The sequence below is a fragment of the Triturus cristatus genome, chromosome 6 (assembly GCF_964204655.1).
Source record: "Triturus cristatus chromosome 6, aTriCri1.1, whole genome shotgun sequence".
Taxonomy (NCBI): Eukaryota; Metazoa; Chordata; class Amphibia; order Caudata; family Salamandridae; genus Triturus; species Triturus cristatus.
The window spans coordinates 1,759,650,821-1,760,608,627 of NC_140589.1; the positions used below are offsets into that span (position 1 = coordinate 1,759,650,821).

Genomic DNA, 957,807 nt, shown 5'->3' on the forward strand with positions numbered 1-957,807 from the left:
TGGCTCGAGATGTGGCTGTGTCGGGGTACGTCCAGGATGAGTCGGGCGGAGGCGTTCTGGATACGCTGGAGTCTTTTCTGCAGCTTGGCTGTGGTTCCGGCGTAGAGGGTGTTTCCGTAGTCTAGTCGGCTGGTGACGAGGGCCTGGGTGACCGTCCTCCTGGTTTCGGTCGGGATCCATCGGAAGATCTTGCGGAGCATGCGGAGGGTGTGGAAGCATGATGAGGAGACGGCGTTGACCTGTCTGGTCATCGATAGGGAGGAGTCCAGGATGAAGCCTAGGTTGCATGCGTGGTCCGTTGGCTTGGGTGCGGTGCCTAGGGTCGGGGGCCACCAGGAGTCGTCCCATACGGAGGGTGATGGTCCAAGGATGAGGACTTCTGTCTTGTCTGTGTTCAGTTTCAGGCGGCTGATGTTCATCCATTCGGCGACATCTTTCATCCCTTCGTGTAGGCTGGCTTTGGCGGTGTCGGGATCTCTGGTGAGGGAGAGGATGAGCTGGGTGTCGTCGGCGTAGGAGATGATGTTGAGGTTGTGTTGGCGTGCGATGGCAGCGAGGGGTTTCATGTAGACGTTGAAGAGGGTGGGGCTGAGCGACGATCCTTGCGGGACGCCACAGATGTCTTCGATGGCCTTAGAACAGAACGGAGGGAGGCGTACTCTCTATGTTCTGTTGGTGAGGTATGAGGTGATCCATTCCAGAGCCTTCCCTTGGATGCCGGTGTTGTTGAGGCGTTGGACTAGGGTACGGTGGCAGACAGTGTCAAATGCTGCGGAGAGGTCTAGGCGGATGAGTGCCGCTGTTTCTCCGTTGTCGAGCAGGGCTCGGATGTCGTCGGTGGCTGCGATGAGGGCGGTCTCGGTGCTGTGGTTGGCTCTGAATCCGGACTGTGATGGGTCGAGGGATCCGTTCGTCTCGAGGAAGGCGGCCAGCTGCTTGTTGACGACCTTCTCGATGACTTTGGTAGGGAAAGGAAGGAGCGAGATGGGGCGGAAGTTCTTGAGGTCGGTCGGGTCCGCTCTTGGTTTCTTCAGCAGGGCGCTGAGCTCGGCATGCTTCCAGCTCTCCGGGAAGGTGGCTGTGTCGAAGGAGGTGTTGATGATGTCTCGGAGGTGTGGTGCGATGGTGGAGTCTGCCTTGTTGAAGACATGGTGGGGGCATGGGTCGGTCGGAGATCCGGAGTGGATGGTGTTAATCATGCGGGCCGTGTCTTCGGTGGTCACCTCGGTCCATGTCTTGAGGGTGGCGGCGAGTTGCGCAGGTTCGACCGATGGGTGCGGGGGTGGTGCGCCGAAACTGTTGTGGATGTTGGCAATCTTGCGGTGGAAGTACGAGGCGAGGGAGTCGCAGAGGTCCTGTGAAGGAGTGATGTCGTTGTTGCCGGTGCTGGGGTTGGAGAATTCCTTGACGATGTTGAAGAGCTCCTTGCTGTCATGGGCGTTGTTGTCCAGTCGTTCCTTCAGAGATTTCTTCTTGGTGGTGCGGATGAGCTGGTGATGTCTGCGGGTGGCGTGTATGAGGGCGGTCATGTTGTCGGTGGTTTTGTCGAGGAGCCAGGCCTTCTCGAGGGTGCGGCAGGCCTTTTTGGAGTCCTTGAGTTTGTTGGAGAACGAGGGGGCCTTCTTGCTTCTGGGCCTGGTGAGTGGGTTCTTCAGTGGGGCGAGGTCGTCGGCACAGGAGGTCAGCCACTGCGTGAGGTTGCGGGCTGCTGCGTTGGGGTCCGTTGTCCTGACTGGTGGATTGTGGCTGAGGGAGGTGGCGAGCTGGTCGGCGGTGATCTTGCTCCAGTTTCTGTGGGGAGCCTGCTTCGGGTGGTGGCGGACCGTGTTCTTTCTGAAGCTGAAGTGGACGCAGTTGTGGTCAGTCCAGTGAAGTCCGGTGGAGTGGTTGAAGGTGATGTGCATGCTGGATGAGAAGACGGGATCGAGCGTGTGGCCGGCGTAGTGGGTGGGGGTGTTGACCAGTTGCTTGAGTCCGAGGTTGGCGAGGTTGTCCAGCAGGGCGGTGGTGTTGCGGTCCTTGTTGTTCTCCAGGTGGAAGTTGAGGTCCCTGAGGATGATGTAGTCGGTGGATGGGAGGGCGTGTGTGCTGATGAAGTCCGTGATGTCTTCGCAGAATTGTGTGCGCGGTCCCGGGAGTCTGTAGATGAGGGTGCCTCTGAGGGTAGTCTTGGGGTCGGTGTGAATCTGGAAGTGCAGGTGCTCGGCGGCGTTGAATGCGTCGATGGAGTCAGTCGAGATGCGAACGGTGCTTTTGTGTATGATGGCGATACCTCCTCCGGTCTGGTTGACGCGATCCCTCCTGATGATCTTGTAGCCGTCCGGGATGGCGATGTCGGGGGCTGAGGAGGCGTTCATCCAGGTTTCCGTGAGGAAGGCGACGTCTGGAGATGTTGAGTCGAGGAGGTTCCAGAGCTCTACAGCGTGTCTGTGGACGGAGCGGGTGTTGAGCAGGATGCACTTGAGGTGGTTGCCACTGGGGGTCGGCTTGGTGGGTGCGGTGCAGGTCCGGATGCAGGAGAACTTGCAGGACTGGCAGGTGAAGGGTCCATGGGTGCATCTCAGGGTGGCTCGGTAGCAGCCGGGGGTTCGGCCGGTGTTGAGTGCGTTGAGGGCAGCGGCGTCGTAAGTCCGGCGGGTGGGGTGGCCTCTGCGGGGGCCAGGGGGTCTGGCGCTGGGCGCGGTCCAGGCGCGGACGGGCGCTGACGGGTTTACCTTTGGCGCACCTTCGGCATTCAATCGGCGCTCCCGCTGCACGCGGTCGCTCAGGGGGCGTCATAAGTAAGGAGCCGGGAGGGAGGGTCAGCTGGGAGGCGGGAGCGGGGTGGCCAAAGGGCTGCGAGGGGAGGCGGGTCAGTGGGGTCAGCGGCGGGAAAATGAAGGAAACTACCCAGGGGCAGTGGCGGCGGTGAAAAGAGCGAAAAAAAGGGGGCCGCGGCCGGCAGGGAGCAGGAGGCGGCACCTACCGGGAGGCGAAGGTCAGAGGTGGTGAAAGCGGTGAGCGGCGTCAGCAGCAGCAGGCAGGCAGCAGGAAGCGGCAGAGCAGGGCTGAGGAGCGACCGGCTGTGGGCTTCAAGAAGGCGCAGGGTTTTGACGCAGCATGGGCTCAAAAGTGACTGAGTGAAATCTTGTAGATTTCACTCAGCCACTTTTAAGAGGTGTTCCTGTGAAGGAACGTCCCCCCCTGCACAGGAACGCCTACTTCTGGCGCAGGGCTTTACAACGTGACGCATCTCCCAGATGCGTCACGTTGTAAATACCCCACAGCATGGCGCTGGTTTTGCGCCGCCGCTGCGTCACAAAAGTGACGCAACGGCGGCGTAAATGATGCGCAAGGGGCTTGTAAATCTGCCCCTAAGTATTTTTATTTTGTCTAACTAAAGTAGAGCATATTCCTCACGTTGTACACTCATTTCTGTCAGCATTAGCAGTTATCGCTTTCCAACCATTAGTATTTATTTAACCGCGACAGGTGGATTTCATTGAGCAGATTCTTATTACAAAAATCATGCTCCATCAGCTACAACATGATCCACGGGATGTGGGCGGCTGTGTCTCCAGTATCGTCATAAATATAATGTTGTGACTATTGTGATAATAATCAGACTCTCGTTAATCCTGTGGTAGGAATAAGATGTGGTGGAGCCTGAGATCATAAAATACATCAGGAATTTTGCTTCGGAACCAGTCAAACCTATTGCTTTATAAATATGCCTATTAATTTTATGTTTATACTGATTTTTACAAATAATTACAGATAGAAAGCCATCTATTTCCCCTTTCTGTATTTATTTTAAAATATAAAAAAGAAATCATCTTTTGAGCGGTTCTCAGTGCAGCCAATTAGGATTGTTTGAGCAATATCCCTGCGGGTTGATTAGGAGATTGTCAAAAACACAGAATTATTTCCAAAGCAGATGTGCTCATCCGTTTGCATATAATGTTTTCAGGTAAGTGTAATGTTGTAATATGTAAAGTTTCCCACAGTGCTAAAACCCGCCAGCCAACCAAATGCGAGTGTACACATACTCGTTAAATAAATGCGAAAACATACTAGGTACATCTTAACAGTGGCGTCACTAGGGGTGATGTCACCCGGTGCGGGAAACTCATGGTGTCACCCCCTCATGACTTACCGCATGGATCTACTCCACTCCGAGTCCGCCAGTGGACACAGTTGGCAAATAACTGAACCTTACAGAATCCTTAGTAACGTTTGTAAATTTAGGTCCTCTATTTACAAAGGCCATAGAAGGGTTTTGGACCGCCTACCTGCACCTGGTGGCATCATGTGAGGATAACCCCATGAAACACAGTGAGTACCGAGGGGTAGGAAGAGGGCCCACATGTATGTATTGTGCCATATAAAAACCTTTGTGCCTTCTGCTGAAGGTTTTTTCTTCATGTTGTTTAGGTCATCAGGAGGAAGGTCTTACCTTGGGGCACCAAAAAACTCCCAGAGGCAATGTCTGCTCAATAACATGTTGCTTTATTGTGGAGGCGCGTGCAGACATGCAGCATTATATGCTTGGCATCCGTCATGTTCTAAAGCTGAACGTCCCAATGCACACCGACTCATCCCAGAAAATGCTTCCTTGTTGTGGCCTTATGTCACCAAACCACACTGTGCCCACTGCACTCAGTGAGATGTCACAAAACCCCATTCTTATTGTTTGTTTTCTTTGGGTGTCATTTTAGTTTGTCCATTGAAATGGCCACTAAATTTGCACAGCCAGTCAGTTTTACTGATAAAACTATATTGGTGACAAATGATCATGTGTGGAGCTTGGGTTTCTGTGACCATTCATCATTTGTGCATCAATGAGTTGCGTGTTCTGATTTGTTTTAACCCTATTCAAATCTGTGTTTCCATAACTCTTCAGAACTAAAGGGGCTTTGTGCTTGGTTTTCTCACAGGTGAATCTGTACATTTAATTTACAGGTATCTACATTTTGTTGTGGGTTACAAAAAATGACAGCCTTCCCTTTCGCACTCCCTGTGCCTGGCAATATTGTCATATAATTCACTTTACTTTCTCTGACCACAAAGTGAGAGACGTTTGTAAATACCAATCCTTCATGTTGAAAAAAACATAAGAAGCAATTTGTCAGAAGTCAAATGTCAGGTCATGTCCTCTATCTTTGAAGCATAGGAAATGTGACAAGATAAATACAGAATTTACAAGCATCTTTGTATATTGCTCGGACTAACTTTCAAGACCCACCAAAAGTAAGCTCAACCCTCCAGTGGGTCCTGAGCCACAGTTTGGGAAACGCTTTGCTGCTAAGGCATGCAACCACAGGTAGGGAAACACAAATGCAGACAGACTATTTGTGCGGTGCCTCGGTGTAACCTGTCACTTTCTGTTTGTGTTTTTGTCTGTGCCCTGGATTTTTTGTCCTAAACATCTGGTGCTGCTTTTCTTTTGTTCCTCAGTTTACAGTGCAAGTGCCTTGCCACATGATGGGGTAGGGGTGAATACCTAGTGGAACTGAGCTGCTGACCTAGGGAGCAGGGGTTGAATCCTTGTCTAGGCTTCGCAGTTTTTGTGGGCAAATCAGTTAATCTTTCTCTGCTTAAAAAATGAAAAAATGTGTAAGTAGTATGGTTTTGTTGTTAAGTGCACTAATGCCCTTGGGACAGTTTCACGTTATAAAAAAACGGCATAAAAAATTGTCCAGTCTGGGGTGACCTAGAAAGAAGCATGCTCCACTGAGAGACCACATACATTGTCTGTGTTCGTTTATGCATGCCTCTGTTTACATACGTTAGCAAGTTCTAATCAGACTTGCTGACTTTGTCAACGCTCGTTTTAATAGGTCCAGCAAAAGTAAATAAACTGACTTGAAATTTGCTGGAAAATCCTTATATGCATGTGGTTACTCACGCCATAAGCCCCTTAGGTATGCGGTGTTTACGTTTATAAGGCATACGTTTCATGACGTTTTCACAGTGGGTAGTTTAATAACAAGAGGTGCATGGCACAGTGGTGCAACCGCCCTGACCTTTCTCGGTACCTATCCGCACGTGATGCAGGGGTACTCGTGAGTGGGTGACATTGCCTTTGTCAGACAGCAGCCCTCGTGCATGCAACTCTTCCCAGGGTCATCCAAGCTGACTCCAGGTGAATCACTGTAATGTTACATGAACTGTAACTGCAGTGTGTATGGTCTTCCGGGTACTACGAGCAGCCTGATTGGATTACACGAAACATCTTACCTTTTCAGACTTCACTGTGGTGGTAGCTGGGCCCCTACCCTACCATATGGGTTCTGCTCTGTTTCTGCAAATAGCCCAGCAGGAGGGGAGGAGGCCGCCTGTGAGGGGGGGGGGGCGCTCTTTGCAAGGCCCAGATGGCATTAGTGCCGACATGACAGCCCTCACCATTCCGGCGGGAGACCACCGATTTCACGGCGGGTCTTCTGACCCCTCTATTCATGCAAGCAAAACCCAATTCCTCGGGCGTTTCAGCTGACAGGGCTTGTTCTTGTGTAACATGCTACTGCTTCAGGCAATATCCGTGTAGCGATGCAGGGGGTTCTAGAAAGGGTGTGGGGGGGGGTGTATGCCCTGCCAGCTACCCGCCAGGCCGGTAGGCAACACCCGCGTCACCCTCTCTCTAATTGCTATTGCATTCCATAATGTTGCCGACTGGTGCCTCTACGCCCCCGTGAGCAAATTACTCCAGCCAATGTAAGAAATGGCGCCAATCCCTGCTTTCTAGAAAACAATGTTTGTAACTATAGCTATTGCTATGTAAACTCTCGTTGCCGATACGAGGATGGGTCGTAAACCCTGTCTAAAGGCAGAAGACGGTCGATAACTATCCATAAATGAACTTCGTGACTACTCATTGTATTTCTTCCATGTTTTTCTGACCGTTAACATTCCCAGGCGAAAGAACCTAATTTATTTTAACCGACCAGTCCCTTCCTATCTGCCAACACCCTCCCCCTGCGAGGCCTGGTTCCCCGCCTTACCCCGTAACCCGACCTTTTGCTGCCCATGCCCCCGCGCACCTCAGCGCTCCTTTGCCTCAGACCTTGCAGCGCCCCATGCCCCCCCCCCCTGCTGCGTCACTCACTGTGGTGGTAGCTGGGCCCCTACCATATGGGTTCTGCTCTGTTTCTGCAAATCGCCCAGGCCCAGCAGCACTCCGCTGTCTTCACTCAGTCTAAGCGCGTGGTGATGGCGCGCGTCAGAGGAGCACAGCGCGGGGGCGGTCCCAGGGCCGTCATTGGTAGCGCTAAAAGATTGACGGCCCTGGTACCCACAAACTGGGTACGCCACCGCCGCGCATCGCACCATCACCACTATGCTAGTAGGTGGTGCGTGCGTGGCGCTGGCGTGCACAGTGCACTGCAGTATTTGAGTCCTGATTATAAAGCCGTCAGAGGCATTGGCAAGGCTGCAGAGCTGTGTTACACTTACACAGTGTAACCAGATTGGTGTCACCCCATACGAGGGTGTCACCCGGTGCGGTCCGCACCCCCGCACCCCCCTAGTGACGCCTCTGCATCTTAATAATTATTTTCGCCTAGAGACCTGTAGTTGAGTTGGCGCTATATAAACTGAAGTTAACATAACATAACATAACATATGGGTAAAATAAGTCTAAGAGACACCCGAATAATTGTGGATGAAAGCGTCCAAAAACTAAACACCATACACTGGGAAACTTTTTGACAATAATGGAATGGGAATACCGCGCTTTAAAGGGATGGTCCAGTCCCATTTGTACGGTTTTATGTGGAAGGATTGCACCGGCGGTGGGCCCCGGATAGAGTCACGTTTACTCGTTCAGTGTGATCTGTTCTGCCTGTTTCTGTTTTTCGTCCCCGGCGCAGGCCTGGTTAGCGTTCACACGGGGTGAACGACTCTAAGGTCAGTGGAGCCCGGCCCCTCGTTTGTTTGCATTTGGAATCCACAAACTTCCTGTGTTAGTGCATTCGAGCAGCTGTTTGATTCCAGACACATCTCCTCTCCAGCCTGCGCATCTTCAATGCTGCGCGTGAGAAGCCTCGCGTACTTTTGCCGCCTTTTCTCGGTGTGTCTCGGGGTGGCGTCACTCCTTGGTTTGTGGACGTGGCTTCCTACGCACCAACCCTCTCCGCCCGAAGGTAATGCGCAAGCAAACCTGCTGCAGGGGGATTACAACATGACGAACCGAAGGGAGGGTGGCGGCTGGTTCTGCAGCCAAGCAGGCAGATACCAAGCTACGTGGTGATTCCAGCAGCATCCATGCGCCTTCTAGTGCTTTCACCGCGACCTTTAGGAGTGAGAGATTGAGAAGGCGCCTGTATGCATGCATGCACGTAAAATGGAAAAGCGCTTTGTTTCAATGTGCTTTAATTAGAAAACGTGGCTTCATTGTCCTTGCGACATCTCTTATCGCACAGACTGCTCATGATACTTTTGCCTGCTTGCTTTTATTCGGGTGTCCTGTACAATCTGTAATGTTCTTCCCACCTTACACTGACCATGTAGGTTTGATAGATGTAATTGGGCCCCACGACAGGAGAGTGGGGGCATCGGTAGGTCTTGGCCTTCTTCTAAACGCGTTGGGATTGGTAGATTCTATCTTATCCATACAAATATAGCTTTGCTACTGCTTAATACTGTTGGGTGGGAAAAAACAAGCATCGACAAAGCCAACAGTCTGCCTTTCATGTACTTAAACATGCATAAATACCTTTTGCACGAGTGAGCACATTAATGGCAGACATTTTGGCTTTGCCCAAGCTAGGAGCCCCAACACAGAAAAGATTTTCACCGTTCCAGGCTAAAATATATTTTACATCAGTCCCGGGGGATCTAGGCTAAAACAGTGCATCTTTGTAAGTTTGGGCTCATAGGGGTACAGTGTTATCTGATAAAGACTAGTATGTAAGTGTGTGTACCTGCTCTCCGAACAGTATACTTAACATCGTGTGTGTGTGAAAAATGTATACTACACTTACGGGCGGCAAAGGTGTCTTTGTGACAGACAAGGTTACTTAGTATGTCCAATGGCAAAACATTTTTAACTTTGATTTTCAAATGGGCATGGCATTGACAGCTGTTTCCATGCATTCCTCACCCTCTCAAATATTTAAACTCGTTTGATGAATAGTTTGAGGACATTAAAACACAGACAGTTTGATATCCTCATGAAAACACACTTTATTTTACCGTTGAATTTGCTTTAATAATCCTCACAAGTTATCTAGCAATGTACTTTGAGGAAACAATATATCCACCATAATGATCTCAGACCACGCCCCTTCACAACCCTTTCACAGCCACCTGGTTTCATGGAATTGTTCCAAATTCCGCTTAATTTGCTCAAAGACTTTTCCTTAGCTTATGAATATATTCAAGATTGTATTGAATTAAAACCTATAGCCATCATGCACATCCTGCTACGTGAGATGACCTTGCGGCACTGAGCAAGTAGAATAAACCTTTAATGTAGATAGTAAGTATTTCTACGGAGTGAGCCTATCTAGCCTGAGATACAATTCAGGATCATTCATTTCCCAGCAAGCAGGATGTCCATGGGTGGAGAGTCTTATCTTATACCTAATTTAAAAGATAAAATATTAAATGCCTCCTCCTCCCATTATCCATCTTTACTGAGAACGATGCACTTCCCAGCATCCATCTCTTCAAGAAGTCACACCACTGGTTTCCACCAAAAATGTTTTTAAATGTAGAGCCTCATTTTCCAGCATCTATTGGTACAGGAAGTGACATTACTAAATTTCCCAGCATCTATCTATACAATAAATGGCATCACTGCTTTCCCAGCATCCATCTCTAGAGGAACTGTCATCAATGGATTCTCACCAAAAGCCAATGTTGTGACGGCAACGTCCCCTTCATGGTGTACAGTCATGCCCCTTGTCCGGAGAACCCAACCGTGAATATCTCGTATCCTGTTTTTTGGGAATTTGGCCCGTACTCACACTAATGTAGATGTGCATGGAAACCAAGGGCTGCCCCTTTATGTGAGTGAGGTCCTGGACTTGTCCTGAATGTGGAGGGGCACAACAAGCACTCTCTTCTTTGTGACAGTGGATTACCGTCGCTTTTAGGATTTAGCATGTTGAGCGGTGGTGGCAGCACACCATGGTTTCGTGAATCAGTAATCCGAAAGAGACCCTTTTACCCATGTCTTGGTTAGGACACCCTAATGGCGCCCTCATGTAATGTTCAGCTGCTGCAGACTAAATTGAATACCTGCAATAACATTTCTATGTATGTATGCTTGCTTGTGTGTGTGGTGTGTGCAACATACACATGGAATGTGTGTGAGTGAACCAGAGTGGCGGTGATGTGCGATTTCCATTTTCGAAACCTATGGCCTTTTCATGTGCACAAGATGGAAGTGAGGTTGCTTTACCAGACACTGGAAGTGTAGAGCTGACATTCCTGAGACTGGATGGGGAGACGTAGACATTGAAGTGGGAGAGGAGGAGACAGCGCTGCCCTTGGAAATTCAATTAGGTCCTTTTGTTCAAGAGAGCTGCTGATTAGTCTTCTTGAACACTGCCAGAGGGTGCAAGTGAAGGGTGGGACTGCAGCCTCTGTTTTTAAGGGTCCTTAAGTTGACACCAGTCTTTTCTCTCTCTTTTCACAATCACTGTCAATGTGGCTGTTGATGGCCAGGTGCACAATACTCAAGCTTTGTTTTGTGCCTCTGGTGTGGATACACCAGCTTGGAGATGACGCTGCTGTGAGAAGCATGCCTCTACACAAAGGCTGAGTCTGGGAAACAGCCTGGGAAGGACACAGGAAAGGAGAACTGCCAAAAACCAGTTCTGAAGGTCCACAATAGACATGCCTTGTCTGCAGAACTTGTATAAAAGTCGGAGCAAATGACTCTCTTGTTGTTCCAGTTCCAAGTTGGTGGTGCTCTGTAGATATACCAGAGGACTGCTGAGCAACCAGGGCTAGTGTCTGCCTGACAGCCAGTTCACCAGAGGTGAGGTGAGAAAGTCTGGAATCTGATCTGAAAGAAAAGCTGTTTCCCTGTCCTGAAGGGGCTGGAAGAACCCTGCCTAAGATAAGATGGAAGAAGTTAGCTGAAGCAGAAGCATCTGGCTGACTGAGTGAACCAGAACAGGCTGATCTCGCAACTGATGGTCCGTCCACAAAAACCTTCTGAGATTGACCTGTGTGCTGTTTGATCATCGCCTGTCATCCTTGCTAACGTGGAAGATCCATAGCACTTCTCAGAATTGTGGCAGACAGGATCACACCGCCAAACAGCTGTTGCTAAGTCTGTGGCACTAGTCTGAGGTATTCCAGAACCGACTGTTGGCAAACCTGTGGAACTTGACTAAAGTTTACTCAAATGGACTCTGATGTTAGCCTGGTGTACTTTCCAACAGTTTGTTAGAGTGGACTGTGCTGCCTAACTGGATAACTGCTAAGCCTGTGGTACTTGCCTGAAGTTTGCCAGATGCACTCTAAAGTGGGTATGTGATTGTGGCAAGGAATGCACCAGTTCAAGGCGTTGATCCGAAGTGTGCTCATTTGGACTGTGTAGCCTCTGACAAACCTGTAGAGCACATTGAAGCGACTAAACTGCTGCTAGCCAGAACTAAGGACCAAAGCAGACTGCATTGATGCCTCGACTCCATGGCCTGCCAGTTGATCCACTGGCTTACCAGCCAGTACATGTACAGGGTTCACTGACACAACATCGATGTCACAAACATCGATGTAACAAATATTGCTGAAAAAATATAGACTACAAAAATATCGACTCCCTATACTTAAACAGGTAAGTACAAAATATTGACTAAAAATGATCGATGTAAAAAATATAGATGTACAAAATATCGATATATATATATATATATATATATATATATATATATATATATATATATATATACTTCACACTGTCCCCTTACTGCCAAGGAAACACTCGGACACTCCGTAGAAAAGTAAATCCTTTAATCAGGCAAGTAGAACGACGCGTTTCACCATTACGGCTTTATCACGCTCGTAAAATCGACATCCCACCATGTTTAAATACAACACGATAGTGAATTGACAATGAAAAGGAAAACGGACTTCTCATACCAGCACAGCTCAGAAATAATACAAATGATGTGGCCATTTTCAAGTGTCGCATATACAGGAATACAAGCACGCTAATGCCATGTTAATGCATGAAAAACATTGTAGTCCTAGTGGACAGATATTACATGAATATAAATAATAATAACCTGCAAATTCATGAATCCTCTTGATTTAGATTGTTTTGAAATTAATACTCATTATAATGTATACACTATAGAGAGAATACGAATGCAAAAAACATGGCCATCGCGTTACCCTGTTATGTAGTAAACCATTAATTAAATGGCAAAAACACACCGTTGTTACCGTCCAAGTGGACAAATATCAACAAGTCTGATAACCGAATGACATGTAAGTCATCCAAAACCACATCGTATATGTGTCGTTATAGTGGACTAACATAATAACGGTACATGCTACATAATTGATGCGACAAACATTTGACCGTAATTGATTTCATATATTAATCTCCACATCAGAACATGGACTGAAAAATCTCTTCGAAATATCTGCCATCTCTATACGTATATGTTTCAAACTACTAAGGCCCTAGTGGGCTAGATACTTATACAAGAACATATTGGCAATACTCCAAATACACAGAAAAATTAGTACATAAATCTTTGATAATCTTCAATAATCCAATGATCCTTCAATAGACCCACAAGAGAGAAGTACCTGTAATAAAACAAAATCTAATTTAAAATCACGAGACAGATAGTACAGACAATTCATGTTCAATTAATTGTGCAAATGAACTGCCAATTCTTCACTTAAATTCAACCCCATAGGGGCCAGACTGCCCAAGTCAATAATGTAACGAGATTCCAATTTCCTTAGCGACAACTCTCTGTTGCCGCCCCTCACACCCAAATCTACTGTGTCTATTACCACCATGCGGACAAGTGTGTTGTCTTGCATATGTTTTTCATAGAAATGGCGCGCTATGGGGTACTGTTTATTGTTGTTTCGTATTGCACGAAAATGTTCCAAAACTCTTTTTTTCGCCTCATGTTTCGTGCTGCCAATATACCACATATTGCAGGGACAGATCAAAACATAAACGCAGTACGTGGTATTGCATGTCAGTTTTTTCTTAATTACAAACTCCCTCTTAGAGTTGGGTACTGATAATGTGTTGCAATCACTACTGTTTCTACATGCTTTGCATTTGCGACAGCATCTAAAACCAGGTGTACCCTTGGATATATTCATATCCCGTTCTGTGATGTAATTGTGACTGAGTACATCTCTCAATGAACGTCCTCTTTTGAAGGTAATTTGTGGATTACTCGCCAAATCCTTTTTAAGATGGTCATCGGTGAGTAATACATGCCAATGTCGTTTAAAAATATTGCGTACCTCAGTTGCCTGCCCTGAAAATGTGGTAATGAACCTGATACATTCATCATTTTCATCCTTATGTTGAGGATACAGTAATTCATTCCTAGATTTCAATTCTACTCTAGAAATAGCTTCCTGAATGGTCTTGTTACTGTATCCCCGTTCTTTAAACCTCTGGCACATAGTTTTTTCCTCATCTTTGTAAGCCTCAGCGGAGCTGCAGTTTCTCTTGGCTCTCAGTAACTCTCCATAAGGGATACTGTATACCAAGTTACGTGGATGACTGCTACTGGCACTTAGTATACTATTTCCTGCAGTTTTTTTAAGAACTAGTTTGGTTGTTAGTTGGTTATCGTCCACTTCCAAAAATACATCTAGAAATTCCATTGACTTCTTACTGACATGTTCAGTAAGCTGGAGATTCAGTTTGTTGTCATTGAGTTTGTCAATAAAGTTTCTGACAGATTCCTCATCACCACACCATATAAAGAAAATGTCGTCAATATAACACAGCCACAGGGCCACATTGCTGAATTCCGCCATTTCAGTGACAACCTGCTCCTCCCACCAGCCCATGAAAAGAGTCGCATAGCTGGGGGCGAAGCAGGTTCCCATGGCTGTGCCCTGTGACTGCCTATATATGGTGTCATCAAAAATAAAAAAAAATATTTTTGAGGAAGATCTCAATCATCGTCAAAATCATCTGTGAGTGGTGGGTCAGTGAAATAGATCTAGAATTAAAGAAGTGTCTAACAGCCTGCATCCCCAGATCATGTTGGATACTGGTATACAGACTGCTTACATCAAGGGAGACCAAGATGTAATCCTTCTCCCAATGTATACCATCAATTGTGGTAAGGAAATGAGTAGTATCCTTCAAATAGGAGGGTAGTGCCACTACATATGGTCTTAAGAAGTAGTCAATAAATTTGGATGTATTCTCCAGTAGTGACCCCATAGAAGACACTATAGGTCGGCCAGGAGGATTTCAGGTGTTCTTATGCAATTTAGGGAGAAGATATAGAATGGGTATTCTGGGATGTGCACAATACAGATAGTTGAATTCTTCCCATTCAAATAACCTTCTTTCTCTCCACTTAACTAGTGTTTCTCTATACATGACATTAGATTTTAAAACCTCAGCCATATTCGTCTTACAGTAACAATTGATATCATTAAGTTGTCTCAGACCTTCAGCCAAATATTTTTGTTTGTCTAAGACAACTACGTTGCCCCCTTTATCAGATTGTCTGATCACAATACTCCTGTCTGCTACCAAGTTGTCAATAGAGGCAATTTGTTCAACTGTAAGGTTTTTTCTAGTACCTTGTAACTTTTTAAATCTTAGTTTATGTAAATCATGTAAGACACCCTTTTCAAATATCTCTATGGCGTCACACTGAATGTTGGGTAGGAATACTGACTTAGGCTTGAACTGGCTTCCAGGATTATGACCCAGATCAATACCCCAAGTGTCCAAATCAGGACCTGAAACATCAACGCTAGTACCAACATCTGATATAGTGTGAAGATCATGTAACAATTCAATATCACTCAAATTTAAGTTACATTCACTCACTCTACTGCTCACAGTACCTTGTATTGATGGTTTCGTGTTGAACCATTTTTTTAATTTCAATTTCCTAGAAAACAGGAACTGGTCAATTCTAGTTTGTGCAAAATTCATGTTGGATGAAGGACAAAAAGACATACCGAGGGAAAGAGTCTCAATTTCTTCACTAGAAAGAGACCGCTGGGAAAGGTTGATGACAGTCATATTTTCTGTTTCCTGCCCCTTGTTTCCATTCCCATTGGAGCTTTGTCTGCGTTTATTCCTCCTCTTTTTGGCTTGTTGGTTCCTCCTGTTCTTCCTCTGTTTCCTCGTCCCCGTCCTCTGTAAGATCCTCCATCCTGTTGAAACTCTGTCCTGTTTTGGTTTATCAATTGTAATTGTAATAAAAAATTACTCGCTTTCTTCTGTGAATCGTGTATTACTTCTTGATTTGCCCCTGATACAGATACATCCGACAAATTGCCATCAGATATATCGCTTTCACTGATATCTTTCGATGTGCTGGTGTAACTGGGTAATGTAACCATCATTGCTGCTTTTGTTTGGCTCTTGTCAAACAAATGATCATATTTTCTTTGAAAAGTTAATGTCCGCCCAGTTTGATAGTCTTTGAAGTCACGCAGGAATTTCCTTTGTTTTTTAGCAGTGATTTCCTCCTCCAATTTATCCATTTTTACCATCAGTTTTTTCATATGTTCTTCTAGGGCTTCTTTGGACATTAGATGACTTATTTCCAATGTTATTCTGTCAATTTCTTTCAGTAACTTGGCGTGATCCTTCAGAGCATATTTCACTAGGATCCGCATCATAGTCATAGAGCAAGCTGAAGAGTTATCAGACCATTCTTCCAGCATATCAGTGTCGGGATCTTCATAGGTGGGTATGGTGAAAATCCGCAAGCCTCTAGGTACACGTTTCACCTCGATATAGCGTTGTAGGGACTCAGCTTCCCACCATTTAGATAACGCCTTCCTATGTAGTTTCTCCAGAGTGTTTAATAAAGTTTGTAAGTTGATCTCATCAGTAATATTGGATGTGGAAATCGCTACATCACTGCTAGGTCCAGTCTGTCCAAAAAATAGTTTATCTGCTGTCTGCTTTCTACGAGCATCAAGACCACTTGCCATATTGGAATATTGATTGTTCCACTATTAAACGGTGCGTGGATAATGAGACACTGTAGTCTCCTGTTGCCTCACACTCCCTTGCCCCCTGGGTACACACGTTAACACGGGAGGTCCACCCGTAATACACCGCAGCACCCTTCCGTGAAGCAAGGAACCCTACTAAACGCAGGAGTACTCAGTGCACACCCGGCGGCACTCACCAAACGTGTCCGTATAGCCACAAATACACCGGTGGTAGTAGTATTACAATGCCCGTATCAATAGGCAAATCCTCGGGTCAAAAGAATAGCACATGACCTTCACACCAGCGTCGTTACCCAGTGGGGGTCAGCCCAATGTCCATGAAATTCTCGCTCCACCAACTCCGGTAAGGAACCAAGGGCTGTCACGGGCGGTCCGAGTAAGGATACCGGAACTCCTCACATAAACTCCACACTGTCCCCTTACTGCCAAGGAAATACTCAGACACTCCATAGAAAAGTAAATCCTTTAATCAGGCAAGTAGAACGACGCGTTTCACCATTACGGCTTTATCACGCTCGTAAAATCGACATCCCACCATGTTTAAATTCAACACGATAGTGAATTGACAATGAAAAAGAAAAACAGACTTCTCATACCAGCACATCTCAGAAATGATACAAATGATGTGGCCATTTTGAAGTGTCTGATAACTCTTCAGCTTGCTCTATGACTATGATGCGGATCCTAGTGAAATATGCTCTGAAGGATTGCGCCAAGTTACTGAAACAAATTGACAGAATAACATTGGAAATAAGTCATCTAATGTCCAAAGAAGCCCTAGAAGAACATATGAAAAAACTGATGGTAAAAATGGATAAATTGGAGGAGGAAATCACTGCTAAAAAACAAAGGAAATTCCTGCGTGACTTCAAATACTATCAAACTGGGCGGACATTAACTTTTCAAAGAAAATATGATCATTTGTTTGACAAGAGCCAAACAAAAGCAGCAATGATGGTTACATTACCCAGTTACACCAGCACATCGAAAGATATCAGTGAAAGCGATATATCTGATGGCAATTTGTCGGATGTATCTGTATCAGGGGCAAATCAAGAAGTAATACACGATTCACAGAAGAAAGCGAGTAATTTTTTATTACAATTCCAATTGATAAACCAAAACAGGACAGAGTTTCAACAGGATGGAGGATCTTACAGAGGACGGGGACGAGGAAACAGAGGAAGAACAGGAGGAACCAACAAGCCAAAAAGAGGAGGAATAAACGCAGACAAAGCTCCAATGGGAATGGAAACAAGGGGCAGGAAACAGAAAATATGACTGTCATCAACCTTTCCCAGCGGTCTCTTTCTAGTGAAGAAATTGAGACTCTTTCCCTCGGTATGTCTTTTTGTCCTTCATCCAACATGAATTTTGCACAAACTAGAATTGACCTGTTCCTGTTTTCTAGGAAATTGAAATTGAAAAAATTGTTCAACACGAAACCATCAATACAAGGTACTGTGAGCAGTAGAGTGAGTGAATGTAACTTAAATTTGAGTGATATTGAATTGTTACATGATCTTCACACTATATCAGATGTTGGTACTAGCGTTGATGTTTCAGGTCCTGATTTGGACACTTGGGGTATTGATCTGGGTCATAATCCTGGAAGCCAGTTCAAGCCTAAGTCAGTATTCCTACCCAACATTCAGTGTGACGCCATAGAGATATTTGAAAAGGGTGTCTTACATGATTTACATAAACTAAGATTTAAAAAGTTACAAGGTACTAGAAAAAACCTTACAGTTGAACAAATTGCCTCTATTGACAACTTGGTAGCAGACAGGAGTATTGTGATCAGACAATCTGATAAAGGGGACAACGTAGTTGTCTTAGACAAACAAAAATATTTGGCTGAAGGTCTGAGACAACTTAATGATATGAATTGTTACTGTAAGACGAATATGGCTGAGGTTTTAAAATCTAATGTGATGTATAGAGAAACACTGGTTGAGTGGAGAGAAAGAGGGTTGATTGAATGGGAAGAATTCAACTATCTGTATTGTGCACATCCCAGAATACCCATTCTATATCTTCTCCCTAAATTGCATAAGAACACCTGCAATCCTCCTGGACGACCTATAGTTTCTTCTATGGGGTCACTACTGGAGAATACATCCAAATTTATTGACTACTTCTTAAGACCATATGTAGTGGCACTACCCTCCTATTTGAAGGATACTACTCATTTCCTTACCACATTTGATGGTATACATTGGGAGAAGGATTACATCTTGGTCTCCCTTGATGTCAGCAGTCTGTATACCAGTATCCAACATGATCTGGGGATGCAGGCTGTTACACACTTCTTTAAGTCTAGATCTATTTCACTGACCCACCACTCACAGATGATTTTGACGATGATTGAGATCTGCCTCAAAAATATTTTTTTTATTTTTGATGACACCATATATAGGCAGTCACAGGGCACAGCCATGGGAACCTGCTTCGCCCCCAGCTATGCGAATCTTATCATGGGCTGGTGGGAGGAGCAGGTTGTCACTGAAATGGCGAAATTCAGCAATGTGGCCCTGTGGCTGCGTTATATTGACGACATTTTCTTTATATGGTGTGGTGATGAGGAAACTATCAGAAACTTTATTGACAAACTCAATGACAACGAACTGAATCTCCAGCTTACTGAACATGTCAGTAAGAAGTCAATGGAATTTCTAGATGTATTTTTGGAAGTAGACGATAACCAACTAACAACCAAACTATTTCGTAAAAAACACAGCAGGAAATAGTATACTAAGTGCCAGTAGCAGTCATCCACGTAACTTGGTATACAGTATCCCTTATGGAGAGTTACTGAGAGCCAAGAGAAACTGCAGCTCCGCTGAGGCTTACAAAGATGAGGAAAAAACTATGTGCCAGAGGTATAAAGAACGGGGATACAGTAACAAGACCATTCAGGAAGCTATTTCTAGAGTAGAATTGAAATCTAGGAATGAATTACTGTATCCTCAACATAAGGATGAAAATGATGAATGTATCAGGTTCATTACCACATTTTCAGGGCAGGCAACTGAGGTACGCAATATTTTTAAACGACATTGGCATGTATTACTCACCGATGACCATCTTAAAAAGGATTTGGCGAGTAATCCACAAATTACCTTCAAAAGAGGACGTTCATTGAGAGATGTACTCAGTCACAATTACATCACAGAACGGGATATGAATATATCCAAGGGTACACCTGGTTTTAGATGCTGTCGCAAATGCAAAGCATGTAGAAACAGTAGTGATTGCAACACATTATCAGTACCCAACTCTAAGAGGGAGTTTGTAATTAGGAAAAAACTGACATGCAATACCACGTACTGCGTTTATGTTTTGATCTGTCCCTGCAATATGTGGTATATTGGCAGCACGAAACATGAGGCGAAAAAAAGAGTTTTGGAACATTTTCGTGCAATACGAAACAACAATAAACAGTACCCCATAGCGCGCCATTTCTATGAAAAACATGTGCAAGACAACACACTTGTCCGCATGGTGGTAATAGACACAGTAGATTTGGGTGTGAGGGGCGGCAACAGAGAGTTGTCGCTAAGGAAATTGGAATCTCGTTACATTATTGACTTGGGCAGTCTGGCCCCTATGGGGTTGAATTTAAGTGAAGAATTGGCAGTTCATTTGCACAATTAATTGAACATGAATTGTCTGTACTATCTGTCTCGTGATTTTAAATTAGATTTTGTTTTATTACAGGTACTTCTCTCTTGTGGGTCTATTGAAGGATCATTGGATTATTGAAGATTATCAAAGATTTATGTACTGATTTTTCTGTGTATTTGGAGTATTGACAATATGTTCTTGTATAAGTATCTAGCCCACTAGGGCCTTAGTAGTTTGAAACATATACGTATTGAGATGGCAGATATTTCGAAAAGATTTTTCAGTCCATGTTCTGATGTGGAGATTAATATATGAAATCAATTACGGTCAAATGTTTGTCGCATCAATTATGTAGCTTGTACGTTATTATGTTAGTCCACTATAACGACACATATACGATGTGGTTTTGGATGACTTACATGTCATTCGGTTATCAGACTTGTTGATATTTGTCTACTTGGACGGTAACAACGGTGTGTTTTTGCCATTTAATTAATGGTTTACTACATAACAGGGTAACGCGATGGCCATGTTTTTTGCATTCGTATTCTCTGTATAGTGTATACATTATAATGAGTATTAATTTCAAAACAATCTAAATCAAGAGGATTCATGAATTTGCAGGTTATTATTATTTATATTCATGTAATATCTGTCCACTAGGACTACAATGTTTTTCATGCATTGACATGGCATTAGCGTGCTTGTATTCCTGTATATGCGACACTTCAAAATGGCCACATCATTCGTATCATTTCTGAGCTGTGCTGGTATGAGAAGTCCGTTTTCTTTTTCATTGTCAATTCACTATCGTGTTGTATTTAAACATGGTGGGATGTCGATTTTACGAGCGTGATAAAGCCGTAATGGTGAAACGCGTCGTTCTACTTGCCTGATTAAAGGATTTACTTTTCTACGGAGTGTCCGAGTGTTTCCTTGGCAGTAAGGGGACAGTGTGGAGTTTATGTGAGGAGTTCCGGTATCCTTACTCGGACAGCCCGTGACAGCCCTTGGTTCCTTACCGGAGTTGGTGGAGCGAGAATATATATATATATATATATATAAAATAAAATAATATATATTAAATATTTAAAAATAATTTTACCAAAATAAAAATAATTTAATATACATTTTGACAAAATAATACAAATAAACGTAATTAAAAAAGATAAACACACACACATCATAATGTAAACATATATATATAGTTATAGTTACTTTAAAACAATTAATAAACTATTATTATTAATTTGTTTCAAACGTTTAACATAATATTAACCCCTTCAGCGCTGCGCGGATTCCCCCGCGGTGCTGAAGGGTTCTAGCGCGGGCGTGGTCATGACGGAACGGTTCCGTCATGAGCACAGCTCAACCGATGCTCATGACGGAACCGTTCCGTCATGAGCATCGAAGGGGTTAAAAAAATATATATATATCAATAATTTAAAATAAAAGAAAAACATTCTATAATAAATTAAAACATTAAGGGGGTGATTAGGATGGCGTAACAATCGCCACCGCCATGCCGGCAGTAGTGACCGTCACGCTATCGTAACCTGATTTACCCACCGCCACATTACAAAGGTGCTGGGTAACGCGGCAAATGAAAAGTCCGTCTGCCGCTTTTCCACTGGTCGGCAATCATTACGATTGCCGGCCGGGCGGAGCTGGGGCACATTTATGGTGGCGGTGCCTAGCAGGCACCGCCATCCATATGATGATGTGTGGTGTTCCAGGCCTTTCCACAGTGCCATGGAAAGGCTGGCGGGGATTTGCTTTGGGGGCCCGTTGTGGGCTCCCGGGGGGTGGAGGGGTGGAAGGCTGCACTTGGGGGGTACTTATGGTATCCCCCTACATTGCCATGCAGAAGGTGGCAGGCACCAAGTGGTGCCTGCCGCGTTGTGCATGGTAATGCACAATATGGCATTTTACCATTGCGACGGGTGCTGCAGCCAGCAGCACCCGCCGCAATGTAAAAATGCCAGATGCAACCGCCACGGTGGCGGTCGCATCATAATTGGAGTGGGGAGACCGCCGCATAGCAGACGGTCCCGTTATCGCTAGGGTGGTGAGCGGACTAAAGTCCGTCTGCCAACCTAATAACCCCCTAAGTAAGTAAGTACATTTTTATTGTACAGCTAATTAAAACCATTACAAACGTTCATTGATTTACACAGTTTCGCACTATAACAGAAGAACATGACCGGTTACATTACTATTGTGGCAGTTGTCAAGTGAAAAACCACTATTAAAACATTAAACTATTAAAAAATATTTAAACTTACATTTCCCAATACACTCAGGGCAATAATAGAGAAAATGTTGGATAGCGGAGAGGTAGAAATTAATGTTCCTACTCCAATAAATACAACAGTACGGAAAGTTTTGGATAGCAAAAGGGTAAAAATTACTAACAACAGAACTCAAGCGGTAGGGCTTCAAGCTCTAGCGCACTAGGCGTTTACATATATATAAAAAAAATTCAGTATTAAAGAAAAATTCGTAGTTTTTATGCTCACTTCTCGTGGTTTTACCACTAAACAACCACACTAACTAATTCTCAATCGATTAGAAGGAACAACACAATTAAATGACAATAATATCTATATTAGAATTAAATCCTCAAAATGAAAAGAAGTCATTAGTCAGATAGTTCATGATTCAGATCCAATCTTCTTTATTGTAATTCAAGTCAAGTTTTCTTCATGAAAAGTCATTTGATTTTTTCAAATTAAAGACTTGCAGCTTTCTTGCATAAATCAGATCACTCTTTGTTGCAATATTTAATTCAACCAACGCATTTCGTCTTAAAAAGACGTCATCAGGGCTGAAATAATAGAAAAAACAAATATAACTATTCAATTGTAACCTCAAAATAGAAATATAATCCTTAAAAAGTATAACTCTGCCTATATCCATTCTAATATTGAGGCAGTATCAGATGGAGGTACTATATTAAAAAAAATATAGTTTTTGATTATTTCAATGTGTACACCATCTTGACATGACGATTAGTTTGTTGCCTAAACACATTATCTAAATTCATAACACCATAGAGAAGGGCCTGTATTAAAAGATAAAATATTCCTATACAGTTGACAAATCCAAATTTCTAAAAATTAAAAAGGTATTATTTATCTAATCAAATGATGACTATAGAGTAAGTCTATCATTTTGAGGTCTACAGTGGTTTAAGAACCAGTAATCACTATTAAATTGAAACCGAATTCGTACCTTAAGTAATTTTAAGGTTAATCTCCTCATTAAAACGTTCAAAGGCAACGCATGAATGAAAGTATTAAGTGTACTAGTATTCTTAGAGGAGTTTCATCTAAGATGTAGGGGAGAAAGAAGAAAACATGGAAACAATTAAAAAAAGCAGAGCACTGCATATCTGTAAATCAAAACTGCAGATCCACAGTTGAAAGTTTTATTCTTCAAATAAGTAAAAGTCCCTGTGTCATAATCCTGATCATGAGTAGATTGATTGGACAAATTGTTGACACGTAGAAATATAAATCAAACAGCTCAGTTGGACAAAATGTTGACACTTAGATGAAAGAACCATACAGCCGACACGTGTTTGGTTGCTTGAAGCGACTTTTTCAAGGCTGTTTAACAAAAAGACCATATAAGAATCAGGTTTTAGAATATACTAAAAGGGGAGATTAGGTACATCAAGATTAAAGTGTGCCTAAAGAAAAAATTACTTCTAAGGGAGAAAAGAAGGTAGTTATGAAAAACCTCCAAGGTGTACAGGATTATTTGGTCATAAAGAAAGATTATAGAAAAACCGTAGACTCCAGTAAGTCTTATGAAAAGAAAGTGTGAATAGTGTTATATCATACCAAAAAATAAGAGGTAAGATATAAGCAAGTCGTGATGAATAAGAAAGTAATAGGTGCCCAAGAAGAAAGAAAATTATGTAATAAAACTCCCATTGCAGGACGAAAGTGTAGCTAAAAGGCAAGCGAAAAAAAGGGAAAAAAGGGAAAACAGAGAGAAAAGGAACCAAGGCAATAGGTAAAAAGTAATCACCTCAAACATTAGAAATCAAATGGCATTCAACAACTTGAACTCGGTGTTCACAGTTGTCAAGGAACCCGTCATGTGTAACACCGAATAACTCTGTATTGTCTGTAAAAATCGGAGTAGAGTATGTGTGAATATAGATGCACATGGTAGACACACAACACGAGCAGGTTGTTATAAAACCTGATATTAAGGTACCCGAACACAATACAACGTCAATCGTGACACACTACTAGTGGCTTTTATAACAAGCGCATTTGTATAGCATAATTTAGTATATGGCATAAAGCACCCTGCCAGGTTGGTAATATCCTATTCCACGTCTGGACACACAAAAGTCTATCCAAATAGTTAGTGAAGGACAGACGTCATGTCTAGCGTAATATGTGCAGAGATTAATACTAGTTACATAACATCTCACCATAGTCAGTATCTACATAGCCACTGTTTGGATAAAAGCCCGAACTGACAGAATATAACATAAACCGAGCCGTCACTATATGACATAACTCGATCCTATAGTTTCATAAAAAATACCTGACCTTTAAATGTAAATACGCCCTAATTGATATAAACACGAGTCAGAAACCATTTATTGTATTAGGAAAGCTTACCCGAAAATATAGTCAAAGCCAAAAAAGTGCTCAAAATTTAGACTAAATCCGGGCCCAAGTAAAACGCCCTCCGGGATTATGGTAACATCCCTTAGTACTCTGTAAAACGATTAAGAAGAGAAACAGAGGGTCTATTTAGGAATGTACATCACATCTATATCACATGATGGGGATACACAGCATCAAAGTATATCACACATGCTAGCACGCAAAGGTGCCCAATAATAAAAACCATCAACAAAATGACACTGTTAGTTGCTCAAACAATTGACTGCTATCTCAAAAAATAATAAGCGACAACGAACTTGGATAAAAATCATGAACTGCACATGCCCAACACGGCAACAGTCCTCAGCAACACGCCCAAACGTGTCCACCAAGGGATGCAAAGCACCAAAGCCAAAACATGAGCATAGTCACAAAAAAAGCACGTATTGCGTGTCCCCACCATACCAGTCGTCTGTACATGCATACAACCCAAGTAAACAACAGTGGCAAACATAGCAAAAAAACGTGCATGTTGACAAGCAAATATTCCCAATGTGATGAATGTAGATAAAGGGACACTAATTAGTCGAATGGATTTCAGTCACAAAAGAAAGACAGTAACGTGTTCGGGTAAGAAATCTCAATCTAAGCAAGCTTAGCTTCGCATCAGTCTTAAGGAACGCGTTCAAGCGCGTTCAAAAGTAAGTACTAGATACCAAAGTTAATCATGAGTGTAATCATAGAGAAGCGTTGGAGGTATCATAGGGAAAGAGGCAAGAAGAGGACCCAACTTGTTATATACATGCATGAAGTAGTTAGTAAAAGAAGCAAAGAAGAAGATGATACATATCAAATAACTATTAGATTCAGAATCAATGTCACACTATAAGACAGATCAAGAAAGTAAAAATTTGAAGAGTTGTACAATATTATGAATGTACATGTGACCATGTACAACAAAGGATGTGCCAAATCCACAGTAACATATCAAACTTGAGTATAATCCTTTGGGATTATACTTGCTTTTCAACGTGCATGTTATTGAATTTTATCTGCTTTTCTCTATAGCCGGCTTGAACATGTGGAATTGGAATCACTCAGGTTGCTAGGCTGGGTATCTCTCCTCTGTGCTAACTAGGTTCACAATATGAGAAGCGTTTATGGACTAATATTCACTACTACGTTGATAATAGCCGTTTTCTCTTATTGACTCCTCCTAATTAGAATTCTTCCTTCCTTTAAACACATCTTTTTAAAGAATATGTCCTTATCTTTAATTAAACTCTTCCAACTAATAAAAATATTTTTTTAACCGCAATGTATTTTTTTATGTTGTACCTTTTTTTGCATTATTAAAGGCAATATGGTGGGTCTTTGTACTTTCGCCTTCCAGTCCTGATAGCAGATTTGAACCCTCAAGGTTGATAACTTTGGTTTACTGAATTAGGCATCTTAACCAACGGACTAATTCGGATCTTGCTAATAGCATGAGGTATTGCCTGCCTTCAATTTTGATGCCGATTAGTATTAAGGACCATCATTGGCTTAAAGGACAACCAGTAAGAGAGAAGCTTTTGTCAGAATAAGTTTTCTGGTCAATAGTAATGAGTTTCACAGCTACAAGTTCACGCACTGGATAGCACTAACCAGGGAGGAAACAGGTTATTCAAATGAGGAATAGTATAACCACTTGTTCGATTGGTCACTACATATTTAGTGGACCAGAAAGGGAACAGTTTATTTTAATTAAGAATAGAATAACCGACTTTACGATTGGCTATTCTACATTTTGCATCTAAACAGGCATTGGATAATGGGAGGTATTTAAGATGTTAGCTTTGACCAAACGGTTACAGCGGGATTTATTGGGCCACGCTGTCGACGATGGCCAATTACTAACACTGAGGTGAATGTTAGCACAATTGGGGGTTTACGAGGCGACTTTGCCTTATATAATGTGGCTAATGTTGTTTGGGTCACTTTTAATTAGGTTTGCATTGATTTTTCGAGCTGTATTGAGCTATTTTTGAATTGCACCAAAACTTAGCTATGAGTTAACATATAACTTTTAATAATGGTTTAAATTTTATAAATATTATCACTAAAATACTCCATATTTGTTTTTTGTTTTTTGAAGAACATCATACCGTAACAAGATTTGAATAAGATTACTTGTTTGAAAAATACATGTGCAAAATTAACGGATATTAAATAGAAAAATAGTTATTTTTGAGAACTACATTTTTGCAAACGATATTAAACACTTCAGTATTTTTTAAATCGATATTACTAACCTTAAGTTGATATTCTTGACCATGATATTCTTGCTGTCGATATTTCTGACTCACGATATTTCTGACTGGATATTTCTGCCAGTCGATATTAAAAACTCAAAATTATGTCTGCAGACCCAGGTAGAAGAAGGACTCTGCGGTGACCCATGATCTTTTACTTCGGACCCACTAAGTGATAACTTTCAATTGGGAGCATGTAGAAATCTCGAGTTTGGTGTCTAAAGGATTGTAGTTCAAAATCCTCTTTAAAGGTAAAGTTGGATTTTAATCACAAGTCTGAAAATGACCATTTTAGAAAGTTGCCATTTTCTTGTCCTAACCATTTGATGCCTCTAGCCTGTATCCTGGGTCATTTGATTAGGTGTAGCTAGCAGTTCTCTGTGTGTATTGCTCCCAGACAAGAGAAAGGGGGAATAGGTGTTGGCAGGATGGGCCATCTCTGATTTGATGAGGGGGACAAGCTGCCATCTACCACACTCACATATCACAAAGGCACTTCCTGACAACACTCACAAAGGATTTGAAAGTAGTCTTTTGTTACCTCAGACAAGCTTGGGCCAAGGCAGGGAGGCAGGAAATTCTAAGCACCTCTGGGGGTGGAAACCTCCAGAACCATCTCCTTCTTCAAAGTGGGCATCAGGTGTAAATATCGGACCCTCAGACCAAATTCTTCAGTATACACCACTGGATCTGTGAAAGACTCAGACGGACTGCTGTGCTACTTTGGAAGAAAAACTGCAACTCTGCTGCCCTGCTGGCTGAGTGAGAAAAATTGGACCTGCATCTTGAACCCAGGACCACTAGAGGGAATCCAAGGCCTAGTTAGCTTCCCTCCTGATCAGAGCCACAAGGACAGAAAAGGCTCCAACCACCTTGAACCCAGCACCTGGACTCTGCCTGCTGTGATTCTTTCCCTCAAGTGCTGCCACCCCAGTCCTGAACTATGGGACTTGGGCCTGTAGGTGCTCTGCCAGCCCAGCTGTGGTCTCTTGGGCAGAAACTACAGAGTGTGATACATCGCCTTACAGCCCCACATCAAAACTACTGCAGCGAGACTCCGTCTTAATGCAGGGCCCCACAGCTCATTGGAACCACCACTGCACGATGCATCCTTGACACAAGACCATGTATTGCAGCCCGCAGTGTCTCATCAATGCAGGGGCTTGCATCTCAGCTTTTTAGAATCGCTGGTGCATGGCACATCCTCAACGCAGGGTCTGGCAGCTGCTGCTGCTCGACACATCCTTGACGTGGAACCTCACAAGGCTCCGCAATCTGGATTTGTGCTACTTTGTTCTGCCTGCCTAACCTAGTCCCTGTATTTGGCCCGTGCTCCATCGCAGTTGGACTGAACTTGTGACTTTGTCAAGTTCTGGCGTGACCAGAAAATCACAGTTGCTGCTCTGTGCTTCTAAGCACTGTTTTCACTTAAATCTTTAAAATTGCATATCTCTGGTTCTACTAATTGGAGTTTTGTTGTTTTAGTCTCAAATAATATGTTAAATTTGACTCTTTGTTTCAAAATTGGGATTTTTCTTGTGTTGTGTTTTCACTCAATTACTGTTTGAAGTGTTACATAAATACTTTATACATTTCCTCTAAGCTAAGCCTTATGCTTTTGTGCCATACTATCAGAGGATAAAGCAAAGGTTACTTTGTGGTTTGCTTCTATTTTACCCTGACAAGAATTGTTGTCGCTGCTTGAGTAAGGTTTCACCCCCTCAACCAGTAACCTAATTTCCAACACTTCCCAACACATGAAGTTAACAGCTCAATATCCTCAGCTCTACCCCCTATGAAAATTATGTTTTACCACATCACATAGGATACACCCACTAATCCAACGCTACCAATGCAAAATATAGAGTTATAGTGCTCTCACTTTTCGGTGATGCAAAAAGGGATTTACATTTGGGCCTTCCTTTATAAAAGGACAGTCCCGTCACCCACACATTGGTGACATGCTTCATTACAGGGTTAATCATAAAACAGTTGTTTCCTGGAGAAGTAATTTACATGTACTGTGAACTGAATTGGTATAACAAATTTACTATAATAAATTACACAAAAATGACATAGATGTAATAAGGCATACCACACAATTTCATTGTGAAAATAATTTACTTCTATAGATATGCACAATAGGTCTGTAATTATGAGTATCATATAGTTATATAAAATATATACAATTCATGTTTAACCCCTTGCATGCCCGCCCCTTTCCCCGCCCAGTGCCGCGCCTTTCATTAGCGGGCGGAGTTCATGACGAGCTGGACTCGTCATGGGCACAGCGCCACCGCAGCCCATGACGAGTCCAGCTCGTCATGGGCATTGAAGGGGTTAACCAGCATTCAAGATGTAATGTGAAAAGCACCACCAACCCACAAAAATCACAAAATCCTATTTGTGATATATTTGCTGGTGATTAATGGGATTCGGTATATACTCATAACATATCACAGACTTTCTGACCATAGTCCATTCAAGATTGAAAATTTGGTTGAAAATGATCGAAGTCGGAAGACCGGAGTTAGGGAGGATATACTGTCGACGTTTCGGTCTCAAATGGCTAAAGAGTCTGCAAGACCATCCTTGGGACTGAGTGAAGAAAGTAAAGCCAAGTGGACTCTTTCATTCATGAAGATCGGTGCCAGTTAGATTCCTCGTAATCCGGCATAGAAACTATTTAGAGAACTAATGAACTTGGTGCCTTCACCTTTTTATTTATATAATTTGCTTTGATTGATCTTTCTTAAGTAGGACATGCAGGATTTTTGGAGGAATTCAAGGGGCCCGATTCACAGAACTAACTTAAGACAAAATCCTAAACTTACTACCATTTCGGTATTCACAGAAGGCACTTACTCATTTTGGTATTCACAGAAGGCACTTGCTCATTTCGGTATTCACAGAAGGTAAGAGTCATAACTTTAGGACTCCTAAATGCCTTCTGTGAACACCGAAAGTCTTAAAATTAGGATTTTTCTCAATTTAGTAGTAGTAAAGTTAGGACTCCTAACTTTAGGACTCCTAAATGCCTTCTGTGAATACCGAAAGTCCTAAAATTAGGTATTTTCTCAATTTAGTAGTAGTAAAGTTAGGACTCCTAACTTTAGGACTCCTAAATGCCTTCTGTGAATACCGAAAGCCGTAAAATTAGGATTTTTCTCAGTTTAGTAGTAGTATAGTTAGGACTCCTAACTTTAGGACTCCTAAATGCCTTCTGTGAATACCGAAAGTCTTAAAATTAGGATTTTTCTCAATTTAGTAGTAGTAAAGTTAGGACTCCTAACTTTAGGACTCCTAAATGCCTTCTATGAATACCGAAAGCCTTAAAATTAGGATTTTTCTCAGTTTAGTAGTAGTAAAGTTAGAACTCCTAACTTTAGGACTCCTAAATGCCTTCTGTGAATACCGAAAGCCTTAAAATTAGGATTTTTCTCAGTTTAGTAGTAGTAAAGTTAGGAGTCCTAACTTTAGGACTCCTAAACTGAGAAAAATCCTAATTTTAAGACTTTTGGTATTCACAGAAGGCATTTAGGAGTCCTAAAGTTAGGACTCCTAACTTCTGTGAATACCGAAGTGAGTAAGTGTCTTCTGTGAATACCAAAATGAGGAAGTGTCTTCTGTGAATACGAAAATGGTAGTAAGTTTAGGATTTTGTCTTAAGTTAGTTCTGTGAATCGGGCCCTACATGTTTGGGTCTGTCCATTTGGCTTTGTTTTCGTGCCTCAGTCCTGAAGATGATCTTTTGTACAACTAATCAATTTTGACTGGGGTGATGTAGAAATCAAAAATAGTGCTGTATAATTTACCCCTTATTCTTGTTGGGGTAATGGTTCTACAGTTATGTGTAAGAGTGCTAATCAGGGCCAGCTTTAGCGCTGGTGGCGCATGGGGCAACAACATTTTTTTGTCACCCATATTAACTCACTACCACCCAGCAAAAGTGCCCCTCACATTTCTCCATATTCCCTCCCTCACATACAGTTTCTTTGTTTTAAAGCGCTGGTAACGGCTGGCTTTACTAATCCACTCAGCTATCCACATCAAATATGGATCTGACCACCCTCAGAGGCACCCTCATCTACAGACCCCCTGGACCACGCACACAATTCAGCGAAGCCATCGCAGACTGCATCAGTCTGCTCGCCCTCGCCTCCTCCAACTACATCCTGCTAGGGGACCTCAACTTCCACCTGGACAACACCAAGGACAACAACACCACCACCCTGCTAGACAACCTCGCAAACCTCGGACTCAAGCAACTGGTCAACACCCCCACCCACTACGCCGGCCACACGCTTGACCCTATCTTCTCCTCCAGCAACCACATCTCCTTCAGCCACACCACCGGACTTCACTGGATCCATCACAGCTGCGTCCTCTTCAACTTCAGGAAAACCACGACCCACCACCGCCCGCAGCAAGCTCCGCGCAGATGCTGGAGCAAGATCACCACTGACCAGCTCACCACCTCCCTGAGCCAAAACCAACCCGCCAACACCACAGACCCCAACGAAGCAGCCTGCAACCTCACACAGTGGATCACCAACTGCGCCGACACCCTTGCTCCACTGAAAAACCCCCAAGCAACCCCGACAGCAAGAAAGCCTCATGGTTCACCGACGATCTCAAGAACTCCAAGAAATCCTGCCGTACCCTCGAAAAAGCCTGGCGCCACGACCAATCAACAGAAAACATGACAGCCCTCAAGAACGCCATCCGCCAACACCACCAACTGATCCGCACCACCAAAAAAACATCTTTCAGAGACCGACTGGACAACAATGCCCACAACAGCAAGGAACTCTTCAGCATCGTCAAAGAGCTCTCCAACCCCGGCGCCAGCAACAACGACATCACGCCATCGCAAGACCTCTGCGACTCCCTCGCCACGTTCTTCCACCGCAAGATCGCCGATATACACGACAGCTTCGGCGCCCAGACTACGCACCCATCCACCGAACCAACGCCCCCCACCACCACCCTCTGCACCTGGAACCCCGTCAGCATGGATGACACCACCCATATGATGAACACCATCCACTCCGGCTCCCCAGCCGACCCCTGCCCACACCACATCTTTAACAAAGCCGACTCCATCATCGCACCCCAACTCCGGGACATCATTAACAACTCCTTCGCAGCCGCCACATTCCCGGAGAGCTGGAAGCATGCAGAGATCAGCACCCTCCTGAAGAAACCCACCGCGGACCCCACAGACCTCAAGAACTTCCGCCCCATCTCGCTCCTCCCCTTCCCCGCTAAGGTCATCGAGAAAGCCATCAACAAGCAGCTGACCACCTTCCTCGAGTCAAACAGCTCCCTCGACCCATCACAGTCCGGATTCCGAGCAAACCACAGCACCGAGACTGCCCTCATCGCAGCCACCGACGACATCAGGACCCTGCTTGACAACGGTGAAACTGCCGCCCTCATCCTCCTAGACCTGTCGGCCGCATTCGACACTGTCTGCCACCGCACCCTGACAACCCGCCTCCACCACACCGGGATCCAAGGAAAGGCCCTGGAATGGATCACCTCGTTCCTCTCCGACTGAACTCAGAGAGTCCGGCTCCCGCCCTTCCACGCAGCGGCCACCAAGATCATCTGCGGCGTACCCCAAGGATCCTCGCTCAGCCCACTGTCTACATGAGCCCCCTCGCAGCCATCGCACGCAAACACAACCTCAACATCATCTCCTACGCCGACGACACCCATCTGATCCTCTCCCTCACCAACGACCCCGCCACCGCCAAAGCCAGCCTCCAGGAAGGAATGAAAGATGTCGCAGAATGGATGAAGCTCAGCCGGCTGAAACTGAACTCAGACAAGACGGAAGTCCTCATCCTCAGACCTTCCCCCTCCGCCTGGGATGACTCCTGGTGGCCCCCGGCCTTAGGCACCGCCCCCAAGCCCACGGACCACGCACGCAACCTGGGCTTCATCCTTGACTCCTCCCTCACGATGTCCAATCAAGTCAACGCTGTCACTTCCTCCTGCTTCAACACCCTCAGCATGCTTAGAAAGAACGTCCGGTGGATCTCCACTGGAACCAGGAAGACGGTCACCCAGGCCCTCGTCACCAGCCGACTGGACTACAGGAACACCCTATACGCTGGGACCACCGCCAAACTATAGAAAAGACTCCAGCGCATACAAAACGCATCGGCACGCCTCATCCTGGACATTCCCCGACACAGCCACATCTCGGCTCACCTGAGAGACCTGCACTGGCTCCCCGTCAGCAAGAGGATCACGTTCAGACTCCTCACCCACACACACAAGGCTCTCCACGACATGGGCCCCGAATACCTCAACACCCGCCTCACGTTCTACACACCCACCCACCCGCCAGCTCCGCTCCGCCAGCCTCGCCCTCGCCACCGTCCCACGGATTCGCAGAACCACCACTGGAGGAAGGCCCTTCTCCCACCTGGTGGCCAAGACATGGGACTCCCTCCCCACCCACCTACGTCTGACCCAGGACCATCTCGCCTTCAGGAAGCTCCTCAAGACCTGGCACTTCAAGCAGTAGCGACTCCCCCCCCACAGCGCCTTGAGACCCTCGCGGGTGAGTAGCGCGCTTTATAAATGTTCTTCATTGATTGATTGATTGATCTGTTCTTTACAGCAGGGATATTAACCATCTGTGCTACTTATTGGTGAGTCAAAACTGCCACTCTCTCTCTCTAGCAGGAACATTAATCACAAGAGTTATCTTAACATTTGTATTGCTGCCTGAAAGCTGGACTCACAAGGAACTCTGCAGCATGTACTTTTAAATCTTAAGTCATTGCTAAACACAGCGTCCCCCCTAAGGTCATTGCCCAACTCCACGTCAGTGTCCTGTGCCATCGCACCAGTCTCACAGCCCTAAAGCTGGCCCTGGTGCTAATTATATTGTTAGGTGTTACTGCTTCTCCTAGCTGTTCGGGCTACTATAGTTGTCATCAGATTTGAATTTCATCAAACAAGCATATCGTTCTAAAATAGAGGGTTTACTTATGCTAAAAATCATGATGGCAAAATCATGTTGAATTAAAGGTAATGTAACACTATTATTTGTATTTAAAAGATAAGATCTTATTTCTAAATATTTAAATAATTCATATTAATGGAAATCAAATTTAATTTGAAAATATGAAAATGATTAAAAAAAAAAAACAATCATCCAATAAATCCTTGGGTAATTCCAGATTGGTGCCAGTTTGCTAAGTGCGGAGTCATAAAACATTCAAGTAGTTTGCTATTATTTTGTATGGGAATGTATGCATGTATATCTGGATTCTTTAAAAATTGCTCAAATTTTTAACAGTTTTTAATGTAACTTTCCTGAAATATCACCACATTTCCCCCCCAGTATGGATAGCTATCTAAAGTGTTTGAAGGAGCCACTTTGTAGGAGTATTAACATACAAAAGTTTAATACAGTTCCCTAAGCTAGCCCAATAATAGAGTCTCTAGCCCAGTAAAGCCCAGCCTGCTCAATAAATTGATAGCTTTAACTATTTGATAGGCCTACGGGCCACTTTCCCTTTCCAACTATATTTAGAAATGACAGAGTCTAATTGTTTGAAATAAGTGTTAAGAACTTAAAGAGGCAGTGCATGAAAAAAGATATAATATCTTGTGAAAGATATTCATCTTGACCAAGTTAATACATCTGAGATCATCACATTTTTTCATTTAGTTAGTAAGGCTTTGATCTCTTCTAATAGAGCTAATTGAGGTATGTAATTATATTTAAAACAAAATATCTAATTTTGGTGCAATCATAACACCCAAATTTCTAGCAAGTGGTATAACAAACATTTTTGTTGGGGCCCAACTGACTAAGACAACTTAAGGCTTGTTAGAATTTAATTTTTATCCGGATAGATTGGCAACATTTACACCCTTGTGTTCTATAATATTTTAACTAGGATGGTGGAATGTGTAAGGACGAGTATATATTATTAGTGCATGCAGCTAGTTGAGAGCAAATTTTAAGATTTGGAAGTGGAGGTATATGCATTTGAAGAAAGTTTCCCAGGTAAGATCTTGAAAAAAAAAAGAGTACTCCTGTGTAGTGAATCTTCAGCACTCCTTGGCTTTAGTCAATATTTTTTCCTTTATAGAAAAGTAATGAAAATAAGCAATAATACTAGGGGGGTTATTAGACATGCTGCGGTCCCGCACCACTGATTAGGATGCGACTGCCACCCTGGTGGTCGCATTCCGCTATCTTGACGCTATCTTGTAAGCAGCACCCGCCGTAATGCCAAAATGGCATGTTGTCATTGCCATGCACAACGTGGCAGGCACTGCGCTGTGTCTGCCACCTTGTGCATGGCAATGTAGGGGGTTACCATAGGTACCCCCCAGGTGCAGCCTCGCCACCCCCCAGGGGCCTGCATTGGGCCCCCAAAGCAATTCCCCACCAGCCTTTCCATGGCGGCATCTGTATTTTTTGCGAGGCAGATATGATATAATATTAGAAAGTTACACTGTTGGCTGCTAATCAATGGCCATTACATGACCTATAACTGCAGTCTACTAAACTAAGGACCAGTTTAATTTTGGCTAAAATACAATAACAAAACTGTGAATATTCAATTATAGTTGTGTCCTGAAATACTATCTTATGTGTAGCACTCCGGAAAAAACTGCCACATTATAACAAGCAGTGCATCTGCTCCTAATCTTGTTATGTATACTGTTTAAATGTTCATTTATACAGAAACAGAAAATGTGGTGACAAATGGATTGTCTCCATTTTTTAAAACATTACATGGCATTTGCTATACAACAGGATGCTTTTGCAAAAGAGAAAGCTCCGGATTCGATTATTACGCTTACTCATAGTTTTTGTTTAACGCCACTTCAGCTCAAAGAACAATATATGTTAGAAAAACAACATTAATGGGTAGGAATAATAAATGTGATTTTGTGGAGAATGTTAAGAACAGCAGGGAAAAAGACCAAATTCCATGGTGTCTGGGTAGGGCAAGGATTAGGTAGGGTCAGGCACATCAGAGATAAGTGGTAACCAAATGACAAAAGACGAAACAAGCAGGGTGAAGGAATGTGGGGAGACAAAGGGGCCCATTAGGATGGCAGGCAGACTTTAGTCCGCCTGCCACCCTAGTGGTGCTGGGACCGGCCGCCAGTGGTGCGGCGGTCCCGTACCTGCAATTAGGATGCCACCGCCACCGTGCAGCATTGTGGCGAGTGGTGCTCACAGCACCGCCCGCCACAATGCTGGGAATGCACTGTGAGCATTGTCATGCACAAGGTGACAGGCACTGCAAGGTGCCTGCCACCATGACAATGCGTACCCCCCATGTACGCGCCGCACGGCCACCAGCTGCTGCGTGTGCCTTCCAGCCTCTACTTCGCTGCCCCGGCTCCGCCGCGTGACCACGTCCCCTGACTTCGAGCGGCGTGGTCTCTGCTCGCTTCTTGCCCTGTGCCTCTGCCTCTGACTGTATTGTGATTTGTTTTTGTTGTTAACTTGCACTTTTGTCCCCCATTCTTGCCTGTGTTGCCAGTTCCTTCAGCCGCCCCGTCTCATCCCTCCCCGCTCCCCGCTTCCCGCCACCACCGCTGACCCCGCCCCTTTTTTCTTTCTGTACCCTCCCCGCTCCCGCCTCCCAGCTGCTCCGCCCACCCGCGCACTTGGCCATATATGGCGACCGTGCGACGCAGGTTAGTGTGACCTAGTTCTAGGACACCCCCGCGCCGCACGGCCACCAGCTGCTGCGTGTGCCTTCCAGCCTCTACTTCGCTGCCCCGGCTCCGCCGCGTGACCACGCCCCCTGACTTCGAGCGGCGTGGTCTCTGCTCGCTTCTTGCCCTGTGCCTCTGCCTCTGACTGTATTGTGATTTGTTTTTGTTGTTAACTTGCACTTTTGTCCCCCATTCTTGCCTGTGTTGCCAGTTCCTTCAGCCGCCCCGTCTCATCCCTCCCCGCTCCCCGCTTCCCGCCACCACCGCTGACCCCGCCCCTTTTTTCTTTCTGTACCCTCCCCGCTCCCGCCTCCCAGCTGCTCCGCCCACCCGCGCACTTGGCCATATATGGCGACCGTGCGACGCAGGTGAGTGTGACCTAGTTCTAGGACACCCCCGCGCCGCACGGCCACCAGCTGCTGCGTGTGCCTTCCAGCCTCTACTTCGCTGCCCCGGCTCCGCCGCGTGACCACGCCCCCTGACTTCGAGCGGCGTGGTCTCTGCTCGCTTCTTGCCCTGTGCCTCTGCCTCTGACTGTATTGTGATTTGTTTTTGTTGTTAACTTGCACTTTTGTCCCCCATTCTTGCCTGTGTTGCCAGTTCCTTCAGCCGCCCCGTCTCATCCCTCCCCGCTCCCCGCTTCCCGCCACCACCGCTGACCCCGCCCCTTTTTTCTTTCTGTACCCTCCCCGCTCCCGCCTCCCAGCTGCTCCGCCCACCCGCGCACTTGGCCATATATGGCGACCGTGCGACGCAGGTGAGTGTGACCTAGTTCTAGGACACCTCCGCGCCGCACGGCCACCAGCTGCTGCGTGTGCCTTCCAGCCTCTACTTCGCTGCCCCGGCTCCGCCGCGTGACCACGCCCCCTGACTTCGAGCAGCGTGGTCTCTGCTCGCTTCTTGCCCTGTGCCTCTGCCTCTGACTGTATTGTGATTTGTTTTTGTTGTTAACTTGCACTTTTGTCCCCCATTCTTGCCTGTGTTGCCAGTTCCTTCAGCCGCCCGGTCTCATCCCTCCCCGCTCCCCGCTTTCCGCCACCACCGCTGACCCCGCCCCTTTTTTCTTTCTGTACCCTCCCCGCTCCCGCCTCCCAGCTGCTCCGCCCACCCGCGCACTTCGCCATATATGGCGACCGTGCGAACGCGCAGCGTGCACGCGCAGCGGGCGCGCCGATTGTGCGCCGAAGGTGCGCCAAAGGTAAGCCCGTCTGCGCCCGTCCGTGCCTGGCCCGCGCCCAGCGCCCGAACCCCTGGCCCACGAGGACCCCGACCGACCCGCCTGACGTACACCGCCGCCACCCTCATCGCACTCAACACCGGCAGGACCCAGGGATGCTATCGAGCTACCCTGAAGCACACCCACGGGCCCTTCAGCTGCCTCGCCTGTAAGTTCACCTGTATCCGGACCTGCCCGGCACCAGCACCTGCCAAGCCGAACACCAGCAGCAACCACCTCAAGTGTATCCTGCTCAACACCCGCTCCATCCACAGACACGCCATCGAACTCTGGAACCTCCTAGACGCCACAGCCCCTGACGTTGCCTTCATCACGGAGACCTGGATGAACGCCTCCTCAGCACCCGACATCGCCATCGCCATCCCAGAAGGCTACAAGATCACCCGGAGGGACCGCAACGCCAACCAGGTGGGAGGAGGCATCGCCATCATCCACAAGAACACCATCCGCATCACGACCAGCACTGACAACACCCCACCCTCCGCCGAACACCTGCATTTCCAGATTCACACCGACCCGAAGACCACCCTCAGAGGCACCTTGATTTACCGACCTCCGGGACCACGCACTCAATTCAGCGAGGACATCGCCGACTTCGTCAGCCCGCACGCCCTCCCCTCCGCCGACTACATCCTCCTAGGGGACTTCAACTTCCACCTGGAGAACAACAACGACTGCAACACCAGCACCCTGCTCGACAACCTCGCCAACCTTGGACTCAAGCAGCTGGTATCCACACCCACCCACCTCGCCGGACACACACTCGACGCCATCTTCTCATCCAGCAAAGACATCGCCTTCAGCCACGCCACAGAACTCCACTGGACGGACCACAGATGCATCCACTTCACCTTCAGTAGAACGACGATCCACCACCACCAGCAACAGGTTGCCCGAAGAAGCTGGAACAAGATCACAGCCGACCAGCTCGCCGCTTCCCTGAGCCAGCACCCTCCGGCCAGCTCAGCGAACCCCAGCCAGGCCGCCGACAACCTCTCGAAGTGGATCAGCAAATGCGCAGACGAACTCGCCCCTCTGAGGATCCCGCCCAGCAGACCCGGCAATAAGAGAGCCCCATGGTTCACCGACGAACTCAAGAGCTCCAAGAAGAACTGCCGAGCCCTCGAGAAAGCCTGGAGAAAGGAACCCACGCCGGACAACAGGACCACCCTCAAGCTCGCCACCCGGAAACACCACCAATTGATCCGCACCACCAAGAAAACTGCATTCAAGGACCGGCTGGACAACAACGCACACAACTGCAAGGAACTCTTCAACATCGTGAAAGAGCTCTCCAACCCCAACGCCGGAAACAACGACATCACCCCATCGCAAGACCTCTGCAACTCCCTCGCCTCCTACTTCCACAACAAAATCGCAGACATACACAACAGCTTCAGCACTCAACCGACGCACGCCACGACCACAGCAACGCCACCCACCACCACCCTCCGCGCCTGGACCCCAGTCAACACCGAAGACACCGTCCACATGATGAACTCCATCCACTCCGGATCTCCGACCGACCCCTGCCCTCACCACGTCTTCAACAAAGCCGACGCTGTCATCGCACCCCACCTGCGGGACATCATCAACACCTCATTCGACACCGCCACCTTCCCCGAGAGCTGGAAGCACGCCGAACTCAGCGCTCTACTCAAGAAACCCACAGCAGACCCCACCGAACTCAAGAATTACCGCCCCATCTCTCTACTCCCGTTTCCAGCCAAAGTCATCGAAAAGACCGTCAACAAACAGCTGGCCGCCTTCCTTGAGACGAACGGATCCCTCGACCCATCGCAGTCGGGATTCCGTGCCAACCACAGCACCGAGACCGCCCTCATCGCCGCCACTGACGACATCCGAGCCCTGATGGACAACGGAGAAACAGCGGCCCTCATCCTCCTAGACCTCTCCGCGGCCTTCGACACGGTCTGCCACAGCACCCTAGTGCAGCGCCTCAGCAACGTCGGAATCCAGGAGAAGGCACTGGGATGGATCGTCTCCTTCCTCGACGGAAGAACACAAAGAGTCCGCCTACCACCGTACAAGTCAGAGGCCACCGAAGTCATCTGCGGCGTCCCTCAAGGATCCTCGCTGAGCCCTACTCTCTTCAACGTCTACATGAGCCCCCTCGCGGCCATCGCACGCCAACACAACCTCAACATAATCTCCTACGCCGACGACACCCAGCTGATCCTCTCCCTGACTAACGACCCCGCCGCCGCCAGAGCCAACCTGCTCGAAGGGATGAGAGAGGTAGCCGAGTGGATGACGACGAGCCGCCTGAAACTGAACTCAGATAAGACGGAGGTCCTCATCCTGGGCTCCTCGCCCTCCGCCTGGGACAACTCCTGGTGGCTCCCCGCCCTGGGCCCCGCACCCAAACCGACGGACCACGCACGCAACCTGGGTTTCATCCTGGACTCCTCCCTCTCCATGACCAGGCAAGTCAACGCCGTCTCCTCGTCGTGCTTCAACATCCTGCGCATGCTTCGGAAGATCTTCTGGTGGATCCCCGCAGAGACCAGGAAGACCGTCACCCAGGCCCTCGTCACCAGCCGACTGGACTACGGCAGCGCACTCTACGCCGGAACCACCGCCAAGATCCAGAAGAGACTCCAGCGCATCCAGAACGCCTCAGCCAGACTCATCCTCGACATCCCACGACACAGCCACATCTCCGGACACCTAAGAGACCTGCACTGGCTCCCGGTCAACAAGAGAATCACCTTCCGCCTCCTTACCCACGCACACAAAGCTCTCCACGATCAAGGCCCGAGCTACCTCAACAACCGCATCAACTTCTACGCTCCCAAACGCCACCTCCGTTCTGCCAGCCACGCCCTCGCCGCCGTCCCACGCATCCGCAGAGCCACTACAGGAGGAAGGTCCTTCTCCTACCTGGCCGCCAAGACCTGGAACTCCCTCCCGGCCGACCTGCGCCTGACCCAAGACCACCCCTCCTTCAGGAAGAAGCTTAAGACCTGGCTGTTCGAGCAGTAGCGGCACCCCCCCCCCAGCGCCTTGAGACCCTACGGGTAGGTAGTGCGCTCTATAAATGTCTTGATTGATTGATTGATGTACACCCCCCACGCCCCCTACCCTGCAACAGGCCCCCGACAGCAAACCCGCATGCCTTACTGCAACGGAAAGCCACGTCTCCACCTGCATCCAAATATGGATGGCGGTGTCATGCAGACACCGCCACCATATTGAGCACCTTTTCCGCCCGATCGACTAGTCGACTGGCGGAGAACCGGCGGACGTTCTTTCCGTCCGCCGGGGTCCCCCCGCCATACTAATATGGCGGGGGGAAATGGGTGGTGGACGGGGAAGGATGTAAGGCGGATCGCCATCGCCCTACATCCTAATGGACCCCTAAGTGCTTGAACAGGAAAGTACAACTCTGCCATTGGCGAGTTGTTACAATGCTGTTCCTCAGCATTGTAACAATGTTGTTCCTCAATCAGCAGTGTGATAGCTTTAGTAGAAATCTACAGAGAAAGAACAGGTATGTTACAAAAGGGTTCTGTTTATGACTCGGCTCATGAGGTGAAGTGGGCAGCCATGCTTCTTAATGTACTGGAAGGAATGGCAAGCATTGAAACAAAAAAGGGGCACAATACGACGAATGGATGGATTAGACATTGTCTCTTGAATGCACCAGGCAAGAATCATGGTAGATGTTCTGCACAAACTCCATCAGAGACTCAAGACAGTAATGACATTTTCAAGATTCAAAATATTTGTTAAAATGTTGAATATATCATTAGAATTATGTAAATTGAGTGAGGTGAGGGAGAGGAGAGGCGGGATGAACTTGGAGGAGGATGGGTGAAGCAGAAACTCAGTGCCCACAATAAACAAAAGAGCCGGCACAAAGTAAACAAAACATGAACACATAATTACAATCCACATACAGAGTCAAAAAAAAAAAAATTCCTGCCATAGTAACACATAATTCACAAAAAAGTAGAAATAATACCTTAATCACAGTGCTTGCAGTGGAGGGACACTGAGTTTCATCAATCAAAAGTTGAGCAGTGCTACATACAAGCCACAGGAAGTGACGTATCAAGGCTTTACCAAATTAGAAGCCAGCAAGGGAGAGTGATTATGCTGTTAACCAATTAGTGAGTGGGTTGGGTTAAACGCTCCATATGATTTTCTGTTTTTATACACAATAGATCGTCGCCACAGTGACAGCCCATGCGTGCTGCATACAGGCGTGACCTAAAAAGGGCTTCTTTTTAACAGTTTCCTGAATAATGCTTCTGACTCAGTTTGTCATATGTGCTGTCAAAGAGCATTCCAGAGTTTGGGAAACAGAAAAGCATAGAGGTTATTACGCCACTATCTCTGTTCTGAGGATCATATGTTACCTAATGTTTCTGAATTAGGGTCCCTGGCTTGTATTCCTACTGCTCTGGCATGCAGAAAGATGGAATGCTGAAATGTTTTACTTGTTGATGTCAGATAAGTTAACTTTTGAAATTGCAGAATAACAAACACTGAGAAGAAGCAATGTTTGTAATTAGACATTAACCAATGGAGTAAAAAGTACAGTATAAACAATGATTTGCTTGAAGTGAATGAACACTAATGTTCAAAGGTCCTGCTGCATATGACTACATTTCTGTTTATGAATCCATGTTCTGGTGTATTCTGTTGGACTTTATATTTACCAATTGTTATTTATAGTTTATTCTTTGAATCAACGATGAATTATAACATGTATCTGTGTTATGCAGATTGAGAATGCGAAAGTGAATTTTCAAAGAGTTTTTTGAAGTGCCGAAAGGGATATGACATTTGAAATCCATACATCATTATTTGGTTTAACTCGTTTCGTGCTCATGACGGAACCACGCCGTCATGAGCCACGGTTGCTGTGTGCTCATGACGGAGTGGTTCCGTCATGCTGCGGCCGTTGGCGGCCGCGCCGCCCACGCGGCGCTAATTCCCCGCCTGTGCGGGCGATTAGCACCGTGGGCGGAGTCATGATGGAACCACTCCGTCATGAGCACAGCCCAACCGTGGCTCATGACGGAGTGGCTCCGTCATGAGCACCGCGCCACCGCGCTGCCCCCCCGCACACCCCAGCGCTGCGGCGGAATTTCCGCCGCAGCGAAGGGGTTAATACCTTATATTTTAAGTGTGATTCTACACAAGCATCCTCAAAATTCGTTTGCCATCATTTTTTCCAGTGTGTGATTAGTGGTGCAGAGTTATGTTACGTTATATTGATTTGTATAGTGCACTAATCACCCAAGAGGGTATCTCCAGGTGCTTGGGCAGGTGTGTAGGTGTGTGGTCCTCGAGGTGCTTATCTGAAGAGCCAGGTCTTCAGCTTCTTGCAGAACTCAAGAAGGGAGGAGGAGGCTCTGATGTGTTGAGGGAGGTCAGTCCATGTCTTGGGTGCAATGTAGGAGAATGAGCAACCTCCAGTTTTGCTTTTGTGGATACAGAGAATGTGTGCGAGTGAGAGGGAGGCAGAGGGTAGGTGTCTGGTGGGTTGGTGAAAGTGTATACAGCTGCTCATGTATTCTGGTCCTGTGTTGTGTAGGGCTTTGTATGTGTGCATGAAAAGTTTGAATTGCCTGAGCTTGTGAATGGGAGAGTGAAGTTGCATTCTGATTTGCAAATACTCCTTGAGATATCTTGCTGCCGCATTTTGCAGATACTACCAATGCTTATGAAACAACCACTGATGCCCATTTCCATATCCCTGTTGGCAGTGGCAGAACAGCAATTCTGCATTACAGCTTATGCTATGACATAGCCACCCTTAATGCATCTGTAAATAACATAATTCAGTGCTGTAGTGGGTAAAGTTATATCCAGTTGAAAAATGTCATCACTAGTCTCACTGGCATCACTGGAAATAGTGCACCTGAAAGTATATTGCCTACAGTGGTAAATTGGATACTGCAGGTGATAATCCTTACTTCTGCCTGGAAAATACATAATTGCCCAGGTATGAATAGGAGGCCTGAAAGTTTCTAAAATTCCCAGATGCACTGTGACCAACCCGCCTCCTGCAGCACTGAAACCAGCCAGCAGGTACTGAGCTGACCACATTTTGTTGAATGCATTCTGACTGCAGCATACCCACAAGGTTATGATTTTGCTGGTGTTTCCAACATTTGCATTGGCCTCTCCAATGACACCTTCATAGAATGGCACATTTTCCCCCTCTTTGACCACACTTACACCATTGCGTAAAGCCTCATGTCTTGTAGTCCTTAATGCAATCTCCACAAAAACGTATCCGCAGATTTTGAGTTTGTGACCAAGGATCCTGCACTTTTGAGCAGAGAGACCACATTTGTGCACAGAACTTCCCCGTGCACAAGTTTTTTGAGAATCTTTAGTAAGCCAGCCAATCATAAAGGCAGCAACTTTAGGCTGGATACAAATATGCCATTCCTACACACATTGGTCTTGCAGCATGTTGCAACTTTGGATGTGGAGGCAACCCTGAAAGCATATTGTGTTTCTTGCACCATACCCCTTCTTGTGCTAGTAATGCACAACTTTACCCCTAGTGGCTGTAAAGCACTAATGTGCCAAATCAAAGACTATACTCCTGTTTCTGGTTCATTCACACTGCACTAGTTCAAATTGGAGTTACTTTTGGTACAATTATTACAATTTATTATGTTAGGCAACTTTTCATTATTTACTCACCATTCACATTATTTTTATGTTGCTGAATAACAAACTAACTACTCACTGTTAATACCGTGTGTAACCTAAATGCATTTTGATGGATCATTCAGCTGTCTGAACCTTTCAGTTTCATCAACCGATGCCTGAGTTCAAATAAGTAATTCTTTATTGATAGCAACACAATCCATATTGTAGCTGATTTATGCTTGTCTTACCGACAGTAGCAGCTTCATTCTAGAGCCCTGATTTAATTCCTGAAGCTTACTTACAGTAGTGAGTGCTGTGAAGAAGAACTGTCTACTTTAAATTATTTATCAATCTGTTTATGAACAGATCAAATCCCAAAGGTAAGAAGTGTAAGTAGATTGGTATTTTCCAAGGAGCAAAAGGATATGTTTGTACCTTTTCTTTGCATTCTAAAGCTGCTACAGCAAATTATGGCACTTTGTATGTGCTACCTCTTGATAGTACACATAATTCACAAAGAAAACAGTGCAGGGGAGGGACATTAATTAAGTTTAATCAATCGTTAGTTGAGCGGTGCTCCACACAAGTCACATGAATTGACGTATCGTGACTTCTGCCGAATTAGAAGGGAGCAAAGGAGAGTGATTATGCTGTTAATCATTGTTGAGTGTGGGTGGGCTAAAAGCCCATTCTGATTTTTTTAAAAAAAACAATAGATGGTCACCATAACAACACTGCATGCACGCTACCTACAGGCTCGACCTAAAAAGGACAACATGTCTACCCGTCCAAACTGGGGGAGCAGACATGCATTAATTTCTCTGATGGCCTTCTCGCCAGGGCCAACGGAGGAGGTTAATCGCGGTGGAGATAGAGTAGTGTCCACCATGATTAACCCGAACGTCTGCCTGCCTTTAACTGCAGCACATGGACCACTTACTTGGAGGTGAGAATACTCCATCGCTGTTGCGACGGAGTACCCTTACTGCCAAGAATGAAATCCATCCCTAAGGGCCAGGTTTATATTATGGCAGACGGGGTATTCACTGTTGGCCTGGCGGAGGACTTTACACCCGCTAGGCCGTGAATACTGCACCCGCCAAGTTTATAAATGCCTCTATCTGCATTGGTTAGCCTGTCTTTGATCCGACTAGTTGAAGCCAGAATTTGATATTTATTTATGCTTTTAACTTCTTGAGGCTTTGATCGAAGGTCATACAATGCACAGAATTGTTTTTTATATCTTGATCTTCTTTGCTTTTGCATTTGTAATTTTTGATAACCGATTTGCCTTTTGCACTTGTCCTTAGCCAGGGTGTCTTGTGCTCTTTTGGTTCTATGTTTTCTTAAATCTATATCCTTAATGACCAGTTGGGATATTGTCTTAGGAGACTTCTTCTCATAAATAACCTGGGAAGTGCAGAAGTACTTGCTTCCGCATTACCATACACTGGAGAAGTGGTTTTCACCGGGGATTTATTTATTTACTTTATTTTGAGGGTTTTGTATAGCGCAAATATGACCCTTGCGGGTATCAGAGCGCTTTACAAGTTAGGTAGTTAAACAAAAGAGACAATGTCCAAGAAACATAGTATTTCGAGATAAAGACTTATGTTACAGCTGGTTGTTCTACGAGTCCGAATTAATATTCAAGTGAATTTTGACATGAGAAGAGATTTAACTTCTGTTTTGAAGGAGGCAGTTGATGGGTTGAATGGTTTCTGGGGGTAGTGCATTCCAAATCCTTGGCGCAATTCCAGAGAAGGCGCAATTATATGTTTTCTTCTTGGCAAATCTTTGAGGCTTCAAAAGAAGGTTGTTGGCGCTCCTGGAGGATCTGTTTTCACACGAGAGCTGCAGTTTCTGGGCCAGGTACCTTCGGGTGTTGTGATGTAGGGCTTTGTGCGTCATGCAAGCGATTTTTTGTTGAATTCTTGCTTCGAAGGGTAGCCACTTGAGCGCTTTGAAGTCGGGGGAAATGTGGCAATGTCTTTTGGAACCTGTGATGAGCCTGGCCGCTGAGTTGAGTGATGCTCTTAGCGGGGCAGTTGTCGATCTAGGGAGTCCACAGAGAGTTGCACTGCCATATTCTAGTCTGGGAATTACTAGTGCTTGGCCTGCCAGTTTGAAGTCATTTACTGGGAGGAAGGCTTTTAATTTTCTCAGGGTGTGCATCTGAAAGTTTGCTCCTTTTGCTGCGGCACTGATATGTTTTTGCATGTTTAGGTTACTGTCCAGAGTTACTCCCAGTGATTTTGCTGAATCGATTATAAGAGGTTGGCAGCTGAGCCCTCTAAGATGTTTAAGCCATTCTTGTATGATGGCTGTTTGGTTAGGGGGGGCGATTAGTAGGAATTCGGTTTTGACGGATTTTAGTTTGAGGTGGTTTTCAGTCAACCAAGACTGAGTTTTTTGTAGAGTTAGATTGAGAGCTTTGGTGTCATCCGGAGAGTTTATCTTTAAATATAGTTGCGTGTCGTCTGCGTACATGTCAAAGTGGATATTTGATGAGTAGAGGATCTCAGTGAGTAGCTCCATGAATAAGTTGAACAGTGTAGGTGAGAGGGAGGAGCCCTGCAGGACTCCTAATGTGATTGGGACGGTCCTGGACAGGGATTGGTTGACCTTGAACCTTTGGGATCTATTTCGGAGGAAAGAGGTAACCCAATTTAGAACTGACCCTGATAGGCCCATTCTGGTTTGCAAGAGGCCTAGTAGATTATCATGTTTGACGGTATCAAATGCCGAAGATAAGTCAAGTAGGATAAGTAGGCAGGCTTCATTCTGATCTAGGATTTTTAGTGCGTCATCTACTATGTGGGTCATGGCCGACTCCGTACTATGCCCTGCCCGGAAGCCAGATTGAAATTTATTGAGCAGGTGGAAGTTGGAGATATGGTTGTCTAACTGGCTGAGAACACATTTTTCTGGGAGTTTAGCCAGAGTTGAGATGTTGGAAATTGGTCGGTAGTTATTTAGGTCTGCGGGATCCGCTGTCGTTTTTTTCAAGATGGGGGAAACTTGTCCCGATTTGAGAATATCAGGAATAACTCCTTGGACTAAGGAAGCATTGATGATCTTTGTCCAAAGTGGCAATAGCACCGGTATGAGATCTTTGAGGTAGTTATCAGGGAGGGGGTCAGAGAAGTGGTTGGAGTGGTTCAAGGACGTGAGTGCTTTTAGGATTGTTTCTTCGCTGTAGGTTGTGTAGGAGGCCCAGGAATCATTGTTTTTGAGGGCGAACTTAGCAGTGCAGGTGCTTGGGGTTGCTAGTGTGTGAGATGGCGTGTCCTTCTGAGTGTCAATCTGAACTAATGAGGCCTTAAGTAGGTCCATTTTCAGGAGTTCCGTCTTTCTTGTGAAGAAGGAAGAAAATTCTTCGCAGCTGGGTGGAGAACATAGACTGTCTTGGGGAGGGTGAGCTACGCCAAGAGATTGAGTTTTGACTAGTTCAAATAGTTTTTTGGGTTGGTTCTTGGCTTGATCTAGCTGATTTTTGAAAAAGTTTTCTTTTGAGTGTCTGATCTTTCTATAGTACGAGTTTCTGGAGGATCTGAGCATTTTTAGGTGGTCCGTGGATGGTGATGACCTCCATCTCCGTTCAACTGATCTTAGGGCTCGTCTGTCCTCGTTGAGTCTACCGTCATACCAAGGTTTAGAGTCTTTTGTGGAGAGCCTCTTCAGTTGTAGAGGCGTGGTTGTAACTAAAATCATGGTCATGGAGTTAAAGTAGTGTTGTGTCAAAGCTTGAACATCAGTTAGGTCTCCCGGGGGAAGAAGGAGGCTGACACTTGCGGATGTGGATAGGTCTGTGAGGGGGCTTTTTAGGTTTCTCTGCCGTTGAATCTCCCTGACTTGCTGGAGGAGATGAGAGCACCTGATCTTACCAAGTCAGCTAAACTCCTACGAGCATGCCTTCCAATAGTATGTCTATTCATCACGGATGCTTCTCGATCGGTTTGCAGTTCGCCATCCCTGGTGTCCTCCTCCAGGGTGTCCTGTCTTATCTCCTTCGACCAGTGAACTTTAAGTACAGCCCATCAAGAAAAAAAGACCCACATCCCGGGAGTCCTATCAAATGTTAGGGACACTGAGCCTGTTCATCAATTCGAGCCTCCAATGCCACCTCCGCTCATTCAGGAAATCACGTGCTCTTCAGCCGAGATTAAATGACTAAACGCATTCCCATGTACCTTGGGTCTTGGCTCCAAAAAGCATCACCACTTTGACTAATTAAAACCATAAGTGCAATAATCAGTATTGTGGGATGACTTAGGCTCAGGATTTTTTCTGCACAAAGGCTCAATACATCATTAGTATGGCATATATAGATGTGGCACAGGGTACAGATGAGGGTTCTTTCCACCTCGGAGATCACAGAGCACTGCATGTGGAATTTAACATGCTGGCTGCCATATTGCTACACCCGCCAGTCGCCATACTTTACTCTTACTTGGCATTTTAGCCGTAAAACTTCGAACATTCTTATCTTGAGTTCCTTTTATTGGATTTTTGTTTTTTGCGTATCATTTTTCTTCTAAAATGTTTCTATATTCTCCATCGCTACCAGGGGTTGAGTCCTGGTTAATTGAACTTTTCATGTTGGACCTGACAACATTTTGGGCTTATGACTTGGGAATAAGTGAGACAACTGGTAAACCATTTTCTTACAGAGACTGTGGAACAGTTTATTTGTTATCTTAGCATTTAGCTGCATTTTCAAATCCTATTTGATGTTATCTTTGCATTTGGTGCTGTCCCAGCAATTCACTGCCCTTCAACTATGAATATGTGATATCAATACCACTTACATACATTCTTTTGTAAAAGGGATTGTATTCCTAAACATGAGAGCAAAGATACATACCAATAAGATGAGGCAATGGTGAGACTACTGGAAAGGAAAAGTTTAAGTTGCTTACTGAACTAGGATTCAAGAACAGAGACATTTCTGATGTGTTTTCTTATTTAGAGGCTTTGTTCTTCGGAGAGACCCGAATCATAACTTAGGATTCCGGATTTCGGCCTACATGATAGTTGAGATAATGACAGAGACTGATAAGTGTAAAAAAACAGCTTCAGATAGCCACCTGGCAGATTTTTACTTTAAGTTTAGAGAGGTTCTTCTAGGCAACCTCCTCATCTTTCAGATTATACTTTATGCTGGAAATAGAGGTATGGAAATGTTTGAAAAGCCTCCACACTGGCAATTCAGTAGAGTAGAGGTAACATTACTATATTAATACATTTCATGCTAATATTTTGTCTAATTAAGCACATATTCGTGTCAATTGACTTATACCTCTTCTAGTACAGCGAGATCAAGAAAGAGGTACATATTTGATAATCCGGTAGAACAACTGATTTTTATGTAATGCCCTCAAGCAAATATTTTAATCTTTGAATCCTGTGGTAGTCATATAATTAAATATTGAAATGTTTTGATCCATGGAGAGTGAAAATGCATCCCACTATGGACAACAGTACTGCTTTTTCCACAATAACTCTAAAGCTCATAGCAGAATTAACAAAAAATGAATGGAATTATGACTCCCATTGTTCAGAGCAAGATTTCTATATCTATAGATCATTTCTTGCACAATATCACACACCCAAAGCCTGCCTGATAACATTACAAAATGCTTTACAATATCTTTAGCTATCGAGACACTACTAATTGAGAAAGCTGTGAGTCTTAGGCCTCTAGATGATCTACCACAGCTATGCAGTCACTGTGATATGAACCAAATATCTTATTTATTGCATTTGAAATTGACATTAAAAAAATAGCATGCACATATTTTCGCAAACATTTAAATCATATAGGGGAAAATGTGAGGACATTGCCCTTCTTTACTCACAGTCATAGAGGCAAATAAACCCAAATACATGGGAGATAACAGAATTGACATAAATCAAGGCCACATTATATATAATTCCCACCTATACTGGCAGTCAATCAGACCTAACCCTGCTAACCCCAAAGCCTTTCTTAGATAAGCTAAATAAAAAAGGAGAACACCCTACCTTCCAAAGAATGCTAATCATAAACTGCAGAAATCTTACATTTACTTGCAAACTCTTTTGAGAACATGCTGCACCTATTTAATACTGCTCCAAGATTGCCAACGTGACCAGTTGTCCAATGAATACCCAGTGCCCACTAGCAATATAAGTTTGAATCATCACCTTACCAATGGTGCCTATCTGCTACAAAAAATGTAAAAGTGAGAAGTAGAAAGCTTGAATTATTCTCAGAAACTGGTTTCTTTGGGTGACATTGTAGTCCATTGTTTCTTAGCACAATAGAAACATATGCAAACCATTCAAGCTGTACCATCTGAAGGGAACAGTCTAGCTCCTATAGCCAGGCCGCATCCACGCTGCATGGGATCTCAAGCAACCACAGCCTTGTTGGGCCTCCCCAAGGAGGTGCAGATTGAGCATTTTGATACAAGAAGCTATGCAAACCATTCAAGCTGGACCATCTGAAAGGAACAGTGTAGATCCAATAGCCAGGCCACATCCACTCTGCATGGGATCTCAAGCAACCACAGCCTTGTTGGGCCTCCCCATTGAGGTGCAGCTTGAGCCTTTTGAAACAAGAAGCTATGAGTGTAGTTGTAGCAAGATATTATTGCTCTTTCCATGAACAAATGGTTCTCACAACCTCCATTAGCTGGCTCAATAAAGTTTTAATGGGTTATTTGAACTTGTGTGCCAATGAGGCAAACCTATGAGCCAACAGCGCATTTTTATGCCACACCTATGCCCATTTATGAGGCAGCAAATTGTGTGGCTCTAGAATGAATCATATGTGCTTGCTTTAATTTAATTATATGGTCTAATCTCATTTGAATTACGAATGTCTGCACTCTTTTTTGGGTGGGTAAATTTGCTATTTTTGTCTGTGTTTTCCTCAATACTATCAGTACTATCTGATCTGTTGTGACCTTTTCTGAAAATACCCTGTGGATTTATTTGGACGGTATGTTGTGTTTTTTTTATCTCTTATTTTTATTTCTCATTAGTCAGATTTCTAATGGGCAAGTGTGAGTATAAAACACTTTTGAAGTTTTTCCACTTTTGGGTCTTGCTGCTAACATTCCTTGCACTCATTTTGTTTTTCAGGTGGATTTATCAAAGCACCCAAAGAAATCTCCTTGACATATGAGACACTGCTTCATGCTCAAAAACTCAGAAAGATCAGGCTGAAATCTTTCTGCAGTAGACATGCTAAAGTTTTCAATTCCCAGAGCGAAAAACGTGCAGAGGTGGCTCTCTCCAATCTGGTGGTTAATACAAAGCTTGAGCTGATGTACTGCAAAGCACCCGCAATCGAGCTGGACAGTTGGGAGCAGCTCTTACAGGCACTGCAGAATACAGATGAAGCAACCCTATGGACACCAATCGTTTCTAATCAGAGTCTTCTTGAAGCTGTTCCACCAAGGGGCAATAATTCTGTGAAATTATTGCAGATGGGAAATGTACCAAATTACTACACCAAAATTCTGTTTGTGAGGGACCCTTTCGAAAGACTTGTCTCTGGTTACCTGCAGCAATTTGCAGCCAAAATGCTGTTTCAAGAATTTATTTTTCGTTTTCTCACTCAAAGATTGCAGAAGTCCACTAGTCCCTTGCATCCAATGGTGAGTTTATGCCATCCATGCCTAATCAAATATGACTATATAATAAATGATAAGTTCCTGGAAATTGAGGTACACCACCTAATGCAAAGGCTTGGATTACCCAAGGGGAATTGGATGATGAAACTAGAAAATAAATCCTTGCAAAGGACCCACACTTGGTTAACCCAGAAGCTTTTAAACGAGTTGCCAGTTGAGCAAAAGAAGAAACTCTTTCATGCCTTTCGATGGGACTTTAAGGCCTTTCAGCTTTCTAGCTTACTTTAGAATTTTCCGACAAGGACACAACCGGTCGAGATTTCCCAAGTTCAAAATGGGGAGTTAAGAGATACTGCTTGAAGAATGACTGCGTAAATGTATGCAAAAGCAAACTTCTGTTAAAATTTGATGAATACGAGTCATAAAAACACGTCAGAAAGGGGATCAGGATGTGTCATCCATTACAGAATGTGACGCAAAATGCATAATGATGAAATGTTTTACTTAATTTCAGTAAGTAAGAAATGGCACCATTTTGTTGCTGTGTGAATCTCTATTAGAGATAGAGAAGGATGTCACATCTGTAGTACCAATCATATTAATCAACCAGCTAGCTCTCCAAGCATCTCCATCATTCAAATATATAGACAAAATCAGACCAAACCCGGAAGAGCTAAGTATGAGCGATTAAGGTAATCCACAATGCAGAAAAGTAAACTCAACCATATTTATCATCTTTACATACCTCAGCCATCTTTCCAGGCAGTGCCTTCCACGACACTATATATTTATTTGACCTTTTTTACTGAGCGAGCATTTACAGCATTCCATTAATTAAGAACTTTCTATATCGGAAAAATGTGTTTGTAACATTAAAATAATTGAAACTAAATTTCTGGGCCAATTAGCAATTGATTGTATAATTAGTAATTGTTTTAATTCATTTGCTTCCATTTATTTTAGTTATGTCCCTGCTTCACTGGACACATAGTGATACAAAACCTAAAATTTCTAGTGCAGTAGAGATAAGCCAATTACATTTATTGATTAATTCCTCCTCTTGTGGTGCTCCTAATGAGACTGTTGAACATGTCCTGTTCATCTGCCCCTCCTATAGTAATTATCGGAATAGATGGATAGCTCCTTTGTGTAGGAGTTTGGGAGCTAGAGAACACCAAGAGGAAGCAAGATTACTTAAATATGATAGAAGTACTCTAATAGACTTTTGGGTTAGTAGATTTTTGATGGGAATGTGGAGAATCAGACTAAGGGAGCAGGTGGATTTAGCGGTAAGGGGATCTGTTGTCCCTATGTAAGACCCACGCTTTTGTAATGTAATGAATGAAGATGACTCTTCCTTATAGCGCTGTGCGGAATTGTAGATTGTATATGTTTTTTATGTCCCGAATTGCTTCCAACTGAAATGTTATGATGGTTTTAACCTTACAATGAGACCCAAAAGGGTTGGAGAAATTCTATTTTATGTATTTCTCTGTCAAAGCGAACTAGATTATTTTTGGGTATTGTTTTTATTGTTCTTTTGTTTTTATATGTTTTATACTTTTTATTCATGTTTCTTATTGCTTTTATCTCTCTGTGCCGAAAGAAAGCTTTTTACACTTAATTCCTCCCCTCAGCTATTATGTGGTATGGTGTGGGCTTTGAACATTGTTGTTTATTGAATTTGTCCCTGACAAGCCTGAACCACCTGTTGTAACTTTTAATATTGATCCTTTCATCACACGTGGGTGGTAGGCATCGTGCCCTTGATCTAAATTGCCAGATCATGTTTAAAGTTTCTAGTAATTCCCAACATGGTCAGTGATGCATTGAATGATATCAAAAGGCCATAGCAGCAGAGATTTTGCTGAAGATGGCTAGACAATATGGGGTAAGTATGAGACAAGTTGCAAATATATGGACCTGGCCAATTGCCTATGTCTGGCATTGAGGATCAAAGACCTCAGCCCCGAATTTGGAAACTACTCGGACGATTGCATTACTGAATATTGGCATAAAAATACAGTGGTATAAAAATATTGTGACAAAAATATAATGAACACAATATTGACTTTATATTGACTTTATATTAAACACCCAAATATTGAAAAACGTAACATTGAGCAATTCAATATTATAGCTAACAAAATATCAATAAAGAAAATAAAGAAACATTTAATATAGACACACCTACCTAAATAAAAATACCAAATTATTATAATATAAAATATATACAAACATATTCTTGAAAAAACATTGAACTAAACAAATTAAAAACTACACAATTGTCAAAAAAGGCTTTTACTCAGAAAATACACATGGCTTGATTAGCGATTTCCAAATAAGGAAAATTCCCCAAAAATCATAAACTGACACATTACAATCAAATCACAAACTGTCAGCAATTAGCACAAAGTAATAATTAGGAAACATATGAAAAATCAAAACTACCACTTTTGTGCCTGCAGCCTACAAAGAAGACAGACACCTAGCACACTGTCCAAATAAAACCTGAAAGAGCTACAAAAAGTAAATAAAATTATCTAAAGACTATAAACAATTCAACTATTAAAAATAACTTCCATAATCTTAATATAAACAAATAAAACTAAATGTATTTTCTATACTTTTCTCCGATATATCCAGGGCTGCGAAAAAAAAAAAATCCAGAGAAGCAAAATTTAAGAAAAAGAAAGTTTAAATTATAAATCAATGTACCAGAAGAGAGAAAACAATACAACAATGTGAGTAATCATAACTAAAATAATGTGTTGAGTGTATAATATTAATTAACACATAGAAAAATGTATTTACCATTCATTTTATATTTTAAATCAAATACAGAAACAACATGTCCAATGAACCCACTTTCCCAGAGTCACAGAAAGGGAAACACCTGCGTATGTACCGAGGCTGCAAGTACAGCAAAGAGTTTAACACCAAAGAACTTAGCTTCTGGAAGGCCCCCACTTCAATAAATCGTGGCTACAAGCCTCTATTGTCCAACAAACTAAACAATGGATACATTTAAAAGGGAAAATCATGATTATTGTTAAAGCCAAAGAGTCTACTCAAATTTGCAAATACAATACTCATACTAATTGAAGTAACTGAACTCCTTTAAGAATACTTTACTAGCATGCTGACACACCCTGTCACAGAGGGGCAGAGGGTGGGAAGGGTATGTGCAGGTCACCGTACCTTGTAAGAGTTCATATGTGGTTGCTGGGTGGTATAAACAAGCATTACCCTATGGCAAGCGAATTGTGGGTTCACACGGGCAGGAGGGTGGGTTGGTTGTTGGTTCATGATTTCATAATAAAAAATATGTTTTTGAACTTTTTTCCGCACAGGCATGGTTTTCAAACTAAACAGCAAACACAGAAGAGTTGATGAGAGGAATGCTAGCAATAGGTCTAACCACTATCAAACACTCTTGATAGCATTCCAACCCACCGTTCTTCTGCCCACTATGCAAGTTCATTGTGGATTCAGTCATATGCAAATCAGTCTTTTTTTTTTTTATTTATTTATTTTTTTTTTAATTTTTTTTATTTTTTTTATTCCTCATTTACTGCCATGGTTCCAGACTACTGAAAGCCGCTGCTTGGATAACAGGAGCTACGGGCGCACCGTTGTGCTGGCGCAGCAATTGCTGGGAGGGCAAACGGAGGGAGATCAAATATAGAAGCCCTACAGCCACAACGGCCGCCCTAACAGCTCAACCCTTGCTAGCCAGCTGACAGAAGTTAACCATCTTTGTGGTTATTCATGCTGAAAAGGATATGTGTGCCTGGGCAAGAGAGAGAGGGAGACCATCAATAAAACAGCAAGGTGGCACTATGGCAGAATAATCATCGGAGCTGGGAGAAAAAAAAAAAAAAAAAAAACCCAGCAAGTTCAAGCAGTCCCATCCAGCATCCTCCAGTATTTTCTCCTGTCACGATTACCGTCCCTAGCTATATCTAGTTTAGAGAGCTGAAGCAAAGAACTACGCCACTCAAAAAGAGATGGTGGCGTAGGTTCTTTCCAACGTTTACAAATTTCTCTTCGAGCCGCTAACATTGCGTAAAATAGTAGGTTACCAGCCATAGATCGTAAATTGTCTGCTATTCCAAAAATTACAAGTTTCAGATCTATTAATATTGGGCGACCCAGGCTGGCCGAGAGTTTGATACTAATTGCATCCCAAAAAGAAGTTAAATGGGAACACTCAAAGAACATATGTGTATCAGCCGCCTCCATAAGTCCACATCTCGGGCAAGCCACCGGGCCTACAGCAGAAAATTTCGAAAGTCTTTGTGGAGAAAAATAAGCTCTATGTAAAGTGAACAGGTGATTCCTGCGAAGCCAAGCTGGTTTGACTAATTCCCACAACAATTTACAGGACCTCAACCAGAGGTCTACAACATTGGAGGCTGGCAGTGAAGAGCTCCAGAGCTGTTTTGGGAGATCAAATTCGCCGTCCATTTCATCCAATATAAAAGAGTACCATAGTGAAACCTCTTTTTTTGCAGGAGTATGATCAACCAAAAGAGTTTCCAAGTAGTTTCCTCCCCCTAGAACAAACTTATCAAGCCGTGTAGATCGTGATGTTACTGCTTGGGACCAACTTACTATTTGTAAATACTTAAATCTTGAGAGATTGGGCCCAACTTTACGAACTAAATCCTCCCAGGGGATCAAGATCCCTTCCACAAAAAGATCTCCCCAAACAGCTATCCCTGATTCCCTGAGTGGTACTGCAAGTGCATCATTTAGCCAGTTTGGGGACTCTGGAAGGTCCCAGAGGGGAGCTCTGCTGGAATAATACCCTAGTTTAGTAGAAGATTTAATTTTTGCCCAAGTTCTTGCCAGGCCCTGTAAAATCTTTAACTTCACCTTTTTGAAAAATTTAGGGTCTCCAAACTTAAACAAAAAACCTGACTGCCCAGCTCCTTCGCTCTTCAACAAAGTGGAAAACAGGGTGCCAATCCCATCACCTGCAGGAGTTTTTAAGAGCATACGTGAATGGGAAAGCTGAAAAGCCCAGGCATAAATTTGTAGATCGGGCCCTGCCAAGCCCCCCTTCTCCCTACGACGCCTTATCTTTTTCCAAGCTATCCTTGGATTTTTATTGCACCAGATGAAAGAACTGATCTCACCCTGAAGTTTAGACAACAAAGCAGGTTCAAAATAAAGAGGGATTGTGTTAAACAAAAAAGAGATTTTGGGAAGGATAGACATTTTGACTAAGTTAACTCTGCCAATTAGAGTAAGAGGAAGATGCACCCAAGCTCTCATCAGTTTCCGACATTCCTTTGCGATCCTGGCAAAATTATTGGACGCAATCAAAGTAATATCTTTAATAATATTTAACCCCAAATATCGAAGGCATTTATTCGAACCATTACTAAAACTGCTCCCGACATCATTCCATACCAACGTTTCAGTTTTGGCAGCATTTACCTCGTAACCGGAAACATTTCCAAATTCGGCTGCCAAACTAATAACTGCCGGGAAAGCAGTATCGATGTCTGCTGTCATAACCATGAGGTCATCCGCGTACAACGCGACTTTCTTCTCCCATTCCCTATATCTAAAAGGTTTGATACGGGGTTCCTCACGAATTTTTTGAGCCAAAGGTTCGATATAGAGGTCAAATAAAAGAGGGGAAAGAGGACAGCCCTGGCGGGTCCCTCTAGAGATGGAAAATGATTCAGAGAGACCTCCATTAACAAGTACCCGAGCTGTTGGACAATTATATAACAACCGTACAGCCCTTTGAAAGTTTCCCCCCACGCCAAACTTATCCAAGACCCCCGACAGGTACAACCAATTGACCCTATCGAAGGCCTTGGTGGCGTCGAGCGTGAGAATGGCCAACGGGGCTGCGTTCAAGGTGGCCATATCTATGGCCCCAATTAGATCGTATGTTAACTCGAAGAGCTGGCGGCCTCTAATAAATCCCTTTTGGTTAGGATGGACTAACGCGGGTATGACTTGACCCAGTCTACTAGCCAATAAGGAGGCAAAGATTTTGTAGTCTGCATTTAAAATGGATATGGGGCGATAAGAACCACAGTCATCGGGAGGCTTACCGGGTTTTAATATAAGAGTAATAGAAGCTTCATTCCAAGTTGCTGGTGGTATGGCCCCTCCTACTTTGATATGGTTGAATAATATTGTAAGAAAGGGAGAAATTTCTTCTACCAGGATCTTATAAAGTTCTGCTGGTAGGCCATCCGGACCAGCAGCTTTCCCCCTCTTACTAGCACAGATTGCTGCTTCTACCTCTTCCTTGGTTACCTCCTTTTCCAACATATCGCGTTGCAGATCCGAGAGTCTTGGGAGAGAGATACCCCTTAGCCAACTCTCTATATCTGCTAAGTCAATATTCTTGTCCTCCAAATAGATGTTCTGAAAAAATTTTTTAAAGGCGGTTCTAATCTCTATATCGGACGAAGCAGTCCCCTGGGTGGTTGTTACCTCGCTAATAATGTTACGCGCTATGTCAGACTTTGCCTTCCAGGCCAACAGTTTACCAGCCCCCTCTCCATATTCAAAATGCGACAGCTTACTCGCTTCCCATTTTTGCAAGATACGTGTATTTAATATGTCGGATAAACCCGCTTTAAGGGAAGCCAACTTCTCTTGGAGGGGAGAATAAATATCTGTAAGATCTTTGTTCGTAACATTAATTTCTGCTTGCACTTCCAGAAGCGCTGCTTCAATAGATGTTACCTCCTGGACATAGAGCCTCCTACGATGTACAGCCTTATTTTTAATCACTCCACGGAGACTACACTTAAATGCATCCCAGACGACACGAGGGTCTGAAGATCCAATATTTATACGCATGAATTCAATGGTTTCTGATCTAATAGACAATACGTCTTGGGAACATGAAAGTAAAGATCTGTCAAATGACCAAGAGTAGGTGAGAGGTTTAGTTACACCGACCAGTTCCAAAAGAACAGCAGAGTGATCAGAGAGATGCGAAGGAAGGTAAGAGATGTCTTTAACTGAATCAACCAAGATATGGCTTATCAGAAAATAGTCAATTCTAGAACGATGGTGATACTTGTGATTGTAAAAAGAAAAACCTGGTTTCGTACCAGCTCTTGCCCGCCAGATGTCCACGTACCCATATTGTTTCATAGAACTCTGCAGAAGAGCTCTGGCTTTAGATGGAGCTAACTGCCTACTACGAGGGATCTTATCTAAAGATGGATCGAGTACAATATTAAAGTCTCCTGAAAGGATTATGGGATCCGGAAAATGTAGCAAACTTGAGAAAAGAGACTCTAGAGGAGCAGGATCATCCTGGTTGGGACCATAAAAACCTGCAAGTGTTATGTTTACCCCTCCAATAACCACCTGGGTAATTGCCCATCTGCCTCCCGGATCAACCTTAGAGGTTATGATCCTAGTATTAACTGATTTTTTAAAGAGAACTGTAACACCCCTCGTATTCGAAGTCTGGGAGGTGGATACCGATATGTCAATCCACCTGTTCCTTTTCACTAAATCCAACATCTCCTCTACAATTAGATGTGTCTCCTGGAGAATAATGATCTGCGCATCAACATCACGAAGGTACTGAAGAATTCTGTTTGCCCTTGATTTGGTACGCAGACCATTAACATTCCAGGAGAGAATCCTGAGATCACTCATAGCTCAAGTTCCACCCTTTAAATGAATTAAAATGTAAGATATGTAAGAATTCATACCAGGAAAAAACAAAGGAAAGTATAAATCTACAAAACTGAATCTGGGACCAGACTGAAAACGAGGAAATTTTTCTGTTAATGCTAACCCACACCCCTAACCTTACCCCTACAACCCAGTGACCTACACGCACCCCCCCTACCCCCTGGGGAACCCTTGCCAAGTCCAACCGGAACCCGGTATGTGATGCCCCTAGCCCAACCCCACCCCCCGGAGTGTATGTACAATTGATATAATTCCACTGTATGTGAGTGTTTATATAGGTTTTTTTTTTTTTTTTATTATCTTTTTTTTATATATTTTTTTTTTCTTTTTTTTTTTTGCTTTCTTACTCCCACTTATAATTTACAAAATGCTTCAGATTTCCCACTTTACTTGCAATTCCATGAATGTACGTAAGAATAATCTATGGATGTATAGAAAAGTGGGAGAATATGAAATTTCCTAAGAGTACACCTGAGTTAAAGAACAATCGCTGTGAAAAGAGTTGAAATGGGTTACTCAAGGTTACTCAAGGAGGTGCCCCGGCTGCGCCCTTATCGCTTTGAAGGGTAGCTAACAAGTCATCAGCCACCTGGACTGATCGAATATTGTACATTTTGTTACAAAACATAACCTTCAAAATTGCAGGAAAACTTAACTGGACCGTGGCACCAATCTTCCGAAAAGCATCCATCCTTTTACCGAGTTCCCATTGCTTCTCAAGGGTCACTCTAGACAAATCAGAACGTACTTGAAATGAAAAACCTTTATATTCGAGGGACTTTAACATTAGAGCTGCGTTAAGAATCTGCTCCTTTATAGTGTAAGTATGAAAATTCACAAGAATCCTCCTCGGTTTTGATCTTTGAGGGTTCCGCCTAAAGGGTTCTCTGTGTACCCGTTGAATATCCCGAACTATATCTTCTTCAGATAACGCCAGCTTTAAAGATTGAACTAGCAAAGGAACAATGAAACCTTTAAGATCAGAGCCCTCAACTCCCTCGGGTACATTCAAAACACGGATGTTGTTTCGCCTTGCGTGATTTTCCAAAGTCTCCATCCTCTCAGAAATAGAAATATCTTCGTTCTTAAGTTTCAATATCTCGTCCCTCGCTTCATCTATATGCACGGATAATCCACCAACCGCCTCCTCTAACGCATTAGTCCTTGCAGTGAGCCCATCAACTTTAGTACCCAACGCCTCACAAAAGCTTTTGATCTCTCTTTGAATCACTGCTGATTCTTCAAAACCACGCTTAATGTCGGCTGAGAGAGATCGAAACATTTCAGTCTTGACCCTGGTATGGTAGGAACAGTTCAGCCTGAACTGCCCAGCCAGGTCCACCCTAAATTGGAACACAATCAAAACCAGACTGGTTTTGCCCTGCTTGGGGCTTGTCAGTAGGGTGTAGTTGGATTTCAGTGGCAGAGTGAGCACAGGACCCATATCTGGGTATACCCTTACCACTTAGGGCATTACATCAGACACACAAAACGTGACGAGAGGAATGCTTGCAATAAGTCTAACCACTGGCAATCACTTAGGGTAACATTCCAACCCCATGATTCTTTTGCCCACCATGCCACCTTTTTATGGACCCAGCCATATGCAAATCAGTCTTGACTCTGCTCCAATGGGAACAGTCCAGCCTGAACTGCTATACCAGGTCCTCCCTGAACTGGAACACAAGCAGCTCAATTAACTATCATTGGATGAATAGCCTTAATTAAAAGGGCAATTTTACCACTTTTTATTTTTGTATTCACCAGCTATCGAATAATATTGCACACAAGATTCTTTGTTTTAGTACATAGGACCATTATAACATTCATATGGAGCAATAAGAAATCTAGAATGGCTAAATCCTACCTCTATTTATCAAAAGAATTAGGTGGACTGACTTTGGCTAATTTAAGACTTTATTATCTAGCTTCATTTGCAAACCTTTTTTCCATGTGGCCATCTTTCCAATCTATACATCTTTATAAAAATTATTTCCTGATTCGATTGTCTGATCATGGGATCCCCAGTATTCCTTGTCTTTTGTGATGTCCTAAAAACCCAAAGTTATTCAGATATATACCTTTTTTAAGCACAAAGATCAGTTTGTTACAAATTTCCATATTGTAAGCAGCCGTTGCTCCTCCGCTAAGGTGGAGGAGTGTCACCCCACTGCTCTGTGAGTAGTTTAAAAAGGAAAAAATAAAACGATAATAACGCACTGTTATTCTCATTTTATTTTTATGTTCCTGCTTAGGTGCGGGCAGGCCTGGCTGGTCAGAGCAGGCGCCAGGGGGCAGAGTGGTGAGCACTCTCGAAGTGCGCATAATGGTTTGGCTGGCTGTCTTGAGGCGGCCAAACAGTCATGCGCACTTTGCATGTTCTCCACCTAGCTGTATTGCACAGCCTGGGTGGAGAATATGCACAGGCTCATAGTCTCCATCTGAGGGCCGAACCATGGTGATCAGACTAATCAAAATGCTGCTGTCATCCTGGTGACCAAAGCAAACACAAGGAGATGATGGACGGAGCACGGAAAGTTTTCATACACTCACCCCTAGTCACAGATCTGGCCCTGTGCCTCATGGGAACAGTCATATATACCTCACCTATATACTCTGAACTATTCGTAGAGGCACCTTGGACTCTTATGCCAATTAGGACACCATTTATCTTTGTGGTTCATGGACCACCATTCTCTATGATCCCATAGCAAGTTACATACTCTTTTGCAAAATCCCTCATTTTTCTGAAGCTTTTTTATCACTTTGGAAACAACTCTATCTGCATCTTCCTCTGATAATGAATTACTGACCAAAAATTTAACATCAGGATAAGCCTTTTTTGCCCATTGCCCTAAAACTGACTGACCAGCCTATTTTACCAATGTGTTTACTTCCTGTTCTCTGAACATAACTCAGTCATTTCTTAATCAGTTATCATGCCATAAATAAGAAGAATATTGATGTTGAGAGATCTGCCACTTTTCTCATATTAACCGCCACAGCGCTGCTCCAACTGTTGAACCTACAGGCTGTCCTAAGTACATATTGCACTCTACCCAATGCGCATCACAATGCTCCAACATATGTCAATGGGAATTTCCCCTGTCTAGAATGTCCGCCAGGTCTTTTGTCACATGCAAACCAATTAAACTATTAAACTTAATCTGCATTCAGTATGTGACACTTTGCTACAGGCTCCTGGCATAAGATTTTGGCTCGCTTCCAAAGGCCTACTCTCGGGTGTTAAGCCCGAATCCTGGTTCATAGCCCTTGCACATCTCTTTCGCAATACTAATCCATCCACTTGCTTCCCTTACCTCCCAGTGTGACCCAGTCACTGTAAGCATACAAAGAACATTCAAACTGAAACTGTGTTGCTAACAAAACCATCAACTTCTGCAAAAACACACCACCACCTCAACAATAATACTCATTCCAACATCCAAGCTTATAACAAATTAACTATAAATGCCTGCATTTTAGGAGCACCTATCCCTATAAATGGGAGGGATGAGTCAATCAACTCCTCCATCACTCATTGTCATTCTGAATCCTTACAAAAACATAAGGAAAAGTCAAAGATTAGTGCAGCTTCAAAAGCGAAAGAGTGTTGAGAGACAAACAAATTCTGATTTCACTGTTTATAAGTTACATTTAATAGTTTATTTGAAACACCTGTCATAAGGGAGTATGCAATAAAGGTAATGCATAATGTTAGCCTCCACTCCTGTCTTCAAATCAGTGTCTTTTTCTTAATAAATTTGAAAGCAGAAAGAGAATCAAAGGCCTAGAATTTAATAACTGGGAGAGCTTGAGGTGAGTGCGTAGTTGTAATCAGTACACCATCGGTAAACGACAGAACCTTCGCTGTCCCACCAGGTAATAATACAAATACCATACCTACTGGTCTTTGTAGAGATATTAAAAGTGCTCCCTGCAGCAAACCTAAAAAAATGAGGTTATGGCACAACCTTGCAGAGAGACTCTGGAGATTGAAAGGGGTGCAGTAGTGTCTGTTGATTGTGGCTATTGTCCAAGGTTATTTACAGAGTGCATGGATCCAGCCTCTAAGATATGAGATTAGACATTGTCGCCCTCTTACACACAAACAAAATGGCCAAGCATCAACTTCACTGGTATTGGTCAAGGGAGGATCGCAGAATTTGATATCTATTCAATTTGTCATTTCTCTTGCTGTTTGATGCTCTGTAAAGTATGAATGTAGCTCATTGAGTATACAGATCCATGTAAGACTGTGTTTGAAGGAGTTTAGGTGCCATGAGCAACCCATGTTTTCTGGCTTCAGGTGAAATTGTCAAAGCTTATGGGATACTCAAAGCAACTTTTCATTTTGAAAAGATGAAACCAATATACTATTACGATGAGGTAAGAGTAGGAGGCTTCTTCACTTAGGAAGCCATGGGCATTCTCCTTGAAGTAGGTGATGTGCCATGGAAACATTGAAGGTCATTTAATAGAATTGAGTTGTTCATAAATTTTGCTGTCCTCAGTTTCCCCCTGGATGAAATCTGTGAAGCAGATGGAATTTGAGTGAGTTGAGATAGAGGAAGACAGGCGGGGATGGGCTTGATTCAGCTATGAGGGCCATAGGTGTATGTCTTTTAGTGTTGACATTTTTCTCCTGTGGTCATTCACAGGCTTCTGGAACTTCTAGAGTTTCTTGTAGATATGTTCTTTAAAGTCGGGTGAAGATAGAGATTGGAGTTCTCAAATCTAGTGGGGTGAATGGTGCTCTTTACTCTGATTATTCATCTAGCTGCTCTGATGGCAATGTAGTGAGCGTAGTTCCTTTGTTTCATAATCGCAGTGGTATGATTGGACTAGATTAAACAAAGAGTTTGAAATTGAAATGAAGTCCTTAAAAGCAGTTCCACTAGAGAAGCATCGATGGGGCTGACATTTGGTAGAATATTCACTAAATAGGGGTACCCCAATTCAAATGTAGGGAGAGCAATTGGGGAAATAACAAGAGAAAAAAGTTTTGCTCTACCTGTCTAGATAATAATGAATAGATTAAATCTTTCTGATATACAACCCTCAAAGTCACTCAGGCTGGACCATCCGAGAGAGAGCACACCAAGTGTATAATTGAAGATTATAATGTTTATTAGTAATTCTGTTGATGCATATAAAGGAATCAGAATATCCAAAAACAGCTCAATGTGGTATTTGAAAAGATATTTACAAAATCCAAAACTGGCCCCATCAGGAGAATCAAAGGGGTACGCGCTACGTGCTGGGGGTACGCACCATACATACACGGGTGGGGGTACGACTCGTACGTACACGGGTGTACATACACGGGTGGGGGTTCGACTCGTATGTATATTTTCATCGGTCGGTGTTTTGTACGACTCGTACGGAAATGGTGTTTCCGTGCGAATCGTACTTCCATGTTTGTAATGTTTTTGTCCCGGGTACGAGTCGGACGGAGAAAACGCTCCGACCGACGGTTCGTACCCGGTTTTTCCAGGATCCTAATCGGCACCTTGGTGTGCTCTCTCTCGGATGTTCCAGCATGAGTGACTTTGAGGGTTGTATATCAGAAAGATTTAATCTATTCAATATTATCTAGACAGGTAGAGCAAAACTTTTTTCACTTTTTTCTCTTGTTATTTGGTAGAATATTGCCATCTTAAGGGGAGTAAGTTCAGTTACTACAGCTACTTTAATGCATGCTTGATCCTGGTGGAGACCAATGAAAGTCACCGTGATCAAGGAAGCAAGCAATGTCAATTATCTATTCTTATCATGTATTATCCCTCTATCTGCACAGCACCAAGTTAGCAGGTAAATGTACCATAATATCCATTATGGACCACCTAGTGCAAGGGGGAAATCCTCTGACAGGATGCCCTCACAATATTTCTGAGTACTTCCTTACAAATATGTTTATTAAATAATCCAATATGGGTATACCCTGAGTGGTTTTCTTATTTTGGTAGCACAGGTGGAATCTACATGGTGTTGGCATATAGATCATGAAACTGGAATAGTGACTCAGTCAGTCCAATGTGTCTTGCTTCTCTACGTGTGTGTCTTTTTTATTTCTTTATATTTTTTTAAATAGGTGGCATATCAAAATGAAACCTGCCTTTGTTGTGGTTTGTTGTTTGCCTGTTTTCTTTTTATTGTAATTGCATTTAAATAGCACTTATTTCCCCTGGCAAAGCGTTGAAGCTTTCTATGCCGGATAGCATGCTGCTCCATAATCCAATGTTAATAGTTACGCCAGTTTTGTTGGTTGTTGATTGTTGGGTTAAGTCTTGTGCACTCAAGCAAACCATTCCATGAAATCACTTGTTTCTTTGTGGTACATCAAAGTAATAGGAGTGAAGTGTGTTCATTATTGGGGGAGGTGTATATAAGTTCATGCAGATGGTTGGAGGGGTTAATACATGGGATAGAGGAGACTAGGTAGTGTTAGGTTGTAGGGGTGCCACTTTCCAAAAAAGGAGAGGTTGTGAGCTTTAAAATGAGTTGTGAGCAATTTGCTGAAATACATTAATAGTCATTAAGGAAAACATGTATGTGACTTAAAGAAGGTTTTGCTCTGAGAGATGTGGCACGCAGAGGATGAAAAGGAAGCCGACAGCTCTTTTAATGGGAAAAGGAGAGGTGACTGTCAGATGTTTTAAGTAAAGATCAATTTTTCAAGCCAGATATTAGGAATATAGACAACAGGTTTTGGGAATGCAAGACTGTAGAAAGAAACATTATTTACATCTAAAGACAGTTCTATATTAGATACAGTGATAGGCGCTAGAGTAAGACTGACAGCCTGCCACTGCTAGGTTACCACAAGACCCCTGCTTCTATAAGATGGGCTAATCAACTGAGGGGGTAGAAGTGTACACTAATAGTTGGGCACAAACATTAAAAGGAGATTCTGAAAATGATGGATCAATGTCCAATCCTGAGGTGAAGGGGTTTCCTTTAGAAATAAAATGAAGATGTTGTTAGCAAGGTGTTGCTGGCTAGACTTTGTGGAGCACTGCCCTGTGATAGACAGCAGGGATGAGGGGTGAAATTACAGATTCTGCTGTGCAAAGTGAAGAGGACCTTTTAAGTGAGGCTCAGACTTTTGTCTTTCTTGATCATATTTTCTGTTGGCTGATAAAACGGAAGTGCTGAAGTTTCATAACCTCATTGTGCCTCTGTTTTGGGATCTCCAGTTCGGAGACAACCCTGTTGTGAGAGGTATCATTACACAATGGCAGTGTCTGCAGAGTAGGGGTAATCTTAGAAGGCCTTACAGTGCCTACCCACTAGTTCTGTGCAACAGACAGCACCTGAGACTCGAGCAGGCCCCAAGGACATTTTTCCTGACAGACCCGTCAATCAACCAAAAGCTACTTTTTTTAAGAGTGCCAGAATGACCAGATACAGGCCAAACAGAAAGGGTCCCTATCTCAGACAGACTCGGCTACTTTAAATCAGGATCTAACAAAAGCGACATTGTAAAAGATTTTAGAATAGGCCAAAGAAGGGCTACAAGACCTGGAGAACAGATTTAGGCTCAACCTAGCCTCAGTCTTCAACTAGCCTTGAAAAAGCCTCAGGCCTGTATGCCAGAAGAGGTGAAACATGCATTAACTGTCAAAAGCTTTCAAAAGATTAGAAAATCTCAATAAATTAATGATTTTGTTTTCACACTATGGAGGAAATGTTTTTTGACATACATGATTATAATCACAGGGAAGATTTATTAGTATATGTAAAGGAAGGGTGTAAAGGATTTATATTGCAAAGTGTCTGGACAGCAGCCTGACAAGGACATTTGAAAGGAGAAACATCCTAAACAGGTTCTGCAGGATATACACTTGATAAAATGTTATCACCAGGAATAAAGAAAATACAAATTTCCAAACATCTCAGCCCTGCTCTAGTCCTGCTAGGACTTGTTTCAAACATATCCGAACCCGGCCAGTCAAACAACAATGCACAATAAAGCCCTCAAACAAAAACATATTAGCATAGCCTTAGAGATTCATAAAAATCCAATAAAACAAACATGAACAGTGTTACAGGTTAGAGGCCATGGAATACTATGCAAAAGCCAGTGAATAATGACAGCACAGACAAGCCAACAGCCTCAAAACAAACTCCGACTTACCATAGGATAAAGTTCACAATCAACTAAACTTTCACCTAAATTAAGTGGGTATGGAGCAATGCGATTTTTCCTACCTGGTACAGGAAATTAAGACTGTATGGAATGAAGGTAGATTCTTGTTTTTCGCCTTTTGATAACACTCCAACTGCATAATGCTACATAATGTTACATATCTTGTGGTGACATTACATGGTCTCAGGACCAGTGATTTTATTGAAGCAATATCACATCTCTGACCACATCGTAGGAAAATGGCACTGAGAAATGAACTACATGAAAACAATAAGTGATTCTAAGCAACCTGGCCTTAAAGTCACTTAAAACTTACTTTGGCATATCTGTTAAGTATGGTAAGCAGCCCAGTAGTTGGCAAGGTTGATGTGAGAAATTGAGCTGTTGGTTTACTGGGGTGTGAGCCCTGGCCAAGCAACAGCCACAATCCATTACAGGATGAACTACAACAAGTCATTAAATTAACCAGTGCTTTATCCTGGGTAGCTGGCACAAAAAGCAGTGAGGCTTAACTTAGAGGCAATGTGTAAAGTATTTATGCAGTACCCAAACAGTACTAAAGTGAAAACACAACACAAGAAAAATCCCAAACCAATTTAGAAAAAGAGTTAATTTTAATACATTATTTGACACCTAAACAACAAAAATCCTATCAGTGGAACTGGAGTTATGAATTTCTTCAGTAAAAGGTAGCGCCAATCGTAAACATCTAGTCACGCAAAACTGGGTCAAAGTCAAAACTTAGGCTGACCACGATGGAGCGCGGTTCTGATACAAGAAGTGGATTGGGCCCGGTCAACGCTTACATTTGGACTTTGAAAAATTCTTTTAGAAAAATGTCTAAGAAGGGAAAGTTCTGAGAGGAAACGTTGCAAGAGGTGTCCAAGGAGGGAGCGTCATTGTCGGATGACCTTGGGTCGAAGCCATGGTGAAGATTTCTATATTCGGACTTAGTCGCAGAAATAGAAGTCTAAAAAACCCAGCGGGACGAGGCAGAGGGCTGGAGCCGAAGACAGTACCGCAAGGTAAAATACCTCTTTTTTGAAGGACTGCTGAAACGGATTTGCTGCTGCGGAGAAGAACGTAGTAGGGGGAAGCCTCAGGTTCTGCCTAATCCCTCTACTGTGTGACTGTCTGGAAGGAATTCACAAAGTCTAACTGTCAACTACACTGAATCAAGTGGTCCAAGACAGGCTTCAGGCACAAAGCGCTATGGGCAGGAAAATGTAAAAGTAAGATAGATAAAATTGCAACAAGGGAATTATTTGAACATTCAATTGCCTATTCGTCATCTTTGTTGATATCTCCCATTTTACTTTATATGTCAATCAAGTTTGCATATCTTGATTTTGAATATAATAGGTTGAAGCATATACACCTGTTTCTCTGTGATTCGGTCTATATATTCTTGGTTTCTTGAATTGTTTCTGATTAATTCTGTTCCGATATCACTTGTGGACGTTAACAAAGATCAAGAATAGGTCATTGTTGTTCAAATATTTTCCTTGTTGGTATTTTTACTTATCTTATTGTATGTACCCAAGCCCACAAGGGAATACTGGGTTGCCCTTATGTTGATTATTAACTGTGTAACAGTCGCATTTTCAAACTTTTAATGAAAAATCCGACTTTACCATTAAAGAGGGTTTATCATTACAATTTCATAGGTACCAAACATGATATATATACCTGCTCCCAACTAGGAATGACTGTTTATTAAATGTAATAAGGAATATCCAATGTTATCCAATGGGAGGTGTAGGATTCATAGTAGTGAAAAATGAATTTTGAAATTTTTCACTACCAGGATATGTAAAACTCAAAAGTACATGTTCAGTGTTTTAATTACACAGCACCCTGTCCAATAGGCTACATAGGGTCTACCTAAGTGGTGACATATGTAATAAAAGGGGGAGTTTAAGCTTTTGCAAGGGGGTTTAAATGCCAAGTCGAAATGGCAGTGTGACTCTGCATTCATGCTGCAATGGCAGGCTTAGGACATGTTTTAGGGTAATACTTATGTGGGTGGCACAATAAGTGTTACAGGCCTACTTTAGCATTTCATTCAAATTACAGGCCCTAGGTATATGGTATATCACTCTACAAAGACTTATACGTAAATTAAATATGCCAATTAGGTATATGCCAATCACACCATGTTTGGGGGAGTGAGCAAAAGCACTTTAGCACTGGTTAGCAGTGGTAAAGTGCACAGAGTCCCAAGGCCAACAAAAACTAATTTCAGCAAAAGGTGGAGGCAAGTAGGTAAAACATTAGGGGGAAGACCACCCTAAAGCTGACAGGTCTAACGGGCGACATGCATTTAAAGTACTAGGAGGCCTTCAAAAGGATGTTTGTAAATTCTGTTCATTCTCAGGTATGTAGCTACATCACCTTGGCAGGTTCATTTACTGTGATCTAAAAACAGTAGGATGACCATAAAAACCAGAACCTTACTTGGTGCTGATTTCTGTTTTGCCTTTCCTGGTGGATTCAGTATTGAGGATTGTTGGCAGTGGATGTTTATGGCATAATGTGGGATGGTGAACTCCTGGAATCATAATGGGGTTGAGCGTGTTATTACCTGGGGAGGTAGTGGCTAATTGGATCTCTTAACAGGGCGACACACTTGCCAAACTCATGTCTGGCCCTGCTAAACACATTTCTCTACACTGTACATGCAACTCTTCCTTACTTATCAACTTTCCTGAAAGCTTGGGAGTGTCGTTACGGTGATGGGAGGGGTGACGTGCTATGAAGCAGCTGTGCTTCTGGAGGACAAGGCTCTTTGGAATTTCTGGTGGGCAGGATGGCCCATGTCAAGTTTTATTGACTTTAAGTGCAACATGGAGGACAATGAGTGTCACTTCATTTATTGCCTATTTGCTAATGTCTTGAGCCTAACCAAATGACTGATGTGTGATTTGTGCATTTATGACCTCAGGAATTGCATTCCTTTCCACATGTCTCTCTGCCACAAGATAATCAAACAACTTGCCGAACTTCATGAACAGAACACCTGCAGCAACATCACACTTTACACACCACTCCAGGCATAATCATTCACATAAAAAGGCTTCAAGCCACCTAGTTGGGTTCCATTTGCTGCCTCAACAGCACATCCAGATAAAGCATTAATCAATCATTGTCCTACAACAGAACTCTTTACACACAACTACTGGTACCACCATGCCATTGCATACTACATTTGTAAACAGATAGAAGACAATCTGTTGTTGTTGGGTTAATTTTGTGTTGTGGCTTATGGTCTTATGTATATATTTATAATGGCACAATTCTCCTTACTTTTCCAAATAGCTCCAAAATAATGCCCTTAACCAATCTCACCCCTCTGCCCCAACCTGCCCCCTGCTCTTTGTTATCGGGTGCACTATGTTGCTTGTTGGGAATCTCAGACTCCCGCCCCCCTATAATATTGCTTTCAGACGCTGTGGTAACACGCTGAGTCCCTGTGCGATCACTCACCTCGTGCTCTGCGCCATCTGCCTCTTTGCCTTGCTGAGTGCTACCTCTCCGCCCCCCGCAGCCGCCACCTTTACCAACAGCAGCTCCGGACACTTCGTGGGGCCGGGCCACAACTCCCATCATTCCGAGCGGCAAGGGAAGCCGCTGACGCAGGCTACGCGCCAGGAGGCGCTTAAAAGTTCGGTGCCCCCTCGGCAGAGCGGGTTCCTGCTTTCAGACGCTGTGGTAACACGCTGAGTCCCTGTGCGATCACTCACCTCGTGCTCTGCACCATCTGCCTCTTTGCCTTGCTGAGTGCTACCTCTCCGCCCCCCGCAGCTGCCACCTTTACCAACAGCAGCTCCGGACACTTCGTGGGGCCGGACCACAACTCCCATCATTCCGAGCGGCAAGGGAAGCCGCTGACGCAGGCTACGCGCCAGGAGGCGCTTAAAAGTTCGGTGCCCCCTCGGCAGAGCGGGTTCCTGCTTTCAGACGCTGTGGTAACACGCTGAGTCCCTGTGCGATCACTCACCTCGTGCTCTGCACCATCTGCCTCTTTGCCTTGCTGAGTGCTACCTCTCCGCCCCCCGCAGCCGCCACCTTTACCAACAGCAGCTCCGGACACTTCGTGGGGCCGGACCACAACTCCCATCATTCCGAGCGGCAAGGGAAGCCGCTGACGCAGGCTACGCGCCAGGAGGCGCTTAAAAGTTCGGTGCCCCCTCGGCAGAGCGGGTTCCTGCTTTCAGACGCTGTGGTAACACGCTGAGTCCCTGTGCGATCACTCACCTCGTGCTCTGCACCATCTGCCTCTTTGCCTTGCTGAGTGCTACCTCTCCGCCCCCCGCAGCTGCCACCTTTACCAACAGCAGCTCCGGACACTTCGTGGGGCCGGACCACAACTCCCATCATTCCGAGCGGCAAGGGAAGCCGCTGACGCAGGCTACGCGCCAGGAGGCGCTTAAAAGTTCGGTGCCCCCTCCGCGACGCGGGACGCGCGCGGGTGGCGCCGGGAGAAGCCCGGGACAAGGGCGGGACCGTCTGTGGCCGTCCGGGGCCGGTCGAGGCTGGGCCGGGCCTATCCCTATTCATCTGCGTAGTGCTGCTTAAGGTAAAGCTTGACTGTTGGTGTTGTGTGAGACTATTGTGTACTGGTGGGTGCTATCATACACAGTTCATGCCCCGGTCATCGTTAGACAATACCTGTCACAAGTGTGTATGAAAGCTTCTACAATAGCGCATTATGACATCACGTACTGCAAAAGGTAGATCCTCATTGGTGGGGGGCACAGTTCGAGGTACCCTGGACAACTTCATTACAAGGGCTGCTTCGGTCCTCGAAAATGAGATTGCTTTGGTGGAACGCCGCCTTTCAGCTGAGCTTTTGCAGGGCAAACGTTCTTCGCTCGGCACCATCCAAGCGGCTGTTTCCCCTGCTCAGGCACTGTCTTTACCACGTCTAATAAATAACTCGCAATCTGTCCTAGGGTTGTCTGTACACACACGTGACGTCGCTCCAGAGACACAAGTTTGTGCCAACTTACCACCGTCTCTCTCTACTCTTAACGTTAATCCTTCTTCCAACAAAATACCTTCTGGCTCATCTTTGACAAAGCGCTCCAATGCTATTTCCATCAAAAGAAGGGAAAGAGAACAATTAACGGGGGCCCTCCCCCCTTAAAGAAGAGGAAAAAGGGAACAAAGAAGCACGTTGAATCAACTTCCCCTGTGAGTATTAAGCGTATCCAGCCGGACAGTAACTCTTTCATCTCTCACCCTATTGATGTTATCCAGCCATATGATGTTCAAACTCAATCGGAATGTCACCACTGTGAATAATTGACTAGTGAAATCGTGGAACGAATGGAGATATTGGTAAAATCTCTTCTCCTCCCTTTTTTAGAAAGAGTAAAGGGTATGATGAATCAATTAGGGCTAATTGAGAAATCAGTTATGCAAAACACTGAGCTTATGAAAGAATTACTTTCGAATACAGTAGTAACTCAAAACACTACCACACATATCCCCTCGACGACAATGAGTGATAATAAACACCTAGGGTCGGACCAAATGAAAACAAAAACTCAATTACTTTTAAATTCAAATAACCCTCAATCAGGACAAAATGCTAACTCTGAGCCTGATCATGGTCACAAAAAATGTATTTCCAAAAATACCAGCTCCGACTCTAATTTACGCACCACTAGTGCCGACTCTAATTTACGCAGTACTTTTGCAGACACTGTTCGGAATAAAATCGAAGGTCCTAGGAGCCAACATATAGATTTGCCCCCGGAAGCAGTTCCCTATGCTGTAGTCTTGACGGGAGTCCCTGTTCTGGAACCAGGGAAAACGGAGGGTTACCATGAGTTAAAAAATAAAGTAATGCACTGGTTGAGAAAGAATAGGCCCCTACCGCCCTACATCAATGGCGAAATTTTACATGTCCGTAGACTTGGGTGGGTTGGTACACGCCCAAAGGACATTGTAGGGGATGTAATAATTGTTAACTTTAGAGACTATAGAGCCACCACTCATATAGTCAATTGGTTTCATGTTTCACTTCTGACCACCATTAGAGCACATGACCTGACATATTTTTATCCACAGGAATTAAATAGGAACTCAATATCATGCCGAATGCATTTAAGCCCCCAAATAGAGCATTTTAATTTTAATCTCTCCACTTCCAACCGTTTCCTTCCCCTTGGAGCACTGGAGGATGTCGATTGACTCTATTTGGTTGGCCATCAGCGGATTTCAGACAGCTGTTCAAGGAAGACTTCGCTAGATAGCGAAGCTTGCCTTCCTACTGTAAATCAAACTCCTTTAAATATCAACCATCTGCAACCATTGCCTCCAAATATCACCTCCCAAGCAATAGTTGCTCTGACCACATCTACGACTCCTGCATTATGTCCCAAGGCAACACAAAACTCTAATCTAATCAAATCAGAATTAGTGGTTCTATTCTGGAACGTAGCGGGTCTTCGCTCCAGATTAGGAAATGATGTTTGGATTAATTTTAGTTTAAATTTTAACATTCTGTGTTTACAGGAGACATGGCAGTTAACAGCTACACACCTGAATGGCTTTAAAACATACTTCTCACCTGCCCAACCTTCAATTTCTGGTAGAGCTAAAGGTGGGCTAACCACCTACATCTCAAATTTGATTGAGATAGATGAAATCAGGACTTTAAAACTCAACCCTAACTTTCAGCTCATCAGTCTCACATTAAAAACGAGACATTGTTTTCTCCTGGTTAATTATTACAATAACCTTACCAACCAAGCGGCTATGGAATTAATTAATTCCATTTCCACTTTAATAACAACTTTCATTAAGGAAAAAACCAGTGAGGTGACTGTCATCTGGGGTGGTGATTTTAATCAGCCTATGTGTGTCGCATTTGATCAATTTTTGTGTGGTCTGAACGATGAGATGGATAAACCCATCTCTCACTTTGCACACTCTACTTTAGGCAGTTTCTTAAATGAAATTATTTTTAAGCTGGATATATCTATTATGAATAGTTTGCACGATTTAGATACCCCCCCAGCCCCTACTTTCCATGGGCGAGGATGTAATTCTACTATTGATTACATTCTGCTTTCCAATAGTGCTGTAAAGAAGGATACAACCTTTAATATTCACCAGATTGCACTGAGTGATCATTACCCCATCAGTATTACTTTGCATCCTTTTAACAGGCCAAATACAAAAATTTCAAGCACTCTGGACCAAAATGATCTAGAATTGTCAAGATTAAATGGATATTCGTTAAAATGGGCCCTAGTAGACCCAAGTGACATCATAAAAACGGTGGTCACCAAGGCTTATTCGCCTATCATAAAATGCCTCGACCAGTCTGTCTCTGACACAGAGGTTATTGCCAATTTTGGCATGGTTACAGAGGAGGTTAGGCGGGCTTTGATGGCAAAAAAGGCCAAATCGACTCAAAATAAAAGAGGTTGGTTTAACCATTCATGCACGGCGGCATATTCTAAGCTAAAATCCGCACTGCGTAAATCGGTAAGGGATCCCGTCGAAATATCTAAATTAAGGAAGGCCTATAATTGTGCCCTAAAGGAAAGAAAATTGGAGCTAAAAAAACAGCTCTGGGAAGAACTGCACAAGAGCTGTTTCACTAACAATAATATCGCTTTTTGGAAAGTGGTTAGAGCTCCATTCCTTACTGATAATGGTAATATGCCCAGAGTGGAGGTTGCTATAGATGAAAGGGACTGGGTTGATCATTTTTCAAGAATTTTCTCTTTAGTTCCTATTGCAACTGATTCGGGTAATACCTGTCCTCATGGCCAGGGACTTACGTCCTTTCCAATTGATATATCTATTACTATAGACCAGGTTACACGGGCCTTAAATGCGAGTAAATCAGGGAAGGCCCCTGGGCCCGACGGGGTCCCAATAGACTTTTATAAAAGTAACACCGAACTCTGGATTCCTTTTCTAACTAGAGTGTTCAATGCACTATGTGCCACAGCTATCCCGGAATCCTGGAAAACATCTATTCTTGTCCCGATCTTTAAGAAAGGGGACAGGAATTTAGTTACCTGCTACCGCCCCATCTCCCTCCTGGATTCAACAGGGAAGGTGATGGGTCGAATTATACTCGATCATTTGCAGGAGTGGGCAGCGGAGAATAACATCCTATCCGACCTCCAATATGGGTTCCGAGAAGGACTGGGCACTATAGACCAGGCCTTAAACCTATCACTTTTGATAGATAAATACGTTAATATCAAGGCCGGAGCACTATATATGGTCTACGTTGACCTATCATCCGCATTTGACTGCGTAAACCATGCTAAACTTTGGTCCATCCTTCTAGACCTAGGGATGGACCAAACCGCAGTCACCTTTCTAAGAGAACTCTATGCGGATGCAAGTGCCAGAGTAAGATTCGGAATAAATGGTGAATTGACTGTACCCTTTGGGATAGAAAAGGGGGTGAGACAAGGTTGTGTCCTGGCTCCATTCCTCTTCACCCTCTATACTAATGGTCTGGAGGGTGAAATGTTGAAGGGAGCTCAGGACCTTCCTATGGCGGCCAACCGTCGTATCCCGGCACTTTTATACGCGGACGACGCGGTTATTTTGGCCCGCACCCCAAATGAACTCCAGGGGGCTTTAAATAAATACGCTTCTTTTATGTCTAGTCTGAACCTTAAGGTCAATATAGGGAAAACCTTCGTCATGAGGGCAGGTGTTAGCAAGAGTACTAAAACCAGATCAATATACCTGAATAAGGAAAGTTTAGCAAGTACGGATAGTTATCCTTACTTAGGTGTCATGATCGACAAAAAATTAAACTGGAAACCGGCAGTTGAAGTAAGAAAACTGCATTTTGCTAGAACCACCTCTGCACTTGTGAGTTTCTCGAGGAAACTTGGGAAAAAAGCACCTGCAGAGATGGTAAAGATCTACAAAGCCAAATGTATATCAGTGGCCTTGTATGGTGCAGGAGTATGGGGATACGTGTCTGTGGCAGCCATTCAGACGTTAGAAAACAACTTTCTGAAATATCTCCTTGCTCTACCAACATCAGCCGCAAACTATTCCTGCCACGTAGAATTAGGTCTTCCATACGTTGCCGATCTGGCGAAAATCCAGCCTCTCCTATTATGGCACCGAATATGGACATCTGATAAATCTCTCCTTACACAAACTATCATTCGAGACTGCAAGGACCTAGATAATGCTCATAGATCTGGGTGGCTATCCTATGTTAAAAACTTTTTTACTGATCTTGGCCTAGGAAAATATTATAATGATCCCCCTACAATTCAGGAGTTAACAAGAAAAGTCTTTTACGATCTTTGCTATAGACATCTCGAAGACTTAAGACTTAACTCGGAGATCATGAAACAAACGGTCAGACAGAGTCTAACAGTCCAGACCGTCTTTGGGATACAACCTTACCTGATGTACAACATTACTTCTTATGAGTTATACCTTCTTGTAAGGTTTAGATTGAATTGTTTCCATCGACTAGTCACATTTCCATTGAGAAACAACTGGGCCAAAATAATTCCATTCTGCTCTTGTGACGGGAGTTCTTCCCAGTCCACAATTCACACTATCTTATTTTGTAAATACTACATAGATCAGCGGAAGAAATTATTAATCCCCCTTTTAAGACGCACGGGCTTCCGTACCTGTCGCCCGGCGTTATTGTTTTTACAGTCGCTTGAGGGGGAGGGGTTGGTCCACACTGTTTCTAATTTCCTACAATACATCATGCGCCATAGACAGAATCTAGGCTGACCTAACCCAGACCTGTTTCTATTTAAAGAAACTGTACCATTTTAATTGATGCTATACCCAGAGGTGTATGCTATAGTTTACATTTTGGAAAACTGCCATTATTGTGAATATTTACACCAGACATGACCTTTAAACACAATGAATTTTAAACGTGTTTTTGAAAATGTATTTAAATGTGTATTTTTAAAAATTGTATCTTTTATGACTCTCTTTGGCGAGCCGAATAAAGAAATTTTTGATTTGATTTGATTAAAATACACCCAGGTGTAACCGCTCCAAACTCTCACTTAAATGCAAAGCAATGGTTAACATTAGGCGCAACTTGTTCTTTGCTAGTAATGCTACTTCCAGTGCATCCCAAGGGGAGGTCATCTAGGCGTGCAGCATCAGGGAAAGTACATAAAGGTGGGCTGGGATCATGATACACAACTTAAGCCGAGCAGCAGTCCTGAGTAGAAGGAAAGGGCCCATAGTAGTTCTAAGAGGCTAGCCAGAGCACCAAGAGGCCGAACGCTGCTCAGCATCTGTAAACCCACAAATGCATTGTGCCTTGACCGAGCAGCACAAAACATAGGTCAGATCAGCAACAGTGCATGGTTGAGCAGCGAAAGCAGGCTCCCTGTCTACACTAAGAGCCCAAATACTGCTTTAACCCAAACCACACAATTTTTGTGGGCGAACCCTTGTCATTTAGCTACAAAAAGATGAGACTAATGGTTGTAATAATGTGATTGGTCTGTACAAGGGGGCATAACACAGGAGAGCAATGAAGCCACAAAACGAAATAAAAGAAATTAAAATGACCTGGAGAAAGGTGAGACTAAACAATACGGCTTCCAAAACAGAGTTACACAGCCTCTTGCTACTGGTATAGTACATCGCCCATCACTATCACACTCATTGTGGCAACTATGCCTCGCTTACCTCCTAGTATGTGTAGTGCCTTGTATCTATTTGGATAGTAGGACCCTTCTGGTCCCCGAAGGACTCTGTAGGAATGACGTAAGCTTTGGGGTATGTCTGGGTATCATTAAATAAAGCTGGTGATGCATTTGCAAGTTAGTTAACGGTTGCACTCTGAAGAATAAAGATGTGCAGTACATTGCTCAGTGCGTGGCGTAGTATTTGCATACTACCGGGCTGGGGAGGATGCTCCAACTGGTGAAGAGTCCGGGGATCAGTAACCCCAAGTTTTTAGAGTGCTCTACCTGAGAGTTTTCCGAGGTCCAGCAAACTGCTCACGTGTGCCAAGTGTGCCTCTGTCAAGGTGTTATGCGATCGCTGGCTTATGTGGAGTCAAAGGCTTTCAAAGAAGGCAAAGGCCCTACGGAAAGTTTAGTTGCAGATGGCCAAGAACCTGCTGGTAAGGCCAAAAAAGACATATGCCCCACAGCATAACACAGAGCCATCATTCATACGGAGAAATGCTAAAGGCAGCAACCACCAGGCACAGAGAAGTGCTGAAGGGCGTGATAGTCAGGTGCAAAAGCGAACCAACAGCATAAGCCTACAAGTGTCAAGACCACACAAAAGACAGCAACAACCAGGTACGAACAGTACAAGTGTACTCACCAGAGCCCCAGAATAAAGAGAGCCAACCAACCTTAGCATCCGGCGCAGCAGCCCAAGTGAACGCACAGGAGTTTTGCTTACAGAGCTGTTAGTATCAGAAGCAGCAAACTGCCGAAGCTGCGGGTACATGTTGCACAGCTCGATATGTCATTGGAATTTGAAGGGCTCCAGTAGTCATGGAAAAGAGTGGCACAGGCTTCCTAAAATCTGCCCTTTCCTTCGACATCGCCAAAAAGCTGAATATTGGCACCAGAAGGACTCCCTGGATTGAGACGTTTGATGATTTAATTGATTCAGTAGAAGAAGCAGATGACAAGAAGATCATCATATATTTGAAGAACCTTTCAGGTGACAGAGTGAAAGAAGCAATAAAGAAAATACCACAAGCTGATGAAGTATCTTACTATTAGATTAAAGCAGCTTTAGAAATCAAGTTCAATCCAATGCTGAATGTCGACTATGAAAGGTAAATTTTTAACCAGGCCAGACAAGAAGCTGGAGAAACAATGGATGAATTTGCTGAAAACCTTGAGACACTCATTAGTATTGCAAGTTCAATTAATTCGATGATGAAAAAGCCATGCATCTCAGAGTAGTCGATAGTTGTCTGTCCAACTCGTTCCTCCTACGTATGCTGCATTCTGGTAAGAGTACTTATGACAGCAAGAGCAGAAGAACGTGGAGGTCGACAAGCAGCTGACATGGAATCCGGAGTAGCTTCAAATGAATCAGCATTGAACATGAAAAGCAAGCCTCAAACACAAGGCCAGGTGACATAAAGTTTTGTTTCAGAAGAAAAATAAATTGTGTTTTCGATGCAGATTCTTCTTTCCACACAAGGTAAATGCCCTTCCATTGGACAAGTGTGCAAAAGCTGAAGGAGAGAGAGCCATATTGTATTGGTTTGCAAAGCAAAAGAGAAACCAACTACGTCACATCGAAAAGAGAAAATGGATGCCTGAAAGTTCTAGAAGCATTCTAGCGATGCCCACAAGACCAAGTGACAACATCAGTTGAGGCAAGTGGAAACTGAATAAAGTCGCTCGCCATCAAAGTCATCATTCAAAGGCTTGTCAATGTCATTGTCAAGCGACGGTGAAGAAGATGGCTGTGCGGTGATGATGTCTACTAGTAAATCATGTGCACACATAGGTTTGGCCGCATGCAGAGAAGAGCCCAAATCCAAGAAAGGTTGTTACACAAAACAACCAAATCCTTTTGGACATTGTCCTAAGATCATACTCAAGGAGAACAGTTGTCCCATACCTTTTATTATAGACAGTGGTGCATCAATAAACATCAGGCTGGCAGAAAAGTACCAGGAACTGCCTCCGGTGACCCGTCTCATGCCATTAAAGACCAAGGTATACACGTGGGCTGCCTCCACACGATTAAAGAGTCAAGGATCATCTGTAGCAACCATGCGGCACAAGAAGACAAAGGTACAAGCTCTGATACATGTTCTTCAAGGCACTTTGTCAAGCGCATTCCTGCTCAGTTTCACCACTGCTGCTGACATGGGTCTTATTTCTATGAACTATAATGTACATGCACATGTGGACATAGTGAGTCAGGTCCCATCATTGTTTCATGGACAAGGAAAGAGTAAAACCATTAACACGCAGCTTCACATTAATGAGGACATTCGTCCTTTTGCTCAACATCGTCTGTTGCTCAACATGTTGCTTTTCACTTCCAGGAACTGTTGAAAAAGAAATGGAAATGCTGGTAAAACAAGAAATCCTTGAACACTCTTCTGGTCCTATCCCATGAATTACAACCATAGTAACTGCACTGGGGGCACATTTGGTGGCCCTGTGCATAGTCCAGCTCAAACCAGTTCAGGGGCTACCAGCCCCTGCTCTTGCGCGAAACTGGACAAAGGAAATGGGTGTAGCCACCCCTCTTTCCAAACCCTCCCATAGGTGGGTCCCCTGAGTTAGTGCAACCCTTTCCTTGGGTATAAGATAGGAACCCCTGGCAACAGGACTTTAGATATCCCTGGGTAAAACTCTGAAACTGAATCCTGGAACGTCGATGATCTGTTGAATGCCAGATGACTGAAGAATCTCCCTTGGTGTAAAGGAGTTACTCCCCTGCTTGGCAGGCACCAAAGAAGCATCTGTCCAGTCTGCATCTACAAAGCTCCCGCCGGACGCCAAAGACTTTGCAACACCAGAGGTAGATTTCTAAACTTCACAGAGGCCGAACCGAGTCCCCAGCAAAGCTGAGACCCGTAGCCCTCGTGGGTACCGTGGAACCGGAACCCCTGGACACGAGCACATTTACAAGTGCATCAGCTTCTCGACGTCTCCTGAGGCTGTGCATTGGGTTACTTGTAGCCCAGGCCCGAGCAGAGAGTCCACCAAAGATTGTTGGCCTAGTCACCCCGAGTGACCCGTGGTCTGCCATTTTGTGATTCCTCTCGAGGTCCCTTTGCGATCCCTGGTCCGTCGACTGGTGGGTCCCTGTGAAGGTAACTCTGACTTTCCTTGGGCTTCTCTGGTTGCTCCAGATGTGCCCTCACTCCTCCTCGCTGGTGGAGTCCCTCGGACCTTGCTTGTCCGCACCAAAGCATTTCTTCACTTTCTTCGTGGGTTGCTGTTGCCAAGCCTTGCTGTGTCCAATCCGGGCACCAACACTGCAGCACTCGACATCCTTCGTGGGACAGCTCGAATCCAGGTCCTGGTTGTCCTCAACACCTCCTGGGCCTCGTGGCCGAAGAGTCAAGCTTCACCTCCTTCAAATGAAAACACCCGACATCGGTGGGCATTCAACTATCTTGCCCCTGGTCACTGGCAAGTGACCCAGACTCTGTCCCCTCTGCTTTCAGGTTCTTCACATCTTCGATCCAGGCGTGGATCTCTTCGGACACTTCGCATCTTCCCGGCAGCAGCACTTCTTCGCCAGCTTCCATTGAAAACGACAACGTGACCCGACATAATTTGAAACCTATGCACCCGGCTTCCCTGGGTGAGGTAACTCGAGTACTCCGGTGCTCCCGTGGGTGTTGACCCTAGAACTGTCTAAGTCCAAGAGGGTTTGGTCCTAGTCCATCTCTAAGTGTCCTTTATCTTTAAAAATCTAACTGCGACTTTCCCCATAGAAGCTAACGGGAGCTCGCGGCTGTGTTCTCACACTGCACACGGCCCCCGTGGGTATCCTGTGTCACTACCTTGGGGTCCCAGCGATTCTACATGTTAATGTTAATGTTAATGTTAAGGCGATTTCTAAAGCGCACGATTACCCGAAGGTGTCCTGGCGCTAGATACTTCTCTTTAGACAAGGCCCGGGCAGGCGGGATTATTTATCAAAAAGCCAGGTCTTCAAGTTCTTTCTAAAACTTAACAGATTCTTGGCATTTCTCAAATTAAATGGGAGCTCATTCCAGGCCTTTACGGCACAAAAGGTGAAGCTTCGCCCACCCCAGTGGGCTTTTTTTGTTGCGGGACGGCGGTCAATTTTGCTTCTGACGATCGAAGCGTGCGCATTGGTTTATACCATTGTCATTGCCTTTTAAGGTGGTTAGGTCCCTCTCCATGTAGTGCTTTGAACACCATGCATAGTGATTTAAACTGTACCCGGTTTCTAACCGGGAGCCAGTGCAGTTTTTTTATCACATTGGAGAGCGGGGCACATTTGGGGGTGCCTGTAAGGAGTCTGGCCGCGGCATTTTGGAGCATCTGAAGCTTGTGAAACAGTTTTTGTTGTATGTTTAAATATAAACTGTTGCAATAGTCCAGCCTTGATAAAACCAGGGCCGTAACCACTGTTTTACGACAGTCTAGCGGTAGAAGATTCAATACCTTTTTCACTGTTCTTAAAACGTACCCTGTTTTGGAAACTACCGCATTGACCTGGGCTCCCATGGAGAGTTTCTCATCCAGCAGGATCCCCAAATTATTGACCTTTTTAGCTGGGATGGGAAGTGACCCCAGTGAAGACGGCCACCATGAGGGGGTCCAAAAATTGGGGTTGTTTCCAAACAACATCACCTCGATTCTATCCGAATTCAGCCTCAGACAGTTACCTGCCATCCATCGTCCGACTTCTTCCATACAGGACTGGAAGCGCCTATCCAATCCGGTTTCCTTGCCGGGTAGTAGCGATACCACAATTTGCGTATCCTCTGCATACGAGGTGATCCCAAACCCGAACGCACTAATAACTGGTGCCAAAGTTGAAACATATACATTAAAGAGAGCCGGGCTCTGGGACGACCCCTGCGGGACGCCGCATGGTAATGAGAAAGGTTTTGATTGAAATTTCCCCAATGCTACTATCTGGCTTCTGTCGGCGAGAAAAGAATTAGGCAACTCCCAGGCTTTGCCCTCTACACCGCATTCGCTTATCCAGTCCATCAACCTCCCATGATGGACCGTGTCAAATACGGCTGAAAGATCTAGCAAGATCAGGGCTGCCCTACCTCCCTGATACACTGCTGATCTAATCTCCTCTGAGGCTTTAATCAGGGCAGACTCAGTACTATGTCCTTCTCTGAAACCGTGTTGGGAAGAGTCCAACACTTGGGCTTTATCAGGAAGGTACTGATTTGTCTATTCATCGCCTCTTTTACCATCTTCGCGGGAAGAGGAAGGCGGGAGATTGGCCGAAAGTTATTGGGATCATGAGGGTCAAGGCTGGGCTTTTTTAGAAGAGGTAGTATGGAAGCCATCTTCCATTGTTTAGGAAACTGTCCACATTCATACATACCATTAAAAATGGAAGTAAGACACCGTGCAATAGGGACAGGGGCCAATTTGATAATTTTCAGAGGGCATGGATCCAAAGGTGAACCAGATTTAACACCAATTAACAGATCCAGTGTGTCCTGCACTGTCAGTGGGTTAAAATCCTTCATGGTCCCCAATGGAAAACGTGAGTGTTCCAACTCAATAACTTCAGTCGAGGTATCCTTATTTAGGTCAGAGAGGACTGAAAATATATTTGTAACCTTTGTTCGAAAGAACATGGAAATCTCTTCACAAAGATCAGGGCTAGACTGGATAATAGATGGCCTCAGAATGGCCAACTTGGAGACCGTATGAAAAAGCTCTCTAGAGGAGTTCTTGGCCGTTTCTATTTGGAATGAGTAATATTTCTGTTTGGCCAACTGAACCGCTTGCTAATAGATTTGCAGGCTGGATTTAAATAATACCTTCTCAGTGTGAAGGTACCCTTTCCTCCAATTGCGCTCCAGCCATTTGCAAATACACTTTTGCTTTTTTATCTCCACTGTGTACCATGGGGCCGAGGGAAGAGCTCTTTTCAGAATAATAGATTTACGAGGGGCTAATTCTTCGCATGCATGCGAGAGCCATCTAGTGTATGAGGTTACCGCTTCTTCAGTGCCCAGCGTTGCATGGCCAGCTGAAGAGGTCAGGACTTCATGCAAAGTCCCCGCGTCAACCCTGTTCCAGGCTCTGATTTCAATCTGTTCTCTGGAATCTCTGCCCTTAATCTTTTGACTCTCCAGGTTGAGATCAAACAGAGCAGCAGCGTGATCAGACCATACCAGGGGCAATAGTCCCACATGCTCTAGGCCTTGTGTGTAGTTAAGTCATGGTTCTTATACCACTATTTTAGCATATGGTTTGGCTCGCCCCTAGGGCCTAACGGGTATTTTGTGCTGCTTTACTGTTTATTTGAAGTGTAACTTATGTGCTTTTACCTCTAGCCTCTGAAAGAGACTAGTAGGGTGTGTTTACTCATAAATACATATATTTTATATATTTACCTGATGTGTTCTCCTTTCATTTAGCCACTCAAGAGATTATAGACTGGTAAAACAAGCTGCTTTACAATCCTTCAATACTTAGCCTGAAGGCTGCTCTCCGTAGCTACCACTAGGATAGCTTTCAATAAAGGTTGTCTTAAACCTATCATCAATAAGGGGTTGTTTGGACTGGTGCAAGGTGCCCACTATAACTAGTGGACAGCATATACCTGGCCAACTTCTCACATGCAGTACTCTAATCTTCCAGTCAGTACCCATGTACTCATGGAATGGCCCAGGCACTAACTCACGCACTGTTACAACCCCCTAAGCCCTTCCCATGTAGACCTCTAACCACCTACACACTACTAATTCCCTCCTCCAATTACCCAGGTAGTGCCCATGCACTCCAGAAATCCCTCTGTCACTACCCATGCACTCCTCCAATCACCCAGCCAGCACTATGTACTTATCCAATCACTGTGCCAAAACCAAAACACTTATAAATTCACCATGCACTCTCCTCGCAGTACTCTAATCATCCAGTCACTACCCATGTAGTCATGCAATGATCCAGGCATTTACACATGCACTGCTACAATCCCTGTGTACTACCCATTCAGTCCTCTAACCACCTACACACTTCTCATTCGCTCCTTCAATTCCCCTGGTAGTAGCCATGCAGTCCAGCAATCACCCTGTCACTCCCTGTGCAGTCCTCCAGTCACCCAGCCACTATCATTGAAGAAATAAAAACCTTTTTAGGGGTTCACTGATACACCTGGTCCTTTAACCCAACAAAGAAGAGATTGGCAAGGAAGCTGTAATCTCAAAAATAAATATTTATTAACCTCACATGAGGGAGACTGAGTCATACAGTACCCTCGGGCCACTATAGGAGACAGTCTAAGGAATGCAGAGAACAGGGACCTTTTATACCCACACAGGGGTTCAAAAGGAGGCGGTACAAGTACACATGAGAAGAGTTACACACATAGATGGTCATACGGAAAATGTACAGTCAACAAGTAGTAGGAGTAATGAGTTGCTGACATCAGTTAGAACAGCCTGACAGTGACAGTCTAAGGCAGGTGCATGAGCAGCTACAGACTCTTCAGAGCATGTGCAAGGCTCTGGCTCAGTGCTGAAAGAGTTAACTGTATCACATGACTCAAGCAGAATACAAGGGCAGTCAACAGTGAAGAGGGAGAAAGCACATGGCGAGCACATAGCTAACTAAAATGGCTGCCTCAAACAAAATGGCTTCAGCAGATGCTAATAGCTATTGCAGCTAGTTTTCCACACCATGTACTAATCCAAACACTCCGCCAACACCCAAGCACTTAAAAATGCACTCAGGCACTCTCCTTGCAGTATTCTACTCTTTCAGTCAGTAGCTATGTACTCATGCAATGATCCAGACACTAACTGATCACTGTTACAATCCCATATGCCCTCCCCATACAGTCCTGTATCCACTTACACACTTCTCATTTGCTCCTTCAATTCCCCAGGTAGTACCCATGCAGTCCCGCAATCACACTGTCACTCCCTGTGCACTCCTCCAGTCACCCAGCCACTACCATGTACTAATCCAAACACTCCTCCAATACCAGAGCACTTATAAATTCACCACACACTCTCCTTGCAGTACTCTAATTATCCACTCAGTACCCAAGTACTCATGCAATGACCCAGTCACTAACACATGCACTGCTGCAATACCTTGAAGACTACCTATGCAGTTCAGTAATCTCCCTGGTACTATCTATGCAGTACTCCAATCACCCAGCCAATCCTATGTGCTTATCCAATCACTGCACCAAAACCCAAGCACTTATAAAACACATGCACTCTCCTTGTAGCACTCTAATCATCCAGTCCTTACTCATGTACTCATGCAATGACCCAGGCATTAACTCATGGCAAATACAGAGGAGGTCATGCTAATCACAGGGGTACCCCACCGCATAGTGTTCCCTAGTATATGCAGGTGTTTTCACTGTATTCTATTAGTCTTTTAGCATAGCAGCGGCTCTAGGCCTGGTTAGTCAGTTACCACCAGTACCCATCAGAAAAAAGTTGGGGGCACAGGAGGACTTTCTGCTCCTCTGTTGGTTCTTTCTACACATCTCTTCTTCTTCCTGCACTTTTCTTCGTCTTTCTGGACTTCTGTTGCCTCTTTCTGCATTTGTCTTGCTTCTTTCTGCACTTTTCTTCCTCTTTCTTCACATGTCCTACCTTTGTAGGCATAGTTAGAAATTAGTATTTAAAAAACCTTAGAAATTCACCAAAAAATCCGTAGGTTTCAGGGACGTTATAGTTAGAAATTAACATTTAAAAAACCTTTGAAATTCACCGAAAAAAACATAGGTTTCAGGGACGGTATAATTAGTTGGAGATTTCACTCGTACAAAACCATAGAAATTCGGCCGTTATAGTCAGTAGACCTAACTATAGCTCACGCCCCCGCAATGCAGTGCTGATGACGTCACATATTACATCACTCATGACATGGTCAGTGACATCACTGATGACATCTCAAATGACAACACTGATGACATCACTGATGACATCATCCAGTGACTGTGTGTTTCTGTAAAGTATAAAAATATGTTGTATATATATATATATATATTCACTGAAAAAACCATAGGTTTCACACATGTTATAGTTAGCTGGACATTTCTCTCATACAAAACCAATGAAATTCCCCCGTTATAGTTAGTTCAGCTAACTATAACTCGCGCCCCCGCAATGCACTGCTGATGACGTCACATATTACATCACTCATGACATGGTCAGTGACATCACTCATGACATCACTGATGACATCTCAAATGACATCACTGATGACATCATCCAGTGAATGTGTGTTTTTCTGAAAATTAAATATGTTTTATATATGTATATCTCAAGGTCGATGGAAGAATAAATGGGTATATTAGTGTCTAAATGGATGATTTGTTTTTGAAAAATTGATTGTATAACTGACTGATTAAGTGTATCTTAGTGAATACATGGCTTAGTGAGTAATGTTTAAATATGTAAATATCTTTATCAGTCTCTCACTTTGTGTATAAGTGCCTGCATGGGTTGGTGAGTAGCTACATGGGTGTTTATATAGGTTATTAGTTGTTTTTTTTAGTATCAGTGTGAGTGTGTGTATGGTTCGGTGGGGGGTATTACGTGGTGCATGAATGAGTGACTCACTGTTTGTATGTGTTGAAGACAGCATGTCTGCAGGACTGTATGGGTGGATGAGTGTGTGTATGGGTGTGTTAGTGAGTGAATGACTGTCTCAATAGTGTCTCTATGAGTAACTACATATGTTTTAAACTAGTATATGTGACTATTGGTGTACATAACTGAGTATATGTGAGAGTGAGAGATTGAAAGAGTTCCTGTATGAATAAGTATGTGTTTCTATAAGTGATTGTTTAAAAGACTAAGTATGTGTAAATTCCCGTAGAAGTAAGTGTGGTGGTGTGTGTATAACTGTATATGCAAGTAAATGTATGTTTGTTTCTTTATTTTCATGAGTGACTATGTGTGTCAGTAACTCTGTGGATGAGAGGCATTGTGTAACAGGATGTATAGGTGTATGAGACTGAGTACATATGATGAGTGAGTACATGTATGAGTGACTGTACAGGACTGTTGGTGAATGAGTGGATGTGTATGTGGATCTTAGAATTACTGAAGAGGTTGTTGTAACTGGTTTTGGTATGTCCATTTTTTTGAAAATTTTAATCTCTATTTTTGAATGTGTGTATCAAAGGTTATATTAGGGTGAGAGGAGGTCTGCCACTCTGTCACAAGGATGATGTCATCAGTGATGTCATTTGAGATGTCATCAGTGATGTCATGAGTGATGTCACTGACCATGTCATGAGTGATGTAATATGTGACGTCATCAGCAGTGCATTGCGGGGGCGCGAGTTATAGTTAGCTGAACTAACTATAACGGGGGAATTTCATTGGTTTTGTATGAGAGAAATGTCCAGCTAACTATAACATGTGTGAAACCTATGTTTTTTTCAGTGAATTTGCAAGGTTTTTTAAATGCTAATTCCTAACTATAACGTGTGTGAAACCTTTGGTTTTTTCAGTGAATTTGTACGGTTTTTTTAATGCTAATTTTTGAATTATTTAATTAAAAAAAAAAAATTATTTTAAAAATAAAATTCCTAAGTATCCATTTATATATTATCTGTATCCTTTTATTTGTTTTTGCTTTTTTAAAAAAATTTCAAATATGTTAAAGTTGAACAGTTTTTTTAATTTTTGCAATTAATTTTTCTCCACTTTTTTTTTTATATAAATTCTTGGGGTGCGCGCTCTGAGCGCGCTCCTAGTACAATTTTGTAAGTTTTTTATGAATACCGTCGTACGTTATTTACGTACGCATATATACGTCATAGTGCGCGCTGGGAGCGCGCACCCAGTACGTATGCGTACGTACGTACGCATGCGTGCGTGCGTCCTACGCGCTCCACGCGGTTTACTTCCGCATACGCTTAAATTACGCGCAATAACGTTCACGTATACGCGTGTTCAACGTATGCCCGCTACGTACGCGCATATGACGTATGCACATGCGCACCTACGCGTTCGCGCATACGTAATCACGAGGTGCGCGCTCGGAGCTTGCGCAGTGCGCGCACCTAGGGTATATGTATAATAAAACAACACTTCTTATTGGTTATCATTACTTTCAGTTTCTGATTGTTTCAACACCACACCCAATCTCCTCATGGCAAGTCATGTGATCAAGAATCATCACTTTTGATTGGTTTGAAGTACTTTCAGTTCCAGATTCTTCCCAAACCACACCTACTCCCCTCATTATTAGTTCTGATTCCTTTGGAGAAGGAGCTATTCTGTTGTTGAGAGACAATGGCTGAACAGCAACCATCTTCAGACAGTGACCAGGACACTCTTGAGAGGCAGAGGAACAGGAAGCAGAAAGACAGCTTTATATGGCAGTTTTTCACTTTTCCAGAGGGACAAAAAAAGGTAAATGCACCTAAAGTTACATGTGTACTTTGTCAAAAAGTCTTGTCACGTGGGAATCCTAACAAGAAGTATTCTTTTAGCATTCACACTATGTTGAGGCATGTTGACAAAATGCATCCAGTGACTTTTCGTCGAGCTTCTGGAGCAAACCCTCTACCTGCTCAACCGACGACGTCTGCAGCAGCTCAGCCGAGCACATCTTCGGCAGCTCAGCCGAGCACTTCTTCTGCAGTGGTGCCTTTGCCTTCTTCCACACCTCTTTTTGGACCACCTTGTTTTGCGAGGTTGTCCACATGCTGCACTGATTGCGGTAAACTTATTTCTGTGTGTGAGACCAGTCTTGATCTCATTCAGAGAAAATTTGATGCCCATGAGTGCAGTAGGCCATAGATGTTTTTTCTTTTTTTTCGTTTTTCTCTTCCTGTTTCCCTCCATTAACTCAAGGGCTCTTTTAAGAGCCACTTAAAAACTAAACCCCAAAAATTTTTTGGGGGGGATTTATTTTTTTATTTTTTTCGGGGGGTGCGCGCACCATGCGCGCACCCAAGGTTTTTTTAAAATTTTTTTTTTTTTTTTTTTTAATTTAATGTACAAAAAGAGGTGAAGAAATGGAAGCATGAAAAGGGAGGATTGAGTAATACGAATATTTTTCACTTATTTAAAAAAAAAAAAAGTATTTTGCAAGGGAACAGAATTTTTTTTTCATTCCAGTTCTGCAAAAAAAGAAAAAAAGTATTAATATTCAATCATACATTACAAAAAGCATGACATGTTTTTACATATTTTACAAAGCAATTTTTTGCCCTTTTTTTGCTGTTTTCAGAATTTTTTATTTTTCACTTAAAATAGTGAAAACAATTGTATTCATCATTTAACAGCGGGCAAAAAAAAAACAATCTGAAAGACTGCTTAAAAAAAGCCCTAAAACTTTCCTCACTAAAATATTCCTTGTTAGAAATATTACATATATATTACAAGTACTTCTCTAGATGAATAAAAATTTTCTAGACAAACCGTCTTTAAACCTTGTCGCAAAAGCACACATGCCAAAATAATTTCTGTCAAAGGAGTCCACAATTGTTTTTATTACTTTTCCTTTAGGCCAAATAGTAATTTCAAAATCCTTTTTAAGTGATATCTTCAATTATAATCCTTTAAAATTACAAAAAATGCTTTGTTCAGATGCAGTTTTTAGTTTTCAAAATTTAGGTTTCAGAAAAATTAAATAAGAATTGGGTAAATCATAAGGCAAACGTTGCTTGAAAATCAATTGGGAATCATTACACAGTGTCCAGCCTTTTTCACATTTAAGATACACTGTGTAATGCCCAGAAGTTACAGTAGGTCCTTCATGAAAAATTATTGCAACTGTAACAAAAGTTTTTCCAGAAATTGATAATTGTTGTCCTGTAAACTTCTTTATTAAAGTTTCCAATTTTGAACCATCAGCTCTACGACGTTGCATCATTAAAATTACATACTGACCATATTTCTGTAAAAATAACGTGGAAAACATGTCAGATTTACATTCAGAACATTCCATGTTGTGATTGGCATCTTTAACTAATTTACTAAAAGTCACTGATTTACTTTGTGGTAATGGTAAAAATATGAACCTTTCTGAATCAACATTACTACTACATGTGTTCATACAGTTTTCACAGCAATGTTCCCATTTGTAAGAGACACCAAATAAGTTTTCTACTTCTACTCCTTCATCTTCAAGTACACTCAAAATATATATTAAGAATTCCTGTGCATCTTGCTGGACATTTTCTTTAAACTGTGTAGAACCACAACATACATCTAAAAGATTTCTAACATCAGTAGCACTTTCTATTTCAGTTTTATCAGTACTCAGCTTCTCAAAAAGGAGACTCAGCAGAGAACACAATCTTTTTCCATGATTTACTATTATCTGTTCTAGCAACTTTTCAAGATAAAATACAACATTCAGCACTACATTTGCATAGCAGTTGACACCAGAGCTATTTTCAAAATGGCAACCAACAACCTCTTCAACACTGTTCTTTTTCTTTTTCCTTGCTATCACATTACTGTCCTTTTTTTTTTTTGTTCTGTTCATCCACATTACAGATATTTTCAAATCTCCTTTTCCGAGAAGCAACATGTTTTTCAATCACAGGATACTGACCTAAATGAGGAGCATAGGTTCTTCTTAATCTATTATACTCCTTTACACAGTTTGTATCAGCACTAATTTTTGAGTCATCAAAGTCTATCATAAATAAACCAGATCATGTTTTCACTCGTGACAAAGCAACATATGCCATACCTTCTTTGAACACAGTAGAACCAATGTTTACAAAAGCACTATCTACAGTCAATCCTTGAGACTTGTGAATAGTTACAGCATATGCTAGAGAAAACGGAAATTGCTTCCTACGCACATATAAGTCTTTCACAAGCATGAAACGAACTGAACAACGACAAATGTCTTTAACTTCTTCTATCTGATCAAATTTTATTTTTAAACATTCAATTCCTTCTTTTTTCTGATAATTAATAAAACCCACAACTCTTCCCATAGCTCCATTCACTAAACCTTTTTCTACATCCAAATTTCTCCTTAAAATCACTCGACAATTCATGCAAACATATAGATTTTTTTCTAATCCAGCTGTTTTGGAAATGTTCTTCTCTAGTGAATCCAATTTATTTTTCAGTTTGCCTGTTAATGTAAAAGTAATTCTTTCATGCTGAATTTTGTCCTCTGCTTCCATTTTCTTAATCTCTTCCTTTTCCAATTTCAAAAGTTCCTCATTGAATATTGAGCACTCACGTAGTGTTGGCATTAAGCAGATTACAGTATTTTTTTCTGCAATATTCTGGTATATTTTCTCTGCAACTATTTCTTCATTTGGAAATAAATTATGTAGCAACCGACTCTGTAATGCTTTTTTGCCAACATCTGTGAGTAGTCCAATTCTGATATCTTTCAGAATATTTGCATAATCTTCGTCGTTTGCTTGTCTCATATTGGTAGTGAGTTCTTTGTACTCAAAGAACGACCAAATATTCGCATTACCAATGCTTCCTAATGACTTCTTCGTGTCTTCATGTGTCACAGTATTAAACACTGGTTGTCCTTTAACTGGAGTGAGCTGTAAAAGATCTCCAAAAACAGACGTGTTTACCTCCAAATAACACGTCATAGTCTCTCTTAAGAATTTGTTGCATTCTTAAATGCACAAAGGCAAGCATTAAATTTGAAACCATGCTCACCTCATCAATAATGAGAACTTGCATCTTCTTCAACACTCTTGAAACTTCAAAGCATGCTTCTCCAGTTAGCTTGTGGTATTCTATGTTGTTCTCATGCTCCACTGGTAACATTAGCAAGCGATGTAAGGTAATTCCTTTTATGTTATAGGCTGCTAACCCAGTTGGAGCAGTTACCACACAAGACAAATTTGAAGCTGTTTTTTGCTGTAGGTAGCTTCTGATAACTTTTATTAAGAAACTTTTACCAGTTCCAGCTTGTCCACTCACATACATCCTGATTGGTTCAAATGATGTGCATGAGAACTCTTTCTTTTCATGTAGTAATCCATGATCAATTTTTTTGGTGACTTCTTCATAAATTTCTTTTTGTTCTTCATTCAGTTGTTGTTCCAGATTTAGTAAGTCGATTGAATCTTCCTGTGCTTGATTCATAGCCGTTTCTACTTCAGTCATGGCTACTGCAGCTTCATTTTCTATGATTGGTTGTCCTAGGGGATCTTGACTAAGTGTTCTTGAACTTTGGCTGTCTTGAGAACTGTCTCTAGCTACTTCAGCTGCAATTTTTGCTTCCTGTTCATTTTCTTCATTTAACATTTGGACATAAGTTGTGAAAGTACTGCATTCTATGCTATCTTTGCTAGCATTAAAAGAATCTTCATAGCTTTGAAATTCTCCCAGTAGTTCGTCCTCTGAACGCCATGGTTTAAACAGCTGTAAAAGAGCCAAGTAGTAAAATTCCTTTTTGTCAGTAGTGTCGCAACTCAACTTCCTGTGATTTATCAAACTTCCTTTTGTTTGCTTCACCAAACATCCTTCCTCACCAATGACTTTATATTTTCCATTGTTGATGTCTTCTGTGGCTTTCCGTGAAAAAATTTAGTTCTGCAGCACTTCATAGAGACACATGTTCTCAAGATGATGACTTCTCTTTGGGTAATATGTGTCCAACATGTTTGATTTCAAAATATCTGTACTTTCTGGGTCATTCTCGGCCAAATATTCAATTTCTCCAACAGATTTCAGAACCCGATTTCTCATTCCTGCAAGGCCTAAGCTTACCCAAATTCTTCTTCTGGATTTCGAGTAAAGACTTGCAGATGATAACCTATCTGAGCATTCGTAGGATCCAATTTCTCGATGTGATAACATCTTTAAACTGAAACTGTACAGCTTCTTACTGACAGTCTTCTCGTGAGAAATCTCTTCCCACATTTCCTTCAATTCTGTTTTCTCAGATTTAGTGATGTAAGATGTGACATACCGAGCAACAGCAATAGAATTGTCTGCCACATACTGAATATCCATGTTAGCATTCCACATGGATAAAATGACTGGGTTGAAGTCATTTATAAATTTTGACTCTTCTTTTCTTTTTAGGTTGTAGGTATTTTTGGGAGATTTTCTGGTTATAGTATGTCGCACAGCTGACATAAAACTGTTGACTCTTCCTTTTGAAAGAACAGGTCTAGGAAATCCAAATCGACACTTTGTGTAGAATTTATCTTTGGTCTTGTACTTCCGTCGACAGTATTTTCCACACCGATGACTTTGGAAACGTAAAACTTGTTCTTTTAACTTTTTCTCTTCTGTGCTTTTAGGTATAGCACATGTTGCATATTCTTCAATGAAAGATAACACTGCTTCATCAGCATCTGTTTCAAACTTTGGGGCATCCTTGATCCACAACAGCATATGAATATGAGGAGCACCTCTTGCCTGGTACTCTTTTCTCCAAAAGAAATCCACTACTTCTCCAAGAGGTGGATTTTTTTTATTGCAGATGAAGGACATCATAGCCTCAAATCTATGATTGAAATATCTGCAAACATTAACTGGATCCAATGAGCACAGTTCTCCTGCTGTCTTGTATTCAATGTTTTTAATGTTTGAATTTGCCTCTCGTAGAAAATCCAGTAAATCATCCCAAGCGTACTCGGCACAGCTTAGGGTTAGAAACCATGTAGGAGTTCCTAAATTCCGTAACATGCATTTTAATTCACCATGGCGTCGGTACCAATATTCATTTGTCCCACGCTGACAAGCCATCAGATTGATCAGTTGTGTTTCCAAATGATCATCTCGGTGCTGCACTTTCTCCATAAAATCCTTAGCAGACACATTATGTAGATGTACTCCACTTTTTAAAATGTGATTTACTGCATAAGATAATGCAGACAAGTCGCTTTCAAATAAAAGATGAAACAAATAAGTAATACTTTGACGAAATCTTGAATCTTCAGCATATAGTCTTGTAGTCCGATACTCAGAAGCTGGAATCTGTTCTGGGCGTTCATCGTATCGTCCACCTTTTCCTGTAGGAAACAGCTGAGGAAAACATCGAGCTTCCAAGCTCTTCTCCCATACACTCACGGGAGTTCCTTTTGCTTTCTTCATCTGAAACAGATCAATAGTGTCTCCCATAACTTCTTTTGAATGAAGAGGATGTATGCTAAAATGTTCATAAATTTCTTCTTCCTTTGACTTGTCCACTTTTTCAATTTGACCAGTTGGTGTTTCTGTGTCTTCTTGTAAATCTTCTTCTTCTTCATCTATATAAATTGATTCATACCATTTATTATTTTTTTTCAAATACAAATTTGCTCTTTGTACTTTTCGTACATCCACCAGCTCCTGCCAAATCTTCTTATTCTTTGTAGGTACATCATTAACCAGAATTACTAATGGTTCAGTTTCCAAAGTGTCTGCATCAATAGTTTCCATATTTTTTTTCAAATCCAAGGGCAAATACATCACTCTTCCTTTTAAACCTCTCAGTAAATCAGAAGGAGGTAATTTACCAGTTTTGGGCTCCATACGTACTATGGTCTGGAACGGATGAACACATTGAATGAGTATAGACTCATATGTATTTAATTCAGAAAGTTCGGCAGGAATAGCATCCAATTCTAAATTATTATGTACAGCTCTGGTCGGCATTCTATTTTCTTCTAACTTGTTATAACAGTATTTACAAATACGCTGATCTTCACCCAATTCAAAACAATTTTCAAGAAATATATATGTTGCAAAATCCTTCCACTTATAATTATCTTCATTTTCACTTTTTTTATACAGATCAACATTCCATGTTTGAATTTTATAATGACTTCTGCGGCAACAAATACAAGTAATATTTGGTCTTTCATTAGAGGTGATAGTAAATTTTGTCATTTCATCCTCAAAATTTTTAGTAATAATGAGTTCTACATTCTGTTCCTCATTTTCCTCATTTACTGTGTCCTTTTTTGCACTTTCTTGTTCTGGACCAAAGTAACAAAACTGAATCTCATCAGTAACCTTCACTACATCTGATACAGATCCACGGAACAGAGTATTATTTAACTCATTTAACTTTACTGCTGGACTTTTAGCAAAATACAATGTTCTCACAAACTTTCTTATTTCAGTATGATGAACAGCCAGCATCCTAAAATGATGAAAAACACTTTTACACACTTTTCTAGATAGACAAGCCAGAGAATGTCCCTGCAAACCAGTATTTTCTCTCACTCTGCATGGATCTAGTGTTTGAAGCACCTTCATCTTCTGTTTTACACTCTTTTTACTATATTCTCTTAGAAAGTCACGTAATTTATCAATAGATTCCTGACGCACAGTACAAATACTACTACAGTTCCAAGTGTACACTGGGGCTTTTGGACGTCTCCCCATAGCCTCAGCAGCCATTACTTCTTCCTCATTTCTTGGGACCATTTTCTCTTTTTCCATCACACAACCATCCTTAACTTCATATGCTCTACCATTGGTGTCAACTGCATGCAACAAACTATTACTTTGAAGATAACTCTCTTCATTAAAAAATAGTTCAGTACTTGAACTGTGTTTCCATTCTCCCAAGAACACTTTACAAAAGTTACTTTTTTTCACTTCTCTTTTCCTTTTGCTTTGTGACTTCATTGCATTCAGTAATTTATCTAATCTACGCATCCTATTCAAAAATTAGAATAAAAAGTTTTCTTTTTATTTCCAAAGCCTTACTTACAATATTTTCTATAAAAAAAAAATTCTTAATAAATTTTGATTTTTTCTTATATTTTTTCACATCCTTTAGCAAATTTAACATCACTCTTCTCTGAAACATTTTTCGACGAATGTTTTTAAAATCTAATTTTCGTGTTAAATCAGTTTGACATACTTCTGATTGTACATTAGCTTTTTTTTTTTGCTGTTGACTGTGTTGTTGCTTTGTACATAAAACACTGTTTGTTTTTCAGTTATTTTTGCCATTTTTTTGTTTTTTGAAAATCTTTTTTAAGAAATCTCTGCTCTGCTTACCAGTAGACTTTTTCTTTTTGCCATCACCAGCTTCTCCTCCTATTTATTTTTCCCCAGTTTTGTCCAGATATACTTGTTGTTGCTTTTCTTTCCTCTTTCTTGTCCTTAAAGGCATTTTTTTTTTCACTGTTGCTCAGCAATACCTGCAAGGAACTTAAAAAAAAATCCTTTTTGTAATTATAATTCATTAAAATATTTTTTTTTACTTTTCATTAATTTCAAATGTTTTTCCATTTGCCTCTCATTTGTGATTTACTAATTTGTGCACAGTGCTAACCACCACAGTTGAAAAAAAAACAAGCTGCCCCTTTCCTGCAAGTGCATGTTTTACAGAACAACTGCAACACAAATTATATCTGTGGCCACAATTCCTGTGCGCACACAGCCTCATGGTGTGCTTCTAACCAGAAAACAGAATTTGATTTGCAAATTCAAAGCACATTTACTACTCTGGTAGATCAAGTGATAATTGCTGTTACAGCCTTACACATTTTCCTTGTAGATCACAGAGGCAGAAAAGAGCACATTTCCTAACAGCTACTTCATACCATAAGCATCTGCAACCTGGGTGAGTGTTTAGAGTAGAGCAAAGAAAATGAGGCCTTGGTGACGTTGAATGTGTTTGCATTACACACAGACCTGAGTAGTACGCATGGGAATGTTGGAGAAGCTGCTGCGTGTGTCCCAAGAGTGTGTTTCTGCAGACTATGTATTGTCAGCTGCAAGAGACATGAGCAAGGAGATTTCCAGAACTGCATGAAGACTGCAGGGATGTATGTAACAGTGCATGTGTGCTAAGGGATAATTTGTGTAAACACAACAGGCTGCCCCTTTCCTGGGACTGCAATTCTTACTGAACAACAACTTCACAAACTAAATCCCTGCCCACAATTCCTGTGCGCACACAGACTCATGCCATCATTTTAAGCACATAACACAAGCTGCCCCTTTCCTGGGACTGCATTTCTTACTGAACAACATCTTCACAAATTAAATCTCTGCCCACAATTCCTGTGCGCACACAGACTCATGCCATCATTTTAGGCACATAACACAGGCTGCCCCTTTCCTGGGACTGCAATTCTTACTGAACAACAACTTCATAAATTAAATCTCTGCCCACAATTCCTGTGTGCACGCAGAGTCATATCATCATTTTAAGCACATAACACAGGCTGCCCCTTTCCTAGGACTGCATTTCTTACTGAACAACATCTTCACAAATTAAATCTCTGCCCACAATTCCTGTGCACACACAGACTCATGCTATGTTTTTTGGAACAAAACAGTGTCCCTGAATAGTACCAAATTACTGTTACAGCCTGACACATTTCCCTTATCATTTACAGAAGCAGAAAACAGCACATGTCCTAACAGCTCCTTAAGACCATGACCATGTGTTACAGGGTGAGTGATTAGACTAGATCAATTTAAATGAGGCCTTGGTGACGTTGAATGTGTTTGCATTACACAGTGCTATCTGAAACAGCACACAGAGCTGAGTACTACACATGAGAGTGTTGGAGAAGCTGCTGCGTGTGTGCCAAGAGTGTGTTTCTGAAGACTGTGTATTGTCTGGTGCAAGACAGATGAGCAAAGAGACTTCCAGAACTGCATGAAGACTGCAGGGATGTATGTAACAGTGCATGTGTGCTAAGGGATAATTTGTGTAAACACAACAGGCTGCCCCTTTCCTGGGACTGCAATTCTTACTGAACAACATCTTCACAAATTAAATCTCTGCCCACAATTCCTGTGCGCACACAGACTCATGCCATCATTTTAGGCACATAACACAGGCTGCCCCTTTCCTGGGACTGCATTTCTTACTGAACAACAACTTCATAAATTAAATCTCTGCCCACAATTCCTGTGTGCACACAGAGTCATATCATCATTTTAGGCACATAACACAGGCTGCCCCTTTCCTAGGACTGCATTTCTTTCAGAACTACAACTTCATAAATTAAATCTCTGCCCACAATTCCTGTATACACACAGACTCATGCTATGTTTTTTGGAACAAAACAGTGTTCCTGAATAGTACCAAATTACTGTTACAGCCTGACACATTTCCCTTATCATTTACAGAAGCAGAAAACAGCACATGTCCTAACAGCTCCTTATGACCATGACCATGTGTTACAGGGTGAGTGATTAGACTAGATCAATTTAAATGAGGCCTTGGTGACGTTGAATGTGTTTGCATTACACAGTGCTATCTGAAACAGCACACAGAGCTGAGTACTACACATGAGAGTGTTGGAGAAGCTGCTGCGTGTGTGCCAAGAGTGTGTTTCTGAAGACTGTGTATTGTCTGGTGCAAGACAGATGAGCAAAGACACTTCCAGAACTGCATGAAGACTGCAGGGATGTATGTAACAGTGCATGTGTGCTAAGGGATACTTTGTGTAAACACAACAGGCTGCCCCTTTCCTGGGACTGCAATTCTTACTGAACAACATCTTCACAAATTAAATCTCTGCCCACAATTCCTGTGCGCACACAGACTCATGCCATCATTTTAGGCACATAACACAGGCTGCCCCTTTCCTGGGACTGCATTTCTTACTGAACAACAACTTCATAAATTAAATCTCTGCCCACAATTCCTGTGTGCACACAGAGTCATATCATCATTTTAGGCACATAACACAGGCTGCCCCTTTCCTAGGACTGCATTTCTTACTGAACAACATCTTCACAAATTAAATCTCTGCCCACAATTCCTGTGCACACACAGACTCATGCTATGTTTTTTGGAACAAAACAGTGTCCCTGAATAGTACCAAATTACTGTTACAGCCTGACACATTTCCCTTATCATTTACAGAAGCAGAAAACAGCACATGTCCTAACAGCTCCTTAAGACCATGACCATGTGTTACAGGGTGAGTGATTAGACTAGATCAATTTAAATGAGGCCTTGGTGACGTTGAATGTGTTTGCATTACACAGTGCTATCTGAAACAGCACACAGAGCTGAGTACTACACATGAGTGTTGGAGAAGCTGCTGCGTGTGTGCCAAGAGTGTGTTTCTGAAGACTGTGTATTGTCTGGTGCAAGACAGATGAGCAAAGAGACTTCCAGAACTGCATGAAGACTGCAGGGATGTATGTAACAGTGCATGTGTGCTAAGGGATAATTTGTGTAAACACAACAGGCTGCCCCTTTCCTGGGACTGCAATTCTTACTAAACAACATCTTCACAAATTAACTCTCTGCCCACAATTCCTGTGCGCACACAGACTCATGCCATCATTTTAGGCACATAACACAGGCTGCCCCTTTCCTGGGACTGCAATTCTTACTGATCAACAACTTCATAAATTAAATCTCTGCCCACAATTCCTGTGTGCACACAGAGTCATATCATCATTTTAGGCACATAACACAGGCTGCCCCTTTCCTAGGACTGCATTTCTTTCAGAACAACAACTTCATAAATTAAATCTCTGCCCACAATTCCTGTATACACACAAACTCATGCTATGTTTTTTGGAACAAAACAGTGTTCCTGAATAGTACCAAATTACTGTTACAGCCTGACACATTTCCCTTATCATTTACAGAAGCAGAAAACAGCACATGTCCTAACAGCTCCTTAAGACCATGACCATGTGTTACAGGGTGAGTGATTAGACTAGATCAATTTAAATAAGGCCTTGGTGACGTTGAATGTGTTTGCATTACACAGTGCTATCTGAAACAGCACACAGAGCTGAGTACTACACATGAGAGTGTTGGAGAAGCTGCTGCGTGTGTGCCAAGAGTGTGTTTCTGAAGACTGTGTATTGTCTGGTGCAAGACAGATGAGCAAAGAGACTTCCAGAACTGCATGAAGACTGCAGGGATGTATGTAACAGTGCATGTGTGCTAAGGGATAATTTGTGTAAACACAACAGGCTGCCCCTTTCCTGGGACTGCAATTCTTACTGAACAACATCTTCACAAATTAAATCTCTGCCCACAATTCCTGTGCGCACACAGACTCATGCCATCATTTTAGGCACATAACACAGGCTGCCCCTTTCCTGGGACTGCATTTCTTACTGAACAACAACTTCATAAATTAAATCTCTGCCCACAATTCCTGTGTGCACACAGAGTCATATCATCATTTTAGGCACATAACACAGGCTGCCCCTTTCCTAGGACTGCATTTCTTTCAGAACTACAACTTCATAAATTAAATCTCTGCCCACAATTCCTGTATACACACAGACTCATGCTATGTTTTTTGGAACAAAACAGTGTTCCTGAATAGTACCAAATTACTGTTACAGCCTGACACATTTCCCTTATCATTTACAGAAGCAGAAAACAGCACATGTCCTAACAGCTCCTTAAGACCATGACCATGTGTTACAGGGTGAGTGATTAGACTAGATCAATTTAAATGAGGCCTTGGTGACGTTGAATGTGTTTGCATTACACAGTGCTATCTGAAACAGCACACAGAGCTGAGTACTACACATGAGAGTGTTGGAGAAGCTGCTGCGTGTGTGCCAAGAGTGTGTTTCTGAAGACTGTGTATTGTCTGGTGCAAGACAGATGAGCAAAGAGACTTCCAGAACTGCATGAAGACTGCAGAGATGTATGTAACAGTGCATGTGTGCTAAGGGTTATTTTCAGTTTTGAACATATGGCATCTACATGTGCCTTTGCTATTTTGAAAGGGAAATCTACCCTGTTGGTTTCAAATTTTTTAGCTTTTACCTCCAATTTGCGATTAAGTGATTTCTGCTGAGTGCTAACCACCACATTTGAAGAAAACAAGCTGTCCCTTTCCTGCAAGTGCATGTTTTACAAAACAACTGCAACACAAAATACATATCTGGCCACAATTCCTATATGCACACAGACTCATGCTGTGTTGGTAGGCACAAAGCACAGGCTGCCCCTTTCCTGGGTCTGCAATCCTTACAGAACAACAACTTCACAAATTAAATCTCAGACAACAATTCCTATATGCACACAGACTCATGCTGTGTTGGTAGGCACAAAACACAGGCTGACCCTTTCCTGGGTCACCAATTCTTACAGAACTAATGCTTTTTTCAAATGTGCTGCCATTTTCCTCTCTTTTCCTTCAAAGTGATTTCTGCTAAATCCTAACCATCACAATTAAAAACAAGCTGTCCTTTTCTTTCAACTGCAAGTCTTACTTTTCAACAGCAACGCAAATTAAATCTCTGTCAATAATTCTTCTCTGCACACAGACTCATGGTTTGATGGTAGGCACAAAACAGTATTCCTCATTGTTACCAGTACACATTAACTTATGGTGAAAACATAGTCCTTAATATCTTACAAGTTCAAGACAGTTAAATATCTCCCAAACCTCAAAATGTAAAACATAACTTTTGAAGAAGATTCACAGTTCTAATATTTATCTCAAAAATCACCACATACTTTCCCTCTCAAACTCATAACTCACCTTTAAAATTAGTTAGTTGTTTAAGAAATGTGCCACTCAAACAGCAGACTATCAGAGTCAGAATATCAGAGCTCTACACCTCTCTCCTCTCTGCAGAACCAGTAAATGGCAATGTTTCCCTCTCTTTTTTCACACATATACATGTTAATGTAAAATCACAGTGCTTCCCACTTTTTTTCAAATGAAATCACACATTTCTATTGGTTGAAAACTTCAACCCCTTTCCAAATGTACCCTTCCCCCAACTTGACTTCTGCCTGCTACCATAGCAACAGGTCATGGAACACTGCTGTGAAGAGAGAGGTCAGAAGTTCAGCAGACAATGTTTCATATCCAAAGAGCAAGAGTGCTTGACCTTTCAAACCTAACAGCAAATCCAAACTAATGTTCTTTGGTCACACATTTTTCTGAACCAATACAAAACATGCTTTTTTAAATTTAAACATACAGCCTAGTTTTTAGTGTAGAATGGTTTGAAACAGCCAATGAGTTCTTTTTATAAAAAAAACTATGTGTGCCCCCATTTTTCAACTGTCTTTCATTTCTTATTGCCTTTCTACTGAAAGACACCTCCTGAGTGCATCCAGATCTCCTTGGAAGATGTTCACAGTGTGGATTGTAGGTCACAGCTATGTCTTCTGGAGTGAAAAATTTGCAGAAAAAAGAGGTATGGTGAGAGACCTTGCTTTGCCAAATGTAGACATTAAATGGATTGGTCAGAGAGGGTTAAAGTGGCACCAATTAATGCCTTTGGTGAAAACCTTTCTACATCTCCCACAGCCTAACCTTATTATTGTGCACTGTGGTGGTAATGACCTAGGCACTTTAACTGGGGTAGGTCTGGAAATGCTTATGAAGGACACCTTTGTGCAATTGATGTCGCTTTTTCCACAAACTGCCTTTGTATATTCTAACATATGCCAAAGGCAAAAGTGGAACTGGTCCAACCAATTTTGTCCGCAAATTGACAAAGCAAGGAAGCAAGTCAACAAATCTATTTCTGCTTTCCTCAGAGACTATGGTATGGGTTCTATATACCACAACAACTTGCATTACAACATGCAAGACATTTATAGAGGAGATGGTGTACACTTCACTGATGAAGGCAACAGAGTCTTCCTCTTGAACTTTAGACTCTGCATCGGTACTTACTTGTAGGTACCAAAAAACACACAATGAACACAAGGGCTCTTTTTAGAGCCACCTTATATCTAAACACTTAAATGCAATTTTTTATTATTTTATTTAAAAGTTTTTTTTCGGGTGCGCGCTGGGTGCGCGCACTCGGCGATATTTTTTAAAAAAATATAAATCTTTTTTTTTGCCCTACAAGGTCCTACTGTGACAATGCCTAGTGGGTCAATATCTCCCCACTCTGCCCCCTTTTCAAGTTCTCCCCCTTTGTTTATCACCTCCTCTTTATGCGAGAGACAAAATGGCGGCCGCCGCTTCCTGATTTCCACCGATTCGAATGTTTACTGACATCTAACAACCAATCAGAAGTGCGCTCGCGCACGGCAGGGTGCGCGCACAGGACTTGCTCAGTGCGCGCACGCTGCGCGCTTACAGATATATATATTGATTTAAATGCTAATTTCTCAGGAAATACTGAACAGATTTACACCAAACCTGCAAAAGGCACTTCATGGACCTTATGGCTACCTCTCTGCCAAATTTCACATAATTCTGTTCAGCCGTTCGGGCTGTAGCTGCGACTAAAGTCCCTATGGAAAAATGCATGGGGAAAACGTGTTTTGGGACCCCCCTTTTTTCTCGGCCCCCGCTTGACGAATCCCCCCGAAACTTTCAGGGTAGGAGCTGAGCGGAGCACCCCATTAGTTTTGAAAATTTCGTGAGGATTCGTCAACCGGCGCCAAAGTTATTCAAAATAGAATTTTGAGATTTCCTATGGAAACACGGTCCTAACTGTAACTACCTACTGGTGACCGCCAGTAGGTAATATATATATATATATATATATATATATATATATATATATATATATATATATATATATATATATATATATATATATATATATATATATATATATATATATATATATATATATATATATATTATCTACTGGCGGTCGCCAGTAGATAGTTATAGTTAGGACCACGTTTCCATAGGAAATCCGCAACATTCTATTTGGAATAACTTTGGCGCCGGTCGACGAATCCTCGCGAAATTTTCAAAATAGGTGGGGCGCTATGCTCCGCTCCTACCCTGAAAGTCTCGGGGGGATTCGTCAAGCGGGGGCTGAGAAAAAAGGGGGGTCCCAAAACGCATTTTTCCCATGCATTTTTCCATAGGACCTTTAGACACAGCTACAGACCGAACGGCTGAACAGAGTTACTTGAAATTTGGCAGAGAGGTAGTCTACAGGTCAAGGAAGTGCCTTTTGTAGGTTTGGTGTAAATCTGTTCAGTAGATCCTGAGAAAATAGCCTTTAAATCAATATATATATCTGTGGCAGCTTACGGTGCGCTTACCGTGCGCTTACGGTAAGCTTACCGTACGCGTACGGTGCCGTGCTCGAGCGCGATTCTGATTGGCTGTTAGATCTTAGTAAACATTCGAATCGGTCGAAACCAGGAAGCGGCGGCCGCCATTTTCTATCTCGCACTCTGAGGGGGAGGAGGAAAAACAAAGGCAAAAAACATGTAAAGGAGCTGTTTAGACTGCTCCCAACCACCTAGCCATGATGAAGGTGTCCCCTAAGAACCCACAAGGCAAAAAATTCAATTTTAAATTTTTTTGAAAAATCGCCGATTACGCTTACCGTACGCGTACGGTAAAAAAAATTAAAAAAAAAAAATTAACCACACTCTCCACACCCCGTGTGCAAATGGCGCCCGAAGTGCACCATTTGTGCATGGCATATTAACTTAACTAAAAATTCAAACCTTACCTTTCACAACGAAGCGCATAATATGTCCTCCATGTGCGCACGGTGCGCGAAGCGCATCGAGCGTACATGGCCCATCCAGCGTAACGTGGGCACGCGGTGCGCGTAGCGCACCGCGTGCCCACCGTGCGTGCACGGCACTAACTGCGTAAAGTGGGCGCGCGGTGCGCGAAGTGCACCGCGTGCTCACTGTGCGCGCACGGTGCGCGAAGCGCACCGTGCGCGCACGGAAAGAACTGCGTTAAGTGGGCGCGCACGCCACGAATGGCGTAAAGTAACTTAGCATTTAAAAAACCGTACAAATTCACTGAAAAAACCATAGGTTTCACACACGTTATAGTTAGGAATTAGCATTTAAAAAACCTTGCAAATTCACTGAAAAAACCATAGGTTTTACACATGTTATAGTTAGCTGGACATTTTACTGATAAAAAACCATTGAAATTCCCCCGTTATAGTTAGTGCAGGCAACTATAACTCACGCGACCGCAATCCTCTGCTGATGACATATGTGTCTTTATGAAAAAAAAATATTTGTAATATATGTATAGCTAAAATTTAATGGAAGAAGACATGGGCAAATAAGTGTCTAAATACAGTATTAGCATCAGCAGAAGATTGCGGTCGCGTGAGTTATAGTTGCCTGCACTAACTATAACGGGGGAATTTCAATGGTTTTTTATCAGTAAAATGTCCAGCTAACTATAACATGTGTAAAACCTATGGTTTTTTCAGTGAATATATATATATATATATATATATATATATATATGCCAAGGTGTATTGAAGTATGAGTGGGTGTATGAGTGTCTGAATGGATGATTTAGTAGGTGTGTGACTGACTGTATAAGTGAGTGATTAAACGTGTCTTACTGAATGCAATCACCAATTGTATCTCAAGGAAACGAAAATGAGAACAATCAAGCAAGACGATCCAGATTATAGAGAGGGCTGTATCTATAGTTTTGCAAGGAAATATGATAATGTCAATCCAACTGAGGATAGTGAAAGAGTTAGAGAGGAAAGTGAGGAAGTTATATCTGCTGGTAACAGTTCTATCACATCTATAAGTAGCACTGCTTCTGGAAGCACAGCATCGGAAACCCCTTTAGGCGAGGGATGTTCCGCTTTTCAGAAGGAATTGGCAAAATTACGGTTAAGCAACAGGTTGCATGTAAAAGACGCAAAAAAATCAGGAGAGGGGGAGGAGGTACAAAAGGCAAAACAGCAGAAAAGGTGGGGGTGTCAACCCTCAGGAACAAGAACTAGTATCTGGAATCACTGAGTATAACACTGGAGGCATTGGTGGGGGTAATGTGGATATGGATAAGAATTTGGAAGTTATCAATTAATCTGACAGAAAATTCGATGTTTCTGAGATGAGTTTGTTAAGTAAAGGCTTAAATGTTTGCCCAACACAAAGAGGTGATTTAGTGGACACGGACATTGGCTTATTTAAATTTGTAAGATATTTCAAATTAATAGATTTCTTTTTTGGTCAAAAGCAAGATCCAAGTGTTCATATTTCCGAACAGGCCACTTCATTGCATACCATTGCTGATGTGAGAAATTTACAATATTTATTGTCTATAGTAAATGATGATGTTACAGACATGAGATCCCTTCTGTGTGATTTGAATGTGACAGAGAGCTTGGATATTAACAGTGGTCTAAAACCAAAATCGAAATTCATCCCCTCGACAGCCTATCATTGTAACATTGATTTATTTAATGAAAGGGTGTCCCCTAAATGTCAGCTTATGGACACTCTGACCGATTTTGGTCCACAACCCAGAAATAACATCACTCACGATGAGAGACAGGCTCTCTCGAGGTTGCAAAGAAACACCATTATTGTGATCAGAGAGGCTGACAATGGAGGTAACGCAGTTATCAAGAATAAACTTGATTATATGAATGAGATCACCCACCAGTTAAATGATACCCATTGTTACAAACTGATTAGGGGCAATTCAACTGAGGAACTCACATTACTCATCAATATGAAACTGAGGGAATGGAGGGATGTGACCTTACTATCAGATGAGGAATATCGGTATCTACTGGTAGGGAAAGGAAGAATCCCATGCATTTATAACTGGCCAAGGTCCACAAGGGGGTGTATTTCCTCCAGTGCAACCAATCATTTCTGGTGTGAGATCCCTCACTGAAAGACTTTTGAGTTTGTGGAGATTAGGCTACAAAAACATGTGACAAACTTACCATCGTACATTAAGGACAGTAAAGACATTCTAGTCACATTTAAGGATTTTGCTTGGACTGATGAGCAAAGGTTTGTAACATTCGATGTGACTAGTCTTTACACATGTATACGAAAGGACTTTGGATTGGTGGCAGCTCGTTCTTTTTTGGAGAAGGAGGGGGCTGACCAGTATGAGTACAATTGTATGATACTTGACATGATGGTCATAATCCTCTCTAAAAACTACTTCTTACATGATGGGCACTGGTACCATCAACTGGAGGGGACTGCCATGGGCTCCAGATTTGTTCCCTCTTATACCGGCTGGTATGAGAGGAAGCACGCCTGGGGCAAGGGTACCTTGCCCTGGACAGAACACATTGAGTTTTGGGGAGGTACATTGATGACATTATCTACCTTTGGGCAGGCCCTACAGAAGCACCCACTGAATATTTTTCGTATCTGAATGATAACCCTTACAACATCAGGTTGACTATGCACCATTGTAAGAGTGAGATTCATTTTTTGGATCTTCACTTCTATGTGCGGGTGGGGTCATCCACAACACTATGTATTGCAAAGAGACATCTTGTAATAGTGTCTTATATGCAATAGGTGCACATGCTAAGTCGGTCATTAGGAACGGCAAAATGGTGCGGATATGAAGAAATTGTAGCGAAGATTCTATTGTAAAATCCAATATTTTAGATAGCACCAAACGGTTCAGAGATAGAGGCTATGAAACAAGATCAGTGTTAAATGCACAGAAAAAAGTAGAGCAACTACCCAGAGACACAACACTACTGACCTCACCACGCAACACATGGAGAAAGAAATATGAAAGAGGAGGTTTTCACAGTAAAGTGACTTTCATAACTAATTACTCAATATCTAGCAATAAGATCTTTAAAATATTGAGAAAACACTGGCATCTTCTCATGGATGTCCCAGGGCTCAGTAATTCTATTACCAAAAACCTGTCTGTAATTTTTAGAAGGGGACGCTCACTGAGGGACACACTGTGTCCAAGTTACATAACATCAACTCATTCTAGGGATACTTGGCTACCTTACAAACCTTGTGGCTTCTATGTATGCAATTCATGTATCATCTCTATATTTGGAAAAAATAAGACTATGAGATTTAAATTCAACTCACCACATGAGTATAGTGTGAACCAAATTATCAATTGTAATACACGCTTTGTCATCTATGTAATCGGTTGCAAATGCAACATGATTTACATAGGTAGTACATCACGTTGCTTAAAAACTTGTATACAGGAACATCGGAGAGCCCTTAAGAATGTGGATACCTATACCCTATGACAGAACACTATAGCTTATTTCATCCAAATGACACCAGCTTTTGGTTCTTGAGCATTGAGCATATTGTTGAAAACCCCGGGGCGGCGACAGAGAAATACGCTTGAGGCAGAGTGAGGCTATTTCATTATTTTTTGGGCCTACTATCTGAGTTTTGATGCCTGGTTCTGTCATTGTCTCTTTACAAGACTCACATTGATGCATTACTCGATGTCCTTATGATGCAATGTTCTCTTACTTATTTACCTTGAAATAGAGACCCTTCCTTGGATCTATATAGGGATCTACGTATGGATCTGATAATAATTCTTCAGTTTACAACCAAACTATATGCAATTCAATGATTGCTTTTACCACTGCTTCGTCTTGAATGCATTGACTTTTCTGTACTGTAGTTGCAGTCAGATTTTCTGCGATCAGAATTTGCTGCTTGTTTGCTCAGGCTTATTTCATTCTTTTCTTTTTGGCACCTATGAAATATATGATTTACAAAGATATATTTTCCTACTTCTTTCCTTCTACCCATGGATTGTTATTTTTATCCATGTCGTTTCGCTTACACATCGGATATGAGCTTATGGAGACTTTTAGCACAATGTCCGGTGAGTGGTTACACTGCACTAGGATTCATTTTGAGATGACCGATGTTGTTTCAGTCTGATTCCCACTTTTTTAGACATAGGTTGTTAGTGATTTCATTTCTGGGTTTTTTTCGTGTGTGTTTGTAATTACAAATATCATTTGCGGTATCATTTAGGTGAATTATGGTTATTTAAACGTCAAACATGGTCGCCTTATGCTTTGAATAGATATTAGCTTCAATCCCCTTCTTTTTTTTATTTTTCTTTATACAATCACTTATTATTTTGTTTTACCGGCTTTACTTTTCTGATTTTCTTTAAGCCCCGTTTTTTTTTACAGCCCCACTCTGATAGACGACTAGGTCGATCAAAGATGGCGTTTACCTTGTTTACTCTTCCATCAGTAGAGGAGGAGTTCAGTCAGCAGTCTGATAGCTGTGTCATTGGTGACCAAACAGAATATGGCAGTCCATGTCGAGCTCCAAGGTGAGTGTCGCACAGTGCATCGAGGGACAGTGGTAGGTGATGATGCAGAGGGCAGAACCAAGCAGAAACAGGCCATATGGTGGAGATAAATGCTACCGCTTCCTTCTGAACAATTGATGGACAGAATGCAGAACAATGTCATACATTCACCCCAGTACAGAGATCTGGGCCTAAATCCATCGTTTTTTTGCTCACCATGCCATTCCAGTTTGGACCCAGCCATATGCAAATCAGTACAATTCACATTGCCCTTATTTGGACATAGAAATCGGCCCTTATTTAGACATTGTCTGTACAAACCAAATACAGGCATGGCCATCTACATCCGATCATCCACGTCACAACAAATTCTTGGAAAACCAGACCTTTAAACCTTTAGGAACTTCCCTCAGCTTGAATATTGATTTCTCCAAGAACTCATTAAGTATGCATGAACATCTATTCCTTAGGGGTTCATTCATGACGTTCCTCTGCCCGACTTTTACGTCCATACTGGCATTCTTAGACACCTTCAAGGTATAAATATACCAGCACTTGCCCTGGCAAATTGCGGTTCCTGGAGGATTCGATTCAACCCTGACTACGCGGTTCGCCACGGCAAGTTCGGAAGGAGATCGAGATCCAGCCTGATGCACTGACCTGACGCTGTCATCTTCCTCGCAGAGAATCCAGCTCCAGTGCTCTCTGACTTCCCTTGCGGGGGGTTAGACTATCGAGTCCAGAAAAGAGATTCCAACCTCTCTCATTCTAAGGTATAGAGCTGACTAGAACTTAGAGAAACTTTTGGCAACTCTTGGCTAAACTAAAATATAGCTAGCTATACTTTAGAAATGGCACCTACTTCAAACCTTGTACTGCACTTAGGTTAGGTACACTGGGGTAGAAGTAATTAAGTTTAATATACTCGATAGAGACATACTGACCTTAGTCCTATGTCAAGTCTATAGTGTATGTTATTCCAATGCACAGAGCCTATCAGGGATATAGGAACTACACTACATGGCTCCCAACGGTTTGGTAAGGCACTAATTTAAGGCTAGATACTGAAGTAACTCAGTCGTGCTTTTCTCAGAGACCCTCTACTTATAAAACTCCATAAGACGTCTGGAGTGGGTAGGGATAATATCCGCCATAGCTGAGTAGGACGAAAGTCCTATGTATTAGCTGTTTGGTTTTGTTCAACGTTGAAGGATACAGTGTTCCAAAATATTGTGCACCTTATCTTTGTTTCCTTGAAACTTGCTCTGAAACTTTCATTAAACAATGACCGAAAACGGCACAAACACCGATACTGGTTGAACTGTGGCTGACCAAGTCACAGCAGCTTTTAATCGTACAGGTTTTCAAGAAACCGACGAGGATGCTATAAACATCCCACCAAATGTAAGGAGAGCCATCACTCTAAAACTTATAAAACATGGTCTGACACCAAGAGGTGGTAGAGCAGTTTTCGTGATAGAGGCACATGAATCTCACCAGACAGAGGTATTCTATTCATGGATAGTATTTCCAGAATCAAATCCAGTAACACATTTGTTTCACTTCTACAAAGAAAATGATCCACCTGAGGAATATATTCCTTTTGAGGATATCGAAATTCCACTCACATACCAGGAGCATGAGCTCTGGTTTAAAGGCGCCCTAAAACATTACAATCAAATTACCAGGCTCGGTCCACTAGGTAGACCAGGAGCAACATGGCCGATTTTAGCCGGCTACACACCTCATCCTGACATTGAAGAAATGCCAGATGTGAATCTACTAGATCAACTCAAGGAGCTAATAAAAATGTATAGACAATTGGTTCAATATGTCATGCAGACTTTCACAGTCCAACCACCATTAACCATTCAAAATCTAGCCCCTCATCAGGGGAATACACTAAAAATCACTCCACAGACTTTACACGCAGTCATGGGTAAAATGCAGACAAAACGTGAACAATTCCATTCTGGATAGCTAAAAAAATTACTCAAATCGAAGCAGTATTTCCTAATACCAGCCCTTATGAGAAACACAGAATTCTAACAATCTGTTTACCAATGGGGATCACACCACATCTGGAAGACTGCACCACTTGGGGCACAGTCTTTGCTGCAATCTACACAATAACACATGGTGTTCCGTCCATGGCGGTAATACCTGATGTCCTGAAACAAATTCAAAATGAATATGTGGCATAGCCTGCTCTGAATTTAGGTATGAAGTTACTGAAAAATTTCGACCAGATCTCAACAATAAAATTATCTAATATTATGGTTTAAATATTTTTATTGCAGTGTTGACATAACTAGAAGCATGTACTAGCTCCCCTACAGGCTAAAACACAAGCCCCTACCGGGCCAGTCAGCTTCATGACTCTCGTAGGCATCATGCACCGGAGCTGCGCAATACCATGCTCTGACCCCGCTTCTTATACATTCCACACATAACAAACCCAATCCCCCCAAACAAGCTAAACCCCCCCCCCCCGGGACCCTCCCCCACCCCTCCCCGTGCTCCGCGTCGTTACCCACCTCCCATTGCACTGCTAGTGCCCTCCTTCCTCCAAGGGTTCCGCTATGCGCAGCAATCTCAAGTATCTGGGGCAAGTGACTTCCCTAAATTCAATGGCCAAAATCGACAGGAAGGGCCGCCACAACTCTCCAAATGTCTCCCCCTCCCCCTTCATAGACAGCACCAGTTTTTCCATACCCAAGACGTACCACAGACGATACAACCACCCCGTAAAAGTCGGCCCCTGAGGAGTGCCCCAGTGACTGAGAATATTCTGGACAGCAGACCCCAGTGCAATAGCCATCAGGCGACCTCTGCGGGACCGCAGCGGATAAGTCAAGGGGTTGGGCAGACCAAGAAGCACATATGCCGGTAAGCGTGGTATCTCCGTCTCAAAATGCTTGTCAATTTCATCTAACACTTGCTGCCAGTAGGATCTGAGCTGGGCACATTCCCACAAGACATGGATGAGACTACCCACCCCTCCACAACCCCTCCAGCATCTTGCCTCCCGCGCCAGATCCATCTGGTGCAATCGCTCCGGGGTATAATACCAGTACGTCACAATCTTAGTGAGAGTTTCCGTGAGCCCCATATGATATGCAGAATGTCTCGCCCTGTAATATATATCCTCCCACTCCTTCTGGCTCAGAATTCTCCCCAATTCTCGGTCCCATCTATTCCTGCTAGGGTTATAGGAGTGTGTGTATAAGATCTGCAATTGCTTATATAAATCAGAAATGAGATGTTTATCAGTTGTGCGTGTAATGAGCCACCGCTCATAGGCAGTGAGGCGCCGCTCTGCCCCAGAGCGTACTTGTGGCTGAAGTGCCCAATGTCTCACTTGCAGATAGCGCAATCTCTCCTTCTCCTGCAACCCAAAAACCTCCCGCAGCTGGGCAAACGAGTGTACCCCCCCCCCTCCCCTCCATAAACATGGCAAAGGGACCGGCAACCCGCCTCCCTCCACCCTGCAAAAGCGGCCTCCTCCAGTCCAGGAGTGAAATCAGGATTGCCCATCAGCGGGGTAAGTGGGGACGGAAAGGTGGTCAACTCATGCAGAAGATTAGTGGCGTCCCAAACCTCTAGGGGGACCCGTGTGATATAAGAGGCATATAAATTCGGGGGTCTATGGGGCTTGCGTAGGAAGGGGATCTCCTGCACAGGGCGCGCTGCGATAGCCTGGTCTTGGAACAGCCAATGTTTCTCCGATTCCCATTTGCTCCATTCTACCAAATGTCGCAATTGAGCAGCTTGGAAATAGAGTTGTAGGTCCGGCATCCCAAGACCCCCCGTCTCCGGGCTCAGCATCGTCAGCGCCCGCCGCATACGCGGCTTCCGCCCCCCCCCAAATGAAGCGGGACAGCTCCGACTGCATTGCCTTGATCCAACCCGTCGGCGGGCGGAGAGGTATAGTACGAAAGAGGTAAAGGATCTGTGGGAGGACGGTCATCTTTACCGCTGCAGTCCTGCCCAACCAGGAAAGGGGGCAATACCGCCATCTATCAATCTGACGACGGATTCTATCGCGCAGGAGCCTATAATTGATGTCCACCACCGCGGGCAGCGATGGGGCCAATTGAATCCCCAGGTAGGAGACAGCAGTAGTCGCCCAGCTAATGGGAAGGCAGGTCTGTAATCTCGCCCGAGTAGTACTGGACAGCGATAGGTCCAGAGCCACGGACTTCTCCGCATTTACCTTAAACCCGGCCGCACAAGCAAACCCCTGCAGCTCCTCCCAGGATGCCGGGAGGGCCGACAGTGGGTCAGACAAGGACAGCAGCACATCATCCGCATATAAGCTTATCGTGTGAACATAACCCCCGAACCGGATCCCCGCCACCTCTGGGTTTGTCGCAGCCTCTGTGCCAAGGGCTCCATATAAAGGGCAAAAAGAAGGAGGGACAGGGGACATCCCTGCCTCGTGCCTCTCTCAATTCTAAGTCTGGTGGACGTGAAACCATTCACTCTGACCACCGCCGTAGGAGACCTATAACAATTAAGGATGTGCGTGCGAAACCGCGCCCCCAAACCCGCCCTCTCCAACACCTGTTCCAGGAAAGGCCAGTGCACGCGGTCAAACGCTTTTTCAGCGTCAATGGCCAACATCATAAATTCCCCCGGAACCCTGGTAGCCTTTTCGATAAGGTGCAGGATTTGTTTCGTGTTGTCTGCCGTTTGGCGTTCGGGAATAAAACCCCGCCTGGTCCGGATCGACCAGAAGTGGCATCTGGGGGCCAAGGCGGGAAGCCAGGATCCCGGTGTATAACTTAAAATCCAAATTAAGGAGGGAGATTGGGCGGTAAGATCCGCGGCGCGCACCGTCCTTCCCAGGTTTTGGGATGACTGTAATCGAGGCCTCCAGGAGTTCGCCGGGAATAGCTCCCTGAGCGGCAAAAGAATTAAACAGCCGGGTGAGGATCGGGGCCAGCTGGGGGCAAAACTTCTTGTAGAAGGTAGCCGAAAAGCCGTCGGGCCCCGGGGCCTTACCAACCTTAAGCCGGGAAATGGCAGAGATGACTTCCTCCAGCTGAATACCCCTATCTAAATGATCTGCTTGCGCCTTAGTGAGAGCCGGTAGCATGACCGAATCTAAAAAAGCCGACCCGTCCTGACTGTCTAAGGGGGCCTCCACGTACAGCTTCTCATAGAACTCCCGAAATGACTCTGCTATATCCCCGTCCTCTGTCACCTCCTCCCCGTCCGCCCGAGCGATCAACTTAACTCCCTGACGTTGACGGATCTCACGGAGCTTGTGAGCCAACAGGCGGCCGCATTTGTCCCCCCCATGCGTAATAGGCGTGCCGTAACCGCAGTACCGCAAACTCTGCCCTATCCTGATACAGGGCTGTGAGCTGTTGGTGAGCCGCCTTCAGCTGCCGCCAGACTCTCGGAGCTCCCGTCCGTTGATGTATACGCTCCAATTCCCTTACTTGTTGCGTAAGCTCGCACCGTTTGCTTTCCCGCTCCTTATTGTCCGCCGCCGAGATGGAGATGAACTCCCCCCTCAGTACCGCCTTCATCGCCGACCACTGCGTAGCGGGCGTGGTGTCCGAGTTATCATTGTGTTTGAGGAAATCCCGAATCTGAAGCTGTATTTTCTGGAGCACCGCCTCCCGGTGCAGCAGGGCGTCCCGCAGACGCCAAACCCTAGAGGGACGCCCTACAGGCGGGATGGTGAAAATCGCGGTCACCGGGGCGTGGTCCGACAGAGACGCCATGCCTATCTCCACTGCCGTAGAGATCGTTCTCGCCGACGAGGAGACCAAGAAATGGTCTAGTCTGGCATACGTCTTATGCGCGTTAGAGTAAAAAGTATACTCCCTATTCCGTAGATGTAGACTACGCCATAAATCACAAAACCCCAACTCCTTCAGGTATAGGAGCCCCTCTTTGGAGATCGCCCCAGTCTGATGAGAGCGCTGGCAGGATCGATCCTGGGTATTATCAAAAACCAGATTCAGGTCCCCCCCGATGACGACATTACGATCAGGTGTAGTCGCGGCCTCCGAAATTGCCGTCCGCAAAAATCGTTCCGCTCCCTCATTCGGAGCATACACCGACCCAACCGTGAACATAGCACCCCCCAGAGCAAAGCGATAGATCAACAACCGTCCCCTGATCTCCGCCACCTTGTGCAGTACCTCCCCCTGAAACCGCTGCGCAACCAGGATCGCCACCCCCACTGCTTTGGACGGTCCCGAGGAGAAGAATTGTGTGGGAAACTTTCTAGACCGAAGCCGATGACAGTCCCGCCCGATAAGGTCTGTTTCCTGCAACAAGCACAAATCCGCGCGTGAGTTTTCCAAGCAAGATAAAACGGCCCTTCGCTTTACAGGATTGTTAAGACCCCGAACATTCAGGGTCAGTATCTTAAGCGTGGTGGGTGGCATATTATGTAACCCCTAGACTGTTCTGACCCTGTGTGTTGTCCCATGCCGCAGCGCAAAGGCCTCTGCCGTGTGAGCCTATCAGGCACCGAAGGGCACTCGGGAGCCCCCCCTTAGTGAAGGAATGGTTGACGCGGAGCACCCTCCCCCCCTCCCCTACGCCAGACCCCCCCAACCCAAACAACCCAACTGTAGAACTACTTAGAACAAAAGGTCCATCATTCGTCCATGATCGGTAGTATGACATTGGGATATATCCACCAAAAAGTGGAAAGAAGCCCTCCCTCCCGCCCAGGTCTGGGTCCACAATGCCAAGTCACTCAGATACCTTGCGTATTCAGTTCAGCCGTTGGTAGTACCCGAAAGGTCCGAGGAGACGGCCTCCAGCGCCGACTGGCGACCCCGTGATATCTCAGCCGCCGGCGGTTTCTTGGACCGGCGTTTACACCCCTGTTGACACCAGCGAGGCCCAGAACTCCCTCCCCCACCCGGGGGGGACTCTGCTGCGCCTGCCTCCTCCGGGAGCTCCACCTCCAGCAACTTGCAAGCCTCCGACAGAGAGCGCAGCTGGTAGAGTTTGTCCTCTTTCCGAAACACTCAGCGAAAGGGGTGACCCCAGCTGTAGGGAATGTTGTTCTGCTGCAGATGTGTCGTAACAGGCCTAAAGAGATGCCGCTTCTGCAGCGTAAGGGCAGATAAGTCTTGATACAACACCGGGTTGTGGCCCCGAAACTGCAAGGGGTGCATCTTTCTCGCCTTTTGCATTATCAGCTCCTTGGTGCGGAAATCCTGTACACATACCAGAATGTCCGACAGGGGGGAGGACGGAGCCCTGGGGGGTCCCGCCCTATGTGCCCGGTCTATCACCAACTCCGTGTCCAGGGGACGCTCCAAAATATGATTAAAGAGTTCCCTCACGTAGGCAAAGAGGTCCTTTGAGGTATCATCCACCTGCACCCCCCTAACCCGGATGTTATGGCGATGAGAGCGGTTCTCCATATCCTCAAGGTGGCCCTGTAGGTCCACTTGCTGGTCATGCAAGCGGATGATCTCTTGCTGCAGTGTCGCGACTTCCTCGTCTCTCCCATCACTCTTACCCTCCAGCTCCGCGACCCGCTCCCCGATGCCGTCCACATCGCGGCGGACCTCCTTGAGTTCCGACTGAAACTCTTGCTTAAAGGACTGTATGTCCGCCCGCAGCGCCGCGAACATTGATTCCATAAAAGCCTTAGTAATGGGCTCGGCCCCCCCATCATCCAGGGCCTCCCCTCCCGAGCTCCCGGGATCCGAGGCCGCAGGCATCTTCCCCTTCGCCCCCTTGGCGAACAAGTCTGTAATGGATTTATCCTGCCTCTTCCGCTGGGTAGACATCGCTCCGCTCTCCAATCCCCCGGCAGTCTCGTGAGGGCCCCCTCTGCTCCTCTTCCGATGGGCAGCCGCCGCGCCCCAAGCCTCACCGCCGCCACCACAAGCACACCCTCAGCAGCCAGGAACGATCTCCTGCTCCCCCGTGCGCGCCAAGTGCTCCTTTTTCTCCACACAGGCTGCCAGCGCACCCCGGCTGTCGCAGTCTGCCAGATGCACACAAGGCGCCCGTCTCTTCTGTCCGGCGCGGGGCCCGTCACCTCCTGCAGCAACCCCGGCCCAGCAGCCGCGGTGTGCACCTCACCACTCCCCGCTGATCTCGACGTCCACTATCCCAGGGGGGGGGCCCGAGGCGGGGCCCCGCCGTGCTCCGCTGTGCTCCGCTGTGCTCCCCTCGAGCTTGGCCTCTAAGCGCCCAGCCGTTGCTCCACATACCAGGTGCCCCTCCACTCGGGCCTCCGACACTGCTCTGGACGGTCCCGGCCTCCGGTGGTGCAGCTCCCCGGCAGGCAGGCTCCGACTCCGACCCCCAGGCCTCACGTCCAGGAGGCTCAGGCCGCTATGCACCGCTCCCCACCATGGTCCGGACCAGAGCGGCGCCCCCGCCGGCCCGACCCGCCGGCACTGCTCGCTCTCCCGGGCCTCTACGCCTCCTGCCGCTCCTCACCTCCCATGTCGCCTCGGTGCAGTGTGCGCTGGGGGGAGGGAAATGTGGAGCCGCCCTCGCCTCATCGGGATCCCACGACAGTCTCCACTGCACGCCGCGAGCCTCGGATCTCTGCGCCTCCCCCGGCCGGCCAAGATGGCGGGCCGGGCTCCTCCTCAGCTCCGGCGTCACTCCGCCGATTCCGAGGACTTTCGCCGCAATCTCGACGGCCCCCCAGGAGCGCGGCCGATCACCACTCCGGAGGCCAGGGGTCCTCTCGCTGTTTCTTCACCCTTCGTTCTCTGCCTCGGGCCGCCTCAGCCGCACGGCTACAGGGCTCGCTCTCGCCGCCTCTCTCCTCTCGCCTCCTCGTCCACTCCGGATCGCCGACCTTCGCTCAGCCGCCCCGGACCCCTTTCTCAAGGGTCCGTGTGTGCCGCCCAAGGTTCTAAGATGCTGTGGTCGGCCTTACGGCCGGTGCTGGTTCCGACCTCGGCGGGAGCTCCGGAGCAGGACGACTGCTCACACCGCCATCTTGGCTCCTCCCAAAATTATCTAATATTAAAGGAGAAGCAGCATCAGTGGCAATCCGCCAGAAATTAAGGGAATTTGATGTAACAGAACAACCACAAGAACTGGCCAGAATAATTGAAAAATCCTATGAAGAATTAGGCAGAGACAGTTTGGGGGGAAACCAGTAAAACCACACCTCTCTGAAAGTCCTGATAAGGTCTTTCCTAAAAACACTCCTACCTCTTCTAAAAAGAACTGGGAAAATAGCAAACAGAATTCCAAAGAGAAGCGTTCTCATTCCAGAGGCAGGTCTCCTCCACAGAAGGAGCCCTCTGAAAGGAGGTACAACCTCAGGAATAGGGATAATTTGAGAAAACCTGACAGATATCAAGATAATGATATACGTCCCTCTCGTACCTATCAGATATCGTCACAGACATCCGAAAGAAGAGGATGGTCAGAAAACAAGGATGAACGCGGGAAGTCCAAAGACGATCAACACGTTCAGAAAAATAAAGCAAAACCTAAATTCTCCAAGAAAAAGGTAGCAGGTTTGAAGATCAGACATGCCGAGAATACTGAGAACCCAACTCAAGAACGGAGAATAGGCCCAGACCATGCTGGACAGTGCAGCAGAAGTTAGAATAGCTCGCCAGAACCTGAAGGCACTTCTGCAGACAGTGGACTTGAATGAAGACCTACAAGTTGAGACTGTAGACACCAGGGTTAGTTCTCCACATAGGTTATATGAAATAACACTCCGGATGGAGGGAGCCATACCAAGAAAAGTGAAAGCACTCTTTTGGGAGCATCTTTCAAAGGGTTATGATATACTTCTAGCAGAACAGGACTGGCCACCAGAGTTTGTCAGGGAGTGCCCACATGGCGAGGACATCATCATGCCTGCCATCTCCAACCATGTTCCAGTTCATTTAAAATATACATTAGCCAGGAAATGGGCAGTAGCCCAAGCCCCAGCACTGTATAAAAATCATGTAGGATGGGATGAGCACTCACCTCACCATAAAATCCAGTTAAAAAATCAACCGACTGCACAAAGGCAGTACCCAGTTAAGCAAGAAGCTAAAAAACGGGTCAGGGAGATTTTAGATCAACTTGAATATCAGGGGGTGATTGAAACATGCACCTCATCAATGAACACTCCTTTGTTTCCTGTCTCCAAACCAGCCAATACATATTGTCTAGTTTTGGATTACAGACACTTACTTTCTTGTTGCAAAACATTTGCAGTGCAAAATGCACATAGTGCAGCATTAATGAATAACATTGTGCGTAAAAAATATAAAACCACATTAGACATTTCAAATGGTTTCTTTTGTCAAAATATTGCAACAGAAAGCAGATATTTCACCGCTTTCTCAATAATGGGGACCCAGCATCAATTTTGTCGACTGCCCCAGGGATTCAAAAACAGCCTGGGGTTATTCTCAGCAAGGGTAACAGAGTTACTACAAACCTATGATGACGAGGCATTGTCATATGTCGATGATATATATCTGACAGACGATGACCTGGATAGGCACTTGAACAGGGTGAGCACCATAATATTGGGTTTCGCTTCAGAGGGTTACAAATTCAACTTTAAAAAGTCAAGAATTGCCCACCTCAACGTCCTGTTCCTAGGATATGAACTATCAAGTGAAGGCAAAAGCCTGGCAGACAACTTTTTAGAAAAGTGTGCGCTGCTCCAACCGCCAAAAACACTGAAAAATTAACAGTCGATTCTAGGTTTCCTGAATTTTGGAAGAACTTACATTTTAAATTACGCAGAAAGGGTTAAACCTCTCTATGAATTAATCAAAACTGATTTTAAAATCACACATTGGATACAAAAACACACAGAAAATTTGCGTTCACTCCAAACAGACATGTTAGCTATGAAATACTTGTAAACACGCGTAAACGTACGCTACTTAGTGATCCGAATAATTCCGGGTCAAGGTGAAAAAGTGCCAACTGCATACAAATCCCACTTGTATACACAAGCAGAAATGAAATTCACTTCTACAGAAAAAATTCTGACAGCGGGTGAAACCGCTGTAGCAAAAGAAAGAGCCCTAGCACAGGGGAAACGCATTATGGTTGTGACTCCTGTACCAGCCCTACAGACAGTTACAAAGGCTAGCATTCCAAATGCAAAAGCTTTACATCCAAGATGGATAAAATGGGTTAATTCTCTTGCTGCAACTGATGTTGAATACGTTTTTGATCCATATTTAAAAACACAAGCATTCCTGCAATATGAACACGAATGTCCTCTGCCTATTGAAATTCTCCCTCTTGACCAGTATGAATGTATAATTTATACTGACGGATCTACACAGCCCGCTACGAGGAGTAAACAAGCTTACAGTGCAGCGTGTGCTACCGTTAAAGGTCGCATGCGAGATGACAAATTCTGACCAATGGTCACAAAAATGCAATCTCTAGGAGATTGTACAGCTCAGCGAGCTGAACTACAAGCATTTAAGATGGCACTTGAAAATACAGATCGCGAATTCCCCACACTGATAGTATGCGATTCTTTTTACTGTGTTCAATCTTACAATGAATATTTACAGAATTGGATTCAAAATGGCTTCAAAGATGCAAAAGGTGGCACAATCAAGCACAAATTGCTTTGGGAACAAGTAGTTCAGTTGCGAAACGGACTACAGAAGACTCACGTGATACACACGCTGAGTCACCAACGTGATGGCGTTCACGTTGAAGGGAATTCATTGGCTGATGAAGCCGCGAAAGGGGCTGTGCAAACGGCTTCGGTAGCTGCAATTACTCGTTCGAAAACAAAAATAGACAGCGAAATATTGCTGGCTGTCAATGCATCAAGCAAAGGCAGCAGTGCGGCATTACCTAAAAAGTTTCCACTCAAATACTCATATATAATTGATGCGAATGGCGTTCCGTTTGCTCGAATCCCTGGAGTGGGGGATAGAGTAATTCCAAACAGGGAACGTAGAGCAGCTTTGATTTACGAAGCGCATCTGGGAGAGGGTCTGATACATCAGGGGATCTCAAAGACAATTTTAGAGTTAAAAGAGATGTACTGGTGGCCAGGGATGAATACTCTCATTCACATCTTCATTAATAACTGTATAGCATGCAATAGAGATCGCAGTACAGAACGCCACCAGACACCTGACTACAACGTAGCCAGCCCAGTTCAGATACCATTGTTAGACAGCATTAGACTAACTATATGCATGCGTCCTCGTGGACGAATGCAATGCCAGAAACACTAAGTCTAGGTTCCTATGAATGTGGCCTCAGCGCTCGGCTGACGCTCGAACTGTTATAAAAGATTTGCGAGTCTTTATCGGCACATACGCAATAGGCACACTACATTCTGACCAGGGTCCTGCGTTTAGCTCTAGGGCTTACAAAGAAGCCATGGCCAGTCTGGGCATAGCATTGCGGTATTCTTCTCCATTCCATCCTGAGGGAAATTATGTTGTGGAAAGAAAAAACCGGGACATAAAGCAGCCTATAGCAGCTAGGGTATTAGATTCGGGTGATGGGTGGGTCAAACATTTATATGGGGTCCAGCGCGCAATAAACAACTTGCCAAGAAGTACTCTGGGGGCTGTCACTCCATATGAGGTCCTGTTTGGGACTAGAATGTTGGTTCTGGACTTAGATATGAAAGGCACAGTGGTGGAAAACAAACAATTTGATATCAAAGATCGTTTGGCTGTTTTACAGGACTTAAAAGAACTTAGACGCAACAAAGCAACGTGGTCCTGAAGCCAACCACCACTGAGAAAAATCTGGCCGTCCTAGCAAGGCCTGTCTGGATCCCAAAGCTTAGGGATGTAGTCAGAGAAAAGATTGCGGATAAGAAGGAATTTGGGCCTTCATACAGACAACCAGTACCTGTCCTAGCAATCCACGGATCAAGAACAGTACTTTTGCCGCCCCTTGCTGGTAAAAAGGAGAAAAGATTTGTGTCAATCGACCTGATCAAACCACACTATGTGGCCGATACTGAACAGTAGGCCAAGTGGACTCCGCCAATGTAGCAGACGCACTCCTCTAGCTACAATCCAAGAGGTTCAAACTGAGAGGCTCATCACCTTTGAAGATTCAACAGTAAGAAATAGAGGACTAAGCAACAATGCTATGGACCTTGTACCTCTTGAGACCCAAATAACAGTTTGTCCAGATACACCTGTTTACAACGAAGTAACAAGTGATCAACTGGTTCCAGCAATTTCATCAAATACTGATGCAATTCCAACCATTGACAGAACTGCTTCTGGCTATTTCATGAACTTTGATACGTTTTCTGAGGATCCCAGCGAGCCTGAAACAACGCCAGTACAAAGAACTTTCAAAGAACAAGCAGCAGACTTTTTTCATCTACTGGAAAACACTTATCTGGTTTCACCATGGATTGAAGTATGGATTGTTTTGGGAATATTCTTCTTTCTACTTTGGTTAGCTCTGGTAATAACTCTGGGTATGCTGATTAATGGAAGATATATTTAACTGGACACAGCAAGTAAAAGAGTGAACTTACTTCTCCAGCCACACAAATCATCCCATCGTGAAGCAAGAGACTTGTCAGCAGTGAACATCACAGCGATTCCTACCCCTGATGGTATAGTTTGGGACAAAACCGAATATGACATTTTTGGCCCGTCTGAGCTTTTGAAGATTCCACATTTATTTAAAATTTAATTAAGTGACTTTGTTACCTCCAGTACCTTTTCTGATGATTGGGACTTCGAGACTGTTAATAATATGATGTCTGATCTAGAGATGTCAACTGCATTCACTAATAATGAATATTTACAAGGTTCATCAGACTATGAACAACTGTATTGTTATAACCACTATGGTCATCATTTCTTGCATAAATCTGCAACACCTAGAAATGTATTTATGTATAACCAATGGGAACATTGTCCTACGCCACCAAAGGGTAGCTCGAAAACATTTGCAATGAAATTTCCATATTTTTCAGGGTTTAATATCTCTAATGCAGAGGCATTTTACTTTAAGAATGTCAATAAGTTAGGGTGGAAAAATATGTTAACGATTACCAAACAGATTTATTCTACAGCCTTTATTGCCCAACTGTCTAGACAGGGTTATGACATTTGGAAAGACAACATTGAGACGAAAACTGTCTGGGGTACTAAAGATTGGCAAGTACAGGAAATAGAAGCTTTGTTTAGAGACTGTATCATCCCTGAGCAAATTATGTTTTTGAACAACACTATACAACAAACATCATGCCTTGGAATAGCCAAGATAAAAGACATGAACACTCCGTCTATACCTGCACCTACAAGTGAAATCACTACACAGGGGGAGGTCGTACCTACATACTATTTTGAAAAATAACAGATCAGATCCTGAATGGAAAAAATGGTTGCTGGCCCTTAGACACAAACAACTGTCAAGATAGATTCCTGAACAAAACACAAGGTTTTACCTTTCATAGGCCAGACCCACGTTATGTCCAAAGACTGCATCCGGGGGTAGTAACAACTTACAGTGTAGGGAAACTTTGCCTTGATTGGCTACAGAAAGCTACACTAGAGGATGTAAAACAACACTTAACTTTACTTCAAGAAGGCGCAGACCTTAGGGAATTTTTGCTTGGACCAAGAAAACCGCGTCAAAAACGTTTCATATATGCCGGTATCTACGCTGCTTATACTGAAGCATGCGAGGTCACCCAAGCAGAGACTGCAAAACGAATACGAGAAATTGATCGTATTAATTTAGAGAAATCTCTCTCTGTAGTAGACAATGGGTTAACGACTCTGTCGTCCAGGATATATTCTTTGGACAGCATTGTATCCTCTGTCATAGACATCATTGAACAAGACTTGGTCATGTTGCAACATGGTCAGTCGCAGCTACGTTCTATCATGCTATTAGGCTGGACGCTTCAAAACCTGCGTTCTGGCTATGTGCCTTGGCATTTAATCAATACTACTTCACTGTTTGCAGAATTCAATCTCACTGATAGACAGATAAAACTGGCACAAAGGGGAGCAGACTATACGGTGCTGAGCATTGAAAAACTGAAGAAATGACCATTCACAGTGGCAGAAAAACCAGCCACTGAGTGGATCATACATGGTAAGATTACTCTGCCTGTTACGACTTTCCATTTTCAGTATTGCCTAAAAAATATACCAGCAGGCAAATATAAAATGTTGGGTAAAGAATACATCAAGACATCCTGGGATTTACCTTACACACACAGATGTTGGAGTGGGGGACGTGAAGTGTTTCTTAGCGGTGAAAACTGTGAACACGCACTAAGCCGTTCTCTCCTTTGTCAGGGTATTAATTTACACGGGGCCAGTGATGGTTCCACTACAAAGTTATCCTGCCACCTGCACGGTTCATCGGCAGCTGTGATTAATCCAATCTTTGGTCAACTTTCAAATGGGAGTTACATTATGTTGAATGATCACAGCTGCTGTGGCATGCTGCCAGGTATCCCATATCTAGTAACGGTTACATCCAGGGTCACTTGCTGTATGCAAGTCTTGTTTCCCCAAATAGACATAGTCAGGGAGTCGCCTTTATGGCCTTCACTGAATATCTCTTCTATACGAATTGATACTCTAAGAAGAATGAAAGCCATTCTTTTACAAAAAATTGTGCCTTTGACCTCTGCCAAAGAAACCTATGATCTCCAAGTCACGAGATACATAACCTTTTGTATACAAACTGCCCTGTGCATTTCTCAGAAATGTTAGGTCGTATCTTAAACATGTCTGATACGAGCGGTATTGTACATGTATTTAAGAATGTGTGTGCAGGACTGTTAGCACCTTTTCAAGCAGTCCTCGCAATTTTTCCAAACTTTGTGCACTCTGTGTTTGGCGGACAGCCGCTCCTTTTAGCACTCGTTGCAGGGATACTATTTTTGCTCCTACTGCTGCAATATGGTAAGCCAAATCACCAGCAACACCCAGTTCACCATGGAAAGAACTCTATTGAAGATGAAGTGTCGTGAGCGCATCATCCATATTCGGGGTTTACCTCGTCTACGAGAATTAAACACCACTTGGTTTCTGTCATTCAGACCAGTCTGGCAAGGTTGTATCTTACCTGTTCTACGCTGCCTGATTTGCGGTGAAGAATGCATGCTGGACATTTGTCGGACACGCCCATCAGTCATGCCTACGGATATCGATATTCTGCTGGACCCGATAACAGCCCATGCTATGTGTTGTCCCCAGCGGTTACCAATCATGATGGCGGCATTCATTGAGATCTCACAGACGCGACATGCTACTGCTGAGGAAACACCAGGCGCACAGGTAACATCCAATCCGTACATTGCTGATGCTTCCCATGCTGAAGGCGATAGTTCGCATCTATGTGCTGATGATCTTCTACACAAGGTATTCCAATTCTCACCCACAACCGTAGATGACTTGTTGTCTACAGGATTAGAACATTTTATGTTTTCTCCATCCCCACACACTGACTTTTGATTCAAGCACACAGTGTTTCGGAGAGACTCTGAATTTGTCCTTCATTCTTTTTCAAACGTAATACTGACTTTGGAACTTTTTCTATGATTATATATCTTTTTTTTTCCCTTTCCCTGTCCCAAAATTGCATTTTTCATTTTTTGGCACAGGAATCTGCTTATAGTAGAACTATAGAGAACAGGATTCTTTGATAATACTTCCAGGGACAGTATGCCACCTTGTCATGAATAACAATTTGACTTGTGTAACCTGATATCAAATGGTTTCGGCCCCTTTTTCCTTCTGTATTTACAAGCCATTTCATCACATGTATATATTTTGGTTCATTCCTTTAGCATTCCAATGTGATCCTATGCTTAGAATGGAACATTGCCTTTAATATGTACAACACTTTATGCATAGCAATGTTTTTGTAATGTATTTTTAGGACATATGTTTTAGATATGTTTTTAGCTTATTTTAACAAACCCATGCAATACTCTGTTTTAAGATACGTTTAGAACGTTTAGGATTTAGTAACGTCGTTCATACGTGGGTGTTGTGTGCAGATTTTTATTCCGTATATAGGTTTCCCGATTCATGCCCTTATATAGGTACAATTCACATTTCCGTTATTTGGACATAGAAATCCGGCCCTTATTTAGATTTTGTCTGTACAAACCAAATACAGGCATGGCCACCAACATCCGTCCATCCACGTCACAACAAATTCTTGGAAAACCAGACCCTTAAGCCTTTAGGAATTTCCCTCAGCTTGAATATTGATTTCTCCAAGAACTCATTAAGTATGCATGAACATTTATTCCTTAGGGGTTCATTCATGACGTTCCTCTGCCTGACTTTTACGTCAATAATGGCATTCCTAGACACCTTCAAGGTATAAATATACCAGCACTTGCCCTGGCAAATTGCGGTTCCCGGAGGATTCGATCCAACCCAGACTACACGGTTCGCAACAGCAAGTTCGGAAGGAGATCGAGTTCCAGCCGGAGGCACTGACCTGACGCTGCCATCCTCCTCGCACAGCATCCAGCTCCAGTGCTCTCTGACTTCCCTTGCGGGGGGTTAAACTATCGAGTCCAGAAAAGAGATTCCAACCTCTCTCATTCGACGGTATGGAGCTGACTAGAACTTAGAGAAACTTTTGGCAACTCTTGGCTAAACTAAAATATAGCTAGCTATACTTTAGAAATGGCACCTACTTCAAACCTCGTACTGCACTTAGGGTAGGTACACTGGGGTAGAAAAATTTAGAAGCATCAGATGAATATCACATTTTAGCTTATGGTATTTATGTATGTATTTTGATTAATATATGTCATAGCTACAAACCATGCTAATGCACTATTATTTTATCTTACTGCTAACCTCGTACATATTGTACTTCGCAGTCTGTCTTACAATTGTAGCAATTCATATCTCTTGCATGAGAAATAAGACTGTTCAATAAACCCTTTTATTGAAACACCTGTCTCTCTATTTCTGTGCAACTCTGTAGAAACGAAGCATGCACGATTGACTGAGTGAAACTGTTATCTATTGTTTCCACGATTCTGAGACTGTTCCGATTCTAAAAGGAAACAAAGTTGTCATGTTTATGCGGTTGTCAGAGACTAATCACTTCTTGTATATTCGAGAAGTTTCTAGTGACCTCTGAGTTAGGTGGCACACATAAGTAATTAAGTTTAGTATACTCGATAGAGACATACTGACATTAGTCCTATGTCAAGTCTATAGTGTATGTTATTCCAATGCGCAGAGCCTATCAGGGATATAGGAACTACACTACACCCCTGCAGCTGACCCCTCCACCTCCCCACCCCCGCACCCTGGAGCACTGGCAATGCTAGGCCTGGTATTAGTGTGACCTTGGACTTTTCTTTTTGCATTTTCTTTCAAACGCTGATTCCGCCCTGGAAGTCGAAAATACTGAAACTGCCTGCTCAAGATTCCATGAACAAATTAGCGGTAAACGTGCCGCTTAGGGGTGGCTGTGGGAGAGGTTTGCGTTTGCGGCATTTCTGGAGTTTGAGGAATCACAGGGCGGGGCTAACTCCCGCAGCATCTCTATTACATTCGAGCCAGTGCAGTTGCACCGCCACATTAATGTGTGTACGGCAGTTTCAAGGAATACCATATCCTGCACAGCCCTAAGGAAAATCCTATTCATGGACTTTTCACTTTAACAACTTAAAGCACTTTGTCAAAACACTCACGTCATGGATGTCATATCAAAATAGAAAATCATCGTTTGTCAGATCACTCATACAGCAAATTGCCTTTTCTGCTTAATTATCTGCTTCTGCAATACTCATTATTAAAACAAACAAATAAATTAAACTCTAACTGCAGCGGCACGAATACGACATCAAACAATTGAACCACCCTAAAGTGATAGCTACTAACTGGGGCATAGAGCATTAGTACATCCTTTGCATTGAATATTATTCTTTGACACTCCGATACTCAAATTTAGAAGTGGCAATAGTGTCTTCTTTCAAACAAATCATGAAATCAAATATTATGTTATGAGCCGTTCGATACTAAGCAAGCCATGTCAGTTGTGCTACTATCAGAGATATATCAATTTTACCTGCACAAGCCAATCAGTATTGCACTAACTGAAGATTGAATTGGAACAAGGATGGAAATCAGTTGGTGCAACACGTTGAGTCAATATCATCCCATACAAGGTAAACGTGTGCTGACCAAACACTGTCTTCTAAAATGTAAGATTATAAACCAAGCAAGTTGTGTCAATTGTGCATCTATAAGAGATAAACATTCACCTGCACAAGCTAATCAGTACTGCACTAACTGAGGAGTGAATTGGTACATAAATGACAGTCAGCTGGTGCATACACTGCAGGCATAACATCACATATATAAGGTAAACTAGTGCTGACTAAACACCAGACTTTAGGATTCAGTATTTTTAGTTTATGATTTTTTTGTGACTAAGGCCTCCCTCTTGCTAAATCTGCTATTCACATACATATGAAAAAATTATTTCACTCATAACAGTGGTAGCAATGCTACAAACATGACCGTTACATCAATAGTAGTTTGAACAGCAGCAAATTTTATTTTTCTGAGACACAGTCACTGAGTCGTACAAGTAACATCAGTGCCATGCCGTCCAAGTGGCCAATCATCATCGTTTGACCTCTTCACTTATAAGAAATATTGTCTACAAAGAGAGTTGTAAGAATAATAATATGCATAAGGAAGATCAGCATGGACTATGTGTGAAAAAGTGAAAATTAATTCATTTGGGTCTTGCACCCAAATTTATTATTTTCTTTTTCTGTTTTTTCTTTCCTTCGTGGAATATTTTGCGTACAAGCTTATGTACCAATTATTTTCCAAATAAGGGAAAAGCATCTCATATTCGCACTGGCACGCCACTAGCAATTGAATGAAGAATGTTTATTGTATTTAGTTTTTTAACACCATTACAACAGTATATAATGATTATCATTAAAACTAATAGCAAAGAGCATTTCCAAATGCCAATTTTCAAAAACTTAATTTGATTCATATACACTAATTACTTTTCTTAATTATCATTCACGGACACAGTTATAATATAAAGCAACACTAAAAACAACACATTTTAAGAACCATTCATTAATTCATTTTTCCCAGCAATTAACATTATAAAACAGAATATAGCCAATATTTGTAGTCCTATAACCCCATATTTGAAATTTCCTTAAATAAAGGGGTTATAAACTTTACTCCCATATAAGAGAACAGATGAACGTCCACTTAGCCAGATGATGACAGTTTGCTGGCATGTATGTATTCCCATATTTCTGAATAATGATTTCAGAAGAATTTTCCTTTGCGGCAAGTGAACATGACAAACACATAATAGATTAATTAATGTTTCGCTCTTATATCCACATAATTTACAAGAAAGATTCTGTGGCTGTTTTTCCAAGATGGGGCAAAGTCTTTAGTTTCTATATTGCCAAACCAAAATTGCATAAATTGATGTTTCAATCTTGATGAGAAATGTTCTGCCAGATACCCTGGAGAACCTATGTTGGAGTACAAATTTATTACTGTCCAGGCATGTCTCCTTAGTGCAAAAGCATTTTTATCAGTTAGATTTGATGCTATTCGTGTTGCAGATCTTAACACTTGTTTGAATGTTGCCTTTCCTAATGTTGCTCCCCAAGTTTCTTGTATGCCTAAATCCTTAATAGCAATTGGAGTTTTGCAATCACGAACATCTCCTTCTGTTCTGTAGTCTACAAGGGATATTTCATACAAATAACCAGTTGTTGATCAGATAACTATATCTCAGCTTAGGACATGAATGGATGGGAATCCACAGGACAAGCAGTGGCATCATCGCTTTTTGATGACAATCTAAGCTTGGAAAGAGGTATGATGAAATTAACAGATACATCTCTGATAGCATTATCACTGAAACAAAATCTACAATTATTGGGGAAACTCACAATGTATGAGCTCAATAAATGGTGGGAAGTTACATCACTAATGAATTACATAGAGTTAGGCTGAGTTCCCAGAGGATTACGGATCTTTATCGATCCAACCTATGAAAGTTCTACCCAGGACTGTTGAGAGAATGGACACTGATCATGGCAAAAACATGCAAGGGAATAATATAACTACTAGTAAAGTATGCTAGGATTGATTTAGAATCAACACAAAAGGAGCTAGCCAAAGTAATAGAAGATATTGATAAACATAAAACGGAATCTAATGTCAATGATTTTCTGAAAAACCTTGAAGAAAGACTAGCTGTTTATGAGGAAAGCATCACAGGTAAAAAGCAACACAAGTTATTAGATAAAAAGAACTATGCAGAAGGAAGTGTTCAAACATCATTAAGAACTTTGATTCAGTCCAAAGAGAATTACAAGTAACAGAACACCAGATAAAGCAAGAGTTACTATCCATTGGATCTAGTTTAGATGTCAGTTGGGAAGTGGAAGATCAAGCAGGCACTAGCGCTTTAGGAATTTTACCCTTAACCTTCTATCAGGAATTCCGGCTCCTCATATAAAAACAGGATCAAATGGCATATAGTCAGAAAAAGGCAAGAGGATCAGGAAGAGGAAGAAGAAGAGGAAGGGGAAATGGCACAAATAAATCAGCAGAATGATTTGTAGTGGTAATAAAAATAAACAACGTAATATCCTTACCCAATGGAAATGACTTCCAATCAGATTGACCACCACAAAGAAATGGAAACAGATAAATCTGTAATCAGCCTCTCATCACATGAACTATCCCAGACTGAGATATCAATTTTGAAATTAGGTTTATCATTCTGTCTAGCTATTTATATGAATTATGCCAGTACTCAGATCGATTTATTCTTATATGTGCAAAAACTAAAACTCATGAAATTGCATGCCATGTGTAAAGGTTCTCGTCATACGAAGGTATATGTGGAAAATGACGCAGTATCTACTAATTTTAAGTTAATGGGTATTGATTTCATTCTCACAGCACATGGTCTTGAAAGCAATTATGATGTCTCCACTGTTGATAGAACTAGCGCCACTCTTAAAGCACTGGGGTTCATGGTAGATATTGCACCACCTAGTGGTTTAAAACCTATGGCTATACTGAAACCAAATATGGTACATGACAATATAGAAGTTTTTCACATTGTAATGATTAGTGAACTTGACAAACTTCGACACAACACTGAGTCACCCAGATACGATAATCTCACAAAACAACCCTAGAAGATTTCATGAATGACCCTTCTATAGTCATCAAACTAACTGACAATGGCTGTAATGTAGTGGTGATGGATGTGCCTGATTATAGAGTGGACAAAAGACACACAATTGATGGACGGAATGCAGAACAAATCAAAACATTCATCCCCAGTCAAGAGATCTGGGTTAAATCCATCATTCTTTTGCTCACCATGTCACCCCAGTTTAGACCTGGCCATATGCAAATCAGTCTTGACCCTGTGCCTCATGGGAACTGCCAAGCCACGTCTTCCCTGGACTGGAAACAAGCATCCTGGGACCGGTTTCGGGCTAACAGCCCTCATCAGCCAGGCTTGCTTGAATCCAGTGGCAAAGTGAGCAAGGGACCCACGTCTGGGCATACCCTGCCAACTTAGGGCGAACAAAGCAAACACAAGGAGATGATGGACGGAGTGCTGAAACTTTTGAAACACTCACCCCCAGTCACAGATCTGGGTTGAATCCATGATCATTCTTTAACTCACTCTGCCACCCCAGTTCAGACACAGCTATATGCAAATCAGTCTTGACCCTGTGCCTCATGGGAACAGTCCAGCCTGAACTGCCAAGCCATGTCTTCCCTGGACCGGAAACAAGCATCCTGGGACCGGTTTCGAGCTAATAGCCATCATTAACCAAGCTAGCTTGAATCCAGTGGCAAAGTGAGCAAGGGACCCACGTCTGGGCATACCCTGCCAACTTAGGGCGAACAAAGTAAACACAAGGAGATGATGGACGGAGTGCTGAAACTTTTCAAACACTCACCACCAGTCACAGATCTGGGTTGAATCCATCATCATTCTTTAGCTCACTTTTCCACCCCAGTTCAGAATATTCCAACCAGTCTTGATCATGTGCCTCATGGGATCAGTCCAGCCCAAACTGCCAAGCCATGTCTTCCCTGGACCAGAAACAAGCATCCTGGGATAGGCCTAAACTGGGGTGGCATGGCACTCAAGTCAATCATCCCCTTTGGGGAGCACCTAAGAGCGCGCTGGGATTGTAGCACTGAAGGTGCATACAGGAAAGAACGACAGTACATGATACAAGGATTTAGGGGATGTGGATATCCCCAAACCCAAAAAATACTCAATCAGGTCAAACAAAAGGTTCTAACCCTGAAACATGAGGAAGTCTTATTTAAAGAAAATCCTAGTAAGTCAGACACTAACAACCCAACTTCCAGATTTATAACTACCTACCAGAGGGTTTCTTATAAAATCAGTAACTGTTTGAAAAAACATTGTGATTTTTCTGACAACTGACCCAGTCGTAGGAAGAAACATAGAGGCTTCACCTAATATCACCAACAGAAAACCTAAATCTATCAGGGATATACTTGTTCATAGCTATTCGAATCCAGAGAGAACACGTACTTGGCTGGGTGAGCAAAATAACTTTTTCAAATGCGGCTCCTGCAAGGCGTACAAACATAGTACAAACCACAAGCAGTTTGCACTCCCTACAGGCAGAACTAAGTCAAATACCAGGGTCAGATTGGTAAGGCGGGCACTTGGGCAATGGGAAATGGGCTGGTATCCAAGTTACAGCTGTGAATCGCTTTTTTGGGCAGCCTGGGGACTGATTTGGCTGTGTCTTTGCTGTTCAGATGCTGCCAGCGGCCTAGTGGGGGCATGAATGGCCTTTCTGGAGGCAGATGGGCCTCTATTACCTCCCTTTTACTAATGAGGTGGAGGTGTCACTCCCTTTCTTTCGCTGGGCTGGCCCATTATTGTATGCAGATTAAGCGGGGTAGTGGGGGCTGAGCTGAAGTGGCCCCACTTGTATTCAGGTGTGGTTCACAAATGTGAACTAATCTGTGCCTTTTTTTATCTAAGTGAATTTATCAAAACCTGCCTCTCTCAGAGACCTCCCCCCTTCTCTTCATAAAACTTCCCTGAAGCATTGTTTTGTGGAATGGCAATCTGCAAATGTGGGCCACTTTTTTTAGCGTGCCCAGGACTACTTTTGATCACAATCCAACCCTGTCCATTACTAAATTTATCACCTGTATATCAGACTTCTGGTTCTAGGCTTTCGAATGTCCGTGCAATCTATTGTACATTGGGAGCATAAAACTACTTCCTCAAAAGAGGATATTTGAACTCTGCGTGCCATAAAAAATAATGATCCAACTTATCCCATTGCATGACATTTTGTTGAAATTCATAAAAGTGGCAGTAATCTACTCACTTTTTCGGCATTGACAGAGTGGTGAAACACATCAGATCTGGTGACAGGTCGAGACATTTAAGAGTCCTAGAATCTCGTAAAATTATTGAAATGGATACCAAATGAACGGCTAGCCTAAACAGTGATGAGGAATCAGCAATACATATAGGACACTAATAGATCAGTTATGCACTCTGAACTAGTGTTTATCTGTAATTTAGCATATTGTTTCATATATCTTCACTTTTGGAGTATTTCTCTTATGGTATTCCCCTGCTTTTAGCCAGTTTTCACATTCTCACACTATTAGTACGTAATGACATGTGATGTTATTATTTATAATGGTATTATTATTTAGTTTGGATTTTTTGACTTTTTGATAGTATTTATGATCAAATATTTTGCCATAGACATTTATATTATGATATTAGATTTTTTCGGCCATAAGATATGTCAACAAGGAGTTATTTGATATAACAGCAAGTCTAATAGTTGGCAATGTTGAGATACTCTCGGTCCCGACTACCATGGCAATGCCTAGTACAAGTGGTACAGAGCAAGTTATTTTTTCAGTGTTGGTACAGTCACCTCCCAAAAAGATTTGTATTGGGATACGCCCCCCCCCCCCAACATTAGACACTACTTCATGTGGTGATTATCTTGTTATGTTTCGGGGCTTCAGAGCCGACGAAAATGGCCGCCTGCTAGAGGAGCTCCGCTCCTGCTCACTGAATCACCCTAACATCCGTAACAACATCCTACCCTGCTGAACTGGAAACGGCAGAGGAAGGCACGGAGAAGCTCTTTTGTCGACGCTGATCCAAAGCAGATAGAGTAGCCGATGAGAAGGGGCCTGTGAGCGCCGGCTGCTGTGTAGCAAACGGCCTGAAGCAGTGAGGGTGCCCGACGACAGCGAGGGATTCCATCCGCCACAGAGGACAAACGGTGAGAGGGTGGCAGATCGCTGGTGGCGAACAACACCTCCCACATCGACCTACCCGTTTTAGCAATTAAAGGGCCGTGGAATCGGACAGAGTCTGCCGCAATCAGTCCCAGGGGAGGGGCAGGACCCGAGTGCAAGGATAGAGCGCGCAAGACCGGGAGACTGTCAAGTGCCCCACAAGACTTACCTCTGCTTGTGAAGCGATTCCGCAGAGATGACAAGAGCACCCTGTACCCACCTGACCCTCATGGACTGTAGGACCCAGCAGGGATGAGATGGACGCAGGGAAGGGAGCCAGAAAGAAAGTAGTGGGTTGGTGTGTAGGGTATCTCGGAGCCAACTGGAAAACAGGAAAGACCCAGATCAGTAAAGAGCCCCAACTCCCGTCTTTTACCAACCCGTAAAACACACACAGAAAGTGTCCCCAATCCCGGAGACTCACCAAAGCTCGGCAGACCACGGGATACAGAAAGAAGTACAGCTCCAAAGGAGTCTAATTCAGGTGAGGTGCTCCTGTGCGAAGCTCCTCAGCAAACCAAGGGAACACGCTCCTGCGCGGATTGCAGAACCAATAAAGCACAACTAAAACAAAGGCATCCCTGGAAGGCAAATGTAATGATGAACACGACTCCAACTCTGTGGAGCTCTGTCCCAATGCAGCACTCCTGCGCGATGGGACACAGAACAACTATGCGTGAAACCCAAAGTAAAGCACTCCTGTGCTAGAAAACCTGAACCCCTTTTTAGCGCGCCTGCGCGGCAAGGGTTACTGTAAACGGAAGTCAAAAGTGCCCTGGATCGCGCTCCAGCGCAGAGAAACCAAGGTAAAGCCAACAAGCGCTCATGTGCTGTGAAACTCAAGTGAACCCCCAAGCGCTCCTGCGCGGTAGAAACAAAATAAACCCTTAAGCGCTCCTGCGCGGTAGAACCAAAATAAACCCTTAAGCGCTCCTGCGCGGTAGAAACAAAATAAACCCTTAAGCGCTCCTGCGCGGAAGAACCAAAGGCAAACCCAGCAGCGCTCCTGCGCTACATGGGTTCAAAGGTCTGTGAAGGGGTAGTACCTTAACTTGTAATCCAGCATGGCGATGAGGGCGAACCAGCAGCGCTCCAGCTTAGAGTGCACCAGCTCGCTTTCTGACGCGTCTCGGCTCCAGGAACAGAACCTCGCGTCTCGGGGAAATCCAGGAGAATTCGAAGCACTGAGCCGGCGGGAAACGCGATGTTTAAGCGTTTCCCCCGGAAGTGCTTCCGTGATCCTTCGTCTATAGTCAAAGACTAGACCGGGACTCAACCTCCACCCGGAAGTGAGTATCCCGGTCTTTCTGTGTGTGCGTTAGCGGGGGAACGGCAAGCGCCGTGAAACACGACAGTACCCCCCCCAAAACAGGTCCCCCCCAACACCCCCAGAAACTCAAAAGGGGGAGGCAGGGCGAGGGCTCAAAGGGTGACTCAGATGAAAAGCACGGACCAGAACGGGAGCATGGCGTACATGGGACAAAGGCTCCCAAGACCGCTCATCCGGACCACCAGGTAGAAAAGCTTACCCTTGGTACGACGAGACCCCAAGATGGCCCTGACCTCATACTCAACATGGTCCTCCACCACCACCGGAGAAGGAGGAGAGGGAACAGTGTCACCAGAACGAACCGGCTGCAGAAGGGAGACATGGAAGACGGGGTGACCCTTCATGTGTGGAGGAAGCGAGAGCCGCATAGCCACAGGGTTGACCACCTTCTCGATGACAAACGGGGCCACAAAACGGGGCAACAGTTTCTTGGGGCCATGCACGTTGAGGTGCCGAATGGACAGCCACACCCGGTCACCCAAGCAGTAATCGGGCTCCTTCTGTCTATAAGCGTCAGCATGCGCCTTGTAGGCGTCCTTCGCTTTGGCCAACTCAAACCGTGCCTGCTGCCAGAGTCTGCGTAGGGAATCATGATAAGAACGTACGGTCGGTAACTGGCTGGTTCCGGGCACCTCCCAGGCAGAGGTGCGAGGGTGACGGCCGTGGAGACAAAAGAAGGGGGACAGGCCGATGGCCGAATGCTTGCTGTTATTGTAAGCGTATTACGCCATCCATATCACCTCAGACCATTCCTTCTCAACCATAAGCAGCAAACAACAGAGGTACTGCTCCATGGTGTGGTTTGTTCTTTAGGCCTGACCGTCGGTCTGGGGGTGGTACGCTGATGACAGGCGCACGTCCATCTCGAGGATCCTGCATACCTCCTTCCAGAAGCGGGACACGAATTGCGATCCCCTGTCCGTTTGACACCGATGGAATGCCATGGAGGCGGACCACCTCGCGCACGAAGACCAAGGCCAGTTCCGCAGCTGTGGGTAATTTCACCCAGGGTACGAAATGCGCCATCTTGGAGAGGTGGTCCACTATTGTGGGAACCGTAGTGTGCCCAGTCTTGGTGAGTGGGAGTTCAACCACGAAATCCATGGAGAAGGTGTGCCACGGATACGGTGGCACAGGGATGGAACGCAGAAGACCAACAGAAGGTTCTGAACTGTTCTTGCCTAACAGACAAACGGCACAGTTTGTCACTTGGTTTCTCGTGTCGGTCACCATTGTTGGCAACCAAAACTGTCTTTGTACGAGCTCGAGCGTCTTATGATAGCCATGATTGTGGCACATACAGACTTCTTTTTGCTGACTGAGCACCCCTGGTAGGTACAACCGTTCTCCTTGAAACAGCAACCCGTCCACGCAAGTCACCCCTTTGTGTCCCTCTGCCAGAACAACGGGGTCGGACTGCTTCGTGTCCTTTTTCACCTGAGTCATGAAGTCCGAGGATGTTACAACGCCCTAAAAGTTTTTCTCTGAAATTATGGGAACAGGCTCGGTGTTTTCGGCTTCCTCGTCGGATTCGCCTAGCCGTGAGAGGGCATCAGCTTTGGCGTTTTCTTTCCCGGGTCGGAACGTGATCATGAAGTTATATTCATTGAAAAATAGGGTCCATCGAAGCTGTCGGGCAGTGAGAGCACGTGCTGACCGTAGAAACTGGGGGTTCCTGTGGTCGCTGTAGATGGTTACTGTGTGTTTGGCGTCTTTTAGGAAGTGGCGCCATTCCTCGAATGCGGTCTTGATAGCTAGAAGCTCCCTGTCGGACACTGTCTAGTTGCGTTCCGCTGGTTGGAGTTTCTTGGAGTAAAAGGCCACCGGATGCAACTGTCCTGTGCTGGTGCTTCGTTGAGATAACACGCCCCCAATGGCATCTTTAGAGTCGTCTGCCTCCACTATGAAGGGATGCTCGGTGTCAGGGTGTACCAGAACCGGGGCTATGGTAAAACGCCTTTTCAGTTCTTGGAAAGCGTTGTCTGCTTTCTGATCCCAACCAAAACGCACCTGTTGTAATTTGCTTGTATTTCTGTGTTCTGAGCTATGTCAGTGGTTCTCCTGGTGACAGAATGTGAGTCTGATGGTTCCATGACAGACTGGCATTCTGACTGAGGAGACACTGGAGTGCGGACCTGTTGGCAAGTCCTGTCGGTGGTTGAAGTTAATAAAGACTTCCTGTGGACTACAGCTTCTTTTGGATTTATTACTGGCGACGAGTTGCTTGATTGGGGACAAGCTGCAACCACCGATTCCCCTGCGAACCTACGCTGGATTGATAAATATTTGGTCTAACCTTGGATTTAACGAATTTAACGAATTAGCTTAAATATTCATTGGCTACTCTTTGGACTTGCTGACCTACTCAACTACGATGTAATTTCAGCGAAATTTGGATTATAAATGGATTTTTCTTCGGTCTCGGAAAGTGTTAAGTAAACGTTGCTGCCTTCAAACGTTGCTTACTTTCAAACGTCTCACGAGGCCATCTCTGCGCGCTGCTGACTCCATGGCAACCCCTCTTCGCACGCGTCTCGTCCTTCGTTCTCTGACTCTGTCCTGAGTTCTAACGCTGTGACATTGACGCTCACGTTACGTGGGGTGAAGCGTCATCAAGCGTGGCGGCCATCTTAGATTGGGCTGTTTTTCACACCTCGCGTCAGTGAGCGTGACGGCCATTTTGGATTGAAAAGTTCTCTGCTGTACGGAAACAAGCTATATTATTACACAATTTAGGTGTTGAAGGCAGGAACACCTACGACAGCATGGATCCTCTAACTATTGGTAGTGGAGATGGAGAACCATCAGATGTCTATGAAATGTCCATGACAATGTTGGAGACATATTTTGGACCGCGCATAAATGTGGTTTTGGAACGTCATAGATTTTTCACAATGATTCAGGGTCCTACAGAACGAGTTGGAACTTATATTGCTTCCTTAAAGACATTAGCACGCACCTGTGACTTTGGTGAGTTGTCAGACTCCTTGGTAAGAGATCAACTTGTGCGGTGCACAAATAGTTCAAGGGTACAAGGGAAGTTACTGTCTAAAAATCCCTCTCTGACTGAGGCAATCGCAATAGTGGAAGGTGTTGAAAACACTTCCTCCTGGGTGAAAGAAATTAGAAAAGACAAAGAGGATGGTAACCTAGATCATAATGACAGTACGAAGAGAGGTCAAGGAAGTGTCCACTCCATGGCAGAGTGTGACAATGAGACTGATTTCCCTGAGGGGATCGCTAAAGTGTCGTTGGGATCGAGGAATAAAAACACTATGAAGAACACGCAGTCACATGTTGCTAGTGGTAAAGACAAAGACATCCAACAAAAAAATGAGCGTGATCCTCGACAACAGCGTGTTTTTGATAGGGAGAAGAATAGCAATGACATTAGGAGGGTACGCTGTTATAGATGTGGAAGTTTTTCACATTCCTCTAGTTTTCCTAACTGTTATGCCAGAGACTCGATATGTTTAAACTGTGGTATCAAGGGGCATTATGCCCGGGTTTGCAAATCATCTAAGAAGAGTCATAATGTAGACAGTCCTTCTGATATGATTCGTACATTAGTTATATCCAACATTTCAGAAGTAGGAGACAAGGTGGATTCGGGTAGGGTCACCATGCCTTTTTGTGACATTTCTGTTGATGACAACAACTTCACGGTCATGGCTGATTCTGGCTCGCCTTTCACACTTATTGGGAACAAAATTTGGGATGAGGTGGTTGGGTTGGATAGCGTGATGTTACAACCTCCGGATATTGCTCCTTTTAGTTATGGTGGTTCCCGTGTGGACATTGTCGGATATGTAACTGCTAAAATTGGATTTAAACAGAGGGTAATAACGGGGAAAGTTTATGTTGCTGTGAGGGGAGACAATCTGCTGGGGTGGAGGCATCAACGTCATTTGGGTATAATTTTAAATCCCAATGCCAGTGACCCGAGAGATCAAGTAATGTTGATGGATGAGTTGTGTGAGAGGTTGAGTGGGAGAATTTCAAAGATTGATGATGAGGTGTGTAATGAGAAATATGTCAAAGAATTCCCGGAAGTGTTTTCGGATAATCTTGGTTGTTTGAATGGTTTTGAGCATCGAATTATTTTGAAGAGTTCAGCTAAGCCTTGTGTACATAAGGTACGTAGGGTGCCAAATTTAATGATGGAACCATTGAAGATGGAACTTAAAAGATTGCTGGATTTGAAGGTGATTGAGGAGATTGAGGCGTCAGAGTGGCTGGCCCCAGTGGTTTTGGCACCCAAGGATGGGGGAACAGCGGTGAGAATGTGTGTGGACTTGCGCGGATTAAATGAGTGGATCTGGGTAGATCGACAACCCCTTCCTAACATTTCTGAATGCATCAGTTTGTTAAAGGGGGCCAAGGTTTTTAGTGTGTTGGACTTGTCCTCCGCGTATCATCAAGTTAAACTTCACAAAAGTTCCAGGCATCTAACATCTTTTGTTACTCCTCTGGGGGCTTACCAGTTTTTGAGGATGCCTTTTGGGCTGGCTTCAGCCGCAGCTTGTTTCCAAAGAATTATGAAGATGGTACTTGGAGATCTTTCTAATGTCTTGTTTTTCCAAGACGATATTTTAGCTTATGGGAAGTGTGAGAATGAGCATGAAAGGGTTTTGAGGTCTGTGTTGTGCAAGTTGAAGGAAAGAGGGCTCACTCTTAAAAGAGACAAGTGTCGTATAGGGTTGAAATCTGTGACATATCTGGGACACGTTATTTCTGGAGAGGGTATACAACCCAAACTCAAGTTGGCAGAAAGTATTGTGTTGGCCCCTGCCCCGCAGGATAAGGAGCAGGTTAGGTCTTTTCTGGGCATGGCGGAGTTTTACTCCAAATTTGTGAGAGGGTTTGCCAGTGTGGTTGAACCAATTAGAGTTTTACTGAAGAAAGGGGTGCATTTTGTCTGGACACCTGAGTGTGAAAGAGCTTTTGAGTTAGTTAAATCAGAAATTGGAAGGATGCCCACTTTGGGTCATTTTGATGCGAAATTAAGAACCATTCTTACAGCAGATGCGAGTCTCAAGGGTCTGGGAGCAGTACTTTCGCAGGTGGAGGATGGTGTAGAGAAGGTTGTGGCTTTTGCCTCCAGGGCTCTCAGAGATGCGGAGGTTAACTATTCTTGTATTGAGAGGGAGGCGTTGAGTGTGTTTTGGGCCATACATCATTTTAAGTTTTATTTATGGGGAATTCCTTTTGAAGTAAAATCTGACCATCGCCCTCTGGTTCAAATTTTCTCGTGTCATCACAGTGACCATTTGACTCCTAGGCTTAAGAGATGGAGTGAAGGTTTGCAGGAATTTAATTTTCGTGTGCACTACATTTCTGGCTTGAGTAACAAGTCAGCTGATTGTTTGTCTAGGTTGCCAGCGAGCGGTGAAGAATTTGATGATGTGTCTGAGAATGTGAATTGGGTGATGGAAGATCCGCTCTCAGAGGAAGAGTGGTTGGCTGGTGCCGTTGAAGATGAGGCATTTGTTTCCCTGAAAGAGTTTGTAGCTAAAGGCTGGCCAAGTTACAAAGATCTTAATCCTGTCGTGGAACCATTTTGGAGTGTAAGGGATGATTTATCTTTTTGTGGAGGCAAATTGATGAGGGGTGATAGATTGGTTCCGCCTGGTGTCCTCAGGGATAAGGTGGTTAATCTGGCCCATGAGGGACATCTTGGGAGAAGTCTCACGAAAGCACGTGTTAGGGAAAGGTACTGGTGGCCAGGAATGGATCGAATGGTGGAATCTGTTGTTAAAGATTGTCATTTATGTGCTATCAATGACAAGTCTCATGTGGCCAATCAGGTTCCCCTTTCACCTGTGGATGTACCAGATGCAGTGTGGACTAAGTTGGGGTTGGACATCATGGGTCCGTTGGAATTAATGCCGTCTCATGAGAGGTTTGTTGTACTTTTGGTAGATTACACATCAAAATGGGTGATTACCAAGTGTATGGCCACGGTCAATTCCAAGTCAATAATTGAGTTTCTTAAGGATGTTTTTATTTCTGAAGGGGTGCCCAGGTTTCTGGTTACAGACAATGGTGTGCAGTTCGTCTCCCAAGAGATGCAAGTTTTTCTTGAAGGTCTTGGGATAGTTCATCAGAAGACTGCATTATATTCTCCACAGGCCAATGGTCTCACGGAGAGGATGAACAGGGTTGTCAAGAGTTGTGTTCAAAGGGCGCTTGATTCCAAGGCTTCTTTGAGTGATGTGTTGAGGGAAACCTGGTGGGCTCATCGAACGGTTCCCAATGCGATTTCTCAGAAATCTCCTTTTGAAGCTTTAAGGGGGAGGTTGGCAGTTTCTAAGTTGAATCCGGTTTGGCTGCCTAAATGGGTGAGCAAGGGTGTATGTGAGGGGGAGAGGAAAACTAGGCTTTCTGAGTATCAGGAACGATACAAGGTGCGTTATGATGACAAGAAGTCCGTGAAGAAGAGGGTGTGGAATGTTGGTGACAAAGTTTGGGTGAAGGGGGTGAAACGTTGTCACAAAGGGGTATCTAATCTATCTGGTCCTTTTGTCATCATTACAATTAAAAAAAATGTCGTGACCTTGGACAATGGTTGCACTTGGAGTATGTCTAGGTTGGTTAAGTCTGATGGCTCGGTTCCGGGTGCAGCCAGTGTTCATGGTTGTGTTTCAGTAGAGGGAAATGAGGGTTTTGGGAGGGTGCATAGACGAGGGCACATGCCTTCAAAGTTTAAAGATTATGTTTTGTATTAGTGCTATTTTTCTTGTGTTTCTTGAATTTTAGTTGTTTGTGTAAATGCTTGGTGTATTGCTTTTCTTTCTTTGTTCATGCATCTTGTTTTCTGGGGGCTTGTTTTCTTTTGGTTGTTGGTAAAGGGGATGTGTTGTAATTTGCTTGTATTTCTGTGTTCTGAGCTATGTCAGTGGTTGTCCTGGTGACAGAATGTGAGTCTGATGGTTCCATGACAGACTGGCATTCTGACTGAGGAGACACTGGAGTGCGGACCTGTTGGCAAGTCCTGTCGGTGGTTGAAGTTAATAAAGACTTCCTGTGGACTACAGCTTCTTTTGGATTTATTAGCACCCCTTTGCGCAACAAGCGTGTAATAGGAGCTACCATCTCGGAGAAGCCTGTGATGAATCTACGGTAGTAGTTGGAAAAACCAAGGAAACTTTGGACCCCTTTTACGGACTCCGGAGGAGGCCAAGATAGGATGGCTTCTACTTTTTTGTTGTCCATTTGGATGCCTGCCGGAGGGATGATGTGCCCCAGGAACTCAACAGAGGTGACTTGAAAAACGCTCTTCTCCAGTTTCACGTACAAACGATGTCTTCCTAGCTGTTGAAGGACGGAACGCACGTGTTGCACGTGTTGCACGTGTTCTGCGATGGTCTGTGAGAACATCAAGATATCGTCTATGTAGACAATACAGAAGACGTCTATGTAGTCCCTCAACACCTCGTCGATGAAGAATTGGAATGCTGCGGGGGCATTACAGAGTCCGAAAGGCATGACCTGGTATTCGAACAGACCAAATTTTGTCCGAAAGGCAATCTTCCATTCGTCACCCTTTCGGACTCTGACTAGATGGTAAGCACCCCGCAGGTCGAGCTTGGTATACACTGAGGCGTTTTTTACCTGATCTAGGAGGTTGGTGATCAATGGTAGGGGGTACTGGTTCTTCACGGTGATGGCGTTCATGGCTCTAAAGTCTATACAGGTCCTCAGATCACCTTCCTTCTTCGCCACGAAGAAAAGAGGAGAGGAAACCGGAGACCTGGAATGACGAATAAAACCGTTGTCCAGATACTCGTCCAAATAGGATCGAAGGTGGATGTTTTCCTTCTCCGTGAGAGAATAAATTCTGCTGCATGGCAACGTGGAGCCGGGGATCAGGTCTATTCGGCAGTCGAACGACCGATGTGGTGGCAGAGTGTTGGCTCCCTTCTTGTCGAACACTTCTGCTAGGTCCAGATATTCCTCCGGTATGGCTGCTTGGGAAACCATCCCCATGCCTTGTAATGGCAGTGATCGTGCTTGTATGGAGCGATCCCCCAGGAGGTTGTTGTAGGAGAGTGGAATCTGACTAATGGTTGCCCCCAACTTTTTGCCTGGTATTTAAGTGGTTTTTGACTAGTCTGGCTGGGATCCTGCTATCCAGGACCCCAGCCTATCTGCTTTCTCCCTAAAACTGTTGTGAGTACTCTAGGTACAAACATAATTGGATGCTGGGCATGCCCTACCAGTCCCTTGTAGATGGTACCCTAGGTACCCAGGGCATGGGTCCCCCAGTAGGCCTACCAGGGCTGCAGCACTTATTGTGCCACCCTGGGACAGCCACCCAAACTGACACCACCAGGCCACTACTGTAGCCTGGGTAAGGTGGTGCTAGCACCCCTTACAGGGATGTAGGTACCCTATGTCCCATACCATACAACACATATACTCTCATAGGTCACCCCTATGGCAGGCCCTGGTAATCCTACAGGGCTGGGTGCTGAGGTATGTGTGAGGGGGGACCCCTACGTGAGTAGGACCTCTCTGCAACCTTCGTAAAAACGTTACTGGGTTGTTTGTAGTGTAGCCATACCATATACTCTTAACCGCATTATAAGTTATTGCGTCATCGCTGTAACCTAGGAGTGGCTACACAGAACCATATCGTGTTTGGTGTCAAACATGAAGGAATCATACCCCCAGTCCAGCCATGGGCATGGGGGCACGATTCCCCCTTGCTAGGAGGGTGATATGGGAAAAGCAGTAGAATTTGGAAACCAATTTAAAAGTGCACATGTACCACAAAATGGCTACTGTTCGCCACCTACACGACTCTGGCTGGCTGTTGCTGGGGAAAACCCCAGCCTCGCCATCTGGACAATAGGGCTCCTGTGGCAGGGAGGTGCCAGCACCTCCCCAGACAGGATATGTGGATTGGAACAGGGTGGGTGCACCAAAAGTCCATTCAGAGTTGCACGTAGGCAGCTGCAGAGCCCAAATTCTGCATACACCGCCTGGAACCGGTTCAGGGGCATCCTGCCCCTCGCCCAGGCGGGAAACACACAAAGGGGAGTGGGTGTAGCCACCCTTTCCCGCCTCTACTCTGATTGGTAGGCTCTATTTTGGACCATCCCCTAATCTTGGGGATATATGGGAATAACTTTGCCCTAGAGCCTTAGATTCGTACAGGACTTCACAGAACTGACCTTCGACGAGCTGCTGCCCAGCTGACTGACTGATAAAGGAGTTATCCCCCTGCTTGGCAGGCACCTAAAAGACTACAAGATACCCGGTTGGAACTTCGTTGCTCTCACGACCTTCGACGCCTTCCAGCAACCTCGAGGTGGGTCTCCAGTGCATCCCAGCGTCCTGTGAGTGTGCCCAGCAAGTCTGAGCACCCTGGACCACGTGGGTGTCGAGATCCCCGCATACCCCGAGACACCGGCCACCTCTTGTCCAGCACACGACCCCGACCAGTGGGGAAGTTGTGCTTTGGCCCATTCTTGAGCCAACCTTCAAGCAGCATTTGTGCCGACCCTCAGCTCCCTGGCCCACTCCGGTGGCCCGTGGGAGCCCTTTTACGCACTCCATTTTGCTGCCTTCCGCGGTCCCTTGTCCCTCGACTTGTGGGCCCTGACGGAGGACAATCTTCTTTTCTAAGAGTTCCCCTGGTTGCTCCAGGCCTGCTCTACGCTCCCTGCAAAGGAGAGCACCCTCAGACCACGTGGGTCTGCACCAGCAGCTGCTTTGTTCATCTTGCGTGGGTTGCGGTTGCCAATGCTTAGTGGATCCAATCGGGACACTAACACCGCAGCGACCCTCAGCCGACGTGGGACAGTCGCCCTCCAGAAGCTGGCCTTCCTTGAAGCCTCCCGGAGCCCGTGACTGCAGAGCCCAGCTGTACCTTCCACACCTGAAGCACCCGACATCCACGAGCTCCTTCCTGTGAGCTCCCTGGTCACTGTGCTGTGACCCAGACTCTGTCCCCTCTGCTTTCAGGTTCATCTTTGTCTTTTCTTCAACTTTAATCTTCACGACTTCAACGACACTTCCAGCTAGCAGCAGTTTGGACTCCTTTTCCATAGAAAATCAGCCCGCGACCCGACACCAGAATCGACCTATGCACCCGGCTTCCCTGGGGCAGGTAACAGTGGTACTTTGGTACTTCCGTGGTGGTGGGCTCTCCAAAGCCTTAAGTCTCAAGCCTTAACTTGGTACTGTTGTTAGAAGTGTCCTTAAACCTTAATTATTCAACCGCGACATTCTCCATAGGCTAACATTGCGATCCCGACAGCAGCTTCTCGCACTGCACACGCCTCCCGTGGGTCCCCTTCCTCTTAACTGTGGGTGGATTCTTAAGGGGCCAGCGATCCTGAATGCCCTAGGCATTGCCTGTAGAATTGTCGTGGTTCTTATACCACTATTTTAGTATATGGTTTGGTCCCCCCCTGGGGCCCATTGATTTCTGTGCTATTTATTGTGTTTATAAATGCTTGTTTGAAGTGTAACTTTGCCACTAGCCACATAAAGTGACTGTGGGATTCTGTCTAGAATAAATACATATATTTTATATATATACCTGTGTGGGCTACTCTTTCATTTGGTTATTCAAGAGGTTATTATGGTAAAACAATAAGCTTAACACTCCTTCAAGACTTAGCCTGAAGGCTGCTCTCCACAGCTACCACTAGGATAGCTTTCTTTAAAGGTTGTCTTAAACCTACCATCAATAGGAGTCGAATTGGACTGGTGCAAGGTGTCCCTATAACTAGGAACAGCATATGCCAGGCCAACTTCTCACAGTTGTCCTTCGCATAGCAGGTCCCACAGCAGTGTTCCGAGTCCAGGTGTATGATTCTGGACACCCAATCAATGCGGGGATTGTGCTTTACCAACCACGGCAATCCCAATATCACCTTGAATTGAGGGGCGACGATGACGTCAAAGCTGATGAACTCGGCGTGGTGATTAGCAAAGGACATAGTCATGTTCTCGGTTCGATGCCTGATAGGGCCGGAAGTCAGGTCCGTTCCATCAACAGCCTTGACTGTTTCAGGTTGGGCTTTTGACACTGTGTTTATGCCCAAGTCACGTGAAAAAACGGTATCAATAAAACTGCCTGTTGCACCGGAATCCAACATAGCAGTTACCAGCCAGGTTCTGCCCGCCTGATTCTGTAGGGATACTTCCACCCCTACGTGGTGACTGCCGTCGAATACGGCAGGGATCGCTGAGGTGCAATACGAAGAACCCAGAGGACGGATCCCCTTGTCTACTGGGTTGTCTCGTTTCCCGTCTTGTCACCTTTGGTGATGGGCAACGCAAAAGGCCTTCTGTCCCGTGGTTTAGTTGGTTTCAACGGACATTCCCTGACGAAGTGTCCGCCTTTTCCACAGTACAGGCATTGGTTCTGCTTCCTCCGTCTTTCTCTTTCTTGACTTGTCAAGGGTTCTCTTATGCCCCTAATTTTCATGGGTTAAGGTGCCTCGCCCTGGGGAGTGGATTCCTCTCTGGCTTTTTCGATACCCTTGTCCCCAAAGGACAAGAAACGGTTGTCACTGCCTTTTCCCTTCTCGATCCTTCTTTCCTGTAGTCGGAAATTCATTTTCACCACCAAATCGATGAAAGGTCCTATTTCGTCAGGCGGATTGGGTAACTGTGAAATGAGATCCTTCAGGTCATCGCGCAATCCCCGATAGAACACCGATACCTTCTTATCCTCAGGCCAATGGGCCTCGATAACAAGCCTGCTGAACGTGGTGATGTAGTGAAGCAGGTCCTGGTTGCCTTGTTTTAGGTTGAGCAACTCATTGTCCGCGGCTTGCACGAAGGTGTGACGAGCGAACATACGCCGCATGGCTTCCTTAAATGTCGGCAGGTGGTGTAGCATTGGGTCGTCATGTTCTACTAATGCAATGGACCACTGAGCGGCTTCCCCGCCCATGTATGACAGGATGTAGGCTACCTTGGATGCATCATCGGGAAAAGCCGCTCTTCTGGCCATGAAATGCAGGTTGCATTGATGGATGAAGATGCCGTACTTGGTACTGTCACCGTAGATGCGTTCAGGTGGTGCCAGCTGTACAGGATGGGGGGTGATGACTTGAATGGCTGTGTTCTGGTTGGTGGCAGCGGAGGACCCCCCAAATGTAAACGTAGGCTGTCTCAAGAGACCTTCCTGTCTGACCCTGGGGCTAGGGGTAGTTCCCCAAGGACTGGTGACCCCGGCTGCCATCTGGCCCTGTAGGGCGGTTATGTCTTGGCGTAAACTGAGGTTCTCTGCCTGCATGGCAGCCAGCATGACTGCTATGTCTTGCAAGGTAACCTCCGGGTCGCCCATGTCGTCTGGGCGAAATGGATAACGTGGGCTTCGAATTCTGTCAAGTGCCCCACAAGACTTACCTCTGCTTGTGAAGCGATTCCGCAGGGACGACAAGAGCACCCGCCCCTGTACCCACCTGACCCTCGTGGACTGTAGGACCCAGCAGGGATGAGATGGACGCAGGGAAGGGAGCCAGAAATAAAATAGTGGGTTGGTGTGTAGGGTATCTCGGAGCCAACTGGAAAACAGGAAAGACCCAGATCAGTAAAGAGCCCCAACTCCCGTCTTTTACCAACCCGTAAAACACACACAGAAAGTGTCCCCAATCCCGGAGACTCACCAAAGCTCGGCAGACCACGGGATACAGAAAGAAGTACAGCTCCAAAGGAGTCTAATCCAGGTGAGGTGCTCCTGTGCAAAGCTCCTCAGCAAACCAAGGGAACGCGCTCCTGCACGGATTGCAGAACCAATAAAGCACAACTAAAACAATGGCATCCCTGGAAGGCAAATGTAATGATGAACACGACTCCAACTCTGTGGAGCTCTGTCCCAATGCAGCGCTCCTGCGCGATGGGACACAGAACAACTATGCGTGAAACCCAAAGTAAAGCACTCCTGTGCTAGAAAACCTGAACTCCTTTTTAGCGTGCCTGCGCGGCAAGGGTTACTGTAAACGGAAGTCAAAACTGCCCTGGATCGCGCTCCAGTGCAGAGAAACCAAGGTAAAGCCAACAAGCGCTCATGCGCTGTGGAACTCAAGTGAACCACCAAGCGCTCCTGCGCGGTAGAAACAAAATAAACGCTTAAGCGCTCCTGCGCGGTAGAACCAAAATAAACCCTTAAGTGCTCCTGCGCGGTAGAAACAAAATAAACCCTTAAGCGCTCCTGCGCGGAAGAACCAAAGGCAAACACCAGCAGCGCTCCTGCGCTACAAGGGCTCAAAGGTCTGTGAAGGGGTAGTACCTTAACTTGTAATCCAGCGTGGCGATGAGGGCGAACCAGCAGCACTCCAGCTTACAGTGCACCAGCTCACTTTCTGACGCGTCTCGGCTCCAGGAACAGAACCTCGCGTCTCGGGAAATCCAGGAGAATTCGAAGCACGGAGCCGGCGGGAAACGCGATGTTTAAGCGTTTCCCCCGGAAGTGCTTCCGTGATCCTTCGTCTATAGTCAAAGACTAGACCGGGACTCAACCACCACCCGGAAGTGAGTATCCCGGTCGTTTCTGTGTGTGCGTTAGCGGGGAAACGGCAAGCGCCGTGAAACACGACAGAGTAGGGCCTCGGCGATCATTAGGAGCCGGTAGAGTATGATGGCTCACACCAGTCCCCCAGATAAAATAAGAAGACAGGAGGAGAGGGAAGAGAGCCTGAAAGGAAGGCCCATGAGAAAAGCAGGTGCACTCAATTGGATACCAGCCCCGAAGTGGGGGTAGGGACAGTTGTACCAGCTAGTGAACCTAGTCATTGGCTTGAAAACAGGACACGAAGGGCTGGGGCCCAATACAACCGGATAGAGAAGATTACTGTGTCCCGCTTTTCCAGCCGCCACCTGCCGCCAATGGTCCAAGGAGGACCACAGGAACCAGCCTGCCCTTCTCTTTCTGGCACCTGGTGCCCACCAACAGCATCAGCACTTAGCGCCTGGAGGCACTTTGAAATTGGACGCGGGCTCCCGCAGCACGGGACGCGCACGGGCGTGCACGGGACGCGCACGGGCGTGCCCGGACCACGCCCGGCCAAGGGCAGGCCCGTCTGCGCCCGGAGGAACCTAGGCTGGGGAACCCCTCTGACATCTGATGATCCGGACATTTGAGCAGGTGACTATACAATAAGTAGTACTCATTCTTAAATAATGTTATCGCCCTGTATTGTGATCAAAGCCAAGAGGTCTTGGAGTACTGGAAGTCTTCACGAACTGGGGGGTACAGACATCGAACCAAATTCATCTTGGTCTAACAGAGTTCTTAATTGTATAATATTGTATTTTACACTTGCTAGGGATATCTAGTATGGGGAAGAGGAAATTGTGTGAAGGTGGTACAGGTGATGCAAAGAAAAGGAAAGTTAAAAAGGGAAGAAGAAAAAGTCCTAGCCACAATAAAGCTGAGGGTGGTGTCATGGCAGGATGGATAGTTTACTAACCGAATGTGAAGGGTTATTGGATTCTACACACTCTGTCCAAGCCACTAGGGATAGCACGCAACAGACTCTGAGTAGCAAACAATCCAAAGGGCGTGTACCTGACATGTTTAAAAAATCAGTCAAAAAGCCAATAACACAAGAACCCCAGAATGTACCAGAATTAAGTACAACAGTAGAGGGACCCTCCCGGTGCCAGCTAGACATCCTTTCACCACTTTAGCATGCAGCAATAGATTTTCAATTCTGGCTGACCTAACTGACCCATTGGCAAATACCCCACAAAATGGAAATGAGAGATATACTATGGACCTGGATAATGCAGTGAGTAGCAGCCCCAACAATCATAGGTGTATGGGTAATCGAAGTGTAACCGGCACAGATCAATCAATCAATCAGTTAATTTGTAAGGCGCACTACATACCCGCAAGGGTTTCAAGGCGCTGAAGGGTGGGGAGGAAGGGGGTGCTGTTGCTACTGGTCGAGCAGCCAGGTCTTGAGTTATCTCCTGAAGGTTAGAAGGTCTTCGGTTTGTCATAGGATGAGTGGGAGGGTGTTCCAGGTCTTGGCGGCGATGTGGGAGAAGGATTTGCCTCCGGCTGTGGTTCTATGGATGCGTGGGACGGTAGCCAGGGAGAGGTCTGCAGAGCGGAGTTTCCCGTTGGGTACGTAGAAGGAGAGTCGACTGTTGAGATAGGCTAGGCCGGTCTTGTGGAGTGCCTTGTGTGCGTGGATCAGGAGCTTGAAGGAGATTCTTTTGTCGAAAGGGAGACAGTGCAGGTTCCTCAGGTGGGGGGTGATGTGGTCGCGGCACGGGACGTCGAACATCAGGCGTGCAGAGGCATTCTGGATTCTTTGCAGTCTGTTGATGAGCTTGGTCGGGGCTCCGGCGTAGAGGGCGTTTCCGTAGTCGAGTCTGCTGCTGACTAGGGCCTGGGTGACTATTTTCCTTGTGTCTGTCGGGATCCATCTGTAGATTTTGCGGAGCATGCGGAGGGTGTTTAAGCAGGATGAGGAGACAGCGTTGCCTTGTTTGGTCATGGTGTGTTTCGAGTCGAGGATGACTCCCAGGTTGCGTGCGTGGTTGGTGTGTGCGGGGGTGTCCCCAGTGATGCGGGCTGATAACAGTGCGTCCGTTGCTAGCAACATACAACAGGAAAGACCTATAGATGACACTGTCCATCAAACTGTGTCTAATAAGCTGGTAACATTGATGGATGAAATCAGGGCCCTCAGAGTGTCAGTTAGCACACTTAGTGACACCATAAGTAAGGTGCAAGTAGCAGTGGATTTGATTAAATCATCAATGTGCTCCCATCTGAGTCATAAATCATCCCTACATTCCGTTATGGGTGCTAGCAATTATCCAGGGGTACAAAGACATCCCAGAGGCCAGGTATAAGTGGATTTTCAAGGCCCCTAAATACGGATCCTATGAGCAATAGTCATGGGCACCCTGAGAGGAAAGACAATTTGACGCCTGTCCTCAGACCCCTGTTGTCCCCTGCTAAGGCTGTTGTTCCATCCTCTAACATCAATGCTAATAGATATGATGGACAGAGAGTGGTAGGAGCAGGGAGTAGCACATCAAGCACAGTAAATAAGGTGTACATGATTAATGTCCCCAAACTTTCAGGTGTATCCTATAGAGAAGATGAGGGATCAATCTAAAATAAGTGCACTCAGTGGATTTGCTATGGTAGGGGCTGTCGGACAATAATAAGGGATGACATCATTGCAATATTAGACTAAAGTATAATCCGCCAGAGATAGCTTCGATTTCCAGCACATCACCTCTAAGGGAGGTAGATTGAAGGTTACTTCCACTCGCTGGTGACTTTTCGGAGTATACAATACAACTATCCCCCAGCGAGTGTGGAGCTCCCGTGGCATTAAAGTTAACATCTATTCAACCTAGGCATACATCTGACACTACCCAGCCAATAGCGGGAGGGAGGGATAGTGGTACATTATCTACCAATGTGGGCGTTGGGGCGACTTTATGTGGATTAACTACTCGTAGGCTAGCAGTTTTGTCATGGAACATCGCAGGGTTGGGCACCAAGGTTACATCCCCGGATTGGTTGACATTTATTGACCAGTTCGACATCTGTCTTTTTCAAGAGACGTGGCTAGTGGACACTCTCTATCGAGTGGGCTACCTGAATTATCATATTCCAGCCATAAAAGGGGGTAAAGGTCGACCTGCAGGGGGCCTTACAATCTGGGTGCGTCAGAAGATTAGCTATAAAATCCAGTCTCTTCCGACCCAGAGTAATGATGTCCTTGCAATACGGCTGAGAGTAAGTCCACAATGTAGCATTGACATTTACAATGTTTACGCAAAGGGCCTTAATGGGGGAAGAAGTCGGAGGTTATAACGGCCCTCGACGATCTTCTGGATATACATTCTTGGGACTCCCTAGTGTTGGTGGCTGGAGACTTCAACTCGACCTTTGAGCCTCTTGGCATTGAGGACTAAGATCTCACAGGCGAGGAAGATACTCGGTGGGGCCTCCCAAAACTGGAACTAGCACCCATAAAAAAATGGACGGATGCAGCAATCCAAATTAAAGCACTTTATCTTGAAAAAGGGTTGCGGGCAGCAAATGGGCGCACAGTTTCCGATAGGCATGGGGCTAATGCCTTTGACAACAGCCATAGTGCCAGCCATATAGATTATTTACTAACTAATCTAAATCTAAAGTTATGGCACGCCTTAGGGGATATGATTGTGAGGGATCGTCTAGAGAGTGATCATAATCCCTTATGCTCAACCCTAGATTTTCAAATACAGAGCATAGTAGTTCAGCCAGTTCCTGAATTACTACTCTAGATTTGATCCCCACTAACGATATGCGGCGATTAAATGGGCTAAGCTCGCTGAGAACCCAGATTTTGTAGATACTATTAATAGGGACATTGATTTTAGTATAGCTGACCTAGAGGCCTGCAGTGACCACCCTGAGTCCTCCAAGATAATTACCGCAACTCATAAAGAATTTTTTTCCCATCTAAGATTGCATTTTTTGAAGCAGGATACAGAGAAGAATATAAAAAAGAAAAAACCTAGCTCATGGTTTAATGAGGATTGTAGGCTGGCTCGCACATTACTGGGAGAGGAACTTAAGACAGGGGCGCCAGACAAAGTAAGGGTGGCCAGGAGTACCTATAGGAAGATCCAGATAAAAGCCAAAAATCAATGGGATGAAAGCAGATGGCAGGATCTGCTTCTGGCATGTGCTAGTAATAATTCCAAACAGTTTTGGAATATTGTAAAATGGGATAGGGGAGGACAGCCAGTCCCGCCACAAAATCATGTAGCCCAGGATGAATGGGCTAATCATTTTGAACCCCAATACGCTTGTAGTGATAAAGAGGGGGACCTTGTTGTGCCCTTATACGTGTCCTACCAAGACACGGCCTCCACACTGGTTGATGTTATCATTGCCCTCAGAGCTGTATTAGGGGGTAAAGCTCCGGGTATAGATGGCATCCCAGCTGACATTTTCTTGCATGATAAACCGAAATGGTGCCGGTACTTAATATTACTGGCAAATGCCATTGCCAAAGGAGCCCCAGTGCCTGATTCCTGGATAGGCGCTGAGATTATCCCAGTATATAAAAAGGGGATAAATCCCACCCAGGTAATTGTAGGCCCATAATCCTCATAGATTCTCTGCGAAAGGTTCAGGGCCGGTTAGTGCTGAACAAGGTCCAGGCCTGGATTGATGAGTATGACATTCTTTCACCACTACAGGCAGGCTTTCAGACCCATATCAGTACTATTGATAAGGTTTTTTGGTTTATTTTAATATATTGGCGGACAGCAGTTTTAGATAAGGGCTCTTTGTATGCTGTATTTGTTGACCTTAAGTCAGCATTCGATTTAGTATCCCGCAGCAAGTTATGGGCAGTGCTACAGGAGCTAGGGATGGCACCTGAGCTGTTATCGCTTATCATTCTCTTACATGAGGACAACTTTGCTCAAATATGGTGGGGGTCACAAGGTAGTGTTACTAAACCATTTCCCATTGATAGAGGTGTGCGGCAAGGCTGTGTAATGGCTCCCACATTATTCTCACTCTTTATCAATGGGATCGCTAAGTTCTTATCGTTAACCCCCACGGATGCTCCCGTATTAGCGGGAATTCATATCCCCATTTTAATGTTTGCGGATGATCTGCTGACTTCTGCATGCCTTGCTGCTATTCGAGGAGTTTTGTCATCTTAGGGGCCTGGAAATTAACGTAGCCAAAACAAAGTTTATGTCTTTTAATCAACACAAAACTTTTAAAGGTAGTGTATGTATGAATAACCGTCCCTTAGAACAAGTAAGGGCTTTCACCTACCTGGGGGTAATCCTCCAAAAAGACATGAATTGGAACTGCCAACTTGACATGGCTACTTTAAAACACCGGCAACTATCTGGAGCTCCACTTACCAAGTTCAAAACCTCGCTCACAAAGCCAATTAGCCCTGTACTTCAGATTTATGGCATGAAAGCTGTGAGCTCCGCTCTATATGGGGCCGAGCTCTGGGGTTTCGAGAACCTATTGCAGTTAGCCATTGCAGAAAACAGGTTTTTACGTAGCATCACAGGCTTTCTGCAAAGTACTCCAGTGTGTCCAATGCTATTTGAATTATGCAGAAAATCTTTAGGTGATATTGCAAGAATACACCCACTACTCTATTGGTGAAGAATCTGGTGCTCGCCAGAAGTAGCACCTTATGCTTCTGACCTTAATGATGTATTCCGGGCAGATTGTTATCATAAAATCAAATGGCTATGGGAGATAAGAACCGTATTAGTTAAGCTTAGTTTGGCCATGTTGTGGGAAGACCCCGTTAATGCGTCTTTCCCCCCAAAAGAGTACCTGAAAGACAAGTACTGGGAATTGGTTTCCGCTGATACCCATCGAAATAGTGCCACTTCAACGCTTACTGAAAGTTTTTGGGAAGTAACGTTTTGGCCAAATTTAGAGCAATATTGGGATTTAATAACCAAACCATTTGACCGGAAGCTGTACTTTCAATTCAGGGTGGGCATACTGCCAATAAGATCGCATGCTGCAAAATGGGTCCCATCTGGTTATAGTAAGTGCCCCTTGTGTCTGGACCAACAGGAGACTGTTAGACCTGGTACCATTGGCGTGAGTCTCCCTTCCATTTTTTCTGATTGCCACCTCTGGTTTTAATATGTTTTGCTGGTTTAGATGCTTTGGGCACTGTGCCACTGCTATTCAGTGCCACAGTGCAAGTGTTCCCTATGTTAAATTGATGTATTGATTAGTGACTCCATGATTGGGTTATTTGATTTACTTGTCAGACCCTAGTACAGTGCACTATGTGTACCCAGGGCTTGTAAATCAAATGCTGCTGGCATTGTAAAGTGTGTCTCAGGTCTGTCATTGCAGAGCCTATGCACAGTCTGGTACTGCCATGCTGACTGACCAAGTGCACGCACTTGCCAGTCCCTAAACCTTCCCTTATCTTCATATCAGACACATCTATGGTAGGCCCAAGGGCAGGGTGCATTGTAAGTATAAGGTAGGACATGCCCTGGTGTGAGTGGTATGTCCTAATAGTGAATTACAGCTATTTTAGTTTTTCACTATTGCAAGGTGTAGGAAGGTGGAATCTGACTATATGGTTGCCCCCAACTTTTTGCCTGGTATTTGAGTGATTTTTGACTAGTCTGGCTGGGATCCTGCTATCCCGGACCCCAGCCTATCTGCTTCCTCTCTTAAACGATGTGAGTACCCTAGGTACCAGCCAATTGGATACTGAGGATACCCTGGCAGTCCCTTGTAGATGGTACCCTAGGTACCCAGGGCATGGGTCCCTCAGTAGGCCTACCAGGGCTGCAGTACTTATTGTGCCACCCTGGGACAGCCATACAAACTGACACCACCAGACCACTACTGTAGTCTGGGTAAGGTGGTGCTAGCACCCCTTACAGGGATATAGGTACCCTATATCCCACCCCATTACAACACATATACTCTCATAGGTCACCCCTATAGCAGGCCTTGGTAATCCTACAAGGCAGGGTGCTGAGGTATGTGTGAGGGGGGACCCCTACCTGAGTAGGGCCCCTCTGCAACCTTCGTAAAATCATTGCTGGGTTGTTTGTAGTGTAGCCATACCATATACTCTTAACCGCATTATAAGTCTATCGCCATAACGTGATAACTTGAGAATGGCTACACAAAACTATATCGTATTTGGTGTCAAACATGTAGGAATCATACCCCCAGTCCAGCCATGGGCATGAGGGCACGATTCCCCCCTGCTAGAGGGGCGATATGGGAAAAGTGGCAGAATTTAGACACCAATTTAAAAGTGCACCCGTAGTACAAAATGGAAGCTACCAGCCACCCACACGACTCTGGCTGCCTGTTGCTGGGGAAAATCCCAGCCTCGGCAGCTGGACAATAGGGATCCTGTTGCAGGGAGGTGCCAGCACCTCCCCAGACAGACTATGTGGATTGGAACTGGGGGGGTGCACCTTAGGATGCCTTTCAGAGTTGCACGTAGGCTGCTACAGCGCCTACATTCTGCATACACCGCCTGGAACCGGTTCAGGGGCATCCTGCCCCTCGCCCAGGTGGGAAACACACAAAAGGGAGTGGGTGTAGCCACCCTTTCCCACCTCAACTCTCATTGGTAGGCTCTGATCTGGACCCTCCCCATATCTTCTGGATAAAGGTGAATAATGGGGCCCCAGAGCCTCAGATTAATCTTGGACTTCACAGACTTGACCTTCGACGAGCTGCTGCCCAGCTGATGGAAGAAATCTCCCTTGGGGTAAAGGAGTTACCGCCCTGCTTGGCAGGCACCTGAAACACTGCAAGTGACCCGGTTGGAACTTCGCTGCTCCTATGGACTTTGTCGACTCCCAGCAACCTTGAGGTGGGTTTCCTGAGCATCCCAGAGGCCAGTGAGTGTGCACAGCAAGTCTGAGCACCGTGGACCGCGTGGGTGCCGAGATCCCCAATACCCTAGGACACCAGCCACCTCTTGCATAGCACACAACCCTGACCAGTGGAGAAGTTTTGCTTTGGCTAAAAGTTGAGCCAACCTCTCTACAGCAACTGTGCCAAAGGTCAGCGCCCTAGCACTCTCCGGTGGCCAGTGGGCACCCTTTTACGCACTCCAAATTGCTGCCTTCTGCGGTCACTTGTCTCTCAACTTGTGGGCCCTGGCGGACGACAATCTTTACTTTTAAGAGTTCCCCTGGTTGCTCCAGGCCTGCTCTACAGTCTCCTTGAAGGAGACCTCTCACAGAGCTCGTGGGTCTGCACCAGTAGCTGATATGTTCATCTTGCATGGGTTGCAGTTGCCAAGGCTTAGTGGATCCAATCCGGACACTAACACAGCAGCGACCCTCATCCGATTTGGGAAAGTTGCGGTCCAGAAGCTGGCCTTCCTTGAAGCCTCCCGGAGCCCGTGGCTGCAGATCCAACTACACCTCTTTCCACTTGAAGCACCCGACTGTGGTAAATATTTCGTTACCGGTACTATTTTTTATGCGGTAAAGTCTATCAAGATTAACTCAGTAAATATAAGAGGCAGAACCCGTGGTATTAGAGGTTTTAAAATGCTTTATTCCTATATAAAAGGAAGACAATTCGAATTGTGGGCCTTCTGTTCCATCACCACGAAAGTTCAGGAAGGAAGGGAGCATACATTATTGACAGATAGGCAGTTTTATAGAAAAATACATTACAGTGAAACAGATGCAAGAGGCGTAACAGCTGATAAAAGGTGCATACGTAGCTAATAGAGGGCGTAATTCAAGAAACGTCATTAAACATGATGTCACAAGTGGGTGGATCCATAAAAGAATCCTGCAATGTCAGCAGAAATGTTTGGCAAAGATGCGCACGCAGCCGCATGACGTGTGATTGACGTGCAACTAGAGGGTGGAGGGGACTTGACATTTAGCTCTACGTGTGGAGACAGAAGTCTGGGGTTATGTCAACCTAATCCCAAATCATATCTAATATCCTATGTTCAAAGAACTGTGTTATCCAAAAGGAGAGGTCTCTTAGGATAGAATCTTATTCTATACTGACTATACTGACTGTTAGTGCGTGTACAAGCGTCTAAGTGTCTACACTAGATGCGAGGGGGTAGGAATATTCCATGGTAACGGGGCTATGAATTACTTGCATGAGGACAGCGAGGCCTGGCCCCTTTGCACGGTAGCTGGAGGAATGTTTACCTAAACTACTAGACAGGAATGCATCGGATGAGGAGCGAAGGAGATAATCTCGAAGGTGAAATACAGTTTTTGGCAGGCAATATGCTGGATCAGGCACCGTTAGCCGCGCAAGGAGTAAGACAAAGTTCATGGTCACAGATGCAGGCTCAGACTGGAGCTTTCAGAGGCAGAAGGCAGGAAAAGGCTTGATGACAGAATTCGGGCCTACTCGCCTGAATCTGTGAAATGTGGAAAGTGAACCACATAAAGTCGGTGGCCTTTCATACTTAGGAATGGAATATCTGACCCATTCATGGCGGATCTGGAAGAGAACATGTTGACGGTGGACGCACATATATTTGCGTCTTCAGAACTGGAGCAGGAGGGAACATACATGTACTTATAGCATGCACATGGAGCCGTTGGGGTCTACGATAGGGGACATAACTGATCACAAAATTCATATTTCCTCACGACATTGAAGGGCTCTTTCCTTTTAGCTCCCTGGTCACTGTGCCGTGACCCAGACTCTGTCCCCTCTGCTTTCAGGTTCTTCTCTACAAGATCTACAACTTCAATCTTCACGGCATAATCAACGCTTTTGGTTAGCAGCAGTTTTGTACATTTTCCCATTGAAAATCAGCCCGCGACCCGACATCGAAAACGACCTATGCACCCGGCTTCCCTGGGGCAGGTAACAGTGGTACCTCGGTACTCTCGTGGTAGTGGGCTCCTCAAAAGCTTAACTCTAAGTTTTCAACTTTGAACTCCTGCTAGAAGTGTCTTTAATCTGTTTAAATCAAACCGCAACATTCTCCATAGGCTTTAATAGAGATCCTGATAGCAGCTATTTCCACTGCACGCGCCTCCCGTGGGTCCCCTTCCTCATAACCTGGGGTTGATTCTTAAGGGGCCAGCGATCCTAAATGCCCTAGGCATTGTCTGTAGAATTGTCGTGGTTCTTATACCACTTTTTAGGTCTCGCTGAGCCAAAGGCTCGAAGAGACATTTTATATGTGGGATTTTCAAAGTGCTACCCACAGTTTTGGCTGGCCTAAACCTTGAGTGCACGATCACATGCACGTGCACAGCTGCTCCCACTCCCCCCTCCCTTCTCTATAACTTTGGCTCCTTTGAGCACTTCAAAGGGTCCGCTCCCCCGCCCCCAAGCGCTCGCGCCCACGCTCCGCCGGGCTTGTCTTCTTTTTCATTTTTTTTTTTAACTATAAGCGCGTGCGGCCAATGCTTGTTTAATGCTTGTTTTCTTTATTTTGAAAGCAGCCGTGTGACCAGTGCTGATACTGCTTCCTCACTTGTCTCTCACGCCCGCCCGTCCGTGCTGTGTCTGTGTTTAGCCTTACTTGCCTGGTAGTTAGGACGGTGAGCCCGGCAGATCACGTGACGGAGGACAGCTTTAGTCGGCAGAGCATAGCTGAGGCGGGGAAGGCGTAGGGAAGATCGTGGGCCTTGTCACGAGCAATTACAGGGCTGAATTGAGGTAACTGAATAATTGAACAGCCTCCCTTCCAAATTACTGATTTAGGCCGTGAATGAAAAAGTAGTTAAGTAGGTTAAGTGAAGTGATAAAAACGGCCTTGTCTTAAGCTCTGTATTTTAATTGTGTGCAGAGTTCGTCGGTTTGAACCATTTCATACTTGTATTTCAAGACCTTCGCCAGTGTTTCCAGGCACATTATTTATCTTTTCCTTTTTAGTGAATGTTATCCGGGCCGCCTCTTGCGACTGCTATTCTTCCGGCGGCGAGCGCAATGTGTTTTGCAGTCACCTTGAAGATTGCGTGAGCTGCATGTGAATGCTGGCTCATCAAAGCGTCTGAAATGCAGTGGAAATAGTAATGTGTTTTTTTTTTCCTAGTGATATTTCTTTTTTCGCTGCACTGAGAGGGAACGTCTCTGCCCTCAAAGCCAATCTTTCAAATGGGGTTCAGTCATCAGAGTGCGAGTCACGGAGAGGTGTGCCTTGAATGTGTGAACTGCGCCTGCGTCCTATTCCAGTGATGGGCGATGGCTGTGACCAATCGAAGGTTTGGGGCACCTCGTAGAGAGCCCTCCACCAAAGCATAAACTCTTTAGCTTTTCATCTTCACCAGTGCAGTAGGTCTCACATTTGCGAGAGTTTCAGCTATTAGCATTGCAAATAACAATGACTTTTTATTTATCAGCTTTCAAAACCAACACATGGATAAAAGGTTTGCAATTTACAATGCCAATAGCTCAAACTCTCGTCAATGCGCGACCTATTGCATTGCAAAAGCTTGTTCTACTAGTTAGACTTTCCTGATGGGGTATTGTACCCAGTCCTTGATGCCTGACCTGTAACTGTAGACACACCTGGAGCGCTAGTCCTAAAGACCTCACTCCGTGCGTGTGCTCTAAGCTGACATGCTTGTGCCTCATATGAGTTACAGGAAACCTCCTCATCATCCTGATAATTTCATGTTGTGTGTGTGCACGCGCGGCACCCACAACTTGCGAGGAAGTGGGAGCTCTGGCTGGATCAGTCAGTAAATGGGGAAATCATTTGCTGTTTTCTAATAACGTTTGCAACGCTTATCCAATCTGCACAAAACTAGAAGAACACGTGTAATTTGCTCCTGTTCGTTTTCATGCAGATCGGTCAGGGGGGTCAAAGGCTATAGGGATGCATCAAAATGGAAGAGTATAAAGTGTTCATTGTTCGGGAAAGGCTACCTCAAATTAATATGAACAGGACCCCGAGGTAACAGTCGCACTTTAGAAATTGTCAACCCCTTAATCATTCGTCCCAAATTTCTCATGTACATGCAGACCACTGTTTTCTGTATTCTTTCATAAAACTGGTGTAATTTTGATAAATGGTTTGGCTCTATATTTAAATATAAAATGTACAAATATGGCAGGCATTACCATTCTGCACTCTGATTGGCTGTTGAAAACAATATTTTGGGGGTTATTTATTAAGGTGTTCTTCAGATGCTCACTTGATGCAAAGCAATGCAAAGCATCAAGTCTCTTTTCTTCCTCTTATAACAGCCTGTGGTGGTGTCACTGTGTGAGCACTCACGCCTCCATTAGTAAATCTAGGCTCTTATTTCAAGTGTTCATACCCCATCCTGTAAAAGACACATAGTCTACGTGGGAGTATATATTCTGCATAATTATCAGTCTACGTGGGAGTATATATGCCGCATAATTATCACTCTGGCTACCAGGGTTCACCCTACACACCTAGAAAATGCACTTACCATCGATACAAAGTTCTCCAGCTTCCAAAGATTTGGAACCTCAATAAACAAAGTCTGAAGACGTCAAACATTAGAGAATTTCAAACAAAATTGAACGACATTTTATTGTACCATCAGCCTTGAACCAAGTATTTTTGAAGCCATGGTAAAATGACGATCTGCCATTTGGCTGCAAACTTATCATTAGCAACATCGTGATTTATTGTTCTCTGGGGCCCTCTTGAGGCCATTACCAATGGTGCCATAAACCAGCTGCCTCTGCACTGATTACCCTAATTACTCATCTAGAGGGGCATTTGATTTTACATACGCTACAAACTTCCAGCTTGTCTTAATATATAATTGAAAAAACCCAAACATTTGCAGTGCAATAGGTCTCGCATTTACGCGAGTTTAAGCTATTGGCATTGTAAATGACACTGCCTTTTATTTAGGTTTCAAAATCGAAAACATAAATAAAAGACATTGTCATTTACATTTCCAATAGCTTAAACTCGCGTAAATGCGAGACCTATTGCATTGCAAATGCTTGTTTAATATATGGTTTGGTCCCCCCCTGGGGCCCTGTGATTCCAGTGCTATTTATTGTATCTATCAATGCTTGTTTGAATTGTAACTTTGCCTCTAGCCTCATAAAGAGACTTGTGGGATTCTGTTTAGAATAAATACATATATTTTATATATATACCTGTGTGGACTACTCTTTCATTTGGTCATTCAAGAGGTTATCTATGGTAAAACAATAAGCTTAACACTCCTTCAAGACTTAGCCTGAAGGCTGCTCCCCACAGCTACCACTAGGATAGCTTTCTTTAAAGGTTGTCTTTACCTATCACCATAAGAGTCGAAATTGGGCTGGTGCAAGGTGTCCCCTATAACTAGAGGACAGCATATGCCAGGCCAACTTATCACATTGGTGTGCAGCGGTTGGATTCAAGCTTGCTATTGTTTTACCAGATAACAAATTGAATTTCTAAAGTGAAAGCCACTTGGTACCAAAGGTACATATAAATTCAAGCTTAGAATATAATAAGTTCTACTGAACTTAGGAGTTGTGTGTAGAGGGTTTAGCACACCTTGACTACAACTCAAGAAAGGCTTCAGTAGGCCACACCTAGTGTAGGTAGATACACCAGTATCACTACACTAGAAAATGTCTTTGCATTCAGGTGCCCATAAGGCTCTGGAAGGACCCCAGAGGGTCCCAGCCAACAAATATGATCATCTCTCCTTTGCTGATCTTAGGGAGATGTGCACCTCTAGGAAGCTTAAGACAAACAAAGGTGCCAATACTCAACGTCTCAGGGAAATCCTGCTCATAGCAGACTTCAAGCAGACTTTAGTGTCTGAGGGGGTAGACGGGTTGGGTGGGCATCCCTCAGAAGAGGCCACTCCCAGAGTGGACTCTGATGAGGACCAGGAAGAGGATAATGATCCTGACCTGGAAGAACCAGACCACTCACAACATGGAGGTGATGGCCCAAGAGGCACTCATCCATCCCTAAAGGGAGAGTGGTGGATCCAAACAGAAGGAACAAATCCCCCTCAGAAGGGTCCAACCATTCTAGGAGATCCAAAAGGGCCTCTGCCTTGCCTCAGAGGAGAGAATCCTCCCAAGAGAGGAAATGCAGACTGATCCAGTTTGAGCAGGCAAAGCTTCAGCTCAGGAGAGAACAGTTAGCATTAGACAGGGAGTCCCTGGAGCTTCAGAAAGCTTCAAGAAAGTGGGGTCTAGAGACCCCTGGTGGCAGTAATTAAACCCCTAGAGTTAGAGAGAAAGCTCCTGACAATAGGAACCTCCATAAGATTGTGCCCCCCTATCATACAGGGGATGATATCCACAAATGGATCACTGCTCTTGAGAGGGCCTGTAAAGTACAAAGGGTCCCAGTAGAGCAGTGGGCAGCAATCCTGTGGCTCTCCTTTGCAGACAAAGGTAGAGACAAGCTCCTCTCTGTAAGAGAAGAGGATGCAGATGATTACCATATCTTGAGTGATGCTTTAATAGATAGGTTTGGCTTAACCACTGATCAATACAGACTTAAGTTCAGAGACACCCAGAAAGCACAGGATCAAGATTGGGTAGACTTTGTGGATTGTGCTACCAAGGCTCTGGAGGGTTGGTTAAATGGCAGTAAAGTAAATAATTATCAAGGATTGTACAATCTCATTATTCGGGAGCAGATTCTTAATAATTGTCAAAACCAACTCTTACACCAGCACCTGGTGGACTCTGATCTGACATCTCCCCAAGAATTGGGAAAGAAGGCAGACAAATGGGTCAGAACCAGGATCAGGCCCAAGAACCAAGGTGGTGACCAGAAGAAAGATTCCACAAAGCCCAAAGAGAAAGGTGGGGATAATAAAACAGAAAAGTCCTCTGAAGGGCCCCAAAAATCCAGTTCTGGGGGTGGGTCCCAAAATCCTTCCTCTTCTAACAAGAAACCATATTGCCATGTGTGGGGACCCAACCCCCAGCTGTAGGCAGCCAGAGGTTGACCCTTAGGGCCAGATATGACACAGTCATGGGCAGACAGGCTTCCATGGTGACCAGTGACCTGAGGAGGTTGAGACCACCCCAAATAGGGCCTCACTTCCAGACTCAGCCACCCCACCAGCCTGCTTTAGTACCAAAACCCAATACAGGTAATGTCCCTAGACTCTGGAGAAACTCTAAAACCCCTTGGGGTAGGATTTCCCAAGTGGACCATGAGACAGGGAGCAACCATGCTAGTGCAGGTTCTTCCTTATATGGCCACTCAGGAAATAAAGGCTTATCTGGACAAGGTTAGCCTTGTCTCCTTTCGTTTGGGAGGGGTTATGTAGGAAGGTGGAATCTGACTATATGGTTGCCCCCAACTTTTTGCCTGGTATTTGAGTGGTTTTTGACTAGTCTGGCTGGGATCCTGCTATCCAGGACCCCAGCCTATCTGCTTTCTTTCTTAAACGATGTGAGTACCCTAGGTACCAGCCAATTGGATACTGAGGATACCCTGGCAGTCCCTTGTAGATGGTACCCTAGGTACCCAGGGCATGGGTCCCTCAGTAGGTCTACCAGGGCTGCAGCACTTATTGTGCCACCCTGGGACAGCCATACAAACTGACACCACCAGACCACTACTGTAGTCTGGGTAAGGTGGTGCTAGCACCCCTTACAGGGATATCTATATCCCACCCCATTACAACACATATACTCTCATAGGTCACCCCTATAGCAGGCCTTGGTAATCCTACAAGGCAGGATGCTGAGGTATGTGTGAGGGGGGACCCCTACCTAAGTAGGGCCCCTCTGCAACCTTCGTAAAATCATTGCTGGGTTGTTTGTAGTGTAGCCATACCATATACTCTTAACCGCATTATAAGTCTATCGCGATAACGCGATAACTTGAGAATGGCTACACAGAACCATATCGTGTTTGGTGTCAAACATGTAGGAATCATACCCCCAGTCCAGCCATGGGCAAGAGGGCACGATTCCCCCTGCTAGAGGGGCGATATGGGAAAAGCGGCAGAATTTAGACACCAATTTAAAAGTGCACCCGTAGTACAAAATGGATGCTACCAGCCACCCACACGACTCTGGCTGCCTGTTGCTGGGGAAAATCCCAGCCTCGGCAGCTGGACAATAGGGATCCTGTTGCAGGGAGGTGCCAGCACCTCCCCAGACAGACTATGTGGATTGGAACTGGGTGGGTGCACCTTAGGATGCCTTTCAGAGTTGCACGTAGGCTCCTACAGCGCCTACATTCTGCATACACCGCCTGGAACCGGTTCAGGGGCATCCTGCCCCTCGCCCAGGCGGGAAACACACAAAGGGAAGTGGGTGTAGCCACCCTTTCCCGCCTCAACTCTCATTGGTAGGCTCTAATCTGGACCCTCCCCTAATCTTCTGGATAAAGGTGAATAATGTGGCCCCAGAGCCTCAGATTAATATTGGACTTCACAGACTTGACCTTCGACGAGCTGCTGCCCAGCTGACGGAAGAAATCTCCCTTGGGGTAAAGGAGTTACCCCCCTGCTTGGCAGGCACCTGAAACACTGCAAGTGACCCGGTTGGAACTTCGCTGCTGCTACGGACTTTGTCGACTCCCAGCAACCTTGAGGTGGGTTTCCTGAGCATCCCGGAGGCCAGTGAGTGTGCACAGCGAGCCTGAGCACTGTGGACCGCGTGGGTGCCGAGATCCCCAATACCCCAGGACACCGGACACCTCTTGCATAGCCCACGACTCTGACCAGTGGAGAAGTTGTGCTTTGGCCCAAACTTGAGCCAACCTCTCTACAGCAACTGTGCCAAAGATCAGCACCCTAGCTTACTCCGGTGGCCCGTGGGCACCCTTTTTCGCACTCCAAATTGCTGCCCTCCACAGTCCCTTGTCTCTCGACTTGTGGGCCCTGGCAGAGGACAATCTTTACTTTTAAGAGTTCCCCCGGTTGCTCCAGGCCTGCTTTACCGTCTCCTTGAAGGAGACCTCTCACAGACCTCGTGGGTCTGCACCAGTAGCTAATTTGCTTATATTGCGTAGGATGCAGTTGCCAAGGCTTAGTGGATCCAATCCAGAAACTAACACCGCAGCGACCCTTATCCAACATGGGACAGTTGCTCTCCAGAAGCTGGCCTTCCTTGAAGCCTCCCGGAGCCTGTGGCTGCAGATCCAAGCTACACCTCTTTCCACTTGAAGTACCCAAGATTGAAGGGCTCTTTCAGTTTAGCTCCCTGGTCACTGTGCCGTGACCCAGACATTGTCCCCTCTGCTTTCAGGTTCTTCTCTACAAGATCTACAACTTCAATCTTCACGGCATCATCAACGCTTTTGGCTAGCAGCAGTTTTGTACATTTTCCCATTGAAAATCAGCCCGCGACCCGACATCGAAAACGACCTATGCACCCGGCTTCCCTGGGGCAGGTAACAGTGGTACCTCGGTACTCTCATGGTAGTGGGCTCCTCAAAAGCTTAACTCTAAGTTTTCAACTTTGAACTCCTGCTAGAAGTGTCTTTAATCTGTTTAAATCAAACCACAACATTCTCCATAGGCTTTAATAGAGATCCTGATAGCAGCTATTTCCACTGCACGCGCCTCCAGTGGGTCCCCTTCCTCATAACCTGGGGTGGATTCTTAAGGGGCCAGCGATCCTAAATGCCCTAGGCATGGTCTGTAGAATTGTCGTGGTTCTTATACCACTTTTTAGGTCTCGCTGAGCCAAAGGCTCGAAGAGACATTTTATATGTGGGATTTTCAAAGTGCTACCCACAGTTTTGGCTGGCCTAAACCTTGAGTGCACGATCACATGCACGTGCACAGCTGCTCCCACTCCCCCTCCCTTCTCTATAACTTTGGCTCCTTTGAGCACTTCAAAGGGTCCGCTCCCCCGCCCCCAAGCGCTCGCGCCCACGCTCCGCCGGGCTTGTCTTCTTTTTCATTTTTTTTTTTAACTATAAGCGCGTGCGGCCAATGCTTGTTTAATGCTTGTTTCCTTTATTTTGAAAGCAGCCGTGCGACCAGTGCTGATACTGCTTCCTCACTTGTCTCTCACGCCCGCCCGTCCGTGCTGTGTCTGTGTTTAGCCTTACTTGCCTGGTAGTTAGGACGGTGAGCCCGGCAGATCACGTGACGGAGGACAGCTTTAGTCGGCAGAGCATAGCTGAGGCGGGGAAGGCGTAGGGAAGATCGTGGGCCTTGTCACGAGCAATTACAGGGCTGAATTGAGGTAACTGAATAATTGAACAGCCTCCCTTCCAAATTACTGATTTAGGCCGTGAATGAAAAAGTAGTTAAGTAGGTTAAGTGAAGTGATAAAAACGGCCTTGTCTTAAGCTCTGTATTTTAATTGTGTGCAGAGTTCGTCGGTTTGAACCATTTCATACTTGTATTTCAAGACCTTCGCCAGTGTTTCCAGGCACATTATTTATATTTTCCTTTTTAGTGAATGTTATCCGGGCCGCCTCTTGCGACTGCTATTCTTCCGGCGGCGAGCGCAATGTGTTTTGCAGTCACCTTGAAGATTGCGTGAGCTGCATGTGAATGCTGGCTCATCAAAGCGTCTGAAATGCAGTGGAAATAGTAATGTGTTTTTTTTTTCCTAGTGATATTTCTTTTTTCGCTGCACTGAGAGGGAACGTCTCTGCCCTCAAAGCCAATCTTTCAAATGGGGTTCAGTCATCAGAGTGCGAGTCACGGAGAGGTGTGCCTTGAATGTGTGAACTGCGCCTGCGTCCTATTCCAGTGATGGGCGATGGCTGTGACCAATCGAAGGTTTGGGGCACCTCGTAGAGAGCCCTCCACCAAAGCATAAACTCTTTAGCTTTTCATCTTCACCAGTGCAGTAGGTCTCACATTTGCGAGAGTTTCAGCTATTAGCATTGCAAATAACAATGCCTTTTTATTTATCAGCTTTCAAAACCAACACATGGATAAAAGGTTTGCAATTTACAATGCCAATAGCTCAAACTCTCATCAATGCGCGACCTATTGCATTGCAAAAGCTTGTTCTACTAGTTAGACTTTCCTGATGGGGTATTGTACCCAGTCCTTGATGCCTGACCTGTAACTGTAGACACACCTGGAGCGCTAGTCCTAAAGACCTCACTCCGTGCGTGTGCTCTAAGCTGACATGCTTGTGCCTCATATGAGTTACAGGAAACCTCCTCATCATCCTGATAATTTCATGTTGTGTGTGTGCACGCGCGGCACCCACAACTTGCGAGGAAGTGGGAGCTCTGGCTGGATCAGTCAGTAAATGGGGAAATCATTTGCTGTTTTCTAATAACGTTTGCAACGCTTATCCAATCTGCACAAAACTAGAAGAACACGTGTAATTTGCTCCTGTTCGTTTTCATGCAGATCGGTCAGGGGGGTCAAAGGCTATAGGGATGCATCAAAATGGAAGAGTATAAAGTGTTCATTGTTCGGGAAAGGCTACCTCAAATTAATATGAACAGGACCCCGAGGTAACAGTCGCACTTTAGAAATTGTCAACCCCTTAATCATTCGTCCCAAATTTCTCATGTACATGCAGACCACTGTTTTCTGTATTCTTTCATAAAACTGGTGTAATTTAGATAAATGGTTTGGCTCTATATTTAAATATAAAATGTACAAATATGGCAGGCATTACCATTCTGCACTCTGATTGGCTGTTGAAAACAATATTTTGGGGGTTATTTATTAAGGTGTTCTTCAGATGCTCACTTGATGCAAAGCAATGCAAAGCATCAAGTCTCTTTTCTTCCTCTTATAACAGCCTGTGGTGGTGTCACTGTGTGAGCACTCACGCCTCCATTAGTAAATCTAGGCTCTTATTTCAAGTGTTCATACCCCATCCTGTAAAAGACACATAGTCTACGTGGGAGTATATATTCCGCATAATTATCAGTCTACGTGGGAGTATATATGCCGCATAATTATCACTCTGGCTACCAGGGTTCACCCTACACACCTAGAAAATGCACTTACCATCGATACAAAGTTCTCCAGCTTCCAAAGATTTGGAACCTCAATAAACAAAGTCTGAAGACGTCAAACATTAGAGAATTTCAAACAAAATTGAACGACATTTTATTGTACCATCAGCCTTGAACCAAGTATTTTTGAAGCCATGGTAAAATGACGTTCTGCCATTTGGCTGCAAACTTATCATTAGCAACATCGTGATTTATTGTTCTCTGGGGCCCTCTTGAGGCCATTACCAATGGTGCCATAAACCAGCTGCCTCTGCACTGATTACCCTAATTACTCATCTAGAGGGGCATTTGATTTTACATACGCTACAAACTTCCAGCTTGTCTTAATATATAATTGAAAAAACCCAAACATTTGCAGTGCAATAGGTCTCGCATTTACGCGAGTTTAAGCTATTGGCATTGTAAATGACACTGCCTTTTATTTAGGTTTCAAAATCGAAAACATAAATAAAAGACATTGTCATTTACATTTCCAATAGCTTAAACTCGCGTAAATGCGAGACCTATTGCATTGCAAATGCTTGTTTAATATATGGTTTGGTCCCCCCCTGGGGCCCTGTGATTCCAGTGCTATTTATTGTATCTATCAATGCTTGTTTGAATTGTAACTTTGCCTCTAGCCTCATAAAGAGACTTGTGGGATTCTGTTTAGAATAAATACATATATTTTATATATATACCTGTGTGGACCTCTCTTTCATTTGGTCATTCAAGAGGTTATCTATGGTAAAACAATAAGCTTAACACTCCTTCAAGACTTAGCCTGAAGGCTGCTCCCCACAGCTACCACTAGGATAGCTTTCTTTAAAGGTTGTCTTTACCTATCACCATAAGAGTCGAAATTGGGCTGGTGCAAGGTGTCCCCTATAACTAGAGGACAGCATATGCCAGGCCAACTTATCACATTGGTGTGCAGCGGTTGGATTCAAGCTTGCTATTGTTTTACCAGATAACAAATTGAATTTCTAAAGTGAAAGCCACTTGGTACCAAAGGTACATATAAATTCAAGCTTAGAATATAATAAGTTCTACTGAACTTAGGAGTTGTGTGTAGAGGGTTTAGCACACCTTGACTACAACTCAAGAAAGGCTTCAGTAGGCCACACCTAGTGTAGGTAGATACACCAGTACCACTACACTAGAAAATGTCTTTGCATTCAGGTGCCCATAAGGCTCTGGAAGGACCCCAGAGGGTCCCAGCCAACAAATATGATCATCTCTCCTTTGCTGATCTTAGGGAGATGTGCACCTCTAGGAAGCTTAAGACAAACAAAGGTGCCAATACTCAACGTCTCAGGGAAATCCTGCTCATAGCAGACTTCAAGCAGACTTTAGTGTCTGAGGGGGTAGACGGGTTGGGTGGGCATCCCTCAGAAGAGGCCACTCCCAGAGTGGACTCTGATGAGGACCAGGAAGAGGATAATGATCCTGACCTGGAAGAACCAGACCACTCACAACATGGAGGTGATGGCCCAAGAGGCACTCATCCATCCCTAAAGGGAGATTGGTGGATCCAAACAGAAGGAACAAATCCCCCTCAGAAGGGTCCAACCATTCTAGGAGATCCAAAAGGGCCTCTGCCTCGCCTCAGAGGAGAGAATCCTCCCAAGAGAGGAAATGCAGACTGATCCAGTTTGAGCAGGCAAAGCTTCAGCTCAGGAGAGAACAGTTAGCATTAGACAGGGAGTCCCTGGAGCTTCAGAAAGCTTCAAGAAAGTGGGGTCTAGAGACCCCTGGTGGCAGTAATGAAACCCCTAGAGTTAGAGAGAAAGCTCCTGACAATAGGAACCTCCATAAGATTGTGCCCCCCTATCATACAGGGGATGATATCCACAAATGGATCACTTCTCTTGAGAGGGCCTGTAAAGTACAAAGGGTCCCAGTAGAGCAGTGGGCAGCAATCCTGTGGCTCTCCTTTGCAGACAAAGGTAGAGACAAGCTCCTCTCTGTAAGAGAAGAGGATGCAGATGATTACTATATCTTGAGTGATGCTTTAATAGATAGGTTTGGCTTAACCACTGATCAATACAGACTTAAGTTCAGAGACACCCAGAAAGCACAGGATCAAGATTGGGTAGACTTTGTGGATTGTGCTACCAAGGCTCTGGAGGGTTGGTTAAATGGCAGTAAAGTAAATAATTATCAAGGATTGTACAATCTCATTATTCGGGAGCAGATTCTTAATAATTGTCAAAACCAACTCTTACACCAGCACCTGGTGGACTCTGATCTGACATCTCCCCAAGAATTGGGAAAGAAGGCAGACAAATGGGTCAGAACCAGGATCAGGCCCAAGAACCAAGGTGGTGACCAGAAGAAAGATTCCACAAAGCCCAAAGAGAAAGGTGGGGATAATAAAACAGAAAAGTCCTCTGAAGGGCCCCAAAAATCCAGTTCTGGGGGTGGGTCCCAAAATCCTTCCTCTTCTAACAAGAAACCATATTGCCATGTGTGGGGACCCAACCCCCAGCTGTAGGCAGCCAGAGGTTGACCCTTAGGGCCAGATATGACACAGTCATGGGCAGACAGGCTTCCATGGTGACCAGTGACCTGAGGAGGTTGAGACCACCCCAAATAGGGCCTCACTTCCAGACTCAGCCACCCCACCAGCCTGCTTCAGTACCAAAACCCAATACAGGTAATGTCCCTAGACTCTGGAGAAACTCTAAAACCCCTTGGGGTAGGATTTCCCAAGTGGACCATGAGACAGGGAGCAACCATGCTAGTGCAGGTTCTTCCTTATATGGCCACTCAGGAAATAAAGGCTTATCTGGACAAGGTTAGCCTTGTCTCCTTTCGTTTGGGAGGGGTTATGTAGGAAGGTGGAATCTGACTATATGGTTGCCCCCAACTTTTTGCCTGGTATTTGAGTGGTTTTTGACTAGTCTGGCTGGGATCCTGCTATCCAGGACCCCAGCCTATCTGCTTTCTTTCTTAAACGATGTGAGTACCCTAGGTACCAGCCAATTGGATACTGAGGATACCCTGGCAGTCCCTTGTAGATGGTACCCTAGGTACCCAGGGCATGGGTCCCTCAGTATGTCTACCAGGGCTGCAGCACTTATTGTGCCACCCTGGGACAGCCATACAAACTGACACCACCAGACCACTACTGTAGTCTGGGTAAGGTGGTGCTAGCACCCCTTACAGGGATATCTATATCCCACCCCATTACAACACATATACTCTCATAGGTCACCCCTATAGCAGGCCTTGGTAATCCTACAAGGCAGGATGCTGAGGTATGTGTGAGGGGGGACCCCTACCTAAGTAGGGCCCCTCTGCAACCTTCGTAAAATCATTGCTGGGTTGTTTGTAGTGTAGCCATACCATATACTCTTAACCGCATTATAAGTCTATCGCGATAACGCGATAACTTGAGAATGGCTACACAGAACCATATCGTGTTTGGTGTCAAACATGTAGGAATCATACCCCCAGTCCAGCCATGGGCAAGAGGGCACGATTCCCCCTGCTAGAGGGGCGATATGGGAAAAGCGGCAGAATTTAGACACCAATTTAAAAGTGCACCCGTAGTACAAAATGGATGCTACCAGCCACCCACACGACTCTGGCTGCCTGTTGCTGGGGAAAATCCCAGCCTCGGCAGCTGGACAATAGGGATCCTGTTGCAGGGAGGTGCCAGCACCTCCCCAGACAGACTATGTGGATTGGAACTGGGTGGGTGCACCTTAGGATGCCTTTCAGAGTTGCACGTAGGCTCCTACAGCGCCTACATTCTGCATACACCACCTGGAACCGGTTCAGGGGCATCCTGCTCCTCGCCCAGGCGGGAAACACACAAAGGGAAGTGGGTGTAGCCACCCTTTCCCGCCTCAACTCTCATTGGTAGGCTCTGATCTGGACCCTCCCCTAATCTTCTGGATAAAGGTGAATAATGTGGCCCCAGAGCCTCAGATTAATATTGGACTTCACAGACTTGACCTTCGACGAGCTGCTGCCCAGCTGATGGAAGAAATCTCCCTTGGGGTAAAGGAGTTACCCCCCTGCTTGGCAGGCACCTGAAACACTGCAAGTGACCTGGTTGGAACTTCGCTGCTGCTACGGACTTTGTCGACTCCCAGCAACCTTGAGGTGGGTTTCCTGAGCATCCCGGAGGCCAGTGAGTGTGCACAGCGAGCCTGAGCACTGTGGACCATGTGGGTGCCGAGATCCCCAATACCCCAGGACACCGGACACCTCTTGCATAGCCCACGACTCTGACCAGTGGAGAAGTTGTGCTTTGGCCCAAACTTGAGCCAACCTCTCTACAGCAACTGTGCCAAAGATCAGCACCCTAGCTTACTCCGGCTAGAAGTGTCTTTAATCTGTTTAAATCAAACCACAACATTCTCCATAGGCTTTAATAGAGATCCTGATAGCAGCTATTTCCACTGCACGCGCCTCCGGTGGGTCCCCTTCCTCATAACCTGGGGTGGATTCTTAAGGGGCCAGCGATCCTAAATGCCCTAGGCATTGTCTGTAGAATTGTCGTGGCTCTTATACCACTTTTTTAATATATGGTTTGGTCCCCCCCTGGGGCCCTGTGATTCCAGTGCTATTTATTGTATCTATCGATGCTTGTTTGAATTGTAACTTTGCCTCTAGCCTCATAAAGAGACTTGTGGGATTCTGTTTAGAATAAATACATATATTATATATATATATACCTGTGTGGACTACTCTTTCATTTGGTCATTCAAGAGGTTATCTATGGTAAAACAATAAGCTTAACACTCCTTCAAGACTTAGCCTGAAGGCTGCTCTCCACAGCTACCACTAGGATAGCTTTCTTTAAAGGTTGTCTTTACCTATCACCATAAGAGTCGAATTGGGCTGGTGCAAAGTGTCCCCTATAACTAGAGGACAGCATATGCCAGGCCAACTTCTCACGCAAGGCTACCTGTTCCCCATAGGCCAGAATGGGCAGTTTGATAATTACTTCTTATATTCCTAACTGACTCAGGGAACACGAGTTTAGTATGCCTGAACTCAGAATGATAAAGTACATCTTTTAGTGAAGTTTGTTTTAACATTCTGTGTTAGAAAATTCCCCTTTTAGAAAGTAGGTATTTTCTTGCTTAACTGTCCAAGCCTGCCTCTGCTAGGTTGTGTATTGTGTGTCTGGTTCTGTGAGTGACAGGGGCTGGAGATTCCAGGGGAGAAGGTGAGTCAGCACAGGGCTGAATAGGAATATCTGCATGTAGATTGGTGGGAGGATTTGCACCTGGGACCTGAATAGGGCTGAGCCTTTCCTCCACAATGCTGGCTCCACCTCCTGTGGTGTGTCTGATGTCTCTGCCCTGCACTCTGTTTACCTGACTCCTTCTTTCCTTTCAAAGTGCTCCAGGACTGACCAGAACTGGCTTGGACTAGACAAAGGCCTTTCTGACTTCAGAGAACAAAGAGAAAAGTAGTATAAATATGGGGAGTCAAACCTCAAGATTTTAGATCACTTCTGGAACAACTAGAAGAAACCTCTGCCAAGGAGAAGAACCAAAGGAAGCTGTAGGAGTGGACTGCCCCCTGCCAGTGTTCTGTGTTGCTGGGTTGGCCAGTGGTGTCTTCAGTGCCAAGGAGAGGAGAAGGAACTTTGTGTGTACTTCATCATCGTGCAGAATATTTCTCCAAGGGCTTGAAATTGTGCTTGCCTCCTGCTGAAGTCTCAGGGTCAACAGACTTCATCACCAGCTCAGCTCTGAATTTCCTTGCTGGGAATTCTATCTGCAGAAACCTGCGTGTCGCTGGGAGCTGGAAGCGCGACGCAACAAGAAGAAGCGTGTCGCCGCCGCAGCTGTAGTCATCGCATCGCCGGAGAAGCCTGCCGTCTCCCAGAAGCGTGCTTTTGTCGCAGCTGTCTGCTATCGCATCATCGAAGAAGCACGTCGCAACCATGAGGGTCACCGTTGCATCATCGGAAAAGCCTGTGGCATGGCCTGTCGCGGCTCCAAAGTACAGAATCGCCGCAAGGCTGCCAGGGCCTGTCGCATCATCTCAACGTCGTTGCATCAAGGGCGCTATCTTATCGCATTGCACCGGATTGTCGCATCGCATCGAGGCGCCATCTTGCCGCATTGCAACCGGGCTGCAGCACGAGAATCTACGCATTACCTCCTCTCCGGTAAGGATCAAGACGCGTCCCCCACTCTGTGCAAGCATTGAGGCGCGATGCATCGTCTCCCCCGAAGCAAGGAACCGACGCATCTCCAACGCTGCAAGCCTTACGTATGCAGGTACTTTTGTGAGAACTGTGTCGCATTTACCAACAACTTGAACCAAGCTAATCCTAACATCTTTAGGTCAATTTCGAGTACAGTATTGTGGATTTTTGTCGTTAGTGGTCATGTGTTAAGTCTATATAAAGAATACTTATTTTTATAAAACCTGTGTGGTGTCCATCTGTAGTGTTTTCACTGTATTACTGTATGTGTTCACAAATGCTTAAAACACTGCCTCTGAGATAAGCCTGTCTGCTCGTGCCAAACTACCAAGGGGGTGAGCAGGGGTTATCCAGTAGTGTAATCCCCTTTCCCTGACTTAGAAGCAAGGGTCCCTATTAGGTCAAAGGTACCTTCCTCTGCCAACTAGAGACCCCCAGTTCTAACATTGGTGGGCAGCGGTGAGGATTTGAACCTGTATTTGTGACTCATATACAGTGATTGGTGTACACTAAGAGTGAGTGTAGACCAAACGCGACCACATACTTTTTGGGTTTAATTTGTTTTCCTTGGACTGTTATTTTGTCCTGAGAACTGCCAATTCTTACTGCCATGAGTAGACCAGCATCTGTTGCATCTATGGATCTAGATTTTGAGGAAGATAGATTGGAAACCTACACTTTGAAACAGCTCAAGCATCTCTGCAAGAAATTGAAAGTTGCTACACCAGGCATTTCTAAAAAGGATGACTACCAAAAGGCGCTGAGGGTCTGGGTAGAAGCAAGAAATGCCCCTGAGTCAGTGGTGGAGCCAGCTGGGGATGCAGATGGGCAACTGGATAGGCCAGTGTTTCCAGCCAGGGGAGGGGTGCCGTCCCCACCTTGCAGTAGTGTCTCTTCCAAAGAACTGTCCCCCAGAGAGTTGGAAGACAGGGAGAGAAATAGGGCACACAAGCTGGAGATGGCTAAGCTTAAGATGGAGGGTCAGAGGGAAATGGAGAATAACAAGTTGTCCTTGGAGAGAGAGAGAGAGAATGAGAATGGAGCATGAGAGGATGTTGAGGGAGTTAGAGATCAAGGCAAAGGGCTTAGAGATCAATCCCTCTGGTGGCAGCGCACCATCTGTGCCTTTAGAAAGCAGAGTGTATATTGCCAAGGATGTCATTAAAGATTTCCACAAGCATGAGGATATTGGGCAGTGGTTTGCAGCCTATGAGATAGCAATGTTGGCCCACCGGGTCCCTGAGAAGGATTGGGGAGCTGGGTTGTGGGGCCGCTTTGTGAGTGAGGGGAGGAATACTTTGCTAGACCCTGGCACATTTATTGTTTGTTTGTCCAGCGTATGTGCCCCCCCCCGTCAAGTGTGGTTTAAGCCAATCTGTAGGTCTTTGGGCTTCAGAAGGTGCGCTGATGCATTAAGAATTTTACGTACTGAAACTTCTCCATGTATTACCATCGCAATGGCTATGTTTTTGAGTTGGACATGGACCGCGAACCGTTGTAACCAGAAGTATACACTGAAAAGAGCTATTATGGCGATTGCAGATATCTTGCTGGTTATCACTCATTTTGTATTGCATTTATGTCTGGCTCTATGGTAAAGTGCAAGGTCTCCGAAAACATTATAGGGACATATGTAGGTAAATAATTTTTACCGATTCTTAAATACCAAATTTTACCGAATCGGTATTTAAGAATCGGTAAGTTATATGTAGGCCAACAATCGGTAAACATTACTGATTCGGTAAAATTCGGTAAACATGAATTGGAATTTACCGAATCGGTAAATACCGAAGTGGTATTTTCCGAATCGGTAAATACCGAATCGGTAAATACCGAATCGGTAGTTCAAAAACACATGACTTGAATCAGCCAATCCTGTGCTACCTAAACCCCACCCAACCAGGGAGTGGCCACACCCAGGCAGGTGCACACAATCAGCAGACTCTGGAGAGGCTGGGAGTGCTGAGGAGAGGAAGAGAGCAACTGCCTGATTCAGCCCTGGAGACTGCAAGAATGGCCAGCCAGGACACAGAGAGGGAAGGAGGGGAAAGGAAGCGAAAGCTGAAATTCAGCCAAAAGGAGCTGCAAGTACTGGTGGAGGAGGTCGTGAAGCAGCACCAGAAGCTTTTTGGAAAACAGTCACAGCAAGTGCCTGAGTCAGAGAAACGTAAGATCTGGCTTGGAATCCAGGCATAGGTGAATGCCATGGGAGTGACCCCCCGGGACATCGATGTCCTCAAGAAGCGGTGGTACGACATCCGTATCATCACGAAGAGGAAGGTGGCAGAATTAAAAAAAGAGGCCAGCCAGACAGGAGGTGGACGCAACAGGGCACCAGCCCTGACAGAACTGGAGGAGCTAGTGGAGACAACCATTGAGCCAGAAAGCATCGTGGGGATTGGGGACGCTGACAGCTCCGCCAGAGGCACCTCCAAACAAGGTAAGACGCTTGCACAGCAATGTGCCCCCCCCACCCCTATCCCAACTCCCCAAATGTGCTATGAGAATCCCACTCCAGTACAGGTATTAGTGCATGCCAGCAATGCATCATGGGAGATGTAGTCCCTGAAAGCCCAAACATGATACGATTAGCACAGAATAACAGGTCATGTGACACACAGTAGCGAGAAGCAGGCAGAGGACATTGAGATACTGTACAGAAAATGTATTGTCATGTCATCAAATCAATGCTTCAGGTACACTTAGCTGATGTCGCTTTTCTGTCCACAGGCACTACTGCGCACAGAACTGCCCATGACAAGGGAGAGAGGGCACACCACAAACCCAGCGCAGAGAAGGCCACCACCAGTACTGCCCAGGGAACGGCACCACAGGCAGTCACACCACCCCAGCCAGCATCGCCGCTCCTGCCAGCATCCCCACTCCTGCAGGTGTCACCACCATCTTCACCACCTGCATTGCACAGGTTGAGGTGGCGTCCTGCAGCCAGGTTGGATGTGACCGACTCATCGTCCGAAGACTCGAGGGGGCCGGAAACGTCCACTGTACCCCAGGATGTAACCCATGCCAGTGTGCTTTCTGACTCTGAGGGAGAACACACAGTTGGCAGACGGCGCCGCAGGGCTCGGCCGCAGAGTCCACCTCCCCTTGGGCAGGGCCATGGAGTGTTCTCAGGGCTTGAGGGCACCATGGTGAAAATACAACGCATCCAGGCAAGGGCAATGGTGTCCGTACAGCGACAAATGCGTGGCCTCAATAATACCTTTGGAAACATTGACAAGGGCATCAGCGCCATGGCAGGGGGCATGGCTGAGATGGCAGCGGGCATGCGGGACATGTCCCAATCCATCATGCTGCTGTGCTCAAAGTACGATGAGGACAGGGCAGCACGGCGCAGGGGACATCAGAGAAAGGATCTGACCTCGAGGGCAGTGAACCGGCTGGCGACTGCCACATCACTGCTCTGCAGGCGCTCTGTGGCGATGCAGGAGGGCCTTGCACACTGCAGCACAGATGTGTCCAGGGGGATGGTTAGGGTCACGAGTGCACTAGAAGTGCTGCTCACCAGCCAGTCTGCAACAACTGGCGCTTTGGATGCTGGTGACACAGAAGACACGACCAGCAGGAGCAGCATAACCCCCCCTGTCCCAGACACTCGTCGGAGCAACAGGCGTCAACGTGGTGCCACTGGTACCCCAGCCAGTGAGGACGCTCCCTCAATTCCATCCCGCACTGGTGCGCGTGGGTGCAAACATTAAAGCGTCAGGCAAAACAATGACACAATTGGGTGCAGTAACCCTTAACTGACAAAATTTTATTTATCATTGTTGTTGGAATACGTTTTCCTTTGTGTCGTGGCGTAGTGCTGCCTGATTAAACTATGTTATGGCATCCAACTACTGGCTGTGTCCCCTTACTCATTCAGAAATAGTTGCATGTGATCTCTGCCCGTCTCACTCTCCCATCTGTTGCTGTTGGCACTCCTGCTGCGTTGGCCTCTGCCTGTGCAGACTCATCATCATTGTCCTCAATATATGTCATTTCAACCTCTGTGCCTCTCTTTGTGGCAAGGTTGTGCAGCATTGCACAAGTGGCAATTATCTTGCAGCAGAGGATGGGTGTGTACTGGCGTGCACCTCCACTCTTATGGAGGCAGCGAAACCTGCTCTTCAATAGTCCAAACGTGCGCTCCACCACATTGTGTGTAGATTTGTGTGCCACATTATATCGTCTCTCACTCTGGGTTGATGGGTGTAGGTAGGGAGTGAGGATGAATGACCGCACGGCATATGCACTGTCCCCTAGATGAGTAGAAGGGAGACATCAGTCACATGACTCAATACACTATGATTTGCACTGAGTACTATGGAGCGTCACTGTTACTTACCTAGCAGGTATCCTTCTCCAAATTCTCCCGCAAGCAGTCGTGTGTAGATCCCACTGTTCTGGAAGATGTAGGAGTCATGGGTGCTCCCAGGGAATTTGGCAACGATATCAGTGATGATGTTCCCTGCATCGCAGATTACCTGCACATTGATGGAGTGGGTGGACTTTCTGTTTCTGTAGATGTGCTCAGTGGCAGCTGGTGGGCAGATTGGGATGTGTGTGCCATCTATACAGCCAATGACATGGGGGAACTGTGCCATGTGATAAAAGTCAGTTTTTGTTTTCTGCAGTTCAGCCTGTGTGTTTGGGAAGCTGATGTAGTGGTGCATTCTCTGCATCATGGCATCCAGGAACTTCCTGAAGAAACGGGACAGGCAACTCTGGGATACACCGCCCACCGCAGCTATCACCCCCTGGTAACTGCCAGATGCAAGTAGGTGTAGGCTGCAGAGAACCTGCACATGTGGTGGTATGGCATGCGCCCTTCTTGTTGGCTGGTCCAGGAGTGGGTGCAGGTCCCTTATCAGGTCCATGATGGTTTGGGGGTGTAGCCTGTACCTTTCATGTATCTCTGCGTCAGTCAGTTGGAAGAGTGTGATGCGCTGTCTGTAGATGCGTTCCTCCCGTCTCCATATCCTCAGTCCTGCTGCCTGTAGACGTAGCCGCCTTGCAATGACATACAGAGCGGCCATGTTGTCCACGCTGTTGCATTTTGGGATTGCTTATATGCACTGTTGATGCTTACCACCTGCTTTCTATCAGTGTTAATTACCGACTCTTATTTACCGATTTTCATGGATTTCTTAATTACCGAATTTACCTACATATCTTTTTCCGTTTTACCACTTCATATTTACCACTTCATATTTACCGAATCGGAAAAGATGTATTCGGTAAATTTGAAGCGGTATTTTAGAATTCGGTAAATATGAATCGGTATTTACCGATTCATATTTACCGAATATGGGTTTTTGGCCTCCTACATCTCAACTATCTAAATACCGGTCGGTGACGGGTTTTTTACCGAATTTCGGCCGTTACCGACCGGTATTTAGCTACCTACATGAGGCCCCAAGTGCCATATTTATCCTTAGGCCCAGTATTAATATTATCAATCTTATTCTCCGATCTTTAACTCACAGAAATGTTTTAATACTTGCTACGACAGTTAATGTGAATATTTAATAATGTTTAAACTTGTGCTTGCTTATTTATTTATTGCATAGTGTGCTATGTAATATTTTATGCATGTGCTTTTATGACTTAACTGTCGAATAAAGCTTTTTGGAAGTGGAAGATTTGTATTGGGATTCTTAAAATAGAATTTGGAGAAATGCTCAAGGGTAGTGTGGATTTAAACACATTACTGCTGATAATGTGCCAGGGCAGCGTGGATTTAAACAGATAACAACTGATATTGATAATGAGATAGTTGATCAAGGAAGCAGCCAGATATGCTAATGAATTGCATGATAAATGAGAAGAATTGGCTGATGAATTAGTAGTTGTTGTAAGTAAAATGAAAAATGTTAAACAAAATTACAAAATGGATTTGACACATGATGCAATTAAGGAAATGGGTCTTTTACATTGATAGTACATATACAAAATTTGAGAAAACAAAGGACTGTAGTGATTTGAAGAAATATTGTGAAAACGGAAAAAGAGAACAATAAACAGGAAAAAGATGGAAAACAGAGAAGCACAATTAGAAAAACGTGTTTCAGAAGTGGGGATAAGCACAGTAACTGAGTTTCCTTTGAGAGTCGTTAATGGAGGAAATTGTGTACTTGTTCCTTGGGCAAGGACATATTTGTTTGCTATTACACACAATTTTTCAAAGTTGAGAAAAGAACCAGAAAAATGGTATGATGAAATTCATAAATTAAGACACCTTTCTCCGATGTTGTGGGCAGAATTAAATTAAATGTTTGAAATTGTTGCCCCAGAAGATTTATGGTTGGAGTTCAAGGTGGTAACAGGCTGGCCAACACAGGAACCGCCTAGCTAGATTTTTAATAATGCACCATCTCCAAGATGTACCTGTGAAATATAAGGCAGTTATTGAGCACCTGAAAAAACAAATTCCATTTAAAAGATATTAATTGGGAAAAGATTTTAAGAGCAACACAGGAACTGAAAGAATCAGTGCACTCTTATTATAAGAGGTTGCTGCAGATATTTAAAAAGCACAATGGAGTTGATAGCCCAGAGAATGACGCTGTTGAAGGTTTTATTTGTGCTTTCATGAACAGATTAAAAAATCAGTGCTTAGTAATCATATTCAGCAAAGTGAATTGTGTTGGTCAACAAAAGGAAAAAGTAGAAAAAGCTTAAAAAAGCTGATGATTGCTCAAACAAAGCAATTTGAAAGGGGAAAGATGGGTTCAAATATGAATTTTGTGAGAAATGGAATGAATTAGATGGCACAAGGAGATGCATGGATTGAATGATTGGAAATGTTGAAATGTTGAAAAAGACTGCAGCTTGTCATTTATGTGGGTAGATTTGGCATTGGAAAAGAGAATGTAGATACAATTCTGGGAGAATTCAAGATAATATGCAGTAAAATTAGCAGACACAGAGAAATAATGTAATGTCAAATTTACACATTATACAGAATCAGAATTTTTGTTAATGCTAGTATTCCCAGCTCAAGTAATACAACAAAACATGAGAAATAAAATGCCATATAATGTGAGTTACCAACAGAATACCATGATCATTACAGATAAGATGGTGGGCACCAATTCACAATGATGGTGCCTGATGGGAGTGGGGGAGAGGGGGCTGCTTACTTGGAGAAGTTCTGGAGGTAGACTAAAATGGCCAAGTCATTGATGGAGAATTCAATGTAACAAAAACAAGAGGGAACCAGGGGCTAAAAAAGGTCCAGCAAACATGCCCACGGTTTGAACTGTGAAAACAAGATGTATTCTGTTCCTATAGAGGGAGAGGAGGTATAGTACTGACTATGGGGGAACCTGCAGGGAATGCCCCTTCAAGGAACAAGAGCCCTCACACACCCCCTAAGGATGTCAGGCTTTATCATCCCACAGCTTCTCGTTGGGCTGGTGCTGCAATGCCCAACTGGCCCTGCAGGGGGGCTCTTTGCTGGAGATGTTTAACCTGTGATCTTGACCGATGATAAAGCGAGTGTCTATGGGGTAAATTTGATACTATTTCTCTGTTGCGGAATTCTGCAAAAAACGGCAAAAAGTCTCTCCAACAAAAAATGCAATATTGTGTGAAGGAAGTTATCTATCTTGGACACTATATTGAATGAAAGGTTACGAAAGAACCTGTTTCTGCAATTCTGAGATTGAGTACCCTGACCACTCAGAGAGAAGATTGGATGGTTTTGGGAATTGTTGGCTGCTTTCGTCAGTGCATTCCAATTTTTTGCCAGATTGCAAAGCTTTTAGTAAGCTTAGCTTGTAATGATTTTCAAGATCTGGTACCATTTGATGATGAGTGCCTTGAATCATTTAAGAAACTAAAAGAGAGTTTGTGTCATTTGCCCATACTCAGAATGTCTGATTACGATATTATTTTTTATCTAATTTGCCAAGAAACAGATGACTGTGTGCTGTCCATGCTTGCACAAAAACATTTAGGACTCATGCGCCCAATTGCCTATCTCTCAGAAGTGTTGAATCCATTTGCTGTAATTTTTCAAGGATGTCTCAATTGGTTGCAGCAGTTTGTCTGGTAATAGAACAAAGTGAAGGAATTCTCATGGGTCATACTTTGATTGTTTACGTTACACACTCAGTTCAAACTCCAGGCTGACATATCATGCTTGGAGATGAGACTATCTCTATTCGAAGGTGCAATCTTCTGAATCCAGTGACACTGCTTCCGATTTCATACGAATGTGTAGACAGGGAAAATATTATCGATGAAGAGTTGGAGCATGAATGCATCAAGGTAACTGGGTTATGCACAATCCAAGACCCGACATTAAAGAAGTCCCACTTGAGGACTCGGGTTTGATATTGTCTTTGGTCTTGTCTGAGGGATCAATATGTTGCATTGAGAGCTGCTTATGCAGTATACTCTGTTTCAGAGACAGTAGAGGCATCTTCTTCAGCAAATGTGAGATCATCACAAATAGCAGAATTAATTGCTCTTACGAGAGCCTGCTGCTCATAAAAGAACTTGAGTGTGACGATGTATACAGATAGCCTGTACCAATTTGGTATTGTGTATGACTATGGTCATCTCTAAAGGTGCTCCTATACCGAAGATTGTGTACTTATTGAATTTGTTGAACGCAATTCACAAACCAAAAGAAGTGGAAGTTGTAAAGTATCAAGCCTATAATGCTGGAACGGATTTTGTCACATTAGGAAACACATATGCTGCCCAAATGGCAAGGTACAGTGCCTTGCAGGAAGAGAGAGAGAGGTAAAAAAGAGAATTTTGTAAATAGTGCAGTTACACAGTTTTCAGACAATGTGAATTGCTTCTTTATGGACTCATTGTAAATTTCTTACAGTGAGCTAAGAGACCTGCTCGAAGATGCTCTAGAGAACGAAAAATTGAAATAGATAAAATTAGGCTATAAAAAGAATTATCAGGATTTGTATGTAAATAAAGATCAGACATAGTCTTCCCCGTGCCATGCTGCAGCCCATGTGCAAATATTTACATAACCAAACACATGAAGGGAGAGTTAGGGTGTTTAAAAAATACTGGGAGAACATAGGAATTCGGAATGCAGCTGAGGATGTATGTGAAAAATGTTTATTTTTCCACCTAAACAATCAAGGCAAAAGAACTATCACTGTAAGGAATCACATTGGCAAATTAGAATGCCCATTTACAAAATTGCAAGAAGATTTTATTGAGATGCCACTTTGCAATGGATTAAAATATATCTCGTCAGTGGTGTGCTTGTTCTCTAAATGGGCCAAAGCATTTCCCACAAGGAGAGCGGCTAGCCTTACAGTAGCCAAATTGTTGTTGAGGGATTTAATTCCACGTTTTGGTCTCCCGACTTCTGTTGAAACTGATCTTGGCGCCTAATTTAAAAATGACGTACTCCAGATAATATGTACAGCTTTTCGATATCAAGAAAAAGTTAAACCGCAGTTACCGACAACAATTTTTCGGTGTGGTGGAGATGACGAATGGAACTCTCAAAAGAAACAGGCAAAGCTCTGTGCCTCAACAGGTCTAAAGTGGCCTGTTGCTCTTCCTCATGTGTTGAAGAATATAAGATGTGCACCAAACAAGAAAGCAGGACTGTCTCTCAATGAGATTATTATGGGAAAAGAAATGAGACTTGCACATGTTCCTTCAGCTGCATTAGTCTCAATAACTGATGATATTGTTTTAGATTAGTGTAAAGGTCTGTCTTTCACCTGGTGGATGTAGCTATAGAAGATTACAGAAACACATCATGTTATAATCTGAAGGCAGGAGACTTTATTGTCATCCAGAACCATGCTTGCAGGAGCTGCTTGGATGAAAAGTGGGTGGCCCTCACGAAGTCATATTAACTGCAAAGAGCGTAGCCAAGTGTGTGGGGGTGCCGGGGAACATCCTTTACATCGCGGTTAGTACACCGCGATGCAGTTACATCGCAATCGTTACAACAACTGCGATGTTACCACGCCATGCCATTACAACGCAAGTCTTTACATCGACTTGCGCTAGATGGCGTGCTAACATTACAAATAGTGTAGTTTACTATCCCAACACCTTCCCTACTGTTAAGTGGACTGGAGTTGGAATAGTAAATTACGCTTTTCTAATGTTAGCACGCCATCTAGTGCAAGTCGATGTAAAGACTTGCGTTGTAAAGGCATGGCGTGGTAACATCGCAGTCGTTGTAACGACCGCGATGTAACGGTACGCGTTGTAAAAACTCGCGTTGTAGCATCGTACATCCGGGGGTGCCTCATTGGATCCAATCTGCTGTTACAAAAAAACGCTATAGCAATTGAAACAGTAGAAGAAGCAGAGGGTGGTGATCAAGTTGAACAGACTGCTGAACATAATGACAGTTTGAGAACCAATTCAAACAAAATATGTAGTGTTTATCCAGGGGGGGAGAAGAGCTTGTAACTGGTGAAGATGAAGTTGATAATCAAACTGAAAATCAAGCTGAAAACTCAAGAAAAAATTTAAGGGATGATGTTATTAACTTTAAAATCAGTAGTACTAGTTGGTCTGCTCGCTGACTCCTGTGGGAAATGTTTCAAAACATATAACGAGTGATGCTGCTAATAGAATTAATCATAAGGATATAAGACATGAAAAGCATTTATGTGCTGATTACGATGGTGGAGGAACCGCCAACGACAGGCTGTCGGTGGCTGTCCCTCCACCATCATAATGCGGATTTCCGCCCGCCATATTATGATGGCCGGCGGAAGTGTGGCTGTCAGAAAGACCTACCACCACGGTCCAGATGGGTGGATTTGATCCGACTGCCCGTTGGAATGACTGCTAGTCCCGGCATTTCGGCGGTGACAGGTAGGCACCGCCGTGGGGATTATGATATACCTTTCCATCTGTCGTTTTGCAGAGGTGAACCCACCATGAAACGGCTAGTGGAAACGGATGTGGGGGACCATAACGGTCCCTTCTTTATCCCTGGAGCTGGGACATGTGCCCCTCTACATATCCCAGCACCATGTGGAATGCACTGCATGGTGCCTACCACGCAGTGCAGAGACATGTGATCTGTCTTTGTGTTGTACTGCAGTGGGTGCTGCAGACCGCAGCACCCACCGCAATGCAAAAAACATAGGCAATGCAACTGCCTCGGTGGCGGTCGCATTGTAATGTGTACTGTGGGACTGCTGCCTTGTAGGCAGGCAGTCCCAAATCCGAAACGATGGCGAATCATAATCAGCCCCTTAGTTAGTGGTAATAGAGATAATGGTTATACAAGAGTAATTAAGGAGTACCGTTGGACCTAATAAATGGGGTGCTTTCACCATCCTATCCATAGTTTAATTTTGCAACTGATTCCCAGTGCAAACGTTTGTGTACTTCTAACAGGGAATTTTCAATACCCATGTCACCCATCAATTCCCATAGTTTTCCTCTATTCACCATGTCGAAAGCGCGGAAGAGGTAGATAAAAGCCTGGTGTTAGAAATGAGGGGGCTCTGGTTGACGCAGGTGTGAACCCACAACAAGCAGGGACCCCTTACTTCTTGTCAGGGCGAAGGATGACTCCCCAGAATAACCCCTGCTCACCCTCTAGGTGCGTGGCGCGAGCAGTCTAGGCTAAGTCTCAGGCGTACACGGTTAAGCAAATGCAATTACACATACAGTAAACCCCTTGCATGCACCACAAACGGACACCAATCCGGGAGTATATAAAAATAAGCTTTTATGTAGTTTCAGCAGAGTTAAATACAAGGCCCAGTAACGTTGAACTGACGGGGCCACAATTCTTGGAAATACGGTCAAGTTCTCTTGGTTTTACGGAAAGTTCTTTAGGCGGGCACAAGGTAACTGTAGGCCTCAGCGCACTTCGTGCTGAAGCAGCGCCCGGGGAGCACACAGCAGATGACAGGGAAATAAGAACGTTGCGGACCCTGGATCCGATGCGAGCTCGCGGTCGAGTTCGTAAGTACAGTACCTTGTTTCTTGACGCAAAGGCGGGTGCGGGATTTCAGCGGCTCTTCGACAGAAGAGCGAGGCGGCGTCCGGGGCTCCCACACTTCACGATGGGGGTCTGATCTTCAGGCTCACGACAGGAGCGGGGTGTTGCAGGTGGCGGGTGAACAAAGCGGGGCAGCCGGGCACGCCGATGCGTCCGGGCCGTCCGAGGCTGGGAGATGCTCACAAACGCCGATTCCGGCGGGAGGGTGAAGGGGCACAGCGAGCCTCCACGAGCGAGGTGACGGGGCAGCCCAGCACAGCGTAGGGGGAGCGGCTCCGATCGAGCGAGGCTCTTCCCAAGGCGGGGGCGGCTAAGCAGTCCTGGTCACGGCTCAGGGAGGGACTGGGCACGAGGGTCACAGCTCCGGCGAGGGAAAGGACACCACAGTCCAGCAGCAGGCGAGTGAAGATCAGGTAGAGCCCAATGTTCCTGGGGCTCAGTTCAGGGGGCAAGCTCAGTTCCAAGCCCTTGGAGATCGTTTTGGAAAAGCACAAGTTTTGAAAGTAAAAGTAAAGTAAAAGTATTCAGCAACAGTTTCTCTTCTCTCCGTTGGCAGCAAGGTCACCACTGCAGGCCAATCCCCCAGGATAGGGACAGTCTTCCTCCTACAGCTTTCCCGGTGCCTCCTCCTCAGGCAGAGATTCTTCTTGGTCAAAAGCGGATCTAGTTTCTTAGGAGCAGGGCTCCTCCATTTATACCACAAATCTTTTGTTCTCCCAGGCCAGGGGGGCCCTTGCCTAGTTCAGTCCGGTTTCTGAGCACTTTGTTTACGTGATGCAGGCTTCTTCTTTCAGAGTGCAGGGCAGAGTCATCAGACGCTCCACAGGGGGTGGAGCCGGCATCGAGGTAGCGGAGCACTGTCCTATTCAGAGCCTAGGAGCACTCCTCCCACCCATCTACCTGTCGATCGTCCTATTCATACCAGGCTACCTAGCCCTGCCCATCTGGGTTCCCCCAGCCCTGTCACTCACACCAGCCAGACATCAGATACACATCACGCAGAGGCGGCTGAACTAGTTAGGCAAGCAAAGGCCAACTTTCTAAAAGTGACATTTGCAAACCCGGAATATTAAAATAAACCTTGCGAAAAGATGTACCTTATCATTCCGAGTTCAGGCATACTAAACTCGATCTCCTACCATGTTCCCTGGGTCGGTTAGGATCATAGGGTGTAATAATCCAGGCCGCCCATACTGGCCTATGAGAACAGGGTAGCCTTACAGTAGTGAACAACAAAATGGCGGTCATTCACTACCAGGACATGCCACGCATCTAGGCTTGTCCTACCTCAGGCTCACAATGCACCCTGCCCGTGGGCCTACCAGAGGGGTGACTAACATGCAGCTAAGGGAAGGTTTCGGGGACCGGCAAGTGTGGGCACTTGTCGGTCGGCGCGTCAGTACCAGACTGCACGCAGGCTCTGCGACGGCAGACCTTAGACGTATTTTACCGGCCGCTTCCGTGGGTGGCACAACCCGTGCTGCAAGCCCACCAGCGGCGTTTGCCTTTACATGCCCTGGCGCTCCTGGCGCACTTTACTGGGGTCTGATAGTAAATCAAACAATCCAATCATGGAATCCAACCAACACATACAATTTATAAAGGGAGCACTCGCACCGTGACACTGGTTGGCAGTGGCACAGCGCGCTGAGCGGCCAACACCATAAAATCACATGAGGCACAGCGACAAAAAGAGGAAGGGAGACTCACGCCAAGGTGCCAGGTCTAACACGTGTCCCCTCCAGCTGAAAGGTGGGGAGAACTACCCTACCCCAGGGAGTTCCTCACCACTAAGGCGGAAAAATCTGGACAGACCGTCAGCATTGGCGTGATCTGTACCAGGGCGATGTTCCACCGTGAAATCCATCCCCTGTAGGGAAGTGGACCACCTCAACAGCTTGGGATTCTCACCCCTCATATGCATCAACCATCTGAGGGGCCTGTGGTCCGTCTGAACCCGGAAGTGAGACCCAAACAAGTAGGGTCTTAGCTTCTTCAGCGCCCAGACCACAGCAAATGCCTCACGCTCAATAGCACTCCATCTCTGTTCCCGTGGAAGTAACCTCCTGCTAATAAAGGCTACGGGTTGATCTAGGCCCTCCTCATTAATCTGTGAAAGAACAGCCCCCACACCATGCTCTGAAGCGTCTGTCTGAACGATAAACTCTTTGGAGAAGTTGGGAGCCAAGAGCACGGGCGCCGTGCACATAGCAGTTTTCAAGGCCTCAAAAGCTCTCTGACAGGTGTCAGTCCAGATCACCTTCCTGGGCTGCTTCTTCGAAGTCAGCGCTGTCAAGGGGGCAACCAGGTTGCCATACCCCTTGACAAACCTCCTGTAGTACCCGGTGAGACCTAGGAAGGCTCTCACCTCCGTCTGGGTTTTGGGCGCCTCCCAATTCAGGATGGTTTCTATCTTGGGCTGAAGGGGTGCCACCTGGCCACTCCCAACTTGGTGTCCCAAGTACACCACGGAACCCTGCCCGATCTGGCACTTACTCGCCTTGATCGTGAGGCCTGCCTTCCGCAGCGCCATCAACACTTCCCAGAGGTGTCGCAAGTGTTCCTCCCACGTGGAGCTGAACACGGCGATGTCATCCAGGTAGGCTGCACTGAACGAATCCAGCCCAGCCAACACCTGGTTGACCAATCTCTGGAAGGTGGCAGGGGCATTCTTCATCCCAAATGGCATAACCCGGAACTGGTAGTGCCCATCTGGGGTGGAAAATGCTGACCTCTCTTTGGCCCCCTCGGTCAAGGCGATCTGCCAATACCCAGACGTTAGATCAAACGTGCTGAGGTAGTTGGCAGCCCCTAGCCGATCGATGAGCTCATCAGCTCTGGGGATGGGGTGTGCGTCAGTCCTAGTGACTGAATTGAGTCCTCTGTAGTCCACACAGAACCGGAGTTCGGGTGTGGCTCCCGGCGCTGCAGCCTTTGGGACCAAGACCACGGGGCTGGCCCAAGGACTGCTAGAAGACTCAATGACCCCGAGTGCAAACATCTTGGAGACCTCCTCCTTGATGCATGTCCTCACCCTGTCAGTCACCCTGTAGGCCTTGTGCCGTACAGGAGGGCTATCCCCAGTGTCCACATCATGGACGCACCAATCAGTGACACCAGGGACCAGGGAAAACAGATCAGAAAATTGTCCCAGCAACTGGCGACAATCATCCTGTTGCTCAGGGGTCAGGGTGGAAGAGAGGATGACACCATCCACTGACCCATCTTGCTCCTTGGCTGACAGGAGGTCCGGAAGAGGTTCGGTCTCCTCTTCCATCCCCGCATCTGTTGCCAAGAGCATGCCCACTTGGGACCTCTCCAAGTGGGGCTTGAGGCGGTTGACATGTAGGACCCGTAAGGGGTTCCTGGGAGTCTTCAGGTCCACCACGTAGGTAACAGGACTCTTTCGCTCCACCACCTCAAAGGGACCGGTCCACTTATCCTGGAGCGCACACGGCTCCACGGGGGCCAAGACCCATACTTTCTGCCCAGGCTGAAGCTCTACCAGAGTGGCATTCTGGTCGTACCACCGCTTCATCTCCTCCTGGCTGGCTTCCAGATTTGCCTCAGCAAGTTGCCTGAAACGCCTAGTCTGATTCCTGAAGGCCAGCATGTAGCTATATACATTCTGGGGAGGTTTCCTGGGAGATTGCTCCCAGCCTTCCTTGACCAGACTTAGAGGTCCTCTGACGGGGTGACCATACAGAAGCTCAAAGGGACTGAACCCCAGAGACTTCTGTGGCACCTCACGGTAAGCGAAGAGAAGGCATGGTAAGAGGACGTCCCACTTGCGCCTCATGGGTCCTTCTAGGCCCATTATCATGCCTTTGAGGGTTCGGTTGAATCTCTCAACCAACCCGTTTCCTTGGGGGTGGTAAGGTGTGGTGAACTTGTAGGTTACACCACACTCTTGCCAAAGAGATTTCATGTACTTGGACATGAAATTGGTACCTCGGTCAGACACCACCTCTAGAGGGAATCCCACTCGGGAGAAAATTCCCATCAGTGCACGTCCCACCACGGGGGCCGTCACTGTCCTCAGAGGAATGGCTTCCGGGTACCGGGTGGCATGGTCCACCAGGACCAGGATGAACCTATTGCCCATCGCTGTCTTGGGGTCCAGTGGCCCTACAATGTCGATCCCCACTCGCTGGAATGGAGTACCGACCACAGGGAATGGCTGGAGTGGAGCCTTCTGCTTCCTTCCACTCTTTCCACTTGCCTGGCAAGTCTGGCATGTCCTGCAGTGAGTATCCGAACTCCTGCGCATTTGGGGCCAATAAAAGTGGGTGACAAGCCTTTCAAAGGTCTTGTCCTGCCCCAAATGCCCTGCCAATGGCACATCGTGAGCCAGCCCCAGTAGGAAGGCTCTGAAGTCCTGGGGTACCACCAGCGCACGGGCTGACCCAGGCTCAGCAACCTTAGGCTCTGTATATAGGAGGTCGTTCTCCCAGTAAATGAAATGTGATCCTGACTGATCACCTGCGGCCTGGTCTGCAGCCTGCTGCCGCATACCCACGAGAGAAGGGCACTCCTTCTGTGCCTTGCAAAAGTCCTCCCTGGTGGGACCCCCTTCCTGCTGCCAATGGGTCAGCTCCGGCAGGTCTCCCAGTTCAGCTATCTGCTCCCCTGTAGGCTCCAGGGCATCCCCCTCAAGGTCTGCTTCCTCCTGGACCGTGGGAACTTCAGGGGCCGGCTTCCCACGCCCCTTGCCCCTTCTCTCTGAGGCCGGTTCCTGGGCCTCCCTCTCAGGCTCCAGGACCTCTCGAGTACCTTTACTGGCTGCCATGGACCGTGTGGTCACACACGCCCAATCCGGCATACCCAACATCTCCAGGTGAGCACTCCGCTCCACCTGAGCCCAAGGTGAGCTCTCCAAATCGTTCCCTAACAAACAGTCTACAGGCATGGCGGGCCTCACAGCTACCTGAAGAGTACCAGAGACCCCCCCCCCACTCGAAGGGAACCTGAGCCACCTTGCAGTGCCTCTCTGTGTTGTCAGCGGCAACAACGGGATAGAATGCATTGGGGACCACCTGCTCCTGAGACACCAGGTGACACCTGACAGCGGTCACACTGGCTCCTGTATCTCTAAGAGCTTCCACCCTATGGCCATTTATGGTCACCCACTGCCTGTACTTCTTAGTGTTCTCAGGCAGCTGGGTTGGAGGGACCACTTCACGGTCTCCTAGCGAGACCAGGGACATCTCTGCGGGACCCCACCCACCTTGGACATCCCTCTCCTCCCCCAAGGCTACACTAGTCACCTGCCGGGGTGGAGCACCAGTGGGTGCTGGTTTACCAAACATCGGACACTTCACATCAGAGGCAAAATGCCCCAAATTGTTACACCTGTAACATCTTACGGGCCCCTTCTGAACAGGAGGACCTGTCGGGGCCCCGGTCGGTTTCTGGGGTGGGGGAGGCTGAGAACCCTTCCCTTGGTTCCCGTGGGGATTATTTTGTGGCCCTTTTTGGAACTGCTTCTGTTTACCCCTGTCCCCCCCACTCTTCTGCTGGGGACCCTGCCCACCTTTGGCGGAATCTCCCACGGTACCCTTGTGGACCCTGGTACTGACCCAGCGGTCCGCCTCCTCAGCAAGCTTCCTCGGGTTAGTCAGCTTACTATCGATCAGGTGCTGGCGCAGCTCAGGAAAACAATTACTGGACAAGTGCTCCCATGCCATTAGATCAAGAAGCCCTTGATAATCAGTCACCTTACTACCCTTCACCCAACCATCCAGCGCTCTGCAAAAGAAAGTCACATACTCCACATACGTACTATTGGGAATCTTAGTGCAACCCCTGAACCTCTGTCTATATAACTCAGGGGTCAACCCATACCTAGTCATTAATGCTTCCTTCATATGGGGGTAAGAATTACGAACATCAACAGGTAAATCTAACAGTGTGTCCCGCCCTTCACTCAGGAACCTTCCCCACAACCCCGCTCCCCAATCTTTCTCAGGGACCCGGTGGGAAGACATGGCTACCTCGTAGGCTCTGAACCACTGCCCGATGTCGTCATTCCTGAAGAACTCCTTCACTACATCCTTAGGAATATAAACTCTTGGTCCCGCCGATCCTGGCGGTGTGCTGCCACCAGAGGGATTAAGCTCCAAACTTTTGGCTTTCAGCTCCAGCTCCCTCAGCTTCATGTCATGCTCTAATTGTAGTTTCTTTTCTTCCATGGCTAATCTTTGTTTTTCCATATCCATCTGCCCATGAAGTTTCGCCATTTCCACCTCGTGTGCCCGGGTTGCTGCCCTGTCCGCCAACTCCTCTGGCGACAGGCATCTGCCGAACTCATGGACACTTTCTGGTGGAACCACTTCCACCTGATTCTCTGGTGCCTTTGACTCATACCAGGCCCTCAGCGCCTTTACGAGTTGCTCCTTCTTTTTCAATCCAGTTTGGGCAATCCTGAACTTGGAGCAAAGACCTTTCAAGTCTTCATTGGTACGATCATGAAGTGCGCCTTCCTCCCAATCTATGTCTTCAAATCCAGAGATTACGGAAGCCGCCCTTCCGGCGGAAAGTGAACCAGGCATGGCTCTAACAACGGAGATTCTTGGCAAAACAAAAACAATGCTAGCCTTGTGGCTGTGTTACTGGTCTGCTCTCACTACGTGGTGATCAGTGATTCACTACACGCAAACCACAAATGCAAATCCGTAAATCCTCACCGCTGCCACCAATGTTAGAAATGAGGGGGCTCTGGTTGACGCAGGTGTGAACCCACAACAAGCAGGGACCCCTTACTTCTTGTCAGGGCGAAGGATGACTCCCCAGAATAACCCCTGCTCACCCTCTAGGTGCGTGGCGCGAGCAGTCTAGGCTAAGTCTCAGGCGTACACGGTTAAGCAAATGCAATTACACATACAGTAAACCCCTTGCATGCACCACAAACGGACACCAATCCGGGAGTATATAAAAATAAGCTTTTATGTAGTTTCAGCAGAGTTAAATACAAGGCCCAGTAACGTTGAACTGACGGGGCCACAATTCTTGGAAATACGGTCAAGTTCTCTTGGTTTTACGGAAAGTTCTTTAGGCGGGCACAAGGTAACTGTAGGCCTCAGCGCACTTCGTGCTGAAGCAGCGCCCGGGGAGCACACAGCAGATGACAGGGAAATAAGAACGTTGCGGACCCTGGATCCGATGCGAGCTCGCGGTCGAGTTCGTAAGTACAGTACCTTGTTTCTTGACGCAAAGGCGGGTGCGGGATTTCAGCGGCTCTTCGACAGAAGAGCGAGGCGGCGTCCGGGGCTCCCACACTTCACGATGGGGGTCTGATCTTCAGGCTCACGACAGGAACGGGGTGTTGCAGGTGGCGGGTGAACAAAGCGGGGCAGCCGGGCACGCCGATGCGTCCGGGCCGTCCGAGGCTGGGAGATGCTCACAAACGCCGATTCCGGCGGGAGGGTGAAGGGGCACAGCGAGCCTCCACGAGCGAGGTGACGGGGCAGCCCAGCACAGCGTAGGGGGAGCGGCTCCGATCGAGCGAGGCTCTTCCCAAGGCGGGGGCGGCTAAGCAGTCCTGGTCACGGCTCAGGGAGGGACTGGGCACGAGGGTCACAGCTCCGGCGAGGGAAAGGACACCACAGTCCAGCAGCAGGCGAGTGAAGATCAGGTAGAGCCCAATGTTCCTGGGGCTCAGTTCAGGGGGCAAGCTCAGTTCCAAGCCCTTGGAGATCGTTTTGGAAAAGCACAAGTTTTGAAAGTAAAAGTAAAGTAAAAGTATTCAGCAACAGTTTCTCTTCTCTCCGTTGGCAGCAAGGTCACCACTGCAGGCCAATCCCCCAGGATAGGGACAGTCTTCCTCCTACAGCTTTCCCGGTGCCTCCTCCTCAGGCAGAGATTCTTCTTGGTCAAAAGCGGATCTAGTTTCTTAGGAGCAGGGCTCCTCCATTTATACCACAAATCTTTTGTTCTCCCAGGCCAGGGGGGCCCTTGCCTAGTTCAGTCCGGTTTCTGAGCACTTTGTTTACGTGATGCAGGCTTCTTCTTTCAGAGTGCAGGGCAGAGTCATCAGACGCTCCACAGGGGGTGGAGCCGGCATCGAGGTAGCGGAGCACTGTCCTATTCAGAGCCTAGGAGCACTCCTCCCACCCATCTACCTGTCGATCGTCCTATTCATACCAGGCTACCTAGCCCTGCCCATCTGGGTTCCCCCAGCCCTGTCACTCACACCAGCCAGACATCAGATACACATCACGCAGAGGCGGCTGAACTAGTTAGGCAAGCAAAGGCCAACTTTCTAAAAGTGACATTTGCAAACCCGGAATATTAAAATAAACCTTGCGAAAAGATGTACCTTATCATTCCGAGTTCAGGCATACTAAACTCGATCTCCTACCATGTTCCCTGGGTCGGTTAGGATCATAGGGTGTAATAATCCAGGCCGCCCATACTGGCCTATGAGAACAGGGTAGCCTTACAGTAGTGAACAACAAAATGGCGGTCATTCACTACCAGGACATGCCACGCATCTAGGCTTGTCCTACCTCAGGCTCACAATGCACCCTGCCCGTGGGCCTACCAGAGGGGTGACTAACATGCAGCTAAGGGAAGGTTTCGGGGACCGGCAAGTGTGGGCACTTGTCGGTCGGCGCGTCAGTACCAGACTGCACGCAGGCTCTGCGACGGCAGACCTTAGACGTATTTTACCGGCCGCTTCCGTGGGTGGCACAACCCGTGCTGCAAGCCCACCAGCGGCGTTTGCCTTTACATGCCCTGGCGCTCCTGGCGCACTTTACTGGGGTCTGATAGTAAATCAAACAATCCAATCATGGAATCCAACCAACACATACAATTTATAAAGGGAGCACTCGCACCGTGACACTGGTTGGCAGTGGCACAGCGCGCTGAGCGGCCAACACCATAAAATCACATGAGGCACAGCGACAAAAAGAGGAAGGGAGACTCACGCCAAGGTGCCAGGTCTAACACCTGGTTTTTACATATTTCCCAATTAATGCGGACAAATTTAGGGATTGTTCTACTGCACCGAATCCAGGGAGAAAACCATATTAGACTTCAGAGAAGTAGTTATTTTCTTCTGTCCACTCCTCTACTTTTTGAAGGATTACCATCCTTAGTATTTTAGTGGAAGAGTACAAAAGTGATATGTAACAATAGCAGGTTGGGTGGTTCCTGTCCGCCGTCTTAAAATGTTGGATTATTTGTTGTAACTGTTGTATGAAGCCTTCTCCCAACTCAAATGTAGCTTATGATATATGATATCTACATGCTGCTCATGTTGCACCTACAGTATGAAGCCCTATAATCTCACACTGCTTCTCCAGTGATTTATGCTGATGATGATGACGTTTATTCTCTCTAAATAAATTAAAAAAACTGATTTGCAATAAATAAAATTTGGGATTATTATAGATTCTCTTCATGATTAAGGTAGGTCACCCTTAATTAGTGCTTCAAACACATTAGTTAATAATGGTACCCAAAATGTAGGATTCTGTTTGAAGATATCAATAGGGACATCGACAGGGCTTGAGACACGTCATTGATATCACTTGTATTACTTAGATTAATTGCACTGTCCCAATTAAAATTTCAAGGCAGGGTTGTATTCTAACACCCTTTTTATTTCTATATAGGATATCAATGGCCTGGATTCCGTGCTAGTGCAGAAAGGGAAGGATCTATCCAGGGTCGGGAGTCATCATGTCCCTGTTTTACTTTATGTGGATGATGCCTATTTAATTGCTCATACCGCATATCACCTTCAGATTTTACTTGATTCTTTTAATGACTTTATGAGCAACCTTAATTTAAAAGTGAACTACCCGTAATCATATATCATGACATGTGGTCCCAAAAGTACAGATAGGTCGGACTGAAACAGCTAAGGTGAAAAACTCTAGCTATTTGGGCATCTTATTTGATGCCAATTTAAAGTGTGAGAAGCTGATAATCCAGAGAGCACAACACTTTTCAGGGGTAGTTGTAGCAATCTTCATGTTTGCGAATAAACATGCCATAAGCCTAATAAAGAAATTATCCAACTCTACGAAAGTAAATGTCTTTCAGTTCGTACGTATGGGCCGGAAGTCTGGGGCTACACTAACCCAGGAAATGAGCAAACCTTAGAAAACAAATTTCTATGCAGGCTGCTGTCAATTCCCAAGAGCACTGCTAGCCACATTGTGCATTCAGAATCAGGTTTATCCTACTTTTAAGGCACTGTGAGAATTGCACTCTTACTATTTTGGCTAAGGATCTTACACAACCCGAGGCCAAGTTTCCTCACCTGATACTTGAAGACTGCACTAGACAAGACAACATGAACTTGATTCCATGGTGTCAATGGTATTGTCGCAGTCTGTAACCTTAGGAGTTGCAGTGGGCTTTGCAGACGATATGGAATCAAATTCCTCTTCCCCACCATACCTACCAGTTAGTTATCTGCACAACTAGAAGGCTAGATCAGAAAAGGGGATGTGGACCATGATGATTGGTGCTGACAGTCCTGTTGCAAGTTGCTGGCCTACAGTCAATATGGGAAATAAGGGGGAAGAATTTAAGATTTGCGATCTCTGGAAATCTCCCCCTTATCACCTCACCAACCCAGCCCTAAGAATCTCTAAATACCTGCAAGTCAACTTGTATTACCCTTGCACTGGGAGGTGAAGGAGGAAATAAGGATGAGAATGGGTTTCTGTCTGCAGGACAGCCAAGTAGCTCCTTAATCACCTTGGAAAAGAAATACAGTGTTATCAAAAAGACATACAATGTAATTAAACTCCCCCTCTACAGCGTTCTTCAATAATCACCATTCTTACAATGTTCTTAATACTGTTTCTTCAAAGGATACATAGTATACCTGCAAGGGCTATTGAGTCCTCCTTCTGAGTTTTTACATCTTGCTTCACATTAAACTCTCTGAATGTTTTCCTGTAATAAGTTCTGATTATTGTTCTTGCACAAAATGTTGTTAGGTAAGTGTGTCTTACTGTCTTTTGTTGATCATTGCAGGTACCTTTTGATGCTGGCAGGGAACAGATCGTTGCCCAAAGAAGGCTCGTGCTGTTGAATGACGTGGGCTGGGAACAGCCCTTTATTCATGGAAGTTGCTGTTGCAGCGCCAGCGACGTGATTTGCAGGCGAGCGTTGCATTTTCCTGGTTCGTGTCACAGGCCGAAGGTGATCTGGGAAGGGCACACCCTTCTCATCTGGAATCTCTTCAGGCAAAGAAAAGCTTCCTATCTTGGGTGTGGTTTAAGTACTAAACTGCACTCAAGATGGCCGCTGAGATTTGCTGAGATCTTGGCAAACCTCCGTGCAGGGCCGGCTTTAGGGCGGTGCGACCGGTGCCACCGCACTGGGTGCTGGCTTCCTGGGGGCGCCGTGTTTGAAAGTTTATTATGCTTTTGAAGCACCTTCTGCAGCGTTTCTTTCCCCTGGCAATTACCAGCCCTCACATAAATGTCAAGATAACTCGTGTGATTAATTATCTTCCTGGAGAGAGATCAGCATTTTGAATAGTTGAGGTTATGACTTAAGTGACGTTAGTGCAGAGGGTTAATATGCCTGCTGCAAAGAACGTGTACCAAGTAGATTACAGAGTGCTTATGATGTAAACAGATCAGCAGGTTACTGCTTTCAAAAGAGGCATCCTTTTGTTACTTGCAATTTATAACTTAAAGTCCTAATATAGAATAGTGAGCTATTAAGTTTCATCTTGAACTGCATACACACTGCAAAGTATACAATATTAGAACATTGATTAATGTTGCATAAAGGGTTAATTTGCCTAGAAATCAATTCTTATTATTATCGAAAACTCCCAACTATGCTGTTTCTTTTTCGACTCTGAGTTTGTGCTTCTCCACACCAAGCACTCTTAAACTATACTGCCTACCAGTATGGATGACATGCGACTCCTACACTCTTAGTCCTTTGGCTTATGTAACATTTCCTATACACTGATCTACACAGGTATGATTGATTGTCTCTGTGTAATGTGTGTGTGATGCAAAGTGCCAGGACAACCTACACTGGTATAACTGGCGCTATATAACTAATTCAATGCATCTGAGAGAGTGTGGTTATGGAGTCTTGGTCACTGTTAAAGGGTGCTAGTGAGAGAATCCGTGGTGGGGGTGGTCATTGGGGGGCGCCAACAAACATTGTTGCACAGGGCGCCACCAGCACTAAGGACGGCACTGCCTCCGTGTGCACAGCACATGGCTGACGAGTAACACAAGACTCGGGGGCAGGGAGTTTCAGAACTGCTGAAATGAAATCAAATACAAAAACTGTACACAGTCAAGAATACCTTTGAAACTAGAGGCACAAATATGAGACACACTATAACCTCTGGGGCTGTAAACACAAAGTTGGGCACAAAGGGCCTCATGTAGGTAGCATACCAGTTACCACTTCTTAAATACCGAACGTTACCGAATCGGTATTTAAGAAGTGGTAACTCGTATGTAGGTAAAGTGTCGGTAATTTTTACCGATTCGTTAAAATTCGGTAATTACCGAATCGGTATTTACCGATTCGGTAATGAGGCATACCTTCCCATTGATGGGAAGGTATGCCTCATTACCGAATCGGTAAATACCGATTCGGTAATGGGGGGAACACATGCAAGGGTGGCAGGGTGTCACATTGACACCCTGTTGCACCCCTGATTCGGCCATGTGTGCACATGTGGCACACATACATGCCCTAAGGGCATGTATGTCTGCCACATTGCACACTGCTAAGCGCTTAAAAATGCTTACACACATCCATTAATTATTTACCACCAACTATTAGTTGGTGGTAAATACCGACTCCTAAAAACACCCACACACTCCCCCTACATCTCATTTCTGTATTCGGAATTTACCGAATCGGTAAAATTACCGATTCGGTAATTTTACCGATTCGGTAAATTACCGAATACAGAAATGAGCCCCCTACATACCAAAAGCCAAAATACCGGTCGGTAACGGTATAATTACCGAAAATCGGCCGTTACCGACCGGTATTTGGCGACCTACATGAGGCCCAAACTGAGGGGGCTGAGACATGACTGGGTTCATATTTTTATCAAGGGCAACAACTATCACCGGAGAACTGCATATCCCTAGGGTTAATGCTAGGGAATGGGTTACACAGTAACCAGGGTGGGGGCAAACCATGCGCGATCATGACACATGGTTAGCCTACGTCAACTGGGAACTTCAAATCTCTTTAATTCTCCTGATAAAGTTGATAATTACTCCAAGACTCAGGTTTAAAATGTATTGTATAGATATACCTATAATCTGATGCCGTTTGTACAACAGTTTGGGTGGAACCATACCCAATGTGGATAGACAATCCTGAATATAGATTTTATCTTACCTGTTTTAGACTATGCACAGTGCACTTATTGGTAGCCTTCCCACAGCAGGGTTCTTGGTTCTCCTCCCTGCCGTGTTGTCTCTGTGACAATACGTCACAACAATCTACCACATATTTTAGTTTTTTTTGTAATCGTTATAGTCTACCGAGACCACAATTCCTGTGGTCAGTTTTGTTCACTAACTGTATGAAGTCCTGCAGGCTAGGTTTGTAATTTTTACAGTGCATAGAATTGCATTCCACTTGCCACGCAGTCATCAGCTACATCCGATGGGCTTTAAGAATCAGCAAAACGTATGCCACCTAGGGTTACTTACAATATTGTCAAGTTGGTGATTCTTGCTTTTTCATCAGGATGGACTATTATGTTAAGGCCTACTTGTCCTTTTTATTGCCCATAATTCGACATTTACAGCAACCAATGCCTTTTAAAGATGTAATAACGAAATCTAGAAACTGGTTCATGGCAGAACTAATCTTTGTATTCATGCTTGTTTTTAATTGATTAAATGTTCTTTTATGGCAACTGCCGAATAAAGTTTTGACTGACTGACTGACTAAGGAGTACATTGTAGTGAGGAAAGTTGAAAGATGTTCCGTCTGTACTTTTCTTCCTAAATCAGCTGGAGAGAGGGTTAGCTACGTATAGCTGGAGTTTTCTTATTCTTTATCCTGCAATCTTTATAGCTATATTTAATCACAGGAATTTCTCCCTATCTAACTGACTTTAATATGAGAACCTATTTATTAATGAAGATAACAGGGAAATAAATTATGCATTTTTTTTAAGGGATGGTACAAATCACGGCTGAAGCTAAATATTGATGTTGTTTATTCATACATAAGCATGATTTCATTATGGAATATAATGAGAAAGGTATAAAAGGTGTAATAACTCGAGGCAAACAACTCGCTCGACCAATCCCAGTCCAGATTTCGAGCCAACCACAGCACCGAGACTGCCCTCATCGCGGCCACCGACAAAATCAGGACCCTGATGGAAATCGGAGAAACAACCGCCCTCATCCTCCTGGACCTCTCGGCAGCCTTCGACACCGTATGCCACCGCACCCTAATAACTCGCCTCTCCAACACTGGGATCCAAGGAAAGGCCCTGGACTGAATCACCTCATTCCTCTCCGACAGAACACAGAGAGTCCGCCTTCCTCCCTTCCGCTCAGAGACCTCCAAGATCATCTGCGGCGTACCCCAAGGCTCCTCGCTCAGCCCAACCCTCTTCAATATCTACATGAGCCCCCTCGCCGCCATCGCACGCAAACACAACATCAACATCATCTCCTACGCCGACGATACCCAGCTGATACTCTCCCTCACCAAAGACCCAGCCGCCGCCAAAACTAACCTCCAGGAAGGAATGAAAGACGTCACAGAATGGATGAAGCTCAGCCGCCTGAAGCTGAACTCAGACAAGACGGAGGTCCCCATCCTCGGACAATCCCCATCCGCCTGGGACGACTCCTGGTGGCCCTCAGCACTGGGCTCCGCGCTGACACCCTCGGACCACGCACGCAACTTGGGATTCATCCTGGACTCCTCCCTCACGATGACCAAGCAAGTCAACGCCGCCTCGTCCTCTTGCTTCAACACCCTGCGCATGCTCTGGAAAATCTTCAGGTGGATCTCCACCGAAACCAGGAAGACCGTCACCCAGGCCCTCGTCACCAGCTGACTGGACTACGGAAACGCCCTTTACGCAGGAACCACTGCCAAACTTCAAAAACGACTACAACGCATACAGAACGCCTCCGCACGACTCATCCTCAACATCCCTCGCCACAGCCACATATCCGCCCACCTGAGAAACTTGCACTGGCTCCCCGTCAGCAAGAGGATCACGTTCAGGCTCCTCACCCACGCACACAAAGCGCTCCATGACATGGGCCCGAATACCTCAACAACCGCCTCTCGTTCTACGATCCCACCCGCCAGCTCCGCTCCGCCAGCCTCGCCCTCGCTACCGTCCCACGGATTTGCAGAACCACCGCCGGAGGAAGATCGTTCTACTACCTGGCAGCCAAGACATGGAACTCCCTCCCCGCACACCTACGAATGACCCAGGACCATCTCACCTTCAGGAAACACCTCAAGACCTGGCTCTTCAAGCAGTAGCAGCACCCCTCCTCCCCCTTCCAGCGCCTTGAGACCCTCACGGGTGAGTAGCACGCTCTATAAATGCTTTGATTGATTGATTGATTGATTGATTGCTAGCTGTGCAGTGGATGTTATGCCAGAATGCAAGCTGAGGTAAGACTAGGGGCTTGAACTAGATCTTGGCGGATAGGATACTCCATCACAAACGGGACGGATATCCCATCTACCGTATTGGAATAGTTAATAGATTGATAAGTGGTATATTTCTATAGGTGAATCGGCGCCGCTAAGGAGAATATCACTAAATAATATACTAAAGCAAGCCTCCTCAAAATCTTTGTGGCCTAGACCAGCAAAAGAAATAAACATATAACAATCCCCAGCACAAGTCTAATGGTGTCGCAAATTTATAATTAAAGCACAGAGTAGGCAAAAGTTTCTTCAAAACACATATATATTCTCTTGTTTTATTCCTGGTACCGTTTTATTCCCGGTACAATACTAGGATTACCACGGAGAGCGACGTTGACACTTGAACACGAAGGCACCGCATACTCACGATCTGGTGCCTTTGGAAACATTTTATATCTGGGGTTTCAGGACCCTTGTGGGACGGAAGTATAACCACAAATTATAGGTTCTTCATTCGAAAGACAGAGCCTTCAAAAAGTCGCGGGATACTGCCCACAGAGCGACGAAACACGTGTCGGCTGCTACTGTCTGAAGACATACAGAAATAAAACAAGAGAATCTATATGTGTTTTGAAGAAACTTTTGCCTACTCTGTGCTTTTATTATAATTTTGCGACACCTTTAGACGTGTGCTGGGGATTGTTGTATGTTTACAGTATTAGAAGTGTATTATATGCTATGGCACTTGTAATACGGCGAAGGGGATATCCGTCACGTTTGTGATGGAGTATTCCATCCACCAAGATCGTAATCAGGCCCTTAGTCTTACCTCAGCCTGCATTCTGGCATAACATCCAGTGCACAACAAGCACTAAACACATGCTCTGTCAGGCATCAGGCCCTACATTTGATCAAGAGGAAAATGTGTTGTGTAATGAAGAGTGATATGTTGTGTGTGTAAGAGTGAGCAGGAACAGCTGCTGTGAAATACAGAGATGAAGATCCCTGTCTTGCTTTTAGCCTGTAACCTGAAAGTTGACTGATACATAAGCTGTTTTCCATATAACAGAGTTTAATTGATTCCTTACTGAATAACTCCATCCCTGAAGCTACAACATGCAACATGTATCTAAAAAGTATTCTCTGTAAAACCCTATAACCAAGAACTAGGTATGGGACAAATGTAGAGCACTACAAGTGTCAGCATTCACTTAGGAGCGTAGTACAGGCCTCTATAAGAAGGCCCCTAATCCTTCAGGGGTCACCCAACTCTTCAGGGGGGGCACATTTCGCACTAAGGTCAACAAATATGTGTGAGACATGGGAGACTCGGACCTCTCTTCACATTCTGCATTGGGGCCTGATTGTTCACATTAAACCACTGCATTCACTGTGTATGTCCACGCGTTTGATTATGTAATTCATTGAGTATGACTCACAAGGCCAGGTATTTATACATGACATTATGGTTGGGCTTTCTGCTGTTCTTGAAGATCACAGGCACCTGGTCCAGTACCATCAGATGTGGAACAATCTGTAGACGGTACAAGAAAAGTAAAAGGAGGAGTTACTCTATCATAATGCTGGGTCGGCCCTCTCCTGCCATTACTCAGAGAGAAGCGTATACTCACACTTTTGGCCAAGGGGGTTTTGGAAATGAATGGGGTCTGGTACTTGAGCTTGGATACATTTTCCTCTATCAGATCACGTGGGGGAACTACCTCAAAGAAGTCAAATATCGACTAAGTACTTTTCAGGCATGCAGCAACCCTTTTAAGCATGGGGTAACCCAATTGAGCATGGGGCAACCCACTTGAGCATGGGGTAACCCTATTGAGCATGGGGTAACCCTATTGAGCATGGGGTAACCCTCTTGAGCATGTGTTAACACTGTTGAGCATGGGGTAACCTGGTTGAGCATGGGGTAACCCTGTTGAGCATGGTGTAACGCGGTTGAGCAATGCAACTTTGAGTGTGAAAGCTGAGATATAAGAAATGCTAGAGTCTATTGTTCAAATATGAAAAAATGTTAAAGCTGTCATTTTCTATTGTTCAAGTTGTTCAAAGGATTCATTTCAGTTAGTCATACCCATACAAGTACATATTAAAAACATTTTAAAAGTTATTTAGATATTAGCAATTCATAAAAATACAGAATACACTGCCATGACTTGCTAAGTCAAGAAAACGTGCCTGGAACACTGAGTAAATATAAAAAAAACAGAAAGAGAAAAAACTAGGCATACAAAGATCGTACCAATCAGCAAAAACCTCAGGAGGTGGCAGTCCTGCACCACAGAAGAAGCTGGATGACATGGAAGAAATGGTGGCCACAGTCATCAGTGGAGAGACGGTGGCAGGAGTTGGGGGACCGGACACTGCTCAACTGGACCCGACACAACAGCAAGAGGGTGAGTAACGACCAGGGATGTGGGGACGGGGGGAGAGGGGCACAATGGCATACATGCACAATTAAGTAGAGCACAGTTGTGGACAAATCATGCCCCAGACCACAACTCCCACCAAGAGAACTATGTATCCAAGTATGCAACATTTCGGCACTGTATGATCACAGAAGTCAGAGGCACGCCGCATGTAAGGGATAAGGGGCAGTCAAATGCGAGCTACAGGGGCAACTCCCCCAAAATGCGGTACACACACATCACGTGCACAGCACATCAAACATTGACAACGAAGTGGCACAAACCACAACACGTTCACCATAGAACAGAGGACACAACTGGTGCCGACTGGGTGTAGACACTGGCCAATCACAAGTGGCATTGCAGGGAAATGTGAGTTGATAATGTACAAGTACAGACACACAGCCGTGATTTTGTTGAAATGTCCACAGTCCCTCAGCAAATGGGCAGTCCCACTGAAACAGCCACGAAGTACACAGTCATGATGTCTGTATGTAAACATGTACAATGCAACAACACACATGTGAACACATTGTTAAACTGCATCTCCCTTCACATTGCAGAGGGACAATCACCACCTCCTGCAGAGTAGTCCCAACCTCTCTTCTCTAATGACGAAGAGGCTCACGACACCTTTGACTCCAACGCCCTCCGAGAGTTCATTGACAGTCTCCGCAGCACACCTCCAGGAGCAGGGCAGCCCAGCTGCAACGAGGAGAACCCACCCCCTGCACAGACCACACTGCAGGCAGCACCCACCACCACGGCTGCCTCCCAGGACCCCCACAAAAAAAACATGGCCTTCCAACGCTGTGTGTTGGGATGCCAGGAGCAGCTGGCTGAACAGGTGCAGGTTGGCTTCGACCGCATGGCAGACAAACTAGATGCCATACGTGGGTGTCTAAGTCTCATCAGGGACCACTCACAGCCCCTAACAGACACCGATGGTCCGCTCCATGCTCTCCAATGAACCATGGCTGACATCGCTAGAGTCCTGACTATAAGACAAGAATGACTGTCTAGTCAGAGTGGCTCCAGCGAGCTCGCCCGGGAGTTGGGACTCATGCGGAGGCTCATGGAGAACATGGAGTGGGCCAATGCGGAAGGAGCGGCTGCCATGGCTGCACACCAGCGAGAGGTAGCTGGGTTCCACAATGACCTGAAAACCATCCTCATGGCATTGCTGCCACAAGACCTGGTGCCGATGCATACTGCTGCTACCACTCCATCCACATCTCCGCCTACTGAAGTGTCAGTGCCACACAGTGCATCAGACATTCCACCTCCGGCCCCTGAGGTGTCACTGCCACACAGTGCTGGAGAAAGGCCAGCACCACCCACACGTGAGGCACATGAGACAGCAGAGGACGAAGATGCAGATGAATCTGCCCTCGTGGTCAGAAGGAAGCAGTAGCATCCATCTCCGAATCATGGCCGGTTTCAGCTTGGTTCTGCCCTCTGCATCATCACCTTCCACTGTCCCCCGATACCCTCTGCGACACTCACCTTGGAACTCGACATGGACTGCCATAACCTGTTTGATCGCCAATGACACTGTTATCAGACTGCGGACTGAACTCTTCCACTTCCTTTGGACTGGTCATTCCCTGAATGACTCTGGCTGGCCCTCCACGGACCAACATTTGAAAGTGGGGTTTGCATGGCCCTGTACTGCTCCAGATGCAACACTCCACTGAATGTGCATTAAACATTCCGAATCACACAGATGTGTCGTCTGTATGGTCTTTCAAGTGTAGTAGCATGGATGAATGTGGGGTCAGTGAATTCCTCTTATGTCCATGTGGCTCATATCGTTGGACTTGGGTCACAGGGTGACATATTGTCGATTGTCATCCGGGTGGCGCTGAGGCAACAACAGTGACACACACATTTGTTACTTCCTTGTCCAGCCCCGTAAGGAACCACGCACAGCCCCCGGGGTCATTGTTCCAACCCTTACGCTGGAGTGGCATACGCCAGGCCAGCCCACTACGCTTACGCTCCAGGGGGGGACAACAACACCACATGTGCCAGGACTCCCTTGTAGTGATCTGCTGCTCACAGGTCTAGTTGTCAGCCTGCCATGGCCACTCCCTCACGGCTGGTTTACACCCACACCACACCCATCCAGCACACGCATCACAGCACATGTGACCCTGCCAATAAAAAGGGCCGGGCGCACATGCACGATGCCATTTCCAACCTCTCTCGGGGTGTATCCATGTGGTGTGCATGTAGGCATGTGAGCCCAGGGGCCTGCGACATCACATTCCGCAGGCCCGGTGGGGACATGATGACGTCCGCACCACGATACCCAATCTTAGAGGGTCCATGACTGTGGGGGCACAGACTTGGTGGCACCGGATACACTGCGGCCGGCAATGGCACACCGCCATGGGACGGTGACTTTCGGAGCACTGAGGTAGGGGCACCTTAAGTGCTGAGCGGGTGTGCAGCCTGCGATAATGCTCCGTCCCGGCGGTCCGGATGGCTCAGGTTTTGTGTGCCCTGCTGGACCACACTTTAGGCCTGAGCCATCGGACCCCGTGGGCCTACCACCACGTGGCGTCGCCTCCTGCATCACAGAGTTAGTGGCACCTATGACGCTGAGCGGGTGTGCAACCTGCGATAATGCTGCGATGAGGTCGGTTGCACTGGTATGTCCTCTGCCATGGAGTAATCAAGACCCAGCACCAAATGTGAGACCTGGTGGCCTGAGGAGCGTGGCTGCATGATGGGGAGGGTGCCATGTCTGCGGGCCCCGGGCTTGTGGCGGCACGTGGTGGGCCCTCTTTTCTACACGCCGGCGGTGGAAGGTTAGCAGTGAGGCCTGGGTGCGTAGGGGCGGGCATGCACCGCTGGGCGGCGGGAGGGGCTGGGGTGCATATCCCTGGGTGCGCAGGGGTGGGCATGCACCGCTGGGCAGTGGGAGGGGCTGGGGTGCAGCTGCCTGGCTGCGCAGGAGGTATCAGGCGATGATGTCTTGTGCAATTGTATGGACTTTGCCATTTAGGTATCTGGACTCTGTTTCAGATGGCTGGTCTGTCTCAGATGTGGGGCCTGGTGAACTGCACTACATACTGGCACGTGGTTGGAGACACACCGGTGGCAGCAGGTGGGCAATGTGGCCTGGGTGTGCAGTGTCGGCACTCTCTCTCTCTGTCCCTCTCTTCTTTTCTCTAGCTCTCTCTCCCCCTATCTGTTCGTATATCCCTCTCTTCAATCTATCTCTCGCTCCCCCTCTCTGTCCGTCTTTCTCTCGCTCCCCCTCTCTGTCTGTCTTTCTCTCGCTCCCCCTCTCTGTCCGTCTTTCTCTCGCCTCCTCTCCTTCGCTATCTCTCTCCTTCGCTCTCTCCTTCGCTCTATCCCTCCTTCGCTCTCTCTCCTTCGCTCTCTCTCTCCCTCGCTCTCTCTCTCCTTCGCTCTCTCTCTGTCCTTTGATGTGCGCAGGACACACCTTCTCATCATGATTTTTGTCTTGGAGGCTGCGACCTACAGATTGTCCCGAGGGAGCCGCCATGTGTCTCCATTTCTGTGTTTATTTTAATACATTTTCATTTGTTGCTTCGAAGGTGAATGCGTGATGCTCATTTTTGTAATGACACATGCATGTCACCAGATGTGATTGTGGGACACCAAGCAGGTTATTTGGTATATGTTTCTGTGTGGTTGATGTGACATATCTTTGTCCGGGGAGGGTGGGGGGTGCCTAGAGTGTGGCCCCGGGGGGGGGGGGGCGGGGTCCTGGGAGTGATGGCGGTGGGTGTTGTTGCCCTCTTCGGGCTTCGGGATGCATGTTCTGTGGCTCCATGGCATCTGTTGTTCTTCAGGTGTGGCTCTGGGCTGGCTCTCTTTTGTGGTGCAGGTTGTATTCCGACTTTGCACCAGGTCGGAGCAGGTGTTAGTTTCCTGGTGCTAACGCGCCTTATCGCATGTTTTGTGATCTTATCGCAGATCAGGGTGGTCGTTGAGAAGATTGTGGTGTGGTGTTGTCACAGCTTTTCGCTCGGGAATGCCTACTCTGCATCTCATTAGCAATAGTTGCCCTGAGAGAAAGAAGCCAGGCTCATATTGCCACAGCTCTCTGCAACTGTCTACTCGACCGCCATCTTGCTCCGCTCGTTTTTTTCTTTGGAGAGTGGGATGAAGAATCGGTAATACTGAGTGGAGAGTCTGCCTCCCTTTTGTGGACCCCCCCCCTCACTAAGTAGGCACTGGAGCAGCAGGATAACTGCCCGAAAGGCGACTACCCGGACGGCACGGTTGGCTCGCTAGCTTGGCTAGTTGGAGTTAGCTGGGACCCCGGGGGCACAAAACAAAGGATCCCCAGTGAGGAATGACCGGAGCCCCCTCTCCCCTCCCCCGCGACAAGGACAGCACGAAAATTACCTGACTGGCTCAACTGAGGGTGGACTGACGCCAGGCTGGTGCCGAATTCATGGTCTACTTGGAGGTGCCGTACGGGAGTGGAAGCTTGTTTTTTCCGGAGGCGGCTGCCGGCAGGTACGAGGGTTCTGCTGTGAGCAGGGGAGGTGGCGCGTACCAAAGCAGGAACGTTACTAGCAATATTAAAGGCATATAAGCATAGATGGTGATATACTGTAAGAGTGGCATTGAATGTCGGAAATATGAAAGATACGATTACAGTAATTCCGGCTGAAAATTCCATCCATCTGCGCCCAAAACCTGCGGATTTAACCCGGCTCTATTGGCAGCTAGTTCAGGCTTCAGTGTACCTGGTCGTGCGCGGTCGCTTCCTGCTGGCAGCGTGTGGATTCCCTCAGGACCAAAAGAGGGGTCATATCGACACCAGTGATAGCAAGTGCCCAGGGGCTCCCTTTGGCATGGCGCCTAAGCTGAACACTGCGGCAGCAACAGCTAAGACGACGAGAGAGAGGGTAGCTCGGGGGTTACAGGCTGGGGAGACGCTAGAAAATCCCCATTTAGCGGGAACACCGAGACGAGGTCGCCGAGTGCCACAGCCATGCGATCCAGCGGAGAAAAGAGCAGCAGCAGCGGCAGGGGCTGTAGGAGGGGCTCCGAGCAAGACGCGACCAACAGTGGTGGAATTACTGCAGGGGATTGGAGGGCGGGTGGGCAGGGCAGAGGGCCCCCCGGTACAGCAGCAGGACCAAGGTGAGGTGCAAGCGCAAAAACAGAGCACTTTGGACTCCGGTAATGGAGGGGGGGGAAACAACAAACAGAAGATGAAAGCCGTGTCTAAGGCTGGCACAATGGGGTTTCATGATGAGGAGGTGAATAGCGATCTCCGGAGCAATCCCACCCTGATGCAGGCAGAAGATAAGCAGGATCTGTCTGGGCCAGACTCAAACACCGACCTAGGGGGGAAGGTGGTTAAAGGGATTGAACCTGAACCTGGAACTGTGGATTGCCAGATGGAGAGCATTGAGTCGGAGTTGAATTTGGTGGATTCCTCTATTTTAAACTCTGCTAAGGAATCTGACTGTGTGGGGTCCAAATCGTCATTGGAAACTAAAGGAGGTCAGGTATATATGGAGCACCGAGCCATAAGGGAGCACCCAGAGCAGAGCAGTACTGGTCCCATGATGAGTGAGGCCACTAGGCTGGATCAGGAGCAGGAGATGGTCACTAGCAAGATTTTTTTTTCACTGTCTGATGAGGGCGAGTGGTCCGATCGCTCAGGCATCTCCTTGAGTAGTAAGGAAAGTGGCAGCTATAGCCACAGTGAGGATGAAGAGGGGCGGAGAATCCTCTTAAAACTATAAAGAAGAAAAAAAAGGGAAGATCAGGTGAAACGGAACTTATCTGGGATTATGGCCCTCCCATTCACCTCATGGGCCCCCATACGCAAGAGTCGGCAAACCCTAGATCAAATACGCCGGATGGATCACTATTTCTGGAGACTATATTACAGGCCATTAATACTCATAGGAATGAAACACGGCAAGATGCCCGACGGGCCCAGACTGGTCTTAGGAAGGTACAAGGAGTGGTAAGGAAACTGACGAAAACGTGTAGCTCCTTTGGGGTTCGTATCGCCGAGGCTGAAGCTAGAATTGATCTGGCTGAGTCAGAAGGTACTGCTACTAAGGCCCTTGCACAATCTCATGAATCTCGCCTGGTTGACATTCAGTGGAAGCTGGAAGAGCAAGAGAATTATCAGAGGCGGAACAATTTGAGGCTGTTGGGTATCCCTGAGGGGGTCGAGGGGTCTGACATTCGGGGGTATATAGTGACTCTATTTCAAGACACTTTCCCGGAACTTAACAACTGGAATTGGCCCTTGGAGGTGCAGCGTGCGCATCGTGTTCCATTTACTCTGAAGCAGCCAGCTAGGGAGGGTGCACTCCCCAGGGCAGTATTAGTTTTTATAGGGAATTTTCTACTTCGTCAGACTATTTACGAGAAAGCGAGACCAGAGGCCAAGAGAGTGAGGGAGGAGGTTTCCTATTTCGCTCGACCCGATTACTGCCACGCCACCGTTGAAAGACGATATAAGAACCAAAAGACAAGCCAATGCTGCGTGTGAATTTGCCTAAAATTTCTCGTGGCCTGAATAAAACAGGGGCACTGACAACCAATTGTTCCGTTGGATTTAATCCTGTAAATATTTTTAGTTCACGTTTAGAAACATTTTTAAATTAACAATACATATTCATTACAAAAGAGATGAAAACACTTAACTCAACAATGACATCATTAGAAAAAATTAGACACCACTATATTCACCCATGAGGACAGCATTCATACTACTCATACTACTCATACAACCACACTAACGTACAACATGAGACAGAAATCTTCAATCAATAAGTCTTTACACAAAGGCCATCAAACCACTACTGTGCATAATAATGAGGCTTAATGCTATTTTTTCGCGGATTGGCCGTAGAAAAAACAAGGTCTACGCGTTTCGAATCCCTTTGTTGACGGGGATTCTCATCAGGACCAACACTTGACTGCAAACAAAGCAGAAAAACAAGATTTACTAAGCTGGCCCACTTTGTAAGTGAAAAGCCGCATTGTAAGAAGAGATCTTACCTTAATCTAAGGAACGGGGAACTCTGCCCACACCCTAAAGAAAGGGAAAGCCGATATTGTTACCTATTTCTGTAAAACCACTAGTCTAGATCACCACCCTACAACCGTTTTAATAAACACACCCACACGACATAGAGACGACATAAACACGCAGTCTAGTTTTTACTAGTGAGGCTTACGGGTGTGTGGAACGGTGTTGGATTGACTGAAGGTACTTCTTTCTGGAATCAGAACAACCACGAGATTTTCGCGAATGTTTTATGGGTACTGAGGGATATCTGAAAGCATGAATAAAATAAAATAAAGGCGCGTCCTGTCACAAAGAATGTTTAAACCTGCAAGGTTTTAAAAAAGGGTTGTGCGACGATCTTAGTGCGCTTACCTCCAAAGGAAAGGAAGGGAGGATTTAATCTGCTGCTCGGTCGTCTGCTGTCCGGGGCAGGAACTAGCACGGCGTGAGCTCAGCCGGCCGTTTTGGAGATAATGCCACAATTGACGTATCTAAACGAGAACATAGGCTACGTCAGGTTACTAATGCCTGAAAAGTCCGACAGCGTGCGTAGAATCCATTTAGAAAGCGGGGAGCTGTTACCTGAAGAGACGGCGTTGTCCGTGTGTCTTTTGTCAGATTGTTAGTCACCCATTAGGTACCTGTTCTCCTATTGGAGCATCTTTTAACCATGCGCGGGGAACACGACTATGAGGCTTCTGGGATTCGTAGTCTAACCGGAAATGTTTGAAGAATCTGTTGTTTGACGAAGGTTTGCAGATGGCAAAAACTACGTTGAAAGACGATGGCGCCTTCGCCAATTGATCAAGCCATTTCTAGATAAACAGGCTCAAGCATACTTGAATAATCCTGCGCGCCTTAAGGTCGTTTTTGGAGGGCAGGCCCATCTGAGATACAAGCGAAGGATTATCTAGATAGCTTGTAGGAATTGCCAGCAATTGTAATATTAATGTAATGAGATAGAAACATTTTCGGGGCAGGCTGGCGTCTATCGAGCATACTTTTTTTTTTGGGATGCTGCCGTATGTTGCTGCTGAGAGTGGGGGTAAGGTGGGGGGAAAGGGTAGATTCCATAAAGGTGAAAGGAGAAAAAAAAAAACAGGGTGTTTAAAGAGGCTTAGGCAAAGGTTTCACAGAGCTTTAGCAAAGGGAGACTGGGTAGTGGGGGAAAGGAAGGAAGGAAGAAGAAGGAAGAGGGAAGGAAAACATTTTTTTTTTAGTAGAAATAGATGAGGCTCACAAACACATGCACTCTGCAATCATCAAGCAACAGACTTAGTCTGTGCTCCTATTTTGGGGGATGTTTAGGGAGGGGGGTGGGGACGGGGAGGGTGCGGAGGGAGTGTAGGGGGTAAAGGGGGGGTGGGTTGGGGGTAAGAAGGGGAAAATAGCACATCCATGTTTTGCCAGATGGGGTTCTAAAAGGATTAAATTCAACGTAATCTTGAATGTTTGGGAAAAAGCAATGAAGAGAAATGATGCTGTTCTCGTTAATCTTCTTAGTCATATAGCAGGAGGTAGAGAGGAGGATAGAAAGAGGACCAAACAAATAGGGCGGAAAAAAGTAAGGCGTATGGGTAGGCTAAAGATCTGTTCTATCAATGTGGCAGGGCTAAATGATAGAACTAAAAGAGGACGCTTGGGGAATTATATTAGATCTTGTGGGTTTGATATAATATGTCTGCAAGAGAAGCATATCTCTTGGGGGAAGCGTGGCTTGTTGGATATAACAGGGTATACTACGGTGGTCTGTTCATCCCAGAGCTCTAACACCAGGGGGGTCGCTATTTTAGAAAAGAAATCGGTGGGGGAATGTAAAAGAAGACTAGCCGATACAAAGGGAAGATGGGCAGCAGTGGAGTTAAAGTTAGGAATAACCCTATGCACAATCTACGCTTCTAACCAGGATGATCCCGAGACCCTGGAGGAGCTGGAAATCGAGCTGGCACTTTGGTCTACTCCCTTAATCATATGTGGGGATTTTAATATATCAATAGATCCAGCATTGGGGGGGCACTTGGAACATCGAGAACTGGGTATAAGGGTCGGACGCCTAGGGTTTTTAGAGCATTGTCTTCACTACAAGAGAGTCATGGGTTGGTGGATGTTTGGAGATATAAATACCCACAGGATCCTGGCTACACCTATTTTTCTTGCCCCCATAAGAAATATGTGCGCATAGACTACTGCTTTGGGGGTAAGGGGCTGATAACTAAGCTAAATATCTTGAAGCATCCTAAGTTAATATCGGACCACAACCTGTGGTAAATAAAATAAATATTACCGGACTGAATTTCATGCGGAATCTTAAATTAAAGTAAATAGCTCAAATTAACAAGAGGCAGAATCCGTGGTATAAGAGGTTTCTAATGAGCTTTATTCCATTCAAAATGGCTGACTCGAGTCGCGGCCCTCAGGTTCCGTCACCACGAAGGTTCAGGAAGTGAAGTACAATAATTCATTAACAGACATGTATTTTTATAATAAGTACATTACAATGAAACGAATGTAGAAGGCGTAACATTTGATAAGAAAAATGACGTAACAGTGACATAATCGAAACTAGGCGTAATAAGGAATAAAAGAAACATGATTGGTTAGAATTATCAGACATAGGTGGATCTATAAGATAATACTTGGCATAGATGCGCGCGCGGCAGCATGACGTGTAATTGACGTGCAACTAGGGGGTAAAGGGGACTTGACATTTAGCTCTACATGTGGAGACGAGAAGTCTGGGGTCAAGTCATCCTAATCCCAAATCATATCTAACATCCTATGTTTAAAGAACTGTGTTATCCACAAGGGAAGAGACTCTCGGACAGAATCTATTCTATACTGACTGTGTGCGTGTACAAGCGTCTAAGTGTCTATATGAGATGCGAGGGGCAGAAAACTTTCCATGGCAACAGGGCTATGAATCACTTGCAGGAGGACGGAAAGGCTGAGTCCTTTGCTTGTGAGCTAAAGGAAATGTTTACCTAAATCACTGGACAGGAATGCATCGGCTGGAGAGCAAAATAGATAATTCGAAGGTGAAATACAACTTCTTGGCAGACAGGCGAAAACTAGCCGAGGCAGGCACCGTTAGCTGCACAGGGAGTAGGACAAAGTTCATGGATACAGATGCGAGCTCAAGCTGAAGCTGTCAGAGACAGAGAGCAGGGAAAGGCTTTGAGGACAGAATCGGGCCTACTTGCCTGAACTGTAAAAATGGAGTAACTTAGTCATATAAAGTCGGTGGCCTTTCATACTTAGGAATCGAATATCCAGCCCATTGATGGCGGATCTGACAGAGAACATGTTGACGGTAGACACACATATGTTTGCGTCTTAGAAACTGGAACTGGAGGGAACATACATGTACTTGTAACATGCATATAGAACCGTTGGGGTCCAAGATAGGGGACATAACTGATCAGGAAAATCCACATTTCCACATTCCCTCCTTGTCCCCTTCTTGCCCTTCACGAGACATCAATCTTCATCATTCCATTGATTTGCTCATGGAGCATCATTTCTTCTTCTTTCTTCTTCCGGGATCTTGAACGAAAACCTTGATGTGGAATACACGATGTGGCACACATACCACAAATCGCTGGTCCACATTGCAGGCATAGACAACAACTGAAGAGCATAAGAAGGCCAATACCTAGGAAGGATAGAACTCTCCATCCCCAGGCTGATATCACACTCCAAAACCACCCGGACCACGTCCAAGTGCCTGGATTCTCGTGTATCTGGCTTACAATCTTATGAAGGCGTGTTATAGCTTTATATACAGATGGCGAATTTTCTGGTATGAATATACAGCAGCTGGATCCGATGACCCTACAAGCTCCGCCCCTATCGGCCAGGATGACGTCAAGGACAAGACGATTCTGGAGAACAACAATTCTCATCACTGATTGTTCCTCTGTCAGATTGCCTAGGGTGGCTATAGTCTCGTTTACTACAGCTTCAAGAGTCTTGGTGAGTCTGCGTATCAGCTTACTATTTGATATAGTACCTATATAGGGAAAGATACCTTTATTGAAATCTACATACTTGTCCCATGCTGTTTCAGTATAATCGACAACTGGGAGATCTCTTTGCTCTCTATTGTGTACTAAATGAACATTTCGATAATAATCAGGGGGAGCTAGGAAAACAGGTGGCAAAAGGAATGCTATGTAACAGGTACCATCCCAATCTAGAGGCAGACGCATATATGCCGTCTGACCACATATGAAGTAGGAATGGCGAGAAGCTCTAATGAAGATTTGCCTTGATCACTATATTCTACTGTAGTAACGCATTGGCTATGACCCATGTGTATGGAACCAACTTTTCTTACACATAATTCACCCTTAACTGGAAATACTGACATAGTGGGCAGAATTAGTTCAACTTCGGATTTGACATTCAAAATCATAAGATTAGGCGTAAAATTACCTAATTTATACACTTCATTTTCTAAATCAGTTCCTGTTCTACTGGGGTGACCCTCCTTATTAGGGTGACAGACTTTGAATAAAACTAGATTCAGATTTCCCCATATCCAATGTTGTTGATAAACTGCTGTGTCTGGGTCTATGGAATTTAATAAACTAAACCATGCTCCACAGGAGCCATTGTGTGTGAATGGATGTGGAAAGAAAGGCAGAACTCCTTTGTTATTCTGATAGGGAGGAAGTCGGCCACACACCCAACAATTGGTCGCATTACTAGTCTGATGGGAGTGATGTAACATACTAATGAATGTGTTATTGCGCAGCGCAAGTCTATAAGATAATTCATGTGGCGGTAGGTCACTAAAAGAATGTTCATCAGTTATATTGAAAACACGTTTAGAAACAGGATAATACATATGCAACAATATACTTGCAGTAACTATTAAAAAACTCAAGGAAAACAAAATTAATAAAGTCACAATACAGTGGTTACGCAGTAATTTACAATAAGCATGTCGTTTCATTATGATTCTGGACTCTACATGATTCAGACCTAAAGGGTACATGTCGGGACAGATTCAACCGCTTCACCTTGGAGAGGACTTAAACAATCAAATCGTCCGACAGTTTAGATCTGGACCTGAGTTTCTGTTTATAGCACTGAGAGTCATTTTGTTCAACAAAAGGAAGTTTTGAATCAGTCTGTGAGGGAGTGCAGGGCACAGTGTCTATATCTGAAGGTAGTCCATGAAATTTTTTTACGTGACTCGAATGAATCCACCCCTTTCGTCCCTCGATCTTCACGGCTGTTCTTGTGGTCAACAGGACCAACTTGGGTGCTTTCCACCTGGGCTCCAATTGACTCTTCCTGTCGAAATTTCTCACAAAGACAAGATTACCCGGAACAACGTCATGGGGTTTCGCCTCAGTGTTGTCGGGAAAGGCTGCAGCTACCTGTGAACGAGAAGATTGTAGTGCAGACATCAAGGAAGCCAGGTAATCTGTCAGCATATTACAGTCAACATCAGTTATTTTACGTGGTATAGGCGTCCCCCACATATTCGGTGGTCTACCAAAGATCACCTCATACGGGGATAGCCCTGTTCTAGAGTGTGCTACCATTCTCATGTAAAAGAGTGCAACTGGTAATGCTACTATCCAGTCGACACCTTTCTCTCTACATATTTTGGACAGTCTGATTTTCAGTGTCTGGTTATGTCTTTCTACGAGACCTGCTGCCTCGGGATGTCGGACACAGTGGAACTTCCACTGATATCCCAACAAGAGTGAGACATGTTTCATTAATTCGGATGAGAAAGGCTGACCGTTATCTGAATATACAACACGTGGTAAACCGTACCGTGGGAAGAATTCTCGAACTAGCTGCTTGGCAGTAGTCGGGGCAGTGTAATCTGATACGGGATACGCCTCTGTCCAACGAGAGAGAGCGCAGACAACTACGAGGACATATTTGAATCCTCGACAACGTTCCATCTGAATATAATCCATCTGGAGGACTTCAAAAGGATGGTCAGGAGGCTGAAATCCACCCTGCTCTACGGGAACACTCTTTCCTGGATTAAACTGGCAACATATCATACAGGTACGAACTTTTTGTTTAGCTGCTGCTCGTAAATGTTTGTTGAACCAAATGTGCTGAATGCTGTCTAGCATAGCCTTCTCTCCTAAATGTGCTGGACTGTGAACTGTAGCTATAATGGCTTGAACCATGGAATCAGGGAGAAACCATACAGATTTCTCCTTCGTCATCCATCCTTGATCTGTCTGGATCCTTCCTAGTTCAGTCCACTTCTTTATTTCTTCTGCTGTGGCATGTGTCTGTATGTCAATTACGTCAAGTGTGGGATCCTTAATCGTCATACACTGTGTTGGGGTCTGAACTATTGGCTTTGTCATGTCTAATGTGCGATTCTGAGCAGTCTGTTTAGCTGTTCTGTCAGCTAAATCATTGCCTTGAGAAATGGTATCAATAACCTTCGTGTGTGCTTTACATTTCATAATCGATATAGCAGTGGGTAAATGTATTGCGTCTAACAAGGCATGAATGAGGGGTCCGTGCTGAATGTGGGCACCATGGGAAGTTAAATAACCTCTCTCTCGCCACAGCACGCCGAAGTCGTGTACAACTCCGAATGCATAACGTGAGTCAGTGTATATATTAACTTTCTTATTTGTGGCTTGAATACAGGCTTGCGTTAGAGCAATAAGTTCTGCTGCTTGGGCTGACAGAATATCTATACAATGTGTCTCAATAACTTCAGTGTCTGTTGTGACTGCATACGCGGCCACTAAATCTCCTTTACTTGTTCTCATGCATGATCCGTCTACATACAACGTCAGGTCTGGATCTAACAATGGAACGTCTGTCAAGTCTTGTCTAGGTTTCGTCTTTATTTCAATGATTTCAACACAATCATGAGCTAGTGGGTCTGTTCCAATTACAGGTAGTAGTGTAGCAGGATTCAATGTATTACACCGTCGGATCTCTATGTGTGGTTGAAACAATGTCAGTTCATAACCGGTAAGTCTTGCTATGGTCAAGTGTTGCGTTTGTGTTCGGTTCACAAGAACCTCTACTGCATGTGGTACTTGAACTGTCAATGGGTGTCCTAATACTATGGCATCGCTTTGTCTGATTGCTAAAGCTGTCGCTGCCACTGATTTCAGGCATGCAGGCAAAGCCTGAGCTACGGGATCTAATGTACTGGAAAAATAAGCACATGGCTTGCGTGATCCTGCTTGATCCTGAGTGAGTACTGACAAGGCAGTACCTTCGCGTTCTGTAACAAAGAGTGTAAAAGGTTTGCTATAACATGGTGTTGCTAAAACAGGTGCTTGACATAAAGCTTCCTTTAGGCTTTCAAAAGCTTGTGTATGTTCCTGAGTCCAAGGGAGAACAGTCGATGTGGCTGCCTCCTGTGTGGTTAACTGAATGAGTGGTTTTGCTAGAAATGCGTACTGAGGGATCCACTGCCTACAATATGAAGTGAGGCCTATGAAAGCCCGCACCTCCTTTTGTGTCTGGGGTATTGACATGTTAGCAATTAACTGGATGCGATCTGGTGTAAGCTGCCTTCCCTCCTTGGACAGCGAGTGACCAAGATAAATAACTCGCTGAACACAGAATTGCAGCTTAGAAGGGGACACCTTGTGCCCCTTGTCGGCTAGGAAATGTAAAACTGTCAGAGAAGCTTTTTCACATTCTGGCTCGCTTCTCGCGGTGATCAGCAGATCATCGACATATTGAAGCAGTGCAGTATTGACTGGCATGTGGATACTGTCAAGTTCTCGTTTCAGTGCTTGGCTGTAAATGCTGGGGCTTTCTGTAAATCCTTGGGGAGCGCGTGAGAATTTAAAGCTGCGCCCATTTAAACTGAATCCGAACAAGTATTGGCTTTCCGGATCTATTGGGACGCTGAAAAAGGCATTCTTGAGATCAATTACAGTAAAAAATGTTGCTTCGGAATCAATTGCTGTCAACAATGATGATATATCAGGGACCACAGGGAATTGTGGTACAATACACTTGTTTAGTTCACGCAAATCAATAACCAATCGGTACACTGGTGAAGCAGTAGGATCAGTTCGTTTAAGAATCGGAATTATCGGTGAATTACATACATTGGAGTCTGTTTCTACAACTACTCCCTGGGCAATTAGCTCATCAATGATTTTCAACAAAGCCACTACAGCATCATGCGGTAACTTGTATTGTCGCATTCGTGGTAGTACCACTCCTGCTTTCAATGTAACTCGATAGGGTGTAATGTTCATGCAGCCAACATCCGTAGGGCCTTGTGCCCATAGATGTACTGGTAAAGTCTGTAGTCGGGGATCCATGTCTCTAGACACATAGTGACCTTTAAAATCACGCAAAAACAACCTTACTCCTTCCGGAGAACAACATATTATGGCTCCTAGTGCTTTCAGAGTTTTAATTCCTAACAAATTTTCTGGGCATGATTTAGTAAGCAATAAATCTGTAGTTCGTGTCAAAGGTCCTATCGTAAGTGGTAGAGGCTGTGATACTTCATTAACAATAGGTTTTCCTGAAAAACCAAGGGAAACATTTTGAGAGCCTGAGAGGGGTGCCCCTGGAACTTCACTACGTTTTATGGTTGTTCGACTTGCCCCTGTATCGAGTAAGAATTTTCTATCTTGACCTAATAATTCACTATGTACATAAGGTCCTTCTTGATCTACCGGAATCTCGATAAGCGGTAAGTCAACTTCCCTCTCTAGGCTGGTTCATGCGTAACGCTGATACTCAGGGTATTCATACTGTGCAGTCTGATACATTTGTTGTGTTGTGGTTTGTGTGGCAGTAGCAGGCAACGGTGGTGCAGCTGGCACAAACTGTATGGGTTGCTGTGAGGCTGGCATAGACTGTTGCTGAACTGGCACGGACTGTCCATGCTGCATAGCTCCTTTTTCATTCTGATCTTGTCTAACTAATCGTGGTCTCTCTTTTGCAATACCTGTAGCTATATTACGTTTCAGGACTTGACAATCATGTACATAATGGCCTAGTTGTTTACAGTAATTGCAGGTTCCTTTTACAGGAACTGCAGAATCACCAGAATGTGTCACACCCTTTTTGTGACCATCTGCTGGTACTGTCTGAGAAACTAGCATTTTCATTTTTGTATCCTTCATGCGTCTATGCTCGTGTTCTTGTTCATCCCTAATTCTATTGTGATGATACTGTAACATTTGTAGCATTTGCGACGGAGTGTTACTTTGCCAGGTACTCTCGAATTTCAATATTCTATTCTTCACTGGAGGCAATGCATTTTCCACTAATTTTGTCACAAATAGATGTGGATATGAGTCACTACTTGCTTTTATACCACTATTTATACCAAAACATTTTTCAAATCGAGCATAATAATCGCTTGTGTCTTCATCTTGCTTTTGTTTACAGGCTGTGATTGCACCCCAATCTTCCTTCTTTGTAGTTAATAAACGTGGCAGTACCTGTACTAGTAAACCTGGTAATAGTTTAACTTTATCCCCGAGCCCTGAACCTGCAGCTCGGCCCCTTTCTTCCTCTGCTAATGCTGTCCAGTCTATCTTTTGGTCTCCCACTTCCCACTCTTTTTTTTTCAGTTTTTCATATATGCCAGCAGGCAAAAGCACTTTTAATATCGTCATAATATCAGGAAAGGTGTACTCTCCCATCAGTAACATGTCTTTAATTTCTCGGTGGAAACCCGCTGGGTCTTTGTCATGACTAGGTACTACTTTTTTCATTTCTAATAATTCCATTTTTGATATGGGTGTGTAAACAAATACACGGTGAAACTCATTGTCTTCGCCTTTTATTGGGTGCACTTCTCGTAGAGGATTTTGTCTATCCATGTAGTATGGTGCTCTTTCTCTGGGGGGCAAGGAGAGAGAATCCGGACTTACAAAAAGGACGTACTGCTTACGTGACACTAATATCTCTTTAATTAGCTTGTTACTAGAACCTTTCCATCTGTACGTGAGTAGTTCCGTTAATATATCAGGTAAAGGACCAGGGTCAGCATGTTGGCTCTTATATAATATGAGGAGTTGCTGAATCATATAGATTCCAGCTAAACGTTGTTCATCTGTACTGAGGTTAAAAAACGTGTGTGCTACGGTCTCATCACCGTATTTTTCAGGACTAACAATCCAATGAACGGCTGATCTGGCTAATTCTTGCTCATCCATGGAATCGAGGAGGTGGTAACCTCTTCGTTCTCGTAGTATTTTATCTGCGGCTTGAAACGAATGTTCAGGAGACTTCAGATTTATTACAGGCGTCGGATACGTTCTGCTATTATTTGGACATACAGAGTGTATTGGATCAGAAAAACATCTAGTATTTTCACAAGATCTTCCTCTGCCTACATAGGCTATGGTCTCTGACTGTCTTGCAGAATTCCCTGCTTCGGACACTTCATCTTGCTCAAACTCGTCTGTTCCCAATCTCTCTTCATGAATACGCTCTATTTCTTTACGTATTTTTCGGCACATGGCTATTATACAATTTTGCTTATCGTGTCTCCCTTCTGATATATTCTGACTCCATCTTGTAAGAATAAGCATTGCATTCGGGTCTACCCCCGGACGATCTTGATTTCTGATCACACAGTTTATGAGGAAACGTAACAGTTCCCCCTGTATCTCTACTTTCTGGAATTCCATAGCTCTGTTAATACATCCTGGATCTCGTCCTGTTTGAACAAAATGATATATGTTATCCAGATGCGTAGTCATTCCTGGTAACCTTGCTAAATACTCTGCGGCTCGTCTGATACGTAATGATGCCAGGACCATTTCGTCCTCTTTACCGACCACGGGGTCATATCTACAATTTACAAGGAGTTCCTTAAGCGTACGTTCATTTACGAACTTAGGTGTACGTGAATGTGTTGACTCTTGAAAGACAAGTTTATTTATTCTAGGTGGTGTAAAAGTACTGCTAGCACCTCCCGTGGCCCCATCTGGGGCGTCGGGTGTGAATGGATTCGTTGAACGTGATACAGCAACTATGGGTGTCGATACCCCTGTAGAGTCAACTGCGGAGACAGATGCGGAAACAGATGTGCTTGCCGAAGCTTGTATCGGGACTTGCTGTTGCACGGGGACAGATACCTGATCCTGACGTTGAACCCCTCCGCCAGACGGTCTATGTGGTGTGGCGTTAGCATACTCGGGAGCTGCGTCATCTAGATATGAGGAAAGAAAAACATCTTCTGCGGTTCTGGGATGCCCCTTTGGATGTACCTTAATTGGAAATAACGGGGGTGGCAAGTCTTTTGGCACCTCCGTAACAGCCTTAGGTAGTCCTTCGGCTAGAAGGGGATACATACCATTCATAAGAGCATTTCTTTGTCTATTTACTTGTTCTGATTTCACTCGGATACCTTCCTCAATTAATAGATTTTCTTGAACTTTATTTGAACTTTCTTTACTCCTCTCTTCTTGTCTACGTGCTTTTTCTGTTCGTCTATGAGATTCTTTACGCCATAACTCAACAGCGTCTTTCTGTGACTGTCTGACCTTTCTTTTCCATAACTCTTCCTCCACTTTCATGATGCACTCTGCATCCCAGGTTCCCGCTATGGGCCACCTTTGACTTTCCGGTAATCCTTTGGTATAATCTACCCATAGATCAAGAAACAATATGGCATCTAAGCCATGTTTATGGTACATGAAATGTCCTGGAGTGTCTCTAGGAGGAATAGGAACTGCTTCTTCAAGCACCCCTTTTCTAGTAGTAATCTGTCTTAACTTCGAGAAGAGCGGCATATTGACAACTGACCTGATACTTACTCTTGAACTTACTTAATACGAGAAACACAATAATGAACAGTGAACAATGAACAATCATTCATACCACAATATGCAAGACATTTTCTGAATACTTTAAACATTAAACATTAAACATTATAACAATGGTCGACAATGATGACAGTCTGCCTAACTAATCACCACGCTGAATTCTTGACAATAACTGAATACTTCGGAATACTTGATATACTGCTAAACAGTACATATACACTGCTAAACAGTGCAGACCGGATTTGTGTACCCAAATCCGTCTTGACCGGCACAACCTATGTGCGCGTCAACACGCCTCCTCGGCGATGGTACTCACCGAGTAGCTCCTTGAAACGGAAGGCCTCAGAGAATGGACAGGACTCGATAACTGCGGACATCGGACCCTCTGGACGTCGGAATTTCGGAAAACCTGGTGGGCCTCTGTATACCTCGGATCTTGCTCTCTCAGCTAGGCTCTGGTCGGGATACTTCGCACTTCTCACCGCCTCGTCTGGGTTGATTGCAGCCTCAGTCGCCCCCGCTTGACCGGAGGGAGCTTACAGGAAATCCTGCTGGTACGCGTTTATGGTCCGTCCAGCTGTGGCAGGAGACCGGGCCTGCAACGCACCGCCGGCGCGTGAGATGAGAAAGTGTCCCTGTTCGGGCGCCATTATGTGGTAAATAAAATAAATATTACCGGACTGAATTTCATGCGGAATCTTAAATTAAAGTAAATAGCTCAAATTAACAAGAGGCAGAATCCGTGGTATAAGAGGTTTCTAATGAGCTTTATTCCATTCAAAATGGCTGACTCGAGTCGCGGCCCTCAGGTTCCGTCACCACGAAGGTTCAGGAAGTGAAGTACAATAATTCATTAACAGACATGTATTTTTATAATAAGTACATTACAATGAAACGAATGTAGAAGGCGTAACATTTGATAAGAAAAATGACGTAACAGTGACATAATCGAAACTAGGCGTAATAAGGAATAAAAGAAACATGATTGGTTAGAATTATCAGACATAGGTGGATCTATAAGATAATACTTGGCATAGATGCGCGCGCGGCAGCATGACGTGTAATTGACGTGCAACTAGGGGGTAAAGGGGACTTGACATTTAGCTCTACATGTGGAGACGAGAAGTCTGGGGTCAAGTCATCCTAATCCCAAATCATATCTAACATCCTATGTTTAAAGAACTGTGTTATCCACAAGGGAAGAGACTCTCGGACAGAATCTATTCTATACTGACTGTGTGCGTGTACAAGCGTCTAAGTGTCTATATGAGATGCGAGGGGCAGAAAACTTTCCATGGCAACAGGGCTATGAATCACTTGCAGGAGGACGGAAAGGCTGAGTCCTTTGCTTGTGAGCTAAAGGAAATGTTTACCTAAATCACTGGACAGGAATGCATCGGCTGGAGAGCAAAATAGATAATTCGAAGGTGAAATACAACTTCTTGGCAGACAGGCGAAAACTAGCCGAGGCAGGCACCGTTAGCTGCACAGGGAGTAGGACAAAGTTCATGGATACAGATGCGAGCTCAAGCTGAAGCTGTCAGAGACAGAGAGCAGGGAAAGGCTTTGAGGACAGAATCGGGCCTACTTGCCTGAACTGTAAAAATGGAGTAACTTAGTCATATAAAGTCGGTGGCCTTTCATACTTAGGAATCGAATATCCAGCCCATTGATGGCGGATCTGACAGAGAACATGTTGACGGTAGACACACATATGTTTGCGTCTTAGAAACTGGAACTGGAGGGAACATACATGTACTTGTAACATGCATATAGAACCGTTGGGGTCCAAGATAGGGGACATAACTGATCAGGAAAATCCACATTTCCACAAACCCCTTGGTAATTAGCTTGGAAGTGGAGGGGCTTGGCAGGAGATATAATAGGTGGTCATTTGATAGACGGCTTCTTACTAATGACTACTATATTGAGCATATGAAATACTGGGCTCAAGAATTTTTTGACTTCAATAGGTACAGTACGGGCAGAAATATTGTCTGGGATTCATTCAAGGCGGCCCTATGGGGGGAGACAGTGAGTTTTGTGGCTAGGGAACGGAAGATGCAAGAGTTTAACAAAAAGGAATTGATGGAGAGATTGGCTAAGGCTGAGGAGAAGCATGTAGAGCTCATTAAGGAAGGTGGGGATGTTTCCAGCACACTGCAACAAATAATCGTAGTTAAAGCTGAAGCCAATAGCTGGTTAGCCAAGGAGGCAGCCGAAAGATTTCAAACCAGGAATGATAAACTATATGAGAATGGGGAGGCAGTAGGCAGAATACTTGCACTGCGGCAGAAGGTTACCCAAAACTTAATTAGGGTAATAAAACAGGATGATCATCAATATACGGACCCGGTTAGTATTATGGAGGAATTTCAGAAGTATTACCAAAAACTCTGTAAGGGTCCAGTTCCTGGAGAGAATATACTTGATTTGGAGTACCTTCTGACCAAAATATCTAAAGAACGTTTTGGGGAACCTCTGTGCACTAATGTAAGAGCCGAGCTAGAAACAGAAATCACGCGGGGGAGATTGACCTAGCATTAAAAGAACTTGCCGTAGGGAAAGCCCCGGGCCAGATAGGATACCAATGGAGATTTATAAATTATTGGATAAAATCACCACACCAATGATGCTTGACCTGTTTAGGGGAATACAGCATAGTGGAATTCCTCCAGCTACATGGCAGGATACGGACATAATAGTTTTTGCTAAGAAAGGGAAGCCTGTGGACACCCTGTCTTCATATCGGCCTATATCATTGATAAATTCGGATAACAAGATCTATTCTAAAATTATAGCCAATAGGCTCAAGAGGGTTGTAGCTTCATTGGTCTCCCCGTGGCAGCATGGGTTTATTCCAGGGCGTGATACTACGGATCATATCCGTAGGGCAATAGGCCTATTTGACATCATGACTGTTATGGGGGTCCGATGGCTATGATCCTTCTGGATGCCGAGAAGGCATTTGACAGGGTGTCTTGGGCTTTCCTATGGGGTGTTTTCAGCTCAAGGGATTGGCCCAAATATAATTAGGACAATCAGAGCCATGAATTTTAAACCAAACTCTCAGATTAAAACGATGGGTTTGGAGTCCGGGATCGTATCTATCTCTAGGGAAACTAGGCAGGGGTGTCCCTGCTCCCCTATACTTTTTGCCCTTTATATAGACCCCCTGCTTTCTCCGATTATGGGGAGTGATAAAATCATCCCAGTAAGGACTAATAGCTTTGAGACCAAAGTTCTCGCATACGCGGATGATGTAGCTGTAATTGCAACAAATCCGGCGGAAGCAATTAAGAGCGTATTGCTGAGGACTATGGGCTCTTATCCGGCTACTCACTAAATAAGGGGAAGACAGTAGTGGTCTGTTCGGAAAGAACTGTCTGTACCGATCCAAGGCGAGTTGATTCGGCAGTGTATCTGGGGGTAAGAATCGCCTCGGATATCGGTATCATCAATAAATTAAACTATGATCCTCTATTGGAATCAATAACAGGAGATCTGCGTCGAGTCAATAAGCTTCATCTTACGGTTATAGGGCGGAGTAATTACTTGAAGATGAATGTACTGCCTAAATTGCTATATCTGTTTAGCTCCATTCTATTGGCAATGGGGGAAGTAGCCCTAAAACAAGTTGAGTCTATTTTTTGGGGGTTTATTTGGCAATTTGGGAAAGTCAGGCGGCCATGAAATTATTATCACTCCCTCTAGATAGAGGCGGGCTTTTAGCCCCAAACATTAGGCTGTATTATTACGCTGCACTGCTACAGCAGATGATCCCGCTGTTTGTACCATCTAGGCCTGGAGATTTAGAAGAGAGGATTCCATCTTGCTATGAATTGATCCTGGGCAATGAGGCACTTGGACTTTGCCTTCGGCAAACTGAGAGGGGATATTATAATAAGGTGCGGTTTAAAACTATACAAGGAGTAGGGAAGGTGTGGAGGTATGTTATCAAACTGATGGCCATCCCCAAGATAAATCGTTATACCCCCCTTTGGCGATCGCCATTATTTCCGGCATTAACACTTGATAGAGTCGGAGGAAGATGGGAGCAATGGGGAATAAGAATGCTCGGGGATATTGGCAATGAGGAGGGGGCTCTATCGTTTAGTGAATTACAAGCAGTCTACGGTATGCCAGGAGCAGACTATATGAAATATCTCCAGATTAAGAGTTATATAGTAGGCATACGGCCTAGGTTTAATTGGAGTAAGATCCCCATGCTGGAGGTTATGGGTAGGGTTTCAACTAAAATAGGAGGGCTTTATACGCTTTTACTGGAGAAAATCTCGGATGATCTGGAAAAGGTAGAGGCGTCGTGAGCGTGCAAACTTGTGGATCCGGAAGTGGATGTGTGTATGAGCCTTTCAATGCTCGATCAGGTTATTATGAGTACCAATTTGAAAGCCCAGTCATACAAAACCCTATTGAGCTTGTATCATACACCATCTAAATTATATGGGTGGGGAATGCGGGTCGATGATCGATGTCCGAGGCGTGGGGAAGGGCTGGCTGATATGAAACACATGTTTCACGACTGTGACAAGCTTGAATTGTTGAGAAAAGATATTTTGAGGTTTTATCAACAACTATTTGGTACCTGTATGGATTTTACCCCAACGGTTTTTATTTTGGGTTATGACTTTACTTTGGATTTGAGCAATAAACAGGCTTATTGTGTTTTCATTGGCATGACGGTATATAGGATCCTGTTAGCCTCACGCTGGAAGGATCTGGAATCCCCAACATTTCAGCTGTGGCTGGCAAGATTGCTTGGTATTTATAATCAGGAAAAGGCTTTGTATGCCTGCAGGGGAGTAAGATCTAAAAAGAGAGGGAGGTAAATATGGTGGTATGTTGCAGAGTGGTATGAGGATAAAATTGGAGCAGGATGAAGCCATATGCAGATGGGATAATGGGTATTTCATTATTATATATTTTGGAGAAAACAGATACGTGTTTACGGAAGTTACATTTGTTTGGCAACTTTAATGTTGGATTTGCGTTTTATTTATCTCTCTGTGGTTTTCAATGGAGCACTGTAAAACTTTTTGGATGTGTTTAATAAAAAAAAAAAAGGAAAGAAAACAAACAAAAAAAACAATAGTTGCCGGGGTCATCCTTGACGATGTTTTTTGCAGCTGCTATTGCTATAAAACTGGTGATATGGGCTGTTTGCACCAGCTTGTGAATGGAGTTATACGTTTATCGCAAATTTGGCTGCATTAAGGTGCTGATAACTCGAAAATAGCTCCTTGAGAATATGGCCCTAAATGTCTTTCAGTTGGTACATATAGGGCGGGAGTCTGGGGATACACTAACCCAGAAAATCAGCAAACCTTAGAAAACAAATTTCTATGCAGGCTGCTGTCAATTCTGCTAGCCATATTGTGCATTCAGAATTAGGTATATCCTACTTTGAAGGCACTGTAAGAATTGCACTCTTACTATTTTGGCTAAGGATCTGGCACAGCCCCGAGGCCAAGTTTCCTCACCTGATACTTAAAGACTGCACTAGAGAATACAAAATGAACTTGATTCCATGTTGTGACTGGTATTGCCGCAGTCTCTAATCTTAGGAGTTGCAGCAGGCCTTGCTGACAATCTGGAATCAAATTCCTCTTCCCCATCGTACCTACCAGTTAATTATCTGCAAAACTAGAAGGCTAGATCAGAAAAGGGGATGTGGATGTTGCAGCGTGGAATGTCAAATTCCCCCTTCGTCACAGACCAAATATCACAATAACACATTCACGCAAATACATTCATTGGTGGGGCCCATAACACCAACACTCACACTTCATTGATCTGTTTCCCTAGAGGGATAAGTTTCCAAACGCTGACATGAAAGGAATATCTTTTCACCTAAACCCTAATGCGCTTATGGCGATAAAGCAGTTAGTTGTATTATAGTTTGGTAATTCAATTCATTTATTTATACTCTTCTCTTTTTCTTAGTTCTTCAAATAATCGACACAACACGTTTGTCAATTAATCAAAACATCATTTATCTAATTAAATTGCAAATTGTTAGAAAATCATCGTCCAAACCGCAGAACATCATATTTACCTAATCTGGCTATTGGTCGTCCTCTAAGTCAGTCAAGTCGTGGAAAAATCTTTAAATTCATTAAAGTCAGGCCGCAATTCAGTCTCTCAAAGATTCAGGATAACAGCTGTCCAGCAGTGTCACCGTCCTCTCCGTCAGCATAATGTCTGGAAATGAAAGCGTTCAAAAGAAGGACTCCCTAATTCGCTTTGTCTACCTACTTTTATAATGAAACTAACATCAAAATGTAACAAAAATCAGTTTTAGAAGGTCCTGATTGGTGGGTTTGGGGTCATTCGGTGAAGTTCTCACATAGTCCGTAAGATTAAGTCATCGCACTTGCTGGTTCCGGTTTTAAAGACAGTTCATTGTTGAGGTCCTGGCAACTCTCCCATTATGACCTTGGTGGGTACATCTCTCCTGGGGTCTGGACGAGGCCATTGTTGCTGGCGGTGACGCATGCGCACTTCACCCAAAACCTCGTGAGACAGCAGCAGTCACGTCGTACGTCTCAGTCAGCCATCTTTATGAAGGCGGAAATGGTCAACTTAAGCAACACAAACACAAAAACGTTATTAAAACATTGAACTGGCTAATAAAATGTTAAACCCTCACTAATTCCCCTATGTGTAAGTAATTATCTAGCATAATAGCAACATTCAAGGCGTTTATATTCACCCAGTGATGTCATCTGGTGCAACTTACAATTACATCACAAAAGCAACATATATCATGCAATATTCTAATTTTCTACCATTAGTATGCGTACATATATTAATATACAATTAGTTTAGCCATGCAAAATGCAAATCCCACGTGTAATTCTTTTGTTAATATAATTGGTGAGTTTTCACTTCACACGAATTAATAATATTACTATTAGTTGATTATTCAGATTAATATAAACATGCAGAATGGGGGGGGGGGGGGTATTCAACATTTTGTACTACCCGCTCCAGCAATTCCCCCTTTGGTGATTATATCACCACACCAACAAAATTTTGTATCCCATTACGGAATATCAAAGTGATTTCTTGTTTTTATTCATATTTCAGCTACCCCTGTTTCTTCTCTTTTTGCTGATTTATACATGCTCTCCTTGATTTCCTCCAATTCTATTTCTTCAAATTCTCTTTCTTGTTTCTTATCTCTTCTCCTTAAATTTTCTCTTCTTAATTTTTTCTGATTGTTATCCTTTTTACGACAAATACATCTTAATCTAGTTATTAATACTATTAAAATCACACATGTTAATGGGAATAATATTTTACCTAAAAATGTACTACCTAGTTTTACTACGAAATCCTTAATAGCTGATAATTTCTTTCCAATCTTTTCCCAAACACCTTCAACCTCCAGTGGTGCAATTTCGTTCTGCAATTCTGTAATATTTTTAATATAAATTTTCAAATTTTTACTTTAGTCAGGAATGTAAGTACAACAATGTTGAACTTTCAGCATTCCACAGACTCCACCCTCCTTTGCCAATAATATATCAAGAGCAAGTCGATTTTGCATTACCATAGCACGCATGGCAACCATTTCAGTATTTACCAATAAGAAACCTCCAGCGGAGCTTGTTGACAAGCGATCCACTACTGTTGAAAGTCTTCTAATTTTGTTTGCATTCAGAGATATTCCCACTGCTGGTATCAATGCTCCAAAAATGTCACCCACAATTTCTGTCCAAGATTCTCTCTTACTACGTGCTAAATAACTACCTAAACTATGTACACCATGTCCTCCTCTATCCATATGAAAAATCTTTGGAAAAGCCAGGCCTACATAACATGTGCCATACCAATGGTCTGGCAAACGGTAATATGCCCTGTTCCCACAAATGAAATATAGTCCAGGAAAAACGGGATCTTTTCCACCTTTAAATCCCCAATCCACCCATGATTCGGTATGTATCATGGCACTCGCTATTCCCTACAAAATAATTATCATATGCTGTTTGATTCCTTCTAATACACAATTTCCCTTTCTGAGGCCAATCTAAAGCCATAGTTGGACTCGTTTCCCCTTTCAAGTGTTTTTCCATCTCTACATCCCAGACTGTCTTCTCCACCTTTCCTTCCGAAGCCTTTCTTTGCATTTTCAATCTCCTTTCTTCAACCATATCTAAAAATGTATTTTCCTCTTTCTTTAAACTGCAAGTCAAATTATTTCTAAATATGTATTCTAATGTTAGTTCTTTAGTCTCTAAGAAAAATTCACCTAATACCTTTGCAGGTTTTACCTTGTTTAGTTTGTTAATTGACGGTACTTGTGAAAATATAGTATCTATATCTGAAAAATAATACTCTAATCTACCTATTTGATAAAATAAACTAGCTATTACACTATATGTTATTCCATAAGTTACTGGAAGGTGGTGATAAGTCACTCCCTCCGATACAGAAGCAGGTACCTGCATACACACGTAGCAGTCCCTTACGTCCATTGTCTTTACTTATTCATACAACAATTTTGAAAACACATTATTAGAAATATCTGTAATAGACCTGTCTTTATGTAAATAATTTTTATCTATGGTAGTCGGAACTACCTTTTGAATCTTCCCTATATTAGTTATGTTTTCACTATGTCCTTCTAATGTATCTATAGTAACCTTAAATGAGATCAGTAGAGAAGTATACTCCATAGAAGCATTAATAATCCTGTACAACAACAACACATTTTACACCATCTCCTCAAAAATGTACATCTACCTTTGTTACTATCTATGTTTGCCATCTTTGCTAAAATGGACCGTGTCTTTTGACTTAGCCTCTTCTACTTCACAACTAGTTTTTCTAACCCAAGGCTCTAAGCACCTACTTGGTTCTACCAGTTTGTTTTTATCTTTTTCAATATTTTAACTGTCTTTCTCTCAGTTGGATTCTTGTCTCATTTCAGTTTGGCATTTCATCATTTTTCACTTTTCCTTTGTTTTCGGTATACAGAATGTCCTGAACATCAGCTTCTTCTCCAATATCAGACAAGATAACTCTCAGGATTTCCGATTCTTCGTTTTCCTCAACCATTTCCGGTACAACCACCTCTGGATTTCCTTGGCTATCCGCCTCTTCTTTTACTTCAGGCAGGGCCACATACGTCCATTCCGGTGATTTATACTTCTGGTTAGGTTTCCTTGTTCTTCTGCTTTCTTTATCTACAATTGTTTCTTCTTCTTTTGATTTCTCCTGACTCGTCACTTCATTCACCTGTTCAGCCCTTGGTGAATTTACTCATGTCAGTCGATATCTCAATCTTTTTATTTTATTCGGCCAAATGTCGTCTTTTGCAGTTCTTTTCAATTTACTCCCTTTATCGTTCTTTTCAGTTCTCCAAGCTCTCTTTCTTAGAACTCGACCTTCAGGTATCTCATCTTCGCTTTCCTCTGACTCTGTTTCAACTTGCTTTTTACTCCCAACAGTTTCTTTTTCCACCACTTCTTTTGTTCTCCCTACTTCTGTCCCTCCTCGAATCTCCGACACGCAATCTTCCTGCTGACTACTTGTCCCTGCTTCTAACTGAATGTTGGAGTTCCCTACACCTCCTCGGGGGTCTTCCGCAATAATCTTTACCTCTCTCTCTGTATCTGGCACCTGTCCATCTAAAGGTGTTGTTTCAGGTGGAATTTCTCTCAATCTTTCATCTGGCACTTCCTTCTCATGAATCTCTTTTATCGTCTCTTTCCTTGTTCTTTCCTGGAAGATTGTGCTCTTTGTTCTGTCTCTGAGTCTGAACTGGTATCAGAAATCTGTAACCTTCTCCTCATGGAATTACTTCTGGGGACAAAAGTTAAACTTGGTTCTGTTGCCCCCATTTCAGGGTTTTCTTTGTCTTTTGGCTCTCGTCATCTGACTCAGTACTGGATTCTGATTCGTTAAAATACTCCTTTTCTTTGCTGTCTACTGGATTTGGAATTCTCAAAGTATGACTTGCATGGATCCAGTTCTTCAATCCAGCACACTTCACAGCTGTTGTTGTGGTCAAGATGACTTGTCTTGGTTTTCCCCACCTGGGAACCAAACAGTTTCTTCTTCTGTGGACTTTTATCCTTACCCAGTCCCCTGGGCTTAGATCATGGGCTGGCTTCTTTTCAAGGGTGGTGGCATCTGCTCCAACCTGATGAAACACAGAATGAACTGCGTCAGCCAGGCTTTTAGAGTATTCCAACACCATGTCATCAGTTATCATCAGTTATAGTCATCAGCTTGTTGACTGGTATAAAAACGTGGCGCATGGCTCGTCCCATTATGATTTCATGAGGACTTAACCCTGTAGTTCTGTCTGGAATTGATCTAAAAGTCATGAGTACTAGAGGCAAGACATCAGGCCATTTCATACCTGTGGCTAAACACATTTTCCCTATCTTGTTTTTGATAGTACCATTCATCTGTTCCACCACACCAGAAGCCTCTGGTCGGTAGGCACAATGTAGTTTTTGTCGTACATCCAATGCTTCACAAATCAGTTTTATGATCTCATTATGAAAATGTCCTCCTCGGTCTGATTCAGTTGTCACTGGGAACCCAAATCTAGGGATAAATTCCCTCAAAAGTAATTTTGCCACTGTCATCCCATCATTTCTTCTTGTTGGAAATGCCTCTACCCATCTGGAAAATAGACAGACCATAACCAAGACATACCTCAACCTGTTACAGGGAGGCATCTCAATGAAATCCACTTGCATTCTGGTAAAAGCCCTCCTTCTCGACCTATTGTTTCTAGACTCACTACTGTCTTTCTTCCTGGATTGTATTGCTGACAAATTAGGCATCTCCGACAAAGACTTTCTGCTACAAGTCTGAACTTTGCATTATACCAGGTTTGCTTAAAGGACCTGATCATAGCGTCTCTCCCTATGTGTCCCTGTCCATGATACATCCGTGCCATGGCAGACATCATGCTATCAGGCATGACTGGTCTTCCATCTCGATAGACCAACACATGATCTTTCTCTCTTGGTGCAAATCCTGCTTTTACCCACTCTTTTATTTCCTCCTCTCCTTCTTCTTCCTGCAATTGTCTTACTTCTTCCCATGTTCCCACAGTGTTAGAAAACATCAAAGAGCAAGAAATCACCTCTTTTTCCTTAGCCCGATTGATTGAATTCTGATTTTGTGGACAGTATTGCTCCATATCATTTGCAAATTTATTTCCAGTAGCGATATAATCACCACTGCGTCTATGGGCAGCACACTTTACAACAGCCAATTGCCTAGGCAGCTGTATCGCCTCAAGCAACTTTCCAACCACTTCAGCATTCTTAATGGGAGTTCCACTTGAGGTTAAGAATCCTTTCTGCAGCCATATCTGGCCGAAGTCGTGGACAACTCCATGGCCATTCTGGCTATCAGTTATCACAGTCACTTTCACACTTTTCCCAATCTTGCATGCTCTCATCAAAGCAACAAGTTCAGCTACTTGGGCCGATTTTACTCCTTTCAAATAGGATGCTTCCATTACTGCTGCGACTGTGCATACTGCATATGCGGCACTTAACACTCCATCATCTGTCCTCAAACAAGACCCATCAACAAAACTAACAAAATCACTTTCTGCTAAGGGTTCATCTTTTATGTCAGGTCATGGTTTTGTACAGAAATCAAGTACATCCAGACAGTCATGATCTGCTTCATCTCTTACTTCCACATTCTCTGCATCAGGCAACAATGTTGAAGGATTCACATTCAAGCATCTTACAAGATTTACATTTGTTGCACCTAATATGACCTTTTCATACTTAGTCAGCCGACTATGTGTCATATACTGAGTACGACTCCTTGTTAAAAGGATCGCCACATCATGAGGTACAAACACTTTCACAGGATATCCCATCACAATTCCCTCACTCTGTTCCAAACTCCGACATGTAGCAGCTACTGCTTTCAAACACCCAGGTAGGGCTACAGCTACTGGGTCCAACATTGATGAAAAATATGCAATTGGTCTCCTCAGTTATCGATGCTTCTGTACTAGAACAGAGAGTGCACATCAATTTCTCTCACTACAATACAACTCAAATTCTTTCTCATAATCAGGCATACCCAATGCAGGTGCTTCACACAACCCATCTCTCAATCTTTTGAATGCTGCCAATTCCTCTTTGTTCAAATCAAAGGGATCTTTCACATCACTTCTTGTCAGTCGTACCAAAGGTTTTGCGATCAACGAAGAATTGCTGATCCATTGACGACAATATCCAACCATTCCCAGAAACATTCTCACTTCTCTTTGGGTCATAGGTGGACTCATTCTCTTTATGATCCTGATTTTGTCTATTGTTATTCTTCTCAGTCCTTTTTCAATGTTATGTCCTAAATATTGTACTTCCTTCTTACAAAATTGTAATTTCGATGGTGACACTTTTAGTCCTCCATCTGCCAAATGATTCAGCAAGGCTATCGTGTCTACCTCACAAGCTTCACGGGTTTTCGATGCCACAAGTAGGTCATCGATGTATTGAAATAACACTGAATTTTCTGGCATTTCTAGATTTTCCAAGGACTTCTTCAATAGCTGATTAAATATTGAGGGGGTTTCTGTATACCCCTGTGGAATTCGGCACCAAGCCAAAATACGCTCACCGAAACGAAATGCAAAAATTTGCTGACTGTCGTGGTGCAATGGGATGGAAAAGAAAGCATGGCATAGATCAATCACTGTATACCATTCTGTGTCATGAGGAATCTGATATAAAATCACAGATGGATTTGGTACAATGGGACAGCATGATACAACAATTTTGTTTATCTTTCTCAGATGTTGTACTATCCTGAACTTCCCACTAGGCTTTTTCAGTCCCATTATTGGCGAATTACATGGACTACTCATTATTTCTCTCAAAATACCTTGTTTTACCATTTTTTCAATCACAGGAGTAACTCCTTCGATCATTTCAGGTGTCAATTTATATTGAGGGACATTTGGATAACTTACTTCTTCTTTTACTGTTATTTTTACTGGATCTACATTTCTAATTAATCCTACATCTTCTCCGGTGAAATCCCAAACTTCTGCTTTAACAGATTGTTTTAATTCTTTAGGTAATTCATCAGGTTTAAATACAGCAAAGGTTTCAGTAACCTCCTTTTCCCTGTTTGCCATTGTCATTTTATACAGCACATCATCATCTGGTGTTTCAAATGCTATTCCGTCTGGAGTACAAAATATAGTGCAGTTCATCTTGCACAACAAATCTCTACCTAACAAGTTCACAGGACTAGTGTCGCACACGACAAAGCGGTGCATTTCAGAAAATTTCCCTATGCTAACTTTCACTGGTTCTGTAAGGTAAGCTTTAATCCGCCTGTTGGATACACCAACTACTTGGATCGTTTCATCCGAGAGAGGAAGATTCTTGACATCCGCTGATGTAACAGTTGATCGAGTAGCACCAGTATCAACTAGGAAAGTAATATTTTCATTATTAACTTTTCCATCTACAAATGGGCCTGTCTGGTCTACTTCTAGAGTTGTGCCAAGTACGCACTCTTCTTCCTCCCTTCGGCACAGTCAATAACCCTCCTCTGAATCGCTTTCATCGCGTTGCAGCCAATACTGCGAAGCAGCGCTAGCGCGTGGCGGTTTATTTACCTGTTCTTCGTTGTAGAATCCCGTTTTCTTACTATACTTCTGGGAATTTTTGCTCTGTGGAAAAGGTGGTTTTGGCACCTGATTCTGTTGTGTTACAACCTGCTGCTGTCACTGCGGTTGACCACTCACCTCATTCTGCACCTGTGGATTCAATGATGCATTTTCATCGTTAGTACTCGGGGGAAATTTACACTCGGATTTCCAATGCCCTATCCTACCGCAATTATGATCGATATTTCCTTTACCTTTCCCAGGATTCAATTGTTGTCTTGATCCTGCTTTTTCTGCTAATTGAGCTTCCTGTCTCTCCGCTACCTTTACTTGTGCCCACATAGCCTTTTCTTTCAATTTTCGCTGTTTTGCTTCAATCTCATCACAGAAATATTTAGCATGTCTCAGTTCTTCGTCTATTTTCTTATTTTGCCAGTCTACGGTATGCTGTTTTATCATCTCACTAATTTCTGGACGAAGACCATATACAAACCTGTATACGAAATGACTTAAATCCTTTTCACTTAGATTTTCGTCCCCACTAAATTGTTTAAAGGTCAAAATTAACCTCTCATAATATGCGTGTACTGACTCTTTGCTTTCCTGATGTGTTCTGTCAATTTTTATCCAGTCTGTCTCTTTAGAAGTTACTTTGTTTTTCAGAAATGCCATAACCTGTTCGTATTTTTTCATTACCTCGGGGGCTGGAGCCCCTGTTTTTGGATCCATTGGGTATTCTTGTGTCGGCCAATCTATCATGATTTTTCACTCTGTCCATAGATCTGCTGGTACTATTACGTCAAACAAGCTATTTAGATCAATCCACAATACTTTGGACAATTTTACAAATCTGTCCACCTGTCTATACCACTCGACAGGTTTTTCACGTAGTTGAGGGAAGTCATTTGTAAATGATAGAATATCTTGCCTAGTCCATGGAACATGTACATATCCTTCTCCTGGAATTTCTCTCATAGGGCATTCTGTCACGACCTTCTCTTTTTCTCTAACAGGGAAAGCTGAAAGGGTTTTATCTGAAACATCATCTCGTTTTCGATACCATCTACTTTTCCATTTGTCCACATCTCACCATTTTCTCAACAAAATAATTATTTCCTTAATCTGACTCATTCGTCCTGTGGTATTCATGTTTTCAATGTCTTTTTCAGTGAAATCTACCCGATATGGTTTCTGTAGTGCTTTTATCTTTTCAATATCTATACCCATTTCATTTGCCACTTCTAATCTTTCATGGAGACTTTTTGCTCTCCACATTATGCGTTTACACAGAAATAACAACTCCTCATCTTGGTAGGTTTTTAACTTCTCCGTAGGGATAATTCCTACTATTAACTCTTCCAGTACCATTCATAGTTTAGCCACATCTATTGACTGAGATTCTTTGTCTTTCTTCTGCAAGCTTCTCAACCATTCACTTAATTCCTCTGTAGATGGCCCTACTGACTTCTCTACACTTCCTTGTCCAAAATCCTTTTGTGTTTCTAATATTGACTCCACTGTTGTCATACGCCTTTCTGCACAGTTCTGGCCTACAAACGGGTTATTTGAAACATTTGGTTCAATCATACTTATTGTCTGTCTCCATGGATTATCATTTTGACTCATTTTTGGTTGTTCAACCTGTTTATTACTTTTATAAGGGACCGTCAAGCAATGTTCGCTATCTTTCTGTTTATCAAAAATAGGCATTACTGGACCTATCGTTACTGGGACTGTTACAGCTTTCAGATTTTTGGTCAATTCTCTTATTTTCTCTTTTAATTCTTGGGTCGTCTTTGCTAGTTCTGCTGAATTTTCATCGTTTATTTTACCTCCGGACTTCTTTCGTACCTCTCTAATGGAATTGTTTTTTCCCAAATCTTGGAACTCTGGTTCCGATTTTATGATTCGTACTGTTTCTTTCATTGGGGCACTTGGGGTTAATATTTCTGGTTCTGGACGATATGGGGGTGGATTTTTATAGAACATGTCATCAAGAACATCATCCTCTGATTCATTCACTCCATACCCTCTCAATTCCACATTATGTCTCTTTTCTACGCACTTTCTTCCTTCATTCTCTCCTGCAGCTCTTACGGGAAACAAACCCTCAGTCATACTCGCATTCCGCCACCTTCTCATTCGATCATCATGAGTCTCATGGCCATATGACCTACCAAACATGTACCTATACCTTCCGCCACTTCTCTGTCTTTCGCTGTCATGCATCTCCTCTTCCCATTCTGTCAATGCTTCAAATTGTGTCGGTCTAGGTCTTGGTTCTAAATTCATCATTTTCTCTCTTAAATTTCTCAAAACTGCCAAATTAAATGAACCATGTTCTGGAAAAGCCAACACTCCGTCCTTTTCAGTATACTTGACCCAATTGTCTAACCAAATACAGGTGTGATATCCATATTTCGCAACCATAAAGGATGCGGGGGTTTTCGGGTGGCGGAAGTAACTGTCCTTCCCTAGTTACAATCGGTTTGTCCTTTTTAAACCACTTTTTAATTCTACCAAACCAGGACTTTTTCTCCTTTTCTGGTGGATCGTAATACATTTTCCTGTCTTCCGTGTATCGCTAGTCTCTCCTTACAACTGTACCGCTATTCTGTCCAATCATAGCGCGACTCACACTAACGCACCAATCCGGAGCGTTTATGTCACTTTTGCAATTCTCCAATCCCAGCGCGACTCACACTAACGCACCAATACGGAGCGTCTACGTCACCCTGTGTTTCTCCACTCCTAGCACGGCGTATACTAACGCACCAATCTGGAGTGTTCTACGTTTCTGACTGACTGGCCAATCCCAGCGCGGTCGTTCTGACGTCAACAGCCGCTGCCGCAGCTCCTCCTCCTGTCTACCCCTCCTTTACAAAATCCACTCGGTAAGTTTTGTTTCGAATTTACAATTCTGTTAGTAACAAAACAAAAACACCACCATTGTCCGCTTCGCTAACCAAGGAATAGTAATAGACCTTTCTCACGAGAATTCCGTCTTTCCCGAGAGCAGCGCTTACCTCTGCCCTACTATGGAATCGTTACTTCCGTTGATAAAGTAGCACATCCCTCTACCTTACCCTTCTAACAAGCATTAGCTAACCGTTTCTCCAGAATTAAGACACATAGTTGGAGACCCAATGCTCCTGAGAAATGAAACTAGAGTTTCACAATTAACCCAAATGCCTTCACATTCACGCACTTTCATATGAGAAAAATGTAATACATTCACACAGAATCCTGTCTTTCCCGAGAACAGCGACCAGTCTGTCCTACTACAGAATTATGACATACGTTAACAAAGTAGCACTTCCCTCTACTTTATCTTTCTAGCAAGCTCAGAGAACACCTGTTACCTTTCCAGTGATAAGCGTTATCGGAATGCCATTTGGACTCCTGGTACCTAAGACCAAAATTTCACAGGTGACCTTCGCCATCATACACACTTCTCTCACACAGAAAATGTCTCTAATGGCAACACACGACGATGTCACTGAATCGAACCCAGACAATGCGTTGTGCAACTTCAATCGTTACACGTTTCTTCCCTGTGTACCTACAGGGCAACAACAATTCCGTCTTTTCCGAGAGCAGCGCTTACCTCTGCTCTACTACGGAACCGTTACAAACTTCCGACTTCCTACATCCCAGAAGCCTTGCAAACAACATAGAACTCGACGCGACTCAACATAGAGTGTTAATACATATACCAATATCAATCAATAACCAATAATCAATAGGCAATGTACAAGCTATATTCACCAAACCAAAACAATAACAACCATCATTCTGCTACCAGAAAAACTGTTGTAGCGTGGAATGTCAAATTCCCCCTTCGTCACAGACCAAATATCACAATAACACATTCACGCAAATACATTCATTGGTGGGGCCCATAACACCAACACTCACACTTCATTGATCTGTTTCCCTAGAGGGATAAGTTTCCAAACGCTGACATGAAAGGAATATCTTTTCACCTAAACCCTAATGCGCATTGAATACTTTTATTAACTTCAAACCTCGTGATATTCCCCTCATTTGGCGATGAATCAGTTAGTTGTATTATAGTTTGGTAATTCAATTCATTTATTTATACTCTTCTCTTTTTCTTAGTTCTTCAAATAATCGACACAACACGTTTGTCAATTAATCAAAACATCGTTTATCTAATTAAATTGCAAATTGTTAGAAAATCATCGTTCAAACCGCAGAACACCATATTTACCTAATCTGGCTATTAGTCGTCCTCTAAGTCAGTCAAGTCGTGAAAAATCTTTAAATTCATCAAAGTCAGGCCGCAATTCAGTCTCTCAAAGATTCAGGATAACAGCTGTCCAGCAGTGTCACCGTCCTCTCCGTCAGCATGATGTCAGGAAATGAAAGTTCACTCAAAAGAAGGACTCCCTAATTCGCTTTGTCTACCTACTTTTATAATGAAACTAACGTCAAAATGTAACAAAAATCAGTTTTAGAAGGTCCTGATTGGTGGGTTTGGGGTCACTCGGTGAAGTTCTCACATAGTCCGTAAGATTAAGTCATCGCACTTGCTGGTTCCGGTTTTAAAGACAGGTCATTGTTGAGGTCCTGGCAACTCTCCCAGTATGACCTTGGTGGGTACATCTCTCCTGGGGTCAGGACGAGGCCATTGTTGCTGGCGGTGACGCATGCGCACTTCACCCAAAACCTCGTGAGACAGCAGCAGTCACGTCGTATGTCTCAGTCAGCCATCCTTATGAAGGCTCAAATGGTCAACTTAAGCAAAACAAACACAAAAACGTAATTAAAACATTGAAATGGCTAATAAAATGTTAAACCCTCACAATTCCCCTATCTAGCATAATAGCAACATTCAAGGCGTTTATATTCACCCAGTGATGTCTTCTGGTGCAACTTACAATTACATCACAAAAGCAACATATATCATGCAATATTCTAATTTTCTACCATTAGTATGCGTACATATATTAATATACAATTAGTTTAGCCATGCAAAATGCAAATCCCACGTGTAATTCTTTTGTTAATATAATTGGTGAGTTTTCACTTCACACGAATTAATAATATTACTATTAGTTGATTATTCAGATTAATATAAACATGCAGAATGTTGTACTACCCGCTCCAGCATGGACCATGATGATTGGTGCTGACAGTCTGATTTCAAGTTGCTGGCCTGCAGTCAATATGGGAAATAAGGGGGAAGAATTTAGGATTTGCGATCTCTGGAAATCTCCTCCTATCACCTCACCAACCCAGCCCTAAGAATCTCTGAGGGGCATATCAGCAACAACCGGCAATAATTATCGCTAAGCGCACTTAGCGCTAGGATAATTATCGCCGGCTATTGCCGAATTTTATTGCTGAGATAGAGTGCTATTAGCAACACTTATCTCAAAGGCGATAAAATTCCTGGCGCAAGCTGCCAAATGTGCAATTATCGCTGGAAATCCAGCGATAATCGCACAACATTTGGCAATAGCTTGTTGATAGGGCAGGGCATACTTAACCATGATATACACCTTCCATTGGATATCATGGATAAGTCAAACCAAAAGCAGGCGTAAGGAAAGTAGCAATAACCAAGGTTAGTGCTACTTTTCTTATCGCTATGCTTGTTAGCGTGCCCATTGATAATTGGAGAAATGTCGGTTAGCGACATTTCTCCAGTTATTTCTGGACGGAACACCCACTTTGCATCTCATTAGAGATGCAAAGCTGGGAGTTACGCGAAAAGGCGCTAAGGCAAGGATTCACGCGATAGCGTGACCTTGCTGATAAAGCGATAAAATTATCACCGCTTTTTGGCCGACAACGGCCGCAAAAGCGGCGATAATTTTATATTGCGCCTTGTTGATATGCCCCTAAGTACCTGCAAGTACCTGCAAGTCAGCTTGCATTACTCTTGCCCTGGAAGGTGAAGGAGGACATAAAAATGAGAATGGGTTTCGTTCTGCGGGACAGCCAAGGAGCTCCTTAATCACCTTATAAAAGAAATACAGTGTTATCAAAAAGACATACAGCGTTCTTCATAAATCACCAATCTTACAATGTTGGTACTACTGTTTCTTCAAAGAAACATACGTGTAAAGGCTATTGAGTCCTTATGAGTTTTGAAATATAGCTTTGCATTAAACTCTCTGAATGATTTCCTGTAATAAGTTCTGATTACTGTTCTTGCACAAAATGTTGTAAGGTAAGTGTACCTTACCGTCTTTTGTTAATCATTGCAGGTACCTATTGATGCTGGTAGGGAACAGATCGTTGCCCAAAGAAGGCTCGTGCTGTTGAATGAAGTGGGCTGGGAACGTCCCTTTCTTCATGTAAGTTGCTGTTGCAGAACCAATGACCTGATTTGCAGGTGAACGTTGCATTTTCCTGGTTCGTGTCACAGGCCGAAGCAGATGTGGGAAGAGAACAGCCTTCTCGTCTGGAATCTCTTGAGGCAATGAAAAACCTCCTATCTTGGGTGTGGTTTAAGTACTAAACCGCACTCAAGCTGGCCGCAGAGATTTGCAAGATCTCGGCAAACCTCTGTGTGCACAGCACATGGCTGACCAGTAACACAAGAGTCGGGGCTGAGAGTTTTAGAAATACTGAAATAAAATCAAATACAAAAACTATACACAATCAAGAATAGCTTTGATACTCGTGGCACAAATATAAGACACACTAAAACATCGGGGGCTGTAAACACAAACAAAGTTGTGCACAAACCCAGGGGGCTGAGACATGACTGCGCGTATATTTTTAGTATGGTCAACATATATCACCTGCGAACTGCATATACCTGGAGTTAATGCCAGGTAATGAGTTACAAGGTAACCAGTATGGGGGCGAACCATGTGCGATCATGACACATGGTTAGCCTACGTCAAGCAAGTTTTCCTGGAACTGGGAATTTCAAATCTCTTTAATTCTCCTGCTAAAATTGACAATAACTCCAAGACTCAGGTTAAAAATGTATTGTATAGGGGCGTGGCTTTGGAGCCGGGGAGAATGGCCACCGTTTGTGAGAGCTCTGTGAAGGAGTAAGGCGACAGGCCGCCTCCATGCGTTTCATGCGCATGCAGAAATCACCGAGCTGCTTCTTCACGCGGCGGAACACTTCGGCAGTATTTTGAGTCTTTCAAGGTGGCACCGGGCGACCGCGCTACAATGTATCACGACGTTCTCCTCAGAGCACGGATCTTCGGTAAGACGTGGCCGCCATTTTAGCTAATTGGCTTTCCTGCTCCACGTCTCTCTGCTGCCTGCATTCACCAAGTTTTCACCCTGAATTGATATAGGCAACAATAAAAACAGTTTTTCCTCAGTATTACTGAACTTTGTGGGCAACTTTGTCACGCTTTGGTAATTTTTTGGCGCTGTTCTTTTTTCTCTTCAGTTTTCTTCCAGCATTTCAGGGCGCAATTTTAGAATTTTAAATTCTATTTGCCAATTTTCCCTTTTCAATAGCCATATCGGATCATAAATACTTATTCAGCTTTAACTGTTCCCTTGCCGCTGGACATCATATTTTTGCTCCTTGATTGAAAATGCATTTCTAGTCAGATTTTTGGTTTCCTTTCTTCTCAGAAATAAATAACAGACTGCTTGACGCCATTTTTGATCCTTGTTTGTTTACTTTTCAGTTCTCCTTTTAAAATGGCTCGCTCTAATCGCTCTTCTTCACAGCAACTGTCTGCGCCTTCTTCGTCATTAGAAGATATTAATCCTTTTAGTGTACTACAGGATAACATGGAGGAAAATCCTAATGACTCTGTTGGAATAAAAGGTACATCTACTACTACTTCTCGCTCGAGCAATAAACCTAACTCCAAAATTCCCTCCACATCGGGAAAACGAATAAAGACAAATCCACCTTCCCCTACCAACTCTGCCTCTTCTGTTTCTTTGGACCTTTTGCTTGAGGAAATACGTTCTCTCAAACCATATGTGGCTGAAACAAACACCCGACTTCAAAGCCTTGAGGACAACTGGTCACATACCGAGCTTCGAGTTGCGGATCTTGAAAGAAGAGTGACTTCTGTGCAGGTTGTCTCAGACCAGGTCCCCGGCATTCACAAAGAAATTCATTTTCTTAAGCAGCAGGTCGAGAATTTGGAAAATCGTAAGAGGCGCAATAACCTACGCATTTACGGTTTGGCGGAAGTTCTTGAAGGGTCACATCCCCCATCCTTCTTTCAATCTTTCTTGCCAATGCTTTTAGGTCTTCCTACCTCTCCTCCGTTGAATATTCAGCGAGCTCATCGTCTGGGTCCAGTTTCCCGCATATCTAATTCCTCTGCCTCTTCCTCGAAACCTAGAGGTGTCATTCTGTACTTTCTAGATTATACTGACCTCATAAAAGTGATTCAGGCGGCTAAACAGAAAGGGAAAATTACTTGGAATGGCTCAAATCTCTTTTTTGCTCAAGATTACGCTAAGGCTACTGCAGATCGACGCAAACAGTTTCTGGACATGAGACCGGCCCTGCGTGCCCTGAATGCCCGATTTTGATTGTTTCACCCTTGCCTTTTCAAAGTTACCCACAACAATAGAACAACAAATTATGAAGATCCGGCTCTCCTTCAACAATTTCTGAACTCTCACAGAGATGATTCCATGGACACTCTTGGTCTATAATTGTTGACTCATTTCATAACGGGTTGTTGTTATTTGGCGTTGGTCCTTCTCTTATTGTTTTGTTTTTAATGCGTTGTGAATGATCATTTTTAATGTCTTCTCTCTCTTCCTTTCTTAGGTGCGGTTCTGTGCTCTCTTGTTGTTGTGTATGATGTTCTCGCCTGGAGGTGTTCCCCCTTTGTTGCGTCCTCTTGGAGTCCTCCGTTTCGACGTGCTACTTTCCCTATGTGGCTCTTCCATCCCCACTTCTCTTGTCTTTTTATGGTATGTCTTTTTGACATTATTTTGTACCATCGATTGTTTGACTTGTTTTGTTTTTCTGTTCAATGTCTCTTTTATCTCTTTTATTTCTGTTCTTTTTTCTCCAAATCTTTTTTCATCCTTTTCTTCTCTTTTCCCTTTTTTCGCTTTTTGTTAACATCTAATCACTTTCTTGGTCTTGGTTCTTTCTCCCTTTCCTTGTATGGTATCTTCATCTCTACACTTCATAATACTCGTTTTGTTAACCCTGCCTTTATTCATATTTTTCTCTTTTCCTTCATCCTGAGGCTATTTTACAATTTTTCATCTATGTTTTCTTGCTCCTAGGTAATAAGGTTCTATTTTCGTATATTGGTTGCATATTGATTGCTCTTATTATGTTTGATCAGTATTACTTAACTATGTTTTATCTTCTTTGTGCAGATTCTCTTTAATAGTTTAACTTTAGAGTTGTAACATGGAATGTTAAAGGAGTCAATAACCCTATTAAAAGGCAACGCGTATTAACCCATTTATCTAGATTAAATACTGATATTGCTTTAATCCAAGAAACGCACTTATCAGATGCTGAAGCAGCTAAATTGAAAAGTTGGATGGGTCATGTTTTTTCTTCCCCAGCTTTAGGAAAGAAGAATGGTGCTTTGATTTTATGTCATAAAAAACATTAGTTTTCAATTGTACATCAAGAAAATGATCCTGATGGTCGTTGCGTAATTGTTAAATTACTTATTGATCTAATACCCTTAGTTTTATTTAATGTTTATGCACCTGTTACTATTGATAATACGTTTTGGACTCAGGTATCTGACAAACTTCTTCTGTTAGATGACGATTATGTTATATTTGGAGGTGACTGTAACCAGGTTTTAGATCCTATATTAGATAGACATTCTTCTGCAAAATTCTCCATTTCTAAGATGCACTCACAATATACCTCTGCCATATGTCGTAATGCTTTAATTGATATCTCGAGACTTTGTAATCCAGACTTACAAGAGTACGCCTTCTATTCTCCTCCTCACAACTCACAATCTAGAATAGATTATCTCTTTTTCAGTAAACCTTTATCTCAACTTGTTACTCATGCTGAAATTGGTTCTATCCTCATCTCGGACCATGCTCCAGTTTTTGTGGATTTTGACCTGCTGCCTTTTTCTCCTAATGCTGGTAGATGGCGTTTTAATAATGCATTATTATCAGATCCTAATTTCACAAGTCAGTTTAGTTCTTTTGCTTCTGAATTCTTTTCTATTAATTCCGTGCCGAACTCTTCTCCGGTAATGATGTGGGACTCTTTTAAAGCTACAGCCAGAGGATTCATTATAAATTTTGTATCACTGGAAAAAAAAGTTTTTTGAAGCCAAAAATTCTCAGTTATTAGCCAAGATTAAGCAACTTGAATATTGTTATTATCGCTCCAATTCCGAAACCTCATTAAAAAATCTTATTGAAGCAAAAATGTCTTTTAACAAATCTACTACAGAGGCTGCATCCTCTTATCTCTTAAAAAGTAGTGCCCGTTATTATGGTGGCCAAAATAAGATGGGTAAACTTCTTGCAAATTATTTAAAAATCCGTCGTGAACGGACTAAAATTTAATCCATACGTAATAATGTAGGAGAGTTGCTTTTTAAAGATAATGATATTTTAAAGGAATTTGTTTCATTTTACAAAAATTTGTATACTCCAGAGCACCAACCAACTTCAGATGCTCTTTCCTCCTTCTTTCAATCAATAAATTCCCCTCCCCCTTATGATACTGATTTTTCCCTATTAGAAGCGGACATTACTTTAGCTGAGATTAAACATGCTGTATCCGTATCCGTATTGAAAAGAGGTAAACCACCTGGTCCTGATGGGTTCACTACTGAATTTTACGCTCACTTCGCTGCTCTATTACTTCCCCATCTCTTATTACTTTATAAGTCTTTTGTCAAGGATGGTTCCTCTTCAGGATCTTTTCAAGAAGCCGTGATCTGTTTAATTCCCAAGTATAACAAAGATCCTGCGTTTTGTACAAATAATCGCCCAATCTCCCTAGTTAATTTAGACTATAAGATTTTTGCTAAGATTCTTGCGCTTCGTATTGATCCCATTCTGCCGAACCTTATTGGATCCGAACAATCAGGATTTATTAAAGGCCGTTTATCTTCGGATAATTCCAGAGTCTTTTTTAATATTTTAAGTAAAGCCTCTTCTCTTGATTATCCCATTGCTGCAATAGCATTGGATGCTGAAAAGGTATTTGACAGGATTGGCTGGGATTTCATGTTTCATGCTCTCCAGTGGACCGGATTCCCTACTAATTTGATTTCTCTTATTTCTTTACTTTACTCTGGCCCTAAAGCTTCTATTTTTGTTAATGGGAAAACCTCTGAATATTTTCCTCTTTTCAGAGGTGTTCGTCAAGGTTGCCCTTTATCACCTCTTTTATTTATAATTGCATTAGAACCCTTCTTAACGAAAAGTAGGTTAGATGATAGAATTACCAGTTTTAACCTTGCCACTACTCAGGTTAAAATGTCTGTTTATGCTGACGATATCCTCCTGTACTGCTCAAATCCCTCAACTTCTCTTCCAGCCTTTCTTTCTCAAGTTGATCATTTTTCTCAACTCTCTGGATACCGACTTAACTCGGATAAATGTGAAGTTCTTCCATTAAATGGACTCTGTCTGAAACAGGATTTCATTTCCACTGGTTTCTCCTGGAAATCCACTAAAATAAAATACTTAGGTCTATGGTTCTCTCCCACCATTCCAGAAACCTTAACCCCTTGTATGCCCTTGACGAGCTGGACTCGTCATGGAGCACAGTCGCGCTGTGCCCATGACGAGTCCAGCTCGTCATGAGGCATACCCTAGGGAAGAGCTACCCCAGAACCCGAGGCCCCCCCCCCTTTCACTGTAATGACGATCGGCGCGCACGTCGCGCCGACGTCATTACAGTGAAAGTGAAAGTGAAATGAGCCAGGAGGCTCATTTCAGGTTTCACTTTGTACGTGCTCAGGGGGCTATCTCAGCCCCCTGAGCACGTAGAAAGACGGGAGAGGTATCGTTGGAAAGGGGAAAATCTCTTGGGGATCGCCACAGGAGGGCAATCCCCAAGCAGGGATCCACCCACTAAACACCAGGGAGGGGGGAGCGGCCCCTTGGGCAAGGGCCTTTGCTCCCCCCTGTTTATTTTGGGCAATTTTAGTCTTTTTGCCCCCCCTGGGGGGCAGATGGGGGCATTAGCCCCCAATCTGCCCCCCGGGGGGGTAAAAAGCCCACTAGACAACAGGGAAGTTTTGTAAAAAAATAAATAGGGGTGAAGGCTGCCCAAAACGGGCAGGCCCATGCCCCCGCCTCCCCCCCAATTACTACAGTCTTTCTGCCCCCCCGGGGGGCAGATGGGGCATTGGCCCCTAATCTGCCCCTCCGGGGGGGCAGAAAGCCCACTAAACACCAGGGATTCGTTTTTAGTTTTATTTTTAGGGTGGGGGCTGCCCGCAACAGGCACGTCAATGCCCCCACCCACCCGTCACCATTACAGCCTTTAAGCCCACCCGGGGGGCAGATGGGGCATCGGCCCCCAATCTGACCACCCCCCGGGGGGGGGCAAAAAGCCCACTAGACACCAGGGAATTGTAAAAAAAAAAAAAAAAAGGGTGGGGCTGCCCAAAAAGGGCAGGCCCATGCCCCCCCCATTACTACAGTCTTTCTGCCCCCCCCGGAGGCAGATGGGGCATTGGCCCCTAATCTGCCCCTTCGGGGGGGCAGAAAGCCCACTAATCACCAGGGATTCGTTTCTAGTTTTATTTTTAGGGTGGGGGCTGCCCGCAATGGGCACGCCAATGCCCCCACCCACCTGCCACCATTACAGCCTTTCTGCCCCCCCGGGGGGCAGATGGGGCATCGGCCCCCAATCTGCCCTCCCGGGGGGGGCAAAAAGCCCACTAGACACCAGGGAATTGTAAAAAAACAAAATAGGGGTGGGGGCTGCCCAAAATGGGCAGGTCCATACCCCCACCCCAAACCCCAATTATTACAGTATTTCTGCCCCCTCTGGGGGGCAGATGGGGCATTGGCCCCTAATCTGCCCCTTCGGGGGGGGGCAGAAAGCCCACTAAACACCAGAGATTATTTTTGTGCAATTGTTTTTAGGGTGTGGGCTGCCCGAAACGGGCATGCCAATGCCCCCACTCTCCCCCCCACAAAAATGTCAGTCTTTCTGCCCCCCAGGAGACAGATGGGAGCTGTAGCCCCCAATCTGGCCCCCCCTGGGGGCGCAGAATGCCCACTAGAAACCATGGATTTTTTTTGTTTTATTAGTGTAGGGGCTCCCCAAAATGGGCATGACAATACCCCACCCCACCCCCAGAGAAATTCCAGTCTTTCTGCCCCCCCGGGAGGGCAGATGGTGGCAGTGGCCCCTGATATGCCACCTGGGGGGCAGAAAGCCCAGTTGGCGCCAGCGAGTATGCAGGTTTTTTTTATGCGTGGGGGTGGGGGCTGCCCAAAATGGTCATACCAATGCCCCCACCCCCACAAAAAACTAGCCACAGTCTTTCTGCCCCTTTAGGGGCATATCAGGATGAAACCCCCTTCCCCGATTCCCCCCCAGGGCGGCAGAAAGCCCACCGGGCTCCGATTTTTTTTTTAGCAATGTGCATACCTGTGGATTTTGGGCCCTAGCGCAGTTGGCACGTAGGCAAACCTTGCAAAACTGTACATTCTTTAAAACTAGACACCGAGGGGAATCCTGGATGGGGTGACTTCACTGGCTGTCACCAGGTTCTGTTACCCAGAATCCATTGCAAACCTAAAAATGTGTTCAAAATAACAAATTTTCCTCACATTTCTTTGTCGGAAAGTTCTGAAATCTGCGTGGGTCCACAAAACTCCACCCACCCTGCGTTCCCCAAAGTCTTCAGAGAAAAAAGGTACCTCACTTGCGTGGGTAGGCATAGTGCCCGCGTCAGGCAAGGGCCCACAACCTATTGAGGAGACATCAAAATTACCTATCACAAAACAACCTGGTTTTGCAAAGGGGGTCCTATGAGTTTTTGGCCCCGGGCTTGGCGGCCACCTAGGGAAACCTACCAAACCCACACATTTCTGAAAACTAGACACCCGGGGGATTCCAGGGAGGTATGGTTTGCGTGGATCCCCCAACGTTTCCTTACCCAGAATGCCCTGCAAACCTCAAATTTAGCTGAAAAAATCTCCTTTTTCACACATTTTTGTGTGGGAAAGTTGTGGCATCACCGGGCTGACACAAATTTCCTACCACCCAGCGTTCCCCCGGGTCTCCCGATAAAAACGGTGCCTCACTCGTGTGGGAGGCCCAAGTACCCGCGACAGGCAAGGCCCCAAAACGTATTGAGGCGACATGAAAATTGCCTACCTCAAAACGACCTGGTTTTTCAAGGGGGGTCACCTGGGTTTTTGGCCCGGTGCTCGGCGGCCACCTAGGGGAACCTACCAAACCCACACATTTCTGAAAACTAGATACCCGGGGGATTCCAGGGAGGTATGGCTTGCGTGGATCCCCCAACGTTTCCTTACCCAGAATGCCCTGCAATCCTCAAATTTAGCTGAAAAAATCACCTTTTTCACAGATTTTTGTGTGGGAAAGTTGAGGCATCACCGGGCTGACACAAATTTCCTACCACCCAGCGTTCCCCCGGGTCTCCCGATAAAAACGGTGCCTCACTCGTGTGGGAGGCCCAAGTACCCGCGACAGGCAAGGGCCCAAACTTATTGAGGCGACATGAAAATTGCCTACCTCAAAACGACCTGGTTTTGCAAGGGGGGTCACCTGGGTTTTTGGCCCCGTGCTCAGCGGCCACCTAGGGGAACCTACCAAACCCACACATTTCTGAAAACAAGACACCCGGGGGATTCCAGGGAGGTATGGCTTGCATGGATCCCCCAACGTTTCCTTACCCAGAATGCCCTGCAAACCTCAAATTTAGCTGAAAACATCACCTTTTTCACACATTTTTGTGTGGGAAAGTTGAGGCATCACCGGGCTGACACAAATTTCCTACCACCCAGCGTTCCCCAGGGTCTCCCGATAAAAACGGTGCCTCACTCATGTGGGAGGCCCAAGTACCCGCGACAGGCAAGGGCCCAAAACGTATTGAGGCGACATGAAAATTGCCTACCTCAAAACGACCTGGTTTTGCAAGGGGGGTCACCTGGGTTTTTGGCCCGGTGCTCGGCGGCCACCTAGGGGAACCTACCAAACCCACACATTTCTGAAAACTAGACACCCCGGGGATTCCAGGGAGGTATGGCTTGCGTGGATCCCCCAACGTTTCCTAATTCAGCTAAATTTGAGGTTTGCAGGGCATTCTGGGTAAGGAAACGTTGGGGGATCCACGCAAGCCATACCTCCCTGGAATCCCCCGGGTGTCTAGTTTTCAGAAATGTGTGGGTTTGGTAGGTTCCCCTAGTTTGCCGCCGAGCACGGGGCCAAAAACCCAGGTGACCCCCCTTGCAAAACCAGGTAGTTTTGAGGTAGGCAATTTTCATGTCGCCTCAATACATTTTGGGCCCTTGCCTGTCGCGGGTACTTGGGCCTCCGACACGAGTGAGGCACTGTTTTTATCGGGAGACCCGGGGGAACGCTGGGTGGTAGGAAATTTGTGTCAGCCCGGTGATGCCACAGCTTTCCCACACAAAAATGTGTGAAAAAGGTGATATTTTCAGCTAAATGTGAGGTTTGCAGGGCATTCTGGGTAAGGAAACGTTGGGGGATCCACGCAAGCCATACCTCCCTGGAATCCCCCGGGTGTCTAGTTTTCAGAAATGTGTGGGTTTGGTAGGTTCCCCTAGGTGGCCGCCGAGCACGGGGCCAAAAACCCAGGTGACCCCGCTTGCAAAACCAGGTCGTTTTTATGTACCCAATTTTCATGTCGCCTCAATATGTTTTGGGGCCTTGCCTGTCGCGGGTAGTTGGGCCTCCCACACGAGTGAGGCACCGTTTTTATCGGGAGACCCTTGGCTACGCTGGGTGGAAGGAAATTTGTGTCAGCCCGGTGATGCCTCAACTTTCCCACACAAAAATGTGTGAAAAGGTGATTTTTTCAGCTACATTTGAGGTTTGCAGGGCATTCTGGGTAAGGAAACGTTGGGGGATCCACGCAAGCCATACCTCCCTGGAATCCCCCGGGTGTCTAGTTTTCAGAAATGTGTGGGTTTGGTAGGTTCCCCTAGTTTGCCGCCGAGCACGGGGCCAAAAACCCAGGTGACCCCCCATGCAAAACCAGGTCGTTTTGAGGTAGGCAATTTTCATGTCGCCTCAATACGTTTTGGGCCCTTGCCTGTCGCGGGTACTTGGGCCTCCCACACGAGTGAGGCACCGTTTTTATCGGGAGACCCGGGGGAACGCTGGGTGGTAGGAAATTTGTGTCAGCCCGGTGATGCCTCAACTTTTCCACACAAAAATGTGTGAAAAAGGTGATTATTTCAGCTAAATTTGAGGTTTGCAGGGCATTCTGGGTAAGGAAACGTTGGGGGATCCACGCAAGCCATACCTCCCTGGAATCCCCCGGGTGTCTAGTTTTCAGAAATGTGTGGGTTTGGTAGGTTCCCCTAGGTGGCCGCCGAGCACCGGCCAAAAACCCAGGTGACCCCCCTTGCAAAACCAGGTCGTTTTTATGTACCCAATTTTCATGTCGCCTCAATACGTTTTGGGGCCTTGCCTGTCGCGGGTACTTGGGCCTCCCACATGAGTGAGGCACCGTTTTTATCGGGAGACCCGGGGGAACGCTGGGTGGTAGGAAATTTGTGTCAGCCCGGTGATGCCTCAACTTTCCCACACAAAAATGTCTGAAAAATGTGATTTTTTCAGCTAAAATTGAGGTTTGCAGGGGATTCTGGGTAAGGAAACGTTGGGGGATCCACGCAAGCCATGCCTCCCTGGAAGCACACGGGTGTCTAGTTTTCAAAAATGTATAGGTTTGCTAGGTTTCCCAAGGTGCCCGCAGAGCTAGGGTTCAAAAACTACAGCTAGACATTTTGCCAAAAAAGGGTCATTTTTCACTGCGAAATTGAGGTGTGACCGCGTTGCGTTTTGCGCCGTTTCCTGTCGCGGGCACTAGGCCGACCCACACAAGTGAGGTACCATTTTTCTCGTAAGACTTTGGGGAACGCGGGGTGGGTGGAAATTTGTGGATCCACGCAGATTCCGGAACTTTCCACCACAGAAATGTGTGGAAAATGTGTTTTTTTTGTAAATTTTTTAGGTTTGCAAGGGATTCTGGGTAAAGGACCCTGGTGGGAGGCAGTCAAGTCACCCCATCCTGGATTTCCCTGGGTGTTTAGTTTTCAAAAATGTATAGGTTTGCTAGGTTTCCCAAGGTGCCCACAGAGCTAGGGTTCAAAAACTACAGCTAGACATTTTGCCAAAAAAGGGTCATTTTTCACTGCGAAATTGAGGTGTGACCATGTTGCGTTTTGCCCCGTTTACTGTCGCGGGCACTAGGCCGACCCACACAAGTGAGGTACTGTTTTTCTCGTAAGACTTTGGGGAACGCGGGGTGGGTGGAAATTTGTGGATCCACGCAGATTCCGGAACTTTCCACCACAGAAATGTGGGAAAAATGTGTTTTTGTTGTCAATTTTTTAGGTTTGCAAGGGATTCTGGGTAACAGACCCTGGTGGGAGGCAGTCAAGTCACCCCATCCTGGATTCCCCTGTGTGTCTAGTTTTCAAAAATGTATAGGTTTGCTAGGATTCCCAAGGTGACCGTAGAGCTAGGGTTCAAAAACTAGAGCTAGGCACTTTGCCAAAGAAGGGTAAATTTTCACTGCGATATTGAGTTGTGACCACATTGCGTTTTGCGCCGTTTCCTGTTGCGGGCACTAGGCCGACCCACACAAGTGAGGTACCGTTTTTCTCGTAAGACTTTGGGGAACGCAAGGTGGGTGGAAATTTGTGGATCCACGCAGATTCCCGAACTTTCCACCTCAGAAATGTGGGGAAAATTTGTTTTTTTTGACACTTTTTTAGGTATGCAAGGGATTCTGGGTAACAGACCCTGGTGGGAGGCAGTCAAGTCACCCCATCCTGGATTCCCCTGGGTGTCTAGTTTTCAAAAATGTATAGGTTTGCTATGTTTCCCAAGGTGCCCGTAGAGCTAGGGTTCAAAAACTAGAGCTAGGCACTTTGCCAAAAAAGGGTAAATTTTCACTGCGATATTGAGTTGTGACCACGTTGCGTTTTGCGCCGTTTCCTGACGCGGGCACTAGTCCGACCCACACAAGTGAGGTACCGTTTTTCTCGTAAGACTTTGGGGAACGCAAGGTGGGGTGAAATTTGTGGATCCACGCAGATTCCGGAACTTTCCACCTCAGAAATGTGGGGAAAATGTGTTTTTTTTGACAATTTTTTAGGTTTGCAAGGGATTCTGGGTAACAGACCCTGGTGGGAGGCAGTCAAGTCACCCCATCCTGGATTACCCTGGGTGTCTAGTTTTCAAAAATGTATAGGTTTGCTAGGTATCCCAAGGTGCCCGCAGAGCTAGGTTTCAAAAACTAGAGCTAGGCACTTTGCCAAAAAAGGGTACATTTTCACTGCGATATTGAGTTGTGACCACGTTGCGTTTCGCGCCGTTTCCTGTCGCGGGCACTATGCCTACCCACACAAGTGAGGTACCATTTTTATCGGGAAACTTAGGGTATTTCAGTTTTGTAAAGAAACTGTTATTATCTATTGACTTTCGATGCATTTCTGCCTTCCAAATGAAAGATATTGTGTAAAAAAGAAGTCATTCTAAAAAATGACTGATAATTCTCATGCTAGTATGAGTATTCCCAATTTCAGAAATGTGCAAATATCTACTGTTTCTAAACTCTATATTTTGTTCCCATTTCAGAAATACATAGGTGTCTTTCATACCGATTTTTCCATGTACACATTTTTACAGAATTATTACTTTATACCCGGTACATAATAAAAAACCCTTGCAAGTTGCTGCTCAGTTTTTGGCTCTGGGTTCGTCGGGTTCTTGGTGAACCTACAAGTCCTATATATCCCCACAACCAGTAATGTCCAGCGGATGTAATAGTATATTGCTTTCAAAGAGCTGTCATAATTAGAATAAGTTACAGGTGAAAACGTTGACACGAAAGGCTTTTTTTTTTAACTAATTTTCAATTTATCCTATATTCAACTGTTAGTTTCTATAAAAAAACCTTGATGGATCTACACAAATGACCCCTTGCTGAATTCAGAATTTTGTCTTCTTCTCGAAAATGTATAGCTTTCCAGGATCCATTATTGCTTTTGTACCCATTTCTGCCATTAACTGGAAGGAGGTCAAAAGCACAAAAAATAGCAAAATTAGGCTATGTCCCAGATAAATGCCAAAACTGTGTAAAAAATGTTGGGTTTCTGACAAAAGTCTGGTATCCCCGAAAAGCTGGGAAAATGGTGATTTCAACCCCACAAACCCTTTTTTGATAACATTTGCAGGGAAAAACCCAGATGCTTTCATTTGCAGCCCGTTTTTCCAATTTTTCCGAAAAAACCCAAAATGTTGCTGTATTTTGGCTCATTTCTGTGACCCCTCTAGGAGAATCCACAAACCCTGAGTACCTTTAGAATCCCCATGATGTTGGAAGAAAAGGATACAAATTTGGCGTGGATACCTTATGTGGACAAAAAGTTACAGGGGCCTCAGCGCGCACTACCCCAAATAGCCAAAAAAGGGTGTGGCACAGGAGGGGAAAAGGCCTGGCAGCGAAGGGGTTAAAAGAAAACTTTGACAATCTTACTAAAACTTTATCTACCTCTATTGACCGATGGCATCAACTTTTTCTTTCCTGGTGGGGACGCATGGACTCTATTAAAATGATGCTTTCGCCGCTAATTCTCTATCTTTTATCTATGATCCCGGTTCATATTCCTGGTTTTTACTTTAAAAAAATGGATTCTCTATTAAACAAATTCCTTTGGAAAAATAAGACTCCTCGAATTGCTCTCAACGCCCTTAAGGCTGACAAAACCTCTGGAGGTCTCAAATTTCCTGATTTTAAATCCTATCATTATGCTTTTTCTCTTAGGAAGGCTGAACTGGCTTGGGAGAGGGATCTTGCAGACTGTTGGACTATCCCATTTTGGGATAAATTATGGTCAAAAATTCATAAAACATCTAGGGCAGCGAATACCTCTCAGACTCTTTATTTTGTTTACAAACGCCTTCTTCTGACTCCTTCAAAGATAGCTTGTTTCTCTACAGACTATTCCTCATCCTGTTGGTCCTGCAAAATGACTTCTGCTGATTTAAAACATGTGCTCTTTGACTGTCCCTCCCTTTCCCGTTTTTGGCTCCTAGTCTGGTCTCAAATGAATAAAATTTTGAATACCCAAACTCCTTTTTCTCTATCTAACATCTTTTTAGGCTCCTTAGCACCTTCTTGGCCTCACCCATCTCCTAATCCCTCTTTAATTGACTTATTATTAGCTATAGCCCTTCATTTAATAACTTCCAACTGGAAACAAGTTGAAAAAGTTACTTTCAAAGCCTGGTGGAATGCTGTTTGTTTTCATCATAGATTGGATACAAGCAATGTCTCTCCTCTATCCTTATCTATTAAAAGAGATCTTTTATGGCTCCCTTTATCCACTTACCTGACTGATGTAGCTTCTAATTCCGCCATTACAGTGAACACTCCAGATGAAGTCAGAAAACCTCCATAAATCCTCAGTTGTCTTTTTAAGCTTAGTTCTAAATGTAGATTTTGGATGACTCCTTTTTCTTTTCAGTATTGTATCTTATGAATTTATGATTACAGTATATTTATTACAGTTCATGTATATGTAATAGAGTCTCAGATTCTGATAATACCTTTTATTTATATTGGATTTTATTCCCCCCTTATCCCCCCTCTCCTTCTCTTGCTTTTTCCTGTTTATTATTAATAGGTTTGGTTGTTTAGACTTATTATATGGTGATTTTCCTATATAAAGTTACTTTTGTTTTGTGTGCTACAATTTTTCTTTTCAATAAACTTTAAACTTAAAACTTATTTAAAAAAAAATGTATTGTATAGACATACCTATAATCTGATGGCGTCCCATGTATAAGTAATGCCACTGTTTTATGATATTCACAAACAAGAAGGTACGGAGTTCCTAAGTGGTATATTTAACAACTCACAAGATATGTTTTAAAAGGTACTACATGTAGTGAGGAGGGGGATCCCTCCTTTCGGAACTTGAACCCTCACACACCCAGCAAGCTAGGTGTCATGCTTCATCATATGGGCCTGCTCCCCATCGGGCTGGCGCTGCAATGCCCGACGGGCACTCTTAAAGGGGCTCTTTATCGGAGATCTTTTGTTCCTTGCCGTAAGGGTGATGTGGGTGTGAGGTGCCTACGTGGGTGTCGATGTATGTAGTGATGATAAAACAGGTAAGGGAGTCATCTGTGGTGAAGTTTATTCTGCGAGGGACCCGACCTCATTAAAAGTCAATAGGGAGGGGTAACTCCTTTGTTATAATGTGACAAAAAACGTACTCAACTCCCAGTTACTGATAAATACACCACTTAGGAACTCCGTACACTCTTGTTTGTGAATTGAATATAGGGCATGTACGTTGGACCTACCTAAGCCCTATCCGTCCCTCCTTTTTTGTAGAACTGTTTTATGATACTCACCGATTTCTACCACAGTTTGGGTGGAACCATACCCAATGTGGATAGCCAATCCTGAATATAGATTTTATCTTACCTGTTTTAGACTATGCACAGTGCACCTCTTGGTAGCCTTCCCATAGCAGGCTTCTTGGTTCTCCTCCCTGCCGTGTTGTCCCTCTTACAATACGTCACAACAATCTACCACATATTTTATGGTTTTTTGTAATCGTTATAGTCTACCAAGACCACAATTCCTGTGGCCAGTTTTGTGCACTAACTGTATTAAGTCCTACAGGCTAGGTTTGCAATTTTTACAATGCGTAGAATTACATTCCACTTGCCACACAGTCATCACCTACATCCGATGGGCTTTAAGAATCAGCAAAAAGTATGCCACCTAGGGTTACTTACAATACTGTCAAGTCGGTGATTCTCCTGTTTTTTCATCAGGATGGACTATCATGTTAAGGCTTATTTTTCCTTTTTATTGCCAATAATTGGACAATTACAGCAACCAATACCTTTTAAAGATGTAATAACGAGATCTAGAAACTGGTTCATGAAAGAACTATTCTTTGTATTCATGCTTGTTTTTAATTGATGATTTATTCTTTTATGGCAACCCCTGAATAAAGTTTTGACTGACTGACTAAGGAGTACATTGTAGTGATGAAAGTTGAAAGATGTTTCGTCTGTACTTTTCTTCCTAAATCAGCTGGAGAGAGGGTTAGCTATGTATAGCTAGAGTTTTCTTATGCTTTATCCTGCAATGTTTATAGCTATATTTAATCACAGGAATTTCTTTTTCCCTATCTAACTGAATTTAATATGACATTAGAGAACCTATTTATTAATGAAGATAACAAGGAAATAAAATATGGATTTTTTTCAAAGAGATGGTACAAATCACGGTTGAAACTAAATATGTATGTTATTTATTCATGTTTGCTGCATCAATGTAATGTGATTTCATTATGGAATATAATGAGAAACGTATAAAAGGTGTAAGAACTTTGGAAGAGCTTGACACTGTTCTAGAGGAGATTAAGAAATAATTTTGACTGTCCAAGATTGATAATGGCGCGAGAGGAAGGGTTTAAAGGTTTATGGTGAAGCATAGTCATATGGAAGGAAATAAGGCTGAATTTGTTGGAAAAAGTACATGCAATAAAGCTTATGACGTTAGTGGGGGATTTCTGCTAGGGAAAGAACCAACATGAGAGGATTTTATTATATGTGTGGGAAAACTGCCTATTTTAACCTGCCACAGAATTGGGTGGGCTCATGTTATTTATCTTTAGTTTTTTTTAGATTCTATCAAGTAGAAGAATTGAAGGAGGGACATAATTTGAAAAGAGTGAAGAGGAGTTATGAGCAAGTAGTTTTGGACATATTAGGGGCTATTATTCCTCCTGTGGGACTAGTCATGAAAGATGTAAAGATTAGACACTTGTCCAGGGTTAAAGATAGACTTGTCATAGATGCAGCAGGGTCTTTTAAGCTAGTAAATGTAGAAACATTAGCAATTAGAGCAGTGGTGATGGAAAATCGCTTTGCATTAGATATTATCTTGGCAGAAGAGAGTGGAGTCCGCAATGTAATTGGAGCAAAGACATGTTGTACCTATGTACCTGACTATCGTGGAGTGCTTGATTCATATATTACGAATATAACTAATTTAACATATGAGATTAAGTCATTAGAAGAGCAAGGTGCCTGGGAGGTTGTAGGATCCTGGATAAAGGGGATAGAAAATGGTTTTAAGATAGTGGCGAGTGGTTAAGTACTGTTGGTGGTGGGGTTCTAACACCAGTGACAGCAATGTTAAATTGTGAAATTTCTTTGTCGTTTCTCTTCAAATTGAAGGAGTGTAAGATCAAAATATATGGTAATAATTTTATATAAGCCAATGGAAAAGAAACAGATACAAGCATTATTCTCATCTTGAAGATTATTAAGATTGAATATATCAGCAAATACAGCAGAATATTCTATTAACCAAGAAGATGAAGACTTCAAAAAGGTAATAGCTGATTAATAAAGATATTTGTGATTTTAACGATCATTAAAAAATAATCACAGAGGCGATTTTTGGTAGCGTTGTTGAAAATATGAAAAATGTACACATTTGTGTGAAAATTATTTCTCATAATTGGTGGTTTTTTTTTATAATGCATAGCATTGTAACCAATAAACTAATGATGTTGCAGTTCGGGCTGGACTGTTCCCACAAGGAACAGGTTCAAGACTGATTTGCATATGGCTGGGTCCAGACTGGGGTGGTGTGGTGAGCGAATAAATGATGGATTTAACCCAGATCCTTGTGACAGGGGGTGAATGTTTGCATTGTCCAGCATTCCGTCCATCAATTGTTTCTTTTACATATGTCGCTTTAAGTGGGAAAGGTATGCCCAGACGTGGGTCCCCTGCTCACTACACGCCTGGATTCAAACTAGCCTGGCTGATGAAGGGTGATGCCCTGAAACCGGTCCCAGGATGCTTGTTTCTGGTCCAGGGAGGACCTGGTTTGGCAGTGTGGGTTGGACTGTTCCCACAAGGAACAGGGTCAAGACTGGTTTGCATATGGCTGACTGCAAACTGGGGTGGTGTGGTGAGCAAAAGAATGATGGATTTAACCCAGATCCTTGTGACGGGGTGAATGTTTGCATTGTCCAGCATTCCGCCCATCAATTGTTTCTTTTGCATATGTTGTCCAAGTGGGAAGGGTATGCCCAAAGGTGGGTCCCGTGCTCACTACACCACTGGATTCAAGCTAGCCTGGCTGATGAAGGGTGATGCCCTGAAACCGGTCCCAGGATGCTTGTTTCTGGTCCAGGGAGGACCTGGTTTGGCAGTGTGGGTTGGACTGTTCCCACAAGGAACAGGGTCAAGACTGGTTTGCATATGGCTGACTGCAAACTGGGGTGGTGTGGTGAGCAAAAGAATGATGGATTTAACCCAGATCCTTGTGACGGGGTGAATGTTTGCATTGTCCAGCATTCCGCCCATCAATTGTTTCTTTTGCATATGTTGTCCTAAGTGGGAAGGGTATGCCCAGACGTGGGTCCCGTGCTCACTACACCACTGGCTTCAAGCTAGCCTGGCTGATGAAGGGTGATGCCCTGAAACCGGTCCCAGGATGCTTGTTTCTGGTCGAGGGAGCACCTGGCTTGGTAGTTCGGGCTGAACTGTTCCCACGAGGAACAGGGTCAAGACTGATTTGCATATGGCTGGGTCCAAACTGGGGTGGTGTGGCGAGCAAAAGAATGATAGATTAAACCCAGATCCTTGTGACTGGGGGTGAATGTTTGCATTGTCCAGCATTCCGTCTATCAATTGCTTTTTTTGCATCCATCAAGGACATGGCATTCTGTGGATTGTTACAATGTCCTATTTGTAATCCCATCGGTGATCATGTTCAAGCTGTTCTATTGTTAGGCTGCAGAAGCAACATTAGACATATTGAAACATGCGTGCTCTTTTCTGTATTTACAAATTGATTATATTTTAATTTCTGGTTTATGTTTTTTTATTTTTTTAAAAGTGCCTACTGTTTGCCTTTATTGCAGACTAAGTACACTCGCTAACCACCATTTCAAGTAAATTGGTACTACTTTGCTATCTTGATAATTCACAGTCAGATTTACAGTTGTTTTCTGTTCACTAAGTAAAGATGTGCACATATAAGATTTCTTATGCTGTCAAAAGTATAAATTATAAAAATATTTTGCTGTTTATGTCTTTTACATTCACCACTTACAGCACAAACTTCAACTTCTAACTCCAGTTTCTAACATTCTTCTTTGAGAGCACAGCTTAATTTTGCCAATGCTCTTTATTCAACAAAGTGACTTCGCTCTCAACTATCATGTTGCTGTAGCCAAAGAGGTTGCTTCATTGTGGTCTTTTCTTTGTTGGACAGCTAGAAGCAACACACACAAAGTGGCATGAGTTACTATTCATGTCTCCTAATAAAAAGTCACATGCAGGCTTTTCTGTTGCATGTTTAAAAAAATAGAGCTCTATTGCCTTTGCCAATGCTTGTTTAACCTGGGTGCACTTGAAGGGTTTGTTGTCCTTTTCCAGTTTGACCAAACTAATGGAATAAACATATGGGTGAACTTTGAGACAGAGATTGTGCAAGAACATGCACATATGAATTAGTTACTGAACACAGTTAGGAATGAGCTCTTGCCACACTGTTAGTTATAAACTTAGTTTCAGCACCGGAGCACATGTGTGCTGGTAAAAAGTGCTGACTCTCATTCGATGGTAATGTACTTGGTTGTTTATGGTTAACTGTTTCCTGTTCTTGTTGTCTCATGAGCAGGCCCCAGAAAGTTGTGCAATCAAAGAATGCAGGCCAAAGAGTTTCACATTTTTCTACTTGTTTTCCAGTTAAATTTGTCTGATTACAAGGGTTCTCTTGAAGAACAAGAGATGCTTGTTCTTTTGTTCTTTTGAGTTTGATTATTGCAAGAAAATGGCATGTGTTATAGCATGTGTTTAGTGCTTGCTGTGCAGTGGATGTTATGCCAGAATGCAAGCTGAGGTAAGACTAGGGGCTTGAATTAGATCTTGGCGGATGGGATACTCCGTCACAAACGTGACGGATATCCCATCTACCGTATTAGAAGCGCATTATATGCTATGGCACTTGTAATACGGCGAACAGGATATCCGTCACGGTTGTGATTGAGTATCCCATCCACCAAGATTGTGATCAGTCCCTTAGTCTTACCTCAGCCTACATTCTGGCATAACATCCACTGCACAACAAGCACTAAACATATGCTCTGTCAGGCATCAGGCCCTACATTTGATCATGAGGATAATGTGTTGTGTAATGAAGAGTGATATGTTGTGTGTGTAAGAGTGAGCAGGAACAGCTGTTGTCAAATACAGAGATGAAGATCCCTGTCTTGCTTTTAGCCTGTAACCTGAAAGTTGACTGATACATAAGCTGTTTTCCATACAACAGAGTTGAATTGATTCCTTACTGAAGAACTCCATCCCTGAAGCTACAACATGCAACATGTATCTAAAAAGTATTCTCTGTAAAACCCCATAACCAAGAACTATGTATGGTACAAATGTAGAGCAATACAAGTGGCAGCATTCACTTAGGGGCGTAGTACAGGCCTCTACAAGAAGGTCCCCAATCCTTCAGGGGTCACCCAACTCTTCAGGAGGGGCACATTTCGCCCTAAGGTCAATGAATATGTGTGAGACATGGGAGACTCGGGCCTCTCTTCACATTCTGCATTGGGGCCTGATTGTTCACATTACACCACTGCATTCACTGTGTATGTCCACGTGATTGATTATGTAATTCATCGAGTATGACTCACAAGGTCAGGTATTAATTCATAACATTATGGTTGGGCTTTCTGCTGTTCTTGAGGATCACAGGCACCTGGTCCAGTACCATCAGATGTGGAAAAATCTGTAGATGGAGCAAGAAAAGTAAAAGGAGGAGTTCCTTTATCATAGTGCTGGGTCAGCCCTCTCCTGCCATTACTCAGAGGGAAGCGTATACTCACGCTTTTGGCCAAGGGAGGTTTAGAAATTGGTGGGGTCTGGTACTTGAGGTTGGATACATTTTCCTCTTTCAGATCACGTGGGGGAACTGCCTATAAGAAGTCAAATATCTACTAAGTGCTTTGCAGGCATGCAACAACCCTTTTGAGCATGGGGTAACCTGGTTGAGCATGGGGCAACCCACTTGAGCATGGGGTAACCCTATTGAGCATGGGGTAACCCTCTTGAGCATGTGTTAACACTGTTGAGCATGGGGTAACCTGGTTGAGCATGGGGTAACCCTGTTGAGCATGTGGTAATGCTGTTGAGCAATGCAACTTTGAGTGTGAAAGCTGAGATACAAGACATGCTAAAGTCTATTGTTCAAATATTTACATTTTTTAAAGCTGTAATTTGCTATTGTTCAAGTTGTTCAAAGGATTAATTTCAGTTAATCATACCCATACAAGTGCACATTAAAAACATTTTAAAAGTTATTTAGATATTAGCAATTCATAAAATTACAGCATACACTGCCATGACTTGCTAAGTCAAGAAAACGTGCCTGGAACACTGAGTTAATATAAAAAGAAACAGAAAGGGAAAAAACTAGGCAGACATGCTAAACAAAGATCGTACCAGTCAGCAAAAACCTCAGAAAAGGGTTTGCTATGCTCAACTGCAGCTATTGATAGACTCTCTGCCTGGCTAGTATAGTGTACTAGACATTGATTAACAAGGCTATTAGTTTAGCCGAAACTATTTTACTAATAGCCATTTCGCATTTGTTTAATCATATTAGCTACAGATCTAACAGTATGCCTACTTGCAAAAGACATATATAACAGGGAAGTATGCGAGGACCTGTATTGTTTTGGCGTCTTTGAATTAGCGCTAGACCAAACTATTTTAATTCATTTGATCTGATACTTTATTTATACCTTTTTTTAAACGTTTTTGTTAAATCTTTGTTATGTATTCAAAATAGAAAGAGACTATGAAGTCTATATACAGAAAATACTTGTGTACATATGATTAACAACACATTAAACAATCCACAATGTGAATAAACATTAATGTGAAAAATTATTAGAGAAAAAAATCATAAGCAAAATATCCTAATATCTAAGAAGTCTTATGTTGTCTTTAGCCTCTAAGTCAAAATCCTATTTCATATATTGACATTATTTCATGAACATTCTACAAATGTTATATGCATCAACGTTTCAATTAAGGAAGAATGGGAAAACACAGGGGAAGCATTGGTGTCAAATACATGGGACTGTCCTCTATATATAGACAAAAAATGAATTCATGATTCCTTCATGTTTATATCACAAATCATAGTGAAGCCAACGCGTTTCGAGTCTCTGATATTAAATATGCGGACTCTCATCAGGGCTCTTGATTTTTGGCAGCACTGTGGGTTTCTGAAATTAGGATGAATAAAGGAAAAACGTTTTAAAAGACCAAACAGCTATAGCTCCCTTTTTAAAGTTCACTTTCTCTTTAAGTCTGCACTCTAATTGTTGTACCTGGACAATAGTGTGTTTTTTGTCCGTTCAGTTTTCTTTATCTGTAAGGGAGAAGGAACCATATTTTAGAATTATTTCCTACTCCCTTTGGCCTATGTAGAGAGATCAATACAGGGCTGCACCATGCTGTTTTGGAAAGCCTACCTTTTCTTCCAGTCGGGATTGTTTAACTGAGAACTTCACTGCCTTTTAGTCATTTTGTGTGCCGGCTCTGTGTAGGGGATGACAGGCCATTAATCAAAATGAAAGCTGAAAGCTTTCACTTATGGATGTAATTAAAAAGTTTTAGCATACCTGAAAGCCGTGGTAAATACTTAGCACGGTGGATCCTTCTGCTACTTGGGCTCACGGGGGCTTTTTAATGAGCTGGAATCCGTGTTTGCTACTTAGTGCGATGGATCTTTCGTGCTCCTTAAACTCATAAGGGCTTTTTAATAAGCTGAAATCAAGCATAACGCTTAGTAAAACAAAGCGTTTGTCGTGTTGTGAAATCGGTTACTGGCCGTGTTATCTTATTGTTTAAAGTACATGCATACCTTTGATTGTTTCATACATGAGCTCTCATTTTCGTGATGTGCTCTTTAGTTATGAAGCGCGTCTTTCTGAAATGCAAAATGTAAGTTCCTGATCAGACTAACTTGCAATTTTAATTATGTTTGTCTGAAAACCGGGGCTCGGGTGAAGGTGAATTACCTTGCAGTTATTCTGTTCTCTCTCATCTGATTCTTTCGAGTGAAGTGGCAGCATTTCCCATTGGAAGCATCCCATTAATGGCTTCTGGGTGGCATTTACATTCATTTTGGACTAGCAGGTTTTTTTATGAGCATTGTGTTTTTTTAAATATTTTTGCCAATTCTGTCATGCTGTTTAAACCAACTGTCGCGCTATTGAATTTCAGAATTAAATACGCTTCTTTGCGTAGTAGCAGGTTCTCAAAATCCGTCGGAATTTTTGAATGTTTAAAACTAGCCAATACTGTCCATTTAAATTGAGTCTCATTGTGGCATTTTTCTACAAAGTGTTCAACCATTGGTGCGGTCATAACTTTTTTCTTTATTCTAGACCGATGTTGGGTGATTCTTGTGTTGGCCTGTTGGTTGGTTTTCCCTATATAGATTTTTTGACATGGGCAAATTATAGCATACACTGCATCTTTTGTCTTGCAGTTTGTAAACCCAGCATGTTTTCATCTTGTGCTGCCATGGACAAATTCAGTGCCTTCTATGGTGTTTCCGCAGGCAATACAGTTTCCACACTTTCGGTGTCCTCCAATGGGCTTTAGATTCCATTGGGCCAATAAATCACTTTTGGGTTTAGGTAGAGCGGTGTTTGCTCTAATTATTTGTTGGCCAATACTAGGATTTTTTTTCCATGCGAAGAGTGGTTTAGGAAACGGGCACTCTAGGTTTTTTAATAGATGCCAATTCCTCAAGATGGTTTGCCTGAATCTGTTGGTATCTGGGCCATAGGTCTATACGCACACTAATCTTTCCAAGGTCTTTTATTCTTTTACTTGGTGAAGACATTCTCTGGGCATGAATCTGGCTCTTTTGGTTGAGTGTTTAAGCAGTTTCTTAGAATAACCTCTCTTTTGCATTTTGTTGCAAAAGAGCACAGCATATTCTTCAAATTCTGACGTCATGGAACAATTTTTCCTAATTCTAAGTAGTTGCCCGTAAGGGAGGTTCTACTTTAGACTCCTCGGGTGTGCACTTTTGTAGTGTAAAATTGTGTTCTTATCTGTCTCCTTTTTATACAAGGTGGTCCTTAATTCATTTTGTACAGGTTTCACCTCTACGTCTAGAAAAGTCAAGTTGGTAGTGCTGGATTGTACAGAAAATGTTATGTCCGCATGCCTTGAGTTTATCCATTCATGGAAGGACGTCAATTCAGTCTGGCTACCTTGCCACAGGCACCAGACGTCATCAATATACCATAACCATTGTGTTTTATTCTTTTTGTAGGGGTTGTTGTTTTCAATGAACTTGTCTTCCTATTGAGCCATGTAGAGGACCGCCATCTCTGGAGCGAAAGGACATCCCCTGGCGGTCCCCTTCACCTGTACATACAATTGATCCTCAAATTTAAAATAGTTTTTCTTCAATGCCAGCTCTGCTAGTTGTACAATGAATGTTGTTGGAACCCTGTGGGGTCGCATTATTTTCTCCAGGTACAGTTGGATCACTTCCAGAGCTTCCTCTTGGGGTATCTGTGTATAAAGAGAGGTAACGTCCAATGTTACCATTATCTGGGTCTTTTCATTAAATGAGGCTCCTTCAATTTTTTTGATAAAATCCGTCGTATCTCATAGATATGACGGGACTTCAGTCAGAAAAGGCATTAGAAAGTAGTCAACATATTTTGCGATTGGCTCAAAAATTGAATCGCACCCCGAGACTATTGGCCTCCCTGGTGGATTTTCTAAGTTTTTGTGAATTTTTGGCACAAAGTAAAGTATTGGGGTCCTTGGAAATTTTTTAATCAAGAAGTCATGCTCTTTGTGGCCAAGATAGCCTTCTTCAAGGCCTGGTTGGACTATATCTATATTCTTTGATTTTATGGAAGGCATTGGATCTTCTTCTAGCGGTCGATACCACGTGGTGTTAGTCACTTGGTTCATTCCTTCAGCTAGGTACATCTCTCTGGGCCAGATGACCACCGCGCCCCCCTTATCTGCCTTTTTGATTATTATTGACGAATCTGCCTTAAGTTCTTTAATAGCAGCTTGTTGTTTAGAGTTGAGATTTTTGTTAAGATATTTCTTATTCTTCTCTATTTTAATAATAGATGACAAAATTATTCGTTCAAAAGCATAAATCTCTTTTGGAATGTTTTGAGTCGGGACAAATTTGGACTTATTTCTAAGGCCTGTAGTTTCTTCAATTGGTGCTGAGTCATTATTTGCAAAAAAAGCTTTCAATCGTATCTTCCGGCAAAACTTCATAGCTTCTAATTTGAGTTTTGTGTAATCCGTTCTTAGGTTTGGGACAAACTTTAATCCAAGATTTAATACCACTTCTTCCTCTTTAGACAGTTGTTTTTGTGAAAGGTTGAAGATAGTTGAATTTTCTACGTCTTGTAAAACCGATTTCTGGTGCGCATTTCCCAGGGTTGTTTAAATCTGGCATTCAATTTTTTTCTACCTCTCTCTAAAAAAGACACTTGTTTTTTTGAGGGTCCTTCTCTTGGATCTTGTCCTCCTGAAGAATCCGATGAGGATGTTTCTGAGAAGGTGCTAAACCGATTTCTAGAGCGTCCTTGGTATGTCGTCAGATCTCTTCGTGATTCAGGGGAAGTGTAGTAATCTTCTTTGAGGAATGGGTATACTTGCTCTATGTTGAATGCCTTGGTGTCCTTTTCAAATTTGGCACTTTTATTATTGATGGAAGAATCTTTAAATGTTCGTATTTCCTTCTCAATTTTTTCTAATAGCGTCTTGGCCTCCACTGCTGATTGATTATCCTTAATAGCATGCGTTAATAGTTCTAATTCTTCTTGTTCTTTTTTACATAGCCTTTGCGCGGTTTCAATGGTGTGGACCATGAGGTCTCTACTACACTTAGTATTGATGAAGCTGAAACGTTTTTTGTATTCAGAATCCTCTATAAAAATGACAGGAACATTTTTAACCTGTAGGCCCCATGAGATGGTACCAGCCTTGAGATGCTCCAGGAGGAAATGCCCGTGTAGTTCTGTACGTATGTGTTTTTGATATAGTCGCGTTAGTTTTTCTACTTCATTCAGCTGTTTAGCTGATGTGCTCAACGAGATTGCAGAGAAAGGTGAGGGAGCTGTTATAAGGTTCTGATTATGGTTCTCTGAAAAAGACAATGTGTCTCTTTCTGACATTTTTTGACAGGAAGGATGAAAAATCCTTCCTGTTAAGGATTACTCTCTTATTTAGCGAAGGGGTACCTTTATTTGTGGTGCCTCCACTCTCGCAGGTGGCTACCCGCTCTAAATCGGTAACAAGGGGAGTTAGGCCCAATGGACCAGGTTCTGGCTGGGCCGTATATAAATATATAACAGGGAAGTATGCCAGGACCTGTATTGTTTTGGCGTCTTTGAACTAGCGCTAGACCAAACTATTTTATGTCTGCTTGTCTTGAGTTTATCCATTCATGGAAGGACGTCAATTCAGTCTGGCTACCATGCCAAAGGCCCCAGACGTCATCAATGTACCGTAACCATTGTGTTATAAACTGTATTGCCTGCGGAAACACCCTAGAAGGCACTGAATTTGTCCATGGCAGCACAAGATGGAAACATACTGAGTTTACAAACTGCAAGACAAAAAATGCAGTTTATGCTATAATTTGCCCATGTAAAAAAATCTATATAGGGAAAACCAACCAATAGGTCAACACAAGAATCACCCAACATCGGTCTAGAATAAGGAAAAAAGTTATGACCGAATCAATGGTTGAACACTTTGTAGAAAAATGCCACAATGAGACTCAATTTAAATGGACAGTATTGGCTAGTTTTAAACATTCAAAAATTCCAAAGGATATTGAGAACCTGCTACTACGCAAAGAAGCGTATTTAATTCTAAAATTCAATAGCGCGAATGTTGGTTTAAACAGCATGACAGAATTGGCAAAAATATAAAAAAACCACAATGCCCATAATACACTGCGTGGTTGCACCAAAACCTACTAGTCCAAAATGAATGTAAATACCACCCAGAACCACAACACCCATGATTCAGAAGTCAGAAGCCATTAATGGGATGCTTCCAATGGGAAATGCCGCCACTTCACTCGAAAGAATCAGATGAGAGAGCACAGAATAACTGCAAGGTAATTTGCCTTAACCTGAGCCCCGGTTTTCAGACAAACATAATTAAAATTGCAAGTTAGTCTGATCAGGAACTTACATTTTGCATTTCAGAAAGACGCGCTTCATAACTAAAGAGCACATCACGAAAATGAGAGCTCGTGTATGAAACAATCAAAGGTATGCATGTACTTTAAACAATAAGATAACACGGCCAGTAACCGATTTCACAACACGACAAACGCTTTGTTTTACTAAGCGTTATGCTTGATTTCAGCTTATTAAAAAGCCCTTATGAGTTTAAGGAGCACGAAAGATCCATCGCACTAAGTAGCAAACACGGATTCCAGCTCATTAAAAAGCCCCCGTGAGCCCAAGTAGCAGAAGGATCCACCGTGCTAAGTATTTACCACGGCTTTCAGGTATGCTAAAACTTTTTAATTACATCCATAAGTGAAAGCTTTCAGCTTTCATTTTGATTAATGGCCTGTCATCCCCTACACAGAGCCGGCACACGAAATGACTAAAAGGCAGTGAAGTTCTCAGTTAAACAATCCCGACTGGAAGAAAAGGTAGGCTTTTCAAAACAGCATGGTGCAGCCCTGTATTGATCTCTCTACATAGGCCAAAGGGAGTAGGAAATAATTCTAAAATATGGTTCCTTCTCCCTTACAGATAAAGAAAACTGAACGGACAAAAAACACACTATTGTCCAGGTACAACAATTAGAGTGCAGACTTAAAGAGAAAGTGAACTTTAAAAAGGGAGCTATAGCTGTTTGGTCTTTTAAAACGTTTTTCCTTTATTCATCCTAATTTCAGAAACCCACAGTGCTGCCAAAAATCAAGAGCCCTGATGAGAGTCCGCATATTTAATATCAGAGACTCGAAACGCGTTGGCTTCACTATGATTTGTGATATAAACATGGAGGGATTATGAATTCATTTTTTGTCTATATATAGAGGAACAGTCCCATGTATTTGACACCAATGCTTCCCCTGTGTTTTCCCATTCTTCCTTAATTGAAACGTTGATGCATATAACATCTGTAGAATGTTCATGAAATAATGTCAATATATGAAATAGGATTTTGACTTAGAGGCTAAAGACAACAGAAGACTTCTAAGATATTAAGATGTTTTGTTTATGATTTTTTTTTCTCTAAGCTTTTTCACATTAATGTTTATTCACATTGTGGATTCAAAACACAATGTTGTTGTTTAATGTGTTGTTAATCATATGAATACAAGTATTTTCTGTATATAGACTTTATAGTCTCTTTCTGTTTTGAATACATAACAAAGATTTTTAAAAAACGTTTAAAAAAAAAAAGGTATAAATAAAGTACCAGATCAAATGAATGAAAATAAATTGATCTAGCGCTAATTCAAAGATGCCAAAACAATACAGGTCCTGGCATACTTCCCTGTTATATATTTATATACGGCCCAGACAGAACCTGGTCTATTGGGCCTAACTCCCCTTGTTACCTACTTGCAAAAGACAAGCATCCTATTCTGCCATGATTTGCCTAATGAAAAAATCCTACCCAGGTTCATTAAATTATTGTCTAAAGCGCATTGTGCTTTTGTGTTATGTCTAAGGATCACAATATAACATCATCACTCTTTGAGTTTGCTCTAATACACCAAATTGATTGCAGAAATTTTGAAACAGGAAAAACAATGCTGCCTCTGTTTTCTGTCCTGGATACTCACAATGCATGATGTTGATATCTGGTTACCGGTAAAAGACAGAATCGAATGATCGACTGAGGACGTTGTTACGTACAGGCTCTATAGAAGAATAACAAGTGCTCTTCAGTCTCTTCAACCCGCGACTGGATTCAAGCAAGCCTGGCTGAAGACGGCTGAAATGCCAGAAACTGGTCCTAGGAAGCCTTTTTCCGTTCCAGGGAAGGCATGGCTTGGCAGTTCGGGCTGGACTGTTCCCATGAGGCACAGGGTCAAACTTATTTGCATATGGCCATGTCTGAACAGGGGTGGCAGAGTGGGCTAAAGAACGGTGATGGATCAAACCCAGATCTGTCGACTGGGTGTGAGTGTGAGTGTTTCAGAGTGGTTCTGATGCTCCGTCCATCACCACCCCCTTTTGTACCGCTTTGTTCGCCATAAGTTGGCAGGGTATGCTCAGACGTTGAGTCCATGCTCACTTTGCCACTGGATTCAAGCAAGCCTGGCTGAAGACGGCTAAAATGCCAGAAACCGGTCCTAGAAAGCTTGTTTCCGGTCCAGGGAAGGCATGGCTTGGCAGTTCGGGCTGGACTGTTCCCATGAGGCACAGGGTCAGACTGATTTGCATATGTCCATGTCTGAACTGGGGTGGCAGAGTGGGCTAAAGAACGGTGATGGATCAAACCCAGATCTGTTGACTGGGTGTGAGTGTTTGATTGGTTCTGATGCTCCGTCCATCACCACCCCCTTTTGTACCGTCTTCTACCCGACAGCCCATAGGGCATAACTTAGTTGGGTTGTTATCTTTGGCCCATGAGCTAGTAAAAGTAGCAAGTGGGAAGACCGCTAGTCTAAATTATATAAACAGCGCTCTGGTGACCAGGGGATTAATAATATACATATATTGCTCGAATTGGAATTTGTACTTGACCTCTAAAAAATTATCAGAAAGGCTACCCCTTAGAATGGCAATGAGCCAGGTGCCTAATACAATATTCCAGTATCTTGATTTCACAGTTTTGCATTTGCCTACTGGAATTGGGGAAGGAGGAAGCAAATACTCACTAAACCCTAACTTACCCAGCCAGGTTTTTATATACCAAACCAGGGTATCGTATGAGACAAAGAATTACCTAGAATATCACAAAGGCATTCTCTGTAAGCCACCATCTCCCTTGTTGTCCATATGGGAATCCAGTATAGATTTGGCTTTAAGTTAGCTATATTACTAATCGATTTTAAATTTAGATCAAGTCTTAGTGGGAGCAACATTGCGCTTGTTGGGAGTATCAGCAATGATTTAATGAAGGTATTCTCACCTTTTTCAAGTAAATCTAACTTGCACCTACCCCCCGGTTACACTCTGTAGAGGGCTGCACCAAGGGCCTGTGCCTTGTAGATTTCCAGCTCCGGCAATATAGGGTAGGTTGAGGTTCGGTTGGCAAACCTGGTAATTGTAGAAGCTAGGTGTTTCAGGATTAAAGAGCTTTTCTCAATTTGGGGTTTCCAATTGTGGAAATCCATAAGTCTCACCCCTAGATAGTCAAATTCGGGAACACTTTCCAAAACTTTTCCTTCCAGTACTACTCTTCCCTTTACTTTTTTCCAGAAGTTAAACATCATATATTTAGTTTTGGCTCCATTTATTTTCTGACCATGCCCCTTACAAAAAAGATATGGGGCCAGATGTATGAACCCTTTTTTGCAACTGCAAACAGGAGATCCTCCCGTTTGTGACCGCAAAAAAGGTATTGGCATGTACAAATGCTTTTTTACGAGTCACTGACTCACAAAATAGCATTTGCGACTCCCGCTATTAGGAAGGGGCGTCCCTTCCTTGTTTCTTAGTGCATAATGCACCCTCATGCCCAAAATGGATGTGGGGATGCATTTTGCACTAAGACTATAGAGCTCAATGCAACAACTATGGCGAGTGAAACGACATTGGAAGGAATTTTCTGTGACGTGTGCAGTGGAAACTTCACTTGATCTCTCTATAGCCTCTTTCTTTAGGGTTTTCATCCAGATGTAAGACTTGGGTGAGGCCTGTGGATATGGCCAGTAGCCGCTGGCGCGTTGACAGAGTGGCGGGGCAGGGGTAGGTGGGGAATGGGGACTGGGGAGGAGGAGACAAATAAAAAAAATAAAACACTTACCTGCTCGGCGCATCACGCTTCTCGGTCCTCCAGACACAGGCTCCCAGAGTTCACTGCAGCCAATCCTAACGTTGCTTTTATGCTGCTGAAAGCAGCGACAGGATTGGCCTGAGCGCCAATTATTTGTGCTCCCACACAGACTGGGAGCCTGTGCCTGCTCTCTCCAACCGAGCAATGCAGCTGGGTTTGGAGAGAGCTTCACTGTGCATGTGGGTTAGGATGGTGTGCATGTGGGTTAGGATGCTGTGCATGTGGGTTAGGATGGCCTGTTTTCATGTTTTAAAGACCAACCTCTCTATAGTGTCAGAGTCAAAGGGTTGCTGCAAATATGACATGGCAGATCTCCCTCAAGGGTGTTAAGCAATCACTTTCACATGTTGCCTCTATTGAATTTAGATGCCGTCTTCGGTATCCAACGAAGTATTCTGTATTTCTACTCTCTGAAGTAGAAATGGGCCTCAAGGCTTTTTGAATGATCTTTAGGACGCTCTCCTGTTTCACAGTGGATTTCTGCATCTTTTTCTCCCTCAGTGCAGCCAAATACTGCATCCCCAGACTCTAAAACTCCCAACAGGGACCAGCATGTGTACACAACTTATGAATGTAGATGGGAGTCCTAGCGTGTTTATGTTTTGAAATAGTGCACTTTAGGACCAACAGTGAAAACATAATCAAGTTTCAAGAAATTACTATAGGGTAGTAAATTGCTAGATCCATAATGTAGTCTTCCTTTGCTAAAGAATTGCCTCCATTGCGCTGCACGGATTGTGAAGTGTCCATTCATTGAAATTGATAGCATTTATGCAAGTGCTGCTCCATTATGTTGGTCTTAGGTAAACAAAACATTGATGGGTGGACTGCTTGAATTAATCTCAACCACTGGTAATTACTCAGGGTCGCATCCCTTTCCACCATTATTTTTCTCACCAAGGCACCACAGATTAGACCCCGCTATATGAAAACCAGCTGTGGTCCTGCTCCAATAGGAACAGTTCAGCCCACACTGCCAAGCCAGGCCCTCTCTTAACCAGAACACAAGCGACAAAGACCGGTTTCGCCCTGGTTGGGGCTCGTCAATCTGGTTCAGGTGGCACAGTGAGCACTGGACCCAAGTCTGGGCATAGCCGTTCCACTTAGGGTGTCACATTAAAGTATATCATACTGGCATCATTGGCTAAAACTAGTGATGCAGCAGTTGATCCCGTTCTACGAATTTTTCTTTTTCAGTAGTGTGCAGGAAGTGATGTTCCGAGTGGCTCCATGTTGCATCAATGGATGTAGCTAGCTGGCATATCCCCAGCCATTCTGTCTGACACCTTGCTGCTTGTTAGCAGTCTGCTTCTCCCTTGCCCACTCCATGTGCCCTGTTCAGCAACCCTCTCTATTTCCCATTGTGGCCAATTGCACTATAGTGCCACTCCGTGATCATCTTACCCTCCTTCTGTCTGTGTCTGATTCTTCAACGTGCGCCCACACACATCTGGGTTTGTGTCCTATTCCAGCTCCTGCCATCCAGATTCAATTTCTTGTACTCTTCAGCAGTCGTATGGTGCTGAGGAGCAGAATGGTCCATGGCAAGGAATGATGACGCATGTGGAATGTAATTCTGCACACATGTAGTAGTTGTTAGAGACACGCAGTGTCCATATACCTGGATTCAGGGGACCTGTTGGTTTAACCTCGATGATTTGCTCATTATAAATAAATACGGCTGCCTGCACATTGCGGTGGTAGTTTCAGATAGTTACTCGACTTAGAGCATCTTGATCTCATTTGTCCATGTGACCCGCCGACATCACAAATGATGATGAGGAATGGGGGGGGTCTGCCCATGCACCAAGTGTGCCCCAAAAGTGACCATTTGGTACCTGTTAAGTGGTGCGGCAAACACTGGTAACATCCAGTAGCCCTCGGATCCTCTGTGGTCACATGTCCAACATGACTGTGGGTGGCCGCGTAGTTAGGAGGGCTTGCAAACTCGAGGCCATGCTCCATAGATTGTATGAAGGAATCATGTATGTGTTTTGCATGCATGCCTTTTTAACACCGGCATTTGAATGAGGCGTTCCTTTTGCAGGAGAGAAGCAGAAATGCAACCTCCACCGCAGTATGGTGCCAGGTCCAATAGGGGGCGCAGTGATATTGGGCTGTTGAAGAAGGGGAAATTCCTCAAGGGGATTCTCTTGGCAGGCCAACTCCAGTGAGGGAGGGAGGAAATATGTGCAACTGCTTAGGAGGGAAGCAAAATAAAAGGCTAAGCAGAGATGAATATGTATCTGCAAAGCACCAAGCCCAGCACATGATTACTCTGAACCCCGCACAACTACAAGGACAACTAGGCGCTAGACTCCCCGAAGGCCCCTGCACTACCCAGCCAGTTTATGTGGATACCACCAGCAGAGGAATTAAAATAAGCAGATGGTGAGTGGAAGGGAGTCCCGAACAGGGCCTGAATTGTGACGAAAAGCAACCTGTCCCATGCTGTATATGCAGCAACACAGGACCAGAGCCGTGTGACCAATGTCCCCGCACCCCATGGCACCAGTTCCTGCCATTGAACAGTTCATGATCTCAGGACCACCCTCAGCACAAGAGCAAAAACAGAAACTGAAGCTTGGAAGAGTTAAAATTTATTTTGCAGTCACGATTGTTGAAGACAACAGAAAATGGCCACTACTCCTACACTTGGCAGTAGCATTTACAAGTTATCCTGCAACCTACCTGAATCTTGTCCCCCATTCACTTTCGACATCATATTGACAGCCCTCAACAATCATATTGCACCCATCGCTAACCCAGACTGCAAGCGATTCCTTCAGTAGCAAGCCCAGCAAGGCCAGACAAATCCTTACATACCTTCCACTCCCGACTGAAGGATCTGTGCACCCTACAGGACTAGACAGTGGAATTCAGGGCACAGTTCATACAAGGCTGCACATAGGCAAGAGTTAGAGAACAAATATTGCAAAAGCCAGGTCGAAGGGGTAGCACCTGATCCTGCCAAGGCACAGGACATAAAGTCAGCTCCAGTCCCATCATCTATGACTGCTGGCAGAAGCTTTCTGGGCATGGTCAGCTACTGCCGGCACTTTTGCAAAAATCTTACTGCCCCTCTGTGAGAGCTCACACATTTCTCAGCCTGCTGGGTATGGGAGAAAGAGCACAAGACCTCGTTCCAAACACAAAGAATGCACTGTAGCCTGAGACGACTATGGTGTACTTTGAAACATTTGACAAATCCCCAGCACACGTCAAACAATGAGTTTCGGATAGAAATTAGTGCATAGCATTACGCATAAAATATTTTCAAACATATGGAAAAAAAAATTCTTGTTTTTTTATTCTTGTATGTCTTCAGACTGAAAGACTTCTTCGTACAAACGCAGCCGGCACGTGTTTCGTCGCCAAAGGGACAATATCCCGTGACTTTTTCAAGGCTGTAATATACAAAACAAACCAATGTATCTCCTTACAGAAACAGGAGAGCAAATCTTAAACTGGTTTGAGATAAAACGTAATAGCGTATGAGAGGCCAGCATGCACAAGATGCGGGATATTGTCCCTTTGGCGACGAAACACGTGTCGGCTGCGTTTGTCCGAAGAAGTCTTTCAGTCTGAAGACATACAAGAATAAAAAAACAAGGAAAAAAAAAATCCATATGTTTGAAAATATTTTATGCGAAATGCTATGCACTCATTTCTATCCGAAACTCATTGTTTGACGTGTGCTGGGGATTTGTCAAATGTTTGAATTTATTTGTTGACACTAGGTCACAAAGATTTTGAGGAGATTGGTGGTTCTCTCCACCCTACAAGCACCGTCACATAGATATCGCCATCTCATGAAAATAGATTAGTGGTATTCTCCTTAATGGCGCCATAACACCTACGACAAAATACCACTGCAGCTAGCTTATTTATGGTGTACTTTGATCCTGCAAAGGTGTTGGAGCTGTCAGTGAACGCCCCACAAGAGTCGGAGAGGTAATCTTTCCTGTTAAAATGTAGCATGGTGGTAATATTATGCATTATGACTGGGAGGCCTTACCATGTAATATTGACACGATATCCAAAAGTGGATCTCTGATTTACACTAGTAATCCTTCTCTTAGTCCTGGTATAGTGGCAAAGAGCAGACAGGCTTACTTAGATAAATATATGTAAAGCATTTTACAGTACCAACAGTGACGATAAGTAATTGACACAACTCGAAAGAAATCCGACACCAATTTATAAAAATAGAGGTTATTGTTGTAGAATTTTTAGACACCACAATAAAGTATGTACAGGTCGTGTAAAACATTATCATTGCGGTCAAGGGGAAAATCTCAGGTGACACTCGGCCACTTGCGGAGTGAGTTCCACCTAACCCCCTTGGAGTTAAGGTTTTACGGGTCCACAGACCAAGCTGCGACAGTCAGAACAATTTTACCTTGCCCAGGGAGTCTGGGTGCAGAGGTGACCTGGCTGTCCTTGGTGCTCAACGGGAGCCATGGGAGCTGTCAATACCGGCACTTAATAAAAGAATGCTTGCAGGTCGAGTCCTCGTGAGCCTCTTGGGAGCGAAGCTTGGAGGGGCCCCTGGACCAGGAATTACCAGGCAGAACAGCTCTACCTAGTTCGGGCGTCTCCGGTGCAGAGGTGTCCATGGCTCTCCGTGGTGCTGAACGGGTACTGACTTTGCCAGGCATGGCAATGAAGCCTTCATTGGGATGCAAAGACTCAACAACTGCGCCACAGAAGTGGAGTAGGGATGATGCAGAAGTTTCCCTCCGCATGGGGAGCCGAGAGAAACAGTAAGTAGTCAGCTTAACCACCAATAAACCTTGGTCCCTGCAAAGGTCTTGGCTGGGTCAATTTTCTTCCAGTGGTCCTGGCGAGCGCTGTAGGGGGCTGCAACTTGGTGAGGTTCAGGACTACACTTCCCAGAAGGCACCTAGCCAGCTACTTTCAGGCTGGTCCACAACGGAGCCCGGTTGTCAGTCCTTTGGAACGTGGAAGGTCAGTTTGCGCCTGCCGACAGCAGGGACTAGTGCCTCTAGCCATAGGGAGTCCTGATAAAGTCTTTGGCTTGCAGAGGGGTTACCCTTTCTTTTGGAACCGGTGTCTGGTCCTGGAAAAGTTGTAGTCCGGAGGGGGAAGGGAGGCTGCCACAGGTGCAGTACTTCACGCCTCTTCTTCGTGGAGTCCTGGTGACGGGGGTACCCCTTAAATCCTGGATTTAAGGGGAGTTTAGGGGTGTGAGGGTTAGTGCCAATAGGCTACTAAGCCTGCAGCTAATCTGTCCCTCAGGTGACAACATCTGGTGAATGTATGTCACCAAACTACCCACAACCTACTATTCTTGGAACTTTTCAAGATGGCATGATCCATCCTCGGCTGCACAGACCAGCTGGCCCACCCTAGAGGTGTGGCTAGCTTTTGGGGGTCGTATGCCTCCTGCATACATTATTTCCCACCCCCTCGCAAACACAAGTGCCTGGGGGAAGTGGGGGTGCCTTTGTGTTCACTGGGAGACAAGTGACTTACTTATCATAGACGGTGAAGCCTTAGAGGCTCACCGCCCCGATGGGTCTTTCACTAGCCATCCTGGGAGGGAGGAGGTGTAACCTCCTTCCACCCCAGGCCTTTTGCCTCATGTCCTCTGGAAGTGATAGTGCTCACCAGCAGGAGGTCAGACTTTTGTCTTGGTGACAAACAGCATGAAAACCGCACCAAGGCACAAGGGAACTCGGTATCTTGGTGGGCACCCTCTAAGGGTGCCACTGAAGTGCATGCCAGCTCACCCTCGACGCGAGAATCATGTCAGGGGTGAAAAAGCACGGTGTTTGAGACCAAACACAACCACATTCGGTGGTACCATTGTGGAGCTGGCTATCCCGACTTTGTCCGGTAGTCAGTACAGGTTAACCTATGGACTGCCGTTCACTTCCAGTAAAGTGGAATGGCATGGTTACTGTAGGAGCATATATGTCTGTACATATATGCCATCACCATTAAGATAATATATCCTGCCTTCTGGGCTTTGGGAGGCCTACTTTAGGGGTGACATATATGTTAAGACAGTGAGCTAACTCTGTCACTCATGGTGTGCACAGAGTCGAACTCGAGCAGAAAAGTTGTTCGTGCAGGCTGCGGTAGGGTCCCTGCAGACTTTACTTTTACTAGGGTCACTCGGTGACAAAAATTGTGCTGCTGCCCTAGTGACCCATTTAACACCCTTGCCATGGGTACCACTAGTACCATATACTAGGGACTTACAAGGGGGGTGGAAGCATCTTGTCAATTGGGTGTATCAATTCACATTACCTTTTGAGGGAAGGAGCATTGGGGCCTGTTTCGCAGGTCCCAGGGCACTTTCAGTTCTAACACCACAGCATCAGCTGCTGCAGACGTGTTATCAAAAATCTGACTGCTCTTGCTGCCCCTCTGTGTGTGTGTGCAGCCCTGTCAAGTTTCTTATGTCCATTCGTGATGTGCTGCTCCAGCCAGGATTTTTCTTTGAATTCTAGGACTTGTAGTCTTGGCTACTGCATTATAAAACAGGACTGTGTTATGTAATGTTGCTATCTGTGTTCTTTTGTGTGTTGTTTTGTGTGTCATGAAACCCTGCATTGCAGCGGCCCCATGGACCATGCTTTTCATACGTTGCAGGTTACAGCTATTCGGTGAACAATGCACTCACTATGGAACAACCAGAACGATTGGCATTGTCAGTTCTTGGTGTTTCTTTGCTTTAGATGTGTCTTTTGTCTGCTCTGATTTGAAACAGTTTCTATTACATCCTCCATTCGCCTTGTCAGAAGGTGACAATTCGTTTACGGAAATAAGAGAGACCAGCTCGCAAACGCGAAAGTTGTTTCGGTGCACAATTTTATATACCCACTGCCGCAGGCACGCTCCCCCCACAGCGCCCCGCGAGCCCACGCCCAGGTGAGCATTTGTACTTCCTGCCGCGGACACGTGGGCTGAGTCTGACCTCCGATCACGGAGCTCAGATTGCAGAACTCTGCAGTGCTTTCAACCGGGTGTAGGAGCGCGCGGAGCACAAGTCACGACTCCTGCCACCGACCACGACTGCTGAAGGGTCGAAACATGGCGACGGAGCTACCGACGGACGAGCTGGTGTTCTTTGTGAACGGCAAAAAGGTAGGGAAACAGGTTTAGCAGCTGACACGCTGACCAGTACCTGTGTGTGTTCAAATATACTGCGTGTATAATGCACCCAGCAGTCCGATGCCCCTGGTCTCCGTAGGAGGCGCTGTCCGGTTGTGATAAGTAGTGTACTTAAAACATTGTTGGCATGTTTGTTTGCTCTTAAATCGTCTTGGTCCTATTCGGCCTGTTTTAATTGGAGGATGGAACCTCTCCCTTTCTGGTCCAACGCGCCTTACGTCAAGTTTGCCCCGAAGCAACAAAAAACACGACGTACTTGTGCAAAATGTTTGGTAGTACGAACAAGTTTTACCAGCAGATCATATAGTGTGTACTTTTTTCTTAGGTTCACAAGTGGTCTAATTTACATAATGATGAATGGCGCAATGATGAAGAGAGCAGAGACACTCGCACCCTTCCCTCCTAGGTAGCATCAAAGTATGCTTCGGATCCAGTTTGCTCTGATGTTTGAGCAGACGAAAAACCTTAAGTAAAACCCACTCATGTTGTTTTGAAAACAGCAGGTGGAAAATGTATTTCTGCATCTTGATTCACATAATCCGAAAACGTGGAGTCTTAGGAGCGTAAAGTGCACTTGTAACCACGAAAAGAATAGATGCCCAGTCTCCAGACTGCTCATGTGTGACATTTCCATGGCCTCGGTGTGCGCATGAGTGACATTCCATTGCCAAATGTGTGACATGTCAAGTGACTCATTAAGGCAAGCAAACAGTACTCTGAAGTCCTTTAATACAAACAGCGTAAATTACCCCCTTTTGAGCAATATGATGCTCTGGAAAAGCCCTGTTTAGTAGCCAAAATGCGCAATGTGAAATCCTGTCTTCTCAGCTTCCCCAAACTGTGTGATCCGAAGCAAATATTTTATTTCACTGTTCCCCTTTTTCTTCGTGATCACATATTCGAGCGCCTTCAAATATGTGAGTTCATGGTGTCTGCTGTACAACACATTATTTAGTTTTATTTAATGGAATATATTTTTGCTCCATCTGTAATAAAAATCTAGTCCACTAATGGAGTGTACATAAGAAGTCTCCGCTCCAGTGTTAGCCTTTTGTGACTCCTGGAGGGTGAGTTTGACAAAGGATCCTGTAAAGTGGGGGCCACTCGGCCCTCACGCCCACATGGCGGTGCGGTGCCCCCCCTCCCCTGGCCTCTCGGTGTTGGGGGTGTGTCGCGGGGCGATGACGCGCGCGGCGCGCCCCCAACACCGATAGGTCGATGCCTCCCCCGTGACCCGGAAGCAGCTTTTCAGCTTCCGGGGCAGGGGGGCGGGACGGCCGGTGGGCGTGCCCCTGGGCCGACATGCAACTCCCAATATAAGGCGCGGGGAGCGAGCTGGGCGCCCTCTTGTCCCTGGCTCGCTCCCCCGCGTCTCCCATGTGCCCCACGCTCGGGGCGTGCTAATTTTCCCCACCCACCAGCCCTAATACAAGCTACTGAAGAATGCTAGTTAGGGGTGCTAGTTAAGTTTGACATAGGCCTTTTTCCCGTTGAAAGGTAGGATTGGTTATGGTTAGGTAGGAATGTTGTCTGTACTTAGGCCTTTTTCCCGTTATACAGCTGTGATTATGTTATTAAAGGGGCAATGTTGTGGGTACCTAGGCCTTTTTCCCGTTATATAGCTGTGATTTTGTTGTCATTAAAAAGGTAATATTGTGTGTACTTACGCCTTTTTTCCCATTAGCACAGCATGCTTGGTATTTGTATGGTTTGGTTGTAGTTTAGTGTAGTTGTCCTTTAGCGAGTTCATTTTCCCTAGGTTCATCGTCGTATTTATTAGGATTGGTCTGGCGGTAAGGTACTGATCAGTGAGCAGCAATTTAAGGTCCTAAGGGGGGCGTCACCATCCACGGAGGGTGCGGCCCAGGGGGAGGGGCCACTGGTCCCTTCTAGAACTTCAGGGGCAGGAATATCCGCTAGCTGCTAAAAATGCGGGGGAGGGAGTCACGCTTTCCTTAGGCTGGTAGCCACCCCGCACATACACCATGACGTCAGCATATGACGCAGAGTGTAAGGGCCCTCCTTGTTGGTTAAATGGAGTTCACGATGCCGACGGGGTAGGCGGTCCCCTGTCGCGCATGCGCACCTGTGGGTAAGGGCGTGGTTAGTAGGACTTGACACCGGTTAGCGACCTTGCAGTCCGGCCAGTAATGTTAGAATGCAAAATTCAGGCAGGATGTTAGATTCGGATAGGAAACACGCTGTATTAGACGTTTGTTAAGGGTAGCCTTTGAAATTTGTCTACAATACTGTAAATCTAATGTCATGAATGTTGCTTATTCTTACATAACTGATGTAATGTTGATATTCATCCTTTTATTGTTTTATATAATAAATACGGCCGGGGGGTCCCTGACCCCCCGCCTTCCAAAGATAATTTGCTTATGTCATTCCTTCAGGGTGGTGTGGAAGGCTGGGAGGGGAGGGTAGCCAGTCACGGACCATGTAGAATTGTAGCAGCCAGCCAAGGAGCAGAGCACAGGTTCCTCATGTGCACAAAGTCAAAGGAGTCTGAAATATTTATGCCTTCCTACAGCCAGCGTTGGGTAGCAGTAAAGTGAGGAGGAGATGCTGTTGCAAAATTCCAGCCAGCACCAAATGTGTCATGACAAGGTGTCCTTATATCCATGACAGCCTCCCCTTTTCTCCATCTGGGAGGCTCTGACATGTACCCATCAGCTGCCACTGGGAATCACACCACCGCACTAAGACAACCTGAAGCAATGGCGAGGGGCAGAGAAGAGCTGTAAATGTGTGACAGTGCATTTCAATGCGGCAATCAGCATTGAAATGTGTTACTATCACTTGTAATGCGTGGCACTTGGCAGGACTGGTAAAATCCACCATTTTATGCTTAGGACCAGCAGGTGGGAAGTGCATCGGACACCAACGCGATTGCATAGGTACTCGTAGCCTAGAGACACTCGGAAAGATCCTCTCAGTGAAGGTCGGAGTAACTGTTTCCAGAATTGTTTTTTCTTTTTTACAGGACTGGAGCGGAAACATTTCTCTGTTAGTGCAAACCTCGACAGCCATTTCCATGCAGCGCCTGACTCACAAGGCGTTTGTGTTCCTTTCCCCAGTGCAGGGAGTCATACACCAAGACTTCTTGCAACGGGCAATAGGAAGCACAAATGTACACACTTACGACTATTGTGTTTCTAAGCTGCCACTCAGTGCACCCATGAGTGGCAACAGAGGGCACCCCTTGCCGGACAGTTAAGCTAATGGGGCCAGATAAAGTTAAACTTCACCAGGGATAAAGTCAGTCTGAGTGGATGTGTGGTTATGAGGAGAGAAGTTTCTGACTTCACACAATTTTGTGCATGAAGTTTTTATTCACCCGGCTCCAAAAATCCCCCCAAAAAACAAGCTTTGGCAAAGGCAGAGGATCTTGCCTTTGCAAATCATTGTGTTTGCCAATGCCTTTTGGTGATGCTGTACAACAAAGGCAAGATGCTGCGCAGCATTGCCAAAAGAAACAAAAATAGCAAAACAAGGCAATGATACAGGCGCAGAAGTCACATCATTTCGTAGGTGCATGCATGTGTCATTATGCAAAAAAGGTATGACAAAGAAGTAGACTGAGAGCACTTTTTTTTAAAGGTTGTGGGACTGGCAGCAATTTTCAGCCTGGCCCCACCCCCAAAAAGAGATATCAAAAAAAGAGTAGGTGCTGCCTGGTCTCACCCCCAAAAAGAGATATAAAAAAAAGAGTAGGTGGTGGGAAGCAACGGAAGAGTTGGTGCGAGAAATGAAAAGTAGCACACGAGGAGAGCAGCAAAGGGGGAGAAACACAAAGCAACATGGAGCATGGGGGAGGGAGGGATGTTGACGGGAAAGAAGAAAAAGAAAGCTTGAAATGGGAAACAACCTTTACAACGCAACTATTACATCGTACTACACTTACAACGCAGGCATTACAACGGAACATCCTTTACAACGCATGACACTACAACGCATACCATTACAACGCATACCATTACAACGCATGACACTACATCGCATGTCATTACAACGCATACCATTACAATGCATACCATTGGAGTTAGAATAGTAATTTTTAACCCCTACACTATCCAACACTTACCCTACTGTTGCACCCCCTGGAGTTAGAATAGTAATTTTTACCCCATACTATCCAATACTTACCTTAAATGCAATGTAACAGTATGCGTTGTAATGGTATGCGTTGTAAAGGTAGTATACGATGTAATGGAATTCGTTGTAAAGGTAGTTTTTTAAAATGCGATGTAATGGAATGCGTTGTAGTGGATGTTGCGATGTAAAAATTGCGTTGTAAGTGCATGCGTTGTAAAAGTATGCGTTGTAACGTCATACATCCGCTTGAAATATGAGCCCTTTTCTCTAACGACAAATTAAAGAGCTTCTGGTGGACCAGGAGCAGTGTTGATCCTCTCAGGACTTTGTTGCTCCTCTCTGGATCTGGTCATTCAAAACAATTCAATATCAAGTAACATTTCAAAATTAAATGTAAAGCACATTATGCTCACAATAAAGACTGACAAGCAGCACAGTGAAAACCGTGAAGGTTTATTAGGAGTTAAAGGCATTACAGAAAGCAGTCATTTGTACTGCAAAAGCGTGGAACTCGGAAAAATGCAATAATGAAATAGCAGAACAAAGTATAATTCAGTTCAAGTAAATAAGTCATAATCCCACAACCCGCAGGATGTGGCCTGTGTTATAGGAAAGTATACAAAGGAATCATACATTTGTTGTGAATGTGCAGAGTTCTCATAATCCCATCCAATCCTATTAAAGAAAGAGGGATATTGTTTAAAATCACATTTGTCAACACCAATCACTATTCCACAGATTCATATAATGCAGTTCTCATCCTGGACACCCCAAAAGTGAGTACAAATATCGAAGCAGAGCTAGAGAAAGAGGCATCACGTTACACATGAGAGAATGACAGTGTTTCAAAACATTGTTTACAGCCTAGCTATTGTGTGCGGAGTGCCTGGTGTGGAAAGGACAGAGAGATGACTGCATGTAGGAAAAGAGGACTGCAAACAGCAACAATCATTTTAAAACCAGCCCCTACATTTTCAGTGTTAAAATATGGCTTCTGGACAGAATATCTTAATTTCACTGTATGTTAATCACATTCTGTTAATGCAGAATCAAAAAAAAAAAAACTCTACATCCAGGGAGACAGCTACATGGAACACGGGAGCTGGGATTTAGGGTGGGGAAGAAGCAAATGTGGAAGAGTGGTGGTAGACCCATTTATTCTCATGGGGTGCTTAAGCAAACAGTAGTTCCCTAATAGTGAGCAGTTGAAGGATAGAAACCAGCCAGTCAAAGAGATAATATAGAGGCTGTGCTCCAGGTGAGGGGCAACACAAGATGGGCAACCTGGGAGAAGGACAGCCACCAAATAGAAACCAAGCAAACAAGATTGACAGTAAGTCCAACCAATGGTAAGCAGTGGCCAAACTGTAAGCGCACAATAGGTCCTTTCCAAGCTTGCACTGTCTTGTAGGGTTGACCTAAAAATATTTGGCTGAGGTGTGCTGCCTCCTACAATTGGGTGAGTTAGTTATATAAATATACTAGTTTTAACAAGCTCCCAACATTTTGAGAGATGTTATTTAAGAACAAGTGAACAGCCACGCACGAGGGTGCAACTCTGCAATCTTTATACTTTTTACGAGAAATGTAAATTCGGATTATTAAATTAGTTTTAGTTATTCCTTCAGAAATTATTACGTCCGCAACTCATCCAATGTATTTTTTCCTTCAAGCGTGACCTTACTATCAAGAAAAGAATCAGTTGTATGTGCTATGTTTATTCAACTGACTTGAGAAAAGGTACAGCGCTTGCGCACCTCGCTGTTGCACTGCGAAAAGAGGACACGTTCTCCTCAAGAAGTACGCCATATTTATCCAGGTACACCAAATTAATCCACAGTATGTCAATCAATTATTCAAGAAACAAGTGATCAGTGTGTTCAATGTTTGTAAAATCACTCCGGAGACAGCTTTTTTTAGTTGATTCAGAATTCTTTATTCCGCATTTTCAAATGCCCTGTGCTGCCAATCCAGGCTATTACATAGGCACGTGCTGTCAACCATACCTCGAGCCGACACATTAAAAAGCCCAATGCATTTCGAATTATGTTAATTCTTCGTCAGGGGTTGCTGTAACAAATCAGAGAAAACTACATCAACAACAATTCGGAAAGAGAATTCGCTCAATGTCTGTAAACCATAATAGCAACCTTACTCTATGTCCAAATTTACCCGTGACATCCCTCAGAAATACACTCTAAAACAGAAGTGAAAATAAAAGTGAAAATAAACCAAACACTACAGGCCCTTCTATTGGCTTCCACTAAAAAGAAACTGTGCTCATTTACCTTGTGAAAACTCAACCGGCGTGTTCGTGCTTTCCTTCGTATTTGGAAAATCTTCATCTCTTCTCCCTCCCACCCAGGTGGTTCTTAAAACATGCTCTCACACGTTTGCCCAATCAATCGCTTAATTAACACAAACCTTGTGACCTGCTGAGTCCTGTGATCACTCGTAAAAAATGACTAATGCCTACAAATCCCACAATGCTCTAACCCCGTCATCAAAAACAATACCCCCATCTGGAATTAAGAATTCGTGCTGAAAAATAATGATGTCATAAAAAACTGTGCATATGAAAAAAACAATCAAATGTAAAATGAAATAAATGTTCAAATATCATGGTCTTGATGAAAAAAAACTTTCTCTTGAATAAGAACATAAATGTATTGAACGTCTCTCATGTCTTTAACCACCTCTCCGAACAAATGGTATGTAGTCCACTCATAATTTTCTTTGCAAAGTTCCGCTCAAGGTCTTCCGATATTTATGCTGTCTCCTAAGCGATACTTTTGAAAGGTTTGTCTTTTAACTTTATTCTGTAATCTGTAAACCACCGGGGTGCAAACTCGCGTTGGGACGATAAGAGTTGCTAAGCAAATGTAGAAATGGCGAGTGTACCTTTTCTCAAGTCATTGACATTCTGTGGAGGGACGTACCACAGAGCTGTTTTTGCGCGCATAAATTCGCAATTTAAGCAAAATCCAACGACAAATAAAGGGAAGGAGTGCACGCGCCATTTCTACATATGTTTATTCAACTGACATTTGCACCCTTACATCTTAATGTTGCTAATTTTAGTATTTTTAGGTCTAGCTTGACAACTGTCAAATAATGTATAGTTACCAATTCTTTCCAACATACAGATTCGGGAGAAACTGGATGCAGTATAGGGAGGAAAAGGACATTGGAAGAAAACAGAATCAAGGGAAAACATCAAGCAGACCCTGACATCGGGCAGTAATACAATTTACAATTATAGGACAGTGGGTGGAGAGAGGGTACATGAGGGTCTAATGCAAGGGCAGCCTCGCACAATGAGTTACACATGATGTGCTATATTTCAGGATCCACTGATAAAACATTGATTAAAGAGCTAACTCTTTAAGTATCAGGCTGGGAGGGAGCAGCAGGGGTTATAGTTGGTCATGGCGTGTTCTCATCACCACACCAGGGTTGTTTATAGTCCCTTCCCTTGGAAGGAGAAATGTAATTTGGGTTAACAAGTCCAGTTACATTTGGTAGGTCAATTGGGGCAATGTAGAAGTGAGGGGAGGGGGGGGGGAACTAGCTCATATAGGGGAACTTTGTCAATCTCACAATTAAGAAGGGATGAAAAGATGAAGTTTCTTATCATGTACATTGTACAAATGGTGAGAGCACTCACTTGGAATGTAAGTAGACTGAACTCCCCGGTAAATAGGCATAAGTTATGGAGTGCAGAAGTAGCAGAATACGTTGAGCTAATTGGCTCCCCAGAAACCCACCTCCCAGAGACGTTTTAATGCAGGGGCAAAGTGGGCTCTGGCCCAGGGCCCCAGCCTTTCAAGGGGCCCCCTGACAGAGTCAGCTCCGTTCTCCAGAGTTTTGCCCTAATGACCTTGAATATTTCTTAAACAGATTATTTTAAATACTGTGTTCCTTTAATTTATTTTTTATGTACCTGATGTGTGAGTCTAGTACAGCCATTTTGCAGAGAAATGTTGTGTTTGTTTCATGAAATATACATAAAAAAAGTTTATTATAAATCAGAACAAGGCCTAACATATAAGAAATGGGAGGGCGTCACAGAGATTATTTGCAGTAATATTGGTGAGCTGCTGCTGTGTTACAATATTGAAAACACACATAACTATCCCTGAATATTAGATGTAAACACATTTAGGGCCTTATTTATGAGAAGTGATGCATCGCTGTGTGAAAACAGGGATGCGTCACTTCTTAGTGCGCCCTCCTTGCGACATGATGGATGCGTCATATTTACTGTATGATGCATCATGTCGCAAGGAGTTACAGATACGTCAGTATTTCTGACATATCTGTAGGCGCAAAAGTGATGCATTCATTGCTGGGGTGTGTCTGAAAATAGACGCAAGTGCAGCAATGTGTCCTTTCATATGTGGCAAGCCCCATGTGACAGGGCCTGCATCAGTCTTACGCCTGCTGTGAGGCAGGTGTAAGATATTGACACAATGGTGACCTAGAAGTGTTGCACTGAGTTCTCAAGGATTTCAATGTGCCATTTCTATAAGGCTTTTTGCGGGGGAAAACCCACCCTGCATACATTGTACCTGGTGCAGGTATAATGTGGTACACGCAGATCTTTTGGCCACCAAGAGCTCCAGTCAGGCGTTTCTGGATTATTTTATGTTATGTTAGTGGGTTTATAAAGCGTGACAGCTGCCCCAGCAAAGAGGCATCCCGGCAGTGACAGCAATGAGGTAACCAAGATTAGGGAGGGCCCAAGGAGGCCTACGAAGTGGGAAAGAGAAAGGTTTTGATGGCTTTCCTAAATTCGAGGTAATTATGGAGCCCCCACATGTGGGCTGGCAGCTTGTTCCAAAGGATGGCCACTCTGTTCCGAAAAAAGAACGACCTCCGGCACAAACCCTCCTAACCCGGGGGACCACCACCAGGTGTTGTCCCATGGCGCGGAGCTGGCAGGAGGGAACATAAGGTAGAAGCAAGTCGGTCAAAATATTAGGAGAGGCAAATTTCAGAACTTTTATGGCTATAGAGAGAGCCTTGAACCCAATCCGCCTAGCCACAGGCAGCCAGTGGAGACGGCAAATAGCGTTTGTCACTGATCAGGCTTTGTGCAGACCGAGGAGAGATTTTGCGGCCGCATTCTGAACTCTCTGTAGCCTATGTATTTCTGTCTTGTTTGCTCCCAGATACAGTGAGCTAGCGTAATCAAGTCTTGACATAATCAAGGCCCGGATTATAATTTGCCTGTTGTGGCATCAAAGAAGCCCAGAATGGGTTTGAGTCCTCGCAAGAACCTAAAGCAGGTTCCCGCCACCTTTTTCGTTTGAGTCTGGAAGTTGAGGGAAGCATCCATCCAAACCCCTATGTTCTTCACTGCCTGCTTGGGGGAGGGGGCAGTGCCTAGGCTCTTGGGCCACCAGAGCTCATTCCATAGACCATGGTCTTTTCCTATCAACAACACCTCTGACTTGTTGGCATTAAGTTGGAGACCATTGGCGGTCATCCACTCGGCGACTACCCTAAGATAGCCTTGAAATTTAAAAGCATCCTGCTTAGAGTCGCTCGAGAGAGCCACCATCAACTATGTGTCGTCTGCATAAGAGACCATGGTCAGCCCTCTGCTCTTGGCTACTGCGGCCAGAGGTTGTACATATAGATTGAAAAGCAGAGGGCTCAGGGAAGAGCCCTGTGGCACCCCTTGCTTGATGAGATAGATGCCAGAGGTATTCAGGGGAGCTATCATGTGAAACATCCTATCAGCAAGGAATGAGGCCAGCCACTTCAGGGCTGAACCAACCATTCCAACCTTCTCAGGCGTCGCAACAGAATGGCGTGGGACACTGAATCAAACGCGGCACTGAGATCCAGAAGGATCAGTGCCGACTTCTGCCCAGCATCCAAAGCTGTCCAAAGATGTTCTGTCACCGCCAAGAGCGCCGACTCTGTGCTGTGGCCAGGGCGAAAGCCATTTTGGGAAGGGTCAAGCCTGTTGTTGGAATTCAGGTGGTCCGTGAGGAGGGAGTTAATATGATATTACCAAAGAAAACAACTTCAGTTTTGTCAGGATTGCACTTCAGCTGATTGATCTTAAGCCAGTTAAAAACCTTTGTGAGGCAAGACCTAATCATTGATATCAAAGTCAGTTCCTTTTTCACATGTAAAAATCAGCATAGGAAACAATTTTGGCGCCCTCTTCCTCTACCAGAAATGCAAGGGGGATAGATATATATTAAAAAGGATAGGACTGAAGATGGAGCCCTGAGGGACACCTACATTCATGGCCGGAACCGGGGCTGGGAAAGGGGGGAGCCAGATGTCCTGAGATCGGTTTGCCAAAAAGGATGACATCCATGTTAAGGCGGTCCTCCCCAGGCCGATGTTATCAAGTCTCTCCAGGAGCTTCTCATGTGGGACCGTATCGAAGGCTGCCAACAGATCGAGCAGTATCAGAACAGCCTTGCCTTCCTGGTCCAGCTTACCTTTGACAAATTCAATCACTTCCATCAGAGCGGACTCCGTACTGTAGTTTGCCATAAAACCGGATTGGGACTCAGGAAGGAGCTTCCCATCTTCAATGTGTTTTTGGAGGGCCTTGTTTACATGCTTCTCTAATACTTTGGAGAGGGCCGGAAGAAGGGAGATTGGCCTGTAGTTGGCGGGATCCGTCGGTCTGGTGTTAGCTTTTTTTATCAGTGGGATAATCTTAGCATTCTTCCATAAATTTGGCATGTTACCTGAGGAGAGGGAAGCATTAAAGAGCTAGTTTACCATGGGGTTTATGGTGGGAGCCAATAGGTTCAGGATATTCACTGGAGATAGGTCGGTAGGAGAGTCAGTCTTAATGCTTTGGAGAAGGGTCAGTGACTCTTAAAGCTGAAACTCAGGGAAAGCTAGTAAGATGGAGGATCCAAGAGGTAGAAGGTCAGTTCTTCCTCTGAGATGTTAGTGAAGGCTTGTTGAATCACGGAGATCTTTTTGTGGAAGAATTGAGCTATTTGCTTAGACCACACTTCCGTGCATGGCCCTTCCTTTGTACCGGCTTTTGGTGACGGATTTAACTATGCTAAAGATTTCCTTACTCTTATTTTGGGCATTTTCTATCTTGGTTTTAAAGAAGTTTTTCTTGTCTGCCTTCAAAAGAATTTAATGAGCTTTTAAGGTGTCTTTATACACCTTCCTGGCCTCAGGTAGATAGGATTTACGCCATTTCTGTTCCATTTTTCTACAATTTCTTTTGCTAGATCTGAGGGAATCGTTAAACCATGGAGCTGGTGGGACCAACCTATTTGAGGAGCGGGAAACTACCGGTACTGCTGCACCAATGTTGGTTCGGAGCCATGAATATATTGAGAGGGCGTCCGAGTCGGGGCAGCCAGACAGCTCTGGTGAGGAACGACCGAGGGAGTCTGCTAACATCGGGATGGATATTTTATGGAACGTCCTGTAATTAGGGACCCTCTGCCCTGCGTTAGCGCGAGGGGCTATGGCAGAGTTGAGCATGACGAATTTTAATAAGAGGTGGTCAGACCAGGTAATGGGAAGAGGTAGGCTTACTGATATGTCAAAGTTGTGAAAGATTTGGTCTAGGGTATGGCCCGCTTTCATGGGTGGGCGAAGAATGAGATGGAAACATGTTGCAGGCCTGCAGCATCTCCAATAAGGAAATTGTTTGAGGGTCATTTCATTTCATTAAACTTTATTCGGTGTGTAGAAACAACCATAAAGGTATACATAAAATATAGCACATCGCGAGTAGTTCATAACCTAGAAACTCATAAAATGTCATTAAAAAGATAGTACAATTACATCAAATCATCAAGAATTCAGCGCTCCATGGGAATAATTATGCTTTTACGTATATTAAGTGCATTTATAATAAAAAGCGCCATGTTAAAACAGACCCTAGCATCGCTGAGCTCGGACAAAATTTTTGCTGCAGCAAGATGTGATCCACCACCAAATACGAGCAAAAGTGGTTTAAGGTGTTAATTCTGAAACCAGTATAAAAATTGCAAAACAACATAAAGTGTACTGTGCTCTGTTTACTTTGTCCATCGCATGGGCACGGAAACGTGTTTGAGGGACAGGTTTTCATTATGGGAAAAGCAACCAAATGATGGACAATACCCAATCTTAGTCTAACTAGGACAAAACGATGCATGGGATTGTGTATATAGGTCAGCTAATCCTGGAAGCCCTGTACTTGGTTAAGCGTTAGATAAAACATAACTGATGGTTTCTTATTCTCACTAACTAGCCAGGTTTCCCTCCTAATATTCATATATAAGTTTCTCTGATGGACAATTTACTAAGTGATAAAACTTGAAGGGATTTAGTCTGGATTGACATATTAAACATTTTGCTATACACAGAATTAATATAGCTTAGCCAAGGGATCGGATGGCGTTGTCCAATGTAAGACTGTCTCGGATAATTGCTTTGGTACAGCTGGTTTCGTCTTTGGACCACAGAGAATGCCAAAGCAATAGGGGGCGTGATGCGACTACATCTGTGAGGTACTGTAGTTCGACTTCTCTGTGAATAATCTCAGATGAAGCCGAGGTAGGCAGACAAAGTAAGCGTTTTAGGAAACCATTTTCCTTAGTCTGCAAAACTTTACTGTTAAAATAACCCCATACACCAGCCCCATATGTTGCAATGGATAAAACCCTTGCCTTATAAATTTCAGTCATCTCCTTAACTGGTTTGGAGCCCAGCTTGGCAGAAAATCTAAAAACGCCATGTGTACTTCTGTCCATTTTACACTTAACATTAATGAGTTCACGAGTCCAGGAGCCATTACCAGAGAAGGTAATGCCCAAGTAACAAAATGAATCAACAGAAGCCACTGGTAATTTATCCAAAAGGAATGATCGACCGTGGACCCACATACCATTGTGTAAGTTTTACTTTTGTTAATGACCAGTTTCCGTGCACCAATAAAATCCCCAAAAGCATCCATTAGACATTGAAACCCCAGAGGGGTCATGGCCGGCAGGACCGCATCATCTGCGTACTGTAGTACCGGAATGGGGCGCCCATCCACTTGTGGGACATCAGCATGGGCAGTTTGCAAAGTCTGATCCACCCCATTAATAAATAAAGAAAATGAAATAGGGGCTAAAACACAACCTTGTCGAATGCCATGTTTAACTGCAAAATTATTAGTGCATTCTCCCACAGAACCGTTGCACTATAGGGGACCCCCTTTAAAGGTTATACTTTCAGGTTAGGGAGAAGAGGGGACAGAACCAAAGACCACTAAATATGCTCCCTCATAGCCTATCTATTCCTTACATCAAGGACTTGCTCTCTCTTGAGCTATCTCATGCATATAATCACAACAGTGACACTTGACATTTAAATGTTCATTACTTTTATTATTTCATTGCTTTATATATTTTATAACATTTCACTTTTCTTTTTCTTTTTATGTATATCTTTCTTTTATTCAAATAGAAAAAACTGATTATGAAAATTCATACAAAAAACAAAATCATCACAATAATTACATAAAATTTCACAGGCATGAATCCATTTAATAGAGAAACAACCCCTGGACTAACTTCAATAAATACATCCATATCACAGCCATTCGAACACATATATACTCTCACAAACTTCATACAACCAGCATCTGAACAAGGTAGAGGTTATGTGTGACGCAGAAAACCTCCACGACCAAATAGATTTTTATGTTCAGAGCACAAGGCTCAGCATAAGGTCAACACGCGTTTCGACGGTATATGAAGAGTAGTTAGACCACCTTCATCAGGACCTTTCCAGATACCCACATCAAAATCACAGCAACCAGGGAACAGGGTCAAAGGATTTATGGAAAATTGACAAATGGTAGCTATTAATATAGTCTCATTATAAGCGAAAGAATCCTCCCTTATTCTCGGCAAGATCTGCCTATATTTCCAAGGCAAGTTCCTTAGCAAATACATAGTTTCAATATGTATTAGTCCTGGGGCCCAATGCGCGAGGAAGCCAAGCTTTTTCCAAAACTTGTTGATAGGCAAGACCATAGAAGACCTTCTAAGTTTTCTTTCATCAATTTGTATTCCTCAATCGATTTTTTTCTTCCCCCACTTATATCTGTTAGAGTTTCAGAGTTGTTACACGACTCGTGCGTTCTGCTTCTCAAAGTATGGATGTCTGCACATGATGGCCCACAGTTCTCCAATTGAGACCCATAATTGCTTACCAAATTCTCATACAGTCTGACAAGGAAGCTCACAATTCGTCTAGAGCAGTGGTCTTCAAACTTTTTTGCTATGAGCCCCCCAAAGCAAGATGTTTTGGAGTCAGGGCGCCCCTGCAAAACTTTATGGTAAGGATCGGAAAACAGGAGATGCAGGGCTGAGCGCAAAGGCAGAGCTTTTTAGATCATATCATGGATACTTTTTTTTTGTGGCTCATAATCTACAACAAATGTGAAACATATAGGGAAAATCATCAAACAATAACAGAAATTGACTAAAAACTGTTCTCTCCATAATTTGGTTATTGTGAGCCCCTCGCACTCCTGGGCTCCAATGCTACTGCACTTACTGCACTAATGATAGCTGAGGCCCTAAGTAGAAGTCTACCCTTCTCTGCCTCTTTCACAGCTTACCGACCATGGCCATCACTCCAATCTTGAATCAGGTTATCCATCCCTTTTTTGGTTTTTGGAGGGAGGACCTGGCCCAAGGGCATTGGAAAACTTTACAAAAGCACCCTATACATTACACAAACACTAGTTCATATTCATTCATCATATATTTTTTTTATTTTAGGCATTGGACGATTAAGAGATTTGAGTTGCGCTGACATGAGGACCTGAACTAGGTTCCAAAGTATGCAGCTCTCGCCATTAGGCTACAACTCCTCCCTTTCAGAAAAAAAGAGCTCCAGCGTGTTGCCCCCACCTTTTTGCAGCAAAGGTGCTCTCATCTCTATATGAAAGGTCCTTTTCAAAGATTGACTAGTATGCTTTTTGCTATATTTGGGTATTAAACCGGTATTAATGAGGTGAAACCTATGCCCAGATAGATTTTACCAAATGTAAAAATGACAAAATAACAAAATAAATGTATGACAAAATGTGCTGTATAACATCACATAATTTTCCTTTTCTTGACACATAATTTAGTCAACCCTGCCACATAATTTGGTCCTCCCCTGCCGCATAATTCCGGTGAGCCTGGCTTTAATTGGCCTCATGACGCTGGACCCTATGCAACTGGTTAAGCAACACACACAAAAGCTGCTGAGGAGCTAATATATGCTCTAACTGTTGGAGTCAGAGTGCTTTTTACCACAGGCATGGAAGTTGTAGCTCTATAAATACACTTGTTACTATTTCCCCTTGTGAAAACCAGGATTCAAATCGGCGACTCTCTGGTAAAACAGAAATCTGCAGTTATTGCTTTAGCTAACTGAAGTTTATAACGTAAGACAGTATATTTTCGAAACATTTGTTTCATTTGCTTTGTTTTTTCATTTATTGTGTGTGCATGTTTTTTTTTATATGCAATTATCTGAATCTGAAAAAATTACATAGTTATTAGCATACTGTGTTTAGCCATGAGCCCAACTCACTGACTGTGCCCCGGGAAACATCAAGTTTACAGTTGCAAACTTTTGATGCAGTTTAACCTCTGCATATAAAAGAAGACAGCCTGAGAACGCGACGGCTAAACGTTGCTGCTTCCAGGCCATCTTCGTTTACAATTCCTTCCTTACAGACGCAGTTGCACCCCCCTTGGAATGCAGTCACGAACCCCCAGTGGGGCGCGCCCCACAGTCTGAAGACATGTGGTCTAGGGGCACCCATACCAAGCAAGGTAGTCCAAAGAGTGAGGTGATCTATTAGATCAAAAACGCTGCTCAAGTCAGCGAAACAAAGATATAATCTTCCACCTTTGGCACGAGTATACTTGCCTATAAGCAGGTCAAGATTCACGCATTGCTCGATAGACCCTAGGGCTTTCCGGGAAACCAAACCGCGCAGGTGAGAGAATTGAACAGTCCCAAGGCCATTCTTCTAATCTTTTCAGTAATACCTTGCTCATCACTTTAACAGACGAGTCTGACAATGAAATTGGTCTGTAATTTTTGAGGTCTGATTTATTGCCCTACTTATGAATATGAGCTATGATAGATGCACCCCAAGTAAGAGGAGGAGTTCATTCTGCAGCCATATTAAAAACTCTAGTTTAAATTGGTGCCCATAAACTAACATTTTGCTTAAAAACATCCACTGGTACCCCATCCAGGCCCGGTGCTTGCCCACCTTTGCTTTCAATCAGTGCCCAAACCACTTCCTGTAAGGTATTTATGTATTTATTTGAAAGGTTTTATATAGCGTTGGCTGGACCCGGAAGTATCAGAGCGCTTTACATGAGTATCGGACCATAGTTGCAGGTTAAATCGTTCCAAAGGTAACACAGTTATTAGAGCATAGCTACATAGTTACATGTTCAGTCGAGACAAACAATAAGGGCATATGCGTAAGGAAAAAAGCAGGCAAGGGGAGCGATTCAGGGGGGAGGGGGTAGGAGATGGGGAAGTAGACAGCGAATGAAGGAGGGAAAGAGGAGGGGGAGGGTGAGAGACACAGCATGAAAGAAGAGGGGGGAGGGTGACGGGGGCACAAACCGGTAGACGAGTAAAAGCTGTGTCCAAAATCCAGTAAGCTGTGAACCCAGGGGAAGTGGTATCCTTCCCCTAACTCAGATGCGAGAGGCTCCCTTTGCACAGTGGACTCTCTCAGAGGGGTCTCTGAGACTCCAAGGCCTACCTACTGGATCCTTCCCCAAAAAGGGGAGAGGGAGTGCTTTGGCAAGAGGCGCCATACCATGCCTCAACAGTGAGTGGCTCCCTTAGCGCTGTGGACTCTCTCAGAGGGATCACTGAGACTCCAGAGTATAAGTAGTTGGATATTTCCCAACAAGGGGAGAAGGAGTGCTTAGTTAAAGGGCACAAGGGACAGGGGGCATAGCAGGCAAGGGGAGAGATTAAGGTGGGAGGGGATAGGAGCAGAGGAAGTAGACAAAGAATGAAAGAGGGAAAGCGGTAGGGGAGGGTGATAGAGAGCATGAAAAGAGGGGGGAGGGTGTTTTACACAGTTGACTCTCTCAGAGGGGTCTCTAAGACTCCAAGGTCTACCTACTGGACCCTTCCCCAACAAGGGGAGAGGGAGTGCTTTGGTAAGGGGTGCCAAACCATGCCTCAGCTGTGCGTGGTTCCCTTGACGCTGTGGACTCTCTCAGAGGGTTCACTGATACTCCAGAGTAAGAATATTAGATCTTTCCCCAACAAGGGGAGAAGGAGTGCTTAGTCAAAGGGCAACAAGGGACAGGGGGCTAGGAGGAGGGTCGGAACTGGCAGGACAACAGAGGGGGAACAAACGGCAAAAGAAAATCGCATTAATTACAGAAAGAAAACACCTACAATACCCGGATAAATTAGCGATCCAGAAAAAGACAGGATCCACTAAAGGCAAGGGTCAGGGAGGACCAAGGGAGTGAGTCAATGAGCTGAAGAGTCCCACAAGGAAGATCCGTGTTAAGCTTGGTAGATTTCGCTAGGTCGTGGACCATTTCCAGTTTCTTGAGTATCATGTCTATTGTGCTGGTACCTTCACCTTTAATATCCAGAGGTAACAATGGATTTATCAACTGGCCCCTTTTTAGAGTGGGCACCGATCCGGCTACAGGGGGATTAAAGATACTAGTGAAGTGCGCCACCCAGGACTCGCAGGTGACATGCCAGGAAGTCAGGAAGGGAATCATCCTTTTAAAAAGACGAGTTAACAGTGTCCCAAAAATAACTTACTATCCCTTATCTCCGCCGCTTGAGTCAGTTTTGACCAGGCTATTTCCTGCAATTCTTTTTTCCTTGCTAGAAGTACCTCTCTATGTTTAAATCTAAGAGATTTAACCAGTAGGCTATCTCTAGGTCGTTTGAGGGTCTTTTCCATTGTCCATATGTATATTGAAATCTCCCAGAGTAAGGCAGTTGTTGTATTTTAAGTCCAGGGAGGTGGTGGCTGTATTAAGCGTAGTAACAAAATTTCCAATTGCACTGAGAGGTCTGTAAATCATAAAACCAGCTATGCTATAATGGGGGATAAGGTACAGCGGAAGCCTAAGGCCTCTGCACCCTCGATGTTTTCCATTGGGATGGGAGAGCAGTCTAGTTTTTTTATTGTAAATTATGTGATGCAAACTGGATCACTAACGCAGCTGAGGAAACGGAAACTGCGTGGGCGGAAGTGAGGAGCCCGATAGTAGCCCTAGCCCTCTGAACAATCTGCGTATAAGCCGTGGCTGACCAGGACTGGAGGAAAAGCGAGTTGCGAATCGGAGCTGCTAAGGAGGTGTAGGCAAGCAGAATTAAGTAAAGTGCAAGTGTGCGTAGGTAGGAGAAATTGTTAAAAAGCACAGAGTAATTCAGCCACACATATACAATTTAAAAAGTATTAAAAACCTAGTAGCAGGGCAGGATAGACTAAATCCTACCACTGTCATCTGTGTGCGTCCATTTGCAGCGGGAATATATAGGCTAATGCCTATGATACAAACTGGATCGCTAACGCAGCTGAGCAAGTGAAAACTGCGTGGGAAAATGGAACTCAAATTGGATCATAAATTCAAAGCTGTTCTGAAAAGGGGCCCCCAAAATATGTTTGGCCCAGGGCCCCCAAAATCCTTAAGATGTCCCTGCCACCTCCTCAAAAATGATGTGAAACTAAGGACACGCAAGCTTTATCCGGTCCAGCATTTCGCGATGGGATTTGAAAAGAGGAGGGGGTATGAAGCACTTCAATGCCTTGTCAGCAGTAGTAAGCACTAACTATATACAATACAATGATAGCATTACACAATGATCGTATGCGACTCGGAGGAGGGTAGATTTGTTATTTTGTATAGGAGGCATGGTGGGGAGGGCCTTAGTGGAATAAGCTCATATACCCAGATCATGGACCAGGAAGCATTTGTTGCTTCACTGATGGATTGGACTGTCCAGGGAGAAGCAATCTGGCTGAGGAACTTTACCATAGTCCCAGATTTTGTAAGTGATCGACATCTAGAATATAGGCATCTACAGGGGCGATGTCGAGGAAGCTAAAAGGGGCATTCCAAGAGTACTCTCAATTTGACATCTGGATAGAGGTTCACCCACATGTCAAGGAATATACATATCTTTCACATGTGATCCACTCATATTTGAGGACTTACTTGGTTTGGAGGACACAGGCATTATTACATGATACCAAGAGTGTGGATATATGGGTAATCGCACTATCAAACTATGCTTTGGGAAATTAATTTGTGGATATTGCCTTTCACGAAAGATATATAGATATTTGATAGCTCCCTTCTAAAAGACGTTGTCTTAAAGGGACGGGCCCAAGGAGTATTTTGAACTCAAAAACATGGAAGAGGTGGCCTCAAGAACCTTAGTGGAAGATAAGGGGAGGTGCATAACTGCAAGGGCTAAACAAGATGCAAATAGAAATGTATGGAAGCGAAGTTAGAATTAGAACTCAAAACATACGAGGAAGAATATATAGAGGAAGGTTCTCTCTATACCTGAGAGAAGTAACCTCCTGAAAGGAAAACTGAAGTTGCTTAACACCAATAAGTCAGAAAAGGCCCAGATCTGCTTCAATCAAATATTTTATGAGAAAGCTTATACAACACATAGGCGTCTTGCTAGGAGGCTCAGGATGGCCACTACTGAAATATGAATACCTAGTTTATTTGACTTGAAGATAATGGAGGAGCAGACTGCTCCAGGGAGAACATGAATTCTATTATAATTTCAACAAGGGTGGCCTAACAGATATTATCTAGCAGAGTTAATGACATGGGTCAATTTACCTAAACTGAAGAAGGTAACTAGAGACAAACCCATTGCTGCAGAGAAAGTAGCTCAAGTCACAAAAAACATAAGTCCTAATAAGGCCCTAGTCAGAGATGGTCTGACAAATTATTACCGTAAATCCTTTATTGCAGATCTAATTCCAAGATTTATCAAGGTATATTAATAGCTCTTAGATCACCAGAAATCCTCTCCCTGAAACCCTGACATTTCTAGAAAAACAGTGAAGTATCAGGATTTAAGGTGAATCTAGAAAAATTTGAACTTTTGAGTGTAGGTCTAGACTGGACTGGGAAAGGAGAGCACAAGTAGATGGGATATTTCACTTCAAATAGGCTAAGGAAAGAATTTAATATCCAGGCACTGTTATTATCCCCACACTGAGAAATCGATATAGCGAAAATTACCCCAAAGATATTGCTTACATTAGGAGAGACTTGCAGGGCTAGTGGAACCTTTTCACATCTTGACTGAGATGGGTGGCGATGCCAAAGCTGAACATGCAACACCCCTTGTTGTACCTCTGTCAGGCACTCCCAGTTATGCTTCTTGTGAAGGACCTTGAATCCTCACAGTCTGCATCTGACACATTCATTTGGGTGGGTAGGAAGAAAACATTTGCAAAATGTGTCCTATCAGCAGGCAGTGGAACAGAAGGGGTAGGCCTCACTACTGTAGTTCAATACCCCCCAAGGACAAGGTTATGCATAGTATTGTAGTAGTCATTACGTGAAACTGAGACACATTTGACATGCATGGAAGCTGCATTATTCGTCTGTACCCCATGCGGTTTGATTTGGCTAACTAAAAGATCTAAACCCTGGATAGGGTATATATTTTAGAGATGCTATGGCAAACATTGGTAACCTGGGGCACAGTGTCTACTGGTCAGCACTTTACATCGTTTCCATCTTCTTATGTTGTGTTATTCCTCAACCCATATTTTACCCCTGGTTTTCATGATGAACGATTCCATAGGTGGAGGGAGGTCGACTGCAGGATGCTATAGAATTTCTTCTGTAGGGGTATGATCAAACCACCTGAAGCTTGCAAAAAACAATTTTTGGATGACATTATTACAAGATGACATTATTTTCAATTGTGGCACGGGGCACTTTCTCAGGACAATAAACTGGCCCACTCCAGAGATCTTACACAATTTGAAACTCTTCCGCACTTATGCAGACACAAAGGGCTTGATTTCTAGCATATACATTATACTCTCTCACATGGTGGTAGAGTTTGTCCATACATGAAGAGTAGGAATCAGCTTTTTGGAGAGGACATCCTTTTACACAGCTAGAGGAGGATGCGTGAGGACATACTGAATCTGTTCTGTAGTGTTCAAAAGAGCGCAACAATTTGTAAACTGATGCTTCATTGGTAGTGAACCCCGAACAAAGCGAGACACAATGAAGCGGGGTGAAATGTTGGCAAGGATGTGGCATGAATGTGGCGAGCTGCGTATTTGATGTTCATGCTCTATAATCCAAACTTCTTTGAAAGAAGTTCAGAGTCCTATGAGGGCATCCTGGGCTACCATGTTCCATTGGATCCAACATTGCTAATTTTAGGACTAAAATCACTCTTCACATAAGGGATGTCTAAGAATGACTTGATGCTCCTTGTGAACATAACCTTGGCGACTATACAGCGGATTGGCATCAGAAGTAAGAGCACCACCTCTCCAAAGATATGAGTGTGGGCGGAAAGATTGTGGTCTGTATTAGTGGTGGAACGGCTAGATGCTCTGGGCGGAGGAAATATGTTGGAGAAATGTAAAAACTGATCCTGAATTATCCTAATGAGGAGTCACGAATCCTGGCATGTCTGAGGTCATTGCATTCCCTGTGCCTCTTGGAAGTTTAGGAAAACGAAGAGTGAGATCAGGGTCAGTGACTCTGCCCCAATGCCTTAAAACTATCTTGTTCTAAATGCCCACAATAATTATTGAACAAAGTAAGCAACACTGAGGATCTTTATGAGTGCATGTGGGGGAAGAGGAGTGTGGGGGAAGGGGGAGTTAGCCACATCCTGTCAGTAACCTCAAACGGTCAAGTGATTGATTTATGCTTTGGCTTAGTGACTTTTTAATAGGTATATATGAAAAAGCAATAACATATCTTTGAGGGAAAACACAGAGAGTGGGCTTTGGTACTACTCTGAGGATTATTCCCCTCCTAACTCATGCTATTGGCAGGTTGGTGTATCATTCAGCTTTCAGGTGAATGCCTCCATTGTGATTCACGAGGGGCTATTTTACATCTGAAAAGTACACTCAATCGTCATGTTGTTTGTCAAACATGGTACTGTTTGTCACAATTATTACTTATCCCCTATATGCCTTCAATCCTGAAAGCAATCAATTGTGCAACTTGCAAAGCCAACGGCGCAGGCTTTAATGTGATAAACAGCATGTGTTCATGTAACACATGTAAATATCACTAGTGTTTATGTAGTTGCCCCATTGAAGCCCGACCTGTCGGCTATGCAAATGCATGTTTAACTGTTGTTCTCATTAAATGAAGGGTAGGAATCACTAGGACAATGTTATGGCACACCCTGGTTAAATGTTAGTGCTGCCTATCAAAAACAAAATTAAAAAAATCAGTTCTCCGTCGTTTACATTATCATAACCTTCCCCCTCCAGGCGTTCGAAATCACAGTAGGTCTGACCTGGATAAGCCAACTAAGGGTAATGTCTTTCAAATGAACAGCTGCCTTTTGTTGGTTTATACATGCTCTGGAATCAGGCTTGTGCACACATAGCTGATAACTATAGGAGGGCTTCGTTCAACATGCTCAGTTCACGCTTGTGACTGTCAACCCTTTTAAGAATTGAACAATTTTTTAACATAAAAAGTAACTGGTTCCTACATTAACAGAAATATTAATATTCACATCTTGACATTTGTAGCGAAGTATGAAACTTGCATAATTTGCTGTAGCGTAATTACGTGAAAATACCTCTTGCACTCAAAAATTACTCTCACGGTCCATTCGGGTAAAAATAACTGGATAATGTAAGTGGATTTCCAGTTGCTTACATTCAAAACACTGCAGCTTGTGTTCGGATTTGTTCTGAAAACACTGCCATTCACGGTCAGATTTGAAGTTTCACACTCAGAAATTGCTCAAGTGAGATGTACTGCTCGGGTAAAAAAATCTACCTGATTTGCTGGTCTCATTAAGAAAAAATATCCGAACAGTACATCTTGTGTTAAAATTTCTCCCTGAAATTACGCGATGTAGCGTAATGGTTAATCTCAGTAATTTTGTGTTTATTTTGTAACATGAGATTACCAAAATTATGCCAATTATGTCAGCGTCATAAAAATTTCACCCAGGCAAACTTGTATAATACTTTTCTGTTGATTTTTTTTTTTTACCTTGGATATTTTTTTTTTTATTTCATAAAGAAAAGTTGTTTGCATTTTTCTAAAGATAGTCACCACTGTTAACATTCATCTGCAATGACAACAACTTAGCATCTATTTCATTTATCTACCTATGTAGGAGTGTTGTTAAGAACCAAACATTGCAAAAATGAATTTTTAGCATAAAGGCTGTGCACTTATGGACAGGCAAAGGTGGCGTAAGGTATTTAGTTGGGAAATTATTTTTAGTGAGGGCCTCAGGGTTGTCACTTACAGAGGAATGTTGCTCTGCAAGATATATTGTGAATTGTGGGTCAGAGCAGCCTCAGCGTCCACTGGAATTATAATTCCAAGCAGAGGACGTCATTGGGTGCTTTTCCTTCCCTGTTTTAGGTAGCAGGATTTGGGTGTTCTTTCAAAATAGAACTGGTTTGTGTCTATACTTCCCATGGCGTTAGAAAATGGCTCTCTCTGAAGGGTCACCCCAAACTTTTTCCCTTTCTCCTCCAATTTTTCTGACCATCTTTTCGTTGGCTCTGAGCACTTTCCCCCTGCTAACCAGAGCTAAAGTGCATGTTCTCTCTCCTCTAAACATGGTATCATTTTCTCATACCCAATTGGAATACTTAATTGACTTATAAGTCCTTAGTAAAGTGCACTGCCTTTGCCTTGGGCCTCTAAATCAAATGCTACCAGTTGGCCTGCAGCACTGATTGTGCCACCCACACAAGTAGCCCTTTAAACATGTCTCAGGCCTGCCACTGCAGAGCCTGTGTGTGCCGTTTACACTGCCACGCCGCCTTAGCATTTAAAACACGTTGCACACCCTTAAAATCCCCTTTTTATTACTTATAAGTCATTCCTAAGGTAGGCCCTAGGTAGCCCATACAGCAGGGTGATGTGTAAGTAAAAAGGCAGGGCATGTACTTCTATGTTTTGTATGTCCTGGTACGTAACACCTAAGTTCATTTTTCATTACTGTAAGGCCTACCCCTCTCATCGGTTAACATTGGGAAGTCTTTATTATACTTATAAGTTTTAATTCCTGATTGAGAAGGAGTAGTTCTGTCATGCTAATATCATTGGAATGGCACAAAAGCAGTCCTCTTTGCTGGCAAAGTTGGATTTAACATTACTATTTTAGAAATGCCACTTTTTAGCAAGATAGCATTTCTCTGCCCCTAGCTCTGTGTGCCTACATTCTGTCTCCAATACACGTCTGGGGTGAGTGACAGTTGGACTTTGCACATTCCTTCTAGATATCCACAAACAAAGGAGGTTAGGTTTGACTGAGTGACCATCTGCATCCTGATGGGTCATCCTGGGCAGGATGGGAGGGAGGAGCTAACATACCTGGCAGTGTTCTATCGACACACAAAGGTTTGTATATCCTCCTGTAGTGAGCCTAGAGCCAGGGCTAAGAAGTGAGGACCTCCGTGAACTTCAAAGCCCCTCTTTGAATTTACCTCCACTTAAAAGGCACAACTGATTATAAGTACTTCTATGATCCCACAAAATCATACACTTCTGAACCTGTAAAGAAACTCATCTGGAAGAAGGATTGATGTGCTACTAAAAGCACTATATCAACAAAAAGAGGGGGGACCGAAGAGCACATTACGGTCCAGTGTCCATGCTCCTCAAATCAAGTACTGAAACCAAAAAGAGGACACTGTTCCAAAGGCAGGGCGCCATAGGTCACCCACAAGCCTTTCAACAAAGAAAGAAAGAAAAGAAGAAAAGGCAAGAGAACTAGGTATGAAAAAGAGACCCCCTCACACAAAGGAGACACCAATCTTGTCTCTTGTTGCCCTCACACACCCTGGAAGGATGTCATGCTTCATCATCGGGCATTTGCTCCTCGCCGGGCCCGGCACTGCAATGCCCTGCGGGTCCACCGAAGGGTCACTTTGTCGGAGATCTTTTCACAGAGAAATGCCGGATAATGCCTGTGGGTGTGTGGGGTAGGGGTCCAGTGCTGAGGGTAACAAAGTGCGTGCAGGTAAAAATTCCAGTCAGGGGTTACTAGACAAGACAGGTGGGGATGCATTCGGATTCTCAGATGCCAAAATTAGAACCCCATGGGTAAAAAATACCCTGTCAGGCTCTATATGCCTGTAATCAATCGTGGATCAACATGTTTCGCGCCCCTGTCGCCATAGAGGTCATTGGAGCTTCTTCAGGATCAGAGATAAAGTATAAGGAGTGCACGTGGTAACAGTGAAGTGAATATAAAAAGGTATACCCTCATTATGAATCAGGGCGGGCCAGCTTCCTGTAGTTCATACAGGGGGGCAAAAAGTTGAAGCTGCTCCTGATGGATACCTAGAAAAGAAACACAGGATAGAGTACATACAGTCTGTGCATCAGTACAACTTGATGCATCAATACGTGCCACAATCGTGTGCACGACCTGCCACAGTAAAAAAGACACACATACCAAAAGGGATAGAACAGACGTTCCCCCTACACCACCAGTATGGTTCCGGGAATTCAACACCTCAAAGGAGGTCAGAGGGGTCTATGCCCACCCATCGACAAGTCCACACAATCGCACGGGAATGAAAAATATGAAAAATATCGGGGTGGTCTAAGGAACCCTCAATCACCCTCCATACATGTGAGTTAACAAGTAGCGGGACTTACGAACAAGAATACACATTCAAATCACATGGTGTGCTTACCCAGTTCTGCCGGGGGAAGGGCTACTCAGGCAAGGGACGCCGGAGTCCCGCACCACCTCTGACTATGTGGGAGCAATGACAGAGGAGAGAGATTATAAACTCCCTGGACTATACAAGTCGAGCAACAGTTGCTCGTCGTGTCCGTTCGATTAAACGGATGCTCCGGCATTACTTACAGAGAAGTCTGGAGCGGGCTGCAGTGTACCTGCCTTGTCCGTGCGTCTGCCCGAGGAAAGTAGTAAAGCCCGGGGCGTGGTAAAATAGCCTATGTGAGGATATCAGGGTGGCACCCATTTCCGGGGACATGAGACTTCCTACTTGGATGCTGCGCTTGCGCAATGGTGGTCTGAAAGCGCATGTGTAGTCCCAGGAAGAGGGGGACTGCTCCCTCGCGCATGCGTCAGCATGCCAAAATTGGGAAAAGTGGTTGGATATCAGCCATAATAGACATATGAGAGAGTTCCAGAGAATTGCCCAGAGTACAGGTGGTGAGGTTATGTGTGTGAAAATAGAAAAATAAAAAGAAGAAGAAAATAGATAAAAGTCCCTCGGCTGAGCCGCCGTGCCAAAACTATATCAACAAAAAGAGGGGGGACCGAAGAGCACATTACGGTCCAGTGTCCATGCTCCTCAAATCAAGTACTGAAACCAAAAAGAGGACACTGTTCCAAAGGCAGGGCGCCATAGGTCACCCACAAGCCTTTCAACAAAGAAAGAAAGAAAAGAAGAAAAGGCAAGAGAACTAGGTATGAAAAAGAGACCCCCTCACACAAAGGAGACACCAATCTTGTCTCTTGTTGCCCTCACACACCCTGGAAGGATGTCATGCTTCATCATCGGGCATTTGCTCCTCGCCGGGCCCGGCACTGCAATGCCCTGCGGGTCCCCCGAAGGGTCACTTTGTCGGAGATCTTTTCACAGAGAAATGCCGGATGATGCCTGTGGGTGTGTGGGGTAGGGGTCCAGTGCTGAGGGTAACAAAGTGCGTGCAGGTAAAAATTCCAGTCAGGGGTTACTAGACAAGACAGGTGGGGATGCATTCGGATTCTCAGATGCCAAAATTAGAACCCCATGGGTAAAAAATACCCTGTCAGGCTCTATATGCCTGTAATCAATCGTGGATCAACATGTTTCGCGCCCCTGTCGCCATAGAGGTCATTGGCGCTTCTTCAGGATCAGAGATAAAGTATAAGGAGTGCACGTGGTAACAGTGAAGTGAATATAAAAAGGTATACCCTCATTATGAATCAGGGCGGGCCAGCTTCCTGTAGTTCATACAGGGTGGCAAAAAGTTGAAGCTGCTCCTGATGGCTACCTAGAAAAGAAACACAGGATAGAGTACATACAGTCTGTGCATCAGTACAACTTGATGCATCAATACGTGCCACAATCGTGTGCACGACCTGCCACAGTAAAAAAGACACACATACCAAAAGGGATAGAACAGACGTTCCCCCTACACCACCAGTAGGGTTCCGGGAATTCAACACCTCAAAGGAGGTCAGAGGGGTCTATGCCCACCCATCGACAAGTCCACACAATCGCACGGGAATGAAAAATATGAAAAATATCGGGGTGGTCTAAGGAACCCTCAATCACCCTCCATACATGTGAGTTAACAAGTAGCGGGACTTACGAACAAGAATACACATTCAAATCACATGGTGTGCTTACCCAGTTCTGCCGGGGGAAGGGCTACTCAGGCAAGGGACGCCGGAGTCCCGCACCACCTCTGACTATGTGGGAGCAATGACAGAGGAGAGAGATTATAAACTCCCTGGACTATACAAGTCGAGCAACAGTTGCTCGTCGTGTCCGTTCGATTAAACGGATGCTCCGGCATTACTTACAGAGAAGTCTGGAGCGGGCTGCAGTGTACCTGCCTTGTCCGTGCGTCTGCCCGAGGAAAGTAGTAAAGCCCGGGGCGTGGTAAAATAGCCTATGTGAGGATATCAGGGTGGCACCCATTTCTGGGGACATGAGACTTCCTACTTGGATGCTGCGCTTGCGCAATGGTGGTCTGAAAGCGCATGTGTAGTCCCAGGAAGAGGGGGACTGCTCCCTCGCGCATGCGTCAGCATGCCAAAATTGGGAAAAGTGGTTGGATATCAGCCATAATAGACATATGAGAGAGTTCCAGAGAATTGCCCAGAGTACAGGTGGTGAGGTTATGTGTGTGAAAATAGAAAAATAAAAAGAAGAAGAAAATAGATAAAAGTCCCTCGGCTGAGCCGCCGTGCCAAAACTATATCAACAAAAAGAGGGGGGACCGAAGAGCACATTACGGTCCAGTGTCCATGCTCCTCAAATCAAGTACTGAAACCAAAAAGAGGACACTGTTCCAAAGGCAGGGCGCCATAGGTCACCCACAAGCCTTTCAACAAAGAAAGAAAGAAAAGAAGAAAAGGCAAGAGAACTAGGTATGAAAAAGAGACCCCCTCACACAAAGGAGACACCAATCTTGTCTCTGCCATTCTGCTCCACTGCTGCTCTGGAAGAACTGCTTTTCTGCTGTCCTGCCCTGCTGTCTGCTACTCTCTGCCCCTTCTGAGGAAGAACTGGACTCTTGCTTGAACCCAGAGTGATCTCCAAAGACATGCTGTCGTTGCTCCTGTTTTGAGACTCCGTCATATTAAAGTCTGACCTCTTGCTCCTTTTCCTAGTCCATTGAAAGTGGACCCAGTCGCTTGCATCAGTGGAATCAATGCATCCTCTGCTGCATGAAGCAGAATTAATGCATCACCGCTGTTGCGGGAACAGAACTGGTGCATCACACTCAGAACCAGAGCATCGCTTCCAAAACCTCCGCATCGCAACTGCCGCATTGCCACCGCTGCCGTGAGAGATGATCAACACCTTCCCTCGACCACATGGAGAAAAGCAGCGCATTGGATGAAGAACCAATGCATTTTGGCTCTGGCACTTCATCTTCAGAAACAGTTTATCGCCATCATTGCTTTGAGAAAATCGACGCATCAGATCAAGTGTGGTATCGACACCAAAGCATCGCTTGGCTGCACCCGGCATCTCGCTGTTGCAACCAGGGCCAAGGTACTTTGTTCAGTGGGCCTTGCATCGCTCCTCTATCTGGCCCGTGCTCTATCGTGGTTGGCCTGAACTCTTGACTTTACCCTGGTCCAGTGCGACCAGACAACCCCCATAGGCGCTTATTGCTTCTAAACGCTGTTGACACTTTTATTCTTTAAAAATTCATATCTTGACTTCTACTTATTGGATGTTTGTCGTTTTGGTCTTGTTTTATTTTTAAAATCCTAACCTAGTTTTCTAAACTGGTTTGGAGTCTTTTTGTGGTGTAACTGTGTTACTGTTTCACAAATACACATCGCCTCTTAAGTTAAGCCTGCTTGCTCTGGGCCAAGCAACCTGAGGGTGTGCACAGGTTAATTTATGGTGTGTATCTAATTTACCCCGACTAGGATTGTGGTTCCTTGTTTGGGCAGGCCGCATACTTCTGTCAACCATAAACCCAATTTTTAACACATGGGTTACTAATTTACTCTTATAGAAACATTATCTTGGGTTCCCACATAGGAGAGGGAATTCACTGTCTCGCTTTCAGTCACATTTCGTGGTGGGATGGGGTGTACTTGTGATTGTCATTTATGCTGGTGGATCTCAAGATGCATTCCATGTTTATTTAATTTTTCATTGATTTTACCCAAAGTATGGGCCTGGAAGGGGCACTTACGTGGCTGGTCACTATTTACGCACAGTGCTCCACCTACAGCCTTCAGGGTCGGGAGAGATGGGTTGGGCCAGGGGCCAGGTGCTGGCAGTTTGTCAAAATTCAACTCTCAAGCGGATGGCAGGCAGAAACAAGCATGGGGCATCTTTGCCACAATTGTTTGGCCCACGGTTACCACTGGACTGGCTTTCCCCATATTGGTGTGCAACAATTTAAATATAGTGGAAAAATGTGACATGGTAGGTGGTAATCAGGTAGTCCAAATTGTTGCAGAACTTGACTCTACTAATGCAACATCATGGCTCAGAAAAATAATAATTTTGACAATGTTTAAAATGAAAATTGTTTTTAAACGAAAATTCTTTTGTAATAAAATGTGACCTTGAGAAGTCAAAACCATAGCTGGTGGCTGTGCTCTGAGACAGTTTGTTTTTGGGTTGACACCTTTGTTGCTTGCTGTGTCCTGGTCCCACCAACAATGCAGCAACATAAAAGCCGTGTGACGTCCTGAAAGAAAGCCCTCAGGCTAGTGTAATATTTCTCCCCATCACAGTTCCTCATATGTGAGTGGCTCCTACCCCGCCTTCCTCTTTAATTCTTCCTTGAATATTATTGTGTCTTATCACAATAATGTGTTTGGTTATTGTTTGTCTGTGTTGCACAATCTACTAACAGATTTAGAACACACCATTGACCTTTGCCTCTCTGCTGCTCATTGCTACCAGATGAGTGCAAGGCTCACTGTGTGGAGAGGAAAAGGTGATATTTCAGACGATTGCCGGTGGCATAGGTCACTCTGCAACAATGCAGTGTAATTGGGGACTACTTCCCCTAAGGTTGTGGAAGAATGGTGTCCCTCTGATACTGTTCTTCACATTGCATCAATCGACGTTCTAAACCCACAAGTATATTTAAACATATAGGGGCCTTAGGGGTTCTCCACTCGCCGGTTCGCTCTCCCTTTCATTGCTGCTAATTTGCTTATTTGCACAACTTACAGCCCTCATACTCGCATTTTAAACATTTTAACCCCTTGAGTGCCCTGCCCTTTCCACGCCCTGTGCCGGGCGTTTCATTAGCGGGTGGGGCTCATGACGAGATAGTCTCGTCATGGGCACAGCGCAACCGCGGCCCATGACGAGACCATCTCGTCATGGGCACTCAAGGGGTTAAACAAATGTTTTGTTAATGTTTCATTGTGTTCCCTACCGCCTGCATTAAAGTTGCTTGCTGGGGTTGATGGGTCAAGACCACTTCCTATCTGCCCGTGGTGCCGCTGAGAGACGCCATTTTGGTAGCTGGCGCTCTAGTTCTTTGGCACACGGGAATATTTAAGCACACACTGCACAGAGCGGAGCGCCTTAGGGGTTCTCCACTCGCCGGTTCGCTCTCCCTTTCATTGCTGCTAATTTGCTCATTTGCACAACTTACAGCCCGAAGTTAGAAAATTTGAAACAGATGTTTTGTTAATATTTCATTGTGTTCCATACCGCCTGCATTAAAGTTGCTTGCTGGGGTTGTTGGGTCAAGACCACTTCCTGGCTGCTCGTGGTGCCGCTGAGAGACGTCATTTTGGTAGTTGGCGCTCTAGTTCTTTGGCACACGGGGATATTTAAATGCATGCTGCACGGACGTGCAGCGGACGCGCGCAGCGGGTGCACCGCTGGCACGCCAAAGGCGCGCCGAAGGCAAGCCCGTCTGTGCCAGTCAGCGTCCCAGAGGCGGCCAGCGCCAGCCATGCTGCCCGCATTTCCCCAGGGGCTGAGCTTAGAAGGAGCTACTCTGGAGCCGTACTACGGGCTCTGGATCTCACCACGGGCTGTCATGCTTGCAGTTGGGATGGGGCTGAGGGACCGAAAGATGCTTATTCTGTATGCGGTTTTAAACTGGCGCGTGGGCTTGCTTCTCTGGTTATCAATGGTCTCCCTCTTGGCCAGTCGGTCAAGGACCTTCCTATTCTGGTAGCCATGTTTAATGCTCTCTCGCTTAGGAAACATCATGCTGACGTGTTTGACCTCCTGGAGGACAACTCACTTGATCTGTTGTTCTTGACTGAGACCTGGCTTGACTCTACTTCAGATTCGATTGTATCTTTTGCCATGCCAATGGGCTATAAGATGTCTAGAGCCGACCGCCCGGAGGGGAGAGGGGGCGGTGTGTGGCTATTATTTATAAGAACAAGTGGGATCTTCGCTTGGGGGACATTACTGCTTGGGGAGGCTGCGAGGCGCTTGATTTTAGCGTCCGCTTCTCAGCACACTTTACCTTGGGTGGCTCCTTGATCTATAGGCCCCCTGGCCCGGTGGGTTCATTTCTTTTGACCTGTGGGGACGCTATAATCTCTAGGGTGGTAAGGTTTTCCCACTATATGGTTTTGGGTGATTTTAATTTCCATTTGGATCGAGCAGACCCCAAGGAGGCGCATGACCTGTTAGACTTACTTCATCTGGCGCAACTTGATCAGCATGGCAGCCTTCTGAGGAAATATGAATTTTGTGATCAGTTATGTCCCCTATCGTAGACCCCAACGGCTCCATGTACATGCTATACGTACATGTATGTTCCCTCCTGCTCCAGTTTTGAAGACGCAAATATATGTGCGTCCACCGTCAACATGTCCTCTTTCAGATCCACTATGAATGGGTCAGATATTCCTTTCCTAAGTATGAAAGGCCACCGACTTTATGTGGTTCACTTTCCACATTTTACAGATTCAGGCGAGTAGGCCCGAATTCTGTCATCAAGCCTTTTCCTGCCTTCTGCCTCTGAAAGCTCCAGTCTGAGCCTGCATCTGTGACCATGAACTTTGTCTTACTCCCTGCGCGGCTAACGGTGCCTGATCCAGCCCGTCGCCTGCCAAAAACTGTATTTCACCTTCAAGATTATCTCCTCCGCCCCTCATCCGATGCATTCCTGTCTAGCAGTTTAGGTAAACATTCCTCCAGCTACCGTGCAAAGGGCCAGGCCTCGCTGTCCTCATGCAAGTAATTCATAGCCCTGTTACCATGGAATATTCCTACCCCCTCGCATCTAGTGTAGACACTTAGACGCTTGTACACGCACTAACAGTCAGTATAGTCAGTATAGAATAAGATTCTATCCTAAGAGACCTCTCTTTTTGGATAACACAGTTCTTTAAACATAGGATATTAGATATGATTTGGGATTAGGTTGACATAACCCCAGACTTCTGTCTCCACATGTAGAGCTAAATGTCAAGTCCCTTTCTCCCTCTAGTTGCACGTCAATCACACGTCATGCGGCTGCGCACGCATCTCTGCCAAATATTTCTGCTGACATTGCAGGATTCTCTTATGGATCCACCCACTTGTGACATCATGAATAATGACGTTTTCTAGTTACGCCTATTCTAGTTACGCATGCATATTCTATTTTGTCTTATCAGTTGATACGCCTACTGCATCTGTTTTACTGTAATGCTTTTTCTATAAAAATGATTACCTGTCAATAATATATGCCCTTCCTGCCTGAACTTTCGTGGTGATGGAATAGAACGCCTACAATTCGAATTGTATTCCTTTGTATAGGAATAAAGCCTTTTTAAAACCTCTAATACCACGGATTCTGCCTCTCATTTTACTGAGTTATTCTTAATAGACTTTACCGCATAAAAAATAGTACCGGTAACGAAATATTTACCACATAAATTGGCGCCTGAACAGGGACACTTTCTCATCTCACGCGCCGGCGGTGCGTTGCAGGCCCGGTCTCCTGCCACAGCTGAACGGACAAAAACGCGTACCCGCAGGATTTCCTGTATCTCCCTCCGGCCAAGCGGGGACGACTGAGGCTGCGATCAAACACCCAGACGAGGCGGTGAGAAGTGCGAAGTATCCCGACCAGAGCCTAGCTGAGAGAGCAAGATCCGAGGTATACAGAGACCCGCCAGGTTCCGAAGTTCCGAGTCCAGTCCGGTCCAGTCCAGTTTCAGTTCCGTTCCGAGGCCTTCCGTTCCGAGCTACCCGGTGAGTACCATTACCGGGGAGGCATTTAACGTGCACATAGTCTGTGCCGGTCAAGACGGGTTTGGGTACACAAATCCGGTCTGCACTGTTTTAGCAGTGTATCTGTACTGTTTAGCAGTATATAAAGTATGTTTTGCATATAAATAAATATAAATAAGTATTATCTAGTGTCAGTATTATGTCAGTAACTAGTTTTCTATTAGTTATTATTGTTCGTAAAACTGTTAAGTGTTAAATGTTTTGAAATACGTTCTATATACTGTGGTGTGAATGACTGTTCATTATTGTGTCTTGTATAAAGTGTGTTCTAGTAATAAGGTTTAAAAATGCCGCTCTTCTCGAAACTAAGACAGATCAAAACTAGAAAAGGTGTACTCGAAGAAGCTGTTCCTATCCCACCTAGGGACACTCCAGGGTACTTTATGTATCATAAGCATGGCCTAGATGCCGTATTATTTCTTGATTTATGGGTGGACTACACCAAAGAATTACCAGAGAGTCAGAGATGGCCCGCAGCGGGGACCTGGGATGCAGATTGCATCATGAGAGTAGAAGAAGAATTATGGAAAAAGAAAGCCAGACAGTCGCAGAAAGATGCCATTGAATTATGGCGTAAAGAATCATATAGACGTACGGAAAAAGCACTCAGACAGGAAGAGAAAGGTAGAGAGAATTCAAATAAAACCCGAGAAAATCTATTACTTGAGGAAGGTACCCGAGTACAATCAGAACAAGTAGACAGACAAAGAAACGCCCTTATGAATGGTATGTATCCACTTCTGGCCGAAGGGTTACCTAAGGCTACTCCGGAAATACCAAAAGACTTGCCACCTCCATTGTTTCCGATAAAAGCACATCCCAAGGGGCATCCTAGAACCGCAGAAGATGTTTTCCTTTCCTCTTATTTAGATGACGCAGCTCCCGAGTATGCTAATACCGCACCACATAGACCGCTTGCCGATGATGCTCATCGCCAAGATTCTCCGTCTGTACCTCCACAACAACAAGCTTCGACACACATTCCGACAAGCACATCTGTTTCTACCGCTTTTCCCGCAACGACGGTTGCTGTCTCACCTTCAACAAATCCTTTCACGTCCAGCACCCCAGACGGTGCTACAGGAGGTACGACAGACATTTTTTCTACGCCACCCAGAGGAAATAAATTTTCCCTTAGAGAATTAGCACACCAACGTACGCCCAAATTAGCAACCCCCGACATGCTCAAGGAACTTCTAGTAGATTGTAGATATGATCCTGTACCCGGTAAACGGGACGAAATGCTGCTGTCATCATTACGTATTCGACGAGCTGCAATATATTTAACGAAGCTACCAGGAATGGCTACACATTTAGAAAATATATATCACTTTGTCCAGTCAGGACGAGGTCCTGAAAGTATTAGCAGAGCCATGGAGTACCAGAAAGCGGAGGTACAGGGACAACTGTTACGTTTCCTCATAAACTGTGTAATCAGAAATCAAGACCGGCCTGGGGTAAATCCGGAAGAAATGCAAAAACTTGTCACTTGGGGCCAGAATATATCAGAAGGGAGACATGATAAACAGTTATGTATAGTAGCTATGTACCGAAAGATCCGCAAAGAAGTAGAACGAATGCACGAAGAAAGATTAGAGGTAGACGCCACTGACCTAAACAGAGAGGAGGGGGAGCAAGAATCAGACCAAGTAGATACAATAGCTTATGTAGGTAGAGGAAGATCCCATAATAATACCAGAGGTTTTAACGACCCAATACGTCCAATACGTCCAGAATGTAATAGACATCTTCCAAACCCTATGCTAAATACAAAATCCCCTGAACACTTATTCCAAGCCGCTGATAAATTACTCCGAGATCGAAGGGGATACCACGTGCTTGATTCCATGGACGAACAAGAATTAGCCAGGTCAGCAGTACAATGGGCTGACAGTCCCGGCGAATACAATGATGATGTACTTGCACACACGTTTCTGAATTTAGACCCATATGAACAGCGTTTAGCTAGTATATACATGATTCAATACCTCCTTATATTATATAAAAACCAACACTCCGATCCAGGACCCTTACCTGACATATTGACAGAACTACTCACAAATATATGGAGAGGGTCAGGTACTGATTTGATTAAGGAAATTCTAGAATCCCGAAATCAATATTTAAATTTCGTATGCCCAGAACACGTTCCAGTTCCCATCATGGGAAGAAAAATGTATCACATAGATAGACAGAATCCGTTACGCGAAGTACACCCAATTAGAGGTGCCGGTGATAATTTTACACGCGTGTTTGTGTACACGCCTATAACTAAACTGGAATTATTAGAAATGAAGAAAGTAGTACCTAGTCATGACAAGGACCCAGCAGGTTTCCACCGTGAGATAAAAGACATGTTACTCATGGGAGAGTATACCTACCCCGACATTATGAAAATATTGAAAGTCCTATTACCCGCCGGTGTTTATGAGAAACTCAAAGAAAAGGAATGGGAGGTGGGAGACCAAAAGATAGATTGGACAGCATTAGAAAACGAAGAAAAGGCCCGAGCTGCAGGAGCAGGGCTTGGGGAAAAGACTACAGCACTAGCAGGATTACTAATACAGGTACTGCCACGTTTATTAACTACGAAAAAGGAAGACTGGGGTGCAATCTCAGCCTGTAAACAAAAACCAGATGAAGACACTAGTGATTTCTATTCCCGATTTGAAAAATGTTTTAGTATAAATAGTGGCATAAAAGCCAGTAGTGAGTCATATCCACATCTGTTTGTGACAAAATTAGTTGAAAATTCTCTGCTACAAGTCAAGAATAGAGTATTAAAATTCGAAAGTACCTGGCAAGGTAATACCCCATCACAGATGCTACAGATGTTACAATATCACCACAATAGAATTAGAGAAGAACAAGAACACGAACAAAGACGTATGAAAGATACAAAAATGAAAATGCTTGTTGTACAGTCAGTTCCAGCCGATAGTCATCACAAGGGTGATTCCGCAAATCCTGCGAAAGGGACATGCAACTATTGTAAACAACCAGGTCATTATATACACGATTGTCCAGTCCTGAAACATAATATTGCCACAGGTAGAACACATGAGAGACCACGTCCACCTAGACAGGATCAGAATCAACAACAAATCCCTCAGAATGCACAACCTAGGTTAGCTCCGCAACAATTAGCTCCGCAACAGGCAGCTCCACAACAGATCGTAGCACCACCACAAGCGCAGCCTGTTGCTGCAACACAAGCAACAACACAACAGATGTATCAGTACGCACAAACAGATTATCCCGATTATCAACGATACTCATGAGATAGCCTAGAGAGGGAAGTTGGCTTACCCCTTATAGAGGTTCCTGTAGACCAAGAGGGACCTTATGTACATAGTGAACTATTAGGGGAAGACAGAAAGTTTTTACTTGATACAGGGGCAAGCAGAACAACTATAAGACGCAGTGAAGTTCCAGGGGCACCCCTCTCAGGCTCACAAAATATTTCCCTTGGATTCTCAGGAAAACCTATAATAAATGACGTAACACAACCTCTTCCACTTACAGTCGGTCCATTAACACGTACTACAGATTTATTGCTTACTAAATCATGTCCAGAAAACTTGTTAGGTATAAAAACATTGAAAGCTCTAGGAGCCATAATATGTTGCTCTCCGGAAGGAGTACGACTATTTTTACGTGACTTTAAAGGTCACTACGTATCCAGAGACATGGATCACCGACTGCAGAATTTACCTACACATTTATGGGCACAAGGCCCCACTGATGTTGGTTGCATGAACATTACACCATATCGAGTCACACTAAAGACAGGAGTGGTACTACCACGAATGCGACAATACAAGTTACCACCAGATGCTGTAGTGGCTTTACTGCAAATCATTGACGAGCTCATTGCACAAGGAGTGGTTGTCGAAACTGACTCCAATGTATGTAATTCCCCGATAATTCCGATTCTTAAAAGAACGGATCCAAAAGCTCCGCCAGTATACCGATTAGTTATTGATCTGCGCGAATTAAATAAATGCATTGTACCACAATACCCCGTGGTCCCAGACATCTCTTCATTATTGACAGCCATTGACTCAGAAGCAACATTTTTCACTGTAATTGATCTCAAGAATGCTTTCTTTAGTGTCCCAATTGATCCAGAAAGTCAATATTTATTCGGTTTTAGTTTAAATGGACGAAGTTTTAAATTCACACGCGCACCTCAAGGATTTACCGAAAGCCCCAGCATCTATAGCCAAGCACTGAAACGAGAACTTGACAGTATACACATGCCAGTTAACACTGCCTTGCTTCAATATGTCGATGATCTGCTGATCACCGCCCGAAGCGAACATGAATGTGAAACAGCGTCACTGACGGTTTTGAAATTTCTGGCTGACAAGGGGCACAAGGTGTCCCCTTCCAAGCTGCAATTCTGTGTCCAGCGAGTTGTTTATCTTGGGCACTCGCTGTCCAAGGAGGGAAGGCAGCTTACACCCGATCGCATCCAGTTAATTGCTAACATGCCACCACCCAAGACACAAAAGGAGGTGCGGGCTTTCATAGGCCTCACTTCATACTGTAGGCAGTGGATCCCTCAATATGCATTTCTAGCAAAACCACTCATCCAGTTGACAACACAGGAGGCAGCCACATCGACTGTCCTCCCTTGGACTCCAGAACATACACATGCCTTTGAAAGCTTAAAGAAAGCTTTATGCCAAGCACCTGTCCTAGCAACACCATGTTACAGTAAACAGTTTACACTCTTTGTTACAGAACGCGAAGGTACTGCTTTGTCAGTACTCACTCAGGAACAAGCAGGATCACACAAACCATGTGCTTATTTCTCTAGTACATTAGATCCAGTAGCTCAGGCACTTCCAGCGTGCCTGAAATCAGTGGCAGCAACAGCTTTAGCAATCAGACAAAGCGATGCCATAGTGTTAGGACATCAATTGACAGTACAAGTACCACACGCAGTAGAGGTTCTCTTGAACCGCACACAAACACAACACTTGACTATAGCGAGACTCACCGGTTACGAATTAACATTGTTTCAGCCACACATAGAAATCAGACGTTGTAATACGTTAAATCCTGCCACACTGTTACCAGTAGGCGGAACAGATCCATTGGCACATGATTGTGTCGAAGTCATTACTATCACGACGAAACCCAGACAAGACTTGACAGACATCCCTTTGTCAGATCCAGACTTGACATTATATGTAGATGGGTCATGTATGAGAACAAGTACAGGAGAGTTAGTGGCCGCTTACGCAGTCACAACAGACACTGAAGTCATTGAAACAAATTGTATTAACACTTTGTCAGCTCAAGCAGCAGAGCTCATCGCTCTGACACAAGCCTGTATTCAAGCCACTAATAAAAAAGTTAACATATACACAGATTCACGTTATGCATTCGGAGTCGTCCATGACTTCGGCGTACTGTGGCGAGAGAGAGGTTATTTAACTTCTCACGGTGCCCACATCCAACACGGACCCCTCATTCAAGCCCTATTAGACGCGATTCATCTACCTACTACAATATCGATTATGAAATGCAAAGCCCACACAAAAGTTACCGATATCATTTCTCAGGGTAATGACCTAGCTGGCAGAACAGCTAAACAGACTGCTCAGAATCAGACTCTCACAACTGACATGACAAAGACAATAGTCCTGACACCAACACATTGCATGACAGTTAAGGATCCCGCCCTTGATGTAATTGACATACAGACACATGCTACACCAGAAGAAATAAAGAAATGGACTGAATTAGGAGGGATCCAAACAGATCAAGGATGGATGACGAAGGAAAAATCTATATGGTTTCTTCCCGACTCAATGGTCCAAGTCATCATTAACACAATACATAGTCCAGCGCACCTAGGAGAAAAAGCTATGCTAGACAGCATTCAACACATTTGGTTCAACAAACACTTGCGAGCCGCAGCGAAACAAAAAGTTCGTACCTGTATGATATGTTGTCAGTTTAATCCAGGTAAAAGCATCCCCGTAGAACAGGGTGGATTCCAAACTCCCGATCATGCTTTTGAAGTCCTCCAGATGGATTATATCCAGATGGAACGATGTCGAGGATTCAAATATGTTCTCGTAGTTGTCTGTGCTCTTTCCCGTTGGACAGAAGCATACCCGGTTTCAGATTACACTGCCCCGACTACTGCCAAACAGTTAGTTCGAGAATTCTTCCCACGGTACGGTTTACCACGTGTTGTCTACTCAGATAACGGCCAGCCGTTCTCATCCGAATTAATGAAACACGTTTCCCTTCTATTAGGATACCAATGGAAATTCCACTGTGTCCGACATCCCGAGGCGGCAGGTCTCGTGGAACGCCATAATCAAACTCTGAAAATTAGATTGTCCAAAATATGTAGAGAGAAAGGAGTCGATTGGATAGTAGCCTTACCAGTTGCGCTCTTTTACATGAGAATGGTAGCACATTCTCGAACAGGGCTATCCCCGTATGAGGTGATCTTCGGTAGACCACCAAATATGTGGGGGACGCCTATACCTCGTAAAATCACTGATGTTGACTGTAATATGCTGACAGATTACCTGGCTTCCTTGATGTCTGCACTACAATCTTGTCGTTCACAGGTATCCGCAGCTTTTCCCGACAATACTCAGGTGAAGCCCCATGACGTGGTTCCTGGTGACCTGGTTTTGGTCAGGAATTTCGATCGAAAGACCCAACTGGATCCTAGGTGGAAGTCACCGAAGTTGGTTCTACTTACCACAAGGACAGCTGTGAAAATCGAGGGAAGGAAAGGGTGGTTGCACTCGAGTCATATCAAGAAATTTTATGGACTACCATCCAGCGTAGAGACTCAACCCTGTATTCCCTCACAGACAGACTCAAAGCTCCCTTTGGCTGAATTAACGAAACCAGAACTGTATAAACTAAAATTGAGGTCCAGTAAGTCAGACAATTTGATTGTTTAAGTCCTCTCCAAGGTGAATCGGTTGAATTTGTCTCTGACATGTATCCTCTGGACCAGAATAGAGAAAGAAATAATCAAATGCTGCTCAAAAAGCATGCGTATTGTAAATCATTTCGTAGTCATTGTACAGTAACATTATTAATTTTGTTTTTTCTAAGTCTTCTGATCATCATTGTCAGCATCCTATTGCACATGTATTACCCTATTCCTAAGCGTGCTTATAATATAACTGCAGAACATTCTTTTAGTGAATTACCTCCACATGAATTGTCCTATAGATTTGCGCTGCGCAATAACACTTTTATTAGTATGCTACATCATTCCCATCAAACCAGCAATGCCACAAATTGTTGGATATGTGGCCGACTCCCTCCCTATCAGAACTATAAGGGAGTTTTGCCCCTCTTTCCCTATCCGTTCACACACAATGGCTCCTGTGGAGCATGGTTTAGTTTGATTAATTCCCTAGATTCAAATTCCGCAGTTTATCAAGACAACTGGGTATGGGGAAACCTGAACTTAGTTTTGCTTAAAGTCTGCTACCCTAACAAGGAGGAACTTCCCAAAAGAACAGGAACTGATTTAGAAAATGAAGTATATGGATTAGGTAATTTTACACTTAACCTTATGATCCTGAACGTTGAATCAGAGGCTACACCAATCTTGCCCGCCATGTCCGTATTCCCAGTAAAAGGGGAACTATGTATAAGAAAGAATGGCTCCATACACATGGGCCATAGTAAATGCACCACTGTAATAAAATTCAGTGATCAAGGCAAGTCTACATTTAGAGCTTCCCGTCATTCCTACTTTATATTTGGGCAGACCGCATATATACGCCTACCTTTAGATTGGGATGGTACCTGTTACATAGCATTCCTCCTACCACCTGTTTTCCTAGCTCCTCCTGATTATCATAGAAATACTCATTTAGTACACAATAGACAGCAGAGAGATCTCCCAATTGTTGATTACACTGAAACAGCATGGGAAAAATACACAGATTTCAATAAAGGTTTCTTTCCCTATATAGGTACAGTCAATAATAGTAAGCTGATACGTAGATTAACCAGAACCCTTGAAGCAGTAGTGAACGAAACTATTTCCGCCTTAGGCAATTTAACAGAAGAGCAGTCTGCTATGCGGATTGTTGTGCTTCAAAATCGTCTTGTCCTTGACGTCATCCTGGCCGATAGGGGCGGAGCTTGTAGGGTCATCGGATCAAGTTCTTGCATTTTCATACCAGAAAATTCGCCGTCAGTATATAAAGCCATAACTCGCCTTCATAAGATTGTAAGCCAGATACACCAGAGTCCAGGCACCTGGACTTGGTCCGGTTGGTTCTGGGGCGTGTTGTCAGCCTGGGGATGGAGAATGCTCTCCTTCCTAGGTATTGGCTTTCTCATACTATTCAGTTGCTGCTTATGTCTACAATGTGGGCCAGCGATTTGTGGTCTGTGTGCCACCTCGTGTATCCCACATCCAAGTTTTCGTTCGAGATCCCGGAAGAAGAAAGAAGAGCAAATGATGCTATATGAACAGATCGATGGATTGATGAAGATCGATATCTCCTAAGGGTCCGAAGGGGACAAGGAGGGAATGAGGAAATATGAATTTTGTGATCAGTTATGTCCCCTATCGTAGACCCCAACGGCTCCATGTACATGCTATACGTACATGTATGTTCCCTCCTGCTCCAGTTTTGAAGACGCAAATATATGTCCGTCCACCGTCAACATGTCCTCTTTCAGATCCACTATGAATGGGTCAGATATTCCTTTCCTAAGTATGAAAGGCCACCGACTTTATGTGGTTCACTTTCCACATTTTACAGATTCAGGCGAGTAGGCCCGAATTCTGTCATCAAGCCTTTTCCTGCCTTCTGCCTCTGAAAGCTCCAGTCTGAGCCTGCATCTGTGACCATGAACTTTGTCTTACTCCCTGCGCGGCTAACGGTGCCTGATCCAGCCCGTCGCCTGCCAAAAACTGTATTTCACCTTCAAGATTATCTCCTCCGCCCCTCATCCGATGCATTCCTGTCTAGCAGTTTAGGTAAACATTCCTCCAGCTACCGTGCAAAGGGCCAGGCCTCGCTGTCCTCATGCAAGTAATTCATAGCCCTGTTACCATGGAATATTCCTACCCCCTCGCATCTAGTGTAGACACTTAGACGCTTGTACACGCACTAACAGTCAGTATAGTCAGTATAGAATAAGATTCTATCCTAAGAGACCTCTCTTTTTGGATAACACAGTTCTTTAAACATAGGATATTAGATATGATTTGGGATTAGGTTGACATAACCCCAGACTTCTGTCTCCACATGTAGAGCTAAATGTCAAGTCCCTTTCTCCCTCTAGTTGCACGTCAATCACACGTCATGCGGCTGCGCACGCATCTCTGCCAAATATGTCTGCTGACATTGCAGGATTCTCTTATGGATCCACCCACTTGTGACATCATGAATAATGACGTTTTCTAGTTACGCCTATTCTAGTTACGCATGCATATTCTATTTTGTCTTATCAGTTGATACGCCTACTGCATCTGTTTTACTGTAATGCCTTTTCTATAAAAATGATTACCTGTCAATAATATATGCCCTTCCTTCCTGAACTTTCGTGGTGATGGAATAGAACGCCTACAATTCGAATTGTATTCCTTTGTATAGGAATAAAGCCTTTTTAAAACCTCTAATACCACGGATTCTGCCTCTCATTTTACTGAGTTATTCTTAATAGACTTTACCGCATAAAAAATAGTACCGGTAACGAAATATTTACCACACTTCCTACTCATCAGACAGGTCACATACTTGACCCCATTTGTACCAACTTTCCTATTGCTCTAAGGGATTCTTGTCCGGTTTCATGGTTGGATAATTTTATATCCTACTTTTCATGGGAAGTGTCTAATGCTGAGTCATTGGCGCGCTCTTACCGTAAACCAGCCTTTGGGAAAATTGACCCACTCGAATTTTAGCGGGCCCTGGAAACTTCTAGACCTACTCTGACAGGGGATCTAGAGGAATGCTTGACGGGGTTCACTGGCTGGGTGTCTCGGGCAGTGGCCACTGTGGCCCCACATCGGCCCGTCAGGTTGGCTAGGGAATCTCCTTCTAAACCCTGTGTTATATTCTCTGTATATTTTATTTGTGTGTCTCTTTAAATGCTTTTAGAACTTTCTGTAGTTTTGGATTGTTTCTATGTTAGGTATTCTAGATTCTGAGTCAGATAACCTGTAACTCCTGACTTGGAAGCTTGTAACTACTGTCACAGTAGCGACGCGTCGAACATTCAATTGCTTCAAACTTCGTCAATCCGCTGTAAAGTTACATACTTAAACGGATTTACCTTCAAGACCATGTGAACCTGTATTTCTTCAATCCTTCAAGAGATTCTGCCTCGCGTCTCCTAGAATCTGGTGAGCTGCGTTCCTCCTGTGGAATTCTTCTTCGATCTGCCTACTTGACCCCATTTCGTCATTACGCTTACTAGGAACGTAAGCGTCACGGAAGGTCACGTTGCATATGGAGGCCATTTTGGGCATTATAATTTTGGTCTTCTAGCAACATCGTGTAGTACGGACTGAAAACAGGACGGAACAATGTCTTCGAAAGGCGGACAAGTTTTAACAGCAAATTTCAACGGCGGTCTTTATTTTATTTATATCTGACTTTGCACATAGTCTGTTTTAACCATCCAATACATGGAAGTTATCTTTGACATCATTTTTGTATGTTAATGCACACGGTGATGTGCACACCTTTTTCATTTCTATAACAGTTGGCACACAGTGATGTGCACACCTACTATTTTAGGATTTATCTTCACTTTAATTCCATAAATCCTTAACATCATTTAAGGTTATTTTTTTAACTTACTTTCACCATTTTATCCTGACTCTTATTTATCTATCTCATAATGCAGTTTGACCCTCCTGCTAAATTTCTTCAAGTAAAGGGAGACCCTCCTATTCCTTGGTCCAGATGGAAGGAGGCATTTCTGACTTATCTCAAAGCTATAGATGGCGACAGACTTTCTGCTGAAAGGAAGAATAATATATTTTAACATTGTTTAGGATCCGAAGGGCAACTTGTGTATAGGACTCTCCCAGAAACTGATGAGGGTGGAGACAGAAATGTTTTTGAAGATGCTTTACATAAAATAGAAGTTAGGTTTAATCCTACTTTCAGTATTGCGTTAAACAGGTATAAATTGTATACAAGAGCACAAGAAGAGAATGAAACGTTTGATGATTTTCTTACAGGGTTACGTGGATTATCTGTGCATTGTAATTTTGGTCCCATGACCGATGAGATGATCCGTGATCAAATCATCGTACATATTAAAAGTAAAAAAAAACAAGAGCACTTATGGATCATGGGAGATCCCGATCTAAATGAGGTCATTAAAACTTCTAAAGCACTGGAACAATCAGATAAATGGATTAAATGTTTGCATAAAGATAATAAAGGAACAAATGATGAAGTGTGTGCAGTAAAAACAGAACCACCACGTGTTAGCTCTGGTACAACATCAACACGTGATGGTGCTGAGTCTTATCAGGCAGGTCAATTGGCTCAAACGTTTGTCAGAAGACCTGAAAAGGCTTTTCATTGTTTTAGATGTGGAAGCCCAAATCATGGTGCTTCTTTTCCCAAGTGTCCTGCCCTTAGTAGAGAATGCAAGAAGTGTGGAAGACGTGGACACTTTGCTTCTGTCTGTAGGGATCCTAGGAACCGTGACAATGGAAGTGTTAAGGAAAAAGTGTCCTGTGTCAATTTAGAAACTGATGAAAGAAATAGTGAAGCATATGTAGAGGGAATGTTATTGTCCATAGGAAGTGATAACGTGGATACGGATGTCAATAACATGAGACCCCCAAAGTGTGTAGTACGTGTACAGGATGTAGAGTTGGAGCTCATGGCGGACTCCGGCTCTCCCTGGACCATTGTCACTAGAGAAATGTTTTTAGATCGTTTTAAAGGAAAGTTTTCAGTTGAGGTTTAAAAAAAATCAGATATTGTAGCTAGAGCTTTTGATGGTTCTGTGATCAAGATGGATGGATTTGTTGAAGCTATCTTTGAATTTAAAGGGCGCACGGCCAATATCAAAATGTATGTTGCTGTCAAGGTTGTGAATGTATTAGGCTGGAGGGATCAAAAGTCCCTTGGTATTATGCATAATCCCAGAAGCTTTGATCCTGTTTTGTTAGTGTCTCAAGTGAGTGAAAGTGTAGATTTTAAAAATGAGACTGACACCATTATTAGTCTTTTTCCTAAAGTGGTCTCTGATAAATTAGGGAAGCTCAACAAATTCTCACACAAGATTAAACTTAAAAATGGAGCATGTCCAGTAAAGCAAAAACTTAGAACTGTACCCATATGTGTGAGAGAAGATTTAAAAAAACGTTTGCAAGGGTTCATTGATGCGGCTATAATAGAGGAAGTGGCATCTTCTGAATGGGATTCTCCCATTGTTCTTGCAAGAAAATCGGATAAAAGTTTGAGGTTGTGTGTAGATTTAAGAGCACTAAATGCTAATTTAATAGTGGACTGCCACCCTTTACCGAATATAAATGAAGTAGTTTCCATGCTTGAGGGAGCCAAGATATTCTCTTCATTTGATTTGCGCTCCGCTTATCATCAGATTGTTCTTACAGAAGATTCAAAAAGTTGTACCGCTTTCTTGACGCCCCAAGGTTTATTTCAATATAAAAGAATGCCATTTAGTTTGGCCTCTGTGGCGTCTGTTTTTCAGAGAGCTATGTACCACAGTTTTAAGGATTTGGAAAGTTTTGTGAGATGCTTTCAGGATGATATTCTTGTGTTCTCCCCTAACTCGGAAAAACATGCTGAGCACATAAAGGAAGTATGTAGACGTTTAGAACAGAATGGGTTATTAATTTTTAAATTTTGGTCTGATGTTTGGGATATTATTCAACAAATATTTCATATTCATGATGTTATTTCTTACAAAATATTAATATGTAAATCTGTTGGTCTTCTGCATAACTTAACTGAATTAGAAGGTAAACTGTTTAATTTCCTACTGTCAGCTGCTTTAAAGTCCATTACATTTTGCTGGAAGGATATTTCGTCTTTATCGGTTCATGCTTGGTGGTCATGGGTCATTTTTACAAGAAGAGGTGCTCAATTATCCCTGAAAGGGATCAATCATAATTCTAATTGGTTTCACTCTTCTTGGTTACCTACAGATGTATACTTATCTTTATAATTGTATATTTATACTTGATCCACCGTTTTACAGTCATTCTACTTAAAGCCTTATATGATGAATGTAGCTCTTTTTTCTAATAAGTTGACATTGCAATTTTTCATGGCTCCCTCCCTTCCCTTCTTTTTAGTTTATCTTCCCTCCTTTAATTGATTATTTATACTTCTTTACCTATTGTATTTAGAGTTGTTTGTGGAAATTTCTTATTTTATACAGGTATTTTCGCTTATGATATATTTTTTCTGTATTGTCTGTATTTGTTCATTATTATGGAAAAAATTAATAAAACATTTTGAACTAAAAAAAAAAAGAACAGAATGGGTTGACTTTAAAACAAGAGAAATGTAAAATGTTTCGTGAGAGTGTAGAGTATTTGGGACATACTCTATCTGGTAATGGAGTGATTCCAAAGAAGTCCTTGGTGTAAGCAATTGTAAATGCACCGGCTCCTGATAACAAAGAGAAACTGGTATCCTTTGCAGGACTCTGTGAATATTACAGCAAATTTATAAAAGACTTTGCTACCAAAATGGAGCCTTTGAGTGAGCTTACTAGGCACAGGGTGGAATTTTGTTGGACACAAAGACAAGAGAAGGCTTTTCAATTGATCAAGAATGAAATTGTTGAGGCTCCTACCTTAAAACCATTTTGTATAAATAAGACTTTTATTGTCACAGTGGATGCTAGCATGTATGGATTGGGGGGGGGGGTTCTTTCACAAAAAAGTGCGAAGGACGAGTGGTGTGTAGCGTTTGCCTCTCGCACTCTTAACGAAACAGAAAGGAGATACTCTGTGATCGAGAAAGAGTTATTAGGATGTGTGTGGGGTATTGAGCACTTTTGGAATTTTATCTGGGGGAACAGATTTATACTCAGAACTGATCACAAACCACTTGTTTCTATCTTATCTCCTGGTGGTGGGTGGAATGCCACTGTAAGAATTAGTAGACTTATGTCCAGGTTGCAGGAGTACAATTTTTTCAGTGGAATATGTTCCCGGAAGGCATAATGCTACAGAAGATTGTCTTTCTCGGCTTCCCAGTTCTCAGATGAGTGATGTAGAAAATTCCAATGACATTGAGATGATTGCCACTATTTCTGATTTGGTTTCACAAGAATTTTCAGAGGATTTGTGGAATCAAAGTGTAATTTCTGACAAAACTTGGGGTCTCCTTAAGGATTTAATTTTTACGGGATGGCCCAATAAAGGGAGTATTCCTCCTGAACTCCAGTCATTTTTGCAAGTTTCTTCTGAACTTACGGTAGAGAATGATCTAATTTTCAAAAATGGAAAGTGGGTTCCTCCTGAGTCAATGCGAGATAATATTCTTAAACTTGCCCATGAAGGACATCTTGGGATGTCGTCCATGAAGAGATTGATAAGATCTAGTTTTTGGTGGCCAAGTTTGGACAAAACTGTGGATAGAACAGTAAGAGAATGCCAACATAAATCCCATGAGATGGAGAGTTTTTTGGCCCTGTATAACATTAAGCATCATACTACAGCTCTCTATGAACCTCAGGGAAATGGTCAGGTTGAGAGGTTCAACCGAGTGCTTAAGGATGGTGTTGAAACAGCTAAGAAATCAGGTAGAGAGTATAAAATTGTTCTGAGAGAAAAATTGTGGGCGTATCGCATAACTCCACATACTACAACTAACTTAAGTCCTTTCCGTCTCCTTAGAGATAGAGAGCCAGTCTCTAAGCTGTGTTCTTGGTGGATAAAAAATAAAATGTCAAAAGAATTTGTTAATGATGATTTGAAGCAAGTGATGTTTAAAGTTCAACAAAAACAAGAAAAAATGAAAGAATTTTATGATACAAAAATGAAGGTAAAAATACCTTCATTTGTGATTGGTGACTGGGTCAGAGTACGGAAACCAAGATTCAACATTAAAGGGTCTGCTAAGTTGGGACCTCCTATTAAAGTTGTAAAAGTAAATTTTAATACTGTGATGACGTAAGATGGGAGAATTTGGAATGTTAGACGAATTGCTAAATGTCGCTTATCGCCTGATTCTTCTCTTTGTAAACCCAACACTTCCAAGGAGCCTGACTCCATTGCTTCGAAAATAAAAACTGGTTGCAGGAGCATCAGGCCTCTCAGTAGAATGAAGGATTATGTTTAATTGTTAAGAGAAAGGATGTGTTATATTCTCTGTATATTTTATTTGTGTGTCTCTTTAAATGCTTTTAGAACTTTCTGTAGCTTTGGATTGTTTCTATGTTAGGTATTCTAGATTCTGAGTCAGATAACCTGTAACTCCTGACTTGGAAGCTTGTATTTCTTGGATCTCTTAATTAAATTACTATTTTTATAAATTACCCTCTTTGGATTTATTTGAATGCTACACCCTGGTTTAACTCGACCCTTAAAACTGCGAAGCATGAATGCAAGATTTTTGAGCGGGCTTGGCGCAGGTGTGGATACGGCCCGGCAGCCAAGCTGAAGCTCAGAGACAAGCAAAAAACATACTATGAAGCTATTACATTGGCTAAAGGGCAATTCTACACAGCCCGTATTGAATCTTCCAGTAACAACTCCAAAGACATTTTTGCCATCTTGCAAAGCTTCACATCCCCTTTGGCCCAAGCGAGTGTGACTCCATCTTCACCTGCCTGGTGTAACACTCTCTCATGTTTCTTTAGGGACAAGATTCGGATTATTCAGGCGCTGTTCACACCCCGCAACGGCAGCAGTGGGGGACTTACAGAGACTCAGCCTGTTGGTTCTGCTCACTCACTGTCGGTAGTCAGACCGGTCGATCCTTTGGAGTCTCTCAAAATTCTTAGGGGCCTCAAGTCTGGTTCGCCCTCGGATCCATGTTCTGCCTAGACTTCTGGCAGCAGTGGCAGAGAGCATGAACATAGAAGTAAACTCCATTATTAATATGTCTCTCCAGAAAGCTGTTGTACCACAGGTCTGGAAGCAGGCTAAGATCCTGTCGCTCTTAAAAAAGCCGTCTTTGGATACCCTCAGTCCAGAGAATTACCGGCCTATCTCCCTCCTTCAGGCTCTTGCCAAGGTGTGTGAGAAGGTGGTTAATAAACAGCTTACAGACTTCGTGGAAAGAGAGGCACTCTTGCATCTATCTCAATCAGGGTTTCGGGCATCGCATAGTACTGAGTCAGTTCTATTGGAGGTGTCGGAGGCCATTCGGGAGTGTCTTGACACCGGCGGGAGAGCGGCATTAATTCTGCTGGATCTCTCGGCGGCGTTCAACATGGTCCCGCACGCTTTTCTCCTAGCGCGACTGGCCAGTATTGGGGTGCCGGGGGCCGTTTGGGGTTGGCTTAGGTCCTTCCTGGAGGGACGGGTCAAACAGATTTGGCTCCCACCGTCCTCCTCCTCCCCTCAGTTTGTGACAACTGGAGTCCCTCAGGCATCCTTCCTTAGCCCTCTCCTTTTTAATATCTATGTCACTCCACTGATATATTTGGCAGAGGAGCTTGGGGCTAAGGTGATGGTCTATGCGGACGATACCCAGCTGCTCTTCACCTGGGACAAAGATGCTGACTCTGTTTCATTGGCCCAACACTGCTTAACCTCTATCTTTAAATGGCTGGTGGATGCACAACTAAAGTGTAATGAACAGAAGTCTGAGATCTTGTTGTTTGGCAAATTCACTCCCAATTTCCAAGAGCAACTGTGGCCGCCCAACCTTCCACTGCCCTCTTCCACAGGGAATCCCATCAAAAATGTGGGGGTTTGGTTCGATGAGAGTCTCTCCTTCTCGACGCACATTAAGAAGCTGGCCGGGTGCCGCTTTGGCCTTCATAAAACGCTTAGAATTTTTTTTCCTCTTTTACCTCAGGCGGCAAGGGAAACTGTCACATGTGCTCTAATTTTGTTGCGACTGGATTACGCCAATGACCTTTACGTCGGTGCTCCGGGCTACCTGTTGAAAAGGCTATAGGTGGTTCAGAATACGGCAGCCAGACTGCTATTAGGCATTTCGACTAGGAACAGTGTTCGCCATCAGCTGCGGTCCCTCCATAGGCTTCCCGTGGTGGACAGAGCTAAATATAAATCATTGGTTCTGGCCCATCGTGCTCTCCATGGGTGCAGTCCTCTTTATCTGCAGAGACGGTTTTATTTTTATGTTCCTTCGAGAGCCCTTCAATCCATGTCCCTTCGCTTTGCACAGGTCCCCCGCTTTAAGTATCAGAGGCTAGGGGGCAGCTCTCTTGCTGTGAAGGCTGCTGTGGCTTGAAATACCCTTCCTTTCATCCTGCATTCCATTCAGGACCCAGCAGTTTTTAAAAGGAAATTAAAGACACACTTCTTTGCCTGATAGTCTCTCCCCATACCCCTCCAGGCATCGCACCGGGACACTCAAGAGTATCTGAGCGTGTAATAAATATATGTAACATAACATAACATATATCATAGTATACAAAAATGTACTACACATCTCATTACTTTTAGAAGCAGCCATGCTCAGAGGTGCTACATAACCTCTAAGTCATTATTTTTTAGTTTGTTTTAACATTTACAAAATGTTACAGCAAACGATGTTCAACTACAAATTCTATCTAGCATATTGTAAGACACTGCCCCTTCAGCAAGATCTACAGTCTTAGCATGTTCATGAATTATCTTTTTATCTGAAAGCTCTTACGCCAACAGAAAAAAAGGGTACATTCCTGTCCTGGCTGGCTACATGGACCCAGTTAGGCATGCTGAACAAAGTACCTTCAGGCCTGGTTTGCGGAGAGTGGCATGGATCCATGTCGAAGATGCTTCGCGAAGGTGAAGTGATGCGATGAAGCTGCAATGCAAGGGCCTGTGTCATTGAGGGTCCTGTCGACGGAGTGTGTAATTCCAAATCCGGCGTTAAGGATGCGGTGTGCAGTCGGGATGATGCGTCGGTTCCGAAAAGCTGCGAGGCTGCGATGCAGAGTCCGGTCTTGTTGTCGAGGTTGCCATTGACGAGAGATGTGAGGAGCTGCGCCAAGTATGCGTCATGCAGTGGCTGTTCCGAAGGCATTGCAGGTCTTTGTGACGGGTTCAATCCATGCATCAGCAGGGATGCGTTGGTTCTGCTTGGGGTTATGTCGCGCAGCAGAGGAGATGGGTCAGTTCCGCTGGGTCTACAGATGCTGGTAAGGCATCTTAAGCCCACTTCCAAGGGTCCACGACTGGGGTGGCACCACTTGTCAGGATAGACTCACAGATGACAGAGTTCATGTACAGATGCAAGGTGGTTGGAAACCTGTTACGTCCCTGAAGCTTCAGGTCAAGAGGCAAGCCAACTAGCCCTTGGAGTCACTCTGAGTTCTGGGTTCAAGTGATACAGGTCCGGTTCTTCTCACACAGACAAGAGGGCAGCAGGTCGGCACAACAAAGCAGTAGTCCAGCAGAGTGCAGTCCAGCAGAGTGGCAGTCCTTCAGCAGCACAGCAGTCCTTCGTCCTGGCAGAGTACTCACAGTCCAGAAGTGTACTGAAGTGGTGGTATCTGAGGTCCAGGACTTGTAAAACTTAAAAGTAATTGCCTAACATTTTAAATACACTGCATTCTGCCCTCTGTGCGGTCTAGGGCCTACCCTAGGGTTGGCTTCTCTGTATTAAAAAGGAAGGTTTGGGCCTGGAAAAAGGTTTATTTTGCAAGGTCGGATAGGCAGTTTAAATCTGCATAGACAGCCTCTGCATTGGCAGGCCTCAGACATGTTTACAGGGCTACTTAAGTGGGTGGTGCAATCAGTGTTGCAGGCCCACTAGTAGCGTTTAAATTACAGGCCCGGGGCAGATGTAGTGCCACTTTACTAGGCATCAATACGTAAATTAAATACGCCAAATGGGTCTAAGCCAATGATACCATGTTTAGAGGAGCAGTCATAAGTACTGGTTATCAGTGGTAAAGTGCAGAGTCATAAGTCCTGCAAAAACAAGGTCAGAAAAAATGGAGGAGGAAAGCAAAATGCTTGGGGGAAGACCGCCCCAAAGCTGACAGGTCTAACACCTGTTCTGCCTGGTGAAAACATGAGGATTTGTATGAAATGAAATGAAATGGGTTTTTGTAAAGCGCATGGCTACTCGGAAGCATCCCAGAGCTGAGCGGAAAACCAGAGTGAGCAACCAGAAATTATGGGAAAAGCCAGGTCTTCAAATGCTTCCGGAAGATGGAGTGGGTAGGTTCCCTATGGAGGTGAAGTGGGAGAGCGTTCCAGAGCTTGGCGGCATTGTATGAAAAAAGCCTACCCCCTCTTCTAGCTCTCTTGATTCTAGGCACATCTGCAAGATTAAGCGTGTCGGAGCGAAGAATTCTGGAGGCTTAATACGGACAAATCAAATCTTTGATGATGGGAGGTCCGTTCCCTTCCAGAGACTTGTGGGCCACACACAGGGCTTTGAAGTATATTCTCTCCTGGAAGCCAGTACAGGGAGCGCAATGCGGGCTTCGCAGAGCAGCGATGGCTGGTGCCAGTAAGCAATCGTGCCGCCGCGTTCTGAATGATCTGGAGCCTAGCGACTACTGCATTAGCGGCTCCCAGATAAAGGGAGTTGCCGAAGTCTATCCTAGATAGGATCAGAGTCTGTATCAATAACGTTTTTGCTGGAAAAGGGAGTAAGGGTAGTACTTTACGGAGCATGAAGCGACCGTCTTCCTAGCTTGGGTTTTGAAGGAGAGGCCTTGGTCTAGCCAAATGCCTAAGCTTTTTATTTCAGGCTTTGGGACCGGGGCCGAACCCATGCAGACTGTCCAGAGGGCCTTGAGATTAACACATAAGTGGTTGCCGAGCATCATCAGCTCGGTTTTGTCGCCATTGAGTATAAGATGGGAAAGACTCATCCACTTAGCCACTTCCTCCAAACAGGAGTGAAGGTCAGTGGGTGACTAACCAGCTTGATTCAGTGTTACGACTAGCTGCGTGTGTCGTCGGCATAAGACACTATATGGATTCCAAAAGGGGCGACAGTGGAGCCATATAAACATTGAAAAGAGTCGGACTCAGGGAAGAGCCCTGAGGGACTCCACACTGCAAGGGTAAGGGATCCGAGGTGATATCATCTTCAAACACCTGAAAACACATTCCTTTCAAGAAGGATTGGAGCTAGAAGAGAGCTTGGCCTGACACTCCTACGTTCCTGAGACGGTGAAGCGAAATTTAATGGTTCACCGTGTCAAAGGCCGCGCTCAGGTCAAGGAGAATGAACACGGATGAGTCTCCTGAGTCGAGAATCTTTCTTGATTCCTCCACCACCGCTAACAGAGCTGTTTAGGTTCCTTGGTGGGGACGGAAACCTGTTTGTGGTAGATGAAGCAAATCATGAGACTCAAGAAACGCAGAGAGAATGTAATTCACATATTTTTCAGCGATTTTGGTCACTCCAGGGAGGAGCGGGATAGGCCGGTAATTACCTAGGTCATTAGGGTCCAGATGAGGTTTCTTTATAAGTGCTTTGACCATAGCTCTCTTCCACTCGGGGGTACCAAACCCGAGGCGAAGGAGGCATTAATCACCCTAAGGATGGGGGGGCAACTATGGGAGCTACCATTTTCAAAATGTTAAAAGGTACGGGATCGAGAGACGATCCACTTTTCACGGAGGCTAGAATAGGTAGGAGAGAATCGAGGGTCAGGGGGGTAATAGTCTCCATGAGAGGGGCATTCTCAGCTCGGCTGGAGACTATACTGTTGGGTATGAAAAAATTGTCTTTCAAGGGGAGAAGCTTGAGAATGTTCGTCCGGAAGGCGTCCGGAAGGATCAGGAATCGTCGGTGGGGCAGGGACTTTTAGTAACTTTTTTGCAATCTGAAAAGTTTCCCTGGGAGAGTTGACAGCAAGGGCAATCTTTTCCTGAAAGTATAAAGCTTGGGCTTTCTTAATTTCCCCTTTATATGTTCGTAGAGTTGCTCTATAGTCTGATTTCTTGTTGTGGGAGAAATCTTTTCTCCATATCCTCTCCAACTTTTTGCTTTGTTGTTTGAGAAGGCGTAATTCAGGGGTAAACCATGCTGATTTATTAGAGCCCGCTTTTTTCTGGCTAAGTTTTTTCGGGAACACTAAGTTGAGTGTGCCTTCAATCCAGGAAGTAAGGTGATTATAAGCGGTCACCGGGTTGGAGTCTAGGGTGGGTAGGAACTTTCCGAGTGCATGGGACCATTCTTCCAAGGGAAGTCTGGCCCAGGTGTGGTTAAGAGTTCGAGACAACTGTGTGTTTGAACCTGTAATAGCAGGGGACCAGAAAAAAGGGACTAAGAAATGGTCTGACCAAGGGAGGGGGATAGGAGGTTTACCTTTTAGATCTCCCAGACTGGAAAAGATAGGGTCAAGGAGATTTCCTTTAATATGGGTGGGTTGAAGGACCTTCTGCTGGAGTTGGTAGGATGCAAGATCTTTTAAGGTTACTGGCGACCGAGGTAGAAGGGTCATCGAAGTGAAGATTAAATTCTCCCAGGAGAGTGAAGTTAGCATTGGTATTTGCGAGACCAATGGTTGTTTCCAACAGGGATTTTCAAAATTGCCCTGGCGCACCCAGAGGGCGGTATATGAGAAGACCTGAAAGTGTAAGTGAGGGGGTAAATTCAATGGAGAACTGAACATTCTCATAGTCTGCTATTGGGCTGCCAAGTGGCAGTAGGTTATGTCATTTTTATGAACAATGGCAATTCCGCCACTCAAACCTGTCGTTCTATCTAGCCTTTGGATTAGGTAGCCCGGAGGAAGGGCTCTAACTATATCAGAAACTGACCTTGCAGAAAGCCAGGTCTCAGTCAGGAACAACACTTCAGGTTTGAGATCCGATAGCAACAATAAAACCTCTGGCGAGTGTTTTGGTAAAGATCTGCTATTAAGAAGCAGTAAGTTAAAACATTTCCCCTCAGAGGTTGGGGTGTGTGAGTTGATCGAGAGCTCATACTGGCAGTGTGAACACTTATCCTGTAGGTCCTCTGGCGCAATTGAGTGAGCACATTGAGGCCCTAGAAGATTGTTCAACTGCCACAACTGAGTGCTGGTATAACTGAATTGAGCTGGGGGAGGAGGAGCAGGGGTTCTGGACCCTGGGCCCAGTCGGGCACGTATGGGTGCAGACGGGCTTGCCTTAGGCGCGCCCGCTGCTCGCGTCCACTGTGTGGTCCCGTCATTGGACGCTTTTATCCTCGTCTGTAATGTATCAAGATGTGATGCTAGAGCACTGACCTAAGGCCTAGGAGACGTTCTAGCCCCTTCCCCCAGTGACAGCACAGCTCCCCCTAGTGCAGGCAGCAATGAGTAAGCAGCGAGTCAGTGTTTTTAAAAAGAAAACAGCGGAGCATTGAACACAGCCCCCCTTTTAGTGCAAAACAGTGCAAGTTTAAAAATCAATTTTAAGTTTAAAATCAATTTTACTTTAAAAACAACAGATTGACATAGGCAAATCAGATTAAGATAATCACACGCTCCGTCGCCCAGTTTCCACAAGGAAATACCCCTCTAGTATATTGCTGCATTCCTGTGAAATGGGTGAAGGACACACTGAGATTCCCTTTACACTTCAAAAGACTGCTCTTGATTCAGTGATAGATCACAAGGAAGGGGCCTGGACACATCTCAGGAAGGACAATGGAGTTGATAAAGAAATCATAAAGAATCAAGTTGAGGGTCTGAGATTAACCTTTTGATGGATATATCACTGTGGCTGACATCCAGGTGGGAACTCTGGCCACTCCAAGGAATTGTGTTGTGGGACAATCAGGTTTGGAGTCGTGCCTACTGTGACAGACAGTCTTACATGAGGAAAGAAAAAAAGGAGAAGAGTTCACTTCAAAAGAAGCAGACCCCAACACAAACAGATAAAGGCTCAGACCCTAAATTAAATGTTGTTGTCTGGAAATGAACTATAAGAAGGGGAGGCTAAGACCCCAAGATGTGTCATCTGCCAAGGCTGTGTGAGAATGGGAAGTTCTGAATAACTTGTGCCTTTGACCAGGACTGGGTGCAAAGACCTGCTAGTTTCCCTGCTGGGTGGGAGGACATCACCCAGGACACCAAGATCACTTGCCCAGAGCCTGAAGCACCAGCATCTTCCTGCTTGCCACGACCAGTATGCCCTGTGAGGAGAGCATTGGAGGAAGCAAGGTCCAGTGGGGAGTGAGGTGTGAGGCTATGCACCGATCGGGTCACCCATGTGCCCTGCCAGCTCTGTCACTCTCACCCGTATGCCAGGCGAGTGCTGCTGCAGTAACCCCGTATCCCAGGAGGGGCCACCAGTAAAGTCACCACTGCTGAATCGCTGGAACCTTGACCATCTAGGCCTGGGCATTTTCACCAAGAAAGTCTGTACCTGTGTTGTCTAAGTACTCCGTGCCGTGAGAGCTGGTAAGCCATGAATTGGGCCAGATGGGCCCCCAGGGGATTTTCTGCCAAAGGTGATGCTGCACCTTTGGCACTTTTGACTAAAATCCTGAAGAGTCAAAAGGGGAACACTTGAGTATGGTCTAATAGTGCACATTTACTGGATGCTGCCACCAGTGAATGGGGAATAACCCCTAACACATTACACAACGGAAGGTGGGACAAGGATTTTCCTGACAGCTACTATATGCCCGACCTCTAGGGGGATGGTGTTGTTGCTTCTGAATGTCAAAAACCTTTGCATGTGTAGAGCTAGAAATAAAATACTTCTTTTTTGTATAAAAGCAAGTATTTGACTGGATGTGGATTGTTTGAACTGTTTTCACTTTGAGTTATGAGTATTGTTCACTGACCTGTATCTACATCCCCCACCCGATGAAGCCTTGACTGCTCAACATAACCACCGCTCAGAGTCAAGTGCAGAAGGGATACATGGCTTGGTTGCTCATGATCCATAGTTGGTCGGTTCCCAGGACATTTGGAGTTAGTCCTCAACCACCACCTTGTGACCACAAGCCCCTCTGTGCATGTTGGCCATCTGAAAGGGGTTTTGACGATTGGCGGCAAGCAGTGGGACGCCTACATTTAGGATCCAAAAATACAGATGTTGCATTGGCCACTTGCAATCTGCACCAGTACTACAATAAGTCAAGTTTGTATTTCCTTCTCCGTACAAAGGTGGCACGCATAGGCAATGGTGAACACAGATTTGGGAATTGACCTCTGTAGTAATGAGGTCCAGGCTGGTTGATGTAATTCAGGAGGTTTTATTGTAGTTAGTTACATATTCTGTAGATCAGCCCCACCAGGTGCAGCCAGCATGCTGCTCAGCCCACTCTCAACTGTGACTTCTCCTCACAGGCTCCCAACATCCCTAAGTGCATCATCACTGCAACATTCCACTGGCTGAGTAGATGGTAAAATGGTAAAACATTAACATGGAAAGGATACTAGGATACTACATATCCCCCTTTCTTATATAACAAAAGCAATAAAGATAGGAAACTGAAAAGGGAGAACCATAAATGAGGAAAGAAAGAGAGGAATGCATAAACAGCATAAACAGTGCAAATAAGTGAACAACAAGCATGGAAGAGAAAGATGGGGGAAGTAGAAAAGAGGAAGCGACAGATGAAAAAAACAGATAAATATAACCCATCCTCCCTGCTATAAATAACAACAGAAAGGAGTAGGAAGACCCAGAGAAAGAAAACAATGAGGAAAAGACAAAACACGCAGCACCAATGACTACCCCTCAGACACACCTACTGGCCTGGCAGGCAAGCGAGAAAGCAAGGCATAGCACACCACAACAAAACACAGGACTAAATCCAGACCCATACACAAAGTGGAGAAGAAAAAAAAATCTTAAGAAAAAGGAAGAACAAAAAAACCGCACTACGGTAAGAAAGGACAGAGAACAAAGAAAGACTAACAACAAGAAACAAGAGTCTATGGATGACAAGGAGAAAAGACATCACGAGGAGAGCTGAAAAAGCGAGAAAACAGAGAAGATGAGAGGAGAATACAATAAGGTCACTCATACTTCCCCGTTATAAAATTAACATTGTAATATAATATAAACATAACATTCCATTGCAAAATTGACACTGTAATAATAAAATGAAGACATAACAATGAGTCAAATGGGAATGGGACCCCTGAGAGACACTCTATATAGGACTAAAGACGTAACCAACGTATGTGAAACACCTGACCTACCCCAAGACGAAAGGGAGGTTAGTTATTGTTAACTAGTGTAAATGGTCTAAACCCATAAACTGTCCCTAAAACCAGAGATGGTTAACAAATGCAAAAAGGACTAACACCCATGCATAAATGCCCCACATAAGGGCATCCTCGTGTAGAGGTCACATACTTTGTAATGTAGTAATGGGACTATAACCCATACAACACACCCTGTGTGGGGTAACCGTATAAGAGGATATGAACTGAAAACTAAGATCAACCCGAAACATAAGGGAGATTAGCTATAGTTAGCTACTGTATATGGGTCTGAACCCATGACCTATTCCCAGAAATAGGTATGATAAACTACTGTGGATGGGACTAAAACCCATACAAAAATGTCCTGTAAAAGGGTAGAAACTTTAAGTAGCACATGTGGGCAAATGTACATTTAGCAAATGGGACTAAAACCCATCCCCATCTCTACGTAGGGAAGAAAAAAAATGTATACTAGTTGGCAGGGCATACCCAGACGTGGGTCCCTTGCTCACTTTGCCACTGGATTCAAGCTAGCCTGTCTGATAACGGCTGATTAGCCAGAAACCGGTCCCAGGATGCTTGTTTCCGGTCCAGGGAAGACATGGCTTGGCAGTTCGGGCTGGACTGTTCCCACGAGGCACAGGGTCAGACTGATTTGCATATGGCCATGTCATAACTGGGGTGGCGGAATGAGCTAAAGAATGATGATGGATTAAACCCAGATCAGTTGACTGGGGGTGAGTGCTTGCAATGTTCAACACTCCGTCCATCATCCCCTTTGGTTTTGCTTTGTTCGCCCTAAGTTGGCAGGGTATGTCCAGACGTGGGTCCCTTGCTCACTTTGCCACTGGATTCAAGCTAGCCTGGCTGATGACGGCTGATTAGCCAGAAACCGGTCCTAGGATGCTTGTTTCCGGTCCAGGGAAGACATGGCTTGGCAGTTTGGGCTGGACTGTTCCCATGAGGCACAGGGTCAGAGTGATTTGCATATGGCCATGTCTGGACTGGGGTGACGGAGTGAGCTAAAGAATGATGATGGATTAAACCCAGATCAGTTGACTGGGGGTGAGTGCTTGCAATGTTCAACACTTCCTCCATCATCCCCTTTGGTTTTGCTCTACTATGTGAACAAGAACAATAATAATAAATAGCACATGTGGGCAAATGTACACTGAGCAAATTGGACTAAAACCCATTGCCGCCCCTAAGTAGGGAAGAAAACAAAATGTGTACTATGTGAACAAGAACAATAATGCAACAACTGTAAATGTAGTGCATCTTTAAACTATATCCCACACCAGTGAGCAACATCTCACCCGAGTTCTACAAGAAAAGAAACACCCTTGCGTAAGGGAACAAATCGTAAACATGCCTGATCGTAAAAACACAAAATACTGTAAATAGTAAGCATGACATATTAGTGCAAAGATAAAACATTTGAAACAAACAGACTAAAACAATTTCCACAAAATATGCACTTATAAACAGCCCCAGACACTGTAGCTCAAGACACAATAGGGTGGAAATTAGAGCTTCCAACCTCTGACTTACTAACTCCATATGGACAGGCAGTAAGACAGTCGAAAAAAACGAGGTGTGCCTGTCACTGGGATAGCATGGAGACACTTCACACCGAAGACAAAATGTGTCAGTGTGTCATCTAGAGAGTGATAAGCCAGATCCAAATAAACATGTAAATACTCCAATCTGGTGTGTGTGTCACCGTAAACAAATGTGCAGAGTAAAACTTAGGAGAAACATGGAGAGAACATAAACAGTAAATGTACCATGTATAGAAAACAGTGTACCCTTCATCATCTCTATAAACCATATCTATAGAGTTAGTTAATGATTGTCATCCGTTTTTTAGGTCTCAACCTGACCTAAGCAGCGCATGCGCTGCTCTCGTCTTATGAGGCTTCTTGGAATCGATATGATTCCAGAATCCTCGTCCCAGCTCCGCCTTTAGTTTTGATTCTTGCGTGACGTTTTGCGTCACAAATTATGCCAAAGGCAGTGCAATGATTGCACCGGAGGCATGTCACTCGCTGATTGTTGCCACCGTGTCTCCTTTTATCCACGCCCAGCGGGATTGGATCTCTTACTGGCGGCGGGAGACAGTGTCTCCTAATTAACCGCTACGCACTTTTTTGTTATCATTCGCCTTTGGCAAAGGCAGCCGCGTGTTTATTTTTGCATTGCGCTTCCACTTAAAGTGAAAGCGCAATGCAATTATAAACAAGCAGCTGCCTTTGCCAAAGCCGAAAGCTTGTTTTTCTGTGTGTTGTGCGCTGAAATGGCTCGCTGTTTTGTTGGAGCAATGTTGGCTATATTGTTCTACGACCGAACAAACATCTGGGACCAGATGTGCGGCTAATTAAAGTTGGTGTGTCGTTGTCTTTTCTAGCCGCTTGAGTTGCCGCAAATATAATGTTCATTTTGATATTTGAATTCTCTTCAAAGCTTTTTCCCTGTCAACATTATGGGGGCGTTCTCCTTCTTCACGTCAGGGCTCAGTGTGTGTTTGAAACCAAACGTAGCGCTCGGCATACAACTTTTACAATTCTGACCCATGCATTCTGTGAAGTGCTACAGCCTTATTTGTGGACACAATGATACCCTTTCTCATCAAAAAGACGTAGTCACAATTTAATATCATTACACGTTTAAATGTCCAGGTGTAACTGCAGTTACATTTAGTAATCGCGCACTGTATTTCTCAAAAACACGTGGAGAAATAGCACTAGTGAGAAAATAAGCCATGTATGGCGCTTGTTTCACTGAATTGTCGGCATGCTCTGCGTTTCTGTTTTCAAGCGTCTGTATCTGCCACTAAATGTCATTTAATGGTGTTGACCGCAAATATAGTATTTACCTTAAACACATTTTCATTTGGCTCAATTAAACAGAAGACATTTGTTGAAGTTGATTGTTACAGTTAGTGTCAACTTAAAACAATGCGGTTCAGTATTGCCCGGTGAAAAGTAAATAAAAAAATACACGAGTTCATGTTGCTAATTTATAAGCGTCACTTGCTGATTGGCCGAGGCGCCGGGCCTGCGCCGCCAGCGTGGCCTTTGTTGTCGTCTCCAGCTCCAAGACGATAATCGATGCGGGCTTATGAGGGAAGCGGAGCTCCACAGGAGGAGTTCCCTCTTTTAGTATACACATCACCGCAAATACAGGATTTAGGAAAACATTTCTCACGATTGTGTTTATGGGTGTAGGTAGGTATGTTTCTTGTTGAACTTTATACGAACACAAATGATGCACATGGTTAGGTATTTTACCGAATCAATCTGGCGTTTTTTAATACATTTCAAGCATATGTGGTATAATGTTACTTGTAAGGAAACATTTGCTGTTTTTGGAAGGAGAGAAGAGCGCACGATTTATTGTTCAACCTAAAGCCTATTCAGACTAAAATGCTGATCTCCTGTGAAATATGCATCCAATTTAGGGCTCTAAAAAGATTTTCAGTCTTTTGTACTCATGTCCGAGCCCTCGTTAAGAAAATCGTATTTCTATAACTGATAAACGAAACAACTATGGGGGCACCCTGTTGAGCTCCATAACAACCAATTTGATTTTTTGATAATTATTTCATGTGCAAAGTTATTTTGCAATTCACTATTTAATTTGAACACCCAGTATAAGACAAAATCTGCTTTAAAACGATAGTTTCTAGTTTGTAGTGTTACACAACATTATCCCACCACTTGTCAGCTCAGTGTGTCTATTGACCTGTTTTTTCAAAGTACCTACAGCTACACTTGACTGGTCGTATACGCTATTTTAAGGTTGTATTTGTTGACAGGAGTCTTTTCAGTGCCTACTAAACCTTTTTGATGTTTTTGTTTATAGACACGTGTTAATAGCAACGTTGAGGTCTATGATTAATTACTGTGTATGAAACCAGTGTTTTTGTGTGCTGACATTCTTCCTGAAGAAAATTCAATGTTCAGTTAACTTTCTGGGAAGCACTGTACGTTTGAGAAAACAATCCCTGTTGGTAGCAGTGGTTACAAACAGCTGCACTTACTGTCTCAGACCGTGAAAAGAGGTCTTGGAAATAATACTGGATCCTATTTGGGCAGGAATGACCCTCTCGGTGGACTTCCATTTCAAAACGCTTTTGCTCGGTATAAATTGTAGATGTGAGACCCTGTTTATGTTGTTCTGTTGTGGCCCCATACCATACTTGTAGTTCTGCTTCCCAGTGCCTTTTAAGGTGTGGTCACACTTGTTCTCACGTCTCACGTTGGTGTGAATTCAAGCGGCGATTTTGCTGTACAAAATTAATTTTTTCAAGTGAATCCTTATAACAGATTCATTTAGTCTGGCAGCGTAAAGGCATCTACTTGAGTATTGTCTCATCCCCTTTGTCTCCTTTTCGGAGTCTTTATTTTGTGTCCTTGTGCATTTTTTTCTGTACATGGCATTCAGCGCTGCTCTTGCTGGAAGCAAAGTTAGCTGAGCAATACGCTGGGGCTATGTCGTCTTGTAAGACCTTCAGTGAAAGAGTTTGGGGCGAGACACTGATTACTGTAAAATCAGTTCTTCAGGTGAGATCTTAATCTGAACATGGCAGTTCCTTATTTATTTGGACCTCTGGCTATGTACTTTTGTGGCAATTTCAACCATAGTGCATTGTAACTGAAATTTGTGTAGTGCCCATTCTGCCATTAGTGTGGCCTTGTAGCACTGTCTGTTGTCTGGGTCTTACATATCCACGTAGTACGCAAATTTCCATTGATGGTTAAGTCAGAGTTGATGTTTGATGATGTCATTCAGATATTGTGTTCTGGTTATTCATAGAGGTATTGATTAAGGATTTTGGATCAGAGGTGTTTGAAGGGCCTTAGTGAGTGGTTGCATGCATTGTAGGTCAATAACTTAACAGTTGCCCGGCAGCTGGATATAGGTGGAGCGTTATGTTGCTGATTTTGTGACTTGAGTTTGCTGGATTGGCCATATACAAGACTAGAGTAAACAATGTGTTATCAATACTCCAATGCTTTTTTAAAATTCGATAACAGATTTCCATTATCAGTGGTATTCGTTTAACCATCTCAAAAGGATTAAAGGCGGAGCGACTCCACCAAGTTTCAAACCTTGACCACTCAGCTAGGCATACACCTCTACAGCTGATTCATTAATGTATGCATTAGTCCACAGAAACACCTAAACTTCGTGTAACTTCGAATTTCAGTTCACTTCTTGTTCTGGTACAAAGCGAGATTTTTGGAAAATAGAAGGCAGAAGAATGAAAAGACTAGAACATTAAGGTCAACATTCTGAACATTGGAAGTGGATGTTTAGACCCCAAAAGATAGAGGGACAGCAGAAACACACAAAAATGTTTAGTCTTTTTGACCTGAACACAAAGCGTATTAGGTACAGGGTAAACAAGCATTGAAAATGCAATAGGTCTCGCCTTTCATTAAGTTAAAGCCATTTGCTTTGCCAGTGGTATTGTATAGCAAAGCAAATGGCTTTAACTTAATAAAAGGCAAGACCATTGCATTTTTAATGCTTGTTTTTTTAAATTGCCCTGCAAAGTTTGTAAGAAATCCAAAAACAGAGCAAACAGGATGACAATAAACTTCAAATCGTGTTCAGCGATATATTACTGGGTGGGAGAGCGCCGTTAAAGAACTGTTTGAAAATCTGGAACTCGTGAAGAACAGAGAATCAAAAAATTACCTTCACTGGATGAGTACAGTTCAAAGTAAATGGAACTCCTTCAGCAAGATGTTCCTGGTCCAATAAATCCAAAATGCGGTATGCAGTACTGACGTGCGCAGAGTGGCTCACGTCACGACAATGCTGCCAAACGTCCAACAGCAGCTATACGGGATCCATAGTGACGAAGCCTTCATGGAAAGACTCCACGCATCAACAAGATAACGGTTAGTGTGCATGCGCAACACATGACTCACGCCGGCGTTTTCAAACTACACAGAAGCAGTTTAACTGGCAATGTTAAATGAGATGGCCTCAAGTCAAAACAAAAGATAATAGATGAAAAATGTCTCACCAGCAATTTCCCGCTCGAGGCACCGGCACAGTGTGAAATGTCCTGAAAACAATCCTCACGGTCCTCCGCTACCTCAAATGCCGCAAAAGATGTGGAGAAATTGTTGAAACCAAAGTGAATGTAGATTTACTCCACACCAATAACGTGATTAAAATCAAGCTGAACGTGACACTTACATGAGCACAGCCTTCCAGATATGACGTGTCCCCTTGGATGTCCTCAGTGTGGTACAGAAATCACCAGGCAGACTCCACGATATTATTCCTGTGCTGTCAACCATAAACACATTTAAGCTAAGTGCAGCTGCGCATCTCCAAACACAGAGGCACAGAAATGACGGGTTATAGCGAGCACCAAACACTCCCATGTTGACTGGATTCTTAAACACTGTGTCGTTTGCCGTGAAGGTTCTGTGAAGACCATTCACTGAGCCTGAAGACTGAAGGACTGTTAATTTAGAAGTCCAAAGTAGGTAATCTAGATGAGAACAGCACGCTAGAACTAGGGCTGTCAGATGGTAGTGACACTGGTGGGGCTGAGAGACATAGTGCTTCATCTTTTCCAGTTTCTTGTTGTCTTCTTTGTTTTTAATTGAAAGACTTCTTTCTTTAATGTTGACATCTTTGTAGTTCTGTGTAGAACAACCTTGTAATTTTTCGCGGTTATTCTTAACCTGTGGATACTTCCTCTTGATCTTTGTGTTGTTTGTGACTGTTCATACTGTAGGCAGTTTTATCTTCAGGTCCTTTTATGTTCCCCAGGTCCCTGAAAGTCCAGTTGTAGCACGTAGGTAGTCACAAACTCGTCACAAAATAAATGTAGTAACGAGGTCCAGGCTGGTTGATGTAATTCAGGAGGTTTTATTGTAGTTAGTTACATGTTCTGTCGATCAGCCCCACCAGGAGCAGCCAGAATGCTGCTCAGCCCACTCTCAACTGTGACTTCTCCTCACAGGCTCCCAACATCCCTAAGTGCATCATCACTGCAACATTCCACTGTCTGAGTAGATTTTAAAATGGTAAAACATTAACATGGAAAGGATACTAGGATACTACAACCTCAGCAACATGTCCATAGATCAGATGAAGGATTTATGTAGGGGCAACGGGTGGAGGATTCCCAGAGGTAGGGAAAGAGAGGTACTTGCTAATTTCATTAGGGACACATTTGCGATACTAGGCGAAAGGGAGGAGGCTGCAGCTGGTTCTGGGGAGGGAACCATGGTACTAACCCTGGAAGAGTGTGTTGTGGATTCAGGCTCTAGGATACCCTCAGCACAGATATATTCCAGACACACTCTGAGTGTATCTCCTGAGGGAAATAAACTCTAAAAACAAAATAAATAAGAAGAGAAATAAAGGTTTTGAAATATTTCCAAACTCTTCTCATTGACTGAACATTAAGAATCAGGCAGTTGATGATATTACATGATTTTTGTTCTCGTTCCAGCTCCATTCAAAATACGGTGGCAAAGGTCCGTTGACCTGTCAAGCACCATCTGGATTTCCAAATTGATAAAATCTCTAAGTTGGGGTGTTTAGTCTTAAATACCATTTGACCAAATCCTTTAGGCGCTAACACTTCTAATGTATTTTCCAGAGTTTCACCAAGACACTCACCATCTTTAGTTTCTAGAATATATCAAGTGTGTACACCACCTTGAATTTCTAGGGTACCACTGTCTCCAATTTGAGGAGCGTTACAACAAACAAATGATGGACGGAATGCTGACAATGCTTACATTCTCCCCCAGTCAAGAGATCTGGGTTAAATCCATCGTTCTTTTGCCCACTACACCACCCCAGTTTAGACATGGCCATATGCAAATCAGTCTTGACCCTGTGCCTCATGGGAACAGTCCAGCCCGAACTGCCAAGCCATGTATTCCCTGGACCGGAATCAAGCATCCTAGGACCGGTTTCTGGCTATCAGCCGTCATCAGCCAGGATAGCTTGACTCCAGTGGCGTAGTGAGCACGGGTCCCACGTCTGGAAATACCCATCCCACTTAGGGCGAAAAGCGTTACAACAAACAAATGATGGACGGAATGCTGACAATGCATACATTCTCCCCCAGTCAAGAGATCTGGGTTAAATCCATCGTTCTTTTGACCACTACACCACCCCAGTTTAGACATGGCCATATGCAAATCAGTCTTGACCCTGTGCCTCATGGCAACAGTCCAGCCCGAACTGCCAAGCCATGTCTTCCCTGGACCGGAATCAAGCATCCTAGGACCGGTTTCTGGCTATCAGCCGTCATCAGCCAGGATAGCTTGACTCCAGTGACGTAGTGAGCACGGGTCCCACGTCTGGGAATACCCATCCCACTTAGGGCGAAAAGCGGTACAACAAACAAATGATGGACGGAATGCTGACAATGCATACATTCTCCCCCAGTCAAGAGATGTGGGTTAAATCCATCGTTCTTTTGCCCACTACACCACCCCAGTTTAGACATGGCCATATGCAAATCAGTCTTGACCCTGTGCCTCATGGGAACAGTCCAGCCCGAACTGCCAAGCCATGTCTTCCCTGGACCGGAATCAAGCATCCTAGGACCGGTTTCTGGCTATCAGCCGTCATCAGCCAGGATAGCTTGACTCCAGTGGCGTAGTGTGCACGGGTCCCACGTCTGGGAATACCCATCCCACTTAGGGCGAAAAGCGTTACAACAAACAAATGATGGACGGAATGCTGACAATGCATACATTCTCCCCCAGTCAAGAGATCTGGGTTAAATCCATCGTTCTTTTGCCCACTACACCACCCCAGTTTAGACATGGCCATATGCAAATCAGTCTTGACCCTGTGCCTCATGGGAACAGTCCAGCCCGAACTGCCAAGCCATGTCTTCCCTGGACCGGAATCAAGCATCCTAGGACCGGTTTCTGGCTATCAGCCGTCATCAGCCAGGATAGCTTGACTCCAGTGGCGTAGTGAGCACGGGTCCCACGTCTGGGAATACCCATCCCACTTAGGGCGAAAAGCGTTACAACAAACAAATGATGGATGGAATGCTGACAATGCATACATTCTCCCCCAGTCAAGAGATCTGGGTTAAATCCATCGTTCTTTTGCCCACTACACCACCCCAGTTTAGACATGGCCATATGCAAATCCGTCTTGACCCTGTGCCTCATGGGAACAGTCCAGCCCGAACTGCCAAGCCATGTCTTCCCTGGACCGGAATCAAGCATCCTAGGACCGGTTTCTGGCTATCAGCCGTCATCAGCCAGGATAGCTTGACTCCAGTGGCGTAGTGAGCACGGGTCCCACGTCTGGGAATACCCATCCCACTTAGGGCGAAAAGCGTTACAACAAACAAATGAGGGACGGAATGCTGACAATGCATACATTCTCCCCCAGTCAAGAGATCTGGGTTAAATCCATCGTTCTTTTGCCCACTACACCACCCCAGTTTAGACATGGCCATATGCAAATCAGTCTTGACCCTGTGCCTCATGGGAACAGTCCAGCCCGAACTGCCAAGCCATGTCTTCCCTGGACCGGAATCAAGCATCCTAGGACCGGTTTCTGGCTATCAGCCGTCATCAGCCAGGATAGCTTGACTCCAGTGGCGTAGTGAGCACGGGTCCCACGTCTGGGAATACCCATCCCACTTAGGGCGAAAAGCGTTACAACAAACAAATGATGGACGGAATGCTGACAATGCATACATTCTCCCCCAGTCAAGAGATCTGGGTTAAATCCATCGTTCTTTTGCCCACTACACCACCCCAGTTTAGACATGGCCATATGCAAATCAGTCTTGACCCTGTGCCTCATAGGAACAGTCCAGCCCGAACTGCCAAGCCATGTCTTCCCTGGACCGGAATCAAGCATCCTAGGACCGGTTTCTGGCTATCAGCCGTCATCAGCCAGGATAGCTTGACTCCAGTGGCGTAGTGAGCACGGGTCCCACGTCTGGGAATACCCATCCCACTTAGGGCGAAAAGCGTTACAACAAACAAATGATGGACGGAATGCTGACAATGCATACATTCTCCCCCAGTCAAGAGATCTGGGTTAAATCCATCGTTCTTTTGCCCACTACACCACCCCAGTTTAGACATGGCCATATGCAAATCAGTCTTGACCCTGTGCCTCATGGGAACAGTCCAGCCCGAACTGCCAAGCCATGTCTTCCCTGGACCGGAATCAAGCATCCTAGGACCGGTTTCTGGCTATCCGCCGTCATCAGCCAGGATAGCTTGACTCCAGTGGCGTAGTGAGCACGGGTCCCACGTCTGGGAATACCCATCCCACTTAGGGCGAAAAGCGTTACAACAAACAAATGATGGACGGAATGCTGACAATGCATACATTCTCCCCCAGTCAAGAGATCTGGGTTAAATCCATCGTTCTTTTGCCCACTACACCACCCCAGTTTAGACATGGCCATATGCAAATCAGTCTTGACCCTGTGCCTCATGGGAACAGTCCAGCCCGAACTGCCAAGCCATGTCTTCCCTGGACCGGAATCAAGCATCCTAGGACCGGTTTCTGGCTATCAGCCGTCATCAGCCAGGATAGCTTGACTCCAGTGGCGTAGTGAGCACGGGTCCCACGTCTGGGAATACCCATCCCACTTAGGGCGAAAAGCGTTACAACAAACAAATGATGGACGGAATGCTGACAATGCATACATTCTCCCCCAGTCAAGAGATCTGGGTTAAATCCATCGTTCTTTTGCCCACTACACCACCCCAGTTTAGACATGGCCATATGCAAATCAGTCTTGACCCTGTGCCTCATGGGAACAGTCCAGCCCGAACTGCCAAGCCATGTCTTCCCTGGACCGGAATCAAGCATCCTAGGACCGGTTTCTGGCTATCAGCCGTCATCAGCCAGGATAGCTTGACTCCAGTGGCGTAGTGAGCACGGGTCCCACGTCTGGGAATACCCATCCCACTTAGGGCGAAAAGCGTTACAACAAACAAATGATGGACGGAATGCTGACAATGCATACATTCTCCCCCAGTCAAGAGATCTGGGTTAAATCCATCGTTCTTTTGCCCACTACACCACCCCAGTTTAGACGTGGCCATATGCAAATCAGTCTTGACCCTGTGCCTCATGGGAACAGTCCAGCCCGAACTGCCAAGCCATGTCTTCCCTGGACCGGAATCAAGCATCCTAGGACCGGTTTCTGGCTATCAGCCGTCATCAGCCAGGATAGCTTGACTCCAGTGGCGTAGTGAGCACGGGTCCCACGTCTGGGAATACCCATCCCACTTAGGGCGAAAAGCGTTACATCAAACAAATGATGGACGGAATGCTGACAATGCATACATTCTCCCCCAGTCAAGAGATCTGGGTTAAATCCATCGTTCTTTTGCCCACTACACCACCCCAGTTTAGACATGGCCATATGCAAATCAGTCTTGACCCTGTGCCTCATGGGAACAGTCCAGCCCGAACTGCCAAGCCATGTCTTCCCTGGACCGGAATCAAGCATCCTAGGACCGGTTTCTGGCTATCAGCCGTCATAAGCCAGGATAGCTTGACTCCAGTGGCGTAGTGAGCACGGGTCCCACGTCTGGGAATACCCATCCCACTTAGGGCGAAAAGCGTTACAACAAACAAATGATGGACGGAATGCTGACAATGCATACATTCTCCCCCAGTCAAGAGATCTGGGTTAAATCCATCGTTCTTTTGCCCACTACACCACCCCAGTTTAGACATGGCCATATGCAAATCAGTCTTGACCCTGTGCCTCATGGGAACAGTCCAGCCCGAACTGCCAAGCCATGTCTTCCCTGGACCGGAATCAAGCATCCTAGGACCGGTTTCTGGCTATCAGCCGTCATCGGCCAGGATAGCTTGACTCCAGTGGCGTAGTGAGCACGGTTCCCACGTCTGGGAATACCCATCCCACTTAGGGCGAAAAGCGTTACAACAAACAAATGATGGACGGAATGCTGACAATGCATACATTCTCCCCCAGTCAAGAGATCTGGGTTAAATCCATCGTTCTTTTGCCCACTACACCACCCCAGTTTAGACATGGCCATATGCAAATCAGTCTTGACCCTGTGCCTCATGGGAACAGTCCAGCCCGAACTGCCAAGCCATGTCTTCCCTGGACCGGAATCAAGCATCCTAGGACCGGTTTCTGGCTATCAGCCGTCATCAGCCAGGATAGCTTGACTCCAGTGGCGTAGTGAGCACGGGTCCCACGTCTGGGAATACCCATCCCACTTAGGGCGAAAAGCGTTACAACAAACAAATGATGGACGGAATGCTGACAATGCATACATTCTCCCCCAGTCAAGAGATCTGGGTTAAATCCATCGTTCTTTTGCCCACTACACCACCCCAGTTTAGACATGGCCATATGCAAATCAGTCTTGACCCTGTGCCTCATGGGAACAGTCCAGCCCGAACTGCCAAGCCATGTCTTCCCTGGACCGGAATCAAGCATCCTAGGACCGGTTTCTGGCTATCAGCCATCATCAGCCAGGATAGCTTGACTCCAGTGGCGTAGTGAGCACGGGTCCCACGTCTGGGAATACCCATCCCACTTAGGGCGAAAAGCGTTACAACAAACAAATGATGGACGGAATGCTGACAATGCATACATTCTCCCCCAGTCAAGAGATCTGGGTTAAATCCATCGTTCTTTTGCCCACTACACCACCCCAGTTTAGACATGGCCATATGCAAATCAGTCTTGACCCTGTGCCTCATGGGAACAGTCCAGCCCGAACTGCCAAGCCATGTCTTCCCTGGACCGGAATCAAGCATCCTAGGACCGGTTTCTGGCTATCAGCCGTCATCAGCCAGGATAGCTTGACTCCAGTGGCGTAGTGAGCACGGATCCCACGTCTGGGAATATCCATCCCACTTAGGGTGAATGTATGACATTGTTCTGCATTCTGTCCATCAATTGTTATTTTTCCAATTTGAGGAGTACATTTCTTGGGTGGGTCTCAGCAGAGACCCTGAGCTTGCAGTTGGTACTTCAGAAACTAAGGCTGAGGAAGATGAAAAGGGCGGTAATCTGAGAAGAAGAAGAAGCTAAAACTAGCTCGCCAGGAACAATAGCAGAGGAGGAGGGAGAGGCCGAGGAAGAGAAGTTGTGAGAGAGGTACGAGAAACAGAGGGCGATTGAAGAGAAACAGAAGGAAAGGGAAAGAGAAAAGCTCTGCCTAACCAGGCCCAGGGCCAGTGCTATTGTGAAAACACAATGAAAACAGACACATACATACACAAGGGTACACTAAATATTAGGGTACACTTACAATTGGCATTATCTACCCTATAAGTACCTAGGACATAAGGCAGGTTGATTAAAACTACCTTTAAGTCCCTTGTGTATAATAGTGCATAGCAGTTTAGAGGCCAGCAGCCCTTTCTGCTCTTATGTGTTCACTGCTGAGAGAGTGAGGTCATTTTAGAAGCAGACCTGTGTTGCAGCACTGCTTTTAAAAGTAGATTGTGCCTAAACTCAACTTTAAGAGTAGGGGCAGTTAAAAAAGTGATGTACCACAATATGCTGCATATTAGGTACCCACAGGGTCTCCCCTAGGTGTCCCAGGGGTAAGAAGGGCCCTTATAAAAGAGTTTTATATGCCATGGGGATGGAGACATTGCACATTTCACTTCCCCCATTGTAGTAAAGTGCTTCCCAAAATCAACCTTTGTGCTAGGAGACCGATGAAGTGAGGACCAAGACTATTTTTGCATATTCAGAACCCTTACCGTCTCCCCAAGGTGTCCCAGGGGTGGGGGGTCCTCTAACTATAAGCAGGATCCTAATAAAAGATGTTTTATCTGCCCTGGTATTGGTTGGAGAAATTGCATATTTCATTTCACCATTGTAGATTACCAGCCACAAAGGTTAGCATGGCAATAGTTTATTAATGCATAACTATAGCTAGGAATTCACTAAAGGTATCATTCAAGGACTTAGGAGAATGGTATCAATAAATCCAACAATATGCTATTGTGGAATTTATCCTAAAATATACAGAAAAGAAGCTAAGAGGATTATCCAGGCTGCTTTGATGAAGTGATAAGTAGCTCACCCAGGGAGAGGTTATCTCTTGAAGAGAGCTCCGATATACAGGAATGCCAGAGCAAGGGGGAGGAGTCGTAAACCATTGAGCTTCAAAGGGGGATATGACAGGCAGGGAATGCTAGACCCATCTACCCACCAGCTCCCCTGACCCAGTCAGATGGCAGGCCTAAGGCTGGAATTTGCAGATGGTAGGGGGAGGAGAGCTATGGAATTGACCCATTCTGGAGGTTGGTTTAACTAGTTCTTGCTCCTCTACTGGAAAGCCACCTATACTTAATGTTGGAGAAATTGTGCTTGCTGAGAGAAGCTTATGTCACACTTTGGTGGAAGTGGTCATGCTCTGCACCTCTGCACCTCATTGGACAGGAGTGGTCTCCTGCCTGACCCCAGATAGCCCTGAATACATATGTGAGAAGTGAAGAGCCTCTCAGATCTGCTGCATGAAACTAAGAGACGAAGAAGGCTTGCCAATCTGGAAACCTGATTTGCACCATCCAGCCTGGCATTCTGACTGACTGCTCCTGCTGCATTATCTGGTACTACAGCCCTTTGCATATACCTTGTTTCAAGAGGAATACAGAGTGAACTCTCTGCAAGCTACAGGAGCTCACCTGGACTATCACCACCAAGAATCCCCAGCCTGGAGTGCGTACAGTGGATTTGTAAGGGTTTTGTTCAGGTGCATTGAGATAATTGTGGTACCAACCTTTCAAGGACCATCTTGGAGATTACAGACACTTGGATTGTGTTTTGAATACTTTAGACCCCCAAGAGGAACTTCAGGAACAAGTTCAAGAAGGTTGGAGCAACTTTGGAAAAAAGCTTCAGAGGGGGAACAACTCAACTGCCCGAGCCAAGCCAGAGATCTTCAACCACGAGCCGGCCTGCCCTGCTGGTTCATCCCGCTGAAGAGCTCCGGAGGTCTGACTTCCAGAGTTTGACCGGGAGCTCGCTGGAAAGCAAGCCGGCGAACCCTCACCAAACCCAGAATGGTAAAGAGCATTGAGGGGCGCCGTCAGAAAAAGCTCCAGAAACGTTTGGTAAGTCAGAAAGAAGAATCTTGATCGAGGCCTACCGTGAGGGGTATCTTGGCAGGGCTCCATCGTGGTCAGCCTTAAACTTACTTTGTCCTGGTCAAGCGCGACCAGATGTCCCAAGGTGGCACTATAGGTTTCAAAGTGCTATATAGTGCTAAATCTTTAAAAATGCATATCTCCGGTTCCCTACATTGGACTTTTGTTGTTCTGGTGTCATTTCGAAGATAACAATATTTTCTATTTGTATAAATTGGGGTGGGAGTTTTACTGTGTGTTGTGTTTTAATTATTCACTGAATTGGTGTTTTTCTAATGCTTCATATACCTGTCTCTTAAGTGAAGCCTGCCTGCTCGCAGCCAAGTTACCACGGGTTGAGCATGGGAATAATTTTCTGAGACATTTTCTGAGCTCTTGACTGTGTTAGTGGCATTGTTGCCAGTGGTAGATGCATATTTCCCACTAATAATAATACACTTTCCAACAAAATTTAGGGCAACAGATGCAGTCTCCAAACCTTTAAAGTATGAATGATGAAACCAAGCTCAGGGTAAAATCAGTTTGCAACATTTCTTGTTAATAAAGTCGCATAAATAGAGAAAATTATGTTTCATGTTGTACAAGCAGCATAAAAGATGTATAGGAGAACTTGCTCATTTGTGCATGAATGCAAAATGTATGTTACCTGTCCTATCTTTAGTGGTACAAAGCAGAAAGCTTTCAGTGGCAGACCTTATGCAAAACAGAATTTTTGTTTTTAACAAGGCCCACATTTAAAAGCTTGTGCTGCAGGCATGGACATCTTTGATGAGTAGGCAAACCTTTGCCAGTGTTGTAAATCTTGACAAACATCTGCCATTAGGCCAATAGCCTGCATTCCAGTAAATGGATATGCACTCTATAGGCATTTCCCAGGTTTTGTCAGCACTCTTTGGTTTGGTGTTACTTTCCTCTGCAGCATCACAGTGGCTCTCTTCTTAGTTTCAACACTTTTCATGCCTTGATTTTCTGACATATCTGGTTTCACTAACTTCTGTTCAGCTATACCCCTATACATGTAAATTGCATATGTTTAGCGGGTTTCACAGTTGTGGCAGGATTGTGTTGTAATGGGACTCTCATGCGAGAAAGAACATGCTAGATCAGTGCTCAATTGCAATGGGGACATTTTAGCTTCATGCAAAAGCACAATTGTATAAAGTATAGGATCTGGGAACATTTCACACGACTAGGGGAGTCATGTTTGAAAAATTGCAGCACTTTACGTGTGGCAGAAACTACCAGATTTAGTAAAAGTTGTCTGCTGAGGACACCAAGTCTGACATTAAGTCTCCCACAATTGCACAAAACAAGTGAGCAGTGTTTAGCCAGGGATTTTTACTGACGGTGGCACCCTCAAGTGCAAATTTCTAGGTGTAGATAATAGCACAGCCAGTAGGATGTGGATTTCGGATACAGCACCTTTGTTAAAGTTAGGTATGTCAGGTGATATACTTCTTGACACCTTACTTGCTCTTGATTTTGCCTGGTGGTAGGATCTGGGCAAAGCCAGCTAACGCTACTTTAGTAGATCTGACTTTGTGCCAGAGCACACGATTTTGCACTTGTCCACACCAGACACACCTCCCTTGCATACTTTTTTTTTTTTTTTTTTGAAACCGTTTATTACAAAGTTCAAAGAATATACAAAGATGGGCCTACAACCTTCAGGCCGGCCGCTAGCAAACAAGAGGAGCATATGATACACACAGTACAACGCATGCTGCGGCAAAGGGAAACGTACAGGAGTTAGCAGCGTTGATGGCCACACCATCCGGACCCCACATAGCGGTTTCTTTTTAACATAAATAACAACAAAAAATCAAACCACAAGGCAACCCACAATCGAAAACAGCAGCATGTGCTCCCCTAGAAGGGGGACCCTACCAATCCATAGGAGTAGCAAGGGGGGGAGAAGGTCAGGGCAGGGACTGGGTGGACTCAGTGCCCGGTACCGGAGAGCTAAACCGGCTAAGGGGACGGGGCAGGCGATGGATCGGGCAATAACGGTGGGGCACAGATTCCCCCGCGGTAGGCGTTCCAGGGGCCCCATACTTTCACCCATGTCCCAGGCTTACCTCTCGCTACATACACCACCTTTTCCCGAAACATGCACCAGTCCATATTTTCCTTCCAGGCCGAAACAGTCGGGGACCTCTGGGAACCCCACAGTTGAGCAATATCGCGCTTGGCCACCATATATCCCAGAGTCACCCACCACGTCTGTGGCGCCGAGTAGTCGGTTGGTTCCCACACGTTCAACAGGCATCTCCTCGCTTCGGGCAGTAGCGACACACGCGTAACCACCCGCAGGACCTCATGCACACCACGCCAGAATCGCTCCACTTCTGGGCATTCCCACAAAATATGAAGAAAGGTCCCCAAAGAACCACAACCCGTCCACAGCATAGCCCATACGCAATAGCCTTGGCCCCGTTATGTAGACCCTATGGAGTATCTTGAGCTGGACGAAGCGAAGGCGGGCCGGTATGGCCGCCTTTTTCGGGGAGGCCACCGCCGAGACCCAGTCCTCGTCGTCCAGCTCCAATCCATCGGCCACCCATGCCTCACGAAGGTTAGTCAGCAGTCCCGAGCGGTCATTGATAAGTTTTTTATAGATTAATGAGATCGTGCTTTCCGGTACATGTCCATCCAGCACTCTATCCTCCAGAGGGGAGTACTCCGGGATGGAGGCGACGTCCGGGAAGGCGGAGCATAGTGCATGACGGATCTGCATATACCGAAAGTACTCCCTGTCCTGCAACTGGAATTCCGTCTGCAGCATCTCGAACGTTTTGAATCCCCCCTCGTCCAGAGATCCCCCACCCTGCTGATACCTATCATGTCCCACTTCTCGAAGCCCTTCGAGGTCCACAGGGAGCCCAACTGCTCAGATGCGTATAGTGGTGACGCCCGGGTCAAACGATCCTTCCACCCCATCGCTACATTAGCCGCGTGCCACACTCGTACCATGACACGCGTGGGGCCCGTCAGACGTGCGTCGAGCGAGCTGGAGTAGAGCGCTCGATTATAGTCACCACCCGGCAGTAGCATCTTATCCATTTCAAAGGCCGGGTTTAGGGCGGGCCCGTATAGGCCGTGATTAATCGCAGCCAGCTGGGAGGCCCAATAATACCGTTTAATATCCGGGAGGGCAATCCCCCCGTCATACCACGGGAGCGTCAGCTTCGCCAGGGCGATACGCGGTCTCCCGTCCCAGAACAGCCGGCGTTGCAAACTCTCCACCTCGCGGAAGTAGCGCGCCGGGACGAGGTCCATTGTATTCTGCAGAGCGTACAGGAAACGCGGCAGCGACATCATCTTAAACAATGCCGCCCGGCCGAGCGGCGAGAGCGGCAAACGCCGCCAACGCGCGACATCCTCCTTCAGGCGCTGGAGGGGGGGAAGCAAGTTCCGATCATAACGGGCCTCCGCGTCCAGGGTAATGAAGACACCCAGGTACCTAAATCCCTGCGGGGCGATCTGGATAGGACAGCCCCGCGGAAGGATAGGAGCCTCCCCAGAGAGGACATACACGCACGATTTAGCCCAGTTGATGACAAGGCCGGAGTTACGACCAAATGAATGCAATACATCAACCAGTACTATCAGTGATTTACGTGGGGAAGCCAGGTACAGGAGAATATCGTCAGCGTATAGAGATACGCAGTCCTCATACTCGGGGGTCCAGCGGAGACCACGAATAGAAGGTTCCCACCGCAGCCACTCCGCCAGGGGCTCCAAGGCAAGCGCAAAAAGGAGCGGCGATAACGGGCAGCCCTGCCGCATGCCCCTGCCCAACTCAAACGGAGCCGACACTCTACCGTTCACAACCACCTGCGCCAGTGGGCCAGAGTACAACAATTTAACCCAGCTGATAAACCCTGGGCCAAACCCAAATTTCGCGAGCGTCGCCCAAATATATGGCCATTCAAGTGTGTCAAACGCCATAGTGGCGTCCAAGGACGCCAAGATGGCCGGCTCCCGTATGAACGGGACCCGTGCGAGCACCCCATGCAAACGCCGCAGGTTAAGCGCTGTGTTGCGATGGGGAATAAAGCCGGACTGGTCCTGGTGGACCAAGTCACACACTACGCCGACCAGCCGATTGGCCAACACCTTGGCGAGAATTTTGGGCTCCGCATTCAATAACGAAATGGGTCGATAGGATGTGACCCGGTCCCGTGGCCTCCCCTCCTTGTGGATAACCACGATGGTAGCCAGACGCTGGTCTAGCGGGAGGGAACCCACCGAGTGGGCCGCAAGGAACATAGCACGGAGATGCGGCACCAGCGTATCCGGTCGCAGTTTATACAACTCGATGGGAAGACCATTAGGACCCATGGCCTTGCCGGAAGCGACCGAGCGTATGGCGAGGGCAATTTCTTCGGAGGTTGGAGCGGCGTCCAACGACACTCTGTCCTCCTCCGAAAGGGAAGGCAGCGCGATATCTCTGAGCAGGGCATGGGAATCCTCTTCAGAGCGGGAAGACACCGGGGAATACACCCCACGGAAATAGTCCGCGAAGCAGGAGACAATTTCCTCCGGTTCAGTGACACACACACCATTCGTTTTCTCAATCAACGGGACAACTCGACTCGCTCTCTCTTTTTTGTCCAGCCACGCAATCAATTTACCAGCCTTATCACCCACATCATACAGTCTCCCCTGTTGCTCTCTACTGAGGCCCCTGGCCGCCTCCGTGACGAGGGCCTTATAGGCCGCTTGCTTGAGTTGGAGAACATGTAATTTGTCATCCGTCACCCCACATTCTAGATCACCCTCCAACTCGGTTATCTCCGCTTCAACACGGGTCACCTCCTCCTGCTCGCGCCTCCGGGAGTGGGAAATAAGGGACAGGGCCTCTCCTCGGAGTACTGTCTTGAACGCCTCCCACAGTGAGACCGCCGATGACACAGACCCCACATTCTCGTCAAAATAGCGCTTAAGGGATTTAATCAGCTCTGCGCGAATGGTGGGGTCACGCAGGTACCAGGGATGGATCGGGACCACCCTACCCTCTCCTCTCGGCAAAATATCAAAGTGCAACAAGAGCGGGGAGTGGTCCGAAATACCCCGTGCCAAATGGCGCACCTCTCCCACCCTCCCCACATAAGCCGCTGGGACCAGGACATAATCTAGCCGTGAGAGACTACCATGAGCCCCTGAATGGAAGGTGTACTGTAGCTGCGTGGGATGTTTTAAACGCCAACAATCCACCAGCCCCAGGGTATCCAAGAGGCCAGATAACCACGCTTGGGCCCGGGGGAGATCCCTAGGGGGGTGACGATCCACAGTTCCGGAAACTACAGCATTAAAATCCCCCCCCACCACTAGAATCCCCTCCGGAAGGCCAAGGAGGAGGCGCCCCAGGTCCGCAAAGGTGGTCGTCTGCAGCCCCGGCGGGACATATACTGACACAAGAACGACCACTCTGCCCTCCATTCTGCCCACCAAAACCGTGTAACGTCCCCTATCGTCATGGCGCACCTCATCAATCTCCAACGGGAGCGAGTTTTTAACCATAATGCCCACACCCCTTGAACCAGACGTGAAGCCCGAATGGGCCACAAGGCGGTAGCCCCGTCGATTCATAGCGCAAAAGGAGTTGCCAATGAGGTGCGTCTCCTGCAGAAAAACTATATCGGGCGAAATTCGCTTCAAGAACTGCAGGACCACACCTCGTTTTATCCTGTCCCCCAGTCCATTAACATTCCAGGACAACAAACTCAGTCCCCTACCCCCCATCATAAACAGAAGTCATCACTCGTCCCCCAGAGAGCACTGTAGAGATAACACAATGATACGTTTGCCTTGTGGTGTAAACGAACAACACCCCACCCCAACCCACCCACTCCAACAAAACTCCCCCCTCCCTGCACCCCTGCATGAGCCCGGACAGCCCCCCCAACTTGCAGTGTGCCTGTCGCCCCTATAGAATGAAACTAGCTAGACCCCCTAGAGGAAGAAAGAGTACCCCTTCTAGACCCCACACAACCTCCATGGGAGGGGAATGTACAAAGACAGACGCTTGATCGAAAGTAGCATCGTATTCGTCCAGAGTGAGGCCCAATATTGACCCCTCAGTCCCGATCCAGTGGGCCGTCTCCTCCCGCCGCCCCCCCCCGCCATCTCGATCACAATCCCCAGACAGAGTGTCCAGCCAGTCCCCGGCCGCTTCGGGACGATCAAAAAAGTGTGTGCGACCATCCACCTCCACTCGCAGCTTGGCCGGGAAGAGCATGGCGTATTTTAAGTTCAGGTCCCGAAGTCGGCGTTTGACGCCCAGGAAGCTCAGTCTCTGCTTCTGGACCGCTTGGGTGAAATCAGGGTAAAAGTTCACCTCCATATTTTCCAGCTTAACCGGCCCCTGTAGTCTGGAGGCTTGCAGGATCGCGTCTCTGTCCCGAAAGTTAAAAATCCGGGCAATGAGAGGTCGCGGAGGGGCTCCGACCTTCGGCCTTCCCCCGGGAACTCTGTGGGCCCTCTCCACGGCAAAAAATTTACTCAGTCCCCGAGGCTGGAGATGGGTAGCGATCAGGTCCTCCACAAATAGATCCGCCGCCGCTTCCTCCCGTCCCTCGGGTACTCCGATGATGCGAATGTTATTCCTCCGGGCCCGACTCTCGGAATCCTCAAGGCGCCGATCCATAAGTGCACTCGCCTGACTAAGCCGGCGCACCTCCATTTGTAGTGCCGCCACCTCAGTCGTAAGGCCCGATGCGGTTTGGGCCAAAGAATCAACTCGGTCGTTGGTCTTGGAAAGATCGGCCCTCACCAGGCCAACATCCACAAGGACCGCGTCGATCTTCTGTGCCAGGGTGTCGAACCGCTGGCCCACCGAGGCCTTCATCTCGGAAATGGCGCCCATGACGTCGTGGAGAGTCAGATCCGTGGGCAAGTCCGGGGCATCAGAAGGGCCCTCAGGGGACTTGTGCGGTCCGCCGGGAGATCCCCTCTGGAGGGTATAGCGGTCCATGCTGTTGGCCTGATGGACGGTGCCACGCCGGGTCGACTTGGTCTTTGACCGATCTCCATCTTGTTTCGTGGCCATCGCCGCTGGTCCCACAATCGCACCAGCAACGCCGTAGAGGGCAGGCAATCAGGGCCACGAGCTCCGGGGGGGCCACCCCAGATCGGCGGGGTGGGTCACAGCCGGCAGGCAGGCAGGGTCCCCCAGCGAGGCCACACCAACACGAAAAGCTCCGCAATCTCACTTGCAGAGACGGTGCGAAAGCGAAAGTGCGGGGTACGCGACACGCCAGGCCCGGCCCGCCGTTGTTGTTCACTTTGCCACTGGGTCACCCCCCAATGCAAATCCGGGGTCCGGCGAGAAGAAGGCCGCAAACTTCAATCGGTGCTCACTCCGGCATCCGAGGTCCGATTTGAGAACGGAAAACGGGTACCACCTCAGCTCAGGCTCACCAACACAGTCCCCTCAACCGAGGCAGGATGAATTCAGGATAGACGTAGGAGGTTGCGGAGGTCCTCGGGAGCCTCGCACCTACGCGGCCATCTTGGTTGCGCGCTAGGCTCCTCCCCCTCCTCCCTTGCATACTTAACTGTGATGGCACAAAGAGGTTTTGGCACAAAACCATGGTCAACTTTCTCTGAAACAGTGAGTATGTACTGCAGCTTCCTTTCCACTTTGAACCCAGGCACTGAGTGGCTTCAACTATCCTAAAGTTAGATAGCTTTGCGAAAGTCTTCTCAAGGAAGATGGCAGTCCTTTTCTCCATGAAGGAGAAAAGGCACAGTCAAGGAACCGGTTCACAAACTCCCACTTTCTGTGTCAAAGTGTTCTTATTAGCCAGATTACAAAATTGTGAAAGCTTCATACATGCGAGGCAGACATCAAGCGAGAGATATACAATCTTTACTAGAAATCAGCATAAAACTATACAGTGTTTTTGTTTGCTTGTGCTCTCACATTTAAGGCTAAAATGTGTGACTCTTTTACATGAGGTTAAACAAAGAATACCTTGAAGCGCATGTTTATACACAGTACTTTTCCATCATTAACCGTTATCTTCAGTTAGAAAGAAATGCATTTTGGTTGCTTGTTGTCCTGTACAATCTAACATTTAGGAGACTACAACTGGGATAAGCAAAATTCTATTCCAAAGCTGATGGGAAGGAGGAGTGAGCGGTGCCTTGTAATGCAATGAGACACAGAATAATGTTGGAGACCTAAACATGTACATTATAGAAATCTAAGTAATGGTACATAATTATACACTTACACCTAATACAATGATTGTAGAAAATGATCATCTTTTGTGTGGAGTGCACCAGTTTTTTACCTTGAATGTTTTTGCTGGCTTTAGAAATCTGTGATCTTTACACTTGCTAACTAGTGGTAAATTGCCTGTTCCCATCGCCTTTCAACATGATGAAATTGGAATACCCAAAATGGCATATTCAACTTACCTATAAGTCCCTACTATATGGTACCAACTATACCCAGGGCATGTAAGTTAAATGTCACTGGTGACTGCAGCACAGATTGTGCCTTCCACTACAGTGACTGTTCAAACATGACTGCAGGTCTATCCTTTGTAGCGTAGGTATTGCAGTTTTTAACTGCAAATTCAACCTGTCAAAATAACCCCATTAGACAGGTCAAACCCTTCTTTTAAATATTTCTTAGTCCCTCCTAATAAGGCAGGGTGCATGGTACTTGAAAGTAGGACATGTAAACATTTATTGTTAAACATGTCTTTAATGTGAAAAAAGTCCCAAAAGATATTTTCACTGTAGCAAGGCTGTGCCATAGGAAAATGCAGAGTTACACTATTACATTTAATGATGTTAACCTTGGTTAGGGAACAGCTAGAAATTGAATTCAAAGAGTCTTTTAATCATTATTTAAAATCCAATTGAATGGTAAAATATAATATTTAATAACTATTAAGGAAAAGGTATATTTAGAAAGTTACACTTTCCATGCCTAAAGCCCCTAGGGGTTCATTTATATGTGCTCCATCTGCCACCTGACAGCCCTTGATGAGGTGTGGAAACTTCCCACAGACAAGCAGGACAAAGGGCTTTAAAGTGTTATTGTTCCCTTTACAGTGTGGGCTTGGCCCAAGAATTATATTACCTTCAAAGTGGCCTCCCTGTCACAGGTAATTACTAACCGACACGTGAGCAAACTCTTCCTTTGTCTCCCCTGTAGGACATACATTAATCCCAGCAGGAGAGATGCTCCCCCTAGAACTAGTTCAGAGTGACCACAGAGGAGGTGTGGCTCATTTCCATGACCGCACCTCTTTTTTAGACACAGAACCTCTACACAGGGAAATTAAGATTCACCATCTTCATTCTAGGTAGAGGGAGGTTTGATTGCATTAGGGCACACAAAAAATGCTGCAAAAGGGGTTAGAGAATTTTTGCTCTATTGCTTAAAAAGGGGCTGTGAGTCTTCCCTAACCATTGGCTGCTACCAGTCATACATGTCTCATTCCCAGTACCCTCCGAGGAATCCTACTGGACCTGTGGAAGATCAGAAGAAAACTGTACTTGCTGCCTGAGACATGAGAAGATGCCTGGACCTGCTCACCCTCTTGTAACAAGGACGAATAAGTGGACTTCAGAGTCATAGGGCTGAGCTCCAGGTGAAGCTACAGGGACACAACAAGCTACAAGAGGCTTTTTCTGCAACTTACCTGCTGACCAGTTCCAACTGCACCTACCATGGGCCCTGCTTGTTATCTCTGCTGGAATGAGTCTTGATCCCAAAGTGCTGTTCATGAGGTCCTGGAACCCTTGGCTCGAACAAAGTGTACTCTCTCCTGAAACTGTGAATTAGAATGTTATTGGCTCTAAAACACCTCCGGAGGACTTGGATCAACCTGCCAAGCCTATCCGGCAATGGTGTGTTGCCACTGGGCTGAAGATTCAGGTTGCTTCCACCCAGTGCTTTTCTGCAGCAACAAATCCAATTGAGCAAGGACCTCATGGAGGAAATATCTGGCCTTGTGGAACCCGCTTTGGCTACATGCAGCCTTGCCTTGCTGGAAGAATCTGGGCTCCAAAAAAGTGATTAACTCTGATTGTAAGAATCTTAATTGGCCGAAAGCTCCAAAAGTATCTTTTCGGTGAGGGACCTTCTCTGGACTCCAAATACATTTTTCTCGGGGGCGTGGCTAGGCGCCGAGGTGAATGGCCGCCTGATCCCGGAGCTCCGCCGGGACCGTTGGTGTTCCACCGAAATCCGGACCTAATCCGCGCTGAGGGGAGTGCCCTTGGAGCTCCCCCGGCTCCCCCTGACCCAGTGCCCACGAGGGCGGCTCGGCGACCCCAGGCGACACTCGAACGGCCTAGGAGGGTGGCCGCGGTGGTTGACGGCGGCCTGACGCCTCGGCTCCGGACCTCTGTTGCGGCTCCCAGCGCTACTTGAGGCCCCGGCGAGGGCCTGCCCACTGACGCGCACAGAGCGACGCCGTCGCAGGAGAACGCGGCTAACATCGCGGATCGGGGCCGGAGATCATCGGCTTCATCGGAGCAGGTGCGGGATCGCGACTGGGGCTGCGGCGGCCCGCTTCCCTGGCCGAGAGGAGGACGCCATTTGCGGCCATGAGGGAGCGGAGGGAGGCCTGCCGCTGAGGGACGCCCTGCCATACCCTCCGGTGAGACTCCAGAGCGCGACTGGGACTGCGAACCACCTGGCTGCCCGGAGGTGGGACGGAACGCTCTACTCTATATCGGACCCGGCTGGTGGCGGCGGAGACCCTCTTCCCCCTCTCGATCCCTGACAGAGTACTTTGGGCTCCAGCCTCCGTCCGTCAATCCCAGCCCGGATCAAGGGGCGCCTGGGTGCTGCGGAAGGGACCACCAGTCGTCCTAGGGAAGGTGCACGATCGCGACTGGGGCTGCGGCGGAGTGATTCCCGGGCCTAGAAGGGGACGCCATTTTGTGGCCACAGACGAGCGGAGAGTGGCCTGTTGCGTGGGAGCGCCCGGCCCACTCATCCGGTGAGGCCCACGGCCGCGACTGGCTACTGCGCACCGCCTGGCTGACTGGGAGTGGGACGGTGTACTGGAACTGATTCTGGGCCTCTCTTGTGGCGGCGGAGGTCTTCCTCCCTCTATCAATCCCTGAGCAAGAGCGGGGGGCCAAGGGCTACGTCCGCGAACGCTGGTCGGACCACAGGACACCTCGGTGTTGCGGAGGGCGGTGCCGCCTACGGCCTGCAGGGTGCCCGGACCGCCATGCGACCCAAGAGTGGAGCCGCAACGCAGGCCAACAAGCTTGACCAGTACACAGTAGCCAAGGCGCCGCCTCCGGCGGAAAGGGCTCCGAAGGATGATGCGGACCCCGCGGACCCTTCCCTGAAGTCCATCATGGCTGCGATTCAAACCCTGGGCACGAACTTGGAAACCAAGATGGATAAGATCACTATTGAAGTGGCCCTTCTACGGGCTGACCTAGGGAAAACCACTGACCGCTCCAAGGCTAATGAAGTCGATATTAAGGCCCTACAGGACTCGGAGAAGCGGCTTGAGGGCAGGGTGAATGAACTAGTCCACCAGCACCGCCTAATGGCCCTGCGGCTCGATGATCAAGAAGGGAGGGCTCGGAGAAGTAATATCCGCGTCGTGGGTGTGGCGGAAGGACTTGAAGGAGAAAGTGTGGAGCTCTTCCTGGAGGACCTGATCCTACGACACCTTAAACCCAAGCGTCTCTCGAAGCTCTTCACCATTGAGCGGGCGCACAGGGCCCCTATCCCACGACCCAAGCCTGGAGCCATGCCACGGACGATCATAGCCAAAATTCTGAATTTCCGGGACCGGGACGCAATTCTTCAGGCGGCACGACAGCACGGTGACCTACGGTATGAGGGGGCCACGATCCGGTTCTTTCCCGACTTCACGCTCCAGGTCCAACGGGAAAGGCGCTCCTTCCAAGGGGTCAAGGCGGCGCTCCGCGAGCGTGGGATCAAATATATGATGTTCTTTCCCGCCAAATTGAAAATCATCGCCGGTGGGCGATCCCTCTTCTTCACCACGCCGGAAGCGGTGCAGGAGTGGCTGGATGGGGGAGAGGCGACGCAGGATTCCCGGAGTGGAGAAGTACAGCGGCAAGATGCGGGCCTGCCCGCCACGGAGTCGGCGCTAGGCCGCCCTGCGGGTGGTGCGCCGAGTCAGCGGTCCTGGCGTTCCAGGTCCAACAGTCCCCGCTGGGGCTCGTCCAGGGAAGGGACGCCGCGCTGAGACCACGAGCGATAGCGCTGAGAAGACATCAGACAGTAACGTATACCTCATGTGCCTTTATTTTGGGACTTGTTAACTCTGGGGTACCCTGGCCGCCTCACTGCCTCTATGGGTGGCTTCCCTCTATGGGTGACTCCGTGACAAGGGGGCTGAACGCACTGGGACACCACGGACGGGCGACCTAAGGGGACTAGCCCACGAACTTCCCAAGTTGAGTTTCTCGGTGGGTTCACCGGGGTGGGGTGGGGCGACAGGCGCTCTGCTAATTGGGGTGGTGGGCAGTTCTAGACCCACGGAGCAGGGGGCAGGGTGGGGGGAGTTGTTTTGGGATGGGGGGGGCGGGAGGTCAGAGCCAGCTCCGGGAGGGAGGGAGTTGAACGTCCGGCCTGTTGGGTTTGTTGTCATTTGTATGGTTTATCATTGTGGGGTGGGACTCAGGGAGGGGTGGGAGTTGGGGATCCTTTACGGTCACGCACACTATGTTCACACAATTGATGCCCGGGTGGTGGGACAAGACACCCTCTTACGACACAGCCATGGCTAGAAGGTGGGAAAAAAGCCTTAAGATTCTCAGCTGGAACGTCAACGGTATGGGGGACAGACTCAAGCGTACTATAGTTTTGCAGTTCCTCAAACGGCACCAGCCAGATGTGGTGCTTCTGCAGGAAACACACTTATTGGGGAATGTCTGTCACGCCCTAAATAGATATGGGTACACTCTAGCAGCACACTCAGGTTTCACCACTGGATCGAGAGGAGTAGGTATACTCCTGCGCCGCTCGCTGCCCCTTCATGTAGATGTCACCAAGACCGACCCGCAGGGCCGCTTCACGGCTGTGTCGGGGCGCTGGGAGGGCCGGGCGCTTAATCTTCTTTCAGTCTATATCCCCCCAGGCCTACAGGCCCGGGCCTTCGAAGACCTGGGCCCATTCCTACTATCGCTACCCGAGGGTCGGCTCGTTCTGGGAGGGGACTTGAACGCAGTAGCATCGGGAGCCCAAGACAGATTACCACCTAGAGACCTGCCCCAGGGGCAACGGTGGCTGCCGGACTTCCTCGAGTCCTTCGGGCTGACGGACGTTTGGCGCCTACTCCACCCCACTGAAAGTAGCTTTAGTTTCTTCTCCGGGGCGCACCACTCCTTCTCACGGCTGGACTACATCCTCACCTTGCTCCAGCACGACATGGCGGTATTGGAGGCCGAACTCCTCCCCAGGGGCATCTCCGACCATTCACCGGTCCTTGCACAGATTATATTCGGAAGTAGACGGGAGGGCTGCACTGCGCCAATTAATCCCTGGCACTTGAAACACGAGGTCACTAGGAAACACATATCCACTTCAATCTCGCGCTACTTCACAGAGAACGATGGGTCGGTCGCCTCCCCTGCTACCCTGTGGGAGGCGTTTAAGACTGTGGTGAGAGGCGAGGCGCTATCGGCTATCGCGGCTCGGCGACGGGAACGTAGCCAACAGACCGTAGCGCTAGAGGAGCAACTTGGGGAACTAGAAAGGGAGGCAACGACCAGCGGCGACCGGGAGCTCAGGCACGCGATGCAGCTTAAGGCGGCGGAGTACAGAGCGCTGGTATCCCAGGAGGCCCAGACGGTGGCTCGGCATAGAATTGGTAGGATATATGATCAGGATGACAAAGCCGGGAAACTTCTCGCCTGGCTTGAGCGGAAACAACAGGCCAGCAGGGTGGTGCCGGAGTTGCACACGGAATCGGGGAGAGTGCTCACGGAACCCCGGGAAATAGTACAACAGTTCGCCGACTATTACCGGCAGGTTTACAGGCGAGAGTCGGACCGGCCGGAGGAGGACTCCATGGACCTCCTCGCGGACATACGACTGCCTACTCTCTCGGACACAGATCGGGAGGCTCTTGACAGCCCGCTCACCGAGACTGAGCTCCAGCAGGCGATAGGGGACCTCCGTCCTGGTAAAGCGCTCGGTCCGAATGGCATACCCATAGAGGTCTACAAACTCCAGCCAGACGTCACTAGTAAGCACCTCAAACTCATGTTCGATTGCAGTAAAGCATTAGGGCGGCTGCCCCGGGACCAGCGGTTGGCGACTATAGTGGCAATTCCGAAAGAAGGTAAACCCAAAGACGCTTGTGCATCATACAGACCCATCTCGCTTCTAAACGCGGAACCTAAAATACTTGCCAAGACGCTGGCCAATCGGCTTAAGCCGGTGCTTTCGTCGCTAATCCACCCTGACCAATCGGGATTCATGCCCCACCGAAACACGGCCCTCAATATTAGGAGATTGCAAGGGGTGCTGGGGCAGTGCCACAGTCTTCAAGAGGACGCGGTGGTGGTCTCGTTGGATGCCACCATGGCCTTCGACACCCTAGAGTGGCCCTACATGTTCGCAGTCCTGCGCAAGCTGGGCTTTGGACCCCAGTTTATCGCTTGGGTGCGATTACTGTAAGCGGAACCCCTGGCGCAGGTGCTGGTAAACAATAAGGTGTCTGAAGTCTTCACGCTGGCCAGAGGAACTCGACAGGGCTGTCCCCTGTCCCCCCTTCTATTCGCCCTTTCCCTCGAGCCGCTTGCGGCCTGGATAAGACAGGTGGCCACCGTGCAGGGCATAACATGGGCGGAGGGATGGGAGGATAAGATATCTTTATATGCCGACGACATACTTCTTTACCTCTCGAAGCCGCGTGAGTCACTGATCGCGGCGCTGAATATACTGGACAGTTTCGGTCGCAATTCTGGCTTCCGAGTCAACTGGGCCAAATCGCATCTATACGTTCTCCGTGGGGACCCTCCCAGGCTCCCTGATTCTTGCCCTATTCGGGTGGCAGAGGACGGGTTTAAGTATCTCGGAGTGTATATTACTGTTAATAAGGCTCTGCTTTACGAGCACAACCTCAAGCCGCCGCTCCTTCGGCTTCAACGGGAGGCGAAATCCTGGCAGCATCTGCCCCTGTCATTGCTGGGCAGGGCAGCCTTATTTAAGATGCTCTCGCTCCCGCGGTTTCTATACGCACTTCAAAATTACCCGCACCTGGTCCCAAACAGTTACTTCCTAGCAATCGAAGCTGCGCTGCGCGACCTCCTATGGGCCGGGCAGCCCCGAATCTCACTGGCCAAACTAACACTGGGGTGGTACGATGGCGGAATCGCTCTCCCCGATATTCGCAAGTACTACTGGGCGGCCCACCTATCCGCAATCAACCAAGGGACATACGGGGACGGGAATGACCCGGCTTACGGCATGGATAGATGGCTGCTGCCCGGAGGGAACTATGAAATAGCACTTTACTCTAGACGGGGTGTGCGCAAACTCACCGGCCCGACACGGCATTCGGTGCAGCTGTGGCACATCGCACAGAAAAAGCTCGGATGGTCCGGAGTCCTCACGATGGCCACGCCACTATGGGCCTCAGAGGCGTTGGGAAATTTGCGACGCACCAAAGGATTCCGCAATTGGGATCTAATCGGCATCTCTCAAATCAAAGACATGTGGGGACCTGCTGGGGTCCGCTCATTCGCCCAAATGCAGGAAGCCTACGAACTGGCAGATGCCGAATATTACAGATACTTGCAAGTGCGCCACTCCTTGCGGGCGAACATCCCACCGGAGGTCAAGTTGCCGCCAGCCTCCCCGCTCGAAGATAGATTGCTTGACGGACTCCTCGCGGAACACGCCATATCCCTCACCTACAAAAAACTTGTTAATAACCCCCCAGACTTGCTTCTTCCCCTTAGAGAAAAGTGGGTCGCCGAAGGGCTGGAAGTAGATGACGAGGAGTGGATGCACGCTTTGGCTTCTCCATGTGAGGTCGCGATATCGGCCCGATTGCGGCTCATCCAGTTGAAGATCCTACACAGAGTTTATATCTCTTGCACAAGATTACATATGATGGGTAGGGCTGACACAACGCTATGTAGGAGGGGGTGTGGAGGTGATGGCACCTTTTTTCACGTGCTGTGGGACTGCCCGAAGGTTCAGAGGTACTGGAGGAGGGTGGTGCGGGAGATGGAAGAGGTGTGGGAGGTGGAGATTCGCCCGGAAGCCAAGAGGTGCCTCCTCAACATATGGGAACCAACTGACCTGCCGCCAAAGGGGAGGATCTGGGTGACACTCGGGCAAATGATAGCAAAAAGGAACATTGCCAGGCTCTGGGGCAGCGCTGTTCCACCGAAACTCTCAGACTGGACCAGCGACATGGACTGGTGCATGCTGCAGGAAAAGACAGTATATGTGGCGAGAGGGTGCCCGCGCAAGTGGGTTGAGGTATGGTCCAAGTGGAATGATTTTAGGGGGGGAATCTGCGAACCTCCTTCCATCATGCAGGAAGACCCCGGAGATGATTAGACACTTGCTATCGCGGCTCGGGGAGCTGGGAGAGGGGGGGGAGGGTGCTGGCTAGCCAAGGGCACACATGACAGCGCAGTGTTGACCGATGTTTCGGGAGGGAGGGGGGGGGGGAGTTGGAAGTTTCGGCACTTTATGCCTCCTGGGCAGCCTGACCTAATTTGTGATTGTTTGCTAAAATCTGGGACAAGTAATATTCTTCTCTACCTCACGGTACGTGTGCACTCCTCAACGCCGCCGTACCTCCGGGTTGACAGCATAGGGCTGTGTGATCAGATATACATCCAAATGTGCTTTTCGCGGCCGGCCCGCTGGGTTGTAGGCTCTTTGCTGTGTACCGCAATGTTTAAATAAAGGTTTTCAAAAACTCAAAAAAAAAAAAAAAAAAATACATTTTTCTCCTACTCTGAGCATTCGCGCCAAAAGTTAACGGCTTCACCGGGAACTTGATCAATGGCTATCAGATTTTGTAGACCATTTCCTGCTGCCTTGGCAGCTGAGGAGTTTTGAATTACATTTCAGAAACAGGGCCGATGGTAAAACATCCGACAGTGTTGAACCTGCTTTTTGTATCTGATCTGCATTCTTTCATGATTGGCCTCAAATCTGTGGTTGGTGCCTTTTGGTTCTATTTTGAATCTTAAACTTGAAAAAATAATATCGCTAATCCCGGTATTTGTTTTTGTCATTTTAGTGTAATTATTTTGATATACTCTATTTTTCTTAACTGGTTTGAGATTTTTCTTGTGTTGTGTTTTGACTTTATTACTGTTTTGGTACTGCTTAAATGCTATACACATTGCCTGTGAGTTAAGCCTGTCTGCTCTGTGCCATAGCTACCAGGGATGTGGAGCTCAGGTTAATATAGTTAGTTTACATACTTGCTTGCATTTTCTAGACCTGTCAAGACTTACAATGAAGGCATGTTTGACCAAACACCTGCATGCCTCATGGGATACAATATGTAAGAGGTACCTGGTGAAAAGGAGGTCGTGAGTGAAGATGGCTGACAGCTACTAGTTTCAAGTTTTGAAACAATCACTAATCACCAACAAGACAACTCAATAAGAAGTATACCCATGACAGAGATATGTGTATATTATACAGACCACATAATCTAATCCCAGAGGCTAGCATGAGGTTAAGTGACCTCTTGCATTGACTTGAGTGTAATTTGGATATTGCAGGTGTGAGCCCTGTCCCCACTTAGTCTTTCATCTTTTCCAGTCTCACACAATTAATATTATGTTAGTCTTAATATTTACATTTGAGCAACAAATAATTCTGCTTGTGTGGTTCACGGCATAAATGGCCCAGTTATTTATTGTTATTTCTAGTGTAACATTCGGGCTGGCTTTGGAAAAACTCCATATTGCTGCTGGATAGCCAAGGAGCTCTTTATTTGATGCTTGATCATTGTTTTTAGATCCACACGTGGTTTAGAAACATAACACTTTGTTTCTAATCTGTACTCTATTGTGAGCAACAAACCATCCCAAATACGCTTACAATCGAAGGATTTTGCAATTTTATTAGGCAACATTACACATCCTTTACAAACAAATGTGTCAAATATGTTTAATCAAGCAGGAAGTTGACAAGTACTTAAAATTGACAATATTTTCTTCTTTGTTTTGCAAAGATTTTATGTAAGAGAATTATATTCCATTCAGAATGTGTCTTAAACCTAACCTAACTTGGCTATTGACTCAGGCTCCATTTGGTTCCAATTGTGACTTTACAATGTAATGTTTAACTAAAAAGTTCAGACAAATGTACTTTAAATGACAATGTTTAGATTATTGTTGCAAATCAACATGTCTTCTAGGCAAACCAACAATGTTTGCATTTCTGGTTGTACCTATAAAATCTCAGTGTTGAGCTGTAATTCACTCCTGTGTTGGTAGTGTGTAGCCTAGGACTTATTTTCAACTTACTCTACAAACGACATCCAACGCTTCTGACCTAGGTGATCATCCTATTCCAGGGATCTCCATCCTTTTCTGTCCTAAGAGTTACTTTTGCTCAATGAAAATCGTCATGAGCTACTTTTATTAGTTTCGTAACAGTGACCACCTAAGACGGCATTACCTTAGTGGCCACCCAATGCAGCATTACCCACACTGATCACCTCCGTGCATCAGGAGAGTTGCCAGCCATAATGTGATAAGCCTTTGTTACTTTGGAATGCCTTTACATGGATAATACATAACCACCATATCTGAAATGCCTAAGCTTCAAGGTAATACAGTTAGGAATAAGTCACCTACCACATGATGTATCACTCACATATCAGCTTTAAATATATTTTGGAAATTCAACCATTTTTCTCAAAATATGAACTTGTGTGTATGGAAAATAATTATATTTTCTTATCAAATACACACTTTTTAATTTTGGTTTCCATATATTAAAGGAATCAAGCAAACACTTCAAATTAAGGAGGCGGAGATGCTCACAGGAGAGCTTCCTGTAGGCAACTGGAGAGATACCAATAGCTCACAAGCTACTTGTTGGAGAAGCCTGTCCTATTCAGACTGAAGTACTGCTTAGGGGTATACTTAAATCTCTCCAACAAAACCATTGAAAAACTACAAGGAATACAAAAGAGAGCCATACCTACAATCTTCGATTTTCCTTCTAAGGTCACAGCTGCCCTGGTTAAGAATAGAGTACTAAATAAAGCACAGAGTTCTTTGCCTTATCTGGAAAGCCACCAATTCCTATCTCATGTCTTCAAATTCCACTAACCGTCTAGACAAGCTACGATCCAACTTGGACCACAAACTAATCTTTAAAAAATAAAAGTAGCGAAATATGGAGGCAAACCATGAACGTTGAAAGTGGAAACCTTTGGAATAATCCTTCCAAAGAACCAATTTCACAACCTTCATTAGCTCTCAGAAATATATTATACTTCTCATTCTGAACCATACCAATGACCACACTAAATAGCAGTTCTTTCTCAATACCTGCATTATTCCTCCACTTTACCACTATGCTCAAGACTTTATACTTGATATTTGTAGCCTCGAAACAAACAGGATCTTCATAGTTTTAGAGTTTCCCCCTCCCTGCACCCTTCTGTACTTCAGCTTCCCTTCCTCGCTCATGCTCTCCATTCTTCCTCACTCTCTTCCAGCACATAATCTACATTTTTCCAATCTCTGTCAATTTGCATTGTATATTTTGTTTTTTTATTTTATGATGTGAACATGTGTAACACCTTATATTACCTAATAGGATCATTCTATGACCAAAAGATCTGCTAAGCCTAGACGCTGGACCCCTGACATTTGTTATGATGAGGCCTTCCCTATTAAGTGCTGTGCCTGTTTTTCGATGTTTGGGGAACTTCATGCTGATGCCTTCATTACTTTTGTCCACAAAAGGTGTCTATGTCTCTCCACCATTCCACATGCCTTCCTATAAAATCCGTACCCCACCTGTGTGGCTGAGCCTATTACTTGAGGCAAGACCGGATCAAACCAAGGGCCATGAGAAGACTACGTTGACTTCAGATGTTAAGATTGTCATCCAATTCCGTTGAATGCGCTAAGCCCCCCCCCCACCCCCCCACACACATATGGGTTACTGCTTTTATCACAAGAAGTGGGACTGGTAGGAATTTTGTGAAGCTCCACATAGCGGGAATGTTCTCACAGAAATGTGCGGAAAATGTGATTATAGCCATGGGTTAAGGTTTGCAGGGCATTCGGGGTAAGAAAATGGAGTGGGTTCCATGCAGGTCTAGTTTTCAGAAATATCTGGGTTTGAGTGATTACTGTGCTGCACCTAGGTCATAGTGGTACATTATCCCATTAAAATAAATCTGTATTTTTGTTTGTAGCAGTGGGGTTTCCACTTGCTGAATTTCAGTATATATTGAATGCGTGTGCTGACCGCATCGTAGTGCTGTTATTTTCTTTACTTTCTGCCGATCTGCCAACTCACACTGTACCAACCATGTGTCACACAATATCAGCTCCCTCCACACGGTCACCTGATGAGGAGCCAATATCACATGGGTTGGATAGAAAACAGGTCGAAACCACTGTTGAGTAGGGGGTTTCCAGCTGTTTTTTTCGGAAGATCTTAAAAGACAATGTCCATTGAGGGATGCAAGAATACTCCGGGATGTCAGATGGCAGCAGCCTTAGCAAGCGTTTGCTGTGCATTTTGTTTTTAGAAAGGGAAATAGAGGTGAGAGGGCGCAGTGCATTGTAGAGAGGTCATTTTTGGCACGAGGCACCCCCCCCCTTCTCACATGGTCAAATTCTTTTTTAAGTTGGAAGGTATGTTTTCAACCATGATGCACAGAGGATACACTGCAATGCAACATGTCCAGAAAGCATTAACAAAGCCTGTAGATCGCGCATAGGCGAGGCCCATTGGCTTTGCCAATCCCTGTTATGGTTACAGTCTGCTGATGCACAGATTGGCATACAGCACCTCCAAGAGAACAGAAAAAGACGGCATTTAGGTAGGTAGTTGCTTCCTGTGATATTTAATTAGGGTACGAGATTTGCACCCTGGATATTCTGTGAGAAGGAGTTTCAATTTCTATTTCTCCTAAAATCTTTTTAATGTTTGTAATTTTTTGTGTAGTCTTTAGTTGTTTGTGAATTAAAGTATTTTTCCTTTTCAGAAAAAGGCACTGGCTAGGTGTTGATTCATTGAGTGCTATTTTGTTTGTTGCTCAATTCTAAATTTGTACAAAATAGCACTCTCCTGACTTGGTCTGGTAATGGTCTCCCTTGTTGCCCTGCAATGGAAGTACAAAAAGGTGTACCTGATGCTCTGTTTGACGATCTGTGGTATGGAGGCCAGACTATTGATAATTTGTGCTAAGCAGCCTACCAAAAAAACTTACGTCACTACTTCCATATCTGAACAAGTAAGATCACTTTATCAAAAGTTTGATGTGTATACTCAAACGTTAGCTATTACAGTACACTCTTATGGAGGCTGCGCAGCGGCCGCGCCGCTGGAGCGCCGAAGGCGCGCCAAAGGCAAGCCCGTCTGCGCCCGTCTGCACCCGTCTGCACCTGGACCGCGCCCTGTGCCAGTACCCCTGGCCCTCGCCGGAGCCAGAGAACCCGACTGAGCTACGACTCCGCCGCCCTCAACGCACTCAACACCGGACGACCACCTGCCTGCCACCGAGCCACCCCTAAGCGCACCCACGGACCCTTCACCTGCCTAGCCTGCAAATTCACCTGCCTCCGTACCTGCACCCCACCCACCGGACCCAACACCAACAACAGCCACCTCAAGTGCATCCTCCTCAACACCCGCTCCGTCCACAAGCACGCCATCGAACTCTGGGACCTCCTCGACACAACAACACCAGACGTCGCCTTCCTCACGGAAACCTGGATGAACGCCTCCTCAGCCCCCGACATCGCCATAGCCATCCCGAACGGCTACAAAATCACCCGGAAGGACCGCACCAACCGAACCGGAGGAGGAATCGCCATCATCTACAGGAACACCATCAACATCACGACCAACGCCGAAGACACACTCTCCTCTGCCGAACACCTACACTTCCAGATCCACACCAACCCCAAAACCACACTCAGAGGAACCCTCATCTACAGACCCCCGGGCCCACGCACACAATTCAGCGAAACCATCGCCAACTTCATCAGCCCACACGCCCTAGCCTCACCCGAATACATCCTCCTAGGGGACCTGAACTTCCACTTGGAGAACAAGAACGACAACAACACCACCACCCTGCTCGACAACCTCACCAACCTCGGACTCAAGCAACTGGTGAACACCCCCACCCACTACGCCGGCCACACGCTCGACCCCATCTTCTCCGCCAGCAACCACATCTCCTTCAGCCACTCCACCGGACTACACTGGACCGACCACAGCTGCATCCATTTCACCTTCAAGAAGACTACTTCCCAACACCACACGCAACAGATCCCCCGCAGATGCTGGAGCAAAGTCACCACAGGCCAGCTAACCACATCGCTGAGCCAGAACCCACCAGTCGACACCCCAGACACCAACAACGCAGCCCAGAACCTCGCTCAGTGGATCACCAACTGCGCTGACGACCTCGCTCCTCTTAAGAACCCCCCAGGCAAGACCAGCAACAGGAAAACCACATGGTTCACCGACGCCCTCAAAGACTCAAAGAAATCCTGTCGAACCCTCGAAAAAGCCTGACGCCACGAACGGACAACAGAAAATATGACAGCCCTCAAGAACGCCACCCGCGAACACCACCAGCTGATCCGCACCACCAAAAGGACATCGTTCAAAGAGCGGCTGGACAACAACACCAACAACAGCAAAGAACTCTTCAACATTGTTATGGAGCTCTCCAACCCCAGCGCCAGCAACAACGACATCGCACCGTCGCAAGACCTCTGCAACTCCCTCGCCACATTCTTCTACCGCAAGATCGCAGACATACACGACAGCTTCAGCACCCAGACCCCGCCTCCAGCCACTGAACCAACAATCACTCCCACCACCCTCAGCGCCTGGACCTCCGTCAGCACTGAAGACACACCCACGTCATGAACTCCATCCACTCCCTCGGACCCATGCTCTCATCACATCTTCAACAAAGCTGACGCCATCATCGCACCCCACCTCCGGAACATCATTAACAACTCCTTCACGTCAGCCACCTTCCCAGAAAGCTGGAAGCACGCAGAGATCAACGGCCTTCTAAAAAAAAACACAGCCGACCCAAAAGACCTCAAGAACTTCCGCCCCATCTCTCTCCTTCCCTTCCCGGCTAAAGTCATCGAGAAGACCGTCAACAAACAACTGACTGCATTCCTTGAAGCAAACAACGCACTTGACCCATCCCAATCCGGATTTCGAGCCAACCACAGCACCGAGACCGCCCTCATTGCAGTCACCGACGACATCAGAACCCAGATGGACAACGGGGAAACAACCGCTCTCATCCTCCTAGACCTCTCGGCCGCCTTCGACACCGTCTGCCACCGCCTATACAACACTGGATTCCATGGAAAAGCCCTGGACTGGGTCCCCTTGTTCCTCTCCAACAGAGCCCAGAGAGTCCGCCTCCCTCCCTTCCGCTCCACAGCCACCAAGATCATCTGCGGCGTACCCCAAGGCTCCTCGCTCAGCCCAACCCTCTTCATTATCTACATGCGCCACCTCGCCGCCATCGCACGCGAACACAACCTCAACATCATCTCCTACGCTGACAACACCCAGTGAAGTACTGGGGATTTTAGGACCACAGCGGTGCCAGGGATAGCACCCTATGACTTCGGGTTATCCTGTTGCTGTAGTATTATAAAAGACGCTCTCATGGTAATGTAACAAAGAACTTGGCAGAAGAAGCTGAAATATGAAAAAGACATCTTTATTAAACTCAAATGAGTGAGACTGCATCGCACAGAAGCCTTAGCAACTGAATGAGGCAGTCTGCAGAACAAAAACCAGTCTTCTATTTTATACAGAATATTACGCTTTGGGCAACACCGCCCCTGTTTTACAAGTGGTCATTCACATATTTTGGCTTCAAAGAAAAGGCAGAGTCATGGTGACAATCCCACATTCCTGTTCAACCAGCCCACAATTATTTACCCAGCGAGGCTCAGATCCCACATCAGATACCGGCAGACCCCAATAAACACGGGCACCTCCTGTTTGTAAAACAAGCCATAAAGCAGGAAGAGTCAGGTGTGAAAGAGATTAGCTGGAGGCTCGTGTGGGATGAAAAGGCTTTATGGTGTGTCAAGCCCTGATGCTAATCACAGGTGGCCAGAGGACGGGGAGCTCGTGAGACCGCCTCTATGACCTGGGGCAGCAGAGCCAAGCTGCCCAGGTCATAGAGAAGTCAAAGGAAGGCACATGTGCTCTAAAGGCCCGTATTTGCTTCATAATATGTAGCCTATGTGAGGGCAACCATAAGATGGCCACCGCTCTAAGATGGAACCCACGTAGTGATGTATAATATCGTATACATAGTGCATTTAGCAATGAAACGTTATATAAAGCACTTGTACATACCGCATTGGCCATTCGCGGTTTGCTAATACCGGAAGAGACAGGGGTAGGGCCCTGCCTCCTACGCGGTCCCAAATTTTAAAGTACCACACCAGCTGATACTCTCCCTCACCAAAGACCCAGCCACCGCCAAAACCAACCTCCAGGAAGGAATGAAGGACGTCACGGAATGGATGAAGCTCAGCCGTCTGAAACTGAACTCAAACAAAACGGAGGTCCTCATCCTCGGACAATCCCCATCCGCCTGGGACAACTCCTGGTGGCCCACAGCGCTGGGCACCGCACCTACACCCACAGACCACGCACGCAACCTGGGATTCATCCTGGACTCCTCTCTCACGATGACGAAACAAGTCAACGCCATCTCCTCTTCATGGTTCAACACCCTGCGCATGCTCCGAAAGATCTTCCAGTGGATCCCCACCGAAACCAGAAAGACGGTCACCCAGGCCCTCGTCACCAGCCGACTGGACTACGGGAACGCCCTGTAAGCAGGAACCACAGCCAAACTCCAGAAACGACTGCAGCGAATACAGAACGCCTCTGCACGACTCATCCTCAACATCCCTCGCCACAGCCACATAACTCCCCACCTGAGAAACCTGCACTGGCTCCCCGTCAGCAAGAGGATCACGTTCAGGCTCCTCACCCACGCACACAAAGCGCTCCACGACATGGGCCCCGAATACCTCATCAACCGCCTCTCGTTCTACACTCCCACCCGCCAGCTCGGCTCCGCCAGCCTCGACCTCGCCATCGTCCCACGGACCCGCAAAACCACATGCGGAGGAATATCGTTCTCCTACCTGGCCGCCAAGACATGGAACTCCCTCCCCGCACACCTTCGACTGACCCAGGACCATCTCACCTTCAGGAAGCACCTCAAGACCTGGCTAATTGAGCAGTAAACGACCCCCCCCCCCTTTCAGCGCCTTGAGACCCTCACGGGTGAGTAGCGCGCTCTATAAATGTATTGATTGATTGATTGATTGATTAAACTTTTTTGCTATATATATAGAGATATATATATTTGTTAAACTTGTTTATTGGATTTCAGTAAAAAATAAGCAATATGAAATATGACATGGCATACATAGTTAAAATCCTTCTACACAGCATTGGCTGTGGCCATAATTTCTCATCAGTTGCCCTTACATTATCGGTGAATCTAGGACTTCACAGCTGGGTCTGAATCTCTCTCACAGCTATAGCGGTGTGAGTCTGCATTGGTGTCTCAGCCCAGCTCCACCTCTATTCCTCAGAATTCCATTGAATCGCCCAATACCTTGAAAGAGCCATCAGATGGTTAAAAAGTATCAACCATATCCTTGAGGTGTCATCATATGAGTCATAAATACCCTTATATGTCCTAACGAGTCCTATAATGTGCACACAAACCACTGTCATATCCCCCAAAAGTGTCATCAGATGTCCATAAAAAAGAGTCTTCAGATAGCCATAGACACCACCGTGCCACCATTTTGATACTGCCACATCAGTTATGCCACTACTGATGTATTTGACAATGGTATTTGTGATTCCATCAGGGATGTCATCACTGTTGCCATTTAGAAAGTTAACTGTAAAGCTATTGTGAAATAATAGTGATTACTTTAATAGGCAAGCTATGTGGTTTTGGGATATATCAATGGCACTGCACCTGAAGTGTTTTTCAGCGAATCCAAATATATTGTCATTTGAACATTATATTCTCTGTTAACTTAGATTCCATTTCACACATTAAAAAAAGGCATTTTTGATTTGTTAATTTCTAAAATCTCTACAACCGATCATACAAAAAGTTATGACCTTCTTCTCTTCTTTCTCATGCAATTGCTTAACGTCAGGATGAGGAAAGGCCCCAAAAAGCTGTCAGTAAAAAAAAACACAAACCCACTCCTTTAAAAATGGAGTTTTGCCACCATCCCTTAGTGTGCCCTGCCCCGTGAGTGAGATGTAAATAAGGATTGATACCAGTTGTACTTACTGTTTTCTTTTATACTTCTCCGGCACTTTGCCCATGCTGTTGCGGCTCTTGAGCATTTATTTCCACAAAGCACTTAGGTTGACGATGCCTGGGTTCGTGCCTGCCTCTCCTTCTTATTAGGAATAGCAGTGTTGGTGTTTTAGACTGTGCTGCATTCTGCCTTTATAGGAGTCGACTTGGGCAGGGCTCTCTACCAACCCGCCCTGCCGCAAATGAGGAAAGAACCGTTTGAAATTGTGCTGCGCAAAATGTGCATCATCGCTGGCTACATCCCAATCCGCCATACGAAAATGGCCGGGGGGGGGGGGGGTTGGGGGTTCTGGTTCAAACGCTTCCGCGACACTGTAAGGCGACTCTGGGCGTGTTATTGCAACTCATTCAGTAGGACCTGAAGTGAAGGCTTGCAAAGTATACATACACACTGTGAAAAGAGAGTCCAGGACCAGCAATAAATATGGCTTTTGGTGCCATGTGGTCACTCTACTGTGTGCAGAGGTCAAAGTGGACAGGATCTGTGGGGCAGGACTTGCCCATATTTATTTTTTTCCTTTAACAAAAACAGCTCCCCTTCTTTTTGTAAAGGACAACGTTCCCGGGGGCAGTTAGGTTAAACAGCTGGAAGTGAAAAGGGGTGGTGGGGGGGGGAGTCTCCGGTGTTGTGAAGGCGCGAGAGAGGTACGACCCTGAACAAGAAACAAGAATTTTTGCTAGGGTGCCTGCTGAAAGAAATGTAAATATGTGCGACTGATTGATCTGCGAATGTAAAGGCTGCTCGGGGGCCGGTGGTGGAGCCCTTTGAAGCTTGTTGGTTACAAATCTTAATTCTTTTTCAGAGGTATGCTGAGGTTGTTACCAACGTGTGCTTTTAATGGACAGTTAAAAAAATGTTTGGACTAGGTGCAGTTTGTGTATTAATAAAATGTATATTTTAGAAGACCTTTTTTAATCGTGAAACTAAATCTTCTGCACACTTGTGGCAGCCAATCTCATACTGTGCAATGCTAGTTTAAAATAATGTAATCACAGGGCTTTCTGCCACAGGGTAGACCTCGTAGTACCAAAAATACACAAGTCATTGTTCCCCACCACACCAACCCGGATTCAGTTCTCGTTACACCGACAGATCTCCGCAGTGATCGCATTAATCAATAGAGTCGTCGTCATAACGTCAAATAGCATATGTCCCCCTCACTAGTTTCCCTTGCGTTTATTTTTCATTTAAGGTGTGCGTTATGTTGTATGCCGTTACCTAAAGGTGATACACCAACATAATTAAGATTATTTAGTTCTCTTCAGCCAGGCCTTTCACTCTGTTCCCACGCCCTCTCCCCTTCTCCCCCCCCCCTCCCCCTTCTCCCCCCCTCTCCCCACAATTAACCCAGGATCACAATTCCCGTACTTTTTTTCATGCACTTTGATCGCTGGTTGTGTGAAGCACTACTCACTTGCGTTGCGTATCCGAAGGAGTATTTGGCCAAGTTATAAATTCTTATGTGTTTGCGCAGTCAATTACTGAACAGAACATACTTTTTTTCCAAAATGAAATGTTCGCAAAATGCAGCCTCGTTGTATAATAGGCGAATGCTTTAGTTATCCATGGATCTACTGGTGTCACGGGAAGTCCCTGCAGCTCCGTGCCACAATACATTGCTCTGCACCGTGGTGCTAAAAAGAGCCCAGAGCCCAGTCAATAAAAAAAAAAGCTTGGCGCCTTTTTGTCCTAGAGTAGATGACGTAAATGCAGTGGCGTTGCTAGACACTTTACCGCATGTGTCGGTTGTCTCCCCACGGCAAACGCATGTAAGGGGGGAGGCCGCCCCCCCCCCAAACTCGTGAGGCACCGGGCAGACGCCCCCACCCTTGCTACGCCGCTGCGTAAATAATACAGAACAGGAAACTTCGCGGAGCTTCCCCCTCCTTCCGCCCATACATGTTACAATTTCATACAAGTTCATTTAACGCATAACAAATAGGAAAATGTTTGTACTGTGCATAAATGTGCTGTAATTATAAAGGGCTATTTTCGTCTGGAACATACGAACGTACGCAGAATGTAGAAAACGGCTTTAAATATTTTGGTGCAGCTGTGGTACAGGATAAGTGAGCATTAATTACCAACATTAAGCATGGAAGGGGCCAGGGCGCACGAGAGCTGAACCACAGAGCAGCAGCCAAACACGGGAGCCAACAGCAGGGGGAGAGGACGCCAGGAACACCACCGCCTTTCTCCGAGGCAGAGCAGAAATGCCTCGGAGAAACGCAGCGTCCTTTTCGGATTCGGGGCGTGTTTTGCTGTTATCTCCTCCAGCCATTGGCTGGAGGAGATAATTAGACTTTCTGCAAAAAACACGCCCCCCGATCCGAAAAGGACGGGGCCTGATCGGAGTGACGGGACCTCTTCTCCAATGGCTGGCCAGCATTGAAGAGGCCAGCCAATGGAGAACAGGGGAGAAGAGGGGCGGGTTGAAGCCCCTCTTCTCCAAAACATGAAATCTCTCGACTTTCGGTTCTGCCTTCGGCAGACCGGATGGTCCCGAGACCTAAAAATGGTGGTGCTGCCCCATTTCCTTTATCTGTTTTCCAATATCCCCATAAAGCTAAGACAGGGGTTTTTTGCCACATTCCGGTCTTCACTGATAAAATTGATCTGGGGAGGCAAGCAGGCGCGGGTCTCGTGGTCAACCATCTCACTCTAGATTATGACAGAGGGGGTTTTCGTGCACCGGATCCATATGTATATTATTTGAGCGCTCAGGCACAATACGCATATTATTGGTTTCATGGACATGATTTCATACCACATATAGCGGTAGAGGACGGAGACGCCTTTCCGGTCCCTTTGCATGCCATTATTACTCACGTGAAGCGGAATACTCCTAAGTCAGAAATAAACAAAATAGACACTACAGTAGCGGCATGGCAGGCGATTGGTAAACTTGCTAATAGACTACCTCTTTATGCACCGGCACTGCCTCTAGAACATCACATGGCGCTATCAGTAACTCAAGAAGCTAATTCTATGCGCTTGCTCAGAGAGGCGGGGCTGGGCACAATGCAGGATGTTTATCCTGGTGGTGCATTCCTCATGTCAGAAAATTTGCAGTATGTTGATAATCCCACATTGCTATTTAGTTTTGCTATTCACAGACTAAGACATGCCATCAAAGCGCACTATCACACATACCCGACTGAGCCCCCGACTCTCCAGTCTCTACAATTGTTGCTCACGACTCCCGCGCGGAAAAAGTTAATCACAAGATTATACAAGGCTATAAGATCTGATGTGACGAGGGTACCGGACGTGAGCTTGGATCAGTGGAACGCTGTGCTTTCCCCCCCCATGACGCTGAAGGAGTGGGAGCATGTGTGTGCGATCTGACGGGTAAACTCACCCCTAACGGAAATCACCGTATCATTCACTTCAAGTACCTACACCAGGTCTACCACACTCCCATGCGCTTATACAGATATTAATTGCGAGACAATAGTAGATGTAAATGATGTGGTCAAACAGATGCCGATTTTATGCATCTCGCTTGGGAGTGTGAGGGAGTGGCTCGTTATTGGGGGCAGGTGGTGCAGAATATTCAGGATATGTCGGGAACAGAGCTTCAGGCCACACCACAAGTCTGTCTGCTATGTTATGTTCCTCATGCCAAAGGGGTTCTGGGAAAGTTCATACGTATTGCATTACTTTTAGCTAAACGTAGAATTGCTATGACGAGGGAGGCCACACGGACGCCGAAATTGAAACACTAGTTCAGAGACATGGTGTATTGTAAGGACAGGCTTGAGCTATATGCAGAGGAATTGCCAATATCATCACCGCCCAGAGACATTTGGGAACCACTGCGACAGTTCCTGCAGAGACAGGACTCGTCTGAACTGCAGGATTGAAGGCATTCGAACTGTATATCAGGGGCGCCCCCCGCCATTATCAGAATACTCTGTGCTGAACTGTTTACCGTGTTATGTAACTGATCCAATGGTGTTTGCTGATCACAATCTTCCAGTGGCTAAATGATGCAGAACGCAGACGGTGTAATGGTTTTGTTGTTTTTTTGTTTTGAAATGCAATAAACAGATTTTAAAAAAAAAACCCTACATGCAAAATCCAAATGTCCAAGCAAGACCTGTACCTCTTTAACTGTCGCAATCGGTTTTTCCAGCATCGCTCCAAAAAGCAGTTGCATTTGCACCTTTTTGTTCAGTGGCAGATGTGCTTCCATAGTTATGGAATCCAATTCAATACTCAGAAAGAACAGCACCATTGGTAGCCCCATATTTCTTTCCGGGGCCAGTGGTACCCCAATGTCGCCCATGAGCTCTTGGAAACTTGCCAACTGTTGCCGACAGTCCACAGAACCAGGCAGCCCCAGAAAAAAGAAGTCGCCCAAATAGTGCGTCACTGCCATATTCCCAGTGTGTACCGTAAACACTCACTGTAAGAAAGAGCTAACCACTCAAACAGTGAACATGAGATCACACAACTCATGAGTAATGCCTTATCTACGTAGCATTGGTCTTCAAACTGTATGCCTAGCAACTGGAAGTCCTCTGGATGAACTGGCAACAGCCAGAAGGCTGACAATGTCAAACTTCTCCATGAGTGCGCCTCTTCCAGTCTGTTCCACTAGTGCTATTGCTACATCAACTGAGGAATATCACACCGACGTCTTCTCACCTGGAATGAAGTTATTGACTGAGTTCCCCTCTGTTCATAATAAGTGTTGTATAAGGCGTGATTGACCCTGCTCTTTTTTCAGTCCCACCCGATCGGAGAGACAATCAAGTTGGGTATAGGCCATTGTCCAAAAGGTCCTGTCATTCTACCCTCTTGTACCTCTTTTGTCAATTTGTCTCTGACCACTTGCTTATGTATAGCTACTGATTTCAAATTGTCAGCCAATCTTGTAAGTCTGGGACCCCTTTATCCTGGCAAAAATGAGAAAGGTTGAGGTACAGTTCTCCATTATTGTAGGCACTCTAACCCTTCTAGACAACTTGACCTCCTTTTCTTTGGACCCCTACTTGGTCCTCAATTCTCTGTGGAGGAGCTTCAGCATCTCCACACATTCCCTCTTCCATATTTTTACTTTCATTGCCAGCATTCAAGGCACACCCAGTGGTTTAGTCACCCCCATGTATGGCAATTTCCTTGCTTTCTTTCGTCTTAGTGAACTCCCCCTGCCTCCTCCTGATCATCTGCCCCAGCTGCTGTCCCCAGTGGCATCTCCTTTCCCTGGAATGTAATCCACTTTTTTCTCCTGTCCCTCCGGGGAGAATGTTACTGGCCATCCTGTGCGTCAGTGGCAATGCCTGTGTCCTTCACGTATCTTCCTTACGTAAATGTACATTCCCTCGTCCTCGTCAAGCCTGCCATCACCCCCACAGACACCATGCCTAGTTGCTGTGTAGCTACCCGTGTGATACCTGCACTCTTACCTGACATCAAGGTCGGCCTTCTCTGTGGATCCTGCCACCCAACCAGTTGTGAAGGGGCTCCCCTAGCTGATTCCGTTTGGCGTGTCCCAGGTCCGTTCAGACACTCCTGTAACGAGCTACAAACAAGTGCATTACGTGAACCCCCTTATGCACCCCTCCCCCACCACTCCACTTCTTCTTGGATGTAATCCACAATTTCCCCTTCTTCTAATGTAACTTCATCATAGTCAAGTTGTTCTGGCTCGTGCTCTAGCTCTGCCAGCCTTACATGCTCCATATCTTGGCAACCCAACCAGCTGTCCACCCCACCACCCAATGTGTGAATCACTTAACAATGCAAAGGGCAGACCGGGGGCCAAGATATGCCATCCTGCCTGTGCCCCCAACCCACTCCACCTTCAACCATTGCTTGATGTCCGAGAGGCCGCATGGACCTGTCTCGGCCGTCCCACTACCGAGGCCACTCCAGACCTTCTTGAGGCAGTGTTGTTGCCTTCCCGCGACGCCATCCTGCTGGCCCCCAAGACCCTGCAATCTCTTCTCCTTGGGGTTTGTAAGCCACATAAGACTCTCCCAAGTCAGCATCTCTGCCCTGAAGCTGAGCCTGAACTACAAAAGGCAGGTCCGGCGTGCCGTAGTTAAGCTCCCTCAACCTTTTGCCCTGCACCCTTTTCAGGCACCCATACCCAGCTCCCCTCCTGCGCATTTCCCTACTCTGCATCTCTCCTTGACACCACCCATTACCTCTCACACCCTGCCTCCACTTACCTAGTCCTCCTGTCCCTGTCCTCTGTGCCACCCCCTCTCTTGGCCGTGTGTAATGAAATATAAATCAATGTATGACATCAAGCAGAGATACTTCATGAAGTGTGTTTATTAGCCACAGCTGCTGCAGACCAGAGCAACAGTCACCTCTGGAACCTCTGAGCTACAAGCTCACAGAGTACATTCCACATTCCACAGACATGTCATCTTAATGGAATGAATGCAAGATCACAACACCGTGCCTGGCATAAGTGCTTACCAGGGATTTCACCCCATCAAATACCCCCTCCTCTCTACCCTCTTCCTCCATGCCCTCCTCATCACTCCATTTTAAGCTGCCGCAATCAAGGTTGAGGCCTGGCCCGTTACCCAATGTTGGGCCTTATCCCTGCACATCAACTAACCCCGGTTCCCCATCTTGTTCCTGCTGCTCCCAAACGCCTCCACCCAGCTTCCTCCCTCTATAAACTGTGCATCGCCCTGGGGGGCCTGTCAAGCCATCCCTTTGCCTCAAGTGACACTGGGGGATACCTCCCAACCCCCTCCCCCTCCCTGGCAATCTCCTGCTTCACAGCCTGCTTCTTCTCCTCTCCAACACCCTCCTCCTTATGTCTTATGGCGTTGGGCCATCAGCTCTTCCCCTTCTGTGCCTCCCTCCATAATTCTCACCCCCAAATTCTCTGGCCCTCACCTCCCCTTCCATGGCCACACTCGCTGCCTCAGAAGGCATGGGTCCCCCGAGGAGCACGCGGCCTTCTTTCTTCCCTTCGGTCGGGCCTTGGTCCGCCCCCTTTCACCTCCATGAAAACAAGCGGAGGCTGACATGCTGGGCCTTTCCCAGTGTGCAAGCCACCCTCTACACTCGGGCCGCTCTCCTGCTCACGGAGCGGCCCTGCCCATTTCCTTCTCTGTGCGGGGGCAAGCAGGCCAACACAGCGGACGTGACACCGCTTGATGTGCACCTTGCCGGGGGCACTAAGACACGCGCGACCGGTGTTAGCAAGTCTATGTAGCCTGCCTTGGCCAGCAGGCGCATGGCCACCTGAACCCTGCGGTCCTGCATTCTACAGATAAGTATGCTACGCTAAACACCACTAACTCTCTAAAATTAAAAATTACCCTGCCAGCTAATGACGGCCACTGTGTCACCACAAAATTGTGACAGGGAATATAAAATGGCCGTTTTCATACCGGGCGATAAAACCCAATGTAACCCAGCACAAAATATATAGCCCAAACGAAGACCGATGCAGCCTGGGCTGCACCATGTCCATAACTCCCCGGGGGAGGGGCACACCTCCCTGCGGTTGGCTGCCCCCCTAATGCTCATTACAATCATCTGCTTTAGTGAGGTGATTACATTTGAAAAGCCGCTGCTATGCATAGCGTGCTGAAAATGGTATTATATGCTCTTAAAGAAGATAACATTCAACCTCATGTGTCCAGTAATCATATTCTTACGTGCTTAAAGCTATAAATAAACTTCATGTTGACTAGGTAGACAAGTAGATCATTATTATGTACAGAAACCGATAAAAATATTTTCTTTATTTTGACCTTGACTGTAGTCTCAAACTCCTGGAAGTCCGGGATTATCTAAACACAGCCCCAGATGTTGCCTTTCAGCTACCGATCTTTTGATGAGAAGAATGATGTTATTGTGCTATTGAACTCTCTGGGTCCTCAAACATAATTAGATGACTTCAGGATTATATTTAACTTAATCCAATGAAGGTTTCATAGTCTGATGAATTCGGTAAGAACTAAAATTAAAAAACGAAGCGATTTATATTATACAGCCACCAAATCATAAAAAATTGCTTACTGATGTCCCGTGTTGTTTCAAACAATTCTACTGCACTATCTCTTCTACTGGCTGGAGTCAATCAAGAAAACGCCTGATTTCTTGCTGTATCAAATATAATATATTAATTTATGTGTGTGAGAAAGTCATCCTTTTTGCCCTGATCACCCAATTGTTTGACTGATACTGGTGGTAACTGACTCCGACTGCACCCTGGGCTCTGCTAGACCCCGAGCCAGTACTCTGATTAGAAAGGTATATGGTATATGGTAATTAGGTGTAATTATAAATGGCATTGACAACCTTCCTGTAGGTCCCTAGTATATGGTAGGGCTGGTAGGTTTAGAGTCCATGCAGCTTTGAGGCACTGAAATGTGCACTACTGTGTTGCCTGCTGTCATTTTAAAATTCAGCCCTGCTTTGAAAGCTGCTTTTAAATTGAAATTACAAGCAATTTCGACTGTGGATTTAAAGGTACTTCCAAAGTATTACAGTTGTAAATTACAAAGAAAGAAGACAAGATGAGGTAAGTGGGGAGTCTTCTTTCATCAGCCATCCACTCTCCGACTCCAACTGTCAACTGACAACTTCCAACATTCCATGGCAAGCTCCCTTGGAATGTTCAACAGGGTAAGGTTACAGGGGGTAGGGGGAGCATACCATGTGACTGAAGCAAGAATTAATGCAGAGAGGCAATTTACAACAAATACTCTACCTTATTTGTACATATACGTCACCCCTAAGGTCTACCCTAGCTGACCCCAGGGTAGGGTGCCATGTAAAAATAAGCAGGGGCATTTTAAAAGATGTTTTATATGCCCTGTTGAGGACTGGAAAGGGAGTGTTCAGGGACATGAGTCATGCCAGTAGGTTAGCCAGCTCTTCCTCTCAAGGAGAGGAATTCTCCATCTTGAAGTACAGTGCTTTGAGAGACAAGAATATGCCACACTTTGGAGGAAGCTGTAATGTTTTTGGGTGACACTCTATACCCCATTAGTCAGGGATGCCCCCTGCATGTCGCCCCAGAATATTGGATAAATATGTGAATGCTTCATAGCAACCCAGAGCTGCTGCCTGAAACTACAAGAAGAAGATAGTCTGCCCTGATGGAACCCTGGGCTACACCGAGAGGACTGCACTCTGAATCACTGCTCCTGCTGCACACTACAGCCCTAAGGACTTTGCCTTGCTTGAAAAAGAGAAGGAGTGGACTCCCTGAAAGCAACCGGTTAAAAGAGATCCACCTGCATCATCTCCAGCAAGAAGAACCCAGTTGATGACCTTCAAATTGACTTTTAAGGATTTGGCTCTGTGCATTTTGGGAACTTAGTTCCAACTTCAGAGCAATTCAGGGACTCTGGAACCTTGGATTTGTGTTGTGGACACTTTGAACCCTCAAGAGGAACTTCAGGAAGAAATTCCAGAAGTTTGAAGCAAATTTTAGAATATGCTCTGTATGGTGACCAACCCAATGTCAAGAGTCAAGCCGACTACCTTGCACCACAGCCTGTCCTGGATTTCAGTTTTGCCCTGCTGAAAGCTCCTGAGGTCAAGACTTCCAGGAGTTGACCGAGGTCCCTCACTGAACCAAGCCGATGAAGCCGCTGTGAATCCTGGTCTGCTGGAGAGGCCCGCTCGACGTTGAGAGAAAATCTAAGTGAGAAGGTCAAATTGTGACCAAGGCCTCCTGCTTTGAGTATCCGACCAGGGATCCAATGTGGTCGGCCTCAAACTTTGACTTTGTTCCAGTCAAGCGTGACCAGATGTGCAAGTTGGTGCCATATGATTTTAAGCATTACAAAGTGTTTATTCTTTAAAAATTCATATCTCCGGTTCCCTATATTGTCTTACATATTTAATGTATTGTTGTTTTTAACCCATCTCCTAAGTTAAGCCTGCCTGCTCGTTGACAGATACTAAGGGTCGGGCAAGAGAATAGTTTATTGAGATCTGGTCTGGTCCTTATAATGTGTTGGTGGCCTTATTGCTAGTGGCAGGTGCATACCTACCCCTACTAATAATCCACCTTCCAATAATGTGGAGACCAGTTCATGGGGATTGTGCCAAGATGCATAGTTATATAGCACAAAATATAATTCACCAAGCAAGGTTATTCATCCTATGTCTTGCCCCTAATCATTCTATACTTATACAGCTAATGGCTTCCAATTCTATTAGTTATGTTTGTCACAAAACTGTATGACCATAGGGTACTTAGAATCACAATTCTTAATTGTCCATATGTGTTCCATCCATCTGGTTTTATTTGTCTTTTTTGTGGAGCCTATATACATTTCTCACTGTCGATGAACTATGACCTCTATTTCTATGGGGAATTGGACGCAGGTCATCTACTTGACAAAGGCTTTGCCGAAACGCGTCGTACTGTTTGGTTTGTGAGACAATAAAATTCTTTATTGGACTCGTCCTATGGTGTGCCGCTGGAATTTACTTCATAATCCTGAAAGACGACTTCTCTGTGGGAAATATAATTAGCGGTGCTGTGACCGCTGCTGGCACCGGTGTCGTAAGGAGGGTGAGCGGCTGTTCACAGCGATCTGTGCAGATATATATATATATATATATATATATATATATATATATATATATATATATATATATATATATATATATATATATATATATATTCACTGAAAAAACCATAGGTTTTAGGGAGAGTTATAGTTAGTCGGACATTTTACTCGTACAAAACCAGAGAAACTCCCCCGTTATAGTTAGTTCAGCTAACTATAACTCTCACCCCCACAATGCACTGCTGATGACGTCACATATTACATCACTCATGACATGGTCAGTAACATCACTGATGACATCTCAAATTACATCACTGATGACATCACTGATGACATCATCCAGTGACTGTGTGTTTCTGTAAAGTTTAAATATGTTTAATATATATAGGGAAAGGCGTATTGAAGAATGAGTGGGTGTATAAGTGTCTGAATGGATGATTTAGTAGGTGCGTGACTGACTCTATAAGTGAGTGATTAAACTTATCTTACTGAATGTATGGGTTAGTGACTAAACTGTGCGAATTTCTGTATCCGTCTGTCTGTTGGTGTGTAAGCGGCTGCATGGGTTTACGAATAGCTACATGAGTGTCTATATGGGTTATTGATTTGTTGTCTGAGTATCTGTATGGGTGGGGTGTGTGTGACTCTGCGCATAGATGTGTGAGTGGGTGATTCACTGAGTCCATGTTTTCAAGAGTGCATCTGTGATGGACTGTATGGGTGGGTGAGTGTGTGTATGGGTGTGTTAGTGAGTGAATGTATATATCAGTGGTATATGTGTGAGTAACTACATATGTGAAAAGCAGTATATATGTGTTTTGAAGTACATAAATGGCTATAAGTGAGAGTGTGTGATTGTGAGAGTGGCTGTATGGATGAGTGTGTGCTTGTATCATTGATTGTATAAGAGCGTAAGAATGTACTAGTATTTGTATGAGTAATTGAGCTGGTGTGCGTATAACCGTATGGGTGAGTAAATGGCAGTGTGATTAATTATTTGCATGACTGACTAGGTGTGTGAGTACCTCTATGGATGAGTGTGTGAGTGTCTACATAGGTGTATGAGTGCATATGATAGTCCTGTACTGAGTGACTATAAGTATGAGTGACTGTACAGGTGAGTGAGTGGATGTGTGTGTAAACCTAAGAATCAGTGAGTGGGTATGTAGTTATTGGTGTTGGAGTGTCTGGTTTTCAGAATGGCAGTCTGTAATTTAGAGTGGTTGTATGAAAGGTTATATTAGGTTGTGAGAAGATGCATCAATTTATCACATGGATGATATCATCAGTGATGTCATTTGAGATGTCATCAGTGATGTAATCAGTGATATCACTGACCATGTCATGAGTGATGTAATATGTGACGTCATCAGCAGTGCATAGTGGGGGTGCGAGTTATAGTTAGCTGAACTAACTATAACGGGGGAATTTCTCTGGTTTTGTACAAGTGAAATGCCCAACTAACTATAACTTTCCCTAAAACCTATGGTTTAACTTGGGGGATTCATTCCCCTACAATCCTGAGGGTCCCTGGAGGCCACCTCTCGGCAACGCAGCAAGTGGTGCTTACTGGAGGTACCTGGTGGGCTAGTTGGCCCCCAGGGACCCTCAGGATTGAAGAGGAATTAAATCCCCAACTTAAAACGCGCCACAGGGCGTGTTTGCACACATGTCCCCTCAGGCCCCACCCCCTTCCTTCACCACTGTGCAAACGCATCCTGTGGCGCATTTTAATTTGGGGGATTAGGTCCCCTTCAATCCTGAGGGTCCCTGGGGTCTAACTAGCCCACCAATTATCTCCAATTAGCGCCACAGGGCTGCGTTGCAGAGAAGTCGTCTGAGGCCACGCCCCTTTTTACACCTCTCTGCAACGCAGCCCTGTGGCGCTTACTGGCGGTACCTGGTGGGCTAGTTGGCCCCCAGGGACCCTCAGGATTGAAGGGGAATTAATTCCCCAATTTAATATGCGCCACAGGGCCAGTTTGCACACATGTCACATCAGGCCCCGCCCCCTCCCTTCACCCCTGTGCAAAAGCGCCCTGTGGCGCGTTTTAAGTTGGGGGATTAATTCCCATACAATCCGGAGGGTCCCTGGAGGCCAACTAGCCCACCAGGTACCTCCAATTAGCGCCACAGGGCTGCGTTGCAGAGAGGTGGTCTGAGGCCATGCCCCTTTTTACACCTCTCTGCAACGCAGCTCTGTGGCGCTTACTGGCGGTACCTGGTGGGCTAGTCCCCAACTTAAAATGCGCCACAGGGCGCGTTTGCATAGTGTTGCTGGGAGGGGGCAGGGCCTCCTGCGCGATGCCGGCTTTAAAAAAAATATCTTTTATATAAGGGGGGTGTGTGGCCCCCCTTCCTTTCCTGTTTTTTGGGCCCTGGGGACCCCATCCCCCAGGACCATCCCCCGGGACTCTGCCTCGTTTTTTTTTGTTTTTTTTACTGGGGAGGGGGGCCGCGTGGCCCCCCTCCTGGGCCACTTCTGGCCCCGGGGACCCCATCCCCCGGGGCTGGCCTGTCTATTTTTTTATTTTTGTAGGGGAGGGGAGCTGCGTGGCCCCCCTCCCGGGCCACTTCTAGCCCCGGGAACCCCATCCCCCGGGGCTGGCCCTCTCCTTTGGGTACCATGGGGGAAGCCCCAATGCCCCCATGGTCCCAGCCGGCTCTCCGCCTCCTGCTGGAGCCGGCATTGCTTTTCCACATGGGGAGCTGCTAACATGCAGCTCCCCGTGTGGAAAAGCTATCTGCTTTGCTTCATTGAAGCGAGAGCAGGTTTCCCTGCTCTCGCTTCAATGAAGCAAAGCAGTTTGCAATGACAGGGCGGGAGCCGCGAGTCGCCCATTGGAGGGCTCATATTTTTAAATGGGAGGAGTGACCTCTATGCCAAAATGACTGTCGGGCCTCTGAAGAGTTCAATGAGCACGAAACGCGTCAGGCATGAATCGACAGGCATGCTGTATGCCAGTGGTTCCCAAACTCTTGACTCCTGAGGACCCCCACTGAATCACTACTGGAGTCCGGGGACCCCCAAGCAATTTTTACAATTTAAATTTCAAAAAATTAAAACAATAATTCGCAAAAAATACACAAACAATTACACACCAAACAAATACTTGCATTACTAAAGCTTTTATTATTTTATCTTGGAAAATATGCAAAAATTATTTACACGCATTGATTGCATAATGTGCCATGAAGAAACCATTTTAAAATAAACCATTTTAAAATCAATGCAATAATTTGGAGTGGACTACACTTGCAGCCACACTTTTCATGAAACCAACCCTGACGGCCGGAATAAACCATAATGTCACTGCTACTAGCACACAAGCTGATCACTCGTCACACACAAAAAGAATTATAGAAAGGCTGCTGCTAAATCATAGCTGCCAAGGTTTCAGATTGCGGTGTGAGATATTGTCATAAATACAGTGTAATTATGAGTGACATTTCAGTGACTATGAATGACGCTTGCTCACAAGCAAAATAAAGCAATGAAGATGAGGGAAACATAAATACCAGAAAATACACCAATTTGAGCAACAAGACAGGCTAAGTTAACTGCTTCAAAGCATAAGAAACAATTCATTTATCAGACCATATTAATTGCCAAAGTTTTTTCTGTCGCGTTTTACTTTTCCAGCCAGAATAGCGTTTTAACCAAATGCATATTACATTTTCGTGCTAGCAGTTAGTCATTTCACTTGTAACACTAAAACACTGAGCTGCCCTGCCCCTGCAGATTTACTGTGTTTCAAATATTCAGATCATGATAATATCACTCTAACATTCTACAAAAGGAGTGCATGAATATGCCAACATTAAAGTAAACAGACTTTGAGAGCAGCAGCACAATAGCAGTCTGTACACATTGCACAGATACTGACTGATGAGCAAGCAGACAAGTCATAAAGCGCAAATAGGTACAAGTTACCAGGCATACGGAAATGGTCACCAAGCCCAGACTGAGTGATCAGAAGCTAGAAACAGAACCCTCTCAAAAAGATCTAATGAGAGAGGGCAGAATCCGCCAGCTGCTGGAACGTCTGAGAGGCCTTTTTTCCAAATCTGTCCGGAATAAAACCTTATTTGTTACTATCCTCAATCTGAGACGAAATTTAAATCAAGCAAGAAAAATGGGGCACGATAAATAGCATCTGTTTTGAGTTTTTGGAGACTAACATGCAGACTGTGGTATTTTGGTACTATAAATAGCACACTTTTCCCCTGTAAGTTTACGGCAGGTTTGACCGTCCTAAATTTTAAGAAGGGTGCAATATTTAACATACCTGGTAATTACATACGCAGTGAATACCACCCAATCACTGCGCAAACAGGGCTTACCCAGAGGTGGGACAATTCCAACCAAATTGTAATGTATTTAGTAAGTACCGGAGGCGCAACTAGAGCCAAATTTCGTGGGGGGCAGGGGGCTAAGAAAAAATTTCGGGGGGGGGGGGGCTGAATCTAGTTTAAGCAAGCGGCAGAGTGGAGCTGCACAGGGCCGGCTTTAGTGCTGGTGGCGCCCTGTGCGACAATGTTTGTTGACGCCACCCCAATGACCACCTCCACCACGGATTCTCTCACTAGCACCCTTTAACAGTGACCAAGTCTCCATAACCACACACTCTCAGATGCATTGAATTAATACCAGTGTAGGCCCGGGTGTCCGAGCACTTTGCATCACACACAAATTACACAGAGACAATCAATCATACGTGTGTAAATCAGTGTATAGGAAATATTACATAAGCCAAAGGACTGAAAGTGTAAGAGTCACATGTCATCCATACTGGTAGGCAGTATAGTTTAAGAGTGCTTGGTGTGGAGAAGCACAAACTCAGAGTCGAAAAAGAAACCGCATAGTTGGGAGTTTTCTTTAATAATAAGAATCGATTTCTAGCCAAATTAACCCTTTTTGCAACATTAATCAATGTTTTAATATTGTATACTTTGCAGTGTGTATGCAGTGCAGGATGAAAGTTAATAGCTCACTATTCTATATTAGGAATTTAAGTTATAAATTGCAAGTAACAAAAGGATGTCTCTTTTGAAATCAGTAATATTTGATCTGTTTATCATACCCACTCTGTAATCTACTTGGCACACGTTCTTTGCAGCAGGCATATTAACCCTCTGCACTAACTTCACAGAAGTCAAAACCTCAACTATCCAAAATGCTGATCTCTCTCCAGGAAGATAATGAATCACAGGAGTTATCTTGACATTTATGTGAGGCCTGGTAATTGCAGCGGAAAGAAGGTGCTTCAAAATCATAATAAACTTTCAAACACGGACCCAGGTCGCACCGCCCTGAAGCCGGCCCTGGAGCTGCGGGGCTCTTAGAAGGGGTGAAACAACAGTAAGGCCTCATTAACGTGCAAATGGGCTTTTAAATACCTGTGAAGTGCTCGGGTGAAGTCTCATCCCGGGCTGAGGGCCGACACCCACAACGTGATTCCAATAGGTGTTGCGCGACTGGTACACCCGGCCTAAATAATCACGGCGTCCTAATTCCCCTGGCCTTGCCCAACAGCTGTAAATGTAAAAATTTTTGCCGGAATGCTGGTATTTAGAGAGCCGAAAGCGGAGACAGGGCATTGGGCGGCAAAATGCTCCTGGGCTGGCTGCAGACGCGAGGGAAGACGCACTGCCGTGCAAGCGTGCGTGAGCGTGCGCGGCTATAAAATAATAAGCCATTCACACTTCAGCTTCCCTGGCCTAAGCTGAAATGGTGATTGGCCCGATTTTTTTTGGTCCCGCCGCCCCAGCGCTGTCATTCACAGTGCGTGTATGCTTAATATTTAAAAATAGTTGACTCAAAGGCACTCCAGCCCGCGGACCCCCTGGGAATGTGTCACGGACCCCTGGGGGTCCGCGGCCCACAGTTTGGGAAACGCTGCTGTATGCTATATATATATATATATATATATATCCAAAAAAAAGCCCACTCAGTTGAGAACTGGTAGAGGCCACTCGGGGGAGAACGTTGGAAGATCTTTATTTCGTGACAGCATGTGCATAATGCATTTCAGCCCTTCGGCCTTCCTCAGATGCTGCTGTTTGCAAGGAGTAACTCCACCCCCACCTATAAATGTCACTACCATTGGTGGAAATCTGCTGACCATAGGTCACATGTTTGCAACTCCACTGCAGTTCTGCCACAACTACAGCTCCCAGAAAGCTGTAGAACTGGGTGAGTGTTGCTTGGTAGTAGCTGAATATGAAAACCCCTATGAGTGTAGGGTAATGTGCTGGAACAGTGCAGAGTGTTCAAATTAGGAGTCTTTGCTGTAAAATTATCGTCGATCTTCCTCCGGTCCCCTTCAACGCTCCAGCCTCGTTATGCGTATAATATATATATATATATATATATATATATATGTATATATATATATATTGAACCACCACAGTAGAATTGATGATCTGCAATGAAAAAGGAAGCTTTTGAAATATTTTATGTTGATGGATTTAGGGTCCCATTACGATGGCGGGCGGACTGTAATGGTAAACGGGACCGACCGCCAGAGGTCCGGCAGTCCCGCTGTGCCCATTAGGATGCGACCGCCACCCTGGCGGTCGCATCCTAATGTATTTTCAACATTGTGGCGGGCAGTGCTGTAAGCAGCACCCGCTACAATATTCAAAATGCATGTTGTGCATTGGCATGCACAATGTAACAGGCACCGCGCGGTGCCTGCCACCTTGTGAATACCAATGTAGGGGGTACCCTACCCCCAAGTGAAGCCCCCCCGGGGGCCCGCAACGGGCTCCCAAAGTAAACTCTGCATGCCTTTCCAAGGCGGAGTCTCCGCCATGGAAAGGCATTCCACCACACACATTATAATATGGATGGCGGTGCCTGCAAGGCACTGCCACCATATTATGGGCCTTTTTCCGCCCAGCAGGCAATCGTAACGATTGCCTGCCGGCGGAAAAGCAGCAGACGGTCTTTCCGTCGGCTGCGGTACCCCCACGCCATGCTAATGTGGCGAGGGTAAAAGGCCGTCCGGCGGGGTGTTTTGGTGGGCAGATCGCCAACGCCGGTCGGGCGGTGGCGATCTGCCCGCCATGATAATAGGCCCCTAAGTTATGATGAAAAACATGAATAAGTTATACATCAGCCCTGGGACACTCCTATGAGCATCCGTGCGCTCTATAAAATCTATTCAGTCATCTTTCATTCATTATTGACAAAGTCAATAGGTCTCACTTACTTTTTGAATTACAAGCTACCCCTTGATTTTGCCAGTGCATATTGTAAATTATATTATATAAAGGCTTCCTTGACCCAAACCTATCTCTTTGACTTCTATGCCAACTCCTTCTTTGGTTGGTTGAATGCTTTAAATGCAGATTATTATAAAAGGTAGGCGACAGAGCAGACAGAAAACAAATTAGGTAGCACAATTATTTCCCAGTAGTGAATCATGCACAGATGTGACCCAAGAATGAACCCATTTCTGTGTCTTTACATTTATTCGATGATGTTGTTGATGAGACTGTTAAACATGAATTAACAGGAACGTATCTCTTATTAACGAATCATCTTTGCCTTTTTGCAGGTTATTGAGAAGAATGCTGACCCTGAAATGACCCTTTTGACGTACTTGAGAAGAAAATGTATCCAGTAAATGATGAAAATGTATTTATTATATTTTAATTTTGATCAGCTGTTTTCCTAATCATGAGACTATATAATTTGGGTCAGTGGTGCAGCAAGTGTGTTGTGGGTCACCAATACAAGTGAGGTGAAATAAATACACAATACCTATAAGAGGCTGTTTGTAGTTGGCAAGTGCCTTCCTACAGCAAGAAGTAGGAAATAACCCGGAAGAGGGTGCTTCTAGATGGTTAGCTCCTATCTACATCGCAAAGTAAGCAATACCTGAAAGACATAGCTTCGAGATCGGGAGCTCCTTTATGTATGTCCCGAAGTAAGCCCTACCTGGGGGAAAATGCTTATATACTCTGAGAGCCCTTGTGCAGGAAGGTTCTTATAGGGTTTGAGCGCCTTTTCACAGCCAGAAGTAGCAAATACCTCAAAGAGGGTGCTTCTAGGTGTCAAGCTCTTGTATACATTCAGAAGTAAGAAATAACTGGAAGAAGGTGCTTGTAGACAGCTAGCACCTTTGCACAGCCACAAGTAAGAAATTCCCAGCTCCCATGCACAACCTAAAGTAAGACATATCTGGTACAGGGTGCTTATAGAAGCTGGGAAGTAAAAGATAACACTAACTGGAGTGTAGTGGGCCCCCTGTTCTCTTGTGCCCCAGTGCCACTGTACCTGTTGCAACTAATGAAATCAAAGCGCCTATTTTGGTTACCGGTTTTAAATGCGTATTGAATAAAAATTGACCTAAACCCTCCTATTGCATTACAGTTACCAGAATCCATTCACCTGAATTCCTTTGTGTTTTTTACACTACCTTAATGCTTTCATTTATTTGAATACTCTTTTCAAAGATTGCACAGCACTGTGGGCACAGTAGAATTGCATGCAATCGTACTGTTACCACTTGGTAAAGTCACCTGAGTTCTGTGCAGCTGCTAGTTGAATCCCTTGGTAGGGGGTTGCTGTGCGGGATCAATTTTTCCAGTCATACAACCACAAAGTTGCCATTCTATGGGGCTTACCAGATACATTTGCCACCTTTACTGAGCCAGTAGGAAATGTATGGATGGGCCTTTTGGTGGAGTGAAGAGTTAGTGGGGAGATTGGAGGTTGGAAGAATAAAGGAGGGCCCGGAAAGGTGTTTCCTGGGAGGTTGAGCACTGTATGCTCCCAGTCAGAAGAAAATAGTGAATGGGACTTGGCTGCTACTGCAGTTAAAGCTGTATGTGATTTTTCAAACCTAATATATGCTGTCTGGGAAAATCACATCTGGTTCCCCCAAATATGGAAAAAAACATTTGTGGAAAAAGAGACCAAGTTCGAATTGATCAGATTTTGTTTTCTTTGAGAACAGAAGGAGAGCAGTAAAATTGCAGGTTATAATCTCTTAATCACTGCTCATTTCCTACACTTTCTGGAAAAATATCAGTTATTTTTAGCATGTTTAGCTACACCAATGGGTAAATTACCTTAATTTTCTAGGGTCACACTTTGTAGTTGTTTTGTGTGAGACGCCTAAAACATAGGCCATGGAGCCTCCTCCTTTGCTAGAGGTATAATTTTTCCATAGTTATAATTTATCGCCTAGTGGAGAATATTTCTAGCAGATGGCATTCTGGAAGAAAAAAGAAAAATTATTAATATTTCCAGTACATGCCCACCCTTAGTCAAACTAGAGAAATTAATTTTATATCCATGTCTAAGATGGGCGTAGGCTGATATGTTTAGATCAAAAGTCAGTAATTTCAAGAAGATAAATATCCTTTCAGCATATGTGCTGTTGCTAAAAGATTGACGCAGATGGTCAATAACACTTGGAATCCTAGAGCCCAAACAACAAGTCTTTTTAGGGAAGAAAATATTTTTCAGTTACTCACAACCCAAAGAAAAAACCCAAGGTTAGAGGTTTCTAGCATGCGTGTGCTCATATAATATTTTAATTATTTTTTTCTATTTAGAAGCTTGCATAGTGACTAGTTATTTGTGGGTGAAAGCCTAGGTCACCCACTATAGGGAATATAGTGGCTGAAACATGTAGACCTATCACATGATTGATACATCATTTACATTAAGGTTGAAGAGGTTTCCTCTTGATTTTTAATCCTATTCCTTTGGGATATAAATAAAGGCAGTAAGTCCCACCAAGAGGTAGTTTAAGCTCTTCTAACTTTTTCATTTTTGCACTTTTCTCTTTACCCGTACCACTGCACACATAGGGTGATCATTATCAAGAGCTCCTCCTGCACAGGAGTTGTAGCCCACACCATATTAAGTCATCCATAGTGTGAGGAGGGACCCTATGATGAAGCATGCCACTTAAGGGTGGGTGAGGGTTCTCGTCCTTAAAACAATCATTGTTTCTAATCTATGAGATTGTCTTTTTTTTGTGATGACAAGACCACAAGCATTTATTGTGTGTGTTTTAATTAGTATTGTAAGAAGTCGGTACTCGTAGGTCTGTAATACCTCCTTTTTGTGTATTGAGTTCAATAAGATCAGCTAACACTAACTTCATAGCTAAAGCCGCAAGATAACCTCACTCAACTGTAAATGTTTAAAATCACGCTGAGGTGCATTTAGATGGCAACTTTAGGCTCAAGTCTGATATTTGCCACACATACTAGAACAATAAATTTCAAATGTTGCTTTATTTATGTACTTGTATAAAACTGAAAACGTAAGTAGACAAACACAAGCATCATTGACAAAAGAGCCACAGTAACAGATTGTTGGGTTGGAATATTGTCCACTTCATGTCAGTGTTACACCATGCCAGCAGAGAATGGTTAAGTTGACGTTATTCAGATCAAAGCAATGCATAAGAAAGCATCCCTCGAAGTCACCTCCATCTCACTGTAAAGAAACATTTGGAAACTTATGATCACATAAAGGATAGCAAACATCAATGGAAGAATTTTATTATATAAACGCATTAAGTATTTGGAACTAGTAATAAAACAATATCATTATTTAGATACATGAGCCAATTTATGGAACTCATACTCTAGGATAACTATCATTGGATTTATAAATGAAACAACACAGAGGTTTAGGTTCATTCAGTAAACAGGGTAATTGCAACAGTTTTACTTGTCACTATATTATTTGTGTATCAAGCTTTGCAAGTCTAGTGCTTCATTCAAACCCTAATTTACGCTACCAGTTTTGAAAATCCACAGGCCTTCCTGAATGTTCAACCATCTACTTGATCAATTCCTTTATATTGTTTGGATAAGAAACTACTGCAAATGATCTTCTGCAGGATGATTTTCTTCAGAGTGACTCCCTAAAGTAAATAATAGCTTCTTGTTCCTGAAGCGGGACCTCTGGCTGATGATTTTGCATCTTATTTGTCTCTTTGTTTGTCCTGCTTATAAAAGGCCAACAAAGTGATGGCAAATACCACTCCTAGAGCTACTGTCGTGAAACTGACTGAGGGAGTCTTCTGTGACGTGATTATTCTTTTTTTCCCCATATTTCCCTTAGGAGAGGTTACTTGAGCAACACATGCTTGATCACCAGTACTCTTGTTCTATTTCCAGGAAGTATTTAGAGTGAAGGCTAAATTGTGATGAGGACTGGGTATCCATCAGGTTCTGTGGAATAGCAAAATGGCATTTGAGTGAAGTTCGGAGTGATCTTGGCTATGAAGGTTTAACTATAGATTGAAGGCCATCTTGAAATTTCGACCATTCTGTTTCCCATTTTGTTAACTCTATAACTCAGAATTAATATGACAAGTCTTAAACCAAATGGACTTTAGAATGTAATGACAGAGTGGAGAGAGCTGGGTCCAAAGGGCGTTTGAGAAAGTTATGCTAAGTTAAAAATTTTGTTTAGATGTTGCAAGGTCCCATACGTATTCTTCGTAGCTGTCTTTTCATTTCTTATTGAGTGTTGTGACTTGATGTTACACCTCATCATTGCACATTCCAAATAAGAAAGTAACTAGATATAATATGAAAGGACAAATGAAAAAAACACACATGCTGGAAATTTACATTAAAGTACAATCCTGTTGTACATGCTATCGACTCTTTATGTTGACCCACTGAAACCCCGCCCCCACCACTCTAAAACAGAAGACAGAGGCAGGACACACATAAAGAAACTTACCACCTCTGAAGGCTTCCAGTGAACCTTTGCAATGAGACAAACAAGTAATTTCCACATAATTTATTACACAAGATTCTCCCACAAATTCACACTCATTAAAATCTGGATACAGAGGTGTTGCAGCAGGCCATGAACTTTCCCACAAATGCCAATTTAGTTAGATTTTCTAATCGCATTTCAACCTTTGGTTTGGCCATTCTCTGTAAAAGATTTAAAGTTAACCTCTTATTTACAATGCTGGGATATTGGACTGATTCTGGTCTTGATTAAACTCATTCCGTGCTGAGAGGAGCTATATGGACAAAGCTGGATTTTGGAGTGGGTTCTTGGTTGGACTCAACTGGGATAAATGCAGGACAGGTCTGTGTGCTTGACTGGGCCTGGATGCACATCAGGCTGAGTTGGGTTGGACTGGATACTGTGGTGGGCCGGGCTCAGCCCTGTGTAGTATGGTACTGGAATAGTGAGGCCTAATTAGTCTCTGACAAAAATATTGTGTCCCAAATATCATTTAGAAAAATATCCCTCCACTAGAGTTAATAATAGAAAAAATGCACCCAGTGAAGTTAAATTTGTGCAAATAAAATAGCCAGCATGGGAAAAACTGTGTTTAATGGATAGCTGTTTTTTAATCGCATTACAAACCAAAGATACAGCCAGAAATCTTAGTGGACTAGTTGGTGGCCCAAAAAATTGCAGGCCACAGGTTTTGAAACTAGAGTGCCTACTTTCAGTGGTGTATTGCAAAATGATGAGACTCCCCTGCCGAATGCGACTCGGGAGTTTACCTTATCTCACAGATATTCACTGGCCTAGGGCTGAATGGGGCCCCTCCTGAAAGGTTGGGGTTCCCCTGGATGGTTGGTTCCCCTCGCCACATGGCTGCAGGAGCCTGTTATACGCCCCTGCCTACTTATGGCCTGATTACAACTTTTGGAGGTGCGGAGGTGGGCAGCCTGCCACCACTGCGACCCCGCACTTCCAAGAGTCACTGCCACCTGCCAGATTGCAAGTTTTTTGTAGTCGGTTGGGTGGTCGGCATAGCGGTTCCCGCTGCGATACCTCTTCCAAAGGCAGCGGGGCTTTTGAAAAAAGATACTGCAATGGGAATGCCTCGTAAGGTTCCTGCACGGCATGGACTGTAACCTCCATACTGTGCAGGAACTGGCGTGCATGTGCACAGGGGGGCACTTGTTGTGCCTCCCTGTGTGCATAAACTGGAAACAGAGGCACAAGGGTCCCTGTAGGCCCCCCTTTGTTTCCTCTCTGCCAAAGTTTTCAAGGCGGTGGAAATTCCATGAAAACCCTGGTGGAGAGGAAACTTGTAATATGCTTGGCGGGACCACGGCGGTCCCTCCAAGCATATTCAGCCTCCCTGGCGGCGGTGGCGGTCCCAAGGCGGCCTGACCTCCCAAGTCTCAATGGCCAGTGCGGCGGTGGCTGGCCACTCACCGCTGCTCCACCTTGAGTCTGGCAGTCCGACTTGTAATTAGACCCTTAGTGTTTCAACTTCTCTAGGTGAATATAATGAGTACTGTCCGGTAAGTAACAATAGCACCTACTATCTGATTGTTTATCATCTAATTAGTTTGTGGTGTATGCGATATATATTGTCATCGCAATTTTGTTGGACAAAAGATAACTTCTCAAAATGCAAATCAATCCAGTAAAAAATATGGGAGTTTCATTTTTTCTACTGACATACATTAAGTGAACTCCTTCTTAGCTACAGGCAGGTGCAAACGCTTCTTAGTTGTACATACTTCAAATGTTAGGTTTGCCTAATGTTGAGTTTGACAACTTTGAAAATACTGTAACCATGAGGTGATAGTAGAGCACTTACTATGCTGTGCGTTACCTGCCACAACTGTATGTGGAACTTTGTACAGAGAAAAACTCATATTATCTGCTCCACTTAAGCTTCTGAGCCTTTGGAAGCATTATTAGGAATTCTTCCAAGCTAATTTTAGTCATATTTGCCTCTGTTTGCTGCGCCGGTGAACCTGAAGACCCTTGGCCTTGTAGAGATGCAGACTTTTGCTTACCATGGCTTGAAGCGTCTTGTTAAAATCAATATTGGCACAGTAATTGGTTAAATGTTTGTCCAAATGCACAACTGTCAACTACATAGATGTTACATTTTGTGTTGAGCTGTTTAGTACGACGTGAGTGCTCGTGCAAATCTTCAGTAAATACACCCCTTGGGTTTTTGCGTTCAAGTCATGATAAACAGAATATGCATTTGTCCAATGTAAATATAAAGACAATAGCTGCAGTGTGTTGTCCAGTAATGTCTCACATACTTTCTGCTGCATCCTAGATTCTATCAGCTTGCCTTAACCTAAACCACAACATAGTATTCTGTAAGCAGCACTTCATGCTCTAGGTGCTCCTGCTCCAATAAAAGTTTTATATTGGGTTCTCTGCTTTTACTTCAATCAATCATTCTTCTTGCCAGGACTGCACTATCTCAATGATCTGCAAAGTATATGCAATATTTTCATGTTACTTCCTAAAATGAAGTTGTCACCTGCATAATGATACCATTGCTCATCAAATGGTATACATGTTTGGCTAACATGTTTAATAAATACAGATTAAAGATGAGCATTACCCCACAATTTAAGTTCCAATGTCTGGTAAATATGTTTTGTGGATTTATTTAAGATGGTATTTTAATTATTGCTGTTTTATTTTTTTGACGTGCACATCCGACTTTGTAGTATGTTGCTGTTCAGTGTCATTTTGTTGTTAAAATGTTAATCTCCATTGCAAGGGTTCTTTGAAACAGAGGAGTGGAAAATAACGTATTTTGCATGCTGCAATGTGTTTCCAATGTAAAGCAAGCTTAGGTATTCTTAAATGAATATGATGCTGCTAGTATAAGAGATTAATTTATAAATGTCCAGTATTTGTAAAACGCGAACAATTACCCGAAGGTGTCAAGGCGCTGGGGGCCGTTGGGAAGATTCATCTAGACAATGGTTTGGTCAGGTTTGACTTTGAAAGCTGCCCTTGCTCAACAGGAATTTACATCTCCAGATTAGGAAATAAAAAGGTCTTCTGTCCAGTGCTATCTATGATATGATAATCAGACTATAAACTCTTGCTTTTCTCTAATGCCCATATGTGTTCATCAGAGTCATGATTATTAGGCACTTATTACAAGTTGGTCATAAAAGGGTGGGATATTTGTCGTGTCAAGAGCACACCAAAGAACAGTGTCAGCGGCAGGAATCCGAAGGATACCAGATGAAACTACAGGACACACCACTTCCAGGAACGCTATGAAGGGTAATGCATGGCGGACGGCCAGCTGTGGTGGCAAGACCTATTTGATTACAACATTATTGAAAAATCTGTGGATTTCCTCCCTTGAGGTGGTACCCAAATGAAGTGCACAAGGCAAAGTGAGACTATGCGTAGACATGCGATAACCAACCACAACACAAGAGAAGGAACAATATGCAGAACCACGCGTCTAAAACTAAAAAGTGCTACATATTTTCTAAACAGCATTTCAACAAAGGGTATCATCAGCTAGAACTTCACAAAGGCTGTGAACATCACAGTATTCAGGAAACACTAGCAACTATTTTGATACAAAAGACTGAGCTTCGAAGGGTCCCCAACAGCTGAGACGCCTTTCAAAAAATGATCCACCCAATCATCATCGCTTTCAATGACAGTGATACAGGCTGAATAAACACACCAGTGCATCAAGATGTTGGTGAGGTACACCTCTACCTTGGAATGGCCATGGACTACTTGTCATATTTCAAGGACAATGTTAGAATCAGCACACCCTGAGAGAACTGACAAGGTAGGTGAAATGTGGATGTCAGTACGTGCTCAGGCATCAAAAAGAGAATTAGCAGGGCAGAAAACAAAGGCATACTTGAGCCCAGACCTCTGTACAGAGATCATAGTCAATGCAAATTTGTCCTAGTACAACATCATATCCTATGCTAATTGAAGCATGAGCGATGTTGAGGGAGGTAACTCACAATCTGAATAAGAGAGACTTTCAGTCCTGTGAGCTTGCAAGCACTATCATCTTTTCATTTACTTTAAATATTTCACAATTGTGCAAAAACATCAATCACTCTTAATGGGTTTTGGCAATCTCAAGGCAAAAAAGACACCCAGAATTGAAAGGTAGGTAGTTCTTCTACAAGAACATATATTTAGGATGATAGACAAGCCAGAGCAAGGACCTAATCTTGTAGACTACATGTCGGGACACCCCTAATGGTAAAAAAAAAAAAATACTCTACAGCAGAAAAATATTGGAACTGTGAGATGGAAAAGGCATATTAACTAACCATCTGTTCCCCTACAATCAATTGCTGAAGGAACTCAGAGTGACAGTACACTTTAGGATGTGACAAGAAGAGGGATTGGCCACCACTGGAGACACTGTGAAAATACCACACTGGGTCTGAAAATTGACATCAAACAACTGTCAGTGTTCAAACACATGAGTAACAAATTGTCAGTGGCTGCTCATACCATTTTCCTCCTAGGAATTAGGGTAGTCATACCTAAGACCTTTCATCAACAAGTCATTGATCTAGCCCACGAAGGAAACAGAGAAAAAGTTGTTCCAAAGAGAGTATTAAAAGAATGAGTGTGGACCAAATTGTGGAGGACACACAGCATGAATTTCATTAATGTTAAGTGGCCATTTGAAAAAGCAAACTGGCATGTCTCCATTATCTGATGGCGAGTGGTCTAACATTTCCATTGACTTCCTTGGCCCGATAAGTCAGGAAAATACATAATTTCTGTAATTGACGAGCACTTGTGATTGCCTCCGGTAAAACAAGGACCATCAACCAACACTGCCATGGTTATCCCGGTACTCACTGAAATGATTGCATTCAGGGGCATCCCTGAAACTTATCAACAGGCCTCCATTTAGTGATCATGTCTTCATTGAGTTTTCAACACACCTTAATTTCAGAAATTACAAAATAATAAAACCCAGATGTGTGACCCTTGCTCACTTTGCCACTGGATTCAAGCTAGCCTGGCTAATGAGGGGTGTTACCCTGAAACCGGTCACAGGATGCTTGTTTCCGGTCCAGGGAAGACATGGCTGTGTCTGAACTGGTGTGGGGAAGTGAGCTAAAGAACGATGATGGATTCAACCCATATCTGTGACTCGGGGTGAGTGTCTGAAAAGTTTCAGTGCTCCGTCCTTCCTTGCCTTGTGTTTGCTTTGTTTGCCCTAAGTTGGCAGGGTATGCCCAGACGTGGGTCCCTTGCTCACTTTGCCACTGGATTCAAGCAAGCCTGGCTGATAAGGGGTGTTACCCCAAAATCGGTCTCAGGATGCTTGTTTCCGGTCCAGGGAAGACATGTTGTGGCAGTTCGGGCTGGACTATTCCCATGAGGCTCAGGGCCATGACTGATTTGCATATAGCTGTGTCTGAACTGGGGTGGCGAAGTGAGCTGAAGAACGATGATGGATTCAACCCTGATCTGTGACTGTGGGTGAATGAATGAAAAATTTCAATGCTCAATCCATCATCTCCTTGTGTTTGCTTTGTTTGCCCTAAGTTGGCAGGGTATGCCCAGATGTGGGTCCCTTGCTCACTTTGCCACTGGATTCAAGCTAGCCTGGCTGATGAGGGGTGTTACCTGAAACCGCTCCCAGGGTGCTTGTTTCCGGTCCAGGGAAGACATGGCTTGGCATTTCAGGCTGGACTGTTCCCATGAGGCAAAGGACCAAGATTGATTTGCATATAGCTGTGTCTGAACTGGGGTGACGAAGTGAGCTAAAGAACGATGATGGATTTAACCCTGATCTGTGACTGGGGGTGAGTGTCTGAAAGGTTTCAGCACTCCGTCTATCATCTCCTAATGCTTGCATAAAAAAATTATTCTGCTATGGTTTCAGGCAAATGGAATGGTAGAAAGGTCCATGTCCACATCAAAGAAGGCCATACAGCAGGCTAAAGTAGAGCGGACGGCAATTTAACAGCTTCTAAATATTGGCATACTTGCACACAGATATAGTGTACACAGTACCATGGGACAGGGCCCTTCAAAGCTCATGCTAGGGCGTGACTTGCCACCTGCCTGCTGATCTGGACAGGGCTTCACTTGAAAAGAAGTGGACGATTAAGAGAGGATGAATTATTTTGCTGTGACCCACAGGAGAAATTTAAGATGAAGTGATGCACTGACTCACTATGATGGGCTACTCCATCAGAAAAGAAAGCATGGGATTTTGGCCAAGTCATATGAGAACAAAGAAGGAAGTTTGTTGCCAAGCAAGCAAATCAATTAATCAATTCTTTTTATTCGATCATGGATAAATGGATCATAAAAGAGCATGTCAAAGTACAATATACAATCACTATAGTTAAAATATGATTAAAAAGTTTTAAAATGAGGGCATTAAATAAAGTGCATCACTTTTCAATATAAAAATGTCATCAGCTTAGAAAGAGAGAAAATAACCAAGTGCATAAGTACCATAAACTACTATAGATTCAGACAGATCAAACCCAGTAGCAAGCGTGATTATAGTAATATTGATTTTCGCAGCCATACAGCATTTTTTTTTTTAAACTCGCCGCTTTGCATATTAGATGCCACTCAAGTTGTTGGAGAACACTCAACACAATTCTACATCTCCTGATCTTTCGGTTTCTCAATAGTGGAACCAAGGGTGTTTAGTCAATGAGGCATAGCACTTACAAAAAAATACAAAGTGCAACAATGACTGGGGAGAGATTTCATTACACAGGAATAATAAAATATCAGCAGGTGCAAATTGGCCCTGAGGAAAACATAGCAGCCATCTTATTGATCGAGTTCGAAACCGTGTTAAAAGTGCCCTTCCCCATGAATTCTGGACAAACACCAAGTGGGGGGCTACGGCATCCACTGTTTGAACAAGACAAAAGTTCTGATGGAAGGTTTCATCAGCTCCTCCCTCTCTCGACAGTCCTTTCCATAGTTAAGAAAGCGATCCTTTAGCCCCCCATTGTCCCTCTTAGTGATATTCCTGGAGTTGTCAAAAATATAAGGGCAACCTTGGGCCAGGATGGTCTCTCTAACCTACCTGATCCATGGAATTCTGGAACCATCATGACACCATAGGCAATCAGTGAGAATGAGACGATTAACGACGGCCTCTTCATTTAGCCAAACAGAGCACCATAGTAATAGTAGGGCAAGGCTAATTTGGTCCTCAACGTATTCTAGGCCAAGCTCCTGATGTGCAATGTTGTGAGAGGTGGACAGAGGAACAACCAACAGCCGCCGACAGACTCTATTCTCTTACGCTTGTGCCCGTGCTGTATCACTGTATCACCAAACCCCTGAGCACGTAAATCAACCTCTGCAAATGATCACCCGGAAGGAAACCATGATTCCTGAAGGCAGATAAGGAATGCAGACACCAGGGTCACTTCCCAGTCCAAGAAGTACCACCATGCAACCAAAATTCATGAGTCAGATCCTACAAACTGCAAGAAGAAGACACATCAAGCGAAGAAGTGGATCATGACATATCCTGACACTGTGACCTTGTACGTGAGCCACATGCTCAAGTATGGTGTTCTGCCAGGTTGTTCAGGAGGCCAGTGCCAGTCATAGAGTGAAATGACTCTTGTAAGGGGAGCTGGCAAGCTCTGGGTGGTAGTAGGAGGGAACCAAACTGTAGCGATGAATTGAAGCAAGGGGGTGGGGGCGATGTCTCATTGAGAGCACGAGATGGAAGTATGGGCAGCAGGAGCTAGGGGACATCAGGGCACTTTGGGATTATAGAAAGGGGCACAGGCGCTTGTGAATCCCCTTTTATAATACCGATAGCGTTGGCGCACTTAAAGCGCCAGCGCTATCAACAGAAGGTGTTCCCTCATTTGCATAGGGGTGTGCTCTATGCAAATGAAGGAATTCCTTTGGCTCTGCACCCGCACCATATTACAGACCCGGGCGCAGAGTCAACGGAGCCTTCAGGAGCCCACTGACAGTGCGCCATTGAAAAGGTGGCGCCCTGTTAGTGCGCCCCCTGAGAGCAGGCCTCTGCAGGGGTTAAAAGGGGGTCCCATGGACCCCTCAGACATCCCCTTGCCAGTGGGTGCAGTCGGCGACTGCACCCCCCTGCAAGAGGATCTCTAATCCCCTTTGAAAGTGCAGGCGGGTGCTGCCTGCACTGTGAAAACACGGAGCGGCTGCTCCGTGTTTTCACATGAATGCGCAAAGTCATGGTGGCCCTGGGGGCAGCGCTTTAACCATAATGGGGCGCATTGGCATTGTTTGCGCCCGATGCACCTTTTCAAAGGTGCGCAGGGTGCAAACAATGTCAATACGTAATACGGCTCCAGATGAACCCAAGGATACTGGACACCAAATCTGGGCAATGGGTTCCAAAAGAAGTGGGGGTATACAAAAGACCCAATAGGGGAAGCTATAATATTGGCATACATGGCAGATGGTCAGCTCTACTAGACAGTGTTGAAGTAATGTCAGCTGGAGATGGGTGAATAAAGCACATGCTCTGGTGTTCGGTTAACTCATAAGAGGGGAGCTTCTACATAGGACGAAGTATTTACCACATGGTCTAAATACCTCCTATTCTGAGTTTTCAACAGGAATCGAGGTATTACATGCAGACATTTTTTTAATGCACCAAATAACACAGATTTGTCTTTTCCCTGGCTTTCTTACCCCCAAAACGTTTCAGAAAGTTTGACCTTCCAGAATCTATCAGTGGAAAACTGAGAAGGTGTAATAGCTGTCACACAACTCGTAGTTATGCAATCTTTTGTTCATACAGGGATTGACATTTTTCCCTTACCTTGTTATGACACAACTTGAGCACTCATAACCCTGAGTAAAAGGGAAAAGACTGTCACAATGCTGTGTATTAACAGTATTTGAGTTAATCCCTGTTTAAAGCTAACAGTGCGTAGGATCAGTAGCGTCTTCACTTTGAGAACGTTAAATTAGAACTGTATTAAATATTAACTGTGGATTGGCATGATACAAGGACTATGAAAGCATATTTCTCTGAAACAGTCACTTAGAAAAAATGCCCTTTGAGCTTTCCAGTTGACTCGAGTTAAATACTGTTCCCAACACTAAGAAGTTAAAGACACCAGTTTTTTTCTTTGGAGTTTTAGATAGCGCAAACTTGACCCAAAGGTATAGGGTATCAAAGGGCTTTACATGAGCACCAGTTGACTTACATAAGGAGACATTCATTAGGTCTCGCCTGAGCCAGCGCGCATGCGCTGCTCTGCGTGGCTTATTGTAAGGGCGTCCAACTCCCAGAGCTTTTCCTCATGTTTTTAGGTCGAGCCTAGACAGCGCATGCGCTGTCGCAAGACCTATAGTAAATACAATATTGAGGGTAATTTCTCCTGCCGCTTGCCATTGGTTAAATATGGCATTGCTTTTCTTATCTCGCCTATGTTTGGCTGGCAATCCTATATGTCACTTCTGTTTTTGGAGGAAGCAGCACTGACCAACTATAGTATAGTTACGCTGTAGTTCGGTATCTCTTTCTTTTTGGGACTACTTCATTTTCTCAGTGTCCCTGGCCTCGTAAACAAATGCATGCAGTGTCCCAGAGGAAACATCCTTTGGTTTCTTTGTTCGCGAGCGACACTCAGGCTGAAGCAGCACCAGAGGGGGGACACGGCAGTCAGTTTCACCTCTCCAAAGCATCTGACAGAGCCTGTGATCTCACAGGGGGCTGGCATCCTCACCACAAGGGTCACATAGCCAGCCTGGCGCCCAGTGATATGCCTTACTTAGCGGGCGGGCGAGTGTGTAGAAGTTACATTTGGTAACACCTGCAATTGGCAAAAGACTTGACTAGAATGAATTGTGCTACATACATTTTATGCGCAGCACACCCTTTCTTTTTGGCACCATTTATATTTGAAATCCTACTTATTAAACCCAGACAGTAGTTGTTTGTTTCACTTCCTTCACGGTCTCACGGGCCGGAAGTGTGACAATGCCGGGTCCATTTCGCAACAGTCTCGTGATTCACAGGTGATTAACTCATCAGCGTATCTGATCGCCTTGTTCTCTTCCGCACAGGTCAGCGGCGGTGCCAATGTGGTGTAGGCACAGAACAAGGATTTATTGAAAGTCTGCTAATGTCAAAAAACGATGATTGGAGAAGAACAGAGAAGGACAGATGAGACGCAAACTGTTAGCCCCAACTTATTTCTGTGCGCATATATTTGTACCTTGTATAATTGTGTATTTGTAAAGCGCATGTGCAGCCACTGAGCATCTTGGCACCGAATAACTGATGAACCCAACTCGGTTGTACTGACTTTATCAACCTTAGAATGATGAAAGGCAGACTGCCAAACCCACATTTGTGGAATGGATCGATTGGTTTCAAGCCACAACACCCAAGTGGGATTGGTTGCAGCATTTTGTAATAACATTTGTATCTTGCACATTTTGCCTTTGCGCCAAAAATCTTTCAAGTGGTCTTGGAAATACCTGTCACCCGGAACTTACTATGCAAGGTTAAGAAAACTGGTCAGCACCTGTAGTGGGGTCGATAGAGCCTTCGAGACGAGGGCCCAACTGATCGCAGGATGCAAGTCACCGGAACTGCGCAAGCTAATTCTCCGCCAGCCGGGGATCACGTTGGAAGAAATACTGGTACTGGGAAGGTCACATGAACTGGCGGACGCACGCGCAGGTGAAATGGAAATGGCGCTTGCGAAGAAATCGTTTGGGGGTCAGCCTGTATATCCAACTCCTATCAAGGAAGAAAGGGTCGAGGCGCTGAAGAAGGTGTATGGCCGTGGGGCCGGAAATGGGGCCAAGACGGAGGAGGGGCGCCGGAGGCGTGAGTGCCGAAACTGTGGCATGGGGGTGCACGCTCCAAGAGTAAGCACTGCACAAGGGAGGCAGTGTCTGAATTGTAACAAGTATGGAGATTTCTCTAAAGTATGCCAGAGGGGTAAATCACAGGGCGACAGCAGACCTCAGGAGTCGAGGCCCACCAAGTCAGCCAAGAAGGTGCAGGAGGAAGGAGAGGTGGGCAGTAGGGGGCAGCAGTCATCAACGACAGAGGATGAGGACAATGTGTTTGTGATTTCCCATATCCGAGGAGTAAACACCACTAAGAGACCACCCCCTACCTGCCAAGTATGGATTGGAGAATCCTGCATAAGGGCGCTGATTGACACAGGGGCATCGGTCAACATACTGGATGCGGATCAGTATAAGAGACTCAAGCCGAGACCCCGACTGATGCCGACAGCAGCCCGGATTTTGACAAATGGAGGAGATACTCCGATTCCGCGACAAGGAGTAGTTGACGCGGAAGTAAAATACAAAGACAGAGTCACGCCACCCGGTTCTATGTTACCTGTGACAGAGCAGGGTCGTTATTAAGTTGCCACACCGCCGAAGATCTGGGATTAGTGACATTCGCAAAGCACATACATCAATCCCAGGCGGACCAAATCCTGGAAGAATTCCCCGAGCTGTTCAGGGGACTTGGATGCCTGAAAGGAGTGGAGGTCCAACTCCACATTGACGAGTCGGTCCAGCCTGTAGCGCTTCGTCACCGGAGGGTACCGTTCCATCTCAGACCCTTGGTGGAAGCGGAGTTAGATTGTTTGGAGAGGGAAGGTGTCGGGACCCACGCCGTGGGTGTCCCCCTTGGTGATAGCCCCCAAACCGAAGCAGCCAGGGGCCATCCGGCTGTGTGTGGACATGCGGCTGCCGAACAAAGCCATTCACCGTGAGAGGCACATCACTCCAACTATTGATGAGATTTGATTGGGGCACAGTGGTTTTCGAAGGTAGACTTGAACTCGGGGTACCATCAACTGATGTTGGCGGAAGAAAACAGGTACATCATGACGTTTTCCACCCATGTAGGACTGCGCCGTTTCAAGAGACTGAGCTTTGGGATATCCTCGGCGGCTGAGGTGTTCCGAGAGGCTGTGAGAGAAGCACTGTCCGGTTTAGTAGGAGTTATCAATGTGAGCGATGATATCCTGGTCTTCTCGAAGTCGCTGGAGGAGCACCACGTGAGGTTGAGAGCCACTCTGAGGCGTTTGGTCGAACGAGGCCTAACGCTGCATCAAGCAAAGTGTGAATTCTATGCTACGGAAGTTGAATTCTTTGGATACCGATTCTCGGCCAAAGGATTACAGGTGGATCCTTCCAAGGTAGAAGCCATTAGAACGGCGGCCATCCCTCAGATGCCGTCGGAAGTCAGAAGCTTCTTGGGGATGGCCAACTACTGCGGCCGTTTCATTCCGCGACTGGCCACCCTTTCGGAACCTTTGCGGCAACTAACCAAAAAAGACACTACCTGGCAGTGGACGGACAAGGAGGCCCAAGCATTTGCTAATGTGAAGAAAGCCCTACTAAAAGGGGCAACGGTGGCATATTTTCAGCCAGGAGCACCCACGGAAGTGATAGTAGATGCCAGCCCAGTAGGGTTGGGGGCCGTGCTCCTGCATGGGGTCAGACCAGGATGAGTGGGTACCCCTTGCCTATGCCAGTCGGTCACTCACGGTGGTGGAGACCACATACGCGCAGATTGAGAGAGAAGCACTAGCCATACGGTGGGCATGTCAACACTTTCACATATACCTCTGTGGGCATCGTTTCACTGCTGTGACTGACCACAAACCGCTGGTACCCCTCTTCGCGGGAATGGCACGAAGCAGACCACCGCGAATTGAAAGGTGGGCCATCCAGATCCAGCAGTATCAGTTTGAGGTGGTCTACCGTCCAGGAGCAAGTAACCCCGCAGATTATCTGTCGAGACACCCTCTGGCTCTGAGTGGAGCACAAGGGCCGGAGGTGGACGAGGGTGCTGAAATCTACGTGAAGCAACTGCTGGAAGATGCTCGTCCACAGGCATTGCTATTGGAAGATATCTGGAAAGCATTGGGCGAAGATGAATGCCTACAAATGGTGAGCCGCACGCTAAAAGATCACCAATGTAAGTGGTTCCTTAGCGGGAATGAGTGGAGGTTGGCCGATGAGAAGGAATACTGGGAGAGCATGTGGAGGTGTCGAGGAGAGCTGAGTGCGGCAGGAAACGGAATAATCCTGCGTGGTTCGCGGATCATAATACCTGCCATTCTCCGAGAGCGCACAATCGTGTTAGCGCACCAGGGACACTAAGGAATCGAGAAAACCAAGGCTCGTCTGAGGACAAAGGTATGGTTCCCGGGTGTGGATCGAATGGTGGAAGACAAGGTCCCGCGATGCCATGCATGCATCATAACGGGGCTGATCCTTCGGAAGCTCCCATTGTCACCGAAGGGCCCAGCTTGTCACCATGGGAACGAGTGAGTTTTGGGAGTTTCCCTGATGGACGGAAAATGGCAGTGTTGGTTAACAGCCATTCGAAGTTCCCGATAATGGAGTTGGTGGCCTCGACGGCATTTGAATGTTTACAGCCTGCACTGGAGAAGACATTTGCATTGCTGGGGCTGCCGGTGGAGATCCATAAAGATAATGGACCGCCGTTCCAAGGGCAAGAGTTTCAGGAATTCCTCGGACAACATGGCATCTGACACCGTAAAATAATGCCACTGTGGCCGCAGGCCAATGGGGATGTAGAAAGGTATATGAGGACACTGAACAAGGCCCTACGGATCGGGGTAGCTCAGGGTGTCAATCTAGAAACCTGTTTACATCAGTTCCTGAGAGCCTACCGCCAAACACCTCATTGCACAACAAAATGTGCTCCCCATGACCTCCTGCTAAAGAGAGCGATGAGGGATGGAATACCCAGCAGTTAATCATGGACCCCGGCGGTTATCGACGTGGAATGATCCCAGGCCTGCCGAAAAAACAATGACCGGGCCAGCCAGAAAAGAGGGGCCCGACCGGCCGACATTCAGGTCGGGGATTATGTGGTGGGAAAAGATCGACACCTGGGGTCTAGGTTCCGCACACCCTTTGCGCCTGACACGTGGAGAGTGGTGCGGGTCCAAGGGACTCTAGTAGTGGCCGAAAAGGGACACCAACGTATAACCCGCAACGTCTCCTAGTTCAAGAAGGTCCCCAGGCCGAGTGCGCTTGCAACGGAACCCGAGGTGGAAATGTGGAGAGAGGAGGAAGCAGAAGTGCCAGGGGGCGGAAGCCAGACAATGGGACCGACCCCGGAAAGACCTGTCGAGATGGCCGAGACAAGTGAAGCTGTGCCTCGAGGTGACAGCTCTCAGGAGGGGGCCGAGTGCGGAGAAGGGAGGAGCCAACACCATCGTTATGACTTCCGCAACAACCCAGTGCCGAACACCAGGCTGCGGGACTTTGTGCGGTAAGACTCATTGGAGGGAGGCTGGTCAAGTGTAATGCCGTATGAGAGACACGGGTGTTGCTACCCAGACGTTGCCATATGACCGGCTGTGTAACATTCTATTTTCAAATCGCCAGGTCGGATGGGATGTGGTGAGTCACCCGGCCGCTACAATACAATGTTTGCATGCACCTCCCTGGGCCGGGCGCGGACCAGGGAGTACTTAATAAAGGGTGACGTCAGCGCACGTGGCTGACGGCACGGACCGAGTATTTGTGTGGACGTTCCTTGTGTGTGCTCTGCTGTGAGGCCAAGGCCTGTGTTCACCACCTTCGTGACCGGAAGGTGCCTTAGTGTGAGCCTAGTCCGGCGCACCCCTGCCCGGGACCTGAGGTGTTACAGAGGGGTCTCGGTTTTCCTTCCACGTATTGTGTGTGTGTGAATCATGCCACCTCTTAGTCTGCTTCCCCGCCCCCTTGGATTTGTTCAAACCTCATCCCCCTACCCACCGGGTCAGAATTTCCCCAGCATGCTCACGGAAACAGAATAACTTCCTGGGGCTTTTGTTCACTGCACATCCACTAAAGACACCCTCTTTCTGGAAGCTGCCTATAGTAGCCTGCGTGACTCAATGCTCTATCAACCAACCATGCACTCCTAATAAAGGGCTCTTTTCCCCAACAGACAAGCCGTTGTAGTTCCTTCATGCCTCTCTGACCCTGTAGAATAACTAATCTGATGTGATGTATGTTTCACGCTATGAAAGTGCATCTGCAACACTCTGTGAATGAAGTAGCATTTTAGTTTATTTGTATACACAGTACGACTCTGGCTTCCTACTAAACTGAAAGTTGTGTCAAAAGCTGGCAGGCATGGTTTCAAAGCTACTGCTGCAGACTTTAAATCTGGTGAAGCAGTTTCCTGTCGCCATTAACATATGTGAGGAGTTCAAAACCTACAATGCTATGAAAGGTAGCCTAAAGGCGTAAGTTTGTTTTGCTTGCAATCTCCCTAACAACGCCCACATAGCCACGTAGTAAAACCGGTAAATGTTAAACACCCAGAATAATGTGCTGGATGGCTAAAAACTCATAAGGTCCCAAAGGCGAGACCTATTGGCTATGCTAATGCTTGTTTTTGTAAGGCACGGGGAGATTAAGTGATTTGCCCAGAATCACAGGATGTTGAGCGTCGTAGCCTAGACTCGAACCCGGCTCCCCATATTTGAGGTCGACCGCCCTAGCCGCTATGTCACATCCTCTCCCCTCCCATTGAACAAAGGCCCATTTCAACCCAGGTAGGATTTCTATTGCCGTTACCAACAGGTCCATTAATTAGGGCTGAGGAGAAGCCAACCCTGAACTTTAGGGAGAAGGTAGACTTTAATCTCTGATGACCAGAATGAGGCCTTCTAAGAAGATTTTGAAGGGAAGGGGAAGGTTTGTGTGAGCAGAAACAGGCCCAGAGGTAGGTGTGATCTGACTTCAGAGGGATTCGCCAGCTCGGGTTTTTCCCAGCATGCTGTTCAGTTGTGGGCAGTCAGTGACAGAGGAGCATATTATTAAGGACGGCGTTAAAATTCTCGCTGCTTTAGCGGCAGGAAACTGTCGCTAAAGCAGCGATAAAAGGCTTGATAATATGCCGCAGAGAATTCCAATAGAAGCCCATGTTCACACCAGAACATGGGCTTCTATTGGAATCCACAAGGGCATATTATCAAGCCCATTATCGCCGCTTTTATCGCCAGTTTCCTGCCGCTAAAGCAGCGACAATTTTAACACCGACCTTGATAATATGCCCCCAAGTTTCTTTTGAGTCACATAGAGGTAGAGAGATGATGAGGCGTCTCTTGATTGAATGTATGCCCCACCAGTTGTAAAAGTCTCCACCTCCCTTCTTAAACCTCTGTTCAAGCATCCTGAGAATGGAGGAAGGACCTGTGCAGTAATAAGATTCTGGAGGACGGGGGGCTACACTTCTGACTTACACTGCCGGATTCTTTCAGACTCTCGCCTGGGTTGGTGAGTCTTGCGTCCTTAATATCTGCCAGGCCTAGTAGGAAGTGGACCTGCTGTAGGGGGGGTTGCAATCTCCTCTTGAGATTGCCTCTATTGTAGTGCCTGCAGCAGTAGGCACTACTGTGGAATTTGGCTTTTGGACACAGCCACCAAGCTTGAAACCCAAGGGGCTGGGGAGAGTAGGTGCAGTGTGACGGAGTTTCTTGTCCGTCAGATTCTAAATAAGGCCCTAAGGTATTCCCACATAAATAGGAGACATGTAAAACATGATTTAATTAATAGCGTGACCAGATTCCGAGTGATAAATATGGGCCAGATGTACGACCATTGGAATTTGCGACTCGCAAATTGCGACAGATTGCGAGTTGCAACTTGCTAGTCCCAAAATCCAGTGTACAACAGTGTCTCAGACGGTTTGTGATTCCCAATGGGGTCGCAAATTGCATGCCTCATGAACATTAATGAGGCTGTCGCAATTTGCGACCCCATTGGGAATGGCTGGCACTCCCAGGGATGGTGACCTGCTGGGGTCAGCAGACCACCATGTCTGGGCCTGATTTGTCAATAAAGCAATTTAAAAAAAAATGCAGCCTGTTTTCCTTAAAGGAAAACGGGATGCATTTAAAAAATAAAAATGAAACATTTACATTTACAAAATATTTTGTAAGTGCTGTCAGTGGTCCCTGGGACCACTGCCTGCTCTTAAAAAATATTTGCGCATCCATTCCCAAAGGGGAATGGGTCCCCTCGGGTACCCTTCCCGTTTGCGAGTGGTTTACCACCCTTCTGTGAAGGGTGGTAAACTGCGAGTGTTTTGCGACCGCAATTGTGGTTGCAAAACATTCATACATAGGTTTTGTAGTCCCTATTAGGAAGGGACACCCTTGGCAAGCCCCTTCCTAATAGCGAGTCTCTAACCCTATTATCCGAGTCGCTAAAAGATTTGCGACTAGCAAAATAGGGTTAGTACATTGGGCTGACTTATTTTGCGGTTGTAAAGGGGCTGAAATCCCCTTTGCGACCGCAAAAAACGGTCGTACATCTGGCCCTATATCTCCAACTGAAGATGTCAGAAATTCTAAACTTCATCAGTTATTCAAAAATAAAAAGAAATTACGAATCTGAAATTAGAAGGATCTTTCATCGCCATTATACACAAGAGGTTCAACAGTGATCAGATTTTATAAAATAGTGGTAGTCCTTCATTCAAATTTCAAGAGTGCTGCTGCTCATGGACAAGTGACATTGGACAAGTACCTTTGGAAGGGGTGTAAATTGTTTTCTTTATTATTGTTTTTATTTAAAGTTTTCATGATAAAGACAAGTACAACAATAACATGCCAACAGTGTAAAGTTGCAGCATTTCTCCACATATGCAATACCCAGTTCCATGAGAATCCCACGCCAGGTGGCATAGAGAGGTTTCATTCACTCGTTCTACATTCCTCCAGCCAATAGCATACATTAGCCCTGTTCAGGACCACAGGTCCAGCAGATGTCCACAGCCTTGGACCACCATACTCCCACAGCCTTTCAGCGCTTCTCCAAGGGACAACTCCTGCCCAAGGGGCACCGTAGTTGGCACCAGGGGACACTGGGCGGGAATCACCATTCTCCCGCTGCACCCCTTGCAATTGTTCCACCATCTCTACCGATAACTCACATTCTCATTCTCATCAGTTCTCACCCTTTTCAGCCTGCATTCCCTCTGCTCTGCCAGGCATTTGTGAAGTGGAGAGGGGGGCTCAGGCCCAGTCTAGTGATTGCTTTAAGTTGCTTTGCTAAGACCAGTTCCTGCAAAGCAAACCTATTCCTCATCTTCCTTCCTGTTTTGGGTATCGGTAGAAGACTGAGAAGACAATGTCGAGCGGTTAGCTCAAACCGGGTGCCCGAGACCCTTTGTATTATCCACACCACCCTAGGCTAGAAGGCCCCTAGCCTATAGCATCCCCAGGTCATGTGTAAAAAGTAAGCTAGGGTCACACTGCATCTAGTGTAGCCCTCTGTCCGAGCTGGAAAGATTCTGTGCAGGCGCAGTGCAGGTATTAGACCTGGTGATCTTAAAGTGGGCATTACTAGCCGTTTCCTTCACTTGGGCACATGCTTGCTTCCACTCGCCATCTTTAAGTTCCTCATCTAAGTCCACATTCCAGCCATTGTGTACAGCCGTCATGTCAATACATTGATCTCTCTTCAACGGCAGATACATTGTAGTGAGAATTTGCGACTCCCCACCAGGAAGGTCGACCTGATCTCCCGGGGCATACAGGCGAGCATGCAGAAATTGATCTGGGTCCACCAGGAACAAAAGGCCAGTCTTTTCCATAGTAACAAAGGTGCCGTTCAGATAGAGATCCCGCATCCTGTGGCAGCCACCCACCGTCCATTGGAACATGCTCATCGATGACTGTGTGTGCTGAAAAGGTTTCAGCCACCAGAGAGGGAGAAGCCGAGCAAACGGGGGTCTTCACAAGACTCGTTTCACTGCCAGTTCCCAGACAGTTGCCACCTGCCTCACTATATATGAGCTGTCCATCTGCACTCTTGTGCTGCTCATCATGTGTTTGGGAAGGTCATCCTCTCCACTAGTCCGGCCAGCTGCCGCTTCTCCTGGTTACTAGCCTCCGCACACCATAACGCCGCAGATTGTGGCAACCCAGCCATATAGTTCAGCTGCAGATTGGGAAGTCCCAAAACGCCCTCCCCAGAATCCAGTTTCACTCTGTCCAGTTTCACTCTGCTTCTCTTACCCGCCCACACCAAGGACACCAGGAGGCTAGTGAGGGGTGTAAGTTGTTGAAAAATACAGGAGGAAGGAGTTTTACATTGTGAACCATGCAACAAACACAATAAGTAGGGTTTTTTATTGTTTATCTCTGTCATTTTTTCATACAGAATTCTGGTTCACTAGTAGCTCGAGAGGTCTGGGTTTCATTGTATGCATTTGTAATTTTTTATTTAGTCCTGTGTGAAATAATTTACATTTTATTTTAAAAGTAAACGCACTATCTTGAAATTGATATATTAGGTGTTATTGTGTGCTCTGCAGAGTCCTGAAATCGTCAATCGTCACCCCCTCCATGAGTAAGCCTTGCACAGCTCTGCCTCACTCTCAGAGGTTAGTTTTAAAGAGGACACTTGATGCTTTGCACTGGCTGGACCTTTATGTCTGATGGCAATGGTGTCCTGAGCACAGGTTTTGGGTTTAGGACTTTTCCAAACTAGAACCCAATAAACCTTGCCCTTGTCTTTCCTCACCCTTGAAGACAGACTCCTGGCAGAAGACACAATGGAGATGCTTCAGAAGAGGTTTGTATTCTCTGTTCCTTATTGGCTGAAGAAGAGTAGCAGGTTACATGACCTAACTCAATCCAATGGATTGAATGAGATGTCATCCTTCCAGCTGTGACCAGAAGGCCATGTAGGCTGAGGGAAAGGTTCCCGGCTCCTGAATACTGGTCCCTACCTCCCCTGAAGGTGTTCACTATTGTCTGCAGACCCCACTTATGACCAGTGTGGTATGTCGTTTTCTTGAATATCCAGAGTAGAGGCTGCTGCAGATGTTACTTTCCTTAACTATTCTTCCTCCAGTGGGTTCGCCAGGAACAAAGCTGGGCTGTCGAGAAGGCGGATGCGGAGCCTGCACTGTGATGATTTCTCGCTTTGATCACATCCAGAAAAAAATTATGTATCCTTTTCCATTTGGTAAGTCTTCTAATCACAAAGGCCATAGACTGTGTGTGGAGTTTAAAAGTCGAATAAGTAAGAATGAATGATGTCCTTGAAAGCGTAGTAAGATACAAGCGCCCACGAAGAGCAGGCAGGAGCCTCTGGAAACGCTGCTGTCCAGACCCATAATCCAGTAGGAATGTCGGCTGGTCCACAGTAGAAACCAGGGCAACAGAACCCATATATAAACAATATTGAAGGTTAACATAAGGGTTTACCAGAAGTACATAGTGCGTGTATGGAATGTGTATGTGGTATACAAGAAGTACATAGCGCGTGCATAGATTATACATGCGTAACCATACAGCACTACGCCGTTATCAAGCTCAAGGGCGGAGTCTGTGGCGATTAAGGAGCCTAGGGCACCAGATTTTGTAAACTGTACTAATATTGAGCAGTTCAATGCCAAGCTGTAGATAGACATTTACATTCATTACCTTTCCAATGGAGAATAGACTTGATGACATAACACATAGTCAGACATGTTGGTTAAGCGCAGCTATCCTGCAGAGAAGATACAAGTGGCAATGACTCAAGGAATGTTTATTTGGGACACTGTTTTCCCCATTGGGTTGATGATAAGGTGAAAGCTTTAGGCGTGTGTGATGTGACAAGCAAGTGTTTGAGGTGTTAACATATTGGGTAAAGAACTGGGACTGTCGATGCTATGTTTAGAGTATGCTATCGGAATAATGAATGATTTGCATATTTTTGATTCATAGCGTACATATGTGGATGTGCTAATGAAAAGTTTTTTAATGGTTCTATATAGAGCAAGAATTGTTGCAGATGGTCTTAAAACGCATTGAAGTGGCCTCCAGTCATTCATCTTGTTATAGTTTGAGCCATCTTCACACTGGACGGATTCCCCACACTCATGTACAACAAATAGAGCTACACATGGCAACTGTTACATACTAATGTTTGACACTTCTGTTGGGCCCCATCCTTTTGTTCTTGAGCTGCATGTCAACTCATTCGATCATGGATGTGTGTCATTCTACCATATGTTGAGGACTCTCAAATTTCCCACTTCAGTGTGAGTAAAGGTGACCCAGCCCACATACAATATTTGTATCCTGCAGTGTTTGATACATAAATACACCGATAGCACCCGAGGGAACATTATGTATGGAAAAAGACCTTGCACAGATGAGTTGTGAGTTCTTGAACATAGAAAATGTTGTATCCCTGTTCGACAGATTGCCGCTGTTAGCGTCTGTGTTTCTCATTCATTTGTACACGATGTCCCAACCAGCATCAGTGTTTTGATGTTCTAATAAACAGTGCCATACTTAGATGTACTTGATTCCTGTGTCACACAGTATGGATGTCTCCAATGCAAAATTCACATACTTCGCTTTTACGTAATTACAGCAAAATGCAAATCTTATATTTTGCGCTATATTTTAGTACAAAATGTGTAAACAGATGCTATGATACATTTAAACAAAACCATTGCCACCAGCCCCTCGTGTTCTTCTGCCCCCGGGTGTTTACAGCAAATTTTTACTGCAAATTGCGCTCTTCACTGTAAATGTTTTACCAGGAATGGCGCATAATTACACGATGTGGCTTAAAGGCATACATTTCAGGCTTATCATGTGATGTGAAATTCCCAAAACTATGTAAATTATGTTGGCGTAATTTAAATTTTACCAAGGCCTAATAATGTGTATGTTTCATCTCTACCCCAGTGTATTCGGAAGTTATGAGTTTAGAGTTACCTATTGAAGGAATTTCATGCGCATCTTTTTGTGTATTGTCTGTTAAAGTTGTCTCATGCACTTAGTGCTTAATATGTAAAAAAATTAAGTGCCAGTGCTCGAAGCTAAGCTCAGAAGCCCACGGCCAGTGCAATTAAATGTCAGCGCTCCAAATACCAAGGTTGCCAGTCTAAATGCAATTTCCTTCCTCTTTAATGCACTACCAGACGCTACCGCCCCCTTTATCTCACTTTTACAAGTTCATGTTTTCTCCCTTTGTGGCAGTTTCCCCATTTTTCTTTCCTATGTGTTTCCATTTTGTTTATTTTTCCCTCTCTTGCTCTTGATTAATGTCTGATGTGGAAAATAAGTGCTGGTCCCCAAAAATGAGTTTCGTGGTCCCCCACCGGCAGCGGCGTAGCATGGGTTGCCAACGCATGGGGCAAGGCAAGTATCCTTCCACTTTTCTTTTAAAATGTTGTGCCCCTATTTAAATTTTGTGCCCCTAAAATTGTCCCTAAGAATTGTGTGCCCCAGGCAACTGTCGCTGTACCCCCCACGCTACGCCACTGACCACCAGCAACCACCAGGTTAAATGAAGCACTGTGTGTACTGCTTCTGGCACCATGATGCTTTCCACCTTGTATTCCGTTAGTGTGGGATCCTTAGCTTCTCACAGGTGCTTCTCACACCGTCTCTTTAAGGCGCTCTGGGCTGATGGTGTTGTGTTGGTTGAGATGACATATCTCTGGATTCCATGCCATATGTTCTTGGTGGAGCGTGGCACTTGCCTCTCTGTTTTTCCAAAGAGTTGTCTTGTTTCTTTGATCCTTCCTGTAGTAGCTTGTCGAGCTGTGCTAGGACTTTTTTCTGCAGCTGTTTCTCCTCCTTGGTCGGAACGGTGTCCCGGCTTTAGAGGTCTTACTGGCTTCACCTCTGTGCCTCACTGCAGATGTGTGCTCCTCCACTGCTGTGCTTTGGTGCAGCAGTTGTCTCAAGTTAGTGATGACATCAGTGGCTGCCGAAATGACAGTCACAAACTGCAATCCTTCATTCTGCAATTCTGCCCGTTACTGAAACCAAATACCAGACGATCATATGTTCATTCGTGCAATTTTGTGATTCCGATTTGAGAATTGGTAAATGTTGCAAATTTGGAATCGCCAATCTTATGGTCATACATGTGAATCATTTGGTACGGGGCTCTGTTTATATTAATTAAAAAAGGCTGCCTTTATACTTAATGAGCTGACTGTAATCTAGCTCCTTTTCTTTTATTGCTTTTGCATTTTTTTTATCTTTAATTGTTAACTACTCTATTTGGTTGTATCTTCATTCTCTAATGATGGATGATTTGCCCTTTTAAATGGTTTGAAATAAATAGAATGAAAAAAGAAACTTATATTTAATGTTCGACAAATTAGCAGTTTTAGTTGAGATTTTGATTCAATCTTTATAGACAGTGCAGCTTACATATATATCATAGACCGACACCCACGAAAGACCCAATGGTAAGAATGTGCCTTCATATTTCATCCTTTCAAATAAAGTCATGCATAGTACTACTAGTTACCAACCTTGACTCCCAGGTCTAGCCACTATTCAGCTAATGCTTGCTTGGCGCCGGTCTGTTCGCTACACCATGTCGCTGTAACCACGGTGGAAGGAATCGGGAGCACCAAGACAAGACTGCATCCAGTCCAGGTACTGTTTACGTGGCAATCAACTTTATTTCAATGCAAGTAACGCATTTCCATTTTATAGTTACAACAGACTATGGAATCTCTAGCTTTATAAGCTTGAGGAATCCCTCAAAACATCAACAGAATTTTTGGTTTCAACTTGTGAGATTTTATTAATGATCACAAGTGTTGAACGTAAAAGGGGAAGAGAATATACAAGTAAATAAAACATGCTCTGACTTTCAGACACCTTAAATTTTCCCAGTGATTTTTACTGCACACAGGGTCCGTGTGGGGGTGCATTTAAATTAGAACTACCCTAAACAATCAAGGTAGGAGCCCAGTCTACCCTACCGACAACTGATGTAGCATTGATTTCAATTGTGTCTCCGCTCCCAGGAGAGGATAGCAAAGAGCCACGGCTCCCAGTGCGGGTTCTGCACTCCTGGATTTGTCATGTCCATGTACACCTTGCTTCGTAATTCACCGGAGCCGACTATGGAGGAGATCGAGAATGCATTCCAAGGTAACTGCATGAGCTTGGCCCACAGGTTAAACACCTTGGGCCTCATTCACAAAGGTTAACCAACACTTTGGTGTAAGTTTACAACTATTTGCTATTCACAAAGGTATTTTACTTGTAGTGTCTTTACGGCTGTGGAGGCTCCGCACATAAAAATATAGGACAGTCCTAAATGAAAGGTTGCCTTTGTGAATCAGTTCCTTTGTTAGAATATTGACAGTGGTAAATGAACACAATTCAGAATGGTTTATTAGGCTGTTTCAGGGTTTTGGAATGGTTCTAAGGGGAAACTGCAAACACCCCCAAATGTCGGCTCAGCTGGTAAAGGTTATTTTCAGATGAATTAGGATTACAAGGTCTGCGGTGACTCTGTGGATCAGTGGTGCTTCATTCTAATACTCAGCAAAACCAAAGAGGATGATGGACGGAGTGTTGAACATTGAAAGCACTCACCCCCAGTCAACTGATCTGGGTTTAATCCATCATCATTCTTTAGCTCACTCCGCCACCCCAGTTCAGACATGGCCATATGCAAATCAGTCTGACCCTGTGCCTCATGGGAACAGTCCAGCCCGAACTGCCAAGCCATGTCATCCCTGGACCGGAAACAAGCATCCTGGGACCGGTTTCGGGTTCATAACCCTCATCATGTATTCATTCTAATACTCAGTCTGCTGGAGGCAGGTAGATTCTCCATTAGAAATACTCAGGAAAAATTAGGAATTAAGATGGTATCCAGCGGCGGCCCTCCATTAGGGCAAAGTAGCGCTACCCCCCACCACCAGCTGCACCAAATAAAACGATAATAAAACTGGTTTCTAAGCTGTTTTATCATCTTTTTTAAATACCCCTGGACCCACCCTTAGGACTTTGACGACTTGTGGGCGGGTCCTAGGGGGATACCACTGTGGTGGGGGTGTGCACTGCACATGAGGTGTTTCGCCGGCGTTTCAGGCTGACCAAACACCTCATGCGTAGTGAAGCTCTCTCCAGCCCCAGCTGCGTAGCTGGTGCTGGAGAAAGAAGGCACAGGCTCCCAGTCTGCATGGGAGCACAAAGTTGAAGCGCTCAGACCAATCATGATGCTGCTTTTGTTGTGCCTTTACCCCAAATTTTGTAGCACGCATATTTTTACTGCGAATATGCATTTACAACTCATTCCAATACCACACATTTAAGGTACATTGGGGAGGATTGGGGGTCTCCCCCAACAAATAAACTGTTTTTAAATCTAAAAACAATGCGTGGTATTGGTATGCGTTGTAAATGCGTATTTGCGGTAAAAACATGCAAGCTAAAAAATGCGTGGCAAAGGCACACAATGTATTACATGTGTTGTACCATCGTACAACCCTTTCCTACAGCGTCATGATCAGCCCAGTGCAGTCTGAGAGCCTGTCCCAGAATCAGGAAGAGCGGGACGGCACTGACTGCAGAGGAGGCGGCGGCGATCAGGTAAGTTTATTTCCTTTATAATTATATTATTTTTGTTCCCCCAGAGTCTCTCCCCATGCCCCGCCCCCCAAGGTCTCTTCTCCAGCCCGCCCTGCCTCTTTGGCTGGGGACGGGCTGCGACTGATGGTATCAGGACTGAAATTACTGGTTCCCCAGTAATTCTCAGGAGAAGCTCCAGGTCCTCTTGTAATCTCAATTAGCCCTGGCCCCCAGAATTCCTGAAACCCTTGATATTCGTTCTCTGTAGAGGAGTTTCAGGGTAACTGCTATGTGAATGTGCCCCATTTACACTCATGGTATGCAATTCTGGATATCCTCAAGTTGTTACATGGATCCAACCCTCCTAGGTCTGCACCAGGCACCTCTGCAGTACGACAACCTGCTCTCAAAGATTGTGGCAATCTCTGGCAAAGCTGAAATGAATTGATGACTTGATTGTTTCCCAACTAACACCTAATTAGCATTTTTGTGGTAGAAGGCGATAACATAAAATGCCTGGGCTGGAAAGTCTCACCCTGTGCATGGGAAGAACCAGCGTGCAATTTTGAGTCCAGTAATCATCATCTGGGCACAGGTTCATACAAATCAGCACAAAAAAGCGTAGCACAATATTTTGGGAGACGATTCTATAACGTCTGAGGCTGCCATTCCCCAGAATAAGCCCATAATATTAGTAAGTAGCGCTCTATAGAAAGTTCAAAAACTGGGACATGATTCTCAGTGGTGTATTAGTAAAATGCATCACTTTGGAGTTGGCTGTTGGTTCTAGCTGATAGTTCTGACGGAAGCAGGAAAACACTTAGGACCTGATTACGAGTTCGGCAGAAAGTTTATTCCATCACAAACGTGACAGATATGCCATCCGCGGTATTTTGAGTTCCACTATGTTCCATTGGTTTTAATGGGACTGGTAATATGGCGGGTGGGATAGCTGTCACGTTTGTGGTGGAGTAACCCCTCCACCAAACTCATAATCAGGTCCTTAATCAGCGACTGAAGCAGAAATATTATTCCATCTGGAACCTAGTGACGTTAACTCCTTCAACGGAGTCCCCAGGAGAAGGTAACAAGACTAGAGATCTTTGGAAGGACATTTCTCCACCAGGAACCTAGAGTGCAAGCTCCTTTTACATTTTGTTTTCATAGGGACCTGTAACAGATAAATACTGCAAATGTCCACTATCCTTGTAAGTGGGACCTGACTGTCCATAGTAAGATCCTACTCAAACTCTCTGAGTCTGATTCCTAAAAGTATTTTCACATCTAAATCCACTTTATAAACACACCCACAGACACACACACTTGCATGAATGTGCGCACGCGCGCGCGCGCATACACACCCACACACACACAAACATGTGATTTACAATGAGAAATTCCTGGTCTACGGATTCTGGAATGGTGGGATTTTGTCGTCTGAAACGGGTTTTCTAACACGGAAATTGCACCTTAATGTTGTCTCATTTCTGTCAGTATAAATAATTATACATGAGATTAGTTCAGGAAATTTACGACTTTCATAGATTATTTCCATTTCCCAACCGCACTTGAAGAATACTGTCTGAATTCCTAAAAAATCTGAAATTTACTCCAAATAGCAGCCAGCTTAGAGGAGTACATGTCGGACCATTGAATTTTGTGTAAATTAAGCCATGTGCATTTCTCTGATAGAGTGAACTTCATTCTGATAAATGTATTTTTTTCTGTGCACACAGGAAATCTGTGCCGCTGCACGGGATACAGACCCATTCTTGAAGGTTACAGGACGTTTGCAAAGGTAAGGGAATCAATGAACACATGTAGAGAGATGTGCTTGTGTGTATGCATATGTGCCGAGATTAAAAAATAAAATAATAAAGCACTTTTATTGCATGGGTGTAGCAATTTGGTATAAATTGCAGCACAATCTCACTTTCATGTTTCCCATGCTGAGAGGAGATTGATCCATATATTTTTTTTGTCCATATTTTTTCATGCAGCTCAATAGGATACGTTTAACGTAAACATTGTGAAGAAGAGTTTTTTTTAAGCCAAATCCAACCGACTATGACCTTATGTGAACTGTACCATTACTTCTTATTTTAACTCAGAGGGTCACTTTCTAATACTGTCATTTACTTTCAAGGGGACGCCTTTTGGAAAAGCAGCAAAGTCCCGGATCTGAAGGTTTAAAAAAACAATCTAAGGAATACATTTTCCCTTCCGCTCGAGCGAGAATTTGAGCACTCAACTTGACAGTCGTTTACCTTTTCTGTTTTTTAGTTCTTGCCTCTCACTGCATGCGCTCTCGCCTGCTGGAGATATTCAGGCACATGCATCATCATAGGGTTTTGCGATTCCTTAATAGCGATTATTAAGGAATCGCAATTAAGGAATAGCAAAACCCTATGCATGTAGGAATCGCTAAAGAAATAGCGATTCCTACAAATTCCTTAATTGCGATAGCAAATTGCGAGTCGCAATTAAGGAATGTCTTCCCATTCATTCCTATGGGCCTCCAGGCCCATAGGAATGAATTAGAGATTGCGGAAGCAATTTGCGAGTACCAGTAGGTACTCGCAAATTGCTCCCGCAATTTCGATGGTGCAAGGGTGTCAAAATGACACCCTATTGCACCCATGTATGTTCACTCTGCACAAATGTTGCATACACACATGCTCTAAGGGCATGTGTGTGGGCAACATGAAACTTAGAAAAATGCAAATAAGTGCATTTTTCTAAGTTTTCGCAAATTACCATGAGGTCCAGCCTCATGGTAATTTGCTCACGCTAATAGCGAAATCGCTATTTTTTAAACTGTAATGCATTGCATTTAAGGAATCTCAATTAGGGATTCCTTAAATGCAATCGCTATTTAAGGAATCCCAATTTTGAGATTCCTTAAATAGCGATTTTTGCATTTGGGATGATGCATCCCAAATGCAATAATACCGGGAGCAAAGGGTCAGATTCTGAGAATCTGCCCGTTTGCGACCGGTATTTTGCTTGATGCATGCGCCTGATTGTGTACAACAAGGGGCTTTCAGCCTGCCCTTTGCTTAGCATTCGTTAGCTTCTTTTTCCCCTCTTATTTGCTGCCTTCTAATTGGCTAACCCGTGTTGGTTTCACTTCCTCTTCTTTTTGCTGGAGTTTGGCCCAAGTACTGATTGCTTCAGTGTTATTGCTGTCCTTCCGTTGATCATGCTGTGATTGAGGCAGTACTTTTATTTTATTTCTTCTCTGTCGTCCTTGATGAACCTCTTGCCATTTGTAACTATGTTTTACTATGCAACTCACTTCAAAGAAGCTCTTTTCTCCTTTGACAACATATGTTATCTGCTTTTATTGTTACAACAGATGTTATCTTCTTCCAAATGCATTTACACTAATACATGGACATGGGCTCAATGGCTTTCCTTATGTGGTAGGATTTTATGCCAAATGTTATATACTTCTTCAGTTTTTCACGCATGGGGAGATTAACTGATTTGCTCAGAAATCCTTTGTCTATGCTGTACAGCATGGGCATTGCCAACTTTGGCAATGACGTAAAGCCATGCTGTATAACTGCGTGGCTGCTGTGCAGCATGGCTAAAAATAATAATAAAGAAAAGGACTATGATGCATCCAGTGCTAATGCACTTTTGTAACAAAAAAAGGTGCATTAGCTCTGGCTGCTTCATAGCGCATTTAGTTTCAACCACTTTTTTATTACTTTTCGTTTATAACAGGCGACCATACCCACCTATTCAACTTTAAGGTATTTCTACCAAATAAAAAAATTCAATCCCCTCCTAACTTTCGCCGTCCCCCGACACCACCTTATTTATCACATTGATTAGAGCAGTGGAATAGGCCACATAGTCCTATTTTTAATTAGTTTTATGCACACTGCAAAGCTTCCAGGCTGTTGTGTGGCTACAAAAACATTGTTAAAGCCAATAACTTACATAGGCGAGACCTATTGGCTTTGCCATGCTTTTTCTAAGCAGTGCTGCACTGTATTTCCAAGCTGCCAGGTCTTTTGCCAGTGCCAACACAAGATGATGAGCATCTGCTGTTGTTTTCCTGCTGTCACTCTATGTATAGCCTGCAGAAAACTTCTTGAATCCTCATGTCTCTTTCATGTTGAGTGGGACATCTTCCTGTATGAAATAAGTGTGGTGAGTACACCTAGTGAAACCATATTACCTTGATCGAAGTCAGGAGAACCTCACATATCTTTCCAAAGTTCCCTTTCTTTACCAGATGTGGAGGCATGGGTAATCACTTTGCCCACCTTTCGCCTTTTCTCACACAATGGATGCAGAGGCACCGAGGTACACGTCAAGAGATACTCTATACATTACTGTGATATCACTTGACTGAGGCAGCATTGGAAGTTGTGTGTCAGCATTAAATATTTAAAAGTTAGGGACAGTTGTGTTAATGGACCTAATTGCTGTTTCTTTTTTTTTTAATGACTCGTATACTATAAATATGAAACCTCGAACTAGGTTTGACGTTGGCTTCAATGTCTCAATAAAGCTTGTTGTTTATCAAAGAAGGAAAAAAATAACTTTCCAAACAAACTCAGTTTTCTAGTTGGTTAATAACAGCTTGTTAGTCTTCATTTTTGTTATGCCACAATTGTCACTCTTATTTGCCTTCGCCAGTGCCAGCTTTAGTGCGATCCGACCACAGTGCCGGCTATAGGGGGTGCGACCAGTGCTGTTGCACAGGGCACCGTGGTCAAGGAGGCTCCCTTTGCATGACAGACTGAGCCGAGACAAGAGCAGCCTGCAGAGATCTTTGTGTGCGATGAATTTCTCAGAGAATATTTACAATTGCATGGTGACTCTCGTGGTTAATGCACAGATCTGCAATTTGTCTAGTCACAGTTTCGACTCATTTTGAAGTAGCAAAGAGGGTCAAACTTCTCATTTGCAAAGCACAATATGTGACATTCAGATCACAGATCAGTATTTTATTATGCAGATAGCTCACTGGGTTACTACTTTTGTCACAGAGCTCATCTTGTTACTTGGAGTTCATTAGTTACAATCCTTTTAATTTAGCACATTGAGCTATGATCTTGCATCAAAGCGCTGCATACAAATTGAAAGGCATAGGTTTAGAACCTTATTCGTTTTTTTTCTCCATCTTTCATTGTTCTAAGGTTGCTAAATATAGTTCCTTTAGATAGTAATACAGTGTTATTAATATGACAGCTCAAGTCATTGTGGTATGGTTCAAATCCTGAGTTTATAGGGACAATGTATTAATGCGTTGTGCTTGTTTTGCATCACAAAAGTGATGCAAACCTGGTGTAGCTATATGTTTTTGGGTTTTCTTCCCAGCACAAATCTTGAATTGCATTGGACAGTAGCCCTAAAGTAACACAAAGTAGCACTATGCACTACTTTATGTCAAGGAGTCATACCATGGGTGGTACATGGATCTTCCAATGAACTCGCCCATGGATTTTGATGATAATCTCCAGCTACTAACCTGAGTAGAGCGAGATTTGCATAAACAAATTACACTTCCAGAGGTAGTTTTCTCCCAAGCTTTCCAACTTTGTTAAAGTATAGAATTTTACAGTTCCAGTAAAAAACATATGCTTGGCATCACGCACACACCCTTGCACAATGGTGCCAGGCAGCCTAACACTAGACGAAAGAGCAACACCATCATATCTTAATAGATATGGTACTGTTGTGCTCTCTCCTTTTCATGCAACTTTAGTTACTACACATCGTAAAAACGTAATTCATCTGGCCCTTCTTTTCTCCAGACAATGCACTCTTAACATATTATGACTACCAGTATGGATGACATGACAACCTGTAGTCATCATTGTCTTAAGTAACAATTCCTATAATTTGATTTAGACAGGTGTATGACTCAGTGTCTTTGCATTACGTGTTTGTAATGTAAAGCGCTCTGACAGAATCTTGGGATGAGGGCAACTAAACAGCAATACAACTCTCTATTCAAACAAAACTATTACAGTGGCTACTGGGACAAATCGCCTCCATCCCTTTATTTAGCTGCAAATGCCACTTCCCCTGTAACTGAGCCCATAGTTAAGCACAAAAAGAAGGCAGAGAGAGTGCAAAAACCTGTGACAAGGGCATAAATGCTAGTGGAGTCTCATCAATTTTCTTCATCAAAATCCACTCTCATGGAACATCTGTGCCTTAGGGTAGATGCAGTGATAAAGGAGTAAATAGAAGCAGCATTGAACCAGAGAGAGGGCATCAGGATAAACAGAGCCACTAAATGCACATCAGTTTCTCACAAACGGGCTTTCTGTGTCGTTGACCCTGACTCAGAGAGTGGAGAGAGACACTGCTGCTGTTTTGCAATTTGTCGAGTTTGTCAATGAACTGATAGTAGCCCCAAGCTCAGTGCGGTATAACAGGGAAGCTTTGAATGGCAGCAGCTCCCCTGTCCTTTTGTTCTTAAATTAGCTAATGTTCCACCTTTTGGAGAAAGAATTGCAGAACATGGATTACAATCAAGGATGAAAGTCATCCATGCACTCTCATAGCACCTAGATTTTAATACTCTTAACTCTTATCAAATTCTTCCTGCTGAATTTGTCGTGGATTGGCTCTCCTCCGAAGGTATTTGAAGGGAATTGTGTTGTTATAAATTTCAGGAGACCCATATATGTTCACAATATGCTTGCTTGTGTTGCAGCGGACACTGGGCCCCCTTTTTAGTAAATTTAGTTTCTCATTACTATTGTATTCTCTTTTTCGTGACACTCACTTGATTCTCTGATGGATCTTGTACTGTTCCAAAGTGGGTTTGGACATAGGAGATCTAATATCCGAATATCCAATGAGGATCAGGAATTGGATAACTGATTCACAAATTTGTAATTAAGTTTATGAATATGACTCTCAACACCAGTCTATATAAGTGTAGTATTATTACTGCTCTGAAGAAATTTAGCCGGACTAAAATCATGAAAGCTAATAATTCTGTTAAGGCAATGCAAAATAATAACATTAGTACCTGATGATCTGAAATTTCTCTATGTTGATCTCTCCCTGTTATAAATCAATCATTTCGAATGCACAATCAACTTAAGGAGACAAGTCATGATGAACCAGAGTCTACGGTTTAGTTAAAGGCAAATTTATCAAAGAGATTAAAAAAAGACAAAACATCATTAATAAACATTTAGAGTCTAAAGAGTGCAGGACAGTCTAATTAGTTTAGGCTTGCCATAAAATGGAAAAGGAGCTCTGGAAAGTTCAGCAAGGACATGAGCCACAACAGCTTATAGGTAGTGTCCATTTGAGAAAGAGTCCAAGATTAGCGCTCACAGTGTACGTGCAAGTTGTAAAAGAGCAAGTAGAGTCTACAAAGGTTACCAAAGAGCTGTCTCCAGGGTCAGTCACAGAGAGTCAGGCAGAAGAAGAAGTAGTCTCGTCCATCCATCAACACAAAGTACAGTATAACCCTCCAGCTCCGGGGTGACAACTCCTAGGTCACCTCATTGGGTCACACTACTTAGTCCATTGGTCAGTTCATATAAGATGATTGTCATATGGCATGAAGGAAGAAACATATTATTGAAAGAGGTCGTACTGCTCACGTACGTTTTCAGATCATCCGGTAAACGTAACCTTCCAAACAATGATCCTTTAGCAACAAGCACATCAGTGAGTTCAAGTGGACAGTTTCCCATAGCAGATATTCCCAAAGTATCAACTTTTATTTCAATAGTCCTTGCCAGCCAATGGGAACTCTTCTAGTAAGACATAGTTTTGCTTCACATTGAAATTTTACGAAAACGTCTCATGAGTGTAAGACAAAGCAAAGTAGTACAAGTACAGACCTACAATAAAGTTAATTTAAAACATGCAGAATATAAAGAAATGGAAATATACATTTCATAGGTGAAATCAATATTCCAAAAAGCCTCAATTTATAAGCACTCAGAGCATGTTATTTGTTGGATTGCAAAGATCATATGTAACTATGACACAAGAATGCATTTTCAAGATACCAACGCATAAAGTTATTTGAAATCATAAAATATTAATATAGTTTCAAATGGTTTACATTACGACATATATGAAGAATATTATTTGTCAGCTTCAGGACATTTGCATTAAATATGTCTATACAGCATTATTTTTCATTTCTCATTCAGTGCACAATTTCACATATGCAAATGATGAACTTCAGAATGAAACCCTTCAATATAATTCGTAAACTTTCTAGATTAGGTTAGATTTCATTAATTCTTAACATATGTTACTATTTAAATAAGGATGATTAGAATTTCGGAACACATGAGTACACCACTTTACATGTTGAAATAACATGTTGAAGCTGGTAAATATTATAAACCTATATTATTCAAATAAATATGATTTAATCTATTCTACATTTATCTGCATGCTTTTACGATGCAGTAACTAAGTCTTCTTTCATTAACTTCTCATGTTACTTTGACAAGTGTTTAGTGCACATCTATTCATAGGTCACGCAATATGTATCATAATTGGTGTATGTGTCAAGCAAAGGTTCAGATAGCTTTTCAGCTCTATCACTTGTTTTAGATACCCGAATAGAGATGTGGCGCAGCGGCCAGGGTAGCTGACTCCGGAGCATGGGGCTCACAGTTCGACCCCCCGTGAGCCCCATGAGGCAAAGTAGTGTCAAGGTCCCCCCACTAGGTTTTTTCTATAAACCAGCTGCATTATTTCACAACTTTAATATAACAGGTTTGCCAATTCCAGCTTCAGCCACCAGGGTCTGATTCCATTTCATAATCGATTCTTATCCTTACCATTATATGACATGGATGGGCAATGTACCCAACAAATTCTTGAGACCCCACTAGGTTTTAATGATGCTCCCAAAATAAGTGCAGATGAAAACTGCGGACGAATTCTCAGGGGACGCTATGGCGCTTTTAACTGGCATAGTGAACGTAATCAGCTGGACCATCCAGGCCTTGCCTCAAAAATACATTTCAGGTAATATGATATTATACTGCTGCAGGAAACATGGGAAATGTTGGATATATATCATGATGGTTATAGTTGTTATTCAGTCCCTGCGTTTACATCAAGTCCTGGAAGAGCGAAGGGCGAACTTTCTGTTTGGTCTCATTTAAGGTCATCCATATTGAGGTAAGTAGCAGAGTGATGCAGGTGTCATCTACCTAGAGTAATAAGTTAAACTTCTGTTTATTTATATTTTTATAATGAATAATTTTCATAATCAGATAACAGTGCTTTCAAGAAATAGTTTGACTTGTTTGATAACGTGCTGAGTTTGCACAGGTCGCTGTCTGGTTTCAACATGATAATGATAAAATATATAATCTGACCCCCCCCCCCATTCCAATCATAGAGGTACCAAGTTAGGTAACTTTACTAAATATTCATGACATACTTTCTGCAGACACATACTGTATCAACCTTATTTTTCAGAGAATATATGTAAGAAATTGGGTTACTGGTTGGCTGGAGTGTGAGCCCTGGTCAAGCAGCAACCACAATCCTTGTCAGGGTAAGGCGCAAGTAAATCACAAATTAAAGTGTGCTCAAGCACCTGCTAGCTTGGCACAGAGCGTTCAGGCTTACCTTAGAGGCAATTTGTAAAGTATATCAACCTTCATTCATGCACCACTCACCTTGCACAGAGAGCACTCACACCATTCTCCCTGCACTCATACACTGCTTCCACACGTCTTATTATGCATTTACCAACGCTTGTTTTCTCTGTCTCATTCACTGAACCTGGCTCCCTTAGTAGCCCTTGATCAGCACCTATCAGCCCTGTCCTGCTGATGTAAAACTAGTAAACATTAAGTGGGTCTATGATTACCAGGCCATGGGGTGCAGTGCTTATCCCCACTTAAGCTGCTAAGGCACAAGGTTGACGACACCACTGATTCAAAGGAAACTCTAGAAGCAGACCCAGGAAGCGTTAACAGCAGCAGATTCCCCAGGAGTAATTCCGGATTTACAATGGGGCATATTATCAAGCACGGCGTTAACATTATCGCAGCTTTAGCGGCAGAAAACTGCCGCTAAAGCGGCGATAATGGGCTTGATAATATGCCGCAGAGAATTCCAATAGAAGCCCATGTTGACACCAGAACATGGGCTTCTATGGGAATTCTCAAGGGCATATTATCAAGCCCATTACAGCCGTTTTAGCGGCAGTTTTCTGCCGCTAAAGTGGTGATAATTTTAACGCCGTTTCTTTTTTTTTTTTTTAAACCTTTATTTTCAAAAGTCAGGACACAGCTATTCAGCCGACAACCCGGAGGTTCGGCAGCATCGATATACAAATACAGAGATGCGTTCCCAGTACCATGAAAGGAGAAGTGCAAAGGTTCAATTTTAATTAAATACAAAAACACACAACAAACCCCAGCAAGGCAAGAACACTGAAAGCCCATGATGAGCCCCACAGGGGAGGCCGGACCCCACTCATCTAACAGTTACAGTACAAAGTAAAGAGAAAGAAGAGGGACTGTAGAGGCCGAAAAATCCATAAACCATACTGAGCTGGAAAGAGGGTTAGGAGGAAAGCTGTTCCTCGGGAGGATCCAGATCCGGGGCAAGACATATTCCCCCCTGTATTGATTCCACCGCCCCCATATGGCGTGCCATTTCCGGGGGCGACCTCTAGCGCAATAGACCGTCTTTTCCCTTAACATACTCCAGTCCATATGTTCCTTCCACGCGGTCAATGTGGGGGGCCCCGCGGAGCCCCACAGTCGCGCGATATCTCTCTTAGCGACCATGTTGCCCAGAGTCACCCATTGGGTCTGCGCCGCATTATGATCAGTGGGCCCCCAGACATTCAGTAGACAACACCGCGCTTCCGGCTGCATAGCAATGCCCGTCACCTCCCCCATCACTGCATGGACTCTCCTCCAAAATTCCGTGATGACACCACATTCCCAAATGATATGCAGGAAAGTACCCGCCATACCACAACCCCTCCTGCATAGGCCGTCCTCCGAGAATCCCATGTGAACCAGCCTTGGCCCCGTCACATACACTCGATGCAGTATTTTAAGCTGCACCAGCCTCAGACGCGACGGGATCACCACCTCCTTAGGAGAGGAAACGGCAGACTGCCAATCCTCGTCATCCAACTCGAGGCCATCCCTAGCCCACTGGTCCCTCAACCCCAGAAGCATATCCGCCCGGACGTTGATCAGTTTCTTATAGATGAGCGAGATCGTGCTCTCGGGCATATGGCCATCAAGAACCCGGTCCTCCAAAGGAGAGGACTCAGGCACCTTCTCACCCTCTATGAGGACCGACCGAAGGGCGTGACGCACCTGAATATAGCGGAAAAACTCAGACGGCCCCAGCTCGTACTCCTTCTGCAACTCTTCAAAGGACTTCACCCTCCCCTTAATCAGGACATCTCCGACCCTGGAGATGCCGATCAAGTCCCATTTGTCAAAGCCTTTTGTGTGCCAAAGCCTACCCAGTGTCTCAGATTCAAAGAGCGGGGTAGCGAGGGTGAGCCTATCCTTCCAGCCCAGCGAGTCAGTTGCCATCTTCCACACTCGCACCGCCACAGCAGTAGGCCCCGTGAGGGACGAGTCCAAGGACCGCGAATACAACGCCCTGTAATAGTTACCACCACGCAGCAACCACCTGTCCATGGCATACCCAAGGCTGAGGGCAGGGCCATAGAACCCATGATTAATCGCACTCAGCTGGGTGGCCCAATAGTACCGTCGGATGTCTGGGAGCGCAATGCCCCCGTCGTACCATGGAAGCGTCAACTTTGCAATAGCTATTCGCGGCCGCCCATCCCAAAGCAACGTTCGTTGGAGGCCTTCGACCTCCCGAAAGTATTTGGCCGGAACCCAGTCCAAAGTATTCTGCAGTGCGTAGAGAAAGCGGGGAAGCGACATCATTTTGAACAGGGCCGCACGCCCCAACGAGGGAGAGCGGCAGCCTCCGCCAGCCTTCAACATCCCGCCTCAGGCGTGCCAGGGGGGGGAGCAGGTTCTTCTCATATCGCACCGCAGGGTCCATGGAGATAAAGATCCCCAAATACACGAAACCCTGCTGAGCGACCTGTATCGAACATGTTCTAGGGATCGGGGGAACCTCGCCACTAAGTACATACAAATATGATTTACTCCAGTTGATAACAAGACCCGAGTTCCTACCAAATGATGTGAGTACGTCACAGACCACTATAAGTGATTTCTTGGGTGAGGCAAGATACAGCAGGATATCATCGGCATAGAGCGAAATACGGTCCTCGTGTTCAGGCGACCATCTAAGGCCCCGTATATCCGGGTGCCAACGTATCCACGCAGCCAGCGGCTCAAGGGCGAGGGCGAACAACAAAGGCGACAGGGGACAACCCTGCCGGGTACCCCTCCCAAGCTGAAACGGAGTCGACGCCCGACCATTCACCACCACACTCGCAAGTGGCCCCTCATACAGCAACCTCACCCAACTCACAAAACCGTGGCCAAAGCCGAACTTGGTCAGCACGGCCCACAAATATGCCCATTCCACCGTGTCGAATGCCATCGTGGCGTCAAGAGACGCCACAATAGCTGGTTCATGCAGTGTGTCCGCCCTGGCGATTACACCATGAAGGCGCCGGAGATTTAACGCTGTGTTTCGGTGCGGGATGAAGCCGGATTGATCCGGGTGGACCAAGTCGCCGAGTACCCTAATCAATCGGGTCGCCAGGATTTTAGCCAGAATTTTCGGCTCTGCGTTAAGGAGTGAGATAGGCCTATATGAGGCGCACTTATCTCGGGGTTTGCCCTCTTTGTGTATAACCACAATCGACGCCAGTCGCTGGTCCAGCGGGAGGGTCCCACTCCCCCGCGCCTCCATAAACATGGCGCGCAGGTGAGGGGCGACCCTATCCGGAAATAGCTTGTACAAATCGACCGGCAAACCGTTCGGGCCCGAGGCCTTACCCGAGTTTAACGCGCGGATAGCCCCCGCCACCTCGTCAACCGTTATGTCACCATCTAGATCGTCCCTATCTATGTCAGAGAGACAAGGCAACTCGAGATCACGGAGGAGGTCAGACGAGTCCTCGGGCGGCCTATCCGACACTGAAGCATAAACCCTACAAAAATAGTCCGAGAAACACTGTACAATCCTCTCAGGTTCCACAATCGCCTCTCCCCTCTCTCCCGTCAACTCTGGCACAACTCTATTGACCCGTTCTTTTTTGTCCAGCCAAGGCAGGAGTTTCCCTGCCTTGTCACCAACATCATACAATCGGCCCTGCTGCTCCCTACTGAGGGTCTTAGCGGCGTTCGTCACCAGGTCCTTATACTCAGCTTGCTTCAAGCAAAGCTCATGCAGTGAGGACTCTGTAACCTCCTCCTCCAGCGCTCCCTCCAGAGCCGCGATCTCCTCCTCAACCTGCAGAACCTCGCCATCTCTCCGCCGCTTGGCAGCTACTACTAGGGAGAGAGCTTCCCCTCGGAGCACGGTCTTAAATGCTTCCCACATCGACACTGCCGAGTCCACGGATCCCTGATTATCCTTGAAAAAATTATCTACTTTCTTTACCAGCGCGCTGCGCATCTTGGGGTCTCGGAAATACCACGGGTTGATAGGGGCCACCCTTCCTCCTCCCTCCCGACCTAGATCCAGCCGGATCCACACAGGCGAATGGTCAGATATACCACGCGCCATGTGCCTCGCCTCGGAGACCAATGAGGCATGCGCAGCCAGAGTGAGTAGGTAATCAATCCTGGAGAGACTACCATGTGCCCCGGAGTGGAACGTGTATTGGCTCTGTGTGGGGTGCCGGAGCCTCCAGCAGTCTATCAGGCCAAACGTGTTTAGGAAGTCTGGGAGCCACCTCTGAGCCCCCCCTGTGTCTCTGGGCGGGTATCTATCCAGCAGGCCGGAGCCAACAGCGTTGAAATCACCTCCCACCACAAGCATACCCCCCGGGAGATCCAGCAGGGCCCTACCCAGATCTGTGAACGTGGAGGCCTGCAGGGCCGGCGGGACATAAACCGAAACTAAAACCAAAGTTCTTCCTTCCCACCGCCCCGCCACCGCCACAAACCTCCCCCTATCATCAACAATGGTGGAGTCCACCTCAAATGGTAGCGAAGCTCTGACTAGGATGCCCACACCCCTGGACCCAGAGGAGAATCCCGAATGTGCTATGAATTTATAACCCTTCCTATTCAGAGCATAGCACGTATTACCAATAAGGTGCGTCTCCTGCAGCAAGGCGACATCCGGCATTGACCGTTTCAAGAATTGAAAAACAATCCCACGCTTAATGCGATCCCCCAAACCATTAACATTCCAGCTTATAACACTTAAACCCCTACCCCCATCCTCAAACGTAAAGAGGCCCACCCCACTCCCGAAGAGCCACCATGGAACAGTCCTGGAAAGAATCATCATGCCTTGCAGAAATAAACCCCCCAACAACAAACCCAAAATCCCAAAAACCCCCCCCACCCTGCACCCCTGCGGCAGCTTACAAAGCCCCCCCAACTTGCAGTGTGCCTGTTGCCCTACAAAAACCCCAAAAAACTACAAAAAGTACCCTAAGGGAGGAAAAGAGCACCCCTCGTCCTCCCGCCGCCCTCCGCATTGACTACACTCTATTCAAGTCTTCAAATATAGCCAAGTCGAGTCAGCCCGGCTCAGAAAAATCAGCCCTGCCCGTCCCGGCCACTGTCCCCATCCTCGCCAATGTCCTCCCCCGTCCGTCGTCGGGGCAAAGCGTCCAGCCATTCATCGGCCATAACAGGAGAGTCAAAGAAAAATGTCCGATCTTCGTGCACCACACGTAGTCTGGCAGGGAAGAGCATGGCGTACTTCAGATCCCTCTCCCGAAGCCGCCTCTTCACCCCCAGAAAGCCCTGTCTCTGCCTCTGCACCTGCTGGGTGAAGTCCGGGTAGAAATTCACCGACGCGTTCTGGAAGGGGACCGGGCCCGTCACCCTTGATGCTTGCAGGATAGCGTCCCGATCTCGAAAATGAAAGAGCCGAGCGACGATCGGCCTCGGTGGGGCACCCACCTTGGGCCTTCCACCCGGCACTCTATGGGCCCTTTCAACCGCAAAGAACTTTCCAAGACCTTTAGGCTTCAGATGATTAAGCACCAAGTCCTCGACAAGCAGGTCAACCGAAGCCTCATCCGAGGACTCCGGGACCCGGATGACGCGCACGTTGTTGCGCCTGGCCCGGCTCTCAAAATCCTCCAGCCGGCGGGCGGCGAGATCACTCTCGGTCCTCAGCTTACGAACCTCGATCTGCAGTTCCGTGACATCATCGGTGAGGCCCGTGGTCTTGAGGTCCAGGGTCTTAACCCGTTCATTCGTTTTGCCCAAGTCCGCACGGATCAGATTAACATCCACCAAGATGGCATCCACCTTATGCGCCAGGGCATCAAACTGTCTCCCAATCGAGGTCTGCATCCCTTCGAGCGCGCCCATGACATCCTGTAGTGAGAGCTCCGGGGCCAAAGGCGAGGCCTCCTTCTGGGTATCCGGCGACTGGCTTGACCCACTCGGTGATCCCTTCTGCAGAGCATAGCGGTCCATACTATTGACTTGGGTATAAGCTCCCCGCCTGGTAGACTTAGCCTTCAGCCGATCCACCTCTGCTTTGCCCGACATGGTTGATACCAAGCAGGTCGGTTCAGATAAGACGGGTCCCTCTCAGTGAAAGGAATCAGGGGTGATCAGCTCTGCAGTGGGCCACCAGAGTAGCCTGCCGAGCGTCCATAGGATAATAAAGCCACCAAGAGCTCTCCAGGGGCAGGGCTGACAAAGGGAGAGAAAGCGAAAGTGAAAGGACGGGGACCTCCGTCCGACAGTTCACCCCTCGCCTGGCCGTTGTTGTTCAACTAGAAGTCGGGCATCCTGCCAACTCTAGCTCCTGGCATCCCCCGGAGATAGGCCGCAATCTTCCGCCAGGCATAAGTCCGGTTCCCGGTGGGCGATCCGACCGCGGGTAGCATCAATCGCCTCCCTGACAGGTCATACACACGATGCCATGCATACCGACAGGATTAGAGACAGGATAGTCGACGGAGGGCGCGAGGGTCTCGGGAGCTCGGAGCTCACGTGGCCATCTTGGTCAAGCGCTAGGCTCCTCCCCCCTTAACGCCGTTTCTTGATAATATGCCCCTTTGTCATTTAAAGGTTCCTGCATTGCCAGAGCTTTTTTTTCACGTATCTAATTGTAACAAAAGTCAATTTACGAACTTTGAATTCTCCACCCCAAGCCCAATCGTGCTTGATATTTATTTTTTCAAAAGGGAAAGATTTTCCCCCACAAAGAAACTCCTTCCCTATGTCACCACCAGTCGTGTGGGTAGTCCCAACCGCAGTCTCCTTCAGATACACGTTTATTCCTGCCGTTTGTGGGGCACATTTGCTCACACATAAGGTCAGTCCACACAAGAGTGTAATTTGTGGCCATTTTTCTGGTGAAAGTGGTGCACGAAAAATAAGTTGATGTATGCCCGAAAATCTTGTCTGTGAGTGTCCACATACTTTCCAGCACATCCCCACCTTGCAATACCTACTCTATCTATGGGAACAAATTTATTTCCATGGAAACTATACTGGAATAATATTACGTGTAAGTGAATAGTTTTATGAATGTAGAATCACCTTTGTAGAATTTACATTTGTAAATAATGCAATTTGCATGTGAATGTTTGTCCTATCCTCCTCCTCAGCTTATTCCAAACTTTCCTGTACTTTGCTACCTTAGACCTAGTTCTTTACAAAAATATATAATAACAAACAAAGGGAGACCCGCCCGAAATGTACTTTACTTGTACTATATACCATGTTATACCAATGGCGGTAAACCCGGATAGCCAATGCATGTACTATGTATAGAAAACTTATTAAAATAAATAAATAAATACATTTTAAAAAGTTGAATCTGATCTTATATGCGCACATTCAGTCATCAGGCCTCACTAGATTTGGGGTCATTGGTAATGCCAGGATGCATTACAATACAGGGGTACAGTAAAGATCAGACAGAATATCTGGTGGATTCCAACAGACAATGAGAAGTTGAGAGGAAGTGATGTATTTAATACTGTGGGCTGAAGGTCAAAGGTGAAGGAGTCGCACAACATCTTGGAGGAGCAAAAGTGTTTCTCGAGTTGGAATTAAGCATGCAGCAATTATTATTCCCCTCCCAGGGCAATTAATTTAAGTTTATTTGGAGTACAGATCAGGATGCTATAAATGTTCTGCATAAACCTATACAACATGGTACTTAACGAGAACTTCCTTTTTTCCAACAGGACAGTGGAAACTGCTGTGGAAGGAGGGGCAAGGATCAAGGCTGCTGTATGATTGTAAATGAAAACAATGCTGTAAGTGTGAAAAGGCGCTTTACCATATCCTTTATATCACCCTTTTACGCCTTTCCTGTAACACACAGGCCGATTATCAAAACATTTCGTAGGTGTGACTTTTGTAGTACTCTTGATCGCTACTGGATTTCACGATTGACCAGTAGTCCATCGGGCATTCTCTTGACTTACTCCTGCAATAGAGGAGTAAGTCACCGCACAGTCTATTTGAATTTGGCCCATGGTTTTATTATGGCATGCGAAAGCTAATATTTGGGGGACAATTGTCAAAAAAACTACTAAGGCTCAATTCACAAAAATTTTATTATTGGTAGGTAAAGCTTACGGTTTTAGTACTTCTGGCTTACTTCTGGATTCCAAGAGTAATCCAAGAAGAAGCCATGGATTAATCCAGGAGCACTCCTGGTTAACAAAATTAAGCCAGGTGTAGTCTAAGTGGAATTCTAATCAAGTGTAGGACCTACACCAGCACTCGTCGTAGGGCTACGAAGAATGCGTGCAGATTTACTCAATAACGCAGTAATTGATGTGCACCTAAAACCAGCCAAGGCTATTGTCATGTGTTGTCTGTGTGCGCTCTGCAGAGAAGCCAAAGATGAGATGAGCACGTATTCTGAACAACTTTTTAACACTAACAGGCCCTGCGAGAAACTCACACTACATTCAATCTCAACTCCAAAGCTGTCAGTAGTGGCTAGTTGTAAACACTTGGAGGCGACTCCATTCAAAGCATGCACTATACGAGAGTGATGTGCTGAACAATGAAAAAAAAAAATGCAAAACACAACATCTTGGGAATAGCTACCAATCTAATGCACTGCAATATTCAGTAACTCATGAGATATAAACAGGAGCTAAGTCACTGACATGGATTACCTGAACATTTATTACATCCGATGTTCAGAAATCATCAGTGTTTCGCTCAGTAAAGTTAAGGACAAGAATATAGGGCACAAGAGGAACCTGTTTCAATGACCGTTTTAAAATACTCCCAGGTCTTAGACCCAGAGGGACTCAGCCCACTTAACGGCATGCCTTAGGGTCTCTCTGGCTCAAACAGTTCATGACGGACAAGACACGGCCTAGTATGGGATTTGTGCTTGCCTAGACACTACTGATGCCTCAGAAGGGTATTTTGGCAACAGTGTTGTGCTCTGCTGATGCACGTGGTGGGGCACAACATGGTTTTTAGAGATGCACAAGCCTTTCTCATGGATGTGCATTTGATGGTGTAAGCCTTTTTGGTGAAAAAACTGATTCTGTCCTGGAGCGCATTAGAGATTGTAGAGCAACGGCGCATTCCCTGGGTCTCTTGCCCCTGGCATGTAGTTTCCACATCAGGTCAGAAAATTTTGAGGCTATCCCGGGGGGCTGGTTTATTGACAAAAACTCTCTTTTCAACAACTGCAGCAATTTCCCCAGTCCTTTTTAGGCCAGAAATGTGTGTCTGCATTTAACGCACAGGTTGGCTGAGGGGCATATTCTGCCATTCTCCTTCCCATGTGACAACAGCCATCAAGCCACTTTAGTTTGCCCTTAGTAGCACAAACCCACATCCTATTGAGGGCAGAATTCAGCACTTCCTCCCAGGATCGCAGCCCATCATGTCTGACTGATGAGTCCTACAAATCGTTCAGCAGGAGAATGCCTAACCCTTACTTTTTGCTCGCCAAAGCTCCCCGCCACAACAGAGTGACTCTCAGAGGACCACATGTCTGCGCATGTGCATCTGTTACTCTTCACAGATGCTATTAAGAGGGCGCAACACACAGAAAGTGGAGAGGGTTGTTACTCTTGATATTTCCTTATGCCGAAGAAGGATGGGAATCTCTCACCTAATCTCTGAATGCCTTCTTGCAGACAGATACATTCAAAATGCTCAGGCTGTCTCAGATCATGTCTGCTCTGGGCTAATGTACTTGATGGTGTCCTTGGACCTACAGGACATATATTTTCACATATCCATCCTGCAGTCTCACAAGTATTGCCTGTGGCTCAAGGTAGGCAAGGAGCATCTTCAGTTTTCTGTGCTTCCCCTCTACCTCACCAGTGTGCATTGAGTGCCCACAAAGGTGAATGGCTGTCTTTTCTGCCCACCTTTCGAAGTTGAGGATACCAGTTTTCCCCAATCTCGATGACTGGTTGTAGAAGGTGGGCTTGATGCAGTCAGTTGTAACCTATCTCCAGATTGTGATAAACCTAACATCGTTTGAGCCAAAATCACCCCTCACTCCTTCATAGAAGCCTCTATTCATTGAAGTGCTCCTGGATACAGTGCAGTTTAGAGCCTTCCCTATACCACAACAAATCTAGGACATTCGTTTATGGTCCTGATGTTTAGAGGATCAATCCTGGATCTCAATGCGAGCAGAACTGAGGCTTCTTGGCCTCTTAGCCTCCTCAATTCTCCTTGTCATTTATGTCTTCAATGGAATCATATGTTCCAGTGGCCCAGCATCAAAGAAGTCTATCAGATGCTGTCCAGATTTCAGAGAAGATGGCTTACAATCTGCCATGATGGCTGCTCAAATGCAATTGGTCCAGCAGCAGGCCCCTTTCTCCCCGCCACACAAAGCTAAAATTTGTTACTGATGGGTCCCTGCTGGGATGGGTAGGCCATGTGGGCAAGGTGGAGATCAGAGGATGCTGGCCTCTGATTTTAGCCCGGCTCCATATCAATCTGTTGGAGTTGCGGGCCATTCGTCTATCTTTGAAAGCCTTCCTGCAAGAGGCTGGTGCAGGTTTTCACAGCCAACACCACAGCTATATGGCATTGCTACAAGCAGAGCTAAGTGGGAACTTGGGTGCTCTGCCAGGAGGTTCTGCACCTCTGGAGCTGGCTGAAGTGTTAGGGCATTTTTCTGACTGCGACCCACCTGGCGGGATCCTAGAATGCCAGAGCAGACGAGCTAAGTAAGTGGCATTTGGCAGATCACAAACTGCTTCTACAACACGAGGTGGCACAGGGCATCTTCAGGCAGCAGAGAGTACCCTGGCTAGATCTTTTTTGCCACTGTCTAACGCTGAGTGCCAAAGGTTTTGCGCTTTTGAGTTCCTGTGAGAACACTCGCTAGGAGATTCATTCCACCTGGAATTGAAAGCAGTACTCCATCTGTAATTAAAATCATGACACTAGTAGACCTTCTCTCCTCTGCTTCCCTCAACTCTGAAAAAGATCAGGAACTATCTTTTGTCCAGGAGTGTCTGGTACCTGGAATTTGTGAACATGGTATCTGCCCTACGATCAAGCTATCACTTCAAGAGGATCTTCTGTCACAGTAGCAGGATCTGCCCTGCACCCAAATACGAACGACCTATGCCTCCATGCATGGAGATTGAACAGCAGCAGTTGACTGTTTGATCTGCCGGCTAAATTGAAGGATGTCATCCTTATTGGGAGACGGTCATTCAAATGAAGTCCATTTATGCCTAGTTCTGGGTCAAACTTGTGGCCTGCTGTGGTATCCATAAGATTGACTTTTTACAAGTCAGGCTGTCAATGTTCTTTTGCTTGTTTTGTCTTTGCCGACAAAGGGCGAGCAGTGGGTGCTATTAAAGGTTGTTTGTCGACCCTTTCGACCTTTTTATGTTTACCGGGCCAACCGTCCTTGTTTAAATCACCTTTCTGGTGACTTTATAAAAGGTTTGACACACATTTACTTCCAGACAGTCTGCGATGCCACAATGCGATCTTAATTTGCTCTTGAAGTTTCTCATGTTTGCACCTTTCAAGCCAACTCATAGTTGCTTGCTCTGTCTCCTGACTTTACTGTCGGTTCTCCTCATAGCATTTGTTGGGCTTGGCCCTTTCTGCAGGGTCATCCCCAAACATTTTGCCTTAAGCCTCCTGTTTTCTGAACCCGTTTTTGTTGCCTTTCAGGACTCTGCACACTTTACCACTTCTACTTACTGCTAACGTGCTTGCGCTTTCTCACTTAGACATGGTAAAATTGGCTTACGCTAACTTGGCATATTTAATTTTCTTGTAAGTCCCTAGTAAAGTGGTACTACCTGTACCCGGGGCTGCAAATTAAATGCTATAGTGGATGTGCAGCACCTATTGTGCCACCCACCTAAGTAGTTCATACCATGTCTCAGACATGCCATTGAAGCCTGTGGGTGCAGTTTTATCCTGTCAAAGTAAACCTTATGCCAGGCCTAAACCTTCTTTTTTACAACATATAATTCACCCCAGGCTAGGCCGTACTCCGCTCAGAGGGCATGGTGCTGTGTATTTAAAAAGTTGTACTTGTCCTCGTAGTGAAAAACTCATAAATTAGTTTTCTACTTCTGCAAGACCTACCTCTCCCATAGGATAACATTGGATTACCTTATTGCTTTTAATGAGTGATAACTTCAAATTGGGAGCAAATAGGAATACCGAGTTTGGTGTCTAAAGAATTGTAATTTAAAACCCTCTTTAATGGTAAAGTCAGATTTAAAGTCACAAGTCTGAAAAAGCCCTATTATAAAGTTGGCATTTTCTTGTCCTAACCATGTTGTGCCTGCAGCCTGTATCCTGGATCATATACTAGGTGTCGTTAGCATTTCGCCATTGTGTATTACTCCCAGACAGTGAGCCAAAGTGTTGGCATGATGGGCCTTCTCTGACTTGATGAGGGCGGAGGAGCTGTCACCTACCACACTTGCACATCACAATAGCTCTGCCTGAGCATACTCACACAGGGTTTCACACCAGTCTGTTGGACCCCCAGACACGCTGGGGCCAGGGGAGATTGATAGGAAATTCCAGACAACTCTGGGAGCGAAAAACCTCCAGAACCTTCTCGTACTTCAAAGCTGGCACCAAATATATATATTAAACACTCAGACCCAACTCTGGACCGGTGGAAGACTCGGCAGGACTGCTGTGCTGCTCTGCTACAAGACGGACTGCTACTCTGCTGCCCTGCTGCCTGAGTGAGTATGGACATGCATTTTGAACCCATGACCACCAGAGTGACTCCAATGGCTAGTTGGCTGGCTGCCTTACCAGAGCCTCAGGGACAGAAAAGGTTCCAACCACCTGGAACCCAGCACCTGGACTCGGTCTGCTGTGAAAACTACCAGCCACAAGTGGTGTGACCTCAGTACTAGAACATTGTATATGGGCCTGAAGGTGCTCTGCCTGCCCAGCTGTGGTTGGAACCGACACAGCACGATGCATCTCCTTGCTCCCCTGATTCAGAACCACAGCAGCATGACGCATCTCCGACACAACCTCACATCGCAGCCTGCAGTCTCCTGGGATCTGCTGCTGTGCAATGCATCTTCGATGCAGAAATTTGCATTGCAAGGCCCTCGTTTCGGCATCCTCGATGACAACTGGATTTATGTAATTTTGGTATCAAATAATTTATTACATTTTACTTTATTTGATTAAATTGGTGTGATATTTTTATTGTGTTGCGTTTTCACTCTTATTGTTCGTGTGGTTCATAAATACTGTACACATTGACTCCAAGTTAAGCCTGACTGGTTTTGTGCCAAGCTACCAGAAGGATACGCATAGGTTAATTTGGGGTTTGCTTGTGTTTCACCCTGATATAAATTGTGGTTGCTGGTTGAGTAGGGTTTCACCACTCCTAAACCAGTATGTCAAGTCTCTACAGTAATTACTTCAGCTTCTCACATGTGTGAGCCTCAGACACTTTCAGTGTAGCTGCCCTACATCACTTTTTTCTCTACTAGGCAGCGTCATGGAAATCTGTAAATTTGTTCACAGAGCAGTACTGCTTTGACAGCCAGGTCTGGAGGGAAGGCCATTTCACCCACTCGGTCCTGCAGGGCCTTTTGGTCTGAGCCCACTCCACAAACCTTACGCCTAGGGAGGTAGTGTTTTGGTATATATTCTAAGGTGAGGAACCTGTGGTTAGAAGAATACTTCAGAAGAGTAAATTACTTACCTTCAATAGAAATGGTTCTGGTGGTTACTCTTTCGAAATATACATTTCTCACCACTCTCCCACCCTCCAGTTCCATGGAGTGACCTATTTTTAGCATTTAAAAAGGCCTCAAATTAGAAATCAGCACACTGGTACCAACAGTTGTTCAAACTCCATGTATGAGCATGCGGAAAGGGAACAAAATAAGAAACTGATTTCATCGTGTAGAGGTGGCACTTATATATGCCTCCACTACGTTGCTTCGAGGGCAGTACAGAGCCAATGCAGAACCATATGGTGCCACCTAATGGCACAAAAGGAGCATTGCTGGGGAAAGGATTCTGGGACCAGTATAGTGTCTGGGGTGTACTCTAAGGTGAGGAATTTGCAGTTAAGAAGAGTATCCACCACAAAGAACGTTATCAAAGATAAGTAAGTTCTTCTTCCAGTCCAAAGTGGCTGAATCCACTATCTGTTGAGCTGCTTGTGTGGTGAACCCTTTGCTATAAAATCTGCTGAAGCCCTTGTTGAATTTAGTGATTTTCACTACCAAATTTGAGCCCTGAAAAAGTACCCTGATATTGTGTCAATAGTGTAATGAACTGCGAATACCCAAATAGGTCAGTGTCCATTACACTACAACCCAGGCAAGCTTGCTGAGATTAAACAAGCATTCCAGTGTTTGGTAATTCCACAGACCACCTGCTACCCTACTCCTTTACCATTCTAAAATTATTATTGCTGGGATGGGTGATTGGGGAACAAGCAGGCATAGAAATATTAAGGCGAAGAGTTTTTCATCTTAGCTGTTTACATATGTCTGCACTGCCTGCTTTCAAAGAGATCTTTGAAAATCCACAAACCACTTTCCGGCAGCTCAGAGCCCCCACACACTATGGTGCCCATTACGATGCCGGACGGAAAAAGCTTCCGCCCGCCGTGCTCGCAGCAAAAATCCACCCGCATGACCCTCGGCATCTCCATCAATCAAATTGTGATGCAATGCACGGAAAATCCTACCACGGCGAACGGAACTCACAAATGACCATCTGCCATGCTTGGAAAAGTTGCAAATCCGACTGCGGTGGATGGGGAAAGCAGTTCAAGGGACTAAAAAGGCCGCTCCTGCCGCGGAATGAACACATGGCCAATTACAAAGAAACCACGGAGCTAGAGGACGGAGCATTGCATTCCGATTTCCTTGCTCACGCATAGACCAAATGAATGGCAGTAGTAACAAACTGAACAGCGATGCACAAAGTGTGCCTGCACTCGACGCTGCCCTCAATCACATCACACACCCCACAATGATACACCCCAAATGTCCATTGGCAACGTAAGCCATGCCCAGCATTGAAGAAACACCTGGAGGACAACACACATGTGGACACACCCACATACCGCTGCTTAAAACCAACCCGTTTCTGGACCAGCAACCTTAGCACACCAGAAGCTGACACAGAGAGACAAGGCGCCATTTACGCACACAGCACAACATCACATACACCCATCTCCACACAACACCACTTCCCACCCACACACCTGATACACTTCACATAACTCCACCACCCCCTGCACCCTGCACTTTTCTCACCTTTGCACTGTGGTCAAACAGAAAATGCCCAAATTCACCAACACTGAGTTGAAAGTGATGTTAGACGATATAATAAGGGTAGAACCACATATGTATGGAAGCCTGGTCCAACACACCCCACTTGTGCGCAAACCCAGATGTGGACAAGGATCGACAACAAAGTCAATTATGTAGGGACCACCCTACGCATACTGCGTGACATCAAAAGGCGGTGGGTCGATCTCAAGACTCAGGTCAAGCATCGGGCCCATAGGAACCACGAGGCGGCCCAAAGAACTGGTGACGGCCCTCCCATACCACCACCAACCTTCACTGAATGGGAGGAGAAGGTGCTCGCCATACTGCATCCCGACAATCTCACAGGAATTGAGGGGGGAGTGGAGGCTGGTAAGTACAAACAAAATTACCACATCCCACTGTAATATACTGTTGTGCACAACAAGTGAGCCTCAATTGGCAGACAAAATCTAACCCATGTACAATGCACGCTGTCAACATGAATGTCTCATATGGCTAGCATTTCCTTTCTCTGCTTCACATAACAGGTAAGTAGCTATCTTACTCGGGAGGGGGTTGTCAGGACCTGACAGCAAGGCCACAACTCCCACAAGGCCCTCTGTCTTCCCTCCCAAACAGCAGGGAGCTCTCTGACCACCACATCCCACACTTGTGAGCCAACTCTGCCAAGCCTCATAAGTTGCAGCCAGTGCACACACAGAAAATACCATTGAGAGTTCACATGAATCAAAGTGTCATTGATGAAGTCACATGTAACTGCAAAGCAAAACCCAAGAACGCAGTTGCCAAAACCCAATGTGCATGTACCATTATCCCAAAGCATAAAGGCTCCCATCAACACAACACATGCATGTAGACTCAGTCAAATATCACAAACCACACGGGGACAGCACAAAAAGCACAACAGAAATCAGGAAGTTGCGGCATAGTATTCAAACAGTTATAGCAAAGTCACAAATATCCTAGCATGAACGGAAGTGTATGATCAACAAGTTGGTACCAGAGGACATGTCTTTGGAAATACAATATCTGTACATAAGAAATTGTTGCTACAGCCATGTCACAACGCTGACGAGCAATGTATTTACCTCCACATCATGTCCCACTACTGACAAACTGTCATGAATGACAAGTAATGCCAAGGTGAAAAGTCATGTTGTCTCAATCGAAATGTGCCAAATATGAACATCAAAGTTGTGCCGTGTACTGAACATGCTGACAATCCAACCTCTGTTCAACAGATGACTCGCCAGCAACAGCAGGCACCCATGCCATGGACGAGCCCAGCCAGTCTCCCACCCAAGAAGCTGAACCCTCGGATGCAGACTCACTGCTTTTTACGGTTGAGGAGGACCGACCTGGCCCCTCCGGCGTGCCCAGGCAAGCCCAGTCTCTGGCCCTCACTGTCCCCACCATTACCACTCCCACAACAGCTGCAACAACAACACAGACCCCTGCAGCACCGACCTGTGTGGCAGCCACCTCCTCCATCACCCCCGCTGCCTCCAACACTGTTGTCCCTGTGCCAGTTGTAGTCAATATCACCAGGCAGCCTCGGGGTGCTGGGGACAGTTTGCAGCAGGTATGTCTGATTTGCAGACAATGGACACCTCTAATTGTCTGCCTACATCACAGGCCCTTCACAAGACGACCCCTGGCCAAGAGATGGCAGTCAGATGTCAAGGGATATACAAGCGATGTTCACAGGCTGGAGGTTTCATTACACAACATTGGTACAGTACGAGAGACCTTTGTCCTTTTTCACTCCTTCCCTCATTTCAGTCCATGCTGGCTATGAGGCATGACAATGTATGTAATTTCACTCTCCTTTCTTGAACATACCATGTGTGTGAAGACTTGACTCAAAGGTCACACTCTCTCATACCTTCACAGTGTAGTGACCAGCTGGTCACTATTCTAGTTGTTCTGATGTACCAGTCCCTCCCAGAGGGCTGGCTTACCTCCCACCCCACAGCCACCCAGCACAGGCATCACTGGGCATGTGACCCTGCCAACAAAAGGGTCCTGACACGTGTGCCCGGTGCCAGTTCTCCCATTCAAGTACAGTGTCTGTGTGGTTACTTTATATGCATGGGGGCCTCGTGCCCCACATTACACATGGGGTGCATCAATCACTTTAGGCAAATTAGTTGTGATGTGTGATGCAATTCGCATGGCGGCAATTCAAATGCAGAATGTGTTTGCATGCGCGTTAGCTGGCATCCACAGCGATGACAAGCATTGGCCCCAATTGAATGTTGCAGGATTGCGGTCGCAGCTTCCAGGCCGCCGCTTTGTGGCACACACTATGCGAATGAGCCATCAGACAATGTGAGCCTACAGCGGCGTACATTTTTTTATATTGCAGTGTCTTCGCTCTGCAACTGCGGACTCGGCATTGGCCCCAATTGCCTTCAGGGGCACCGAGGGTCACTCATGAGAATTGCATGGGCCTCGCACTTTGCATTTGGCAGTTTGCCACATTCATCGTGGTCACACCACGCTTGCTGGAAGTTGTAGTTGTTCAGGGGTTGCATGCGTGGAGATGATTGATACCTAATCACTCCTGAGGCGGAAGCCGGGAGAGCTTGTTCGTATTTTGTTTTAAAATTATCTTTGCATTGTACTGCTTTTAAATCCACGGAACACTCACCCTTGAGCACTTTCCCCCTGAAAGCTGCTGTAATCTCCTTCGCACAGCGGATCTTAGCGCTGTTGCGGGTAGGGAACAACATCGCCGCCATCTCGCGCCAAACCCCCGGGCCACGCCCACTTCCTAAGGCCACGCCTCCCACCTTCCTATATCAATGTGCATTCCCTGGGCGCGCCGTCAGCGCGCCGAGTCTGCGCCCGTCCGCGCCAGGCCGGGCCCAGGGCCCAAAACCCCTGGAGGCCACGCTCCAGTAATAAGGGTCTACACGCCTGAACTACTACTCTCCATGCGACTCCCCGTCAAGCTAAATTGTAAGATCCTACCTAATGACAGGCACAATTCCATCTCGTGTCCTTCCTACAACTTCCAACTCGATGTCCCCCAGCCCTGTCGGCCCATTTCCTCAGGCCGTAAGCCGGTACACACGTGGTTTCTCGGAAGCTTGAACTGCAGATCCCTTGGCAAACACAAAAGAAACATATATGACCTTTTGTCCGACAACTCACTGGATGCCCTATTCCTCACAGAGACGTGGCTACACGCCAGCTCAGGACCAGACATAGCTGAAGCCCTACCGTCTAACTATGCCATTGTCAGAAAAGACCGACCCACTGGAGTAGGGGGTGGCATAGCAGTCATCTTTAATAAATCGTTGCAATGTACCTTGGAACCGGTTTCCCTAAACGCCTGTGAGATGGCCCTTTTTAAACTTCAACTCCACCCGAACTTCACCTTCACGGGTCTCCTGATCTATCGACCACCCGGCCCTATTCAACCCTGGGCAACTCAACTTGTGGATTGGGTCGCCTTGGTCCGGGTAAACTACAGCAATTTGTCCATTATAGGAGACCTAAATATACACTTTGATGACCATCTGAATAAACCTGGCATAAACTTAATTCACGATCTTGCTGCCATGAATCTCACTTTGTGGAACTCGGGAGCTACACACAAAGGAGGTCACCTTTTGGACCCAATTTTTTCAAGCTTTCCCCTGTCACTCTGCCATCCAGCCTTGCCCCGACACTGGTCAGATCACTTCCTTACTAATTTCAGCGTGTCTGACCATATGACTTCTAGTCCCTCCGGCAGGACAGGACAGTCCGGTAAAAGGAATTGGAAGAAACTGGACATTAATCACTTCATGTCCGTCCTAGACTCTGCACCTCTGGATGAATTATTTGATACTGAGGACATAGAGATTGTAGCCACTAATATAAACAAATGGCTACTAGGAGCCTTAGACACCTGCCTTCCCTTGGCTCGCACAAAATTCACAACCCACAACTCTCCGGCGTTATGGTATAACGAGGAACTGAAAGCAGCAAAATCCAAGTGTAAACGCTTGGAACGCCTTTGGAGGACAGACTACTCCCCTGTAGCCTGCCTGACCTACCGAAACGAACTCAAGCTTTACCATAAAGCCTGCTCTACGGCCAGAGCCAACTACGTGGCGAAATCTATCTCAGAAGCCACTAACAAATCTAAAACTCTGTTCAATCTCGTAAAAGAGTTAGCGGGCTCAAACACATCAGCCAAACCCCTTCCATTGAATAATGTTCAATGTGAAGAATTGGCGCAGTTCTTCACAAAGAAGATTGAGACCATCTACCAGGACATTGTAAAACAACACCAGACACAAGTAGTGACAGAGCTGGATCTCGATCCGAAGGTGGAGGCCATCTCCCCTGCGCCAAACCTGTCCTACGAGCCACTAACATCCTGGCCCGAGATAAATGTTCAGGGTCTTCGAGACATCTTAGGGAAAGTAAAATCTAGCTCTCCCATCGAACCCCTTCCAATCTCCGTACTCAGACTCCTGGACACCCCACAACTCTCCATCATCTGCCAAACTTTGAATCTATCCCTCTCCACAGCAAAGGTCCCAGCCATGTGAAAACATGCCATGGTGTCACCCCTACTGAAGAAACCATCGGCAGATCCGAAAATCCATGTTTCTCCAAAGTTCTGGAGAAACATGTCCATGGACACCTCGCCAGATTCACGGAGGTAAACAACATATTTCACCCCTCCCAATCGGGTTTCCGCCCTGGCTTTTCGACTGAGACGACACTGCTTGGAGTGATGGAAAATCTTCGCCTCCTAGTTGACAGAGGTGATTCCGCTGCGCTGATTTTACTTGACCTCAGCGCAGCGTTCGACACCATCTCCCATTACATTCTGTTAAATTCGCTCTCCACCATGGGCATCAGAGGCAAAGCACTGGACTGGATATCATCTTTCCTGACTCTCAGGACGTTCCAAATCACCTCCAGTACCGTGGCCTCAAATGTCCATCTATCCCCTTATGGTGTCCCTCAGGGTTCGGTGCTGAGCCCCCTGCTTTTTAACCTATACGTAACCCCGCTCGCCCAGATCGCCGAAGCAGCAGGTCTAAACATGTTTACCTACGCCGACGATTCACAGATCGTATTTTCACTCTTCAATGGAGATCACGACTCCTCCTCCCTCCTGCAGTCTGGCCTTAGGAACATCGCCACCTGGATGAGTAAAAACATGCTCAAACTAAACGGTAGCAAAACGGAGGTTTTAATACTGGGCCCAAACCAAAATCTCTGGAACCCAAGACACTGGCCATCTGAAATGGGCTCCCTACCCATCCCGTCACAAAAAGTACGCAACCTAGGCATTATCATTGACAACAGCCTAACTATGGAGCCCCAAGTCACTAGCCTGACATCCACCTGTTTCACCATCCTGAGGTGGCTCAGGAAAATCATTTGGATGCTACCTGACGACACTCAAAAGTCTGTGGTCAACGCATTAATCACCTCCCGTTTGGACTACGGAAATGTCCTCTACCTAGGGTCTCCACAGGCAGTCATGTGTCGCCTTCAACTGGTGCAGAACACTGCAGCAAGACTGCTCTGCAAGTGCCACAGAAGGGAACACATGTCCGGTCCCCTTAAGGCACTCCACTGGCTACGAATTGAAAACAGGGTCAAATTCAAAACACTTAGCCTTATGCACAGAATCAAATGGGGCAATGCCCCTAGATACCTACAAGCCCTCGTGCGAACCTACACGCCGGCTCGCTGACTGAGATCCTCATCTCAAGGCCTTTTCTGTGTACCCAAAGTACGCCTAGTGAGGATGGGGGGGTAGATCTTTCTCCCTACTGGGCCCTAAGCTCTGGAACTCCCTCCCTCAGCACCTACGCCTGGAAACCCGCTATATCCACTTCCGCAAAGCCATTAAGACCTGGCTTTTTAACCAGTAACTTGCTCCCGCCTATCCCCAGAGTCTTTCGTTCTGCTCATGTGGTTAAATATCTCTTAGCGCCGGGAAAACCTTTTTGGGTAGCTGTCGCGCTTTAAAAGCCCAATAAAGAAATAAATAAAATAAATGTACCTCTGCTTTTGAGCACAGCGGTGTCTTCTCTGCCGCAGGTGCATCAGGTAGAGCAGTGGGAAGCCCGGTAGCGCAGGATCCATGGTGGCTACGGTGGGTTAGATGGGTACTGTATCGGCTTTTTCTCTCCGTTGTTGTGTTTCCGCCATCTGCGACGTGGTGGTTTTTACGTGGCGGAGGGAAGGGCTGTTTGCAACATCGTAATCTGGTTGACGGACGGAACATGTTTCCCCATGCCGGTCTTGCTCTATAGGCTCCGTCCGCCACCCTTGTGTCCTAGTAAAACATGCGGAGACGGAAAGAGACCATTGGACGGACAATGGCCTCTGTTGGCCCATTGGTAATATGGCGGTCCCAATATACGCATCAGGGGCGGTAAAAAAGAAGTTTTCCGCCACCGCCAACACTACGGATGGGCTTCCGTCCGGCATCGTAATGAACCCCTATGTCACTTATGAGTTCACAGACTACAGCACACACTCATCTTCACTCACTGTCACATGGATATTTTCCCCAAACAAATTGCACACAGGTGTCCTTCACACTGCAATTCCTTTCCAACACATATGTCCACCTATTTGCACATCCACCATACTTCATGCACAGAAAACAAAAGAATTATGAAAATATTTAAATCAACACAATATTCTAGTAAGATGTGATTGAATCAGATGGCTAAATTTCTCACATTTCTTTTTATTTTTATGGCTTCAGACGCAGTAAACTTCTCAATACCCAAGCACGTTATTCCTGACATGCAAGCCGGGTTCACTAAAACACTTCTTATATTACTAGTGCCATTTCGATTCATAAAAAAAAAAATTAAGACTTCTTCGCAATTGCTCTCATGCTCAAACATGACAATTCTTGTTCCAGTCTACTGTTTGCAACCCTACAGTTCACTGTTTGTAACCCTGCTTGCTTTTATTACTTATATTAGGTCACGCAACATAGTGTCATGTCTATCCCAATGAATGCTTCACAGTCCTTGGTTTCACTCTGGTGTAATTATCACTATCCCTTCCTCTCCCTGACTTGCTGGAAGTGTTCCAGGAAACACTTTAGACTCCTGTAGCCACCCTGCAATGTGTGAATATAGGTTGCAACACTAGATCCCCACTATGAGGTGTTAGCTAGTATTATGCACTTAGCTTATGGTGGTAGCTGAATTGTATTAGGATTGCATTATTATATAGTGTGCCTGGTAATGCGCCATGCATAGGACCACTGTGAAGCTCTTTGCAGAGGCAGGGCTTTTCAACCCGCTACAGTGTGTATGGATTGTTTGCATGAGCTCTTTGCAGCTAAGAAGCAATAAAGTGGTGCAGCCCTAGAGTTGATTTGGTGGTGGCTAATTTTGCACGGGAGGGCTGTAGTGCCTACATATTGTTGGTTGTCAAACATAGTGGCTTCTAGTGCAGTAGCGCAGGCATACTTGAAAGTTATAAAAAGTATTTTTCCTTATCCTGTTCTGAGCTCTGCCATGTGTGGAGACTCCAGGGTTATATCACAGTGGGGATCCCTATCATGACTATTTCTTGATTTCTGGTTTAGCACAAGAAGTTATTTCGAGTAGTGTTTTGACTCTCATGCTCCACAGAGGTCAGTTTTGTTTGCCCTGCTTTCCCCAGAAATATCTGTTAATCACTCAAGTAACTGAGCTTAGAATAGCATGGTTAAGGATATGAGATTGCATTGCTTGAGTTCTGTGTCAGTGAATCATACAGTTAATGAGCAATTGGTTGTGTATTGGGTTAGGTTTCTGGCCAGCAACCAATATTCTTAGAAGGGCATACAACATTTAGATTTAGAGCATGCCTTCTATGATAGAATAGCAATCATAAAAAGTCACAATACAAAAAACACCATGAAAAAATATTGAGCCTCAAAATATCGTCTTTACATACTTACATTGTAAAGTAAAAGAATATTGAATACAAGAATATTGTATACCAAAACATCAACATTGCATATATATTATTAGATGTGGTTAACATTATAATAGATTAAAATCAGTTAAATTCGTTTTTTTTTAAATCTAATATATTTATAAAAAAAATATTCTAAAACATTTTAAAATTAATCAAATAACTGAAACAAATACATGTAACTAAATTAAAATATCTTTCAGAAAGGTACATTTTAAAATTAAATTATAAATTGAAATAAGTATAATTTTCAAAGAAAAAAGATATCAGTAAAAAAGATATCAATATTTAGTATAATATGCTAATAAACAATATTAATGTGTACAATATGTACACTTATTAATTCTAAAACAATATAAAAACTTGTTATTACATCATTAAAATTCAGTTAAAAAATATAAATAGTATATATGAATATATACCATTAGTTCGCATTTGTTACATACACTGGGGCTACGGCGCGTACATGCGGGGGTGGGGTACGCGGCGTACATACGGGGGTGGGGTACGCGCCGTAAATACGGGGGTGGGGTACGCGCCGTACATACGGGGGTGGGGTACGCGCCGTACATACGGGGGTGGGGTACGTGCCGTACATACGGGGGTGGGGATGGGGGTATGCGCCGTACATGCGGGGGTGGGGATGGGGGTACACGCCGTACATGCGGGGGTGGGGTACGCACCGTACATACGAGGGTGGGGTACGCGCCGTACATGCGGGGGTGGAGTACGCGCCGAACATACGGGGGTGGGGTACGCGCCGTACATACGGGGGTGGGGTACGCGCCGTACATACAGGGGTGGGGATGGGGGTTCAGTGCGGACGTGTAGGGATGGGTGTACGGGGCGTACCGGGCCCCCTTTTCCTCGTGCATCGCGGCGTACTTCGTTTTTCCGGCACTTTTTGGCTCCCGTAAAAATATTCCCGTGCGAAGTGCTGTGGGCACGAATCGTACTTGCTGGTCCGTAAAACGCTGCCTGACTCCGTGCGAATGTCACATACGCGCTGTCCCGGATCGGACTTGTATGTACGGTGCGTACCCCACCCCCGCATGTATGGCGTGTACCCCCATCCCCACCCCCGCATGTACGGCGCATACCCCCATCCCCACCCCCGTATGATGTAATAACAAGTTTTTATATTGTTTTAGAATTAATAAGTGTACATATTGTACACATTAATATTGTTTATTAGCATATTATACTAAATATTGATATCTTTTTTACTGATATCTTTTTTCTTTGAAAATTATACTTATTTGAATTTATAATTTAATTTTAAAATGTACCTTTTTGAAAGATATTTTAATTTAGTTACATGTATTTGTTTAAGTTATTTGATTAATTTTAAAATGTTTTAGAATATTTTTTTTATAAATATATTAGATTTAAAAAAAACGAATTTAACTGATTTTAATCTATTATAATGTTAACCACATCTAATAATATATATGCAATGTTGATCTGTAATTTTATGATATGTATGAACCTCTAAAATCACTTGTCCTCTGCTTTCAGCTGCTATGCAGGAGCAGAGTTGTAATGTTGGAGCCATACGCAACTTGGCTTCTCCTTCACGTCCCTAATGTGCCTTCCCTCTTCCTGCCATTCCTGAAGCTGTGCTATCTGCTCTTAAGCACAGCAGTGATGCCATAGGGGATGATAGACGGAGCGCTTGAGCAAATCAAACACTCACCCCCAGTCAACTGATCTGGGTTTAATCCATCATCATGCTTTAGCTCACTCCACCACCCCAGTTCAGACATGGCCATATGCAAATCAGTCTGACCCTGTGCCTCATGGGACCAGTCCAGCCCGAACTGCCAAGTCATGTCTTCCCTGGACCGGAAACAAGCATCCTGGGACGGGTTTTGGGTTCATAACCCTCATCAGCCAGGCTATCTTGAATCCAGTGGCAAAGTGAGCAAGGGGCCCACGTGTGGGCATACCCTGCCAGCTTAGGGTGAACAAAGCGATACCAAATCGCGCTTGAGCAAATCAAACACTCATCTCCAGCATGCTCCCAGAGAGTCCTGCCAGTGCAGCCTGAGGTTCCTTTATCATGTAGGAATAGTGGGAAATCATTTTTGTTTCCCACTGATCCTTCATCATAGCTGTGAATAAACAGATTCAGATTCTGGTGTTCACTATAGTGACTCTCAGAGTGAGCCATACCTAACGTATAGCATTATACATGGGTAACTATGTGTTATGGAGATGGTTTTCACCAAGGTGTTCTAAGGGGCATTAAATGGACAATGAGATTGAAGTGTGAGTTGTCTTTGTCACCTGTAAAAAAATCGCATTTTGCTCCTCTATAACTTTGCTTTCTTTGGCCCCACAAAATCATCTGCTCCTGCTTGCAATATATCTACCGGGGCAGAGGAGTAATAGGGGTTTGATATGTAACATTTAAAATAAATAAATACAAAACTTGGCCTCCTGCCTCCAACCCCACCACCCCAGAGACATCCTCCACTTCCCAAATCAAGAAAATAACTACCTGGCCTTCTGCAACCCACCCCAACAACCTCTGAAAAATCCCTCTCCTACTCAAGTTTAAACATAAACAAATTCCTGGTCTCATGCCACCTGACTTCCAGCCAGTTACCTCCACCACCCTCCCTCAGCAGAATCCTTTCCCTCCCCCCACCCAAACTTAAAAACAACAGCCTTGTCCTCTGCCAGTCACCACCACCACCATCTGTCTGTAGCAGCTGGTGTCGTTGAAGAGGGGCAGGATGGGGGGACGACAGACAACAAATAAAATACAAAAATAAATACAAAAAGTAACTTACCTGCAACCCGCTGCATCACACTGTTCAGCGCCAGCCCACTTCAGGCCCCCCTGCGGCCAATCCTGAAGCTGCCCTCATGCATGAGAGCAGCATCAGGACTGGCCTGAGCGCCCTGAATTTACGCTCCCAGTGAGACTGGGAGCCTGTTCCTGCTGTCTCCAACTTGACAACGCAGCATGGTTGAAGCCAGCTTCAGCGCGCAAGTGGGTTTGCCGTCCTGAGATAACCGGCCAAACACACATGTGCACTGATACCAGTGCATACCACTCCCCCTCCAGTCACCCCTTGGTCCAGCCCCCAAAGATTTGTCGGAAAACGAAAAATAAGAAGTTTTGAGGCAGTGGGGGGGGAGGGGCAGCGATGCTAGCCGCACCCCAGGTGGTACTACGCTGTCAGCAGCTCTGTGAGAGCCACTTCTCAGCGCGGCTTCTTTCACCTTCTAACCACGGATCTGCAGAGACTTGCCGACAGGAGAGAACAAGGGTGGTCCAGAGAGAGCGCTACTTGCACGGTCCCAGCTCTTTCGGGTCCGTGGAGTCCCTGGAGAGGCGAGAGAAGGCGCATGAAGCCGCCAACTGCCAATCTACTGCCACGATCTGCTCAGACCCAGGTTAGGCGGCAAAATAAAGGGGAAGCCAGTGTTTCCTCTTGAGTGTTTCCACAACAGTGGTTAACCACTTGGTTAACTATTGTTGAGTCGTCACTGTAGGGAATAACCAGATCTCATTTGGGGTATTGAGGGTAATGTCTTCCCAAGGAAGCCATATAAAAACATATAATAAATATATTAAATCACTCTCAAATTCACTTTTTGGAATTCCTTTTCTCGTGTAAGTTTGGAAGTAAATTTGAGTACCATTCAATTATGTGTTAAAATTCTGCTGCTATTTTATTGTTACTGTTTTCCAGTCACATGAATTAATTAAAAAAATTAATGGATTGATGGCTTGTTGAGCAAAATCACATATAAAAGGAGACCTGCATTTTGAGTGGGGGACAAATTACAAGTTAGCGTACTTAATGCATAGAAATAAAACAGATGTTACTTAAAATCTCCAAAGGAATGCATATATATCATTTTTATGTAGCCAAAACGTAGAAATGTAAAGTTTTGTGTGTCTCTTTTTCACAGTCAGAGACATCATCTGCACTCTGTAATCCTGCTGAATTCCAACCCTTTGACCCAACCCAAGAGCCAATATTTCCTCCTGAACTACTGGTAAGTGACTGCATAATAACTGCACCAACAGTTACTGCTGGATGTATGAGCCAAAACGAACGACTGGCTGCCAATTGGATGCCAATAGAAAGAGTCCTTGAATCCGAGTAAACAATGTTGTTTTTTGTCCTGATTTAGCAAATTTGAGAATGTGGAATAAATACTCCCTCATATAACTGGAAACTGCTAAACTGCACAAGCTTTACTGAAAGAAAAAATACATCGCATTGCTATTTCCTGCCAGAGAATTAATTTACAACACATGTCCTTCTTTGATTTGAGGTTATATATATACTATATGACGGTAAAGGTGCATCTGTACAGTTGAGCCAAGCTTGGTTAATACTTGCACAACTGTCATTGTGGCTTTGTATTATGTATTTTAAACCAACTGTTTTCTCATAATTCGAGGAAAGCTGTGTTTTCGCTGTTATATGAAACACACTTGCAAATGAAATACCAAATGTTCTTGTAAAGCAGTGTTTCATCTGAACGTGCTCTATTCCCTCCCTAAATATACAAGTAGCCACTTTTGTGACAATTTTCTTTAGCAGCCTTCACGTTTAATGTAACTGTAGCATACTTGTTCCCTGGGGCTCTTGTTATAATTGGTATCTCTTTATATTTTAATTTATTTATTTGTAACACCGCCAACTCAATTATAGTTCGCCTGACATCCCCTTTTTTTTCTGTAATATATTTTTATTAGGGGGCCTGAAGTCTGTTTTAGTAACTGACCTTTTCATTTCAGCCTTTATCCTTGCTAATCAAGCTATGATGCTGCTACAGTCTTTCCTCGCCAGTGTTAGATATACTAGACTAACTTGCCTCTGGTGCCTATCCATCTAGTTCCCTGTTAAATATTGCACTGCTATAGGCAAACGTTTAGGGCCTGATTACGACTTTCGACAGTACAGAAGAGAGGGGTACGCCACCGCGGTACTCCTGCACCGCCAAAAGCCACTTGTGCCCGCCCACCAGGTTACAAGTTTAAAGCAGTCTGGCGGGAAGGTGGGCTGTGTAGCGGTCCCACGGCGGTGTCTTATAAAACAGGCACCGCAATGGAACAGCACAACAAGGTTCGTGCAGTGCGTGGACTTGAACGTCCATGTCGTGCAGGAACTGGGTTGCATGCACACAGGGGGGCACAACATGTGCCCCACCGCATGCATGTCCATACGGAGGAGGCACGGTGGCCTAGTAGGGATCCCTTTGTTTCCTCTCCGCCACGATGTTCATGGAGTAGAAAGCTTCATGATCACCAATGGAGAGGAAACTCGTAATATGCTTGGCCGCAAATATAGTGGCTTCAAGCCTGCCAAAACACCGCCAGGGAACGGCGATTCCATGGCGGCTGCAGTGGTTCCCATGGCGGTCCGACCGCCCTAGTTGTAATAGGGCTTTTGGAGCACTGGTGTGGCGGTGGCACCCCCGTGATTCTGGCGGTCCTCCGACTGCCAGACTCGTAATTAGGTCCTTAGTGGAGTCCTGTACTGCTGTGGTTTTATGGAAGCGTTTATAGGCCTGACTACATACTGATTCAGCCGTATGGATGCCACATCAATAATTCTTTAAAAATGTACAGCGAGAAGTAAAGAGATGTAAGAAAGAACATATCTTTCTCCCCCCCCCCAATTTTTCCACTCTATTTTCGCTGGCTTTAGGGCTAAACAGTGGCACAGTTCCTGTGAACCACACACTGTGTGCACTGGTTTGATTTAATTGGCTTATTTAGCTTTCCTGTTCAACCTTGGTAGATGATGCACCAATTTTGTGGACGTTAGATGTCATAAGTTGGCTGTGGTGTGTATCTACATCACCCAGATAAATGACAGAATATCTGGCTTCAGAAAGCACCATTATGCTCTGGATGGGTAGCACATTAAAACTTGGCATTGAGATATGGCAGAAAAAGGGCCTTTGTCAAGCAGAAACACCTACATCACCCCTAAAGTGTACCTTGTAAGCATACATTGCTGGTTGCTTAAAGTAATGATGGTGCATACTACCCATGGTAGACAGTATGACATCACAATAAGAAATTACCCAAAGGCTGTTTTCACGGTGTATGTAAAGCTGCATTTCCAGGAACGGCTTAGTTAAGAATACATTTTTTTTTCTTATTTACTCGTACAGAAAATGCTAGAGAAATGATGAAAAGTTATTTTTCACTTAGTTTCAAAAATCGACTTCAATGGGGAGATAGATTTTTGATAGCTGTGGAGGAAAAGTAACTTTAGGGAAGTGCACTCTGTGCTGCCTTAGAGTAAACTGGCTTAAAACATGTTTTTCTCTTAGCCCTGCTCCACAAACTGCTAACAAGACTCCGCTTGGAGGACATTGTCTTGAGCTATTACAGCAGGAAGGGAGGTGTTTTGGCAACAAGTGTTAACTGAGCAAGGATAGCCATTTGGAACAAGCATTTACAATGCAATAGGTCTCGCATTTACGCGAGTTTGAGCTATTCACATTGCAAATAACAATGGCTTTTATTTGCGTTTTCGTTTTTCAAACATAAATAAAAGGCATTGTCATTTACAATGCCAATAGCTTAAACTCGCGTAAATGCGAGACCTATTGCATTGCAAATGCTTGTTCTGAAGTTTCTACCCTTTGTTAGAAGCGGTTCAATCCTGTTTGGGACCAGTGGTTGGTGTGGAGGGTGGGGGCTGCTGCGCCTTTGCCTCACATTGGCTGAAAGCGTCATGTGCTGCTGACCTCTCCATGAGTGTTCCGTAAGACAGCGACATACAAGTCTTAAGTTGAATTTATTGATTCATACTGATCAAAAGTTACATTGCCCGATTAATTCGTGTTTGCTTAGAAAGATGATTCCCATTTTCTTCTGTTTGTTAATAGGAACGGAACTTTCATTTTTTTTTCTCGCGTGGTTTCAAACCAAATTGATTACTGTAAAGTAGGCATAACGTGTCGTTTTGTACATTCCGGGGGTGGGATCTATTCCGGCTCTGGTTTAATTTCTTCCACGAACTACCAGCTCCTCAAACTGGCACTGAAGGGTCGAGCTACTGCAACGTGGGGTTTTATTTCAACCTCACTGCTTCTCACACTATTGTAGCCCTGATCTCACCACTCCGTCCTACGCCCCTTCCTGTCTGTAGATTGGCGGAGCACATTTGTTATGTGCGTTGCCAAGGCGACGTTAAAATTTTGTCATTGGCTGACGCTGTTGCCAAGCCCGAGGTGGACAGGTTTTCTTACCCGACTCTTCTCAAGAATGAGCGCATCGCCGCTATTAATGGAATAGCCATTGCCCACGTTCTGTCTGTTTAAGTGGCTCCTGGAATGATCCCGAGGATGTATAGGTTCTCAATAAGCATGAATCCGCCGATCTCAATAAGCATGAATCCGCCGACAGGTTGTGAGCCCTGGAGTCAAACTAGCCAGGTATTCCAACACTCTAAATCGTTGTAATCACAAGAAGTGGTATGCTTTAACGTTTCCCATTCTTAGGCACTTTTCAGTAATATTTATAAAAGTTATGCATTAATAATTTCTATCCAAATAAGCCAAGGTTGTGTGGTCGTCGGTCCTCACAGGCTCAGCCTTAATTGATTTTGCATATCGCTCCGGCTCATCACAACGTGAAGACGGACGAACTGGTTAAGATTGCTGTGAAACATACAGTAAGTCTCTTAGACATAGTATTACTGCCCTGCCCCCTGTACGACAACCAAAGCGAGCCTATGTGTCAGGAAACAGAAATTTACAGCCTCAGGTCTTTAGGGCCGGCATAAAAAAGCTTACTCCTTCCTATTGGGACAAATTGAGGTTTTTGAATTCAAGAGAATCCCCCATAATGTTATTAAAGAAGAGAGTCTCGATAAAAACTAAAGTGCCAAAATTGTTCCAAGATGTAAGAGTTTCGAATCTTGCTCACATGTGGTTGCTGGGATTAACAAACCCGTCGGAGCTTGGCGCGCGCGCTTGGCGGGGCGGGGGAGCGGACCTTGTTGTTGTTAGTGGGGGCTGTGGTGGTTGAAAGAGTGGCGCTCACATTTAGATGAACAAGCCCGGCGGAGCGTGGCGCGCGCGCTTGGGGGCGGGGAGCGGACCCTTTGAAGTGCTCCCAAAAGGCGGAATGCATGGCGGCACGATGCGCGTGATTGTGCGCGTGCTAGCCATGCAATCCGCTTTTTGGGAGCACTTTTCAAACCCGCTTTCTATAGTCTCGCGTTGCGATCGCTTACGCGATAGCAAGGTCGAGACCTAAAAAGGACCAGAACGCTGGCAGAACAATGGGCACCTTTCACAGTTTCTCCTTTGATTTGGAGATGCCAGATGGGTCTGTCAGGATCTGCTGCTATACATTCCCAGAAACCCCAAACAATTGGGCTACGCCCCTGGAATGAGGGAAAACCGGTTCTGCCCATGACAATGTGGAGGACACCTCATCTCTATAGGGAAGTGGCTAAAGGAAGAGATAGAGGATTGTGGGAGACCTCGTGTTTGAGGAACTCTGTGTAGATTTGCCATAAAGCAGGCAAGTAAGTGCTGGTAAATGAGGTGGGGATTCTGTGAGAAAATTATGATGGATGCAGTGAACTCTCCGGTCACTTTGTCCACCAATGGCCACAAAAGTGCGCAAAGGCCTAAATTACCTAGGCAGAGCACGGTCCGGTGTGGGATTGAGTGTACTATGCCCCACGCTTATGCTGTATTTAGTTACTGCTTACCCATTTGCACAAACCATTATCTTTCTCAAAAGTTTGGTAATGAACGAGTGTTTGTTCATGGTGCATAGTTTATGAAGAGAGAGTGATTACTGCTATGGGGTTGTTTATTCCTGGGATTACTCTCACCCTTCTTTAATTTAAGGACCTTGCTAAATTCATATACCATCTTGTTGTGTCTTACAGAAGCCTCACTGCTTAGTCACACCAGGGAGACTGGTGAGCAGGTACTTCTGTTATGTATCTGCTTCCCAGTCAACGATCAAAACCCCAAATCGACTACATACCAATTCCCACTGGTTTAGAAGCACATGGCAAACATTACCATCACATATCAGCTGCTGCATTTCATATTATTAACAAACAGAAGAGATTATATCAGATGGAACTAATCTGTTTCAATTCATATTTTGGAAGCCGTGATTTTTAGTGGATAAGTAGATGTCTAGTGATTAACAGTGCAAACCAAATTGTCATTGCATACACAAAATCAATCTACATACAAATACAGAGGTCTGCCACTGGCCGTAGGACTCATTAGATTACGGTTGACAAATCTTGTTCCATTTGGAGGCAATTTGTGCTGTGTTTTTCAGCATAACCAATACATTTCCTATTTTATATACATTAAATTTAATGTATATCATTCACATCTGAAAACCTGGTGTCAATCACTCCCCAACCACCCACAGCCATTGAACAACCATGAATTAAATGGTATTCTTTATGAACGAAACGCATCTTTTGTGAAATGTTGTATTTCTTTTCATGCAGATACAGTCCGGCATACCTCAGAAGCAGCTGTGCTTCAGAGGAGAGCGGGTCACATGGATCCAGCCCACAAGTCTCAGTGAACTAGTGACTCTCAAATCTCTACATCCGGATGCTAAGCTGGTAGTAGGAAACACTGAAGTAGGTAAGAGGAAGTACTGACATTATATAACGTACTTGAAGGGATGCGAGAAGGTATGAAGTTATACAGGTATTTTGTTTTCTCACACCCATGATCTTTATACTTTTAGTCGATCACATTAGTGCATGACTTGCTGCACTGCCCCAAACCAGCCACATTAAAATGCTGTGTGCACCTCCATCCATACTGCTCCACACACCCCCAGCAAAGCACTGGGACATGAATAAGAAAGAAACAAGACTAAAATGCCTACTCTTCAGTGCTACATCCATGAACACAAGTCGCTTTAACATCTTCGGCCTACTCTCAGAAACAAGACCTCACCGTCATTACACAAACACGGCTCAGCAAGATGTTTGCACTCACATGTCACGAAGCCATCCCACCAGGTTTTTTCATCATAAACAAAATTCATTTTGACAAAATTGTAGGAGTCCTGTAGAAAGCCTCACCATGAACAATTGAGAATCCTTAATGATAAGATGTCACCTCACTCCAACTATAACTTATTCCTTCCTTTTAATGTATTGACCACCACACAGCAATGCCAACTTTGAAAATGTGTTCCTTGATGCAGTAAACAACACCCGACTGGACTACCCAAACCAATTAATTCTAGGAGACCTCAACATATGGTTAGACTAGAAGAATCTATCTACAACCACAGCTATTAGAACCAACCTTCAAGCCTTCAACCACCAGCAAATTATTTCTGGGTCAGCTCACTGCGCAGGACACACTATAAACAATACATATATATACAAAATATCATCGCACAAAATAAAGTAATAACATAAAAGCAGCATAGTTTTTAAGAGTTTGCAGATTTTTTCATCGGACTGTTTTTTAAAGAATTTGTTTTCACTTTTTGCACTAAACACCCAACGTTTTTACAATTTAATTATCTTCATAATATCACTCATCTGTCACCTTGACCATCCCAACATCATGTTTCCACTATCAGTGATTATAAGATATAGTCAGCCTATTGTATTGCGCACTTCTTCGTTCCCCCCCTGGAATACATATTTATGCAATGCATCATAAAAAACAATAATATTACTAAAAGCAGTTATTTCATGCAAATTGTATTTTGACTCCAGTTTTCTAACATGACATTCATGTCGTCACTGTTGATAAAAAGACATCTTGTTATTCATACATCCTAATGATGTACGAAAATCCAAATTAATTATATTCAATTTATTGGTTCTACCATCCTTTTGTCAATCATGAGTTTCCTGTATTAGGTATTGGTTATCTCATAGATATTCAAATCATTCAAGTCGAGTCAAGAGATACTTTATTTCGGCCTGATAAGGCCATAAAAGCCCGGATAAAACATATAAAAATACAGTACAATCGATACAGCTATTTCAGTATAAAAATTTAGCGTACACGTTAAAAAGTTTGATCATTAAAAAGACTATCTCCAAAGTTGTACTGCCATTAACGCCGTTCGCCTGTCCAAGACACTGGTGCCAGCCGTGGCGGCAGACAGTCACATTAATCAGAAAGTTCGCTGCCACAGGGCAGGAAGAAGGCGGCACGACCATCCATGGTTAAGGTACTTTTATTTAGCTTCAAACAACAGCGCGTTTCAGCCGCAAGCGGCCTTTGTCAAGGTATAGATTAAAAGGTATAGTAATTATCCTAAGAAGGCTCCGAGTATATCAGACATGTAATGCAAGTTCATAAGTTAAAAGGCGGAGTTAAGAAACAGAGTCCCGGGTCATGATGGAGACATAGGGTGGGTAGTTTGGACTTGCTGTTTCTTTAAAACTGCTTGGTATACACACCGCATTGAAAACAGATAACAGGACACTGAAAAAACAATTGCCATACTGCTATCATATTTTAGGATCCTATAGGCCTGTGAGCAATGGGAAGTTCCACGGGTCCTACATAACTGTCGTAGCCAGCAATGTCTTATTACCTTATATGTTGGGCAGAAAAACAGTACATGTAGGTCTGTCTCCGTACAATTTTTGCAAGTCGGACAATCTTTGGTGGAACTGCCCCCCCACTTGTGAGTAGCAGCACATAAGGGAAGTGCACCGTGCCTAAACTGCAAATAAAGTTTTTGGGCAAGAGAAGGCTGTATATCATCTATGCTAGATTCTAAACTATAATGCAGTTTAACTTCTAGAAAGGCTGTTGTAAGTGTGCCTGTCCTGGGGCCCCTCAGTAGTAGATTAGGATTGTAGTCCTTTAAATTCTTAATCAAAGCCTTCCTAGGTGTTAACGGGCATCTATCTTCAGAACTATCCCACAAATCTCCCATTCCAATGGATAGCAAGGAATTATTGATGTAAGTGAGCCAAGATATTTTACTAGCACCATTGAGGTTTGCCACTTCCCTCAGTTCCTCTCTGTACATAGCTAATTCTGGGGTGCTCCATAAGCGATGCCAGTATAGCAGGGGTCTGAGGGCAACCTCCAGTGCCATTGGGCTAACTCCAAGATCCATTTGGAGCGGGGTTAGTTGTGTACTTTTGGGAAGTCCCAAAAGTTGTCTGAGAAATGAGTTTTCAGTCTTAACAAGTTGTTCAGGTGACCGATGATCCCATAGTTCTGCCCCATATAGTGCAGCTCCTCTGGCTTGCGCCTTCTATATTTCCAGCACCGGCCCCAGGAAATTATGTACACACTTCCTCTGCTGTTTCGCTAGCCGCCCTGTTGCTTGAGCCAGTTTAAGACAAGCCTTCTTGATTTGAACGCCCCACTCCATTTTCTCATTACGGGACAATCCCAAATACTCATATACAGGGACTTTCTCTAGGGATTCCCCAGCTAATTGTGGATTGGGTCGTGTTGAGCGCCCTGCATTGAAAACCATATATTTTGTTTTCTGGGTATTAATTTCGAAGCCCCTATTCTTACAAAATAAGTAAAAGATGTCTAAAACCCTTTGTATGCCTCCTTGACAGCAGGAGGGTATCATCTGCGAACATAAAGGCAGGTACCTTGCGGCCCACTTACTTGGGAGCATCTATGTCCCCTCCTGCTGTCAGGGCTCCTACTAAGCCACTGATGAAGATACAAAAGAGGATCGGAGCCAGAATACACCCTTGCGTACACCTCTCTCTATAGGTATACGATCGGCGAGGTTCCCGTTATTCCCGTATCTGATTTGAGCAAAATTATGGTCATATAATCTTTTCAGGATGTGGCATAAGTACGAGGGCGCTCCCAAGTCTAATAGAATAGCCCATAATTTCTCCCTGGGAACTAAATCGAAAGCCAATTTTAAGTCCACAAAGATCATGTAGAGACTGCCACCCTCCACGATTACTGAATTCCAGTGCAGTAGTTGTAACCTGAAGACTTGATAGATTGTGGACATTTTTGTTCTGAAACTGGCCAGGTAAGGACTAAGAATGGAAAATTGCTCCATCCAGTTCTGTAATCGGTCCAGAAGCACTCGAGCAAAGATTTTTTGTGCGACATCGATAAGGCTAATGGGCTGATAATTCGCAGGATGGAGGGGTGAACCCTTCTTAAAGATCGGGATGATTTCCGCCCCTAACCATCTTATAGAATTCTCCATTCCCTGAAGAATAGCGTTGAATACGCTCCATAGGTACGGAGCCCAAACGCTAGGTTCAGTGAGATAAAAATCTCCAGGGATCTTATCTAAGCCCGGAGCCTTTGCGGGTATTACTCGGACAATTGCAGCCGTTACCTCTTTTAGGGACATGGCGAGGGTATTCAGACGGGCTGGGTGTGGCTGGGGGCAATGAGTTGCTATTTTCCCAGAATCGCCCTCCACCTTAGAATAAAGTAACTGGAAGTGAGCCCTCCAAACCTCGGCCCCTAAATTCAGTTTGAATGCTTGTTTGTCCTCTTTGGAGTCTGTACTTATTATTTTCCAGAAGGTCCTCATGTCCCTACTATTTAGGGCATGCCTCAGACTCTCCCACCTTTCTTCTTCTTTCTTTTTTAGCTAGCTTAATTGTTTTTTTGTAAGATAGCCTATTAGCCTTTATTACCAGCTTGTCATTAGATTTTATGGCTGAGAGCAGGGTTTTCTTGGCCTTTCGGCAATTCCCATTATACCAGGTGTGGCTGGGTTCACTGCCTTCCTTTGATCGTGATACATACGAAAAGCCAGGGCCGCTATTAGGCCTTGGTGGTTTTCTGCAATTTCACGGAGTGGACGAGTAGAGTCTCCAAGCTCACTCAATTGATTTGCAGCCTCCAGATATGATATGATTATTTGATAAAGCGACGCCAGTCTATCTTGAGAATCGCATAGGGTACCCCATCTTACTCTCCTCCTACAGACAGTTAGAGTAGGCCCTAGTGTTTTCGGAGATTGGCCGCTTAGGACATCCCCAGTATATGGAGAGTCCAATTCTAAAATCAGGTCATTATGATCACTGCCATATCTGGGGGCAATCTTAAAATCAATCATTCGGTGCCAAGATTTAGTGTTCACCAGAATATAGTCTAGGATCGAGGGGCAGCCCGGTCTGTTATAAGTAAAATTAGCTGGACAGTCAGATTTGGAGCGCCCATTGCACGCCCTGAGCGAATGATTCAAGGCAAGGGTGTTCATCTGTATGACTAATGGTGTCCAGGCCAAGTTGGCGGGGCATTGGCCATTGGAATAGCCCAATGCAGGTCCTCCTCCTTTGGGTCACCTGCCTCCATGTCCTTCAGTGGTTCGTACTGACAATTTAGATCGCCAGCCAGGATCACTATGTCATTGTCGATGACTGTGGGTAGAAATGACGATAATTTGTCAAGGGTGGGAGACTCTTGACCATACCCTATTGGTCGTGACTCGTGAGTAGGCATTGAGAAGCACTATCCTAGCTCAGGATGGGAAGCTCAAAATAACACAGAGGATGTCACTTGAAGATGTCTCTACCTGCTTCACTGAACAACCTATATGGGTTGCAATCCAAATACTGAGACCCCCAGATGGTCTACCCTTCCTCCCAGATGTGGCTGGTGAATTAAAAGTTGTATAGCCAAGTCTATGTGTGTCCTCCCTGGCCCAGGTTTCCTGGAACATGCATATGTCATTATCTTGGGTAAAGGCACCCCACTCCGGATTGTCTACTTTGGAGCGGAGTCCTGCAACGTTCCAGGATAGCATTTGGAGCTTCGGCGAGTCATTTGACAGCTTGCTAGGGTTTCCGGGGTCCTTATCTAAAGGCCAATGGACGTTCCTAGCTGAGGGCTGGTTGACTTCTATGGTTGTCAATGGTGGGTTCACCGACTGATGGACATTATAAGTCTGCAGCAGAGGCTCTACATTATTGTGGAGGGAAGGTACTCCCAGTATCTCATCCCTTTCAGCTCTTCTAACTCCCCTGGCCTCTACTGATCCTTGTACTTGAGGCATGGGGTTGCCAGCGGGGGGAAATACCTGGTCCGTAGTCAACGGCTTAGTTGTACCTCGTCGATTGGCCATGGGGCTAGACTCAGTAAAATTCACAGGGGACACTCTCGGGTTTGGCAAAAGCAGGGACTTTGGAACTCCAGACTCTGGAAATCCAGACTCTTGTTCAGCCATGCGCGGACTAGTTGATTCGAGTTGTCGGGAGCCTCTTATAGCGACCCTGCTATCAATTAGCTCAACAGTCGGTGTCTCTAGTCAGTCGTTGTCCTCCAAGGAACCTAGGACTGCATAGTAATTACTCACTAGTATATTATATCTGGGTTGATTCCACCCCCTGCCTCTGTCCATCCCTTGTAAAGGCTGCATATAGCCAGATGGCTTATAGAAGTACCCCAATGGCAGTATATGTATCCCTGTTTGCTCTACAGTCCAGTTTCCCGCCCTGTCAAGTAATGTTTGGATGAGATAAGGTGACCCAAACGACAGCACCACACAATCACCCCCTAGGGACGTTTTGGATCTACCTATCCAACCAACCCATCTAACCATTTTGAATTCTGTAAAGAGTGGGGAGGATAATCCAGTCCTCGAACTTAGCAAGGAAAGTGCTTTATTTTTAAGGGATGTCCAATGTTCCCTGGTTCCATCAGGCAGCATGGGGACATTAGCCAACACAATTGTGTAGGGGATTGGTTCCGGTGGAAGGTGCAGGGAGTTTATATCAGATAGGGGCTTCCCTTCTACTTTCATGTCTAGGTCTGCTAGGTGAGGTATCATTTTGAATATGTATTAGTAGTTCTTGCATGGCACTTGGAACCTGTGACTTGTGGTGAATATTGGACATACCTGCCTTGTTCTGGCACATAGACGGGAGATCAAATTGTGCTATTTGAGGAGCTATCACTGGACCAAGGCCTGGGGATCGTGATTGTGCAGGCTGAAGCCTGTCGCCCCTATTGATTTGGGTGTTTTTTGTGTTACAATGGCAAGGGTTGATCGATTGAGGCTGGCTAATCTGAGTACAGGGGCCGCTGAATCATGTGTGCATTACTTGTCATTGATTCGAGTTTATCAATACTAGTTTCTATTCTAGTTACTTTTTGCAATAGGGGTTCTAATAGAGTTGTGACCAGCCCACCAATTTTTGCCCAGAACTCCATGCTTTCAATGCCCTGTATGGAAGTTGGGGAACTTGTAGGGGGCATTTTATTAACAGGACTAGTTGCGGGCGAATGCCCTTCAACCTCCTCCTCCAGGTCCTCCACCATGTTTTTACTTTTGCGTCCTCTCTTTGATGCAGGATGTATTGGCTTGTTGGGGCCCTGACCCTTTCTTTTTCTGGATAGGGTTGGAGAACTACCCCCCAGATTGGTTTTGCTTTTCTGACCCCAAGTGATTACTTTGGGTTTTACAATTGCGGCCCTTGGCTTAGTACTGTCATTTACTTCAGCGGTGTAACTAATCGGTGTCCTATTTAGAGAAATAGTCTGTTGACAGTCTGTGTTATTTGGGGGCACTAGCATGTCTAGTTGCCCTTGGGGGAGTTTTGGTACTAAGGACAGTCTTCGCTCTGTTAAAGCAATTTCATGGATGAGAGCTGACTCAGCGCATGACAAAAAAGCATCCAAGGTCCCCACCACTCCCAGTCCTGTGAGTGATTTTCTTTTGTTCATTTTGTTGATACACTCAAGGGCAGCAATATATAACAGATGGTAAACAGTAATTATCAACTGATAATGATAAAAACCCATAAGCCCGCATACAATGGCCCCCCTAGCAAAGTCAATAGTCATATAAGTGTAAGGCACAGAATATTAATAAGGTGGCCCTGCCGGGCACAGACGGGCCCACCCTTGGCCCGGGCTTTGCCCAGGCGTGTCTGCGCACGTCCCACACTGCAGGAGCACTGGCGTTGCTTTGTGCGCCTCCTGGCACTAGCAGCATCTGTGTCCGGTGCGCGTGCCCCAGTGAGTGCCGGGAACTGCAGTCCGTGCTACACGCGCCCCCCCTCCAAGCAGGAGCCGAATCCTCGGGTCAATGGCGACAGTGGCGGTGGCAGGTCCGGCAGCACAACAACAGTGAGTATTCCCTGGCAAAGTTTAAAAGAAGACTCCCGTGCTGCGAGAGCACTGGCGTGGTTTTGTGCGCTTCCTGCCGCTTGCAGCATCTGTGTCCGGTGCGCGTGCCCCAGTGAGTGCCTGGAAGTGTAGTCCGTCAAAGGCGGCAGTGGCGGTGGCAGGTCCGGCAGCACAACAACAGTGAGTATTCCCTTAGTAGAGTGCACCCTTTCTAATCGCTTGTTCATTAGGCTGAATCATTCAGTAACAGATATATGTACACCACTTCATCAATAATTTATGTGCTTATTTATAGCTATGTGTACACAAAAGAAGCTACCCTGAGTGAAAGAAGACTGAAGTTAAAACGTGTTAATTGGAGTGCCTGGCATCTCACAAAAAGTGAAGGACTTTCCTCACACACCACCTAGTGTCATGCTTCATCATCAACAGTCCTCACTCTCTAAAAACTTGGTTTCATAGAGAGCGGGCCCGCTTTCGATCAAACCAAGTGACCATGGTTTATGTGTTGCCTTATTTAGAGCTACACACATCTAGGTAAAAAAACAGGAGGCGGATAACATTTTTACTTAAGCCGGTAATAAGACGAAAGGTGCGCGCACTTTAGCTCACAAGGTTCACCCTCGATCTGTCATGTGTTTTCTGAATGGCCCTTTGTAGTTTTCCCTAAGTTAGCCTAATTGTGCACGTTGTAGGCCACATTTCCATTTGCACATGTTACTATATAAACCCTCTTACTTTAGTGCCACATTGTACTTTCGCAACGAACCAGCATATGTTTTCGTGTTCTGTTCTTTTCCTAGGATTTAGTCTGAATAACATAGACAAGGTCAAACAACAAAACCCCTTGTTATTCTCTCTGGTCAGACACTAGCACCTAGACATAACACGAGAACACAGCTGCTGTTTGTGAACACACATATCTTGTCATACAGCTGAGTTCAAGAGTTTGAACATAAACACTGAGCGAAAACTCTGCGTCAAGATTGATACGTCAGCTGAGATGTAGAACATCCATCTGTGTATACTAAGGTATGGGGTCCGCCACTAATCCTAGAGATCTTTCATATAAAATTGTTTAGCTTTAGTATAAGGGGAGGGGTTTTAGGCTAATCTGTCTTATAACGTGACAGGGCTTTTCATGGTATACGGTTTATTAACCATGCTACCTGTATTTTTGGTATGCATTTGTTTTCTACTTACAGCACAATAGTTTAAATAAATATTCTAAACTTCCTTCGTGTCTCTTGGTTATCTTATTGTGGACGAGTGGGAGAGCAAAAGGGTGTGTCCTGCTTCCACGTTCCCTGAGAGGGTCGAGAGTGTTGTGTTCTGGGGTGCCAATTCACTTGTTTCTCTGGTAAGGTTAGGAGGGCATGTGAGGCATTATAGCTAGTCGGACTCGGGCTCATAGGTACTGAGGTAGTATGGTGACTCAGTCCCTATATGCTGACGTTCTATGGTCCCAATCATAGTTCTGTTCCTGAGCAGAATCTTTGCAACAGATCGACGTCCATTATACAATTCTGTCTGCACTCCCAAAAGCTCTAATTCCCCTACATTTGTTTCCCATTATCGTTTCTATTGTATTGAAGCTCCTGACCAGGCCATACATGTTGGTACGGTCACTGGCAGTGCTGGCAGGGCCCATTGGTGGTGCCCACTGCTGTGGCCTCCTGACGGGGGCCCTGAAACTTATTTTTGTATCAATTAAGCACTGTCTAGGGTTCAAGAGTTCAACCTACACAAGCATTCAACAATAATGTGTGATTGTACAAATACAAAGATGCATTTAGGATTACTGAGCCATGGGGCAATTATAATAATGTATTTATTTGTGGTGTTTTATAACGGGAACATGGCTCATGGGCATTAGAGCACTATACAAGAGAAATATTTAAACCGTCAAAAGCATGCATATAAGCAAAACAATGAAAAAGTTATATGGACCGATGTAGTAAGGATTTGAGGGATATGGGGAAAATCCAAACATGTAATTAGGATTAATGAGGGATGGTGCAAATCTGAAAATACACTAAGGATTATTGAGTGATAGAAGAAAAATGAATATACATAATGATGGTAATACATGACATTTTGTGGGCCTTTTGGCCTCTACGGTGCCCACTCCTGTGTAGTGGTTACAGTGGTCTAATGATGGTAATTGTACATTGTGAGCATGCTTGGCTCAGCCCTGCTATAATGCTTCACTGGCATAATATTGGAAAAGCCTGGCACATTATAACACAGCTGTTTACAGACCTAGGCTGTAAGATTGTTGTAAGTGTCAACATCCATTTATATGCTCCCTTATCCATTTGTGCATTCAGCTATTCATCCAGCTATCCTTCCATCCAGACACATATGCTAACATAGACAATATATTGCATAGGCTAATAGCAGCTAAAGTGGACGTGGGTCCGTGTTACGGAAAGTGCCCCGGGAAAGCAGTGGGCATGTGCGCCCGCTCTGCGCGTCTCCGGGGCAGTTTGGTATTACAGAAAGGGCCGCAAGATGCTTGTGCGGTGCTTTCTGTAATACAGATAGCGCTGGCACACATATAGCGCCAGCACCTTTACCAGAGGGTGTTCACCTGCATGGGGGTGTGGTTCCATGCAAATGAGGGAATCCTTTTGCCTCTGCGCCCGCGCCGTATTATAGACACGGGTGCTGAGGCAAAGAGGCTGCCAGGGGCCCAATGACAGTGAGCCAGCTAAAAGGTGGCACACTGTCAGTTCGTCCCCTGATGGCAACCCTCAGGAGGGTAAAGGGGTTCCTATGGGCCGCCCAGATGTCTCCTTGCAGGCAGGTGCAGTCACTCACTAAATCCCAGGAAAAAGTGCAGGCGGGTTGCTGCTTGCAAGGTAAAACACAGAGCGGCTGCTTCAAAGCTACTTGAATGCACTTGAATGCACTGCCCCCAGGGTAGCACGAGGTCACAGCTGCTCTGGGGGCAGCACATTCTATAAAATAGGGCGCACTTTCCCTGTTTGCACCCGGCGCAGCTGCTTTAAGGTGTCCCATTGGTCAAACAGGGATACTGCAACCTATGAGTAATAGGGCCCCTGGTAAATAGCTTCTCTCACTCGATATAAGCCCTACTTCCATCACTGAGTGTTTATGAAACTGAACACTAATATGAGGGCCTTATGTTTTTAATCCAGTGGGAAACCCAAGAGCAAGCGAAGGCACCTGGTTTGACTGGGTCTGCAGAAATACAAATATTACGTTATGAAATGCATTGAAATCCACCCCAAGGAATAGGGTAAAAATAGCGTTTGCAGAAGGGAATATAAATTGACATTAAATAAAGGAAGGCTGAATTACAGTTAGAAACATGGGAGAAATTGGTATGCTCCGGTAAATTAAAAGATACCCAGGTATTTTGGCAGTTAGTAAATTCAAATTAATTTTCCAAAACAACTAAGTAGACCCTGGGATTGAATACTGGCTCTGAATACTGAATAGCTCATTTTAAAAGGATTCACTTCCCCTCAGAGATCAACATTGAAATTGTAGGCTCAGAGTTGCCTGTTTTTCCTGTTCATATACTATTTTCTTTAGAAGAGGTGGCGGCTGCAATAGTCAAAAGTCTTTCTAAGATGGCATCGGGTCTCGATGGGGTCCCTATCGACCTATATAAAAAAAAAGTGAGTTTTGAGCTCCTCTTCTTATAAAGAACATAAATGCAGCCTGTAAAAATGGCTTGCTTCAGTCTTACTGCTCAGTAATTATCCTCCCAGTGTTCAAAAAGGGGAACTGCCAGGATCCTAAATGCTACAGACTAATTTCTTTATTAAACTCTAAGGTGTAAATATAATTGGTAGAGCCATTTTTGACAGATTATTGCTTTGAGTCTCGGAATCTGAATACTATCTGAGGTTCTGGACAGGTCTGGGAAAACTGGAGCAATGTCTCATCTGCATTTGCAAAGCGCAGTTCTCTACACTCAAGCCTATGGATCATTCCTGTGCCTTTAATAGTGTCAACTGGAAGAAGTTGTGGGAACGTTTGCTATCAAGAGACCTGGATGGGGTAAGGGGTGGAGCTGGTTGATTTGCAGTGAGCTCTCCATTTTGATCTTTTCGCTTTGGTAAAATTTGAGGAAGGTGGGGAACACCTTTTTCATTGACGGTGGCATATGCCAGGGCTGTGCTTTAGCCCCAATTCTGTTTTTGTTTTATATTAATGGCCTTGACGCTATTCTAATTATGAAAGTGCGGGACAGGCCTGTAGTCAGACAGGCCTGTTCTCATCTTCTTCTTATATGCTGATGAGGCAGTCTTACTTGCCAGAACTTAGAATGGTCCTACAATTCTTCTTGATCCTTTAGGAGATATCATGAAGCAAGTGAAGTTGTAATCTAAGCTCTCTAAAACATTCATTATGGCCTGTGGTCCTAGAACTCTGAAGACCCATTGTTTATCTGTCAAGGGCAAACCATTAGTAGGGATAAATTAGTTTGCCTGTTTTTGGGTAACCTTAGAACATTCTAGTACAAGGGCCCCGTCTATTACTAACAGTAAAATGTGCTTTATACAAACCAGAGGGTACATTTTTAATCTCGCCTCAAATATAGGGAAAAGCCTATCAGCCCAGTTTTGGAGTATGCAAGAGGAAATACATTCCAATCCTAACCTATGGAGCAGGTATTTGTGGATAAAGGGATGTCAGAGTCTACAAGCAGAGGAGAATAAGGTAGGTAGAAACATCTTGGACACTCCCATGTGCATCCCACACTGTACTATACACCACAAATTGAGCTTGGACTATGTTGAGGACCATATCAAATTAGCACCCTTATTAGTGTGGTCTTCGATTTGATGTAACGACCATGGCTCACTCAACAAAGAAGTTTAGGAAGACTGTTCAACATACGATCCAGGTGACGAAACCCCCTGGCTCCAATATATCAGGGATGGCTCCCTTAACATTGGGAGACATCTATTTTCCATACGCTGTTACATGTAAGGAAAAAGATAAAGAGTGGCTTACAAAGATTTTTTTGGATGCAAAGGAAAGAGAAAGGGAAAAGGCAGAGGTAATGAAATCTCTATACAAGAAAGTTTTGATTCAAACTTCAATAGGACTGGAGCCTTATCTGGACCCGGGCCCACACATCTGGGAGTGGACGCTCCTCACCAGGTTCAGACTGGGCTCCGCACTCTGCTTCTCTTTTGTCCACTTATGTATAGCAGGCCTATGTGGCAGCCCACGTGAAGCATCATGCCTGCAGACTCTGTTACACTTCCTAGATTTTTTGTACTTTTTACCATATACATTTTTAATCCCTATCCTCGGGAGACTGCAAGTCAAGGGATGCAGAGTTTGCAGACCAGCGTTAATTTACTTTCAAATGCTTAACTGCCCCAGGGTTTGTTTGAGAGTAGGCTCTGTTTTAAAAGCTGCTATTAGATATCATAACACCTTAATTTTCCGAGTGTGTGGGTCAATACTATTTTCATGAGATTCTGTGTATTTTTTCTTGATGTTTTAATTTGTTTAGAGCCTGTGATAATATTGTTTCTTAAATTATTTAAGCATTCTAAATTGTGCACCATTTTAACTGAATCTTCGTTATTCTATCGCTTGCATTTTATTTGATGTTAATTTAGTGTTCTTTTATGATTATTTTTAAATGATCAAATAAAGAGAATTAATTTAAATGTATGATTGACATATTCTACCATTCATCCATTCACTCATCCATCCAACAATCCATGCACTCGCTCACTCACTTATTAATTACTGATGCCCTAAGTCTCCCAGTCATGTGTGTTTCACAGTTCCACCAATGGATAGAAAGAAGTGCCTCATTAGCACGATGCTAAAGTAAAGCTCTACACACCCTGCATGACACTTGCACACCTCTCTGGGTGCTCCATTCACAAAGCCTACATACAATCTGACATAGCGCATTGCACATCCTTATTTTCAGAACTCTAAATGGTTTCACTGGAATGAATATGCAAGTGCATTCATTAAGTGAAACATAAAGAGCAAAGTTGTAGTGTATATATTGCCAGTGTGCCTTTACTGCATAGATATATAGCTGAGACAACTAAAGAAGGCCCTTTATAACGTTGAGTTTCAAAATAAATGAGTGGATGGAGGACATTTATCTAGTGCACACAACACATTGTGGGGCATATTCACAAGCTCCTTGGGCCGCCGGTGCGTCACTTTTTTTGACGCTCCAGCTGCGCAGTGTGGTGCTCCATATTTACCAGGCCACCCTGTATGGCTTTTCGTGGCCTTATAAATACGGCCTCTTTTCACACGTCACTTTGCGTGAAAGGCATGTGCCACGGGTGTTGCTGTGGGTGTTGTTTTGGGTGTTCCCACGCAACACACATGGATTTTGCCTCATTCCCAGAGTTAGAACATTTGGTAAACCTGGGAATGCATGTAGCATTCTGCAGCACACATAAAAAGAGGAAAACACCTCATATGATTGTTTTTGTATCTGAAAGTGTCCCTTCCTGTACAAAAGCAATCTCCCTTAAAACGCAGACACGCTTGCACCTGGTGCAAGGGTGCCTGTGATGCAGCGCGGAATGCAAAATCCCTCTTTTCGTCACAGGTCATAGATCGCACAGCCACACTCAATCACTACATTCGCTGGTGGGGCCCATAACACCAACATTCATCCTCTATTAACCTGTTTCCAAAGAGGCGGTTGTTCCACTCGCTGTGATGCAAGGAAGTACTCATTTATCCCTAATAGATTTCCCTACCTTTCTCTATTTATTAAGGCCTAAACTTCACCTTTTAGTACTCCTCCCATGAATAGGCCATGAATCAGCTAGCTGCTGGTTGAAGTGATAACTAAATCTATAATTTATTTACATAAATACACTTTTCATAATAACGACCCAACACAGTTCTTGTAATAAATCTTAAATCTTTATCTAAATAATTGAAAATCGAATCTTTTGTTTAATCAAGCAGTAGACCATCATATTTACCTATTCTAGCTAAAAGTCGTCCTCTAAGTCAAAATCTTGGTCATCAGTTCATACTGTCAGGGTCTTAGGAAACAGCTGTCCTGCAGTGTCACCGTCCTCTCCGTCAGCATAACGTCAGGAAATCGAAAATCTTCTGAAGGGTCTCGCGCTCACCTCTCTAATCTATGGTGTTTCATAGTAAAATTACATTCCAAAAGTAACAAGTAATATTTTAAAATGCTTCTGGTTGGTCCGTTAAAATGGTTCAACAGCTTTCCCATGCGGAAAATGTGTCTCTAGATATAGTTCATAATTTCTTCGGAAAATTATCTTCTATTGTTTCTTTCAGAGCAGCTGGCTGGTAGCCCGGAGTGTCCTTGAGTGGCACAGTTGAGTTAGTCGCGTAGAGGCCACTGCTGCTGATGGTGACGCATGCGCACTTCTCCCAGAGACCTTCACAATAGAGTTGTGTTCGTCAAATAGGGATGTCGGCCATTTTGTGGCCACCAAATGGTCAACTTAAGCAAAGAAACACAAAAACGTAATTAATACATGGAAATGACTAATAAAATGTTATCCCCTTACTAATACCCATATGTGTATGTATTTATCTAGCAGAAGCAACACTTAATGCAGGTTATATTCACATTAATAAAGCACAAATGACGAATACATCACGTAAGCAACATATATTCATGCAAAATTCTAATTATCTATGATCAATATGCATATACAATTTAGTTTATGTATTAGTTAGGCCATGCAAATGCAATTCCCACATGTATTCTTATTAGTAAAGTTGATTAAATTCCACAGCAATCCTTTTTTTTTTTTTTGAGTTTTCAGGATTTTATTTATTTATTTTTTTAAAAATATTTTTATTGATTTTCTTACATAAATATATATACAAGGCACGACACATTTGGAATGAAGTATAATACAAAACAATAACCAAGTAGATATCCTTTCTGTACAAAGTAAAGAAATATAACTTATAAGATATTCTTATTACTACAAAGCTTCAGTAGGGAATCAATTAGGTTCCTCTTTCCATTGCTTAATTGGATCCCACATTTTTCTCCCTAATTCTCTCCCTCTTTTCCCCTTTCTAGCATATATTGCCTTTTCTAAATTATATATTACCAATAATCAAGCAAGCCACTGATGGTACGATGGCGGTGTAGGATCTAACCAGGCGGAAGTTATACATAATCTTAATACTGCCATTGCGACAAATATAAGATATCCCCCCTTCATGTAAATATCACTGTGATTAACCCCAAGAAGAATTATCGATGGAGACAGGGTTATTTCAACAGCCAAAACTCTGGAAAGAAATTCCTCAATATTCTTTTGTATTGGTTGCAGATGGGTACATGTTGCGATCATGTGTGTCAGATCCGCCTCTAAACTTCCGCACCTAGGGCATCTAATCCCCGAGGTCCCTCCCCACTGTGCAATTCTCGCAGGAGTATAGTAGAGATGGTAGATAGTTTACCACTCATTCTGGTATATGCGTTATATTTCCCCAAACCAAAGCTTTTTGAAAATGCTTTCCATACGTTATAAGCCGCTAAAACCGTCTTGAACCGCGTCCTTTTAAAATAACAGAAATCAGTATGTTTCAAAAATAAATTTTCGGCTTCTGCCCCCATGACTAAACCATAAATTGCCAACGTACCAAGCTCATCCTGTCCTTCAGTCTCTGCCCCTCCTATCAGGCCCACCATGTTCTGTAGGGCCGCTGCCCAGTAATATAATTTTAAATCCGGGAGCGACCATCCACCCCTATCTCGAGGCAATGCCATATACCTAAGAGCTCTCCTTGTCTTTCCCTTTGCCCAAATAAATCTATTAATCATATTTTCACATTCCTTAAACCATCTTGATTCAAATAATAATGGTATTGCTCTAAAGAGATATAAGAACTTAGGTAGTATCAGCATCTTTATGATGTTAGTACGCCCCACAATTCAGAGATGAAGATTCTCAAGCCTATCTAAGTCCCTTCTCACTTTAGCGAAGACAGGTGTCGTGTTTTTCTCTACCAAAGTATCTAAATTGGAGGAGATAATTACCCCCAAGTACACCCCATCCTGCACCACTCGATGATCAGAGCAATCTACAAATGTATTCTTAATTATCTGTGTCTTATTAGAGTTCAATTTATAACCTGATACCAGTCCGAATCTAATGGCCTCAATTTCAACCTGCCCTATAGCTTCTGTGGGATTAGATGTAATCACTGCCACATCGTCTGCATATGCGAGCACCTTAGAATATCCTATGTGCGTATACACCGGCGAAATCCTTTCACAGCTCTCTATTCTTCGGATCAAGGGATCAATATACATCGCAAATAAAAGCGGAGAGCAGGGGCAGCCCTGCTTGGTGCCTCTCTTAATTTGAAAAGAATTAGTTAAAACTGAATTAATCCTGATTACAGCTCTTGGAGCTCTATATAATGCTTGGATTGCCTTAATATATCCATCTTTTATGCCTACCCTTTTCAAAATATGCCACAAATAGTTCCAGGAGACCCGATCAAATGCTTTTTCAGCGTCTAATAACATAACAGCCATCGGGTCTCCTGAGACTTCCATGGCATCAAATAATGTGTTAACTTTACGGGTATGGTGGGTCGTACCCCTACCCGGAATAAACCCATGCTGATTACTACTAACAAGGGGACCTATTATTTGAGCAAATCTTGTTGCTAGTATTTTAGAAAAAATGTTGGCGTCAGAGTTCATGAGCGTGATTGGCCTATATGATGCCGGCATGGTGGGAAGTTTTCCTTTTTTCAGAATTACCACTATTTCAGAGCCACCCCATGACCCTGGTATGGAGACCCCAGATTGTGCTTTCTGTATCGTTGCCGCCAAGTCTTGAGAGAGAGTACCCCAGAATGTTTTATAAAATTCAATTGGTATTTGGTCAGGGCCTGACGCTTTACCCGGAGGGAGATTCACTATAGCATTTTTAATCTCTTGTAGGTCCAATGGTTCTTCCAGCCCCTCTGATTCTTCCTCTGATAATCGCTCCACTGGTATATCCTCCAAGTATATCCCTATCTCATCCAGATTCCCACCATTTTGCTCATCATATAACGAGGTATAAAATTTCCTAAATACCTCTCTTATTTCATCTGGATTTGTGCGCAAATTACCTTCCGAATCTATGATTTCTCTTACCTCGCCTGAAGCAATCCTTTGTCTTGTACGTATAGCTAATGTTCTACCAGCTGCTTCACTAAATTCATAGCACCTTTCTCTATTGGTCAAATATATCTTAGCTGCCTCTTCTGCGATAATCTCTTCAGCATCCATTTTTACCTTTGTTAATTTTAGAAGTGCCTGATCTAGGGGAACCCCTGTCATAACACAGTGTTGCAGCTCTTCCTCTGCGTCCAAGACTGCCCCGGTTAGTTCTCTAACTCTGGATTGCTCCTGTTTACGTTTAAAGGTATTAAAGCTTAAAGTTTCCCCTCGTACCCCTGCCTTGAAAGCATCCCAGACTATTCCTGTCTCTGCGCTGCCTCTATTATTCTCAAAGAACTCCTTAATCCATCGAGTCATATACTGAATATATACTGAATAATATGCTGGGAGATTTTAACCTACACACGGACACAAGCTCTGCCCCCAGAGTTAAAGAGCTGAAAGAAATTTGCAATTTGGCTCAGATGGTCCAACAGGTGCAATCTGCCACTCATGAAGGGGGTCATTGTTTAGATCTAGTATACTCTAATTTTAACATCTCTGCAGATCCACCCTACCCCATTACATGGTCAGATCACTTTCCTGTTCACTTCTCCTGGTCTATAAACAACAGCCGTGTGTCACCCACACCCAAGCTTGGGGAACGTCCAAGGAGAATTAATATTCCGGACCTAGTGGTGGCCCTTACCCACTCCACCCCAATGAAAGCACAACATTTGGATGAAGCTGTAGACAACTTCTCATCCTGGATAGACACCTCCATTAGATCCTTACCAAAAAGCAAAGAAAAAAATAACCATAGGATCACTCCCACTTCCTCCTGGTACACTGAACAATTAAAAATCTTAAAATTTGGATGTAAGGCGCTAGAGCGAATATGGAGAAAGAACTATTGCCCTACTGCTAAATCGGAACTCCGTGTAGCCCAACAAAGCTACTACGCAGCAATTAAAACAGCTAAAGGGGAATTCTATGCGTCTAGAATTCTAAAAGCTAAAAACAACAGTCGAGAAATCTTCTCCATAGTTAAAAGCTTCACTACCCCGGTTGCAGAGAAGACCTCTTTTCCTTCCTCCACAGATTGGTGTGAGCAACTATCCACTTTTTTCATTGAGAAAATTCAAAACATTCAAAACAGTCTGAATAACCCTGACCAGCCACCCGACCCACAATCTGCTCCAGCCTTAATTCACCAACTTCCTCTTCTTTTCCCCTCTCAAGTAATTAAGGCTAAAGCAGAGATGACCGAGTTTACTCAGGTCAAAAATATAGATATCATGACCATATTAAAATCTCTGAAATCAGGGTCACCTATAGATCCTTGCCCTGCGAGGGTCCTTAATGGAATAGCTGAAGTTATTGCCCCTATGGTCACCGCTCTGGTCAATGAATCCCTTACTTCTGGAATTTTACCCTCCAAGTGGAAACAAGCTAAACTTCTCCCCCTGATAAAAAAACCTTCCGCCGATCCATCGATCACCTCCAATTACAGGCCTTTATCCCTTCTACCAGCCCTTGCTAAAGTTTGCGAGAAAGCTGCATTCCGGCAACTTGAGAGATTTGTGGAATCTTCTGAGGCTCTTCATCCGGCCCAATCGGGTTTCCGCACCTCTTTCAGCACGGAAACGGCATTGGTGGAGGTGGCGGAGGCCATTAGGGATTGCCTTGACGGAGGCGGCAGAGCGGCCCTTATTCTTTTGGACCTCTCTGCCGCCTTCGACACGGTGCCCCACCTCCAGCTTCTATCTAGGCTGGAGGACATCGGCATCTCGGGTACGGCACTGGAGTGGATCAGGTCTTTCCTCTCCGACCGGACCCAACAGATCTGCCTCCCTCCCTTTTACTCCGCTAATCAAAGGGTAGAAACTGGAGTTCCCCAAGGATCAACCTTAAGTCCCCTCTTATTTAATATTTACTTAACTCCCTTGATTCGGCTGGCAGAGAACTGGAGTGCTAAGATTATGGCTTACGCCGATGACACCCAGCTTCTCTTCACCTGGAAAAAGGAGAACTTGTGCACCTCTGGAGTACGCCAATGCCTATCCTCTGTATTTGCCTGGCTAGCTAGAGCTTGCCTCAAATGCAATGAGGAAAAAACAGAAATTCTGTTCTACGGCCAATTTCCCACTGATTTTAAGGAGTCTATCTGGCCCACTGAATCAACATGTCCAACGGGAGAGAGTGGGTTGGCCAAGAACCTGGGTATCTGGTTTGGAGCAGATTTATGTTTTCGAGATCAGATCTCACGACTGGCGGGGACGTGTTTTGGAATCCTGACTACTCTTCGCAAATTCTTTCCCCTTCTTCCTCAAATGGCCAAAGAAACGGTAGCCAGAGCTCTGGTGCTCTCCCGTCTGGACTACTCTAACGCCCTTTATGTAGGGGCTCCAGACTACCTGATCAGAAGGCTACAGGTAGTCCAGAACGCAACGGTGAGACTCATTTTTAACATCTCAAGGAGACTTAGCGTTCGCAAACAGTTGAAGGATCTACACTGGCTCCCTGTGGCCCAAAGAGTGCACTTTAAAACTTTGGTCCTCGTTTATAAGGCCCTTAATGGACCGTGCCCTGCCTATCTAGCCAAAAGATTCACTCTCTACCTCCCGACCCGTCAGCTGCGATCCACCTCCAGAAAGCAGGTGGTCGTCCCCAGATTTAAAAGAGTTCGCCTGGGTGGACAATCTTTGACGGTAAAGGGTGCTCAATGGTGGAACGCCCTGCCAGACGCTCTCAGACACTCTTCCGACTTGTATAATTTTAAGAAACTACTTAAAACGCACCTCTTTCAAATCCACGAATAGCCTCCCCCTTTTTACCACCTTGACTCAGTTTCGTTCCCGCGCCAGGACAGTCTTGACTATTTGAGCGCGTTATAAATCCGCATATAACATAACATTTTTGGTCCTGCAGTAGCCCACGCTCGAATGTCCAAATTCTGACCTTCCTGGGTCGTGAGGGCATATTCAAGCTCATAATCAAAGGGTTATGATCACTAAGTATACGGGGAAGCCTTTCAATCTTTGCACAGGAGATCATCGAGTTAGAAATAAAAAAATAGTCTAATCTTACGCAAACCTGATGAGGGGCAGAGTAATACGTAAATCCACTATCCCCGTTTTTTAGCTTCCCCCAAACATCTGATAACATATTGTTCCTCACAAGCTCTCCTAGTGCTCGATGTGTTCTTTTCTTTCTTCCCTGATACCTACCGAATGATCCTGTCTCTACACCTAGCCCATCTGCCCCATTTATATTAAAATCCCCTCCTAATATAATCTGAGGTGCCCAGGAGGATAATTCTGCATCTAAGAATTAAAAACTCTCTGGATAATCCTCCGTTGAACCATAAATTACCCCAAGGGTACACCACTCTCCCTCAATAAGACATTCAATTAATGCCCACCTACCCCATTGGTCTTCTAGCTTTTTCCTGGTGGTCACATTTCTGTTCTTTGATAATATTGCCACCCCTCTATGTTTAGAGCCTTGTTTTGAATGTGCCAGAACTTGAAAACCTAATTGATCCAAAAGGTATGCCTGTGAGGCCATAATATGGGTTTCTTGCATGAATATAAAATCAACATTCATTTGTTTTAATAACACGGCAACCTTTTGTCTTTTCTGGCGATCATTCAGACCACTAACGTTCCACGTTGCTACTCTAATAGCCATTGTAGGTCAAGTAGAATTGATATTCCCGGAAAAAGACACAAATTAAAGTTAAAGAAATTTCGGTTCAAAAGTGTCAATACATTACATCTAATGCATCTAATACTGCTTCCTGGTTTCTGTTCAAATGGCTTTACCTTCATTCTTAAAAATACAAACAATACTAATCCTTCCCATATTTGCATTTCTTTACTTGTGCAATTCTTAGTTTGTCGTGCCCTGCCCCCCTTCGTTACGCCCCCACCCTCCCCAATCTCCCCCCCCCCCCTGCAAACCCTCCCCCCTTTACTGGCAAATAGGTCAATCCTGACCTATGTATGGCGACCTAAAACCTGAGGATGTCTACCTCCTCCCCCCCCTCTCACCTACCACCCTTTTCCTACCTTAATTCCACGTGCTACCACTATGACCATCCATTTTTCATGATAGTCACCCAATTTGTACTCACACTAGTAAATTTAATTAGCTTATTAACTTATAAACATCTTATTATTCAACAATTCATCAGGTTGCATCTAAAGTAGTTGTTTGACTCTTTTGACCTCTTCTCTCCTTTAATGCAAGCAGATATTCCTGAGCGAGTACCTCAGAGGAAAACACCCTGGATTGCCCATTAGCTACTACTTTAAGTCGAGAAGGGAACATCAAATAAGCTTCACATCCTGCATTTTGGAAAGGAGTTATTAACTGTCTCATCCGCCACCTTCTTTCGACGGTAGTGTGACAAAAGTCTGGCCGAGCGAAAAAATGTATATCTTTATAAGATCTCTTGGCCGCTGGCTTTGCCTTGCTCATAATCTCCTCTCTTGCCAGAAAGTTACCAACATACACAAGAATCGCTCTTGGGTTACCATCTGTGGCTCCTCTTATCTGGATTTGAGGAAAGCGGTGGGCCCGCTGGATCTCATTTTCCCAACTCCATTTAGTGATTTCAGGAAATGCGCCTTTAAATATATCAACCACAAAGGCCCGAGCGTCCTGGCCTTCCTTGCCTTCCTCCACACCAAGAAGTCTTATATTGTTCCGCCTTTGCCTGTTCTCAAACTCCTCCAATTTCCACAGGACATCTGTTGCTGTTTTCTCCTGTGCATGTTTATCTTCCTGGAGCTTGGGAACTGCATCCTCTAACTTCCCAGTCCTTTCCTCTACCTCTGTAACTCTACCAGCCATATCCGCATATAGTTTGTTAACCTTCCGCAGGGATCCTTCTATTTTTTTGTTAGCCTGCCTAGCTCTTCGACCTTCTGCTCTTGCTTCGGTCTGCATTTGTTTTAATGTCCCGAGTAACAATTCAAAATTAGAATTCTGGATCATTGGTTGCTCCACATGACAATGTTGAGGAGATTGCTGGGTTTGAGGGTGTATGGTTCCCTCTTGATAAACCTGTGATGTAGCTGAGTAGTCCCAGTCCAGCTTTTTAACCACTTCCCGCTGCGTAGGACTCGATAAGTTCTGTACTGGGTCTTGTACTTTTACATGCGACCTCCTTCTGTCACTCCTCGACCTCCGACATCTGAGATTTCTACCACCTGTTGCCCTTTCTACTTCTAACTCTGACGCCTCACTATCAATCTCAGAGTTTCTGGAGTGATGACTTGGTGAGGATGCGGATGAAGATGAGCCTGACTCTGAATATGAGTCAGATCTATCCGATCTATCCAATTTTTCGCTTAAACCTGATGCTGAATCTATATTTAAGTCTGTATAGGGAACGCCCTTGCCCCTCCCCTTATTTTTGCCAACATGATCCTCATCATCATCATCAACTGAATAAAAGCATTCATCCGTTGGTGAGCCTGGGTTAGTTACTCCCTGCACCTTGAGGTCATTAATGCCCCGAATGTCTTCAATGGCTTGACACTTTGTAGTCTTTAGATGTTGTAGTGTTTGCTTACCATCCATAGTAATCTGAGCAGACTCGATTAAGGATTCAACTAAGTGTTGGCTATCCCCCAATTCCCCCAGAGCAGCAACTCTTGCCCCCAATTTAATCACAGGCTCAGGCTCAGGCTCAACGTAATTAATACATGGAAATGACTAATAAAATGTTATCCCCTTACTAATACCCATATGTGTATGTATTTATCTAGCAGAAGCAACACTTAATGCAGGTTATATTCACATTAATAAAGCACAAATGACGAATACATCACGTAAGCAACATATATTCATGCAAAATTCTAATTATCTATGATCAATATGCATATACAATTTAGTTTACGTATTAGTTAGGCCATGCAAATGCAATTCCCACATGTATTCTTATTAGTAAAGTTGATTAAATTCCACAGCAATCCAATTAATACAATTACGATTAGTTAATTATTCTTATTAATAGAAACATGCAAAATGGAGAGGGTATACAACATTTTTTAAAATAAAACCCGCTCCAGCAATCCCCCCTTTGGTGATTTTATCACCACAACAACACTAATTTATTCACCCTTTTACGGATAATTGAAATGTATTCTTGCTCTTATTCATAATTCAGTTTCCTCTTCATCTCTTTTTGCCTTTTTATACATGCTTTCTTTCCATTCTTCTAAAGTTATCTCTACTCAATCTCTATCTGGATCCTTTTCTTTTCTTTTCTTTTTAGTTTTTCTCTTTTTATTTTATTCTTTGTTTTCTTATTTTTACAGCACATGCAACCTAATCTTGGTATTAATAACACAAAATTACACATGTTAATGGAAATAATATCTTACCTATAAATGTACTACCTATTTTTACTAAAAAGTTTTTATTAGCAGCTATTTTCTTCCCAATCTTTTCCCAAACACCTTCAACATCCAGTGGTACAATTTCGTCATGCAATTCAGTAATATTTGTAATGTAAACTTTCAGATATTTGCTTTCGTCTGGAATGTAAGTGTAACAATGTTGAACTTTCAGCATTCCACAGACTCCACCCTCTTTTGCCAATAATATATCCAGGGCAAGTAGATTTTGCATTACCATAGCACGCATGGCAACCATTTCAGTATTAACCAATGAGAATCCTCCAGAGGTGCTTGTTGACAAGCGATCCACTACTGTTGATAATCTTCTAATATTGTTCGCATTCAGAGATATTCCCACTGCTGGTATCAATGCTCCAAAAATGTCACCTACAATTTCTGCCCAAGATTCTCTTTTACTACGTACTAAATGATTACCTAAACTATGTACACCATCTTTACCTCTGTCCATGTGAAAGATTTTTGGAAAAAACCAGGCCTACGTAACATGTGCCATACCAATGGTCTGGTAAAGGATAATATGCCCATTTATCACAGATAAAATAAAGTCCAGGGAAAACTGGATCTCTTCTACCTTTAAATCCCCATCCACCCATGATTCGGTATGTATAATGGCACTCACTATTCCCTAAAAAATGATTGTCATAAGCCGTTTGGTTCCTTCTAATACACGGTTTCCCTTTGTGAGGCCAATCTAAAGCCAAAGTTGGATTGGACTCTCCCTTCATATGTTTTTCCATTTCTACATCCCAGACTGTTTTCTCCCCTTTTCCTTCAGATGCCTTTCTTCACATTTTCAATCTCCTTTCCTCGACCATGTCTAGGAATGTCTTTTCTTCTTTCTTCAAACTGCATGTCAAATTATTTTTAAATATATACTCTAATGTTAACTCCTTAGTTTCTAAGAAAAATTCACCTAATACCTTAGCAGGTCTTACTTTGTTTAGTTTTTTTTTTTTTTTTTTTTTTTAAATTCAGCTTTATTTCGACTTATTTGTCATAAAAGCGACATACATAATTTAAAAACATATATAATACACAGTCCAAAATTTCCAGGCAATATAAATGGAGGTGAGTCACATTCAATTCTATTACAGCTATGCTAAAAACATATAAATTAGTTAAGAAGCCAGATAATTTATAAAAGATTATTAAAATACATTTTTAAAAAGGGGGAAGTATAAAATTCATAATATCGAACCAAGCAAGAGCGTTATCTAACCAGCCTTTAGGTGCTATAGCTTGCATCCTTTCTTATTCCTTATGAGATATACATTGAATAGGAATCTACTTAGACCAAAAACTATTAATTGGGAAGTATTTGCTTTGAATGTGCGTTCTGCCTCTTTAAAAAACCTAAACCCCAAATTTATGCACAGGGGTTTAATCCATCGAACTCTTGGCTTTTTATAAGCTGGGCAGAAAAACAGTACATGAGCATCATTTTCTTTTGCTTTTTGTACACAAAGGGTACACAATCCACTATCATCTTCATTGCCCCTCCAACTACTGGTATTTGCAGCAATCTGTAAAACTCCATACCTATATTGTAGATACAGTGTTTTAGCTAGTGGTGGTCTTATCTCATCCATGAATTGTTCGAAGATAGGGGTATCCTTAACAGATAAAAATTTCTGTGACAATATACCCAGTGTAGTGTTAGTGGATACTTCATTATTTACGTATACCCAAAAGGTTTTTTGAGATTGATAACATGTTCTGAGGGTTTTCCCAAAAATGGGAAAGCCCAAGCTTTTTGAACCACTGGGAAATATGTTTTAACCAAGGGATACTTTTATATTCGTCAATCCTGATTATTTCTAACAGTCCATTCTTATAGTCGCTCAGCTCAGGGGTTGTCCATAATCTAATCCAATAGAGTAATGGCGTTAATGTAGCTTGATGATCAGTTCTTTTAAGATTAATATCCAGAAAGACTGGAGTTATCGGTGTTCTTACTGGTATTTTAAGTAACCTGCGTATGAAGGTGTTCTCTTCCTTCCTGAAAGTGTTATTGCAGGAGTAACCCCAGACCTCAGCGCCATAAAGTGCTGCCGATTGGGCCTTTGCTTTGAATAATTCAAGTCCCGGCGTGATTGATTTAGATTGGCTACTGCCGTGCACCTTTAGGATGGGCATTGAATTTTGTTTTAAAATTAAGTTACTTTTTTCCAATTGCCCTTTCCAATTGGGCATACTATCCAGCATAATACCCAGGTAATTAAAACTCTCGACATGTTCCAACTTCTGGTTATTTAAGGCCAAGTTCTTTCTAAAGGATTTCTGAGGGTTTATGGACATGTACTTTGTTTTGGATGAGTTAATTTCTAATCCCTTTTCCGCACAGTAATTATTAAAAGTGTTTACTAGGTTTTGTAAGCCTTGCGGGGTTTGCGAGATGAGAATTGTGTCATCAGCAAAAAGCAATGCGGTGACCACCTCATCTACTAATTTCGGGGAGTCATGTTTACAATCTTTTAGATAATTAGGTATATTGTTAACATATAGAGAGAAGAGTGTGGGCGCCAGCACACACCCTTGGCGGACGCCCCGATCCACAGGGATCTCCTTTGAGATTTCTCCTCCCTTACCCCATCTAACTCTAGCATAATTTCCTGTGTGGAGTCTAATTATTTCCTTGAGTAGCTCACTGGGGACTGCCATATCATTGAGAGTAGACCAAAGTAGTTTACGGGGTACAAGGTCGAAAGCAGCCCTTAGATCGATTAATGCTACGTACAAGCTTCCCTTTCTTATGTTAATATATTTCCAGCAAATACACATAAATCTGAATACTTGGTCTACTGTGCTGGTTTTTAACCTAAATCCTGCTTGGTATTTAGTTAAAATCTGTTCCTCCTTTATCCACGATAGAAGTCTATTTAAAATATGTCTGGCGAAGGTTTTTTGTAAAAGATCAATTAAACTTATAGGGCGGTAATTTGCTGGGTCGTAACGATCCCCTTTCTTAAAAATTGTAACGATTTCAGCCCCTTTCCATGAATCGGGAATTGGTGTCCTGGCCACTATAGAGTTAAATAAAAAATTAATGTAGGGTCCCCAAATTCCTACATCATGCTTTAGCAAGTCACCGGGGATTTTATCGGGGCCTGGTGCTTTACCCGTTTTAATACCCTGTAGTGCCTCTACAGTCTCCTCAAGACTAAAATGTAGACGGGTATTTTTATCAAGTAATCTATTTATGTCATAGTCATCCGTGGCCATCTCCTCATTTATATTACAATATAATTTAGAGAAGTGATTGCACCAGGTTTCTTCATCAAGATATATATCCCTAGATGATCTGCCTTTTTTATTCCCTTTGGAGATTAGATTCCAAAATGTGGCCTGTTCTTTCTGGTGGGCTGCAATTAAAAGGTCATCCCAGAGGGCATCATCCCAGGCTTTTTTTGCTTGGGACAATGTCTTTTTATATGCTAATCTACTGTCTTTGATTCCCTGGACGTCCTTTACTTTTACAGCCTGAATCAGGTCAATTTTCGCTTTACGACAATCTTTATTGTACCATTGGTTTGTTGTCGCTAAATGATTATCTTTCTGACTCGAATCCTTTTTATAGATTTTACTTAACTGGGGAATCAGTGCATCTACAAGTTTATAATGTAAGTTAAGGACATCCTGGGTACCTAAAACAAGCATATGACTTCCCTCCAATATGTCAGCGAAAGAGTTATATATATTAATCATTGTTTCATCCTTGGCCAGAATATAGGGCCACTTAATGGCACGTCTATTATTGGAGACCTGCTGTTCTCCTATAGGGCTATTTAACGTGGCTATCGTGTTTGTTTTTTGTACGAAAGGTTCTGAGTGTAACCATAATTGGAGGGGGAAATGGTCGCTCTCTGTTCTATGGTCTATTTTGAAATCTATTATTAAATGCCATAGGCTCATGGAGGCCATTAAAAAGTCTATATGAGACCTATAGTTTCCCCTACCAAAAGTTGGAGCCGCTGGTCTATCAGACTGGAAACGGCCATTACACGCACTTAATTCATGGTTTACTGTGAGTTGTAAAATCTGTATAGCTACTCTTGAATTTTTTACCATATTATTGGACTCTAAAGGAAGGATATTATTAGCTGTATCCTGTTCTTCAAATAAAGTATCCAAGCCCAATATCGGCTCATATTGACAATTTAAATCTCCTCCAACAATTACCTGCTTACTTGGACTTAAAGTATTTAAAAAGGAATCAAGGAGGACTATCACCTGTGAATCTTTACTATGGGGATACGGTCTGTTATAGACATTTATTAAATATATTGTTTCTTTCTCCGTGGTTATCATTCTTAATCCCAATATATCAGGGGAATCAATCGGCAGTAATGTGATTTTTGCCTCCACAGTAACCCTTATCCAAATCACCAAACCCCCAGATGCTCTTCCTCTCGCAGATGACACTGCGCCGCGACTAAAGGTTCTATAACCCAGTCTATGTGGTATGTCTATAGCCCAGGTCTCCTGCAGAAGAATAATGTCAAAATTTTCAATATAAGAGCACCAACCCTCATCCTGCATATTCCTGGATACCCCTGCTATGTTCCATGTTATTAATCTAGTAGGTGGGAGTTCAGCTGCACCGTCCGCAATGATATGTGGAGCATTATTTCCATGCGACGGTGGATTTACGATGGTTCGCCCCCCAATCATAGTGTGCTTGGTACCACATTGACTGTTCTCACCCAAGCTAGCAGTAGTTACCCTTTGATTTGTATAAATCTCCATAGTTTTCCTAGGATGGGCTGTCTGGGTTTCATGTACAATTACGGGGGCCTCCAACCTTATTTGGGCAATTTCAACATTGGGTTCCACTGTGGTCAGAGTCATGTTTCCACCTTGGGTTGCTAGCTTAGTCTCCACTTCTGACACAGAAGGTGGTATTAGTCAGTCATTCATATCCAAGGTGCTTAATGCCAAGTACCTGTTATTTGTGTTAATCTGGAAAGGTAAACCTTGGGTATCGTTTTGGGATATGATTGGAGCGTTAATCTGCTTGCCCCTAGCTAGATGCTGATAGAAGTAGCCTAAAGGATGTACACCCACACTATTCTCTCTCGGTGCCAACGATGCTGCTCTAAGTAGTACGGTCGCCACGTGTTGAGGGTATTTAAAATTGACAATTATGCAATCTCCTTTACAAGATTTCCTGGCACTCCCAATCCAGGGGACCCGTCTAGTTGATAAAATCTGATCTGAATAATTGACAGGGAACCCACAGTTATGGTTTAGCCAGGAAACTGTTTTCCGTTTGAGGGAATCGTGTGATTCGTTTTGTGCCTTAGACTGCATAATGTCTAGAGGTGGCACATTTGTAAGTACTACAACATATGGTTCACATTGTGGGGGTAAATTAGTAGAGCGACTTTTCTTGGCTTGGACCGTTGACCAACCTGTAGAAGGTAGATCTGCATCCGGGGCATTGATTTTATCCAACGTCTGGTTGTTTAGTGTGGAATTAGATGGAAGGATATTCTCCTTATTCGGGACTTGTACATTTCTTCCCTCTTGCTCATTTGTCCCACCCTGTGATTTAATCTGAGAGTCAATTAGTGAGGAAAGGGAGCCACCTAATCTAAGCACTTCTGCTGATAATATGTCTATTTTTTCAGTTAGTGGTTTTACCACTGCCTCTAATTTGTCCTCGAAGGCCTTAATAATACAGGATATAGTATTTGATGTTGAAAATATATCATTTCCACAATTTTCTGTCATAGTCCCCTTTTGGCAGAATGAATTTTTGGGAGTAGCTTCACGGTTCAATTTATGCTGTGCCCCACCTCTATTTGGTTTCATTTTTCTGCACTCCCTTACAGCCCTTTTTTTTGGGGAGCATTCTAAATGATAGTCAATTCTAGTTTCATCCAACAGATTCAGAGGTATGGTGTTAGTGTCTACAGGCGTAAGTAAGGGACACTCTGAGACTACAGGAGACTCAGGAAGCGCCGTAAACTCAGTTAGCAAACACTCTGTCACTAGGACATTAGGTGCCACATTATTTGTATTAGTATTGCCACCATTACTCAAAGAGCCTAAATCAATAGGAGTAGTATTTTCGCGGCCCAATGACTTCCTTCTGTCTTTATTAATTTGGCTTACTACTTTCACAAGGTAGTTATCCATAGTGGAATAGTTCTTTGCCATAGATTGACAATATGGGCACAGTTAAGTTCAAAGCCCAATTACTTAACTGTCTGCGGTCACCCTAGTTACCCTGGACTTAGAGAATATTACTTAAGATGTTTCAGGCACCACATTTGCAAATACAATAAATAGTGAATTATAAGTAGGGTCACACACAAAAAAGGGCCTGACGACTATCCTCTTATGTAGTTATAAATTGTGTATATTGGCCAGAGTGGTAACTGTGAGCACTAGCTAGATCTATTTGCTAATAGTGAGTCAAAGCGTATCCAAAAGCCTCTGCCAGCAAGGATGATGAAAACACAAAGTAGGCCAGCAACCAATTAGTCACAGTTTGGTGTATGTCCATTAATGGGGGCAAAAGTCTTTCTAGCGGGCTTGTAGCCAGCCAACTCTCAAGATAATACAAGACACACACTTACATGCGTGTGTAACTAAAGTACAGCAGGTGATATGCTACGAGATATATCCAAGCTTGAAGTGAACACTTGCCTTAGAGGGGTGGCCCAGCCCGGCCTCCTTTGGCCCCTGACGGCCACAGACGGCCCGCCCTCTGCCCGGGCTCAGCCCGGCGTCGACCGCGCGCGTCCCGCGACGCGGAGGGAGCCTCAGTATTTGTAGCGCCTCCGGGCGCGTAACAAGCCGGAAGGAAGTCCTGGCCGGCGCTGTGTCTGCCGGGAGCTGTAGTCCCCCCCCCACTGCGGCCAACGATCACGGGTGGCGGCGAGGGGAACCAACAGCGTGTGCGTCCCGTCCCTGGTGGTCCAGCGGTGATCCTGCGGCGTCAGCAAGGCAAGGTGAGTCCCCCACTCCACCGAGGGAGCCTCAGTATTTGTAGCGCCTCCGGGCGCGTAACAATCCGGAAGGAAGTCATGGCCGGCGCTGTGTCTGCCGGGAGCTGTAGTCCCCCCCCACTGCGGCCAACGATCACGGGTGGCGGCGAGGGGAACCAACAGCGTGTGCGTCCCGTCCCTGGTGGTCCAGCGGTGATCCTGCGGCGTCAGCAAGGCAAGGTGAGTCCCCCACTCCACCGAGGGAGCCTCAGTATTTGTAGCGCCTCCGGGCGCGTAACAAGCCGGAAGGAAGTCCTGGCCGGCGCTGTGTCTGCCGGGAGCTGTAGTCCCCCCCCACTGCGGCCAACGATCACGGGTGGCGGCGAGGGGAACCAACAGTGTGTGCGTCCCGTCCCTGGTGGTCCAGCGGTGATCCTGCGGCGTCAGCAAGGCAAGGTGAGTCCCCCATTCCACCGAGGGAGCCTCAGTATTTGTAGCGCCTCCGGGCGCGTAACAAGCCGGAAGGAAGTCCTGGCCGGCGCTGTGTCTGCCGGGAGCTGTAGTCCTCCCCCACTGCGGCCAACGATCACGGGTGGCGGCGAGGGGAACCAACAGCGTGTGCGTCCCGTCCCTGGTGGTCCAGCGGTGATCCTGCGGCGTCAGCAAGGCAAGGTGAGTCCCCCACTCCACCGAGGGAGCCTCAGTATTTGTAGCGCCTCCGGGCGCGTAACAAGCCGGAAGGAAGTCGTGGCCGGCGCTGTGTCTGCCGGGAGCTGTAGTCCCCCCCCCACTGCGGCCAACGATCACGGGTGGCGGCGAGGGGAACCAACAGTGTGTGCGGCCCGTCCCTGGTGGTCCAGCGGTGATCCTGCGGAGTCAGCAAGGCAAGGTGAGTCCCCCACTCCACCGAGGGAGCCTCAGTATTTGTAGCGCCTCCGGGCGCGTAACAAGCCGGAAGGAAGTCCTGGCCGGCGCTGTGTCTGCCGGGAGCTGTAGTCCCCCCCAACTGCGGCCAACGATCACGGGTGGCGGCGAGGGGAACCAACAGCGTGTGCGTCCCGTCCCTGGTGGTCCAGCGGTGATCCTGCGGCGTCAGCAAGGCAAGGTGAGTCCCCCACTCCACCGAGGGAGCCTCAGTATTTGTAGCGCCTCCGGGCGCGTAACAAGCCGGAAGGAAGTCCTGGCCGGCGCTGTGTCTGCCGGGAGCTGTAGTCCCCCCCCCACTGCGGCCAACGATCATGGGTGGCGGCGAGGGGAACCAACAGCGTGTGCGTCCCGTCCCTGGTGGTCCAGCGGTGATCCTGCGGCGTCAGCAAGGCAAGGTGAGTCCCCCACTCCACCGAGGGAGCCTCAGTATTTGTAGCGCCTCCGGGCGCGTAACAAGCCGGAAGGAAGTCCTGGCCGGCGCTGTGTCTGCCGGGAGCTGTAGTCCCCCCCCACTGCGGCCAACGATCACGGGTGGCGGCGAGGGGAACCAACAGCGTGTGCGTCCCGTCCCTGGTGGTCCAGCGGTGATCCTGCGGCGTCAGCAAGGCAAGGTGAGTCCCCCACTCCACCGAGGGAGCCTCAGTATTTGTAGCGCCTCCGGGCGCGTAACAAGCCGGAAGGAAGTCCTGGCCGGCGCTGTGTCTGCCGGGAGCTGTAGTCCCCCCCCACTGCGGCCAACGATCACGGGTGGCGGCGAGGGGAACCAACAGCGTGTGCGTCCCGTCCCTGGTGGTCCAGCGGTGATCCTGCGGCGTCAGTGAGTTTAGTTTGTTATTAGCAGGCACTTGCGCAAAAATGTTATCTACATCTGAAAAATAATATTCTAATTTACCATAAAATAAGCTAGCTATCACACTACATGCTATTCCATACGTTGCTGGAAGGTGATGAAAAGTCACTCCCTCTGACACAGATGCAGGTAACTACATGCATACGTAGCAGTCCCTTACGTCCATAGTCTTTACATATTCATACAATAACTTTGAAAACACATTATTTGAAAAATCATTAATAGACCTATCTTTATGTAAATAATTATTATCTATTCTAGTCGGAACTACCTTTTGAATCTTCTTTATGCTAGTGATTTTTTCAGTGTGTCCTTCTAGTGTATCTATAGTAACCTTAAAAGAAATCAAAAGAGCAAGTGTGCTCCATAGAAGCATTAATAATCCTGTACAACAACAACACATTTTACACCATCTCTTCATGAATGTACATCTACTTTTGCTACTATCTATGTTAGCCATCTTTGTTAATTTAGACTGTGTCTTTTGACTTAGCCTCTTTTATTTCACAACGAATTTTCTAATCTTAGGCTCTAAGGCCCTACTCGGTTCTACCAGTATCTATCGTTTGACTCAATTGTTATTCCTTTATCAGTAGTTTTTCTAGATTTTCTCAGTTTGGCATTTCATCGTTTTTCACTTCTTTCTGTTCATCCAAGTACAGAATGTCCTGATCTTCCGTTTCTTCTTCTCCGATGTCGGATAAGATAACTCTCAGGATTCCTGCTTCTTCTTCCTCTTCAACCACTTTCAGTACAGCCTCCTCTGGATTTCCTTGACTATCTGCCTCTTCCTCCTTTTCAGGCAGAGCCACGTACGTCCATTCCGGTGACTTATACTTCTGGTTAGGTTTCCTTGTTCTTTTCCCTTCTTCCTTATTTTGATTAGTCTCTTCTTCTTTCGATTTTTCTTGGCTTGTCACTTCATTCACCTGATCTGCCCTTGGTGATTTCACTCGTGTCAGCCGATATCTCAATCTCTTTATTTTGTTTGGCCACACTTCGTCCTTATTAACTCTTTTCTGTTTACCTTCTTTATTATTCTTTTCTTCTCTCCAAGCCCTTTTTTTTAGAACTCGACCTTCTGGTATTTCATTTTCACTCTCTTCAGATTCTTTTTCAACTTGCTTTTTCTTTTCAACAACTTCTTTTTCCACCACTTGTTTTGTTTTCCCTACTTCTGTCCCTCCTCGGGTCTCCGACACGCAATCTTCCTGCTGGCTACTTGTCCCTTCTCCTAGCTGGATGTTGCAGTTCCCTACACCTCCTCGGGGGTCTTCCGCAATCTGTCCCTCTTTCTCTGTACCTGTTCCTTTTTCACTTTGATCTATTATTTCAGGTGGAATTTCTCTTGGTCTTTCATCTGAAACTTCCTTCTCTTGAATTTCTTTTACTGCTTCTTCGTTGTCTGTTTCTTTTTTCTTTCTGTGTTCTTTTCTGGGACCTTGTCTCCCTTGTTCGTCTTCAGAATCTGAACTGGTATCAGAAATCTGCAATCGTCTTCTCAGAGAGATACTTCTTGGGACTAATATTTGATCAGATTCTTTTTCCCCCCTTTCAGGATTGTCTTGTGTTTTTGGCTCTTCGTTATCTGATTCAGTACTTGACTCTGATTCGTCATAGTACTCTTTTCCTTTGCTGTCAACTGGATTTGGTATCCTCAAAGTATGGCTGGCATGGATCCAGTTTTTCACTCCAGCACACTTCACAGCTGTTGTTGTGGTCAGAATGACTTGTCTTGGTTTTCCCCACCTTGGAACCAAACAATTTCTTCTTTAGTGTACTTTTATCCTTACCCAGTCTCCTGGGCTCAGATCATGGGCTGGCTTCCTTTCAAGAGTGTTGGCATCCGCTCCAACCTGATGAAACACAGAATGAACTGCGTCAGCCAGGCCTTTACAGTATTCCAACACCATGTCATCAGTTATTGTCATCAGCTTGTTGACTGGAATGTACACATGCCTCATCGCTCGTCCCATGACTAATTCATGAGGACTTAACCCTGTGGTTCTGTCTGGTATTGCTCAAATTGTCATTAATACTAGAGGTAAGACATCAGGCCATTTCATACCAGTGGCTAAACACATTTTCCCAATCCTGTTTTTGATTGTACCATTCATCTGTTCAACCACACCAGAAGCCTCTGGTCGGTAGGCACAATGTAGTTTCTGTTTTACATTCAATGCTTCACTAATCAATTTTACAATTTCGTTATGAAAATGTCCTCCTCTGTCTGATTCAAGAGTCACTGGAAACCCAAACCTGGGGATGAATTCTCTCAAAAGTAGCTTAGCCACTGTCATCCCATCATTTCTTCTTGTTGGGAATGCTTCCACCCACCTGGAACATAGGCAGACTATAACCAGAACATACCTCAGTCTGTTACATGGAGGCATTTCAATGAAGTCAACCTGCATTCTGGTAAAAGGCCCTCCTTCTCGGCCTATGGTTCCTAGACTCACCACTGTCTTTCTCCCGGGATTGTATTGCTGACATATTAGGCACCTCTGACATAGACTTTCTGCTACAAGTCTGAATTTTGGATTGTACCAGGTCTGCTTAAAGGACCTAATCATGGCGTCTCTCCCTATGTGTCCCTGGCCATGATACATCCGTGCCATGGTAGACATCATGCTATGGGCAGCACATTTCACCATAGCCAATTGTCTAGCCAGCTGTATCGCCTCTATCAATTTTCCAACCACTTCAGTCAGGAAACCTCTTTGTAGCCAAAGCTGGCCAAAATCATGGACAACCCCAAAGCCATACTGGCTGTCAGTTATCACAGTCACTCTCACACTTTTCCCAATTTTGCATGCTCTGGTCAAAGCAACAAGTTCAGCTACTTGGGCTGACCTCGCTCCTTTCAAATAAGATGCTTCCATCACTGCTGCAACCGTGCATACTGCATATGCTGTGCTTAGCACTCCTTCATCTGTTCTTAAACATGACCCGTCAACGAACAACACAAAATCACTTTCTGGCAACGGTACATCTTTTATATCTGGTCGTGGCTTTGTGCAATACTCAAGCCCGTCCAAACAATCATGATCTGCTTCATCTCTCACTTCCACATTTTCAGCATCTGGTAACAATGTTGCAGGATTCACATTCAAACATCTCGCAAGGCTCACATTTGTTGCACCTAATATGACCTTTTCATACTTAGTCAGCCGACTATGTGTCATATACTGAGTACGACTCCTTGTCAAGAGGATCGCCACATCATGAGGTACAAACACTTTCAATGGATATCCCATCACAATACCTTCACTCTGCTCCAAACTTCGACATGTTGCAGCCACTGCTCTCAGACACCCAGGTAAAGCTGCAGCCACTGGGTCAAGCATTGATGAAGAATATGCAATTGGTCTTCTCAACCTTCCATGTTTCTGGATCAACACAGAGAGTGCACATCCATTTCTCTCACTGCAATACAACTCAAACTCTTTCTCATAATCAGGCATGATCAGTGCTGGTGCTTCACACAAACCCTCTTTCAATCGTTTGAATGCTGCCAATTCTTCCTTGTTCAATTCAAGGGGATCTTTTACATCACTTCTGGTCAAACGTACCAAAGGTTTTGCGATCGGGGAAAAATTACTTATTCACTGACGGCAATACTCCACCATTCCCAGAAACATTCTCACCTCTCTTTGGGTCATGGGGGCTCTCATTCCTTTTATAATTCTGATTCTGTCTATTCTTATTTTTCTCAGTCCTTTCTCGATTTTATGTCCCAAATACTGTACTTCCTTCTTACAATACTGCAATTTTGCTGGTGACACTTTCAATCCTCCGTCTGCCAAATGATTCAGTAGTGCTATTGTGTCTACCTTGCAAGCCACACGTGTTTTCGACGCCACCAAAAGGTCGTCGATATATTGCACTAGTACTGAACTTTCAGGCATTTGCAGACTTTCCAAAGATTTCTTCAACAATTGATTGAATATTGAGGGGCTTTCTGTATACCCCTGTGGAATTCGGCACCATGCCAAAATCCGCTCTCCAAAACGAAATGCAAACATTTGCTGACTGTCATGATGCAATGGGATAGAAAAGAAAGCATGGCATAGATCAATTACTGTATACCACTCCGCATCATGGGGAATCTGGTACAGAATCACTGATGGATTTGGTACAATGGGACAACATGATACCACAATTTTGTTTACCTTTCTCAAATCTTGCACTATCCTGAATTTCCCACTAGGCTTTTTCAGTCCCATTATCGGTGAGTTACATGGACTACTCATTATTTCTCTTAGAATTCCTTGCTTGATCATTTTCTCAATTATTGGGGTTACTCCTTCAATTATCTCAGGTGTCAATTTATATTGCGGGACATTTGGATAGCTTATTCCTTCCTTCACAGTTATCTTTACTGGATCTATATTTCTCATTAGTCCTACATCTTCTCCGGTAAAATCCCACACTTCTGCTTTCACAGACTGCTTCAGTTCTTTAGGTAATTCATCAGGGTTGAATATTGCATAAGTCTCAGTGACCTCATTTTCTCTGTTAGCTATGGTCATTTTATACAGTACATCCTCATCTGGTGTTTCAAATGCTATTCCATCTGGAGTACAGAATATAGTGCAATTCATTTTGCACAACAGGTCCCTACCTAATAAATTCACTGGACTGGTGTCGCACACAACAAAGCGGTGCATCTCTGAAAATTTCCCTATACTAACTTCCACTGGTTCTGTCAGAAATGTCTTTATCTGTCTGTTGGACACACCAACTACTTGGATTGTTTCATCCGAAAGAGGAAGATTCTTGACATCAGCTGATCTAACAGTTGATCGAGTAGCACCAGTGTCCACTAGGAAAGTAATATTTTCATCATTAACCTTCCCATCTACAAATGGTCCTGTCTGGTCTACTTCTAGAGTTGCGCTAAGTACGCACTCTTCTTCCTCCTTTCGGCACCGTCAATAGCTTTCTTCTGAGTCACTCTCATCGCGTTGCAGCCAATACTGTGAAACAGCGCGAGCGCGTGGCGGTTTATTTACCTGTTCTTCATTGTAGAATCCCGATTCATTACTATACTTCTGAGTGTTTCTGCTCTGCGGGAAAGGTGGTTTTGGCACCTGATTCTGTGAGGTAACCACCTGCTGCTGTTGCTGCAGTTGACCACTCACCTCATTCTGCACCTGCGGATTCAATGATGCATTTTCATTATTAGTACTTGGAGGAAATTTACACTCGGATTTCCAATGCCCTAACCTACAGCAATTATGGCATGGGAACTTCTTTTTAGCTTCTTCTATATTACCTTTCCCTTTTCCTGGGCCAAATCTCGGTCTAGTTCCTGGGTTATTTGCTTGTTCGACCAACTGAGCTTCCTGCCTTTCAGCTACCTTTACTTGTGCCCACATTGCCTTTTCTTTTAATTTTCGCTGTTTGGCCTCAATTTCATCACTGAAATATTTAGCATGTCTCAATACTTCATCTATTTTCTTATTCTGCCAATCAACTGTATGCTGTTTTATCATGTCACCAATTTCTGAGCGTAAACCATATACAAATCTGTATACGAAATGACTCAAATCCTTATCACTCAGGTTCTCATCTCCACTGAACTGCTTAAAAGCTTGAATTAGCCTCTCATAGTATGCATGTACTGATTCTTTTCCTTCCTGATGTGTTCGATCAATTTTGACCCAATCTGTCTCTTTAGGGGGCACTTTGTTTTTCAAAAATACCATAACCTGTTCATACTTCTTCATTACCTCAGGGTCCGGAGCTCCTGTTTTAGGATCCCTAGGGTACTCTTGAGTTGGCCAGTTGATCATCAACTTGCAACCTGTCCACAAATCTGCCGGTACTATTATATCAAATAGACTATTCAAATCTATCCATAGTACTTTTGACAATTTTACAAATCTGTCTACCTGCCGGTACCACTCGACGGGCTTTTCGCGTAGTCGAGGGAAATCATTCGTAAATTACAAAATATCCTGTCTTGTCCATGGGACGTGTACATATCCTCCTCCTGGAATCTCCCTCATGGGGTATTCAGTTACTGCCTTTTCTTTCTCTCTAACAGGGAATGCCGAAACTGTCTTTTCTGAGGCATCATTACGTTTTCTATACCATTTACTTCTCCATTTATCCACGTCTCCCCATTTTCTTAATAAAATGATTATGTCCTTAATCTGACCTATCTGTCCTGTGGTGTTCAGATTTTCAATGTCTTTTTCAGTAAAATCAACTCGATAGGGTTTCTGTAAGGCATTTACCTTATCAATATCTATAACCATTTCATTCGCAACTTCTCCTAGTCTTTCATGCAAATTTTTCGCTCTCCATGTCACGCTTTTGCATAGGAATAACAACTCCTCATCCTGATAAATTTTCAATTTCTCTACGGGAATAGTCCCTACAATTAATTCTTTCAGTACCATCCATAATTTAGCCACATCTATTGACTGGGATTCTTTATCTTGTCTCTGTAACCCTCTTAACCATTCACTTAGTTCTTCCACAGAAGGTCCTACCGGGTTTTCTATGCTACTCTGTTCTGGATTTCTCAGGGGTTCCAACAAAGTTTCTACTTTCGTTCTACTCTTTTTAACATAATTCTGATTTATAAAGGGATTATTTGAAACATTTGGTTCAAACATATTTATTGTCGGTCCCCATGGATTCTCAATTTGACTCCGTTCTAGACTCTCAACCAAATTATGGTTCCGGTATGGTACCGTCAAGCAATGTTCGCTATCCTTTTGCTTCTCAAAAATGGGCATTACTAGACCTATGGTCACTGGAACTGTTACAGCTTCTAGATTCTTAGTTAATTCTCTTATTTTCTCTGTTAATTCTAGAGTTGTTTTGGCCAATTCCGCTGAATTTTCACTATTTATTCTATTCTCCGACTTCTTTTCTACTTCTCTAATGGAGTTTCTCTTTTCTAAATCTGGTGACATAGTCTCAGTCTTGATAATTTGTAATGTTTCTCTCATTGGGGCGTTTGGTGTCAACATTTCTCGTTCTGGTCGGTACGGTGGTGGATTTTTATAAAACACATCATCCAGCACATCATCATCTGATTCATTTGCTCCGTAACCTCTTGATTCCACATTATTCCTTTTTCCCCACACATTTTCTTCCTTCATTCTCTCCTACCGCTCTTACAGGAAACATACCCTCAGTCATACTTGCATTCTGCCATCTTTTCATTCCATCATCATGTGTTTCATGTCCATATGACCTGCCAAACAAATATCTGTAACTTCTACCATTTCTTTGCTTTTCTTGCTCATGCATTTCGTCTTCCCACTCCGTCAATGCTTCAAACTGCGTCGGTCTAGGTCTTGGTTCTAAATACATCATTTTCTCTCGTAAATTCCTTAAAACTGCCATATTAAAGGAACCATGTTCTGGAAATGCCAGGACTCCATCGTCCTTGGTATATTTTACCCAATTATCTAACCAAATACAAGTATGATATCCATATTTCGCAATCATTAAAGATGCGGGAGTTTTCGGTGGAGGAAGTAACTGTCCTTCCCTCGTTTTGACCTGTTTATCTTTCTTAAACCACTTCTTAACTTTACCAAACCAGGACTTCTTTTCCCTATCTGGTGGCTGGTAATACATTTTCTTGGTTTCTGTGTATCGCTAGTCTTTTACAACTGTACCGCTATTCTGTCCACTCACAGCGCGACTTCACGCTAACGCACCAATCAAGAGCGTCTACGTCACTGTCACAGTCCTCTAATCCCAGCGCGACTCACACCAACGCACCAATCCGGAGCGTGTCACAATTCTGACCGGCTGTCCAATCCCAGTGCGGTCGTTTTGACGTCAGCAGCCACTGCGGCAGCTCTGCTCCTGTCTACCCCTCCTTTACAAGTCTGCTCCGTGAACTTCTATTGCAACTTTTACAATTCTATTAGTAACAACACTAAAACATCTCCATTGTCCGCTTCGCTAACCAAAGAATAGCAATAGACCTTTCTCACGAGAATTCCGTCTTTCCCGAGAGCAGCGCTTACCTCTGCCCTACTACGGAATCGTTACTTCCGTTGATAAAGTAGCACATCCCTCTACCTTACCCTTCTAACAAGCATCAACTAATCGCTTCTCTAGAATTAAGACACCTAATTAGAGACCCAATGCTCCTGAGAAATAACTCTAGAGTTTCGCCATTAATCGGAATGCCTTCTCCATACACACACTGTCATACAGGGAAAAATGTAGATCATTCACACAGACTTCTGTCTTTTCCGAGAGCAGCGCTTACCTCTGCCCTACTACAGAATTATGACATTTGTTAACAAAGCAGCGCTTCCCTCTACTTTGTCCTTCTAACAAGCTCAGAGAACACCTGCTACCTTTTCAGTGATAAGCGTTATCGGTATGCCATTTGGTTTCCTGGTACTTAAAGACCAAAATTTCACAGGTAACCTTCGCTATCATACACACTTCTCTCACACAGAGAATATTTCTAATGGCAACACACGACGATGCTGCCGAATCGAACCCAGACAATGCGCCATGCAACTTCACTTGTCACACGTTTCCCCTGTGTACCTACAGGGCAACAACAATTCCGTCTTTCCCGAGAGCAGCGCTTACCTCTGCTCTGCTACGGAACTGTTACAAACTTCCGACTTCCTACATCCCAGAAGCCGTGCTAACAACATATAACTCAACGTAACTCAACATATAGTGTTAGTACATAAATCAATACCAATCAATAATCAATAAGCTATTTACAAGCAATGATCACTAAACTAAAACAGTAGCTAACCATATCTCTGCTACCAAGAAAACTGATGCAGCGCGGAATGCAAAATCCCTCTTTTCATCACAGGTCATACATCGCACAGACACACTCAATCACTACATTCGCTGGTGGGGCCCATAACACCAACATTCATCCTCTATTAACCTGTTTCCAAAGAGGCGGTTGTTCCACTCGCTGTGATGGAAGGAAGTACTCATTTATCCCTAATAGATTTCCCTACCTTTCTCTATTTATTAAGGCCTTAACTTCACCTTTTAGTACTCCTCCCATGAATAGGCCATGAATCAGCTAGCTGCTGGTTGAAGTGATAACTAAATCTATAATTTATTTACATAAATACACTTTTCATAATAACGACCCAACACAGTTCTTGTGATAATCTTAAATCTTTATCTAAATAATTGAAAATCGAGTCTTTTGTTTAATCAAGCAGTAGACCATCATATTTACCTATTCTGGCTAAAAGTCGTCCTCTAAGTCAAAATCTTGGTCATCAGATCATACTGTCAGAGTCTTAGGAAACAGCTGTCCTGCAGTGTCACCGTCCTCTCCGTCAGCATAACGTCAGGAAATCGAAAATCTTCTGAAGGGTCTCGCGTTCACCTCTCTAATCTATGGTGTTTTATAGTAAAATTACATTCCAAAAGTAACGAGTAATATTTTTAAATGCTTCTGATTGGTCCGTTAAAATGGTTCAACAGCTTTCCCATGTGGAAAATGTGTCTCTAGATATAGATCATAATTTCTTCGGAAAAGTATCTTCTATTGTTTCTTTCAGAGCAGCTGGCTGGTAACCCGGAGTGTCCTTGAGTGGCACAGTTGAGTTAGGGTCGCGTAGAGGCCACTGCTGCTGATGGTGACGCATGCGCACTTCACCCAGAGACCTTCACAATAGAGTTGTGTTCGTCAAATAGGGATGTCGGCCATTTTGTGGCCACCAAATGGTCAACTTAAGCAAAGAAACACAAAAACGTAATTAATACATGGAAATGACTAATAAAATGTTATCCCCTTACTAATACCCATATGTGAATGTATTTATCTAGCAGAAGCAACACTTAATGCGGGTTATATTCACATTAATAAAGCACAAATCACGAATACATCACGTAAGCAACATATATTCATGCAAAACTCTAATTATCTATGATCAATATGCATATACAATTTAGTTTACGTATTAGTTAGGCCATGCAAATGCAATTCCCACGTGTATTCTTATTAGTAAAGTTGATTAAATTCCACAGCAATCCAATTAATACAATTACGATTAGTTAATTATTCTTATTAATAGAAACAAGCAAAATGGAGAGGGTATACAATTTTTTTTTAAATAAAACCCGCTCTAGCACCTGCATTGGCGCATGGCAGCCAATTTCGCATCTGAGCAGGGAAAAGCACAGGGATGTGACATATTGTTGTAAATATGATGCATCCCTTTGCTTTCTTGTAAATAAGTCCCCTAGTCTCTTGGTGCTTTGTTGCCGAAATACCTATGAAAGGGTTGAGAAGAGGGTGAAGCTCCCAAGGCATGGAGATGATTTGAAAAGAAGTATTTTGAGTAGAGCAAAATCTAAGCTAATGGTTATCTAGCCTGAAAGTTTCAGGCATAGCTTTCCAGTATCTAGGACCTATGTAAAAGGAAAGTCTGCCCTGGGTTCTCTGGCATCTAATAAGGATAGCAGATTCCTACCCAAGGACCATAGATTTGTGCTAATGACTAACGTGCATGTTTTGTAAGGCACATATGCTGGTCCTTTACCATACAAGGATTTATATACCAAATATAAGAATTCAGATTTAATGTGACCTTCTACTTCAAATCAGAGTCTATGTGAGATCTATGTGAGATTTGTCAAATTTGTGGACACATAACACCTGTTTCCTACTTACTTGTCATTCTAGTTTATGGATAAGAGAACGTCGTCATGCCAAGTTTGCAGCCTAGTTTTACTCCCATATTTTTCATATTACGTGAATTATGCAGTAAAAAACGCAGATGATATAACACATTTTCTGTTAGTATTAATTTCATCCATTTGAGCTCGAAACAATGTTAAATATGTAAATACTGCTAATTGTGTTGCATATGTGGATAATCCATAATTATGCAGTTAATGCTGCAACCGCATAATACAATAAATCCATTGACCCTCTTCATTGTCTACTGTTTTATGAACAATCTATTCATGAAAAGAAAACAAATTGTAAACATTCTGCAGTCGTGCCCAATGTCAGCTGCACTTGTAAGAAAACAGCGATTTCAAACTAGCAGCCCCAAAATACACATGTAATATAAGAAAAACATAACTGATAACGTGCAGTATGACTCTTTATTACCATCTCGGGGCTCTGGTGAAATTTACAAACCATTCAGACTGTGGCCTCTTTATGTCGTCGCCTGAGCCCCTTGCTGGTAATATGGTAATATTGGACCATTTGTGTAAGAGTTTGTTCCTGTCCCTTCCAGACATGGTGGCCTGTAATGAATATTTCTGTATCTTTACTAATAAAACTGGAAACCAAATAGTCAACTCACATAAGGTATATATGTTTGAGCTTCTGATACTCATATCACTGTGCAAAATGGCAATATTAATCCTACCATTAATGCATATAACCGAATCTTGCCTTTTTTGTGCACATGGACTTTGAGTGTTCATGGGCTTTGCATAGTATTTCAGATGCAAAATGTAGAATAGGAAAACCTGTAAATGATGCTGGTTCAGTATGTCAGTGAAGCCTACTTTCAGGAGACTCTTTGAAAAGCCACTGCACTGTTGCAGGAATTAACCAAGACTTGTTCTGTGCTTTTTATTTGAAGGCATAGAGATGAAATTTAAGAACATGCTGTACCCAATCATAATTGCTCCAGCTTTAATCCCTGAAATGACAAGCGTCCACCATACAGCAGAGGGTAAGTAAATGGTAGTCAGTACACCTCTTCTTTGCCATTTAGTATTATGTGGGGGATGGCTGTGTTTGTTGTAGGCTTTTGATGCAACAGGCTGAGGCACGAGCAAGTGACAGGAAAGACTTAGTAGTGCCAATGGGAGACTATCTAGAGCCCGCTGTACAGTAGTAGTTGAGATGAGTCTTACTGTATGGGTAAGGCAACCAAGGAAACAGAGCTCTGAATGTTGGGTTGTGTGAAGGCGAGGGGCCAGTTAGAAGCACAGGCAGAGTGTAGGTGATAAGCATTCATCTATGGGGGAGCTAGAATATCTCCTGGCTCCTTGGAGGTTCTTTGCACATGACAGGTCGGTGTGACTGTGAAACATTTCCCCAGCCAGCCAATATGACCATAAATAATTGTCAGCAGATACAGGGCAATCTAATTACAATTAAAAGGGACAGTGGGAAAAAAATGCAGAATGGGATAGCAAAGAGACAACTCAAAAAGAGATGGACTCCTCTCAGCTCTTTTTCTCGACTACTGGTGTTTCTGGCTAAAGGAGTCAAATTAGGTTGGAAAAGATACTATTTCTTCAAGACTTAAGACATCTGGAGGCATGTAACTACAAGTTCGGCGCAAACTTGGTCAACATTAGACCATTAGTTGAAGGTAAGAAGATGGATCAGGGTACCAAAGCCCATTGAGGGATCTCTTTATCAGGCTCACGTCTGATAGCTTCAATAATTCCTTTTACTTTTGGGGAACTGACTTCTCTAAACACTGTTACTTTTTGGTTATTTAGAATATTTTAATAAACCTTGTGTGCTAAATAGCATATTAAATCAGTATCCAGGTGGCACTCAAAATAATCAGGGTTTAAAACGTGTACGTACCTAAAAGCACACCACCCGGTCGACACACAGGGGCTGATTACGAACAGTCATAGGTACTCAGAGTATTGGGCATGGCAGAACTGAATTGACCCTGCCCTAGATGTGCACTAGTTTTAAGAGTGAACGAATATCTATTATGTTAACCTTTACAAAGCACACAGTCTGCCATTAGTATGGGAATGTAGTGCTGTCTAGGGTGCCTTTCTACAATATTCTGTAGGTCTTCTTATAGACCAGAGTCTGGATTGTCCTATGATGATGGGTTTTGGCTATTAAATTCTGTCTGTCTCTGGGTTGAGTGAAAATGCCTTATTCCTCTAGCTGTGAGTGTACGATTTTGTGCTACAGAGGTGTGTCTAGAATACTCTGTCAATTGCCTATATATATCATGGGACAGTAAAAAGCATGTTGACTGGTAGTGAGAGAGAGCAGTGTAATTGTGCATGTAGTTTGGCACTTCTGAGCTGCGTAGTAAGATGTTTATAGTGTTCTGTGTGATATCTTCTTTTTTGTTGGTGATTTCAGGGGCGTTCCCTCAATTAGGGCATCGGAGCGTCACCCCACTGCTTTCTCGCAGGATTTGGTTAGGGGCGGACAGGTGGGCCGGTCTGCTCTTTGGCAGGGGAGGAGTGGCTTGCCCACTGCTGAGAGCACTGACTGTTTGTTCAGCCCCAGGGCTGACCAAACCAGTCATGCACACTCTGCCTTTTCTCCATTTAGGCTGCATGCAGCGTACATGGAGAAAATGGCCTCCCCATAGGCGCCTGGCTGGTTGTCATCCCGAACAATAACAACGCTGCCATTGCAGCGGTGTGATTGGCTTAGGTGAGGGAGGCTGCCTGCTTTCTGTTCCTGCCAGAGGCAGGAGAGCAGGAAAACACAGGACCCGTGGAGAGTTACGTTTTAAAAATGTATTAACCCCCCCTTGGCGACCCTCCCGCGTGACCCCACGCCTCTCCACCCACAACTTATGCCGGCCGCCACTGCTATGATCTCTCATGTGTGTTCATTTTGATGCAGATGTTTATTTAGTGGTTACTGTTGATGGTGTGCAGGAGTTGTTTTATGATTAACCTCTGCAAGGCATTCAAGCCGTTTCAGATGGATGCTTATAACCACAGACTGCTCACCTTAAGAACATTCCCTGACCACTAAACTGGATCTGGAAGTTTTTCATAACAGGGCTCTTGGTCGTTGCTAGGTGGGGTCATGGAGCTATGCATTAGCTTATGGTGCCCCAGAAAGTTGAAGCAGAACTGCATATAAGTACTCACATCAGTTCCTTTCTTTCCCTGTCGTTTGAGGTATACTGAGCTCCAGTCCCTTTTTCTTCTGTATTTGACAATTTTCAAATTGAAGTGTGCACAGGGATGATGTCCGCACTTAAAAGTACATGGTTCAAGCTGTGCTGTGACTGTAAAAAACAGAGGTCGGTAACGGACCTACATAATCTGGGCTTTTGGTTTTTGGGCTTGGGGCATGACTCAGTATCGTGCGATGAGTGCTCACTCATGCATCTGAAGACTGCAAAGCAAAGCTGTACGTCGTTGAATATAGGAAAAAGTCACGGACCTCAAATAGGTACAGCTCGCACTCCACATTGAGGGTAATAAGCTGCTTCCTCTTTTGAGGTTGATCCTGTGGTTTTCTTAGTGGTCGAAGTTATCTAGTAAGTCGGAATCCACATCAACGACAAAACAGAAGAAGGCAAAGTCAGACTCGATCCTATCCTGCTCTCTAAAGAAAAGTTGAAAGGGTGGCAATTGCCAATCGATTTTGCTCCCAGTCCCCGAATGAGCGCCATATTGTGCAAATGACCACAATGCGCCCTCGTTTTCTGGGTCATCGGAGGTGCCGCAGCAGGTTAAGGCCTTCTGGGAAGCCACACTGCCTATTTTTGCACTCTCCTGGCTCCCTCTGGCCCACCTTTGTGCCACAAGATTTTGAAACGATTTCCAGTCGGAATGCCACCAGCAGATCCATTTGTGGCACCATCTGAGGCCTTAGAATCTGTCTCGAGTTTCCCACTGACTCTGGTTCTGACCTCCATTCCGGCTCCAAGACCTGCGATGATACCTATTTCATCAATGCCGGTCCAGACGCCACTGGTAGCGGAAGTAGATCTAGTGTCCAGTGCCAACTTCGATGCTCCAATCGAGCAGAATCCGTCTTGACCTTAATGAGTGCCAACTCCACTCCTGCACACCTGGTTCCCATACAGCCTGATTCGGACAATATACTCTCACTACCACAGAGCTCTCCTCGGAGCGCAATCGTTTTTTGATTCCAGTACTGACCAGAGTTTACCACCAACAGGATGATAATAGTAATGTTAGGGATGATTTACCCCCACATTATGATGATGACAGTTTATACATCAATTTATAGGAGACCAGTGGGCTTAATAATGTCTCTGATACAGGGTTGATTTACTCCTTTGGGCCATCAACAGAAAATAGTGCTTCCTTTGCTCTGTTAATACAATGTGCTGCTGTGGTCCTGCACCTATAACTGCCTCTTTTTGAAGTTAAGAAAAATGTCCTTACAGAAGGTCTTCAACATGGGCCTACTTCTTCTGATCTCTTACTCCCATTCAATGAAGTCCTAATTGACATTCCATTGGGCACTTGGTCTGAGCCTTGCTCTTGTCCACAGGTGAACAGGCAGGTGACTAGAAGCCACAGACTAGCACCTGACAACCCTGATAGTCTTATGTGGCATCTTCCTCCTGAGAGTTCGGCTGTCCCAGCTTTCAGCAGAGGTGTTCGCACAACAAATTGTTTCTTTGGTTAGCCTTGCCTTGACTTTTAGCTACATGGTTTTCTCATTATTCTGATATACTTACATCCTGTGAGACTTGGCCAGGGAGCTCTAGAAAGTGGTTCCAAAAGAATTTAGACCTCCCTTGCTCAAATCATTCAAGATGGTAAGGATGTGGCCAAATATGTCATTTGTGCCTGCCTGGATGCTACTGATTGCTTGGAGTGAAAAATCGACACTAGTGTGGTGCTTTGACACAATGCATTGATGCAACCCATGGATTTTTCAGTAGATGTACAGGTATCCCTTATGGATACGCCTTTCAATAGATCACACCTATTTGATGAAAAAGCTGGCTCTGCCTTATCACGCGTTAAGGAACGTTGTGCCACTCTGTGGGCATTGACCTCTCAACCCCCACCAGAGAATTTCAGCCTATTCTTGGTTGCTCCAAAGTGTTGGCTTTCAGGCAATGTCAGGGCCCCATGTCCCAACTGCAATCCCTTCAGTCCTTTTCTGGCTGGGAACAGGGATCAGGCAGGCAACATGCAGGTCACCAGAGGCATTGATCATTTCCACTGCCTGTGGCATCAGCATCCAAGCTGCTTTAACTCATCCTTCGTTTCACACAATTACCCTGTGGGAGGCAGACACCAACACTTTCTCCCAGAGTGGCAATCCATCACACACAACAGATGGGTCTTTCAGATCAGTAAGCAGGACTATTTATTTCCATTTCTTTCGGACCCACCACAGCATCCTCTCACATTAGAGTGGCTCTCAGAGCATCACCTATCCAACTCACTGCAAGAGGTGCTAGCTCTACTATACAAAGGGGACATCGAGGGGGTTAGGGACTTAGAAATAGAGATGGGTTGTTACTCCCACTACTTGCTTGTGCCAAAGAAGGATGGAGGCATTCAGCCTGTTTTATATGTTTGCTCTCTGAATGCCTTCCTTCAGAAGGACAAATTCAAAATGTTCACACTGGCCCAGGTTCTGTCCGACCTGGATTTGGGTAACTGGATAGTAACCTGAGACCTACATGACATGTACTTACTTCAAGTACCCTTCCTGAAGTTTCATAGATTGTACCTGCAGTTCAAGGTTGGCCAAGAACATTTTCAGTGTGCTGTGCTCCCTTTTGCCCTCACCAGCACCCCTCTGTTCACAAATGGGAAGGTGGTCGTCGATGCCCAACTTCAGAGGTAGGGAATATCAGTTTTCCTCTACCTCAATGACGGGCTGTTGAAGGTGGCTCGCCACAGTCAGTTGTAGATCATCCCCAGATGATAAAACAAACACAAAGAGATGATGGACGGAGTGCTGAAACTTTTCAAACACTCACCCACAGTCACAGATCTGGGTTGAATCCATCATCATTATTTAGCTCACTTGGCCACCCCAGTTCAGACACAGCTGTATGCAAATCAGGCTTGACCCTGTGCCTCATGAGAACAATCCAGCCCGAACTGCCAAGCCATGTGTTCCCTGGACTGTAAACAAGCATACTTGGACCGCTTTCGGGCTAACAGCCCTCATCAGCCAGGCTAGCTTGAATCCAGTGGCAAAGTGAGCAAGGGACCCACGTCTGGGCATACCCTGCCAACTTAGGCCGAGCAAAGCAAACACAAAGAGATGATGGACGGAGTGCTGAAACTTTTCAAACACTCACCCCCAGTCACAGATCTGGGTTGAATCCATCATCATGCTTTAGCTCACTTTGCCACCCCAGTTTAGACACAGCTATATGCAAATCAGGCTTGACCCTGTGCCTCATGGAAACAGTCCAGCCCAAACTGCCAAGCCATGTCTTCCCTGGACCAGAAACAAGCATCCTGGGACAGGTTTTTGGGCTAATAGCACTCATCAGCCAGGCTAGCTTGAATCACAGTGTCAAGACTGATTTGCATATGGCCAGGTCTAAACTGGGGTGGCATGGTGAGCAAACGAATGATGGATTTAACCCAGATCTCTTGACTGGGGGAGAATGTTTTGATTTGTTCTGCATTCCGTCCATTAAATGTGTGTCTTTTGCTTTCTCGCCCTAAGTGCACTGGGTATGCCTAGACGTAGGTCCTGGGCTCACTGTGCCACTGGATTCAAGCTATCCTGGCTGAAGAGGGGTGAAACCTTGAAACCGGTCCTAGGATGCTTGTTTCCGGTCCAGGGAGGACCTGGCTTGGCAGTTCAGCCTGGATTGTTCCCATGAGGCACAGGGTCAAGACTGATTTGCATATGGCCAGGTCTAAACTGGGGTGGCATGGTGAGTAAAAGAATGATGGATTTAACCCAGATCTCTTGACTGGAGGAGAATGTTTTGATTTGTTCTGCATTCTGTCCATCAATTGAGTGTCTTTTGCTTTCTCACCCTAAGTGCACCAGGTATGCCTAGACGTAGGTCCCAGGCCCACTGTGCCACTGGATTCAAGCTACCCTAGCTGAAGAGGGGTGAAACCACGAAACCGGTCCTATGATGCTTGTTTCCGGTCCAGGGAGGACCTGGCTTGGCAGTTCGGGCTGGACTGTTCCCATGAGGCACAGGGACAAGACTGATTTGCATATGGCCAGGTCTAAACTGGGGTGGCATGGTGAGCAAAAGAATGATGGATTTATCCTAGATCTCTTGACTGGGGGAGAATGTTTTGATTTGTTCTGCATTCCGTCCATCAATTGTGTGTCTTTTGCTTTCTCACCCTAAGTGCGCCAGGTATGCCTAGATGTAGGTCACTTGCTCACTGTGCCACTGGATTCAAGCTACCCTGGCTGAAGAGGGGTGAAAACCCAAAACCGGTCCTAGGATGCTTGTTTCCGGTCCAGGGAGGATCTGGCTTGGCAGTTCGGGCTGGACTGTTCCCATGAGGCACAGGGTCAAGACTGATTTGCATATGGCTGGGTCTAAACTGGGGTGGTTTGGTGAGCAAAAGAATGATGGATTTAACCCAGATCTCTTGACTTGGGGAGAACGTTTTGATTTGTTCTGCATTCCGTCCATCAATTGTGTGTCTTTTGCTTTCACGCCCTAAGTGCGCTGGGTATGCCTAGACGTAGGTCCTGGGCTCACTGTGCCACTGGATTCAAGCTATCCTGGCTGAAGAGGGGTGAAACCCTGAAACCGGTCCTAGGATGCTTGTTTCCGGTCCAGGGAGGACCTGGCTTGGCATTTCAGGCTGGATTGTTCCCATGAGGCACAGGGTCAAGACTGATTTGCATATGGCCAGGTCTAAACTGGGGTGGCATGGTGAGTAAAAGAATGATGGATTTAACCCAGATCTCTTGACTGGGGGAGAATGTTTTGATTTGTTCTGCATTCTGTCCATCAATTGAGTGTCTTTTGCTTTCTCACCCTAAGTGCACCAGGTATGCCTAGATGTAGGTCCCAGGCCCACTGTGCCACTGGAGTCAAGCTACCCTAGCTGAAGAGGGGTGAAACCACGAAACTGGTCCTATGATGCTTGTTTCCGGTCCAGGGAGGACCTGGGTTGGCAGTTCGGGCTGGACTGTTCCCATGAGGTACAGGTTCAAGACTGATTTGCATATGGCCAGGTCTAAACTGGGGTGGCATGGTGAGCAAATGAATGATGGATTTAACCCAGATCTCTTGACTGGGGGAGATTGTTTTGATTTGTTCTGCATTCTGTCCATCAACTGTGTGTCTTTTGCATCCCCAGATAATGGCAAACCTCCCTGCATGGTTGGAATTCTTAATCAAGGAGCACACCTGACTCCTTCATAGAGACTTCTTCTTATAGAATCTGTCTCAGACACCATGCAGTTCAGGGCTTTTCCTCAATTGAAATGAGTCAAAGATATTTGGGTATGGCGCTGATGTTTCAGCTTTGGTCTTGGATCTCCATGAAAGCATCTTGGAGACTTGATGCCTTGTTAACATCCTGCATCCTCCTTGTCCAGTTCACCAGATGGCATATGCTAGCTCTGCAGAAACTGCACAAAATCTGCAGTGGTGGCTGCTCATCCACAACCTGATCAACAACAGACCCCTCTACCTTCCCATCCAGAGCTGACAGTGGTGATGGATGTGCAGTCCTGTGTTGAGGAGTCACCTTTGTCATGTAGTTCCGATATATCCTATACAGGATCTGCACGTTCGGATAACATCAGGGCTCAAGTCGGGGTACCACGCGGGTGAACGGCGTCCCCCCACTTATTTTACCGGGAGCTCGATAACTGGAGCAAATGGAGCCACACATTTACTCTTTGGCCTCTCTGGGACGAGATCGGAGCTCATTCCGAACTCTGCTCACGCGTTGGTTTCTCTGATGCAATCGCATGTAAGGGGTGAGTGAGGAGATGGCAATGAGTCTGATAGTGCAAGCCACCTTTCGTGACATCACTTCCTGTCGTGAAGTCAGCGTCCCCCCACGTCTTTTTTTAGGACTTAAGCCCTGGTTAACATATACTGTGGGATTTGTGGCAGACTGGTACCGAGCACCCCCACCGGATATGTTAGCCTGTTAGCCTTAGCTAGTTCACAGTGCCACTAGAATCTCCTCTTATCGGGGAGAGAATAGTTTCTAGCAACCTCAGAACATGACAACCCTGATCCCCCAGGATCGTGGAAACAATATACTACTTTTTGCTCAGTCACTCGTGCTCACTTAGTTTGTCTCAGATATACTCAGAATAAACAGGCTGGGCGTTTCAATAAGAATTTATTCAACAGTTGTTATTCTAGTGTAGAATACATGTGCTGTAACAACCATTAGACAGTAGCAGAGATATATGATTAGCAGTACTACGAAAGTAAAGGGATGGTACAGTTTCTACCATTTTGCAGTAATCATGAACATACACAAGTACATAAAATTCATGATAATAAGTGCGTACTCCTACGATGCCTCCCTAACTAGATGTACCTACATGTACCTAAATGTACCAAGCATCTGTGTAGGTGTTATGCCAAGAATCCCTCTAGGACCTAGTCAACCCCATTACCTGAGAATGAAAGAATATGGGACCCAGTCCTGGTCTCGAGTTGGTCACCCCGCGAGGGATGTTAGACCACTGCGAGCTGGAGTATCTGCATGCAGGAACCTCAGCATCTCTGGTCAGTGTGTAAGCCTGGAAGCCACGGTCTCCTCTGTCTTTCTAAGCAAGACATGATGTATATATACCCCAGGGGTCCTACCTTGCTGTGTTACTGTGTCAGCTTAAAGGATGACGTCGGCCCTGAACTTTATATAGAGATAGTATACAGGAGATGTTCTTCCTGCTGTCAGTCCTGCTGTACTTCCAAGAAGCCTCATGCATAATGTATGAGTTTCGAACTAGGGAAAAACCTGCGTCCTGAATGCAGTGCTGTATCTAGGTAAAAGGTCAGTCTGTATGAACTGTTATGAATGTAATGTAGGGAAGGATATAGGTGAAAGTTTGCAGTGTTACCTGCGCCTATATAGGGTACCTATATGGAATATAACACATGGGAGAGGTGGTGATCAGACGACTAGTCTCCATCAGTAACCTGGCTCCATATCAATAAGTTGGAGTTGCAGGCTATGTTTCTGGGATTGAAGGCCTTTCTACTGTCTATCCAGTGGAGGCTGGTACAGGTTCTCACAGACAACACAACCGCCATGTGGAAGATTTACAAAAGAGGTCTAAGATATAGTACAATACTTATCTTTCTCTCTGGAGCATTATCAGTTCTATGGTGCGAAGATCAAGGAAACAAGACCCCTTCGTTTCGTAAGGAAGGGAAAGAAACGTTCACAACAAACAATTACATAAAAGATTTGATCTGCACTCAATAAAGTATAAAAAACAGTTAATCATATTTTGTATATTCCTTTATTCTTTTATTCTTTGAGTTATAATTTCTTTCTTCCTAGTAGCCAGCGCGTATCGTCCTATTTAAGGACTTCTTCAGAGCTCATCTGTTGTCCTTCGGGTAGTTTTTGATCTCGTCTTGCGTTCATCCCCTCTACCTTGTGTTATTCTTTCAGTGTCATCATCCCGAATTCCATGACTATGTAAATTTGAATAGGGTTTTTTTTATATACATATATATATATATATAAAAGCAATCCTTCAATGAACTCAAGTCATGGTTGACTCAACAATTTTAAAAACCGTCCTGGGCAGGCTGTCCCACTGTCATCATATAACACCGTCAAAATGGTGTTATATGATGACAGAGGGACAGCGTGCCCGGGTCGGTTTTTAAGATTGTTGAGTCAACCACCGCCATGTGGTACTTCAACAAGCAGGAGTCTTTGTGCCTTTGGAAGTGGTTGTGCTGTTATGGCATCTGCCCGGTTCTGAATTTCCTGGTGGGATCCTTGGACTCCAGGGTGTACAAGCTCAGTCGGCAGTGCCTGGCGGATCATGAATGGCAGCTGCACTCCAAGGTGGCTCAGGGTATCTTCTGACAATGGGATGAACCCTGGGTAGATTTCTTCACAACTGTCGAGAACACACAGGGTCCAAGCTTTTCTACATTGAACTTCCTGCTTAGGATTTTCCTAGGAGATGCATTTTGGTTGGAGTAGAACATGGGACTCCTATATGCCTTAGTTCCTCCGAGTCTCCTGCCCAGCATTTTGAAGAAAAATAGAAACAACTGGCCCAAGTCATCCTAGTGGTGCCGTATTGGGCTAGGAGTGTATGGTACCTGGACCTTCTGAGCATGTTCATCTGCCCTACTATCAGGCTACCAGTTTGGGAGGATCTTGTGTTGCAGCAGCAGGGCAGGGTTCTCTACCTGAAAATGCGCATTCTACACCTCATGTATGGCGATTGAGTGGTGGTAATTTACCGCATTTGATTTGCCAACCGAAATTGTGGATGTCATCCTGGCAGCCAGACGTCCTTCCACAAAGTCTGTTTACACCTGGTGCTGGGACAAATTTGGGGCCTGGTGTGAAGTCAGCAGGACAGACCCCTTGCAAGCCAATGGGTCAGAGTTTTTGTTATTGGTTTTGTCTTTGATGCAGCAAGCTATTAAAGGTTATTTATAATCGCTTTCAGCCTTTCTGTGTTTACTGGACAAATTGTCCTAATTTAAATCACCTGTTGTGATATGTTTTATTAAAGGTTTGAAACGTGTGCTCCCTCCCAAACCATTTGTGATGCCACAGTAGTACCTTAATTTAGTCAAGACATTTCTTATATGTCCCTTCAAGCTGATACACAGCTACTCATTGCGTCTTCAGACCCTAAAGACGGTCTTCCTTGTTGTGTCAGCGATCTCCAGGCTCCCTCGGTGCAACCACCATACACCTCCTTTTTTCCAGGTAAACTGGTTCTGAGGACAAGGGCAGCCTTTTTGCCAAAAGTTATGATTCTTTTTCAAGTTGGGCAACCCATCACCCTCCCAACATTCTTTGCCGACCTCAACCATTGGAACAGGAGGTGAGGAAATTTGATTTTCGATCTTGCTTGTATTCAGCCACCATTTTGTGTTCCACCGCCATTTTGTGTTGCCCTCACTCAGGCAGCACAATGAACGAAGTTTTTCTGCTGATCTTACTGCGACGTGTCAAATAACCTTCTGCCTCTGTTTACGAGACTGATGTCAGGGACTGGCTGAGTCCACTAATCCTCGTCTGGTTTGACTAAACCCTGTCTCAACTGTTTGTCGGTTCACACCATTCTTTCCTGACTTTATCTTATCTTCTGGCCTTCGCTATTCTCTACTTGTATTCTCTCATTTCACAACTGTCCTCCAAAGCATACAAATGTCCTGCCACCTGCAAGTTGAGTTGTAGACACTACCACTGATTAACTTGTGGGGAGGAGTGACAAAAACAGTTGGAAGGGAGGTTTATTTGGGTTACTGGATATCTTGTTTTCAAACTTTTCTCATTTGGTATATCTTGTTTTAAAACTCTTCTCATTGGATAACCATGTATGCATTGGGAGTGTTCTTGGTGAATCTATGTGCTATAAAAGATTGTGCGCCACGGAGTAAAGTGGCAGTCTCCTAAGAACATACTGAGTGTACTTCTGGGACAACCGTACTTAGCTGCAGCTAATAAACCTGATCTTCTACGCTCAACAGAATGTCCTGTGTCTCTGTTCAACAAACCACGTGAACTCAGAAGATTAAGGTGTGCCCTGCGCCGCCAGGCCCATAAGGCCCTGGTTCTTCAATTGGTGCCCTCTGTGAGGCAGCTTCAGAGGTAGCGATTTTGCCTGAGGGTCGTGAGGAACCCCGCAAGAAAATTCTGGAGGAATCGCGAACCACGTCAAGCGACCCCTGTATGTCGAAGTGGTCCGAAGGTCTTTTTCAGCGCGGTTTCTCCTTCCTGACGGCTGCTGACGACTGCTGCCCTGACTGCTGCCTTGCTTTGGCCCCTTTTGGTGATGTATGGTATCGCGAGACGTTAGACGGGCCTCTGTTGGCGTAAGAAGACACTTCGTTAAGTATTGGTGGGTAGCTCCCACTATTTTTGTTTTGATTTGGTTCTTTGATTCGGCTATTGCAAAAACCGAAGCCGAGGGGTGAGTACGTTTGTGCTATATTATTTGATTTAACTCCTTGATGTTTGTGAACAGTCCAGTGAAATAACGATGCCTGGTCTGAGTAAGTTTAGAAAGTTTTGTTGTTTTGGTTGTGATAGGGATTCCCGGCTGGAGGACTCTTGTCCAATTCCTCCGGTTGGAACTCCCACTTATGTGCTTTATTCTAAACATGGTGTTGGCCCCATTGCCTTTAATGAGGCATGGATCCGATACACAAAGAACGATGGTGTTCTACAGTGGCCACAGAATGGTAGCTTTGAGCCTGACATATTAGATAATTTGGAAGCAATTTTGTTTAAAAGAAAAGCCCGGCCGAAATGTTTGACTCTTTTCGCTTTTGGCGTAAGGAAGCCAAACAGAGAGAAATTAAACAGGCAAAACGAGATAAGAAAACACAAAGTACGACGATTATACAGGCTGCCCAGCAGTTTAAAGATAATGAGATTAATCATGAAATGGAAATCTCCTAAGAACATACTGAGTGTACTTCTGGGACAACCGTGCTTAGCTGCAGCTAATAAACCTGATCTTCTACGCTCAACAGAATGTCCTGTGTCTCTGTTCAACAAACCACGTGAACTCAGAAGATTAAGGCGTGCCCTGCGCCGCCAGGCCCATAAGGCCCTGGTTCTTCAATTGGTGCCCTCTGTGAGGCAGCTCCAGAGGTAGCGATTTTGCCTGAGGGTCGTGAGGAACCCCGCAAGAAAATTCTGGAGGAATCGCGAACCACGTCAAGCGATCCCTGTATGTCGAAGTGGTCCGAAGGTCTTTTTCAGCGCGGTTTCTCCTTCCTGACGGCTGCTGACGACTGCTGCCCTGACTGCTGCCTTGCTTTGGCCCCTTTTGGTGATGTATGGTATCGCGAGACGTTAGACGGGCCTCTGTTGACGTAAGAAGACACTTCGTTAAGTATTGGTGGGTAGCTCCCACTATTTTTGTTTTGATTTGGGTCTTTGATTCGGCTATTGCAAAAGCCGAAGCCGAGGGGTGAGTACGTTTGTGCTATATTATTTGATTTAACTCCTTGATGTTTGTGAACAGTCCAGTGAAATAACGATGCCTGGTCTGAGTAAGTTTAGAAAGTTTTGTTGTTTTGGTTGTGATAGGGATTCCCGGCTGGAGGACTCTTGTCCAATTCCTCCGGTTGGAACTCCCACTTATGTGCTTTATTCTAAACATGGTGTTGGCCCCATTGCCTTTAATGAGGCATGGATCCGATACACAAAGAACGATGGTGTTCTACAGTGGCCACAGAATAGTAGCTTTGAGCCTGACATATTAGATAATTTGGAAGCAATTTTGTTTAAAAGAAAAGCCCGGCCGGCAATGTTTGACTCTTTTCGCCTCTGGCGTAAGGAAGCCAAACAGAGAGAAATTAAACAGGCAAAACGAGATAAGAAAACACAAAGTACGATGATTATACAGGCTGCCCAGCAGTTTAAAGATAATGAGATTAATCATGAAATGGAAATTTCAGAGAGACAGCATCGTATGGCGATAGATAAATGCTATCCGGTGTTGCCTATTTCCCCTTCTGATAAAAGTAAGGATCCGGAGGAAGACCCTTTGATGTCTCACTTATTGAGATTGCCTCCTCCCTATGTACAAGGTGCTAATGCACCCCCATTGTTACAACCAGTTCAGCCATTAGTTGCGCCTCCGCCTGCTCCGGCTCTTCCGCATTTGCCCCTTCCGGTAGTGCCACCCCCACCTCTTCCGCCACCAACTTCTTTGCCTCCGTTTCCTGAACATCAATCTCCTTTGCCTTCGGCTCCCCTTATAACTGTTAATTCTTCTGTTAGTTCACCTAATACCTTGTCCCCTGTTCTTATGTCTAATTCTCCTACTGTGCGCAAACGAATCACAGATACTGTCTCTGGGTTTCTGTCTCCTTTCTTTGAGACTTTGAATATGTCTCCGGCTTTTTCTCGAAGACAGTCTCGTAGTCAACTCCCAGGTTCCGACGAATGGGTGGTATTGGACTCTCTTGCTCGCAAATGGATCGAGAAGGGTCCCCAGTATAGTGTGAAAGATATCATGACCACCTTTCATCAGTGGGAGGTGCCCACGCAGAGATATGTATTTAATGTTATGTGTGACACTCTCGCTAAAGAATGGGAGGATATGGATTTGGGTTTACTTCCTCAGGGTTTGTTAGATGTTCAGGCTAATTTCGATAAGGGACTCATTGTGGGTTCTAAGGTTGAGGATGCCGTAAGGACACTTGTCACTTTTAGGTCCTTATTTTCCTCAAAGACTTTTTTTGATTCCGATCCTGCTGTTAGGCTGACATCCAAACATTATCCCATGAGAGAGGTTCCTCCAGTGTGGAGAGAAGCGGTTGCACAAGCAGGTGCTAATCCAGCTGTTCCCGCGCACTTCCAGCGTATATGGGTACATGTCCCCTGGAAGAGATCTGAAGTTTTGGCTCTTAAACGGTCTCTACCGGATCCCCGTAAAAACCCTGCTGGCTATTATAAGGAGTTGTCCCAGACTGTTGATGCCTGTATTATGAATTTAGCCGATATTGATATGTTGATGGGAAATGTAGTCCCACAAGCATTATGGGCTCGGATTCGTAGAGAGGATCACGCCCAAGCACTGGATGGCGATTGGGCTGCTATAACTGCCGCGGATGCAGCCCAAGTGGGTGGTGCTAAGCCTGATGTTTTGATTTCAGAACTCCCTGGTAGGATTATTACTTTAATGAAAACGATGATGCCCGCCTTGCGAGTTAATTGGGATAAATTAGCTGCGTGTAAGCAGAAGAAAGATGAGAGTGTCTCTGATTTCTTCACTCGTTTTGAGGAGACGTTTATTGATCACAGTGGTCAGGATATGACTACGGAGGGTGGACAGCGATTATTTGTAGATACATTTGTATTTAATTTGCTTCCCGAACTGTCACATAAGTTGAAAGACTCTGAGAGTTCATGGGCTGTTTCTTCTTCTGCCCAGATATTGGCTACTGCTCAATATTATGAGAACAGGGATAAAGAGGAGAAAGATAAGCAAGAGAAGAAGACAAAAGAATTAAAAACGAAGGTTCTTCTGCAACAAGCTTATCCTCCTCGTTATACTCAGCGCCAGTTTCAACAGCCTCCACAGTTTCAGAGGGTGTATCAAAAGCCTGAGCCCTTTATTCCGCGACCTTTATTAGGTCCTAACCAATGTGCCTATTGTAGAGAGGAAGGTCATTTTAAGAATAGCTGCCCGGTTTTATTGCAACGTAAGGGAGAACTATCTGCTCCACGAGGCCGTGGTGGTTTCCAGATAATATACAGGGGTAGAGGTCGAGGTGTGATGCCTCAAGAACAGCGTTCCTTACCCCCTCCAAATTCTACGAACTACTTCGATCAGCAGAATACTCAGTCTACACAGTATTACAATGATGATTATCATGTTGAAGGTGAAAATGAAAGCCTTCACGCTAACTAGGACAGCCATAGACAAAGTGAGGGAGTTGTATCGATTCCAGTAAATCAGGATGGGCCTTATGTCAATGTTACTACAATGGGTGTTTCAGAGCCATTTCTTTTAGATACCGGTGCGATGAGAAGTTCTATCATTCATTCTAAACTCCCTGGGGCACCTTTGTCTGGCTTAACAAATGTATCAGTAGGATTTTCTGGCGCCCCAGTTCGTAACCCGGTCTCCTGTCCTTTGCCTATTTCAATTGACCCTTATGATATGGAAGCTCCTCTTCTTTTAACGACTGGTTGTGGGGAGAATCTGTTGGGTTTGGATCTATTGAAAAGAATGCATGCAACAATATATTGTTCTCCTTCTGGTGTGCATCTTACTTTAGGGCAGAAATTGACTTCTTCAATGTATTTGTCTAAAGATCAATTCCCACCTGAATTGCTCTCTCTTCCTGCAACGCTCTGGGCTATGGGTCCAAATGATGTTGGTTGTCTTGAGATCCCGCCTTATGTTGTTACTCTCAAGCCCAATGCTAAATTGCCACGCATTCCTCAATACAGAATTTCCAATGAAGGTGAAAGAGCGCTTTTGGATTTCATTTATGATTTGATTCAGAAGGGTGTGATTGAGGAAACGAGAGGAAATGTATGTAATAGTCCTATTCTTCCTGTTCTTAAACGCACTGATCCTTCTAAGCCTCCTGTTTATCGTTTTGTGATTGATCTTCGGGAGGTCAATAAAATTGTTGTACCACAGTTTCCTGTTGTTCCAGATATCACTGCCCTGTTAACTATGATACTTGCCTCAGCGACTTGGTTTTCTGTTATTGAGCTGAAAAATGCTTTCTTCAGCATTCCCATTGCCAAAGAGAGTAGGGATATTTTTGGTTTCTCTCTAGGAGGCCGAAGTTTCCGGTTCAAGCGCGCACCCCAAGGCTATTGTGAAAGCCCCTCCATTTATAGTCAAGCTCTGAAATGTCAGCTCGATGTTTTTCCTTTGCCCCCAGGTGCTACTCTTATTCAATATATGGATGATTTGTTGATTGCTGCTGATTCAGAGGATGTCTGCAAGAATGTGACTGTTGCACTGTTACGTCACTTGTCTGATCTTAATCATAAGGTTTCGCCTTCTACACTACAATATGTCCGTCGAGAGGTTACCTATTTGGGTCATCTCTTATCAAAGGAGGGAAGGCGATTAACCCCAGAACGAATTCAAGCAATTGCGCAAATGTCTGTGCCATCTACACAAAGAGAGGTGCGCGCCTTTCTGGGCATCACTTCTTATTGTAGACAATGGATTCCGATTTTTTCTTTGTTGGCCAAACCTTTGTTAGCACTCACTTTGAAAGACACACCCCAACCCCTTCCTTGGACTGACAAATGTCAGAAGAGTTTTTCTGATTTACCTACTGCTCTGTGTTCTGCTCCTGTGTTTGGTACTCCAGATTACAGTAAGCCCTTCACGCTCTATGTCCATGAAAGAGAGGGTTGTGTGTTGTCAGTCTTAACACAACGATTTGGAGACAAACAGCGGCCATGTGCCTATTTTTCAGCTACGTTAGACCCAGTAGCCAAGGCATTGCCTAGTTGTCTCAAAGCTACAGCAGCAGCAGCGATTTCTATTCGTCAGTCTGCTGGAGTGGTGCTAGATAATACTCTCATTGTTATGGTACCACATGCAGTGGATACCTTGCTAAATAGGACAAAAATACAACATCTTACAAGTGCTCGATTGTCTGGATATGAGCTGACGCTCTTGGCTAGTCATGTGCACATCAAACGATGTAATATTTTAAATCCAGCCACTCTGTTACCTCTTCCAGAAGAGAAAGATATTCGGAAACAACATGATTGTTTTCACCGTACTGAGGAGGAGACAAAAGGCAGGATTGATTTGAAAGATACGCCGTTAGCGGATCCAGATGGGATCCTATGGGTGGATGGGTCTTGTTTCAAACTCCCAAATGGTGAGACAACTTCAGCTTATGCTGTTACCACCTTGTATACAATCGTGGAGACAGCACGCATCAGACATAATTCAGCTCAGGCAGCTGAACTGATAGCTTTGACCAGAGCGTGTGTGTTATCTAAAGGAAAGAGAGTGAATGTGTATACCGACAGCCAGTATGCGTTCGGTGTGGCGCATAGCTTTGGTCGTTTGTGGAAGGAAAGAGGATTCCTTACCTCTCACGGTAATAAAATACAGCATGGTCAATTGGTAACTGATCTTCTTGAGTCACTTGTTTTGCCTACCCAGATAGCAATTGTGAAATGTAGTGCGCATAAGAAGATTACTGATGATGTTGGTCGCGGAAATGCTTTTGCGGATGAGGTAGCAAAAAGGACAGCCAGAGATGCTACAAGTCGCATGTATGTTGCGGGCCCTGCGAATTGGGTCCGGTAAAGAGGGATGTGTGAGGACACAATAGAAAGTGTGAGATCGATTCAGGGAGATGCTACAGAGAAAGAGTTGAGAAAGTGGAAAGAGAGTACAGGAATGTTAGACGCAACAGGATGTTGGATAGAATTGTCAGAACACCAGCGTTGGCTGTTACCAGACGCCTACGTACTGCCTGTAGTTACTATGGCGCATGGTCCAGCCCACATCAGTGGAAAAGGAATATGTAAACTTCTGGCTCCAGTGTGGCTGAATGAAGGGATTCCAAAATGTGCAGATAATGTGGTGAAGCATTGTATCATTTGCTTGATGTACAATCCGGGAAAGGGAACCCCAACTCCGGCAGGTCATTTTGCTCCCCCAACATATCCTTTTGAGGTGTTGCAAATCGACTACATTCACATGGATCGATGTAACAACTTAAATATGTTCTGGTAGTGGTATGTGCCTTTTCCAGATGGATAGAGGCTTACCCCCTGAAAGACAACACTGTTTTGTCCACTGCCAAGGTTCTTCTAAAATAGTTTTTCCCTAGGTTTGGTTTGCCGCGCATTGTCTGGAGTGACAATGGAAGTAAATTTATAGGCCAAATTATGCAAAAAGTGTGTACCGGTCTTGGTATAAGGCAGAAGTTTCATGCGGCAAATCATCCTCAGTCCGCGGGTTTGGTAGAGCGCTATAACGGCACTCTCAAACTTAAGCTTGCAAAAGTACAAGCCAGCACAGGTCTTAATTGGCCCGACGCTTTACCTTTGGCTCTCCTGTCCACTAGAACAGCTGTACATTCTCGTTTGGGACTCAGCCCATACGAGGTTGTTTTCGGGCGCCCAGCTAATGTATGGGGAGTCCCTCGCCCTAGAAAGTATTCTGATATACAGTATCCAATACTGATTGACTATTTACATGACCTCACCACTAAATTACGTGTTCTTCACCAACAGGTTCAAAACGCTTTACCAGAAGCCTCCACAGACCCAGGTCATTCTATCCAACCTGGAGACTGGGTCTGTGTGAAAAATTTTCAGAGAACAAAGAATTTGGAACCTCGCTGGAGGACGCCTCGACAAGTTCTCCTGACAACTCGCACAGCAGTAAAAGTCGAAGGGAAAAAGAACTGGATCCACGGCGTGCACTGCAAGAAAGTGCCCTTGCCCTTGCCTTTTGATCAGTGGATTCGTAAGGGTATAGGTGATTCTGAAGGAGAAAAAGTCCCCCGATTCATACCTTTCAGTACTGCACACCTGGATGGAACTCGATCGGAGAAAGAAGATGACGACATTCTACAAGAAGCCGTACCTTCCCATCTCCGATTAAACACTACAGAGCCACAGACCCTATTTCAAGACCAAACTGTACCAACAAGGACTAGATACAATTTAAGACCTAGATTGGTCAAGGACACCTGAGATTTCCATCTCTTCTGCTACATTTATCATCTGTCCAGGTTGCAGGGTCACGGTAGGAGTCTTGGTTTGGGACCTGTATAGTGGCTAGGCCCCCAGGACCTACAGTGTCATAGGACGGCTAATAATCACAGCCAAGTGAGTAAGGAAGATTGCCGTGAGCAACAATTTTAGAGGATGGATGTTAAATTAGGAAAGAAGGATAATAAGGAAGAGATGAGAAAGAAATATTGTAAAATATTGTACAGTCGATGTGGCGTAACATTGTGTGTTTCTATATTTTTGTGTATCTTATTGGCTTGTGTAGGTTGGGTTATTCATGCTATGCAGCAAAAAGTTGTCCCTAATTCTATCTCCTTGCCTCTTCATTCTACTATCTCCCCACATCAATTATATACACTTCCCCAACATGAACTAATCAGGAGAACAGAATATTTTAACAATTCATTTGTCCAGTTGTTGCACCAACACCAATTGGTAGTCAACACAACCGACTGTTGGGTGTGTGGACTTATGCCTCATACCACAGATAAAGGGATGCCATATTTAGTCCTTCCATTTTCTTATGAAGGTTCCGCTTGGGCCTATTTTGTAATATTTTCAAATGCATATCAGAGCCGATTTAGACGTCCAGATGATTCCTATGGTAGTAAGCCATATTTTAGTCATAATTCTCTGGTAAGGGAATGGTGGCTATGACTAAAATTGTGGAGAATAATAATGTTCCTGTTGACGATAGACAAACATATACTAATTGGAACGTGACTCGTTACATTACTAGCCTTACAGATAAAACTAAACAGGGAAAATCTCCACCAATTTGGACTGTCCCTCATCAAGGTAATTTCTGTTTACAAATGAATGGCCAGACTACTGACACTGGACAAAGAAAAAGCTTTTGTTCCCATACATACATCTACACATCTCAGAATTCACCGCCGTTAGTGCCATCCCAGGGCACATATTTTGTCTGCCACGATAGAGCTTACACGTGGCTACCAACGGATTTTTCAGGAACATGCTATATAGCTTTTCTTCTCCGTCCTACATACACTGCTCCTTCGGGCCATCATAGAAACAGATATGGCAGAAGGATTATTGATTCTAAAGACACGGCAGGACAAGAGGGAAGTGATTTCCTCAAAGGATTTCTTCCTTTTTGGGGCCCAATGGCCAACAGCAGAAACATGAGACAGCTGGTTCGTGTTGTTGAGACTACCACAGATGTCACTGTGGGAGCCTTGAGTAATCTCACAGCTGAACTTCAGGCGGATCGTCTCATGACTTTGCAGAACCGGATTGCACTAGATGTTATTCTTGCAGATCGTGGTGGAGTCTGTAAATTGATCGGATCTAGCTGTTGTATTTATATACCTAACGACGCCTCTACGGTATACCAAGCCATCTCCAAATTTCACATGATCTCAGAATCGATTCATCAAGACGAAGGAGATGTCTTTATTAGGATGGTTTTGGGGATTACTATCTAAATGGGGATTGAAGGTACTAACCTTCCTTGGAGTGGTATTGGCCATCATTTATTCCTGTTGTCTCTGTATGCAGTGTGGCCCCGCCATCTGCGGTCTTTGTGCCACTCTGTGTGTCCCAAGACCTGAGTCACAGAAAACAGAGAACATTAAAATGATGTTGCAGCAACAGCTTGACGACCTCATGGCTATTGACATTGATTCAGATTAACGTGAATCTGTGTGTTTTGCCTGAGTTATGGCAAAAGGAGGGTCTGAGGAAATTCGATTTTTGATCTCGCTTGTATTCAGCCACCATTTTGTGTTCCACCGCCATTTTGTGTTGCCCTCACTCAGGCAGCACAATGAACTAAGTTTTTCTGCTGATCTTACTACGACGTGTCAAATAACCTTCTGCCTCTGTTTACAAGACTGATGTCCGGGACTGGCTGAGTCCACTAATCCTCGTCTGGTTTGACTAAACCCTGTCTCAACTGTTTGTCGGTTCACACCCTTCTTTCCTGACTTTATCTTATCTTCTGGCCTTCGCTATTCTCTACTTGTATTCTCTCATTTCACAACTGTCCTCCAAAGCATACAAATGTCCTGCCACCTGCAAGTTGTGTTGTAGACACTACCTCTGATTAACTCGTGGGGAGGGGTGACAAAAACAGTTGGAAGAGAGGTTTATTTGGGTTACTTGATATCTTGTTTTCAAACTTTTCTCAGTGGTTATATCTTGTTTTCAAACTCTTCTCATTGGATAACCATGTATGCATTGGGAGTGTTCTTGGTGAATCTATGCGCTATAAAAGATTGTGCGCCACGGAGTAAAGTGGCAGTCTCCTAAGAACATACTGAGTGTACTTCTGGGACAACTGTACTTAGCTGCAGCTAATAAACCTGATCTTCTACGCTCAACAGAATGTCCTGTGTCTCTGTTCAACAAAGCAGGTGAACTCAGAAGATTAAGGCGTGCCCTGCGCCGCCAGGCCCATAAGGCCCTGGTTCTTCAGAGGAAAGTCTCCATCGGCTAGACACCATAAGAGCATTAAGCTTTACTTTGATTACACCAAAGACCATCGGGTCTACAGTCAGCTTTTAGTGGGGTCATCTGGGGCAAAAAAAGGTAGGCAATGCAGAAAAGGACTCTGTCAAGGTGGATAGTCCTTTGCATTAAGATCTGCTATGCATTCACCAATAAGCAGTTACACCACTGCAATGATATGCGGAGTGCCTGTTCTTAACATCTGTCAAGCCACGACATGGCCATCAGTGCACATGTTCACAAAGCACTACTTCGTTGACAGCCAGGTCCTATGGGAAAAGCATTTTACCTGTTCAGTGCTGCACACCTTTTTGATCTGAGCCCAAACCACAGACCATCTACTTTTGGGATGCACTGTTTTGGGATCTGTTCTAAATGTGAAAAATATGAGGTTATACATATCCATCGGAAGAACAAGTTACTTACTTTCGGAAACACTCTTTGTGCTGGATACTCTATCACAGCAGATTTCTCACCAGCTTCACAACTCCTCGTCCTGTGGAATGATCTCTTTATCTGTCTATAATAAGGTCCTAATCTGAAGATCAGCACACTATCACATCTTTTCAATTATTGGGCTCTGTGTCTGATGGCGTGGTCAGAGTCAAGAAAGAAACTGATGTGAGCGTGCAGTGAAGGATTGTTATACATGGCTCCGAAGTCTCTTCTGGGGCAGGATGAATCCAGTGCAGAGCCACACGACAGCACCTGCTGGTGTTCGGGAGCAATGCTGATCCAGTCTGGTACCTGGGGTTATTCAAAAGGTGAGGAATCTGCAGACAGATAGAGTATGCATCACAAAGAGTGTTACCAAAGGTAAGTAACTTGTTTTTTCTGTGCTACCAGTAAAACACATGAGGTGACATACCTTTCATGTGGTAAATCTAATCATTATGCAGTTTTGTGTGAATTGTTACTGAGCTTCCTCTGAGAAAGGAACTGACCTTCTTGTCCTTTGCAGGGATTACCTTCGGTGCCGCCTGCTCTTTGACACATATCGAGGAAGTGTTGAAGAAAGCTGTGGCTAGCCTACCCCCTCATCAGACAGAGGTGTTCCAAGCTGTCTTAGAGCAACTGAGATGGTTCGCAGGACACCAAATTCGTAATGTTGCGGTAAGGATGTCTGAAGAACATTGTGATCCTCAAAATTAAAATGTCATTAAGGACACCCCAAAATATTGCTGACTGTGGCTCTTGTGATCAACACTTGCAGTCTTGTCGTGAAGTTATGAGTTATGTGTTCCTGCTATGAATGACATGACATGACGGGGCATATTATCAAGGACGGTGTTAAAAATTATCGCCGGTTTAGCGGCAGAAAACTGCTGCTAAACAGGGCCGTTCTGGCCGTAGCGGGCACCGGGCAATCCCCCGGTGCGCTGCACAGGTGGGGGCCGGTTTTGGGCCCCTGGGGGCTGTTTTTGTTACAGGGCCGTTTTTGCAGCATAGCTGCAAAATCGGCCCTGTAACAAAAACGGCCAAAAACCGGCCCTGGCAAAGAGCTCGGTGGCACCCCCCTGGGGTGGGGGGCCGGCCAGGCAGTTTGCCAGGGCCGGTTGTGGTTCCCAGTCCGGCCCTGCCGCTAAAGCAGCGATAATGGGCTTGATAATATGCCGCAGAGAATTCCAATAGAAGTCCATGTTCTGGTGTGAACATGGGCTTCTATCAGAATTCTCCAGGGCATATTATCAAGCCCATTATCGCCGCTTTAGCTGCAGTTTTCTGCTGCTAAACCGGCGATAATTTTAACGCCGTCCTTAATAATATGCCCCGACATTTCTTGGGCTTTCTTCTCCTAACATGATGGCGCAAAGCTGTACCACTTTAATAGTTTTTGTTGTTGTTGTCATATTTTAAGAAACAGAACATCTTTTCATCTAGTGTTCTGCCCACTCTTGACACGCACTCTACTAGGTCTCCAATCCTTACTCTTTCTTTCTCAGCACCATTGGGTTCCAGTGTGGGAGCCAGGCGTCCTTGAAGACTCAACGACTTCCTGTGGGAGGTGACTCTATGTAATCAAGAACCACACGACTGACATTATCTCAGAGTTTTGTAAAGAATTAGTATGCAAGGTTCTCAAAGTATGGTGGTTGCAAATTTAAACACAAAAAGAGCCAGTTTCAGTGACCTTGTGTTATGATTTTTTAGTAAGATTTGTTAAAATAGTTGGAGCCTTCCAGCTTTAATGGCAGGCAGCAGTGTATGGCTAAAATTCTGTCTCTACCCTTTAATTAACTTCCAAGAAAGGTGACAGCATACCATTCCATATGTTGTGGTAAAAAACACAACATACATCTCCTTTCCCAAATAAGATTAATGAAGAGACAAACCTTAAAAGATGTAACACTAGCTACATCAATGCATCACTTCCTACCTATAGTTTTGATAAAGTACCAAAATAACTTGCACAAAATTACCTATTCAATAAAAGCTCATATATCAGACATAAAAAGCAAGCAAGACAAGGTTACACATCATATACTCAAGGTTACTTTATTATGTAATCTTTCAATTAACCAAGATGTTTTATGTTTCTTCATTGTTCATCTGCTCCATAGTTATTCACACTACAATCATCACTACGACTCTTATGAGTTCCTACATCACCTTTGCTATCCACACTCTCTTCTTCATGTGTACTTTCAAATTTCCACGAAATATCTTCCATTCACAATTCCTCACTTTCCAGATTAATTACTCTTCACTGTCCCCACATCAACAAAATCTTACATCGTCTCATCACCCATACACAAACCAAATGTTATGTCTATTTCCCTTTGTCTTAACAACCTGCTACATGACACATGTGCCACACTTTCCCCATCACTCAACCCTACAGAACTGCAATAATATCAGTAAGCCCTTTTCTCTTGGAGAGTCCTGATTTCCTTTTTTCTACTTTGAGACTCTTCTTGATCCTAGCCAACCGGCCCACATGTATTGTTACTTCCTTTGTTCCTAGACGTAGACCCAGGCACTCTTCCTCCCATCATCACCATAATAATAATCAAGCTTGTAAAGTGCATAGCTACTTCAGAACAAAGTGTCCCAGTGCTGTGGTCCAAGATCCCCTGTGCTGCACACTCGCAGAAAGTAGCAGATCAATTTTGTTTGAACAACCAAGTATTTAATTTTTTTCTAAAAAGGAGTTTCGAAGGGCCTGTCGATCAGAAAGAGGCAGCGAATTCCACAGTTTCGAAGCCAGAAAGCTAAAAGAGCTGTCACCAAGGTGCACTCCTCTCACTTTTGGGATACAGACCCTACTAGCCCCAGAGGAGCTGAGATTCCTCAGAAGATTATAGGGTTGAATGAAAGGCTGTATGTACCGAGGGCCACTATTTGTCAACACTTTAAGCAGTATCACAATGCCTTGAACGAGATCCTCTGCTTCACAGGAAGCCAGTTTAAGTTAAAAAGTTAAGATCCCATTGAGACGCGTTCTGCACTCGGAGTCTCATCATGTGAGACTGTGGCACGTCGAGGTACAACTTGCTACAGTAGTCGAGCCTCGAGATAATTAAGGCCTGGACCACACCTTTCCTCGCAGTTTCTGTGAGCAAATCCAGGATCAGCATCGGCTCTTCTGCTAAGGTGGAGGGACGTCACCCCACCGCTTAATGATAATAAGGGAACGTTATTATAATTTTGTTTTTTGTATTCAGCTTACAGTTAAAGCGGTGGGGCGGGGCTGGGCTCCTTGCATCACAAGGGGAGGAGTGGTGGCAGCATCTTTAGTGCGTATGATGGTTGGGCGGCCTTCTTGGGCCAGCCAAACTGTCATGCGCACTGTGCATGTTCTACACCCAGACTGCATTACACCCTGGGTGGAGAACATGCACAGCCTGACAAGCCCTGTCTGAGCTCCGAACCATGGCCCTCAGACCAGTCACAATGCTGCTGTAAGGCAGTGTTGTGATTGGCCAGAGGATTTTGGGAGACTGTGTGATTCGCTTCCTGGTTCCTGCTGCAGAGAGGACGGAGGAGAGGCGGCAGCCAGCGGTTTTAAGTTAAGGGTTATTAAAAAAAAAGGATTCCTCACCACCCCCGTAGGGTAGCAGCCGCTACTGTCCAGCATCTTTTTCAGGGTCTTGAGGATTCCGGAGCATTTCCCAGCCAATGCTGTGATTTTGATGCATTTGCCAGCCAACGCTGTGATGTGGGTTTCAAAGGACAGCTTCTGGTCAAAACAAATGGCCAGTTTTTTTCAACTTTAATACAACAAGCATTAGCAAAGCCAAAAGGATTCAACTGTGCGAGATCTGTTGGCTTTATCAACACTTTTATTATCCAAAAAAATAAAGAGAAATGGGACTTTAAAAAGTGTCCAAAACTGCAGTTGTGTGAGAGAAATATGAGTGAGGTGTGTATTTCTGACGAGGCAGCTGAGTGAGTTGAGCCCTTGATCTTGATATCAACCGTTACTTGTATCCAGGTCATGAGTTCCACTTTCATTGGGGGTAAGGCCAGATAAGCCTCTCATCTTTTCGAGTCGGTAATTGTGTATATAACAACCCCTTCTATCGTTTGGAGCACACAATGAAAATGAAATTGGTGGTTCAGGAAACACCTGAATCCAGCATGTGGATTTGGTGCCACTCAGAGAACAATACCAAAGAGCACACCGGAAGAGCAGGCAACAACTAAAACAAGGTCCACCACCACGTGATACAGAGCTGGAGTGTGTGTCTGGTGCGAGACTGGCAAAATGAAACCAGCTGACTAATGAAAACAAATAAGAGTGATAAGGAAGCCAACCAATGGTAGGTAATGGGTGGGCTCTAAACCCTCAATAGATTTTTCTTTGTTTTGAGGAACAATAGACCTCGGAAGCGACAGCACATGCTCAGTCTCAGGCGAAACCTAGAAAGGACTAAATACTGTTTTATCATTGGTGGTGACTTGATACGCTCAAAGCATTTCTCCCAAGGTGAGCTTCTTGACACGATCAATTGCTGTGTACCCTTAATTACATAGTTGACAAATCTATACAATTCAGTTCCTTCTTGGATAATATAATGCAATCAATGTGTGTTCAGTGGCCATTTTGACCAAATTGGCCGTCATTTATTTTTACTTCGTAAGTACAGGATTGTCATTAACCAAAATACGCAGTGTACCCTCCCTTAAAAACACTTAAACACAATACTGTCCATGACTGTCTTGTCTGCAATGTCTACTTCCAGCCATTTAGCAGACATGTGAATCATCACCAGAATGTTCTTAGTCCTACCTTTTCTTTTAATTTTACATTCGATCATTTAGACCTTTGCATGCAAAACTTTAAAACATTTGTCGGAGCTATTTAGAATCTTCGCAGACCAAAAGGGGTCAGGGGAGGGATTTTGGGGGAATCACATGCCCAGGGACACTCCTATTGGAAGAGTGTGAGAAGGGAGGCATGCATGTTTAGGATGGGTAAAGAACCCCATGCAAAGGTGAATTCAGTTCCTATCTTTCTGCCCAAAGTTTGTTTTGTTGCAGATATCCTTAGGCGCGTCCTAGGAGTGAAAAGTATGTGAGGGCAGATACACATGGTTGTGATGGATAAAGAACCACAAAGTTAATCCATATCTTCCTCCCCACCATCAGTACTCCTGTTGCTAATTGAAAGATGATCCACTATATCAGTCAGTCAAACTAGTCTTTATTCGGCTAAAGCCATAAAAGCACAAAGGTCAAGAAAAACATAGGGGCATATTATCAAGGACTGCGTTAAAATTATCGCCAGTTTAGAATTCCAATAGAAGTCCATGTTCTGGTGTCAACATGGGCTTCTATGGAAATTCTCCAGGGCATATTATCAAGCCCATTATTGCTGCTTTAGCGGCAGTTTTCTGCCGCTAAACCGGCGAAAATTTTAACGCCGTCCTTGATAATATGCCCCCAAATACAGTAAAAAAAGTCAGCGCATATGATCGAGTACACTTTTAGAAACTCACGTACATAGACAGAGAACAATATAGCACAAAAACAACTGAAAAACAAAATTCCATTTGATAAACCTGAAACGACAAAGCAAATGTCAGAATTATGTATATGGTAAATACAAGCATCCATTTTTAATTATTATCTTATGGCTTCATGCAATGGAATTATTAAAATATTTTAAAATCAAGTAGCCTATTGTGCACATAAAATATTTTAAATCATCCAGAAGTCTCATACCTTATCCTAATATAAAAAGCTGATCCTATAAAACTTAACATCGCATATTATATTTCTTGGGAACCTAATGACTGCAGGAATATTAGACCATCCTTGCAGTGTCTCAGTTTTGATTTTCAAAATAAGGGGGTAAAGAAAGAGTGTCTCGACCCTGAGAACTGAGTGCAATACAAGGTAAGGTGGCTAGTGCATTGCGTCAAGATGTTGTCACATACACTATATCAAAAGCTGCATGCTGCCATGGCATACTTCATTGGACATTGTGGAGTTCGTTTTGTGTTTTTAGTTTTATCTGCTTTTTCAGATCAGAAATATTCTCTTGCATGTCCTTGAACTTCAGGATGTCCAGTACCTGTCCCTCATTTTTTTTAAACGTATAATACCCATAGGCCCTTTATGACACATGTTAATTATTTTATACTTCATTTCTTGAGTTGGGATAATTTTAGCTCTCCCCTCATAAGAAATGACCTCTCCTGTCAATTCATCTCTAAGCTCCAAAATTTCCTTCCGACATGCTAAGTTTACTCTTGTCATGCCAGCCATTCTTAATGTACCCCTTAATTTATTAAAAAGTTCATCCTTATTGTAACTTTTTTCCCATTCTTGCTTTAGAATTTTCCCCTCATCTTTATCACAAACCAGGGCTATAATACACTGATCTCAATAATAATCATTAACCGCTCCTGGAATAGGGCACCTTAATAGAAAATCTGCAATTGCGTACAAATCATCATGAAACACAACTATTCTTACTATCACTGAGCAAATTACATGTCATGCCTTGTGACTGTTGAGCTGAGTGGATCATTCTTTCAGGTAGACCTTAGTGTTCTCTTAGAACAATGGAGACACTCATTCTCCCTTTGGAACCTCTCGATGTCTACATTTATCAAATGAACAGTTAGAAGAAGATCATTCTCAGTCCTGACCCTATCCTTCAAAACCTCATGCATGATTTTGCTAGCGGAAGAACTTAGATTCATGATACTCCCATAGATGTGGCTCCTTTACCACATTCTATGTTTTTTCTTTCTTTCATCACAGCAAACAGTGAGCTTTAACCCCTACGCTGCTAGGCCTTCCCTCCCCCCGTGCTAAGCCTTTTTTTGGCTATTTGGGGTGGTTCACGCTCGCTTAGGCGCCTGTAACTTTTTGTCTCCATAAAGTATCCACACCAAATTTCATTTTCTTCCAACATCTTGAACATTCTAAAGGTACCCAGGGTTTGTGGATTCCCTTAGAGGGGACTAAGAAATTGGCCAAAATACAGCTAATTTTGTTTTTTTTTAGGAAAAATGGGATAAAAGTGCAGCAGAAGAAAGCATCTGTTTTTTTCCCTGCAAAAGGTATCAACAAAGGGTTTGTGGTGCTAAAATCACCATCTTCCCAGCTTTCAGGAACAGTCAGACTTTTGTCAGGAAACCAACATTTTCTACACAGTTTTGGAATTTTACTGGGGCATACCCTATTTTTCCTATGTTTTGTGCTTTCAGCCTCCTACCAGTTAGTGGTAGAAATGGGTGTGAAAGCAATAAAGGATCCCATAGAAGTATTCATTTCTAAAAAGAAGACAAAAATCTAAATTCAGCAAGGGGTCATTTGTGTAGATCCTTCAAGGTTTTTCTATAGAAACTAACAAATGAAATAAAAAAATATTGAAATTGAGTTGGAAAAAACAGCCATTTGTGCCAATATATTCACTTTTAATTTCTTCTAAGTATGGTAGATTTTTTAAAGCAATATACTGTTACATCCGCTGGACCTTTCTGGTTGTGGCGATATATAGGACTTGTTGGTTCACCAAGAACTGAGGTACCCAGAGTCAATAACTGATCTGGTCTTGCAATGGTTTTTCATTGTGTACCGGGTATATAGCAATTCATTTGGTGAAATATAAAGAGAAAAAAATAGGTATCAAAGAAACAACTATATTTCTGAAATGGGAACAAAATATAGAGTTTTAAAGCAGTGGTTATTTGCACATCTCTGAAATTCTGGGTACCCATAACAGCATGTGAATTTGAGGACATTTTTCAAAATGACTTCTTTTTTACATATTGTCTTACATTTGGAAGGCAGAAATGCAAAGAAAGTCAATAGGTAATAACACTCATTCTACTATTCTGTGTTCCCCTTAGTCTCCCAATAAAAATGGTACCTCACTTGTGTGGGTAGGCCTTGTGCCTGCGACAGGAAACGTCCCAACACGCAACATGGACACATCACATTTTTCCAGTGAAAACTGGCCCCTTTTCGCAATGTGTCTAGCTGTGGATTTTGGACCCTAGCTCTGCCGCCACCTAAGGAAACCTAGCAAAACTATACATTTTTGACAACTAGACATCCAGGGGAATCCAAGATGGGGTGACTTGTGTGGCTCTCACTAGGTTCTGTTACCCAGAATAACTTGCAAACCTCAAACTTTGTCAAAAAAAACAAATTTTCCTCACATTTCTGTGATGGAAAGTTTTGAAATCTGCAGGGAGCCACAAGCTTTCACCCACCCAGCATTTTCCCAAGTCTCCCTATAAAAATGGTACCTCACTTGTGTTGGTAGGCCTAGTGCCTGTGACAGGAAATGTCCCAAAATGTACTGTGGAGACTTCAAAATTACAAAAAGTCCTTGTTGTGCGAGGGAGCCCCTTCGTTTTTGATCCCGGGCTCTGCGGACATCTAGAGAAACCTACCAATCCCAGACATTCCGAAAACTATACACCTGAGGGAGTCCAGGGAGTTGTGACTAGCGCACCCCCCCCCAATGTTTGCTACCCAGAAACCCCTGCAAACCTCAAATTTAGCTGAAAAAATCAACATTTTCTCACATTTCTGTGTGGGAAAGTTTTGGGATCACTGGGCTGACACAAATTTTCTGCCACCCAGTATTCCCCCAGGTCTTCTGATAAAATTGGTACCTCACTTGTGTGGGTGGGCCAAGTACCCACGGCAGGGAAGGGCCCAAAATGTATTTATCACAAAACAACCTGGTTTTGCAAGGGGGCACATGCGTTTTTGGTCCTGGGCTCGGCGGCCATCTAAGGAAACCTACCAATCCCACAGATTTCTGAAAACTAGACACCAGGGGGGTCCAGGGAGGTGTGACTTGCATGGATCCCCCAGAATCCCCTGCAAACCTCAAATTTAGCTAAAGAAAATAACATTTTACTTACATTTCTGTGTGGGATTACCGTGCTGGAACAAATGTACTACCACACAGCGCTCCCCTTGGTCTTCCAATAAAAATGATACCTCACTTGTGTGGGTGCCCAATGCAGAATCGCATAAAACGTATTTATTAAAAAAATATAGCTCATAGGGATCGCTCTGCTATTCCCTGAATCCCTATGTTTTTGGCCCTTCCCAGTCGCAGGCTTCCTCTAAAAGTCCCTCCTATAGTCATGGATGTCATTCTAGTGGCCAGGGGTCAATTTACAAATTTTGATTACTTCGGACGCCGAGATAAGTTAATCACCCAATGTTGTTCCCACCATACAGACCCATTCCTGGCAAAGGTGTCAGATCTTTTGCTTTTTGTGCTGTCTTTAGCTCAGCAATGACTTGTTATGTGCATTGTTAAAGAGTATTTATTGGTCCTTTTTGTGTTTGCTGGACTGATCAACTGTTTAAATCATCAGTTGTGATGCATTTTCTTATAGGTTTAGTTCAAATGCTCTCACCCAAACCTTTTGTGATGGTGCAGTGAGACGTTATTTGGCTCTCACCTTCCTTTTGTGTAACCCATGTGAGCCAATCATTGCACAGCTATTTGTGTCTCCTGAGTTTTAATAAAGTGTTTCTCATTGTGATAACTGAACTACAGGCCCTGTCTGTTCAGCCTCCTTACAACACCTTTTTCCCAGACAAACTGGCGCTGAGGACCAGAGCAGCATTTCTGCTGGAGGTTGTGACTCACTTTCATGTTGGCCAATCCATCACTTACCTGAATTCTTTGCGCCCCCCTACCCATTGCTTGTACCTCAAAAGTGCCTTAAGGTTTTCTATTTATCATACCAAGGAGCTTTGGGAGTTTCTCTGTGAAGTTCTCTGGGGCTAAGAAAGGTAAAGCGTTATTGAAAAGGACCATATTGACGTGGATAGGCTTACATATTACACTGGCCAAGAAGCAGCCTCCTGTGGGGCTGGGGCTCTTTCAACCAGAGCCAGGGCTGCCACCACCGCGGTGGTACATGGAGCATCTGTTTTAGACATCTGTCAGGCCGCTATGTTGGCGTCAATTTACACGTTCAAGAAGGACTACTGCCTTTATAACCAGGTCTGGCCGGAGGGGCACTTTGCCCATTCATTTCTGCAAGACATCTTGGTTTGAGCCATTCAACAGACCCACCACTTTGGGAGGTCCTACTTTGGTATCTATTCACAAGCTGAGGAATCTGTGGTTAGAAGTATCCATCAGAAGATGAAGTTACTTACCTTCTGCAAAACTCTTTCTGGTGGTTACTCTATCTGACCGCCGATTCTTCACTGCCTTCCTACCTCCTCACCCTGTGAATGGTCTCTTTTTTTTGTGTATAATAAGGTCCCAATCTAAAGATCTGCACTGTCACTGCTGTTCAATTATTGGGCTCCGCGTTTGACGGTATGGACAGCGTCTACAAAGAAACTGATGCGAGCACGCAGGAGCGGCGCTTATGTGTACCTCCGAGGTGACTTCTAGAGCGGGATGAAGCCAACCAGTAGCTGCATGATGCCGCCAGCTGGGTCACAGAAGCAATGCTGAGAATACCCTGTGGATGCAGTCTGTCGCCTGGGTGTACTCTCAAGGGGAGGAATCTGCAGGTTAGATACAGTATCCAGACCGTTTCTGAAGGTAAGTGACTTGTTCTTTCTGTGTCTGTGCTACTATTGAAACGCGTAAGCTGACATACCTTCCATGTGGTAAATCTGATCATTATGCACTGGGTATTGTAGGTTGCAAGGCACGCCTCAAATTCTTATTTCATGTAAGAGTTGAGCCTACAATGTCAAAATGGGTTGACTTGACACTTTGACGCACAGTTTTGTGTGCAGTGTCACAAGGCTTCATGTCTGGCCATACACCATGCTTGTAGGCCCGCACCAGGCCCCCCAAAAATGTAAAATGCTGGGGGTATATGTGCAAAAAAGCAGATTTTCCTACAATCTCGGTCCTCAGCATCCTACCCTCCCGAAACGACCCCTTTTTAAAGCTTTGGTTTTCTGGCCAGCCATTTATACAGAAGACTTCCTAAACATTCTGAATACATTAATAATGTTATGGCTGTCAGGCGTTGCTGCATGGTGTCTAAGAGGACCACATTACAGGTCTTAAAGTGTGGCAAAGGTCGATTAGAACGTGGCGTTTCCTACTCTGCTGCCAGCCTACCTGCAGCTGGCTGTGAAAACCTACAGAGTTAGGCTTTCAAAGTGTTTTTCTCGTCTCACTAGGGCTCAAACCAAGCCAGACATCTTTAAACAAAGAGTCTTTCTGGAATCTCTATTGATTAATAGTGGAGGTGCTAGATTGGGTAAAGAGATTTGTTTCTTTTCATTGGATAAGCCTTTTAAGTCCAGTATTTGGCAGAATTCATAAATCTGGAGTTCACTTTACTTCTCAAAATACTGTCTTAAACCCTTAATGCTTTGTTTAATAGTTCATCTTTTTCTGGATTAAAGTAATGCTGTCCCTTCACTTTAATTTAGAGTTGAGTAAGCCTGGTTCATGACATGCCTTTCAACCATTTTGGATAAGTTTTCAAATTCCTGCAAAACTTTTCTCACCTGTGTCTTAGGCTCTTGGAGGGAATATCATGACCGCAAGCCCAATATCGGACCTGAACCCCGTGTTTATGGCAAGTGGAAGCAATCTGACTGTGATATCAGAAGGTGAGCCTGCTTCATTGAAATGGTACTGAACTCACTTAAACCATCTCAGTTAGGTAGCAAAGGAGAGGGATGCAGAAGGAAAGACTTTAAACCACTTAATGGCATACGCACATCTTATGGCATCCCGCTGTTGTGATAATGAAACAGACCATCCCCCTGTGCCTTTCTATCATTCCGACTGACTCTCTACTCTTGACACAATCTAATCTTCTACCCTCAGGGTTCAGTTGCTACCTACCTTGGCTTGTGCCCTGCAATACGTAAACAATCTCTGTTCACGAAAGGCCTACCTACAAAGTGTGTTATATTGACTTTCTCTATTCGTTGAATAGCTTCTCAGGGAAAAAACATCTGCCGATAGAAAGATTCAATCCTTTTTTGCAGCATGGAAGTGATTTACACGTATTGCGTGGTCTAGCATCTGGGCAGTGTAACCTAAAATAGTTTTAAGACGTTTGAGAAGCAACCTGTAGATAAAAACAGAGGAATTATGTGTAAAACAGCTATGAAGATAGGGCAATATAGCCCAGAAACCCCCTTAGTTTTTTTCAAACCATCATCAAATCTATAACACGTTGCCATCGTTAAATATGTTCAAATTACATCTTGTCTTCATGCCACATGTTGTATTTCCTTTTATTTGACACTCTTTCTCAATGCCATGAAATGAATGCTCTTGAAATATTGCATAAGTGTCTTGGAAAACACTGAAGTGCAGACAATGCTTGTTTCCTGCTTGCAATTGGATCACAGGGATGTAAATTGTGTGTCTTCCTTGAAGGCAGAAGCAGGATAGTCTGAAGTTAGCAGCACAGGAAAAATGGGTACAGATGGAGACTGATGTCGATGCCCCTACCATGCATGTTGTGTCTCCTTTGCTGGACACTGTTAGTTCCTCCTAAGTTGTCAGTAGAGTTGCCTGTAAAAAAAAGAAGAATATGTTGAGGGCTGTGCCAGCTGTGAAGCTCACCATTTCATTTACCAGCTAGGGTGACCTCAAAGTTATTTTTTAGGTCTCGCCTGCGAACGCAGCGCGAAGCGCTGCTCGCAAGCGAGATCTATTGTTGCTGACTTGCCTCGGAAGTGGGACAGGAGATGTGCACGCGCAGGCTTTTGGCGGATTTGAGTTGGTGTACGCGCCTACAGCCACGCGGCGTGCACATCTCCTGTCCCGCTTCCCTCGCAAGCCAGCTTGCAGTTTCACTTTCGTCAACACGCACGTCCTAGGCAGCCTCATGCTATTTAATATTTTTTTTTAAATGCGCACGCGCGCTCCAAGCACTTACCGTCTCTTGTTGGGACTCTGCGCTGCTCCTCTGCTTTTCCTGCCGGTCACTGCAGCAGCACACGGGGCTCCGTTTTGCTCACAGGAGCCCCGCCTGAAATCCTGCTTTGTCCACACCATGCACCATTCACGAAGGCGGGGTGGGCTCCCGCCGGACTTCCTGTATTGTTTGGCGGCCCCCTCCCTGGGCCGCACGAGCCGCGCAGCACTCATTAAAAGTCCGGCGGTGTTGAAGTCCTCACACGCCGCTACTGGGCACAAGCTGCAGAACACGCAAAAATTACATGTACCGCGCATGCGCGGGCAGCCCTCGCAGGTCTTCTCCCCGGCCCGGATGTGGAGCTGCTTTCTCTTTGGCTTGTTGACATTCCTAGTGGTGCCAGAGACGGATGAAAGGGGGCTTCCTCGACTTCAATTCATTAAATCCCGGTCGCGTGCGTGCAGGTTTGTCTGTGGTTAAAGAGAGCGAGGGAGGACGCGCTGCTGTCATGGCATTACAAAGGGGTACGTGCTTTGAATAACTTGTTTTCCTTGCATTCTTGTGTTTAATTTTTTTCGACCCTCACAGCCGGAAGAATGTGGTGTCAGCAGGTCGGGGGTGGGGACATAGCATGTTCCAAGCTGTGGATCCTTCTAGTTTTTATATTGCCTGTGACTCCCAAGCCAAGAGAACCTTTCAATATCGGGTCAGAAGGGCAGAATATTTTATATCATCATTGAAGGCATGATCCGGGGTGCGCAGGAGTGTAAGCAGGACAGAGCATAGACAATGAACCGCAGGGCCCACCCTTGACTGCATATGCTCACCTCTGTGGCACTGTGGTCCGAACTGCCTGACGTTCCCCTCTGCTGCCCTCACCGCATGCACGAGGTGCCTTGAGTTTAAACTTTAAAACTGCTTCCCTTTAAAATGCAAAGCGAGTCCTCGCGGATGTTTCTATTGCTGGGGGCAAAATAAAATACGGCGGCCTCCCCGAGCATGAGTCAACAGCACGTTGCAAAGGAGCTGCGAGCTCTGCATAAAGAGTGGCAGGAAATCCATGCTCCGGGTCCCAAGAGCTGATTTGATTTCTACACACAACATAACAGGGCAGGGCCTCCAGCTTGTACGTGCAGACCCAAAGCTATGCCGAATCCCGTCTGATTTGCTTCTAAAGACCCGAGGGCAGGCAGCAAGCCTGCTGCTTTCAGTTATGCATAGAAAGTGCTTATAAACAGTAAATCAGCATAATGCCGGGCAATTTACTTCAAACTTGATAACATATGGCACTGTGTATTGAGGGGTGCCCGGTGCTCGCAGGGTCCAGTCGCATCAGACAGACCTTCAGTCAGTCCTGTCTTTTTAGTCAACAGACCGTTATGATTTAAGGCACATATGCATGGACACTGGCGAAGGATGACCAAATTATGTGTCAGGGTTAAATAAATTATGTGGCAAGGAAAAATAAATTATGTGGTGTAATGTGGTACATTTTACTTGATTATTGTGTCTTTTAATAGCCGTTAACACAATCTGAGCAAAGTTTTCATCTCATTATTACCAGTTTAACACACAAATGCAACAATGAGCAACACAAAGGTGACCAGTCAACCTCTGTCTTGAGCCTTCCACTCCGTGGCACCATGCGTTGCCGAGTTTTTAATAACTCTTGATCCATTTGAGGTAGAAACAGATTTTCTTTAGTTAAAATGTGCAAATTATGAAGCAGCTGATGGATAAGGTGGCAAATGCAGCAAATACATAAATTTGAGGAAAACACCAAGGTTACAAAATCGCATAAGATACGTAAAGTAGTATGAGGATATATATGTAGAAGGTAGTGAGTCGTAGCATGGGAGCCTCAAGAGAGGTCTGCTGTGGTTGGTTCTCTCCAAATGACAGAGTCCTCATCCAAGGTGATTTAAGCGTAACACCCCAGGGCAGTTTCTTGCTGTTCTGAGAACTCAACTGGACTTTCTATGTTGCCAATGAAAACGGAACTGGGCATGTCCACTACCTTTAATCTCAAGAGCCTTCAGTATGTTGTAGTTGGGGCTCTGGTCAACTGGAAATGGGATGGGCAAGCAACCCTCCCCCCCGCATATCTGCTACACAAGCTGCATAACATCATAACTGTGCTGTACGCAGCACACTGCTGCACACCGCACACTGCTGCTATACGCCTCACACTGCTGCACGCCTCACACTGCTGCACGCCTCACACTGCTGCACGTCTCACACTGCTGCACGCCACACACTGCTGCACGCCGCACACTGCTGCACTCCACACACTGCTTTTATGCGAGTTTATGCTACTGACATTGTAAATGACAATGCCTTTTATTTGTTTTAAAACCTAAACATAAATAAAAGGCATTGTAATTTTACAATGCCAATAGCTCAAACTCTTATAAATGCGAGACCTATTGCATTGCAAATGCTTGTTTTAATCATGCTGTCAACATTTGAATTGCATGCATTAAAATAAACATTATTGTCCTCTGGGGGTTGAGCTCCTTCCCAATTTACATGAACTTCACTGCTGAAGTAAAATAAAGATTTGTTTTTCATGTTGAGGTGTTTTCTCATCCATAGCTTAGCCTACGCAATGTTGACATCAAAACATGATCTGTTAATAACTCATATTTCCATTTGAAACAATCTTCATGCTTTGCATGTGTTGAGGTTGCACTCACTTCTATTTGAATTAGAGGAATCTGATGGGGATACAATGGCACTCATCCAAATACTACGTAGAAGGATCAAAGGACTGTGTTTATCTTTGAAGAAGACTCTTTCTCCTCTAGGCCATAACCATGTGATGATAACTTACATACAAATTTTAAAAACACGTCTGTAGCAAAATAGCGCTTTTCCCTGGCCAGAGAATTGTCCCAAAAAATCTTTCTCCGCTAAATCCCTGGCACTTCTTCTGAGACGTCCTTAACAAAACTTCCTTCATCAGAGAATATCATTGCATGAGGCATAGAAGACTTTAGCACTTTTCTGAGGAAATAGGTAGCCGTTTAGTTGGAAATTAAATGCAGGACATGTGTGTAAGTGGGTCTGTAAATTGTAATACATCATGGGACATCCACACTGGGCTCAGCTATTGCAACCATGTTCAGGACACTTTCATTCAACACAAATTCTGTTACCACTGGACCAATGAAGACATTTGCATCATAGCCCTGGTGTACATTGTGGCGATATGTTGTGGACTATAATAGAGAACATGCTCGCCAAAAGCTTTCTTGGTGCTAGGGTGAGAGAAGATAGTCCCACACTAACACGTTTTAGAAAGGTATACGAAAAAACGAGGAGGTCAAGGCCTTTGTAGAAGCTCATATGGAAGAAAAGGTATGCAGATCCCAAAGAATGTGGCCCTGAAATGAAAAACTGCAGTTTCCCAAATGGGATTTCCTGAATTGAGGGATAGATCACAAATAGGCGGATGACTATCAAAGGTGCCTACTCTGGAGGTAATGGCAGATGCATGTACAGATAAATACATGAGGCTTCCTTTGTCGCTGTGCAATACTTTGCTGCTTGTTTTGCTAGTTTCAAATGATATACTACTAAATGCACACAATATATTCACTTTTTTAGCAAATACACAAGAGGATAGATGCGTTTGGCATAGCCTTGGCAGGAACCAAACACTTGCGAATGGGCTCTACTGATTGCCTCAGTAGAGTTACGGAACTTCCATCCAGATCATGTGGCGAGGGCATTGGCTAAACATCTTCCTAACCTCTCACCCTCCCATTTTCCATAGATGGGGTTCTATGGTATGTTCCATTATGGGGCTGCATTATAAGAAGGGAGCCTTGAGCACATCAAGAAAGTTAGAATCCAAAACAGTGGCACATGTATGTGAGCAACAATCCACAAATATTAGAGGGGGTCACATTTTCGTTTTATTCTGGTCTTTAAGAGATCATGTTTTAAATTGTACAAATGACCTTAGATGATGTAGAAATATATATGGTAACGGTCATATGTAGACGAAACTAGCAATATAGTACTGCAGCCAGATGTAAATACAATGTAAGACTTCTTACAGGACAATATATGATCCTGCGACCAGATGTAGATACAGAAGTCTTCTTTAAGGACAATACAACCAACAAATTTTTCATCTTACAGACCTTTTCAAGGCTTGTATTTGTCAGAAGCAGCTTATCAAGAGAAGTGGTTATTGTTGGATTGTCACTTGCAAAACGTTGTGTACCTGTGATGAGGTTAACTGATAGGTAGGTGGTTGTCATCATTCAAAAAGTAGTCCTGAGTTGTACCAGCGAGTGTTCGACGGACGTGCAGTAACAAGGTCACAACCATTACTGATCCTGTCTTGGCATCGATGAATGCAGCATTACGTAAAGGGTGCAAAGTCTCTCTTTGCACTGCAGTTCACCTTTTACTAGGTGCGTGAGGTGCAAACGAGGACAGTGTGCCCTATTACAGATAATGTTAAACCAAACAAAGGGGTTGGGCTCATTAAAGTCAGTCAGGCTGAGCCACCAGAAAAGTCACCAACACCAACACCAACTATGCCAAAACTGACTGCTCCTTTAGAGTTAATCATTCTGTGCTCCTGGTCTGGATTTCGGAAAATAAGAACTGGCATTTTTTTTTTTACTGTCTTTCTTGTAATGTTATTTCCGTTTTGTATGATTTTTCAACTTTGCTTGTGATTTTCTTTTCGTATCCACTGTTGTGTTGTGATTTTATTTTGGTGGTGGTTGGGCAAAGTAATATTATTGTGTTTGATTCAATTTTGTTTTTGTTTCTTTGTGTACAACATTTAAGAATAGCATTTTGTATGATGACTTTTTTATATAAAAAAATGGAAAATAAATGGTGACCGTCTTTATTGGTTAAAGAGGCCACAAATGAATCTAACTCTAAAGGAACAGTCCGTTTGGGCATTGTTGGTGTTGGTTTCTATTACAGATAATGAGCTGTCCCCATGGCAGATGCAAACTTGTAACTACACAGGGGGCAGTACATTAGTGAAAGGCAGAGAAGGTGTTTAAAGCACCCACTCCATCTTTCCTAGTGCAAGAGGCATGGAGCCTGCTTTACAAGGGGGGACAGAGATCCCTTTGCAGGCGGGTGTAGTGAATGATTACTCCCACCTGTAGGGGGATGTCTGGGGGACATGGGGCCAACTCTCTTTCAGACAGCACCCACAGGAGGCACACTGACTGGGTACCACTTGTGCTTTGATTATGCACTGCCTCTTTGTGGCTGTCAGTCAGTGTGCCTTCTGAGCACCTCTTTGCCTGTGTGCATGCGCCTGTGTCAATAATACCGCTTAGGCACAGAAGCAAAGTGCACCCCTCATGCCCTAATGGAAATGATAAAAAAAAATGGGCAACCTAATAACCTCTTGAGCTTCAGTTTAAACCAAAATAAAGGCACTATGATAACAAGGAAATCGTTTGCATATAAATCCAATGAGTAAGCTAAATCAATTGTCCTTTAAAGAACGACAATTTGAATTTATCAAAACCACAAATGAATCACATTCATGTTATCATGCATATAAATCAAGAGACGGAATTGGCGTTTAAAGTGAAGAAGTATTTTTTGTAATGAATCTTAAAGAAACATAGGGTCCTCAACAAATAAACCTGTGATACATCAATCAGGTGAATGTCTGCTCAAGATTGAATACACAAAACCATAGATCAATGTATACAAAATACACTCTTCATGTTCATGTAATCAGTTCATTACATATGTTAAACGGCAATTAGGATGATGATCCAGAATGTTATATAAAAGAAGGGAATGTAGCGTTGACGTTTCGGTCGCCAGTGTCAGCTATTCATGAGACCATCTTCAGGACCGTGATAATTAAAGGAAATTCTCAGTAGACCCAAATAGAACAATCATTATCTAGCAGCCGAGAGAAAGGACTAGATAATGAGGCTAGATCAATCTCTCAAACTCACTGTATTTAACTGGCCTTGGGGAATCACAGATAGGATACCGAATTGTGCTGGTTAGCTGATCGCTTCCCAAAACTGAGTTGCAGGAGCTCACACTAACTAATTGCTACCATATCTTGTGATTTTCCAAAAGAAGTTAAGTGCACTCATTGCAGGTAGAATCCCCTTAGGAATGGCACTGGTGCTATATTTTCACCAGCGTGATCTGTATTATATAAGTGTCTGTGCACGGGCTGTAATATCAAAGTGCCCCCTGGGCGCAGAAAGTGGGCACACACTTCCATTGTGCCTCTAGGGCACTTTAACACCTTGTGTTACACAGCACCTGAAATTCTAGCAGCACATGCATACTTTTCCTGTTATGAGCTAACGTGTGAATCGCTGATATCACAAGCACCACAGTTCTTTATATATATGTGCATGTGTGACTTGTCACTTTATCTAATCCTAGGCAATTTCACCATAGGAATGATAAACGGTGTCCAGGTAGTAAAGATGTTATTAAATCAATGTAGTTAGATGAATGAAACTATGCCGGTAGACTGCTAACCATAGCCGTCATACTCAAAGTACTGATCTCTGCTCAACTTCTGAACTACAGGTTTGTAGGCTCTGACATTTTACTCACTCTAGAGGTCTCTGTGAGTCTCATTTTGCCCTTCAACCACCATGCACCCTAGACTCTTCGGTTTGAAATGCAGCATCTCTTGTGTGCCTTTCACACCCAGGATTAGAGCATTGGACGCTGATGTGCACCTCGCCCCAGAAGATTTTACCAGCAAAGATCTCTTTAAATTTCCTCTGTAGGACTTTGAAGTTATTTTATGCTCTAACAGTATGATTTTTCGAAGCCCTTTCTGTGATTTCATGAGGGTCAAACCCTGTGTGATATCACTTCAGTGTGGATCTGACTATGTTCATGGTATGTTTGGATTATTGCTATATTATGGGCATCGAACTCTGATATCATTAAATGGACCAAATGCTGAAAGTGTCAATCGAGCCTGGAACCATGTTCTTAACATGAAACAAACATTGGCGAAGTTAATAGATGTCAGCTGTAAAAGGCTGAGCTATTAGCTTTGCAAAGGCTTTTTTCCACTTGCTTGCTAACACATGACTCAAGTAGCATGCATATGCATGACTGTCAATCTTGCAATGTGCTTTGTAATAATGAAAAGCCATTCCTTGATGGGCACATATGTGTGTGTTGTGACATATGGACGTGTGTGTGTTGTGACACGTGGGCATAAAAAGGAAATATTAGCTGGATGGTAAACAGTACAGTACCACCAAAGTGTGGGTGCTTGGAAGCACTTTACAGCTTCCCTTAAGTCCCTTGAAGGCAGCAATGGAAGACTATAACTCATCCAATCAGAACACTGAGAGTAAAATGCTCCTGGTCACAAGAACAAGCACAAGAATTTGGAGGCAAGCCATTGAACAAATAGTAGACTCCAGAGATAGATAACAAAACCATCCAATCTTGAGTAAGTGGCTGAACCAAAGCCTACTCCAGTGATACGATATGTATTGGAAACAACAGGTCTGCCAACAGTTAGCTACAGCGGTCTGTAAGTTAGGCCTTCATATTGATGCTCCATTAAAGGAGCCAGCCAGTGAATGATTCTACAAAATGCTTAAAAACCCAAGCAGGCATCATCAAGAAAAGGAATATTTTGGAATGCCTGTTGGTGATTGTTAGAGATGAAGGACCTGGTAAGGAGAACTGTTTATTTTCCATACACTGGATGTCTCCTTTGAGCAGAATCTAAAACCACTCTGTTGACTCGTGGTGAAATCATGCATCTAGGTAAAAGTTCTCTGCACCAAGCACAGGATATTGTGAAACCAGGGCTGTTGTTATCAGCAAAATCTTGACGCCCCGCACACATCCCAATAGTCAGATCATCTTTGAGCAAGAAATTTAAAATGACAAATTTGAGGCAGTGCTTTGGGAATATAGGGCCCAGCGAAATGAACTACTCTCAGTGGCTTCATAAAAATAAAATTCAAGAGCCTCATCTTTAGAAAGCTTTTAAAACCATACAAATGAGCAGCAGGTAAGAGCGGTAGGGCGGTGGAGCAGGGTGAGGGGGGATTTCGAGAGACGACCACGAGGAACATTTAATTATTTATTTATTTTTCCTTCTTGGTCGTCCCTCCTCACCTGGCCCCACCGCTCTTACCTGCAGAGGCCGCAGCTGCAATTGAGATAAAATGAATAGAGTTGGCACTCTCTCCTATCTCTCCGGTACACAAGTGGTCCCTCTGACCCTTGGACAATCTGGAGATGTTTTAAAGCATGGGCAAAGTGGGCAATTCACCAGGGTCCCCCACGTTTTAAGATGCCCCTGGGAAAGGGAACTTTCTCTCTTTTTAACTTTTACCCCCATCCTAAAGTGTCTCCCTCTTCATTGTCTACCTCTGCCTTTGGGACTCGGTCTTTTACTACCCAGTGGCATCTTAAGGATTTTGGTGCCTGGGGCAAGACATATGTTATCTGTTTTTGGGTGACCCGTTTATAGAATGTTTAGCAAAGGATTAAGTATTGTTTCACATCATGTGGGTGTGATTCAACATAAAATGGGTAAATAAATTCTAAGTTGTTCTGGGCAGGGGCCCCCCAAATATGCCCTGCCTAGAGCCCTCAAATCCCTAAAATGTGTCTGATTCTAAGAGTTGAAATTAGTGGCCCTTAGATAGTCATAACCACTGCAATAACACTTTACCCCTCTGTTATTCTATTTTTATATCTATTGAGGTAGCTTCACATGGGCACTAGGAAATGCGAGACCTATTGCATTGCAAATGCCAGTGCTGGCATTTGCAATGCAATAGGTCTCGCATTTCCGAGAGTTTAAGCTATTGGCATTGTAAATGACTATGCCTTTTATTTATCAGTTTAAAAAATAAAAGGCATTGTCATTTTCATTGCCAATAGCTCAAACTCTCGTAAATGCGAGACCTATTGAATTGCAAATGCTTGTTAATACCTGTGATCCAAGACTGGCATACTTTAAAAAATCTTCAGATCCACTTGACTAGAGTCATCAAAGAGGCCTCTAGTTCTGGCAATATCATGATCAGTGAGTCTCCTTTATACTTATCATTACAGCAGCCCCCCCCCCACCCCCCGGGGCGGCCACACTCCATTTTAGCAGTTCTAAACTGGAAGTGGGGAGTGCTTTAGTTGTGAAGGTTGGGGTTGAAAAGAACATATGCCCCTTAGTACATCCAGAGGGCAGTGCAAGCGGTGCTGATGTTGCCAGCACCGGTGACTGGGACACCTTTGGGACAGGGCAGGAAGGCTCACATAGGCAGATGTGGCAGAGTGGGCCCAATAAGGACCCTCACACCTAAGACTTTCCCCATTTTGGCTGGCACCACGGTTGTCCTGACTGTGTTTGTGTTCACTCCTCTAGTGACACAAGGAAAGGAATACTGTTGTGTTCTAACCAAGTGAACTCTTGTTTCAAGGTTGAAAGGGCAAAGTTTTCACCCAAACTGTGCAGCATGCCGTCCTCTTCTCTTAGTCCTTAGTCTGGCTGGGACAGTCGCCGGCTCCATCTTTGTACCATAATCATCATTTTGACAAGGGCTTAGCGCTGGGAGAGGCTCCAAGGAGTTCGGAGATCTGATAGGTGTACAGCATTCTGTGAAGGCAACGGCAATTAAAGAGGAGCAGTGCCCCATACATGTCGCTCGATTAAACTGAATGTCAGCAAAAGCAAATCCTGTGAGATTGCTTTTATTGAATGGCCAGCTTGGATGTTTACCCAAGCACACTGAATAAGTTATCGTTCCGGTGTCAGCAAGCTGGAATTTTTATACATACATTGAAGTATCTGGTTCTTGACATTGCTTGACCAGCTTTATGGGTCAATTGTAAATCTCTTTTCACCGTATTGAAGATGGTCTAACGGACTCATGCCATCCAGACCGAAACGTCGACAAGCTCATCTATTTTCTTCATTGATTTAATCTGGCAAGAATTGTTTTTCTGTTTTGTTAGATTCTTTTTTTTAAATAAATGGTAGCACAAATGATTTGAAGGCTATCATTTCTGTATATGGTTTGCTTGCTTCTGTCATTGTGTTTTTTGTTATCATAATTTGTACCCCCTTCTTTGTTCACTTTCAATAAATGAATAAGAAATTTAGAAACCTACACCCATGTTTTAAATTGTTTATGATATATTAAGTAAGATATAAATGAGTGAATTGATGTTTCTGATTTTTCAAAGGTTAGTTACCATTCGGGACTGAACCACAAAGTAGTTTTGCATAATCAGCCTTATTGAATATCATAAATAAAATCCCTTGTAGGCCCAGTTACCGCATAGTATTTGCAATTCCCAAGCCTACAATGGTAAAGTGTTTTTCCCACTGTTTGTTTTGTTCTGATAGGTGTACAGCATTATGTACCAGTGCCAGCTTGAGGATTTGGGGGGCCCTGGGAAAGACATACTTTGGGGGCCCCTGTTCAGAAAAACTTTGAATTATATTGCCAATTTTCAGGTAATTTAAGCCCACATGATGCCAACAGTATTAAAATATATGTTACGTTTTGTTGAAATATGGCTTGCCTTGAATACCAAAAATCCTTAAGGCGACACGTAGAGAGACAGAGTAGAGGTTGGCAGAGAAGTTGATGTAATGGAAAGGACAGACAAAGGTCAAAAGAGAGAAAGTTCACTTTCCCAAGAGGGCCCATTGGAAGCTGTGGGCCCTGGGTAATTGCCCATTTTGCCCTTGCCTTAAAATGTCTCTGTTATGGCCACGTTAAGTTCGGTGCCTTGACCTGCTACAGCTTTACAACCTTGGGGAAGAAGGTAAGCGGAGATTGTGTACTTCATGCTAAGAGATGGTGTTCATCCATCGCTTGGATTTCCCAGTAGCAAGCGAGGCACGGACTGTAGATAAAAACGTTTTAAGTGGTAATCTAGCTGTATGAGCAAATGGTGGACGGTGCAACGTGGGCAAAGTAGCTAGACCACTGGCAGTGCCGGATTGAACCATGTGGTGGCCCCTACGCAGACGAATTTTCGCACCAACCTCGCAAATTATCTCCTTTGATTTCTCTGGTTTATGTCCTTTAAGTTGTATTTTTATCTGTTGTCGCAGGCTCTTCAAAGGAGTGGGGCCCATAGGCCGGTGCCTACTTCACATTTCTGGTAATCCAGGGCTGCCACGTGCAGGCAGGGACAGGGTGCCCTGTTTTTGCTGCCTCTGCACTACTTCCTGTCTGTGAGCGAAGTTATCACTGTCGGTCTTTTATGTGTCGCAAGGACTTACCGAGCTGCTTTCTGAGCTAGACCTCTTCTATGCATCCCTGTAAGAGAAGAAAGGTTGTAATGCTAGTGCCCATGCTGTTCCTGTTCGGTGTGTGAAGGCTGCTTTACTGTGTGGGCGGACAGCTTACCTGTGTCTGAGGGCAGCTTGCACAGATGTGCGTGAGGACAGCTTACACAGCTGTGTGTGAGGGCAGCTTTACTGTGTGGGTCGACAGCCTAACTGTGTCTAAGGGCAGCTTGCACAGCTGTGTGTGAGAGCAGCTTACACAGATGTGTTTGGGCAGCTTGCACGGCTGTGTGAGGCCAGCTTACACAGATGTGTGTGAGGCTAGCTTACACAGCTGTGTGTGAGGGCACCTTGCACAGCTGTGTGTGAGGACAGCTTGCACGGCTGTGTGTGAAGGAAGCTTACACAGCTGTGTGTGAGGGCAGCTTGCACAGCTGTGTGTGATTGCAGCTTTACTGTGTGTGAGGTCAGTTTGCACAGCTGTGTGTGAGGACAGCTTTATTGTGTGCAAGGGCAGCTTGCACAGCTGTGTGTGAGAGCAGATTTACTGTATGAGAGCAGCTTTACTATGTGGGAGGGCAGCTTTACTGTGTGGGAGGGCAGCTTTACTGTGTGAGGGCAGCTTTACTATGTGGGAGGGCAGCTTTACTGTGTGGGAGGGCAGCTTTACTGTGTGGGAGGGCAGCTTTACTGTGTGGGAGGGCAGCTTGCACAGCTGTATGTGAGGGCAGCTTTACTGTGTGTGAGGGCATCTTTACTGTGTGGGAGGGCAGCTTTACTGTGTGGGTGGGCAGCTTTACTGTGTGGGAGGGCAGCTTGCACAGATGTATGTGATGGCAGCTTTACTGTGTGGGAAGGCAGCTTTACTGTGTGGGAGGGCAGTTTGCATAGCTGTGTGTTAGGGCAGCTTTATTGTGTGGGAGGGCAGCTTTACTGTGTGGGAGGGCAGGTTTAATGTGTGGGAGGGCAGCTTTACTGTGTGGGAGGGCAGCTTGCACAGCTGTGTGTGAGGGCAGCTTTACTGTATGTGAGGGCAGCTTTACTGTTTGAGGGCAGCTTTACTGTGTGGAAGGACAGCTTTACTGTGTGGGAGGGCAGCTTTCACAGCTGTATGTCAGGGCAGCTTTAATGTGTGTGTGGGCATCTTTCCTGTGTGGGAGGGCAGCTTTACTGTGTGGGTAGGCATCTTTACTGTGTGGGAGGGCAGCTTGCACAGTTTTGTGTCATGGCAGCTTTACTGTGTAGGAAGGTAGCTTTACTGTGAAAGGGCAGTATGCATAGCTGTGTGTGAGGGCAGATTTACTGTGTGGGAGGGCAGGTTTAATGTGTGGGAGGGCAGCTGTACTGTGTGGGAGGGCAGCTTGCACAGCTGTGTGTGAGGACAGCTTTACTGTATGTGAGGGCAGCTTTACTGTGAGGGCTGTTTTACTGTGTGGAAGGGCAGCTTTACTGTGTGGGAGGGCAGCTTGCACAGCTGTATGTGAGGGCAGCTTTACTGTGTGTGAGGGCAGCTTTACTGTGTGTGAGGGCATCTTTAATGTGTGGGAGGGCAGCTTTACTGTGTGGGTGGGCAGCTTTACTGTGTGTGAGGGCAGCTTGCACAGCTGTGTGTGAGGGCAGCTTTACTGTATGTGAGGGCTGCTTGACTGTGTGAGGGCAGCTTTACTGTGTGGAAGGGTAGCTTTACGGTGTGGGAGGGCAGCTTGCACAGCTGTATGTGAGGGAAGCTTTACTGTGTGAGGGCAGCGTTACTATGTGATTTGATTTGATTTGAGATTTGTAAAGTGCAACAATCACCCTAAGGCATAAAGGCGCTAGAGACCAGCCATCCAAAAACAGGCTGAAAAGAATAGAGAAGATCCAGATAGATACTAGACCGAGAAAGGCCAGGTCTTAAGGGCCTTTCTGAAAGGGAGCAGAAGTGGAATAGTCCTGAAGGCAAGGGGGAGGGAGTTCCATAGCTTGCTCGCTGCCACTGAGAATGCTCTGTACCCTCATTTTCTCTTTTTGGTTCTTGATACGACTAATTGCATTTGGAGCGAAGAACGCAAGGGTCTGTTAGGTGAATGCCAATTGAACATAGTCATTATTCTTGATGGGTAGGGAGAATACAATGATTTGTGAACCATACAAAGTGCCTTGAAACTAATACGTTTTTCAATCGGGAGCCAGTGCAGGGATTCTAGTCTCTTCCGGGCGGATTGTTTCCTAGAAGTATCCAGAACGGGTCTTGCCAGTGCGTTCTGTAGCACTTGGAGTTTATACTGCATACTCTTATTGGCAGCCAGGTATAGTGCATTGCAGTTGTTGAGTCAGGACATTATCAAGGCCAGTGCTACCTGGATTCGAGCTGATCGTGGAATGAGAGGATTTATTTTTTTAACATCCGTATGATCTAGGAGCATGTCAAGATGGTACAGTTAATTTGGATACCAAAATTGAGTTCAATATCGATCAGAATTCCAAGTTTCTTAGTCTTCTTTCTCGGGGCAGGACAACTACATAAGGATTGAGGCCAGCAGTTACTATTCCACTTGGATGGCTCTGATCCAAATATCATCACTTCAGTTGTCTCCCCATTGAGTTTCAAAAAGTTATCAGACATCCATTCTGCTACTTTAATCATGCAACCGAGGATATTCTCTGACGTTGAACAAAGACCTTTGGGGAAAGGGACCATGATCTGTGTATCATCTGCATATGACACCACCTCCAGTCCAAATTGATGGATCACAGTTGCCAGGGGTGCCACATACAGATTAAAGAGTGTAGGGCTCAGAGACAATCCCTGCGGGACTCCACAGGGTAGAATATAGGAGTCCGAGTATGAAGGTTTGTAGTTTAACCCTTTGGGATCTCTCTGTTAGGAATGGGAACAGGAGGGCTAGTGCTTTTGCGAGATACCAGGACTCCAGAGTCTGTCCTGCAGCAGAATAGGTGAAATGGTATCAAATGCTGCTGACGGAACCAAGAGAATCAGCACTACCCCCTGTCCTCCCTCTGTGGGAGGGCACTTTACTCTGTGTGAGGGCAGATTTACTGTGTGGGAGCGCAGCTTTACTGTGTGGGAGGGCAGCTTACACAGCTGTGCGCGAGGGCAGCTTTACTGTGCTTGAGAGCAGCTTTACTGTGTGGGAGGTCAGCTTGCACGTATGTGAGGGTAGCTTTACTGTGTGAGGACAGCTTTACTAAGTGGGAGGGAAGCTTTACTGCGTGGTAGTGCAGCTTGCACAGCTGTATTTGAGGGCAGCTTAACGGTGTTTGAGAGCAGCTTTACTGTGTGTGAGGGCGGCTTGTACAGCTGTGTCTGTGGGCAGCTTGCACAGCTGTGTCTGAGGACCGCTTGCACAGCTGTGTGTGAGGGCAGCTTTGTTGTGTGTGAGGGCAGCTTTACTGTGTGGGAGGTCAGCTTGCACATATGTGAGGGTAGCTTTACTGTGTGAGGACAGCTTTACTAAGTGGGAGGGCAGCTTTACTGTGTGGTAGTGCAGCTTGCACAGCTGTATGTGAGGGCAGCTTAACGGTGTTTGAGAGCAGCTTTACTGTGTGTGAGGCAGCTTGTACAGCTGTGTCTGAGGGCAGCTTGCACAGCTGTGTCTGAGGACCGCTTGCACAGCTGTGTGAGGGCAGCTTTGCTGTGTGTGAGGGCAGCTTTATTGTGTGTGAGGGCAGCTTGCACAGCTGCGTGTTGTAATGTACCCATTCCCTAAGTGAGGGAACATAAAACGTGCTCTGTCTGCTGCTATCATCGGTGCAGCCCCCTCTCTATGCTTGAAGAGACACTGCAGCGATGGTGACAGGGCTGGTCCTTGCGTGTTTGCGACAGAAACTTGCACTGCGGCTGCCTGCTTTGGGCCTCAGTGGACCTCAGCCTGCTGCTGCCTCTGATATGCCTGAGGAGTGTAGACTGTGTGTCGTGCACGCTGCGTGTTGTGCACGTCAGAGCTAGTGCTCCTGCTTCGTGTGTTGTACATTTTATTTGCACTGTACCTGCCCTCTGGCACAGTAGATCTTTGAGAGACTCAAAATGACCTGAGTAAAGAGCATTCTGGGGCAGTCTATGACCGCCTATGTGCAGTGTACATACAGGCTCGAATTGCAGCTGGACTAACCCACCTTTCCAGTCCATTAAAAGAGTCCGGCTGTGACCAGCAATGATGCTGTGTCTTTGTTTTGTGCTGCCCAGACGTCCACTGTGTATTAAAGATACATTCAATGGATGCTGTATGCATGTGCAGTCTAAAGATAGTCGATTCAGGATGTGGAGGAGAGGAGTGAGCATGTTTTCAATGGGGCTGGGGGTGTTGTAAACAAACGGCTCTTGTAGTGTGTAAAGGACGAATGTGCACTGTGCAGTGTGCATGGTGTCTTTGCACTGTATTGACCTGTATAGATCAACGCCCACTCCTAAACCCAAGAGCCCACTCATCCCGGGTGACTCATTGACTGGCAGCCATGACACCCGCCATGACACTGGGCTCATTGACCTTACTTGCTTTGGAGCCCAGACAGCATTGCTGTCCGTGCAGAGAACATTGACCTCTGCAGCAAGAGGAGGCAATGCAGCTTCAGAGCAGACACACGGGTAACCTGCAGCACACAGCATCAAACTACCAAGGCTTCCAGACTCAAGAAGTGGATAAGGATGATAACACTGAGTTTTGTTTATGATAGCGCAACATTAAAAAACAAGGGATATTCGCCCGGATAAAATCGCGCCCTTCCTCCGTCGTATGTTTCTGGAGTCGCTCGAGCGGGGTTCCCTCCCCGACGACCAGCGTCTGGCTACTATAGTTGTGATTCCCAAGGACGGTAAGCCACGAGACCGCTGTGCCTCATATAGGCCTATTTCCCTACTAAATGCCGAACCGAAAATCCTCGCCAAGGTCCTCGCTAATCGCTTGCTGAGAGTTATATGTGATTTGATACATCCGGATCAATGCGGCTTTATCCCTCATCGGAATACCGCTCTCAACTTGCGGCGTCTACACGGCGTCCTCGCTAGGGCGGAGTACCTCTCTGAACCGGCCATATTGGTTTCCTTAGACGCCACGATGGCCTTTGATACCATCGAGTGGCCATTCCTTTGGGCCGTCTTGGCGAAGTTTGGCTTTGGGGAGGGATTTATTAGTTGGGTTAAGCTCCTCTATGCTGGACCAATGGCTCAGGTTGTTGTCAATGGGCGGGTTTCTCGGCCCTTCGCTCTTGGGAGGGGTACTAGGCAGGGGTGTCCGTTGTCCCCTCTGCTCTTTGCTCTCGCCTTGGAACCGCTCGCTGCCTGGCTCCGCTGGGAGCCCTCGATCAGAGGGATCCGGTGGGCCCCGGGCTTCGAGGATCGGGTCGCGGACGACATTCTTTTGTACCTCACCTCGCCGCGGAAGTCGCTCAATGTGCTTTTTGATGTCCTTACTGCCTTCGGGAGGAATTCGGGGTTGATAATTAACTGGTCCAAATCTTGCGTGTATCCTATCTCCGGTGGCCTTCCTCTCTTACCGCCTCGGCTTCCGATTCAAAATTCTCAATCCGGCTTTAAATACTTGGGGGTGTATGTTTCGTTGGATCCGGCGGTCCGCTACGAGCAGAATCTCCTGTCTCCCCTCCGGCGTTTGAGGGTGGATACGGCTCGGTGGTGTAAGTTGCCCTTGTCTCCACTTGGTCGCGCAGCACTGTTTAAAATGATGTCCCTCCCCAGATTTCTTTATGCACTCCAGAACTCCTTCGATATCATTCCGGCGGCCTACTTTAGGGAAGTGGAGAGTTTGCAGAGGAGACTGGTTTGGGACGGTCGGGCGCGTATCGCTTTGGCAAAGCTGACTCTTCCCTGGTATGACGGGGGCATCGCGCTTCCTGACATTAGAAGGTACTATTGGGCCTCCCAGCTGTCTGCCATTAACCATGCTACGTACGCTCCTGGTTCGAACCCGGCATATGAGATGGATAAATTCCTGCTTCCCGGCGGTAACTATAACAGAGCGCTTTACTCTCGATCTGCCGGGAGGACCCTCACGGGCCCTACTAGGATTGCGGTACGTGTGTGGAAGGCGGCGAATGTAGCTGTGGGCTGGAGTGAGCGTTTAACGTGTGCTACTCCTTTGTTCGCCTCAGAGCGCTTGGGAAGCCTCTGGACAACGAAAGGCTTTGAGCACTGGGATACGATCGGCATTAGCAGAGTGGGGGACCTATGGGTTAAAGGCGCGGTTAAATCCTTCGCGGCGCTTCAGAGCCAGTACGAGCTTAGTGAAAGGGAGTTCTTCCGCTATGCCCAGGTTCGGCACGCCCTACTCTCTGTCTTTGGGGAGGGGACCACGGTCCCTGTTGCTTCGCCTCTCGAGGACCGTATACTCGACGGACACGTGCCCGACAGTACTATCTCTCTGATTTATAAAAAACTAATAAATAATCGGGCTGATCTCTTGGTGCGTCTTCGGGAGGCGTGGACGGGGGATGGGGTTGAGTTGGATGACGAGGACTGGCAGTCTGCGCTGTCATCCCCTAAGGAGGTTGCCATCCCGGCCCGTCTCCGTCTGGTCCAGCTTAAGATTCTCCATCGTGTCTATGTGACGGGTCCCCGTTTGGTCTCGATGGGGTTTTCTGACGACGGGCTCTGTAAGCGTGGCTGCGGGCTCAGTGCCACCTTTCTCCACATCCTCTGGGAGTGCCGCGAGGTGGCGGAATATTGGCGCCAGGTGCATGATGTTATGAAACGAGTCACTGGGGTCGCTCTGCTGCCGGAGGTGCGCCGATGTGTTCTGAATGTGTGGGAGCCCAATGACTATAATGCGGCCCAGGCTCGGTGGGCGGCCCTTGGGAACATGATTGCAAAGAGAGATATTGCGCAGCTTTGGGGTTCCCAACGGCCTCCCACCGTGTCCGTATGGAAGGAGAACATGGACTGGTGCATGTTCAGGGAGAAGACGGTGTATGTGGCTCGTGGTAAACCAGGGGCATGGGGTAGAATCTGGGGTCAGTGGAATGTGTATCGAGGGACTATCTGTTCTCCCCCCCCTGGTGGATGCGTCTGAGGTTGCCTTGTCCCACTGATCCTTGAGGGTTCCTTGCTTAATTTGTTCATCTGTGTATAGGTTTGGTTTTCCCGTGGCCCCCCCCCTCCCTCTCAGACCCCCTTTTTATTGACCACCCTATGGTGGTCGGGTGTGGAGTTCCTCTGCTGTGGTTAGACGCCCTTTCAATGTTTCTCGCCTTGCTTTTTGGTTTTTTATTTAATTTTTTTTTTTTTTTAAAAGGGTGTATCCTGACGTCCCTTATGTACAGTCTGATCTCCAGTAATTTAGCGGAGCCCCTGTGGGCCAGTCATTGTTTTTTGAACTGCTTGAACATCTCTGAATACTAGCGGCCGGCCCAGGAGGTTGTAGGCCCGTGCTTGTACCCTTTTTCTCTGCCCAATAAAGCTTTTTTTACCCACAAAAAAAAAAAAAAAAAAAAAAAAAAAAAAAACAAGGGATACTGTATTTTGTGATGTGTGCTCTATTTATATTGGCATAAAGCCTCAAGTCTTATTTCTCTTTATTTTTGCTTCAATGCTCATTGGGTTAAAGCGCCTTTTACAGGGATCCTTGTATAAACTACATTTCACATTTGAATGTTTATGAAGTCAATATAATGAGTACAATTGAGCTGCACCACATCAACAAGCTTTATTGAAAGTGCTGTTCTCCCTTTATAAATGCCCAATACATCAGTGTCACCTCTTCTCCTTGTGACATCATTTGGCGGGCTCGTTCTCCTACTGACGCAAATCTGCTGGTAACCTTCGGGCAGCACGTCCAAATTTAGGTAGGTCCAGCTGTGTAGCGTTGAGTGGTTAATACGTATGGAAAAACCATCTAGACTTGCTGCCATTCCCTGTGCCTGTGTGGTATACACTGTGTGTCAGCTGGAAAGGGAGGGCTGAGTTTCTTCATCTGAGAGCCCCTTCTGAGGTCAGTAGATAAAGCTCCAGTAAACCTCTGGAACTGGGATTCCTTGGAATAGCCCTAAGCAGGAAATGTAGTGATCCTTCCACACACAATTTACTAAAATCCCCAGACAAGCCCCAAGTGCCACACAATGTGTATTTGAACCATCAACGCGTTGGAAAGTTCCACGAACCACAGGTATCAGAATTTAAGGTGATTTGAATTTGCAGAATTGATTTCCCCGGATGACGCATGCAAAAAAAGCGTACTTGAGAACTTTTGAAACGAGATAGAAAGACGGGTAAAGATCAGTGAATATTGTTTTACCTTTAGACGGTGTAAAAATAATATTAGTTATTCTTTGGGTTTAATGCTACTTTCATCTGTTATGCCAATTCACAAACAGAGCAAAGGTATCCTGCATTTACTTTCAGTCTGAGAAGTTTTGACTGGTAAAAATACTAAAAGCAGTTGGATAGAGAAATATGTTTAAAATAAATAAATTGTTGATTCGTGAACATGCTGCACTATTTCAAACCATCCTTAACTATCTTCTCTCCTTCTTCTGTAGAGGGCCAGAGAACTATACAGATGGATGAAAACTTTTTTACCAGTTACAGAAAGACAATCCTAAAGCCTCAGGAAATATTGCTGTCTGTGGAAATTCCATACACCAAAAAGGTGATATATTAAATTACCACCGTATGGTCTTATGTAATGAATAGTATGCAGTAGAAACTGAACTTGTTAATGTTTATTGAGAAATGCGACAGTTTCGTTAAGTTCTCCCTACGCATTGACTGAACGAGTCCAGTACACAAATTCCTTAGCCTCCGTTTTGCCACTTGGTTAACTTTCTGATGACTTGATTCCCTGCTCTGCTGACCAAGTACAAACCCCAAATAAACCACTGTACTCTCACACCTGCCATGTGGATTTTACTGCTCCCAGATGTGCAAATGCAGCTTTGTATTAACAAAGACGACCTCTTTGTTTGAGGATACCCAGGGAGGCAGCTCAAGTTATGTTATCTTACCTTATGTTATCTTATGTTTTTTTCATGTAAACTTATGTTATGTTATCTTATATTATTTTTGTATTTTATAAAGCGCAACATGCACACAGGAATAAGGCTCTTAGTGCTGTAGAAGAAAATACGACACATGCTTGAAAGGCGATCGGAAATGCTTGTGATATATAAAGACATGCCTTCATTAGTTTACAGGATGTCAGGATGTATGATTCCTTCCAAGACATGTAAAGGAATTGAATTCCAACCTTGAGCGTCTTGCATTCAAAAAGGTTTCCCACACGATTTCTTCAAATGATGATAGGGAACAAGAAATAGTAGTTTGCCCATTGATCTGCTGGGAACATATTTGACACATTTTCTATTCAAAAGAGAGGGGTTTGCATATAGAAAACTCGGTGCATTAAATAAGTTATTTTTAAACAAATGTATTTCCTCTCCAGCAACGATTACAATTTGAGTGCTTTAGAAACATGAGCACATTTCCTAAGTCTGCCCAGGGTCCTGGTTGCAGCATGGTGGACTGAACCCCGTGAGCAGTGTGCGGGGGAGCCAGGGGCCTTCTGATGTAGTAGGCCAACAGACCTGCACATGCATGGTTTACAGAAGGCATGATACAGGTTTACATTGGCTCACCAACAGATTACATAAAGCCTTTCCATGAAAGCTGCTTCCAATCAAGAACAAACTTGCATGCCTTGAAAAAGACTACCAGCCACAAGTAATGTCTGTGTCAGCTAACAGACACCTGCACTTATGAAAGATTAAGTCAAGTTCCACTTTTTCTATACTGCAAAGCAAAAGTAAAAAATGCTATAAAATTGCAACGCCTTGGAGAGACTCGGATATCCTAACCACAGTGACACATTGCCCTAAAACCAACTCGATTAAGCCTCCAGGCTCCAACAATGCACATAACCTATTGGACTTGTAGGTGTTTTCACGATAGACATTGCATCAGAGTTGGGCTGGTATAATCTTAATACCAATTTAACTCACCCATCAAAGACTTGACGAGAGGTCATTTTCAATACAAACATTGACGTTACAAGTCAAAATAATTCCGCAAAACCAACCTACTCCATGAATCGTCTATTGCAAATGTAAGATCGAGGATGCAAGTACAACAGAAGTTAGCCTCCACAACACACACTTCAATAATCCACAATGGGCATCATCCACGCGTGAAAGAACGAAAGGTTGGGTAGTTATTCTACATACGTATGCTCTGATCAGCACACCACGGCTACGAGCATCACAGCATAAGTAATGCTTCCCCATACCTGAGAAAAAAATATATACACCCCCATTGCTGCTTGGCCGTATGCTCTTAAGGCATGTGTTTGTGGCGAAGATATGAAAATGAGCTGACCCAGTGATGTGGACTCCAAGGGTTGTACATGTTTCATGTGTTCAAGGGTTCCGCTCACTTTAACCAGTTTCTGTATATTTTGCACCACAGTTGAATTTCCTAACTAACCAGGATCAGTGTTGTTTTTTGTTACCCTCAAACTTTGCTAGCACAATATGAAAAGGCACAATAGCCAAATAACGATACACATATATCTCAGTTATGTTAATCTTTGATCCAACATATTTTTTGCACATGTCATTTTGTGTTTCTTTTGATTTGCAGCTGGAGTTTTTGTCAGCCTTCAAACAAGCTTCGCGTCGTGAGGACGACATAGCCATCGTCACTTCTGCCATGCGGGTGCGTTTTAAAGAAGGAAGCAGCCAGGTGGAAGAGATGCAGCTCAGTTATGGAGGAATGGCTGCTGTGACAGTCCTTGCAAAGAAGACATTTGCAGCCCTCATTGGAAGGTATGCATACAGTAAGCTTGTACTGCTGTGGCACCTTTACAGGCTGAAAGCAGTTATGAAAATGAATAAAGTGAGCTCTTGTCTTATATTTAAATCAAGGAGGCGAGTTCAGAAGTGGCCTAAGCATGCCAGTTTATTTTTTTTAACGTGTTCTCCTTTTAATGTCTGCTGTTCACGCCAGCATAATAAATAAGTGACTGTTGCCTTTTAAAAATAGATAACCAACTTGGACAATTGGGTCACAGCCCAAAGTCAATTCAGTTTTATTTAATTCCTCATTATTTAGATTAACCAAAACATTTTACAAATCAATTATGTCATAGTCAGCAAGTTAGGAGACCAGTCCAGTCCATTCAAATACAGTATGTAAGGTATATTTGGTCACAGTTATCAAAACCCCACCAGTGTTCTGCACATTTGTCTAAAAACCTAACAACCAGGTGCCAAATATCACAATGGCCACCGTTAATCAATCATTTCAGTGTCTAACTTCTATACTCAACTTCACATTTAATAACATTGCATGCCGGTTCTATAAGTCTTGCTAATATAAGTGATTACAGTTGAGCTCTGACTTCACAGAACCAGCAGCAGAGGTGAAAGGCAGGTCAGGTCATGGAGCATAATGGAAGCAGCTGTTTAAAGCAAGGAAAGAGAAGGTTTCTTTTCTTTCTTCTGCTTTATGTTTTTTTAGCTTACAATGACAAGCAGAGAGAACATGTTTATTTTTTGCACTCCTTCTATAGTTATCTATCTGCATGTTTCCACACATTCCAAGCTAGTGCAGCTTTTAAAAAAACACACAAACTGACTTGTATTGAACTGTTTCTTATGTCTCTTTGCAACAAATAACTAACAGGTTTTTGATGTGTTTAATTTTGCACTAGAGATTTTATTTTTTTCTTCATGTTTGCAAACATACTCCCCCTTTCATATGAAAGAGCCCCGCACCAAGGTTTTTAGTGGTTTATGGGAAATCTGATGTGTGGCCATGAACTATACAGGATAAAGTACCCCCTGGTGTACATGATAAGGATATCGCAAGTCTCTTCAGAATCTTATAAAGGAACTCAGCCCTCTGCCGCGTTGCACTGTATGGTTATGGAACTTCTTGGTGACTTGCAATAACCCGATACGGCGGTGGTACTTGATCTCTTATATAACATTCCACTCACTGAGGTTAGAATGTTCTAAATTAAAAACGGGAGAAACAGAAAAATAATCACTGGATTGTTGGAGCAGTAGGTCTGTACCAGTCATTGTTGGCATGAGCGACACCATTGTTTGTATTGGAGCTCTCAACGTTCCAACGGTCTACTAATGGCTAGACCAATTTTAATTGATGTAGGCAAAATAACCCTGCATAAGGCAGTTCCAGGCTCTTTTTCTGTTCACAGTTTCATACATTAGAATCCTTTTCTCTCCCTCTGACACATGCTCTTGAGTTGAAGCAATTTTCCCAGATAGTTATTTCTGGGATTAGCACCTACAAAAAACACAAAATGAAGTTCTGACTCTTTATTAAACACATTATAGAAAAATATGCATCTCTTCCTCAAATTAGTACTCAGGACCTGAATGTAACCATTCTGTTTACAGACTTCTTAAATCACTTGTGTGTGCGTGTACATTTACAATTAAAAATTAGAACGCTATATTGAATGTTTACTTTTTCCAAGGGTTACAGGACTCCTCCCTTCAGCATATATATTTAATTTCCTGTCCTATCCCTGCAAATGTTGCTAAACCAGAGTCTGATCCATTCAGTTTCTGTAGGAGAAGGAGATATATCTAGATTCAGCATCAAAGTCCCTGATTCAGAGTCATAAAGTTGGTTGATGATATTAGATTCATATTCTTTGTATGGTACCACATGAAGAAAAATTGTAGGCATAGCAAAACTCCAAGCACTGACACATGCAAGTAATGTCTGGAGAGCTAAACTTGTAAATTGGAACTTTACACAGGTGAAGCAATTGTATTTTTCAGCAAGTCAAAGAGATCCAGATGATTTCTACTTTGGACTAGAAGGCGAAACCACTATTATTTCTGACTGAGATTGAGTGGCAAAAACTCAGAACTTCCCAAGTTTTCAACAAGTCAAATTGCCTATTTTTTCAGGGTATTCTGAGATTTTAGCATTATATGTGTAATAATGTGGAAGGACCAAAATGCTCATATTAGTAACCCATCAATAAGCTTGTGAAAAGAGATATGTGTCCAGTAGGTGGTACGAAGCAGTTCAAAGAAGGTATATTTTAGGAAGAGAGAGGAATGTAGTGGGTTAAATGTATCAAATTTGCATTGGATAACACCTGTGCTAAGATCATACCTCTCAACCTTTTGAACCTCCAAGAATGGTGAGATTGAGTATCTTTGTGTGTGATCCCATTGAAATCAATGGAGGTGACATTTTTTGAGAATGAGGGTTGGTATGTATTTATGTATATTAATTTGTAAAACACACTAATATTCAAAAAAGGTGTCCTGGTGTGTAAATAACACTGTTAGATACCAGAGGGTAAAAAGGAAAAAAAAAACTTTACAATGGAGCAAAGAGCCATATCTTAAGCTTTTTCAGCTTTTTCTTAAAGAATGTGAAGCTTACTTCAGATCTAATAGAGATTGGTAGTTCATTCCATGTCTTATGAGGGAGTAAGTCAAACCCATGGCCCCTGGTTTTGTTGCATTTATTCCTGGAGAGGTTAATAGGAGCAACTCCGCAAAGTGCAATTGACATCTTGATTTGATTTGATTTCAGATTTGTAAAGCGCGTAGTTACCCTAAGGCGTCCCAGCGCTGTCGGTCAACCTGTAGCCTACCGAGAGGGGGAGCTGTATGGGGGGTTTTATGCGAAGAGCCAGGTCTTTAATTGCCTACGGAAGGCCAGTAGGTTGTGTTCTCTTCGAATGGAGAGTGGGAGGGAATTCCACAGCTTTGGAGCATTATATGAGAACAGTCGCCCCCTGAGCGAGCCTTTCTTATTCTGGGGACACTGGCTAAGGAAAGGGAGTCAGATCTGAGCTGTCTGTTGGAGTGATGTGGTTTGACGAGATATCTCAGAATGGGAGGGCCTCTGCCTTGAAGTATTTTGTGTGAGATGCAGAGGGTCTTAAAGGTGATCCTTTCCTTGATCGGAAGCCAGTGTAGTGATCTGAGGGCCGGTTTGGCAGAGCATCTAGATTTGGTCCCGGTCAGAAGTCTGGCTGCGGCGTTTTGGGCCCATTGCAGTCTGAAGATGACTGATGCGGGAGCACCTAAATATAGGGCATTTCTGTAGTCCAGTCTAGAGTTAACTAGCCCCTGTATTAACAGTTTCCTGGACTGAAAGGGGATTAGATGGAGGATTTTTCGAGCTATCTGGATGAGGCCAAAGCACGTGCCGGCTGTTTTTCTGGCCTGGACTTTAAAATTGAGGTCCTGGTCCAACCAGATACCCAGGCTCTTGACTTCGGTCTTAGGGGAGGGGGTGCTCCCATGCAGGGTGGCCAAGAGAGGGATGGAGGGAGTCTACGTGGGTCCCCCAGCAGAAGGATCTCAGATTTCTCTCCGTTTAGTTTCAAACGAGAGTCGCACATCCATTGGGATATATTCTGGAGGCAAGATGACAAGTTGTCCAGACATTTGGTCGACTGGTTTAGAGAGACGACCAGCTGGGTATCGTCGGCGTACATAACCGTTTTTATGCCGAATGAGGTTACGATGTCTTCGAGGGGAGACATGTATACGTTGAAAAGTGTGGGGCTCAGGGAGGAGCCCTGGGGGACCCCACACTGGAGGGGGAGAGCTCTGGAGTTAGCTGAGCCGTCGGTCACCTGGAAGGTTCTGTCTTCTTGGAAGGATTTGATCCAAGACAAGGCGGTACCGGTAATTCCTGGACAGTAAATCTTGGACAGTAAGGAACAGTCATACTATCAAAATAACTAAGACTCCCTCCATTCGATGAACCAAATGCAGACATCTGAAGACGATCCTCTTCTGGATTGGGAGTCAATGTAGTACCTTTAGTTAAGGTATTATATCACGATAATATGAGTGCAGCTAGCAGATGATCCAATTTCTAGGCCATACAAAAAGGACAAGCTCAGCCAATGAGAACATATGAATATTAAAAAGTGTCAGACTTAGGGTAGATCCCTGTGGTTTGCTCTGAGTCTTAATTATCGGCTTAAATGTATAGGACCCCAAGATACTATCTGGAAATATCAGTTAGAAAAGCTAATATCCAGTTCAATACATGGTAACAGAATCCTACATGATGGAGATGTTTGATAAGAATAGAATGGGACACAGTCTTGAATGCAGCAGACAGTTCCAAAAGACCAGTGCGCCGAACCCCTGTGGTCCAGAGACTCACACAGCCTGTCCACATCCAGTAAACCTGATCTAGGTAGCTTTGAAGTTGGAATTTAATAGCATTTCCCAATACTTTGGAGGGGACAGGCAATAAGAAGATAGGCCTACAGGTCGTGAGCAGCTTAGGTTTCTTTAAAAGTGGACATATTCTTGCTTGTTTCCTTGTCTTAGGTACAATAGCTGAACCAATAGACAAGTTATATAATGTGATGAGGGGTCCAGATGGAGGGCTCTGCGGCTAAAATAAAAGATTAACCTGTGCAGGGATCAGATGGAAACCCATATTTTAAAGATGAGAGCATATTTATATAGCCTTCAACCTCAAGGACAACCACCTCCTATACACCAATCAATCTAGATTCACATCCAACCACAGTACAGAAACCGTCATCATTGCTGCCAAAGACGACATCTGGATGAGCATGGATGAAGGTGACACCGCACCCCTTATCATACTGAACTCATCTCCCACCCCTTCCTTAGCTAATGACTGCATGAAGCCATCATTCAAAGACCCACACCTTGCTGAATTTGCTCTTTCCTACCAGGCTCAAGGAGCCTCACTCAGCCCCACCCTGTTCAATCCCTTCATGACACCACTCACCAGCATCACCCCCACCCACAGAAAGAACATAATCTCTGTGAAAAATTGGGCAGTTGGTTGAAGGAGGTGAAACCCTACTCAAGCAACCGTCAAAATTCTGGTCAGGGGAACCACAAAAAGTCACAAAATTAACCTGTGCTTAACCTTCTGGTAGCTTGACAAAAAAGCAGTTAGGCTTAATTTAGAGGCAATGTAAAGTATTTATGCCACACAAAAACAATAATAAAATAAAGACACGATACAAGAACAATCTCAAAAACATTTAATACATTATTTGACACCAAAATGAAAAAAATCCTATGAGTAGAACCAGAGATACACAATTTCAAAGATTTAAGGTAAGTATAGTGCCTCAAAACTCTGCCACGGCCGGTCCCAAGCCCAGCTGCGAAAGGAGGAGATTTATGTGTGCGGTCAGCTACCCCACCATGTAAAAAGCTCCTAGCTACAGAAATGCCAACCAAAAGACATCCCAGCCTTGGGGAGCGAGGAATCTCTTTCACTGAGAGTTATGATGACTTGTGATGAAGCCACAAAGCCGATCCACCTGCTTTCGGCCAAGACCATAACCATCGGAACATGGAATGTGAGGACCATGTATGAGACAGACAAGACAGCCCAAGTAACAGGGAAGATGAAAAAATATAACTTTGTCCTGCTTGGCATCAGCGAGACCAGATGGACACAGTTCAGACAGAAAAGACTGACTCCAGGAGGAATGTTGCTGTATTCTGGACATGAGGAAGAGAATGTCACACATATTCAGGGAGTATCATTGATGCTAACACAAGCAGCCAACAGAGCTCTGAGTAAATGGGAAGCCCACGGTCCCAGGATCATCACAGCAACCTACTGCACAGAGAAAAAGATGACAACGTGAATGTTATCCCCTTTGCACCCACAAATGACAGCAAAGAAGAGGTAAAAGAAAATGTTTACAACAGACTCTAGTTCATCCTGGGGAAATGCCTTGAGAGAGACATCACCATACTGGGGGACAAGAATGGAAGCAACAACACTGGGTACAAAGAAGTCATGGGCAACCATGGCCTTAGTGACATGAAAGAGAATGGTGAAAGGCTTGTAGATCTATGTGCCCTGAACAGTCTAGTGATAGGCTGTAGTGTATTCCCACACAAAAGAATACACAAGGTGACATGGGTTTCACCACACCATTCAACAGAGAATCAGATCGATCATGTCTGAATTGCCAAGAGGTTCCTGAGGTCCCTGCAGGATGTGAGAGAGATGAGAGAAGTGGAGACGTGGCATCAGACTATCACCTTGTCGTTGCTAGGCTAAAGCTGAAGAAAGTATGGATGGAACTGACAAACCAACACCCGCGATATAACACCACCCTCCTCAAATATGCACAGAAATGGATTGAATACTCAGTCACTCTCAGTATCAGGCTCCAAGTCCTGCAAGAACTAGAGGATTGCCAAGACCCAGTAGAAAGTCAGTGAGAGACAAACAGTGACATCAACCTGCCAGAAGGTAATGAAACACCAGCATAACAAATAGATCTCCGCGGAAACTCTCCTCAAATTCCAAGAGAGAAGGTAAAAGAAAGCTGCAGTCAAACCCCAGCCCAACAAGAGCAGAAAAACAAAAGCTGTAGGCGTATACACAACAATCAACAAAGAAGCAAAGAGCAGACAAGCGAATCAGCAAGGCACGGAATCTTGAAAGAACTCTACAACATAACACGAAAACTCTCTGGCAGATACAGCAATCACGTAAGACCTATTAAAAACAATGCTGGGAAGACAATCACTAGTAACGAAGGCCAACAACAAAGGTGTGTGGAGCACTTTGAAGAACTTCTGAACCAGCCCATGCTTTAGTTTCCACCAGACATACAACCAGCTGACAAGGACTTGCCAAACTTGCCAGTCGACTTCAGCAGACAAAACAAGGAAGAATTATGGCAAATCATCAAACATCTACGAAATGGGAGGGCAGTAAGACCCGACAACATTCCTGCAGAGGCACTGAAGGCAGACATTGAAACATCATTAGACATACTCTCCCCCGTGTGTTGAAGGATCTGGGAAGAGGAAAAGGTGCCATCAGACTGGATGGGGGGATATCTCTTTAAGATCCCCAAGAAAAGTGACCTGATTAACTGTACAAAGGGATAACTCTTCTTTCAACCCCAGGCAATGAGTTCAACAGAGTCATCCTGAACTGAATGAAGGAACAAGTCAATGCTCAGCTGCAAGATCAGCAAGCTGGCTTCTGCAAATATAGATCCAGTACAGACCAAATTGCTACACAAGGCATCATCATTGAGCAGTTGATGAAATGGAACTTCCCCCTCTATGTCAACTTCCTCGACTATGAGAAGGCATTCAACAGCGTGGACAGAGACACCTTTTGGAAACCCCTCCAGCACTATGGTCTGTCAGATAAACTTGTAAGAATCATCAGGGACTCCTGCTAGAGAATGACCGAGGACAACTCATGGAAGCCTTTCAAGTGACGACTGGAGTCCACCAGGGTTGTTTGCTCTTGCCTTTTCTCTTTCTGCTGGCCATAAACTGGATAATTAAGACATCCACAGGAAGGAGAAGAAATGGGATCCAGTGAACACCTTGAACACAGCTCAACAACCTGGACTTTACAGGTGACCTGGCCCTACTCTCCCATACCCATCTGCAGATGCAAGAGAAGACCGACAAGGTGGCAGCAACATCAGCACAACTTGGCCTCACAGGGGAAAAACCACTATCCTGAAGACTGGCACAGCCAGCACAACTGCAGTCACTCTTGCAGGCGATGCACTGGTAGAGGTTAAGGCCAAAACCTACCTGGGCAGTGTCATAGACAAGCAGGGCGGCATAGATGCCGACGTCAATGCAAGAATCGGCAGGGCAAGGACTTTCTTTATTCAGCTAAAGAACACCTGGAGCTCCAAGCTCCTAACGAAGCAAACCAAGATCAGGCTTTTTAACAACAATGTGAAATTGGTTCTTCTGTATGGAGCAAAAACCCAAAGGACAACAGCGACCTCCACCAACAAAAGTCCAGACCTTCATAAACACCTACCTGAGGAAAATCCTCCAAATCCGCTGGCCAAACACCATCAGCAACAATGACCTTTTGCAGCAGACTTTTCAACTCCCTACTTATGAAGAAATCATGGAAAGGTTAGGTCACACCCTCCGCAAGCCCACATCAAACACCACAAGGATTTCCTGACCTGGAACCCTCAAGGGAAAAGGTAAAGAGGAAGGCCAAGAAACACCTAGCCACGAGGCCTCAAGGGTGACTGCAAGGAGATGGTTCACACCTGGAGTCAGAGTGAAAGGAAAGCTCAGGGCTGGAGAGTCGTGGTTTGATGGCCTATACCCCAGGAGGCATAAGTTAGTTAGGCGCCTAAAATCTCTAAGCGTCACTCGTGGTTGTCTGGTAATGCCAGACCGGTGAAAGTCACAAGTTCAGGCTGAACGCAATGGAACGTGAGCTGGATTCCGCTGAAAAATTGACCTTCTAAAGTCCAGCACAAAGAGTTCAGTTTGTGGTAGAAGGGATGTGAGGAGTAGGGAGAACTTTGCAGATGGTAGTCATTGGAGCTTAAAGAGCAGGCCGGCTGGAGAATCCTGTTGGAGGTCAGCAGTGGCTGTAGATATTATAGCACGAAGTGCAGATCTGTTGCCAATCATCACTCGCAGCCATTGTAGCGTGAAGAGTTGTGTTCACCAGAGCTTCGTATTGGCAGTCTGTGTGGGCAGCAAGATCTTCGCAGGAACGGGTCTGTTTGCAAAGAGCCCTAAATGTCTGGACTTTTTCTGTTCTTTGAGGAGGAGCTCAACTGATGCCACTCCAAGGATCCAGGACCGAGGGGACATCTCTTGGGGATCAGGAACTCCCTCTCGCACAGGCCAGCACAGCTTCTGCTGGTCTAGTTGTAGGTCAATCTGCAGCAGGTCAGCTGAGCAGTTTCAGAGAGGCCTCTGGAGCTTGTTATTTCCCTGTAGCTCAGAACAGGAGGTCAGTCAGCTGACCCTTGGAGTCCCTTCAGCCTGGGATGAATGGAGCTGGGCCAGTCTCTGGCAGCAGGGCATTCCTTCTTTTGTTAACTTCCATAGATGCAGAAGTATTCTGATGAGCGGCTCTGGAGGTTCAATATTTATACTTGGGCCATCCTTTGGAGGGGGGGAACTCCCTGTGCTACCCCCACATCACATTCTGGAGTGTTCTTCTCCCTCTCCTGTCATTGCTTCAAACTGTCTGAAGTGACAAAAAGCAGGGCAAGCTGTTGTTAGATTCCTTTGTGTGTGCAGAAGGCAAAGTCTTTTGAAGTGAAATTAGGGCTGGTTACAGTCCCTTCCAATCATCCTGACAGGATGGCCCATCCTGAGTCATTTGACTCAGGACACTGTTTTAGTTTTAGTTTTATTAAATTCACACAGTTAATTAAAACCATTGCGATAAAATGTAATCGTAACATTGTTACCACATTAAAAGCAAAGCGAAGCAAACCATCAATATTCATACACATATTTCTGACGAGGTAGCCTTGTAATTACTTTAGTAATCACGTTACAGGCTTCAAAAACCAAGGATAACATTATTTGATGCAGAGACATTAGGGCAAAGTGCAAAAATAGTCTGTGATGAGTTTTTGGGGAGGAGGAGCCAGTTGGACAGGGGCAGGAGAGGGAGAAAGCAGGTTGTCCAAGAGTCTCACATATTTTCCTTACCTTGCAAGTGCTTGAATATCTGAAGGAAGTAAAACACAGAGCAGAAGCCTCCCAACATGTGCTGATGCCCCTTTTTAGATATAAGGGTTTTAAGAGAAGTCTTCTGGGAGCATCAAGGGCAGGACAACAGCACAGAAGATGCAGCCATGATTCGGACCTGTAATTGCACAGTCTACCAGCTCCCTCCTCACTAGTTGGAGCCCATTGGTTGAAGGAAGTGGAGCACAGACCTAAAGGACGCATAAACATTATATTTTTGTGGGCCACTGCATTCAGACTATCAAGAAGGTAAGGTTGTGGTACCACTGGGAGGTATTAATCGTTCAAGGGGCGCAGGATAGCTGATGTTTTTAAGACCCGAATGTCCACCTGGTAGGAAATTTGTCTAACCTGCTTGTTGATAACCCTTTTCCAGACTGTGTATGTCTGCAGTTAGTGATGTTTTGTCAATATGTAGCGTTCTTATGGCTTTTACAATTTGACGGTTCCATGGATTCCCAGAGCTGGCAGGGGTCTCTTTTAACTGGGCTTTAAGCGTATTATCTGCGGCTTTTAGTAACCTTATATAGTAGGTATATTCAGGGTGGCAGCCTCACAGAAAATCGATTGTCTTTGAAGGTCCAGCTCCAGCTGAAGTCTTGCCCTGTGAATGTAATTCGGGAGACAAAAGATTTTTTTATAAATGGTCACCTGGGCATGGTCGAGACTGGCCGAGCCTGCGCCAGGAAAGGCCTGGTGCCCGTAACTTAAGGCAGGAAGAAGGGTAGCTTTAATGACCTTCAGAATGGGTTCAGCAGAAGGACTACTCAGGGACTGGTTAAGTCGAGTCAGGCTGTATGTTGTTGCTACAGCTCTCTTTTTCAAGGCAGCTAAGTGGACTGATGGTCTGGAAGACTCGCAAAGCCAGACCCCCAGTTTTATTTTGATGTTGTTTTAATCTTTGCGGGCCCAATGTTCCGCGCTAGACTTTTTTTTTTCTTGCAATGGCCAAAAATCAAGACCTTGGTCTTATCCTGGTTAATTTTAAGAGCATTAGCTGTGTTGTATTTGTGGAGCATGCACAAGTCTCTTTGGAGGCCAGACTTGGCCTGGTCCATTTTGACAATTTCATCTGCGTATTGCAGAATGTGCAAGTTCGTTTTTGCGAGGCCCAGTTTTGGCGGAAGGAGACTGCTTTTCTCCAGGAATCTCCCCAGGTCAGCGGTGTAGAGGTTGAACAAGAGGGGAACAAGAACACATCCTTGCTTTAGGCCGTCTGAAGTTGGAATTTTTGCAGAGACTGTCGTGGGGCCAGTTCTAACTCAAACCCATGTGTTCTTATGCAAGGAGATAAGGCCTCTGAGCAGGCTCTGTGGGATCCCCCACTTATCCAATTTCCTCATTAAAGTGTTACGAAACACTTTATCGAAGGCGGCGCTGTAGTCTATAAAGCAGCAATAGAGGAGGAGTTGATTTTTTTGCGCTGCTTGTTGACTCAGGATGGCTAGGGCGGTGATGTTGTCAATTGTGGAGGCAGAAGTTCGGAACCCAGTTTGAAAGTATGGTAAAATATTATTTTCCGCTACCCATTTTTCTAGCGACTTGAGAAGACACTGAGCATATACCTTAGCCTCAAGATCTAATAGGGCAATGAGTCGGTAATTAGCAACTCAGGTAAGGGAAGGATCTCCATTCTTGAAAATTGGGCATAAGATCGAGCCTTTCCGTGAGTCTGGTATCTGGAAGGTAGTAAACGCATAGTTGTATAAGGGAAATAATAGCTTAGCCCATTCTTCCAGCGCACATTTGAATACAGGAGATGGGACTCAGGACACTGGCAGAAGGCACAAATGGTTTGAACAACAAAATGGCAACTTTCTAAAAGTATAATTTTCAGATTTGTGACGTAAAATCTGACATTACTATTAAAGAGGATTTTAAATTACAATTAATTTGAGTGTAAACAGTATATCTCGATCTGCTCTAAATCCAAGGTTATCACCTACTAAATGTGATGAGGTAAACCATTGTTAGTCAATTAGAGATAGGCCGTACAATGGTCAAAAACGACTTTAGGAGTATTTCACTGCCAGAACATGTAAAACGTCAGTACCCATGTCCTACTTTTAAATACAATGCAACCTGCCTTTTGAGCCTTTAGGGCCTACCTTAGCAGTGACATATAGATGTTAAAGAATTAAAAAGGACGGTTTAGGCTGTGCAAAAGATTTATTTCGCTGGGTTGAAATGGCAGTTAAAAACTTCACTACAGGCTGCTGTGGCAGGCCTGAGACATGTTTTAGAGTGCTTATTTACTGGGTGGAACAATGAGAGCTGCTGCCCATTAGCAGCATCTAATTTACTGGCCCTGGGTAAATGTAGTACCATTTACCAGGGACATACGTGTAAATTAAATGTACCAATCAAAAACATGAGATAGGGAGAGAACAACCAGAAACAAGCTATCAATTAAATTAATATCTGAAAAAAACATGAATGTATGATACTGACTTCTAATTCACTTCAAAGTGGTTTTAACTTTTGGGTAATTAAGGTACACACTCGACCTTAGTCTCCACTTTAGCACACATGGACCTACTTGTCTTTATCCCAGGGTAACACCAGGGGTCAGTTGGCTGACCTATGTGAGCTACAGGAACACAACAAGCTTCAGAGGCCTCCCTGCTACTGCCGAGCTGTCCTACTGCAACTGGACCTGCCTTGACCTACAACTTTACCTGCCTGATTCCTTCTGGCCTCTGTTGGAGTGAGTCCCTGATCCACAAGAGGTGCCTCCCCGGGTCCTGGACCCTTGGCTGGCATCTGCTTGTACTCCTCCTAAAGGAAAGGTAAAAATCCTGAAATTTGGACCCCTTGCGACCACGCTTATTGACCACAAGATGCTGCTGCTCCCGACTACTGCCAGTGCGAAGCTTTATTGAGAACTGCTCTTTGCGCTGACGCCACCCGCCAGCGACAACGGGAAATTCGAGGCCTGCACTCCATACTAGATCAACAACAGTCTGTGGTGACCGCTAAAGCAAAGCTACAACAACGTCCATCCACGTAATATGAAGGGCTCTTCGCACTACTACAATGACTGTCCACAATGCCCGGCTGCACTTCGCTCTACAGCGATGACCGTCTGCGACGCTCAGCCTTCTCCTTGTGAGCTCCTCCACTGCAAAGGGAACTCTTCACACCAGACTTAGACGTTAACTTTCAGCTGGACTAACCTGCTCTCTGTATCTGACTCACACTACTTTGCGATCGGACTGAATTTGTAACTTTACCCATGTCTAGCGTGACCAGATGTCCACAAGTGGCGCTTTGTGATTTTAGGAGCTATTTTCACTTAAAATGTAAAATTGCATATCCCCAGTTCCATTGATTGGATTTTTGTCATTCTCGTTTCATTTTATTTATTAAAATATACTCTATTTGTCTCATTTGTTTTGAGATATTTATAGTATGGAAAACTAAACACCTACTCAACGACCACCAATTTGTATTCCAACCTATGAGAAGCATTACATTTGGACTTGCCAATATGAGGGAGAAGCTTCTAGTCTCTGGTTGAGGACAACATATTTCCCTGACACTTCTTGACTTGTCCATGGCATACAATGTAGTTGCCACCACAATACTTCTTGAAAGTCTTGGACATTGGGGGTAGTACCTCTAGATCTGCGCACAATGGGTGCAATCATTCCTTACTGATTGCAGACAAAAAGATAGGATTGGATCAGCTGAACTGTCCACATTGCCGGAAATGTTGCATCTCTTAAGGTTCATCCCGCTGGTGTCTTCTCAGCATCTAGGTATGCCACCTGTCTCACCTCCTTGAGTAGTGGCCAGCAAGCCTCCAAAGGATGCTGACAACACGCAAATCCACTTCCACTTGGAAAATTAACCAGATAATCCAGCCAATATTACCCTGTATCTGGACTGCATATTACCCATGGCAATCCTAGAGACTAGACACTCTGAGCTTGATTCATTGTCGTTTGCCTGGCCTAAAAACCTCAGAGCACCTCCCTCTTCTGCAACTATATTGAGGAGTTCGGGCATTTTCTTGCAGTCCAGCCTCAAATACTGCTCTCTCCCTCCTCTGGAAAGGTTTCCCACTCTTTCATACAGACTACATAATTAAGATAACTAGAGTTCTTGCCTTCACTATTACAACATCTATTGTGGCCTTGCCAAGTAACTCACTACAAGACCTGACTGTAAAGACTATAGAACCAGGAAGCCAGTATGTGAAATAATGCGGCTCTCCACAGTCTCCCAGTTGATGCGTGGATGAACCTCATGTTAAGTACACCACCCATAAAGTGTACTGTGGCAAAGGTCCTGAATGCCTGCAGAAACTGACACCTTACTAGTTCCTGACTATATCGAAACATTGGCTCATCCAATAGTCCTTGAAGAAGATGAATCATGCTGTCACATCTCTGGGTCCACAAGGACCGACAGTCTTGAACACCCTTAAGCACAATCCAAGAGCTGAACCCAACCACATACATTTGAAGAGAGAACTTCTTTAGACTTAGCTTCAACTGAGATCACATATAAATGGTGGAGTTGAAGAATATTGAACATGTAAACCTAGACCATTCAACTGAATGCTAACTTCCCATTCCAAAAATTAGGTTATATTCCATTACCTGAGAGCACTATGAAGTTACTAAGCAAAACTTATTAATTGAATAAGTAAATACCAGAGTGAAGATTTTTAAATATGCACAAAGTTATAACGTTGAGGATGTCCAGTAGCCTCTCAATGGCAAATCCCCTGTCTCTTCCCAAGGAATACCTATAACCCCCTCCCAACTCTAAAGTGATTCCATACTTGTATATTCTCCCAGATACATTTCTGTTGATACAATTTCAACAAATTAGGGTCTTCCATTTGTGTCCCCAGATGGCTCTCTTTGCGCTTAGCCGTTTGATCTTAGCCACAGAAAATGTTTTGTGAACCAGCAACTACAACTATTCTTCACACATGTTGAAAGATGGGATGTATTGCCGTGGCCAGATGATGGAGTATAAACGCTTATGAAGGAAAAGTAAGTTGATTATATGTGTCCTTCTTTTGTACAGAGAGTGGAATGAAGCATTACTCCAGGATGCTTGTCAGCTGCTTGCAGAAGAGATGGCACTGTCCCCAGATGCCCCTGGAGGGATGGTGGCCTTCCGGCGCACTCTCACACTCAGCTTTTTCTTCAAGTTTTATCTGACAGTGATTGACAAATTAGCCAAGGCGCTTAATGCAAATGTAAGTATGATGAACCACATCACATTAGAATTGTACACTGGACTAGCAACATTTTACTAAGTCGCATTCCCCACGACCCAACATTTGTTCAGCACCTCCACCTATGTGGATCTTATCCTAGATCTGTACCCCTGCATCACGGTTATTGAAATCACAAAATATAGATTTGACAGTAGTGCAGTCAACAAAAAATATCAATCTCTATAATTTGATTTCTAAATTATTAAATTACAGACTGACAGTATTTTGCACTTTATTCTGCTCTGCACCTTTCACCATTTGAAGTATGGTGTAAAACACCTAGGTGCGGGGTGCAGCTAAAAATGTGCATGCTTGTCCTCTGTTCCTTGCCACTGCTAATAATTTACGTCACAGAGACACTGCACATATACTACTTGTTAACATTGTTGAGTGTGGAGAGGGAAAGCAAAGCCTCTAGTGGGTCATGCGGCCTGTCTCCCCCCTCATCGTATGCAATAAATAGCATATTATTCACTGCACATCTTCATATACGGCTTCATGCCCTGCTGTTTCTTTCAGTCTGTATTAGGTATAATACAAGTATTTAAGCAGAACCAGAGATCAGTCTCACTGCACACTGGAAGCAGTGATGATCCAAGGGTCTGGTCCCCCAGAAGGTCCAGAATATGGAGCTTAGAACATGAGATTTGACCTTTGCTGCACTATCCCCTAACAACATGTTTTATGGGGTTACATGTTTTTTACTGTCGATAACAATGGGGAACGTGACCCTGTATGTGCCAGCACATACCTGAAGGGCGGAAAAAGCAGAGTCCAGGATCCTGTGTCCTATTATCAGACAAAAAGTAGTATTCCTGGCACATGAACTGGTTTAGAAACACTGGACACTAAGGTTCTCTTCCCTGACCATTGACGAGGACCCTGAAGAGATTCACCAGACTGGTCATAGTCACCGACTGTTCCCCACCCCACCAACCCCTATTGGAGCCTTAGGGCTTCCTTTCAAGGGATCGCTTCAGGGCACCTCTACAGATACTGACAATGTGGCCTCCATTCCACTGTCCTTGTCTGAGCAGGGACACCTGAAGCTGTCTACGGAGTGGTACAAGGCTCCCGCCACGCAGGGAGTTTATCGGTAATTGCCCTGCTTCTGGATGGGTCACCTTTGGTCTCTGACACCCTCCTTGCCTCCACTCAGGGGGGCCCCAATTATTCTTTGATAATCTAGAACAAGCAAGGGGATTCCCTCACTTGCATATTTTCACTCCCATTTGAAAATTAAGCAACAGTCGCTTGCTATTGGGCAGGAGTTGACTTTGCACACTGTATAATGCATATCACATAAGGCACTTCTGCAACAGCTGACAGGCCTTTTAAAATCCTAGAGTGCGTTTGAGCATAACATGGCCACAAACAAAAGTGGCACTTCATGGACACTCCAGGTCATCTAGTCTAATGTGTTTATTTAGCAAAACATGTTTCTTTTCATTCAATTTTGATATATACTATTTTATTTTATAAGACTTAATTTGTTTCATTTCTATTCTGTTCTAGTCTGTCTTCTATTTTATTTTATGTATTTTTTTAGGTTTCCTTCTAAATTCATTCTCTTTCCTTTAATTCCAGTTTGTTCCATCTATATCTAGAGATATCATTGGTATCTATTTTATCATATTCTATTTTATTCTATTTTTCTTTCCATTGATTACTGTTTATTATGTTTTGAGGTTATTCTCTTCTTTTTATTCCATTTTGTCCTATTCCATTCTACTCTGTTTCATTATGCCCAACAGTGTCTTATTCAGTTTTCTTTTAGACCTTATTGCTTATACTAGTTGCAAGTATCTTTTTTTACAGCCCTTATTAAATAATGAAGAAGCAAAATAAAATCCAGTTTCCTGTTTTGTAATTCAGCTTAGCACTTCCTGGTATGGAAGGAGTATGTCAAATTTAGATTCCTGACACAGGATGATCTGCTGGAAAGAATAAACATGATGGGTGTGTAGGGTAACAAGGTGAATCCCTACTTCCACAGGGGGTCTGTGCTTGCACCCTCCCATGTCTGTCGATGCCTGGCAGACTGCAGTTTGTTGCATGATTAATTCCTTGCAATGGACTAAATATGTGTTTATTGAAAAAGAAGCTGACCTTAATCTCAAAAGATACACATCATGTTTCACTATAGTAATGCGTTAGAAAGAATAAGTATCAAAGAAAATTGTGCTTATATTTTTGCATTTTTTTTTATTTACATAGAACAATATTCGTGACAGCGTCCCCCCTGAATACAGAAGTGCAACAGAGGTATTTCACAAGGATCCCGCCTCCGGCGTCCAGCTCTTCCAGGTTAATATTCATGCTGCGCTTCTTTTGTACTGGGGCCAGTGTTGATCGAATATATTCTTCATCACAACGGCATTACTCTACTTTTAAAGTTAAAACAATCATTTTTTCTGATTCTCATTTTCATGTATGTGAATAATAGTTAAAATGTGCCAGGTCACAGTGATATAAAGACAGAGGGAGGAAAGCCACATTATGTATTTACTATAGCATTATTGAAAATAGTTTTCTTCTCACAGGTTAGTCCAGTATTACATTTAAGAGACCACTCGAATCCAGTGGCTAAAGCTGAGCTAGCTAATACTGATTAGTAACTAAAAGATGCAGCATCTTCCAGGATAGTTCACATAGAACCCCAGGAATGAACAGACGGTGTGCCTGATCGTACCTGATATAGCACTATGGTCACTTGTCATTTATATTGTTTATTTCTACAAAATCCTCTGATTGCATGTAGTCTCAAAATGTATCCTCTATATTGCTAAAATCCTGCATGAAAAAACTGTCCTGACCTATTGTTACCTCTCCTTTAGCCTTTAAAATGGTGCTCTCCTCCCTTCCATCGTATGCACTGAGCACCGCCTTCTCTAAGTCACATGCATGCTTGCCTTCATCTCGATGAATGCACTTCTGCAGACAGACTAGCCACAACTCCTTTCAAAAATCATAACCTCTCCTTTAAAACCATACCCGCCGAGACCCAACAATACGACTCTAGCTCATCTATTAATGCCACCAATCCAACTGCATGAACTCACTCACCACCCCACCAATGCTCGCACTAATGTAATTTATTACAAAGAAACTGGAGTAAATGTATGGAATGGTTAGGCTGAGAGTTCAAGCCTTGTCCCAATGACATTCATACACATTTTGAAAATGTCAAACCTAATCCAGTCTATGGCACACTCAGGTCTGCGCATAACAGGCTCTATAGGCCAATGTGTTCAACTGCAACAGGAATGTTATATCTTCACCTTAATGATGAGACCTCTGTGGCTGTGCAGTAAACCATCTATTGCCCTGATAAATTGTAATGGAAATCCCTTCAGTTCCTGGAGGAAGAGGTAGATCCCTGGAGAATCCACTGGTGAGTATGGTCAGGAAAGTTCAAGTACTGGACCCTCGTCTGGATTTAGCACCGTATCCACACATCTGTACATTTTCCTTTACCACCCAATACTAAATCAGGCCCTTAAAAATTCACACATGAATTCAATATTTTATGTAAGGTGGTGAGAAATCAGTCTATAGGATTCAAATATTAATCATCTGTGTTAGGGGTGGTAGAGCTACACGTAGAGGTTAACCGGTATGTACAACTAAAAGCAATGGCATGGCCTGACCTGCCACTGACCCTGATAACCGTAATGGATTTAGCCCCATTCACATTTGGAGCTAGCGATATGAATATGTCAGGCATCTGGTGAGATACTAGAGCATGAAGCTAGAGATTGTGGCGCGTGCATTCTTGGAATCCAACATTAAATGCATTTTGTTAAAGCATTACCAAAATACATTCAAGGATGTCCACTTCTGACCCACACACATTCATGGCAACTGTCTTAGCCTAGTCTACGTCAAACCCCGGGATTGAGCCTCAGAGCAAAGTGGCATTAGTAAAGCCAACAGGTTTCATGGCAGATAGCTATTGGCTTTGTCAGTGCTTTTTTTTATTTTGCGACTGGCACTCATCAAGAGAGTCCAGCCAAGCTAATTGCAGAACATTCATTGGCAGCACTAACTACTTGCAGTGCTTGAACACTGAAGTCATGGGCAAGGGAGTGTGAAATACTAATCTCTGGAAAAGTGGTATTTATTGATTAATTCACTTTTCCTGCCGTAAAATGAACATTCAAAGACAATCGCCACGGATACACGCACATTCATTGCAGCCATCTTTTTACGTGATTTTTTTTTTTAACACTATAAATTTAAAAACAACTGTGGAGACACACCCATGTGTGGCAACCATCTTTGAATGTATTTTGTATGCGCTTTGTTAAAGCATTATAAAATGAATTTAGATATGTCTGCTGCGCATGCGCACGTCAGCAGTGGATGGATACATGACATCTTCGGCTGAGACCAAAATGCTCGTGTAGGGAGGAAAGATGTCAAATCAGGAGCAGGGAAGTGAGATAGACAACAAATCTTGAACAAATAGCTGACTCAAAGCCCACTCTTAGTATATGTAATGTATTGGAAGCAATAGGCTCCGACAAGTGTCTGTAGCTGAGACCTAAAAAACAAGCTTCTGCACTTTCTGTATTTTTCCCCCTTAGATAATGGTTGCTCCTTCATATGCATGAACACTGCAAGCAATTTGGCATTTATCGATCAGCAGTCCATTGTCTCAAAACAGGAGCACTGGATAGTTTTATTATGTCAATTGCTCAATTGTATCCAATAAAGAATTTGACTTTATAAAAAATAGAGTTAGGCAGATTTCCAGTTTCTGCTGCAATATCCTGGGCGGTTTGGAGAGAAGCAGACCTTTTTTTCTCCTGCCTTAAGCAGTTTTTCTTCACGACTATATGACAGGAGACTAGAATCCGCAGTGCCCGACATTTACATTCTAGACTGTAAAACCAGGAGGAAAATATGCTTTATTGTTGTTTCTTTCCTATTGGGAGTGCTTTGCTGGGGCCTGATTTATGAGCACAGAGCTGCCTCTCCCCGCGAGTTACTAACACAGCCAACACTTAAGTGACAAACCCGGCTCAGTCTGAATTCAACACCACAGTAAAAGGCCCGTTTACTGCAGCTCATTAGGCGGAGGTTTTTAGGTCACGCCTGAGCCAGCGCTTTAGCGCTGCTCTCGCGAGAGCTTTTGTAAATGGGGGATCTGGAAGTGCAAACGAGTGCTTTCAGGCCTCCAAATACGCGCACCATTTGGCAACCTGCACACCATTTGCTTTCACTTTCGCGGCCGCACGGCCGCTTGTTCCACATTAGTTAATCACATGAATGTCAATACTAAGGATCTAAGCGTTTTCTGAGAGTGTTGTGTTTGTCTTTATTTTATTTTAATCCTGAGTACATTTTGCAGTATTACTTTAATTCTCTATTGTATGCCACCACGGGATTCTTTCCAAAAACTACGAGGGTGGTCTTAACTCTCTACTCGTCTCCTTGCAAACTGCAAGGCATTGAGCGCCTGCACGCTCGCTTTTGACGGCTGTGCCCAGCCTTCCTTTTCGCTCTACTCGAACAGAGGCTTTCATCAAGAGCAAAGGTGAGTCTCTGTCTGGCACCGGCCCATCCTTTCAAAGAAACACTTTATTTTGAATATGTGTCATTCGGTATGACTGATTCCCTTTCCCCCGAGTTTATTTATTCTCTAGACGTAAAGATTCATCGGAGCCGAGAGGCCCGTGTCCATTAATCAGGTAATTCCACTTGACATGCCACGTTAGTAGCTGCTGTATTTACACGCTGTCATTGTTTTTTTTAAATTGCATTTTTCTAAATTTATCACAATACCCTTGTTGTTTAAGGCATGTTTCACAGCAGCTTACACTGCTGTGCAACACAAGAAATAAAAAAACTAACAAGCATTTGCAATAGCTAAAAGTGGTGTGGGCAGCCCCATTTGAAAGTAAAAGCGCGCATGGCGCGCTGCACATCGTGCCTGCAGGACCAGAAACTCGTTTAAACAAGTATTTGCAACGCAATAGGTCTCGCATTTGTGAGAGTTTAAGCTATTGGCATTGTAAATAATAATGCATTTTATTTATGTTTTAAAAATCAACAAGTAAATAAAAGGCATTGTCATTTACAATGCCAGTAGCTCAAACTCTAGTAAATGCGAGACCTATTGCATTGAAAATGCTTGTTTTTCTGAAGACATTTTCTTTTGACAATTCCTTGACATATTTCATTGCACCACAGGTGCAAAACCAGCCCTCCTAAACAGTGAAAAATGGCCATAGCATTACAAAAAGACAGAGCATTGTGTAGGCGGCAGTGCTTTTGGTAAAAAAAGGCAGATCAATTAAAAAATCATGCTGGAAACCGATACCATAATAAACACTTTCTGGTGGCAGAAAATGAGAGTGTTGAGCGTTACAGATCTTTGCGTCAGTGTCATTCATACACAGTAGAAGTAATCACTGTTTGAACGGTACTGTAGTGGCAGTGTTCTTCCAGTCTTTTTGCCTTATGAACCAATATGTAGAATGTGCCATGATTTGGGTCACATGGAGCAGAGGGTCTCATCAGCAGTGCATGGGTGGGTCATTGTCTCTTAGATCATTTTAGTCACTGCCTGGTTTAGAGTTGGCAACTGGGTGTCACCCTTTTTGTCTTACTTAGCGACACATACAGCCATCTTCTTTTAGTCAAAGTGAAGGTTCTGCACCACACCCTCTGGGCAGGTGTCTTATGTAGTCAGGTTCTTGGTTTCATCAAGGAGCGTGTTGTGTGGTGCTATTTCTCTTAGCAGTGCTACTGTTTTATTCTGTTCTTCACTTTTTTGAGTTGAGTGTACATTTGAGTGTGCGTTTTGATCTTGTAGGGCACATCTTTTTATGCCACAACAGACATTGATGAGAAACTCGGTTTTCGGCCATGCAACATATATAAGGATCGAGTGTCCAGTTACCCTTACAGTATAAATATTATTATATTCTCTTTACTGAGAAGGAGCACACACATTTGAGACTCAGCCTTGAGTGGGAACATTTCATTCTCTTGCCAACCATGCGTGACAAACAGGGTGGTCTGGCAGGCACGCCATTCCCATGACTCCTCCATAACTATCATGTTCCCTCCCTTCTGTGTCTGTGGTCAGGCTCTTCTGCACTGATGTTGTTTGTCTCGGGCACTTGAGGAAGAGATGGCCTGTGTTCTGGGAGGAGTGTATTGCATAGGTTTAAGGTTGAGCTGTTGTAGCTGGAGACATCTCTTTTGCAGGGTAATAGTGTCTCATCCATGGTGTGTCGTGCCTTTCCCTTGAGCTTGAAGTCATGCTTCAGCATGAGTCAGTGAGTTTCTGGTTTGCAGAACGTGGGCACGTGGGTTTGTGAGACATCCATTGAAGTCTACTCTCCTTTTATCTCCTCTTATTTCAGAACCGTGTGGGCAGAGTGAGGCCTCTTCCACTCTGAAACTAAGGTGAGGTATTAGGGCCATTATGCAGGATGCACTGGGAGGGCAGTGACTGCTAACTCTCTGTCAGTCCTTGCACATGCCTACAGATTTTTGTGCAGTGACCATCAGTTAGGAGCTATGTGACATCCGTGGCTCTTTTTCATCAAGAATGGGCACAGGTGAAACTGTTGGCCGACAGAAACAAACTGAGTATATTCTCTCTCCCTCTGTTTAGCACAAGGCCCAAACTCCTCCTAACCTGTGACTGGTGAACCTTTTAAGGCAGTGCACTGTCCAGCTAGGAGAACTTCACAAGACTGGCCGGCTTCAGCGCTTCTATTCGGTTGTCTCTCTCTGGGCTCGAACCATCTCACAAAATGTTTTCAACTGGCACCATTTCATGTCCGTGGTGAAAAGAGGGGCACTGTTTATCGAAAACAACTTTTACCAACATATTTTCAAAGCAGATTTCTGGAGATGACAATGTGTGAAAAAAATGTTTGTGTATGTTTGTTGTGCAGCATTTTGTTTTCACAGTGTTGTGTTATTTTTGTGCTGTTGTGTTTCTGTCCTTTGAAATTGCAATGTGATGTTGTCGTTCTGCATGGTGGTTGTAATTTTCATTCTATTTTGACTGGTTTGTGGCTTATGCCCTGTTATGTTTGAATTGGGTTGTTGGGTTGTTTTGTGTATGTTGGTATTATGTTCTGTTGCTTACTTTGGTTTGTCAACAAATGCTACCTATTTCCAGCAAAAATCAGCACATCCTTTAACGTTCTACTGACAAGAAACCTTTAACTTCAAGTTGGCATATACAGTTGCTTAAGCACTTCTCAAAAAAGTGGCAGAGCCCTGTTTCAACTGAGCATTTCTAGTGTCCATTTTATGTGAAATGGTTACTGGTCCTACGTGATCGAAGGAAGCCCTGTTGGAAACAGATACTGTGTCTGCTTGGGCCTGTAGGGTATCTGGACAAAGGTTGATGACATGTAATTTGGCTGCCATATTGGGGAGGGAAGGGGGTGGGGCTTGCAGGAATTGGGATCGTGCATAAGGGGGATTGTCAAAACACCTTCTTTTCCTCCCTTTACTGCCCGAGCGTGATAGAGGACACATTAATTGAGTCCAGTTTACTTTTTTGAACCTAGCATCTACATGCTTTCACGACCTGTATCTTCAAAGTACGTGGAACGTTGATGTGAGTCTAAAGTATGTGCTTAGTTCTATGTACTTCCCTTCACAATATAGTGTGTTTTTTTTCATACTTTGGCAGGTCGGTATTTTTGTCCTCAGTATCCTAATCCAACCGCCTTGTGCGCATGCCAGTGAGTGTGACAAATCAGCACCTTTGAAGCAGAGGTTTGACTTCTTGATTTTGTCTCCCTGGGCACATGGTCCTTATGGAGGGGCAGGGTGTCCGTGTGGCAGATGACACTCAGGTTACAGATTGTAGCTTTTCTTTTGCTCCCACTCGCTCTCCCCTGGAGCACTGCTCTCCACTCCTACTTCTTGCTTACTTTTCTCTTTCCATTAAAGGTGTGGCGCACCTGTCTTTAGCCTGGGGGTTGGGGAAGTTATAGTAGCTGTATCGGGGCTTTGGGAGTGTGTAGAAAGACAGGACAGGTGCAACTAACCAGACTGGTGAAGCAGCAAATAACTGAGCCACCGAGGTGCTGCTCTTCGCCCCCGGCCAGAAGCACGTGATTCCAGCGTCCAAGATGGCGGGAAGCAGGAGTGCACGAAAGCTGGGATGAGTATCAGGTGCAAAGCATCCAGGCAGGAACACTCCCTGATTTCACACGTTCGGCGATGCCATTCACTGCGCGTGTGGTTTGAGGGACACTCCTCGCATGTGCCCCGTTGGTGCTGGCTCCTCTTTCAACCTATATAAATGGGTTGACTGCCGTCACGACGGACCCAACATGGAAGCTGTGGTGTCGCAGTCTAGTCCTTGTGAGACACATGACCAGCGCGGTGCCTCACGCGAGATCTGCGGCTCACGCAGAGATTTGCGAGAGAGAACGGGACACTGCTGAGAGCACGCTCATGGCTATCCATCCGTAATAATAATAAATCTTCATGTACTACTACTTGCGGCTCCTTTCGTTCCTGCCGGGGCTCATTATCTACACCACAGACTGGCGACGAGCCTGTACGGACCCCGCCTGCACTGCTTTCAGAAGACTGCCTCACTCGCAGTGCACGGCCCAGCACCCAGTCCCCGCAACACAGAGGGAGAGCGACGCACACGCCGGCGTCCAGCCCGAAGGGGAGTGGCTACATCCCGGCACCCTGTCTACGGACATTGGAGGTAGGAGAGCAGCACAAAAGCACTGCGCGCTCCTACGCACGCTCCACGCCCTGCAAACTGCCACTGATGCCTCACACAGCCTTCCTGCGTGCACGGGGGTGGTGCAAGCACATGGTACACCCTCCCTGCGCACAAGCCGAAGAGTGCTACATGCTCCTGCTGCTGCTCCGCCTCCACCAGATGACCACCCTCCGCCTTCAAGCCACCCAGCAAACAACGTGTCCTGCACCTACCTGCACAGCACAGGAGTACTGGTGTCTGCCTGGGCAACGACCTCCTGCCCATCTCCCGCATTAAACAAGTCTAAGGGTGCGGCACTTCCACACCACCGTTGCGGCCCAGAATCACAAACTGTCCTCCAGAGTCACCCGAGGGAGCGGCCAATGGGCGCGTCACCTAGCAACTCCATCAGAGTCCAACGCTACCAGCCGGGTGCCCCATTGACGGTTCTCATCAGCGCACGCCTACAAGTCCTTCACAATGTGTGCCCAGACCTTCTCATTGACCAATCCGGTACCGTTCCTTCCTAAGCCAGTCTAACCGGCCATGAAATGGGCGGATTGGAAAGGGTACTTCCTCAACTATTTATCAGCATTGGAGGATGAAGGGGAAGAAGAGTTCTCTAGCAAACACAGGAAGAAAATACTGCTCCATAATCTTGGCCCGAAGGGGTTACAAGTGTACGAGAACATGGTCAAGAAACCGGGATCGGCAACGAATGAAGACGTGTTTCAACATGCCTTGGATGACCAAGACGGTCATTACCAGCCGGTCATTTGCACGGTCTTAGATAGATACAACTTCTTCCAATGGAAACAAAGCAACACAGAGACACACGTCGCAGCACTCAGAAAACTAGCCATTAAATTGCAAGTTCGGCCATCTACACGATGACTTAGTAAGAGATCAGATAATAATGATGCACACAGTCAACACCAGCGTGCAGGAAAAGTTGTTGGTGAGTGGAGAAGCGCCCCTCCATGAGATCATAGCGATTGTCAAAAAGGCTGAACTGTCCAAACGATGCGCTGCAGCAACAAAAAAAAGACAACGACAATAAGCAGATAGTGTGCAAAGTAAGCGACAAGAACACTCTCGGGGACAAACCAAGTCCTGCCACAGGTGACAAATATGGCCGATGACCCATGAAACCCTCCGCTGGGCCTCACCGGCCTTCCATTGACTCGAAAAGCTCCTGTTACAGATGCGGCAGCCAGACGCATATGGCCAACGACAAACGATGTCCTGCCTTCCACTTAAAGTGTTCCTTTTGTGGCGTGACGGGACACTTTGGCAAAGTCTGGAGGCGGAGACCCAACAGCAATGCTGTTAAATGTGCCATGTATGACTCAGAGCCCGAAGCGAGGGAAGGAGATGGAGATGACGATTGCATCTTGTACATAACCGAACAGGTGTTAGATGTTGAGGAGGAAACCGTCCTGGAGGAAACCGTCCTGTCTCTTAACCATCGGGGGGGTCCAGATTTCCATCATAGCAGACTCAGGGTCCCCATTCACAATTATACAGAAAAGACATATGAGACAGGGATTTTGCCAACACCATAGGTCACCACCTACACGCTACAGACATACATCCTGTCACCTTCACAGGGGAAAAGATCCCCATGGTAGGATTCTGGCCACTTCACTTCGAGTTCAAGGGGTGAGAGACTACTGGCAAATTGTACTTGGCCGAAACAGGTTACCTCGGTCCTTGGATGGGTCGACCAAGGAGCACTGGGCATCCAACTCCACCCCGGCAGAGAAACGCAAGAACTAATGATATACGACCCTCCCAGACAGGACGTAGCCAACCTGTGCAAAGAATTCCCCGACGTCTTTGGTGGTACCATCGGGCAACTATCAAAGTTTACACACAAAATCCAGCTGAAGGACGGCACAGTACCGGTCAGTCACAAAGTGCGGAACATCCCGTTCAACTGCAGGGAAGCAGTGCAACTGGAATTGCAGTGCCTGGAAGACAACGGTGTAATAGAACCTATCGAGAGCGCAGAGTGGCTGCCGCCGTTGGTAGCGGCTAAGTACGCCTTTGCATCGACCTTCGTGAGCTTAACAAAAACATACTGGTTGACAAGTTCCCCTACCACGGGTCAACGACATGCTAGCCCAAACCACCGGAGTCAAGTAGTTTTCAACCATCGACTTTACAGCCGCATATCATCAGATTTTGCTTCACCCATCGTCTAGGAAGTTGACCTCCTTTATTACCCCGTTTGGCTGCTACTGATTTTGGCGCCTGCCCTTTGGACTGGCGTCCGCAGCGTCGGTATTCCAGAAACTCATGCACAAGTTGTTCAAAGACTGCTGTGACGTCTTATACTTCCAGGACGATATCCTTGTGATGGATAAGACCAAGACAGAACATGATGAGACACTCCGCACAGTCCTGCAAACCCTCTCAACCAATTGCCTCACTGCTGAACTGGAAAAGTGCAGGTTCGGTCTACGCTCCGTCACGTACTTGGGGCATGAGATTGGCAAAAATGTAATATCTCCGAAGAAAGCCAACGCCGAAGCCATCAAGTCGGCGCCCAGACCCTGAACCAAAGACGAAGTACGCTTGTTTCTTGGACTGGCAGAGTTTTATAGCAAATTCGTCAGGAACTTCGCGACCAAGACTCACAACTTGCGCCAACTGCTGAAGGAGAAAAACTTGTTCCACTGGTCGACAGAATCAGATGCAGAATTCGAGACCATCAAACGCGACATCTGCGAAGCCATCCTGCTGCAAGGATTTGACAGCTCAGCCCCCAGCATATTGACGACTGATGCCAGTGGGAATGGCTTAGGGGCGGTTCTGTCACAGCACTCGACGGACGGCATGGAAGTTACTATTGGGTTCGCGTCCCGCTTCCTTGCGCCCAATGAGGAAAAGTTCAGTGTCATTGAGAAGGAAATGCTGGCTTCCATCTGGGCAATGGAGAAATTTCGACCATATCTCTGGGGCTCCAACTTCACGCTCCGCAGAGACCACAAACCGGTGATCAAGGTCCTCATGTCCTGTGAGCATGGCAAAGCCACCCCACGCATCACCGAAATGATGCTCCGGCTCCTCGATTTTGTCTACGAAGTGGAATACCTGCCTGGCCATAAGAACAAAGTAGCTGACTTTCTCAGCCATTCTGCCATGATGGAAGTTGCCCCACACGCCGACCGCTGGGAAGAATACCAAGTGGCACTCACAGCAGATCAAGAGTCAGTCATCAGCGCGCAAGAGTGGCAAACGGCCTACGAACATGACATGGATGTCTCCAAAGTAAAGACTTTTCTCATTCAGGGCTGGCCGGAAAAGAAGCTCTTGAAGGACGATCTCAGGAAGTACTGGGAAGTGCGTGATGAGTTATCCCTCAGTGACAATGCCACGTTCCTCCTCAGAGGGGACAAGATTGTTCCCCCAAGGCTTTTCTGGACTGCCTCCTCAGCATACTGCATGAAGGGCATCTAGGCATCGTCAAATCCAAACTCAGGGTGAAGCAGTCGTACTGGTGGCCTGCGGTAGATAATGCGGTGGAAAGATTTGTGCAGGCATGCCAGCATTGCACCAACGCAGACAAAGCGCACACGCTGTTGAGACCCCCAATGGGAGAATTCACTAGCCCACAAACCCATGCGAAGAGCTGTTGGTGGACATATTAGGCCCAATCCTGGACACATGGGGCATACCCAAATACGTGATAGTCCTTGTCGACAGGTACTTGAAAGGGCCAGAAGTAGACATTTGTGACACGGTGGACACCGATGCCGTCATCACATTCTTGACAAACACGTTCTTAAGGGAAGGAATTTCAAGAGTCATCACAAGCGACAATGGTCCCCAATTCACCTCAGAAAAGTGGGTTGCTTTCCTCAGGAGAAACGGCATCAGGAACAGACACACGCCAGTGTACCACCCCACAGGCAACAGCCAAGCAGAGCGGTTCAACCGGGTGCTCACGGGGTCAGTCCAGGCCACCATCAGCGCAGGCAAAAACTGGGAGACGGAAGTGAAAAACACCGTGTGGGCCTATTGCATCACTCCCACCCTCACAGGGTACAGCCCGTTTCGGATATTGTGAGGAAGGGAACCTTTCACGAGAGACAACCTGGTATGGATGGACTTGAAACTGCAAAGCAAATGGTCGCCTGCAGTGGTCAGAAGCAACATTCTGAAAGCTCAAAAGATCTTCAAAGACAATTACGACAAGACGCATGGAGTGCGTGAAGTCTCCTTAGCCAGAGGAGACAGGTTACGAGTGGGATTGGGTCACCACGGAAAGAAAGGCAACAGTAAATTCAGCCAGCCCCTCCAAATCAGAGACCTATATTCTCGATCTGCATTACTGAGCGACGGAAAAGTTTGATCCCACAGCCGGATGGAGAAGTGCAACAAGGTCCTGCAGTGGCAGACCAATGGCTCACCCTCCACAGCTGGGCCCCAAGGAGAGAATGTGGATCTGGATGACGACATCCCCACCGATGTCCCCAGGACTGATGGCCCGAATGGGGGGACAGGGGCCAGTGCTGAGTCCACAGTAGTACAGGACAACCACGCCTTTGCACAACACACACCACCCCAGATGCCCGATCACACAGGTCCTGTTATGACTTGGGCAGGTGGGACTCTTCCTGGTATTGAAATGATCATGCTAGCACGATAAACATCATGTTACAGCCTGCTCAGGTTGAACGCCCTGGTTTGTCCACACGTGTGCCAGCAGCAGCCCTGCCCCTCTCCATCTCTTTCCAAGTTCAGGACTTCCCTTCAGCTTACTTCGCCTAAAAGCTTCACTTCAATATCATCAGAACTGGACGCCAAACTTGATTGACTCTACTCTACGTAGGAAAGAGCTCTGCTGCCATCTTCGGGACTGAAGCAACATTGATTGCATATGGTTCACATTGAAATTGAAAATATCCGGTACTTACCGGTAATATTCATTACTCCGAGTTGTAGACCTCCCCGCCACAGTCCGGGTTCCCATTCCTCCCTCCCTGTTCAGCTTCTTGTGCTTGGTGGTACAGGATAGTGATAGTGATAGGGGGGTCACATGTTATATGCCTCAGGGTATAGGTGTGACCTGGAGGGAAGGGATGGCCTTATAGTTTTGCTTGGGAGTTTCTGGTGGGAGGAGCTATATTCATGTGGTTTGGACTGGTACGGCTGACGAGGAGGTAATGTATGTATCCCCCCACTCACAGTTTTTAGGTCGAGCCTAGGCAGGGCATGCGCTGTCTGGAAGACCTGCTGTAAATACTATAGGAGTGTAATCCCAGCTGCTGCTTGTCATGGGTTCACTCCGGAGTCGCTCTTTTTTGCTCCTCATTGACTGAAGCTCCTGATTCACCACTTCCGTTTCTCCCTGGCAGCACCGACCAACTACAGTGTCCTTACCATGCAAGTGTTTATTTGTTCCTTTGGGGACTTCTTCTTTTGTTTTCCTTGGCTCGTGTATATTGTGAACAGCTTTTCACAGTTGAGGATGTGTTTTGAGTGGCTAGGTGTGTGCATGCTACCTGGCGTGTGCAGCAAGAGGAGCCACAGGATCAGTGCCCGGCAGGAGGCACACTCACACTCAATGAAGCATTGCGGGCTTGGCAGAGAGTAGCAGAACCGGTTACTGTGCCAGACCTGAGCCAGGTCCCCCCCGCACTGGTGCTGCAAGCCCCGGATTTTCAACTTAAAGTGCCACGTGTTTTATCTCTTCCTCTTTAGTATTAGGTATGCTCAATTTCTTTAAAGTAGAAGTCACCTTTCTTGATCACAACACAACTGCGAGCATTTCAGAGCACAGCTGTTGCCATCACTCACATTGAAGTATGCCTCCTCATTATGCATGCCTTCACTCTGCATGCAATTACAACGCGGTCGTTACAACGACCGCGTTGTAGCAACGCATACCATTACCCAACAAGTCGTAACAACGACTTGCGGAGGGAGGCGCTGGATGTTGGAAAAGTATAATTTACTATTCCAACTCCAGTCTGTGCGGACAGTAGGTAAGGTGCTGGATTTTAAATCCAACACCTTCTTCCCCCTCCGCAAGTCATTGTTACGACTTGCGGGGTAATGGTATGCGTTGTTACAACGCGGTCATTGTAACGACCATGTTGTAATTGCATACGGGGTGACAGATTCGTTGTAAGGGTTGTTTACGCTCACATTGCTAAGCTGTACTTGAGGTGTGTGCTTTGAATTTCGATTACGATGCGCGCTGTCACAGCATACACCTAGACCAGCAGAGTTGCACAATCTCGGTTTGTTTTGAAGTCGTTGCTGTTGTGAGATTCTGTTCCTCAGTGTGACCGTCTGGTGACATCTTTTCTATGGGGAGTTCAGACTCTGATGCCTGGTACTGATCTGCACATTAGATGTAGCTCGGGGCAGGCTCTCGGGTTACCGGGGCCACGACCCCAGTCAAGACACCTTTTCATCTCCGTTAAAGGACAGACATGTCGGTATAATCGTTACTGCCTTCGGTGTGCTGAGGCGAGAGGTGTCTGTTTGACCATAATGTTGTAACTTTCTCGTAAGGGGCGAGAAAGCATGCAAGATGCAATATTTTTATGACATTTAAGACACAGCCACACACAACGCTGCTCAGGAATTGACTGTTGTGAGCTTACCGTCTATTTGATCCCCAATTGCATAAGGACAGTAGTATCTGTGTGTGCAACTTCAAAAGTGCCATGTAAAAGTGGTCCAGTTATAAAGCATAAACAATTTAAATGTCTGGCAACAAAGGACAATGCTTTGTACATGAAAATAATAGATTCATCCAACTCGGTAGGCGGTGAGGGCTATAAGGTGTGGGCACTGGTGTGTAATATCGGTTAGTCGATTAGGTAGTTCATCCACGCTCAACTTTCAATGGTCCCACCGCCACTGGGCCACTAATCAACAAGAATTCATAACCTATCCTGCAAGGAGCGCCTCGGAAATAACCGCCCTGACTTGGATCATAAGTGGTGCAATGGTTACACAGATTAGTGCCGGGAGATGACTGGTGATGAACGAGACAGTACAGTAATCCTGCAAGTGTGTTTCTTATTGGGCCACCATAATTATACAGCAGGGGCCGACTACACTTTGTGACAGGACTGACTAATTTATATGGAAAGAAAATGCAAATTATGCAGCACAGTACAGCACATTTTGTGACAGTATAACTAGTTTGCTTAGGCGGTATTTTGATAAAGATTTTGCCTTTTTGGCATCAGTTTAACACTTTATTAACAGCAGCAGAAAGATGACCAAGTAATATTTACAAAGGTCCTACCGCTAGGAGGCAGAAGAAACAATCTTTTTGTTAACATCTGCAAATTATGCAAAAAATGATGGATTAGGTGTCAAGTGCAGAAAATCCACAATTCTGTGGAAAACATTGTGGCCACAGAATCTCAATTCTTTTTGCCCTGCTTATAGAGTTGATTGCACATATTCCTTCTACGTTACACATATTTACTGTTTCAAGCACAGGGATTGTGCTCAAAATCAGACGTTTGATTAAGTACCAGTGCAGAATTTATATGGTCTTCAGGTTCCAAGATTTTCAATTTAACTAGCCCTGCTAGTGCTCCTGTGTCTAAAATATGAAAGGGAAGCCAGATAGTTTAGTGTTGTGAATTTGCTGCAGAATTTTTGTGTTTCCTGTTCTAGATTTGGCATTGTAAGATGATGTCACCACCCTGGCTGCCTGCACTGTGAAGACAAAACGAAAACAAGCATTTGCAATGCAATAGGTCTCACATTTGCAAGAGTTTAAGCTATTTGCATTGTAAATGACAATGCCTTTTATTTATGTGTTTTGAAAACCTGCAAGCGGTGCGTAAACACGCACTTTGTACTTATAGTCCTTGCTTACGAGAAGCAAGGCTGGCAGTAAAAGAAATGCAGTTACTGCCAGCCTTGCTTCTCGTAAGCAACGACTGTAAGTACAAAGTCCACTTGCAGGTTTTCAAAACACATAAATAAAAGGCATTGTCATTTACAATGCTAATAGCTCACACTCTCGCATTGCAAATGCTTGTTGTATTAGGTAACAAATCCATAATCTTCTTTTTAACTCTCAGTTACAGACCGCTTCAGCTATTGATTGGTAAAATTGTTGTTTCCAAAACATAACCTATACTTAAAGTGGACTTTGCCCGCCCCCCTACCTGCTCATGATTGGGTGGCTGTGTTATCCATCTCAGGTGCCTGCTCTTGATTCGATGCCTTGCCTCCATATTCTCGTGTTTATGTAGCTCAGGAGCATTTTTTTTCTCGCAGGTTTCTGATTGGACGGGTACGATCTTTCCGCTGCTGACGCAAGGGAACATTTATTTGGCTTTCAGTACTTCATGGGAGGGTAATACTGTGCTCGAACTCTCATGCGTAATTCCCCCTCCAGTCTCAACCCCTGCACCCCACCCTGGCTCGTACAATTATCTATTTGCGCAGCATTCCGCTTCTCTGATCATATCAGGAAGTAGTTAATAATTGAGCAGATAAGCAGCGCACACCTTTATATACGAGATACCGCACACGACTGGCATTTCTATTGTGGAAAAGTCACACTTTAAAAAGCATGCACAAGTAAGCTCCCTATCAAAGCTCTATTACCACAAGGACCACGAGGCACACGTCAAAAGCCTGTGAGAAGAGGGAGTCCTGCGGCTGCCAATGCTTATTCTGTAGAGTGACACCTCGCTTTGAGACCAGGCTAGTGTGACCAGAATTTTAAAGCCAAAAACCGGGACATTTCCCAAAAATAGAAGAAGGACGGCAATGTTAGCAGAGAATTACAGAAGAGGCAGTAAGAACATAAATTAAATGCCATTTGTAGAGCCAGTAGCATGCCTGTTAATTAAACTGCTTTCCTATAACATCTGCTAACTATCCCTGCTGTGCAAAATTTAAAAAGATACCTCCCCCGTTTTCAGCCGACCCTCTCTAAAACCAGGACAGGAGCTTAATTTCCTTAAATCTACTGGGATTACTGGCGAAAAACTGGGACTGTCCTGGCAAATCCGGGATTCCTGGTCACCCTAGACCCATATGGCACCAGCAGTACAATTGTGCCCAAGGTGGGCAAAGTGCAGAGTTCATGTATGCAGGCTGGACAAAAAAGTGACTGTATCATGTTTTTCCCTATGTTTGAAGAGAGGATGTGGCACAGCGGCCAGAGCAGCCAACACGGGAATTGGAGATCAGGGTTCGAGTCTCGGCGCGCATTGGTGCAACATTCTGTGATTCTGGGCAAATCACTAAAACTCCCTGTGCCCATGGACAGCGCCTGGACACCTTCACATGTGATAAGCCGCGCTGTACAAATCTACAAAATACAATTACATATGAAGTTGAGGCAAGAGGGTGGCGGAAGAAGAGTTGATTAAAGAAATTGGGAAAAAGGATAATTTATTGAAGATAACTGAAGGCGAGGCCAAAGTAGCACGGTATCGGGCGAGTATAACTGGGGTATGGACCCAAGAGATAGCGCAGAAATATTTCGTAAATAAACGGTATATCCATGAATATGGAGAATCCATTTGTCGATCCCTGGCTTTAAGATTAAAGATGAAGGCGACTTCTCGTTCAATCCCCAAACTACAAGATCAGTTTGGGGTGACTCATGAGCAGCCGGGAGAAATATTAGATATATTTCAGCAGTTTTATACGGAATTGTATACTCATCAGCCAAACTCTGTTGCAGGTCAGGAATGGGAAGAGGGCATGTTTAGCAAATTAAATGAGAGCGACTCGGAATTTCTCGATTGCCCCTTCTCTATGGAAGAATTAGAGGTGGCAGTTCGAAGTACACCGAATGGTAAGGCGGCAGGCCCTGATTTTATTCCTGGGGAGGTTTATAAATGTTTTTTTGAATCATTGAAAATGGTTATGCTGGAGACATTTAGATCGGCACAAAGGGGGGCTGCCCCAAATACATGGAATGATGCCTCAATTGTGGTATTCAGTAAAAAAGGGAAGTCACCGGAGCTACCCGGATCTTACTGCCCAATATCATTGTTGAATTGTGATAGCAAGCTTTATTCTAAAATGATCGCAAACCGGCTATCTAAGGTTATAACACCGCTTGTGGTAACAAATCAACATGGTTTTATTCCAAAAAGAGGCACGGTCACACATATTAACAGGGTTATCACTTTATTTGATATAGCGGAAGTGGAAAAGAGGGATCTAGCGTTGATATTACTTGATGCTGAGAAAGCTTTTGACCGGGTGGAGTGGTCATATTTATGGGAAGTGATGAGAAGGATGGGATTTGGGAAGGCTTTCTTGGCAACAATTCAGGTTTTATATAAAACACCCAACGCTAGAATTGTCGCCATGGGCTTAAAATCTGAAATGATTATTATAACGAGAGGGACACGGCAAGGCTGTCCGTGTTCCCCTTTGCTCTTCGCTTTATTCATTAACCCCTTTATTATTAGTCTCCAAAATTCACCCTATATTAAACCATTTTTTGTAAAAGACATTGCATACTCAGTCTTTGCATACGCGGACGATATCGCGATTGTAACGACCGATCCTCGAGAGGCAATCGGTGAGATTGAACAATTAGCTAGAGACTTTGGAGTTAGGTCCGGTTATAAACTAAACTCAGTAAAAACTCAAGTTTTGTGTACACAAAATATCCTATTTAAAGATTCAAGGGTCACAAATGAGGTTACTTATTTAGGTATAAAAATCAAAACTCAAATGCAAGAGATAGTAGATACTAATTGGGAAGAGACAATATCTCAAGTCAAGCAATCATTAGAGAGATGGGGCCGTCTACGATTATCTATAATAGGAAGAGGGAACATCATCAAGATGAATGTTCTTGCTAAGATATTATATCTATTTCGGAGTATTCCATTGGAATTTCCACTTAAAAATATTTTTCAACTTCAGTCTATGTGTGGGGCTTTTTTTTGGGCCCCGGGAAAAGTTCGACGTGCCATGAAATGGTTGACGTTATCTGAAGAAAGGGGTGGACGCGGTCTACCAGATTTTTTATTTTATTATTATGCTTGCTTTCTACAAAGAATGCGGCTTATGTTGACAGGTGAGCCTATGGAGGATGAAGCGGATGCACCTTCGATATTTTTTCTCTTATTAGGAGAACAGGCAAAAGGATGTTTATTAAAGGAACTGGAGGGCAATTATTACAAACATACCCGCTTCAAGGTATTAGACTCCGCCTTTAAAGTATGGAGGAATGTTAGGAAATTAATAAATTTGGGCAGAATCACACATTATACTCCTTTCAGTGCTGACAAAATACTCCCTTCCGTATTTTGGGACAATGTGGCAAAGAGCTGGTCAAGAAATGGCGTATGTAGAATTGGAGACTTATATGATCTAAATGGAATATTTGTTACGTATGCAAAACTTGTAGATAAATATCAGTTGCCCCACTCCTCGTTTTTTAAATACCTCCAAATTCGAGATTTTTGCTTAAAAAAACATATTAAATTCTCTCCTAATATACTAATTGAGGGGATTCGCCTTAAAAAAAGGATTGGCTCGCTTTACTTGATCCTGATGGAATTTAGAAAAGATGACATGAAAAAATATAACCTTTATTGGCAAAATCAGCTAGGAGAGCCAGAACTGGATATTCAGGACACTCTGTGTATGGCTAAGGAGATATGTTTGGCTGCAAACTTAAAAGCTCAAATTTATAAGACGGTTTTTAGGCTATATTATACTCCGAAACGGATGGCAACTTGGGGCAATAAATATGATGGGAAATGTTTTCGATGTGGGGAATCAGATGCTGATATGCTGCATATTTTTTTATAATTGTACTAAATTGTCACATTTTTTGACTAGTATTGAGGTATTTATATCAACAGTGCTGCATTGCCCGCTCAAGATTTCTCCGGCACTTATGTTATTGGGAATAGCGCCAAATGTATCTAACTATCCTATGTTAAGCGAGCACAAATATTTTTTATTTCTTGCCATGACTGTCGCGCGTCTTTGTATCGCTACGGAATGACTATTCCCAGAGGCACCGAAATTTGAATTGTGGAGGGCTAAGCTATACAATATTTATGAATTGGAATGGAGTTTATATGCTTTGAAGGGGGCTAGAAAGAAACGAATTGTATTGCTAATTCTGGGTGCTCTCAGAGATTATCTGGGGGCATGATGAGCCCTGCAGCATTTAGTAGCATCTAATATTCTACTTTAATCTCTAAATCGTAGAGAACTGAACGGTATTGTCCCTTAAAGTTTTTTTATTTATTTTTTTATTATTTTTTCTGTACTGTTATTTTGTATTTAAAAATGCTTCAAATGTATGAATCTGATCGTTATTTTTAATAACTTGCATCACTGATATGAATTCAATCTGTATTGTCACTAGAATCTTCGTGGAAATAAAAATAAAATAAAAAAAATAAAAAATGAAGTTGAGGCAAGCAGTATTAAATAGAGCATGAGGTGTAATTGTACATGGGCCACACCGAGACTCCCCTACCTGGGCATTTGGCTGCATGGTCAGTTTTCATGATGCAGAAGAGCTGGCCACCACACCTGCTTGTTCTTGAGAAACTTGTTCTTTTAACCCTTGAGTCCACTGCCAGTGTCTCACTTCAAGAACATTAAAGTGTTCCAATCCTAGTTAGGACACTTGATCAAACACTGTGTGATTCTAGGTAAATGACGTCACTTACATGTACCTGAGATTGTAAGGAAATACAATATTACAATTAGTTGTCTAAATGTGTAATATAGGGTTATTACATTTGATGTGATTGATTTTGCAGGCCTCAAGAAAATCCTAACAAGCATTGGCATAGCCAATAGGTCTCGCCTTTGGGACTTTATAAGTGTTTAGTTATCCAGCACAATATCCTTGGTGCAACAACATCAAGTGTTGCATGGCTAAACACTTATAAGGTCCCAAAGCCGAGTAAGCTATTTTGCTTCTAATAAGACATTGCTAGGATGACCTGCTGCTTGCGCCAGGAATCGAACCGTGAGCCTTGTGCTACAAAGTTAGCTGCTGTGGCTGCAGTGCTATACTTTATGTAAATAATAGCGAGTGAGAAAATAGTAGTATAAATAAGGCTACACGCGTGCAAGCTCTTTCAAAAGATTGGCGGGTGAGAATGAGCCCAAAGTGATTGATACCGTGTAAATGAGGCTGAGTTGATAGGTGTGTCTGTTTGTGTGCGGCTCTGTGTGTGGCTGTGTGTGTATGTTTATTGTGTGTGTGGCTGTGGGTGCATGGCTTTGTGTGTGCCTATGTATATTAATGCATGTGTGTGTTTGTGTGTGTAACTGTCATTGTGTTCATGTACGTGTAGCATGTCTCAGTGTCTTCAACCCTTTGCAGAGCTACATGTCGAGGCCTTGCACCTGCTCTCAACAAGCACCAGGTAAACAGCCTGCCTCCCACTTGGTCTGCGGCCCAAGGGAGTGTCAGGCCCGCATGAAGCGCTTTAACATCTGCAGTCTGTGCCGTGGTTTCAGAGGCGCAGGCACCAAATCGCGGCCAAAACTCGTGGAATTTAAGGAGGAAATGAAATTAGTAGCAACAGTTTAACACAGGCAGAGTCAAGATGAAGCAGGCACTGCCAGACTCCCAGGAGGGGTGAAAACCTGAGTGTACAAATTCATCTGGCCCACCATCCGGTGTCCCCCAACAACAGTCAGGTTCCACGTCCACGGAGGCGGAAACGCAGTCATTGGATTCTGCGTGAGGAAGCGAAGGCTTCTAAAGTAATCAAGTGTTACAAAGCACTGAACTGAAACCCATTACACTTGGTTCAGGCTTCTCTGAAATGGCAGCGAGCGCTGCTGCAAGCCTGCGCTGTTAGACCACAAATCTCGGCTCTACAGATTAAAGTGGCGAATTGTGTGAGTTGTGGCAATATAGATGTCTCATTCTTCCTCATGCCATCACACTCCTAGGTGCAGTGACCTAAGACGAGATAATAGCATTGAGGGTGTGAGAAATTTGCGTAATTACCTTTTGAATGATTATGGGACATTTCTGTAAAATTACGTGAGATGCAAATCTGGTATTTTCACTCCAGTTTTAGGATATAATTCCTGGTGCACTTCCTTTCACCATATTATGCAGTCCCTGGTTAAATATTACAATTTCCGCACACTGTGAGCAAAATCTCATCAGTTTCTCCTCTCAGACTTCCAATATTGTTGTGAAAATGTGATATGGGTGGCCAAATGTTGACTTTTCACTTGTGTTAGGGGAAAATGCCTCGTGCCGAATTAGAATGTGCCCTTGTGTAGCGCCTGCTAAGCAGTCCTACGGTTTTGTAGCGCTGCAAATAACTAGTGTGAAAATGGCTCATATCGGAGCAGAACTGTGCGAGAGCCTCTGACAGTGCTGCGGTATGGGCAGCTTGCTCGTTACCAAAACAGAAAAAAATATGCTTATGCTGAGAGAAGGACTTTGTTTCATAAATAAATGACATGGGTATAACGTCATAAATATACACATATACACTGCCAACTGTATGTACAACAGCGAAATCTGCATGAACAAATGTTGATAACATTGAGCACTTACATAGTGCCTTTTATTTACATTGTCCAATCAGACAAATATATATATATGTTGGTACGTACATCATAGACTTTCGAACTCTATAATATCCTTCATTTTACCTATTTCAGATGGATAAGAGAGTCAGTGCAGCTTGAAATGAAACCTATCACGGGGTTTGCCGGATAATTAAAGATATGTATAAGAGCAAAGCAAAGGCCGAAATGCGGCCTACGAGTAATAATAAAATATATCTTTCTGTTAAAGAACAAACACGTCACATGCTGGAAACAATAACATATGCAGTACGCGAGTGTACTTACTTGATGGGTAGTGGTCTTCCTGGCCGCCCCCATACCAGTCCGGGTTGGTCACTGCAGCCCTTAAGTTGTCCTGGTAAGATGGCAGCTCGCAGTGGCTGCTGGAGTATGTTATGTGGTGGTGCAGTAGCCCCTCATAGTGCCCTGGGGCAGGCAGTGGGCCACAGAGAAGCTGGTGGCTCCTAGAGGGGGCTGGAGGCACTGTTGGTGGTGGGAGACCTGCATCATTGGCCCACAGCCTTCCAGGCAGGGTGTCTCCATGGCCCGAGGCGTGTCCCAGCTTCAGGGGCCTGCGGTCCGGCGTCTCCTGAGCTTCAAGCCAGGCCGAGGTGGGGATTGTCTGTAAGAGGTGTCCCAGACTTGCGCAGGGGCTCCAATGGACGGGAGCTCCTCAGCTTTCATTCTATACACACTCTTATCAGGGGATTAGGGCCAGCAGACGCCAGGAGTAAGGGGGGAGGAGGAGCCTAAGTGCCCGTCTCCCAATACAATGGAGTGTAAATACACTGACCTCATCAATGACTCGGGCCCTCTTCGATGGGCGGCACGGGGGTGACAGAAAGAGGCAGGCAGAACAGAGGCATGACAGAAAATACACCGAGAGTGACACAATCTATATGAGGAAAGCAGAGAGGCAGACAGAAAGACAGACTACCGAAAAATTGAGAAACAGACCAAGCCAGGAGCATAAGGGGGTGGGGGGGAGAGACAAGCGAGATACAGCAAACACATGTGAAAGACAGTAGGGATCGCGTTCGGGAGATGCAAGCAGAGCATCAAAGGGCTGGGTGAGAAGGGAGGGCGGGGAATGCAATGAGCAGAGGAGCAGCTGTTTTGAGGATGTGGTTTACGTTAAAAAAAGAAAGTGAAAGTGATCGCGTTGGGGAGATGCAAGCAGAGCATCAAAGGGCTGGGTGAGAAGGGAGGGGGGAATGCAATGAGCAGAGGAGCAGCTGTGCACGTGCACGCCATCGTGCTCTCAAGCTCTAGGCCAGCAAAACCATGTAGGTAGCACTTTTGAAAACCCACTTACAAAATGTCTCAAAGAGACAGCTTTCGCTGTCTCAGCGAGACCTAAAAATGCTACTGGACCTGCAGGTCTAGTGGCTTAAATGATCCACTCAACTTCATTATAATGCTCTTGACCAATAAAGTGGTTTCAAATTATGTGATCCTGGGCAAATATTTTAATTCACTGAGCCGCCATTTTCTTCTTTATCACATATGAGAGCACTTTCAAATATGCAAATTCATCATGTCTGCTGTACAAAAACACATGAATTTGATTTAATAAACTAAACTGTTGCTCCATATATGATGCAAATCTAGCCATATATAGAATACGCATGACCGCTGACTTACCTCTTAGTTCAATAATTGCATTGTCTTTAGGTCATGGGCAGGAATGTTTTTCAAATCATGTTTAAAAACTATCACTTTTAAATAAAACATACCCGAAGCATGAAGTGGTATCACACGTATTTGCAATCAGCAGATTTTCAATTGAAATGGCCACACGTCTCACTGACATGCGGTTTTACTCATAAAACTATATAGCGTGCCAATGTTTGGAAATGGAGTTTCTGCAAATATTTGTCATTTGCACAGCATCAAGAAAAGGGTCTGTATTGTTTTGCTCCTATCTAAATCTTCGTTTGCATCATACTTCTGAATTAAAAAAATATATATTTCATAATTATTGATATATTTTTAAATACTTGTACTATTAATTTACAAGCTGTTTAAATGTTGTGTTTTAAAAACCTGACATCGTAAAGCCTTTTGTTTCACAATGATTGTCATAGAGTTCACTTGACAAAAACCTCTAACTGTAATAGGAGAAAGAAAAGTAAACACCATTTTCCAGGATAAGATAGGCAACAGTTGGTAAAAAGACAAACTGACATTTGACCTCTGTTCTTGAACAGACAACACATGTGTCAAGATAAAAACTTGATTTTAAAATGTCTTTATTGCTCATTCACTTTCCCAATTAACAAAACACCTGTCACTTCCAGCTTAAGTTCACTTGCCAGACCAGAGGGATAGGTGCTAAAAATAGCTCCACCTGATAAAACCTGACTCACCATAGTGTGGGTGGGTACATTTTTCGAGGTGTGTCTTGTGTTTTGTAACAAGACATGCAGGGGTGGATTCCTGCCAATAACCTCTGAAACTCAAATGAAACAAGCCCTTCCAACTTGGCTGGTAGCTTCACCGAATGCTGTGCTGGCAGCTGGTTCCAGAGTAGATTTCAGATGCTCCCTTTAAGGTTAGAAAGAAATGCATTGGGTGCAGAATAATTAGCAAGGTTACCTGATTCACATCTTACTGCAGACCAGAAAAAACAGCAGTGGCAAAAGGGTTGAAGGGGTGCAAAATTCATAAAATAGTTGAGAAAAACAAATAGAAGTTAATTGTAATGTCTGTGGAGAGAGTAAAACAACTTGTTTGATGGAATAAATGCACAAAATCAAAGCAATAATAAAACATCTTGCCCGTTTACGCCAAATATCCCTTTAGGATAATAATAATAATCCACATTTGTAAAGCGCGAACAATCACCCGTAAGGGTCTCTAGGCGCTGGGGGCCGTCGGGAAGATTAAGCAAGCTATTGCCCAGAGTCACACGGTGCTGGGCTAATCTGCCGCCGGCACCGGGGATCGAACCGTGATCCCCAGATTCCGGCGTCAGTCGCCCTGGTCGCAATGCCACACCTCTTCCTGAATTTTACTGTCTCCTTTTATGGAACCATTCTATATAAACAGCAAAGATTCACTGCTAACTTTGAGTTTAGTATTCACTGGAAGATGTGCTGTATTGTTCCAATTTCGAAGCTATTTGTATACATTTTTGGGGTACTTCTTTTAAAATCTCTTCCACGACTTTTACCACCTTTTACCAAAAAATGTCTGCTGACATCTCCTTGTTATTAGTGTGCAGACAACATCTCAAATGTCTTTGTATTAAGAGTGCAGCCAACGCTGACCTGCCTTATAAGAGGCTTAGTTGCTACCTTAATATAGAGGACTGCTTGAACACCAAGTTAAACATGTGAGAGGAAGCAGAGGTACCACCCTATTTGGCATTTGGTGTCCTCAGCAGAGGGTTCTCTGCAAAGGAGCCACCCAGGGAGTACACAGAGTCAGAGCATACGGTACAAATGCAAGTAATTTTGGTTGTGTTGCCAAATATTCTATAAATGTACAAATAGAAGACGAAAATTTTAGGAATCTATTTTACTTTCACCATTTTGGAATCTGCTTGTCGAACATGTGGGGAGGGTCGTGGCTGGCACCTGGAGATCATGGCGGCATCAGACTAGAGTGAAGGTAGACTGAACTCACAATGGATGTCAAATTGCAGTGGACCTGCAGGGCGGAAGGTGCCCCAGCAGCTGGGTGCAGACCTACCGTCTTTTTTGCCCTTGAGGTTTGAACCTGGAGATATATCCCTGAGGTTTGGAGAGGCGGGCGGCCATAAGGGGAAGGAACAGAGCGACCTTGGGAGTGACTGGCGGCCTCCCGACATCGCAGCTCCTGCTGGAGTAGACCTCTTTCCCCTGGGGCACAGAAATATGGGAAAAATGTTAGAGAGTCATAGACTTAGAAGACAAGAGCTACGGAAATAATTTGTGAATTTCTGGGCTTCCTGGAGGGGTGGAAAAGGATAATGTGTTGGCTTTTCTTGGAAGCCTGCTTTCAACCCTTCTAAATGTTACTTGTGTCCCTCCCCTGGAATTTCAATGGACCTACAGGGTCAGATTGTGACATGTCCCCTCTTCAGATTGTGTTAGGCTTTCTGCTACAGGCACCAACAGGTCCATCAGATTTTGGATGCTGCAAAACGACACAGGTATAACACAATGGGGTAACCCAATAACCCTCAGAACCTGGTTGAGTATATGGTAAACTACAATGGCTCTGTCAGGGAGCACCAATCACTTTGTTAAGAATAATAATAATATAAAGGAATTTTGTTAAGCGCACAGCTACCCCCAACGGGGTGTCCCGGTGCTGAGGCAGACAGGGGCAAGCCAAGAAGGCAGAAAAGCTAGTCGGAGCGACTGAATAACCAGGTTTTTAAGGATCTGCGGAACTCCAATTCAGACTGAATCAGGCGGAAGTCAAGCGGTAAATTATTCCAGTATTGAGTAGCACCCACCTCAAAGGATTTGCCTCCCATTCTAGATTTTACGAAGCTAGGGATGACAAGAAGATGCTTGTTATTTGATCGAAGAGATCTGGCTTGATGGTAGGGACGAAGTCTCTTTCTTAAATATAGCGGGCCTTTACAATTACTAGCTCGGAAGGCTAAGGTCAAAGCCTTGAATTCAATACGTTTGACAATGGGTAGCCAATGAAGTTGTCGCAAGTACGGGGTGATGTGATGGCGTAGAGGAGCCCCGCAATTCAACCTGGCCCCTGCATTTTGAACTGTCTACAGTCTATGAATCCGGCCAAGTGAAAGACCCAGATATAGCCCATTGGCGTAATCCAAGTGGGAAGTTATCAGCGCATGAACCACCGTTTTACGAGTAGCATTGGGGAGATAATTGATGAATTTTTTAATAATTTAGATTTTGCCGAAACAGGCGGCCGACACCGTTTGAACCTGTGTAGACAAGGACATATGTTTGTCCCATCTAACACCTAGGTTCTTAATTGAATCCTTGGATAGGGGAGCAGAGCCCAATTCATTCGGCCACCACAGGCTCGAAGAGAGGGGACAAGGTTGATTAAAAAACAAGATCTCAGTCATGTCAGCATTAAGTTTAAAACAAATTCTGATCCATCCAGGTCCCAATATTTTTCAGGCATTCTTTTAACGGATCGAAAGTAGAGGTGAGAGCATCCCGAAAGGTGAACAAAAGCTGGGTATCATCCGCATAGGATCAATGAAAGGGCATGCTTTCATACACGTCCTCAGTGAGTCAAATAACACTGTAAGTAGAATAAATCGGTGCGCGCTGCACAACAAAAGCAAGTAAACAAACACCCCTGTAAAAATGAAAATGCCAAGGTACTTTGCAGACACAATTTCTGTTATTAAATATTTCATTAAATGTCCAAGATATACATATTGCAGGGCTGTCCAAGTGGAAACAAAATATGAAAGTGACAAATGATATTAAAGAGTGACAAAAGTGCTCATTGTTGGTGACAAGGTGGATATAAACAATTGAGAAGTTATGTACAAGTATATACAATTTCCAGGAATGGTCAGAACGCTAATTCTAGAGATCTCTCTGGTAGTGGCAAAGATGCTCTAATGTGACTTGGTCTCAGATTACGCTCTTGTTGATCAATGGCGGCTGTTGTATCCAAGGGAACATGACTATTCCATTACTTCATGCATCCATGGAACGTGCACACCTTAACTACTTTCTATTAAACCGGGGGAGTTTTGGACTATGGTATGGTGCCACTCATGATGACACTGAATGCGGCTTGACCCCTCCTTGGCTGTGGTGTATGAACACAGCTCGATGGAAAGAGCCTTTGGATAAGTGACAACTGATTTCACTGGTCCAATACTTTCAGAAGGAGAATGTGGGTTTGGTTGAGTCCCTCCTCAATATTTTGGGGGCAGGAGAGGCAAGCATAAGGGGGGGGGATATGATGCAGGACTCCACAATAGCCAAAACATGGGCGGACAGTGATAGACGTTCCTGATAGGCGACGATTAACACCCTTGCAGCCGTTTACGCATGATATCTCACTCCGGATCACCTCAGAATGCTAAGGAAGGAAAAAGTGTGATTTAAATGGGCAACATACTACGCCGATAGAAGAGGCTGTCTTTCTCCTGCAACAAGGGCATTCAAAACAGGGGGAGAATAAGGGGCACTTATTGGCTTCTCAGCTGAAGTGGGCTGGAGGTGGCCTGCACTATCCCCACTCTCCACAATCAGAGGCAGAACTCTTAACAAATCCATGCAATGTACTTCGAGAATTCCACGACTTTTAATCCTGACTCTATAGGTTTCACAGTGGAGGACAGGTTTTTGGATGAATGGCCCCTTCTAAAGCTCTTCGCAGAGTAATCTGTCTTGTTAGATGTTGATATCACAGATGAAGAAGGCCATAGGCGACTTGAAACCTGGGAAAGCGCCTGCAGAAGACTGATATCCAGCAGACTTTTATTAAATAGTCAAACTTCTAGTTGCCCCCCTTCTGTGCAAGGTTTATCAAGAAGCACTTTCCCAAATAGACTTCCAGCTGACTTTACCATAGATAGAATTGTTTTGATCTCAATTATGGGGCAATCTCCCTGATTAACATGGATGAAACAATTCTGGTGAAAATATTGTCTGGCCGCACGAAAAAATGCATTTCCACCCTTGTCCACCCCAATCAAGTTGGATTTGTCCTGGGGCATAACTCTACCAACTATTGTGTATACCACAGCAGGTGATGGACGATGGGGATGAGAAGGTGCTCCTTTCCCTTGATGCCAAAAGGAGTTTATTAGAGTGGAGATGGGGTACGTTCTCTGAACTATGATGTGGATGGCCTTTGTCCGGATTTTCTTGTAATGGTATCGTGACCCGGAAGCAGTGGTCAATTCTGGGGGTTTCATGTCGGCTTGATTCTCAATGCAACGCAGGACATGACAGGGATGTCCGCTGTCCTCGCCGCTGTTCCTATTGCTCTAGAACTGTTTTTGTTGACATTTTCACATGGGGATGACATTGCTTTGACACTGTTCCACCAGTCCGTAAGTCACCTATTGGTGTTAATTGATCTCTTCTTAGTTTTCTAGTGTTATCATATTAATTAGGCAAAATGTGAGGCCCTTCCCCTCTCCTGAAACACTTGCTTCATTGTTGAATCTAACATTCACTTGGAAATATCGGCGTCATAAATATCTGGGTGCTTCGGTCAATAGGGAACAAGAGAACATGATTCAGGACAGCTTACAACCCCAATGGGAAAAATGACCACCAACTTTAAAAAGTGGGACTAATTAAACTTGTCCTGGGCAAGGTTACAAGTAGTGAGAATGACTATAGCACCCAGATTTAATCATGTGTTTGAGATGCTGCTTTTACCAATCCCCAAAGCTATTATATGTCTATTAGATAAGAACATACTGCCAGTTGTGTAGAGTGGGGTAAAACCATGGTTGCAAGACTTGAAAGTCTATGCCATTACAAAAATGGGGGGATTATGACTGCCAAATATGGAATGCTATTGGCTTGCAAACCAACTAGCCCTGTTTGCATATATAATTCAAAAATTAAAGGGAGATACCTTTATGGCTTTCCCTGGAACATCACCTTCTAGGGGCGAAAAGGGAATTTGTGATGTACTATAAGAGGCCCTGAATGGTCCTGGGGTAGCATCCCTGTCATACAATCCTCCAAGGTGATATGAGGAGGGCACGCATCCTGGTGGGGGGATCAGACTCCATGCATGATAACGCAACCCTATGGCATAATGCTGCCATCAAGGTTGGGTAGTCAGAGGTCAGCCGGGCTGATTTTAAAGCTTACAACATTCGCTGTGTGTCCGACAAGATCACAGAGGGAAAGGTTAAATGGTGCCAGGATTTGCAAATAGACTGCAGCCTCCCAGCTCCACAGCTTTGGAAGTATATGCAATTGAAGGGCACCTTGCACATGGCACTGGGGAGTTCAACTTATGTATTACCATCCCCTCTCATTTATAAATACATCTATCTATACGTGGAATGTTTTTGGGGTACCATTTCTGGGCTTTATACCCTCCTTACTGACCATGCGTTCTCCTATGAGACATAGCACGGGTTGCGAACGAGGTGTAAAAACTTACTTGCTATTACAATTAACGAAGAAGACTGGGAGGAACTGTTAGCTGATCATGACTGAGGCTTGAGGGAGGCACGGTTTAAATATAGCTACTTCAAAATGTTGCCCCGCTGGCACTGAAAAGAGGTGAAACTCTGGAAGGCCAAATTGAGCCTGCAATCATGATGATGGATGTGTGGCAGGAGGTAGGGGACATCCTACACATCCTGTGGGAGTGCAAGAAGTTGTCTGGGGATTGGAAGCAAATATTGGACACTTTTGAAGTGGAAATGGGAGCGCCCTTGGCGTCTCAAGCACAGACAGTACTTTTGCATGATTTCTCCACACTTCCCACACTGTCATTCCATGTTAAACAATGGCTGTCAAAAGCATTGGCGACGGCAAAAGTGGGACTATTGAGATTTTGGAAGTCCACCAAAGTCCCACCCTACAGGCAGTAGTTTGAGGAGATGTTGAGGCTCCGCACTTTGAAAAGGTGATTTATAAATTGGGGAACAGTTGGAACACCGCAGTCTAAACCACGAGTGTTCCGACTCCGCAAGCCCTACCACGCATGCCTTAATCATGCATATGCCTTAATCATGCATGTGTGTGGTTAAGGCAATGCATGGTAGGGCTTGCAGAGGGACAGAATCAGGAAGCAGGGAGAGATCTGCAGTGAGGTAAGTGGGGCTGGGTTGGGGTACTTTTGTGGGATGGGGATCAGGGGTTGTTTTGTGGGTTGGGGTCAGGGGTTGTTTTGTGGACTGGGGTGGGTCGGGTTGTTTTAAGTGGGGCTTGGATGTGTGTCGGGGTACTTTTGTGGGCTGGGGGTTGTTTTGTGGGCTGGGGTGGGTCGAGAATGTTTTGTGGGCTGGGTCAGAGGTACTCTAGCTTCGGATGAATGTAAGCAGGAACCAGGGAGAGATCCACGCTGAGGTAAGTGGGGCTGGGTGGTGAGTCGGAGTACTTTTGTGGGCTGGGAGTCGAGCTTGTTTTTTGGGCTGGGGTGGGTCGGCGTTGTTTTAAGTGGGGCTGGGGGTAGGGTCGGGGAACTTTTGTGGGCTGGGAGTGGTTCAGGGGTCGATTTCTGGGTTGGGGGTTTTCAGGGTTGTCTTCAGGGCGGGGGGTTGGAGGTAGTTTTCAGGGGTGGTGGGATAGGCGCTGGTTTTCAGGGCTGGGGGTGGGGCTAGTTCTCAGGGCTGGGGTGGGGCAAGTTTTCAGGTCTGTGGTGAGGGGCAGTTTTCAGGGCTGGGGGGGTTGGAGCAGCTTTTAGGACTGGGGAGTGTTAAGGTAGTTTTTTTTAAATTAGGGGTTTGGCGATTAGGCCTCAGGGCAGGGGAGGGGAATATGTAGTCTGGGTAGTTTTTAGGGCTTAGGGGAGGGTGGGGCAATTCTTAGGGCTGGTTCAGGGTTGGTCAGGTTAAGGGAGAGGGTTAAGGGACAGGGTTTAAGGCATTAGAGCAGGGGGAGGGCACAGCATATGGGGGTTGGGGGGGGTAGGTGTATTTGCAGTGCCATTTACATCATACCCAAGTCACTTTGGAAGTGGATAGAAGACAAGACAGCTTTTAGCTTTTGAGGTTTGTTACCAATATAACAAATCTTTTTTGTAGCTGTATGTTATGTTAAAATATGACTAAGGGGCTTAAACATGCAGGAATTTTTGGACTATGTAAAGTATTGCTCATGTACAACTCTTTTTCATCGTCTTAGGAGCCTTTATGAATTAGCTCCAAAACATATAAAAAGGGAATTTAGGGAGTACTCACATGCAATTAGTGGAAATCGAATGTTCAGTGCCTCCTTGGCACTATTACTAATAAGGAGTTGAATATTAGGAGCATAAAATCCCCATACTCATAAAAGATTTTGCTAATCAGCCCCTTAGTAGCTAGATTTAAGCACACATTTGGGCACAAGACCTAACCCAAATGGACCTCCTGCTGGCCTCATAACCTGCAAGAGGCCATTTTGATAACCCAGTTGTTACTGGGATGGTTTGTCTGTTTTGAAATGTCGTCAGGGTTTATCAATGTTTATTCCTCCCCTTTAATACCCTGCCCGTCAAACAAATTCCGGTGATTGTGGTTTAGGAAGGCATGTATAGTGCTATCTATATGTTCTCATTTTTAACTTTGTGTCAAAAAAATGTTTTGTACTCGCATATGAGGCGAGTGAGGTAACCCAATTCTTCCCTGCAGGGTATAAATCTCTGATTTGGAATCTCATTGTTTTACCCAGACTTGGCCCTCTCTACAGAGTCACCCCCAAACATTTTGCCTTCTTCCCTCCTGTTTTTCGGAATTCATGTTTATTGGCCTTAGGACTCTGTGCACTTTACTTTATCACTGCTAACCAGTGCTAAACTGCTTGTACTCACTCCCTACAGTATGATAAAATTACCTTGCACCTGATTGGCATATTTAGTTTACTTATAAGTTCCTAGTAAAGTGGTATACTATATACCCAAGGCTGCTAAATTCTGCTTGGGGGCCTATGGGGGCCTATAGCACTTATTGTGCCACCCACTTAAGTAGCTCCTTAAAACATGTCTGAAGCCTACCATTGCAGCCTGTACGCAGTCTTAAACTGAAAATTGGAATTGGAAAATAACCCTTTTGCCAAGCCTAAAACTCCAATTATAATACATATAAGTCTCCTCTAAAGTAGGTCCTAATCGGCCCATAGGACAGGGTGTAGTATATTTAAAAACTTGGACATGTACTTTTACATGTCCTGGTAGTGAAAAACTCACATTTGTTTTTCGCTACTGTGAAGCCTACCTCTCCCGTAGCATAACATTGGGTACCTTTTTTAATTTAATAAGTGATAACCTTTGCTTGGGAACAGGTATAAATTTAATTTTTGATGGCTTAGGAATAATAATTTAAAAATCCTATTTAATGGTAAAGTGGATTTTAAGTCACAGTTCTGAAAATGCCACTTTTAGAAAGTTTATCAACACACAAAAATAAGGGGTGAGAGGTACTGTAACCACAAAATTAGTAAAAGGAGTACGAGATAGGTGGTCAAAAGGTATCACCTGTCTCTTTTGTGATTTGGGAAAACGTGAGCTTTTAAAAGACTGCCCTCACCCACCAGATAGTGGCATGCTTCATCATAGGGTTGCTACAACATCCCTACATAGACCAACACCTGGGATGAAGCAAAGGGAGGGGAGGACATAACAAACATATAAATGTTGGGATCCATGCAGTTAATAAAATGATAGTGAAAAGTTAAAACTAATTCAGAGATACCCTTTCTCAACTCTTTATTCCTAGGTTCCCTGGATAGGGTTAAAAGATAAAATTCGGAAATGGACTAGGGGAAGTTAGGGCCCCTTTCCTCTCCTGTACTGCATCTCTTTTGACATGTTTCGACCTTTACCATCGCCCATAAAGGTTCATTTTGGCCATCCTTAGGACTAGCGATCCCTGATCTGTGAGAAACCCGTTCCTGGTAAATCACCAAATATTTAAGGGAATATGTTTTATCATATCTTATTACTCTGTATTCCTCCATAGAATGACCTGACTCATCAATTCCTGTGTAGACACTCTCATATGGTACTGAAAAGACAAGACAGCCACAAAAATATAAAAATGCAAAACAATACAAGACTCCAGGTCTTGTGGATGTATATACAGATATCTTCTGATTAAGGTTCGTAGGGAGGACCGCACCTATAAGTTATACCTTAATCCCCTGCATTTACATAAGGAATCAAGAAAATCACCTGACTACTTTCGGCCCAAATTCTAGTCACACATCACTCAACCTCGCCTTCAAGTTAAGAGTGGGAAAATGGTGGTATTGGTAAATTAGTCAGAGTACGAGAAAGGTTAGATGGTTTCTTACCAAGTTTCATCCAACGTGGGGGCATATCAGCAAGGGTCGGCGATAATTATCGCTAAGCGCACTTAGCGCGAGGATAATTATCGCCGGCCAACTCTAAATTTTATAGCGGAGATAGCGTGCTATCAGCAACGCTTATCTCCAAAGCGATAAAATTCAGCAAGCTGCCAACTGTGCGATTATCGCCGGAAATCCAGCGATAATCGCACAACATTTTGGCGATAGCTTGCTGATAGGGCTACACATACTTAGCCATGATATCCACCTTCCATAGGATATCATGGCTAAGTCAGTTTCAAAGCAGGCATAAGGAAAGTAGCGATAACAGAGGTTATCGCTACTTTTCTTGTCGCTATGCTGCTTTGCGTGAGGCTTGATATTAGGAGAAATGTCGCTTAGCGACATTTCTCCCGTTATTCTGCGGAGGAACGCCCACTTTGCATCTCATTAGAGATGCAAAGCTGGCCGTTAAGGGAAAGGACGAAGAAGCATGGATTCACGCGTTAGCATGTCCTTGCTAATAGGGCGTTAAAATTATCGCCGATTTTCATCCGAAAACAGACGCAAAAGCAGCGATAAGTTTTTTATCGCCTTGTTGTTGATATGCCCCTAGGTGCTCAAAATAGAGGGCAAGTGGGAGCATCCCCTGTAGTCACACTCAAATAATAAAAAAGCCAGAATCATCAAGCATATTCTCCTCATAGCATTAAGACCAGAGAAAAGTGGTCTCTCTGTCACACCCCATGGAGCATGAATACAATCGATCTGCTCCACATCAGACAACCACTGTTGTGTACCAAAGCGCAGCCAGCCATCACCCCGCACCAGCCTCCATACCTGAACGAGACCGCCGCCGCGGTCTGCGACAACAGGCTCGCCCCGACGCGGCAACCAACCCCTGCACTGACACACAGCAGATTCGCTGCCAGCGTAGTCACCCTCTTCTCTGATCCACTTCCTCAAGGGTGTAGATGCCGCTCAGTCTGTGCCTCTTGCCACTCCATGCAGTTGCTTCGGCGGGGTTTCCTTACCTTTTTAGCTACGGTATGGTCTAATGGGTGTGAAACACTTCCAGGTTCCAGTCAAGACAATTCCGTCTTCCAGGCATGGGTGTAACCTAGACCTTCAACTTTATGTGTTCTGTTTTCTGTTTTCGAAGTCCCTCACTTCCTACATAAATCTTTTCAGGCGCGAGTTTTCTCCCACTTAAACAGATGTGATGCTTGACTGGATGTGCTTAGTTCCCTATTCTAGGTAAACTAAGACTGGCCTCCATGTCTATTGTACATACACTCTGTAATATATGGCCATCCTCACTAATTTTCTATGCAGAAATGCTCCATTTTATATTGTACTTTTTTATTCAGCAGTAGGTTTTTTAGGGCTGATAATTAGAGATGCTGTTTGATCAGAAAGTCCTATCATTTATTAAATATTTGTATTTCTTGCAGTAGGAATAGAGGGTTGTTTTGTATAGAGTTTAAGGGTAAGATGGTCCTATTATGTATATATTTTTAGTATGTAATTATATATACATATATAGAATGTCTCAGGTGGATATAATTTTTTACAGGAACTATGAGATATCCCTCCACTAACATATCCCAGTCATGGGCATAGGACGGGGTGACAACCCTGTTTTCTCACCATCGTTCAAAGGTTGTTCAACTGGTACCAGCGGATGTCATCATTGAGTCCATTTTTGTCTGGATCCTATAAACCCATTTCTTCTCTCTTAAAAGGAGGATTGCCTCGATATTTCTAGAATTTTGCGGAAGAAATGGTTTGTCCAGTACTGTCCAATGAATATCTATGACTTTGTGGTTTGCGTCTACGAAGTGTGTTGTTAACTTCGCGGTAGTTCTTTTGCACTTGATGTTACTCTTCTGTTCTGGTATTCATATTTTTACCTTCCGGGCTTTTGGAAAGTTGCCATTTTCAGTCCTAACCATTAGGTGATTGCAGCCTATTTCCTAGGTCACTTGACTAGATGTAGCTCAACTTGCACATCAAAGAACATTGCTGCAGCTTACACACAAAGAACTTCACGCTAGCCTATTGTGCCTGAAGATAGAGTGGGACCAGGGCAGGAAGGCAGATCATTCTAAACACTTCTGTTGGGGGAAAACTCCAGGCGTTTCTTCCACTTCAAAGGGCGCATCAAGTACAACAACAGGAGCCTCAGACCCACTCTTCATTTCACTTCTGGACCTGCAGAAGGACTTTCAGAGGACTGCCCTGCTGCCTGTGGCCAGTTGTGTAGTTCAGAGGATTGGCTTGATACACCAAGAGAACTGACTGCTGCTTGAAGCCTCCTCTGTGCCATCAGAGGACTGCCCTGCTGTTTGAATCTTGTTTTCCTGCTTGAACCCAAGACTGCCAGAGTGGCTCCAAGGGCTAGTTGGCTGGCTGCTTGTTCATAGCTATAGGGACAGAAAAAGCTCCAACCATTTCGAACCGGGACCTAGACTGAGCATGACCCTCCAAGTGGTGCTCCTCCAGTCCTGGACCCTTGGATGTGGTGCAAAAGGTGCCCAGACAGCCCAAATCCAGAACTTGGGACTTAAAAAAATGTCTGCCAAAATGTGCTTTTACAACCGAGAGGAGACCGAAACCTACGTGCTCACCGATCCATTCCAGGTGCATCGCCAATCAGACTGACTTTGCAGCATCTCCCGCTGTGTTCGTCTCTGCAGGGGCAAATCCTGTTCAACGGCTCCTGGAAGAAGGAGTATCCGGCCTTGTGGAGCTCTTGTCGATTTCTAACAAAGAGACTATGTCCGAATGTAGGAATTTTTACCGCATCTTCTTCTAGCGGCACCCCAACGACAACGCCTCCTCCTTGGACACCGCCTACTGCCATGCCCCACTGTATTTTACCTTCTACAACATTTTTTTCTTGAAAATATTTCTAAGTCAATATGAAAGTGGAGACAGGGACCAATGCACTTTGAGAATCCAAACCCCGCTCTATCACGGTCGTCTATAATGCTTGACTTTGCCCCAGTCGCGCGCAACCCGATTTCCGTGGTGCGCACTTCAAACTTTACATTGCTATTTTTCACTTAAAAATTAAAAAAGTCTTGACTCTGGTTCTACTGATTGGATGATTGTTATTTTGGTGGCAAATAATTTATAAAAAATTACTCAATTTTTTTAAATTAGTGTGTGAATTTTCTTGAGTTGTGTTTCACAGTCTTACTGTTTGAAGTGTTGCTTTACACATTGACTCTAAGTTAAGCCTGACTGCTTTTGTGCCAGAGGGTTAAGCACAGGTTATTTTAGTGACATTTTGTGGTTCACCCTGACAGGGATTGTAGCTGTTGCTTCAGTAGGGTTTCACCCACTTTAACCACCATCCCAATTTCCCACAACCTGTCATTTGAACATGGGTAAGTCAGAGAAGAAGCTTGTAATAGGGAGATATATATTTACATATTGCTATGGTCACACGAGAACAAACACTTTATGTTTAACATTGTGACGTTGTATTTTCGCAATATTCTAAAAATATCCCAATCACTTGAAAACTTACCAAAGAGACATATTTATAACTGATACAATTTGTTGTGTTACAGGAGGTACCTGCAGGACAATCCCCGGAAGATATGGTGGGACGGCCTCTGATGCACCTATCAGCTGCAAAGCACGCAACCGGCGAGGCTGTGTACTGTGATGACATCCCCCATTATGAGAATGAGCTCTACCTTGCACTGGTGACCAGCACAAAAGCTCATGCAAAACTCACGTAAGGAGGAACTCTGCCACTTTTAATATATCACTTCAGGGTCTGCCATATGTTGAAAAGAAATCCAACAGTGGGATTTTTTTTACATTTCTGTGCATAATTATTATAAGAGATTACAGTAATATCCAACCTATTTTTTCCTGGTATTTTTATGATGAAGTTATCACACTTTGTTCTGTTATGTGTATTTGTAAAATGCACTATCATCCACAAAGGTATCCTGGTACTGAGCAGGTATGTGTGCTAAGCCCTGCCTATGGTAGGTTGGTTAGTTGAAAAGCCAGGTTTTGAACTTCTTGCAGAATTTAAGAAGAGAGGAGGAGGCTCTGATTTGGAGTGGGAGGGCATTCCACACTCTAGGAGTGATGTAAGAGAATGCCCATCCTCCTGATATGGTTCTGTGTATGTGTGGTAGTGTGCGAGTAGGAATCCTTCAGAGCTTGGGTTCTCTGGTGGTTGGTGGAAGTTAATGAGATTTTGCAGGTAGGTGAGGGATGAGTTTTGTAGCGCCTTGAATGTGTGTGTGAGGTTTGAATTGAGCACGTTTGTGTATTGGAAGCCAATGGATTTCCCTCAGGTGTGGTGTGATGTGAGTTCTGTGTATGAGGTTTGCAGTCTTCTAGGGAGTTGCTTAGTGATCCCAGTGTAGAGGGTGTTTCCATAGTCCAACTTGCTGGCAACTAACGTGTGAGTGACAGTTTATCTAGTGCCATTTGAAGATCTTCTGCAGGATCTTTTGGGTGTTGAAGCAGTATGCAGAGACGGTGTTGACTTGTGAGGTCATGTCCATGTCGATGATTATTCTGAGGTTCCTGGTGCAGATTCTTGGTGTGTGTCCGAGTTTGGCCATCCACCAGTTGGAGTCCGACTGTGAGGTGCTTTCCTGAAGATCACTACTTCTGTCTTGTTGGTTTTGAGCTTGAGACAGTTGTCTTCCATCCAGTAAGGGACTTTGGTCATGAAGGCAATTAATTTGTTTCTTGTGTTGGGGGGTTTTGTCCGACAGGGACCTTCTAACTGAAATTTTACTTTTTAACAATTTCTGGGACAAACATATAAAATCTCAAGTCAAAATGTTGTCATCATCCAAATGATGTTGAGCTCCTTCTCACAAAAATAAAGTGCTGAATCTAACATTATACAAATCATTGCTGGATATTTTAGGTGACACCCAACATCAGAAATATTTACTCCTCAATTTAGATAATTGTGTTAGACAGACTTTACTATCAATTAGGCTGGCGTTGTTATCACCCAATACTGACAACATCATTGGTCTAATTCTGTTTGTACTATGTGTGCTGTGTCCAGATTGGCTATGTGTTCTTAACTTCATGTGACATCTGATGGAATGATATTTTGGGAACGCACGCACCCCTCCAGCCATGTGTGCTTTATTGGGGTCAATCTCCCTGGACTATTGTGATGTTGCTGCACCTATCTGTGGGATTGATCTAGGATTTCCCATTCCCCAGTTTGTCTGTAGGATGTGAGCCACCACCCACCTGTGACCTGCCAGTCAGTAACCTCAGGCCTGGGTCTCAGAGCCTGCCTTACAATGTATTTCTGAGTCGGTGTGACGAGGAGTTCACAACAGGCGACTTCATTAATAAAGATGCGATTTTGTTTTTATACTTGGATGTATCATTATTCATATTAACAGTGACTTTTGCAATATTAGCATTTCCCTCTCCAGTTGAATTTTCTACTACACTATCTAACCCATACTTCATGACAGTTACTTTATTGGATGACTGTTCTTCGTTTTAGACAATTACTCCTTTCCTAGTTACCTGCATTCTACCCGATTTGAGGACTGTGTTTTTACAGCAGAAAATCCCTAATTGCACAGAACCACACAAAAACAAGAACAGGATGAAGACTGGCAGCAATAATGAGCACACACCGGAAAGCCCCTGGGGAGCCAGGAGAACCAATTCAAGGACCACACCTGCTCAGGGGGTCCTCCTTCCTCATGCATGTCTCTTTGTAAATGGTGCAGTGCTTGGATTGCAAGAGCCAATGTCCCATTATCCAGGGTATTCCCTCAGATAAACGTGCAGCAGGACGCACAAATCTTGGCACACACCCTCCCTCCGTCGCAGTCACTAAGCCTAACACATGCTGATCAGGACCGGACTGAGAACCACAACCGGCCCTGGCAATGTGCTCCCCCGGCCCCATCCCACCTTCGGGGTGGGGGGGGGGGGGGTAGTGCCCCCGAGCTCTTTGCCAGGGCCGGTTTTCGGCCGATTTTGTTACAGGGCCGATTTTGCAGCAATGCTGCAAAAACGGCCCTGTAACAAAAACGGCCCCCAGGGGCCCAAAACTGGCCCCCACCCGTGCTGCGCACCGGGGGATTGCCCGGTGCCCGCTACGGCCAGTCCGGCCCTGATGCTGATGCTGTATCACCACGAGGCGGATTGCTCTACTTGATTGAATTAAGGCCAAGCCCAATGCTGTTCATCATCTTAAGCATTTTCCACCTGGTTATTTGGAGCCAGTGGGCATTAGCTTTCATCTGTACAGTCAAGAATGGTATGGACCCTCCCAGCGATACTTGTTTGTCTGAGAACAGTCTACATTCTAGTGGAATGTCCTTTTTTCATCAGCCTGATGCAGCAAAGTGGTTAATTTCCTTAGAGGGTGCTGGTACAAATCCGATAGTTGACCAGAGTTGTGGTGTGTATGGTTACGAGGGAACAGAGTCTTCGCCATCAGAGGACGAGGACGAGTGTAGGAAACTTGCCACACTGCCAGTACCTCTGAAACATGAGGAAAAAAGTGTATGTTTCTGTACAATTTAGGGATTGACCCTTCCCTTCTAGCCAAATCTTAGTGCTTTATGTCTATCTAATGGAGTGTTCAGGGTGTAATCTTTGGGAATGACATTTGGAGCTGACTGTTACCTGAGAGAGTCTCTGGTGGCTTGTCTTTGGATGTAACATGAATAACTGACATATGCATGGAAACTTACCTTGTCTCTGATCATCAGTTACGAAATATGTTTGGCGTCGATTATGCGAGTCACCAACACGAACCCTACCACGGAGGACATTTGTTTCAGGAACATTGTGTACACACTGAGACAGACGTGGATTTATCACAAACGGAATTTCTGTCTTGCACGAAATCTGAGACAGGGCAGATCGATCTCTGTTTGTGGTATGCTTTTAACTGGCAATAGTCTGCCAGGTGGCCCATCCTTTGGCTAAAGTAACATTCCCTAGAATCTGCTTGCTGACAAACTCCCAGGACTCTGCCGCTATAGCTAGATTGAAACCCAGTGGGGTTTTGCGGTGTATCTCCATTTAAGACTGGTGTCATTTGCATGCTTTTTGCCAACGTGACCACTTCGAGGGCGGTCTTTCTCAATATATGTTGGGCCAATTTAGCAGTGTCTCTCTGGGCTTGCCCGTGTTTTTCTCTATCCTTCTCTTACTTTTTTTGGTATTTCAATATATGTGCTTGTATCTCCCGACAGGGTTTGGTGTCTAACCCAACCACGCTGTCCAATCAGCTTTGACCGACCATCCAAACGATGTGGAATCTCCCTGAAGTGGTGGGTCATTTCAAATGCACACGATGCAAGGCTTGTAAAATGGCGATTGAAACAAAATCTTTCTGCTACAAGCATCATACCATTGAACCTAAAACGCACACAAACTGTAATTCAAGTGACGTAATTTACTCTATTGTAAGTCCATGCAACCAACTATATGTCGGGTAGACAAGACAAAAAGTCAAGACACGGATTCTGCAGCACTGCAGCAGGATTCGCTGCAATACCACAGGTGCCCCATTTGTGGAACACTTCAGAACACAGACACACTCATCAGAATCCATCAGATGGCTGGTCCTTGAGAAAGTGTCCTTGGGAGCAACGGGAGGGGACTTGGGGCCCATCCTAAATTTAGGAGAGTGTAAGTGGATGTACCTCTTAGACACAGTTAACAATGGTCTAAATGAACTGGATAGCACCAATGCGCAACTGGCAGGTCTGACCGCTGAATAAACATGAGCTAGATGATGTTTAACAATGGTTTGCATGTGTTTTAATGGTGTCTCCATAATATGTTTGGTAGTTTGAGAGGACAAGATACACCTTAGCTTCTTTGTTTTGGGGACTAATTGGTTTCGATCTGAACTGTGGTAAAAATATACACAGTGGGTAATTGCTTCTAATTATGTAACTATGAGCTCAGTGCTATCTACTGATGCCTCAACAATTCAACATGAACATTTCATAAACAGAAATAACAATGCATATGAAGGGTTGCAACATAGAAAAAGTGGGACTTTAAAAAAAAAACTGTATCTGAATGATATTGACTCTTGGCATCAAATGCATTTGTGAGAAATAGAAGCACCTTAATAGGAAACATTGCTTCGTCGGCAAAAACACAATACTTAAGACAAAACACAGATAGCAGTAATTAACAGCACCGCAACACCACACATGTAACTTATATCAATCTCAACAAAAACTCAATAAAATGATGACTATGTCAAAAATCCCTTAGCGCGCTCCTAGCCTATGCTACCCTGTGACCAGGGGAAGCGCTGCGCAGTACACAGACCGACATAGTCTGTCAATATCAGCACCCGGGACAAAGATAATAACAATAGTTCACGGATAAAAAGTTATAACTCGAGAACTACAGGCCCCTCTTGGCCAAACACAAGTTACACCTAATCTCCCAGCTCCAAGTCTTTTTCCCTAAACGTCCTAAATGACCCTGTATCACACCCAAGGGCCAAGCACACCATTTGTGTCATGCCCAGCGGTCCAAGCATACCGACTGTCTCAAACCTATTGGAAAAGTGTATCATCTAAGTTACACCCATCGATCCAAGTGACCAACAGCTCTCACTCCTTTCAGATACCAACGGTGTTGAGAAATCGGTGGCACTGAGAAAACCCTTTTAGAGGAAAGAAATAAGGTTGAGGTGCCAACTCTGCCCTTTCTTTTACTCTTCTCCCTAGTTTATCATATGCCACATGCTTTCCTAAGGTTCTGATGTAGGCTTTTACCCTCTGTGACAGCTGTTTCAGGACGGACCTCCTCCCTGCAAATCCAGCAGAACTTCAAATCAATTGTGGTGTCTGTTCTCCTTCCTTGCTGCGCATATGTCAATCTTTCTGGGCGAGGGCTCCTTCCTTTGACTGCAGTCGGTCAGCTACTATCTCACTCACCAAAATATTGCTAGAACATGAAGTATCTTTAAAATCCAAGAGACGTTTGGCAAAACAGCAACAGCTTGTTTAAATAAACAGAGCGGCCCGGAGATCAGCCACAGGCATAGGGTCTGAGGACTGTTTCAATTTACAATTGGTCTGACATGGGTTTTTATACCGTTCATTGCATGCAATAAAATAATTCCGGTGATAATTTTTTGGTAAGGAATGTGAGTGTCGGTTTTTGTAGTCATAAATTAATATATTGGATGAGGAATCCAAGTGGCCTCAACCTTGCGCAGACCTAATGCGACCAGTGGGTAACGTGTCAAGATATCCAGCATGGGGAGTACGTGATCAATGCGTGTGCTGTGTCGTGACTGGCTATGTGTTCCTAACTTCATGTGGCATCTGAATTTATGGTGTTTTTGGAACAAGCGTACCCCTCCGGTCATGTGTGCTTCATTGAGGCCAATCTCCCTGTACCATTGTGGTGTTGCTGTGCCTATCTGTGGAATTGCTCAGGGATTTCCTGTTTGCGCATTTGTCTGCCGGCTACGTGCCACCCTATCTGTGATCTGTCAATTAGTAACCTTGGGCCTGTGTCTCAGCGTCTGCCTGATAATGTATTTCTGAGTCAGGGTTGACGTGGAGTTCACGGCGTGTGAATTCATCAATAAAGATATAATTTTATTTTTAGACATGAAAGTATTGTTATTCCAATTGACATCGACTTTTTCAATATTGACAAATGCATCCCTTTTGTGCTGTTCAGGTTATTTTGGAGAGGTGGACATGAGAGGATCCTCGTCTGTAGAGTGGACTCTTCTCCTCATCAAACTGTTGTGCTGTGGCCATTCGCTTGTCTATGCAAGCCTTCCTGCTGCCCATCAAGGGGAGGCCTGTTCAGGTCCTCACAGACTACATACCACTGTCATTTGATTCTGCAACAAGAAGGGTGGGTTGAGGTCCTGGGCCCTGTGCTAGGAGGCCTCGTTACTCTGAGAACTGGCTGAATCGTCAGGGCATTTACCTGATTGAGCATCATCTGGTGGGATCTTTTTTTATTTTTATTTATTTTTATTGAGTTTTGTAGATCATACCATATAGAGATCTGTTCCCTGTATCCATTCGGTCATGGTGGGTATGTCTGGGGTGCCTTAATACCTGGCCAGGTCTCTTTTAGCCAGTACCAAACCAAGTTCCAGAATATTAATTTCATACGTAGGAGATCCAGGTCATTGGGGATACCCAGGAGTACGTACTTAGGATCTTCCAGGATAGGTGTCCCTCGTTTTGCGCTGAGTTCCCGTACTATCTTTTGCCAGAATGAACTAATATCTGGGCACATCCATAGTGTGTGAATTAAGTTCCTCGCGATTTCCCCCTGCAGTGAAGACACTCCGGTGAAGCTGCTCTACACATTCTGTTCAGGTGGGCCCTTTCATAATAGGTCCTATGGAGTATTTTGAGTTGTATGAGGCACAACTTAGATTTAATCGCGCCCTCTCGAGGGAGCATTAATGCTGCCTCCTAATCCCGGTCCGCTAGTTCACTGACCTCAACTCCTATGTTGTTCTTAATTTTAGTAGGGCATCAGGTATGTTATTGTTAATAGTTTTATATATGTAAGAGACTGCTTTCTCCTGTATTTCACCCATTAAAATATTCCGGGAGGTCCAGAGGAATAATCTCTCCTTTCCAGGCATGAGATAGCTAAAGGAATTTATAACGTTGACTGTCATGGAGTTGGAACTCCCTCTGTAAGAACACAAAAGGCATCAAGGTTCCCTTTTCTGGCAAGTCCCTTACCCTACAGATACCAATATGGTCCCAGGCCACGTACCCTTCAATTTCCCCACCTCTTTAAGATATTGTTCCACCCATAGTGGAGTTTCCCAGATGATATTCCAGTTCCAACCCATATAAGTGGTGGCCTTATGCCATGCTTTAGTCATCACATGGCTAGCTGGCAATAAGCTTCTCTGTCCCTTCCCCGTTATAGATAGTGGTGGTATGAACCTGTTTGGAATTACGTTCTTTCCAGGGCATAGGTAGGGTGATTACCCTCTACATATTCCCAATCATTTATTGCCGTTAGATGGGATGCCCAGTAATAGACCTTAATGTCTGGTACGGCGATCCCTCCATTAAAGAAATTGCACTGTAATGACCGACGGGCTCTTCCTGGATGCCTATCAATCCACAGTAATTTTTGAAGTGCATCATCGATTTTGATGAAGATATCATCTGGAATTCTATAATATACATTCATCTGGCGGGATCTTTAAACACCAGGGTGAATAAAATCAACTGGCGATAGGCAGTGGATCACAAGTGGCAGCTACACCCAGAGGTAACTCAGAATGTCTTACAGCAAGGCGGAGAACCCTGGTTTGATCTTGTTGCTTTCACCAAGAATGCCAAAGTCCGCACTTTTTCACGTTGGAGTTCCCAAGAATGCTGTCTCTCAGAGACACAGTCCTCTTAGAGTGGAGCACGGGCCTCCTACGTACTATCCCACCTCTACCACTTCTGGCACCAGTTTTGAAGTAGATCAGGAATGACCGGGCAAAAGTCATGCTAGTGGCAATGAATTGTGGCAAGGGGATATCTTGCCCAGAACTTCTGCGCATGAGCATCTGTCTTCCAATCAGCCTGCCATCTTGGAAGGACCTTCTGTTGCGACAGCAAGCCAGGCCTTGCTCCCAGGCCTTTGCAATCTACACCTCCATGTTTGGAGATTGAGAGATGGCAGTTGACTGCATTCAATCTCTCTCATTCGTGCGGCCAGATGTCCTTCTACAAAGTTTATTTATGCCGGAGGCTGGGACAAGTATGTGGCTTGGTGTGGCACCCATAATATGAGGTGTGGTTGCCGCACCTACCACTTTGAGTTGTGCTCCTTAGGGAGAAGATGAACCCCTCTTTTCCAACACACACATTTTCTGCACAAAACTGCACATTTTCTGCAGACGCGCAGGCTCTAGACCCGCCTACATCAACAGCAATCGTGCCATCAATGTTCAGGAGCTGCTGGTTGTGATTTAGGTCTGTCCAGGTGCTCTTAGGGCGGCACATGGTGAGCCCCAGCCTCCGCTCCAACTCACCTCCAGTGTGGGTAGCACACTGATCGATGGCAGAGTAGCGATGGAGCTCAGCAGAGCTCAGATGCACTGGTCCTGATCCACGCAGCAGCAACGCTGTGTCGACATCGATGAGCGCAGAGCTGCAATGCGGAGATTCAGCATCGTCATTGAGGATGTTGTCAATGGAGATCCGGCAGACTTTGTGTGTCAGGTCAATCCACACAGTAGAGGCCATGCACCGTTTCTGGTCGCACAACAGGAGCGATGCTCTGCTTCCGATCCACACTACAGGAGGGGTGTGCCAGTTCCTATCCACGCAACAGGGCAAGTCTCAAGTTATGATCCACGCAATGGCGTCTAATGCGCCTGTTCGAAAAAGGTGCAATGGTTTTGCTGAAGCAAGTGCCTGAGGCCTCACTTCCAAGGGTCCAGGACAGGGGTGGCACCAGTTAGCTGAGTAGACTCACAGATGGTCCAGATGCAGAAGCGGTACGTTGGAAGTCTGTTATGTCCCTGAGACTTCAGATCAGGAATCCAGCCAACTAGCCATTTGAGTCACTCTGGGTTGAAGTGATGCAGGTCCAGTCATTCTCACCCAGGAACGGGAACAGCAGACAGCAGGGCAGCACAGCAAGGCAGGAGTCCAGCAAAGCAGCAGATCAGCAGATTGGCTGTCCTCAGAAGCATAGCAGTCCTTCCTGGCAGAGTCTAAACAGGTCCAGAAGTGTACTGAAGTGGTGATGCTAGAGGTCTAGTAGTTATACCCATTTGTGCCTTTGATGTGGGGGAGTCTTCAAAGACAGTTCTTTGAAGTGCACAGAGTTCCTGCATTCCTGCCCTAGCTCTAGACTTACTACAGGGGATATGCTTTCCTGTGTGTAGGAAAAGGACACAGCCTGTTCAGGTGTGAGTGAGGCTGGGTCAGCCCTTCCCTCCCATCCTCCCAGTATAGCCCATCAAAATCACACATAAGCTCCCATTGTGTATTGCTGTCTAGGGGAATATACAAAGCCCAGCTGTCACCTTCCCCAGATGTGTATCAGGGAAAGGCAGCGGGCACCAACAGACTAAAGTAAGAATATGCCAACTTTCTAAAAGTGGCATTTTCAGAATTGCACTTTAAAATCCGACTTCACCATAAATTGTGATCCCAGAGACACCTAACTTGAAAAGTCTAACTCTTCGCGATTGGGAAATACACCTATAAAATGTAATATGGTAATCCCATTGTTATTCTATGGGAGAGATAGGTATTGCAGTAGTAAAAAGCACAAATGTAAGTGTTTTCTACTACCAGAACGTGTAAAACCTAACAGTACGTGTCCTGCCTTTTAAATACATTGTACCCTGCCCTCTGGGTTGTACAGGGCCTACCTTAGGGGCCTGCCTTTGTGTCTTAACCTCCTGCGCTTGTTTCCCCCTGCTGCGCCGCTTCTGTGTGCCGCCCCTGCCGCGTTTCCCGCCCTTCTCCTCGCTCCCCGCCGCTGCTCCCCTGCGGCCCTGCCCCTTTCCTTTTTGTATCCCTTCCCATTCGCCGCCCCGCTCCCGCCTCCCAGCTGCTCCTCCCTCCCACTTGGCCATTTATGGCGGAGTGCACGCAGTGGTGAGCAGTGACCCTTGACCCTCTGGGCCGGTCGCTCCACGCACTGCGCACACTCCCTGTGAGTGAGCCCAAGCACCCCCCGCTCTGCCGAGTTTGCCGCTGCCCTGCAGCTGAGTTCCTGGGCCTCTTTATTCTGTATTCTGCCCCTGCATTTTGTTGTCTGTATTTCGTAATTGGTTCTCTGCCTCTGCATTTTGTATTTTGTTTCCTGCCTTTGTGCCTTAACCTCCTGCGCTTATTTCCACCTGTTGCGCCGCTTCTGTGCCCCGCCCCTGCCGCGTTTCCCGCCCTTCTCCCCGCTCCCCGCCGCTGCTCCCCTGCGGCCCCGCCCCTTTTCTTTTTGTATCCCTTCCCATTCGCCGCCCCGCTCCCGCCTCCCAGCTGCTCCTCCCTCCCACTTCGCCATTTATGGCGGAGTGCGCGCGTACGCGCAGCGAACTCACGCAGCGGGCGCGCCGAATGTGCGCCGAAGGCGCGCCAAAGGCAAGCCCGTCTACGCCCGTCCGCTCCTGGACCGCGCCCAGCGCCAGAACCCCTGGCCCCCGCAGATGCCATCCCACCCGCCAGACCTACGACGCCGCCTCCCTCAACGCACTCAACACCGGTCGGACCCCGGGCTGCTACCGAGCCACCCCGAGACGCAGCCACGGTCCCTTCACCTGCAATTCCTGCAAATTCGCCTGCATCCGGACCTGTACCGCACCCGCCAAGCCAAGCACCAGCAGCAACCACCTGAAGTGCATCCTGCTCAACACCCGCTCCGTCCACAGACACGCCGTGGAACTCTGAAACCTGCTCGACACCACATCTCCGGACGTCGCCTTCCTCACGGAAACCTGGATGAACACTTCCTCAGCGCCCGACATCGCCATCGCCATCCCGGACGGATTCAAGATCACCCGGAGGGATCGCGTCAACCAGACAGGAGGAGGCCTCGCCATCGTCCACAAGAACACCATCCGCATCACGACCAGCTCCGACGACACCCTCACAGCCGCCGAACATCTTCACTTCCAGATACACACCGACCCCAAGACCACCCTCAGAGGCACCCTCATCTACAGACCCCCGGGACCACGCACACAATTCAGCGAAGACATTGCAGACTTCATCAGCCCACACGCCCACTCCTCCGCTGACTACATCCTCCTAGGGGACCTCAACTTCCACCTCGAGAACAACAATGACAGCAACACCACCACCCTGCTGGACAACCTCGACAACCTCGGACTCAAGCAACTGGTGAACACTCCCACCCACTACGCCGGCCACACGCTTGACCCAGTCTTCTCCTCCAGCAAGTACATCTCCTTCAGCCACTCCACTGGGCTCCACTGGACAGACCACAGCTGCGTCCACTTCAGCTTCAGAAGGACCACGGCCCACCACCACCCGCAACAGGTCCCCCGCAGGAGCTGGAACAAGATCACCACCGACCAGCTCACCACTTCCCTGAACCAGAATCCTCCCACCAGCTCAACGGACCCCAACCAAGCAGCCAACAACCTCACACAGTGGATCACCAACTGCGCTGACAACCTCGCACCCCTGAAAAACCATCCCAGCAGGCCCGGCAACAAGAAAGCTTCCTGGTTCAACGACGATCTCAAGAACTCCAAGAAGAACTGCCGCACCCTCGAGAAAGCCTGGCGCAAAGACCCGACTACAGACAACATGACTGCCCTCAAACACGCCACCCGCAAACACCACCAGCTGATCCACACCACCAAGAAGACAGCATTCAAGGAACGACTGGACAACAACTCACACAACAGCAAGGAACTCTTCAGCATCGTCAAAGAGCTCTCCAACCCCAGCGCCGGAACCAACGACATCACCCCCTCGCAAGAACTCTGTGACTCACTCGCCTCATTCTTCCACAGCAAGATCGCCGACATACACAACAGCTTCGGCGCGCAGACCACGCACCCAACCACCAAACCGACGCCCCCCACCACCACCCTCCGCGCCTGGACCCCGGTCAGCACCGAAGACACCATCCACACGATGAACACCATCCACTCCGGGTCACCAACTGACCAATGCCCCCATCACATCTTCAACAAGGCCGACTCCGTCATCGCACCCCAACTCCGAGACGTCATCAACTGCTCCCTCAACACCGCCACCTTCCCGGAGAGCTGGAAGCATGCGGAACTCAGCGCCCTCCTGAAGAAACCATCAGCAGACCCCACCGACCTCAAGAACTACCGCCCCATCTCGCTCCTCCCTTTTCCCGCCAAAGTCATCGAAAAGACCGTCAACAGACAGCTTGCCGCCTTCCTCGAGACGAACGGATCCCTCGACCACTCACAGTCCGGCTTCCGAGCCAACCACAGCACCGAGACCGCCCTCATCGCAGCCACTGACGACATCTGAGCCCTGCTCGACAACGGGGAAACAGTGGCCCTCATCCTCCTGGACCTCTCCGCAGCATTCGACACTGTCTGCCACCGCACCCTAATGCAGCGCCTCAGCAACATCGGAATCCAAGAGAAGGCACTAGAATGGATCATCTCGTTCCTAGCAGGAAGAACCCAGAGAGTCCACCTCCCCCCGTTCAGATCCAAGGCTATCGAAGTCATCTGTGGCGTTCCGCAAGGATCATCACTCAGCCCCACCCTCTTCAACATCTACATGAGCCCCCTTGCGGCCATCGCACGCCAACACAACCTCAACATCATCTCCTACGCCGACGACACCCAGCTGATCCTCTCCCTCACCAACGACCCAGCCACCGCCAGAACCAACCTACATGAAGGGATGAAAGACGTAGCCGAGTGGATGATGAACAGCCGCCTGAAACTGAACTCAGACAAGACGGAAGTCCTCATCCTTGGATCATCACCCTCTGCCTGGAACGACTCCTGGTGGCCCCCGGCCCTGGGCAAAGCACCCAAACCAACGGACCACGCACACAAACTGGGCTTCATCCTGGACTCCTCCCTCTCGATGACTAGACAAGTCAACGCCGTCTCATCATCATGTTTCAACATCCTACGCATGCTCCGTAAGATCTTCCGATGGATCCCCACCGAAACCAGGAAGACGGTCACCCAGGCACTCGTCACCAGCCGACTGGACTACGGAAACACCCTCTACACCGGAACCACAGCCAAACTACAGAAAAGACTCCAACGCATCCAGAACGCCTCCGCACGACTCATCCTGGACATCCCCCGTCACAGCCACATCTCCGGACACCTGAGAGACCTGCACTGGCTCCCCGTCAACAAGAGAATCACGTTCCGACTCCTCACCCACGCACATAAGGCTCTCCACGACCTGGGCCCCAGGTACCTCAACGACCGCCTGACATTCTACACTCCCACCCGCCAGCTACGATCGGCCAGCCACGCCCTCGCCGCCGTTCCACGCATCCGAAGAGCCACCATGGGAGGAAGATCCTTCTCCTACCTGGCAGCCAAGACGTGGAACTCCCTCCCCATCCACCTCCATCAGACCCAAGACCACTTCTCCTTCAGGAAGCAACTCAAGACCTGGCTTTTTGAGCAGTAGCAGACCCCCCTCCCCAAGCGCCTTGAGACCCTCCGGGTGAGTAGCGCGCTATACAAATTTCGTGATTGATTGATTGATTGACATATGTATTAAGGGGGAAGGTTTAGGCCTGGTAAGAGGTTTATCTTGCCAGGTCGAAATGGCTGTGTGATTTGCATACTGGCTCTGCAATGACAGGCCTGAACCATGTTTAGAGGGCTACTTTGGTGGGTGGCACAATGAGTGCTGCAGGCCCACTAGTGCAAAAACAACAGTGGATGGACAGAATGCAGAACAATGTCATACATTCACCCCAGTACAGAGATCTGGGCCTAAATCCATCGTTTTTTTTGCTCACCATGCCGTTCCAGTTTGAACCCAGCCATATGCAAATCAGTCTTGACCCTGTGCCTCATGGGAACAGTCCAGCCCGAACTGCCAAGCCAGGTCCTCCCTGGACTGGAAACAAGCATCCTAGGACCGGTTTCGGGGTTTCACCCCTCTTCAGCCAGGATAGCTTGATTCCAGTGGCATGGAGAGCACGGGACCCACGTCTGGGTGACAAATGCAAAAACAACAGTGGATGGACAGAATGCAGAACAATGTCATACATTCACCCCAGTACAGAGATCTGGGCCTAAATCCATCGTTTTTTTGCTCACCATGCCGTTCCAGTTTGAACCCAGCCATATGCAAATCAGTCTTGACCCTGTGCCTCATGGGAACAGTCCAGCCCGAACTCCCAAGCCAGGTCCTCCCTGGACTGGAAACAAGCATCCTAGGACCGGTTTCAGGGTCTCACCCCTCTTCAGGCAGGATAGCTTGATTCCAGTGGCATGGAGAGCACGGGACCCACGTCTGGGCATACCCTTCCCACTCGGGGTGACAAATTCAAAAACAACAGTGGATGGACAGAATGCAGAACAATGTCATACATTCACCCCAGTACAGAGATCTGGTCCTAAATTCATCGTTTTTTTGCTCACCATGCCGTTCCAGTTTGAACCCAGCCATATGCAAATCAGTCTTGACCCTGTGCCTCATGGGAACAGTCCAGCCCGAACTGCCAAGCCAGGTCCTCCCTGGACTGGAAACAAGCATCCTAGGACCGGTTTCAGGGTTTCACCCCTCTTCAGCCAGGATAGCTTGATTCCAGTGGCATGGAGAGCACAGGACACACGTCTGGGCATACCCTTCCCACTCGGGGTGACAAATGCAAAACCAACAGTGGATGGACAGAATGCAGAACAATGTCATACATTCACCCCAGTACAGAGATCTGGGCCTAAATCCATCGTTTTTTTGCTCACCATGCCGTTCCAGTTTGAACCCAGCCATATGCAAATCAGTCTTGACCCTGTGCCTCATGGGAACAGTCCAGCCCGAACTGCCAAGCCAGGTCCTCCCTGGACTGGAAACAAGCCCCCATTTTGTACCGCTTTGTTCGCCATAAGTTGACAGGGTATGCTCAGACGTTGAGTCCCTTGCTCACTTTGCCACTGGTTTCAAGCAAGCCTGGCTGAAGACGGCTAAATGCCAGAAACTGGTCCTAGGAAGCTTGTTTCCGGTCCAGGGAAGGCATGGCTTGGCAGTTCGGGCTGGTCTGTTCCCATGAGGCACAGGGTCAGACTGATTTGGATATGGCCATGTCTGAACTGGGGTGGCAGAGTGGGCTAAAGAACGGTGATGGATTAAACCCAGATCTGTTGACTGGGTGTGAGTGTTTGATTGGTTCTGATGCTCCGTCCATCACCACCCCCTTTTGTACCGCTTTGTTCGCCATAAGTTGGCAGGGTATGCTCAGACGTTGAGTCCCTTGCTCACTTTGCCACTGGTTTCAAGCAAGCCTGGCTGAAGACGGCTGAAATGCCAGAAACCGGTCCTAGGAAGCTTGTTTCCGGTCCAGGGAAGGCATGGCTTGGCAGTTCGGGCTGGACTGTTCCCATGAGGCACAGGGTCAGACTGATTTGGATATGGCCATGTCTGAACTGGGGTGGCAGAGTGGGCTAAAGAACGGTGATGGATTAAACCCAGATCTGTTGACTGGGTGTGAGTGTTTGATTGGTTCTGATGCTCCGTCCATCACCACCCCCTTTTGTACCGCTTTGTTCGCCATAAGTTGGCAGGGTATGCTCAGACGTTGAGTCCCTTGCTTACTTTGCCACTAGTTTCAAGCAAGCCTGGCTGAAGACGGCTGAAATGCCAGAAACCGGTCCTAGGAAGCTTGTTTGCGGTCCAGGGAAGGCATGGCTTGGCAGTTCGGACTGGACTGTTCCCATGAGGCACAGGGTCAGACTGATTTGGATATGGCCATGTCTGGACTGGGGTGGCAGAGTGGGCTAAAGAACGGTGATGGATTAAACCCAGATCTGTTGACTGGGTGTGAGTGTTTGATTGGTTCTGATGCTCCGTCCATCACCACCCCCTTTTGTACCGCTTTGTTCGCCATAAGTTGGCAGGGTATGCTCAGACATTGAGTCCCTTGCTCACTTTGCCACTGGTTTCAAGCAAGCCTGGCTGAAGACGGCTGAAATGCCAGAAACCGGTCCTAGGAAGCTTGTTTCCGGTCCAGGGAAGGCATGGCTTGGCAGTTCGGGCTGGACTGTTCCCATGAGGCACAGGGTCAGACTGATTTGGATATGGCCATGTCTGAACTGGGGTGGCAGAGTGGGCTAAAGAACGGTGATGGATTAAACCCAGATCTGTTGACTGGGTGTTAGTGTTTGATTGGTTCTGATGCTCCGTCCATCACCACCCCCTTTTGTACCGCTTTGTTCGCCATAAGTTGGCAGGGTATGCTCAGACGTTGATTCCCTTGCTCACTTTGCCACTGGTTTCAAGCAAGCCTGGCTGAAGACGGCTGAAATGCCAGAATCCGGTCCTAGGAAGCTTGTTTCCGGTCCAGGGAAGGCATGGCTTGGCAGTTCGGGCTGGACTGTTCCCATGAGGCACAGGGTCAGACTGATTTGGATATGGCCATGTCTGAACTGGGGTGGCAGAGTGGGCTAAAGAATGGTGATGGATTAAACCCAGATCTGTTGACTGGGTGTGAGTGCTTGATTGGTTCTGATGCTCCGTCCATCACCACCCCCTTTTGTACCGCAGGCCCACTAGTAGCATTTAATATTCAGGCCCTGGGCTCATGTAGTGCACTGTACTAGGGACTGAAGAGTAAATTAAATATGCCAATTGGGGATGAGCCTATATTACCAAGTTTTAGGCGAAAGAGCACAAGCACTTTAGCACTGGTTAGCAGTGGGAAAGTGCACAGAGTCCTATAGCCAGCAAATAACAAAGGAAAGTGGAGGAGATAAGGAAAAGGTTGGGAGGAAGACCACCCTAAGGCTGTCTGGTCTAATATCTACGTTAGATCGTGTCCTATCTGTGTCCAGGGTAAGGCTTCTCGCTCTCAACCCTCAGTGCTCCTGCAATGCTTACCAATATCGCCAGTTCCATGGCATTATATCACTCTTGATTTTAACGTAACTCTACCTCCATCAGAAGTTAACGAGGTCATTGATTCCTTGTCCAAAATGTCTCATTTCACGGTCTTCTACAAGATGCCTCTGTCGAGTCCTTTGGACAATGGTTTTACCAGAAACGTTTTGTTAACATGGTCTGCCCCAGAGCATTACTTAGAATTGAGGACTGCTGTATATTTCCCACTTTTGGAGATCGGCCCGGTGTTAACTCCTGAGTGTTGCTTGGGCGGGACAAACTGCTCTCTGTGCACCATAGGTGCTGGGAGAGCTCTAGCAGCACCAGTGGATTACACGGTCCCTAAATAAACTTACCTCACAGCAGCTATCCCACTGGAGTAGTCTTTCCGTCCCCCTCTCCTCTCCCTGCAGAGTCACTTTGAGGAGACACCTTCAGCGACTCCATTACCCAGTGTCCTCTTCCTCCCAGAGTCCTTCAGTGAGGACCTCTGGGATAGGTCTATAACCTCTTCCAAGATTGCCACCACATAAATAACTCATGTGGAGGCCTTGCCTATAAAATCCATCTACTTCTTTCATCGCATCACACCAGTGCAAGAAACACTTGCTCCCTCCTTTGAGGGGGAGGAGGGAGAATGATCTGTATGTATGTTGAAAATATTTAGCTGAGTTATATGTTAACACAATCAACACATGATATTTAACAATCAACGTATGGTATAGATATTAAATGCAAGCATGCATGGAGTAGTTTTCCTTTAATAAATTTAACAGCATGTCTAGATGAAGCAGACCTTACTTTGTTGAATGGGCTGGCCATTTTGTTCAATGCACTCATGAAGCAAGCAAAAAAGATGCACTGGTCAAATGCGGGGTATGAATGAAGGCAAACTTAGGTATGTCTATCTACCACTCTAAGTATGTTGTTTGTTATTACGTGATGGATTTTTGTAATGGACTCTTGCATAACACTCTCCTGAGGCAAGAACTGTGACAATGCTGTAGAGCACGTTTGCATCGACTATGTATGTGAGGTGGATACACACATAGTGAACATCGAATGTCACCAATACCAAAGCTGCACTACAATGTACCAGTGACATCCAAAAAGCCATCATATTCTGTTCAAACTCCTGAGAGGCATTGCTTTCTTTCTTATTCCAGTGACAAAGTATATGAAGTGAATCTCTCAGTGTGCATTGAAGCCAGACCTAAAAATATTATCATAGACATATTTGACTATTAGAAACCAGCTGCCCGCACATACTCCTACTTAACTTCAGTGCTTTCTTTGTTTACAGATCTGTCGACTTCACTGAGGCGGAGCATGTTCCAGGTTTTGTGTGTTCAGTGTCTGCAACGGATGTTCCTGGGAGTAATGTAGTGGGTGCCGGTCAAGATGAAACAGTCTACGCTGAAGACACAGTATGCAAATTTTAGACATTTCATTAGACTAAGCTACCAAGAAGAGAGACTGACATGAAAACAAAGTTGATTGGTGATTCTTTGTAATTGGACTCCATGTTGCTGTCATCATTTTTTCTAGAAGGTGTGATAAGTAGGACCTTTATCACAGTTTGGAAAATTGAAGAAAGATATTCACATTCTGGTCAGAGTGTAGGTGTCTAGAGGTCAGACACTACTACACATTAGTCCATTGGAACAGTCAAACTGGATCTGCAACACACTAGTCACCAGTAGTTCCAAAATCTGCGTCATCCCAACCAGGCTTCAGTTCAGATACTGGTGGGACAGCACATGTTATAATCAAACGGTGGGGGAGTTCATAGACAGTATCTCCCTAAAAAGCACATACATCCTATAAATATCTCTTTTGAACAGGGTCAGAAAGTAATTTAATTAGAGTGCTCACCAATTGGGTCAATGGGCCACCTAACTCTTCAGATTAGAAAAAGGATGGTTATTTTTTCTAATGTCTGGTTTCTTGCTTTTATGTGGTGCTTTTCCCACGCTACTAGAGCAGAATTCCATGTAAGAGAGGCATTCTGATTATTCTATAGCAATGCTATGGGTTTGTGGTTCTTTTTTCTGTTCTGTTTCTCTATCGGAGGGCTTGTGTCTGGCTTTCCAGTTAGGTTGGTGTCATTTACAAGTCTTATTTCGGGGGCTGTTTTTCTTGTAATTTGTGTCTCTACTTGGAGCGGACGTGGTGTGAGAAGCAAAGACGTTCTCTGACTCCCTCTACTGAGGGGGAGAAGGAAGAATTATCTGTGTAGCTTGGCAGTCACCCTCCTGAGACTCAGGAGAGGTGGATGGTGGCACAGGTGCAAGCAATGATTGATGAGGTGGTGGTAAGGGCCTTAGCTTTTATCCCAAAAAGAGTCCCAAAAGAGTCTTTGAATGCACATTCTGATTCAGATAGTGACTCATAATTGGATATGCCCAGTATCTTGGTGGGAAATTTCTTTCCAGGGAAGATTTGGGAGCTATTTTGTTGCATATCTGGGACAATTTAGGGTTAAAGCCTCCTCCAGTTGACGAGGATGCTGAAGAGCTCATCCCCCAATATGCCAAACCTGCTTCGGTGACTCTTCCTTTTCACACCAAGATCATGGAGTCTATTTTCAGAGGTTGGAAGGAGCCAGATCAATTCCATAGTCAGAGATTTCTTCAAATATCCTACCCTTTGGAGAAAGCCGATGCTGTGCTTCCTGGGACCCTTAAAGTGGGTTCTATTTTAGCTCCCTTACTTGGCAGTTCACCAAGGATCCGAGGAAATATCAGTAAAGAGTTTCGCCTGCTGCTCCATCTGTACCAGGATGTTTAAAACATTTACACCCTCTTGAATAGTCTCTGCAATTGAGTTGAAATCCTTAACCAAGAATTGCAAAGTTAGAGCAGTATATGATTCTGCCCACAAGACCAAATTTGCAGCCCCAAAACAGTGTCCACATTTATGTCTGTCGGATCTGATGGAGAAGAGTCACCTGGGTTTAACCCATCCGACAGACATAAAGGTGGACACTGGTCTAAAACACTGTTTTGGGCCTGCAAATTTGCAGCAGGGTTCATAAAATCCAGTCCCATATTCTAGATCTTCTGAAAGATCCTTTTTCCCAGATTTGATGAGAGTTTGTTTGGATATGACTGCAACTGTATTTTTGGTTCTCATGCCTTGCTACCACCCGAACAAGATCATTCACTTTTCTGGTTCAGTTATGGGTTCCTGCTTCACAGGGTATGTCCCTCCATCTCCTGGTGTCAGAGGAAATGAAACAGGAGCTGGCCTGATGGTTGGATTGTGGCATCTCCTGAAGGGGACCCACTTATATCCTCTTCCTCTGTCCGTAATTAGTAATGATGCAAGCAAAAAGTGTTGGGAGCCTTGATATCTTCCCATCAGGCCCAGGGTCTATGGACAGTCTCTCAAAACATACGCTCAGCAATTGGAGGTAGCTTGAGGCAATCTGTTTTGAACTCCTGCCCTTCTCCCTTTAGATTCAGCAGCAACCTGTTCTGGTGAGGGCAGCCAATGCCACAACAAAAAGCTACATCAACCATCAGGGAGGAACGAAGGCCTTATCATTTTAGATTGCATCTTCTCTTGGAGCCAGACTTATCTCTTGTCTCGGACAGCGATTTATATTTAGGGTATTCTGAACACCTGTGTGGTCTTGTTGAGCAAGGTGATTCCCTCCTCTCATGACTTCTGTCTCTCTCCCCATTTTTTCAGTCTGATCTGTTAGAAGTGGGGGTGTTCACTGGTGGATCTGTTTGCATCCTCTCATAACACTTTTCTTGCCAGGTTTTGCTCCAGGATGAGGAAGCCTGCATCATGGGGGATACATGCTCTGTTTTGTCCCTTAACACAGGGTCTTCTGTTTGCTTTCCCTCGTTTCCCTTTGTTCCAGAGGTTTCTGATCAGGGCGAGGAGGCTCAGGTGATACTGGTTGCTCCAGCATGGGCCCACTCCTCCTGGTTCACTCTTCAAGTGAGGATGAGGAAGAACAACGGGTGGTTGCTGCCTGCGAATCCCTCTTCTCTGAGCCTCCCGATTCTTTAAGAGGAGTCTTTGGTTCAACTTAAGTTGACGGCTTGAAAACAAAACAGGGAGGAGGGTTAATAACTTGAGGTTGTTCTGATGCAGGTTTCTCTTCTATTCAGACCCCCAGGAGGCCATCCACTAGAGTTTCCTAGCAGAGATAACTTTGATTTCTCGATGCAGTAATACCATAGACTTAAAAGTTTTATGATGCAGGGAGCCTGAGATGTGGGAAATTACAGGAACAATCTGTGTTACTGCACTTGATCTCCTCAGCGCTTCTCAATTTTTCTGCTGATTCTCACCAATAGATTACGGCAGCTTTTTTATTCTCAAATGCACTGGGAGCGAAAACTCTGGAAATATAATGTTCCTGCATTCCTTGTAGTCGTTCATGTAGCCGGTACCAGAGTTAAGGGCCAAATTAGGAATTTTGATCGTCATGATGAGTCATTCAGTTTGCATCTTCGCAAACAATATAGCTGACTGGGATGTTCAGGCAGGTTACTGTAGTTGTGAATTGTATTTAGATAGCACTTACTACTCTAGATGAGGTTTGAAGCGCTTCACGCCGGCAGCACGCAGCTTCGAAACCCAAGGTCAGTGGTTAATCCAGTGTCATTAGTTATTGTTACAGGGATTAGTTCTGTGAACTCAAGCAAACTCTTCCATGCATCCACTCTCATTTCCTTGTGGTAGATTAAACTAAGAGGACTTAGGAACGGTCATTAGTGATGCGACGTGGGTACGCACGATGATGCAGATGGCTGGGGTGGGGTCCATACAAATGCTGGAGGAAATGAGGTATTTTTAGTTGCAGAGGCATGTTTTTTTATTAAACGGGAGGTGGCGATGATTACAAAAATGCATTAATAGTGATGATGGCGAACATGCTTGTGGTCAGATAGAGGATGCAGAGAAGTATGGAGTTGAAGGAAACGCCCAGTTAAGAGAAAAAAGGAAAGGTGACAATCAGATGTTTTGAGTAATGGTCAGTTATGCATTCTGGATTTTAGAAATATAGCAGATGCTTTTTGAGATGCGGTTTGGGGCTGCAAGACTGTAAAAAGAAACTTTATTTGCATGTGAAAACCATTATTTGCATGTGAAGATAAAGCTCTACTAGGTGCTTTTTAGGTCTCGCTAGCGTTGCAGCGCAAATGCGCTGCCATCGCTTTGCGAGGCATGCAGTATACACTATAGTGTGGAAGCTTCGTGGAAGCTCCGCCCACACTCCGGACCATCTTCTTCATTGGTTAAGATTATAAATACTGCCTCCCGATTGGTTTCAAGCTTCTTAGTCCCTCCCCATGGCAGCCATGTCAGTCATTTGTATCCTTCCATGGTTACTGGCCCCTTTACTGAATAGACTACTTTCTTTCCGTTCCTCCCTAACCCCCTCCCGCAGTCCTGACTTCTTGGAGCCTTCTTGCGGCCGCCCACACTCCCGTTTTCAATGCAATAGGTCTCGCGTAAATGCTTGTTTTATCACCCAGGCCCTTGTGTGCTCCTAAATGTCCTGCTGCATATGCCCTATTAAATGGAACTTATTGCCCCCTCTATACATACGTTTTAGTAGTGTAATATATGTCATATTATTATCTAAGACTGTTCCTTAGAACATAACAGTCTATCTCCATGAACTACATAGCTAAGAAACGAAGAAAAGTATTACCTGTGACTTTTTGTCAGTCAGAAAACTTTATTTCACCAGCACAATGTAGGCATAAAAAGTATACTACGTATAAAAAAAAAAAAAATCACACCATTACAACACTCATAGAAAAGATCATTACTTTAAAAATACAAATATAAATTCATGATCATTTACACAATAATAAAATCATTTCATTTTGTAGGAATATAATTTCAGATGGTTATTGATCTCTTTTTTAGTGCCAATAATAAAAAAGATGCTAAAGAGAAACAGATAAAAGGATCAGGCTGAAGATAATAGAGTGCTAAAGATAATAGAGTGCTACCTGTGACTTAATCTCTGAGAATCCTAGTGAAATCATGCCTGCATAGCCCAGGAGTGAAGATGAAGAACGGTGACCAATACCCGCCAGTGAGTCATTTAAACAGTGATAAAACCATATGTCAAAGCACAGTGGGAACGTTTTAGTCCCTCTGGGCTATTTTATTGTGAGTTTCCACAAACAGAGATCGGCTTTTGTTCTGGAAAATATTGGGTGTAGTGCAAACAAATTGTGCATCATTTTAATTATTATATTTATTAGGCAAATAAACATAATAAACACATTTTTAAAAAGGTACGACAGTGCTGCACTTTCCTGTTACAAGCCGGATGTACAGGTGTACTTGTAGCTTGAATTGTGACCATAAATCTTTGCGGCATGCTGCATTTCCTCATTTATCATCAGCATAACTGGATTTATTTATCTGTGCAGGTCACGTGCATTGGGCACATTATTGCTGGGGTTCTTGCTGATACACAGGAACATGCTCAAAGGGCAGCTAAAGCTGTGAAGATCACATATGAGGAGCAACCACACATCATTACAATTCAGGTGAGGCAACCACGAGAAGCTAACTGAGAGTAAGGCCAAAATAGAGCACATGTCTTTGAACTATTGGAGGTGTGCAGAAGTTTACTTCTCGCGTTTGATATGGATGACTTTCTAAAGCTACTCGTGGATGTGTTGTCTATTTTACAGAGAAATAAGTTTCGAAAAGTGAATTTGTAGTCTCTTTTCCCTCCAGGGTAATCCATTTTTTGAATATTTCCTCTGCTGTTTCTTTAGACACGTAAAAAATGTCAAGAAATGTCATAAAATCTGCAAAGATATTCCAGGACTTTAATGAAGTGTGACTAAAGCCACATACACTTGTTGCAGACTACCATTCAAACTCTTTTCCTAACCCTAGTTTGATTCCTTGGAGTATACAAATATGTATTAAGCTAACTTTGTAAATATTAATATGTTTTGTTCAGTCATATATTAAGAGTGAATTAACTTTCAGCACTAAATGCGAAAAAAGCTGGATTTTGACCTGTTTAGGGTTGACTTATTATATTTTAAGTTTCTTCTCCAAAATCTGAAAATAGAGTGATGGTTTTGGTTCAGATTATCATGAATTATATGACCGAGAATCAGTGTCTGTACATTTTTTGTTCAAATGTTATTTTAATCGAATACTACGTGTAATTATGGAATAGTAATTATCAGTTAGCATGTCTCCATCCATATTGTAACATTGTGAGCAATTTTTCAAGCCAAATTTCTCAAAATGTGGGCAAGATAGAAGTCAACAAAATCAGTAGTGAAACATATGAGAAATCATGACTGAGCCCAATAAACACCCAAAAATAGACGCGACCTACTGCAAGATCTTCAAACCGAATCCGCTGTCTTGTAACCTGGGACTTTCAGCCAGGTCTACGAGGGGTGCAGAGACTGACTGCAGTGCACCGTTGCTTGAGCAGGGAAGCCAGGTTATTGCAGCGCCACACAACTCATTGAGCATCCCTGCTGGTGGGGTGCCTGTGCCTTTCTGAGTTACTAAAAGTCCCTTAAAGGGGTCAAGGATGCAGTGGTAATTCAAACCCAATTGTGTTCTTTAGAGTAGCATGTTCAAGTACTGCACTAAGAAAAGACACTATAGACCCGATTCACAAAGGGCCTCCACACTCTTGACGGAGGCCCCACAATCGTGGCTGGGGTCCCTCACTAGTGCTAGGTCCTTTGTACTGCAGTTTGTTATTGCAAAGGTCCCGCCACAAGTGAGGGTCCCCGCCACCCACCACGAGTGCAGGGCTTCCACGATGAGTGCAGAGGCCCTTTTTGAATTGGGCACAGAATATTTAAAAGTGTGTTATTTTAACAGTTTCATCCTGTTGCTTAGTACATGAGTAATAACCACACAGAATATAATTAAAACATCACCTAACAGTTCTAACATGATTAGTATGTACCTAGCAGCCTACCACCGTAAGGCTACTTTTATGGGCTACACTATAAAAGCATGGAATAGGTAATTTGCCTCTAATGGTTTTTGTGGCCCAGCGCAGTGCATACCTGTTTACAATGGATCAGCTGTGGTTAGCAGACTTCTACAGAGAGAGAGAGTTTCCTCGGAAGGAAAACACATGATAAGCTGGCCTCAGCTGCTCTCATCACTTTATCGACTCTTGGCAAATGGGTGGCAGGACCTCTTGTGATACATGGTGCAAAGGCCTCTCGAATTCAGTGGTCAATTCAAAGAGCTTATATAGGATTGATCACTAGATTTTAACCTAATTAAACCTACCTTGCGAAACCTAGTAGGGGTTTTCCAATAATCTGAGATGTATCCAATCTAAAACAGTGAAATGAAAGTACGGTAAGTCAGAAATCATGTTTCTTACATGTCTACTGTTACACCTTGAAACACAGATATCATATAGCTTGTAGCATAGTTGAGTCACCTAATGTTATAGCAAAGTCTTATTTAGATGAAATGACAATTTGTAAGTTCTGCAAAAGACAATAACATGTTGAATGTGGACCAAAGGGAGACAGGCTAACTTAACATTTGAAAGGAAGTCTTACTTTCGGAGTTTATATGACAGCCGTATTAACATGAAGAGAAAAAATAAAGCAACTCTGACTTGGTACTCAACTACTTTTATCAAAGAAAATTGACACTGGCATAAAGGAGAAAGACGTGGTGCCAAATAAAGACTCCAATGGGATAACACAAGAGCAAACCATCAATATCTAGGTGACTGCTCAAAACCCCAAATAGATGAAGTCACCAGCAAAAAAGTCTCTGAAATTATAAAGCACATGACCAAACACAGCTGACCCAAAAACGATCCCCCACTCTTCTGACTGCCAAGAAATTGACAAACATTTGTTTGACAAATCATATAATCAGAAGCAACCCCATTATCTTCTTGACACCAGTAACCAGCAGTGATGTAAAACAAATGCATAAAGGCTAGCTTCACTCTAATTTCACAGCAGTAGAAGTCCTGCCATCATTGTTGAAATGTCCATCCACACAACTGGCTCCTTCTGATGCAGTATGATCCATACATCGCTCTTTTAAGGATGCACTCCTTGTAGAATAAGTACAATTTCTACTTAAAAAGACTTTTAAAGACACATCCATTGTCAGTAAGTAGAAATCCTTCAAAAATGTATCTTTTCTTACAGAGACAAATAAAAAATGTTTTATGCAGAATAATGCTTCACTATATAAAACGGTCAACTACAAGAATACCGGTTGGACTTCTTTCTAGGATGCATCACGAAAACACTCATGCTATATTATCATCGCCTAAAAATATGGGCAATGATAATACTGACCTTCTGTTCAGTTAATCCTCGTGGTAACCAGACAATCAACAAAGTAAGTCGCCTTGAAGAATAGATTTGATTAAGGGAAAAATCCTGCATTTGTTGCCTTTCAAATATACTCCTTTTCAGTGTCGTGCAGGTTTCTGCGGAATCAGCCCACTAACTTCCTTCAATCTCCTTGAGGAGACCTCTTTGACAATCTGAGAATAAAATTCCACTAATACACAAATGTCACACAGCTAGCCCTTGATTTGTCTGCAGCCCGGTGTAACAAAGGCCCTCTTTTTGCATGATCAACCCCCCCATCCCCACTTTTTTGGACCGTTGCTGGTTTTTCGAATTTTAGTGCACTGGACCCTGCTATCCAAGGCCCACTGCATGTTCTCTGACCTCCAAAGTACATGCGCAATTGGCTAATACCTGATTGGCCGATTTAACTTACGTATAATTCCTTTGAATATGGTAGTTAGGGCTAGTAAGTTAAATGTTACTAATGGACAGCAGCTCTTAATTGTGCCACCACTACAGATAAAAAGGTGAAAACATGTCTCTGAGCCTGCCACTGAAGCCTAGTCGGGCAATGTTAAAACTGCAAACACGACATGACAACCCTTTTTGCCAGGTTAAAACATTCCTTTTTATTATTAATAAGCCACCCCTAGGAAAGGCTTTAGTCGCCCACTAGGTAAGGTCTCTAATATTAAAAAGAAGGGCATGCTCCTTTAGTGTTTAATGTGCCCTGACAGTTAAAACAAAAAATTGCAATTTTCACTGTAGCAAGGCCGGTGGTTCCATTGGCTAGCATGGAGTCTCACGAGCCACCGTGCTAAGTGTTAACTTCCATTTAGGACCACCAAAGACATTAGTTCAAGGTATTAAATGAATCATTATATCAAACATGATTCATTGCTGAGATCAGATTTAAGGTAACGTTAAATAGAATTTTGACTTTAGAAAGTCACCACTTTGTTGCTTATATCTCTGGTAGCCTTTCCTATCTATCTGCAGCTGTTGTCACCTGAGACATCATTCTGCCCCTGGTAGGTAGTGTGAAGCGCTCCCAGGAACAAGGAACAAAGAGAAGCATTGGTGGAAGGAGGTATGGCCCTCTCCAACAGAATACTAACGGGAGGTGGCCACAATGGCTCAGCTTCAAAGAGGCTACTGCCTCAATGAAGCAAATGGCAATCACACCTTGACAGGCTTGGTCCTTTGAGTAGGCAGACAGCCTAGTATCTCCTCAAACCCAATGCAGAACCTGTGGCTCATTATGCTGGGTACACCCCAAGGATGTGCCCAGGGCTCCTCACATGCGAAGAAGGCTTGCTTCATCTTGGATTTGGGTAGAGAGGTGTAATCTAGGTTTTGTTTGATGGGCACACCCTCAGGACGTGTTGTAAAGTGGTAAGGAGTTCCTTGTGGGAAATATTGCCCCATTGGATAGTTAATTGTCCCCTCCCACAAATGCAAAGATGGAATAAAAGTGGCACCCCCGACACACAGTCTTCCGATCACTCCTGGACTGGAAAGAAGATGGAAAAAGGAGTGCCCTGTTGCTCCATGGACCCAGCAAAGAGAAGCAGCAGCAAAGACTGGACTGCACCTGCAACACCAAAGGGAATTGAAAAGAGGATTGTGTCTACTTTGCCCACTCATGAAAGAGAGCTCCACTTGTGCCAGAAGAGTAGAAGTGACTCCAAAGGCTATCCTCCTGTTAAGCCTCAGGACCACCAAAAGTAAACATGCCCTCCATGAGAGCACAGCTGGCCAAGAATGCCTGACTGCCGTTGGACACCAAAGTGCCTGTTGGGCAACTAAGTCTTGACTTTTCTGAGGTGTCTCCAAACCCATTGGACCCGTAGCTGAAGTCGAAGGGCAACCTGCACTAGACTCCCCTGCTACAATGAGGGAGATCTGGTCCTGAGGCCAGAGACGACTCCTAATGCTTCTGGATAACGGGGGGAGGTAGTGTGGCGGTAGGGGCAACAACACTTAATGCATCTCTTTAGCATCTTCAGCATCCTGTATCCCCAGCATCAGGACAACTTATTTGCTGGACCACAGTAAAGGAGAAAAGTGCACTGAGGACCCTGAGACTGCTAGACCTGACAGGAAACTGTTTCCCTGGCCCCTACGTTTTCCCTGTGACTATCTCTCAACTGTTGTGGCCCATCCAAGTGAAGAGAAGTGTCACAGCTACACAGGACTAAGCTAAGGGTTTTGTTAAAGGACCTAACAGGACCTGATAGAGATTCTGACATTATTACATGGTAAGGTCTCACAGTCTTACAGCTGTGTCAAGAATTTGCTAAATGCACGCAATCGCCCCAATACTCATCATGAAAATAAGCTCCATGATCTCCAGTAAAAGCATCCCACTTTCAGCTCCACGTTGCATGCACAATATTTCTCTGAAGTGGCTTCTGAACAGTGGTGGGACTACTGTTTAAGATTAACTAGTGAAATACTGTACTGTCAGGCCCCCCAAAAAAGAGATTTGATCTCCTTTAAGCAGGGTAGTATAATGATGCCTGATGGATCTGACGCAAGCTTAAGTGGTCTAATCACCCTAACATGATATTCCTGAAATTGGCTTCCTGTAGAATTATGATACATTTTTAAGGGAATCTGGCTGACCTCTAAAGTAATTCACTGAAACACTGACAGCATGTCAGGTTTACAGAGTTAGTGTATATCTACATTGCAAACTTTCACAGTAAACTCTAGGATTAAAAAAACAGTAAACTTTTCAGCAATCTATTTCCAAATGAACCGAAACACCCTAGATTGCCCTGCCTCAAAACCTACACATGGACTTTTCCCACTTCAGATAATAAATAAAGACATAATTTCTGGAAGTTTAAAAGCAACTAACTACAATATAATTTATTTACTTTCGATTTCCGAGCCCCAGTAAGGCTGCACAAATGGACACAAACTCCAAATCACAATGTCGAAATATGTCATCTCTTAATTGTGTGCAGCTATCTCGGGTCTATTCACAAAGATACATTCACACATGAGTAAATCCTCAATATATTTGCTCTAACACTTTATAGTAAGTTTACTACTTTTGGCTATACACCCTTTCCAGACGTTAATTTACTACAATCTGTAGACTTACTTGCCTCCACCCCCTAAAGCAATGTTTGAAACCAGATTTATGATTGTAAAGTTACTATTAGTACTTTTTGGCACACAGACGGAATTCTCCAGCGCTAGGCGGAGGTCTCCCTATGGTATAGTATAGTGAACATTTAAAAGGCTTATTAAAATGTTCCCAAAAATGTGTAAAAGTATTTTTATGGTAAACATTAATGTAAATTCATTTTCTATATTATGTTTAGAAAGAAATAAAAAAAAATGCTTAAGCACTATTAGCTTAATTTTAAATTAAATATGTAGTGCATTTAAATATCTAAAATTATTTAAGATTTGTTGCAGATATATGTATTTAAATATATATTCATACATATATTTACTGTGTATTAAAAATTAAAATGTAATTATTTTTTAAAAAAAATACTTTAGCTTTAAATTAAAAATGATTATAAAAATATTTTATCTTAAAATATTTGTTTTTATCATATCTGATTTTTTAACATCATTTAAATTTCTCTATATTTAAAAAAAAAGCTGAAATTAATTTTTTTGAACATTATTTCCTATGGGGTTCTATGTTAAGAAGTCCTGGGCGTAATTTTAATTACACTAGCATAATTAGAGTAATTTCAGTAATTTCACGCTACTCTTTGATGTGGAATCACCGATAATAACGTGATTACGCCTGCTCGCAGAATTAAGTGTCATCTGGGGAGAAAACAGCCAGGGACCACGTGTGCCCATTCACGCTTGCTGTTTGTGTTCTGCTGCATTTAGCACTATTTCATAATGTGTCCATTTTGGAAATTAGAACTAGATGCTGGAAGTAAGGTGGGTGAGAATTAAACTCAGCAGCCGATTTAGCAACATTGCTAACATTTTTGGACACGAGAGGCATTTTATGATAAGAAAATAGCACTAAAAGCACGGGGGTAAGTTTGGTGAAATCCCTACCCCTAGGGCACATTTAGTGAGCCTGAATGGCACTCATGCTTATTATTTGTATTCTGTTGCATTTAGCACTATTACTTACAGCAAAATGTATTCCCGCAGAATTATGGATAATCTCGCAGAATCTTTAGGTAATTCTGTGTGATCACGCCACACTGAATTACACAAGTTAAGTCCACCCCTAATATTAAGCCCCTGTCTCCATTATTTTCCATGGGAGACTGTACAGTACAAGCGGTGTTTCCAATGGGATGTTGGACTTACTCCAGATCTGGGATGGAGGGCACTTATTACTGTTATGGGACATTCTTGGTCGTAGCAACTTAAGTAGTGACGTTTATGAATATCAAGGGGCTTACACCATTGTGGGTGGGTGTCTGCCCCTTCTTAAATACCTCCCTGGCTCTTCCGAGGCATCTCCTTATTCCCCCCTAAATTTTCATTAATCCATGAACGTATTGTTGAGGTAACATTTGGGGTGCAAAATTTGAGAGGGACTCTCACCCTCACATTTGTGGTAGCAGATGATGATTGCGAGTTAAGATCACCTCCTTTCTGCTTTAGACATTTCCCTCTTTTTGCCCTGCCCTTAAAGTTAGTAGATTTTCCGGGGTGGATTTTCCTGGTGGATTTTGCAGAGTTCCTGATTTGCAGCGCAGCTCCAAAGCAAAGTACGAATAGGGTGGTATGTGTCTTTAGATTGTGTGTGTTCTAGTGTGTTATTTAAATATTGTGGATTGTGATGCGTGATGTATAGTTCTGTATGTTCGTTTTTTGGTTATGCGATGTTGATTCTGGCTTCAATTGATGGCTTGATCTCTGTGATTTTGATGTATTATTCTGAATTGCGTCAAAGTTTTGGTTTTGTTATTGTTGGTTTGGTAAACTGGTTGAAATCCAATATCTCTAGATATTGTTGCTGAACGCGTGTAAATAACGGCACTGTATTTTGTGAGGTGCCACTTATACACAGTTTTCCTGGACTATCAAATTTTCTGTCCAGCAGTCTAATAAAGGTTGGTTCATTTGCTCTCCCGCACCCAGGAGTAAAAACACTAACCAGAGATGGAGTTTCGCTAGATAGGAGTCTGCTTTAGTGAGAGTTGAGTTTGACAAGTACTGCGGAGGTACTTGTCTTGTTTCTGTTGTTTGTGAGATTCATTTTATTCTAACTTATTAATTTTCTCCTATTTAGGATGAGGAATAATTTTTCACACAAATAGAGTCAGAGAAAATCTTTAAACATCTTATAATTACAACATTTATTGTTTGTGTAATTTGCATGAGAAATATCAAGATTCACGAGGGCAATACACAATCCTTGGACACATTTCACACAAAAAAAGAGGGTGTCAGCTCATCTAAATTGTCTGTTAGACACCAAGATGTAGTTCATCAAAATAATGCAAGAGGATTGCAAAACTCAACGTGAAGTCTTAATCTTTTCTTGACATTGTTCCATAATGTTATTGATTGTTTAACATTGTGAACTCCTCAAGAATAAGTTTGACACATTTCGGCTTATTGACTGAAGGCCTTCTCAGGACAGTGCTAGGCAGTGTATATATATTCAATGAAAAACTACAACTTCAAGGGCTTTCAGGGGACGTGTGTGTACAGGGAGTCCAGGACATCATCACATAATCACAGTATCATGGCTGTAGAACCACATAAAGACTGGAATAAGGTAATTATAGCACTTGATGTAAAATCAATGTATATAAACACCAAGCAGACAGGACATAAATTCCTCCCTGGGAGCAAAGACATTTCACTGTAACTAGCTCCCAGACAAACCGGGAAACTCACCTGAAAACCCTAAATGCTCAAACATTGACTCAATGAGAAAATTCTGAGTGGTACTGTGATGGCAAACAAGATGGTAAAAGAGGATTTGCAGTAAGGTACAAATCCAAGCAGGGTTGGGGAACCATCACAGTCAATGGGGAGAACCTAACAAAAGGGACCGAGGGAAAACAAGGAGGATGCGTGCAAACTGACGCAAGAGAGAGTCCTAACAACCACTATTGCCAGACACTTCCTCTCTGGTCTCATGAGTGTTTATAAATATCTATCTATCAAGCCTTGGAAGTGTCCACATGGCCTACCGGCTCTGTAGTGTGTCTTGCATGACTGTAGTTTCCACTAACCCTTCTTCCATCTTCTCCAGGTAGGAGGTTTCCTGGGTCCTTTTTTCTAAGCTAATCTCAGTGATCTGAAACACAGCTTATCTTTATTAGAGTGGAAGTCATAAGTGTCCGTAGGAATGTGCAGTCTCCTTTCTCGGCTTGCTAGTAGTGCAGTAACCCTTTCTTTCATTAGTCATGCATGGGGCAGATACATTACTCTCTTATGCATGTACTATTAAGGATGAATAAGGCATCATAGACCTACGATGCCATAATCCATGTAGTGCAGGAAACTACTAGGCTGTATCCTGGATCTGTTAAAATGTCACAGTTATTGCTGCAGGAGATGGCTGTAGATAAGGCAAGTGGTTCTCAAATGACAGTTTGGGGGTGGAGGCAACCAGGTCCTATCTTAGTGGTGGCTGAGCAGAGGCAAGTGAGTTCCGTTGTCACAGGTCTCAGAAACACCTGACAGTCAGAAGCCCTAGAAGTTATGTTATGTTATGTTATGTTACTCGGATTTCTATAGCGCACAGCTGCCCCAGCAAAGCGGCGTCCCGGCACTGCAGCATCAGAGAGCGGCCCTAAACACTAAAACAGTAGAATGCCAAGAATAGAAAGATTGACCAAGAAGACTAAGTTGGGGGAAAAAGAAAAGTTTTAATCTCTTTCCTAAAGTCAAGCAAGCATTCCATCCTATGGATCTGAACAGGCAGGGAGTTCCATAACTTGGCTGCCAGGCAGCGAAAAGACCGGCCCCCTGCGCGAAGACGTTTAACACGGGGAACAGTAACCAGGTGCTGCCCCAAGGAGCGCAGCTGGCGTGGGGGAACACATGAAGTAAGCAAGTTACCAAGCAGTCTAGGTGTAGCCAGCTTCAGAATCTTAAAAGAAAGACACAACGTCTTAAATTGAATGCGCTCCGCCATGGGAAGCCAATGAAGTCTCCGAATGGCGCCAGCAGAGGGGCATGACCGCGGGAGCCCCAACATGGCTCTGGCTGCGGCGTTTTGAACACGTAGTATCCGTGTTATTTCAGCTTGATTGGCCTCTAATACGAGAGAAATGGCATAGTCCAATCGAGATAGAATGGCTGACTGGACAATCAGCTGCCGCGTTGGTGGATCGAAAAACTTCAGAAGGGGCTTAAGACCCCGTAGAAGTCCAAAGCATGTGCCAGCAACTTTTTTGGTATGGCCTTGAAAGCTGAGGGAGGAATCCATCCATAGCCCCAGGTTCTTAACCACTGCCTTGGGATTAAGAGTACTACCCGGGACACTCGGCCACCATCGCTCACTCCACAAGCTCGAGTTCTTCCCTACTAACAAAACCTCAGTTTTGCTAGCGTTCAACTGTAAGCAGTTAATGGTCATCCATTCTGCAACGGCAGCCAGGCCGCCTCTAAACCTAGAGGCTTTCAATGTGGAACCTTCCGCCAGGGCCACCACCAGCTGCGTATCATCCGCATAGGAGACCATGGTGAGGTCCCACTGCCTGGCAACCGCTGCAAGAGGCTGGACATACAGATTAAACAGTGACGGACTGAGCGCCAAGCCCTGGGGCACACCCTGGTCGATGGAATGAGCCTGAGAAAGAAATGGAGGGGCTGACACTCGGAAAGATCTATCGGTCAGAAAAGATCTGAACCATTCCAAAGCCAGGCCAGCCACACCCGCCTCCTCCAGCCGCTGTAGCAGAATGCCATGCGAGACCGTGTCAAAGGCGGCACTAAGATCAAGCAAGATCAGTGCCGCCATCTGACCGGAATCGAGAATGGTCCGCAGGTGTTCAGTCATGGCCAGAAGAGCAGTGTCCGTACTATGGCCCGGGCGGAAGCCATTCTGAAAAGGATCCAAGATGTTATTGGTACTCAAGAAATTCGTTAGTGTGTTATTAACATGCGCCTCTGCTATCTTAGCCACCCAAGGGAGGAGAGATATAGGCCGGACGTTTTCGAGTTTCGCTGGGTTAAGTAATGGGTTTTTAAGAATGGGGGATACCCGTGCCTGTTTCCACGGCACGGGAACACTAGCTGTGGATGAGGAAGAATTGACTATCTGGCATAGAGGGGTCAAAAAAAGAGAGAGTGACTCCCTAAACTGAACCGGCTTTAAAGTGCAGCCTGCTCATGAATGAAAAGACCTCTCCTTGCCAATGCTAGCTGGTGAGTGTCAGTTTGGTTGCACAAGTGGGCCAGGAATACCTTTCCACTGTAGTCTAGAACTTAGCAGCAGGCAATGTAGCTAGAAGACAATTGTTTTTGTTGCATAAATATGCAAACCTTTAGCCAGTAGCACAGATATTGTCCCACACAAAATGCACAGAAAGGCTTCTCTGAAAGACATGAGATCCTGAAAGATCAGATGAGATCTTACAAGGGGTACGCACTTCAAGTACCCATGTGGCTGCTTTTAGTAGGACAAATCTTTTTTCTCCCTTCATCACGCAATCCATGCCAGCTGCTGCACCTTAAAACAGTGTCCCTCATGCACTGCAAGGAAAGTACTCCCTGTCAGGAGAACTGATGCACCTAATGCTCAGTACCATGATGGTGAGAGAGACGTACCTGTCTTGACTGATCCAAGATGTGGTTGACACTCCTCTAAGCAGTGGCTGAAGGGAGCTCTGTCAAAGCAATCAATGACTGAAGGGAACAGACCTTAAGCCCTTAAAACATGGTCTGAAGTTACTTCCTCATCCCCACTCTCGGAGACCTAAGATCAGATCACAAAATGTGATTGGTAAGTGTTATCAAATTAAATACAGAAATAATTGTTTCAGCGTCAATACCAATTAAGGTAGGTGAGGCTCGCTGACCACTCTCACCCTTGTCCTTCCACCACTTAGACTCCCAGTCATCCATTTCCTATAATATATACGCCGGGGTGGGGGGAGGTAACGGGCTTTTTTAGTTTTGATCTAGTTATTGTTTTGTTTGGGGTTCCCTTTTTCTTAAACGGCAGACTTTATCGCCTCAAGTTGGCCATAACGAATTTCTGGTTCACTGCTGTCCATAACATACAGTGCTCTAGATCTTCTTCTCGTTCACACTTCATAGCACCAGGACCGTTTTCATGTTTACTTTTCTCAAACGCGGCCGGCCCAGGAAGGGTTGTAGGTAGCATGCTGTGTCAACTAACTAAACGAATGTCCTCTGAGCCACTGGCCCCACCTTTTCCTTCTGTTTGTGATATAACCTTCCCGTTGGGTTGTAGGCAACGATACACTGTATGTTCATGCTACGTGCATGCCAATGAAAATTGATTTAATGCTAATATATACGCCGACAATACACACCTTTATATGAAAATTACCTCTCCTGAAGGCATCAGCACCCTCAATAACACAGTAAGAAAAACACAACATTGACGGACTCGTAATCACCTCAAACTTAATGCACTCAAAACCGAATTCCTCTTACTCTATCCACCCAATTCCACCTCCAACATCATAAATTGGCTCCCACATCTTACAACCTTGAAGAATACCCCACATATCATTGATTCAGCAAAACTCCTTGGAATTATATTGGGCAAAAACCTTTCCATGCAGAACCAGAGGGCCCAATCACCAACTCCATGCATTATGAAAACGTGAACCCTCTCTTCCCATTGCAGATCTCAAAACAGCGGTTCAAGCACTTGTGATCTGCAGACTTGACTATGGGTATGCTATTCGGGCTTACTGAACACAAAAGTAGCACCCTCGAGGTCTACCCTGAATGCTGCTCACTGGCTCATCACAGACATGAAAAGAAGAGATCACATCACCCTGTCCTACACTCTCTGAAATGGCTACCTTATAAAGCAAGGATTCATCTAAAAATCGCTTGCATGACACATAAAGCCCTCCTCGCTTGCATGACACATAAAGCCCTCCACCACAACACTCCTTGCTACCTGGCCCAGAAACTGTTACTATCTGACGGAAATAGACCTTCTCGAAGCACAAGCTCGCTACAGTTGTAACCACTAAATATAAAAGACCTACAAGTGAGACTTCTCTGGAATTTCCCCAAAATTTAGATCTCTCTTCCTCTGGAGACCAGAACCAGCCCTTCCGTTACCCTCTCCAAAAAAGAAGTAAAAATGCATTTACTGAACATCTTCCTGCCCCACTGATTCTATACCTCTCACCTTTGCCCCCCATGTGTTTTTTTGGGCGTACTTTTATGTGTTCTATCACTTATCCGTATTTCTGGGTGTACACCGACTGTTATTTCCCCATTGTACAGCGTTTTGATACCAGAAATGGTCATGTTCGTGCTTTATAAAACGTCATAAATTAAATTAAAAATTAAAGTTGTATAACCTGGAGATTACCCACCGATCTCGGCTCCACATGCTTACAGTAATGAGCTATCGAATGAGCTACTATACCTCTGCCAGTCTCAATTGTTCCAAGTGGTGCAGGCAATAATTCAAAACTAGAACGAAGCCGCCTTGATTGAATATTATGACATCATATTTCAGGTGGAAGTGCTGATGCACCACTTTGTGAATTTAAGCTAGTTTTTACTTTCTTTCTTGTCTGTGCAGGAAGCCCGAGAAAGATGCTTTTAGCAGTGTTTGAAATATGTGGGACTTGTTACCAGGGCCAGCCCTAGAGTTCTTGCTGACCCAGGCGAAAATGCCCAAGAACAACTCATCGGACCTCCCCTTCCCAGCATACATTCGCACATTCAGGCATGCAAAGAGCACACACGAGCAGTTTATTAAGCTATTTATTTTAAATATGCATTGCATCCTTAATTAGCAGCATAAAAGCAACAATACATCTTGAAAGAAGGTACAGTCAGACTTCACAGCTCTTTACAAGTGAGTAGAACTCTACACCCACCCCCTATGGTGTGGGTGCACCCGTCAGGCTCTGATGAAACAAAATTAATGAATGACAAGACTGCTTATGAAGCTATGAACTCTTAATAGTATAATTAGTATTACAAATAATCAAACTCGTAGCAGGGATCTCGCACATTCCTCAGCTTAGCTTTGGACGCCGCTGGGAGTATGTTTTGTTTGATTCACGAGTGGGATTTCTGAAAAATATAGTGTATCATTCATCCATCCTGATCTGGATTTTTGGACATGTGTAAGACTATGTGGGCGTAAGAACTGAAACTGAAGAAAGCGATGGAGCAGCCTAAAATAAATAATAACAAGCATTGGCAAATGTTATATCTTAGAACAGGAACGAGCGGTGATGGCATGTTCTTCGGGCATGCACAAAGGCAGCACATTTGTCATTCTCTTGCCCGGCATATAGGTTTCATCTTGCCTTTCATGCTTCACAGGTGAAACCATAGTTCTCGCATTCGTATCTCGTTTACTTTCAGAACCATCCCCTGTCATGATGCAAGTCAACCAGAATGAAATTAGGGCTTCCCTAATGTTTCAAGGGTGCCTTCGCTTTTTAATGGGTTGGGAAGGTAGTCTATTAATTGGATGCTCTTGGAAAGGTGCTTCTTCAGCCCATGTCCCCTTGTTGTTTTGTTTGTTCCAGTGGCACCCCTATATCTTCAGTAAGGGGACATTCTGGTATATCTCAGAACGGGGCTCACCAGTGGTGACACGTTCCCCTAATGTTGTGCAATGCGAGAGAAGACAGTGCGTCCTTGAATCCCACATCTGGCCGATCGACAGAATGGTCTGCAGGAGTTGTGGAGCGCTGAGTCCAGAATGTGGTTGGCAGAGTGTGAGGATTCCAGAGGTTTCACACATGGGGTGATTTTTCCTTTGTCTGCCCACTCGGTTACCTTAAAGTCCCTGATTCTGTTTTCTCTTTTTCTGTAAGAGGACTCCTCTGGGATTCTCTTGTCTGGAAGACCTTACTTTGTCTTTATCCCAACCGTAATACCAGAATAGTTGTAAATCTTAACTTTTAACTCGCAAATACAACCAAAAATGATCCAAATTGCTGAAGGTTTTTTCCTGCCATTTGTGACTTCTTCCTCCTTACTTGGACCCTCCTGAGAAGGTGTTTGGCGCTGGTCACGTGTATGTTATTGTGCAGGCTGGAATTGCCGCCTCTGGAAGGTGCCGCCTTTCCTCAGGAATTCCAGAAGGAAACCAAAGAGCCCTTCAATGCGCCCAGTCCTTGACACAAAACCTATCAGGCGTGATGACAACGCTGTGCTCTTAAAACTCTTTAGGGTTGTTGCTCACAAAGGATTGGATTAAATATACAACCATATCTACAGAAGAAGCCAAAAGAAAGGCTTTAAACCTTTAACATGTGATCTTTTCAATAAAGAAGATTGCTGTTCTCATATGGCCCATTGCAGAGTTGAGTAAAAATTACTGCCAGAGAATGGCTTTGATGCAGTGGATTTTCCTTACTAATCTGTGTGGGGAGTTTGTTAATGTGATGGCCGTGGTTTTAGTTTTTTTGGAGCTCTTAAATAATGTGGCATTTGCTCTCCTGCCACTCTATACAAGCACGTTTTCAATCAAACACTGTATTGCGTCACTGTTGTTGCTGAGTTAGGGCTTGTAGGAGCCTAAGAGAATGAGCCCTGACTGTGTTTCCATTGTAGCAGAGAGGCAGATACACAGACGTTTGTCTTTAAAGTAACTAAAGGATGCATTGATTTTCTTGCTGTTGTGGAGATAGGGTTAGTTAAGGTTACTTAAAGTTAATGTTCTGTGAGTCTACTACTTTTGGCATCTGATGACGATCAAGCACGGAATTCAAGGAACCTATTGAAAAGCTTCTCTTGGAAATAAACACGAAGAGTCATCTTAAGAAGGCAAAGTACAGTGAAGAGTGAGTTTAATCTTTAAAGTTTGTATTAGTGAAACCACTGTGTGTGCAGAACACAGATTTTAGGAGTCAAACAACATGGACCCTGATTGTCAACATTTTGCAAGAACACAAATACTGTGTTGTATTCAAATAATTGTCATTCATCGTGTTTGCAGCATAAAAAGAAGCGTTACTTTATTTATTAGTTCACAATGTGTGCAAGTGCATGCTCCTTGTGTAGACTCATTTTAGGTGGAATATTTATCATACTCCTTGTTGAGACAATTACTAACAACTGTGTTTGCTATTGCACTGTTTTCTAGACTTCTTGCATTGCTGTGAAAAAGCACAAACACGTAGTTAGTTTTGATGAGAAAAGTGGTTTTAATATATTTTATTTAAATTGGTGCTTATAATGCATTATTTACATTTGACATAAAGCAATATACAGTTATACAGTGAACAAAAACGAACTTTAATAGTTCCATTATGTACGTGTTTTCTTCATAGTATTAAACGTACCCCTTTGCTGACTAGCAAATAGCAATTAACTTATTGCTGTGCCCACAAAGTAAACTAATCAAAGAACACACGCTGGCTCTCTATTGGTGGACCTTGGCTTTGATGGACACCCCATAAAAGCAAGGGCAAACCAAGAACACACATGAATGTTGTCTCTGTACCTTTCAGATTCTACTCTTTTGAAGAATTGATGACATGTGGTCACCCGGATAGTTACAGTTGTCTGTAGTCAGACCTATGGCACATTGTTCACAGGCAGCACCCATATAGATCTGTATGTTTCTCAGGTTCAAATGGGACTGACCTTTCTCCCAAATGCACCACCTGTTACTCAAAAAAGCAAAGATAAATCGATCTCCAGCCTGTTTCCATCACTCCAATACCTCCCATAAATCTAGCTAGTAAGCCATATTGCTTAGTCTTTCTGATGAGCATAATAAGGTTGATTGAATGTGAGTAAATGCATCATCTTTCTTAGTTTTTGGGGAGAATGCACGTTGTCCCATTATTCTGTAGGTGTTTTTATACATTTCCCCCATACCTACAAATTTTGGTAAATTGACAAAGGGCATGGACCTGTTAAACCAGACGTTCTGCATTCAGCACTTCTGTGCTGTAATCTGACTTGTGTTTGCCTGTGCAAGCACTCTATCAAGATAGATGTAAGAACGTGAATGAAGGTGATGTGTTCCGCAGTTAGACAGGAGAAGGAGGTGCGTTGTCTAAAGGTGTGTATGGCCATTTAATTTCCTCAGTGGTGGATCAGTCAGTGGGTGCAAGATGTGATTTAATGTGTCAATGGTTGAGGTATCTGCCAACAGGTGTTTTGTGTATGGCCTGTGTGTGGTTCCTCGCTTCCACGTGGGCAAGAGTGTCTTTTTTCTGCAAGAGAATGAGCTCTGTGGCCGACAGCCTCAGCTGTGATGAGCTGCTGAAAGCTTCCCGCCTTCACTTCTCTCCAGCCTTGAAGATGCTCAACTGTTGGCCTTCCTGTTTTTTCTGGATCCCAATATGGGACAATCCTTGGCTTTATCTCTCTTGTCCAGGCATCCCTACTGAATAACTAGTTCTGTGAGGACTTGTTCGTCACAAGACACTTGTGAGCAAGAGGTCTTTTTGGGGTCTTTGTACTAGGCAGTGCTTTTACCTAGATGGGGAGACATTGCATTCCTGATTCCTCACCAGGGTCCAGTGGGGTTGGTGCCCCCCTTTAGTGTGTGGAAAAAGGATAAGATGGAAATTGCACTACCTTTTATTGTCGTCTGTCTCTTCCTCACAAGCAGTGCCTTAAAGTATACCAACAGTTGTAAAGACCCCGTCTGACCTGATGTCTATGTATGGCTTTTCTTTTTCTGCAACTTGTTTTTGACCTTTACTTTATCTTAACCCCAGTTCTCCATTTTCTTCTGTTCATATGGGCCAAGTGTGTCCACACTATACACTATTAAAACGAGTGGGGTCTGTTATTAGGTCTTTCAAGGGATCTCTAATTTAAATAAACGTGTACATAGTGATGGGTTTGTGTGCAAGTGACCTCAGACACAGTGCCAAGCACAGTGCCACTTTACTTTTCACTCACTGCCCCTTGTCTTCCTTTTTGAAGTGCACTTTTAGTGCGTGGGACAAACTGGTACCTTCATACGTAGTGTCTGATATATCCTTGGATTAAAAAAAATATATATCTTTTAGAAAATGTCCCTGGCTAGAGAACTGGTAACTGAGTTTAAAGGTCAGTGTCTTTTCTATTAAATTGAAGAAAATCTCAACTCTTCGTGAATGATGCCATATGTAAGGTTGTAAGCAGTGCATAACAGGGGTGTGAGTTATGGTTAGCCTATCTAATCAGAACTGTTAAAATTCTGTGCGTTTTTAGATTTTGCCATGTAGCCATAATTTTGCCTTAACTGTGTTCTTTTCAGTGAATTTCTGATTTTTTTGTAGCCTACTTTAAGGTCAAATACCCAACGCTAACCATAACTTCACTTAAAGTTTATTTTCCCCAATGTCTGGTAGATCCGTGTGCACTGAAAGTCACAGGTTATATAATCCGCATGAGATAGTTTAACATGTTAAAATGTGCTAGACATGTGCTAATGAATTGGCCTTTTATAACAGTATCATCAAATGTATTTTCATTTCCAGGAAGCTATTGCAGCAGACTCTTTTCATAAACCCATCCTGAGAATAGAACATGGCGACATCGAACAGGGCCTTAAAGATGCTGATCACATCCTCGAAGGTAAGGTTTGTCCTGTTATCATTTTAACCTGCATATTCAATGCTTCCAGTGCACCGTTCTTATGTATGTATATGCCTAGTTAACTTGGCATTTCTAAGCCATCCACAGTTAATTCAGATTCAATGTTTGTGAAGGGGAGAAATTAAAAAGTGGCAGGTGAAATGCTTGAATTAATCTCATCCTCTTTTAATTACGTCAGGCCACATTCCAGTCAATAATTTTTTTTTAGGAACAAGAGACCAGCCATATGCAAATTATAGTTGGTGTTTCTCAAATAGAAACAGTCAGACCCCTTTAAGATTTCAGCGCAGGAGATTGTCTACTACCTTGTGCACCTATACAGAGCAAGCTTTGCCCACACTTCTATAGCGTACACGTAACCTATGTAGCAACATACTTGCTTCACATGCAACACTCTTACCATTTCAAGGTCCCAGTCGTTAAAACGGTCATGGAGGGTCTTACGAGGGTATTACATTACAAAAAGGGTTGTGACACAGACTTGTTTAACTAAAAAAAAAAACAAGTTGCAAACGTCCAGACCCAACCAACACTAGATGGCTGGAATATGAAGAGCAGATGAATCTACTCCTCTGCATGCTACAAACAGGTGGCAGATGGTTAAGGGTAGACGTGTATATATATATATATATATATATATATATATATATATATATATATATATATATATATATATATATATTCAGTGAAAAAACCATAGGTTTCACACATGTTATAGTTAGCTGGACATTTTACTGATAAAAACCAATGAAATTCCCCCGTTATAGTTAGTGCAGGCAACTATAACTCACGCGACCGCAATCCTCTGCTGATGCTAATACTGTATTTAGACACTTATTTGCCCATGTCTTCTTCCATTAAATTTTAGCTATACATATATTGCAAATATTTTTTTTTCATAAAGACACATATGTCATCAGCAGAGGATTGCGGTTGCATGAGTTATAGTTGCCTGCACTAACTATAACGGGGGAATTTCATTGGTTTTTTATCAGTAAAATGTCCAGCTAACTATAACATGTGTGAAACCTATGGTTTTTTCACTGAATTTGCAAGGTTTTTTAAATGCTAATTCCTAACTATAACGTGTGTGAAACCTATGGTTTTTTCAGTGAATTTGTACGGTTTTTTAAATGCTAAGTTACTTTACGCCATTCGTGGCTTGCGTGCCCACTTAACGCAGTTCATTCCGTGCGCGCACGGTGCGCTTTGCGCACCGTGCGCGCACAGTGAGCACGCGGTGCGCTTCGCGCACGGCGCGCCCACTTTACGCAGTTAGTGGCGTGCACGCACAGTGGGCACGCGGTGCGCTACGCGCACCGCGTGCCCACGTTACGCTGGATGGGCCATGTACGCACGATGCGCTTCGCGCACCGTGCGCACATGGAGGACATATTATGCGCTTCGTGGTGAAAGGTGAGCTGTGACATTTTATTTTTTAATATATATATGCCATGCACAAATGGTGCTCTCCGGGCACCATTTGCACACGGGGTGGGGAGATTGTGGATAATTTTTTTTTTTATAAATAATTTTTACCGTATGCGTACGGTAAGCGTAATCGGCGATTTTTCGGAAAAAATTAAAAATTAATTTTTGGCCTGGGGGGTTCTTGGGGGACACATTCACCAAGGCTAGGTGGTTAGGACTTGTCTAACCGCTCTCTTTACATGTTTTTTCCCTTTGTTTTTACTCCCCCCCTCAGAGTGCGAGAGAGAAAATGGCGGCCGCCGCTTCCTGGTTTCGAACCTTTACTAAGATCTAACAGCCAATCAGAATCGTGCTCGCGCACGGCACCGTACGCGTACGGTAAGCTTACCGTAAGCGCACGGTAAGCGCACCGTAAGCTGGCTCAGATATATATATTGATTTAAATGCTATTTTCTCAGGAACTACTGAACAGATTTACACCAGACCTACAAAAGGCACTTCCTTGACCTGAGGAATTTCAAGTAACTCTGTTCAGCCGTTCGGGCTGTAGCTGTGTCTAAAGGTCCTATGGAAAAATGCATGGGAAAAACGCGTTTTGGGACCCCCCTTTTTTCTCAGCCCCCGCTTGACGAATCCCCCCGATACTTTCAGGGTAGGAGCGGAGCGTAGCGCCCCACCTATTTTGAAAATTTTGACCGCCAGTAGATAATATATATATATATATATATATATATATATATATATATATATATTTTATTTATTCAGTGTTTTCTATAGCAAAACCAAGCGCCTTTCATTACAACCACCTTCAAAATCAGCGGATATCCAATTCTTTAACGTCAAGTACATACACGTATTCCAATAACATTGGCATATGCTTACCCTTACCCAAACCACACAAACTGAAGAATACAATAAATCACTAGGTTACAGTAAAACATGCCATATCGTAATTAAATTTCAAAATAAGACCACTACTGTTATCCTAGCTATCTAGACTGGTTATAGTATTCGTAGTCTAATCAAATATACATGTGGATTGATCGAGGTACTTGTCCATCGACAACATCCCTGTTCATAGTCGAAGGGACTAACTGTATCTAACCTAGCTGAGTATAGCCATTAGAGTTCAATCAAAGAAAGTAAACTTGTTCGTGCAATGACCTGTTTCTTTGTTCTGCGATTAGCAGGACTTAATCTTGTTTACAGTAGCCTACTTGAAAGGCTGAATGTAGAGGATCAACGGGTTGTCTGCAGATCTTAGAACAGTCTTAGTGTTGCTTGATGTTTGTTATGGGAGGAATTTACCCATCAGAAAGGACTTAGTCTCCTTTTTGAATCGTGGAGCTTAGGTGATTCTTCTAATATTCGGTGGGAGCGAATTCCAAAACCTTGGTGCAGCTTCCGTGAACGCTCTATCGTATGTTCTCTTCTTACAGAAGAATGCTGGTTTCAGTAAAAAAATCTTCGGATCCCCTGGAGGGTCTACTGGCTCCCAACAACGTAGTTTTCTGAGCCAGGTAACGTTGAGCTTTGTGGTGTATTGCCTTGTGTGTACTACATGCAATCTTTAGCTGTATTCTTGCCTTGCACGGTAGCCAAATGAGCACTTTCAGCTGTGGAGTAATGTGGTCAAATTTTTGGATCCCGGTATAAGTCCAGCTCCTGCATTGAGACAAGTTTTTAGGGGAGCTGTTGAAACCTTAGGAAGCGCTGATAGAGTTGTGCATCCATATTCAATTCTTCATATGACCAGCGCCTGGACTGCCATTTTGCGATCCCCTGAATCGATGAACGGCTTCAGTTTTCTGAGGTAACTCAGATGGAAACAGGCGTTTCTTGCCATTGTGTTGATGTGGGTTTACATGTTTAATTCTTTAGCCAGTGTGAATCCAAGAGACTTAGTTGAATCTACTAGAATTGGGGTACCGTGTAGCGCAGTGATCACCTTGGTCCATTTCTTAACCCTGGCGGAACTTTTAGGAGGGGAGATCAGAATGATGATTGTCACTTAGCCATTCAATGTTTCTCTGTAGTGCTTGGTTCATTATTTTGATCCCTTCTGGTGATGAAATCTTCATATACAGATGGGTGTCATCTGCATACAGGTTGAATAGTGAAGGGGATAGAGTTGATCCTTGTGGAACCCCAATTCGATCTCAGAGATGGAGGGGATAGCTTATTGTTCACCAGGAATATTTACGATCTGTTCTCTCAGAAGGAATAAAACCATTCATGACTGTTCCCGGTAAGCCCATCCTATTCTCCAAGCGGTATAAAATTTGGGTTGGTTTACGGTGTCAAATGCGGATGATAGGTCAAGAAGGACCAGGAGACAGGTTTCATTGCGGTAGAGTGCAAGCAGAGCGTCATCTACTATGTGTAGAATTGCTGTTTCCGTGCTGTGAACTGATCTGAACCCTGATTGGCAGTCGTCTAGTAGCTTAAATTCAGTAATGTGTTGATTCAGTTGTTGTTGAGAACATTTTTCTAGTACTTTGGCTAGTAAGGGAATGGTTGTTACCGGCCAAAAGTTGTTTGGGTCCGAGGAGTTCTCCGTAGGTTTTTTTAGAGAGGGATGACCTGTCCAGTTTTTAGACAGTCAAGAAAAGATCCTTGGGCTAGCAATTCAATAATTATATAGTCCAATATGGGATGACCACGTGTTTGAATGTGGGCCAGAATTTTGCAGGAAGAGGGTCATTGTAATGGTTATTTTCTTTCACAGTTAGTAAGATTTTGGCAATGTCATACTGGTCATATAGTTTGAAGTTTGACCAATGAACATTATTTTTGGGCAGTGCCTGTGCAGGTAGGGCTGTATTCTCCACTTGTTTACTCCTTAGATTCAAGGCATTGTCAGCGGTATTCTTGAGTTCTCTCTCCAGTGAGCTGGCTTTATCGTTAAAGAATGTTGAAAAATATTCACAGGATTTGGCTAATTTGTTTGATTGTACTTTTAGTAGATCGAAGACTTTTCTCGGCCTGTTCATTGCATCATCAAGCTCATTTCTAAAAAATATTTTTTTTGATTTGAGTACGCTTTTATTGTAGGTTTTCCTGGTCTTTCTTAATTGTTGTAGGCGGGGGAATGATGAAATTTGTCTCCATTTCCACTCTGTAAGTCTGAGTTTCCATCTTTCTTTCTTCATTAAGTAAACCATTGAACCATGGGTTTTTATCTTTGACCTGAATTCTTTTAAGTTTCAGAGGGGCTATAATGTCAATTATTTTAGAAATCATATGATTGTAATGATCCGTAAGCTCGCTGACGTCCATCAGTTCAGAAGGGGGTTGAAATTCACTCTGGGTGCGTATTGTTAGGCTCTCCGAGTTCAGACCTTTAGTGTCTCTAATCTAATGCTTGGGTTTGACTGGTTGTGAGATTGTTTTCTTTTTAGTGGATGGTATTTGGAAAGTGATGATGTGGTGATCAGACCAGTCACAAGGGATGATTGAAATTGATTGGACTGTGTTTTCTTTGGAGATGATCCAATATAATGTAGCACCTTTGGAAGGGTTTGGCAGGGCACAGGCTTGCACTGGTGAGTGGTCGGCTAGGAATTCTTTAAGAATATTGACCTGATTATCCTTGATGTCGTTCCAATGAAGATTGAAGTCTCCTAGGAAACTATCATTGGAGAGAGGTTCTGAGTGCTGTAATAATTTCCATTAGTTGGTCTATGAAAATTAAGTTTTTGCCTGGGGTCGGTAGAATGCCTGTAATTTGCACAGTTGGTTGTCTGTGAATCATACTGAGAGCCCCAGGTATTTACATGAATCGATAGGGTCTGAGAGATCTTTAGAGATGGTGATGTCTGATTTGTGGGTACAGGCCACACCTCCACCAGTTTTGTTTAACCTGTCTAGTCTTATAATATTGTAGTTTGGTGGTACAAGTAGGTCCAGGCATGGGGAGGGTGAATCAGATAGCCACGATTCTGTTAGAATAGACATGTCGCCAATGTCAACGGCATGTTTTATTGCTGAGCGGCAATTGATAAGTAGGCATGAGATCTTTTTTGCAGGGTTATCTAGGTTAGAGTCCTGCCCCGTGGGAATTAACGTTATATCTTCCAGGCTATTGGGATTTAGCTTTCTGTGATTAGTTTGTGTTATTCTGTTTACTTTAATTGGGACCACTTGAGTTTTCTGTTCATTTATCTTACCGGGGAGGCTGGATAATGCCTCGTAGGATAGTAGTAAGGTCTGAGTTTCGATGTCCGGAAAATACGTGGACGGTAAATCCTATTAGATTTTTCTCTCTGTATAATGTTGGAGATGTAGCTTTCTGAGAGAAGTAGAATATTCTTCACTTTCCTAATAGCGTTTTGCATGTCCTTAGCTATCCTATCTGTCTGAGCATAGAGAATTTCTAATTCCCTTTTTGAAGGAGGAGAGCGATGATGTTTTTGAAACAGGAATGTTGACCTGTGGAATCATATGCTAGAAGGTTCAGCTTCAGAATGCTTGTGGCTACATTTTGTTCCTTCTGTAGTTTTTTCTTTAATCTGAGGGGCAAGCCGTTACCCTCAGTGGCGTATGGGTGATGGTGTCTGCGGTGCTGCCTTGTTGTGAGCCGAGGGAGGGATGTTATGAACATGATCTTTTAACGTGGAAAAGTAGTCATCAAACAGCTCAAGATCTTTGTTGGCTGCTTGGATGAGTACCGTGTCATTTTTGTAGTAAGTTATATTTAATGTGGCCCTTACATTTTTCGAAGGTGTTATAAGCAACTTAGTTCTGTAAGGGATGTTTCTTGCCTATTTGATGTTTAGCAATTTAGCCATTGCAGTGCGCCATTTAGCCAGTGATGAAAATTAAATTGTTAATAATCACTCCGTTTTTCGAGTTGAAGGAGGGATCTGAGATAAGTGTTTCAGGATTTTATTCCAATCAGGTTGTATTTAAAGGTTTTGCATGCATTTTTAGAAAGATTGGAATGGTATGCTATCGCTCATGAGTTATTACCTGCAGGAATCATATTTGCTCCTTTCATTTTGTGGGTAGTGTATATAATTCCTGCTGAGGAGTATTCTCCGCTATTTTATCAGCGTTTATGTTCTAAGGCAAGTGGTATGAGCGTAAATACTACTATGAGTGTCCTGCAATGAATGATAGTATCTATGATGTAGATAAAAAACTTAACTTCAACCTATTATCATGGCAGACTATTTCCTATAATCATACTAGCCTAGTTCCTTTTGTGTTAGTACTCTTTGTGATCCAATCTTCATTTATTTATTTGATCAAATTTATCTTTTTACTGGTGAGGATTGTCATTAGTAATTATTAATGTGTTTAATAAAAAAAATTATTCTGGGAATGTTGGTCTTTCCTAAATATTTAATTAATTATTTATGCAATTATTTAATTTGGGAATGCTGGTCTTTCCTAAATATTTAATTAATTATCTAATTATTTATACTGGTCATTTAGCAATTTTCATAAAATGGGAGACTTAATTACACTCATCTTTAATTCCTGGATCCCTTGATGTTTGCCCTTTTTCAATTTCGTTGGTATAAGTCCTCTTTCTGTGACTGTTGTGTGGGTAGAGCTAATTCCAACCTCAATTGATGGGTGTTAGTACTTCTATGCTGTTGCTAGTTCTATCTATGTTTCTAGAGATATTTGACCATTATCCCTAGTCCTCTTTCCGTGATTGTTGTGGGAGGGGTTAGCTTATTACTCGGCAATTTTGCTGTTTCCGCGTAGATGGCAACAAAATGTCAAGAAATAGGGCCAGTATATAGTGGTTGGGAATAATCTAGGGCAGCTCGTATTGCTCTATGCCCAATCATCCCTGATTGCCTGGTTGCCCTTCACCACTACGGCCTACAATTCCTCCAAACATGCCTCTTCAACCACCTCCCATTCAGTACTGAGAGAGCGAGAGGTTCCCTCTTGCCAAATTTTCCAAACGCACAACTTGATTCCATAGTCAGCTGCCCCATAGACCCACCGTATGACCTGCAGTCGTCCTATGCCTGAACGCTCCTCCCCAAGTTATCAACGGTAATTTATATATACATGTATATATATATATATTCAGGGATGTTATAGTTAGGTCAAAATGCAAGTTAAAACATACTGTTTTAAACTAATAAATCCACTAAAATTCACCAGTTCGTTATCTCAACTAACTATAACTCATGTCTTACAGTAACTATAATTTGTGCCCCCACCATGCACAGTTTTGTCATCAATTATGGAATTTTAGATTTTGCCTTGATGTTATCAATGGTGCCAGAGAACATGCTATGAGTGATGTAATATGTGAGGTAATTAGCAGTGCATGGCAAGTGCACACCCTATTGGTTTTGTCAAAAAGTAACCAATAACGAGAATCCGATTTATGTTTTATAAATTCACACATTGCAACTAAAAAGCCCCTTCAATGCATTATGAGGTGCTTCTTGCTTGGGGCAGTGAATAACAAATGAGCGGCTTCTTCTTTATAATAGTTTTGGGCCACGGGAGGAGCCCCAAAGCCTCTGCCGGTTCCTCAGTCTGAACCCACACTAGATGCCACATTATTTTACAGTGGGTGCCACAGTGCCCACCTGGGGCACCCACCCTTTTTTGATATGTTGGAGGCAATAAGGGGTGCCACATGGTCCAATCAGCCCCTGCCAGCTCCCCAGCCAGCACCCATACTAGGTGCCAGCGGGTGCTGGCCATTATTTGACAGTGGATGTTCCGGTGCACACCCAAGGCACCCATAACATGGCCATTATTGGGGGCTGCAGGGGAAGCCACAAGGCCCCCGCAGCCCTGCCAGCTCCCCAGCCAGCACCCACTTTGCTGTGAGAGCCGGCTCAGACACTTTTTTCCCCGACAGGAGCAAAGCTGTATTCCTAGCCCGGAACTGAACAGACAGGGAATTAAATTTGTATTCCCTGCCCGCACTCTCTTGGGTAGGGGAAAGTGGTGTCCCGGGAGATGGGTTCCATGGGACACTGCTGTTCTCAGGCCCTGGTGGGTGGGGGTCTCGGGCAATAGTATGGCTCATGGACCCCCTCACCAATTAAACATACCTGGGTCCCCAGGGGAAGAGGCCCCCAAGGCTTTTCAGTGGCCCAGAGAGGAGGGTCTCATACCCTTCCTTTAAAAATGGGTTTGGCCCAGAGGGATGCGGTCCATGCCCCTCTCCCACTGTTCGCAAGTTTTACTTGGGGTAGGGACAGAAGTCTGATCCAAGGGGTTGAATGGGCCACATCGCTTTGTTGGCCATGGTGGTACTGTCTGCCTACAGGGATGCATCTGTGAGCAAATTATGGTTACGTGCTGCACAGATGAGGAGAGGGGTTCCCCATAAGTCTGTTCAGTGGTTTGGGAGTAGGTAGACAGAGGGGTCCAACTGAATTTAGAGGGGCATAGAGCTAGCATGGGCCTCTGCAGTACAGGGCCATTGTCCATGTTCTATCGCCTAAGCAGAGAAGTCAAAGTATTGATTAATCTCCCCTGGCTTTTGGCTGGTGGGAGCTCATGTTGAACTTGGCCCTCTCTGCAGAGTCATCCCCAAACCTTTTGCCTTCACCCCTTCTAGTTTTGCTGATTTCAGTTTTGTTGGCCTTAGGACTCTGAGCACTTTACCACTTAAAATCACTGTTAAAGTACTTGTGTTCTCTCTGTGTTAGTTTACTTATAATTCCTTTGTACAGTGGTATAACATATACCCAGGGCCTGTAAATAAATACTACTAGTGGGCCTGTAGCACTTTTTGTACCACCCACTTAAGTGGCTTCTTAAAACATGCCACAGACCTTCCATTGCAGCCTGAATGTACTTTTAAACTGCCACTTTGACCTGATGATATAGCCCCCTTGCCAAACCTTTAACTCCCCTTCTATTGCATATAGGTCACCCCTAAGCTTGGCCCTAAATAGCCAATAGGGCATGGTGCATTGTAATTAAAAGGTTGGACAAGTACTCTTAAGTCTTACATGTCCTAGTAGCGAAAAACACTTACATTATTTATTTGCTAGTGTGAGGCCTACCTCTCCCATAGGATAAAATTGGGTTGCCTTGATACATTAAATAAATGCTAACATTTGATTGGGAACAGGTAGGTATTTCATATTTGGTGTCTGAGAAATTTTATTTAAAAAATCTTCTTTAATGGTAAAGTCGGAATTTAAATTGCAACTTTGAAAATGACACTTTTAGAAAGTTGACTTTTTCCTGACATAAATTATGCAGCCTATGCTGGGTCACATGACTGGGAGTAGTTAGCAGTTGGCTTTGTTTATTCCTTCCAGACACTTCAAAGGGAATTCTCTAGAGACTTCTCCTATTTAAAAGATGGCACCATGTATAAAAGGGAAACCCTCAGACCCATTCTTCAGTACACCTCTGGACTTGTGGAAGACTCAGAAAGACTGCTTTGCTTTTCTGCAAGAAAGACTGCTACTCTGTTGCCCTAGAATCCTGCTGCCTGACTGAAGGACTAGGCCTGCATCTTGAACTCAGTACCACCAGAGTGACTCCAAGGGCCAATTGACTGGCCTCTTGTTCAGAGCCTCGGGACAGAACAGGCTCCCAACGACCTTGTTTCCAGCACCTGGACCCTGCCAACTATGAGTCCTGCCCCTCCAAGTGGTGCTTCCTCAGTCCTAAACCCTCTGAAATGGGTCTGAAGGTTCTCTGCCAGCCCATCTCCGGTCCCAGCAGAGCCAATGCATCTCTGCATCACCTTGCAAGACTCTGCATTTGAACTGCTGCACAACGCATCCCTGACACAGGACTTTGCATCACAGCCCGCAGCTCCTTGTTACTGTTGCAGTAACTCCAATTTCTCACAGATTCCATGTCCAGGCTGGTCCAAAAAATTAATTCAAAAACATTTAGAAACAGTATAACCTACTTGAGACCAAGAGATTAGACAACCTGCAAGTTTGCTCGCTCCTTTAAAAAAATGGCTAAAGGATGGGTCACATGTCCGACAAATCATACTGCATCTTTACAAATTCTTGTTGGGATCAGACTCTTCTGATAAGACCCAGGGACAGAAACAGTTTGACAGGGAGCTTGCAGCGAGCATTTTCCCCAAGAGGGGGGAGTGACAATATGATAAATCTGACTTCTTGGCCGGGAGTGCTAAAGCCAGAGAGACATATAAAATCTTCACCCACTGGTACAGCACCATAACACAGCTACCTGGAACAGCTCAAGATCTGACACATGCTGGAGAGAATGGAGAGACACAGGTACTTTAACTCATTTTCTCTAGTCATGCCCCAAATTGCATAGATACTGGGAAGCAATTCTAAAGGAAATTAACCTGGCCTGACCTTCAGAATTAACATCCCAAGAGAGCCAGGGGCTGTGTTACTTGACTTGCAATATCCAAATGGGAGGTCCTCCTTGCGTCTCAGAGGAAAACAGAATATAATTGCCAACATCACACATCAAAAGGTGAGTTCTAGCGTTTTGGGAGTAGTTGCTTAAACTTTGGGAGACACTAGCCATCGAACACAGACTCAAGGTTTACAAAGCTGACTAAACACCACTAATTAACATTCTCTCTCGAGAATATAGAGAGACCCAGATACCCGAGGGTTCTGTGCACTTCTTCATGGACATATATTCCCTGTAATCTATAACATTTCTTGACTGGTCCACCATGACTTCCACACTACCCTTTTTGAGGGTTTATACAGCAATCTCCGTGGGCCTAATGGAAGGAGTGTTTAAGTGAGAAGGGGGACGGTGTTGCTGTATATCTGTTCACCAGCATGTGCACTGTAGGCAATGGTGTGTGTACTTTAGAAATTAATAACAACAATTAAAACATTATGTCGATTTTTTAGCAGTCTCCAAATTGCCTAGACCAGCGGTTAAAATAGTAAATCTACCTGGTGAATTTGGCCAAGAGACATGGTAATGGTCAAAGTTAGAGCCAAGTATAAATTGCAAAAGTAGATCGTTCAGAGGACTGTGTTTTCAGACTTGTGATAAAATTGTTTCTACTCGTTTTTAGACTGGTGACAAACAAGGCAAAATCTCTCCTTTTTAGATAAGCATTGGCAAAGACAAGGCCTCTGCCCCCCTCCCTAAACAGCCACGGTATTGGCTTTGTGAATACTTGTTGCTAATCCCACTCAGAGCCTACAAGGTTGCAATATGTTTTCTGTTAAAGGAAACCCATTCCATGAGGGCTACTGATACACATGAATGTATTATAACCCATTTCCACATGTGTGTTGTGATGCTTATGTCATGACTCGTGGAGAATATTTTTAAATTACTGCTCAAACATGGCCGACATCCATTAGGTCACTTAACAATATTTACATTTTGCACTTCTTTGCTGCTCGCATAATAGCAAATATGAAAAACTGACAACCCCTAAAAAAATTAACAAATTGATTCCAAATTACTTTTGTTAAGTTTACCTGAAATGAAATGGAGCAACTAACTTTTATTCCACTTTCCAATTTAACAATATGGGAATAATTGTGAGACAAAATTATTGGTAGACCTGTTTGCCTTTATGGTGGTTTTCCCGCTCCAACTTTTTGCCTTCCTCCTCCCTTTTTTCATAATCTCGTTTTGCTGGCCTTTGGACTCTGAGCACTTTACCACTGATAACCAGTGCTACAGTACATGTGCTTTCTCCTCTCAACATGGTGATATTGGCATATACTCAATTGGCATATTTCTTTTACTTACAAGGCCCTAGTAAATTGGTTCTACACATCCCTAGAGACGGCACATTAAATGCTACCCATAGGCCAGCAGCACTGACTGTGACACCTACTTAAGTAGCCCTTTAGCATGTCTGAGGCGTGCTATTGCAAAGCCTGTGTACTCAGTACAAAGTGCCATTTTCGACCTGGGTAGGTCCTGGACAGTCCAGAGGGCAGCGTGCAATGTATTTAAAAAGTAGGACATGTACTTTTAGGTTTTACATGTCTTGTTAGTGAAATTCATTTTTCACTACTGCGAGACAACTGGTTCCTGGTTGGTGTCTCTGGAATCCTAATGTAAACTCCTAATTTATGGTGTAGTCAGATTTTTTATTACAATTCTGAAAATACCACTTTTAGAAAGGTGTCTTTTTTGCCTTAGCCATTTTGTGCCTGCTTCCTGTCACTGGTTACATGACTGGTTGTAGCTGGCAGATGGGTTTTGTGTATTCCTCCTAGACAGACGCACACAATGGGAGCTTAGGTGTGACTAGTAGGGCCATCGCTGGCAGGATGGGAGGGAGGAGCTGGGCCAAGCCTCACTTGCACTTGAATATGCCATGCCCTGTCTTCACAGAAAGGGTCTAACGACCCCGCATTGTCTCGTCAGCCAGCTTGGAGATAAAGCAGGGAGCGCAGGGCATTTGTGCGCTTCAGAACCACTGTCTACAAGCTTCTCCCACTTTCTAGAACCAGGTCACCAAGGTATAAAAGGGGGGCCCCAGACACCAACTCATCAGTACACTGCTGGCCCTGTGTATACTCTGCCAGGAAGGACTGATGTGCTGCTGAGGGGACTGCCCATTTGCTGGACTCCTGCTTTAAAGGAACTGCTGACCTGCTGCCCTTTTGCCAGGGTGAGAAGAACTAGACCTGCATCTCCTGAACCCAGAACCCAGAGTGACTCCAAGGGCTAGTTGGCTGACCTCCTGATCTGAAGCTTCAGAGACATAGAAGTCTTCCAACAACCTTGCACCTGTACTTTGCCATCTGTGAGTGTATCCTGCCAAGTGGTGCCATTCCAGTCCTGGACCTTTGGGAGTGGACCCAAGGTGCTTTCCAGAGGAACCGATGCATCTTCTCTGCTTTGCAGCTCATCTCTGAGGAGAAACGATGCACCTTCTTGGATGAGAGGCGCATCCTCAGGCAGAACTCGCCTCTGCTGCATGGATTGGGCCCATTACAAATACTCGCATCGCTTCCGCATCATCTTCGGAACCACCACTGCGCACCGCATTCTCGGCACAGGCCTCCGCATCTCTCATCGGCGGCAGCCTCGACGATGATGAGGGACTCCGCATCGCAGCCTTGCAACCCTTCGGAACCGATGCATCATCAGCTGCGTGCTGCATTCCCAACGCCGGATTTCGTACCGCAAGACTATTTGACAGGATCCTCAACGACGAAGCAAAAGGACTTCACACTGCAGCATCCCCGCATCTTGGAATCAACGCATGGCTTCAGCTGTTCGACGCATCTTTGACGCGGATTCACACAACGCTCCGCAACCTGGGATTTATGTTATTTTGTTCAGCTGACCTGACTGGGTCCCTGTACCCAGCCCAAGCTACATTGCGGTCGGCCTAAACTTGTGACTTTGTCCCTGCCTGGTGTGACCAGATATCCACAGTTGGCACTTTGTGTGTTTAGCGCTATTTTCACTAAAGTCTTTCAAAGTAAATATCTCTTGTTATACTAATTAGATTATTGGTGTTTTCCACTAAAATCTTTCAAATTGAATATCTCTTGTTCTACTAATTAGATTATTGGCGTTTTTTTGTTTTTTTTATTTATAACAAATTCCTCTATTGGTATAAATCTGTTTTGGGTTTCTTTTGTGGTGTGTATTCATTGTTTTACTGTTTGAAGGGCTGCACATTGCCTCTAAGTTAAACCTGATTGCTCTGTGCCAAGCTACCAAGGGGGTGAGCAAAGGTTCATTTGAGGTTGCTTGTGCTTTTCCCTGACAAGGATTGTGGTTGCTGCTTGACTAGGGCTTACACCCCAGTCAACCAGCAACCCAATTTCTTATAATTATGAAGTTACCTTTCTTATTACTTAAGCAGCAAAATTAGTGCAACATCATTTTGAGCCATATTTCAGTCGGGTTAAAAACATATTAACATGATTTCTTTAAAGGAATAGACTATCAGTTCCTTTCTTCCTCATATTTGGCATGAAGAAAAGCACTTTCATAATATTGGCTTGTTCAAAATCTGTTATCTCCATTGCCCATTACTCAAGTATCTACAATGTTGTAACATAGATTTTAATGTTTTTTGCATCAATGCAAAGTTTGCGCCACATACCTTTGGTTGACTGGCAGCGAGATTCATCATCGCATTACCAACTGCTATAGAGTTAAGAACTAAATTAAAATGATGCCAAAATTACGTTGAGCCTAAATAATCTATAATGTAATACAATCAAAACTTGTTAGGTAGATGGATGGCATGGGAATTGTGGAATGATGTAGTATGTGAATCATATTGAAAATGGTCTCTTTCACGGCTTGTGAATTCAAGCACCACCAATGGAATAAATTCTATGGCAACCGGTCCGTTTTTACTACATTCAGAGGCTCTGCTCTGTTCAGAATTATTTTGGATTATACTCAAGCAATGACCAAAAAACACACAAAACTTCCTTCACATTAATGCTTCAAATATAGGCAATACGTCCATAGGATTAGATACACTCACAGACCAAGAAAAATGTCTTTATTTCATTTATTTATCAAAATATATTTTTTTCATAATGATTATATATCCTCAAGCAATGACTACATTCAGAGGCTCTGCTCTGTTCAGAATTATTTTTGGATTATACTCAAGCAATGTATTCTACTTTTTTTTTACTTTGAAGCTTTGCAACAGGAAGGTTTACCCATCTACATGACATCAACTCTTGCTTTATCAGTCTAAGGGAAGAGTCACTACTCCTGACATCAGTGCTGCCTCTCTGGAATCCCTATCTTATTTGACTCTGGCCAGCATGCAGCTATAGTCGAGCAGTAGGATCATGACCACCCAGAGAATATATACGCAGGAAGACATTAAGGATTTGTTGGTGGCCCACCCAGTGAGTGTCTACATGGAATTCCAAGCTAGCGACTGATAACGTTTGTTTTCTTTGCCATCCTAGGGGAGATACATATTGGAGGGCAAGAGCATTTCTACATGGAAACTCAGTGTTCCATCGCAGTACCCAAATGTGAAGATGGGGAGATGGAGTTGTATGTTTCCACCCAGGATCCAAAGTCTGTGCAGGTAAAGTGTGGCCTAAAATCACAATACTCTGATCCTGAGTCACTGGCATTTCTTGGTGCTCTTTTGAATGAAATGGCGAGAAAGGAGTTAGAAATCATTCAAAAAGGGAAGCCATTCTTAAGAAAATCCCACCATGAAACGTAATCAATTAAAAATGTAATCAATGAAAAGAATGGAGTCAAATCACTCACCATTTTTGTGCCCAGGCAGATGTGTCAACACAGTGATAAACATAAGGAAGTGGTGGTAATGCCCATCAGAAAAATGAAATGTTGGATAGTTGTGCAAAAATAAGGCCATTGATGAGCAAGAAAAGGTCCTGCTCACCAAACAAGTGAACAGTGTAAAGCTGACACCCTTGTAGCATGTGCCCCAAAGCACACAAAGCATGTTACGGGGTAGTAGCTGTCATGCCGGGTCTCTGAGAGGTCTGCACTGCTCAGGAGCATTCAGGCACCCCTTATCACAAGTACCTGCATCTGGCCCTGAAAATTCGGGAACCTGATAATACTGCTAACTGAACTACAAAGTTCTTCATCTTTGAGCTTTGATTTTCAGCGGCTAATGAGGTCAAACAGTCAAGGTTATTATTGGAATGTGGTCTGGGGAGTACAAATATAATGTACAAGTTGCTTGATTCCTTTTTGTTTTGATTTTTTAACAAAAATACTTATTTGATTATTAAGTCAATATGCATAGTAAATTTGTGTTATTTGTAAGCAATAAGCACTTGGTGTCCAGCAGGGGGATGAATCTGTTTGTGATGACTCAGGGTTACAACCACAGTTAATCTTAACCTAAAACAGCTAAGCACACAGGTAGTGTATATCTTACTACTTGATAATCTACTTCAGGTGTTCATGGTCTCTCTGAGAAGTTCAGGGTCTTTGTGAGGAGGGATGCTTACTGTGGTGAATTGCAAATGGCAGTGCTCTTTAAAGCAGTGGCACATGAGGGTCTGCTGATGTTGAGGCAGCCTTCTGATGGTACAAGCTCTTTGGGTGCTCATGTCTCGTAGAGGCAGTTTGCAGGTTACCTGGGGTTGCAAAGAGCAGCTTTGCTAAAACCAGGCTAAGCTACTGAGTGTGCCAAAGAAGCATTGTCTTTTCTTCCAGCTCCTGGTCATCTCTGAGGGATGAGCATCTTGACCATGGACCAGGCCACAATCTTTGTTCAAGTGCTGTTCTTTGGCCAGGCCGCACTTTCACCTGCTGGAAATGATTTGGTTTAAGTCACTTCGGCCAAACGTTGTTCTCTGGGTGATGATCTGAAGCTATCACAGGATACTCAGCTTTTCAGCGGATTCCACGAGGCATTAAAGGAGCAGTTCAGGGGCCATGCAGGAAGAGGGGAGACAGCTAATTCTGGATGAAATTAACCCTATGAAGGACCCGTCATTTTTAGGGGCTTCATACGCACTGGAGGACCCCAACACAATTACACTAACACATTACCCAGTACACTGCACAGCCATGGGGGAATACATATTTGGAGTCAGGACATACTCTACAGATTTACTATGGAGAGCCAGCAGTCAATCTCCCACTAGGGTTCAGGTAGAAATGCCTATAGACCACTAGTATTATCAGTTGCCACATACTAGTAATAGTGAAATGGCCTAGTCATGGTAACCACCCACATTAGAACGAGTACCACTTTGTGTGGACCCTGAACTCCATCTGTGTCTTCAGCTCTGCTTGTGAGCAACACTTCGTAATCATGCAGAGCACTGGTCACGGCCATGGTCTCCTGTATTATAAAACACGTGTCCTGGAGTGAGTTGTAACACACATACTGTGCCACATAACTATTGACTGTACAGTGTATCAATGCAGATTGTAAACTGGTACAAAGTGAATATATCCCTGTAACATACACAAATATATTTCTGGATTTCTCAGTCATTAGCTCAAGATGTGCTGATTTGAATTGTGTGCTCTATAAATGTTACTCACTCACATCTACTCACCAAAACAAAAAGCAAAAGAAAGCTGGGGAGGGGATGTGGTCCATCGGATAGACTGCCGACTTTGGTGCTGGAAACCAGGGTTCGCGCCTCGGGTCGTGTCCACATCCTGTGATTCTGGGCAAATCACTTAATCTCCCCATGCCTGAATGTGTAATGTAAATACGATGCTCGTGTAAAGCGCTCCAATACCTTCGGGTCAATTTCGCGCTATATAAATATGCAAAAAAAAAATCTTGGAAATATTTGTAACTGAAATCAACATGTGTAGTTTGACAAAATTCAGGATTCAGCTCTACTTTTAATGTAAGCAGATGTTAATGCCCAGGTTGAAAGTTTTGTATCTCTATTGAAAGGGCACATGTTCCTTGACCGATGCTTTGGAGAGTTTGACATAAAGTCCACTTTATGGTAATGATGGCACAATATTGAATTTGGCTAAACCTTACTCATAGAGGTGCTTGCTGGTTAGTGATCTTCTTGAATGTTAGTACTAAGTGGATGTTTGTAGTTCCACTTGAGCAACTGAGACAATGAATGATTGTGCTTAAGTTGCATGAAAGAAGGGCTGGATCCGTTCATTTTTACTTTCGGAAGAGGAAACCATTGTAGAGCAGCTCAATGGGAAATAAACAGCAATTATATATGTTATCCTATGGGATATTCAGCATATACTTATGTGTGAAAATTAACTGAATGAAAATGAGTAGATCTCCCTGAACAGTGATATATAGGAATAACAATTTATTTTGTCCAAGGTCATAGGGTCCAATTCACAAAAGTAATCTGAGACAAAATCCTTACTTTTTACGACTTTCGGTATTCACAAAAGCCATTTAGGAGTAGTAAAGTTAGGATTCCTAACTTTACTACTCCTAAACTGAGACAAAATCCTAACTTTATGACTTTCGGTATTCACAAAAGGCATTTAGCTGTAGTAACGTTAGGATTCCTAAGTTTACTACTCCTAAACTGAGATAAAATCCTAACTTAATGACTTTTGGTATTCACACAAGGAATCCTAACTTTACTACTCCTAAATGCCTTTTGTGAATACCGAAAGTCATAAAGTTAGGATTTTTTCTCAGATTACTTTTGTGAATCGTGCCCTTAGGGTTTACAGTTGGGATAAGAACTGACAGAGCTACACAGACCCTGCTTTGGTTCTTTGCACAGTGATCAGCACCTCGTAAAGGGCATTCCCGATAAGTAATAGATTTATGCAAAACCTTCCATGTTATGTTATGTTACTTAACTAAAGTAATTCATTCTGAGAAAGTAGAGCACACTATCACCCGGGAGGATATCCCAGCACTGAGCAGGTGTGAGCGTATCGAAGCCTAGGGTCAAGGGGGACTACTCGAAAAGCCATAAGTTAAATTATTGCTAGCATAGTTAAACCATAAGCAAGGTACTTAAGTGCATAATGATGTAACTGCATGACCTTAAATAGAGGATAGAGCACAAATCGATAGTTGGATTAAACATATGTTGGAATTAGTTGAAATATTTTCAGTTACTCCAGAAAACTCCCAGGCTTACTGCACACCTGAGTTGAGAACTTCCACAAAGTATTTTTAATCCTTGATTGTTTCTTTTCATTCTTTGACCCACTACTGGAACTCGAAGTCTAGAAAAGTATAGTTTCTGTCCAAGAATGAGTAATACCAGCCCACTGCTTTCCTTACTGTTGCACATACTGGAGTGGGAATAGTAAATGTTACCTTTCTGAAGTCCAGCGCTTTCCCTACTGTTGCAAAGATTGTAGTGAGAATAGTAAATGTAATCCCTCCGAAGTACAATGCTTTCCCTATTGTTGCACGCACTGGAGTGGGAATAGTGTACTTCAGTATTTTTTTTAATATTGTTTAAATATTTTCTATTATTGGTTTACTTGTTTCATTTTATATAATTTGTTTATTCAAATAAATATTGTTTTATATAATTGTAAAAATATTTTGAGTAAATGCCTTTTAGTTTTAATTTGGTAATTTATTTAATGTTTTTCATTTGATTTGATAACATTTTTATATATATATATATATATATATATTCAGCATCTCTTTCCCTCGGTACAGCCGCCGCTCACCAAACCAACGGGTGCGTTGTCTTAAAGGACCACCAAGGCAAGGTCCGCAATATTGTCTTTTTCTTTCTCGAACCGACAAAGATTGACGACGCAGTGTTCTGACCAAAAATTTATTGGAACAGCTTAGGAGGACGCGTTTCGCCTGCCAAGCAGGCTTGTTCACCAATAGTTCAACCATTTTTGAAATCAGACATTTTAAATCACGGTACATGAGTCACTGGTCACATGATAGGACTACAATTTCAGTGTGTTGGAAGACAGACTCGTAGTTCTCAATAATAAACTACTACTATTCTCGCCGTTAAATTCATATAACGGCACGTGAACAACTGTCACACTATCTGCCATTTTAGTGTAGTGCTAATTTCTCAAATGAGCTAATTTAAGCATAGAGCAAATTTATATAATTACATTTTTCATTTTTCAATAAAACTTTATCCAAAATTTGGCATCTTGCTCGGCAAATCACAAACGATCATTCCTGAAATGATTGAGCCTAAAACAGGCATAAGAATACTTGTCTTTGCAGGTTAGGCTTTTTTGTCATCTATAATCCATTCACAATAAGCTTTATACAAATGATTCTGGCCTTACGGGATGTATTCCCGTTGACATTTAAAGTTACATACATATAAATGTGGCTTGTGCTTGAATATAGTATAACCCAAGTGGGTATGAATTCCTCATTAAGTCAAGCATGTTGCTTAGCCTGAATTGTGCCCAAGTGGGCATACACTCATTTCTAATGATCCTTGTGAATATGATTCTAATACAAGTGACAGAATTGTTACGTTTAACAGACAATCACCTTGAACTCCATAATTGCATAAACACCTATAGTGTGTAGATCCTTCAAATCTGTAGCTTCTCATGCGTTAAGAAAATGCTCAATAAAGTTAAAGACAAAAAATAAAGACAAACAAAAGAAAATAGTTAAAACTGGAAATTGAGAGAGGTGTAGCAAGCATATCTTGCATCTTTGATTAACAAGTTTCATCACAAATTAATGCCTCACTTTACAAATGCGTTAGCAAATCCTCTTCCATATTTAAACCCATAGGTGTTTTGGTGTTTAATTCGATAATGTAGCGCGATTCTAGTCTTCTAAGCTTTTTCTCTCGGTTGCCGCCTCTAATACTGGGAGGCACGGAGTCGATGACAAAATAGCTTAGTTCCTGCGCATTCTTATCATGATATGCGTCGAAATGTCGTGCAACTGGGTACGTTTTGTCCCCATTTCTTATGGCTCTCAAATGTTGCAGGATTTTTACATGTACTGGATAAATAGTGCTGCCCACGTATCGCAGGCCACAAGGGCACTGCAAAACGTAGACAGCATATTCTGTTTTGCACGACAAAAAACCTTTAATCTTTTTCTCTCTTTTAGAGAGTCCCGATTTATAGGATGAAGTATTATTCCCATGATTACAGGCTTTACATTTAGTGCACTTTAAAAACCCTTCTTTTCTTTTTAGCCATGTGGATGATTTTGTAGCTTGCTGGGTTGGAATCATGTTACTGACTAGCATCTGCTTAAATGATCTAGCTTTCCTGAACGTGATTGCAGGCCTTTTTTGTACTAGCTTGCCCAGGATTGCATCATTTCTAATAAGATGCCAGTGCTTACTCAGAATGCTCCTCACCTGACCATGCTGCCGGTTAAAGGACGTAATCATCCTTACTTGATTGTTCTGTGTGTTATGCCGCTTAGTCTTACTCTTGCTTTCATGAAATAAAATGTCTTCTCGTGTTCTTTTTTTAGCTTGTTTAATAGAAGCCTGAATATATTCTTGTTTATAGCCCCGGGATTGGAATCGTTGTTCCATTTGTGCTAATTCAGAATCCAAGACTTTCTGTTCGCTACAATTACGGATGGTTCTGAGGCACTCACCGTAGGGAATGCTTCTGATTAAATTCTGCGGGTGAAAACTCGTTGCGTGCAGCAGCGTGTTCCCCGCTGTAGGCTTTCGATACAGTTTTGTATGGACTTTGGAGTTTTGTATATAAACAGTTAGGTCTAAAAAATTGACTGAACTGTTACTAATACTGCTGGTAAATTTTAAGTTCAAAGAGTTATTTTGGATTTTTTCAATAAAACTCTTTATAGATTCCTCCGTCCCTTTCCAAATGATAAATAAATCGTCGATAAATCGACTCCAGTGTAGAATGTTGTTTTCCCATTCTTGACTGTACTTGACCCTGACCACCTGCTCCTCCCACCAGCCCATATGCAAATTCGCATAGCTGGGGGCGAAGCAGGTGCCCATTGCCGTACCGCAGATCTGGTGATATAGATCATTCTTGAAAAGGAAATAATTGTTTTTCAAACAGACCCAAGTCATTTTGATTAGCATTTGGGTGTGGGCCCAAAGAGTTATTGGGCGCACACTTAAGAAATGTTTGATGGCCCTCAGTCCATCTTCATGTCTGATACTGGTATACAGTGTGGTCACATCAATAGTGACCAACAACATGTCATCTTCCCAGGGTATATCATAAATCCTTTTTAAGAAGTCGCCTGTGTCCTGGATGTAAGAAGGCAAAGATTTGGTTAATGGACAGAGAAAAGAATCAACGTATTTGGAGGTATTCTCTAAGGCCCCGCCAATTGCCGAGATAATTGGTCGCCCTGGCGGATTTTCTGCATTCTTATGGACTTTTGGTATCAAATAAAATACCGGTGTAGTTGGGTTAGATACCTTCAAGAATTGTTTCTCTTCTCTAGAGATTAAACATTTGTTGTACCATTCGTCAAGTTGTACATTATACATATCAAAATTACTTTGCATCTCTGCCTGAGTTATTTTCACATAATTAGTACAGTTGTTGAGTTGTGTATATGCTTCATTCATGTACTTGGTTTTGTCCCACAGGACAACATTCCCACCTTTATCTGCATTTCTCACAATGCAATTATCTTTACGTTTTAACTTAGAAATTAATGCAGAGTACTCTTTTTCATGCTGGGTGAATTTTTTATGCTGCACACTGGTACATTTTTCTAAGTTTTTCAAGTCATTTATGACTAGCTCGTTAAATACGTCGATTGCATCTTTCGCAGTGGTGGGGATAAATTTAGAATTTGGCCGAAAATTAGTGGATACAGTTCCCTCAATGTTAAGATCTTGTTCTCTTGCCAGTTGTATTGCTTGACTGTTGGAGGGAGAACCATTGTACTCAAGGTCTGTATTTGTTACACCATCCGGTGTCGCTGTACTTGTCCCGGATTCATTATCCATAGTTTCCAGTTCAAACATGAGCTCCATGTCAGATACTAGGAGATTACTCAATTGATCAGATGGATTTGCTTGTGTTCTCATCGGCTTTTTGTTCTGGCTCTGTGCAAAGAATTTTTTTAATTTTAAAGATCTCACAAACTTGAAAGTATCAACCCTTGTTGTCACATAATTGAAATCTTCTGGAGGGCAGTATGACAGTCCCAGTCGCAGAATGTCTTCTTCTTTAGATGTTAGACTAACATCTGTTAGATTAATGATGGTGCTTTTATTAGTGGATATAATACTGCTGTCTACTTGTTCCCTTTGTTCTTGGGCAAATTGGCGTTGTTGGGCCGCTTTGCGCCTCTGCTGCCTCTGCCTCTTCCTCTTGGTCTGTTGTCGTGTTGAGGATTGGGTCTGGGGCGTAGGTTGAATTTTCTTTCTTGCTCTAAAAAACTGAACTCTTCGATAACAGAAGGTGCAGTTTGTACTAGTTGTCGACTTGATCCTTCATCTAGATCTGTGTCCACCTCAGAGCTCTGGATGCTACTCAGCTCTGATTGCGCCTCCACTCTAGCCTGTGACATAGGATTCATTCGCTGTTTTCTCAGAGTATCAAATTTTCTTGCAAAAGTATAAATCTGCCCTCGATCATAATCGTTTTTGTCTCTGATAAACTTAGTCGCTTTTCTTTCCTTAATTGTTGTTTCTAACTTCTTAAGACGCTCAGACATTTCCTTCGTGAATTTAGCAATTGGTTCTTGATCTACTTCTTTAGACAGCATATCGAGGATCTGAGATATTTCCTCCAGAATTTTTTGTCGATCAATGTCAGCATACTTGATCAAAATTGCCAGCATTTTACGTGATGCTTCTTGGTTGTTCTCCGCCCATTCCAACAGCATATTGGGATTTGGGTCCTCATATGTTGGTGCTACCAGGATACGCAGCCCCCGTGGGATTCGTTTTACTTCCAAGTATCGCTGGAGGGACTTGGCTTCCCACCATTTTGAAAGTTCGCTATGCTTAAGTTTTTCTAAGTGCTTTAAACGCGTAAAGGTGTCAGATACTACTTCAGTAGTTCTGTGGCTGCCTGCTTGTTTGGTGGATACACTCGTGTCGTCAAAGATAGCAAGTGCCGCTTCCTCTCTCTCTTTCAATTCCGCCGCTGACATTATTAATTCAAACTTAGACACTAGTGCCTGTGGTCAGAAACCGCCAGTCTCTAAAGAGCTAATTGCTGATATAGAGCAACGTGTTTCCTGGCTTCCCCGTTTCCTGCTCTGTGCTTTTCGGCTTTTTCCTACCTGGTACTGCCGTCTCGTCCCGCACTAGTCCTCCGACTCGTTCGTAGACGCTGCGGGTTCCCAGGAGTTAGTACGCCGTTTCACCGGATGCCGTTCAACAGCTTCTCCTTACATCCACAGTGCAGGGGGGCGGCGGACATGAAAATTCAGCATCTCTTTCCCTCGGTACAGCCGCCGCTCACCAAACCAACGGGTGCGTCGTCTTAAAGGACCACCAAGGCAAGGTCCGCAATATTGTCTTTTTCTTTCTCGAACCGACAAAGATTGACGACGCAGTGTTCTGACCAAAAATTTATTGGAACAGCTTAGGAGGACGCGTTTCGCCTGCCAAGCAGGCTTGTTCACCAATAGTTCAACCATTTTTGAAATCAGACATTTTAAATCACGGTACATGAGTCACTGGTCACATGATAGGACTACAATTTCAGTGTGTTGGAAGACAGACTCGTAGTTCTCAATAGTAAACTACTACTATTCTCGCCGTTAAATTCATATAACGGCACGTGAACAACTGTCACACTATCTGCCATTTTAGTGTAGTGCTAATTTCTCAAATGAGCTAATTTAAGCATAGAGCAAATTTATATAATTACATTTTTCATTTTTCAATAAAACTTTATCCAAAATTTGGCATCTTGCTCGGCAAATCACAAACGATCATTCCTGAAATGATTGAGCCTAAAACAGGCATAAGAATACTTGTCTTTGCAGGTTAGGCTTTTTTGTCATCTATAATCCATTCACAATAAGCTTTATACAAATGATTCTGGCCTTATGGGATGTATTCCCGTTGACATTTAAAGTTACATACATATAAATGTGGCTTGTGCTTGAATATAGTATAACCCAAGTGGGTATGAATTCCTCATTAAGTCAAGCATGTTGCTTAGCCTGAATTGTGCCCAAGTGGGCATACACTCATTTCTAATGATCCTTGTGAATATGATTCTAATACAAGTGACAGAATTGTTACGTTTAACAGACAATCACCTTGAACTCCATAATTGCATAAACACCTATAGTGTGTAGATCCTTCAAACCACCTTCAAATCTGTAGCTTCTCATGCGTTAAGAAAATGCTCAATAAAGTTAAAGACAAAAAATAAAGACAAACAAAAGAAAATAGTTAAAACTGGAAATTGAGAGAGGTGTAGCAAGCATATCTTGCATCTTTGATTAACAAGTTTCATCACAAATTAATGCCTCACTTTACAAATGCGTCAGCAAATCCTCTTCCATATTTAAACCCATAGGTGTTTTGGTGTTTAATTCGATAATGTAGCGCAATTCTAGTCTTCTAAGCTTTTTCTCTCGGTTGCCGCCTCTAATACTGGGAGGCACGCAGTCGATGACAAAATAGCTTAGTTCCTGCGCATTCTTATCATGATATGCGTCGAAATGTCGTGCAACTGGGTACGTTTTGTCCCCATTTCTTATGGCTCTCAAATGTTGCAGGATTCTTACATGTACTGGATGAATAGTGCTGCCCACGTATCGCAGGCCACAAAGGCACTGCAAAACGTAGACAGCATATTCTGTTTTGCACGACAAAAAACCTTTAATCTTTTTCTCTCTTTTAGAGAGTCCCGATTTATAGGATGAAGTATTTTTCCCATGATTACAGGCTTTACATTTAGTGCACTTTAAAAACCCTTCTTTTCTTTTTAGCCATGTGGATGATTTTGTAGCTTGCTGGTTTGGAATCATGTTACTGACTAGCATCTGCTTAAATGATCTAGCTTTCCTGAACGTGATTGCAGGCCTTTTTTGTACTAGCTTGCCCAGGATTGCATCATTTCTAATAAGATGCCAGTGCTTACTCAGAATGCTCCTCACCTGACCATGCTGCCGGTTAAAGGACGTGATCATCCTTACTTGATTGTTCTGTGTGTTATGCCGCTTAGTCTTACTCTTGCTTTCATGAAATAAAATGTCTTCTCGTGTTCTTTTTTTAGCTTGTTTAATAGAAGCCTGAATATATTCTTGTTTATAGCCCCGGGATTGGAATCGTTGTTCCATTTGTGCTAATTCAGAATCCAAGACTTTGTGTTCGCTACAATTACGGATGGTTCTGAGGCACTCACCGTAGGGAATGCTTCTGATTAAATTCTGCAGGTGAAAACTCGTTGCGTGCAGCAGCGTGTTCCCCGCTGTAGGCTTTCGATACAGTTTTGTATGGACTTTGGAGTTTTGTATATAAACAGTTAGGTCTAAAAAATTGACTGAACTGTTACTAATACTGCTGCTAAATTTTAAGTTCAAAGAGTTATTTTGGATTTTTTCAATAAAACTCTTTATAGATTCCTCCGTCCCTTTCCAAATGATAAATAAATCGTCGATAAATCGACTCCAGTGTAGAATGTTGTTTTCCCATTCTTGACTGTACTTGACCCTGACCACCTGCTCCTCCCACCAGCCCATATGCAAATTCGCATAGCTGGGGGCGAAGCAGGTGCCCATTGCCGTACCGCAGATCTGGTGATATAGATCATTCTTGAAAAGGAAATAATTGTTTTTCAAACAGACCCAAGTCATTTTGATTGGCATTTGGGTGTGGGCCCAAAGAGTTATTGGGCGCACACTTAAGAAATGTTTGATGGCCCTCAGTCCATCTTCATGTCTGATACTGGTATCCAACACACTGAAATTGTAGTCCTATCATGTGACCAGTGACTCTTGTACAGTGTTTTAAAATGTCTGATTTCAAAAATGGTTGAACTATTGGTGAACAAGCCTGCTTGGCAGGCGAAACGCGTCCTCCTAAGCTGTTCCAATAAATTTTTGGTCAGAACACTGCGTCGTCAATCTTTGTCGGTTCGAGAAAGAACAAGACAACATATATATATATATATATATCCAAACTTACAGGTTCCCATTCGAAAAAGGCCACAGGAAGATTCACTTTGCACGACAATTTATTGGCAGCATGCAAGCAGAAGGTTAAAACAGAGTCCCGCATCATTCAGTACAAAGCCAGACGCGTTTTGGGAATCAAAAGTCCCTTCATCTGTGGCGTGTTGTCGACAGGAAATGGTAGCGCTGGTGACTCGCGCACACTTTATTCAAAACCTGCCTCAGTGGGCGTGGCCGAGAAAACGGCATTCTGGGTCTCGTAGTGCGCGAACAAATGAACCTCAGTGGGCGCGCTCACATTTCCAAAATTTTGACAAGTTATTCCCCAAGTGGGTAGATGTAGGAGCCTGCTGCCACCTGCCCCGCTTTGTTGCTGTCAAGAGTGCATGCGCTGACACCATCCTGCAAAGCGCCAGCACTTCTTCCTTCCTCTCGTTGAACACCCGCTGGGTGCTCCCAGGATCCGCTTTGACGCGATGGGCCAATTTTCACGACCGGAGACAGCCGTCATATATCCAAACTTACAGGTTCCCATTCGAAAAAGGCCACAGGAAGATTCACTTTGCACGACAATTTATTGGCAGCATGCAAGCAGAAGGTTAAAACAGAGTCCCGCATCATTCAGTACAAAGCCAGACGCGTTTCGGGAATCAAAAGTCCCTTCATCTGTGGCGTGTTGTCAACAGGAAATGGTAGCGCTGGTGACTCGTGCACACTTTATTCAAAACCTGCCTCAGTGGGCGTGGCCGAGAAAACGGCATTCTGGGTCTCGTAGTGCGCGAACAAATGAACCTCAGTGGGCGCGCTCACATTTCCAAAATTTTGACAAGTTATTCCCCAAGTGGGTAGATGTAGGAGCCTGCTGCCACCTGCCCCGCTTTGTTGCTGTCAAGAGTGCATGCGCTGACACCATCCTGCAAAGCGCCAGCACTTCTTCCTTCCTCTCGTTGAACACCCGCTGGGTGCTCCCAGGATCCGCTTTGACGCGATGGGCCAATTTTCACGACCGGAGACAGCCGTCATATATCCAAACTTACAGGTTCCCGATCGAAAAAGGCCACAGGAAGATTCACTTTGCACGACAATTTATTGGCAGCATGCAAGCAGAAGGTTAAAACAGAGTCCCGCATCATTCAGTACAAAGCCAGACGCGTTTCGGGAATCAAAAGTCCCTTCATCTGTGGCGTGTTGTCGACAGGAAATGGTAGCGCTGGTGACTCGCGCACACTTTATTCAAAACCTGCCTCAGTGGGCGTGGCCGAGAAAACGGCATTCTGGGTCTCGTAGTGCGCGAACAAATGAACCTCAGTGGGCGCGCTCACATTTCCAAAATTTTGACAAGTTATTCCCCAAGTGGGTAGATGTAGGAGCCTGCTGCCACCTGCCCCGCTTTGTTGCTGTCAAGAGTGCATGCGCTGACACCATCCTGCAAAGCGCCAGCACTTCTTCCTTCCTCTCGTTGAACACCCGCTGGGTGCTCCCAGGATCCGCTTTGACGCGATGGGCCAATTTTCACGACCGGAGACAGCCGTCATATATCCAAACTTACAGGTTCCCATTCGAAAAAGGCCATAGGAAGATTCACTTTGCACGACAATTTATTGGCAGCATGCAAGCAGAAGGTTAAAACAGAGTCCCGCATCATTCAGTACAAAGCCAGACGAGTTTCGGGAATGAAAAGTCCCTTCATCTGTGGCGTGTTGTCGACAGGAAATGGTAGCGCTGGTGACTCGCGCACACTTTATTCAAAACCTGCCTCAGTGGGCGTGGCCGAGAAAACGGCATTCTGGGTCTCGTAGTGCTCGAACAAATGAACCTCAGTGGGCGCGCTCACATTTCCAAAATTTTGACAAGTTATTCCCCAAGTGGGTAGATGTAGGAGCCTGCTGCCACCTGCCCCGCTTTGTTGCTGTCAAGAGTGCATGCGCTGACACCATCCTGAAAAGCGCCAGCACTTCTTCCTTCCTCTCGTTGAACACCCGCTGGGTGCTCCCAGGATCCGCTTTGACGCGATGGGCCAATTTTCACGACCGGAGACAGCCGTCATATATCCAAACTTACAGGTTCCCATTCGAAAAAGGCCACAGGAAGATTCACTTTGCACGACAATTTATTGGCAGCATGCAAGCAGAAGGTTAAAACAGAGTCCCGCATCATTCAGTACAAAGCCAGACGCGTTTCGGGAATCAAAAGTCCCTTCATCTGTGGCGTGTTGTCGACAGGAAATGGTAGCGCTGGTGACTCGCGCACACTTTATTCAAAACCTGCCTCAGTGGGCGTGGCCGAGAAAACGGCATTCTGGGTCTCGTAGTGCGCGAACAAATGAACCTCAGTGGGCGCGCTCACATTTCCAAAATTTTGACAAGTTATTCCCCAAGTGGGTAGATGTAGGAGCCTGCTGCCACCTGCCCCACTTTGTTGCTGTCAAGAGTGCATGCGCTGACACCATCCTGCAAAGCGCCAGCACTTCTTCCTTCCTCTCGTTGAACACCCGCTGGGTGCTCCCAGGATCCGCTTTGACGCGATGGGCCAATTTTCACGACCGGAGACAGCCGTCATATATCCAAACTTACAGGTTCCCATTCGAAAAAGGCCACAGGAAGATTCACCTTGCACGACAATTTATTGGCAGCATGCAAGCAGAAGGTTAAAACAGAGTCCCGCATCATTCAGTACAAAGCCAGACGAGTTTCGGGAATCAAAAGTCCCTTCATCTGTGGCGTGTTGTCGACAGGAAATGGTAGCGCTGGTGACTCGCGCACACTTTATTCAAAACCTGCCTCAGTGGGCGTGGCCGAGAAAACGGCATTCTGGGTCTCGTAGTGCGCGAACAAATGAACCTCAGTGGGCGCGCTCACATTTCCAAAATTTTGACAAGTTATTCCCCAAGTGGGTAGATGTAGGAGCCTGCTGCCACCTGCCCCGCTTTGTTGCTGTCAAGAGTGCATGCGCTGACACCATCCTGCAAAGCGCCAGCACTTCTTCCTTCCTCTCGTTGAACACCCGCTGGGTGCTCCCAGGATCCGCTTTGACGCGATGGGCCAATTTTCACGACCGGAGACAGCCGTCATATATCCAAACTTACAGGTTCCCATTCGAAAAAGGCCACAGGAAGATTCACTTTGCACGACAATTTATTGGCAGCATGCAAGCAGAAGGTTAAAACAGAGTCCCGCATCATTCAGTACAAAGCCAGACGCGTTTCGGGAATCAAAAGTCCCTTCATCTGTGGCGTGTTGTCGACAGGAAATGGTAGCGCTGGTGACTCGCGCACACTTTATTCAAAACCTGCCTCAGTGGGCGTGGCCGAGAAAACGGCATTCTGGGTCTCGTAGTGCGCGAACAAATGAACCTCAGTGGGCGCGCTCACATTTCCAAAATTTTGACAAGTTATTCCCCAAGTGGGTAGATGTAGGAGCCTGCTGCCACCTGCCCCGCTTTGTTGCTGTCAAGAGTGCATGCGCTGACACCATCCTGCAAAGCGCCAGCACTTCTTCCTTCCTCTCGTTGAACACCCGCTGGGTGCTCCCAGGATCCTCTTTGACGCGATGGGCCAATTTTCACGACCGGAGACAGCCGTCATATATCCAAACTTACAGGTTCCCATTCGAAAAAGGCCACAGGAAGATTCACTTTGCACGACAATTATTGGCAGCATGCAAGCAGAAGGTTAAGAACAGAGTCCCGCATCATTCAGTACAAAGCCAGACGCGTTTCGGGAATCAAAAGTCCCTTCATCTGTGGCGTGTTGTCGACAGAAAATGGTAGCGCTGGTGACTCGCGCCGTTTTCTCGGCCACGCCCACTGAGGCAGGTTTTGAATAAAGTGTGCGCGAGTCACCAGCGCTACCATTTCCTGTCGACAACACGCCACAGATGAAGGGACTTTTGATTCCCGAAACGCGTCTGGCTTTGTACTGAATGATGCGGGACTCTGTTTTAACCTTCTGCTTGCATGCTGCCAATAAATTGTCGTGCAAAGTGAATCTTCCTGTGGCCTTTTTCGAATGGGAACCTGTAAGTTTGGATGGATATATATATATATGTATATATATATATATATGAAACAAACCCCTCTCAGAGAGAAGGAAATGAGCCGCACACAAACACGATGTTTAGGCAGATTGAATTGCTTGTTTAAAAGACACTGGCAAGTCTTAGTCCCTGATGCATTTCGGTCTGACACAGACCTTTTTCGAAGGGGAAGCCAGAAACATCCAAGAGGCGGGAAAAACCACTCAGAACCTGATTGCTATATTTAAAGTGTTTGCCCCCTGGTGGGCGTCACGATAGACGTTACTTCAAGCATCATGGTTCCTGTAGTTTATTCACAGTCCCAAACGATGAATATGCAAAATGAAATTATTCCGCTTGCTTTTAAAGAATGCCTCGTGATCCCTGTGCACACTAATTTTAGAGTGTGCTAGGGCCCAGAACCAAGGTCCAGTCCCTGGTAGCGCCGCTGTCTTTGGTGCTTTCGCAAGTAATCAAAAGGGGTCCATGTTCAGACAGTGATGGCGCACTTCGCAGCTGGGGGTGCGTTGCTCACGGCAGGACCAAGCTGTAATACATGAAACAAACCCCTCTCAGAGAGAAGGAAATGAGCCGCACACAAACACGATGTTTAGGCAGATTGAATTGCTTGTTTAAAAGACACTGGCAAGTCTTAGTCCCTGATGCATTTCGGTCTGACACAGACCTTTTTCGAAGGGGAAGCCAGAAACATCCAAGAGGCGGGAAAAACCACTCAGAACCTGATTGCTATATTTAAAGTGTTTGCCCCCTGGTGGGCGTCACGATAGACGTTACTTCAAGCATCATGGTTCCTGTAGTTTATTCACAGTCCCAAACGATGAATATGCAAAATGAAATTATTCTGCTTGCTTTTAAAGAATGCCTCGTGATCCCTGTGCACACTAATTTTAGAGTGTGCTAGGGCCCAGAACCAAGGTCCAGTCCCTGGTAGCGCCACTGTCTTTGGTGCTTTCGCAAGTAATCAAAAGGGGTCCATGTTCAGACAGTGATGGCGCACTTCGCAGCTGGGGGTGCGTTGCTCACGGCAGGACCATATATATATATGTATATATTCACTGGAAAGATAGTTAGCTGGACATTTCCCTCGTACAAAACCCTAGAACTTCCCCTGGTATAGTTAGTTCAGCTAACTATAACTCGTGCCCCCGCAATGCACTGCTGATGACGTCACATATTACATCACTCATGACATGGTCAGTGACATCACTGATGACATCACTGAAATGTCCAGCTAACTATAACGCCCCTGAAACCTATGGTTTTTTCAGTGAATTTCTAAAGTTTTTTAAATGCCAATTCCTAACTATAACGCCCCTGAAACCTATGGTTTTTTCAGTGAATTTCAAAGGTTTTTTAAATGCTAATTCCTAACTATATCAGGCCTGAAACCTAAGGTTTTTTCAGTGAATTTCAAAGGTTTTCTAAATGACAATTTTGAATGTATTAATTGTTATACTGATTTTTTTTATACTGATTTACTACATTTTTTAAACTATTTATTTTTAGATATATTTTTTTAATTACATTACGCATTACAATACAAAATATACTTTCTCAGAATGAATTACTTTAGTTTAAATACTTGGCAAATAGGCAACAGACTTTTAAGTACAGTAGTTACAGTTGTTGCAATGGGCAACACAATTTCAAACACAAAGCAACATTGAGCTCAATGTGAATTTCTAGTTAAATGCAATTAGTTACTTTATGGATTACTTTTCTAACCACAAGACTGGATCCTAGATTCAGTCCTTGGACATCTCCTGTAAACAGTTCCGTAAAAGCGCTTTGGTTACAGTAGTGATTTTTAAGGAATATTATTGTATTTTAAAAGTTGACACTTAGAAACTTTTTCCATAGAATCACTAATGTTATCCTATGGCAGAAAATTCACTTAGCAGGTAAGTAGTGTTATCGTTACTTTTTCTTACTCAGTGGTGGATCCTGGATCCAGCACTGGCCAACCTCCTGTAAACAGTTGAAAGAATGTGTTTAAGTCATACAGACGATTTTTTAGGAATATTTTTAGTTTGTGAAAATAGACACTTAGAAACTTTTCTGGTGAAAACCACACAATGGATTCCTATGGAAGGAAATACAAGTTACTGGTAAGTACGCTTAGAATTACTTTTCAAGGTCAGTGCTGGGCTAAAAGATGCAGCCCTGGGTTCTCTCCTGATAACAGGTGAGTAAATCGGAATTCGTAGTTTGGCTGATTTTAGAGGAATATTTGTACATTTTAAAAATGGACACTGAAAATTTTCTGGTGAAAACCACACAATGGATTCCTATGGAAGGAAATACAAGTTACTGGTAAGTATGCTTAGAATTACTTTTCAGGGTCAGTGCTGGGCTAAAAGATGCGGCCCTGGGTTCTCTCATGATAACAGGTGAGTAAATCGGAATTCGTAGTTCGGCTGATTTTAGAGGAATATTTGTACGTTTCAAAAATGGACACTTAGAAAATTTTCTGGTGAAAATCACACAATGGATTCCTATGGAAGGAAATACAAGTTACTGGTAATTACGCTTAGAATTACTTTTCAGGGTCAGTGCTGGGCTAAAAGATGCAGCACTGGGTTCTCTCCTCATTACAGGTGAGTAAATCGGAATTCATAGTTCGGCTGATTTTAGAGGAATATTTGTACAATGGTGAAGGAAGGGGGAGGGGCCTGAGGTGACGTGTGCAAACACGCCCTGTGGCGCGTTTTAAGTTGGGGAATTAATTCCTCTTCAATCCTGAGGTCCCCTGGGGGCCAGTTAGCCCACCAGGTACCTCCAGTATGCGCCAGGAACTACTGAACGGATTTACACCATTTAAGCAAAAGGCACGAGTCTAAACTGAGGACTACCTCTTTGCCAAATTTGGTGTAATTCCGTTCAGCAGTTCGGGCTGTAGCTGCGACAACAGATCCTATGGGAAATTGCATGGGGAAAACGCGTTTTGGGACCCCCCTTTTTTCTCGGCCCCCGCTTGACGAATCACCATGAAACTTTCAGGGTCGGAGCGGACCTGGCCAAAAGTTTGGAAAAATTTGCGAAGATTCGTCAATCGGCGCCAACGTTATTCCAAATAGAATGTTGCGGATTTCCTATGGAAAATAGGTCCTAACTATAACTATCTACTCGCGACCGCCAGTAGATAATATATCAGAAACCGCGAGACAGCGCTAGCGCACTGTAAGAGCCTTTCCCTTACTTCACTTTCGATGGTGGTCCGCGGTGAGGTGGCAATCCTCTACACATGAACGGGACGCGGTATTATTCATCTTTTCAAAACAGCAAACCGCAGACAACTTTGTGCTTTCCAGGCAGTGGTATTATTCAAAACACAGAAGCTGACCAACTCAACGCATTTCGGGACGGATTCCCTTTTTCACGAGTATCGTCATGTTTTGCCAAGAAGCATTTAAATAATCATGTGACTGTAGACAAAAGTGAAAACAGACTATGCGGTTCTACGTTACTTCACGTAGCCGCTCTGATAAATCAATAAAGATAGAACAATAGAAGGTGCACAAGTATCTGAAAAAATCTATAAATCTTGCTGGGGACAATACTAAGCATGCCAATTTTATGAGCACAGAATCAGATTGCTCTTCATAACAAGGATTAAAAAATGTGTACCTATGATTAATTCAAACGTGAAATAAACGTTTGAGGTGTAGATAAAACGACAACATGTGCAGAAATAAACTGTACAATGTATACAATTCAACATCCCTTATATTGAATACAAAATGTGATCTATGCTTTAACGATAATGCCCATGTGGGCGGAACTGATACTAGAATTATTCACTAGAACTTTTAGTGATTATCTACGTGTATAGATAAACATAGGATGCCAGTGATAATCAAAGCCCCAGTGGGCAGATAAAAGATACTTTTGTTCTTTCGCATTTCTTCTCTGTCGACAAACACCTCCATCTGTAAAAGACAAACAAAAAAAATCAGTAAGCCTATAGATACTAACCTTTTTTTTTTAATCTTAACAAAAAACTTCACATAACAATAAAATACTACGCTGTTTTTCGCTGTTTAAAATGGCAGTGGCTTTTTTACTGTCTAAATCTCAGGATATTGCAGATGAGCCCTAAGGAAAACAGAGAAGATACATATATTTTTACCCCAAATGAACTGCCAGTTCTTCGTCGCAGTTGTGACCTATTGGGGCTAGGGTTCAGTATTGAATAATGAGTTTGGACTCAAGGCGTCTAAGATCTTGAACCCTGTTTCCACCTCTTTCATTAGCTTTGACTGTAACTACAACACAGAAACTAAGGAGATCACTGTTCTGACCATGATGGGTACGAAAGTGTCGGGCTACAGGATATTGTCTGTCACCATGTTTAATGGCGCGCAGATGTTCTAATATTCTAATCTTGGCTTTATGTATGGTACTACCAATGTATGCTTTTTGGCAAGGACAAAACAAATCATACACTGCAAAATCTGTATTGCACGAAGTGTGTTTAAGAATTTTGTAGGGCTTGTTCTCTGGAGATAGTACACATTCTTTGCGGTTCCTACTGTGTTTGCATGCCTTACATTTTCTATATGTGTAGAATCCTTGCACTCCTAAGATCTTCGATCTTGTTGGTTCTACAGCTCTACAAAGTGTGTCTTTCAATGATTTTGCTTTCCTAAACTTAATTTGTGAAAAAGTTTCAACACTTTGGGAAAGATCTTTGTCTGTATGTAGTACTGGCCAAAATGTTTTAAGACTTTTACGTACTTCCTGAGCCTGATTATTGTAGGTAGTAATGAACCTAATTTTATCGATTAATTTTTCATATTCTTTCTCTTTTTCAACTAACAGTGACTCTCTAGATCTTTTGGCTACTTCTGCTTTCGCTTTGCCTATGATTGAATTAGAGTAACCTCTCTCCAAGAATCTCTTGGTCATCTCTTTTTCTTCTCTGTCATAACTCTCCTGTGTACTACAATTACGTTTTGCTCGTAATAGTTCCCCGCAAAGGGATACTGTTAAGCAGAGGATTGGGGTGGCAACTGCGGGCATGAAGAAGACTATTGCCCGCTGTCTTTTTTCTGAATAGAGAACTTTTTAAACCATCATCCTGGATAGTAAGTGAGAGATCTAAAAACTCAATGCTTGTTTGTGACCATTGGCTTGTGAACTGGAGCTTAAAGCTATTCTCATTCAAGCTTTTAACAAAATCATAAGCTTCACTTACATCACCCTTTCATACACAAAAGATATCGTCAATATATCTTACCCACATCGCTACCTTGTTTTTAAAAGTGTCGAGTTCTCTGACCACTTTCTCCTCCCAGTACCCTAGATAGAGACCCGCAAAGCAAGGAGCAAAGCAGGTCCCCATCGAAGTACCGAGGGATTGTTTGAAAATTTTGCCATCAAAGATAAAGAAATTTTGTTTTAAACAAGAGGTCATCATTTCTATCAACATTTGTCCTTTTTGGTAGTCAACAAGATCACGTTGAAATGTTTTCAGTTTTTTTAATTTTATGTCATCTTCGATTTTTTCTAAGTTTCTTTCCATTTTTTCCATTTCCTTTTTGAATTCCTCCTGTCCACAAAGTACTTTAATTTGTTCTGTGACAGTTTCAATAGTATCCGCTAATCTTTCACAGTCCCTTCGAGCATGTTTAACTAACAGAACTAGCATATTGATTGAACAGTTGTGGTTGTTGCTGGCCCAATCATTGACTAACTCAGGATCAGGATCATTGAAGGTAGGTGTAATAAAGATGCTCAGACCTCTTGGTATTCTGCCCACATCAATATATTTTTGAAGTGTGGTGGCTTCCCACCATTTGCTTTGGTCTTTTTTAAGCACCTTCCATAATTGATCCCATAGTTGTCGTTTTCCGGGTATGATGTTAGTATTGCTCACAGATGGAACATTCTCCGTTGCCTCACTGGCCTCTACATTATCAAAATTTTTCCTGCTGCCTCAGCGCATTTAACATTTCTGGTCGTTGCCATCGTTCACTGTGTTGACACGCGATTTCGCGTTACTGCCTGTTGCTGCAAGATTCAAATTGATGACCAATCAGAGCTTGCCAACCATCTGCACAGTGTAAATCACACTCATCCGGTACATTCGAAAATAATTGCGGGAACCGAGTTCACAGAAACATTCTTTCCAATCTGGTTCTTTTCATTGCATCGCGTACCTTAGTGTGAAACTGCGCGGGTAAGGGATTTCTAAATATCAGAAACCGCGAGACAGCATTAGCGCACTGTAAGAGCCTTTCCCTTACTTCACTTTCAATGGTGGTCCGCGGTGAGGTGGCAATCCTCTACACATGAACGGGACGCTGTATTATTCATCTTTTAAAAACAGCAAACAGCGGATAACTTTGTGCTTTCCAGGCAGTGGTTTTATTCAAAACACAGACGCCGACCAACTCGACGCGTTTCGGGACGGATTCCCTTTTTCACGAGTATCGTGATGTTTTGCCAAGAAGCATTTAAATAATCATGTGACTATAGACAAAAGTGAAAACAGACTATGCGGTTCTACGTTACTTCACGTAGCCGCTCTGATAAATCAATAAAGATAGAACAATAGAAGGTGCACAATTATCTGACAAAATCTATAAATCTTGCTGGTGACAATACTAAGCATGCCAATTTTATGCGCACAGAATCAGATTGCTCTTCATAACAAGGATTCAAAAATTAAAGTGTTTTACCTATGATTAATTCAAACGTGAAATAAACGTTATGAGGTGTAGATAAAACGACAACATGTGGATATATATATCCAACAAAACCTCTGCTCCACATAGAAAAGAACACGCACACAAGGGCATCTAGGCTTAAGGCTTCTTTATTGCATAGAGCCTCCTCCGACCCGGCAAACAAGAGAGACACGTTTCGGCTGCCACAGCAGCCTTTCCCAATCTAATCAGCGCCATTTTTCTTAAACTTAAATACCTCGTTTCAGTCATAGACATAGAAGAGTTTCTTGATTACAAAAAATAAAGCAATACATTTCCTTTTGAATTACATGAACATATATTGTCATCACTTTGCATAATCAATGTGTTACGTGGAAAATATTATGAATGTCTTTCAAAATGCATAGTGCATCATGATGTTCCTATTCAGTGCCTAGTGCACAAACAGAACACTGCACATTGCACACAAAAAAGGGTGTTGCCTTATTTAGTTCAGAAACAGGTACTTATTAAAAATCATGAAAATAAAATTATGAAAATTAAAAACGTGGCGCTAGCCCATAAGGTAACTCTGTTAAAAATTAATGATTCATGCTGCATTTATAATAGAGCAAAAAGGAGACCTGCTGACAAACTTATACGTCCTTCATTACATGAAAGCACCACAGGTCAGTGTCTGTAACAATTTATATGCATACTCATTTAGATACTGAGTTAGCAGTCAAGCTCTGCGTTGTCGAGGTTTGGCACAAATAAATCAATAACAGTCACCGTTAATTTTTAGAGATATTAAACGTAATACATACGCCAGAGTGAATCTCGACATTGCCTAATCACCCCCGCAGGGACTACTCATCCCATAATGCCTTAGAGTATCGACCTGCAATTTACTGGATGGCACCGCCAGTTAATAGGTACCTGAAAGTTTGTGCGAAGATTAAAATCATCGGCATTGTTGACTGGATAAATGTCATAGCATTATTGAAAGTCCAGTAATGAGCAAACAGATAACCAGGACCGATGCATGGCTTCACCTGGAAACTCCGGACAGAGACTCCATGTGGGCTCTGTTTCAACTAGTATATATATATATATATATATATATATATATATATATATATATATATATATATATATATATATATATATATATATATATATATATATATATATTCACTGAAAAAACCATAGGTTTCACACGTGTTATAGTTAGCTGGACATTTCACTCGTAAAAAACCATTGAAATTCCCCCGTTATAGTTAGTTCAGGTAACTATAACTCGCGCGACCGCAATCCACTGCTGATGACGTCACATATTACATCACTCATGACATGGTCAGTGACATCACTCATGACATCACTGATGACATCTCAAATGACATCACTGATGACATCATCCTTGTGATAGAGTGGCGGTCGCGCGAGTTATAGTTACCTGGACTAACTATAACGGGGGAATTTCAATGGTTTTTTACGAGTGAAATGTCCAGCTAACTATAACATGTGTGAAACCTATGGTTTTTTCAGTGAATTTGCAAGGTTTTTTAAATGCTAATTCCTAACTATAACGTGTGTGAAACCTATGGTTTTTTAAGTGAATTTGCAAGTTTAAATGCTAATTTCTAACTATAACGTGTGTGAAACCTATGTTTTTTTTAGTGAATTTGTAAGGTTTTTTAAATGCTAATTTATGTATGTATTATTATATTTTTTATATATTTATTTTACAATAAACTACCTATGTATATAGTTATAGATTGACTGTATCCTGTAATATGGAATGGCTCAGCTCTTTTTTTTTTGAATTTGGATAAAGTTGAACAGCATAGTTAATATCTTCTATAAACTTATAAACAGTTTAAAATGTTTTTTTTTTAAGGGTTTTGCACCGTGCGCGCACCCCGCGATTTTTTGAAAAAAAATAAAATGTTTTTTTCACCCTTCGGGGTCCTTCAGGAACCCCCTGACAAAGGCTAGGGGGTCAGGAACTCTCTACCCTGCCCCCTTTTTACGTTCTCCACCTTTCTTTTTCACTGTCACACACAAAATGGCGTCCAACAATTCCTGATTTTGACCGATTCGAATGTTGACTGACATCTAACCACCAATCAGAATTACGCTCGCGGACATTTGGTGCGCGCACGGTGCGCGCTTATAGATATTTATGTACATTTAACTGCAATTTTCTCAGGAACTACTGAACAGATTGACACCATATATCCAAAAGGCACATGCCTGACCTGAGGACTACCTCTTTGCCAAATTTCAAGTAATTCTGTTCAGCCGTTTGGGCTGTACCTTCGACTAAAGGTCCTATGGGAAAATGCATGGGGAAAACGCGTTTTGGGACCCCCTTTTTTCTCAGCCCCCGCTTGACCAATCACCCCGAGACTTTCAGGGTAGGAGCTGAGCGCCCCATTAGTTTTGAAAATTTCACGAAGATAAGTCAGCCGGCGCCAAAGTTATTCAAAATAGAATTTTCAGATTTCCTATGGGAACTCGGTCCTAACTATAACCATCTACTGGCGATCGCCAGTAGATAATATATATATATATATATATATATGCTTTTTATAAATGTACATTTAAAATATAATATATGTATACATAAACATACACACACATGTATTTATGTGTGTATGTTTATATAGGTATGTATGTATAGTATGAAATGTTACATTTATTTAATTTCCAATATATTTTTCTATATTAAAATGTTTAAGATTTACTATTTTAAATTATATATATTAAAGCACAATATTTTTGTATGTTTTGTAACGATATTGGTGTGAAACGATATTTTTTTCAATAGATTTTTGACACTATACTTTTGTTCATGATATTGTTGTAACCGATATTATGTCCGTGATTCATGCAACAACTAGGCTGTGTAAATGGCACATGTATACTCTCAAAAAGGGCCTGCTTCATGTACGGATGATATTGCATAATCCGATATTCGATTCATATTCAACTTCAAGCAATGAGAATAAAATAATGCAAGTATAAAGAAAGAGCATAATCCCAGAGATGATAATGGAGATGATGATGAGGATGAATAGCAATATTATGATGATGACAATCTGTTCACAAATTTTAAAGAGACCAGTGGTTTGGACACCTCCCCTGACACTAGGTGTCATGAGGCAGGCAGCTGAAGTTTTGGAACTACTCTTACCGTCCATTGAAATCAGGATCACTGTGCTGATGGACATTCTGCAGCCTGGACAGACATCTATGGGGCAGCTTCTCCCTTTTAACAAAACTCTCACTGACACTTTAATAGGGACCTGGACCAAACCTTGCTGTTGTTTTCCGGTCAGTAGGCAAGTGGCTAGACATCACTGACCTGGGGACCTTGCCTTGCTCACCCAACATTTTACACCTGAAAACCCGGTTGTTCGTGCCTCTACCAGCAGGTTCAACCCAAACTTCTTATCCTTGACTCCGCCTGATAGAGATAACAGACGTATGGAAGCATTTGGAAAACAAGTGTTTCTTCTGCCAGTCTTGCTCTTTGCTCGGTCAATTCAAGCAACCTCTTAGGGAGAAACCTGCATACGTTGTGGGACATGTTCAGCAAGATTTTGCCAACAATACCTGAAGCATTTTGCACCAATTTATCACAGATTATGTAGGATGGCCAGGATGTAGCAAAGTTCTTTATCCGTTCTCGACTAGCTACTACTGACAGTTTTGTTAGGGCAGTTGGTACTAGCATGGTGCCTCAGCGCCACATGTAGATGGGATCCAAAGGTTTTTCAGACGATGTCCAAGCATCATTAATGAATATGTAATTTGATGGCTGTTCTGCTTGGGTTTTCGGATCGGGTGGAACCCGCTCTACAAAGCCCTTCTGACCCAAACCAGAACGTTACCCCCTCCCTAGGGCCTCTTTACACCTAAATAACCACATATATATGTACCACCTAAGGACAGGGAATTCCTATTATATATATATATCAAGACTTCACAGCCTCGCAATCTCAGCAACCACAGTCTCGCGGCCTCAGGCAGACCCAGAATCTCCTACCAGACGGCAGCAACACACAGTCTCGCGGCCTCAGGCAGACCCAGAATCTCCTACCAAACGGTAGCAACACACAGTCTCGCGGCCTCAGGCAGACCCAGAATCTCCTACCAGACGGCAGCAACACACATAGTCTCGCGGCCTCAGGCAGACCCAGAATCTCCTACCCAGACGGTAGCAACACACAGTCTCGTGGCCTCAGGCAGACCCAGAATCTCCTACCAGACGGTAGCAACACACAGTCTCGCGGCCTCAGGCAGACCCAGAATCTCCTACCAGACGGCAGCAACACACATAGTCTCGCGGCCTCAAGCAGACCCAGAATCTCCTACCAGACGGCAGCAACACACAGTCTCGCGGCCTCAGGCAGACCCAGAATCTCCTACCAGACGGCAGCAACACACATAGTCTCGCGGCCTCAAGCAGACCCAGAATCTCCTACCAGACGGCAGCCTTAGCACGAGCTCATCCTATTATTACCGTAGTACACGACAGGGGAATCGGGATTACCATATATCAGATCACACAAAGACTATTAGTTGAGCACAACCTGTTCTCTAGTTCGAGGGGCTCGTTTCCCCCTCATCCAGTTACCACTTACCTGACCAGGATTAACCTCTGTTCATGTCGAGTTAACTCTGACTAAAAGAATAGGCTATCCTCCTATATAAAGATACACAACACATGCTAACTCACGACAAGCTAAATACTTTATTTAAATGCCACATGCACATTCGCAAAATACATCATATATACAACCTGCAAGGAAAGTAAAAGGTTAAGTTATACACTTCAAAGAAAAAGGGGTCGACATCACCTTAGTCGTATGTAGCCTGTGCTCAATGGTCATCTAGGTTCCCTTCTCGTCTATGCCTCGGCTTCGCCTGGAAGTCACCCCTCCGCAGTCGCGGGTCTACTCCCTTCTCCCTCTCCGAGTCACTGGAACCTCTTCCTCATCGGCTACTCTCTCCTCTTTAGATTCAAGTTCGTCATCTGTCTTCCCTGGAATAAGTAGTAGCTTTTCTGCTAACGGCCAGATGCCGCCTATGGTCTAGAAGCAAGTGCCAGTATCTGCCTCAGACTTTCACTAATATAGATGTGCATTCTCTCATGGAAATTTCCAGCTCGAAACCTGCCGCCCACCAAATTCCTGTACCTCCCCGTGCCAAGGACACGTTCCCAGCCGGCCGGCCTGATGTAGTGTCTTCGGCAGGGGAGAAATACACTCCTTCGATAAGGGCCGGCCTGAACCGGTTCTCTCCGAGCGAATAACACCTCATAACTAAAACATAACCTTTCGTCTAGAAAGGTCCCAAGCTGCCGGAGCAGAAAGAAAGATGGAGTCTCTCCTGTCTGAGGCCTACCAGGCCTGAATTCAGCACGACTCCATGAAATACCCTCACTATAGGGCAGGTTATCCTTAATACTAACGAATCTATCCCCTAGGCTATGTATGTAGGCCCTGACCTATGGGTAGGAGCACAGGATCGTGTCAAAGTGTCTAATAAATAGGCTCTATTCACTACTCTGATCCTTAGACTTGGATGGAAAGAGACTAAAGTCATATTGATCGCTCTACAACACAATAAGGCCGGGAAAATCGAGCAGTACAATGGCTTCTGTTACTTCCAAGATGCAAGAGACAGATTCAGCCCTTGAATGCTTCAAAGAAAGTAGGGCAATAGCACGTTCTCTAGGCATTTCTGCCCTCACCTGTGAAGCAGTATCCCTGGCCATTTCACCCCTTGTGAGGTGTCTGAAGGGGTTCCCTGCAAAGGGCCAGGGCTGAGAATCTGCCCAGGCCAGCAGCTGCAGCGTACTGCCCAATCCCCTGCCTCCCTGTTTTTCAACTTCCAAACCACTTTAGTTTGCCCTTGGCGGTACATGACCACTCTGTAGAAGACAGAATAAGTTATTACTTCACTGGTGGTGGTGCATCACATCTGACAAATGAGTGCTCTAAATCATTCAAAAAGGAAACGCCCTGTCATTCCTTCTGCCTATTCAGATCACACCCAACCATTTGTCCAGTCTGCCGCAGGAGGTACAGGCCCTCTTGAATAAAGTAGCTATCGAAAGAGTGCTGGCACCAGAAATAAAGCCTGGAAGTTATTCCTGTGATTTCTTAGTGTTGAAGAAGGAAGGAGGCTGTCATCCTACCTAGGCACTTGCCATCTGATTGCTGGCCTTGACTGAAGGACTCTCGGCCACTCTCATCCATGGCTGTAAGGAATCTGGGGTTTCTGTTCAATGCAGATCTATCACTATGCTCAAGATAAAAAACTCTCTTCAGCTTGTTTTGCTCTGTTAAAAATGTATCATAAGATTCTGCCTCTACTTCTTGCAAACATGCTCCCAGTGAAATTATAGGCATAGATCCTGTGCAGGTTGGACTATGGTAATTCTCTCTTCCTTGACTCTCCAGACCACCTGTTCAAAGGGCTGTATAGAATTCAATGGTCGCAGCACGGCTAGCTCTCTCTCTCCTTCGCAGCTCTTAATCACCAAAGCCCTAGAAAATGTACATTGGCTTCTGGTCTCCAAAAGAATCATCTTTAAATCCCTATGTTTGGTGCATTCATTAATAAAGTCGGTCCATTTTACCGTCAGACAAAATTACATTGGTATCACCTGGTGCATACACTGCGCTGTTCAGAAGCCAATGTTTCAATGGTTCCAAAGTTCACCAGCCCTCGACTCGGTGGAAGAGCATTTTCGGTCTAGGCAGGAAAGCTCTAAAAAAACCTGTACTTGTAGACAATAAGCACTGTGCTGCATTGCTTATACTATTGCCGGCAACTATTAGCACCAGGACTATGTAACAGAGCGCTCTAGAAATAATATAATTATAATTGTATTAGCAATCCTATTTTAGATCTCCTCCCTCTCAATTTCTTCCTGAAAAAGTGGAATTTAAAGATGCTCGCGTTGGCTCTGGTTCTATCTGCCCTGGATCCAGGAGAATGGATGGTAGCACTGAACCTGCGGATAAATCTTTTTCATATTCCTGTCCTGCAGTCACATAAGGGTTACCTGCATGTCTTGGTCGTCCAAGACCATTTTCAAGTTTCTGTGCTCCCCTTTGGCCTCACTAGTGCCCCTGAGTGTTCATGAAAATGATGACAGTGATCACAGCAAACCTTCTGGGGTTGAGTAAACCAGTCTTCTCCTACCTCGACAACTAGCTGTTGAAGGTGGGCTTTCCCCCAGTCAGTAGTGAACCACCTCTAGATTATGGTGGACCTCATAAAATCTTTGGGGTTCTTGATCAATGTGGAAAAGCCTTGCTCACCTCCTTTCGAAGGCTCCCATTGATCAGGGGCCTTCTTGATACAGTACTGTTCTGAGCCTTCCATCTGTTTTAATGAGTCCAGGACGTTCGGGCTATGATTGTGATGTTTCAGCCTTGGTCTGTGACTCTCAGTGAGTGTGACTCTGAAGCTTCTTAGCATCTTGGCCTCTTGCATCCTGCTTGTGGACAATGTCAAATGACACATGTGGGCTCAGCAGTGGGATCTGGAGTCTCAGTGTGCTCAGCACCAAGAGAACCTTGCAGGTTTCATCCACTTTTTGAAGCAGACTGTTAAAGACTTGCAGTGGTGGCTACTCAACCGGCAGCTGATCCCCTCTCCCTAGCCCACCCAGACCTGAGAGTGGTGACAGATATGTTGCAATTGGGTTGGAGAGGCCACCTGCGAGAGGTGGAGATAAGCAAACTCTGGTCTCTATTTTAAACTCACCTCCACAGCAATCTGTTAAAATTGTGGGCCATTCACTTAGCATCCTTCTTGCTGACCATCAAAGGAAGGCTGGTTCAAGATCTCACAAGCAAAACCACTGCCATTTGATACTACAAAAAGCAAGGCGGGTTGGGTCTTGAGTGCTGTTCGAGCAGGCTCTGCGCCTTTGAAACTGGTTGAGTCGTCAGGGCATTTACCTGGTTGTGCACCACCTGGCATGATCATTAAATCCAAGGGTGGATGAATTCAGTCACCAACACCTATTGGTTCATGAATGACAGTTACACCCAGAGGTGGTGCAAGACATCTTCCAACAATAGGGGGCGAACTATGGCGTTATCGCTTCATCTCTGCTGACAATGTGCAATGTCAGCACTTTTGCACTTTCGAATTTTCCAAGAAGGCTCTCACTGAGGCGCACTCCATCTGGAGTGAATTCGGGACTCCTTTAGGCCTTCCCACACCTACCTCTCGTGCCCTGTATTTTGAAGATCAGGATTGGGTAGCGAAGGTAAGTGTTCTTCCGAAACTCTCATGCTGACATACCCTCAACCAATTTGAATCAGACAACCATGATGCATTTTCAGCACACTAACTTTGACTAACTAGATTTTCTTCTGCAGAGAAGTAAGGGTTCAGAAAGCGGTCATTGGCTCATGGTTTTCTCAAATAAACTAATCATTAAAATCAAACACAAAAAAAATAAGGAAAATAGAAAATAGGCGACAATATTTTCATGTGTAATCTTTTTGTCCCCATTGCTATTATATTAGTCAGACTATTCTGCTCATACAGATATGTAGTTTTTGCCGCTTGTCCAAAAACAAACGATACGCTGAGACGTCAACTGAGCTGCAGTTTATAATGATTTTTCATTGTGTACCAACATCAATTCAAATGGTAAAATCTTGTTAATGAAAAATGGGTATGAAGGAAAATTAAGCATTTTCAAAATGAAATGCGGCCAAGATAATGAGTTTGGGAATAGTGGTTATTTGCATGACTCTGAATTTGGGGTTACCCAAGCTATCATGTGATTCAGAGTGCATATTGCAAAATATGTTCTTTCTTGCACACTGGCTTACATTTGAAAGCCAACATGGGGAGAAGTTCAGTTGATAATAACAGATGTTCACCTGTTTTGTGTTCCCACACTACTACTGATAATAATGGTACCTGTGTGGTTGGGCCTGTCACTGTTGACAAGAAAAGACCCCAAACACAACAAGGAAACATCAGGATATATCCTATAAAATTCACTCATTCTGGTGATGTGGTTAGCTGTGGTTTTTGCCGGGGCTTGGCCGGCTCCCAGAAAAACATATCAAACACACAATTCCTTGAAACTTCTACACCCATGGGGGTTTAGAATGGTATAGCTTATGTGGATTATACTAAGGGGGAGATTTCCTAAGTTTTTGCGCCGTGTTTGCATCACAAAAGTGACGCAAAATGACGCAAAATCTTTTTTTTTATTTACTTCCCAGTGCTAAACTTGTTTAGCGCTGGAAATAGCATAAAAATAATGCGAAGCAGCACATAGTGCTGCTTTGCGTTACTTTGCGCCATGGGGGCATGCCAAGGGTGGTGCGTGGGCATTCCCATGCAACCACTCAAGGTTTCTCACGCTAAACCCAATTTACTAAAAACAGTAGATTGGGTTTAGTGTGAGAAAACTGCGCCCTTTTCAACTAGGCGCAAGGAAGGAGAAATGCTTAAATTTCTCCTTCCTTTTCCGACTTTGCATGCGTGCTGCACAGAGCAGCATGCATACAAAGTGGGAAAAGCTTTCCCTTGTGTCGAGCATAGTATTTTGTACAGGAAGGGTACTCTTCCTGTACAAACCTTATGCTGGATTCATGCACACACCCTAGTGCTGCGGCGCTAAGGTGTGTGCATGGCGCATGGCAGCTGTAATCAGCGCTGGCGCAAAGGAAAGGGGAGGAGATCTTTGAAGGTATGGCGCTTTCCTGCTCCCTTCCAGTCGCGCAATGCAGCCCAGCCTCGCGGGGAACTGCGCTGCGTTGCCTGACTTTTTTGTAAATCTTCCCCAAAGGTTTCTTACCCAGCAAACTTCAAGCTTTGTATAAAGTCACAGATTTTGTTCACATTTTTTTTTAAAAGTTGTGGAATCTACAATTCCTACTAGCCAGAATTCCCAGACTTCACTTGATAAAAACGGTAACGCACTTGTGTGTCTAGGACTATCGCCCGCAGCAGGAAAGGCCTCAAGATGTACTGTGGAGACACCCACATTTTTCCTTTCAAATTTACTCATTCTGCCAGTGTGGGTAGCTGTGGCATTTGCGCATGGGCTCTAGCAGCACCCATGGAAGTCGAGCAGCGCCAGACATTTCTGAAAATTAGACGATGAGTTGAGTCTAGCATGGTATCGCTTGTCTGGAATCCACTGTGTTTTCCTATTCAGAATTTACTACATACGTGAAACTTTGACTAAAATCATAGATTTTCCTTGCATTTCTTTAAGGGAGAGTTCTGGATTCTGCAGGAATCAACAAAATATTTACCAAAGAGTATTCAACAACTTCTACCAATAAAAACAGTATCTCAAGTGTGTTAGTGGGTCTATCATCTGCAACAGGAATTGCCCCAAAATGCAAAAAGGAATCATCAGATATTTCCTTTCCAAACCACTCATTCTGGTGATGTGATCAGCTGTGGTATTCAGGCCGGGGCTTGGCCAGCACCCAGGTAAACCTACCTGCCAGAGAAACCTACCAACCTCAGTTTGATGACATGAGCCTGATGTGGCTCCCTAAACCAGAAAACAGGTTGGGGAGAAGATTTAAAAAAAAATCCTCTTGTGCAAGCCCTGTAGGAAGTCTTCCCCTTAGTGGAAGGATGGGACGTTCTTGTCCTCTGCACTATAAAGGTAGTGCTGAGGAAATGAGCATCTTGTTCTCCTTACTGAAGAGATTAATTACATTAATGTTAGTTCAGTTTGAATTTTCTTGGCTGTATATTTCATTCACTCCTGTAACATTTCTTTAAAATGTTACCTCAGTTTGTGCATTCTCTTTAATTTTATGTTCTTTATAATTCATCCTTTAATTATGCCCCACAATCTTCTCTATGCATTTTTAATTGATCAGGTTATTCATCAGGAGGTACATGACCATATTCCATACAACTCACATCCGAAACTAAGCACAAATTAACGAGAAACCTTCAGCGTCCTCTATTAACAATGTCAGTAGTAGCCTCGCCCTTAAATTCGAATAGCTCTTCATATCCGTTTACCTATACTGTGTCTACTTCATCACTCAATGTAAGCAATTCAATGATGCTATTTTACGTACTCATTTGCTGCTTTCTCCCATTGTTACCCATCAATTCCCTACTACTACTTTGCTGTCCTACATGTTTCTGTCAATCAGTTTAGTCTGTCTTCGATGTTCTTTCCAATCCATGTAGTTTGTCTATGCTTTCTAACTTAGTTCAAATTATACTTCCCATTATGTCTACCTAATCTCACAAGTCAATGGTGCTTAGTATCAAACAATAAAGCCTCAATCCTCACTGTATACTTATAAATTGATCTCAGAAAAACTTAGTTCACATCTATAGCGTAAATCCTTTGGTTGCTGTTTCTATTCACCATGTCCAGTATGCTTCTATATGCAGTAGTTTTTAACTTTGTTATATCCTCATTTCACTGAGTCAGTAATCACTAAAATGTATCTTTGCACCTAAAGTGTTATGTCCCATCTGTTTAAAGTGTTCTGCTACTGCTTATCTCACACCCTGCTGTCTGATGTTAGACCTGCTGTTCTTAAGGCTTTATTTTCATTTTCCAGTCATTTTACCCAGTGTAGGCTGTCCCGCAAGGACAAATTCGCATACTCCTTTTTTGATTCACAAGAAGCATAATTCCTGAAATGTATTTTTTCTATGATTTTAAGCCTATGTATTTGGAAAGTTGAGCCCTCAAGGAGAGCGTCAGACTCTCTGGAAATGCTTGTTTTGTCATTGAAATGTCAATATTTTCAAGGGGGGCTGTTAATTTCCAGAATATCCCGTGTTCTGTCTAGTGTTAATCAGAATTAAAAGCTTCACTAAAATTCACATTGAATGCATATTTATGCATCTCTTTATCTATGTCTTTGGTTAGACTGATAAAATAAAATGCAAGGACGTTAGTTACGCCATTCCACATTTTGGTGAAATGTAATAATTGTAGGATTAGTGGAAGTATGTACTTTGTGACATTTGGTAGCATGGATGCCTATACACACTCAATGTATCAGATTATTGTGCACTGAAGGATGTTTGCTCACATCCCACAACTCAGTCAAAATAATTTCTTTTAACACATAGGCACTGATTGTCAAAGCTCTTGGAGTACCAGCAAATCGTATTGTGGTCCGAGTGAAGAGACTTGGCGGTGGATTCGGAGGGAAGGATTCCAGAAGTGGTGTTTTGGCAACAGCAATAGCAGTAGCTGCTCAGAAGTAAGTGTCATGGTAAAAAAGGGTTTTCTTTAATTTAAAAACCAATGAAATTGCAAATCACAAGTTTACGACAAGGCAAATTAGCATATTCTTCCATCCTTCTGAGTACCATTGCTTACAGTAACTTATAAAACTGAAGGACAACACCAGGTGGCCCTCCATCCACCCCAGCAGATTCTCTGACTGCCAACATTTGCTGTGTTACTGCACAGTGCTTGTGACTCCGAAAAACACCTAACCATGTGAGAAATGTTTTTATTCTCCACAGGGTTGGTCGCCCTGTCCGATGTATGTTTGATCGCGATGAGGACATGTTGATAACTGGTGGACGGCATCCCTATTTGGGCCGATATAAGGTATAATAATTGTATCTTTACATGTGAGTATTTATTCATACTTATTTGTAGGGTGCTACATGCTGCCATTCCACTCACATCTTTTGTATATCAACTGGCAGGCACAACAGCAAGCATTGCTGGGAGAGGAGATGGGACATGTAGGAGAACAAATGGTAAAATACTAGGAGAATAGAGGATTAAGGCACATGTTTCAAGTAAAGGAGGTAAAGAGGGGGAGAATGTGAATATGAAAAGACTGAGTAGGAGAAGCTTGAACAGACACAAAGCTCCTTTTCAGAATCCGCTAAAACATTCCCTCTTACCAACCTTGAGAACATTTTCATAATTAAATTCCTCCTCCATCCTTCCCTTGTTTCATGGCCACTCTTCCCACTGAGTAACTCTGCCTGTAGCCTTTTTATTTGTGAGAAACATGGAACACAGTGAAGAAATTTCATATGAATCCCTTGAGAAAGGGGTGATGGGTTAATGATTCAGAAAAGTAGGTGATCAAATGATGAGTATTTTGCTATTTATTATACAACTAAAAGATGATGGTTAAAATACTATACATTTTTCAAACTTCTGTGAATGTAAAAATAATTTCCATTAAAATTTTAATCAAACAGACTTAAATTGTCATTTCAATAAAGTATTTGTAGAAAAAGCCCCCAAATCATAAACATTTCTTAATTAGGTAACTTCTTCAATTATACAGTTTTTCTGCAAACATAACATCTTAGCTTTTCATCAAGCAACTGACAACTCCTGTGATCACCAAAGCATTTAAATAGTTCCCCTGGCCAAAACCGACCAAAGGAACATAAGATTTGGTCCAGATATTTCTTGGGGCAGCTGTGCATCTGTGGCACTTAGCATGAAGTCGTCTTACCAGGGTCTACATTTAGAGCTGTCGCCCTTTGTCACCATTTGTTCGCTTCTTTTGATTAGCTCAACGTGGATTTCCTTCTGCCTTTATTAGGAGTAAATCAGCAGCTGTTTTCATAGATGGAACCACCTTTAAAGGCTTCTAAATACCCACAAACATGCAAGTTTAAGTAAGAGTAAATGCATTAACAAGCAAAAAGTTTCATTTCGTGACTCACTGCGACAATTCTGCATTTCTGCACTTGTCGTGTTCATATACATTTGTGAATTATGCCCGAAGCCCTCAAGGCTTACTCAGAGAGAATATAGATGCCTGTTAGCACTGTGAGGAGAGGCGTTTAAGTCTGCTGCATGTTCTGTATAGGGAGTGTGGCATTTTATTAAAGCCTGGATATAGTCTGTAAAGGGATAATGCACTTTGGGGCACATGCATCAAAATTGTAAATTGCAAATACCTAATTGCGAATTCCTGAGAATCGCAATTAGGTAATCGCAATTTACAATGCATGAAACTCAAAGAGTTTCAAATTGCGATTCCTAGGGGGTCGCAAATCGCTCTACCTCATTAATATGGTTAATGAGGTAGATCGCAATTTGCGACCCCCTAGGAATCGCAATAATCACAGGTATGGTGGCCTGCTGAGGTTTTTTGTAAAGCAGCCTGTTTTCCTTAAAGGAAAATGAGATGCTTTACAAAAAGTAAAATGAAAAGTTTTCTTTTCATTTTTTAAGAGTAGGCAGTGGTCCGTGGGATCACTGCCTGCTCTCAAAAATGCTTTTACAACCATTCACAAAGGGGAAGGGGTCCTTTAGGGACCCCTTCCCCTTTGTGAATGCGTTACCACCTACTTGAAGTAGGTGGTAATATGCTAATGTTTTGCAACCGCATTCACAGTCACAAAACATTCATCCATACCGTTCGGATTCGGCAATTGAAAGGGACGCCCTAAAAATGCCCCTTCCTAAACCGAATCGCAAACCCATTTTGTGATTCAGTAACAAGTTACCGAATCGCAAATTGGGGTTTGCTGCATCTGAAAAGCATTTTTTTGCGTTTACAAACGGGACAATTTTATGAATTGGCCCTATTTGCGAAAGCAAAAATGCTTGATGCCTGTGCCCCTTTATTTCTGCAAAACAGACCTTCAAAGTTGATCTATACTTCTTTTAGCTTCAGTCTCATTTTCCTTGCTGCCTTTGGGGGTAATCAGTAGGCCTAGGCGGAATTTCAATTGCCAGCAGTAATTGGAATATTTTTGGTAATTCTGCATTACTCTTTGATGCAGAATTACAGATAATTTGGGGATTACTCCTCCTTACATAATTAAGAGTAATTTGGGAGAAGAAATCCGAATGCAAGAGCACATTTAGCGAGCACCAGCAGCTGCTAGTGGTCTGGTCTCTTTTCATGTTCTGCTGTATTTAGCGCTGTTTCTTAGTGCAAAATTCATCCTCGTGTACATTTTGCACTAACAAAATAATGCTAAATGTTAGTAGTAAATTGGGGGGTAAACCCTACCCCATGACCACATTTAGTGATTGTGAGTGGCCGCTCGCGCTTGCTATTCATTTTCTGTTGCATTTAACTTTATTTCTTAGCCCAAATGCATCCTCATGTCCCTTTTGGAGGTGATGGGGTATTATTGCGCTAAGGAATTGCAGTTAATGCAGAATTGCTCTTCCTGCGTAATTAAAGTGTAATCTCGTGGAATTTTTGGGTAATTTCACATGATTACGCTAAACTGAATTAAGCCAGTTACGCCCATTCCTAGTAATCAGGGGAAGGAATCAGAAAATAAATTGCCACAGCCCCATGTTCTGTTCCAGGTGGAATGCCCAGTGTAAGCCCTTGAGGATCACCTGTGTTACCTAAAAACAATCCTTTGTGTGTGATCTTGGTTCTAAGAAAGTATATATACTGTAATAGACACAGAAATTAAAACTACAAAAACTGCGTTAGAAAGACTAAGACATGCAACTTAGTTTGTAAGTGCAAGAGATACCTACCTTCTCCACAACAACACTGATGTAGCTGTCAGGGCCTCAAGACCCGAACCCCCACTGCCAAGCGACACTCAGATGCAACCCACTGCACACTTGACATTTATATAGTTTGGGTTGTTAGATCACAAGACCCACTTCCCAACTCCAACCACACCTGCACAGAATGCTAGTTTGAGGATAACACACAGGCTCAAAACAATCCATTCACACCAATGTGAAATGAAAATACAATCACCAGTGGAGAACTCTGCTGGGTGAAGCATGACAGCAAACCTGCGTCTACTCTAAAAACCAAGAGACCACCCAATAGGCAAATAATGCACTATTCAAAAAAATAATAAGATAACATAATACATAACAGTCACCCAAACATGATCTTTCCCTAAAATACATTAAAGCTTAAACATTGTCACCTCGCCTCGGGTAAGGTGTATATGTGTCAGGAGGAGTCAATTATCCTGCCCCTCAGCAAACAAATCACAAATCCACATAAAAATAAAACACCCACGCACACACGCACGCACGCACACCCACACACACACACACACACACTCTCTCTCTCTCTCTAACGCTTCCCCTACTACCACTTCGCTTTGTGTAATATAAAAGCACAGCAGTAAAAACAATTCTGTGGTAAAGAACCAATATTCATTCAAGTAACGTGAATTTATTACAAACTTATTTAAAATAAATATAAATTCTGTCAAAGCCAAAGCTGTTTGCAACCTAAAAATGACCCAAAGCTGCTACACAGCTGAAGCAGAGCATGAACACAAGCTTCGTACAATCATATAGAAATTCTTTAAAAAGTAATTTGAAAGGTGAAATGGTTGCAATGTGGCCCACAAATAGTGATACAGCACTAAATTATAGTGTTCACAAGAGCAGTAATCTAAGAGCGTCATGCAGAACGTTGTTTACCGTGTATTGACTACTCTCTGTCTTCATAGGCTGGCTTCACGAACAATGGGAAAGTGGTAGTTGCGGATCTTGTGTATTACAGTAACAGTGGCAACAGTCAAGATTACTCCAAGCTGGTAAGTAGCAGAGACTTCGCCTGCATTAGCTTGATGCAGAACGTAATGAATCGCATTGGTAATAATGTAGCTGCCACATTCTTTTTGTGTTTTGGCAGCCACTATATAGCTTTCCGCTAGGAAATTTGTGTACTTTTTTGTTTTCTGTTTGTTTTGCTTGTTTGAGCTAAGTGGGGTTCATATACATAGAAGTGGACTCTTTGGCATTGGTCCTGCAGATATGCCAGAAAGGAGGAGGCATGGCACAGCTGGGTGGAGGGGCAGCTTCTAAGTAAACCGTTTGGCATACCAAGCCATACCAATGGTAAAAGATGTGCAGAGTTATATGGGGCCATGTTAGACTTGGGGGTCTCTAGTTGGCACAGGTATGCACTTGTGACAAATAGGGACCCTCGCCTCTAGTCAGGGTAAAGGGGTACACTCCTAAAATAACCCCTGCTCACCCCCTTGGTAGCTTGGCAGGAGCAGACAGGCTTATCTCAGAGGCAGTGTGTAAAGCATTTGTGAACACATACAGTAATTAAGTGACAACACTACAGATGGACACCACACAGGTTTTATATCAAAAATAAGTATTCTTTATATAGATTTACCACAAGACATAAACGACAAAAATCCACAATACTGTTACTTTAAGATGGTAGAATTTAGCTTAGTTCTCTTTAGTTCTTAAATGCAACACTTTAAGTAAATGTACCTTTAGATGCTACACGCAGGGCAACAAAAGTGTTGCAACGATGTTGATGCGTTGAAGATTTGTTGCAAAGAAATAAAGACGTGAAGATCTTCCAAATGCGGCACCATTCTCCGATGTTGCGAGAAGACTCGATTCGATGCGTCAGCTGCAACGGCGACACCACTCTACGCGATGCGACAACAGCGGCTTTGGCGGCGACACTCTTCTCCGACGTTGCGAGACGCTTCCGCTCGATGCGACAGCTTGCAGCGGCGACACACTTTACGCGATGCGACAACAACAGCTCCGACGGCGGCACGCTTCTCCGTGGATGCGAGGTGCTTTTCTTGATGCGGTGCAATGCGTCAGCTACGATGGCTGCGATGGTGACACGCTTCTTCCTCGATGCAAGACTCTTCTCTTGGTGCGGTGCAATGCATCAGCTACGATGGCTGCGATGGCGACACTCTTCTTCGGCGTTGCGAGACACTTCTTTGATGATGCGAGATGCTTCTGCTCGATGCGACAGCTGCAGCTGCGACACACTTTATGCGATGCGACAACAACAGCTCCGACGGCGGCACGCTTCTCCTTCTTGAGTCGCACTTCCAGCTCCTTGCGACACGCAGTCCCTCAGAAGGCCCTCAAAACAGCAGCAGACACTTCCAAAAAACTCTGGGGAGCTGGTGGTTGAAGTCTGTTGTTCCCGAGACTTCAGCAGGAGGCAAGCTCTTTTCCAAGCCCTTGGAGATCCTTCACAAGTTGAGCAAAAGTACACACAAAGATCCTTTCTCCTCTCTTTGGCAGTAGGCAACCCCTGCAAGCCAATCCCCCAGTTTCAGGGATAGTCTCTCCTCAGTTTCTTCTTCGTTTCTGTCCTCAGCAGAGGTTTCTTCTTGTTTTCCCAAAGTGATCTAAATTCTTGGGATCAGGGTCCCAATACTTGTACCCCAAAATCCTTTGTCTTCTGAGGGCAGAGGGGCCTTTGCCTTGTTCAAACCAGTTCTGGTCAGTCATGGAGCACTTTGTTTACCTGACTCCTTCTTTCCTTTCAGAGTGCAGGGCAGAGACATCAGACGCACCACAGAAGGTGGAGCCAGCATTGTGGAGGGACGGCACAGCCCTATTCAGGTCCCAGGTGCAACTCCTCCCACCCATCTAGATGCGGATCTCTCTATTCACCACTGGGCCACCTCACCCTGTCTCCTGGAATTCCCCAGCCCTGTCACTGAAACTACAGACAAGGAATACACAGCCTAGCAGAGGCAGGTTTGAATGGTTAGACAAGAAAATACCTACTTTCTAAAAGTGGTATTTTCAAACACAGAATGTTAAAACCAACTTCACTAAAAGATGTATTTTATCATTCTAAGTTCAGGCATACAAAATTCGAATTTCTACCATGTTCCGTGAGTCAGTTAGGATTATAAAAATGAAATAACCAAACTGCCTATTCTGGCCTATGGAAAACAGTTAGCCTTGCCAAAGTGAAAAACTAAAACTGTAATTCACTATTAGAACATGTCACAAACACCAGGGCATGTCCTACCTTATCCTTATAATGCAACCTGCCCTTGGGCCTACCCTAGGGGTGTCTGATATGAAGAAAAGGGAAGGTTTAGGGACTGGCAAGTGGGTGCACTTGCCCAGTCAGCATGACAGTACCAGACTGCACGCAGGCTCTAAATTCAAACGGGGTACGGAGTTCCTCAGATACAGGAAAAATACAAGAAAAGGAGATGGGAACCAAGAGGGGGACCAGGGTTAGTCACCAATTGGTTGAAGAAAAATAAATAAAATAAAGGGGAGGGCCAGGGGAGTGCCCTTGGCGGAACTAGAGCTCTCACACACCCAGCGAGCTAGGTGTCATGCTTCATCATATGAGCACTGCCCCTCGTCAAGTCGGCGCTGCAATCCTTGACGGGCTCCCGTAACCGGGGCTCTTTGTCGGGGATCTTTTGTTCCTGCCGATATGTGCTTGGGGGTGAGGGGCCTAGTGTGATGAATGTAGCAGGAAATGAAGGTTTTAAAAAAGGTTAGTCAGTCCTAATCATGTTTTTTATTCTGAAGGTAGACTACCCTATTAAAAAGTGGTGTAGAGTGGCTAAGTCATAGAGTTAAGGTATCTAGACGTGAAGCCCTACTCTAAAGGATCAACATGTTTCATGCCAAAATTGTCTGGAGGATCAGGGCAATTCATCAGGATCAAAGGCTGTCTACATAAAAGTGGTAATGTGGACTCTACATACCACGTCCTAGGTTGCTGCCCTGTAGAAAGAAAGTGACAACATGAGAAAATAAGAACCATCATCTCTTTATCTAGTACATAATGTATCAAAAAATGGCGTATTAAAAATCGCTGTGCAAAAGGGGTGTTGAATAGCATGATAATAAGTGTGCGATTACAGGGAAAAAGTGAGGGGAATGGTGGTGATGATCTATAGCTAATACTAAGCTAGTGAGACTCTCAAGGACAAGCAGGGGTTCACTCACCTAGTATAGTGACTAGATAAGCTAGCAACGGTGCTGGCGGAAATGAAGGACACCGATTGGGTCCTGCAATAAAAAGTTACAAGAGAGAACATGTCAGATTAACCCACGTAGTCTATTGTGGTGTCGATTAAACATACTGACTAATAAGGTGTCTATTATCACAGAAGTATAAGGTGTCCATCAAGGACAGGCTATGTTCTGGCAGTGTTAAGATCCGGAGGGACCCAGGATCGAAGGTGTGTCAAGCGTAGTACACAACCGGGGTGCCAAGAGCAAAGTGGCTAACAGAGAATTAAGCGGCATCGTGGTTAGTAGTATCCAGCAAAAAGACACAGCGGGATAGTCAGGTAAAAGAAAATAGCAGCCAAGTAAGGGATCGCACTTACCAACGTCAAGGAACGTTAAATCCCGTAGACCTACCCGAACCGCCAGGAACCGGGGTGGTAAAGTACGTCTGCCGCCTTGGATAAATATAGTGTGGAGAAAAGAAATCGTGACATGCTATTTGGGCGCTGTTACGCAGCGTTGTGACGTACGAAGTTGCTAGGTAGTCGCCAGGGACGTCAGGATGTTAGGACCGTCGTGATTCGACGGAATCTTAAGTGTCGCTCAATAGGGCCATTGTCCGTTGCTAAGTAACGTGAATGCCTGTTTCACGCTATACCAAGGTAAAGGGGAGCGAAGATACTCTTACAGAACCCAGATCTAATGCCAGGAAGTAACGCAGACATGTGCGTCAAGTAAACGTGATATACACATGCCGCAATCATTAAGGTGTTGGCAATGTATATACAAATGGGTCACTAACCTTTAAGCCAAGGTATGCGTATAGGGGCTGGCCGCAGTGTCACATAACGGGTTCAATACTGCTGTGAACGTGAACCATTGGACGGCAAAATGAAATTAAAATTAAAATTAAAAATGAAGTAAAGGGCATCGAACTGGTGCATTGTCGTGATGTAATAAACAAATACCACTACAAAACGTGTGGACTCATGGTTAAGTAGGAAGTGCCAGTTCCATTGTATCAAAAGGGGAAGACAGTGGGTTAAGGCTATTAATTAAATACCGGAATCATTGGTCATAGTATTGCAGTATTAAAAATGTGTAAGGATAACTCAACTGCCCTGGGGGTGGATAATCAATTATACCATGGTACTCCACGGGATGTCATCGTTAAGGCCTATAGTGTCATATGAAAGTCTATGCACCCATCGTTGTTCAATCCTGAATAGAGAGGTATTGGAAATCTGCGTGTGAGATTCTAGTATGACCCAATGTAATGATTCGGGGGAGTGATGTAGCTCCAAGAAGTGTCTGTAGAGTTTGGTCGTAGTGCGTTGGCAACGTATGTTGCTTCTATGCTCTATTATGCGGGTTTTGACTGGCCGCATAGTCATGCCAATGTATTGTAGCCCACATGGGCATGTAATCAAATAAACACATTGTTTAGTATTGCAATTAGTGTGTTTCTTGATATTCCATTTGAAGTTGGCCTGTAGTGTGATTTCCTTGGTAATGGTAGTGGAGTTGCAAGCAGTACAGGTACCGCAAGGAAAATGGCCTCTAACTGGTGGGAGGCCCCAAAGTGTGGTCTGTGGAGGGGTAACAATTCTCTTTGGTCTGGTGTGTATCAACATATCCCGTAGGTTACGAGTCCTTTTGTAGGCGAATCTGGGTCTTGGTATCTGTAGTTCTCCTGTATTGAGGATACCCCAATGTTTGAGGATGATTTTTTTGGTCAGAGCTGAGTTGGGTGTGAAGGAGGTCACACATGTCAAGGTATCTTCAGGTGGTTTATGGTGTACCTCTAAAAGAGACTCTCTCTGGTTATTGAGGGCCCTTTTCATGGAGTCTTTAATCACCTTGTGTGGGTATCCCCTAGTCTTAAGGTTAGTAGCTAGAGAGTTGGCTTCTACTTTATAATCTTTAGTTGAAGTGCAGTTGCGTCTTATACGCAAGAACTGGCCCACGGGAAGATTATCTCGAAGGGCCTTGGGGTGGTAACTTTGATATAGCAGAAGGCTGTTACGATCTGTTGGTTTTTTATATAAGTTTGTCGAAAGTTGTCCCTCCGATAACTTAATGTTTAGATCCAAGAATGCAACATTTGTGTCTGAAATCGTGTGAGAGAACTTAAGGAAAGGGTTTTGCTGGTTAATCCACTGTACAAAGATGTTGCAAGTGTCAGTGGTACCCCGCCAAAAGATGAGGATATCATCAATAAATCGTTTCCAGAGGATTAGATGAAACGGATTGTTATCAGTGTTAATGATCTGGTCCTCAAAGGCTGCCATATAGAGGCAGGCCAGGCTAGGAGCAAATGTGCTCCCCATTGAAGTGCCTTGGCATTGATGGTATAGTTGCCCCTGATATTCAAAAAAGTTTTCAGTCAGTGCTATGGAAGCAAGGTCCATTATAAACATGACTGGAGTAGGGGAAGACCAATCCAATGAGTTTAAGGCCGTCTCTACTACTGACAGGGTGTCACCCTGAGGGATGTTTGTGTAGAGGGCCTCTACGTCAAGGGTTATCAGAAGATCGATGTAAGTGGTGTCTTCTATTGAATCAATTATTTTGAGAATGTCTGTCGTGTCTCTGATGAAGGATGGAATATTCCTCACCAATGGTTGAAGGAAATGGTCGACAAATTGGGATAGTGGCTCCAGTATAGAGCCAATACCTGAGACTATGGGTCTCCCTGGGACCGGACTAGTACCTTTATGTATTTTAGGCAAGGTATAGAAGTACGGGGTCCTAGGTTCTGTAGCATTCAAGAATGCTGCTTCTTTCTTGTTAATCCAACCATTGGTAAGTCCCTCGTGTACCAATATTGAAATGGTGTTAGAGAGGCGTAATGTAGGATCAATGGAGATAGGGGCATAGTACCTATCATTGTTCAATTGTCGCTTGCATTCTACATCATAATCATCTCTGGACTGGATCACTGTTGCCCCACCCTTATCCGCCTGTTTAATGATGATGGATTCGTCATTAGCGAGGGTTGTGGCTGTTTGCATCTCATCCTTAGATAAATTATAGAATGGGATAGGGGAAGGACTAAGGGCTAAATCCTTTAGCACCGCCTTCTCAAAAGTTAAGATCTCGATGGGGACCATGGCATTATATGGTGTGAAGGTGGAAGGGTTACTCAATCCTGAGTCAACCACCTGATCAATTGGTTTATCCAAGAAGTAAGAGCGTAGTCTGATTTTGCGGAACAATTTCTGAACCTCGCATGTATCTCTAAACTTATCAGTTTTGGGGGTGGGTACAAAGCCTAAACCTTTTTGTAATAGAGATGTTTCCATGTCTGTCAGGCCACGTTGCGATAAATTGACCACTAGTTCTTTTTGGTCTGAGTTTTGCTCCTTGTATCCATCCCTCCCATCGGAGTGTCCTGCCAGTGAACCTGTTTCTGTGGCCTTCTTCTGTTGCGACCTCTTCCTCTGCCCCAACCTCTGTCTAAAAAAGGGGGTCCGTTGTTAAAAAATTGGGGAGGTCCTTGTTGAAATGGTTGGTATTGCCAATAGGGGGGTGGGGGAGGACCTGGGAATACAGGAGGTCCCTGAAAGGTGGGAGCATTATAGTGGTAATTGGCGCGTTGATTACGACGGCCAATGTTCGTGCCCCAACTGCCCGTGCTGGAATTGCTATCAGAAGAACTTCTTCTTGTTCTTGACTGACGTGTAGTCCGGCCTAAGGTATGGGTACACTTTTTCTTTGTCGAACTTCTGGATATCCTTTTGCAATTTAGCTATTTTTTGTTTCATGAGGTAATCCTTGTTTTCAGATATTTCAGCATTGATCTCAGCAAGTTTGTTTTTGTATAAAGAGATCTGTATGGTAGTTTTAAGCGCCCCTTCCGCAATTTGTATTATCACCAGGAGAGCATCTGCCAAGCGTCTCGCTGTATTGATAATGAGAACTAGGAGGTCCCTGGTGCATTTCCATGCAATCAGGGACCATTCCCTTTTGAAGGTGGCATCATCAAGGAAGAGTCTGGGGAAGTTATTGACAATCAACCCTGTCGGTGCGATGTTGGCACGTAAATACTCAGTCATGAGAGCGCCATGTAGGGTTATTTTCAGCCACTCTCTTTTCAGTGTTGTCAATGAGTTCCAGTCATCCGACTGGGACCCAGATGCAGCGCTCCCATCTGCTCCAAGGAGAGAAGGAGTTCTGTCAAGTATGTCGGAGACTGCTTCATCTCCGAAGCTGAGGCCTTGGTTGTCCATAGAGAGGAGGGGCAGACCTTAGACACACTTTTACAGGCTACTTCTGTGGGTGGCACAACCAGTGCTGGAAGCCCACCAGCAGTATTTGGATTACCAGCCCTGGGCACTCCTGGTGCACTGTACTAGGGTCTGACAGGTAAACCAAACCAACCAATCATGGAAGCACAAATTCATACATCAATTTACAATAGGGAGCACATATGCACTTTAGCACTGATCAGCAGTAGTTAAGTGCCCAGAGTCATAAAACAGCCAACAACAGGTCAGAAAAAATATAGGAGTAAGGCAAAAAGTTTAGGGATGACCCAGCAAAAAGGGCCAAGTCCAACAGGCCAGGGCAGGCAATTGGTATAACTGTAGTCCTGTGCAACTGAGCCAAACAAATATTTTAAGTATTTTCATCACTGTGTCCATCATGTTACGCACATGTCACTTTTTCGGGCAACCAATAGTAAGGGTATAATATGATTAAAAGCTGCAAAACAGCTTTGATATTTTGTGGACAAATGTTTGCATATTCTCCTTGTTGGACCGACCTGCTCTGCAGGGTCACCCCAGATTTTTGCCTTCCCTTGCTGAGCCCGTTTTGTTGGCTTTTAGGATTCTGTGCACTACACTCCTGCTGATCAGTAGTAAACTGCTTGTGCTCCCCTTTACATATGGTAGAATTGGAATATACCGATTTTGCACATTTAATTCATTGTAAGTCCCTAGTATATGGTGTGGGGGGTCTGCAGCACTTATTGTTCCACCCACTAAAGCAGCATTGTAAAACATGCCTCAGGCTAGCCATTGCAGCCTGTAGTGCAGTGTAAACTGCTATTTAGGCCTAGCAAAATAAACCATTTGCCAGACCTAAACCTTCCTTTTAAAAACGTATGAATCAACCGTAGGATAAACCCTAAAGGCTCAGAGGGCCCACTAAAAAGTAGGACATGGGCTCTTAAGTTTTACATGTCCTAAAAGTAAAAAAACCTCTAAAGACGTTTTTCACTGTAGCAAGGCTATCTCTCCCATAGACTAACACTGGGTTACATTATTACACTCAATAAGTGAGAACTTCAGTTTGGGAACAGATAAAGAAATGCTTTTTCCACTCCTTTGAATTGTCATTTAAAATCCTCTTTAATGGTAAAGTTGGACTTTAAGTTTCTATTCTGAAAAGGTCACTTTTGAAAAAGTTGACATTTTTCTGCCTAAATGTGTCTTTCTGGGCCATAAGACCACGAATGGCTCTTCTGTGGTGTGTTGTGTATTCCTTCAAGACATGTCGACAAAACAGGCCTGGGCACAGAGGGAGTGGGTATTCCTGACAGGATGGCTGGGGAGGAGCTGTGCACTGCAAAGGACCCTGCTTACAGTGCCCTGGTCACCCTAGACAGTTTGGAACCAAACCCTGGAAAAGAACTGACCAGAACCAGTTTGGGAGTAGGCCATGGATTGCCCCTCACACAAAGGCTGGCACTAGATATAGATATGGCTCCTGCAGAACCTCTCATCAGAATTCTCCTTGATCTCCCGCCAACAAGAAGTTCCAATGTCGACCTGCTATTCGCATGAAACAACGGCTGCCACTTCTCCACCAATGCGAAGCTCCAGCAACAACTGTTCGTTATGCTGAGAACAGTCTCACATGCCGACAACGATCTCCTTGCAGCTCCTGCCAACATGAAGCTCCTGCTGAGGCTCCTCACTTGGAGTTGGACTTTGAGAATGTAAAAGCTCCACTGGTCCCTGTATCCAACTCGCTCTCCATCACGGTCAGCCTGATCTTGTGACTTTGACTTGGTCCAGTGCTACCAGATACCAGTGAGTGGCCTTTTTGCTTTTTGATGCTATTTTCACCGAGAAATTTAAAAATTCATAACTCCAGTTCTACTGGCTTGAGTTTTGTCATTTTGGTGTCATTTCATATATTACAATCTACTCTATGTTTCTAAATTGTTTTGGGATTTTCCTTCTTGTGTTGTGTTTTCACTTTGTTACTGTTTGAGGCTGCATACATACCTCTAGGTTAAGTCTGACTGCTTTTGGGCCAAGCTACTAGAGAGGTAAGCACAGGTTTATTTAGTGACTTTTATGGGTCACCCAGAGAAGGATAAAGTTTATTATTTGATTGGGATTTCCACCCCTCTCAGATAACAACCCAACTTCTTATACTCCTCATGTCATTACATGTGATAAGGAAGATGAAGTCCAGCCACACACAACCCCCCAAAAAGTGAAAATATAAAATGTCTTTTGAAGCACACAACACAGATAGGGTGGGTCACATCTCTACACATAGCAACATAGGTAGGTGTTTGTTGGGTATAAGTACAGTCAAACTCTTTGGGTAATTTGGTCTATGGCAGGCGGTCTGTGTTTAGAGACATCATACAGGCAAAGGCTTAGAAACAGGATGAGAGAGTATTTGAGTATACCATTGCCTGCTTTGTGTTGTGTGTTAGGGCTGCAGGCAGGAATTGGATATATATTGTATACAAATGTTCTTTGGAGTGAAAGGAGTGTAACTTTTTTATAAAACAATATGGCTAAACATCTACTCCTTCATGTCTTTTCTTCAACATCTCTTCTTGAAGGAGCCAGAATATGAGCACAGCCTTTCCAGCATATAAAGTCTAATTCAACAGTAGGAATGTGTGAGAAAGTCCTCTCTTTCTGCATGGTTCATCCCACTTTTTGCTGAATTGTTGATGTGCTTTGACTGAGTGTGCCCTGGGCTCCTGCTAATCAGGTACCCAGGGCATATGTTCTCTCCCTAAAACTGCATTGAAGCCTAAACCCAATTGTCATCCCTGGCCACAAGTCTGCCCCTGGTAACTGGTACTACAGGTACCCAGGGCACTGTGACCAGGGAAGGCCTCTAAGGGCTGCAGTGCTTACTGTGCCACTCTTAATTGTCCTGTACCTTTACACTCACACACTGCCTTTGCAGGCTGCGTGTTTTGGTGCAGAACAAAGTGAAGAGTCGAAATGGCACACATCTCTGTGTGCCATGCCTACAACCCACTGCCCTGGCATAGGTCAGTCACCCCTCTAGCTGGGTACACTATACCAGTGGTGAGGGTACAGGTGCATGAGTCCTGTGCCCCTACAGTGTCTAAGTCCATTCTCAGTCATTGTAAGTGCAGTGCTGCCATTAAGAGTATATGGTGCTGGGAGTTTGTCATTACAATCTCCACAGCACCGTAATGGCTACACTGAAAACTGAGAAGTTTGGTATCAAACTTTCTCAGCAAATTAAACCCACACTGATGCAAGTGTGGAATTTAATGGAAAATGCACACAGAGGGCATCTTAGAGATGCCCCCTGAAAACTAACCTACCACTAGTGTCCAGGCTGAGTGGCTGCTTTCAGCTGCCACCACCACACATGTTTCTGGACCCCTTGGTCGAGAGCCTGCTGCTCTCTGGGGCCTGAAACAATGCACATCCTGAGACAAGGTGCCAAGCCCCCTCCCTAGGATGGGCAGGGTTCGCGATGGGGAAGCTTCAAAGGCTTGCCTGCTTCGTGAGCTTCCCCAGGCCTCTTGCTGCTCTCAGCAACTGGTCCCCACTGGTTCTGACCCCCACTTTGGGTGGGAGAACCGGCGGGAAAAACAAGTGAGGAAGAGAGGTGTGCCCACCTCTGCCAACTCCACCCATCAGGTGGGGGAGGCGAAGTGAGGCACAACTCTCAGTCCACGCCATCTTGAAGATAGGGGGACTCAGCCAACCAGGGACAGGCTCATGCTCCCCTCCCACTGGAGGGTGGCATAATAGGGGGTGTACCCACGCCCGGGAAAGGACCCATTGGTCCCTGCCTTTTACCTACCTGTAACACCCCTAAATTACAGGGCCATAATCTAGTATTTAGGGGCACCCCTGAACCTTGCTTCCTCAGACAAGAAGAAACTACCAGCAGAAGAAGGACCGAACAGCCGTGCAGCAGCTAACAAGAGGAAGACGCCCACTGACTTGGCCCCAGCCCTACCGGCTTGTCTCCACCTCCAACCTGCTCCTGCGAAATCCCAGTGTGTCCTGAAGCCAGCAACCTCGAAAATCCCGGAGAACCTGCCTGCCTTCATCCACAAAGACATTGTCTCTCGTGAACACCGGATTTGTTCATCGGCAACCTCTGGTCTTGGCCGGAAACCGCAAATCCGCACCACTCTGCACCCGCCGTCCACGGCCCGAGCTCTAGAGGGCAAACACCACGAGGAGGTCACCCCGGCAATCCTGACCCGAGATCCAGTGACCCCTGACCTGCCTCAAGCCTCCAGCCGACGCCTGCAGTCTAAATCCAAAAGGCCCCCCTAACCGCGACCAGGAGCTGGTAAGAAGATCGTACCCCTGCACCCGACGTCCCACGGCCTTGTGTGCCCGCACCGATGGTTCCTAACCGACCCCTAACTTCCCAACTTACCTCTCGAAGTGGTGGTCGTACGCAGAAGAACTTCGTCCCCAAGCCTGCAGTGTCTTTGCAACCCGGAGGTTCTCCATTAAAAACAACAGGGCGCCCGATGTCGAAACAGCACCCTGCACCCGGCCACCCTAGTGCCGCTGAGGGTGCACCTTTGGTGCTAATTTGTTTCCCCATTTGCCCTGAGCTAAAGTCCAGGAGCTTTGCTCCCACAGCCAAGTGGCCTGCTAGTCAGCAGCCACCAACCGGAGGCCCCCTATCCCCCATTGGATAACATTGGGCTTCAGCACTCTGCACTCGGCCACCCTAGTGCCTCTGAGGGTGTAACAAGAGTGCATCCTTGACCCTGGTGGACCCTTGAGTCTACCCGCAGAACTTCAACTCCCACTACCAAATACTTACCTCAAAACCAATAACACTATTTTCCTCCATAGGATAACATTGGCTGTTTTTCTGTGAAAAGTTTCTAAGTGTGGAGTTTGAGAAACTAAAGAAATTCTTTAAAATTGCATAATTTAACAAAAACGATTTTACTTACCTGTTTTGAGGAAATGTCCCAGAGTAGTATATAGGTATATTACTCTGTGTAAGCATAGTAATCTCAAAAGTTACTTACCTGCTATTTTACATAAAAGCCTATTCAACTCTATGTACTGCATTTACGAAGTATTGCATTTCTCTGCATCCATACTGTAATTCAAACCAAAGTGCATATACAATTATCATTCAAACTGTATTTCAATTGCATTGCTACTGTAAAGTATTTATTGCTTACCTGTGCCAGGCTTGCTTGGTTCTAGAAAATAAAACAACTAAAAGAATATTTTTATACAAAAACAATTGGTCTGATGTTCAGTTTTTGAGTGTGTGGATTCGTTTGCTGACTGAGTTTGTACAACAAGTACTTAACACTGTCCTCTGATACCACCTTACTGCTCGACCACACTACCACAAATAGAGAGTGAGGTGCTATCTTACTTTACTTCTGCCTACCTTTGGGGTTCCACTGGACTCTGTGCACACTATACCTCACTTTGGTATAGTATATACAGAGCCAGCTTCCTACAGAATGTGGCCTGGTGTTAGTGGAACTTTGGAGGCTGGGCTAGCTACACCTATAATGGCTGCTGATCTGCAGACCATCACCATGTTACAGCCACCAAGGAGGTTTGTTTCCATCTTTAAGGACATGGGGGAGACACCAAGGAGCAACCTTCTGTGTCACCAGTTTTTTGCAAATAATTGAAACTGAAATATGCTATCCACAAAAAGACAACACTGTTTCCTTAATTTGGTGAATGACAGCACCTGAAGCGGGCACGTGCTCTTGGGATAGAGGTGTGCAGATGACAAATGGTGTCTGTTGGGACAGTGTGAACAGACGCATCTTTAACTTTCTGCCTAAATGCACATTGAGGAAGTGATAAAGAACAGGAGTGTGACAGTGGCCTGAATGGTTGAAGATATGTGTCAGCACCTCAGAGAACTTTCACTTGGTCACCTAAGAGAGAAGGGAGGCCAGTTAACATAAAGGTTTAGTGAGAATAAACGCTTAACAATGTGTAACTGTAACTTCTGCCATCTTGGAAAGTGTGTCCTCCTATCATTAATTTGACATTTGGGCTGCTACTAATAGAAAACTTCTCACACCACTTATATCAGGGCATTTTTAGGAACACTTTTCCCAAAACCTTATGGTGTGAGATCCCTCTGGTCTAAATTGGTTTAGTACCGTGGGTGTGTACACCACAGGCTCAGACACACAATGAAAAAGTTCAAATGACAGGTCATGGCATTTCAGTACTGAATGTGTCTTCTTAACCTATGTCTTAAAATATTGATGAAAGACTGACCTTGATTACTCCATGGCCTGCTGGAGATAATACTAACAATGGAGCTTCATGTAATCAGCCCTCTTCTGTGCTCATCACTGATTAGCACAGACTAGCATTCCCCAGTGGTTCTGGATTTTCCTAACCACTGTAAGTAAATGCCATATAACTAAACCAAATATACCGACATTCAAAAGAAGACCCTCTTCAGTGTAGCATTTTCTGCTTCAAATGGTTGTACCACATGTCTAGGCATAAACCATGGATACAGATTCTGTTTACGTGAGTATAGGCTGGTAACCAGAAGCACCCCATACCTTCACCAACAACTAATATAGCTGAAATCACAATGGACACCCAAATAAGAGAACTGACCTCCGTGAGGACAACAATCAATTCAATGAAAGAGTACTGCTGAATTTTATAAAAAATGATATAGCCTCCTTTCAGAATAATCTAGATGTCATAGAAAACAGAATAGAAGGTGTGCAGGACATTCTGCACCCTCTCAGCAGAACAGCTGTTTCGAGGCAAAAACTGTGAAATTTGCATAAAATGTCAGTCGGGGACGATGATAATGCTGGCAAGACAGACTTTCCAGGGTCTTTGATAGAGAAACAAGATGGCATATTGGTATGTCTGGAGTCCTTTATAGCAAACCTTTCCAAACAAACCTTTAACCTGTTTCTGTAATTTCAAAGCCTACTCCAAATAAGACCCAGGGACACCAGAAAGCAGATGGCAGCCAAACCAGTAATAGCATTCTTCCTTGGGTATCGCCAAGCTAGACAGATGATCACAGCAGCTATGAAAGTGAACAGTCCTCCTGTAGAAGAATCACAACATATGTTTCAGCAGATTTATTACCAGGCACAAATATTAAACAGGGGAAATTCCTGATACTGAGACTTAACTATGGAGTAGGATGGTAAATATGGCCTTCCAGAGCTTGCCACTATGTTGGTCTCTCAGGATAGGAAGCACAGAGAATTTCATGAACACGAAGACCTGGAGAAATTCCAATATTTCCTGGAACCAATGACCATGAACAATTCATGACCCAGTGGCATCTTTGTTACCCCAATGTGTACTATATAAGACACATGGATTCAACACCACCTTTTTGCAAATAGAATGAAAATGCCTAAATTCTAGCTGAGACAATGAGCTTGTAAGGATCGACCCACTGATTGGACGGCTGTCAGGGATAGTAAAATCTAGATCACAATTGAAAGTTTGAGACCACAATGTCCTTATAATCTCACCTTAGTGACATTTTCAAATATGCAAAACATGTAGGCAATGTTACCCTCTTCCTTTTACTGTTCTTGAATACCACTTCCGAGTGTTGTGTCCACTGTATGCTAAAAGCTGACACGTGGGAGTGACTATGCAGACTTTTATTATAAAGTTGGGGTGTCCAATGACACAAAACTTCTCTTTTTTATACATTGTGCTACTAGATGTTTTGATTTTTAGTATACCCTTTTTCCAATCTTTTGTCGAAAGAGTACGCAAAATCACTGCTCCAAATATTGTATGGGTGCAGTGGTGAAGTATTCCAGCACTTGGTACTTAAAACCAGACTGAAACATCTGAATACTAATACCAACTGTGCTCATTAAATAGCACAAATTATGTTCATGCTTACCTTAATGCCATTTCTGAATCTCATGCTATGTTTTTCTACTATTGCTCTAATCGCATTCTTTTACTGACTTGATGCCTTCTTTTAGAGTCATTAAATAATTCAATAAATTTGTGTTAACTCCAATGTATTATTTTCTTCATAATATTAAAAGAAATAACAACAAATATTGTTTTCTCCTTGTGTTCTAGAACTATTTTTATATTCTGCCTTTCTCATTTCAAAAACGAATTTCTCAGTGCATTTTGTGGCTCTTTGCTTTTTTTCTGGGTCAATACCTGCACTTCTACGGTGATATAGATTCTATTGATAAGCAACTCAACAGAACAAAAATCTCTCAATGTTATTAGTAAGCAAAGGCACACTAAAACCAACTCTCCTGCCACCTGGTTTTACCTGTTATTGGTTAGTCTGTATTATTATAATAACTGCATGTAACCATGTTCAGTTACTTACATTATTTTTTTAATCAGTGCAGTCATTGTCATAAATGTCTATTTATCTTTTCAATATTGTCACAATTTGTGATTGTGTTTATAACTAGCTCTCTATGTTTTGTGCAATCTCATAATACACTCCTTTCTTACCGCATAAATCCACTGCACATTTTCTTCAATAGGCTGGTTCCTTAAACACAGTTGCGATGTATCTTGATGCGGACTCAACTTATTTTAAAACAAGACTGATGCGCTGTTCTTTTGAAATAAGTTTTAAAAATCACTACTTGTTTCTCAATATTCCTTCTTTAAAGCAAACTCAAATCTGCAATGTTACTACCTCGTTTTGTTTCTTTTCAATTACTCTTCTCTGTTCCATACCTTGCAACAATTCTGTCCCCAAAATCTAACTACTCTACTCAGGTCTGCAGCAAACACCAGGCTTCCAAATCAAACTCCCAACTAGACTAGATTCAAGTATGAAAATGAGGAGGGTTGTACCACAAGTCAACCCAACTTTAGTGCAGCACCCCAAAAAGAAGTCATTTACACAAATAGAGCAAGTGACTGACAAAAGAGCAGAAACAATGGCATATACAGAGTAACAAGCAAATGCAATTTTGGCATTGTTGTAAGACCCATTGACAAAGCCTACTAAAGCACCAGTAAACAATATAGCACAAAAGTTAAGAAAACTGGAGGCTGTAATGAAAAAGAATACTCAACAGGCATTTACATGCAACAACATTAGAAAAATATTGTAAGGTAGCAAGTATACCCTGGGTTTGACAGTGAATACGAAACCTACTCTATGGTGCCGATTCCGATCCGTTAAAAATATTCCCCGTACGAATCGTATCCGGATTTTTTTACGTACGAATCGTACAAGTCCCGTACAAACTGGCAAGTACGATTCGTATGTTAAAAAATCCATACGAATCGCATTGGGAAAATTCCCCGAAACGTCCTCGGGTCGGAAAAAGTGTCCGACACGTCCCTGGACAGTTTTACGTACGAATCGGGAAACTGAAGTCCGAGCGTGAAAGTACGATCCATCCCGTCCGTCCGAATGCACAACCGTATGGAAAATACACCGTACGGAGCGAACTCCCATAGCAACCATGGAGACGTCCAAACATATGCCCGCATACGCGCCGAACCCCCCCCAGCCCATCCCCCCATGTAAGCGCCGTACCCCCAGCCCCTCCCATGCACGCACCGTACCCCCACCCCACCCCGTATGTACGGAGCGTACCCCCACCCCACCCCGTAGGTACGGAGCGTACCCCCACCCCACCCCGTATGTACGGTGCATACCCCCACCCCCGTATGTACGGTGCATACCCCCACCCCCTGTATGTACGGTGCATACCCCCACCCCCGTATGTGCGGTGCGTACCCCCACCCCTGTATGTACGGATCAGGGGATTGATCTCCATGCTGAGTAGCTCGGGATACCAGTATCTTCATGCCCAATCCGGAGCCACAAGGATGACTTGGGCCTGGTCACGCCAGATCTTCTTCAGCACTCTGGGCAGAAGTGGTATAGGCGGAAAGGCGTACAATAGACCGCAACTCCACTCGCGACAAAAAACGTCGCAGAGCGAGTGCCGCCTTGGAAATTCCAACGTGCAGAACTGATGACATTGCACGTTCTATTCGGTGGCGAATAGATCGGATGTATGACGTTACAACGCATACTTTTACAACGCATGCACTTACAACGCAATTTTTACAACGCAACATCCACTACAACGCATTCTATTACATCGCATGACACTACAACGCATTTTTAAAAACTACCTTTACAACGCATTCCATTACATCGCATACTACCTTTACAACGCATACCATTACAACGCATAATATTACATTGCATTTAAGGTAAGTATTGGATAGTATAGGGGTAAAAATTACTATTCTAACTCCAGGGGGTGCAACAGTAGGGTAAGTGTTGGATAGTGTAGGGGTAAAAATTACTATTCTAACTCCAGGGGGTGCAACAGTAGGGTAAGTGTTGGATAGTATAGGGGTAAAAATTACTATTCTAACTCCAGGGGGTGCAACAGTAGGGTAAGTGTTGGATAGTATAGGGGTAAAAATTACTATTCTAACTCCGGGGGGTGCAACAGTAGGGTAAGTGTTGGATAGTATAGGGGTAAAAATTACTATTCTAACTCTAGGGGGTGCAACAGTAGGGTAAGTGTTGGATAGTGTAGTGTAATATTATGCGTTGTAATGGTATGCGTTGTAAAGGTAGTATGCGATGTAATGGAATGCGTTGTAAAGGTATTTTTTTTTTTTTTTTTTTTTTTTTTTGTTGAAAAACCTTTATTGACATTTCAGTCATTAACAAGTATGGGCCTACAACCCCCCGGGGCCGGCCGCTAAGCAATCAGAGCAATAAGATCAAATGTAAACATAGGCGGCACCTCGGAGAGCAGAATCTTCATGCTAATATAGTCCGGCCAGTGAGCCGCGCAGGTAGGACACCAGGAGAAAAAGGGTTTTTCATTTTATACTGGAATAAGACAGTAGGATCAGGTGCCAAACAATTTCCCAACAGCGATAAGGGGCAGGCAGAATAGTAGACGTAAGCAATAAACAGCAATCTATTGGATCAATGGCGCAGACACAGGAAATTCCGGATGGGGAAGAATATCAAAAACAGTTGCGCCTGCAGGCCCCCGTACCTAACGCCCAGAGAACACCCCGGAAACTGTGGCACACATGAAGAGGCGACGATTCACAACAAAGTAGGTGTACCGCGCTGATCCCAGAAAAGAAAAAACAAGAAGAAGCGGAGAAGAAAAAGGAGGCCATGGAAAAAGAGATAAAGACTAAAGAGTCCCCTCCCCCAACCCCCCACCCTGCACCTCTGCAAATGAGTATGGCCCCCCCGCCCCCCAGCAGTGTGCCTGTCGCCCTGGAACTAGACCCGAAATATAGAAGAAACAGGGAAAAAGGAGAAAGAAAGAACCCCACCAGACGGGGGGGTGGAGAAAGTATAATAAACTGGAGGAGGGCCTTCAAAACATACCCCCGGCTTCTCCCTCCCGCACGGTGAGGTCTCCCCACAGCAAACAATAAGCAGCACCAAATCGACCATATCAAAAAAGGGGAATGGGGAGCATTATGCACCAAATATGCCAATAGCTATGTCCTGAGAGTACGCAACCATGAGTCCGCCCGTCTACTAGATGACCACCCCCGAAGGATCAACCTCATCCTTGACCACTCTTTGCAATTCTGCCCATGCCTACCCCTCGACCCAGCACCATGTCCGATGTTACAAGGTAAAGGAGTGTCCAAAAACAACCGGGAAGCGACGCACACAGGTGGGGTGGAAGTCTCTGAGTGCCAACACAGTCCGCATCATGGAGGGACGTCTTTCCCAGTGCTGCCCCAGGATCTGCGCTGCACACAAGGTCCAGGAAGGCTGAGTCAGCCAAAGTAGACAAATGTTGCTGGAATTGTCCCTGGGTCGCCGGAGGCCGTGCACGGGACGAGGCCACCACCTTCCACTCAGGTCCAATACCTCCGGAACAGATCAAACCCTCAGTTAGCCGATCACACGGTAGCATACTGTCCGGAGTGTCCGGCTGTGCACTAATCGCAGGGGTGGCCGCGACATTATCCTCCTGTGTGCAGTGTGGGAAGTCCCTGTGTACCTGTGGACCAGCATGCCGCCACTGTCCCAACGCTGATGCCACACCATCGAGCTTACTCCCCAAGACCCCGACGCCACGAGCCAAGGAGAAATGAAGGGCACCAAGGGCCTCTAGGAGGTCGCCGTACCCCAGCACAGCTCTCCGCGATCGCTCCGCCACACTCCCAAAAGTCACACACTCCCAATCCTGCTGCGACCCAGTGGACAGGATGGTAGGCTGCATCGCAACAAGATGGCCGCCGGGAAGGTCCGACTCGTATTGGGGCCGGGACCCAGGGGCAAGCGCCTCGAGGTCCACGGCGCTGGAGACAGGGGTCCGGGGGCAGGCACAAATTCAGCCGTTGCGTGGACACGGGCAACAGTCGTCCCCACCACGGACCAGCTCCCGCGAAAATCCGGGAGCAGCCCGCAAGGATCAGGGCGAGCTAGGGGCGGCGTCCGGGCAGCTCACTGTCAAAGGCAGGGGCAAGCACCGAAGAATCTGAGAATTGCACCCCCGGGCATGCCCTCGGTCCGCTACGCTTAGCAGTGGGAGCGACCACGGCGAAATGCAGGCCGAGGGTAGCACCGCTCCGGTGGACCGACTCCACCCAGTCACCACAGGCCGCTGTTGTTGAACTGCCACCCGGCCAAGGCGTCCACTCGAGGTCCCGGCTCCGGGGCTGCACGGGCCGCAAAGTTCAACTGCAGATTTCTCCGGCGGTACAGCAGCCAGAAACCTCGGAGTCACACAATCGGTTGCCACTCTCATTCACAAACACGATCTCATAGCGCAGACTGAGGATCTCGTGCAGGATATCCGTGCGGGATGCGGAGGTTCACGGAGCCGGGAATCTACGCTGCCGTCCCGGTCGCCATCTTGGCTCCTCCCCCCAAGGTATTTTTTTAAAATGCGTTGTAGTGTCATGCGATGTAATGGAATGCGTTGTAGTGGATGTTGCGTTGTAAAAATTGCGTTGTAAGTGTAGTGCGTTGTAAAAGTTGCGTTGTAAAGGTTGTTCCCCGAATAGATCTAACCAAGGCTCTCCCCACTGCTGAAAGAGACCTTGCACCACGTCCGAGTGCAGATGCCGTTCATGATCCATCAAGCACCGGCGGCTGAGTTCGTCCGCCCTGGCGTTCAGAAAACCTGCCAGGTGTTGAGCCACCAAGGTAATGCCTTGATGTTCCAGTCACATCCAGAGGCGCAGAGCCTCCTGACATAGGGTTCAGGATCCCACCCCGCCCTGTTTGTTGCATTACTACATGGCGGTGGTGTTGTGCGTGAACACCTGCACCACACTTCCCCGGACAGAGGGAAGGAATGCTTTCAGTGCAAGCTGGATCGTCCGAAGCTCCAAAAGGTTGATATGGAGCCGGGATTCCGCCGGAAACCAGAGTCCTCTGATCTCCGCCTCTCCCAAGTGGCCTCCCCATCCCAGGAGGGACGCATCCGTCACCACTGTGTGCTCCAGCTGGGGAAGGGAGAGGGATCTGCCACAGACTCAATCGCGATTCGTGAGCCACCACTGCAACTGCTGCGCAGTGCCCTCCGAGATCTGGACATGATCGGACAGGTTGCCCTGATGTTGCGCCCACAGGAACTTCAGGTCGCACTGCAGAGCCCGCATATGCCATCTGGCATGTGTCACCAGCAGGATGCAGGAGGCCATCAGGCCCAGAAGCCGGGGGGCCATCCTGACTGAAACCTGGGACAGAGGCTGAAAGATGGGAATCATAGCCTGAATATCCCAGACTCACTGCTCGAGAGGATAAACCCGAAACAGCGTCGAATCTAGAACCGCTCCAATGAAGGGGAGCTTCTGAGATGGACTCAGGTGCGACTTCCGCACGTTGATGGAGAACCCCAGCAAATGCAGGAGGTCGGCCGTAGTCTGAAGGTGGGTGACGACTGTCTGGGGCGTGCCCGCCTTCAACAACCAGTCGTCGAGGTAGGGGAAGACTGACACCCCGACCGGCGCAGATGAGCTGCAGCCACCGCCATCACTTTCGTGAACACCCGAGGGGCACTGGTAAGGCTGAAGGGGAGCATGGAAAACTGAAAATGCTGCTGGCCTACTGTGAACCGCAGGTAACGCCGGTGGGCCGGCAGGACGGGAATGTGAAAATATGCATCCTGCAAGTCCAACGCTACCATCCAGTCTCCAGGGTCGAGGGCAGCTAAGACCTGAGCCAGAGTCAGCATCTTGAACTTCTCCTTCCGGAGGAAGCGATTGACATCCCAGAGGTCCAAGATAGGACACAGACCCCCTTTGTCCTTCTTTGGGGACCAGAAAGTAGTGGCAATAACAACCACTCCCTACTTCCGGTCCAGGAATGCACTTGATGGCCCCCTTGGCCAAGAGGGCCGTGACTTCCTGGCGTAGAAGAGCCAAGTGATCCCCCGACATGCGGTGGCACCGAGGTGGCATGGCAGAAGGGGAGGACTGAAAGGGAAGGGAGTACCCATGGCAGATTATCTGCATCACCCATTTGTCTGATGTAATTTCACGCCAGTGAGGTAGGTGGTGGGGGATCCTGCCACCCACCGGTGTGGGGTGCTCCCCGAAGCTCAGATTAGGAAGGTTTGGAGGTGGAAGCAGCGGAGCTGGAGGTGGCCGACCGCCACGCTGGTTCTCCGACTCGCCCCTGCAGAAACTGCGATCCCAGCCGCGCTGGGGCTGGTTCTGCACAGGTTTAGGGGACGGGTGTGCCTGACTGCATCTACCTTGGCCAAGAAAGGAACGAAAACCAAGAGAGGCCGAGCTCTTAGTAGAAAGGTCCAAGGACTTGGCCGTAGCCCGCGAATCCTTAAAGCGATCCAGGGCAGTGTCAGCCTTGTCACCAAACAGGCGGGTGCCATCAAAGGGCATGTCCATGAGTGTGCTTTGGCCATCAGGCAAAAACCCAGTCGAACACAACCAGGCGTGACGTCACAACACCACAGTTGTTGAAATCGCCCTGCCCAATGAGTCAGCGGTGTCCAACCCACACCGAATTGTGAATTTAGCTGCATCAAATAGAGGGAGCCAGTCGTGGCGGCAAAGCCGGAGCAGGAGAAGGGACGAATGGCATCGAGAATGGCGCCGGCCAGGGTCGAACCGGTGCCGTCTCCCAATGCGGATCCCAGGCCGGAACGAAATGGTCCTGGAACCGGAGCAAGGGAGGAATAAATGGCATCCAGTGTGGCGCCGCCGGAGCCGGCAACGCCACACCTCGTGGTGCCGGGGCTGGAGCCACTGGTGCAGGATCTTGTGGCGCCAAGGCTGGCGCTGGTGGCGGAGCTCGAGGCCTAAAAAGGCGGTCCGTGGTAGCAAGGAATTCTTGCACCTGTTCGGGAGTCGCCGACGGACCTGGGTATGGCGGGTAGGCCACGGGACTCCCAGGCTCCAGGGGAGCCGCCGGGGCAAAGCCCCTGTCCCCCGCGTCCGCGATGGGGGGGACGTCGTAGAGCGAACACGCTTCTTCGACTTCTTTTTATGGTGTCGCTAACTGGAATCCGAAGGTGAAGATTTGGAACCTGAGAAGCAAGGCTCCGGTCCCGCGAGAGGTCCCGGGAATGGACCCTGAACCCGGAGCGGCGGCATGATGAATGCCGGACCTCCAGCAACTTCCGACGCCGCTCCCGCAAGGCCTTGGGGGCCATGGCTCGACAATCCCGGCAGTCCCGGTAGTCATGGGCAGTCTCCAGGCAGTACAGGCAAACATCGTGGGGGTCCGCCACCGACATATTCCGGCGACAGGCCCCACAGGACTTGAAGCCGGGCATCCCTACGTGCACCAGGAGAAAAGAAAGGAGACAAAAGTCTCAAAATATTAGTCAAAAAGTGTCTAAGGTACATGCTCAAACCGGATCTGCGCTTGCTGGCGCGGAAAAAGAAAGAACTGACATCAGCGCGCATGGGTGGCGCCTAAGTACTCTCCTTGGCGTCATCTCAGCGCTTACGGCGCCAGTGACGGATGCGGAGCTGCACTACGCCACCTACTGACGCGCAGGGGTACTTCTAAGCAAAACTTTCCGGATCCAGTCTGACGCCTGGGGATATTCTAAGGTAAGGAATCTATCACTAACTAATGTCTCTTACAGATATATCGTTACACAAGTAGTAACTTGTGCTTTACTATGCTTAAAGGAGAGTGCACAAAGACTTTAGTTAATACATCCAGTGGTAGTGGTGCAGGTTGCTATATTGTAGAACTCTAACTTTATACCATTGGCAATGTTTACAGATGTAGGAATGGCTAGTTCACCTTCCATTATGAAGGAATGCAATCCAGAACACAGACTAGTACTGATATTGCATGCCTCATGCTTGTCGTATCTTTCTGTTGTCCCAGTTACTCCTGCCTCTTTGTTACATGGATCAGGATGAGGTGCATGTGGCCTAGAGTCAGGAATTGTAAAGCTGCACCCACTGTATATTATGAGTAGACAATGGCTGCTATTTGGCTCAACCTATAGAATTTTGTTTTAAATTCTTCCTTGTATTATGTGTTTTTGCACCTTGGTAAATTTGCCTCTTACCAGAAAATTGTCCACTGGTACTTACAATGTGATGATGTTATTTTTTTATTTACATTGGTTTGTTATAGCGCCGCTTCGAGAACTTTACATGTGACATTAACTGCTAAAGTAATTCCCTTTCTAGTTGGTAATTGTCTTTTGCATGTATTTCAGTTCCAATGGCATATTGGTTATACTATTACTTTCCATTTCCTTTTAAGTTATACATATTTTCAGTTGTGGGATTTCTGCCTCTCTGTATGCATGAGATTCAAAGTATCCGTTTTGCATACTAAAATATCTCATTGTTTTGTTTGACTCACCAGGTCATGAACAAAACTTTGTGCTCCATGGATAATGCATACAACATTCCCATTATCAGAGGTGTGGGCTACTTGTGTAAGACAAATTTGCCCTCCAACACAGCCTTCCGAGGCTTTGGTGTCCCCCAGGGGATGATGGTCGTAGAGACCTTGATGGACGACATCGTGCGGACATGTGGGTTGCCGGCAGAGCAGGTACAGTACAACACAGAGACATATGATGTTCATTGAACAAGGTTAAACATATGCAACCATACTCTCAAAGTTGAAAACAAGTGACAAGCAAATATATACACAAAAAGCATTTAGTATATGAGACCAATATTCCCATCACCTACAATACCTATATGCCCAATGCATCTGTTGCCACTTTGCTCTGCATAGCTGCCGCCAAACAACATGATATAGAATTCTTTAAAAAAACTATTGTGGGACATTGATCTTTGCAGGCCATACGTTCAAAGACTGTGCTCCATCACAGAGTAGGCTTCTCAACCTCATTCTTCTTGAAGAGTGAAGTGTACAGAGTCTTGCTTATCCATTTGCAGAGCAATAGTAGCAAAAGCAGTTTGAAGCTTACTGTACCCACTAAGAAAATTGCACAGTATTCCCCAGCTGTCCCTGATGTTTAACACAATGTGCCCTGTCTTGTAAAGTGCTACTATGCAAGTGAAAGAGTTATCGACCACAATTGTCCTGTATCATCTCTTTCTGTAAGAGATCTCACTCCTGGTGGAGAAAGACCAGTTTTGCTAAGAAGTCATTATTCACACAAAGGCCCTCATTACGAGTGGCCATATGTTAGTTGTTAGTTTTTTATCACACCAGATAATTAATGATGCATAGGGGTCTGTTAGGTAATGGGTGTGATAAATAGCGCCTACTATGAATTTTCCACCTAAAATGGACAAAGCATGCAGTCTTTGGTGCTTACCACACCAAAATCGTTTTGTCCCAGCATTTTCCATGTCTTTTTCGCCGTTTAAACTATGGCAAGTTAGACCTGCCAAAATTTAACGGGGGATGCAGTTATTGCATGCAGTAAGTTTTTGGTGCGATAAAATACACAAACTCATAATTCCAATATGTGCGGTAGCAAGAGGCATATCAAATATTAGAAATTATTGGGCCACTCGACAAGAAGGGCAAAATCAGATTCACACACCAGAAGGCTTTTCTAATGTGGTAAAATTGCATAGTCAATAGACTAAATAGATCTTTATTCAGTGTACAAATAATCATACTACCCAGATGGTGAGATTCTGTGTGGCATAACCCAGAACAGAATACAGCATATTAGAATCAGAGTTTCAGTCGAGTTTCAGTCGAGGAATAGATGTTTCAGCACAGCAATGAGCATATGGCTTCTATATTGCTTGCTATGATAATAAGGGCAATAAAGCAGTGGGAAAAGACCACCAAATGCAATTAATACATTTACAAGCATGTACAAGAAGGCTGGTATTTAAAAGAAACACTACAGACCTGGTTCAATCAGCCTTTGAGCCAATACCAAGACAAAAGTAGAAGAGGTAGTGGAAATCAACTGACTGAGAGGAAAGATAAGTTTATATGATTGGGGGGCTTCTTGAAAACTTACTGTGGGGCAGAGTTTGGCGTGGTGCAGGCTGCTGGTCCCTGCGACAGACACCGGGCTGCTCCTTTCCTCCCGCCGCCGCAGCTCTTCACATCGCGGCTGCTGTGAGGAGGACACGGACCACGGACCACAACCCCCAGGCTCCCTTGCGGCCGGAAAGCCGCCAACGACGTCTGCGCGCACTGAGGCGCATTTAATCCCCGCACTTCCCCGGCAGAGCGGGGGCTTCTTGAAAACTTACTGTGGGGCAGAGTTTGGCGTGGTGCAGGCTGCTGGTCCCTGCGACAGACACCGGGCTGCTCCTTTCCTCCCGCCGCCGCATCTCTTCACATCGCGGCTGCTGTGAGGAGGACACGGACCACAACCCCCAGGCTCCCTTGCGGCCGGAAAGCCGCCAACGACGTCTGCGCGCACTGAGGCGCATTTAATCCCCGCACTTCCCCCGCGACGCGGGACCGCGCGCGGGCTAAGCCCGGGCAAAGGGCGGGCCGTCAGAGGCTGGGCTGGGCCACCCCCCTGAGGTGCCGCGACACGGATACTGGGACACTGTGTGAAGGTACTGTTATCAATACTAACGGTAGGCCAGCGGCATCCTGTTGGTTGTGGAGGACGGGAGGCGCTCCAACCTCCCCTTGTCATTCTGGGGCACTACCGGGTAACAGGTTACTGTGAACTGAGGGGAACGTGAGAGAAGTGCCAGGGGAAATAACAGTTTATTTTATTGATCCGTAACAGTGTGGTGTTAGAGACCCCCATGTCTAAAGCTAAACCCTCTTCGACCAAATCAACCATGGACAATTACTTGGTGAAGATGGTTGATAAAATAAATCAAGAGCGGAGAAAATCATTGGGGCGGGTGGAGGTAATTGACCCTATTCTCGTAGATACCAACCCTCCTTCCCACTTACCTGCTATAGACAATGTTAATGCCAACTATGGGCATAGTGATCATGATCGGATCCATGATATGGCAGATCTTAGTGTGGCTGCCTCCGCAGATGACACCAATATAGTTGACCCATCTCCTGAGGACCTAACATGTACTGGAGACTCTTCGACTGCTGTCACAGCGGCTACCACATCGCAAAGAATATTACGTTCTAGTCGGTCACATAATAAGACATACAATAAGACCGTGCATTCTAGGAGGGGGGGGGGGCAGAACATTAACTAAAAGAATTGATCCTTTGGCCGTGAATTCTACCCAAATCCCTCCCACTGTGACGGATAGTAATCCGGTCATTATTGAAAGTGGTCAGTTGGATCTTCTAATTAGTATGATTGATGCCAAGTTTGATTTACTAATCAAACCTTTAATGAATAAATTAGATATGGCAATTACTGAGGTGGCTAGGCTGGGAGGTTTGTTAGAATCTCATCTCAAAGCAAGCACTGGAGCTGAAGCAATCGCTGAAACCCCAGCAAACAGCCGTGCTCCTCGACAGACCTCTGAGTTAGTTGACCCAGCAGCAAACCCCCCTAAGACCTCACAAGGCGTGCAAGTTAATGAAAGTAGAAATTCCACTGATTCTCTGCCGATCCCGGACCAACTAGGATCGTCATATATCCCTGGTCCTGGTGTAAAAAATTTAGGTACCTCAAGGCCCGACCTGCCCCCAGCCTGCGCCCCGTTCGTGGCGGTCCTTACCAATGTGCCACAAGTTAAAGAAACTGGCCGTAACTTTAGTGAAACCCATGTTTCTTTGAAAAATAAAACTGTGGATTGGCTGCACCGGGAATGCGGCTTTCCAGCAGCCTTGGCCAAGGATATCATTAGCACTAGGAGAGTTGATTGGATCGGGAGCTCGCGTAAGACCTGTGGGGGTGATTGTATTATAGTTAATTTCCGTAACCCGCACCTTGCTTCCACAGCTCTGTTACGAGCGCAATCCTCTCCCTCATTGGAAAAAGGGATATCCCTTCGGCCTCTAGGATATTTTTACAGGCACCATAACACTCGTCCAAATACTGCACATACTGGGGTGAGGGAAAGAGATAAGTATGTTCCCCCTGGTCCTATCTTTACCACGGTAAACCGATTTGAAGCATTGAGTGGATTAGATGGGAATGATTGACTGGGGATAGATCTGTTTGAGTCAACTATTGTGGCTAATATCACAGGAGACGAGGGAGGGACTGAAGCAGTGAGGGTTCAAGACCCAGTGAATGTCAGTGGGACTGTTATTGCCGCTGGAAATTTTGGCCACTGTGAAGACGAGAACTGTGCTCCTTTGATCAGTGACCAGCCCTGCAGTCCCATCCCTTTTGACTCCACCAGCCCCCCTTCCCGCCTTAGATCCCGGAGCCAGAGTGCCTGTTCGATCGCTAGCTGGAACATTGCTGGACACTCCTCTAAGATTACTTGCCCAGGATGGGTTGAATTTATTAACAGTTTTAACATTTTATGTTTCCAGGAAACCTGGTGTGTTGATCCAATCAATTATAATGGCTTCGTCTCTTATAACCTACCAGCCGAGGCCTCATCATCGGGTAGAGCCAAGGGTGGGCTATTGGTTATGATTGCTGTTGATATACCTGTCAAAGTCAAAAAACATGTGCTGGTTGGAAAACATTCTCAGATCTTATGGCTTCAACAGGAGCAGGACAGGAATATGCTTTTAATTAATTTTTATAACAATGTCTTTGACAACTCAAGGTACCAGGTTGCACTTGCTTTAGAATCTGTTATGGAAAATATAGTAACTAAGTTTGATATTGTTTTTGATATCATTTGGGTGGGAGACTTTAATACAATGGTGTGTCCTTTTGCCACCCAAAGGGTATGTGGTTTTATTGATTGTTGGGGGGATGGGGTTTCCCATTTCCCTCACAACGCATATGGTAATTCTTTGAACAAAATCTTAACGACATATGACATGGAAATATTGGCTAACCAGACTAATAACTCAGGCGAAGTTGTCCCCACTTATACGGGAAGGAACGCCAATACAGTGATTGATTTTATCTGTTTATCATCCGGAATTGCCCCAAGGTGTTCTACCCCTGTGGTTGTAGACAACTTGATTAGCGATCATAACTGTATCACAGCAGAGTTAACTCTATGGAAGGAACGACCTGTGTCTGCCCCATGTATTATTACTAATATTGAGCCCCACCGCCCTAACGGTATTCGTATTAGATGGAAAGGCAATAAAGCGGACATTCAGTCTAATGCCATTGTGTCAAAGTGTCTTACAGAAATAGTTACTATATTAGAACGGGAGGAGGGAAATGCTGAAATCCTGCATACTTTTATTAATCTTAACCTAATTATAAACAGCAACTTCACTGTACCGCACAAGGGTACGAAACACCAGCCCAAGGGATGGTTTGACAATGCCTGCACTATCGCACTTAAAAAACTTAAAATAGCATTGTCAGATAAGAAGAGAGATATTGGAACCATCAGGGAATTACGAGGGATTTACCAGATGGCTACCAAGACCAGGAAAAATGAACTTAGACAAGAGGCCTGGGAAAAATTAGATCTAGCAGCCTCTACAGCGGATTCTTCTCTATTTTGGGCAACAGTAAATAGCCCTTTTTTGAAGGACGAAAAGATCCCAGAATTAACAGCTAATGTTAGTTCGGAGAGCTGGGTTACCCATTTCTCCCAGATCTTTGATTCGATCAGAACCGGAGAATCCCATGACGACAGATGGCCTGTTATACCCTTGGACATCACTATTGCCGAAGTGTGGGATAGTATTAAATCCAGCAAGGGTGGGAAGGCCCAGGGACCTGATGGGGTTCCTATTGACGTATACAAAACAGTACCTGAATTATGGGCCCCACTGCTCACAAAAGTTTTTAATACTGCTGTACGTTCTGGGGTCCCACACACCTGGGAAGAATCCATTATCGTACCGATTTTCAAGAAAGGAGACAGGGGGGATGCAAAGAATTACCGCCCAATATCCCTCCTGGACTCCTCAGTGAAAGTTATGAGCCGGGTACTCATGGTCAGGTTAGAAGAATGGGCTGAGTCCAATAATATCCTTGCTGACTCCCAACACGGCTTCAGGCCGGGCAGAGGAACATTGGAACAATGCCTCAACCTAGATTTAATCATAAGCAAATATACCAAGGCAAAAAAAGGATCGCTCTATCTCTGCTTTGCATACCTGAGTAGTGCCTTTGACATGGTGGATCACAGTATCCTATGGTCCACGCTATTGGAATTGGGGGCCCCAGAGGCGATTGTTTACTTTCTGGCGAGACTTTACGCTAAATTAAATTCTAGTGTCCGCTACGGCCAGGCCGGGGAGTGTACCCCCAAGTTTAGGGTTAGACGGGGAATCAGGCAAGGGTGTGTGCTTGCCCCTTTGCTTTTTATTCTTTTTATCAACAAAGTGGACGCAGCTTTAAAGGAAATTGCGGCTGACGCACCAAAAATAAAAGATTTCAGCGTCCCCGTACTTCTCTATGCGGACGACGCTGTAATTTTGTCTAGGACCCCTATTGGCCTACAGCGTTTGATGGACAGGTTCTTGATGTTCATCAACGATAGAAAATTGTTGATCAACAAGACTAAAACTTTCATTATGGAGTGCGGGGCGGTGTGTAAGAAACCACATGCTTACTTTTTAGAAGGTCATAAGGTGTCTACAGTGGAATCCTTTAATTATCTCGGCATCACCTTTTCTAAATCAGGCAGCTGGACTAGTGAGATCAATAATGTCCAGGCTAGGATGGCGAAAAGCTCACATGGAGTGTTCAAATTCGCTACAAACATTGGAGATAAACGGATCAAAGATATGTTGACGATCTTTCAAATGAGATGTTTGTCCGTGGCCCTTTATGGAGCCGGAGTGTGGGGGCATACCAAGACAGGGAACCTGCAAGTAGAGGAAAACCTCTTTCTAAAAAGGTTGTTGTGTCTACCTAAATCTGCCACAAATGATTTGGTTCATAGAGAACTAGGTATCTCCCACCTCTCAGATTTACTGGCACTAAGGACCTTAATGTTGTGGCGTTCTGTATGGTTAAAAGAAGAAACCTCCCTAAGCAGAGCAATTATCGGAGATTGTCTCTCCATTGATGGCCATATGAAAATTCCTTGGATTAAATATATCATTAATTGTTACTTCGAGATTTATGGTATTAGTCTTAAAAATGACTGTAACGCCTCCTCCAGTCTGTCTAAAAATGTGATGAAATCAGTTTTTATGAATTTTGTACAAAAACAAAGGGAAAGAACTAGTAGAAATTTAAGTACATGTGTTTTTTATAGTAGTTTTTGCGAAGATGAGGGTTTTCAGTTATATCTGAGTTTAGTCACCCGGCCCTCCCATAGGTACGTTATCACCAGATTAAGGTTTGGGATAGTTCATCATTTGGTGGCTTACCCATTAATAAAAAAACACCCGGTAGGCCCATGCCCATGCGATAACGTATCAGATCAAAGCACTATGCACTTTCTTTTGTCATGTAATCTCTATGATAATTACCGTCGAGCCTATCTTAAACCCATCTTTTTAAAATACGGAGTAAGGAACAGGAAAGATGCTATGAAGTTGCTTTTTAAACCATATCCTGATGTATGCTTTTTTACCGCAACCTTCCTCCTATTAGCTATCAAAGTAAGGCCTGGTATGCTTTTTTAATTATTTATATTTTTAAATCATGTGACCTGTCTACATTTTAACCATGTATTGTTTAATGTATTTGATGTGTATTTTGTTTTGCTTTTATGGACTTGTTTTAAGCTCCGAATAAAGCCTTATGAAAATGAAATGAATGATTGGACCATAAGTGAGACACTTATTAAATTTGTTCGTTATATAGACAACGATCCCTAAATGGACCCAACATTGATCAATAATTACTATAGTGTTAAAAACGCATATGAAAATTCTTAAATCACAAGTGTCCACGTCTCTTTGTAAGAATGAGAGTGTCACAATCGACTTCTATGACTGTGAGTGGCAGTCTCCTTTGCATTTGATTTCCTGACCATCGCTTTGAACAATCTCCTGGAAATGCTAAGTAGTCTAATCTCTAAATTCAAACTATGTTCACTTGAGTTGAATAAAATAGACAAACATTGAACATAGGTACATGAATTATGCAAACATTTATAGTTGTTGATTTTATGACAATTTCAAGGCGGAATAATAACTTGCTTTTATGTAGCACCGCTGCTGTTTATATGTGTTGTACAGAGCATGTGTTACTATTGCCCAACTCAATGATCTGCCTTTTGTCTAACTAATTTAAATGAAAGGTTGAGTTGTCTTTGCCAGGATTCAAACTTATGACCTGCATGGCACATCACATGTAAGCAGTAAGCATGTAACTCATTGAGCCCTCTAACAGATTGTTTTTTCTACGTGTTTTGGGTGTAATCACCTCATCAACATAGAGCCATGATATGCCATATAGCCTAGTATATTCTATACATTGCACCCAATGCTACTCCAGGCAGGAATATTCCATGTATCTACATTCTCTACAAATTGTATTTCAGTGCGAGCAGTAAGGATGATACATCTTCAAAAATACTTCTACTGAGCTGTTTTGTTATGCTGTGTTTTCATTTTATATTCAGGTCCGAAGGCTGAACCTGTACAATGATGGAGATCATACATACTTCAACCAAAAGATTGAGGAGCTGACTGTGCACAGATGCTGGGAAGAGTGTCTTCAAAGCTCAAATTATCATCAGCGTGTAACCCAAACTGAGGAATTCAACAAGTAAGCACTGGAAAACTAACATCAACTTACCAAGATAAGAATAAGACTCCTCATAGCTATATTAAAATGATTATGTAGTTTCTGTTCACACCAGGAAAACATCTTGTGAAAGAGCATTTTTGAATCCAGTACTTTTTTAGCTACTATATGTTGTTGTAACTTAAGTCCACAAATAGTGATGTTAGGGTAGAGAGCACTCCACATCCATGTTTCTTATCCAAAGCATATAGTCGTTCATTAACAACAAGAAAAGTAAATGTCACAGGCATATGATTTGTCATACGTATATATGAATTATGCATGCACATTTCATGAGGAAAGTTTACCTGTCAGAAATTCACAGGTTATTTGGTCACCACCCTGGACACTATTCTAGATGTGTACAATATTTGTAACAACGCCTGATGTATCATTATAACAAGAGGCATGATACTAATTATACCCAATAACAAACAGAATAGAATAAAAATAGAAATGAAGACGTGTAATTTAGATTTAAAAACTACTAATCTGTTGGTTTTATCTCAAAGCACTATTCCTCTATTGTCACCCGATTTAGTTCTAGTTAGGTGATGATACTATTATTAACCTAAGGCTTATAAAACATAAAAAATACTATTATAACCTAAGGCTTATAAAACACACACTCTCGTAGAGTGCTTAGACACAAAGAAAAAGTAGACCTATAAAAATGAACAGTGGACGCGTACAAGTAATGCACCTATGCTCCAAGGGAGGAACAAACACACAAAGAAGGAAGGAAGCCTACTACAGTTGACCTATGCTTCAGGCCTCATCCTGTACCCTCTGCCATCTCCATAATGGCAGCTGCAATCAGTCATTTACAGCCCAATAATTAGGAAAGGCTGTTGTACTTCTAAAGAAAGACTGTCTTCTCTTTCCTCCCCATAGCGTCTAATTCTCCTCCTTCCTGTCTAGAAGATGCCAGCATACAGATAAGCTGTCTAGAGAAAGCAACCTCTTCACCATCTTGGGCTCTGGTCCAGGCTGTGGGCTTCCAGAATGGAACCTGCAGGCCTGTATCACTCATGCACGATACACTACCAGTCTTAACACATACTCACACGTACAACTCACGGGGTGTTGGCGTTCAGGATTACGGGTTCATCATGAGCAGCAGAACTTACGATGAATGGGCCCTCAAGCACGCGTTCATGTCTCACAGGTAAAAAGCTTGTTACTACAGTTCCCCAGTCATGGTACTCTGCCACCACCGTGCTTTATGCATGAAACCGTGACAGGGACCGTATTTACCTGTCACCATTTGGGAGCACAGTACACCCCTCCTGGTTCAGAACAAGTCCATAAGTTGCCCTTGGAGACATCACTTCAGAGCTTCTTTGTGGAGGTGATGGTGAGCCAATGACACCTTTAAGCGAGTAATGAACCTGTGTTTGCAGGGGCATTCCCTTCGTAGAAAGAGGTCCTTTTTGTCATGCTGACCCATTCTTATGGGTCATGATTTATGCTGCTAGGAATGTTGTATGTTTTGTTGGGAGTCTTGACACTGGTTTCTCGGATGAGAGGTTGTTGAAAGGGCAGAGTGGAACTCTCTTATTCTCTACCCCCCAGCAGCACCAGTAAATAAGTTGGACAGCATAAGCAGTATTAGAGTTTTCGATATTCTGTTGTCGTGTCTTAAGGGCTCCTGACGTTTTTCATGTTACTTGAGCAGAACATGCTACAAAAGTGTTGCAGTCCTTTATGAGCCCCTGATTTCTAGTTCTTTTAGATGCACAGGCAGTTTGCTGCATCACAGTAAGGGTACTTGCAGTAGGAGAGCTCTGGTAATCACATTGTGAAATCAACAAGCACCAGGCATGCCTTTGATGGGTACTTGTCAGTGCAAATTCCTCACCTTAAGACTATCTGAAGGTGCCACACTTGATTTGGAGAATTTTCTCAGGATTGCTCCTCTTTGCCAATATGTGGTGCCATATGGCTCAACAGTGACTGTGTACCACCCAGAAAGTGACGGAGGCAAAACAGCATATAGGCATCGCCACCACTCGCTGATGTAGTTTCTTTTCTTTCTGAGCAGATCCGGGCACCTCCTCTGAAGTTTGTCCATTTTCTGATGACTCAAAAAAATTATGTTCCGATAGTATGCCAGAGACGATGTCTCTCCTAATAACAGCAGGATTCAATCTGTGCAATGACTGCAGGATGCAGATCACACTGAAGGGCCCACACAATGTGTATCATTGTTCCTTAGGCCCCAGTCATGACTCAAAGTTGTGTGATAAATATGCTCTCATGCACCAGAAGTCAATCCAGGAGAGGAACGTGAAATTCTACTTTGTTAAATCTAAAAAGAGATTGCATGAAATAATAGATACCAATCCAAGTCTCGGCTGATCCAAAGAGTTGGTCCACGCAAAGTTCAATCCCTGCTCACAGATGTGCAAGAAGCCCAAACAGGACTTGATCACATCCAACCACTGGAAATCAGGTGAGAAGTCATGAGTTCATCCGACTCCGATTCAGTCTCACAGTTGGTCCTGGTGTGCATCGAATTTCCTGGGCCTTCATTGATACCACAGTAAGTTGTGACCTTCAAAAATGCCAATGTCCCTGCTCCTTCAGGCACTTCTGGCACCCTCTAATGTACTTGGGCCCCAGTGGTGCTAAAAGAGACTTCAGTTTGACTTCCAATGCTAACTGACCTCCTGAGATCCGGGCTCATTCCAATTCCGCTTCATACTTACACACCGGCACCAGGGTCCACCCCAGTCCCTTTAGTGCCAGCACCGATGTTGACTCTTCTAGCACAGGACTCAACTGCAATGTCGGTCTTTGCCCATGAGCTGGCTAAAGGCCTGTGTAGAGCTATGAGATCACAAAATCACAACTAATCAATTTTGCAACCAGATTCTAATCCTCACCTCTTCCTCTACACCAGTATTCTCACAGGCTATAGTTCTTTTTTGGATCTGAGTCTGACATAGTTCAGGTAATGCAAAATGTTCACTTCAACACTTATGATGATGAAGAAAGACGACTTGCTCCCTCCTTACTATACTGATGATGGGCTATACCAGGATTTACAAAGTGCCAGTGCACTAGATACATCCCCAGAGACTGATCTTGACTCTCTACCTCGGTCACAAACAGAAGGAAGTGCCTCTTTCTTAGTGGTTGGGCAAACGTCAGCAGAAGTGGTACATTTACAGTTGCCTACTGTTAAAACCGAAGCAAGCTTGTTAACTAAGATCCTTCCATCAGGCTCAACTTAATCTGAGCCACGTATGCCACTCAACAAGCTCCGTGTGGACACCATTATGGCCACTTGGTGCAAGCCCTGCTTGTGCTCTCCGACTAGTCGACCTATTGCCAGGTAATGCAGGCTTGCCCACGTTACCTCTGTTTTCTGACCTGTGCCTGAAAACCCGGTGTTACAGGTGGCGACGTTTAAAGTCATGCCTAATGCCTTTCCAACCTATCCACCAGATAGAACGTTGAACCTTATTGAAGCTTTCGGAAGGAGAACGGACAGTTTGTCCTTCAGTGCCTTGAAAGCAGTGTGTCTTCTGGACAGGTACACCCCTCTTTTATGTGACATGATCAGCAACATCTTGCCGGCATCCTGGAAGATTTCAGTGCCTCACTGGCTTAATTGATGCATGGTGGCTAGGACACAGTGAAATGTCTAGCCTGCTGGTTTGAAATGAAAACCACAGATTGTGTGGCCACAGCTGTTGGCAGCAGTGCATAGAAGACACATCTTGATGTGATCAACCAAGTTATCCGGGGGTGTCCAAGCTTACCTTAAGGACATGAAATTTAATGACTCTATAGTTTTGGGGCAGAAGGCTGATTCGTCCTGCAAATCATTTCAGGACAGCCGATTCCCAGCATGATTCCTGGGACTCTTGTTCCATCACAGTTCAATATATTTAAGGGTTATTCCAGGGGTCTAGACTATAGCAAATTCCAGCCCTCCCAACCTAAGCAGCTATAGCAGGCCCACTCGTTTTCTAACAGTTGTCATGGTCATGTCCCTCTTCCTCCTATGCTGCAGCGGCTGTGAAGACCCTTTAGCTTAGCCTCATCGGTCCAAGTTCAGCCTGAAGGAGGCAGGAAACATGTTCTCTTCAGCTAGAGAACCATCACATCACAGATGGGTCTTACAAGTCATTCAAAGAGCCTATGCACTGCCATTAATTTCCTTCCTGACCTGTAATCACCCCCCATCAGAGCAACTGTCAGTGGAGCATTCCACAATCTTGCTGCAGATAGTCGACTTTCTTCTAGTCAAAGGGTGCCATTGAGCAGGTGCTGGCTTCAGAGAGTGGAGTGCTTTCTGCGCTACTTCCTCATACTGAAGAAGGACAGTGGCCTCAGGCCTCTCGTGGCTCTACACCCACTGTGTATGTTTTTTGCTCCTTGTGAGAAAGTGCCTCTTTTTGCATGGTTAGCCCCCACTTTTTGCCTGGTTTTGGTGTCAGTTCAATTGTAGTGCAATGGGTCCATGCCAACCAGGTTCCCTGTGCCAGTGCTTTTTCTCCCAAAAAAGTCCACAATCGGTACTTCTGTCCCCTGTAAGGCCCTAGTAAATGGTACCCTGGGTACGTAGGGCCTCGGGAGCTGAAGAGGGTCCAGTAGCCCTGTTCTGCTTGGGTTTTCGGATCAGATAGAACCCGCTCACCAGAGCCTCTCTAACCCAGCCAGAACGTTACCCCCTCCTTAGGGCCTATTCACAACAAGTAACCACATGTACATACCACCCAAGGACAGGGAATTCCTAATATATATATATATATATATATATATATATATATATATATCTAGACCTCCTATAATACAAGTGGCGGCCTCGCGATCCCAGACGGACCCAGGACTTCCTACCCAGACGGCAGCCTTAGCCTCGCGGTCCCAGACGGACCCAGGACTTCCTACCCAGACGGCAGCCTCAGCCTCGCGGTCCCAGACGGACCCAGGACTTCCTACCCAGACGGCAGCCTTAGCCTCGCGGTCCCAGACGGACCCAGGACTTCCTACCTAGACGGCAGTCTTAGCCTCGCGGTCCCAGACGGACCCAGGACTTCCTACCCAGACGGCAGACTCAGCCTCGCGGTCCCAGATGGACCCAGGACTTCCTACCCAGACGGCAGACTCAGCCTCGCGGTCCCAGACGGACCCAGGACTTCCTACCCAGACAGCAGCCTTAGCCTCGCGGTCCCAGACGGACCCAGGACTTTCTACCCAGACGGCAGACTCAGCCTCGCGGTCCTAGACGGACCCAGGACTTCCTACCCAGACGGCAGACTCAGCCTCGTGGTCCCAGACGGACCCAGGACTTCCTACCCAGATGGCAGCCTTAGCCTCGCGGTCCTAGACGGACCCAGGACTTCCTACCCAGACGGCAGACTCAGCACAAGTTCATCCTATAATTACCATAACATACAACAAGGGAATCAGTTTTACTATTCATCGGATCACACAAGAACTGCCAGTTTGAGCACAACCTGTTCTCTGGTTCGAGGGGCTTCTCTCTCCCTTATTCAGTTACCACTTACCTGATCAGTGTTAACATCTGTTCATGTCAAGTCACAGCTGACTAGAAGAATAGGCTACCCCCTTATACAAGAACACGCAGCACATGTTGATTCACTACAAACTGAGTACTTTATTACTAATTACATACGCAATCACATAACATTACTATATGACACATCCTGCAAAGAAAAGTGAAAGATTAGATTGTACACTCTAATAAGAAAGGGGTCGACATCACCTTAGTCGTGTGTAGCCTGCACTCAATGGTCATCTAGGTTCCCTCCTCGTCTGTGCCTCGGCTCGCTTGGAAGTGACACCTCCGCAATCACGGATCTGTTCCCTTCTCCCTTCTCCGAGTCACTGGGACCTCTTCCTCATCGGCTACTCTCTCCTCTCTGGCTATTCTGCTAGAAGAGTATCTGCTCCTCGGTTTTTCTCCATCCTTAAGTTTATCATCTGTCTTCCCTGGAATAAGTAGTAGCTTTACTGCTAACGGCTAGGTGCCGCCTATGGATTGAAAAATAAGTGCCCGTATCTGCCTCAGACTTTCACTAATATAGAGGTGCATTTCCTCATGGAAAATTCCAGCCCGTAACCTGCCGCCCACCAAATTCTTGTACCTCCCCGTACCAAGGACACGTTCCCAGCCGGCCGGCCTGATGTAGTGTCTTCGGCATGAAGAAAAATACAATCCTTCGATAAGGGCCGGCCTGAACCGGTTCTCTCCAAGCGAATAACCCCTCATAACTAAAACATCACTCTTGACCTAGAAGCCTCCCAAGCTGCCGGAGCAGAAAGAAAGATGGAGTCTCTCCCGTTTGAGGCCTACCAGGCCTGAATTCAGCACGGCTCCATGAAATACCCTCACTACAGGACAGGGTACCCCTAATACTAACGAATATATCCCCTAGGCTATGTGTGCAAGCCCTGATCTATGGGGAAGAGCACAGGATCATGTCGAAGTGCCTAACAAATAGACTCCATTCACTACTCTAACCCTTAGACTTGGATGGAAAGAGACTGAAGTCACACTAGTTGCCCTTTAACACAAAAAGGCCGGGAAAATCAAGCAGTACAAGCCCCCCCCCCCCTCAATGGGACCATGCCGCTGCCCTTGCAGCTTGCATGCCCCTGTGAGGGAGAAGACGACAAAGTCGACATGCCACCCTGCCTGGGTGCCATTCTTGTTGGACATATGTATAAAACGTCCATCGGTAGCGCCACCGGAAATAGACGTACTACTGGACCCCTTAAAGGCCCACATATTACAGTGTCCTCAGCATTTTCCCATGTTGAAGATAGCATTCTTAGAGCCTCCACGGGAAGTTTCAGCTCCTGTCGGAACAGACACCAGCTCTATAACCAGCACACAGGTTTCGAGTGTTTCCTCAGCGGCTGCTGTGGAACTGAAGATGATCACCTTTGCTCCATTGACCTGATACGAGAGGTGTTACAGGGACTGTAGTCTGCAAATGCAAGTGACAGTGATGTTGCGTCTCCCACACAGGACACGTAATTATTTGGCTCTCCTTATGATGGGAACAATTCAGCTTTTTTTCAAAACAAGCCAAATTGGAATTCGAAAATTATGTTTTGTTTTAACTTTCCTGCTCTCACTGAGCACCATGGCTTTCGGAGTGCTCAGTAAGTCTGATCATATATTGACTTTTTTTAGACTTTAAAATTTTATAGCATCATTTTTTTAACATATACCATGTTTTTAGATGTTTTATACTAGTTTCTATCAAATGTTTTTATTCATTTATCAGGCATATTTTAGCTCTGGTCACTTTTATCGTCCTTTGGATGAGGAGTGGGTGTTCTGTGCCACAATGTACCCCAATCTAGGCCAAGGTAGCTACATAACCGTTTACCTACCTTTGGCCTACCTTGCTCTGCATAACGGTTATAGCACTGACTTTTTACCTCGTTATGTGCTGAATAAATGTTGATCAGTTTCTTAGAAACTAGCCTAATTTATTATGCATGAAGATTCTCAGAAAAGTCCCTGCACTTGACGTACGTAACAGCATGAACATATTCTGTGTAAAATGTCATGGTCATTTTCATACTAGGGCGAAACAACTACTTTGCAAAATCGCAGGTATTGTTCTAGGCTTATTTGCATAATCATACTTAAAACACATTAATTAGGTAAAGAACCCCGAAGCTATCTTTATGGTATAAAAGACCCATACTAACACTAGATAGAGGGAGGAGAAGCTTCAAGCTGACACTAGACACTGAGGTGCCAGCCTGCAGATCTCCAGCACGCAATGGTCTGACATCCCTTGCGGGATGTCCAACTCAAGACCAGCATGGGGTCCTTTGTTCTCACCCATCAGGTAATGGGGTTGGCTCTTTCCTAGGGGATTCTTGCCATTACACCCACATGCATGTTAGTTACAGTTGGTAGGGTTTGCATTGTAGGATTACACGTGATTACTGTCATGTATCTATATACCTCCATATATTCTCTGCTTTAGCACCATGGTAGAATTCTACCTTTTATTTACCCTGTTGGTGCTTGTAATCTTATACATCTGTTTCTGTCTAATGATTGTCGCAATACACATGTTTTATACTAGAATGACTCTGGTTCAATAAATGCTTATTGAAAACGCCCCCGTCGTTTATTCTGTGTAAATCTCTTAGAGCAAGTGAGCACGAGTGACTGATCGAAAGTACCATACTGGTTCCACAATCCCTGAAGGATAAAGGGTAGTCATGCTCCATAGTTGCCAGAAACTATTCGCTTCTTGGTAAGGTTAGGGGGCTTAGGTGGCACTGTGAGCTAGCTGGTCTAAAGGCTGACATATCCTTTGGGGGTGTCTGGAAGTTTATGTTGTCGAAACGAGCAGAGCCTTTGTATTATTAGGAACTACATGACATTCTCATGAGTCTTTTCACTATGTTTTCATGTTGGTGCAAGAATTGTTTGTTAAGGTGATTGGGCACCATCACTGTTTGTAAATTCTACATTTTTAAACTTTCTCTGGAGTGCGAGTCTTACTGGCGTCTTACTAGGAGTTGAGTCACGAGTGCTGCCTGTATTTATTACAGGGTCTTATGCCCTGTAACTCGGCAACGGCCTCATAAGGTGGATGTGGCTGGGCAGAAATACAGGGAGACGGATATGCGGATGTTGTTTTCCGGCCCCCACCGCCATTGATATTGCGCCCAGAAGGGCTGGTGAAAAACAGGAAATCAGCTGGTCTGGAGGCCGGGTGCTGATAAGTGTGTTGGTGTAACGTGGCGTCGGTGGATTTCCCTGTGGACGTTTCTGGTGATCATCTTTCAAAGGCAAAGAACGGTGGAGAAATGGCAGAGGTCCCGTCATGCTGACATTGGCCTGCATATGATGGCAGAGAAGTAAGGGTTTCTGGATTACAAACTGTAAAGGAAGGATGGTTGGATCAGTTCACTCGCAGAAGGAACAATGAGTGAGTCTACTCACAAGAGTCTGGGGGAGGCGAAAAGCCTCTTTAATGAAGGTGAAAGCAGCGTTGTTGGAGGAGTGGAAGGAGGTACAATAGGAGATTCAGGTGGAGGTAGGGATCTGAAACTGAAACTATTCCACATGATAAATTATGCAGGAGCCCAACAGGAGCTGGCCCAACAGGAGCTGGCAGGTAATCTCTCTCAATAATTATATTGAGGTTGGAAGAGTACTGAGGGGTCTACGTATCCTTATAACTCCCACCTATCAGAATCCACACCCGAAGTTACTGGAGGAATGGTCACTCCTGATGGCAGAAACTTGTAAAAACATGATTGGCCTCCATTTTCATATATTCAGCCATTCAATTGGAACAGGAGGAAGAGGAGCTGAAGAACTCGAAGAAGGCATTGAAGGGCAAAATCAGGGGCCACGGATAAAATCACCAAAAGGAATAGGAGGAAATAGCGGTGCGCATAGATCCGAAGAGGTGGGCAAGAAAACCAGCCAGCAGCATTGGTAAGAAACATGGCAAAGCAAAAGGAACAAATAATTGGTGAGAGAAATCTTACTGTTGTGAATTTATCCTCTCATGAACTAACCCAGAATGAGCGCTCTCTCTTGGAGTTGGGTTTATCTTTCTGCCCCATTGCCAATCTTGACTATTCCCGTCCTCAAATTGACATTTTCTTATTTATCAGAAAACTGAAACTGCTTAAAATTTTTACAAAACAAAGAGAGAAACCAAGAATGGGAGGGGATGTGGTTTTGGGCTTGGTGGCTGATCCCTCCTCTGATAGCCTATCCATTGGAGACATTGAAGGTCTGGCCCCCCTCAGGGAATTTTAACTAGAGACCAAGGATTTGAAATCAAAAAGGGAGTTTTACTTTGCAATATGGGTCTGGAGATTGGCAGGACTGGCAGAAATGATTTCAAACCCAAATCCAGATACAATCCTATAACTCCACATGATAATATAGATACTTACCATGAGATTGTATTGGGGTAATCTGATGACATGGCAAAAGTGTGATAACCATTCTACACAAACCTAACAAGAGGTCAACGGGTAGCCGTGTTGTCCCTCAAAAAATTTAAACTGTTTGTGGTGAAACCCTCTGACAAAGCGGGTAATGTGGTTCTGTGGGGCATCAATAAGTAAAGGGCGGAGGCCGCGAGGCAGTTGGATCTGTCATGTAACTATGTTAGAAAGTGCAGCCATGTCTGGTCAAACTGTCACACAATACCACAGTATGCTTGCAAGTATTGAGCTCTGATGAAAGACATTTTTTGTATGCTAAAAAACGGATGACACCATGCTTTTATATGTTGCCTAAAATCCACAAGCACAGCAGTTTAATAGAGAACACTTCCATTTACCTAGATCAATTTTTGTGTCCCTATATTGTCAATTTACCATCTTATTGCAAGGACGGTATGGACTTCATCCCTAAAGTAAAAGATATCCCTTGGCAACCAGATTACATTCTTGCCACGGTGGACGTAGTGTCACTGTATACATGCATAGGCCACGAACTAGGTTTAGAGGCATGTAGGATTTTCATTAGGGATAAACCCTTAGCTCTGTAGGATCACTCCAGGCTCCTGCTGGAAATGCCACGTTTTGGGCACAGGGTCAAGGCTGATTTGCATATGGCTGGGTCCCACCCTAGGATGCTTGTTTCCGGTCCAGAATGGACCTGGCCTGGCAGTTCGGGCTGGACTTTTCCCATTGGGCACAGGGTCAAGACTGATTTGCATATGGCTGGGTCCAAACTGGAATGGCATGGTGAGCAAAAAAACGATGGATTTACGCCCAGATTTCTGTACTGGGGTGAATGTATGACATTGTTCTGCATTCTGTCCATCAATAGTTCTTTTTACGTTTTGCCTGGAGCACAACTTTTTCCTATTTGAAGATCAAAGGTACAGACAGTTAACCGGGACTGTTATGGGAAGTTGCTTTGCCCCAAGCTGCACATGCATATTCATAGGGGGGTGGGACTCAGAACATGTCTGGTCAGAGACCAATGGGGGATGGATTGAGTGCCTGATATTGTGGACCCACTATATAGATGACATTATTCTAATATGGGATGAGCCACAAGAGAGAATGAATGCCTTCTAGGATAGCAGACTGTGACCTGAATCTCAGGTTTACTAGCAAAACAGAAACTACCAGCATCGACTTCCTAGATGTCAAAGTAGACACAGTGGGGGAGAATATTAAGACTAGCCTAATTAAGGATAAGCACTGCGGGAAATAGCATTTTACATGCCCATAGCCACCATCCCACCAAACTCAAATAGAGTATCCCTTATGGGGAACTCCTAAGAGCAAGGCAGCACTGCAGTACGAACAACGCTTTTAAAACATAAACAAAGACGATGGACGGGCGATCCAGACAGAGGGGATACCCGGAGAGGGTGATCAGGGCTGCTAGAGAAAAGAGTAGGAGTACCAACAGGGACACCCTCCTTAGACCGAAAAAGATAGAGGATGATAAGAAAGTGGTCAGGTTAATCGCGACCTTCAGCAATGAATCCAAAGCTGTAAGCAGGATAATAGGCACGTGATTAGATCAGACATGGTAATTGGTGACTTGGTTAGCCCCAGACTACAGATAACCTCGGAAAGGTGATTCCCATAGAGATATGCTAATGCATAGTTACCCGAGAAAATGCAAGGGATCCCAGGGTCCGGGCTCAGAGAATCGCCTGGTTTCTATAAATGCGGCAGATATAAGGCGTGTGCCTTCAGCTTTAATGTTAAGACATACCTCTGACCAACAGGGAGGAAACTCAAGATCAAACAGTTTTTGAACTGCAATAGTGATTTTGTGGTATATGTGTTGGTTTGAGCATGTGGCTTGCGTTATGTGGGGAGTACAATATTCACGATCAAGAAAAGGACTCTGGAGCACTTATGTGCTCTCAAGATCCATGATGTGAGTTATCCGGTAGTGAGGCATTGCAACAAGGCACATGTCCCTAAGAGTGATCTGATCTCGTTTTTTGGTGTTGATAGGATCCCTCTGCACCCGAGAGGAGGTGAGTGGGAACGGGCGCTAAGGAAACTAGAGTCAGAACACATAGGGGCCCATTAAGATGGAGTCCGCCCGCCATCCTCGCGGTGCTGGGACCGGCCGCCAGACGTGTGGCGGTCCCGCACCATTGATTAGGATGCGACCGCTGGGTGGCAGTCTCATTCCGCAGATTTGACATTGCGGTGGATGCTGCTTGCAGCAGCACCCGCCGCAATGCCAAATAGACATGTTGTGCATTCCCATGCGCAACGTCACAGGCAGCCCGCGGTGCCTGCCACCTTGTGCATGGGAATGCAGGGAGGTACCATGGGTACCCCCCAAGTGCACCCCCCAAAGGTGGCCCGCAACGGGCCCCCAAAGCACATCCCCACCAGCCTTTCCATGGCATGATATGTGCATGCCATATCGATTAGGGGCATGTATGCTGCACCTACCAAGCCCCTGTCCCTCTCATTTGATGACCTCCTCCTCAGACACAGCCAACTTCCTTGCCCCGCTGAACTTAACCTTCTCAGACATTTTTCTTTGAAATGTCTCCTAAATCCAAAAGTAAGCAAAGAGCCGGCACAATCCACTTTGTGTACCCGAGCCGCACTCCATCATGGTCGGCCATGACTTTTGACTTTGCCCCGGTCTCGCGAGACTAGAGGTCTATGGTTGGCGTTTTAACCTTTACAAATCAATAATTATGGTTCTACTGATTAGATTGTTGTCGTTTTGGTGTCAAATAATTTATACAAATTTGCTCCATTTTTCTAAATCGTTATGGGATTGTTCTTATATTGTGCTTTTTAAGTGCAGAATAAATACTTTACACATCTCTAAGTTAAACCTGACTGTGCCAGGCTACCAGAGGGTTAAGCACAGGTTAATGTGACATTTGTGATTCACCTTGCAATGTTTGTGGCTGTTGTTTTGAAGGGCTCATACCCCCCCCCCAACCAACAACCCAATTTCTCACAGGTGTCAATGGAATACTTTTTTGTAAAAAATGGGTGAAGTTATTGATATGAAGGAACATCTCATGCCGCAGATTGGAGTCGAGGGTTATGTTGAGGTCTTTCTCCCACTGTCATTAGAACGTAGACTTGCATGTGGATGATGGGGTGTTAAGTATGCTGTAGATTCTGGAAACCAAGGGGCTGATTACTATGTCAGACGGATCGCCACCGCTTGCATGGTGGTGGCGATTCTGCCACCCATTTCCCCCCGCCATATTAGTATGGCGGGGGGACCCCGGCGGATGGAAAGACCGTCTACCGATTTTCCACCAGTCGACCGAGTGGAAAAGGGGCTGGATATGGTGGCGGTGTCTGCTAGACACCGCCATCCATAGTAGAATGGACAGCGGTGCAGGACTTTCCATGGCGGAGACCCCCTCATGGAAAGCCAGGCGGATTTTGCTTTGGGGGCCTCTACATTGTCATGGACAAGGTGGCAGGCACTGTACGGTGCCTGTCAGCTTGTGTACGACAATGCACAACATGCATCCCCAGCATTCTGGCGGGCGGTGCACCGCCCGCCACAATGCTGGGAATAGAGGATGCCACCGCCGCGGTGGCGGTGGCATCCTCTATGCCGGTGCGGGGCCGCCGCACCGCTAGGGTGGCGGGCGGACGAAAGTCGCCCGCCATCCTAATCAGCCCCCAAGTGTTTAAGAGAGGTGAGATGTTGAAGGAAATTCTCGAAAGGTGTAAGTTTCCTAGTTGTTTCAGCTCAAATGCAACTCTGGGCGGCCCAGTCAAGAATATGAAGCAAGTGGAAGTGTTCAGTTTCAGGGGTCCCAGACTCATGCTTAATATCTTCAAACAACTTGAGAATCCCATCAGTATAAAAGTAGTAAATCCTACAGTAATACTTTGAACTCCAAATTTAAAGGACGCGGGTCAAATATAAGGTGTGAGAGGCGATGAGAATGAGGTGAATCCCCCCAACCCTCTATGGAGTCCCAAATAGCAAGCGTTGCCCTAGTGATAGGGGAAATGTACAGGAGTTGGCCCCCTCATACTCTTCGGCAGTTCACCAGGGGGTCTGGTTGCTAGGTTCTGTTCAATGTAGCACACTGTTTATTCGTTTCTTCTCAAGGCCAGTCATATAACATAACTGGGATGCTTGGTAGTAGTGCAGAAGACGTGAAACTCTAATTCACCTTCTCTTATGTGTCTCGTGGAGGCTTTGGTGTCAAGTCCCGAGCACTGCCCCCCCCCCCCCTATATATTATATGCAAACATCCTGATGTTGTGTTATATCTGCCCTGCTGATGGGAAGGGGCATGGCTTAAAAGATATAAAGGATACGCAGTAGCATAGTCATTTTAAGGGTTGTGATGCGCCCCACCCACAACAGGGAGTGATTTTTTTATGCCACCAGGAATAATTTAGCTTCAGAAAGGAGGAGTTAGAAAATTGCCCTGGCACATAGGTGATTGGGCATCACTTGTATTCGCTGATGTTTGATGGAGTTAATTGCCCAGAAAAGTTGGGTTGTTTAGGGCAATGATTCTATAAGGGAGGCCTCTTCACCCCCACTACAACTATATCCTCAACTTGGTATTATGATGATATTTATTTGTAGGCCTGTGACAGCTTGAAATTTCTCCAAGAGGGGCATTAAGGCCTGGAGTGAGAGTATGGGCTCCATGAGCATGAGTAATATATTGTCGGCAAATGGAGATACTTCTGTATTTCTATTTTATAGATCAAACTGTCTAAATGAGCTCTTATGTTTACTTGTCAATTTTGATTGTTTCATCCTTTGCACTATGATAAAAAGAATGAAAATGTTTGATTAAAAAATAAAAATAATCTAACATGGCCTATTCTTTCCAGGCATAACCGCTGGAAGAAGAGGGGAATGGCCATCATCCCCACCAAATTTTGCATCGGTTTCGGTGTTCGCTTCCTGTCCCAGGTTTGTTCAGATAATACCTCTTAATAATGGGGTTAAAGCACACTTCCAGACAACATAGAACTTCCCAAGTTATAATCATTTGAAACATTTTTCTGGTAAAGTATATTTTAGACAGAATAAATAAATAACTTTTACAGTACACTACATTATGATTATTTAATTAAAAATATGGGAAGCACACTGACTTGCATAAACAGAGTCAAAGTATATTACATAGAACCCACTTACAGGTTTAATTTTCTCTCCCTCGTATGCTGATGTCATTATAAACTCCATCTTTCTTTCTTTCTTTGTATAATCTATTGTGAGGATTTTAAAGTTTCTGGAGCAAGACAAATTATGGCACTCCCTGTGCAAAAAGTCTGACTTAAAAGTGCTAAAAATAACAATGCCAGTCCACATTCATACAAGAACGACTTGTTTAATTCACAAATTGTGATGTATAATGCAGCTCTTTCAGGAACAATATTTTATAAAGTCAAGAAATACTTTTACAGCTGTTAATATACAGTTGTTTGTAAGCAAATCAGAGGAATGCTCTTGTTTGAGTTAATGCATATAACATGTTCATATCAATTATAATTACATGGCTAAGTCATTGAAAAATGTATAGAAATTCTAGAGCAAACACACGCATGAGGATGGATAATCATTAACAGCAGAAGTTGCAGTAGTGGCTTAAAACAGTTTCAGTTTTAGTTCCCTACCATTGATCAAGGAGTTAGTTTAATGTTTTTGACAGAAAAGTGGTATCTCAGTTTACATATATTTAATGTAGACAATGCTTAATTTGAGCTGGTGGGGGACACTGGCACTTATTGTTAGGGACTGGCACTTATTTTCCCGTCCCTTGATATTCCGCACGCCAAAATTTCAATACTGCTGGGCAATTTTTTAGGCACCTGCACTCGTTTCTTTCATAACTAAGCACTGAGGGCCAGATGTACGACCCACCAACATGACGTCAGCGGAGCCATATATGCCCCTCCCAGCGGGCTGATGTCAGTTTTCTTATTTTCTGCGCTCGAGCGTGGTTCCTGGAAAACAGCAGTTCCTTGGCCTGGTTTTTGAGCCTTCTCGACACCTGAGGGTGTTGTGGGAACAGTGTGCAATGCCTTCTGGCTTTAAGGCTTGTAAAGACTGTGCGCGTCAGATGTCTGGCACTGACCCTCACCTCATCTGTATGTGAAGCTTTGGCGTGCACCATTACTCCAAGGACTGTGACGCCTGTGAAAGGATGAAGCTGAAGTCCTTGCAGGAGCGTCGCATGAAATTGCTGGCTGCACGGAGGTCCGGTCCAGCTCCATCCCGTCGCCGCTGTTCCTCTCGGGATCGGGCTCATTCCTGAGGTTGCTCCCGCGACCGCCGTGCGACAATAGGTGTCAGGCATTGCTTACGGAGATCCTCCTCCGATGTCCGTGCCGCCGCCGCCCCTTCATCTCACACTGTGAGGGTGCACGGTAGCCTCATCCTCAGTATCCACCCTTTCCGGGTGTTGGGGCAATGCGTGCCCAAATTGAGGCTTATTCTAAGGCACTACAGGCTTGTTTTGAGTCGCCCCCTCTCCCTGGTGCGCCTTCAGGTCCCACAGAGGTATCAGGCACTCATGCCGGGTCTCCGTCTACGGACGTTTCCCCAGCACCGGCTGTGTGCGTCGACTCTGATTCCAGAGTCGACGCAAAGCCACAGGGCCATGACCCAGAGCACAGCCCTCCCCGTCTGTCAGCGCATAGCCCTGTGCGGCTTCCTGCGCCGACGTCAGAGGCGGCGCCGGGTACCACCCCAGGCTTGACGCAGGCCCGGCACCTCGTGCTTCCTACAGACAGGTTGCACTAGGATCGACGTCGGTCGGCGTCCCGGTCACGTCCTCTGTGGAGCTCGTCGATGTCCAGGCGACTCCGATGCGTCGTCGATTCCACTTCCCTTGATGGTTGCTCCTCCCGACTCCTCGGGCGGCGATAGGTCTCCAACGCGGCGTCCATCGACGCCAGTATTAACACCTCGTCATTTGGAACCTAATGCTTCCCTGGACTCCCCAGATCAAGGAACCAGGGTGCAAGTGCCCTGTGTTGCCTGGCCTTCGGGTCAGTCTCCAGCTCCTCCACTCCTAATGTCTAGTGGCAGGATTAGCCTTCAACCGTCTCCTACTGATGGTTTGTTTTCCCCTACACAGATGGCAACTGAATCTAGTACTGCCTTTGAGCGCACTATTCAGAGGCGGCTGCTATACTCGGCTTTCAGCCTCCTGTGGTGCCTCTACTTTCTGATCCTTTATTGGATCTGCTTCATTTGGAGCCTATTGAAGTAGAACCTTTGCTGCCCTTTGGGGACTCTCTACTTGACATCGTGCGTGGCACATGGTCAAGTCCCTCTTCTGGTGACCCAGTTGATGGGGCTATTGCTTGTAGGCACCGCCCTGCTCCGGGTGATCCTCTTTGTCTGTCTCTTCACCCAGCGGCTCAGGGCCTTGCTGTTCAGGTAGCTTTTGATTTCCATTCTTCACCGTCTTTGCCATTGTTACCTCCCACCAGGGAGTCCAGGTGGATGGATGATTGTGGTCGCCGGCTTTTCGCCTCTGCCAGCGCAAGCGTGCGGGCTTTAAATACGGCCTGTGTGTTTGCACGCGCATCCTCCGCTCTTTGGGACTCAGTTGCTAACCTTCTCCCTTCCATTCCAGAAGGGCCACGGACAGAATTGCTTTGTCTTCTGCTGCATGGCAGAAGCATGGCACAATTCTCCCTTAGGTCTTTACTCGATGCAACTGACTCTATAGGACGGGTCCTTGCTCGTGCTGTGGCTCTACGCCACCATGCTTGGCTGCGTGACAGTCGCTTCCCTGATCATATTCGGATGGTCTCAGAGATCTGTCATTCAATGAGGTGGATCTTTTTGACCTCCACGTGGATTCGGCGGACTCCCGTTGTTAGAAATGTTAGACGGACCGGGAGGGTCGGCCGAGGTCAGGGGGAGAGGTCTCCGGGGAGAGCCGTCTCCAGCGATCGTACAGACAAGTAACTTCCCCCCCACAGACAGATACCACACAAGGATAAGATTTAGCGTTCTTTATATGCACTTCTTAAGGTACGATGAAATAGTACAAGGAGGTCTGGACTCAGGGGTCCCCTCGATTTAGGTCTCTTAGGATAGGGAAGGGTAGCGGGACAGTCTGTTTACCAGTCAGGTAGTTCGGATGAGATGATGATTAGCTCACAATCCTCGAGCTTGGTGGTTTAGCCGGTACGGGCCGCGGCAGCGCCAGCAGGTCCCGGTTGAGATGGTCGGTACACGGTCCAGGGCAGCGCCAGCAGGTCCCGGAAAGATGGTCGATGTACGGTCCGCGGCAGCGCCAGCAGGTCCCGGTGAGGATGGTCGTTACAACGGGCCGCGGCAGCGCCAGCAGGTCCCGACGAGGATGGATGTTGCAGAAGGCCGCGGCAGCGCCAGCAGGCAGGACGATGGTTCGCAGGATAGGGCTACGGCAGCGCCAGTAGTCCGTCAAGGCTGAGTTCTCTCGGTGTCTCTCGACTCCAGGATACAACTGCCTTCCTGCTCCGGAGCTGCCCCTTTGATGTCCGGACCCTCGCACTTGGAGGTCGGAGGGTCCGGGATGAAGGTGTCCAGACACCCAGCAGGGGGTGGAGCCAGCGCCTGGGGGAGCTGGAGGCGATCGGCACCTGGCGGGGGAAGCGCTCTTGACGCTTCGTTCTCCCATTGACCTGCCAAGTGGTCCGCTCACCTCCTGGGTGGATGGTGGTGCCGGGATGTCGGGGCCGGCCAGGCCCGGGGTTAGGGTCGGGGCGAGGCCACGCGGCCTCGTGGTGCAGGGCCCAAGATGGCGGCTTGACCCGGCCGGGGAAGCCGGTGGGGCTGGGGCCCGTGATGTATGGAGGTCCGAGGGCAGAAGATCCGTCGGGAGACGGGGTGCAGGTGCTTTTCGTGGGTCACGCCTGGCGGGCCGGAGCTTGGGCCCGGTCGTGCGGGGAGGGAGCAAGCCCTTCGTGTGGCCTGTCCAACATGCGTCCCCCCCAGCTGAAGGCGGGGAGGGTCACCCATCTCCTTGGGGACTCTCTTCGTCGAAGCGGAAAAAGCGTGACAGGCCATCCGCGTTGGCGTGGTCTTGGCCCGGTCGGTGCTCCACGGTGAAGTCCATTCCCTGCAGGGAAATGGACCAGCGCAATAGTTTTGGGTTCTCCCCCCGCATCTGCATCAGCCACTGCAGGGGTCGATGGTCGGTTTGTACCCGGAAGTGGGTACCGAAGAGATAGGGCCGGAGTTTTTTGAGGGCCCACACCACTGCGAAGGCCTCCCTCTCGATGGTGCTCCAGCGCTGTTCTCGGGCCAGGAGACGTCGACTGATGAAGGCCACCGGCTGGTCATGACCTTCGGGGTTTAACTGAGAAAGAACGGCTCCGATGCCGTGGTCGGAGGCGTCTGTCTGTACCATGAATTCCCGACTGTAATCGGGGGCCTGGAGCACAGGGGCGGTGCACAGGGCGGCCTTCAGCTTCTCGAAGGCCGCTTGACAATCGGGGGTCCAGTTAATCCGCTTCGGTTGGTTCTTGGACGTGAGACCCGTGAGGGGCCCCACGATGCTGCCGTAGTCCTTCACGAACCGCCGGTAGTAGCCGGTGAGCCCCAAGAAGGCTCGGACCTCGGTCTGGGTGACGGGGGGCTGCCAGGACTGGATGGCAGCAATCTTAAGTTGCAGCGCGGCCACCAGCCCGCTTCCCACTTGGTGCCCAAGGTAGGTCACGGACCCTTGGCCAATTTGGCACTTGCCGGCCTTAATTGTGAGGCCGGCCCGCTGGAGGGCCTGTAGGACCTCTTGGAGGTGGAGGAGGTGGTCGGACCAGTGGCGGCTGTATACAGCGATATCGTCCAGGTAGGCAGCGCTGAACTCTTCGAGCCCCGCCAAGACCTGGTTCACAAGGCGTTGAAACGTGGCGGGGGCATTCTTCATGCCGAAGGGCATGACCTTGAATTGGTAGTGGCCATCGGGGGTAGAGAAGGCTGACCGTTCCTGAGCCCTGGGTGTGAGGCCGATCTGCCAGTAGCCCGCTGTTAGGTCGCAGATACTGAGGTAGCGGGCGGCCCCCAGCCGGTCGATCAGCTCGTCCGCTCGGGGAATCGGATGAGCGTCGGTCCGGGTGACAGCGTTCAAACCCCGGTAGTCGACGCAGAATCTCAGTTCAGGTGTGGTGCCGGGGGCAGCGGCTTTGGGAACCAATACAACCGGGCTGGCCCAGGGACTGTCCGAGGGCTCGATGACCCCGATTGTGAGCATCTTGGCCACTTCCTCCTGTATGCAGGCCCGTACCCGATCTGGTACGCGGTAGGCCCGGTGTCGGACAGGGGGACTGTCCCCGGTGTCCACGTCGTGCAAACACCAAGGGGTCACCCCGGGGGTGAGGGAGAACAGTGTAGCGAACTGCAGCAGGAGGTTCCGGCAGCCCTGGCGTTGCTCCGAAGTGAGGGCGTCAGAGAGCCGGACCCCGTCCACGGAGCCGTCATTCTCCTGAGTCTTCAGGAGATCCGGGAGGGGTTCGGAGTCTTCCTCTGCCCCACTGTCCGTAGCCATCAGGAGGCTGAGTTCTGAGCGCACAAAGTGTGGTTTGAGTCTGTTGGTGTGGAGGACCCGAAGGGGGTTCCGGGAGGTCTCCATGTCGATGAGGTAAGTGACGGGGCTTTTGCGCTCGACCACTTTGAAGGGCCCCGTCCACTTATCTTGCAAGGCACATGGTTCGGTGGGGGACATCACCCATACTTGTTGACCAGGCTCGAACTCAACGGAGGAGGCATTGTGATCATACCACCTCTTCATGTCCTCCTGGCTGGCCTCGAGGTTCGCCTTGGCCATCTCCCTGAAGCGCCGGGTCTGATTGCGTAGGGCCAGGAGGTATTTGAAGACGTCTGGAGGGGTCTTTAGGGGGGCCATCTCCCAACCTTCCTTGACTAGGCTGAGGGGCCCTCGCACAGGGTGCCCGTACAGGAGTTCAAAAGGGCTAAAGCCGAGGGACTTCTGGGGGACTTCTCGGTAGGCGAAGAGAAGGCACGGGAGTAGTACATCCCACTGGCGACGGAGGGGCTCTTCCAATCCCCCAATCATCCCCTTGAGAGTGCGGTTAAAACGCTCCACTAGTCCGTTCCCTTGGGGGTGATAGGGGGTCGTGAATCTGTAGGTGACCCCGCATTGTTGCCAGAGGGACTTCATGTATTTGGAGATAAAGTTCGTGCCTCGGTCGCTGACGACTTCTCGGGGGAAGCCCACCCGGGAGAAGATCCCCATTAGGGCCCGGCCAACCACCGGAGCTGTCACGGTCCGTAGGGGCACCGCCTCGGGGTAGCGGGTGGCATGGTCCACCAGTACTAGGATGAACCTGTGTCCTTGTGCCGTGCGGGGGTCCAGAGGCCCCACAATGTCTATCCCTACCCTTTCGAACGGGGTGGTGACCACAGGGAAGGGTTGCAGAGGGGCTTTCAGCTTCCGACCACTCTTCCCGCTGGCTTGGCATGTGGGGCAAGATCGGCAGTGGTTCAGGACGTCGTTCCTCATTTTCGGCCAGAAAAAGTGGGTCACTAGGCGACTGTACGTTTTGTCCTGGCCCAGGTGTCCAGCTAGGGGGACATCGTGGGCCAGGTTGAGCAGGAAGTCTCTGAAGCGGAGAGGTACCACCAGTACTCGACCGGCCCCCAGCTCGGCGATTCTTTGTTCGCTGTATAGCAGGTCGTTATCCCAGTAGACCCAGTGAGTTCCGGTGGAGTCCCCTGCGTTCTGGGCGCTGGCTTGTTGGCGGAGTCCCTCGAGGGAGGGGCAGGTCTTTTGTTCCTGGCGGAACTGTTCTTGGGTGGGCCCCCCTTCTTGACGCCACTGAGCCAGGCCGGGAAGGTCCTGGGGTTGCGCGTCCCCTTCGGTCGTCGGGTCTGGGGGGCTGGCCTCGTCGTTGTCTTCTACTGGGGCGACCGGGGGCGGAGGTGCTGGCCATTCCGGTTCTTCTGATCGGGGGACGGCACGGGCGGCCATGGACCGGGTGGTTATGCAGGCCCAGTCCGGGAGGCCCAGCATCCCCAGGTGCTCTCTTCTCTCAACGGTGGCCCACGGGGAACTCTCGAGGTCATTCCCCAGGAGGCAGTCCACGGGGGCATCGTCCCGGACCGTCACCTTCAACAGGCCGGAGACCCCTCCCCATTCGAATGGGACGCAGGCCATTTGACACATACTTTCAGAGTTGTCTGCTGAGCGGACGGGGCAGAGAATGTTCGGCAGGATCTGCTCGGGCTTCACCAGGTGACAGCGGACGGCCATCACACTGGCGCCTGTGTCACGCAAGGCCTCGGTTCGCTGTCCATTAATGGTCACCCACTGACCGTATTTCCTGGTGTTAGCGGGTAGGGGGGCCCGCGGGACCATGTCTCTTCCCCCTAAGCACGCCAGGACCATGGCGGCCGGTTCCCACTCTTGCTGGGCCGGCTCATACTCTTCCGGTTCCTCCAATAATCGCTCTTCCCCCAGGGCGGCGGCAGCTACCTGGCGGGGCTTGGGTGTTTGGTTCTGCGGGCAGCTCGGGTCATTGGCGTAGTGGCCGACTCGCTGGCATCGGTGGCACGTGACGTTGGCTCGGAACCCAGGACGCATCGGGGGGTTGCCCCGGCCGGCCGGAGGCGGGGTGCTGGCCACGGGTGTTGCCGGCAAGGCGTCTCTCCCTCGCCCCTGGCCTCCTCCTCCTCCCCGAGGACGGTGCTGGCCTTGGTTGCTTCGGTTCTGCTCGTGTGGCCCTCTCCGGCCCACTCGGGTGCTTTCCCATCGGTCAGCTTCGGCGGCGAGCTGCCGGGGGTCAGTCAGCTTTCTGTCGAGGAGGTGCTGCCTGAGCTCGACGAAACAGTTGTTCGACAGGTGCTCCCATACCATAAGGTTAAAGAGTTGTTCGTAGGTGGTGACATGGCTCCCCTTGATCCAACCCTCGAAGGCACGGCTGAAATAGTTAACGTACTCTACCCAAGTTGTACCTGGGATCCGGGTGCAATCTCTGAACCTCTGGCGGTACATCTCGGGTGTGAGGCCGTAGCGGGTGAGGAGGGCAGCCTTCATGTGGTCGTAGGACGACATTTGGTGATCTGGGAGCTGCAGCAGGGCATCGCGACCTTCGTTGACGAACCTCCCCCATAGTCCGGCTCCCCAATCACTCCGGTCGATCCGGTGGGAGGTCATGGCGATCTCGTAGGCTTTAAACCACTGTTGTATGTCGTCTTCTCGGACATACTCGCGGACAACATCCTTGGGGATGTGGACTTTTTTCTCGGTTGGCCCCGGGGTGTGCGGTCGCTCAGGCACCCCCAGTTCTTTACTCTGTTTCCGAAGTTCTATTTCCGCCAGTTGGCGCTCGTGTTCGAGTGTTATTCTCTTTTCCTCAAGCTCTCTCTGTCTCTGCTTTTCTTCTCGTTCTTCTCGGAGCCGCATATGCTCTAGGTTGAGTTTCTGCTCGGCTAACTTGAGTTCCCCATCCATCTTGAGTCGTGCCATTTCCAACTCGTGTAATCTGGTTCTTTCTCTTTCTTGGATCTCCTCCTGCGAGAGGCCCGTTCCCCGCTCCTCTGGAGCCGTGGCGTTCCCCTCTGGTGCGACACTGTTTTGGTCGGAGGGTCCGGCGATCCCAGTTTCTGTCCACGACTCAAGGGCGTGCTTCAGATCATCTTTGGTACTCAGGCCGGTGTTAGCAATGCCTAGTTCCATGCAGAATTGTTTCAGTTCGCGGTGGCTGTATTCTTCTAACTTATCCATTTGGAATTTCTCAGTGGAACCGCTATCTTTGGCTGACATCGTGGTTTTGTCGTGGGGTGAGCTACTCTCTGTACGATTACGCGTTGATTCGGATCGCGCCGCTGGCCACCAATGTTAGAAATGTTAGACGGACCGGGAGGGTCGGCCGAGGTCAGGGGGAGAGGTCTCCGGGGAGAGCCGTCTCCAGCGATCGTACAGACAAGTAACTTCCCCCCCACAGACAGATACCACACAAGGATAAGATTTAGCGTTCTTTATATGCACTTCTTAAGGTACGATGAAATAGTACAAGGAGGTCTGGACTCAGGGGTCCCCTCGATTTAGGTCTCTTAGGATAGGGAAGGGTAGCGGGACAGTCTGTTTACCAGTCAGGTAGTTCGGATGAGATGATGATTAGCTCACAATCCTCGAGCTTGGTGGTTTAGCCGGTACAGGCCGCGGCAGCGCCAGCAGGTCCCGGTTGAGATGGTCGGTACACGGTCCGCGGCAGCGCCAGCAGGTCCCGGAAAGATGGTCGATGTACGGTCCGCGGCAGCGCCAGCAGGTCCCGGTGAGGATGGTCGTTACAACGGGCCGCGGCAGCGCCAGCAGGTCCCGACGAGGATGGATGTTGCAGAAGGCCGCGGCAGCGCCAGCAGGCAGGACGATGGTTCGCAGGATAGGGCTACGGCAGCGCCAGTAGTCCGTCAAGGCTGAGTTCTCTCGGTGTCTCTCGACTCCAGGATACAACTGCCTTCCTGCTCCGGAGCTGCCCCAGTTATAGGGCAGGCGCCCTTTGATGTCCGGACCCTCGCACTTGGAGGTCGGAGGGTCCGGGATGAAGGTGTCCAGACACCCAGCAGGGGGTGGAGCCAGCGCCTGGGGGAGCTGGAGGCGATCGGCACCTGGCGGGGGAAGCGCTCTTGACGCTTCGTTCTCCCATTGACCTGCCAAGTGGTCCGCTCACCTCCTGGGTGGATGGTGGTGCCGGGATGTCGGGGCCGGCCAGGCCCGGGGTTAGGGTCGGGGCGAGGCCACGCGGCCTCGTGGTGCAGGGCCCAAGATGGCGGCTTGACCCGGCCGGGGAAGCCGGTGGGGCTGGGGCCCGTGATGTATGGAGGTCCGAGGGCAGAAGATCCGTCGGGAGACGAGGTGCAGGTGCTTTTCGTGGGTCACGCCTGGCGGGCCGGAGCTTGGGCCCTGTCGTGCGGGGAGGGAGCAAGCCCTTCGTGTGGCCTGTCCAACACCCGTCTCTTGTCCGGGCTGCAGTGGACCTTGGTGTCCTTTTACGGCACCCTTCCAAATGTACTGGTTAGTTTTAGTGCCGGTTACTGTTCCTGGCTGGTTAGCCATTTGTATGTTTGTTCAGCTGCTTCTCTTGTTTTTCAGTCCTCTGACTGTGTGCTTAGCCCAAGAGGACGCCCCTACAAGGGATTAGCCTTACCCTATGTGGGGTATTTGCTGGCATTAGGTTCTGCCTTTGCCTTGGTACGCTCCTATGGAGCCTCCCTGTGGACATCCTGCTGGGCGCCACTTGTTTCTTCCTACGGTGATCCTTGAACAGCGTTGTTGGTCCATCTGTGGTGCATCAGAACCTGGCATAGGTTCCATACCGTGCTGTGTCTGTCTCACGCGCCTGGCGAGACACCTTGTTGTCGCAGTTTTTTCACAATTGACACCCTTTTTGACGCTGTGCGGCTTGCTTACTAGTGTAACTTGGACGACCAGCTCCTTTTGGGCTTGTCCTCCAAGGTGGTGGATTAGCAGATGTTCTCTGCTGTGCGTGGTCATGGCCTCCATGTGGCCACTTATTTTGCAGTGGTTTCCATACTCCCTGCTGTTTCCGTACAAGGGTTTCCACGCTTTTACTTGGGTTCTTGATGTGCCCTCTCAAAGGGGCGTGTTCCCCTTGGACTACTCGCTTCTTGGGGTCCGGTACCTTTACATTGTCCTCACTTTTTACACTGTCGTGACTAATTTTTTCCCCCCTACTCTGTCTTACAGGGGACTGTTGTTCCTCTCGGGCAAGGGGCATGGGTTACTTACTGCTTTGGACATTGGCCTACTCAGTTTCCACATGGCTTGAGCCATTTCAGCATACTCTAGACTCTTGTGGGGTCACGTTTTCATGGTTTTAACGTTTTTCCTCCTGCTCTATTTCTGCTCTCTGTTCTTACCAGGCGAATCCGTTCACGCTGTTTGGGGCCATTGCTGTCTTGCTATTGTGCGCTTCTGGGCTGCTCACGCTTCGCTTCCGGCGGTCCTTGCGTACTTCTTGTGGTTCCAGTGTCCACACGGTATGCTTAGCTACCTTCTGGTAGGCTTAGGTGCCTTCCGGACTTTGCTCTTTTTCGTTAAAACTTGACTGCTTGTCCTCTGCCCTTTTTACGAGTTGTGACATAACGCCTAAGTCCTGGCGCATCTGGGCCTTCTTACTACCGGCACCTTATGGCCGCGGATTGACATCTTACCACTGCTGTCACTTGTATCTTGCTGGTGCAGGTTTCAACATGGCTCCTTTTCGCAGTTGTACATATTCGAACAGTGTGCGATGTCTTTGTCATACCAGTTCCCGTCACGAGGTTTTGCTGCCGGTGACACTTGCTTCGGCAGCTCTCTCTCTCTCTCTGATACCCTCGGGTCAGCTCCACTTCTTGGAAAGTAATGACCTCCCTTTTTCCTCCAGCATATCTAGTATATGTTTTCTTCCATGCTGGCACTGTCGGATGAGGGTCAGCCTCTTGCTACTGCTGCCCCACGTGTCTTTGCAGGTGCAGGCTCTACAGTGCCCTTTTTTCCACTGTTCTCCTTGGTCGACTAGTAATTGCTTTTGCTTTCTGTCGCCACCTTGTGTCCCGTGGATCCCTCCAACCCTTTTTCAAAGTTATATCCATCTCACCTTGCCACGGGCATCCTGGCTCTGTGCTTTCCTTCCTTCAACCCAGGAATACACAAAGGGGTTTGTGTGCTGTTCCTAATGGCTTTTGGTGCCTTTGCCTCCCAGTGTTTTTCGCTCTCTTTAGAGCTTTATGGTCTGGTGGTAACTTGTGCTACATTACTGTCCTCACTATGGTTCGTCCCAAATGTTGACAGTGCTGTTTTACTCACCTTATGGATGACTAAGTTCTCTCGGAACTTGGTGGAGTTCAGTCGCAGACCCACCTCCTCCATGGGTATGACTTTGGTATCTATTCTAAGTTAAGGAATCTGTGGCTAGATGTCTCTATCAGATGTACGAGTGACTTACCTTCAGTAACAATGTATCCGGTAGAGACATAGTCTAGCCGCAGATTCCTTAACGCCCACCCGTCCTTCCTGTTCTGCGAGGACCTTTTCAGGTTGGGGCTTTCTATACTCGCCTCCCTTTGGGTGGCTTGCCCTTTTGCAAAGTGATATTCTCTCACTCCGACACAGACTGCTTTGTTCTGTTTCTCTGCTCCATTCCGCACATTCTCATGATTAGGCGGTATATTGATAGCTCATGTGTTCTTTCCAGTCCTTGGCCTGGATTGTACGGTGTGAAATCTATTCACGCTTTTTCCCACCTTCCCCCTCTCCCTTTCTCCATTGCCTTGTGGTCTTTGCCACCCTTGCGACCTTTTACTTCAGATCTAGTGGCTCTGTACATTTATGGGTTTTCTATTGGGATTGCGACATCCCTTTCGGGTGACTTCTTGTGATGACCTCTCCTTAATCTTGTGTTCCGGACTTGTTCTCCTTCACGGTTTTACTGTCTGGATGCGGACTTTCAATCCTCTGCCAGGCTGTTTTTCCACATTCTTGTCTCCCTTTAACGTTGATTGAGCCTTCGCTCTTGCAGGGTGGCTCTTCAGAGCACTGCTCTGTCTCACCTGCCAATTTGATCATTTTGCACACTGTTCCCATATTCTCACGGTTTTTTGGTGATGGCTCTGCATTTTGATGCCGAAAAGTTTCTCCGACGAAAACTGACATCAGTGCTCCGGGAGGCACATATATGGCTCCACTGATGTCATGTCCATGGACGACGTCAGGGCAGACCCGGGCGGTGCCGCCCCCGGCGCGCAGAGGCGCTGCTGCGGACAACTGTCCAGATCCAGTCTGACGCCTGGGGATATTCTAAGATAAGGAATCTGTGACTAGACTATGGTGCCGATCACGATCCTGTAAAAACCGGGTACGAACCGTCGGACGAAGCATATTCTCCGTCCGACGCGTACCTGGTCGTAACAATATACAAACATGGAATTACGATTCGCACAGAAACACCATTTCCGTACGAATCGTACAAAACCCCGACCGACGAACATAAACGTACAAATGCGATCCGGGAAAGCGCTGACGTGACGTCGGGATGCACGCAGCCTGCCATTCACGAACCAGGAATTACGATTCGCACCGACGTCAATCCCGCACGGTGAATATTTTCCGGCTGCCAAAAACTGCCGGGAAATCAGGACGACGCGAACAAGGAGTACCGGTACGCGACGGACAGACAGGATGACGCGAACAAGGAGTACTGGTACGCGACGGACAGACAGGACGACGCGAACAAGGAGTACCCGTACGCGACGGACAGACATGGACCCGAACCTACGTGTCATCCCGGCCCTCATAGCAGTCGACCTCCTCTACAGGTTCCGACGCAGACGCCGCAGAAGGTCAGAACAACAAAGGGAGGGGGGAAAGGGGGGGGGTGGGTGGCAGGACCAGGGCAGGCCACAAAACCCCCACCAAAGTCACACAGCACACATGCCCTGGACATACCTGACCCTCAGGCCCTGGTCACTACGAGGGGGTGGGGGCGTGTCCAGCTAAGCCAGCGACCGCCACAACGGAAGTTCTTGACGACGCGAACTGGCAACACAACCAGACAGGTACGTCCCGTACCCACGCCTTAAGAGCGTGGGTACGAGTCGTACCACGCCCACACCTACGTCACACCAACAATGGCGTGACGGCTCGTACCCACGTGGCAAAGGCCTGGGTACGGCTCGCACAAGCATCACATAGCGTGGGGACGGATATGTACAGACCATACCCCCACCCCGTATGCATGGAGCGTACCCCCAACCCCAACAGTGTAAGTACGACATGTACTCCCACCCGCGTATGCAAGGAGCGTACCCCCCATGCCAACAGTGTAAGTACGACACGCACCCCCACCCGCGTACGTATGGAGCGTACCCCCCACCCCAACAGTGTAAGTACGACACGTACCGCCACCCCGCGTATGCAAGGAGCGTACCCCCCATGCCAACAGTGTACGTACGACACGTCCCCCCACCTGCGTTTGCATGGAGCGTACCCCCCACCCCAACAGTGTAAGTACGACCCGTACCCCCACCCGCGTATGTATGGAGCGTACCTCCACCCCAACAGTGTAAGTACGACCCGTACCCTCACCCACGGACGTATGGAGCGTACCCCCCACCCCAACAGTGTAAGTACGACCCGTACCCTCACCCGCGGACGTATGGAGCGTACCCCCACCCCAACAGTGTAAGTACGACCCGTACCCTTACCCGCGTACGTATGGAGCGTACCCCCACCCCAACAGTGTAAGTACGACCCGTACCCACGGACGTATGGAGCGTACCCCCCACCCCAACAGTGTAAGTACGACCCGTACCCTCACCCGCGGACATATGGAGCGTACCCCCCACCCCAACAGTGTAAGTACGACCCGTACCCTCACCCGCGGACGTATGGAGCATACCCCCCACCCCAACAGTGTAAGTACGACCCGTACCCCCATGGAGCGAACCCACACACGTGTATGGACTAAGCGTACATATTGTTAAATAGGAGGGGTGTGTGCCAATCGCTCCCAGCAGTGCCCAGAGTCAGGAGGGGTGTGTGCCTATCACTCCCAGCAGTGCCCAGAGGCAGGAGGGGTGTGTGCAGAGGCCTCCCAGCAGTGCCCAGAGTCAGGAGGGGTGGGTGCCTATCACTCCCAGCAGTGCCCAGAGTCAGGAGGGGTGTGTGCAGAGTCCTCCCAGCAGTGCCCAGACACAGGAGGGGTGGATGCAGAGTCCTCCCAGCAGTGCCCAGAGTCATGAGGGGTGTGTGCCTAACACTCAAAGCAGTGCCCAGAGACAGGAGGGGTGTGTGCAGAGTCCTCCCAGCAGTGCCCAGAGTCAGGAGGGGTGTGTGCAGAGTCCTCCCAGCAGTGCCCAGCGACATGAGGGGTGGGTGCCTATCACTCCCAGCAGTGCCCAGAGTCAGGAGGGGTGTGTGCAGAGTCCTCCCAGCAGTGCCCAGAGACAGGAGGGGTGGGTGCCTATCACTCTCAGCAGTGCCCAGAGACAGGAGGGGTGGGTGCCTATCACTCCCAGCAGTGCCCAGAGGCAGGAGGGGTGTGTGCAGAGTCTTCCCAGCAGTGCCCAGAGTCAGGAGGGGTGTGTGCAGAGTCCTCCCAGCAGTGCCCAGAGACAGGAGGGGTGGGTGCCTATCACTCTCAGCAGTGCCCAGAGACAGGAGGGGTGGGTGCCTATCACTCCCAGCAGTGCCCAGAGGCAGGAGGGGTGTGTGCAGAGTCTTCCCAGCAGTGCCCAGAGTCAGGAGGGGTGGGTGTAGAGTCCACCCAGCAGTGCCCAGACACAGGAGGGGTGTGTGCAGAGTCCTCCCAGCAGTGCCCAGACACAGGAGGGGTGGGTGTAGAGTCCTCCCAGCAGTGCCCAGAGTCAGGAGGGGTGTGTGCAGAGTCCTCCCTGCAGTGCCCAGACACAGGAGGGGTGGGTGCAGAGTCCTCCCAGCAGTGCCCAGAGTCAGGAGGGGTGGGTGCCTATCACTCCCAGCAGTGCCCAGAGTCAGGAGGGGTGTGTGCAGAGTCCTCCCAGCAGTGCCCAGAGACAGGAGGGTGTGTGCCTAACACTCACAGCAGTGCCCAGAGACAGGAGGGGTGTGTGCAGAGTCCTCCCAGCAGTGCCCAGAGTCAGGAGGGGTGTGTGCAGAGTCCTCCCAGCAGTGCCCAGAGACAGGAGGGGTGTGTGCCTAACACTCACAGCAGTGCCCAGAGACAGGAGGGGTGTGTGCAGAGTCCTCCCAGCAGTGCCCAGAGTCAGGAGGGGTGTGTGCAGAGTCCTCCCAGCAGTGCCCAGAGACAGGAGGGGTGTGTGCCTAACACTCACAGCAGTGCCCAGAGACAGGAGGGGTGTGTGCCTAACACTCCCAGCAGTGCCCAGAGTCAGGAGGGGTGGGTGCCTATCACTCCCAGCAGTGCCCAGACACAGGAGGGGTGGGTGCAGAGTCCTCCCAGCAGTGCCCAGAGTCAGGAGGGGTGTGTGCCTATCACTCCCAGCAGTGCCCAGAGGCAGGAGGGGTGTGTGCAGAGTCCTCCCAGCAGTGCCCAGAGTCAGGAGGGGTGGGTGCCTATCACTCCCAGCAGTGCCCAGAGTCAGGAGGGGTGTGTGCAGAGTCCTCCCAGCAGTGCCCAGAGACAGGAGGGGTGGGTGCAGAGTCCTCCCAGCAGTGCCCAGAGTCAGGAGGGGTGGGTGCCTATCACTCCCAGCAGTGCCCAGAGTCAGGAGGGGTGTGTGCAGAGTCCTCCCAGCAGTGCCCAGAGACAGGAGGGGTGTGTGCCTAATACTCACAGCAGTGCCCAGAGTCAGGAGGGGTGGGTGCCTATCACTCCCAGCAGTGCCCAGAGACAGGAGGGGTGGGTGCCTATCACTCCCAGCAGGGCCCAGAGGCAGGAGGGGTGGGTGCAGAGTCCTCCCAGCAGTGCCCAGAGTCAGGAGGGGTGGGTGCCTATCACTCCCAGCAGTGCCCAGAGACAGGAGGGGTGTGTGCAGAGGCCTCCCAGCAGTGCCCAGAGACAGGAGGGGTGTGTGCCTATCACTCCCAGCAGTGCCCAGACGCAGGAGGGGTGGGTGCAGAGTCCTCCCAGCAGTGCCCAGACACAGGAGGGGTGTGTGCAGAGTCCTCCCAGCAGTGCCTAGATGCAGGAGGGGTGTGTGCAGAGTCCTCCCTGCAGTGCCCAGACACAGGAGGGGTGTGTGCAGAGTCCTCCCTGCAGTGCCCAGAGACAGGAGTGGTGTGTGCCTAACACACACAGCAGTGCCCAGAGACAGGAGGGGTGTGTGCCTAACACTCCCAGCAGTGCCCAGAGTCAGGAGGGGTGGGTGCCTATCACTCCCAGCAGTGCCCAGACACAGGAGGGGTGGGTGCAGAGTCCTCCCAGCAGTGCCCAGAGTCAGGAGGGGTGTGTGCCTATCACTCCCAGCAGTGCCCAGAGTCAGGAGGGGTGTGTGCAGTGTCCTCCCAGCAGTGCCCAGAGACAGGAGGGGTGTGTGCCTAACACTCACAGCAGTGCCCAGAGACAGGAGGGGTGTGTGCAGAGTCCTCCCAGCAGTGCCCAGAGTCAGGAGGGGTGTGTGCAGAGTCCTCCCAGCAGTGCCCAGAGACAGCAGGGGTGGGTGCCTATCACTCACAGCAGTGCCCAGAGTCAGGAGGGGTGTGTGCAGAGTCCTCCCAGCAGTGCCCAGAGACAGGAGGGGTGGGTGCCTATCACTCCCAGCAGTGCCCAGAGACAGGAGGGGTGGTGCCTATCACTCCCAGCAGTGCCCAGAGGCAGGAGGGGTGTGTGCAGAGTGCTCCCAGCAGTGCCCAGAGTCAGGAGGGGTGGGTGTAGAGTCCTCCCAGCAGTGCCCAGAGTCAGGAGGGGTGTGTGCAGAGTCCTCCCAGCAGTGCCCAGAGACAGGAGGGGTGTGTGTCTAACACTCACAGCAGTGCCCAGAGTCAGGAGGGGTGGGTGCCTATCACTTCCAGCAGTGCCCAGAGACAGGAGGGGTGTGTGCAGAGGCTTCACAGCAGTGCCCAGAGACAGGAGGGGTGTGTGCCTATCACTCCCAGCAGTGCCCAGAGACAGGAGGGATGTGTGCCTAACACTCACAGCAGTGCCCATGAAACGCAAAGGGTGGAGTAGCCACAAATACCATGCCCACAAATTTCAGTCAGGTGCACAAAGACCCTGCAGTACATGTACCACATGTGTGCGAGGCTGGGAGTATACGCATGCATAGCGCAGAAAAGAAAACATGTACACATGAAGTCATGTCAATAGTCCACATACACAAGTACAATGACTACCAAGAATGCCACGAATGATGCAGGTGGAGACATCGCTCAGCATGCATGTGCAAAGTAGAAGGAGTCCATCACACACCCAGCTAATGTACACACAGCTCTGCGCTAAATATTGGGAACACCCTGCAGTGAAGATGTCAGGGTACACAGAGCAAGGAATACACCTTTGGACAATTTCACCATGCAGCAACTGCTTACATGAACACAGAAACCTAGCTAACACCGTGTGATGGCACACAGATCCCAGGGTCCCCCCTATGACCAGCACACTACTACATTTCCCACACACCCAACACATGATCACCACCCAAAATCATGTAGCAGCCCCACCAACAGCAATATCAGAAAAGCAGTAGTGTTCAAAGGAAACAAAAATGGCTTTAAACCGGCAAGATCAAAAATTGGATGTTCGTAGAAAGTTCAATTTTTACAAAGCTCATAGGGCAGTCCAGAAGTCACAGCTGGATGGGGGACACAGTGGGATGCGGGTCCCCTAGCTTGCCTGCACAGTTACATTCCATTGTCTTCCACAGGGGTGAGGGCATCATGTGGGGGGGAAGAAACAGGCACCGCAGGGACAGGAGGGTGAAGGGTAGGCGTCGTGGGTGCAGGGATGGAGGACTCCACCACAGGGGGTGGGGCAGGGCCAAAGGTGGAGGCCAGGAGCTTGCTGCACACCTTAGCCAGGTCCGCCAGGGAATCCCCTGCACCCGAAGGAACCACAGGCCCCAAGGAGGGGGGGGGGTCAGAGGGATGGGTCGCAGCACCACTGGGGGAGGGTGTAGACAGGGGGGGGGGATCAACCACCCTGACCGAGGACTTCCTTGACCGCTTGCGTGGTGGCGTCACTGTGGGGCTCAGGGACAGAGCGGCCATGAAGGAGTCTTTGGGGGAGATGTGGCCAGGAGAGCTGAGGGGAGGGGATTTGGAGGGAGTGGATTGGGTGGAATGCGGACTCCCACTCTGGCTGCGTGTCACACGTTTGCCCCCCGACCCAGTGGGTGTGCCTACTTCACCCTGAGTGTGCGTGTCAGGAGGTGTGCGGTGGACCTTCCCTGCTGGTGTGGTGCCTGTGTGTGTTGTGGTGGGCGCATGCTGACGTCTGGGTGTACGTGGGACAGGCATGGGAGTGGGAAGTGTGGATGGGGCAGGGGTAGGGGGTGGGACGTAGCGCTGCAGGAGACCCACTGCTGCAGTCAGTGTCGAGTCTATCGACCTCAGCAAGCTGCGTTGGTCAGCCTGCGATGAATGAATGCCCTCCAAGTATGCCTCCATGTTGTTGAGGACCTGGCTGTGGCCATGGAGGACATTAAGGATCGCAGCCTGACCAACCTGCAACTGCCGCTGGATGTCCACAGACTCTGCATTGGCGGCAGCAGTGGAGACAGGAGCAGGGGGTGCGGTGCCTGGCAGGAAGGATACATGTGGTGACCGGGCACGTTGGGAAGGGACACGAGCAAGTGGGAGGCGGCTGATGGCAATGGAGGGGGCGGGGCGAGATGTAGTGCCGCTGTCAGCTGCTGGTGCAGCCGCCGTCCACTCAGAGAGATCATCCTCGGACCCGTCAGCTTCATACTCTGTTGTGCCAGTCGACAGGTCCCCGGCTTCACTCTCCTCCGCCTCAGTCCCACTTGATGTGCCAGCCCCGATGTCACCGCTGGCACTGGTGCTCGGTCCCTCTGCTCCGTCTGTGCCCATGTCTCCCTCCGTGTCCCCCGACGATGCTGTGGGCAGGGTGAAGAGACAGAAATTAATCATACACCTGTATACATATGTCACATGAGTCCAATCTACATAGGTCACAGTGCATAGCCTGAAACAAAAGAAGAGTTACATCTATAAAACAAGGTACATATGTAGGGCATGCAAGACACAGTTGTTTGACCCACCATGCCACCGAAAAACTATGGAGAGCATGACACAATAGCAAATGAGATGGAATGGAATTTTGACTGAGGAGCAAGGCCCTGGGGACAATCCAGCACTGCATCTGCACCACACAGCGTGGCAGGAAATAGGGATGAGCAGGGACCATATCCAGGAACAAGAGGCACATGCAGCATAGGTTATACTGAAAACATGCCCACCATGACTGGCCCACTGCACCTTGAGTGCATGTCCAGACAAACATCACACACTGGCCAGTCCTAGCAAGGAGATATCAGGTTGTGACATGAAGGCCATGCCCGCACCACCCACCCCCTACATGAGACTATTATTTGGAGACACAGGAAGCACTTACATCCCTTAGTCTGGTTGAAATACACATGGGATGCAACAAATCAAGGTTGCACACAAAATACCCAAGGTGCGCCTGTCCAAATAATCATGTACAAATGGGCATCATCAGATGATTGTAACAAGACACACAGGCAATGTCCACCGTGAGTATGAACAAGGAAAATCAGGTCAGTCTGTACAGTGGACACTTGTACTACATTTCACGTCAATATACATTTGGCCAGGGGACAATGGCACAGAACACAACCTATGCTGTAGACACAGAGATTGTCAACATATTCTGATTACACACATGATACCTAGGAAAATATGCCCCTGGGGACAGTAGTGGCCACACAACTCCATGCTCCTGAATGGGAATGACTGCAACACACGCTACCATCCCTGCACTATGCGTACCGCACACTCATGCACATCATGTCACAGGCCACCACATAGGACATGCGTGCTGTAAGGCCTCACACTTGAGAGACTAACTCCCATGTCTGGACTCAGCATTAGTGCCAACTGACATGGAACCCACAAGACCAGAACTGGACAGGGCACAGGAAAGGTCCCAAAACCTGTTACACACTACCCCCACACATGATGCTGCAGGCATTGTACACGTGGAGAAGGTGCCAGGCTACATAACCTTGTGACGGAGTGACTTCACACAGACCAGGGAACACATTGCAAGGAGGGGAAGGGAGGCAGGAGAGCACTGCAATACTGTGGGTAACAGGATCTGCACAGCACCATTAAACCCTGGCAGTGCATCCATGGAACAGTGCACTTACAAATGCTGGTGAAACACAACAAACACACATGTACCTACCCCCTTCCTGCTGCTGCATCTCCTGTAAGCGCCTGTCCAAGTCTGGAAATACCACCGCCAGCACACGCTTGTGGATGTGGGAGAGACGGCGGCGCCCGCGGTTCTTATGGCTCTCAGGTGAGTCCCCCAGCAGGACCCGTGCGATCCTCCGCGTCCAGCACCGGATATCCTGCCAGCGTTTCCTCACCTGGGACAGGCTCCACCTCCGACCATCCACACTCCTCACGGCACTGACGGCGGTCAGCCAGATCTGCTCCTTGGCGGAGGCGCCTACCTGTGAGGATGAACAAGTGACACTACATCAATACACCTGCATCATGTCACAGAGACACATATGGGAACAAATTAGCTGGTTACAACAAGGCATGTCATGCAGCCAACGCATTGCACCTTTGCCATAGGGACATACTCCTCTGGGGAAGGGCAAAAGCAGTACGTGCCAGTGAAAGTACACAGGTGGAATGAGGGCAAAGACACAATCAATTATCAAGGCTCACACTGTGCATCACACCCACCCCTCCTGACTCTGGGCACTGCTGGGAGTGATAGGCACCCACCCCTCCTGTCTCTGGGCACTGCTGGGAGGACTCTGCACACACCCCTCCTGCCTCTGGGCACTGCTGGGAGTGATAGGCACCCACCCCTCCTGTCTCTGGGCACTGCTGGGAGGACTCTGCACACACCCCTCCTGACTCTGGGCACTGCTGGGAGGACTCTGCACACACCCCTCCTGACTCTGGGCACTGCTGGGAGGCCTCTGCACACACCCCTCCTGTCTCTGGGCACTGCTGGGAGTGATAGGCACCCACCCCTCCTGTCTCTGGGCACTGCTGGGAGTGATAGGCACCCACCCCTCCTGTCTCTGGGCACTGCTGGGAGGACTCTGCACACACCCCTCCTGACTCTGGGCACTGCTGGGAGGCCTCTGCACCCACCCCTCCTGTCTCTGGGCACTGCTGGGAGTGATAGTCACCCACCCCTCCTGCCTCTGGGCACTGCTGGGAGTGATAGGCACACACCCCTCCTGTCTCTGGGCACTGCTGGGAGTGATAGGCACCCACGCCTCCTGTCTCTGGGCACTGCTGGGAGGACTCTGCACAGACCCCTCCTGACTCTGGGCACTGCTGGGAGACATCAGGCATTCACCCCCCCCCCGTGACCCCCCCTACAGTACATAGCATGTGTGTCACACCTGGACACAATGGCAGAAGTCACAGTCACAAAAAAAGGGACACAGTCTGCGCTAGTAGCTCTGCACTCACCTGATACCCTGGTCGCCCATACAGCAGGGGGTACTGTGGGAGGATCACATCTAGCAATGACAGGTTCTCTTCCAGGGTGAATGGCTGTGACCTCTCCACAGACCTTGACATGGTTCCAGGGAATCAGGAGCAGCTGCAGTGTGGTAGAATCGAAATATGTGCAGGCAAGTGCTCCCTCATAGGACCTGGCTGCCTTATATCTGCCTTGCTGGCCTGTTTCATGCACAGGAGTACAGAGTGATTGGTCACTCACATTTGCATCCTATGTTTCCTCCAATCCCTTCAAACCTAGCACAGTCAGTGGGTTCTTATTGTGTTTTTTTCTTCAGCATGATGTCAACCCCACAAACACATTGCAACAAAGTAGATTCATTCCAACTGACTTCTGCTGTGCACCTTCCAGAACAAATTCAAACTTAAAACTTGGTCTCCATGACAACCAGCATGCATGTAGGCCTTAATACTTGTCCCTCATGTGTCCCCTATGTAAAATTTTGCATCACCCACAGGTACGGTGCGTTCCGGGCCCCTAGGGCACCCCAAATGCATAGCAACGGCCCGTACACGCGTGCGTACGTTCACTATCACCATGGGTGTCCTCGCGTATGCGTACTCGTACTGGTACGGCCCGTACACACGCCTGTACGCTCACTATCACTACGAGTACGCATACGCGAGGACACCCATAGTGATAGTGAACGTACAGGCGTGTGTACGGTCCGTACCACTATGGGTGTTCTCGCGTATGCGTACTCATACTGGTACGGCCCGTACACAAGCCTGTACGTGCACTATCACCATGGGTGTCCTCGCGTATGCGTACTCGTACTGGTACGGCCCGTACACACGCCTGTACGTTCACTATCACTACGAGTACGCATACGCGAGAACACCCATAGTGGTACGGACCGTACACACGCCTGTACGTTCACTATCACTACGAGTACGCATACGCGAGGACACCCATAGTGATAGTGAATGTACAGGCGTGTGTACGGGCCGTACCAGTACGAGTACGCATACGCGAGGACACCCATGGTGATAGTGAACGTACAGGCGTGTGTACGGTCCGTACCACATGCCTGTACGCTCACCATCACTATGGGTACACATACGGCAGCACTCTCATAGTGATATGGGAACGTACACAGGCCCTCTTAGCAGCAGTACGGCGGTTTTCACACATCACAGTGGTGACAGGCAGCACACAGGAAGGAATAGGGCGGACATACTTGTCCATGGATGGACATCAAGGCATTGTCTGGGCAGTACTACATGTGTGGGGCACAGGTGTGACAGGCTGTGATGTGGCACATTACTCCTGAGTCGAGAAGGCACCAGATGTATAATGAGATGTGTACAGATGTAATGTGTAATGGTGCAATGTGTGCCAGGCATGCCCTTGACTCCTTTGACATGTGTGCATGTCGTACTGCACACTTGGGATGACCGACACTGGCATGGCACGGACACCAACACACGGAAGTGTCCCCTGATGCCCGGTACAGGGGTTACCACACCTGACTTGTCACTACCCACGGTGCACGATGTGACTATGTCATGTATGTGTGGGGGTTTCCCATTAGGTTGATGTTGGAGCACCCTCAAAAGCTGCAGCTGTTGCAGCAACCAACATGTGTCTGTGTGTAGATTGACATTGCACACTGTTCCGCACACCATGCCACATGTGGTATCGGATGTGAGGTGCGTATGTATGCATGGGACACGGAGTAGCGTAACAAGGACATGTCTGCATCCTCTCTATGAATGTGTGGTGAGTCATGACATGTGCACCTACATGGCAAGGTGTGTGGGCTGTCCTAGTGTAATGTCATGTGACCTGTGGCTCTAGTGTTCCGCTACCAGTCTCTGCAATCGACATCCTACTTCTGCTGATGTGTGGGTGTATGTCACTCCTGTATTGCGTCTGGCTGTTCACTTACACTGCAACACAGCTAATCCCATGCCATGGCATGTGGAGGTTCTCAATCTCCGTGTGTAGCTGGGTCTTGGTAGGAGTGTCACCTGCCAGCCATACGTGTCCAGGGCATGTGGCACATACCTGACTCCGTATGTAGCATATGTGTATAGACAGATTAACATGTGCTCAGGACAAATTATTTGTTGTTGTGGTGCACTCACTCTTCCTTGTCACTTCCAAATTACTGCAGAGCGCCGCCTCTTCCCCGACCAATTCCGGACTTGGCTGCCATGCGGGAGAATGATTGCATCCGGTGCTACCGCTTCCCCCAATGGTTGATTCTGGATTTGACGGCGAGACTGGCACCACACCTGCAACCGCTGCACAGGTATCCTACGGCACTGACACCCAAGCTGAAGGTAATGGCAGCCCTACATTTTCTTGCCACGGGTACCTTTCAAAATACCATAGCTCATGTTGGTGGCATGTCCCAGAGCATGTTCTGCCGTGTGCTGCATGATTTCTTAGAGGCCATGTTGATTCACCTGGATGACTTCATACATTTTCCTACCACAGAAATGTTGACTGGGGTCAAGCGTGGATTCTATGCCCTGGGAGGGATGCCCCATGTCATTGGGTCCATAGATGGGACACATGTTGCTTTGGTACCACCAAAGGCACAGGAGGTAGCGTACCGGAATCGCAAGCACTACCACTCCATCAATGCCCTTGTGGTGTGTCTGTCCAACATGGTGATTTCACATGTCTGTGCTCGTTTTCCAGGATCAGCACACGATGCCTACATCATGAGGCGTAGCAGGGTGCCTGAAATGATGACGCAGCTGCGCAACGAACGAGCATGTGTTGTTGGTGGGTACAGTCTGTCTGTCCTGTATTTTGCGTAGACTTCCAGCACGACTGCTTCTCCTGTTCTAACGATGTCCATGTGCTTCCCATGTAGGGGACGCTGGCTATCCCAACATGCCATGGCTGATCACACCTCTCCGCAACCCCATCACGCCGGCCCAGCTCCGCTATAACACCGCCCATGGCCGGACAAGGCGAGTGATAGAGAGGACGTTTGGCCTGCTGAAGAGCCGATTCAGGTGCCTACACAAGACCGGCGGCGCACTCCCATATGCCCCGGCGAAGGTCTGCAAAATCTTCATGGTCTGTTGCATGCTGCACAACATGGCAGTTGAGAAAGCTGTGCCACTCATCCTGGATCAAGATGACGAGGACCATCCACCCGTGGAGGACGAAGGGCTTGGCAATGGGGCTAGTGATGTGGAGGATGTGGAGCCGCAAGAGGACATCCGGACTCGGCTCATACGCGACTTCTTTGCTTAGTGGTGAGTACCAGTGTCTGAGTGTGCACGCATTGGTCCCCGTGTGGCATGTGTTGTGATGTGTGTCTCCACATGCATGTATGGCACGTGAGTCAGAGGTGTGTGTGGGTGTGTCACTGGAGTGATGGTGCCAGTGATGGTTGTATTTCCCCAGTCATAATTGTGACCTAGCATGTTGTCATCCATACATGTGTCGAGTAAATGCACATGCAAGTGGCTGTGCTTTTTGTGGCTGACTTCTTGTGTTTCTCTCTTCCCCAGGTACTTGCGCATACCGTCTGCTGCTTGCATTTTTGTGGCACTGCTATTCCTCATGGACACGTCATCGTGTGCTGACTCAGCGTTACAGGCACGGACACGTTTGGAAGTCTCCTTAGGGTAAGGGATGCATCATGGGTGTATTGGGTGTGGCAGTTGTTCACGATGTATGCACACTGCCCCTGTCGATGTTTGGTTCCTCTGCAGACATGTTGCATCACCATGGTACACATGACATGCAGCTGGGTACACCTGAATAGATGGTCAGACTTGTTGCCAGTCATCAGTGATGGGATAGTGGATTGTGATGATGGCATCAATGTGTGTAACACTGCCCTCGGACAGATACGGTTTGCATTGGCTTGACATGCTGTGGGACTTCCACATCAGCGGATCAATGGTGTATGGCAGGCTCTCCGTGAGCAGCTGTGGGTGTTTAGCTGTTAGCCGACACTTGTGTGCCAGTTCCATGGCTATGACGCATTTGTGCTGCAGAAGGGGGGTGCCAGTGTTGGACCCACATGTTACTCCACATGAAGTGTTCATGTGTACTTCAAGTTGCCTCTGCAATCCCGAAAACATGACTAATAAAGGTGTCCCTATGCCTCCAAGGTGCCTCTTCTCAGTCAATGCTGGTGTGTTGCCACGGTGCATCCAGCATGTCTGGCATGGTTTTCCCTGATAGTGGCTATGTGTCTATGTGTCGAGTAGCAAGATTCAAGCTGTGTGTGTGGGATGAGACTGTGTATTGTGCATGATGTCCATGACTGTGTGGGTATTGTGACATGTGCCGTCCCCATGCATCCAACGTTGGCCAGGCCCCCATTATCTGCATCCACCGGACTCAAGCTTGCAGGACATGGTTCTGCCACCTGTCTACACATACCTGGGTGCCCCCCAGGACACTGGACATGATCCCTGACCTCTGCGCATGACTGTTGCTGTACTCAATATGTCTGTCGGCACGGTTGTGCGGCCACCCCCTCAGCTGGTTGGGCCCATCACGGGTGTGTATGGTGCTCCATGTCTGTCTTGCCTAATACACTGTGACCCGTGTGTCCTGTGCCAGACTCAGGCCCCAGGGTGTGGATGGTTGAAGTCAAAAGAGAACTCAGGCATGTTTAGACTTTACAAGACACATGTAAGGTAATAATGCAACCAGCAGGCATCTTCTCTTCATGGTGTGACTTTTCATTTTAGTGGGGGGGGGGGGGAGGATGGGTTGACATGAGGGGCTTTCCGGGTGTTTGGAATCCAAAGTTCAGTAGGGGAGTTGGTGTCCTTGCCATTTGAAATCCTCAGAGTCCATGCCACAGTCTTTGTCAACATTGGTCAGACAGTGACCAGCAAGGCCATGTGGCAGAGAATGTCTTTTGATGCTGTGCTGCTGTTGCTCCAGTGGGCCAGGTGCCAGGCCAGGTGTCCTGGGAGATGGTGCTGTAGCACCGACCCTCACGGTCTTTTCCGTGGATGACCCGCCCTCCTGCGGGGACCCTCAGAAGCAGGCCGTGACGATGTTTGGGATGCTCCATCGGATGTTTCCTCCTCCTCCTCCTGATCCCTCCCTGTGGGTGTTGATGTTCTACGCCTTCTGGCACAGGGAGGGTTGCCCATGTTGTCGGCCATCCGACGGAGTGTATTTTGAATTCCCGTGTACACCGTCACAAGCTCAGCCTGTCCGTCCTCCATCCTCCGTTGGTGTTGCAGTAGACAGGCATGTAGCTCCGCATGTTGCTGGGCCTGCTGGGTCTTGATCCCCTCGAGGACGGACACAACCTGGGCCATGCCCGTGGTGTCCTGCCGGTATGTGTCCAGGATGTTTCGGACATGGGAATATACCGGATCCCCAGCCAACTGGTCAGGCTGGCGCCTCCGCCGTCCTCCACTCCCACCACCCCTGCCCACTTGCACCTGGCCTGCCCTTGTGGGCACATCGGGTCTCCGGGACCCCTGAGGGGTGGCATTGGCGTTGTCGCCTGCCTCCTCCTGGGTGCCCGGGACACCGTGTCCCTCCTGGCCAGCCTGGATTCTTTGTGGTGGTGGGGCAGGGATCCTGGGTGTCTCCTGGGATGTGGCAGGAGTGGGGGTGGTGGTTGGCCCCGTTGTACCTGACGCAGGTGCTGCAGGTCGTTGGACACCAGAGGGGCCAGGTTGGTTGGGGTCGTCCACAGAGTGGTGAGAGTCGTCGCTGCCGGTGGGATCGGCCTCCCGCAGAGACGGATCCTGTGAGTCTTCCCCCCCAGTGTTGGGGGGTGAACCACGAGGTTGACCTGTGTGTGAGAGAGACAATGTTAATTTTGGTCCATGCAACATCCATGTTTCATCAGTTTCAAAGTTGGAACATTTCCTCTGGGAATTTGGATCTGTCTTGCATTCCACTCACAGTGCACTTGTGCATGGGTGTGTCCCTTGGGCACAGCTTTGGCGCCTTCAACCATGTGTGGCACAGTCTTACTTGCTGCGTCAAGTGTGACTGCAGTCAGCAGTGGAGTGGGGAGGTGTGGCGAGCCGTGCATTGGCGCCTTCCGTGTTGCACTGTACGTGGGCACATGAAGTTGTTCCACACACTTCAATGATGCAGGTAGCTGTCGTTGTGCTCGTGCACAGGTTGTGACATGGCCCTGTGTTTTGCCATGGAGGAGAGGGGGGGTGCTGGCACTGGCCACCCTTGTCTACATGCACGCAGTCCACCTGCTGACGAGCAGACATTCCCACACACCACATGGCTGATTTGCTCTCCCTGTATCCCCCTCTCCCTCCCTCTGTGTGTCAGCCTCCTCCCTCTGTCCGTCTTCCTGTGTCTCCCTCCCTCTCTGTCCCCCTCTCCCTCCCTCTCTGTCCCCCTCTCCCTCCCTCTGTGTGTCAGCCTCCTCCCTCTGTCCGTCTCCCTGTGTCTCCCTCCCTCTCTGTCCCCCTCTCCCTCCCTCTGTGTCCCCCTCTCCCTCCCTCTGTGTGTCAGCCTCCTCCCTCTGTCCGTCTTCCTGTGTCTCCCTCCCTCTGTGTCCCCCTCTCCCTCCCTCTGTGTGTCAGCCTCCTCCCTCTGTCCGTCTTCCTGTGTCTCCCTCCCTCTCTGTCCCCCTCTCCCTCCCTCAGTGTGTCAGCCTCCTCCCTCTGTCCGTCTCCCTGTGTCTCCCTCCCTTCTCTGTCCCCCTCTCCCTCCCTCTGTGTCCCCCTCTCCCTCCCTCTGTGTGTCAGCTTCCTCCCTCTGTCCGTCTTCCTGTGTCTCCCTCCCTCTCTGTCCCCCTCTCCCTCCCTCTGTGTGTCAGCCTCCTCCCTCTGCCCGTCTCTCTGTCTCCCTCCCTCTCTGTCCCCCTCTCCCTCCCTCTCTGTCCCCCTCTCCCTCCCTCTGTGTGTCAGCCTCATCCCTCTGTCCGTCTCCCTGTGTCTCCCTCCCTCTCTGTCCCCCTCTCCCTCCCTCTGTGTCCCCCTCTCCCTCCCTCTGTGTGTCAGCCTCCTCCCTCTGTCTGTCTTCCTGTGTCTCCCTCCCTCTCTGTCCCCCTCTCCCTCCCTCTGTGTCCCCCTCTCCCTCCCTCTGTGTGTCAGCCTCCTCCCTCTGTCCGTCTTCCTGTGTCTCCCTCCCTCTCTGTCCCCCTCTCCCTCCCTCTGTGTGTCAGCCTCCTCCCTCTGTCCGTCTCCCTGTGTCTCCCTCCCTCTCTGTCCCCCTCTCCCTCCCTCTCTGTCCACCTCTCCCTCCCTCTGTGTGTCAGCCTCATCCCTCTGTCCGTCTCCCTGTGTCTCCCTCCCTCTGTGTGTCAGCCTCCTCCCTCTGTCTGTCTTCCTGTGTCTCCCTCCCTCTCTGTCCCCCTCTCCCTCCCTCTGTGTGTCAGCCTCCTCCCTCTGTCCGTCTCCCTGTGTCTCCCTCCCTCTCTGTCCCCCTCTCCCTCCCTCTGTGTCCCCCTCTCCCTCCCTCTGTGTGTCAGCCTCCTCCCTCTGTCCGTCTTCCTGTGTCTCCCTCCCTCTCTGTCCCCCTCTCCCTCCCTCTGTGTGTCAGCCTCCTCCCTCTGTCCGTCTCCCTGTGTCTCCGTCCCTCTCTGTCCCCCTCTCCCTCCCTCTGTGTCCCCCTCTCCCTCCCTCTGTGTGTCAGCCTCCTCCCTCTGTCCGTCTTCCTGTGTCTCCCTCCCTCTCTGTCCCCCTCTCCCTCCCTCTGTGTCCCCCTCTCCCTCCCTCTGTGTGTCAGCCTCCTCCCTCTGTCCGTCTTCCTGTGTCTCCCTCCCTCTCTGTCCCCCTCTCCCTCCCTCTGTGTGTCAGCCTCCTCCCTCTGTCCGTCTCTCTGTGTCTCCCTCCCTCTCTGTCCCCCTCTCCCTCCCTCTCTGTCCCCCTCTCCCTCCCTCTGTGTGTCAGCCTCCTCCCTCTGTCCGTCTCCCTGTGTCTCCTTCCCTCTCTGTCCCCCTCTCCCTCCCTCTCTGTCCCCCTCTCCCTCCCTCTGTGTGTCAGCCTCATCCCTCTGTCCGTCTCCCTGTGTCTCCCTCCCTCTCTGTCCCCCTCTCCCTCCCTCTGTGTCCCCCTCTCCCTCCCTCTGTGTGTCAGCCTCCTCCCTCTGTCCGTCTTCCTGTGTCTCCCTCCCTCTCTGTCCCCCTCTCCCTCCCTCTGTGTGTCAGCCTCCTCCCTCTGTCCGTCTTCCTGTGTCTCCGTCCCTCTCTGTCCCCCTCTCCCTCCCTCTGTGTCCCCCTCTCCCTCCCTCTGTGTGTCAGCCTCCTCCCTCTGTCCGTCTCCCTGTGTCTCCCTCCCTCTCTGTCCCCCTCTCCCTCCCTCTGTGTCCCCCTCTCCCTCCCTCTGTGTGTCAGCCTCCTCCCTCTGTCCGTCTTCCTGTGTCTCCCTCCCTCTCTGTCCCCCTCTCCCTCCCTCTGTGTGTCAGCCTCCTCCCTCTGTCCGTCTCCCTGTGTCTCCCTCCCTCTCTGTCACCCTCTCCCTCCCTCTCTGTCCCCCTCTCCCTCCCTCTGTGTGTCAGCCTCCTCCCTCTGTCCGTCTCCCTGTGTCTCCCTCCCTCTCTGTCCCCCTCTCCCTCCCTCTCTGTCCCCCTCTCCCTCCCTCTGTGTGTCAGCCTCATCCCTCTGTCCGTCTCCCTGTGTCTCCCTCCCTCTCTGTCCCCCTCTCCCTCCCTCTGTGTGTCACCCTCTGTCACCTCAGCCCAGCTTCCTGTGCACACACTGTTAGCAGATCTTTGAATGGCCCTTGGATTGTTGATGTGAGTTTGTTTCTGATCTCCAGGCACCCATTGGGTGTAGTGTGTGTGTCTGCGCTGCTGCTGTGGTGGTGTGTGCTGCCCCTCTTTCACAGTGTTGGCTGTTCATTAGCTGCTGTCATGTGCAAAACAGTGCCTTCACCCCCATGTGTTAATGCAAGGCGTCCGCCATTTGCTGGCGAGTCTTTCCTGTGTGGGGACACACTGTTTATCTGGCTGTGACCTAGGCCATATGGGCAGAGGGCATTGTTGTCTGCTTCTGAGTTGCACTATGTGATTTTTTGGGCCCACCCTCCCGCCATCCGGGTTACCGTGTCATGTGTTGGTGTCTTCTGTGGCCTGTGACTTGACATTGTCCAGCTGGGTGCATGGGGCATGGTGGCGCCAGTGGCATGTGCGTGTTCATGGAGTGTTGTTGAGTCATGCGATAGCTTGGGGTGGTTGCGTGCCTGTTTGTGAGTTTGGTTGTGGATGACGTTCCCCCATGTGAGGTGCGTTGTTTGTGTACTCACCCGGGTCTCGGAGTCCTCCTAATACTTCGACTGCCTCCACCGGCAGTATGGCCATCACCTTCTCCTCCCAGGGATGGTAGTGTACGGGTCTGCGGGACGGCCCTCCTCAAGTGATGTTGGCCTGGTTGTGTTCATCCGTCATCTTGGCTCGGACCCTCCTCCGCAGATCGTACCACCTGGCTTGGCATTCCTGCTTGTTCCTTCTGGTGTCCGCAACAGCATTCACAGCATCGACGATGGTCTGCCACATGGCTGTTTTTTTCTGAAATGCTGGTCTGTCTGACCAATGTTCCAAAGAGGTGTGGCTCGACTCTGAGGATTTCATCGACAAGGACCTCCAACTCTCGGTTACTGAACTTTGGATTCTTGTTAGTGGGCATGGTGAGGGGTGTGGGTGTGGATGGTGGGGGGGGGTGTGGATGGTTGGGTGTGTGTGTGAATGTGATGAGGGGGTGTTTGTGAAGGTGGTTGTGTGAAGGTGTGCAAGTGTAAGGTGTGGTAAAGCTTCTAGTTTGGTGCTGTGGGTTGTCTGTGGGGTCTGGCAGCAGTGAGTCTGTTGCAAAGGCTCATGGTTTGTGTGTGTGGGCCCTTTTTATTTGTCCATTGGTGGGTGTGGCTGTGTTTGAAGTTTGGGTGGGTGTATTATAAGGAGTGGTGGTGTTTGGGCCCTCTGTTTGTTTTTGGCAGTTGCAGGTCAGTGAATGTGTTGTTTTAGTGGTTGTTGGACATGTTTAGTGGCTTTGTGCCATTCGAATGGTGTATTCTTGTGTTGTTTTGTTTTGTCCTGGTTGTGTACGTGCGTTTTTAGCGTGTGTACGGGGTGTACAGGGGCCATTTTGTTGTACAGTGCTGTCCTTGTGTGTGGCTTGGTACGACTCGTACATGCGGTTGTAATGTTGGGGCCTGGGGTGCGCTCCGTACTTAGGAGGTTGTGGTGGGGGTACGACTCTAATTTACACGGGTGCACATACGCGGGTGGGGGTACGACACGTACACGGGTGTACATACAGGGGGGGTACGACACGTACAGGGGTGTACATACACGGAGGGGTACGACACGTACACGGGTGTACATACACGGGTGGGGGTACGACACGTACAGGGGTGTACATACACGGGGGTACGACACGTACAGGGGTGTACATACACGGGGGGTACGACACGTACACGGGTGTTCATACACGGGGGGTACGACACGTACAGGGGTGTACATACACGGGGGTACGACACGTACACGGGTGTACATACCCGGAGGGGTACGACACGTACACGGGTGTACATACACGGAGGGGTACGACACGTACACGGGTGTACATACAGGGGGGGTATGACATGTACACGGGTGTACATACACGGGGGTACGACACGTACAGGGGTGTACATACACGGGGGGTACGACACGTACACAGGTGTACATACACGGGGGTACGACACGTACAGGGGTGTACATACATGGAGGGGTACGACACGTACACGGGTGCACATACACGGGTGGGGGTACGACACGTACAGGGGTGTACATACATGGGGGTACGACACATACAGGGGTGTACATACACGGGGGGTACGACACGTACACGGGTGCACATACACGGGTGGGGGTACGACACGTACAGGGGTGTACATACACGGGGGTACGACACATACTAGGGTGTACATACACGGGGGTACGACACGTACAGGGGTGTACATACACGGGGGGGTATGACACGTACACGGGTGTACATACCCGGAGGGGTACGACACGTACACAGGTGTACATACACGGAGGGGTACGACACGTACACGGGTGTACATACAGGGGGGGGTACGACACGTACACAGATGTACATACACAGGGGGTACGACACGTACAGGGGTGTACATACACGGGGGGTACGACACGTACAGGGGTGTACATACACGGGGGTACGACACGTACAGGGGTGTACATACACGGGGGTACGACACGTACAGGGGTGTACATACACGGGGGGTACGACACGTACAGGGGTGTACATACACGGGGTACGACACGTACACGGGTGTACATACACGGGGGGTACGACACGTACAGGGGTGTACATACACGGGGGGGTACGACACGTACAGGGGTGCACATACACGGGTGGGGGTACGACACGTACAGGGGTGTACATACATGGGGGGTACGACACGTACAGGGGTGTACATACACGGGGGTATGACACGTACAGGGGTGTACATACATGGGGGTACGACACGTACAGGGGTGTACATACACGGGGGTACGACACGTACACGGGTGTACATACCCGGAGGGGTACGACACGTACACGGGTGTACATACACGGAGGGGTACGACACGTACACGGGTGTACATACACGGGGGTATGACACGTACAGGGGTGTACATACACGGGGGGTACGACACGTACAGGGGACACATACAGGGGTGTACATGCACGGGGGGTACGACACGTACAGGGGTGTACATACACAGGGGTACGACACGTACAGGGGTGTACATACACGGGGGGTACGACACGTACAGGGGTGTACATACACGGGGGGTACGACACGTACACGGGTGTACATACACGGGGGTACGACACGTACAGGGGTGTACATACACGGGGGGTACGACACATACACAGGTGTACATACACGGAGGGGTACGACACGTACACGGGTGTACATACAGGGGGGGGTACGACACGTACAGGGGTGTACATACACGGGGGGTACGACATGTACAGGGGTGTACATACACGGGGGTACGACACATACAGGGGTGTACATACACGGGGGGTACGACAAGTACACGGGTGCACATACACGGGTGGGGGTACGACACGTACAGGGGTGTACATACACGGGGGTATGACTCGTACAGGGGTGTACATACACGGAGGGGTACGACTCGTACAGGGGTGTACATACACGGGGGTACGACACGTACACGGGTGTACATACATGGGGGTACGACACGTACAGGGGTGTACATACACGGGGGTACGACACGTACACGGGTGTACATACACGGGGGGTACGACACGTACAGGGTTGTACATACACGGGGGTACGACACATACACGGGTGTACATACACGGAGGGGTACGACACGTACACGGGTGTACATACAGGGGGGGTACGACACGTACACGGGTGTACATACACGGGTGGGGGTGTACATACACGGGGGGTACGTCTCGAATGTACGGGGGCTGGGGGAGTGTTGGGCACGTATGCAGGCACATGTCTCCATGGTTGCTATGGGAGTTCGGTGCGGACGTGTTTTTTCCATACGGTTGTAACATCGGACGCACGGGATGGATCGTGATTCCTCGGTCGGACTTCACTTTTCACATTTGTACGGTAAATCGTCCGAGGACGTGTCGGACACATTTTCCGACCCGAGGACGTGTGGGGAATAATTCCCAATGCGATTCGTATGGTCTTTTTCCCATGCGAATCGTAATTGGCAGTTTGTACGGCACTTGTACGATTCGTACGGTAAAAAGACCGGATACAAGTCATACGGGGAAATTTTTTACCGGATCTTAATTGGCACCTATGTCTCTACCAGATACTTTGTTACCGAAGGTAAGTAACGGGTACAATGGGGTCACAAATTGCATGCCTCATAAATATTAATGAGTCTGTTGCAATTTACGACTCCATTAGGAACAGTTAGCACACCCATGGATGGTGTCCTGCTGGGGTCAGCAGACCACCATGTCTGGGACTGCTTTAAAATAAAGCAGTCTTTTTTTAATGCAGCCTATTTTCCTTAAAGGAAAACCGGCTGCATTTAAAAATAGAAAAATTAAACTTTTCAGTTGAATTTTTTTAAGGGCAGGCAGTGCTCTTAAAAATATTTTCTCACATACTCACAAATGGGAACAGGTACCCTGTTTACCCCATCCCGTTTGCGAGTGGTTTACCACCTACTTGAAGTAAATACGGTGCAAAACAATTGTTCATGGCATGGTGACTCGCTATTAGGAAAGGACGCCCCTTCCTAATATCGGGAGTCGCAAATGCTATTTTGCTAGTCAGTGACTCACAAAATAGCATTTGTACATGCCATTTCCCTTTTTTGCAGTCACAAACGGGAGGCTCTCCCATTTACGGCTGCAAAAAAACGTCGTACATCTGGCTCTATATGTAGTCTGTACCTTCATTCAGGAAATCTCTCTCTGAGATTACACATATCTTAAAGAGTAAGGCAACAATCTGTCAGGTCACAGAGATGTTATATGCTGAGCCATTAGAGCTGTCTCTCAGCCTGCAAAGGTAATACAGGCTTGGACCTCAGACCACAGAACTAACCACATAGTGCACAGATCTCTCCAGCTTTGGATAACAACCCTGCCATCAAGTAACGCAGATTGTACAAGTTCTCAGACATACTGTCCCTCAGATTGCACTGGTCTCATAGTCTCCTTGTCTCACACCTCTGAGGTCAGAGCTGTCCCTCAGACGAGAGAACTCTCAAAGACTCAAGTAAAAAAAAGATAAGTTGTCCCCAGGGTGATACAGATTTTACAAGGTAATGTCTCGGGCAGTAAGGCTATAGAATGACTCAAAGTCAATAAATGTGCTTCTTTCTGCTTCTCAGTTGTACTGAATATAAAACACTAACTCAGGATAATATTGGATTAAATTAATTATTTTTACACCCTGCCGGCGCATAAAACATGCAATCAGCTTTGGACTGCTCCAGAAAAAGCCCAATATGAAACGGCTCTAGAAAGAATGGAAATTTGCCCCACCATGAGCTTCTCAGTAGCCTCCTAATTGCTACTCTGGGGCTTGGATCTTAGGAAAGATGGAACCAAGGCCCTTGGGTCCATTTAGATTTTTGTTCCTGCTGCTGTGTTCAGGAATATTCAGACCCGGGCTAGCAGGGGTAGTGAAGAGTGTACCAAAAAGCCGGCCAGACATAGCATATGCTACCTACCTATGGTAAACCCTAAATCATGTTCATGCCCGAAAAGATGAGACTCTAGGCCAGAACCTATTGTACCTGGTTCCGAACAGGTTTTGTTCCACTGTTAGCAGTACTGTCATACTGAGGCTAGAAAGGTGTAGATCCATAATAGCAATCTCATATTATCACGTACACTCATTTTTAGGGTGTTTTATTGTTCGCAATGTTCAATTTATTGGATTTGTTTTTTTCTTTAATTTTTTTTTTCCTTCCTTTATTGTGTTTTTGTTCTGTAGTTTAATTGTTGCGTTTTATAGGGGGTTTAAGTGAGTAGTATTTAATTTATTGAAAATCAGGTTCTTTTTTTAGATTTTAACTCACATAAAAACATTTGTTACTTTTATTTATTTTGTAAGATTATGGATTTTATTGGGGTTTTGGGCAGGCAGTCGTTTAAAATGGTAGTTTAAATTTTTTCTATTAAATAAATGTGAATATTGTTGACGTTTTATGACTACTAATTAAAAATATATTATTTATGTTTACATTTCAGGTTGTTGAGTTTTTTAAAGGGATTTTGGGTGGGCAGTGCTTTAAAGTCTATAGGGCCCATTAGGATCTCGGGTGGATCGCCACCGCCCGCATGGCGGTGGCGATCTGCCCGAGATCCGTCCCCGCCTGCCACCCATTTCCCCCCGCCATATTACCATGGCCGGTGGGACCGCGTCGGACGGAAAGATTGTCCGCCGCTTTTACGCCCGGTCAACAAGTCGACTGTGCGGAAAAGAGTTAAATATGGTGGCGGTGTCTGTGAGACACTGCCAGCCATATTACTATGGGCACGGAAACATACCTTTCCGTGGCGGCATTGCTGCCACGGAAAGGCGGGAATTGCTTGCAGGGGCCCGTTGCGGGCCCCCAGGGACTCTGGGGGGTGGGAGGTGCACAAGGGGGTACCGCATTTCAATAGACAACGTGGCAGGCACCGTGCGGTGCCTGTCACGTTGTGCATTGAAATGTGCGACATGCATTTTTAGAAATTGGGGCGGGCCGTGGTTTCAGCACGACCCGCCGCAATGTTAAATATGCGGGATGTGCCTGCCACTGTGGCAGGCGCATCCTAATTTCCCCCACGGGATCCCCGCCCTTATGGCGGGCGTTCCCTATTCACCTCGGGATTTTGTCCGCCCGCCATCCTAATGTGGCCCCAAATATTTTTTTTTTTATTTCAAGTATTTGAGTTTGTTTTATTTGAACATATTTTTAAAATGTTTTTATTCTTTAAAGAAATTACCTTCATATATTTTAAAATGTTTCATTTTTATTTTTTTGTTTCAATTGTTACGAATTTGAAACTAAAGATTGAGAATTAAATTATGTCAATATACATTTTTGTCAGATATTGCTACATTTTAAAATTCATTTAATTTTACTGGATTTTTTTGTTTTATTAAATAAGTTACTGTTATTTTTGAAATGTGTTTTATATTTATTTCAATAGGGCTTCTTTTTAAAAGAAAATGTTAATTTTGCTTATTTTGGAGAGTGAGTAGTAAATTTTACTCCCCGAGAGACAATTATTTTCTACATTGTTGTTCATTTTGGATTAAGAATGTCTAATTTGTGCCTCAGTCCCCAGGATTACAACACTCTGCCCAGTGTTGCGTAGTTCAAAGTGCTAATTGTAAATCTAACTTCCCATAGCCAACACCCTATCAAACATTTTGCCCATTGCTTAGTTTGGAGTGGTGAATTAGATCCTCCCAGTGTCCATCACTTTTTCTAGTGTCTTTAAACTTTTTAGTGGATATCATAAATCTGACCCTTCCCCTAAGAGCCTAATACTTTTGCATTGTTACTTACTTTGGAATGAGAATAACAAATCTATCCCCTCATCCCCAGAGTCCAACATTTTCCTCAGTGTTGCTTAGTTTGGACTAGGGATAGCAATCTAAACTCCCAGAGTCAAACACTTTCCACAATATTGCTTCCTGTGGAGTGGGGCCACTATATTAGAACCATCTTAATGTTGCTCAGTTTGGAGTAGGAACAGTCAGTCTGACCCATCTAGAGTCCAACACTTTCAAAAATATGGTCTAGTTTGGAGAGGGATTAGTAAATATAACCCACCCAGAGTCAAACACTTTCCCCAGTGTTGCTTATATTGAAGTGGACTAGTAAATTAGAGACCTCCAGAGTCCAACACTTTCCTTGGTGTTGCCTAATGTGGAATCAGAATAGTAAATCTGATACTCCCACCCACCCCAAAATCCAACACTTTCTCCATTGTTCTTTACTTTGGGAATGGCACTAGTACATCTGACCACCAGAGCCCAACACTTTAACACTTTCCCCAATGATGCTTAGTTTGGAATGGAAATAGTAAATATATTTCAGGGAGTCTCATATGCTCCCAATGTTGCTTAGTGTTGAGTTTAAAAAGTATATCAAATTCCCCATCCCCTAGAGTCCAACACTTACAAATGTTGCTTAATTTGAGAAGGGAATAGTAAATCTAAACACCCAAAGTCAAACACTTATCTCAATAGTGCTTATCCCTTGGGTGGGTTAGCAAATCAAAACAATCAGACCACCCCCCACCCCGCCCCCAGGGCTACTGGGAATAGTCAGTCTGAGTGCTGCCAAGTTCAACACTTTCCTCTGTGTGGATGCCTTGGAGTAGGAGCATTATATTTGTCCCCTTTCCTTAGATTGCAATATGTATATTAAATGTAATCCCCCATATTTATGCATTTTTCCCACTGTTAGTTGGACTCGAGTTAGAATAGCAAACTAAATATATGCATTTTCTCCAAGATTAGCTAGATTACCATTAGAATGTTAAGTTCAATCAATCAGGGGTTTGAAAAGCACAGCTACTTTCCAGGTAGGGTCACAAGGAGCTGAGGTGGGAGGGAGGGAGGCACGCAGCTCCTGGATGTTTACGGCGGTTCGTCAGAAAGCCAGGTTTTAAGGTCCTCAAAAAAAATTGTTGTTTTTTTTACAGAGTTTTATATAGCCCAAACTTGATTCGAAGGTATTGGGTATTAGAGCGCTTTACACAAGTTCAATTTGCATTACATAAGGACACAACTTAGAGAGTGTTGGTGTCTGTCGGAGGTAGAGAGGGACGGTGTCCCATGTCTTGGCCACGAGGAGGGAGAAGGAGCGTCCTCCTATACTGTTCTTCTTGATGTGTGGTACCGTCACAAGGGAGAGATGGGCTGAGCGGAGGGATCTTTGGGGTGCGTGGAACGAGAGGCGGTGATTCATTTAAGCGGGTACGGTGTTGTGGAGGGACTTGTGGGCGTGGGTGAGAAGCTTGAAAGGGATTCTCTTCTAGACGGGGAGCCAGGGTTGTGTCCATAGGTGTTGGCTGATGTGGCAGTGGCGCGTAGGTTGAGGACTAGTCTGGTTGTGGCTTTCTGGACGTTCTTGAGTTTGCGGGTGAGGTCCCTGTTGAGCTTGTGTAGAGTGTGTTGCCATAGTCCAGTCTGCTGCTGATGAGGGCGTGGGTGATGGTGTTCCTGTGTTTGAGGGGAATGCAGTTGAAGGTCTTTCGGAGTAGGCAAAGGGTGTGGTAGCAGGAAGAGGTTACAGCATTGATCTGGCTGTCCATTGTGAGTTCGGAGTCCAGGATGATTCTGAGGTTGCGTGTGTGGTCCGTGGAGGAGGGAGGGTTCTCGAGGGCGGGGGGGGCAAGCAGGAGTCATTACAGGTGTCAGGGTGTGGGCCCATGGTGAATACTTCGGTTTTGTCCGTGTTAAGTTCTAGGCAGCTGTTCTTCATCCACCTGCCAACTGCTTCCATTCCTTCTTGAAAGTTGTGTTTGGAGATGTTGGGTTCGTTGGATAGGGAGTGGATGCGTTGGGTATCGTCTGTGTACGATACGATGTTGAATCTGTGTGATCTGACAATGGATGCAGGCAGGGTCATGTAGAAGTTGAACACGGTGGGGCTGATGGAGGCTCCTTGGGGGATTCTGCAGGAGGTTGGTGTGGGTTCCGAAAGGAAAGGAGGGAGTCTGAGCCGCTGTGTTCTACTGGAGAGGAATGAGCAGATCCAGACGATGGCCTTGTTACGGATTCCTGCGGTGTGGAGTTTGCAGGCTAGGGTGCGGTGTGAGACTGTGTCGAACGCAGCGGAGATGTCCAGGAGGATGCGGGCCACAGTTTCTCCTCTGTCGAGAACAGAGCAGATGTTGTCTGTCGCAGGGGAAAAGGGAGGTTTCACTGCTGTGATTCCTCCTGAAGCCTGATTGGGAGAAATCAACTATGTTGTTGTCTTCTATGAAGGAGTGAGTGTTGACTGTAGACGGCTTTTTCCATGACTTTCGCCAGATATGGGAGTAAGGAGATCAGTCTGAAGTTCTTGAGGTCGTGGGGTCTGGCGAGGGTTTTTTCAGGAGAGGGTTGATCTTGGCGTGTTTCCAGTCATCAGGGAAGGAGACGGTCTCGAAGGAGCGGTTGATGATTCGTTGAAGCTCGGGGGTGATGATGTCTGCGGCTCTGTGGTAGATGAGGAGCGGGCAGAGGTCTGTTGCTGCCCCGGGGTGGGTTGCCTTCATAGTCTTTAGGGTGTCTTCGATGCTGAGGGCGGTCCAGCTGTCCTGTGTTGGCTGCGTGGTATAGGGAGCGGTGGCTATGGGTTCCTCGTGCATGGTGTTGTCGTCGAAGTTGTCATACATGGTCTTGATTTTGTGATGGGAAAAGGTGCTGAGTCTGTTGCAGAGGTCCTGGGAGGGTGGGGTGTCGGTAGTCTCACTGTTGCGTTGCTCGAGCTCCTAAATGTATGCACTTTCCCCAATTTTAGTTGGATAAGAGTTAGCCTAGTATATCTGAGCCCGCTCAAAATATAAATTAATGCATTAACATTTGAAATGCATTTGAAAACTAGTTTGGATTTTGGTTAATTTTCAAGAAATATTTGAAATTTTTTTATTTGAAAAAATGAACTGGTGATATATATATTTTTTTTATGAATAGATTTTTACACAATAATTGTTTTTTATTCAGCACTTAGAAAATAAAATACAAATTCTTTTAATGCAAATTGTTTTTCTTAGTTATAGTTGAAAATACATATTGTTAAAGAGTATTTACTAAATGAATTCATTTTATTTACATGAAATATTATTGTAAAAAAAATTGCAACTTATTAAAATTCTAAATTAATTTTAAATAAATGCATTTGCTATTTTTAAATTATAGTAACAATATCTGTTTACACTTTACTTTGGGTTTCACTATTTTTGTTAAGTTCAATGTTGATATTTATGTATTGCATATTTTTTAAATTTAGATATATTGGTAGGACAATATTTATGAATCAATGTTTCTGATCAGGCCTTTAAAATATTCTCCAGGGGCCAGGCTTGATCCAGGCACCTTTTCAGCAATACTCTCATATGCCAATAGATGGCACCTTGCGGCCTCACATGGGCCCTCTACTGCCCCGGAAATGACAGAGCAGAGTCGTACATACGCACTAACCCGGCATGCTGTCATCAGTTTCTTCGCCACACCTTTTGACATCGATCTTGAGTTCTGTTCCAAAATTAATCTGCCTTTTGACGACTCCTAAAACAGAGAAAAATCCAGTGTACTTGGGAAAGTTGTCACCTTCTAGAACTATGGGCTTCAGACAATGCCTTCACTGTATAAGTCAGATGTCAGTCACAGACTCACACTAGATGTGTCCCTGGTGTTTAGGCGCAGGGCATGACTTGAAGTGGTGCAACAAGTGCTCCTTCATGTTCTGGAAAGCAAACCGGGACAGAAAAGTGAAGCTGTACATCGCCCAACACAAGAAGTAGTCACGGACATCGCATAAGTCCCACTCCTGCTTCAATTTAAGGGTGCTAACTTCCTCTGGCTGTAAAAAGGCTGTATTTGTGTTCAAGGTCCTCCAGTAAGTCAAAGTTCAAATGTGAACACAAGGATGTGAAGCAGAACACAACCCCATCCCACCGCTCTCTATCTAGAGAGAAGACACAAGGGCATTATGATGTCAGTCAGTCTCCTTCCAGACATCCAATTTTAGAGCCAATTCCTTAGTTGTTCTCTGCACACCCACAATCTCCATGGCCATCGGCAACACTGCAGTAAACTGAAGCATTTAAGGAGGCCATGTTGCAGATATTTGGTACTATACCAGCTTTGTCTGGTGTGCCATTGGATCCAAAGAATCTATCTGCGGGGGCCATTAGTCAAGTTCTTAGCATGGTCAGACCCCCTTGGACCTTTCATTTGCTCCATTCAGCCTCGGGTACAGACTTCCACACCAGCTCACAACCTATCTCGGATCCTCCCTCTTTGCTGCTGGTACCAAATACACTGGAGGAGGGCCCAGTGCTGATTCTGATCTTTGACCCCAAACTGACTTCAGAAAAATCTGACAGTTGTCATTGTTGATTATGGAGGGGACGAGGAGCATTTACCCCTCATTACTATGATGACGATTTTTACATGGACCATGAGCTTGATACTTCAATTGATAAAGGGTTAAACTCACTATTTAGACCACCAGTGGGAGAGTGTGCTTCATTTGCAGTGTACGTCGAGGTCTTGGATTTAGAGCTACCCTCTATTTGAGGTAAAGACACACGTCCTTACAGAAATTATATAGCCTGAGCAAGGCACTTGTGAGCCCTTGCTTCCTTTCAATGAAGCTCTTTTTGACATCTTCATGGGTGCCTAGTTAAAACCCTGTTCTTGTCCACCGGTGAATAGACAAATGGCAATACATGATAGACCAACACCTGGTGACCCTGATTTCTTCATTAAACATTCCACTCTAGGTAGCCTAGTCGGTCAGGCTTCAACCAGCAAGGTGAAGCCAAATTAATTTCCTACTAATCCCCTGGATAAGGAGTCTAACAGGGTTTAGGCATTTGGAAAACAGATGTTCTCTTAGGCTATCCTACAATTTAGGCCGTCAGTGCAGTTTATTTATTGGGCTGACATACTCATACCATCCAGGACATGGCCAGCGAGATCCTGCCAGCTTTCTCAGAAGACCATAGGGCCTCACTTGAACAGACCATTTAGGATGGTCAAGATGCAACCAAATATGTGAGTCATGCTGGCCATGATACTACAGTTTGTTTCTGAAGGGTGGTTGGCAACAGGAGGTTCTCTGCCACCATGCGTGGACGTGCTCTATTGGACATACATGCCTCTCTTATGGACATGCCTTTCGACGGCTCATGTTTGTTTGGTGAAAAAGATGATTCTGCCTGGGAACGTTTCAAAGAGAATAGGACCATAGTATTCTCCCTGGGTATTTTTACCCCTTCAAAAACTTTTCCTCGCCAGTGTAGAGAATTCTGAGGCTACTCTAGGGGACTGCCGTGTAGGCAAATTCAGTCTCCTCACCCTCTGCTGCACCCCATTCCTTTCGAAGTTGGGGACTTGGAACTAGCAGGCAACATACAGGCCACCAAGGGCACCAGTCCTCCCAGCCCCTTCCCCTATGACAGCAGCCACCAAGCTTTAGCTTACAGTTTGGGACATATAACCTCCTGTGGGAGGCAGGATTCAGTTCTTTCTCCCAGGAGGATGATTCATCAAAACGGACAGATGGGTCCTTCAACCCATTCAGCGTTGCTCAACATGGCTATACTAATGAAAGACTTTTCATTCTTGAAAGAATGCCCCCATAACACCCCTGGGCACTTTATACTAGAGTGCATATCTTTAGCCCTGACAAATATTTTTAGTAGTTTGAGGGTAATGTGTAATTGCAGGTACATAGTATCTCTATGGGAAACATCTTTGCTCCCAGCATACCATGCGTCTGTGTCCATCATTTTGAAAAAGTTAGTCTCATGACTAATACCAGTCCCTTTAGAGACCAGATTAAACTCTGGAAGTGGTAAATCAACATTGTCCTGGGGATTTTGAATTACTATCTTCCCAGTGCCATGGACTTTTTGGAGTGTATAAATAAACTAAACTAATTCTTGAAGTTTACCCACTCTATTAGTGCCGAGATGTTGACCGTTCTTAATGTCAAAATCTTTCACCAAGGCGGCACCCTTTGAACAGATGCACAACACAAGCCAGCCGATAAAAGTAGCTTTTAATGATTCATCAATTTTCTACCGCTCCCCTATTGGAACATTTGATGATTGGCCTATTTTGAAGACTGCAACACAACTACAGATGTATAGAAGCCTTCAATAAACATGTTGAGCTAGTTAGCTACAACTGAGACAGCGGAAATATCCAGAGAACTGCATTCATAATTCCCTAAAAAGAGCAAAAATTAACAATAGGGATGCTCTTATAGAAAACACTTGCCACAAGGATAGGAGTAAACACTTGGTTTGTGTTACCAGTTATTCCGCATTGTCTAACCACATACAGAAGTCATTAAATAAATAAACACTGGTGGATCTTGGGTACACACAACCTGAGTTTTGTGCTAGAATTATCAGGGATGTCCTCATACAAACGAGGAAGCACTGATCTGAAAAGAGAAGCAACACTTCCACCTTGTGTGGTTTACCAGCAGTGTCAGGGCATCTCCCTTGTGGTAACTGCAATGTTTGTCACCATACAAAAGCATCTGAAACATTGGACCTGGATTTGACAAAGAGTGGTCCAGCAAAAGCATACTGACTGCATTCTCCACCCATGTCATATACCTTATTATCTGAACCTGCAGATTAAAATATGTAGGAATGACATGTAGAAAAGTGACATTATGGATTGGAAAACACAGAGGCACTCCAAATCTGCATCAACAAATGTACCCTCATTTTTCTTGTTTAACTAAGGGAGGGGATTATTTCTCTTTTCAGTGTGTGACACAAGTATGTGCCTGTCTGTAACATCTCAGGAGGTGAAATAGAAACCCTTAAAAAAGTATGTATATTGTGATCCATAGTGCAGCTGCAGTCTTATGATACAATGTCCGTCTGTTTCTGAAAAAAAAAATGTTTTCAGGGGTCATTCTACACGGACAGATGGTTTACGTTTTCAACAAAGAGCTTAACATTCATGTGAAGGAGGAACAGGTCAATGTGTTATGAGTATGTCACTACACACAACAGTGTGTTAAACTTGATGAAATATGTTTCACGGCATTCAGTGAATCATGTATGTTTTTTTGTACAGGTGTGGGTAAGCGACCTATTTGCATAAATAATGTCAAACCTAATCATCTCATGTTTTTCAGAACTGAGGAAAAGGGAATTTCAAAATCAAAATCAGATATTGTTTGTAGGTGATTGTGCACATGGTAAGAGTGTGGTTTAAATAAACGGAGTACTTAAAAAATGAAAAACCTTGGGAGCTGAAAGGCCATGGATTGGGGCATCAACCAGCTGAAACGTGTTGACCAATGGACTGAGGCGCCGTTGATACTCAATGTACAAACTTGCCTGTTTTAATCTGTTGTATGAGAAATAAATAATCTCATGTACAAAGGGAACACTCGCCGGTATTTTTATTTCTCTTTTCCTGGCCCCAATATTGTGATCTTTCATAACATGAAAGTGTGCCCTCACAAATTGGGATTTATCTCCCTGGTATTGTCTATTATAAAATGCAAGGACTCAATGGTGAAGCATGGCACGTGTGGGTGAGAATAGGTCAAAAAAAGAGGAGCATTCCCCTCAACAAAGGAACATGAAAGATAGTGTAGGAGGCCACCTCCCTTTTGATCTATTACTGTCTACATTGCTATGCCCTACCGTATGTGCTCGACTGAGTCCCCCCAGACACACACATCAGTGCAAATCTCAAAGGAACACCTGTCCTTCCTTTTGCCAGAGGTGTGAGTTTTACTTTCTATAGGAGTCTTCAAGAGGGTTCTGAACTTAGAAATAGGGTAGGGTTGCTGCTCTCACTATTTCCTCTTGCCTAAGAAAGTTGGAGGTCTTTGGCCTATCTCTTATCTTTGCTTTCTGAATGTCTTCAAGCAGAAGGAGTTCACAATACTCACACTGGCCCAGATTCTGTCTGCTTTGTGCACGGCTGACTGGATGTCCTTGGACCTGCAAGACACATTTTTATACACCCTTCCAGTAGTACCCCAGACATTACCTGCTGCTCAAGATTGACCTGGAGCCATGTCAGTTTGTTGTGCTCCCCTTCTACCTCACCAGTGCTCCTTGGATGTCCATGAAAGTGATGGCATTTTCAGAGGTCAGGGGTACCAGCTTTCCCTCACTTCGATGAAATTGATTTTTAACGCAGGCTCACTACAGTCTGTCATAGACCATCTCCAGATGATGGCGACCCTCCTGACAGTGTTGGGGTTCATGATAAATGAGTCTCACTTGACTCCTTTGCAGAACTTCCCTTCATTGGATCTGCCCTGGATACGGTATAGTTCAGAGCCTTTCCTCCATTGCAAGGAGTCCATGGCATTCAAGCTATGATCCTGATGTTACAGTCTCAGTCCTGGATCTTGGTGAGAGAACGCTCTGAGGTTTCATGGCCTTTTGGTGGATCATGAATGATGTCTATATTCCAAAGAGGAGCAGGGGTAGGATCCTGGCTAGAGCTTTTCATCACCATTGAAAAACGCACAATTTGAAAGTTTAGCGCTCTTGAGTTTCTGCACAGACAGCTACTAGGAGATGCGGTCTTGCTGTAAATAAACATGGGACATTCCCACCCCGGCCTCTCCTGCCCAGAATTCTAAAAAATATCAGGAATGACCAGGCCCAAGTCATCCTAGTGACTCCAAATTGGGCCAGAAGACTGTATTACCTATAACGTCTGGGCATGAGCATCTGAGATCTACTCAGGCTTCGACTTAAGGAGGATCTTTTGTCACAACATCAGGGCAGGGTACTTCATCCGAACCTGTGCAATTCAGACTTCCCATGCCTGGAGATTATTCAGCTGCATTTGACTGCATTTGATCTACCACTCGAAGTTGTGATTGTGAACCTTGCTGCTAAGCACCCTTCCACGAAATACAATTATGCCGGACGCTGGGGTAATTTGTACCTAGAGCGAATGTCGCCAGGGCTAAGGCTGCTTCTACTGCCTTGTAAAGTGCCTATTCTAAAAGTTTGCCAGGCTCCGAGATGAGTTTTGGTGCATATATTTGTAAACCACCACTGCCTTGACAATCAGGTATGACAGGAAGGTAATTATGCCCGCTTGGTCTTGCAAGACTTTCCTTGGTTAGAGTCCAGTTTACAGACCCTTCTCCATTGAGAGGTACTGCTTTCGTATCTATTCTTAAGGTGAGGAATCTGTGGTTAGAAGCACCCATCAGAAGAACAAGTTACTTACCTTTCGTAATTCTATTTCTGGTGCATACTCTATCTAACTGTAAATTTCTTACTGCCAACCCAGTCCTGTGGAGGGTCCTCTTCTACCTTCTGAAAAAGGTCCCAATGTTATAGTCCTGCACACTGGTTCCAACAATTGTTTTATGCTCCACGTCAGAAAATCAAGCAAGAAACTGACCCCATCACATGGAAGTATTGATCAAAAAGCCTCAAGATCTAGTCTGCATCTCATGAATCTGCAATTAGATAGAGTATCCACAGAAGGAGAATTGCCAATAGTTGATAACTTGTTCTTTTGTTACTTTAATTATCTGTATCAGGTTCAGAATATTTTGGCAGCCTATATATTGAGGTCAGTATCTTGGTAGTGGCTTTAAATAGAAACAAGAGAATATAAACAGTTCATCATGTGAATATAGCAGTGATATCACAACACTACTTACATGGCTATATCATTTGATAGGACTCTCAATTGCCCTCAGGTCAAACATGTTGGAATTTAGAGTTTGGCAAGCTAAGGTACCTGCAATCTGTACATTACATCTTCCATTCTAGAAGTTTTGATATAGCAATGCTTCAATTTACCTAAATGTATTTAAAATCCACAATCACTGTTAACATCTTTGATGGGTTTTTTGTAGGCAGGAGCTCTGGTGCATGTGTACACAGATGGGTCAGTGCTACTTACTCATGGTGGAACTGAAATGGGTCAAGGACTTCACACTAAGATGGTCCAGGTATGTCACAAAATTGGTAAAAATGAAGATGGATATGGTACCAGCTGCCTATTGAAATGTATTACAATTATTTGTTATGTATCTCCCCCTGATTGAAAGCATTTTGGTTACCTAAGATTCTATGATGGTTTTCCAATTCAGTAATGACTTAATTGAATGATCAGCTCCCACAGCTGAATTGACTAAATGATTTCTCATTAGGAGAGAAGGATACCCAAATGACTCAGAATAGATATATTTTGTGGTATTCTTTTACTGAAGGTGAGTAATTTGTCTTTGGTCTGAATGATCTTAGGAAATTGTATCAGTAGCTGAGGTCCTTCCATGTATTACCAGGTGTACAACCTCTTCTGAGGGTAGATTTTCTCGTTTTGGGAATTCTAGAAAGTTTGCCAGGTTTCACCTGGAGACCTGACACAGTCACATTATTTCAAGGGTGCGCCTGAAAAACCTTTGTGAAATTGTAGATAGTTCACAAATGCTCACAGGGATATACCATCACATTTGTTCAATGCCATTTTATTTCTCCAAAGAGCATATATTCATCTCTTTGATAAAACCACATGCATTTTAGGGGTCTTTCATTTCTCTTCCGACACTGAAAGATATTTACTTCTGCCTTAAGTAGGATTAAATCTCTTATCTTTTTCAGTGTTAGAGGGGGTACTATGGAAGTTTGTGTCTACTGACAAATGTGTATATTTGTCAGTATCACAAATTGAAATCTAATGGTATGCCTTCATTTTACAGATTGTTGATTTTAGAAATCCTATCTTGTGTGCTGACCCTAAACCACTTGGATGGATTGCATGGTTTATGTATTTTTTTTTAAAACAAATTAGCTTTGTAATATTTAACATTGACTTTACAATTAATGGATTTATCTCAACATTATTGACTTCAGTACAAACTGTGAGAGAGATAAATATCACATTTGTCACTGGAGTGGTTATTGTGTTTTATACATGTACTGCAGCCCTAGAGGCAGCACCTGCTGTTCAAGGTGGGCCAGGAACATTTTCAGCCGAGTCCCAAGAAAAAACATTAAAAAAGACAAGAAAGCAGAGTAGAAATACTCTGACCATCTAGGCCTGGGGGTGGAATCCCAGAGGGAGCCCACTTGGGGCCAAAATGATCACTATAATACCACCACTTCAAAGTAGGTGGTAACCCAATCCTTAAACTGAAAGGGTTCCCCAATGAATGCATCTTGTGTGAATAAGGAATCAAGCAAGTTGTTAGTGAATGATCAGAAGTTTTTTGGTGGCTATCTTTTAAGGATGAAACAGCAGACTCTCTAAATGAAGCTGACAGGGACAGTGCATAGCGACTTTTATTAAACTGTTACTACTGCAGAGAGTAAAATGTGCAGTGTGGCTAACAATTTTAGCATCAATTTGTCCCAAAGTAGGCCAAGAAGCTTTCCCAATATTGCATTCAAACTTTACTACTCGAGTACTTGAATCCATTTTTATCTAGTTGCACATTAGCAAGGCTAACATTGTCAGTATTGAGGTTATTCCACGTTACTCACAAATGATTGCAATTTGGATGTTATTCATCTCCCTCAAAAATTAGGCATTTTCTCTTAATATAATATAAACAAGATACAACACATATATTGTCCTATCACAAGACACTACAAATGTATTGTTCTATCTCTGTTACACATACCTATTAGATATATTATCACACAGTTATAAGGAATACTTTGTCCCTCTGGCCAGGAATTCCAGTCAGAGATGTGGGTTCAAGAAAATCTCTAGTATCCAATGACATGCTTTTGATTTATATTATTTATAAATCATTTTAGCTATTATTTGTATTGTAATACTGTTTACAGTAACAATTCCAAGAGGTGGTCAAGAGCATGTGTTTGTGATAGATACCTCTAAGCCTTAGAATATCCCCCAGGTGCAAACTGCATCTGGAGAATCTTTCAGTAATGCTCTCAAACATTGGTAGGTGGCACTGTGTGGCTCCCTGCTGATTCCATAAGATCCCAGAATTGAAGTAGCGGAGATGCATACAAGTACCATCCCTACTCGCTGACATAATTTCCCCTCTAATGACACTTATAGCTGCAGATTCATCACCTTGTGAATATCCGCAGAAGCCAGACGGAATCGGGAAACTCAATAAGCAGAGCCCCTGCACGGCGGTAGGTGGTGCAGCATGGCTCTGGACCATCTTTGTTCCACTCTTCAGCTGACAAATGGAGCCTCAAATAAGTGCCACCTTTGTGGTCTGACTTAAGTGCCATTCTTTCTGTGCCTTCAGCAGCAGACCCGTAGTTCTGCTTTTTTTCTTCTTGCCTGGAAGAGCTATTTTCTCAATTATTTTTCTCTAATTTCTTCCAGTATGAAAGGGAACATGTCACCTACTATAACTATAAGGTCAGCACTGAGGGATCCCCTTGGGGATGATTTGTGCACCTAATAAATTAAATTAATACAATTGTCACAAACAGATGTCTGTGACAGATCCCCAAGAATTGTGCCTCTGGTGTTTGGGTCGGCACACATTGAAAATAAACCTGCTTTAGCTAAAGGCAGTCCCAGACATGGTGGTCTGCTAAGCCCAGCAGGCCACCATCCCTGGGGGAGCCAGCCGTTCCCAATAGGGTCGCAAATTGCCAGTGACTCATTAATATTCACGAGCCTTGCATTTTGCGACCTCATTGGGAATCGCTAACAGTGTCTCTGACACTGTTGTACATTTGCTGTTGCAACTCGCAATTTGCGAGTCGCAAAAGCAAATGGTCGTACATCTGGCCCTAAGTTCCAGCCTCAGTGAAAAGATATGATCTTCTGGGTTTTCGATACCACAGACCGCGTGACATCTAGTCTGAATGGAGTGATCGTTGCATAGCTAGGAACCCTTATTCTATGCAGAAGTCTACTCAGCACTTTATCCAGGTGCTCAATTTGTTGCATCCCCAATGCTTCCACTCCATAGTTCAAAGAAGCTGCCCAACAAAACCCATGGGCATTTTAACGCATTTGATTCCTGCTTTAAACTAAACCTAGAAAGTCCTCTAGCAGCTTTAGTAGCCTAGCACAAGGCCCTTTAAAATGCTGGTTCGTCTTTCCATTCCCCTGGAAGGCAACTAAGTAGTAAGTGGAACCTCTGCTCAACTCAATTTTTTCACTTTTGAAAGTGAACAGTTCTGTTTTTAGTGTGTTCTCTTTCAGATCTTTAAATTCACAGTGCTGTCTTTGTGGCCTTTCCTGGGTTCAGAACACCAGGGCAGGATAGTCTACTCAAAGTAGGTAATCAATTCTATATTTGCTTAAAGTGCATGCCTTCTAGGTCCAGTTATTCTCTCTATTGGGATGTAAATAAATTTGAAAATGTAAATTTGATACTTGTATAGCGCACTACTCACCCGCAAGGGTCTCAAGGCGCTGGTACGAATACCACTGTGGAACCCATCCTGGCTTTCCCTGTGAGGCATCCACTCCTGGGCACCCCCAAGGTGGAGGCCAGGCATCCTTAGCATTGTGGGGGCTGTTGTGGAGATAAAGCAAGCTATTGCCCAGAGTTGCAGAGTGGGACTCCATGATCGGAAGAGGCACAGAGGCAAGAATTATCAGGTCCGTGGAATTTTTGAGCCCAAGACCCACCGAGGCAGGGAATTGAACCCTGGTCCCGGGCTAGACCTCTACATCAGGGTCTGCCGCTCTAATCATTGAGCCGCACTTCTGATGATAAGCAATACAGACAAAAAAGGGGACAGGAGCCGATGAGCAGCCTTATTTTATACTTGTGTCTGTCTTACGCGGTAGAGTTCGAATGCTCCATCTCCAAGTTGGGTTTATTACGAGGTTTTAGAAAGTCATTCTGAAGAGGCCTCAATGTAAGATGTTATGCTGTTATCGAAAACTATGTAAATATATAAATAACCATCTGGTGATATTAAATTTTAATAATGGCCGCAATATAAAGAAAGTTATTAAATGTTTTTATGCAATTTCACACAATTTCAGGCTTGTACGAGACATATTCAAGCCAAAAATGTTTCACCAAGAGACATTTTATGCTTGTCCCAGTCTCTTGAGGTATCTGCTATGACTTTGTTATGCAAGATTTGCCTTTGCTTGAAAACTTCACACCAGATGCTGGCAAACCACTCTTTTCGTCATCAGCCCAATTTGCTTATTTTTAATGAGAATGTGCAAATCGAAATTATGCGATTTGTTTTACATTTGCATTTGAGACAATGCCTGCCCTATAAAGGCTGTAGTTGTGCAAATGGAGCTGCACATTGTGATGCAGTATTAGCCTCTGCGCATTGTAGACTGCACCTGGCTTGTCATGGTGGCATCTGTACAAATGGAGACTTACTGGTGTATCATGGAGACTAGGGACACCAGTAATGGGTGCAAGTGAGGCATTGTGGAAAGTGGTTATATGGTCAAACTGGTAAAGTGGTCACGCTGTCACACCTTGGAAGCCTCTATTGTAAGCATGCAAAAGATTTAGAGTAGCTGACTGTGAACATGTTGGTCATCATAGGAAAGAGATATTTGAGCATACTTGGCACTATGGAACCTGGAACTATGGTCATAGTGGCCATTATGCAAGCTGGTAACGTGGATATATGGGACAAATTTAGATTGAGTCACTTAAGTCTAGTGATGCCAGAAGAACATGATAATGTGACCATATTAGCCACTTGTGACCCTATGTCATGCACATATTTCTGGGCAATATTTGTTAAACTTAAGCCAAAGAAGGTCTGGAACTTCAGGGCGCCGATTAAGGACTTCACAGACCTCAGTAAACAGATTGCATGATCGAAGCTTTAGCTGATGACAAACAATGAGTTCTAGTTAGAAGCAAATATATGACAGTGGGGACAGGTTTTTAACTGCAGTGGCCAGAGCAGTCTGTCCCTAACCATGCTTCTTCTTGTTCATCAGGTTGCCAGCAGAGTCCTCCGAATCCCCTCTAACAAAGTCCACATCAGTGAGACCAGCACTATGACTGTCCCCAACACATCTCCGACTGCCGCTTCCCTCAGCTCGGACCTCAATGGGATGGCCGTCTATGTATGTACAGTTCATATGAAAGAGTTTTATCACACAGTAATGATAAACAAAATCAGAAGTATGTAAGATTTGATTTGTATTTGAGAAATAATGTTTTCTTTTAATGCAGACATTATATCTAGAAAACAGCAATGTGCTATATCTCTGCTGTATTTTACTCTATTTATCATACAATCTTAGAGCAATTCATAGCCATGATAAGGTTTCAATTCCCTCCAATTCACATTGGATTCTTGAGCCCACCTCTGGACATAAGCATGAGGCGTTACAGAAAGGTGTGAGAACAGGCACAACCTTTCATGTACATATATATCATTGTTTCACTGGTTTAGAAGTGTTTTGTAGTATACACTAAGTTTGAAGAAGATGGTTTTTAATGTTTTCCAAAAATTGATGTGAATAGAGTTGCATATTTTGGCCTCTGGACTGAGAGAATTTACTCCAGAGTGACATTTTCGAAGAGATGAAGTGCTGAAGAAGGGGAAGGAACTAGGATGTGGTGATCTAGTCTGGTGGTCATTACAGAGTCTAGGTTGATGGAAGAGTGGTCCTGTGCTGTGGATGCTGGCTTGATGTGCGATGCGCATTGTGTTAAAGGTGATACAATTACCCACAGGGAGACAGTCTAGAGATTTAAAGAGGCAGAGGGATGAGAGTTACAAAGTGTTAAATAAATGTTGTCTTTGTTGTCTTTGAGCTATGCTTTACTTTATATGTTGGACAGTGGCTTCGAGATATATATTCATGGATTAGTCTAGACAGGAAAGCACTAAATATGGTCATGATAACTTTTCCCATTTGAGTGATATTTAATAAAGCAAATGTTCAACACATGAATGGTAGAATGAAGAAAGATCATTTGGTAACTTGAATGACCGGTGCCACAAGAGAGAAAAAGCATTCAACTAGTAACCCTCATAGTCCTTACTGTTAGACAAAGTTCTCTTGGCCAGATAGTGGAAGAGCAATAATCCATTTCCTGAATGCAATATCTCATTGTTTTATTTTAGCTTGAGGTTCTCTTCCCTTTGTTCCTCGTTCAAAGCTATGTTCTAAATGAAAGCTGGGCATCCGCCAGTCTGACCAGCTGAAGGTGCACGTGCATGCCTCTAGATTTCCAGTAATTGAACTTGGTATTTCAGACTTCACTAGCTGACTGCTTTGGTTCTTATCAACATGGATTCCAAAACATACCATGTGTGAGCCTGTGTTAACACTAATATACAGAAGATGAGACTTGTCTTACCACTGCAAAACTCTTAATTACTTTGTGACAAATATCTTGTCATCCTGAGACTCACATGATATTGGGCTAGGGGTCTGTTTTAAACACCAGATATTGAATAAGAGATATCGCAGAAACATTGTCTCCCAATGAAACCCACCCCTCACTCTGTGAATATCTCGACATATAGGAAATTCTGCTGTTCACTTAGAAATTGAATTCCAATGTTACTATATCTATATATAACATTAATTATCCCAGTGTTCTGTTTCATAAGTGTGACAACCTGCTGAAGTTTAATTGATGGCACCTGATGCTAAAACTGTTTCCCTTTTTTAGAATGCGTGTCAGACTATTTTGCAGAGGCTGGAGCCCTACAAGGCTTTAAAACCTGAAGGATCCTGGGACGACTGGGTATGTCATATCCATAAGACTTTGATGCTAAACTTTGGAATTGAGTGATGGCTGTGGGCATGAGATAGTCAAGTATATATTTAAAATCAACCCTGCAAATGTTACCTCTTAATGTGATGCAATGACATCTTCAGAAAAATGTTTTTATTATTGAAAGAAAATGGAGAAGATCATTTAAATGATCAGGTGCCTTGGTTTTAATATTTGAGGAGTCTAAAGTTTCAAAGAATCGGGATCATTCTAGTGCTTAATTTGAGCCAGTGGCTGCAAGTGGGGCCACTCATTTTAAGGGATTGGCACTTATTGTTACTCAACAGACTTGGATCCTGAGTAAGAGGTAGAAAACACAAAAGGGGAAAAGACGAAGGAAGGGAAAGACTGAAAACAGTGACGAGAGGAGAAAGCAGGGTTTAAAAAGAACCTGCAAGAGTGTTTGATGATGGATGAAAGAAGTATAGATGGAATCAAGACTGCGCAGTCTTGGTATTCGGCACCCTTAACTTTATAGCACTATCTGCCGGCTTCTGGACAAAACCTTGGGCCCCAACACCTATTCCTTTACAAATTAAGCATCGGCATTGGGATAAATACCTATTTTTAAGACCAAGGTCTGTTATTATAAATATCTAAACCCACATAATATGATGGACGGAATGTTGCACATTGGCAAAACATTCACCCCCAGTCACAGATCTGGGTTTAATCTATCGTTATTTTGCTCACCACCCCACCACAGTTCAGACATGGCTATATGCAAAACAATCTTGACCCTGTGTCTCATGGGAACAGTCCAGCCCAAACTGCCAAGCCATGTCTTCCCTGGACCGGAATCAAGCATCCTACGACCGGTTTCGGGGTTTCACCCCTCTTCAGCCAGGATAGCTTGACTCCAGTGGCGTAGTGAGCACGGGACCCATGTCTGGGCATACCCTCCCCACATAGGGCGAACAGCAAAACACACAAGATGATGGACGGAATGTTGCACATTGGCAAAACATTCTCCCCAGTCACAAATCTGGGTTTAATCCATCGTTATTTTGCTCACCACGCCACCCCAGTTCAGACAAGGCCATATGCAAATCAGTCTTGACCCTGTGCCTCATGGGAACAGTTCAGCCCAAACTGCCAAGCCATGTCTTCCCTGGACCCGAATCAAGCATCCTAGGACCGGTTTCGGGGTTTCAACCCTCTTCAGCCAGGATAGCTTGACTCCAGTGGCGTAGTGAGCACGGGACCCACGTCTGGGCATACCCTTCCCACATATGGCGAACAGCAAAACACACAAGATGATCGACGAAATGTTGCACATTGGCAAAACATTCACCCCCAGTCACAGATCTGGGTTTAATCCATCGTTATTTTGCTCACCACGCCACCCCAGTTCAGACATGGCCATATGCAAATCAGTCTTGACCCTGTGCCTCATGGGAACAGTCCAGCCCAAACTGCCAAGCCATGTCTTCCCTGGACCGGAATCAAGCATCCTAGGACCGGTTCCGGTAGCTGGGGTGAATGTATGACATTGTTCTGCATTCTGTCCATCAACTGTTGTTTTTGCATTTGTCACCACGAGTGGGACGGGTATGCTCAGACGTGAGTCCCGTGCTCTCCATGCTACTGGAATCAAGCTATCCTGGCTGAAGAGGGGTGAAACCCCGAAACCGGTCTCAGGATGCCTGTTTCCAGTCCAGGGAGGACCTGGCTTGGCAGTTCGGGCTGGACTGTTCCCATGAGGCACAGGGTCAAGACTGAATTGCATATGGCTGGGTTCAAACTGGAATGGCATGGTGAGCAAAAAAACGATGGATTTAGGCCCAGATCTCTGTACCGGGGTGAGTGTATGACATTGCTCTGCATTCTGTCCATCAACTGTTGTTTTTTCATTTGTCACCTCGAGTGGGACGGGTATGTTCAGACGTGAGTCCCGTGCTCTCCATGTCACTGGAATCAAGCTATCCTGGCTGAAGAGGGGTGAAACCCCGAAACCGGTCTCAGGATGCCTGTTTCCAGTCCAGGGAGGACCTGGCTTGGCAGTTCGGGCTGGACTGTTCCCATGAGGCACAGGGTCAAGACTGAATTGCATATGGCTGGGTTCAAACTGGAATGGCATGGTGAGCAAAAAAACGATGGATTTAGGCCCAGATCTCTGTACCGGGGTGAGCGTATGACATTGCTCTGCATTCTGTCCATCAACTGTTGTTTTTGCATTTGTCACCCCGAGTGGGAAGGGTATGCTCAGACGTGAGTCCCGTGCTCTCCATGCCACTGGAATCAAGCTATCCTGGCTGAAGAGGGGTGAAACCCCGGTACCGGTCTCAGGATGCCTGTTTCCAGTCCAAGGAGGAGCTGGCTTGGCAGTTCGGGCTGGACTGTTCCCATGAGGCACAGGGTCAAGACTGATTTGCATATGGCTGGTTTCAAACTGGAATGGCATGGTGAGCAAAAAAACGATGGATTTAGGCCCAGATCTCTGTACTGGGCTGAATGTATGACATTGTTCTGCATTCTGTCCATCAACTGTTGTTTTTGCATTTGTCACCCCGAGTGGGACGGGTATGCTCAGACGTGTGTCCCGTGCTCTCCATGCCACTGGAATCAAGCTATCTTGGCTGAAGAGGTGTGAAACCCCGAAACTGGTCTCAGGATGCATGTTTCCAGTCCAGGGAGGACCTGACTTGGCAGTTTGGGCTGGACTGTTCCCATGAGGCACAGGATCAAGACTGATTTGCGTATGGCTGGGTTCAAACTGGAATGGCATGGTGAGCAAAAAAACAATGGATTTAGGCCCAGATCTCTGTACTGGGGTGAATGTATGACATTGTTCTGCATTCTGTCCATCAACTGTTGTTTTTGCATTATAAATATCTAAGCCTCTTATACAGCAAAATCAGATGCGAGAGGACTTCAGTTACATATTGATTTATGCCTCTGCAGGAGTAATGCAATAACCGTAGGGAGTGTGCACATAAAAAATGCTCTCTATGCAGAATGGCTGATCGAACCTCTGTGTCAGTAGGGTCGCATAGAGATGTGTAATATTCAAATTTTGACAACCTCGCCCCCGTGGGATCCCTTGGTTATCTTGAGGATTGCTAACATTTGCGTTGCTACATGGCATATCTTCTGGCCTACAGGAAGAAGATGGAGAAACAGTTTCAGCACTTCTTAGATGTTCAGTCAAGATCAAAGGGAGGGTGGGGAGCTAATGTTATGCCACAAAAGGGCTTGGATTTAGTCCTTACATTCATCATGTGTGCGCCGTTTAAGCCTCTACTCAGCCGTTCGCACAGGCTCTTTACCCTCAGATCAGTCTTTCTCTTCACCATAAAATGGGCGGGCAGGTGAACCAGTTACACCTCTGTCTGGCAACCAGCCTCCCATCCCCTTCCACCCAGAAAAACTGGTTCTGCAGACTCAAGCTTCCTCCCTTCTGAAGCTTGTGACTTCCTTTCACGTTGCTATGAGGATCAGTCTTCTGGCATTCTTTGCTCCTCTTCACCCCCCTAAAGAGAAGTAGAGACTCTACCAACTGGATCTGAAGAGGGCTCTTAGCTTCTATGGAACGAATTCCCACAAACTCAATGCAATAATGCAGGGAATCCTGTATAGACTTAATCTGAGTACATTTAGGACAGACAAAGTTCTAGCTAGAATTACTCTACAGGAAAATCAGGGAAAAGCAACCAGTATTTTATGATTATATTCGATTCAGCCGAGTCGAAATTTATTTCTTTAGAAAAAAACTGTCATGATTAGGAAATCGCGATCAGGTGACCGTGTGGCTGACTCCAGTGGTCTTTTAACAACGTAACTAGACCCACTACAGCAAGACATCCATTCCCCAGGTTCATTTCAGTCCTAATGAGACCCTAGTATCTGGAAAAGGGTTGGAACGCCGTCGGCACCAACAAAAGGCAGACCCTATTTTTGTATGAATTACACACCGGGATCCTGCCCTCTGTGTTTATGTATAAGTAATGTTAATTGGCTGTCTTTTAAAACAATAGCCAATATACCGGGGAATGCTCACTCATATTGTCACTTTTGTATTCCTTATGGTTTTGGTTTCTTTTCACTTTATGTTCTTACAAAACATCTCTTCACCACTCCCCTGATTGCAATTTCCTGATCATGACTTTGTTTTTTCTAAAGAAATGCATTTTGATTTGGCTGAATCAAATATAATTATGATATACTGGTTGTTCTTCCCTAATTTGCCTGTAGACAGATTTTAGACAGAACTTTGTCTGGCCTAAATGTAATTTGTTTTACTCAGATTAAGTCTATACAGGATTTCCCACATTATTACATTGAGTTTCTGAAAATGAGTTCCATGTGAACACGTGTCCCAAGTTCTACTGTTGTCATATATGTCACATTACAAATTGCATCTCCTTTGCAAACCCGTTAGTGTGCAAATTGCACATCCTCATTTGTGGATGGGGATATCTCTGATTCTATGTATGTATTAGGAAGATTACATTTTACATCAACAGCACTGTGGTACATAAGTCAATCACTTGATCGTACCTTCCACCAGACTGTATACAATTAACTGTGCAGAACTGAATCGTGAACGTTTTTGTATTTTTACAGAGCCTACGGGCACCCTTTGCCCTGGCTAGTATAAATTCATGTAACATGTGTAAGGCATTGTCTCTTAAGGACATCATACATAGTGAAATACATCTCATCTTCACTAGAGCACAATGCCCAAAAACAAGTGCTGGCATTTCCTTTGTGTATTTGACCTCTCCACAGTATAACACAGATTAACACAGTGTCTGTCTTTCATGCTCCTTTTTTTACTCCGTGTAGAGGGTTCCATCTCAGAATGATGTATATATACTTGCAAAGGGTAGTCCTTGGTTTCTATCTATGGAGTGTTCTACAAAAGTCTGACATGCCAGCGCCAGGAAAGGTTAGTGAAGAGGGGACTGGTGAGAAGGTGGTAGCAAGGCAAAGAGCTCATGGGACAAGGTAGACTTAGTGGAAGGATGGGTTGGTATGAAGTACCAGGTGGCCTGGTATCTAAGCTGTGGAATCAGGAACAACACAGAGGGGCCATTCTTGGCATCAAATGTGAGTAGAGTCTTAATCCCTTTAAAGCCAGGACTTGCTGCAGTAGGTAATACTGCAAGGTTCCATCTTCCATTATACCATGCCATATATAACCACCTATCCTTGAGATGTTGTCCTCTTCAATTGCATCTTATAGGGTCACCCAGATGGTTCATGAGACCATCCTGATCCCTCCCTAAGGGCCACAAAGGTGGTATGGAAGTGCAGAATGACCCCTTTGGCAGCCTATAATTGAAGGCAGTGCTCCCTTTAATACATGTTATCTAATACTAAGTGCACTAGACAAACAGACAATGCCTTGATTGCATGGAGAATGTCTAAAGACCAAGGAGATAACTCCCATAGCATATGCATTCCAAAATATAAATGTGTGGTACTGTGTATTCTGTATTACCAACGTGTGGTTGATGTACCAAGGGAAGGCTGACATGAGATATTTATGTGTATATGTATTAACGTGGTATTCATATAGGGCCAACCTGGAGGAGCGGGAGCGGGCCTGCTCTGTGCAGTTTTAGTTACTTCTCCATTGAAACATATAGATCTGTGATATGGTTTTACAGTGAAATGAGCCATGCTCAACAAAGGTCCATGTGTACATGTGTGTAGTTAATCAACACACTCACAAACACCCATTCACACTCATCTGATTGCAATCACATTGGCAACACCATTATCTAAATCAGAATTATAATATATGTTCCCCCTCTCCATTTGTTATGTCACAGAAGGACTCAGATTTAGTCCTTCATTCCTCATGTGTAAGCTGTATGAGCCTCTAATCAGCTGTTCACACAGGTTCCTTACCTTCAAATCAGTCTTTGTCTTCACCATAAAATGTGCGGGCGGGTGAACAAGTTAGACCTCTGTATGTCACCAAGAATTGGGTCTATAACTTCTAACTACCTCTTATATTTACCCCACTGACTTTAACATAATAGTTTGCCTGCATTCTTGCCCTATTCATAAAATATGGAACAATATGTATGAAAGTTCCAAATAGCATTTTTCAAATAGCGAATATTAGTAATTTGATAATCGCTAAATGATGTGTACAAAACCACTCATGTGTGAGTTAGTCGATCAGTGTTTATTTGGTTTGCTAGTTAGGTAATCGCTATTAGGGATTCTCTAAAAAGAAAATCTGTTCGCAAATAGCAAGTGACTCCTTTGGCTGTGTCCGATGACATCAGATCCAGTAAGTAGTTCTCATTTGACCATTAGAGAGAATTGCTGGTGAAAGTTCCTAGAAAATCCAATTTCAGTCTCCCCGTGTGTTTGCCATCCACCCATACACCACTTGAAAATGTCAAGAAAGGAGACAGACAAGAAGGCAAGGGCCAGAAAAAGGAAAATCACATTTTCTGAAAAGGAACTACAAATACTAACTGAGGAATGTGTTTGCCCCCCATTGATCTGCTGTTTGGAAAATGACCCCTCACACTTTCAGAAAGTAAAAAAATCATTTGAAAGTCAATACAGGAAAACATTCATGCAGTTGGAGCAGTGGCGGCTGGCATGTAAGGAGGGTGGTGAAGAGGGGGGGACAAAAATAAAAGTAAAAAAATATAGAAAAAAAAAGAATCCCACTTACCTTTCTGGCGCAGCATCCTTCTCCTCGCTCAGGTCTTCTCCAGGCAGGCAGGCTCCAGGAAACTGCAGTAACCAATCCTGGCACTGCTCTCATGCTGCATGAGAGCAGCGCCAGTATTGGAGGGAGCAGCCTCAGAAAAGCACTGGAGACTTTTGCTTTCTCAAATCCATCTGTGTAAAACAGGTGGGTTAGAGAGGTTTAAAATGTGCATGCCTGGCTGGCCGTCATAAGACGGCCAGGCAAAGACACATACGCACTTTAAACTTAGTGCCCTGAAATCAGAAAGCCCACCCCTTCTGACGCTCGGGACGGAGTTTTGAAAATTAAAATGGTAATAAATGAACTTTATTGCCATTTTATCTTTCTATCCATGGGGCAGTACTTGCAGTTGAAAAACAGAAGCGCCGGTACTCTGTACCAGACTGCTTGTTTCTGAGAAGTGCCGGTACTCTCCATTTAAAAGTATTATGTTTCGCTTGAGAAGTGCAAATAAAGAAGTGCCAGTGCTCAGTACCAGCCAGTACCGGCTCATTTAAAGCTCTGCTCTGGGGGCAATTTTTTAGTTGGGCGTCGCTCCTTCGCCTTAACGGAGGAGCCGCCCCTGAGTTGGAGCCATCCAGAGATCCATTGAGGAAATCTGCAAAAGGTGATATGAACAAAGGAGAAGGTAGCAAGCCACCGAAAGTGAGGTCAGAGCAAAAAGTGTGTATATTTAATAGTAACATATGCCCGTAGATATATTTTAGTAAAATTATGAAGCAGTGCTTTCTAACAAATGCATCATGGTAGATGTAGTCAATTCATGATAGGCTGAGCCTAGGTGTCACAAATGTATTACTTTGAAATCTACAAAAATAAACAAATCCTACTTAGCTATAGTACAGAAAATAATAATGATTTAATTTCCTAGCAGATATCGATGCTTGTGATGTATATAAAGAGAAGGGGCATGAAGATTGCCAAATTCAACATGGTGACCAACTTGATTCTGAGACCAATGGCACAACACCCCAAGCTGAACTGATGAGTCTCAAAGTTCTAGAACAGTCACAGTCAGTAAATTGAGTATGTGGTATAAGCACAAAGAGTATCACTCAAGAACCTGTAGTCAGACCAAGACAACTGTATGGAAGACGTAGACATCACACTCGTCATGATTGGGAAACATCGAAAGAACCCTTGCAGAAAAGCATAGTGCCATGAATGTTAAGCTTGGCAATTTAATAGATACTATAAAGACCGGCTTGACCTTACAGCCTTAGGGTGGAACTTCCCCCCAAATGTTTGCCTTCCTCCTACACTTTCCTGGCCCTGTTTTTGCATGTTTTTGAAAACTCTGCACACTTTACCACTGCTAACCAGTGATAAAGTGCTTGTGCCCTCCCCCCTAAACATAGTAATGTTGGTTCATCCCCAATTGGCATATTTAATTTACATATAAGTCCCTGGTAAAGTTGTAATACATGTAACCAGGGCCTTTGAAGCTACTAGAGCGCCTGCAGCACTAATTGTGCCACCCAAGTAAGTGGCCCTTTAGCCATGTCTCAGGCCTGCCATTGCAGAGCCTGTGTGTGCAGTTTACACTGTCATGTTGACCTGGCAAAATAAACCTTTTGCCGGGCCCAAACCCTTCCTTTTTATACATATTCATCACTTCTAAGGTAGGCCCTGGACAACCCAGGGGCAGGGTTCAATGAATTAGAAAGGCAACACATATGTTTATGGTTTACATGTCCTAGGAGTGAAATTAGTTTTACACTACTGCAAAGCCTATCTCTCTGATAGGATAACATCGGGATTACCTTATTGCATTTTCTAAGTGCAATTGTCAATTGGAAAGAGATAAACCCTTCAAGTCTGGTGTTTCTGGAAACACAATATAAAATCCAAATTCATGGCGAAGTCTGATTTTAAATTACAATTCTGAAATGCCACTATCTAATAAAAATCTATATTGGAGGTGGGCAATTCCTGTGCATACCTAGGAAAATATATGTAAGGCTTAATATGCATTAGCAGAGCATATACAAGTGCATGAAAACACTGAGAAAGGGCCCTCTGTGAAACACCACCAGCTACTGCACTCACACCTTGATACCTGCCAGACGCCACTAGATACAAACTACATAACACCTGCACATGGGTTGGGATGAGCTTACTGCAAATAGTGGGTCTCTCAAGCAGAGGCTTTAAATCATCAATTAGCTCAAGGATAACTGCACTACTTAGCCTGTACTTTAAGTATATCTCTTCTTCTTTTTGTTTAAAAAGTGTAACTCTGAGTAAGAAAATTCTTTCCTGTCTTCTCCTCCTTCTCTGTAAACCAGCCAAAATCCTTATTCTCCTAGCCATGACATGCAGCGCTGTCATTTTGGAAAATCTGATGCATTCTGAGGCTGTTTATTTAGGACGCACATGATTGCCACCTGATTTGAGGTGGTGGTAATTGCATGTGCAAAATGGTGTTTTTGCTACTATTTGCTATTTGCGAATGGAATTAACATAAGAAAAGTGATTCACAAATAAAGATTTCATATTTGCGATTCACTATTTGGAATCAGTAAAGTAATGAATCCTTAATCATTTGCAACGCTAAATTTAAGGCTGCAAATGCATTTCTTATATACTGATTTCATGATTTTGCGACCCGTAATCAGTTTGCGACTGATTGCTGAGTCGCAAAACATTTGTGCATATCCCCCATATTCCTGCAACAAATATTTTATTTGAGCTCATTCTTGAAGTCTCTGCATTGCTTTTCTTTTTTTTTATGTGTCGTTTTCTTTACTGCAAAGCGACCGCTGTGGGCTTTATTGGGTTGTACAAAAGTCACTCGGCAAAGCAATTAGATACAGTAGGGAAGGTGATATGTACATATCGCATATTTACAGGATATACGTGAGGCACTACATCTTAAGGTAAGACATAAACCAGTACTCATAGACTAGCATATGGGCGAAAGTTGAATTGCAGCAATGGAATCCAACAGAGCAGAGCAAGCCACGTTGTCCTAAAGCATGAGGGTGGGGCTTTAGGGGTACACTGATGAGAGATACCACTACCACAGAACCTTTTTTAGGTCTTTCACAAAATTTAATTTGTCAAGTATATACAAGGGTCTATATTATAAACAGTGCCCAAGGGATACAACTGGCATGTGCCCTCAGAGCACTGTAGTATTACAGAAGTGGTTGCAGATGCTTGTGCAGACATTTCTGTAATACAGATTGTACCAGAGCACATATAGCGCTGGTGCTATTTGTAGGGGGTTTTCACATTGCTTTGGTTACCTTACCATGTTATAGACATGGGCTCAGAGATAGAGGCCTTCAGGAGGCACAATGATAGTGTTTCACAAAGAGGTGGCACACTGTCAGTATACCTCCTGAGGGCAGCCCTCTAGGAGGGGCCAAAGTGGTCCTATGGACCACCAGACATCTCACTGTAGTGTGGTAAATAATTTAATTACCGGGACTGAATTTGATACGGAATCTAAATAAAATAGCTCAGTAAAATAAGAGGCAGAATCCGTGGTATAAGAGATTTCTGAATGGGCTTTATTCCAAAATGGCCGACTCGAGTCGCGGCCTTCAGGTTCCGTCACCACGGGGGTTCAGGAAGTGAAGTACAATATTTTATTGACAGACAATCATTTTTATAGAATGTACATTACAATGAAACAAATGCAGAAGGCGTAACAATTGATAATAAAAGTGACAATTCACATGCGTAACCGAAAATGGGCGTAATGAGGAGTAAAAAGAAACATAATTGGTTATGATGTCATATATAGGTGGATCTATAAGATAATACTTGGCAGAGATGCGCGCGCAGCAGCATGACGTGTGATTGACGTACAACTAGGGGGTGAAGGGGACTTGACATTTAGCTCTACATGTGGAGACAAGAAGTCTGGGGGGTCAAGTCAACCTAATCCCAAATCATATCTAACATCCTATGTTTAAAGAACTATGTTATCCACAAAGGAAGGACTCTCGGACAGAATCTATTCTATACTGACTGTGTGTGCGTGCACAAGCGTCTAAGTGTCTATATGAGATGCAAGGGGCAGAAACTTTCCATGGTAACAGGGCTATGAATTACTTGCATGAGGACAGAGAGGCCGGGCCCTTTGCTCGGTAGCTGAAGGAAATGTTTACCTAAACTACTAGACAGGAATGCATCGGCTGAGGAGCGAAACAGATAACTCGAAGGTGAAATACAGTTCTTGGCAGGCAGGCAAAACTGGCCGAGGCAGGCACCGTTAGCCGCACAGGGAGTAGGACAAAGTTCAGGGATACAGATGCGAGCTCAAGCTGAAGCTGTCAGAGGCAGAGAACAGAGAAAGGCTTGATGGCAGAATCAGGGCCTACTCGCCTGAACTGCAAAATGGAGTAACTGAGCTATATAAAGTCGGTGGCCTTTCGTACTTAGGAATCGAATATCCAGCCCATTCATGGCGGATCTGACGGAGGACATGTTGACGGTGGACGCACATGTGTTTGCGTCTTCGAGACTGGAACGGGAGGGAACATACATGTACTTGTAACATGCATATAGAACCGTTGGGGTCCAAGATAGGGGACATAACTGATCAGAAAAATCCATATTTCCACATTCCCTCCTTGTCCCCTACTTGCCCATCAAGAGACATCAATCTTCATTAATCCATCGATTTGTTCATGGAGCATCATTTCTTCTTCTTTCTTCTTCCGGGATCTTGAGTGAAAACCTTGATGTGGAATACACGATGTGGCACACAGACCACAAATCGCTGGTCCACATTGCAGGCATAAGCAGCAACTGAATAGTATAAGAAGGCCAATACCTAGGAAGGATAGAACTCTCCATCCCCAGGCTGATATCACACTCCAAAACCACCCGGACCAAGTCCAAGTGCCTGGATTCTGGTGTATCTGGCTCACAATCTTATGAAGGCGAGTTATAGCTTTATATACAGATGGCGAATTTTCAGGTATGAATACGCAGCAGCTTGATCCGATGACCCTACAAGCTCCGCCCCTATCGGCCAGGATGACGTCAAGGACAAGACGATTTTGAAGAACAACAATCCTCATCGCAGATTGCTCCTCTGTCAAGTTGCCTAGGGCGGCAATAGTTTCATTCACTACAGCTTCAAGAGTCTTAGTTAATCTACGTATTAGCTTACTATTTGAAATTGTACCTATATAGGGAAAGATACCTTTATTAAAATCTACATACTTGTCCCATGCCGTCTCGGTGTAATCGACAATTGGGAGATCTCTCCGCTCTCTATTGTGTACTAAATGAATATTTCTGTAATAATCAGGAGGAGCTAGAAAAACAGGTGGCAAAAGGAATGCAATGTAGCAGGTACCATCCCAGTCTAGAGGTAGACGCATATATGCAGTCTGACCACATATAAAGTAGGAGTGGCGAGAAGCTCTAAATGAAGATTTGCCTTGATCACTGAATTCTACTATAGTAGTGCATTTACTATGGCCCATATGTATGGAACCAATTTTTCTTACACACAATTCACCTTTAGCTGGAAATACTGACATGGTGGGCAAAACTAGTTCAACTTCGGATTCGACATTCAGAATCATGAGGTTAGGTGTAAAATTACCTAATCCATATACTTCGTTTTCTAGATCAGTTCCTGTTCTTTTGGGGCGACCCTCCTTGTCAGGGTAACAGACTTTGAGTAACACTAGGTTCAGATTTCCCCATACCCAATGGTCTTGATAAACTGCTGTGTCTGAGTCTATGGAATTGATTAAACTAAACCATGCTCCACAGGAGCCATTATGTGTAAACGGATGTGGAAAGAAAGGCAAAACTCCCTTATAATTCTGATAGGGAGGGAGTCGGCCACACACCCAACAATTAGTAGCATTACTAGTCTGATGGGAATGATGTAACATACTAATGAAAGTGTTATTGCGCAGCGCAAGTAGGGGTGGGCGGAATTTGCGGAATTAACCTTCGCAAATTATCGCGAGAATGTTTAAAATTATCGCAAACAAGCAGAAATATCGCGAAGATGCGGAAGTTTTTTTCCGGCATGTTCGCGAGATTTTCTGCATGGTTGCGGGTCGCCAACTTACCCATGTGGTTGCTTGCGGGCGCGGCCATCTTGTTTTGAGTTGTTCTCGCGGTGCATGATCGCGAGAAGAAAGACGTGATCGCGCGACGCATGACGTCACTGCGGGCGCGAACTGTTGCGAGACAGCGCAAATGGCTAAAAACAATACAACATCTCATGGAGAACGCGACCGGATCAAGAAAACTTGTCGGCGAACGCAGGGATTCAGGTAAGGCGATCGCGCGCGCGCGAGAATGTATCATTTTACAGCGCGAGCAAGAAACAAATTATCGCCAAGCTGCGGAAACCGGAATTTTTGACATTTTCGCGCTCTCCGCGGAACGCAAAAATGTCAAATTATCGCAATTTCCGCGAACGGAACGAAATTTTTGCCCAGGCCTAAGCGCAAGTCTATAGGATAATTCATGCGGGGGTAGGTCACTAAAAGAATGTTCATCAGTTATATTGAAAATATGTTTAGAAATAGGAAAATATATATGCAACAATATACTTGCAGTTATTATTATAAAACTCAAGAAAAACAAAATTAATAACGTCACTATACAGTGGCTACGCAGTGATTTACAATACGCATGTCGTTTCAACATTTTTCGCGATTTTCCATGATTCAGGTCTAAGGGATACATGTCGGAGACAGATTCAACCGCTTCACCTTGGAGAGGACTTAAACAATCAAATCGTCCGACGGTTTAGGCCTGAGTTTCAGTTTATAAAGTTCCTTACTGTTGGCCTCAGCCAAAGGTAGTTTTGAGTCAATGGGCGAAGACACACGAGGTGGGCTATTTACATCCGAAGGAAGTCCATGAAATTTCTTGATATGACTTGAATGCACCCATCCTTTTCTGCCTTCGATCTTCACGGCTGTCCTTGTGGTGAGCAGGACCAATTTGGGTGTCTTCCACCTGGGCTCCAGCTGAGTCTTTCGGTCAAAATTCCTCACAAGAACGAGGTCTCCCGGAACTACGTCATGGGGTTTCACCTCAGTGTTGTCGGGAAACGCTGCAGCTACCTGTGAACGACAAGATTGTAGTGCAGACATCAAGGAAGCCAGGTAATCTGTCAGCATATTACAGTCAACATCAGTTATTTTACGGGGTATAGGCGTCCCCCACATATTCGGTGGTCTTCCAAAGATCACCTCATAAGGGGATAGCCCTGTCCGGGAGTGTGCTACCATTCTCATATAAAAGAGTGCAACTGGTAAGGCTACCACCCAATCAACACCTTTCTCCCTACATATTTTGGACAATCTGATTTTCAAAGTTTGATTATGTCGTTCCACGAGACCTGCTGCCTCGGGGTGTCGGACACAATGGAACTTCAACTGATATCCTAGCAAAAGTGAAACATGTTTCATCAGTTCGGATGAGAAAGGCTGGCCGTTATCTGAATAGACAACACGTGGTAAACCGTATCGTGGGAAGAATTCTCGAACTAGCTGCTTGGCAGTGGTCGGAGCAGTGTAATCTGATACTGGGTATGCTTCAGTCCATCGGGAAAGAGCACAGACAACTACGAGAACATATTTGAATCCTCGACATCGTTCCATCTGGATATAATCCATCTGGAGGACTTCAAAAGGGTGATCAGGAGGCTGAAATCCACCCTGCTCTACTGGAATGCTTTTACCTGGGTTAAACTGACAACATATCATACAGGTACGGACTTTTTGCTTAGCCGCTGCTCGTAAATGTTTGTTGAACCAAATGTGTTGAATGCTGTCTAGCATAGCTTTCTCTCCTAAATGCGCCGGACTGTGAATCGTAGTTATGATAGCTTGGACCATAGAGTCAGGAAGAAACCATACAGATTTCTCCTTCGTCATCCATCCCTGGTCTGTTTGGATCCCTCCTAATTCAGTCCATTTCTTTATTTCGTCTGCTGTAGCATGTGTCTGTATGTCAATTATGTCAAGTGCGGGATCCTTAATCGTCATACAATGTGTTGGTGTCGGAACTATTGGCTTTGTCATGTCGGATGTGCGAGTCTGAGCAGTCTGTTTAGCTGTTCTGTCAGCTAAATCATTGCCTTGAGAAATGATATCAGTAACCTTCGTATGTGCTTTGCATTTCATAATCGATATAGCAGTGGGCAGATGAATTGCGTCTAACAGAGCATGAATGAGGGACCCGTGCTGAATGTGGGTGCCATGAGAAGTTAAATAACCTCTCTCTCGCCAAAGCACCCCGAAGTCATGTACAACTCCGAATGCATAACGGGAATCAGTGTATATGTTAACTTTCTTATTTGTGGCTTGAATACAGGCTTGTGTCAGAGCAGTAAGCTCTGCTGCTTGGGCTGACAAGATATTTATACAGTTTGTTTCAATGACTTCAGTATCTGTTGTGACTGCATACGCGGCCACTAAATCTCCTGTACTTGTTCTCATACATGATCCATCTACATACAACGTCAGGTCTGGATCTAACAATGGAACGTCTGTTAAGTCTTGTCTGGGTTTCGTCGTTATTGTAATAACTTCAACACAATCATGAGCTAGTGGGTCTGTTCCGATTACAGGTAAAAGTGTAGCAGGATTCAATGTATTACAACGTCTGATTTCTATATGTGGCTGAAACAATGTTAGTTCATACCCTGTAAGTCTTGCTATGGTCAAGTGTTGTGTTTGCGTTCGGTTCACAAGAACCTCTACTGCGTGTGGTACTTGTACTGTCAACGGATGTCCTAACACTATGGCATCGCTTTGTCTGATTGCTAAAGCTGTTGCTGCCACTGATTTCAGGCACGCAGGCAAAGCCTGAGCTACGGGATCTAATGTACTAGAGAAATAAGCACATGGCTTGCGTGATCCTGCTTGTTCCTGAGTGAGTACTGACAAAGCAGTACCTTCACGTTCTGTAACAAAGAGTGTAAAATGTTTATAATAACATGGTGTCGCTAAAACAGGTGCTTGACATAGAGCTTTCTTTAAGCTTTCAAAAGCTAGTGTGTGTTCCTGAGTCCAAGGGAGGACAGTCGATGTGGCTGCCTCCTGCGTTGTCAACTGAATGAGTGGTTTTGCTAGAAATGCATATTGAGGGATCCACTGCCTACAGTATGAAGTGAGGCCTATAAAAGCCCGCACCTCCTTTTGTGTCTTGGGTATTGGCATGTTAGCAATTAACTGAATGCGATCGGGTGTAAGCTGCCTTCCCTCCTTGGACAGCGAGTGACCAAGATAAACAACTCGTTGTACACAGAATTGCAGCTTAGAAGGGGATACCTTGTGCCCCTTTTCGGCTAGAAATTGTAAAACCGTCAGTGATGCCTTTTCACATTCAGGCTCGCTTCGGGCGGTGATCAGCAGATCATCGATGTATTGAAGCAGTGCAGTGCAAACTGGCATGTGTATACTGTCAAGTTCTCGTTTCAGTGCTTGGCTATAGATGCTGGGGCTTTCTGTAAATCCTTGAGGTGCGCGTGTGAATTTAAAGCTTCGTCCATTTAAACTAAATCCGAACAGATATTGGCTTTCCGGATCTATGGGGACGCTAAAAAAGGCATTCTTAAGATCAATTACTGTAAAGAATGTAGCTTGTGAATCAATGGCTGTCAGTAATGATGAGATATCGGGGACCACAGGAAATTGTGGCACAATGCATTTGTTTAATTCGCGCAGATCAATAACCAGTCGATATACTGGCGGGGCCATTGGATCAGTTCGTTTAAGAATCGGAATTATCGGAGAATTACATACATTGGAGTCGGTTTCTACAACCACTCCTTGGACAATAAGCTCGTCAATGATTTTCAGTAAAGCCACTACAGCATCTTGTGGTAATTTGTATTGCCGCATTCGTGGTAGTACCACTCCTTCCTTTAATGTGACTCGATATGGTGTAATGTTCATGCAACCAACATCAGTAGGGCCTTGTGCCCATAAATGTGCGGGTAAAGTCTGCAATCGATGATCCATGTCTCTGGACACATAGTGACCTTTGAAATCACGTAAAAACAATCTTACTCCTTCCGGAGAACAACATATAATAGCCCCTAGAGCTTTCAGTGTCTTTATACCTAACAAGTTTTCTGGGCATGATTTGGTAAGCAATAAATCTGTAGTTCGTGTCAAGGGACCAATCGTAAGTGGAAGTGGCTGTGATACTTCATTAACAATAGGTTTTCCTGAAAAACCAAGGGAAACATTTTGAGAGCCTGAGAGGGGTGCCCCTGGAACTTCACTACGTTTTATTGTTGTTCGACTTGCCCCTGTATCAAGTAAAAGTTTTCTGTCTTGACCTAATAATTCACTGTGCACATAAGGTCCTTCTTGATCTACAGGGACCTCGATAAGGGGTAAGTCAACTTCCCTCTCTAGGCTGGTTCATGCGTAACGTTGATACTCAGGATATTCATACTGTGCGGTCTGATACATTTGTCGTGTTGTCGTTTGTGTGGCAGCAACAGGCAGCGCTGGTGCAGCTGGCACAAACTGTATGGGCTGTTGTGAGGCTGGCATGGACTGTTGCTGAGCTGGCATGGACTGTACATGCTGCGGAGCTCCTTGTTCATTCTGATCCTGTCTGAGTGGTCGTGGTCTTTCCTTTGCAATACCTACAACTATATTACGCTTCAGGACTGGACAATCGTGTACATAATGACCTAGTTGTTTACAGTAATTGCATGTTCCCTTTACAGGAACTGTTGAATCTCCGGAATGTGTCACACCCTTTTTGTGACCATCCGCTGGAACTGTCTGGGAAACTAGCATTTTCATTTTAGTGTCCTTCATACGTCTTTGTTCGTGTTCTTGTTCATCTCTAATTCTATTGTGATGATACTGTAACATTTGTAACATTTGTGACGGAGTGTTACCTTGCCATGTACTCTCGAATTTCAATACTCTATTCTTCACCTGAGGCAAGGAATTTTCCACTAATTTTGTCACAAACAAATGTGGATATGACTCACTATTTGCCTTTATACCACTATTTATACCAAAACATTTTTCAAATCGGGCATAGAAATCACTAGTGTCTTCATCTTGTTTTTGTTTACAGGCTGAGATTGCACCCCAATCTTCCTTTTTCGTAGTTAATAAACGTGGCAGTACCTGTACTAGTAAACCTGGTAGTGCTTTAACTTTATCCCCAAGCCCTGAACCTGCAGTTCGGTCTCTTTCTTCGGCTTCTAATGCTGTCCAGTCTATCTTTTGGTCTCCCACTTCCCACTCTTTTTCCTTAAGTTTTTCATAAATGCCAGCAGGCATTAGCACCTTTAATATCGTCATAATGTCAGGATAGGTATACTCTCCCATCAGTAACATGTCTTTAATTTCTCGGTGAAAACCCGCTGGGTCCTTGTCGTGACTGGGTACCACTTTCTTCATTTCTAACAATTCCATTTTAGATATGGGTGTATATACAAATACACGGTGAAACTGATTATCCTCGCCTTTTATTGGGTGCACTTCTCGTAAAGGATTCTGTCTATCCATGTAATACGGCGTTCTTTCCTTGTTGGGCAGTGAGAAAGGATCTGGGCTTACAAAAAGAATGTACTGCTTTCTGGATACGAGTATTTCTTTAATTAACTTATTACCTGAACCTTTCCATCTATTCGTGAGTAATTCAGTTAATATGTCAGGTAAGGGACCAGGATCGGAATGTTGGTTCTTATATAATATAAGAAGTTGCTGAATCATATAAATTCCAGCTAAACGCTGTTCATCTGGACTGAGGTTCAAAAACGTGTGTGCTACTGTGTCATCACCATATTTTCCGGGACTATCAATCCAGTGAACGGCTGACCTAGCTAATTCTTGTTCATCCATAGAATCGAGGAGGTGGTACCCTCTTCGTTCTCGGAGTACCTTGTCAGCAGCTTGAAACGAATGTTCGGGAGACCTCAGATTTATTATAGGTGTCGGATAAGTTCTGTTATTATCTGGACATATCGAATGTATTGGATCAGAAAAACATCTAGTATTATTACAGGACCTTCCTCTACCTACATAGGCTATGGTGTCCGACTGTCTTACGGGATCTTCTGATTCTCCCCCTTCGTTTTGCTCAAACTCATCTACCTCCAATCTCTCTTCATGCATTCGTTCTATTTCTTTCCTTATTTTTCGGCACATGGCTACTATACTTCCTTGTTTATCATGTCTTCCGTCTGATATATTCTGACTCCATCTCGTAAGAGTTTGCATTATTTCCGGGTTCACCCCCGGTCGGTCTTGATTTCTGATCACACAATTTACGAGAAAACGTAACAATTCCCCCTGTATCTCCACTTTCTGATATTCCATAGCTCTGTTAATGCATTCAGGATCTCTCCCCGTTTGGACAAAATGATATATGTTATCCAGATGCATAGTCATTCCTGGTAGCTTCCCTAAAAACGTTGCAGCTCGTCTAACACGCAACGATGCTAGGACCATTTCGTCCTCTTTGCCGGGCACCGGGTCATATCTACAATCTACTAAAAGGTCCTTAAGCATGCGAGTATTTATAAGTTTGGGCGTACGTGTATGTACTGGTTCTTGAAAAGTAAGTTTACTTATTCGGGGTGGTGTAGAATAAATGCTAGTAGCACCTCCGGTAGCCCCATCTGGGGTACTGGGCGCGAAAGGATTCGTTGACCGTGCTACAGCAACTACAGGTGTGGACACAACTGTAGAATCGGCTGCGAGGACAGATGCGGAAACAGATGTGCTTGCCAAAGCTTGTGTCGGAGTTTGTTGTTGCACAGATACAGATACCTGATCTTGACGTTGAACCCCCCCAGCAGACGGTCTATGTGGTGCGGGGTTAGCATACTCGGGAGCTGCGTCATCTAAATATGAGGAAAGAAAAACATCTTCTGCGGTTCTGGGATGTCCTTTAGGATGTACTTTTATTGGAAACAATGGGGGTGGCAAGTCTTTTGGTATCTCCGTAGTAGCCTTAGGTAATCCTTCGGCCAGAAGGGGATACATACCTTTCATAAGGGCATTTCTTTGTCTATCGGCTTGTTCTGCTTGTACTCGTGTACCTTCTTCAATCAATAGTTTTTCTCGGACTTTATTTGCACTTTCTTTACTTCTCTCTTCCTGTCTTAGCGCTTTTTCGGTACGTCTATGCGATTCTTTACGCCATAATTCAACAGCGTCTTTCTGTGACTGTCTAGCTTTCCTCTTCCACAACTCTTCTTCTACTTTCATAATACATTCTGCATCCCAGGTCCCAGCTACGGGCCACCTCTGACTTTCTGGTAATTCTTTGGTGTAGTCTACCCATAAATCAAGAAATAATATGGCGTCTAAGCCATGTTTGTGATACATGAAGTGCCCTGGAGTGTCCCTAGGAGGAATAGGAACTGCTTCTTCAAGTACCCCTTTTCTAGTAGTGATCTGTCTTAATTTCGAAAAGAGCGGCATATTGACAACTGAACCGATACTTAATCTTGAACACACTTAGTACAAAAAGCACAATAATGAACAATCATTCATACCACAATATGCAGGACGTTTTAACACATTAAACATTAAACATTAAACATTTTAACCTTTAAAATGACCAACAATGATGATCGTCTGCACAACTAATCACCAAGCATAATTCTTGACAATAACTAGATACTTCGGAATACTTGATATACTGCTAAACAGTACATATACACTGCTGAAACAGTGCAGACCGGATTTGTGTACCCAAATCCGTCTTGACCGGCACAACCTATGTGCACGTCAGAACGCCTCCCCAGCAATGGTACTCACCGGGTAGCTCGGAACGGAAGGCCTCGAAACGGGACTGGACTGAACTGGACCGGACTGGACTGGACTGGACTCGACAACTCCGGAAAACTGCGGACACCGGACCCTCTGGACGTCGGGACTTCGAAATCTGGTGGGCCTCTGTATACCTCGGATCTTGCTCTCTCTGCTAGGCTCTGGTCGGGATACTTCGCACTTCTCACCGCCTTGTCTGGGTTGATCGCAGCCTCAGTCGCCCCCGCTTGACCGGAGGGAACTACAGGAAATCCTGCTGGTACGCGTTATGGTCCGTCCAGCTGTGGCAGGAGACCGGGCCTGCAACGCACCACCGGCGCGTGAGATGAGAAAGTGTCCCTATTCGGGCGCCAATCATGTGGTAAATAATTTAATTACCGGGACTGAATTTGATACGGAATCTAAATAAAATAGCTCAGTAAAATAAGAGGCAGAATCCGTGGTATAAGAGGTTTCTGAATGGGCTTTATTCCAAAATGGCCGACTCGAGTCGCGGCCTTCAGGTTCCGTCACCACGGGGGTTCAGGAAGTGAAGTACAATATTTTATTGACAGACAATCATTTTTATAGAATGTACATTACAATGAAACAAATGCAGAAGGCGTAACAATTGATAAGAAAAGTGACAATTCACATGCGTAACCGAAAATGGGCGTAATGAGGAGTAAAAAGAAACATAATTGGTTATGATGTCATATATAGGTGGATCTATAAGATAATACTTGGCAGAGATGCGCGCGCAGCAGCATGACGTGTGATTGACGTACAACTAGGGGGTGAAGGGGACTTGACATTTAGCTCTACATGTGGAGACAAGAAGTCTGGGGGGTCAAGTCAACCTAATCCCAAATCATATCTAACATCCTATGTTTAAAGAACTATGTTATCCACAAAGGAAGGACTCTCGGACAGAATCTATTCTATACTGACTGTGTGTGCGTGCACAAGCGTCTAAGTGTCTATATGAGATGCAAGGGGCAGAAACTTTCCATGGTAACAGGGCTATGAATTACTTGCATGAGGACAGAGAGGCCGGGCCCTTTGCTCGGTAGCTGAAGGAAATGTTTACCTAAACTACTAGACAGGAATGCATCGGCTGAGGAGCGAAACAGATAACTCGAAGGTGAAATACAGTTCTTGGCAGGCAGGCAAAACTGGCCGAGGCAGGCACCGTTAGCCGCACAGGGAGTAGGACAAAGTTCAGGGATACAGATGCGAGCTCAAGCTGAAGCTGTCAGAGGCAGAGAACAGAGAAAGGCTTGATGGCAGAATCAGGGCCTACTCGCCTGAACTGCAAAATGGAGTAACTGAGCTATATAAAGTCGGTGGCCTTTCGTACTTAGGAATCGAATATCCAGCCCATTCATGGCGGATCTGACGGAGGACATGTTGACGGTGGACGCACATGTGTTTGCGTCTTCGAGACTGGAACGGGAGGGAACATACATGTACTTGTAACATGCATATAGAACCGTTGGGGTCCAAGATAGGGGACATAACTGATCAGAAAAATCCATATTTCCACAGTAGGCAGGTGCAGTCCACCTCCAGGGGATCTCTGTCCCCTTTTGAAATGCAAGTAATTGCTGCCTGCCCAGGGAAAGATTAGTGTCAGGATCCCTAATGTGAGTCCCAAAGAGAAGCGCAAGGAACTTGGTTCAATAGGCGTTTCAGTTTCGAATGGGCTTCAATGGTCGAGTTTGTGGCATGCCCGCAATTCTAAGATGGCCGCTCAGGTGCTGGGGTCTGCGGTCTAGTTGTTTACAAATCCAGAGAGACGATGTGACGCGCGCACGCCTGAAGTAATGCGCACTTCACCCAGACATTTCCTCAGAGCAGACGTGTTCGAGTGTGTTCCCAGTTCTGAAGTAAATTTTTTGAGTAAGAAGCTTTCCAGAGTAACGCTTGAGAGTAGTTCCGAGTCAAGAATCCGAAACTTACCGAAGAGGTCAGAAAAGCCGCTAGAGTCCGTAGTGGGCTATTTACTGGGAGTCGAGTACGGAGTCACCTCGTCTCTACAGAGAAAAAACGAGTGAAGACTTCAGCCGCACCTGAAAAGAAAACCGAAGAAAGCTAAGTGAATTACTGATAGATTATTCGTTCACATTAAAATGTAAGCAGTGTTTGGTGACGCAATAAGTATAACACTTACCAAGGTCAGCAGAGATCAGCATACAGAGTCCTGTAACAGAAAATGAAGAACATTATAGGATTTACTGAGAAAAGGTTCCTAAGGAAAAATTAATTGACAATACCAACAGTTAACTAGGAAAGTAAGGAGAAAGACTTACCAGAGTTATAGCAGCTCCGCAGTAACCTAAGGAGAGGAAGCCAACAGGAAAAGTTAAAAGCACAAAAGGCTTAATTTAGAAGACGACAGTTTTTAGAATAGCAAGAGGCAAGAAAAGAAAGAAGAGAAATCACGAGAAGAATGAGAAGGCCACACACAGAAACATTAATGGTAGGTTTAAAAGAGAAAGAGTTAGAAGATGTTTAAAAACAGAGAATAAATAGGTATAATAAAAAGATATATGTTTTACAGATAATTAGTGATATCAATAACAAGAAAGAAGAAAAGACAGAGTTGAACAGGAAGAGAGGCACAGAGTTCAGGATTCTGGGTAGGTAGAAAAATCATAAGAGAAGAGAAGAAAAGAGACAGAAAATGTAAGCAGTGTTTGGTGACGCAATAAGTATAACACTTACCAAGGTCAGCAGAGATCAGCATACAGAGTCCTGTAACAGAAAATGAAGAACATTATAGGATTTACTGAGAAAAGGTTCCTAAGGAAAAATTAATTGACAATACCAACAGTTAACTAGGAAAGTAAGGAGAAAGACTTACCAGAGTTATAGCAGCTCCGCAGTAACCTAAGGAGAGGAAGCAAACAGGAAAAGTTAAAAGCACAAAAGGCTTAATTTAGAAGACGACAGTTTTTAGAATAGCAAGAGGCAAGAAAAGAAAGAAGAGAAATCACGAGAAGAAAGAGAAGGCCACACACAGAAACATTAATGGTAGGTTTAAAAGAGAAAGAGTTAGAAGATGTTTAAAAACAGAGAATAAATAGGTATAATAAAAGATATATGTTTTACAGATAATTAGTGATATCAATAACAAGAAAGAAGAAAAGACAGAGTTGAACAGGAAGAGAGGCACAGAGTTCAGGATTCTGGGTAGGTAGAAAAATCATAAGAGAAGAGAAGAAAAGAGACAGAAAATGTACGCAGTGTTTGGTGACGCAATAAGTATAACACTTACCAAGGTCAGCAGAGATCAGCATACAGAGTCCTGTAACAGAAAATGTAGAACATTATAGGATTTACTGAGAAAAGGTTCCTAAGGAAAAATTAATTGACAATACCAACAGTTAACTAGGAAAGTAAGGAGAAAGACTTACCAGAGTTATAGCAGCTCCGCAGTAACCTAAGGAGAGGAAGCAAACAGGAAAAGTTAAAAGCACAAAAGGCTTAATTTAGAAGACGACAGTTTTTAGAATAGCAAGAGGCAAGAAAAGAAAGAAGAGAAATCACGAGAAGAAAGAGAAGGCCACACACAGAAACATTAATGGTAGGTTTAAAAGAGAAAGAGTTAGAAGATGTTTAAAAACAGAGAATAAATAGGTATAATAAAAAGATATATGTTTTACAGATAATTAGTGACATCAATAACAAGAAAGAAGAAAAGACAGAGTTGAACAGGAAGAGAGGCACAGAGTTCAGGATTCTGGGTAGGTAGAAAAATCATAAGAGAAGAGAAGAAAAGAGACAGAATAGAGTAGAGAAGGAATAATAATTTGTTGTGTGCTTAGTTACCCTTAGGAGTCTTCAGTTTGCAGAGTGATAGCTGAAGAAGAATTCCAGATAGGAAAACCAGAAGGTCCAGAACCAGTCTCTTCTATCGTTTATTATTTTATCCCATTTCCCCCTTCCCCCTTGTTGATCAGTTAGAGCCAAAGACATTTCTTGGGGCTGAGTGATTAGTAGTGGGAGTCGGGAAGCTAGCGACTTCTGTTCCTGTGCAAGACAACGGTAACCAGCGAGAAGCTGAAGGTGAGCTCTGACAATTAGTGGCTACTTGAAGTAGGTGCATCGTCTTTCACTAATGTGAAGCCCCACAGGGCAGCTGCAAGTTTGCGGATGTCCCGAGGCAGCACATTGATTGTAATTGAGTGCATTGCCTTGTTTGTGCCCGGCATCCCTGTTTCAAGGAGTGTCGTGCCGCAGACAGGGACGATACTCCAATTATATAATACAGGTCCTGACGCTCAGGGAGGAGGTAGTTTAAGATTTTCAGGGAACAGCGGGGGAAACATTGTGCCAGAGTGTTTTGCTTTTTAATACCCGGCAGATACAGAGGTATCACCAAGATTCTCACTGATCGTAAAGGCTATCCAAAATGTTCAATTGTTGCACCTCAGAAAGTGGCAAGTGTCTGTGTGCAAGATTTAAAGGATTATGCTGATAGGTTTGTGAATCTGACATCATTAAGTAGCAATTGTAGGGTGACTAAAATAAGACTGATGTAATGACAATGATGTCTTCCCAAGGCAGAATGGCCTACACTGCACATTACAGCCTTACGGGAGAGGGGCAAAATGTACTTTGTTTATCTTGGTGGGATTAGCGAAATCCAGTATCAACAACACCAGTGCCTATATTGTTGTCTTGAAATTATCCTCTTCGATGTAGACTTCAGTGACTTTATGAAGCTTCAGTTGTAATGGAATTGTGTTTGTTATTTTATTTACATGTCAGTGGCAGCTGTGCTATCTTTGATGCTGCTGGGGGATTTGATGCAGCTGTTAATAATGGGAGTGGATTCAAGAGTGGCGATGAAGTCTAGCCAAACTAAACAGGGATATATTTCATCATATTGTAGTCAATGACATTGACCTACAATAATATTCCAGAACTAGTTCATTTCCTTCCTCACTTACTGCTCTCAAATAGTGCAAATCAGGAACCCAGTTTCAAAGCCGGATAGCCTGTGACAAGGAGTCCTCCAAGGCGTGATCCTCTCTCCAAACCTTTTTAATCCATATCTTGAACCCCTCTGCGTGATCCTTAGGAACTCTGGATCCTCTTCCACCTGTACTCTGATGATACCAATATTAACCAGCAGGACATATCCCTGAATGATGTCACCTTCCTATCCAAACCTTTGACAAGAATTCAGTTTTAGATGTCAAAATACTCCACCTCAAACTAAACCGTGCGAAACAAAATTTCTTTTTATATCTAAAAAAAAAGCGAATCCTTCTGTGCATGACTGGATGGAACCCCTCCTCACCTTGAAGGGACGCCCCGCCACTGTTCAGAATGCCATGATTCTTGTATTCACCCTCAACAACCACCTCATCCTTTAGAGTCACATAACAGCCATGGTCAAGGCAGCCCAGTTCCAGCTAAGGTCGCTATGGGGAATCAGGCAACTCATCACAGAACTGGATCTAAAATCAGCTAAATCAGCTGTTCTGGTGGTGCTTCTTTCCAGACTTGACTAAAGGATCACACTCCTCTCAAGAATCCCTAAAGTTCCTTTATGCCTGCTCAGAGCACTTTTACATGCTGCAGCCCACTTTGTGACCAATCGCAACAAATGTTACCACATCACCTATGCTGCAAACCCTGCAGTGGCTTCCTTTAGTGGTGCCAGCCCAATTTTAAACTGCTTGCACCACTCACAAAGCACTGCACCCATCTAGAATGTCATACCTAACTGAGAAACTGAACATTTCAGTAGCCAATGGAAGGTTAAGAAACGCTCGATCTCTTCTCCTTGAACCCTCCCCCCTTCAAATGAGAGCGATTTATGAACTAATCCTTCTATGGAATGTGGAACTATTTCTCTTTGACTCGCCACTTGACCACATGCCTTGATACCTTCAAAAAATAACTCAAAGCTCTTCTTAGTGAAAGACACTTTGTCTAATTCCTCTTGCCTCCACCCATTTTATGTATGCTTTAATTTGAGGTTATATCTCAAATATAGACTGTTGGAGATCTTTACTTGAGTACATCTTTCCTCCCATTTACTCTTGATTTCTTGCCTTTCATTCCCCCTAGGTTGCAACTCTATGGTATTCTCATTGTGATTGTTATGTTTTGGTTCTATTGTAAATCAGTCTGTTTCCTCCAGGCCAAGTTTGCGCGATATAAAATCACAAAAAATAAGTAAAAGAGTCTAAAACCACTACATTGTAAGGTACGTATATAATTATTGTTCTTATCTTCACCGGTACGAGGTCTAAGAGGTATTAGTGGAAGTAAAAGCAGTAATGATACACTTTACCTTATAAAGAAGTGGTAGGTTAATGTGAATGCAGTGTTGTTGTCATGTGATCTATCACATGCCATGCAGTGACTCTTCCACACCAGGAAATTCTCAAATTCACTGTGGATTGAGTTTCATATGCTGCTATTTTGTCATCCAAGACAGACTTTTTCCTGGGTAAGGGCGCATGTCGGCAACCAAGCAGACTTTCAAATAGAGCAGACTGTTATAGACAAATTGATGATAAAAAATGTTAGAAACAGATCACCCAGACATTCAAGATAAACATTAAAGAGAGGGTGCAAAGATAGAACCCAGTCAGAGGACAGCCAGCAGAAACAGGGATTCTTCTATACTGTCTACATGAGTTTTCCTTTTCCTAAATCTGTGTTAAACTGTCCTGAAGGCTTATGTTTTCGATTCAAATGATCTTTCATGTTAAATATTAAAAATCCTCATTGAACCCGGTGGGGAGATATGTAATGCTCTCTTGAAGAGAGCGGATTATAATAGAGGAAGTTACATGGCTAGTGAGATCCTACAAATGGTGATTCTGGTATCCAAGACAATTTTGAAAGATTTATAACATGAGGAGAAGAAAATGGACTAGTCGCTGTAGAAAGATCCATATTAGGGCCCAATTCACAAATGTTGTTTTCCCCAGATAAGTGTGAGTTTACTTGTTGAAATTCATGATTAAATCAGGAGTAAGTTACACAAACTACTAACATACTTGTGAGTTAGGCCCTTAATTATTCATCGTTGGATTTTATGAAGCCAAGATGTATACGTTGATAAACAAGTTTTGTTTCATATCCTATTTCCTTCTAGGTGTTGGCAGCATATATGGATCAAGTGAGTCTGTCGGCCACAGGATTTTTCAAGTAAGCAAATAACTGAATTTTATATTAAAATGATTACTGTGTATCAAACTGTTTCAAATAGACAGGTGAATATGTTGGAGAAGCAACAACTAATTTTCAGTAGTGTCTCATCTGTTTTTTGTGTACACCATGCATCTTATGTCTGGCTTCAAGGATGCACTTTAAGTAAGCTAAATCCACATCCAGTTTATTACAGCTTTGTCTATATTCAGTCATCATTTGGAAGCCATTAAAACAATAAAGATTATTCTTTTAGTTAATTATTCCACTTTACTGTTGTTGTTTAAATGGAATGCAAAACATATTGAATGCGAAGACACTACAAGTTCTTTCAAAGATTGTAAGTTGCCTATAGAGGCTTTAGTTACTCTTTATTTATGTAGTTGAGTTGCTAAATCAAAAATGGATTAATTTAATAGACGGCAGCAAAACAATTTATTAAGTTCTCCCTTTGTAAAGCCATAGCAATACGGGCTGACATTAGTAAATAGTATCTTTATATGGATTCATTATAAATTACAGTTTGTAGTATGATTTATTTTATTATTGTGTTTTAAAGTTTGCTTTTGACTTGTTTTAATCTTCGAGGCAATCAATCAATCAGCATTTATAACACGCAACACTGTCACCCTAAGAGTATCTGGGCGCTGTGTCTCTGTCAAAGATCCAGGTCTTGAGTCTCTTTCTGAAGTCTGCCAGTGAGGGGGCTGCACATAGCTGGAGGGGAACATTGTTCCGGGTCTTGGCAGTGATGTAGGAGAAGAAGCGGCCACTGCTGTGACAGATGTGGGCGGTGGGTGCAAAGGCAAATGAAGAGGAGCGCAGGTGTCTAGAGGGATCATGAAAGTTCAGTCGGTGCGTGATGTAGGCAGGGCCTAGGTCGTGGAGGGCTTTGTAGGCGTACGTGAGGATTTTGAACTGTCATCTCTTCTGAATGGTCAGCCAGTGGAGGTCTCTCAGGTTTGGGAAGGAGGTGGGTACATTTGGGGAGGTCCAGATGGGTCTGGTTGCAGCGTTCTGTACGGTCATATGTTTTCTGAGGAGCTAGGTGGAGATGATGGCGCAGAGGGCCTTGCGTTAGTCGAGGCGGCTGTGACAAGGGCCTGCATGAGACTGCTTTGACTTAACGTTTCATGGTCAGTTGGCTGTTGAGGATGATGCCAAGATTGCGTGCATGGTCGGTCGGTGTGGGTGTAGGTCCGAGTTCTGCAGGACACCAGCTGTGACCCCAAGAGGAGATGTTTTTCCTTATGATCAGAACTTGTTCAAGTACTTTGGCCGGGTAGGGGAGCAGGGAGCTAGGCTGGTGATTTTTGAGATCGCTGGGGTCGGCGGAGGCTTTCTTTAGGAGGGGTCTGATGTCTGCGTGTTTACATCTGTCCGAGAAGGTTGCTGTGGATATGGAGGTGTTGAGGATGCTGGTGAGTTGTGTGCTGATTGGGTTCATTGCAAGGTTGTAGAGGTGGTGGTAGTAGGGGTCGGTGGGCGCCCCAGAGTGGATGGAAGACATGATGGCTGAGGTGGTCAGAGTGGTGAGTGGAGACCAGTTGGTAATGGTTTGGCTGATGATCGCTGGTTGGTAGAGGCCATTGGTGTTGAGGGTGGCAGGTTAGAGGCTGAAGTTGTTGTAGATTTTGGTGATCTTGCTGTGGAAGTAGTCAGAGAGGGTGTCGCAGAGTTCTTGGGAGGAGTGGATGGTGTTCTCCATGGCTGTTGGGCTGTAGAATTCTTTGACTATTTCGTGTGGTTGGCCATGGAGTTGATGTGGGTGGTGATACCTGCTTTCTTGCCTTCTTTGATGTTCTGGTGATAGTTGCTGATGGCTGTTTTGTAAGCTGCTCTGTCTGCGGGGTTCTTTGTAGTGCACCATCTGTTCTCAAGTTGATGGCAGTTGTGCTTAGTGGTCCTGAGTTAGTGTGGTGTACCAACAGACCTATTTGGAGGACTTGTTTGATTTAATAGGTTTCAGAGGGGCAACTTTGTCGGTAGTGTTCTGGATGGCCTGGTTGAGGTCTGTTGAGGCCTCTGGTTGGGAAGTGTTAAGGGCCCCTGACCACTGAGTTTTGGTGACCTTGCTCCAGTTGCAGTGGAGGGAGATAAGGTACCTGGTGATGGTGTACTGGGCGCCGGTGATGGTGATCGATGTGAAAGTTGAGTTCACCGAGTAGGACATAGTGGTGAGAGGGGGGTGATGAGGTTGGGGATGAAATCGTAGAATGTTGCTCTGGATCCTTGGGGTATATAGGCAAGGATGCCTCTTATCATGGTTTTGTTTCAGTTTTTAGTAGTAAGTTGAGGTGTTCCATGAGAGGCGTGGGGTCATTGTTGATGATGGTGCATCTGATGGTTTTCTTGAAGATATTTGCGATGCCTCCACCTTGTTTGTTGATATGGTCTCGATGTATCATCTTGTAGCCTCCGGGAGTGACGGTGGTGATGTCGAGGTTTGAGGAGGGGTTGAGCCACATTTCGGTGATGAAGACAATGTCCATGGAGAGGATTGTGATGGTGTCCCAGATTTCCGTGGTGTGTTTGCAGAATGAGTGGGCATTGAGCAGGATGTAATGGATCGTTGTGGGGTGCTTTTGGTATTGTGTGCAGGAGTGGTGCAGGATCTTTTGTAAGTTATGTCGCAGGAGAAGTGGCAGTGTTGGCAGGTGAAGGGTCCTTAAGGTAGAACATGGGGAGAAGGAGACGCAGCTGTTGTTTCGGCATCTGGGGTCCACTTCCAGGAGTTCCTTGGCGGTGCAGGGACAGCAGGAAGCACAGGGAAAGCAGGCAGCGCAGGGACAAACAGTGGTTTCAACAACAATTATCTTACAATGTGGGGCACACAAAAAAGAACATGCGCTAAAGTTTATCTGGTGACTGCAGAGATTGCATAATCTAGGTTCCGGGGACACACCTAATCTTGCTCTTGTAATAGTATTTTATGGCATATATTCAATTGGAACAATTTTAAAAAATCGATTAATACTATGCTATGAGTTCCACTTTAAAAATGGTTGAGGATAGGCCCCAGAGCATGTAGATACTATTATTTTCATACTTCTTTTTTCCCTGTGTCAGAACATATCTTCATTCCTTGATGTAATCCTAATGTTACATTTTTTTAAAGTTCTTAAGAGTGAAACTAGACATTGCCGTAGGCTCAACCCTTTTCAGAATAAAGTGCTGTAGTGCTTTGTTAAAATTCTTAAGCAAGGAGTTGACGGTCCTACCTTGGCCGAATGCTTCTAAGCTGGCTTCAAAAAGAATTATTTTTTCTAAGCAAAAGCCTGTGGCGCCAATGGAGGACAGCAGCCAGCCCCTTAACATAGGTGCTCAGGATCTCCAATTCTAAGCGTAAGGCTTCAACAGGTGCAGGGGTATTTACATCACAAATTTTACGAAATACTTTCCCCTCCATTTTATGCAGAAAGATCCAATATTTAAAATCCATAATTTCAATTGCATAAAGTAAAATAAAGTTATTTGCTTCAATAACATTACCAGCTGGAGGGAGGTTAGGGAGAAAAGGTTCTGGCCCTCTGTCAGTACATCAGCAGCCGGTCTGAATATACTTTTATTCTTTGTGGACTGTGTCCTTAATGGAGTCACTGGCTCTACTAGCTGTGGGATGATCATTTTGAAGTTCTGAAATGTTTTTTGGTCCTAAGGGCCCAATTACAAGTCTGGCTGTCCAAGGACCGCCAGACTTGTGATGGCACGGTGGTGGTGGATCAAGCCACCGCCACAGCGGAAGTTCCACCGCCCGATTACAACGTGGGCAGTCAGACGGCCCTGGGATTGCCGGCTCCCCAAGGGAACCGCCATTCCCTGGTGTAGGAATGGCGGTCAGAGGCTGTGGTCCCAGTAAGCATATTACGAGTTTCCTCTCTGCCATGAAATGTCTGGCAGAGAGGTAACAACGGTCGCCCTATAGGGCCTCACTGTGCTTCAAATATATGTGGATGCACACAAGAGGGCATATGATGTGCCCCCCTGTGTGCACATAGGTACCCTGATATTACTGGTGTCCTCTACAGATGAAATCTGCCCACCCTAAACCTACATGGCCCTACAGTGCATTTTCCATAGTAAGATATATGATTCTATTTCCTAGTTTGTGAATCTGTTGCAACCTTCAGAGCACCTGCAGCTCCTGATGGCCAAAGGGATGGCCAGATAAGATTTTAGCTAACAAACCTCTTCTAAAACTCAACAATGTTCAGAGTTGGCTCATGCGCTGAACTCAGAGTCTGTGCTTAGTGTATACTAAATTCTGTGTATATATTATATCATAGCAAAACAATAAATATTTGCAAAAAACTTTATTAAGTTATGGTGCTTTATCCAGATCAGAAAGATAGTCACACTACATAGTTAAAAGACTTTATTAGAAAAGATATAATGCCTTAATCTAGTACAGATTATATAAATAAAAGTAATTATAAAAATAAACGCAACAGTGAAAATTAAATATGAAAAAGAATTGCAACATTGTGATGATAGGTATTTCAATATTCCAATGCATCAAATCATGAAACTAGTTTTTGGTAACTAACTCCTTCCTTCTTTCTTAGCATATTTTAGTTTAACAGAATTGTTGTTAGCTTGTGAAGGACGCTCTCAGTCTCTGTTATGCCATTCTCTTGTAATGCAAAAGATCTGGCTGAGGAACTGGTGGCCTTTGCTAAGGATGTTTTGAGCACAGCTCGCATAAAGCTCCTAGGAAGCTGAAGATGCCTCTCTGCCAAAAATGTGTATACCAGGCTTATATACAATTTTTGAAAATTATGAAAAGACCAGTTCTCATGATAAATGTTGTAAAATGAAAGAATTAGCATTTAAAATCTAGTGCGCATTCACTGAATTCTGTCACACATTATACATTACTTTAATGCATGTGCATGAATATTTGATGAGCTATCATCCTATAATTTATTTCTTTTTATTTATTTAAAACGTTTTCTATAGTGCGAACATGACCACCAAGAGTATCAGAGCGCTTTACAGTTTATCCATCAAAAAGGATACAAGAGGGAAAAACAGAACAACCAAACGAAAAACAAAGTTAACATTCTAGTATAGTTGGGCGCCCTAGAGAGCCTTGGGACCTAGGACTCAAAGTCAGAGGGTTCTTCAGCCGTATCGTTTGCTTCCATGAAAAGGCAGTGGAGGGATTCATACTATGTAGCGAACAAGGCCATAGGGGTGTTATGGCACAATACAGTATAACATTTGCAAACAGAAGAAGCGGAGGTCACAAAGGACCAACTGGTCCACAAAACAGAGTTCAAAGACTATATAATAATAATGCAAAAAGTTATCTGTTGACCATGTGCAACAATTAATACTAAATGAATCACACGTTTGTGAAAAATATGTGCACAAAAAGGCTCATGAATATATGAAATGCAATGGAGATACTTAAGCAAAAAATGCAAAGTTCATGTCAGTTTGAATCCCAACTCAAGAGATGACACCAGCAGGAGGGCAGTCTTGATAGTTAAGGCTCTATGTTTTGTTTTTCCCCTCGCACAATGCTGTGCAACAAATTTGGATGCTGTTCTGTATTGAATTAAAAATGTGTGCAATTTGTGTCACTGGAACCAAGCTATACCTGGCTGATTAGCCCATAATAAGGCCAAAACCAGTACTAGGTTGCTTGTGTTCCAGTTCAGGAAGAATCTGGCTTGGCAGTTCGGGCTGGACTGTTCCCATTGGAGCAGGGTCAAGACCGATTTGCATGTTGATGAATACAGGCCCCAGCTAGGCCCGCAGGACACAAGGGTTCGCTCTCCTGCAATGGAATCTATAAGGAAGTTGGCACGGAAACTGCAAAGTACAAAGACAAAGTTTATTAACCCTTAAGGGTGGTCCTACAATCCATACAACACCCTTCGGTATTGCATAGAGTAGCACAAAGAACTTGCATACATGGTCCCCTTTTATACACAACAGAGGGGCTCATAAGTGGGTGGATACAACATGAGGCAGAGAATATTACCTTTTATGGTCATTTTCGATACTGAATCAATATATGGGCGGGGCTGACACACTCCTTGAGCCCGCGAAAACATGGTCAAGCAAGGCTAACTGATAACAGATGTGGTCAAGTCTGGGCATGCGCCAGATGGACAAAGGAGCTATTTATAGACTGTTACTAGGCAGATTACAAGAGCAACTAACACGGAGGTAGGACTCTTCTCGTGTTGAGCACGTGGAGACATGACAATACAAAAGGGAGTCCGAACTTCAGTCAACATAACAGAAGAGACATGCTCTAAAGAAGGGGAATTCATGTCTTTAGTAAATGCTTAATCACATCGTCGTTTCATTTTACAACAGATGACCCTTTCAGCATTTACTGAAGACATCCGGTTTGTTAGGATAATCATCATATATGTCAATTGTCATCATTTCTTCTACTTCTTTAGCTAAATGTTTCTGATAAGTGACATCGGCAATAGCTTTCTTATCGGGAATACAGAATGATACACATAAGGAACAGAGCAAGGGACCACATTGGACACAGATACAACAAGAAAACAGAACTGCTACAATGATACAGAGACCAGTTAAAACCTTCCACCCCCAAGCAGTGATCAATGCCCAAAACCATCCAGAAAAGGACCAAGTGCCGTTTTCTGTATGGATTTCAGCTGCAATTTTATGCAGCCTGTTAATAGCATTATAGACTGATGGCGTGTGGTCAGGGATAAACACACAACAGCTACTTCCGATAATTTTACAAGCTCCACCTCGGTCGGCTAACATAACATCTAGCACCATGCGATTCTGCAATGCAACAATTCTAGTAATTTGCAATTCTTCCGTAAGATTCCCAAGAGCAGCAGCAGTTTGGTTTGTCACAGCCTCTACCACTCTTGTTAACCTTCGAACCTTCCTACTATTTAGGGCAGCTCCAACAAAGAAAAACAATCCTAAATTAAAATCAATATACTGTTGCAGACTGGTGTCAGTCTGATCCACGTCATCAATTGATAGAGTACGTTTATACCTATTTACAGTCACATTGTTCAACAATTTCAGATCTTTATGATAGGATGCTGGTGCTAAGAATACAGGAGGTAATAGGAATGCCACATAGCATACCCCAGACCAACCAGCTGGCAAGCGGTAATAACCTTTATTTCCACATACAAAGTATGTATTATGGGAGGCTACGAAGGTACTATTATTCAACCCATCAATGTTCAAAACGGTAATACAATCACTAACGCCAACAGGAATAAAACCCACACTCTGGACACACAGGTCCGCTTGAGCTTGTGCCACTTGAATCACAAATTTGTCTTTTCCCACAGTGTCTCTGGTGTTCGTAAAAATATAGGGAATCTATTCATTGTCTGGTCGTTATTCTTCCCATTCCCAAATTGTCCCATTCGCTTGCGGATACCCATTTTTATCCTGATGACATTCTTTGTTGAGTCTGAAGAGTAATCGCCCCACTGTGGGTTTCCGAGTGGCAAAAAGCAAAGTGTACCATGCTCTACAAGAGCCATTATGAGAGAAAGGAAGTGGTATGAATGGCGTTCCTCCTTTCTTCTGATGAGCTGGCATCATACCACATATCCAACAGTTCGTAGCATTCGTAGCAACGTGGGTATGATGCAACATCTGGATGAAAGTGTTATTCAAATAAGACTGACGATGCTTCAACTCTTGATACGGTAATGTATAAAAGTAGTGCTCCTCAGGCACTGGAGTTGTCAACACAAGTAGTTTTCGAGCGGGAGTCACATCCTCCACAAACCATGTGGTTATCCCAACAATAGCTACTGTCAGCATAAACCCTGATGCACAAAGGATTTTCTTTTTCTCCATGTCAGAATAAAGAGTCAATATCTTCCTGAAACTAAAAGTTTGTCAGAACTCTTCCCCTTGGGCAGCGGTCGATTTCTTCACCAGCGGGCCAAGACGGGTGTCGCTACACTAATGCAGGGCTGATCCCCCCCCTTGCCTCATTGGCTCTCCGTTTCACTAACCCAAGGGCCGTTCTGACAACATGTCCCGGTACTGAAGAACTCACTTCCTTGGCCTGAGATGATATCGCTTTCCTCCAGGAGTCGCGTGGTCCGGGAAGAGCTCCTCAGTGGCGTTTGGCTCCGTAGCACGGCCTTTCTCTGCAGCCAGGATTTCTCGTTGATCGGTCAATACAGCAGGTTCCACCAATCCGGGCGGTACTTTCCGACAGTGCAGGGAATGGATCCAATTCTTTCTGTTGGAAACTCGCACAGCCGTCCTCGTTGCAAGGAGAACCTGCTCAGGACCAACCCATCTTGGTTCCAAGCTGTTCGTCCTGTCGAAGATCTTCACCATAACATAGTCGCCAGGTCGGAGACTATGTCCTTCACCGGTAGACCGATCAGGGAGCGCCTCCCGGACCTGTTGATGAATAGAAACCAAGTTATCCGTTAACTGCGCCAGATAATCATTCATCATTACACAAGGTACATCGTACACAGTCTTAGGTTTTGGTGGACCCAAAAATATTCATTGGGCGTCCAAAGACAATCTCATACGGTGTAAGACCGGTTCGAGAGTGTGGTACCGATCTAATTGACAATAACGCCAGCGGTAAAGCATCTGGCCAAGTCAAAGACGTCGAAGCTTGAATTTTAGCGATCTTGAGCTTCAGTGTACCATTATACTTCTCGACTAGCCCCGCAGATTGAGGGTGAAACACTGCGTGGAACTTCTGGGTGATGCCCAGGCCCTTCAAAACATACTTTATAACATCCGCTATAAAGTGGGGTCCATTGTCACTCCACAGAAGTCTACAAACGCCATATCGAGGGAAGAACTCCTTCAATAGCAGCTTAGCGGTAGTCATTGCAATATTGTCTTTCGTAGGGTATGCTTCAACCCATTTACTGAAGGCGCAAACCACTACTAGAACATACTTCAAATTATTACAGCGCTCAAGCTGGATGTAATCCATCTGCAAAACCTCGAAGGGTGCAGTAGGTGTCACAAATCCTCCTGCTGGAGTTCGAGTACCTTTCCCTGGGTTGTACCTCAGGCAGATCATACAGGTCTGCACCACCCTCTTTGCCGTGCTAGCAATCTCTGGATGCTCCCAGACTTGAGTAAGCAATTTCACAATTGCAGAAGCTCCAACATGTGCTAGCCCATGTGCCATCTGAACCATAGGTTGTACAAAAGCCGTGGGTAATTTCCATCTATCCATCTGCTTATTTCTCCAGCAGCCCTCATCATCCAATTCTCCCTCGCTGGACCATTGCTCCCGTTCTTTATCAGAAGCGGTCCTTTGCATTTCTCGCACTTCTTCCTTCGCATCATGCCATCTTTCTACCTGTGACTTCACTACATACATGGCAGTAGCACCGGGCTGCATCGCAGTCTCCCGTGCCACCCGGTCTGCTAACGCATTCCCTTCTCCAACTTTATCGACTACTTTCCTATGGGCGCTACATTTAACAATGGCAATTTTCTTCGGATATGTCAATGCAGTTAAAAGGTTGTGAACTAACTCTCCATGCATTATTTGTACTCCATGTGACGTTAAAAACCCTCTCTCCTTCCAGAGCAGGCCAAAATCGTGCGCTACTCCGAAGGCATACCGGCTATCTGTATAAACATTCACACACAATCCTGTACTGAGCTCACATGCTCGTGTTAATGCTATCAGTTCCGCTGCTTGAGCTGATTTCTGTGGTATGCGTGCTGTCTCCACTATCGTTTGCAATGTGGTATTTGCATACGCCGCTGAAGTCGTACCATCTGGTAGCTTCAGGCATGATCCGTCCACCCACAGTTCTCCATCTACATCTGGAAAGGGCGTATCCTGGAGATCAATACGACCCTTTGTTTGTTCCTCAGTCACAAGAATACAATCATGTGCTTTCCGTGCTTCAGACTGAGTCTCGGGGTATGGCAACAATGTGGCCGGATTTAACGTTACGCACCTCTTTAACGTAATATGAGGAGCCAAAAGCGTCAGCTCATATCCCGTTAAACGGGCACTGGTCACATGCTGCGTCTTTGTTTGATTAAGCAGGGCATCAACAGCGTGGGGGACTAATACCAACAACTTATGAGATAACACAATTCCCTCGCTTTGGCGTATTGACACAGCTGTCGCCGCAACCGAGCGAAAACACCCTGGTAATGCTCGGGCAACAGGATCAAGTACAGCCGAAAAATATGCACAAGGGCGCTGCTTGTCGCCGTGCATCTGCACTAAAACTGATAACGCACATCCATCTTTCTCATGCACATACAACGAAAAGGGTTTTGTATAATCAGGGGTCCCTAACACTGGTGCTGAACAAAGGGCCTGTCGTAATTGCTGGAAAGCAGCGTCACACTCATTTGACCAAGGAATCGGGATAGGCGTGTCTTTTGTCAAAAGGGCTAATAATGGCTTAGCTATGTGTGAAAACCCCAATATCCATTGCCTACAAAAAGAAACAAGACCCAAAAATGCACGCACGTCCTTCTGCGTGGACGGCGTCGGCGTGTCCAGAATTACTTGGATACGATCTGGTGTGAGTGCACGCCCCTCCTTAGACAAAAGGTGACCCAGATAAGTCACCTTTGGTCTACAGAACTGTAATTTCTTCCGAGATACTTTATGATTGTGGGATGCCAAAAAGGAAAGCAAGGACAACGTACTCTTTTCACACAACTCCGGGGTGTCGGCCGCCAGCAAGATGTCATCGACATATTGAATGAGGGCGACACCCTCGGGCAGAACAAAGGAATCCAATTGTCTTTTCAAAGCTTGACTGTAAATGCTAGGGCTTTCTGTGTAGCCCTGAGGGATCCTACAAAATCGGTAAGACCTATTATTTAAAGTGAACCCAAAAAGGTATCGACTATCGGGATGAATAGGAATGGAAAAGAAGGCATTTTTCAAATCAATAACTGAGAACGTGGTCGCCGTAGGCGGGACCAAAGTAATCAACGTCGTGATATCAGAAACCACTGGGTACTGAGGTATCACGATCTTGGTCACTTCTCTCAAATCAATTATAAACCGATAAACTTTGGCATCCGTATCCTTTTTCAAAATGGGTAGAATCGGGCTATTACAGACGTTGTAGGGAACTTCCTCCACTACTCCCACCTTAATCAAATCCTGCACAATCTGTATAAGAGCCTCCTCCCCCTCCTGGGAAATACGATACTGCGGGAGGCGTGGTAACACCGCCCCCTCCTGAACACTAATATGGACAGGCGGAATCACCATCTGTCCCACATCAGTATCCGAAGTGGCCCACAAAGCACGAGGGAGGGTAGCTAACACAGCATCCTCTGCGACCACACACATCCGTTCAGACCGAGGGTAATTGTCATTCGATATCACCCGCACACCAGCAGGGGAGCAGCGGATCGTAGCTCTGAAGTGCTTTAACATATCAAGGCCCATAATGTTGTCCGGCGTGTTCGGGGCAAGCAAAAACGGACAGGGTGCAGAAAAAGAATCAACCTGAAATGTGAGGGGCCGCGAAAGAGGGCTTCGGGAGAGTGTACCGTCAAACCCTACCGATGTAACCATTAAGCCAGATGGGGGAGCCCTCGGAACCAATTGTTTAGACAGCGCACTACGTGTTGCTCCTGTATCCACTAGGAAATGATCAGTAGAGCCCAAAACCTCAGCTGATACGTAAGGACCCTTCTGATCAACCGGCACCTCAACTGATTCTAACCCCCATCCAACGCATTCCTATGCATGCTGAGAATCATGGTACCCAGAACGGTCAATCCCCGACACTTGATACTGGTTCTGTCGATCGAAAACATTAGGTCTATCTCGTTGCTGCCCGGCAGGGTCAAAACGAGCGTGGTCGTTAGAATTCCCTCTAAAATTCGAGAAACCCCCTCTACCTCTCGGGCCACCCTGACTATGCCCCTGACGCGAAGCATGCAACGCCGGGCAATCTCTGGCCCAATGTCCCGATTGCTTGCAATACGCACATTGATTCCTATTCAAATCAGATCGGCCCGAGGGAGGACCATAAAATCCTCCCCTACCTCTATTAACACCCCGTCGGGGCGGGCCATATACTTGTGCCAACATCACCTTCGTTTTTAAATCTTTTGATTTCTTCTCCTCCTGGCCCTTCGCTTCTTGCTCCTGACGCTCATAATACTGGGCTATAGTCAGGAGGGCTGTCGGGGTCGCAGAGGACCAAGAACTCTCACTCGCTTTTAGACGGGCCGCAATTGCCGGCAATAAATTCGCCACATATTTATCAGCAAAGAGGTGTCGACCCGTATCATCCGTAAGCGACTGACCACTAAAATCATGAAACGTCTCCTCAAAGCGCGTAAAGAAATCTGCAACTGACTCGTCAACTTTCTGCTTACACGAAGCTAACATATTCCAGTCAATCTTTTTAGGGGGGATGATTGTCTTCAGCTTAGTCAGAATAGCAGCAGGGAGATCTAAGATAATCTGTGGTGGTTTCTGCGCGGGCTTCCTCTCCCTATCCTCATCCTCAAGCTCAGACCACCGAGCCTTAAAAGCGGCAACATCATCCACCTTCCGGACAGATTGCCACATATCCGGTGGTAGAATAAGGCCAAAGAACAGATCTATATCCGCTAAGGTCATAGTGCAAGAATTCAGGGCCCCTTCGACTTCTTCGTAAAAGGCCGCTGGATTCTTGCGGGGGTCAGGCAATGCATTCTTTAATGCCATAACATCAGCTCTATGCCAGGGAGTATAAACCCAATTATACACAAAATATCCCTTAGCATCGGCGGAGGTAGTGTCCGAACTAGTCCCCGCTCCTTTAGGAGGAACATACAAAGGCGCCGCCTCTCGCATTGGTTTAGCATGCACTATGTCACTCTTATCTGACTGGGAGGTGGATGAGTGGCCATCTCCGGTACGCGAATCTGACTGCTTCTCCTCCCCAGCTTGTTGGCGCGCTTTTTCTTTAAGGTTCCTCACCACGTCCCGCAATGCAAACAGCCGCCGAACCGCATCAGGCGCCTTAGAGGGAGAGAAAACACCGTTACGCAATGCTTTAGCATCTAATACCACATCGTCAGGCTCAAAGACACTGGAATATTTCCGGAAAGCAGTAATCACTTCCTCAGAAAAGTGGCCCAAAAAAATACAATTTTTCTCTATCCTGCCACAGCTCCCAAGAGTGCAACAATTCATCCAGGGACAACTTGCCCTTGAGTGCACGAAAAGAAACTTGCCGAAGCTCACCCATTCGGTCAGTCGATAGCATGGACCGCGTGTCTACCTTACCCGGAACCGATTCAGAATCTTGTGGCCTCGGGGCAGACGCGCCAACATAAGGGGGCGGAGATCGATCTAATAGGGAAAAATCATCCTCAAGATTAGTAAGGACAGGATAAAGAGGCTGCCGAACAGCATATTGACCCGACACTTGTAGCCTACGCTCCTTCTCCTGTCTCTCCGCCTGTTCTCTTTCCTCCCGACACTTCGCTTCCTGTGCTCGCACATGATCATTCTTCCGTTGCTCTTTATCAAACAGCGCTTTCTCACGTTTCTCCCGCTCACGCACTTCCTTCACCCACAACCGCACACACTCAAACATATCCTGACGAGCACGTCGTTTGCACATACACTGTTCCACATACTCAGTCTTACGCATATCAAACGATCCATACAAAGGCCATCGTAACTCAGGATCCTTCTTAGTATATTTCCTCCATACTGTGCTGTACATTATGGAAGAAAGACCATGCTTCACATACATATCCCTATTAGGAGTCCCCTCTGGGGGAGCCGGAGCAGATTCCTTGAGGTTTAACCGGTTTCCAAAGCAGCAGCACCACTTACGGAGTGCGCTAAAAGCAGGCATGCTCAGAAATAATGCAAAATATGCAATATTATAAAGAAAATGGCACTTAAACGTTGCGCCGTTCAAAGTTACACAGCTCCGGAGAAATCTCTCCACATTACCTGCCTATATGTGTTGCAACGCATATATTTTCACAATAGCCAATACAAGATATGACCGGTCATCACAAATCAAACTCAAATAGCCAAACCAGGCTTCAAAAACTCAGAGCAAGTACCGTACAACGGTTCTTACCAATCAAGAGTCCAGATTCCAACTGCCAAGCTCCAAAATTCGCCCAAACGGCTTTCACGGCAGGACCGACAGAAGAGGTCTCAGTCGAGGACCGGCGCCACCCAGATGGTCAGCTCGGAAGGGAAGGAAGAAAAACCTCGGGATGCCAGGGCTAAAAGACGCCGCTGGCAGTGATCACATCCCCGGCCAAATTCCTCACCTTCGTCGCGACCAGTCCTTCGAGCATCCGAGTCGCCGATGAGCCCCACGTGACGGGCGCCAATTGATGAATACAGGCCCCAGCTAGGCCCGCAGGACACAAGGGTTCGCTCTCCTGCAATGGAATCTATAAGGAAGTTGGCACGGAAACTGCAAAGTACAAAGACAAAGTTTATTAACCCTTAAGGGTGGTCCTACAATACATACAACACCCTTCGGTATTGCATAGAGTAGCACAAAGAACTTGCATACATGGTCCCCTTTTATACACAACAGAGGGGCTCATAAGTGGGTGGATACAACATGAGGCAGAGAATATTACCTTTTATGGTCATTTTCGATACTGAATCAATATATGGGCGGAGCTGACACACTCCTTGAGCCCGCGAAAACATGGTCAAGCAAGGCTAACTGATAACAGATGTGGTCAAGTCTGGGCATGCGCCAGATGGACAAAGGAGCTATTTATAGACTGTTACTAGGCAGATTACAAGAGCAACTAACACGGAGGTAGGACTCTTCTCGTGTTGAGCACGTGGAAACATGACAATACAAAAGGGAGTCCGAACTTCAGTCAACATAACAGAAGAGACATGCTCTAAAGAAGGGGAATTCATGTCTTTAGTAAATGCTTAATCACATCGTCGTTTCAATTTACAACAATGTAGCTGGGTTCAAACTGAGGTTTATTAGGTATTTTGTTGTACTGTATTGTGTTATCTCATTATTTATGTTACTCTAAAATGTATTTGTCATTATTTTTAAATAATATTGTAATAAATGTATATTTTTTAGTTTGGCTGGCTCTTAGGGATTAGGGTGGGTAGTGTTTTTAATGATATTGTAATACATTTCAAATAATTAATTTGATACTGTTATTCGTTAGTTGTTTGCATGTTACTACTTTAAATTGTTTATTAAATTATTTTTATTTTTATCTTTTTTTTTTTTTTTCCTCATATGACCATATGACCTCTGTAGCTATAGCAACCTCTCGGCCTGATCCGCCCGAGCTGCTTATAACTTGGGGGTTCCGACCTCAGCTAATGTTCTTATGAGAGCCACCCGCAGTACACATTGTGAGCTGACCGAGAGGTATAATCATTGGACTGTCAAATAGCTTAATCAGGATCTAAATGGTCTAACAAATTCCAAAATAGCCCTAGTTCTATTCTCTCTCTATATACATTGACTTTCTGATCAAGGCCTCGGTAGTATCTTACTGAGTTCCACCAGGATCTCCATGTTGGGGGTACCACCTGATGCCATAACTTGCAGATCTCCCTCCTAGCCAAAAGCACCAAATAAAACACAGATTTATTCTGTACCCCTGAGAGGCAGAACGCCCCTTCGGATGACAAAATAATGCCAAAGAAGATGAGAGAGGGGCTTACTTCAACCTCGATGCCCAAGGCCTCGGTTAGAGTCTTACCCACTTAGCCCCAGAATTCATGAATCAGTGGGCAGGATGCAAACACATGAACATCGTCCGCCTTCGGAGCACCACATCTCGTACATCTTGCTTCTCCACTTCCCTTTATTTTGGATAGTTTGAGGGGGGACCAATATATCCTGTGGAGCGTAAAGAAGTAGTTTCTTCTTAGTGAAGCAGATTTAATCACCAAATAAAGTGTATCTACAGATACTTGCCAAAGATTTTTCAGCTCCTCACTCGGCAAGCTCTTCTCCCAGACCAGATGTGGATGTTCCAGCTTCCTATCTACTGCAGCCAAAAGGTTCTTATACCAGAGTGCTACTTTCTTCTTTTTTGGAGCCAGATCTTGTAGCTCATCTTCCATGGGATTGTCCATTTAATAATGGCCAGTGTTGGCTCTTACACCAAGATGAAATTTGGTATAACTTACATCTGGAGAGGGCTCCATTAGTAAGATTCCTTCAGAAGTCCCAGGGTAGACATTTATTGCCATCCTCAACCCCTTTCCAATAAGTAACACCTGCACCCTTTAGAGGTTGAGCCAGAGCATCCAAGAAGCACTCTGGTGTCCCTGGGGATTCCCAAACTGGAGCCCATTCACTATAATAGAACAATTCCAAACAGGCCCGACAGTCCGACCATAGTTTGGCCGCTGCAAACAGTATCTTCAGCCGAACTTTTAAAAACAATTAGGGGCACCACATTTATACATAAATCCGACCTCCCTTACATCCCTCAACATAGCTGTAAACATACTGCCAATCGGATAAGTGTTTTGGCTAAGAAGTAACATCCTGCAGTTTTTTAATTGATACACCCAACAGTACAACTAGAAATCCGTTAGACTCATACCACCTTGTGGAAGTTTACACCTTAGTTTTTTCGAGGACAACCGGATCCCTTTGCCTGCCCAGATAAATGAAGAGATATTGCCCTGTATTTTAAGTAGCTCAGCTTTATTAAACTCCAGGGGAATATTATTAAAAAGATAAGTGTATTTTGGGAGGACACACATTTTAACCAGGTGTACCCTTCCTTAAGGAGACAACAGGGTATTCTGCCTCCTCCTCAATAAAACATCCACCTCTTTTGAGACTCTCTCCAGGTTGATTTTAGTGATATCTCTGAGATCATGAGTTAATATTACTCCAAGGTATCTTAACTCCTTGGATAGCCTAACTCCTTGACCTACGATGTTCTAGGCCATGATCTCAGTTTTATCATTGACATCGTAGCCAGATAACCTCCCAAAAGTCTCCACTTCCTCAAGTAACTCAGCTAGAGCAGAATTAACGTTTGAAGATAATAAAATCAAATTGTCAGCATATAATGCTAATTTTCTCGTAAACCCATATACAGCAAAGGGGGCAATCTTTTCATTCTGCCTTAAGCTCTGAGCCAAAGGCTCTATATACAAATCAAAAAGAATAGGGGACAATGGGCACCCCTGCCTAGCACCACGCTCTGTTGGGAATCTGCAGTGAGGCAACCATTAACCAAGATCTGAGCCTGGGGAGCCTCATAGATTTTCCTTAGAACCCCCCTAAAAATATCGCCAAAGCCTTCAAGGCCCTATTCAAATAATGCCAGTTGACATGATTAAAGGCTTTTGCTGTGTCAACAGAGATGATTGAGAGGAGGAGGCTCTGTGCAGTTGCCAAGTCAACCGCGCCAATTAAGGTGTAGACTAAATCCAGCATCTGCCTACCTGGGAGAAATCCCTTCTGATCTTCATGAACTATCGGCCCGCGATCTTACAAAGCCGGGCATTCAAAATCCCTGCAAAGATCTTGTAATCACAGTTTAGCATTGATATCGGCCTGTAGGATTGGCAATGAGTTGGGGCCTTCCCTGATTTCAATATCAGTGTGATGACAGCATCTTCAACCCTCCCTAGTAGACCTTCTTCTTCCGTACCAAGGGCCTAATCAGACCTTAATACAGCCTCAGCTTCTGCTAGCTGCCCCTCCAGATCTGCCAACTCTTTTTATTCGGATCTGGCCCAACCTGTAGCTATACCCTTCAATGTCCCTCTCAGCCAGGCCTTAAAGGCATCCCACACTATATATAGGGAGGCTCAATCTAAATTGGCTGTTTCCCTCTTTATTAAGCCAAGAAGAAAAGGTTGAAGGAGAAGTCTCCTATTGAGGGTCCATCTCCTTAAGGTTAGCTATGGCGGAAGTACCACGTTAAAAGCTATAGCCCAATGATCAGAGAGGTGAATCGGCAAATATTCAATTAACCTAACATTACCTAATTCCAAAAGTTCTATGAAAATGTAATCGATTCTGGAGTAATTACCATTTGTTTTGCTATAAAAAGAATACTCCCTAACATCGCCCATTTTTTTACGCCAAACGTCACAAAGGTTGAGATTTTTTAATATTGTAGCAAGGTAAGCTCTAACCCGTGGTGCTGCTATCTGTGTTCTGGGGGAAGACCTATCTAGTTTATTGTTTAAAAGAATATTGAAATCTCCACCTAGTATCAGGGGGGCCTCAAAATCTGCCAGAGCAAGACAGAGGTTATTTGGTGGATAAATATCGTCCTTGTTGTGATTTTTATCTTACCAGATTTCATTTTTTCTTTAATGTTGGGGTAGTTGGTGGATAGTGTTTATTTGAATTATGTGTTTATTAAGATAATTAATAAACATTAAATTAAGTGTATTTTTTGAAAAATTAGGCTTGTTATTTTTAAGAGATTTGAGATTTATTTTAAAGTTCAACATTTTAAATATATTTAGGATTTCTCAACTATTATTTATATTTATGAAGTAATCTTCAATATTTATTTTATTTGTGTGTTTTGTATTTGGATCCCATGACACTGTGTATTAGCTTTCCCCCCATCTAGTTAGAATAGTAAATATGCACCTCACATTCCCCAATGTTTATTAGACTGAAGGTTGGTTACTAAATATGACTACCCACCACCTGACCCTACATCTAGGCATTTGCACCAATGTTTCTTAGACTGGAGTTAGACCCAATTCATTATGTACACCTCACTAGACTGGAGTTAAAATAATAAATGTAACCTGCCCAATGTGTGTATTTTTACAGTGTTTGCCAGATTATAATTAGAAGAGTGAATCTGATTCCCCTAATGTATGCAATGTCTTCAGTGTTTTTAGAATGAAGCTAGATTAGTAAATTTCCCCCACCCACAATGTAAGAATTTTCCCCAATATTTGTAGAATTGTAGTTTGAAAAATGTACTCAAATTGTTTTTTCTTTATTTAACCAATAATTATGAATTAGAGTTAGGTTACTACATATTATATGGGGTGGGTGTAACTTGCGTAATTCTGTGTAGCATTGTTATGTGGAATTACTTAAGAATTCCACAAGATTATGTGGAATTATGAGAGTTGAGTAATTCTGTGTTTAACGCTGTTTCTTAGTGTAAGAATTCCACCTCTCTTTGAAAATGGATGTAAGGATGCATTTTGTGCTCATAAATTGCACTAAATACAACAGAAGCAGCAGCTCATGCTCACTATATGTACTCTTCGGTTAGTATATTCCCCCAACTTACTACCAGCGCTTTGCGTTATTTTATTAGCGCCAAATACACTCTTGCATGTTGGATGCGAGTAGGCATTTTGCACTAAGAAACAGAGCTAACTGCAGCAGAACATGAACAGCGAGCAGGCACTCTATCTTGCTAAATGTGCTCTCGCTGTAGGATTGTTTCCCCAAAGTATTCTTAATTACGTGAGCAGGAGTAATTATGTAATTATCAGTAATTCTGTATCAAAGAGTAACACAGAATTACCAAAATTACTCTGATTACACCGGTGTAATTGAAATTCTGCCAGGCCTATGTATTACTTTATCCTAGAGTTATTTAAAGCTATTTTGAGCATATTAAATACAAAAAATGTATATTTTTAAACAAATTTATTTAATGTTTTGTATTTATTTTGTTTTTCACAAATACATTTAAAATATATTTTAATATTTTAATAGTTTATAGAAATGAATAAATATTATATGTCTGGTATTATTCATTGTTAAAAATTTCAGTTATGTATTTTTATTTAAGAATAATTTTTAGGTGCATAATAAACTTATTTTAAAAACAAGTTCAAATTAAAGTTTATGTTAAGTAATTAAAATATTTTTCTGGTTATATGTATTGCTAAACTTGTTTACGTTAATTAATTAGTATTTGTATATTTTGTTATGTATGTATTTTTAAATATATTCATTTTATGAAAAATAATGTAACTTTCATTCTTCTATTTCGACCTCACAATTTGTTTGTGGTCGATATTTTATCATACCACCCCATATATCAAGTCTTAAGCTTACACTTTGCAACTTTGAGAGAAAAGGGAAAGATCCACGATTGGAACTAACGAAAGATAAAGTAGGAACAACCAAAACGATAAAAAGAACATGGGAATGTGCAATACGAGAAAACCTTTAAGAATAAATATCAATAGAGAGCATATCAAGGTCTCGGGTCAGGGGTGGAAACAAGAAGATAAAGCCCGCTCACCAATTTTAGAGAGGGGAAGCCATCCCCTTACCCAAGTCAGGTTTGGCAGCGTCCCTTTTATTTGTGAAGCAGCATACCCGCTGTGCTCTTCTGCAGCATACCGGTTTTACTTTGGTGTGCCCCCATTACCTGTTCAACAGTTGATTACCCTTTAGAACTGTGAAGTCCTGTTAGAACAGGGTCCTGGACAATAGGCATAGCTGAGGATTATGACTGGTTGTGGGTCAGTCACCAGGACTATCATCACTCATACCAAAATTTTATGTATCCAACGTAAAATGTACAAATTACAGTCCAGAAGAAGGAGAAAAAAGGCATCAAATTAATTTTTAATGTCCTTTATATACAGCTGCCAAGTGGCTGCAGGTCTTGTGTGATAGCTACAGCCACTCCATACTTTTCAGCCAATAGACTTTTTTACTGCGGTGATTGTCATTTCCTCTTTAATATTAGTTTCAAAATACAAAACATGCTACGTGATTTTAGGTAAAAATCTAGGACATTTGACGATGTCACACATGACCTTGAGCCACTTGGCAACTATGTACATTTTTATACAAGGTTAATTCTGTACACTCTGGATCCTTCTTTCGCATGCAAATGCAATTTATTTTAACATATCTTGTGAGAGCTCACACTTTTCATCAATCATTAAAACAAGCATTCAGCTACACATATTCAAGCTGGCCAAATCAATCACGTGTTTGCTATATACCTTCTTGTATGTGCATTAAATGATTTATTTTAGCACCAACATTGCACTGTGACAGGAAATGTAGACTGTGACATAGTTTGATGCAGTTCATTTTTTTCTTTAAAATTTCATAGGACATTTGTTTTTCACAAAATGTATAAGAATAGGTAGCATATGAATGTTAAAACAGATAGGTGGTATGGAGTCGGTTTCTGCACCATGAAGATAAATATGCTGCGAGCAATCTGCAGACGCGAATACCAATACAGCAATAAAACATTTTGTACAGTGAGCAGTGGAGTAGATCCATTCCTCCCTTCCACGCCCTTCTCAGACACACACGTGTGCTATGAAACTGCAGGGGATTGAATGCCACGTAGAGAGTAACTAAAACTCACCAGATTACATCTCCTGCTCTGCTCGCCAGATGTATTTTATTGAAAACAGCAGTGGCTGAACTCATTCCCAGCTGGGGTCAGCTCCGGCCGCATAGTTGTAAACGCACCTATTTAAATGCAGAGCCCAGGGTTGGGAAGTATCGTGGGAAGCCGGAGAGATTAATTAAAGTGCAACCTGCTGTGATGAGAGGCCAGAAAGGAACTGCGGCATGGCGCAGTTATCCTTTGTCTAAGGGAAAAGAAATGATCTGATCAGGCGCACTGGCGCATTATTAGTGAATGCAGGGGGCATTGTTAAAGTGAATTCACTGCATGGCGCGTGATTGTCCAACAAAAATAATATGCTGGGTGCCATTGCCGGTGGAAGCCACTTTTCGGTGCAGGATTCATAGGGAAGTTAGCACTGCAATCCTAACACTATTGCTGCAGCGTGTCCCCTTTCAGACTGGTTGGGACAGTTCTCGAGTCCCACAGGACACAGGTCAAGTAATGCCTGTGGAGCTACTCAATGGTAGTCGCGCGTCCGGTACAAAGTGCAGGAGGCGGAGGGTGAAACATAAGCAGATAACTGCACTAGAAAGGTAAACTACCAACACACAAAGTAATTACAAACTACAGAGTTCAAATGTTGAATACAGCGAGCTCAGCCCTGCAGAAAGAAAGGGGCATGGCCACCACTGTCAAAGTGAATGCACTCATGAGGCTTTGGAAATAAAAATGAAGCCCTGGGTGCCCAGCTGCTTTAAAAACAAGCAGCTAGCCGGAGTCACTGTGGAGGACGCAGCAGTAAAAAAGGCAGCAGTAGCACAACTGTGGTATTAAGAGGAGGTGGGAGGAAAAATGCTATAGTTGAATATAGGCTATCCTCTGTCAGACGTACAGTGGGGTCGGTGATGCGCAAAAATACGCCGGGTGTCCCCGAACCATCAACACAAATTGCTGCATTTTAAGTTCCTGTGGCAGGTGTATGTGACTCCTAATAAACTGCATCGTATGGACCCCTCTCGCTCGCATATGTGTCCAAGATGCCGCTCTCCGACTGCGGGCTTTGCACATATGACACAGACTTGTACTAAAATAGAGGATTATTGGAGATCGATATTCAGAGGAGTATCTAAGATGGTAGGGGTAGAGATTGTGTTGTCTCCCTTGTTGGCCCCTTTTGGGGTACGTTCATGACCTTCCCAGATCCCAGCGTCGATTTGTTGCCATAGCGCTTTTGATTGCTAAGCGTGGAGTGGCTCTTAAGTGGGCCTTCAGTTTGCCCCCACACTCATTGCATGGCTTCATAGCATGACGTATTGTTTTATCACAAGCAACACTTATGCACAGTTGTAACCACCGGCCTCTAGACCTGTAGATATCTGGCAACCCACTGTATCTGTAGACACCAGTATTCTGTATTACCTGAGCCGAATATGTTTTGGTCATTGTGTTGTATACTTGATTGCCCAGACTGTAACGATGGGGTACAGAGATGCCCATGAGACTACATGGGGCCACTATGACCACTATGGACACCTTGATTGATATGCTGCTATTGTGTACTTTATTTTATGTACCTTAATCTGTATGATATGCTGCTCATCTCTATATTATTTTTTGTTTCTTTTTTCTGATTTGTTGTTGTATTTACTTTGGAAAATGCAATAAAAAAAATATTTGAATATAAGCAGCTAGGGCCCTGAAGCTAAACGCAGACAAACAGTAACAGAGCAGGACACCAAGAAGAAAATAGTCTCCCAAAGAAGAAATAAAGAGCCATTGCGGAATGAGACAGTACTAAGTCCCTGCTCTGTGAGAGGAACAGAGGAGAGAAAGGAGGGACAAAGAGGCAGGACTGACCACTAGTAAGCAGGGATTTTTGAAGGACACTGACGTGAAAAAATAAAAAGCAATGTCAAGAAAGAGGATGGACTTGATGCCCACAGAACAATTACAACAGGTTTGGAAGAGACAGCTGCGCTAGCTAGCTCGACCTTATAAGTGCTGGTCCCCAAAAATGAGTGCCACTGGACAACCGCCGGCTCAAATTAAACATTGTTTCACTCTTTTCTATCAATAACACAGACACACAACTCTAATACTTGTGCAAGTATTACATAGTAATATTAGCACATGCACTGATGAAAACAAATCAGCGCTGATCAATTAATCAGCCTCTACTTAGAGGCTTTCTCATGATGACAGGGAAGAAAATCCTTACAGGACTAAAGGTGTAAATCAACGGATTGATGATTTCATAATGAAACACAGATATATTCAGTTGTAAAAACACAAAAATACCCAATAAAGAAGTACAGTATAGGTTTGGAGCCATTAAGAAAGGGTTGGACTCTGTGTTCATTCTTACATTTCCCAGGTATGGAAGAGTTTTACTTGAATATCTGTAACCTATTGTATCAGCCCTCCCACCTCCTAATTAACTACTCTTATGTCAGGCAAACAACTGCAAACCTCTTCAAGTGGTTTTGAATGTGTGTGCTCCATGCAATCATTCCATTGTTGTGCGTTTTCACATTGTTGAGAGTCGCCATTTAAGTGGAAGGCTTCGCCTTTATAGAGATTACATAGTTGGCCCAAAACGACCAAAAGGAAAACATTGAGAGCATTTACTTCAAGACTTCTTGTAAGTGCATGGGTGTTTAGAAATCAGGGGCCTGATTCACAATGGTAAACGTACACGTTAATGCAAGTTTCCGATTTTTTCCTGTTCACAAATGTATTTTATGATTAGTATCTTTATGACTGGTGGCTGAGACACTGCTTATAAAGATTTTGGGCTATTTTATTGTAAATGTCTTGTGTGTCTCCTGATATTTAACTCTTCCACTGCTCTATTTAGAAGATACATTGGGATATATATACAAGGAAGTGGCGGAATGAGGCGTTAGCCATCGTGGCTTAACCCCTCACTCCGCCACTTCAGAAACGCAAGGCTGCACCATATTTACAAGAATATGGTGCAACCTTGCATTTCCCCCTATGCTGGCGCTACACTTAACAGTGTAGCGCCAACGCAGGCAACCTTGCACCGTAGTGCAAGGGTGTGTGCGTGCAGGGGAACATTGTTTATGTGTAGGAAGGTGTCCCTTCCTGCACATAAACAATCCTGAAATGCCATTTTGTCACTTCTATGTGTGCTGCTTAATGCAGATGGAAGGGCTTGTACATATGCACCATTGTTTACTAATCAACACTGCTATAACCAGGAATCTGTGTAGTTGTGTCCTAAAAACATTTCTCTGCTTGCATTCATAGCAGCTGCTTTTCATCTTTTGACAAATGGATACATTAAGGTGGACTCGTGTTCTTTCTTTCCAATTCTGTTGTTAAGGTTGTCTAAATTTGGATACAACATTGAAACTAACACAGGAACGCCATACAACTACTTTACCTATGGAGTTGCGTGCTCTGAGGTTGAGATTGACTGCCTGACGGGGGACCACAAGGTATGGAGGGACAACATTTTCAGAATTTTAAGCTTGAGGACCTCATTTACATTGAACCACAGACACTGTGTTTTTTTATTGTAGCCAATTTATGAATGTTCAAAATTATACATTATCCAACATGACTGTTTTCAAATGTATACAGTCTACTTATATGAAAATGTTTAGATTTTTTTCATTTGTACTCTTTTAGCAATTGAAAAATACAAAGCAATTTTTATAGTTTATTTCTTGCCGGATTGTTAGCGCTGTATATTTCAAAATGTAAGTGCATAAGACCAAGACAAATTGGTATTTGCATTTTTTGTTAGAATATTTAGCCTATCTAGAATTGCTCTAGAAGGGACAAGTTGGGATTTAGCTCTGAATAGTTGAAGCAGAAGGTGCTGCTCAATCCACAACTCCACTGAAAACTGAGATTTCAAAGAAGGAGAGGAAAGCAGAAACAGTTTTAAAAAATAATCCTAATTGGATACAAGTCATCAGAGGAATTTACAGGTGTCAAACTGGATTGTTGATAATGCTATGGCTAGGCTCCTAGAAACCCATGGACAACAGTTCCTTCATAAGCAAAAGAAAGGACCCTTAAACATATGCTGGGCTTGTTTGGAGTCGGGCACCCTCAGAGGGAGAAGTAGTTCTCAGGGGCTTCACTGGAGTTTTCTTCAATGGTCTATGTGCAGTATTCTAAGCATTCGCTGATTGTGAATGCGTGTGCACCATGCAATCACTTCATTGCTGTTGTGCGTTTTCAAGTTGTTCAGTCACCACTTAAGCTGAAGGCTTCGCCTGTATGAAGATTACATAGTTGGCCCAGGAGATGACTGTTTTTAGCTCAGTCTGTCAAAAGAGAAGGATTTGATAGGGCTGTGGCATTACCTCTTGTGAAATTACTCCTAGTGGCATTATTGTGCAGTGTTTGTGGGTGGGGTGAAAGGGACATATTGTCACAAACTATATATTTTAGGACTTGTGCCTTCGAGAATAAAGAGATCAAAGAGAATAAGAAGTTAAATACAACAGAAGGAAGTGCAGTTTCTGTGGAGTGAAACAAAAAATAGAAGATAACAGAGATAGACGACATCATCAAGGTGAAAGCAATGGTTTTGTATGTCAAGCTCAAGAAGCTTTGCAAAAAAGGAGTGGAAAGGGAACATCCAGGAGTTGGTTTTTGTTTTACTTGGAGTGAGCAGGGAGATTTAAGTAGATAGTTGGTTGCCTGTCCGTATGGTTACATTCATTGACTGCACTCACCCATTTGATCTTGCATCACTTCCAAAGTAGGAACAAGTTGATTGACACAAAATCAGGAATTACAGTGGGAGTAGTAATGTCTGACACAGTCAGGGAACCCCTTCGATACATCTACCAAGTGCTGTCCTTACCATGGGAGATGCAGTCAGGCATGTTCAGCTGCCCCATACACACCCACACAGAGTGAGGTTCAAGCCTCCACTCTCTAAGACTGTGCAGGGAGCGTTGCTGTGCAGCTGCATAAACTACAGTTGACTGTGCAGGGAACGTTGCTGTGCAGCTGCATAAGCTTCAGTTCACCCCTGGGTACTGTCCTGGGCACCATTGTTACAATGCTGCACACTGTGGTAATATTCTGCAGTGAAGTATACAATTTATATAATTTAAAGATTGCAAAAGTCTTCGGCCACACTCAACTTGGGTTCTGGGGGTTTGGGGTGTGTTCTCTAAGGGTTTGGGGTGTGTATAGGGAGTGTACTATAGTAGTTCCAGTGTCTTCCCACAGGTAACACACTTTTAGGCAGTTCCTGTACCTCCAGCAGACTCAGAGACAGAAGTCTGGTAGGGCAAAGCTTAGCTGCCAGCAACTAGACATGGATACATACAAATAGTTTTGCCATTCTGTTTTCTTCCTTTGAAGAGCTCCTCTAATGTCACATGAAAAACTCCAGCAGACCTGTTAAGCTGATCTTGACACTCTAATAGTATCTGACACTGTGATGCCAACAAGAGTCTCACTGTGATGGATGCTAGTCTGCCTGTATGGACAAAAGAATGGTGCAGGTCTGGGTGTTCATTTATTTATTTATAAAATTTTCTATAGGGCAAAAATGACCTGTGAGGGTATCAGAGCGCTCTACATTAAGGAGACAAGAGAAACAGTCACAAATATGACAAAGGTGCAAACAAAGAACATTAACAGGTTGGTAATTTTGACCTCCATAGGAAGTTTGCAATACAGTGGTCATGATCAACAAATGAGTCATAGTCATCGATAAGATCATGAAATCAACAGGAGCAATAGTAGGGCAAAAATGTGTTCATCAGGAGTGTTCATTTCTTTTTTTAAGGAGGCAGTAGACAGAATCAAACAGATTTCCAGAGGCAGAGAATTTTTTTTACGGAAAATCTGTGGTTGCAGCTGCACGGAGCTGATACTTTATGATGTTCTGCATCTGCCCGAAAGTTCTAGTTTTTGTGCCAAATACCTAGGGGTATTGAAATGTAAGGCTTTATGAGTCATGCATGCAATTTTTAATTTTATTGCTGCCTCATAAGGATTGAAAGATTCTTGGTCCGGGGAGATGTACTTATTTATTATTGTTTCGGTGACGAATTGGAAGCAGAGTTAAGGGAGGGCCTTAGAGGGGCCAGCTTGTATCTAGGCAAGCCGGTGAGTGTAGCACTTCCATAGTCCAGTTTGGGTAAGACGGGGGCTTAGACCACAGCTTTAAAGTCATCCTGGGGAAGAAAGGGTTTAGTTTCCTTGAAATGCTCATCTGATAATTTGCTCCTTTCGTGGTAGCATTGATGTGATTCTGCATGTCCAGATATTTGTCTAGAGTAGTTCCCAAAGATCTTGCAGAGTCTGTGATGTGAGGAGAGCAGTTGAAGGCCGTTAGATGCTTCATCCATAGGTCGATCTTGAGATTGATTTGACGTGGTTGCAAGTAAGCTCATTCTCAGTATTTTGTACAATAGTGTCGAGGGACATGAAGTCATCTTGGGAAGAGATTTTCAGACACAACTGAGTGTCTTCTGCATACATGTGATAACGGGTGTTAGACGATGTCAAGGCATCTGCTACAGGTTCCAAGATTAAGTTCAAGATAATGGGTGAGAGAGCGGATCCTTGTGGGACCCCAGTGGTGACTGCAGTGGGCTTGGACAGGGATTGATTGGCCTTGATTCTTTGAGTTCTGGTACAGAGGAATGAAGTAAACCAGTAAAGGATGGACCCTGATAACCTCATCCTCCATTCAAGTAGTTTTCGAAGGCGGTTGTGTTTGACAAACGCAGACGATAAGTCAAGGAGGATAAGGAGACCCTATTCATTCAGGTCCAGCATTTTTAAAATGTCATCTATTATGTGAGTGAGTGCTGATTCTGTGCTGTGACTTTGACGAAAACTGGATTGAGCTTGGGCAAGGAGTTGGAAATTATTTATGTGGTTGCAGAGTTGGATCTAGACACATCAGTGTTAGCTATATCTGCTTGTGACTCTTTGAAGTTAATCAAGTCCTTGGGCCCAGTCCACAGACCATCCTGTCAAGGAATACCAATATCTGCCAACACTCAAGGCCCTTTGTCTCTGTCCAGGGAGCAAGGTCACAACTCATTCATGTCCATTGAAATGCTAATTACTGGCTTGCAATAGGGAGTGAGCAACATTCTGATTTAGCATCCAGGAGCTTCAGGCAGGGCAAATGTGACTTTTTAAAACTAATCTTTCCAAAATATTTATTACAAATCCAACTTCACCAGTGAATTGGGTTTGTAATAAATATTTCAAAATAGTCCAACAGTTACATTTGTAACAGTTTCCTAGGCAGAGATAAAATCTGTTAAACTTAATATTGTATCCCAATGCTTTCCTATGGAGCAGCCAACTCTGCTGCAGTAAAATTGCTTTAGGGTGGCACTCACTGTAAGGATTTGTTTAACATTAACCTTTACATGTTCTTTTAAATACTATGTACCCTACCTCAGTGGGCAACAAGGCTTACTTAGTGGCAGTGGCGGCTCCCCCACTAAGGCGTTGGAGTGTCGCCCCACTGCTGTAAAGTAGTGCAATGGAAAAAATAAAATGATAATAACTGATGTTTTTATCATTTTATTTTCAGTATTCCAGTTGCCTCCAAGTTAGGGCAGAGCAGGACTGGGCTCCCCGCATCACAGGGAGGAGGAGTGGCTGATGCTACACCTAAAGTGTGCATAACTGTTTGGCCGGCCGGCCAAACAGTCAGGCGTACTTTCCATGCTCTCCATCCAGGCTGTATTACAGCCTGAGTGGAGAACATGCCCAGGCTCCCACTCCCTCTATGAGCGGCGAACCACGGCACTCATACCAATCACGACTCTGCTATGAGCAGTGTTGGGACTAGTTTGGGGAATCTGGAAGCCTGGGTGCCTCCTGTTCCTATTTTCTGTGAGGATAGGTGGCGGCTGGCGACCAGCAGGTAAAGTTTTCTCTTGTTTAATTTCCTAACCCCCAACCCCAACTTCCACTGAAACCGTCCCCTAGAAGCCACCACTGTTTAGTGGTGACTTATAGATATTTAAAAGGAGAGTTTTAGGCCTGTCAAAGTGTTTATTCTGACAGGTAGAATTTGCAGTCTCAACATGCACAGCCTGGTTAATGGTGGCGGGCCTGTAGTCATGTTTGCACTGTCATCGAAGTGTGTGGCAAGGACTTTCACTGGGCACAGTTAAAGGCTATTTGTCAGATGTTTCAGCTTTTTGTGGTTGTCAGATCACCTTCTTTATATAAATTACCTAATGTGATGCATTGCTTAAAAGCTTTACAGCATCTCTTCCCACCTAAACCTCATGCCTAATGGGAGTTGAATCTAGCCCTCACATTCCTCGTGTACTGTCTTTGAGCTACTATATAGCTGTCCCCTACAACTCCTCGCATTAAGGGCAGCCTTCCTTGTTGCTATAATATTGACACAGTGTGTGAGCGACTTACAAGCCTTCTCGGTGCACCCGCTGTACACAAAATTCTTTTCAGACAAACTGGTCCTATGGAATTAATTTTTTTAACCACTGACTGATTTTTTTAACAATAACAGCACCACGGAAGTACACACTTACATAAACATAGTTCTGTCATCTCAGACAGGTTGTAAACCTTTCAACATTAGAAGATTCAACAATTCATCATATGGAGTCCAGCTTTCTGCACCAATTCTAGAACCATGCTGGGGTTAGACACTCCCCCCATTGCATTTCATGAAAGTCCTAAAGTGAAGCCTAACAGTTTCAAAATTGTCCATCCCATTATGGACCACTGCTGTAATTTTTCTGTTTGTGAAGCGCAAAAATGTTGTATGTTCCTTTCCCTTTCCCCACCAAAATGGAGCGGTGGAGTGGTGGGCTGTTTCCAGATTTGGAGCAATGCAAACCTGTCTGCCATCAGAATATGAGTGATTAGCATGCCTGTGGGTCAAAGGACGTTTACTGTGCTCTCCTGCTTCTTCCAAGCGAATCGCAAAAAGAACTATTGATGGACAGAAAGCAGAACAATGTCATACATTCACCCCAGCACAGAGAACTGGGCCTAAATCCATCATATTTTTGCTCACCATGCCATTCCAGTTTGGACCCAGCCATATGCAAATCAGTCTTGACACTGTGCCCATTGGGAACAGTCCAGTCGAACTGCCAGGCCAGGCCTTTTCCTGGATTGGAAACCAGCATCCTAGGACCGGTTTCGGGGTTTCACCCCTCTTCAGCCAGGATAGCTTGATTCCAGTGGCATGGAGAGCACGGGACTCAGGTCTGAGCATACCCGTCCCACTCGGGGTGACAAATGCAAGAAGAACTATTGATGGACAGAATGCAGAACAATGTCATACATTCACCCCAGTACAGAGATCTGGGCCTAAATCCATCGTTTTTTTGCTCACCATGCCATTCCAGTTTGGACCCAGCCATATGCAAATCAGTCTTGACACTGTGCCCAATGGGAACAGTCCAGCCGAACTGCCAGGCCAGGTCCTCCCTGGATTGGAAACCAGCATCCTATGTTTTGATTTGTTCTGCATTCCGTCCATCAATTGTGTGTCTTTTGCTTTCTCTTCCAAGAGAATCATCATCAAATAACTCTATTTTCGATCACAAAGATCTTACAAAGTGCAAAGTGCAATACGAATATAAAATAGTACAAGCAATAAAAATCATTTTATGAGGTGCAAAACGAGACAATAGTTAAAACAACAAAGAATTAAAAGTCATTGTACCTGAAGTGAGCCCGAATTTGGTATGTACAGTTTTTAAAACTTAAAAAAGACAGCTCATATAATACATTGAAAACGTTTGATCCATAGTGCGTGCCAGAATCTGGCCAGACTAAAGACTACCACCCTGCGGGTGTCAGTGGCTAGAATTCTAAAAACCTCTAGGTAATGGCCAGGTCCAATTAGTTTACACAATAGAACAATCCACTTGCCCCTGAAGCTTCTATAATGGGGGTGAAAAAAATAACAAGTGGACTATTGATTCGGAGTTAGCCTTGCACACTGGACACTGATCATCAGAGGGTATCTTACTACACCACTTTTTGCAGAACAGTTTGATGGGTAGAGTTTTAAAGCAAAATTGTATAAATAGTTTGCATCTTCCAAGAGACTCACAAAGGGTTGAAGAGGGTGTGACACCCTCTGGATCGCTCTAATTTGTGCAATGATCTTTTTCCAATATGTCTGAATAAAAGAGTAAGACCACCACATGTGTAGGAATATGCCTTGTTCAGCCACAATTTTGCTACCACATATTGGGGCTTCCAGCATTTGCATGGAGCCAGGAACCATCGGGTAAGAAATGTGCATGTATTTTCTTCCTATGAGGTGCCAATGGAGGAATTTGTGGTCTCTGTCATATCCTCTTTCAGGCCTCATCTCTTATCTCACCTTCCTAGTCCCTCTCCTACTGGGAAATGTAGCTATGTTTGGACTTGGGGCCTAAGTTTATTATTGCCCTTTGGAGCCAGATAATTCCCTTTAGACAAACAGCAGCTAGTGACGTTTGAGAGTGGTGAGCTGAGCATAGCCAGGAGGCACTTTAGGGTAGCACAGCATTGTTTTGGAGGTCGGTCGCGAATCTTTTTTTAAAAAAATTATAAAATGATGCATTGACTGAAAGGACCCAACATTGCTCAAATCCGCAACCCAGTGTTTTAACATAGATTAAACCTATCCACAAAGGCATGGTGGAGTACATAAACTAGTACTCCTGTAGCACTCTTATAATACTCTTACATGTTTTTGTGAATTTGCCCCGAACATCTAAAATGGGAATAGTGGGGACACAAGTTGTGTCCCACAACGCTGTCTACCTTGAGTTACTGAAGGGCAGTTGGCTCACATCATTAAACAGTCGAAAAAAGGGAATATGAAAAGGCACTCTTTTTGTAAAACGTGTAGACCGTGAATTTTGATTTGCTTCCATTTCCCTTTAGTAAAGCAAGTTTGCAAAATTTGCCAACCAAATAGGCTGGGCACGAGCGAGTTGCTTACTTGCTTCCCGGGCTGCTTGAATTTTCTTTTTACTTACTTAGCGGTACAACCACAGGGTTCAGGCTTCCTGGGCAACGTCTGGAAGGGAAGCTAGGCAGCTCCTTGACTGAGGCAGATACAGGCCACCTGCAATTCGCACCTGCGCTCCACCGAATCTGAAATGCGGTTCTGCTTTAACAGCAGCGCAGGAAGCAGACCCCTCAAGTCTGCGCAGTGTGTCTTCAAAAGTCCTGATGACAAACTACACAGACTCGATTTTTTGGCTTCCCTCCTGATGAGAGCATTATCACCCCACCCTGTGACTAGTTGGGAAAGGGTAGGGTGACAATGCTGTCCACTCCCTGATTGACGTGAAGCCGCAGCGCTACAGGGCTTCACACTGAAACACCTGGGGCTAACTTTACCCCCATGTCATCAGAGCGTGGGACTTGTCCACAAGGCCTTCTTTGTGAGCTGATGACCTCACAGGCCTCAGAGCATTGAGATTGTCAGCCCGGCAAATGCTCTAGACTTGCAGGTGTGGGCAATGCATCATCATTCAGGCACTGGAGCAACAACAAGAAGCAGGACCGGGGAGAGTGAAAGTGTGCAGCAGCTCCCCAGCCAGCAAGATAGATCCAGCGTGCTGATACATGTCTTTTTAAAAGAAACACTGTCTGTGGGGTTAACTCATTGCTTTTTTACAATGAACTTCCCATGGGGGTGAAAGTAAAGGTGGCGTAGCCTGGCGCGCTAGACCAGAAACTGCTGCCCCTTAAGACGTAACCTAGGCTTAAAAAGAATTCTCTAGAGGAGTCATCTTTTGATTGGCTGTTTTCTTTGAACTTTCGAGAGCAGGCCCAATGCATAAAGTCATCCCCCCATCCCAAATAATATTCCTCTTGGATCTCTCCCTGGAGCCTTAATTCAGAACCCGAATACAGCTTATATAGAGTGCTGCGGTTGTTGGCATCCCAACCTCTTGAAGGAAAGGTCATGAATGCCTAGGAAGCCAGGGTTGTCAACCACGGGGGATAGTGGAGAAGGTGTGATTTGTTGCCATACCTAATAAAATCTGTGAGGGTGTCAGCATGGGTGGCCCCTTCGGTCAGGCTCATTGTGGAAGCCCCCACCGCCCAGGAGGAGGACTCGGCATCGTACGCAAGACCCCCTCCGACTCTCCACATCCAGCACGAGTGACCCCGTCTCCGACACCAAGCACCTCCACTTCCAGATCCAGACTAGCCCCAGGGCTACGCTACGTGGCACCCTCATCTTCAGACCACCAGGACCTCGCACCCAGCCCGCTACTACCATCGCCAAGCTCGCCGCCCCCCACGCTATCACCTCCACGGACTGCATTCTACTCAGGCACCTGAACTTCCAACTCGACAACTGCAATGAACCCGACACCACCACTCTCCTCGACAACCTCCCCAACCTCGGACTGAAGCAGCTGGTCAACACGCCCACCCACAGAGCTGGACACACCCTTGACCCCATCTTCATGGGAGGGACAAACATCTGCTTCAGTCACACCACCCACCCCCTCTGGACGGACCACCACTGAGTCCATTTCACCTTCAACACCACCACCGCACCCAAGCCCACCCCGCACCCTCCACGACGGAACTGGAGTAAGGTCACAGAGGAACACTGTAGTAATCACGTCGGGGAGCGATGCAGATTAACAAATAAGTTTTAATGTTCATTGAATGCTGCGCAGCAGATGCTTTCCTCCGCTCCTCCAGACCAACCAGTACAAGTGTTTAAACTTAAACATTCTATTTAGAATTCTTGAGTCCAGAACATTAAGGGCTCAAGAATTCTAAATTAAAACAAACCACTACATTATCCTTTCCCTTTCAAAAACAAAGAAAAAGAAATTAAGAAACTGAACAAATAAATATTACATTAAAACAAGAAAATACAATAAACACATTAACGAAACCTAGCAGGAAGGACACGTTGTCTAGAACTCCTGCGTAAACTTTGCACATCAGGCAAAGGCAGAACTACCCCGTCTTTATCACACAAGTTTTTCTCAACACGTGGATTGATTTTCACTACTCTTGAAACATTCCACCAGTTCTTTGCATTCACACTCACTGCATTCTTGAAAACTTTATCAACAGTGAAAGGCTCGGAAAATTTAGAACTCCCTTTCTTAGAATGAATGGGAATCTTTATACGAACAACATCTCCAACAGACAAAGGTTGTTCAACAGATCTTTTCCTTGAATCAAAATATGTCTTCTGACGCAACTGGGCTTTGAGAACATTTTCCCTAACAACACCATCCACATCACTCACAGAATCTAAGTTAACCCATTTAGACATCCAACCTGGACATACTTTAGAACAAGGCTTCCTTCCTCTTAAAAGTTCATAAGGAGAAACCTTAGTAGATGAATGCGGAGTTGTGCGATAAAACCACAACATTGATCTCACAGCATTCTGTACATTGCATCCTCCTGCCAAAGCCCACTGAACGCAATTGTTGAGAACTCTATTCATCCGCTCCACCAACCCATTGGTTTGAGGGTGATAAAGCGCACTCCTAGCATGTACAATACCACCCTGTTGTAAAAAGGACTCAAACTCTTGACTGGTGAATTGTACACCATTATCGCTAACAATTGTGGATGGAAACCCTTCACGAAGGAAAATATCCTTTAAAAAATCAATGACATTCTTAGAATTAGATTCATCAATAAAACGTACCTCTGGTCATTTAGAATACTAATCAATTGCAACAATAGCAAATTTCGAGTTACTAGGAAGCACATTAAATGGTCCAACCAAATCTTTTCCTATCTTTTCCCAAGGTTTGTTTGGTAAGACAATAGGCTGCAACGGAGGGGTATGGACTTTTAAACTCTTGTCCGAACCTGAACAAATCACGCAATCCCCTACAAACAAATCCACATCATTGTCCATCTGTGGCCACCAAAAATGTTCACGAAGTCTCCTCTTCGTGAGGGTTCTACCTAAATAGCCTTCATGTGCTCCCTGCATTAACCTCGCTCTTAACATCCCAGGAGGAACCAATCTATCTCCGTGCACAAGCAAGCCATCCTCTATTGAAAGCTCGTGCGCAACTTTAATGAAAGTTTGAAGAGGCAATTTTACATTTTTCTCCCTAGGCCAACCTTCCTTTATATGCCTAATGACATCACTCAATAGTGTGTCCTTAGACAGTGAATGTCTCCATTCAACTTCACTCACAGCGCACATTTCATCCAAACCTACAGAGGCTACAAAACATTCCTCTTCATCTTCCTCCTCCATATCCGCCTTTGATTCAATAGGATGCCTAGAAAAGTAATCCGCACAAACATTCCCAGAACCTTGAATATGACTTACTTCAAAATTATATTGCAACAATTTAGTAGATAAACGTGCTATCCTGGGCGTATGTTCTTTAATTTTATCCCCAGACAAAATTGAAACAAGAGGACTGTGATCAGTTTTTAGTTTAAAATGTCTGCCCCAAATGTATGGATTAAACTTCTGAATAGCCCACCAACATGCAAGTAACTCTTTTTCAATTACCGAAAAATTCAGTTCAGACCCACGCAAGACTCTTGATGCAAACCCAATGGTATGTTCAACTCCATTTACCATTTGTGTGAGAACAGCCCCCAAACCCAAACCACTAGCATCAACCGTGACAATGCAAGGTACATCTGGGATGAAAGGTTTGAGCACTCTTGGACTACTAAGTTCATTTTTGACCCATTTAAAAATGTCTTTACATTCAGCGTCCCATTTAAAAGGTACATTCTTTTTAAGCATGTTAGACAACGGTTGGCACTTTGTCGCATAGCCAGGAACAAAACGCGAATAAAACTCACATAAACCAATGAATAATTTAAGTCCCGCTTTTTCCTCAGGAGGAGAAGAATCTACTATCGCTTTGACCAACCCTGGTCTTGGTTCAACCCCTTGTTCTGACAGAACATGTCCTAAATATTCAATCTTCTTTACCCTGAAAACACACTTTTCTTTCTTCAACACAACACCTCCTCCGCGCAAGGCTTCCAAAACACAATACATGGTCTCGTCATGTGACTCACATGTGTCACCATGAATCAACACATCATCCTGAAACACAATCGCCCCTTTGATCCCTTTAAGTAAATTAGACATGATCCTTTGAAACATGGCCGCGGCAGAAGCTAACCCGAACGGCATCCTACAGTATTGAAAAGTTCCTATAGGTGAAACAAAAGCAGTCAAATGCCTTGAGGCCGGATCCAGAACAACCTGATGATACGCTGACGCTAGGTCTAATTTACTGAACCATTTCGACCCATTGATCAAAAACAACATTTCTGGGATATTAGGAAGAGGATGAGAGTCTATCCAGATATTCCTGTTCATACTGCGTAAGTCAATGCAAACGCGAATCTCGCCATTTTTCTTCTTTGCGACGACTAACGGAGAAAGCCAGATAGAAGATTCAACCGGTTCTATAATCCCTTTCTTACAAAGACCAGAAAGCTCCTGTTCAAGTTGACTTCTGACACTAAACAGTACATTCCTAAGCCGATGCTTGACCGGAATGGCACCGTCTTTCACCTTGATAGTATGCATAAACCCCTTGACACATCCAAGCTCATTACCGAAAACATCAGGAAAATGCTCAGATATGGAGTCAACAAAATCATCAACACGAAGAATGGAAACTTGATCTACAGTACCTGGTCTCAATACCATTTTGAACAAACCCTGATGAAACCATCTGAGAATATTCAATCCTTTGATTGCTACGTAAATCTTCCCAAAAATTCTCCTTCCTCTAAAAACCAAATAATCTTCAAAATAACCTGCTAATTCAATGGTTCTCCCTTCATAGGAGACAGGCGATCTATCTGGAGGAAATCGTGAACGCACACCCCATACTTCTTTAAACTTTTCTTGAGGTACCATCGTTATCCTTGCTCCAGAATCAACCAAAAGACACACGTTTTTACCGCCAATCTCCATATCCACATAAGGATCCACACACTCATCTTGTACACTGCAAACTTGACTCACATCCGTCACCACAACCACCATGTCTCTCAGATCATCCTGAATTTTCTTTAGCTCATCACATTTTAGGCTCACACAACGAAATATTTGCAATAGAGGAATTTGCAGAAGAAGATGTAACACCACTGTTCATCCTTCCATCCTGTGTGGTAGAATAACTCCTCCTGACATTTTGGCAGACTTTAGCAAAATGACCTAATTTACCACATGCCCTACAAGTCACACTTCTAGCAGGGCAAGCACGTCCAGACCTAAAAAGCGGAGAGTTTCCACATTTAAAACAAATATTTGTTTGCTTGAAAAACTTATTTTCACCACGATAAAAGTTAACATTCTTGTTCTCCTTTCCTCTTACTGCATTAATACATTCTTCTTCCTTTTCATTAGAAGTTGGAGCTTTTCCCTCAAGTTCCTTGACTGACAACTTTGAAAGTTCTATGCTTTTTGCAATCCTTATCGTTTCCTCTAACGTTGGATTTCCAAGCGACAATAACTTTTGCTGTATACTTTTGTTGTTGCATTTACAAATATACTGATCTCTTATCATTTGGTCTCTGAAACCTTCATATTGACACTCAGCACTAAGAATACGTAAAGCGGAAATAAAATCTTCTACTTTTTCACCTACTTTCTGTTCTCTTTTTAAAAACTTATGTCTCTCAACTACTAAACTCGGTTGGATATCAAAACGCAACTCTAACTTTTTCACAGTTTCTTGGAACTCATCAATGTCTCCTTCTTCACCACCCACAAGTATTAAAGGAGGCAAATGTTTAAAAATCTCTCTCCCTTCAAACCCCAATACATTTAAAAGGAGGCACTTCTTTCTTTCTGCTCTATAACGTGAACCACCAATGGCACCGATATATGTCAGAAATGCATCATACCATTTTTTCCATGAAATGGGTGGATCCCCAGGTGTCTCCAGGAAAGGTGGTGGAGGAGAAACAGATTGCATTTTCCTTATGCTTGAGGGTAAGTGAATGTGACCCAAAGAAAATGTGATATAAATTATATTCTTATTCAAACTAAACCCTATTCTGTGCCATCCTTATTATTATGCTGTTGTACCGTAAATTATTCATGTATATATATATATTTTCCTAATAAAACAATATAATACATTCACTTTTAGGAATTATAGTACCCTACAACCCACTTTCAGTCTCCTCAGTTTGAGTATTAACAACCTAATGGGTCTGATGCGATACACATTCCACACAACCCTCGTTTTTTTTTTAAATCTGAAATGTACAAATTCTTCCTGGTGTGCGTGTCACCGTTGCTTCACACGCAAAGGAGAAAATAATTCTGCCGCGCGTGTCACCGGTCCTTGCGCAAACATGAAAAATACCCTTTTTTCATTCAAATCCAATCTGTCACCGCACAGTGATACTTGTGTAGAGTTAGTCTTTAAGCACGGAAACCGAATGAGTCCGCTACGACCACATTACGCTGCCCTTCGTTTCTTTTGTGTCCGCCTTCCGCCACAGGATGCGTCGGCAAATTCTTACACTGTGTTCCTTCCGTTTCTATGGCAATGACGTTCGGCACGCTTCTTTTTACGGGGAATGTTCTCCCAAGATGGCGTGCTACGTGGGCCGATAGCTAAAACGCCGACTTTCATTCACAACGTGACGAGACCAGACGGCACCCCCGCTTTCCTTCAGCAATGTCGTCGATAGATTCAGCGGTGACACTCTTTAAGGTAATTTCGCTGCTGCCTTTTTTTTTTCTTCGACAAGGCTTTTTAAATTCCTTTTCTTTACGTTTCTTGGTTTCGTTTCGCTTCTTGTGGGTTCTGCAGCATTCAATTCTCCAGCTCGTCGCCAAATCAATCTGTAGTAATCACGTCGGGGAGCGATGCAGATTAACAAATAAGTTTTAATGTTCATTCAGCCACTTTCCTCCGCTCCTCCAGACCAACCAGTACAAGTGTTTAAACTTAAACATTCTATTTAGAATTCTTGAGTCCAGAACATTAAGGGCTCAAGAATTCTAAATTAAAACAAACCACTACAAACACCTCAACACCACCCTCCTCCAAACCCCCCCCCAGCGTCACGACCGACACCAACTCCGCAGCCACAGAATTTCACGGCTGGATCTCCCACTGCGCCGACAAGCTCGCACCCCTCCGCAACCCCCCAAACAACGCCCTCCGAAGGCCGCCTGGTTCATTGCAGAACTACAAGAAGCCAGACGCTCCTGCAGACGCCTTGAGAAAACCTGGCGAATCCAGAAAACCACGGAAGCATGGAACAACCACAGGAGCGCCCTGAAGGAATACCATCAGCGCATAAGAGATACCAAACGGACCTACATAACAGACAAAGTCCAGACCAACGCGACCAACGCCAAGGAACTGTTCGACGTCATACAGCAGTTCGCAAAACCCACCACGACAACTTCAGCGAACAGACTCCGGACACTACCCCCCCCCCCCCCACCTCCGCGATAAGCCAAGCATCATGACCTGGAATCCCACCACCGTCGAACACATCACCGTGACCATGAAGAAAACCCACTCAGGAGCCCCAACCGACCCCTGCCCACCACACATTTTCCACAGGGATGCCGCCGCCATCGCACCCGAACTAGGACGAACCATCAACTCCTCCTTCAGATCCGGCAGTTTCCCAGACGACTGGGAAGCGGGCGGAGGTTAAATCCCTCCTCAAGAAACCAACGGCCAACCCAACGGACCTGAAAAACTACTGGCCCATCTCTCTCCTCCCTTTCACGGCCAAAGTCACCGAGAGACTCGTAAACACCCAGCTGACCACCTTCATCGAAGAGAACTCCATCCTAGACGTCTCCCAGTCTGGATTCTGCAGCAATCACAGCACCGAGACCGACCGGCTTGCCGCCACTGACAACATCCGCATGCTACTCGACCAAGGACACACTGTGGACTTCATCCTCCTAGACCTCTTCGCAGCCTTCGACACAGTTTCACATTGAACGCTCACAGCCAAACTTCACGACGCGGGGATACAAGGAACCTCCAGCAGAACCCAGAGGATCAGACTCCCTGCCTTCCTCTCCGAACCTACCGATATCAACGGCGGAGTACCTCCAGGATCATCGCTGAGCCCCACATTCTTCAACATCTACATGGCTCCCCTCGCCGCCATAGTCAGACAGCATGGGCTCAGCATTGTATCCTACACCAACGACACCCAGCTCATCCTCTCACTCACAAAGAATCCCAAAGACACCAAACTCTGCTTCCAGGAAGGAATGACGAACTTGGCAGCCTGGATCAAGGACAGCTGCCTGAAGCTCAACTCAGAGAAGACCGAGGTCCTCATCCTCAGACCCTGCACCTCCGTCTGGGACAACACCTGGTGGCCCCCCGCCCTCGGGAATCCACCAGCCCTGCGGACCACACACAAAACCTCTGCATCATCCTCGACTCTTCCCTCTCCATGAACTGCCAGATTAACGCCGTCGCTTCCACTAGTTTCAACTGCCTGCGCATCCTCCGTAAGACCTTCAAATGGATCCCCCCGACTGCAGAAGGACCGTCACCCACGCGCTCATAACCAGCAGACTAGACTACAACAACGCCCTTTACGCCGGAATCAACAGAACTCTTCTACACAAACTCCAAACCATCCAGAACGCCGCAGCCAGACTCATCCTCGGGACACCGAGCCACGAACACATGACCCAACAACTACGAGACCTCCATTGGCTCCCCGCCGAGAAGAGGGTCACCTTCAAACTCCTCACCCATGCCTACAAATCCCTCAACAACATCAGACCCAATTACCTCAACAAAAGAGTATCCTTCCACGTACCCAAGAGGAACCTCCGCTCCGCCGACCTCACCCTGGCAGAGGTCTCCCGCATCCGCAGAAACAAAACAGGCGGGTGAGCCTTCACCTACATCACAGCCAAGACCTGGAACGAGCTCCCTGTGAACATCAGACGCTCCCCGAACCTGCACATGTTCAGGAAGGACCTTAAGACCTGGCTCTTCGACTGATCCGGAGCTGCCCCCCCACTCCTAGCGCCTTGAGACCCTCACGGGTGAGTAGCACGCTTTATAAACCCCTGATTGATTGAAGCCAGAGGAGATCCTGTTATGGTATCTTCGAGAAGTGTTACTCCACCTGAATCCAGCTTTTATTCTTCAGATTGTAGTTCCATTCAAGAGCAGGGCGGATCTGCGCTGCCTGTAGGTATAAGAGAATGTTTGGAAATCCCAGATCCCCTTTCAATGTGCTTTTATAGAACATTGCCTAGCAACTCTGAGAGTACGGTTCCTCCAAACAAACAAAAGGAACTGTTTTTGGATGCTGTCTATTGTTAGTCATGAAAACCAAAGTGTCAGATTCTGTACAGCAACCTAGGTAAAAAAGTTAATTGTTGCTAATGTTAGCCATCTGAACCACATGATCTCCAGCCTCCCCTATGGAGGAGGTCTTTGAAGAGAGCTTGCAAAACAGGACGGACATTACAGTGGTAAAAATTTGTCATGGAGCCGGGTAGGTGTATGCCAAGCTATTTAATAGGACCCTATGACCAAATGAAGCTATTGCAGTCAAGGGTTGTGTTCAAGGCTTCCGAGCTGGATGGGATAACATTGCCACAAGACTTAAAGTAGTTGACAAAGAATCCAGCAGTTTCAGCAATGAGAGCTAGTTCCTGCTTGAGTACCGGGATGGAGGATTCGGGTTCGGTCAGAAAGCACAAACATCGTTGGCATAGGGTGGGGGTTCATGTTCTTGTGTACTCACTTTGATTACTTTGATGCTAGAGTTACTTAGCACCGTCTGGATGAAGTGCTCCATCATGACTGAGAAGACTAGCAGGAATAGCAGGCTGTCCAAAAAAAAAGCAGCTCTCAGAAGGTTTGCATCTCATTTCACCAGAGCTAAGGCTGCTACCGCTGCGTTAGCATGCAGAGTGCTTGGCTGGATATTTGCCAGGCTTTTATGTGGGAGTCACTCCACATGTTCACAAAGCATTACTATCTCGACAGTAGGGTCTGGAGAGAAGGGCACTTTTCCCGCTCAGTCCTGCAGACCTTTTTGGTCTGAGCCAGTTCACAGGCTCACCACCTAGGTGATACTGCCTTATTTGGTATCTAATCAAAAGGTGAGGAATCTGTAATTATAAGTATCTATCAGAAGAAAAAGTTACTTAGCTGTAGTAACGCTCCTTCTGGTGGATACTCTATCTAACTGCAGATTCTGTACAGACTCTCCCACCTCCCTGTTCTTCCAACAGGACTCTTTTCCATCCAAAGAAGTCCCAAATCTAGAGGCCTAGAAATCTGCACACTGGCCAGGGCCAATCTGCTGTTGAGCTCTCCGTCTGCATCCGTGGAAAGTGTGGAACACAATTGCTATCAGCATATGTGGCTCCTCACGTTACTTCCAGAGTTGAACTACACTGGCACAGAGACACACAATGCCATCTACCGGTATGCAGGGATACTGCAGAAAAGTTTCCAGAACTATCCTGACGCCTGGGGAATATTCAAAAGGTGAGGGATCTGTGGTTAGTTTAATTATCCACCAGAAAAAGTGTTACCAAAAGCAAATAATTTATTCTCCTGGCACCCTTTCAACTGCCATCTGACACATAACCATTAATTATAAATTCCAAGCACTCAGGGTTCATTGCCTGGGTTTTGGAATTTCAGTTCCCTCCACTAAATACGGGTTTGTTTTGCTCCAAAATACGTATGCGTTTTCAGTATCAGTACGTGCATTTTTCTGCTGGTATTGGACATTTTTTGCTTCAGGACATCCATGTGAAAATCAAAATCTTTGCAGAAAACAGTGCACGGTTCTAATAAATAATTTGTAAATCCACCCTTAGAAGTTTATGATCTTGCATGGGGCTTACATACTCTCTTTTTGGATTCGCAAAAACACGTGGGATTTACAAGAAACTGACACATCTGTATAGATACGTCCGCTTCCCTGCGTCTGCATTAAAAACCGTTGCACCAATATAGATGCGCCATATTTACAATACGGCACCCTATGGCGCAAGGATTGACAGATGCGTCAGAAATTCTGCCGGATCTGTTGGCGGAAAAGTCACGCATTGCTGAAGTCTTGTCACAAGCACGACGCAACTCCAGCAATGCGTGCTTCAAGGAGGCATACGTTTTTTACGCAGTGTTGTCCTAAAAGTCACGCAGTGAAATCGTGTAGATTTCATTGCGTCACTTTTACAAGGCATTCCTGCGTGGGAATGCCCACCCTGCATACATTATACCTGACGCAGGTATAATGTCACGCAGGGCTTTACAACGTGACGCATCTCCCTAGATGCGTCACGTTGTAAATTTGCCGCATTTTTTACACCGCCGTTGCATCACAAAAGTGACGCAATAGCAGGGCAAAAGTGTTGCAAGAAGCTTGTAAATCTGCCCCGTGGAGTCGGCGAGAATCGCAGGTTTCCTTGCAAGCGCCTGCAAAAACCTTTAAGAATTTGCAATTGTGACTATGAAGAGTATTTCCCGTATTTACAATTGTACATAGTGCACAAACAGCCACACCCTGCCGACAGTATTACATTTACTTAATCACTTTTCTATGTCCAAATAAATCTGCAGAATGTAACCTTCAGGAAGAAAAACTCTTACCAATACTCATGAAAGCATAAATCGCAGTCTGTAAGTTGCAAGTTACAAGTTAATAGCTTGGCGAAAGCGAGGAGGAAAACTTCATAAACGCTCAGTAAAGAAATGTGTTTCATTGCACAAAATTCGTTAAAAAATGACTCTCCTAGGTTTAAAAGGATTCACAGTAGCTTTGCAGTCTAAGAGTTCAAATAATTGTGGCCATCTTTTATTATGTACATTTCACATAGATTGTAAAGCGCGACTTATCATCACCCCTAAGGGTATCCAGGCGCTGGGGGCCGTACGGCGATAAAGTGAACTATTGCCTAGAGGAGAGGTCTTCAAACTTTTGTAGGTTGAGCCGCCCCAGTTGAATTTTTTTAGATGTTGGGCCCCCCCACCACCTGACAGAAATTTTTGGAATCTGGTACTCTACATAATCGACTGCCACGCGCATATCACGGGCCATATCCGGTAAATAATGTTCAACACAATAAGAGTGTTTAGTAAACTGCAGGTTTGTGAATGGGTGTGGAGGAATGACAGAGGCTTATTACACAGCTCAAAACACAATTTTCCAAGATAAAATGTGTGCAAATTCTTTTTACTAGGATGCTTTGCTTTATACAGGACATATATTAATAATAACACCACCAACATAAATGTGACGGGTGTGCTAGTTTTTATCCACATAGACTGTCAATCTCTGGATGGATTTTTTCTACTGCCATCCTCAGGTTGTGCTCCACATCCAGTCTTGAACAGTACTTAGTCTTTAATACCGCAAGTGCTGAAAACCCAATCTCACATAAATAGGACGATCTGAAAGGGAAGAGAGTTTTGATAGCAGTTTCTCTCAAAGCTGAATACTCTGCAGACATTTTCAGCCAAAACAGTGACTGTAAGGGAGACCTAGAGTCACACGATGCTGAGCTGAGCTGCTACTGGTGATCGAACCGTGAGCCCTTCGCTTGGAGTCAGCCGCTCTGGCCGCTGCGCCACACCACACAGTTTTTATGTGCTTCTCCTTCTAAAGCACATACATTTAACTGTGAATTTATCCGAATTAATGTAGGAGCAGTGCTGCCTGCAGAGCATGCACTAACTTGGAGAAATTCTGAGTTAAATGCCTGCGCTTCAGAAAGTGTAATCAAATAAAAACAAAATACACTGTTGAACCTTCGCAAGCAAACACCTTCATGGTACGGCCCCTGTTCTAATTCTATTATTCAGTAATGGGAATTCTGTGAGGAAGGAGGACTTTTTACACCTATTAGTTAAATTTTGGTCCGCAAAATATTTTGAAGAATCGAGGATATGGGTTTATCCTGAGTTTTCTTTCTTCCAAAATCTCTAAAAGCAATATGTTTCACAAAAGTTGCATTTGTGAAGCACACGTCCATCCATGGGTATCTTTGTGCTGAATAAAAGATGCCTATTGCAATCTTGCTGCTCTCATTTTATTGTCCTCAGGAGAGACTGAGTGTACCCGCCACTGTTAAAAACCACACACATATGTTTTAACATATTTATTTTATTTATTTATTTATGGAGTTTTATGCGCGTACAACACCCATACAGGTGACAGAGCGCTTTACAATACAGAACAAAGGAAAATTGAATACAAACTGTTGAAATGTACAGACATGGTATAAGGCATAAAGAACAATATTGCAATCGAAAATAGTAAGAGTGGGGTAGAGAACAAAAGGGTCGGACATAATACTCGAGGAATTACCAACGAGCAAGATCCTATCGAGTGAAAAAAGCACTCTAGGACAAAGGAGAACATGATACAAACTGTGACAATGTACAAACATGGTGTGAATCTGTTTATAGAGGCGAGGCTGCCAACAGGAGGTCGTAAACAGTCAAGCCTGATGATGTCTTTACTGGCAGGGACTAGTAAGTTCAGGATTGGGGTTGAGTATTTGTTCAACCAAGTTTCAGTGAGCATAAGGATGTCCAGGTCATGGGTAAGTATGAGATCGACTATGTCCGTGGCATGTTTCACAGCTGACCTGCACTTGAGTAATGCACATTTTAAGGATGTTTTGAGAGTAACGGTGGGGGTGTGTGAGATAGGGACTTGTGTGAGGTTTATTTTATTAATATATTTAGTACTAGGGTAGGAAGTCCTGAGTGGATGAGTGATAATAGTCTCGATTTGTGTAGACAGTATATTGTGGTCAGTCGAAAAATGGCTATAGGAGTCTAAGAGGAGAATATATCGATATTTGATAGCTCACAAACTAGTCTATAGGGTGGGGAGGAGTGGTTATGGTTCGGTGAGGATTTCCCGTAAGGATGTATGGCCCTTAGGTTAGCAGCGGAAGAGATGGATTGATGATTGGGAGTTGAAGTGTTGTGAAGGAGGTGAGAAGTATGTGAAAATGGTTGGTGGTGATGTGGACTAGTTTGAGGATGTCAGCCCTGATCAGTTGCAATTCAGAATTGATAGTGTCAAAGGTAGAGTCACAGAAGTGACTCCTAGGGGGTTGTGGTTGGTGGGCACTGTAGTGTAGACAGGTGACCATAATGGCAGTTGGGGGAGCCAACGTTGGAAGGGTTCATAATTGGAGCCTTAGTGATAGATTATAGAGGGTGTGGTGGGAGTGTTGATCTTGTAGAGGGTGTGTGAATTTAGGGCAGTAGAGATGTCGAAGTGGTGATGGAGCACAGAAGTACTAGCATTTACGTTGAGGGGGTGGGGGAGTTGGACAACAGTGGAACCTGAAAAAGAATGGGTGCTCACCATGGGGGAAGGGTAGGGAGAGAGGTAAGGGGGAGCAGGAGAGAGGAGGATATCAGGTGGGGAGGAGTCAGACGGGAGCCACAAGGGGATTTGTGGGGGGATGGTTGCGTCCAGTTTGTCATTGAAATAGGAGAAGAGATCTGTGAAGTTTGTGATCTGAAGATTGAATGAGCACGGTGCCGATGTTGTAGATGGAAATGGTGGCATTTGCATTGTATAATGTGAAAGGTGCAAGAGTAAGTTTGTGGCCGTGTGAGATTTTCTTATTGATGGTGAATGCAAAACGTCACAGTGGAGTACTCCTGTAGCACTCTTTTAGGTACTCTTGCATGTTTTTATTAATTAGCCCCAAACATCTAAAATGGGAATACTCAGGGAATAATCAATGCATTTCTAGTACTAGACAGTATGGTGCCCTTTTTGCACTTCTACTAATAGGGAGTTAGAAGTTTCGGGCCAATTCACAGAGACAAATAAAAGTACATAAGAGAGTAGACTTGTAGTACTACTTTCCAGATAGGTCCCTGCAGTTTGTGCATTAGTCCGCTCAGCTATCTGACTTGGGATATACCTATGTGTTAGAAAATGTAAAGTGTGACTGTACGGCATGTACAGTACAAGAAAGCATAAGTATTGTTGTTCTATAATGATTCAACATGTACGGAGTGATCAAATATTGGATGGGGCGCATGGCTTTTATGTGCCCACCAAGCTGCGACTGGTAGTCAGCAGATTACATTGGCTCTTCAGAGGCAAGCCGTCTCCTTTCCTGGACAGATATTATGATTGAGCATTCGTATTTGTGTATCATATGCTTTTTCTGGACTAATATTGTCTCAATCTTTTTCTTTCAGAACCTACGCACAGACATAGTCATGGATGTTGGTACCAGCCTGAATCCAGCTATCGACATAGGGCAGGTAAGCAAACATGAGACCTAATCGGATGCAAGTCTCTGCCTGTGCAGGGCTCTCAAATTCCCCAGGTCCATATGTGAGTAACTCATCTAGCCCAGGTTTCCTTTTGCATTTCTGTACTCATGGTCCTAAATTTATAATGCGATGAACAGGACTTCGAGTGCCAGCATGCAAAGATAAATCCTGGACTAGATGAAGTGCTCATGCCTGGACCTAGGGATGTGGTAAGCTCTTTGTGTCTTTGACAAAACTTGTGAAAGGCAACCATGTAAATTAAATAACCTTTAGGTCCCTCTAGACATGTTAAATGCCACTGGTGTAACGTTGATTTGGAAGTGCGGCTTAATGATTTCTGAATCCATCCCCCTATACCTACTGCATAGTAACATAGCAATAAGGTGTTGAAGCATTTGTGGACACAGCAAGTAAAAGAATAAGGTTACCAGGTGACTCCATGTCATTGTGTAGACCATTTTCCAGCATTGGCGCAGGGGCCCCCATTCCTTCCAGGGGGCACCATTCAGCTCAATTTAAATGAATATCTCTGAGATATGGGAATCTGGGGTGCCCATGTCACATTCCACTGGGGGCTCATCATTTTGCATTACGCCATTGTATATAGTGCACAAGTTTGCCACTGTAAACTGTTACCAGTGGTTTAGTTACATCACTTCATGAACATTTGTAAATTGGAGAAAGCCGAAAGACCTCCAGAAATTTGACTCTGTGCTTTGTACTGTTTTCGGACAGTAAGAAACATTATTTATAATTCCTTACTCAGAAACTGCATTAGCGGTAAATTGCTGCACAGCTGCTTGGAAAAGACATAAGTATGAGAACCAAGAAAGCACAGCCTTCCAAATAAGCACCAAATATGGTGACGGTCAAAAAGAGCACCACCTGGAAGCTTCAGGCAATCCAAGTGCACATTCTGTATTTTTCTACCAGCTCATCTACCAAAAGGTGGAAGAGTTACTATTGCTTTACCTACCAAATCCAGTTGGCTGAGTCTTTCTTTTAATTGTGTTTCGTCATTCGAACCGTTTAGAAGACGTAGCACAGACCTTGTTTACATTCAATTATCTAATCTTTTTTTCCACTTCTGAGGTACAGAATATCCTTTCCTGTCCACAGCTAGCAAGGTGGTCAGAACTCTGTATCGGTCTCTGACTGAATCTTTCTCGTAGGGGATGATTTACATAAAACCTTCAGTTCTCTGCCTCCCATATTTTCTCTACAGAAGCTTAGCACGACTTCCATTCCTAGTTCCCGAATTTTGATGACTTGTCCCCCTTTCTATGCTTGGTTTGTAACTTCTGGTGAGAGTTTTACATTTATCGTCTGACAGGGGCTTGTCGCTATCTCCAATTTGTTTTAAAAATGAGTAACTTTTTTTAGCCTTATTGGCTCCTGTCGTCTGGTCCAACATTACTTCTCTTTAGTTTCTCTTTTTGAAACAAAAATTGTATATTTTATATTGCATATTTTGTAGAACATCTGTATACCAACCACCGACTTCCTGGCAATATCTGAAGCTAAATATTATAAAGCGAATAAGGGAGAGCTTGTTAGTCAAACAGCCAGGACTTGAACTATCCATGTAACTTTGAAGAGCTGTTGGTTGGTGAATATACTGACACAGTGAATTGCAAAGCAAGGTTGCCTGGCCCTATTTAGGGCTTATCAGCTAGGTATAGCTTGGTTCCAAGGAAAGAGTGTGCACAAGACCCACGTCCGTGCATACGCGTCCCACTTAGGATGCTCACTAAAGTATACCAGTGGCTGAGATTAATTGAGCGTTCCTCCATCACTGTTTTGTATACTTGAGTGTGTCACTCTAAGTGGGACAGGTATGCCCAGACGGGGGTCCTATGTCCATTGTGTCATTGGAACCAAGCTATACCTTGTGTTCTGGTCCAGGGAGGACCTGGCTTGGCAGTTTGGGTTGGACTGTTCCAATTAGAGCAGGGCCAAGAATGATTTGCATATGGCTGGATCCAAACTGAGTTGGCATGGTGGGCCAATAAGGATGGATTGTGATGCAGTACAGAGTGATTTCCAGTGGCAGAGATTAATTCAAGCTTTCCAACCGTTATTTTTTTGTATACTTTAGAGTATCTTGAGAAAGGCAGCAGAAGTGCTATATCTGCCCTTACCATCAGTCAAAAACTTGTCGAACATTCTGATGGAGGTCCTTCAGGCCCGCCTCTGAACCCCTGTTACAATTTAAGAAGGCACTACATGATCTTATTAATGCGGCTTTGAATAAATTCACCCAGCTGTAAACTGCCTGATTGCAATAAGGTATTAACCAGCCCCTGGAAATCCAGACTTTCTCTCGGACCATTTATCACCAGAACATTTGGTGGTGCAGTCTTCTTGGTTCACTAAAGAAAATCTGAGTGCCTTCTTGACAGCCCATTAGATTGTGAATCTAATACATTGGAAGCAATAGGCAAAAATGTGTTCCTAGTGGGTTTAGGTTTTAGGTCAATGAAAGCCACTTGCCAATTTGCAAGATATATACACGACTTGTGGGATATGGTGGCCATGGTAGTGCCAAATCTTCCAGACCATTGTCAAGGTTGTAAAAAATGGGCAAGACGCTTCAAGTCAGATGTTCAGCGCAAGCCTGAATACAATGAACTCTGTTATCAGGATCTTGGGTTCATCAGTGGTCCTGAGAATGCATGATTGGCTAAGAGGTGTGATGTATAGGCAACGCTTATATGTCATTCAATGTTACACACCTGTTCAGAGAAAAAGCCGATTCGGCCTTGGAGAGATTCAAGGTGGGGATAGGGACCGCTCAATCTTTGGGCCCTCCATCCCCTGTCAAGAACTTCAGGGAATATGGGAAACATTGGGTCTTTTCTAGAAGATGCTCTTTTTAGCAGCGGCGGCCATCTCAACTTGTCTAGCAATCTAATCCTCTCCTGCTACAGTAAAGGGGCAGAGACAAAGGAAAGGGCAGGCAAACCCAGCAATCCTCCTTCTCCTCCTCCCCGGCATCACCCTGGAACCTGATTTAGCACACCTTGAAGGAGCATGTTTGGCTGGTTGAAGGCCTAGAAGACCATTACGACAAATCAGTGGGTGTTACAGATAGTAAAAAGGGATTATGCACTACTATTCCAACAGAAAAACGGGCTATGCACTCCTATTCCAACAGATCCAGACCCACCCAATTTAGTCCCTTCACTTTTAGAATTGCCTTAGGCAGGAGCTGCAGAAAAGAGCATTGGTGTTAGTCCCACAGCAGAAACTGGAGCAAGCATGCTACTGTCTCTACTTCCTGGTTTCAAGAAGGGCCATGGTCTTCGGACAATCCTAGGCCACCGGCTCTTGAACCTTTACCTGCCCAAGAAAAAGTTCAGGATGTTGTCCCTGGCTCAGGTGCTGGTACTTGAAGCAGAAGACTGGATAGTGTACTTTTTCTTACAGGATGTGTATTTCCACATATTGACCCTGCAGTCACACAGGAAGTACCGTTCATGCAGTTCATGGTAGGCTCCACGTAATTCTGGTTTGCAGTCTTCCTGTTTGGGCTAATATTGGCCCCTAGAATCTTCACCAAAAAATGGCCATGGTTGTGGCACATGTGTGAAGATAAGTGATATCAGTGTTCCCATGCCTCTACAAATGGTTGCCCAAGGCTGGTTTACTGCAGCTTGTGGTGGACCATCTACAGACAACAGCATCCCTGTTGTGTGACTTAAGGTTTCCCGTAAACCTACTCAAGTGTCTCCTAGAACCCTCTCAGTGACTCCTGGTTATAGCATCAGTACTGGACGCAACATCCCCGAGAACCTTCCTCCTCCTCAGAAGATCCAGGACATTCAGGAAACAATATTGATGTTTTGGGAGGGAGCTCAAGTTTTGGCCCTGTTGGTTGTTTGCCTGCTAGGTCTGCTGGCTTCCTGTATCCTACTGCCCATGTAGACACACTGGCATATGGCTCTTCATCTATGCCTTCTTCTGCAGTAGTTCAAGGATGGGGTAGTTCTACTGGATACTATCAGGATATCTTGGTGCACTGCAGTGGATTTGTGTTGGTGGTCCATAGAGCAGTATCTGTCACAAGGGATGTCCTGTTATCGTCCTCCAACAGTGACCGCGGTAGTGACAATTGCTGCCACCCCGGAGTTGGTTGTGCATGTGGAGGACTTGAAGACCTTGATCTCCAGTGCAAACTCTCCACATCAACCTGCACAACTTGTAGGCAATTCACCTGGCCCTGAAAACCTTCTAGGCCAGTCTGTCCAGATCTTGAAGGTCAGTACGAAGGGTATGTGGTCTGTCAACAAGCAGGGAGGAGTGGTGGCTCAACTTCAGGAAGTACTGAGACTATGGACTTTAGCATGCAAACATGGGATTTGGCTTGTCTCAATCCTCTTCGGAGGTTTCTCTGAACTACAAAGCCACTTCTATGACATTATCGAGGCTAAAAATATCACAATACAAAAATATTGAGGAAGCCATATCGAAAGCAAAATATCTACTTTTCATCTTCACAATGTAAAGTGCAATAACATCGACTACAAGGAAAGTCTATGGGGTATATTCTCAAGAACGTGCGATAATCATCGCCAAAATAGGTTAATGTAATTTCACATATCGGCGTCTATCGCGGGAAAATAACTCTGTGTCAACGTCACATTCTTCACACAGCGGTAACATGCGATAGTTTCCCCATAACGTGTCAAATGTCCGCGATAACATTACCGGGACGGTGATACAAATACAAACCTGAACGCGAAAAAAGTTGCGTTGGGCCCAACTGCGATAAAGTCAGCGATAAGCAGCGCCAGGCCTGCAAGTCCCACAAGTCAGGCTGCAAAGATCAGTATAAAAGCGGCAACAAAAAACACAAACAACTGCGAAGCACCATGGAGGTAGCTGGAGCAACTACAGAGGACAACCAGAGCCCCACAAGCCCCACAGAGGACCAGCCTGGGACCCCGGGGTCAGGTAAGGGCAAGTAGAAGAAGAAGAGGAAGAGGAAGACGCGGTTCAGTCCGCAGGAAAACAGGATCCCGATAACTGAGGTGACACTGCCACCATCTAATTGCCATTGGTGAAATTGTCAGCACTAAATGTTGCACTTACACTTGTCAGAGTGATGTACTAATGCACAGGAGTGACATGCACACAGGGAATGTGTTTTGGAATGAGCCTGTGGTCAATTTGTCCTGTTCCATGATTGCTAAGGACAGTCCCAATGTGACGTGCTCATGTGAAGAAATTGTTAATGATAGTGTCCCTTCGAGCTATTCCTGCTGTTGCTGCACTGGGGTGTGGTCCACCTGCCTCATCCTCATCATCATCGTCTGGTGCATCTGGCACATGGATCCACGGGGCATTGGTGCGTACACATATGTTGTGCAACACACAACATGCAATGATCATCTTGCACACTATTTACAGGCTATATAGGAGTCTTCCACCTGTGATGTCCAGGCACCTGAAACGTGACTTCAACACGGCAAATGAGCGCTCCACAATGCCCCTGGTGCATTTGTGGGCCGCATTGTATTGCCTCTGGGTCTGGGTGTTCGGGGCTCGGAGGGGTGTCATCATCCACGGGCAGAGTGCAAATCCTTGATCACCTGTGACAGGGGAGAGAGATGTGTCAATCGGTGGTTCTGCATTCTGTGTTGGCAGGCTTATTAGTATATTGGTGTGTGATGTGTGGGACTTTGGGATTCATGTCTGACATGTCTTGCATGTGGCAAATGAGCGGCATCCATGTGTATTACGTTGCCTCACAGTTGCTCCTCACTCCCCCGAGCCTATTTACTTGTGTTTTGCTGTGTGGTTGCATCACTTGCACTCCTAAGACACACCATTGTCATGACTGTCTGCGCATGTCCACAAGCCTGACAACGACACTGTGATATTGTCCGTTGAAGGTGGTCGGCCACTTGTGTGTAGGTCTATGGTGAAGATATGGTGAACACAGAGACACACACAGTAGTTGCTTTGTTGGCCATCCCGGAAGTGAACCACACCCTGAGCCCCGGGCTATTAATTTCCACTCCTACGCTGGCTCAGCCCACTCTGCTTATGCTTACGGTGGGGAGACAAAGCTACATGTCCAAGGTCTACCCCACTGCCTGAGGTAACATGGTTGCGTCCACTGTCTACGACACTACAAACACCAGCAGTATATGTCCACATGGACATGTCTGTGCTCTGCATACTTGAGTCTGTCCAGCACATCACCGCCTCACTTAGTATTGTTTACATTCTGATTCATTGGTCACTAGCCTCCTTCGCACATACTTGGTTCCCACCTCTCACCACATCCTGCTAATGTGTAGCAGAGGTGCCATGACGTGGATGGTTTGTCTACATGGCTGGCCCCTGAAACCACAGGTAGGTTGGAAGGTACCAGAGGCCAACAGGTGCAGCACAGCCAGCAGCTTTGTCTGCGGAGGGATGTTGGTTGTCAGCTGTGTTGGTACCGTCAGCCTGCGGAAGCTTTCGCTGGAAAACTGGCGATTTTGGCAGTTTGCACCAGCTTGAGAATGGGACGATGAATATTTCGGCACTTTTGCGGCGCTAAAGTGCCAATAACTCGGCGATAAGTCCTTGAGAATATGCTCCTAGGTATTTAACAGTATTTAACATTAAAATACATTTGAAAAAATCACTTTGAAAAGTATATGGAAAATTAGAAATCTTAGCTTTAAAAAAAGAAACCTGTACCTTCAAATAAAATGTGAACAAAAATATACACTAAAATTACTGGCTAAATAAATAATTTAGTTTAATAGAAATGTAATTAAAAATTGAATTAATTGAAATTTAGTGTTTCCGGATTTCGCATGTTACAGAGACATTGCATCTCAAGTAGCTAAAAGACTGAAAATACTAGATGTGCCCAGAATATGTCAGAACATTTTATATAAGCACGTGGCCACTTTATTTTTCACAGGATACATCGTACATATTAAATTATGGACTGTGCTTTATTTGTGTAAAGAAAACACCATTATAGAATACATGAATACTCACCATAGCACAGAATGAGAGTGAGAACTACACAGATGTATCCTGGGACTTGCAGGTTTTTGTTTCAGGGTCACATGGTGAAGTAGATTTAAAGCACCCGTGTCTGGGCATTGTGAAATCTCAATTCTATGATTAAGGTATGACTGCCAAACTGCATCAGGAAAGACTGTTCATTCTGCTGCCACTCTTCACTTAAAGAATAAACAATGCAGTGACACTGTGAATCGGATTCCGCACTTCTTTTCTGTGCATTTATTAATGTATATATTATATGTGTGTGTGTGTGTGTGTGTGTGTGTGTGGTTGCGTGTGTGTGTGTGTGTGTGTGTGTGTGTGTGTGTGTAAATATATATATATTTATTAAACAATTGTTATTTTATTTAAACATTTTGTAATAGTCTTAATTTAAAAAATAAAATTCGATTAAACTTCAATATTGTTTCTCTATACTTTCCCATGGAGAAATCATTGAAATGGTGGCGGAGAGCTCTGACTCTGTGCGAAAAGTTACTATTAATAATTTTACGCTCTTAAATCCTGTTGTAGAAGGCTCCACCCCACTTACTTGTAACTCTATAGTCCAAAATGGTGAATGGCAAAAACGTATATTCACACCAAGCTACAGTAGTAGATTTAAACGGGCCCGATTCACAGAACTAACTGAAGACTTTGGGCCTCATGTAGGTAGCCAAATACCGGTCGGTAACGGCCGATTTTCGGTAATTATACCGTTACCGACCGGTATTTTGGCTATTGGTATGTAGGGGGTCAATTTCTGGAATCGGAATTTACCGATTCGGTAAAACTACCGAATTGGTAAAATTACCGAATCGGTAACGTTACCGATGTGGTAATTTTACCGATTCGGTAATTTTACCGAATCGGTAAATTCCGATTCCAGAAATGATATGTAGGGGGAGTGTGTGGGTGTGTTTATGAGTCGGTATTTACCACCAACTTATAGTTGGTGGTATATAATTAATGTATGTGTGTATGCATTTTGGAGCGCGTAGCAGTGTGCAATGTGGCATACATACATGCCCTAAGGGCACACGTGGCCGAATCAGGGGTGCAACAGGGTGTCAATGTGACACCCTGCCACCCTTGCACCATTACCGAATCGGTATTTACCGATTCGGTAATGAGGCATACCTTCCCCTCAATGGGAAGGTATGCCTCATTACCGAATCGGTAAATACCGATTCGGTAATTACCGAATTGTAACGAATCGGTAAAAAATACCGACTCATTACCTACATACGAGTTACCACTTCTAAAATACCGATTCGGTAACGTTCGGTATTTTAGAAGTGGTAACTGGTATGCTACCTACATGAGGCCCAAAATCCTAAACTAACTACCATTTTGATATTCACAGAAGGCACTTACTCATTTTGGTATTCACAGAAGGCACTTACTCATTTCGGTATTCACAGAAGTTAGGAGTCCTAACTTTAGGACTCCTAAATGCCTTCTGTGAATACCGAAAGTCTTAAAGTTAGGATTTTTCTCAGTTTAGGAGTCCTAAAGTTAGGAGTTCTAACTTTACTACTCCTAAACTGAGAAAAATCAGAATTTTAAGACTTTCGGTATTCACAGAAGGCATTTAGGGGTCATAAAGTTAGGACTCCTAACTTTACTACTCCTAAACTGAGAAAAATCCTAACTTTAAGACTTTCGGTATTCACAGAAGGCATTTAGGAGTCCGAAAGTTAGGACTCCTAACTTCTGTGAATACCGAAATGAGTAAGTGCCTTCTGTGAATACCAAAATGGTAGGAAGTTTAGGATTTTGTCTTAAGTTAGTTCTGTGAATCGGGCCCTATTTGTGAATAGGCCATAATGCGTGCAAGTAAGGAATTCATGTTTGAATGATGTGTACAGTACTTCCTCAAGGATGAGTATTCATGGGTTTCTTTTCCTTGTGAAATTGTCTATTGTGCAAAACCAACAATTAATTGACGGCTTAGAAACTATCTGACAAAGAAACGTGTTTTTTTTTGTATTGTTGCAGATTGAAGGGGCATTTGTTCAAGGCTTGGGCCTGTTCACCTTGGAAGAACTGCGGTACTCCCCTGATGGCTATTTGTACACCCGAGGGCCTGGGATGTACAAGATCCCGACAGTTGGAGACATTGCTACGGAGTTTAACGTGTCACTGCTCCGTGACTGTCCAAACAGCAAAGCAATCTATTCCTCCAAGGTCATGCACTGGGATCTTTAGACTGAGTTGAATGCCTGTGCACTGAGAAAGGCTGGCCTATGGAGTGATGTTCAGACTTCTTGTAGACTTGTGCCATTGAAGGTTCAGTGGGGATGTCACAGAGATCAGGCCATACAATGAATTTGATTTTCTCCACCCCAAATTAAATTTGCGCAACTTCTATTTGTTTATTACTTCACAAAACAGCATTATTTCCAAGGCAAAGTAATACATCAATAGTATTCATATTGAGAGGATCATGCCGTATCTTATTTCATAGGGTAGTTGGTCTACAGAAGGTCTAATTTCATTGAACTGTTAAAAAGAGCTCAGTCCACATTGGACATAGGATCGCCTTGGTCTTTGAATGTGGCTATCCTCTAATTAAGTTCAGTGCCTGATGTGACATGTTTTTATTAGTGTCTGGCAGGCAGTGTATATTCATTGAATTTGTGTTGCATTGGAGACCCCTCAGCGTGCTCACCGCTCCTATATATATAGAGGGTGTGGGCTGTGAGCATTCTATTGGCACAACAGTGTCAAATTCTGCCTGTCTGGTCTGTCTGAAGCACATGTAAAATGTTCGCACTCTGAAATAATTCAGGCAGCACAAAAGGGCGATTACTCTGTATCTCCTGTGTGGGCACTGAGGGACCCTGCTTTGTTTCACCAGTTTCTGTCTCCTAGTTTGTTGTGGGTCGAGGCCCTGCTTTAAACTAGATTTTAGTATTAGATGTGGGAGCACAATGGTTATTTCCCTATGACACTCTCACACCCCCTTAGCCCTCACAACCAGAGTTTAGCATGGTTAAGACTTTTTCTATCTTGAAACTATCCTGGCTTTCTTCCCTTTGTGAATGTCAAGGAAAATGTTTGCTGAAGAGTAGGCAGTGGTCCACAGGTCCCATGTTTTGCTTTATAGTATTGCTGTTTTTTAGAATCTGCACATTGAGACACTGCTGTAAAGGGTCCAGTGTTTGTTCTCTTGCCTTAAAACATTTACATAAATGGCTGGTCCCTGATTGTCATATCTCTGATGGACGGCCATAGTATATATGCATGTCATGGAAAGTTAAATGTCAGCCTGCAGCCCTTACTGAGCCATGCACTAGTGTGACGCGGAAGACATGGCTTCAGGCCAGCAAATGTTAGCTTGACCTCTGCAGTTTAAACCTGCAGTCCAACTTGTCAAAATAACTCTTTTGACAGGGGGAAAAAACCTTCATTTTAATTAGTAATAGGCCACCCATAAGTAGGCCTTAGAGACCACAAAGTAGGGTACCTAATATTTATAAGTGGAACATGTAGAAATTTTGTGTTGACATGTCCCTACAGTAACAAGCCTGCAAATGCTATATTCACTGTGGACGTTTTTTGTTTTTTTAGTGTTTTATATAGCGCAAACTAGACCCAAGACATCGGGTATCAGAGCGCTTTACATGAGCACCAGCTTCGTTTCAGATGGACACATTCATTTTTGTTAGGCACGGGGAGATTACGTGATTTGCCCAGAATCATGGGATGTTGAGCGTGGTTGCCAAGACTCGAACCCGGTTCCCCAGCTTCGAGGTCGACCCCTCTAGCCGTAAGGATACAATCTCTCCCCTAAGTATTGATTCTGCTGTCTTGTAGTTGGGACAAGCTAAAGAATGTTAAGACTTAGAAAGAGACCAAAGTTTTTTGGTAACAAATTTAATGCTTATATGCTTACTTGCTTTGTATGGAATATAACAATATGTATGTGTAATGTGTAACTATACAATAAAGCAAGCACAAGGAGATGATGGACGGAGCGCCAAAACCTTTCAGACACTCACCCCCAGTCACAGATCTGGGTTGAATTCATCATCGCTCTTTAGCTCACTTCGCCACCTCAGTTCAGACTCAGCTATATGCAAATCAGTCTTGATCCTGTGCAGCCCAGCTCGAACTGCCAAGCCAGGTCTTCCCTGCACTGGAAACAAGCATCTTTGGACCTGTGTGGGGTAACACCCCTCATCAGCCAGGCTAGCTTGAATCCAGTGGCAAAGTGAGCAAAGGACCCACGTCCGGGCATACCCTGCCAACATAGGGCGAACAAAGCAAACACAAGGAGATGATGGACGGAGCGCCAAAACTTTCCAGACAGTCACCCCCAGTCACAGATCTGGGTTGAATCCATCATTGTTCTTTGGCTCACATGAGGCACAGGGTCAACACTGATTTGCATATGCCCAGACGTGGGTCCCTTGCTCACTTTGCTACTGGATTCAAGCTAACCTGGCTGATGAGGGGTGTTACCCCGAAACCAGTCCTAGGATGCTTGTTTCCAGTCCAGGGAAGACATGGCTTGGCAGTTCGGGCTGGGCTGTCCCATGAAGCACAGGGTCAAGACTGACTTGCATATGGCTATGTCTGAACTGGGGTGGCGAAGTGAGCTAAAAGAAGTCATGTCTTTTCAGCATGCATGAGGTGGTGTTTTGGACAGTGACAGTCTTTCTTAAAGGGGGGAAAGGCAGCCAGTCATTATCAGTCTCCCTTAAAGCCTCAACCTATGTGTCCGTCGTTCACTGTCCATCATTGCTCAGATTGGTGCCTTGACTGCACCACCCGTGTGCATCAGAATCTGCATGTGACCACAGATGGGGATGCCATCAGCATGTCAGATGTTTTTGTAGGACCTGGGTCAACAAATACATGTGTCCCGTCATTGGCCGAGGTTCTGAAAAAGAACATAAGGCAGGCCCAGAATCTGGCACAATGTAGTGGTGTTAACCAAGTTAGCTACCTCCTCATTAATAAAGAGTGTAGGCTTGTGTAACAAATCCATAATTAAATGTTGCTGAGGGAATGTGGTTCCTAAAAAAATGTTGAACATGGGGAATAATGCCCTCTCTGCTCAGTTCCCCCGTCTGACGACCCTGTATGCTATATCTCACATGGCGACCCATAATGGCTATAAGTGATGGGCTCTGACATCCTGTCACAACGTGTGGACAAGATGAGAACTGCAATCTGCGTACCCTCTCTTCTTGTGCAATGGCCAGAGGACCAGAACTTCCAACTAATACACTGAACACATTTTTAACAATATTCAATATCCTCTTTGTGGCCATTCATCTAGGATTGAGTTGCTCTCAGTTCTGAGGCACCATCTCTGTGTTTTTTGTTGCAGGCGGTTGGGGAGCCTCCACTTTTCCTTTCTGCTTCAGTCTTCTTTGCTATTAAAGATGCCATCGCCTCAGCAAGGAGTGATGTCGGCCTGACAGGACCCTTCAGACTGGACAGCCCTGCCACTCCAGAGAGAATACGAGGCGCGTGTGTTGACAACTTTACCAAAATGGTAAGGCTCCTCTTTTTTTACTTTATATTTTTTCTCATTGATTATTTATCTATTTTGTTTTTTGTATTTACTTTAACTTGCACAATACAGCACTGTTTCCTTGTAAAATACTTGAAAAATTTCTGGACACAAAAACCAGAGCAAAAATCAGAAGGTCTTGGCATTGTGAGGAGCAAAACATCATAGTTCATTAGGATAGGCTGAAGAACATCGCATATTCATTTACTGGGGCTTCACACATTTTTAATTTTCCTGGTACAGTTGGATGAAATTGTACAACTTCGCCTTCCTCACAGACTGGCTAAACTCTGCTTTTACCAAACTGGCTCCATATAAAAAATCCTCTCACAACAGGAACAAACCCTCTGCACCTTGATTTACTGAAACCCTTAGGTTAGAGAAACAAAATTGTAGGAGGCAGGAAAGACGCTGGCGCTCTCAAATATGATTCTCTCGAGAAAAGCTCATGCAAACTTGAACAGTCCAAATACAAAGACCTACTGATAAAGGAAAAGAGCAACTTTTTTACCCTATAAATAGAATCAGCTAAAGCTTCCACAAAGGAGCGCTTTCAAGTAGTGACTAAACTTAGCACACTAGCAAGCAGTAAAGCAACAAACCATTCCCAAGCTTTCTGTGATACACTGGTTCACTGCTTTGGGGATAAAGTCAACCAAATTTACTCTAAGTTTAAGGCCTCAAACATTTCCGATGTTAGGGTTGATACCAACCAGGTTAAATAATTTCATCCAGATGTCCTTCAAGGAATTCTCCCCAGTCACCCCTGATGAGTTAGCAAAAATGATTATTAGTGCCATTTCTGACTGTCCCTGGAATCCTTGCGCCCCCCCGCACCCATCCCATCTGGCTTTCCCCGGGATCCTTGCCCCCCTCAACCCCCCCCCCCCCCCCCAGCTCTATAACTCGTTCCAGAGCTGATAGAAACAAATGTCTCTGACATTTTTTACTTTTTAACTCAATGTTTATTACGGGAGTCTTTTCCTCTCAATGGAAAATAACCTCCATTCTCCCTCTTATAAAGAAACTCAGTCTGAACCCAGTCAATCCCAACAACTATCACTGCATTTCCCGCCTTCCTCTTCGAGCTAAACTAGTGGAGAAAGTAATGAACACACAGCTTGCTCAGTATATACAAGATAATCATTTGTTGGATTCAGATCTGGGCATTGTACAGAAATGGCCTTGATCAAAGCCACAGAGGAGATAAGGGCTGCGCTTTACAGAGGAGTAGCACCAGCACTTATTCTCCTCGATTTGTCGGCAGCTTTGGACACAGTTGATCACAAGCTGTTGATAAATCGACTGAGCAAACTAGGAATCAAGGATAAGGCCCTGGCCTTACTAACTTCTTTTCCGACAGACGTTTACAACAGTTGCCTTGGACCAGTACGAATCTTCCCCTCTCTCCCTTCCTTGTGTGGTCCCTAAGGGATCATCGATTAGTCCTACACGTTTTAATATATACATCATAGAGCTTGCTACCCTGGTTAAATCCTTTGACTTTTCCGTGACCTTTTATGCTGACAACACTCAAATAGTTCTGTCAGCTTTTAGAAATGACACCAAAGTTTCTACTCACTTGATGACTGTATGCGGGCTATCAGTTTATGGATGAACAGGCACTGCCTGAAACTTAATTATGGAACAACAGTTAGGAAGCCTCTCAACAGCTTCGTACCCATCTTGGTCGCCAGAAGAATTAGGTCCCTCTCCCGTCCCGGTGTCCAAGGCCAAGAACCTAGGGGTTCCAATCGATGACACACTGAACTTTGGTAGCCAGGTTAATGCTATTGTCTCATCCTCCGTCTACCTACTTAGGATGATTAAAAAAATTCTCCCTTATATCCCAGCCAGTGTCAAAAAAACTGTTATTACCACCCTACTTGTATCAAAAATAGACTATTGTAGTGGCTTATATATACACATGAGGGAAAAATATCTCATTAGGCTTCAAACGGTGCAGAATGCAGCTGCTAGGCTCCTTTTAGGTATTCACAAATTTCAATCAGTCTCCCGGGAAATCCGCAAACTACACTGGCTCCCAGTGAGAAGCCGTATCAAATTTAAAGCCCTCTGCACCGCCCATAAGGCTCTGCATATAACTGGCCCAGAGTTCCTGATGCACTTCTTGGAGGGGTAGATACCCAGCAGACTTTTGTGTTCAGCTAAGGCCAAAAACATGACGGTCTCCCCAGATTCCGAAAAATGCACTGTGGTGGCAGAGATTTCATCACAGGGACAACCAAGCTCTGGAATGGCCTTCCCCCTCACATCAGAGTCTGGGCGACTCTGATCTCCTTCAGAGAGGAGCACAAAACATGGATTTTTAATAATTATGGGTCTTCTCTAATCGTGTTCATGTGAAATTCACAAAGCTGTGCAATATCACCCGAGGCAAATTCTGCATCCCATTGTTGATTCCCTTTAATCAGAAGTTCCCTGGGACATCCAGCAATAAGGAATTATTTTCTAGATTATCAGTCGGGGCTGCCAGTAGAGAAACACAGTGGCTGCATCTTGCCGGCATGGTGGAAGGGGAAGGACCGAGCATGTCTAAATACAGCTGTAGAGTGACATGCTGGCAGCACATCCTAGAAGTGGAAATGATGTTACTGTAGCACAGGGACACTTTTTGCAGCATTTTTAAAAAACTTTCCCAGTTTTGCACTTTCTGAAGTTAGAAAACATTTTTAAAAACATATACAAACTGCCAAGCTTTGCAATTTAATGCAACACTAGCCGACACCACCAGAAGTCCCTTTTTGGTCTTCCTGACCGTGGTCTCCAGTTTACCCACCATATGTGCAGATACAATGAATAAGCCGTAGCTTTCTTTACTTCAAATCTCAATACCAAGCTTGTTAAAGCTTACACATAATTTCTTTCAGCGTTTAATTTGTAAGATAATGATTGCCAGTGCCCAAAGCGTTGATCAGAAGCAGGGCCGGACAGGCCATAGCGGGTGGGTGCTGGGTCGTCGGCAGGCCAGTCCTCCATCCAGCCGGTGGACTAGAGGGAGGACGTGCCTGTTGACGACCCAGCACCCACCAAAACCTTAAAATTACATCAGACTGGAAATTTCCAGACTTAATACCTGCCCGGGGCACCCATGAGTCAACCCAGACACACCCAAATGAACTGTTCATCTGTAAGCAACCCCGGAGTAAGGCCAGATGGTCTGGGCTGCCAGCAGGCCTGTCTCTCCTCTAGGCAGCCCAGTACCCACCAACGCCTCTCATAGGAAGAGCAGACATCAATAAACATATTTTGGCTTCAGGTGATAATGTTCAATATTTTCCATTTACTTCCACTGCAGGGCATGGAGGTCACTGGCGAACACGCCATCCTCCAGCCCAAGCTTCCAAACCTTTTGAGAATAACTTCACAACCACATCTTAAGGTGTGTCCAGGATGAACCAGCTATCTCCTCACTAGGCTGATGCCAATCAGATGCTGCTTTCTGTTGCATCCTGAAAAGAACATCCACCTACAGGCTGAACCGGACCTGCCTTGGGGCATTCTCAGTCCTACCAGCAGCTGCAGAGCAGTAGTTCAGGACCGAATTTCTCGTGAACACCCAAGCACTGGCTTCACCCAGTAAAACCACGTCTTGCATGACCACTGGCATTGAATTTTTTGACATCTGTTGCAGAGAAGTAAACTACTCCTGTTGCATAATGACATTACCCTTAACAAATGTCCAAGAATGATCAGTCATGTCCTCAAATGGCCGATGCCACTGAGATGCACTTTTTCAGTGCATCCAGAAACTGAGATCTCCCTACAGGCTCGGCCAGATCTGTCATCATGCATACCGAGCCCTACCATTAGCTGCAGCAGTAACTCTAGATCTTTGCAGGATCATATTTCTCCCAGGGACACTGCACCGTGGACTCCACCCTGTGCATCCCAGTACTCACAGATATACAGACTGTGCCCACCATGAGTCTTGCCCTAACCACCCTTATACATTTAGGGTTATTGTTGGTTTGGTGAGTAGCTTTGTGCTAAACTGAAATTGTCTATGGCTATTGATGCCCATATAAAGGGATGTGAATTTCCATACTAAAAACTGTGTGCCAGCAAGTGTGCAGTTGACAATGCCTGCCCTCCATATGGCAGAGCTCCTAACACCGCTGCCTCCCGCTATGTGCTCATTGAGCAATAGTTTGCATGAACATGTCCAATGTGAGTAATGGTGCACATGCGATAAAAAAATAACAGTGCATCTTTGCTGGCAACACCATGTCGAGGACTTATCCAGTCTACCACTCATTCTAGGGATCATCCCCTTTCCCCATTCACCTATAAGGCTTCAGGCTGCGAATGTTTTGGGGGCTCACGCTGTGCTATCTCATGCACGTAAGTTTAGGATTGTTGCTCCACCGCTCTTCAGCTACCCCAAGCCCTAAGCGAAAGAGGAGTAGGCAAGCACCATAAAAGTCTTCATTTGTGTAGTGCTCCCATGGCAATTCACTACAAGGTTTGGTCTCAGTGTACATAGTGGGCCTGAAACTTACTGAGTTTGTCAGGTTGTATTTGTATGTTAAAAGTAACAGCCATGCAGTGCAAACACTGTATTGGCCAATCTCTGATTAAACCTGACCCTCTTGCTACCAGTTTGAGGAACTCAAGACACTCAAGTGCCTTTGCTAAGATTGTTCTTTCTTCCAGGCAACACATGAGACTTCTAGCTATGAAACTGTAGGAAGCGTAAGCTTCCCTTTCCCCAATAGTTACTTTAAAAAGAAAATACCAGGGCTCTCATCTCCTCTTAGCGCTGCTAAAAACAGATTCAACTACTAACCATGAAAATGGGGAAAGGGTGTGGCATAGTAACGTCAGAGCTGGGGAACCAGGTTCAAGTCTTGGCGTCAGCTCAACATTCTGTGAATCTGGACAAATCACTTAATCTCCCCGTGCCTACAAAAATGAATGTGTCCTTAGGTGGTGCTCATGAAAAAAGCACCGGTGTTAATTATTAAGTGCTCGTGCTGAGCACTGGAAACCACTGGTTCAAATTAAGCACCTCATTTCCTTATCCTACTAGTAAATCTATAAACTAGACTGCGCCCGAGCAGTGGAAATGACGGAGACCGATATTGTTTTCAGACATGCTAATTAAATCAATCATTTTTGCTACTCTGAATTCATCCAACAGTTGGTGTAGCCTGTGCATTGTAAAGTTGCTCTATTGTGCGAGATTGTTGAGGCTTTTTTTTGTATTGGTTTGCTCACCCCAGCCCTCCATCCCCGGCATTACTCCATTAACTGAGATAATAGCTCCTATAAAGTGGTGCAATCAACATTTCTCATGGTAGCACCCTGTGGGAAAAAAAATGTGCACTAGTAAATATAGACTACACTAACTGGCAGAACTGTGTCTCTGCCCCAGCACACTTAAAATGACATCATGTTATTTTCATTCGCAGCATGGGTGATACATTTTTAATCCTACTCCTTACATATGATCATTGCAGTGCAAATGGGTGACGGAGGTGAGGTATCTCACAAGAACTTAACATCTTTTATTGCATTTATTCCAGAGAACCAATTTAGTTTGGAAATTATAAAAAATGTTCATTCCAACTATGTCCTTTGCACCTTCGAGAAACGTAATTTGCCTTTCATAGAGAGGCTGGTATATTATCTGGTTTGTCCAGAGTCATTAGAGCCAAAAAGCAAAATACTTCACTATGGAGGTATATCAGTTATACACTATTTTGGAGGTTGTACTCCTTTATGCAATACATACTCCATACATCCCTCAACATGTTTGTGTTTACCATAAACTGCCACTTGCAAATAATTGAATTTTGGAAAAGTTGTCAGTGCCAACATCCATGAAGGATCTGCTTTACCTCTCAATAGCTCCTGTCCTGAGAAATCTGTGGTATTACAAAACAAAAATGTGCGCAATATTAAGGAGTTCAAAGCAGCAAAAAAGAAGAGAGCGTTAGATCCTGTAAGCATGACCAGACCTAGCATAGAGAGGATACATCATGCCATGTTCTATTCCCTAAATATACTTGATTAGTCGCTTAACCAGCTAACCATCAGCAGCCTTAGAATATAATTTCCTACTTAGTTGCTCACATCTTCATTAGGTTTCGCCTAGCGTTGCAGCACGAATGCACTGCCATCGCTTTGCGAGGCATGCAGTATATACTGTAGTGTGGAAGCTTTGTGGAAGCTCCGCCCACTCTCTGCCCATTGGCTTTTGTCTTAAGTGCTGCCTTCCGATTGGTTTGAGGCTTGTTAGTCTCTCCTCATTCATCATTTGTATCCTTCCGCAGCTATTGGCCCTTTTACTCCTGACACTATTTTCTTTTAGGTCTTGCCTAGCGTTGCAGTGCGAATGCGCTGCCATCGCTTGGCGAGACATGCCGTATATAATGTAGTGTGGAAGCTTTGTGGAAGCTCCGCCCACTCTCTGCCCATTGGCTTTTGTCTTAAATGCTGCCTTCCGATTGGTTTGAGGTTTGTTAGTCCCTCCTCATTCATAATTTGTATCCTTCCATGGCTATTGGTCCCTTTACTCCTAACACTATTTTCTTCGCTGTCTCCCCACCCCACCGCCCCATCCCTCAGTCTGTGACTTCTCACCCTCCACCCACTCCTGTTAGTGTTTTCTTGCCTTCCGTTTTCATCTTTATTATTGCCACCTTGAAATATGCAAGTTTAAGATTTGTGCTCTACAAAAACTTCTCATGTTTAATTAACTAGATTTTAACGTTACTCTAAATATAATAAAACTCTAGGCAACATTCGGGGTATGCATGGCAACTGACGCCTCTTAGTTCACAAATGGCATTGTTGTCGGGCGGGAGGAGCGGCAATGTTTTGACTCATGCTTAAAAAGAGCACTTTTAATAACTTCCTCTCAATTCAGTGCTATGATATTGTGTACTGGGGTGACGCGCTAAAGAAATTAACTTTTTTGAATTCTGAAGAGACATTATCACACATTTACATAATGTTTACTGTATGATTAACATGCCGATCATTTTCACGGCTTGTCCACTGGCTCGTATACGCTTGGCTCGTCTCCGGCTGGCTCTACTTGTTAATCAATATATTGACCCGCGCACCTCTAACAAAGAGAGATGAATGAATACATGACAGTGAGCCCGGTATATGGTAGAGAAATAGACTGGTGCAAACAAACAGACAAAGTCAGTCTCCATTGCCTCATGTCAGAATCATCACGTTCAATAACCTGGAAATCTGCAGGCAACTCCCGCATGCCCCAACCTCATCCCCCTCACCTATTCTTAGCAGAAGCAGCAGATTCTGAGCTGTGCCCTGCTGGTGCAGAGGAGCACCGCAGAGTCTATAGAAGCACTGGGATCCCTAGCCTCTCCGGGCGGGCACCTAAGCCTTCCGGGTGCCTTCACACACAGGATAAATGAATACATTCTGTTCTGTGCTTTAGTCGTCCCTCTGTTAGCACTGTCTGATAGATGAAGCTCTGTGTTAATAAACACATTCAGAGAGGTGGTTGTGTACTAACAAATAACAGCCACAATACTGTACATTTTGAACGTTTAGTTAAATACCTGCTCATCGAGTACCTCATTGGCTGATCATTCCATGGCACTACCAAAATACACTTGGACACATTTGCTCAACTGTAAAACACTCCCATCTATGGGTCAATTAACAACTTGGGGCTTTGGGGTTAGGTAACTTACTTTGGATGCTGTGTAAAAGAGTAAATACAAAAATTAATGCAATGAAACTAAGCAACCAGTACTGTCTAAAACACTGTAAAAACTGACATGCTGGCATTTTGTTTAGTTAATGTTGATTTTCTCATAGGTGCGAGTAAAGTACTCTTAATATCTTAATAAAATCTGCACACTTTTAAATAATAGCACCGGGCGACCTTTGACAACTAGGCAATGAATACATTTTCATGTACCCCATAAGCCCCCCTGCCCCCCGCCCTCCTTGGCAAACTTCATTGTTTCCCAGTGTTTGGGGGATAACCAAGACGCAGGAGAGTGAGTCAAATAGTCTAGAAAATGAAAGAGAAGGCGGGATTCGAATTCACATGCTCCAATCCCGATCGCGTTGGTTAGTCTGTAAGCACTACTTTTATTAATGAATTTCGCATTAATAAAGCACCACGGTATGCATGTGTGGCGACACTTCACCCATGAGGTACATGCTAAGCAATTGTTGACACAATCCACACTTTGAGTCTTTTTCAATATATTTATTACGAAGTGCAGGACCTTTCCAAGGGATTGTGCACACTACATACATTCAAAAATAAAACGTTTAGGTAAAAAACATTGCCATTTACAATGTCAATAGCTCTAACTCACAAATGCGAGACCTATTTGCATTGCAAATGCTTGTTGTTTTCTGTGAATCGTTCTGAATGGGTCCAATTTTGTCTCATGGTAGCCACTGTGAGACTTTTGAGCTGGTCTGGAGATCTCGTGACAATTGGCCATCCACACTTTGTAGACGTATAGCAAAACGTGCCTTGCAGTTCTATACTATAGGGACTCTTGAGTTGCCCGGTTTGCAGTAAAAATAATAAATATTGTTGCATATGTGTTCAACCGCTCCAGTTCCTCCTCCTGCATCTTACTGATACTCCCTGCCTTTCAAATACTTTACATTTCTTTGAAGAAAGGCCCAATGTCATAGCCCTTCAAATGAACCTGCATATTTTGATGTTGACTACTAACTTTCCTAGATACCTTGATCTGTCTGACCCTGTGCAGGGAGTATGAGGAAATGAACAACCAAAACCAGAGTGCACTATTTTGCCGTAAGAGTTTTATGCTTAAGCAGGAACTAAATTGCACAGATGTGCATTTTTATAGCATCTACCTGTTTATTTCATTTTTAATTTTGGATTTATCAACTGTACTCTGTCCAGAAACGATAAATGGGAGACGTACCGTTTGATGAAATGATTTTGTGATGCCAATGTAATTCTTATTTAGGGCGCAGAAAAAACACTTCACTGAACTGAATCTCTTATGCACACATTGCCAGTTTTGCCGCACATGTCTAGAGCAATCGACACCTTGTCATAATTTCGAAAATAACCAAATAATCACATGCCACATAACCCTCAGCATTGACTTAAAAGGCACCACTCCGCTAGGGAGTAGAGGTGCATTTTCCACCTATACCGCACCGCTGAAACAAGGGACATTCAGATGAAGGTTTAGAAGAGCAGATACTGACATTATCAATCATTTTTCAGTTTTGCATGGTCTATTGTATGCCAAGTTTCAGATTTTTCCATGCATAAATCTGTGCATTAGAGATGTCCTAGTGATTCACCATCTTAGCCAGTCTTACTTAATCAAACACACACCTGCTTTTTTTCTAGATTTTGTCACCTTAATCTTGAATGACTTCTCAAGCATTTCTTGTATTTTCTTTCCTTCAGTGCCCTCGTGCTGAACCTGGAACATTTAAACCTTGGGATGTGACCGTATGAAGAGCCTTGGAGACAAATTCTCAATAACAAACACCCTTAGAAATGCTCCTATGCACAACCATTTCAAATTTCAGCTGAATGTTTGAAACGTTCTTCAAAAATCAATAGCTCTCACTCAGATTGTGCAGCCACAAATTTTCTAAAGACAAAAATACTTAATTGCTTTTCCTGTAAATTTCAAAACAGTTCAATATTTAGTGCCATACAACTGTAACTTCTTGTTCAGAAAAGCAATAAATCTTCCTGTAGGGTTATGTACCCTGAACCTCAAAGCCTCAATATCAGTGGGAAAAAATATTGAGGACAAAATTGAGAGAAAAAAACATTGATAGATAAGTAAGTATAGATTTGTCATACCTAGTGGTACATACCTTCAAGGTACATAAATGTGGAGTTAGCATTAGTAAATATATACTTCCCTATATATTCACTTTCCTTTCAATATTTTGTCCCTCGCTATTCTGATCTCGATGGGCCCGATTCACAAAAGTAATTTGAGATAAAATCCTAACTTTATGACTTTCGGTATTCACAAAAGACATTTAGGAGTAGTAAAGTTAGGATTTTTTCTTAAATTTGTCTTAAGTTTTGGTTTTAAGACAAAATCCTAACTTAAGCTTAACTTTAGTATAAAGATAGCAATTCGCACCATTTTTACATATATGTTTGTGATGTGCTATTATGTTCCATTTCTATCTATGCTAGTGTGCGTTTTTGCAACAACAAGCACTATTAATATTTAGTTGTCAATAGATGATTTTAAGTCTGAACGCCTTAGTGTCAGTATTTCTCTACTATGTATACTATTGCATTTGGATAATGGCCAAAACCTATTTAGGGCCTACATATATGAATGGCTCACAATATCACACTGATAATTATTATATAATACCATGCTAAATAGCACCTCATTACAAATTCAATCAAGCCAAAAATAGCCACACAAAATTCTCTTTAGGAAATGTGGTGCCAAGAAACATTTTGCAATTGCTGTCCATAGATATCATGACATTGTATACTAACATCAAATCTCCTATATGCTGACGATGTGATTTTGCTGAGTCAAACAAATGTCGGTCTGCAGCGTCTAATTAATAAAATATCAAACTATTTGTTACCTAATGATTTAGTAATAAATGAAAAAACCAAAGGTGATGGAAGATTCATAAAAAATACAGGTGGTTCCTACAATCTCGGCAACTAGAACAAGTTAAAACATATAAATATATTGGAGTAATATTTGACAAGCAGGGCTCCTTCAAGCAACATTAAATGGATTTACAAAGGAAAGGAAATGCATTACTTTAGGCATTTCATTAATTATAGAGGTTACTAAGAGGCTTTAGCCACCAACCACTACTAAAGATAATATCAGCAAGTATAGCAACTATCTCATATGGAAGCAAGGCGGTGTGGGGTAATGATGCAGTAATATTAAATAAAAATGTCACAAAAATATTTGGATCTCTGTTTAAATTACCATGCAATGCAACACCAGCTCAGATAGGATTAGAATTTGGTTTGCTAAACCAAATCATTGTCCGAAAAGGATCGTACGGTAAAACCTGGAAAAGAATCAAATCAAATATTTCATGTCAGTTTGACCATGCCCTCTGGCATGAAGTTCAAACAAATCCATTGTTCGCCAACAAGGAAGTATTTAACTGAGGCAATAGAATATCTGTCTATTTATTTTTTATGGGATAAGCCTCTGAATCCAGCAATTAAAAAAAAATAAAACATCAATAGCTTAATGAAAAAAACATCATTGTTAAAGGACAAAGAGTTATTTATACCTAGATCCCATGCCTGGATGGTTTTAAATTAATATAAAATCCTTAAATCACAGTTCTATTTAGAGTCCGGATGGTTCCCGCAACAAAAAAGAAGGTTTATAAGAGCACGATTTGGAATACTTGCAGGCCTCACTCATGCAAAGCTGTGGTTGAGACAAACAACACCAACATCTTGTATGCTATGTAAACTTGGCGAAGTGAACATCATTCATTTAATCTGCATATGCCTGGCTTTATTGGATCTAAGGTGCAGGTTGCTAAGATACCTTTAACCAGCGGGCCATTCGTTCATGCAGACAAGCGGTGATAGCATGTCCTAAATCATCAGAATTGTATATTTTTAAAATTCATGAGATCAGTGAAAAGGAAAATTGCACATATTATGTGATCACACTTTTTGCCCCTCGTTATGAATGTGTTTAAAAATTGATATATTATAGAAATATGTTAGGGAATCATCTTTTGTCATATCCTGATAAATGTTAATATGTAATAATACTTTTAACAATGTTAGTGATTTTATAACTAGGGTTAAATTGATTTCCCTCATGATGTTTTTATTTTTTCTAGTATTGTAAGATTTTAATAATCAACAATAACCATTCATCATTATATTAACATACATTTTAGTAAAGTAAGCTAAAATTACTTTTTAAAGAAAAAAATAAAGCAAGATATAATTGAAATTGTTGTCATCATGTATATCTACTATGTATCATAAAGGCAGATTTTGGAATGCTGACAACTTAAATAATGTGATATGCAAAAGTGCAGTAGAGATGCTTGTGCAAACATTTCTAAACCTCCACGAATAACTCTGACATGATTCTCATTGTTTGTTAAATCACCTATGCTCTTGAGGGCTGGATATGCCACCAGGTTGGTACACTTAAACCTTCAAATAAGTCTATCCAAACCATGTGTCTTAACCTAGCTGTTGGAATGTATGACTTTACAAGGCTCCTCTCAAGTTACAATAGATCTAACACACAGATATGGCCACACATTTCTTGTAGATTAATTATGGAAAGGGCTTATATACCCTCTCTTTGTTCACTGTGTCTCATGTTGCCTGATCATCATGAAACTCTGAATTTCGCTCAGCCCATTATCAGGTGACCATCAGGTCACTCTCTTCTGTTATGAAAGGAGCATAGGAATTATAGAAGGGAGCAACTAGCCCCGATATCAAAGCTCTGGACCTCTTTCGTTGTATTTACAGTATGTGAACACTTTTTTTTAAATGTCCTGGCAATTCTTACTCCTGAGTCTCTCCTCCACTGAGCCCTGTCTAATGCATGCCTCCAGCATGCAACCCTTGTTTCCCTACACATTGTAGTCCCATGGCATATCCATGCCTTGGACCCTGAAGAACAAATTCAAAGGCAGCTAAAGCACTGCAAAACAACTTGTGAATGTGTTAGAGGAAGGATGAAGGGAAGCAAAGTGATTGTGTGTCTGTGCTTCTGTGTGGAGGGCAGATGAGATTGCCCTGCTGCTGTATGTGCTCTGGATGTTCTGTTTCTGAGTGATGTTTCTACTAACCTGGCATTTGAGGAAAGCTTGCACTTGTTACAGTCCTATACTTGTTTATCTGAAAGACGTTTGCTCTACTCCTTCCTGAAAGGGGGAGGTGTTTTTTGTGTATGTATGTGCTTCTCACACACATTCATACACAAAAAACACCTACAAATGTGTGTGAGAAGTCCTCATTCATCACATGTTCTGTGTGAGTGAAGCTTTCAGTGCTGCTACTTATGCTGTGCATCTTCTGGCAAGGGAAGGCAACATGGCAGTTTCATGTAGTGTACAACTCGTGTATGTGTAAGAAAGAATGCATCGTGGCTGTTTAGAACATGACTATCTGTTCTTTGTGTGAAAGATGTTTGAATTGCCTCTGTCATGCATCAGTTCTGCAATTGAGGAAAGCTGGCAGTAATGCAACCAGTGCTATAAGTGTTCTGCGTTTATGAGGGAAGTATGGGGTACTGCTGCCTCTGTTTTACCTATTCAGTGTATAATGGAAGTCTACATTGCTGCTGCCTGTTTTGTTCCACTGTTGATGCCTCTGTTGTACACATCCCATCTGTGCTACTGCGGCTTGCCTTCTACTGCCTATGTGGTACCTGTTATGGGTACTACTTCTTTGTGGGGGGGTGTGTGTGTGAGAGAGTGAAGTAAGTTCACACTACAATGTAATGGGCCTGTTTTGTTTGAAGGAGGTTAGCTTTGCTGTTAGATATTCTGCACCTGTTCTTCGTGTGTTCAGAAGGCAAACACTCATGCTGTCTATTGTGCTTTGTGTATGTGTGTGTGTGTGTGTGTGTGTGTGTGTGTGCAGAATGTTAGAACCAATAATATCTATATTTTATCCATTCTTTATATAATTATCTTTGCTACTGTTAACTGTTCTGTACCTGCTCCTTATTTGTAAAGTAAGTTTTAAATGCTACAACACACACTGTACATGACCTATCTTTAAGGGAATCCTTGGCATGTACAAAATCTTCAATGTTTTAGGCAAGATTACCCTCCTGAAAGTGTTGTCTCTTTTGTGTGCGCAAGTGTTAGTGAAGCTTGCTCTACTTCTACTCATGCTACATCTGTTTGATGTGCTTTTGAGTCATGTACTGCTACTGCTTACATTGTATCCGTTCAATGTGAGTGTCTAGATCTGAGGATTGTATGTCGACTGAAAAACCCTGATGTACCTGAATACATACATCTGCAACTAGAGTTGTGTGTGCTGTTGGGAACAGGAATCCATAGAGATATTGGAAGAGGGAGAGAGAAACAAGGGAAGAAAGAGAAACACTGGACTACAGCTCACTCCCAAATGGAATCACAATCATAGTAACAAATGGTAAGTAGGCAAAAAGGATAAGCTAATGGGGGAAGACTGAGGGAACCGAGAACGGAAGAGCAAACAAACATGAAGTACAAAAACAGCTGTGAACTGGTTCAAAAACTGAGTGAGCTAACACAATTAGCAACTCTAACCTGAGGACCTTCAGCCCTGAATGGTTCACAAACAGTTGACCCAGTACTCAAATTGCCCTAGCAGATGTTAAAGGCTGTCTTCCAGTTATCCTTCTGGCATATGCGTAGTAGGTTGTAACCATCTCCAAAATAAAGTTGAGTAAAGATCTTGGCTGATTTCACCTGAGCAGGAGTATGGAAATGAGAAAAATAGGGTATCGGCTGCAGATCATAATAGTATAGAGTTCACTGTAATCAATACAGAGTATGAATCCACCATTGGCTTCGGTGACAAAAAAAGATCGGTGTTCCTGCTGGTGAAATGGCAATATAAAATACATTCTTTTTCAAGGTTTTCCTGCACGCATTATTGCAAAATCTAATATTATTTTATTGGTAAGGGACAGGTTAAACTATGCAGGGTTGGTTCCATAGTAATCGGGAGGATTTCTTCATCTTATTACTTGTGAGGAGGACAAGAATGAGCTACTTTTTTGCTAACTAAATTGCTGAATTCTTTAAGTACCTTCAATAAAATGTTCTTGCTTCTGTACTTTCCAGGTTGGCTGATGAGGGTTGTGGGAGAGTGTCAGGATCTGGCTCCCTTAGACCCCGATCCCATGGACGAAGACGAGACTCCGCCTCACTGGGCCACACCTCTCTTTCCCTTTCAGCCTCTGGGACCCTTGAATGTCCAATACACCAGGGACGATCCAGAGAAACAATACTGCAGGCTCTTTAAATTTTAAATCCCGGAAGAAGAAGGAGAGACAAGCTATGCCCCTTGGAGGTGGGGTACGGCACCCCGGGGAGTGAAGAAGAAGCGGAAGGCAAAGGAGAGGGCAGCGAGTACCCGAGGCACACAGGAAGAGATGCAGAGACGAACCAGAGGGCAGAGCGGAACCGAAAAGTGAGCTGGAGAAACCAGGTTACAGTGACAACCCCTACAGAGGAGAGCCAGGAGGCCAACGACACCACGAGGCACCCAGCGACGTTCCTGGAGGAACGTGGCTTGCACAGGTACATGCACGGCTCCCGGGAGTCGGGAGACGGACGGGAGTAACATCCCTGGGTGGGGAAAAAGGAAACACCAGGACCTCCTTGGAAAACCCAAAAGTGTTGTTTTCTTTTCTATTTTACTAACCCTCATGGTAGCGGTCTCCTGATACAGTACACCCTGTATTCTGACTCGAGTGGGTGTTGTTTCCCACACTCGTTCTCCCATTTCACAGTATCGGTGCACTGCACTGACGTTGTTTTCCTTTCCTTGTTCTTTTCTTTACCTTCCCGTACTGCTGAGCCACATGAACAAAAGCACCTGGATGAAATAGAAGACGCTAAGTATAGACTTTATTTTTTGTTTACCTGCCTGGTTTACAATACCAATAAACCTAAGTACCCGGCAATTGTTGTCACGTTATTCCTGCGCACCGTGACAGAGTGCAAAAGGGCAGTGTCCTGCTCTTTTCTGCCTTTCTTTCTTCTCAGGTGTAAGAGTATTCTGTGCTTCTTCAATCTAAATAGGTTTTTCAGGTAAAACTGTCATGTCTCAGATTGGAGTTTATGTTCAGCCATTATGATTGCTGCCCTCTACTATGTGTAAGGTGAGTTTGATTAATGAGTGGTGGGCCAGCTCACCTGAATGTGCTAATTGAGTGGTATGTATCTTATCAAAGCTTACCTGAAATTGAGCAGGGAATTGTATTCAATTAGTCTTGATTTGAAATAAAGGGTGTGCTCCAGATTGAAGTACACTTTTTCCAATATATCAAAAGCAATGTGATCTTAGAAATGTCATTACAAAAATGATGTGGTTTGCCCAAAATGCGAAATTGACTTTGCGCCTTGGTACTTTGAAATTTCTGAGGATACCCACCAAATCCTGCTATAGGAGATAGTTTCACTCTTTACTGCTTGGAAAACACAGCACCAAAGAGTAACAAGGCAAAAAGGAAAAACTGACTGTGAAGACCAAAGGGAAGAACAAAACAAACTTGAGGGGTGTAAACTAGTGTGAACTGTTATGAAAACGGAGTAAACCAATGCAACTATTGACATGCTGCGAAACTATGAACCCTAAATGGTGTTAAAGAGGACTCTGCTAATCTTAACCCAGATGTGACCTTAACACTAGGAAATGATACGCAAATACATGCAGTTAGAGGCCTAGTGTTCCTTTTCTCATGAGTTTCCTTTGACCTATCTTCTGCCATTTCCATCCCCCATATTTTCTGTGCTGCCTGTGAGTGTCCTGATTCCTGACCGTGAGGAAAGAATGCATAGCTGCTACTTGTACTTTGCCTGTTTTGTGTTTGCAAAGAAAACATTCATTATTTGTGCCACCTGTGCTGCAGCTTAGTCTCGCACTATGTTTTAGACTTCCAGAAAAGGGACTAAGTCAGAAGATAGAAATCTTCACCGCAACTTTGTCCAGAGGCACCCCAACATTTCTGACGTTTCCTCCTCTGCCAGCTGCCTTGCCGTGCTGAACTTTGCCTTCTCAGACATTTTCTTCAAAACTTCTTATGAGTCTGTAGTAATGAAGTCCACTCAGTTGTGATGATTCAGGTAGATTTATTGGAGATGGTACAAGATCACAGGTAAATGAAGAGAGGACCAAATGAAGATCAATTCAGGCCCAGAAGGAGACCAGCGCAAGACCCCACCAGGAGCAGCCAGCAGGCAGCTCAGCCCAGTCAACTGTGACTCATTTGACTGACAACATTCCAAACCATGTCATCACTGTAGGATTCTACAGGCAGGGCATGCATAACCATGAAGTCAGGATATAACATATCCCCCTTTCTCCCAAATAAACAAAAGAACAACAATGACAGAAACAGGAAGAAGAAACCAGAAAGAGGAAACACGGAAGAAAACAGAATAGTGAAATAAAGAGCGAACGAGAATAGAACATATCAAAGTAAAGAGGAGAAGAATGGAAAACAACTGATAGCCACAACCCATCCTCCCTTCCACAAAGAAAAAGGAAGGACAAGGGAACAAGTGACAATAACAACAAAAAACAGGTTAGTCAATGTCAAAACAGTATATAGATCATGACCAAAGAATCTTTAAACAGCATGTGGAGAACGTTAACCAGATAACATGGGTGTGAACCCATGACTAAACCCTAGGAAAGAAATGGTTAACAAATGCAAAAATATTCTAATATAATGCATAAATGTGCTAAAGGGACTAAAACCCATAGCAAACGTACAATGTAGAACACTTGAACTAAAAAAATAAATGGTGAAAACAGACTGTAATGTGAATATAACAAATTAAACAATGGACTCCAAAAATGAGAACTTCGGGTCCTTGAACTCACACTGTAAATCCAAGAAAATCATTGTACAACTGAAACACAATGCAGACCTAGAGTAGGGAAGCAAAAAACATGCAAAAAGGGACTCTTGACGGTGAACCTTTACATTGATCCTCTATGAGAGTGAAAACAGAATAGTGAAATGGACTCTTGACGGTGTTTACCAACTTGGCGTATACCTAGGGTCCATGGACAAGAGTGATGAAGACAGACCGGTGATCCCACGCCGGTGAACGACTACTCACCCGAGCTTTAGAAAGCACAAGGCACCATAGCATAAGGGACAAGACGTAAACATGCCTTACGTTCCACAGTATCTATATGGCGCATATAACCATTTGGGCAGAAACAGTAGAAAACAAAGTTCACTATAAAAAAAAATATTACAAATATGCATGAGGACTTTGCGAAGATGATACAAACGCTATACAAACCCACACAATACACTTCTTAATATAAATATTAAGGTAATACTGAGTAGACAGAATACTCGGGTGATGTCTTTCAATCACCTAGTAATCCAGCTGGTTGGTGTGTTTTACTAAATAAGACATGTACGTGTGACTTTTCCTAACTTATTAATAAATACAAACTGTCAATCACATTAAAGAAACACCACCCTAAGTAAGATAAGAACGTGCCTTGTAGTGAAAGTATACGTCATGTAATGTAATGTCCATGTTAGGACGCACCTCGACTGGAGGTCATATGTTACGTACGGGATGAAAGAGAACAACCTAAGGCACGAGGAGTTTTCAAAAAGCAGCGGTTGAACTCCCATGTAGCCTCGCTGAAAATCAATTACTTAAAACGTTATTGAAAATGTATTTCCCTTGTAACAATTTAACACACAACACTCGGTTGAATACACAGTACCCAGCAGGCTTCTAAGTGTAGACGAGCACTTTACTCAACAAGAAACACAAAATCAAGCAGGCAATAATAAAACAATGCCAAGAATGCTTGATATGAGGAAATAACCTCTGCATATGATGAACTCTATTTGACTAGTACACACATGAGCACACATACTGCCTCACCAGACAGTGTGTCAGATTGATTGATTCATGCATAAATAACCAGATGGGACTGACGCCCATAACGTACACCCTGTGTGGAGCAAACTGGACTGAAAACTGTATAGCCAAAACATATCTCTAGTGACAGTAAAATACATAAGTTGCAAAAGGACAATAACCTATGCCTAGTCGCCCTGAGTGTAAAAAGATGGGAAAAAAATCAGAACTAACATAGCGTTAATACCCCTAGTGGTGATGACACAGGGAAAACGAAAGGGGTTGAATAATGTGAGCAAACAGATATGGGTGAGAACCCATATATTAATTACACCCATGCATAGCTCCCTGGAGGGAGGTAGAACAAAGTTGTGCACCAAAGGGTCAAACACACCCTATGTGGGGTAAAGGTATTCAGCCCAAATACCCTGTGAAGGTAATATAAAAAAACAGGTGGTGAACGTGTACACACTGTGCACTGAACAGATGAGATAAAACCCAATAAACACACCACATTAAAATATATTGTTCACTGTTGTGAAAAGACTAAATTCTAACGCAATACCCAAAACGGGTAAAAACAATAAACGTTGTGCACTGTTGAGAAGAACGACACACCTTGTGTAAAGGTCCAATGTCGTACACTGCAGTGATGTGACTCATACTAATCACCTCTAGTGGAGGCAAAAAAAAAATGTTGTGCACTGTAGAAGATGGGAATGTAGCCCATTCGAAACACCTCATGTAGAGGCAAACATGTTGTGCACCAGACAATGTTACAATTTGAAAATACTTCTGGCTTGCGTAAGTCAGGTGTATAAAGAGATAACCTTGCCGCCAACATACATGTGACTTTGTGAGAGAAAATGGTCCCACTGAGCATGTACAAGTAAAACATTTGAATGTCAACAAATTGCACCATAAACGAAATATAATGTAACAGACACAGGAGTGCCTGTCACAGAGATAGAAACAACCATACCCAAGCAATGAGGTGTTGACGCAGAATATGAACACACATACCCAAGCAATGATGTGTTGAAGCAGAATATGAACACGCATATGCATAAAAAAAAAAAAAAAATAGGTGCACCCTGAAGACGGGTACACTTAAAAACTTACGGGTAGGAACCCGCAACTAGACTAGTGCGACAGGACTGTAACCTTCGCATAGACAGGGGCTAAGACCCATAGGAACATAGTCCTTGTAAAGTTGACATCTAGAAAACTAAGCAAGATTGTGAGATGTCAAAAAAAACCAGATATGGGTAGGAACCCATATAGTAACAACACAAACAGTTTGGGTAAGAACCCGCACTAATGCAATAGGACTGTAACCTTTGCATGGGTACACCCTGAAGACAGGTACACTTGAAAACTTATGGGTAGAAACCCGCAATTAAACTAATGCGAAAGGACTGTAACCTTCGCATGGAAAGCGTACGGGTAGGAACCTGCAAATTGATTATTGCGAAAGGACTGTAACCTTCGCATAGACACACCCTGTAGACAGGTACATAAGAAAGTGAACGGGTAGGAACCCATGTGAAAAGAAAGAGCAAGACAGATATGTAAGAAAATGCCCCACTATAAATCACTGCACAATCACTAGAATGATAACAAGAAAACTCTGTAGCTTTGAATTACTATGCAAGATAAGCAAAACAGATATTGGCACATGAACAGAGAATGTCACTGTAGGAGTTTGTGATTTTACATCATCTACTTTTCGTTTCTACTGGATCCTGGATCGTTTGTGCTGGAGCGTAAAAAAAAAACGAGTCTTTTCCAGTCTGTTTCTACCACGAAGACATTTCTAAAGTGAACATAAGTCTAGTTACACGGAGATCAGTACTTGGCCTGAGCAAGTAGAGGGAGACTCCACAGTAGACATTGCTGAAGAAAACTAGACTAAAGCTGCAAGTACTCACTGCGGGCTCCAAAAAGTCATGTGCTGGCAAAAAGAAATTCCAAAATCTGCTGGTAGTATGAAAGTGCAAACCGCAAGATGGCGGTACGCATGGCACGCAGCGCCGGGAGGCTCCAGGAAGTACAACAAATCCAAATTGATCGAGGAGAAGCTAATGCTGAAAGGATTAACTTCGCGATCAACTTTATTGAAATGAACAAAGTGGTTGGCATGAACACACACCCCTCGGACGTTAACAGGAACTATTATATGCTATTATATTATATCTTCCAACTCCAAAATGGCGCCACGCACAGAAGACGCACGCCGAGTGGCTCACGGCGCGCCTCTGCACCCAAAACGTCAGTCAACATGATGCGAACTCTCTGGACGTCACGAAGAGTTCCTGAGGAACCGCTGCGCGCGACAAAAACAAAGTAAGTCGCTCGAGCCGCTTTTAAATTTTGAAACGCCTCACAACTGATACAAAACATTTCCCTCGCAGCAAACAACCATTGGCAACAACCAAAAATGAAAGCACTCTGCTCCCTGCGCATGACCCCACACTTGCCACATGTACAAAATGTCACAAACTAGAGGCAAAACTGAGATAACCACTGGTTACCTTGGTCAATGAAATACTGTGGATTTTTTCTGAGGCAATGCAGACAAGTAGTTGCAGCGTGGCTTTGTAAAAAAAAATAGTTGAGAAGAAATTACTTGTGGCACATGTAGAAAGCTTTGATGAAGAATTACAGCATGCTTGGGAAACGAGTTGTCTGGTGAAGAGCAGGACAGGAAACAAAACTTTTGAGACTGGAAATGGCACTTGTGATGCTGTTGGAACAGCAAGCAGAGGCAGGAACTGCTTATAGACTTAAGCTGGCACTTAGACGTAGAGTGTAAATGTAGGTAGGCTTGCCCTCTGAAGGCACAGCACAAGACAGAGACGTAGGAAAGCTTGAAGAGCGTCCGGCTTACCCTCACAGAAGGCACAGCATTTCCCAGACGTTAGTAGGCTCACCCTTGCCTGAGGGAACAACACAGGCTTACCCTCTCCTGAAAGCACAGCACGTGACAGAAGCGTTGTAGAGTGTCAGGCATGGGCTGCAACTGAACAGACGCTGTAGGTACAGCAAAAGACGTGAAGCAATAGTTCTGGAGAGTAGGTGCCCAAGACTCAATGGACAGCTGCAGAAGTAGAACTCCCCAGACGCTTTTCTTCACAGGAACAACTGGCAGACTGGTAGTGGGCGACCGATGGGAGGTCACTGGTGGGGTCAGGATGCCAGTTGAGATTACTTGAGTTGAGTTGCTGGAGGTTGATGTATTCTTGAAGTTGCTTGAAATTGAAGTTGCTTGAGGTGACAGAAGTAGGTTCTTTAAGTTTAAAATCGTCGCCAAAATAATGTAGTAATGAAGTCCACTCAGTTGTGATGATTCAGGTAGATTTATTGGAGATGGTACAAGATCACAGGTAAATGAAGAGAGGACCAAATGAAGATCAATTCAGGCCCAGAAGGAGACCAGCGCAAGACCCCACCAGGAGCAGCCAGCAGGCAGCTCAGCCCAGTCAACTGTGACTCATTTGACTGACAACATTCCAAACCATGTCATCACTGTAGGATTCTACAGGCAGGGCATGCATAACCATGAAGTCAGGATATAACAGAGTCCAATTGTAAGCCGAGTCCAGGCCTAATCAAATCTGTGTCTGAAACGCGCTCCGTCTCGGCCGGCCTCAACTTTCAACTTTGCCACGGTCTCGCACAATCAGACACCCACTGTTGGAGCTTTGTTCTTTAAGGTGCTATTTTTAACTTTAAACTTTAAAAAATCATAACTCCAGTCTATTGATTGGATTTTTGGTGTTTTGGTGTCAAATGATATAATGTATTCAAATGTAGTCCATTTTTCTAAATTGGTATGGGATTTTTCTTGTGTTGTATCTTCACTTTGTTAATGTTTAAGAGATGCACAAATACTTTACACGTTGCCCCTAAGTTAAGCCTGAGTGTATTCAGTTGAGCCATCAAAGGGTAAAGCACAGGCTAATTTAGTGACTTTTTGTGGTTCATCCTGACAAACAAGTAATCAAATTTCTCACATTGGTTCCCAATGGTGTAATCCGGTACCTGTGTTTCTGCAGTACCATGCAGTGATTAGTGTAACACTTAAGTTCCATTTAAATCATAGATACCAGATTCAACTTTTTTTAAATTCTTCTTGATTGGCCAATTTAGCTTTTTCCAAGTTTACTTCCCTTTTAATGGACTGTGACTATATCTGCAAGTTTGGAGTTTGAGCTCAGCAACCTGGAGAGCGCACTGCAGCTGAGCTTGTAGGATTCTACAAGGGCAGTGAGCTTCCATCAAGGTGGCACTCCAAAAAGAAGGAGCTGCCGAAGGCCTCAAGGCCTATCAGGAGGCCCATCCGTTGCTAGACCCAGCAGAGGAGGAGCAGGAGGAGGACCTCGTTGCCGGTCCTGAGCTGCAGCATTCAGGGGAGGACAACTCAAACTCAGGAGAGGAGCCCCTAGCAAGAGGAGCTGGAGGACAGAAAAACGGAAAGGAAACTGAAGCTGCAGCTACTCACATTAAAATTGGATGCAGACCAGGAGGAAGCTACTGCCAAGTGGACTTTGAAGAAAATAAGTTGGCCCTGGAGGAAATGAGAATGGCCAATGAACAGAGTCTCAGAGAGCTGGACATCAGGGCCAAGCAACAATGGTTTCAGTGTACCTTCAGTTATCCCTGGAGAGTTGAGAGTCTGCATACCACAAGACCTGATGCCCAGCTGTGTGATGTGAGATAACATCGATAAGTGGTTTTCTGATTATGAGGTAGCTCTTGGGAAGCACAGGATCCCATACAAGTATTGGGGGCTAGCCTATGGAAACACATGCCCACATTGGGGAGAGAAATCCCTTCTTTCACTAGAGGTGGGGGACAAAATGAAGTATTACCCTATGGAGGCCATCATTGTCTCTAAATTTGGGCTGATCCATGAGAAGTACAGCCTCAGGTTTAAGGACAGTCACAAATGTCCAAAGCAGTCTTGGGTAGATTTCGAGACTATTCCAGCAAGGCACTGAGTGGCTGGGTAAGTGGCAGCAAAGTTGAAGATTTTACTGGTCTGTACAACCTGATTCTGAAGCAGCACATGCTCAATATCAGTTTTACAGACCTGTACCAACACCTGGTTGACTGTAAACTCACTGATCCCAGGGATCTTGCTAAGGAGGCAGACCTAAGGGTCAACACCAGAGTGTCTAAGAAGGCATCTGGAGTGATTCCTTTAAGGCTGGTGAAGGTTCCCACCAGAAGGAAGAGGGAAGGTGAGAAAAATAAACACAAGGAGTACTCTCAAGGCCCGCAAAGTAGTTCACAGGGGAAAGGAACCCAACCCCATTCTGACCAAAAGAGCCATGGCTTGTGGGATAAGAAGAAAAGTAAGTTTGTTCCCAAGTGTTAAGAGTGCTACAAGTTTGAGCACATGAAAGGGTATGCCAAGGGTCTCAGGAGAGCACAGACCTCTGGGTTCGCCAGCGTAGCACTTGGGGAAGAGATTGTCCCAGGAAAGGAGTAGAAGTTACCCTACTATCCCTGGCAAACAATGATGTGGTACCCAATGCCCACATGCCTTCTATAGACAGTGGGTCACCATCAATGGACAGAAGGTGGAGGTGCTGAGGGAAACAGGAGACAGTATGACTACTATAACATTTCATCCGGTGTCCTCAGAGCCGGTGGTACAAAGCACAATCCACCAGTTTGCAGTGACAGACAACCGGGACAGTCACTGCCCAGTGACTCTGTTTCCTTTTAAAGGGGCTGGTGTCTGTCATTCTTTTAAAGTAGCTGTGAGCCTTGCCATGCCTGTAGAATGCCTGTTAGGCAATGATCTGGCATACACTGCCTGGAAGGAAGTGGAGCTCAGATCATATTTGTAGATGTTGGGCATAACTGACTGGGTCTGCATGACCACACTGTTCATGGCTGCCCAAGAGGGGAGCCAAGGAAAAATGGCCCAGGCAGCTGCCAAGAAAGGGAAGGGCAGAGGCAGTGGAAGCCAGCCCAAGTGTCACGTGGGTACACTAGGCCTGGTTAAGAAATGCCATTTTACATGCTCATGTTCCAAAGTTGCTGTACCTCCCTAAACACAATGACATTTGATGTGCATTCATTTTCATGCACAAATAGGATAATATTTTTCGAACTCGGTTCCGCTTACACTACCACTTCATAGGTACTCTATCAAACCACCTTTTAGAGGCTAAGTTCATCACACAAGATGCTGTTATTTGTTTTGGCCACTCGGCAACAGAGCTATCACAACATAATAAACAATAGCAGCCAGGCTGGGGCTTCAGCATGATAATATGGAGGATGGTATTATATATTTGACATCAAGCCTTTGTTTAGACAGAGGAGCATTTTGCTAGCACCGAGAGATTGATCCATGTCAGGATTTTAGGTCAGCTGATTCCAGTTTACCTAATGCGAGGGATGCTGGCCAGCTCCACACCAAGACTGGCAGCTTGCTGACACTTACCCACAGGAAATGGGTAGTCAGATCACCCAACAGGGATTTCGCAGATTCCCTCACCCTAGATATGATAGGTTAGAATGTGCATGGTAGGAGTACACTATAATCCAAATCAGAGGCTCGCCTTACCTGTTGGGGGACTTTGCTGCTGTCCTGTCGTGCCTGTGCTGCTGCCGCCGCTCCTGGGCCCCTCACGCTGCGTGTCTCCCCCGCCGCCGCTACTACACCTCGCGGCCGAGACCAGGGGGAGACTACAGATCCCAGGCTCCATAGCGGCTGCTGACGCCACCCACGCGCCCGGAGGCGCACAAAAGAACGCGGCTCCCTCGGGGGAGCGGGAATCCAAATCAGAGGCTCGCCTTACCTGTTGGGGGACTTTGCTGCTGTCCTGTCGTGCCTGTGCTGCTGCCGCCGCTCCTGGGCCCCTCACGCTGTGTGTCTCCCCCGCCGCCGCTACTACACCTCGCGGCCGAGAGCAGGGGGAGACTACAGCTCCCAGGCTCCATAGCGGCTGCTGACGCCACCCACGCGCCCGGAGGCGCACAAAAGAACGCGGCTCCCTCCGCGTCGCGGGACTCGCGCGGCCGGCGCCGGGCTAAGCCCGGGACAAGGGCGGGCCCTCTGAGGCCCTCAGAGGCACAAGGAGGCCGGGACGGGCCACGTTACTAGGCGTCAGGTATTCGTTCCTGTTACCTTTCTGTTGGACTTGGCGAGTTTCATCGCCTCATAGAGTATGAGTGACGATATATAGGACAAGGAGCTGATTCATTCCCTTGTTGATTTATTTTGTCATCATTTGTTCGTGTAGGCGCCTTTATATTTTTTTTTTTTTTTATAATTAAACATTTATACATCCCGAGGTATCTGTGAAAATGTTGAAATCCACAATAGGCAAAACACCTTCCGCCGCTGCAACACTAGATAATTATCTGGTGAAAGTCGTTACTAAAATAAATAGTGAAAGACGTAAATCACTGGGCCAGGGTTCTACTTCCCCCTTACTGACCAGCACGCCCACTACATTATCTCCCTCCTCTCATGGTGTTAGCTGCAGCACTGAACAACAGGATCTGGTAAACTTGGCAGATCTAGTTCCTTTATCTCCTGAAATAGTGCATATTCAGGATGACCTAAAAGACACCAATGAGGCTCCACTAGAGGGGTCCTTGGTTTCGGCAACTCAGAGAGTGTTGAGACCTTGTAAGCATACACAAATTAAACGGGAGGTGGCCGAAATAGTAACAAAAAAACAGGTCCTCCGCCCATTAATGGGGATAGTTTAAAGGAGGTTCTGCTAAACAACGCCATAACTAAAATAGATCCAGAACAAATAGATTGCCTGATTGGCATTTTGGAGACCAAAATTTCCAAGATAGTTGAACCCTTAGTGGCCAAAATTGGTGTGTTATCGGCAGAAATTGAAAGTTTACGAAACCTTCTGGGTCCCCGTAGTGATATAACTGCAAATGCTAGCACTGCTGTAAGGGGCCCGAGGGGAATAAATGAGCCACATAAGCCCCTTAAGGAAGGACCCAGTTTAGTTGAACCTGCAGATGCTGTGCCCCTGACAACCGTGATTAAAACTCCATCTCTAGATACATGCCCAGGGAGTAAGAGGGAAATAAGGTCTAGTCGCACGGTTGGTGCACAACCAGACTTACCTCCTGAGTGTGCCCCACTCGTGGCAGTGCTGACTAATGTCCCACCTCTTTTAGAGGCTGGTTTGCAAAACAAGCCAGAATCCCACGAATCTTTAAAGAACAAAACTGTTTCGTGGTTAAACAAAGAGTGTGGGTTCCCAGTAGAGTTATCACGCCAGATATTAACCACCAGGAGAGTCTCATGGATAGGGCGTTCACATAAGAATATTAAGGGGGACTGCGTTATTATAAATTTCAGTAACCCATTCTTAGTTAATAATGCCCTCTTAAGAGCATCCTCGCTGCCATATACTGACCAGGGTATCACACTTCGCCCACTGGGATATTTCTATAGATATCGTACAAAGCAGCCCATAAACGATTTACGCAGGGGCAGAGAAATTGGTTCTGAAGGGCGGATTGCCCATGGTGTCGCCACATTCAATCGTTATCAACCATTGAGTGATTTAGATTCAAATGATTGACTCGAATGTGGCCGGGACCATCTTACACCTGCTATAGAAGCTCCTATTTTGACCATGGAGGAGGAACACGGAACAAATGATAATTCAGTGTGCCCTGGGGAGGGTGGTACCCTAAATGTCACGAATACTGAGGGGAGATGCCCATGGTGGCATCACTGATGGTTTGGTGGGAGTGCCAGCCCAACGTCCAGGTACCAGGGTCCTCAGTTGGAACATTGCTGGGCTGAATAGTAAAGCTAATGATCCACAGTGGAGGAACTGTTTATCAGATTGTGAAATTATTGGGCTACAAGAGACCTGGGACACGGAAAACACCTTTTTGTTGGATGGGTATGCAGCTTTTTGGTCGGCTGCAGTTGTCTCTTCTGGGGGGAGGGCAAAGGGCGGTCTCTTAACCCTTATTTCATTAAAACTTGAAGGGATCTATACTAAAGTGGAGACAGGTTTGCCATATTGCCTTGCAGTGGAAATTCAAACTAACTTAATTGTGAATTGGCTTATTGTCAATTTTTATAATTCTTTTGCTAAGAGTACGCCTAACGAACATTTAGTCAGTCTATATGATTTTTTGGAAATGTAGAATGTCAACAGTACGAACCACTATTCGGTTATTGTGCTTGGTGATTTTAATGTTCATTGTTGCTTAGGTAATTGTGTTGTTTGGGACAGTTTAGGCCCACCAAACCAAGAAAACATTCATTTTGAACACACCCCGCAGGGTCTGTACTTAGAAGACCTGATCGCTGGAAATGATTTGATCTACCCCACCAAATATAAGGAGATATCCCAACATATAAAGGAACCGGTCTGGGGTCTACCATTGATTATATTTTTGTGAGCATAAACTTAGTTAGTAGGGTGAGCCAGTATAAAGTTAGCTGGACTACTTATGGTGATCACAACCCTGTTCAGGTGACTTTGTCTGATGACTTAAGGAAAAAAGAATCTGACATCCTGACTGCTGGAATCTTGGATATAAGGCCCACCGATCAAACGCGTCGCCTGAAATGGTGCCGTGTGGTACCGAAGGACTTTAAGGAAAATCTGATGGGAAAGGTTGGGGATGAAATGTCCACTTGTCTGAAAGATTATAGGGGAAGAGGTCTTAGTAGCCTACGGTAGAATCTGCTCCCAGGTCGATAGTGACCTTAAAAAAGTATGGAAGGGGCAACCCAGAAACGGGGAAAAATGGTTTGATCATAATTGCTCAATAGCCCAACGGAAGCTGATGGTAGCGCTGAAAGCCGTGCCGCCTGACAAAGCGGAAATTGCTGCCCTCAGGAATGTTTACAAAAAGGCACAAAGTAAGCGTAAAAATGAAATTAGGGAGGAAGCGTGGAATGAGCTTTTATCAATAGATGTAATTAAGAACAGTGCTAAATTCTGGTCTGTTGTTAATAAGCCCTTTTTTCAGGATAAAAGTAATAGTGAGCTTGACTGTGGTATTCAAGAAAAAAAATGGCACAGTCATTTTAAACAGGTATATGATGGAAACGGGATGTTGGAAGGCCCAATTTTGAATAGGGAGAAATATTCTTTGACCTTCACAGAACTGGAAGTCACACACGCCATCATGCAAATGACAAGTAATAAGGCTCCGGGACCCGATGGAGTCCCGGCAGACCTTTTTAAATCAGACGTAAAAACTTGGTCTAAGATCTTATTCAATGTCTTTGTTAATGCCTGCCATTTGGGTCTGCCCTCTACTTGGGCGTGATCGGTTATTATACCCATACACAAAAAGGGCGATAGAGGTGACCCGAGTTGCTACCGCCCGATATCCCTAATAGATTCTTCTGTGAAAGTACTGGGTAGGGTGGTCCTTGGCCAACTGATTGGCTGGCTAGAGGAATCTGGAACACTCTCTATGGCCCAGTACGGCTTCAGAAAAGGGATGGGTACTATAGATCAATGCCTGAACTTGCAACTACTAATAGGTAAATATACGGTGGCTAAGAAGGGAGCATTATTGGTAGCCTTTATGGACCTGTCCTCGGCCTTTGACCATGTAAACAGGTCAAAACTGTGGTCCTTGCTTTTATCCTATGGAGTAGACAAAAACATTGTCTACTTCTTAGCTGACCTACATAGGGATTTATCGGCTACGGTCAGGTACGATCAACAGGGCAATTGTACGGAAGATATACCTATATCCAATGGAGTTAGACAGGGGTGCATTCTGGCACCCCTGCTCTTTACCCTATACATAAATAATCTAGACAATGCCCTAATTGCTTCATGTAAAGATATTCCGCGTGCAGGGAAATGCCTGATTCCCGCACTTTTATACGCGGACGACGCCGCCTTACTCGCAAGAACGGCAGTGGGTCTTCAATCATTGTTAGACTCTTTTGCGGGTTTTATGAAGGCACTGGATCTAAGAGTCAACTTCTCAAAATCGCATGTAATGGCCATTGAACAAAAATCTTTAAAGACTAAAACCTTTAAATGTGAGGGACATACACTAACTAGGGTGTCGTCATTCCCTTACCTGGGTGTACTTTTTGACGACCAAGGTTCCTGGGTAAACCAAATTATAGCGAAAAAAATCGTATTAACCAGAGCGACTCTGGCTGTATTGGGTTTTGCCAGAAAGTTAGGAGCCAGGCCAATGAAGGCCCTCATCCAAATATATAGAGCCAAGTGTTTCTCTCTAGCTATGTATGGGGCCAAGTTATGGGGCATAAAGAATGTAAAAAACATACAGATTGTTGAAGATAGGTTTTTAAAAAACCTCCTATCTGTCCCGAAAACAACTGCCAATTACAATACCCATCAGGAGCTTGGAATTGGCTTTGTGGAAGATTCTATTGCTGTGGCACCATTACTGAAATGGATAAGCATCTGGTTAAATCCTGACCTACTGCTTAACCGTATTATCATGAAAGATTGCATGTCACTTGACCATGGGCTATGTATACCCTGGCTTAAATACATCCAGAGACTGGCAATAAAGTTGGGCCGCCCAGAATTATATCAATCACCAGAAGCTCTAGTGAAAGGAGACATAAAATGGTGTAAGGAAATGTATTTGCGTATAGTCACCATGGATAGGGAAGAGAGTGAGTTGTCAAAGGTAACTGTAAGGGCTCACCAGCTATGTAAAACAACACCATTCATGGAACCATATCTAGGATACGTCACAAATAATAACCACCGTTTTTTATTGACTAGATTTAGACTTAACCAATTGCATCTACTTATTGGAGAACAGAAAGGATGGAAAAGGGTAGAGGATCTTGGCCCTTTCACCTGTGATAATTTCTCACAACAAGATATCACACATTTCCTTTTTTTCTGTGAACACTTCATTGACATCAGGAAACGTTTTATACTCCCTATCTTAAAAAACAAAGGCTTTGTGCAGGTGAGACCTGCCCTTCTGTACCTTCAAATGCTAACTGACGTTTGGGAAACTTTTAACATTGCAAATTTTGTATCTGCAGTTATTAGATTTTTGAGGAAATGAATGTATAACCATATTATGTATATCCTCTTTTTATCGTTTTTAAAATGGAATTGTTTTTAATTGTCCTATTGGATGTTTTTATAGGTTTTTAGGAGCTATTGATTGTTCAATATGAATTATGTACCTTCAACTGTTTTTATACATTATGTTATGTAGTATGCTTTTATGGTTTGCACTTAAACCAAATAAAGACTTTTGACTGACTGACTGAGTACACTATAATACTGTACTTGCATGAAAGCATATATTCTCTGTAATAAACAAAATGGTTCAACTGCTTATCTATGTCACCTTTCTAGTAATGCGACTCATATTATTCGGTTTCCTTCTATTGATTATTGCAGCACAAGTATTTTACTCAATAAATATTGAAACACTTTACTGTGTATTTCTTATGTATCTCTTTGGGTATGCATAAGTAGCCAAGTGGAAGGTTTCTAAATTTGTTACCACAATTTTCTTGGGAAGTGATGGTTGTCATGTTCTGAGGTTGCACATCCATTTGTTACTCTGTAAGGTTATGGGTGCACTGTGCCCTAGCAGGACTTTGGCCAACATATCCTGAGGGTGTGTATAGCATCACACAATACCATCATTCATTTTGTCCAACAAACGCTTGTTTATCTTGAGAAAGTATAAGCCGTATGACACCAGAAATTCCTGCAGTACAGGTTTATGGGGGACCTGAGGACGTCCCCTGGAGCCTACCAGGAAGGACATTGCTGCCCTGGGAAACCTGCCTGAGCTTACTGGGTGGCAAGTTGAGGGTGGACCCGCCAGGGAAGAGTTCTGTAAAGCACAGAAGAAGTGAGAGAATCAATAAGCTGAGGTTGAGGCAGCTGGAGACACCTCTGGAGATCACCTCACATATTGGGAGAATTACCTCCTGTTTAGTGAGCCTAAGGTTCCTGGGCTTGGGGCAACACCTGTGTTGGTGGTCTCCCAGTGCTTCCTCTGGGACTGGCTCATGATATATCCCTGGCATGACATCTCGGGCAGGACAAGACCTGTGCAAGGCTTGTCACTCGCTTCTATTGGCCCCGGATGAAGACAGCCTCAGATGCATTGTGTAAGTCATGTCACACCTGCCAGGCCAGTGGGAAAACAGGGTCAAGGCTCCCTTGGTTCCCCTACTTGTTGTTGGTAGCTACTTTGAAAGGGTGGAGATAGACATTGTTGGACCCTTGGATCCCAAAACAGCTTTAGGCAACAGGTGTTTCCTGGTTTTGGGGGACCATGCCACCATATACCCAGAAGCAATTCCTCTGAGGTCTGTGACAGTACATGCAGTGGCTAGGGCCCTGATGGGGATTTTCACATGAGTAGGGTTTCCTAAGGAACTATTGTATGACAGAGGCACTAACTTCATGTCACCTACATTAAGTCCATGTGGGATGAGTTTGGAGTAAACTACAAGTTCTCCACACCCTTTCACCCTCAAACGAATGGGTTTGTTGAAAGGTTTAACAGAATCCTAAAGAGCATGATTAGGGGCCTGCCTGAACCCACGAGGCAGATGTGGGACATTCTCTTGCCATGCCTATCCTTTGCCACAGGGAGATCAAAGAAGAGATCTGGGTGTAGCCCATTTGTGTTCCTTTATGGTTACCCTGTTAGGAGACCTCTTAGTCTGGTAAAGAAGGGGTGGGAGCAAGCTCTTGAGAAACCCCCAGTATGTAGTTAGCTACATGTTGGCCCTTAGAAAACAGATACAAAACTTCAGGAAAAAGGTTTCAGAAAACTTAGAGGTCAGCCAGGTAGTCATGACATTTGGTACGACCAGAAGGCCACTTGGGTAGAGTTTCAACCTGGCCAGAAAATGTGGGTAATTGAGTCTGTGAAGCCCAGGCCCCTCCGGGACCTTTGGTCCGGGCCCTATGAAGTGAAAGAGCAAAAGGGGGAGGCCACCTTCTTGATGGACCTCAAGACCCCCTAAGGGTGCTCCATCTGAATCACCCGAATCCACACTTTGAGAAGTCTGAGGTCTCCATGCTCTTGGCAACAGATGATGGGGTGGAGGAACAGAGTGGACCCTTCCTGACCTCCTGTCGTCCAAGGAGAACGATGGGTCAGTGAAAGGTGTCTCTTCTACCATTACCCCAGAACAGCAGAGCAACTGTCACTCAATTGCTGGGGCCGTTTTCTCCGATATTTTTCATCATCCCTGGAATTACACATCTGTGTGCCCATGATACAGACACTAGAGATGGCATTCCTGTGATGAACCAAATTTACTGATTTACTGATTGTCTAATAAGGTGAGGGCTAGTATTAAGGAGAAAGTCTCTGAAATGCTGGAATTGGGAGTGATTGAGCAGTCCAACAGTTCGTGGTCCAGCCGGTAGTGCTGGAACCCAAGCCCCCCCCCCCCTGCCAACAGGCACTGCACCCAGAGCTCAGGTTCTGCACAAAGACTGTTGCTCACCCTATCCTCAATGCTGATGAGCTCATAAAGAGGCTGGGTGGTGAAAGTTCCTGAGCCGATTGGATTTCACCTCATGGTACTGGCAGATTGCCTGAGAGGGCAAAAGACAGGTCAGCATTCGTTACCCCATACGGCCGGTTCCAGTTCTGGGTGGTACCCTTTGGGTGAAGAATGCCCCTGCCTCGTTACAGAGGTTGGTTAACAAGATTCTGGCTGGGAAAGGGGCCTTCAGTGGCACTTATCTGGATGGCATAGCTGTCTCCAGCTACATCTGGAAAGAACATCTGTACCACCTCCAGGAGGTGCTTCAGGTTCTGCAACAGGCAGGCTTGACTATCAAGGCCTGCGAGTGCCAAACAAGGCAGGGTACTATGATGTATCATAGCCACCTAGTGGGAGGGGGGGCAAAGTGCAGCCCCTCTAGGCCATGATTGAGACCATCCTGGCCTGGGAACCCCCCAAAACTTAAACAGAGAGACCCTTCCTGGGTCTCCCCGAATATTACAGGAGGTTTGTTAACGACTTTGGCACTATTGTCTCCCCATTTACTGAGCTGACTTCTAAGATGCAGCCAAAAAAGGTGATCTGGACCGACGCCTGCCAGAAAGTCTTTCACATCCTCAAGGAGGCCATTTGTACAGCACCTGTATTTAAGTTCCCTGAATTCTCCAAGGAATGTGTTGTCCAGACCGATGCTTTAGAGCCTGGCATAGGGGCTGTAGTATCACAGTTGAATGATGAGGACCTAGACCAACCTATAGCCTTCATTAGTAGGCGGTTACTTTCCAGGAAACTGATGTTCAGAGGGATGCCTTTGCTGTGGTCTGGGTACTGAAGAAGTTGAGACCATACCTGTATGGAACTCACTTCCGGGTACAGACAGACCATAGACCCCTAGATGGCTCATGTAAATGAGGGGTGAGAATCCCAAACTGTTGAGGTGGTCCATCTCCCTACAGAGGATAGACTTTGTGGAGGAACACTGTCCAATATCAGACACCTCCAATACTGATGGTCTGTCGAGGTTCTACCGCCTTAGTGATGAAGACTCCCAAGAGGTTGTGTTATTCTCCCCACTTACACCTTGGTGGGACTCATGTTAGACTTGTCAGCCTTAGAGTGGTCTTTCCCTAAAACGTCAGCCTTCGCCCCTCCTGTGTTGCTGAATTCATTTCAGTTGTCCTTAGGACTCTGTGTATGTTACCACTGCTAATCAGTGCTAAAGTGCATGTGCTGACTTCCTAAAACATGGTAAAATTGGCTTACACCTGATTGCCATATTTAAATCAAATCAAAAATTGCTTTATTCGATTTTACAGATAAAATCGTAAAAGAGCATAAGACAATACATTGCATTGTGAATCAATAAAGCTATTTAAAAACAGTTTAGATAATGAATACTCTTCCATCGAAAACCAAGTTCTATAAAATACTTACAATAAAATGTAAATAAAGTGTAAAGTCACTAGAAAACGACCCCTCCCTAAATATCCAAAGCATGGATTCAACAGCTAACTGAGTAAAGCTTCTCAACCGTCCATAGATTTCCTGCTTCTAACTAAAAGTTGAAAAAAACAAAACACACTATGACAAACAAGCGGTATGCCTAGCAGCAGCAAATATAAGAGAGCGTTTGTAAATTTCTGAAAGGCAACAGGTTTCAGGATATGTATGAGGCAGCTTAGAAAGAAAAGTCTTTAAAATTTGCAAAAGAACATAAAGGCCACAATTAGGATCTCGGTTGCCCCCGACCAACATCCATGTTGTTTTGAAACCGACTGACCTCGGGGTGGCCGTCCGAAACCGCAATTACAATTCGATCGCACATGGTGCCGTTGCAAACTCCCATTTTCCTATGGGAGCTTATGCTGCAGTCGGAAACTGGCCGCAGCACAAGCTCCCCTCAGAGAAATGGAAGTCACTGTAAATCCCTACACCGTGTGGCAGGGCACACAGAGGAGGGATTTCCTCGGCCCCCAACCGCAGGCCGCTGAAGAAGGGGGGCCCTGCTCTGGGCCCCCAAAGTCGCTTTCCTACATGCTTTTCATGTTGGAAAGCCCGACATGGATGCCTGTCAGAAACCGATATCATAATCCCGACGGCAGAAATGCCATCCGTATGGGATTATGGTGCCAGTTCTGACTGGCCGACGGACTCCTTGAGCCTGTCGGAAGCCAGCCGGAATGACCGGCCGGTTTGGATTCCAACCGCCGTAATCATAATACGTTGGTTGGAATTAAAAACAAGGATGTTGGTCTGACTGACATCCTAATTAGGGCCAAAATGTACCAGAGATTGCTCAGCAAACCCATCCCACGGGCAGGTCGGTAGTTGGCTCTTCCAAGGGTTCAAGTCAACAGGAAAACACAAGAGGTGCCAAACTGTGCAGGCCCTGAATCTATAAAGAAGTGACCTTTCGAACAGTGAGTTCTAAATGCAAATAAGATGCCATGTCCCCTGAAACTAAAAGTATATAATAGTCTCTTGTGTGTGGCACTTATTAAAGACACCTTCATTCTTTGTGACCTACAGAACTCTACACAATGGGACTTGACTAGCTGCTTGTCAGATTTGTTTAGGGCAGTCAGGGCAGTAAACATTTAGTGGAGCCAATATCAGTGAAAACCTTATTAACTGTGTTAACTGAGGCAATCCAAAACGATCTCCCTGTTGAAGCTTTGTTCCGGGCTAGACCATACCTTTATCTACAACAGGAGCCGCACAAGCTTAACTACATCGGAAACATATTGTTTGTTAAGTTCTGAATGCACAATAAAGGTGGAGCTAGTTGGTGGGCGATTTAGAAGTCTCCTACCTATCCAGTTTTCCTCCACCTGAATGGGAGAAGCATTATGGAACCCCCACATCCCTGCCACATAAATCGCAGCAGGACAACACTGCAAATTATAGATTTTAATGTAAGGAGAGATATAAACCTTACCTTCCTTATGAGTGAGATTAAATAAAGGCCCAGTCGCCCTACTTAACCTAAGAAGGGGCCGCAATAAACTGAGGCTGCCAGGAGCCTATGGAATCAAAAGTGACACCAAGATAGCCACAATTTTGAACAAAGCTCCTGGACTCATCTAAAACCCACAGGGACCTCAGATTTATTTTGCTGGGCCCTATGCCATTAAATGAGATTTACCAAAATTAGCTGTCAACTCTAAACTCCCCATAAATCTGATGAAAGATTCACTCAATATACGCAGGGCAGAAGGGATGCGGACCTTTAGGATGGCGTCATCGGCGTTTAATATTTAATAACGTTGGAACCAGGACGTTAGCTATTTTTGGTATGCCAGTAGTTGCTGCCTTTAGGTGAAGATGTCTGAAGTTGTAGTTGCTGCCTTTAGGTGAAGATGTCTGAAGTCTCCCCTGTGCAGCCAAACCTAACTTTGGCCCCTAAGTTCTCATGAAGTGTAAACAGGGGGGCTGAGTACTGTAATCCCGACGAAGGCTGGGGAAAACAGCGGTGTTCTTGAGAGGGCCTGAGTCCCCTGGTGCCCTTTACTCCTTACCGGCTGCAGCGTCTCCCTCCCGCTGTCGCCTGCCACCGCGACCGCCGTGTGGGGGGAGCGCCAGAAAAAACTACACTACCCAGGATCCCCTGGGAACCGGAACCAGGAAAGACGTCCTCAGCGCGCCCGGAGGCGCTATTTAACGGATCTCGCCCCCGGCAGAGCGGGGGCTGAGTACTGTAATCCCGACGAAGGCTGGGGAAAACAGCGGTGTTCTTGAGAGGGCCTGAGTCCCCTGGTGCCCTTCACTCCTTACCGGCTGCAGCGTCTCCCTCCCGCTGTCGCCTGCCACCGCGACCGCCGTGTGGGGGGAGCGCCAGAAAAAACTACACTACCCAGGATCCCCTGGGAACCGGAACCAGGAAAGACGTCCTCAGCGCGCCCGGAGGCGCTATTTAACGGATCTCGCCCCCGGCAGAGCGGGGGCTGAGTACTGTAATCCCGACGAAGGCTGGGGAAAACAGCGGTGTTCTTGAGAGGGCCTGAGTCCCCTGGTGCCCTTCACTCCTTACCGGCTGCAGCGTCTCCCTCCCGCTGTCGCCTGCCACCGCGACCGCCGTGTGGGGGGAGCGCCAGAAAAAACTACACTACCCAGGATCCCCTGGGAACCGGAACCAGGAAAGACATCCTCAGCGCGCCCGGAGGCGCTACTTAGCGGATCTCGCCCCCCGCGTCGCGGGACACGCGCGGGCGGCGCCGGGAGAAGCCCGGGACAAGGGCGGGACCGTCTGTGGCCGTCAGAGGCCGGAATAGGCTGGGCTGGGCCAGTCCCCTAACATCCACATCAACTGTGAGTACCGCTATTATTATAACTTCATCTGCGCATTATGCCTGCCAAAAGGGGTGCAAAAAGGGCATCTATAGGAATGGTCGCAGGGACTCTCGACCAATTTATAACAAGAGCGTCATCGGTACTGGAGAGAGAAATAGTCCTGACGCAGCGTCGTTTGTCCCAAGATCCGATCTTTTCGAGAAGATCCTCCTTGGGCCCTATTGCGCATGTTTGCTCACCGGCCCCTACCCAGTCAAACAGAGCTACTGTGCCTCCTCCTGTTGATGAAACTGAGATCAATATAGGGGCCCAACCCGACACTTCTCTTCGATCAAACAACTCAACACCTGATAATGGCACAAATATACTGCCGGTTACAACGGAAGTGAACACTAATAATCAAATGATCTTACGTTCCAGGGAAGGCGCAATCCCAAAAAAAAACAAGAACGGTCCCGGTGTTGCCCCTCCGGCAAAAAAATCAAAAACCTCCAAACAGTCCAAACCTAATAGCCCTCACATTACAGGAGCACGCACCTCTGAGCTCCCAATTGATACCCCCCCCCAAGGCCACTGGAGACTCTGAAACCACATATCCCCCCTATCTAGATTCTTTGGTGGGGAAGTTGAGTGTGGCCATATCTTCTCTTATCCAACCTGTGGTCCTAAAACTGAACCGTTTAGATGAAAGACTGGGGAAACTGGAGTCTTTGCTCGGGGGAAATATGGACTTTAGAATGGACCTCCTAGCTATTCATACCCAAGTTGAAGCCCTAGTAACATCAGTCAACGCTCCACAGCCAAAACCAAAATCAGCACATAGTATTGCAAAGGATCAACCTATCTTGCCTACTGCTCTAGGACCATCCTCGGGGTCTAATCCCAATGGCCCTAATAATCATCCCTCTATTGTGGAAAGAGTGAACCCTTCCAAATCTGTTAATTCACCTAACATCGCCACTTTGAGGAAGGAGACGGCTAAGGACAATGAAAACTCCAACGGAGGAAATTTTAACCAACATGACCTACCCTGCATAAATTTACCCCCGGACTGTGCCCCATTTGTAGTAATCCTTACGGAAGTCCCCAAGCTAATTAGCTCCAAACAGGAATCCTATGAGGTACTTAAAAATAAGACAATTCATTGGTTGAACACATACAGACCCTTGTCTAGACCAATTCAAAGTAAGATCTTGTTTGTTAGAAGGGTGGGGTGGGTGGGACCAAAAACTAAAAATGTGGGTGGCGATTGTATAATTATTAATTTTAAGGATCATAGGGTTGTCGACGATATTTGTAGTTGGCAACAGACAAGTCCTAATACAACGATCAAACCTCTGAGGCTAGACTATTTTTACATAACAGATCATGATTACTTTCCTTCTGGTAGAAGGAACTTTGTGAGGCCACAGTGGGAGGATACTTGGCACTATGTTCATAGAAGTAGGAGTGACCAACGCAGGGGAGAAGCAATTGGAATCCCGCTGAGTAATAGATTTAGTTTGCTTGACCAGGTGGATTGACTCTCTGCATCCCCCAGTTTCGCACCCACCCACTACTTGGAAACTAGCAACATGATAGCGGCTTCTAAGCCTGTCGGGAGGGATTATATGGAGGTAATCAAAAGTGCCAACAAAAACTCTTACCAAACAGTGGGCACATCGTTGTCTACTGGCATATCTTTGGCCAGCACAAGGAAGTCAGGGGATGACCCTTTTTCTCTGATGTCTGCCCATCCCTCACTGGATTCTCAATTCCAGATTTCCGTTGTGCAACCAACTTCTGTCGTACATGAGCTTGGATTACCGGGTCATGATGAATTAACCCGCAAGACCTGCTTAGGGTATAAGCAGACAACGTCAACCAGGTCTTTTAAAATTCTATCATGGAATATAGCGGGTCTTAGATCTAACTTAGACATCCCGGATTGGTGCACTTTTGTGGACTCCCATGGGATCTGCCTTTTTCAGGAAACATGGGCGGTCGATCCACCTCACAGACTGGGGTTTGTTACCTTTGGGGAACCTGCTTTAAAGGGCATTAGAGGAAGACCTTTTGGGGGACTGTGTATCTGGGTGGGTACCCACTTAGGTTTCTCGTTAAAAAAAATTGAGACCAACAGTCCTGATATTCTATGCATTTTGATGACCCATAGTAAAACACCAAAATTAGCTCTGATTAACGTCTACTCCCGGCCAGTACAATCCGGGAAAACATCTATAACCCTGGATAATCTGACTGCATTGTTACACAGGCTTGGGGGTGACGTAGTCCTGTTGATTGGAGGGGACTTCAACTGTCACTTTGAACCCCTGCAAGGGGTCCCTCCCATCACATCGGTTGAGGATGACATTTGGTCAGTCCCGCCATCTAATGCATATCCAGTGAAAAATTGGTCTGCCCTTGCTATCCAGTTGACCTCCCTTACTTACTCGTTTTCTATTAGAGCCTGCAGTGGACGCTTTAAGAGCGATACTCCCGCCAAATATACCTATAATTCTTTGGGGCACTCATCTATCATAGATTACTTTCTGGTGAGTTTGGCACTCTGGTCAAAAATTTTAGATTTTAGTGTGCCTTCCCGCATAGAAAGTGACCATAATCCCCTGATAATTGAGATGGACTATCAGTTATCTAGTGGGGACAGCGCCCCAGATAATTTTTCAAGTAATAATTTAAGAATAGTGCAAGGCGGGAGAAGAATCCGCTGGGCGGATGCCTACTCATCCATTGAAACTATGGCTAAACTATACCATGATGCCATCCCCTTCCTTGAAAGGGCACACTCCACCTTAATTGACTCTTCTAACATGGTGGTTGAGACAATGGCTGAAATCCATAATGGAATGGTTACCCTTCTAAAGGATACTTTTTATAGGGAAGGCGCTGCCAAATCTAAACAATGTAAAGGCAAAAATCCATGGTTCAATAAATTATGCAGGGATGCTAAAAATGCGCTATTGCAGGCTCTAAGGCTAGGCAGTAGGCCCGATGTCATCACAGCCAGAGTGGAATACAAAAAACTGCTAAAAAATGCAAAATCAGAATGGGAGGTGGATCGCTGGGTGGCCATCACATCCGCACTTGAGGCCAAGGACCCAAGAACCTTTTGGAATCTAGTACACACAGGGACTCCAGAAGGGAGAACCACGATCTCCCCGAATATCTCAGAAGAAGCCTGGTCCATATATTTTAAAGATCTATATTCACTTCCTCCTTCTTGTATAAACCAAGTACCCCCTGGGCCTCCAGCTATGATTCCCATATGCCCAGTGCAATCTTTCACTCTGGAGGAAGTAAAGCTGGCCATTTTAAGTATTCAGTCTAATAAAGCGCCGGGACTCGATAAGATTCCCGGGGACCTATTTAGAGACGAACCAGCAGTCTGGGGCCCATACCTCCTGGTGTTATTCAATGCGATCTTGAAGGGCCTACCATTGCCAAGTACCTGGCTAGGGGCTGAGATCATTCCGATCTACAAAAAGGGTTGTCCCCTCCAGCCCTCAAACTATAGGCCGATCAGCTTAATCGACGTCACACAAAAAATTTACGCTAGACTACTGCTTCATCGATTAGAGATTTGGATTAACGACAATGATATATTGACACATCTACAGGCGGGGTTCCGGGCAAAAACATCAACAATTGACCAATTATTCCGGTTGCAAGTGCTTCATTGGAAGCACGTGACTTTGGAAGGGGGTAGTCTCTACCTTACTTTTGTTGACTTAAAGTCAGCATTTGATATGGTGGAACGGAATCAGTTATGGTCCTTATTATTATCAATGGGGGCCCCACCCTATCTTTGTCAACAACTGAAGCATTTACATGATGGTACCTATGCGAGAGTACGGTTCGGTAAACAAGGACAGTTAACTGGTCCTTTCCCCATTGAGAAAGGTGTTAGACAGGGATGTGTCCTTGCTCCGACATTATTCTCTTTGTTTCTCAACGGGCTTATCGAAGACCTACTAGCCGCAAATGATATCGACTCCCCCAAATTGGGTT

General features: G+C 44.9%; 1 protein-coding gene and 1 long non-coding RNA gene across 2 annotated transcripts; one reads left to right on the forward strand and one right to left on the reverse strand.

Annotated features, from left to right (window-relative positions):
• Positions 1-283,067: 283,067 nt before the first annotated feature.
• LOC146821939 (xanthine dehydrogenase/oxidase-like) lies at positions 283,068-928,393 on the forward strand. Its single transcript, XM_085613025.1, has 36 exons — positions 283,068-283,240; positions 402,091-402,148; positions 426,138-426,234; positions 429,577-429,685; positions 430,063-430,189; positions 433,357-433,418; positions 448,905-448,976; positions 468,357-468,443; positions 473,912-474,053; positions 518,357-518,449; positions 541,267-541,418; positions 552,242-552,335; positions 573,351-573,460; positions 575,446-575,630; positions 590,382-590,556; positions 592,795-592,884; positions 630,324-630,493; positions 648,604-648,727; positions 653,717-653,836; positions 672,202-672,298; positions 687,589-687,713; positions 721,960-722,093; positions 722,362-722,449; positions 726,274-726,360; positions 750,569-750,760; positions 758,713-758,858; positions 773,694-773,775; positions 821,934-822,029; positions 826,955-827,083; positions 828,648-828,722; positions 856,306-856,358; positions 880,987-881,101; positions 903,815-903,880; positions 912,908-913,096; positions 916,251-916,418; positions 925,861-928,393. The coding sequence occupies exons 1-36, from the start codon at positions 283,187-283,189 to the stop codon at positions 925,909-925,911; spliced, it is 4,014 nt and encodes a 1,337-aa protein (XP_085469151.1). The 5' UTR covers positions 283,068-283,186; the 3' UTR covers positions 925,912-928,393.
• Positions 287,806-289,718, reverse strand: LOC146821940 (uncharacterized). The gene is made up of 2 exons (XR_014962791.1): positions 289,657-289,718; positions 287,806-289,438 (listed from the first exon to the last, which is right to left on the reverse strand). It is a non-coding gene; the product is annotated as an uncharacterized LOC146821940 (long non-coding RNA).
• Positions 928,394-957,807: the final 29,414 nt, after the last annotated feature.

Coding starts and splice junctions, on each gene's coding strand:
- LOC146821939 (XM_085613025.1), top strand. CDS start 283,187: ATGGCGACGGAGCTACCGACGGACGAGCTGGTGTTCTTTGTGAACGGC. Junction 430,190..433,356: donor GATCGAGAATGCATTCCAAG/GTAACTGCATGA, acceptor CTGTGCACACAG/GAAATCTGTGCCGCTGCACG. Junction 913,097..916,250: donor AAGCAATCTATTCCTCCAAG/GTCATGCACTGG, acceptor TTTTTGTTGCAG/GCGGTTGGGGAGCCTCCACT.